At 48.0% G+C, this 1,153,433-nt stretch overlaps 10 protein-coding genes and 3 long non-coding RNA genes across 19 annotated transcripts in view; 7 read left to right on the top strand and 6 right to left on the bottom strand.

The window, feature by feature from the left end:
* The window catches only part of LOC308457900 (uncharacterized protein), an 18,426-nt gene extending 8,594 nt beyond the window's left edge, over window positions 1–9,832 (top strand). The window contains exons 4-6 of the mRNA XM_080972121.1: window positions 1,147–1,437; window positions 1,934–2,063; window positions 6,768–9,832. Of these exons, the coding sequence (XP_080828247.1) occupies window positions 1,147–1,437; window positions 1,934–2,063; window positions 6,768–8,917 (2,571 nt within the window). The 3' untranslated portion in view covers window positions 8,918–9,832. The remainder of the gene's footprint in view (window positions 1–1,146; window positions 1,438–1,933; window positions 2,064–6,767) is intronic.
* Window positions 9,833–16,191: 6,359 nt separating this feature from the next.
* On the bottom strand, window positions 16,192–49,681 carry PHF24 (PHD finger protein 24). The gene is made up of 8 exons (XM_080973601.1): window positions 49,482–49,681; window positions 29,332–29,707; window positions 27,566–27,751; window positions 27,152–27,230; window positions 25,426–25,616; window positions 25,003–25,169; window positions 23,857–23,949; window positions 16,192–19,361 (listed from the first exon to the last, which is right to left on the bottom strand). The coding sequence occupies exons 2-8, from the start codon at window positions 29,701–29,703 to the stop codon at window positions 19,262–19,264; spliced, it is 1,188 nt and encodes a 395-aa protein (XP_080829727.1). The 5' UTR covers window positions 29,704–29,707; window positions 49,482–49,681; the 3' UTR covers window positions 16,192–19,261.
* Window positions 49,682–89,125: 39,444 nt separating this feature from the next.
* Window positions 89,126–100,989, bottom strand: LOC308458805. Of its 2 annotated transcripts, none has more exons than XR_013977682.1 (4): window positions 100,920–100,989; window positions 97,641–97,851; window positions 96,516–96,597; window positions 89,126–89,495 (listed from the first exon to the last, which is right to left on the bottom strand). It is a non-coding gene; the product is annotated as an uncharacterized lncRNA (long non-coding RNA). The 2 variants fall into 2 exon arrangements; XR_013977683.1 differs by lacking the exon at window positions 100,920–100,989 and adding an exon at window positions 100,463–100,811.
* A 141-nt stretch (window positions 100,990–101,130) lies between these two features.
* LOC308457901 (uncharacterized protein) lies at window positions 101,131–116,494 on the top strand (the record flags this gene model as incomplete). Its single annotated transcript, XM_080972122.1, has 3 exons — window positions 101,131–101,295; window positions 103,381–103,432; window positions 105,797–116,494. 3 exons carry the CDS (start codon window positions 101,131–101,133, stop codon window positions 115,450–115,452), a joined length of 9,873 nt encoding a protein of 3,290 aa, XP_080828248.1. The 3' UTR covers window positions 115,453–116,494.
* Window positions 116,495–123,887: 7,393 nt separating this feature from the next.
* On the bottom strand, window positions 123,888–140,544 carry LOC308458756 (uncharacterized protein). Its single transcript, XM_080973695.1, has 8 exons — window positions 140,395–140,544; window positions 136,073–136,112; window positions 130,563–130,629; window positions 129,674–129,851; window positions 129,462–129,542; window positions 126,791–126,910; window positions 125,636–125,726; window positions 123,888–124,046 (listed from the first exon to the last, which is right to left on the bottom strand). The coding sequence occupies exons 2-8, from the start codon at window positions 136,107–136,109 to the stop codon at window positions 124,012–124,014; spliced, it is 609 nt and encodes a 202-aa protein (XP_080829821.1). The 5' UTR covers window positions 136,110–136,112; window positions 140,395–140,544; the 3' UTR covers window positions 123,888–124,011.
* Window positions 140,545–149,709: 9,165 nt separating this feature from the next.
* CCL21 (C-C motif chemokine ligand 21) lies at window positions 149,710–155,249 on the top strand. The gene is made up of 4 exons (XM_080973706.1): window positions 149,710–149,877; window positions 151,773–151,902; window positions 153,001–153,133; window positions 154,262–155,249. Exons 1-3 carry the CDS (start codon window positions 149,805–149,807, stop codon window positions 153,119–153,121), a joined length of 324 nt encoding a protein of 107 aa, XP_080829832.1. The 5' UTR covers window positions 149,710–149,804; the 3' UTR covers window positions 153,122–153,133; window positions 154,262–155,249.
* Window positions 155,250–165,060: 9,811 nt separating this feature from the next.
* CCL19 (C-C motif chemokine ligand 19) lies at window positions 165,061–174,063 on the top strand. Its single transcript, XM_080973707.1, has 4 exons — window positions 165,061–165,312; window positions 166,808–166,931; window positions 170,539–170,635; window positions 172,048–174,063. The coding sequence occupies exons 1-4, from the start codon at window positions 165,234–165,236 to the stop codon at window positions 172,069–172,071; spliced, it is 324 nt and encodes a 107-aa protein (XP_080829833.1). The 5' UTR covers window positions 165,061–165,233; the 3' UTR covers window positions 172,072–174,063.
* A 21,566-nt stretch (window positions 174,064–195,629) lies between these two features.
* On the top strand, window positions 195,630–205,503 carry LOC308458765 (uncharacterized protein). Its single transcript, XM_080973702.1, has 7 exons — window positions 195,630–196,003; window positions 197,041–197,207; window positions 198,347–198,418; window positions 199,193–199,255; window positions 201,128–201,210; window positions 202,468–202,544; window positions 205,258–205,503. The coding sequence occupies exons 2-6, from the start codon at window positions 197,058–197,060 to the stop codon at window positions 202,538–202,540; spliced, it is 441 nt and encodes a 146-aa protein (XP_080829828.1). The 5' UTR covers window positions 195,630–196,003; window positions 197,041–197,057; the 3' UTR covers window positions 202,541–202,544; window positions 205,258–205,503.
* A 1,571-nt stretch (window positions 205,504–207,074) lies between these two features.
* Window positions 207,075–359,803, bottom strand: IL11RA (interleukin 11 receptor subunit alpha). Of its 4 annotated transcripts, XM_080973596.1 has the most exons (15): window positions 289,692–289,759; window positions 289,414–289,489; window positions 288,506–288,652; window positions 240,562–240,661; window positions 236,630–236,690; window positions 236,269–236,435; window positions 234,904–235,018; window positions 227,485–227,520; window positions 223,728–223,891; window positions 222,603–222,766; window positions 221,438–221,579; window positions 220,265–220,360; window positions 217,285–217,384; window positions 215,286–215,368; window positions 207,075–213,069 (listed from the first exon to the last, which is right to left on the bottom strand). In XM_080973596.1, exons 4-15 carry the CDS (start codon window positions 240,659–240,661, stop codon window positions 213,053–213,055), a joined length of 1,245 nt encoding a protein of 414 aa, XP_080829722.1. In that variant the 5' UTR covers window positions 288,506–288,652; window positions 289,414–289,489; window positions 289,692–289,759; the 3' UTR covers window positions 207,075–213,052. The 4 variants fall into 4 exon arrangements, with proteins under 4 accessions (XP_080829722.1, XP_080829723.1, XP_080829720.1 ...); XM_080973597.1 differs by lacking the exons at window positions 288,506–288,652; window positions 289,692–289,759 and adding an exon at window positions 359,681–359,803; XM_080973594.1 differs by lacking the exon at window positions 288,506–288,652 and having other exon boundaries at window positions 289,692–289,760.
* LOC308458838 lies at window positions 351,468–601,258 on the top strand. The gene is made up of 2 exons (XR_013977718.1): window positions 351,468–351,548; window positions 600,940–601,258. It is a non-coding gene; the product is annotated as an uncharacterized lncRNA (long non-coding RNA).
* On the bottom strand, window positions 385,062–816,310 carry CNTFR (ciliary neurotrophic factor receptor; the record flags this gene model as incomplete). 3 transcript variants are annotated; one of them, XM_080973618.1, is made up of 10 exons in its annotated part: window positions 816,166–816,309; window positions 715,067–715,176; window positions 573,761–573,842; window positions 522,838–523,068; window positions 428,867–428,984; window positions 424,590–424,756; window positions 406,446–406,609; window positions 393,973–394,153; window positions 387,550–387,694; window positions 385,062–386,371 (listed from the first exon to the last, which is right to left on the bottom strand). In XM_080973618.1, coding segments are annotated over exons 3-10 (1,089 nt in total). In that variant the 5' UTR covers window positions 715,067–715,176; window positions 816,166–816,309. The 3 variants fall into 3 exon arrangements, with proteins under 3 accessions (XP_080829744.1, XP_080829745.1, XP_080829746.1); XM_080973619.1 differs by lacking the exons at window positions 715,067–715,176; window positions 816,166–816,309 and adding an exon at window positions 645,376–645,676; XM_080973620.1 differs by lacking the exon at window positions 385,062–386,371 and having other exon boundaries at window positions 387,549–387,694; window positions 816,166–816,310.
* Window positions 816,311–997,289: 180,979 nt separating this feature from the next.
* The window catches only part of LOC308458830, a 241,964-nt gene continuing 85,820 nt past the window's right edge, over window positions 997,290–1,153,433 (top strand). The window contains exon 1 of the long non-coding RNA XR_013977710.1: window positions 997,290–997,357. This is a non-coding gene — a long non-coding RNA (uncharacterized lncRNA). The remainder of the gene's footprint in view (window positions 997,358–1,153,433) is intronic.
* On the bottom strand, window positions 1,033,105–1,035,441 carry LOC308458926 (tigger transposable element-derived protein 1-like; the record flags this gene model as incomplete). Its single annotated transcript, XM_080973790.1, has 2 exons — window positions 1,035,284–1,035,441; window positions 1,033,105–1,034,663 (listed from the first exon to the last, which is right to left on the bottom strand). Exon 2 carries the CDS (start codon window positions 1,034,479–1,034,481, stop codon window positions 1,033,105–1,033,107), a length of 1,377 nt encoding a protein of 458 aa, XP_080829916.1. The 5' UTR covers window positions 1,034,482–1,034,663; window positions 1,035,284–1,035,441.

A 1,153,433-nucleotide genomic window follows, 5' to 3' on the forward strand; every position in this document is an offset into this window, starting at 1 on the left:
TAACCCGGAAGTCCCGGCCCAATCGCCTTCTAAATCTGGCCTTCAGACGGTCTGGGAATCAGCGTGTTTTTACATGAGTAGAATGTGTGCTTTTCTTTAAAAGGCATCTCTGGGTTATTTGTGGGGCATAGGAATTCGTTCATTCCCCCCCCCAATATAGTCCGGCCCCCCACAAGGTCTGAGGGACAGTGGACCGGCCCCCTGCTGAAAAAGTTTGCTAACCCCTGTTCTAAATCAGGGGTAGGCAACCTAAGGCCCACGGGCCCCAAGCAGCCTACAAGGCCCACGAGCCACCCCTGAACTGAGTCGCCCACTTGGCAAGTCCCTGTGCGCTGCGCTAAACTGGCGCAGCATGGTGCGGGAACTTTCTTCTGCGGTGCCGGAAATTGCGTCTGCGCAGATGCTGGAAATGGCAGGCGTGCGTGTGATCCAGCCCACAGAGGGATCTCTGCTGGAGTGAACCGGCCCAGGCGAGGTAAACCTTGCGGACCCCTGTTCTAAATGCATCCCCCCCCCGCAACACCCTCTGATGCAGTAGGGCTGTTCCCACAGGAGGCAATGACAGCAATTTAACATGAATTTTACTATCTAATGAGACCATTGATCCATAAAATGAAAGCAATAAACAATGTACTGCAGTCACACAATCAATCAGTAGCTGAACTGGGTTCCACACAGTCACAGAAACAAAACGAAAAGAACTGCAAAAATGCAAAATAGCAAAAACAGACCGACCTCAGAGTAACACTCAAAATGGAAGCATGGCACTCAAAACAGAGCATGTTCAGCTTCTGAAAAAAGTTCGCAAGCTGGAACACTTACTTCCGAGTTTGCAGTGTTTGGGTTCCAAGTTGTTTAAGTACCAAGGCATTTGAGATGCAAAGTACCACTGTATGTGCTTGCATCCAAGGGGTTGTGGGGGCTTCAGCCCCTACAATAAAGCCCCATGAAGGGAGGGGGCTCTCGTGCCTGAATCCTGCTTGCAAGTTTCCCATTGAGGCCTCTGCTTGGCCGTTGTGAGTAGAGACTGCTGGGCTAGAGAGCCATCTTCTGATGTTCTTATGGAATACCCTTCCCTGGCAGAAAGTCAGGGCCAGGCGACTGAGAGTTTTGACCGCCTTTTCTTTCCTCCTCTCCCTCCCTCAGGTTGACTGCCTGCTGTTTGTGATCTCTGCAGAGAAGAGGGACTTTGAAATGCGTTGGCACATGACCCAGAAGCAGATCCTGCTGGCCAGCAAACTCCCGGTGAAGCAGCTCGTGGTGTGTGTCAACAAGATGGACTCTTCCACGCCGGAGCCTTACAGCTGCGACCGCTACAAATACATCGTTGGGAAAGTGTGGGACTGGCTCTGGGCGTGGGACAGAGACCCCAGTAAGGTGCTCTTTCTCCCCATCTCAGCCCTCTATGGGGACAACCTGCAGGAGCCCAGCCTCAAGGTAGGCAACCCATCTCTCGGGGAAACTGAGGGTAGCAGATGCCATAATGCAGCTGGGAGGAACACCCAGCTACCTAAATCAGGGCTTCAGATTCTGGTTCAGGCATCAGTTGCAGGACCAAGAGGGATCAAGGACCGTAGAGCCATTTTTAAGGGGTTATTTCCCGTAGTGGTTCAGACAACCAGCTGGCCCAGTCCTGCCAATTGGAAGCCAGGCCACGCTGGTCAGATAGAGGAAGTGGGGAGGTGGGTATCTCAGGTGGAAATTGCTAAGGGATTTCTCAATCTCCCTGACGGACGGACTTAATCAGTAATCCGTGGACGTGACTTCTTCGTTAACCGGGCCGGCACTATAATGGGCCAAGGTGAGGCGGGTGCCTCAGTTTGCAGAATTGGAGGAGGGGCAGATTTGGTTCAGCGGATGCAAGGTTGCTCCGGAAGTTGAACTGGGCAAGAATCTGAGAGCCGGCGGGTCTGTCTGGGTCTCTCCTTTGCAGATGACCTGGTTCTGCAGGTGGGAGATCCTCAGGGAGAGAGGAGGAATGGTCAAAGGCACAACTTTGCAGCAGTTCCTGGACACCTTCCCCGCTTGCCATCTCAAACCGGACCTCCTGTATACTCCTTTAGGTGGGTGGTACTCTTGAACTTGACGGGTTTTTTGTCTTAACATTTATTGATAGATAAATTCAAAGATATACAGAAATGCATATCCATTACAAAGTCTCTTTTTATAATATGCTGAGATAAAACAGATACTTAATCTAGAAAAGAGCCAAGTCTGGAGGAAGAAAATGCAAGAAAAGGAGAAATCAAAAGAAGGAGCAAGCAAGAGAAAAGAAAAGAAAGAAAAAAACGGAAGAAAAATAGAGTAGAATAAAAGGACTCCCGGCTCTCTGCAGCTACAGATGATATTCATTCTTTAAGCTCCAACCATTCTATCTTCTCTAAAGCAGTTTTTTTTTTCAATCTTCAAATCCAGATATTACAAGTTCATTTTCTCTTTCATGCAAAAAGTCCTTTTGGGAAGGCTGGAGGGACCAAGGAGCCACTGGGGTCAGATGGTTCTCCTTGACACGGGGTGCAGAAGGATGTTGTAGGAGAAAAAGGACATGACGGTTGCCTGTCAAAGATGCTTTAGCTGTGATTCCTGCATTTCCGGGGTTTGGACTTGATGGAGATGGATTGAGGATTAAGTCTGTAAATCAAAATTTAAGCATTCTACCCCGTGTGTGGGAAAAATATGAAGGGCTTTTTAGCAGAGTAAACACACTTACGTGCTTTTGCAGCTTACTGGAAGCTAGGAATTAGGCAATTGCACCTTTTATCCCTGTTTATTTGTGTTCTGCTGATCTTTTTCTCCTCTGTCCCTGTTGCTAAGAATGAACCTTACGTTTTAGTAAAAACATAAATGTTTACTTACATTTTAATGCAGACAGCAAATATATCAATGTAGTATGCAGGTAAAATAGTTTTCAGTTACAAAATACAAAACTAGTTTCCAAAATGGAGCCTGGCCTTTAAGCATGACCTTAACAGATTGGAGAACAGGGTGCAAGCTAACAATGAATTTTAACAGGGACGAATGTAAGGTCCTTCACATAGGCAGGAAGAACCAGATGCACAAATATATGATGGGGGAAACCTGATTTATTAGGAATAGATGTGAAAAGGATCTAGGGGTCTTAGTGGACTACAAGCTTAACATGAGTTCACAGTGTGATGCCGCAGCAAAAAAAGCTAATGCTATTCTAGGCTGCATCAACAGAAGTCTAGTTTCCTGATCAAGGGAAGTAATAGTATTCTGCCTTGGTCAGACCACACCTGGAGTCCTGTGCCCAGTACTGGGCACCACAATTTAAGAAGGATGTTGACAAGCTAGAAGGTGTGCAGAGGAGGGAGACCAAGATGGTCAAGGGTCTGGAAACCAAGTCTTATGAGGAACGGTTGAAGGAGCTGGAGAAGTTTAGCCTGCAAAAGAGGATATTAAGAGGAGGTATAAGAGCCATCTTCAAATATATCAAGGGCTGTCACATGGAAGATGGAGCAAGTTTGTTTTCTCCTGTTCTGGAGGGTAGGATTCAAACCAATAGCTCCAGGAAGAACTTTCTGACAGTTTGAGCTATTTGACAGTTGGAATGGTCTCCTTTGGGAGGTTGTGGATTCTCCTCCATTGGAGGTTTTTAAGCAGAGCTTGGATGGCCATCTGTCATGGCTGCTTGGGCTGAGATTCCTGCCTTGCAGAGGGTTGGACTAGATGACCCTTGAGGTCCCTTCCAACTCTATGATTCTATGATTACATCTGCTCACATTGCTTACTTGAAAGGAAGAGAGAGACTGGGGCAAGAAGGAAGGAGAAAAGATTGAAATCCTTTGCCCTACATCCTACCACAAGACGATATAACACCACATAGACTTGCCTTGTTTAGGAATGGAGGAACTCAAAGTGTCTTAACCCCTCCATATGCTTATTTAGCAAAAGTAATGTTCATTTTGACTGCAGATTATCCCACTCTGGGTACCTCCCAACTCTACAATTCTGTGGTTCTGTGACTGTTTTGTAGAATGGACCGAGAAGGAAGAGAAGATTCTCCTGAGGACATGGAGGAGTCTCTCCTCCCAGACACCAGACCACATCCCCAGCCCTTCTATGATGTCCACGGCTCTCAGGCAGGCAGGAGTCTGGCGCTCTGCAGAGCAGTGTCGCAGCAAGGTGGATGCCCTCCTGTGGCGCTACATGGCTGACGTGCTCCGGGGAGGAATCGAGTGCTCCCCTTCCTACTGGGAACTGCATGACATCCTGGGATATGATGTCTCCACAGCAGCCTTTCAATTGCGGCGATGTAAGCAGGAACTGGTGCCAACAGCAAATGCCCCCACTGCACCTGACCTGGGTTGGGCTGAAGATGTGTTTGTCCTTCTGGGGCCTTCTGGTCAAGGAGCACTTGCCATCCCAAAGGAGGGGAAGAAAGAAGAAGAGCTTGTCATCCCTGGGCCTTCTGGTCAAGAAGAACCTGTTACTCCAGAGGAAGGACAACTTGTCCATCCTGGGCATTTTGATCAAGGTGAGCCAGTTGTCCCAGAGGAGGGAGAGAGAGCAGAACCCATCCTTCCTGGGCCTTCTGGTCAAGCAGAGCCTGTTGTCCCAGAGGAGGGAGAGGAAGCAGAACATGTCCATCCAGGGCCTTCTGGTCAAGGAGAGCCTTTTGTCCCAGAGGAGGGAGAGGAAGCAGAACATGTCCATCCAGGGCCTTCTGGTCAAGGAGAGCCTTTTGTCCCAGAGGAGGGAGAGGAAGCAGAACATGTCCATCCAGGGCCTTCTGGTCAAGGAGAGCCTGTTGTCCCAGAGGAGGGAGAGGAAGCAGAACTTGTCCATCCAGGGCCTTCTGGTCAAGGAGAGCTTGTTGTCCCAGAGGAGGGAGAGAGAGCAGAACTCATCCTTCCTGGGCCTTCTGGTCAAGCAGAGCCTGTTGTCCCAGAGGAGGGAGAGGAAGCAGAACATGTCCATCCAGGGCCTTCTGGTCAAGCAGAGCTTGTTGTCCCAGAAGAGGGAGAAGAAGCAGAACATGTCTATCCAGGGCCTTCTGGTCAAGGAGAGCCTGTTGTCCCAGAGGAGGGAGAGGAAGCAGAACATGTCCATCCAGGGCCTTCTGGTCAAGGAGAGCCTGTTGACCCAGAGGAGGGAGAGGAAGCAGAACTTGTCCATCCAGGGCCTTCTGGTCAAGGAGAGCTTGTTGTCCCAGAAGAGGGAGAGGAAGCAGAACTTGTCCATCCAGGGCCTTCTGGTCAAGGAGAGCCTTTTGTCCCAGAGGAGGGAGAGGAAGCAGAATATGTCCATCCAGGGCCTTCCGGTCAAGGAGAGCTTGTTGTCCCAGAAGAGGGAGAGGAAGCAGAACATGTCCATCCAAGACCTTCTGGTCAAGGAGAGCTTGTTGTCCCAGAGGAGGGAGAGGAAGCAGAATATGTCCATCCAGGGCCTTCTGGTCAAGCAGAGCTTGTTGTCCCAGAAGAGGGAGAGGAAGCAGAACATGTCTATCCAGGGCCTTCTGGTCAAGGAGAGCCTGTTGTCCCAGAGGAGGGAGAGGAAGCAGAACATGTCCATCCAGGGCCTTCTGGTCAAGCAGAGCCTGTTGTCCCAGAGGAGGGAGAGGAAGCAGAACTTGTCCATCCAGGGCCTTCTGGTCAAGGAGAGCTTGTTGTCCCAGAAGAGGGAGAGGAAGCAGAACTTGTCCATCCAGGGCCTTCTGGTCAAGGAGAGCCTTTTGTCCCAGAGGAAGGAGAGGAAGCAGAATATGTCCATCCAGGGCCTTCTGGTCAAGGAGAGCTTGTTGTCCCAGAAGAGGGAGAGGAAGCAGAACATGTCCATCCAGGGCTTTCTGGTCAAGGAGAGCTTGTTGTCCCAGAAGAGGGAGAGGAAGCAGAATATGTCCATCCAGGGCCTTCTGGTCAAGGAGAGCTTGTTGTCCCAGAAGAGGGAGAGGAAGCAGAACATGTCCATCCAGGGCTTTCTGGTCAAGGAGAGCTTGTTGTCCCAGAGGAGGGAGAGGAAGCAGAACATGTCCATCCAGGGCCTTCTGGTCAAGGAGAGCCTTTTGTCCCAGGGGAGGGAGAGGAAGCAGAACTTGTCCATCCAGGGCCTTCTGGTCAAGGAGAGCCAGTTGTCCCAGAAGAGGGAGAGGAAGCAGAACATGCCCGTCCTGGGCCTTCTGGTCAAGGTGAGCTATTGTCCCAGAGGTGGCACAACATCTTGTCGATGCGGGTATCCTTTCTCAAGAACAGGTTGCCAACTTGGTCCACCTGTTCTCTCAAAGAAAGCCTGCCACCCTCCCGGAAGAGGGAGGAGCCCTCCCTGGGTCTTCTGGACAAGGTGAGCCCATCATCCTAGGAGAGAAGGTAGGGGAGCTTGTCATCCCATGACCACCTGGCAGCTGAAATGTTTGGAATGGGGAGTGGACGGGCTCTTCTAAAAGAGGAGCTAGTCAGAGGGACCCCTGCCTCCTTGGAGACCAGGCCTTGGGGAGCCTGAGGGACTTCAGGCAATTTCCCTCGTCACCCATGACCACTGACCACGCTGGCTGGAACTGAAAGAGTTGGGATTCCCACAATATCTGGAGGGCTGCAGATGTTCTCCACCCCTGGTCTAGATGTTCAAAACTTGGAGGTTGGGACAGGGTGACCTTAGGGCTGGAGGCACCAGGGAGCATCAAGCATGTAGGACCAGTTGTGATGGTGCAGGGGGGGGTGGTTGGTTGAAACTTCTGGGTGCACAGCTGACGTACGGAGTCACTTGCCTTGTCGGAAGCTGCTAACCCCCTTCCTCTCTCTCTTTCTCAGGACAGGACTCTTACTCAGAGACCAAAAGCACCCCTGAGCGAAGAGCCCTTGATACCCCTGACTCTGCAGAACCACCTCTGTGCCCTAGGCCCCCCAAAAGCCCCAGAAGTCACTGCCCCTCTGGGGGCTTGGGGAGGAGCTCTGGATACAAATTGTGTCCTGGTCCTTCAAGAACCACCAGATATGAGCTGCCCCCTCGATTTTTAAGGAGATTCAAACCTAACCCCCACCCTGGAAGCTCGACCAGCAGTTCTGGACAAGATCCATGCCCTGGGACTTCCGGGAACTCGAGACCTGACTCCCACCCTGGACCCTCGACCAGCAGTTCTGGACAAGATCCGTGCCCTGGGACCTCCAGGAACTCGAGACCTGACCCCCACCCTGGACCCTCGACCAGCAGTTCTGGACAAGATCCGTGCCCTGCGAGACCTGACCCCCACCCTGGAAGCTCGACCAGCAGTCCTGGACAAGATCCATTCCTTGGGACCTCGAGGAACTCCACACCTGACCCCAGCCCTGGACCCTCGAACAGCAGTCCTGGACAAGATCCATGCCTTGGGACCTCAAGGAACTCCACACCTGACCCCCACCCTGGACCCTCGACCAGCAGTCCTGGACAAGATCCATTCCTTGGGACCTCGAGGAACTCCACACCTGACCCCCACCCTGGACCCTTGACTAGCAGTCCTGGACAAGATCCATGCCTTGGGACCTCAAGGAACTCCACACCTGACCCCCACCCTGGACCCTCGACCAGCAGTTCTGGACAAGATCCGTGCCCTGGGACCTCGAGGAACTCCACACCTGACCCCAGCCCTGGACCCTCGAACAGCAGTCCTGGACAAGATCCATGCCTTGGGACCTCAAGGAACTCCACACCTGACCCCTACCCTGGACCCTCGACCAGCAGTTCTGGACAAGATCCGTGCCCTGGGGCCTCCAGGAACTCGAGACCTGACCCCCACCCTGGACCCTCGACCAGCAGTTCTGGACAAGATCCGTGCCCTGCGAGACCTGACCCCCACCCTGGAAGCTCGACCAGCAGTCCTGGACAAGATCCATTCCTTGGGACCTCGAGGAACTCCACACCTGACCCCAGCCCTGGACCCTTGACTAGCAGTCCTGGACAAGATCCATGCCTTGGGACCTCAAGGAACTCCACACCTGACCCCCACCCTGGACCCTCTACCAGCAGTTCTGGACAAGATCCGTGCCCTGGGACCTCAAGGAACTCCACACCTGACCCCTACCCTGGACCCTCGACCAGCAGCTCCAGACTTAAGCTGCACCCCAGACCATCAAGAAGCTCCGGACACAATCTACTGGGTGCTGGGCTGGAGAGGAGGCCACATTCTGCAATCCCCCTGAGCTCCTCAGCATCTGGGAGCGACGCAGGAGTTTTGCTAGAGGAAGAGGAGCTTGTGTTGGCGGAGGAAGACACTCACAACCCTGGTGTTCCAAGGGCTTCCTGGGGGAACCTAATTGGCCCCCCGCTCTTGCTGTGCCCCACCCATGGGCTCCCAGTGCTGCTTCCTTCTCCGCACCCCTTCCCATACCCCCTTCCTCCAGCCCCGTTCCAGCAGGGGCCACGCTTCCCCTGGCCAGATCCTGTGTACCAGCTGCCGCTGCTTGGTGAGCCTTCCTGGGCCCCTGTCTCCAACGCCATGTCTCCCCATTCGCAGTCCCCTCCTGCCTCCTGGGACCCCCTCATGCAGCAGGCTCAGTCTCCCCCTTCCTCCACTCCCTTCCAGCAGCCCCCTGCCCAAGCCATGCCGTTCATCTCACAGCCTTTCGTGCCTCTGGATTCCTTCCATGCCCCGCCGGGGCCCCAAGGGCACTTCCCACCCCCACCTTATGCGCCAGCCCCCCAGGCCTTTCCGAACCCGTGGCCCCAGACCCCATACCATGCTCAGGACTTTCCCTGGGCCCATGCCAGGTCAGGGCCACTCTCACCCCACTCTCTCCCATGGCAGGGGACTCCTGCATCTCCCCTGGGCATCAGAATCGTCCTCCAGCCGGCTTCCGGGCCACAGAGGTTTCCTTCTGCAATGGAAGCCTCTGCCTCAGCCATCCGAGCCAGAGAGCTTCCTGCCCCCGCCTGTCAAAGCACCCCACTTGCGTCCTCGCCCACCTTCCCGGGCAGGGCCTGATCCTGACGGCGTTGAGGCACCGTCCTCTGCTGCTTCTCTGGCTCCGAAGCCCACGACCCAACCTGGGAGCCCCTCATCGTCGCCTCCCCGGGCCCAGCCGCAGACCCCGCGCCAAACTCCACCCCTTGGCCCTCTGCCCCCTTTAAAATCCTGCATGGCCCCCAGCAGGGCTGGGGATCAGGCTCTCAGGCTTCCTCCCCCTCCTCTCTTGCCCTCCGGCTCCCCACCCCAGCTTCCAGGACCTCCATCCCAACCTGGGAGCCCTGGGTCGCCCACCTCCCAGCATCCCCCCAGGCTTTTGAAAGCGCTCCCTCCCCTGGCCCCAATCTTGCCTCCTTTGTCACCCTTCCCACTGCCATCTGTTCCTGGTGCTCCAGACTCCCTGGGCAACAGGCCCCCACCTCTAGCTGCCACCCCCACCCCCATGGTGCCCCCAGGCCAGCCACTGCGTCTCTGCAGCAGAGTCTGGTGCCCATGTCCCCACCAGGTCACTCTCCACTGTCCCCACTGAAGCCACGGAGCCCTTTCCCCACCTCCCCTTCCTCTCCTCTCTAAGCACAGATTTTTTTTTGGGGGGGGCAGCCCAGGCCAAGGAGGCAGCGGAGCCTTTCCTTCCTTTCCTGTCCCTCTAAGGAGCCCTGAGCAGGCTCCCATCTCCTCTTCACTCCATCTTCCACTCACTGCCTGGGCCTCTTGAGCAAAGGTCTCCCGGCCTCCTTGTCCTTTAGCTGCCTCTTGGTGGGAGCCCTTTGGCCTTTCCCCACTGCTGGGCCAGCCTGGGAGCTTACGGGGCAGGAGTCAGACCCCTTGATGGTTCCCTCTCAGCCCATGACCTGGATGGGTCCATGGGAGGTGATGGGATGTTTTAACCTTTCAGCATGAACCAAGCCTCATTTGGCAATGTTCTTGCTTTTTAATCATTTGCAACAATAAATAACCTTTTTTTATTGTAATCATGCTTCTTGGAATCCTTTCCTCCCTCCAGGTAGAAACATCCTGAGCCATGAGAGGGTAATGTTAAATGCCAATCTCTTAGAGGCGAGAGACCTCAGGGGTTCCAGGCACATGCCCAGGTTGGGTTTCCTTGCAATAAAGGTCAGCAGAGATGGGGGTGTCTTCAGGATACATGGTTTTTGTTGGGATGTGAATAGATGCTAGGAGAGAATATATTTATTAGATATCATCCATCCTTCTTCACCTTTGTGAGTTCAGCAGAGTTGCATCCCTTTGCAGCTTAAAAGGGAAGCTTAGATAGGCTACTTTTAGCCTTTTAGTTTAAGTAATCCAGGATGCTCCTGATATTTCCCCCTTTTCAACAATATTCACACAAACAGTCTTGTAAAAGGTAAAAAGAACATTTGCTTGCTTGGAATACTTGCTGAAGAGCAACAAATTCAGCATCTTTGCTCAGGCAGGCTTCAAATGGTAGTTCGGTTACAAAGGCACACCTAAGTCTAGCTTAAAATGTAGGCAGAGCATGGAGCTCAGACTTGGCAGATGTTCTCACGTTGCTGGCAGCATGGAAAGAGAGCGAGAGTGTGTGTGCCCAGGAAGGTAGGAGAAGATCTACAGCTATGCCCTCTGCCTGTCAGGACACAGTGGGAGTCTCTCTCACATAGTTCCCTCTTGCAAACTTGCAGGAAAACTGTGTGTGCTTCAACTCCTATCATGTGCCTGTCTAGCAAACCACGAATGGTTGGTTTGACTGCATTTTAAATATTGCACAGTTTTATTTACACATGTATACAACCTGAGCATAAGAGGAAGGAGCTCACAGGATCCACACCCCAACAGATATTAGTCAGTTTTGGATCCAGCACAGAGCAAGCAGGTCTGTGGGTCTCTAGCTTCCACCTCAGCCCTCTCCCACTTTTGCTTTTGTTCTCCTATCTAGCAGCTGCAGAGCGGAGGGGAAGACCTGCCCATTCATTCTGTGTCACAGAGCAACCTTTTGGATTATGCTGGTTGCGGTGCTTTACTAGTCAGCCACAACATTTGTTAAAACTGTTGGGATACTGCCGGGGAGACGGGGGCATCAGGCAAGCCCCCAGCTGGCTCCAGCCACCGGCCGGCAGCCGGACGATCACCGCTCTCCCCAGCATTAATCAGCGACACGAGCCTCAGATACGCTTAGAGACCCGTGCACACTCTGTCAGCAGAGTGAATAAATCTTCTCACAGCAGAAGAGGCAGACAGAGCCATGTGTAAGCAGTATATTACAGCATTTTATTCAGCAGCAGGAACAAAGAAAAAAATATGTCTGCTTCCCTTCATCTCCAGCAAAAACAGCTAAATGCAAAAGCAATATACAAACGGAAGTTCCCAGCAGACTGTGCTGGAAGTAAACAGGCATGTGACACACAATAGTCATGCCTGTACCCTTTTAAGGTGGAACAGAACTACATCCTAACAAAAACTACATTTTTGTTCCTCCCTGCCTCCAATAAGTTACTTGATTCATCCATTTTATTCCCCCCCCCCCAATAAGCCTGCCAGGTAGGTTAGAGAGTGTCTGATTAGCCCAGGTTCATGTAGTGAGTGGAAATCCAAATTCCTGCATTTTTTGTGCATGGTAATGCCTTCTGCATGTGGCCACTAGATGGTACTACTGCCTTTTACGTGAAGTGCTGCAAATTATGGCACCAGCCTAAGGGAACAAAATAATCATGTTGCTTAGAGGAAATGAACAAAAAGTGCCCCTAGGTGCTTTGCAGGAAGGGAAATAAGCAGGACTTTAGCTGAAGGCTCTGTTTATTAAGAGAGAGAAAGAGAGAGAGAGAGGGAGAGGAGGGGGTGGGGAGATTGGGGTGGGAAAGAGACCACATATTAGCTGAGAGGCAAGGCATTTAAAACAAAATCGGCTGCATGCAGGAAAGAGAAGTCAAATAGAACATCTGGAGAGGCACTTGCAAGAGAGTTCCGGGAAGGAAATTCCCCTGGGGGGTTCAGGAACGGAGGCTCCCACCTAATTGCCAATTGGTCAGACTTTATTCAGCAATGCATTATGGGAGGAAGTCCAAGGAACTGGATAAAGCATTTCCATTAGGACACAGACTGTATAGGCAAAGTATCCATTCTCCCAGCTGCTCCTTTTACCTAACCATCTTCTGCCACCCCAATACTGCACCACCTCTCATCCAGCCACAGTCCATGAAACACAACTTACTCAGCCCCCTTTTCCAACGTGTCTCAGAACCCTCCTTGCATCTTATCCGGAGTTGCCTTTTCAGCCACAGTTGCCTTTTCAGCCGTCAGCTGTCAGGCTCCTCTGGATCTTGAGCTGGTTCTTACAAGTCTTGAGATCTAGAGGTTGCATTCTGGAGCAGGTGACATTGGCCTCACTTTATAATGGACCTAAGAAAAATCCCAACGCAGGCTGGCTTCTCCCCACACCAGATGTTTTGGTCTCCAGCACCTATCAGGTCCAGCCAGGTCAGCTGGAATAAGGTTGGTAGGTCAAAACATCTGGAGGAGACCCAGCTGGGAGAAGTCCATTCTAGGTGTTTTTTGCAGTGGGTCAGAAGAGGCCATGCAGACGGGAGAGAAGAGCCAAGGGAGGGGAGGCTGAGTCCCCAGAGGATGCTGCCTTCTAGCCCAGGACTGTCGACACTGGCTGGCAGCCATGGCTCTCCAGCATTGCAGGGAAGGTGTCTCTTCCCACCTCTGTCTGGCGAGGCTGAGGACTGAACCTGGGACATCTATCATGGATGCTTTAGCGGAGGTTCCTCATTGCAGGGGGTTGGACTGGATGTCCCTCAGGGTCCCTCCTGTAATAAACAAAATCTGCCCTTATTCCCTTATGGGGGACACAAGAGCCCTTATAGAATTCTTTGTAGGTTCTCCATCAGTAGGAGAAAATAACAGAGGCCAACCAGAGAATATTGAGAAGCAAAGCAGCTAGTAAGCCTGATCTTTATTGAACTGTTGCAACAGGGTGCTCCCCTCACACGCAGGAAAGGAGGAGGAATCCAGAACCCAGGTGTGCCTGCCCTTATACAGACATTTTAAATTGCCTTCCCTGGAGCTCAAAACCACCCCTCCATACATCATACATACATCACAGAAGGGGTGTAACCCAAGACCACCCCCCACAAACATCATACCTACATCACAGAAGAGGTGGTCTACAACAGAAATTTGAATGTTGTTGTTTTTCCTGTTTGCAAGGTTATCTGATAATGCCTCATCTGATTGCCTTTCCTGGTAGTCTGGCCATTTTTGAGATGGTGATTTCCCAATTCCTGAGACAATGGGAAGGTTCCCTCACCCCCTCCCTCCTTGCAGAGAAAACATTTGGTCAGTTTGGGAGTCAAAATGGTTTCAGGGTGGTCCTCCTGTGCTGCTCCAAACATGTGGTCCACACATCTATGTATGTGCTTGGTTGGTACATTTATTATCTATATAAGACCTTACATTTTTTATTTCACTCCCAACCCTACAATTCCACGATTCTGCATGCAGAGCAGGTGCTCCCCGCTCTGAGAGGCAGAGGCGCTTGTTAGATGAATGGGAGGCCTGCGGTGGAGAACAGAGACAAAGCAAGAATAAAGCTTAGGAGTGTTTAAATTCATTAGCATGAAACAATAGCGGGAAAGGTGAGCGGAAGTACGGAGGTGTAACCAGATTAATGCACGGAGAATTAAGTGAGAAGATGAGAAGCGATAATCGGTTGGAGCTGAGCAAGAGGAATACGATTAAGCAGGATATTACCATAGTCAACAAGAGAGAGTGATTGTGTAGGACTAGGTAACAAAGGAGACGTTTCAGAAACATGGCACACAGGATGGGTGCGGGGAGCAGAGAGGCATGTTGCTCTTACAGCAAAAATGACAAAAAGAGGCTCATTGCACCTTTAAAACCAGCAAATGCATCATGGCATAAGTTGGTTCCCAAAGAGGGCGGAACCACCCACTGGGGGGTGAAGTGGGATTACAGGTGTGTGGGGGGGCACGCTAAGAGGTGAGGGGGGCAGGGGGCACCAGAGGTGTCCATGACTATTGGACTAAAAAGCCGGCATCACTGGGTTGAATTCATCAGTTTTGTTAAATTAATTAGACTGAAAGGTTTTAATTGGATTTTGAATCAATATGCAATTAATTGTTACTGCTTTGGGTTTTATTGCCTTATTATCTTGCTCAGTGGGTCATGCAAACTGCTCTTCTGAATAATGCTTTTTAATAGGGTACGGTGCAAAGCACGGAGGATTAATCTACATACCCATGGGGAGGGGCCCCTGGAAAAGTTTGGGGACCACTGAGCCAGAGGCTGTTTCATCACACCCCCACAGGCCACAAAAGCGCATGCTGCTATAAGTGAGTTAGTCCTGAAGGTGCCACAAGACGTTTCCTCCTCCTCACACTGTACATAACGTAATAGGCACGATATTGCTCTGAAATCAAGCAAATGCTGCTCATGGGGAACCTTCGCCACTTGTGAGCTTTCTTCCCAGTCACCAAAGGCAGAGGGGAGACCTCTGCCACTATCCAAAAGGAGAAAGAGGCCCACGTCTCGACCAATAGCCCCCTTGGCAGGTCAGTTGTTCTCCAAAACCTAATCCCTGGCGTTCTTCATTCCTCTGGAAAAACCACTTTCTGAATTGCAAAGCCATGCATTCAGGCTCCCACCTAGAATTTGCTCAGTACTGCTTCTGTCGGATGTTAATTTTTACGTTCCTTCTCCAGACATCTGCTGCAAAGTCTCTTTCTGGCTGGGGGAGCTGCCCTATATTATCCTGCCTCTCTGAAGTGCCTTCTCAGGAAGGCCGCTGTTGAAATATTGACGCGTCTTCTGCAGCACTTGAGAGTCCCTGGCGGGCCGTGATGGACAAGGCTGCCTTCCTGGTGCCCTCAATGGTCGTGCTTCAAACCAGAAGTTCCCTTTCAGTCCTGAGTAGTGCTTCCCCCCCCGGGGTACGCATACCCCGGAACATGTTGTGAATCTAAGTTTGGCCTCATTGAGGGGTGGTATTTCAATACGAGTAGGAAAATGAGAGTACCCCTAAACATTTTTTTTTAGAAAAAAAGCACTGGTCCTGAGCACGCGACATGGGATGTCAGGGAAGAAATCTGGTTTCCCAGTGGAAGAAGGGGAGCCAACCGAGCTGTTTCTAGCTCTGGCTGTGCCTGAATTCTACGTAGCCAGGCAAAAACACCAGATGAGGGGGACTCCCAAGGGCCACATAAAGATGGTCAGAGGGCCTCATTCGAAGTTCTCAGCTTTCCCACGCCTGCTTTGGGTGCTCTCCATCCTTGCAGAAGGAGTTGTTGTGGGCCAGTTCTCAGGGCCAGTCCTGCTGTTAGGCAGCAGCCTCAGGTGGCAGATGCTGAGAGATGGTCTGTGTGTTTGTGTGTGTGCGCGCGCACTCACAACCTGTCCTGTACCCCCAGCCAGCCACCCATGTCCCATCACCTGCCTTGAAGTAATATTCAACTCATCCACTTCCAGAACCATTCCCAGCTCTGTCTGCTGGCAGAGAGGAGAGTGTCAGGTTCTTTGTGGCCATGGACTGGCGTTGCACATGCATGTTCCTCACCAGAGGATGACAGTGACGACATGAATGTGTGAATGAATCACGACAATGCCACCGCCTCAGACAGAGCTTCCTCAGCACCCATCATCACCTCAGACGCAAGGAGGCTGCCCCGTGGGGGCCAGTTCACACATTCGGCTGTGAGTCATCAAGCGATGAGCAATGGCGTGGGACGCGCATTGATGCGGTGGTGCAGAGCTGCCTTCAGAGGATGCTGGTCAGGAGCTGGCAAAAAGCTTTGGAGTGAATCTGAAGATGGGACTCTTTGTGGAAGATCCTCGAGGGTTGGGGGGGAATCACATCAGTCTGGAGTGGGATGCATATTCTGCTCCCATGGGCAGAGGTCACAATTGTACTATGTGTCTGCCCATGTCTCAATGTCAGAGTTGCCTAGCACTAGGTGTAAGGATTGCATGTGAGAATCACAGATCTGCGTGCAAACCAGACACTTCAGAACAATGGTTATCTATCTCATCCAAATATCAGTGTCCAAAATGTTAGCTTTCAAGTTTACCCTCCAATGCCAAGTTTCTAGGCCTCATGGCAAGGAGATGAGACTGAAAAGATATTGGGCCCTGCTGAGTGAAATCCCAGAAGCTGGAGGAGGGAGGGAGGGTGGTGGGCCAAAGCTTTGGATGGCTCCTACCCCACCAGAATAAATTGTGCAAAAACCCTCAGGCTTAATGGTTCAACCCCCAGAATAACACTGCGAAAATCAGGAAAAACTATGCAAAAACCAAACGTGCTCAATGTACATCATTTATTCAGATCACAGAATTTGGGTTTCCTTGGTACAGAACTGAGCAGGAGCAGTGGGAGGGCAAAGGAAGAGAGAGGAGTCTAGACTTCCTGCAGTCCTGCTCATGGGTTTACTCATCTTTGCAGAGTCCTCTGAAAAAGGCCCCCTAAAGATTATTGAACGAGTTTAAGAAACAAGTTCTGTGCAACTTGAGAGCTGTACGTCTGCACTGCACATGTTTGGCTGGTCCTTTGGCTTTGACCAATATGGCTACCTCTCTGGGATGCATTATGTGCAACATGGCCGATTCCTATCCTAAGGTGAGGCCATCCCCTCCAGTTGGCCTGGCCTGCTCTGGCACGGGGAGGCTCTGCTGGGCAACCGTGGCAAAGTCCGAGTTGCCACCTTCTGTTCTGTCAAGTGAAGAGGGCCTTCCTCTGCAGCCACTCTCTGTGGGAGACCCTCTCTCCCAATATTGGAACCCAACGGGGGCTCTCCATTCAACAAAACTGGAGGGTGTTGGATTCAGACAAGAAAGACTTCTTCACACAACACAAAAGTTAAACCATGGATTTGGCTACCACAAGATGAAGCAATGGCCATCCACTTGGGTGGCCTTGAAAGCAGGTTGAGCAAATGAATGGAGGATAAGGCAATTGATGGCCACCAGTCCTGATAGTTCCCCATCCTGTATATAGATCACCTCCAGGATTAGAAGCCATCAGCCTCTGTCCCTTCCGCTGGGCTTCCTGTAATGGACATCTGGTTGGTCACTATGGGAGGATGATGTGGGACTAGATGGGGCCCCTTTGGCTTGATCCAGCTGCAGTCAGCCACTCTTCTGAAGATGGAAGGGAGAGAGGCAGACACCTTGAGGGGTTTCATGCCCCTGGCCATGTCTGGGTGCTGCGGGGATTCAGGTGAGTTGGCCTGGAACACCAGGAACGAGAGTGGGGCATCACCAAAATACAGGGCAGATGCTCATCACAAAAGGATGGGAAATCCTGGCCACTGTGTGTGTTGGATAAGGAGGGTTCTCTCAGTGGGTGCAGTTGCTTTGGCAGAGGGTGAAAGAGGATGGAATGGGGGCCAAGGCTGACCAACCGTCTTGCTTTCCCCAAGGTACGTCACATTTTTCCAAGTGGGTGGGGAGACTGGGTTGGCTTAAAGCCCTTGTAAGACCGCTCCCTAGAGGGGGGAGGCCTCCCCCAGGCTCCTTCCTGGTGCTATTCAGCCATTGCACTTCCATTGTAATCTACAAGCCATGTTGTGTTCTTGCTGCACGTCTCTGCCCATGCTAGTAAGCCTGACTTGGCTGCTGTGTGAAGGGGTGGGGAAGGGTCAGGTCACCTGACCAGCCACTGAAGCTCAGTGCACATTGGCTCTCACTTGGCAGGGATTCAGCAGGACCCTTCTTCCGGTCTTGCATGGTCCAGGATTGAGGCCGAGTTAAATAGGAACAGCCAACAGTGAGTCAACAATGACAGCTAATGCTGTTCTAGGCTATATCTACAGAAGTCTAGTGCCCAGGTCAAGAGAAGTAATAGTACCACTTTATTCTGCCTTGATCAGGCCACACCTGGAGTCCTGTGCCCATCTCTGGGCACCACAATTTAAGAAGGATGTTGACAAGCTGGAAGGTGTGTAGAGCAGGGCAACCAGGGTGATTAAGGGTCTGGAAACCAAGCCTGATGAGGAACGGTTGAAGGAGCTGGGTATGTTTAGCCTGGAAAAGAGGAGAGTGAGAGGAGATAGGAGAGCCATCTTCAAATATCTCAAGGGCTGTCACATGGAGGATGGAACAAGCTTGTTTTCTCCTGGTCTGGAGGGGAGGACCAGAACGGATGGAATCAAGAGACAGGAAAGGAGATTCCAACTAAACATCAGGAAGAACTTTCTGACAGAAAGAACTCCTTGATAGTGGAATGGGCTTCCTCAGGAGGTGATGGAAGCTCCTTCATTGGAGGTAAAAGCAGAGGACAGGGCAGAATGGCCTCTTGTAAGGTTTCCCCAGAGGCCACTAGCTGCTCTAAGTTAACGGAGTACAAGAGCGGAAAATACATGGAGGCTCCACCTGCCTTACAACCCCTCTGGAGAGCAATCTTCCGTTCGGTTCGACACAATTCAAGAGCAGTTTGAGAACTGTTGACTTTCAGACGTCCTCATGAAATTTCATCAGCACCAGCCTGCCTGCGCATATTACGTGGCTGGAGAACTGCATGGCAAAAATTCAGAGAAGTGTGAATTTGGAGGAACAGCTGTCTTTTGATTCCTCATATTGTCTAGGAAAGCCAGTCAAGCTCAACTTTAAATGGGAACTGAACAGATTTCCTCCCTTCCTATCGAAAAATGAGTGTGTCCTCTGCCTGTAGCTGGTTCCTCCCCTCCCCTTGCAATAGCTAACAACAAACTAGAATGCAATAGGGGACTGTGGGGGGGGGGGTTGGTTTGGATGACCCTTGTTGGTCCCAAGCCTACAATTCTATGATTCTGTGATTTCTTGACCAGGAGCCCAATGCTGAGGCTTTCATTTTGTCAGTGGCCATTCAGGGAGGTGCTGAGATGAGCAGATGCGCAGGAACCCTGGAACTTAGCTGCGATGCACAAGCTCCTTGGCCGTGTCTGCTGGATAATGAGAAGGCTGAGGAACGCTCGAGTTTTCTTTTGGCTCTAAGCAGGAGCTGCGAGGGCGGCTGGAGGATCTGAACTGTTTTATGAACTGGCCAACCTGGAAGTGCAATGTCTGCGTTTTAAACCGATTGATAAAAAAGGGGGTGTCCCTGCCCAATGATGCAGCCAGGGTCCTGCCTATAGGTCTCTGTGGGTGTGTATGGAGAGATTCAGAGAAGGGGGTGAGGGGAGGGAAGTGATGGGCAAAGGGGCCAAATGCTTTGCCCTCCATCATCACCAATCTCCTGGCTGTTTTCTGGCTTGTGTCGTTTGGCTGCTCCAGCAATCAAGAAGTTTCGCCCGTGTCAATCCAGATGGCTTGGCAGGATCGTGGAGACCTTCCTGCTCTTCCCAGCAAGGCAAGTCTGTTTGTCTCTGACCGCCTCCCCCCTTGCCAAGCGTGCCCCTATGCCAACGGCTTCAGGTGGATGGCAGGGCTGTTTGGCCGGGCGGCGAGGATGTAGATGGTGCTCTCTCGTAGGAAAGTAGGCCAGTTGATGGTCCGGCTGTGAAGGAAACAGAGGGAGGGAAAAGCTTAGCAGGGTGGAGTCCCCAGCAATGCTGGCCCAAGAGCAAGGCTTAGCCTTCCCCTGGCCTAGTACCTCTGGCTGTTCTCAAAGACAGCTCCCAGAAGAAATTTAAAGAATATTTAGCTAAATATTGTGATACAAGATAATTAGAAAATTCTTGGAAGTAAGAAATAGGCTTAGGGGTAGAATTAGAATATGTGGTAGTAAATATTAAGGATTAGAATATTAATAAAAGAGAGGAGGATAGTAAATGAAAGGAGTGAACATTATTAGAAATATGAATTTGGAGAACTGCTATACAGTGGTGCCTCGCAAGACGAAAAGAATCTGTTTCGCGAGTCTCTTCGTCTTGCGGGTTTTTTCGTCTTGCGAAGCAAGCCCATTAGTGGTTTAGCGGCTTAGCGCTACAGTATTAGCGGCTTAGCCGGCTTAAAGATCAGCTGATAAGCGGCTTAACGATCAGCTGATAAAATCTTCAGAAACACTGCAAAATTAAGGAATGTTAGAGTGATGTTAGACCGAAAACAAGAGGTTTCCAGCTGTACAGGTTAAAGTTAATGATAGACTAAGATTAAAGATTAAGATTAAAGATGTTTAAAGAAATGGAAATTTGATATTAAGAGGGAAAATTTTAATGGTATATGATATTAAGACCAAGGATTAGGTTTAAAGAAGTTGAAGTTATATATTTTAATATCTTATCAAATTAAAGATTGGGATTAAAAAAGTGGAAAAGAAACTGCTGGACAAATAATTTGGATTGGAATACAAAAGAGGGAGGTATGAGGAAGTCCAGAAAATAAGCAACTAAAAAACGGAAATGAAACAGAGATATTGTTTTTAATTGTTATGTTTCTTGTATTTTTATTGTTGAATCTTGCTTTTGTTTTTTTTTGTTTTTTGTGTTTTTGTTATATGTATTGTGTATGTTTTTCTTTTATTTCTTTGTTGTTTAAAACTTTAATAAAAATTACTTAAAAAAAACACACGATCAGCTGATAAGCGGCTTAACGATCAGCTGATAAGCGGCTTAGCGTCAGCTGTTAAGCGGCTTAAAGATCAGCTGATAAGCGGCTTAGCCATCAGCTGATAAGGGTTTAGCGGCTTGGGAAAAAGGGGGGGGGGGGAAGGAAAAAAACAACAAGGAAAAAAACCCCGCAGGAACTCGCAAGACATTTTCGTCTTGCGAAGCAAGCACATAGGAAATTCGTTTTGCGAAGCACCTCCAAAACGGAAAACCCTTTCGTTTAGCGGGTTTTCCGTCTTGCGAGGCATTCGTCTTGCGGGGCACCACTGTACAGGGGTTATAATGAAATTCAGATAGAGGGGATTTGAGGAAGTCAGCTATCAATGTAACGAGAATTAGAGATTTGAAGTAAGAATTCTGTTTTGTGTGTTTTCCTTTTTCTTTTCTTGTTGTGTGTCTTGTAATGTTTTCACTTTTTCTATGTGATAAATATGGAAACCAATAAATTTTTTTTTTAAAAAAAAGACAGCTCCCAGAAGCCCCAGCCAGCATGGCTATATGATGCCGGGGATGATGGGAGTTGTGGTCCAAAATACTTGCCAGGCATGGGGAAGGCTGAGCCAGCGGCTTGGCTGGCCCAGAATGAAAAGGAGCTGGGCATGAGGCAGCCCAGCAAGCCAGCTTGCCCCTCAGGGCGGAGAGTCCAGTGCTGACCTCCTAGAGAAAGCCAAAGCCACGACTGCGTGACGTAACTGGTGTGGGGCAAGGGCTCCTGCCCACTCGGCTGTGAAGCTCACTGGGTGGCCCTGGGCCAGTCACACCTCTCAGCCTTACCTTCCTCGCAGGGTTGTTGTGGGGGGATTCTGTGAGGGTGGTGGGGAGTTTCCCTTTGACAAAGTGCAGGATCATGGCAATGAAAATAATGACTAGAGTTGGGGCAATGACAGAACCCTGTTTAACATCTGCTCCCACTGTGGATGGGTCACTTTGAGAGCCATTGTTATCTGCAGTAGAACTGGCCTCCATGGTCACTTACAGACTCATTGTTAAATCTGTGTTTATGGAAGACAATCTTACTCGGCTATGAGTGATCGCAGAAGAAGAAGAAGAAGAAGAAGAAGAAGAAGAAGAAGAAGAAGAAGAAGAAGAAGAAGAAGAATGTGAGGATGGGGAGAACCATGTGCACCCCACTTTGAGCTCCTTGGAGGAAAAGGTGGGGCAGAAAGACAATTAAAAAATAATAACAATGAAAGCCCCCAGCAACGTGGGGCACCTTAACCTCCCTGGGGAGGGAGATGTGTGGCCACTGGCCTCTCAGCCAGCTCTTGTCTCCCCTCCTCTTTTTCCTCTTTCCATTTCCTCCCCCCCTCGATCATCCCAGTCCCGCCTTCCCCCCTCCCTTGACTCTGGTCTCAGAAAGCAGAGAATTGCTATTAAATTACTCTTCCACTTCACCCAATTTTCCTTCAGAGGCTTCAAGGTGGCACATACGGTTCTCTGCCTTCCCATCTGGCCCTCACAACAACCCTGAGAGGTAGGCCAGGCTGAGAGGCGGTGCCTGGCCCAAGTGAGCCAGCGCTATGTGGCTGAGTGGTGATTCGAACCCTGGTCTCTCCCAGGCTCTGTACTCATAAGAATCAATCATAGGATTAAGTTGGAAGGGACCCTGAGGATCATCTAGTCCAACCCCCTGCAATGTGCAGCTGTCCCATATGGGGATTGAACCCGCAATGTTGATGTCATCAGCTCCAGGCTCTAAACAACTGAGCTACTCTAACCACTAGACAACACAGCCTTATTGTACTTGACTACCTCATCCTACTCCAGGGAGGAGCGGTTCTTGAGAGTCAAGTTTGCTCGCCCATCCATCTGTCCAGGGCCTGGGGAGCAGCCAGAGATGCCCGCCTTTGCTCTTATGCCAATCTGCTCCAGGCTTGAGTGACAGTTCGTTGGCAGGCAGGCCTGGCGAGAGAGACGGCGACGGCAGAGCCAGGCAGATGGCCAGAGAAAGGTGTCGTTGCAGGATGGCTCCCGTCTCATTTCAGATCCCACCAAGGCCTCGGCTCACAAGCAGCCCCCCTCCCAGCTGCGCTTCTCCCTCTCGCCCACCACTCCCCACCCAAACCAGGAGTCATCTCCCTCCAACTGGAAGGATGCTTAGGGTTTGCCTTGCTGCCAACGGTCGCCATGGAAACCCGGGAGCCTGAGCGCGGCTCCTAATGAGGCAGAGCGATATTGCAAGTGTTGGCACATCTCTCCAACATTTAGGAAAGTCAGGAGTGATATTACGGTGGTGGAAACTGAGGCAGGAGTTGGCGGCAGCGATGCTTCCGAATACCAGTTGCTGGAAACAGAAGGAGGGGAGAGTTGTTCTTGTGCCCGGTTCCTGCTTGTGGGTTTCGCACATCTGGCTGGCCATTGTGAGAAAAAGAGGCTGGATTAGGTGGGCCATTGGTCTGATCCTGCAGGCTCTTTTTAGGTTACTATGTGAGGAGGGATCAGGCGAAGAACCCGGGGTGCCTGCAGAGAATTGCTCAAAGACTGGAGAACATAATCCAGGCTTCCTGAGCTCCAGAACCAGTATGTGACCCACAGACAGTCCTGGGTGCCGTCCCAGAGTCTGGAACCAAGCCTGATGAGGAATGGCTGAAGGAGTTGGGGATGTTTAGCCTGTAGAATAGAAGACTGAGAGGAAATATGATAGGTAAAGGGACCCCTGACCATTAGGCCCAGTCGTGGCCGACTCTGGGGTTGTGGCACTCATCTTGCTTTATTGGCCGAGGGAGCCGGCGTACAGCTTCCGGGTCATGTGGCCAGCATGACTGAGCTGCTTCTGGTGAATCAGAGCAGTGCACGGAAACGCCATTTACCTTCCTGCCGGAGTGGTACCTATTTATCTACTTGCACTCTGACGTGCTTTCGAACTGCTAGGTTGGCAGGAGCAGGAACTGAGCAACGGGAGCTCACCCCGTCACTGGGATTCGAACCGCCGACCTTCTGATCGGCAAGTTTAACCCACAGTGCCACCCACGTCCCAGGAGATATGATAGCCATCTTCAAGTATCTGAAGGGCTCTCATAAGGAAGATGGAGCGAGGTGGTTTTCCCTTGCTCCTGAGTGGATCCCCTGAACCAGTGGATTCAAATGACAAGAAAGGAGATTCTGACTAAACATTAGGAAGAACTTTCTGGTGGCAAGAGCCAGTTGACAGTGGAATGGGCTCCCTTGGGAGGTGGTAGAGGCTGAAGGGCTACCTGTCCGGGATTCTTTAGCTGCAATTCCTGCATTGCAGGGGTTTGGACTAGATGGCCACTGGGGATCCCTTCCCACTCTACAGTTCTATAGATTTCCCAGCCAGTGAGGCACCTGCAGTGGTTTCTGAAACAGTCTAGTCTTAGCTGGACCCTGCCACATGGTTCTTCTGAACTTGCAGACTCTGTTGGAGGCCTCTGCATGGCACCCTTTAAGGACAGACTACCTTTCTCTGCCCGGTGACCTGCTTACCTTGGTTCCTCTGGCTCTGCATTCAGCAGCACCTGGTCCTGGCTTGCGTTGCTGGCTGGGCTGCTCTCTGAGATGGGGCCCACGTGGCTGATGCTGTAAGGGAGCAAAGGGCACCCCCAGGGTTACATCACCCTAATGAGCAGTCTGATGAAGGACTCTGGCCACAGGTGCCCCACAAACGGCACCCCAAGGTCACCTGTGGCATTGCGAAGATCATTGCTAGGGTGCCGGGCTTGGGGTGGGGGAGGCCTGGCCCCTTCCCCAGGCTGAGAAGACTTTGCAAAGGTGCCCCAAACTCTCAACAGGTTGGAGAAAAACCAGGCAGACACCCAGAATTCTCAGGCCAAGGGGAAAAGCTTCTGCTTAATAATAATAATAATAATAATAATAATAATAATAATTTTTATTTATACCCCGCCCTCCCCGGCCAGGGCCAGGCTCAGGGCGGCTAACACCAGTAAAATTACAGTACAGTGGTACCTCTGGTTGCAAACGGGATCCATTCCAGAGGCCCGTTTGCAACCTGAAAGGAACGCAACCCATGTCTGCGGGTTGCGATTTGCCGCTTCTGCGCATGTGCGAGCTGAGAAAACCCGGAAGTAACTCTTTCTGGTACTTCCGGGTTGTCGCAGAACGCAAACTGAAAATGCTCAACCTGAAGCAAACGTAACATGAGGTATGACTGTAAAAACATAATAGGGGGAAAAACCCAATTTAAAATACAGGTTAAAATGCAATTTAAAATGCAGCCTCATTTTAAAAGTAGCCGATAAATCAAGACCATAAGGGGAGGGAAATATAAGGATCAACTGAGTCCAAACCAAAGGCAGGCCCTGCGGAAAGATGTCAAGTCCCGCAGGGCCCTAGTCTCTTGTGACAGAGCGTTCCACCAAGTTGGGGCCAGTGCTGAAAAGGCCCTGGCCCTAGTTGAGACCAATCTAACCACCTTGCGACTTGGGACCTACAAAATGTTGTGGACCTTAAGCTCCTGCCACGGGGCAGACCAGGAGAGGCGGTCCCGTAGGTACGTGGGTCCTAGGCCGCATAGGGCTTTAAATGTGCCCACGTGCCCAGTGGCAAGTGCAGGAGGGTTCCCAGCCAAGCCAGGGAGGCTGTGGCTCAGAGTGGGCGGGTGAGGACCTTTACCTGACGTTGCAAGAGGGCACCTCCTTGTGCCGCTTACGGAACCACGTGTGTTGGCCGCGCCGACTCTCTGCCTCGCTGATGAGCCCGTCCCCATGCTGGTCCAGCGACAAGAAAGTGGATCGTGCCCGCTCTCTCTCCTTGCCCGTCAGCAGGCGGAGCAGGGCGTTCTGTGGGGGTGAAGCAGAGGAGGAGCATGTGATTAGAGCATCGTCTTCAAAGGGGCTTTGGCTGTGAGGGGTGTGGAAGGGGCTTTGCACTCCTGAACTGGCCACCACAGCGCTCAGGAGTGATGCAATGGCTTGCCAGGCCTTGGAGAGTGGTTGCCAGTCAGAGGGGACAGTGCTGGGCTGGAGGCACCCATGGACTGAGTGACTCAACAGAAGGCAGCTTCCTAGGTTCCTCACGGGAGTCACCTTCACCCACCTGTGTCCGCGATCTCTGCAGTTGCAGGATGGACTCATGGGAGAGGAAATCCACCCATTCGATGCGACCTTTCTTCTCTGGATCCAGCGCTGAAAACTGCAGGGCGTCCTGGTCTTCCTGCTCCTCGCTGCTGGGCTGCTGGTTCGACAGCCGCTTGTAGCCCAAGAAGACATTCAAGGTCAGCGCACTGTCTGTGGAGCCACCAGATGGGAAGAGTCAGTGAGCGCTTTCTCTCTCTCTCTCTCTCTGCAGCGCCTTAACCCCTTGGGCTATTAGCGCTGCCCTGCTCCCCTCAAAAGAATACAAAAAGAGCCCACAGGATCAGGCCAGTGGCCCATCTAGTCCAGCATCCTGCTCTCACGGAGCCTGCGGGAAACCAGCAAGCAGGATTTGAGGGGTTTCCAGCAAGTGGGGTTCAGAAGCCTTGCTTCCTCCAGCTGTGGAGGCAGAGCAGTCATTGAACGCCCTCTACTCCTCCATGCATTTGCCAAATCCTTTTTTTAAAAGCCATCTAGTTTGGTGGCCATCACTGTGGCAGGGAGTTCCACAGTTTAACTAGGCGCTGTGTGAAGAAGGACTTCCTTTTCTCTGTGCTGAATCTTCCAACATTCATGTCCCTGAGTTCTAGAGTTCTAGTGAGAGAGGGAGAAGAACCTTTCTCTGTCCATCCGCTCCATGCCATGTATAATTTTTATAAACATCTACCACGTCCATTGTCACTTGCCTTTTCTCTAAACTAAAAAGTCCCAAATGCTGCAACCTTTCATCAGCCCCTCAACCGTTTCTGTTGCCCTTCTCTGAACTCCAACTCTGCAATATCCTTTTTGAGATGAGGCAGCCAGAACTATACCCAGTACCCCACAGGTTTCCATAATGGCGTTATGATACAGCCAGTTTTCATTTTCGTTCCTTTCCTAATAATCCCTAGTGTGGAATTTGCCTCTCTCTTTTTTTTGCAGCTGCTGCACCCTCTCAGTAGGAGGGCCCCCAGTTAAGGGGAGGCCTCAGCCTTGAACCCAGCGACACACCTAGTCCCACTCAAGACCCCCAGAATCACAGCCGGCTCAAGACATTTTGCCGCCCGAGGCGAACTTCCCTCCTGGCTGTGTCCCATTCCTACAAACAACAACCCCGGTTTTGTTTCACAGGCACCCTCACTGAAGGACTGGGCAGAGCATGTGCAGAGTGGCATTTTAGGGGAATGCACCAGCAGCTCCCCCAGCCCTGAATTAGAGGCAGGACTGTGCAGAAAGCACAGCCGAGAGAACAGGCGTGGGGTTGTTTGGCGACCCCTTTTGCGGTGGCCAATTGCCTCTCCAGCAAGGGAAGTGAGCTAGGACCCGGATCCCAACTGCCACCCTCTCCCATTCTGCCACCGAGGTGCCCACTCAGCCCTGCCCACAGCAGCCTCCTCTTCCGCTTGCTACCACGGCCCACCAGACTCCCTCACCATTGCTTCGCCTTCCTCCAGGGGGTGGTACAGAGGTCTGGAGCGGCCTCCTGCCCCCACAATGAAAGGCAAGACTCCCAAGACTAGGTCATGGCGAAGGCAAGGCCTGGTGGTGGTGGGATCATGGCCACTGGCCCTACTCCTTGCTCTCCAGGCATTCCCCGTCCAAAGCGTAATCCGTTCCTGCTGTTTGGGTGAAGGGGGCGAGAGAGCGGCTGACGTGGGTCCCTCTCTTCACACCTGACCCAGGAGTGTGGGTCCGCAGCACAGGCTTACCTGGGGCGACCTTGCCTTGCTGGAAGGACTGGAAGAGGCTGCTCATCTCCTCCTCAGTGAGGAGCAAGTTGAGATTGTCCTGGGGTGGGGGGGAAGAAAGGAGGGCGAGTCAGTTGCTGGGAGGCTCCCAGGACACAACTGGGTGGATTTGCAGATTCAGAGTCCCCTCCCCACTGCCCTCACTCCTTCAGTGTATGGTCCTCAAGGGTAGACTGCCTTCAGTCATGGAGGCTTCCTTTCACCATCATGGTTCTCTTTTCCCTCTCTGCGTGAGTGCAATCCTCTCTTGGAAAGGGGAGGGTAAATGACTGCCCCTCAGTCTAGGGACCCCTAGTTCTTCACACTGGAAGGGAAGACGTCTCCCACAGCACCCTCCCCTCCCACAGCACCCCAGGGCCCCCACCCGCTGCTTACGCAAGAGTAGCAGCTCCAGCCGGTCTCCGAATGGGCCGCCTCAATGACCTCGCTGGTGTTGTCCTGGGGCAGGAAGCCCATCCGGCGGAGGCAGCCGTCATGATAGACCCTCGTGCAGACGCGACAGGGCAGGAGGCTGTCCGCTGTCCACACTTCGCACACCTCGCACGTCTCGTCGTTGGTCACCTGCGTGGGGAGGGGAGGAAAGGCTGAAGCCCTGAGCAGCTGCAGGGACCCCCAGGAGAAGGAGGTCACCCTCGATATCCTCAGTTCAGGAGAACCCATGGCATTGTAGACTTCTTCCCTAGCCCTGCAGCAGCAGAGGGGGTGGGCATCTGTCAGGGATCCTTTAGCTGTGATTCCTGCATTGCAGGAAATTGGACCTGATGACCCTTGGGTCCAGGGCAGCTGTTTATCAGCTCCATCTGGTACGCAGGATGAGACCCTACCTGCCTGCGGACTGTCTTGCCAGAGTGGTGCATGCTCTAGTTATCTCCCGCTTGGACTACTGCAATGCGCTATACGTGGGGCTACCTTTGAAGGTGACCCAGAAACTGCAACTAATCCAGAATGCAGCAGCTAGACTAGGGATTGGGAGTGACCGCCAAGACCATATAACACCAGTCTTGAAAGACCTACATTGGTTCCCAGGACGTTTCCGAGCACAATTCAAAGTGTTGGTGCTGACCTTTAAAGCCCTAAATGGCCTCAGCCCAGTATACCTGAAGGAGCGTCTCCATCCCCATCGTTCTGCTCGGACACTGAGGTCCAGCGCCGAGGGCCTTCTGGCGGTTCCCTCTCTGCGAGAAGCCAAGTTACAGGGAACGAGGCAGAGAGCCTTCTCGGTGGTGGCACCGCCCTGTGGAACACCCTCCCACCAGATGTCAAAGAGAAAAACAACTACCAGACTTTTAGAAGACATCTAAAGGCAGCCCTGTTTAGGGATGTTTTTAATGTTTAATGCTGTATTGCATTTTTAATATTCGGTTGGGAGCTGCCCAGAGTGGCTGGGGAAACCCAGCCAGATGGGTGGGGTATAAATAATAAATTATTATTTTTATTGGGGCCCCTTCCTGGGGGAGGATCTGCAGCCAAATCACAAATGCATGATTGCTAGAAAGTCGCAAGCAGGTGACTCTATGATGTTATATCCTCTAAACTTTTGTGGTTGAAGACAAAAGGAACCTAATCTTCTTCCTTTTGCTCCTCCTCCTCCTCCTTACCTGCAATGGGCAGGGTTCTCTGTGAGCTCTCCTCCAGGGAGCACCCTCCATTTTGAACTGGACTATGGACGTTTGTAACTTTTAAGGATTATTGCCTGCTTGATTTCCATCACTGAACATGCTGAATCTTGGCAAGACCTTTAAGTGAGTAAACTATATATTTTCCTGGTTTACTCAAACAGTTTGCGAGTGATTTCTTTGTTAAGAAGGAACCAGGAGAAGATGACCCAAGTCTGCCTAAACACCCTTGGATAGTAAAGCTGCTCTAGAAAGTTGCACAACCGTGTCCTAAAAGCTTCTAGAGATAAGCTGCCCACAGATGGTGGTATTACTCTGCTGAAATAGGTATTTGCATTCTTACACCCGTGAGAAATAGAGGAAGGATAATTAATAAGTAAGATCTCCTCTCCTGCTCATCTAAATCCATCCAACGCATCCAACTCTGTGATTCTATGATGTGTCGTGCCCCTCTGGTTTTCTTGCCCAGGGTGCTTCTGCCTCTCCGCCCTCCCTCCCTCTTCCAGGGGTTTATCCTGTGCCCACCTGCTCCCTCTGCTCCAGGCTGATCTCAATGGGCTCATCATCCTGCTCCCTCCGTGTGGGCCGGGCAAAGGCTGGCGGCGTGAAGAAGGTGGTGCGGTCAAACTCTTCGGGCTCAACCCCTCGCCCGTCCCGCAGCCTCTCCCAGGCCGCCCTGCGGAAGCGGCTCTCCTCCTTCTGCTGGAGCCCCGCCGAAGACCCTGCTTCCGACGCCTCCTCTTCTCTGAGTTCCTGCACCGTGTCCTCGATGGTGCCCCTCCGGCTGGTGCTGCCCTCCGACTTGCGTTCTCGCAGCCCGTCCTTGAAGGCCGACACGGCCAGGCTGACCTTCTGGACCTGCTCCACGGTCTGCCGCCTGGACATCAGCACCCCCATGGCTCTGAAAGAGAGGCAGCCGTGAGAAGGGGTTGGTACCGGTTAGGGTTCTATGAGAGGGGCTAGCAGGGGGAGAGCCAGCCCACCCATGTAATAAACGGAAATCTGCCCTTATTCCCTTATGGAGGACACAAGAGCCCTTTCAGAGTCCTTTGCAGGTTCTCCATTGGTTGGAGAAAATGACAGAGGCCAACCAGAGAATATTGAGAAGCAAAGCAGCTAGTAAGCCTGATCTTTATTGATCTGTTGCAACAGGGTACTCCCCTCACACGCAGGAAAGGAGGAGGAACCCAGAACAAAGGTGTCCCCGCCCTTATATAGACATTTTAAATTGCCCGCCCTGGAGTCCAAGACCACCCCCCAGACACATCATACCTACATCACAGAAAGGGCGGTCTACAACAGAAATCTGAGTATGTTGTTTATCTCCTGTCTGGCAGGTTACCTGTTAATGCTTACTTGATTGGATACCCTGGGGAGCCTGGCCAGTCTTTTGTAATGATAAATACTTAGTTCCTGAGCCAGGTCGCAGACTCGCCCTATACCCTTAAGACAGGTTTTGTGAATGAAAAGACAATGGGGAGGCTTTTTCATTTTCCTTTGACCTTGCAGAGAAAACATTTGGTCAGTCTGGGAGCCAAAATGGTTCCAGGACTGCTTTCCTGTGCTGCTTCAGACATGTGGTTTACACATTTATGTACATGTTTGCTTGGTGCATTTATGAACATTTATTATATATATAAGACCTTCATTTATTTATTTCACCCAGCAGGCAGGTGGGTGACTGTGGGAGAGAGGTGGGGCAGCTGTACATGCAGGCTCCTCTGGGTGGAAGAGGCGGAGGAGATCACTGCCTCCATACCCCATTCCCAGAAATCCTAGAGTTGGAAGGGATCATGAGGGTCATCTAGTCCAACCCATTGCAACGCAGAAATCTTTTGCCCAACGTGAGACTCGAAGCCATGACCCAGAGATTAAGAGTCATGAATGGATTATATCAGTAGTCTCTCTTTTTTAAATGGAGGTTGGGTGGCTATCTGTCAGGGATTCTGTAGCTGTAATTTCTGCACTGAAGCGGGTTGGACTAGATGACCCTTGGGTACCTTCCAGCTGTGCCATTCTTAATATTCTAATGGGGCCAAAGACCTGGCTGACTGCTGTGAGAACAGGATGCTGGACTAGGTGGGCCACTGGCCTGATCCAGAAGGCTCTTTTTACGTTATCATGCTCTCTTTCAGTATAAAACACCAGATAGCAGAATCGGGCCTCGGATACTGGTTGCAGAGTTCCCTTTGTATCCAGCAAGCTCCCTTTTGTGATTCCTTGGGGTCCTTTCCAGCTCTACAATTCTATGAGTCTATAAAGTTGCCTTCAGTCATAGTCTAGTGCCTGCCCCCATTATCCCAACACAAGGGAGTCTTCTGGCATTTTAAAGACTCAGCGATTTAAATCTCCTTTCCAATCGGCTGAAGGCGACTCTTCTCCACAAAATCTGAGGCCGCAGTCATCTGCTCGTCTTCCAGGTGCCACGAGGCTCTTGCATGTTATTGAAGCAACAGCAGCTGATGTCTCCCTGCAAGGTCTTATCTTCCTGGCAAGGCAATTCCCTACAGCAAGGCTTGCTCTTTTGCAACTTCGCGTTCCTGTGACCTTAGAGGTCACCCCTGAATCCAGAGGACAGTGCAGACCCTGAGATATTCTCTGCTCATCTCATGTTCCCTACTCCTTGAAACAAACAAACAAACAAACAAACAAACAAACAAACAAACAACTGCCTTAAAAATGAAACAAGGAGTTCCTTCTCCAGACAAGAGCAGCGTCACCCTAACCTCTTTTTCTTTTTGCCAAAATGACTGTCTTTGCTTTCAAAAGGATTAAGCATTGCCGTGACTCTATTCTTTTATGAAAAATACTGAAAGGTGGGGAAAGTCTAGTTTCTCACAAAACGACTGGGCAGAATTGTGGCTGAAAGTTCTTCCCTGTACCTCAAATGCCACAAGGCCTAGAGACTTGGTTTTCTAAATCAAAACAATTTATAAATTAATCCAATTTATTTATTGCATTTATACCCCACTTTCCCCTCCATGGAGCTCAAGATGCTAATAATAATAATAATAATAATAATAATAATAATAATAATAATTTTCATTTATACCTCGCCCTCCCCGGCCAAAACCGGGCTCAGAGTGGCTCTCCCACTCCTCTTTCAATCCCCACAACAACCCTGTGAGGTAGGTTAGGCTAGGAGGCAGTGACTTGCCCCCAAAGTCACCAAGTTGAAGGAATGATTGCCAGGTGTGGAGCACACTTCCACCCGCAGACAAAGCCACAGCTGTCTGAACATCATGACCTTTGTCTCCTTCATCATACACTGTGCAAGGGGAAAATGACGCGGTGGAAACAGGTGCCAAAATAACTTTGTACCACCCCACGATCTCGGGACTGGAAGATGTGTAAAAGTCACAGTCCCAAACGTATCTGACTGGTTTTGCATATTGTGCTAATAAAAGGAGCCTCTACAGAGCTGGCCGGCAGCTTGTCTTGGAGGATGATTGCCAGCGTGCGTCTGCACAGCTTACCTGCATCCAACCTCCTGTCGTCCTCCGTTATTCCTACACCAAGTGAGCTTCATTGAAAGTGGGGATTCGAACCCTGGTCTCCCACAACCTAGTCCAGCAACCATTATGCCACACTGGCTCTCTGGTTAGGATGGATCCTCCAGTTATTATGGGTCATTCAGTGGGGCAAGTGTGTCCCCCCTTTCCCCCTCCAGACACAGGCAACAAGCCTGTCCCAGTCTCATCCCACCCCCAACCCCTACTTTGAGTCTTTTTACCTCTAATTCAGTCACGAACTGGACATGACATGGACTTCTGTTCTTCTCTCCCCACCCCCCACCCCATTCCAAGGGCAGGGTGTGTGGGACATGGACAAAACAAGGACAATGACCTTTGGGATACCAGAAAATAAGTTCTGTCCTTCCAGTGGCACAATGGCTCAGTGCATCCAGCAGTTAGCCAGAAGATTGCTGGTTTGAGCCCACCCAGGGATGGCTGTGGACAGGATTCCTGCAGGGCAAAGGGGTGGGACTAGATGACCCTCGGGAATCCCTTTCAATTCTATGGTTATATGAAATAGGGTGAATTCTGGTGCTGGAGGAGACTCTTGAGAGGCCCATGGACTGCAAGAAGATCAAACCTCTCCATTCTGAAGGAAATCAGCCCTGAGTGCTCACTGGAAGGACAGATCCTGAAGCTGAGGCTGCAATACTTTGGCCACCTCATGAGAAGAGAAGACTCCCTGGGAAAGACCCTGATGTTGGGAAAGATGGAGGGCCCAAGGAGAAGGGGACGACAGAGGACGAGATGGTTGGACAGTGTTCTTGAAGCTACCAGCATGAGTTTGACCAAACTGTGGGAGGCAGTGGAAGACAGGAGTGCCTGGCGTGCTCTAGTCCAGGGAGTCACGAAGAGACGGACACGACTAAATGACTAAACAACAACAACAACAATGAAATAGGGGTGGCTCTCCTGCTCAGCAAGGCACTGAGACCTGAAAATGGTGGTGCTCATTTGCTTGCTGACTCCCTGCTCTCCTTCTCTTCATTGAGCTGGGATCACACACACACACACACACACACTCCCCCCCCCCCAAGTGCAGGAGACACTTCCAATAATGGGAATAAAATCCACATGACTTTGGGTTCAATGCCAGGAAGCAGCTGTCTTCCTGGTTAATGATCTACGATCAACCTGCCGATATGCAAATATATACCACACATATCCAAACGAGGATGCATTTTGTGTTTTTGCTCTTGCTGGTGCCAGCCTTTCTCATGCAAACCTGCAGAACTTCCACAGCACCCCCACCCTAACGGCAGCCTTATGGAAAGTTTCCGGGCTGTCGGTTCATTTGCAATCATGCAAACAGCTTGCACAAGATGCCCCTCCCACATTTGGCATTCCCAGACCCTCCCCACCCCCTCCTTCTCTGCTAGCTGCCTTGCATTTGGGTGTTATTGATTCCATCTCCTGTTGCCAGGGTAACCCCGGATCCCACCCCCGGGATTTGACAGGTGAACCATATGCCAGCTCTTGTCTCTGCTAAAAACCGCGCCTCCTCCCCATTTATTATTATTATTATTATTGGGAGCTGATGCCTGTTATCGATCGTTGGGTGAGCAAGGCAAACTCTCTGGCCTGATTCAGCTGTGCATTTGCTGTCTGGCTTTGCCTTCCCTGTCTGGAACACAACCGACTTTCAACATGAGCAGTGCCTTGTTCCAAAATGTCATGGAAAGTGAAAATGAGGTTGTAGATTAAACTCTCTCTCTCTGTCTCTCTCACTGCAAAGTCTACAATGAAGATCCCAATAAATTGCACGAAATTGTTTAAAAATCCTTGATCCTTGAACACTATTATACTGTTGTGGGTTTGGAAGGGGGTCAGTCTGGATGATGCCCTGAGTCCCCTCCAGTTCTTGGGGTCCTGTACCCAGGGAGGGTTAGAATCAAACAGAGGAAGGTCTGAACTGGTCAGACCAATTTATTTGTAAGGCATTGTAAGACAATGGCCTTAGCCTGTGACTTAGGTGTACTCATCACCATCACAAAAGTTTAAGCAAGAGTTACAACTAAATGGCAGTTTCCTCCAGGTGAATGGTGGGGGTGGGGCTTTCCTCCATCCCCATCTCCTAACCGCCAGGTAGGGGAACATTAGCCAGGGTGGGGTGTGAGAGCTGAGCTGGAAACAGGCTGGAAGCTGGAGACACTGAGACAGGCTTGATCTCTGCTGGAGAAGATCTGCTGCAGTACTAATGCTGTGATCCCCTCCATCTGAGGATAGCTCAGCTGTTAGAGCATGAGACTTAATCTCAGGGTTATGAGTTGGAGTACCAACTTGGGCAAAAAACCCCTGCATTTCATGGGATTGGACTAGATGACCCACGTGGTCCCTTTCAATTCTACGATTCTATTCTATTTTATGCTCAGGCATCCTAAAGACCCCACAGTCTCTGCTGACCTTCATTCCAAGGAAACAGAGCCCAGGTAAGTGTCTGGAACCCCTGAAGACTGAGGTGGCATGCAACAAGATTATTTCAGAACTCCAAACTCCCTAAGAAAATCTCATATTTCTCATGCTAGTCTGACAATGTTATAAACAGCTACAGTCAAAACCAGATCAATGAAGATCAATGAAGCCCCACCACGGAGTTTCTTACGGAGTAAATCTTACTTACTCAGAAGCCAGTCCCACTGTGTTCAGTGGGATTTACCCCATGGTAAAGGAATCACAACTGTGGATCATTTCCATCACAGGCAGGAATGCAGGTGAACCACCAGTTGGAGGGTTTGCAAAGGATACAGGTGATCCTGAAAGGGCAGGGCTGCTAGGCAAACTGAGCCGTGAGCGGGACGGGGGGGGGGGGGGAATCTGGGCAGGGCAGACCCTGCCTGTGACTGGTGACTGTGCCTGTCAATCAAGTGAAGAGCTCCTCCCCTTGCTCCCAGGTTGCTTATAGAAAGAGAGGATGAAATCCACCCAAATGGAAACTGGGTAAGTGATGGCTGCCCCCTAGATTTCATCAGTGCTCTCTACTTCGATGGAGGGTGCTTTACTTAAGTGGCCCCAACAAGAACGTGTGGCACAGAAGATGGGGAAATGTCACAGCACAGGGGCATTAGGAGAACAGGGAGTCAGAGGGGACATGATAGATGTTCTTGGAATTGGGCAAGGACCCCTGGGGTCCCTTCCAACTCTACAATTCTACGATTCTGTGATTGACTGCAGGGAAAGACCCTCCTCTGCCTGAGACCCTTGGGAGCTGCTGCCAGCCAGGGTAGACAACATTGGGCTGGATGAACAAGGACTCTGAACCAGAGTAATCCAGGTCCCTGTGGGGTTGTTGCTCTGCCATCTCACAAAACCATGCGCTTCCAACCATTTCATATAAGAACAGAGGCTTAGTTAAGTTGGGTGATGGATTCATATAGCATGTAAATCTAATTTCTCACCATTATAATCACAAGAGCATAAGGAGAGGCTGCTGGATCCGGCCAATGACTCATTCAGTCCAGCATTCTGTTCTCACAGTGGCCAAACAGATGCCTCTAGGAAACCCACAAGCAGGATTCGAGCACAAGAGCAACTCTCCCCTCCTGTGGTTTCCAGAAACTTGGATTCAGAAGTATCACTGCCTCTGGCAATAGTGCACGTTGTAGCAGTGAGCGGACTCAAGACCCTTCCCTTTCCCCCGCGCACAAAAAGTCAGCCGGGGGATTTGGGGGGGGGTTTCTCATGCTCTGCTGGACCCCTAGGATCCCCACTCCTCCATGGGGGTTTTTTTGGGGGTGCGCTGAGCCCTGGCAATCACCCCAAATCTCTATTTGCCAAAACCGTGTCGCCCCTTAAGCAGACGACATGGAGCTCACTGCCATAGCCTCTGCAGCGAACCGGAAGTCGTCTAATTCTCTTTTAAATCCATCCAAGATGGTGGCCCTCATTGCCTCTTGTGGGAGGGAGTTCCGCAGTTTAATGACGCACTGCATGAAGAAGAACTTTCCTTGTCCCAAATCTTCCAACACTCAGCTTCATTGATCTAGGACAAACTTCGGTTTCCAGCTCTTTTTGGACCACAATTCTCACCATCCCTGGAAACTGGTCCTGCCAGCTAGGGATGATGGAACTGTCTGCCTCAGAAGGTGGTGGCCTCTCCTTCCTTGGAGGTTGGAAGGCCATCTGTCATGGATGCTTGAGCTGAGATTCCTGCATTTCAGGGGGTTGGACTAGATGACCCCAGGGGTCCCTTCCAGCTCTCCAATTCTATAATTCTATAATTCACTGGATGTCCACATGCTCTGTTGTCGAGAGCGAGAAAAGCTCTTCTCTCTCCAGTCGGTGCATAATTTTATAAACTTCTATCCTATTGTCTCTTATTCAGCTCTTTATTTACACTGAAAGGCACTTCTGTGCAACAGCACACTGTTCTGCTGGAAGCAGGAAGAGTGCATAATTCCCATCTCCCTTCCAGAGATTCTGTGCGCTGGATAAACAGGTCCCCCGCTGGGATGGGGGGACAACCTGATCTCTCTTCCTTCCCTAATTAATGCATTTCTTGTCTCTCGGTGGAGCTCTAGCTGCGAGCTTAATCTGGGTCTCAAAAGCAGGTCTGCAGTCAGAACAAAGCAAAGACCACAATTATTAATAATGGAGCTCCAATAAGTGGAGTTTGTCATCCAGGCGCTCTCTGTGGCAGCTTCAAAGAAAAGGTTGGGGATTTTGTGACTTCGCGATACAGGAGCATCATATGAGTCCTGCTGAGTTTGACGAAAGATCCCCGGAGCCTGCCGGCTGACGATGAAAAACCCAAGAAGCTGGGGTGGGAGACAGCAGCCCACTCCTGCTGGCAGGCCCCAGCAGCCAGTACTGGGAGGTAGACTGCCACTGAACATGGAGTTTCCAATGGGTTTAGTAGCCATCAATAAACCAATCTTATTCCACAGACTGACCGCCTAAGTCATTGGCTGCCCCCGCATCTTGAAGAAGTGAGTTCCAGAGGTTACCTGTGCAGAGTGAGGAGGCGGTTTTCCTTTGACCTGCCCTAATCAGCTGCTGTTGTTTTTGTCCATGGAGATTTCTTGGCAGGGATACTGGAGTGGCTTGCCGGTTCCTCCTCCAGGTGGATCACGTTTGGTCAAAACTCTCCACTATGACCTGTCCATCTTGGGTGGCCCTGCACGGCAGAGCTCATAGCTTCTCTGAGTTATTCAAGCCCCTTCGCCACGGCAAGGCAGTGATCCATGAAGGGGCAATGACAAACCTAGACAGCATCTTAAAAAGCAGAGACATCACCTTGATGACAAAGGTCCGTATAGTTAAAGCTATGTTTTTCCCAGTAGTGATGTATGGAAGTGAGAGCTGGACCATAAAGGAGGCTGATCGCTGAAGAATTGATGCTTTTGAACTAGAAGAAGAAGAGTTTGGATTTGATATCCCGCCTTTCACTCCCTTTAAGGAGTCTCAAAGCGGCTAACATTCTCCCTTCCCTTCCTCCCCCACAACAAACACTCTGTGAGGTGAGTGGGGCTGAGAGACTTCAAAGAAGTGTGACTAGCCCAAGGCCACCCAGCAGCTGCAGGTGGAGGAGCGGAGACGCGAACCCGGTTCCCCAGATTAGGAGTCTACCGCTCTTAACCACTACACCACACTGGCTCTCTCAAACTCTTGAGAGTCCCATGGACTGCAAGAAGATCCAACCTCTCCATTCTGAAGGAAATCAGCCCTGAGTGCTCACTGGAAGGACAGATCCTGAAGCTGAGGCTCCAATACATGAGAAGAGAAGACTCCCTGGAAAAGACCCTGATGCTGGGAAAGATGGAGGGCACAAGGAGAAGGGGACGACAGAGGACGAGATGGTGGGACAGTGTTCTCGAAGCTATCAGCATGAGGGAGGCAGTGGAAGACAGGAGTGCGAGGCGTGCTCTGGTCCAGGGGGTCCCGAAGAGTCAGACATGACTAAACGACTCAACAACAACAACAATCAGCTGCTGACCCGTTTTACCTGCTGAGACGGTGCAAAACAGGACATCTTTGTCTGCTGGGGCATCTTTGACCATGCAGGAAACAGGCAAGGCCAAAGTGGTTGCAAAATTGCTCAGCTTGGGGACATTAGGCAGTCACTCAAAGGGAAAACTGGTTTTAGGAAACAAGGAAGGGAGGCCAGGTGCGTGAGGGGTCTGTAGGTGCCGCCCTGGAGCTGGGCGTGCGGAGAGGAAACGCCGCAGGCAGCCTGTGGGCGAAATCAGTTTGAAGTCAGCTGTGGCCCTGTGTAAATTCATAAAGGATGGAGGCCGCCAGAAACCCAGTCAGCCTGCAAGCTTGGCTGAGTCACCGATGAGATGATAATTACATCAGACACCTGTAGGGCACTTGGGGGGGGGGAGGGGAGGGGGGGCTTGTTACAAAGCAAGGAGAGAACAAAGAGAGTCCGTCACTATTTAAAACTGGATCAGAGAGGAGGTTTTGTGCAGACGTAGACCCCCCTTATGCTGGTTTTATATACTGGAAGGACAGAGGAAGGTACAATTAGGGGAAGGGCTGAAACTCAGTGGTAGAGCACCTGCTTGGCATGCAGAATCATGGAATTGTAGAGTTGGGGGGGATTCCCAAGGGTCATCTAGTCCAACCCCCTGCAATGCAGGAATCACAGCGAAAGAATCTCTGGCTGGTGAACATCAAACATCTGGATGAAGCATCCTTATGCATGGCAAGGAGAAAGTGGCTAGAGAAACCTTTTGCTCCTTCTCCCAGAACTCCTGGATTTAAAACAAAGCTGAATGTTGCAGGATCGAGACAGACTTCTTCACGCGACGCAGTTAACCTGCGAAACTCTCTGCCAAAGGCTGCCAAGCTGGACAGCTTGAAAAGGAAAGAGAGAAATCCACGTGGAACAAGGCTATCAAAGGCTGTGACGAATATCTGCTATCTACAGTATTGGAGGCCATGTGACACTCAGTACCAGTTGCTGGGGAATTTATTTATTTTTATAGGACTTCTTTCATAAAATTTATCCACCGCTTGACTGTGGAAAAGAAAAACACCCTCAAAGTAGTTTACAACAAGATGAAACCAAGAAAGAATTACAGCAGTACCTAAAAATGAAAACAACTTAAAATGCTGCGCTAAATCAGGTGAAAATGACCCCAGTTTTCTAAGCGCATGGGTGGGCTTGTCTAAACAAGAAGGTTTTCAGAAGGTGCCCAAAAGACTGCAGTGAAGGAACTTGCTTGGTATCAATAGGCAGGGAGTTCCAAAGGGCAGGCGCTGCCATACTAAATGGAATGCCACTGGGAGAGTTGGTGCCCTGTCCTGCTTCAGGGATCCTCATATTGGGGATCTAGTTGGCCTCTTTGCCAAAGAGGATGCCCCCTTTGTACCGATGCAGGAATCTCTTCTGAGGTGATTACGCTTTTCATGCAGGAGGTCATGCAAAACCTGGGGAGGGGAAGGGAGACCTTTTAGCCCAAGAGTCATGTTTCCTGGTGGGCTACCTTCTTGTGTTTGTGCATCTCATGCCAGGGATGGGGAGGGCGAGAGGCAAGAGGCAGTGGAGCCACAGAAGTGGCCCTGAACATTAATCAGGAGGCTGCATCTCGGCCATACCAAAGTCGAGAGATTTTTTACCTGCTCCATCCCAATGTCACAACTTCCCCTCTCTCTGTCCAGGCAGGAAAGAGTTAGGATTACAGGTCAAGTACACCTCCCAGCTGGGCCAAAGCGCTTGAGAAGGGCGTGAAGAGGAGAGAGGAGAATGCCAAGGGTCAAGCGCAGAGCCCTCCTCCCTCTGTCTTAAAAGGATCTCTGGCAGCCAGGGTGCAAAAGACATGCCAGTCAGAGCAGACAACACCAGCTGCCTTTGAGTGAGAAACAGACCCCTGGGGCCCATCCATCGCAGCCTTGCCTCCTCTGACAGACAGCAGCTCCTCAGTGCCTGAAGCCAAGAGAGGCGACCGTCTTTCACGGTAGATTGTAAGCTCTTTCCGGGCAGGGGACTTTCCTTTTAGCTGCCATTGTTTGAAGTGCCATGGGCACATTGGTGGCTGTCTGTATACCAGTTCCACTGCTATTTACCACTGCATACCCCGACCCCTACAACCTGCATTGCAGCGGGTTGGACTAGATGACCCCTGGGTCCCTTCCAGCTCTACAATTCTACGATTCTACTACTGCTAAAAGCAACTTCCTAGTCAAAACGAGCATGCAGCCCCCCTTCTGGGTTGGAGAGGCAGGAGGGCAGAGAGGCTTTGCCGTCTGCTGAGATGCTTTTGGTTTTGCAGGTCCTGCCAGGCTGTGCCCCTTTCCCCCTTCTCCCTTGCCTAGAAGTATTATGATGAACTATTGCAGCAAAAACGACCCCCAGGAAAGTACAGCAGTCCAAAGCCGTGCTGGGAGGCTGCCAGCTGGGCTGCGCTTGGCGTGTGCCTACACTCCTTAATTCATAAATCGCAGTGGCTGGCGAAAGGCGTGCCAGCCAGGGCGAGTTCCTGGGGGATGGCGTGTGGCTGTGCGGGTGTGTTGTGTGTTGGCACACAAACAGGAGGGGGCATGCATATAAGCCCAAGCAGATGGAGCCCCCCCCTTTCTCCAGCCAGCTAGTCACAGACTCCAAGCGGAAACCCAGGACACAGGTGTGCTATGGGCATCAAGGTCACCTGCATTTCATTTCTATCTGCAGTTGCAAAACCGTTCTAGAGGCTGATGCCTGTAAGGTGAGAAACAGGGCGAGGATTTCCTCTGAGCCCAGTGACTGCAGTGCACCAGATTGGGCTGGGTGCGAGAGAGAGCTTAAAACTCTGGAGAGGCCCTGCCAGGCAGGGTTAACCCAACTCAGCTGCCTTCATGTTGCCTTTTATTTTACCAACAGCCAAAACACAAACAGTGAAACCCACCAGGCAGCTGATACATTGGGTATACATAATCAATAACAACATATTCAAATCAACCATATGTACAATTCTATATACCTTAACACTCCTCCCTCCACAAGGTTAATTTAACTTTTAACATTTTAATTGCCCCAAATTGTTCAAATCTGCCTAAATAATTCAGTATCTTCTCAAACTAATCCTCCTCCTCCTCCCTGACCTTAAATCCTTTCATTTTGTGTATCTTCACAGTTAGATATTCTAAAATTATAATATTTTTCAGTTTTTTCCTCCATTGGTTCACCCCTAGCTCTTCTGCGTTTTTCCAATTACTCGCTATAACCTGTCTGGCTGCAATTACCATCAATTTTACCCATTTACATTCCTCTTTTGTTTCTAACTCGGTGCTACTCAGGCTAATAAGAACCATTAATTTAGATATTTCCACCTTCCTACCCACAATTCCCAATATTTCTATACCAATCTGTTTCCAGAATTCATGAACTAACGGACAATCCCACCACATATGACTGTACGTTCCCATCACTTCACATTTCCTCCAGCAATTCTTACTTCCAGATTTTGTAATATGATATAACTTTACCATAATACCATTTTTGTACCAACTTCAACCCTTGTTCCTGGATTATCCTAGAGGTCGCAACAAAGGGTGGTTGCCAAAAGATTCTTTCCCAATCTTCATCTAAAATCTGTTCCTGAATATCTAGCTTCCAATATTCTTTCAAACTTTCCTTTGGTGCCTTCGTATATTTCTGTGAAAGTCCAAGGAATGTGTGTGTGTGTGTGTCACTAGAGACACAACCGCTGCCCTTCTCTTGGCATGGGACTCTGGAACCAGATCAACCAGAAGGGCAATTGCACCCTAGGCTGCTGGTTGTGGCCAAGCCAGTGGTCAAGGATGCTGAGCTGTGGTCCAGCAACATCTGCAGGGGTGGGGGACAAAGGATCCCTGCTTTGGAACAGAAAAGCACAAGAACAGGAGATGATCCGGGTTGTGGGATGAGACTGAAGGGGGCCTACTGGGTCCAGTCTCCTGTTTCTGCAGTGCCCAACCAGCTGCCCCCAGAGGAAGCCCAAAAGCAAGACATGAGTGCCAAAAGAGGCAATACTGCCCTGTCGTCTGCCACTCAGATGCATGCTGCTTGCAGAGGCTGGCGTCTGTCTCTGTTGCCAATGCACTTTCCCCCTGAAGTCTCAGGCCAGACTCCAGCATTTCCCACCCGACAGGGATTCCTTAGCTGTGATTCCTGCCACCACAGGGGGTTGGACTAGATGGCATTTGGGGGTCCCTGCCAACTCTAGGGTTCTGTGAAAGCAACAAACCCACAGGCAAAGGAATGCAAATGACTATGAATTGCAAAGAGTCGGCAACACCTCTTTAACAGGCTGTCTGTTCACAAGGAATGGATCAGCAGCACTCTCCCTCCCAGATTGCAACCCCAAGACCCCCCCCCCCTTGAAACTGCTTCTTGGGAATAGGAGCGGGGTGGGTGGGTGGGTGAATAACTTCTCCAGGATCTTAAAGAATTCTGGTTGCATGTTGGCGGCCCCTCCCACCGCAGCGTCTTCAAGAGAAAGGCATTGTTGTAAAGCACAGAGAGAGCAGCTTCCCTAAGACTTTAGGGAAAGGGACTCAGGAGCCTGAAAGCCAGTCCAGATCATAGAATCATAGGAGTCAGAAGGGAACCTGAGGGTCATCTAGTCCAACCCCCTGCAATGCAGGAACCTCAGCTAAAGCATCCATGACAGATGGCCATCCTAGGGTGGCCATATTATGAAGAGCAAAAAAGAGGACGCTATGAGAACTCCCATTTTAAATACCCCTACTAGATGTTAATGGGACGCAGGTGGCGCTGTGGGTTAAACCACAGAGCCTAGGGCTTGCTGATCAGAAGGTCGTGGTTCGAATCCCCACGACGGGGTGAGCTCCCGTTGCTCGGTCCCTGCTCCTGCCAACCTAGCAGTTCTAAAGCACATCAAAGTGCAAGTAGATAAATAGGTACCGCTCCGGCGGGAAGGTAAACGGCATTTCCATGTGCTGCTCTGGTTTGCTAGAAGCGGCTTAGTCATGCTGGCCACATGACCCGGAAGCTGTACGCCGGCTCCCTCGGCCAATAAAGCAAGATGAGTGCTGCAACCCCAGAGTTGTCCGCGACTGGACCTAATGGTCAGGGGTCCCTTTACCTTTACTAGATGTTAAGGTTACCAGATGTCCCCGTTTTCTGGGGACAGTCCCTGGATTTACAAATCAGTCCCCATACAAAATCCATTGAAGCTGAAAAGTGTCCCCAGATTCAATGAAAAAAATCTGGTAACCTTACTATATGTAGCCTATAGAATCTGTGAGGGGGGTGAGGTCAGGAAAAGAGAAGAGGAAAGCAAGTCTTCAGCCACCAGTTATGTCTATGCCTTATCCAGAAAGTATAGCCAGAGACATTATGGCAAATTTGAAAAATCCACCTGGGCAGAAATTTTACCCTCGAAAATGAGGATGTGTCCTGGAAAAAGAGGACACATGGCAACCGTACCATCCAACCTCTGCTTAAAAACCTCCAGTGAAGTAAATTCCACCCCTGACCACTCAGCTGCTCCACTGCCCTCCATGCCCATCCGAAGAACTCCTCCTCCTTCAAGCAATTCCACCCTTCTCCCCTTGCTGCCCCACATGCTTCAAGGACAGGTGCCTCCCCCTTCCCTTAAATCCATCCTCAAAACTCCCCTTTTCTGAGACACCTTTGGCTCACCTTCTGGGCTATATCTGGTGCTAGCGCCGCAGAGAACAGACCCACCAAAGTGAATGAGCACGACTAATGTAGGTCCATTTTCCAAATTATACTGAAGAAGAGAAGAAGAGTTTGGATTTGATATCCCGCCTTTCACTCCCTTTAAGGAGTCTCAAAGCGGCTCACATTCTCCTTTCCCTTCCTCCCCCACAACAAACACTCTGTGAGGTGAGTGGGGCTGAGAGACTTCAGAGAAGTGTGACTGGCCCAAGGTCACCCAGCAGCTGCATGTGGAGGAGCGGAGACGCAAACCCGGTTCCCCAGATTACGAGTCCACCGCTCTAACCACTACACCACACTGGCTCTCCATACTGGGGTGAAGATGGAGGCTGTGCAAACACCACACACCCTCCCCAAATAATCTTGGGAGCTGTAGTTCACTCCCAACAGAGCCAAAGTTCCCAGAATACTTGTGTGTGTGTGTGTGTGTGTGTGTGTGTGTGTGTGTGTTGGAATGGGCTTTAGAAGTATGATGTCTGTGCAGCCAAAGTATATGGAATGGAAAAGGACCCAGGTTTCATTTGCTAGTCTCTCCTCTTCCTCTACTGCTTCACCAAGTGGATTGTAAGCTCCTTCGGGGCAGGGACCAGTCCTCTTGGGCTCTGTGAAGTGCCCGGCACTCTAATGGTACTGTGTAAATAATACCCCATAATGAAGGCAGCACTTTGGGGTTGGCCATTTGGGAGCCACATTCAATTGCATCACACATTTGAATAATTTTAGGGCAAAAACCGAGAGAGGATGAATGGGATCCTCCCATGAATTGTCGACCAGGAAGCTGGAGATGAATGGACTGTTAATTTCAGAGGCAGCCGAGGGAGCTTGATTCATGGCCTGCTTTTATTCCAGAGCTTCCATTGTCTTTGCAAACTGACATTTTGCTGCAAGAAGCCAGCTGGCACACAAAGGGACGAGGCGTCTGCAGTTTGGCTCCTGACACATCCAAGAAACCCAGCGGCAATATCTCACCCAAAACAATTCTAGGTCTCTGCCTTCCCAGGGGATGGAGCTGGCACGTTCCCCTTGGCCCCGTGGCAGCTTCCCGGCCACACAGGTATACTGACGCATGCCGTACCTGTTGGATTTCTGCCCGCCGTGGAGCTGTCCAAAGCGTAGAGCTTCACTTGGCAGCCTTATTGAGAAGGAGGCGTGTTTCCTGGCACTGCTGGATGACTTGGGAATAAAGCCAATGGGGTCATCCCTGGTTCTTAGAGGTGTCTCATCTCAGCAGGCTTCTGCCTGCCAGATGTGATCCAGGTTTCCCTCAAACCAAGGTGTGTGCAGCACTCACAACTTGATCACTTGGTTGGACAAACTGCCTGATCAGCAGGCCAAGGGGACTGAGAGGTCAGAAGGGAGAGAGACCAATAACAGGGGGCACCAGAGGCAATGGTGGGCATAGGAACGTAATTCCATAAGCCTGACCAAAGTGAGTAGAGCCATCCTAATGAAGCTGCCAGATGGGCGGGGTATAAATAATAAATTATTTTATATTGTTATTTAAATGATATGCCTCCACTGCCACAGGTCCCTGCCTGGGATTCAGATTGCAGTAGTATTTTAAATTGTGTTGAGGGATCTCATGTATGAATGAGCCACTGGGTCACTTGGGAATGTGTGTGACCTGTTCTGATCCCTGAATTAGAGGGGGTTGGGCTGGGTGATCACTGGGCATTGCTGTCAACTTTTTCCTTTTCTTACAAGGAATCCTATTCGGAATAAGGGAATTTCCCTTTTAAAATGGGAAACATTGACAGCTATGGCACTGGGGTCCCTTCCAACTCTACCGTTCCGTGATTCTGTGGCCAACCCATAGAGGCAAAAGACAAAAACTCACATCTAGTTCAGGAATGAGAGGCGGTTTAGGACACCCTCTCTGCCCCACCGTCACCCAACGTCTTGATTTGACTCAGGGCTCGAACCCGAGAATGTGTGAAATTAGTTTTGTTGAGGTTCCTTTAATTGCTGTTAAGGAAAATCTGGTGAATGGGCTTCCTTTATCTTGCACCTACAGGTTTTGTAATTAGTTTGAAGGTCACTGACCTGGCCACCAGCCAAGTAGGTCACTGTGATCTGGCCACTGTCAAAGGGTGTGGTCATTCTTGGGTCTATTAAGAGGGGGCTGAACACGTCCTCTTTGCTTCGCTGAGAGAAAGCGCTGCTAGATTGGTGCTGAGCTCTGTGCTGTATGTATGCTTTGAGTCGTACTTGCTTTGCATTTGTAGCCTGAAGCTTCCACTAGGGATCATGGGGAATCCTGTATATAGTGAAACTGCCTTAACGATTTGGACCTGCCAGTAAAGGACTGAACTGTCTGAGGAGTTGGAGTCTGACTGAATTTCTTCCAGCACAAAACGGCACTGCCACAAACCTACACACTTGGGGAGCTGCACACACCATACGCCGACGAGTTTGTTATCAAGGGTTAAGCAGAAGGGGCCTCTGAGCATGAGCAGAGTCCTTTCCTCTCTCAGCTGAGAAACCACGGCATCAGAGATTAAGATGGTGGGCCTCGCCACCTCCTGTGTGAGGGAGTTCCATAGTTTAACTACGTCTTGCAGGAAGAAGAGCTTCCTTTTACCCGACCTGAACCTTCCAACCTAAAAGACTCGCAGCAGAATCTGATCACATTTCAAACCTCCCTTTGAAACTGATAGCAAGCTTCTCTGGAAGATAACAAAATTGATGGCTGCAAATGAGATTGACTCAGGTGCCTCAGTCCTGTCACCTAGGAGCCATATCCTGAGATTTGGGAAGCAATAGGTGCTCTGCACATGCCCTGGTGTCTCTTAAGACCACGCCCCTTCTCTATTCGTTCTTCTCTGTTTTTCTTTTACCCACCACAAGCCTGATGAGAGTCCTGATGCCCCAAACTGGCCTAACTCTGCTAAGGTTTACCTGAAATTCAGCTCTCCAACCAAGCCAAGAAAAAGCCCTCTGGAGCCAGTGTTCTTTAGTGCAGCAAATGTCCTGAGATGAATAAACTTTGGGATCGATGGAAAACTGTTAGCTCTTTTAAACACCTCTTTTTAAAAATAGGCAGCCCTGTCTGTTTTCTCTGGCTGGCTGCCTAGAATGGAACACAGTTTTCCAAATGGGATTTTACCTGTGCTGGAGAAAGCAAGATGGTTACATCCTGTACCTTGGGAGCATCTATTTCTGAGGCTGCAACTTAAACACCCTTGGCCTTTTGAGCTGCAGGATCACATTGCTGGCTCCTGTTCCATTTGTTCTGCACCAGCCCCTTCCCACTTTCCTTGCAAGTGCTGCTGCACAGACGGCGATCTCTCACATTATCCTTGGGCACCTGGCTCTCCTCTGTAGCACAACACACTTCACAAGTGTCTCTGGTGCACGTCACGTTCTGCTGTCTGCACAGCTGTCCTGTTGGGTGATATCATCTATTCTCACAAAGGAATCCCACACAAACCGTCTATGGATCAATATGTTGCCCTTTCCTCCAACATTCTGCTTCTGTCACCACTCTTTGGATTATTAAAATTATTATTCTTTATTAAATGTATATATCACCCGCAGGCCTCAGGGCAGTTCACAGGATAAAATACAGAACAAAAACAACCAAATAACCCCCCCAACACATTTTAAAAGGGGATAGGATGTCAATCAATCACAGGCCTGGTTTGCTCCATCTGGCTAAGCTCCTTGCATCCTCTTTACCCAAACATGCGTGGCACCCAGTTATCTTTCCCTGACCTCCTGGTGACATTGATACCCTCACTGGTAACCAGGACCCTGCCTTGGCTCCTCTACTGGCCCCCACTCCACCCAGCCACCAACACAGATTTAATTCCTAGGGGGCTTTTCTTCAGGCACAAATATCTTTGGATCCCCTTTACCTACTGGATGCAGAATTATATTATTTCCATCTCCCTGAATTCTTCATTCACCAGACAATGAGAGAGATGCCTTTTGGTGAGTCTGCAGTTCAGAGAGATCGCTGCAGAAGCGTGGGTGTGTTGGGTGGTGAGGTATTCTGTGCTCCTGTTCTCAAAACAAGCAACTGCCCCTTCAGAATAGAATGATGGGGTTTTCATTGATTTTTTTTGGCCACCAACGTGAAGTATGGGAAGGAAAAGATAAATCTGAAGTGCTGCAGACTCAGGTCAGAAGGCTGCTTGGCTGGGATGCTGCCCACAGATCGGGCTCTGTGTATTCCGGGTGTCAAGGAGCAGAGTTAAGGCACTGCACCCATTCACACAGAATTAAGGTGTTGCGCCCACTCCTACCTCCACCCCCCGAACTTCGCGTTCCCCGGCTGTGTAGCTTTTACACCCAGAATTTGTTTCCTTTTGATGACTTTCCTGTGGACCAGACAAAATGCAATGGGCAGTGAGAGAGAGGCAGGCACCAACTCAGGCGGAAGCTTTTGCTCTGCTCGGTGTCCTCTCCTGTGTGGACACTTGCCTTTTGGGGAAGGGCCATAGCTCAGTGGTTAGAGCACCTGCCTTGCATGCAGAAGGGCCCAGGATCAATCCCCAATAACATCTCTAGGTATGGGGAGGGGGCGATACTCCTTGTCTGAAACCATGGAGAGCTGCTGCCAGTCAGTGCAGGCAAAATGAGCTGGATAGACGAATGATCTGACTCAGTGTAAGGCAGCTTCCTATAAACCTCTTGCACCTGCCCAGGATGCCCAAGGCCCCCTGGCATGGAGGGTTGCCCACATGGGCACAATTCTGGTGCCCTCTTTTCTTTCAAACCAAGCAGCCCTATGACCTGGGGGGCTTTGAGGGGGTGGGGAGTAGTGGTTAGCGGTAGTGCAAAGTGGATTTGGATCTTTTCTATGCGAGGGACCATGCCTTGTGGGGAAGGCTTTGAGAAGGGCTTCATTCCTCATGGCAAAAGGCAGGCAGCCCCAGCTTCTCAACTCTGCCCATGGCCAGGAGCGCTGCAGTGGCTGCCCGACCAACAGAGCCTGCTTGTGAAACCAGCAGCCGGCCCCTCGCTCACCTTGACCAGCCACTCTTGCGTCACAACAAGGGATCCTCCACCCCTTCGCACGACACATTGCAGGGGGCATGTTCGTGCCACTTCCCTCTCGCAGCACGATGCCAGCCTCAGGCCAGAGATGCATCTCAATGATGCAGCCCACCCAAAACTCAGCCACGTCTCTCTGCGACCCACCCAGCCTGCACTGCCCCTTCCTAGGAGGGTTCTCTGCTTATGCAGTCTGTGCGACACCCAGCATGCAAAAGAACCCGCTTTCCAGTTATGATTTATTACTTTGGAAGTGTCAGCCGGGGGCATGATGATGGTCAAATGCAGTTTTTTTTAAAGGTCTCAATCCAGGTCAGTCCCTGGAGCCAGGACAGCATCCATCGCACCTCCCACCTTAATTAAGCATCCTTAATCCCGGGGGTCCTCTCTGGACCAAGACTCTCCTTAGATAGCCCTGCCCCCTCACTTTCTCGTAGGCACTGGGTCCCACCTGCCTTCCAGAGACCCCTGGACCAGCGCTTTCCCACCCTGTCTGCAGAGGGCAGGGCTCCGCAAAACGACCCTCCCCCCCTGCCCTGTTGCGATCCGCTCACCTGAGGTGGTCTGCCTCGGTTCCACACCTAACAAGCTGCCCACTCCAAGCCCATCACCGTGGTCGCCCTTGCATTGAGAGAGGCACCGCCGCTGCACTCCTCGGAGATGCGGGCTGGGATGCCGAGGCTGGTACCCAAGAGGAGGGATGCTGCGCGCTCTCTCCGGGAGATGCAGGGCGGAGAGAGGGCAGGGCGGTACCCCGGAGCGCTTTCCGAGGATGGGAGCAGCAGCAGGAGAGGACAGCCCAGGAAAGGAGCCGCGGCGGGCAGGTTCCGAGGACGCTGGTACCCAAGGACCGCTCTCTCTCCAAGGATGCAGGAGGGATGCAGCGGCGGGCGAGCGAGAGGGATGCGCAAGGAAGGGAAGGGAGCCAGACCACCAACTCCGCCTGCTCCGGGCTTCCTGCACCAGTCAGTCCCCAGCCTGCCTCTCTCTCCTCCCCGCCTGGAAAGGAAGCTGCTTTTGCTGGGAAGCACTAATGACACCCGCCCCCCTCCCCGTCTCAACCCAGCCCCTCCCTGAGCTCCCTCATTCGCTGAGAACTGCGGATTCTGCGCCAGTTCCCTGCCCGCCGCCGGAGAGGGAAAGGCAGCTTCGGGCGGGCTCCGCTTCCCGCAGGACAAACACTCCCCCACCCCACTCCGCCCCACCACGCCCCACGCCCCCTCCGCCTCCTCCTCCAGCCCCAGATCTGTCTAGGTTGTTGCCCCAGTCTGGAGGGGGCTGGGGAGGGGAGGGGATGGAGCTACATCCTAACTCCCACCCGCGTGTTGACAGTCAGGCTCTGGCGGAACTGTGGCCTGGGGGGCGGGAGGGGGGCGGCAGACTGCAGCGCGCGGCGCCACGTGGCAAGAGGAGCCCCCCCCCCCCGGAAGGTACAGCTCCATCCTCCTGACTGGACCATTTCTGCAGCCCTGGCCTTGGGAGAGGGAGGTGTCCCTGCGATTTCGGAAAGGGACACTCAAAGCCCATGCAAGCAGCCCCAGGAAGTCTCTCCAGGCCACTTTGCACACAGCGTTTGATTTGCAGAAGGCCATCCTTTCTCATACCCCCCTCCCCGTCAAAAAGTTTTTGGTTTTTTTATGGAAATGTAGTGGCAGCGATGGGGAACATCTGTGTGTGGGGGGCCTCCTGATGTGCTTGGACTCCAGCTTCCGCTCTCCCCCAGCAGCCAGCATGGTCAGGGGACGATGGGTGTTGTAGTTCAGTAACACCTGGAGAGCCCCTGTAGATCCCCCACCCCAGGGACTGGGGCTTAAGTCAGTCTCAACAGCTTGCCAGTTCTAGTTGTGTGTGCATTTGGTGGTGAGGGACTCACAAGTTGCACATGGTCAGCTATGTGGTATTTTAATAGCTAGCTCTGGCATCAATAAATTATTCTGGGGCCAAAACCTGGCTAAGATCTAGCCCCTTCCTTCCGGCTCCCCTCTGACCTTGTTCACATTTCATTTTTAATAACCCAGCCTTTCTCCAAGGGTCTAATGATTCCACCTCCCCTCACAGCAGCCCTGTGAGGTAGGCTGAGGCGAGAGGGAGTGCCTGGCTCAAGGTCCCCTCGTGAGCTTCATAATTGTGCTGGGCCCAGGGGTAACCCGTGAAACGCGGTCCAGGTCTGGTCCCAAATCCAAGGGTCCCGCGAGGAGTCAGTCTGACAGAGTCAAGGCAGGACACGAGGCAGGAAACCAGGCAAGGACAGGTACAGGATCTCAGGCAGGATCTGGCATACAGCAATGTTGCTCCCGCAACCTGGGGTGGGGTCCGACAGCCTTTTATCTTAGTCGGGGTAATGGCCGGTCCTGATCCCCCGGCGACTCACCTCCCTGCTTCGCCCGAAGGCGAGCACTCCTCCTGCAAGTACTCAGGTCTCTCCTTCTCTCAGAAATGAGTCTCTGAAACTCGGGAGACGTTGGAGGGTTACTAGACCCAGGGGCCGCCTCAGCCTCCCCTGACCCAACCGGTAGTGGAGCAGCTGTAAGTGATGGCCCAGCTGGAGGCAATGAGGTCATCCCCGCATCTGGAGCCAGTACAGGCTTCAGCCCCTGACTTGGCCCAGCTGGTGCTTGTTGCAAGGGAACCTGTGCAGACTGGGACTCTTCAGGATCAGGCCCCAGACTTGGTTCAGGTGATGCCTGAGGCAGAGGATCCGGTGCGGACTGAGACTCCTCTGGCTCTGAGTCTGAGCCCCAGTCCCAGGTCATCACTAATGGAGAGAGAACATGGACTTAGACCCTGCAGCCCTAGGCTGACATCACCCTCCACTTCCATTCTGGGGTGTGATCCTGTCCTCTTTGAGCTCAGAATGAAAATGTTTCTGTCCCTAATTCTGGGCGAGGTGCATGGCAGCTTCGCATTTGGCTAGAGAACGAGGTGGGGCTGGAGTTTGAAAGCTTAGAGGTTCCTTTAATGCCACATATATGGAGCAGAATTACAACTATCTAATGCTTTGCTGCAGCTGAGAGATGTAACAGATGTTGAAAGAATATGAGTGATCTGTAGCACGGGTAATTATAATATTAGTCACTTATAAAGAACGAAATCGATACGCAACAGGATTTGTTCTAGAAGACAATGGTTGACAATGGATGTGCATATAAATATTGTCATCTGTTTTGTATGCTAGAATAAGAGACCTGCTGGATTAGGCCAGTGGCCCATCTAGGCCAGGATCCTGTTCCCACAATGGCCAACCAGATGACCCTTTGGGAAGCCCAGAGTGTGAGAGCGGCACTCTCTCCAGCTGAAACTGCCCGCAAGTGGTATTCAGAAGCATTATGGCTTCTGGCTGCGGAGTAAAGGCAGGAAGGAAAGGGCCAACATGGAATGCCTCATGGATCAGTATCTCGGCCTTCGCCGTGTTTTGTTCCTGGGGATTTTATACCCAGTTGCCCTGGGTTTGTCATCGGCAAACACAACTTTCATAGAACTGCAGAGTTGAAAGGGACCCCGCCCATGTTGAAAGAACCCTGACAGATGGACACCCAACTTTTCAGGTTTTTTAAAAGCCTCCAATGAAGGGGAGTCCACCCACTTCGAAGGGAGTCTATTTCATGATTTAGCTGCAGTCTCCTTTCTTGTAACTTGAATCCCTTGGTTTGAATTCATCCTATTTTCCAGAGCAGTTGGAAACAAGCTTGCGCCATCTTCCATGTGACAGTCCTATGACTCGTATATCACCTATCAGCCTTCTTTTCTCAAGGCTAAACATACCCAAATGCCTCAACCATTCCTCATATGGCTTATTTTCCAGACCCTTGGTCATCTTGGTTGCCCTCCTCTGCACACCTTCCAGTCTGAAGCTCCCAGTCCCAGACTGGTTTGTGGCAGTGGAGAATGAGATGGTCCCTCTGTCAAAGGCACACACGATGCCTATAAATGGGCAACCGAAGACTCCAGCAAAGTATCTCTGTGCAACACAGTGAAGTTTTAATAATTTCTTTCAGCCCTCTGTTCGTAACCTCATGAGGCAGCTGTTTCCTCCGCTGACAGTTCTCTGGAGACCCTTATTAGCAATATCTCTCTTGCCACAGCTTTGCTTGTTTTATCCCCTCCCTCCCCAACTAAAATATCCCCTGACATCTCCTGCCTTTTTGCCATTTAATTAAGATTATGGTGAGGGAGGCAGCCGTCCCCTCTTGGTTCAGCCGGGCAACTCTCATCTGGTTTGCAGAATCTCTGCTCCAGCTTCTTGCCACTGCCCGTCATCACAGCATCCAGTCAGACAGGCAGCTACAGATGAAGGCAAGCTGTGGGCAAAGATCAGCCTCACTGATGTAAGATCCGCCCCCCCCCCCATTCCGGCTGTGAATGAAACAGGGACTATTAATTATTTTGCTTTATCTCGCTTCCTCACCATGTTCCTGCTTGCGGTGACTCTCGCTCTCTTGCCGACGACAGGGTTCTTTGCTAGTTGGCCAAAGGGGACCTCAGAGCCCAACTCAAACCGGCGATGTGAGGAACAGCAAAACACACCGCCAGCTCATCTGGGCTGCGCCTCTTTCTCTCCAGGCTGAATGCTCAGGTGATGGGCAGGGAGCAGGTGTGTGTGGGGGGAAGGGACAAAGTTATATTGCCCTTTTTGGAAGGGGTCACAGCAGCTCAGTGGCAGGACACCTGTCTGGCATGCAAAAGGTTCCAAGACCATTGCCCAGCATCATCTCCAGGTAGGGCATGTTTAGCCTGGACAAGAGGAGGCAGAGAGGTGACGATAGTCATCTTCAAGCATCTGAAGGGCTGTCAACTGGAAGATGGAGCAAGCTTCGTTTTCTGCTGTTCCAGAAGGGAGGACTCAAACCAGTGGATTCAAATGACAAGAAAAGAGGCTGACTAAACATTAGGAATCTCTTTCTGGTGGTAAGAGCAGTTCAACAGTGGAATGGACTCCCCTGCAAGGGGGCAGACTCTTCTTTGCTGGAGATTTTCAGACAGAGGTTGGATGGTCCTCTGTTGGGGATCCTCTAGCTGTGATTGCAGAGGGTTGGGCTAGATGACCCCTGAGTTCCCTCCTAACTCTATGATGCTGTTAAAAACCACCAACCTTTTACTTGTTTCTGGTTTGTTTCTGGGCCCAAGGCAGGGAGCTCGTCTTGACTTACAAAACCCTAAGGGGTCTGGGTGTGGAAGACAGGAGTGCCTGGCGTGCTCTGGCCCATGGGGTCACGAAGAGTTGGACACGACTAAAAGACTAAACAACAGCAAAGGGGTCTGGGTGGCACCTGAAGTGCCCACGACAGATTCATCCTCTGTGCTCTGCCTGATGAGGAGAGAGAGCGAAAGGCTTTCCCCTTCATCCAAACTTGCAAGGGTCATTAATGTTCTTTTCTCTTCCTCTCACCACATCTTAGCTGGTGTTTTATGATTTCTCACTGGTGTATTTGCTCTCCTGCTTTATTTCTGTTGTTTTTTAAAAGAAGGATCCTTACCGTCTTCATTGAATCTGCTGCCAGCTGCCCTGAGGACCCTTTGCATTGAAAGCGAGGGTCAAACATTTCTTAAGGAAAACAGAGACTGAGAGCCAATGGCAGCCTCCTGCCCTGCAAAGCGAGACCAACCTTTCTTTAGGAATTGCAGAACCAGCTGGCCTTTGGCTGCGGGTGACTGGCACACGCGAGATCCGTTGCCTGTTTGTTTACAAGAAAACGTCTGTGCCAACAGCTTGAGGGGCACAGGGGGCTCGCTGTGCTCCTTGCTGCTTTGAATTTTAATAAAATGCAGCTTGAGGGTTTGAGACAAGGTGCAGTCCCTGAACTTATTCTCAGCCCTGAAGAAGGAAGCACATTTGAACGTATCCTGTGTGTGTGCATCTTTTCCGGGCCCAATTCAGAGTGCTGGTTTCGACCTATAAAGCCTTAAATGGCTCAGGACCACAATACCTCAAGGACCGCCTCTTTCCATATGAACCTTCCCAGACCCTGAGATCATCTTCTGAGGCCCTCCTTCGTGTGCCTCCTCCTCGAGAGATCCGAAGGGTGGCAACACAAGAACGGGGCCTTCTCTGCAGTGGCTCCTAATCTATGGAATGCCCTCCCCAGGGAAGTTCGACTGGTGCCTTCATTATACACCTCTAGGTGCCAGGCAAAAATGTTCCTTTTTAACCAGGCCTTTGGAGGATCATATTGACATCCAACACCCTTTTAGAATGTGTTTTTTTTTGGGGGGGGGAGGTTATTGAGTTACTGCTTTTGGTTTGATTTTATATGCTGTGGTCTTGTTGTGAACCGCCCTGAGACCTCCGGGTATAGGGCAGTGTATAAGTTGAATTTACAACAACAACAACAACAACAAGGTACCCCCCCACCCTCAAAATCTTGGCTTTAACAAGGGAGGTGAGCTGCAGCAGTGGCGTAGCGTGGGGGGTGCAAGGGGGGGCCGGCCGCACTGGGTGCAACATCTGGGGGTTAGGGTTAGGGGGCGCAAATCCACGGGTTAGGGGGCGCAAATCCACGGGTTAGGCGGTGCAAATCCACGGGTTAGGGGGTGCAAATCCACGGGTTAGGGGGTGCAAATTACTTGCCTTGCCCCGGGTCCTGACAACCCATGCTACGCCCCTGAGCTGCAGGGAACTGTGGCTCTCTGGTGACAGAAATGGACCTCCAGGCTACGCCAGTTGGTAACTTGCAAGCCAGGGTTAAGTGCATCCTTTAGCTTTCCTTTTGCAAGCCCTTCGAGGCAGGGTGGTTTTTAATTTTTACTTCCCTTATTTCCATGTATCCCTCTGTGATATTTTCCAGTGTATGGACAAGATTCTGTTCAAAGTTGTGCCCCAGACAATCTGATCCTTTGCGGCCTTCGAACCATTCCTTGTTTTCTGGACACTTTCCCCCATAACTCCGCCGAACCTTAGATGTTCAAAGTCAGGTAAACAGCAGATCCTCTGGTGGCGAGGCTGGCAACGAAGGAAGCGTCTGTGCCACTGTTTGGAAGTGTTAACTGCTGCATCATGCTGCTCAGAGAAAGGCCTGCCATCCCTTTCTTTGCAAACAGCTATTCCTCCACCTGTACCATAGGCTTTGAAGTGACTGTCGGCACAGAAGGTTTTCATAGCCCACAGTCCTGTCTGTGAGCTGAGGCCCTCCCTCCTGCCCCTTCTCTCTGCCAGTGTGATCCTCTGAAATCTTTATCTGGCGAAAAAGCTTCCTACCAGCAGACTGTGCCTAATGAATGTAGAATTAGCTTTGGAGCTTGCTGGCTCAGCAGGGCCCAAGAATCTGCAATCAGGCCTCACTTTTGGTCAGCCAAGAAATGGAGGCTGCAGAATGCTAAGAAGCCACTGACAGGGTGGAGAATGGTGGGCTGTTTTGGGGATGGGGGCTGCAGTTTGAACCACAGGGTGTTCTGAATTCTTTTGTCACAAGAGACATGGATTATAACAAGCAGGGGCAAGAGTACAGGAAGCACACCTTTCTCCCCAAATGCACAAATGCATTCAGTCGCCAGACAAAATCTTCCGTTGGAAATGTACAGTATGCAACCACAAGCCCTGTCTCTGCATACAAAATATATAGAAAATTGCAAAAGCTGTTGCAGCCGATAGTGGCAGAGAGGCTGGAACTGGGGGTCAGGAAGCTACCGCTGGTCCATCATTGAATTGGTGGCTGTAGACAAGCTGTTCTCTCAGCCTCAGTCTTTTCTTCTGCAAAATGGGGGATAACAATACCGGCTGCTTGTATGACTTGCAGCTGGATAATGAATGTGCAGCACTGTGAATACCCTAAAGCATGATACAAACATTCCATTGTTATTTAACAAAAGTGTATAGTAGGCCAACTTTGCAATAAGAAACATGTGTGCAATTTTGATATTTGGTCACTGGAAATTCAGTGGGAAGCCGGTCAACTTGCCCGTTTCATAGAGAAACTGACTAATGAATTCGAGAATTCATGTACATCCCATGCATGAATCTGGAGGTGTTTCCAGGCGAGTCTGAAAGAGCGGCAAACTACACAGGCCTTTCCTTTCCTGCTAGCACCATGGACAGATCTTCCTTCAGGTTTCACTAGAACTGGAAAAGTGGACCTCTCTATCTTACTATGTAATTTCATGTGATTCAAAGACTTGACTCAGGATTTGAACTCTTACTGCAGATAGAACATTCCAGGCACACTTGGGGGGCAACCACCCCCCCTTCAAAATACAAACTTAGCACCCTAGGAATTTTTTTCTACGGAATGACTGTTACAGTCTTTTCAAAGTCTTCCACCCAAAATCACCTAGGGAGATCAATCATACCTGCAGTGTTACAATCCCTTCCTAAAAGAAAGAGAACTCTGCATTTTTTTGGGGGGGGGGCAGTAGCCGTTGACAGATGTCTCCTCCATGAATTTGTCTAATCCTCTTTTAAAGCAGTCTAGTGTTGAAGAATTGATGCTTTTGAATTATGGTGCTGGAGGAGACTCTTGAGAGTCCCATGGACTGCAAGAAGATCAAACTTCTCCATTCTGAAGGAAATCAGCCCTGAGTGCTTACTGGAAGGACAGATCCTGAAGCTGAGGCTCCAATACATGAGAAGAGAAGACTCCCTGGAAAAGACTCTGATGCTGGGAAAGATGGAGGGCACAAGGAGAAGGGGACGACGGAGGACGAGATGGTTGGAAAGTGTTCTCGAAGCTACAAACATGAGTCTGACCAAACTGCGGGAAGCAGTGGAAGACAGGAGTGCCTGGCATGCTCTGGTCCAGGGGGTCACGAAGAGGCAGACACGACTAAACGACTCAACAACAACAACAAGAACCAGTGTTGTATACAGTGTTAGGTTAGGAAGAAAGGGGGGAAAGAGGAGGAGAGGGGAATGGTGAGTGGAGTCAGGTCAGGTGGCAATGCATCAATTCTTCTACTGGAACTCCTGTGGGAGGGAGTTCCAGTTTAGCCACACTGCCTGGTCTCTTGCTGAGGTGAGGCTGCTGCGGTGGTGGTGGGGACACATGGTGGGATCTCATCCTTTGGAGGCACCCCAAATAAGAAGAGGGCTGGGTGGCTGGCTGTTGGGATAGATTTGGGGCTGGAAGAACCTGTCTTTGGGAAGAGAAATGGCCCTGGAGATACTGTGGGTCCCAGCACCATGCAGAAGAGAAGATGGTGGCCATCTTCAAATAACTGATGATGGAAGATCTTCCACATGGAAGATGGAACAAGTTTGTTTTGCTTTTCCAGACCTGAACCAATGGATTCAAATTCAAAGGAGATTCCAACTAAACATTAGCAAGAACTTTCTGATGCCAAGAGTTCTTTGGCGGTGGAGTGGACTCCCTCTGAAGGTGGTGGACTTCATGGGAGGTTTATAAGCAGAGGCTGGATGGTCTTCTGTTAGGGATTCTTTTGCTCCTATTCCTGCTTTTTGAGGGTAGGACTAGATGACCCTTGGGGGTCCCTACCATCTCTAAGATTCTGTGATTCTCCCACCCTAAGAGCTCCAGCCTGCCAAAGCCTCTTGCTTCTTCCCGGGCACCCAGTGCCATGGAAACGCCTGCAGGCAGTGGGTGGCGAAGAAGAGAAGCATCAATTCGTGGCAAGATGGGGCTGTTTTTTTTGCAAGTGCTCCTAATGCATCAAAGCCACAAGCTTCCTGGTGTCCGGCTGCACAGCTACTCCAGAGCGAGCCAACTGGCTGGAGATGCAGAAACCCCTCCCTTCAATCACGCTGCGAGCACTTAGGAAGGAGGTTGGCGCCAGCTGGACAGGAGTCAGGGGAGAACGATAAAGATGATCAAAGGACCGAGGATGGGATGGACAGGGCTGGCTGGGATATCTGGCCCAGAGACAATAAGCAGGGTGGGTGGAATGGGCCAGGTAGGGAGATGGAGCCTGAATTCCTTGGTCCCCATGAGCAATCTATGCTGAGACAGACCGCTGGCTTTTCCTAGCACATTACTACCAACTCTGGCTGGCAGCTGCTCTCCAGGGTCTCGGAGCAAAGCATTTCCAAGGCCTGTCCCCTCTCCTAAATGCTAACAGCAAATTGGTTCTCCGCTCCAAATGTGGCCCCTGATGCAGTCAAGATGGCACCAGCAAAGGAATACAACGAACGAATAGTAAAGAGGACCCACACAAGTGATGCTGACACAAAACTCCACACATACACTAAGGAGAAGAATTGAAGCATTGCCACCCTACACCACCCCACTCACCATTCCCCTCGCCTCCTCTTTCCCCCCTTTTCTTCCTAACCTAACATTGTATACAACACTAATGTCTGTGGGACGTGAAACACAAGAGCAGTCAAGTACAACATTCCTAGAGTGAACATGTTTACACATGGGGAGGAATGTTTGTCCAGCCAGCAGGTAAACTTCCTGTTTCCTTCTGGGCTGGGACAGACTTCCTCTGCATGTGACTAGAGGTGGGCGTGGCCTCACCTGTGCAGGTAATGACAAAAGCACAGGGCAGGACAGCCATCTCTCTCTCTTTGACTACATGCATCGAATAAGCAACATCTGCTTAGCCAAAGATGCTCTCTTGGCTCCAGCCAAGAGAGGACAAAGGGACTGTCTCCTTATGAGATAGTTTCCAGGTGTGTGTTACTTTTCCAAGCTAAGTCTGCCTTCTGGGATCCGATTGTGAACAGACTGATGTGTGAGTAAACCTTTTTATACTTTTAGAGAAGACTGTGTCGTGTCTTATCTTTTATGAGGGAATAAGGGGAAAATACCAGAACAGTTATTACAGAGGCTTTAGCGAGCCTGAGCAAACGCATCCGCTGTGAGTTTAAAAAGGGGAATGTTACTCTGCTAAATTGTGAAACTTGTTAACACAAGTTGGAAAAGGATATAACCAAACAATATATCGTCTCCTGCATCCCTGAACATTTCCCCAATGTCTCACAACAAATGAAACTGATCTGCAAATGACACAACTTGAAAAAAGGGACAACACATCTATTTTTGTAAATTAAGAAATCTTTAATAAAATTATATATTTTTTTAAAAAGATGGCGCTTCTTCGCATAGTGTTTATTTATACCCTGGGACTCGCTGCCACAGGAGGCAGGAATGCCCACTAACCCAGATGGCTTGAAAGGAGAATCAGACAAATTCATGGAGGAGGAGGGGCTATTGATGGGCTACTAGCCAGGACGACCATGCTTTGCCTTCAGCGATACTCCTGAATATCAGTTTCTGGAAACAACAAGGGGGGAGAGTTGTCTGGTGCTTGGTTGCTCTGCTTGCTAGTTTCCCATCTGGGCATCCGGTTGGCCACTGTGAGAACAGGATGCTGGACTAGGCGGGCCCCTGGCCTGATCCTGTGGATGCTCTTTGCTGATTCAGATGTTCTAATCCATGCACAAGAAAGAAGAGCCAGAGCGCTCGATGGAAACCCAGATTTTGCAGAAGAACAGAAGAGTCTTTATTGCGAAAAATCTTTGAGAGGGACCCCCACCCACCCACAAAACCCCCAGCCCAATGAAGACTGAGCATGCCATATTTATTATGGAATGACCGGCAGTGGTAGAAAGAGTAATGGAATGGAGTATCCTGGAAGAAGGGGTCCCGTCTGGCTGGTTGGAAGCGTAGGAGTGCACAACGCTGCTACATTTTGTTGCGAGCCTCACCTTTGAAATGGAAATCCCAGTTAGGGGGAGCTGGGTGCTCTGCCACTATGCCTCTGGCCCCCTTCCCCTTCTACACTTCACACCTCTCATTGAGTTTGTATACATACTTAAGGTTCATTTATAATTATATTCTTATGTAACTGGATTGTTTTATACTCACTGAATGTCCCATGATTATATTATAAAGTAGTTGTGTTCTAGGTTATAAATCAAGCATTGCTAGGAGTTGTTTCTGTTGATTTTAAGATGTATTTTAATTGATTGTTTATGTTTTTAATGTATCATACTTTGATGTTAGAATTATGGTGCTGGAGGAGACTCTTGAGAGTCCCATAGACTACAAGAAGATCCAACCTCTCCATTTTGAAGGAAATCAGCCCTGAGTGCTCACTGGAAGGACAGATCCTGAAGCTGAGGCTCCAAGACTTTGGCCACCTCATGAGAAGAGAAGACTCCCTGGAAAAGACCCTGATGTTGGGAAAGATGGAGGGCACAAGGAGGAGGGGACGACAGAGGACGAGATGGTGGGACAGCGTTCTCGAAGCTACCAGCATGAGTTTGACCAAACTGCGGGAGGCAGTGGAAGACAGGAGGGCCTGGCGTGCTCTGGTCCAGGGGGTCACGAAAAGTCAGACACGACTGAACGACTAAGCAACAACAACTTTGATGTTATCCGCCCTGAGCCTGGTCCTGGCCAAGGAGGGCAGGGTACAAATAACATATTATTATTATTAAACTTGCTTGATCGTGGGGACAAAGCCCACAAGACGACGGTCACCTCTGGGAAAGTCAGGCAGGGGCACATATCTCTTGTTTGGCGGCCTGGTCCATCAGGATGCTTGCTCTGGTGTTTCCCTTCCTTCCCAAGAAGCATTTGCCCTGGCCCCTGCTGGAATAGGGAAAGAAATGGCAGAGGGTTCGTATTACACAGAAGGGACATTTCTAGGACATCAGGAAAAATATTCCCAAACTGTATGAGCATTTCAGGAATGAAATAGATAAGCAGAGCAAATGGGAAACAGAGAATCTCTTCTCCCTTGGGAGTTTTGTGGCTCTTTGGTGCAATATTTTCCCAGCTGAGAAATATGTGGGGAGAGTTGCTTCCAGGAGAGGCATTTGCCAGGGTATTATTGGGGTACCCCTGCACTGAAGAAATCTTTCCTTGCCCCTGAAGAATAAACCCCACACCATGGATACTGCAAGCTGAATTATGCCAATCATAGGTATTGTGCAAATTACACATAATCACAGGTACATTTTCTCATTTTGTATCACTTCTCCTGCTTCGTGGAATACATTGTCTGCTGACCCCTGAAAATGCCTCTGAGTGTTAGCTTTGAGATATATATACAGTCATACCTCATATTACATTTGCTTCATGTTACAGTGGTACCTCGGGTTACATACGCTTCAGGTTACAGACTCCGCTAACCCAGAAATAGTACCTCAGGTTAAGAACTTCGCTTCAGGATGAGAACAGAAATCGTGCTCTGGCGGCGTGGCAGCAGCAGCAGGCCCCATTAGCTAAAGTGGTGCTTCAGGTTAAGAACAGTTTCAGGTTAAGAACAGACCTCCAGAACGAATTAAGTTCTTAACCTGAGGTACCACTGTACGTTTTTTCAGGTTATGTCCCGCGGCGACCCGGAAGTACCAGAAAGGGTTACTTCCAGGTTTCGCTGCTCGCGCATGCAGACAAGCACCAAATTGTGCCGCGCACCTGCGCAGAAAAGGGTACTTCAGGTTGCGTTCTTTTCATGTTGTGAACAAGCCTCCGGAATGGATCCCATTCGCAACCAGAGGTACCACTGTATATAGCTAGATAGCTAGATATAAATATAAAGAGATATATAGATATGGATATGGATATAGATATAGATATAGATATAGATGATATAGATATAGATTTACCATGTATTACCCACACCCTTTCAAGAATATCCCCTCCAAGATAAGGACTAAAAACTTAGCCTTCCCCCCTTTTAAATAGAATTGAACTTCAGATGCTGAATTCTGTGCCCAGTCCCAGCTTTTCCTGCTCTTACAGAAACCCCCAGCCTTGGTTTGTTGCTGCTGGTGCCAGGCGTGTGTGTGTGTGTGTGTGTGTGAGAGAGAGAGAGAGAGAGAGAGACGGTGCACTTCATCTTTTCCCCATGATCCCCTCCCCGTGCCCAGGATGGAGCGGTTTATGCTCCTGCTTGTAAATGTTGCATGCGCTCTGTAATGACACGTTCCAGCTTTGCCTCTCCGGCCGGAAGGAATGGAAATGAACTCCCAGCAATGAAGACCATTAATGTTCTCATCTTCACTGGAGGGTGGGAAGGTCTACGGAGATAAATGGGGTCACCCCTGTCCGGAGCACCCGAGCGTGTTAATGCGAGCCTTGGCACAGAAAGCAACCCGTGGCTGCCGGCTGGAGCGGGACATGGCAGACGCGCACCGGGGGTGCTTGCATGATCCCCGGGGGCACCGCTGAACCTTTCTTGCTCTCTCCAGGGGGCCGGAGAGGCAGCCTTCTGCCGCTGTTGTTGCTCCTAGGAATTGCATTGTATGCGCGGTCTGTTTGTCTGAGGGAGGAGGTGATAGCTGCTGATGTACAGACAATGACACTGCTGAGCCGGAGAGATCCATCGCAGAGCTTCCCTCCCGCTTAACATATTGTGGAGAGCTGTGCCTGGTGTTATGCAAAGGGAAGCGCGTGCCCTCCCTCACTCTCTAGCAAAATGTGTTATGAATATAGCTTTGAATACAGGCCAAAATCGCAGGAGCCCATGCGGTGCCCTTTAGATGTCATTGGGCTGCAGTTTCCACCCACCCCAGACAGTATGGCCCGTGCTCAGAGATGATGGGTTGCTGTTGGTTAGCAGCCTCTGGGGGGGGGGGGGGGTTGCCTTTGGCAGCCCCTGAGAGAACCATTTCTTTGCTACACTTCAAGTGGCTGCTGTTAAACAATATGATCCCCACAGGCCTTGGACTTGTCTGGCTTAGGGGATGTGCCGCCTCCCCCTAACAAGCATAGGTAAAGGGACCCCGTGACCATTAGGTCCAGTCGTGACCGACTCTGGGGTTGCGACGCTCATCTCGCTTTATTGGCCAAGGGAGCCAGTGTACAACTTCCGGGTCATGTGGCCAGCATGACTAAGCCGCTTCTGGCGAACCAGAGCAGCGCACGGAAACGCCGTTTACCTTCCCGCCGGAGCGGTACCTATTTATCTACTTGCACTTTGACGTGCTTTTGAACTGCTAGTTTGGCAGGAGCAGGGACCGAGCACCGGGAGCTCACCCCGCCACGGGGATTCGAACCAGCGACCTTCTGATTGTCAAGCCCCAGGCTCCGTGGTTTAACCCACTGCGCCACCTGTGTCCCTAATTGTAATTGTAGTGGTCCCTAATTCCTACAGACCCCCGTCGTATGGCATTTGCTCCTGAACTCAGCCCGGAACAGCTCTGTGGGGTTACTGCTGCTGTTGTTTTTAGAAAGCAAGCAATTTTTTAAAAAGCACAATAGGCAAATTGTTTAGAGAGCTGTTGAGCAGTTAAATATGGCATTTTAGCATCTAATTGCCTTCCAAGCTTTTATTAGTTGTACTATTGTTTCCGGGGTGCCCTCGTGACTTTTAATGCACCGTGAGCTGCCTTTATTTGTGGGCACCGTTGAGTCTTTTCCTTGCCCAACCTGGTGCCCTCTGGATGGGCATCAGGTAGGGCAAGGCTGTCCTATACCCATTTCGGAATGCCCCCTGATTCACATCAGGCAAGGGGAGAAAGCTCCACTCTGAGCTTCAGATTTTGGTGCATGCATCAGGGAATTGTGTGAGCTTGTTTCTGCAACCCTGCACTGTCTGCTCCCAGGTCTGGATGATATGCTTAGCCTGGATAAGAGGGGACTGACATGAGATATGATGGCCATCTTCAAATATCAAAAGGGCTGTCACGTGGAAGATGGAGCAATCTTGTTTTCTGCTGCTCAGGAGCATTGGACTCAAACCAATGGCTTCAAGTGACAAGACAGGAGATTCTGGCTCAACATCAGGGAAAACTTTCTGACATCAAGAGCTCTCTCAGGAAGCTATGGACTCTCTTTCATTGGAGGTTTTTAAGCTGAGGTCGAATGGCCATCTGTCATGGATGCTTTAGCTGAGATTCTCGCATTGCGGGGTTGGACTAAGACAGGGGTCGGCAACCTAAGGCCCATGGGCCAAAAGCAGCCCATGGAGGTCATTTAACCAGCCCCTGAACCACCTCCGAACTGAGCTGCCTGCTTGGTGAGTCCCTGTGCGCTGTGCTAAACCGGCACAGCGCGGAGCGGGGACTCGATTTTGCGGCGCCGGAAATCATGTCTGCGCAGACACAGATGCCAGAAATCACATCTGCACAGACACAGACGCAGGGTAAACCTTGCTGACCCCTGAACTCAGCTGACCCTCAGGGTCCCTTCCAACTCTACAATTCTATGATACTACAAAGAAGAGCCTGCTGGATCAGGCCAATGGCCCACCTAGTGCAGGATCCCTTTGTCAGATTTGACTAACCAGATGCTGAGGGAAACCCACAAGTAGGATTGAGCCCAAGAGCCCCGTCCTCCCCTCTTGTGGTTTCCAGCAGCTGGGGTTCAGGAGCATTGGTGTCGCTGACAGTGAAGGGCAGAGCATTGCCACGGTGACCAGTGGCCTTTGATAGCTCACTCTTCCATGAATTCATCAAATCCTTTGGGGGTTTGTTTAATCGCACAGGAGGCAGTCATGGCCACAAACCTGGACGGCTCTAAAACAGGATTCATGGGATTCATGGAGGAAAGGACTCCTGATGTCTACTAACCACAATGGCTACACTCTGCTTCCACAGTTGGGGTCAGCAATGCTTCTGAATCCCAGTTGTGGGAAATTCCAAGAGGGGAGAGGTCTCTCTTGCTTGAATCCTGCTTGTGGGGTTCCCACTCTGGTCAGCCACTGTGAGAAGAAGATGGTCCATTAACCTGTTTCAGCAGGGCTCTTGTTTTCTTGTTTGCTCCATCTTACTGCACTGGCTACCAATTAGTTTCCGGGCCCAATTCAAAGTGCTGGTTTTGCCCTATAAAGCCTTAAGCAGCTCAAGATTGCAATACCTCAAGGGCCGCCTCTTTCCATATGAACCTATTCAGACCCTGAAATCTTCTGAGGCCCTTCTTCGTGGGCTTCCTCCTCGAGAAGTCCGGAGTGTGGCAACATGAGAAGAGGGCCTTCTCTGCAGTGGCTCCCAAAAAGTGAAATCCTCTCCCTAGGGAAGTTCGACTGGCGCCTTCATTATACACCTTTAGGTGCCAGGCAAAAATGTTCCTTTTTAACCAGGCCTTTGGTTGACCTGAGTGACATCCTATACCCTTTTAAAATGTGACTCTTTTGGGGGGTGTTATTGTTCTTATTTTGATTTTATATATTGTGGTCTTTTCTGTGAACCAGTCTGAGACCTCCAAGTATAGGGTGGTACATAAATTCAATAAATAAATAAATAAGTAAGTAAATAAATAAATCTTCCATGTGTCATCCCTTCAGATATTTGCAAGTATCTATAATATTGCCCTTTCATATTTTCCAGTCTAGTGTGTTGGTATGTATATGATTGGGGGGGGGGGGAATTGTTTTTGTTTTTTCTCTTTGTTCTTTCATTTTTTTGTTTCATTTTCTTTCTAGGTACAGTCATATCTCAGGTTGAATGCGCTTTGGGTTGAGCGCATTCGAGTTGCACTCCGCGGCAACCCGGAAGTAACGGTGCGTGTTACTTCCGGGTTTTGCCGCTTGCGCATGCGCAGACGCTCAAAATGACATCACACACATAGCAGAGGTGGCAAAAAGCGACGCGTGCATGCGCAGACGTGCCAGAACAGATCTCGTTCGTATCCAGAGGTACCACTGTATATAAAATTTGTATATAATTTATGTATACATGTTGGAAATTATATTACAGTAAGTCCTGTAATAGAATATGACAACGTTTACCAATGTAATATAAGAATGTTAACAAATAAATAAAATGCAAATTAAAAAAGAAAAGAAAAGAAAGTATCTATAATATTGCCTGTCAGTCTTCTCCTGAGCCTTCATTTCCCCTGTGCAGCCCTGGGTCTTCTGCTCTGACAGTGACCTTGCAAGGACTGTGAGGTTCTCCCCCACCTTCCTGGTCTCTGAGCAGGAATTGCAGCCCCTTAGATAAATGCTGCAGACCAGACATGTGAACCCAACGTGATGCGTCCAGTAAATCAACAGCCGTTCAACTGGCCCATCCGACTGCCAGCTCCTTGATCCATCATCCATCATCCCTCCCCCCACCAATTAATTAGCCTTCGTCAGCCTTCGATTCTTCCCTACTCAGGGCTAATGACAATAATCCTAATGGATGCTTTGAAATTTGTGCTGCCTCAAGGCAAATAAAAGCCTGGCAGCCCTGACTGTGGAGCAGAGCAAGTCAGGGCCAGCGCAGAGAGAGAGGCCATCTATTCAGATGACGCTTCTGGGCGCATCTGGGCAAGGACCTGCCTGGTGAGAAGGGGCGTGCCTCTCATGACTGCAGGCGTCTGGGATGGTTCTGGGCAGAGCTTTGCCCAAGTGCCCCCTAAAGTACCCTGGAGAGCAACTGTCCTTCAGAGGCGAGCAAACACCCTAAGCACACCATAATGCCTAGAGGAAACTAGGGAATTTTCATTGTTATCAAAATTCAAAGTGTTGGTGCTGACCTTTAAAGCTCTAAACGGACTCGGTCCTGTATACCTGAAGGAGCGTCTCCACCCCCATCATTCTGCCCAGACACTGAGGTCCAGCTCCGAGGCCCTTCTGGTGGTCCCTCGCTGGGAGAAGCCAAGTTACAGGGAACCAGGCAGAGGGCCTTCTCGGTGGTGGCACCCCCCCCAGGGAACGCCCTCCCATCAGATGTCAAAGAGAACAACAACTACCAGACTTTTAGAAGACAGCTGAAGCCAGTCCTGTTTAGGGAAGCTTTTAATATTTAATGCTGTATTGTTTTTAACACTTGATTGGAAGCCACCCAGAGTGGCTGGGGAAACTCAGCCAAATGGGCGGGGTATAATTATTATTATTATTATTATTATTATTATTATTATTATTATTATTATATCAGAGGCTCCAAAAAACCTTCTCCAGCCACACACCCTGCTTTAAAAGCAGCTGGTTCTCCTGCTCTGGTTAAAATCAGCTCCAGATAGATGCCCCAGGGATTCTTACTTCAGTTGAAAAACACCATTGCTCTGCCACACCCTCCTTGTCCGGCCTGTGCATCTTGCACCCGTCTACAGAAGTCTCATGTCCGGATCAAAGGAAGTAACAGTACCGCTCTGTTCTGCCTTGGTCAGTCCCCACCTGGAGCCCAGTGTCCAGCTCTGGGCACCACAATTTAAGAAGGAGATGGACAAGCTGGGAGGTGTGCAGAGGAGGTCAACCAAGATGATCCAGGGCGGGGGTTGGCAAACTAAGGGCTGTGGGCCGGATCAGGCCCAAATGCCTTGACGATCTGGCATGCGGACTGTCCGTGGATTGGCATAGGGATTCTGTTCATTTGGGCTGCACCATTTTTTTCTGCGCCATTCCATTCCCCCCTCCCTCACACAAACCACGGCGGCACCTCTTCCCTCCCTCCTCCTGGCTTCTCCCCGCCCTGCCTAGAGGAGGAAGGGGGCTGGGCTGAACTGGCTGAGCACCATTTTAAGCAGCCCCTCTCCAGAGCCAGCCCTTTCGCGCCACTCATCTTCCCTCCACCGCCGCTGCCGCCGCTGCCCTGGTGCTCCTGTGGGCCAGAAAGCAGAGCAGATGAGCTCCCTTTGCCTGCCCTGCATTTCAATGTTGTATTTTAATCTTGTTTTTAAGTTGCATTTTAATCAATTGTTTTTATACCTGGTGTTAGCCGCCCTGAGCCCAATCTTCACTGGGGAGGGCGGGGTATAAATAAAATTTATTATTATTATTATTATTATTATCCATGGGAAGCACCAGCAGCGGTGGTGGTGGCGGCGGCGGCAGCCCCTGGGAAGGTAAGCGCAGCAGCAGGGGCCGGGGCTGGGTGGTGGGTGGTGGGGAGGAAGACTACTTGCCCCCCTAGTCTCTTCTTCCAGCTCCCCTCCCCCAGTGCTGCTTCTCCAGCCCACCACAAGGTCTGAGGGACAGTGGACTGGCCCGCGGCTAAAAAAATTTGCCGACCCCTGATCCGGGGTCTGGAAACTAAGCCTTATGAGGAATGGTTGAGGGAGAAGACAAGACTGAGAGGTGATAGGACTTGTTGTTGTTTAGTCATTTAGTCGTGTCCGCCTCTTCGTGACCCCATGGACCAGAGCACGCCAGGCACTCCTGTCTTCCACTGCCTCCCTCATGCTGGTAGCTTCGAGAACACTGTCCCACCATCTTGTCCTCTGTCGTCCCCTTCTCCTTGTGCCCTCCATCTTTCCCAACACCAGGGTCTTTTCCAGGGAGTCTTCTCTTCTCATGAGGTGGCCAAAGTCTTGGAGCCTCAGCTTCAGGATCTGTCCTTCCAGTGAGCACTCAGGGCTGATTTCCTTCAGAATGGAGAGGTTTGATCTTCTTGCAGTCCATGGGACTCTCAAGAATATTTGAAGCCACGTTCAAATATCTGAAGGGCTGTCCCATGGAAGATGGAGCAAGCGTGTTTCCTCCTGCTCTGGAGGGTGGGAATTAGATTCTGACTCCGCCTTATAAAGAAGTTTCTGAAGGTAAGAGCCATTCAACAGTGGGATGGAAGATGGTGGACTCTCCTTCATTGGGATGTTTTGAAACAGAGCTTGGATGGACATTGGTCAGGGATTCTTAAGCTGTGACTCCTGCATTGCAAGAGGCTGGACTTGATGACCCTCTTGAGCATCTTCCAGCTCTACCCTTCTATGGAACTGTTTCTGATCAGTCAGGACGGGATGACATCCCAGGCCAGTCCCACAGTCTGCTGCTCATGGCTTTCCTTTCCCATGCTGACTGTACTGTAGCTGAGCCTTGGTCTCCCTGTCTGTGAAGCACAGCTGTGGTGGGTCAGAGGGGCAAAGTGCAACCCTAGCAGGACCGCCTTAGCTACGTTTCCAAGCACAATTCAAAGTGTTGGTGCTGACCTTGAAAGCCCTATACGGCCTCAGCCCAGTAGACCTGAAGGAGCATCTCCACCCCCATCGTTCTGCCCGGACACTGAGGTCCAGCACTGAGGGCCGTCTGGCGGTTCCCTCATTGCGAGAAGTAAGGTTACAGGGAACCAGGCAGAGGGCCTCCTTGGTGGTGGTGCCCACCCTGTGGAACGCCCTCCCTTCAGATGTCAAGGAAAGAAACAACTATCTGACTTTAAGAAGACATCTGAAGGCAGCCCTGTTTAGGGAAGTTTTTAATGTCTGATGTTTTATTGTATTTTTAATATTTTGTTGGAAGCCACCCAGAGTGGCTGGGGAAACCCAGCTAGATGGGCAGGGTATTAATAATAATAATAATAATAATAATAATAATAATAATCAGCTGCTTTTCCAGCATCAACTCATCCCAAGTGCTTGTTGGAGTGAGACCCCTCACAGCACTATGGAGACTTTTCACTGCTCTTATTTTTTTATTTACCACTTTTATAACGTAAGAAAGATTACCAGTAGCAGTTCTACATCCTCCCCAGTTGTTTTTCAACTCTCCTTTTTAAAGCAGCAGGTTGGGCGAGATATTATCTCCAACGCTGCCATTCCAAAAGCTCCTGAATAAAGTTGACTTTTCAATAAATCTTCCCTCCAGCTCCCGCCCGGTATGTTGGCTTGAGTGCCAAGGCCATTTGCCTTATAGTTCCTAACCATTCTGACATATATCTCTCAGAAAGAGCAGCTGGAAAGAGGGTCTTTGTGGTCACGTCCCTCTCCAGGTAATGGAAGCAATAAAAAGAGAACGCCGGCAGTCACGTGAGAGCCCCTAAGTCACGGGGTGTCCCTGCAAACGGGAAACTCAGCCTGTAGATAGCCAACTTGGCTCCTGCGCTTCAAGGAGACAGCACAGCCAGCCATCCCAACCCAGCTGCTTTAAAATAGCCCCAGAAGTTCTTAATTGCTTTCAATATGTTTTTTACGATTCTGTTCTTTGCCCCCCTCCAAGCATCTTTAGGTTCACAACCTAGATGGTTTCAAAAGAGGATTAGGCAAACTCATAGAGGAGGAGAGGGCCATCTTTTTTTTTAATAACCTTTATTATACATCAATTAATATTAATTTAAGGGACACGGGTGGCGCTGTGGGTTAAACCACAGAGCCTAAGACTTGCAGATCAGAAGGTTGGCGGTTCGAATCCCCACGACGGGGTGAGCTCCCGTTGCTCGGTCCCTGCTCCTGCCAACCTAACAGTTTGAAAGCACATCAAAAGTGCAAGTAGATAAATAGGTACCGCTCCGGCAGGAAGGTAAATGGCATTTCCGTGCACTGCTCTGGTTTCGCCAGAAGTGGCTTAGTCATGCTGGCCACATGACCCGGAAGCTGTACGCCGGCTCCCTTGGCCAACAAAGCGAGATGAGCGCCGCAACCCCAGAGTCATCCGCAACTGGACATAATGGTCAGGGGCCCCTTTACCTTTAGCTTTTTAATATTAATTTACATAAAACTTAAACAATACATACAATACAAACAATACCCATTCCACCTATTACAACATAAACACATCTTGGAGACTAACCTCTGGTTCTTCTCATTGTACTGTTTTGCATTTTATTATCCTGTACACAATTCATTTTTTTAAAATTTTCCCATTTCTTTATATTTCAAGATTCATTCTAGATCTGCCAGGAGTTTACCATTATCACCATAGTTTTTAAGATATTCTTTAAACATTATCCACTCTTTATTAACTTTCTGTATTGACTTTCCTCTTAATCTCCCTGTCATCCTTGCAAGTTGTAAATATTGTATCATTTTTCTTGCCAGTCAGTTTTTGTGGGATGTTATCACTTTTCCAATTCTTTGCTGTCAAAATCCTAGCTGCTGTGGTCACGTACATGAATAGAGGTCTATGATTTTTCTTAATTTCCGTGGACATTATTCCTCATAGGAAGGCCACTGGTTATATATGGTGCCCCAAAATTCTCTTATTCTCTTACAATCCCACCACATGTGTATAAATGTACCTAACCCCAATTTTACACCTCCAACAAGCCTCTGAGCTGTTCTTTTACATTTTTGCCAATTTGGCCAGGGTTAGGTACCACCTATATATATACCTATATGTAGGTACCACCTGTATGGAAGTCAAAGCTGGACCATAAAGAAGGCTGATCACCGAAGAATTGATGCTTTTGAATTATGGTGCTGGAGGAGACTCTTGAGAGTCCCATGGACTGCAAGAAGATCAAACCTCTCCATTCTGAAGGAAATCAGCCCTGAGTGCTCATTGGAAGGACAGATCCTGAAGCTGAGGCTCCAGTACTTTGGCTACCTCATGAGAAGAGAAGACTCCCTGGAAAATACCCTGATGTTGAGAAAGATGGAGGGCACAAGGAGAAGGGGAAGATGGAGGGCGAGATGGTGGGACAGTGTTCTTGAAGCTACCAGCATGAGTTTGACCAAACTGCAGGAGGCAGTGGAAGAAGAAGAAGAAGAAGAAGAAGAAGAAGAAGAAGAAGAGGAGTTTGGATTTGATATCCCGCCTTTCACTCCCTTTAAGGAGTCTCAAAGCGGCTCACATTCTCCTTTCCCTTCCTCCCCCACAACAAACACTCTGTGAGGTGAGTGGGGCTGAGAGACTTCACAGAAGTGTGACTGGCCCAAGGTCACCCAGCAGCTGCATGTGGAGGAGCGGAGACGCGAACCCGGTTCCCCAGATTGCAAGACTACCGCTCTTAACCACTACACCACACTGGCTCTCTGGAAAACAGAAGTGCCTGGCGTGCTCTGGTCCATGGGGTCACGAAGAGTCGGACACGACTAAACGACCAAACAACAACAACAGGTACCACCTGTATAGCATCTTCATTACATTTTCTCTGAGACTGTAACATGCAGTGAATCTAATAGGAGAGGGCTGTCGATGACCACTAGCCGGGATGGCTCTATTCTCTGCCTCCAAATCCCAGTTGCTGCAAACCAGAGGAGGGGAGGGTGATGCTCTTGGGCTCACGCCCTGCTTTTGGTCTTCTCATCATCATCGTACCTTTATTGGCATCTCATACAAACATTCAGAATAAACAGGCCAGTGCGATCTCGTCACCATTTCAACAGTACAGTCATTTGCCAAAGGGAAGAAGAGGCGAGCAATCTATTTCATCTCTGTGGGTCTCCAGCAAGGGCAGGATCCTGTAGCATACGTCGGCGACAAAAAATCAAATAGAGGAGCTTAGCTACTGTCTTGGTGAGCTCCTGGTCTCTCCCCTGTAATAAGAAGCGTATAACCTCTGTCTCTGGTTTCAGTGTTGGAATACATAGATGGTCTAGAAATTGTTGGCGGAGATCATCATATGTTTTACAATTAAGGGCCATGTGAGCGAGAGTTTCCACCAGATGGGCATCACATGGGCAGATCCTATCTCCTTCTGCCATACCCGCAAACCTACTCCAAGGGAGGTTAGAGGGATTAGAATTGAACCTAGCCAGTGAAAATTTGGGCTTCTCAAAAGAGGTGTGTGGCTGGCCAGTATGAGTACAGGGTGCTGGACCAGATGTGCCCCCTTTGGCCTGATCCAGCAGGCTCTTTTGATGTTCTTGGGAAGGGCAGCATAGAAATCAAATCAATAACTGGGCCCTGTGATGAACCGATTGTGTGATGTGATCCATAAGAGGCAGTCAAAAACAACATTCCTTGAAATGCTGGAGAAGACACATGAGGGAATGTTTGGTCCAGCCAGTCAAAACTTCCTCTTCCTCCTGGCTGGAGCAACCTTCCTTTTGCATGTGATAGAAGGTGGGCGTGACCTTACCTGTCCAGGTAACAAAAGGACGAGTCACGCAGCACACCTCTCTCTTTTTGACTTCCTTCTTCGTTTGACCAGCTTCTAGCTAGGACTGCTCTGCTAGCTCTCAGCTAGCAGAAGCACTGAGATTATTCCCCCATACGGGGTAGATCCACATGGACATATTTGTAACTAAGTCTGCCTTCAGGAATCCTACTATGAACTGATGTAACTAAACTTCTTTTATTGACTTTGAATAAGATGGTGGCATCTTTATTCTTTTAAGAGGGATTCAAGGGAACTTACCAGGAACGTACAATTCAATCTGAGACAGATGGAACTGTATAATAGTGAGAGGCTCACACGAGCCTGCGACCAGCTATCTGCTGTGCATGGAAAGGGGGGAAGTAACTCTGCTAAGTAAAGGAATTTGCTAGCGCAAGTTAGGAAGGATATTAATAAACAATATACCCTCTCCTGCCACCCTCATTCCCACCCTCATTCCCACCCCCAAGCATGACATGAGTGCCCGTGTTCCAAGGAGTCCTTCCCAGGCTGCTCATTGGCACAGAGGAGAAAGCCACCCCCTTCAGGCTGGCCTCCAGGGTTGACTGCCTCTGGGTGTGAAGGCTCCACATAGTGACCATGAATAACATGTGCCTCTCTTCCTCTTCCCCTCTCCACCTATCTGATCTCTTTTAGAAGCCATCAGTGCTAGAGGTTGTCACCACATCTTGTGATGGGGAACACCAGGTGCTGATTCTGCTCTTTCTTCTCTTTTTGTCTGAAGCACTCTGCCAATCAACTCCCTTAAATAGCACCCTCTAAGTTTTGGCATTTTGGAAGAACCTCTGCGTTTGATTTTTCCACGCCACTCTTCATTATGGAAAAACCTCTCCTTTAATTGAGCATTTTCCAAAAAAGAATAATAATGAAAGGGCCTTTTAACATCTTAACCCTTTAATGGTAAGGAAGGTCTCCCATTCTGAACAGATCTTCTCTTTGAGAACCTTCCTGGGCTCACAGTGGCATAGCATGGCTTGCCAGTGCCCGGGGCGACATGGAGGGAGGGTGAGAGGGAGGGAAACCGGCGGAGTCTGCAAGTGCATTCAACTGCCTAGTGGTGTCCACGTCACCCAGGAGATCACAGCCACAGAGAAAAGAAAAGAAGAGTTGTTCCGTTGTCTGGAGGGGTCACTTCAAAGAGTAGCCATTTTCAACAGAGCCCAGAAACAGAAGCACACAGCTGTACTGAGGCAGCACTGCATGTTGAAATTTTGCACCCCCTAACAATTTTGCACCCAGGACAATTGCCCCCTCCACCCGCTATGCCACTGCATGCTCAACAATACCAATTTTGAGGTCATGTCTGCACAACCAGCCAGGGAATGCTCTATGCTTCTTGCCACCTACTTTTGCCTCAGAGCAATCTTCCCCAACCTGGTGCCCTCCAGATGTTTTGGATTCCCATCAGTCCCAGCCAACACAACCATGCAAGACTCTTACAAAATTCAGCTATATTGGAGAGGACCGAAGGGTCTTGTAGTCCATAGCATTTGGACAGCACCAGATTAGGGAACTTAGTCAATCTGTGATCCACAAGAGGACCTCTCCTCTTATTCCTTGACTGCTAGGCTTACTCAGGAATCTTTGGTGAGGCACCTTGTCAAAAGCTTTTTGAAAGCACAAGCATGCCATGTATATGCTTGCTAGCACTTTCAAAGAACTCTGATGCAGGGGTCAGCAAACTTTTTCAGCAACTTTTTCACTGTCCCTCAGAACTTGTGGGGGGCCAGACTATATTTTGAAAAAAATAATAATGAACAAATTCCTATGCCCCACAAATAACCCAGAGATGCATTTTAAATAAAAGGGCACATTCTACTCATGTAAAAACACACTGATTCCCAGACCACCCGAGGGCCGGATTTAGAAGGCGATTGGGCCGGATCCGGCCCCTGGGCCTTAGTTTGCCTACCCATGCTCTAATGGGTTGGCAAGGCAGGACTTGCGTTGGCATAAGCCATGCTGGCTCTGCTTCAGCAAGGCTTGTTCTTCTACATGCTTGGTTATTTTATCTTTAACAACGCTTTTCACCTGTATTCCCGGACAGACAGCTGTCTGTGACTGGGGGAGGAGCATTTGCACAGAACTGCTCTTTATAGCCCCATAGCAGCCCATGGGCCATTTGCAGGAACGAAGACAGGGCTTTGCATTTGCTAGGGAACCCCTCCATACGTCCTTCTCTCGTTTAAGCAGCCCACGAGAGGTTTACTTCATTTTACCATCGCTCTCCCTCCCGCCCCAACGCACACACTTTTCAGGATTTTTATGTAAAAGGCCTTGTCCTGGTGTTTCCATAGCAACCCTTTCCCAACGTCTGTTTGGAGCAGACTTGAAAGAGAGCCGGGAGATTGGAGGACGGCTTATTTGGAATGATGCCGGGAGGAGGCCTGACTGCTATCTGCCTCTCTCTTCTCATTCAGCAAAGGCCTTGATCAGGGCCGGGTGGGACTGACAGAGACATTGAGAGCTGCAAATCTCCCTGGAATCAAAGGCCTGGACGGGGAGAGGGAGAGGAAGAGAGGAGGAATTGCCCAGCGTCACACGAGACGCATTTGCTCTTTAGAGAAAATGTGTGCAGGAAGCAGAGGGATCTTGTGCCAAAACTATTGATGGTGGGTAGAGATGATCTGGAGGATGCTTCCATAGAATCACAGAATTGCAGAACTGGAAGGACAGGGTCATTACTTTCAATAGGCCTACTCTGAGTAAAAATTAGCTGACTACCCCTCCCCATACTGTTTAAATCCTTCTGAGGGCTGAAAGGCAGCATTAAATTGTCAATCAATTAATATCTGGGTTTACACATGCATTGATGGAAATATTGAATCACAGAATCACAGACTTGGAAGGGACCCTAAGGGTCATCTAGACCAACCCCCTGCAATGCAGGAATCACAGCTAAAGCATCCATGACAGATGGCCACCCAACCTCTGCTTGAAAACCTGCAAAGAAGAAGAGTCCACCTCCTTCCATCTCGTGGTCAAACAGCTCTGACTGTCAGAAAGTTTCCCCTGATGTTGAGTCGGAATCTCCTTCCTTGTAACTTGAAGCCATGGGTTCGAGTTCTTCTCTTTGAAGCAGGAGAAAACAAGCTCGTATCATTGTCCACATGATAGCCCTTCAGAAATCACAACAAAGGAGATTTCCAAGAAAACATTAGGAAGAGCTGTTCAACAGCAGAACAGCTTCCCTCGGAAGGCGGTGGACTCTCCTTCATTGGAGGTGCTTAAACAGAGGTCCGATGGTCATCTGTCAGGGATTCTCTAGGCTGCGATTCCTGCATTGCAGTGGGTTGGGCCCGGGGGTAACCCGTGAAACGCGGTCCAGGACTGGTCCAGAATCCGAAGGTCCCACTAGGAGTCAGTCCGACAGGGCCAAGGCAGGAGACGAGGCAGGAAACCAGACGAGGACAGGTACTGGATCTCAGGCAGGATCTGGCATACAGCAATCTTGCTCCCACAACCTGGGGTGGGGTCCAACAGCCTTTTATCTTTGTCGGGGTAGCGGCCGGTCCTGATCCCCTGGTGACTCACCTCCCTGTCTCGCCCGAAGGTGAGCACTCCTCCTGCGAGTACTCAGGTCTCTCCTTCTCTGAGACCTCAGTCTCTGCAGCTCGGGAGACGTCGGTGGGTGACTAGACCCAGGGGCCGCCTCAGCCTCCCCTGACCCAACCAGTAGTGGAGCAGCTGTGAGTGATGGCCCAGCTGAAGGCAAGGAGGTCATCCCCACATCTGGAGCCAGGGCAGGCTCAGGCCCCTGACCCGGCCCAGCTGGTGCTTGTTGCAGGGGAACCTGTGCAGAGTGGGACTCTTCAGGATCAGGCCCCAGACTTGGTTCAGATGATGCCTGAGGCAAAGGATCCGGTGCAGACTGAGTCTCCTCTGGTTCTGAGTCTGAGCCCAAGTCCCAGGCCATCACAGAACTATAAGACCCCTGGGGGTCCCTTTATACAGCGGTACCTCTGTGCTGGAGGAGACTCTTGAGAGTCCCATGGACTGCAACAAGATCAAACCTATTTATTCTTAAGGAAATCAGCCCTGAGTGCTCACTGGAAGGACAGATCGTGAAGCTGAGACTCCAAGACTTTGGCCACCTCATGAGAAGAGAAGACTCCCTGGAAAAGACCCTGATGTTGGGAAAGATGGAGGGCACAAGGAGAACGGGACGACAGAGGACGAGATGGTGGGACAGTGTTCTCGAAGCTACCAGCATGAGTTTGACCAAACTGAGGGAGGCAGTGGAAGACAGGAGGGCCTGGCGTGCTCTGGTCCAGGGGGTCATGAAGAATCGGACACGACTAAACAACAGCAACAACCCCTGTACTTAATTCGTTCCGGAGGTCCGTTCTTAACCTGAAACTGTTCTTAATCTGAAGCACCACTTTAGCTAATGGGGCCTCCTGCTGCTGCTGCGCAATTTCTGTTCTCATCCTGAAGCAAAGTTTTTAACCCGAGGTACTATTTCTGGGTTAGCGGAGTCTGTAACCTGAAGCCTATGTAACCTGAAGCGTATGTAACCCGAGGTACCACTGTAATTCTATGGTTCTATAAGACACCAGCAAGGAACGAAGGTGGGACCTTCTCCACGCAGAGCCGGAGGCCGTGGTGCTCCTCTCTGCGGAAGAGAAGGAAAGCTAGCCTGGAAAGCAAGGGCAGGAGGAGCCTTTTGCTCGCAGCTCGGCGTGTCTGGGCTGCAGTCCAGATGCCCAGGGGAGGATGCCGTGAGAGAGTCACAACCCCTGGGAGAGATCTGGCAGGCAGAAGACAAACATTCGCGTTTAGGAAGGCGGCTCTTCCCCCTGGGGTGCTCTGTCTCTAAATGGAGACAGGCCACAGGCCAACAATCCACAAGGAAACTAATAAAAACAGCCAATGAAAATAGCTCAGAGTCCAATGAAAACCACGCACCCAGAAAGAGATTTCAGGAGGCTTAAATTGAGCTGGCATTTCCGTGCTGGTGAGAGGAGCCTCGAAGCCCAAGCAAGTGCATTACAGACAAATACTCGTCGTGACTTCTATCTGCCGGAGAGAGTAGGATCTTCCTTCCTCTCCCTCGGGGGCCAGCAGAGAACAAGGTAGCGCTGTCAACAAAATTTATGGCAGCTCAGCTGTGGCATCCCACCCATGAAACATTTAGGCTACTGGGACTCCACCAGCCCAAGCAGATTGTAGGATTCAGGGCAGATAAAAGAAAAGAGATCTTTTCTTTAAAGTATTGCACTTGGGCAAAAAAAATGAGAGGCACAAATACAAGATGGGTGACACCTGGCTTGAGAGCAGTACATGTGAAAAGGATCTAGGAGTCTTGGTTGACCACAAACTTGACATGAGCCAATAGTGTGACGCGGCAGCTAAAAAAGCCAATGCAATTCTGGGCTGCATCAATAGGAGTATAGCATCTAGATCAAGGGAAGTAATAGTGCCACTGTATTCTGCTCTGGTCAGACCTCACCTGGAGTACTGTGTCCAGTTCTGGGCACCACAGTTCAAGAAGGATACTGACAAACTGGAACGTGTCCAGAGGAGGGCAACCAAAATGGTCAAAGGCCTGGAAACGATGCCTTATGAGGAATGGCTAAGGGAGCTGGGCATGTTTAGCCTGGAGAAGAGGAGGTTAAGGGGAGATATGATAGCCATGTTCAAATATATAAAAGGATGTCACATAGAGGAGGGAGAAAGGTTGTTTTCTGCTGCTCCAGAGAAGCGGACATGGAGCAATGGATCCAAACTACAAGAAAGAAGATTCCACCTAAACATTAGGAAGAACTACCTGACAGTAAGAGCCGTTCGACAGTGGAATTTGCTGCCAAGGAGTGTGGTGGAGTCTCCTTCTTTGGAGGTCTTTAAGCAGAGGCTTGACAACCATATGTCAGGAGTGCTCTGATGGTGTTTCCTGCTTGGCAGGGGGTTGGACTCGATGGCCCTTGTGGTCTCTTCCAACTCTATGATTCTATGATTCATGCGGTGCATGGCAAAACTGTGGCAGGGAGGGCCACAGTTGTCATCTATCTGTCTCGAGAGATGATGGAGGAGTGTGCCTTCAGGGGTGAAGTCCAACCTCTGGAGAGTTACAGCGCCTGCTGTGGTTGTAGAGACCTATGTGGGAGAGACATGTTTTGTTGCAGCTGGGGCAGAGGAAGGTGCCCAGTTGTGCTGCTGCAGATGCACCAGGGCGTTTCTTCTCCCTGTGCTCCTCCCAGTGGTCTTTCCTCTTCTGGTATCTGCTATGGATACAAGACCCGACTGTCTGCAGGCACTGCGGTCATCTGCAAGGGATTCCCACATGACGGGTTTGATGTTGCCAGCCTTCATGCCATGTTTGCAGACATCTTTGTAGCACAGCAGAGTTGGTCTTCCAACTGGCCTGGTGCCGGAAGCCAGCTCCTGTAGAGCACCTCCCTGGGGATCCTGCCATCTTCCATTCTGCGGACACGGCCAAGCCAGCGTAGACTGTGGGCTTTGTTTGTCCTGTTATGTGATGCCCCAAACCTTCCTGACACAGCGCATATGGAAGGCATTGAGGTGTCACTCCTGGTGGTTGTAAGTTGCCCACGATGCACTTCCATAAATCAGCATGCTCAACACGCAAGCCCGATACACCTCCATCTTGGTATTGGACGTTAGCATCACATTCTCTCAGATCCTTTTGAAGAGGAGAGGCATTGCTGTAGCTGCCTTGCCAATACACTTGCCCAGCTCAGTCTTGATGGAAAGGTTGCTGGCTATGGACTCTCTCAAGGCAAATCTTTAAAAAAATGTAGTATAAACACCGACAACTGGGAAACACTGGCCTGCGAGCGCTCCAATTGGAGAACAGCCTTTCCCAAAGGTGTCATGGGCTTTGAAGACGCTCAAACTCAGGACTAAAGGGAGAAACATGCAAAGAGGAAGGCATGCTTGGCAAACCCTTACCATGATCAACTCCCTCCCAGAAACCTATGTCCCCACTGTGGAAGGACGTGTGGATCCAGAATTGACCTCCATGGTCACTTATGGACTCACTGCTAAAACTGTGTTCATGGAAGACAATCTTACTCAGCCAAAAGGGATCACAGAAGAAGAAGAAGAAGAAGAAGAAGAAGAAGAAGAAGAAGAAGAAGAAGAAGAAGAAGAGGAAGAAGAAGAAGCTGCTTATGGAGATCCCAGGAAGACAAAACCATCTACCACCTCAAGTGTGTGGTTCCCAAGGCTGATGCGTGAAGTGCTGGTGGTGTCCTGACCCAGGATGTTGGTTTTTGCCAGGCTGATGGTAAGGCAGAACTTTCCTGCCTTTCCCCCTCCTTTTTCTCCAAGGGGCTGAAGGTGCTGTAGATAGTTCTCCCCCTCCCCATTTTGTCCCCACAACAACCCTGTGAAGGAGGCCGAGAGTGGCCGTGGTTGGCCGAAGGGTCACCCAGTGAACTTCATGTCTGAGTGGGGATTCAAAGCCTGGTCTCTTGGGTCCTAGTCCGACACTAGCCATTACACCACACTGCCTCTTTGTAAGCAAGGCATAGGGAAATAAGAGGCAGTGAAGAGCCACGTGGCCATCGAGTAGTTTAGTTGGCTTAAAAAATGAATACATAAGGAAGAAGTAGACAAAGTCCTGGAGGAGAGAGAGAGAGAGAGAGAGAGAGGAGAGAGAGAGAGAGAGAGCTCTGTGGAAGCTCCATGTGCTATAATAGTCTATTTCTGAATACCAGGTCATGGGAACAAAGAGTAGAGCCTTGGGGCCATCTCTCTAATGTTGGGGAAAGCCTGCAGGATGCCAAGCGATTCTCCTCCTCTGCCTTCTTCTCTGATTCTCTTTGGTACTTAATCAGGGCTTTCCCTCCTCCAAGCCCTGCCGAAGTAATTGCATTGTTGATTAAGGAATTCCGCTAATGAACCTGAAATTACTGCCTCTAATTGCGTCTGTGATCAGGAGCCAATCCTCCACCCACAGCGGGCCGTCAAATCGTCCCTGCCTGGTGCACGGGGGAAGTGGATGGAGGCGGCTCTTTGGGGTCTCCCTAGAACCCGGGGCAACTCGGGACCAAAGCAGCTTCTCAGGCCAAGGCTGAGTGCGCAGCCGTCCCCCTCTCTCTCTCCCCCCCCCCTTCCTGGCTGCCAGTTTTCCCCAAGGCAAAGTCCTTGTCATTTGTATGATTAATCGCAGTGCCTGAATCGCAGAACTGGAAGCAGAGGAATGCAAGGTGGGACCTGGCTAGCTCTGCGCTAGTTGCTGGTTTGCTACCGTTGGACTACAACTTCCACCAGCAACAGGCTGGGGCTGATGGGAGCGGTAGTCCAAAGCATCTGGATGCTGGATGGAGAAGGCTGGTTTGGAAGGTGTGGTCCTCTGCTCTTTGTTGCATCCACTCTTGTGACCCTTGAATGACATGCCACCATTATTTCCACCCATTTCACAGATGATGGAACTGAGGCTACGAGAAGGCCACTTGCAGCAGTCAGTAGGCATTCCCACTGTTGGGAGAGGCAGTTTCTCCCAGGAAGCTCACTGGGAAAACCCATGAATAAGAAGACCATCTTCCTACCCAGTCTACCTTTCAAGGTTGTGGGGAGCAATAACCCCAAAACAATTTGCAAACTATTTCAGACCCTCCAAGTGTCCCTGTTTTCCAGGGATGTCCCTGATTTAGAGAAGCTGTCCTGGTTTCTGATTTGATCCCAAAATGTCCCACTTTTCCTTAGGATGTCCCTATTTTCATTGGAGAAATGTTGGAGGGTATGGAGTTATCTGACCCCTGAGCCATCTGAAGGTAATCCTGCACAGTCAATCCTCGGTTCTTGAACACATCTGTTATCGTACATTTCGGCTTCCGAACGCCGGAAACCCGGAAGTAACTGTTCTGGTTTTTGAACCATTTTTGGAAGCTGAACGGCTTCCAGGGATTTTTTTTTCTTTTTTTCTCCTTTGACTTTGCCAACCACCCTTTGATCCTCGGTTGTCAAATGTTTTGGAAGTCGAACGGTCTTCCGAAATGCATTACATTTGACAACCGAGGTTTGACTGTATAGGTTTGACTGAATTTTTAATGTTTAATATTTTATTATGTTTTTATATATGTTGGAATCTGCCTAGAGTGTCTGGGGCAACCCAGTCAGATGTGTGGGGTATAAATAGTCAAATTATCATTATGGAATGGGGCATCCCTATTTTCACTAGAGAAATGTTGGAGGGTATGCTATTCTACAATAGCTTTCAGTCCATAGCCATTGTCTTCACTCTTAATACTGGGCCAATCCTAAATTTCCCTGAACTGGGTGGGTTTTTTTTCAGGAGAGGGGAAGTTTGGGAGGTGCCTTATTTTACTTAAGCCTCAGCATCAGAGATGGCTTATTTGAAAACTGCACATATTTAAATGAATTTACATATGCACACAGTACTTTTTCTGGTGGGGGCCAAAGTAAATACTACATACAGAAAACCTATGTAACAGAAAAGAGGGAGGAGACTGGTTTCTCACAAAATGAACGAGAAAAACGGTGCCTGCACATTTCACCCCATATCTCAGGTTCAACAAATGCTAGATGGGATGCGGGTGGCGCTGTGGGTTAAACCACTGAGTCTAGGGCTTGCTGATTGGAAGGTCGGGGGTTCGAATCCCCGTGACGGGGTGAGCTCCCGTTGCTCAGTCCCTGCTCCTGCCAACCTAGCAGTTCAAAAGCATGTCAAAGTGCAAGTAGATAAATAGGTACTGCTCCGACGGGAAGGTAAACGGCGTTTCCGTGCGCTGCTCTGCTTCACCAGAAGCGGCTTAGTCCTGCTGGCCACATGACCCGGAAGCTGTACGCCGGCTCCCTCGGCCAGTAAAGCGAGATGAGCGCCGCAACCCCAGAGTCGTCCGCGACTGGACCTAATGGTCAGGGGTCCCTTTACCTTTACCTTTTACAAATGCTATAATCTTTTATTTTAAAATGGAAACTTGGGACTTGAGGGTGATGGCTTACCTAGGCAGAGGCAACAACTGCCCCCTCCCCCTTCCCCTCATGGGTGCCCATGATTTGCATGTGAGGATTGACCATGCCCCCTCCCCACAGAAGAGGCAGCTCCCCCAGCAGGGGAGGCTCCCCTGGGGCCACAGTGAAAACCCGTCATCTTTCTCCTGCTGGGTGCAGGACAGGCTCACAGCAGAGGCACACAGAACGCACAGGTTAGGAGCATCTGTTCTCTTTTCATCTCTCATACCTGCTTTGCCATTCCCGGCAGCACCCTGCCCTGGAAAAGCCATTTAGCATATTAAAATTTCATAAGCCCATCTGAAGTGGAAGCCAAGGAGTCTCCATTGTTTTAATCACAAGGCTGTTGCGTCTCAAGGAGGCTCAGGGGAGCAGGAGCGATGGATGCTGCGAGATGATGGTGCGGAGAAGGGCATGCTGGGAGCCGTAGTTCCCCAGAGCCATAGGCACTTCTCTGCAGTAGCATGGAACCCCCTCTGTCCCTCAGGACCCAGAGCGACCCTTCTGTGCCTCCCCACAAACTGGTATGAAGTTCACAGGATCTGCACCAGCACTTAGTCTCATGCACGGAATATCTGGAGAGAAACTCTTGTCTTGCTACGCTGTTGTGGGCATTTAGCTCCAGAAATTATTCAGGAACGGCAGGGCATTTCCCCACTTGAGACTGAAACTGCCTCTTGCAATTCCACACTCCATAACTGATGTGCTTGTACAGCCTGCATAGACTTAAAAATAGCTCTCTCCTCACTTTGCAAGTGTTTCCACACATGCATGCATGCCCAAGCATCGCACGAGAAGGTCAAAGGTCCCTCATATGAGGCTGCCTTAAGACCAGGTGAGATGCAAACTGAGCACCAAGTATTATTTTCTGCGCATTTGGCTTGTCTGCCCACCCCCTTCCAACCCTCATGCAGATCTTCCGTAAAGAGAATCTGGTTCGTTATCCCTTAAATAGGCTTCCAAGATCTTTGGGCTATCAATGATGGCTCTGCCCTGCCTCTGCAGGGGGAAGCAGCAAAGTTTCCGATTACCAGTTGTGAGTCGAGGACCCGCCACCCGCATAGTATTATAATAAGACACAAAGACACATTATTTTAGGTTAATGGGCAAAATTAGGCCACAACTTGATTGGTTACAGCATGTGAGTACTATTGGCTTAGGCATTGGATGAAACAGCAATACCAGACTCCACAGGAGTCATATCAGGGTTAACAACCAATGGGAGGAGCTTGTTGGTGCAAATACAACTGGAAGCTCCCCCATGACGTCACCGGGGGTCGTGCCGTGGCCCTAGCCACCAGCAGGGCATCAGACAGGATCCACGACCACCAGATTCCTTCAACGGAATACCCAAAAGAGGAGGGGTAGATGATGGCCCATACCCAATCCTCCAACACAGCACACAAATTCCAGTACCTAACCGCCGATACCAGAAAGTTGTGACGAGTTGCTATGAGGTAGGCGGAAAAACCAAGAGGCTGGCGCCAATTTGCCAAATGGATAAAAAAGTCCTACCAGGCCCCTTGGGCAACCAAGGCAACCAACTGAAGTCCATAGCAAGGTCAATACACAAAGGTGTAAGAAGGAACCGACTGGGAACAGAGCACTGCCATGGCTGTGGGAATGTTCAGGGATGCAGGAGAGGATATATTGTTTGGTTATATCCTTTTCCAACTTTTGTTAACAAGTTCCACAATTTAGCAGAGTAACATTCCCCTTTTTAAACTCACAGCGGATGCGTTTGCTCAGGCTCGCTAAAGCCTCTATAATAACTGTTCTGGTATTTTCCCCTTATTCCCTCATAAAAGATAAGACACAACACAGTCTTCTACAAAATTATAAAAAGGTTTACTCACATATCATTCTGCTCACAATCGGATCCCAGAAAGCAGACTTAGCTTAGAAAAGTAACATGCACCTGGAAACTATCTCATAAGGAGACAGTCCTTTTGTCTTCGCTTGGCTAGAGCCAAGAGAGCATCTTTGGCTAAGCAGATGTTGCTTCTTCAATGCATGTAGTCAAAGAGAGAGAGATGGCTGTCCTGCCCTGTGCTTTTGCCATTACCTGCACAGGTGAGGCCACACCCACCTCTAGTCATATGCAGAGAAAGTCTGTCCCAGCCCAGAAGGAAACAGGAAGTTTACCTGCTGGCTGGACAAACATTCCTCCCCATGAAGGGGGTCATCACACCAGGGCTAGAAGCCATCAATAAACCTCTCCTCCTCCATGATTTTGCTTAATCCTCTTTTAAAACCAGCCAACTTGGTGGTCATCCCTGCCTCCTGTGGGAGAGAGTTCCATAGTTCAACTATGCACTGCATGAAGGACTTTATCTCTCTTGAATCTTCCAACATTTGGCCTCATTGGATATCCAAGAGTTCTAGTGTTATAACAGAGGGAGAAATAATTTCCTCTCTCCATTTTCTGTGCGCCATGCATAATTTTACAAACTTCTATCATGTCGCTTCTTCCTTGCCTTTTCTGTAAACTAAAAGGTCCCAAATGTTGTTCTTCTCCTCTGAACCCTTCCTTCCTTCCTTCCTTCCTTCCTTCCTTCCTCCGTCCCTCCCTCCCTCCCTCCCTTCCTTCCTTCCTTCCTTCCTTCCTTCCTCCCTCCCCTGTTGGCCCAACATGTGAGCAGGAGGGACCAGCCCAGTTTCCTTCTGATGCTACTCCTTCTGATGCTGCCACTGCCCTGCGCTGGCCTTGCTTAGCGTGGCTCCTGCTTTCTTTTCACAGTGTGCAAGAGGAGAGGAAGATTTATGGGAGCTGCTCTGGAGATTTTCTCCGTAATGACTAACGAAGGAGAACAGCACGAGCCGGACTTAAACAACAGGATCCTAAACAGCCAGTGAATTATTCAGCTCCAATTAATATTAATGGCTGGCAGGGGTGACGGATGGCAGGCGGGCAGGCGGGCAAGGAGGCTTGTGAGATGGACCCCCCTCGCTCTCCTCTGGTTAGGCAGAATGAAGCCACAGGAAAGGCCTGACTAGTTACCTTGGGAACACTGGGGCAGAAGCAGGAAAGGGAAGAATGATTCCTACAACAGGTAAGCTAGATAAAAGGGCTTATGGGGTGGGGGGTCTCTCTTAAGTCCACTCTCCAGGATCTTGTAAGTTCCTATTGGTGGCAGCGGCGGAGCAAGCCAAACGGGCGCCTGGGGCGGCGTGCATGCCCTGTGCCCAGGGGCGGGGCAGCCGCCCGTTGGGCAGGGCCAGCCGGGCAGGATACTCTGCGGGGCCTCTGAGGAGTCTGCTTGCCTCCTCCCACTCAGCTGCCCTACAGCTGTGGGGAAGGTGGTGGGCAGACCATTTGGGGCAGCACGGAGCCTGCGGGCACCCAAGCCACCGCGTCACTCACAGGAGAGATGCGTGGCTCAGGTGCACTGCAGGCCCTGCAGTGAGTGCCGCCCGGCATTTTGTCAGTGGTGACACTTCCCTCAACAGGGCTGCCTTCAGATGTCTTCTAAAAGTCTGGTAGTTGTTTATCTCTTTGACATCTGCTGGGAGGGCGTTCCACAGGGCGGGTGCCACCACTGGGAAGGCCCTCTGCCTGGTTCCCTGTAGCTTTGCTTCTCGCAGGGAGGGAACCGTCAGAAGGCCCTCGGAGCTGGACCTCAGGGTCCGGGCAGAACGATGGGGGTGGAGACGCTCCTTCAGGTCTACTGGACCGAGGCCGTTTAGGGCTTTCAAGGTGCTGGACAAAGCAGGAGTGTGGACGAGCCCTTATTCGCCTTTCTCTCCACCAGTGATGGAGATGATGGGGCACTTTTTATTGGGTGAGAATAATGCATTTCCCAAATATCCCACCCACCCCTCGTACCCCCGCCGCTTCATTCATCTTTCAGGAAAACAACCCACCTTCTTCAAAAGCTGAGTTTTACACGGGATTCAGCTGCAAAGCAACAAGCCCTTGGTGCTTCACTCAGGGTTAATTCCAGCCTGAAGCTGATGAGAGATGGACTGTCTTGTCAGCCTCATATACCCTCTGTGATCTCTCCCCCCCGCCCCCCACTGCTCCCCACCACCCAGAGGCATCTTCTGGCCCAAGATGGCAGTGCCACTTCTTCCAGGCTGGAGGGAATCTCTCCTCTCCCCCCAGCCATCCACTTTCCATCTGCAGCCGCAATTAGCTCTGCTTGGTTGCTCCATTTCTGCAGAAGCCACAGAAAGTGCTCCTTGCGCATTGAGCGGAGTGACCTCAGAGCACCTGCCCTCCAACCGAGGCAGCAGAGGCCGTTTTAGAGTAGCATGGCCGCTCTGAGTGCACGGGGCGCTGTGTTGTGGAGAGTGCCGCCACAATGCTGTAGGACCGAGTGTGAGAGGTGCAGGAGTGCCCAGTTTTAGCATTGCACAGGGTGCCGCTGAAATTTGAGACCCCAGAGTCTGCCTTGGGCCAGTGGCAGAGCAAATGCACGGTTCCCTGCACGGTCAGGGAAAAAACAATGCTGTCCAGGGTTGTAAAGACTGCGGAGAGAATAATTGGGTGCGCTCTTTCCACCTTGGATCAAATCTACGCTTCCAGGTGACATAAGGAAGCTGCAGAGATAGTGCAGGATAGTGCGCACCCCGGAAATGATTGCCTTCTGGAAGAAGGTACAGGGTTATAAAAACTAGGACTAGCCGCCTGAGAAACAGTTTCTACCCAAATGCGATTTTGGTTTTAAACGCAGTGTAAGTTAGTCTCTATGGGAGTATATTGTATTTAATTATGGGGTATCAGAGTTTTTAGGGGGCTAACCAGGCTGGGATAACTGGGATAGCAGGCTTGCTGGTTCTTGAATGTCTGATGTAGACTTTTCCAATTTCATTGTTCTGCATGGGACAATGACAATAAAGATTATCGTATCATATTATCATATCGTATGCCTGCACTGCCCAGGGCAGGTGTGCTCCCAAGGGGGACGTGGCGTGGAGGGTGCCCTCCCATGGCAGACATTTGGCACGCCAGCCACCCGTGACTCCCAATCCTCCCCCAAGCTGTCAAAACGAAGGGGGAAGGGGGGAATGTCTCCGGCAAAGTGGCGCAGCTCCCCCCTTACACCGATGGCTCGGGGCAAGCTTGGGAGTCGCAGGCAGGTGGTGCGCCGAATGTCACCCCCCTCAGTGAGGGCACCCAGGGCGATCCACCCCCACCGCCTCCCCTTCTTCCTCCCCTGCCTTGGGCTTCACACAGCTGCTTTGCATGCAGGGGAGGAGCTCATCCATACTTCTGTTTGCCCCACCCCCAGGAAAGTCTGCTTTTTACTACTAAATCAGAGTAAAAGGCAACCGGGTTTTCTGTGCAATGGCCATTGCTCTGAAAAGACGCAGTTGCGTCTTACGTTCACTTCAGGATGCGAACGGGGCTCCGGAACAGATCTCGTTCGCATCCAGAGGTACCACTGTACATTAGGACAAAAGGAAACATGTCCGATCTTCTTCCTGTCCAAAGCAAAGAGGCAAAAGCAAAAGCTTTACACAAAACGGAAGTTCCCAGCATACTGTGCTGGAGTGTAAACGGACATGTGACACACAACAATCATGCCTGTTCCTTAAGGTGGAACAGAATATCTCAACTGTTGTTGTTGTTTACAATCAAGCAGTCTATAAATTTTATGAAACAAATAAATAAATGCGTCCTGGAGCTGAGCTGAGCTTGAATAAACCTCCCCAGGTGCCCAGAGGAGGAGCCTGGCCTGGGGCTTGACCCCATGCCCAAACCACAGAAGTCTTCCACATGTTCGCAAGCTCCTTGCACCCATACTTCCATCTTTTTCCATCTTTTTCCATGTTTCATATATATATCTGGGGTGCCTCAGATGGTGCATTTGGTTGAAACATTTATTTCAGCCGGCTGGAGAAGCTGCCAGGGCATCTCCACCTCATTATCTGGGCTGACGCATCCTTCCAAAGGTCTTGCTTTGGATGTGGCCACAGAAGTCCTTCTTAGCAGAAGCTTCACTGCCGAGCCTCTGGCAGCATAAACAATCCAGCCTGACGCCTCAACGATACCTTTCATTAGGCTGCCTCTGCCCATAAAGCTGCCTCGTAATTGGCAACGTGCGGCACGGGTTTCGAACGCAGGTCAGCAGCATCCACCAGCCAGCTGAAAATCAAAGGACCAGCTCCGTGAAGAAGAACAGAAGTTTTGTTACCTGTCAGTTGTCAAATTCAGCCAACTCCATGGAACCAGACACAACTCACAGACCAGTCCTTCCCGAAACACGACAACACACCTACGCAAGACAGATTAATCCCCTTAAATTTGGATGCACTATGTACCAAAAGAAACAAGCCAGCAAGTTTCTAGGTTCGATGGGACTGAGAAGAGAAACTTTAAAAGCTTGAAAGCAACGCCTCCTGGTGGGAGAGGGGGTCCCCCAAGCCAAAGTGAGTCTGGGAGGAAATTCCAGTAGCTGGGAGGAGAGGTAGAATTGCAATTCTCAAGGCCCAAGACTAGCAGAAGTGCTGCTCCAGGGGCCACCAGCAAGCAAAGGGGCAGCTAGGACATTTTAGAGCCTGGAGTCCTGTGTCCAATTCTGGGCACAGTTAAAGAAGGATATTGACAAGCTGGAATGTGTGTAGAGGAAGGTGACCAAGATGTTCAAGAGTCTGGAAAGCAAGCCTGATGAGGAAGGATTGAGAAGTACTAAGGGGGATACTAGGGGAGAAAAGAAGGCACCTTTTATCATAGGTGGTGGAAATGTAAGGTAGTAAAAGAACTTGGGGAAATGATATATAATGAGTTGAAAAAATGTTTAAAATAACCTTTTCTTAAAAACCTGAAATTTTCCTTTTAGGAATTCTAGGTGCTGAAATCCCAAAAGAGCAGAAAAGACTATTTATGTATGCAACCACAACTGCGTGGATGTTATTGGCCCAGAGACGGGAAAAAGATCAAGTCCTGACCAGAGAAGGATGGCAGATCAAGTTGATGGACTGTGTCGAAATGGCTAAAATGACCGGAAGAATCAGAAATCAGGAAGACCAACATTTTAATTATGAATGGGGAAATTTTAAAACTTATGTTAAAGACCATTGTAAACCGTTAAAATCGTTAGTAGGGTTGGAATAACACTTGTAGTTTAATGGTGAATTTTGGACATAATGGAGGTGTAAAAGATTTGGATTATCATAAAAGATGCAGGAGGAAATGATTAATAATAGGACCCACAAAGGGGAGGAGGGAAGTCCAGGAGATTCCTTGGAATCTTGTTTTTATGAAGCGTGAAGGCAATGCCTCCTGGTGTGAGGGGGGTTCCCTAAGTCAAAGTGAGTGGGGGGGCTCTTTAGCTCTAAATCAGAACAAACAGCAATCCATAGAAAACTCTTTCACCATTTAGTCTGATCCAGGGCTAAAGATCGGGTTTCCCTGGCGGAAAACAATGGAGTAAGCGGAGATGGGGATAAGCCCTAATTGCAGAACCTTATGCCTGTCCCTACTGGATTGCTGCAAAGGAAGAGAAATGTTGCTGGTCGGTCCTCCCCCCTCCCCCCTCAGCCTCAATCTTCCCACTGTTGGTGTTCACCATCATCAGAGAGCCATTTCAGCACATCTGTCTAATCTCTGCAGCTATTAGGCAAGGGGAGAAAATTGATGGTGTTTCGGAGGTGCTTGTCACCATCAATGCTGCATATACAGACCCAGTTGCTGGATCCTTCTCAGTTTTTGGATCCAGCCAAAATAGACTCCCTTGCAACCCATAGTGGGGGGCGGGGCGGGGAGAACACCAAAAGAGGACCAAATTTACCAAGAGGAAATCCCATTCTTCAGGCTAAGCCAGGGAAATCCCTGCCCTCCTGCTCCTCCCAAACATATTTATCACCTCATTATCCCAGTTAAATAATTGGCAACAGCCTCTCTGCTAGAGGAACAGCTGCCTTCATTTGCAAATCAAGAATGATGGGGAATTTGCCAGTCCCCTGAGCAGATGCCTGCCTTTCCCTGAGAAAATGCAGCAGGCCCAGAAAGCCTTGGGGAAAGCGCCAGGCCACCATCAGAAGGGAAAAGGGAGAGGCGACGCCATGCGCCACAAGTCTGGCACGCCAGGGGTGGCTGCTGGTGCCCAGTGGGACTCGCAAGGTGGGGCGCGGCAGGGAGGCCAACAGCAGGGGGCGCCAGAGTGAATGGCAGGTGGATATTAGAGGAGCCTGCTAGATCAGAGCAATGCCCAATTGCTGCCCTCATCTGTGGAGGCAGAGCATAGGCAGCATGGCTGGTGGCCATCGAGAGCCTCTCCTCCTCTATGAATTTTTCCAATCCTCTTTTAAAGTCATCCAAGTGGGTGGCCATTGCTGCCTCCTGTGGGAGGGAGTTCCACAGGTTAACTATGCCCTGTACTTGCTTTTATCTTCCCATAATCTTTCAGCATTCGGCTTCATTGGATGTCCACACATTCCGGTGTTTCATAAAGATGAGGAAAGCTTCTCTGTCGGTTTCCTCTGTGCCAGGCATCATTTTATAATCTTCTACCTTGTTCCTCCACCGAAGAATGGATGCTTTTGAATTCTGGTGCTGGAGGAGACTCTTGAGAGTCCCATGGACTGCAAGAAGATCAAACGTATCCATTCTGTTGTTTTTTTTTAAATAATTTTTTATTAAAGTTTAAAACAACAAAACAAGCAAAACAACACACTCAAAAAACAATACAAAACTTTACAATAAAAACACAAAACACAACAATTAAAAACAAACTCTCTTTTCCATTTCCAATTTTAAATTACTTATTTTCTAGACTTCCTCAAACCTCCCTCTTTTGTATTCCAGTCCACATTATTTGTCCAGCAGTTTCTTTTCCACTTTTTTAATCCCAATCTTTAATTTAATAATATATTAAAATATATAACTTCTACTTTTTTTAAACCTAATCCTTGATCTTAATATCATATAACTTTAAAATTTCCCCTTTTAATATCAAATTTCCATTTCTTTAAACATCTTTAATCTTGATCTTTAATCTTAATCTATCCTTAACTTTAACCTGTGCAGCTGGAAACCACTTATTTTCAGTCCAACATCACTCTAACATTCCTTAATTTTACAGTGTTTCTGAAGATAGTCTTTGAATTTCTTCCAGTCTTCCTCCATCGACTCTTCTCCCTGGTCACGGATTCTACCAGTCATTTCCGCCAGTTCGATATAGTCCATAAATTTCATCTGCCATTCCTCCAGCGTGGGAAGTTCTTGTGTCTTCCAATACTTTGTGATGAGTATTCTTGCTGCTGTTGTTGCATACATAAAGAAAGTTCTATCCTTTTTTAACACCATTTGGCCGACTATGCCCAGGAGAAAGGCCTCTGGTTTCTTAGGGAAGGTATACTTAAATACCTTTTTCAATTCATTATATATCATTTCCCAGAAAGCCTTAATCTTTGGGCACGTCCACCAAAGGTGAAAAAATGTACCTTCAGTTTCTTTACATTTCCAACATTTGTTATCGGGCAAATGATAGATTTTTGCAAGCTTGACTGGGGTTATGTACCACCTGTATATCATTTTCATAATATTCTCTCTTAAGGCATTACATGCCGTAAATTTCATACCTGTGGTCCATAACTGTTCCCAGTCAGCAAACATAATGTTATGACCAACGTCCTGTGCCCATTTAATCATAGCCGATTTTACCGTTTCATCTTGAGTATTCCATTTCAGCAGCAAGTTATACATTCTTGACAAATTCTTAGTCTTGGGTTCTAACAATTCTGTTTCTAATTTGGATCTTTCCACCTGGAAGCCAATTTTCCTGTCCAATTTAAATACCTCCATTATTTGATAGTAATGAAGCCAGTCTCGCACTTTGTTTTTTAGTTTTTCAAAACTCTGCAATTTCAGTCTATCTCCGTCTTGTTCCAAAATTTCCCAATATTTCGGCCATTTGACCTCCATATTGACCCTTTTCAAGGCTTTCGCTTCCATTGGTGACAGCCACCTTGGGGTTTTATTTTCTAGCAAATCCTTATATCTTATCCAAACATTAAACAGCGCTTTCCTGACAATGTGGTTTTTAAATGCTTTATGTGCTTTGACCTTATCATACCATAAATATGCATGCCATCCAAATACATTATTAAAACCTTCTAGATCCAAAATGTCAGTGTTTTCAAGAAGTAGCCATTCTTTCAACCAGCAAAAGGCTGCTGATTCATAGTAAAGTTTAAGGTCTGGCAGGGCAAATCCACCTCTTTCCTTTGCATCCGTTAGTATTTTAAATTTTATTCTGGGTTTCTTGCCCTGCCAGACAAATTTTGAAATATCTTTCTGCCACCTCTTGAAACAATCCATTTTGTCCACAATCTGCAAAGTTTGAAACAAAAACAACATTCTAGGCAATACATTCATTTTTATCGCAGCAATACGGCCTAGCAGTGAAAGCTTCAAATTTGACCAAATTTCTAAATCTTTTTTCACTTCTGACCAACATTTTTCATAGTTATCTTTAAATAAATTCCCATTTTTTGCTGTCATGTTAATCCCCAGGTATTTAACTTTCTTAACCACTGTTAAACCTGTCTCATTCTGAAACCTCTCTCTTTCAAACGGTGTTAAGTTTTTCTCTAGAACCTTGGTTTTTAACTTGTTCAATTTAAATCCTGCCACTTGACCAAATTCTTGAATCAGTTCTAAAACTCTTTTAGTACTAGATTCTGGCTCCTGTAACGTCAATACTAAGTCATCTGCAAATGCTCTCAATTTATAGTGTTTAGTTCTGACCTGTATACCTTTAACCATCTGGTCCCTTCTAATCATATTTAGCAGAACCTCCAGGACCGAAACAAAAAGAAGTGGGGAAATTGGGCAACCTTGTCGTGTCCCTTTTTCAATTTTAAGTTCTTCCGTCACAACATTATTTACAATTAGTTTAGCCTTTTGTTCTGAATAAATTGCACTTATACCATTCTCAAAACCTTGGCCTACCCCCATACCCTGTAGATTCTTCTTCATAAACTTCCAAGAAATATTGTCAAAGGCTTTCTCCGCGTCTACAAATATCAACACTGCTTTAGTGTTTATATTCACTTCTAATTTTTCCAAAATATCAATTATATTCCTCAAATTATCAGACAAATGTCTTCCTGGGAGAAAGCCCGCTTGGTCTTTATGAATCTCTTCCAACAGCACTTTTTAAAATCTCTTAGCCAAAATATCTGCAAAAATTTTGTAATCCACATTAAGTAATGATATAGGGCGGTAGTTCTTAAGTTGTGTCTTTTCAGTCTCTGTTTTTGGTACAAGTGTAATATATGCTTCTTTCCACGACTCTGGTGCCCTCTTCCCCTCCATTATTTCGTTGCAGACCTCTTTCAATGGTTGAATTAGCCATTCTTTTAAAGATCTGTAGTATCTAGAGGTCAAGCCGTCTGGTCCTGGAGATTTACCCAGTTGCATGTTTTGAATGGCACCTTCTATTTCCTGTTCAGTTATTCTGTCATTCAAAATTAGTCTATTTTCTAGAGATATTTTTTGTAATCCATTTGTTTTCAAAAATTGGTCTAAGTCTGTTTCTTTCACTGGCCCTTGAGTATATAGTCTTTTAAAATACTTCTGGAAGCAACTTCTAATCTCCGCAGGGTTCTGTATATTCCTTCCTTCCACTTCTAAATTCGTGATCGTATTTAGTTTTTGTCTCTTTTTCATTTGCCATGCCAACAATTTACCACATTTATTGGCCGATTCAAAAGTCTTTTGTCTCATTTGTTTAATTTTCCATTCTATTTCCTGATTCATTATTTTCATATATTGTACTTGATATAACTTTAACTCTCTCAGAATCTCTTGAGATTTGGGATTTACTCTCAGTCTTTTTTCACATTCATTCATTTTGTTCATAATTTTATCCTTCTTCTCATTTTGAGTTCTTTATCGCATTCTGTTGTATTAAGAACCCTCTCATAACCGCTTTACTTGCATCCCAGATTACTCTTTTCTCCACGTTGGAACTAAGATTTATCTCGAAGTAATCTCTTAGAGTTTTTTGGGCCTTCTTAAGAAATTCTTCATCTCTAAATAAGGTGTCATTCATCTTCCATCTGAAGGAGCCAGTTGGTGTTAGTCTCATTTCCACAAACGTATCCATTCTGAAGGAAATCAGCCCTGAGTGCTCACTGGAAGGACAGATCATGAAACTGAGGCTCCAAGACTTTGGCCACCTCATGAGAAGAGGACTCCCTGGAAAAGACCCTGATGGTGGGAAAGATGGAGGGCACAAGGAGAAGGGGACGACAGAGGACGAGATGGTGGGACAGTGTTCTGGAAGCTACCAGCATGAGTTTGACCAAACTGCGGGAGGCAGTGGAAGACAGGAGTGCCTGGAGTGCTCTGGTCCAGGGGGTCACGAAGAGACTGACACGACTAAACGACTAAAGAACAACAATGCTGTAGTATAGAATGCTGCGATGTCATTTGCCTGGGTCAGTTTTTTCCAGCTAGTTCAGTTATCAGCCGTTGAGAACAAACACGTAAGTTCCTCATTGAAATGACTAGGTTAATTTTTTTTTTTTTTTTTAAAAATTGTATGTTAAAAGATGCAAATCTTCCTCAAAGCCTGTGGGGAGACGCGGCTGTCCCAGAATCATCCGTAAATATTAGTCAATCTCAGATAAAAATTCATGTAAATATGTTTCAGTAACACCATGAATATCACCTGCCTGCCTGTCTTGTACCTCCAGTGTGACAAAAGCAAGTACACCAGGTAAAAGTTGTATGTTATTCTTAAAGCTTAAATAAAATTGCCTTGGGTAGTTTTTCAAGGAGAAAAGAGAACTATCAAAAAGGGTCAAACTGTTGGGAAAAAGCACGACCCTGGGCAACTTCCATGCAGCTCTGTAAATTATATTTTCCATACAAGGAAGGATTAAAACAACCCCCTCCCCCAATTAACATAACATAATATGGAAGCACTATTAAATTATTAAAATCTGAGCTTTAAAAAGCATGTCAAGTAGCAAAATTCAACCCCAAAATTCTAATGCATAATTTAGGGCTTTTTGCCAGATCAGTGTTGCTTTCTTGCAGATCAGAAACTTTCTCTCAAGGTTGTATTCATGCTGTATAAATGCCGCATTTTCTCAGTATCCAAAAATCATTTTTTTATTTTTTTTGTATGTAGCAGGAAATACAATGCCTTACTTTGCTCAGACGTGGCAATTTGCAGGCCAGAGAGTTGCTTCTAAGTCGTCATGATCACAGGGGTTGCAAATGGGATCTGTCACTTTAAGGAAGACACAGAGCAGTCACCAGTGGGAGAAAATCTGAGGGGCGTCTCAGATATATAAGAGCCTCAAAGGCCAGTGCAGCGCATGCAAAAGATCTTTTGAGCATGGTGGGCATAGAGAGCTTAAGTCCATAGACACCCTAATGCAAGAATGAGTGTCGCTTGGCATGGACACAGTAGTGCAAAGAAGGTATTTTTCAAAATCTGGAAAACAATTGCAACATTTGATCAAAAGCAAAATATTTTCAATCACTTCTTTCCCCGAGATCTACAAAGCAAAGTACATAAAAGTACAAAGCACTGAAATATGCCTATCCCTGGGATGTCCAAAATAATCGAAGAAAAGCAAACGGGGAAATTGGATGTCTGATGAGAAAAAGAGCCATTCTTGCATAGCTTCAGAATCCTAGAAATTAAAGTCCTTTTCGATTTATTATTTCGGTTCTGAGGCCTGATCTACCTCTACAGTTGGAGGACAAAGAAACTAGCAAACAAAAATAGAGGCAACACACCAGTCTCCCCACCCTCCATCACCACCAACTCTTCACCGAAATAATATTGGCCTCCAGAACCTGGGCAATCACTGGGCAAGGGCTTTGCGCATGCAGGTGAGTTAGAAATTTCTTTGGTAGAGCTTTATAAGACTTTGGAGGCTAATTAAAGGGTAGAGGAGAAGTTTGGATGGTTGTTCGTTGTTCAGTAGGTGCAGCAGGAGACTCTAAATCTCAGGGTCTTGGGTTCAAGCCCACGTTGGGGAAAATATTCCCACGTAGGAAGGGGTAGATGATCGCCTCATGGTCCCTTCCAACTCTGCAATTCCATGTTGCTATGAAGTGGCAAGATCAGTCAAAAGAACCGACAGCTTTGCTGGCTCCTAGTTTGCAGGAATTAACTTGTGGAACTCGCTCCCACATGAGGCAGTGAGGTCCACCAACTTAGGTGGCTTTAAAAGAGGGTTAGAGTCTCAGGGGTCAGCAAACGTTTTCAGCAGGGGGCCGGTCTTTGTACTTTGTACCCTAGACTATCCAGTCTGACCCTACCTGGTTCAATTGGTTGTGCCATGTAATCATTCTCTTATTGATGGAGATCTGTCCATCCAGTGGTTCTTGAGCGTCAATTCTTCCTACTTTCACTTTTAGGAAAGATTTGTTTGGGAAAGTGACCCAACTGATAATATCAAATCCAGCTAACAATTCGCCCTTCTCATCAAAGGACACTTTGTCACCAGCACTGTTGTTGAAGGAGATACTCCTAAGAAAAGCATGAAGTAAAAGATGTTTAAGTCATATTTTTGAAGTGTGAATGTGCTTTATATGCAATGTGCTTTGTGTGGCACTGCCCTTGAGATTGGTCTGGAAGCTGTAGCTGGTGCAAAATACCCCATACACTGGGACAGAGTATTGTCTATACTGTATATTACCCCACTTTTTGAAGAATTGCACGGGCTGCCAATTAGCTACTGGGCTAAATTCAAAGTGCTGGTTTTGGCGTATAAAATCCTACACAGCTTGGGACCATGATACCTGAATTTTTTTTCTTACCCCTTATATATCAGGGGACAGCAAACTTTTTCAGCAGGGGGCCAGTCCACTGTCCCTCAGACCTTGTGGGGGGCCAGACTATATTTTGAAAAAAAAACCCACGAACGAATTCCTATGCCTCACAAATAACGCAGAGATGCATTTTAAAGAAAAGGACACATTCTACTAATGTAAAAACACCAGGTAAAGGTAAAGGTAAAGGGACCCCTGATCATTAGGTCCAGTTTTGGCCGACTCTGGGGTTGCGGCGCTCATCTCGCTTTATTGGCCGAGGGAGCCGGCATACACCTTCCGGGTCATGTGGCCAGCAGGACTAAGCCACTTCTGCAGAACCAGAGCAGCGCACAGAAACACCGTTTACCTTCCCGCTGGAGCGGTACCTATTTATCTACTTGCACTTTTGACGTGCTTTCGAACTGCTAGGTTGGCAGGAACAGGGACTGAGCAATGGGAGCTCACCCCGTCGCGGGGATTCAAACCACCGACCTTCTGATCAGCAAGTCCTAGGCTCTGTGGTTTAACCCACAGCGCCACCTGCGTCCCCAGGTAGGCCCCACAAATAACCCAGAGATGCATTTTAAATAAAAGGACACATTCTGCTCATGTAAAAACAGGCTGATTCCCGGACTATCCGCAGGCTGGATTTAGAAGGCGATTGGTCCGCATCTGGCCCCTGGGTCAGACAAATTTAGACAAATTCATGGAGAAGGGGAGGGCTATAACTGGCCACCCACCATGATGGAAAAGCAGGACATTCTGGGATCAAATCAGAAACTGTGACAGCTTCTGTAAATCCAGGACTGTCCCTGGAAAATAGGGAGCCTTGGAGGGTCTGTCCATATTGCAAAGCACTGCCCAAGCCCTCTTTGTGCTCCTGAATGGCACGTTTTGCTCCCAGCTCCCCATGGAGGCTCCAGCAGGCCCTTGGCCTTAGGAGGTTCCTTCTTGCATCCTTGTGGCATCAATTGCTGCCATCTAGAGGCTGAAGAGGCAGCAATGGCAGGAGATGCAATGCCAGAAAAGGGTTTTATTTGGAAGCAAATCCCAGTGGAATATTTGAGCTGGTGATTCCGCACTATTCATTGCCTCCATGAGTCATGACTGCTGGACATCTCAGTTTCCCGTGTGCCCGATTCCTCCTAACCAGCTTGGAAGAGGCCCTCAAGGGAACAGAACACACTGCAGGTATTCTCAGATAGGCGCTTGCACAGAGAGCACAAACTGGCTAACTGTGGGTTCTCCGGGATTGCAGAACACCTGTTTGCAACAGCCTCAAATAAAACTATTCTGAAGAAATACCCCACATTCTGCTCCAAGAAAATAACAATAAATCAGATGCAAACATAAAGAAGGCTTCCTGCTTGCTGAACATTCATTCTGATTTGTTTGCAGGATGATAGATACTTCCTTCTCACAAAAAGGTCAGTTATTTGGGAGATGCCAGTTTTTGTTTTTGTTTTTTATAAATATTTATTAAAGTTTTCACAATATTACATACAAAAAAAAAAAAAGTTAAAAACAATTCCATCTTTTCGTCACTTATCTTTCATTTACTTGTTTCCCGGACCTCCTCATGCCTCCCTTTTTTGTATTCCAGTTCAATTTATTAGTTCAGCAATTCCTTTCCCTCCTTATTTTATCCTGATCTTTAATCTTAATATATTATAGCATTAAATTTTTACCTATTAAAAATCCAATTTTTCCATATTCTTTTATACCATTACAGCTAGAAACCACTTAACTTCAATCCAACATCATTCTAACATTCATTAATTTTGCAATATTTCTGTAAATAGTCTTTAAATTTCTTTTTAGAAATTTAGAAATTTAAATAGTCTTTTAAATTTCTTCCAAGGTCTTTCGATAGTGCAGATTCAAAATTTCGTCTCTCTCCTCTTTTGTTCGAAGAGTAATCAAGCAGTCCCTCACCTTGTTCCTCCTTTGTCCTCTTCCAAGTCTAAATGCACTCACTATCTTGAAGATCTAGGTGGTGGAATTCCTGTCATATCTCAAAGTTCCATACTGTTGGAACACACTCGCCATGGGCAGTTTGACTTGTACAAAAGAGTGCACTCGATCAATTGTGGGAATGTTCAGGGATGCAGGAGAGGATATATTGTCTGATTATAGTCTTTCCAACTTGTGTAAACAAGTTCACAATTTAGCAGAATAACATTCCCCTTTTTAAACTCGCAGCGGATGCGTTTGCTCAGGCTCGTTAAAGCCTCTATAATAACTGTTCTGGTATTTTCCCCTTATTCCCTCATAAAAGATAAGACATGACATAGTCTTCTATGAAAGTATGAAAAGAGTTTACTCACATATCATTCTGTTCACAATCGGATCCCAGAAGGCAGACTTAGCTTAGAAAAGTAACATACACCTGGAAACTATCTCATAAGGAGACAGTCCCTTTGTCCTCTCTTGGCTGGAAGCATCTTTGGCTAAGCATGTTGTTTCTTCGATGCATGTAGTGAAAGAGAGATGGCTGCCCTGCCCTGTGCTTTTGTTGTTACCTGCACAGGTGAGGCCACGCCCACCTCTAGTCACATGCAGAGGAAGTCTGTCCCAGCCCAGAAGGAAACAGGAAGTTTATCTGCTGGCTGGACAAACATTCCTCCCCATGTGTAAACATGTTCATTCTAGGAATGTTGTTCTTGACTGCTCTTGTGTTTCACATCCCACATCAATCTGGTGGGTCACTAACTTCACATCTGGCACAGCAGTGCAGACCCATGGAGTCCCGAGGTGTGCATTTCTGCAAAATTTGTCACTGACCCGGGGACCAGTTTTTCTGCTCTTCTGATGCGATGCTCCTGGGCGCCGGATGGAGAGAACCCAGGGAGTGTTCCAAAGGTTGTTTTTTGATTGTTGGTTCTAGAAATGAGCCGAGAACCACTCCTTTGTGATGTTCTTTAGAATGCAGCTGTAGCCAATGCAGGAGGAGCGCCATTGTCTGGGAGAACCATGCTTCCGTTGTCTGTGGGGCATGTCCACATGGAGAATCCTCAACTTGGCCCTCATCTTCCTCACCAAAAGGATCCAGGGTGGCTCCTTCCTGAGGCGCATCAGACTTGGCAGCATGTGGAGGAGAATCTTCTCTTTCTCTGTGGGATGGGAAACTGCTGTGACTCCCGCCTCCGTAGCACAAGAAGTGAGCAAGTTATTATTATGATTTGCTGTATTTGTTCTACCATGTCCGGGGCAAACCAAAGCAACTTACAGCCAAGCAAACAACCAGGCAGCCCTGCCAATGGTTACATTAAATCAAGGAGAAAAAAATGCATTAAAAACATCCCGTCCACTTCTAAACTGCCACAGATACAGTAGCTAAAGGCCAAAGGCCTGGTTATGGAGGAAGGCTTTCGTCTGTCCCCTAAATATATGTAATGAAGGCACCAGGTAAGGTTCCCCAGGAGAGCATTCCACAAATGGGAATCCGCCGCAGAAATGGCCCATTTTCACGCTTTGCCAGCCCCTGGACCTCCCATGGAGGAGGCACATAAAGAAGAGCCTCAGGTGAGTGCCCAGGTAGGTACATATGGAGAGTGGCACTTCTCAGGGTACTGTGGTCCTGAGCCTTTTAAGGCTTTATACGTCAAAATTTGATTTGGGCGCAGAAACTAATTGGCAGCCGGTGCGGTTGGGCCAGGATTGGCATTATGTGCTCAAAGCGTCTTGACTGTGAGCAACCTGGCTGCTGAATCCTGCACCAGCTGAAGTCTCTGAGGCGTCTTCAGAGGCAGCCCCACGTATAACACATTGCAGTCGCTCCTCTCTCTCTGGCTGGCCCACCGAGGGCAAGGACCAAGGGCCCCTGTTTGTGAGATAGTCTGGCCATCTGAAGGTGACTCACACCACACGGCCCATTCCACTTCAAAGGTCATCAGCCACTAGTGTCCCAAGGTGATGACATCGCGACAGCACTGTGGTGACATCATTTTGGTGTAAGCGGTTTGTTAACAGGTCAGCTCAGTGCACCAAGCATATTGTGATACATCCTTTTGCTCTGGATGAACTTACAGAAATATGGGCCTTTCCCTCTTGCCTTCATCAAGCATCCCTTGCCAGTGTTATCCTCTCTGATGCTCTGTGGTTTCAGCTTGATCCATGCATGTTGACCCAAAACATTCCCTCCTCATGGCTCTGATCCTGGGAGTCTCCTCCATAAGTTCCTACACTGGTTTTCTGTCCACTTCTGAATCCAGCATATAGTCCTGGTCCTTGAAAGCTCCTCTACCCCCCCCCCCCCCCATATTCTGAGAAATTCTTTCCCATGGCCTTTGCTTTTTCAGCTCTACCACCCTCACGTCACCACCAGTGGTCTTCCTGCTCTCTCAGAAGAAGCACCTATCTCTCCCTTTCCCCTTCTTATGCTTCAAACGGCCTGCTGGTCCCAAGACACCTGTCTGATGAGGCTCAGAACAGGAATCAGCTCAGACCCCAGATGGGGGCCATTGATGAAGAACCTTCCCAGTGGATGATTTCATAATGCAAGATGGCAGGCCCCTATCTTGGGAACAGGCTCCAGGGCTCGGTGGAGGGCTGGACTGGGACTAGCACAGGCAGAGTACAAAAGATTAAAATGTTCTATAGCCTGTAAACAGAAAAGAGTCTTCACAGAACAGTAGTATTGGAAGGGTCTCCCAAAGGTCCTCTAGTCCAACCCCCTGCGACGCAGCAATCTCAGCTAAAGCAGCCATGACAAATGGCCATCCAACCTCTGCTTTAAAACCTCAGAGGAAGGAAAACCCACAGCTTCCCAATGGAGTCCTTTCCACTGTTGAACAGCTCTTACCATCAGAACGTTCTTCCTCAGGTTGAGTCAGAATCTCATTTCTTGCAGTTTTAGTCCACTGGCTCCAGGTCCTCCAGAGCAGGAGAAAACAAGCTTGCTCCATCTGCCCTGTGACAACCCTTCAGATACTTGAAGTTGGCTATCGTACCACCTCCCAGTCTCCTCTTCTCCAGGCTAAACATACCCAGCTCCCTCAACCGCTCCTCATAAGGCTTGGTTTCCAGACCCTTGACCATCTTAGTGCCCCCCCAACACCTTTATTGCTGGGCTGATTCTGCATAGTGGCTCTGTTGTTTCCCCAGCTTCATCGTGGTTTTAATTTTTAAATGACTTTCAAGTGCATGGGTTGGGGAGTCCTGAGCCTGTGACTCCAGAAAGCAGGAAGATCAGGGACACCCCCTTCCTCCTGAGTAACTTTGCTGCCTCCTCTCTTCCTGGCAGGATCCTCTGGAAAGAAGAGACCAGCCCCAGGCAAATGTTGACAAAGGAGAAGGTAAGGCATACAGGCAGGAGCCACATTCTAGGGATCTGTACACCCAGAGGGACCAGCCAGAACTTCTAGCTCTGCTCCGCTGTCAGACGCAGCAGCGTCTCTCTGAATGATGCCCATTGCTGGGAATGGCAGGCGGGCCAAATGCTGCTGCTCTCAGGCCCTCTTCTGGAATTCCCTTTGGGTGGCCACTGGGACAACAAAATGAGATGCCCCCTCTATGGGCTGATCCAGCTGCAAGGCTCTTCTTGTGACTTGCAGGAAGCCCACCAGCAAGTCAAGTGGGCTTTTGATTGTACTGTTGGATGAGCACTTTAGATAACTTCCATTCTGTGTGCTGTTTTCCCCTTTGGCTTTTAATTGCTTTTAAGATGCTTGCATCTCATCTTGTTGCTAAGTCCCTTGGCATGCCAGTCATAATCACGACCATTGCATTCTCCTTCAGGTGTTGCCCCACAACTGGTATTGAAAGGGCTACTGTCACTGATCCATAGGCTTGCAGAGTTGGAAGGGACCCTGAGTGTCATCTAGTCCAAATTCCTGCAATGCAACAATATGCAGCTATCCTATACAGGGATTGAACCTGCAACCTTAGTATTATCAGCACCATGCTCTAGTCATTTGAGCGAACAAGGTCATCCTGGAGACAGAATGCGGCCATTGTGACTAGCAGCCATTTATCTCCTTATCATCCAGTAATTTGCTGAGCTCCCTTCTAAAGCTGTCCGGCCACTGTGAAAACAGGACGCTCTGGGATTACCTTTGGGGTAGCTCAGTCGGTAGAGCATGAGGCTCTTAATCTCAGGGTTGTGGGTTCGAGCCACACATTGGGCGAAAGATTCCTGCCTTGCAGGGAGTTGGACCAGATGTGATCCTTTTCAACCATACAGATCTATGATTCTATGATGCTGGAATGTTGCAGGTGTTCTGCTTGTGCTTTTTATGCTTAGCATAAGCCCCCTGGGAGCTGCAGCAGCTGCTGACCTCCGTGTTTTGACGGGAGCATTTTCCAGACACTGCATGGAGAATCCTCATTTGGGAGGCATAAAGCAGCGTTGGTGTGTCGCATGAGGTGATGTCTGTGTGGGATGTGATCCATGAGAGGAAGTCAAGCACAACATTCCTTGAAATGCTAGAGAACATACGCAAGGGAATGTTTGGTCCAGACAGTTGAAACTTCCTGTTCCTCCTGGTTGGAGCATCCTTCCTTTTGCATGTGATAGAAGGTGGGCGTGACCTCACCTGTCCAGGTAACAAAAGGACGAGTCACGCAGCACACCTCTCTCTTTTTGACTTCCTTCTTCGTTTGACCAGCTTCTAGCTGGGACTGCTCTGCTAGCTTTCAGCTAGCAGTAGAACTGGGATTATTCCCCCATATGGGTAGATCCACATGAAAATATTTGTAACCAAGTCTGCCTTCAGGGATCCTACTGTGAACTGATGTAAGTAAACTTCTTTTACTGACTTCTTTATTCTTTTACTGGCTTCTTTATTCTTTTAAGAGTGATTCAAGGGAACTTACCAGGAACATACAATTCTATCTGAGACAGATTGTATAATAGTGAGAGGCTCACACGAGCCTGCAACCAGCTATCTGTTGTGCATATAAAAGGGGGAAAAGTAACTGCTATATAAAAGAACTTGCTAGCGCAAGTTAAGAAGGATATTAATAAACAATATATCCTCTCCTGCCACCCTCAGCATTCCCACAGTCTGCTGTAGCAGCATTTCCTGGCACTGAAAACATAGCCCAGGTGTGGCAGGTCTGCAGAATTGCAGAACTGTAGCATTGGAAGAGACCTCCAGAGGTCATCTAAGCCAACCCCCTGCAATGCAGGAATTGTCCGTACACCCTTTAGAGCCCTCGTCTTCAGCACCTGCATGGGCTGGGTGTCGGGAGCACCTTCACTGACTCTCCGATCACACAAACGCAGAAACAGCAGAGCACAGCGTTCCTCTGGAGCAGGTCCTGGTGCAGTGAACTCACATTTGCTGTTGTGAGCACCTCAATAGTAGCAGAGTAATGGAAGCGAAACAGTGGAGGTTTTGTTGCATACCTAATTTTATAACTACTGATTAAACAAAAGAAAAGAACATAATGGACATGCACGAGAGAGTCAGCTCTCTCATACTGCCACCTAGCCTCTAGACAGATCAAAGAAAAACCAGCAGAGTGCTAGGGAGGGAAGTCTGGAAGAGTGGTTTCTGCTCCCTCCTTTCTCTGATACAGAAAGTAAAACAGACATGATCCGGTGACCTTTGCAATGGGAGGGATGAAAATACCGACAGGAATCGCAGGTGTATATGGCAGGAAAGCGGCTCTGGGTCTGGAGGAAAGCTGACCGGTGCCTTCCTGTCTCTTTGCAGGCCCCAGAGTCCGGCAGAGGGAAACGGTGACTTGGCAGCTGCTAGACAGGACCAGCCCCAGCATCTCCATCCGCAGGTTGCTGTGTGACAACGCAGCCTGTCCCTTGTGCGCCTGCACCGCTACGGAGGCCGAGCGGCTGGCCCAACGAAGCCACCCGGCGGGGTTGCCCACCTCCTCTTACATAGAGCGCTCCAGCCTGCCAGCCATTCCTGTCCTGGGGGGAAGAGCTACCTTTCCGCGGAGCAGAAGCAACCCTGCCCCTAACCCTGGGGGCCTCAGTCCAGGCCTGGAAGCAGCCCCCTTGCCCTGGAAGGGGCAGCACCCTCACAGCCGCAAGGAGCAGCAGGAGGAGCCGCCCTGTTTGCATCCCCGCCACCCTGCAAGCAGCCTTCATTTCCAGGGCCCCAGCTCGTCAGCCCTATGGCCAGGCCCTCCACACTCCCAGCCCCACAGCCCGGCTGCCCCTTGGTGCAAAACAGGCCCTGGCAGTTCTGATGACAACAAAGAGTTGGGAGACCAAGAAGACCACCCCAGGACCTCTTCTAGACCACCTGAGCCGTCTTCCACCAGCTCCTCTTCCAGCCTGTCCTCCTCACCCGTCCGTAGCCAAGACAGGGGCAGGCTTTGGGGGCTGCATGAAGCCCCCCTTCCTAAGCAGGAAAAATATGAAACCTCCTCTCCGAGTGAGAGCAATGCCTCTTCCGAGAGCGAGGAAGAGGATGGTCAGGGTGGGCATTTTCTTCCTCAACGAAGAAGGTACAGTCATTCTTGGCCCCTGAAGGCCTCACCTGGGTCTCACAAGCATCAGAGGCGCAAATTTGCTTCTGTGGACACTCCTTTCATGTCCAATGTGGCACGCATGACCTTGGAGTTGCACTTGGTTGTGAAGAGGCTTCAGCACGACCTGGGGCTGCCCTTGAGCCTCCTCAAGACCTCTTTGCCTCCTGCCCCAGACCCCACATTTCTGGGGTCCACAAAGAGGGAGGCGGATGCAGTGACAAGGCCTCAGGATCTCCCCTTCGTGGCTGTGGCCAGCAGTAAGAGGCTGAAACAGCACGTGAAGAGAGTGACTTTCCGCAGGCATCAGGGGCTACCAAGGGGAGCCCAGAGGACCTTCTGGCACAGGAAGACGGTCTCTCATCACATGATAGACAAGATCTCCTCTACATCCACGGAAGAGGAAGGCCTAGGAGGAGTCAAGCACCCGAGGGCAGAAGAACCACACCAGCACGCTCCCCACCTCATCTCCACAGCTGGGGGTGGCACCCTCCAATCTGCCCTATATTCCCTAACTGACCCCCAAGCTGATGCCATGAAGAAGTTGTTCGAGAATGGGCTGGAGGCATTTTCTGAACACATGGGGGATTTCTCGGAAACGGCCTCCCCAGGCGTGAAGAAACTACCCCTCCCCAAGCTGAGCCCACGGCAAAGGAGCCACCCTCAGCCGCGCTGTGGGCCAAGCCTGGGTCTCTGGAGGAAGGCGTATTGTGTGGACGTGAACATCAGGAGCAAATACCTCCAGTCCTATACCCAGAAGGTGCCCAGTGCTTTGGAGCTGGCAACCACACCACCTCAGAGGCATCCCGCCACTGAATTTGGGCATGTGGAAGAGCCCTTTTTGCCCCACTGTGCACAGCAGCAGCTGGAATCCCACCTCGCCAGGAAGAAGGCTGAGCCCCAAGAGGACCAGCCCAGCCTGGTGCAGTGGTCCTTGCAGCAGTTTGTCCCACCTCCACTACAAGAGCCCTGCTTGTTCCCCATGCTGTCCTGGCGAGTGGAAGGGGAGGTCCTCCCTGACAGCTCCCTGCCCACCTTCATCACCCTGGAGACCACGAGGCAGATGGACGGCCACATCAGGAGCAAGATCCCAGAGAGGCAGCGGGGCCTTCCCAAGAGGGTGACGGCATCTCAGCAGCACACAGTCAGACCGTGCTCCCCTCTGCCTGCAGAGACACCCAGGGGTTTAGAGAAGGCCTCAGAGTCCACCCAATGGGAGAGGGGATTGAGACAGCCACTGCTTGCAGAGGCACCAAGTCCAGAGCACCCTCCAAACTCAGAACTACAGAGATACGTGGCCAAAACGGTTCTGGAAATTCAACTGAAACTGTTTGACCCTGTACAGCATTTGTCTCAGGCCCCTGATGGCCATCTCAGGAGGCCTGAACTGCCTGGGTTGACACTCGCCCAGCGGCCACGATCCCAAAAGCTTCCGTTTGTGGAGCAGGCAGTCCTGGACCACCTGGAGCTCAACGTCACCCGCAAAGACTTGTCCCGCCAGTGGGGGCTGCCTACACTCTATGGAAAGTCCCTCTCTCTCCAGCTCCAGAAGGCCTCAGCTCAGGCCCCCTCTCCTCCCTCATCCAGCAAGGGCGCCATGCTTGACTTTGCCTCAGTGGACACTCCGTTCCTCAGCCAAGGAACCCGGGAGGAGCTCGAGTGGCACGTGAGGGAGAAGAAGCTGCAGCACTTTTGGGAGCTGCCAGGCCTTGTCAAGAGATCCCTCCACTCCCTTTCCCCAGATGCCCCCCATTTGCGGACACGTGGGCATGTGGAGGTGACCGTCCTCCTGGCTGACAAGGTCCCCTTCCTCAGCAATGCCACCCTGCAAGAGCTGGAGAGGAACGTGCGGAAGAGAGTCTTGCTCCAGCGATGGTGCTTGCCCAGGAGGGTCCTTGAATCTCTCAGGACGTTTTACCCAGAGGTTGGGGTTGGGGGAGGCACAGACCAGAGGTCCAGGAAAATGAGGATGGTGGTGGCTTCCTCCCCATGGGGTCATCTTAGGCCCCCTCTGCTGCCTGCTAGAGACACACGGAAGGTGACGTTCCACCTAGGCAAGAAGTGTGCGGCGGCACAGCTGGGGCTCCTGCCTGCCTTGACCAGGCCTTCTGGACAAAGCACGCCCCCCTCTGTGAGGCAGCCCCTCCCCAAGCTCATCCTGCCCAGCCAGAAGCCCCCCCAGGCCCGCAGCCACTTCCTGCCCTCCCAGAGGCCAGAAGACATAGGCCAAATTGAACTGGCCATACGGCGCAACCACTTAATGTCCCTCTGGGGACTGGGCACCCACTATGTAGAAGCTCTGGGTGGGGTGGTGTCCAGGCCGTCCTTGCAGCCTCCCGGGCCCGAAAGAGCACCCGTGTTTGTGGAATCCGAGACACTGTTTCTTTCAGTCCTGGACCGAGAGGCCTTGGAGCTGCACGTCAACAAGAAGGTGATCCAGCATGAATGGGGCCTCCCTGGCCTTGTCCAGAGGTCTCTGGCAGGCTTTTCAGGTGGGGCTCATTCACCGCAGATCCCACACGTGGCAATGGTGGACCTCCAGATAAGGCAACAGGGGCTGTCATTCCTTCCAGCTGGTGTTTGTGACTGTCTGGAGAAGCATATCCAAAAAAGGAAGCTCCACCAGCAATGGGGCTTGCCCAGGAGGGTCCTTCAGTCCCTGAGATCATTGGGTCTATGGCCTGAGACAGCAGTCCTGGGAGAGGAAGCCCCGAGGCCTCGTCTTCCACCACTAGGCAGAAGCCGGAGGAAAGAGTCTTGGGTCGGGGAAGAGTTGGATGTTCAGGGGGCTGGAAGGACAAGGGCTGGCTCTCTTCCACCAATGACTCAGCTCCTCAGCACATCTGGACCAAAGGTCTGGGAGAAGATGCAGCTCCCCTTTCTTAAGAAGTGTGTGGAGTTTTCCCCAGATGTTGTAAGAGAGTCTTGCCAAGGTGCGCCGGTGTCTTGGAGGCCACCCCTCCTCAAGCCAGCCTCCCGAGGCCACTGGACCCCACAACCACGCAGCAAGTTCCTGCCATTTATACGGCCAGCGGAGGTGGACCAGGTGGAGTTGGCCATCCTACGCAATCACTTGGCATCCCTTTGGGGGCTGGACAGAAACTACGTAGTGACTGTGGGTGCCCTGAAGCCCAAGCTGCCCTCCAGGCCCCCGAGAGACATGGATGTGGAGTTCTTAGAGGAGCCGACGCCATTTCTTGAAGCCCAGGTCAGAGAGAGCTTAGAGCTGCACATTCGAACAAAGAGGATCCAGCATCAGTGGGGTCTCCCAGGCCTCATCCAGAAATCTCTGGTGGGCTTCATGCAAAGGGCTCCCCCACCGCCCAGCCCCCAAAGGTCTGAAGTCCACATCCATGTTCTTCGGCAGGAGCCATCCTTGCTCCTTCCGCGAAACATCTTCAGGAGCTTAGAATTCCACATTCAGAGGCTGGAGATCCAGCGACGGTGGAGGCTGCCTAGGAGGGTTCTGGAGTCTATCAGGCAACTTTGCCCTGAGTTTGGGAGCAGTACCTTTGGCCTGGGAAGGGCTGGGTACAGGAAAGACCACCCCCACTGTCCTGACTGTGGGATGGTTCCTGAACTGTCAGAAGTCAGGACGGGAATGGGCTGGAACACACTATGGCAAGGTCAAGTCATGGACGAGTTGCAGCTCCACTTGGCGAAGAAGAACCTGGAGGTGAAGCTGAGGGACTCCCAAGATTTTACCAGCCTCCCTTGGGCATGGGCGCACCTCTCCCCCAGGCAACCCCTCCCCAAGGTGATCCCTCCTGGCTTCATGCTGCACCAGCCTCGTTGCTCCTCTTGGCCCCACTTCCCCATGGGTGACGTCAAGCAAGTGGACCTGGCTGTTCAGGGCAGGCATCTGGCATCCCTGTGGGGAGATATGGGAACGGATGACATGGAGTATCTGAGCAGGATGGTGCCCGGGCCATTCACTGAGCCCCTGGGATCTAGGAAAAGGCCCGTCATTGAGTTCAAGGAGGCACAAACACTGTTCCTTCGGGACCGGGAAAGAGAAGCCTTAGAAGTTCATGTCATGAAGAAGAAGCTCCACCATGCATGGGGCTTCCCAGGACTTGTCCAGAAATCACTGAGGGCCTTTGTAGGAGACTTTCCCCTCCTGCCCACCCCCCAAAGAACCAAGGTGGTTCAGGTTCACATCGTTCAACAAGAGCCAATTTTCCTACCTCAAGAAATCTGCAGCCGCTTAGAGTTTCACATGCGTAAGAGGAATCTCCAACACCAGTGGGGGTTGCCCAAGAGGGTGGCCCAGTCCCTTCAGCTGCTGTCATCGGCTGATGCGCCAGTAGGAAAAGGTCTGAGGTCTTGTCTGGATGAGATCTGGCCCAGCTCTGGGAGTGCTCCAGTACGGTGGGCTGTGGGCACAGAGCAGGACGCCTGCAGAAGAAGAGGAGTGGCCAGCCCCACACAAAATGCAGCTCCTCCACTCCCCACACTGGAGTCCAAGAGCTTGAGGGCAATGTGGTTTCACCTAGCTAAGAAACATATGGAGCTCCAGTTTGGGGTTTCCCCAGCTGCTGCTGCTGCTGCTGGGGTCTCTGAGCTACCTGCACACCTCCTTTTAGGACAACCCCTTCCCAAGCTGATCCTTGCTGGCCAAGGGACCTTGTGGCCTCGTGGCATGACCATGACTATTATGCCCACAGAAGATATTGCCCGGCTTGAGTTGGCTGTCCAGCGCTGTCATTTGGGGGGTCTTGTTGGTGACAGAAGCATGACTACAGAGAGGAACAAGGAAACGAACATCTCTGATGGGAACCTGCATTCTCCTAGTGAAGCAGACATCACGGATGACCAATGGCAGGGCAGGGAGGAAGTGAGTGGTGGGATATCACGAGCCGAAGAGAATGAGGGCATAGCTGCAGAGAGCCCAGAGGAGGCCACAAAGGAAGAAAAGACTGGTGCTCAGAGTCCACAGCTGGAAGAATGGGTTGGCGAGAACCCAAATGCTACAGAAGCAATAAGCACCCCTCATGTGATCACAAAGGGTAGTGGAGAAAACACAGCAGCTACCCAAACCAAACAAGTGACAGAGGAAAGAAGCAGTAGTAGCCCACAAGCCACAGAGGACGTTGCTTCTGAGAGCCCACAGCCCACAGAGGAAGCAGAGATCACTGAGGAGATCCCACAAGCCACTTCTGAAGAAATGACCACGGTTACTAGTGAGAGACCACCGGCCACAGAAACGGAAGGCATTCTTGGACCAGAGCCTCAAGATAATGTTGCTAATGGGATGCCAGAGGCCACCAAGGGTGTTGGTGGTGAAAGCCCACAGCATGCAGGGAATGGGAGTGTGGTTTATGAGATCCCACTGGCTGTAGAAGGAGTTGTGGCAGAGTGGGCTCCAAGGGCAAAGGAAGGGGAAATGAGCACATCTGAGACACAGAGTCCACAGTCTGCAGATGCCCCTTGCAAAAGCCCTCCAGCAGCAGAAGATGAAATGAGTGTGGCTGGAGAGAGTCAGGGGGTCACAGCCGTGGGCCACGCCCAGGAGGAGGAGGAGGAGGAGGAAATGATGGGTTGTGTTGGTGAGACTGGACATGCTGGAGAAGAGGGAGACAACAGAGTTCCTCCTGGGAGCCAAGAGGGGGCAGAGGAAGTAGCTGCTGCAGGTGGAAGCCCAGAGGCCATGGGGGAAAAAAGCAGCACCACTGATATGAGTTTGGAGGCTGCCGAGGAAGGGAACGTCCCCAGGGAGTGTCCATCTTCCGAAGAAGAAAGACATGCAGATGGGGAAAGGCCTTTAGCAGAAAAGGCACCAGGAGCCACTGGGGAGCAGCCACAAGCTCTGGCCCCAAAGGGAGGAGAAGGAACAAGAGGAGCCCATGAGAGGCCGCAGCTCAGAGAGAGAACAAGCGTCAAGGCGGAAAGTCCCCCGCAGGCTCCAGGAGGAGGCCAGGTCTGTGGCCAGAGCACATGGCAGGATGCCAAGTTGCATATGGCCACCCACCCTGGAAGACTGGCTGTGGCCTGCCGTTGGCGTGTTTCTGAGCAGATCCAGGACTCGCTGAAGCTGTTCCTTCGCCATTCCCAGCCCAGACTTCACAGCTACTATAAACCACTCAGGGTCTTTGGAGACCGATCTCTGGAGAACGGGAAAATGGGATCCCGCTCAGGCTTGCAGAAGAAGCCACAGGGCCACCGGACTGAACTTCAGCTTCAAGTGGGACACGGTGGGAGAATTACTTCTTGCGTAGCCTCTTCCTCTGTTTCCCCAAAACACCATCCCTCCACAGTGACCTCACTGGGAGGCAGCGGCCAGGAGAGGAAACATGGAGGGAGTTTGTCAAGGAGCCCATGTTTCAAAGGAAGGGCATTGCAGGGCTCCCCTGGGGTGAGATTCATTCTGGGCATGTCTTTGAAGGACCCAGGAACCTTTCGGGAGCCACAGGAGGAGTATGGGATCCTGCCGCCTCCCCCTCCGTCGGCTCGGCCTAAGGACTACAAGCAGGGTGTAGCAACAACCAAGCAACAGCCAAGCAGCAACCAACTTATCAACTCTTTGGAACGCAGCTCTCTGGACAGCAGTGTTGAATCAGCCCTGGAAAGTTGCATCGAAACATTGCTTTGGGATAAAGAGAAGATTTCAGAGTGGCTGGACCGCAGCCTCCGGAGAATGATGCAGAACCGCCAGCATCCAGTAGGACCAACGCCATCATCTCCATCCCCAGAAATTGCTACCCACTCTACCTGCATGGGCCACACCACCGTTTATCAGAAAAGCAGGACGTTCCCCTATAGGACGGATGCACATCAAGGTTGGCAGCAGCAGGAAGAGGCCCCCGCCATGGCCAAGGGTGCAGGAAGCAGCTCCTCCCCCTCTCCAGAAAGAAACAAAACCCAGGAAGAACCCAGTTTGTCCTTTGCGGAAAGCAGGGTGGATGTTAACCTCCCAGAACAGGAGGGCCTCCTCAAGTCTTCTGAAGGAGCAGCCAGTGGCCTGCTTGGGGCCCACATCTCCCAGAGAACTCTGGGGTCCTTCGTGCACCCGTCCCATGCCATCTCCCCACAGTCCACCTACGAGGCCATGGTGCCAGGGCTGGGCAAAGAATGCCAGGAGAGACTGAGGGGCCAGATCCATGGGGGAAAGGCCAGCCTTGGGCTGTCTGCAGCAGGTAGGGTGGGGCCACCCTTCCAGACCCAGGAGGACCACAGAGCCTTATTTGCACCCTCAGAGCCAAGGGGCTGGGCTGATGGGCAGAGAGGGGAAGTCGGCACAGGCCTGAAACCTCCTTCTCCACCCCTCAGCGTAAGCGGGAGATCTCTGGAGCAGCAGCAGCAGCAGCACAATGCTTTTCTCCAAGCTGCTGAAGGAAGCAGGAAGGCTTCATGCGAGGGTTCTGAAGCCTCAGGAGACTCCAACCAGCATCTCTCGTCCAGATGTTTTCTGGGTACTGGTGAAGAATTTCCAGCCCCTCCGTCCGACTGGTTTCACTCGGATGCAGAAGAGACAGGTGTAGAGAGGATGCCTGGAACCAGCAGCATCTCAGCCTCTGAAGGCACTTTTCTGAAGACACCACCTGACCACCCGCCAACACCGTGCCCCCTGCCAGCGGAGGACCAGTCACCCTTCAGCACAGAACAGAAGAGGGAGAGGGCCAGGCACAGGGGCAGCAAAGCCATCCACAGCAGAGAGAGCCTTGCAAGACAGGAGCCCTGCGCTGAGGATGATCAGAACGTGGGGGAGAGGCCTGGGGCGGGATCCTGCCCCAAAGCAGCTAAGGCTGTCAGAAGACCTCAGAGAGAAACGGCCTCTTCTGCCAAGGATGCGGAAAAGCGCTTGTTCCTCATCTCTGCCATCCTGGAGGGGAAACTGAACCTGAAGCACGGGCTGCACATCTGGTTGCGAAGCCAGGAAAGGCGGAGAGTAACCTGGAGTGGGGGCATCCAGCCAGGAGCCCCCACTGCCAGCTGCCTGGAGGAAGAAGAGGAGGTGGGCAAGACTGATGGGTTCAGGACTGAGCCTTGTGGGGGTGCTGAGCCTGCTGTGAAAGGGGGAGTCTCAAAGAGGCACACGGGAGCCCGTTCTGTGGTTCAGAGCGACAAGGAGGCCCGCAGAACCGGCGTTTCAGAAGCACACCATTCTCCGGCAGAGAACACAAGATCCCAGAACAGACCTGGCCTTTCCGCAAGCTCAGCCTCCAACCCACATTTTCTGGGGAGGCCCCCCAGAACGAGCCACAGCAGAGAAAGGTCCACAGGGCCAGAGAGCGCATCGGCCTCGGCTAGGAGCAGGAGCAAGGCTTCGGGTGCGAGGTCTTGTGGGGGCAAAGAGGGGAGAAGGCAGAAAACTCCCAGCCCGGGAAGGCTGTCCAGGAGGGGAGCTGGGGGCAAGGATGGGGCTTCCAGCAGCAGGAAAACGAGGCTCAGCACCAGGGGGGCGGAGAGGCCATTGAGCAGTGCCTCAAGCAGCGAGGCGCGGAGAGAGCGACCTCTGGGCCTGCAAGCGGGGACACCCCCAGGGAAAGGGGGGAGGATGCACCAGAGAGAGGCGGCAGGATCCGTTATCCGAGTGAGATTTGCGCAGCAATGTTTTCTGGGTGCGCCCAGTGGGCAAATGGGAGCTGCTTTAAGGGCGCAGCCGAAGAGCAGGGCCTTTTTCCAAAGTGGCGTTTTGGAACCGCGGCATGAGGACTGCCACGCCACAGGGGCAGGTGGACACGTAGCTCCAGAAGTGTCTCATGTTGGTGTTCCTGGGAGGAGCCACCACCCCCGGGGCTCTGCTTTCACAAGACACATGGGCAGGCGAAGCGGGGCACCCTCCGAAGATCCCTTCCACAACCTAAAGGAGAAGATTCTTTTGAGGCGCAGGGCGTTCTGGAGCTCAACAGACAGCGAGGAGGAGAATCGTGTATAGGTTTTAGGTTTTTATTATTTTATTGATTTGTAAATAATAGTCTGTGTTTTGTTTTATTTGTAAGAAAATAAAAAACCTCTGCTTTTGTTAAGATTCTCTTCCTTGGCTGGAATTTTCAGAGGGATCTTTCTGTTACATTAACTAGATATGCAAAGAATCATAGAGTTGTATAGTTGGAAGGGACCGCAAGCGTCATCCAGTTGAACCCCTACAAGGTCCCGTTCTTGATCAAATTTCCCAGTGGTAAAGGCCTCCTTCCTCTGTTGCCCTTCTGCCTCCCTCTTCCCTGAGCATTGAGCCTTCTGCCCAACATCCCTTCTTCTCGCTCAGGCTGCTGCTGCTGCTGCTTTCTATCATGTCTCTCCTCCCATTTCTTCCTCTGCCTCCTGGGTCCTCCTCTAAGCCTCTTTTGCAAGTCTTGCTGCCAACAGAACCCAGAATGTTTGTGAACATTCTGTGATGTCAAGAGCATCTCAGGCAGTTAGCAGGTGACAGGCAAGTTTTCAGTACTGGCCAACTACAAAACTCTCTCTCAAACCTTGTTGTTGTTTAGTCATTTAGTGGTGTCCGCCTCTTTGTTACCCCCTGGACCAGAGCACGCCAGGCACTCCTGTCTTCCACTGCCTCCCGCAGTCTGGCCAGACTCATGCTGGTAGCTTCGAGAACACTGTCCAACCATCTCGTCCTCTGTCGTCCCCTTCTCCTTGTGCCCTCCATCTTTCCCAACATCAGGGTCTTTTCCAGGGAGTCTTCTCTTCTCATGAGGTGGCCAAAGTATTGGAGCCTCAGCTTCACGATCTGTCCTTCCAATGAGCACTTGTAGCGTTATTGGAGTTCACCGATTGGGTCTGCATTGCTCAGGGACAGGAGGAAGGAAGTCAAAATGACACCGAGGTTGGTTCAGAGAAAGAGTTTATTCTGCTCTCCGGATAGCAGAAGGCACTTGCGCGGTGAGTCCACAGCAAGTACAAAGAAATGACAGGTTTCATGCAGTTTATATATCCTCCAGACACCCTCTCACTCCTCCCCTAGGAGCCCAACCACGTCGGCCTACGTCCACAGGTTGACATCACATATGTTCCTGCTCTGGTACTCTCAACCATAAAAGGATCTTCCTTCCTGTACTTCTTCTTTTTTTTTTTTTAAATAATATTTATTAAAGTTTCAAAAGAAAAAAAAAATCACATTAGTAAAAAAATTAACAATGAAATGGAAAAATACAAAGTAGAAAAAAAACCAGTTAAAAACAATTCCATCTTTTCCTCACTTCTTTTACGTTTACTTGTTTCCCGGACCTCCTCATACCTCCCTCTTTTGTATTCCAATTAAATTTGTTAATCCAACAATTCCTTTCCCTCCTTTTTAATCCTAATCTTTAATCTTGATATATTATATCTTTAAATTTTTACATATTAAAAACCAATTTTCCATATTCTTTTGTACCTGTACAGCTAGAAACCACTTAACTTCAATCCAACATCATTCTAACATTCATTAATTTTGCAATATTTCTGTAAATAGTCTTTAAATTTCTTCCAATCTTCTTCCACCGACTCTTCTCCCTGGTCACGGATTCTGCCAGTCATTTCCGCCAATTCCATGTAGTCCATCATTTTCATCTGCCATTCCTCCAGTGTGGGTAAATCTTGTGTCTTCCAATGCTTTGCAATGAGTATTCTTGCTGCTGTTGTAGCATACATAAAGAAAGTTCTGTCCTTTTTTAACACCGATTGGCCCACTATGCCCAGGAGAAAGGCCTCTGGTTTCTTCAAGAAGGTATATTTAAATACCTTTTTTAGTTCATTATATATCATCTCCCAGAAAGCCTTAATCTTTGGGCACGTCCACCAAAGGTGAAAAAATGTACCTTCAGTTTCTTTACATTTCCAACATTTATTATCAGGCAAATGGTAGATTTTTGCAAGCTTGACTGGGGTTATGTACCACCTGTATATCATTTTCATAATATTTTCTCTTAAGGCATTACATGCCGTAAATTTCATACCAGTGGTCCACAACTGTTCCCAGTCAGCAAACATAATATTATGCCCAACATCTTGTGCCCATTTAATCATAGCAGATTTCACCATTTCATCCTGAGTATTCCATTTCAGCAGCAAGTTATACATCTTTGACAAAATCTTCCTTCCTGTACTTCTGACCATAAAAGGATCTTCCTCTTCCTACTCTTATCTGGGAGGCAGAGGTCACCATTTCCGAGAACACACTCTGGCGTTATTCCCAGACGTGGGTCTGCGCGTCTTTGTGGTCAGCACATAAGATAAGGCACACACACATCATCCCTGCTGTACTGGAACTTGGCAAGGTCACTCATTGCCGCCACGGACTGATAAGGGAGAGAGAGCTTTGTTCTTGTTATGGATTTACTCAACGGCTTGAGTTTATGCATTTTAGCTAAGGAAAAATAGGAATTTTGGTGCAGTTTAAAACTGCCTGCACAGTCAGTTTTTGGGTTTTGGAAACCCATTCCTTCACACTCAGGGCTGATTTCCTTAAGAATGGATACGTTTGATCTTGCAGTTCATGGGACTCTCAAGAGTCTCCTCCAGCACCATAATTCAAAAGCATCCATTCTTTGGCGATCAGCCTTCTTGATGGTCCAGCTCTCACTTCCATACATCACTACTGGGAAAACCATGGCTTTAACTATATGGACCTTTGTCGGCAAGGTGATGTCTCGCTTTTTAAGATGCTATCTAGGTTTGCCATCGCCTTTCTCCGAAGGAGCAGGCGTCTTTTAATTTCGTGACTGCTGTCACCATCTGCAGTGATCATGGAGCCCAAGAGACTATTTACAGAAATATTGCAAAATTAATGAATGTTAGAATGATGTTGGATTGAAGTTAAGTGGTTTCTAGCCGTACTGGTATAAAAGAATATGGAAAAATTGGTTTCTAATATGTAAAAACTTAATGTTATAATATATCAAGATTAAAGATTAGGATTAAAAAGGAGGGAAAGGAATTGCTGGATTAACAAATTGAATTGGAATACAAAAGAGGGAGGTATGAGGAGGTCCGGGAAACAAGCAAATGTAAAAGAAGTGATGAAAAGATGGAATTGTTTTTAACTGTTTTTTCTTCTTTCTATTTTGTATTTTTCTTTTTTATTATTAACTTTCTCATTAATGTGATTTTTCTTTTTTTTGAAATTTTAATAATTTTTTTTTTTTTTTTAAAAAGATCATGGAGCCCAAGAAAGTAAAATCTCTCACTGCCTCCATTTCTTCCCCTTCTATTTGCCAGGAGGTGATGGGACCAGTGGCCATGATCTTCGTTTTTTTGATGTTGAGCTTCAGACCATATTTTGCGCTCTCCTCTTTCACCCTCATTAAAAGGTTCTTTAATTCCTCCTCACTTTCTGCCATCAAGGTTGTGTCATCTGCATATCTGAGGTTGTTGATATTTCTTCCGGCGATCTTAATTCCGGCTTGGGATTCATCTAGCCCAGCCTTTCGCATGATGAATTCTGCATATAAGTTAAATAAGCAGGGAGACAATATACAGCCTTGCCGTACTCTTTTCCCAATTTTGAACCCATCAGTTGTTCCATATCCAGTTCTAACTTTAGCTTCTTGTCCCACGTAGAGATTTCTCAGGAGACAGATGAGGTGATCAGGCACTCCCATTTCTTTAAGAACTTGCCATAGTTTGCTGTGGTCGACACAGTCAAAGGCTTTTGCATAGTCAATGAAGCAGAAGTAGATGTCTTTCTGGAACTCTCTAGCTTTCTCCATAATCCAGCGCATGTTTGCAATTTGGTCTCTGGTTCCTCTGCCTCTTCTGAATCCAGCCTGCACTTCTGGGAGTTCTCGGTCCACATACTGCTTAAGCCTGCCTTGTAGAATTTTAAGCATAACCTTGCTAGCGTGTGAAATGAGTGCAATTGTGCGGTAGTTGGAACATTCTTTGGCACTGCCCTTCTTTGGGATTGGGATGTAGACTGATCTTCTCCAATCCTCTGGCCACTGCTGAGTTTTCCAAATTTGCTGGCTTATAGAGTGTAGCACCTTAACAGCATCATCTTTTAACATTTTAAATAGTTCAGCTGGAATATCATCACTTCTACTGGCCTTGTTATTAGCAGTGCTTTCTAAGGCCCATTTGACTTCACTTTCCAGGATGTCTCGCTCAAGGTCAGCAACCACACTACCTGGGGTATACAAGACATCCATTTCTTTCTGGTATAGTTCCTCTGTGTATTCTTGCCACCTCTTCTTGATGTCTTCTGCTTCTGTTAGGTCCTTTCCACTTTTGTCTTTTATTATGGAAATCTTTGTACGAAATGTTCCTTTCATATCTCCAATTTTCTTGAACAGATCTCTGTTTTTTCCCATTCTATTCTTTTCCTCTGTTTCTTTGCATTGCTCGTTTAAGAAGGCCTTCTTTTCTCTCCTTGCTATTTTTTGGAAATCTGCATTCAATTTCCTGTATCTTTCACTATCTCCCTCGCATTTTGCTTGCCTTCTCTCCTCCGCTATTTGTAAGGCCTCGTTGGACAGCCACTTTGCTTTCTTGCATTTCCTTTTCACTGGGATGGTTTTAGTTGCTGCCTCCTGTATAATGTTATGAGCCTCCATCCATAGTTCTTCAGGCACTCTGTCCACCAAATCTAAATCCTTAAACCTGTTCCTCACTTCCACTGTGTATTCATAAGGTGTATTTGACTTAGATTGTATTTTACCAGCCCAGTGGTTTTTCCTACTTTCTTCAGTTTAAGCTTGAATTTTGCTATAAGAAGCTGATGATCTGAGCCACAGTCAGCTCCAGGTCTTGTTTTTGCTGACTGTATAGAGCTTCTCCATCTTTGACTGCAGAGAATATAATCAATCTGATTTCGATGCTGCCCATCTGGTGATGTCCATGTGTAGAGTCGTCTCTTGTGTTGTTGGAAAAGCGTGTTTGTGATGACCAGCTTGTTCTCTTGGCAGAACTCTATTACCTAGAGGACTGTAAATATAAGCATGGGCTTTCTAGATATGTTCAGGTTTTGTTTTTTTAAAGATATCTGATCTGACATGGGGTAGAACCCCACCTTAATACAAAACCACTCAAAAACTGGGCATTCCAGGAACAGATAGGAACATACTACCATATGTGGTGGTCCTGTTTAGAGATACAAAGGTTCTGGAATATGATTTATGAAGAGATAAAGAGATTGATAAAAACTACATTTAGCAAGAAACCAGAAGAATTTTTACTGGGAATGGTTTCAGATAATATTCCCAAAAATAAAACCAGGTTCTTTATGTATGTAACGTCAGCAGCAAGGGTTATAGTGGCAAAAGACTGGAAAGATAAAAATACACCCACTAAAGATGAATGGGTAGTCAAATTGTGCGAGTACTTGGAGCTTGCAAGGCTGACGGATGCAATAAGAGATAAACCTAAAAAGATGGTGAAAGAAAAATCGGAATGTTTAAATAATTATCTAGGAATAAGGGTTCATTAAGGAAGACCTGGTTATGTTTAGAATGATACCGCATAGGGAAATGTTCCGTGATACCCAGATGAGGTATTCTATGGAATGCAGATAGAGAGAATTGATAAGAATAATGATCTGTTCTGACCTTGACGGAAGCATACGATAGATGAGCCTTCTTGTGTTTTGGCTCATCTTCCTCTTTTCTTTTCTTTTCTTTTTTTCCCCCTCCCCCCCTTTCCTTTTCCTTTTTTCTTTCTCATAATGGCTTATGTTCTATGCCATGTACTTTGATATTTTTTGTAGATTTTTAGCTTTTTCATCATCATCATCATTATTATTAAGGATTTTTCTTTTGTAATTTTGGTTGTTTATATTTATCTGTATTTGTTTAAAGCAAAGTAAAAGTATTAAAAAAATTAAAAGAAAACAGAAAACTGGGCATTCCAGACTGTCTTGTCCCTGAATGTCATAAGAGGAGCCTGTGGGATTCGGCCAATGGCTCACGCAGCCCAACATCTTGTTCTCACAGTGGCCAACCAGATTCCCCTCAGAAACTCGAAAGCAGGATCCGAGCACAAGAGCTCTCTCCCCTCCTGTGGTTTCCAGCAACTGGTATCGAGAAGCATTGCTGCCCTCCAACTGGGAAGGGACAGAGTAGCCATCGACAGCCCTTCTCCTCCATGCATTCGTCTAATCTCTTTTTTAAACCACCCTTGTCTCCTGTGGGAGGGAGTGCCATAATTTTAACTATGCGCTATGTGAAGGGGGGTTGTCTTGAACCAGGTTGGATGGCCACCTGTCATGGATGCTTGAGCTGAGATTCCTGCATTGCAGGGGGTTGGACTAGATGACCCCCCGGGTCCCTTCCAACTCTACAGTTCTGTGACTCCAGGAATCTTCCAACGAGGCTGGATGTTGAATGGTGTTCCTAAGGAGGTGGCCAAGTTGGTTGGCTGTGGAGGACCTTCCAAGGCAGATTCCATCTGCCTCATGGGGGCCTCACAGAGTTTCATGAGTTAGGAAAAGTCTAATCTGTTTGGGGAAATTCAGCAAGAGTGTCTGCGATGCCAAATATCTTTCTAAGTGTGAAAGTTGGGTGTGAATTTTTTTCTCTCTTCCCCACCCCACCTCTTTCTCAAATACACACATATTGTACCCGGAGTCTGAGTCCAGTTGATTTCTCTCCCATCCACCAATAAATTGCATGTACAGTCACACCTCTTGTTATGTTTGCTTCAGGTTAAATCTTTTCAGGTTGCATCCCGCGGCAACCCGGAAGTACCGGAAAGGGATACTTCTGGGTTTCGCTGCTTGCGCATGTGCAGACACTCAAAATGACGTCACGCGCATGGGCAGAAGCGGCAAATTGCGACCCACACATGCGCAGATGTGGATTGCATTCTGCTCATGTTGCGAACGGGGCTCCGGAACAGATCCCGTTCACAACCAGAGGTACCACTGTACAGAAACAGCCATTGAATCCCTCCATTTTCTGTCTTAGTGCTTTTCAAATGGGAGGTGAGTTTTGAACATAAGCAGAGCCTGCTGGATCCGGCCAATGACTCATCTAGTCCAGCCTCCTGTTCTCACAGGGGCCAACCAGACGCCTCTTCTGGGGAACCAGGAATCAGGATTCGAACAGAAGAGCAGAACTCTCCCCGCTTGCGCTTTCCTGCAACTGGGATTCCTCCAGCTGCAGATTAAAGACGGGCAAATCTGTCTCACCTTTCTCCGCATTTCAGCATCCTAGAATTGCAGAGCTGGAAGGGACTCATTGAGCCCCACTCTCTGCCCTGCAGGAATTACAACTAAATCATCAGTTTGTGGCTTTTTTATTATGTTAAAGGCTCATGAAAATTTTATTTTTCTCATGAAAATTCATCGGCATTTTAGTGTGAATTTCTCATTATACATGTTTCTATGTGATGTTGCCTAATACATACATTTTTACAAAGCAATTTCTCCCAATAACACATTTTTCTATGCTGTTTTCACTTGTATGGATTCATAGGCACGCCCCACGCCCCCCGTACATGCATTTCTGAACACCTTGCTTAGATGGAGAAATCATGCAAATTTTAAATGGTGGTTCTGTGTTCCGGTTTTCATATTATTTTGGAAAGAGAGGGAGGTTTGCCTTTAAATGAGAACCAAACAGAATTTTTTTTCTGTTCCTAGCTGGGGTCCCATCAGAGGTCAGGGCTGCTGATTCCCAGTATCCTTTGCCCCACAAAAATCCAGAAGTGAAATGATGGCTCATCCTTCTTGTTTGCTTTACTTATTTCTCCCCTCTGTTTTACTTTTAGATGCTCTGAGATTTTTTTTTCCTTTAAAGAGCAGGATAAACATTAAAACAATGAAGTATTAACTGGCATAAATGAAGCACTTAAATATCATCTTAAAGAAAGTGGCACCATAAATCACAGCATCATGACAGGATAATTAGAATGCCAAAATAGATGGAAGATTACTCACGTCTAATGCTGATGATCTAACTAAACCTGCTTATCTTTTAACTAATCAAGAGTTGAAAATCACACCAAGTTTCCAGTTTTTCCATGGCACAAGGTGAGAAAGAAGTGAAGGCATTCATATGAATTTACATAGAATTATATAGTTGGAAGAGATCCCGGGGTCATCCAGTCCAATGTCATTTACCCCTCACAAAGCTATAATTCCCAGCACCATTAACAAACTACACTTTCCAGTATTCTTGGTGTGTGTGTGTGCTTTGAATGTGCTTTACATCTATGGCGCTAACCCAGGCACAGGCAAGCTCGGCCCTCCAGCTGTTTGGGGACTACAACTCCCATCATCCCTGACCACTGGTCCTGTTAGCTAGGGATGATGGGAGTTGTAGTCCCAAAACATCTGGAGGGGCGCATTTGCCTGTGCCTGCCCTAACCATTGCAAGTTAGCATCTTACAAGAAACCAACCATTTGCAAATGAGAGTGGTTGTACTGGAAAGAAGAGGCAACTATCCTGGAACTCATGGAAGAAATGAGGTTTAATTGGTGCTACTGGGTGACAAAGCTCAGCCATGTTGAGCCTTGCTTTGGTCCATGGGGTCCCAAAGGAAAAGCATTGAGAGATCTGTCTGCCAACTTCCGCGATCACATCTGGCCTCTATCAAGGGATGGACGAGAAGCTGAAAGAGAAGGGCAACCCAGTTAGACTCCACAATGAAGTACAGTGGTACCTTGGTTCTCAAACGCCTTGGTTCTCAAACGCCGAAAACCTGGAACTAAGTGCTCCTGTTTTTGAACGGCTTTCAGAAGCTGAGCATCTGATGCGGCTGTCAGCTATTGTTTCCAGGGTGCCTGAAGCAATCAGAAGCTGTGCCCTGGGTTTCCAAACATTTTGGAAGTCAAACAGACTTCCGGAACAGATTAAGTTTGGTGCTTTTGTTTTTTGCTATTTATTTTGAGTTTTTGAGGCTTTTTCAGTTAATTTGTTTCTGTGACAGTGTGGAACCCAGTTCAGCTACTGACTGACTGATTGTGTGACTGCAAAAACGGATAAAAGCCCCCAATCCTAACAATGACTATCAGTGCAGGTAAGAAAAAAATTAATTTTAATTTTCATCATCTACAATACTGTCTTATTTATTTTATAGTATAGTACATTGATAATTGCCTTCATTTTATGGGTCGATGATCTCATTAGATAGTAAAATTCATGTTAAATTGCTGTTTTAGGGGTTGTTTTTAAAAGTCTGGAATGGATTAATTTTTTTTATTACTTTCTATGGGAAAGCGCACCTTGGTTTTGGAATGCTTTGGTTTTGGAATGGACTTCTGGAATGGATTAAATTTGAGAACCAAGGTATTCCAAAGGTGCTGCTGTTGTGAGTTTGGGGCGGGGGTCAGTCTGTCCTGATGATGCCCCAAGTCCCTTCCTGCATCTGTAGGGGTAGAACGCAAGAAAGCAAGCCGGCCAAGACAGCCCTTTTCTCGAGGCCACTGTGTTCCAAACTTGGCTCTCCAGCTGTTTATGGACTACAACTCCCATCACCCCTTGCTAGAAAGACCAGTAATCAGCATAGCTGTCAATGTTTTCCTTTTTTTAAGGGAAATTCCCTTATTCCAAATAGGATTCCTTGCAAGAAAAGGGAAAAGTTGACAGCTATGGTAATCAGGGATGATGGGAGTTGTAGTCTAAAAACAGCTGGAGACCCAAGTTTTGGAAACACTGGTCTAGGCATTGGCTTTGGCTGACTAGTTGAGCACCATAATGGGCATAACCAAATAAATCAGGGGTAGGCAACCTAAGGCCCATGGGCCACAAGCAGCCCACGGGGGTCATTTAACTGGCCCCCGAGCCACCCCTGAACTGAGCCGCCTGCTTGGTGAGTCCCTGCACACTACGCTAAACCGGCACGGCGCGGGGCGCGGACTTGCTTCCGCGGTGCTGGAAATTGCAACTGTACATGCTCAGACGCCGAAAATTGTATCTAAGCAGACACAGATGCTGGAAATTGCAGCTGTGTACGCACGATCCAGCCCACAGAGGGATCTCTGCTGGAGTGAACCAGCTCTAGCGAGGTAAACTTTGCTGACCCTGAAATAAATTGTTCTGTGTCATAAAACAATGCGAAGTGGGAGTGGCCCTGTAAGGAGCTGGATCATGACTTGTTCATTGCAAATGGTTTACTCCCATCAAATGCCAAGAAACATGTGGGGTGGGGGGAGAGAGGTCTGTGTGCACATCCCAGGGCACCCTGACCCCTGCACTTACGCATGCCATCCAGCCTGCAGGCACTTTTCTGCAGCACTCCCTGCGGGGTCATGCACACCCGGCTGCTTCCATCGGCGATGTCTTGGAGAGGCTGAAAGGAGAAAAGGGGGGGGGGGGTGAGCTGGTTGACCTTACTTACTTAGGGACATGGGTGGCGCTGTGGGTTAAACCACAGAGCCTAGGGCTTGCCGATCAGAAGGTCGGCAGTTTGAATCCCTGCAATGGGGTGAGCTACCGTTGCTTGGTCCCTGCTCCTGCCAACCTAGCAGTTCGAAAGCACGTCAAGTTCAAGTAGATAAATAGGTACTGCTCCGGCGGGACGGTAAACGGCGTTTCCATGCGCTGCTCTGGTTCACCATAAGTGGCTTAGTCATGCTGGCCACATAACCCAGAATCTGTACGCCGGCTCCCTCGGCCAATAAAGCAAGATGAGCGCTGCAACCCCAGAGTCGGCCACGACTGGACCTAATGGTCAGGGGTCCCTTTACCTTTACATTTACTTACTTACTTACTGCTTGATTGTAAACAAAAACAAAAAACAAACCACCTCAAAGCAATTTACAAAAAAGATAAAAATAAAATTTAACAACAACAATTTAAAACTTTTGCAAAACTTAAAATCACAATAGACTAAAACAACAGATGAAAACTTGCACCAACTTTCTAAGAGTTTGGGTGGGCTTGTTTAAACAAGAGGGTTTTTTTAGCGGGGGCCAAAAGGCACAGGGAAGGCACCTGCCTGATATCCATAGGCAAGGAGCTCTGAAGTGCAGGTGCACGTTAATCGTTTGAGTTCTTACAGATGCAGAATGGGTATTTTGTGGCACTTGCCACAGAGCCAGTTCTTCCGTCAATCATGCCCTATAGAACTTGCCTCATTCATGCCGCTTAATGTTTTTCTTAGCTGTCTTTTCAGGCTGGGCCTTTTCAGGCCTGAGCTTAATGTTTTTCTTAGCTGTCTTTTCAGGCTGGGAAAAGCTAAGAAAACGCTGTTTGCGCCAGGTAGTTAAGTAAGTTTTTGTGGGCTGTTTATACCGCAAACCTAGGGTGTTTGCACCAGCACCACACACTGGGCTGCCAAGCCTCCCATCATTATAACCTGCCCCCCCGTCACTTTCAGCTCCCACTCCCTTGCCCCCAAACCCAGTCTCTAACCCGCAGTCGCCCTGAGGCCTCCTCCACCACTGGAACGAACTGGGGGTCTTGCAGGCTGACACCCCGCCGGTGAGCCCTCTCCTGGGCTTTGTTCCTCAGCAGCTCTGGTGGTGGCATCTCCTACACGGAAGGAAGGGTGTCAGAAGAGGTTGATTGATTGAAAGTGCTTGACATGCCACATTTCAAAGCAGATATTCCCAGAACAGCTTGCAATGCAATACTTTATTTTTATGAAATCAGTAGAAAAACAAACCAACAAAAACTCCTAATGAAATTTCACCCAGCAGCAGGTGCTTCTGGCTTAAAGCTGTTAAAAATCAGAGTCAAAAGGTCTGGGATAGTGCCTCCACCTCTGATTTAAAACCCCAGATTTTCATGCATGGACCAGCTCCAGGGGGGTGAGGCGCCTGAATAATGCACTAAACTCTGCAATACCCTTCCTTTGCAACTTGGCAAGCCCTCTATCAAGAGAATTTCTGCTCAGTGTTTTGATTGCATTGGTGGTGATTCAAGCAGAGCGTTGCAAATTTGCCAGTGTGTGTCCTGGTCTATGCGGTGCTGTTTCCTTGCATTAAAGGGAGGGGAACAACCACTTTGAACAGCTCCATATGCCTGGCAGGCCTAGCCGAGACAGGTTGCTGTTCCCTGCCTGTGAAGGATAATTGCTATTCATGGGCAATTTACCCCCTAACAGCATTATGCACATTCTAATTAGAGGAGTGAGCTTTGTAGGTAAGAGGGAGGCGCTCAGCATCCAAGTGTGACCACACAACACATTACTCCCTTCCAGAAGGTCAGCACTTGAAGGATGCATTTATTTAGATTTATGCTCAGTGTTGCTGCCTTGGACCTGCTGCCATGGACTGTCCTTCAGACTTCATGTGGTTTCATGCAGAACGTGCTTCCTGTGTTAGCAAGTTCCATAGTTTACCTGTGTGCTGCCTGATGAAGGATTTTCTTTTGATGAAAAAATCCACATGCCTAGCAAGGGGCAGGACCTAGCCAGGAATCACAACTAAAAAATCCCCAACAGATGGCCATCCAACCTCTGCTTAATAGCCTCCAATGAAGGAGAGGCCACCAGTAGGAATAGCTCCTACTGTCAGAAAGTTTTCCTTGATGTTGGCATCCCCTTTCTTGTCACTCAAATCTATGGGTTCTGTTTCCACCCTCTGAAGCAGCAAAAAACAAGATTGCTCCATCTTTCATAGGATGACCTTTCAAAAATTTGAATGCACGCACTGCATGAACCTTGCCCCTTCTCTCTCTCTCTTTCTCCAGCTCGGAGCCATGCCCATCGCAGTACAAAGAGGGCTAGATGACCCGTGGAGTCCCTTCTGACTCTTCTGTGATTCTAAGTGGCTCCATGTAGGAGTGCAAATATCCAGAGTGTGGGGTCAGGTGGGATGACTATGAGGAATTATAAAATATACATCAATCCATTGTGTCCACGATGAATGCATTGTGTTGACTGGGTTTAATGTATTGACAATAATTTCTGATCAAATCCCACAACCCTCTGCATCTCTGGCCATTTCCTCTACTGTCCATTTCTCTTGCTTGACAAGTCACGTACACAGCCCAGTTGCTTTGCCAGGCAGGCATCCTGGGCCATAAAGATAGTGGGCAAGCTTCTTTGATGTAGCTTTTCTGATATGTTAATCTTAGGGCCAGGAAACAGGTCTCACATAAAGGTGATAATGATCGCTGTCCTCCTGGCCATCCTCCTTATCATGTATATTGCTTGTTTATGACCTCAGGGGTTGCCAAATGCACTCCTTTGTAGTTCTGTTTTATTTTGTTGTTGTTTAGTCGTTTAGTCGTGTCTGACTCTTTGTGACCCCATGGACCAGAGCACGCCAGGCACTCCTGTCTTCCACTGCTTCCCACAGTTTGGTCAGACTCATGTTTGTAGCTTTGAGAACACTGTCCAACCATCTCGTCCTCTGTTGTCCCCTTCTCCTTGTGCCCTCCATCTTTCCCAACATCAGGGTCTTTTCCAGGGAGTCTTCTCTTCTCAGGAGGTGACCAAAGTATTGGAGCCTCAGCTTCTGGATCTGTCCTTCCAGTGAGCACTCAGGCCTGATTTCCTTAAGAATGGATACGTTTGATCTTCTTGCAGTCCATGGGACTCTCAAGAGTCTCCTCCAGCACCATAATTCAAAAGCATCAATTCTTTGGCGATCAGCCTTCTTGATGGTCCAGCTCTCACTTCCATACATCACTACTGGGAAAACCATGGCTTTAACTATATGGACCTTTGTCGGCAAGGTGATGTCTCTGCTTTTTAAGATGCTATCTAGGTTTGCCATCGCCTTTCTCCCAAGGAGCAGTCTTCTTTATGGTCCAGCTCTCACTTCCATTCTGTTTTATTTACCCCATGCTTAATTAGTTTTGGTAGTTTAACTTTGTCCCCACGTGGGGTTTGTTGACATGCTCAGAAGAAATCTAATTGGTTCTTACGAACACTCTGTAAAAAGTTCTTTGTGAATAAAACGACCTGGGCCGAGGGGTGGAGAGAGAGAGAGAGATTATTATACGCACCCTTCCCAGAGTCTTGCTGGTTCCAGCCTCTGTGTGTATTCTTATTAATCAGAGTTCAGTCCTTCCTTTACTTTGGGAACACCTCAGCTCCACTCCGCTGGACTGGGGAGAGTTGGAAACGCCTTACCTGCTCATTACATTCTTGCTGCCTCAGTTGCTGCTCCCTCAAGGCCTTCTTCTCATGGACTGCTTTGGCGAGCCTCCTCTTCTGCGGGGAGGAAGGCAAAGGCACCACAGTTGGTTTTGTGGAAAGAGCCTGCCCCGAAGGGAGGGTGTACTTGCTTGACGCTCTGGGGCCGTCTCCCTAGGGAGGTGGGGCAGGCTGATGGCAGGACTCACCAGGTACATGTTGTACCTCATCATCTTCTTCCTGGCATCAGAGACCGTTGAGCCCATCTCCCTCAGCTTGGCTCTCATGTCGACCATCAGGTGGGCAGGAGGGTCCTGGTTGTTTTGGAGCTTGGTCACCTCAGTCAAAAGAGGCCCCAGAGATTCATACAAGGTTGAAATGAAGTTCCTGAGAGGACAAGCAACCCAGCAGTGTTAATAAAAATAAAAATTGAAAATATAAATAATAAATTTTATTTATACCCCGCCCTCCCCAGCCAAGACCGGGCTCAGGATGGCTAACACCAAATATAAAAACAATTGACTGAAATACTACTTAAAAAACAAGATTAAGATACAACATTAAAACATTAAAATGCAGCCTCATTTCAGTGGAAACTCAATCAAAAACTTTTTTGGGGATAAAAATGTCAAGTCTTCACCAAGGCTAACTATCCAGACTAGTCCTACGTGGGCCAGAAAAAAGTCTGGGAAGTCCCCAAATAGGAGTTCTATCACAGGAGGAGAAAGGGAAAAGGAAAGAGGGGGAGGGGATCAAGTTGATTCCAAGCCAAAAGGCCAGGTGGAACAACTCTGTCATCATCATCATCATCATCATCATCATCATCATCATCATCATTTATTATACCCCGCCCATCTGGCTGGGTTTCCCCAGCCACTCTAGGTGGCTTCCAACAGAATATCAAAATACAATAGTCTATTAAACATTAAAAGCTTCCCTAAACAGGGCTGCCTTCAGATGTGTTCTAAAAGTAAGAGCCTCAGAAAAGCCCTTTCCTCCATGAATCTGTCTAGCCCCCTTTTAAAGCCATCTAGGTTGGAGGTCAACACTGACTCCTGTGGCAGGGAGTTCCACAGTCTAACCATGTGCTGTACTTACACCGTCTCCTCATCCAGTTCCTCTTCTCCATGCAGGGTGTTCTCGGTCATGGAACATCGAGGCTCAGCTATGCAGGGGAAAGAGAAGGGGAGAGGACATGGCAAATGAGTAGGGGTCTTTTGGCCCCAGATAGCCTCAGAGCAGTGGGCATGGTGAGGCACAGATCTTCTGCAGCTGGTAGCTTCCACTAACCAAAGCCCACTAGCCAAAACTGCCTGGAGAAGCCCCCCTCCCTTTAACTGCCTGTGTATCAAGCTTGGAAGCTCCAGATGAAATAGAAATATTAAACAATGAATGTAAAATAATGTCTAAAATGTATAAAATACTGTTGGAATGGCATTTGAAAGATGAGGAAGTGAAATTGGTAATGATACATTGGGCAAAAGACTTTGGATATAATATACAGCTTGAAGAATGGGGAAGGTTGTGGAATGAAAGGATAAAATTTACAGCTTTGAAAGAGAATATGATGAAAATGATGTATAGATGGTATATTACACCAGTGAAATTAGCTAAAATGTATAAGACAAATAATAAATGTTGGAAATGTAAAGAAAAAGAAGTAACATTTTATCATATGTGGTGGGAATGTGTAATGGGTTTAGGGGTTGCTCGTGCGTAAGTTGCCTGGCTAGGTTACCTGGTTAACCCTTTCTGACTGAACAGCCTCCAGCATCGTGACTGTCTCAGTCGCTGGCAGAATCCGTCAGTGGGCGGAATGGCAGATGAAAGTAATGGACTATATGGAACTGGCTGAGATGACCGGCAGAATTCGAGACCAGGAAGAAGGGCCGATGGAAGAAGATTGGAAAAAATTTAAAATATATCTTCAAAAATACTGCAATATAAAAGAATGTTAGAAAGAGGTTGGAAAAGAATATTAGGCCGTTTTGGCAGATATGGTATAATGGATTATGTAAAAATGAAATGTAGAAACTGAGGATAGAGGAGGATTAAATACATTATTGAATGTTAAAATAAGTAAATGAAAAGAAGGTTAGAAGGATTTGCTGGAAATACGATCTAAACTAGAATACAAAGCGGGGAGGTGAGAGGAAGTCATGGAAATAAGTAAAAGGGAAAAAGGTTGTAAAGGTTTAATTTGATTTTTGTTATACTTTATTGTAATGCATTTTTATCTTTTGTTGAGTTTTTCTTATTGTCTGTTTTTTGTAACATGTTTTATTCTTTTTTGTATGTTTTTTTCTTTCTTTTTGTAATTTTAAAATTGGAATAAATATTCTTTTTTTTAAAAAAAGAAGAATCCGTCAGTGGGCGTTTCTTAAACTTCTTCCAGCACAAAAGTTCCTTGACGCCAAGTCTCCTCCTACTCTCCCTGCGCGGAAGTCTTCTGCGCAGGGAGAGTGTGGGCAGTGGAGTACCCGTACTCTCTCCGCTGGTCTCCGGCAAGGAGTCTTGGAGCCTCCTCCCCGATTCCCCCATCTGCCCCCCTTCTCTACTGGTGTTACGCTGATTTCCTTCCCCAGCAGATGGGCTCCCTCTCTCCCTATTGGGACCCTCTCCGCCATCCCTTTGGAGCCTTCCCTCTGCTTCCAGCTCCGATGGCAATTCCCTGACAGAATGTAAAAAAGTAAATAACTTCTGGGAAATGATATATAATGAGATTAAAAAGATGCTGAAATGTACATTTAAAAAAAAAACCAGAAGCATTTTTACTTGGTATTATAGGTCCAGACATTAATAGGCAAAATGTTAAATTGTTTTTATATGCAACAACTGCGGCAAGAGTATTGTTAGCCCAGAAATGGAAACAAGAAGAAATTCTGACGAAGAAGAATGGCAGACGAAATTAATGGACTATGCAGAATTGGACAAAATGACAGGAAGGGTTCAAAACCTGTGGGACGAGAGATTTACAGAAGATTGGAAGAAGTACGTGAACTATCTGAAGAGCAATTGTAATCAACAAATTACGCTAGTAGGACTACAATAAGTTTTGTAAGGAGAAATATACGAAGTGTTACAAAGTAGAAAAAGATAGAGATATTGGTTATGAGTTTGAAATGTAATAGGGAAAATAAGAAATACATACTAAGAGATTAGATTGGAAAATTTTCAGAAAGGTTTGATGGAAGTCAAAAAAATTGAATAAGATATAAAAGTATGTTTAATTACTGTTGAAAATGATATGTTAAAAAACTAATAAAAATTATATATATATATATATATATATATATATATATATATATATATAGCTTGGAAACTCCAGCTGCTTCCCATCCACTACCGAGCCAATAGAGATTTAGCCTTCTGTGGCAAACTTTAAACACCCACTGAAAACTGTGGGATGTGGAACACATAGCAGTCAAGTACAACATTCCTAGAGTGGACATGCAAGGGGATGTTTTGTACCAGCCAGGAGAAAACTTCCTGTTTCCTCCTGAGCTGGGACAAGACTTCCTCTGCATATGACTAGAGGTGGGCGTGACCTTACCTGCCCAGGTACCAAAAGGGGCAACTTAGGCAGCACACTCCCTCTTCTCCATCTTGCTTTTGTCGAAGAAGCAACAGCTCTTCAGCTAGAAATAGTTGTGGGATAGTTCCATGTGTGTATATTTTGTAACCTAAGTCTGCCTTCAGGGATCCACTTGTGAACTGATGATACTGTGAGTAAACGTCTCTTGCTGATTCTAAAAAAGATTGTCGTGTTTATTCTTTTTAAGAGGGACAAAAGAGAATTACCAGGAATGCAATATTTAGAAGCTAAAACGAGCTTGCAACAAGCAAACCGCTGTGTATTTAAAGGGAAATGTTTAAAACTCTGCTAAGTTATAGAACTTGCTATAACTCCTGCCTCCCTGAACATTCCCGCAAAAACTTTTCTATTCCACCAGGCCCCTGCAAACAATTAAGAATGCATCTTCCCACAAGGGTTAATGGATTCCTGAGTTTAACTCTTTTAATGGTTTTATTGCATGCTTGTTCGGGGGTTTGTAATTTAATACAAGGACCTTGAACATGTCTCAGCAGTGGGTGGGAGGTCAGTGCAACTGTTTTAACAATGGTGCCACACATTCTCAAACAGAAGACCCCGTCAGCAATCTGGATGCCCGCATCCTGCGCCAGCTGGAGCTCCCGAATCAGACCTGAGGGCAGCCCCACATGGTCCAGTTACAGTAGTCCAGCTTCAAGGTTATCAGTGCATGGACTACATGGATGCATGAAACCTATGGAAAGAAGGAGTGTCCATCTTCAGGCCAGAGTGTTGGTCCTTTGATGGGGTGGAGCCTGGAGGTGGGAGTCTGGAAACAGGCAGCAAAGACCTTGGCCAGCTCCTTCCAATCTTAGCTGGACCAAGTTGTTTGCTTGGAGCTGTCCATGGTCTAGCAATCGTTGACCAGCCTTCCTTCTTTCCCTGCAGGTTCTGGCATCAGATCAACTATATACTGTATTTTTCGCTCCATAAGACACATTTTTTTCTTCCTAAAAAGTAAGGGGAAATGTCTGTGCGTCTTATGGAGCGAATGCATGAACCCTGGAGCCGAATTGTCCAGGGGCGAAAAAAAGCAGATCATGCTTTTTTTTTTTTTTTTGAAAGAGGAAAGTGGGTGTTGAAACAAAGCCACTGATCGTTTGCCAATCAGGAACGAGATAAGGGACGCTAGCAATAAAGGAGGCTGGTTGGAAGGGGGGAGGTAAAGACAGCAAACTTGCAAGGAGAGGAGACAGGAAGACTAAAGCAATGAGGAGAGACATTAGAAGAAAAGGAGGAGCTGCAATAGTGCAAAAATGTGGTTACAAAGCACAGATCCACATGGATTGTCAGGATTTTTGCATTGGGCTGCCCCAAACTCACATCAGATCGCATGTCTGTGGCCACAGCATGAACCACAAAAATCAAACATCCACTGTTTTGTTCAGAATATTTTTTTCTTGTTTTCCTCCTCTAAAAACTAGGTGCGTCTTGTGGTCAGGTGAGTTTTATGGAGCGAAAAATACGGTAGATGGTCCACTTGGTGGCTTGGATGGGCCAGGCAGCTCTATCTTCCCCAGCTGCTTCAGGAAACCCTTCCCACCTACCAAATTCTGCACCAAACAGATTGAAGGAGTGTATTCTAGCTATTTTACTAATTAATATACTGCCCTTTATCAAAAGATCTCAGGGTGGTTCACAGAATAAAATACAAGATAAAACACAGTACAATTCATAGCAATGTAATGTTGGAAGGGGTTCCATGGGCCATCTAGTCTGACCCCCTGTAACACAGGGATCACAGCTAAAGAAACCCTGACAAATGGCCACCTAACCTCTGCTTAGAAACCTCCAGGGAAGGAGAGGCCACTACCTTCTGAGGGAGTCTATGTCGCGAATTCTTCATGGCGCTTTAGCAGAAATGCTCAGAGTTCCAGGTTCTTCAGTGCAGTATATTTATTGTGAGCTACGTATACAAATCTTAAAAAGCAGAGACATCACCTTGCCAACTAAGGTCCCTATAGTTAAAGCTCTGGTTTTCCCAGTAGTGATGTATGGAAGTGAGAGCTGGACCATAAAGAAGGCTGATCACCGGAGAACTGATGCTTTTGAACTCTGGTGCTGGAGGAGACTCTTGAGAGTCCCATGGACTGCAAGAAGATCAAACCGATCCATTCTGAAGGAAATCAGCCCTGAGTGCTCACTGGAAGGACAGATTGTGAAGCTGAGGCTCCAAGACTTTGGCCACCTCATGAGAAGAGAAGACTCCCTGGAAAAGACCCTGATGTTGGGAAAGATGGAGGGCACAAGGAGAAGGGGATGACAGAGGAAGAGATGGTTGGACAGTGTTCTTGAAGCTACCAGCATGAGTTTGACCAAACTGCAGGAGGCAGTGGAAGACAGGAGGGCCTGGCGTGCTCTGGTCAGGGGGTCACGAAGAGTCGGACACGAGTAAACGACTAAACAACAACAATAACATATATACAATGATCTACAGGCTATAATACACGAGCAGTTCATACAGTCAGACAGAGTACCTGGCTGCCCCTTAAGGCAAACAGGAAGACCTTTCTATCTCTCTCTCTCTGACCACACTCTTCTACACCACCCAATTACTGCTGGCCAGGTTTTCCCTTTTAAACCGATGACAGCCAATAAACTGACAGCACATCACTGCTGAGTCTTTCTGATCCAGCACTTCCACAGAAAGCATTGCAGGCTGATTGCATCAGCCAATTGCATCAGTTAGCAACCTCAAGCCTGCAGACTTACTATCTCACACAGCATTCTGTGAATCCCAACAGTCTATTCCACTCTGAAACAGCTCCTACCATCAGAAAGTTCTGCCAAATGTTTAGCCGGAATACCTGCAAATTCAGCCTTAAATGTAGCTGAGAGGGGGCCCTTCGACCAGCTCCCATCCCCACTGTCATGGGAAACAGCCCCTTCCTCCCATTCTTGCATTGAACCACCTGCCTCTCCTACCTCGCTCCACTGATTTTAACCTGTGCCCTGTCCTACCCTACAAGATACGGTGTGTGTGTGTTCAGGGGTTGTGTGAAGTAGCCCTTCTTACCTGGGAGGCTGGGGGTTGCAGAACCTCTCTGATCCATGGCCTGAAAGAAAGAAAAGAGGGAGCCTTGTGGGAGGCTGGTTTACTCTAAAGATGCGCCGAGGCATCTCCAGCCTTGAACACTTAATTTATTTATAAGAACATTTATAAATCATTAACTCGTTTAAAAATAACCCATTATGATGGTGTACAATCAAATTCTTTAAACACCATAAAGTCATAGAAGACATATTTATGCCTGGATATCTAAAATAAGCTGTTCCAGAAAACGATCAAGTAATAGTGTTTAACCTTATAACTGCTGCTACAATCATAATAGCTAAAAATGAAGAGAGAGAAAGCACACCATCAGTGATTTGTCAGTAGGAACTATGGTTAAGCTAACTCACCACAAAGGAATACATATAAAACCAGCCTAGTGGGTTTGTGGAAAAAATGATATTTTCTGTAATGTTTCGGAGCAACAAGTTCAGTGATAATCTCCAAACTTATGTTGCTTTCAAACCTGCTGTCACTGTATTTATTTGTGTCCTTTATCTTTGGTTTGTTTAGTTTATTAATAAATAATAATTTAAAAAACCATAAAAGACAGAACAAATGGCTGACACCGCATCACATTAATTATCTGAAAACCCTTGGCTTAACAACTGTATTTCGTGGGCGAAAGAATATCAAAATGGAGGCTGCCTCTATGGCTTTCTGAGCACAGGGCGTGGGCAGGGCTGCCTGGAGTAGACTCCATCATGGCATTTTGTGTCCCCTGCCCTTTTACAAAGTTGCACCCAGCCCCAAGCCCCAGGGCAAAGGCAGACTGCTGCTAATAATTTTCCATTGGCAAAGTGCTGCCTCATAAATTGTCACTGCCGCACAGTGATGAAAACCATCCATGGCGAGTTAGTGGCTTGTCATTGAGGCCACCAAGAAGTTTATGCTGAGGTCTCGTTCCCACGTCCCAGGCCTCCTGTTCCCACTTCTCTCGAAACTTTGGCTGAATCAAAATCCACAGGTAGAAAAGTGAAATAAAATAAGAATCCTTTGCCCCCAGCAGAGGGCAGTGTGGGAGTGCTCTTTGGGGTCAACCTGCTCCGCTGAGTGAATGGTCCAGCATTCTCTGCCTCAAAGATGTTTCGGAGAAGAGCATTTGATGCAACACACAAATGAAGGGTCTCTTAGCTGCCAGTTTCCCTCCTCAGGCTCTCAGAAGGTGGGCAAAGGCTTCAGGCTTCTAGCTGACGTGAAGGAAACAGGGGTGTGCACAGGGGCAGAGGAAGGGGTGTGTGGTGGGGGCAGACCACCCCGGGTGTCTTCGCTGGGGGGGGGGGGTGACATTTGGCGCGCTGCCTGCCCCTGACTCCCAAGCCTACTCTGAGCCGTTGGGGTAAGGGGGGGACCTGCGCCGCTTTGCCGGCGGCATTCGCCCCTTCCCCCTTTGTTTTTGGAGCAACAAGTTCAGTGATAATCTCCAAACGTGTGTTGCTTTCAACCTGCTGTCACTGTATTTATTTGTGCTCTTTATCTTTGGTTTGTTTAGTTTATTAATAAATAGTAATTAAAAAACCATAAAAGACAGAACAAAGGGCCAACACCAAATCACATTCGGTGGGGAAGGAGGTTTGGGAGTCGCGGGCGGGTGGCATGGCGTATGTCCGCCATCAGTGGCTAGCTCTGCCCCCATGGGCGGCTCACTCCGCCCCTGACTGCAGGGCATGCACAGTGTTCCGTGCAACCGAGTGGCTATCCTGTGCCTGGGAGGGCACCCTCCATGCCCCACCCCCCTCGGGGCTGGCTCCGGAGGGGGGCTGCTTAACATGGTGCTCAGCCAGCTCAGCCCAGCTCCCTTCCTTCTCTAGGCAGGGAGGGGAGAAGTCAGGAGGAGGGAGGGAAGAGGCGCTGCCGCGGTGTGGGTGTGTGTGGGCAGGGAATGGAATGGCGCAGAAAAATAATGGCGCAGCCTGAATGAACAGAATCCCCACACCAATCCACGGACATTCCGCAGGCCAGATCCTGAAGGCCATTGGGCCTGATCCAGCCTGCGCTCCCTGTTCTAGACCGAAGAGGTCCTGCAGAAATGTATACAGGACAACACAGAACATGGTTTCCTGCAAACAGAATGTGCATTCATCACTTTCTGATCAGGGCTGAAGATTGCCGGGAAATGAGGCTCTTTGTGTTACTTACTGCTAAGGAGAGGGAAATTTCCAAGACTCTCTCCTGTCGGGAAGGAAGTCCTCCAGAGATAAAAACTCATAAACATTTGGGGGGGTGGGGGATGTGAGGCAACTTCGAGGGAACAGAAACTTCACATTAGGCGCTCATCCTGGTTTGAGTCTTTTGGCACCCCTCCCTGCCTATTCATTTTATTGCACATTTTCTGTTTTATTTTCCCTAGCATTTGGCGAATAGGAGGCAACATGGTGGAAGTTTTGCAATCATACATGGCATGGAGAAAAGGGATAGAGAAAAGTTTCTCTCTCCCTCTTGGTACGCTTGAGCTCATGGACAAAGCTGAATGTTGGAAGATTCATGAAAGAGAAAAGGAAGTTCTTCTTCACGCAGTGCATAATTAAAACTGTGGAACTCACTGCCACTGGAAGCAGCGATGGCCACCCACTTGGATGACTTGAAAAGAGGATTGTACAAATTCATGGGAGAGACGGCTATCAGTGGTTATGAGCCAGGATGGCTCTGCTCTGTCTCCACATTGGATGCCACAATGCTTCTGAATTCCAGTTGCTGGAAACCACAGGAAGAGAGAGGGTTCTTGTGCTCGGATCCTGCTTGTGAGTTTCCCATTGGGGCAGCTGCTTGGCCACTGTGAGAACAGGATGCAGGACTTGACGGGCCTCCTTTGGTCTGATGCGGCCAGGCTCTTCTTTTGCTCTTATGGAACCTCCAGCTGCAGGAGCAGTCTATCACGATTCCTAGGTTCTTAGGGTTATTTGGCCACTGTGAGAACAGGATGTTGGACCAGAGGGGCCAATGGCCTCATCCAGCAGACTCTTCTTATGTACTTGGGACATCATTTTATCTGTCATTTTGCTGGCTCTTTCAGCGGTTCTCAACCTGTGGGTCCCCAGATGTTGTTGGACTACAACTCCCATCATTCCTGAGCTCTGGCCTTGCTAGCTAGGGGTGATGGGAGTTGTAGTTCAACAACATCTGGGGACCCACAGGCTGAGAAAGGCTGTCTGATATTCTTTCCCATGGTTGCTTTGTTACTATCATAAACCATTCTGAGAACTGAATAAGAAGAGAGGGGATGTAGCTGAAACTTGCCTGGAACCCGACTGGAGAAGTTTAGAGAGAGCCGGGAGGTTTCAGGGGGCAAGTGGAATGTTTTTAATAGGAAGGAGAGGAATCTTAGCTCCACTTAAAGAACTACAGTGGCTGCCAACTCTTTTCAGGGAAGAATTCCAAGAGCTGGTTTGATCTTGAAGTCTGAGATGGGGCTGGAACTGAGATAGCTGGAGAACAGCCTGCTCTTGCATGCATCTGTCTTGAAGGCAGAAATGTTGCTTTTGAGACCCTTTCCAAAATAGCTCCATCTTTCTGAGATCAGTTGGATGAGGACAAGGGACGAGGCCTTTTTGGTTGTGGTGCCCCACTTCTGGAACTTCCTTTCCTGGCCAGGCTTCGCTATCAGACTCCCTCTCTTAGTGGAGGCAACTGAAAATACTCGATTTTCTTTTTTAATGCTTTTAATTGAGTTTGATGTGTGCATTGCTGAAGCTGATTTGGTGGCGGTTTTTAAGCGGCTAATTTTAATATTGGTTTTTACGTGATGGTTTTCAGTCTCCTAGTGAAAACCTTATGACTCAAAGTGAGATAGAGTCCCAGAGAAGGGCAAAACATTAAGACACAATTTAAAAGTAATTTAAAGCGACTTCCAACAATAAAAAATAAGTTACCTACACCTCACGTGTCAAAAGCCAGGATAAAGAGGTGTCTCTTCAGCATCTTCAAGAAACTGTGCAGTGAAGGTACCAGGTGTACTTCTGTGGTGAGTTACACAGTTCAGGGGCCACCACAGAGAAGACCCTCTCCACCTGAGCAGTCACCCACTGAGCCTCTGAAGGTGGAGGAACTACTAAGAGGGCCCCCTCTGCCGATCGCAGCACCTGAGAGGGTCTGTAGGGAAGGAGGTGGTCTTTCACAAAAGCACATCTCTCCCCCCACCCCAGCTCCCAGACAGAATCCTACTGCACCCGAGACCTGTCAGATTCTACACACTACGTGGTCCATCCTTAAAATCCAGGTCACACCTCATGTCCACCTGTTGTGGTTTGCTGGCTTTGGGAAGACCTGGGAGATCCCAAGCAACTCACCTCAAGGGGAAGGTTTCTGTGGGGCAGCCGGCCTCTTCTCTGGTGTGGTGGTTGAGAGACCCACCCAAGATGGGACCTCCCTTGGCCTCTTTCCCCAGCCTGCTCCTTGGAGTGGCTCACCAGATGGATGTTGTCTTCTGGTTGCCAGGAGGCTGATGCCACTGGCTGGTCTTATGAGGTCACAGAGGAAGGTGGCTGATCATGGAACATGAAGGTGGAAAAGCAGAGACCTATATGTTTATGTTGTTGTTCTTGTTTAGTCGTTTAGTCGTGTCCAACTCTTCATGACCCCCTTGACCAGAGCACTCCAGGCACTCCTGTCTTCCACTGCCTCCTGCAGTTTGGTCAAACTCATGCTGGTAGCTTCGAGAACACTGTCCAACCATCTCATCCTCTGCCATCCCCTTCTCCTTGTTCCCTCCATCTTTCCCAACATCAGGGTCTTTCCCAGGGAGTCTTCTCTTCTCATGAGATGGCCAAAGTATTGGAGCCTCAGCTTCACGATCTGTCCTTCCAGTGAGTACTCAGGGCTGATTTCCTTCAGAATGGAGAGGTTGGATCTTCTTGCAGTCCATGGGACTCTCAAGAGTCTCCTCCAGCACCAGAATTCAAAAGCATCCATTCTTCGGCGATCAGCCTTCTCACTTCCATATCCAGCTCTCACTTCCATACATCACTACCAGGAGCAGGAACCGGCAAGCCACTCCAGTATTCCTGCCAAGAAAACTCCATGGACAAAGACAACAGGCATATATTTATATATTGGGGTTTTTTCTAACCTCCTCCTCCCCATTTCACCACAGGGTCCCTTGGACGGGTTACAAGAAAGCAATCCTACAATTTCAAATCAAATAAAGTTCTTCCTAAGATTTAGTCACAATCTCCTTTCTTCTCATTTGAGTTGGCTTGGTTTTATTTGATTTTTGTTTGAAAGAATTGTAGAGTAGGGAGGGACACAAGAGTCCAACCCCCTGCAATGGAGAAATCTCAGCTAACAAATGGCTGTCCAACCTCTGCTTAAAAACTTCCAATATAGGAAGAAGAAGAAGAAGAGTTTGGATTTGATATCCCGCCTTTCACTCCCCTTCAGGAGTCTCAAAGGAGCTAACATTCTCCTTTCCCTTCCTCCCCCACAACAAACACTCTGTGAGGTGAGTGGGGCTGAGAGACTTCAAAGAAGCGTGACTGGCCCAAGGTCACCCAGCAGCTGCAGGTGGAGGAGCGGAGACGCGAACCCGGTTCCCCAGATTATGAGACTACCGCTCTTAACCACTACACCACACTGGAGATTTCACCTGCTCCCAAGGGAGTTCATCCCACTGTTCTTAATGTCCGAAAGTTCTTTTTGATGTTGAGTCGGAATCTCCTTTCTTGTAACTTGAAGCCACTGCTTTGAGTCCTACCTTCCAGAGCAGGAGAAAACAAGCATGTTCCATCTTCCATGTGGCAGCCCTTAAGATATTTGATGATGTCTATTCTTTCTTCTGAGGAATGCGGGTGGCGCTGTGGGTTAGACCACAGAGCCTAGGACTTGCCGATCAGAAGGTCGGTGGTTCGAATCCCTGTGACAGGGTGAGCTCCCGTTGCTCAGTCCCAGCTCCTGCGCACCTAGCAGTTCGAAAGCACCCCAAAAAGTGCAAGTAGATAAATAGGTACCGCTCTGGCGGGAAGGTAAATGGCGTTTCTGTGCGCTGCTCTGGTTCGCCAGAAGCGGCTTCGTCATGCTGGCCACATGACCTGGAAGCTGCACGCTGGCTCCCTCGGCCAATAAAGCGAGATGAGCGCCGCAACCCCACAGTTGGCCACGACTGGACCTAATGGTCAGGGGTCCCTTTACCTTTCTCCTTTCTCCTCTCAGTCTCCACTTCGCCATGCTAAACATACCCAGCTCCCTCAACCTTTCCCCGCAAGGTTTGGTTTCCAGACCCTTGATCATCGTGGTTGCCCTCCTCTGCACATCTTCCAACTTGTCAATACCTTTCTCCAATTGTGATGCCCAGAACTGGACAAGGGACTCCAGTTGGGGTCTGATCAAGGCAAGAAGGCTGAGCTTCTTATCACCTGCTTATTGACCATTCATCCTGATTGTAGGATTGGATAGATCAGTTGGTACAGCATGCAACTCTTAATTTCAGGGCCACGGGTCAAGCCCCATGTTGGGCAGAAGATGGACTAGATGACCCTTGTGGTCCCTTCCAATTCTATTATTTGTTTCCAGAGAGATTAGATACCACAGCACCAAAGCGAGTCTTATCCTGCCCTTTCCAGTGCGTTTTCCCAGCCCTTTGCTGATTGGAAAAAGCCCACAATCTTTTGGAGGAAGTTTGTTGCACAACAGCATTGAATCAGCTATGATTGTGCCACCTGGCTTTGTTGGCATGTGATAGAGTCCATCCCAAAATAGCAACATTCTCCCAGTGGCAGGAAGGGACCTCCATGTCCTCCATCATATCCTCCATATCTGTCTCTGTCCAGCCTGGCCTGTTTCTGTCCCCTCCTGCCCATCTCTGACCCAGCTCCCTGACAGGTGCTTTCCATGCATAAAGGTAAAGGGACCCCTGATGATTAGGTCCAGTCATAACCGACTCTGGGGTTGCAGCGCTCATCTCACTTTACTGGCCAAGGGAGCCGGCTTACAGCTTCCGGGTCATGTGGCCAGCAGGACTAAGCCGCTTCTGGCGAACCAGAGCGGCGCACGGAAACGCCGTTTACCTTCCCGCCAGAGTGGTACCTATTTATCTACTTGCACTTTGACATGCTTTCGAACTGCTAGGTGGGCAGGAGCAGGGACCGAGCAACGAGAGTTCACCCCGTCACAGTGATTCGAACAGCTGACCTTCTGATCAGCAAGTCCTAGGCTCTGTGGTTTAACCCACAGCGCCACCCGCGTCCCTTTTCCATACATACTTTAAAAAGAAAAAAAGAGCCCCCCTATGAGCAGAGACTAAGGGGTCGTCCACACTTGTCCCATGGATCCAAGCAGTCTCCCCCCCTTGCTCTGCTCTTTACCCAGGGGAAACCTGTTCTTTAATGCTAAATTAGAGCAAATGGCAATCCGGAGAACTGGGTTTCTGTTAGCTCTGACTGAGGGATAAAGAGTGGCTTTCTTCAGGGGAAAGCAGTGGGATGAAAGGAAGTGAGGATAAGTCCCAACAGAGAACTGAGTGGGCAAAGGACATCCTGTGACTCCTTGGTTGGCAGAAGCCAAAGTTGGGGCAGAGGGATCAAGTGTGAAAATGCCATAGTTGCCCAGAGAGGGAGGGGGTGTAACCACAAACTTCCCTATATAGGTAATTTAGGTCACTAGGCTGACGAACATGTCCCAGGAGGTGCTGGAAACATGTTGCAGTTCCTTCCAGAATGAAATACGAGACTGGAGATTTGGCAAAGATTGTGAAAGCCGGCTCACTTTATCTTTATTTAACAAAGTGTGTACACTGCAAACAGTCTAAGCTTCTTGACACCAGCTTGTCACTGGCATCTTCATTTCAGTACTTTGGTGCTCACAGCAAAGGTAAAGGTAAAGGGCCCCCTGACCATTAGGTCCAGTCGTGGCCGACTCTGGGGTTGCGGCGCTCATCTCACTTTATTGGCCGAGGAAGCCCGCGTACAGCTTCCGGGTCATGTGGCCAGCATGACTAAGCCGCTTCTGGAGAACCAGAGCAGCGCACGGAAGCGCCGTTTACCTTCCCACCAGAGCAGTACCTATTTATCTACTTGCACTTTTACATGCTTTCAAACTGCTAGGTTGGCAGGAGCAGGGACCGAGCAACGGGAGCTCACTCCATCGGTGGGATTCAAACCACTCACTGCAAAGGACAGGACAAATTGAGGTGAGGGCTATCGAGGAAAGAGTTCTCCCCACAAAATCCAGCTCTTCAGCACTCAGTTGGAGCAAACATCAGTTCAGGTTTTCCACTGAGCTTTAAAGAGAGGGTTTCCATAGGAAAAGCTCTAGAGCAAGCAAAAAGGTGGTTGGACACTCCTTGCGCAACATTTATTTATCTCCCTCTTAATCATTTTCAGCATGCTTTCCCATCATTTTTCTAACTGCAAAAAGTCCATTTTTTTAAAAAGGGTGGGCAACAGAGTACTGCAATCCACTTGAATTTCCAATGTGTACTTGAACCATTCCCACAAAATCCTGACAATCTGGAGGCAACTTACAGGATGGGGAATGCTTAGCAAGAGAGTCAATAGATCCCAGAAGAGAGGGTGCTTTGCTGCTGCGGTTGCTGAGGAAAGAAGCCTTGGTTGTTGAAAGCCAGAATGTTTGCAACAGGCAGCCCACATGTTCCAAGTCTCTAGAGGTCTTCAAAGCAACACTGGCCAGAAAATCCTGTGCAAAAGGCTTTCCACTTGACAGCTAATTCCCACTTGCAGTGTGTGTTTGCGTGTGGCGTATCATTACATTGGAAAGTCCCCCTTCTTGAATTGACTTTCCTCAACCCTTTTCTGCCTCTCTTTTTCTGGAAATGGAACTTTGCCTGAAGGCTGGGCAGGGCAGAAGCAGAGGAGGGGGGGGGGGTCCACTTTCTATTTTGCTGGGCTGTTGACTTAAGCAATCAGGATGAGATCTGACTGGGGAAACAAAACCAGAGAACAGTTCCCACAAAGGCAGTTGGACCTGGGCCAACCTTCCCTCCATGTAAATCATAACTGGCAGCATCTGAAAATCCAAGAAAGAGAAACTTTTGGGTTCATGGCCCTTCCCAAAAGTTGTTGCTAGGACCCACGGGAAAGCAGATCACTTCTTTGAATCTTCAGACTCCTCAAAACTGTGTCCCTGAAAATCTAATAAGAGTTGGGCTCAACTTGAGCCAAATCATGGAATCATAGAATTGTAGTGTCAGAAGGTACCTTGAGGGTTATTTAGTCTAAGCCCTGTAGTGCAGGAATCCTAGCTAATGCATCCCTCACAAATGGCTATCGAAACTTGGCTTAAAAAACTCCAAGAAAGGAAGTCTACAACCTCCTGTGGGAAACTGTTCCACTGTCAAATAGCTCTGACTATTGGGAAGTTCCTCCTGAGGTTTGGTCAGAATCTCCTTTCTTGTGACTTGAATCCATTGGTTCGAGCGCTACCCTTTGGAGCAGGAGAAAACAAACTTGTTCCATCTTCCATGGGGCAGCCCTTTGACCTCTCCATCTCCTCTTTCCCAGGCTAAACATACCCAGCTCCTTCAACCGTTCCTCATCAGGCTTGGTTTCCAGATTCTTGATCATCTTGGTTGCCCTCCTCTGCACACCTTCCAGGTTGTCAACATCCTCCTAAAACTGTGGTGCCCAGAATTGGACACAGGACTCCAGGTGTTGTCTGACCAAGGCAGAACAGAGTGGTACTATTACTTCCCTTGACCTGGACACTAGTCTTCTGCTGATGCAGACTAGCATTAGCGTTTTTTTGCGCCTACATCCCCGGGCGAGTCCCATAGTTTAACTATGTGCTGCGTGACGATGGACATACTTTATCTGTCGTGAATCATCCAGCCTTCATCGTCATTGGGTGGCCCTGCGGGGTTCTTGTATTATGAGAGAGGGATAAAATGTTTCTTGACAACATGCATCATTTTAGAAACCTCCCTCCTTTTCCCTCTAATACAGTGGACGCTCGGGTTGTGAACGTGATCTGTGTGGGAGGCACGTTCACAACCCACAGCATTTGCAACCTGCGACCCGCAAATTGCAATTCGGCACTTCTGTGCATGCGCAAGCGCAATTTAGCACTTCTGCGCAAGCGCCGAAACCCAGAAGTAACCGTTCTGGTACTTCTGGGTTCAGGATGGTGCACAACCCAAAATCACGCAACCCGAAGTGTCTGTAACCTGAGGTATGACTGTACAGGCTTCCTCAACCTTGGCCCTCCAGGTGTTTTTGATCCCATGATCCCTAGCTAGCAGAACCAGTGGTCAGGGATGATGAAAACTGTAGTCTCAAAACATCTGGAGGGCTGAGGTTCAGGAAGCCTGCTCTAATACCCTGCAGACATCACAGGTGCGCATGCAATGCATTTCTCATGTGATCCCTTTTCCCGCTGCATTGCAGCGTGTGCTTGAGCATCCAGCCAGTGGGCACCAGGCAGAGTGATGAGCGAGCCCCAGTGAGGTTTTGGTGGACCAAGCTGTGTGTGCAACGCAGGCCGTGATCCCCCAGGTGCAACGGTGGGTGCTGCTGAGCCACTTTCTGCTTTGATGTAAGATCAAAGTGCCACTCCACTGAGCTTCTGCAGGTGGAATGGGGAGAAGGCAGATACCCCTCTAGTCCAGTGGTTCCCAACGTGGGTGCTACAGCCCCTGGGATGTGGATGGGTTATCTAGTGGGATGTTAAGAGGCAAGGTGGGGGCAGGGGGGCACTGGAGATGGACCCCTCCAAGATCATTGACCACTTACAACTGACCAGGCTACAGCCCACTCCTTTCTTGGCTTTGTGTTTGAAATGTTACATCACTTTCAAAGCAATTTCTGATCGCTATCCTGCCCCATGGGCAGTGGTTAAGAAGCTCCTTGTTGCATTTGCGACATCCTTTTTCCTGGGACGTGTCTTTAGTGTGGTCATCCAACTTCTCTCCAAGCAAAGAAATTGACTCCAGCGTACTGAACGTGGTGATTTGAAACTCCTCCTAAATGACTTTAAACCAGATTCAGGTTTGTGGCCGTGTTGGTCTGACGTAGTTGAAATATACAAAAAAATAAAAAAATTGTCCAGTAGCACCTTAGAGACCAACTAAGTTTGTTCTTGGTATAAGATACCCATATCTGAAGAAGTGTGCACGCGCACAAAAGCTTATACCAAGAACAAACTTAGTTGGTCTCTAAGGTGCTACTGGACAATTTTTTATTTTTATTTTTGTATATTTTGACTTTAAACCAGACACTGGGAAACTGGCGTCACTTCATCAAGTCCACCCATTGCATGAAAGAATTTACTAAACAGGGAAGTAGTTACAGAGACTCTTGCTAAATGACTATCAGACTTTAAAAAGCTGGTCTCACTGGATAAAGCTAATCAGTTTTGTTGTATCAATTAAACGAAATAGTTTGAGCTGGATTTTGAATAAACATGCAATTAATTGTTGCTGTTTGAATTTTATCGCGTTAAGATCTTCCTTAGTGGGTCATGCGAACCACTATTCTGGGAACTGCTTTTTGTAGGGTAGAGGGCATTGGGGATGAGTTTGTGGAGCCAAGGGATGTGTGACCCCAAAATGTTTTGGGAACCACTGGACGGATCCTTTGCCTCAGGCAGTGAATCATCTTGGGCAGCCCTGACCCGCTGTAAAGCTTTGTGAGGAGATTGAGACATCAGGAGGAGCAGGATCGTGTTCCCTGAAATCTGGATGGTGTTTCCTCAGTTGGAAAGACACACGCTACTTACTGTAATCTGCAGTTTAAAATAATGCAAAAAACACTTCCGGGTTGGCGCCATCGCCGAATGGCGGACTCCCTCCGAGCTCCGGAGGGAGCCTGCTCGGCAGGGGCTGGGTCCTACCGCACCGGCGATGCGGGGACCCTTAAAAACCACGGCCACGGAGGCCGTGGACATGGAGACTCGGCTGGCACCGCTAGCGCCCTCCCGACTCGTGAAGGAGCCTTTTTAAAGGCTACGGATCGGGTGCCGGGGAGAAGCGTGGTGCTTTGAGTCCTCTGCTATCCCTGCCGAGCGAAGCCGCATGCCATTTGGCGGAGAGCGCTGACTTCTTCTATTGAAAATTCGGACTTCTTAACAACAACCCGTGAGTAATTTGGAAACCGGGTTCAAAAGGAGAAAAAAAAAAAAATTTTTTTTCGGATTGGACACGAGCGGGGGGGGGGATCCAAAAAGGAAGTCAGTCCCCCTCCCTACTGTAAACCTTCCAAAACAAGGATGGTGGAAACCAAGGTCCAAAAAGATTTGTATTGCTGATAAAAACTAAGAATTCCATGATGGGGAACTACAAGAACTGTGCTGGAGGAAGAATTGAGGGAGAAGGGAAACGTGACCCCCCCCCCCTGGGAACCGGGGTGATTGAAGAGAGAGCCTGGTGAAAAGAGTCGGAGATTTTGACAGCTGTCAAAGTAGCTGTCAAAGTCGGAAAGCAGAGAGGATCTTATTATGAGAACTTTGCTGGTTAAATTTGTTACAATTTGCTATAACCCGTTAAAACTTGGATACAAAATGGCGAAAACATGGATAACAATCGGACTTTTGGACTAGAGAAAACAAAGTTACAACAATCCCCCTAGAGGAGTTTCGGGACATTACAAAGATGGTCGTAAGTGGAAAAATACCATTGGAATTTTACAGGACTGGTTATCTTCTGGGAAAGCTGCAAAACGGAAATAATATTTTGTCTACAGGGTGTTCAGCTAAAGGAGACAATAGAATTTTCTATTGAAGAAAGGAAGGGACTGAACGCAAGTTTTTGTTCCTGAATAACAATAATCCCTGCAGAGTTACTAAACTTCTGAATTAGAACGTTTCAGCAGCGGAACAAGAGGAAATTGGACTACAACTTGGAAAGAACAATGGGGGGAGTTTTATTAAAGATTTGAAGTTAAATGTCTTAAAAAATAACTATAAAAAGAAAAAGCCAGCAAGGAGTTGGGGGAAATAGGTGATTTATGGACTTTAAGAATTCCAGGCAGATAACATGGTTTGGTGGTCAGGGGGAAATTAAACCGGGGACAGGGGGGGGAGAACTAAAATCCAAAGGCTTGTCAACTTTTTTTTTTCTGAACTGGCTCTTTTTCACCTATTATACTTTTTATTTCTTATTTCTTATATTTCTATTGTGTGGGGTGTCCTTATTTTTTTAAAAAAAGGGAAATTGTGGAATGAAAATGGGGTGGGCCCTGGGGAGAGAACTTTTGTTTTTTATTAAGGGTATTGATGAGGAGTGTATAAATTTTAAATTCGAATAATGGTTTAAACAAATTAAGTTTTAATTAGAACTGAGAGCTTGTGGAGCCAACAATATGAAAGGGGAATATGGTAGGGGTGGGGGAAGGGGGGAGTCCCGGAAAGTGGATCTATGAAAATAAGGCTTTGAATGTATTTTAATCTTTACTTTCTGTATCTTTGAAAATCTTAATAAATATCATTTAAAAAAAATAAAATAAAATAATGCAAAAACAAAACATGTGCACATGCATACTATTAGCCTGTGTGACATCGCCTTGAATCTGCTCCAGGGACTGGCGGCTGTTCAGCTGGACTATCCGATGGCATCTGAACCCCTTCCCCAAGTTCAACACACGTCCGGGCAGGAAAGCAGGCCAGATGCCAAGGCGAGGAGAGGCGAAAAGAAAGCGAAAGTCTTAACGGAGGAAGTATATAGAGGGGGGCAGCACACAGCAGGCAGTCCATCTCTCTTGCAGCCTCCTGACTGACAAGCCTCCTGAGAATCCAGCTGTGAACCTCTGCCCTAGAGATGGCTCTCCCTTCTCTGCCCAGCATCTGCCTCCTGGCTCTGGCTGCAGCTTTGTGCGTCTTCCAAGCCGAAGGTACTATGTGCATCTGTGTGTGTGAGAGAGAGAGACAATGTGGTGGTGGGGAGAGAGAGAAGGGGACTTAGTTTCTGGAGAGATGTTGTGATGCTTAAGCAGGCATTGCCCCTGCCTGCAATTTCAGGGGAGTGTGCTGCTGGCACTGCAGGGCTTATGTGGTTGCAAGAGAAGTCCCAGCCCAGAGCTCATTTCTTTCCTTGCAAGCAACGGATGCTTCTCTTCCTCCTCCCTTCCAGCGGCTGCTCCTGGACTGCAGGCATCTTTTATGCTTCCTCTAGTGGGTTCTGTATTTTGTTAAACGGCAGTTCCCAAGTGCAAATGCTTCTTACCGTTAAAGACATTTGCTCAGCAAACCTGTCACAGCTGCCTATTGTACACTCAGCTGGGGGCAGCCCGGATTTATCTACCTAGAATAGCTGGAATCTGCAACTCGGAAACTTGAGGCAAATTGGTTTGGCTACCCTGATTTTACAAAATACATTCCGCCCTTATTGCTGCTTTGCATTATTTAATTCTGGGTTAATTAAATTTGGCGGAGGATCCAGGGTTAATTGTATTATTTAATTCTGGGAGAAGATTCTGGGCTTATTTAATTACCGTATTTCATAGGCTCGTAGAACTGTGAAGTTGGGAGGGATGCAAAGAGCAATCTAAGGACCTGCAATTTTCTTTTAAAATGCAAAGTGAACAAGCTTTGATTCACAGGGAACTGAATTCTGTGTCCAGCACCACATTCAGAACTCTTTCTGTGTTCCTGCAAAAGCTTCCCTGTGTCTATTTTACAGATGAAGGAACTGAGGCCAAGAGCCACTAGCCCTAGAAACCCACATGGTTTAAAAGCTGAGTTGGGGCAAGTTGACCTGTGAGCTCCAGGTCTATTGAGCGGCAAGTCATGACAAGTCACTAACACAGTTAACAGTAAAGGTAAAGGGACCCCTGACCATTAGTTGTGGACGACTCTGGGGTTGCAGCGCTCATCTCGCTTTAATGGCCGAGGGAGCCGGCGTACAGCTTCCGGGTCATGTGGCCAGCATGACTAAGCTGCTTCTGGCGAACCAGAGCAGCGCACGGAAATGCTGTTTACCTTCCCGCCAGAGCGGTACCTATTTATCTACTTGTACTTTGACGTGCTTTCAAACTGCTAAGTTGGCAGGAGCAGGGACCGAGCAACAGGAGCTCACCCCGTCGCGGGGATTTGAAGTGCCAACCTTCTGATCGGCAAGCCCTAGGCTCTGTGGTTTAACCCACAGCGCCACCTGCGTCCCTCAACACAGTTAATAGAACCACAGAAAAATAGAATTGTAGAGTTGACCGGGCCCCAAAGGGTCCTCTAGTCCAACCCCATGCAATGCATTCAAAACAGTCTACCAGCTTTCACATACACCTGAGTGTAGTTGGGATTCAGAAGAGCACACAAATGTGCCCCCCCACCCAGAATCCGAGACCAGGGAGAAGAGTCGGTGGAGGAAGATTGGAAGAAATTCAAAGACTATCTACAGAAATATTGTAAAATTAATGAATGTTAGAATGATGTTGGATAGAAATTAAGTGGTTTTCAGCTGTAATACTATAAGGGAATATGAAAAATGGATTATTAATAGGTAAAAATTTAACGTTACAATATTTTAAGATTAAAGACTAGGATAAACAAAGAGGGTAAGGATTTGCTGAACCAACAAATCGAACTGGAATACAAAAAAGGGAGGCGTGAGGAGGTCCGGGAAACAAGCTAATGAAAAATAAGTAATGGAAAGATTGAGTTGTTTTTAACCATTTTTATTTTGTATTTTCTTCTTCTTTTATTTTGTAATATTTTGATAATCTCAATAAATATCTTATTAAAAAAAAAATGTGCCCCCCTCACCCAAAGTTCCCTCTCTTTTCTTATCCAGGAAGACTGAACACCGTGCAGGACTGCTGCTCTCGATTCAGCAACAAGCCTCTCCCCGTTAATGCGGCCCACCGTATACAGTCTTATGAGAACCAGGGGCCACATATGGGCTGCACTCTCCAGGCCATTGCGTGAGTACCTGGCAAATTGGGGAGGGGGTTTCTGGGAATGCAGAGACCACCCTGTGCTCCAGATAATGGTCACCCCCATCCTATATTCAAAGCACTCAGCTTCCTCCTAAGACTCAAATGAGCTGTAATTCACCCCCTACAGAACTGCAATTCCCCACACCCCCAGCAAACTACAGTTCCCAGAATTCTTGCCCGGGGGGTGTCTACTTTAAATGTGCTTTAAACTCCCTTGGGCTCTCCAGTCACACATCCATGTAGGTATCCCCCAAGTTAGGATCCAGGGGAAGGCAGTGTGGTGTAGTGGTTAGAGTGTTGGATTGAGCAGGGTTCAAATACCTGCTCGGCCATGAAGCTCACTATGAGCCAATCACACTGCCTCTTGAGCTAACCTAACTCACAGGGTTGTTGTGGGGATTCAGTGAGGACTTGGAGAGGTCCGGGTTCAAATCCCCACTTGGCCATGAAGCTGAAGGGATGACCTTTAGGACAGTCCCTGCCTCTCAGTCTAGCCTACCTGCCTCACAGGGTTATCTGTGGGGGATTAAAGGAGGAGAGGGAGGACCTAGAGCTCCTTGGAGAAAAAGCTGGGATATAAATACGAGAAATAAACAATAATAAATAAATACTGAGGGGGTTGAGTAGTTGAATGAAATGTAGCAGCACTTAAACTTTGGAACTCCCTGCCTATTGATACCAGAAAGGCGCCTTCGCAGCACTCTTAAAAACATTGTTGTTTCAGCAAGCCCACCCAGATATTTAGAAAATTGGTGCAAGTTTTAATCTGATTTTGGACTGCTGTTATTTTAACTTTTCAAATGTCTCAAAACCTTGTTGTTAATTTTTCTTCCTGATAATTTTCTTGTTTTATCTTTTTTGTAAACTGCTTTGGGGGTTGCTGTTTTACAGTCAAGTGGCGTGTGCATTTTACGGAATGAAGTACCATAAAACCTGGTTCCCTGGACAAGGCTGTTTGTCTTGGGGACGGTGTCTTCTGTTAAGGGGGCAGTGCAGGTTGCAGAGTGTGTGTGTGGGGGGGCTGATTAAGACCTCCCCCCCCCCACCATCCTCATCCTTTTCCATTCTCCTTTCCCGGCTCAGGCTGCTCACCAAAAAGGGGCGCTGGTTGTGCTTCCGTTCGGATGATGCGAACGCTCTGCAGATTGTGAAGATCCTGAACTCGAGGAGGAGCCGCAAGCAGCAAAACTCCCAAAGAGTGTAGGAGGCAGGCATGGTGAGGATCTGTGGTGACACAGTGGGGGGAGGACAGAGGGGAGGCTGGAATGAAGCCCTAGAACTCATGGGCAGGCCACGAAGCTGGAAGATTCAGGACAGATCAAAGAAAGTCCTTCTTCACGCAGTGCATAGTTAACCTGTGGAACTCCCTGCCACAAGAGGCAGCGAGGACCACCAAGTTGGATGGCTTTAAAAGAGGATGAGACAAATTCATGGAGGATGAAAAGGCTATTGATAACTACTACCTTTGTGACTTAGGGCAATGTATCGACAGGACCGCCTCTCCTGGTCTGCCCCGCAGAGGACCTTAAGGTCTATGACTAACCATAGTTTAGAGATCCTAGGCCCTAAGGAAGTCAGACTATCCTCACCAGGGCCAGGGCCTTCTCAGTGATGGCTCCGACCTGGTGGAATGCTCTGTCCCATGAGACCAGGGCCCTTCAGGATTTAACCTCCTTCCGTCAGGCCTGTAAGACAGAGCTGTTCCGCCTGGCCTTTAATTTGAATTCAGCCTGATCTTTTATTCCCCTTCCTTCCCTCCCCCTCCCCTTTTATGAACATTACCTGCTTTGAGACCCCACAGCTAATTCTCCCCTGGCCTCCTCGCTGGCCCAAGTAGGACCAATTCAGCCAGCTAGCCCTGGGGATTATCTAATTGATTATTGAATTTTATTGTTATTCATGTTTTTATACTGTATTTTATGCTGCTTTTATAATTAAGTGTTTTAAAGTGTTTTAAATTTGTTGTTAGCCGCCCTGAGCCTGGTTTTTGAACCAGGAAGGGTGGAGTATAAATATTATTATTATTATTATTATTATTATTATTATTACCCAGGATGGCTCTGCTTTGCCTCCACAGCTGGAGGGAGCAAGGCTTCTGAATACCAATTGGAGGGGAGAGGGGGTGCTCTTGAGCTCAGATCCTGATTGCAGGTTTCCCAGAGGGATTTGGTCAGCCAGCGTGAGATGGGAATGCTGGACTAGATGAACCATTGGCCTGATCCAGCGCAGGCTCTTCTTGTGGTCTTTTTCTGATCCGGCAGTCAGGCTCTTGTGTCCTTCTATGTTTTCCTTTTTCCTGCTTCATTTGATCTCTCCAACCAACCGCTCTCCTTTTCCCCTCCAGGAGAACACGCCATCACTGCCTCACGGACTGGAATTACGAAGGAAATCCCTCTGCCGTGAACATGGACAGAGAGATTGGCCTCTGTGCTTACCTTCTTCTCTGCAAATGTGGACCTGGGGGTGGGTGGGACGGGACCCCTTTAAATCCTCTTTCTCAGTTAATCTAGCCTCTTGTTTCTTCCTTGAAAAGCGCCTCCCACTTCTCTGTTTGGTAGATTAGACTGAAAATGTCAGCGCCCGAATTTCCAGGGTGGAGAACATGGAGCCCATGGCAGCTATTCACTCAACCCTTGCAAATAGAGAGATTCTGAGCTCCTGACTAGCAAGCACCCATGAAAGGGGCCCTTAGTCTGGGTTCAGTGCTGCTGCATTGCAGCGGGTTGGACTAAATGGCCTTTTGGGTCCCCCCCAACTTTACAAATCTATGATTCTATGTCTCTGATGCCAGGCCCCATCCCTGAATCATGTGAATGAATGAAATGGACACATCTCAGGACATGCTCAGCTGTGGATTTCCCTAACCCCAGAGCAAACACAGCATAAGCCTCTCACATCTGGCCCAAGGCTTTGTGTCCTCCTTCAACAATTGTATTAAAATAATAATGATGATAAGCTAAACACTGGGTACTTCCTTCACGATGGCAGCTTCCCGTTTCCCTGCGATGATAGGGCCTCAAAGGCCATGGGACTGAGCATTTCTCGCAAGCAAGCATTGGGAAAGCCTTGGATGAATTCGTCGGAGGACTGAATCTAGTTTGTTGGGGGAAAGAGGGAGAGAGAGAAATCGGTCACCTCTCCCCATATAATAGGCGATGGTTGTGGGCATTTAGGAATGGGAAAGCTGGCACTCGTGTGGCCATGCTCCCATCTTTGCAATGTCATAAGCGAAGCATGTAATCTGGTATATAAGCCTGTCTCCTTCTGCTCTCTGTAACGGTCCCCACTGTTTTATACTGCAGTTTGCTTGATTAAAAACATTTTACTTCTTACCATGTGCATGTGGTTCCTTCTTTATTTGCTCTCTCAGCCCAAGAGAATAATCCAATGCCAAGAAGAGATTGATGATGTCAATGGAGGGTTCGGATCCCACCTTTCCTAGTCCTGCCCTTTAGCAAAGGGGTCTTTTTATGTTGAAAATGAATGATTCCCACACAATAAAGGGACCCCAGAGCAAAGCATATTGTCCACCCAAAGAGCAGGGAAAAGAAGCAGTTCGGGAGTGAGATCTTGTCAACATATACCATACTTTTCCGTGTATGACACGCCCCCGTGTATAAGACGTCCCCTATTTTGGGGGACTCCAATCTAAGAAAAGGGACGCGGGTGGCGCGGTGGGTTAAACCACAGAGCCTAGGACTTGCCAATCAGAAGGTTGGCAGTTCGAATCGGGGTGAGCTCCCGTTGCTCAGTCCCTCCTCCTGCCAACCTAGCAGTTTGAAAGCATGTCAAAGTGCAAGTAGATAAATAAGTACCGCTCCAGCGGGAAGGTAAACGATGTTTCCGTGCGCTGCTCTGGTTCACCAGAAGCGGCTTTGTCCTGCTGGCCACATGACCCGGAAGCTGGACGCCAGCTCCCTCGGCCAGAAAAGCGAGATGAGCGCCGCAACCCCAGAGTAGGCCACGACTGGACCTAACAGTCAGGGGTCCCTTTACCTTTACTATTAACTGTGTTACTGACTTGTCATGACTTGCTGCTCAATAGACTTGTCATGACTTGCTGCTCAAATGGTTAGGGGTCCCTTTACCTTTACCTTTAATCTAAGAAAATGACACAGAGTTGTGGAGCTTTTTTGGGGGAGGATGGCCCTCTAAGTTGTTGTTAAAATTGCTCGCACAGCTTGCTGACAATAGCTCGCATTGCTCGCGTCTGCAACAAGCATCTGCCCGGATCGCAAACAGCAGGAGGAAATATCAAGCACAATTGCCGCCGCCACAGCCAATCCACAACAGCCCTTGCCACAGCCACCAATCACACACGAAATCGCCAATGACAATCTGCAGCTCGCAGCTGCAACCAATCACCCGTCACCCCTACCCACTACCCATGTATAAGACGCCCCCAGTTTTTAAAGCTTATTTTAGAGTAAAAAAAGCTCATCTTATACACGGAAAAGTATGGTGACTCCTGTGCTCAGAGATCTGCCCCGGCTGCCAATTTGCTACCATGCCAAGTCCAGGGTGTTACTTTGTTGTTGTCATTTAGTCGTGTCCGACTCTTCGTGACCCCCTGGACCAGAGCAGGCCAGGCACTCCTGTCTTCCACCGCCTCCCGCAGTTTGGTCAAACTCATGTTTGTGGCTTCGAGAACACTGTCCCACCATCCCGTCCTCTGTCGTCCACTTCTCCTTGCGCCCTCCATCTTTCCCAACATCAGGGTCTTTTCCAGGGAGTCTTCTCTTCTCATGAGGTGGCCAAAGGATTGGAGCCTCAGCTTCAGGATCTGTCCTTCCAGTGAGCACTCAGGGCTGATTTCCTTCAGAATGGAGAGGTTGGATCTTCTTGCAGTCCATGGGACTCTCCAGAGTCTCCTCCAGCACCATAATTCAAAAGCATCCATTCTTCGGCCATCAGCCTTCTTTATGGTCCAGCTCTCACTTCCATACATACAGGGTGTTACTACTAGTACTTAAAAAGCCCTTCACAACCTGGGACCTGTTTACCTGTAAGATCTCCTTCCCCCATATATGCCCACCTGAACACTTCAATCTGTGGAACTGGCACAGCTGCAGGCGACGCATAACACCTGCTCCGCATTTGTAAGAGCTCTATCTCTCAGTGTGGCAGCACTAAAACTTTGGAACTCCCTGCCTCTTGACACCAGGCAGAGGTGCCACCACTGCACTGTTTTCGCTGCCTGCTGAAATCATTTTGGTTTAGAGAAGCCGACTCACATGTTTAGAAAGCTGATGCGAGTTTTAATCTGTTTGTGGTCCATTGCTATTTTAACTCTTTGAAAGTCCTAAATTATTACATTTCCCTATTGTTTTGTCTTTTTTTTGTAAGCTTCTTGGGGGGGGGGTTCTTTTCTTTTCAAAACCAAATGGTGTATAGATTTTATGAAACAAAATAAATAAATTTTAACTACAGGGAAGTGGATTTATCTGAAATATTACAATGATAATCATCATCATCTGTGGCGTTTGTGAAGGAAACAATTCCAGGGTTCTGAGTGCAAACTTTGTGCAAATGGTGCCTTTCATTCTCTTTTTCTGTTGCCTAACCCACAAAGGAAGGGGCTTTTTAACAGGGGCGTGTGTGTTGTGCGTTTGCAGCTATAAAGCGTTATGACTTGTGCCAAGGACTTTGTTTAATCATGAACTACTGAGATAACATAGGCTGATAAAAGGATACATGAACCTGAGCGCTATCAGCAAATCTTTATGCTCCATTCACATTCCATTATCACACATTTTGGTGTATGGGGTTGGGGGGGGCGGTGCAGAGGGAGGGGGAATTCTCTGCTCTGCCAAATTCCCCCAAGCAGGGCCAAAAAAATTTGCTTTTCTTCCATCAGCTCTGCCTGCCTGGGGATGTGACAGCATTTCCTGCCTGCAAAAAACTAAAAGGGAGTCTCCAAGCAGCATCACTTTTAAGGACAACAAAGGGATGTTGGGTTGCACCCAGTTAAACTCTACGCACAGCTCACACACCGAGATGAATAGACCTAAGTTAGTCACAGCCATGAATTCCAGTGGGTGGCACTTGATTAGGTCTTGCTCAGAGAAGACCCACTGAAATGAATGAACATGATTAAGTTAGGTCCATTAATGTCATTAAGGTCAATCCCGAACTAAAACTCAGTTGAATACCACCCAATGGGTCTACTTTGAGTAGCACTAACATCATAGAGTAATAATAATAATAATAATAATAATAATAATAATAATAATTTATTTATATCCTGCCCATCTGGCTGGGTTTCCCCAGCCACTCTGGGTGGCTCCCAAGAGAATATTTAAAACATGATAAAAGATCAAACATTAAAAACTTCCTTATGCAGGGCTGCCTTCTGATGTCTTCTAAAAGTCAGATAGTTGTATATTTCCTTGACATCTGCTGGGAGGGCGTTCCACAGAGCAGGTGCCACCACCGAGAAGGCCCTCTGCCTGGATCCCTGCAACCTCACTTCTCGCAGGGAGAGAACCACCAGAAGGCCCTCGGAGCTGGACCTCAGATACCCCCTTGGAGTCATCTACTCCCACCTCCTGAAATACAGGAATCAAAAAATCTCCCACAGATGACCAGTCAACGTCTGTTTAAAAACTTCTAACAGAGTCCACCACTACTTCTGAGTAAACATGGTTAGGCTTGAAGTGTAAGCGGTTTGTCTGTCACATAAGTTTTCACAGGAAGCATTGAGGGTCCAATTGACTCTATATCAGGGGTCAGCAATTTTTTTCAGCAGGGGGCCGGTCCATTGTCCCTCAGACCTTGGGGCGGGGCGGGCTATACTTTTTTGGGGGAAATGAACGAAATTCCTATGCCCCACAAATAACCCAGAGATGCATTTTAAATAAAAGGACACATTCTACTCATGGAAAAACACGCTGATTCCTGGACCATCCGCGGGCCGGATTTAGAAGGCGATTGGGCTGCATCCGGCCCCTGGGCCTTAGTTTGCCTACCCATGCTCTATATCTTTGCCTTCTTGGTAGCTGCTTCAAAACTGTGGTCCTTCCTGCTGTCATCAATTGAGCAAAGTGTGAGCAGGAGCATTTTCTCGAGGTGCCATCAGGGTAACTCAAGATGCCTTTCAGCAATGACTGGAACTCAGTATGTCTAAGCTGATTTTCATCTACTGAGCGGATATTCAGTAAATCTGTCTTTACTTGAGTTTTAGGGTTGTTATCCTCACCTTTGGATGAAGTGAGCTAGAAATGTAATAAAACAAAGTAAAAGAATCATAGAGGTAGGCTGAGATCTGGCAGGAGGTGAGAGCAGCACCATGGACAGCGATTTGGGAGTCTCTTTTTCCAGACCACCCTTCCTTCCCAAGACTAGAGCTGCACAGTATCCAAAAACATCTGGACAGAGTTCAGCAAAGGCTTCCTTTATTAGGCTTCCAACATTTCCATCTAGCTTCAGGGCTCAGCCGGTGTCCATAGGGAAATTCATTCACACAATTAACATCACATCTGTTTTGGCTCTGAAAAGTGAAAGAAGAACAGCAGGTCACGCTTCTTGTAGACACTCAGGGATCTGTTATTCTTCTGGGCAGAAAAGCACCTCCACCTTGGGCTGGGGGTAGGACTCCACCTCGAGGGGTGGGCAGAGGAAGCAGGTGGAAGCCATTGCAGAATGTAGATGAAATATGGGTGCCCCACACCTTGCCAAAACCTAGTTACCCTGTCAACCACTGGAAGGCATAGGTGGTGCAATTCTGTGCTGTCCTCCTCTCGCCCTGGGGAGAGGTAGTGGTGATGATGGACCCTGCAGCCCCTAGTAAATCTCCCAAGACCTGACCTGAGTTCTGGTAGCATCTCATGTGGTGGTGCTGCTACCAGAACATGTCCCACAGACGGGCTAACCAGCCTGGTGTTGAGAAGAAGAAGAAGAAGAAGAAGAAGAAGAAGAAGAAGAAGAAGAAGAAGAAGAAGAGTAGTAGTAGTTTGGATTTGATATCCTGCTTTATCACTACTCTAAAGAGTCTCAAAGCGGCTAACATTCTACTTTCCCCTGCGTCCTCTTGCCAGAGTGGTGCATGCTCTAGTTATCTCTCGCTTGGACTACTGCAATGTGCTCTATGTGGGGCTACCTTTGAAGGTGACCCGGAAACTACAACTAATCCAGAATGCGGCAGCTAGACTGGGGACTGGGAGCGGCCGCCGGGACCATATAACACTGGTCTTGAAAGACCTACACTGGCTCCCAGTGTAGCACAATCCAAGCACAATTCAAAGTGTTGGTGCTGACCTTGAAAGCCCTAAATGGCCTCGGCCCAGTATAACTGAAGGAGCATCTCCACCCCCATCGTTCTGCCCGGACACTGAGGTCCAGCGCCAAGGGCCTTCTGGCGGTTCCCTCACTGCGAGAAGCCAAGTTACAGGGAACTAGGCAGAGGGCCTTCTCGGTAGTGGCTCCTGCCCTGTGGAACGCCCTCCCACCAGATGTCAAAGAGAAAAATAACTACGAAATTTTAGAAGACATCTGAAGGCAGCCCTGTGTAGGGAAGCGTTTAATGTTTAATAGGTTATTGTATTTTAGTGTTCTGCTGGAAGCCGCCCAGAGTGTATAAATAATAAATTATTATTATTATTATTATTATTATTATTATTATTATACTCTTTCTCCCCCACAACAAACACTCTGTGAGGTGCGTGAGGCTGAGAGACTTCATAGAAGTGTGACTAGCCCAAAGTCACCCAGCAGCTGCATGTGGAGGAGTGGAGAAGCGAACCTGGTTCCCCAGATTACGAGTCCACCGCTCTTAACCACTACACCACACTGGCTCACTGAAGAGGTAAATTTCCTCCTTTGCTCCCCGCATCACTCGAAACTCACAGTGGGATTTGGCTGGTGGGCTTCTGGCTCTGCAAAAAATGTTCACGCACCTGCTCTTCAGAGGCTCTCTCCTTTCCTTTCTATATTGAGCATTTCTTGGAAACGTCAGAGGGACTACAGATTAAGTGCCGGTGTTTGGGTGTGGTTGGGCAACCTCTTGCCCTCAGGCAGCTGGGCTATAAGGAAAGAAGTGTATTTCTGAAAAGGGGAAGGGACCTCAATTTCACTTTGAAACCTTCTTTCAAAGTATTTCAACCCCCCTCTCCCAAACATCTGGAGAAGTGGGGAATTCAAAGTGATTTCTCTGGAAAGGGAAGGGTACAGAATTCTATGAAAAGAAATCGTTTGCAGTGCAACGCTGCAGATTAAGAAAAAATGAAAGAGATAGTAACTGCTGTGATGAGTTGCTGGTCTCAGGATAGAGCCAAGCCGACTCCAGGATGTAAGAAACAGGCAGACTGGGCTGATTTGCTGAGCCTCCTGGTCACAGTTTTGCAGGCTGCCAGGAGGAAACTCCATTTTTTCCTTCATCACAGAATCATAGATTTGTAGCGTTGGAAGATACCCAAAGGTCTGTCTAGTCCAACCCTCAGCAGAGTGGGAATCACAGCTAACCCCGCCATCAGTAGTTCCCATGGCAGAGGGATTATCGCTTAGTGGTAGAGCACATACTGTATTCAATTTCTGGCATGTAAAAAGGGGGATCCAGTGCCTGGAGAAGTCTCCGCTGGAGAGAAAGAGCAGCTTCCTCTGAAAACTTCAGCAGATGACTTTTAGAAGGCTGTATAGGAGCCATAAAGGGAATTTCTTAAGTCAGTTGCAGACATTGTGGTCAGCACAGAATGAAAGGCTCGTCAGAAGAGAAAGGGCCCCAGTAGGCAGCAGTAAGTCAATGGAGAGAGTGCCCATCTAATTTTCAAGTGGGAGGCAGTTCCAAAGGGCCAGTGCCTCCAAATTAAAGGAACAGACCTCCTGAAAAGATGCACTCACCTGCTGAGTGCAGAGACGATATTGGAGGTATCCTGATCCTGAGCTGCATAGGGCATTATCCTCCCAAAACAGCACCTTGAACTTAGCAAGGTCGCCGACTGGCAGCCAGCACAATTCTCCCAACAGTAAGACAACTTGCTGGCAATATCCTCCCCCTTTGAGCAGGTGAGTCACTACTTTGGCTGCAGCTTCTGACCAACAGCAAGGGGCTGCCCCACATCAAGTGCCTTGCAGCAATCCAGCCTGGAGGTTACTGGTGATTAGACAACAGTGTGGACAGGCTATCCTGGTGCACAAACGGCCACGGCTGTTACCAGCCAAAGATGGTAGAAGGCATTCTTAGGCACTGAGGTCACCTGAGTCTTTAGCAACCAAGATGGATCCAGGAACACCCTAGATTACAAACCTGTTGTTTCAGGGGAGTAAGACCCCATCCAAAAGCAGGCAATTGATCAATGATCTGGACATGGGAACCCCAGAGCACATCCATCTTGCTAGCATTCAAGCCAGTTTATTGGCCCTCATCTAGCCCATCATTGGCCAAGTAAGCTTTCTGGTCACCCAGAGGTCAGTTTGCCCCCAGTGGTGTGGGGAAGGGACTCTGTTCACACTCTGGGGCAATACTTGGGTTTCCTTGGTGCTTCCTTTCCCCACAAGCAGTCAGATGTTCCAGGAGGAAATGGTAAATGAAGGCACACAATTATGTCTATAAACTGAGCGGGGGATAGGGAGAGGGAAGGGAGAAACCCAGGGCACTTCCAGACAGTCGCTATGCAGGTTGCGCAATTAAAGTTGATGGGAAGAACTTGCACAAACAGATGCTCTTGCACCCCAAACCAGACTTTTTGCAATAAGGAAAATGATGGGAAATGCACTGCAAATGGGCGGGGAATAACATTTACTTGATGCAGCACCAGGGACTTCCAGACAAAGTGGTTATTGAGCATCCACTCTCATCTCTTTGTGGGGAGGTTAAAGATAAAGGTAAAGGTAAAGGGACCCCTGACCATTAGGTCCAGTCGCGGCCGACTCTGGGGTTGCGGTGCTCATCTCACTACTGGCCGAGGGAGCCGGCGTACATTTCCGGGTCATGTGGCCAGCATGACTAAGCCGCTTCTGGCAAACCAGAGCAGCATTGCACGGAAACGCCATTTACCTTCCCGCCGGAGCGGTACCTATTTATCTACTTGCGCTGGTGTGCTTTTGAACTGCTAGGTTGGCAGGAGCAGGGACCGAACAACGGGAGCTCACCCCGTCGCGGGGATTCGAACCGCTGACCTTCTGATCGGCAAGCCCTAGGCTCTGTGGTTTAACCCACAGCACCACCCATGTCCCTCCGGGGAGATTAGACGCTGTTAAAAACATAAAACAATGTTCCTTGAAATTCCATCTTCATTGTGACCAGACAGTGGCTGCTGTGGTCTAGTTTGTGAAATGTCCTCCCTTTCTTTGTACACATGCACCTGAAGAACGTAAGACTATAAAAAGAGCCCACAAGCAGGAACTGAGCACAAGAGCCCTATCCTGTCCTGCATCTTGCAAAAAGTACGATCTTCTGGAGAAAGTGAGTTTTCTGCACAAGGCCTCCCAAAATCAACCATAATTTGACAGCATGAATTTGGTGGTATAGGACTAGATCCCACACCGAAATTGCAATTGACTGGAACCCTACAATGCAAATGGCAAAACAGATCGTTCCAGGATCCCACCACCATTTGTTTTTTTTTTTAAAGAATATTTATTCCAATTTTACAATTACAAAAAAAGAAAAAGTATAAAAAAAGAGAAACACAAACCACATACATCTTATAAAAAACAGGCAATAAAAAAGAATAAGAAAAACAGAAAATCACAGTAAAAAAAAGAAAAAAGGAAATAACAAAAAACATATTTGACCATTACAAACCATTTTCCCATTTGCTTATTTCCATGACTTCCTCTCACCTCCCTGCTTTGTATTCTAGTTTAAATCGTATCTCCAGCAAATCCTTCTAACCTCCTTTTCTTTTACTTATTTTAACATTCGAAAGTATTTAATTCTCCTCTATCCTCATTTTACACTTCATATTTACTTATTCCATTATACCCTGTCTGCCAAAACGGTCTAATATTCTTCTCCAACCTTTTTCTAACATTCTTTTATATTGCAGTGTTTCTGAAGATATATTTTAAATTTTTTCCAGTCTTCTTCCATCAACCCTTCTTCCTGGTCTCGAATTCTGCCGGTCATCTCAGCCAGTTCCATATAGTCCATCACTTTCCTCTGCCATTCTTCTCGGGTAGGCAATTCTTGTGTCTTCCAGTATTTCCCAATGAGTATTCTTGCCGCTGCTGTCGGATCCCACCACCATTTGAACTATAGCTCCTTTTTACAGAAACATCAGCACCCATTAGCAAGCTCCTTTAAGTTTTTTATTTGATCCAACCCTGTAACACTAGTCTTAGAGAACTAGACCAAAATTAACAAAATGAATTTCAATAGAGACAAAAGTAATGTTCTACACATAGGCAGGAATAACCAGCTGCACAAACATAGGATGGGGGACACCTGCCTTGCCAGTAGTACATGCAAAAAGGATCTAAAGGTCTTAGTGGACCACAAGCTGAACATGAGAACATTGTGAGTCATAAAAAGCTAATGCTATTCTAGGCTGCATCAACAGAAGTATAGTCCCACTCTATTCTTCCTTGAACAGACCACACCTGGAATACTATGTCCAGTTCTGGACACCACAATTTAAGAAGGATATTAACAAGCTGGAACATGTGCAGAGGAGGGCAACCAAGATGATCAAGGGTCTGGAAACCAAGCCTTATGAGGAATGGTTGAAGGAGCTGGGTATGTTTAGCCTGGAAAAGAGGAGGCTAAGAGTAGATATGAGAGCCATCTTCAAATATCTGGAGGGCTGCCCCATGGAAGAAGGAGCAAGGGTAGGACTATTCTGACTAAATATCAGGAAGAGCTTCCAGATGCTAAGAGCTGTTTGAGAGTGGAATGGACTCCCTTGGGAGGTGTTGCGCTCTACCGCACTGGAGGTTTATAAGCAGAGGTTGGGTGGCCATTTGCCAGGGATTCTTCGGCTGTGGTTCCTGCAGTGCAGGGGGCTAGACTCTGTGACACTTGTGAGTCCCTTTCAACTCTACAGTTCTATGATTCTGCCTCCCTCTGCCCAAGAACCCCTTCACATTCTCCAGGACTCAAGCCATGTACCTTGAGCAAAGAGACCAAGCCCTCAGGTGCCGCAGCAGGCTGGCATTCCTGGCGCAGTGCCCAGGCCACAAGCCCTGCCTGGGCCTCTTCTTGTTCACCTCTGTCTCTGGTTCCCTGGGATTTCCTCTGTTACTCACACCAAGAAAGTGAAAACGAGAGCAAGGGATCGCAATAAATAGGAGAGGTGGGAGCTGGCTCCACGCTAGAGCATCAGTTACCCAGGGCTGGCTGGGTCGTTCTTCCTCTCTGCGGCTTCCTTGGCACCCACAGCATGGCAGCAGGCATGGCAGCACACGGCGGCGGCTGGATCCTTGGGTTGGTGGCTCTCTGCATCTGGAGCACCCAGCAGGGTAAGAGAGAACATCTTCTCCCCTTGTGGGCTGCCACATTGCTGGGTCCAACATTCAGGAGCTCTTTCGGCTGGGCCTCTCCAGGGCAGGGGAACCCTTCCTCTTCCTCTCTCCCTTCCTGAATTCCACTGCCTTGAAGTTGGCACTCAAGCGTTTCCCTGCCAATGCTCTCTGGCTCCCAGTAAATGATGGGGAAGTCCCTCGACCTGGGCTGCGTCCCCTAGCGGTTAAGCCACCTCTGCAAATGGTGGGTCTTCACTAGCGCTTGCTCTGGAAGCTGCAGTCGGTGCAGAATGCTGCAACGCAGTTGCTGACAGGATCTGCACTCAGAGATCTGCACTGGTTTCGAACCTGTTTCCGGGCAAAGTTCAAGGTCTTAGTATTAAATCCCTTAGCAACTTGAGGACCAGTTTGCCTGCAAGATCACCTTGCCCCACTTGACCGCTGCAGTCAGCGGAACTGGCACTGCTGCAGGTGTCACCCCTTCCTCATTTGTAAGAAATCAATCTTTTAGTGTGGCAACTCCTACACTCTGGAACTCCCTATCAATGGACATCAGGCCAGCACCTTCCCTGTACCCTTTTCAACACCTGCTGAAACATTTTTGTTTAGAGAAGTCTGTCCAGACATCTATAATGTAAAATGTACTTTAACCTATGTTTAGTTTATTGTTGATTTTATGTTCTGAATGATTTGCAGAGTTGTTGTCATGGTTTTTTAATAAAAATAAAAAAAATCCTTCCAGTAGCACCTTTAAGACCAACTAAGTTAGTTCTTGGTATGAGCTTTCGTGTGCAAGCACACTTCTTCAGATACACAGAAGTATCTGAAGAAGTATCTGAAGAAGTGTGCTTGCACACGAAAGCTCATACCAAGAACTAACTTAGTTGGTCTTAAAGGTGCTACTGGAAGGATTTTTTTTATTTTGACTATGGCAGACCAACACGGCTACCTATCTGTAAATGGTTTTTTAAAAAACTGATAATTTTATGGTTTTTCTCTCTTTGAGGCTTTTTTTTTAAACAGTCAAGTGGTGTATACCTTTTCTGAAATAAAAATATTTGCCATTTTAATGCCCACATGTCTTGTTTGGAAAGACCCTTTTCAGACTGACTGCAAACCCTTTTTCATGTTTACTGTCTTATATTTGCTGCCATGTCCCACAAGACTGGCCTCTGCTTCTGCTACTATAGCCTTGTAGTCAGAGGACCCTGGAGATTTGGGCTATGCAGGTAGATGCTGGCAGCCAGTATGAAGCTGACCTGATGGATGAAGATGCTGTTGTTCCTTTCCCATTGCCCACTTGACCACTTGCCAGATGGGATCCTTGCCAGCTCTGGCTGGGCTGTGCCTGCTGCAGCCGAGAAGGGGCAACGGGTGGCCTTGGAGCAAGGCGCTTCTCTTTCTCTAACCTGGACTGCAAAGTGAGCCGAGAGAAGGGCAGACCCTCCGTTTCCCCTCCCTTACACGTTGATTTTTCCTTTCCTTTCCTCAGTTTCTGGTGATTATCAGGTCATGGACTGCTGCGTGAGAACTAGCGCGATGCCCATTCCTGCCAAAGTTGTCCGAGATTACCGGGACCAGTATGTTCAAGACGGCTGCCCAGTCCGGGCTGTGATGTAAGTTGTGGCCCCTACTTTGCATGCCAGGAGTCGGCTTTTTGAAAGGGAAGGGGGTAGTGTGTACATAGATCATTGTGTGCCCTTATATAGACCTCTAGCAAATCAGAGAGGAGAAGAAAATAGGGGGTGCAACACAAGCCTTTTTAGGGCGCAGGACCCAGTGAAGTATGTTCAAATTCTATGAAAGGAGATTCTGACTAAACATTAGGAAGAATCTTCTGGTGGTGAGAGCCTTCAACAGGGGAGCAGACTCCCTCAGAAGGCAATGGGCTCTTCTTCATGGGAGGTTTTTAAGCCGAGCTTGGGTGACCTTCTGTCAGAGGCAGGGCCGGATTTAGGTTTGATGAGGCCCTCAGCTCCTGAAGGTAATGGGGCCCTTTATACGTCCAGCTGTCCTTTGTCAACAACAAATTCTCACTGTTTTCTGTGTTGAATATACAGTGTATGCTATATGGTAATTTATGGCCCTAATAAGTCTCTAAAGCCACTTGCACATAACAAAATATGTATTTTATCAAAGTAATTGTTGAACTGAAATACAATTAAGAAGAAGTATATTAATAGTGAAATACAATTAAGAAGAAGTATATTAATAGTGAAATAATTATTAAGCTCTAACTTCAAATGATTGGGGGCCCATTACTTACATCATAGGAGCCTACACAACACAAAACACTGTTGCTATATGTAGGTTTTATTTTATTTGTTTTTTATCATCTTTTGGAAATGTACATCCAGTTTTTTCCCCTTTAAATTTTTTGGGGGCCACCAAGAGAGTGGGGCCCTAAGCTATAGCTTGTTTATATGTAAATCAGGCACTGGTCAGAGGTTCTTTAGCTGCGATTCCTGCATTGCAGGGGGGTCAGCCTAGATGACCCTTGGTGATGAGTCTATGATTCCTTGGCTATTTTTAAACAGAGCTCCAACATGCTTAGAAGGAAAAGAAAGGGCTGGAACTGCAGCCGGCGGGGACAGCCCAGAAGAGGCGACGCACCACGGCTGAATTAACTTTGCTGCCGATTAACTTTGGTGACAGCAGATGCTTTTCGTCCTGGGTGTACCGTTCCCACCTGCCTGGCTGCCTTTTTGCAGACCTTTGTGGTCCCCATTTATCTTCATTCCACGTCTCCTCTGCTCCAGTGACTTTTCTCGGTGGTGCTGAATTTACACGCCTCCAGTCACCTTTGGCCAAGCAGTCAAGTGTGCAAGAGGCCCATGGCAGCTTCTTCCAGGATGAAGTGTCTGCTGTGGGAACGGTGTGGAGCTTCAGCCTTCCCTTGTAGGAAGGACACAGCTTGGGGGTCAGGTTGGAGGTGCTGCAGGGTTGGGAAGATGGAACCCCATCCGGCATAGAGGATTAGTTGATCCCCATGAGAGGGGTGGTTGGGATCCTGATATGCTCAGATGATTCCCACAAGGCCAGGTGTGGGGAAAGGAACAAAGGATTCTCATCATGTCCATTCCTTTATGTGCTTCCAACTTAATGGGAATTCCTCCTATCAGCACGCAGCAACCACTAGGCAGGATGGCTGTGCTCTGCATCCACAGCTGGAAGCAGCACAGCTTCTGAAGGCCAGTTTCCGGAAACCACAGGAGGGCTTTTGGGCTCAAACCCCTTTGAGATATCTGGGTGGCCGTTGTGGGAACCGAAGGCTAGACTTGCTTGACCCCCTTTGGCCTGATCCAACAGGCTCTTCTTATGTTCTTAACCAGCCATCCCAGACCCAAACGGCAGCTGATAGGTCAAACTTCTACCAACCTGATACTCTACGGAAGCTGTAGACTACAACTCCCATCAGCGCTAGCTGGCTGGGACAGATGGGAGTTGTAGTCCGAAACAGCTGGAGGGCATCAGTTTGGGGAACCTTGGCAGGAGACATTCTCCTTCTCTGTCCCATCTAGTTGCCAGCCATGTGCTGTTGAGCAAGAGCATCCTATGTGGAAACTGCTTTTTTTTTTTGTTTTTTTTTTAGAAAAACCCTAAATGAAGTAATATTGTGTTGGCTTTGTAGTAATGGGTAATGACAAACGTTGTTTCCAGTTACTATAATTTGACTTCTCATTCTACGCCTACAAAGTTTAGCAAGTCTTATATTAAATCAAGACTTCACAATCCTCCTTTGAGATGGGTGGAGGGCTGTCTTAGGAATACTGTAATTCAAAGTTCAGAGGAGTTAAGCATGCCTGTTTTCATCTAGTTTAAGAAGTGTCTGTTGTCTGGGACAATTGGTGTAACCAGAAACCTCTCCTTGCAGTCTCAGAGCCTGCAATTCTTGGAGTCCTGCATTTCTTGTAACCTGACATCACTACAACCCGCTCCATGCTCTGTTAAACCCACAAGAGGGAAATATCTGTTGCATTTCCATTCCTCTGCCCTCCTGCTGCGAACAAAGAGAGCAAAGTTCAGGTGTACACGGTCTTCCCCTGCTACTATCTAGGCATATAATGGGATCAACTTCCATGCAAATAAAACGACTTCTGTGGTCTGTGGCTTGCAGCCAAAAGCGAAGCTGACAGAACATTGCACAAACTTCAGCCACCACGTCCCGTTCACAGCGACTTCCCTGGCACGATGCCAGGCTGTGCAAATGAGGTGGAACGAGATTCCACCAAGGCAACTTCGGTTGCTTTCAAGAAGTGGCAAAAGTGTTGAGTTGCACGGACCATTTCCCCTGGCAACTTAATCATGGATTCTCAGCGATGAAGGGCTCCACAGAACCAGAAAGCATGAAAGAGGTCATTTGACCCCACCTTTTCTCCTGGGGGGGGGCAGCAATGTGGCAACTGCTGCCTATAGATCTCTGGCGCCCAAAATTTTTGGAGTCCCTACCTGCTTGGTTCCATAAATTTATCCCCAGTGCCCCCTACCCAACCCCATAGAAAAGCATAGTTCAGAATAGTGGTTCCCACTAAGGAAGAGAATAATGCAATAAAATTTGAAATGGTAACAATTAATGGCACATCTATTCAAAATCCAATGAAAGCTACTTAGTTTAATTAATTCAACAAAATGGATGAACTTGATCCAGTGATCCACTGCCACCCACTTGCCTTTTGGCAACCCCAAGGTAATCCCATTGCCCCTTTAGGGGCCACTACCTCCATGGAAAATGAGCATGGTCCCAACTAAAGAAGAATGGCCACTTAAACTGATGGAATATGCTCAGCTTGCAGACCTAACTTATAGAAGAAGAGAAGAAGAAGAACATTCATTTAAAGAAGATTGGAAAATGTTTATTGAATATATGGGGGAAATTGTGTACACTTGAAAACGTCGGCAGCATTAAGATAAATTCAGCAGCGTAAATAAGGTTTAATGGATGTAAGAATGGATGTAAAATATGCAGGGATTTGTGGTATGCAAAATGAACCATGGAAAGAGAAGAAAGGAAGTATTGATATTTTAAGGTTGTTTAAATGAATATTCTAAAATGCAAAACAGAAAAAATTAATAAAAATTATACAAAAAGGGGGGAAACAACTGCTTTAGACCATGCAATGCAGATATTTCGGGGGGGAAGGGGCGCTAACAGGAGGGATATCTAAGATGGCAGAGGCATCCTGGTCATCTGCTCATATTTTTTCCTGCTCTTTGTGTTTCCAGTTTCACCACCATCAGAGGGAGGAACCTCTGCACCCCTCCCCACGCCCCGTGGGTGAAGCATCTGAAAGAGACGTTGAACCGCCGAAACCATAACAGGGTGAGGTGTCTGTTTAGTCACCCTTTCCCAGGGAAAATGTACTCTTTGGTGCTAAATTGGAGTAAACGTCAATCCGGAGGAAACTGAAATGGCTGTTTGTTCCAATTGAACACTACAGAGTGGTTTTCCCCAGATGAAAGCTGCTGTGAGATCTATTTGAGGTCTCAAGTAGGATCCGATCCAATGGATTCAAATGGCAACCTCTCTCACAAGCCACCAACTTCCGAGGTCATAGAGTTGCAAGGGGACCCCATGGTCATAGAATCACAGAATTGTAGAGTTGGAAGGGACCCAGGGGTCATCTAGTCCAACCCCCTGCAATGCAGGAATCTCAACTAACTCTTTCAAGTCAGATGGCCACCCAACCTCTACTTAAAATCACCCCAAGGAAGGATTTTTGAGGGAGTCCGTTCCACCGCCAACTGGCTCTTTGCATCAGAAATTCTTCCTGATGTTTTGTCAGAAGCTCCTTTCTGGTCAATTGAATCTGTTGGGTCAGATCCCCTCCTCTGGAGCAGCAGAAAACAAGTTTCCTCCATCTTCTGTGTGACATCAGTGAATGTGGGGCTGGAGAGGGGTGGCAAAATTAGTCCCAGCAAAGCCAAGAAACTGGGTCTGGAAAAGTCTTGCTGGTTTGTTTTTATTTCATCAAGTGTATACACTGCCTGATTGTAAAAGGAACACCTCAAAGAAGTTTGCCAAAAAGATAAACCAATAAAATCACCACTAAGAGCAGTTAAGAGCAATAATGTAAGACATTCAAAAATGTAAAATGACAGCAGACTGAAATCAGATTAAGGGCTCCTTCACACTTCTTCTTGTCTTGTGCCAGGAGAGCCCAGCTCCAAGTGGCTTCCCCCTTGCCCCACCCCTTTCCCAGGGAAAATGTACTCTTTGGTGCTAAATCGGAGTAAACGTCAATCCGGAGAAAACCCAAATGGCTGTTTGTTCCAATTGAACACTATAGAGTGGTTTTCCCCGGGTGAAAGCAGCGGGAAAAGAAGATGTGTGGATAAGGGCCAAGACTTGAAACAGCCTGCCAAACATCTAGGTAGGCTTGTCAAAATGACAATGCTTTTAGCAGGTGCCAAAAAGAGCCCCGTGTAGGTGCCTGCTTGCGATTAAATGGACAGGGAATTCCAAAACGTAGGTGCTGCCACACTGAAAGATTGAGTCATTACAGTTGGGGAATGGGGGTTAGGCGGGACCCATAATAGGGCCAATTTTGCTGATTGAAGCAGTTTTGACTTCCCTGGTTGTCAGTATACAGTGGGGGGCCTTGTGACAACCTGACCTTCTGAGCCCTTCTGTCTGGGTGGGACAACCACCTGAAGAAATGCTGCTTTGGTGGCAGCTGAGTTTGGCAGGATGGGGTGGCGGATCCATTAACGCTGCTTTCCCTCTTCTCCCAGAGGTCATCTTGGCGTTCCTTCTAGACGGCCGGCTGACCCCCTTGCATCCTAGAGGAGGAACCTCAAGCAATCAGCTTCATTCAATGCCTACATTTCCCCAAGATGGACCACTCATCTAATCCAGCAAGCTCCTTCTTTGTGCTCCTGCGTTTGAGCAGTTTGCCCCCTTGGAAATGGGGCGTCTTTGCCTCTTGTAAAGCCTTTCTGCTGCATTCTTGCATTTGCAAATATCCATCTCAAGTTAGTTGATTCAGACCCCACCAGTTGCAAAAGCTCCCAGCTGTTTGCTATACACCTTCATACACAAATCCCAGTTTCCTGAGGTTCAAAACTTCCCATTGTCTGAATAGATGGTCCATGTATTCTTTAGCCGCCTTAGAGGCTGCTTTGCCTTCTTCCTAGCCACAATCTGGCCACATTCACTGCTCTTCAGGGAACAGAGAGGTCGCCTTCAGTGCTGCTCGTTTTTGCTTGGGCTGTTTCCTTGTTATTCTGAAATTTTGAAATTGTGCTGCTGCTGGTGCATTTGGTGGGTTAAGGAACAAGCAAATTATGAGGATTATGAGGCTGCAAAAGATGAAGGTGACAGGGCACAGAAGAGGAGGAGAATGCAAAACAGTGGTATAAACGTGGTTTGGGGCAGCTGTGGCCCTGCAGATGTTGCTGGACTACAGCTCCCATCACCCCCTGACTAGCTTAGCAATGTGGGCATATTGTAGAATCATTCTTGGGTGTGTTAGGTGTGCCAGAACCCTTGGCTTTTTTAAACATGGCCTGGAATTACCTCTGTGCATGTTTAAAAATGTCTCTTAATGGAAATTAAGTCCAGGCTAACAACCATGCATGCAATCTGGGTGCCCAAAAGGTAGTTTTTTTCTCTTTTATCGGCCAAAACAAATAGCCTGTTATTCAAGGCTAAGAAAATTACTGTACTATCTGCGAGGAACCCTGTGGATCTTGGCTGTGTGATTTGGCAAAAGAAAGAAAGGAAAACTCACAATGATGCAATGGGGCAGCTAGTCAAGATAGTGGAAACACAAGGATGAGAAAGACAGAGCACATGATGGGGCACAAAGGCCCCAATCCGAGACAGATGCAACATTCATAACCACAAAACAGGAACTCTAAGGCAGATCTGGGATGAATTTGCTTCTCAAACACTCCTTGAACTTCTCCTTTGTGAATTTTGTTGTTCATCTTCTCCAGAGGTTGTCTGATTCCTTGAATATTTGCTGAATGTTTTCTAGCTAGTTGATATTGGGTATCCAATGATATTGGGACTTCAGTGTTTAATGCTTTACAGCTGGTGCATGACAGCACATGGGCTGCTTGGTGCTTGATAGCACTGACATCTGAATCTGTTTCCAGTCTTCAGGGATCACTCCGGCACAAATGGTCTCTTCTGCCAAGAGAACCTGCACATCTGCTACAAAACCCCTTATGCGTTGCTAAGGATTCTGGGCTCACTTTAAATTTAGGCCAATTGTGAACCAGAAGTGTGGCTTAGAACGAACACAATATATCTCCATGACAGTGCAGAGCAGAGACATGTATTTACCAGGCTGCCTTTGAATATCACTTGCAGTGATAATGAAGGCTTGACAGCTGATTCAAACTGTCAAAAGATTCATGAACAAAGGCTAGGGCATTACCAGATGCAAATACTTCACATCCAAAATGTGATTTTCAATGCTGAATTAGAAATCTGAATGACAAAACTGGGAAGTTCAGAAAAAGTTGAGTAATTGGGAGTTTTCATTTGAAACCTGATTAACTGGTGAGGGCATCTTATTCCAATGTCTTGTGTTTCTTAAAAAAATTATGGATGAATTAATCAGTAGTGTTTTCAAAACCATTTGCATGGTTTCATGTTATTCTCTATTTTTCTGTCTTCCCTTTGCGGTTGTCCTACAAGTATATACTCACGGATGCTAAATACAAATGTAATTTGAATTTCCTTCCATTGTGTCTGCTTGCAATCTCTATAAATTCTCAAATAAAAAAAGGGAATGACCATTACTGTGTCTTATTTGGAAAAAAGTAAGGATCTGCTGCACGTGGGGCTGCTTCAGAGGGGAAGAAAGTGACTGGGAAGATGGATGGCTCTCCTTCATCAGATACTGTACTTTTCCATGTATAAGACGAGGTTTTTTCCTTAGAAAATTATGCCAAAAGGGGAGGGGAGGTCGTCTTATACACAGAGAGTGCATCACAAGGACATGGGATTGGTTGCTGCTGCAAGCCGGAGATTGTCAGCGGCTATTGTGCGTGTTATTGGTGGCTGCAGCAAGGGCTGGTGTTGATTGGCTGGCTCTGCGGCAATTGGGCAGGCGATTGGCGAGGGGACAGACGATAGGTGGGTTTTGCGACATGTGCGAGTGGCAGCGTAGGTCAACAACTCTGGGCAATCTCCCCCCATTTTCCTAATTTGGAGTTCCCCCAAATAGGAGGCGTCTTATACACAGGGGCGTGTTCTACACGGAAAACTACGGTATTTCTAAACAGAGGCTGGGAGGCCACCTGGGAGGGAAGAGGTGGCCGGAGGATTCTCTGCATCCACAGCACAATAGACAGATACAACGGCCATAATGGTCCCTTCCGAATCTTCATTTTTATTTTATTTTATTTTATTAAAATAATTCAACATTAATTCATACATATTACGAATATACAGACAAACATACATTTCATACAACCCTTAAAAATATTCATACATACCCCCACTCAGTCCCACAGATACTACCTTTTCCCACCACCAACCCATCACCATTCAGTTAGACTTCCAATCTACTCAATTGCAATTTCTTTCACTTCTATTACTTTCCTTCACACACTTTTAAACCAACTTTCTACTTCTTTTTCTGTTACACATTGTTATCCATCTTATTTGGTATTTCGGTATTTATAACGGAACTTATTTATTCTAATAGGAGTTCTGATTTTTCAATATGATTTTGCAAATATCCTTTAAACACCTTCCGGTCCTTGTCTATCTTCTCTTTTGAGATCCTTCCAATTTCTCCCATTGTTTTGGATATACTGTAATATTCCAGTAATTTGGCAAGCCACTCTGTTTTTGTCAGTATTATACCACTTTTCCAATTTTTTGCAATCAATAGCCTTGCGGCTACTGTTGCGGATAAATATAATGTCTCATCCTCTTCCTTTAGACTTCCTGGTACTATTCCCAATAGAATAGAAGGTTTTCAGAAGGCCTACCGAATCTTCATGAACATAAGAAGGTGAGAAGAGCCTGCTGAATTCACTCAGTGGCCTGTAGGATCCTTCCACCTCTTCTAGCAGTGATCAACCAGCCGCCTGTGCACAGTCCACAAGCAGGATTTGAGCACAAGAGTAGCCCTCTGCCTTCCTGTAGTTTCCACTAAATTACATCCCCGTCTAGTTGCTCTTCTCTCACACCCTTGTCCCCCACCGCACAGCAGGACAAGTGCCAACCTGGGGGAGAGTGTGATATGGATTTTGAGGTCTTAGATATATGTTAAATGTTCGTAAGTGTACCAACCAAGCACGTACATAGATCAGCACAGGAAGACCGACCTGGAACCATTTTGATTCCCAAACTGAGCAAATGTTTTCTCTGCAAGGTCAAAGGAAAATGGAAAAGCCTCCCCATTGTCTTTTCCTTCACAAATCCTTCTTAAGATATGAATAGGGTATGAGGCTGTGACCTGGCTCAGGAACTAAGTATTTATCATTGCAAAAGACTGGCCAGGCTCCCCAGGCAATCCAATCAAGTGACCATTAAACAGGTAACCTGGCAGACAGGAGGTAAACAACGCACTCAGATTTCTGCTGTAGACCGCCCTTTCTGTGATGTAGGTATGATGTATCTGAGGGGGTGGTCTTGAGCTACACCCCTTCTGTGATGTATGTATGATGTTTCTGGGGGTTGTTTTGGACTCCAGGGAGGGAATTTAAAATATCTATATAAGGGCAGGCACACCTTTGTTTGGGGTTCCTCCTCCCTCCTGCGTGTGGTGAGTGAGGACCCTGTTGCAACAGATCAATAAAGATCAGGCTTACTAGCCGCTTTGCTTCTCAATATTCTCTGCTTGGCCTCTGTTATTTTCTCCTACCAATAGGGAAGCTACATAAGGACTCTATATGGGCTCTTGGATACCCCATAAGGGGGAAAAGGCAGATTTTGATTACAACAAGAGATTAGAGAAAGCGTGTTGAGGGAAAGTGTTAAATTCCTCCCCTTAACAGCTTTTAACTTTTAAAAAGATAATAGAATCGTAGAGTTGGAAGGGACTCAAAGGGCATCTAGTCCAGCAAGGCAGAAAAATAAAAATTATCAGCAATGTAGGGCTGTGTGCATGTCTGAGCATGAATGTCCCACCTCCCCTGCCTCAGCCGGGTGTTTTTCCTCTCCTTCCTGGCACATCTGCCCTCAGGGTGGGCTCTGTCAGTGTTATGGCAAAGCAAAGCGCCACTCTGATCGCCACCGATCCCTTGCACATTGTGAAGCTGGCACAAGTAGCTTATTCCAAGTGGCAACGGCCCCGAAAGCCAGGGGAAAGTACCTTTCTTCTTTAAGTAGTTGTGCAATATGCTGTGGTTTGAGTGCCTGAAAAACAGGAGTACTTCTTTGAGGGAGTACTTTGAGGGAGTACTAGGAGTACTTCTTTGAGGGAAGGTGCCTAGTGAGTGCCACAGGGCACCTGTGTTTCCTGAAATGGGTTCAGTGGGTCACCACTTCCATACCCTAGGAGGGATGCAGGTGGCGCTGTGGTCTAAACCACTGAGCCTCTTGCGCTTGCCGATCAGAAGGACGGCAGTTTGAATCCCCGCGATGGAGTGAGCTCCCATTGCTCTGTTCCAGCTCCTGCCAACCTAGCAGTTTGAAAGCACACCAGTTCAAGTAGATAAACAGGTACCACTGTGGCAGGAAGGTAAACAGTGTTTCAGTGCACTCTGGTTTCTGTCACAATGTTCTGTTACACATGACCCGGAAAGCTGTCTGTGGATGAGTTCTGCAACCCCATAGTCACCTTTGACTATGTCCAGGGACAGTCCATAATTATGAAAGCCACCTCAGCTTCTGATTTGATTCTGAAATGCCCTTACAGTGGTACCTCTGGTTACGTACTTAATTTGTTCCGGAGGTCCGTTCTTAACCTGAAACTGTTCTTAACCTGAAGCACCACTTTAGCTAATGGGGCCTCCCGCTGCCACCGCGCCGCCAGAGCACAATTTCTGTTCTCATCCTGAAGCAAAGTTCTTAACCCGAGGTACTATTTCTGGGTTAGTGGAGTCTGTAACCTGAAGCGTCTGTAACCTGAGGTACCACAGTATTTCTTCCACCGGTGCTGTTGCAGATGAGATCAGACAGGAGGGTGAGCTGGCGCTTGTTCTGAGCATTGCAATTGGTGGCTGCAAGAAAACACCCCGCTTCTTCTCCGTAGCCTCTCCATGGCTGCTGGTGCTGCGATTGGCCTCTTCCCTTGGGCAGCTCATAGCAGTGCCAGAGAGCAAACGAGGAGGAGAGGCTGCTGCCAGGGTCCAGCCCCACGTGTTGCCCCAGCCCTGAGAGCCAGGCATTCAGAAGCTGGAGAGACAGAGCCACTATTGCCTTCGATAGGCTCCCCTCCTCCATGAATCCATCTAATCCTCTTTTCAACCCAACTAGGTTGGTGGCCATCTTTGTTCCCTGCAGCAGTGAGTTCCGTAGTTTAACTATGCATGAAGAAGGACTTTATTTTATCTGTCCTTAATATTCCAACGCTCAGCTTCATTGTATGTCTAAGAGGACCGCATACAAACAGGATGCCTTCTCATAAAAACGCTGCCAAATTTCCATATATATACATATATATATATATATATATATAATTCCATTTAATATTATACATTCACATCATCTTTATCTACTATACCGCCTTGGCTCTTAGAGCCTGTCGATTTCCTTCCCTCCTGCCTCATGACTTTCAAAATTAACTTTTCTATCACTGCATTTTCTCCATTTTCCCATTCTAATTACACTCCTTACAAAATGGCTCAAAATTTAAATAAATATAGAAAGGTAGAAAATTTCTCATTACAAGTCTTCAGACAACCCTGCTAGTGATGTTAATTGCTTACAATAATCTTTCAGATATCGTATAAATTTACTCCAGTCCTTTTGGAATACTTGATCATGCTGGTTTCGGATTTTTCCCGTCAGCTTCGCCAGTTCTGCAAAGTCCATCATCTTCACCTGCCACTCTTCTTTCGTTGGTACTTCTTGCTGTTTCCATTTTGGGGCTAAAGTATTCTTGCCACAGTTGCTGCATACATAAACAGTCTTTTATCTTGCCTTGGTATCTCTTCACCCACTATCACCAATAAAAAGGCTTCTGGGTATTTTTAACAAAAGTATTTTTAGGCAAGAACTAATGAGTTCTGGAAATGTAAAGAAAGGGAAGGTATCTTCTACTACATGTGGTGGACTTGTCAAGAGGTATAGGCTTTCTGGGAAATGGTATATAATAAGCTAAAGGAAACGTTTAAAAAAGGAAATGCTGCTGAATTTTCACGCAGACTTTTTTTTTTAACCCAAAAATTGATGGGGAAATGAGTAGGAGACTTAAGATAGGAAAAACGGGAAATGGATAGAAACCGAAAGCAGCATATTTGCTCATCCCTCGCTGGTGCACTGTCTTTCACTGCTGAACAAGAAGAAGCGGGAGAGGGAGAAGGGAGAAATCAAGAGGTGTATCTGAGTCTGTCTTGCCAGGCTAGGCTTCCAAGGACACGTCTGCATGGGAACAGCAGCCACACCTGCAGCAGCTGATAAGCTGACCTTTGTGTCTCCGGCCTGCAGCGTCACGCGAAGCAACACCCACCCCCTTGCCGGTCTGAATTTCTCTTGGGGCTTTCCAGCGGGGAAAGCCCGTGTCCTTATTTCGAAGGTGAGAAGACAGTTTCCCAGTGGAGCTGGCGGATTCCCACCCCACACCTGCCCCGCTGTTTATTTGGGGTAAAGGCAGCCAGGAGGTTAGAATGGCAGGAGCAAACTCCTTCTGTCAGCCTTTGCCAGAGGAGTAAAGCATGCCAGGGAAGAGAGACCCCAGGCCTTGCCAGGAAGTCACAGCTTGGAGGGTACATGCAAACTGGTACCCACATCCCATTCCTTCCACCTTATCTGCATAACCTAGCAATTCCAATTCCAAAGATTGAACATACTGCCCTTGGCTGTACTTGAGGGACGATTCCAACAGATTCCACATGAAAAACGCCCATGTCCCTGTTGAGATGGCAGTATTGAATTGGTGGTGCATGCCCTTCTGGCTTGCACTCTTTATAAAGACTTGAGGAATGAGGTTATCACCTCTCTTTTATTGTCCATTCCGGGTTGCCCAGCCACTGCTACAGTGTCTTTTCTCTTGGCAGATCAAGATGAGCAGATGACAACAAAGGTTGCAAGGTTTTTAGCTGGGGCAATCAGAATAAGGTCCACTATTTGACTGTTGATTTAGGACCCTCAAGTGTGTTTTATATAATTGACTTTTTGATTTCTGTTCTTTGTATATCACATTGTTCTTTTGTTGCTATGGCCGATGGGTGATGCAAATAAAGATTCATTCATTCATTCCCATTCCTTCCCTCCTCTACACCACCACCTGGCCTCAAAATAGGCATAGACAAATCAGAATAAGCATTGGAAAGAACTTTCTGGTGGTGAGAGCTGTTTTGACAGTGGAAGGGACCAGCTCAGAAGGGGGTGGACTCCCCTTCCTTGGAGGTTTCTCACCAGAGGTTGGAGGGCCAGCCATCAGGCATTCTTCAGGTGAGATTCCTGCATTGCAGGGGGGTGGACCAGATGCCCTTTGGTGGCCCCAATGCCCTTTGGTGGTCCCTTCTGACTCTACAATACGATTCTATTGAATTCATGGAGGAAAAGTCTACCAGCCACAATGGCTAGTGTTATAAGAAAAACTGGCCCCAAGCCATTTCTCTCCAGCTGATCCATGCAGTTCAGGTGAAGAAGGGGATTATCATCATCGCCCCCCCGGGGTGACTGGGGAGAGACAACTGGCCTCACCACTGGCCTTCAGCCCCTGCCACCTCCCAGCCATGACTTTTAGAAATCGAAATATCTGTGTGCTGACAAGCGTGCAAATTCTACCTTTGGGCTGGTACAGAAGGGTTCGAAATTGGGCAAGGATATTTATCCTTTCTCAGAGCTTAAAGAACTGCAAGCCGCTGAAACTGTGACACACTTCTGACTCTCTGTTCTCGCTGCACTTAAGCGCTTCTATCCTGCAATCTTGTATTTCAATTGTTGAAAGCCGACAGGCCTGGGCAGGGCTGCTTCCAAGAAACACATTCAGCTCAAATGCTGCCGAAATCCGCCCCCCCCCCTTGCTCCCAAGATGGGCAAAGCCCGTGCCTGAGAATCTCTTAATCCTTCTAATGGGTTAAAGAAAATCTTAGGAGATCCCAGTCGGGGAAGTGAAGAAAGCATTGCTGCTTCTGTCTGAATAATCGAAACCAGAAGCAGGAATGAAAAGGAGGCAGCCAGCTGCTGGTTTCTGTGGGTGCTTTCATTATATTCAAGGGCTTTTGAATTGCCGCGTTGGCAAGATGGAAGCACGGTTTGTAAGAACCTGGAAGTTTGTTTTTATTGCAAGAAACATGACTTTGCAAGAAATCGTACAGGCTCTTGTTTGTGGCGTGGGAATGACAACTACAGTGGTACCTCGGGTTACATACGCTTCAGGTTACAGATGCTTCAGGTTACAGACTCTGCTAACCCAGAAATAGTACCTCAGGTTAAGAACTTTGCTTCAGGATGAGAACAGAAATCGTGCTCCGGCGGCAGCGGGAGGCCCCATTAGCTAAAGTGGTGTCTCAGGTTAAGAACAGTTTCAGGTTAAGAACGGACCTCCAGAACGAATTAAGTTCTTAACCCGAGGTACCACTGTATAGAGTTGGAAGGGACCCCAAGAGTCATCCAGTCCAGCCCCCAGCAATGGGGGAAGCACAATGAAAGAATCCCAGACAGATGACTGCCCAACCTCCTTTTAAGTACAGCTGGTGATGTGATGATGACAATCAAAACCGAGAGCCCTGTTGGGAACACACAGGCCTCTTTTAAGCTGGGGGCCAGGAGTTGGATGAAATCACGACAGCTAATGGGAAAGCCAGCAGACCTTGCTTCTCAGTTAGTCACAGCTTTGGATCTGGCACAGAACAAGCCGGTGTCTCTGTGTGTGATCCGCTTCCAGCTCTGCTCACAGATACCACCCTGGTTATTGTTCTTTTACGTAGCAGCTAGGGGAGGAGGGGAGGAAAGCTACACCCATTCTCCTGGGGGCCCCCATCACTTAGCTGTAGCTCCCGCAACCTGGTTCATCCTTTTGGGATGGTGATGAGGACACTTAAGCGGCCGGCTAAAGTCATGCTTTTACAAAGGAACTTGTTGGACCTCTTAGATTCCACCACTCACTGGGTACAGGACCCCAAGAATTGGAAGGGACTCAGGGCATCAGCTAGACTGGCCCCCTCCATACCCACAACATCATACGGGCACATACGCACACACACAAAATAATAATTTGGAGGAGGACGGACCAGGCTGCTGCTGCTATTTGTAACTGTACTTCTGTGATTTGTTCTTGTGCCCTTTTAGTGGATTGTGTTTTGTATGGATTGAATTCTATTTTAAACAAAATCTCTGCCCTTTTTCCCTTATGGGGTACCCAAGAGCCCATGTAGAGTCCTTCCCTATTGGTAGGAGAAAATAACAGAGGCCAAGCAGAGAATATTGAGAAGCAAAGCAGCTAGTAAGCCTGATCTTTATTGATCTGTTGCAACAGGGTGCTCCCTTCACACGCAGGAAAGGAGGAGGAACCCAGAAGAATGGTGTGCAAGGCCTTATATAGACATTTTGAAATTGCCACCCTGTAGATCAAGACCATCCCCAGAAACATCATACATACATCACAGAAGGGGTGTAGCTCAAGACCACCACCCCAGATAAAGGTAAAGGGACCCCTGATCATTAGGTCCAGTCGCGGACAACTCTGGGGTTGCGGTGCTCATCTCGCTTTATTGGCTGAGGGAGCTGGTGTACAGCTTCCGGGTCATGTGGACAGCATGACTAAGCCGCTTCTGGCGAAACCAGAGCAGGGCACGGAAACGCCGTTTACCTTCCTGCCAGAGCAGTACCTATTTATCTACTTGGACTTTGACGTGCTTTTGAACTGCTTGGTTGGCAGGAGCAGGGATCGAGCAACGGGAGCTCACCCCGTCGCGGGGATTTGAACCGCCGACCTTCTGATCGGCAAGTCCTAGGCTCTGTGGTTTAACCCACAGTGCCATCCAAGTCCCACCACCCCAGATACATCATACCTAAATCACAGAAAAGGCGGTCTAAAACAGAAATTTGAATGTTGTTTTTCTCCTGTCTGGCAGGTTACTTGACTGGATACCCTGGGGAGCCTGGCCAGTCTTTTGTAATGATAAATACTTAGTAATGATAAATTCTTAGTTCCTGAGTCAGGTCACAGGCTCACCCTATTCAAACACAGACATACCCTTAAGACAGGATTTGTGAAGGAAAAGACAATGGGGTGGCCTTTCCATTTTCCTTTGACCTTGCAGAGAAAACATTTGGTCAGTTTGGGAATCAAAAATGGTTCCAGGTTGGTCTTCCTGTGCTGATCTATGTACGTGCTTGGTTGGTACACTTATGAACATTGAACAGACAGTATATCTAAGACCTCAAAATTCCTATCACAATGCCTTCTTTCTTCCTTGCCTGTCTTGTGAACTGCCCTCTGGCCTGTGCAAAATCATGATAAACTGCACATTTTGTTAGGGAACTGGGAAGCTGCCTTATACTGACTCAACCCGCAGGCTCTTCCTGCTAAGTATTGTCTACCCTGACTGACATCAATGGCTCTGGAGGATTTTAGGCAGGATTCTCTCCCAACTATCCCTGGAGAGGATGCCAAGAATTGAACCTGGCACCTTTTGCATGCTGGACAGATGCTCCACCTCTGAGCTGTGGCCCTTCCCAAGAGGAGAAAGGATACCATGCTGGCTGATAGTGGATTTGCCTCTGTGGACACGGCTTGTTCCTAAGCACAGGCTAAAACAGGGGCAGCAGGAATGCAGGTGAGAGATGGCAGGCAGCCCCGCTCAGACTGTTGACCAGAGGCGTGGAGCTGCTGTCAGCAGAACAGTGGAAACTCCCGCAGAGCCTGGCTTCTGTTTACACGCTGCCAGTGACCTCCCAACATCCTGGCTGGCTGCTTGGCCTGAGATGGCCCTTGTAGGAAATGGGGAAGAGAGGGAGAACATGTTTGCTGCTACTGGGCTTTGGTAGTAAGAGAGTCTCCTGCATTCGGGAAGCCCAGAGGTCAAGGCCCTTCTGGTCCTCAAGCTTGCAAGAGGCTCCATCTTCAAGGGATGAGCAATGGAAAAAACATTTGGCCTTGGGGGCTTACAACATCCATCAAAACGGGACAGGTTGGGAAGGGGCCAAGGAACAGATGTGGGGAAGTACAAAAAAGGATGAAGTCAGGGAGGGATGTGCTTTTGGCACCGCAAGGGGAGTGGGGTGAAAGCACCAAGAGCGGAACCTCAGTTGTTGAACATAATCCTGTTCTGGAGGACAGTTCCACTTCCTGAACGTTCGACAACCGAGGCGCAATTGCCAGTCGGCAAAATCCATTGGAAAAAAGTGCCGTTTGACTTCCGAAGCGTTCGACAACCGAGGTTCTACTGTACAGTCGTACCTCTGTTTACAAACTTACTTTGTTCCGAAAGTCTGTTCTTACACCGAAAGCATTCTTAAACCTAGGAGCGCTTTCCCCAATGAGGCCTCCTGCCGCCGGTACCCTTCCACCAGTCGCCATCTGTTCGTCTTCCGGGGCAAAGTTTGCTAGCCGGAACACCTACCTGTGGTTTTGCAGAGTGCCTTGCCTGAATCGTTCATTAACAGGACTCCTCTTAGACCGAGGTACCACTGTACTTGTATGACAGCCATCATCAAATATCTGAAGGTCTGTAACACGGACAATGGTGCAAGCGTGTTTCCTGCTGCTCCAGAAAGCAGGATCAGCAAAAAAAAAGCTAATGCTATCCTAGGCTGCATCAACAGAAGTCTAGTTTCCAGATCAAGGGAAGTAAGAGGGCCACTCTATTCTGTCTTGGCACCCAGAACCAGACATAAGAGTCTTGGGCAGCTCTGGGTGCCAGTTAAAGAAGGATATTGACAAGCTGGAATGAGTGAGCAAGATGATCATGGATCTGGAAACCAAGCCTTAGGAGGAACAACTGAGGGAGCTGGGGATGCTTAACCTGGGAAAGAGGACACTGAGAGGAGATCATAGAATCATAGAATTGCAGAGATGGAAGGGACCTTGGGGTCATCTAGTCCAATCCTCTGCAAAGCTTGCTCCACATTCCTTGCAGTGCCATCTTGAAATATCTGATGGGCTGTCATGTGGAAGATGTGGGATGTGATACATAAGTAGCAGTCAAGTACAACGTTCCTTGTTTTCCTAGAGTGGACATGCGGGGGAATGTTTGGTCCAGCCAGTCAAAAACTTCCTGTTTCCTCCTGGCTGGGACATCCTTCGTTTGCATGTGACTAGAGGTGGGCGTGACCTAACCTGTCCAGGTAACAAAAGGACAAGGCACGCAGCACTCTCTCTCTTTGACTTCCTCCGTCGTTGGAGCAGCTTTTTAGCTAGAGATGCTTTGTTGGCTCTCAGCCAACAGAGGACACTGGGATTATCTCCATATGGGATAGGTCCACATGTATATACTTTGTAACTAAGTCTGCCTTCAGGGATTCAACCGTGAACTGAATGTGAGTAAACTTCTTATATATACTTTACACAAGATTGCGGCATGTTTATTCTTTTAAGAGGGATATAAGGGAACTTACCAGGAACCTAATAGTGAGAGGCTTACACAAGCCTGCAACCAGCTACCCCCTGTGATTTTAAAAGGGGAATGTGAAACTCTGCTAAGTAAAGGAACTTGCTAGCCCAAGTTAGGAAGGATGTTAATAAACAATATATCCTCTCCTGCCTCCCTGAACATTCCCACAGAAGATGGAGGAAGTTTGCTTTCTACTTCTTCCCATGTCTTCGGAGTTTTCCCTTTCTGTAGTATTTCATTTAAGAGTTTTTTAAATGGAAGTGCTAAAACTTCTTCCATTTTCTTATAGTGTAGAATGGGAAGTCCATCTGGTCCTAGTTTAGAATTTATTATTACCTGGTGGATCTCCATTGTTGTGATCGGTGCATTTAATTGTAGTAACTTTTCCTATGATATTTTTGGAATCTCCTTCCCTTCTAGATACGATGTCTTCTCCTGATCATTCTCTTTTCCCGCCTTGTATAATTTACTAAAATATTCTAGAAAGCAGTTCACCATTTCATCTTGTTTGCCCAGAACTTGATCATCTTGGACAAGTTTGTCAATTTGTTTTTCTTTTTGTTTCTTTTTTAACGCTTTTAAATTATGAAATTGAGAAGAAAATCAAATGGATGAGACAAACAAACAAAAAATTGAATTAGGGAACAGACCAGGAAAATTACTTGCTTGGCAGTTAGAAAAGAAGCAAGTTTGCTTTCTGTTGCTCCAGAGAGTAGAACCCAACTCCCCAATGGATTCAAATGACGCGAAAGGAGAGTCCGACAAAACATCGGTAGAACTGGGAAAGATGGCGTCTGCCACCCGAGGAGGACTTTTGGATGGATTCGGCATAAATAACAGCGTGTGAGGGTTTATTGCAAACAAAAGACTTACCAGCTTTAAAAAAAGGGAGAGCCATACAAAGTTTCCACAGAAGCATAATATTGCTTACTTTAACTCGCCTGTGGAAACAATAGCCTCTGAGTTGTTTCCAGAAGAAGAATAAGGATAACAACAAGAAGATTGAAAGATGGGACTGGTGAATACTAAAAGCAGCAGAAATATGAGATGATCGGACCCTACTGAACTCGAAGCATGAGAAGCCCCAACAAAAATTTATAATTTGGCAAAATATTTGGACTTTATGATATGTATTGGTATAATTTGGAATAATTAATGTGATATGATTGGATTGTTAAAATGGAAAACTTAATAAAAATTATTATAAAAAAACAAATCAAAACAAAACAGGCAGAACTTCCTGAGAGTAAGAACCATTCAACAGTGGAACGGACTCCCATGGAAGGTGGCGGACTCTCTTCCCCTGGAGGTTTTGCAACTGAGGTTGGATGGACACCTGTCAGGAATTCTTCAGGCCATTGGTCTGTCTAGCTGGAGATGCCATCAAAGATGGAACCTGGGATCTCCAGCGTGCAAGGCAGGTGCTCCAAGCTCCAGCCTGCTTCCCCAGTGCCAAGGGCTGAAGGCGACCACGTTGCAGGTTCACGATGGACAGAGCGGGAGAGTTTTGCCGCCCTTCCCTCCTCCTGCTGCTCAGCTTCTGCAGCTGCCGCCCAGCATTTTGGGACTCCACCAGGAGATGATCCGTCTGCTTGTCAGAGGGGATATTGGATCCCTGTGGGAAGAAATAAACAGCAAATGTTTGTCTGCACAAAGCCATTAAATCTGCAGCCGTGTTTATCCAGTAAGTTAGAAACGAAGGAAGCGCCAAACTCCAAAAGGGATTTGGAAGGATCCCAAGCCTTGCCGGCTTTGTGCTGGAAATTCATCCAGAGCCTTGGGTGGTCTGCTAGCTGCCTAGTAGTCCTTTTTGCAGGTGGAAACCCAGAGTGAAGGAATGTGAGAATGAGGCTGGATCACAGCCAGCAGTTTTAATCTGTTCTTAGTCTATTGCCATTTTAACTTTTCAAAAGCCATAAATTATTGTTTTTAATTTTGCTGGGCAATAGCTTCACTGTTCTATTTTGTTTATTATTATTATTATTATTATTATTATTATTATTATTATTATTGCATTGCTTGATGCAATGTCATCTCCCTGCAAAGAAATCAGAATGGATGCCATCAAATAGCCAGAAATTCCTCCTTGCTTTACAGAGGAAGGCAAGCAAGCACGCATCCTGACTCCTGAATGGTGTCTCCTTCGAGGACTTCTTCCTGTCTTTTGGGGGCACCCTGCCATGAATCCAGCGGACTTTCTATGACCTCCCTTGCTGGGAAAGCGGGAAGAACATTCTCCTGTGTGTGAGCAGCACACGGGAATGTCACCCACTCTCCCAGATAAGCCTTTCCCTATCCTATCTCTTGCTCATGGGTGCCTCTGGCAAGTTCTGCTATCAGTTTCTGTTCTGGTTTCAGGACTTGTTTTCAAAAACATTTTCCTGAAAGGAGAAGGCCAGAACTTGTGACCCAGGCTGAGGCCACCAAGGGAGATTTCCAGAGCAGAAGGGACTCCCTGGCTGGTTCCCAGAAGCAGCTGGTTGTAGGAAATGTTTGCATTGGTGGCGAAAACATCACAAGTGGCCACTGCAGGCTGGAGAAATCGAAACTTGTCACTTTGCAGGTAGGGAACCAGCTCTTTGCTGAAGTGCCAAGCTGATCTGGCTTTGGAAACAGAGAACTGGGGCGAAGAACTCAGTTGGTGGCTGTTGCATGGCTTGGCTAAAAAAATTATTTTGGGAAAGGGAAAGCCAAATGATCAAGGGGATGGAGTGGAACATTGCTATGTACTGAGTTGAATGCTCCAAAATGCAGCAGTCTGATTGGTCCTAGAACAATAGGATTCAGAATGCAGCACTCTGATTGGTCCTAGAACAATAGGATCCAGAATGCAGCAGTCTGATTGGTCCACAGGAGCCACCCAATCCAGCTCCAGGTGGAAGTGAATCCGCAACCTGATTGGCCTGCAGGTGAATCCCAGAATTAGCCAATCACGTGGGGCCCATTGTGTAAATAATGTATATAAAGCATACATTCTGGGGGAACTTCCATTCCTCCTCACCACTATGAGCTGAATAAAGAGCATGAAGTCCACTCTCGACTCCGAGTATATTTCAAACATTTTTACTTTAGAGAATAGGCAAGGAAGTTTATGGAATTATGCATGGCCTGGAGAAAGTGGAGAGAGAAAAGGTTTTCTCTCCCATAACTCTAGAACTCATGGACTTCCATTGCAGCTGAATGTTTGTAGATCCAGGTCAGAGAAAAGGAAGTTCTTCTTCATGCAGTGCAGAGTTCAACTGTGGAACTCCCTGCCACAGGAGGCAGGGATGGCTGCCAACCTAGATGGCTTTAAAAGAGGATTAGACAAATTCATGGAGGAGAGTTCACATGTGGATGGCTGGGTGTGCAGTGGGGTCTCAAAACTTGAAAAACCACCCCGGCTGTTTCTACGCCACTTTCCTTTCCTACTGCTGCCTGGGACATTTGCTCTTCTGCAACCAGCCGGCAGCAGGATTAAAATAGAATCTAATATATTATTTCTGCAAATCTCACAATGCTGGTTCCCCTGGGCAAAATCTTGCAAAGTGTTAGCTCTGATTTGACTCTTAAGTCGGCAAAGGTCCCTTGGCCCTTTAATTGTTTCCTGTTCCTTCCTGGACACCAGCTGTTTAATTACTGGTTTCATTTTTTAGGTATCATAGCAATCTGACCACCCGATCATTCGTTCTTTATTTATCTCTCTTTTCATTTGCTTAATTGTGCTTTAGCAAATAATGAAACTCACAAGACTTGTTTCAATCGAGAGAAAAGCGAGAAAGGACTCCATAACAGCAGGAATTAGTTTTTGCAGGGCCACAAAGACTAATTCCACAAAAACTAATTCTTTGCATGCACAGAGAGAGAGATGGGTGTATCCCAGCTCCCCTCTTGCCGGAGGCATCAGTTGCACCTGCCAGACTGCAGACGGAAGGCTGGTGCCGCCATGACTTTGGGAACTGCTGGAACTGGAAGGCACTCAGGGCATCATCCTGACTGATCCCCACAAACCCACATCCACATTAGCTATGGGGGGAGAAGCTAGTGTGGTTCAGGGCCAGATTTAGGTTTGATGAGGCCCTCAGCTCCTGAAAGTAATGGGGCCCTTTCTATGTTCAGCTGTCCTTTGTCAACAACAAATTGTCACTGTTTTTTGTGTTGAATATATGCTCTACAGTAATTTATGGACCTAATAGGTATCTCAAGCCATTTGCACATAACAAAATATGTATTTAATCAAAGTAATTGTTGAACTGAAATACAATTAAGAAGTTGTTTTTTATCTTTTTTATAATGAATCTTTTAAAATGAAATAATTTTAGAATGTTGTATTATTTTATTGTTGTTAGCTGCCCTGAGCCCGGCTTCGGCTGGGGAGGGCGGGATATAAATAAAAATTTATCATCAACATCATCTTATATTTTGGAAGTGTACATCCAGTTTTTTTCCCTTTAAATTTTTTGGGAGCCCCCAGGAGAGTGGGGCCCTAAGCTATAACTTGTTTAGCTTATATGTAAATCTGGCACCGGTGTGGTGACTTTCTTACTTATCTGATGTTTCATTCCGCTTCCTTTTTTGAGACCTTGCGAGAAATCGCTTTATTGTCGGAAGGAGCAGCCCGCCCTCTGGTGGACGAATCTGCATATAGAATCATAGAATCATAGAGTTGGAAGAGACCCCAAGGGCCATCGAGTCCAACCCCCTGCCAAGCAGGAAACACCATCAGAGCACTCCTGACATATGGTTGTCAAGCCTCTGCTTAAAGACCTCCAAAGAAGGAGACTCCACCACACTCCTTGGCAGCAAATTCCACTGTCAAACAGCTCTTACTGTCAGGAAGTTCTTCCTAATGTTTAGGTGGAATCTTCTTTCTTGTAGTTTGGATCCATTGCTCCGTGTCCGCTTCTCTGGAGCAGCAGAAAACAACCTTTCTCCCTCCTCTACGTGACATCCTTTTATATATTTGAACATGGCTATCATATCACCCCTTAACCTCCTCTTCTCCAGGCTAAACATGCCCAGCTCCCTTAGCCGTTCCTCATAAGGCATCGTTTCCAGGCCTTTCACCATTTTGGTTGCCCTCCTCTGGACACGTTCCAGTTTGTCAGTGTCCTTCTTGAACTGTGGTGCCCAGAACTGGACACAGTACTCCAGGTGAGATATAGCGGGATTAACATTTCATGCATCTGAGGAAGGGACCCGTGCAGAAATTCTGTCCTTAAGATCCAACAGCAACCCATCAAAAATAGCAGGTAGCTCTGTCAATTCACTGGAGAGAAAGCCAAACTGCAGTAGCGTGTGTGTGTGTGTGTGTGTGTGTGTGTGTGTGTGTGTGTGTGTGAGAGAGAGAGAGAGAGAGAGAGAGAGAGACTGCATCAGGGTATCACAAGATATTGAGAGTTCCCTTGAATTTTTCATATTGAAGGTGACTTTTCTGTCTCTCTGAAATCACTCCTTTGCCATTCCTGCAAGATGCTTTTCAGCAGACGCTGACAGACAGGCTTATCCCTCTGGGTCCCTCACCCCCAAACTTATTCTTTTTAATTTTTACAACAAAGTATTATTGTTGAATTTTATGTATATAACCCAAATAGCAAAACAGACCTTCATGAGGCAATGGCTTAAAAACTAAACTGCAACTAAACCCAAGGTGGGTAAGGGATGTTGTATTCACAAGAAGAAATGATAAAGCTGGTTTATCTGGATATTTTCCCTAAAATTCAGGCAGGTAAGGGGAGGGGACCATGGTAAGAAATGAGAAAGCAAGAAAGAGGTGAGGGGCGCCTGACTTTCAAGAGATACAGAAACATAAACCTGTGACTGAAGCCATTGGAGGCACAAGGGGTACCAGGAATAAAAGGCTCTATATTACACCAAGAAATGTTTTCAGCTAACTAGATGTTAGTTATCCCAAGTTTGTTGAAATTGTGGAAGAGACAAATGTAAATTTTCTTCCTTCCTTTAATGCGTTCAATAAAATCCCACCAAACTGAGATGAAAAGAAGTGTCCACAAGATAGATCTGATTTGACACAAACCTCCTTCCTGAGCCCCTAACTGCCTGCAAGGACATGGGAGGACAAGGAAGAGAATTACATGTTGAAAGGGGTGGAGGGTTTTTTGGGGGGTGGGAGTGAGGGGCTATCTCTGAGCAACAGCTGCCTCTAGAAGCGAAATCCAGTGTGGTGCAGTGGTTAGAGAGCTGGACCGTGACCTAGGAGAGGTAAAGGTAAAGGTAAAGGTAAAGGTAAAGGGACCCCTGACCATTAGGTCCAGTCGTGGCTGACACTGGGGTTGCGGCGCTCATCTCGCTTTACTGGTCGAGGGAGCCGATGTTTGTCCGCAGACAGCTTCCAGGTCATGTGGCCAGCAGGACTAAGCCGCTTCTGGCGAACCAGAGCAGCACACGGAAACGTCGTTTACCTTCCCGCCGGAGCGGTACCTATTTATCTACTTGCACTTTGACGTGCTTTTGAACTGCTAGGTTGGCAGGAGCAGGGACTGAGCAACGGGAGCTCATCCCGTCGCGGGGATTCGAACTGCCGAACTTCCGATTGATAAGTCCAAGGTTCTGTGGTTTAGACCACAGCGCCACCTGTGTCCCTGTCATAGATATTACTCCACATTTATTATGCTATTTTTGTGATATACAAATGGCACGACAAAACTTGGAATACTTATTTGTACAACATTATCCTTGTTTATAAAACCCAATAAAAGTTATTCAAAAATAAAATAAATTACTGAAACTGTGGGCTCCTACTGCCCAGGCAACTGAGGATCTGAGTGGTGGATTCTTTCAGGAGGGGCACGGTGCCCGCTGTGTGCAGACCAATGGGACGAAGGGCACCGTGTTTGCTCAGGTGTGTGCAGGTGGGGGGTCTGAGGCCCACTTCCAGCCACCTCTTGTGGATGCCACCCTAATCCTACCACATCTAATCCTCCTGACAGTAAAATTTGCCAAGAATGTGCCTCTGCCAACCCTGCTCAGTTCAGAAGGGGATTCCCCCTCCAAAACACACAACAAAGCAGCTGAAACAATGCCTGTTGATTTGCAAAGGTGTGTGGGGAGCCTTGAACGACTGCTTATTTTTACAGGGGCCATGTTTTGAATCAAGCAAGTGGGGCGTAGAGAAACATCCGGCGTTTTCTTGCAACACTGAAGATACTGGGAACAAACCCTTGAACGCTTTCGCGCGCACACAAAGAACCTCTTTAGTCTCTTTGCCCGAGGGGGATAAGGAGCAAACTCCATTCAAAGCAGGGATGCGGAGCAGAAAATTTCCCAGCACTTATTTTTTCTGCAGAAAATCTTTTGTTTCATAAATTCATTGGGCTGCCAGTTGCAAATAGATGTTAGGCAAGCCTCATTGAATTGCAGAGTCCCCTTGGGGTCATCTCGTCCAACCCCCTGCAATGCAGGAATTGCAGCAAAAAATCCCTAACAGATGGCCATCCAACCCGGGCAGTTTCAAGGTTTTTAGCTTTGGTTACTAAATATAAGTAAAATGAGGTCTAGGGTACCAGAATCCCCCCCCCCCCAGTGCAAATTATCTACTGAAAATCACTCTAATTTGCATAGGAAATGAATTGATTCCCCCCACCGAAAACCCACTCCACTTGCTTAAAGTGAACAAATGGACACCATAATAATAAAATATTTTTACCCAATGCAAATTATCCATTGAAAATCACCCTAATTTGCATTGGGATTATTTCCAGAAAAAAAATCAGTTCATTTTCCCCTCCAGAACTCCCAATCCACTTGCTTAAAGTGAGCGAAAGGACACCACAATAATAATAATAAAGAGTACAATGGGGGGTCAGTTGTTATGATCCAGATCGGACCCTCAGCTGCCTGTTCCTAGTCTGGTGCAAGCATGTGGTGAAGTTTCAGGCTTACTCTTTTCTGAGAAAGAGTTCTGTGAAACCTGAAAACCTGCATGCAACTTTGCGTCTGGCCAATGCAAGACTGCTCCCCAAACAGCAACTCTTCCCCTTGAACTCTTCCTGGTATGTTTCTTTCCGATATTCACAGCAGCTGAGAATTAGCATTTCCCCATTTGAAGAACACAGAACCGAGGGCCCAATCCTTCCTTCCTTCCTCGGAGCTCTCTTCTGCTTTTTTTCAGAGGAAAAGCGAGGCTGGTTTCATGTACAGTCACCCATCTTAGCTGATGCATCAGGTACTTTCTACGCTCTAACTTCCCCCTGACTTTCACTCCCCCTTGAATCTGAATACTTTTCTCTAGGAAAGGAAAAAATAAAGAAGTCAGTCAATGGAGAGGCTGTAGCTCCACAGCCCCAGACTCAATCCCTGGCAGGCAGCATCTTCAGGCAGGACTGGGAGACTTGTGCCTGAAATCATCATCCTTTGAAGGACCAGGTGCGCAGCCTGGGAGTCATTTTGGACTCACAGCTGTCCATGGAGGCGCAGGTCAATTCTGTGTCCAGGACAGCTGTCTACCAACTCCACCTGGTACACAGGCTGAGACCCTACCTGCCCACGGACTGTCTCACCAGAGTGGTGCATGCTCTACTTATCTCCCGCTTGGACTTCTGCAATGGTCTCTGTGTGGGGCTACCTTTGAAGGTGACCCAGAAACTGCAACTAATCCAGAATGCTGAGAGATACAGAGAGAGAAGCGCAGTTCATGCGCTGCTCACGTGTAGCGGAGAAAGTGTGGGTGCGGGGCCACGGGGCCTTTTCTTCCAGGCAGTGTGTAAAAGAAGCACAGCATTGAGCATTTACACAAACAGGATGCTTTGCATCTCATGGGGCCGTGGGATGGCAGATTCTGAAGGGAGCCTGAGGGGCATAAAATCAGAGAAATCCACACTTCCAACACTTCTGGACATTTAAGTGACATTTTCTCCCAGACACTGTTTCTGGCAGCCAAATCCCAGCAATGTCTGGAAAATTCCAGACCTATGGCGACCCTAAACTAGAAGCATTCAGTATGGTAGACCCAAATCTGTGGAACTCCCTTCCAGTTGAGGTCAGACAGCGCACACCCTCTTCACTGAATGCCTGGCACTTGCTCAATACTTTTTCCAGCCCAGCGGGGCACTTTAACTGAAGCCAGGTTTGACGGTTTTAACCAGTGTTTTTTTTCCTGGGGGTATGCAGAAGTACGAATACCCCTAAACATTTTTTGAATCTTTGTACTTTTGTCCATTTACTGGATTTATTTTTTCTGATTTGAACTGAAAAATGGTGATTTTCTTGAGTCAAAATGAGAGTATCCCAAAACATTTTTTAAAAAAAGAAAAAAGCACTGGTTTTAACTAACATGCTTAAAAGCCAAGCAAAACAAAAAACCCTCCATTTGTATCTTATTTATTTATTGAATTCCTATACTGCCCTTCATCTGAGGATCACAGGGCAGTTTACAATATGGGAGCACATGGACTCAGACTGAAGGCGTGAAATAAACCATATTTCTTAAAGCCACAACCGTCTCCGCTGCATCTTCGGTTCTCCAAAGAAGCACAAACTCTGGGGAGGCCTGGAACCCCTGGGATCTTGCTACCGCTCGGCAGATTGAGGACGGCTCCCAACATCCGTAACAATAAGATGCTTGGGGTGTTGTAAGAAAAAAACTGCTCCTTTTCCCTTATGGGGTACCCACGAGCCTGTATAGAGTTCTTATGTAGGTTCCCTATCGGTAGGAGAAAATAACAGAGGCCAACCAGAGAATATTGAAGAGCAAAGCGGCTAGTAAGCCTGATCTTTTTGCAACCTAAAATATCATACATACATCACTGAAGGAGGCTGTCTCCAGCAGAAATTTGAGTGTGCTGCTTCTCTCCTGTCTGCCGGGATACCTGATAATGCCTTACTTGATTGCATGTTCTGGGTAGCCTGGCCATTCCTTTGAGATTGTGAACACTTAGTTCCAGAATCTCTTACGCATATTGAGAGTGTGCTCAGCTGAACAGATATTTGCCAGACTGTATTTACAGGGAGATGTAAGCAGCCCCTACAGTCCAAAGACCATTGGAAAGCTTCCCCCATTTCCTTCCTCCTTGCAGAGAAATAGTTGAGGTCCATTTGGGAGGGTCAAAATGGCTTCAGGATTGTTCTCCTGTACTATTTCAGACATAGGGACGCGGGTGGCGCTGTGGGTTAAACCACAGAGCCTAAGACTTGCTGATCAGAAGGTCGGCGGTTTGAATCCTGGCGACGGGGTAAGCTCCCGTTGCTCGCTCCCAGCTCCTGCCAACCTAGCAGCTCGAAAGCACATCAAAGTGCAAATAGATAAATAGGTACCACTCTGGCGGGAAGGTAAACGGCATTTCCGTGCGCTGCTCTGGTTCACCAGAAGCGGCTTAGTCATGCTGGCCACATGACCCGGAAGCTGTACGCCGGCTCCCTCAGCCAGTAAAGCGAGATGAGCTCCACAACCCCAGAGTCAGCCATGACTGGGCCTAATGGTCAGGGGTCCCTTTACCTTTTTATCTTTACTATTTCAGACACGCGGTTTATATACTTATGTGTGTGTTTGCTTTGTACATTTATGAACATTTATTTTATATATATAAGACCTTAGAATTCCTATAAGGGGGAAACAGAGAGCGCTCATATGATACTGAGAGAGAGCAGAACATCTGGTGAACAGCTTCCCAGTGAGAGAGGCCATGCCAGCTGCCTCTGCCTGGCGTTGACCTTATTTCCGCTGTCTCTTTGGGGTCACAGAACCACGGAATCCCAGCAGAGGATGGAGCAACTGACTCTGGTGGAGGCCATCTTGGGTTATCCTCTTCCCATCGGATTTGAGGGTGCCGCAATTTGCCCCACCCCCCTCAGCCACTGCCAGAGGCTGTTGTGTGACCTCTTGCCTCTCAGAGAGGTGGTCTTCTTGGCGGTTCCCCCTGAGCCAGCTCCCCGCTGGCCACAGGTGTCCTCAGTTGAACTGGGAGGCAGCAGAAGCTCTGGCACAGCTGAGCACAAGAGTCTGGCTGGTCAGACTGAGCGACTCGGAAGGCGGACTCTGTTGACACTTGAGGAGGGCCTTGTTTCCCTTCCCTGCTCCTGGAGCACTTCTTAACGGAGGCCTGTTTCACACCAGCAGGTGGGTCTGCTGGCTGCGTCTGTTAAGATAGGGATGGGGAACCTGTGACCTTCCAGATGTGGTTGGATCACAACTGGTGGACACCCAACGAAGCTGAGCATTGGGAGACTTAGCACAGCATTGTCCTATGGAACTCCCTCCCACTGGAGGCAGGGATGGCCACCAACTAGGATGGCTTGAAAAGAGGATTGGACAAATTCATGGAGGGCTCTTCTTAGGTTCTTCATCCCTGACAGATGGCCATCCAACCTCTGCTTAAAAACCTCCAGGGAAGGAGAGTCCACCACCTTCCAAGGGAGTCCATTCCATTGCTGAACAGCTCTTACAATTGGTTGTGTCCTTCCCTTCCCTGCCCATCACCATAAGGTTCCAGAGCAGTCAACAGCAGTGTAGACATATATTAAGATCACCCAACAGGGAGAAGGATGTTCTTCCAGGAGCTTGTCCTCCTCTCGAGTAGGACCCTGGCAGAGACACATGCCCGATTGGCATGTTCCCTCCCTCCTGGTCGATCATTCAGGAGCTTCAAAAGCTTTCTTCAGCCCGAACATCACAGCGACCGATGCCAACCGACACCGGTACACTTAGGGATCTGCAGAGTCTTTGCAGCTTGCGTAACAGACCTCAGTAACTTAGCATTTTGGCTAATCTACTTTATTTACATATAAAGACACACGGAGCACTGCAACATGGCTCCCTCTCTCTCTAGCATCAGACAGCAAAGAGAAAGAACAAAGGACAATAGTCCAACTTCACGGAACACAGGAACACAAACATCCTGTCTCCATCACTTCCCACTTTGTGGAGTCAAAACATACACCGTCATGTGAAAGACAACAATCCCATGACTGCAATCATGGAGCAGGAATTCTAACAGATAGGGGCAGCTGAACCCTAAAGAGATGGGTGCAATCTCCTAGTGGAGATGTCTACCCCATTAGGCTGGCGTTCCACTTCATGGGAAAGGCAGGGCAGGGCAAGGCGGGGGATATTCCCACTTCTTGGGTGCAGCTGACTCAAGTATTTGGTGTCCTCAGGAGCTTCTGCTGTGGCCATGGAGTCTCTGTTGACTGAGATGTACAGCCTCAATTCCCCCAAAGCCCCCACTGCCCAGTCCATGTCGGAGAGGAGAGAGATGGTGTCTGGGCTACGCTGGGACAGAAGAGACAACTGCAAAGCCAAGAGGGGAGACCACGCCTACCAGGTCAGTAGACCTACGCTGGTTGCAAGTTCAAAGTGTCAGTGTTAGTATAGGTAAAAGGTAAGGTAAGGTAAAGGACCCCTGGATGGTTAAATCCAGTTAAAGGCGACTATGGGGTTGCAGTGCTCATCTCACTTTCAGGCCGAGGGAGCCGGCATTTGTCCACAGACAGCTTTCTGGGTCCTGTGGCCAGCAGGACTAAACCGCCTCTGGTGCAACGGAACACCGTGACAGAAACCAGAGCGCACGGAAATGCCGTTTACCTTCCTGCCACAGCGGTACCTATTTATCTACTTGCACTGGTGTGCTTTCGAACTGTTAGGTTGGCAGGAGCTGGGACAGAGCAACAGGAGCTCACCCCGTCACAGGGATTCGAACCACGACCTTCTGATCGGCAAGCCCAAGAGGCTCAGTGGTTTAGACCACAGCACCACCCACATCCCTACACTGGCGGAGGAAGAAGGGAGCGGGGGGAGCATACCGCCCCCAGCAGCGTGATCCTGGGGGGGGGGGTGCCATCACGGCTGCTCCCCCTGCCCGCCCTGGATGCCACGCCCCTGCAGGCGATGGGCCACGCCCCCGGGACGTGCACCAACCACACCCCTGCCTGCTTTCCACCTCCCAATGCCAGAGCATGAAGCTCCACCACTGTGTCCCTATAGTGTTAGTATATACAGTGGTACCTCTGGTTAAGAACTTCATTTGTTCTGGAGGTCTGTTCTTAACCTGAAACTGTTCTTAACCTGAAGCACCACTTTAGCTAATGGGGCCTCCTGCTGCTGCCACACTGTCGGTGCACAATTTCTGTTCTCATCCTGAAGCAAAGTTCTTAACCCGAGGTATTTCTGGGTTAGCGGAGTCTGTAAGCTGAAGCATCTGTTACCTGAGGTACCACTGTAAAGCCTTGAGCAACTTGGGACCAGTTTGCCTGCGAAATCGCCTTACCCTGAGTGTGCCTACTCGACTGCTGCCATTGGCAGAATTGGCACTACTGCAGATGCCGCTCAATACCCATTTTAGTGTGGCATCTCCCACACTTTTGAACTCCCTGCCTGTTGATACCAGGCAGGCGACTTCGCTGCTCCCTAAAAACAGATGGCGCAGTCCAGATGAACCTCTGTTTTCTCCATATCTGCCCCCAGAAAAAGCAGCAGCAGCTGGAAGCCGGAGCGCGTGAGGATCCATTGGCGCAAGGAGCGGAATATGTGGAGCAGGTAGGGCCAAGGACGGGAAAGCCTTGCGGACTTTGTGCCCTCCAACCACACAAACACACACACGGCCTTACAAGGGTCCCAACCTTCTCTTTTTTTGTGCATGTGTGTGTTTTTGTTTATTATTTTTTTAACATATCATTTTCAACAATAATTAAATATACTTTTACATTTTATTCAAAGTTTTGACTTCCATCAATCCTGTCTGAAAATTTTCCAATCTAATCGCTCAGTATGCATTTCTTTATTTTCCCTATTACATTTCAAACTTATAACCAATATCACTATCTTTTTCTAGTTTTTAACACTTCGTATATTTCTCCTTACGAAACTTCTTGTAATCCTACTAGCATAATTTGTTGATTACAGTTGCTCTTCAAATAATTCATATACTTCTTCCAATCTTCTGTAAATCTCTGGTCCTGCAGGTTTCGAATCCTTCCTGTCATTTTGTCCAATTCTGCGTAGTCCATTAATTTTGTCTGCCATTCTTCTTTCGTCAGAATTTCTTCTTGTTTCCATTTCTGGGCTAACAATACTCTTGCCGCAGTTGTTGCATATAAAAACAATTTAACATCTTGCCTATTAATGTCCGGACCTATAATACCAAGTAAAAATGCTTCTGGTTTTTTAAAAAATGTATATTTCAACATCTTTTTCATCTCATTATATATCATTTCCCAGAAGTTCTTTACTTTTTTACATTTCCACCACATATGATAAAATGTTCCTTCTTTTTCTTTACATTTCCAACCTTCTCCATCGTTTCATCCGCAGAGCAGCCAGGAGGTGAAGAGGCCTCTGCAGCAGGAAGCAAAAGGAGAAAAGTGCCGCCTTCAGGCAAGTGGGCAATTCTGAAGCCAGGTAAAGGATGTCTGGAGGTGGTGGTGGTGGAGGGAACAGCTGAACCACAAGGACACAAGGAGAGCCTTCTGGATCAGGCCAGTGGCCCATCACACAGGGACCAACCGCAAGCCTCAATGGGAAACCAGCAAGCACTCAAACCTTCTCCTGGCCTGAGGATTCTAGCAGCTGGTATTGATGGTACGGTCAATGGATGCCTCCACAGTCAGAGGCAGAAATGCTTCTGAACATGGCACAGCATGGAGTGGGGGGTAGACTCAGGGACATTTTTTTGAGGGACACAACCAGGTTCCCCCGTGGCAGGTGTTGTAAACAAAAAACTGCCCTTTCCCCCTTATGGGGTATCCAAGAGCCCGTACAGAGTCCTTACGTAGGTTCCCTATTGGTAGGAGAAAATAACAGAGGCCAACCAGAGAATATTGGGAAGCAAAGCAGCTAGTAAGCCTGATCTTTATTGATCTGTTGCAACAGGGTGCTCCCCTCACACGCAGGAAAGGAGGAGGAACCCAGAACAAAGGTGTCCCCACCCTTATATAGACATTTTAAATTCCCTCCCTGGAGTCCAAGACCACCCACAGAAACATCATAACATACATCACAGAAGGGGTGTAGCTCAAGACCCCCCCCGATACATCATACTTACATCAAAGAAAGGGTGGTCTACAGCAGAAATCTGAGTGCTTTGTTTACCTCCTGTCTGCCAGGTTACCTGTTTAATGGTCACTTGATTGGATTGCCTGGGGAGCCTGGCCAGTCTTTTGCAATGATAAATACTTAGTTCCTGAGCCAGGTCAGGCTCACACCCTATTCATATCTTAAATGCGCCATTAAGACAGGATTTGTGAAGGAAAAGACAATGGGGAGGCTTTTCCATTTTCCTTTGACTTTGCAGAGAAAACATCCTGGAAGGAAGAACGGCAAAAGAGGCTTGAGCCCAGAAGTCGGCCTCTTCTCTTTTGGCCTTAGGCCCACCCCCGGCTGGCCATCCATTGTCCTCCCTGGCCGAGGGCGGGTCAAAGGCCAGCTCAAGCAGGTGGGTGGCACCCGCCCAGGTGAGCCTCGCTCGGTGCCGCAAACCCCGCCCACCTGTGGGGAAGGGAGGGCGGATATTCCTTTGACCTTGCAGAGAAAACATTTGCTCAGTTTGGGAATCAAAATGGTTTCAGGTCGGTCTTCCTGTGCTGATCTATGTACGTGCTTGGTTGGTACACTTATGAACATTTAACATATATCTAAGACCTCAAAATTCCTGTCACACAGGCTGCCTCATCGAGGGAAGCTGCGCCCGGGCCCAGCCTTCAGGGCTCCTTCTCCTTACGGCCACCCCTGGGCCAGCCAAAAGGGAAGTGGAGGCCAGTTGGCTGCAGCTCCACTTCTGCCTCAAACCTGCCCCCAGGGGCAGAAGCTGTGGAAAGGAGGGCAGGCAGAGCGGTGTCTTTGCTGCCCCTCTCCTCTGCTGGGCTCCGGTGCATGAGTGTGCCCCATGGCATTCCCACTTCCCCGATGGGCATGCACAGAGCCCGGCAAGCGAACCCACCCTGCACGGCAATAGGAGATGTTCTGCCCCTGCTTCTGAATACCAGTTGCTGGAACCCACAGGAGGGGAGAATGTTGCTCTTATGCTCAGTCTCCCATAATGGCAGCTGTTTAGCCACTGTGAGAACAGGATGCTGGTCTAGATGGGCTGTGGGCCTGATCCTGCAGGCTCTTCTTGTGTTCTTATTGTGGGATTGTTGGCAATGCAATGTAGCTAGGCGGCTCGGCTGATGACGGTGCCTGAGATGCTGTGTGCATTCATGTGTGTGTGTGGTGTGGTCAATACAGCAACACTGACTCTCTTTCCTGCAGGGTGGAGACCTCATTCGGCAAGAGGAAGGGCTGGAGTCTAATGGCTGGAGGCTGGACTGGGAGTCAGAGTCGGTCCACGAAGAGTGAGTGCAGAAGCATTTCCAGGGTCCAGCAGCAGCCTCCTTGCTGGCCAGGCCAAGCCAAGCCTCCTCTTTGGAGCAGCTTGGAGCACCTTGCCGTAAGGGTGTCACCTGCATCTGGAAGGTGCAAAGGAGACCTGTAGCTTAGCAACAAGCATCTCTCTCTGCCCCTCTTCCCCCTCCATCCTTGGCCTGCCACCCCAACTCCAGGGGCACACAATCTTCAGGTCTGATCTTCACCTGGGCCAAACACTCCTCCTCCTCCTCCTCCTTTATTTAATTTGTATACAGTGGTACCTCGGGTTAAGTACTTAATTCATTCCGGAGGTCCATTCTTAACCTGAAACTGTTCTTAACCTGAAGCACCACGTTAGCTAATGGGGCCTCCTGCTGCCACCGCGCCGCCAGAGCACGATTTCTGTTCTCATCCTGAAGCAAAGTTCTTAACCCGAGGTAATATTTCTGGGTTAGTGGAGTCTGTAACCTGAAGCGTATGTAACCCGAGGTGCCACTGTATCACCCTTCACCCAAAGATCACAGGGTGGTTCAGAACATAAACTAGACACTATACTAAATGTGTTACTGTCAGTGCTTTTTTCCTGGGGGGACACAGGGGTACGAATACCCCTAAACATGTTGTGAATCTAAGTTTGGCCTCATTGAGGTACCGTATTTCAATATGAGTAGGAAAATGAGAGTACTGCTAAACATTTTTTTAAGAAATAAAAAAACACTGGTTATTGTCATCATCATAATCATTTAATAAATTTATTAGCCGCTTTATTGCAACCAAGGAAACGAACGAACGAACAAAAATACCACTGTACTGTATTTTAATATTTTGTTGGAAGCTGCCCAGAGTGGCTGGGGATGCCCGACCAGTTGGGGGGGTATAAGTAATAAATTATTATTATTATTAGTAGTAGTAGTAGTAGTAGTAGTAGTATTACTAGCCAGGATGGCTGTGCTCTGCCTCCGCGGTCAAGGCAGCAACGCTTCTGAAAACCGGTTCCTGGAAACCACAGAAGAAAAGAGCCCCTTTGTGCTTGAATCCTGCCCAAGTATTTCCCACAGGCTTCTGACTGACCCCTGTGAGAACTACCGGTAGATAAGCTACTGGTCTGGCCTGTCCTGTCTCTTGCTTCTCAGGGGCCTGGGACCACCTTCCTTTCCCTCCTGCAGGTCTTCTCTCTCCCCCAGGTGGGAGCCTCTCTGCTCAGCCGCCTGGATCCCCACCCCCCTTCCTTTTCTCTCTTGCAGGATTTATTGGGGCTGCTTCTACTTCTTCCCTTGGCTTAGGATGTGCAGGAGAGACAAAAGGGTGCAGCCGTGACAAGGTACGTCAGCGCAGCAGAGATGGGATGTGTGGTCAGCCAAAGCAGGTGGAGGTGGTCAGCAACTGGTCAGTCGCCTTGCAGGGTTTTGGTCTATCTGGAAATAATGTCACTGGTGATCAAACCTGAGGCTTATGCATGCAAAGTCGCTGCTCTGGCTCTGGGGCTGAGGCTCTTCACTCCCCCACGCCCAAAAAAGAGGTCTTGGTGGCACGATAGAAACTGCACCCAAAGTCTGGCTGAGTGTGCTTCAGCAGCAGAAAGGCAGCTTCACAACATTCGCTAGGAAATGATCTCTGGAAGTAGCAGAAAACCACCATAAGAATAGAAATTTAAACGTGTATAGTTCTGGTAATCCCATACAGTGGTACCTCGTGCAGATATTTGATTTTTAAAAAAGGATTAGAAGAACTACTGAAAGGGACACGGGTGGCACTGTGGGTTAAACCACTGAGCCTAGGACTTGCCGATCAGAAGGTCGGCGGTTCGAATCCCCGCGACGGAGTGAGCTCCTGTTGCTCGGTCCCTGCTCCTGCCAACCTAGCAGTTTGAAAGCACAAAGTGCAAGTAGATAAATAGGTACCGCTCCAGAGGGAAGGTAAACGGCGTTTCCCTGCGCTGCTCTGGTTCGCCAGAAGCGGCTTAGTCATGCTGGCCACATGACCTGGAAGCTGTACGCTGGCTCCCTCGGCCAGTAAAGCGAGATGAGCGCCGCAACCCCAGAGTTGGCCACGACTGGACCTAATGGTCAGGGGTCCCTTTACCTTTACCTTTAGAGCTACTGATGGTACCTTTCCCTTAAAACAGGAGTCAGCAAACTTTTTCAGTTGTGGGCCAGCCCACTGTCCCTCAGACCTTGTGGGGGCCCAGACTATATTTTTTTGGGGGGGGGGATGAACGAATTCCTATGCCCCACAAATAACCCAGAGATGCATTTTAAATAAAAGCACACATTCTACTCATGTAAAAACACCAGGCAGGCCCCACAAATAACCCAGAGATGCATTTTAATTAAAAAGACACATTCTACTCGTGTAAAAACACGCTGATTCCTGGACGGTCCGCGGGCCGGATTGAGAAGGCGATTGGGCCAGATCCGGCCCCCGGGCCTGAGCTTGCCTACCCATGCATTAAAAGTTCAACTAAGGGCTTGTCTCCGCTTCCACTTTCTCCGCCACTTTCCCCTGGGAAGAGCCCTAAATTGCCTTCCTTGTGAAGATCCCCTTAAGCAGTTAAAGAGGTTTTTAGCTTTAACTTAGAAGAAGGAAGATGAGCTCTGCTCTCCCCTTTAAAGGACTCTCGTTTGGAAGGGGAGCTCAAATTCCGCCAGGCGTGGTTTGACTCATGAGCAGGGAGTCAATTCCGGTGTCATCCATCATGTTTAGTGTTGCTTTCGCAAGAGCACCGAGTTCGTGAGCATGCATGAAGCTGTGTTACTTTGCAACCTGAGATCCTTTTAACTGGATATGCCATGGGGGAGCCTTCGCATGCCAACGCATGTTCCCTGCCACCGAACTCTGGGCCTCCTCCTCTGATCTTGGCTTTGTTTCGAAAACCCAAGAGGGAGCGAAACAAGCCGGCGCAAAGGCGAGGCAAGGGGTTACGATTTCACAGTGCGTGGGGGGCGAGATCAGCTGTGAAATTGAATCTCCTCCCAGTAGCAAATGTGCCTAGACAGATCGCCCAGCCCCAGAGCCACGGCTGCTCCCCTCTGCACTTGGAACGACCAGAGGGCACGAACTTTACGGGAAAAGGCCGTAGCTTAGAGGTAGAGCAACTGCTTTGCATGCAGAAGGTTCCAGGTTCAATCCTGCCATCTCCAGGTAAAACTCCTCACCCGCTGGAAGAGTCAGGATAAAATAAAGTATTTCTTCATGCCAGGGGTGTAATGCTCTTTGCCAGGCTGATGCCAGGTGGGTGCTCACACACTGGGCAGGGGTAGGGCATGGGTGTGGGTGTGTGAAGAGCACCCAGTGCAGTCACCTGGCCCTTGCCACTGATGGCCAGCAGGGCATGATCTCTGCAGGGGTGTCTGGTTTGTGCCTGCCAAGAGTCTGGCTCCCCACGCTAAGCCACTGCTTCATGCAGAGCATCATTAGACAGTGGAACTCCCTCCCACAAGAGGCAGGGATGGCCACGAGGCTGGATGGCTTTAAAAGAGGATGGGAAAAATTCTTGGAGGACAAAAGGGCTATGGATGGCTTCTAGCCAGGATGGCCGTACTCTGCCTCTACAGTTGGAGGCAGTAATGTTTCTGATTCCGAGTTGCTGGAAACTACGGGAGAAGAGATTGCCCTTGTGCTTGAATCCTGCTTGGTTTCCCAGAAGAGGCATCTGGTCAGCCGCTGGGAGAACAGGATGCTGGATCAGTTCTTACAAAACCACGGAGCGCCTCTGCCAGCCAGTGTAGGGAATATTGAGCTAGATGGAGGGGATTCTGTGTAAGGCAGCTTCCTCTCCTCCTCCGTTTGCGAGTCTCCCCACAACCGCCTTCCAGAGCCAGCTCCAAGGCAGACACCAGCAAGGAGAGACCACAGCCAGGCTGGACGCAAAGGGGCTGGGAAGGGCTCTGGCTGGGGCTGATGTCAGCTGTCGTCCAAAGCAGCTGGAGGGCGCCTGGTTGGGGAAGCCTGCTCTGGGGTGTGGGCCTCATGCTTGACGGGGCGAAAGATGGCTTTGTGCTCCTCTCATCTTTCTTGCCTTTTCCTCCCTCCAGTTGACCCCAGGCAGGGGGCGCTTCCTGTGATGTTTTCCCTGCTGCCAGGACCCCGGTTTCACCCCAACACTCCCTCCCCCCAAATATGCCCCCTATCTTTAGCCAGATCCCAAAGGATGCAACACAAGCCTCTATTTGCCCTGCCCTGCCCTGCCCAGCGCTGGACGCCCAGATATATCCCAGTTGCTGTTCTTTGGAAGGACTGAAATCTGCAACACCCTGGAAATTAAAAGCTTCTTCCTGAAACTTCCTGCTCCAGCTGCCAAATTTATTTTTTGCCCAGGAGGGACTGTTTGCGTCTTCTGCCACCAGAGGGTGCTGGTTCCCCGAGGGAAGAATTCCTTTGCAGCAGAAACCCAGACTGAGTTATTACAAGACATTCCAGCACAAATATACCGTATTGGCCTGAATATAAGCTGCACCTTTTTTTCCTTTCAAATTCTGATCATGAAAATTTAAAGTGCGGCTTATATTCGGGCCAATACAGTACATGGCGGGGGGGGGGGTGAGGGGACTGCATCTGCATGGAGGCTCAATCTCAGTGCTCCCCACAAAATCCTTTCATAGAATTGTAGAGGCTTTTAAGCAGTTTGGATGGCCAGTCAGGAGTGCTTTAGCTGAGATTCCTGTATTGCAGGGGGGTGGATTAGATGAACCTCAGGGTCCCTTCCAATAATAATAATAATAATAATAATAATAATAATAATAATAATTTATTATTTGTACCCCGCCTATCTGGCTGGGTTTCCCCAGCCACTCTGGGCGGCTTCCAACAAAGATTAAAAATGTCACACATTAAAAACTTCCCTGAACAGGGCTGCCTTCAGATGTCTTCTAAATGTCAGGTAGTTGTTTATCGCTTTGACATCTGATGGGAGGGCGTTACACAGGGTGGGAGCCACCACCGAGAAGACCCTCTGCCTGGTTCCCTGTAGCTTTGCTTCTTGCAATGAGGGAACCGCCAGAAGGCGCTTGGAGCTGGACCTCAGCATCAGGGCAGAATGATAGGGGTGGAGACGCTCCTTCAGGTATATTGGGCTGAGGCCGCTTACAATTCTATGATTCTAAGTTTTTTTTTGGGGGGGGGGATAGCTTAGGTAGGAAAACAGCACAGCAAGAAAACAGGGAGGCCCCCTCCTCTGGAATTCTAGAAGCTGGTTGTTCTCGAGGTCCACATCTCTGGCTACGAGGCCCAGAGGTAGGAGGTGTCTTGTCCTAAGACGATGGCAAGCTGCTTGCCTGTTCTCCACCTTCCCAAGCCCCCCACCTTTCCAGAAGGGTCATACCTGCTCACCATGTGAAGGGTTCCAGGAGGAAGACAGTTGTGTGTGGCCTTGACTCACCTTTGACAGCGCAGAGCGGCACTGAATTGCTTGTAGGGGATTGCTCCCCACCCACCCTTTTTTGTCCGGGAAGCCCCAGAAGTAACAAAAAGCTCACTTTCCTTCATTTTTTATTTATACACAAGTGTGACGAGCCCACAGCTGTTACACAGTCCGGCGTTAGCTTATTGCAACCAGGTTCGCGGGGCACCAAATGCCACCCGAAACGAGAGCACCCGTGGGAGCCAGCTTAGAGGAGCCCATGGCAAGAATCGATGGAGAGGGGAATGAAGAACTTTGCCTGTCCTTGCTTGGTTGGGGTCAATTTCTTTGGAAGAGCAGAGAAGACTGTGGGGCGGCGGCAGCAGCAGGAGGATGTGGCAACTTCTTTTGGAACTGGGCATAGCTGTCAACTTTTCCCTTTTCTTGCGAGGAATCCTATTCGGAAGAAGGGAATTTCCCTTAAGAAAAGGGAAATGTTGACAGCTATGGAACTGGGATTTTTGTGGGTGCCAGGAAGGGAGAGAGCAGAGCTCTCATTGGCAACTTGGAGGCAGGGGTGGGGGTGGCATGGAGGGCCAGCTGGTCTCCCCCCACTCTGGCAAGCCCCACACATACACAACATCCATTGCCCTTCTGGGATCAGGAATCTCATTGACTCACACACAGAATCTCGGATCTCTCTAAAACAGTCTGAAATGCAAATTGCAAACCAAAGTAACACACACACACACACACACACACACACACACACACACACACACGAAAGCCAAGAATTTGCAGGCTGAATAAATCACACACTTTTTGTAGAATTGTGTGCTTTGTGGGTTTTGCCTCCTCCCTCCCCCCAATTTTGCATAGCTTGGTGCTTTGCATAATTTATTGTTCCTTTTTGCCTGGTTTATTTATTCAGCAGCTTGCTGGGAGTGGGCTCAGACTGCTGAAGCCCTAACAGACCCCTCTCAGGATCCTCTTAGCTTTCTGGAGCTCCCCAGACGAGGCCCCTCAGTTTCAATCTCGTTTCCGCAATCATGAGGGACAGAGGCATGACATTCTTTTTAAAATGGAAGTGGGAAGGCCACATTCTGCACCTAATATGAAATTCCCCGTGAACACACACACACACACGTGCACGCACGCACGCGGCGCCAAAGGACCCTTATGCACAATCGCCTAAAAGGCGTGCGATGCCAGCCTGTGGGTGCCACCCTTCACCCAAAATGCAGGAGAGCCCTGCCAGGCTGCAGGGTAGCTGTTCTGCAACCCCTCCACATTTACACCCCAACAATTTTGAAAATGCTGGATAGATGGACAGTCCTGTAGAAGAGTTCGGTAACAGTGGATCTGAAATTTCTCAGAAGGCATTTCCCCCAAGAAAAATCCAGCGCCTACTCTAGAGAAAGAAGCCCCTTTGCAGAACTTATTCCAAATACTTCCCCATCATTTCATGTGTGTGTGTGTGTGTGGCAGCCAATATCCCCAAGATGCCCTATAACAGGGGTCAGCAAACTTTTCCAGCAGGGGGCTGGTCCACTGTCCCTCAGACCTTGTGGGGGGACGGACTATATTTTGGAAGGAAAAAAAGAACGAATTCCTATGCCCCACAAATAACCCAGAGATGCATTTTCAATAAAAGGACACATTATACTCATGTAAAAACACGCTGATTCCTGGACCATCCGCGGGCCGGATTTAAAAGGCAATTGGGCCGGATATGGCCCCCGGGCCTTAGGTTGCCTACCCATGCCCTATAATGTCCTGGAAGAGCCCCAGTGGCCGCAGGCAGTCCAACGACAGCAAAATGGGCTTGAAAGACTGGGTCAGACCTTGTGCTCTTGCACGTGCTAATGGACACCTGTGCTGGAAAAAGGGTGGGAGAATTTCTCCACCCCCTGGAAATGAGGAAAAATGAAGTTGACATTCTCCCATTTCACTGCTGTTGATGACCTCCTCTATTGCAGAGCTGGAAGGCACCTTGGGGTCATCTGCAATGACCCAACCGCCTGCAATGCAGAAATCACAGTGACTGAGGGCATTTAAAGAGATGTCTCCAGATACCTGTTCCTGGGGAGCAGGAGCAGGGAGAGGCGCTGTTGTGCTCAGGACCTGCTGGGGGGGGTTCCCATTTGGGGCCCCTGGTTGGCCCCAGAACAGGAGGCCAGGCTACATGGAGACCCCTTGGCCTGATCCAGTACAGGAGCTGGGCTCTTCTCATGTCCTTGAGAGGCCACCTGTGCAGCACTCTAGAGTGAGAGGGAAGAGCCCCCAAACAAAATGAATTTTTTTTCTATGGAGCGAAGGCAAGAGGAGTGTACACTGAGCGCAACACACGCGCATCGGTGCCCAATATCTCCATCTCCTGTTTCCACCATAAACTCATGAGGTTCCCTCTGTGAAGAAGGCACACCTGACCTCTCCAACTACCTCTTCCTGGCCAGTCTGGACATGCACAAAACTTCTCCCTGCAATGACCTGCCAGGGAAGCGATGTGTTAGTAATTGTTGCTTAGGTTGTCAAACCAACCTGTAAGCCAGTCCCACAATTCACAAGAACACAGGAAGAGCCAGATGTATCAGGCCAATGGCCCATCTAGTCCAGCCTCCTGCTCTCACAGTGGCCAACCACTGTCTCCTGTGGCAGTGAGTTCCACAGTTTAAATCCGCACTGCATGAAGAACTTTATCTGTCCCCAAACTCTCAACATTCAGCGTCACTTGTAGTTGTTAAGAGGAGGGGGAGAAACTTTTTCTCTCTTCAATTTATCCAGGCTGGGCATAGTTTTGCAAACGTCTATCATGTCACCTCTAACCCCAAACTTTCCCTGAAGCTAAGTTGCTGCTGCCTGAGAGGAGCAACAAACTACAGAGGCATCTGCAGTCCTTTCTGAGGCACTGAGCCCTTCCTCCCCTCCACCTCAAAACAAGGAGGTTCCAGGTAGCCTTTCCTCCAGCTGGCAGGGAGCATCGCTTTGACCCCCGTGCTGTGGTCCAGCCATGCCAGCATCCTGGCAGGAGAAAGTGTTCCTGGCTATTTTTAGCCTCCCCACCTCCTCTCCCCTCCTGTCATCTGGCGCCTGCTGCCGCCGCCACTGCTTGCCTTCATCTCAGGAAGTTTCCATCGAGTTTGCTGCCTCCGGGGTTGGCACCGGCCAGAGACTCCTCACCGCACGGCTGGCCCCACCTCATCCGCTCGCTGGCTCCGGGGTGGTGGGTTGGCACGGCCGAAACGTGTGCGAGCAATTGCTCAGAGGGGCCCGGAGGCAGCGGGAGCGCAGAGGCAGGAAGCCTTGCCCAGACCCACACCTTAAACCCGTGAACCCGGGATTTGCGGGAGACAGCGCAGACTAATTGCACACATACACACACACATTCCAGTGCAGAAGCACCCTAGGGAACTGCACATTGCCACACTCCCTAAACACGACAGGCAATTTGTTTGCCTCGCTCCGCAGAACCAGGCCACACACACACAACCACAGAGCATAGGAAGACTGTGAGTGGCGGCTGCATTTGAGGCCAGGATCCGTCTCAGTGAGCATCTTGTCTCCCTCCGCAGCCAGCCAGGTGCTTCAGGGAATCCCACAACTAGAGTGCGGCGGCCACAGCGCCTCCACCCCCAACACTTGTGTTCCGAGGTAGACTGCCTCTGACGCTGGAGGTTCCATTGAAGGTATCGTGGCTGACAGCCACCACTAGACCTCTCCTCTCCTGTGCTAGACTCCAATTCCTATCAGACCCAGCCAGCCTAATTTTGATGGCCGGGACTGATGAGGGTTGCAGTCCAGGGATGCCTGGAGGCCAAACATCTCCACCAGACTTGCGCTGAAGCCCATAGATGCCACCGCAGCTTGTAGCAAGATGCTTTGCAAGGAGACCTTTCTGTCTATCCTGAGTCTTTGTGGGAATGCACACCCAATGCCTGCATGCGGAAGAAGCCCTTGGCCACCTGGGGAGGTGTGGAAGTCACTGAGTTGCAGAGAGGAAAGCTTTCTGTTCTCCCCCTGCTGACTTGCAGGATGGCCACCTGTTAGAGATACCGTATTTTTCGCTCCATAAGACACACTTTTTTCTTCCTAAAAAGTAAGGGGAAATGTCTGTACGTCTTATGGAGCGAAGGCGTGGTCCCTGGAGCCGAATTGCCCAGGGGCAAAAAGCAGATCATGCTCTTTTTTTCTGAAAGAGGGAAGTGGGTGTTGAAACAAAGCCGCTGATTGTTTGCCGATCGGGGAGTGAGATAAGGGACGCTAGAGATAAAGGAGGCTGTCAGGGAGGGGGGAGGTAAAAGCCCATGGATCCTCAGGATTTTTGCATTGGGTCACCCCAAATTCACCATCAGATCACATGTCTGTGGCCACAGCATGAACCACAAAAATCATACATCCACTGTTTCGTTCGGAATATATTTTTTCTTGTTTTCCTCCTCTAAAAACTAGGTGCGTCTTAGGGTCAGGTGCATCTTATGGAGCGAAAAATACGGCACTTTAGTTGTGGTTCCTGCATTTCAGAGGGTTGGAATAGAGGACCTTTGGGGGTCCCATCCAACTCGCTGATTCCTTCCAGTGCTTGTATCTCCAAGAAACCCAACAGGAAAGCTCTCCCCCCATCTCAGCTGCCTCCTGATCTCTATATTAATTGTGTGAAGAAAGTATGCATCTCTCTGTGTGTGTAGGTGTGAACCCCAAGCAGCCCCCCCTTCTCCCAGAAGAGCTACAGGTGGCCACCAACTTGGAACACTTTGAAAGGGGGTTAGGGGAGGCCCCAGCAGACACAGCTTCCCTTGGCTACCAGCCACAATGGCTCCGATGGCTCCCTTCTGCCGGCACTGTTCTCAGCCGCTGGGAACCAGCGGTGGAGAGAGGGCAGTTGCCTTCGGGTCCGGGGGGGGCGCTTCCCATTTGGCCCCATCGCCGGCCACCATCAGAAGGGGATGCTGGACTAGATGGGACCCTTTGAGCTGATCCGATTTGAAGGCTCTTCCTCCAAGTCCAAAGCACAGAGGGGCTAAGTGGGGGGGGGGGTCTAGGCATTGGAAGGGGGGCAGGCTGGCATGGCGGGGAGGGGGAGAGAAAAAGGGTTACAAATCCCATTCCCAGCCCCCTCCTCCTCCAGGGCCTCCGCTTCTGAAGTCCTAGCAGGTGTTTCCCACATGCTGATCATCCAGAGTGAGAAACATGCTTCCTTTTTCGTAACGTCCCCCCCCCAAAAAAACTAAGATTCCCAACTCACGCCTAACAAGGTATTCCCCATCAGATCATAGCTGAATCCACGCCCACAGCCCTGCACACAGGATCCTGTAAGGAGCTGCCTCTGAATGCCAGAGCGTGGAAGCCTAGTGAGCCCAGCCTCCTTGCATTTCCAGCACGCTGACAGTGTGCCAATCTCTTCTTTGGGTGCAACGCTCTAGCATCCTGCTTGCTTTGCCCCGAAGTTGAGCTGAACCAATACAAGCAGAATCTGATGTCCTCCCAGCTCTATAGGCTAAATATTCATTGCAACAAAGAGAAGTCAGTTCCAGGTTTCAAATGCTGAGAGTAGCTGCATCTGTACAAGTTTACACGCGTGCACACGGACACACGGGGACACACACACACAGAGATGGTTGCCCTCCTTCAGGGCTGGAGACCCTCCAAATGTTTCTGGCTTCCAGCTCCCATTATCCTAACTGGGGCTGCTGGGAGCAGTGACATACTGAAAACCCCCAATTCCACATCTCTGCCATCCTTGTTCCTTGCCTTTGTGGTTCCTGGGGAGGCTTTTGCCATCGCCTCGCACCCTGAGATCTCCCCCTGGTTGATGCTCCCTTCCTGGAACAGGGTGCAGGATCCCACCCCCAATCCTCCATGCCCTGCAGATGCCACACACACACACACACACACACCCCTGCCATGCCCGGCCTGGGCTCCAGGGAAGCAGGTTCCATAAGCGATGCTGCCTTTAGACTCGGGGCAACCGTGGAGGGAAGGGCAGTGTACCCCAAAAGTCCCCCTGTCCCAAGAGTCATGCTCTGGCTCCTTGCGGGTGATGGGGGCACCAGATTGGGGGTTTGTGTGGTCCTTTTGCCCCAAGCTGTGCCAGCCAACACCTACTGGCACTGACGCCCTCTGCCAGGCTCGGTGGGCAACGAAATCTCAACACTCTCCTCCTCCTTAGCTGTCCAGAGGCTGTCGGTCAGTCCCAAAACAGCATTCAGTCTGCATGTGGAAACAGGAGGAGAAGAGGAGGTTTTTTTTGGGGGGGGGGTGCTCAGCCAGCAGGGCTGCCCCCCAGGGCCAATACACCACCCCAAAATGTCCTGTTGATGAGCTTCTTTCCCAAGAGAGTCCTTCCATGGTGGTGGTGGTGGGGTCAGTAGAGGGGCATCCTCAGTGCCCCCCCCAGTCAATATGTAGCTGCAACTGGCGAGGTCAGTGGCGTTGATGTCCCTCTTGTTGGCGTGGGGGGTCTGCTGCCAGTGGGGAGGGGGGAAAGGTCCTGGCTACAAGATCTGAGCTTCTGCAGGAGGGGAAAGAGAAAAGGAGGAGCAGTCATAGAATCGCCTGCGAAAAACATTCTTGCTTCGACAAGCCGACCGAGATGCCCAGGAAACTGGTGTGAGTATTTGTTTGTTTGAAGATTCTAACTTTCTCTGTGCTTTAAACTATTGTTGCAGATTTTTCTCAGTGACAACATTACTGTTCTCCAGTGCTTGCTAAAAAGATTTCCGGTTCAACAATCCCGCTCAGAAGTTTAGAAAGTTGATGTGAGTTTTAATGGGTTTTGAGTCTTTTGCTGATTGCATCTTTTGTGCATTTTAAAGAGTTGCATTTACAGATAATTTTATTGTTTTACTCTCTTCATAAACCACTTTGATTTTTTTTAAATAAAAAAGAAATTCAAGCTGTGTATAGATTTTATGGGATAAATGAATGAGAACTAAGAGGGCAATAGAGAAAACCAAACAACTGAAGTGCAGGGAGAAGGCAAAACCAGAGGAGAGCGTCCTGGTACCGGATGGACCAGCAGCCGCACTGAGGACTAGAGCCTCCCGTCCTGCATGCTCCCTGGGGCAGTTGATGCTTTAGTTGAGATTCCTGCATTGCGGGGGGTTGGACTAGATGATCACCAGGGGTCCCCACCAACTCTATGAAATCTGCTAGCCTGCCAACCCGCCAATTCTATGAAATCTGCTAGCCTGCCAACCCGCCAATTCTATGAAATCTGCTAGCCTGCTGGCGGTTCTTTGCTGCAGCCCCATCCAGGAAGCCGCCTGAGCCCGTAGAAAGCTCCGTCATGCAGGTTATGCTCAAATCGCAGGTCTCCCTGCTAACGTCTCTTCAGCTCAATGCTGCAAGCTTTGCAACGTCTACATGGCTGAACTCCCAGGAATGGCCAGGCTGCTCTGTGTGGAACATTTTAGGTAAAGGGACCCCTGACCATTAGGTCCAGTTGCGACCGACTCCAGGGTTGCAGCGCTCATCTCGCTTTATTGGCCGAGGGAGCCGGTGTACAGCTTCCGGGTCATGTGGCCAGCATGACTAAGCCGCTTCTGGAGAACCAGAGCAGCGCACGGAAACGCCGTTCACCTTCCCACCGGAGCGATACCTATTTATCTACTTGCACTTTGACGTGCTTTTGAACTGCTAGGTTGGCAGGAGCAGGGACCGAGCAACGGGAGCTCACCCCGTTGTGGGGATTCGAACCGCCGACCTTCTGATCGGCAAGTCCTAGGCTCTGTGGTTTAACCCACAGCGCCACCTGCGTCCCTTTACCCGCCTCTGAAACCAGCCAGATGAGGCTTTGGCCGGCAGGACTCTCCCAGCAATAAGCCCCGCTGCAATTCTGCAGGCCAAAGTGGCGGGAGGACGCGTTTTCAGACTGGTTTGTCTGCAGCAGCACCCCCTCTCTGCAGTCCCCACCCTGGACCTCACAGCCTTCAGGCAGGTGCCAGGGGCGTCTGGAGGAATATGGAGGGGACGCATCAGCAGGGAGATTTGCCCAGCTGTGCATCCCAAATTAAGTCCGATCAGAAGGTCAGCAGTTCGAATCCCCACGACGGGGTGAGCTGCTGTTGCTCGGTCCCTGCTTCTGCCCACCTAGCAGTTCGAAAGCACGTCAAAGTGCAAGTAGATAAATAGGTACCGCTCCGGCGGGAAAGTATACAGCGTTTCCGTGCGCTGCTCTGGTTCGCCAGAAGCGGCTTAGTCCTGCTGGCCACATGACCCGGAAGCTGTACGCCGGCTCCCTCGGCCAATAAAGCGAGATGAGTGCCACAACCCCAGAGTCGGTCACGACTGGACCTAATGGTAAGGGGTCCCTTTACCTTTTTATGTCAGGAGAAAGGAGACAAGAGTACTCCTGGGCATGCACAGAGTGATCGTCTCAGAGAGAACGGACTATGCTTTTAGAGTTTAAAAGTGGTGGCGGATCTTCCATTTTCAGGTAAACAGAAGTCCAGGCAGGGTTGACCCCCAACATCAAGGCCCAGCCCCTGACAAGGGAAGCGGGAATAAATAAGGAAACCCACCCAAATTCAGACGGCCTTGAATAATTAGCAGCCAGCAAGAGGGTGGCCTGATCCTGCGGGCACCAGGACAATGCCAGAGGGAGACTTCCAGCCAGAGGAGGTCTGTGCACTCTGAGGTGGAAATGCTCCTGCCCCATATCCCCTCTTGGGGGAGCATCTTGTCCCCCTCCCCTTCCTCGCCCTCCCCACAAGCTGCTGTACTCACTGGGCAAGGCCTTCATGTGGATGGCAGCGGCAAGGAGGTCGTGGTTTTTCGTGGCCTCTTTGCTGTGCTTCTTCATTCGGACCCTGGGAGAGATGGGGAGGGGGAGAGAATTGAGGCGGGGGGCGCTTAGCCATGGGATGCATGTTTAGCCTGGAAGAAAGGAAACTGAGAGGAGGTGGGCTAACCATCTGCAACTATCAGAAGGCCTGCCCCCATGGAAGGAGTAGAGACCATGTCTTCTCCTGCTCTGGAGGTGAGGACTGGGGCCAATGGATTCAAATTGCAAGAAAGGAGATTCTGACTCAACATGAGGAGGAACTTTCTGACCGTGAGAGCTGTTCGGGAGTGGAACAGGTCTCCCTTGCAAGACGATGGACTCTCCTTCCTTGGAGGTTTCTAAGCAGGGGTTGGATGGCCGTCTGTCATGGGTGCTATGGCTGAGATTTCTGAATTGCAGGGGGCTGGACTGGATGACCCCCATGACCCCTTCCAACTCTATAATTCTATGATTGTTTTGCATTGTTTTTATAGGATTTTGGTTTCTTCGCTCTTGCATGATGATTTATTAAATTTATATACCGCTCTCCATCCGAAGACTGAAGGGTGGCTTACAGCATATAAACAAAATGCATGACATAATAATAGAAAACAACAATATTCCCCCCACACTTTTAAAACGCCCTAGATTTGTTTGTATGCCACTTTGATATTTGACAGAAGGGGGCTGTCTGCAAATATATTTTTATAAATCTGAATCGGTGGTTCCCAGAGTGTGTGGTACTCTGGCCACACTAGCTGGGGGGGGGGGGATTACCGGGGTGGGGTGCAAATAGGCAAGGGGGCAGCGGGGGCGGGGGAGGCTGGAGGTGTGAATGGCTAGAGACTTTTAAAAGTTGGCATGGCCGAATCAAGTGCATCCGTTTTGCTGCATTAAACTAAACCGTTTAAATTTGATTTTCAATAAACGTGCATAACATTGCTACTGTTTTGGATTTGATTGTGTTACTGCCTTCCTTAGTGGGTTGTGCAAACTGTAACACTTTTTATAGGGTATTGGGTGGTGTTGGGGCCTAGAGATGAGCTCATGGAACCGAGAGGACAGTGGCCCAAAAATGTTTGGGAGCCGCTGATCTAAATGAATGAACTGCCCAGGTTGTGGCAGTTCACTGTGTTCTGCCTCCTGCTCTGGCAGGGCCTTTCTGAGGCTCTTCCAAGCAAGGCCAACCCAGTCCAGCCCCCTCTCTGCCCATCTGGACTTCCCTTCCCCGGAACTGGAAGCCTTTATTCTGACTCTCCCACCAGCTCCAGCCTTGGAGACACAACCAATTTGCGTCTTGTTTTAGGTGGACAGTCTCCAGAATCGGGGTGGATTCCAGCCAGTGAAACACAACAGGCCAGGCTGGGCAGAGGACGGGGCAGGGACACAATCACAGAATTGTAGTGTTGAAAGGGGTCCAAAGGGTTATCCATCCTAACCCCCTGCAGGATGTGGGGCTGGAAGTGGCAGTCAGACCTTTCCCCCATCAAGACTTCCCACCGGCCATTACCCACTGGTAACTTCCCCTAACACACATATTTTTGCAAAGTGATTTCCCCTAATAAATGCATTTTTATCCACACTTTATCCCGGAGCACACATTACTTGACTGGAGAACCCCACTGCAAAATTCAAAGATGTGGGCCTGCGTTTTGATTTGGGCGCTGTTTCTGAAAGTGCAAATCCGGTAGGCTGGCTTGCCAGTGTGAGCAGACTCATATCTCTCCCCCATCCCTGCTCACAACTGGGGGGCCACCACAGAGCAGGCCCCGCCTCCCATCGCTGTAGTTTGAGCCACACCCACTGACGCAACCGCGCCAAGGGCAGAAGCCAGGGTTTGAGGGCTCGGAGGCCCCCCAAATATAGAACTGGTCCTTCCCAAGCCAGGTGCTCCAGCAGAAGTGTTGGAGAGGAAGGGGCCTCATCCCCTCTGGGGAGAAGGGAGGGTGAAATCACACTTACCACATCAGAAAGGCGAAGACCAGAATCACCGCCAGGACGAAGAAGGCAAAGACGCCCAGCGACACCAGAACCGCCACCTTCTCCGTGGGGTCGCTATGGCCTGTTAGGGGCAGAAGGGAAAGGGGTGTGATGGCCTGGGACTCGGGCTTGGACTCGGAACCAGAGGGGACTCAGTCTGCACCGCATCCTTTGCCTCAGGCAGCATCTGAACCAAGTCTGGGGCCTGATCCTGAAGAGCCCCAGTCTGCACAGGTTCCCCTGCAACAAGCACCAGCTGGGCCGAGTCAGGGGCCTGATCCTGCCCTGACTCCAGATGCGGGGATGACCTCGTTGCCTCCAGCTGGGCCATCACATACAGCTGCTCCACTACCGGTTGGGTCAGGGGAGGCTGAAGCGGCCCCTGGGTCTAGTAACCCACCGACGTCTCCTGAGCTGCAGAGACTCAGGTCTGAGAGAAGGAGAGACCTGAGTACTCGCAGGAGGAGTGCTCGCCCTCGGGCGAAACAGGGAGGTGAGTCGCTGGGGGATCAGGACCGGCCACTACCCCGACAAAGATAAAAGGCTGTCGGACCCCGCCCCAGGTTGCGGGAGCAACACTGCTATATGCTAGATCCTGCCTGAGATCCTGTACCTGTCCTTGCCTGGTTTCCTGCCTCGTGTCCTGCCTTGACCCTGTCGGACTGACTCCTAGCAGAACCCTTGGATTCGGGACCGGACCTGGACCGCGTTTGATGGGTTACCCCCGGGCCCAGCACAAGGAGAGACTTTGCGGGCGGCCTCTGTAAAGGACGTGCCCTCCATCACTGCCCAAGTCCAGGGCAAGACCTACAAATGCCTGATCCTGCAATGTTATCTACCAGGACCCCATGGAGAGGCTGAGGTCTGAGAAGCAGCCCTGTCTTGAATGGCTGGACTGGAACGAAGCCAGAACCACCACTGTCCATAGCAGGTGGGTTCAATGGTCTCAGAATTAAGAGTCTGGACAGCAAACACAGGACCGAAGGGTGAATGGGCCAGGATCATGGATCTGCTTCAAAGCAGGGTGTTCCTCTGCCCAGGGTGCCCAGGGCAAAGTCCAGGGTCTTTGGTGAGCAGGATGGGTCCAGAGAGGCCAGGGGGACCCTTACAGGACACAGTTCACACCCAAAGACAATGCAATGGAAGTTCATAAACAGTGCCTGGCCTAGGGAAAGTGGAGAGGGCCAAGTTTTCCTGACTCTCTCCTAACAGAGAGGCTCACCTGGCGCCACCATTGCGTGTCTTTAGGCACCAGACATTGCTCTTTACCCTTCGGCTCTTAAATAACCGATGGCCTGTTAAATTGGGGCGGAGACTGTTGTTATGATTTTATGATTATGCTGTGCATTATTATGTTTTTATTATTGTGCTTTTTGAATTCTGGTGCTGGAGGAGACTCTGGAGAGTCCCATGGACTGCAAGATCAAACCTGTCCATTCTGAAGGAAATCAGCCCTGAGTGCTCACTGGAAGGACAGATCCTGAAGCTGAGGCTCCAATACTTTGGCCACCTCATGAGAAGAGAAGACTCCCTGGAAAAGACCCTGATGGTGGGAAAGATGGAGGGCACAAGGAGAAGGGGACGACAGAGGACGAGATGGTGGGACAGTGTTCTTGAAGCTACCAGCATGAGTTTGACCAAACTGCGGGAGGCAGTAGAAGATAGGAGGGCCTGGCGTGCTCTGGTCCAGGGGGTCATGAAGAGGTGGACACGACTAAACAACAACAACAAACGTTGTACGCTGCCCTGAGGTCTTTGTTCAAAGGGCGCTATATAAATTGAATGAATGAATGGATAACACTAGAATTTGTGGACATGCAAAAAAGCGGAATGTTGGAAGTTTTCTTTCTCTCTCTCTCTTACTCCCCTCTCCCCTCCCCTGGCTGCTGGCCTGTCCTCCTGGCACAGAGCACTCTCTGGGGATGAGGCCCCTTTGGGCACTGACCTTCCCGGGGGTCTTCTTTTTCATGAACACAGTTGGGTTGCAGAGAGCAGCCTTTGGGCATAAGGAAATATCAGCCCCATCCCTGAGCTCAGCCCCTTTGCATTTAAAGGTCAGATAATGCCCCCCCCCCAAGTCCTGGGGAGGGTTTTTGTCCCGTCCCATGAAGCCCACAAAAAATTGCAGCGCCTTCTCTTTTAAAAGAAAATTATATGAAAATGATGTATAGATGGTATATAACACCAGTACAGATAGCAAAAATGTATAAAACCGGGTCAAATGCATGTTGGAAATGTAAAGAAAAGGAAGGGAATTTTTATCATATGTGGTGGGAATGTAGAGAAATTTTAAAAATTTGGGAAATGATATATAATGAATTGAAGAAAATATTTAAAATGACATTTGTAAAAAAAAACCAGAAGCATTTTTGTTAGGGATTGTAGGACAAGACCTGCCAAGGAAAATAAAGAATCTGTTTGTGTATGCTGCAAGAGTCATGATAGCACAAGGATGGAAGAATGAGGAACTCCCGAGAAAAGAACAGGGGCAAGAGAAATTGATGAACTATGCAGAACTGGCTAAACTGACATACAAACTGCGAGATATGGACAACTGTGACTTCAAAGAAGAATGGGAACTTTTTACAAACTACCTAAAAAGACAACAAATGAACTGGACTCCTTGGCAGGTTTTGAATAAACATACACAAATCTATTGATGGTTAATATACTAGATGATAAGGATAGATACAATTTCACAGTATGCAGAGAACAATATGTGTTGAGAAATCAGAGAGGAGCTGAGGGAAGTCTTGGGGGGGGAGGGTTTGTTGGTGAGGTGGGGGGAAGGGGAAAAATAATGAAGATGATACATTCTGATGTTTTGTATGTTGAAATTGTTAATATATATATATATTTTTAAATTGCAGCGGCAAAATCTCCAGACAAATTGAAAGAGCTTGAGATTGGATGGTGCCCGTCTCCCCCTTTCTCTGTGTGGGGCTGAGAATGAGAGACCTACCAATGGGCCCATTGTTGGGGGCAAGAGAAGGCTCTTCCGCTGGGCTTTCTGCCTTGATGGCTGCAGTGGCTGTCTCGCTGGGCACCAAAGTTTGTCCTGGGGAAAGAGAGCAGGCATTTTAGGGGAAAGAGGGAGATGGCAGAATCATGGCTCTCCCTCTCCTCATTTAACCCACACAGCGACCCAGTGAGGTAGGTTAGGGTGAAAGGCAGTGCTTGGCCCAAGGTCACCCGGTAAAAGCTTCTTGGCCAAGTCAGGATTTGAACCCAGGTCCAAGTCAGACCCTCTAACCACTGCACCACACTGTTTACTCCTCCTGCATCCTTCCTGATTTGTTTGCAGGGTGTTGATGTACCTTTCCATTAAGTCAATCATTCACCCCACGCTTTTCAACGCATTTCTCTGTCACTTTCCAAACAGTAAAAAGTCCTATTCTTTTTCCTTTTAAAGTGGAAATGTAGCAATTCAGGACACACCCTGACTTCCTTTCGTGTTGCTTTTCTAGGTGCGGGTCTGCACTTCAAAGCTCCATGTCCAAGCATTAAAAAAACTTTTTTTTTGCCTTGTTGCTTTCCTCACGAAAACCCACTCTTTACCATGGAAAATATATATGCAGAAATCCCAAATTGCTGTTTGTTTCGATTTTGTGTTAAAGAATGGGTTTTCCTGGGGAAAGCACTGAGGCAGGCAAACAAACAAACAAACAAACAAACAAATGCACAGACACAGACCAGGAAAGTGTGGACCTGAGTCAAGAAAGTGCAGAGCAAAAGCTAAGTGTGGATGAGTCCTCGTGTTTTAATCCACTTTACAGTCATACCTCATGTTACGTCCACTTCATGTGACGTTCTTTCAGGTTACGTCCCACGGCGACCCAGAAGTACCGGAAAGGGTTAATTCCGGGTTTCGCTGCTCGTGCATGCGCAGAAGTGCAAAATGACATCACGCACATGCGCAGAAGCAGCAAATCACAACCTGTGCATGCGCAGACGCGCTGCTGCGGGTTGCGCTCTTTTCATGTCGTGAACGGGCCTCCGGAATGGATCCCGTTCGCAACCAGAGGTACCACTGCATTTGCACAAACGTGAGGTTATGGTACGTGCTTGGAACCCCCTTGCAAAGCACCTCCTTCAAACAAGGCACATGCCCCCCCCAGCTGTGAGGGCTGCTTACCAGTGGCCGGCATGGCCCACACTTCAGGGGTCCACTCGCTCCAGTTCCCAGCATCCAGGAAGTCCTTTGCGCTCACCTGGACCACATGCAGCAAGCCCAGGAAGGCGTCTGTTATCACCTCGGACACGTTGGCCGTCTCCACCTGCAGATCCAGGACACACACAATGGGCAGGTGCAGGATGAGACCCCTACTCTCTGCTTCCCAGAATGTGGCATCCTGTTGGGCAGTTTTTTTGTTTCTGTTTTTGGGAGGGGTGCTCTCAGCTCATGCCACCAACCAACAGCAGGCCATAGATCTGTGAGCCGTGAGCCCCTGCGGACACATACTTCAAGATTGGCGACGGTGGATAAATGACCTTGGGGCAGATCCTGTCCGCCAGGATCGGTCTTCTTGGAAGGGAAGCCCTGATAAGAACCTCATAAATACAGACGCAAACCATCGGCCCATCTAGTTGTGCTAAACTCACAAGCTCACAATCTTTCCACAAAACCCTGAGCACAGCTGGCTAAACAGATGTTGCATGGAATTTGGGGAAAGAGCTGCCAGTGAAGATTCACAGAGATACTAAGAATCAAGGAGACTTTATTGTTAGTTAACAGAAGTTTGCATTTAAATCCAGATATTTTTGGAGGAGAAGGTGATGGGACAATGGAGTTCTGGCAATAAGGACATTCATAAGGACATTGCTGTTGTGACCAAGATACCAATGTTGGCATTCAACGCTAACAAATACAACACAGATTGTTGCTGATGACACCCAGCTTGGCTTCTCCTTTACATCTGCAGGTGAGGCATTGGAAGTGCTGGACCATTGTATTGCCTCAGAGACGGACTGGATGAGAGCCAACAGTCTGATGCTCAACCTAGATAAGACTGAGCCACTGTTAGTGGGGGGCTCCTGAGACCAGATAGATGGGAGATCGCCTGCTCTTGATGGGGTTACCCTCCCTCTGAAGGACTGGGTGAGTAGCTTGGGGGTCCTCCTGGATCCTTTGCTAGGTAATGGGACTGGCAAATTCAGCAGACAACAAGAGCAATGAAATAATAATTCAACAACAGGCCAATGCCAGGCAGCTGAGCCACAGTTTCAGAAGCGGGCAGGCAACACTCCTCTTTCTGAGCATAAGCCCTGGGCTCCATCCGCTCCTGCTGCCCTCAACTCACCATAGCCCAGGAAGTGGAGGTGACGGGTCGGTATCGCAGGCGGAACTTGAGCAGGAAGTGAAACTCCTTGGTCCAGCTGGAAGGGTATTCCCAGCTCACCTGCAGCCGGTTGGGCACTGAAGGCACTGGCTCTACCCGAAGATGCTCTGGTGGGTCTGGCTTGACTGGGGGACAAAGCAGAGGGGTGTTGCAAGCGCTGGAGGTGGGCAGTGTTGGGATTTGGACTACGTGCCATTCTGTGCAGCTTCACACAAAGCAATTAGAAGTTGGCCGAAAGCCAAGGATGACTGAGCAGAGAGGAGTTATTGGACCTTGGATACAGCTCTACCACTGGTTGAAGTCTCATACAGGCATGATGACTTATGACCTTACTGACTGGATAGTGTGGTGTTCTGGGTTCTGAGAGTCGTTTGGAGTTTGTTGAGAGACAGCTAGTAAACATCCGTATCTGTATCTGTTCTTGTATATAGTACAACGGTACCTCGGGTTACAGGCACTTCAGGTTACAGACACTTCAGGTTACAGACTCTGCTAACTCAGAAATAGTACCTCGGGTTAAGAACTTTGCTTAAGGATGAGAACAGAAATCATGTTCCGACGGTGCAGTGGCAGCAGGAGGCCCCATTAACTAAAGTGGTGCTTCAGGTTAAGAACAGTTTCAGGTTAAGAAGGGACCTCCGGAACGAATTAAGTTCTTAACCCAAGGTACCACTGTAACTTGTAGAGTCTGCTGTAAATAATAAACACCTCTAAGTAACCAAGTTACTAGTAGCAGCATCTGGTTCCTGCTTCGTCCATCCTGCCTGTAACTGATTGCTTTCTGGAACTCTGCGCATGCTCTGCTAAGGTCTGGCTAAGGTCCTGCAACAGGTTAAAGTTGCAAAACACCAATAGGAAGCCCTTTCCTTGAGACTGGCCGGCCAGCCCTGGAAACGCCACCCTATCTGATCTCAGCTTTGGACTGATGGTGGGCACATAGTTTGGAAGAAGCATCGCTCCTGGAATGAAAGAAGAGAACTGCCTTTGAAATACTCCACCCTGCCTACTCTATCTGGGCCAAAGAAAATGGCTCCGGCAAAACCAGGACATTGCTGTGCCTCCCCCCCCCCCAAGGGCAGGACTTACTGATGCCTTGCATGATGACGTTCAAGAGGCGAAAGTTGGAGCCCAGTGGATTCACCTCCGTCACGTTGATCCAGTAGCCGGTCCAGAACAGGGACTGGTGGATGGTGCAGGAGAACGGGTGGGCAGGATCCTGGATGCAGGGCCCCTCCACAATGGGCAGAGACCTGGCCAGAGACAGAAGCGGGGATAGGAAGGCTTTGGCAAAGACAGTGATCTGACCAGTGAGCTCCACTGTGCAACCCTCTCCTTCCGCAGCCCAGCGCATGGCAATGGAGAAAAATAAAAACTGCCAAGTCCACGAGGGGGAAATCTGCAGGAAACAGCTGCTTTTCGGCAGCAAGAATATTATTGGCACAAAAATGGAAGCAAGAAGAATTATCAACAAAAGAATGGCGGATGAAATTGATGGGCTATGCAGAACTGGAAAAATTAACAGGAAGGATTCGAAACCTGCGGGACCAAAGATTCTTAGAAGACTGGAGTAAATCTACACGAACTATTTGAAAAGCAGTTGTAATGAACAGATTAAGCTCCTAGGACTGCAGGAAGTTTTGTAAGGAGGACTATTTGAAATATTTCAAGAAAGACTATGAGGAGAATTATTAGTTAATGATAATTAAGAGTAATAGAGAAATTAAGAAATGCAGAATAAGTGATAAAAAATGGAAAATCATCAGAGGTGTTGACGGAAGTCTAAAACATTGTATAAGATAAGAAGTTATGTTATATGATTGTTGGAAAAAATATGTTAAAAAAACCTATATATATATGAAACAGCTGCTTTTCTAGGACCACTCAACAGGGCACAAAGAAATCCCTGTGTTTTCAAGTTCCCCAAATCTCTTAATGGCCACGATTGTGATGATGCAAGAACTGGTTGCACCCCAAGAGACAATCTGCACCTGCCTTTACCAATCGAGTGCTCCCTGGATGTTTTGGGCTACAGTTTCCATCTCCCCAGTCAGCATCCCTGAAACATCTGGAGGGCACCAGGTTGGTGGACTGTGTGGATCTACACTGTGTGGATCTACACAGTCAGAATAATCACATGTTAGGAGTTCCACCATTTCAGAAGGTGAGAGATTTTGTATGGGAAGAGTACCAAGTGTGTGTGTGTGTGTGTGTGTGTGTGTGTGTGTGTGTGTGTCGGTGTGTGTGTGTCGGTGTGTGTGTGTCTGGGGATAAGATGCTCAAAAGCCGGACCTGAGCACAGGAGCTTTTCTCCTCCTGCAGTTTCCAGCAGTTGGCATTCAGAGGCATTTACAGTGGAGGGGGAACACAGCCCTCAATAGTCTCCTAAGAAACAACTCAGACCTTGTGATCACAAGATAGAAAAGTATGTTTAATAGCGGTTGAAAATGATATGCTAAAAAACTAATTATATATATAGAGAGAGAGAGAGAGAGAGAAAGAGTGAGTCCCGCAACCTTGGATGCCTTCATTACACACCTTTAGGCACCAGGCAAAAACGTTCCTTTTTAACCAGGCCTTTGGTTGACCTGACCATACCCTTTTAAAATGTGGCTCTTGGGGTGGGTTGGTGTAATATTGGGCTATTGCTTTTATTTTATATACTGTGATCTTTTTATGTGAACCACCCTGAGACACCCGGGTATAGGGTGGTATAATATAATAATAATAATAATAATAATAATAATAATAATAATAATAATAAATGCCTGATAAAAACTGAAAGCCATCATTGCGCACCACGACCCTCTGTGCGCCCAATGTGCTGAAGAGCCTTGCATACTTCTGCATTGGGACCTAAGCCTGGAGAACCAGTTTAGCCCTTGACTGGAAGCATCGATGAGGCCTGCAAGGGTTTTCAGGAGCCCTTTCCCCGAAATGACATCACCATTGTTCAGGAATCTTGCCTGCCAGCGTGATTTGTGTGCCTTGGAGTAAACTTGCACGCCAGGGGTTTCCTGGCTCAGAGCCAAGACGCTTTTGCATTCCCAGAAGGTCGTAAGCAGGTTGCAAGGAGCCTCACAAGCGGGGAAAGGAAACCGAGACGGATCCTTCTGGGCGTGCGATGCTACGAGGCGAGGTGATCGCGTGCGAATCGTGGGAGCAGCTGGGCTGAGGCGTGCAATCTCCGAGGGCACAGAGGAAGGAGCAGTCAAGCCCAGCTGCAAGATGGGAAGTCTTCCTTTGCTGGAGGCCCCAGTGGGGAAAAAGATGAAGGGAAATGGGAATGGGAAGCATCCAAGAAAGGATTGGAAGCAGGGGTCATCATCCATTAGTCCTGCCAGCCTGAAAAAAGAATGCCTACCATCCTTGCCGACAAAGGTCCATATAGTTCAAGCCCTGGTTTTCCCAGTCGTGATGTATGGAAGTGAGAGCTGGACCATAAAGAAGGCTGATCGCCGAAGAATGGATGCTTTTGAATTCTGGTGCTGGAGGAGACTCCCATGGACTACAAGAAGATCAAACCTATTCATTCTGAAGGAAATCAGCCCCGAGTGCTCACTGGAAGGGCAGATCCTGAAGCTGAGGCTCCAAGACTTTGGCCACCTCATGAGAAGAGAAGACTCCCTGGAAAAGACCCTGATGTTGGGAAAGATGGAGGGCACAAGGAGAAGGGGATGACAGAGGACGAGATGGTTGGACAGTGTTCTCGAAGCTACCAGCATGAGTTGGACCAAACTGCGGGAGGCAGTGGAAGACAGGAGGGCCTGGCGTGGTCTGGTCCAGGGGGTCACGAAGAGTCAGACATGACTAAATGACTAAACAACAACAACATCCCTCTGAAACCTCCCAGTTGTCTCCTGGAAAAGGCGGTTTTGAGAGAAACAAACCATCTTGAGTCCCTTCTTCAAAAGGCAAACTTTCTAAGTCCTTCCAAATTCAATGGGAGATGTATAGGGTTGTGCTGTGATGCTTTTAAAACGATAAAAGAGTTGAGTTTGCAGATATTTGCTGCGCTAGGCTCTGCTTCCACAGCTGGAGGCAGCGGTGCTTCTGAATACCAGATGCTTTGAATCGCAGGAGGGGAGAGCTGATCTCATTTTGATCTATTATTTTTATTTCATAAAATTTATACACTGCTTGGTTGTAAAAAAAAAAACAACCCACCAAAACTCTCAAAACGGTTTACAAAAACAAGAAAAACTTTTAAACAAACCAAAGTTAAAATAGTACAGTCATACCTCATGTTACGTTTGCTTCATGTTATGTTTTTTCAGGTTGCGTGCTGCGGCGATCCGGAAGTACTGGAAAGGGTTACTTCTGTGTTTCGTTGCTCGCACATGCGCACAAGCACTAAATCACACTTTGTGCATGTGCACAAGTGCCAAATGGCGCCATGCACCTGCGCAGATACAGTGCTTCAGGTTGCGCACTTTTCATGTTGCGAACGGGCCTCTGGAATGGATCCCGTTCGCAACCAGAGGTACCACTGTATAACAAAATTCTTGTGCTTGAGTCCTGCTTGTGGGCTTTTTCCCATTGGGGCAGCTGGTTGGCCGTTGTGAGAGATGAGCCACTGGCCTGATCCAGGCAGCACTATTTATATTCTTATTTAAAAGGAGGTCAGAAAGAAGAGGTGGAATGCTCAGCTGAAGCTAAGAGGAATGGGCCCAAGCCAGAGGGAGGCAGATTTGGGTTCCATAGGAGGATTCCTAAGCACATGGACAGGAAAGTCTTCCCTGTAACGGAGTTTCTGCGAGAGAAGCCAAAGGAGCTATCGCTTGGGGCATCCCTGGGACGCAAACATGACAGTCTTGAGACAAACGGCTGGACCACAAGAACTCACCTTTGCTTCTTGGATTCAACATCCAGGGACCCACTCCTGGGGAAAAACAGGAGAAAAAGGGAGAAAGCATTGAGGAAATCTGGCACCATAAAAAGGTAAAGGTAAAGGGACCCCTGACCATTAGGTCCAGTCGTGGCCGACTCTGGGGTTGGACGCTCATCTCGCTTTACTGGCCGAGGGAGCCGGCGTACAGCTTCCGGGTCATGTGGCCAGCATGACTAAGCCGCTTCTGGCGAACCAGAGCAGCGCACGGAAACGCCGTTTACCTTCCCACCGGAGCGGTACCTATTGATCTACTTGCACTTTGATGTGCTTTTGAACCGTAATACCCAATAAAAAGGATTCTGATTTTGGGGATTGGAAGGATGGATTTAACATTATTTGAAACTGCGTGTGTGTGTCATTCCAGAAGGTTTTGAACTTTTTACAAACCCACCACATGTGGAGTATTGTTCCACCTGATTCTCCGCATCTCCAACATATATTAGGGACAGTTTTGTACATTTTGGAGAGTTTTGAAGGGGTTAAATAGCTTCCCCATCTCAATAGGCAGGGAGTTCCCAAGAGGAGCTATTATTCTCATCTCCATATTGGAGAACAGTGGCAATGAGGGAGGAAGAGGGATAGGGATAGGGATAGGGATAGGGAGAGGGAGAGGGAGAGGGAGAGGGAGAGGGAGAGGAGAGAGAGAGAGAGAGAGAGAGAGAGAGAGAGAGAGAGAGAGAGAGAGATGAAAAACAGCACTTGGTTGGTGAGCTTGTGTTGGTGGGAGGTTTGATCCTGGGGGTTTTCGGCTCACAGCTGCTGATGTCACCTCCTAGGCCACCTTGGCCGTGCTCCTGCTGAGCATATGGGAGGGCACGTGCCCTGCAGCCGGCCAGCACCCACACCAGGGCCCATTCCGTCCTGCAAAGGAAGGGCACTGCACCCTGGCCGGCTGCTTCAGTGTAATGCCAAGGCTTGGCCAGAAGGAGGCAGCCTCCTTTCAGAGTCAAGAGCAGATACCTATTATTCCTTCATTCATTTTGTTCATTCATAAAATTTATACACCACTCGATTCCAAAAACAACAACGTCAAAACATATCACAAAAAGACAAAACAAGAAAACGAAGAACCCTGGTTTAAAACATAACAAGAAGTTAAAATGCTAAAAGAGATTAAAACTGGGACATCTGTCTAATCCTCTTTTAAAGCCATCTAGGGACTTCTTGAGAAAGCGAGTTCCAAAGTTCAGTGTACTCTGCCTCTTAGCCCCCTTCTAGGTAGTCCCGCTGCCCTTGAGGGGCTGCTATAGCCCACTTTGGGTACCACTGGGCTAGCATGTCAATGCCCGGCTTGCCCAACACCACAAAAGGTTGCCCACATTCCTTCTAAACTCCAGGTGTGCTCTATGGCAGAGGTGGATGCACGGCACAGGGGAGGCAAGATCCCCTCTAGTCGGAGCAGGGAACCGATTTGGCTGGGAAGCCAGATGTTTAACTCCTCCACCAGCCAAGTTTGGCAGGTGAGCACCTGCCAATCTCCTAGCATCACAATGACTGTCAGACAAATCATTTCCTTTCCCTGCACATTTAAAAAGCAATTTCCCTGGCAATCAGCGGGCCTGGAATGCCTGCAAGACCTCGTTTTGGGGGAACCAAAATTTGTATTCCGCAGCCAGAATGGTATTTGCCCTGAGGTGGAAGGAGGATCTTGTTCCAATCAAGAAATTAAATTGATGGATTATGCCAAAATGGCAAAATAAATGGGTGTGGTAAGAAACCAAGAGGAATTATTATTATTTTTATTAAAGAGTGGAGAACATTTGTGGAATATTTGAAAAATCATGGCATGCAAGTAAGGTCATTAGTAAGGTCAACTCAAATCAAGCAGTTAAAAGTATTATCAAGATTAATTGTAGAATAACTTTAAAATGGAACAAAGTGGAAAAATGCAGTGTTAAATATTTAAATGAGATAAGAAACCACAAAAGGGTTGGAGAGGGAAGACTAATATGTATTTGTATTGGAAGTATGTGATGGTAAGGTGCGTATTTGTAAATTTTTGATGACTGAAATAAAATTTATGAAAATAAAATAAAATGGGGAGGTCCTGCTGGTGGAGCCCAGCTGGCGTTGACCTGTGACAGGGTCTTTTTAGTGGCAGTCCCAATGCTGAGTTGGAATCCCGTTTCACGTGATGGATTCACAAGAAAGGAAATTCCATCTCAACTTTGGGAATAACTTTCTGGTGGCAAGAACCGTTTGCCACTGGAACGGACTTCCTCAGATCGAAATTTTTAAAAACAATTACCAAACCATAGGACACGGGTGGCGCTGTGGGTTAAACCACAGAGCCTAGGGCTTGCCAATCAGAAGGTCGGCGGTTTGAATCCCCGCGATGGAGTGAGCTCCTGTTGCTCGGTCCCAGCTCCTGCCAACCTAGCAGTTCAAAAGCACGGCAAAGTGCAAGTAGATAAATAGGTACCGCTCTGGCGGGAAGATAAACAGCGTTTCCGTGCACTGCTCTGGTTTGCCAGAAGCGGCTTAGTCATGCTGGCCACATGACCCGGAAGCTGTACGCTGGCTCCCTCGTCCGATAAAGCGAGATGAGCGCCACAACCCCAGAGTCATCTGCGACTGGACTTAATGGTCAGGGGTCCCTCTACCTTTACCTTTTTACCAAACCATAAAGTGTCGTCTTACAACAGATGTTAAGTCTTGTGAGCATCAAAGCAAGCTCAGAAAATTTTTTACATTACAGATTAAGCTCACATCCACAGGGCACACTTCAATCTAAATCATTAAGATAATTTCTCCATAATGGCTGCTAAATTACAATATTATTGGTAATAAACGAAGTAAATCGAGAACATATGGAGTCAAGCCAATCTTTCTTTTTTCTTCCTCTTACATCCTCTGATGATGAGTTTAAGCACCACTTAAGTGCTATATTCCACACTTGTTGGGTCCAGGTTTTGAAGGTGTGTCCGCCCAACCCCCAACTGGAAGCAACGATCGTATTTTCCCGTGTATAACACGCTCCTGTTTATAAGATGCCCCCTATTTTGGGGGACTCATTGAGAAAATGGGGAGAGATCGCTCAGAGTTGTTGAGTATTTCGGGGGGAGGATTGCCCACAGTTTTTGAGCTTTTTTTTGGAGGGGTGCCTAAAATCACTCGCCCGCCTGACCAACGCTGAAAATAACAAGCGCCACCAAAGCCACCAATCGACTGCCCGATCACCGCCAGCAGCTGTCAATCGCACCCCCAATTGCCGTAGCGCCAGCCTATCAACAGCAGCCCTTGCCACAGTCCCCAAAGACCCGCCCTTTTGCTGATGACAATCTCCTGCTCACGGCAGCAACCAGTCGCCAGTCCACCCTCTGCACTCTCCGTGTATAAGACGACCCCAAATTTTCCATGTCATTTTCTAATAAGAAATCCTCGCCTGACAAGCAGAAAAATACGGGATTTGTCTCACTGCTGTCATAAGAAAGAAGACCTGTGGTTTATCGCGACATGTGGATTGTTAACGTTTTACACTGACAGCTGGGCTAGCAGAGGATCAGGTAAAAGATGTTGCCCTGTTATTCCGGAGGAAAATGAAATCCCACCCCCCTAGATAGATAGATAGATAGATAGATAGATAGATCTACCAGCTACCACCTCCCTCTTCTGACTCTCAGGAGCAGCAACTGAGTGGGGGGGCTTCTCCTGTGCCTTGAAGGGGGTGGGGTGGGGCTCAGCTTGCTTCCTTCTTCCTATAGGCTGTCTGGGCCAGGATTCAACCCCAGAATGGCAGATGAAGATGATGGACTATATGGAACTTGCCGAACTGACTGGGAGACTCTGAGACCAGAGGGAAGAAATGGTGGAAGAAGATTGGAAGAAGTTTAAAGAATATTTGAAAAATATGTTAGTATTTAAATCTTAGAATAGCTTTGGAAGTGGATAAAGGCTGTAGGGTTAGAAGTAGAACATAGTGTATTTTAAAATAGTATTATTTGTGAGTGATAAAATGTGAAGATTTTTATGGTAAAAGTAAGCGTGATAAAAAAAAGGTTAAAAATTATGATATATGTAAACTGCTAAAGATGAGGTAAAATGAAAATCAGATGGGGGGACTTGGGGAAGTCCACCTGTCAGGGGTTCAGGAGCAGAGGCAAGGGCAAGGGAGGAAACAGAGAGCGAGGGGGAGGAGGCAGAAGAAAAGATGAGTGATGACGACGACCCGAGATCTCCGAGTCTTTCCAGTGAATCAGAAGATTCACAGAAAGGAGCACCAGTGGCCAGGGCAAGGGGGGAGCCTAGGGGGACACCCCAGGAAGATAGAGCCAGAGGGGACTCAGAGGGGAGCAGTTGGAAATCGGGACCAGCGTCACCGCCAGAGAGCAGGGAAGAGGAAGGGCGCCAGGGATCAAGCGCTGGCAGCTCACAACAGGGGGGAGGGCACGAGTCAGGAGTGGCCACACCTCCATCGGGGAGCGAAGAAACGGTCAGACGGAAGGTGGAAGGTTGGGCGCGCGTGCCAAGTTCAAATGCACAGGAAGGTGGCGCAGTAGGCAGCCCGGAAAGGGAGCCAGGTCCTAAAGCCCGGCGCAAGGAGACAGGAGGGTCCGGGGGGTCGGCGTCAGAAGAATCCCGGAAGGAAGAGACCCAGGGGGGCAGAGGGACCCAGAGAAGAACAGTCAGGCGGAAAAGGTGGAGCAGGGCTAGGTTATTAAGTTGGTGTACAAGGGGCGGAGACTCAGACGGAGCTTCGCCGATCTAACCATGAGACGTAGAGTTGCACGCAGCAGCTTGAGAATGGAAACTGTAACTCAATAAAGACTTTTATTTAATGATCGCTGGCTAGCGTGATCCTCTGTGAGCTAGGATCTGGAAGCAGCTCTGACACCACCTAACAATGTTTAGAAAAAATAAGGATAAGACAAAAACTCATTTGTATTGTTTGTTTTTCTGTTTTTGTTGTTTAGTTGTGTTATACAATGAATAAAAAAAATTGGGGGGGGGGGAGGAGTCAACCCCAGCCAGACGCTCCCTTCTTGAAGAACGCCACAAGAGATCTTCCTGCTGGGACCCTGGAGCTGCTGCTGTTGTTGTTGTTTAGTCGTTTAGTCGTGTCCGCCTCTTCATGACCCCCTGGACCAGAGCACGCCAGGCCCTCTTGTCTTCCACTGCCTCCTGCAGTTTGGTCAAGCTCATGCTGGTAGCTTCGAGAACACTGTCCCACCATCTCGCCCTCTGTCGTCCCCTTCTCCTTGGGCCCTCCATCTTTCCCAACATCAGGGTCTTTTCCAGGGAGTCTTCTCTTCTCCTGAGGTGGCCAAAGTCTTGGAGCCTCAGCTTCAGGATCTGTCCTTCCAGCGAGCACTCAGGGCTGATTTCCTTCAGAATGGAGAGGTCGGATGTTCTTGCAGTCCATGGGACTCTCCAGAGTCTCCTCCAGCACCATAATTCAAAAGCATCAATTCTTCGGCGATCAGCCTTCTTTATGGTCCAGCTCTCACTTCCATACATCACTACTGGGAGCTACCCCTCACTTTTTTAATAGGGAGGGAGTGTGACTTTGGGTTCTTTACGGCTTGGCTAACTGTGTCGGAAAGGTGCCAGAGGGGCTTCAGCCCCCCTTCCCCCCTCCCGCCCTGCGGTGGACTTGGTGGGCCTGGAAGCGTCCTCTCGGTTACTCCACCCTTCTGGAATGTCGGGTGGAGACATCAGGGGCCCCCGCCTCCCTTTCCGTCCAGGCAGCACTTTCCCCTTCATCTGGAAAGACACAAATCTTTCTTCTTCTTGGTGAGTATCGATTTGGACAAAGCAATGGAAAGCCGCGTGGTGTGTTTTTTGGGGAAGGGCCTCCCGGCCAGCCAGCCAGCCAGCAAGGTTTGGAAAAGAACGCAGCATTTGCAAGGGCAGGAGAATGTAAAGTCAGAATGCAAGGAGAGGGAGGGAAGCCAGCCATAATTCTGCCACCCCACCCTAACCTTTATCTCCCACCCGATTCCTCTACTCTGCCTGCAATAACTGAGAAATGGGTCCAAGTGTGTGAAGACAGCTGCCCTGGCCTGGACATTCCTTTGATCCACGTTACCATCACAGAGGAGGCAGACCATGAAAATGAAGGGTCTGGAAACAAAGACTTAGGAGGAATACTTCTGGGAGTTGGGGATGTTTGGGCTGAAGAAGAGAGGACCGAGAGAGGACATGAGGATACTGTTGGCATCCCACTGTCTCAGGAGACGAGGAAGGAGTGTGTCTTTGAAGGTGAAGACCAGCTGCTGGGGAGTTATAGCACCTGCAGTGGCTGTAGAGACCAATAAGGGAGAGACATGTTTCGTTGCAGCTGAGGCAGCGGAAGGTGTCCAGTTGTGCTGCTGCAGATACACCAGGGCGTTACTTCTCTTTTTGCTCCTCACAGCGGTCATTCCTCCTCTGGATGGAGGAATGCACTGTTGATGGATGCACTGTTAGAATTCCTGCTCCATGACTGCAGTCATGGGATTGTTGTCTTTCACATGACGGTGTATGTTTTGACTCCACAGGATGGGAAGTGACGGAGACAGGATGTTTGTGTTACTGTGTTCCGTGAAGTGGGACTCTTGTCCTTTGTTCTTTGCTCTTTGCTGTCTGATGCTAGAGAGAGAGAGGAGCCATGTTGCAGTGCTCCGTGTGGGTTTATATGCAAATAAAGTAGATTAGCCAAAATGCTGAGTTGCTGAGGTCTGTCATGCATGATGCGCAAACTCTGGGGATCCCTAAGTGTGTCGGTGTCTGTTGGCATCGGTCGCTATGATGTTTGGGCAGAAGAAAGCTTTTGAAGCTCCCGAACGATTGACCAGGAGGGAGGGAACATGCCAGTCGGGCATGTGTCTCTGACAGGGTCCTACTCGAGTGTAGGCTGAACTCCTGACATGCAAAACCTGACTGTCTCCTGGCTCTGCAAGGGATTCCCACACAGCAGGGCCTTCATGTCATGTTTGCAGACAACTTGGTCTGCTGGCAGGCCTGGTGCCTGAAGCCATCTCCTTGGGGATCCTGAGAGCCATCTTCCAATAAAACCAGCATGTTTTCTGTTTCTCCAGAGGGTAAAACCCGAATCAATGGACTCAAATGACACAAAATGAGATTCTGACTAACCATTAGGAAGATGTTCCTGATGATAAGAGTTGTTATCAGACTCCCTTGGAAGGTGGTGGCCTCTCCTATGTGGGAAGGTTTTAAGCGGGGGGGGGGGGCATCTGTCAGGAAGTCTTAGCTGTGATTGGGCTAAGGGGGTTGGGCTAGATGACCCTCAGGGATCCCTTCCAACCGTACAATTCCGTGATTTTATGAACACACGAACTAATCTGCCATGCAGCACACCAGCTGGAGGTGGGTTCTTAGTTGTGGCGCAGGTACGCAAGGCCCCGATCCCTTCCGCAGACCCAGAGGCCTTACCTGTAGGAAGTGATGTATCTGGTGGGCAGGAAGGTCTCGACGGTGGAAGCCCAGAAGCAGGAAAGGTCCTCGTAGTTTGATGCCGTGCACAAGATGGAGGGCTTCCCTGGCAGGCCTGTGGGAGAAGCAAGGTGCGGCTTGGAATAAGGGCGCAACCAGGGCAGGGCGCATGTCTGGTCTTCCTCCAACGGCTCCCATCTCCTGCCTAAGTTCAGGCGAGGCCCAGCTGCCCAGCTCTAGCATCCCAGACCAGCCCTTTCCTCCTGGCAAAAGCTCAAGGCCAGCCCAGCAATCGGGGAAGGGTCACAGCTCAGTGTTAACAGCATCTCCAGGGTTCTGTTGGTGTGTGAGAATCTAGTTTTGGGTTGTCATTTCTTTCCGCAGCAGAGTTCCTTTTACAGAAAGGTTTTCCTGCATCTTTTACTTCTTTACAGCATCAGCATTCTAGCCATCTCTTAGCAAAATTCCCATTACAGGGATAAAAAAAATTTGGTTCTGTTTCTCAGAATCTTTATTACAGTCATACCTCGGGTTACAGACGCTTCAGGTTGTGTTTTTTTGGGTAACGGACCCGCCAAAACCCAGAAGTACTGCAACGGGTTACTTCCGGGTTTCGGGGGTCGCGCATGCACAGAAGCGCCGAATTGCAACCCGCGCATGCGCAGACGTCGTTGCAGGTTGCGAATGTGCATTCCGCATGTATCACATTCGCAACCCAAGCATCCACTGTATTTACAAAACTTTACGCTGGTCATTGGTAAATAAATAGGAACAAATAAAGCAACATAGTTGATCACATGCCCTAATAAAGGCACCTGTTGCTGGGGAAATTCTCCATTGCCTAGCAGCTTCTTCAAGACCATTTTCAAGTTTCTTCCAGAATATTCCGACAGGTTCAATCCTCAGCATCTCTCAAGCTGGGAGAAACACTCTGCTTGAAACTCTAGCCGGTGGAGACAATTCTGGGTTCGATGGGACTTCCTATGTCCCTAACCACCCCATCCTCATTCCCAAGAATTCCCCCACCTTGCCACGAACCTGTGCAGCCCAGTAGCGGAGGAACCCTCTGTGGCACTTGGGGCAGGGAGAACTGCCCACAGGGAGGGATGGGATGGGACGTGCGACACCCATTCCCACCGCCCTCCACTTTTGCTCGCCTGCCTCCTTCCCGTTCTCTCCCCAGGGGGCCGGGCAATTGCACCTGGCTGGGGGGTGCGCTCTGCCACAGTGGCCAGGCCGGGGTGCGTGATCTGGTGTGGCCGCAATCGGGCCCAGCCAGGATTTTGTCAACCCCCCTCAGGGATGGCACCTGGGACAACTGCACCCACTGCGCTCCACCTCTGGTGCAGCCGAACCGTAACTTACGTCCGAGACGGAGCACAGTGGAGCTGAGGAGGACCCCGCTGGTGTCGTGGCAGCTGTAGACCCCTTCGGAGGAGAGCTGGGTGTGGGACAGGAGAAGCTGTCCGGCCTGCACCACCGAGTCTTCCGGGAGGACGGGGCCTCCGTTCCACCGCCATTCTACCGAGGAGCTGAAAGCCAGAAAGCTGCAGTGAGGATGCATGAGAGGCAGCGACGTCTTGTCTGCAAACATGCCCTGTGTTCCTGTCGAGGGGCCCAGAAAATCACCCTGGCCCGTCCCAAGGTGGTTCTTGCCTCCTCTCCCGCACTCAGAGGTCTTGCAGGATCCCTCTGGAAGGGACCACGACTGCTTGGAGACACCTACCCGGGACTCGCTCCAGCACACGTCAGGATCACTTCTTTCCCCAGCTGGGCATACGTCACCCCTGGAAGAGAGGCCCATGAACATAAGGAGACCAGAACAACTGGGACATCCCATTTTTTACGGTGAGGAATCTCACACAAACATCCCAGAGCTGGCACGCTGAGCAAGCCTTGCCCCCCAAGCAAGGAGGAGAGCTTAAAAGCTCTTTTGCACCAGTTCTGCTTGGGTCGCCCGGCACAAAAAGAGCTTTTAAGCTCTCCGCATCGCTTCCTGGTAAGCCTCGCTGGGCACATGGTCTCTGAAAGTTTCGGATGCTCTCTCTCCTCACCTCCCAGGGTTTGGATATAAGCGATCTTTGGGTATACACAGACCCCTTGCAACCAAACCCTGTGATTGTACTGTATTACGTTTCTTGCGAAGGATGAGCACTTTGGCAAATAGCCTCCCCAGATAAGCACAGCCCAAACTCAAAAGTGATGGGACTGTGGAAAGGACATGTGGCCTGGAACAGAGGGGATCAGAGTTCCTTCATTTAGGGGGGGACGAGACCCTCTCTTTCCCCCAAGAAAAGGGGCTACGGTGGCACATTGTGTAGTTAGAGAACTGTCCAAATCTTGTTCTGATTGACTTTGGCCAGAGTCCAGAGGGAACAACTGACCACCACCACACCCAAACATTGGCAGGGATATCACCTCCACCTATGTGGTGTTTTTTTAATCTTGTGTTTTTATGTTGTGAACAGCCCTGAGATCTACAGATGGAGGGCAGGATGCAAATTGAATCATCCTCATATGGGAGAGGAGGTATTTTACCTGAGCACCATTGGAAGCTGTCTTATATTTATGTTTTTTGAGGAACTATATTGACTTGTGTGTGCTGAATATATTTCCAAAATGTGCCTTAATAAAGCCCTGAAACGTTATTCAGAGTCCATCTCTCTGGAGATAGAATATTAATCTCCATCCTTCAATTCCATATACAATGGAACCATAATTTTCCAAACAGTCTTCATCACAAGCCTGGCACTATATCTGGAACTAGACTTGATAATCAGGTAAAAATAATATTCTTTACTCAGATTTCACTTTTTTTAACCCATATCCCTAATTCTATGTGCCTATTTTATACTTCTGCTTTTCATCTTTTAACTTCCATCTGTTGCTACAACTGTTCTCTCAGTTTGATGATGATGGTGATGATGATGATAATTTATACCCAGCCCATCTGGCTGGGTTTCCCCAGCCACTCTGGGCGGCTTCCAACAGAACATTAAAACATGGTAAAAGATCAAACATTAAAAACTTCCCTAAACATGGCTGCCTTCAGATGTCTTCTAAAAGTCAGATAGCTGTTTATTTCCTTGACATCTGGTGGAAGGGAGTTCCACAGGGCGGGTGCCACTACCAAGAAAGCCCTCTGCCTGGTTCCCTGGTTCCCTGCATTGCAGTAGTCCAAGTGAGAGACCTCCATGGACATCTGTGAGTCCAAAATGACTCCCAGGCTGCACACCTGGTCCTTCAGGGGCACAGTGACCCCATTCAGGACACCAGTCTTGCTCCCGGTCACCAGCCTTGCTGCCGCATTCTGGATTATAGACATTATGAAAGGAAATTTAAAAAATTATCTCCCCCCCCAAAAAAAACCTCTGTGGTCTCTTGGGCTGCTTGAGAGAGCTTTAGCCCTGTGCTAGGTAAGGCAATCAGAGGACAAAGGAACAGGGCTGCTTTCCTGTTCGATACCTGCAAGGTATGTCAAGTAACAGGAAGAACGCGACTCACGAGCCCCAACCTGCTGTGCCTAAGGTGAGGCAGCGCTGGGGCTTGTTTGCGGGGCTGCCAGTTCACCTGCCCCCGCGGGAAAAGGAAGCAGGAAGAAGCTGCTGCCAACTTGGCCAATGGATCTGTCTGTCAGCAACATAACATGCATGCCAGGAAGGGGGGGTCCTTCTGCCTCGTCTCTCTGCAGCCACAACACCTGGAGGCCACCGGTTTGGGAAAGCTGTCGCAGAGAAAAGCCAAGTGCAGACTCCCCAATTACAGGGAGCAAGGCTAGGAGTGGGGAACGACCCTCTGCTGGGGACCCTGGAGAGCACCCAGTAGCCAGAATAGGCACTAAGGGCCCAGTTTAAAGATTAAGAAACTCAGAACGGAAGAAGAGTCTGACGGATTAGCCCAATGGGCTTTTGACTTCACCATCCATTTCTCACAGCAGCCAACCAGTGGGAAGGGCAGCAAAACCTGCCCCAGCCATTGGTACCTTCCAGGAGGCCGGGGGAGAGACTTGCCATCGTTGCCCCCCACCCTGACATTTCCTTTTGGTGCTGTCAACCTCCTCCGGAAGAGAGATGCGGGAGCCAGAGGTTTGCCACCCTCCCTGTATGCCAGCTGTGTGCCATCGAAGCCTCTCCTCCGAACATCACTTAAGCCGGGCTCCTTGAGATATAGCAAGACCAGTGACAGAAACTTCATTGTTGGCTAGCTTTCATTTTTGCTTCGAATTCACGTACTTAAGCTTTTCTGCAATGTCTTCTGCGCTCGCCAATTGTTGATTTTCGTTATTTTGAAATCGCAGGCATGTTCTGCATTTTGCATGTTTGCATTGTTCTCTGTTTGGCTGTTTTGAATGCTTGCTGTGAGCTGCTTTGGGGACAGCGCAGTGTGGAAAAGCCACATACAAACTCAAACAAACAAACAAACCCACAAGCAGGACTCGAGCACAAGAGCAGCAATCCCCTCCTGTGGCTTTCAGCAACTGATATTCAGCAGCGTTGCTGCCTCCAATTGTGGATGCAGAGCATAGCCACTGATAGCTCTCTCCTCCATGAATTTTGCCTAATCTTCCTTGAAAGCCATCGAGGTTCTCTGAACTATAATAATAATAATAATAATAATAATTTATTTATACCCTGCCCACCTGGCTGGGTTTCCCCAGCCACTCTGGGCGGCTTCCAACCGAATATTAAAAACAATACAGCATCAGACATTAAAAACTTCCCTAAACAGGGCCGCCTTCAGTTGTCTTTTAAAAGTAAAATAGTTGTTTATTGCCTTGACATCTGATAGGAGGGCGTTCCACAGGGTGGATGCCACCACCGAGAAGGCCCTCTGCCTGGTTCCCTGTAACCTCACTTCTCACAGGGAGGGAACCGCCAGAAGATTCTCGGCGCTGGACCTCAGTGTCTGGGCAGAACGATGGAGGTGGAGACGCTCCTTCAGGTCTACTGGACCAAGGCCGTTTAGGGCTTTCAAAGTCAGCACCAACACTTTGAATTGTGCTCGGAAACGTACTGGGAGCCAATGTAGGTCTTTCAAGACTGGTGTTATGTGGTCTCGGCGGCCACTCCCAGTCCCCAGTCTAGCAGCCGCATTCTGGATTAGTTGTAGTTTCCGGTTCACCTTCAAAGGTAGCCCCACGTAGAGCGCATTGCAGTAGTCCATGCGGGAGATAACTAGAGCATGCACCACTCTGGCAAGACAGTCCACAGGCAGGTAGGGTCTCATCCTGCGTACCAGATGGAGCTGGTAGACAGCTGCCCTGGACACAGAATTAACCTGCGCCTCCATGCACAGCTGTGAGTCCAAAATGACTAAGAAGTCCCAAACACTGAGACCTGTCTTCGTAAGAGAGCCCTCAATCATTTTGCTTTCCCTTTGGTCCCTGCTTCCCACCACTCTGAGCTGGTCTGTTCCTTGGCCCCAATCCTGCTAAGACTTACCTCCCTGGCTCTAACCCTGCAAAACAATCCTCCAAGCCCTAGAGCAGGCATCCCCCAACTTGGCCCTCCAGATGTTTTGGGACTACAACTCCCATCACTCCTAGCTAACAGGACCAGGGGTCAGGGATGATGGGAGTTGCAGTCCCAAAACATCTGGAGAGCCGAGTTGGGGGACTGCCTGCCCTAGAGAGATACTCGTCTGCAGGTGTCAGCTCACCTTCTTCTCCCCATTCTCCTGACATGGTGATGGACGTGGTCACCGAGACAGCCGCCAAGAGGACCACCACTCTGCCGACACAGGAGACAAGGGTCAGCATCTGAGAGCCAGGGGAAAAAGAGGGGAGAAAAGAGAAAATACTATAAGGCAGATGGTCCAACCCTGATTCAGGGGGTGGGTGAATTCTCAAAACCAGCCAATGGGAAGGGCAACACACCACAGGAATACCTACAGATGGGCCGCACAATACTCGCCATTTCTTAGTGTGGCAGCACCTACACTTTGGAACTCCCTGCCACTTGACACCAGGGAGGCGCCTTCACTGTACCCTTTCCAGCACCTGCTTAAAACATCTTTGTCTAGGCAAACCCATGTAGAATGTTGGCATGGGTTTTAATCTGTGTTTTTAGTTTTAATGTTGGTTTTAATTAGTTTTTTGAGTACCTGTTCTTGACATCAACCGTCAACTTCTGCATTGCAAGGATTCGTGGGGTCCCTTCCAACTCTGCTGTTCTAAGATTAATGTTTATTAAATTTATTAGTCGCTTTTGTTGCCACAGCAACTCAAAGCGACTTGCAATATTTTAATTTAATACAATTTGCTTTAAGTAATTTTTATGATGCCTATTTATGGAATTAATGTTTTTAACCTGTGGGGTTTTTTTTGTCTTAAACACTGTGCTACTTGGTGAAGGAACTGTTTAATTGACCATAAACTGCTTTGTGTCCATCAAGTAGTGATCTATAATGGCGATCTACAAATATCAGAAATGAATAAACGAATGGAAGTTTTTTGAGGGGCGGGGGCATCCCAGAATGAAACCCACTCTGCTGGTTTACCAAAAGCTGGAAGGGGTTTGTGAACCCTCTGGCAGGCTTGGACCACGTTGGAGCCACGCATGGAAAATCAAACAGCTAATCTCCACGAGCAAATATTGGAACAGGGAGGAATTGGAGTCTGGAAACAAAGGCGCTTCCCTTGATTGCTACCTGCACCAGGTTCAGGGTTCGGTCTCAGGTATCTCCTGCTCCGTCAAAGCTTTAGGCCAAGGAGAAGCAAAGGAGGAGCCTCAGAGAAGCAAAGGACAAAAGGGTGGGAAGGGGCACCCAAAGGCCATCTAGCCAAGGGTCACCCCTGGCCACAGGGGTCTGAGAGGGATCAGTTTACTAGGCTTTGTGGTAGTGCTAGCCTGGGGAGGAGCCGCTATGGTGAAGGGAGGGAAAGACATTTAGTAAAAAATAATAGTGTGCTGGACTAGGACCCGAGTTCGAATTCCCACCCAGCCATGAAGCTCACTTGGCGACCTTGGGCCAGTGGCTGCCTCTCAGCCTAACCTACCTCACAGGGTTATTGTGGGGGTTAAATGAGGAGGTGGAGAACCACAAACACCATCTGGAGCTCCTTGGATAAAAAGATGGGATATAAATGCCGTACAGAGAAATAACTTGAATTAAATGGAAATTCTGTAGAGCCGACAAACCCATAGAGCCAAAGGACTAGGCTCATTTGGCCCAGTCCCTCCATGATCTAAGGCATTTCTTGGGGAGGCTAAAGCAGCCTGGCACCCTCCAGCTGTACTGGACTACAACTCCCATGAGCCCCAGGCAGCACGGCCATTTGGGGGGTGATTGGAGTTGTATTCCCAAACAGCTGGAGGGCGCCAGGTTGTCAACAGCTGTGCTAAAGCGGGGGCTGGGATGTTGCGGCTGGTGCATGCAGAAGCACACCACGCGTGCATGCGGCAACTGTCACAAAATGTTGCAGCGCACCCTTCTTCCTAATATCCTGCTCTCTTGCCCTCGTCCTCTTGGCCCAGTTTCCAGCTCCGCTTTCCCGGCGGACACACCATGGCTACAAAAAGCACGCTCCATCGACCCGCTCACCTCTCGAGCTGAAGGTCCCTGCCGTGGCCCCACAAGACAAACAGGGAACGAAAAAGGAGCTCAGCTCTGGCCAGAGTGCTCTCCTCTCCAACGTGTCCTGCTGTATCTGCCGGACTTGGCTCCTCTTGCCGCCACACGAGTGGAAGATCCCGAATTGGTGAGGTGGCGTTTGGGACTGGACCAGCCCAGTATAGGAAGGTCCTTAAAAACACTCCCTACACTGTGTTTTCTTTCAAATATGGTATGGGAATTTGGTGCCTGATCTGCATCTTTGCAGAAGTCGTAACTTGGGATCACAGCACCCTGATCGCAGCAGCCTCAACAAGGTCACTTGCACCCCACACTTTAATAAGGGCATCATTGCTTATTTTCACATCAGTGGAGTACAGTCATATAAGGATGTGTGGAAGTAAACAAGACACCCATGTTCGTCCCAGGCTCCTTGGCTGCCTCTCTGCGTAGGGTGCCCAAACTTTTTTCAAAGAGGGCCAGATTTGATGAAGTGAACATGCGGGAGGGCCGAACAAAGTTGTTGAGCTTTTTTAAATAATAATAGTAATAATAATAATAATAATAATAATAATAATAATAATAATTTTTTATTTACATCCCGCCCTCCCCAGCCGAAGCCAGGCTCAGAGCAGCTAACAACAATAAAAGTAACACAGCGTTCTAAAATCAATTCATTCTAAGATCAATTCAAAATCAAATTAATGGCAACCATTGGGCTAGAGTTTTGTGAGGATTACCAAAGGAGAGAGGGGGTCAGACTGTGCCTTGGCCAAAGGCCAGGCGGAACAGCTCCGTCTTGCAGGCCCTGCGGAAAGATGTCAAGTCCCGCAGGGCCCTAGTCTCTTGGGACAGAGCGTTCCACCAGATCGGGGCCACGGCCGAGAAAGCCCTGTCTCTGGTTGAGGCCAGCCTAACCTCTCTGTGGCCCAGGACCTCCAAGATGTTTTTATTTGAAGACTGTAAGGTCCTCCTTACACACTGAGAGCCAGTGTGGTGTAGTGGTTAAGAGCGGTAGTCTCGTAATCTGGTGAACCGGGTTCGCGTCTCCGCTCCTCCACATGCAGCTGCTGGGTGACCTTGGGCCAGTCACACTTCTTTGAAGTCTCTCAGCCCCACTCACCTCACAGAGTGTTTGTTGTGGGGGAGGAAGGGAAAGGAGATTGTTAGCCGCTTTGAGACTCCTTAAAGGGAGTGAAAGGCGGGATATCAAATCCAAACTCTTCTTCTTCTTCTTCTTCTTCTTCTTCTTCTTCTTCTTCTTCTTCTCCGTGGGACATACCAGGAGATGCAGTCCCGTAGGTACGAGGATCCTAGCATTGAGGTTGCCAAGCTTTTTAAAGGATTTTACCCCAGGACATATACTGGCACGGGGGCAGGATTAAATCGACCGGTGGGCCAGATTAGGCCCCTGAAACGGGCTTTGGACATGCCTGGTGTAGACAATATGAGGCTCAATTCATTACAAGGAACCTTCCAATGTCCAGTGCTTTTTTGGAGACACTGCAATGATTATTTTAAAACAAGCCAACTGAGTACAGCAGCCTCCACCCCAAACAAACCTTCAAGGAAGATGGACTAAGCTTATTTTTTCCCTGCTCTGGAGGGCAGAACCCAAACCAAGAGATTCAGATGAGAAGAAAGGGGATCCCAGCTGAACATTAGGAGGAACTTACTAATGGTAAGAGCTGCTGGACAGTGGAACAGACTCCCTAGAAAGGGGATGGACTCTCCTTCCTTGGTGGTTTCTAAGCAGAGGTTGGGCGGCCATCTGTCATGGATGCTTGAGCTGAGATTCCTGCCTTGTAGGGGGTTGGACTAGATGACCCCAGGGTCCCTTCCAACTCAACAATTGTACGATTCTATGAGACGGGCCTGAGCGAAGGCTTATTGGGAAACTGTGAGCAGTATCAGAGGTTCTCCTGGCCCCTCTTCCCTCCGTGACTCGCTGTACAGAGGAGACAACATGCAAGGATTCCTTTCGAGGTTGCTGAGTTCATTCCAGAGCGCTTAGTGTTCAAAAGGAGAGCAATGGAGGCGCAGACTGCTCCTCCCACAATCTGGTTTCAATAAATGCCCGTTTCACAAAGAGACGTTTCCCGGGACGCAGTCCAAGGACTGGAGACCAAGCCCCCCCCCCAACAAAGCGGGTGACTAAACTCGGGGGCAGGCTGACTCGTGAGGGACTGGGCTTCCCCTGGCAAGTTGATCACAGCCTTGCGAAATCAAAGAGCCGCTTGTGCCAAATGAGTGGACGCGACGCAACGCGGATCGCAGAGGAATCGCCTGGGAAGAGTGGGGGCAGAGTGGATGACCTCTGGGGAACCTCTTGACCTTGCAAGCAGCCTGCCGGAGGAAGCGCATTGCAGGCCATTTGCGCCATGTGTGGAAGAAGCCAAACAGGCAAGATGGTGACTGGACTTGCCTTGAGGCAGGAGAGGCCTGGCATTTCCCAAATACAGTGGACGCTCGAATTGCGAACGTGATCTGCGTGGGATGCACGTTCGCAACCCACAGCGTTCAAAACCCGCATCTGCGCATGCGCGGGTTACGATTCAACGCTTCTGCGCACAGCGCAATTTAGTGCTTCTGCACACGCGCAACTGCTGAAACCCAGAAGTAACCCATTCTGGTACTTCCGGGTTTTGGCGGTCCGCAACCTGAAGCGTCTGTAACCAGAGGTATGACTGTATGAGGCATTTAGCATTGACGCAACACTGAAATGGCCACAATGGACGCAAGAAGGTCCTGTGCTGGATCAGGCCAGTGGCCCATCAAGCTTAGCATCCTGTTCTCACACTGGCTGAACAGTTGCCTGGGGGAAACTTGCAATCAGGATCCCAGCAGAAAAGCCCTCTCTCCTCCTGTGGTCTCCAGCAAGTAGTATTTAGAAGGATTGCGGCCTGCAACACCCCTCTCCTCCACGAATTTGTCTAATCCTCTTTAAAAGCCAACCAGGTTGCTTGCCATCTCTGCTTCTTGTGGGAGGGAGTTCCATAGTTTAACGCGGAGCTACGTGGACAAGTCCTTTCTTCTGTCTGTCCTGAATATCCCAAAATTAAGTTTCATTGGATGTCCGCAAGTTCTAGTGTTACGAGAGAGAAAGAAAAACTCCTCTCTAGGCACACTTCCTCCCTGCAGCGACTGGCCAGGCTCACCTAGTGAGCTTCATGGCCGAAGCAGGATTTGAACTCAGGTCCGACACGCTGGATCTGGTGCTCTCTGTGGCAAGAAGCAGATCCAGAGCTACTTTCTGTATGAGCCACAGCAGAAGCCTGGAGCCAGAAGAATAAAAGCAGGGGTCCCCAAACTAAGATCTGTGGGCCAGATAAGACCCCCGCCGCCCACTGCCACCGCCCGCTCTTACTGGCACTGCGCTGTGCGGCTGCCCACTTTCAGGTCAGAGGAGAACCGGAAATAGCTTGTGCGCATGCGCAAGCATTATTTCCAGTGCACATCTGGGTCGGAGGAGGCCCATGCACATGTGCACAAACTATTTCCGGTGCTCCTCCGACCCGGAAGTGCGCCGGAAATAGCGTGTGCGCATGCGTATGGGCATACGTTCCCCCGCCCTCCAGCCCGCTGCGCAATCGGCACTGGAGACACCGGCCCAAGGCACGGTAAGTTTGCTGACCCCTGAATAAAAGCATTCAAATGAAATCTCTGCCTACCCCGTCCCTCAAAAAGAATGCAAATGTATGCAAGACTTCATTGTGGCGCAGGGTTTAGGGAGCTAGGCCAGCATTCCCACAACCTGGTGCCCTCCAGATGTTTGGGACTACAGTTCCCATCAGTCCCAGCCTGCACCTCCTGCCTCTCAGCCTACTAACCTACCTTGCAGGGTTGTTGCTGTTGTTGTGGGGATTAAGCACCGTGCATGTCACCGTGAGCTCCTTAGAGGAAAAAGTGGGGTGGAACTGACTGCTTGGATAGCTCATCCAGTAGAGCCTGTGGCTCTTAATCTCAGGTTCACTGGGCAAAAAGATTCCTGCATCGCAGGGGTTGGGCTAGATGACCCCGCGGGTCCCTTCCAGCTCTATGATTCCACGAACTTGCAATGCAACAAAAACAACACCTTCCCCATATTTAGACAGCCCCTATTTTGCACTGCTGAAAACACCTCCACCTCCCCAGATTTCCGTACACACTCACCCAAGCGGCTCTGGTCCGGCCTCCCAAATCAAACAGTCAGCTTTTCCCCGGCCAAAACAGCCGCTCTTGGCAGGGAGGGATGCCCAAGTCTTGGGTACGAATCCAGCCCGCACCTCCGAGTGGCCTCCCAAATGGGGCAGCAGGCAGTGCGCTGACCCAAGAGGATGCTGTTGGGGGGTCTTTATAATTACCAGAGCGGCTCTGCCCCAGGGGCATATTTAGCGAGCTGCTGAGTGTTCAGCGAGATGCATTTGGAGCCTGCTGGAAATATTCCTTTAACTAGCTGGCAATACTTTGCTCGAACTAAGGCTTTATTGTTCCGAGCCGACCGTCGATCCCAAATACGAGAGTTTTCATTTCTTGTAAAGCGCAGCTCCAGAATAAGCCTTGCTGTGTGTGCTGGGACTTCCTGGGCCTCTCCCGACCCCCCCCCCCCAAACCGCAGCAGGACCAGCCTGCGGCTACCACACTGTCCACCACCGCCCACCCCCAGGCACCACCGGCTCAACAGCCGGGTGAAATCCCTCTCTAAGCCCCTGGCTTTTGCTTCACCCGTCCCGGACCAGGCAGAAAGACTTTGGTGAAACAAGATGTCTGGAATAGTTTGACATGGAAAAAACAACATCTCTCCAACCTATAATGGATTGGCATGTTTATTTATACGTGGATTCCAGGGACCGATGTGGGGCTGCAAACAGAGCAGAAATCCTAAACAGGCCAATTGGAGGCCCTGTCCTTTGCCAGCTGCTTTCTCCCTTCATGAACGCCAGGAGGGGGCATGGGGGCTGAGCTGGAGGAAGCTAGACCTGCCACGGAGATCAGGATTAGACCCCAAACTCCTTCTTCCAGCAACGCCGTGGTGTTCACACAGCGGTAGTGGCAAAAGAGAGAGGGATTGAGTCTGGCTGGGGTTTCCGGGGCAGGCTGGGTACTGGGTGCAGAGGGACCCAACTGCAAAAAAAAAAGAGGAGTTCAGGGATATTTAAAAAAAAAATTTATGAGTTGTGTGCCTTTGCTTATCCATTTGTATTGTGTTATTTAACACGCCGTGAATTGCTGCCATTTTTATTGACTACGGTCTAGAAATTATTTATTGTAATTGTGAAGAGTGGATTTCTGTTTAACTATTATTTGCTGATATTTAATTTTATTGTGTGCTGTTATATTCTAAGGGGTTATTGAATGTTACTTTATTTGATATAAGTTGTTTATTTCAAAGCTATGTTTTTCTTATGACATTTTTGTATTGGGTTACATTGTTATAAGGGGTGTGATCTTTGTTGTTCCTTCAGCTTGTGTTTTGTCTTGTAAACAGTCATACAATGGATCCTGAATGCCTTGCAAGTCGAACGTTTTGGCTTCTGAACGCCGCAAGCCCGGAAGTGACTATTCTGGTTTGTGGACGTTCTTTCAAACCTGGATGTCCGATGGGGCTTCCAATTGGCTGCAGGAGCTTTCTGCAGCCAATCAGAAGCCGCGCTTTGGTTTCCGAATGTTTTGAAAGTCGAATGGACTTCCGGAATGGATACCGTTTGACTTCCAAGGTCCGACTGTACAGCCATGTACAAAAGTGGTATACAAATCAAAAATGAAATGAAGTGAGATGGCCACAGCAGACCAGCTTCTTGTCTGCAACCTGGGCCGAATGCCTCAAGCTCCCCATAGCAGGAGGAACTGCAAGATCAATTCAGAGCAAAGCAACTCCGTCCTTTCAAGGCCACGGCGCCTATAGGATGGTTTACGGAGCCTTCAGATCTCTGGGCATCTTCCTGCGCCCATGAGCTGCTCTGGCAGGACGGAAAACGCCAGTGTTTAGTCTGTGTCCGTCATTGTCACTCTGTTTGTTTATCGCCGCTCACTGTGGCTTGAGCGGCGGCGAGCAAGGATGGCTTGTTTTTCCACCCTGTGCTCTTTGATTTCCTCTCCCCAGGGCAGGTTCGAAACCTCACAGGCCGTCCCACAAGGAGTCGTCGCCATCATCGTTCTGGGCAGCCGCATCTGTGCCGAGCAATCCAACCTGGGGGGCGGCTTTCAAAAGGAGAGGCAGAAGGGGAAATCTTTGGTGGTATTCGGAGAGAGAAGGCAAAACTGGAGAGCAAACTGGACTCTCCTTCCCAGCACACAATGCAAAGCTAGAAAAATGAGGATTGCTTCACCATTGGGGATTCCACAGTCATTGTCGCCGTGTATCAGCTCACTTATTTGTTTATTTCCCTTTCCTACGGACTTTTCCCAGATGCCACACTGCTCAGATCCTACCCTATACAGCCCTTTTGGAATAAGCAACTGATTTGAAGGCATCAAATAGTTCTTTGACCCTGCCAAGACTTTGTCGCAAAGAATCAGACCTTGTAGGGGAGAAGAGTCCCTTGGAACGAGGGCAGAATGCAGTTTCTATTTGGGTAGCTTTTAAACCTTTCAGGGCAGCGTAAATCACAGGGCTGGCTGGCTCGGTTGTTTTCTTACACAGCCGGCATTTGGCGGCTAAATGACCGTGGAACTCAGCGCCACATGATGTGGTTGGGCAGAGGCCAGAGGTCTGGCAAGCTTCCCTGAGGAACTGAGGCAGGCAAGTGTTTCCAGATGAACAGCCCCTGCCAGGAACAGGGGCTCACAGAACCCCGATGTGGGAGAGAGAGAGAGAAGAGAAGCTTTTGAGCTGAAGCTAATCTACTGAAGGGACTCGTTTGCATTACATAACTGAACTGCTTTTGAGGTGGTTTGACTGTCAGCACAAGAATCTTGCAAACAATGGCACCTTTGTGAGGGTGCTGAGAATCCAAAGTGACAATCCTTAAGGTGCTTCAGCTGTGGGCCTGAGCTTGAAACAGGTTACAGAATCACAGAACTGGGTTCCCATGAAGTCATCTAGTCCAACCCCCTCTTTCATGGTTAAACAGATCTTACGGTTAGAAAGTTCTTCCTGATGTTTAGTCGGAATCTCATTCTATGAAATACCTGAAGATGGCTATCGTATCTCCCGGCTAAACATACCCAACTCCCTCCACTGTTCCTCATAAGGCTTGGTTTCCAGACCGTTGTGTAATGATCTGTGGAACTCCCTGCTGCACGATGGCTTTAGAAGAGGCTTGTTATATAGTGCTTAAAATTGTATAAAAAATATTTAAAATGGAAAGAAAAACACTAGGAAGAACTTTCTGATGGGAAGAGCCATTTGAAATTGGAACAGATACCCTGGGGAGGCGGTGGACTCCTTGGAGGTTTTTAAGCAGAGGTTGGGTGGCTGTTTGTCAGGGATGCTTTAGCTGAGATTCCTGCACTGTGGCGGAGGTGGGGGTGGACTGGATGACCCTGCGGGGTCCCTTTCAACTCTACGATTCTATGGTTCTGTGATGCAGGTGGTCCAGGCCTGAAGGGAACAAGGAAAGCAACGGTGCCAAGCAGTGGTGTTTGTTGAGAACCGTCCCCTTTCAGGGTGGGGTTTTTCAACCCCTTTGGGAACCAGAAAAGATGGTTGAGCCCAGTGCCCTCACACCATCCTACCCTGCTTTTTAAAATTGATTTGTTAATAAAAAGAATACAAATAGAAAAGAAACAAGAACAACAAAATCACGGGGGTGGGTGGGAAATAACATCTCTAATTTAAAACATACAAAAATTTAGAATATTAAGAACACATTAAAATTACCTCAGCTTCCTAAACACCTGGGCTGGCTTGCCGAAAAAAGTTCAGTGAATGCGCCCACTTGATCTCAAGAGGCAGGGAGTTCCATCATTACAAAAAGAATAAAGCTTCCACATAGTCTTATATGAGCCAGACCTTTGCAGATGCTGTTGGCCCTGAGGGAGCATGCATGTGCCTCAAATTCCTTTGAGGAGTAAAATTGACGTCCCCCCTTTCCTCTTGCAGGCAGCTTGGACTGGCACAGAAGATGAGAGCCATTGTTTTAACAGCCAGCTCCAACACCCTCTCCCCCCCGGCTTGCACATATGCTGTTCAGACTCACACGTAAACAGCGGGGCCATAAATCCTTCGCTTTCCACATGCTTTCTCCATTAAAGCACATGAGAAACCCATTGCGCTCCAGCCCTCGCCCAATAAATGAAAAACTACCTCGTCAGCCACGACATTAGCTAGCCATATTTTTGCCCTCGACTCTTGGCTCTGAAAGGAACATATCTGCGTCCTCTGGACTTGTGAAATTTGATTTCTTTGCTGGTTTTTGTGTGTGCGCACGTGTGTGTTAAAAGTAAAATTTGAAAAACATCCCACTCAAAGAGCAAGTGAGAGAGGCAGGGGCAACAGACTGCAAAAGAGGGTTCAGAGGGAGCCACAAATGGATGCACACAACACCGATGGTCACAGAAAGGGCACACTAAAAGTCTCCAGCCCCTGGTTTCATAGGTCACGCATCAGATCACCAGATCAGGCTCCACAAACGTGGACAGGAAGGGAGAGGACTAGATATTCAACCCCAGGAGACGGAGGGGTTTGAGTGGCTGCCGGCACAAATCCTTGGGTCCCGACTCTCTTGCATGCGCTTTATGCAATTCGTAACAAAATACATATTTCATGTTCAGTGCACACACAGCTCTGAATGGCTTGAAAATCTGTGGCATGAACCGAGCATTTCTGACTTAGACAGTATGGCAGGTCATATGATTATGCGCAGACGCATTGGCATGTTTTCGTAAACGACACCCTGCGGATACGACAAACAGTTGTGCGATGCACACTGCATTGTGTTACACATACGAGTTTAGAGAGCGTGGTTAGCTCAGCAACTACCGCGTGGGCGCTTATGCAATTGATATGAGTCATTAGGCTCTTAATATTCTCAACAGGTACGAATATTATCATGTTTATTATTAACGTAAAAATGAGATCACACATTATTAAATATCCCATGTAAATTAAGCAGTCGATCTGTGACCACTTAGAAGAGGCTGCTGTGATCACATCCTTCATTAAGGGCTCACAGACCAACTGTTGAATGATCTGTTCTAGGACCTTTTCTGGTACTGATGTCAGGCTCACCTGTCGGTAGTTACCTGGGTCTCCCCTCCTGTGGTTTCAGGAAGCTGGTATTCAGGAGCAGTGCTGCCTCCAATTACAGAGGGAAAACTGCCCATGCCAACACACCTTGCCAGCATTGACCCACAACTGGGGGGGTGGGAGTGGCTCTCTTTAGCTTCCCATTTTAAAAAACTGCTGCTTAGCACCGCAAGGTGCTAAGTGGGGGTCCTACTTGAAGTCTGAAAGATGTCCCCGATTAAATCAGGTGATCTATTTTTGAGGAGGGGTGGTAGTTCAAAAATATGTTTAATACAGTGGTACCTCGGGTTACAGGGACACGGGTGGTGCTGTGGGTTAAACCACAAAGCCTAGGACTTGCCGATCAGAAGGTTGGTGGTTCGAATCCCCGCCATGGGGTGAGCTCCCATTGTTTGGTCCCAGCTTCTGCCAACCTAGCAGTTCGAAAGCACACCAAAAAGGGCAAGTAGATCAATAGGTACCACTCCGGCGGGAAGGTAAACAGCGTTTCCATGCGCTGCTCTGGTTCACCAGAAGCAGCTTAGTCATGCTGGCCACATGCCCGGAAGCTGTACGCCGGCTCCCTTGGCTAATAAAGCGAGATAAGCGCAGCAACCCCAAAGTCTGTCATGACTGGACCTAATGATCAGGGGTCCCTTTACCTTTACCTTTACCTCGGGTTACATACGCTTCAGGTTACATATGCTTCAGGTTACAGACTCCGCTAACCCAGAAATAGTACCTCGGGTTAAGAACTTTGCTTCAAAATGAGAACAAAAATCGTGCTCCGGCGGTGCAGCAGCAGCGGGAGGCCCCATTAGCTAAAGTGGTGCTTCAGGTTAAGAACAGTTTTAGGTTAAGAATGGACCTCCGGAATGAATTACTTAACCCGAGGTACCACTGTACACCTTTTGCAGACAGTTCCAAAAGGCAACAGGCAAACAAAGACTTCTAAGGAAGAAGAGGGGCGATGACAAGAGATGAAGAATCAAGGAAAGTGAGACACCTTGGTTCCAAAGCAGCTTTGCTAAAGAATCAAGTCTTAAGAGCGGATTTAGAAGAAAGGGGAGGGGACCTGAGTAATTCAAGGAGCAATGCCTGAATGATTCAAATCTTCCATCCTTAGCCTTGAGGACTAGGCACCTGACTTTCTATTCCAAACAACCTGAGCTCCTAAGCATTTGTCTCTTTTAAAACACAGGCGCACTGGAATTCTGGAATTCGCAATCACCGTCCAACGGTGGTGCCGCGCAACACAAGAATAACACCCTGCATTGGCTGCATTCCCTCCCCACAAGGCATCTCCTGGGTCCTCCTAACCCCTTTTGTTCTTCTCTAATCAGCTTGCTGCCCAATTCAGCAAGAACTGTAGGCAAACAAAGCCGTGGGGGCTGGGCTGGGGAGGCTGTTCTGGTGCCAGCCTCGCCCTCCCTCCCTTTGCCACCACAGAGGCTGCCACTCAGCAAAGCCTGGTTTCATAACTCAAGCAAACCACAATTGCCAGGCGAGATTGCTGTGGCTCTCTGGCTTTCCCCGGGGGGACAAAGGCTCTGCAAACCAGGAGTTGGGTAAACGGGCAGAGCTCCTGTTTTGCGGTACCCCCCCTTTCACCGCACAGCCCACTAGGAACTTCTCTGTTTCAGTGTGGGGCATATCCGGAACAAGGCCTGCGGCCGAGAGAAAATGCTGTGCTTTTGAGAAAGCCTTGCATCATCGGAAGTTCCTGGAGGGCTGGGATGCAAGAAGATAAGAGCAAACAGCAGTCTGCTTCTCCGAAGGACACCGCATGAGCTTCCAAGCTCCTAATTCATCTGCCGTTGCCGCGTCTGCAAGTAGACAACTTTATAGACTGAGCTCAACTTCCCGCTCCGAGTGAGAGTAATGTCTGGAGCAAGGCCCCTTTCCATGACAAACCTGCCACGAATTCGGCGACTCCGAACTTCCATCCCGTTTAGGAGCAAGTGGTCGCCAAATGTGCCTTAGAGTTCACATGACACTGATCTGGGAGGACGCTGATGTTTTCATCTGCACCATGGGTTACGCACCGCAAGATCAGAGCCCAGCAGTCTGATGAAGTAACAAGCCACAATTTATGAATGGCATAAACAACAAATGTTTGCGGGTTATGAATTACCAACAGAGAAGCTAATTCCAAACACATTGGCGCTCAGGCAACTTTGAAGTCAATGGCAGTTCAAAGAGAGCAAGTGCATTTACTAAGCGGGATCAATGAGAATCAAAGTAAACGCATTCCTGGGAAAGAAAGACGTTTCGAGAGCTCATGGCTGGGTGGTGGGGAGGATACGTCTTCCATTCAGAGCCAAGATAATCTCCATTGTATGGAGGAATGCGATTCAAGTGAGGAAGAGGTCCATAGTACTATAGCAAAGCATATACTTGACATCTTTCTGCAGAGCCTGCAAGACGGAGCTGTTCCACCAGGCCTTTGGCCAGGGCACAGTCTGACCCCCTCCTTTGGCAATCCTCTCAGAACTCTAGCCCAATGGTTGCCATGAATTTGATTTGATTTTGAATTGATTTTAAAATGAATTGATTTTAGAATGCTGTGTTACTTTTATTGTTGTTAGCCACTCTGAGACCGACTTTGGCTGGGGAGGGCAGGATATAAATAAATTATTATTATTATTATTATTATTATTATTATTACGCTCAAGGTCCCTGAAAATAAGATGAGCTTGCGGGATCAGCCCAAATGCCCACCTAGTCTGGCATCCTGTTCTCACAGGGGCCAACCTGTGGGATTTGGCAAAAAAGTTTCCAGTATCTGGTGTTCAGAAGGGGCATCACTCAGGGGGAGAGTGTTTGCCTTGCAAAAAGGTCCCAGGTTCAATGGTAAAAAAGGTAAAGGTAAAGGACTCCTGGATGGTTAAGTCCAGTCAAAGGAGACTCTGGGGTTGCGGTGCTCATCTCGCTTTCAGGCTGAGGGAGACGACGTTTGTCCATGGACAGCTTTTCTGGGTCATGTGGCCAGCAGGACTAAATGGTTTCTGGTGCAACGGAACACTGTGATGGAAACTAGAGCGCACAGAAACGCTATTTACCTTCCTGCTGGAGCGGTACCTATTTATCTACTTGCGCTGGTGTGCTTTCGAACTGCTAGGTTGGCAGGAGCTGGGACAGAGCGACGGGAGCTCACCCCATTGTGGAGATTCAAACTGCCGACCTTCCAGTCAGCAAGCCCAAGAGGCTCAGTGGTTTAGAGCACAGCGCCACCCGTGTCCATATCTCCAGGCAGGACTGGGAGAGACTCCTGTCTGAAATCCTGGAGAGCCATTGTTGCCCATCAGCGAGAGAGATGGACCAACATTGATCTGATGCAGCTCAAAAGTTTGACTAGCTCTGTGCAAGCTTCATTCCTGCTGTGGATTCACTCCAGGACAAAGCATCCTTTAAACAGAAATTTCTGTGAAAAATTATGAGTTATGTATTCTCACCTCCTTATTCCTGGCTATGAAAAGCCAGACCTAACAAGAAAGACACAGAACAGGTAATGGAGATTCTTGGGGAGGACAAACATCCAGTGGAAGGGAGTTCCACAGATGTGTGGTAGGCAATAGCCCTTCCCTCGGCATTTGAGGTGTCCAGAGCTGGACTGTGGCAAGAGAGCTCCACTGTCCCAGGCCATGCGCATTCATCTGAAGGATTCCGGAGAACATCTTTTCTTTTTCTTTTTTCTTTTCTGGGTCAGACAAAGGAATGAACTTCCGCACATCAAGCATAATTAAATTGATGGAACGCTGTGTCACAAGAGGCGGTGACAGCCATTAGCCCAGATGGCTGTAAAGAGGAATTAGACAAATCCATGGAGGCGCAGGGGGACTGCCTGCCATTGGCATGAGTCACAATGCCGAACATCCGGAGCGTCTTAGGGAGAGGCAGCGGGGTCCACCGAGTGCAGCAGATGGGAAAGAGGGCTGCTGCCTTCACGTCCCACTGGTGGACATCTTGGGAAGCTGGATGCTGCAATGGGCCTCATCCCGCAGGCCAGGCTCTCAGGATCGGGTTAGGATTGCTGAGAAAAGGCTTGGCTGAAGAAGCGGGCTTGGGAAGAGACATGGAGGCTGTGCATGAGACATTGCACTCATGCATCAACCCCCAAACAGAGGACATGGATTTGTGTAAAATGTGCATGTGCTAATTTAAATGTGCAGGTACAAATAGCTAGTGGATTCTCTTTCTTTGGAGGTTTCTAAGCAGAGGATGTACAGTGGTACCTCTGGTTGCGAACGGGATCCATTCCAGAGGCCCGTTCGCAACATGAAAAGAATGCAACCCGTAGCATCGCATCTGCGTGTGCACGGGTTGTGATTTGCTGCTTCTGCGCATGATGTCATTTTGCGCTTCTGCCCATGCGCGAACGGTGAAACCCGGAAGTAACCCTTTCTGGTACTTCTGGGTCGCCGTGGGATGTAACCTGAAAGAACGTAACATGAAGCCGACGTAGCATGAGGTATGACTGTACAGTGGTACCTCCGGTTGCGGACGGGATCCATTCCAGAGGTCCGGCAAATCCCGAGGTTTTTGCAACTGGAGAGACCACTTCTGCGCGCGCACACATGTGTGACGGTAGAGCACTTCTGCGAATGTGCGCGCAGCAAAAACCCAGAAATATACTTCCAGGTTTGCCGCTTACGTATCCCAAAGTTTACGTAACTGGAGGTACGACTGTATGGCCATCTTTTATGGATGATCTAGCTGAGATTCCTACATTGCACGGGGTTTGACTGGATGACCTTTGGAGTCCCTTCCTACTGTACAATTTGATGAGTCTATGAATTTGAACAGAAAGACATCTCTCCCGCTGGCCCTCCATACCTCCAACTCAATATGGGTTGTGAATCTTCCCACGTCTCCTTTAACTCCCCCTTGTTCTGGCCATAACTCTCCTCCAGCTATTGCTGCCACAAGCTTTCTCCTGCCTAAATTCGGAGGTCCACCATGCGGTCAATGTAGCTCTCCTACTTGGGTCTTCAAAGCAGAGGGAATATCTGGATTTAGGGAGGAGAAAACGGAGGACGGTGCTATTTGGAGGAGAGCGAAACAAAATTCTTACCGTGAATTTCTAGTCCAAGAGACTCCTGGAGGGCGGCCCTTTACTCCTGGGATTGTTCCGATTAATAAAATTGATTATACAAGGTGGGAGGGGAAGAAAAGCCAGCGGGCTCTCCTGGTTGCAAGCTCCACTCCCTGCTCTCCCCACCCTCTCGTATAATACATTTCATTAATGAAAACAATCCCAGGAGTAAAGGGATGTCCTTCAGGAGGCTCTGGGAAACGTGGTATGCGTGAGGAGGAATTAACAGAGGGCACCAGGACTTCACATCGGATGGGGCCCTAGACATTTTCAGTTTGAGGGTGGCGTAGCTCTGCTCATGCCCAGGACACAACAAAAAGGAAAATCGGGTCCTGCCTTCAAAGTTCATCAGGGGTTGGCCTTTTCATGCACCTAAAGGGGTAAGGATGTGAAAGGAGAAAAATTCAGCTGGAGAGAGATTGTGTCGGAGACGGAAGGCCATACAGTGGTACCTCGGGTTACAGACGCTTCAGGTTACAGACTCCACTAACCCAGAAATAGTACCTCGGGTTAAGAACTTTGCTTCAGGATGAGAACAGAAATCATGTGCGGTGCGGCAGCAGCAGGAGGCCCCATTAGCTAAAGTGGTGCTTCAGGTTAAGAACAGACCTCCAGAACGAATTAAGTTCTTAACCAGAGGTACCACTGTAAAGGGGAATTTGGGGGGCAGGTGAGGGCAAAGGAGGCCTCACACAGACCCCAGAAGCCTTTGCGGTTGCCACCATAAGCCAAGTTGGCACGGCTGTCTGGGCAAACTGGGCAGAGATGCTGACGCTAGTTCAGTGCAGCAGAATTTTGGGGGTTGGGGGTAGCAGAGGAAGAGGAGCGAGGGGGAAAGTCTCCTCTCACCTGCCTCCTTCTCTCTCAGCCCCCAAGACCTCAGGACAAGGAAGGGCTTTGCTGCCAGCCCAGCTGTTTTCCCTTCTGCTTTAATCTCTCCGTGACTTACGGCCAGGAGCGAGGCTGGAGTGATTAAGGGCTGGCAAAGCAAGCCGCATACACAGCCCCAGTGCCAATGAATACTTAGCAGGGGCACAGTTATGAAAGCCCGATGCAGCGCACTGAGCCAAGGCCTCGGGATAAGGCAGCCTCTTCTCCAGAGCCCAGAACGCCCTGCAACAAACTTGCCCGCTGCCCAAAGGCAAAATAAAGAACTGTTCCCACCAGATTCCTCCCCAGGGGGCAACTGGCCAGGCGGCAGACCCTAACTCACAGCTGCCTCTTTGGACTGGGCTGGGCAAATGGGTCCCCAGTAAGATAAGAACATAAGAAAAGCATTTTTCAATTACATCTCAGAGTGTTCCATTTTCTCCTGCATTCTTCTATACAAAGAAACCAAACATTTAAAAAGCAGAGAAATTGCAGCACCACTTTTAATGGCAGCACATATAGCCATAGCGAGAAATGGGAAAACTCTGAATTCTCTACAGTTACAGATGGGTAGCCGTGTTGGTCTGCCATAGTCGAAGTAAAAAATTCTTTCCTGTAGCACCTTAGTTGGTCTTAGTTGGTCTTTAAGGTGCTACAGGAAAGAATTTTTTACTTCTGAATTCTCTAGATATAGACCAGTGGGACAGCACTGTCTGGCAAACAGCCTTATCGCAGAAATTAAGTGTCCTGGGAATAAAAAACCCCCATCTTGCATGGTTTCATTGTATCTAAATTAAAATGAAGCACATGGCAAGGAGGTGCTCCCAGTTCATGGCACAGTTTGGCTAGTATAGACCAGAGGTATTAAAAAACATATTATGTATTATTTTTATTATATCCCATCATCTCCAGCCTGCAAAGACGTTAATGCAATAAGTGAAATGCCACAACATTAATAGTGCATTATGATTTGGTATTGGTACACCGTTGATTCCAAAATCTGAAAAGAGGCATTTTCCCCCACTGAGCTCTTCGGTGCTAATGACTTTCATTTAGTTTAGTTTTTGCATGCCTGAGAATCTTGTTTTATTTTCCTTTTGGTGTTTTGTTAATATTTTGAAATTCAATAAAATCTGAACAGAACAGAACAAAGAAGGCTAAAAATAAAGACACAAGACAGAGTATAAAGACCCTACAAACACAATTCGCAATGATGATAAATAAGGAAGTAGAAGGGAATATAAAAAGAATGAGACAAAGAAACTTTGAATTCGCGAATAAATCAGGAAAATGGCTGGCGTGGCAAATTAAGAAGAGAAAGGAACAGAATACAGTAAACAAAATTATTATCGACGGCACAGAAATAGAAAACCCGAAACAAATTAGAAAAGGATTCTTGGATTTCTACAGACAACTATATAAAAGCAAGGAAAAGAATAATATGAGAAAGATAGAAAGATTTTTAAAGGAAAAAGAAGTGCAGAAGATCCCGATGGAGAAAAAAGATTTTTTGAACGCCCCAATTGAAACAGAAGAAATAAAAGAGGTAATAAAGGAATTGAAAAAAGGGAAAGCTCCAGGACCAGATGGATTTACAGCCAGATATTATAAGGAGATGAGAAGCACCCTACTTATACCATTGAAAGAAGTCATAAACAACATATTAAAGAACTGTGAAATTCCAGAAACATGGAAAGAAGCCTTTATCACACTTATCCCAAAGCAAGATTCGGATTTGACACAGGTTAAAAATTATAGGCCTACTTCGCTGTTGAACACTGACTATAAAATCTTTGCGAGTATACTAGCAAAGAGAATGAAAAAAGTATTGCAAGAATTTATACATAAGGATCAAGCGGGCTTTCTTCCTGGCAGACAGATGAAAGATAATATAAGAAACATAATAAATATATTGGAATATCTGAATGCCAGGAATGAAAAACAAGCTATTTTAATCTTTGTGGATGCTGAAAAGGCCTTCGATAATATATCATGGAACTTTATGTTAAAAAACCTAGAGTATATGGAAGTGGGTAAGGAATTTTATAATGGGATAAAGGCAATATATACAGAACAGAAAGCGAAGCTAATAGTAAACAACTATACCACAGAAGATATTAAAATAACCAAAGGTACAAGGCAGGGATGCCCACTGTCGCCACTATTATTCATTATGGTGCTGGAAGTTTTGCTAAAATCAGTAAGAAAAAATGAAAATAATATTTCTTGGAATTTTATGAAGAAGAATCTCCAGGGTATGGGGGTAGGCCAAGGTTTTGAGAATGGTATAGGTGCAATTTATTCAGAACAAAAAGCTAAACTAATTGTAAATAATGTTGTGACGGAAGAACTAAAAATTGAAAAAGGGACACGACAAGGTTGCCCTATTTCCCCACTTCTTTTTATTTCGGTCCTGGAGGTTTTGCTGAATATGATTAGAAGGGACCAGTTGGTTAAAGGTATACAGGTCGGAACTAAACAGTACAAACTGAGAGCGTTTGCAGATGACTTAGTATTGACGTTACAGGAGCCAGAATCTAGTACTAAAAGAGTTTTAGAACTGATTCAGGAATTTGGTCAAGTGGCAGGATTTAAACTGAACAAGTCAAAAACCAAGGTTTTAGAGAAAAACTTAACATCGTTTGAAAGAGAGAGGTTTCAGAATGAGACAGGTTTAACAGTGGTTAAGAAAGTTAAATACCTGGGGATTAACATGACAGAAAAAAATGGGAACTTATTTAAAGATAACTATGAAAAATGTTGGTCCGAAGTGAAAAAAGATTTAGAAATTTGGTCAAATTTGAAGCTTTCACTGCTAGGCCGTATTGCTGCGATAAAAATGAATGTATTGCCTAGAATGTTGTTTTTGTTCCAAACTTTGCAGATTGTGGACAAAATGGATTGTTTCAAGAGGTGGCAGAAAGATATTTCTAAATTTGTCTGGCAGGGCAAGAAGCCCAGAATAAAATTTAAAATACTAACGGATGTAAAGGAAAGAGGTGGATTTGCCCTGCCAGACCTTAAACTTTACTATGAATCAGCAGCTTTTTGCTGGTTGAAAGAATGGCTACTTCTTGAAAACACTGACATTTTGGACTTGGAAGGTTTTAATAATGTATTTGGATGGCATGCATATCTATGGTATGATAAGGTCAAAGCACATAAAGCATTTAGAAACCACATTGTCAGGAAAGCGCTGTTTAATGTTTGGATAAGATATAAGGATTTGCTAGAAAACAAAACCCCAAGGTGGCTGTCACCAATGGAAGCGAAAGCCTTGAGAAAGGTCAATATGGAGGTCAAATGGCCGAAATATTGGGAAATTTTAGAACAAGACGGAGATAGACTGAAATTGCAGAGTTTTGAAAAATTAAAAAACAAAGTGCGAGACTGGCTTCATTATTATCAGATAATGGAGGCATTTAAATTGGACAGGAAAATTGGCTTCCAGGTGGAAAGATCTAAATTAGAAACAGAACTGTTAGAACCCAAAACTAAGAATTTGTCAAGAATGTATAACTTGCTGCTGAAATGGAATACCCAGGATGAAACGGTAAAATCGGCTATGATTAAATGGGCACAGGACATTGGACATAACATTATGTTTGCTGACTGGGAACAGTTGTGGACCACAGGTATGAAATTTACGGCATGTAATGCCTTAAGAGAGAATATTATGAAAATGATATACATGTGGTACATAACCCCAGTCAAGCTTGCTAAAATTTATCACTTGCCCGATAACAAATGTTAGAAATGTAAAGAAACTGAAGGTACATTTTTTCACCTTTGGTGGACGTGCCCAAAGATTAAGGCTTTCTGGGAAATGATATATAATGAATTAAAAAAGGTATTTAAGTATACCTTCCCTAAGAAACCAGAGGCCTTTCTCCTGGGCATAGTCGGCCAAATGGTGTTAAAAAAGGATAGAACCTTCTTTATGTATGCAACAACAGCAGCAAGAATACTCATCGCAAAGTATTGGAAGACACAAGAACTTCCCACGCTGGAGGAATGGCAGATGAAACTTATGGACTATATGGAACTGGCGGAAATGACTGGTAGAATCCGTGACCAGGGAGAAGAGTCGGTGGAGGAAGATTGGAAGAAATTCAAAGACTATCTTCAGAAACATTGCAAAATTAAAGAATGTTAGAGTGATGTTGGACTGAAAATAAGCGGTTTCCAGCTGTACAGGTTAAAGTTAATGATAGACTAAGATTAAAGATTAGGATTAAAGATGTTTAAAGAAATGGAAATTTGACATTAAGAGGGAAAATTTTAATGCTATATGATACTAAGACTAAAGATCAGGTTTAAAGAAGTTGAAGTTATATATTTCAATACCTTATTAAAGCTAAAGATTGGGATTAAAAAAGTGGAAAAGAAATTGCTGGACAAACAATTTGGATTGGAATACAAAAGAGGGAGGTATGAGGAAGTCCAGAAAATAAGTAATTAAAAAACGGAAATGGAAAAGAGATATTGTTTTTAATTGTTATGTTTTTTGTTCTTTTATTGTTGAATCTTGTTTTTTTGTGTTTTTGTTATATGTATTGTGTATGTTTTTCTTTTCTTTCTTTGTTGTTTAAAACTTTAATAAAAATTATTTTTTAAAAAAAATGAAGGTAAAGAATCAAAATTCCAAGTGGAGGTATTGAATAATGAGTATAAAAACCTGTCTAAAATGTATAAAGTGTTGCTGGAGTGGCATACAAAAGATGAAGAGGTAAAAGTAGTAATGATACACTGGGCAAGAGACTTTGGTTACAATATACAGTATGATGATTGGATGAAATTATGGAATGAAAGGCTAAAATTTACGGCATGTACTGCGTTGAAAGAAAATGTAATGAAAATGTTTTACAGATGGTATATAACGCCAGTTAAACTGGCCAAAATGTATAAAACATGCAATAAGTGTTGGAAATGTAAAGAAAAAGAAGGTACTTTCTATCATATGTGGTGGGAGTGTAAAAAGGTGAAAGACTTCTGGGAAATGATATACAATGAATTGAAAAAGAAGTTGAAATATACGTTCGTTAAAAAACCAGAAGCCTTTCTATTAGGAATGGTAGGAAACGAAATCAATAAGAGAGACTGTAAACTGTTTCAATATGCAGTGACTGCCGCAAGGATACTTCTGGCCCAAAGATGGAAACAGGAAGAAATTCCAACAGTGGAAGAATGGAGAAGGAAATTGACCGAATATGCAGAATTGGACAAATTGACTGGGAAGGTTGGATACCAGAAAGACCAAAAGTTTATCGAGGACTGGGGGAAATTTACAGAATATCTGAAAAATATATGTGATGCACAGACAACGCTTGTTGGTTTTGAAGAGACTCTGTGAAATAGTAAGAAACACTGCAAAAAAGAGAGTAAGAGGAAAAGGAGTGGGGAAAGGCAATATCATGTTTAGAAATGCATCAATAAATAGAAATTTTTCGAAAGATTGACAGAGAAACTGAGGGAAGTCAAAAATTGAAGCATGAGTGTAAAATAATTTGTTGAATGTATAAAACTTGTTTGGAAAATGAATAAAAATTATTTTTAAAAAAAGAAAATAAAGACACAAAACGACTGTGCTTCGCAGCCTCCTTACAACCCAGAAGATGAAGGCCGTCCTGGGATTTGTTAATTTTCCAAAAACACATGCAATGGCCAAGAGTAACGGCCATGAGGATGCGACTATCGGCTTTGACACATGCCTTGCGCGGGGATGAGTGCATCGCTGCGCCTGACCATCTTGCCCTGAGAAACCACGCAGTCAAGCCATGTCCCGCCAAACAAGAATGCCTTTGATTCCTCCTCTGCCGCGCACTCGAACCCTCTGACCCGTGGTGCTCATTGAGCAAGCCCGCCTGGGGAACACAGAGGCCCCCAGTCAGCAGCTGTGGGCGGCGGAAGAGCTGAAAGCTTCTGGTAGCACAAACAGGGCTGCGCAGGGGAAATATTTGCTGGGGAAGCAGAGGCCTTGCCGACCAACGAAAGGGAAAGCTGCGCCGAGAGCCTCCGTTTGGGGGAAATTCCTTGCTGCTCCTAATCAAGAGCAAAGCACTCCTTCATTCACACATTACAGCTTTGAGTGCACACTTTGGATTCTCCTTCACTTTACATCTCCAAACTGGTTTCTTCAAGACGGGATTACTGCGATGTGCTCTATGCGGGCTTTCCCTTGTGCATAGTACGCAGGCTGAGACCCTATCTGCCCATGGACTGTCTCGCCAGAGTGGTGCATGCTCTGGTTATCTCCCGCTTGGACTACTGCAATGTGATCTGTGTGCGGCAACCTTTGAAGGCGGCCCAGAAACTGCAACTAATCCACAATGCGGCAGCTAGACTGGTGACTGGGAGCGGCCGCCGAGACCATATAACACCGGTCTTGAAAGACCTACATTGGCTCCCAGTATGTTTCCAAGCACAATTCAAAGTGTTGGTGCTGACCTTTAAAGCCCTAAACGGCCTCTGTCCAGTATCCCTGAAGGAGCATCTCCACCCCCATCGTTCTGCCCGGACATTGAGGTCCAGCGCCAAGGGCCTTCTGGCGGTTCCCTCCCTGTGAGAAGTGAGGTTACAGGGAACCAAGCAGAGGGCCTTCTCAGTAATGGCACCCGCCCGGTGGAACGCCCTCCCATCATATGTCAAAGATAAAAACCACTACCATACTTTTAGAAGACATCTGAAGGCAGCCCTGTTTAGGGAAGCTTTTAATGTTTGATGCATTACTGTATTTGAATATTTTGTTGGAAGCCGCCCAGAGTGGCTGGGGAAGCCCAGCTAGATGGGCAGGGTATAAATTATTATTATTATTATTACTGTTATTAAATCTGGAAGCTTCAGTGGGTGCAGAAAGCTGCAGCACGATTGCTGGCAGGAGTGAGGTCTTGCTAGCATATGACACCTGAGCTCAGAGATCTGCACCGGCTGCTGATCTGCTACTAAGCCAAGTTCAAGGTGTTTACTATTAGTAAATAAAGCCCTTTAACAACTCCGGACCAGTTTACCTGGGAGATCACCTGTCCCCATATGCACCCACTCAACCACTTCAATCTGCAGAACTGGCCCTCTTACGGGAGCCGCATAATCTCCGTTCCGCACTGGCAAGAACTCAATCTCACTTTTGCCTATTGATATCAGGCAGGAATCAGCATCGCCTGCTAAAATTTTTTGTTATTCTTTAGACAAACCTACTCAATAGTTTAGAAAGTTGATGTTTAGAAAGGTAGTGTGAGTTCTGATCCATTTTTAGTCTATTGTTATTTTAACTTTCTGAAAGCCTTGCATTATTGTTGCTAACCCTTCTTCCTCATAACGTTTCTGTTTTATCTTTTTTTCTAAACCGCTTGAGGTTCTTGTGATTTAGCACTCAAGTGGTATACAAATTTTATGAAATGGGATAAATAAAATGTAATTTGTAGGGGAAGCAAACGTGAATTGGCACAAACAGGCCGTCGTGTTTGCTACACTTGCCAGAGTCTTAACTGGGAACTGTTTCAGCCACTCCGCTCCTGCACCACCTATTTTGTTCACCCTCTCTCCTGCCTCGGGGCAATTTGCCCTATTTCCTGGCTCCCTTCTCTTTCTATACCCCTTACAGAGACTGTTTGGGAGCAGTTTTCCCCCTCTGGGTGCCTTTCCATCTATTGTACAACCGCTATGCTCCTCTCGCATTCCGTACAGCAACGGGAACACAACCCTGGTGCCACGATGTTGGGATGAGAAATGGCAAATAAGATACGGCGTGATAGACGTTTGTAAAATTATTGACGGCACAGGGGGAAAAGGGGGCATCCAAGGAAGCTGAATGTTGGAAGATTTACAGCAGACAAAAGAAAGGGCTTATTCATGTGGCACACACTTAAACTGTGGAACTCCCTGCCACAAGAGGCAGCAATGTCCACCAACTTGGATGACTTTAAAAGAGGATTAGAGAAATGCATGGGGGAGGGGGGTACCGAATGGTTGTTAACCATGATGGCTTTTCTCTACCTGCAGTCAGAGGGTGGTTGCTGGAAACTGCGGGAGGGGAGAAGGATCTTGTGCTGAGGTTTTGCTTGTGGGTCTCCTATTGAGGGTGAAAGAGGAGAGCTCAAAATATGGCCTGAAGCTCAACATCAAAAAAACAAAGATCATGGCCACTGGTCCCATCACCTCCTGGCAAATAGAAGGGGAAGAAATGGAGGCAGTGAGAGATTTTACTTTCTTGGGCTCCATGATCACTGCAGATGGTGACAGCAGCCACGAAATTAAAAGCTGCCTGCTCCTTGGGAGAAAAGCAATGGCAAACCTAGACAGCATCTTAAAAAGCAGAGACATCACCTTGCCAACAAAGGTCTGTATAGTTAAGGCCATGGTTTTCCCAGTAGTGATGTATGGAAGTGAGAGCTGGACCATAAAGAAAGCTGATCGCCGAAGAATGGATGCTTTTGAATTCTGGTGCTGGAGGAGACTCTTGAGAGTCCCATGGACTGCAAGAAGATCAAACCTCTCCATTCTGATGGAAATCAGCCCTGAGTGCCCACTGGAAGGACAGATCCTGAAGCTGAGGCTCCAAGACTTTGGCCACCTCATGAGAAGAGAGACTCCCTGGAAAAGAGCCTGATGTTAGGAAAGATGGAGGGCACAAGGAGAAGGGGACGACAGAGGACGAGATGGTGGGATAGTGTTCTCGAAGCTCCCAGCATGAGTTTGACCAAACTGCGGGAGGCAGTGGGAAGACAGGAGTGCCTGGCCTGCTCTGGTCCAGGGGGTCACAAAGAGGCGGACACGACTAAACGACTCAACAACAACAACAACAACTCCTACAGACATCTGGTTGGCCGCGGTGACAGCAGGATGTTGGCCTAGATGGGACACTGGCCCGATCCAGCACAGGCTCTTCTATTCACACCCACAAGTCAGAGAGACCTGACCTCCTTCTTCCAGGGAAGCAGCCCTAGAAGGTCTTTGCCGCTGGCTCTGTTTCCCCTGCAGCGTGACGCATGGGATGCTTGTCAGCTCAGTGCTCTGCCCTGTTTGGATGATGGGGAAGGGGGGGTATCGAGAAGATGGAGGGGAGAGGCTGGAAAGAGCAGACGGGGGTTCCTGGGGTAGGGCTGGGGCTGAGCCCACTTTCCATGGCAGCTGGCACACTGGCCGCAGTGTGGGATCCTTGATCCAAGCCAAGCCGGGACGAGTGCACAATGCTGGGGGGGGCACTGAGTGCCCCCTGCCGAATGCCACCTTGGTGGTCCATGAACCACAGAGCAGGCATCCTGCTGCTGGGAAAGGAAGAGGGGAGATGAGAAAACTTGGCAGTCCTTAATGCCCCCCCCCATGCTATGCTACTTGTTGATGTCAGAGATGTCTTTGGAGACTCAACAGCACCGGGCAGAATTAAGTGGGACAAGCCCAGTCTCCTCCCAGTCTCAGGAGCGAAGGGGGCTTCCAAGTGGCCTGTTTATCCAGCCCTTCTTCCCAGTTTGTTTGTAGACTGATCAGGTGGTGTTGGCTATCTAATGACCCTTCGTTCTGATCTGTTTGAGGGTGTTGCAGGACACCTCCCCCCCAATCATTCAGTTTGTACAAACACCACACACACACACACACACACACACACGACATAGGCGATGCTTCTGTCATAAATTCATAGAAAATCACCCATACATCGGATCTGTACCGTTCCACTTTTATTTTACACCATGAAGAAAGGACTATCAAAGGGGGGAGACTTGACACAAGGCAGCCAGCAGGTCTGCAGTGAGCCCTACACAGTTGGCATGCCAACCTTGATGGTCCTAGACAGAAGATCAATGCACTCACAAAGGACCTGCATACGGGAGTGGATCCAGCACGAACTGAAACAAAGGACAATGATCAGATCTTCCCTCTGGAGACAGGAAACTGCAAACTCCCCTTTGTCCTCTGGAAAGTACTCATGGGGAGGGAGAAAGGAGGAACCGGCCAGGTGACAAGACACTCAGGTTACCACCACAACTCCTCCCTCAAGCCCTCTTTTTTGTGATGTATCAATGATGTAGTTGTGGTGTAGTCTTAGGGGTGTAGCATGAGGGATTAGTAGCTAATAAAAGTTGGGGTCTCCTTTTGTTCAGGGCTTCCATATCGCTTCGTCTTGCATTGAGTAGGAGTCCTGTCGCGACAGTCTTCGATAAAGACCAAGCCTACTGGCTGCTGTTTTGCTCCAATTGTTCTGGTTGGTGTCTGCTTTTTGTCCAAGGGAGCCCTCGGATTTCGCCGTTAACAAGGGGAAGTTACATGAGGTTGCATCGGAGCAAAGCCACTCCACACTATGGTTTCAAATCGGACGGAGGAATGCGTGTTGCATTGCAGGGGTTGGACTAGATGACTCTAAAGGTCCCTTGCAATTCTATGCTTCATCTAGGCTGCTGGTTGGTTCTTACTGGAGGACCAGCAAATTGCCTACTGGCCGGTTATCAGGTGAAAACAAACAGCTGAAAGAGAGTCACTTTGGGCGTAGATTGCAAAGGTAAACAGTGCCCAAGGAGAAGGGAGGGGCAGAGCTGTGCTCAGGAAGGAAGAATCCATCCCAGCACAGGGCTGCAAGGCTCACCTGGCCCTTGAAGCAGCCAGAAGGAGCCTGTGACCTCTGTGCTGCTCCTTTCATTGGCTTGTGGGACAGGCATGTTCTTGGGAATCAGCTGGCCAAGCTGAGAGCAGCAGCAGGTGCCAGCAGCAATGGGCAGGATGTGAAACGGGGGTTTTGCACATGCAAATATCTGCCTGGACACCCCCAACCCCGCAGGACCCAGAACTGGCCTCCACAGCCAGTCACAGACTCACTGTTAAGACCAGGGGTCAGCAAACTTTTTCAGCAGGGGGCCGGTCTACTGTTCCTCAGACCTGGGGGGGGGGGGGGATTTGGGGAGAAAAAATTCCTGTGCCCAGCAAATAACCCACAGATGCATTTTAAAGAAAATCACACATTCTACTCATGTAAAAACACCAGGGCAGGCCCCACAAATAACCCAGAGATGCATTTTAGATAAAAGGGCACATTCTACTCATGTAAAAACATGCTAATTCCCGGACCGTCCACGGGCCGGATTTAGAAGGTGATTGGGCCGGATCTGGCCCCTGGGCCTTGGTTTGCCTACTCATGGTTAAGACCGTGTTCATGGAAGAAAGTCTTACTTGTCTACGAGGGATCGCCAAAGAAGAAGACGATGGCATGATGGGGAGAGAGCCTTCTTGGTAGCAGCACCCGGCTGATCCACTGCTCTTCTCTAGGGACGTTCACCCGGCACCCAAGCTGTCAAGTTTGCAGCAACAGGCAGAGAGACCTTTTCAATTTCCCCAAGGCTCTTTAAGAACATTTAACAATGAGTTGATTGGGTATTATGCTGGTTTCGTCTGCTGTTTTTAATTTCTGTCTGTTATATTGCTCTTATATTATATTTTATTGCATGAATTATATTTTTATGGCGTGTATTTTATTGTACGCAATCCACCACATTAAAATGTATTTGAGCCGAGAGATAAAAACCTACCAAACTTTAAACCTGAAATGTGAATGGCGTAGAGCAGGCACATCCAACAGGTAGATCACTGGACGTCTGTGGTAGATCACTGGCTCCCCCCAAAGAAGCCTTGCACTCCCCAAAAGCGGGGCTTTCCTCCTCCCTAAAAAGCCCCCAAAACACGGTCAACAACTTGAACCTCCAAAACGGAGGTAGATCACTGCCAGTTTTTAACTTTGTAAGTAGATCGCAGTCTCTTGGGAGTTGGCCACCCCTGGTGTAGAGGTTTGGGAGCAAGCCAAGGAGGGAGGACTGGGCTTTCTTGCACTCCTGAGTTCTGGGCATGAAGAAGGAAACCAGGACGGCTCACGGGGCAGCTGGCTCAGAGTCAGCATCAGAAACTCAGACTCAGGTTATGGTCATCACAACAGAAAGTCTATTGGCCAGAGTCTATTGGACTAGTTGACCCTTGGGGTCCCTTTCCAATACTACAATTCTACGATTCTTTGATCTCAACTACAGTGCTCTTACAACTACATATTCACTTGTCCCAGTATGCAAGAAGAAGAAGCACACACAGTGGAAATGGCATTAACTGTGGACTAAGGTAGATTTTGAAACCGTGGTCACCGATACGGTGCACAGAAATCTCCATGTAGTTGCAATTGGACTCGTGCCAGAAGCAAAACGCACCTGGCGCCTGGAAAACCTCAAGCATTGCTCACAGTTCCAAATATGAAGGGAGCCTCCCATAAGATAGGACTTCAATAATAATAATAATAATAATAATAATAATAATAATAATAATAAATTTTATTTATACCCCATCCTCCCAAGCCAAGACCGGCTAACACCAGTTAAAAAAACAATTGATTAAAATACAACTTAAAAACAAGATTAAGTACAACATTAAAATGCAGCCTCATTTCAGTAGAAACTCAAATCAAAAACATTTTGGGGATGAAAACGTCAAATCTTCACCAAGGCCAACTATCCAGACTGGTCCTACGTGGGCCAGAAAAAAGCCAGGGAAGTCCCCATCTGTTCTGTGAAGTTCCATCACAGAAGAAGAAAGGAAAGAGGGGGAGGGGATCAAGTTGATTCCAAGAAAAGGCCAGGTGGAACAACTCTGACTTACAGGCCCTGCGGAAAGAAATCAGATCCTGCAGGGCCCTGGTCTCATGAGACAGAGCGCTCCACCAAGTTGGGGCCAGTGTTGAAAAGGCCCTGGCTCTGGTTGAAGCCAATCTAACTTCCTTAGGGCCCGGGACATCTAGAGTGTTGCTATTTATGTCCTCCATCCATACTCATTCCACTCTGCTAAGTGTTATTTCCTTATTTATCAAAAGCTACACAGTACTTGATTGTAGTAAGAGACAAAGAACTTAGATTTGAGCACAAGAGCAACTCAGAAACTGGCATTCAGAAGCATCGCTGCTTCTGACTGTGGAGAGGAGAGGCTAGCAGCCATCGGAAGCCCTCTCCTCCTCCATGAATTTGGTTAATCCTCTTTAAAAGCCATCCAAGTCGCTGGCCATCACTGCCTCCTGTGGGAGGGAGTTCCACAGGTTAACTCTGCACTGCGTAAAGAAGGGCTTCCTTTTACGCGTACATTACAAAACCTCAAAGGGGTTTACAACGCAAAATGAAATACTGAAATGACCAACGAAAGGCAAGAACAGCTATTCAAAGAAGCATTCAGAACAAATTAAACTCAGCAACAAACTGCAAAAGATGAAGACACGCGTCCACCTAGCACGTGTCTTGGTTGTTAGGGATGCGTTGCAGGGGGTTGGACTAGATGACCACTGGGTTCCCTTCCATCCCTACAATTCTATGATTTAGTGCAGCGGCAGAGAAGGGGAAATGCAAGAGCTGTGAGTAACATTGGTCGGGGGGAGAGGGCGACCCATCCAAGACTTCCCCCGCTGAAAAAGCCCCCTTTCTGCCCCCCCAATACTCCAGGAAGACTGGTTGGCACAAGCCCACCATGTGTTCCAGGTTCCATCCCTTCTCCCCCCTCTCCCCCGGCCCACCGAGCTTGGAGTGGACAGAGGGTGCCTCTTGCCGCGATGGTTCCATGAAACGAATCCTGCCAAGCACAACAAACAGCCTGTTCTTTCGCTCATGGACCACTTCCATGCTGCTGGCATTTTATAGGGGCTTTAATTGCATTGCGTTATAATTGTGCAGCAGCAGCCCCAGGACCTGGTCAGGCTTTAAAGAGCAAAGAGGCGCAAGGGAGAGAAAGTGGGGCCAGCTTGTTTCCATCCAGCCAGCCTCCCCTCAGGAGCCTGCCAAGGACTATGGGCAGCGCAGAGTGCCCAAAACAGAGGGGCGGGGAGCAGAGAGGCTGCCTAAAACCACCGGGACTCCATCTCAGGACGGTGCACGAGACAGCCGGGGGAGCAGGAAAGGCACTCAGCACGTTCTCAGATGCATTCTCTGAGGGTCAGGGCCTGGCAGCAGCAGGGGAACGAGACGTTAAGAACATAACAGCGTAAGAGGCACCTGCTGCATACAGCCAAAAGGCCCTTCTAGTCCAGCAGAGACATCACCTTGCTGACAAAGGTCCGTATAGGTAAAGCTCTGGTTTTCCCAGTGATGATGTATGGAAGTGAGAGCTGGATATAAAGAAGGCTGATCGCTGAAGAATTGATGCTTTTGAATTCTGGTGCTGGAGGAGACTCTGGAGAGTCCCATGGACTGCAAGAAGATCAAACCATTCTGAAGGAAATCAGCCCTGAGTGCTCAATGGAAGGACAGATCCTGAAGCTGAGGCTCCAAGACTTTGGCCACCAAATGAGAAGAGAAGACTCCCTGGAAAAGACCCTGATGTTGGGAAAGATGGAGGGCACAAGGAGAAGGGGACGACGGAGGATGAGATGGTTGGACAGTGTTCTGGAAGCTACCAGCATGAGTTTGGCCAAACTGCGGGAGGCCGTGGAAGACAGGAGGACCTGGCGTGCTCTGGTCCAGGGGGTCACGAAGAGGCGGACACGACTAAATGACTCAACAACAAAAGTCCACCACCCTGTCTCACAGTAGCCCAGCAGACGCATTTGTGAAACCCACAAGCAGGATTCAACCACAAGACCCTCTCCCCTCCTGTGGTTTCCAATAACTGGCCTTGAGAAGCACTATTGCCTCTAGCAATGGAGGCAGAGTAGAGCCATCAATAGCCTTCTCCTGCTCCATGAATTTGTCCAATCCTCTTTTACAGACATCCAAGTTGGTGACTTCCTGTGGAAGGGAGTTCCAAAGTTCCACAGTGTGAAGAAGGACTTTCTTTTATCTATCCTGATTCTCCCAACGTCCAGCTTCCTTGGAGGTCCACAACTTCTAGTGTGATGAGAGAGGGAGGGAAACTGGTCCCCATCCGCTCTCTCCATGCCAGGCACCAATTAAAAAAATTCAATCCTGTTTCCTCCCAGTCGTCTTTTCTCTAAACTAAAAGGTTCCAAAACGCTGTCACCTTCCCTTGTCACTGCATCCCATTTATCATTTTGCTTGGCTTTTTCTGAATGTTTTCCAACTCTGCAATACCCTTTCTGAGGCCAGGCAACCAGAACAGTACTCCCTCATCCAAATACTGTTGCACCATAAATTTATATAATGGCATATAATTTTGAAAGCTGGAACTCCCTGCCTATTGATATCAGGCAGCCGCCTTCGCTGTATTCTTTTCGGTGCCTGCCAAAAACGTCCTGGTTTAGGCAAGCATACCCAGATGCTTAGCAATGCTGTTGTGGGTTTCATCCGTTTTGGTATTTTAACTATTTGTATGTTTCAAAGTACGGTTGCAAATCTTTCTTGATCTTATTGTTTTATCTTTTTCCAAACTGCTTTGGGGTTGTTTTTACAATCAAGCAGCGCATACATTTTATGAAATAGATAAAGTAAATAAATAAGTTGCATGCACATGTTCCAGAGGGCTCACATGTGCACATCGATTAAGCCTCCCATCCTCAGCACTCGATCCAAGCCTGAGCCACAGAAGGGTCCATATTATGCCTGGGGTTTGGAGAATTTCCCTGGCCTCCCACCTCACAAGTCCCCTCCAAGCTCTCGCTGCGCTGCCATACTTCAAACTGAGGTTTCTCCTGGCGAAACCTGACCCGACTCTCTCTTTCCAGAGACAAAGCTGGGCAAGAGCTCCAGTTCCAGGCCAAGAGGCTCGGTTTGGCTTCTGGAGCTGAAAAAGGGAGCGTAAAGTCTCTTTGAAAGAGATGGCAGGCAGGCAGGCAGGCAAGATGGGGACCCATTGATGGGCCTTGGGCTAAGGGCAGAGTCTGCACAGTTACTGTTTTATTTATTTATCGCATTTATTTGTTGTTGTTGAGTCGTGTCCGTTGTTTAGTCGTGTCCGCCTCTTCGTGACCCCCTGGACCAGAGCACGCCAGGCACTCCTGTCTTCCACTGCCTCCCGCAGGTTGGTCAAACTCATGTTTGTAGCTTCGAGAACACTGTCCCACCATCTCATCCTCTTTCGTCCACTTCTCCTTGTGCCCTCCATCTTTCCCAACATCAGGGTCTTTTCCAGGGAGTCTTCTCTTCTCATTTGGTGGCCAAAGTCTTGGAGCCTCAGCTTCAGGATCTGTCCTTCCAGTGAGCACTCAGGGCTGATTTCCTTAAGAATGGAGAGGTTTGATCTTCTTGCAGTCCATGGGACTCTCAAGAGTCTCCTCCAGCACCAGAATTCAAAAGCATCCATTCTTCGGCGATCAGCCTTCTTTATGGTCCAGCTCTCACTTCCATACATCACTACTGGGAAAACCAGAGCTTTACCTATATGGACCTTTGTCGGCAAGGTAATGTCTCTGCTTTTTAAGATGCTGTCTAGGTTTGTCATCGTTTTTCTCCCAAGAAGCAGGCGTCTTTTAATTTCGTGACTGCTGTCACCATCTGCAGTGATCATGGAGCCCAAGAAAGTAAAATCTCTCACTGCCTCCATTTATATATCCCACCTTTTCCTCCCAAGGTGACCCCACCTACATGTTTCTGTATTTAACCCCCCACAACAACCCTGCGAGGGAGGTTAGGCTTGAGGGGCAGCGACTGCCCTCCACAAGGTCACCCAGTGAGCATCACGTGGCCAAGCAGGGTTTGGAACCTGGGTCTCTCCCACGTCCCGGTACAACACTCTAACCACTATACCACACTGCCTGCCTGAGAAAAGGGACAAGGCCATTGCACTGGAGAAGACCCCGTCAGCCAGACTTTCTTCCGAGCTGATTGACAGGGTGTTCTGCTCACGTACAGAACTGAACATTTTTTTATAGGGATGGCAATGTTATCGCAACTTGATTCATGGGAGGCAACAATAAATTTGCTGTGAAAAGAAAAGAAAAACTCAGGAAAACAACCTTGCTGGTCAAAAGCACTGAATCATTCTACACTCCCTTCACAGTTCACCTTTTTTAAACTTTCAGCCACCTTCATATTTTTACACTCTAACAGAGATGCGACTCAGACTTGCAGACCCCTGACCCAGACACTCAGCTTCCATAATACCGAGATGTTCCTGTGGACCAACATGCCTCAAAGCCTTAATTACATTGCTAATTGTTTAGCATGTGCAATTAACTGTATTCTCTCTTTCCAGTCACCCTGGGAAAACAGTCCCCAACTGCATCCTAGGCAAGAATATTAGAAATCGGGGCAATTTCTTTCCTTTCTTTCTTTTTTTGCAGTTTTATTTATTTATTAAAGTTCTTATGTTACATCGGTAAACATTACATCACAAGGCTTATTATACTGTAATTTTCAGCACGTATACAAAGTTTATATACTTAAAGGAATGGGAAAAAAACCTCAAGGACAAAAAACTATTCCAAAATCATATATACATACCAACACTTTGGACTATCCCATTGTATATTCCTTTTTTACAAATGAATGTACTCTTAATATTGTATATTTCTTTACATTTTATCTAATACATTCCTATATCAATATGTACCCTTGGTCTTGTTTCTCAACTCAGTCTCTCCCCAACGTCAATCAAATGCTAGTATAGATAGCGAACCTTTACTGTATTTTTGAACCTATATCTTATATCTATCCCACTTTTCCATAAATTTTTTAAAAATCGGGGCAATTTCTAATGGAGCTGATTTACTGCATGAGGCTCATGTCAAATCTAAGCAGTTATTGGCACGATGCACAAGCAACCTGGACAACTCACTGCCGCAAGACATGTTAGCAATCCCAAGCTTAAATGGCTCTTTAAAAGTGTCCAAGACTTGGGAGACCACAGTTCAAATCCCACTCAGCTATGGAACATGCTGGGTTGCCTGGGGCCAGACTCAGTCTCCTAGGCTGACCTACCCTACAGGGTTATTGTGAAGATGAAACAAGGAAGGGGAGAACCACATGTGCCAGTTTCAGCTTCCTGGGTGAAAAGTAGGCTATAAATGTCATAATAATAAAACAGAACTTCCTGTTTGGCTGCCATGGCGAATGGCTGTCCCCATTGCATAGGAGCCTTTTTGTGCGGAATTTGAGGATAACATGGGAGTAATTATCCTCCCAAACCCCCCAGGGTTGGGGGGGGGGAGCTTCACCCGCAGAGCATCCAATATCTGCTGCCTGTCCGGAAGGAATGAGGGGGCAGGGGGCGCTGGGTGCAATGCACCGTGCGTTTTTGGCAACTCTCCAAAGCTGCCAACATGAAGAAGAAGAAGAAGAAGAAGAGTTTAGATTTGATATCCCGCCTTTCACTCCCCTTCAGGAGTCTCAAAGCGGCTAACATTCTCCCTTCCCTTCCTCCCCCACAACAAACACTCTGTGAGGTGAGTGGGGCTGAGAGACTTCAGAGAAGTGTGACTGGCCCAAGGTCACCCAGCAGCTGCAGGTGGAGGAGCGGAGACGCAAACCCGGTTCCCCAGATTACGAGACTACCGCTTTTAACCACTACACCACACTGGCTCTCTTAAAAAGCAGCGGACACCTGCTTTTTAAGATGAAATTTGGACTTAATTAACAGGCATGCTCTGAACTAGGGGAGATAAAGTATTCTGCTTATTGACTCAGCCACTGGGTGCCAAGGATTCGATCTGGAGAAGGACCATCATTGCAATTGGACCGGTATATCGGAACGGAAGGGCGGCGTGAGCCTCCATTATTTCTCTTTGATATATTTTGCATTTGCTATTCTACCTGGCAAACCTCTCTCGAAAGACTGACTGCCTGACTTTTGAAGTACGCAAGCGGGATTGAAAGAATCTTTTACTATCGTGATGATTATGGTTTAACTACAGAATTGACTGCATGAAATTGGACTACGATTTTGGCAATCACTTTCTACGGAATGATAAAAAAGAAATTATGATGGGAATCATGGCATTCTTGCTGAAGCACCGGCTTATTAACTTATTAATAAATATATATATTTTTAAGGCTTGCTCTTGCCTAGCCCAGCTCCCACCCCCACCCCTCACCCCGGGCTATGAGACAAACACATAAAAAACAAAACAAACCCAGGCTGGCATGGGATGCTACATTCACGAGAAGAAACAGAACGCTTGAGGTTTTTGGATTGGCAACATTTTCCCCCTACAAAGCTAATTCCTTGTGGTTTCTTATTAGCCGAGTTGTGACAACTTTGCCGTCTTTATAAAAGCTGTCAAGTTCTTTATGCAAGCAGACGAACAGCCTGCCGGTCAGCCCATGAGAGAGTCTGGCTGGCGGGATCTTCTCCAGCACAATTGCCCTGTCTAAATAAACACAGGGTCTTGAACAGACCTTTACCCCTTTAAGGTTCTCAAAGGGTGTGGCATGCCACCCTGGTCTGGCATAAATGGATGGCAAGTGTGGCAGGAAGATTCAAGGACAAAGAAACATTTAAACATTTCAATATGGTATACCATAGTTTCAAAATATTATTTTCTTTGCAAAATGCGGATACAGTGGTACCTCAGGTTACAGACGCTTCAGGTTACAGATGCCGCTAACCCAGAAATAGTACCTCGGGTTAAGAACACAACCCCAGAGTCGGTCATGACTGGACCTAATGGTCAGGGGTCCCTTTACCTTTAAACAATTTATTTAACTAAAACAATAACATTATTGCATATGTATCCATGTTTGCTAACTGATGTGGTTAAACAATTAAAACACACACACCCTTAGACTGAGTTTTGGCACATATGAAAAACAAATCCTTATTTCCTGATGAATAGCCTTTGAACTATAACGTAACTTAAATAGAAAGCTATCTTTAGAAAGATGTTTCCTCCATTTTACTTTAAAAATCCCAATTTAAATAAAAAAAATCTGATTTAAAAAATAAATAAATCCAATTTATTTTATTTTTAAAAATCATTTATTTTTATCCACCCTGATTTGTCCACTCACATTTCCCAAGGGTCAAGTGACTTCCTCATAGGAAATGTGTCTGGTGTATAGGACTGGCCAGGATGCAAAACTTGAGCTCATTAATGAGGTGCAAATTGCTGAGGTTTAGACATCTTATTACTCCACCACCCAGGTGCTAATGGGTCTTAGTCCTCCCTGGCGTGAGACCCCACTCCTGTGAATTAGCCCGCCTGATGCCGGCATACTCCTGGGGTGCCCCCATCCTGACAAACAGAGGCAAGCAGGTAAGCAAGGAAGTGCCACCTGCTCCACACTGTCCTAAGTGTGTGACAGATTGGTTTGCACTGGTATCCCCATCGGTTTCCCTGAAGGACATGTTCAATGATAAGAGCACCAGGTGCCAGGTGCAAACCACAAGCTCGGTTGGTGGACCACAAGCTTAACATGAGTCAACAGGGTGATGCAGCGGCAATAGAAGCAAACACTGTTCTCGGCCGCTTCAACAGAAGTACAGTGGTACTCTGGATGCGAACGGGATCCGTTCCGGAGCCCCATTCGCATCCAGAAGCGAACACAACCCGCGTCTGGGTGTCTGCGCGTGCCACGATGCATGTGCTTCCATGCATGTGCATGATGTCATTTTCAGTGTCTGTGCATGTGCATGCGCGAGCGGCGAAACGCGGAAGTAACAGACTCTGTTACTTCCGAGTCGCTGCGGAGGGCAACCCGAAAATATTCATCCCAAAGCTACTTCAGCCCGAGGTATGATTGTACAGTTGTACCTTGGTTCCCAAACGCCGAAAGCCCAGAAGTAAGCGTTCCAGTTTGCAAATGTTTTTCGGAAGCCAAACATCCGAAACGGCTGTCGGCTATTGTTTCTGGGGCACCTGGACCAGGGGTAGGCAACCTAAGACCCGTGGGCTGGATGCGGCCCAATCGCCTTCTAAATCCAGCCAGTGGACGGTCCAGGAATCCACATGTTTTTACATGAGTAGAATGTGCCCTTTTATTTAAAATGCATCTCTGGGCTATTTGTGGGGCATAGGAATTCGTTCATTATTCCCCCCCCCCCCCCGAAAAAAATATATAGTCAGGCCCACCACATGGTCTGAGGGACAGTGGACCGGCCCATGGTTGAAAAAGGTTACTGACCCCTTGCCTGGACCAATTAGAAACTGCGCCTTGGTTTTTTAACATTTCAGAAGTCAAACGGAACTTCCGGAATGGATTAAGTTTGGCGCTTTTGTTTTTGTCATTTATTTTGAATTTTTGTTTTTGAGGCTTTTTCGGTTCATTTGTTTTTGGGACTATGTGGAACCCAGTTCAGTTACTGATTGATGGATTGTGTGACTGTGGAAACGGATAAAAGCCCCCTATCCAAACAATGACTATCATCAGTGCAGGTAAGAATTTTTTTAAAAAAACTTTTATCATCTACAATACTGTCTTATTTATTTTACAGTACAGTACATTGATTATTAGGGACGCGGGTGGTGCTGTGGGTAAAACCTCAGCGCCTAGGACTTGCCGATCGTCAGGTCGGCGGTTCGAATCCCCGCAGCGGGGTGCGCTCCCATTGCTCGGTCCCAGCGCCTGCCAACCTAGCAGTTCGAAAGCACCCCCGGGTGCAAGTAGATAAATAGGGACCACTTACTAGCGGGAAGGTAAACGGCGTTCCGTGTGCTGCGCTGGCTCACCAGATGCAGCTTGTCACGCTGGCCACGTGACCCGGAAGTGTCTCCGGACAGCGCTGGCCCCCGGCCTCTTAAGTGAGATGGGTGCACAACCCTAGAGTCGGACACGACTGGCCCGTACGGGCAGGGGTACCTTTACCTTTACCTTACATTGATTATTGCTTTCCTTTTATGGTTCAATTGTCTCATTAGATAGTAAAATTCATGTTAAATTGCTGTTTTAAGGGTTGTTTTTAAAAGTCTGGACTTTCTATGGGAAAGCGCGCCTTGGTTTTGGAATGGACTTCTGGAATTAAGTTTGAGAACTAAGGTACCACTATATAGTTTCCAGACCAAGGTAAGCAATAACCTTTTAAATTGTGTGCAGGAGTTATTGTTTTTGTTTGTTACTCTGTTCTGTATTTTTGTGCTTTTATATTGTAAACCACCTTGTGATCCTTGCATGAAGGGTGGTATAGAAATTTAATATATAAAATAAAATAAAATAAAATAAAATAAAATAAAATAAATAAAATAAAATAAAATAAAATAAAATAAAATAAAATAAAATAAAATGTTTGGCCTTCTCTGCAGAAGGCTAGATTTCTAAGTAAAAGAGTTTTGTTCCATGGAGGAGCATTCTGTGATGTGAGTCCCCACCTGCAGTCCCACGCAATACAATCCAGACGTAGATTTACTGCCTCATCTGTTGTTTACAAGACCCGGATCCAAGAGTCGACGGTGATATAAGAGGCCTAGAAAACAATCCACTGCGTTGGTGCAAGATGGGTTATATTTAAATGCCAGGAGCCAGGAGCATTCCTGGGGAAGCAGCCAGTCCCTATGGAAACTGAGACGCCTGAACATGTGTCCGTCAGCCGAGAATCCTGGCTCCACACTTGACAGTTGCCGGTCGTCAACCGTTTTACTGCGTGTTGCACAACATGCCCCGTCTGGCTCTGCAAAACGGCAGCAACCCAGCAGGGCTTTAAGCGATTCAGCCACCGAACCAAAGGCTCTTGTCAATGACCCGCCTTCCCCATCCTTTAAGGACCTTAGGAATGTTATTGCCAGGTCAGCTCACAATCCGCAAATCGCTTTGCAGATTATTTCCACAAAGCGGGAAATACAAACATATGACACACCCACAGAAAAGATATACCCAGATTCTGAGCTAACAATGCACAAAGTAGTGTCAAATGCCAGACTGTTTTCTTTTTTCAATGTATTCTTATCTATTTGCTTTTGTTGTGGCAAAAGGGCAGTACAATGGTACCTTGGTTCTCAAACGCCCTGGAACCCAAACACTGTGTTCCGGTTTGTGAACTTTTTTCAGAAGTTGAACGTGCTCCGTTTTGTATGTTACACTTCTGTTTTGAGTGTTACGCTTCTGTTTTGAGTGTTACACCAACAATTTGAGTGTTATGCTGAGGTCTGTCTGTTTTTGCTAGTTATTTTGCATTTTTGTTTTTGCGGCTTTTGTTTTGTTTTTCTGACTGTGTGGAACCCAGTTCAGCTACTGATTGATTGTGTGACTACAGTACATTGTTTATTGCTTATGGATCAATGGTCTCGTTAGATAGTAGAATTCAGGTTAATTTGCTGTTTTAGGGGTTGTTTTTAAAAGTCTGGAACGGATTAATCTGTTTTGCATTACTTTCTATGGGAAAGTGCGCCTTGGTTTTGGAACACTTTGGTTTTGGAACCGACTTCCGGAACGGATTAAGTTTGAGAACCAAGGAACCGCTGTATTTAAATAATTGAAATGGAACAAACAGTCGTCTCTGCTTGTGTTCAGTGGGACACCGTCTCTAGGCTTGGAGAAAACAACTCCATTCACAAATAAGCACACACATATTTGGGTTCACACTACGCAAAGCAGACTAAGTCAGGGCATCACATCTGAGCAGTGATATCAGGACGAAATGCAAGGAGAGGTGAAAGGCATGCCGTGGCCACGATGGCTGGATCAGGAGACGACCTGGTCCTGTGTGTTCCTCGAATCCTAGAACTCAATGCACCCCTCTCTGGTGCTCCAGCTGCCTCAAAGGAGGCCCACTTGGTACCGTCTCAGCAAAGGTCTCCACTGCACGGACACCTCCTCCAAAATGTTATGAGAACATAGCACAGGCTTGCTGGATCAGCCAATAGTCCATCCATCCGTCATCCTGGGCTTGCAATGGCCACCCAGACGCCCGCGGAAGCCTGCAAGCTGCGCATGAGCCCGGCAGCGGTAAGACCGTGCCCACCTGCCAGCAACTGGAATTCAGAAGTGCAATGATGCAAAGGATTGTGACATTATCAGATTGATGCTTGCAAAAAAATTTATTCTGGAATAAATCAGTACTGTCAAACCTCAGCTCCCAAACGCCTTCGTTTTGGAACATTTCGGTTCCCGAATGCCGAAAACCTGGAAGTAAATGCTCCGGTTTTCGAACGTTTTCCAGAAGCCAAATGTCCAACGCGGCTTCCACTTGACTGCAGGAAGCTCGACAGCTGAGGCACGGCTTCCAAACATTTCGGAAGCTGAACGGGCTTCCAGAATGGATTACGTTTGAAAACCGAAGTTTGACTGCACTCAGCGAGAACACTGACATCATGGCATAGTAAGAGCCTGGCTGCTGGATCAAACCAAAGGCACATTGAGCTCAGCATCTTCCATATGTCAGCTCTTCTGGAAAAAGCATCCCTGTATCCCACATGAAGGCTTTCGGCAAAGGAAAGGGGTGGGCCAGCCTCTGCAATCTGTCACACACACACGGAAGACAGACATGACTTGTCACCAGATCCCATCATTCCTCTGCTCCACCCCAAAACAACAACCCCTTTGGACATACGCAGAATGCCGTCTTCTGTGGATGAAACTGAATTGTCTAGAATCGGAACATCCCTGCAATTACTCAGAGGGTACACATGTACACAGGCCCTTCAGGATTTAACCTCCTTTCGTCAGGCCTGTAAGACAGAGCCTTTAATTTGAATTCAGCCTGATCTTCTATTTCCTTTCTCTTCCCTCCCCCTCCCCTTTTATGAAGATTACCTGCTCTGAGACCCCACAGCTAATTCTCCCCTGGCCTCCTCGCTGGCCCAAGTAGGACCAACTCAGGCAGCTAGCCCTGGGGATTATCTAATGCTTATTAGATGGATTTCCCCTAAACTGATTTCTGAACTTTGAATTTTATTGCTATTCATGTTTTTATACTGTATTTTATGCTGTTTTTACAATTAAGTGTTTTAAATTTGTTGTTAGCTGCCCTGAGCCCGGTTTTTGAACCGGGAAAGGCAGGGTATAAATAAATTTATTATTATTATTATTATTATTATTATTATTATTATTATATCACAGATGGGAAAACAATGAGTTGCACAAGAAAAGCCATGCTGATTGGCACGTACTGGCTGGCGAAACATTGTAGGGCCCCCAACTCTGCAAACACCTCCAACCCGTGTGCATTTAATCCATGAAGAGAGCATGTCCGCACTGCAGCCCTGCAACTCAACCCCTTAAGCCTCTTGCCGTGAGGCTCCCTTGCATTTTTCGTTAAAAATTCATATTTCTTTGCAAAAGCGTCCAGACCTTGTGACTCAGTTTCACACAGGCAGAGGAGGACGCTCAAAACATTGGAGCGAAACACCACGCCGGCTTTCAACATCTATGCCTGGCTATTCCAGTGGGTTTCAGAATTTTCTAGATGCAGAGAGCCCTTTCCAAGTCGACGTGTGTCTGCCGAGCGATGGCTTGTTGCAGAGAATTGTGGGAAGCGTCCCAGGGCGTTCACGCGAGGCGCCGGCCAATCTTGCTGGGCGTCACTGTGGCTCTGTGTAAACGGAGAACGCGTCCGGGAACACACCAAACCACACTCGCCTGCATTGGTACATCGCAGGAGTTGATCAGTGGTGGTGGTCAAGCCCATCTTTCAGGGAAATCTGCCTTGCAGCACTGACCTTCTCACTCTGGAACCGCAAATCACCTCCAAGAAACCCTCAGTTTCTCCGGGACAGATGCTCATTTTCGTATGACATGTATAGTAACTCAATGAGTCCCCTGTGCCCGTTTCTCACAAGTGTTGTTCGAAATGAAAAAGGAAATCTTCATTAGCTGGCATGCAGATTTCTATTTTTAAAATGGCTCTTTTCCACTTTCTACACCTCATTAACCAGCTTCACACTTTTCGGACCGAAAAGCATTTTTAGCACCACTTCCGAATGTGTCCTTAGATGCTCCGTTAGAAAATGCCAAGGTGCACAAACCAAGTACGAACGTGTATTTGGGGCACATCCGCTGCACTAACTCGCATTCATTGCCTATCACTTTAGCATCACTTCACCGGAAGAATCCCAGGAACTGTAGCTGGCAAGATGCTCTGGATCCTGTTAGGCGCTCCTAGCCCCCCACTCAAAAACTACAGTTCCCAGAAGTCCCTGTGAAGAGGGAATATCATTGTCAAACCAGTTTTCACTCATATAGAGTTTAGAGTTTCAGGAAATACCTCTCAGGATTTATGAGCAGGAAGGCAAAATAGGGAACAAAAAGCAATGATGAGCTCCATCTGTGCACACTGAGAAAAGCAACATCCGACCGAATTGTCCCCATTTCACAGAGTCCAGAAAATTACCATCTGTGTGCCCGGAATTCAAATCACCTCATACACCACAGGGCAAAGACCTGTTTTTCAAACTGCATTTTTAAGAAGCACAATTAAAATAAATCTATTTGCTGAAAGAGCTCTTTAGAAGGCCACACAGAATCACTACCGCCTCGACCGTATTGTTTCATCTGCTGAGTCCTTCAAGAAGGCCGGGCGCCATTTTGCCAAGATGGAAGCCAAAGAGTTCTTTGACTGAGTTATTGCTGGGCTTGTGGTTCTTATAGCAGCTACTACTATGCTATAAGATCCACTGTCCTGTGGTATCATATATGAGTTTGTACTACTGATGAAGCCCAAGACGGCGAAACAAGGCTAATATTCCGGAAATCCTTGTCGAACTGCAACAACCTTTTGTGTGGATTGTTGGACTCTATGAACAGACAGGTGGAATAGACACTTTCACATATATGGACCTCATGCATAAACTGATCAGTGAATGAACTGATCCACTGAGTCTTCTACGCTTTTCGTTGAACTTTATGAGCTACTTCTTTTGAAATCTACAGTTCAATACAATGAATAGTATATATTATTTTTTCAAACGTTCAGCCGGTTACGTCTTGTGTGTTTATTGAATGGGCTTGTGATTCTGACAACAAGAAGTATTATAAGAGAGGGCTCGATGTTACCTCCAAATGTCTGCTCCGAATCTTCAGCTGGGCTCTCTCCCTTAATTTCCTAGCTTCAAGACAACACGACAACCCATCCAACTGCTTAAAAAACTCCCTCAGAAGGTGGTGGACTCCCCTTTGCTGGAGAGCTTGAATGACCTTCTGTCAGGGGTTCTTTAGCCATGATTGCCACATTGCAGGGGGTTGGACTAGATGACCGCTGGGGTCCCTCCCACAACTACAATTCTGTGAGTCTCTGTGCCACCTGAACCAAGACTACCAGCCTTGCTACCAGGTTCCTTCCCACCAGAGATGGCAGGGCTTGAACGTGGGCACCTTCCGTGTATCAAAAGCTCAGCACCTGCCACCTTTCCTGTCTCTACGGTGGGACCATTTCTCCTTGCTTCCCACTGTGGCAGAGCTCCCATGGCAACAGACCAATGCTGGATCTTCCGGTGGTAACTTAGAAGGCTCCTGGCGAGCCGGACAATTTATTTTACTGCCTGCTCCACTCTAAAGGCTCAGGGAAGGCAATAAAATGAATAGAGACATAAGACCTCATTAAAACTGAATTTCCTTCCAACACTGAAATCCATATTTTGAAACCCAAACCCTCCAGCTTTTTCCTCTTTCACGAAATGACAGAAATGCAAAACTCTGAGTGTCCTGCAATTTGTGATTTGTTTTTATTTTGTAAAGGGTGCTCTTGAAAACGTACAGAATGGATTTCTTTCAGAACTGAGCAGTCACAGCTAAGCTGCACGAACCTTGGAAGAGGGGCAAGCGCTTTCAGGCAGGCTTCACCCTATAACTGTTAACCTGGGGGGCTTTACCCCTCAACAAGGAGCGGCCAGAGCTCAGGGACAGACCAAAGGTCCCGGGTTCAACAGCATCAGGTGATGATGATGAGGCCATCTCCAGCACAGTTGAACTGTGGAACTCCCTGCCACAGGAGGCAGGGATGGCTGCCAACCTAGATGGCTTTACAAGAGGAGTAGACAAATTTGTGGAGGTTATTGCTATCAATGGCCAGGATGACTATGCTCTACTTCTGCAGTCGGAGGCAGCCAGGCTTCGAGAATCCCAGTTGTTGGAAACTACAGGAAGGGGGAGGGCTATACAGCCTGGATCCTGCTTGGAGGTTTCGCACAAGCATCTACTCAGTCCCTGTGAGAACAGGATGCTGGACCAGATGGGCCACTGGCCTGATCCAGCAAGATCTTCTCATGTTAGAATGAGTCTTTTACTCATCCTGCCATAAGGTAAGGTAATGCCACAGAAGACAGAATCAGAATTCAAAATGACCTTTACAGATTGGAGTATTGGGCACAAGCTCACAAAATGAATTTCAACAGGGACAAATGTAAAGTTAAGCACTTAGGCAGGAAGAACCAGATGTACATATATAAGATGAGGAACATCTGGCTTACCAGTAGGAGACGTGAAAAAGATCTAGGGGTCTTAGGACCACAAGCTTAACATGAGTCAACAGTGTGATGCACCAGCAAAAGAAGTGAATGCTATTCTGTGTGGCACCAACAGAAGTCTAGTGTCCAGATCAAGGGAAATAATAGTATCACTCTATTCTGCCTTGAACAGGCCACACCTGGAATACTATGTCCAATTCTGGGCACCACAATTTAAGAAGGCTGTTGACAAGCTGGAGGATGTGCAGAGGAGGGCAACCAAGATGATGAAGGGTTTGGAAACCAAGCCTTATGAGGAACGGTTGAAGGAGTTGGGTATTTTTAGCCTGGAAAAGAGGAGTCTGAGAGGAGATATGAGAGACATCTTCAAATATCTTGAGGGCTGTCACATGGAAGATGGAGCAAGTTTGTTTCTTCTGGAGGGTAGGATTCGAACCAATAGCTCCAAGTTGCAAGAAAGGAGATTCCAACTAAATATCAAAAGACACATTGCCATCTGTCAGGGATGCTTTAGCTGAGATTCCTGCATTGCAGGGGGTTGGACTAGATGACCCTTGGGGTCCCTTCCAAGATTCTAAGATTCTATGATCTTTGTCCAAAGACAGATTTCCCTTTGGAAATCCAGCTGAGCAAAAGCACATTTCCTCTCTGACATTTAAACCGCCACCTTCAGCTCTTTACCTCCTCAAATTCTGAGCCTGCCTGGAGATGAGGAACTCAAAAGCTGCCAAGATACGCGGATGATGACTCCTCATGCCCCCTTTACGCCACAGCCATGCAGTTGCTGGCATTTGACCACACTGGCCAAGTGGCTCCAAAAAACCTTTGGCGTTGTCTACCGGGTTGCAACATCTGCTTGGGTAGCTAACGCTACCAATTCGGCCACTTGGGAAGGGAGTGTGTGGAAATGGGTCTCTTGATTTCAGCCTTCCCAAAAAATCCAGAATGACACAATTCATCTAGGTTGTGAAAGCATCACAGAATGTTGGATTTGGGAGGGATATTAAAGGCCTAGAAGGCTGATCACCGAAGAATTGATGCTTTTGAATTCTGGTGCTGGAGGAGACTCTGGAGAGTCCCATGGACTGCAAGAAGATCAAATCTCTCCATTCTGAAAGAAATCAGCCCTGAGTGCTCACTGGAAGGACAGATCCTGAAGCTGAGGCTCCAAGACTTTGGCCACCTCAGGAGAAGAGAAGACTCCCTGGAAAAGACCCTGATCCTGGGAAAGATGGAGGGCACAAGGAGAAGGGGATGACAGAGGACCAGATGGTGGGACAGTGTTCTCGAAGCTACCAGCATGAGTCTAACCAAACTGCGGGAGGCAGTGGAAGATAGGAGGGCCTGGCGTGCTCTGGTCCAGGGGGTCACGAAGAGGCGGACACAACTAAATGACTAAACAACAACAACAACAAATTGAAGGCCTAGGAATCTACAGCATCCCTGACTGGTGATGGCTGCCCAGTCTCTGCCTCCAATTGTGAAAATAATAATAATAATAATAATAATAATAATAATAATAATAATTTATTATTTCTGCCCCGCCCACCTGGCTGGGCTTCCCCAGCCACTTTGGGCAGCTTTCAACAGAACATTAAAAACAGAATAAAACTTCAAACATTAAAAACTTCCCTATGCAGGGCTGCCTTCAGATGTCTTCTAAAAGTCAGATAGTTGTTAATTTCCTTGACATCTGATGGGAGGGCATTCCACAGGGCAGGCGCCACTACTGAAAAGGTCCTCTGCCTGGTTCCCTGTAACTTCTTGCAGTGAGGGTCAGAAGGTCCTCGGATCTGGATCTCAGTGTCCAGGCTGAACGATGGGGGTGGAGACGCTCCTTCAGGTATACTGGGCCAAGGTCGTTTACGGCCAAATATAACCTTCCTGACCAGTAGCCATCAGAAGAACTTTACATGCCATAAATCTGTCTAATCTTCTTTAAAAGTCATCCAATTGGTGGTTGTCACTACCTCCTTGTGGCAGGGAGTTCCATAGTTGAACTGTGCACTGTGCGAGTATTTTCTTTTGTCCTGAATTCTCCCAACTTTTAGCTTCCTTGGATGCCCCCCAGCTGGGTTCTAGTATTATGAGATTTCGCTCTCCAATTTCTCCATGCCATGGGTTTATAAACATCTACCATGCCACTTTTTTAACTTACTTTTTCTCTAAACTAGAAAGTCCTAAATGCTGCAACCTTTCTCCATCCCCTCCATCCCCTTGATAATTTTCATTACCCTATTTCTAAACCTGTCCCACAATAATCCACAATAATCTTCTCTTCTTCAGGCGGAACATACAGAGATCTTTCTGTTGTGCTCCACAGCAACTGAAGTATATCAGTACCAGAGAAAGTAAACTGCAATGCAGCCAGAGAGCTGTAAAGGCAGAAAAATGGAAGCCAATTCCTCCGCCTTCACAGAGACTGTGCACAGCAACGGGTTAAACAGAAATAAAACCAAAACAACTTATTTGGTTAATAAATGGCTAATAAAAGAGCAGTGATTTAATTGTTTGAGGACCTAGCTCACCCCACCCTGGAGACTCCGAGGGCAGTTAACAGATTAAACAAACGAAGCATCCGCTTTAAATCCAATTTGGCATAAAAAACTCCATTGGTCTCTTAACCCCACCACCGTCTCTCTGCTTGTCCCCTGCAACAGAAGCCAACCCAAGCAGATTGTGCACGGCTTTCAGAAGGTTACAGCGCTGGGCTTTGATTAATCTCCGAGGGAGAGTGTCCCATAAATGCAGGGTCCGCATGCCGAAACTTTCTACATACCCCTCCTGGTTTATGGCCCCATTAAAAGGTTGCTTTGGGTTGACCTTGGAGAGTTGGATGAGATACAATCGACCAGGGCGGCTGCTGCTGCTGCTACTGTCACTGCAGCTAGGGGAATAAGTCTGGCAAAGCTTCGGCTCAGGAGATCTAGAGAAACATTTCGGCTTAGATAGCCTGAGTGGAAGTTTGAGCAACTCACACAAAAACAACCGCACAAAGCCGCCTGCACCACCATTGCAGTAGCACACCAGAGTTAACTTTGGAAATAAATTTGGAAGCTTCTTTTTTGGGAATATTAAATGCCGTAAAGCAGCTTCGTGAGGGTTTTTGGGCCCTAAACGGTGGAGCAAATACATTTAGCAAGCAAACGGCTGCAGCCCTAACGGCGCTCTCCCTGGCTGTGCGGAAAACACATGTTGTAAAAACAGCCAGAGACTTGTGTGCAGTGCGCCCTGCAAAACGCTTTGAACTCAGCTGCGCAGGACTGAACGCTTCCCAACGCTCTGACTCAGATACGAGAGAGTCCACCGCGTGCGGTGACCCCGTTGACGCAGGGGTCCCAGAGTGCTGACTCAGTGGATTGTGACTCAGCGATGCCGTGTCGCCTCTGGAGGAGCCAAGCTCCTTATGCCGGGATCGGCCAGAGGAACCCAGCCCGGTGCCCTCGGAGCATGCCCCACGTGCCATAAAACACATGCACGGCATAGGGATGGAGACGTTCAGGCAGCGCATGCCTCCTTCAGACACCCCGTTTCCCCTAGCAGTATCTAAACCACTTATGACCCACGGGGTTTCTCCTCTGCCTGGTGCAACCGGACAGCACCATGCTCCGGAACCCACAAATTCTAGCCTCCCTCGTCCTTTGGAGAGCGCAGAGTGATTCCTGCCGTCCTGTGGCAAGAGCTTACCTTCAAGACCTGGTGCTGCCTCTGCTGCCTCTGCAGTTCCCCATGGCCTCGCAGCCGCCGCCAGATCACAAAAACTCTGGGAAAAGAAAGAAAGGAAAGGGGGGTTGGTGGAGGGGGGCCGCTATTCTTGACGCTGGCTGCAGCCGGAGAGCTGGGAACACACCCACCCAATCCCCACCGCGACCCCCGCTTCTGCCCCTCGCCCAAGCCTCCCCGCAGCCCAAGCCCCCTCCCCTCGGCAGCCGCCCCACTGCACCCAACCCGAGCCCCTCGCCTACCCGTAACCTGAGGCTCTGGCAGGAGCCGAACAGCAACTGCTCTGTTAACAAGCAGAACGGCAGCCAAAGCAGCCCAGCGGCTCCTGCCTGCTGCTCGGGAGGAAAGGAAAACCATTTCCCCCCACCGCCCTCCCCCCACCAGCCCAGCCACACGCTGGAGAAATTCCTAAAAATAATGTCAAAAGCAAAGCGCTCGTAAAAAAGTTTGGCGGCTGGGGAATGGAGTGGGGGAGCCGGGGGCTGGGTTCGATTTCAGGCTGCAGATACCAGGAGCGAAAGGCAAGGCCTCCCTGGCTCTCCCCTTTGCAGGGGGAGTTTCCGGGACAGGGCAAAAGCAAGCGAGGAGAGGACAGGAGCATCATCTCCCAGGGCAAAAGGCAACCTGCGCAGGTGTGGGTATTGGCAGGCAAGGGAGAGGAGGAGGAGGAGGCGATCTGGGGTGCTGCGAAAAAATCGTGCGCAGATCACGCAATTGCTGTGAGCAGGATCACACTCTGCAGGAGCTAATAGCCACTTGAGCAAAGAACGGGGCTTGAGGAAATTACCTGAGAGGCAATGGGGTTGTGGGTGAAAGCATATAGAAAGGGCCTGCTGGATCAAGACATGTGGACCTCGCCCAGATGCCCCATGTCTTCCAGCAAATGGGATTCAGAAGCATTGCAGAGCAGAGCCGTTCCACTGAGTTCCAGTGTTAGTAATAGTAGTAATAATAATAATAATAATAATAATAATAATAATAATAATTTATTTATACCCCACCCATTCCCCAGCCACTCTGGGCGGCTTCCAACAGAATATTAAAATACAAGAAGAAGAAGAAGAAGAAGAAGAAGAAGAAGAAGAAGAAGAAGAAGAAGAAGAAAACTCTCCTCTCTCCACCTGCTAGTGCCAGTGTGGTGTAGTGGTTAAGAGCGGTAGTCTCGTAATCTGGGGAACTGGGTTCGCTTCCTCGCTCCTCCACCTGCAGCTGCTGGGTGGCCTTGGGCCAGTCACACTTCTCTGAAGTCTCTCAGCCCCACTCACCTCACAGAGTGTTTGTTGTGGGGGAGGAAGGGAAGGGAGAATGTTAGCCACTTTGAGACTCCTTCGGGTAGTGATAAAGCGGGATATCAAATCCAAACTCTTCAAACTCTTCGTAAGGCGCTTCCTCTACGCCAGCTTGTTCCAGTCCTTACAAACAACCCTGCAAGGTAGGTCAGCGCTGTCAACCCCATTCTGGGGGAGAGGGGGCACCGAGGTGGGGAGAGCATGGCTGCCTACAAGCACCTAACAAGCTGGCTGAGGTTCACCCCGGAGCATTGTTTAGTTATCTTTGGGAAGTCAGCGTGAGGGCTGGGGAGGAGGCTTCAAATTTCAGCCTTGCGACAAGGCACTGTGCGGCCCACAGGTTCCATGTCAAAGTACTTTTGCAGCCCAACTCTGTCATGGGAGCCTAGGAAGGAGCCTTATACTAAGCGAAGAATTGGGTCCAACTAACTCAATACTGTCTACCCTGACTGGCAGCAGTGGCGCCAAGCTTTCAGGCATGGATAATTCCCAGCATTAGCAGGAGATGCCAGAGGGACTGGAGTCTCTGAGCTACGGGCAAGTGGCTAGACCAGACCGCTAGACTAGAGGTGCTCAGCTGAGCTGGGAGGGGTCCTGATCCTGCTGCTACTCCTCCCTTCCTCCAGAAAGAAGGGGTCAAAGGGCTCCTCGGGCACCAGGGTCCCTTAGCCGCCTGCCCGTTCCTCATGGCTTCCACCGCCACCCTTTCAAAACCACAGCTGGGCAACCTCTTTCCTGCTGGACGGCTCTCCATAGCTGTGCTTTGGCTAGCGACGCCTCCTGGCCCAGGGCAGGGCATAGCCACAAGCCGGCTTCCAAGCACGGAGGCGCTCAGGTCAGCCAGCAGGCGAGCTCCAAAGCAAACAGCCCACTGCCGCTCCCGTGCTCCTTCGCTCGCCGGGACGGGAGCGCTGCATTCCAGCCGTGCAAAACAGCCCTCTGCCGTTTCCAAAACAAAGGCCCCTTTTGGGCTCCGGGCAGCTCCAAGCGCACCTGAGAAACAGCCCCTCGAAAGGCGCTGGGCCATCGGTTTGGTCCGGGAAGAGGGGGGTCCCGTTAACCTCTCAACTCCCGGGAAAAAGGAAAAGTCATGGGGTTTGGAAAGGCAGAATGTGGAGGGGGCGATGCAAGGTCTGTTCTCTTCCCACCCATAAATCACGTTCTGCTTGGTGCTGGCCTTGCCAAGGCATGTGGTGGCCATCGCCACAGCAACCTCATGTCAGAAACAAATCACACAAGAGGCTAGGCCTCTCGTCCCACAGCAGCAGATATGGGCAGGATTCGTTGCAGGAATGCCGCACCCCCGAAGAGACTAATCACAGGTCTGCGGAGACGCTGAGAGGCAACAACCGACTGCGTCAGATGCCGGGCATGGGAATCGGCACAGCACAATGTGCATTTTACAGGGAGAGAAAGAAAGTTCCATAAATCCTGAGAGGTCAGGCTTGAAAAAGGAGCTGAAGTCATTTCATCAGGCTGCAGAGCTGGGGGGGGGGGGGGAGCAAAGCAGGGGCAGGCCATCTCTTCCGCTGAGAGATCAGCTGCCTTTGGCCATCGCTCCATTGCCACCTGGCAGCAGAGATGCCATCAGGCCACCCAAAACCGTCTGAATCACAGTTGCCCGTTATCAGAATTGTAACGCTAAGAGCTAGTGCACAAGCATGTTTTCCCCCTTCCCATTTATTTGTTTATTTCAGAGAATTTATATACCACTTGATTGTAAAAACAAACAGTGCATCAGTGATACAAACAATTTACCCTGCTGTATACCCTGTTGTATTGTCATGCTTTGGTTGTTTTTCCTTTTCCTTTCCTTTCACATTACAGCCGTACCTTGGTTTGCAAACAGCTTAATTCTCCAACGTTTTGGCTCCCATACATCGCAAGCCTGGAAGTGACTGTTCCGGCCGGCGAACTATTTTTGGAAGCTAAACGTCTGATGGGGCTTCCGATTGGCTGCAGAAGCTTCTGCTGGCCTCACTTTGGTTTGCGAACATTTTGGAAGTCGAACGGACTTCCGGAACAGATTCTGTTCGACTTCCAAGGTACTACTGTATTCATATTTCTTTTATTTCATAATGTTTTTTCAGTGAAAACCTCTAATAACTCACTCACTCACTCACTCACTCTAAACGATCAAGTTCTTACAAATGTGGAGAGACCCCAAGGGAGGAGCGACACCTGAACCTGATACAATATCCAAAAAAGAAAAAGAAAAAACGTAAACAAAATAAAATAAACCCACCACCCTGTTTAACTTCCCTCCACCGCTACTCGTCTTCTCTAGAATCAATCTTACCCTTATCATTGCATTCTGATTGTTTTTATTTTCTCTGTATACATACATATGTCATTGATAATTTATTGTTTTGATGCATTTACATTCTTAATCTAAGCATGTTAGCATGTCTTTTTTAGAGCAATTTCTTGTCATATAATCATCAAAGCATTGCTTAGTTTTTGATTTGACTGCTGTAGTAGGGATGCTGTTAATTTAGCCAATTTTAAATATTCATTTAATTCAAGAATCCATTCCTCCTTGGTAGGTAGTTCTTTAGCTTTCCATTTAGATGCTATTACTATCCTAGCTGCGGTGGTCGCATATAAGAAAATTCGTTTTTCTTTTCTCGATTTTGGTATTTCTTTTCCTAAAAGGCCCAGTCTGTCCGCGAAGTAGTGCATGCTCTGGTTATCTCTCGCTTGGACTACTGCAATGCGCCTATGTGGGGCTACCTTTGAAGGTGACCCGGAAACTACAACTAATCTAGAATGTGGCAGCTAGACTGGTGACTGGGAGCGGCCGCCGAGACCACATAACACCGGTCTTGAAAGACCTCCATTGGCTCCCTGTACATTTTCAAGCACAATTCAAAGTGTTGGTGCTGACCTTGAAAGCCCTAAACGGCCTCGGTCCAGTATACCTGAAGGAGCGTCTCCACCCCCATCGTTCTGCCCGGATGCTGAGGTCCAGCACCGAGGGCCTTCTGGCGGTTCCCTCATTGCGAGAAGCAAAGCTACAGGGAACCAGGCAGAGGGCCTTCTCGGTAGTGGCACTCGCCCTGTGGAACGCCCTCCCACCTGATGTCAAAGAGGTAAACAACTACCTGACATTTAGAAGACATCTGAAGGCAGCCCTGTTTAGAGAAGCTTTTAATGTTTGATGCATTGCTGTGTTTTAATAGTTTGTTGGAAGCCCAGCCAGATGGGCGGGGTATAAATAATAAATTATTATTTTTTATTATTATTATTATTATTATTATTATTGGTAAGCCTCTGGTTTTTTCATTAATGGGATCTTAGAATAGAATTTCATAGAAATCTTAAGCATTTTTTTTCAACTCCTCATGTATTTCCCCCCCGCTACGTGATACTTCTGACAGACAAACAGGAGGGGGGAAAGACCCGGCATGGAAGACTTGGACTCCAGAGGTTGAGCTGACCCAAAAATACTCAGAATCTGGAAGCGGGCCTGCTCTTTTCTGGGTAGCACATGCGGCCCACGTGCCTGGCATCCTCCGTTGGCCCATCTGTGGTCCAGACCCCTTTTTGCAGAGGGAGGGGGGCACAGTTCACAGGTGGTTGCAGGCCTGACACAGCATCTATTCCCCACTCCACTCCAAAGGCTGGAAGCCTTTGCTCCTGGCTCCGCCAACAGAGGGCAGCTGTCATGGGGCACGGCTGGCAACCATGCTGTTGGCGTGACCCCCCTTCCCTTCCCGGTCAGCAAAGACCCAGCCAAAAGTTCCCCCTTCCCCCGGTCACGATTCCCGCCCCACCCCAGCAGTCAGAGAGGCCAAATTTCTGGCCCTCGCGAGGGGGCCTGTAAAGCAAGACTCCCTCAGGTGCGTTTGCCTTGGCGCGGGTTCAAGCCCCGGCCAATTAGAGCTACAGAAAACATACACTAAAAAAAAGAAAAACCCCAAATGGAGGAAAATAAGCTTTGCTGGGAGGAATCGTGTGTGTGCGTGTGTGCATTTCTATCGAACCCAGATGGCGAAGGCGCAGAAAGGAGAAGGGCAGGAGGGGGGAAACAGAGGCCCCAAAAATAATAAAAGAGGAGCCTTGTTTGAGGCAGGGCTGTTGAGAAGGAGGGGGGCAGGAGGGCTGATTCAGCTCCTGCAGTAAATTGGGGGGGGGGGAGTGGAGAGAGGGGGCCCAATGGAGGTTTGGGGGAAGCAGATCAGATTCCGGAGGAAAGATGCAGCTCGCAGGCATCATTTCTCTGCTTCTTCCAAATTTATTTATTTGTTTATATCACATTTCTTTTTCCAAGGAGCTCAAGGTGGGATAGGCAGGGCATCGGTCTGGGGAGACAACAGAGGAGTCCACCTTTTGGGGTGAGCTCAAGCTGTAGGGAGCTAGCAGCGCCTGCTGTGGCTGCAGAGACCAATAGGGGAGAGACATGTTTTATTGCAGCTGGGGCAGAGCAAGGTGCCCAGTTGTGCTGCTGCAGATGCACCAGGGTGTTTCCTTCTTTCTGCGCTCATCCCAGCAGTTATTTCTACTCTGGTCACTGCTGTGATATACAACCTGACTGTCGTCTGCAAGGGATTCCCACATGGTGTGGTTGATATTGCTAGCCTTCGTGTCATTGCAGATCTGCAGATATCTTTGTGATTCATAATAATAATAATAATATTTTATTTATATCCCGCCCTCCCCAGCCGAAGCCAGGCTCAGAGCGGCTAACAATAGTAATGAATCACAGTTTACATAAAACCACAATCAATTAATTGGAATACATTCTAAAATCAATTCATTCTAAAATCAGTTCAGAATCAAATTAATGGCAACCATTGGGCTAGAGTTCTGTGAGGATTGCCAAAGGAGGGGGTCAGACTGCGCCTTGGCCAAAGGCTAGGCGGAACAGCTCTGTCTTGCAGGCCTTGTGGAAAGATGTCAAGTCCTGCAGGGCCCTGGTCTCTTGTGACAGAGCGTTCCACCTGATCGGGGCCACAGCCGATAAAGCCCTGGCTCTGGTTGAGGCCAGCCTAACCTCCCTGTGGCCCGGGACCTCCAAGATGTTTTTGTTTGAAGACCGTAAGGTCCTCCGTGGGACATACCAGGAGAGGCAGTCCCGTAGGGACGAGGGTCCTAGGCCTTATAGGGCTTTAAAGGTTAAAACCAGCACCTTAAACCTGATCCTGTACTCCACCGGGAGCCAGTGCAGCTGGTATAGCACCGGATGAATGTGATCCCACAGCAAAGACCCTGTAAGGAGCCTCACTGTGGCATTCTGCACCCGCTGGAGTTTCTGGGTCGGTCTTAAGGGCAGCCCCATGTAAGAGTGAATTACAAATTGTTAAGAGCCTGCTGGATAAGGTGTCTAGCATCCTGTTTTCTAGTGATGTGTGGAAGTGAGAGCTGGACCATTAAAAAGGCTGGTCGCCAGAGAATTGATGCTTTTGAATTCTGGTGCTGGAGGAGACTCTGGAGAGTCCCATGGACTGCAAGAAGATCAAACCTCTCCATTCGGAAGGAAATCAGCCCTGAGTGCTCACTGGAAGGACAGATCGTGAAGCTGAGGCTCCAATACTTTGGCCACCTCATGAGAAGAGAAGACTCCTTGGAAAAGACCCTGATGCTGGGAAAGATGGAGGACACAAGGAGAAGGGGACGACAGAGGACAAGATGGTGGGACAGTGTTCTCAAAGCTACCAGCATGAGTTTGACCAAACTGCGGGAGGCAGTGGAAGATAGAAATGCCTGGCGTGCTCTGGTCCAGGGGGTCACGAAAAGTCGGACACAACTAAACAACTAAACAACAACATGCTGTTTTCATAGCAGCCAAGCAGATGCCCCAATGGGAAATCTGCAAGCAGGATTTGAGCACGAGAACCCTTTGGCCTCCTGTGGTTTCCAGCAACTGGGATTCAGAAGCATGGCTGCCACTCACTGTGAGAGCACAGCCATGCTGGCTAGGAGTCATTGGCAGCCCTCTCCTCCTCCATGAATCTGTCCAATCTTCTTTTGAAGCCCTCCAAGTTGGTGGCCATCACTTCCTCTTGTGGAAGGGAGTTCCATAGGTTAACTTTGTGCTGCATGGAGAATTCCATCCTCATTTAATCCCCACAATAGCCCTGTGAGGTAGGTTAGGCAGAGGAGTTGCAACTGGCTCAGGGTCACTCAGCGAGCTTCATGGCCGAGAAGGGGATTGGATTTGAATTCTGGTCTCTCCCAGGTGTTAAACCACCACTGGCTCTCTGGCTGACAGCCAGGAGGGTGCTCCACCAGGACAAAGACCAAGAAGATGGGTGCTGCTTCTGGGTGAAGGTTTGTCGTGGAATTAATGTAGCTGATTTGAGCATGCCTGTCTTTTTGCTGATGTGCTGGGCCAGGGGGTAACCCGTGAAACACAGTCCAGGACTGGTCCAGAATCTGAAGGTTCTGCTGGGAGTCAGTCCAACAGGGCCAAGGCAGGACATGAGGCAGGGTACAGGTTCTGGCAAACAGCAATCTTGCTCCCACAACCTGGGGCAGGGTCCGACAGCCTTTTATCTCTGACGGGGTAACGGCTGGTCCTGATCCCCCGGCGACTCACCTCCCTGTTTCGCCCGAAGGCGAGCACTCCTCCTGCAAGTACTCACATCTCTCCTTCTCTCAGACCTGAGTCTCTGCAGCTCAGGAGACGTTGGTGGGTTACTAGACCCAGAGGCCGCCTCAGCCTCCCCTGACCCAACTGGTAGTGGAGTAGAATAGAATTATAGAGTTGGAAGAGACCACAAGGGCCATCGAGTCCAACCCCCTGCCAAGCAGGAAACAAGTAGCTGTAAGTAGCTGTAAGTGATGGCCCAGCTGAAGGCAAGGAGGTCATTCCCGCATCTGGAGCCAGGGCAGGCTCACGCCCCTGACTCGGCCCAGCTGGTGTTTGCTGCAGGGGAATCTGTGCAGACTGGGACTCTTCAGGATCAGGCCCCAGACTTGGTTCAGATGCTGCCTGAGGCAAAGGATCCGGTGCAGACTGAGACTCCTCTGGTTCCGAGTCTGAGTCCCAGACCATCACAGCTGCTTCCGCACAACACTCTCCGTCATCAAAATGTCAGAGCACACTTGCTTCCTCTTTGCTAACATTTCATTCGGATTTGCTGCTACTCTTGGAAATCCAGTAAGCAAACACAACCTCTTGTCCATCGGGCTGGTGTGAAAGCCTGAGGAGCCTGCCTTTCCGGGGGTGGTTTGTCACAAGCCCACTTCCATCTGCTCCTCTCCTGAGCAAAACTGCAGCCATCTTGTCTCCAGTGGCCCATACAAGAAGACAAAGGATGCTTTGGCTGGCATTCCTGCATTGCAGGAGGTTGGACCAGATGACCTTTGGGTTCCCTTCCAGCTCCACACTTCTATGATTGGATGGTGATGAGCCATTCAGGGCTTAGCCACACCTCCATTTGCCTCTTCACTTCCCCCTGGGAAAAGCTGCGGTTTAGCACTGAATTGGAACAAACGGCAATCGGGTTTCCTGTGGATTGCAGTTTGTTCCAATTTAGCACTAAAGAGTGGATTTTCAGTGGGTGGGTGTGCAGTGGGGCAAACAGCTCAGACTTCCATCCCTGATGTATGAGCAAAACAATATTGGCTGTAGGTGCTCCTTCAAATCCTCATTCAAGGATTTAAAGAAGTTAAAGTCAGCAGTTCAATCTCAGCTCGGAAATGCACTGGTGGTATTTAACAGTGGGGGAGGGGTCACATGATTCAGGCAGCCATATTGCAATACAAGAGTTTTGAAGAGGACTTTAAAGGGCCACACAGAGCGCATGGCAGCAGTCAAACCATGGCTTGATCATTGATTTCTGTGGCCAGGTCAGGCTTCTCCAGCCAGAGGTGAGATTGTGACAGCATATTCCACCTGCGCCCAAAGAACTGCACTGGCTGTAGCCAAGTTAAGGTTTTACTATTTCATTTATAAAAGTATTTCTACACTGTCCTCTCATAAAATATTAGGGTGGTATACAGAGACACGGAAAACATTTAAAAGCAATGCGGAGCGGGTATACAAAAGACGAGGAGGTGAAGGAGGTTATGACTAAGTGGGCAATAGACATCGGCTATAACATCGATTTTGAGAGATGGCTAGAATTATGGAGTATTAACATGAAGTTCACGGCATGTATGGCATTAAGGGAAAATATGTGGAAAATGATATTTAGGTGGTACCTCACACCAGTGAAACTGGCTAAGATCTATAGGTTAAAGAACAAAAGATGTTGGAAATGTGGAGAAGTAGATGGTGACTTCTACCATATGTGGTGGTTATGCAGCAAAGTGAAAGGCTTTTGGGAATCGATTTATAACGAGCTTAAATTTTTTTTTAAATACACGTTTCCCAAAAAACCCGAAGCCTTTCCGCTAGGAATGACAGGTAAAGAAATTAAAAAAGAAGATAAGGTACTATTTTTATATGCCACAACAGCTGCAAGAATCATGTTAGCACAAAATTGGAAAACGGATGCCATACCTAATATAAGTGATTGGCAGATTAAATTAACAAATTATGCCGAGCTCGCTAGAATAACAGGAAGAATAAGAGATCAAGATGAACAGAAATTTCATGATAATTGGATTAAATATTGGATATATATTGGGACTAAACTTTAAACGACACTGGCGGGATTGGAATAACTCTAACACTAAAGGTTATTATGTAAAAGAGATAAAATACGTGAATATAAAGTCTATTTGATACTTACCAAAGGAGTGGAAGGAAGTTCAAGGCTTGGCAGAGCCTAAAATAAATGTATTTTTGATTTATGGAATGAATATATTATGTGTAATTTAAGTATTGGACTTTGTATAAGTTTATATGTATATATGTATAATACCAATAAAAATTTATCAGTGAAAAAAAATAAAATAAAAGCAATGCGGAGCGAGCATTAAAACGACGAACTGCTCAAGGATATTTTAAATGACTCTGTAGGTTTGTCAGCTTAAAAAAAGTCTTGAAGACCCTTGAATGCGCGAAAGTCAAAAGGAAGGATGCCAAATCTCTGCTCCGTTTAAGCCGAGAGAGGATAAGTACAGTTGTCAATGCAAGGTAGACAGAACAAGGGTCTGAGCAAGAGTTTTGGTGGAGCCTGCAAAAAAAAAAAAAAAAGCTGGCAAATTCTGTCTTGAGGATCTCATTTTACATTAAGGTTACCAGATATTTTTCAATGAATCAGGGGACACTTTTCAACTTCAATGGATTTTGTATGGGGGCTGATTTGTAAATCCGGGGACTGTCCCCGGGAAACAGGGACGTCTGGTAACCTTATTTTACATTTCAAGATGTAGAGGAATCCTTTTGAGGGAAATGATACTTGACTTGCAACACGTGGACAAATTCAAACAAGGTCATTATGACCTTCAGCAGGGACGGCACTTTCATCTTCTAAACTTGATCCCAGGCACAGGTCAGTATGCAATCAAAGCGTCTCCTCTTTAGTCAGATGCATGAGTAACTGTTCTTGAATGCAAACATTTATTGAGAAATCACGCCTCAGTCGCAAGCCAAATATGCACTTATGCAGTCAATCGGAGGATAGTGCTGTTTAGTGGCTGTTCCTGAAGTCTAAATTTGGAAGCATTAAAAATATCCAGAGCACAGATGACACTCATTGCCTCACACAAAGGCAATTACACTTCGGAAACACGGCAATTGTTACCCAAGGAATGAACGAGAATGAATAAGAACAGCTGGCTCTTACATCAGACCTCTGAGACCTGACCTGTCTGTCTTCTCCTGACACTTCCACTATCCCAAATCTGGCCACCCAGGTGTGCTTCATCCAGCCCCGTATCCTCTTCCCACAATGGCCAACCAGATACCTGTGGAGAACTGCAACCACAGAGGCAGAGCAAAGCCATCATGGCTAGTAGCCGTCGATAGCTCTCTCTCATTGGCCACGGTGAAAACTTCCAGACTGGACTACTGCAACATGCTCCCTATGGGGCTGCCCTTGAAGATTACTTGGGACCTAAGAACATCAGAAGAGCCTGCTGGATGAGGCCAATGGTTGATCTAGTCCAGCGTCCTGTCCTCACAAGGCCAACCAGATGCTCCAAAAGGGAAACCAGCAAACAGGATTCAAGCATAAGAGACCTCTCTCCTTCTGTGGTTTCCAGCAACTGGGAGACAGAATAATAATGATTTATTATTTGTACCCTGCCCATCTGGCTGGGTTTCCCCAGCAACTCTGTCCTTTTTTTCCCTTTTTTTTTTAAAATGATATTTATTGAGAATTTAAAATTACAGAGAAAGAAAGAAAAAACAAGAGAAAAAGAAATAAAAAGGTAGACAAAAATAACAATTGAACAATACAAGTCAATAAAAACCAAAGTCAAAGAAGAAGGAAAAAAAAACCAAAACACACAATACATCAAAATCAAAAAACAAAAATAAACAAAAAATTTAAAAACAAATCCAATATTCCCAAATCCTTATTTTCCATTAACTTATTTCATCAACCTCCTCACACCTCCCTTTTTTGTGTTCTAGTTATTAATTATGGTTTCCCCAGCAACTCTGGGCAGCTTCCAACAAAGATTAAAAATACATTAAACTATCACACATTAACAACTTCCCTGAACAGGGCTGCCTTCAGATGTCTTCTAAATGTCAGGTAGTTGTCTATCTCTTTGACATCTGGTGGGAGGGTGTTCCACAGGGCGGGCGCCACCACCGAGAAGGCCCTCTGCCTGGTTCCCTGTAGCTTTGCTTCTCGCAATGAGGGAACCGCCAGAAGGCTCTCGGTGCTGGACCTCAGTGTCCGGGCAGAACAATGGAGGTGGAGACGCTCCTTCAGGTATACTGGGCCGAGGCCGTTTAGGGCTTTCAAGGTCAGCACCAACACTTTGAATTGTGCTTGGAAACATACTGGGAGCCAATGTAGGTCTTTCAAGACCGGTGTTATATGGTCTTGGCGGCCGCTCCCAGTCCCCAGTCTAGCTGCCGCATTCTGGATTAGTTGTAGTTTCCAGGTCACCTTCAAAGGGAGCCACATGTAGAGCGCATGGCAGTAGTCCAAGCGGGAGATAACCAGAGCATGTACCACTCTGGCGAGACAGTCTGCGGGCAGGGAGGGTCTCATCCTGCGTACCAGATGGAGCATTGCTGACTCTGACTGTGGAGGTAGAACATAGCCATTGTGGCTAGTAGACATTGATAGCCCTTCCCTCCATGAATGTGTCCAATCCTCTTTTAAAGCCATCCAAGTTGGTGGCCATCATTGCCTCCTGTGGTCCTGTGGGAGGGAGTTCCATAGATTAACCATGTAGTTTAAGTCTGGAAATGTGGCAATTGTTATCCAATGAATGAAGATGATCTGCTGGCAGTCCTTCAGACCTCTGAGATGTGACCCGCCCGTCTCCTCCTGGCACTTCCACCACCCCAAATCTGAACATCTGGGAGAGCGCTTCATCCCCTCGTTGCTGATGGCCCATCAAGGAGTCGCCTCGCTCTCTCCGTTGGCCTAGCAAGCAGCTGCTCCTCCCAAACTGGAGCCACTGGAGGTGCAAGTCCTGGCAGTCTCTGCAAAAGGGACTCAGCAGCCCTGCCAGCCAGCCGGTCAAGGCAGCAGTTGCAAACAGAGCACTCTGCGCCCTTCCTGCCTCAGCCGGCTTCCTATTTCGCTTGGCGCTGGCCATGTTTCTGAAAAGGCGGTGACTCTGTCAAGGACCCAGCAAATTCCTGTGCTGTGCGTGCTATTTTTTAGGTGTGATGCGGGGAAGCAGCAGCCAAATGGCACCTAGGAAACCAGAGGGCTATTTAGAGAGGAGCTGGGGCAGTGGGAGGACGAAGGAAGAGACAAAGAAGGAATGCAAAGCGTGGGGCAGACTCGGACCCCTGGTGTCTCCCTCAAACCCTACAGCTCAAGACTGGCAGCCTTCTAATGCCAGTCTAGTCTGAAAGGGAGTTATCCAGTGGTCCAGTTTGGAATTGCCCAAAAAAGATGTTAGATTGTTTTTGTATGCCACAACTGCAGCTCAAATTTTACTGGCTGAGAATTGGAAAACTCAAGAAGTACCAACAGTGAAGGAACGGCAGATGAAGATGATGGACTTTTCAGAGCTAGCCAACCTGACCGGAAGAGTCCGTGACCAGAAGGAGGAGGAGCACCAGGAAGAATGGAAGAACTTCAAAGATTATACTTAAATATGCTAATATAAATTAATCAGAAATACTTGCAAAAAATAGATATGCTAAGGATTTAAATATGTGAAGTTATTGAATACTATGTTTAAAGCAAAGATGAAAAGAAACAAAGATGTTAAGAGGATTAAGTCAATTTTATGAGAATCTGTTTTGGAAAACCGTTACAATGATATATATTGAAATTCAGTCAAGGGAATTTGAGGAAGTCACTTAACAATGTTATTAAGATAAATTATGATATATGTTTGTTTGTTAGTTTAAAATTTTGGAAAATTAATTTTTAAAAATTGGGAAAAATGCAATCCAGTGACGTAGCAGAGGTTGCCAGTGCCCGGGGCTGCATGGAGGGGTGGGAGGGAGGGAGAGAATGGTATCTGCGTTGCCCAGGAGACCACAGCCACAGAGATGAGAAAAGCAGAGCCGACCCGTTGTCTGGAGAGGTCACTTCCTGGTTTGCACAGAGAAACTGAACAGCTGTATTGAGGAAGCACCGGGGGATGAAATTTTGGGCCCCCAACAATTTTGCACCTGGGGCAACTGCCCTTGTGCCCCCCATACTATGCCACTGGAGTTATGTGGGTGGTTCAGTAGGGACACGAATCCTGCACTGCAGGGGGCTGGACTAGATGATCCTTGGGGTCCCTTCCAACTCTACTGTTCTATGATTTCTATGACATATCTCAAGGAAGCTGGGTGCAAGCCACAGGCTGCATACACAGGATGCATTGACACCACACAACCTGCCCGCGAAATAATCCTGCAGTTTCCGACGGGTGCTGGGAATAGTGGTTGTGTGGGGGGTGAACTACAGTTCCCAGTAATCTTCGGGAGGGGCTGTGTACTTTAATGCACATTAAAAACTATGTACTTTAAATGTGCTTTAAGTGCACAACTCCACCATTTGACCCTAAAGAAAACCATTCTGCTCCAGCCTCAGTTTCCCAACTGTAAAATGAAAACTGGCACTCACAGGAGTGAGCTCTGTGTGTGTGTGTGATCTCAAGTTGAAAAAGGAAGAGAAATGTGCTGCCAATGTGTTAGATGGAAGAAAAGAGAATCCAGGAACAAGCTCCACCTCTGCCCCATCGTTTCCAGGACCAACACGGGCCCCTGGCACCAACCGGCCAGCTTGCTCCACCAGGGGCCAGAACTTCCTGGCCGGATGCTCTCCTTGCAGCCAACTCCTTTCCCCTCCCTCCTTCCGCAGTGACATATTTACAAGAAAGCCCAGCAAGAGGATGCAGCGTGTCACCAGCTCGTATTTTCACACTTGCTGGCTTTTGTTTGCCCAGCAGGCAGGCTTCCTCCACTCCCAAAATAATATTAGCGACTCAGCTCTGATCCAAAAGGCTGGCTGTCAGCAATTGGCCAGCACAACTGGCACTGGGGCATCGGGGGGGGGGAGTGGAATGGCTGGGGTTCTCCCCAGGGGATATGAAATGCAAGTAGGAAAGAGTGCGATCCAGAACGGCAGAAGGCACTCAAGGGTGCTGCCTCACATTTCACACACCCACACCCCTGAATGTGAGCATAAAGCTGTCAGGCTAACATCAGGACTGCATCTGAACCAGAGCTCAGCTGCAGAATTGAGAAATTGATACATTATTGGACATGGAATACAGAACACAATACAGTGGTACCTCGGGTTAAGTACTTAATTCGTTCCGGAGGTCCGTTCTTAACCTGAAACTGTTCTTAACCTGAAGTACCACTTTAGCTAATGGGGCCTCCTGCTGCCACCGCACGATTTCTGTTCTCATCGTGAAGCAAAATTCTTAACCCGAGGTACTATTTCTGGGTTAGCGGAGTCTGTAACCTGAAGCGTCTGTAACCCGAGGTACCACTGTATTTCCTTGATGCATTAAAAAATATATAGAAAGTGGAGGAAAATGGAAAGAAGCTCATCCTGGAAACGGAGGAAGAGGACAAAGTATTGTGATGGAAGAAGAGACTGAGAAGAGGCTCTTGCACCTTTTCCTTGCACAACAGCCCTGCGGAATAGCCAAGCTGCACCTTTCACAGAATCATAAGTTGGAAGGGACCCAGGGGTCATCTAGCCCAACCCCCCGAAATGCAGGAATCTCAGCTAAAGCATCCATGACAGGCAGCCATCCAACCTCTGCTTGGTTTTGCCCACCAAACCTTCAAGTCTCGCTCCTCTCCTCCCTGTCTAACAGCACTTCCACTATATAGCACAATCCCTCTTTATCTCGCATTTGGGTATATTTAAAATGTTGTTCGTCACTAAGAAGGTGTGGTATGGGATATGGTTATTTATCATTCTGCAGTATCACCAAGAGAGAATCAGCCATCCAATGCAAGGTACACCTTGTTACCAGGGTCAGGCCCTTCTAGCGAGGTTGCTGCAAAGCACTTTGCCCTTTTCCCAAGACCTCTGGCTGTTATGTCAGGACCCGCTCACCCCATAACACCCCCCTCTGCCCTCTCCAAGGCTTCTGGTTAATGAGTCAATAACGCTCTTCCTACCCACTCGCTGGATCATCACCTTGTTGTGGTGAGGGGGCTTGCATGTTCCTATGACCCTTGTTAGCGAAACCGTTGGGAATCTCATACTCCCAGCAGGGTCACCCAAGGCGGTAAGGTCAAAGGGAATAAACACTGACAACTAGGAAACACTGGCCTGCGAGCGCTCCAGTTGGAGAACGGCCTTTACCAAAGGTGTCATGGGCTTTGAAGACACTCGAACTCAGGACGCAAGGGAGAAACGTGCTAAGAGGAAGGCACGCTTGGCAAATCCACACTGTGATCAACTCCCGCCTGGAAACCAATGTCCCCACTGTGGAAGGACGTGTGGATCCAGAATTGGCCTCCCCAGTCACTTACGGACTCATTGTTCAAACCGTGTTTATGGAAGACAATCTTACTCGGCTACGAGGGATCACCAAAGAAGAAGAAGAACACTCTTCCTAATGGCTATGGCATAACGGGTTTTCTGGGCAATGCTTTCCATTCAGACTCACATCTCCAGTGCATTCACCAATTCAGTCTGGAGGTACCATGCGAAGGTCTTCATGCCTCAAACCTATATGGAATTATTGGATCATTGTTAGATCCAAGCTAGTTTCTGGAGATCTCTGAGAAGTTTCTCTCTCTCTCTCTCTCTCTCTCTCTCTCTCTCTCTCTCTCTCTCTGTGTGTGTGTGTGTGTTTCTCTCTCTCTCGCTCTCTGGTTAACCCTATCATTCACCCCTCTACCCAAAAACAACTCCCCAAAAGCTTTTCTTTGCCCCACTGGGGAAAATTCCAAGGAGCACGTCAACCGTTCAGAAGTCAAAGAGAGAGTGCCGAAAGCATCCATGGTTACAAATCTGAGCTTTTGGCATCTTCACAAAGGGGTGGGGTGGGGGTGGGGAGTTAAAGCATGGAGTAAGAATGTAAGAGGAGCTTGCTGGATCAAGCCCATGGTCTATTTGGACCAGAATCCTGTTCTCATATGGTCCTCTAGGGGAACAAAAAGCAGAACCAGAGCAGAGGAGCCCTCTCCCTTCCTGTGGCAACAGCGGGTGGATTGCATTTCAGAGATCAGCTGATTTGCTACTGAGCTCAGTTCTAGGTGCCAATGCAGCCTTTGGCAACCCTCCAGATATTATGAGCTACAAGTCTGATCAAGGTAAAAGGTAAAGGACCCATGGACAGTTAAATCCAGTCAAAGGCGACTATGGGGTTGCAGCGCTCATCTCGCTTTCAGGCCAAGGGAGCCAGCGTTTGTCCACAGACAGCTTTCCGGGTCATGTGGCCGGCAGGACTAAACTGCTTCTGGTGCAACGGGACACCGTGACAGAAGCCAGAGCGCACAGAATCGCCGTTTAACTTCCCGCCGCAGAGGTACCTATTTATCTACTCACACTGGTGTGCTTTCGAACTGCTAGGTTGGCAGGAGCTGGGACAGAGCAATGGGAGCTCACCCCGTCGCAGGGATTCGAACCACCGACCTTCTGATCCGCAAATGCAAGAGGCTCGGTGGTTTAGACCACAGCGCCACCTGTGTCCCAAAGTCTGGTCAGGTCCTGGTCAACACATGCTAGAACTTTTGGGCATCCAATGAAACTGATTGTTGGAAGATTCAGGACAGAGAACACAAAGCGCTTCTGTTCTTATGTTTACATTCTCATTCAGCCAATAGACTGAAGCTCAATCCAGATCAGACTGAGGCACTGTTAGTGGGTGGTTCTTCAGACTAGATGGGTGGGAGGTCGCCTGATCTGGACGGGGTTACACTTCCCCTGAAGGATCAGCTTCATAGCTTGGGAGTCCTCCTAGATCCTTTGCTGTCATTTGAAGCTCAGGTGGCCTCAGTGGCCCGGAGTGCCTTCCATCGGCTTCGGCTGGTGGCCCAGCTACACCCCTATCTGGACAGAGATAGCCTGACTCCTGTTGTCTCTGCTCTGGTAACCTCAAGGTTAGATTACTGCAATGCATTCTACGTAGGGCTGCCTCTGAAGATGGTTCAAAAGCTTCAGCTGGTGTAGAATTCAGTGGCCAGGTTGCTCACCGGAGCAAGCTGGGTTGAGCATATGATACCAATTCTTGTCCGACTGCACTGGCTACCAATTAGTTTCCGGGCCCAGTTCAAAGTGCTGGTTTTGATTGACCTATAAAGCCTTAAACAGCTCAGGACCGCAATACCTCAAGGACTGCCTCTTCCCATATGAACCTACCCGGTTCCTGAGATCATATTCTGAGTCCCTCCTTCATGTGCCTCCTCCGCGAGAGGTCAGGAGGGTGGCCACAGATGGGGCCTTCTCTGCAGTGGCTCCCCGTCTGTGGAATGCTCTCCCCAGGGAAGTTCGCCTGGTGCCTTCACTATACACCTTTAGGCACCAGGCAAAAATGTTCCTTTTCAACCAAGCCTTTGCCTGATCTACATCCTATACCCTTTTTAAAAATGGTGGCTCTTTTGGGTTTTTTTTTATTGGGTTGTTGGTTTTTGTTTTGATTTTATGTATTTGATATTTTATGTGAACCGCCCTGAGAGTTTTGGGTATAGGGTGGTAAAGAAATTAAATAAATAAACATAATAAACATAATACAGTCATACCTCGGGTTGAATGTGCTTCAGGTTGAGCGCTTTTGGGTTGCACTCCGCGGCAACCTGGAAGTAACGGAGCGTGTTACTTCCAGGTTTTGCCACTCGCGCATGTGCAGTTGCTCAAAATGATGTCACACGCATGGGTGGAAGTGGCAAAATGTGACCCGTGCACGTGCCAATGCGTCTTACGTTCTATTCAGGATGTGAATGGGGCTCCGGAACGGATCCCGTTCGCATCCCGAGGTACCACTGTAAACACAACAACAACGACAACAACAACAACAACAACAACAACTTCATTTTAAATGCTGCATACTGCCCTGGGAACCTTTCATTTGAGGGGAGACGTAAAAATATATCAAGCGAGCAAAATAAAACAAATGCATCGTTTCCATTCCATGGCCGTCACAAAGAATTTGCCCTCCCCGACGCCCGGGTTCAGTCCTCCCTGTCTGGAGAGTTGCCCCAGGGGCATCTGCCTTCCTGCACTCCCGGGGCCCCCACCATCTGCAGAGGGGAGGAAACAGACCTGGCAGTGTTTGGCAAGGGTTGAAAAGTTACTTCTGGGAACTCGACATCAAGCCCGACACGCAGGCAGGCGCTTCCGTGACTCTTTGCCCCCACAGAGCGACACTCAGGAAGCCCCCCCGCTCAGAAAGCCATAGCCCCCACAAGGGGACAGAAGCAGGATGCTGGGGTTGCATTCCAGCTGCAGGGAGAAGGCTGTTTGCAGAAACTGGGAAGAAGTGCTTCTGGGCTGCGTTCCCAGCTGCAGGGAGGCAGTGAGGTAAATGGTAAAGGTAAAGGTACCCCTGACCATTAGGTCCATTCGTGGCCGACTCTGGGGTTGCGACGCTCATCTCACTTTATTGGCCGAGGGAGCCGGCATACAGCTTCCAGGTCATGTGGCCAGCATGACTAAGCCGCTTCTGGCGAACCAGAGCAGCGCACGGAAACGCCGTTTACCTTCCCGCTGTTTACCTATTTATCTACTTGCACTTTGCCGTGCTTTCAAACTGCTAGGTTGGCAGGAGCAATGGGACCTCACCCCGTAGCAGGGATTCGAACCGCCGACCTTCTAATTGGCAAGTCCTAGGCTCCATGGTTTAACCCACAGCACCACCCGTGTCCCATAGTAAGACCCATACAAGATTTTGAGGTTCTGTGCAGAACCGCACAGATCGCTCAGATGTTGACCCAACATGCAGCTGCTGTGAAAAAGGCAAATTCCACGCTAAGGATCATTAGGAAAGGGATCACTGGAAAGAAGACTGCCAATATAATAACGGCAACATACAAATCTGTGGTGTGGGCACAGCTGGAGCACTGAGTTCCGTTCTGGGTGCCTCACCTGGAAATGGATAGTATAGCATTGGAAAGGTTCCAAAATACGGAAAGCCTGCAGAGTTTGGGTTCTTTAGTTTAGATAAAAGGCAAGGAAGAAACAGCAAGACTGAAGTTTCTAAGACTGAGTAAGGTGTCGAGAAAGTAGATAAATGTTTCCCTCAGCCTCTGACAACCTTAGAACTCGTGGACCTCTACCTATACGTCCATGAGTTCTAAGGTTGTAAGACGGAGGGAAACTTTTATCTACTTTCTCTATGCCTTGCTCAGTCTTAGATGTATAGGTGGTTTGTTGTTCTTTAGTCGTTTAGTCGTGTCCGTCTCTTCATGACCCCCTGGACCAGACCACGCCAGGCCCTCCTGTCTTCCACTGCCTCCCGCACTTTGGTCAAACTCATGCTGGTAGCTTCGAGAACACTGTCCAATCTCGTCTTCTGTCGTCCCCTTCTCCTTGTGCCCTCCATCTTTCCCAACATCAGGGGAGGTTCTTAGCCTGCGTACCACTTGGTTACCAGCCAGATGCTATATTCTGCCTCCACAGTCAGAGGCAGCAATGCTTCTGAATGCCAGTTGCTGGAGACCCCAGGAGGGGAGAGAATCTCTGGTGCCCGGATCCTGCTTGCGGATTTCCCATTGGGACATCTGATTGTTGGCCCGTGTGAGAACAGGAGGCTGGACTAGATGGGCCACTGGCCTGATCCAGCAGATGCTCTGCTTATGAGTTTTGCAAGAAGCACCTTTCTGGCGGAAAAAAGGGGCCCTGGTGCAGATGGGGATGCGGCTAGTCTCACCCAGCAAAGCAAGGCAGCCCTTGCCCCGGACCCCGTGCCTGTTCCCCTTTAAGAGGAGGGAAAGACAGCCTTGAAGAAAGGAGGCCAGCTCTGCTGCTCGCTTCTCCATCACGTGTTACCTTTTAAGTTCTCTGCCTCCTGGGCTCCTGGGACAGACACTTGACCAGCAGCCAGCACTTATCCAGCCCTCTTTCATTCGAGCTGTTTTACAAGCTGTGAGGAGATTGTTGAGTTGGGGGAGGAGGGGAGGAGGGAGCAAGAAATCCCAAAATCTGCAAAAGGGAGGCTGCACCTCAAGGGCTCTTTGACCTGACAGGCTCAGTTTCTGATGCATCCTTTGCCTTGTCACAGAAGAATACCTGTCCAGGTAACACAAACAGAGCTGAGCTGATCTTTCCCCCCGAACATGACAGAGTTGGGGTCCCTGTCATGGCTCTCAGAAGAATCCCTCGCTTCTGGTTTTTCCTGTGTCTAACAATATATTTTGTCCAGTTCCGCTATTTCAATTATTTTCAGATGTCCTATATATCACTGGCTTTTTTCTGGCCCACGTAGGACCTTGGCTTTGGTGAAGTTTTGACGTTTTCATCCCCCAAAAGTTTTTGATTTGAGTTTCTACTGAAATGAGGCTGCATTTTAATGTTGTACTTAATCTTGTTTTTAAGTTGTATTTTAATCAATTGTTTTTATACCTGGTATTAGCCGCCCTGAGTCCAGTCTTGGCTGGGGAGGGCAGGGTATAAATAAAATTTATTATTAGCCTTTAGATGGTTTTTAAAATTGTTTTCAAACTTGCTTTTATTTCATTTCAAATTATATTGTTCTAACCATGTTCATGCTTGCCACGCCGGGATCCTTTGGGAGGAACAGAAGGATAGAAAAGCAATACATTAATAAATATTATTTAATTGACCCATAAGAACAGCCTGCAGGATGAGGCCGATGGCCCGTCCAGTCCAGCATCCTGTTCTCGCAGTGGCCAAACAGATGCCCTGGGGGAAAACTCGCAAGCAGGATTCGAACACAGGAGCAACTCTCCCCTCCTGCAGTTTCCAGCCCGTGATATTCAGAAGCACCGCTGCCTCCTTCCTGGTCAGTATTCATCCAGAACATGGCAGATGAATGAGCCTAAGGCGACTTCAAGTATTGTTTCTTGGTGAATCACCTTTTGGAATGTGACATCGTGGAAAGGAAATAAAAATATGCAGGAGGACGGTTAGGAAGCAACCACAAAAGGAATTTCTCACTATGAATTTCGTGGGGGAGGGAGAATTACTCTCTCTCTCTCTGTTATCACTGCCTGGCTTAACTCCAGGAAGGAGTCCCAGAACATCTGCCTTGCATGCAGAAGGCATCATTCAATCCCTGCTGGCATCTGCAGGTGGGGCTGGGAGGAACTAAAACCCTGGAGAACCATTGCTGCCAATCAGTGCAGACCAGGGGTCAGCAAACGTTTTCAGCAGGGGGCCGGACCACTGTCCCTCAGACCTTGTGGGGGGCCAGACTATTTTTTGGGGGGGGAAATGAACGAATTCCTAATAACCCAGAGATGCATTTTAAATAAAAGGACACATTCTACTCATGTAAAAACACCAGGCAGGCCCCACAAATAACCTAGAGATGCATTTTAAATACAGTCATACCTTGGGTTACAGACGCTTCAGGTTGCATTTTTTCGGGTTACGGACCCGCCGAAACCCAGAAGTACCGGAACGGGTTACTTCTGGGTTTCGGCAGTCGCGCATGCACAGAAGCACTGAATCGCAACCCACGCGTGTGCAGACGCGCCGCTGTGGGTTGCAAACGTTGCGGGTTGCGAACATGCATCCCACATGTCATTGAGGGGGTGACCGGCCTGTTCATGCTTGAAGAACTCCTTTGGGGGTTGGCACATCCAGGAGCCTGCTGCTCTCTAAAGTGTCCGCTGGGTTCTTGTGTACCGGCTGGTTACAAGGCAGCATTTTCACAGTAAAAAGGATAAACTAAAATGAGAACGGTGTAGGGAGACTCTGACCACCAGCGATGCAGCGGTCTCACAGTTCCTCTCAAAGCTTTCCTAAGTGGCACCCCCTGGCCAAAATGCCCAGAGTTATTTTGCAATGGGGAATGAAATGCATGAAGTCGGGTTGTGGAGAACTCTCGCCTCCCAGGTGAGACTTGCACCCTCGTTTCTGGTGTCGGGTCAAATCCCATCTCTCTGCTCCAGAGGCTGTTGGGTCAGCAGATCTTTCCCTTCTGCAGTATTCCTGTCTTCCCGCTTTGCTGGCCTTGTGATTATTTTTGGTTTTGTGGTTTTGCTTTAATGGTTTTCATGTGTTGTGTATTGTTTTAAATGGTGATATTTTATGTAACCTGCCCCAGGGCCGTTCGGCGCAGAGAGGGCTTATAAGTGTTTATTTATTTGAACATCTTTTTTTTTCCCTTTTAAAATTGCTGGGTGGAATGCTTCAGCCAAGCGTTCGTTTCTTCCTGGGGCTCTCCTGGCTAACCAACAGCAGGCATTGTGTAGCTTAATGAAATGTGGGTGGGTTTTCTTCCCCTGTTTCTGCTGATGTTTGGTTCTTTAGGAATTAAGAAAAAAATGAACTCCGATAGCCAGGCTTAATTGAATTTCTGTTAAATCAATAGTGAAGAAAACTTACAAGCTAATCCCCTTATCCCCACAAAAGAGGTGCGAGAGGCATCGACATGCCAGCTCCCTCCTAGTCCTTTGCAAGAACCAAAACGCAGGATTGCCTTGTAGGTTGGGCCCCAAATTTGGGGGCATGTGGTCTTCAGCTGGCTGCGTGTGTGGCATGCAAACATGGCATTTCCAGCTTTGCAGGACTGTGTGTGGAAACGTACAAGGGGTGTGCAAAGGAGGGAAACCAAGATGATGGAGGGTGTTGGAAACCAAGCCTTGGGAGGAACGGTTGGAGGAGTCGGGGGTGCTTAGCCTGGAGAAGAAGAAGAGACTGAGAGGAGTTAGGATTAGACAAATTCATGGAGAAGAAGCATATTGATGGCTACTTGCCAGGACAGCTCTGATCTGCCTCAACAGTCAGAGGCAGCGATGCTTCTGAATGCCAGTTCTGGAAACTGCAGGAGGGAAGAGTTGCTCTTCCTTCCTGCGTGTTACTTCCGGGTTTCACCACTCACGCATGTGCAGATGGTCAAAATGACATCACGGACATGCGCAGAAGCGGCAAATCACGACCTGCGCACGCGCACACACGGGTTGTGTTCGCTTCAGGATGCGAACGGGGCTCCGGAACGGATCCCATTCACATCCAGAGGTACCACTGCATTTTGGTTTCCCTGCAGCTGTCCCGGTCCTCAAACACTCTGCACTTCAATTGGGAGATAGCACTCGCAGAGCTCAGGCGATGGTGGACTTCAGCATCCATGCTGAACTAGAGGTTAGACTGTGTTAGGCTAGAGAACCCTTGGAGTCCCAGCTCTACAAATCTCTGAGGTTCCCATAATTTCAGACATTGTTTTGAGCATTTCAAGGCCGAGGGAAACGGCTCCCTTCATGGGCAGAGGTCAGCCGCCAAGGGCAGATAAGCGGCTCCACTGCTTGCTAAGCTCTCAGGCAGGCAGGAAGTGAACTCTGGCTGCTCTTTGGCTCTCCTGCAGTGGCGCCAGGGCACTTGGGCCAGGGGGGACGGGACACTGGGCCATGTGGAGGGCATGTGTTCAGTACAGGAACCTGAAAGATCCAAACACTCTGTGGTCCAGCCTGCAAGGCAGCCCTCCGTCCTACTGCTAGAAGCTGATGTTCCCAAGGAGAAGGAAAGCGCTAAGTGCTTCCAGCAGAGATTGGGAGCCAGGATTCCTGGGGTCTACCGTTCACTACCCCCCCCCCACTTTGCAATCCCATTGGACGGGGTGCAGCCCCCATTACGTGCCTCGCTCAGCTTGCTGAAAAATGTGTAATAAGCCCACCTCCCCCCAAATACTCTTGTAAAGAGAGGGGAAAGGACTCTGACTAACCCGGGGCAATTATACTTTTATAACACTGTTCGAGAGGAAGCTGCCCTCTCTGCGTGACCTTCTCCCTTCTCTCCCTCCCTCCCTCCCTCCCTCCTCTCCTCTCCACCCCCCCCTCTCGCCCCCCAGTTATCCTAAATGAGGCATGGCGGCTCAAGACACACAGACAGGAATTTTTCTGCAGGGCCTCGTAGGAGCCAAAAGGCGGGCAAATTGCGGGCAATGGCAACGTCCTGCTTGAATACCCAGCAAGTGTCGAGAGAAGCTCCCCAAGCCCAGAGAGCCAATTAAAAACAAATTAATTTTCATGCTGGATCAGGCCAGTGGCCCATCCAGTCCAGATTCCTGTGGGAAACCCGAAGGCAGGATTCAAGCACAAGAGCAACACTCTCCCCTCTTGTGGTTTCCTAGTTTTTCAGAAGCATTGCTGAAGCAGAGCTCTCTGCTCCTCCAGGAATTTGACTAAGCCTCTCTAGGTTGGGGCCTCCTGTGGCAGTGAGTTCCACAGTCCTTTCTTTTACCTGTCCTGAATCTTACTACATTGAGCTGCACTGGATACCAAGCACCACCCACTCCAACCAGCCTTAGGCAGGGCAGTAGGGATCATTGGGCAGGACTGGAGAGGCAAAAACAGGCCAGGAGTTGAACCGCAGGACACACAGGTGGGTTGCAGCTCCCGAGCTAACTGCAAGAAACTGCAACCCAAATTTCTCCAGCCAGATATCTGAACTACTACAACTCCCACCTTCCGCGTCTGTTTAGAGCAGGGGTCAGCAAAATGCAGCCCATGGGCCACAAGCGGCCCACAGGGATCATTTAAACGGCCCCCGAGCTGCCTGCTCAGTGAGTCCCCGTGCGCTGTGCTAAACCGGTGCACCGTGGAGCGGAGACTCACTTCCGCGGCACCGGAAATTGCGTCTGCAGACGCAATCCGGCACACGGAGCAATCTCCGCGGGAGTGAACCAGCCCAGGCGAGGTAAACCTAGCCGCCCCCTGGTTTAGAGCTCCAATGTCCAGTGATTTTGATTTCCAGGAAAGCCTTTCAGCGCTGACTCATCTACCGAGGCATAATTAATATTTTCTTAAGTGCCTAAAAACAAAAGCACCCGAGAGGCCATATAAAACGGAGAATTAAAAACCAACCACAAAACCTGGCCAAGAGAACTACATATTTAAACAGGCGCAGGAGCAAAGAGCAAGGGAGGGCAAAGAACCACAGAACTGTAGGTGGAAGGGATCCCAGCAGTCATCTAGTCCAACCCCCTTCAATGCAGGAATCATGGCTAATATGTGAATCAGCCAAAGGCCACCAGCCAAACTTGTTGATGAATTGGCTGTTTCCTTATTACGGATGCTAATAAACCTAACACGGTATGCCCAACTGCTTTGTGAACAGAGCATCCTTGCCTTCCTTAATGGCTGATCCATCTTGACCAGAACTCGTAGCAATGTTAGCTTGCAAAGTCCACTGATGAGTTTGACCTTCCAAAATTGGAGTGTGATTCATGGCGAAAGATTGGATCCGCTCTGAAATTCAATCTCCTCTCTCCTAGCGGCAGGGGAAATGGACCTGGGGATTTTACAACCCTTCCTTCACACTTGTGTTGGAGTTAGAGATCTTTTGAGTGGGGAGCAGCTGCTTGGACCTCTAAGCTTGCAAAGCAAGAATCAAGCTTGCTATTCATCTGCCGTTTGTGCCGACGGTTCTCCCAGCTCTATTTGCATTCTAGGGATTGCTGACACCCACTGTTGCTTGTTAATATGTGTCCAGATGTTTTGGTTTTGGCATCTCCCAGAAGCCCCAGGAGCGGCTTAGATTGATAGAGCTGTCTTACCTGGAGCTGAAATATTTTGGAACCGGGCTGTTCAGAATTCCAATGTTTATTTACATGTTATGCTGATTTCTGCTGGAATAGTTCTGCTGCTTTTTTACACAAAGTATCTGTTGTTTAAGCGGAGTTTCCCAGAGAGTTGCATTTAAATGAAACGGAGGGATTCGGCTGCATTCTGGAACATTAGGTTTGTTCAATTAAAGCGGATTTAAAAGCTCTGTTGCCCTAGAGCAACAAACCCACTCGAAAAAGAGAGAGGCTTTTTGCAGCCAGGAAAGTGACGGGCGTATGAACTGAAAGGGGAACAAATGTTTAATGGGAAGATGTATGAACTCCCTGTAAGCAAATGCTCAGTAATGGCTGAATATAGTCTAACCTCCATGTAAATGGTTTGCAAGCAAATCAGGATGAACAAGAACACAATGAGGACCTGCTGGATCAGGCCAGTCACCCATTTACGTAGTTCAGCATCTTCTTCTCACAGTAACCAACCAGACACCCATTTTCCAAAACCCACAAGCAGGATCCAAGCACAAGAGACCTCTCCCCTCCTGTTTCCCCCCCAGCAACTGGGATTCAGAGCCCTTTCTTTCTCCATGTATTTGTCTAATCCTCGCTGCGGAATCACATTCATCCGGTGCTTATACCAGCTGCACTGGCTCCCGGTGGAGTACAGGATCAGGTTCAAGGTGCTGGTTTTAACCTTTAAAGCCCTATACGGCCTAGGACCCTCAGATCTACAGAACCGCCTCTCCTGGTATGTCCCATGGAGGACCTTACGGTTTTCAAACAAAAACATCTTGGAGGTCCTGGGCCACAGGGAGGTTAGGCTGGCCTCAACCAGAGCCAGGGCTTTTTCGGCTGTGGCCCCGATCTGGTGGAACGCGCTGTCCCAAGAGACCAGGGCCCTGCGGGGCTTGACATCTTTCCGCAGGGCCTGCAAGACAGAGCTGTTCCACCAGGCCTTTGGCCAAGGCACAGTCTGACCCCCTCCTTTGGTAATCCTCACAGAACTCTAGCCCAATGGTTGCCATTAATTTGACTCTGAACTGATTTTAGAATGAATTGATTTTGGAATGCATTTCAATTAATTGATTGCGATTTTATGTAAACTGTGTTACTTTTATTGTTGTTAGCTGCTCTGAGCCTGGCTTTGGCTGGGGAGGGTGGGATATAAATAAAATATTATTATTATTATTATTATTATTATTATTATTATATCCATCTAGGCTGGTGTGCACCACTGGCTCCTGTGGGAGGGAGTTCCATAGTTTAAAGAAGTCCTTTCTTGTATCTGAATCTTTCAACACTCAGCTTCCTTGGCTGCCCAAGAGTTTTAGTGCATGCCTTGCAGAATTTTATAAATTTCCACCCTCCTGCCTCTCACTTGCCTTTGCTCTAAAACGCTGAGCAAACAGCTTTCCTCAGAGACTCCCTGGACAAAGTGACCCATTTGTTAACATAAGAACATGGGAAGAGCTCGCCGGATCAGTCCAATGGGCCTTCTGCTGTTGTACTTAAAACTCTGGGGGGAAAGGTGATGGAAAGGTCCAGTTTTCCATTTTAAATTTCCCGCTCTAAACTCCTCTCCCAACTCTGGGGTGCTTCTCCTCTCCTGGTGTGATTCCTGGATTGCCCAGGGTTGGACTAGATGACCGTCCGGGTCCCTTCTATGATTCTAAGTGTGGAAGATCCCTTCTCTTCTTCCGCCAAGCTTCCTGAGCAAACACCTGCCTCACCTGGTCCCTGTCATCACCAGCCAACACCCTCCATCAACTCAGTCCCTCTGGGCAGCTCCATCTTCCATGGGGATACAGGGAATCCTCTCAACAAGGACCACATCAAATCTGCACCCTTGCAGATCTGCACACCTCCCCACAGACGCCGGGAAGCTGTTAAAAGAGAAAATACAGCCATTTCATGGAGCCTGAAAACCATGTGCGAACAAAGAGGAAAATCCTCTTACTCTGGAGCGGCTTTCAACAGGACCCCAGCAAAACAAACGATGGCGAGGCACAGCCAGGAATGACTCAGTTTCAGCGCCTCGTGTTCTCCTGCGGTCAGGGCCATGTGGATTTTTACACCAAACCCCCCGCCCCAAATTCTGCAATCAGAATAAGTTAGGAAAATTACTTAATTTTTTCCCTCCAAATTGCTTCCAGATGTGACATCTGGGTTTCTGCAAAATCTGAGATCTCATTTTGTTTGGCAGCAGCTGGGGCTACAGAGCGGGAGAAGTTTCACGAAGCATGGGGAGCGGGGCGGCAAGGTGGGGGGAGGCAAATAAGATTTATTGAACGCAGAAGTGGAAGGGGAGCTGCAAAGGAAGCAGAAAGATTGTTTTGGGTGCTGGTCTATCAGAAATGTATCTGCCGCCGTTCAGCAGAACTTCTGGGACAGTTTGCGGAAATATGATAATACGGTTTTAGGTGTGGCGGAGGGTCAGTCTGGATCAGGCCAATGGCCCATCTATTCCAGCATCCTGTTCTCACTGTGGCCAACCAAAGGGAAACCCGGAATCAGGACATGAGCAGGGGACCCTTCTCCCCTCTTTGGTTTCCAGCAAATGGGGTTCGGAAGCATGCGACCTCTGACAGCAGAGGACAGCGTTCATGCCAAAGAGCTTGTGCTGGAAAAGCTGCTCCCTGGTTGTGCTGTTAACGGAGAAATCTGAGGGCTCCCTTGGACAAAAAACAAGGACACCAGCCAGGAATACCAGAGCAAAACAGCAGCTTGGTCTTTATTGAAGACTGTCGCAACAGGACTCCCACCTGCCACCAGGTGGAACAAGATGGAAGCCCCAAACAAAAGAGCCCCCAAACTTTTATTAGCTGCTAATCCCCATGTTGAGGGACGTGGGTGGCCCTGTGAGTTAAACCATGGAGCCTAGGACTTGCAGATCAGAAGGTTGGCGGTTTGAATCCCTGCCATGGGGTGAGCGCCCGTTGCTCAGTCCCTGCTCCTGCCAACCTAGCAGTTCGAAAGCATGTCAAAGTGCAAGTAGATAAATAGGTCTGGCGGGAAGGTAAACGGCGTTTCCGTGCGCTGCTCTGGTTCTCCAGAAGCGGCTTAGTCATGCTGGCCACATGACCCAGAAGTTGTACGCCGGCTCCCTCAGCCAGTAAAGCGAGATGAGCGCCGCAATCCCAGAGTCAGCCACGACTGGACCTAATGGTCAGGGGTCCCTTTACCTTTACCTAATCCCCATGTTACACCCCCCCAAACTACATCACTCATACATCACGGTTATATCATGAAAGGGGAGGTCTGGTGGCAGTAATCTGAGCATCCCTGCCCCTGCCCCATGGTTCTCCTTGCCCTCCACCAAACACCCATCAAGTGAAACAAAAGAGATATTTACATTTCCCGGGTTCCCAGCCAAGTTAATCGCTCCCTTTTGTCTTCATCTGGGTTGGTTATTTCTGGAATGGCTACTTGTCTGGCACTCAGGTATCAGGATGCCAGGAATTATCACTCAGGCAGAGGGGCTGCTGAGTGGCTGAGCTCAGAGGTCTATATGAATTTCTGAAGTTTTCCCTGTGAGCCAGTACATAGATGCAGTTATCAGTGAATTCTTACATTTGGTATCGTGCAGCAGAGGCCCTTTGAATAGATAGGAAGAAACTGTCATGAAGTGTTTTGTGGGGACAAATCACAAAAGTCACAAAAACGATTGTGCTGGTTTTGGTAGTGGGCTGCAGGTGCATGATATCTGCTGGAGGGGAAACACCCTCCCAACTTATACATAAATTCCTGCAGCAGTGCACTGACCCTTTCATTTCCAACAAGTAAAAGGTAAGATTCTGCCCCCCTCTGCTACTAACGTCAAGTCCACCCTTTGCAAGAGCACGCATGCCCTCGCCCACAATTTGGGGCCTGAAACAGCCTCTTCCCAGGTCCACATGAAGCAGCAGCCACATTTTCAAGAGATTCTCGCCTCCCTTTCCTTTCCCCCTGGTCCTGTAAAGGCAATGCAAATCACACGCACGGATCCAGCCCAGGAGGGTCTGGCTCGGCCTGCAGGAGGACAACCTGCCCAAACAACTCCCTGGCCGGCTATTAGTGGAGATTGCTTCTGCCTGCGTAGGACACAATCTCCACCTCCGCCTTCGATGCAGCAAGAAGCGGCTACCTGCAGTAAGAAGGCAGGGAGGCAGCTCAGCAGCCTGGCAGAATCAAGTTCCCTAGGAGCCCCTCGGGTCAGTTTGCCCCTTGGCCACCACCACCACTCCCTCTCTTTCAACTTGTAATAAACAAAAATCTGCCCTTATTCTCTTAAGGGGGACACAAGAGCCCTTATAGAGTCCTTTGTAGGTTCTCAATCGTTCGGAGAAAATAACAGAGGCCAACCAGAGAATATTGAGAAGCAAAGCAGCTAGTAAGCCTGATCTTTATTGATCTGTTGCAACAGGGTGCTCCCCTCACACACAGGAGAAGGAGGAGGAACCCAGAACCTAGGTGTGCCCGCTCTTATATAGACATTTTAAATTGCCTACCCTGGAGTCCAAGACCACCCCCAGAAACATCATACTCACATCACAGAAGGGGTGTAGCTCAAGACCACCCCCCAGATACATCATACCTACATCACAAAAAGGGGTGGTCTACAACAGAAATCTGAGTGTGTTGCTTACCTCCTGTCTGGCAGGTTACCTGTTAATGCTTACTTGATTGGATACCCTGGGGAGCCTGGCCAGTCTTTTGTAATGACAAATACTTAGTTCCTGAGCCAGGTCACAGGCTCACCCTATTCATACACAGACATACCCTCAAGACAGGATTTGTGAAGGAAAAGACAATGGGGAGGCTTTTTCCATTTTCCTTTGACCTTGCAGAGAATACATTTGGTCAGTTTGGCAGCCAAAATAGCTTCATGGCTGTTTTCCTGTGCTGCTTCAGATATGTGGTTTATATATTTATGTACATGTTTGCTTGGTACATTTATGAACATTTATTATATACCGTATATAAGACCTTAATTTTTTTATTTCAAACCCTTGGTGACCACTCAGCACAGCCCACCCCCACAGAGAAACAGGAGATCTGGACCGCCGGCACCCAGCTGCCTACAGGGTGGGCAAGGAAGGGTTTTAACAGGACAGGAGCACAATCTGAACCTGATACAGTCGTACCTCGGAAGTCGGACGCCATGCAAGTCAAATGTTTTGGCTCCTGAATGCCGCAAAGTGAGTGTTCCGGTTTGCGAACATTCTTTGGAACCCGAACGTCCGACGCGGGTTCTGATTGGCTGCAGGAGCTTCCTGTAGCCAATCAGAAGCTGCGCTTTGGTTTCCGAACATTTTGGAAGTCAAACGGACTTCGGGAACGGATTCCATGGGGTGGAAGGGAGATAAAATTCCATCAAAAGAGGAGTGGCAAGGAAAACTGTTAGGATATATGGAATTAGCATATATGACGGAGGAAAATAGAGATCGGTCGACCCGAAGGTTTAAAGAGGAGTGGAAGACGTATAGACAATATCTAAAAGAACAGTGGTTTTATTTGTAGATGTGTTTTTTTTGTTTGTTTGTTTATGTTTTTCCTTTTTTGTGTTTTGTTTTTCTTTCTTGTTTGTAATAGTTTTATTTTGGATTCAATGTTTGTAATTTTGCATTGAAAATAAAAATGTTTAAAAAAGAAAAGAACAGTGTCACCATATAAAAACTTACAATGCTTCGAATAACTCTCAAATCGAAATAAGGTAAAAAGAAGAAAAACAAGATTTAGTACAGATCAAGGAAGTCAGAATATTTTTGTATATGTATTGGTGAAGCAATGTTACATATTTTTGTTTGTTTGTTTGTAAAAGATGTATCATTTTCTCTCTCTTTTGTATAAAAAAAGAAAAGAAAAGAAAACCCTGCTTTTAAGTGTCTTTCATTGATGTATTTAATATTCCTTTCATTTTCCTGCAAATTCCTTAGGAGGTTCTATTTTTTATTCCTATTTGTTGCATGTATATTCCACCTCCTTCTCCAAGGAGCTCAAGGGGGCACACATGGTTCTCCCCACAACAACAACCCTGCGAGGTAGGTTGGGCTAAGAGGCAGTGACTGCCCCCCCCCAGGTCACTTCATGGCTAAGCAGGGATTCGAACCCTGGACTCCCAAGTCCCTGTCCGACACTCTAACCACGGCACCACACTCAAGCAGTATATAAATGTTGTTAAACAAATAAAAATAAGCTGCAATCGAAGCCCCCCAAATCAGAAAGCGGCTTGGGGCAGACGGTGGAAAGAGCAGAGGCTTCTTTCAGCGCCGCAAGCCGGCTGTATTTTGGCAAGAGCCTGTAGACCTGCAGCAGCAGACTTTCGGGCAGGTCGGATCGATGTTAATGTGCATGTTGAAGAGGAGAAAACACGGCTCCGTCGGTTATCTGCCAGCCCTCAGCTGCGCAGCAGAGCAGAACGCTGCCCCTGCCGCACACTCCATTATCTGGAGAGGACGTGGTCCTTGGAGGGGAGGACAAGGCCAGTAATTAAGTTCTTGCCGGCACCATAAACCACGCTGACAGCAGCAAGGACGGCAGGTTGGATGAGCAGCCAAGAATCGATGGCCAGCAGCCAGCCAGGTGCTCAGAGCCGCACAAATCTGCGAGGAGCTGCGGAAGGGCCAGGGGCGCCCGGCGTCAGTTCCCAGGCAGAGAATTAAAGCAGCTCAGGGGACCTGCTTAGCCTCCTCCCACCTGGTGCCCCTCGGGGTGCTTTGGGATGACCCAGAGACCCCAGGCAGCAGCAGAGGAAGACTGTTCCGGGCTGCAGCTTCGCCCCGGCGTTTGCCCTGCAAAACCATCCATGCAAAAGCAGCAAGTTGGGGGAGAGCCAAGGAGAGGGATACAGAACCTGCAGGACCAGCGTGGAAAGCGGCGAAAGGAAATTGTGGCTAGAGAAGGAAGTGGACACAGAAGTGGGGGTCCCCCCCCCCACTCTCATGGCTCCAGGTCTCAGGAAACCCAGTGCTTTACCAGTTGCACTGGCTCCTGGTGGAGTATCGGGTCAGGTTCAAGGTGCGGGTATTGACTTTTAAAGCCCTTTGTGGCTTAGGGCCCTCATATTTATGGGACTGGTCTGCCCCACAGAGGACCTTAAGGTCCATGAATAATCCTAGTTTAGAGGTCCCGGGCCCTAAGGAAGTCAGACAATCCTCCACCAGGGCCAGGGCCTTCTCAGTGATGGCTCCGACCTGGTGGAATGCTCTGTCCCATGAGACTAGGGCCCTTCAGGATTTAATCTCCTTCCATTGGGCCTGTAAGACAGAGCTATTCTGCCTGGCCTTTAATTTGAATTCAGCCTGATCTTTTATTTCCCTTCTCTTCCCTCCCCCTCCCCTTTTATGAAGATTGCCCGCTCTGGGATACCACAGCTAATTCTCCCCTGGCCTCCTCGCTGGCCCAAGTAGGACCAATTCAGCCAACTAGCCTTGGGGATTATCTAATTGATTTTTGAATTTTATTGTTAATCATGTTTTTATACTGCATTTTATGCTGCTTTTATAATTAAGTGTTTTAAAGTGTTTTAAATTTGCTGTTAGCCGCCCTGAGCCCGGTTTTTGAACTGGGAAGGGCAGGGTATAATTATTATTATTATTATTATTATTATTATTATTATTATTATTACAAAATGGGCAGGTTCAAAATAGACAATGGGAAATGTTATTTTGCACAACAAGCAAGTTGACTGATGGAACGCTCTCTGTCACAGAGAAGGTGGCGGCTACTGTTCTGATGGCGTAACAAGTCCTGTTCTCCATGAATTTGCCGAAAGTTTCAGAGGCCTCCGTGTTTCAGTTGTTGAGGTCAAGAGGATGCTGTGCCCGGCGATTCATTGGGCTGATCCCACAGCCAGTCTCTTAAGGTGGTGGACCCACCTTCATTTTAGTTTTTAAGCAAAGGTTGGGGGACCACCTGGCAGGGATTTTGTAGTTGAAATTCCTGCATCGCAGAGGGTTGGACTAGATGACCCCAGGGGTCCCTTCCAACTCCACAATTCCAAGAATTCAAGTCAACCAGACCAAGACGTTAAGGCAGGTACACATCAATATCATTTAACGTGGATTAACTGATCAGCACCCACAATCAGAAGAGCAATAGGAACTGGCCAGAGATATTTGTTGAGAGGGAAGGAGAGGCAAAGTGCTCTAAGAGGCAGGTGAAGGAGACAGACAGGGAGAATTGGGGAGTTATGGAGAGAGTCACTTTTGTTCTGTACAGCAGCCATATTCAGATGCAGCCCACACAGGAGACAGCTGACCGGCAGTGGAAACAGCAGAGGTTAGGCCAGGAGAAGGGCGGCAGTTTTGTGGAACCAGTCAGGAATCATTCAGACCAATTGATTAAGTTCATCTGAAGTCTGGCTGGAAGCTCCTGGAAGCCCTTCTGAGCAAGCTCTTCCTGCCTACAGAAAGGGCCAAAGCACCCCTGTTTTCTAACCAAACCAGTTGGAAGGAGCGAGGGTGCTGGAAACAAAAATTGCCCTTTTCCCTTATGGGGTATCAAAGAGCCCATATAGTCCTTACGTAGGTTCTCTATTGGTAGGAGAAAATAACAGAGGCCAACCAGAGAATATTGAGAAGCAAAGGAGCTAGTAAGCCTGATCTTTATTGATCTGTTGTAACAGGGTCCTCACTCACCACACGCAGGAGGGAGGAGGAACCCAGAACAATGGCGCGCAAGCCCTTATATTGCCGCCCTGTAGATCAAGACCACCCCCAGAAACATCATACATACATCACAGAAGGGGTGTAACCTAAGACCACCCCTCAGATACATCATACCTACATCACAGAAAAGGCAATCTAAAACAGAAATTTGAATGTTGTTTTTCTCCTGTCCTTTATCTCCTGTCTGGCAGGTTGGTTGACTGGATACTCTGCTTACTAGATTGGATTGCCTGGGGAGCCTGGCCAGTCTTTTGTAATGATAAATACTTAGTGCCTGGGCCAGGTCACGGGCTCACACCCTATTCATACACAGATATACCCTTAAGACAGGATTGTGAAGGAAAAGACAATGGGGAGGCTTTTCCATTTTCCTTTGACCTTGCAGAGAAAACATTTGGTCAGTTTGGGACAATTTGGGAATCAAAAAAATGGTTCCAGGTCGGTCTTCCTGTGCTGAATGTGCTTGGTTGGTACACTTATAAACATTTACCATATATCTAAGACCTCAATTGATGTTTCTGAATTCTGGTGCTGGAGGAGACTCTGGAGAGTCCCATGGACGGCAAGAAGATCAAACCTCTCCATTCTGAAGAAAATCAGCCCTGAGTGCTCACTGGAAGGACAGATCCTGAAGCTGAGGCTCCAAGACTTTTGCCACCTCATGTGAAGAGAAGACTCCCTGGAAAAGACCCTGATGTTGGGAAAGATGGAGGGCACAAGGAGAAGGGGACAACAGAGGACGAGATGGCGGGACAGTGTTCTTGAAGCTACCAGCATGAGTTTGACCAAACTGCGGTAGGCAGTGGAAGACAGGAATGCCTGGTGTGCTCTGGTCCAGAGGGTCACGAAGAGTCGGATACGACTAAACGACTAAACAACAACAAGAAGAAGACCTCAAAATTCCTATCACAAGGGTAAATGCTGGGGCTCCCTTCTTTTCCTTGAAGCATGAATGCTGTACCCCGATGTGCAAGGTTCCTTAGAAAGGGGCCTGTGGCTCAGCATTCTCCTGCAAAAACATTGCGGTGCCTTGCATGAATTTTGCATGAACCCGCCACTTTTTTTTTTTTTTTTTTTTTTGAGAAGGGCTTGCTCTCTCATCCGCCTTGGAGTTTGCTCTGAGTTTGCTCTGGAGGAACGATTTTGCTTTGCGCACCAAACCCCGACACGCAGGAGGCTTCGTTTGTGCAAAGTGCCATGCTGGGGAGACGGGCAGGAGCACGCAGCTGCCTCCATTTGCAGAGAGGTCCCCGCTGTAGCACAAACCAGAGATTTATCTCCCCTGCCAAGGCTGTGCCAACAGCTACATTTAGCCAGGAAACGGGAGGCAGGGGGCGGAATATGGTGCGGAATTCAGCTTAGAGATTCAGAAAGGACTCGATCCTCCTTGCAGGAGTTGCACCATTCAGACTGCCAAGCTGACAGAGGTGCAAGAGGAGGGGGGAAGGAAGCTTCAGCTTAGGCTGTTTCCCTCTCGGCCTTCTGTTTAAATGTTTTCGGAGTTAGGTCAGCATTGCTGGGGAAATCTCCCACAGCAACAGAGAAGCTCACAGAGCCAGCGGATGCCACTGCTGCAGCCGTCTGGAGCTATGTAGGCTCTTCTCACAGTAGTAAAAGGATGGGGTTGCGGGAGAGAAGGGATCCCACAAAAGGCAAAGTGCAGGTGCTAATGGGGCCAGAGGCAGGGAATGCCCTTAGCTTTGTGCCAAGGGCAGTCAAGGATGCCCAGTATCTGCGAGATCTGAGAAGATTCCAGGAGGAGGAAGTTCTCCCCCACCTGCCAGAGAAGAGCCAGACATATTCAACCACTGCTGTCTTGGAAGGGGAGATTGCAGGGTGACAGGATTCAGAGAATGGCAGGGTCCCCCAAAGGTCATCTAGTCCAGCCCTCTGCAACGCAGGAATCTCAGCTGAAGAATCCCTGGTGCCCCACCGCCCATCCCTGCCTAAAATCCTCCAAAGAAGGAGAGTTCTTTCTGATTTGAACAGGGTAGCTAGCAGGTTGCTCAGGGATTCTCTCAGGCATTTTTCCATAAAACTGATGGCTGTTTTTAAGGGAGGGGGTTGGGGGGGAGGGAAGCAACAAAAAACTTCCCAGAGATGAGAAGAACGTGGCTCCAAGTGACATTCCCCCCCCCCGCAACCAAACTCTATTGCTTTGGGTTTTAGCATTACTAACAAGGTCTTGTGAAGGTTCCCTAAACTCTCTGGCATTTACGTGCTGAGTTGGCCAGATAAAAATAAGGCATCTTGCCTGAAATTCCTAAAAGATGCAAATCTCACCCCTCCCCCCCCCAGGGGAAGGCGCTCCATCCCCTTGATCCCTTGATCATTTTTGTGGCCCTTTCCTGAACTGAGGTCCAGCGCCAAGGGCCTTCTGATGGTTCTCTCACTGAGAGAAGCCAAGTTACAGGGAACCAGGCAGAGGGCCTTCTCGGTAGTGGCGCCTGCCCTGTGGAACGCCCTCCCATCAGATGTCAAAGAGAAAAACAACTACCAGACTTTTAGAAAACATCTGAAGGCAGCCCTGTTTAGGGAAACTTTTAATGTTTAATAGACTATTGTATTTTAATATTCTTTTGGAAGCCGCCCAGAGTGGCTGGGAAGCCCAGCCAGATGGGCGGGGGCTAAATAATAAATTGTTGTTGTTGTTCTTGTTTTCAAACTCTAGGGTATCCTTTTTGAGGCAAGGCAACCAGAACTGAAAACGGTACAGTGGTACCTCAGGTTACGTACGCTTCAGGTTACAGACTCCGCTAACCCAGAAATAGTACCTCAGGTTAAGAACTTTGCTTCAGGATGAGAACAGAAATCGTGCAGCAGTGGCAGCGGGAGGCCCCATTAGCTAAAGTGGTGCTTCAGGTTAAGCACAGTTTCAGGTTAAGAACGGACCTCCGTAACGAATTAAGTTCTTAACCAGAGGTACCACTGTATTCCAAATGCAACCGCACCACCGATCTGCATAAGAGCGTTATGACCAAGCGTTTCTACTTTATTATTATTAATAATAATTGAATGTATATACTGCCCTGTACCCGGGCGTCTTAGAGCAGTTCACAGAATAAAATCAAGATATAAAACCACAAAAGACATACTAAAAATGAAAGCCACCCCCCTGACATTTTTCTGCAGCACTTTTTAACACTCCCCATCCTTGAGAATTCACCATCGCTCCTCTAGCTTGGATTCCTTTCTGTTTCCATTCATGGCAGCGATGGGCATGCAAAGGGTTGTATTCCAGCTCACTGTTACAAGAGCTGCACAAAGAAAGCCAGTTTTTCACTGACAATTCCACATGGTGCAGATCCTGCTCAAGTTGCAGAGGGTGACAGGTTCTTGCATTTACCGGGGGTTGGGCTGGATGACCCTTCGGGTCCCTTCCAACCCTACAATTCTGTGATTCTCGGTACATTGCTGCCCCTGTACCATTCCCACAGCATGGCACCAGGGTGCTTGCAAGGTTTACTAAAGGACTGCTCACACCATCACCAAAAATGAAAATCAGCACTCAAAACACTTTAATGCACACTCTGTCCAATACAGAGTCAGGAGACTGAACCTAGTATTGCCTACTCTGGCCAACAGCAGCTCTTCAGGGTCACAGGCAGAAAAGAAGATGTTTGCTGTGGGTTAAACCACAGAGCCTAGGACTTGCCGATCAGAAGGTCGGCGGTTCGAATCCCCGTGACAGGGTGAGCTTCCATTGCTCGGTCCCTGCTCCTGCCAACCTAGCAGTTCGAAAGCACGTCAAAGTGCAAGTAGATCAATAGGTACCGCTCCGGCGGGAAGGTAAACGGCGTTTCCGTGCGCTGCTCTGGTTTGCCAGAAGCGGCTTAGTCACGCTGGCCACATGACTGTACGCTGTACGCTGCCTCCTTCGGCCAATAAAACAAGATGAGTGCCACAACCCCAGAGTCGGCCACGACTGGACCTAATGGTCAGGGGTCCCTTTACCTTTTTAATACAGGGGTCAGCAAACTTTTTCAGCAGGGGGCTGGTCCACCGTGCCTCAGATCTTGTGGGGGGGGGGGCGGACAATATTTTGTCGGGGGGAATGAATGAATTCCTGTGCCCCACAAATAACCCAGAGATGCATTTTAAATAAAAGGACACATTTTACTCATGTAAAAACACGCTGATTCCCGGACCATTGGCAGGCCAGATTTAGAAGGCGACTAGGCCATATCGGGTCCCTGGGCCTTAGGTTGCCCACCCATGGCCTAATACCAGAAATCCAGAGTTTAACTGTAGGAGCTGGAGACCGAGCCCTTCTGCATGCGAGGCAGCTGCTCTGCCAGCGAGCAATGGCTCTATTATTGCCTGCCCCTTCCTCCACCGAACCTTGGACGAGGCAGGATGCATTATGCAAACTCACCATTTGCACAATCCATGGCCAGAGCTCAGAGCCAGACTCCTTGGAAACTGCACTGGGGTCTCATTGTCACAGATTTCACAGCAAGAGCGGGGAGGCGAGCGAGGGAGCAAGAGCAAGCAAGGAAGGGGGACCAGGCTGAGCGACATACATGGAGCAAACAGGCGAGAAAAGGAATCACAGAATGGCAGAGTCAGAAGGGATCTCCAAAGGTCATCCAGTCCAGCCCCCTGCAATGCAGGAATCACAGCTAAGGTTTCCCCGACAAAGCCAGATTGGGGAAGCTTTGGGAATGTAGGGCAGCCTCCCACCGCCGGTGCCCTTCCACCGTTCAGCTTCCATTCAGCTTCCGGGGCAAAGTTTGCTAGCCGGAACACCTACTTCCGCTTTTGCGGAGTGCGTTGCCCGAATCGTTCGTTAACAGGACTGTTCTTAGACCGAGGTACCCCTGTATTGTAACAGCTCTGAGGGCGTGTTGCAATTTGATAAGGACTGGTTTATTTTGCGTTCCATTTTCATTTTAAACCACTCCAGGAGCTGAAAGGTTGGGCATAAATAAATGAAAAAGGAACAAAAACACCAGAGGATTGCCGTAATCATATACAGTACACTATGAAGAAATTCAATTTCTGAGCACTTTTCCTTATGTAGTTGAAACAGTAGCCCTTGGGGAAATGAGGAAGGCATCAGACGGCTCATTTTGCAGGAGGCACAAACAACCCCAACAATCAAAGAATCGTAGAGTTGGAAGGGACCCGTGGGGTCATCTAGTCCAACCCGCTACAGTGCAGGAATCTCAACTAAAGCATCCATGGCAACCGGCCATCCAAGCTCTGCTTTAAAAACCTCCAAGGAAGGAGAGTCCACAACTTCCTGAGGGAGTCTGTTCCCCAGTCAAACAGTTTTTACTGTCAGGAAGTTCTTCCTAATGTTGAGTCAGAATCTCCTTTCTTGCGTTAACTAAGAAATCTGAGGGCTCCCTTGGGCAAAAACAAAGGACACCAGCCAGGATTACCAGAGCAAAACAGCAGCCAGTAGGCTTGGTCTTTCCTGAAGACTGTTGCAACAGGACTCTCACCTGCCACAAGGTGGAATAAGATGGAAGCAGAGAACAAAAGAAGATCCCAAACTTTTATTAGCTGCTAATCCCCATGTTACAGCCCCCAAACTACATCACTCATACATCACGGTTACATCATGAAAGGGGAGGTCTGGTGGCAGGAATCTGAGCATCCTGGACCCTGCCCCATGGTTCTCCTTGCCCTCCTCCAAACACCCATCAAGTGAAACAAAAAGATATTTACATTTCCCTGTTTCCCAGCCAAGTTAATCACACCATTTTGGAAAAATAAAAAAAATCCTTCCAGTAGCACCTTTAAGACCAACTAAGTTAGTTCTTGGTATGAGCTTTCGTGTGCAAGCACACTTCTTCAGATACACCATTTTGGGTTTGGTATTTCTGGAATGGCTACCTGTCTGGCACTCAGGTATCAAGATGCCAGGAATTATCACTCAGGCAGAGGGGCTGCTGAGTAGCTGAGCTCACATGTTTATATGAATTTCTGAAGTTTTCCCTGTGAGCCAGTACATAGATGCAGTTATCAGTGAATTGTTACATTTGGTATCATGCAACGAAGGCCCTTTGAATAGATAGGAAGAAACTGTGATGAAGTGTTTTGTGAGGACAATTCACAAAAGTCACAAAAGTTTTTGTGCTGATTTTGGTAGTGGGCTGCATGTGCATGATATCTGCTGGAGGGGCAAAACCCCACCACCACCTATACATAAATTCCTGAAACACTTGTAACTGGAAGCTGTGGGTTCGAGTCCTCCCCAACAGAGAAGGAGAAAACAAGTTTGCTCCTTCTTCCATGTGACAGCCCTCAGTGGGAATCAAGTGGTTTTTTCCTGGGGGTGCTCAAGGGTACACAGTACCCCCCTCCCAATGTTAAAAGTGTAGCATTTACTGTAACAACTTCGTGATGAGTACCATCACCTTTTTTTCTAAAATAAAACCCCAAACTGGTGGGCATTGAATGCTGACTGTCTTTTGGAAGGGGAAATAAGTGTAAACTAAGTGGAAATAAAATGCGAGTATCCTGGGAGAAGGCGTTAGTGGCTGGAATCCTGAGGAGCTGTGCTCCATGCTGCAACATTTTGTTACAGGCCTCACTTGGGCTCTTCCAGGCCCAGCAGAGAAATACAGTTTGGCTGCTGGAGCCAGGCGAGAACTCTTGGTTTCCCTTCTGCCAGCCCCAGCAGGCTTATAACTTTTGCAGGGTTTTTTTACACGGTTGTCATATGCAAAGAGGAGAAAACCATGTGTGCATGAGGGGTTTCATTATTCCTTAGCACCCTAACTGAAAATGGGGGGGCAGAGCTGCCTTGGCTTAAATTCCCCTTTCAAACCTCCATCCTTCAGCCAACCTGATCTCTTCGGGCCTCTCCGGGGCGGGTTAAAGATTAAAAATTGGCCTCCCATTTTCTCCGCAAGCAGCAATTAGGGAAACCGCTTCCCAGTGTGCCTGAAATTCCTGCAGACAGCAAGCTCCGAGTTCTCGCTGGCACAGAAACCTTCTGGTTTGTATCAGCAAAAGCCCAAACACACAAACTGGAACAAGCCTGTTTGTGGATTCTTTTGAGATGCAGCCGGAGGCAGTCATATCAAACATGATTTGGATGGGGGAGGGAGGGGGCTGCGGGGTTCTCTCTCCCCGGTTGGAAAAAAAAAAGGGTTTCTGTGATATCTGCACATTTCACACACAAGCAAATCATTTATCCTTGCCATAAAAGTTTTATGACAAACTTTGATGCATGAAAGAAGAAAGAGAAAGAAGAATCATGTTTCCCCGCGGACGCCAAACGCTGCTTTTCCTCTGAACAGGCCTCCCCGCCGCCCGTTCCTGTGTTTTATTTGCTTTCATGATTTTACACCTCCTCAAGTTCAAAGAAAAGTGCTTGCCTCTTGCTCACTTTTCAACATGAGAAGCAAAGAAGATGTAGCTACAGGGTCCATGTGGAAGCCATTTCTGCCCCTTTGGGCCATGGCAACTCTGCGGCTTGGCCCGGCTCAGTCGCCATAATGAAGGCTGGCCACCGAAGAATGGATGCTTTTGAATTCTGCTGCTGGAGGAGACTCTTGAGAGCCCCATGGACTGCAAGAAGATCAAACCTCTCCATTCAGAAGGAAATCAGCCCTGAGTGCTCACAGGAAGGACAGATCGTGAAGCTGAGGCTCCAAGACTTTGGCCACCTCATGAGAAGAGAAGACTCCCTGGAGAAGACCCTGATGTTGGGAAAGATGGAGGGCACAAGGAGAAGGGGACGACAGAGGACGAGATGGTGGGACAGTGTTCTCGAAGCTACCAGCATGAGTCTGACCAAACTGCGGGAGGCAGTTGTGATAGGAATTTTATGGTCTTAGATATATGGTAATGTTCATAACTGCACATACATAGATCAACACAGGAAGACAAACCTGGAACCATTTTGATTCCTAAACTGACCAAATCCTTTCTCTGCAAGGTTACCCCATTGTCTCTTTCCTCACAAATCCTGTCTCAAGGATATGTCTGTTTGAATAAGGTGTGAGCCTGTGACCTGGCCCAGGAAATAAGTATTTTACCACTACAAAAGAATGGCCAGGCTCCCCAGGAAATCCAATCAAGTAACCTGCTAGACAGGAGATAAACAACAACAGGAGAAAAACAATATTTAAATTTCTGTGATGTAGGGGGATGTATCTGAGGGGTGGTCTTAGATTACACCCCTTCTGTGATGTATGCATAATGTTTCTGGGGGTGGTCCTGATCTAGAGAATGGGAATTTCAAAAGTCTTTATAAGGCCTTGCAGGCCATTGTTCTGGGTCCTCTTCCTCTCCTGCGTGTGAGGGGAGTACCCTGTTGCAACAGATCAATAAAGATCAGGCTTACTAGCTGCTTTGCTTCTCAATATTCTCTGGTTGGCCTCTGTTATTTTCTCCTACCAATAGGGAACCTATGTAAGGACTCTATATGGGCTCTTGGATACCCCATAAGGGAAAAGGGCATATTTTTATTTACAACACAGTGAATCATAGAATCATAGAATCATAGAGTTGGAAGAGACCACAAGGGCCATCGAGTCCAACCCCCTGCCAAGCAGGAAACACCATCAGAGCACTCCTGACATATGGTTGTCAAGCCTCTGCTTAAAGACCTCCAAAGAAGGAGACTCCACCACACTCCTTGGCAGCAAATTCCACTGTCGAACAGCTCTTACTGTCAGAAAGTTCTTCCTAATGTTTAGGTGGAATCTTCTTTCTTGTAGTTTGGATCCATTGCTCCGTGTCCGCTTCTCTGGAGCAGCAGAAAACAACCTTTCTCCCTCCTCTATGTGACATCCTTTTATATATTTGAACATGGCTATCATATCACCCCTTAACCTCCTCTTCTCCAGGCTAAACATGCCCAGCTCTCTTAGCCGTTCCTCATAAGGCATCGTTTCCAGGCCTTTGACCATTTTGGTTGCCCTCCTCTGGACACGTTCCAGTGGAAGACTGGAGGGCCTGGCATGCTCTGGTCCAGGGGTCACGAAGAGTCGGACACAACTAAACGACTCAGGGGTCAGCAAACTTACCGCACCTTGAGCCGGTGTCTCCAGCGGTGATTGCACGGCGGGCCGGAGGGCGGAGGAGACCAGAAATAGCTTGTGCACCTGTGCAGGGGCCTCTTCTGCCCCAAAGTGCACCGGAAACAATGCTTGCGCATGCACACAAGCTATTTCCGGTGCTCCTCTGACCTGGAAGTGGGCAGCCACACAGTGCAGCGTCGGTAAGAGCGGGCAGCAGCAGTGGGCGGCGGGGGTCGCTGCCGGCCGGATAAACGAGTCCCTCAGGCCTTATCCGGCCCACGGGCCTTAGTTTGGGGACCCCTGGACTAAACAACAACAACAAAAACTTTCCTGGCTTCTCCATAACCACAAGCCCGGCAGGATGGCAATAAGAATCTAAGAAGAGTGCTGCTGGATCAGGCCAGTGGCCTACCTAGTCCAGCATCCTGTTCTCACTGTGGCCGAGAACATGCATGCACAGGAAAGCCGCAAGCAGGATCCGAGCACAAGAGCCCCTCCTGCAGTTTGCAGCAATTCATTTCCAGCAACTGTGCAGGCAGAACACAGCCATCGTAGCTAGGAGTCATCAATAGCCCTCTCCCCCTCCATGAATTTGCCCACTCCTCTTTTAAAGCCATCCAAGTTGGTGGCCATCATTGCCTCTTGTGGGAGGGAGTTCCACAGATTAATGATGCGCTGCATGGAGGACTTCACTGGCCATTTGTCTTGGATGCTTTAGTTGAGATTCCTGCAGTGCAGCGGGTTGGACTACGATATGATATGATACGATAATCTTTATTGTCACTGTCCCATACAGAACAACAAAATTGAAAAAATCTACATCAGACATTCAAAAACCCACAAGCCTGCTATCACAACTATCCCAGCCTGGTTAACCCCCTGGAAACTGTGATACCCCATAGTTAAATACAATATACTCCCATAGAGACTACCTTACACTGCGTTTAAAACCAAAATCGCATTTGGCTAGAAACTGTTTCTCAGGCAGCTAGTCCTAGTCTTTATAACCCTGTACCTTCTTCCAGAAGGCAGAAGCTGAAAGAGATCATTTCCGGGGTGCACACTATCCTGCGCGATCTCTGCAGCTTTCTTATGGCACCTGGAAGCGTAGATTTGATCCAAGGTGGGAAGAGTGCACCCAATTATTCTCTCCGCAGTCTTTACAACCCTGTGTTTGTGCGGAAAGTGAGACCAATGAACTACTGCCACTTAGCATGTAAGAGACAGTGTGGTGTAGTGGTTGGAGTGCTGGAAATTTCCTGGACTTCTATATGAGGGGTCAGAGGCCAGTCTCTGCTGGAACCAGACCCAAACGGCATCCAGAGTCCAGAGCCTTTTGTGGTCAGAGAGGCGGAGAAAAGCCCAAACTGGAGGAGTTCAAAGCAAAGGAATAAAGCGATGAGTTTGCAAGAGACAGGGGGATTAATACTTAATCGGCTGAAGGATCTGCAAATATTTTGAGGGCCCTGACAACTCATGGGTGACTTTTGTTGTGCGCAGAATGCAATAAGAGATAAGATTAGAATTCAAAGTCCTTTTGATCAGCAAGATGACTCTGAGAAGAGCAAAGCTTAGAGAGAACAAACTGCAGCCTGAGAAGCCATTTAGCGGCAGGGTCAGAGTTAAACAGATAAAAGCCCCCGAGATAAATGCTGCTCAGAGAGTGATGTCCTTCAACCTCTTCCTGCTCCAAGACAGACCTATCCACCAACCAGATGTTGCAGAGGTCAGCCAGCCAGGAAAAGCAACCCTGATCGCCCATCGCCAGATTTCACTGCCTGGGATAATGCAGAAAAGTTGTCCCTGCAAAGCAACCAGCTGTGGGATGTGGGAATGAGAAAAGTGACTTCGGTAAAGAAAAGGAGAACAGCTGGTTCCAGAGGAATGAAGAGGCTGCTCCTCTTTTCACTTCTGGACCACGATTAGTCAGGGACCAGGAGCCGATACTGGAGGGGAGGGCACAGTGATCCTGACTTTGCCCTGAATTATCCCCCATGGATTTGTCTAACCTCCTTCTAAAACTGCCCAAATTGGGGGACAGCACAACCCCCCAATTTAACTCCAGTGGTACCTTGGGTTACATACGCTTCAGGTTACATACACTTCAGGTTACAGACTCCGCTAACCCAGAAATAGTACCTCGGGTTAAGAACTTTGCTTCAGGATGAGAACAGAAATCGGGCTCCGGTGGCACAGCGGCAGCAGGAGGCCCCATTAGCTAAAGTGGTGCTTCAGGTTAAGAACAGTTTCAGGTTAAGAACAGACCTCCGGAACGAATTAAGTTCTTAACCCGAGGTACCACTGTATGTGCTTCCATTTGTCCTTCTTCTTCCTTTGTCGGAAGATTCAGCGCAGACAAAAGAAATAACTTCTCAACACAGCGCAGAGTTACCAACTCTGGAACTCGCTTCCAACGGAGGCCACATAGCCATTGTTATATTTTTTTAAAAAAATTCATTTTCTATTAAATTTCTGTTTTACATTTTATAATATTCACTTTAAAAACCTTAAAATAGCAATGACTTCCCTTCCTCTCTTTCCATGGTTCATTTTGCACAACATTAATCCCAGCATATTTTATATAAACTAAACCATTCAGTATTCCATTACAGTGGTACCTCGGTTTACGAACTTAATCCGCTCCGGAAGTCCTTTCTGAAACCGAAACTGTTCTTAAACCGAGGTGCGCTTTCCCTAATGAGGCCTCCTGCCGCCGGTGACCTTCCACCGTTCAGATTCCATTATTAGACCAAGATAAAGATCGCAAACCGGAACACTACTTCTGGTTTTGCGGAGTTCATAAACCAAATAGTTCGTAAACAGGACTGTTCGTAAACTGAGGTACCATTGTATTACATCCATCAGACGCTATTTACACTGTTGAATTTATCTTAATGCTGCCCACATTTTCAAATAAACACAATTTTGCTCCAGATATTCAATAAACATTTTCCAATCTTCTTTAAACGTATGTTCTTCTTGTTCTCTTATTCTATATGTTAGGTTCGCAAGCTGCGCATATTCCATCAGTTTAAGTTGCCAATCTTCTATAGTCATTTTCCATTTGGGGGCTAAATTTTGGATCACACTTCCAGAGTTTTTCCCAAAGAGGAAAATCTGTATCGTGTCCTATACCTATTGCCCAGCATTGTTATAAAAATTTTAAGGTGCGCACATATGGCAGGCACACATGGTCCACAGCAAACCAAACCTTAACCCTTCCACCCCTCCCCTAAATCTACTTTTTGCTGAACCAAAAAAGCTCTAAATGTTCCATCCTTCCGCAGTTCTAGCCTTGCGCAATTCTGAGGGAACCCCAGCCTTCCTGCAGAAATCAATCCTATTTATATTGGGGGATATTTACTGCCATGGAGGAATGTGCCGGAATGGGCAAGGCTGGCGCTGCAGAAGCAAGGCTCGCACTTCACGTCAACCCATTGCAGAAAGCACAGGTGCTCCTCACATCCCACAGAGGCAGGCCATGTTGACTTCCAAGCGCAAGGAAAAGGAAACGGCAGCAGTTCTAGCAGAGAACAAGGGTGGATTCTGGGTCAGTGAATGTTGAGTGGCACAGCTCAAGCAAAAACAAACAAAGCCCTTGGGGACAAGTATTGACACAGCATTACTGGAGAGGAGAAGACAAGAATTGGGAGTGAGCGATGAGCCTGCACGCAGGAAGGAAAGACCCTCTTATTACTGAACTCTGCTTCAGTGACTTGGGAGGTTGGAGAGGTTAAAATGTGCTTCAGATGAATTCATATTTCAAAACTACTTCTCTGCTATGTTTACAGTTATGAATCCATACCTGCAGGTGCAAGACTATCAGTCGGCGGGGGGGACGGGAACGGGGGATGGGACTGGACACCTGTGGTTTAGGGCCCTCATATCTACGGGACCACCTCTCCTGGTCTGCCCCATAGAGGACCTTAAGGTCCATGAATAATCCTAGTTTAGAGGTCCCGGACCCTAAGGAAGTCAGACCATCCTCCACCAGGGCCAGGGCCTTCTCAGTGATGGCTCCGACCTGGTGGAATGCTCTGTCCTATGAGACTAGGGCCCATCAGGATTTAACCGTTGGGCCTGTATGACAGAGCTATTACACCTGGCCTTTAATTTGAATTCAGACTGATCTTTTATTCCCCTTCCTTCCCTCCCTCTCCCCTTTTATGAAGATTACCTGCTCTGAGACCCCACAGCTAATTCTCCCCTGGCCTCCTCGCTGGCCCAAGTAGGACCAATTCAGCCAGCTAGCCCTGGGGATTATCTAATGCTTATTAGATGGATTTCCCTTAAACTGATTACTGAACTTTGAATTTTATTGTTATTCATGTTTTTATACTGTATTTTATGCTGCTTTTACAATTAAGTGTTTGAAAATTGTTGTTAACCACCCTGAGCCTGGTTTTTGAACCGGGAAGGGTGGGGTATAAAGAAAAAAATATTATTATTATTTGTTATGTGCATAACCTTAAAGAACTGTGGTGAGTTACTGGACTACTGCAATGCGCTTTACATGGGGCTACCTTTGAAGGTGACTTGGAAACTACAACTAATCCAGAATGCAGCAGCTAGACTGGGGACTGGGAGCAGCCGCCGAGACCACATAACAGCAGTCCTGAAAGACCTACATTGGCTCCCAGTACGTTTCCGAGCACAATTCAAAGTGTTGGTGCTGACCTTTAAAGCCTTAAACGGCCTCAGCCCAGTAGACCTGAAGGAGCGTCTCCACCCCCATCGTTCTACCTGGACACTGAGGTCCAGCGCCGAGGGCCTTCAGGTGGTTCCCTCGCTGCAAGAAGCCAAGTTACAGGGAACCAGCCAGAGGACTTCTTGGTGGTGGCGCCTGCCCTGTGGAACACCCTCCCATCAGATGTCAAGGAAATAAACAGCTATCTGACTTTTAGAAGACATCTGAAGGCAGCCCTGTATCAATATGTTTTATTATGTTTTTATATGCGTTGGAAGCCGCCCAGAGTGGCTGGGGTAACCCAGTCAGATGGGAAGGGTACAATTATTATTATTATTATTATTATTAGTCAGGAAGTTCAAATCTCTCTTCTGCCAGGAACTGCCAATGACGTTGGCAAGCCTCAGTCCTTCCACCTGCAGAATGGGAGGTTGTAGTGCTGGCTTAGCTTACGGCAGGCTTCGCCATCCTGTTACCCGCCAAATGTTTTGGACCACAACCGCCACGAGCCCCAGAAAACACCCCTAAAAGTGTCAGTGCTTTTCCTTATGCTCTAAAGTGCCAGAAATACCGACGGTGTCTCGTGCATAAAAATAAAGTGCATTTTGACGGAGCAGGGGAAAGTGCTAAGTTCTGTGGCTCTTGTGGTTACCCAAGTTGGCAGCCCCAGGAGGCCTCTTCAACCAGCGTCGCATTTTGCCAGAGAGCATCTCTGGAAGCAAAAGTGCCAGTTCCCATTTCCCATTCCTTCCAGCAACACCTCGGAGCCACCAATATGGAGCCCAGCCATTACCTGCCATGGGGGCAGATTCTGACCCAGAAGGCTCCAGTTGCCAATCGCCACCCAAAACCCACAGAGGGTCGAGGTGCTCAGGTCTTCAGCAGCCACAAGAAGATGCTTCAAGCTCAACATTGGCAGGAAGCGCTTGGAGTTGCCCGTTGCAACTCTGGTCTAGACCCAACAGCTGCCATTCATGCGCCGGAAGCCTCAAGGGTTGAGGACTGAGCAGACGTCCTCACTTGGCATGCTCAAGGTCGGATGGCCATCTGCCAGGGTGCTTGGGTTGAAATTCTTGTATTGCAGGGGGCAATTCTCTGATTCAGCAGAACATCTGAAAGAGCTCACGTGTGCACATTTCATAGCAAGCCTCTCCCCTTGTTGACCAACAAAGTCCATTCATCAGAAGCTCAGCGTCATCTGCTCTGACACAGTGATTCTCCAGGGTTTGAGACCAGCCCAACTTGGAGACTATTAAGTCGACGACTTACAGACGACTGCTGTTGCTGCTTTGTGAGTGCTGGGAAGACCGCTCCCTTTTCTGCCAACTCCATACGGCCTAGGGGGCGGGGCCTGCACTACCATTACAGTTTAGAGGACTGAGCAGCTACCGGCAGCAATGGACAAAATGGTTTTAAATGCTTTAATTGCTTTTAATTTGCAGCACCTTAAATGGGGGTTGTTGTTCTTATAATATTATATGTATATTTTAAGGTGTTTTAAAGGTGTTTTTATTGTTTACTTTGTTGTACCACCATGAATGGTGGTTTTTATCTATGTATTTTTGTTTCTTTCGTCTTGTTTTGTTTTTGGGGTTGAACATTGAGTGGGGTGGGGATTGGTTTTGTTTGGGCATAATTGTTTTAGGTTGTTTTGCTTTCTATTTGGTAAATGGAGGTTAGTATGAGGCTTGGGATTGCTACCGTGGAGGGGCGAGGGAGGTATGGCGGTGGGGGCAGATGTTATAGGCGAAGGGGATCGAGATACGGATATGCTCGTACCCCTTCCAATCTGCGCCCCATCCCGAGAGACGAGGGTAGGGTGAGCAAGGATTACTCACCTCCGTCACTGGTGCTGTGCAATGCCAGGTCTATAGGCAACAAAACCGCCACCCTGCGAGATTTCTTCACCTCGCAGGGGGTTGACCTGGCTTGTGTGACGGAGACCTGGGTGCGCGAAGGGGTAACTGTTACCTTACGAGAGATGGCGCCCCCGGGTTTCTCCGTCCTCCACCAGTCACGGACTGTGGGCCGGGGGGGGAGGGGTGGCATTATTAATCCGGGAAGATTGTTCTTTCAGGGCTCTACCACCGCCATCGATCCCCGGCATTGAATGTGTTGGCCTAGTGTGGGGCTCCGAGGAGAGCTTGGCTGTCTGGCTGGTGTACCGGCCACCTAGCGCACCATCAGCCACCCTGTCAGGCCTGCTGGAGGCGGTGGCCGGCTGGGCCTTGGAGTTCCCTAACCTATTGGTATTGGGAGACTTCAACTTCCACGCTGATGCCACTCCCTCCTCACAGGCTCTGGACCTGGTGTCTTCCATGGCGACACTAGGGCTCTCCCAGTTTGTTTCGGGCCCCACACATCAAGCAGGCCACACGCTGGATTTGATCTTTGGCGCCGGTATAGATGTGATCATGTCTCCTTCGATGAAGGTGCCATGGTCTGATCACTACGCTCTGAAAGCCAGGATTGACTTTCCACCCCCACCCTGCTTAGGTGGCGAGCCGATTTGGGCTCGCCCGCAGAGGCTGATGGACCCTGATAGATTCCGTCAAGCCTTGCGGGACCTTGCTCCCCCTGGCGACTCATTGACTGAGCTTGTTGAGGGCTGGAATACCCAGCTCCTGGCAGCCATCGATGAGATCGCACCTAAGCGCCCTCTGCGACCCCGCAGAAACTGGGCTCCCTGGTTTACCGAGGAGCTTCGGAAAATGAAGCGGGACCTCAGACGGCTAGAGCGAGTATGGCGGGGTGCCCGTGACGGAGCCTCAAGAACATCTTACAGGGTTTTTATGAAAACCTATGAGATGGCAGTGAAGGCCGCTAAGAAGTCTTACTTCTCGGCCTCCATTGCATCCGCTAGCTCTCGCCCGGCGCAATTATTTAGTATAATTCGGTCTTTAACGTCCCTTGAAGGACAGCCAAATTTAAATAACAATCTGACACACAGCTGTGAGGCATTTGCGAGCTTTTTTGCGGAAAAGGTCCTGTTGCTCCGCCATGACCTCCCTGCCAATTTGGACACAATAAAGGAACTGGAGGCCCCTCGACTGTCCTCGGGTCCAGTATTGGACCACTTTGACCGGATATCTCCAGCCGATGTGGACAGATTCCTCCAAGCTGGAAAGCCCACCACCTGTCCTCTTGACCCGTGCCCGTCATGGCTGATTAGAGCGTGTCCAGACGAGGTGCGGGCCCCCCTGGGGGATATTATCAATTTGTCCCTTGGCACCGGGACATTCCCAGGGGAACTGAAGGAGGCAGTGGTGCATCCGCTCTTAAAGAAAACATCATTAGATCCCTCAGATCTATCCAATTACCGCCCGGTCTCGAATCTTCCATTCCTGGGTAAGGTGATTGAGAGAGCGGTTGCTGAACAGCTTGGTAGGTTTCTGGATGAAACATCTGCTTTGGATCCATTCCAGTCCGGCTTCCGCGCTGGTCATGGGACCGAGACGGCTCTGGTCGCCCTAACAGATGATCTCCGCAGGCAGCTGGATCGAGGTGGGTCGGGGCTGCTGATTCTTCTAGATCTGTCAGCAGCCTTTGACATGGTCGATCACGAACTCCTGGACCACCGCCTTGCCGACGTGGGGATCCAGGGCACAGTCCTTCAATGGCTGCGCTCGTTTCTCTCTGGTCGGGGACAGAGGGTGGCGCTTGGGGGGGAATTGTCATCGCGCCACTCCTTGGTGTGTGGAGTGCCTCAGGGTGCGATTCTCTCTCCGATGCTTTTTAACATCTTTATGCGCCCCCTCGCCCAGCTTGTCCGGAGTTTTGGGCTGGGTTGCCATCAGTATGCTGATGACACCCAACTCTGTCTGTTGATGGATGGCCATCCTGACTCGGCCCCAGACACACTGACCAGATGTCTGGAAGCTGTGGCTGGATGGTTACGTGGGAGCCGGTTGAAGTTAAATCCTTCGAAGACAGAGGTCCTCTGGCTGGGTCGGGACGATATGGGATTGAGGGGGCAACTCCCATCTCTTGCGGGGGTGCAATTAGTGCCAGCACCGTCCGTTAAGAGTTTGGGTGTAATCTTTGATACCTCCCTTTCTATGGAGGCGCAGATTACAGCTATAACAAAGGCGGCATTTTTTCATCTCCGCCAAGCTAAGCAGTTGGCCCCTTATCTCTCTCGCCCTGACCTAGCCACTGTGATCCATGCGACGGTCACCTCCAGACTGGATTATTGTAACTCGCTCTACGTGGGGCTGCCCTTGAGACTGACCCAGAAACTCCAGCGGGTGCAGAATGCCGCGGCGAGACTCCTTATGGGGTCTTCGCTGCGAGATCACATTCATCCGGTACTATACCAGCTGCACTGGCTCCCGGTGGAGTACAGGATCAGGTTTAAGGTGCTGGTTTTAACCTTTAAAGCCCTATACAGCCTAGGACCCTCGTACCTACGGGACCGCCTCTCCTGGTATGCCCCACAGAGAAACCTACGGTCTGCAAATAATAACATCCTCAAGGTCCCAGGCCTCAGAGAGGTTAGGCTGGCCTCAACTAGAGCCAGGGCCTTCTCGGCTGCGGCTCCAATCTGGTGGAATGCTCTGTCACAAGAGACTAGGGCCCTGCGGGACTTGACATCTTTCCGCAGGGCCTGCAAGACAGAGTTGTTCCGCCAGGCCTTTGATCAGGGCGCAGCCTGACTCCCTCCTCTGGCAACCTGCACAGAACTTTGCTTAATTGGTTGCCATCAATTTGATTTAATTAATTTTTATAATGAAATATTTTTAGATTGTGTGATTATTTGATTTTTTGATTATTTGATTGTTGTTAGCCGCCCTGAGCCCGGCTTCGGCTGGGGAGGGCGGGATATAAATAAAATTTATTATTATTATTATTATTAATTGTATCTATAGCACTCTTTTTTTCTCCAAGGCGCTCACTCAGTTGACCCCCACAACAACCCTGTGAGGTAGATTAGGCTGTAAGGCAGTGACTACCCCCCCAGCATCAGCCATTGAGCTTCATTATTATTATTATTAGTAGTAGTAGTATACTTTTTTTTTTTCATTGTGCAGGAGATGCCAACAGGAAGGGAAGAGACAAGGATAGTGAAGATGAATGCGAACAAATGCAGTTACGGGCACTAACTAAGGCCTCATTACAGCTGGGAATGGCTGCCATGTTTGCTGAATATTGTGAGTCCCATGGAGGTGTCATGGAGGAGATGGCTGCATCTCAAGGTGGAATGGGAGGAGCTTGGAGAGTTGGAGCTGGAGGACACTGGAAAGAGTTCTAGCAGGATGGAATCAGGACATCAAGAAGTGTCTGAACTCAGTGAGGCATCCAGCGCCTGGGAAGAGGAGATCTGGAAGCCAAGGTGGCCTGAGTAGGTTGTCAGAGGAGCATCCTGCCCCTGTGACAACTGGACACCTCTAACCTAATGCTATGGAGCCTTGTCTGGTACCTCCTTCTGTTGGTGAGGACAAGGAAGGCTGAGAGAGTGAGCTTCATGGCTGAGTGGGGATTCGAACCCTGGTCTCTCCCGGTGTCCTAGTCTGACACGCTAACCACTGCACCGCACTGCCGGGGATGGAACCTGGGCAGGTGCTCTGCCAGAGAGCTAAGGTCTTTCCATGGGATGGAGAAGGGACAATTGCCCAGAAAGAGAGAGACGAGTTGGGGGAAGGTAGTCAGGTTCTTAAAACCTTTAGCTGAATCACAGCAAGCTCTACTTGCATTCAAACATCTGGGCTACATTTAAAAACAAAACAAAACCCCAACGTGGCATCAAATATCCAATTTGCCCAAAGACAAGGCGCAGGAGCAGGTGTGTGGGGGGATACAATATTCAGCCTTTTCCCCATCTTGCATACTCTCACAAGCCGTGCCACTGGGTGGAAGGAGAAGAACGAAGATCCCTCTGGGGCTTTCGCCAGAGTTTTTTAGGCCTGTAACAAATTAAGGCATTTGTGGGGAACTATCAACTGCTTTTGGGGGCCTTTAACCGATTAGCAGATTCATTAGCCCATTAAAATAATATATTACAGTATTTCAGAGCAGGTGATATACCGAGGACATTTCTATTGACTTAATAACACAAACAAATCACTTTTATTGAGCGCATTCCAGCAAGCAGGCCTGGGGCCCATTTGTTTTAATGGGAGCGCCCGGCGCATTGGATTGCATGCGCAGTGTGGAAAACGCGAGCCAAGTGGTGCAACATGTACAAACTGGTGCGCACTTAGGGGGCAGGGGGAGTTGGGATCTGCTGACTCTGCCCCAATCTCCACACATCACGTGCACATGGACTGTCTGGTGTACACATCCCAAACATGCAATGTGGGACTCACAGAATCTTTTTTTCCCCCATGTCATAAGCTGCCTTGAGCATGGTTCGAGCTATGGAAAAGCTGCATGCAAATAAAATTATGCATATATGCATGTAAAAAACACACAGCCAGTGAAGGGCACTCAGCCTTTTCCAGGGGGCGAGACAGTGTACCGATGTGTAGACTCTGTGCACTCAGAACTATGACCCATTGCACACCCTTGTGTTCTTTGGACACCTGAACAGGACTCTAGAAGCTTAAAGCCAGTGGACAATGCGGAACGGATAGGGTCCCAAGCTCAGCTCGTGCCAGCAATACAAATGTCTTGCTTTAAAAACTGTAGTAACGGTAAAGGGACCCCTGACCATTAGGTCCAGTCGTGGCCGACTCTGGGGTTGCGGCGCTCATCTCGCTTTATTGGCCGGGGGAACCGGTGTACAGCTTCCGGGTCGTGTGGCCAGCATGACTAAGCCGCTTCTGGCGAACCAGAGCAGCACACAGAAACGCTGTTTACCTTCCCGCCAGAGCGGTACCTATTTATCTACTTGCACTTTGACGTGCTTTCGAACTGCTAGGTTGGCAGGAGCAGGGACCGAGCAACAGGAGCTCACCCCGTCGAGGGGATTCGAACCGCCAACCTTCTAATCGCCAAGCCCTAGGCTCTGTGGTTTAACCCACAGCGCCACCCGCGTCCCTTAAAAACTGTATCTCAGTACTAAAACCTTTAACAGCAATTTAATAAACGCAGCCTCATGATTAACTTGTTTAGTGGCTCAGCTGGGAACAGCACACACTTAGTCGGGTAAGCCCACATTTCCTAGACAACGTTAAACAAACAGGAACAAAGGGAGATGTTTGGACGGGGTTCCTGCTGCGCTAGAGGCCTCCCTTCTGTTTACCCACCCCTGCTCACAGCCATCCTGCCTTCTGGAACTTAACACCCCTCACACACAAGGGCCTCTCTCTCTCTCTCTTTCTCAAAATCTGTGCAAAAATCCAGAAATTGCAGCTGCTTTCACGAGATGCTTTGCAAGAAGAATCCACATTCCCAGGCCTTTGCAAATGATGTCACAGCAACGACTCACAGGACACCTGCTCCCACCCACCAAAATGCAGAATCATTTCCGTTCATCACCCGTCGCCATCTAAAGCATGTACCGAAACAGCAAGGAATGTGTGCAATCGATTGATGCAACCTTGCATTTGTGTCCGACCAGGGATCCGTGGCTGAACATGGCTCCCTGCTGAGGGAATGCTTGGCGGCAAATCTGGGTTTGCTGTTTTGCGAAATGGACTTCTTCACGCGACGCATAGTTGATCTGTGGAACTCCCTCCCACAAGAGGCAGTGAGGACCACCAGCCTATATGGCTTTAAAAGAGGACTAGGCAAATTCATGGAGAAGGAGAGGACTATCAGTGGCTTCTATCAGATATTGCACCCTCACTGCTGCTGGAGACGCCACAATGAGTGTGCAAAGCTGTTCTCCAGAGAGTTCTGTGTCATGCACCTCGGTTGCCACAAAGCTTTGGCTTGGGCTTCAGGGCTGCCGTGATGCCTAGGCTCTGCCACCTTCTCTGCTAAGTCCCACATTTCTGCATTTGCCAAATATCAGGGTGCTTCCACATTGTCAAACTATGGGAGCACTCCCCAAAGTCACTCTCCATAGACTGAATTCAGGAAAGACCCATCTGCAACCCAAAACAGAAGCGTGCCGTGTAGGGCTTTGTGGAGCTCTGGAATTACACGGGCTTTCTCAGATGTAAGATAAGGTAAAGGTACCCCTGACCATTAGGTCCAGTCATGACCAACTCTGGGGTTGCGGCGCTCATCTCGCTTTACTGGCCGAGGGAGCCGGCGTACAGCTTCCGGATCATGTGGCCAGCATGACTAAGCCGCTTCTGGCGAACCACAGCAGCACACAGAAACGCCGTTTACCTTCCCACTGGAGCAGGACCTATTTATCTACTTGCACTTTGACGTGCTTTCGAACTGCTTGGTTGGCAGGAGCAGGGACCGAGCAACAGGAGCTCACCCATCGCGGGGATTCTGTCTATACACCTTCCCTGCACACTGGAGGCTGGAAAAAGATACTGTACAGTGGTACCTCTGCTGCACTAAACCGGTGCAGCATGACACGGGAACTCGCTTCCGTGGCACTAGAAATCGTGTCTGTGCATGCGCAGACGCCGAAAATCACAGCACGCACTCACGCGTGCACACAATCCGGCCCACAGAGGGATCTCTGCTGGAGTGAACTGGCCCTGGTGAGGTAAACCTTGCAGACCCCTGCAGTAGGTAACCAAATAAACCCCTGTGTTGCAAACAGAATGTCAGCAATGTCTAGGCAAGTCCAAAATTAAAACAAGTCCAAAATGAAATCTTTAGTCTCAAAGTCTCTGAAAATCTTTAAATGTACGATGACAGACAAGCTGTGAAGCTTTGTGTATTCAGCAAATATGATATCCAGCACTGAACAGTGATTCCGGATATAGTCTATTTAAAGATTTTCAAAGACCTTGAGACTAAAGATTTCATTTTGGACTTGCCATGGTTTGAAGGAATTCTATAAAAGATTGTTCATTGCATATGTGCATGGTCATCGTGTTGCCTAGACATTGCTGACCCCTGCAGTAGAATAGATCCCTGCAGGGTCATGGATTCGAGCCCTGCATTGCAGAGGGCTGGACTAGATGGCCCTTGGGGCTCCCTTCCAATTGTATGATCTATTATTCATTGTGAAGTTGTTTCCTCTGTTCTTAGAGGCCATGGGTCATGATTTGAGCACCTCTGCTCTACGACATACACCAGTGCTGGATTTAGGGCAAGTTTGGGATTTAGGGCAAGTCAGGGTGCCACACTGAAGGGGAGCAAAATGGCAAAGATCCAGAACTGAGGAGATTCATTTGGAGGGGCACTAAATTTTAGCCTTGCTCCGGAAACCCTGAATACACAGGTAACACCTGGCCAGTCACAGAGGACAGGAGAGCTGGCAGGTGGCAGCTGAATTTCCTTAACTATCTTGCAAATTAAGAATGGCTGCAAGGTCTTGCAGTCCCTGAAGGCAGCGGATGCCTTTAGACATTTCTTTCGCCTGTCCTCCCACAAGAGATTACAACCATTTAAAACCTGGAGGCATAAATAACAGCTGTCAAGGTGTTGGCTGCAGTCCAGGGGAGTCAACAGAGCAAGGCCAGAGAACGACTGCCTTTCCTCAGGAGTTGCAGCCGCAAAAAAGACTCCAAGCTTAGACCTCAAGCGGTTTCTCCAAAGCTCAGGACCCTTCCACCGACATGAACAAAGCCCTTTGGCAAAGCATCCCAGGAGAGGTCTGGCTGTTCTGTGGAGTCAGTAGCAGCGGCGTAGCGTGGGTTATCAGCACCCGGGGCAAGGCAAGTAATTTGCGCCCCCTAACCCGGGGCAAGGCAAATAATTTGCGCCCCCTAACCCGGGGCAAGGCAAGTACAGTAATTTACTCTCCCAAGCAGCAGCAGCAGCGAGGCTTCTCTTTCCCCCGCGCTCTCCTGAAGCTGCCTCTTTTCTTTCCTTTTTTCCCTTTCTCCAAGGCTTTTCGCTTTCTCTCCTTAATTGATTCCTCCTCCACACCGCAGCGTTTCCTAGCTGCTCCCCCCCCCCTTCCCCTCTCTCTCCTCCTCGCTCTGCTTGCCTTGCCCTGCACCGGCAGCAGCAGGCGCAGCCAGACCCCCGCCAGCCAGCCCGCCCGCCCGCCCACCCGGCTTCCTCTCCTTTTTTTGCCCGCGGCAGAAGGCTTCGCTCTCCCCCTTCCGCGACCTCCTCGCCAAGCCGAGCGAGCGCGGGCTCCCTAACCCGTGGATTTTAGTAGGGGCAGAGAGCTGCTAGTGCGAGCGCGCCCCCCGCCCATGTTGCGCCCGGTGCGGCCGGCCCCCCTGGCACCCCCCACGCTACGCCACTGGTCAGTAGCTAAATCAAAGTTGTTTCTTTTAAAAAGACCAAGCCCACTTAATCTCAGAACCGGTTTATCTGCAACAATTAGCGGCCTGGCCAAACAAGGACTTCTGGCACATTCAGAAAATGTCTATCCGAAAATGGAATATACAAAGAGAAAGCAGTGTCATGTAGTGGTCAGAGTGAGGGACTAGGACCCAGGAGAGACCAGGGGTCAAATCCTGGCTCAGCCATGTAGCTCACTGGGTGTGACCTTGGGCCAGTCAGACTGACCTGTCAGCCGAACTGACCTCTCTTAACGGAGAAATCTGAGGGCTCCCTTGGACAAAAAACAAGGACCCCAGCCAGGAATACCAGAGCAAAACAGCAGCCAGTAGGCTTGGTCTTTCTTGAAGACTGTCGCGACAGGACTTCCACCAGGTGGAACAAGATGGAAGCCCCGAACAAAAGAGCCCCCAAAACTTTAATTAGCTGCTAATCCCCACGTTACACTTCCCCAACTACATCACTCGTACATCATGGTTACATCACGAAAGGGGAGGTCTGGTGGCCGTAATCTGAGCATCCTGGACCCTGCCCCATGGTTCCCCTTGCCCTCCAACAAACACCAATCAAGTGTAACAAAAGAGATATTTACATTTCCCTCTTTCCCAGCCAAGTTAATCACACCCTTTTGTCTTCATCTAGATTTGTTATTTCTGGAATGGCTACCTGTCTGGCATTCAGCTATCAGGATGCAAGGAATTATCACTCAGGCAGAGGGGCTGCTGAGGAGCTGAGCTCACATGTCTAGATGAAAATAAAAAAAAATCCTTCCAGTAGCACCTTTAAGACCAACTAAGTTAGTTCTTGGTATGAGCTTTCGTGTGCAAGCACACTTCTTCAGATACTGATGTACTGGTGTATCTGAAGAAGTGTGCTTGCACACGAAAGCTCATACCAAGAACTAACTTAGTTGGTCTTAAAGGTGCTACTGGAAGGATTTTTTTTTATTTTGATTATGGCAGACCAACACGGCTACCTATCTGTAACTATGTCTAGATGAAGTAAAAAAATTCCTTCCTGTAGCACCTTAAAGACCAACTAAGTTAGTTCTTGGTATAAGCTTTCGTGTGCATGCACACTTCTTCAGATACCAAGTGTGCATGCACACGAAAGCTTATACCAAGAACTAACTTAGTTGGTCTTTAAGGTGCTACAGGAAGGAATTTTTTTACTTCGACTATGGCAGACCAACACGGCTACCCGTATGTCTAGATGAGTTTCTGAAGTTTTCCCAGTGAGCCAGTATATAGATACATTGACCAGTGAATTCTTACATTTGGTATCGTGCAGCAAAGGCCCTATGAATAGATAGAAAGAAACTGTGATGAAGTGTTTTGTGGGGACAAGCCACAAAAGTCACAAAAGCGATTGTGCTGATTTTGGTAGTGGGCTGCATGTGCTTGATATATGCTGGAGGGGCAAAACCCCACCACCACCTATACATAAATTCCTGCAACACCTCACAGGGCTGTTGTGGAGATCAAATGAAGCAGGGGAGAACTGAGCTCCTTGGGGTGGGGTGGAGGGAGAGGCAGGATATAAATGCAATAAACAAACAAACAAACACCATTTTATTTATTTAAACAAATTTAATTCGCCTCATTCCGGTTTTAAATTCCTGTATGTTTTACAACAGGGTTGTAAATTCTTAGTGATAATTTCAGCGTTTTATCTTTTTGTGAACTGCTTTGAGGGTTCCCCCCCTACAATCAACCGTTATATAAATTTGATTAAGCAAATAAACAAGAAAATAAATAAACAAAAACAGGTGCGCCCCACCCGTAATCCCTCAAAGTGTGAGATAGGTTTGGCTAAGAGATAGCAATTGACTCCCAATCACCCAGTGAGCTTTGAACCCAGGCCTCCCTGGTCCAAGTTGGGCACTAACCACTAGGCCACATGGCACCATGCATGCTCTCATGCTCAGGCTTTGGTGAGTCTCCAAGAGGAGAGGGTTCTGACTTTGCTGGCAGGCGAATGGGCGAGTCACGAATAGCCTACAGAAATCTGCAGTGACTGAGACGGAACATGGGGAAAATTAATCACACAGATCAATCGCCTCATGATCTGTAGTAAGAAAAGGATTCCCAGCCACAACCACCCCGCCCCTCCCAACTCAGCTGCAGATCCCAGCTGCATCTGTGAGGTTGCATTTTCTTGTAGTGCATGCAAGAGAAACAGAAGTGAGAGATGGGTTGTTCAAGGTTCGAGTCCTACGTTGCCACGAATTCACTGAATGACCAGCCGAGCCCCCTGTCTCTCTTTCTCTGCCATAACTCCCCACCAATGAAAACAGGGCCTACCTGACAAGCTTGTGATGAGGGGAGACACAATCCAAAAGATCGCAAAGCATTCTGAAATTTGGAAGTGCTATGTTGCGGTTTGGCTCACTTACTGGAGCCACCTACAGATGAATCATAGTCAGTCTTTCTTGCAGTCAACCAGAGCCAAGGCGAAGAAGGTCTTATCTTGGGAAAAGGGGTTGCAGGATTTGTTTTACTGCATCTATACTCTGCTTTTCTTTTAAGGTGCCCAAGGTGGGATGTGTGGTTCTCCCCGCTGTCGCCATTTCATCATCACAACAAACCTGTGCAACAGATCAGATGTTTGTGGGAGGGGGGTTCATTGTTTGTTGTTGTTTTCATTATGTTGTGTTTTTATACTGTATTTTTATGTTGTGAACCACCCTGAGATCTGCGGATGAAGGGTGGTACTGTATACAAATGTAATAAATAAAATGAACAAAAATAACCAGGCTGAGGGACACTGACTGGCTCAAGGTTACGCACTGAGCTGCACGGCTGAGTGCACATTCGAACCCATAACTCAGCAGTCTTGCTCTGATCTGACCACTGCACAATGCTGCCTCACACAATACTACCACTTTATCCCCTAGAGCAGCGGGTCTCAACCTCTGGGTCCCCAGATGTTGTTGGACTACAACTCCCATCATCCCTGAGCTCTGGCCTTGTTGAGTTGTAGTTCAACAACATCTGGGGACCCACAGGTTAAGAAAGGCTGCCCTAGAGCATGGGTAGGCAAACTAAGGCCCAGGGGCTAGATCCGGCGCAATCGCCTTCTAAATCCGGCCCAGCGTGTTTTTACATGAGTAGAATGTGTGCTTTTATTTAAAATGCATCTCTGGGTTATTTGTGGGGCATAGGAATTCGTTCATTCCCCCCCCCCCAAAATATAGTCTGGCCCCCCACAAGGTCTGAGGGACAGTGGACCGGCCCCCTGCTGAAAATGTTTGCTGACCCCTGCCCTGGAGGAAATGTGCTCCAACAGGGTGGAGCCCCAAAGTCCCTGCGCTCAGGACCACACGCTTCCTCCTGCTGCTGCCGGCAGAGTCTGGGGCTCATAAGCAGAGCCTGCTGGATGAGGTCAATGGCCCATCTGGTCCAGCACCCTGTTCTCACAGTGGCCACCCAGATGCCCCAGTGGGAAACCAGCAATCAGGATCCCAGCACAAGAGCAACTCTGCCCTCCTACATTTTCCAGCAACGGATATTCAGAAGCATCGCTTCCTCTGACCATACAGTCAAAGCACAGCCATCTGACCAGTTGTATCCATCAACAGCCCCTCTTCTACTTTGTCTCCTTTCCCTGGCAAGGACCGCCTTGGGCGCTGCTTTGCTGCCACATGCCCCCAGGGGCACTTGAAGGACAAGGAGCCGGGAAGGCGGGCAGATCAGCCGTAAATCAAGGCAGCCAGGCTTCCGATAAGGCGAGAGTGACGGGAGAGGAAACTTGGGCGGCTTCCAATATTCTTCGGCCTCGGAGGGGACGGGTGGCGGGCTGAGTCACCGGCTCGCTCTCCCATTCATTCATTGATTCATTCATGCTTCATAAGAGAGGGCAAAGGAGCCAAGGCCTCGGTCTCTCCCTCCCCACTGCCCCCCCTATTCCAGCTGCCACAGCGAGAAGATTTTATTACAGCAAAGAGAAAGTTGCTTAACTGACGTGCGTTGCCATCGCTTCTTCCCAACCCCAACCCTGGACTTTCCCATGCGTGGGAAGAGCGGGTGTAACGCAGGGTCACCGCCAAGGGGGGGGGGGCGTCTCACACACGTCTGGGTCATCTCCAGAGCAACGACCCCATTGGAGGTCCGCCGGGGCAGATTCCGCATCCTCAGTCCAGTTCTTCCTTTCTTGTTACCTGCTGCTGCTGCCAGGCCTCCCTGCTGGCCCCTCTCCCAAGTCTCATCAAATCACAGAATTGCAGAGTTGGAAGGGACCCTCGCGAGTCATGTTGCCCACCCCACATGCGCGATGCAGGAATCGCAGCGAAAGCATCCCTGGCAGGTGAACATCTATCTGTCAAATGCACTTCTCAGCCAAAGGAATGCAATTAATGATTTATGGTCAAAGATAACACTTACAGTTGCTTCTACCGCTCTGGAGATCTGGGCACGCCAGTCTAGCATCTAGGCCAGGGGTTAGCAAACTTTTTCAGCAGGGGGCCGGTCCACTGTCCCTCAGACCTTGTGGGGGGCTGGACTATATTTTTTTGGGGGGGGAATAAACGGATTCCTGTGCCCCACAAATAACCCAGAGTTGCATTTTAAATAAAAGGGCACATTCTACTTATGTGAAAACACGCTGGTTCCCAGACCATCCGCGGTCCAGATTTAGAAGGGGATTGGGCCGCACCTGGGCCTTAGGTTGCCTACACATGACCTAGGCACCTATTCCCAGGTCCGTGCAGTTGCAGGAACTGGGGACCACTCCCCCTCCACCAGTTTATGTTCCTTCCCCTGACAGGCTGAGCACACATAGCCAGAGACTATGCCTGCCTCATGAGCGCTTCCTCTGCTCTTCCCTTTTCAGCTCTCTCTTGGTTCTGGGAGACAGGGGTGCTGGAGAGGGTGAAGAAGAACTTCACTTGACTGGCTTGCCTCCTCCTCCTCCAGCTCTGAAGCTTCTCCTGCCTCTGATTCTCGCCTCCTGGCTGGCACAGGTCCCCACAGACCTCTGCCCCCTTCTCCCGAGTCAGACTCCAGCCCGCCTTCTCCCAAGGCACCCTTGCCAGCTTCCTGCTACCATCCAACCACTGCTCAAGGATCTCCCATGAAGGAGAGTCCACCACCATCGCAAGGAGTCCGTTCCATAGCCAAACAGCTCTTACCTTCAGCAAGTTCTTCCTAAGGTTTACATGGGCCGGCTTGGGTTGGTGATACTGTTTAACATCACCACTATTTAACAAACAAAAAGTAGACACCTTTTCTTTAATCTGTTATCCTGAAAAATGGGGGGTGGGGTGGAGGAGGGTTGAAGTGGTTGCAAATTTCACAACCACCTTGGAGTAAACTTAATGTGTTACTACTATTAGTAACGTTTCTCTATAGAACACATTAAAATCTAAAGTGACTTCCTAAGAATAAATCCTGAAGAGAAATAAGCAGGTTTTGGGCAACACCATAGGACACTTTGCTAGAAAGGTCCAGCCAGAATGGGAATATGATTTAAGGCTACCTTCTGTGGATCTCAGGCCCCTATGTATGTGTCTGTACAGTGGTACCTCGCAAGACGAATGCCTCGCAAGACGGAAAACTCGCAAAACGAAAGGGTTTTTGGTTTTTTGAGTTGCTTCCCAAGACGATTTTCCCTATGGGCTTGCTTCGCAAAACGGAAACGTCTTGCAAGTTTGTTTCCTTTTTCTTAAAACCGTTAATACAGTTGCGACTTGACTTCGAGGAGCAACTCATTGTACGCGGTGTGGTAGCCTTTTTTGAGGTTTTTGAAGACTTTGGTGATTTTTGAAGCTTTTCCAAAACTTTTCCAACACCGTGCTTCGCAAGACGAAAAAAACCGCAAGACGAAAAAACTTGTGGAACGAATTAATTTCGTCTTGCGAGGCACCACTGTATTTTGCTTTGTTTTGTCATTGGTTTTTTGTCTGTCCAGTTCGTCACTCTTTTTTCCAGAATGCCTGATGATCTCCTCTCCCAACCCTGATACTTCTGGCTGTGCATTTTCTTATTAAATAGTTGTGATCCAAAACACCTGGAGGCCAGAGGAGAGCTTTCATGGTTGGCAACAGCTGCCAAGCCTCTTTCACCGCAAACTCATCCCATCCTAAATCTGCCTGCTCTGTTGGCCATCACACCTTGCAGACACAACCAATTTCACAAGTTGCGAAGGAGTAAACCGAATACTTCCTTCTTCTTGGAGCAGGGATCCTCAAACGTTTTAAACAGGGGGCCAGCTCACTGTCCCTCAGACACTGTTGGGGGCCAGACTATAGTTTGAAAAAAATATGAACGAATTCCTATGCAAGCTGCACATATTTTATTTGTGGTGCACAAAAACAAGAAAAAACAATACAATACAGTCATACCTCATGTTACGTTTGCTTCATGTTATGTTTTTTCAGGTTGTGTCCCACGGTGACCCGGAAGTACCGGAAAGGGTTACTTCTGGGATTCACCGCTCGCGCATGTGCACAAGCGCTAAATTGTGCCACGCACCTGCACAGATACGGTGCTTCAGGTTGCGTGCTTTTCATGTTGCGAACGGGCATCCAGAACGGATCCCGTTTGCAACGGAGGTACCACTGTATTTTAAAAGAAGAAGGGTTTTAATCAATATAAACTTACAAGTATTTCAATGAGAAGTATGGGCCGGCTTTTGGCTAATGAGATGGTCAATATCTCCTCCCATCTGCTCTGCCAGGCAGTGGAATGAGGCTCCCACCTCAGAGCGTAATGGCTGAAAAGGGAAAGCGGGGGGCGGACAACCTCTCTCCTCCCTGCGGCTGCCTCACCCAAGTCGCTCACCTCACGGAATGCAGCCAAAGGAACTCTCAGCCACGGACCAGAGAGAGAGAGAATGCAAAAGCGCTGGCCAGCTTGCTGCATGTGCGCAGGATTGCATCATCCCTCCTCTTGCATGCGCACCGCCTCCCCTCCCCGCAACCAACCAACCAACCAAACACTCGCGGCATCAACGGACGCTGGGTGCACAGGTTGCGCTCCTGCATGGGACACCGTACTTCCTTTCGCCATAGACCCGTTAGACAGCGGTGGGTTCTGCAATTGCTGGGCTGGCCGGGTTCAGGACCTCGGCGGGCCGGATCTGGCCCATGGGCCGTAGTTTGAGGACCCCTATCTTGGAGTGTCCCACCCCCCCGAGCCTACAGGTATGAATTTCCCCCTCTGATCCAGACGCCCACACTTCATTCTGTCCACACCACATGCAGAGTCAAGGTGCAATGCAGAGAGGGAGCTGTGGGGCAGAATAGCCACAGATGACTCACACAACAAGCTTAAGGAGCATTATGCAAGAAAATGCTCCCCTCCTGAGCTCCATATCCAATGGCAACTAGCAAAATTTCCTGCAGTGCAAAGGGGTTGGATCAAGAGAGGAGATGGGCATGCGATGCCAACATCCTTGCAGGCTGGCAAGGCAAGGCCTCCACAAAGACCAACTGGCACACACAGACGTGTGTGTGTGTGTGTGTGTGTGTGTGTGCGAGAGAGAGAGAGAGAGAGAGAGAGATACATGATGCTCATGTGAAGCAAAGGCCTCAGCACTTTGAATGGCTCCTTCAAGGAGGAAAGGCCTTTAATCACACCACAAGAGGAGGAATTCTCCTCCCTTGGGAGTCATAGAAGCCCATAAGAACAGCCTGCAGGATCAGGCCAACAGCTCCGTTAGTCCAGCATCCTGTTCTCACAGTGGCTGACCAGATGCCTGGGCGATGCAATGAGGGCATGAATGAAAGAGCCCTCGGGTTCCAACAACTGGTACAGTCAAACCTCAGATCCTGAACGCCTCCGTTTCGGAACGTTGTGGCTCCCGGACGCTGAAAACCCAGAAGTAAATGCTCCAGTTTTCGAACATTTTTCGGAAGCCGAACACGCGACGCGGTTTCTGCTTGAGTGCAAGAAGCTCCTGCAACCAGTTGGAATCCCTGCCTAGGTTTTTGAATATTTCAAAAGCTGAACAGGCTTCTGGAACAGATTATGTTCAGCAACCGAGGTTTGACTGTACAGTGGTACCTCGGGTTACATACACTTCAGGTTACAGACTCCACTAACCCAGAAATAGTACCTCGGGTTAAGAACTTTGCTTCACGATGAGAATAGAAATTGTGCGGTTGCAGCAGGAGGCCCCATTAGCTAAAGTGGTGCTTCAGGTTAAGAACAGTTTCAGGTTAAGAACGGACCTCTGGAACAAATTAAGTACTTAACCCGAGGTACCACTGTATTCAGAAGCATTCAGAATACAGCTCTCTAATCCTGGTCTAATCCTCTTTTCAAGGCACCCAAAGTCCTGTCAGAGTGAGTTCCATAGTTTAACTATGCGAGATTCATTCATTCCCAGGACCTCTGCAGCATTTGCTCCTCTACTGACATTCCTTGTTCTGGGGCCACAAAACTGAGCAGGTCGGTTTGCCTGACTTTCCATTACAAGGATATCAGAGAATAAAGCCCAGTCAGGAAAATAAGGAGGCACAGAAGGAGCTGCCTTGTTCACAACCAGGACCGAGGGCAACCCTGGCATGCTCCACAACTCCACAAGGTCGAACCAAGAGCAGTTGTCTCTGGGAGAGGCGTGGAATAAAGCCCAGCCCTTCCACAGAGAAAGAGAGGCTCTGCTCCCACCAAACAGCAGTGGGTGCGAATCTTGGGCACATGACTATTGCCCTCTGGAACTCCCTGCCTACTGATATCAAGCAGGCACCTTCACTGTCTTGTGCCTACTAAAACCATTCTTGCTTCAACAAGCCTACCCAGAAGCTCAGGAAGTTGGTGTGAGCTTTAATCTGCTTGGGTATGTTAACTTTCTGTAGGTTTTTAAGCATTGCCATGAATTTTGCTTGATGTTTTTATCTTTTTGTAAACCTCTTTACAAAACGTGGGTGGCGCTGTGGTCTAAACCTCTGAGTCTCTTGGGCTTGCCGATCAGAAGGTTGGCGGTTCGAATCCCCGCAACGGGGTGAGCTCCCATTGCTCAGTCCCTGCTCCTGCCAACCTAGCAGTTCAAAAGCACCTCAAAGTGCAAGCAGATAAATAGGAACCGCTCCGGCGGGAAGGTAAACGGCTTTTCCATGCGCTGCTCCGGTTCGCCAGAAGCGGCTTAGTCATGCTGGCCACATGACCCGGACGCTGTGCGGCAGCTCCCTCGGCCAATAAAGTGAGATGAGCGCCGCAACCCCAGAGTCATCCGCGACTGGACCTCATGGTCAGGGGTCCCTTTACCTTTACCTTTACACCTCTTTATGAGGTTGTTGCTTTTGTACAATCCAGCGGTGTACACTTATTTTGTGAAACAGATAGTAAATAAGCAAATAAATGATAAATATTATTATTACTCAATTTCCTTCCCCCAAACTCTTGCAGAATATGAGATCAATAAACCTTCCCATTTTGGAGATAAAAGACACAGGCTGAAATAAGCAGATCAGGCTTGGGGAGGGATGTGGTGGGGGTGGGAGGGAGCGGGAGGAAACTCCCAAGGGCCAGACAGAGACCCCTGGGGGCTGTATTTGGCTCCTGAGCCTAAGTTACCTTGGCCCTGGAATTGACAAGCAAAATGAACACCTTGTGACTCTTGGTCAAGGCCTAAAGTCCACAAAGGTTGGACCACACATACACTCCTAAGGTCAAGACTCCAGCCATCTTCTTCTCCCACTTGCCGGCCATTAGGGCTCTTTATCGCTGGACACCAGATAGCCTTGTGGCCTGTTAGCACAAAAACCACAGGGTCCATTATAAAGACCCTCTTTGCCAGCCCAATCCTGCAGTGTGTCTTCTCTGGAATTGCAAAGAACCGTCCAGAAAACTCTCGCCCCCCTCCCAGATCTTCTCCAGAAGTGAGTGGGGGGTCCGGCAGCGGACACTCAAAGACGCCTGTCACCGAAAGACAACCCATTGATCTACTCTTGAGCCTTCCTCCAAAGCAAGCAGCCGCCTTGAGATCGGGGCCACGCCGTGTCCCTGCGGCAGCCATGACTCCAGGCGTGCACGGAGAACGATTTGCACGCTTGTGTGCACCAGTAGTCACAGGCCTGGAAGCCTCTGGGAGAGATTTACGAGTGTTTGTGTACTTGAGCGAAGGAAGGAAAGCAGCAGATCTCTAAACAACTGTGTCCACAGAGTTTACCTTTTCCTCTGCATTTCCCATCACAATAAATAAAAGGCGAAGCATTTCCCAATTCCAGAAAGGCGGGGAGGCCACGGACTGTGTGCTAAGCGGTGTTTTTGTTGTTAGTGCTCAGTTGCTTCCCCCCCCCCTTCTGACAGTCGCACCAGGGACCCAGAGAGTTGGCTGGCTGGCAAAAAGGCTCCCCCCTTCCCGCTGCGTCTCTCCCCCGCCCCCTCCCTTCCTCCTGCCTGGCATTTTACGGGCAGTGAGCTGCCTATTTCTCTCTAGTAATAAAAGTTGGGTTGCCAGCTGCAGCTGCTGAGCGGGAGATTGGGGGGGGGATGGAGAGATGGGGGGAGAAAGTGGCTGCTTAGTCTCCAAGGACGGCTGCCAGGGAGGTTGGAGAGGGCAGGCAGGAGAGACCCCCAAGGCCTTTCCGGGGTGCAGAGCAGGGACTCCCAGGGAGGGGGGGGGCAGGAGAGAGGGAGAAAGAGAGAGTCTCCCCCCCCCCCCCGCGCCACGCTGCGGCTTTTGCAGAGCTGTTTACGCGTCCTGCCAGGCAAGAAGTTGGCCTTCTCCCCTGCGTCTGGCTGGCCAGGACGGCGGAAAGTCCAGCCAGCTTGGGATTCCCATCACCCGAAAACTCCATTCCAGGCCACACAAGTCCAAGATAAAAGGCCAGTTGCTTGGGGGAGGAGAAATGCCTTTTCCAGGGGGAGAGGCGTCTGCCTTGCTCTTTATGGGTCGGGAGAGGTGGGAAGGAACGCGCTACGGGAGGGGGCATCTCTCTCCGGGACGGGGTGGGGGCTGGCTTGAAAAGTCCTGCTTCTCCGGGAGAATATCAGCCCGTCTCTTGGCGCGGACACGCGGCAGCAAATAAGCAGTGGAAAGTTATTTTTTCCCCCGGGAGGGGGAGGCTCGCAATGTCTGTGCCTCCGGACCGGGGGGGGGGGGAGGCGTTTGGACATAACTTCCAGACTGGGGGCCTCCCTTCGGATGGGGAGGGGGCTTTTCCTTGGGAATGGGGAGCGGAAGGAAGGAAGGATGGCTGGCTGTCTGGGAGGAGAAAGCGCAGCCGGGGAATGCGACGCGCGCTGGAGAGGTTCGTGGTTCCCCGCCGTGCGCCCATCCCGTCCCCGCGGGCCTTACCTCGTCCTCCTCCGCGGTCCCGGGGCTGCTAGGCGCGCAAGTTGGCCGCGGCTGCCCGCGCTCTGCTGCCTCCGGCCGGCCGGCGGAGGGTGCCGGTGTCTCGGCTCGGCTGCCTCCGGCTGGCTCGCTCGCTCGCCCGCGCCGTCCCGCCCCGCGCTGCCGCCGCCGGCGCGGCCAATCCTGGCGTGCGAAGGCGGCGTGTCTGGCGGAGGAGGGACGGCCAGTCCCCGCCGGGCGAGCGGCGGCTCCTCTCCGGGCGCGCTGCGCTGCCTACCCAACTGGCTGGGTAGCTAGAGGGGAGCCCGGACGGGTGACTGGCCGCCTTCTCCTGATCTGCGCCCCGAGACCATAGCGTCAACTTACAGATTTGAAAACAAGGGACCAGCAGCCTCGAAAATAAGGGATCAGCAGCCAAAATAAGGGATTTTGGCTTAGCTTATACAGAAATCCACCACTGATGAAGCCATGCTGCTTTGGCTGCCACTGACTGTGTTTTGCAGGGGATTGGACTAGATGATCCTAAGGGTCTACAACTCCCACCAAAGAAGAGGGGCAGACGAAACTGATGTAGGACGTCGAGATGGCAAAGCTTACAGGCGGAATTAGAAACCAGGAAGAGGACCTCTTTAATGAAGAATGGGGAAAGTTTATAATTCAGTTGAAAAGCTGTTTGTAAAGAGTTACATACATTGGTAGGATTGACAGAAAACTTGTAGTAAAAATTTGAACTATGGATGGACAGATGATTTATAAAAATAGAGTTATGAAAGGGATGTAGAGGGGGAAATCACTACATTAAAATGCTGCACTGGTTGGAGGGTACGCAAAGCAGCACGTCGGCAGTCGTCCTGGCGCGAGGAGTTCCATCGGCCCTTCCCCGCCCAAGAGAGAGGGAGGGAGGGAGGGAGACTCTTGCCCACGCCGCCCGTGAGCCCGGCATGAGGTGGTTGCGGTGCCGCCACGGCCACTGAAGCGCCGCCCTTCTGCGTCCCTCCCCATCCCCTCCTCTTCCTCCTCCCTCAGGCTGCCTCCTCAGCCGCCACTGCCGCTACTGCCTCCGCCTTCCCCTGGCAGCGCGGCGGACGTCTCGCAAGAGAGGGGCTGCCTGCCCACCCGCCACCACCCGTCTCCTCACGACGTGCCCCTGAGGGGGAAGCGGGAGAGACGGAGACACGGCAGCTCGTGTGCGCGCGCTCTCTCGAGGTGGAGGACCCCGAGCCGCTGCTTCCCTCCCGAGCCGGGCGAGCGTGAAACCCGGGAAATTTAAGGGACATCATCAATATGGGACAGCAGCGGGAAATGGCGCTGGGATAAGGGAGTGTCCCGTCAAATAAGGGACGGTTGACGGCTATGCCTAAGACGCATTTCCACGGGTGTGAGGGGGCCAACCCAGTGGGCTCTTCTCCTGCACAAGCCCGCTGCACAAGGGCCCAGCTCTCCAAAGCGACCCTGGGCTTTCCTTGCCAGTCCTTCTTCTCTTCCAATGGGATTGCGCAGGAGAACATCTCTGATTCCATTTTCTTCTCTTGGTTTATTAGCAGACCTTAGAATCAGTGGAGCAAGCAGCCCCATCTCCCCAAGTTTGATCTAATTGTAAGGTAATTGGAAATTGAAGCCCTTCACTTTGTCTCCATTGAAGAGACCCCAAAATTAGGACAGCCGTTGAGAACCTTCAACCCGAGTCAGGCTACAGTCCTTAAATCCACCGGGGAAGGAATGATACAGGCAGGAGAGTCTTCTTCTCCAACCTGGTGCTATCTATATTTTGGACTACAGTTCCCATCAAGCCACTGTGGTAGCTGTGGACTGGTGGGAGTTGTAGTCCAGCGCATCCCCGACCTGGCCACAGTGATCCATGTGACTGTCACCTCCAGGCTTGACTACTGTAATTCGCTCTACGCGGGGCTGCCCTCGAAACTGTCCCAGAAACTCCAGCGGAATGCTGTGGTGAGGCTCCTCACGGGGTCCCTGCCATGGGAGCATATTCACCCAGTGCTTTTCAAACTGCACTGGCTCCCGGTGGAGTATAGGGTCAGGTTCAAGGTGCTGGACCTTTAAAGCCCTCTGTGGCTTAGGGCCCTCGTATCTACGGGACCGCCTCTCCTGGTCTGCCCCGCAGAGGACCTTAAGGTCCATGAATAATCCTAGTTTAGAGGTCCCGGGCCCTAAGGAAGTCAGACTATCCTCCACCAGGGCCAGGGCCTTCTCAGTGATGGCTCCGACCTGGTGGAATGCTCTGTCCCATGAGACTAGGGTCCTTCAGGATTTAACCTCCTTCTGTCGGGCCTGTAAGACAGAGCTATTCCGCCTGGCCTTTATTTTGAATTCAGCCTGACCTTTTATTTCCCTTCTCTTCCCTCCCCTTTTATGAAGATTACCCGCTCTGAGACCCGACAGCTAATTCTCCCCTGGCCTCTTCGCTGGCCTAAGTAGGACCAATTCAGCCAGCTAGCCCTGGGGATTATCTAATTGATTTTTGATTTTTGAATTTTATTGTTATTCATGTTTTTATACTGTATTTTATGCTGCTTTTATAATTAAGCGTTTTAAAGTGTTTTAAATTTGCTGTTAACCGCCCTGAGCCCGGTTTTTGAACCGGGAAGGGCAGGGTATAAATAAACATTTATTATTATTATCATTATCCCGAAGGCACCGGGTTGGGGAAGTCTGACTTAAATCATGGCATGGAGAAAACGAATAGAGAACAGCTTTTCTCCCTCCCTCAAAACACTAGGGTGGAATCTAGACATGTATAAAAAACATTGTGAAAATGTTTTTGTTTGTTTGTTTTTTAAAAAATGTTTTTGAAAAATATATTGAATTTGCCATAGCTCACCATTGCCATCTAGTGTCACATTTGTATAATGCACTTTACAACACACTTAAAACGTATTATTTCCTGCGAATTGGACAAATTCATGGAGGGGAGAGCTGCCCATGGCTCCGAGCCATGATGGTTATGTTTGGCCTTCACAGCTGGAGGCAGAAATGTTTTGGAATACCAGTTGCTGGAAACTGCAGGAGGGGAGAGTTGCTCTCGTGTTCGAATCCTGCTTGTGGGTTTCCCCTTGGGGCATCTGGTTGGACCCTGTGAAAACAGGATGCTGGACTAGGTGAGCCATTGGCTGGATCCACCAGGATCTCCTTATGTTCTTCAATTAATGAGACTTCTGGAGTCAACTGAGGAAGCTTGAGAGCTTCTCAAGCCTGGCAAAAGCTGAGAAGGGCTTGGCCATCACACCAGGGCGGGTCATTGGGTTGCAAATGGTATTTTTAATTTTGAATCACTTTTCTAATTTCCGGAACTTGACATGTTGGTATTTTCAGATTTTTCAAAGCTATAAATAGCCCCACTTTCCCGTGTCTGTGGAAATATCAATTATCCTTGCTGGATTTTCCATGGGGCGGGGGAATGAAAAGGGTGCCAGCAGCCTCTGCAGGCGTCCCAGACACAACTGGTTGGCCACGGCAAGAGCAAAAACACTGGACTAGGTGGGTCCCTTGGGCCGGATCCAGCAGCCAGGACTTTTTATTACAACCTGAAAAAAGGCTTCACAAAGGTCAACAACAAGAACATAGGAAGGTGCCTCATACAGAGATGTTGGAGATTGACCTGGCAACCTTTTGCGAGGAAAGCAAACAGGAGGGTTTCGTCTTCCCAGCTCTGATGGGTATCACATTCCAATGGCAGGAGAGAGATCCTCGGCAATCAAGGAATATTTACATTCTTTTGTTCTGTCCCCAAAATGAGAATAATCATTATCATCATCATCATCAATTTTATTTATACCCTGCCCTCCCCAGCCAAGACCGGGCTCAGGGCTGCTAACACCAGGTATAAAAACAATTGATTAAAATAAAACTTACAAACAAGATTAAAATACAACATTAAAATGCAGCCTCATTTCAGTAGAAACTCAAATCAAAAACTTTTGGGGGATAGGCTGCGGCGATCACAGAGGGTCCCCGGACGTTTCACTGTCTATTGATCCCTGTGCAACCACTTGATTTCTCGCTGCCACCACCCAGACCCTACCTGGTACAATACTGAGTCCAGTTTATTTAATGCAGTTTAACAAGCGTGTGGTTTCATAAACAGTATCGGTCCATTACAATCATGGGGTGCCTATCCAGACCTATAACTTCCGCTACCTGCTCTCACTCACTAAACCACCTCTCAGATATTTACTTGACTTCCTAGCTCCTAACTGTTCCTGACTCAACTTATTTCGCTACACTAACTCAACCGGGGACGCGGGTGGCGCTGTGGGTTAAACCACAGAGCCTAGGACTTGCCAATCAGAAGGTCGGCGGTTTGAATCCCCGCAACGGGGTGAGCTCCCGTCGCTCGGTCCCTGCTCCTGCCAACCTAGCAGTTTGAAAGCATGTCAAAGTGCAAGTAGATAAATAGGTACCGCTCTGGCGGGAAGGGAAACAGTGTTTCCGTGCACTGCTCTGGTTTGCCAGAAGCAGCTTAGTCATGCTGGCCACATGATCTGGAAGCTGTACACCGGCTCCCTCGGCCAGTAAAGCGAGATGAGCACCGCAACCCCAGAGTCGGCCACGACTGGACCTAATGGTCAGGGGTCCCTTTACCTTTACCTTTACCTTTACCTTTACCTAACTCAACCTCCCCACAGACTCTATCCCCATTCACTCCCACTCCAACCAACCACCCAACTCCCAACGAACTCCCCTTTCGCCCCTCCCAGAGCTGGTTTTATAGTCCCTCTGACTCCACCCCCTGGGTTCTGATTGGGTAACTGGTTTAACTATTTCACCCCCAGCACTCTCATATGTTAGCCCTGGATCTGGCAGCCCTGGATCTGGCCAAAAGGGGTCCCATCTAGCCTTGCGGTCTCTTCCTTGCAGTGGCCAACCAGGTGCCCAATGTGGGAAACTTGCAAGCGGATTGGGGCACGACAGCAACCTCTGCATTAGTGATCCTGAGCATCTGGAACGCAGAGGCCAAATCTTACAAACGAAGCCGCCAAGATGGTCAAACTCACAATGACAAATATTATGCAATAGGATAAGCTTTGCAGCCTGAGACTTCCGTTTGAGTCTCTGATTTAAAGAGTCATAAACAAGACAGTAAAATATGCTGCCATTTCTCTCTCCACCATGTGTCTCTGTACAGCCATAAATCTTGCTTTCCCACCCATTATAAAATAATCAGCATTAGGCTTGTCCTGGAGAGTCAGGAAAGGGGCAACAGAGAGAGATTCTGACCATCCTTCTTTGAACGGGGGCGGGGGGCAGAGAAGGCCCTCTGGATAAGTTGCTGCTTGTCTGGGGAGAGATGGTCCAAGGTTCTTGCAGAATACCCAGAAGAGATTCTCTCCCATCTGCCTTGAAAGTGCAAGCCTCAGTAAATCTTCTTAGCTTCGAGCCAGCCAAACGTGGTCTCATCGAAATCAATGCAACAACAACAAGTTAAAATGAAACTTACGCCATCGGTTCAATTGATTTCAGTGGGACATTTGTTGTTGTTTAGTCGCATCTGCCTCTTCGTGACCCCCTGGACCAGAGCACGCCAGGCACTCCTGTCTTCCACTGCCTCCTGCATTTAGGTCAAACTCATGCTGGTAGCTTCGAGAATACTGTCCAGCCATCTCGTCCTCTGTTGTCCCCTTCTCCTTGTGCCCTCCATCTTTCCCAACATCAGGGTCTTTTCCAGGGAGTCTTCTCTTCTCATGAGGTGGCCAAAGTCTTGGAGCCTCAGCTTCAGGATCTGTCCTTCCAGTGAGCACTCAGGGCTGATTTCCTTCAGAATGGAGAGGTTTGATCTTCTTGCAGTCCATGGGACTCTCAAGAGTCTCCTCCAGCACCAGAATTCAAAAGCATCAATTTTTCGGTGATCAGCCTTCTTTATGGTCCAGCTCTCACTTCCATACATCACTACTGGGCTTTAACTATACAGACCTTTGTCGGCAAGGTGATGTCTCTGCTTTTTAAGATGCTGTCTAGGTTTGTCATTGCTTTTTCCCCAAGAAGCAGGCATCTTTTAATTTTGTGACTGCTGTCATCATCTGCAGTGATCATGGAAAGTAAAATCTCTCACTGTCAGTGGGACATAGGCAGTGCTTTTTTCTAAAAAAAAAAATAAACAAATTTGCTACTTATATTGAAATACTGACCCTCAATGAAGCCAAACTAAGATTCACAAAATGTTTAGGGGTATGCACACCCCTGCGTCCCCCCAGAAAAAAAAGCACTGGACTTAGGCATCTTTAACTCAAGTTGGACCAGGGCCAAGGAATGCGGATATATAATCTATTTTAAAGTATATCTCCCCCAGTAATCTTGGAAAGCAGTTTATCAAGGATGCTGGGAACTGCATCTCTGCAAGGGGAAAACTACAGTTCCCAGGATTCTTGCTGCTGTTGGTGAAATATAAATAAGAGCCCGCTGGATCAGGCCAATGGCCCATTTAGTCCAGCATCCTGTTCTCACTGTGGCCCATTTAGTCCAGCATCCTGTTCTCACTGTGGCCAATCGGATGCCCATTATGGAAAACCCGCAAGCAGGATTCAGCTCCTGTGGTTTCCAGCAACTGAGATTCAGAAGCATTCACAGTCATACCTTGGATTACAGACGCTTCAGGTTGCACATTTCCGGGTTATGGACGTGCCAAAACCCAGAAGTACCAGAATGGGTTACTTCCAGGTTTCGGCGCTGGTGCATGCACAGAAGTGCTAAATCGCGCTTTGCGCATGTGCAGAAGCACCGAATTGCAACCCACGCGTGTGCAGAAGTGGTGCTGCGGGTTGCAAACGCTGCAGGTTGCGAATGTGCCTCCTGCACGGATCACGTTCGCAACCCGAGCATCCACTGTACTGCATGGGTAGGCAAACTAAAGCCCGGGGGCCGCATCCAGCCCAATCGCCTTCTAAATCCAGCCTGCACATGGTCCGGGAATCAGCGTGTTTTTACAAGAGTAGAATGTGTGCTATTATTTTAAATGCATATCTGGGTTATTTGTGGGGCATAGGAATTCATTCATTCCCCCCCCCGAAAAATAGTCCGCCGCCCCCACAAGGTCTGAGGGACAGTGGACCGGTCCCCTGCTCAAAACATTTGCTCACCCCTGATTTACTGCATCTGCATAGCAGTCATGGCTAGTAGCCTCCAATTGCCCTGACCTCCTTGCCTTTGTTCAGTTCTCTTTTATTTTTATTTTTTAAATGATATTTATTAAAATTTCAAAAAGAGGAATTACATAAATAAAGAAAAGGAGAAAAAACAAAAAAACAAAGACAATAAACAGAAGTAAAAATACAGGAAGAATACAAAATACAGAATAAAAGAATAAAAAACACTTTAAAAATACATCAATCTTTCCATGCCTTACATTCATATCCTTGTTTCCCTGACCTCCTCATACCTCCCTTTTTCGTATTCCAATTCAGTTAGTTAATTCAGCAATTTCTTTCCCTCTTTATTTTCTCTTAATCCTTTAACTTAATATACTATAGCTTTGAATTTTCACCTGTTATCAATCCATTTTTTCATACACCTTTATAGCATTACTGCTTAAACCACCTAACTTCAATATAACGTCATTCTAACATTCATTAATTTTGCAATATTTCTGTAGATAGTCTTTAAATTTCTTCCAATCTTCTTCCACCAACTCTTCTCCCTGGTCTCGGATTCTGGCAGTCATTTCCGCCAATTCCATGTAGTCCATCACCTTCATCTGCCATTCTTCCAGAGTGGGTAGGTCTTGTGTCTTCCAATACTTTGCAATAAGTATTCTTGCTGCTGTTGTGGCATACATAAAGAAAGTTCTGTCCTTCTTGGCACCAATTGGCCGACCATGCCCAGGAGAAAAGCCTCTGGTTTCTTCAGAAAGGTATATTTAAATACCTTTTTCATTTCGTTATAGATCATCTCCCAGAAAGCCTTAATCCTTGGGCACGTCCACCAAAGGTGAAAGAATGTACCTTCAGTTTCTTTACATTTCCAACATTTGTTGTTGGGCAAATGGTAGATTTTTGCAAGCTTGACTGGGGTTATGTACCACCTGTATATCATTTTCATAATATTCTCTCTTAGGGCATTGCATGCCGTAAACTTCATACCTGTGGTCCATAACTGTTCCCAGTCAGCCATCATTATGTTATGTCCAACATCTTGTGCCCATTTAATCATAGCAGATTTCACCGTTTCATCCTGAGTATTCCATTTCAACAGCAAGTTATACATCTTTGACAAAATCTTAGTTTTGGGTTCTAACAATTCTGTTTCTAATTTTGATTTTTCCACCTGGAAGCCAATTTTCTTGTCCAAATTGTATGCCTCCATTATCTGATAATAATGAAGCCAGTCTCGCACTTTGTTTTTTAATTTCTCAAAACTCTGTTGAGAGTGTTCAGTTCTCTTTTAAAGCAACAGAAAAAGCAACAGGAAAGCCTAAGGTGGGGGATATTAAGCAAACAAACAAACAAAAGAGTAGAAGTGGGTGGGGGGCGAAGAGAGAAGGGTGTTGGTGAAACAGGAAAAATTCCTGTTTATATCTTTCAATGGTCTAAAGATGGCTTGGAGTAGATGCTTTCTGGGCTTCGTTAGGTTAGATCATGCCTGGGGCAAGAAGAGATTGAAAAATGAAATCTAAAAATCCAGTATAAAAACCCCCACAAACCCTAGAGCAGTCTTTGAATTGAAATGTTTAAAATTCTGCAGCTGAGTTGAAGCTGCACAAAATTGGGATCCCTGTTTTTGCAGCACCAAGCACAGCCAGCAGAGGGCAGCACAAGTTTAGTCTAGGTCTGCAGAGATGGGAGGGGGTGGATGAGGAATTCTGCCTGTGCTGATATTCAGCTCTGCAAAACAAGCTTCAGAAACCCTCTCAAATAAGACAGCTGCTTCAAAGTTAGTCGGAGGTGATTCTGCAAACCTGCTTGCCACTGGTATGGAAGAAAGCATCTGCCAAGAAACTCCGGCTGGGCAAGAATGTCTGTCTGCCGGGCATAAATCCTGACAAGGCAGATTATGCAGCCAAGTGAAGAAATGTGGTTCGGAGGGACTGGAGGGGCATCGTGAGCCTCCCTGCACCCAAATAATGCTTGGGATTTTGTCAGCCCCGTAAAGGTAAAGGTAAAGCGACCCCTGACCGTTAGGTCCAGTCGTGGCCGACTCTGGGGTTGCGGCGTTCATCTCGCTTTATCGGCCGAGGGAGCCGGCGTACAGCTTCTGGGTCATGTGGCCAGCATGACTAAGCTGCTTCTAAGCTGCGCACGGAAACGCCGTTTACCTTCCCACCAAAGTGGTACCTATTTATCTACTTGCACTTTGATGTGCTTTCGAACTGCTAGGCTGGCAGGAGCAGGGACTGAGCAATGGGAGCTCATAATTGGAGAGTTGGAAGGGACCCTAAGAGTCATCTAGTCCAGCCCCTTGCAATTTAAGAATGGAAAGCAGTTTTGTCCCGTGACCTGCCATTGACCAATACAGAACTAATTTTAGGTGTGAGCAAAATGGGTGGGGAAGGGAAGAAGAACATAGTAATCAGAAACAATATTTCTGAGATGTTGGGGAATAGAGAAGAGTTGCAGCGTTCCCTCCCCCCCCCCCCGATTAAATATTAGCCTCATATTTTTTTCCCCTACAGAAGCAGCTTTTTCTAACGTCTTTTGGTGCTGCAACTTTCCCCTTCTCTGGAACACACACAGAAAAAGAAAAGAAAAGTTTGATTATAGATTCCATTCTCATGGTATGCAATGATTTAACCAGAGCTTGGATGACCACATGTCATGGACGCTTCAGCTGAGATTCCCTTCCAACTCTACAGTTCCAAGATTCTGAAATACTGTATTTTTCGCTCTATAACACGCACCCGACCATAACACGCACGTAGTTTTTAGAGGAGGAAAATCCGTAGGCATGCCACCCATAGGCATTCCCTCCATAACACGCACAGACATTTCCCCTTACTTTCTAGGAGGAAAAAAGTGAGTGTTATGGTGCAAAAATTTTAAATCTTTGTTCCTTGTTTGGAGGATAGTTGAGAGTTCTCACCTATCAAAACCATTCCTTGTCATTGCTTTGCAGAATTTGGGTTTTCTTGAGATTCAGCTGATGGGCAGCTTTGAAGAAAGTTAGACAGACATGTACATACTTTTGTTCCTGGGTGAGGTTGGGCTTCCCTGTTCTATTTTTAAACACTTATTTAATTCTTACCTGGACTCAGGGCTCCCCCCACCCCAGCCAGAACTCACTGGGACTCAGTTCTGACAGCTCTCAGGTGGGCATCATTGCCATTATAAGAAAACAAGGCGGTGTTCCTGGTGAGTTCTGGCACCTCTTTTTTTTAAAAAAAATAGCATTGCTTGGACTCATTTTCCTTTTGGATTTTCCTAGCTCCTGCATCCTGGACTGATCTCTAGCAGCATACACCTAAGACCACCAGAGCCCAAATTTCTGGAATTTCATGTGGTTGGGGGCAGCTGGGATAATGTAGGAAGCTTTAACAAGAGGCCTGGAAGAATGTAGGTGGTCCCGTGTAGAATTCAGCGAAGGTTAAGTTGCACTTCACTTCAATTTGCTTATCGCTCTTCTGCACAGAGTTAAAAAGTTTAAGTTGCACAATCAATATAATCATTACTCTTCCTTGCATATTTCTCTCCCCCCCAACATTCATTTATGCATAATGTGATTTTTCGTTGATGCTCATATCGTTCATAAACTGAAAATGCAGTTACTGGCCTTCTGCTGATGTCTTTAAAATGTATATTTGTGTAAGCTTCTCTGGTCTCGCATCCACATCACCCTCTCATTCATGGAGGCAGATTAAGAACCTTGTTTTCAGAAAGGAAAGGGTTAAACCTTCCCTTAAATCATAAAAAAGGCGAAATCTTAGGGTTTTCTTTCCTTTTTCCAGCTCAGAGGGACTGGAATACTGGCTTATGCTGCCCTCTGCTGGTCGTTTCTTGCATGATCCACAGTGGGCACCATTTTTTAAATTTTATTTCTGCAGCGACCTGTTGGTTCAGAAAAAGATTTACAGACTGTGCAATCCTAGTCATGTCTAGTCAGAAGCAAGTCCTACTGAATTCAGTGGGGCTAAATCCCAGGTAATTGAGATTAGGATTGCAGCCTTATCTCTCCCCCACCTCCAAAATAATGTACAATTTTCAAAACGGGACATAGCGAGGCTTTGAGAACCTGCCCTGGATGGCGGCGGCAGCAGCAACCAACCGCCACCTCTTTAAATAGACTGCTTTAAAAAGAAAACAAGCAAATGAGACACTTTTTACTATTTTAATGATTTGTTAACTGTTTTTCTTATGAAAGCTGTTCTGGCTGCTTTGTCAGCTGAAGAATGAGGGGTAAGAATGCATTAACCGTAACAATAAACAGCACATTTTCCAAATGTAGACATTTCTTCAAGCTATAAAGAGAACAGCGGGGGCTTATTTAATTTGGCTGCGACAAGTTTAGATGGATTCGGAGCTGGCTGAACTTCTGCAGCCAGTGGGTGACGGTTCTGCGTCAAGGAGATTCAAGAGGAGGCTCAGAGCATCTTCCCAAGGTCCCAGGCTGCTCCAAGGTCTCTGTAAACGACTTGGATGAAGGAGGAGGAGGAAGAAGAAGAGGTGCTTATCAGAGATGCAGAGAGCATGAAGTGGGAGGGAGAGCGAGATCACAGCAAAGACGACCCACAAGATCCAGAATTATTTTGACAGGCAAGAATCATAAAATCATAAAATCACGAAGTTGGAAGGGACTCCCAAAGGCCATCTAGTCCAACCCCATGGGCACATTGGGAGGAAACCAAGAAGATGAGAGACAAGAGAGACCCATGCAAAATCCCACAATTGGGGTGCAGACATAAATATCCGAGTCAAAGACGCACCAGTCTAGGATGGAGGAGCTGGCTTGACAACCCCATATGTCAGGGCTGGAGTCAGACACAGGTCAGCAATAAAGGAAGCAGACCTCCATTGTCAGTGAAGTTCACTCTTTTTTCAAGGAAGCAAACAGACAACTCAGCAACACTTCCCAGTAGGTCTTGCCCTGATGGAGCAATTGCCAGGACTGACGGTCCATGCTTTCCACCATCCCTAAGGCTCCAGAAGATATTTGAGGAATTAAGATTGCCAGAAGAAATATCAACAACCTCAGATGTGCAGATGACACAACCTTGATGGCAGAAAGTGAGGAGGAATTAAAGAACCTTTTAATGAGGGTGAAAGAGGAGAGCGCAAAATATGGTCTGAAGCTCATCATCAAAAAAACAAAGATCATGGCCACTGGTCCCATCACCTCCTGGCAAATAGAAGGGGAAGAAATGGAGGCAGTGAGAGATTTTACTTTCTTGGGCTCCATGATCACTGCAGATGGTGACAGCAGTCATGAAATTAAAAGACGCCTGCTCCTTGGGAGAAAAGCAATGACAAACCTAGACAGCATCTTAAAAAGCAGAGACATCACCTTGCCGACAAAGGTCTGTATAGTTAAAGCCCAGTAGTGATGTATGGAAGTGAGAGCTGGACCATCAAGAAGGCTGATCACCGAAAAATTGATGCTTTTGAATTCTGGTGCTGGAGGAGACTCTTGAGAGTCCCATGGACTGCAAGAAGATCAAACCTCTCCATTCTGAAGGAAATCAGCCCTGAGTGCTCACTGGAAGGACAGATCCTGAAGCTGAGGCTCCAAGACTTTGGCCACCTCACGAGAAGAGAAGACTCCCTGGAAAAGACCCTGATGTTGGGAAAGATGGAGGGCACAAGGAGAAGGGGATGACAGAGGACGAGATGGTTGGACGGTGTTCTCGAAGCTACCAGCATGAGGTTGACCAAACTGCGGGAGGCAGTGGAAGACAGGAGTGCCTGGCGTGCTCTGGTCCATGGGGTCACGAAGAGTCGGACATGACTAAACAACTAAACAACAACAACAACATCCTATCTTCTCTCCTCCTCCTCTTCTCCAGGCTAAACAGACCCAGCTCCTTCAACCACTCCTCATCAGGCTTGGTTTCCAGACCTTTGACCATCTTGTTCGCCCTCTTCTGCACACCTCTCTGCTTGTCAACATCCTTCTTAAATTGTGGTGCCCAGAACTGGACACAGGACTCCAGGTGTGGTCTGACCAATGCAGAATAGAGTGGCACTATTACTTCCCTTGATCTGGACACTAGACTTCTGTTGATGCAGCCTAGAATTGCTTTAGCTTTTTTTATTTTTGCAAAAGCTAAACCCTGGAGTTTCTGTGATTGGCATGGTTTAATCAAACATTGATTCATTCTTAATTTTTACTAATTCTAAGGATTAGCCTTGCATCCACAAAACTCTGGCACCCCAACACCTAACACGACCCCGAGTGTATGTTGCTGTACTGTGGACCACTACCAAATATGTCCACAAGAGGGTACTAAAGACTGGAAGGAATCTCTGCCACTTTGCTGAACTCTGGGCTGTTTTCCTGCAGATTAAAATACAGGAACGTCCCATTCCTTATTTTTATTCTCTCAGCTTCTGAAGCTTTTATTGTTGTATCGGCAGCATGCAGAATTTTATCTGCATCGAGCAAGCAAAGCACCTGCCAAGGAACCCAGGAGACTGTCGGAGGAGTCTGGATAAAGCTTTAGAGATGGAGTTTTAACATGTTAACAGAGAAATCTGAGGGTCCCTTGGACAAAAAACAAGGACCCCAGCCAGGAATACCAGAGCAAAACAGCAGCCAGTAGGCTTGGTCTTGATTGAAGACTGTCGCGACAGGACTCCCACCAGGTGGAACAAGATGGAAGCCCAGAACAAAAGAGAACCCAAACTTTTATTAGCTGCTAATCCCCATGTTACACCACCCCAAACTACATCACTCATACATCACAGTTACATCCTGAAAGGGGAGGTCTGGTGGCAGGAATCTGAGCATCCTGGACCCTGCCCCATGGTTCCCCTTGCCCTCCACCAAACACCCATCAAGTGTAACAAAAAGGATATTTACATTTCCCTGTTTCCCAGCCAACTTCATCACACCCTTTTGTCTTCATCTGGGTTTGTTATTTCTGGAATGGCTACCTGTCTCAGGTATCAGGATGCCAGGAATTATCACTCAGGCAGAGGGGCTGCTGAGTAGCTGAGCTCACATGTTTATATGAATTTCTGAAGTTTTCCCAGTGAGCCAGTATATAGGAACATTTATCAGTGAATTCATACATTTGGTATTGTGCAGCAGAGGCCCTTTGAATAGCTAGGAAGAAACTGTCATGAAGTGTTTTGCGGGGACAAATCACAAAAGTCACAAAAGTGATTGTGCTGGTTTTGGTAGTGGGCTGCATGTGCATGATATCTGCTGGAGGGGCAACCCCCCCCCAACCTATACATAAATTCCTGCAATAAACATACCATTTTCAACAGTAATTAAACATACTTTTACATCTTATTCAAATTTTTTTTTACTTCAATCAGTCCTGTCTGGAAATTTTCCAATCTAATCTCTTAGTCTACATTTCTTACTTTTTTTATTACATTTAAAACTCATAACCAATATTTCCATTCTTTATCTACTTCGTAACACTTCTTATATTTCTCCTTACAAAACCTCTTGTAGTCCTACTAGCGTAATTTGTTACAATTGCTCTTCAAATAGTTCGTATACTTCTTCCAATCTTCTGTGAATCTCTGGTCCTGCAGCTTTCGAATCCTTCCTGTCATTTTATCCAATTCTGCATAGTCCATTAATTTTGTCTGCCATTCTTCTTTCGTCGGAATTTCTTCTTGCTTCCATTTCTGGGCTAACAATACTCTTGCAGGGCCTGCGGGATTCGATCTCAAGCCAGGTGGACAGAAGCTCCACTCTCTGCAAACCCAGAGCTGATGGTCAGGGCTTGCAAAACATCCCCACACCAGGTTCTGCACAGGGCTTAAGCCCTCCTTCCACCCAGCCCTGACACCAGCACTGCAAATCAGCTCACTCTCATAAACTACGGAACTCCCTGCCACAGGAGGTGGTAATGGCCGCCAGCCTAGATGGCTGAAATATACTCGGAGTCGAGAGTGGATTTCATGCTCTTTATTCAGCTCATAGTGGTGAGGAGGAATGGAAGTTCCCCCAGAATGTCTACTTTATATACATTATTTACACAATGGGCCCCATGTGATTGGTTAATTCCAGGATTCTCCTGTAGGCCAATCAGGTTGCGGATTCACTTCCACCTGGAGTTGGATTGGGTGGCTCCTGCTGACCAATCAGACTGCTGCATTCTGGATCCTATTGTTCCAGGACTAATCAGACTGCTGCATTCTGGATCCTATGGTTCTAGGACCAATCAGACTGCTGCATTCTGGATCCTATTGTTCTAGGACCAATCAGACTGCTGTATTCTGGATCCTGTTATTCTAGGACCAATCAGACTACTGCATTCTGGATCCTATTGTTCTAGGACCAATCAGACTGCTGCATTCTGGATCCTTTTGTTCTAGGACCAATCAGATTGCTGCATTCTGGATCCTATTGTTCTAGGACCAATCAGACCACTGCATTCTGGATACTATTGTTCCAGGACCAATCAGACTGCTGCATTCTTAATCCTATTGTTCTAGGACCAATCAGACTGCTGCATTCTGGATACTATTGTTCCAGGACCAATCAGACTGCTGCATTCTGGATACTTTTGTTCTAGGACCAATCAGACTGCTGCATTCTGGATCCTATTGTTCTAGGACCAATCATACTGCTGCATTTTGGATCCTATTCAGTACATAACAGAAAACAACAACAAAGGGAATGAGATCAATTCATGGATGTTATCAATGGCAACTAGCCCTGGTGACCCTACTCTGCCCCCACACCTGGAGGAAGCAAGGCTTCTGAATCTCAGTTGCCGCAGGAAGGGCAAGGTGATCTTGGGTTCAAGTTCTGCTTGCACTTTGTCAGCCACTGTGAGAACAGGATGCTGGACCAGATGGGCCACTGGCCTGATCCAGAAGGCTCTGCTTATGTTTAGGTTGTCATTATCTGTACCTTTTAATATATCATCAATTCTATTAATGTTTAATTGCTTTCGATGATTATTTTCCGCCCTGCTATGTTTTTAGCCATTTCTGTTTTATATGTAAGCCTTCTTGAGTCAGGGAGAAGAAAGGTGGGCTATAAATAAATATAATAATAAGTAATAACCTTACCCCACGCTTGGTAGAACATCTCAGGGTCGCGGGTTTGAATCCCACGTTGGGCAAAAGATTCCTGCATTGCAGAGGGTGGAATAGATGTGCTCTGTGGTCCCTTCCAGCTCTCCGTTTCTCATTTGCTCTGGCATAAGGCTGCAGACATTGGAGTTGGGCATCCCCAGATCTCTCTCTGCTCACAAGCAAAGAGGATCTTCAAAGGTGCCCTGGAAATTCCTCTATTCCCCCAGGGACTTGGGGAGCAGAAAGCAAACTAACGGACTAAATATGGTTCCACAAATAATACTTCGTTGTGCTTAGATTAATTTCATAGAAATAATGGGGGGGGGACTGATTTGAATAAAGGAATACAGATTATTGGTAACTAATGAGAAGTGCTGAAGCGGCAAAGAGATAGAGGGAAGTCGATTAACATATCAAGGATTCAAACAAGTTTAGTGGAACAGAAAGAAAGTGATTGTAAGGAAAGAAAGAGAAGAAGAAATATTAATGTAATTCCTTTCTGGGAGCTTTTTGTATAGAATATTCAAATTATGGTTTGTATCCTTTGAACAATTGTGTGTATCTTTTTTGTATTCTTTGTTCCTTTTCTCTCCTTCTTTTCTTTTTGTGTATTTGCGTGTAACTTTTAATTTATTTTCTCTCTGTAGTTTTCAAAAATGAAATAAAAAATTTAAATAAAATAAATAAAGGCTGGAATATGCTCACAGGGGCCCTCGTGTGGCAACCTCGACAAAGTGCTAGCAGATTTTCTCCACGAAAGGACCAGTAGCCTCGCGCGACTGCATCTGTTTGGTCCAGACCAGGGTTCCTTGGGTCTCCAGCTGCTTTTGGACTACAATTCCCATCATCCCTGACCACTGCTCCTGTTACCTAGGGATGATGGGAGTTGTAGCCTAACTGCAGCAGGAGACTCACGTTTGGGAAACCCTGGTCTAGAGGCAGTGGCGTTGCAACGGGAGGGTGGTGCGCCCTAGGTGCCATATCTGGGGGTGTGTGACAAGAAGGCAACCCATGCGCGCTGGCAGCGGTGCAAGCAGCCATTGCGCCACTGCAGCCGCATGTGGAGGATCCCGCAGCCGACGAGCAGAGGATCCTGGCGCCGGCGTCAAACTGCTATGTTCAGCGCATGTGCGGCGTCGCACGCATGCACTGTACATAGCGGTTTGCCGGCGGCGCCACTCAAGCGCCGTACAGACGGCAGTGGGATCCCTCCGTCACCACTACAGCCGCAAACAGAGGATCCTGGCACTGTCTGTATGGTGCTGGAGCGCCGGCATTGGCAAAGTGCTATGTGCGGCGCATGTGTGGTGTCGCTACGTGCGGGGCATGCGCCGTACATAGTGAGGCCACACATGCTCCATACATTGCGGTTTGCTGCCCCGGGTGTCACGACGCCTTCGTTCCCCCCTGTCTAGAGGAACAAGATCTGAGCTTCACCTCCCCATTGATCTTAAAAACCATTGCAAAGAGTTAAAACCATTAGTGGCATTGCAATCACACTTGTAACGTAACAAAGAACTACGGACATTGTGGAGATATAACAATCTGGATCATTATAAAAGATGCAGAAGGAAAGGACTCACAAAGGGAAGTCCAGGAGATTTTTGGGAATCTTGTTTTTTATGTAGTATGTCGTGGTGTGGATGTAAATTTTAATATGGAAAATCAAATAAACCCATTTTAAAAAATAAAAATCCTATGCTCAGATTGTATAGATGTGCAAATAAAATTCTGCATCCTGAAGGCACTGCAGTCTCTGATGACCTCCATCCAAGGAAACTGGGCCTGGAGTAATATTATTTTTGCAAATAATGATACTGCCGCTCAGCGATTGCACCTTCAGCTCCTTGGAAGACGAGGTGGAATCTAAATGTGATTATAAAATGATAAACTGGTGACCAGTTCATTCCATGGCCCCCCCTTGCTATGAGCAGCAGCAGGGAAACCTGGAGTGGGGTTTTTGGGGTGAGCAATGTCCTCCCCCTCCCACCCCTCTCCCAAGCCTGCTCAGATGGCGCCTGCGAAGGATCCCTTTGGGGTGTGGTCTGGAAAAGCAGAGCAGGAGTCGATTATCCATCCAGCCAGAGGCAGCTTCGACAGGCAGCGTCAGGGGAGAGGGTTCTCTCTGCGCAAAGCTCAAAAGAACTCTTGACTGAATAATTTACTTCCCCACCTCCAGGCAAAATGGCGGCCAGATTATCAGTCCAGGCCTGCAATAATAGGTCCTTCTGCGTGAAGACAGAAGAAAATCCTTCAGGCAGCAGAGCTGGACTGTGGAACTCCCTGCCACAGGAGACAGCAATGGCCACCAACTTGGATGGCTTTAAAAGAGGATTGGAAAAATTCATGGAGGGCTATCGATGACTCCTAGCCAGAATGGCTTGGCTCTGCCTCCTCGTGATGCAGAAACACTTCTGAATGCCAGAAACCACAGGAGAAGAAAGTTGCTCCTGTGCTTGAATCCTGCTTGCAGGTTTCCCACAAGCTTCTGACTGCCCTCTGGGAGAACAGGGTGCTTGACTTGGTGGGCCTTTGGTCTGATCCAGCAGCCTCTTCTTGTGACATAGGATCAGGGCCATCTTTACCCAGGGGTGCAAGGGGTGCAGGACACCTGGGCGCTGAATTCTGGGGGGCGCCAGGTGCCCGCCGTTGAAGTCGCCTAAGCTCTTAACTACCGTATTTTTCGCTCTATAACACGCACCCAACCATAACACGCACATAGTTTTTAGAGGAGGAAAACAAGAAAAAAAATATTCTAAACGAAACAGTGGATGTATGATTTTTGTGGTTCATGCTGTGGCCACAGACATGTGATCTGACAGTGAGTTTGGGGTAGCCCAATGCAAAATTCCTGAGGATCCATGTGGACCCATGCTTTGTAACCACGTTTTTGCACCACTGCGGCCCCAGGCAACAGTGGGTGCGTGATTTTTTTGGTGCAAGATGTAGCAATGGACATGCTATGTGATCTGATGGTGAATTTGGGGTGACCCAGTGCAAAAATCCAGAGGATTCATGTGGATCCGTGCTTTGTAACCACGTTTTAAGTGGGGAGGGAAGGAAAAGCACTCAAGGGACAAGGAACACGCGTGGGGTGGGTGGAGAAGGATGCTGCTAATAATGCAGGCGAGGGGTTTAAGGGGAGAAGGAACACGCGCGGGCTCTTTAAAGGAGCCAACCGGACAAGAGCCACTTACACTCATGTAAGCGGCTCCTCTCCTCTCCCGCTTTGCTCCTTTAAAGAAGCAGGCTCTCTGTCCCTCTCTCCTCCCCACTCAGCGGCTCTTCTCCCGCTTTGCTGTTTCAAAGCGAGCCACGGAGGAGGGAAGGAAGGGGAACCATGGATCCTCTGCTCACGACTGCAGCAGATCCCCCCCCCCGCCACCCATAGGCATTCGCTCCATAACACGCACAGACATTTCCCCTTACTTTCTAGGAGGAAAAAAGTATCTAGGTAAAGGGTAAAGGGACCCCAGACCGTTAGGTCCAGTCGCAGACTACTATGGGGTTGCGGTGCTCATCTCACTTTATTGGCCAAGGGAGCCAGCATACAGCTTCCGGGTCATGTGGCCAGCATGACTAAGCCGCTTCTGGCGAACCAGAGCAGCGCACGGAAACGCCCTTCACCTTCCCGCGGGAGCGGTACCTATTTATCTACTTGCACTTTGACGTGCTTTTGAACTGCTAGGGTGGCAGGAGCTGGGACCGAGCAACGGGAGCTCACCCCATCGCGGGGATTCGAACCGCCGACCTTCTGATCGGCAAGTCCTAGGCTCTGTGGTTTAACCCACAGCGCCACCCACGCCCCCTTAACTATCTACCTGTTATGAAATAATAAATAATTTTGATCAAGCTAGAAAAACAAAATTCATATATACAGTCATACCTCATGTTACATTCGCTTCATGTTATATTCTTTCAGGTTACATCCCACGGCGACCAGAAAGGGTTACTTCTGGGTTTCGCTGCTCGCGCATGCACAGACGCACAAAATGACATCACGTGCATGTGCCGAAGCGGTGAATCGCAACCCGCGCGTGCACAGATGCACCGCTGTGAGTTGCGTTCTTTTCATGTTGTGAATGGGCCTCTGGAATGGATCCCGTTTGCAACCAGAGGTACCACTGTACCTATGTATTACCGAAATGTATACCTACTGATTCACTAAAGGACTTTGACTTTGTGCGCTCATTTATCAAAGATGCACCACACCAGCGGCAGCACTTGTCAGACTTCACGACGGCGCTTGTCAGTCTCAACAGTGCTGTGCATGCGAAATTAACTCTTACATCATCATAAAAGTTAATTTGGGGGCTAAACTAAATGTGGGGGCACCGGGCGGATCTTTGCACCCCGGCGGCGCATATGCTAAAGAAGGCCCTGCATAGGATGAGACCTGTGGGTGTCAGGCCAAGGGAAACCCCTCCAGAGAAGCAGAGAGTTGGAAGCTACCCACGGGGTCATCTAGTCCAACCCCCTGAAATGCAGGAGTCTAGTATCCTATGAGCGACCGTGGCCCAACTAGACACCCCTCTGGGTGGGAAATGGAGAGGCGTATCTGGGAAGAAAGGACCTTGGGAGGGTGCGAAGGTTGCATCTTTCATCCCTAGGTTTGCTATTAAATGGAAGCCCGAAGCCAGTCTATATGAGGGCCAGTAGCCACAAAGGATCTAGGGAGCCTCCAGGATCAGAGACAGTCTACCTCCAAGGGCCATTTTCTAGAAAACAAAATGCAAGACCTAGGACCCACACACCTCTCCTGGTCTGCCCCGCAGAGGACCTTAAAGTCCACAAATGACAACACTTTGGAGGTCCAAGGTCGCAAGGTGGTTAGATTGGTCTCAACTAGGGCCGGGGCCTTTTCAGTACTGGCCCCGACGTGGTGGAACACTCTGTCACCAGAGACCAGGGCCCTGCGGGACTTGACATCTTTCCGCAGGGCCTGCAAGACAGAGCTGTACCGCCAGGCCTTTGGTTTGGACTCAGTCTGACCCTTATGTTTCCCTCCCATTATGGTCTTGATTTATTGGCTACTTTAAAATGAGGCTGCATTTTAAATTGCATTTTAACCTGTATTTTAAATTGGTTCCCCCCCCTCTTTCCCCCCTATTATGTTTTTACTGTGATTTTACTGGTGTTAGCCGCCCTGAGCCCGGCTCTGGCTGGGGAGGGCGGGGTATAAATTATTATTATTATTAAGAGAAGACTCTTGACTTCACTTCCTATCTAGAACCACTTGGGCAGTTAAGGAAAATATTTGGAGCCTGGGTCCCAGGATGAGTTCACCCCCTAGCCGCTCCTGCCTTGGGCTCTGGCCATCAGAACTTCTTCAAGGTAGCAAGAAGACTCTGTGGACTAGATGGGTTGTTGGGCCTGACCCACCAGGTTCTCCTTGGGTTCTGAGTCTGCGCTGCCCCTGCGAACCGGCTCTGCGTGCCTCTGACAAAGCGAAGGCTCAAGCCCTGGTTGGGAGCAGACATGACTCACCAGCGCTTCCCGTGAGGAGGGGGCTGGATGGAGAGCCGTCAGCTGTTATAAATCACCCGGGCTTTCAGGGCCCAGGGCCGTGAATCTATAATTAGCGCATAATTAATTACCAGATGTTTTCAACACTAATGAAACATTAATAAATGATGAAGCGGTGCAGCCTGGTAATGGGGCATTTAAAAGGCAGCTTGCGAGGAGAAGACGGCTAATTTGCTCGCCTTCCTTGGAGGTCCTTCCTCTCCTGTGGTTGGGGGGGGGGAGAGGATCTGAAAAAAGGAGAGGTCTCCTGGTGAGTAAGTGGAGAGGGAGGGCAAGACATGGCTGGGAAGGGGAGCCCTCCACCTTCCGAGTGGAATGGACTGCCTCAGAAGGGGGACTCTGTTGGAAGCTTTTAAGCAGAGGTTCCGTGGCTGCCTGTCATGGGTGCTTTAGTACCTTGGGGTCATCTAGTCTGACCCAGATCACAGCTAAAGAATCACTGACAGATGGGCCTCCACCAAAGCAGAGTCCACTGCCTTCCAAGGTTATCTCTTCGCCGGTGAATGTCTCTTTGTGGGAGCCTGCAGTCAAATACAACTAGGGTTAAGACAATAGAGATGTGTTTCCTAGACTCAGTTAGGCCACGCCCCCTCCTCTCCAAATGAGGGTGGAGGTGAAGCCTTGTCTTCCTGCTCGCTCTCCATGTAACTGACCAAGGAAGACGTGTCTAAGTTTTGCTCCCAGCTTACAGCACATATTCTGTGTTTTCTACCCCAGAGTATTCTGCTTGTGTTCTCCTTGCTGCTGCCTGGATAAATGCATGAATCTGACCTTTGGAGCATTCTGTAAGTAAAGGATTTTAAACTCATTGCAAGAAGGCTAGAAAGAGTGGAGTGTTGCATGCAACCAAATGAGGTAAGAAAATCTAACAAGCTATATTCCCATGTTATACGGCTGCTAAACGTTGGCAGCAGAAAGCAAGCTGGCTCCATCTTCTCTCTGACGTTTGAGGGAGTTGGGGATGTTTCACCTGGAAAAGAGAAGACTTCGGGCTCATCCAGACTTCCTTTTCCACTGTGCTTTCCAGCACAGATCTGCGTTTTAAAGTTCTGTGTCCAAATGGGTGTTTTACCACTAAACTGGAGCAAATGGCAATCCGCAGAAAAGCAGTTTGATATTTGCTGATTCAGTGGGAAAATGCAGGCTTTTCTGGGAAAATGCCAGGAGAGGAGAGAGTCTGAATGAGCCCTAAGTCTTATCTTCTATAATAATAATAATAATAATAATAATAATAATAATAATAATAATATTTATTATTTATACCACACCCATCTGGCTGAGTTTTCCCGGCGGCTCCCAGCAGAATTCGCCGCTTCTGTGCATGCGTGTGATGTCATTTTGTGCTTCTGCACATGCGCGAGCAGCGAAACCCAGAAGTAACCCCTTCTGGTACTTCCGGGTTGCCACAGGACGTAACCTGAAAGAGCGTAACATGAAGTGGACGTTACATGAGGTATGACTGTACTAGCCTTGCATTTCGGATGGGTCCTGGGTTTTCAAAATTGGTTCTGAAAACCCACTAATGAACAACCTTCAGGCAGTGAGACTTTGCTACCGATGTCTCTCCAGAGCTCAGACTCCGACTGCTCTGGACTCGGTCCTTGCAGCTGAAACTTGCATGCACTCATGTGACTCCTCACCACCTGACCTGTCTGTGAAGACCGTTTGAGCCAAAAGGGATAGGAGCCGTATTCTGAGATCCACATCTGGTCCCGTTGTTGAACGTCTCCCACCCCACAGCCATATTTCTCCTCCGCTCCCCGTTCCTCCCCTGATCTCAGCAGTGCGCGCGCATCAAGGAGCTCGGAGCATGGAAGTTCAATATGCCAAGGGGCAAACTTCCCATCAACCCCACTGTGGGCTCTCACATCCCTCCAATGAGCCCTAAAAACTTTTAGCAGTGCAATAAAAGCTGCACCGGGGCCCCTAATTAATTCCTAATCCTCGTTTCCTGGACCTCGTTCCAGGAGGGGTGGGACTTGTTAATGGGGATCTGGATGGGGAAAGAGTCATTTTCCCTGCTCAGCTGAAGGAAGAGGATCACTGAAGCCGGCGCTGGCCAGACCCCCACCCCCAAAGGACCCCCTACGTTGCTCTCGGGGCCAGTGCAAACGGTGCCTTGTCACCCAGCTCTGGAAACACTCATTTCCCTGTCCCCGTTATCAATCACTTCCTGATAAACCAGAAGAGAGATTGGGATGCTGGTCACACTTCCTCCATGATGGCTTTGCAAAAGAGCCCCCAATAACCAACCCTCAAGAGGAAAAAGTGAGGAAATTTGGTATGTTGCTCCTAGATCCACAGCTGTCCATGGAGGCACAGGTCCATTCTGTGTCCAGGGCAGCTGTCTCCCAGCTCCATCTGGTACGCAGGATGAGACCCTACCTGCCCACAGACTGTCTTGTCAGAGTGGTGCATGCTCTGGTTATCTCCTGCTTGCACTACTGCAATGCGCTCTACGTGGGGCTACCTTTGAAGGTGATCTGGAAACTGCAACTAATCCAGAATGTGGCAGCTAGACAGGCCACTGGGAGTGGCTGCCAAGACCACATAACACTGGTCTTGAAAGACCTACATTGGCTCCCAATACGTTTCTGAGCACAATTCAAAGTGTTGGTGCTGACCTTCAAAGCTCTAAACGGCCTCAGTCCTGTATACCTGAAGGAGCGTCTCCAACCCCATTGTTCAGCCCGGAAACTGAGGTCCAGCGCCGAGGGCCTTCTGGTGGTTCCCTCGCAGTGAGAAGTCAAGTTACAGGGAACCAGGCAGAGGGCCTTCTCGGTAGTGGCACCTGCCCTGTGGAACGCCCTCCCACCAGATGTCATATAGAACAACAACTACCAGCCTTTTAGAAGACATCTGAGGGCAGCCGTTTAGGGAAGCTTTTACTGTTTGATGTTTGATTGTTTTATTGTGTTTTTAATATTCTATTGGGAGCCACCCAGAGTGGCCGGGAAAACCCAGCCAGATGGGCAGGGTAGAAATATATTATTATTATTACAGTGGTACCTCAGGTTAAGATCTTAATTTGTTCTGGAGGTCTGTTCTTAACCTGAAACTGTTCTTAACCTGAGGTACCACTTTAGCTAATGGGGCCTCCCGCGCCGCTGGAGCACGATTTCTGTTCTCATCCTGAAGCAAAGTTCTTAACCTGAGGTACTATTTCTGGGTTAGTGGCGTCTGTAACCTGAAGCGTCTGTAACTTGAGGTACCACTGTATTGTTGTTGTTGTTGTTATTGTTATTATTATTATTATTATTATTATTATTATTATTATCATGACGAGATTGCACTGGCCTATTTATTCTGAATGTTTGTAAGTGATGCCAATAAAGGTTTGATGATGATGATTGAATATTTGAGCTGCAGAGCTGGAAGGGACCCTGAGGGTCATCTAGGCCAACCCCCTCCAACGCCTGGAATCACAACACCTGGAAGGCAGCCATCCAACCTCTACTTAAAAACCTCCAAGGAAGACAAGACCACCACCTTCTTCGGGAGTCTGCTCCACCGTCAATGGGCTCTTACCACCAGAAAGTTCTTCCTAGTGGTGGGACGAAGTTTGCCCCTTATGTGTGTGTCCTGTCCCATGTGCCCCCCCTTATTGCCTTGGCACCTTCGTTTATGAGACGGCAGGTCCTCCTTCTTCTTCCTCGTTTCAAGGCTCCTGGCTCCAAGGCTCCAAACCAAACCATTTACCACATTCACAAAAAAGCCATAATGAAATGGTCACATTTAATGAACAATCTCTCTCTTGTGTGAGCGCGGGTGTTTTGTTTTTTTGTTTTTCCTTCAGTGAAGTGTGTGTGATTTTAAAAGTTTTTTTTATATATACACATCTATAAAAAGTTCAAATACAGCATATTATCGTTTTGGAATAATAGGGCGTAGGGTGTTCAATACTGCACTTTGAAAGGAGGGGAGGGAGGGAGAGGAAGGGAATTTGGGGAAGCCGGATTCTTACAAAACAGGACTTGGGGAAGGGGCGAAGAGAGGGAACAGGGCAGTTTTGGGTGGGTGGGGGGCCAAGAGGACATCTTAGTTTAGCTACAGTTCCATTGGGTATACATCCCACTCCCCAATAATAAGACCAATACACAAACCTAAGGAGTTTCTCTGTATAAACGGAAGGGGACACACAGCTACAAATGGGGCAGGAGGGAAGGGGTGAGCGTGTGTTTTCCAAGATGGGACCCCCTCCCGACGTCTCCTTCGGTGGGACAGTTACGAACGGCTTCTTTTAAAAAACAAAGACCCGCCAGCCGCCTTGACGCACCCGTCTCGTGGCTCCCGGTGGGGGTGCTTGCTTTATTCCGCCCCCCACCGTGATGTGTGGGGCAGAGCCGCGATGCCTCCCCGGGCACATTTGACTCTCTCTGCCCGGCCGAGGGCTCAAAGGTTCGTTCTCTCACAGCTGCCAAGAGGAGGAAGGGGAGGAAGAGGAACGCCGGCCTTGTGGGGCAGTCCCCTGGGCATCAGGTTCGTGGCCTCCCCTCCCGGAGCCGCCCTGTCCGTCCGTCCGTCTGTCGCGCTCCTGTGTCCAGGAACCGGGCTGCGGGTTCGAAGCATGCCCAGCAGAGGGTCTTTGGCGTGGTGGTTTAGCTGTATGATCTGAACCCAGGGCCGGGGGGTGGCTGGTGCTCCAGGCTGCTGCTCCCTCCCTCCCTCCCTCCCCACTTCAGGCCTGCCTTTCTCCTCCCCCCGCTCAGACGCCCCCCGATCCCACCCCACATTCCCGCCTGTCTCTTTCGCGTGCGAGGAGAGCTCCTCTGTCCTTTTGAAGGTTTAGTCAGGCGGCTTTGCAAAGTTCCGGGAAAGTTTGTAGTTGGTTGGGTGGCATGTGGGTGGGCGGGCAGGCGGAGAGCCTGGGCCCCCTTGGACCTTTTTTGGGGGGGGGCCTCGGCCTTCCGGGGAGTGCAGCGATGAAGAGAAACGGAACACGTCCTTCAGACCATGTGCAAAACAGAAGCAAAGACAGACGTTCCGGTGAGTCGGGGACCTCCTCAGCGGGGCTCCGAGGCCGAGTCTACAGTAAGGGGGAGGGAAAGGGAAAGTGAATTCAAGAAGTGGCCCCCCTCATCCAGCATCCTGTTCCCACAATGGCCAACCTCTGAGGCAGCCATTCAAATTGGTGGCTGTCGTCACCGCCTCTTGTTAAACCCTGGAACTCACAGCCACTGGGGGCAGCGATGGTGAGAGACCTGGATGGTTTTAGAAAGGGACTGGACAAATGCAAAGAGGAGGAAATTGGCTGCCACAAGATCCTATGGAGAGCCTTGGAGAGTTAAAATCGAGATGTGGAAATATGGAAAAACTGATGAGAGGCAGGACTGAGATTTGGGCATGCTTCAAGGTGCAGACTATGGGAAGCCATAAAATTACCGTATTTTTTGCCCCATAAGACACACCTAGTTTTCAGAGGGGGAAAGCAAGAAAAAAAATATTCTTTAAAGGGAGCACTGAACAGAACCTGTCTGCATCCCAGGCTCTGCTCAGCGCTCCCTTTAAAGAGCCGCATGGAGCGTGTGTGCGGCGCTTGCAGGCTTTTCCCCAAGGAGGGAGAAGGGCAGCCCGCGCGGCTCTTGGGGGCTTTTCCGGGAGGTGGGGGAAGGGACTGAGGGGCTAAGCCAGAAGCTAGAACAGCAAGAGGGAGTGCTGCGCAGAAATCCCTCTTGCTGTTCTGGCTTCTGGGATAGCTGCACAGCCTGCATTCGCTCCATAAGATGCACACACATTTCCCATTACTTTTTAGGAGGGAAAAAGTGCGTCTTATAGAGCAAAAAATACGTTAATAATTGCAATTCGGAAGATAATTCGACCTTTTTATTTTATTTTTTTATTTTTATTGGATTATGATTTGATATGTTAATTGAATATCTTTTATTGGGAAATTAATAAAAACAATCTAACAAAAAAAAGATCCTATGGAGAGCCTGTCTAGTCCGGCATCCTGTTCTCACGGGGCCAAACATCAGGAAGAAGTTTCTGCTGAGAAACCTCCAAGGAAGGAGAGTCCACAGGGAGAGCGGTCCATGGTCCCAACAACCACAACCTCCCCACGGCTTGACCTCACCCCCAAAGGCAGACCCCTCCAGCGTCTCCCGAGACAGACAGATGCCAGCTTCCATATAACCCCCCCTGTTTTCTTTCCCCTTTTCCCCCTGCCCCCTTCGCCCCACAAGGAGGGTGCTAATAGACACTCACTAAATAAAGTGGATGCTGAAAGCCACCAATAGCAGACTAGCCACCCAGGACAGGGTGATGGCTCCATTGCTGCCTTGCTCCTCCGAGTTCCCGATGCTGCTGGTGGTGGGGACCACAAAGGCTGAGGTGCTGGCGGTCGTCGTCTCTGAAGGAGAGGGGGAAAGTAAGGGAAAGGGATTAATGCCAGGGGCACAGGTAGAGCGGGCGTCCAGGGCCCCCCCTTGCCCCATGGAGTCATGTACAGTCAGGGCCAGATTTGGGATGGATGAGGCCCTCAGCTCCTGAAGGTAATGGGGCCCTTTATATGTCCAGCTGCCCTTTGTCAACAACAAATTGTCGCTGTTTTTTGTGTTGAATAGATGCTATATGGTAATTTATGGACCTCATAGGTATCTCAAGCCATTTGACATGTTGCCATGCAACTAGTCCATGCAGAATGTAAATGTAAAGGGACCCCTGACCATTAGGTCCATTCGTGGCCGACTCTGGGGTTGCAGCGCTCATCTCGCTTTACTGGCCGAGGGAGCCGGCGTACAGCTTCCGGGTCATGTGGCCAGCGTGACTAAGCCGCTTCTGGCGAACCAGAGCAGCACACAGAAACGCCGTTTACCTTCCTGCTGGAGTGGTACCTATTTATCTACTTGCACTTTGACATGCTTTTGAACTGCTAGGTTGGCACTTCCTATCAGTTGATGTCAAACCAGCGTCCCACACCGTGATGCACTATGAAAGGGCACTTTCTATTGTTGACCGGTAGAAGGATCATCAAATGTTGATTGACATTGTTCTTTCGCAATATTTTGAGGAGATGGAGTCTCTGTTGGGCTTTCTTAACCACCTGGGTTGTATTGATTTTCCAAGTAAGGTCTCCTCCCTCAGCCATGAAATCCAACGCTGCTGTCTCTCACCCAGCCCTACTCTGCAAGGTTGTTGTGAGGGGGGAGAGAATGTACTCTGCCCTGCTCTCCATGTTGGAATGGCAGGATAAGGATGAAATGAATAATATTAACATGAATAATAATGTTGGGTGCTATTTTCACAGCACCACACAGGGACCACCAAGAGACGGATGAGGAAGTGCAACCCACTGGAGAACATTCCTAAACGACATTCATTAGGAGAGTAATTAATACCATTGGCGTCAATGGGCCTCAGAGTTGCAATGAACTCTTGCAAGATGCCTGCTGCCCTTCCTATTTGCATGCCAAGCCGCATGGCCACCAGAGGGCAGTCTCTGCTCACACTAAAGTCCAAGTTGCAGGACACTGACCATCACTGAGTCCCTTGTTCAATCTTTCTTGGTCACAAAATGGTCACAAAGAGTTACTTGTTTTGCCTTTTGGGGGGAGGGCATGGAGGCATGCATTTATGGTACTGACCATCATCACACAACCTAAGCTAATTGGGTATGTTGCACTGTGACACTGTAACATTGGCTGCATGGTCCAAAACTGGCTGGGGTGATATCACGGGGACGCTTCGTCACACCAGCGTTAAGGAAACAAAACGGGGCCCAAAATAACAGTGTAAGGCAATCAAAACCAATGAACAGGTAGAGAAAAAGATGAAAAAGAATGTGACACTTGCAAAATATCTCCAGCCTTGAAATCCTCTGTCTTGCACTGATGTGACTATTCGGTGTAGTTCTTGAAAGCGACTTGCACTTGCTTAACCATAAACAGGTAAAAAGGTAAAGGACCCCTGGACGGTTAAGTCCAGTCAAAGGCGACTTTGGGGTTGTGGTGCTCATCTCACTTCAGGGCGAGGGAGCCAGTGTTTGTCCACATACAGTTTTCCGAGTTATGTGGCCAGCAGGACTAAACCGCTTGTGGCGCAACGGGACACCGTGACGGAAACTAGAGCGCACAGAAATGCCATTTACCTTCCTGCCGCAGCGGTACCTATTTATCTACTTGCACTGGCGTGCTTTCAAACTGCTAGGTTGGCAGGAGCTGGGACAGAGCAATGGGAGCTCACCTCGTCGCGGGGATTTGAACCACTGACCTTCCGATCGGCAAGCCCAAGAGGTTTGGTGGTTTAGACCACAGCGCTACCCGCTTCCTATAACCATAAAAGCAAACCCAAGGAAAGGTGGGAATAATGTTCAGGCTTGGACTTTGGCTATTTCTGGACCAAGGGGCATCCAAAGACATATCAGGCGCAGAGAGACCCCAGCCTGTCCCCAACACACCAATGGTCACCTGAACAGGACCAAAGAGGGGAGCATGGGTGATGTTGCACAGTCCGGGTTTATGCAGTTTGCAACATTCTCCGAATCTGTCAGGGCCGGTGATTTCACCTGCATGGCAGCCCCTAAGAGCTGACCCCCTTGGCGTGCCAAAATGTGCCGTCTCTACAAAGGCTGTCGTGCAGCCGGGCAGCACGATAATTTGCACATTCCCCTGTGTGTGTGTGTGCGCACAACCAGACGCCCCGAGGGTCTTTGGCAGGCCTCCCGGTGCTTTCCTAGTAGTGGACAGCATTTTTTTTTGCTCGATTTCCCAACCCCACGAGCGCCGGTGCCAGCTGAGGGGACCAGCCCGGACTCTGCACGGCTGCTTCTGGGAAGCCAGAGGCTGATATCACATTATGCACTTGGAAGCCAGCCCAGCTCTTTCCTAGAAACAGAGAGTTGTTAACTTTGCGGCTTTCCTCGCTAACAGGCTTCCCGTTGTGTGCTGCTACAAAAACCCACACTGGACAGCGCCTTTTGCCAGAGATTTTGCGAAGCACACGGCCTGTTCTGGTTCCCATGTTTCCTGAAACCCCGCTGCCCTTTCCTGGTGGGGAGAGCATAGCCAGCTGGCAAGTGGTAGGCGGAAGAGCAGCTTTGCAGGATCAGACCCAGGTCCATCTGATCCTGTGTTCTGATCCTACCATGAGCCGCTGGGAAGGTCGCAAGAAGAGCATGAGGCTGGCTGATCTTTCCTCCATCCCCGGCATTAGAGGTAGACTGCATCTGAACAAGGAAGTTCCATTGTATTATCGTGGTTCACAGCCGTTAAAAGACCTCTCTGCCTCCATGATGGGAGAGGGACTTTAGCCCAGTGGGCAGAGCATGGGATTTGCATGCAGGATCATGCAAAGGACCCCAAGGGTCATCTAGTCCAACTCTCAGCTGAATAATCCCTTACCATTGGCCATCCTTGTTGGCAAACAACTGTCTCAGGAGACACTGGAGAACCTCTGCTTAAAAATCTCCAGAGAGGGAGAGATCAAGACCTTCCAAGGGAGTCCGTTCTGCTCTTTAACAGATCTTACCCTTGGAAAGTTCTTCCAAAGGCCTTGTCCACACTTCCTCTTCTTCTGTGCCTATAAAGCATGGGTCCAAGTGGTTTCCTCCTTGCCCCACTCCTCTCCCAGGAAAAAGCCTGCTCTTTAGTGCTGAATCAGAACAAACAGCAATCCACAGAAAACCTGGATGGCTGTTTGCTCTGATTAAGTGCTAAAGAGCAGTTTTCTCTAGAGGAAAGCGGGACAAGAGGATAAGCCCAAAGCAACTTCCTCTGAACTTGTGTGACTCCTTTTCAAGGGCCATCGCTATGTCTTGGGGTCTGGAATTCTGTACACGGATAAAGTCATTGCAGGACCTCAGCTCCTTTGATAAACCTGTGAAGTTCTGTGCAAGCCTATCTCCTTGGCCAGCAGAGCTGTTACTGTTGGGGGGTATTGGTAGAAGCAAAAACCTCTTTTGAAGGAGGAGAGTTGTATTGTGTGGTGGTGCTGTCAAGAGAAACGGGGACTTTGCAAGCCTAATGAACGGTGTACCAGCCAGAAACACTTAAAGAGACACAGCACAGAGCTGAAGAAATGGGCACCCCAATGGAAAAACCACTTTGGGGTGGCAGGGGCATCATTCATGTAGTCATAGTTGTTTTTACCCTCATGTAAGAACATAAAGAGTTTGGGACACGGGCGGCACTGTGGGTTAAACCACAGAGCCTAGAACTTGCCGATCAGAAGGTCGGCGGTTCGAATCCCCGCGACGGGGTGAGCTCCCGTTGCTCGGTCTCCTGCCAACCTAGCAGTTCGAAAGCATGTCTAAGTAGATAAATAGGTACCGCTCCGGCGGGAAGGTAAACGGCGTTTCCGTGCGCTGCTCTGGTTCGCCAGAAGCGGCTTAGTCATGCTGGCCACATGACCCGGAAGCTGAACGCCGGCTCCCTCGGCCAGTAAAGCGAGATGAGCGCCACAACCCCAGAGTCGGCCACGACTGGACCTAATGGTCAGGGGTCCTTTAAGAACATAAAGAAAGCTTGCTGGATCAGGCCAAATGGCCCACCCAGTCCAGCATCCTCTCCCCACAGTGGCCATGTAGACGTCCCAATGGGAAACATCTGCAAGCAAGATTGGAGCGCAGGAGCCCTCTCCCCTTCCGTGGTTCCATGCCTTCGCCCTTCAAAAAGGGCACCTTAACCCCGGAAGAGCCACTCCAAAGGCAGCAGGGCAGAAACTCCTCAGGGACACAGAATCATAGCCCTGGGAAGGGTCTCTCGTTGAGCCCCCTGGCAGAGCAGGAAGCCCACTCCCAAAGCACCCCATAGGCAAGCACCCGGCTCACCACCACTTTCCTTCCAAAGCAAAACGGGTGGATTCTTGCAAAAGTTCGAAAGTCCTTTATGCCAGCACTGCCCTTTATGCCAGCATGGAAAGAAGCGGCTGTTTTGTAAAACTCCTTATCTCTGAGCAACTGTGGTGGCCTTCAGGAATCCTGGGTGTTACAGGGCTGGCTGCGGCGAGCCATGCATTGCAAGTTCCTCCACTTTCAAAGCTGGCTACAGGACCTCCCAGATGTCGGCCACATCTGGGACCTGTTTCCCTGTTGGCCGAGGACTCCATTTCTGGTGGGCCTCAGGCGCAGACAATATCAGCACCCGCAGAAGGAAAGGGGATGTGGCCCGCCTGACTGCCACCCTCCAACCGCTTTCGTTCTGATGCGGAATCTCCCACCTGGTCTACAAAACGGACTACACAGAAGTACAGAAGAATTGGAAGGGGTTCCGAGGGTCATCTAGTCCAACCCCCGAACATGCAGGAATCACAGCATGAAGTGGAAAGGGTGTGTGTTTCAAAAGGCTGCTGAATAATCCCAGGAGCCTCCCTCTCTGGCCGCAACAAGTTCCCTTCCCACCCTGGTCTCTAAGAATGCACAGGATAATAAGAAGGGCACAACCAGATCCCAGAAGTGAGCAGATGCAGTTTGAGATGCTTGGGAAATATTTGGGAGCGTCTCCACCCCCATCGTTCTGCCCAGACACTGAGGTCCAGATCCGAGGGCCTTCTGGCTGTTACCTCACTGTGAGAAGCCAAGATACAGGGAACCAGGCAGAGGGCCTTCTCGGTAGTGGCACCCTGTTCAGAGAATTTTTTAAAAGTGTGACATTTTAATGTATTTTTAATTGTTGGAAGCCGCCCAGAGTGGCTGGGGAAACCCAGCCAGATGGGCGGGCTACAAATAATAAATTACTATTACTATTACTACCCACCCTGTGGAACGCCCTCCCACCAGATGTCAAAGAGAACAACTACTACCAGACTTTTAGAAGACATCTGAAGGCAGCCCTGCTTAGGGAAGCTTTTAATGTTTGGTGCATTACGGTATTTTAATATTTTGTTGGAAGCCACCCAGAGTGGCTGGGGAAGCACAGCCAGATGGGCGGGGTATAAATACAGTGGTACCTCGGGTTAAGTACTTAATTCATTCCGGAGGTCCGTTCTTAACCTGAAACTGTTCTTAATCTGAAGCACCACTTTAGCTAATGGGGCCTCCTGCTGCTGCGCTGCCACCGGAGCCCGATTTCTGTTCTCATCCTGAAGCAAAGTTCTTAACCTGAAGCACTATTTCTGGGTTAGCGGAGTCTGTAAGCTGAAGCGTATGTAACCCGAGGTACCACTGTAATAAATTATTATTATTATTATTATTAGGAGAGGAGGAGCCTGAGGAAGGGTGGAAAGTGGGGACCAACTGCTCCACAGGGGCAAGACCTACTGCTGCTGAGTTGTGTCTGGTTTCCTTGAACAAGAAGAAGAAGAAGAGGAGGAGTTTGGATTTGATATCCCGCCTTTCACTCCCTTTAAGGAGTCTCAAAGCGGCTAACATTCTCCTTTCCCTTCCTCCCCCACAACAAACACTCTGTGAGGTGAGTAGGGCTGAGAGACTTCAAGGAAGTGTGACTGGCCCAAGGTCACCCAGCAGCTGCATGTGGAGGAGCGGAGATGCGAACCCGGTTCCCCAGATTAGGAGACTACCGCTCTCAACCACTACACCACACTGGCTCAACGTCACTGCTAAGGGCCTCTGCATCATCTGACTCCATCTCTGGCGCTAGCCCTTCCTGAGCGAGATCTCCTCCTCCCCAGAAATGACTCCCTCTTCCCATCCCCACGGAAAACCCTCCTCGTCCTGCATCTCCATGGCTTCACCTGCTCCCTGGGCTTCCGTGGTGAGATGCTTGGGCTCCTCAGTCCAGGGCGTGGCATGCACGGCCACGCTCCAGTCGCTCCACGTGCCAATCTCGTTGTCCTTGGCTGCCACCTGGATGATGTACTCCTTGCCCGCGTAGGCGTCGGTGATGATGTGGGTCGTCCCGTCCGACAGCTCCACCTGCAAGGGGGAGAAGGGGAGGGTCATTGGGGGGGTGGCTGCCGATGAATTCACAGCGACCAGCACCTCTTGGGGGTGAGATGTTGCGGCCATGGCTCCGCGCAGAACTGGGGGTGCCCAAACGTCCGATGGCACAGGTTAGGAAGCTGCCAAGTGCCACCTGGAAGCCATGACAAGCCCCTGAGAGCATCTTGATTGGCATTCCTAGGCTGGCAAACTTGGCACCCAACCCAGCTAGGTTTTGAGGAGCAGTAACTGGCATGAGAGCCAAACCATAGAGAAACAGACAAACAGATACAGTATTTTCTGGATGATAGGAAACAAACCTTTTTGGTGTATGTAAATCCAGCTATACAGGGCTTACTCTTGGGTAAATGTATTGGGGATTGCATGCCCAGGCACAGACAGAGGGGGGGGGGGGCCATATGGGCCACTTGGCCCAGGCCTCCGATTCCAAAGGGGGGCCTCGGTCAGCATACATTCCCTATGTATTTTTAAAAAGCACTAACCTAGACAGCATCTTAAAAAGCAGAGACATCACCTTGCCAACAAAGGTCCGTATAGTTCAAGCTCTGGTTTTCCCAGTAGTGCTGTATGGAAGTGAGAGCTGGACCATAAAGAAGGCTGATCGCCGAAGAATTGATGCTTTTGAATTCTGGTGCTGGAGGAGACTCTTGAGAGTCTCATGGACTGCAAGAAGATCAAACCTCTCCATTCTGAAGGAAATCAGCCCTGAGTGCTCACTGGAAGGACAGATCCTGAAGCTGAGGCTCCAATACTTTGGCCACCTCACGAGAAGAGAAGACTCCCTGGAAAAGACCCTGATGTTGGGAAAGATGGAGGGCGCAAGGAGAAGGGGACGACAGAGGACGAGATGGTGGAACAGTGTTCTCGAAGCTACCAGCATGAGTTTGACCAAACTGCGGGAGGCAGTGGAAGACAGGAGTGCCTGGCGTGCTCTGGTCCAGGGGGTCACGAAGAGGTGGACACGACTAAACGACTAAACAACAACAACATTGTATATCTATATTTTCCATTTTGTCTTTATATGCAGATACGGCTCAAGCCTTGAAATAAAATTATTTGTCAGCATAACTTTTGTGAAAATTATTTATATAGTTACTTATTTATAAGACTTCAGCTATCCCCAGGGTAAAAAAAAAGGGGGGGCACATTATCTACCTGGCCCGGGCCTCTGCCTGGCTCTGCAAGGCCCTGCGCATGCCATCCAGTGAAATGCTTTTCTATATCTATCCCAACCTGTTGCACTCCAGGTGTTTCTGGACTGCCCCCCCAATTCCCACGGCTGCAGCAGCTGTGCTGGCAGAGGCTGGAGGGAGTTGTAGTACAGCAACATCTGGAGGGCACCAGTTGGGGAAGGCCAGTTGAGAGGAAGTGCACCTCTTTCCAAATGACTTTCCCTAAAGTCCCAAGCCCACCCCATCCATTCCTGCTCATCGAAGTTATCAGCCATCAACCTTGAAAAGAGGGACATTTCCACTGCAGGGAATTTTCACAGAATAACTGCTCCGCCTCCCCCCATTATACACTCAATAAATGAGTGAGTTGCACAATGCACACCTAATACTAGGCCTCTTCTGGGCCCTTTAAAAAAAAAGAAAGCTCACAAAATTGGCACTTCCAGAATAATGGTAGCAGCGGCTTTCCTGAATCATTAGCTTTGGAAAGGCAGGTGCCCGGATTGGGGCCGGGTTGGGTGGGCAACAGTGAACCATTTTACCCCCAGCTCAGGTCCTATCACCTAGGCTACCTCTTAGACAACTCTGGGTTTGTTTGTTTTTTAAAATAATAATAGTAAAATAAAATAAAATAGAAAAAAATCAGAATTGGACAATAGAAACCAAATCATAATCTCCACTAACAAAGGCAAGAGAGGAGCTGGGACTGCTGCAAAGTCCTCCTTGCTGAAGGGAGAGGAGAGATGCTGGAACCATTGATATAAATGGTATTTGGATTGGGGGGTTCATAGGTGGTTCATAGGTAACGCACAAGACCCCTGATCTGCATGCTCCACGTGAATGGGTGAAAAGCTCCATTGCTAGAAAGAGAATGAAGAGGCGTTGTCAGTCAAGGGAAAGGGTCGCTGGAGGGTTAGAAGGAAGACTCTGTTAGATGACTAGGAAGCAGAAGGAACTGCTAATAGCCCAGGACTAAAGCCCAGATGCAACTGAACTGCTCACTTGACAAAACTGACCAGGGACTGGCAAAGGCTTCGGCCCAGTAAGGAGCATCTCCACCCCCATCGTTCTGCCCAGACACTGAGGTCCAGCTCCGAGGGCCTTCTGGCAGTTCCCTCACTGTGATAAGCAAGGTTACAGGGAATCAGGCAGAGGGTCTTCTCGGTGGTGGTGCTCATCCTGTGAAACACCCTCCCATCAGATGTCAAGGAAATCTGACTTTTAGAAGACATCTGAAGGCAGCCCTGTTTAGGGAAGTTTTTAATGTCTGAAGTTTTATTCTGTTTTTAGTGTTCCCCAGAGTGGCTGGGGAAACCCATCCAGATGGGCGGGGTATAAATAGTAAAATTATTACAGTCGTACCTCATGTTACGTTTGCTTCATGTTACGTTCTTCCAGGTTATGTCCTGCAGCGACCCAGAAGTACCAGACAGGGTTACTTCCAGGTTTCGCCGCTCGCGCATGCGCAGAAGTGCAAAATGACGTTACGCACATGTGCAGAAACGGCGAATCACAACCCGCACGTGCACAGACGTGCCGCTGCGGGTTTCACTCTTTACATGTTGCGAACGGGCCTCCAGAACGGATCCCGTTCGCAACCAGAGGTACCACTGTATTGTTACTATTCTTATTAGAAGGCACGACTCAGAGTCTGGGGCTTTTGCTTTCTTACTGAAGACTCTTCCCCCAAATTCCAAGATGCTCACACGCTCTCCTTAGGCTCTCTTGCTTGTTCAGATGAGTCCCCCAACCATCATCTTTCCATGCCTCTCCTTTCTCCAAGATTAGAGGCTGGTTTCGCCTTCGTGCATGAGCTGACTGCGTGCAGGCCATTGCTCAGAGACAGTTCCAAGGCTTGCCTCTCTGCCAGCCCTTCCATTTCGAGATGGGGAGAGACCAAAGCAGTTCCAAAACGTCATCACCCCATTTTGTGTTGTCCTGGTCAATTTGACCAGGACGTGCAGTTTCCCAAAATAATCCGGAAAGCCTTTTAAGAGCTGTCTGCCTAATCAAAGCACGACTTGGCAGGACAACTCAAATCGGACAGATTTCGGCTTGTTTGCAAGCTGTCTTAGCTAACTTTGTTAAAATTGTCCTGCTAGGAAGGTCAGATTTAAGGTCCCGCGAAAAGACCTTGGACTGAGATATCCAGCAGTTTGGGTTCAGCAGAGTTTCTGAACTTTCCAGCAAATTATGCTGGTAATGTCTGGATTAGAAATTGCTAACAGAATAGCACAAGTCGGCTGCAGAGAACAGAAATGAAGCACTCTGACCCTGTGGAAAACTTCAGTAACCTCAGAGAACCTCTTGCGTGCTGTTGTACACGGGGATGTTTCCAGTTGGAGCAATGGCATGGTGCTAGTCCCTGATCAAATGACAGAAGCTTTAGGTTTTAGGGCTCTCCAACCCATGCACATAAACCCATTTTCTCCTGTGACAAGCTGCAACGCTACATCACTCTTTTCTCAAGTATAGTGATTAATGCTTGAGTCAGCAGTGTGATTCAGCAGCAAAAAAAGCCAGTGCTCTTCTAGGCTGCATCAACACAGGTCTAGTGTCCAGATCAAGGGAAGTCATAGTCCCACTCTCTTCTGCCTTAGTCAGGCCACACCTGGAATACTGTGTCCAGTTCTGTGCGCCACAGTTTAAGAAGGTTATTGAGAAGCTGGAAGGTGTGCAGAGGAGGGCGACCAAGGTAATCAAGGGTCTGGAAACCAAGTCTTAGGAGGAGCCCTTGAAGGAGCTGGGAGAGAAGGAGACTGAGAGAAGATATGATAGCCATCTTCAAATATCTGAAAGGCTGTCACATGGGAGAGGGAGCAAGCTTGTTTACTCCTGCTCTGGAGGGTAGGACTCGAACCCATAGTTTCAAGTTACAAGAAAGGAGATGCCGATTAAACATTTGGAAAAACTTTCTGAAAGTAAGAGCTGATCAACAGTGGAACGGACTACTGGGAAATAATATATAATGAGTTGAAAGAAATGTTCCAATTAACATTTGTAAAAAAGCCTGAAGCATTTTTGTTAGGGATTATAGGGAAAGACCTGCCAAGGAAATTGAAGAACATTTTCATGTATGCGACAACGGCGGCAAGAGTCTTAATAGCACAAGGATGGAAGAACGAAGAAATCCCCACCAAAGAATTGTGGCAAGAGAAACTGATGGACTATGCGGAATTGGCGAAAGTGACACACAAACTGCGTGATAAGGACAACTGTGATTTCAAAGAAGAATGGGAACCTTTTACAAAATACTTAAAGAAACAACAAACTGAATTGGACTCCTTGGCAGGTTTTGAATAAACATACACAAATTTATTACAGTGGTACCTTAGGCTAAGTACTTAATTCGTTCCGGAGATCTGTACTTAAACTGAAACTGTTCTTAACCTGAAGCACCACTTTAGCCAATGGGGCCTCCTGCTGCCGCCGCACCACCGGAGCACGATTTCTGTTCTCATCCTGAAGCAAAGTTCTTAACCTGAAGCACTATTTCTGGGTTAGCGGAGTCTGTAACCTGAAGCGTATGTAAACTGAGGTACCACTGTATTGGTAACATATAGATAAGATAAATTAAGGATCTTTACAGTTTTGTAATATGCAGAGATTAACATGTGCTGAAAAATCAGAGAGAGGAGCTGAGGGAAGTCTGGGGGTGGGGGTTTCTGGTTTGGGGAGGGGGAGGGAAAAATAGGGGGGAAATGAGGATGATATGTTTTTGATAAATTGTTATGTTGAAATTCTTAATAATTTTTTTAAAAAACAAAAACAAACAACAACAACAGTGGAACGGACTCCTTCAGAAGGTGGTGGACTCTTAAGTTCTGTCTGAGACAGCAACTATTTGCCCCCTTTCATGATCACTACACGACCCCCCCCCCCACGTTCCAGTGTTCCTCCTTGCTCATTTTTTCCTTCCAAACTGTGCACCCTTTTCCCGGCAGAGGAGTTATCTCAGCCCCTTGACATTTTGGCTCCCCTTTTCTGCAACTGGATGGTGTGTCCTGAGAAAAGCGTCTACCCCCCCCCAAAAAAAACCCTTGTGCTTTCCCCTTACACACTGCCAACACTTTCATCACTCAGACTCCCCAAGGACACCCCTCCGGACAGGACGGTGCTCAATGCGCTGGCTACTCTTGCGAACCCTTGTGGCCGCAGGTGAGGAGCGCATGTTTCGGGAGATGTGTCAGTGTGACGGGCAACATGTTTGGGAGGCCAGGAAGCTGGGGCGGATGGTGTGAGTTAACCAGCGGAGCCTGCGAAACCAGAAACAGGCTATTAGCGATCCATTAGGGCGAGGTATCCAGTTCCTGGCTAGGTAATCCATTAAAGGAACATCTGAGCGCATTAGAAGCGCACTCGGGCAGGGGCAGGACGTGGCTGCGAGGCAGCAGGAGGAAGCGGGGGCCAAGCTGGCTTGAGTTACACACTTAAAAGCCGGGAGGGGAAAGAAACGGTGCCCTAAATATTTAATGCTTTGTGTTTAAGGAGCCAGAACAGGAAAACCAGCCCAAGGAAAGGAGGAAAACCTCAAGGTGACAGCGGCTGCCTTTCCCACGCCCCCCCCAAATCTTTCCGTCTCCTGGAAGTGAAGTTCTTCCCGGCAGCCGTGGGAAGGTGCTGGGTGGGCAAAGAGGTTGCCGTCCAAGGGCATCGCCCAAGACGCCGGCCCCTCAGATGGGTCCATCCAGCAAAGAATTGTCTTGCGGCCCCCTGGATTGGTATCCCACAGGCCAATCGGGACCCCAGAGCCCTGGCAGCGCCTAAGCGCAGCTCTGCAGGATCAGACCAAAGGCATGTCCAGACCAACATCTTGTTTTATATGTGGTTTGGATGGCTCTGGGTAGCCCATTCAAGACAAGGAGCCCCTGCTTTGAGTAAGCAGCACAGCAGCTCTTAGTACATGGCTGCTGATATTGAAATTCATTAATGACCACCGGTATCTATTCACTAAACAGGCAAATTGTTCGCCTGTCCAGTGAATTCGCAACCACGCTCGTTATTCATTTATCTGCTTTCGTCTCACCAATTTTCCTGGAATGCAATCTTACAAGCTTCAGAAACGATGAATCACCATCGACAGCATCTAGAAATATGTTTTTGCAGTTACTAAAATTAAGAGCAGAGATTGCGTCCGCCTGACACAACCGAGGCAGCGTTGCAACAGGGCATCCTCTCGCTCGTACGTGCAGAAATAGATTTTGTGGGCCTTTGGCACAGATTCGGTTCCAGGATGCCTAATTGGGAAGCCGCCTAACTTAGTGGTGGCCACCAGATCTCTCAGCCATTAATCCCATAGGTTGACCAAGTGTGGGTTGAATTCAGTCTGGGCCATTCAGGGAGAAACTGGGAGAAGCTGCTGGGATCTGGCCAAAAGAGATGTGATTCCTGCATTGTGGAGGGTTGGACTAGATGACCCCCGGAACCTCTTCCATTTCTGATTCTGTGATTCTATGACATTTGCTTTTGGTTCTTGTGCTTTAGCTCTCAGAAGCTTGCACCCAAAACCCTCTTCTCCATTCATGAACAGCTCCCTCCTTATCCATTAAACGTGTCCCTTAATTGCTAGTGATGCTGCTTAGAAAATGTATTTAAAGTAAAAAAAATGGTTTGGTTCAGTTTGTTTTGCAGTGTGAACCCACCAAAGTCACATGTCTCGGAACAAGACTCAACTATCCTTTAAAATGCACACTGCTCTGGATTTTGCATTGTCATTCTCGGGCCCAAAAATGGGTGTAAAAACGATCTAATGGCAGAAAGGACATTCAAAGGCGCATCATATGAGGCAATGCTATTTGCAAAAATATGTATACCAGGCAAAGCTGCAAACATAAAGAACTGCACAGTTAAAGGTTGATAGATTTCAGAGAGAAACCAAAAGGAACAGATTTCCTATCCTTCTGACCACCGGTTGCTGGAAATGAAAGGAGGGGAGAGTTCTGGTCTTGCGTTCGAATCCTGCTTGCGAGTTTCCCTTTGCGGCATCTGCTTGGCCACTGTGAGAACAGGATGCTGGAATAGATTTATGGCTCTACCCCACCTCATTTAATCCCCACAACCACCCTGCGAGGTAGGCTAGCCTGAGATGCAGTGACTGGACCCCAAGGTCACAGCCAAGCGGGGATTCAAACCCTGGTCTCTTCCAGGTCCGAGTCTGATACTCTAACCACTACACCACACTGCCTTTCATGATGGGCCACTGGCTTGATCCAGCAGGGCTATTCTCATGCTCTTATTCTTTTGCGCGATAAAGGGAAAGAGAGTGCAACAAAAGCAACCATCAGATTTTCCAAGCGAAGGGAAAAGTCAGTTCCAAAAAGCAGATACGACTCGTGCAGAGCAGGCGAGTTGGCACAAATATAGGAGAAAGGAAAAGATGGAGAAAGGAAAGATGGAGCAAGCTTGTTTTCTCAAACCCATGGCTTTGTGACAAAGCCACTTCCGCCCTGCTGAGGAGTTGGGATTGCGGGCTTCACGGCCCCAACACGCGCACGGCGGCTGAAGCCCAGCCCCTGCGCAATTGGGGGAATCCCCGGCCACGTCACCCCCTGGATGACCAATCGGCGGGCTCTGGGGGCGTGGCCTGCCCAATTTAATGCAGGTACGGCTGGGGATCTCCCTCTTTTCCTGCCTCCAGCTGCTCCTGTTCCCCACCCTCCCGCCCTATAAGGTTTTCTTTTCTTTGACCTTGCTATGGACCTTGGTAGGTCACCGTTGAGGAGCCTGGTAGGAATTTTTCCACTTGGCAAATTGGCACCAGCCGCTTGGTTTTTGCCTACCTCACAGCAAATCGTCACAACTTTCTGGGTATTGGCAGTTAGGCATTGTTCTGTAGATGGAAGAGGGGAGGAAGCGCCATCACCTGCCCCACATATTGAAGGGTAGTCCGGTAAAGATTCCGGGGGGCGTAGCCCTGTCCGAAGCCTGGGGAGGTGAGGGCCTAAGGCACGCCCCCTATTGGTGACCCTGGGGGGTTCCTAGTTGATGTGCATCAGCAGGACTCCCCCTACTGGTGGTTAACCCTTCCCAGACTTCAAGCGGACGGGCTGAATTCAGATATAGTCGGTTAGGACCAATGCCTAAGCCAATACCGCTCATCACCTGTAACCAATAAAGCTGTGGCCTTATTTAGCCCATTAACCTTAATAATTGTGTAATGTGTCATTATTTCAACAGGGGGGGGGAGCGGGAACTCGCCACGCAAGAAAGGAGATTCCAACTAAACATTGGGAAGAACTTTCTGTTGGGAAGAGCTGTTTAACAGGGGAACGGTGGTGGACTTTCCTTCCTTGAAGGTTTATAAGCAGAGTTCGGATGGCCATCTGTCCTGGATGCTTTAGCTGAGATTCCTGCCTTGCAGGGGGTCTCTTCTATCTCAACAATTCTATGATTCTACAGTCACCTCTGGGACTCCAGCACTTTGCACCTTGTCAAGTGCTATTTTGCCGTTCTGCGAAAGAAAGCTTGTTTGGTTTGTGCGAGTCCTTTCATCTTGGAGGTCTTCAGAGGACTTTTCCCCTTTGTGTGTGCTTAATACTGCAGGGCACACCCAGCGCTCAAATAATCTGAGGGAATGCGAGATCAGAACTGCGAATATTCAGCAGCCTCTCAACCTGTAGAGCAGAGCAAATTGCAGCTTCAGAGAAGGCTGCGATCCCACAGGAGACGGGACGGTATTTAGAGCGAGGTGACCTTTTGGGAGGAATTAGCGGAGGACGAGGTGGCCGAGATGAGCAGCTCAGAGAAACGGCGGTTGTAAAAGGAGGCCGTTCTTCTCTCTTGGGGGAGAGCAAGAGCTGCAAAATTAGGGCACGGGGCTTTGAAAAAAGAAGAAGGGTGGGGGGAGACTGACATAGGACTAAATGCAGAGGCTTCCTGCGTAGGAAGCGTAAAGGGAAACTGGCAGCTCAGCATAAACGGAGCTTTTTAAAAGGGGGCAATATCAGACGCACAAACTGGAACCTCTCTTTTTGATGCAAAGGAGAGCTGGAAAGAGCTGGATGGATCCCTGGTGGCTGAGGAAGGAGCTTTCTAATGACCTGCAGAACTAAAGGAAAGCATGCAGGATTTTTTTTAAAAAATTTTTTGAGGTGGGAGCAAACTGGCACTGAGGAGGAGGCAAAGGAGAGAAGGAACACTCTGTGCCAGCTCTGAAAGGATTTTCAGGAGGGAAAGAGATGTCAGAGGAGCAGCATGGGCAGGGAAAGCGGCCAGGCAGAATCGCTGTGGTTCCTTGAATTGTGAGCGAGGCTAGTCCTCATGAACCCTGACCCCTTGCAAATGTTGGATCGTTTGTGGATTTTCTTGGGACTAGGCACAACCCCCCCGTCTCCTCACGTTAGAATTGTGTAATTGTGCAGCTGGAACGGACTGCAAGGGTTCTTTAGTCCAACCCCCTCGCGAATCTCAACTAATCACGGTTATTTATTATTTTTTAAATAGACATGCAATTTTTTTAAGGTAAGAAAAAACTCTTTTTTCTAATGCTCCTTGATCCACCTGGACTTGTAATTGAAAAAGTTCTAAATAGAAATGCGTTGGGGGAGGATAAAAATTTTAATTTTCCTCCCAAGCTGGTGGCCAGCGACTTTCTCCCTGCCTCCCATTCATATTTTATTTTATTTCCAGCTTAAAAGTTACATTTTGTCACTTAACAGTTATATCCAGTTCTTCAATACTAATGACTTCCTGCTCACCCATCAGTGATGATTTCAGACAATTGCATTTTATAATTCCACCAAATCCATTTTCATCCTCTTTAACAGGTTTCTTAATAGGTTCTGCTCTTTCCCCCTTTAACTCCAAACCCTGCTGTAGACTTCACATATGGAAAGTAACTTTTAAAATAGACCGAAAAAGATCTCCAGTCCTCCTTAAAGGATTCTAAATCTGTGTCTCTTATCAGCGCTGTCAGTTCTGCCATCGCTGCGTATTCCGAGGTTTTCAGCCGCCATTTTTCCTTTGAGGCTAACGGCCAGAGACTTTCTTGTTTTCCTTCCCTGTTCTCCAAAGTTCCTCCCCATATCCACCAGGATTGGAGTGTCATGGTGAGAATGCCAAGGTTGCAGGTTTGATCCCCGTATGGGGCAGCTTCGTATTCCTGCCTTGCACGGGGTTGGACTGGATGACCCTCAGGTGCCCTTTCTAACTCTACAAGCGTTCTGTGAAAGTGCTTTTAAAAAGGAGAATGGGGAAAGCAAGTAAAAAAGGGACTCTCTGGACACCGCGCCCTCATTCAGGCAGAAAGCCTTGAGGTTTCTTGATGGCACCACCCTGTTTGAAAGAAACAGGCTGGCTCCATGGAAAGGGGCTTTTCGAATGTGTTCATCTTAGCAGGTTGACAGCTTCACTGAGTGATTCTTCCACCCAGGCCCTGCCCTCATGCTTCCCTTAAAACAGGCATGTCCAACTCCCAAGAGACTGAGATCTACTCCCAGTATTAAAAAAAGGCAGTGATCTACTCATAGAAATTAAGAAATGAGGGGAGGATTGCCAAGAGCTGTTGAACTTTTTTGGGGGGGAGTACCCAGAGTTGTTGAGCCTGGGGGGTGTCAAAAAACGCTCACCAGAAAGCCCCGCACCGAAAATCGCCAACAGCATCCGATAAATGACAGCACACTTTCCGCTGCCACCAATCACCCTCTCGATAAAAGATGACAATTGCGCCTGCACTCCCACATTCTCCCCCTTTGCAGCGATCAATCAGGATCACCCCGCGATCGATCAGGATCACACTGGCAGTCTACTGTACCTGTCAATCGTGGCCAACCGGTTGAACATGTCTGCCTTAAACGAATCACAAAGCTGATTGAATGATTCACTGCCGGTCACTTGTCCCACGAATAGCTGCCAGGTTTTGCCCACTTAGCCCCTGACTGTGTATTTTGCCCTCCATCCAGGGCAAAGACAGGGATGCCCACGGAGCTGGAAGGCTTGCTTGTGAATGGCAAACAGCAATTCCCTAGCCAATTCAGGATGCTTTGACCCAAGGGCTGGAGAAACGCCACTCAGTTGCATGCTCAGGGGAGCTCTCGTCTCGACGACGCCACCTCGTTGTGGAGCTGAGCTCTGCCTCCACCTTGTGATTGGGCTGGGCATTCATAAATATACGGATGATACCCAGCTCTACCTCTCTTTCAAATCAGAACCAGTGAAGGCGGTGAAGGTCCTGTGTGAGTGCCTGGAGGCAGTTGGAGGATGGATAGCAGCTAACAGATTGAGGTTGAATCCTGACAAGACAGAAGTACTGTTCTTGGGGACAGTAGGCGGGCGGGTGAGGAGGACTCCCTGGTCCTGAATGGGGTAACTGTGCCCCTGAAGGACCAGGTGCGCAGCCTGGGAGTCATTTTGGACTCACAGCTGTCCATGGAGGCGCAGGTCAATTCTGTGTCCAGGGCAGCTGTTTACCAGCTCCATCTGGTACGCAGGATGAGACCCTCCCTGCCCGCGGACTGTCTGGCCAGAGTGGTGCATGCTCTAGTTATCTCCCACTTGGACTACTGGAATGCACTCTATGTGGGGCTCCCTTTGAAGGTGACCCGGAAACTACAACTAATCCAGAATGCGGCAGCTAGACTGGGGACTGGGAACGGCCGCCAAGAACATATAACATCGGTTTTGAAAGACCTACATTGGCTTCATTGAGGTCCAGCTCTGAGGGCCTTCTGGCGGTTCCCTTGCTGTGAGAAGCCAAGTTACAGGGAACCAGGCAGAGGGCCTTCTCGGTGGTGGCACCCGCCCTGTGGAACGCCATCCCATCAGATATCAAGGAAATAAACAACTACCAGACTTTTAGAAGACATCTGAAGGCAGCCCTGTTCAGGGAAGCTTTTAATGTTTAACAGACCACTGTATTTTAATACTTTGTTGGAAGCCTCCCAGAGTGGCTGGGGAAAACCAGCCAGATGGGCAGGGTATAAATAATAAATAATAATTATTATTATACTAGCCACAGCGGCTCTGGAGGCAGAAATGCCTCTGAATTCCAGTTGCTGGAAACCTCAGGAGTGGAGACCTACTCTGTTGCCAACTGCGCAGGACCCTCTCCTCCGCCACCCCCAGCAGGACCAACAACAGCAGAGGTTGCCACTCACGTGTTGCCACTGGTCAATGATGAGCGGCCGGTACCTCAGGAAGAACTTGAGGGGGAAGGAGTCTGGATCGGGCCACGAGGAAGGGTACTGCCACGTCACCAGAAGCCTCCGGGCATTGTTGGGGATGGGCTTAGCCACCACGTTCTCTGGAGGGTCCGGCTTTACTGTTCAAGGAAACAAGACATGGGAGGAGGAGGAGAAAACCTTGGTGAGAAAAGAAACATTTCAGTGTAAATACCGCCTCTCAGAATTGTAGGGCTGTAGAGCTCAAAGGAAAAGCAATGACAAACCTAGATAGCATCTTAAAAAGCAGAGACATCACCTTGCCAACAAAGGTCCGTATAGTTCAAGCTCTGGTTTTCCCAGTAGTGATGTATGGAAGTGAGAGCTGGACCATATAGAAGGCTGATCACCGAAGAACAGATGCTTTTGAATTCTGGTGCTGGAGGAGACTCTTGAGAGTCCCATGGACTGCAAGAAGATCAAACCTCTCCATTCTGAAGGAAATCAGCCCTGAGTGCTCACTGCAAGGACAGATCCTGAAGCTGAGGCTCCAATATTTGGCCACCTCATGAGAAGAGAAGATCCCTGGAAAAGACCCTGATGTTGGGAAAATGGAGGGCGCAAGGAGAAGGGGACGACAGAGGACGAGATGGTGGGACAGTGTTCTCGAAGCATGAGTTTGACCAAACTGTGGGAGGCAGTGGAAGACAGGAGTGCCTGGCGTGCTCAGGTCCAGGGGGTCACGAATAGTCGGACACGACTAAACGACTAAACAACAACAAAGAGCTCAAAGGGATCCCCAACGGGGATCTAGGCCAAGCCCCCCCCCCCGAATGCGGAAATCCTAGGTAAAGAATTCACCCAACATCAGTTTAAAAACCTCCAATGAACCACAGAACCATACAATTGGAAAGGGACTCCTGGGGGTCATCCATTCCAACCCCCTGCAATCTTCGTCTGTGTGCTGCACAGCAGGGACTGGCAAGCAAGCAGGCGGCAGCTAGGAAAGCTGGCTTTCTAATCATCATCATCATCAAATCCCTCCTGCAAATGCAAAGCCATCTTGCTTTGCTGGCTCTACTGCTGCCTTCTAACTTTCCCAGTCGCCGCTGTGGGAAAGTGTCACCGAGCGATTCATGCGGAACCAGCGCACACGTGAGCTCTCTCTCGCCCAGGGGCACAATGCCCCAAACAAGAGAACCGCCAAGTGCTTTGAAGCCCCGATTCAATGGGCAAAGCCACTGCAGAATCAATGGGGTTGCCAAGGCCCCCCAGGGGAGGACGGTGCTGGGAAGAGGACACCCCCCCCCCGACCTCCTGGCTGGCGGAGCTGATAACCTTTCCGCAGCTTTGGTGACTCACTGCTATCGTTTTCTGCAGCCCGGGGGGGGGGGGCTGGGGCTCGATTCTGCTCAGCTCTGGGGACCACGGATTTAATGAGCAGGGTGTGTGTGTGCTCAGAGGGGGTGAGCAGAGTAGAAAGACTTGGTAGAGGTTGTGGGTTGAGAAGGTGTAAAAGGAAACAGACTAGAAGCAATCAGCGGGATAGCTCTGCTATGCTGGAAACCCCAAGAGGGGAGAGTTGGCCTTGAGTTCGAATACCGATTGTGAGTCTCCCACAGGCCTAGCGAGTAATAATAATAATAATAATAATAATAATAATAATAATAACATCCCAAGTGGTTCTGGGTAGGAAGTAAAGGCAAGAGTCTTCTTTTAATAATAATAATAATAATAATAATAATAATAATAATAAATTTTATTTATACCCCGCCCTCCCTGGCCAGAGCCGGACCCAGGGCGGCTAACAGCAATAAAATAAAATCACAGTAAAACATAATAGGGGGAAAAAGAGGGAGAAATAAACCACCCCAATTTAAAATACAGGTTAAAATGCAATTTAAAATGCAGCCTCATTTTAAAGTAGCTGATAAATCAAGACCATAAGGGGAGGGAAACATAAGGGCCAGACTTGTTGCGTTCGCAAAGTAAAGGAAGGATTGGACCCTGATTAAAAATCAAGACACGAGGCTTTGACCAGCAAGGCTCTCAGAGAAAAGTGCGTCCACCACACCCCTCGCCAGGCCATTTTATTAGCAAAAGAATCTTTTACACAGTGCTCGTAAGAACCAATCATATTTCCTCTGAGCATGTCATCAAACCCCACGTGGGGAAAAAGTTACACTACAACACTGATTAGCATATATTTTGGGGTAAATAAGTTGAGAACTACAAAGGGGTGCTTCTGGCAACCCCAGAGGTGAGAAATAAACATAAGAAGGATGGCCAGAAAGACCAGATCACTACCGCCTTCATGTGAGATCTGTTTCCTGGCTCCAAGATTAACATTTTAAGATTATATATAAGAAAACTACATCAAGGTAACTTGCCCACTATCTTTATGGCACAGGATGCCTGCCTGGTGAAGCAACTGCTGTGTACTGCTGTGTACGTGACGTGAGGAGAGAGAAATGGGCAGTAGAGTCAAAAGGGCCAGAGATGCAGAGGTGTAGATTGATCAAAAATCATATCAAAATAGTTTAAACCCAGTCAACGCAATGCTTTCCATTACTGACACAGATGGCTTACTCTATATTTGTTATAATTCCTCATAGCAATCCCACCTGATGACTACATCTCTGGATATTTGCACTCCTACACAGACTGAGTCCAAACCAAAGGCCAGGCAAAACAGCTCTGTCTTGCAGGCCCTGCGGAAAGATTTCAAGTCCCACAGGGCCCTGGTCTCTTGGGACAGAGCGTTCCACCAAGTCGGGGCCAGTACTGAAAAGGCCCTGGCCCTAGTTGAGACCAATCTTGCGACCTGGGACCTCCAAGGTATTGTCATTTGTGCACCTTAAGGTCCTCCGTGGAGCATACCAGGAGAGGCGGTCCCATAGGTACATGGGTCCTAGGCTGTGTAGGGCTTTAAAGGTAAAAACCAGCACCTTAAACCTGACCCTGTACTCCACCGGGAGCCAGTGCAGCTGTTAAAGAACTGGATGAATGTGGTCCCGCAGAGAGGACCCCGTGCGGAGCCTCACTGCGGCATTCTGCCCCCTGGAGTTTCTGGGTCAGCTTCAAGGGCAGCCCCACATAGAGCGACTTACAATAATCAAGCCTGGAGGTGACCATCGCATGGATCACTGTGGCCAGATCAGGGCCAGAAAGGTAAGGGACCAACTGCTTAATACGGCAGAGATGGAAAAATGCCACCTTTGTAGGGGAAGGTGACCTGGTCAGTCCTTGTGTCTGAAAGAGTGCCAGTCATGCAACCACCAGATGCTTCTCAGCTTTGGAAAGAGAGGGATCACAGGGTCAGGGGGTAGAGGAAGGCTCTTTCAGCAAAAGCGTCCACTTTTGGGACCTCTGCGCAGACTTGAACCCAGGCCCCGCTCATATGCAACAGAGAGGTGTGGAGAAAGGGAGTTGGCTTAGGCCTACAGAGAAAGAGGGACCATGGGGTCTTTTATATCCCTGTCTGATCGCTGAGGTCTTTGGGGGAGTCATTGTTTGTGGTCTCCCAGGACTCGGATTTATGGCTCAGATCCACCAGGACCCACCTGGCTGCACTGTGTATCGTGCACCCAATTTTGTGGCACTCCCTTCCCCTTGTGACAGCCCCCCTCCCTGTTGAGCCTCTGGTGCCAACTAAATCCTTTTTGCTGTTGTCAGGGCCGTCTTTACCTGGGGGGTGCAAGGGGTGCTGAATTCTGGGGGGCGCCAACTGTATACCTACTGTATACCGGTCACTCTTGATTGGCGGCAGTGAAAAACAATGGAGCGAAAGTCCCTGCCCCTGTCAATGTGTTGTATCAAATATTCCCAACAAGTCAGGAAACAAAAGCTATTATTTCTGCTGTGTTGTTGTTACAGGTGATAGATTTTCCTCCCCCCAAAAAGCTCAACAACTTTGAGTTTGCCCCCCCCCTAAAAAAAACCTGGGGGCAGCTAAACTAAATTTGGGGGCACTGGTCAGATCTTTGCACCCCGGTACCACATATGCCAGCCCTGGTTTTGTTGTTCCAGCTGGCATTTTAAATGAAGTCTGGTTTTGCAGTTTTAACAGATTTTCTTCTTCAATGTGGCCATCTGTCTGGGCTGCTTTAGGGGAGATCCCTGCATCGCAGGGGGTTGGACTAGATGGCCCTTGGGTCTCTTCCAACTCTAAGTTTCTATGATTCTACATTTTGTATCCCTTGCACACCGCCCGGGGGCAACTGGCCTGATCCAACAGGATCTTCTTATGCCCTTATGGAAACTGGAGGAGGGGAGGGTGCTTTTGCACTCAGGGGCTTCCCAGGGGGGTCACCTGGCTGGCACCTGTGAGAACAGGATGCCGGACTCGTGATGTTCTTAACTTGGCACACTGCCAAATTATGGTGCCACAAAAGCAGGGCCAGTGGCTGATGGGAGCTGTAGTACGAAACATCTGTTACATCAGAGGAGACATGGCACTGGGAAAACCCAGGGCAGAAAACTTGGGAGGCTGTGGGGAGAAAGGAGGCAGGCAACTGAACAGATATAATAATAATAATAATAATAATAATAATAATAATAATAATAATAATTTATTTATACCCCACCCATCTGGCTGAGTTTCTCCAGCCACTCTGGGCGGCTTCCAGTTGGGTGTTAAAAACAATACAGCATTAAATATTAAAAGCTTCCCTAAACAGGGCTGCCTTCAGATGTCTTTTAAAGATAAGATAGCTGCATATTTCCTTCACATCTGAAGGGAGGGCGTTCCACAGGGTGGGCGCCACCACCGAAAAGGCCCTCTGCCTGGTTCCCTGTAACCTCACTTCTCGCAATGAGGAAACTGCCAGAAGGCCCTCGGCGCTGGACCTCAGTGTCCGGGCAGAACGATGGAGGTGGAGACGCCCCTTCAGCTATACTGGACCGAGGCCGTTTAGGGCTTTCAATGTCAGCACCAACACTTTGCATTGTGCTTGGAAATGTACTGGGAGCCAATGCAGATCTCTCAGGACTGGTGTTATGTGGTCTCGGCTGCCGCCCCCAGTCACCAGTCTAGCTGCTGCATTCTGGATTAGTTGCAGTTTCCGGGTCACCTTCAAAGGTAGCCCCATGTAGAGCACATTGCAGTAGTCCAAGCGGGAGATAACTAGAGCATGCACCACTCTGGTCAGACAGTCTGCGGTCAGAGAGGGTCTAAGCCTGCGTACCAGATGGAGCTGGTAGACAGCTGCCCTGGACACAGAATTGACCTGCGCCTCCATGGACAGCTGTGAGTTACTCCCAGGCTGCACACCTGGTCCTTCAGGGACACAATTACCCCATTCAGGACCTGCCCACGCCCTGTCCCCCCAAAACAGTACTTGTCTCTTGTCAGGATTCAACCTCAATCCGTTAGCTGCCATCCATCCTCCAACCGCCTCCAGGCACTCACACAGGACGTTCACCACCATCACTGGTTCTGATTTGAAAGAGAGGTAGAGCTGGGTGTCATCCGCATACTGATGAACACCCAGTCCAAACCCCCTGATGATCACTCCCAGTGGCTGCATGTAGATGTTGAAAAGCATGGGGGAGAGGACAGATCCCCGAGGCACCCCACAAGTGAGAGCCCAGGGGTGGTCCTCTAGGCTCAGCAGTGCTCTGGCCTCCGAGGAGAAGATGGAGGCAGAATGACAAGAGCTCTTCCGTTTCTGCATCCTGGCCTGCGGCTCCAAGAGGCAGAACACGGCCTGCTCGCTTTTTATGGCTGCTTAATTGTTGCAACGCTTATCTTATTTATGATTGTAATTGTACGTTACCGCTCTTGAATTTTGCAAATAATTTGTAATTGTATGTTATTGCTCTCGAACTTTGCAAATAATTATACAGCTTGCTTCATTTGCAAAACTTATCCCGGTTGCAATTCAGCGGACCGCTTTGCTCTCTCATGCAAGCTGAGGCTTGAAGATTTAGGGCAGCTGTTACCAACGCAATCTGGTTTCAAGCTGGAGCTGTGGCTGGGAACCGGGGTTCTGTATGAAGGAGAAGGACGGTAGCCTCTCTCCCTTCCTCTGGCAGAAGGAAAATCTCTACAGTTCACTGGCAGGAAGCCATGGAAGTTAAACTAGGGTATGACTGGAGTACAGACCTGCCGCTGCTGCAAGGTTTTTGTCCCATCGATCTCCACAGAAAAGTACAGATCAGAAGGTATGGGAGCAGTTTCAGCCTTGGGCAGAAAGATATGCATTCTCCCCAAAGAGGGTTTGCAGCACAAAAGAAGACAAGAAAGGAAGCGAATCTGCATAAAATCTGCATGTAGAAAGTTCTTCCTTAGTCACAATCTCCTTTCTTGTTATTTTTTTTTTTTTAATAATTTTTATTAAAGTTTAAAACAGCATAACACAAAAAAGAACAGAAAAACTCACATAAAAATAATACAAAACTTAACAATAAAAACACAAAACACAACAATTAAAAACGAACTCTCTTTTCCATTTCCAATTTTAAGTGACTTATTTTCTAGACTTCCTCAAACTTCCCTCCTTTGTATTCCAGTCCACATTGTTTGTTCAGCAATTTCTTTTCCACTTTTTTTTACTCCCAATCTTTAATTTAATAAAATGCTAAAATATATAACTTCGAATTTTTTTTTTAACCTAGTCCTTGATCTTAATATCATATAACTTTAAAGTTTTCCCTTTTAATATCAAACTTCCATAACTTTAACCTGTGCAGCTGGAAACCACTTGTTTTCAGTCCAACATCACTCTAACATTCCTTAATTTTGCAGTGTTTCTGAAGATAGTCTTTGAATTTCTTCCAGTCTTCCTCCATCGACTCTTCTCCCTGGTCACGGATTCTACCAGTCATTTCAGCCAGTTCCATATAGTCCATAAGTTTCATCTGCCATTCCTCCAGCGTGGGAAGTTCTTGTGTCTTCCAATACTTTGCGATGAGTATTCTTGCTGCTGTTGTTGCGTACATAAAGAAAGTTCTATCCTTTTTTAACACCATTTGGCCGACTATACCCAGGAGAAAGGCCTCTGGTTTCTTAGGGAAGGTATACTTAAATACCTTTTTTAATTCATTATATATCATTTCCCAGAAGACCTTAATCTTTGGACACGTCCACCAAAGGTGAAAAAATGTACCTTCAACTTCTTTACATTTCCAGCATTTGTTATCGGGCAAGTGATAGATTTTCGCAAGCTTGACTGGACCTTTCTTGTTATTTGAATGCATTGGTTTGAGTCCTCCACTCTGGAGCAGCAGAAAACAAGCTTGCTCCTCTTCAGATAAAAAGGTAAAGGACAGTTAAGTCCAGTCAAAGGCGACTATGGGGTTGTGGCACTCATCTTGCTTTCAGGCCGAGGGAGCCAGCGTTTGTCCACAGACAGCTTTCCAGGTCATGTGGCCAGCATGACTAAGCCGCTTCTGGTACAGCGGGACACCGTGATGGAAACCAGAGCACACGGAAATGCTGTTAACCTTCCCGCCACAGTGGTACCTATTTATCTACTAGCATTGGTGTGCTTTTGAACTGCTAGGTTGGCAGGAGCTGGGACACAGCAAGGGAGCTCACTCCGTTGTGGGGATTTGAACCACCAACCTTCAGATCAGCAAGCCCAAGAGGCTCAGTGGTTTAGACCACAGCGCCACCCACATCCCTTCTCCTCTTCAGATATTGAAAGAGGGCTCTCATATCACCTCTCAGTCTCATTGAGATTCCTGCATTGAAGGGGATTGGACTAGAAGACTCCAAGAATCCCTTCTGACTCAACAATTCCACGATTCGTCTTCTCCAAGCTAAACATCCCCAACTCTCTCAGCCATTCCTTGCAAGGCTTGGTTTCTGGAGCCTTGCCCATCTTGGTCGCCCTCTCCTGCACACCTTCCAGCTTGTCAATATCCTTCTTAAACTGGGGTGCCCAGAACTGGACTCCAGGTGTGAGTGGTTCAAATCGCACATCCGAGGTCCGGCAGCCCTCCTGGAACTTGAGAGCAGGCTTGGTTTGTGTGCCAGGAGTCATTCCTCTCCAGTGGCTGTGGCTTCCATTCAGAAAAGGGGGAAGGGGAGTGGATGTGCTCCAGATGTCCACACGCCCCCCTTCTGAAACTCCAAGTCCAGGTCTTGGGGTGGGGAACAGAGGACATTGACTTCCACCGAAAGGACTCCAGGGTCCCGGCACACCAGGAAGGTTATAAATCCAGCACTGGCTGAGCTGAACGGACCCAGGTGTGCTGGTCCCGTGGGTTACCCGAGAGGCAAGGTCCAAGTCCGGTCCGTGGTCAAAAGTGCAACGTGGAGGCAGTCCATAGTAGCTGAAGCTGGGTGCAGGGCAGGGAGTCGGGTGAAGTCAGGAACAGGCTTGCAAAGCCAGGGCAGGTTATGAGCTCAGGCAGGAACAGGCTACCAACAATGTTGCTCCCGCAACTTGGGACTGGGGCTGGCTGGCTGGCTTTTATCTGCCCCAAGGCATAGGGCGGCCCCGATCCTCTGGTGACTCGCCTCTCCTGGCCTGGAGGCGAGCCCTCCTCCTGCGGGAACTTAGTTCCCTCCGCCTCTCTGCCCTGAGCCTCTGCAGCTCAGGAGAGGCTGGAGGGTTACCGGACCCAGAGGCAACCTCAGCTTCCCCTGACGGGGCTGAGAGTGGAGCACCTGCAGGCAATGGGTCCTCCATCACCTCAGGAGCCAGAGCAGACTCAGCTGATGCCTGCACCTGAGGACCCAGCACAGGTGAGAACCCTTCAGGCTCAGACCCCAACCCCGGCTCAGCTGGTTCTGGAGGTGGGGAATCCTGTGCAGGCTGGGATCCCTCAGGTTCAGCATCCGAGTCCGAATCCCAGGCCATCACACCGGGTGACTCTGCAATGCAGCTCCACATCCGAGGCTGCACATACGGAGCCCCAGGATAAGGAAGGCTGCACCAGCTCGGCAGTGGACCCTGGGATGAGGGAGAAGATCACATGCGCCAACTTTTTCCAGGTGTTTGCTCCTCCGCAGGGCGGCCAATGTCTCCCTTGGTGTCAGTCGGGTTCCAGTTTTGAAAATCCACATTAATGTGACGATGGTACAGCGAGAGTCGAGGGAGAGGAGGAGAGGAGAGGGACCAGATGTGGGGAGAGATTTTAGCAGGTGGGTGTCTGACTGGAAGGGAAGGCACAGGAGGACGCAGATCACAGAATCATATAGTTGGAAGAGACCACGAGGGTCATCTAATCCCCAGCAATGCAGGAACATAGCTGTCAACTTTTCCCTTTTTTAAAGGGAAATTCCCTTATTCTGAATAGGATTCCTCGCAAGAAAAGGGAAAAGTTAACAGCTATGTGCAGGAATCTTTTCCCCAAAGTGGGGCTCGAACCCACAGCCCCGAGATTAAGAGTCTATTGCTCTACCAGCTGAGCCAGAGCCTGCTGGATCAGGCCAATGACCCATCTAGGCCAGCATCCTGCTCTCACCATGGCCAACCAGATGCCTTTTCTGGGAAACCTATAAGCAGGATTCGAACACAAGAGCACCCTTCCAGCAACTGGGAATTGGAAACATCACTGACTCCATCCATGGAGGCAGAGCACAGCCGTTTTATCAAGGAGCCATCAATGATTTTGTCTAATCTTTTTTGAAAGCCAATCATTTCAGTGGCCATCCCTACCCCCTGTGGCAATGAGTTCCATAGCTTAACTATGCACTGTGCAATGGAGCCCTTCCTTTTATCTGTCCCGAACCTTCCGACTTTCAGCTTCATGGGATATAATAATAATAATAATAATAATAATAATAATAATAATAATAATAATATTTGTACCCCGCCATCTGGCTGGGTTTCTCCAGACACTCTGGGTGGCTTCCAACAAAGTATTAAAATACAGTAGTCTGTTAAACATTAAAAGCTTCCCTAAACAGGGCTGCCTTCAGATGCCTTCTAAAAGTCAGACAGTTGTTTATTTCCTTGGCATCAGATGGGAGGGCATTCCACAGGGCGGGCGCCACTATCAAGAAGGCCCTCTGCCTGGTTCCCTGTAACTAGGCTTCTCACAGGGAGGGAACCGCCAGAAGGCCCTTGGCTCTGGACCTCAGTGTCCGGGCAGAATGATGGGGGTGGAGACGCTCCTTCAGGTATACTGGACTGAGGCCGTTTAGGGCTTTCAAGATCAGCACCAACACTTTGAATTGTGCTCAGAAACGTACTGGGAGCCACTGTATGTCTTTCAGGACCAGTGTTATGTGGTCTCTGCAGCCGCTCCCAGTCTCCAGTCTAGCTGCCGCATTCTGGATTAGTTGTAGTTTCCGGGTCACCTTCAAAGGGAGCCCCACATAGAGTGCATTGCAGATGTCCACGACTTCTAGTTTTATGAGACACAGAGAAATATTTTTCCCTCTATCCATTTCCTCCACACTAGGCATCATTTGATAAACTTCTCTCCTGCTACTTGTGACTCGCTTCTTTTCTAAGCCAAAAGTTAACCTTAACTATTCGAGGCGAACGAATACATGTATCTGTGGGACAGTAAAAAGAAGTGCTGTCAGGAAAAGCACACTTCTAAAAGGAGTAAAGGAAGCTCAGAAGCAAAGTCTCCTCTTTCTTCCCAGAGCAAACGGCTCTTTTCATGCATATTTATAAATTCTTTATCCCACAGGTTCAAGGTGACTGGAGAGCAGCACTGAAACCCTCATCAGACGACCACCTTGCACGGACAGCTCTCTTTGAAGCAGCAGCCCTAGGATAGGACAGCTCCTGCAGAATCACTGTCAGGCAGAACTACTGGCTGCACACTTAGCCCCGAGCCGCGTTCAAGGTTCCGGTAGCGATGTACACATAGCTGTCAAGCGTCCCTTATTTGGAGGGACGGTCCCTTATCCCGGTGCCATGTCCCGCTGCTGTCCCCTATTGATGGATGTCCCTTAAATTTCCCGGGTTGCAAAGGAAGCAGCTCCTCTCCCTCCCTGCCTGCCAGCCAGGGAGGAGGGAGGCTCCAACTGTGTTGCTTGGCTGCCCGGCCCTGCCCCCTCCGGCCTCCTCTCACCAGCCTCGGCCCCCGGGAGCCCCTCCCCACCGGGACTGGTGGGAGCCTCGGGCCCTTCCGCCACCATCCTCCTCACGGCCACCAAACTGAGCGTCTCTGCCTGGGGCCTCCCCTCTGCCCGTCACCGCCGCTCCCGCTAGGCCGTACTTCGGCTGTGCCTCCGAAGGACCCGGATGAGATGGGCAGCCTGGCATGGCCTATGAACAGCCTGGCATGGCCTATGAATTGATGAGGAGCCTTGAGAGGAGAGCGAGGGCAACCGTAGAGAAAGCAGTTCAGAGAGAGGAGGAAGAGGAGGAGGCGGAGGCGCGGGCAGGTGTTCCAAGGGCTACAAGGGAAGGACCGCAAGCGCTTCTCCCGTAGATTTGTAGTGGTAGACTAGCATATATGGTCTGATCTGCGGGTTTACTTCGGGCGCTATTTTCCCCCCCTTCCTCCTGTCCCACCTGAGAGCTGCAGATGGAGCACGAGAGAAAAGATACAGAACTGCAGCAGCATCTTCATAGCTTGGACTTCGTTTTGCGCGAAAAGTGGTTGCTGCTTGTAGTTATTTAATTGCAGTGTTTCATCGGCTGGTGTCTTGAGCAGCAGCCTCTGGAAACGAAGGGCTAAATACCGGCGCTGCTCTCCAAAATTATCTGGTCCCTTTTAACTGGTTGGCTAAAATACCTTATTTTGGCTGCTGGTCCCTTATTTTCAAGGCTGCTGGTCCCTTATTTTCAAATCTGTAAGTTGACAGCTATGGATTTACAAAGCTCTGGAAGACTTAGGTCCAGGGCATGCCAGAGATCGCCCAAACACTTCTATCCCAGCTCGATCGCTTAGATCATCTGCCGAAGAAGAACTGTTGGTTGCTCCTCAAGTTGGTGAGGCTCATCAGACAATGAGAAACCCAGCCTTTAGTACCATTGTCCCAGTCCTGTGGAACTCTCTGCCACTGGAGAGTCAGCAGACAATTGAGAACACATCTTTCTGCGATGGGCAATTTATGTGTGTTTTTAACTTTGATGTGGTTGTAATTGTATGGCTTGTTCCATTTTTATTGCTGTCAACCACTTTGACATGGAGGTATACAACAATCACTATATATAAAAAATGTTTAAGTATAACTTTATGAAAAATACAGAAGCTTTTGTACAAGGGATAACGGACACAGATATAGCAAGAGAAGATCAGAAAATATTCCTCTATGCCACAGGAGCGGCAAGGATCCTCACTGCTAAAAACTGGAAAAAAGAAACTGTGCCAACAAAAAAGGAATGGCAAGACAAACTGTTAGAGTATATTTAACGGGCTAGATTAACAGAGGCAATTAGAGATCACACTAGACAAGAGTTTCAAAAAGCGTGGGGAAAATGCAGAGAATACTTCACAAAACAGTGCCCTAAAATACACACCTGGACTTGTTTCGATTAACGTCTGCAGGAGACTTTGTGGATATTTAAGTGATAATTAGAAAAATCTGAATAATTATTCATAAAGGAAACAGCTTATAAGAAGTAAATAAGGAGGCCAGATACAGCATAAAGGAAGTCTTTTATTTGGCTGTTTGTGTTGTTGTATGTTATGCTCGCTGTATGTTATGTTCACGTTCAATGAGGGTGGATTTCTGTATTGGGGGTGGGGTGGGGGGGTTTATGTTATGTTGTAAACAAAATTTCTATAAATAAATAAATAAATAAATAATCACTGTAAGTGATAAATAAACAAACAAATACAGCAAGTCCAGGGGGGGGGGCTGGATGCAGTCGAGCACCCCTGAAACTGTCCCCCCTGTCCTGTCCTGACCTCCCTGCTCCTTCTTTCACGAGCCAGTGCCTGGGAGAGGATCCGTCCCGCTGGCTGGAGGGCAATAAAACCTCAAACTATCCCCAGATGTCTCTCTTGGCGCATTAGGGACCCGTCATCTGCGCATCACATGGAGTATCAGAGGTGGCGTCCCCCCAATCGCCTTTTGATATGCGGAATAATTAGCCGGGCCAGGATACTGCTTTTTTAATGCTGTGTGTTCTCTTCCCACAATTCGCCCAAGGCCCCCAATAGAAAACCGGGGGTGGGGTGGGGTGGGGTGCGAAGTGTGCGCTCTCTCAATGTGCTCTCTCCTTTGCAACCAGAATGTAAACACCATCTGTCAAGGCTGTGCGAGCCATTAGGGCTCCTGAAAAGCAGATCAGGATCCATTGATGTGGCTCGGCTTTCGCCCTGGCCCCATGCTCTGCAGAGCAGCAGCCAAGAGCTCCCTCAGACACATTTGCAACACTAAGACAAAAGTCTCCTGAGCTGCTTCCCACTCAGAGCATGTGGAACCCAACAAACTTGTCCCTGCAAATCCTGGCATGTTGACCCCAGTTTAGGAGCACTTCAGTGAGTGAGTTCAGGACTCAATCTATCCGTTTCTGGAGTATTCCAGAAGTACTCCAGAGTATTCTCCATTAACTACCGTATATTTCCGTGTATAAGACTAGGTTTTTTTCCACAGAAAACAATGTTTAAAATTGGGGGTCGTTTTACACATGGGTAGTGCCTGTTAGAATTCCTGTCTGATGCGAGAGAGAGAGAGAGGGAGCCATGTTGCAGTGCTCCGTGTGTGTTTATGTGTAAATAGAGTAGATTAGCCAAAATGCTGAGTTGCTGAAGTCTGTCACGCATGATGCGCAAAGACTCTGCAGATCCCTAAGTGTGCCGGTGTCTGTTGGCATCGGTCGCTGTGATGTTCAGGCTGAATAAAGCTTTTGAAGCTCCCGAACGATCGACCAGGAGGGAGGGATCATGCCAGTCGGGCATGTGTCTCTGCCAGGGTCCTACTCGAGTGTAGGCTGAACTCCTGGCGGTGCCTGGGGGGGAGGGAGACGTGGTATTGATTGACACTGCAAGTCAGAGATGGTCTGTAGTGTGTTACTGGTGTCTGTGGCAAGGGGTGGTGTTGACTGGTTGCTGCTGCAGCAATTGGGCAGGTAATAGGCTGCTTCTACTGGTGAGGGGACAGATGTTAGGAAGTTTTTGCGATGTGCGCAAGTGAGTTTTCCCCCCGGCAATCCCCCCCCCAAAAAAGCTCAACAACTGTGGGCAATCTCACCCCCCCCGCCATTTTCTACATTTTTGGTCCTCATAACTAGGGGGCGTCTTATACATGAGGGTGTGCCATACACGGCTGTCGTGGGCGGGCTTTGCCAAGCAGGCTCAGAAGGGAAGACAAATCAGAAACAAAGCCGAGGTCATCTTCCTGCACCTTCCTCCTGCGGTGCAGGTTCAAATCCCCACTAAGCCACCAAACCCCTTGGGAGACTTTGGGAGGGTCCCTCGCTCTTGGCCTGGCCCACTTCGCAGGGTTGTTGTGAAGACAAAAACACGTTGATGGGCGTTGCTGGTGGTGGGGAACACTGTATGTTTCCCTGAGCTCTTGGGAAGGTGGGTGAGCACTTGCTTCCTTTCCCCGTCACACTCCCAGTGTCTACGGAATTGCAGAGTCCGAAGGGGTCCCAAGGGACATCTAGACCAACCCCCTGTGCGAGGGGAAGCTCAGGTAGGCCAGAGAGGGGTGATGCCGTGCTGCGGAAATCCACCAGCTCGCAGAGTGCTGGGCTGGAGACTCACTCTATAAGGGAGCTGAACTGTGAGGGGGGGGAGACTCCGTTTGCCATCAGGGGGTGGGGTGGGGTGGTGGTCTCACCTGTGCTGCCCCACCTCCAGCCCAAGGAGCCTTCGGAAGGGAGTTGCTGTCACAGACTTTAGAGGAATGTGCATTTTAATGCACTGAATAGAGCGGAGGATTTCGAGTCATGGGGTGTGTGTGCATGAACTTAACGTTGCTTAAGTTTATTTTTTGGCTGCTATTTTGTTAATGTGGTTAATATTGTTTTATAGGTTATAAATGCTGCACAGCTTTGTTAACTGTACAGCATGACTTTTGCTTTAATTGTGACGTGCAGCTTAGTTTTTTTAGCTATCGCTTTGTTAACAGTGTTTTATAGATTGCAACTGTTTCACAGATGATTTGTTGATTATTCGATATGACTCTTGCAGCATTCGTGATGTTTCACGTCACTCTACCGTGTTATTGTCATTTATCGCTTGCAAGCCGCTTTGGGATTCACTTGAATGAAAAGCAGCTTAGAAATATAATAAATCAAATCTAAACACCCTCTTGGAAAACCCTGCCATTGCATAGCTTCTGAATCTTTTCTTGCACAACTCGCGCCAAATACCTTTCATACTGCATGTGATGCAGCAGCTGTCCTTGGTTATCCCTGCATTCCCTGATGCTCCCTGGTTGATGAGAGCCTGCACTGCTTTTGCACATTTCACTACGCTGTGAGGCTTAACGTCACCCAAAAGGCGGTGGCAAGCAGGACCCTGAGGTTTGCCACTCTGGAGCTTTTCTTAATTCTCTCCTTCTGAATCCAGGGCCCTCGTTCTGTTCTGATCGCTCACGCAGCTGCTTGGAAAAGCCTTCCTTCTTCGCCTGCCCTCCGTTTCCTCCGAGCAAAGAGCAAGGCTGAGCTTGCCGGGTCCCTTTCTTCCATCCTGGCAAAGAGCCCATCGTGGGTCTCTGTTTGCTCAGAAGGCATCATTAAGCAACCAATTCTGGCGGGACGGAGAGCGGAGCGGAAGGCCGGACACGTCGGAGAAACAGCGCATATTTCTGCCGCCATTTAAAATGGAAATGTGCCGCGACTCCGCACAGCGAGCAGCTCATTCCTGTTGGTGTGCAGCTGCAGCAGAGATCAAAGGAACACATCTCTCATTTTCCAGGCGATTGAGTGCTCTTCCTCCATCTTTCTGGCGGGGAAGGAAACGTTCTGCCAGATATTCCAAACAGGGAGCCTTCTCCAAGCCAGAGGAGGCTGGATCATCCCCTGGGGACCTTTACATTTGGAGAATCCTCCCCGCTCCATCCCTCGTACTGGGTGGTCCAGCAAAGGAAAGCCTGGGAAGACGCATTCCCACCAAGACAAGATGCCACAATCTATTTATTCCACAATCTATATGGATGGCAGCTAATGGATTGAAGTTGAAGTTTTTGGGGGACAGGGGGCGGGCAGGTGTGGAGGATTCCCTGGTCCTGAATGGGATAACTGTGCCCCTGAAGGACCAGGTGCGCAACCTGGGAGTCATTTTGGACTCACAGCTGTCCATGGAGGCACAGATCAATTCTGGGTCCAGGGCAGCTGTCTACCAGCTCTATCTGGTACGCAGGCTAAGACCCTACCTGCCCGCGAACTGTCTTGCCAGGGAGGTGCATGCTCTGGTTATCTTCCGCTTGGACTACTGCCATGCGCTCTACGTGGGGCTACCTTTGAAGGTGACCCGGAAACTACAACTAATCCAGAATGTGGCAGCTAGACTGGTGACTGGGAGCGGCCGCTGAGACCACATAACACTTGTCTTGGAAGACCTACATTGGCTCCCAGTATGTTTCCGAGCACAATTCAAAGTGTTGGTGCTGACCTTTAAAACCATAAACAGCCTCCGTCCAGTTTACCTGAAGGAGCGTCTCCACCCCCATCGTTCTGCCCAGAAACTGAGGTCCAGCGCTGAGGGCCTTCTGGCGCTTCCCTCCCTGCAAGAAGCCAAGTTACAGGGAACCAGGCAGAGGGCCTTCTCGGTGGTGGCACCTGCTCTGTGGAACACCCTCCCACCAGATGTCAAAGAGAACAACTACTACCAGACTTTTAGAAGACATCTGAAGGCAGCCTGTTCAGGCAAGCTTTTAATGTTTGATGCATTACTGTATTTTAATATTTTGTTGGAAGCCACCCAGAGTGGCTGGGGAAGCCCAGCCAGATGGGCGGGATATAAATAATAAATTATTATTATTATTATTCAGTTTATAACCCATCTTTCCTCCAGGGAACTGGGACACCGGTTTGCACTCTCTCCCCCGTTTTATCCCCGCAACAAACCTGTGGGGCAGGCTAGGCTCAGAGGCAGGGACTGGCTCCCGAGGTCACACCCAAGAGGGGTTCATGGCAGAGTTTTAGTCCAGCGCTCTAACCACTACACTTCACTGCCAGCAGGGGAGTAGAAAGCAGCCAGGCTGTCAGGGGACACCTGCTGGGTGAGAACGGAAGCTGCATTTATCACAGGAAGTATGTTATTGCCGCTGGAAACAATCTAGAACTATGATACCTGAAGGAGCGTCTCCACCCCCATCGTTCTGCCTGGACACTGAGGTCCAGCGCCGAGGGTCTTCTGGCGGTTCCCTCGCTACGAAAAGCCAAGTTACAGGGAACCAGGCACAGGGCCTTCTCGGTAGTGGCGCCCTCCCTGTGGAACGCCCTCCCACCAGATGTCAAAGAGAACCACAACTACCAGACTTTTAGAAGACATCTGAAGGCAGCCCTGTTTAGGGAAGCTGTTAATGTTTAATAGGCTATTGTATTTTGGTGTTCTGTTGGAAGCTGCCCAGAGTGGATGGGGAAACCCAGCCAGATGGGTGGGGTATAAATAACAAATTATTATTATTATTACTTGCTTACAGGGGGAGGTTCAAGCCTTGTTTCTGCCCTGAAATGTGGCCTTGCAAAAGGTGCTTTCTGTAAAATGGGCAGAGGGAGGAATACTAGCAACCCACCTCTAAGAGTGGCTGTTGTAAGAAGGAATCTTCCTTGGAGGTTTACAAAAACAGTTCGGGTGGCCATCTGTCAGGGATTCTTTCGCTGGGATTCCTGTATTGCAGGGGGTTGGGCTAGATGACCACTGGGGTGTCCCTTGCAACTCTAGAATTCTATGATTCTTTGAATCCAGTTCAGACTTGTAAACCACCTCGTGATCTTTGGATGAAAGGCAATATAACTATTCCCTCGCTTTCCATTCACCAAGTGATTTAAACTGCACCTCATAATATGTATATATTCGGTCCAATGTACAATATATTTTTGTCCCGCATTCCGATCAATACTGTATCAAGCACCATACATTTGTGTGTAGTAGGCGTGCGCAATATATATTTCGAAGCGTAAACAGATAAAATGAAATTACTAATTTGTTGGAAGTTGCCCAAGAGTGGGTGAGGCAACCCGGTCAGATGGGTGGCAAAAAAACAAACAAACAAACAAACAAGTAAATATTAACAATAACAGATTGCAAAGCATTTTGCAAATGCAAAAGTGCGACGCCTCTCCCAAGGCGGATGCCGGGACCGGCCGCCATATTTACCTATCGCGAACTCGTCGAAAGAGATGGAGGTGGAGCTGCTGCCCAGAGCGTTTGTGACCGTCAAAGTCACCTTGTACTTTTTGCTGGAGAAAAGGTGAAGGTACCGGATGTAGCACCTGTTTTTGAGGGAGACGTCCATATCGCACACAATCTCCTTGGAGTCGTGCCTGGAGAAAGAGAAGAGTCGAGAAGGAGGCTGAGATGACACAGGGAGGAAAGTCTGGAAGCAGCCCCGGGGCTCGGTGGGGCGATCTGTCCCTTAGCCCTTAAAGGTAAAGAGACCCCTGACTGTTAGGTCCAGTCGTGGCCGACTCTGGGGTTGCGGCGCTCATCTCGCTTTACTGGCCGAGGGAGCTGGCGTACAGCTTCCGGATCATGTGGCCAGCATGACGAAGCCGCTTCTGGCGAACCAGAGCAGCGCACGGAAATGCCATTTACCTTCCCGCCAGAGTGGTACCTATTTATCTACTTGCACTTTGAGGTGCTTTTGAACTGCCAGGTTGGCAGGAGCAGGGACCGAGCAACGGGAGCTCACCCCTTTGCAGGGATTCAAACCACCGACCTTCTGATCAGCAAGCCCTAGGCTCTGTGGTTTAACCCACAGCGCCACCCGCATCCCTCCCTTACCCCTACTTTCCCCAAATAACCACAGTTCAGAACCACATTGATATAATGAAATACCACTTTACCCTCCACCAGGTAGGAAATTCTTCGCTGCATACATAGGTAGATACACCCTCCTTTGTTAATAATAATAACCCCGCCCTCCCTGACCAGAGCCGGGCTCAGGGCGGCTAACACCAGTAAAATTACAATAAAAACATAATGGGGGGGGGGGACAATTTAAAATACAGGTTAAAATACAATTTAAAATGCAGCCTCATTTTAATAGTAGCCCACAGATCAAGACCATAAGGGGAGGGAAACATAAGGGTCAGACTGAGTCCAAACCAAAGGCCAGGCAGAACAGCTCTGTCTTGCAGGCCCTGCGGAAAGATGTTACTTCTGAATCCAGATTATATCCCATTTAAATCACCGTGAAAGGTTAGCCATGACTTCACTGACATCCTGCTCCATTTCAAGGGGAAATAAACACAGTTTGTTTCACCTAGATCCCACTTGTAGTAATTCCTAAGGAGTCTCAGGCAGAAATGCCTCTGTTTGCTTGAAATGCAGAAAAGTGGCAGCAAGAGGTGTTGGCCAACGGGAGAACCGAGGCCTCGGAGAGCAGCTGCCAATCACAGCATCATGGAATGGTAGAGTTGGAAGGGGTCTTAAAGGGTCCTCTAGTCCACCCTCTGCAATGTAGGAATCCCAGGTAAAGAATCCTGGACCGTTGAACCTCCAGCCTCTGCCTAAAAACACCCAATGAAGGCGAGTCCGCAGGTGATAAGACTGAGATGAACAGATATAAACGCCAGCTTCGTATATTTGTAGAAAGTGGCCAGATTGGGGTTTTATATGAGGGCCCATATTCAGGGCTGAATTTCAAGTCTGGGATTTCACACCCTCCCTGTACTATCACACAGGGCGGTAGCTACTCAAAAGAAGGAGTAACATTCTGCACATGCTCAGAGACACTCTCCATTATCACCAACCTGATGGTTCAAGTGACGGAGGAAAGTCCGGCTTAAACTTAGGGTTTCAGCAAAATATCAGGGATGATATTTTGGATTGCGGGGTGCAAAGATTGAGGTGGGAAGAGAAGGGGAAAGTTCAAATGAAAGCATCATGTTCTCTCCAACCTTGAATGCGTACATCATGTTGACCCTGTCAACTCTCACAAGAACAGGCACCACAGTCCTTGTTTATCAAGGAAACAGGCTTCGGGCTGCTGTCCTGGAAATAGAATTTATGTTTTCACCCGCCTCATAATCAGGCCTTTTCTTTTTTTTAGCCCTTCACAAGGAGAGCAAGTCGGTGGCTGTTGTTCAGCACAAATAACAGTGGACACAGACAATATCCTGACATGTGGGAGGAAATCTCCGCATCAGCACTTGCCACCAGATTTCACCTAAAGTGAAATCCCAAGCCGTCTCTGGAAGTTCCAGTTCAGGCCAAGTAACAGGAGGATCTGGAAGGAAGCAAATAATTTTGATGAAGCTGGCTAAATTACTTGGGGATAGCGCACCTCTAAAATTGTCAAAAGGGAATATTTCTTCACATGACGGTAACTTGCGGCACTCTCTGTTGCAAGGGAGTGCTGAATTAATTCAGAGGAAGTAAATCTACCAGCCACTGCCCTGGTTGACCATCAAAGATCAGGATCCTCAACTCACTGACCAAACGTGAAGCACTTTTGGGTTCCTGCACCTCCCATCACACTGCAGGAGAGGGCATTACGGCAAGCGGGGAGACATTGATTCCCCCCTCCCCAAGAAGGTCACAATGAGCTGTGCCTACCCAGTTTCTCCTCTTCTACAAAATTCGCCAAGGATCAGGAGTCCTGCCCCACTCTGGGGTGGGCTGAAGCTCAGTGACCGAGCACATTGCTTTCTCTTCCCCATGCTATCTTTGAGAATTGGTCCCCGCAGCACGATTAAGGAAGATTTATGCCTCCGAGAGCATAGGACTGGTGAAGTAATATATGCGGTTACAAAGGCATTTTGTAGCAAACATGTTTTGATAAAGTGGTTTAGAAGCAAGACACTATCTGGACTCTCATCTAATATTGATCGGTTATTTATATATACATTGCTGTATATTTCTCCCATACTTTCGGACTGTGGTACGCTTATGTATTGTTTTAATGGGGGCTGTATACCCAGGTGTGTTTGTCTGGATCTTCGCCAATTGTGCTTTCTCCTTATCATTTTTATATAATTGAGGGCTTGTGTTTGTGCTCTGCAGGAAGCTGTTTATGGTGTGTCGGACCATTGTTCTATCTAGCGGGGCATCGACAACACCTCCTGGAAGTGAATTCCCAGAGTCTGCATGCCGAAGGTCCCAGGCTTGATACTTGGTGTCTGTACCTACAACTAATCCAGAATGCAGCAGCTAGACTGGGGACTGGGAGCGGCTGCCGAGACCACATAACACCAGTCTTGAAAGACCTACATTGGCTCTCAGTACGTTTCCGAGCAGAATTCAAAGTGTTGGTGCTGACCTTGAAAGCCCCAATCGGCCTCGGCCCAGTATACCTGGAGGAGAGTCTCCACCCCCATCGTTCTGCCCGGACACTGAGGTCCAGCTCCAAGGGCCTTCTGGTGGTTCCCTCCCTGCGAGTAGTGAGGTTACAGGGTTTCCCCAGGCACTCTGGGCAGCTTCCAACAAAGATTAAAAATACATTAAAATGCCACACATTAATAACTTCCCTGAACAGGGCTGCCTCCAGAGGTCTTCTAAATGGCAGGTAGTTGTTTATCTCTTTGACATATGGTGGGAGGGTGTTCCACAGGATGGGTGCCACTACCGAGAAGGCCCTCTGCCTGGTTCCCTGTAACTTGGTTTCCCGCAGCGAGGGAACTGCCAGAAGGCCCTTGGCGCTGGACCTCAGTGTCCGGGTGGAGATGCTCCTTCAGGTATCCTGGGCTGAGGCTGTTTAGGGCTTTAAAGGTCAGCACCAACACTTTGAATTGTGCTCGGAAACGTACTGGGCTAGGGCTCTTGTGCCCAAATCCTGTTTGCAGGTTTCTCACGAGCATCTGTTTGGCCACTGCGAGAACAGGCAGCCAGACCAGATGGGCCATTGGCCTCACCCACCAGGTCCTTCTGATGTATTTAATGTCTGGAACGCCACAGGTTCCCCCTTGGATTAACTGCTGGGATAGTTCAGTCGATAAGAGCACGAGACTCTTAATCTCGGGGTTGCGGGTTTGAGCTTCACGATGGGCAAAGGATTCCTGCATTGCAGGGGGCTGGACTGAGTGACCCCTCTGGTCCCTTCCAACTCGTAGAGTCTGTCCCTGCCCTAAAAACACTCTGTTTAGAGCAGCAGTTCTCAACCTGTGGGTCCCCAGATGTTGTTGGACTACAACTCCCATCATCCCTGAGCTCTGGCCTTGCTAGCTAGGAGTGACGGGAGTTGTAGTCCAACAACATCTGGTGACCCACAAGTTGAGAACTGCTGGTTTAGCAATTCAAAAGCTTGATAAAATTACAGTAAAAGCAGCTGGGAAAGGGGCACAAATGCCTGTGGAACGATCTCAGCCTTAAAGCTGATGTTCATGAAAGCAGCCAGGCCAGTCAAGGTCGCATGCGCCCAGTCCTGTGTTTTTGTTCTGGGAAGGCTCTCCCCCACCCCGCAAAGGAATGCCTTCCCTCGAGGCCCTACTCACATTACGGTGATGTTGAAGGTGTCTGGAATGTACGTCGGGATGGGCATGTGCCAACTGCAGTAGAAGCCGCTGGGGTAATTGTTCGACCGGCACATCAATGCAGGCTCCTTGGGCGGCGCTGTTGGGAAAGAGAAAGGGGTGGTCAAGCCAGGCTCTCTGTGCTGAGATCGAACGCTGCTCTGGATGCAGAACGAAGAAGGGCCAAGCAATCCAGATTGAACCCTGGAAAGCACTTTGGACTCAACGCATGGTAAACGTGTGTCGAGTCCTCTGCTCCACTTGCAAAAGAAGAAGAAGAGCACTGGTGTCACATGAAAAGAACAGAACACGTCTAACAGATGGCAACAGGCAAAACTCCCCGATGATTATATTTCCATACCAGAAAAAGCTTAATCTTTCCTCACTTTTGTAGAAACTTCCTGCCTGCAGTTGTTCAATGCCCAAGAAGCCTGGGTTTGCCAGAGTGACAACCCTCAGCCCTTTAGGTGCCATTAGCTGTGAACCTGTCCTTTTGTTTTAGTTCTGTGGATGGTTGCTGTCAGGCTGGCACAACCAAACCTGGAATTGCAGAGGACTTTGAAGTTCTGCATCCGAATCGGAGCAAACAGCAATCGGTCTTTCGGCGAATCGCCATTTGCTCCGATTCAGCAGTAAAACATGTTTTTTTCTGGGAAACACGCAAACAAACAATCAGACACTGAGCTGTTTTATAGCACAGACCTGTGCCTGGAAAGTGGGGCACAAAGGAAGCTTGCAGGAGCCCTAAGGGGGGAGGGCTTGGGCGGGGGCTCTGGAAGTGCAAATGACTACCAGACTTCAAGAAGCTGGTATCACCACTAGGTCAAGTCCACCAATTTTCTTGAATTAATTAAACCAACAGGTTTTAATTGGATATTGAATAAATGTGCAATCCATTGTTACCGTTCTGAATTTGATTGTGTTACTACCTTCCCAGTGGGCCATGCAAACTTCTATTCTGCATGACGCTTTTTAGAGGGTGGTGTAGGAGGCCCTGGGGACGGGTTTATGGAACCAAAGGGCGGCCCTCCCAAAATTTGGGAACCGCTGCTTTAAATCAACCAGGATTCAGGTGCCCGTGCTTGGATAAAATCAAGATTAAAGCATTATAAGGCAAGCCAATGAATCCTAAGAGCATTTGCTGCGGCTATTTATTATGTATACCTCATAATAGTTACAGCAAAGTGATAAGCGCAGGTCAACAGCCAACGTTCTCCATTGTTCTTTTCCTTTGATTGTTGAGCAAAAAAGGATGTGATATCAATATAAGTCCCCAGTGTTATATTTAGCCATCCTTCCAAATATTGGGAAATTTTGGAACAAGATGGAGATAGATTGAAACTGCAGAGTTTTGAAAAACTAAAAAACAAAGTGCGAGACTGGCTTCATTATTATCAGATAATGGAGGCATACAATTTGGACAAGAAAATCGGCTTCCAGGTGGAAAAATCAAAATTAGAAACAGAATTGTTAGAACCCAAAACTAAGATTTTGTCAAAGATGTATAACTTGCTGTTGAAATGGAATACTCAGGATGAAACGGTGAAATCTGCTATGATTAAATGGGCACAAGACGTTGGACATAACATAATGATGGCTGACTGGGAACAGTTATGGACCACAGGTATGAAGTTTACGGCATGTAATGCCTTAAGAGAGAATATTATGAAAATGATATACAGGTGGTACATAACCCCAGTCAAGCTTGCAAAAATCTACCATTTGCCCGATAATAAATGTTGGAAATGTAAAGAAACTGAAGGTACATTCTTTCACCTTTGGTGGACGTGCCCAAGGATTAAGGTTTTCTGGGAGATGATTTATAATGAATTAAAAAAGGTATTTAAATATACCTTCTTGAAGAAACCAGAGGCCTTCCTCCTGGGCATAGTCGGCCAATCGGTGTTAAAGAAGGACAGAACTTTCTTTATGTATGCTACAACAGAAGCAAGAATACTTATTGCAAAGCATTAGAAGACACAAGATCTACCCACACTGGAGGAATGGCAGATGAAAATGATGGACTACATGGAATTGGCGGAAATGACTGGCAGAATCCGAGACCAGGGAGAAGAGTCGGTGGAAGAAGATTGGAAGAAATTTAAAGACTACTTACAGAAATATTGTAAAATTAATGAATGTTAGAATGATGTTGGATTGAAGTCAAGTGGTTTCTAGCTGTAATGGTATAAAAGAATATGGAAAAATTGGATTTTCAATATGTAAAAACCTAATGCTATAATATATTAAGATTAAAGATCAGGATTAAAAAGGAGGGAAAGGAATTGCTGGACTAATAAATTGAATTGGAATACAAAAAAGGGAGGTATGAGGAGGTCCGGGAAACAAGTAAATGTAAGAGAAGTGATGAAAAGATGGAATTGTTTTTAATTGTTTTTTTTTTTTTTTGTATTTTGTATTTTTCTTTTTTCTATTTTTCTTTTTCTTATTTATGTATCCTTCTTTTGAAACCTTAATAAATATCATTAAAAAAAAAAAAAAAATTTAGCCATCCTTCCTCCTCTCCACGTTGCTGCTACTATCAACTTAACACCCCACAACCCCGGCTGCATTCGTGTGTGAACGCAGTGTGAATCCAGTAGGAGAGCTGGAAAAAACTTCACATCTGGCAACCAATGCATCCCATGGTTTCAGATAGTATATGGGTAAAAAAGGTAAAGGTAAAGGACCCCTGACAGCTAAGTCCAGTTGTGGATGACTCTGGGGTTGTGGCACTCATCTCGCTGAGGGAGCCGGTGTTTGTCCACAGATAGTTTTTTCGGGTCATGTGGCCAGCATGACTCAGCCGCTTCTGGCAAACCAGAGCAGTGCATGGAAACGCTGTTTACCTTCCCGCCGGAGCGGTACCTATTTATCTACTTGCACTTTGACGTGGTTTCGAACTGCTAGGTTGGCAGGAGCAGGGACCGAGCAATGGGAGCTCACCCCGTTGTGGGGATTCGAACCGCTGACTTTCTGATTGGCAAATCCTAGGCTCTGTGGTTTAGACCACAGCGCCACCCACGTATATGGGTAGATGAGTCTAAAAAGTCAGGGACACAATTTTTCACACCCCTCTAGCAGCTATGTTGGCTCTTCTGTCAGAAGTGATGCGTTTGGTGTTAACTCTGGAAGCATACACTCGATTCTCACCAAGCTAAGCCTCCATCAGAAGGCTCAGTTGGTCAGCACCACACTCATTGGGACACGGGTGGCGCTGTGGTCTAAACCGCTGAGCCTCTTGGGCTTGCCGATCGGAAGGTCGGTGGTTCGAATCCCCATGATGGAGTGAGCTCCCGTTGCTCTGTCCCAGCTTCTGCCAACCCAGCAGTTGAAAAGCACACCAGTGCGGGTAGATAAATAGGTACCACTGTGGTGGGAAGGTAAACGGTGTTTCCATGCACTCTGGTTTCCATCATGGTGTCAGGTTGCACCAGAAGCAGTTTGGTTCTGCTGGCCACATGACCTAGAAAGCTGTCTGTGGACAAACGCCGGCTTCCTCGGCCTGAAAGTGAGATGATCTCCACAACCCCAGAGTCGCCTTTGAGTGGACTTAACCATCCAGGGGTCTTTTACCATTTTTTTTTTACACTCATTGATGACACTCAGACTTCACTCATTGACCGAAAACTTGAAAGGCAGGCGCCGGCTCACGTCTTGCAAAGCGATTGCTTCAAGATTGCCTGCACTTTTTGCTCTGCAACCTTTGCAACCGTTTCGTGGCAGCCAACTCCGTGAGTCAGAGACGGGTCCCGGAAGGAAGTTTGTCTGCCCTGAATCGACAGCCCCTCCACTTCACTGGCTAAACTGTGAGATCCAGCAATAGGAAAGGGAGGAGAATGGTTCTCTCTGTCCCCTTCTCCATAACGGCACAGATTTACTGAATTTAAGGTCACGAGGGACTCATCTATTGCCGTCCTGTAGAACACGGGGTGCTAAAGAACCTCCAGTAATTACAAGCGTACATCAAGCCTCCACATTAGCCCCCTACAGGGCTTGTCGGAGGACAGAATCCCACATAAGTACAGCTTTCATCTCGGTACAAGAAGCATCTCAGGCCCCTCCACTGAGGACCACAGATACCTAGCAGCCGAAGTGTTGCCTGTCCCAGATCACATTCCCAGGCAAGAGGTAAAAAGGGTGCCTCAAATCTCAGCTCCCTTCAGCCAGCCTCTCTCCTCCTTCAGACAAACATTCCAACTTTTTATTATTTATATGTATAGATTTTTTAAAAGCCTGTGGCTATGATATCTCTTGTTTAGCTAGCAACAGCTCTGCTCTAAAGGGAAGTCCTTCTTCACGCAGTGCATAGTTAAAACTGTGGAACTCACTGCCACTGGAAGCAGTGATGGCCACCAACTTGGATGGCTTTAAAAGAGGACTGGGCAAATTCACGGAGGAGGAAAAGTCGGAGGCAGCGATGCTTCTGAAAACCAGTTGCTTGAAACCGTGGGAGGGACACAACAACAACAACAACAACAACAATTTATTTATACCCCACCCATCTGGCTGGGTTTCCCCAGCTACTCTGGGAGGCTTCCAACACAATATTTAAATACAATAATGCCTCAAATATTAAAAGCTTCCCTAAACAGGGCTGCCTTCAGATGTCGTCTAAAAGTCTGGCAGTTCTTGTTCTCTTTGATATCTGGTGGGAGGGCGTTCCACAGGGAGGGCGCCACCACCGAGAAGGCCCTCTGCCTGGTTCCCTGTAACTTGGCTTCTCGCAGCGAGGGAACCGCCAGAAGGCCCTCGGAGCTGGACCTCAGTGTCCGGGCAGAACGATGGAGGTGGAGACGCTCCTTCAGGTACACTGGGCCGAGGCCGTTTAGGGCTTTAAAGGTCAGCACCAACACTTTGAATTGTGCTCGGAAACGTACTGGGAGCCAGTGTAGGTCTTTCAAGACTGGTGTTATATGGTCTCGGTGGCCGCTCCCAGTCACCAGTCTAGCTGCCGCATTCTGGATTAGTTGTAGTTTCTGCGTCACCTTCAAAGGTAGCCCCATATAGAGCGCATTGCAGTAGTCCTAGCAGGAGATAACCAGAGCATGCACCACTCTGGTGAGACAGTCTGTGGGCAGGGAGGGTCTCATCCTGCGTACCAGATGGAGCTGGTGGACAGCTGCCCTGGACACAGAACTGACCTGCACCTCCATGGACAGCTGCGAGTCCAAAATGACTCCCAGGCTGCGCACCTGGTCCTTCAGGGGCACAGTTGCCCCATTCAGGACCAGGGAGTCCTCCACACCCACCCGCCTCCTGTCCCCCCAAAACAGTACAGTGGTACCTCAGGTTACATATGCTTCAGGTTACATACGCTTTAGGTTACAGACTCCAGTAACCCAGAAATAGTGCTTCAGGTTAAGAACAGAAATCGTGCTCCGGCAGTGCGGCAGCAGCGGGAGGCCCCATTAGCTAAAGTGATGCTTCAGGTTAAGAACAGTTTCAGGTTAAGAACAGACCTCCGGAATGAATTAAGTACTTAACCCGAGATACCACTGTACTTCTGTCTTGTCAGGATTCAACCTCAATCTGTTAGCCACCATCCAACCAGAAGGCTCTTGTGCTCGGATCCTGCTTGTGATATGATGATGATGATGAAGTACCACTCTAGAAAAAGATATAGCCTTACTGAGCGTGCTCAGTAGTTGTGGAATTCTGCATGTAAGGTGTGTGTGTGTGTGGGGGGGGGAATTAGGAAAGATCAGGACTGGAGTGTGGGTTTGCAAAAAGAAGAGCAGGATACTGTCTCAGTGTGAGTGGCTGGCATCATTCCTGTTAGGAGTGTTTCCTTGCAAGTCCCCTTGGCTCATTCACAACCCCTTTCAAGTGCACCTTTGCACCTGGAGTGCAGATGTTGCTGCTGCTTCTTCTTACTGCTTTCCTCTACTTAACAAGATTTATATTCCGCTCGCTTGGAAGAAAACCTCCGAGCAGTTTACAAAAATATAAACGGAAACCTTAAAATTATGGATAACAGACGAGTTAAAATCAGGTGCTTATAAACAGTCAAGAGATGATCAACAGCAGCAACAGCTAAAAAGAAATGAAGAACGTTTAACTTCTAGAGGCCTGTTCAGGGAAGTTTTTAATGTGTGACATTTTAATGGATTTTTTAAATATTTGTTGGAAGCTGCCCAGAGTGGCTGGGGAAACCCAGTCAGATGGGTGGGGTACAAATAAATTATTATTATTATTATTATTATTATTATTATTATTATTATTATTGGCAGGTGCCCAAAAGGGAACAATGAAACTGCCTCCCTGGTGTCAATAGACAGGGAATTCCAAAGTTTGTTTTAGAAATGCAAAATGCAGCAGTTGTGGGCAGTGACAATGGGTGGGATGAGATCATTTGTGGAGGGGCAATTTAACTCTTTCCTCCACAGAGGCACCCCCAAATTAGCCCCCCGCCCCACTGCTGCCACCGACCGGAAATTTCTCATTGTCACCAAATTCGGTTCATCATCTGAGAAGCCTTTTATGTAATTATTCTTTTCACAATTTTGTAAGACACCATCTAATTTGATACTACTCAGACCAGGGAGGATTGAAAGCACTAATATAGATTTAATATCATCACACGTCAGAACTGCATTCATCTTAAATTAGACCCACAGATCACCAATATCACCTATTTCCTATATTGTGAAATTTTGTAATTTCTGCTATGTATTAAATTCAGGGTTATATATAAACAGATTATTGCCGGAAAAATTCAAAGCTGAAGATTATTGCTGACTGTCTCTCAAACAGTTAGCAAATTGGATAATAACAAATTACTTTTAATTTGTAGAGGGGCTTTCTGTCTTATTCATCCATAATGACACGTAGAGGAATCTCAGGCAGTGAGCTTGTTCCATTTCCAAGCCATTAACTATTCCATAAAGCGTTTGTCAAAGCTACGACCCCCATCTATGCAATTTGCCGGCTAATATCAGGAACTTATCGTCCTTTCCTTTTATCTTCCTGCAACAGGTTAATCATCGCGTAGGAGAGAGGATTTCACAGTGCTTAAACCTGGAAAAACTCTTTGTTCTAACGTTTTTTGAACTAAAAAGGGCAAAATTTTGAAAGACCCATTTGCTCACTTTGGTCGCCTGGTCTGTGCCTGAAGAGGCTTTGTCCGATAACAGGCTGAAGAGGTGTCTAGAATGGATCCCAAGGTATTGGAATGGATCCCACCACTTCAGGCTACAGGTGTGGTGTGCTGTTTTCAAACATCATCATCATCATCATCTATTGAATTTATATACAGTGGGTGCTTGGGTTGCGAACGTGATCCGTGTGGGATTCACGTCCGCAACCCACAGCATCCGCAACCCGCACCTGCGCACGCGAGGGTTGCGATTTGGCGCTTCTGCACATGCGCAAAGTGCAATTTAGCGTTTCTGCGCATGCGTGACTGCCGAAACCCGGAAGGAACCTCTTCCGGTACTTCCGGGTTTTGGCAGTCTGTAACCCGAAAAAACGCAACCTGAAGCACCTGTAACCCGAGGTATGACTGTACTGCCCTCTACATGGAGGTCTCAGGGCGGTTCATAGAACTACATCAAAATATAAAACCACAAAATATATAATCAAAATATTAAAATGTCCATCTCTGAAAGTAATAAATAAATAAAATTAAAACAGCACAGTCTGCTCCCTGTTACACTATCTGTCTTCTGGCGAGGAGGCTGCTCATTTGTTTGTTTTCATCAGTCATGGATGCTTTAGTTGAGATTCCTGCATTGCAGTGGGGTGGACTAGAGGACCTTTGGGGTCCCCTACGACCCTATGATTCTATGATATTCAAAGAGCGCATCCTGCAGTCTGAATCGGCACTGTTTTATTTATTGCATCTACACCCCACCTTTTCCTTTAAGGAGCTCAAGGCTGCATACATGGCTCTCCCCCTCCTCTCATTTAACCTTCACAACAACGCTGTGAGGCAGGATAGGCTGAGAGGCAGTGCTTGGCCCAGGGCCATCCAGTGAGATCCACGGCCGAGTATCTGAAGCCTGTTCTCCCAGATCCTAGTCTGGCACGCTAACCACTATGCCACACTGCCTCTCATCTAGCACCTCATTTATCCATAGGCAGAGCTCAGGGTCTCTCCACCAGAAACCTGGGAGTCTGAAGCCCAACCGCCTTGGACCGCAAGCAAATAATTTAGTATGAGTCACTGAATTCAGAATCCTTTAAAAAAAAAAAAAGTCGTTTTGATTTAAAAGATTGTAAAGATGCCTTTTGCTCACACTCGGTGTAGCTCCAGTAAAACCGAGAATTACAGCTTTTAATTTCAGAGATGTTAAAAGTGCTTCGGGAACACTCAGCTACAACAGGGACCCAAAATGCCCGACGGTCCTGTTTTAGGACTGTAAGGAGAAACTGCTGGATCCGACCAGTGGGCCATCCAGTCCAGCCTGCTGTTCTCACAGGGGCCAGCCAGGTGCCCCCAAGGGAAGCCTGAAATCAGGATTCGAACACAAGGCCCACTCTTCCCGTCCTGTGGCTTCCAGCAGCTGGGACTCAGAAGCTGGCAGAACCCCAGACCTGCACCCAAAACCATTCTTCCCAGACATGCTATGGGTGCTCTCCTCCAAAGCAGGGCTCGGGGAGACCCGGCGGTCTGGTCCGCAGCAGGCCTTGCCAGAGAGCAGCGCATCGATATAAGCGATGAGCTCGATTTGCAAAAAACCCGCGTGAGCTTTCTGGTAAGAAGAGTTAAAAATAACTGGCAACCTTGTGACTTTGAAGGCAGCCTCTGGCCATGACAGCTTAAAATTCCAAATAAGCCTCAGAGTCTGTTTTATTCTATTACAGAGACTGACACAGATGTTAAATTCCTTAAAAAGACTCCAGGTCCTTTAATTAATTTAAAGCCCCAAACTAATGAATGGATTTACTTGCAAATTCCCAGAAAATCCATTTTGCATGCAAGGACTAAGTGCCTCTATGTTTGGGGAGGAGCAGACAGACATAGCAGTGGAATTAAGTGCAAGATAAAACTCGCAGAAGCAGCAGCTATCTATCGATGGGTTTGGAGACTGCTGCCTCCACAGAAATCTGAACTGGGGATCCTTTGGCACAGCCTTCCAATTCCTGGCAGGTGACTGGGTTTGAGCGAAGCCTGCCTTCGCTTAGGAACAAGGCAATTAGCACTTTCTTACGAGGATGCCAGCTCTGGGGGAAAGTGTCTGCTTCAGATGGGCTTCTAGAAAACAAACCACCACACACATATTTATTCTTCTTCAGGAGCTGTCATGCTTGTCCCAGAGCTTAGGAGAGATGAAGGATGATGTTGTTCCCTGAATCAAGGTCTGATGAAGAGTTATGCGAAAGTCAAACACTTGCATATTCTCTCCCCTACCTGGCTCTGGAGATCTCTTTTTGCATTCTTGGCAGCCAGATAAATAGTGACGCCCAGACCACTTCCATCTTCAGGGGACGTTGTTTGCAAAGGGTTGGGGGCTAGATTTCAGAAAACCGATTCCCAGATTTGCAGGGTTTCGGGACTCCTGCGCACTCCCATCAGATGTCAAGGAAATAAACAACTATCCAACTTTTAGAAGACATCTGAAGGCAGTCCTGTTTAGGGATGTTTTCAATGTTGGAAATTTTATTCTGTTTTTAATGTTCTGTTGAAAGCTGCCCAGACTGGCTGGGGAAACCCAGCCAGATGGGCAGGGTATAAATTATTATTATTATTATTATTATTATTATTATTATTATTATTATTATTATTTTAACAGGAAAGACTTTTCAATCACTGCTTCACCATGCTGGAAAAAGCTGCAGAGTTCCTGCTCCACTTCTGCCTATTGCACAACTATTAAATAGACAGGGACTTTGCCTTATATATATTTTTGGTGACCCTACAAATCCTGCGCTTACTCAACAGCAGTGGCGTAGCGTGGGGGGTGCAGGGGGGGGCTGGCCGCACCGGGCGCAACATCTGGGGGGCACGCGCTCGCAGCTCTCTGCCCCCTGCTAAAATCCACGGGTTAGGGGGCGCAAATTACTTGCCTTGCCCTGGGTGCTGACAACCCACGCTACGCCACTGCTCAACAGTGACGTGAGTTGACTTGAGTCAACTGTGTGATGCAGCAGCAAAAAAGGCCAACACTATTCCAGGCTGCATCGACAGAGTGCACGGAAACACCATTTACTTTCCCGCCGCAGCGGTACCTATTTATCTACTTGCACTGGTGTGCTTTCGAACAGCTAGGAGCTGGGACAGAGCAATGGGAGCTCACCCGTCGTGCACATTCAAATGGCCAACCTTCTGATGGGCAAGCCCAAGAGGCTCAGTGGTTTAGACCACAGCCCCACCCATCCCTATAATCCCAGAGCAAAGGCAGGGTGCTGCAACACCCTTCCTACCTCCAGGAAGACCCTATCAGCTCATCAAACAGGAGGGTGAAGCAGCTGCAGAACTGGGCTCTGTAGGTGCTGGCAGAGGCAGAAGAGGGAGACAACACCCAGAGCGGCCAGTTCCCCCACCTGGAATGGGGGCTAAGGTGGGTGCTAAGCCTCCCCCCCACTCACTTGGGAACTCTGTTCTCTTCATTAGTTCTCATCAGATCAGCTGTGTTTCTTGCATCAAAGGGGGTTGGAGGAGACTTCAATTAAGTGGTACCTCAATGTATGGAAGTGAGAGCTGGGCCATCAAGAAGGCTGATCACCGAAGAATGGATGCTTTTGAATTCTGGTGCTGGAGGAGACTCTTGAGAGACCCATGGACTGCAAGAAGATCAAACCTCTCCATTCGGAAGGAAATCAGCCCTGAGTGCTCACTGGAAGGACAGATCCTGAAGCTGAGGCTCCAAGACTTTGGCCACCTCATGAGAAGAGAAGACTCCCTGGAAAAGACCCTGATGTTGGGAAAGATGGAGGGCGCAAGGAGAAGGGGACGACAGAGGACGAGATGGTGGGACAGTGTTCTGGAAGCTACCAGCATGAGTTTGACCAAACAGCGGGAGGCCGTGGAAGACAGGAGTGCCTGGCGTGCTCTGGTCCATGGAGTCACGAAGAGCCGGACATGACTAAACAACAACGCTTCAGGTTACAGACGCTTCAGGTTACAGATGCTTCAGGTTACAGACTCCACTAACCCAGAAATAGTACCTCAGGTTAAGAACTTTGCTCCAGGATGAGAACAGAAACTGCACGGGGGCAGCAGGAGGCCCCATTAGCTAAAGTGGTGCTTCAGGTTAAGAACAGTTTCAGGTTAAGAACGGACTTTCGCAACAAATTAAGTACTTAACCCAAGGTAGCACTGTATTCTACTATAGCTCCTGGAGAGCTGCTGCTATCAGAGCAGGTGATTTGGGGCTAGACAGACATGTGGTCTGGCAAGGTAGCTTCCTTTGTCACTGGGAGATAGGTTTGACCCAGAGACAGGCACTGAAGCACCTTACAAGCCCTCACCCATTTGCACAGCAATTTGTCTCAAAATCCGAGCTGCCAGATAGAGACCTGACCTGGGGGTGGTGCATTGCTTAAAATCTATGAGACAGAGCGAGAGAGAGATGCATCCTTCCTCCTGCCTTAATCATTTCACTCCCTGCTCTAGTATGAGGCGAGCATCTCTGCTAATGGCTATTTCAGCCTTCAGACACCAGACGAAGGCCAGAGACAGGATAATGAGTCTGACAGAGAGATTATTCAAACAGACCCGCAGCAAGTTCAGAAGAGAGAGAGAGAGAGAGAAAAAAACAAGAACATCGAGGCCAGAAATGCTCTCGCCTCCCTCTCTCCTGCTACAGGTGCTCCTCAACAGCCCCTCCAAAAAACACCCCCCCCCCCCCACTACAGGATAGATGGGGGAATCAGCTCAAGGGCAGCTGTGAATTTAAAGAGAGGGAGAGGAGCGTCCCCTGGGCAAACACACCCCAGCTCAGCCCTTTCTGATCTGCTTGCACAAGGAAGACAGGCTGCTCTGCTTTTGCAAAACAACAGCAAAAAATAAAAATAATAAAAACCCCCAAAGCAAGGAAGGCTTTGAGTTCCTGAGGATTCTACCGCTGGGTGGCAGTGCTCCACAAGGGGTCTGGCTCTCTGCACAGGAGGAAATAAGCACCGCTGTGAGGGAGGAGAGCAGCAGCCCACCTGCCTCAGTGATGCTTCTGCCCAGAAGCCACAGTTTAGCTCGCTGGCGCAAGGCAAGAGAGGGGCATCTGCACCCCCCAGAATCACATTATCAGAGGAGGACCGGAGTTGAGGACCGTGGTGCTGTCTGAGCCACAGCAGCAAAGGAAGATAAGAAGATGGCATTGCAGGGGTTGGACTAGATGACTCCCTGGGTCCCTTACATCTAGTCTAGCATCCTGTTCTCACATGGGCTGAACAGGTGCCTTTGGAAAACACAAAGAGGATCATGACCTCCAACGTTTCTCCGATGAAAACAGGGACATCCTATTCCATAACAGTAATTATACTATATATACCCCACCCATCTGACTGGGTTGCCCCAGCCACTCTGGGTGGCTTTTCAACATATGTAAAAACATAATAAAACATAAAATGTTAAAAAACTACCCTCTAAATGGGCTGCCTTCAGATGGCTCGGGGATCAGATAGTTCCATATCCTCCAAGGATTTCTCCAATGAAAATAGGGACGTCCTAAGAAAAAGCGGGAGATTCTGGGATCAAATCAGAAACTGGGGTGGCTTCTGTGAAACTGGCGCTGTCCCTGGAACATAGGGGCAGTTTGAGGGTCTGCGGGATTCAAGTACATGAGATCCCTCTCCCCTCTTGCGCTGCCAAATTCCACGGCAGCCGGATCTTCCAAACTGTCTTCAGAGGCAGCCCCACAAACCACGCGTTGTAGTCATCTGCCTTTTACGGAGTCAGGCCCCTTGGTTCATCTGGCACAGATGTGTCTACACTGACTGCCAGTAGCTCTCTAGGGTTCCCTAGAGTTTAGGGTTCCTTAAACGGCCTCGGTCCAGTATACCTGAAGGAGCGTCTCCACCCCCATCATTCTGCCCGGACACTGAGGTCCAGATCCGAGGGCCTTCTGACAGTTCCCTCCCTGCGAGAAGCCAAGTTACAGGGAACCAGGCAGAGGGCCTTCTCGGTAGTGGCGCCCGCCCTGTGGAACGCCTTCCCACCAGATGTCAAAGAGAAGAACAACTACCAGAATTTTAGAAGACATCTGAAGGCAGACCTGTTTAGGGAAGCTTTTAGTGTTTAACAGACCACTGTATTTTAATACTTTGCTGTAAGCCACCCAGGGGAAACCAGCCAGATGGGCGGTGTATAAATAATAAATAGTAATAATAATAATAATAATAATAATAATAATAATAATAATATTACCCTGCCTGGAGATGTCTTCAGGGCTTGAAACAGAGACCTTCTGCACCCAAGGCAGTTGTTCTACTAGCGAGCTACTGTGGCCCCTCCCCTGCAAGCCCCAACGCCAGCAGATCAATGGAGTCGTCACCCGGTCCCAGCTGAGCCAAAGCAACAGGCCTTGAGTGCCATCCACAGGGAGGCAATTTTTAAATGCTTTCGCAAGCCCTGAAGGGCAGCCAAGGTCCAACCTTTCTCCAATCATCCGGATGCCTGGATCCCAATCTATTTCAGCGGCACCTCGCCTGGGATTTTTTTATTTTTGTTTAAAAAGATGGCTTATGAAGCACAAAACTAATTTTGAAAAAAATCCCCCTAAATAAGCACATAATGCCAGCTTAAACCGGGAGGATAATAAAACCACGGAGCATACCAGCTTGAAAACAGCATCCTGGCGCACGTTTCAGTGACAACCACAAGGGAGTTGCAGCACACCAGAACTGGTGATTTATGGAGCGTTGGGAGATGATTGGGATTGGGGACCTCCTTCTCTCCCCCCCCCCCCAGGCACCCCAGTTTAAGGAGGATATTGACAAGCTCGAAGGTGTGCAGAGGAGGACAACCAAGAGGATCAAAGGTCTGAAAGCCAAGCCTGATGAGGAGCAGTTGAAGGATCTGGGTATGTTTTGCCTGGAAAAGAAGAGACTGAGAGGAGATCTAGTGACCATCTTCAAAGCTCTGAAGGGCTGTGACTTGGAAGAGGAAACAAGCTAGTTTTCTCCTGCTCCAGAGGGTTGGACATGAACCAATGGATTCACATGACAAGGAGATTCTGACTAAACATCAGGAAGAACTTTCTGACAGTAAGAGTTGTTTGGCAGAGGAACGGTCTCCCTCTGAAGACAATGGACTCAACTTCATTGGAGGTTTTTAAGCAGAGGTTGGGGACGCAGGTGGCGCTGTGGTCTAAACCACAGAGCCTAGGACTTGCCAATCCGAAGGTCGGCGGTTCGAATCCTCGCGATGGGGTGAGCTCCCGTTGCTCAGTCCCTGCTCCTGCCAACCTAGCAGTTTAAAAGCAGGTCAAAGTGCAAGTAGATAAATAGGTACTGCTCCGGCGGAAGGTAAACGGCGTTTCCGTGCGCTGCTCTGGTTCGCCAGAAGCGGCTTAGTCATGCCGGCCACATGACCCGGAAGCTGTACGCCGGCTCCCTCGGCCAATAAAGCGAGATGAGCACCACAACCCCAGAGTCGTCCGTGACTGGACCTAACAGTCAGGGGTTCCTTTTATTTTTACCTAAGCAGAGCTTGTATGGCCACCTGTCAGGGATTCTGCTGGAAGCGTATGTGTTGTGAAACTATCACTTTTCAAAGTGCTCCTTCTGCAAAGCCCAGCTTGAAAGCTGCCATACTTTGGATCCTGTCTGCAGGGACCCAGCACCAGGGCGGCCCCATCACAGCGGCTCTTTAATTAGCCCATCCAAAAATGCCTCCATCGCCTTTTGTGTTGTTAATGAGACCTGGCAATCAGCCTCCTTTCTTCCCTAAGACCTGGAGAGAGCAGGCCTCGCTTCAAACTCATTGTCGCTTTGGGTCTGCTCCAAATGGGAAGCGGGGCTGTTTGAGGTGCCCCCCTCCTTTGCTCTGGGCTTTGGGTCCCAGTGTGTAGGAGACTCCAATGCACAGCCTTTGTGCAGGAAGACTAAAAATGTGCCCACAGGGAGGGCAAGTCCCTGTTCTGCCCAGGCATTCCTGGTTTACCAAGATAGGCAGCACTGTCTTTACATTTCAACGCTTGTCATTTTTTTTTATAAGATATTTATTGAAATTTTCAAGATATTACAAAACACACACACAAAAAAGAAAATACAAAATAAAAATATTTAAAAACAATTCCTTCCTTCCATTACTTAACCTTCATTTGCTTAGTTCCAGGACCTCCTCACACCTCCCTTTTTTGTATTCCAGTTCAATTATTTCATTCAGCAAATCCCTCCCCTCTTTATGTATCCTAATCATTAATCATAAAGTATTATATTTTTGGATTTTTTCATATTAATAATCCATTTTATCATATTCCTTGTAACCTTTCAGCTAAAGTTCGCTTAGTTTCTATCCAACATCATTCTAACATTCATTAATTTTACAATATTTCTGTAGATAGTCTTTAAACTTTTTCCAATCTTCCTCCATCGACTCTTCTCCCTGGTCTCGGATTCTGCCAGTCATTTCCGCCAATTCCATGTAGTCAATCACCTTCATCTGCCATTCTTCCAGAGTGGGTAGATCTTGTGTCTTCCAATACTTTGCAATAAGTATTCTTGCTGCTGTTGTGGCATACATAAAGAAAGTTCTGTCCTTCTTTGGCACCATTTGGCCGACCATGCCCAGGAGAAAGGCCTCTGGTTTCTTCAGAAAGGTATATTTAAATACCCTTTTCATTTCATTATAAATCATCTCCCAGAAAGCCTTAATCCTTGGGTGCTTGTCATTTTACTGGGGAGTTTAGGGGCACCTCCAAATTGTCAATATTTTGCGGGCAGGGATTCAAGAGCGTACGAGAACTTTACGTTTGTGCATTTCAAGGAGATTAACATGCAAATTCACTTAAAAGACAACAGCAGCAGGCTTTGGGTGCAAGCCTTGTGCAGGGAAGTCAGGATGAATGCACACTAAACAGGTTGTCTGCAGGGGACCTGAGGCCTGACAACCTTTTGGGGGTAGAACGGGCTTCATCTTGGGATCTGTTTTTGCCAGTTCTGGTGTTAGTGTGTGGTACAATAATAAGAAGTGGGGTGTGGGTGGTGCTGTGGTCTAAACCACTGAGCCCCTTGGGCTTACCGATCAGAAGGTCAGCGGTTCGAATCTCCGCAACGGGGTGAGCTCCTGTTTCTCGGTCCTGCTCCTGTCAATCTAGCAGTTCGAAAGCACACCAGTACAATTAGATAAATGGGTACCACTGTGGCGGGAAGATAATCGGTGTTTCCGTGTGCTCTGGTTTCCGTCACAGTGTACTGTTGCACCAGAAGCAGTTTAGTCCTGCTGGCCGCATGACCTGGAAAGCTGTCTGTGGACAAACGCCGGCTCTCTCAGTCTGAAAGCGAGATGAGCATCGCAACCCCATAGTTGCCTTTGACTGGACTTAACCATCCAGGGGTCCTTTACCTTTTACCTTTTTACAATCATAAGAATGTGGGATCAAATGGCCCATCTAGTCCAGCATCTTGTTCTAACAGGGTCCAAGCACATGTCCATCATGGGAAACCTGCAACCAGGATTTGAGCACAAAGGTATTCTCCTGCGGTTTCCATCACCTGGTAGTCAACACACTCACCCTTCCGCATATGAACTAGAAATAAACATAGCCTACTGCACAGATTGGTTGGGAGGGAAAACACGGTGGATATGGCAAAAGATCCTTGCAAAATAAAGATGCTTTAAATCAACAATTCAGGAGTGAAATTCCCAAGACGGTGTCCTCTAAGACCCAGAGCTAATTGAGGTGATTTCCGCAGCTTGCTCCTGCTCCCTGTGCGCTCTCTCTCTCTCTCTCACTCTCTCTCTCTCTTCCTCCATGTCTCTCTCATCTTCACAGCTTCTGTTTTGACTTCAACCTTCTTGGCCCACAACTACAGCGTACTGATTTGTAGCAGGAATGTTTGCAAGAGCAGACCCAGGTGAAACTACAAATCGGGTCTCAAAGAAATGGCACTTTGGGCTCATCCACACTTCTGCTTGTTCACTGCCTAGAAAGCACAGATCCAAGTGGTTTTCTACTTTTCCCGTGCCGTCTAGACATGGGTCCAAGCAGTTTTGCCTTTGCCCTGCCACCTTCCCCTGGAAAACCCGCTCTTTAGCGCTAAATTGGAACAAATGGCAATCCACAGAAAACCCAATCGCCATTTGTTCTGATTCACAGGTTTTCCCAGGGGTAAACAGCAGGACAAAGTGTGGACAAGTACTTCACTTAGGTTGGCAATGAAATATAATTTTTTGGGGATGAGGGTGTTTTTGAAATTGCCGCAACGCTGCATTTATTTACAATTACTTCTTTTTAAAGCAGCATGCGCAGCCCGCTTTTCCTTTCAAAAGCTCCCAGCAGCCAGCCATAAGTTAAAACAAATGAAAATGAGATTGCAAAATTTCTAAGAGTGGCAAAACACACACAAAAATCCCCCGCAAGCATCTATTAGGACTATTAAATATCCTCCAACCACAGAAACAATTCAATAGAGCAAGTTAAAAACCAATCAGCGCAGGAACTCGAAAACCATCCATGTCCCTGAAGAGTTCTTGAAGAGGAAGGATGCAGCAATGTGGAGGAAGCCATCAAGGATAAGGAAGAGGAGCCCAAAGAAGGGGGCAATCCCAGAGTCCCTGAAAAGGCCCCCAGTTGGTCCCAGCGAAGGGATGTTGGGACAAGCAAGAGGGTGCTAGATCACAGAAGCCACTGCCAGCACTCTGACTGAGGCCAGGAAACCTACATGGGCAGCCAACGCAATTGTCTCCAGAAGGGCATCACAGGCTCCCTACATATGGCACCACTTCATATTTCATGGAATCACAAAATTGTACCCCAAGGATCATCTAGTCCAACCCCCTGCAATGCAGGAATATTTAACCAATGAGTACCTTGGATTAAGGTTAAAGAAACTTGCTCCTTTTCGCTAGCAAACATGGGCTCTTCTCCTCCTGAAAATGAAGGAAGGGCATGCTCTCTTCACAACAGTCCTCCTGCTCTGCCCAGTTGCTCCAGCTAATGATGGAAAGGATGGGGGGGGGGGCTGTCTGCCCTACATTCTGCCCCCTAATCTCATTTATTGTAACTTGAAGCCATTGATTCAACTCCTCCCCTCCAGACCAGGAGAAAGCAAGCTTGCTCTCTCTATTGTATTTTAATATTCTGTTGGAAGCTGCCCAGAGTGGCTGGTGAACCCAGCCAGATGGGCAGGGTATAAAAAATAAATTCTTCTTCTTCTTCTTCCTCTTCTTCTTCTTCTTCCCTCCTCCATGTGACAGCCCTTGAGATACTTGAAGATGGTTCTCATATCTTCTCTCAGTCTCCTCTTTTCCAGGCAAAACATACCCAGCTCCTTCAACCGTTCCTCATCAGGCTTGGTTTCCAGACCCTTGGTCATCTTGGTCGCTCTCTTCTGCACCCAGCTTGTCAAGATCCTTCTTAAATTGTGGTGCCCACAACTGGGCCTTGTATTCCAGGTGTGGTCTGACCAAAGTGGGACTATGACTCCCCTTGACTCGGACACAAGACTTCTGTTGATGCAGCCTAGGATAGCATCCGTGACTTGACACTGAGCCATGAGTAGAGCCCTCCCAGCTGACATTGGCCATCCTTAGGAAGACAGAGTCAGCCCACTGGTCTGTCTAGCTCAGCAGGGACTAGACTGACTAGCACTGGCTCTCCAGAGCTTCAGGTCGGAGTCCTATGTGGGGATACCTTTGGAGACTGAACCCAGGACCTTCTGCACACAATGTCGATTCTCTACCAGTGAGCGACCACAGCTGTTTCCCATGAAGTGAGATGGCAAACCGGGGCTCCTTTCTGCAGTGGCATAATTGGTCCCCTAGAAGCCCAAGCCAGAATCTGAATTCAATTCCTAGATGTAAACAGGATACATGAGAAATGACTCTGGTTGCTCCTGATCAATGCCTGAGAAGTGAGTGGGGGCTGAGGTCCATACTACCACAGAGCAGTCCTATTCAACAGGCTCAGGGTGGGTAACAAGTCAATTAAAATGTATATAGTATATAGTTTTACACACCTGCTTGCTAAAATCAGAGATATACACTTCCAACTCCGTGTGAGTGCATCTTAAACAGGGGTCAGCAAACTTTTTTAGCAGGGGGCCGGTCCACTGTCGTTTGGACCTTGTGGGGGGCCGGACTATATTTTGGAAAAAAATATATGAACGAATTCCTATGCCCCACAAATAACCCAGAGACGGATTTTAAATAAAAGGACACATTCTACTCATGTAAAAACACCAGGCAGGCCCCACAAATAACCCAGAGATGCATTTTAAATAAAAGGACACATTCTACTCATGTAAAACTCGCTGATTCCTGGACCGTCCGTGGGCCGGATTAAGAAGGCGATTGGGCCGGATCCGGCCCCCGGGCCTTAGTTTGCCTACCCATTATCTTAAATGTATTAAACCCCTTGAACTTGCTTTGTGCTGCTCTGGAGGAGGGGATCTGAACCAATGGATTCAAATGACAATAAACGAGATCCCAATTAAACGTGAGGAAGATATTTTTGAAGGTCAGAGCTGTTCAGTCGTGGAACGGACCCCCTCATAAGGTTGTATACTCTGCTTCCTTGGAGGCTTTCAGCAGATGTTGGATGGCCATCTGTCATGGATGATCTAGTTGAGATTCGTGGATGGCAGGGGGTTGGACCAAATAATAATAATAATAATAATAATAATAATAATAATAATTCCACCATGCCCATATGGCTGGGTTGCCCCAGCCACTCTGCGTGGCTTCCAACAGAGATAAAAACACAACAAAATCTCAAACATAAAAAACTTCTCCATGCAGCCCTGCCTTCAGGTGTCTCCTAAAAGACAGACATCTGTTTATTTCCTTGACATCTGACAGGAGCGCATTGCACAGGGAGGGCGCCACTACTGAGAAGGCCCTGTGCCTGGTTTCCTCACAGAGAGGAAACTGCCAGAAGAGCTGGACCTCAGTGTCTGGCCTGACTAATAATAATAATAATAATAGAAACCAGAAGCCTTTCTCTTGGGCATTGTCGGCCAATTGGTGTCAAAGAAAGATAGAATCTTTTTTATGTATGCTACGACAGCAGCAAGAATACTCATCGCAAAGTATTGGAAGACACAAGACCTACCCACTCTGGAAGAATGGCAGATGAAAGTGATGGACTATATGACACTGGCTGAGATGACTGGCAGAATCCGCGACCAGGGGAAGGAGACGGCGGAAGAAGAATGGAAGAAATTTAAAATCTATCTTAAGGACTATTATAAACTTGATGAATGTTAGAATGTCGAGGTTTTGAGAAAGAAAGGGTTACAGCGATATAAGATTAGACTGAAGGGAAGATTAAGAAGACATATGTTTGACAGAACTATTTAGAAGTTGCTGGAAAATTTTGGACATTGGGATGCAGAAAGGGGAGGTATGGGGGAGTCCGAGAAAGAAGGTTTATGAAAAAAAAGGTCATGAAACTATACGTGTTTGTATGTCTTTTTATATGTTTGTATTGTCTTAAAAATTTTGTAAAACTAATAAAAATTTATATATAAAAGCAAGTGAAAATAATAATAATAATAATAATAATAATAATAATAATAATAATTTTTATTTATACCCCACCCTCCCCAGCCAAGACCAGGCTCAGGGCGGCTAATATAAAAACAAATTGATTGAAATACAACTTAAAAACAAGATTAAAATACAATATTAAAACATTAAAATATTAAAATACAGCCTCATTTCAATGGAAACTCAAATCAAAAACTTTTGGGGGGATGAAAACGTCAAGTCTTCTCCAAGGCCAACTATCCAGACTGGTCCTACATGGGCCAGAAAAAAAGCCAGGGAAGTCCCCAAATAGGAGTTCCATCACAGGAGGAGAAAGAAAAAAGGAAAAAGGGGGAGGGAATCAAGTTGATTCCAAGCTAAAGGCCAGGCAGAACAACCCTGTCTTACAGGCCTTGAGGGAAAAAATCAGATCCTGCAGGGCCCTGGTCTCGTGAGGCAGAGCATTCCACCAGGCCGGGGCCAGTGTTGAAAAGGCCCTGGCTCTGGTTGAGGCTAATCTGACTTCCTTGGGGCCCGGGACCTCTAGGGTGTTGCTATTTATGGACCTTAAGGTCCTCCGCGGGGCATACTGGGAGAGGCGGTCCCGTAGGTACGAGGGTCCTAGGCCGTGAAGGGGATGAAGATGCTCTTTCAGGTATAGGGTCCCTTCTAACTCTACAATTCTATAATTCATTATCCTACCCCTGTCCATCAGAAGCTTAGGAACACATTTGTATGTGTATGCAGTCTTTTTTAAAAAATAAAACTTTAATCCACTTTTGGAAGATGTTCTGTTTCAGGCGTTGGCTGGTGTCCAGGGCAGAAAGGCCACCCCTCAACTGAGCTGCTTCTCAGGCTCTATTGGAATATTTAGTAGTACAGGCGGGGGACCTGGGAAAGCGGAAAACCTGGAGATTTCGCCTTGTCTCCCACAAGGGGCACACCCCACTGCTCTGCCATGGGGGGGGGGGAGTTCCTTCAACATTCATGATCTTTGATGCTTTCTGGCATCCTCCTCAGTCGTCTGTTTCCCTTGCACCATGTGTCAATGAGTTCCACATGCTATTATCACACATGTTCACCAATGCAACAGACAGGAAAAGTGTTGCATGCGTTCCTGCTTCTGACTTTGGCTCCTATAGCTAGAGGGGTGGGAGGTGGGGGGCAGGACAGGGAGAAACATGGCCGCGCCAAGTGGAGGTGGGGTTTGCCTTCCAGGCAAAGTCGAAATCCACCCAGTGCCTTAAAAGCTAGACTTCCTCCATTAACACCTTGCAAACATTACGGTCTGGTGGTGTATCAGTGCAAACACCAGGGCTACATCTGCTAAGACTTTGCACAAGAGCCAAGAGGGGCTGGCGCTAGGGAGAGGGGGAACGGAGAGCCTGCAGGCAGGAATTTCCTCGGGGTCTGATATCAGGTGGTGTTTTTGGCAAAGTATGCTCAGACAATAATATTTGGCCGCTCTTCCGTCCCGAGAGAGAGCCCCCTGCCTGGGTGATATATGGACAGCAGAAGGGAAAACTCCCAACGCCCAGCCCCACCTTGAACTCATGCAAACGCAAGGTTGAATCGCAGTGCATCTCTACTCTGAAGTAAGCTCTGCGGGGCTTACTCCCGTGTAAGACAGTAAGAGGGTTACGACTGCAAGCTTGCTCAACTTCTGTATTTCTGTGCATTTAGTTATTAGGCTAGCTTCTCTCTCTCACACACACCATAAACAAAAAAGCACCCTTACAGCACCCAGTACAGTGCAACCTCGGTTGTTGAATGCTTCGGAAGCTGAACAATTCAGAACCCGATCGCCAATAACCTGGAAGTGAATGCTTCCTGTTCTCGAATGATTTTTGGAAGCTGAATGGCTTCCACAGCATGTTTTTTTCATTTTCACCATTCCCTTTGCTGACAGCCCTTTGCTTTTTGGTTTGCGGACGTTTTGGAAGTCAAACGGACTTCCGGGTAATGGATTATGTTCGAAAACAGAGGTTCGACTGGAGAGACAAAGGCGACCAACACGCACCAACTCTCACACTCAAGGAATGAAAGCCACTTTCAAAGCTCACTTCCTCTGTCCTGTGTTAAAAACCTTCCAGGATTGCCAACTGACCAGGAAAAGCACAAGCCCAGCCTGCACCTATGTGCTTAATCTCAGCTTGATGGGACAGGAGAAGCCTAAGAATTACCAGCTGCTAAGGGCTGTGGATTTGGTTAGTGGGATCTGCAAAGGCTGGCTGAGTAGTTGGCAACTCGGATTCTGAGTAGGAGTCATCGAGAGACCCATTCTGTGTGAATGTCCTTAAGCAGCTATTAACTATTTTTCTCCAAGGGAAATAGAAAAATGAATCCCTGGGCATCTTACCAGGTTAGGAAGAGTTTACAGGGGTCAGCAAACTTTTTCAGCAGGGGGACAGTCCGCTGTCCCTCAAACCTTGTGGGGGGGGGGTGGACTATATTTTGAAAAAATAATAATAATGAACGAATTCCTCTTCCCCACAAATAACCCAGAGATGCATTTTAAATAAAAGCAAACATTCTACTCATGTAAAAACACACTGATTCCTGGACCGTCCGTGGGCCAGATTTAGAAGGCGATTGGGCCGAATCTGGCCCCTGGGCCTTAGTTTGCCTACCCCTGGTTTATGCTATCTAGGGTTGCCAACTGACCAGGAAAAAAAGCCAGTTTGATGCATGGGAATCAGCAGGTGCATTTTATCGCCAGCATGAGCTCATGTCTGCAGATGAAACTGCAGAGCTAGAGACAAGAAGGGAAGTTGGCAACCTTTGTGCTAAGTCAGCATTTCTCCCCACCTCCCTTTCCTCATTCCACCCCCCCCCCAATACCAGTTAAGAGTTTTGCATTAGAAGGAGAAGATCAACTAGCAAAGCCCAATCAATATGGGGAGGGGGAACCTAATGCTGTTTCTGGAGAAATGCCAGGTTACTAAGAACCGGGGAGGGGGGGAGAAGAGAGGGATGGGGAGATGAGTGGCAGGTGAGGAGGAAGAAGGAGGGTGTTTTCCTACTCCAGGCACTCAGCTCCCAACAGCTGATGAAACAAAACGTCTCCCTTGGTGGCAGAAGGATGGGACGAAGGGTGGCTGTGGAGCAGGGCAATGCAATAACTATTAAGGATGGCAGATGCTGAAAGATGAGGTGATGAGGCTCAGGAGCACTTTTGAGCCACACCTTCTGATGCTCAGCCCTATCCACCCACATGGAATTGTAGCGCTGGAAGGGAACCCAAGGGCTCATCTAGTCCAACCCACTGCAATGCAGAAATCACAGCTCAAGGATCCTTGGCAGGTGGCCAGCACACCTCTGATTAAAACCCAATGAGTCCACCCCCTTCTGAGGGAGTCGGCTCCACTTCCGAATGGCTCTTGCAATTGTAGTGCAACAAAACAACACCACCACAAACTGGCTTATAAAACCAAATTTACTAGAATAATAACTAGAATAGAGATAGATTTGTAACCATTCAAACAACAAACATACTAAGGTGCCATGTGCAAAACAAAGCCAGGAGATACTGTAAACATGGAGTGGATAAATGTACAACTGTATCTTAACAAGTTAGGTAAAGGTAGAGGGACCCCTGACCATTAGGTCCAGTCGTGGCCGACTCTGGGGTTGCGGTGCTCATCTCGCTTTACTGGCCGAGGGAGCCAGCATACAGCTTCCGGGTCATGTGGCCAGCATGACTAAGCTGCTTCTGGCGAACCAGAGCAGCGCATGGAAACGCCATTTACCTTCCCGCCAGACCTATTTATCTACTTGCACTTTGACATGCTTTCGAACTGCTAGGTTGGCAGGAGCAGGGACTGAGCAACGGGAGCTCACCCCATGGCAGGGATTTGAACCGCCAACCTTCTGATCAGCAAGTCCTAGGCTCTGTGGTTTAACCCACAGCGCCACCTGCGTCCCTAACAAGTTAACAGGTTACATGTGCAATAAACGTTATATACTTGAATGGTTACAAGTCTATCTCTATTCTAGTAAATTTGGTTTTATACTTATAAGCCAGTTTGTGGTGTTGTTGTTTTGTTGCATTATTATTACTGTCACCACATTTGATACTTTGTGTTTATCTTACAATTGCAGAACTGCAGAGTTGGAAGGGACCATGAAGGCCATCGTCAGAAATTAGGTTTCTCCTCTCCTGGCTCATGGCGGTGGCTGTGGGATAGCCGGGAAAGAGAAAAGATGCTCTATGCATGAGCAAAGGTGAGTTGCGCCACGTCATATCTTGGCAAGCTCCAAGCTTGAGTGCTGCTGGCGCTGAGAGCAGCTTTGGCTGCCAGATCTGGCACGGCCCACCCCTCTCCCCAGCCGCAAAACAAGACGTCCTGTCTCACTTTCAACGGACAGCTCAGCAGTAATAGAAGCTCTCCCCAGGGGGCTGCAGAATCGACTTCCAAGTAAAGGCTGGTGGCCAGGGACCTGCCAGAAATGAGTGCATCAGGTTATTGTCTTAGGACAAGGCCAAATGGCCCACTTGGGTCCTATGCTGCTTTGCAACTCGGCCGCACCTATTGTCAATCAGGCGTCATCCAGGTCTGGACTACAGATCCCATCTGTCAATGGCTGGCAATGGCTGATGGCAGCCTAACAATGAAAACAGCCCAACTCTTTTGGACATCAGTCCTACAAGAAATATGCAAAATAACTAAGCAAGTACAGTGCACGCTCGGGTTGCGAATGTGATGCATGCATGAGGGACGTTCGCAACCTGCAGCATCCACAACCTGCAGCGGCATGTCTCTGCACGCATGAGTTGCAATTTGGCGCTTCTGCTCATGTGCAACTGACGAAACCTGGAAGTAACCCGTTCCGGTACTTCCGGGTTTCGGCAGTCCGCAACCCAAAAAAACGCAACCTGAAGCATCTGTAACCCAAGGTATGACTGTATTAGAAGTCTCCCCAGAACTGGCCCCACTAAACATCTTCCAAGAAAATAATGGTCACTCACATCACAAAGAGCTCATAACCCACCTACTCTCAGCAGCCAGAAACATTATAGCCAGACACTGGAGAGACCTGTCAGGAGTAAGCATGGACCAATGGTACCAAATAGTATGGGAAACAGCCTTACTAGAAAAACTAAGCAACAAACTGAAACTGACACGGGGACAAACAGAAGAAGATGCCTTCACCCCAGTATGGCTCCCCTTCATCACATATGCAGCCCAACAAGAAAACGACAAGAATCCACCAACAGCATTCAAATCCATCTGGCTAACCTGATCTAAACACCCCCACCCCCACCCCACTCACAAGTGAAAACAAATCTCACTACAGCCAACCAAAGACAACCAACCACCCCCTTGGCCACCCCCAACCTCTCTCACAACCAACAAAATACAACAAGTGAATAGTAAGGAGACCCACACAAGTGACGCTGACACAAAACCTCACAGATACACTAAGTAGAATAGAAGCATTGCCACCTGACCCCACCCCAAATACCATTTTCCCCTCCACCTCTTTCCCCCTTTTCTTCCTAAAGGTAAAGCTAAAAGGACCCCTAGTCGCGAATGACTCTGGGGTTGCGGCGCTCATCTCGCTTTATTGGCCGAGGGAGCCGGCGTACAGCTTCCGGGTCATGTGGCCAGCATGAATTCTGGCGAACCAGAGCAGCGCACAGAAACGCCATTTACCTTCCCACCGTTTACCTTCCCACCGGATAAATCCCACCTATTTCTCTACTTGCACTTTGACATGCTTTCGAACTGCTAGGTTGGCAGGAGCAGGGACCGAGCAACAAGAGCTCACCCCGTCGCGGGGATTTGAACCGCCGACCTTCTGATCGGCAAGCCCTAGGCTCTGTGGTTTAACCCACAGCGCCATCCGCGTCCCTTCCCTTTTCTTCCTAATGTAACACTAATGTCCCACAACAAACTGATCCATAGAAAACGTAACCTGAAAAAAGAGACACTACTGCACATACTTCTGTAAACAAAGAAATCTTTCATAAAAATAAACTGCTTTAAAAAATGAAAACAGCCTTATTTGCTGATGTGCATTGAACCCCCCCCAAACAACAGCAACACCTGGAGGGCACCAAGTTGGCCGATGCTGATTTGAACGATGGCCAGGCCAGCCTAGCACAGCGACTGTTCTAACCCTGGCCAGCCCCTGGATCTGCACAGCTCCATCTTGAACGGCAGGCTGCCTGAGTGGCAGCAGCAGAGTCCCCACCTGCTTTAAGCCCATCGCTAAGAATGATCGACGGCAACTTTCGCAGCCCTGCCAGCCGGGTCATCAGATAATGGGACCGGAAGCAGCAGCATCCATCTACCGAGAAAGTTGTTGCAGGCCACGTTAAAGAGGTTTGTGAAATGGATGAGCTGCAATATCCCTGGGCTCCCGCGGCCCAAGGAAGGAAACTGAAACCCATCCATTTCAGAAACCTCTTTAATGCAGCCGAGCGACAGAAGTCCATCTCAGCTCAGGGAAGCCGCTCTCAGGTTGGGCTGAGCTACTCACGGTGCCCCCCCACCCCCAAATTAAACAAAAGCCCTCCAAGGTGCTCAAGCTGCCGTCCCTCTTGAAGGAGGGCTCTGGAGAGGGGGTGCAACGCAAACCTAGAAATTCCAGAAATCTCCTCCAATTTGTCTACACGTTCCAGGAGTGAATCTTATCTGTGGAATGGGCAAATAAGTCATTCAGGGTTCCTCTCCTTTTCCCCTTACAAAATTCAGTTCTTATTTTTGCATTGTTTGCATTTTTTTAATTAAAAAAAAGAGTTTATACAAAAAAAAACAGGGTTTTAGTACATTTCCCCCATTGCAGATAGACATTTTACCCTACTATACACATTTTCCAGTTGGAGAACTGCATCAGAAAATTCAGGGAAGTGCAAATTTCAAAGGATAACCAAGTGTGGTTCAGCAGTGCTGCCGCTGAGGTGCAGTGGTAAGAGTGTCGTATTGGGACCTGGGAGAGACCAGGGTTCAAATCTCCACTCAGCCACAAAGCTCGCTGGGTGGGTTTGAGCCAGTCACTGCCGCTCAGCCTAGCCTGCCTCACAGGGCTGTTGTGGGGGTAAAACAAGAAGGAGGGCAAGGAAGGCTGTCCACCACCTTGGGCTCTTCAGAGAAAAAGGCAGGCCAGAAATAAAACAAGCAAGGAAAGAAATGAACACCATTCCGGTTTGTGCATCGTTTCAGATAAAGCAAAGCAGGGAGACTCATATTAAAATGTAGAAGGAGCTGAATTTCTCCACTAATAAAGAGCAGCATATTCTGGGGTGAGGATGGCTCTGTTTGCTCTGTGCTGGATGGGACTGATGGGAACTGCAGCACAAAACGTCTCGATGGTGCCAGGCTGGCAAAGATGGCTGAAGAGAAACACAGCAACTTGTGAATGGAAGATCAGCAACAGGGGTTGCCTGGAATGTCCTCTGTTGAGAACCTCTCCACCTCAGCTAGGGGCTCATCATCCCCCACTAGGTAGAAGAATAGAAATATAACCACCCGGCCCCACCCCACTCACCATTCCCCCTCCCCCTCTCCCATTTTTATTTTTCTTTCTCTTTCTTTCTTTCTTTCTTTCTTTCTTTCTTTCTTTCTTTCTCCCCCCCTCTCTCTTAACTGTTTAAACCAATTCATGAGCCAAGAACCTGTACATTGACCACTAATAATGAAACATATGTTGTAGATATTTTTCCACATTTATTATGCTATTTTTGTGATGTACAAATGACATGATAAAACTTCGTATACTTGTGTGTGTAACGTTACTCTTGTTTATAAAACTCAATAAAAACAAGCGAGCAAACAAACAAACAAACAAACAAACAAGGGTCTCATCCCCACTTCCTCTTGTCATGCTACTTTCCCCCAGGGAAACCACTCTTTAGTGTTCAATTGGAGCCAACAGCAATCGGGTTTTCTGCAGATTAAAGAGTGAGTTTTCCCTGGAAAAGGAGCGTGGCAAGGGGAACACTGCTTAGACCCGTGTTTTCTTGGCACAGGAATAGCAGAAGTGTCACCAAGGGGGGTCCTGGCCGTGTGCTTTATGCTCCTCTCCCACCCTGCCCTCCCGAGGGGTCCCAGAAGCCCCTCTGCCCCAATCCCACAGCTCCAACTCAGGCTGCGCTCCCCAGCAAGAGAGTGGCTGCGATTTATCCCCGGCAACGGCCTCCCTGCCCCCTCTGTTACCTTGCTCCGGCTTCCAAGGAGACTATCAATCCTCGCTGCCGCTCTGGATGGATATGACAAGGGGAAAATAGCAGGAATAATCAGAGGCAACCGGGACCCATCAACAAGAGTCATGCGTCTCGGAGAAGGTGTCCCACCAAAAACTCCTGGAAGTGGGAGATTTATTGGGGAGAGGGGGGCGGTCCCTGGAGGAACCAGGCAAGCTGTTCATCATGCAAAGGAAAGACGTGCGCTCCTCAAGGATAGATTCTCACGAGGTCTCCCTGCGGAGGACGAGGAGGAGAGCATAGAGGGAAGACAATTGCCAGGAGCCCTAAAATCCAACTGGGGATTTCTATCTTCTCCTTTCCTTATCTGCTTTCCTTGTACAAAATGTGTCTTTCTGGGAATTGCTGGAAAAATGTAGCATATTCATGTATTTGCTTGTACAAATTGCCTATCACCCCTTCAGGATAAATATTCCCACCACGGCTAACAAAACAGCAAAGCAATAAACTCGGAACAGCAGTAACTTTCAAATAATCAGCAGAACAAGACCAACGATAAAGGCAGCAGGATAAAAAACAGGCATTAGCCTTGGATCAGCGTTTGCCAACCTAGTTTTGGACTACAAATCCCATCAGCCCCTGCCAGCACTGATCCAGCCATTGCACCAAGCTGACAGCCAGTAGGCAAACTAAGGCCCGGGGGCCGGATCTGGCCCAACTGCCTTCTAAAACTGGCCCGTGGGCAGTACGGGAATCAGCATATTTTTACATGAGTGTAACCATTGAGCCTAGGACTTGCCGATCAGAAGGTCGCCGGTTCGAATCCCCGCGACGGGGTGAGCTCCTGTTGCTCGGTCCCAGCTCCTGCCAACCTAGCAGTTCAAAAGCACGAAGTGCAAGTAGATAAATAGGTACCACTCCGGTGGGAAGGTAAACGGCGTTTCCGTGCGCTGCTCTGGTTGCCAGAAGCGGCTTTGTCCTGCTGGCTGCATGACCCGGAAGCTGTCTGTGGACAAACACCGGCTCCCTCGGCCAGTAAAGAGAGATGAGCGCCGCAACCCCAGAGTCCGCCACAACTGGACCTAATGGTCAGGGGTCCCTTTACCTTTTAATGTGTCCTTTAATTTAAAATGCACCTCTGGGTTATTTGTGGGGCATAGGAATGCATTCATTTCCCCCCCCCCAAAATAGTCCGGCCCCCCACAAGGTCTGAGGGACAGTGAACCGGTTCCCTGCTGAAAAAATTTGCTGACCCCTGTCCCGTACTAATGAGAGGAAACTGGATGAAAGTACATTCAGAGAAAATACAAGGAATATTTAAAACACAAAAGGGACAGGACACACAGAACTGAGAGGGCAGGAAATGAGAGCTCCACTCCTTTCCAAATACGCTGCCTGAGTTCTGGGGCTTAGCCACCTTTAAAGGACACTGGAAACTTTAAAAACTCTAGGGAGAGACTCCTCCTAGGGAGGCAGTCCAAGCGTCCAGTCCAGCAAAGGGCAGGGAAGGAGGTAACAACTTGTGCCGTCACCCCCAGGGGGCAAGATTCCCTGCAGTGCATGATCCTGACTCCTCCTCACGCTGCTGCCCGGATGTGGCTCCTTCCCAAAGCCTTGATCTCCCCACTTTTTCCAGGAGGGAGCGGAAAGAGTTACACGCTGCAGTGCCCTCCCCTAAATTTGAAGACTGGGAGGAACTCCTCTCGCAGCCTCAGGGGACGGCCAGAGGTGCAGCAATTAGACATCCAGGAGGCTTGCCAAGGACTCCAGATGTTTAATTAAAAACCCCTCCAAAATCACCTCTATTCACCTGCTAAATGGAAGAGGGAGCAGGGGCTGGGAAGGACGTGCTGCCAGGAGGCTGCTGCGCTTGGGACCCCCTTTCCAGCCTCCGCAACCTGCGCTGAGCTTCTCTCCGTCCCCCAGGTCATGGGCTGGTGCTGGGCGTGAGAACTGAGTCGTTCTTCAAGGCTCGGGGCTTAGGAAGGCTATAGGCTGCCCTCGTCCCACCCCGTAAAGAGAGTGTTATGTACTGAGATGAATAGGATCCAAACTGCAGCAGTCTGATTGGTCCTAGAACAATAGGATTCAGAATGCAGCAGTCTGATTGGACTGCAGGAGCCACCCAATCCAACTCCAGGTGGAAGTGAATCCGCAACCTGATTGGCCTACAGGAGAATCCTGGAATTAGCCAATCACGTGGGGCATTATTCTGTAAATAATGTATATAGAATCATAGAATCATAGAGTTGGAAGAGACCACAAGGGCCATCCAGTCCAACCCCCTGCCAAGCAGGAAACACCATCAGAGCACTCCTGACATATGGTTGTCAAGCCTCTGCTTAAAGACCTCCAAAAGAAGGAGACTCCACCACACTCCTTGGCAGCAAATTCCACTGTCGAACAGCAGACGTTTCGGGGGAAGCAGACGTTTCGGGGGAACTCCCATTCCTCCTCACTACTATGAGCTGAATAAAGAGCATGAAATCCACACTCGACTCCAAGTATATTTCAGAGAGAGAGTGAGAGAGCGCAACATGCATTTGGGAAGACCTGACTCTCTTGCAGGAAGAAGCCAGAGCGTCTTCTGGCTAAACGGCCTCGGTCCAGTATACCTGAAGGAGAGTCTCCACCCCCATCGTTCTGCCCGGACACTGAGGTCCAGCTCCGAGGGCCTTCTGGTGGTTCCCTCATTGCGAGAAGCCAAGTTACAGGGAACCAGGCAGAGGGCCTTCTCGGTAGTGGCGCCCTCCCACCAGATGTCAAAGAGAACAACAACTACCAGACTTTTAGAAGACATCTGAAGGCAGCCCTGTTCAGGGAAATTTTTAATGTGTGACATTTTAATGTATTTTTAATCTTTGTTGGAAGCTGCCCAAAGTGGCTGGGGAAACCCAGCCAGATGGGCTGGGTACAAATAATTAATTATTATAATATTATCATTACTACAGGAAAACCACGAACGCCACCCAGAAACGCCAAGCTGTGTTGCGCTTGCCTCCCCCGTCGCTGCCTGAGATCACTTGGTGCGGAACAGGTGAGAGGCAACACGATATACCGCATTTTTCACTCTATAAGACGCACCAGACCACAAAACGCACCTGGTTTTTGGAAGAGGAAAACAAGAAAAAAAATATTCTGAATCTCAGAAGCCAGAACAACAAGACGGATCGCTGCGCAGTGAAAGCAGCGATCCCTCTTCCTGTTCTGGCTTCTGGGATAGCTGTGCAGCCTGCATTTGCTCCATAAGACGCACACACATTTCCCCTTACTTTTTGGGAGGGTAAAAGTGAGTCTTATAGAGCAAAAAATACGGTAAATTTATAAAAGGATGCATGGCAAGGAGAAAGAGGAGGGGGGAAAGTTGTGGTTCAGCGCCCTGTTTTCACGGCAGCAAACCAGAGGCCCCAATGGCAAACCGGCCCCTGGCCTTAGTTTGCCTACACTCATGCTGTAACAGGACCAGTTCCGCCAGTCCAAGTGATCAATGAGGTAATTTGTGGGAGCTTTTCCACCCTGTCAGGTGCTTACGGGCCCAGCCAGGCGCAGTCGCCCCATTGCAACGCTTCATTCTCCCATGGCATCTCCTACAGCTCCTGTCGTCAAGTTGGGCTGGCAACCTCTGGAAGAAGAGAGGGAGAGCGCAGGGCACAGCGCATGAGCTCCATTGCAGCTCTGCTTGGTTACGGGAGCCCTTCATTATCATAATCCCTTTCCCAGCTGAGCTTTTTAGTCTCAGTGACAAATTTATAGGGCTCGGGAACTTTGGAGGAGGGAAAAAAAGGAGTCTGCAAGTTCTGGACACTCTTCAAGGACTGGCGAGCGGCCAACTGCTTGCTGGCTCTGGGACAGGGAGCTGGGAGATAAATACCTAGGAAGGGATTAGAGGAAGTGTAGTGTAGCTGTTGCGTCCCTTGCTAGCGATGAGCTGCAGATTCGAAATAGACAGGCGTGCAAGGCAGGGGCCGGCAGCAGCAACCCAGCTCCTCTGCCGGAGCTCAGGGTGTTCCTTTCCTGCCCCCGAGCCGCTCACCTGAAACAGCCAGAATTCCCAGGACGGAGCCGCGAGGTTCCTAACGCAGGTCACACACTGACGCACCAGTGCGCACATGCACATTTCTCTCACTTTGCATCGCGGCGCATAGGCTCCCTTCCAGGAGGAAGGAGCTGCCAAAAACCCTTGGCTGCCCCTTTGAGCAAACAGGCTGTTTCCCAGCCCACAGGACCAGACCCTTCAACCTCCATGCTTAGCACTTTGGGGGCGAGAAAAAGAGACGTGTTGTTAATGGCCGGCAGGTACGCGCTGGCTGTGACAACCCACACACAGCTGTTGAACGGGGGGGGGGGGGCGAGGCGGACAGAGGGGGCTCTGGAGAGGCGGGTGCAGAGCGAAGGACGCCATGTAAGACCCCACAATCTACTTAGCCTAAGCATCCTTCTTCCAAACAGAGGGGACCTCTAACAGATGCTTCGGAACCAGGTGGAACAGGCCTATGGGTACCAATGAGAGGCTGCTTCCTCCTCGCGAGAAACCTCTAGGGTTTTTTTCCTGGCGGATGTGCTCCTGATGACCAGAGCACTGAGAACAGTTCTGTTGCTTCACCTCCAAAAGGATGTTGTAGAGTTCAGAAAGGTTCAGAGAAGGGGGACCAGAAGGATCAAGCAGATGCCATTGTACATTGAAAGAAAGTTACCGTATTTTTCGCTCCATAAGATGCACCTGACCATAAGACACACCTAGTTTTTAGAGGAGGAAAAACAAGAAAAAAAATATTCTGAACGAAACAGTGGATGTATGATTTTTGTGGTTCATGCTGTGTCTACAGACATGCGATTTGACGGTGAGTTTGGGGTACCCCAATACAAAAATCCTGAGAATCCATGTGGATCTGTGCTTTGTAACCACGTTTTTGTGCCATTGCGGCTTGACGAAACAGTGGGTGCGTGATTTTTTTGGTGCAGGCTGTAGCCATGGACATGCTATGTGATCTGATGGTGAATTTGGGGTGACCCAGTGCAAAAATCCTGAGGATCCATGGGCTTTTACCTCCCCCCTCCCAGGCAGTCTCCTTTATTTATAGCATCCCTTATCTCCCTCCTGATCACTTTCTGATCAGCGGCTTTGTTTCAACACCCACTTCCCTCTTTTAAAAAAAAAAAAAAGCATGATCTGCTATTTGCCCCTGGGCAATTCGGCTCCAGGGACCACCCATTCATTCCATAAGACGCACAGACATTTCCCCTTACTTTTTAGGAAGAAAAAAGTGTGTCTTATGGAGCGAAAAATACGGCATGTGGAAATGATGTACCGGGTATTTGACTCTGACTAAACTAGCAGAAATGTATAGGACAAGTTCAAATATCTGCTGGAAATGTAAAGAAAAAGAAGGTCGCTTTTATCATATGTGGTGGATGTGTAGGGTAATAAAAACTTTATGGGAGATGATATATAATGAAATGTGGGGGGGAATGCTTAAAATAAATTTTCTTAAGAAACTAGAAGCTTTTTTTTAAATCAGGAATTACAGGTACCCACATGCCAAAAGAGCAGAAAAGATTTTTCATGTATGGAACAACAGACACTCGGATGTTATTAGTCCTGAGTTGGAAAGAAGACAAAGTCCCAACCAGAGAGGAATGGCAAAGCAAGCTGATGGACTATGCTGACATCGCAAAACTGACTGGAAAACACAGCAATCGAGAGGATAAAAACTTCATAAAAGAATGGGGGGGGGGGAATTATTAGTTACTTGGGAGACCACTGGGAGCGGATGGAAACAAGAGGAGGAGTTTGATTCACTTGCAGTGTAAAGATTATTATGAACAATATGGTTTGATATAAAAATAGTATGGGTGAATATGCAGTTGTAGATGTTTAAAATGAGACTCCAAGGAGGGGATGGGGGGGGGGAGTCCCAAGATTCGGAGAATCTCTACATATAGAGGTATGTTTCTGACAAGACAGAAGTACTGTTTTGGGGGGACAGGAGGCGGGCAGGTGGGGGGCGGACTCCCTGGTCCTGAATGGGGTAACTGTGCCCCTGAAGGACCAGGTGCGCAGCCTGGGAGTCATTCTCGACTCCCAGCTGTCCATGGAGGCGCAGGTCAATTCTGTGTCCAGGGCAGCTGTCTCCCAGCTCCATCTGGTATGCAGGATGAGACCCTCCCTGCCCACAGACTGTCTGGCCAGAGTGGTGCATGCTCTGGTTATCTCCCGCTTGGCTACTGCAATGCACCCTATATGGGGCTACCTTTGAAGGTGACGCGGAAACTACAACTAATCCAGAATGCGGCAGCTAGACTGGTGACTGGGAGTGGCTGCCGAGACCACACAACACTGGTCTTGAAAGACCTACATTGGCTCCCAGTACGTTTCCGAGCACAATTCAAAGTGTTGGTGCTGACCTTGAAAGCCCTAAATGGCCTTGGCCGTGTATACCTGAAGGAGCATCTCCACCTCCATCGTTCTACCCGGACACTGAGATCCAGCTCTGAGGGCCTTCTGGCTGTTCCCTTGCAGCAAGAAGCCAAGTTACAGGGAACCAGGCAGAGGGCCTTCTCGGTGGTGGCGCCCTCCCTGTGGAACGCCCTCCCATCAGATGTCAAAGAGAATAACAACTACCAGACTTTTAGAAGACATCTGAAGGCAGCCCTGTTTAGGGAAGCTTTTAATGTTTGATTCATTGCTGTATTTTAATATTCTGTTGGAAGCCGCCCAGAGTGGCTGGGGAAACACAGTCACATGGGCGGGGTATAAACAAACAAACAAACAATTACTACCTCCTGTGGGAGGGAGTTCCACAGGTTAACAATATGCTGCATGAAGGACTTTCTTTTATCTGCCCTGAACATTCAGCTTCATCTGGATATCCCCACTGCATTCTAATGCTACGAGTGCAAAAAACTTCCCCCCATCAACTTTCCCGATGCCACTTGGTCAGTGTGTGGTGCTAATAACACCATGGCCACAGGTTCGATCCCCACAAGGGACAGCTGCATATTCCTGTATTGCAGGGGGTTGGACTAGATCAATGGTTCCCAATCTTTTTTGGGGCCATGCCTCACCTAAGCACCTATAAAATCCCAATTGCCCCCCCCCCCCGTGACATATAATTCTTTTGGTACCTCTGGATACTTGTGGTATCCAGTGGTACCTCTGGATACGAACGGGATCCGTTCCGGAGCCCCGTTCGCATCCTGAAGCAAACACAACCCACATCCGTGCGTCTGCGTGGGTCGCGTTTTGCCACTTCCACGCATGCGCGTGACGTCAGTTTGATTGCGCATGCGCGAGCGGCGAAACCCGGAAGTAACGTGTTCCATTACTTCCGGGTTGCCGCTGTGCGCAACCTGAAAGCGCTCAACCTGAAGCAACTTCAACCCAAGGTATGACTGTATTCAAAAAGTGAACTCCTATTCCCGTGGAGGAAGCCTAAAAGGCCATGAACTGTTAATAGCTCATTCCTCGAATCACCCCCCCTTAAAAAGCAAATTGCTCCCCTGTGGGGCATGTGCGCCACGTTGGGAACCACAGGACTCGATGTTCCTCAGGGTCCCTTCCAACTCTACCGTTCTACGATTCACTCTCCAGGCTGTACGAGCCCCAAAAGCTTTGTTGAAGGCCTGCCAAAGAAACAACGGCATTTTAATTTAAAAATAGATAAGCAAGGAAATTCATAAACAAAGCCTCATGTGTGTTCCGAATTCCAGCGTTCAAAATATTTTGGCGTTCAAGGTGCGATGTGACAAATCGGCAAGTGGGTGTTTTGGGGGGACGGATATGGCTGAGGTCAACGCTGAGAGCCTCCCCTCTCCCAGAACCAGGATGCAGAGAGCCGTTCCTCTGGCGCTGGTCTCTCCCTTCCATGTGCTCTTCGTCTGCTTAATGCAAAGTGAGCGCACCAATCCTTCTCTGTCAAGTGATTTAAGTGTGGGCCGACTCACAGGCCCCTTCCTTGGCAGCTCTCTGGGGTGACTTGCAGGCAAAAGGGAGGAAAGGAGAAAACACGACTCTGATTAGCCCGGAAGATAATAACCTCAGGAAATGGCATCTCTCTGGCGTCCCCCTTCACCATATTCTCGCTTTCTCCTTCTCTGCACAGGATGGAAGCATCTAACGCACTCTTTGTGTGTCGAGGTCCCCAAGCCACCCCAATAAAACACAACTCACACAGATTTTTTGTTTAAGGTTTTTGGCATAATTTTGGCCACAACTCTATTCAAATACAAAAAATGTCAGTGGTTGCTTAGGCATTGGTTGCGACTATCTGTCCCCAGCCGGGGACGGACTGACATTCGCACGCCCGCGAAAGTCAGAAAGGGAAAACATTTTGGGGAGAGAGACGGAGCTGAGAACCGTGCCCTCACCTCTCCCCAAATGCTCCCAGGGGCTCTTGCGTGGCCCTAGCCCCTTGACAGGGGTTCGGACAAAACATGGCGAGCCCCTGGATTCTTTTAATGGAATTCCCTTGCAGCAGCAGCAGCAGCATCGGAGGGGCAGGCACAGCCAATCCATGCCCCTCCACCAACCATTTCATAAAATCAATGCCTAACCGCAACCTTACAAGTTGTGAGGATTTGCTACGCAGTAGGCAAAAACCAAATGGCAATAGCCAATCCGCCAAATGGACAAAATTCCTACCAGGCTCCAAAAGCAGACAACCCCATGACAGGCATAGCAAGGTCAATGCAAACAACCCGAAATATAGGGAGGGTGGACGGGTGATCCGATGCACGCAGCAAAAAGAGGAAGCTCAACACTGTGCGCAGGGAATATAAAACTTCTTGGCTATCAATCAAAAAATGGCAACATCAAATTCTCCCCAATGACAAGAGGAGCCCAATCGCAATGGTGGCCAACTACCTTTACCCGCCCAGCAACAGTGGGATGTGTTGTAAGACTCCACTGCAACACGTGCTCTTCATGAAGGAGAACACACTTTCTCCAAAGGCTCTGCCAACCATGTGCAACCTTTCGTCCGACGCCTGAGCCCAGAGTCATGCCTTGAATGCCCTGCAGCCCACAAAGTCACACCAATCATAGAATCAAAGAACTGTAGAACTGGAAGGGACCTGAGGGTCATCTAGTCCAACCCCCTGAAATGCAGGAATTTCAACTAAAGCTTTTGTGGCAGAAGGCCATCCAGGGCCCTCTTTAGCATACGTGCCACCAGGGTGCAAAGATCCACCCAGTGCCAGGGGGCTGGGACTCAATTGAGCTTTTTTTGGGGGGGGGGGGAGAATCGCTCACCTGTGACAACGATGCAGCGGGCAAAACTGCTTTTGTTTGACGCTACGGAGTAACAGAGTGACGGAGGGGGGGCGGGGACTTCCTCTCCATTGCTTTTCACCGCCACCGACCGAGAGGGACTGGTATGCAGTAGTTAAACATTTTGGTGCCCCCCAGAATTCCGCGCCTGGGTGCACAGCACCCCTTGCACCCTCGGGGAAAGACGGCCCTGAGGCCTTCCGACCTCTGCTTAAAAACGTCCAGTGAAGAGTCGTCCACCGCCTTCCACGAGACACATAAGCCTCCAATCGTATTACCGCTTGCTGCCAGCAGCCGCCAATCACCCACCCAATTGCCGTAGCAGCCACCAATCAGCAGCAGCCATTGCCACAGCCGCCAATCAATCACACTAACGACAGTGATAATCTACTGCTCGCAGCAGGAAACAATTCACCGCCCCCCCTTTTACACTACCCGTGTATAAGATGACCCCATCCCCCCCATTTTAACGTAAAAGAATCTCGTCTTATACACTGAAAAGTACAGTACATTAAAGACATTAGCAGCAGCAGCAGCAGCAACAGTTATGTTCAAATGTAGCCACAACAACAACAATGTTCAAATGTAACCAGGACAGTGATGTCTTCAGACTCAGATGTGCAATGGACGGTGGGCATTTATCCTCAAAGGAGAAGAATCTCAGCCTGGAAGCTGCAGCCATCCCACCGACTCTGCTTGACTAGATGAGTACGCTGCTCAAATCTGGGGAATGATGCAAGTTTTGCAGAATAAGAATAAGGCGTTTCCTAAGCCTTGTTTCCAAAGTCTGTGGGGTTTCTATCAGGGACCGAGCAAATCCTGGGGTCCCCCGAGCATTCATAACTTGCAGCCAACTCTTAACATGCTCAGAGAACCCTGGGGTTCCGCTTGGGGAGCCCAGAGGCATCACACAGGTCCACTTCCCTTTTATCTACTTCTTTTAATATATTTTTTTTTACCAATAACTTGGTTTTATTTTTATTTATTTTAAAACCTGCTACTTGCCCAAACAAGTTCATCTTAAAAAACAGAGACATCACTTTGCCAACAAAGGCCTGTATAGTTAAAGCTATGGTCTTCCCAGTAGTGATGTATGGAAGTGAGAGCTGGACCATAAAGAAGGCTGATCGCCAAAGAATTGATGCTTTTGAATTCTGGTGCTGGAGGAGACTCTTGAGAGGCCCATGGACTGCAAGAAGATCAAACCGATCCATTCTGAAGGAAACCAGCCCTGAGTGCTCACTGGAAGGACAGATCCTGAAGCTGAGGCTCCAATACTTTGGCCACCTCATGAGAAGAGAAGACTCCCTGGAAAAGACCCTGATGCTGGGAAAGATGGAGGGCGCAAGGAGAAGGGGACGACAGAGGACGAGATGGTGGGACAGTGTTCTCGAAGCTACCAGCATGCGTTTGACCAAGCTGCGGGAGGCAGTGGAAGACAGGAGTGCCTGGCGTGCTCTGGTCCAGGGGGTCACGAAGAGGCGGACACCACTAAACAACTCAACAACTTGCCCAAACACCTGAATTCTTTCTAACACTGTCGGAAGAGAATTTTTTGGATCTTCAAATGTTATTACCAGATCATCTGCATAGGCTTTCAATTTAAATGACTTTCCCCCTACTTTAATGACTTACAGCCAACTCTTAACATGCTCAGAGAACCCCGGGGTTCCACTTGGGGAGCCCAGAGGCAGCAAACAGGTCCATGTCCGAGGCGAGGCTTTGCGGCAAAGAGCCTCCAAAAGCAGAAGCAGCAAAGGCAGCTCCCCCCCCCCATTGCCCACCCCAGGGCGAAGCATCTCCCTCTCTTCTCCACGGCTCCCCCTTTGACTCTGTGAGGCGTTGGCTGAGACTTCAGCAAGCTCCAAACGAGGCTTCACGCTGAGGGGAGACGAAAAGCCAGGCAAGGTTTAGTAGGGAGTATTATCAGGGGCTCAAAAGGATTTCTCTGCACTCTCTGAAGGATTTCACAGGAAATTACTAGGAGGCAGTGGGGAGGGCAGAGATTGGCAGCGGGGGAGAAGAGAGAGCCAAAGATATCACATCTCCCCATCGCCCTGTTTCCACATTCACTGCAAACTATTCACAGTGGGGCAGAGGAAGGGCAAGTCCTTGAATTGCAGGCGGGGGCAAAACCACGCTGTATGTACCATATCTGGGCTTTCAGGAGATGCCATGGCGTGCTGGTTGGAGTGCCAGACTAGGACTTGGGAGAGACCAGAGTTTGAATCCCTGCTCAGCCATGAAGCTCACTGGGTGACTAATAATAATAATAATAATAATAATAATAATAATTTATTTATACCCTGCCCATCTGGCTGGGTTTCCCCAGCCACTCTGGGCAGCTTCCAACACAATATTAAAATAAAGTAATGCATCAAACTTTGGGCCAGTCCCTGTCTCTCAGCCTAGCCCACCTCACAGGGTTATTGTGATGGGGCAAACCATGTATGATCTCCTTGGAGGAAAAGCGGGCCATAAATAAGTAAGCAAATAATCACTCCCCGCCCCTGCTGCGCCCACAACAGAAAAGGTTTGTCAGTTTCCACTGTGTTGTTATGAAGCAGAAAATACCCAGGTTGAATGCAAAGATCTGACCTTCTGGAAAACATGGTGCGGCCTTGGACCTGGGAGAGGATTCACGAGGAGAGCAACAGATAATCATAGACTCTCAGAATTGCAGAGTTGGAAGGAACCCCAGCGGTCACCTAGTCCAACCCCCCTGCAGTGCAGGAATTTCATCTAAAGCATCCCTGACAGATGGCCACCCAACCTCTGCTTAAAAACCTCCAAGGAAGGAGAGCCCACAATCTCCTGAGGGGATCTGTTCCACTTTTGAACAGCTCTTAATACCAGAAAGTTTTTCGGTATGTTAGTCAGAATCTCCTTTTTAGCAACTTGAAGCCATGGGTTCAAGTCTGACCCACATGGAACAAGTTTTCTCCCTCTTCCATGTGACAGCCCTTCAGATATTTGAAGATGACTCATATCTCCTCTCAGTCTCCTCTTTTCCAGGCTAAAAATACCCAGCTCCTTCAACCATTCCTCATCAGGCTTGGCTTCCTAACCATCTTGTCTTAAGACTTTGTGGGATTTTTTTTCCTTTATGCATGTCTGGAAAAGGCTTCCTACTGCTGGAATGTTTTTTTTTTTGAATCGCACTACAGTGCCATATGGCAGAAGAGAATAATTATCAAGGTGATATTAATCATAATTTCACGTATATGTTCAGGGGGTTTGAACCCGTGGCGAATGACCAAGAGCGAGACCTTGGGGGTCACAGGGAATACCTCAACAAAGACATCAACTCAGCTGTGGCAGCTGTGAAAAAGGCTAATTCCATGCTGGGATCATCAGGGAATGAGTCGAGAATGAAGCTGTCTGTATCTTAAGGCCATGATGCAAACCTAGACTGTGAATGCGTTTGAAATACAGTTCTGGTTATCTCACTGAAAAACGGATCCTGTGGAGTTGGGAAAGCTTAAAAAAAGAGCACGTGAAATGATCAAGGGGCTGGTGCAGGGACTCCTCTAAAGGAAAGCTTGCAGCGTTTGGGACTCTTCAGAGTAGAGAAAAGGCAAGTACAGTGGTACCTCAAGTGGCGAAACCCGGAAGTAACGCGCTCCATTACTTCTGGGTCGCTGCGGAGCGCAACCCGAAAATACTTATCCTGAAGCATATTTATCCCGAGGTATGACTGTAAACGGTGACATGACATAAGGTAAAGGACCCCTGGACGGTTAAGTCCAGTCAAAGGCGACTATGGGGCTGTGGCGCTCATCTCGCTTTACCTTCCCGCCACAGTGGTACCTATTTATCTACTTGAACTTTGATGTGCTTTCGAACTGCTAGGTTGGCAGGAGGAACTGTGGGAGGCAGTGGAAGACAGGAGTGCCTGCCGTGCTCTGGTCCAGGGGGTCATGAAGAGTTGGACACGACTAAACAACAACAAAGCTGGACAAAGAAGGCTGATCGCCGAAGAATTGATGCTTTTGAATTCTGGTGCTGGAGGAGACTCTTGAGAGTCCCATGGACTGCAAGAAGATCAAACCTCTCCATTCTGAAGGAAATCAGCCCTGAGTGCTCACAGGAAGGACAGATCCTGAAGCTGAGGCTCCAAGACTTTGGCCACCTCATGAGAAGAGAAGACTCCCTGGAAAAGACCCTGATGTTGGGAAAGATAGGGGGCACAAGGAGAAGGGGACGACAGAGGACGAGATGGTTGGACAGTGTTCTCGAAGCTACCAGCATGAGTTTGACCAAACTGCGGGAGGCAGTGGAAGACAGGAGGGCCTGGCGTGCTCTGGTCCAGGGGGTCAAGAAGAGTCGGACACAACGAAACAACAACAACCAACAACAACAAAGGGGGAAGGACCCAAACCAGTGGATTCGAATTACAAGACAACATCACGAATAGCTTTCTGGTGGTAAGAGCTGTTCAATAGTGGAGTGGACTCCCACGGAAGGTGGTGGACTCTCCTTCCTTGGAGATTTTTAAGCAGAGGCTGGGTTGTCAGCATCGCCCTTGAGCCAGTGCCACCAACTGGACTCATCCACTTCAGCCCCGACTGGGCTAGGCGAGCTGGGTAGCACTTCCAGAGACCACCTTCTGCACAGGAACAGGTCAAAGTGCTGTGGACTCACAGCTTAGTGTTGTGAGCACCGGATTCACTCCCACAAGAAGACAGTCGTCGCACAGCAGAGTATAGCAGAGCATAAACGACCCGGAGAGCAGCTCTGTAGAATATCTTCTTTATTCTATCTACAACTATAATACACAACTATATACAGAGCTAAATGAAAAAGCTGAGCTGCATTGAGTGTCTGCAGCTGCTCTTAGCAGCAACCTTATCTATACACACAATCTCTAACACTCAGTCTCTCTCTCTCCGACACACTGACTGACTGACTGATGTGGTGCTGGAGCAGAATAAGTAGAGAGCAGAAAACTGCCCCTCCTCTCTGGAGAATCAGCAGACTCATCAGCAGATTCTTGGATATGGGAGGGGTGAAATCTCCTCATGGGTGGCCATCAATTAGGAATTCATTAACTGAGAAGGTCCCTTCCAACTCTACAATTCTGTGATTCTATGCAAAGGGTGGGGAATGTTGATATGCAAGGGAAATGCTTGCCATACTTGCATTCTGAGCCAATCTGGCAGCAGAATCTTGGAAAGGCCGTGGCAGTTGTTTGCCCGCGTTGCAAATGATCAGGTGGCAAATCGAGGGAATCTGCCAACTTGTCTAAAGCTTAAATAAATAATAGCAATAATAAATAAATCCACGGCTCACATGCCAGTCTCGCAACTGAGCCTTCAGACAGCTGACTTAAGCACTCTGGCAACATCTGATTCTGGCAAGCCCAATAAAGCTACGATTTATCATTTCTATTCGTATCATTAGTCACGTCTATTAATATTGATTCAAGTTCATATATTTTAAATTTTAATCTTGTTTTGACTCTAAGCTGCCCCAAGCACGCCCTTGATTAGTAGAGGGGCAGGACACAGGCTTTAAAATAAATAAATATAATAAATAGTTATTGCAATTTAAATAATTTGCCAAGGGCTTTGCAGCCTTGGCTGTTTTGATCTGACCCCTAGAAGGTTAGGCTTTTGTTGTAAAGGATTTTGTTGTAAAGCATATTTTAGGATGAAATGTGTACAACAATACATATTTTGTGGGAAAATATGTACAAGATTAAAATGATGTGTGTGAATTTGGAGATTGAAATAGAACCAGACTGGGATGGGCTTGTGAATGAACACATGCAAAGCTGAGATGAAGGGGAAAGAGATGGCTCTGACCATTGCTCCTGCTTTCCTTTCCCACCAGCTCAGAGCGTTGCCAGCACCTAAAATCTGTCCCTTCAGACATCGTGCCAAACAATAGCACAAACCATGCCTTGCAAAGCTATAACTCTATGCACCCATCGATTCTGGTTTCTCGGCTCACCCCAAATCACAGCCTGTCAATTCAGACATCCCACCAAACGACAGTCAAGCTTCCTTTGCTATGGCTTGGTGTGATGTCTGAATTTAGCTTAAGGCAACGCCGATCAACTTCACAGCGAGGAGAGCGTGAAGCAAGGATATTCCGTAGCAGTAGCCCTCCAGATCAAGCGAGAAAGAATTGTTTTGTAAAAACGCTCTGTGCTCCCGGGATTGGTGCAAAAGATTTTTTCCACCAGTGGCCCAGTGCGGCTTACCAGTGATGCTTCATGGAAACTGGAAAAGCTCCTGCGTTGTTGGCATCAGGTCCAGAACATAGGGTTTAACTACAAAGTTGTTGTTTTTTTGTAGTTAAACCCAAGTTCAGTCTTGTTAAGCGTAATATAGGAACCGTAACTTTTAAGAGACCTTTCATTAGGAACTGCAACGAGAAGAGCAAGCAACAGGCTGCTGGCAGCTATCAGAAAGCGAAATCCAGGCCTGGAACACCAAGGAAAGGTGTCTGAGAAGTGAGAAAAAATGACCCTGCGGAGTAGGGCGCCTTACCATGCTGCGGCTGCTCAGATCTGGCAAGAATATCTGGGAATTATGGGTTCTTTGGCCTGGAAAGGGGTCAAAAACTGGGCATAAGTGACCAGTGAACTCCTTGCCTCCGTGAAAAGGTTTCCTTTTCCTTTTTGGTAATCGTTTTCATTCTCACTTTCTAATACACAAAAAAGCAATAATAGCGACAATAAAGGAAAACGGGAAAGACGGAAGCAAGAAAGGAGAAGAAAAGGAAGGAAGGAAGGAAGAGAGGAAGGAATCAGGTCGTGCTCCCAAAACAGCCCTACAGTCCCAGACAATGGCCCTTCACAAGCAAATTATCCAGGAATGTTTTCCCAAAGGAATTCACAAGGAGAGGGCTGCTGAAAATCATGTTACTTAAATGCCTTCAACAAATGGGATGCCAAACTTTTAAGAAAAGGTGTCCTTCATTTTTGGATGGTGTAGCATTTGGGTATCTCTCTTGCTAACTTTTCCACCAGAGCAATGGTCTGGAGAAGGAGTCAGCAAACTTTTTCAGCCGTGGGCTGGTCCACTGTCCCTCAGACCTTGTGTGTGTGTGGGGGGGGGGGGTGTCAGACTATTTTTTTTTTGGGGGGGGGAATGAATGAATGCTCCACAGTTAACCCAAAGATGCATTTTAAATAAAAGCACACATTCTACTCATGTAAAAACACCAGGCAGGCCCCACAAATAACCCAGAGTTGCATTTTAAATAAAAGCACACATTCTACTCATGTAAAAACATGCTGATTCCCAGACCATCCATGGGCCGGATTGAGAAGGCGATTGGGCCGCATCCGGCCCCCGGGCCTTAGGTTGCCTACCTCTGGTCTGGAGCGAACAAAAGTATTGCATGTCTCCTGCGTTTGGCTGCAACAAAGCTGGCTGCTGCATACAGAAACCAAAGTAGCTCTTTATTAGAAACCTCCGTTTCTGAACCATCAAACAGTGATAAAAGGGGCATGATTGGGTCCATAGGTAAAGACTGAGATGCAATCTGGCCTATTTATTTATTTAAAGCAAGTTTCTCCCCATCTGAGTCTTTGGGGTTCCTGCTCCGCTCCCTTGCCCAGCTTGACTGAGCAGCAACAGGGAGACAGGGGTCATTCAGCAAAGCTGGATAAATGCACATTTCCTTCTCAGCGCATCAGATGCACATGGTGGCGTCTGGTGGGTTGGCTCATCCTGGCTGATGGGTCACCAGTCACCTCGAACCCCACTCCCCTCACACACCAACACGTTTCCTCTCGTTTCCCTGCATCCTGAGCAGATGTTTGGGGGTCTGTTCGAGGGGACGGATCCCCTCTCCTTGATTTATGACTGGACGTGACTTCTGCAGCCTCTCAGCGACGCCTCTCTCCACCCCACACCCCCAGCCCACTTTTTCCTATCCGCTTTTTACGGCCACTGCACAGACGCCCCACAACCATTCCTCGCAAGCAACGTTTCCCGGCTTTTCTTATTCAAAAAGCAAAAATATTAAAATAAATAAAAAGCCACGGGTTGGATCCTGCTGAGCCGCAAAGACTCGGATTCCCGTCTTCATTTCCTTTGCAGGGTTTTTTCCCCTGTTCTCTGAGAGAGGGGTCCCTTCCCCAGACAACCCCCCTACTTCTCTCCTCGCATGTTTTCCCCAAGATTTATAATGTGTTGGCCGCAGCCAGAGTGGTCTCTGCTGTTCCATATCACGTACGTGGTATTAAAAGGAACTCCAACAATATATCCCCGCAAGCAAAGACATTGAGCGGGGGGGGCACCCAAACCCCAACACATAATGCAAGCAGAAGAACTTAGTCGGAGGTCTCTTCCCGAGAGAGTCATTTGGGAGGGGTCTCAAACATCAGCTGCTCTTAGCCGTGAAGACTGCCTGGGGCTTCATAGCTCAGTGGCAGTCTACCTGTACAAGCCAAGGGACGCGGGTGGCGCTGCGGGTTAAACCACAGAGCCTAGGACTTGCCGATCAGAAAGTCGGAGGTTCGAATCCCCAAGGAGGGGTGAGCTCCCGTTGCTCGTTCCCTGCTCCTGCCAACCTAGCAGTTTGAAAGCACGTCAAAGTGCAAGTAGATCAATAGGTACCGCTCCGGCGGGAAGGTAAACGGCGTTTCTGTGCGCTGCTCTAGTTCGCCAGAAGCGGCTTAGTCATGCTGGCCACATGACCCGGAAGCTGTACGCCGGCTCCCTCGGCCAATAAAGCGAGATGAGCGTCGCAACCCCAGAGTCGGCCACGACTGGACCTAATGGTCAGGGGTCCCTTTACCTTTATCTATACAAACTAGCAATAGTAACAGCAAAGCAAGGGTGACTGCCTTCACGCCCCCCCCCCTGGCGCCCATCCAGTTGGCCTCTGCTGGGAATTGGTTGCTGGGCCAGGTGGACTTTGGCCCCATCCAGCACTTGGGAAAAGGGGCCGACCGTTAAACCACTCTAGGAATTGTAGCTCTGTGTCGCCTAACAACTCCAAACAAGCACCTTTTTTTAAAAAAAAAACTACAGTCCCCACGTTTTTCTAGGAGAAGGATTGCCAGTTTAAAGGGGTGCCATAGTTCTTTAAATGTATGGTGCAGATGGGGCACAAGCCACAGAATCAGAGATTCATAGAATTATAGAGTCGGAAGGGACCACCAAGCCTCATCTAATCCAACCCCCTGTGACGCAGAAATCTCAACTAAAGCATGCATGACAGGTGGTCGTACTTTGTTGCTCTTTATATATACACGGAACATTTTAAATGGAAACCTAAATCTCTATCATCTATCTATCTATCATCATCTCTCTCTCTCTCTCTCTCCAGTGCTTTTTTTCTAAAAAAATTTTTTTAGGGGTGCTCTAATTTTCCTACTCATATTGAAATACTGTCCTTCAATGAGGCCAAACTTAGATTCACAAAATGTTTAGGAGTATGCTGTGAGAACGGATGTCCGGCACACTGGCCTTTGCCTCTGCTTTTCCCACGTCCACTCACAGAGTGTTGCGCTTGGCGGTGTGTGCTCTGGGTGGAGTAATCGCAGCCCCCCCCCGAAAAAAAGCACTCTGTCTGTTTGTCTACCTATCTCTCTCTCACACTCTCTCTCTCTCTCTATCTATCGCTTAGGCCTTGGGAGACTGCAGCAGCTCCCCCAAGCTCTGCTATGTGGTCTATCAGAGTCATCTGTAGGATAGGAACAAATGAGGAAGACAAGCGACTTCAATGAGCAAGAGGAGACCCAAGGAGAGCTCTTGCTCAGACCATGGTTATGTCAAGGCAGAAGCATTTAGGAAAGGGAGGTGGTAGGTGGTCAAGGTCTGCTTTGCTGGCAGGGGCAGATGCGAGAGAGGCCAAAGCAGCTGGTTGGCAAAAGATGGCCTGTGGCACAGACCTTCCATCAAGTCTAGAAGATAAGAGGCAGCTTGAGTAAGAGCCCCTAAATTCAAGATTTCTGGATCTTGGGGAAAGCTGGAAAGCTTTTGAAATTTGACATGGCTTTTTCCTTGGTGCAAATTGGTCAGTTGCATTCCAAACCCAAAGTCCCTGGCCAGGTCGGATGCCCGATATGGATTCCCTGATAGATGTTCTCTGTGGATGCCAGAGCTCCCTATAGATACTGAGGAGAGGGAGAAACTAATTCAAACTCCACTCAAAAATAAAATAAAATAAAAACTTGGAAGAGAACTCCCTAATAATAATAATAACAATATAATTTATTATTTAGAGGGACGCAGGTGGTGCTGTGGGTTAAACCACAGAGCCTAGGAATTGCTGATCAGAAGGTCGGCGGTTCGAATCCCTGCGATGGGGTGAGCTCCCGTTGCTCGGTCCCTGCTCCTGCCCACCTAGCAGTTCGAAAGCATGTCAAAGTGCAAGTAGATAAATAGGTACCACTCCGGCGGGAAGCTAAACGGCATTTCTGTGCGCTGATCTGCTTCGCCAGAAGCGGCTTAGTCATGCTGGCCACATGACCTGGAAGCTGTACGTCGGCTCCCCGGCCAATAAAGTGAGATGAGCGCGGCAACCCCAGAGTCGTCCCCGACTGGACCTAACAGTCAGGGGTCCCTTTACCTTTACCTTAATTTATTATTTATACCCCACCCATCTGGCTGAGTTTCCCCAGCCACACTGGGCGGCTCCCAATCAAGTGTTAAAAACAATACAGCATTAAATATTAAAAGCTTCCCTAAACAGGGCTGCCTTCAGATGTCTTCTAAAGATAAGATAGCTGTTTATTTCCTTCACATCAGAAGGGAGGACGTTCCACATGGTGGGTGCCACCACCGAGAAGGCCCTCTGTCTGGTTCCCTGTAATTTGGCTTCTTGCAGCGAGGGAACCGCCCGAAGGCCCTCGGAGCTGGATCTCAGTGTCCAGGCTGGATGATGGGGGTGGAGACGCTCCTTCAGGTATACAGGACCGAGGCCGTTTAGGGCTTTAAAGGTCAGCACCAACACTTTGAATTGTGCTCGGAAACGTACTGGGAGCCAGTATAGGTCTTTCAAGATCGGTGTTATGTGGTCTCGTAGGCTGCTCCCAGTCACCAGTCTAGCTGCCGCATTCTGGATTAGTTGTAGTTTCCGGGTCACCTTCAAAGGTAGCCCCACGTAGAACGCATTGAGGTAGTCCAAGCAGGAGATAACTAGAGCATGCAACACTCTGGCGAGACAGTCTGCGGGCAGGTTAGGGTCTCATCCTGCGTACCAGGTGGAGCTGGTAGACAGCCGCCCTGGACACAATTGACCTGTGCCTCCATGGACAGCTGTGAGTCCAAAATGACTCCCAGGCCGCACACTTGGTCCTTCAGGGGCACAGTGACTCCATTCAGGACCAGGGAGTCCTCCACAACTGCCCACCCCCCGTCCCCCAAAAACAGTACTTCTGTCTTGTCAGGATTCAACCTCAATCTGTTAGCTCCCTTAAAAATGTTCTGGAGAAGCCCTCAAAAGAAAACAGCCCCCCTTTGCTCTGGTTATCTGAAGAAGCAAATATGTAGAGCGGCTGTTGACAAATGAGTGACGCTTGGAACAAGGTCAGGGAGAAAAGCTGTCAGGTTTTTTTGTTGCAGCGGAAGAAAACACAGCTTGTTTCCCTGGGTAAACAGTCACCCTTCACTATCGAAGCTGACTGTAATCTGATGCCTTTGGAAGAATTAGGTCTGAAGCAAACACACAGGATGAGGCTCTGCCAGGGATGCCCAGCGAGGGACGAGATCCAGGTGTCAGCTTCTTCCACTTTGCACCTGCCTCTGATGAATTAGCAGCTCCTGTCTGTGTCCTCAGAGAAGCCACCTGGCAGGTGTGTGTGTGAGAGAAATGGGCTACCACCTGCCAGGAAGTGTTACCTCCGCTGCCTGGGCTGGTCTGAACCTGGCAGAGCCAGCCGCTGGCATCCAGCCGCCCACCAGGCTCTGTTGATTCCAAACCATCTGTGTTTCCCTGTAAAAGCGTTGGCAAATTCAGGCAAACGCACGGGAGTATCTCAAATATTAATGGAGAGTCTGCTCTGTTCAGTTTTGATCAGGCAGGAAATCATCGGCAAGGACTTTTGCCTTTCTTGTGAAAACGCAGAGGGTCCTTTGCTGCTCATAAGAAAACAGGAAGAGCCGGCGGCTGGATCAGACCAAAGGGAGGGGGGCTGCAGTCCAGGATCCTATTCTCACAGCAGCCAACCAGATGCCCCCGTGGGAAACTCAGCAGGCAGGATCCGAGCACATGGTTCTGTCCTCTCCACCATGCTTTTTAATATCTATATCAAGCCGCTGGGAGAGATCATCAGGGGGTTTGGGCTGGGTGTTCATCAGTATGCAGATGACACCCAGCTCTACCTCTCCTTTAAATCAGAACCAGTGAAGGTGGTGAAGGTCCTGTGTGAGTGCCTGGAGGCGGTTGAAGAATGGATGGCGGCTAACAGATTGAGGTTGAATCCTGACAAGACAGAAGTACTGTTTTTGGGGGACAGGGGGCGGGCGGGTGTGGAGGATTCCCTGGTCCTGAATGGGGTAACTATGCCCCTGAAGGACCAGGTGTGCAGCCTGGGAGTCATTTTGGACTCACAGCTGTCCATGGAGGTGCAGGTTAATTCTGTGTCCAGGGCGGCTGTCTACCAGCTCCATCTGGTACGCAGGATGAGACCCTCCCTGCCTGCAGACTGTCTGGCCAGAGTGGTGCATGCTCTGGTTATCTCTCGCTTGGACTATCGCAATGCGCTCTACGTGGGGCTACCTTTGAAGGTGACCTGGAAACTGCAATTAATCCAGAATGCAGCAGCTAGACTGGTGACTTGGAGTGGCCGCCGGGACCATATAACACCCGTCCTAAAAGACCTACATTGGCTCCCAGTAAGTTTCCGAGCACAATTCAAAGTGTTGGTGCTGACCTTTAAATCCCTAAACGGCCTCGGTCCAGTATACCTGAAGGCGCGTCTCCACCCCCTTCGTTCAGCCTGGACACTGAGGTCCAGCGCCAAGGGCCTTCTGGCGGTTCCCTCATTGCGAGAAGTGAGGTTACAGGGAACCAGACAGAGGGCCTTCTCGGTGGTGGCGCCCGCCCTGTGGAACACCCTCCCTTTAGATGTGAAGGAAATAAGCAGCTATCCTATCTTTAAAAGACATCTAAAGGCAGCCCTGTTGAGGGAAGTTTTTAATATTTAATGCTATATTATTTTTAACACTCGATTGGAAGCCGTCCAGAGTGGCTGGGGAAACTCTCCCTGCCTATGGTTTTCAGCAAGTGCTCCTCAGAAGCAGTTGGTCCCTTACCTTTCCCGCTCCACCCTGGCCACAGTGATCCATGCAATGGTCACCTCCAGGCTTGACTACTGTAATTCGCTCTACGCGGGGCTGCCCTTGAAACTGTCCCAGAAACTCCAGCGGATGCAGAATGCTGCAGTGAGGCTCCTCACGGGGTCCCTGCCATGGGAGCATATTCACCCAGTGCTTTACCAGTTGCACTGGCTCCCGGTGGAGTATAGGGTCAGGTTCAAGGTGCTGGACCTTTAAAGCCCTCTGTGGCTTAGGGCCCTCGTATCTACAGGACCGCCTCTCCTGGTCTGCCCTGCAAAGGACCTTAAGGTCCATGAATAATCCTAGTTTAGAGGTCCCGGGCCCTAAGGAAGTCAGACTTCTCAGTGATGGCTCTGACCTGGTGGAATGCTCTGTCCCATGAGACTAGGGTCATTCAGGATTTAACCTCCTTCCATCGGGCCTGTAAGACAGAGCTATTCCGCCTGGCTTTCAATTTGAATTCAGCCTGATCTGAATGGTCAGTGGTGTTGGGAGAGGCCCTCCAAAAACACCTGGCCCACACCACAAGGGCAGTTCCTGGCACAAAACACGGACCACAGGATTTGATTTGTCCAATTGTAAGTCATCCCACATACCCTTCAGTTCCTTGAAAAGGTGCTTATCTTGAGATTTTGTCAAAATGCAGATATATTTAATTGATTAATGCACGACAAGTTAATGCGCTTTCACAGCTGGAGGCTACAACGCTCTAGCTGGCTCTTCGCAGGCTCTCGTAAGGCAAAAGATTCATCGACTAAAGTCTTCCTTAAAAATGATGGACGGCTTTAATGCTCCACACACATCCTGCCTTGGTCTTCAAAGGGAAGCCTGGGTGTTCTCCTCCGGAAGGGGTACCATTTTGGGTTGTAACCCAGTGGTAGAACACACGCTTTCCTTGGAGGAGAGACTGGTCTCATTTCCAGTTAGGGAAGCGTTTTAAATAGTAGGGCTGAGAAGGAGAGCCTGAATAGCTCAGTCGGTTAGAGCAGAGGTAGGCAACCTAAGGCCTGGGGGCCAGATGCGGCCCAATCGCCTTCTAAATCTGGCCCACGGACGGTCCAAGAATCAGCGTGTTTTTACATGAGCAGAATGTGTGCTTTTATTTAAAATGCAACTCTGGGTTATTTGTGGGGCATAGGAATTCATTCATCCCCCCCCCCAATATAGTTCAGCCCACCACATGGTCTGGGGGATGGTGGACCGGTCCATGGCTGAAAAAGGTTGCTGACCCCTGGGTAAGAGCGTGGTGTTGATAACTCCAAGGTTTCAGGTTAGATCCCCATACACGGCACCTGAATATTCCTGCATTGCAGGGGTTGGACTAGATCAGGAACCCCCAAACTCGGCCCTCCAGATGTTTTGGGACTACAATTCCCATCATCCCTGACCACTGGTCCTGTTAGCTAGGGATGATGGGAGTTGTAGTCCCAAAACATCTGGAGGTCCGAGTTTGGGGATGTCTGGAGGAGATGATCCTCAGTGTCCCATCCAACTCCACAATTCCATGATTCTATGACCTCAAACTGAGACATCTGAGAGTCATCACCATTCAGGACCAGGGAAGATGGACCAATGGCCCAAACCAGAAGGCAGCTTCACACGTTCACCCTTCTTCACAGTCCCACATGGTTCATTCAGCACAGAGGATGAGATGCGTTGGAATAAAACTGACATGCACAAGGTCATTCTCTGGACTTAACCAACACCCACGAGCCCCTCGATCTAAAGGCGGCTGATTATTTGCACAATTTCATGCGCCACATCAAACAGAAGTGCAACGTTTAGAAGGTCATCAAAGATCAAGGAAGGCCAAAAGACAACAAGGATCAGATCGCATCAAATCAAATGTTGCCAGAGAGGCAACTGCTCTTCCTGGATGAATGAACAGAATTATCTGCCCATGAGACTGAGGAGGGCATTTCATGAGTGTGATACATTTTGCCCTCCACTCCTGAGCGACGTGCGATGGGCTCTTGCCATGCCTGCAGAAGGGAGACTGGGAGCTCTTTTTGCAGACACAATAATACGGAGAGAGCCTCCAGGCTTCCAAGGAAAGTTTAAGCCTCAGTGTCACTTTGCCAGCCAATATTGGGCTGCCAAGGCAACTGTGTCAAATTTGAAACGGGATGGACAGACAACGTGGAGCTTCACCACCACCAAAACAACATTTACAGTGACACTGGCGACTAGGGACGCGGGTGGCACTAGGTTAAACCACAGAGCCTAGGACTTGCCGATCAGAAGGTTGGCGGTTCAAATCCCCACGACGGGGTGAGCTCCCGTTGCTCGGTTCCTGCTCCTGCCAACCTAGCAGTTTGAAAGCATGTCAAAGTGCAAGTAGATAAATAGGTATTGCTCTGGTGGAAAGGTAAACGGCATTTCCGTGCACTGCTCTGGTTCGCCAGAAGTGGCTTAGTCCTGCTGACCACATGACCCGGAAGCTGTATGCCGGCTCCCTCGGCCAGTAAAGCGAGATGAGCGCCGCATCCCCAGAGTCGACCACGACTGGACCCCAGGGTCAGGGGTCCCTTTACCTTTACCTGGCGACTATGGAGGCACCCTGGGCCAGCTCGATTTGCTCTCCCCACCATCTGAAAAAACGGAAACCACATGGCTCAGTTTGGGGGCCACTGCCAAGAAGGTGGCATTTCTCTCACCAGCCATTGGCCCTTACGCCTCCAAGAAGAGTCTCTGCCCCTGCAGACTGTATCATCCTGCCTGACATCTAGGTTAGGAGGGACTTTTGCTGTGATTTGGGGCTCAAGTCATTCCAGGCTTTAAACGCCAGGGTGAGCACCGTGGGGTGGGCTTGGAAGCAGATAGCATTAGGGCTCTTAGTCATCCATCCTCTGCAGCGCCAGCCTGCCTCCCTCCATGCACCGTCTCTTAAAGGACCCCCTTGTCACAGTCTGGTTCACGGGCGATCAAAGTCCCGGCAGGGGACATCAGGACCGGGGGCAAGATGGCGGGGTGGGAGCAGGAACGAGAGTCCAGAAGCCAGGGGTCCAAGGGTCGGGAAGCAGGGCATCATGAAGTCAAGGGTCCGAGGGTCGGGAAGAAAGGAGTCACGAAGTCAAGGGTCTGAGGGTTGAGGAGCAAGGAGTCACGAAGCCAGGGGTCCGAGGGTCGGGAAGCAAGGAGTCATGAAGTGAAGGGTCCGAGGATCAAGAAGCAAGGAGTCACGAAGCCGAGGTTCAAGGATCAGGAATCAAGAAGCCAAACGCAGCAAGGCAGGAAACGTGTTGCTGTGGCCAAGAGCCGAAGGGAAATGCTGACCTTATATCCCTTCCCGGCTCTTGCCACCAGGTGCTGTGAGTTACCAATCGGCCTCGCCTGTGAGGCCATGCATTGCCTCTTTAGAACAAACTTAGGAAGGCCCCAGTCCTGCGAAGCCTTACTGGTCACAGGGCCTGGCCCCTGCATGCACCCCTGACACCCCTGAGCAAATGCAGAGTGCCTTACCCTCTTCAGCAGGTACCTGGAGCCGCACCCCATGCTTCTAAGGTTGAGGAGCAAGATTCCCAGAGGACAGCAGTCAGGCTCCCAGCGAGGCAAATGCTGCAAATTAAAGGCTGGGCTTGATCAGAGCTGCCGCAGAAACTACGGTTCCCAGGAAGCTCACGGCGCCGGCCTGCCCGAGTGATTCAAGTAACTTTCTAACAAACAGCCGGCCAGAACATGCCACTGTTCTGATGGCACGTCAGCGGATTATGGATTTTCAGCGTCGAAATAATTGATCAGGGCTGCCTTGCATACGGCGCGGCTGCTCCCAGCCATCTATTATCCCCCCAGAAACAGAGTTAGCAACGTTTTTATCTGTCAATTAGGAGCCATTTGAGGCGGTTATTAGGCAGAGTGCAGCCTGGGCTTGCCGTCCTCCTGGGCTGTGCCAGGGCTGCGGAATAGTCGTAAAGAGGCATTCGCAGGGGGCAGCCAGCCTCTGCACTCGGGGGGGGGGGGCAGAATCCTTCCTTCCAGGGGTGGGGGCTGCTAGTGGGATGGAGGGGGCTGCAGTGCCTAGGGGAGAGCCGCTCCCATCTTGTTAGCTGGGGCCCAAACAAGGAAGTTCCCGAAAGATGGTAATGGGATCATAGAACTGGAAGAGATCCCAAGCGCCACCTACCCTCTTCTTCCTCTGGCCACTCATCACCGTCTCACCCCAAATCCCTGCGCTCCGAGTCTTCTTCCCTTGGGGGTTCACCAGCTTGTAGCCCCCCCAATCCCTCAGTGTCCAACCAGTCCATGACATCACTGCACCACCACCCCCATTCTGAAACCACCAGGTGCATACCCTCCAACATTCCTCCCGTGAAAATTGAGATGTCCTATTCAACAACAACAACCATTTTATTATTTATACCTTGCCCATCTAACTGTGCTTGCCCCGGTCAATCTTGGCAGCTTTCAACATATATAAAATCATAATAAAACATTAAACATTAAGAAACGTCCCTATAAAGGTCTGCTTTCAGATGACTTCTAAAGGTTGTATAGTTACTAAACTACTTGGCTTGGGCGTTACATGACTTCATACCCTCCAACATTTCCCCGATGAAAATAGGGACAGCCTAAGGAAAAGGGAGGGACACGGGTGGCGCTGTGGGTTAAACCACAGAGCCTAGGACTTGCCGATCAGAAGGTCGGCAGTTCGAATCCCCGTGATGGGGTGAGCTCCCGTTGCTCAGTCCCTGCTCCTGCCAACCTAGCACGTCAAAGTGCAAGTAGATAAATAGGTACCGCTCCGGCGGGAAGGTAAACGGCATTTCCGTGCGCTGCTCTGGTTCGCCAGAAGCGGCTTAGTCATGCTGGCCACATGACCCGGAAGCTCCCTTGGCCAGTAAAGTGAGATGAGTGCCGCAGCCCCAGGGTCGGTCACGACTGGTCAGGGGTCCCTTTACCTTTAACAGGGGGAAAACATGTCAAGCCTAGTGAGGAACAGAATGATAGAATTGCAGAGTTGGAAGGGACCCCTGAGGGTCATCTAGTCTAACCCCTTGCAATCGCAGCTAAAGAATCCCTGATAGAAGACCTTCTCTTTTAAAACCTCCAATGAAGGAGAGTTCACCAACAGGATTGTTTGCTCCTGTCTCTTAGGTGCATCTGCAGTGAAGGAACGAAAGGCACTCTGCACGTGCCCAACTGCAGCTTCTCCTGTGACCAAACGTCCTCCAGGTTGCTAAATTTGGCCAATGCATCAGCAGAATTGGGCCAGAAGGTGCCGCTTCCCTTCCCCAACCAGCGGGGCAGGATAGCAGAGCTGTGCGCTGCTGGAATAGGAGTGCAAGATCGAAATCAAGTCAATGTTTCAGATTAGAAGCAGAGAGAATCCATATTGCTTTAGAAACGTGAGCCCAAGCAAGATAGAATTAGTTAGGAAGTCGTGGGATGTGGAGGCAGATAAAGGCCAATAATTTAGCGACAGAAACCCAGTAAAATAAAAGGAAGCAAAAACAAGTTGTTATTTGGTGTTGCAGAACATTCAAAGAAGTTTAGGAATTGCAGTGAGTGAGCACATGTAATATTGTAAAGTGAGAAAGAATGAAAAGGAATTTGGACAGTTTATATTAGGAGTGGTAGCTAAGAATGGAATTAAATCAGGCCGTTTCTCTGTTATTTAATTTTATTTTGTTACTTATTTGCTGTGTTTATATCCCACCTTTTTCTCCAAGGAGCTCAAGGTGTCAGTTATTCCCTTGTTTCAACCTCACAACAGCCCTGTGAGGTAAGCTCAGTTGAGAGGCAACGACTGGCCTAAGTTCACCCGGTGGCCGGGGGAGAGGATTTGAACCCAGGTCTCTCCCAAGCCCTAGTCCAACCACGGCACTGAGGCTGACTTGGCATAAGTCTTGCACAAGAAACCCACTTCCCTGCAAAGAGAAAAGGCAAATGACAGGATAACGTGGTGGGAAGTGTGGGGCGACACTTCCTCTGACCTCCCTACAAAGAAATCCGGATGAATGCTCAACAAAAAGGCTGCCCGGAAGCAAACAACAACAAATGGCACCAGAGTTCACTGCAGGATCCTCTCTTTTTCTGCGGCAGTTGAGGTCCGAAGACCTTCTCAATGGCCTGAGTCAAGTATCCCTTGCCAGAGATTGGTATAAAATTATGATCTTAGCTGGTATGCTTGTTATTGCATCAGGATGGAAAGAAAAGGATAAATGGACAATGGAAAAATGGAATGATTATGTTTTTGAATATATACAATCTGATATATTTGAACAGGTCATGACGGAAGATACATGGGAAAACAAATGTCAAAAGATTTTGAATAAATGGAGAAGATATAGGAATTGGATAGCACGAGGGGAAGCCGACCCAAGCAACTAGAATGAATAATCTGTGCACATGATTAAAGATTTGAAGAGAGAACAAGTTTTGGGGGGAGGGGTTAAAGGGGAGGGAGGAGGGGGGAAAGGATAAATGAGTAGGGACAAAAGTATATACTGTTATGTATAAGTAACAGGAGGATGATTCTGATGCATGTTATTGTTAGATTTCCGACTGAATGATATTTTTTTGTAAGTTATTCGAGATCACTGGATGAAAGTGGCATTATAAAGAATGGGAAATAAAATAAAATAAAATAAAATAAAATAAAATAAAAAATGTTTTAAAAAGTATCCCTTGCCAGTGCAAATTCTGCAAGGTAGATGGTCTGTCCCCGAACCAGGTAAACCACAAGGACCTAAAAAGAGCCAACTGGATCAAGCCAATCACCTGTCTCTAGAGCATCATCCTGTCGTCATAGAGGCCAACCAGGTGCCTGTGGGAAACGAGCAAGCAGGATTTGAACACGAGGGCCCTCTCCCCTCCTGTGGGTTCCAGCAACTGACATTCAGAAGCAAATGCAAAAGTCCCAAATGCTGCAACCTTTCCTCATAGGGTAGTCCTGCCACCCCCTTGATCGTTTTGCTCACCCCTTCTGCAAACCTTTCCAACTCTATGAACCAATGACAAATGGGAAGCCTAGCAAACACCTGCGGGAAAATTGGGAGGCGTGGAGGACAATGGCTCATTTTCATATACAGTGGTACCTCTGGCTGCAAACGGGATCCGTTCCGGAGCCCCATTTGCATCCTGAGTAGAACGAGACCTGCATCTGCGCGGGTCGTGATTCGCCGCTTCTGTGTATGACATTATTTTGAGCATCTGCACATGTGGCGAAACCCGGAAGTAATGTGTTCCGTTAATTCCAGGTTGCCGTGGAGCACAACCCGAAAAGGCTCAAGCTGAAGCACATTTAACTCGAGGTATGACTGTAATCGCCCTGCCAACAAAGCAGAATGAAAGCTCAATAAAGAACAGATATACTCTAACCTCTCTGCAAGCCTCACACAAGCAGGTAAGGGGAATCTGGAGGAGTCCAAAGACACTCTCCACCTGCCAAGATCCATTGGCGGTTGCCTTATCCAGGGCCAGCCTTTTGCTCTACCTTGTCCTGGGAAATTAGCTCCAACCAAACGACGACGTCTCTCTGAAGGCTCAGCCCTATTTTCCCAGGTCTTTTAACTGGAGAGGACGGGGACTCCATCTGAGGCCTCACGCAAGCAAATGGCTTCTTCTTCCACTGCATTATGGAGCCTTCCCATACGGGGACGGAGTTACAATTAGCCCCCTGTCCCCCGTCATTTCCCTTTGCTCTTCCTGCCCGAAAACTAATTCCCAGGATTTAGCCCTTGGCTGTGCCCCCAGCACGGAGGATATTAACTGGATGCGAGATTAGACATGCCACATTAATGGGAGGGACGGTTTTAGTTCTTATCTGATCGCTTGCCGATGATGGCAATCGCGAAGAAGCCCTTTTGTACGCCAAGGGCATTGTTGTAGGAATTCTAAGGTCTTATATATAAAAAATAAATGTTCATAAATGTACAAGGCAAACACACACATAAGTACACAAACCACGTGTCTGAAATAGTACAGGAGAGCAATCCTGAAGCCATTTTGACTCTCCCAAATGGACCTCAGATATTTCTCTGCAAGGAGGAAGGAAATGGGGGAAGCTTTCCAATGGTCTTTGGACTGTAGGGGCTGCTTACACCTCCCTTTTCAGATACAGTCTGGCAAGTATCTGTTCAGCTGAGCACACTCTCAATATGCATAAGAGATTCAGGAACTAAATATTTACCATCTCCCAAGGAATGGCCAGGCTACCCAGAAAAGGCAATCAGATAAGGCATTATCAGGTATCCTGGCAGACAGGAGAGAAGCAACACACGCAAATTTCTGCTGGGGACCACCTCTTTCTGTGATGTATGGATGATGTTTTGGGGGGTGGTCTTGAGCTACAGGGTGGGCAATTTCAAAAGTCTATGTAACGGCTTGCACACCAATGTTCTGGGTTTCTCTCCTTCCTCCTGCGTGGGGTCAGTGAGGACCCTGTTGCAACAGTTCAATAAAGATCAGGCTTACGAGCTGCTTTGCTTCTCAATATTCTCTGGTCGGCCTCTGTTATTTTCTCCTACTGATAGAGAACCTACATAAGGACTCTATAAGGGCGCTTTGTTGTTGTTTAGTCATGTCCGCCTCTTCGTGACCCCCTGGACCAGAACACGCCAAGCACTCCTGTCTTCCACTGCCTCCCTCATGCTGGTAGCTTCGAGAACACTGTCCCACCATCTCGTCCTCTGTCGTCCCCTTCTCCTTGTGCCCTCCATCTTTCCGAACATCAGGGTCTTTTCCAGGGAGTCTTCTCTTCTCATGAGGTGGCCAAAGTCTTGGAGCCTCAGCTTCAGGATCTGTCCTTCCTGTGAGCACTCAGGGCTGGTTTCCTTCAGAATGGATCGGTTTGATCTTCTTGCAGTCCATGGGACTCTCAAGAGTCTCCTCCAGCACCAGAATTCAAAAGCATCCATTCTTCGGTGATCTTAGATACCCCATAAGGGAAAAAGAAGCAGTTTTTTCCCTTATAACAGCATCCTCAGCCAGAGGGACATGGAGAAAAAGAGAAAGGTGGGTTTTCCAAATGTGACCAACTGACCAGATTTTCACTTCTGCTTTTCTAGACAGAAGCAGAAGCAAGGCTTCTGAAGACCACTAGGACATTGGGTTGGCCACTGTGAGAATGGGATGCTGGACTAGATGGGTCATGGGCCGGATCCAGCATGCTCTTCTGATGTTCTTACAAGTGTTCCACGTACTGCACATACAGGCTCCTCCATCCTTTGCCTACTGATGAGGTCCTTTGCGCTCCAGAGTTTATTTGGCGGAAGCAGACAGGCGGAGAGACCCGGAGAGGGCAGCTTTTATTGTCAAGGTGTCTGCAGCAGACAGGAAGGCAATGAGGAGAAAGCCTGATGGAAAGGAAGGAGTCGGGGGAGGAAATAACAAGTGCCGTTCCCAGTAATGAGAGGGAGCTCTCCTGATCTCTGGCTAATGAGGAAATTGACCAGGGGCTGCCCAATGTGCAGCAGCTCTTCAAAAAGCAAATCTTGGAGACGGCAGAAGATTCCCCCTCCCCCTTTCCAAGCGGAGAGGAATCTTTTCTGTTTTCAGCCAGCAGAGGCCAAGCAGTGAAGTTCTGAGGGGTGTTTTAGCAGCCGTCTGCAATCCGGAATTGGGTAGGCAGTGTGGTGCAGTGGTTAGAGAACCAAGCTATGACCTGAGAAACCAGGGTTCAAATCCTCATTTGGGCGTAAAGTTTGTTGGGTGTGACCAAGGGCCAGTCACTTGATCTCAGCCTCACCTACCTCGTGGAACCACAGAATTGTAGAGTTGGAAGGGACACCTGAGGATCATCTAGTCCAACCCCCTGCAATGCAGGGATATGCGGCTGTTTCATGGGGGGGCTTGAACCTGCAACCTTGGCATTATCAGCGCCACATTCCAGCCAACTGAGCTGTCCAGGCGCTGGTTGCTGTGAGGATAACATGGGGAGAAGGAGCGCTATAAGACGCTTTGAGCTCTTTGGAGAAAAGGTGAGATATGATTGCAGCAATCAATGAAATGTTTCGCTCCCCTCCCACATCAAAAGAAAAGGGGTCTCGACAGAGCAGGATGTGATTTTGGGAGGCTGCGCCAGACCTCCAATCGAGACATTCACTCCCTTTGCTCTAGAAAACAAGCCCTGTGTGTAGTGAACTCCTGCAGTTGGGCAGCTGAGGGTCGATGCCTGGCTTCCAGATGATGGTGCTTATTTCTAAGAGTTTTCTTCTTGGGGGAAAGCGTGGCTCTGTCTCCCCACCTATTGACAAGCTGGAATGTGTGCAGAGGAGGGTGACCAAGATGATCAAGGGTCTGGAAACCAAGCCTGATGAGGAATGGTTGAAGGAGATGGGTATGTTTAGCCTGGAGAAGAGGAGACCGAGAGGAGATATGAAAGCCATCTTCAAATACCTCAAGGGCTGTCACCGGGAAGAGGGAGCATGCTTGTTTTCTCCTGCTCTGGAGGGAAAGACTCAAACCAATGGGTTCCAAAAAGGATATTCGACTGAACCTTAAGAAGAACGTTTTGACAGTAAGAGCTATTCAACCGTGGAACCGTCTCCCATGGGAGGTGATGGACTCTCCTTCCTTGGAGGTTTTTAAGCCGAGGTTGCATGGCCATTTGTCAAGTGTGCTGGGCCCGGGGGTAACCCATGAAACGTGGTCCAGGACCGGTCCAGAATCCAAAGGTTCCGCTAGAAGTCAGTCCGACATGGCCAAGGCAGGACACGAGGCAGGAAACCAGGCAAGGACAGGCACAGGATCTTGGGCAGGATCTGGCATACAGCAATGTTGCTCCCGCAACCTGGGACAGGGTCCAACAGCCTTTTATCTTTGGGGTAGCGGCCGGTCCTGATCCCCCAGCAACTCACCTCCCTGTCTCGCCCAAAGGCGAGCACTCCTCCTGTGAGTACTCAGGTCTCTCCTTCTCTCAGACCTCAGTCTCTGCAGCTCGGGAGACGTCGGTGGGTTACTGGACCCAGGGGCCACCTCAGCTTCCCTGACCCAACCGGTAGTGTAGCAGCTGTAAGTGATGGCCCAGCTGAAGGCAACAAGGTCATCCCCGCATCTGGAGCCAGGACAAGATCAGGCCCCCGACTCGGCCCAGCTGGGGTTTGTTGCAGGGACACCTGTGCAGACTGGGACTCTTCGGGATCAGGCTCCAGACTTGGTTCAGATGATGCCTGAGGCAAAGGATCCAGTGCAGACTGAGACTCCTCTGGTTCCGAGTCTGAGACCGAGACCCAGGCCATCACACCAAGGATCCTCTAGCTGTGATTCCTTCCCTGGGCTAGATGACCTTTGGGGTGCCTTCCAAGTCTATAATTCTATGATGCTATGGTTCTATGTTGATTCGATCACCCCTAATGCCTCGGGGCTGTGCTGACCTTTCAGGAGTCCTCCCTGCCCAAACACCTGGACCAGCCAGATATTAAAACTGAATTAAAAGGCAGCGGAGAGCAAAACTCGCCTCTTACTCCCACCGTATAAACAACGGTGATAGTTTTATTTTCACGGACACCTCTAATTTATGTTCACACCCTGCACTTGGACCGTTTGTGGCACACCGTAATGCGTTACTTTTTAAAAGGCTTCGGTTATGGCTGCATATCATTTATACAGCACTTTTAATTTGCAAAAGGGCAGAACGTCTACTTGCTGCATTCTATTGCACAGCCTTGGGAGGTTAGTCACTGTTTGCGCTGAATGGAAACCAGGTTGGGGAGGGGTGACTGTCAGGAGTTCAACCTACACTCGAGTAGGACCCTGGCAGAGACACATGCCTGACTGGCATGTTCTCTCCCTCCTGGTCGATCGGGAACTTCAAAAGCTTTCTTCTGCCTGAACATCACAGCGACTGATGCCAGCCGACACCGGCACACTTAGGGATCCGCAGAGTTTGCGCAACTTGTGTGACAGACCTAAGCAACTCAGCATTTTGGCTAATCTACTTTATTTACATATAAACACACATGGAGCACTGCAACATGGCTCCCTCTCTCTCTAGCATCAGACAGCAAAGAACAAAGGACAGTAGTCCCACTTCAAGGAACACAGGAACACAAACACCCTGTCTCCGTCACTTCCCACTCTGTGGAGTCAAAACATACACCATCATAGGAAAGACAACAATCCCATGACTGCAATCACGGAGCAGGAATTCTAACAGTGGCCTGTCAGAGAGTGCTCAAGGAAGGAGCAGGACCTCAGCTGGGGTTTCTCAGCAGCACACAATTCCGTAGCCATAAGAATTTGCTAGCGAGCCTGAAACCGGGGGTGGGGAGAGGGCAGGCTGCAGATCAGTCAAGCACTTGCTACCAGAAATCCAAGATCTACCGATCAGAGCCAAGGGCAAAAGATTGCAGGGGGTTGAGCTAGATGACCCTGGGGTCCCTTATGTGCTGGGCCCAGGGGTAACCCGAGTAACATGGTCCAGGTCCGGTTCCAAATCCAAGGGTCCCGCAAGGAGTCAGTCCGACAGGGCCAAGGCAGGACACAAGGCAGGAAACCAGGCAAGGACAGGTACAGGATCTCAGGCAGGTTCTAGTAAGCAGCAATGTTGCTCCCGCAACCTGGGGTGGGGTCCAACAGCCTTTTATCTTTGTCGGAGTAGCAGCCAGTCCTGATCTCCCGGCGAATCACCTCCCTGTCTCGCCCGAAGGCAGGCACTCCTCCTGCGAGTACTCAGGTCTCTCCTTCTCTCAGACCTCAGTCTCTGCAGCTCAGGAGATGTTGGTGGGTGACTAGACCCAGGGGCCACCTCAGCCTCCCCAGACCCAACTGGTAGTGGAGCAGCTGTAAATGATGGCCCAGCTGAAGGCAAGGAGGGAATCCCTGCATCTGGAGCCAGGGCAGGCTCAGGCCCCAGACTTGGCCCAGCTGGTGCTTGTTGCAGGGGCACCTTTGCCGACTGGGACTCTTCAGAATCAGGCCCCAGACTTGGTTCAGGTGATGCCTCAGGCAAAGGATCCCGTGCAGACTGAGACTCCTCTGGTTCCGAGTTTGAGCCCAAGGCCCAGGCCATCACACCTTGCAACTCTACAAGTCTTCGTTAACGGTGGCTATTTTCAAAGAGCACAGTGCCTCAGAGTGCATTCTGAGCTGAGGCATCTGTTTGCAGTGCCATAGCTGAGCTGAGCAGAGCCCTTTTGCACACAAGTTCTTCATGTAGCCCACCTTTAAGCTGTGGAACTCCCTCCAACAGGAGGCAGTGCTGGCCACCCATATGGATTCCTTTAAAAGACGATTATAGCCTCACAGAATCATAATGTTGGAAGGGAACCCAAGGGCCATCTAGTCCAACCCCCTTCAATGCCGGAATCACAGCCAAAGGGTCCGTGACAGATTGGACAAATCTATGGAGGAGAGGGCTATCGATAGCTACTAGCCACAATGGCTATGCTCTGCCTCCACGGACGGAGGCAGTATGGCTGTTGCAAGGATAAAATAAGGATATGTGCACAACAGCCTGTTATTAATACTAAGACCCGGTCCTCGGTTCTCATGCTGAACAGGAAGACTCCCAATTACAGTGGACGCTTGGGTTGTGAAGGTGATCCGTGCGGGACGCACGTTCGCAACCCACAGCGTTCGCAACCCGCGTCTGCGTATGCGCAGGTTGCCATTTGGCGCTTCTGTGCATGCACAAAGTGCGATTTAGCGCTTTTGCGCATGCGCGACCGCCAAAACCCAGAAGTAACCCATTCCGGGACTTCCAGGTTTTGGCGGCCCATAACCTGAAAAAACGCAACCTGAAGCGGCTGTAACCCGAGGTATGACTGTATAGGAATCCTGGAGAGAGCAGACAACATACTTGTGCTCAGATCAATGGCCTTGAGACCCGGAATGGTCCTTGGATCAGGGATACTTAACAGAGCAGCCTCGGCTGAGCTGTGTGATTCCTGCACCACAGCGGGTTGGACTAGATGACCCTCTGGGGTCCCTCCAACTCTACAATTCCACGTTGCCATGAGCCGCTATGATTCCCAACCACTTTCCAGGGCTCCTGCGAGGGCAAGCAGGATAAGAAATGCAAAGTGCACTTAACAATGCTATATAGTTGATAAACAATGCGATTAAATGGGCAAGGATGATTTGCACCCGCCTCTTCACTCCCTCGCATTGACCCATCATGCAGTCGGGCACCGGGCAGGTGACCAGGGAGCCCCTCCAAGAGACAGCATTTATTGAACCTTCTTTTCTTTTTTTTTTACGAGATCATTAATGACCTTGCAAGGCTTCAGTGGCAAGTCATAATTAAATGCAATGCTTAGCTTCCTCTGCAGCCCCAAACCAACATTCCCCACCCCTCAGCTAGCGCTGAGTTGGCAACACATGGACAGTTCCCCCTTGCATCTCCCCCCTAACCTTTGCACCATGACTTTGGCCCAAGGTGAAGCCCCCACCTTTTCTGCTGGGTGGCAAAAATATCCTTGCTCCACATGGCGGAGCTCAGGTCTCCCACTGGGAGCCTCATTTTAAAAGTAGCCAATAGATCAAAACCATAATGGGAGGGAAACATAAGGGTCAGACTGAGTCCAAACCAAAGGCCAGGTGGAACAGCTCTGTCTTGCAGGCCCTGCGGAAAGATGTCAAGTCCTGCAGGGCCCTGGTCTCTTGGGACAGAGCATTCCACCAAGTTGGGGCTAGTACTGAAAAGGCCCTGTCCCTAGTTGAGACCAATCTAACCCCCTTGCGACCTGGGACCTCCAAAACAGAAAGGGGTCAAACCATTGCAAGAGGTGTTGACATTTTGGAAGGTTGGATAGTTACAATGGGATGGTCTCAGGGGTGGGGTGCACATTTTTATTCTTATTTATTTATGATTAAATGAAAAAAGAAAAAGAAAAGAGGATTAGGCAAATTCATGGAGGGGGAGAGGGCTATCGATGGATACTAGCCAGGAGGGCTCTTTGCTTCCAAAGTTGGAGGCAGCAGTGCTTCTGAAAATCAATTGCTGGAAGCTACAGGAGGGGAGAGTTGCTCTCGTGCTCAAATCTTGCTTGTCGGTTTCCCAAAGGCATCACTTTGGTTAAAGTGAAAACAGGATACCTTAGCTGAGATTCCTGCATTGCTGGGGGTTGAATGATGACATTTGGGGTCCCTTCCAACTCTACAGTTCTAGGATTCTGGGAGGCTGGACTAGGTGGGCCATTGATCTGATCCAGCAAACTCTTCTTATGTTATTTTTTAAAACCCCTGTCTTCCTCTGAATTTCAAATCCAGAAAGCGTTGTTCATGCCAATTGCCCAAGAACGGCGCATTCCTAGGAAGGAGGTGGGCTGCTCATTCTGGAATCTGCAGCGCTGCGCTAACTGTGTTGTGTGGGTCTTTGCCATCCACACGCTCAGTGCTGGAAGGCACTACTGATGAGAAGGCTTGGATCTCTCCGAAGCCCTTTGCTCCCTCCGCCCCCCCCCCCGCCGAACTGCTAGCAATCGAGTAATATCTGACATCCATTTAAATCTGGACGTGGGGAATGCATCAGCGATGGCTAAAGGCAGCTGTAGTTTGCTTTTCGAGTCTCCATGAATTCCCCCCCTGCCTAGAATTGCAATTTCAAGAAAATCAGGTGCTGAGGGCAGTTTTCAGCTCATGTGGAAATGCAGCTGAGGTGGTGGTGGGGCCACGCTGGCCATTGAACTCACCAGGCAACTCCTGGTCGATTGCGGAAGATAACTTTGCCTGCCTTTCCCTGCTTTGCTCTGCTCTCTCCAGCTGAGCTTTCTGTTGACTGCAGGCAATGTTTGCTTAAAGGGGCTTCCAAGTAGTTAGCTTTCAACCAGGCATGATGCTCTCATGACTGAAGACCCTGCGCTTCCGGGTGTGTGTGTGAATCTGGTCTGTTCATCCACAACACAAACAGGGCTGTTCAAAATCATTGCCTCTTCTGCCTTTGTTACAATCCTTTACTGCATTATGTTGTTCAAGAAACACTATTGGGTCCTTTCAGCCTTTAGCTTCTAGGAACAGGGATGGCCAGGGATGATGATGATGATGATAACAACAACAACAATTTATTTATACCCCGCCCATCTGGCTGAGTTTCCCTAGCCACTCTGGGCGGCTCCCAATTGAGTGTTAAAAACAATACATGTGTTGTGTGTGTGTGTGTGTGTGTGTGTGTGTGTGTGAGAGAGAGAGAGAGAGAGAGAGAGAGAGAAAGGAAGGAGGGAAGGAAGGAAGGAAGGAAGGAAGGAAGGCCCTCCCTCTTTATTCTCTTGCCAACCACCTGAGGAACCGGAAATGCCCTTTTTGCCTGCACACCAACCTTCTCATCTATTGCTTCGAGGCTCAGTGAAGTCTGCATGCTGAGGTTTGGCCTCCTGTGTGGCCACCTGCCTTGGTAACTATTTCTCCTTCTCACCCAATACCAGAGCATGTTGGAGTCATGGAGTGGCAGTGTTGGAAGGGACCACGAGGGTCATCCAGTCCAACCCCCCACAATGCAGGAAAAACTCAGGAAAGGTAAAATAAAAGTCCTTCGCACAGCACCATAGTTAGACAGTGGAACTCCCTGCCACCGGAGGCAGTGAGGGCCACCAACTTGGATGACTTTGAAAGAGGATTAGACAAATGCATGGAGGAGGAGAGGGCTATGGATGGCTCTGTAGGATAGGATGGGAGAGGGGCCTTGCTCTTGCTTTTGGGTTCCCCATTGGGGCATCGGCTTGGTGTGATAGGAATTTTGAGGTCTTAGATATATGTTAAATGTTCATAAGTGTACCAACCAAGCACGTACATAGATCAGCACAGGAAGACCAACCTGGAACCATTTTGATTCCCAAACTGAGCAAATGTTTTCTCTGCAAAGTCAAAGGAAAATAGAAAAGCCTCCCCATTGTCTTTTCCTTCACAAATCCTGTCTTAAGGGCACATTTAAGATATGAATAGGGTGTGAGTCTGACCTGGCTCAGGAACTACAGTAAGTATTTATCATTACAAAAGACTGGCCAGGCTCCCCAAGCAATCCAATCAAGTGACCATTAAACAGGTAACCTGGAGACAGGAGGTAAACAAAGCACTCAGATTTCTGCTGTAGACCGCCCTTTCTGTGATGTAGGTATGTAGGGGGTGGTCTTGGGTTACACCCCTTCTGTGATGTATGTATGATGTATGGAGGGGTGGTCTTGAGCTCCAGGGCAGGGAATTTAAAATGTCTATATAAGGCCTTGCGTGCCATTGTTCTGGGTTCCTCCTCCGTCCTCCTGCATGTGAGGGGAGCACCCTGTTGCAACAGATCAATAAAGATTAAGTTTACTAGTTGCTTTGCTTCTCAATATTCTCTGTTTGGCCTCTGTGATTTTCTCCTACCAATAGGGAACCTACGTAAGGGCTCTATATGGGCTCTTGGATACCCCATAAGGGAAAAGGGCAGATTTTGTTTACAACAGACGCCACTGTGAGAACAGGATGCGGGACTACATGGAACACTGGCTTGATACAGGAGCCTCTTCTGCAGTTCTTCATTGCTGTGGCGCTGCGGAGAGAGTCCCCATGGCGAGGGTCGGCTGCCAATGACCTTCCCATATGGCCAGCTGCCTGCCAACCTCTGGGTCCCTGCCCCTATTTCTCCCTGCACCCCACAACCGATTGCCCTGTAACCTCTAAAGGCGCTGAAGGTCTCCTGCGTCCCTCTCCTCTCCTGAAGGCAATATCTAGGTTGCTGCTCACCCTTCCCATCACAAGTTTCTGGGAAATGGATGGGCTGGGGAGGGAGGGAGGGAGGGAGAAGAGAGGTTATATGGGGTGATCAACCCAGCCTAAACTCCACCACCACCGCTGCCCACCAGCTGCCAACGGCATCGCAACCCGCCTTTGGTTAAACAAGCCCCGTCCAGGCAGTAACGGGAGAGGCTGGGATGAGAATACGAACGTCCCCGGAGGTCGCCTGATGAGGGGGAATCGGCCCAGCTAGGAGGTCCGCCAGCCCCTGGCACGCAGCCTGGGACAGCTAATTTCTTAAGAAGAAGTGGAATCAGGTTCCCTGAGGATGATGCAGCAAATTGCATTCGGGGAAAACAACAACAGGAATTGTTTACAGGCGCTCAGCGGTGGGGGAAGAGCTTCTCCCCCTCAAACTCTGTCCTCTGCAAACTGCGGAACGTTCCTGACCGCCAAGACACCTCTTTGCATCCCACTGGCAGATCCTCAAAGGCCACACCAGTGGCAAAGGAATCTCACACGCCAGACACTCCCTTTGATGTGCGGAATGTGGCGCTGGCATCCTCCTGGTGCTTTTGCTGGATTCCAGCGCCCAGGACGGCAGCCAAGGACAGGACTGTCCCATCTTCCCATGTGGCTTAGAAGAAACCCTCCCTCCGAAACCCTGGACAGTGTCGACAGAACTGAGCAGGAAGGTGATGATCAAGGTCTGGAAGCCAAATCTTATGAGGAGCGGTTGAAGGAGCTGGGTATGTTCAGCCTGGAGAAAAGGAGATCTTGTGGCCATCCTGAAATCTCTCAAGGGCTGTCACAGAGAAGACGGAGAACCCTAGTTTTCTCCTGCTCTGGAGGGGACGACTCGAACCCAGAACTTCAAATTACAAGAGCGTCTGACTGAACACCAGGGGGGAAATTCTGACAGTAAGACCTGTCTGACAGTGGAACAGATTCTCTTGGGAGGTTGTGGACTCCAATGAGGCCAAATGTTGGAGGCTTCAAGAGATAAAGTCCAGTCCTTCTTCAAACAGCACACAGCTAAACTATGGAACTCATTTCCACAGGAGGCAGCTGTCCAAACATTTTTAAAGGAGAATTAGACAACTTCATGGGGCTTTCGATGGCTTCTAGCCAGGATGATGCTTCTGAAACTACCAGTTGTTGGAAACCACTGGAGCACAAAGGGTTCTGGTGTGCACACACTGCTTGCAGGCTTCGCATCTGATTGGTCAGTGAGTTGGACTATGAGCTGGGTTCGAATCAGCCATGAAGCTCACTGGGTGACCTAGGGTTGGTCATCATCTCGTTACCAAACCCGCCTCACAGGGTTGTTGGGAAGATGGAATGGGGAGACGGAGAGCCGTGAACAGCAACTTGCGCTCCTTTGAAGAAAACGGTGGTACATAAATGTAACAAACAACTGAAATGAATGAATGAACAAGGGCAGGATGCCGGACTAGATGGGCCTTGATCCAGCAGGGATATTCTTATGCTCTGCTACCCGATTCTCCCTCTTGGTCTCCCTTGCTTATGCCTTCCTTTAAAAAACCACTTTGTTGTACCTGGGGAACTGATTTGGAGCCCAGAAGAGCCTCAAAATGTGGGCGACTGCCTTTGCTCACATCCTGGTCCTCTGCCTGCCTCTCCCCCCCCCTCCTGCTGTTGTCGTCTCCCACCTCTCCTAAACCATCTAAATTTAGCCAGGGAGCTGGAGGCAGAGATCTGTCTTTTGCTTATGCTATCTTCTGCAATGTGCCATGTGCACTGACAAAGCGGGATTAAATAATCGCCGGAGGCTCGCAGCCAAAAATTCAGTGGGTAAATTCAAATCAATATGTAAAACCCACCCGGCCCCCCTTCTAGCCTCAGAACACCCCCTCTTCCTTTGCACGGCCTGGCTCAGAGCCAGGTCCCCAGCCCAAACAACGAAAAGTACATCAAAGCTTTGGAGAGCGGCTGATAAAACGAAGGTTCTCCCTACAGGTGCTGGAGCGAAAAGGGACTGGGTGTGAAAGAGCGAGAGGCAGGAAAGAAGGAAAGCACTTATCTCATAGAATAATGGGATTGTAGGATTTTAGAGTTGGACGGGGCCTCCAGCGGTCATCTAGTCCAACCCCATGCAATGCAGGAATCGCAGCTAAATATCCCGGACAGATGACCACCCAACTGCTCTCCAATGAATGAGTTTGTGCCACCTCTGAAGGTCATCCACTCCACTGTTGATGAGCTCTGACTTTTGGTCGGGTCTGGAGCAAAATAGATCTTCATGCTTGGCACAAAAATGGAAGCAAGAAGAATTACCGGCGAAAAAAGAATGGGAGATGAAACTGATGGACTATGCAGAATTAGATAAATTAACAGGAAGGCTTCGAAACCTGCGGGACCAAAGATTCTTAGAAGACTGGAGTAAATATATGAACTATTTGAAAAGTCATTGTAACGAACAGATTATGCTAGTAGGGCTGCAAGAAGTTTTGTAAGGAGGACTATTTGAAATATTGCAAGAAAGACTATGAGGATAGTTGTTCGTTAATGATAATTAAGAGTAATAGAGAAATTAAGAAATGCAGAATAAGTGATAAAGAACGAAAAATCATCAGAGGCGTGGACGGAAGTCTAAAATATTGTATAAGATAAGAAGCTATGTTATATGATTGTTGGAAATGATATGTTAAAAAAAACCAATAAAAATGTATACATATAGTCACCCCCTCACCCAGCCATGATTTCTGGCAAGTCTCACTTGGACTGGGACGCCATGGGAGCTTCAAAAACATTCTGAGTGTTGAGGGAAGAGGACCAGCCATGGAATGTCAAAACAGAATGGAAAAGGTTGCAGCAAAGGTGAAAGCAGAACAGCCTGAGGGCTGGATGCTGCTGGCAGAAAGGGAGGGGGAAGGAAGCAGGGCTGTGGCCCAAGAGAGACAGCATTTTTGGGGGGAGGGGGGTGTATCTGCGGGGGCTGAGCTTCAAATCCTGAAATGCACGCTAGCATCTTTTGGCTGCAAGCTTTTTGGCCGTTATTTCACATTTGGAAGTTTACAGTGGGCACAGCGGTTTTGTTTTCCTTTTGGCCGTACGAAATAATATAATTGTGCTTTTTTATGCCTTTCTGAGAATCATCAAGAAAGCAAAGAAGTGACAAATAACTTGCTGGAAATGCTTTTGTGTCCCGGTCTGCCCCCCCCCCCATACACAAGCCAACTCTTGCAGGTGCGCCCCCCCCCCCAATGATAGCAAACGCAGGAGGGGGCTTTGCTGCTTCCCCCCTCAACAGCCTGTCCAGGCCCAGCCAGATGTTTTTGCCTGCAGCAAGTAACCCCCCCATGTGGCTGCCTCAGATGCGCCTCCCCCCCCCCATGGGCTTTCGCCTCCCTCCTCTAATCGCATTAGCAGTGCAGAGTCCAGAACAGCCTCTGGGCTTCTGTCCAGCTCCCCAGCCGGACCTCCTTGGAGTTCGCAGCAGCTTGGAGCAGTTTGAAGTAGGACAGAGAGAAAGGCGAGGGGGGGGGGGAGAAGAGATTTAAAAAAGAGCTGGAGCAGAAGGGAGAACGGGGCAGGTGGAAATAGGGAGCTTAGGATTGAAGGCCCATCCTTCAAAAAAAGGGGGGGAATGAGGGGGAAGATACTCTGCTCATGCTCAGAGGCACATGTCTCTCAAGCAAACCAGTCACTTCTGGGGAGCTCAAATCAAACCTTCCAGGAGATCAGAACAGAATGGGTCTTACTCTTCTGGGAGCATCCACAAGGCTGTGGCCTTCGGAGAAGAGGAATGGTCCCATGCTCAATTCTCGGAACGGAAACTGCAGGAAGGTTTCATTCTAAGAATATATCCAACAAGGGCATTTAAGAGAAAGCTTTAAAACCTGGTAGGGCTGCTGACAGGGGACGTGGGTTACATGACTTCATACCCTCCAACATTTCTCCGATGAAAATAGGGACGTCCTAAGGAAAGGTGAGGGACGCAGGTGGAGCTGGGGGTTAAACCACAGAGCCTAGGGCTTGCCGATCAGAAGGTCGGCGGTTCGAATTCCCACGACAGGGTGAGCTCCTGTTGCTCGGTCCCTGCTCCTGCCAACCTAGCAGTTCGAAATCATGAACTGCAAGTAGATAAATAGGTACCGCTCCGGCGGGAAGGTAAATGGCATTTCCGTGCACTGCTCTGGTTCACCAGAAGCGGCTTAGTCATGCTGGCCACATGACCCGGAAGCTGTACGCCGGCACCCTCGGCCAATAAAGCGAGATGAGCGTCACAACCCCAGAGTCGGCCACGACTGGACCTAATGATCAGGGGTCCCTTTACCTTTAGGGCTGCTGACACAGGTATACAAAGCGGTGCCAAATAAGGTCTTCCTTTACCTTATTTAGGGGTGCGGGTGGCGCTGGGGTCTACACCACTGAGCCTCTTGGGCTTGCCGATCGGAAGGTTGGCAGTTCGAATCTCCTCAACTGAGTGAGCTCCCGTTGCTCTGTCCAACCTCCTGCCAACCTAGCAGTTCAAAAGCACACCAGTGCAAGTAGATAAATGGGTACCACTGTGATGGGAAGGTAAACAGCGTTTCCATGTGCTCTGGCTTCTGTTGTGCCAGAAGCGGTTTAGTCCTGCTGGCCACATGACCGGAAAATGGTCTGTGGACAAATGCCGGCTCCCTAGGCCTGAAAAGCGAGATGAGCGCAGCAACCCCACAGTCGTCTTTGAGTGGACTTAGCCATCTAGGGGTCCTTTGCCTTTTACCTTTACCTTTTCGCCCTTAAATTGAAAAATCCTAATAGGAAGCGACTAGTGAAAGGCAGGATCACGAGGGAAATCCTCAAAGGGCTTTCAGCTGTTAGCAAATTACCTTAGACAGGAGAAGCCAACAAGGCGCTCCACAAATGGGTACAACTCCAATCACCCCTTTTCCTCCCATACGTAGCTGGCCGGGCTTGGAAGTCTTTGGGGGAAGCTCTTCCCTTGTTCCCCACCCCACCCTCCAAAACACAGTGGTGGGGATGTGGAAGAGGGCCTTCTTGGTGGTGGCTGCTCCCAGGCATCTGAATGCCAATTGCTGGAAAGCGTAGGAGGGGAGAGTTGCTCTTGGGCTCTGTTCCTGCTTGCAGGTTTCCCATGGGGACATCTGGCTGCCCACTGTGAGAAAACCACTTCCGCCTTGCAGAGGAGGTGGGGTTGTGGGTATCACGGCCCCATCATGCGCACGGCAGCTGGAGCCCAGCCCCAGCATGATTGGGGGAATCCCTGGCCGCGTCACACCCTGGCCAGCCAATCAGCTGGCTCTGGGGGCGTGGCTTTCCCTATTTAAGGCAGGACGTGGCCGGGGATCTCCCTCTTTCCCCGCCTGCCAGCTGTTCCTGCTTTTCCCACCCTATAAGGTTTTCGTTCCTTGACCTTGCTATGGACCTTGGTTGGTCGCCATTGAGGGGCCTGGTAGGAATTTTTCCACTTGGCAAATTGGCACCAGCCACTTGGTTTTCGCCCACCTCGTAGCAAATCGTCGCAACTTTCTGGGTATTGGCGGTTAGGCATTGGTATTGCTCTGTAGATGGAAGAGGGGAGGTAATGCCATCACCGGCCCCGCATATTGAAGGGTAGTCCGGTAAATAATTCCAGGGGGCGTGGCCCTGTCTGAAGCCTATGGAGGTGAGGACCTAAGGCACGCCCCCTATCGGTGACCCTGGGGGAGTTCCTAGTTGATGTGCATCAGCAGGACTCCCCCTACTGGTGGTTAACCCTTCCCGGACTTCAAGCGGACGGGCTGAATTCGGATATAGTCGGTTAGGACCAATGCCTAAGCCAATACGGCTCATCACCTGTAACCAAGAAAATTGTGGCCTTTTTTAGCCCATTAACCTTAATAATTGTGTCATGTGTCTTTATTTCCACTGGGGGGGGGGAGAGGGAACTCGCCACGCAACAGGATGCTGGACTAGATGGGTCCAGCAGGAGATGTTCTCCAAATCCTATGAAGTTATGAGCCTTTCCCGAAAGCTTTCTTGAGGATACGGGCTTGTGCACTATTGTTCTGGATTCTCTCCTGCATGTGGTGAGTGGGGACCCTGTTGCAACAGTTAATAAAGATCAGGCTTACTAGCTGCTTTGCTTCTCAATATACTCTGGTTGGTCTATGGAACCCACTTAAGGACTCTGGAATACCCCGTAAAGGAAAGGGAGTTTTTTCTACAACAATACGAAGCCTACATTGTGGGTCTCATCTGACACAGACCTTCATGGCGACCACAACAGGGAAATTATGCAGAAGGAAAAGGGGAGAAGGAAGTCCTTGCTCACATCCTGCCCACTCTATGGTTTAGTGGAGGTTTGAACACTGCCAAGGGGGATATACAAAGCGCAGCCTCCTTGCACTTGCCTGCTCTCCCTAAGCTTTCAGATATCTAAAGAAAATCTTTGTGGAGTATCTCTAACATCCTTGCTTTTGGAGGTGCATCAGAATGTGCTTTCAGCACCGCAGACATTTGAGTGCGCAGGCCTATTTCTGAACCCGTGGGCAAAGCTGGCTTGCGGACAATTTTGCACCTCTCACTCCTCTTCCTCTGCTTGGGAAGGAAATCAGACAGAGTCTGGCAGAAGGCGTTTCTGCACCAATGGAAGGAGAATCAGGATTCCCAGATCAGTGCAGCATCCCACATGGAGACCAATGTGATCTGTTTATGCTTTTATCTGCCTTCCTGATGCTGCAATGCATTTAAGAAACATTTAATTGCTGCTTTTAGCTAGGAAAAGCATTTTATGCAGAAGCCTACTCTTCTAATATATTTTGAAATGATGTGCATATTTTTAGTCTAAATGAGTGGGGATACTTCTTTTTTTTAAAGAGGAATAACACCTCTGTCTCACACACACACACTCCCACACAAACGCAAGGGGGTCAGCCGCACTAACCTTTTGCCCCACACTTTTTAGGTGCAGTTCCACTCTTCAAAGGTCCATGCCCAAGCACGTTTCCCCCCTCTACCACTTCTCCCAGGAAAAGCAACTTTTTAACACTGAATCAGAGCAAATTGCAAGCGGGTTCTGCACCGATTGCTGTTTGCTCCAATTCAACAGCGACACACACAAAAAGGCTTGGACACGAAGCTTCAAAGTGCCTAGAATTGCAGCCCAGAGGGAAGTCTGAATGGGCCCTCACTTTATAGCAAGTAGTCGTCTTGCTCCAATCATTAAACCTCAATGTTGGTGCAAAACTCCTGGCTGGCCCAACCCTGCCCTGTTCCTTGACGATGAGAACAGAGTCGCTTCGTTTCACAACACCCAGAAGTTTTCCTTCCCCATTCTCAAACAGGCTCACACAAGCTCAGTGAAAGAGGAAATATTTTGCACGCAGAGGGGTCCCGAGTTCAAGTCTTTGGACTCTACAGTGAATAAAGGCTCAGAGGGTGAATGGAAGATCTCAGAGCTTGGAACACATCTGAAGAAAACACTGGGGCCAAGTTGCACCTCTTTCCCCTGGCCTTTGAAAAGCGAAGAATTCACAGAATCATAGAAGTGGGAGAGTTGGAAGGGACAACCCCCTGCTATGCAGAAATAGATTTGGGGTCTTCCCTTTATTTGTGTTGTATATCGATGATTGATTTTGGGCTGGTTTTTTTTGTTTTGTTTTTACTGTTTTAATTGTGTTTTTATATGCTGCAGCTCAACCTGGGATCGCCTAGGGAAGGGGTGGGTAAGAAATGCAAAAAAAAAGAAAAAAAAAGGTGAATAATAAAAACAGAAGGCAGCGAAGGAGTAAGAGGAGAAACCAGCGACCTGACCGAGTTATTTGGCAACTTCTGTCTGCAAACCCCACATTAGTCTCCGTTGCAGAAATCCATCCGGGCTCACCCGAAAGGTGTGAATGTAAAAACCATCAAAGGGAGAGAAAGAAAAATTCAGCGCGGCCACGGAATTAGAGATGAAAGGTAGTTTATTTTCTGGTTAAATGCAAAAGGCTTTCAAGATAAACAGTAACAGGCCCTGCCTTGAAGCTGGCTAACAGTGTCCATATGGGATGTTTAGACCACTTTGCCTAATCCAGAGCATCAATTCGCAGACCGCATCCCTCACTCACCCACCGGGCCTGTCTTCTGTTTCCAATTGCAGATGGAGGTCAAACAAGTCATTACCATCCTCTTTTCAAGGAACACTTTGGCTACAGATCTCCTAACGTCTTGCAGCCTCAGCCCAGAGCAGCTTCAGAGATGCATTTGACAGGCCAAAACTTTGTGGCTTACTTTAAAGAGCAGGAGGGGGGCTGTCCTTACCCCCACCCACAAGGGCACCTCCAAAGCGTCCCTCTCCTTAAGGGGCCACCTTCAACAAAACTGGGTGCCCATATGGCTTCCTAGGATGAACAGAACTCCAGGGACCAAAACAAAGCAACAGGAGTCTGGCTCCCACAAACAACTCCTTAGGTATGCATGGGAAAAAAACAAGATTATCCTATAGGAATCCTGATCCCAGGCAAAGACAAATCTGCCTATTTCTGTTTCTCATTTTCCCCCCAGGATTACGTTCAGTTCTCTCCGCTTCCAAATCAGTTTGCGGAATTTTATCTGAAGATTTGCATGCATTTCAAAGAAGCACAGAATTGCAGAGCAAGGTTGTCTAATCCAACTCCCTGAAATGAGAGGCGTGCTGAGGCTCCTTGTAAGGAGACTTATTGGTGTCCCCCGCTGCACCCCCATCCCTTGTGCCCAGGGCAAGGAAAAGTTTGCTTTTTGTCACCATTCGCACTCTGCCAGGGGTTTCCTCTTTGGCGCCCAAAGGAGTCTGTGTGTCTCGCCCAGCCACCCAGAGCAGCTGCCCAGGGAGGGCACAATGGGTGGGTGGGCTCCTAGCCGCTCTGAGCCAGAAGGGGGAGCTGGCATTTTTGCATCCCCAGTGGGCCTGTGTCATTGGTGGGGGCCAACCTGGGCAATCCCAGGTCTTCTTCTTTGGTGATCACCCGTAGCTGAGTAAGATTGTCTTCCATAAACACGGTTTGAACAATATATTAATAATAATAATAATAATAATAATAATAATAATAATAATAATTATTATTATTATTATTATTATTATTATTATTATTTATTATTTATACCCTGCCCATCTGGCTGAGTTTCCCCAGCCACTCTGGGCTGCTCCCAATCAAGTGTTAAAAACAATACAGCATTAAATATTAAAAACTTCCCTAAACAGGGCTGCCTTCAGATGTCTTTTAAAAATTAGACAGCTGCTTATTTCCTTGACATCTGATGGGAGGGCGCTCCACAGGGCGGGCGCCACTACCCAGAAGGCCCTCTGTCTGGTTCCCTGTAACCTCACTTCTTGCAATGAGGGAACTGCTAGAAGGCCCTCGGCGCTGGATCTCAATGAGTGTGTGACTGTGGAGGCCAATTCTGGATCCACACATCCTTCTACAGTGGGGACATTGGTTTCTGGGCGGGAGTTGATCACAGTGTGGATTTGCCAAGCGTACCTTCTTCTTAGCACGTTTCTCCCTTGAGTCCTGAGTTCGAGTGTCTTCAAAGCCCACGGCACCTTTGGTAAAGGCTGTTCTCCAACTGGAGCGCTCGCAGGCCAGTGTTTCCCAATTGCTGGTGTTTATACTACATTTTTTTTTAAAAAAAATTGCCTTCAGGCGGATCTTTAAACCTCTTTTGTTGACCACCAGCATCACGCTTTCCATTTTCAAGTTCGGAATAGAGTAGTTGCTTTGGAAGATGATAATCTTATGCTCCCCACCCACAGTGGCAGTTCCATGTGCTGCGCTGCAGGCGGTTGCTTGCAGCAAACCACCCAGGCCAACTTTCTGCACCAACTGCAGGACTGGGATTCTGAGGTCCTGCGGTTCAGTGGCTCTCCTGCCAGGGCGGTGGCAGCTTTCCTTTCTCCTGCCGAGCCACCAAGAGATGGACCTCAGTGGAAAAGCGCATGAGCCGCAGCAGCAGCCTGACCCTGCCGGGATCACAGCACAAACCCTTTGAGGAAGGGATTAATTCCTGCCTCCGCTGCCTTTCTCCCTGCCGACCGCATGACTCTCCCTCGCCGCCACCTCTGAGCAGGGCCGCCTTGTTTCTTTGGCAGGCAATGCTCAGTCCCCCGAGGGAGCCGGGCAAGAGAAGAGGGGCATGTGTTTAGAGCATTTCCACTCGGTTCCACTCTCCTGGGCTATTTCTATCTCGTCTTGTCAAAATTTATCAAGTGCGTAATTGTTTAAACAGCATTAAAGTGCCGGGAGCCAGAGCGGCTGGGAATTGTCCCGCGCCCGCCTCCGTGACTCGGGCTGACAGCTCCGGGAGGGGAAAGAGATGCTGTTGCGGAAAAGCGCCAGGCCCCCTCGGGGCACGGGCACAGAGCCGCCTAGGGAGAAAGAAAGCTGCAACAAATGTGCTTTCTCTCTCTGTGTCTCTCTCCCCCCCCCCCCCCAGGAGAAGGAACACTCTGATCCTAAACCTCTGTGGCCTGGCGGGATATCTCCAGGAGTAGAAAAAGCTGAGGAGTAAACCCTATTCAAATCTGGTGTCAAACGTCCTACTGTGCTTTCCCTTTGGACTACATCAGCAAGGCTGGGTGTGGTGGTCTTGTCTTCTGGGCAGCCCAGGACCTCCAGACACACTGCCCAGGCTTGCACCCAGGGAGATCACTTTGGTGCTGCTAACACAGAGGTTTGGCTTCACCCCAAGAGGAGCACTCCACTGTCTCTCTTAAAGGAAAAGGTAAAGGGACCCCTGACCATTAGGTCCAGTAGTGGCCGACTCTGGGGTTGCGGCGCTCATCTCGCTTTACTGGCCGAGGGAGCCAGCGTACAGCTGCCGGGTCATGTGGCCAGCAGGACTAAGCCGCTTCTGGCGAACCAGAGCAGCGCATGGAAATGGTGTTTATCTTCCCGCCGGAGTGGTACCTATTGATCTACTTGCACTTTGACGTGCTAGGTTGGCAGGAGCAGGGACCGAGCAACGGGAGCTCACCCCGTCGCGGGGATTCGAACCGCTGACCTTCTGATCGGCAAGCCCTAGGCTCTGTGGTTTAACCCACAGCGCCACCCCCGTCCCACTGTCTCTCTTAGGTGTTTTTTTTTAAAAAAGTTTTTACATACATTATTATCCGGGGGTTGGAGATTGTTGGTGGAGCAGTCCACTGTCTCTCAAGACAGATGGATGGCTACAACAGCAGTTCTTCAACTTTCTCCTTTGCCTTCTGCCATATAAGCCTCTAGCAATGGTGGAGGAGAGCTCTGAAGATTCCTTACAGCATCCTTTGTAGACCTGACAACCTTCAGAAACTTTAGTCCACAGCTCCCAACAGCCTCAGCTGTGCCTTTTTGCACAGTCCCTCAGGCCAGCCTTCAAAGTGGCCAGAATCCCCTAGTCACACAACCAAAGCAGCAACAGGCACCACAAGAGATCATGCATCTTGTCTGCAACAGGTTTCGTGATTGCCAGTCACATCTGGGCTGAGACTTGCAAGCCGCCAGCTGGCACACTGCACAGCCAATGTGGGGGTCCCCTGAGAGCAAGACCATCGGCAAGCCGGCCCCACTCCAACCATCCTCCCCTCCCTGATGTCGCAAGTCGGTCTGTTATTATTGCCAATTTATTAATCGCCTTCTGAAATACTTGAAAACACACACATGAACAGCAGGCTAAAAGTCCCATTTGTCCAGCTGGAAAAGGCTATTGGAACAAACATGTCTTCAGTCGTTTCTGGAAAGCACAGACAGTGGGCAAATCTCAGGAGAAACTCTCCACAGAATAGGGGCAGTCACGACAAAGGCCCTGCTCTGAGTGGGCTTTTGAGAACTTTGGACCTTGCAGGAGAAATCTACCCACACAAAAGGCAAGTGGCCTTTTACCTCTTCCAAAACAAAGGGCAACTTTTATTGGAAATCTGGAGGGGCAGTGTAGTTTGCCAGGCAGGCAACTATCCAGAGGAACTCAATGCCAGAGGATGCCATCTTTGCAAATGGAAAGCTGAGTTGGGCATCTCCATGATCATTTATTTGTACATGGATTAATGAGATGCCGTTCTCAAAAGCGAGACAAGGGAACTTTCAGCATAAAAAAAGAAGAAACCCGCACAAGAAAAACTCATTTATATTCAGAGCGAAACCAATTAACGCTGAGAAAGTTGGCACAAACCTGAAAAACCCCAACTCTGCTGGTAGGAGACCATCTACGGCTGGGAAGGATTAGAGCGAGTTTGTCCCAGGGGCGGCTTTGCTAGAGATCTGTCATCGGATGCCGCAGAAGCATCAGCCCCTTCCAGAGGCAGGAGACAGACGCGGATCCAGCCGGCCGCTGCTGGGAGCCCTGGTGGAGCTGGCTGAAGCCAAAGAACCTGGCACCGTCCCAGGGAAAGGCCACGGCTTGGCCCCCAATGCAGACTGCCGCTTCCCTGTCCCAGAGGGCAGCTCATGGCTACCCACGCAGGTATTTGGAGCGTGACACCTGCCCACCACTGGTCAGCACTGGCTAGGAGAGGCTCCTGGAGAGATCACCTTTGCCAGGCTGAGATGCTGCCAGCCAGGCAGGACTGCACCCTGCAAGGGCCTCAGCCGTCCCTGCAGCGATCAGCTTTCTTGGGGGAAAAGGCTGTGGGGGAGTTGTTTACACAGCCATTTGGATCCTTTAATTATTTCGCTGATTTTGTCATGTTAACAAGGATAAACAAGGACACAAGAGGAAAAACTGGGCCGCTGTCCATTTGCACGGCCAAGGCAGCATCATCCGTCAGGCGGAAGGCAGCCCCGCAAAAACAAAACAAAAGGGGTCTGGGGTTTACTATAAAGCAAGGGGTTCTTCTTCTTCTGCCCTACATGTCGGGGCATCTGTGGGGCATCTGCCGCACACATGTTGCAGGCAGGAATGCCTTTTTAAAACCCAAAGTTAAAACTGAGTTTACTTTCACCAAAGTCTATTTCACTAGATCCCTGCAGAGAAATTAAGTGCAGAGAATGAGGCTGCAGATCTGCAGATCTATTGGGTTTCTTTCGTTTCTATTTTTCTAGTGGACACGATTCCTGGCTATTTCCATCTCTGGCTCAAAAATCTCATGATGCTGGAGGGGTCTTTCGGGAAGCACTTGTGAGTGGGGGCCCAGGTGCGAGTGGGAGCCTTGCTGCCCGCAATCTGGCCTCAGCATTCTGCGCAGCTGCTGCTCCCAAACGAGACCCAAGGGACTCCCCACACAGAGCGCATTACAGAAATCCAGCCTCAGGGTTGCCAGTGCATGGACTGCAGTGGTCAGGCCACCTTCATCCAGGAATGGCCACCGTTGGCCAACCAAATAAAGCTGGTGGAAGGCACTCCTAGCCGCAGAGTGGGCCTTTGGTGGAACCTGGGAGAGAGTCTCTGCCAGCCCGTGTAGAGAATACTCAGCTACGTGGGCCAGCAGTCTGATTTGGCATAAGGCCAACTTATTATTATTATTATTATTATTATTATTATTTATACCCCACCCACCTGGCTGGGTTTCCCCAGCCACTCTGGGCAGCTCCCAACCGAATAAACCGAATATTAAAAACACAATACAGCATTAATTTATGTTCTTGTGTCTCAAAGGAAGGTCAAGGTAAAGGACCCCTGGATGGTTAAATGCAGTCAAACTTGACTATGGGGTGCGGCGCTCATCTCGTTTCAGGCCAAGGGACTTGGCGTTTGCCCACAGACAGCTTTCCGGGTCGTGTGACCCGTAGCTCAGGGTTACAGCATCTGTCTTGCGTCCAGAAAGTCTCAGGTTCAAGAAGCAGTTCTGAACTGGATGAACCAGCAGGGGTCAGCAAACTTTTTCAGCAGGGGGCCGGTCCACTGTCCCTCAAACTGTGTGGGGGGCCGGACTATATTTTGAAAAAAATATATGAACAAATTCCTATGCCCCAGAGATGCATTTTAAATAAAAAGCACACATTCTACTCATGTAAAAACACACTGATTCCTGGACCATCCACGGGCCGGATTGAGAAGGCGATTGGGTTGGATCTGGCCCCCGGGCCTTAGTTTGCCTACCCATGATGAACCAGTGTTGCCTGATGTGGGGCTTATCCACACTGATCCTGGTCCAGGTCACAGAATCATAGACTCACAGAATCTTACGAGTTGGAAGGGACCCTTGGGTCATCTAGTCCAACCCCCTGCAACACAGGAATCTCAGCTAAAGAATCCAGGACAGAGGGCCACCCAACCTCTGCTTAAAAACCTCTGTGCTTTAAAACGCCATGTCTGAGCACCTTCTATTTTTCTCCAGAGAATTCCTTGCAAAAAATCCACTCTTTAAAGCTGAATTGGAGCAAATGGCTATTTGTGTTTCCTGTGGACTGCAGTTTTTGCAAGGAAAGAGGGAGGGAAAGAAATAATAATAATAATAATAATAATAATAATAATAATAATAATAAATACATTTTATTTATACCCCGCCCTCCCCAGCCGGGCTCAGGGCGGCTAACAACCAATAATAAAAATGAGTTGAATGAATACAACTTAAAAACAAGATTAAAATACAACATTAAAACAATTAAAATGCAGCCTCATCACAGGAGGAGAAAAGAAAAAGAAAAAGGAGGGAATCAAATTGAAATGGAACTTAGACAGAGTTGGACCATGCCTGGGAAGCATGGAGGAAAGGTGAGGATGGATAACCCTCAGGATAAGGCAGCGTCCTTCCTCTGCCCTGCTTATGAAGGATGGTTCAGGGCTCTGAACTCGCCGGCCATCTTTCCGAACTTCCTATCTCGCAAGACCATTCTCCCTCGCCGGATAACATTTCCCATTTCCTTCTTCCAATCTCTCTGCCAGAAAACCTATTCTCTTACTTAACCTAAAGCTAACCTCAGCAAAGCAGGGGCCTTCATATTTCAAGTGTATGGGCAAAGGGGGCGGTCTTCATTGCAGCCCACGGTGTATTTGCAAACCATTACCCCGTCCTCTCTCCATCTTCATTTTCTGAGAGATGCCCTGGCCTTGTGACTTTCCTGTAATGTTTTCTGCTTTCTAAATCCGTCGGTGATCGGAGGGGAGTTGGGGGGAACCATCCTTCCTCCTCGCAGGCTTACATGCCCTCTGGTAGCCCCACGGCTCCCTCCCACCCCGACCCCCATCTCTCAGCCCCAACAGCAGCGGCCCGGAAAATTGTTTACAAAGGAGGAGGGAAGGATATTTTGATTGTTTGTGACACCGGCTGCCCCGGATTATCATGTTTTGCTGAGCGAGCCGAGGAAGCTTCTTCGGGCGATGCTGCAGGCGAACTCTTGGGAAGCCCCAGGAGGAACAGAGGAGGAAGGAGAAATTGAGACCTGCTCCAGAGCATGTCGTAAGAACATCAGAAGAGACTGCTGGATCAAGCTGGCAAGCCACCTAATCCGGCATCCTGTTCTCAGGGCATCCTCAAAATAAAAAAAATCCTTCCAGTAGCACCTTTAAGACCAACTAAGTTAGTTCTTGGTATGAGCTTTCGTGTGCAAGCACACTTCTTCAGATACCAATTCTCTTCAGATCCTGTTCTCCACCAGATGCCCCAGGGGAAACCAGCAAGCCGGGTTTGAGAAAGCCACTTCCGCCCTTTGGAGGAGGTGGGGCTGCAGGTGTCACAGCCCAGCCCCCGTGCAATTGGGGGAATCCCCGGCTGCGTCACCCCCGGCCGGCCAATCGGCTGGCTCAGGGGGCGTGGCCTGCCCTATTTAAGGCAGGACTTGGTGGGGGATCTCCCTCTTTTCCCGCCTGCCAGCTGTCCCTGCTTTTCCCACCCTCCCACCCTATAAGGTTTTCGTTCCTTGACCTTGCTATGGACCTTGGTTGGTCACCGTTGAGGAGCCTGGTAGGAATTTTTCCACTTGGCAAATTGGCACCAGCCGCTTGGTTTTCGCCTACCTCCTAGCAAATTGTCACAACTTTCTGGGTATTGGTGGTTAGGCATTGGTATTGCTCTGGAGATGGAAGAGGGGAGGAAGCGCCACCACCTGCCCCACATATTGAAGGGTAGTCCGGTAAAGGATTCTGGGGGGTGTGGCCCTGTCCGAAGCCTATGGAGGTGAGGGCCTAAGGCACGCCCCCTATTGGTGACCCTGGGGGAGTTCCTAGTTGATGTGCATCAGCAGGACTCCCCCTACTAGTGGTTAACCCTTCCCGGACTGAAGCGGACGGGCTGAAGTCGGATATAGTCGGTTAGGTCCAATGCCTAAGCCAATACTGCTCCTCACCTGTAACCAAGAAAGTTGTGGCCTTTTTTAGCCCATTAACCTTAATAATTGTGTCATGTGTCTTTATTTCCACCGGGGGGGGGGGGAACCCGCCATGCAACAAGAGCAACTCTCCCCTCCTGCAATTTCCAGCTACTGAGATTCAGAAGCATTGCTACCATCCTGGCTGGATACCATCAACAGCCGTCTCCTCCAGGGCTGAATTAAGACCTTTAGAGGCACTAAGCACTTAAAAGATTTTGGTGCCCCCCCCCCCAATATATCTAATTCAAAATGGGGAAAAAAACAATAAACCATAAAATAGAATTTTATTTTTTGAAATGAAACAGAAGCTACAGCAAGATGGAAAATAATGTTGATTTTTGTATACTGTACTTCCACTTAATATTTGAATTTTCCCCCTCCTACTTTTTCTAATTGCAAAGTCCTTTGATCAGAACCTCAAAACTAATTATTACAATCGCACACCTGCTTCTATGCTAAGTAGATATGAGGGGCATCTCTCTAGCCTGCCTTGCTGCATAGTTGTTCTGTTGGGATTTTTTAATATACCTCAACTGAGAAAATGAATGCTCAGCTGAGCAATTTGTGAACATTCATGTTAAATATCTAGCAATGGGAAATTTCTGCAGTACCCCCTTCCCTTGATGCCCTCAGCATGTGCTTATTTTGCTGAATGGTTAATCCAGCCCTGCTCTCCTCTATGGATTTGCCTAATCTTTTAAAGCCACCTAGGTTGGCAGCCCTCACTGCCTCCTACAGGAGTGAGTTCCACAGATTAACAGTGTGAAGAAGTGAGTTCCACAGATTAACAGGAATGAGTTCCACAGATTAACAGTCATGAATCTTCCAACAACCAGCTTCTTCCATCGCTATGAGAGAGGGAGAAAAGGCTTTCTCTATCCAAGGCATGATCTTACAACCATCTATCATGTCCCCTCCCCTTTTTTCTCTAAACTAAAAAGTCCCAAACACTGCAACTTTTCCACAGAGGTAATTCAGGGTCTGGGAAAGTCCACTCCTGGCTCTTGGAAGAGCTTTCATTTCCCATTCCTGCCATCAATCCTTGCAGTTCAGGTGCACAAATTCAACTTGTTATGTGTCCCCGTCTGTGGCACATCTAATCTGCAAATCTAATCTTAATTTTGTCCTGACAACGGCCCTGCAGGGTAGACCACTCACTCCCATTTTACAGATAGAAGCGGAAAGTCAGCGATTGTCCCGGGGCCACCTAACAGGCAGAACCTCAAGGGGGTCTAGGCTCAGGACCAGATTCCTCTCTCCTGGCCAGCCCTGGCTGATGACTTGAGAAGGTACAGAGGAGGCAAAATTCCCAAAGGGAGGTTGAGGAAGAAGCCCACTGCTGAGGCCACAAACTTCTCCATGTAAGAGAAGCCGCCCGGGTGGAAGTCAGGCTTCTCCAAAATGCTGATCAAGGAACTTTCCAATAAATGCAATCATCTCCCTGGCTTGGAACATCCTCAGCATTAATTCGTTTATGGCTGATGGATGGATGGAGCGGGGCCTCCTTCTTGAACAAGGGCTGCACAATTCTCTCTTGGCACTGCATTTTGCTATGAGACAATTTGGACATCAGCTGTGGGAGCAGCCTTGCAATGTGCCTGCTGGCGGCTGCATGTGAATCCATTCTTTCTCTTGCTGCATCATCCACTGAGATACAGGAGAACGTATACCAACAATAGAAGAATGCCAGAGGAAGATGTTGGACTTTTTGGAGCTGGCCGACCTGACTGGGAGAATCCGCGACCAGAAAGAAGAAGAGACACAAGAAGACTGGAAGAAATTTAAAGAATTCTTAGCTAAATATTGTGGTATAAGATAAATAGAAAATTCTTGGAAGTAGGGGTAGAATCAGAATAGGTGTTCATAAGTATTAAGAATTGGAATAATAGTAAAGGAGAAGAAGTTTGTAAATGAAAAGGGTTAATATTATTAGAAATATGATTTGGAGAACTGCTATAAAAGTGAAATAATGAAATTCAGTTAGAGGGGATTTGAGGAAGTGACCTATTAATGTGAAGAAGTTGGGTATTAGAAGAAATAATATTTTTTATACGTGTTTAGTTTATTGTTGTGTTTTCTTTGTTGATTGTTTTTATGTTTGTATGTGTTTATGGGATGTTTTAAATTTTCAAAATCAATAAAACAAATTGAGGGGGAAAAAGAGATACAGGAGATTGTGGGTCTCTGGGGTTGCTGGAGGCAACATTTTGTGGTGGCCAATGGCATTGCATTGTTGTCGGTCAGGAAGAGACCAGCCTCTCCTGAGCCCAGCGCCCCTTGCAATGCAGCAGCCCCTGAGGATAGCACAAGAGGCTCAGCACCAGCACCAAAAGAGCCTGCAGGATCAGGCCAAAGGGGGCCCATCTAGTCCAGAATCCTGCTCTTGTAGCAGAAAACAAGATGTCCCAAAGAGAAACCTGCAAGAGGGGTCCAATCACAAGAGCCCTACCCTCTTCTGTGGTTTCCATCAGAATGTGAGAACAACATCTGCTGGATCAGGCCAATGGCCCACTGAGTTCAGCATCCTGCGCTCACAGTGGCCAACCAAATCCCCTTTTTTTGAGAAACCTGCAAGCAGAATCTGAGCACGAGAGCAACTCACCCTTCCTGGGGTTTCCAGGAACTGGCCTTCAGAAGCACGGCTGCCCTTATTGAAGGAGCAGAACGCATGATAGCCATGGCTAGTGGGCATCAACAACCTTGATGGCAGAAAGTGAGGAGGAATGAAAGAACCTTTTAATGAGGGTGAAAGAGGAGAGCGCAAAATATGGTCTGAAGCTCAACATCAAAAAAACGAAGATCATGGCCACTGGTCCCATCACCTCCTGGCAAATAGAAGGGGAAGAAATGGAGGCAGTGAGAGATTTTACTTTCTTGGGCTCCATGATCACTGCAGATGGTGACAGCAGCCACAAAATTAAAAGACACCTGCTTCTTGGGAGAAAGGCGATGGCAAACCTAGACAGCATCTTAAAAAGGAGACATCACCTTGCCAACAAAGGTCTGTATAGTTAAAGCTATGGTTTTCCCAGTAGTGATGTAAGGAAGTGAGAGCTGGACCATAAAGAAGGCTGATCGCCGAAGAATTGATGCTGGTGAATTCTTGTGCTAGAGGAGACTCTTGAGAGTCCCAGGGACTGCAAGAAGATCAGACCTCTCCATTCTGAAGGACATCAGCCCTGAGTGCTCACTGGAAGGACAGATCGTGAAGCTGAGGCTCCAAGACTTTGGCCACCTCATGAGAAGAGAAGACTCCCTGGAAAAGACCCTGATGCTGGGAAAGATGGAGGGCACAAGGAGAAGAGGATGACATGGTTGGACAGCGTTCTCGAAGCTACCAGCATGGGTTTGACTAAACTGCAGGAGGCAGTGGAAGACAGGAGGGCCTGGCGTGCTCTGGTCCAGGGGGTAATGAAGAGTCGGACACGACTAAACGACTAAACAACAACAAGTGGGCATCAACAGCCTTCTCTTCCAGCAACTTATCATTGCTTAAAAGAAATGCAAGTGGAATACAGTCTTCTGGCTCAGGGGAGAAGAAGAAAGCAACCTCCATATTCCCTGCTGCATCTGGTGCCCAGCTGAGGGATAGAACCAGCTCCAATGGCATGGGGAGAAATCCATATTTATTAGCAACTAAGGGCTGATCACCTGATAATCAGAGGCTGGCAGGCGGGGAGGCCCCAGGATTGCTCACAGCCTGGCCCAAACCGCAGGCAAGCAATAGATCTGCCTTTCCACCCCTCCTCCCTTGATGCTTAACCCCCCCCCCCATCGCTTCCTGGCTCTGCTGTGTCTGTTTGTTTTGCTGTTGATTCGCTTGGCTTTTTCCATGTCATTTTCTGTCAAACCGCACACATTTTCCCTTCCCGTTGCCAGCTTTTTAGTGACAGATTGAAGTGGGGGGGGGGCGAGGCTGGAAGTGGAGAGGAGAGCCCATAGAGAGGACCGCCCCCCCTTACGGCTGCAGCGTGTGGCTCCACGCCAGCTCCCCCAGCTCTGGAATTGATCCTGGCTTCCACCTGCTCTGCAGACAATTACGCACACATGGCCCAGGATGGCTAAATCCGGCCCCCACCTCCCCGCCAAAGAGCTCGCGGCAGGGCTTCAACCTGGAGGGGGTGGTGGTGGTGGCAGTGGCAAGGCAGGACCGAGAGGAAACCTGTGTTTCCTGCCCCTGAAACCAGCATTTCAAATTGCAGTGTTTCTTCTGAGAGTGCTGCCTAAGTGGGAACAGCACGACCGCGGCCTCCAGCAGTGACTTGCTCTGAAGAGGGAGCGCCAGGGAGTTCGTAAGTGGCCAAACAGTTGCTTGTTTCCCTCTCTCCTTTCCTGCAGTTTCCAACAACTGGGATTTAGAAGCATCGCTGCCTTCGACCCTGGAGGCAGAGCACAGCCATTGTGGCCAGGAGCCTTCGAGAGCCCTCTCCTCCTCCGCGAATTTGTCATCCCAGCTGGTGGCCGTTACTGCCTCTTGTGGCAGCGAGTTCCACCGTTTAACTCTGCGCCGCATGGACAGCGGTAGCCCTCTCCTCCATGAATTTGTCCTACGCCCTTTTAAAAATGTCAGGCGCTGGTGGTGGTTGCTCGTGAGTAACCAGGCAGGACCTCCGACCTGTCTTTTACAGGTTTTATTGGTGCAAACTATATAGAGTGCAGAACCATAAAGTTCATGTCCATCTTAGTCACTTGCAAATTCCGGGAGTGGCCCCTTCTGGTTTCTCCCCCAACATCCTGCCTCCCTCCCCTGTTCTGAGGGCAGTCCCCTGACAAAAACCATCCAAGCAATTTTGGGTGTCCGTTAGTGTTATGAGCAGTGCCATTTTTCTTAAAAAAGAGGTGCTGGAAATCACCAGGAACACCTCCCTCATTCTCTTAGAATGACAATGGCACCCACCTGAGAGGGGCTGGAACGAAGTTCCAGTGAAATCCTCCTGAAAAGAAAGCTCTGGTTATGAGAGAGGGAGAAAAACTTTTCTCGTTCCACTTTCTCCATGCCACATATGAGAAGAGAAGACTCCCTGGAAAAGACCCTGATGTTGGGAAAGATGGAGGGCACAAGGAGAAGGGGACGACAGAGGACAAGATGGTGGGACAGGGTTCTCAAAGCTACGAACATGAGTTTGACCAAACTGCGGGAGGCAGTGGAAGACAGGAGGGCCTGGCGTGCTCTGGTCCAGGGGGTCATGAAGAGTCGGACACGACTAAACAACAACAAGCACGGGAGCCAACTCCTAGGGGCTGAGGTCCCTTCAGCCCCCCCATAAAATGTTTGAGGGGGCTGTCCCCCCAAAAAAGTTGATGGGCGTTGCCATTCAAATGGTGCATGTGCTGGGTCTTGTGATTGACAATGCAGGGTGGTGCTTACCTGTGTCCCCCCCCCCCAATATTTTATTCAAGTTATTCAAATATTTATTCAATATCTTATTCAAGCTGATCCAGCACAATCTTATGTCCTTATGGTGGGGACTGGACCTGGGACATTCTGCATGCCAAACACGTGTCCTGCCACCCAGCTGCCTTTGCTCTCCCAGTCAGATTATGCCGATTCCCATTCAACTTATGGGAAACTGAGTCAGAGTGCGACACAACCAAGCAGCCAAAATGCATTTCCTGGCTCCCAGACACTTGTTCTCAAAAGATGCTGGAGCTACTTTGCGTAGGGGCAGCGACCATCGCAGTGCCGTGCCGTTAATCATGCACCGGGGGCGGGAGAGTGTTAGATTAAAATCCTGCCAATTAAATTAATTGCCCTGAGAGCGCCTCACCTGATTAGCGCCATGCATCTTTAATTGCAAGGCAACCGCCAAGAGTTCTGCTGCTGTTCTGAAGACCCTTCTGTGAGCTGATGCTGAGAATCTTCGGATGGAGCTCACCTGTCACCCGCCCCCCTTGGGAAGAGCTGCAGGTGAACCCTACCCTAATGGGAACCAGCAGGATTCGCACTCACAGCATCGTGTCCTCGTTCTCCACACCCACCCCTCACCACCCTCTGCCTCTAGTTCAAAAGCTGCAGTGCAGTGAGTGCCAGGTCAAATCGGTAATAATACACTGGGCAAAGGATTTGGGACACAAGATTCAGATGGCAGATTGGGAGAGGTTATGGGAAACAGACCTGAAATTCATGGCATGTTGTACACTGAAAGAAAATTATATGAAAATTGATGTACCAGTGGTATTTGACTCCTAGCAAGTTAGGAAAAATGTATAGAACAAGGGAACCAGGCAGAGGGCCTTTTCGGTGGTGGCGCCCGTCCTGTGGAATGCCCTCCCATCAGATGTCTAGGAGATAAAAACTATCTGACGTTTAGAAGACATCTGAAGGCAGCCCTGTTTAGGGAAGTATTTAATGTGTGACATTTTAATGTATTTTTAATCTTTGTTGGAAGCCGCCCAGAGTGGCTGGGGTACAAATAATAAATTATAATTATAGAACAAGTACAAATACCTGCTGGAAATGTTAAGAAGAAGAAGGTACCTTTTATCATATGTGGTGGATGTGGAAGGTAATAAAAGCTTTCTGGGAGATGATATATAATGAAATGGATTTTTTTTTTTAAATAACCTTTGTTAAAAGACCAGAATTTTTATTAGGAAATAAAGGTACCGACGTCCCAAAAGATCAGAAAAGACTTATGTACGGGACAAGAGCTGCTTGGATGGTATTAGCCCAAAGAAGACAAACGCAGCGGATGGACTCTGCTGAGATGGCAAAGCTGACTGGAGAACTCAGCAATCAAGAGGACAAAAACTTTAAAAAACAAGGGGGAGAATTTATAATTTATCTAGGCGACCACTGCAAGCAGATGGAAACATTAGGAGGGTTTTAATCCCACTTGTAATGTAACAAATACCATAGATAATATGAATTGATATAAAATGTAGATCATGGAATAATATGCAGTTTTTAATGTTGATAATAAGACCCCTGGAGGGGGGGGGGGAGTCACGAGTAATCGCTATATATGGATATGTATTTGGAATGTTATAATTTTACATTTTTAAAACCAATAAAAATAATTCCCCTCCCCCAACCAAAAAAAGGAAAAGAGGAGACTGCGAGGAGATATGAGAGCCACCTTTAAATATCTCAAGGGCTGCCACATGGAAGAGGGAACAAGCTTGTTTCCTCCTGCTCCGGAGGGCAGGACTCGAACCCATGGCTTCAAGTTTCAAGACTTAACATCAGAATCAATGTTCTGACGGCTGTTTGACAGCGAAACAGACTTCCTATGGAAGGTTGTGGTCTCTCCTTCCTCGGAGGTTTCTAAGCAGAGGTTGGATGGCCGTCTGTCTTGGATGCTTTAGCTGAGATTCCTGCATTGCAGGGGGTTGGACTAGAGCACCTCTGGGGGTCCCTTCCAACTCTACAATTCTATGATTCTATGCACCGGTAAGATAGGGGCAGCAGGAGGAGACCCTTGCTCTATGCACTTGCTAGCAACTGTCCAGGACACAGCTCAGATACTGAAATAGATAAATACTATCTGAGGCTAAACCTTGATCACTCCTCCTGGCACCAATTCCAGAGCGGATAAGTTGCTGCGCTGCGCCTCCACCCCCTTCCCTATTTCCATATCTTCCCCACTGTCACTGCAGAACAGAATCTCTGCTCTCTCCTTTCATGCACTCCCAATTCTTATCCACACAGAAGGTTTGCAACACAGATCTGATCAGAGTCAGGCAGTTGCATGCTAACTTCTACTTTTGATATGTATCTGTGCTTGTCCTTGGGAACCTAGCCAGCCATCTCCCCCTAGCACTGCTTCGTCTGCCCAGCAAAGGTAAGAAAATAAGAGCCAAACTAAAGGATCACAACTAACACCAAGTATTATTATGCAGATTTTGCAGCTGGCGAAGTACACAATGGTGCAAGAGCTCATCCGTGGGCATGGTAGAAAAGAAGGCTGAGGAGCGTGGCATGGGAGATTTCATTTCCTCCAGGATTTGCACCCCTAAGCAAACACTCCATTGCTCAACCCTTGCTGCAAAAAGTGTGCCCTTCCCCTTGCTGCAAAAAACCCCAGTACAGTGGATGCTCAGGTTGTGAGCGTGATCTGTGCGGGAGGCACGTTCGCAACCTGCAGTGTCCACAACCCGCAGCACCTACACATGTGCGGGTCACAATTTGACGCTTCTGCGCATGTGCAAAGCGCAGAAGCTTCTGTGAATGCATGAGTGCCGAAACCCGGAAGTAACCCGATCCGGTACTTCCGGGTTCGGCATGGTGCGCAACCCGAAAACTCACAACCTGAAGCATCTGTAACCCGAGGTATGACTGTAATAATTGTCTAGGAAACAAGAGAGACTTCTTGCTCTTTCTTAAACAACAACAGATTTGCAATTCCCTCTTCCAGTGAACTTTCAAAAAGTAGCTTCTGCAATGCTGACTGCAGCTGCATTTATGTGAACACTTGCCATGATTGCTGATTTAATAATAATAATATAGTAGTACCTCCGGTTGCGGACAGGATCCGTTCCAGAGCTCTGGCCGGATCCTGAGGTTTCCGCAACAGGAGGTGTCACTTCTGTGCATGTGTGTAAAGTGCTTCTGCGCATGCGCAAGCAGTGAAACCTGGAAGTATACTTCCGGGTTTGCCGCTTTTGCAACCCGAAGTTTACGTTACCCAAGTAAGCCAAGGTTCCACTGTAACAACAACAACAACAACAACAACAACAACATCTCACCCATGTGGCTGGGTTTCCCCAGTCCCTTGTGCTATTGGTTTCTTACTTGCTTTTTTAAAACACTGCTGTCATTTTATTTACCACCCTGAGCATATTCTTTCAGAGAAAGGGAGGATGGAAACACCAAAAAGAATGAAAAAAGGATAAATAAAACCCAAGGGTGCATTTTCATAAGCACAAAACGCAAAGGGGAGGGGGTGTGGAGAGGAGCAAGAGGACGAACTTCCCGGCGCCATTTACTCACTTCCTACTTTGAGGTTGACCCGGTACTTGAGATGCCAGGAGGAGCCCTCGTAGCAGGAGTACTGTCCACTGTGGGAGAGGTCCACGTTCCGGAGGACGAGACGGGAGCCGTTGAGATGGGATGCATCCAGGTCGGTGCTGTTGGCCGTCCAAGTGACCGCGGCATCCCTGTCCACAGACCCACACTGTAGCGTCACGTCGGTCCCCAACTGCGCATAGTGAATGTGGGATTCTGGGAATCAAAGAAGAGAAGATGTTCATTCATACCTGCCCCATTGCCTTTCCCACTCAGTCACTTCCATCGGCAAACTGGCACTAGTTACAGGTGCCACCTTATACCTGTTCCACATCTGTTTACATTGTTTACAAAGCTGTTGTACTACCAACTTTACTGTTTGCTTGTGAAACATGGACCACTTATAAATGCCATCTCCAACTCCTCGAAAGATTCCATCAATGGTGTCTCTGAAAATTTTTACACATCACTTGGGAAGACAGGCGAACTAATACCAGTGTACTGGAAGAAGCAAAGATCACCAGTGTTGAAGCAATGATTCTTCATCATCAACTTCGTTGGACTGGTCATGTTGTGCGGATGCCTGACTATCGTCTTCCAAAGCAAGTACTCTATTCCGAACTTAAAAATGGAAAGCGTAATGCTGGTGGTCAACAAAAGAGGTCTAAAGACTGTCTCAAGGCAAATTTTTAAAAATGTGGTATAAACACCAACAATTGGGAAACACTTGCCTGCAAGTGCTCCAATTGGAGAACAGCCTTTCCCAAAGGTGTCATGGGCTTTGAAGACACTCAAACTCAGGACACAAGGGAAAAACGTGCTAAGAGGAAGGCACGCTTGGCAAATCCACACTGTAATCAACTCCCGCCCGAAAAACATTGTCCCCACTGTGGAAGGACGCGTGGATCCAGAATTGGCCTCCACAGTCCCTTACGGACTCATTGTTAAGACCGTGTTTATGGAAGACAGTCTTACTCAGGTATGAGGGATCGCCAAAGAAGAAGGTGTCCTATTCAACAACAACAATTTTATTATTTATACCTTGCCCATCTAACTGTGCTTGCCCCAGTTACTCCTGACAGCTACCAACATATATAAAATCATAATAAAACATTAAACATTAAGAAACTTCCCTATAAAGGTCTGCTTTCAGATGTCTTCTAAAGGTTGTATAGTTACTAAACTACTTGGCTTGGGGGTTACATGACTTCATACCCTCCAACATTTCTCCGATGAAAATAGGGACGTCCTAAGGAAAAGTGGGATATTCTGGGATCAAATCAGAAACTGGGACAGCTTCTGAAAATCTGGGTCTGTCCCTGGAAAATACGGTCTGTTGTTGGACTGCAAAAGAGTTTGCACATCTCACCATGGATAATTATCCTGGAACAGTGGCTCAGATAGCAAGATATTTGGACCAAAGGTGTGTTTTGTCACCAGCAGAGCGACAGCGTCCACATCAGAAATCAGACCTGCCGGATTGACTGCATGGGCATCTCTAAGAGAAACCTTTTCTGACAGCCCTGACTCTTGCTAAATTGCTCGTGACCGATGCTGACCCCCTCCTGCAGCAGCGCACATGACAGCTTTCGCTCCTGGGTACAGAAGGCCACACACCGCAGCACAGGTCAACAACAAGCACGCGAGTCTTGAAGGTGCCACAAGACCTGTTGTGTCTGCAGTAAAGAGAGGGAAAGCGTTCCTTTGGAGGCATCATCAGTCGAGTTGAAAAAACAGTAGGGGAAATATTTACCAGCTAGGAAACACAACACCAGAGCCTGCCTGAAAGCCAGGGTGCCCCAGCGGAGACTCTACTGACCCCATCGCCTCACTCTGCACATACTAGTTCTGCTGTCATGAGTTCTTTCGTACGAGATGATGGAACGTCCTCTGTGGTGCTGCAGGAACGGCGGGGCGAATAGATGCACAAACTACCATGCACTCCGAAGGACAATAAATCCCCATTAAACCTCCATCGGTGCTGATGGAGAACATTAGCTAAATGAGAACCCTGGGCAGCTGAGCGGCTTCCTTTGCTCAAGCTGCCGGCCAGCCAGGAAAGATCAACTTTCCCCCTCTGACAAGAGGGGCAGGAGAAGTTCAAAGATGCAATGGATCATTTTTGTGTGTGTCTTAAGAACATAAGCAGAGCCCGCTGGATCAGGCCGACGGCCCATCTAGCCCGACATCCTGTCGTCACAGTGGCCAACCAGGTGCCCCAAAAGGGAAACCTGCAAGAGGGATTTGAGCAGAAAAACTCTCTCCTCGCCGGCAGTTTCCTGCAAATGGGATTCAGAAGCATCACTGCCTCCAACTGTGGAGGCAGAAGCATAACTCTTCTTCATCTGCCTCCTCGAGAGGTCTGGAGGGCAGCAACACGAGAATGGTCCTTCTCTGTAGTGGCTCCCTGTTTCTGGAACGCTCTCCCCAAGGAGGCTCGCCTGGCGCCTTCATTATATATTTTTAGGTGCCAGGCAAAATCGTTCCTCTTCAAGCAGGCCTTGGGCTGATTAATATTCTACAGCCTTTTAAATGTGTCTGTAGGGGGGGGGTTGTTAATTTGCTTTTTTGTTTTACTTATTTATTTGTTTTTATCCTGTATTTCATTATGTGAACTGCCACGAGATCTTATGATGAAGAGTGGAATAATAATAATAATAATTAATAATAATAATGATGATAACATATCTGAACTGAGTTTTTCCTCCCAGAGGAAGGGGCAGCCAAACATTCTCATTCCCTGCCTGACTATAAACTAGTATGTGACTATAAACGGGTGTGCTGTGGTCTAAACCACTGAGCCTCTTGGGCTTGCCAATCGGAAGGTTGGTGGTTCAAATCCCTGCGACGGGGTGAACTCCCGTTGCTCTGTCCCAGCTCCTGCCAACCTAGCAGTTCGAAAGCATGCCAGTGTGAGTAGATAAATAGGTACCACTGTGGCGGGAAGGTAAACGGTGTTTCTGTGCGCTCTGGCACTCGTCATGGTCCTCCGTGTGCCAGTAGCGGTTTAGTCCTGCTGGCCACATAACCCGGAAAGCTGTCTGTGGACAAACGCTGACTCCCTCAGCGTGAAAGCAAGATGAGTGCCGCAACCCCACTGTCACCGTTGACTGGACTTAACTGTCCAGGGGTCCTTTACCTTTTTTATAAAAAAAACAGTGATTCCCAAGTAAGTCGCAGATGCCACTGGAACGAGCTTCCTTATACTAAGTCAGACTACCGGTTCGTTTATCTCAGTGTCACCTGTGCTGACTGGAAGTGGCCCTCCAGCTTTCAGACAGGGGGTCTCATTCCCAGCCCTACTGGGAGAGCGACCTTCTGCATGCAAAGCAGATGTTCTAACTCTGATCTACAGCTTTTCATTTAAGCCACAGAAAAATAGGAAGACTCATCATACAGAGTCCGACCATTGGTCCAGTTAACTCAGTATGCTCAGCGCCACCTGGCCGTGGGCCTCTAGGGCTCTCAGGTAAGGGGCATCCTCAGCCCTATTAACCTGGGACCTCCTGCATGCAAAGGAGATGTTCTGCCCACCTGTGTCTGGGAACTGTTGCACCGGTGCGCTGCACGGTGCGAATTCTTCCTCCCAGGGCAGCTCTGCACATTCCTGATTTTGTGGCTGAAAGTGACACTCACGAAGCCAGGATTCCTGGGAGCACATACATTTAAGCACTTTTTTTAAAAAAAAAGGCTGCTTGGATAAGAAAGCAAAGCAATCATTGGATTTAAAAAACCCACCTAAAGCCTGGTCGTTTGGGTTCTGGATGGTTTGCTTTGGGATAGACCAGATGAGCCACTGTCTCCTTTGCAACCCAACAACCGCCCGGTCCTATGAAACTGCACAGATGTCCGGGTATGTAGATTATCACCTCTGAATAACCCCTTCTCTGTGTGCTTTTGGGGACTCACAACCAAATTCCTCCACACTGGCGAGGCGTGACCTCTCTCTCGACGAAAGCTGTGTTGACTCTGCCCTGATTTCTGCGTGTTTATCTGCACAACTAATAAATCTGTATCCTTTGCTGGAGCTGCTGCCAATTTGCGGTTCTTTGCTCCAGCTGGGGAACCTCAATGCCTTTCCACTCCAGAGGAGCTCTGAAGAGACAGGAGATGGGAGGAAAGGGCCCGGCTGCAACAGAAGGGGAGATCCGGCGCAAACAGGCACAGGCTTTTGACTTGACGTGCAGTTCAACCTGAGCTCAGCCCTTCCTGCTAGAGGACCTTGGCAACCTCAGGGCCTCAGCCGCACCTTCACAGAGATATATGCAGGAAAGGGGGGCTGGATCCCTTCCGCACCTGCCAATTATTGCAATGTGCTCCATAGAATCATAGAATTGGGAGGGACCCTAAAGGTCATCCAGTCCAACCCCCTGCAATGTAGGAATCTCAACTAAAGCATCCCCCTATTTCACCAGCATCAACACTCAAATTTAGTATGTATTTTGAAAGTTCGCCAGATCACCAGACTGCAGAAGGGAGAAACGATGGTTTGCACCCATTTTTTAGAATTTAGGCAACTAACAGGGTAGGGACCACAACTCTGCTGATCAAGGACCTTATTTTGATGCAGAAGGTTCTGAGTTCAAATCCCTTGCATTTCCAGTTAAATATGGAATAAAGGTAAAGGGATCCCTGACCATTAGGTCCAGTCGTGACCGACTCTGGGGTTGCGGCGCTCATCTCGCTTTACTGGCCGAGGGAGCCGGCGTACAGCTTCCGGGTCATGTGGCCAGCATGACTAAGCCACTTCTGGCGAACCAGACCAGCGCACGGAAAAGCTGCTTACCTTCCCGCCGGAGTGGTACCTATTTATCTACTTGCACTTTGACATGCTTTCGAACTGCTAGGTTGGCAGGAGCAGGGACCGAGAAACGGGAGCTCACCCCGTCACAGGGATTCGAACCGCCGATCTTCTGATTGGCAAGCCCTAGGCTCTGTGGTTTAACCCACAGCGCCACCTGCGTCCCTTTAAATATGGAATAATCCTCTTTTAAAGCTGTCTAGGTTGGTGGCCATCCCCATGGCAGGGAGTTCCCTGGTTTAACTGTGCAATGCAATAAGAAGAGCCTTCTCTTATCCATCCCAAATCTCCCAACATTCAGCTTCACGGAATGCCTCTCAGTTCGAGTGTTGGGAGAGAGGCAGCAAAACTTTTCCCTGTCCACTTAATGCAGCTCATTACATTCTTGCCTTAATTTATGACCAAAAACTGCCGTTCCTAAGTGCCCACGTTGTGGAAGAGCAGGAGGGTGCTAAAGGTACGAGTGCGAAGACTCACCAGATAATCTGCACGCTGCCTAATTAGATCTCGCTGGCATGTTTCTGCTGCTGCTGCATGCATAATGGATGCTGTATTTACAGAGTCACAGGTGTGCAAAGAGATTGACAGGCAGATGAAAAGCGCAGGCTCCAAACCCTGCGGCTTACAAAACGAACAAGATGTGAGGATGCCAAGGGAAATAAGCCCCCTCCCCTCTGGGCCTGGGGTGGAAATCCCCCCTAGGGAGGCCAAGGAAAGTACAGGAACAGAGTGTTGCACGTCACCTTAATCTCCAAGTGGTGAGAGACCACAGGGACTTATGGCGCTTGCGTGGGTTCAATTTCCTTGGAATGAAGACAGTCTTCAGGATATGTGGTTTTATTCAGTCTGAAGGGTCCCATCTCTTAGCTGAAGCTCTTGCAACCTGACTCACCTTTTTGGGGGTGCTGATGGGGGCATTTAAGTGACCAGCTAAGGTCACAAAGAAACTTATCTGACTAGTTTGGCAATGGAATCCTCTGTTGCATGTCGAGACCCCGCAACCACCCCCTCGTAAAGGCACAAGGACACAGATACTAAGTTTATGTTATTGGGCAAATTTTGACCACAACTTTATTGATTGCAGACTGTGAGCAGTATTGGCTTAGGCATTGAATGGACCCGACTATATCTGACTCCTGCCCGCTGCGCAGGGAGTCCAGTAAGGGTAAACCACTGGAAGAGGGAGCCCCATCAACGCAGACCAACTCGAGCTCCCCCTGGTGTTCACGTGGGGGTCATGTCATGGCCCTAGCCCCACCCCGGGCTTCGGACAAGATCCACACCCCCAGATTCCTTTAACGGAATACCCGTAAGCTTGGAGGGGCAGGTGATGGCCACACTTCCCCTCCCCCATCTTAAGGTCAAACAATGCCTAACCGCAAAACCTTGCAAAGTTGTGACAATTGCTACGAGGTAGGCAAAAACCAAATGGCCCCATGCCAATTTTGCCAAGTCGAAAAATTCCTGCCAGGCCCCTCAACGGCGACCAACCAAGATCCATAGCAAGGACAATGAAGAAGAAAACCTAAAAATTAAGTTCGCGCCACTGTTTAAATTGTTCCCGGCCACGCCCCCAAACCACCGGATTGGCCAGCTGGCGCTGACGCATCCGGGATCCCCCAGGCAACGGGGGACATTGTCCCCCGCCCCCGGAGGTGAGGTGGTGGCCACGCGGTCCACCACAACTCCTCCTCACAGGTAAGTGGAGCCGATTTAGATTTTAACTCTTGCAAGATGCCCAGAATTGGAAGGGACCCAAACTCACACCAGCCGCCTGAAGGCCTAGCAGAATAGGAAGAAAACCTTCTCCTGAGACAGACCATGGAAGACCATCTAGCTCAGTATTGCCCATGCTGATCGGCAGCTGCTCTCCAGGATTTCAAGCAGAGATGTGACCCTACCCTGCCTGGTGATGCTGCCCCCGACACCTTCTGGCCGCACAGTTACCTCTGCTCTGCCACCGAGTTGTGCGAAGCAGGACTCTTTCCCTACAGAAAAGCATCTGCCACGGATGTCTAGTTGAGATTCCTGCATTGCAGGGGGTTGGACTAGATGACCCTTGGGATCCCTAGCAACTCTACGGTTTTTAGATTCACTGTTTCCAGATGCGTGGAGGCCAGCTCTGGTTATGCTGTGCTGAAAGACACTCTTCCCATGCTCTTTCGCCATTTCCAAGCAGCTCGTGATTGGCTCAAGGCGAGACCAGGAGTGCCTGCCCCTTATTCTCTCCTCCCATGGGGTTATAAGGAAGGGTTACCAGACAACCCTATTTCCGGGGGACAGTCCCCGGATTTGCAAATAGGTCTCTGGATAAATTCCATCCCCGGAATGTCCCTGGATTTCATCTAATGTACCCGGGAAACGCAGTGGCGGCAGTCTCAGCAGCCCGGAGCAGTTGGCTCTGGCTGGCTTCAGGAGGTGCTCGGAAGTCCGCATATGATGGTGGTGCAGGGGCTCTAAGATGCAGCTTCTGGGATGCCTCCACCTTCCCTGACCCCAGCAACTAAGCTGGGAAGGGAGGCTTCCTGCTGCCTATCAGAGCTTGCGTGCAAGCAGGAGGGGGCAGGGATCTCTCAGTTAGGCAACAGGAAGCCTCCCTTCTCAGCTGAGGGATCCTTGCCCCCTCTGCTTGCACGCAAGTAGGAATGGGATTGGGGCTACTCTGATGGGAAGGGAGGCATCGTGCTGCCTGAGCCTCACCGCCACCGCCGCTCTCGGCCCTCCTTCTCCGCCTTCCATGCCTGACCCACCACGCACCACTTCCCCACCACCACCACCGAAGAACCAACAACTCAGGGGCTGCCCAGGCTCATGGAGAAAGGAGATAGAAACCTCAGAGGAAGGGGAAACATGGTGGTTGAGGTCAAGGTGGCGGCCGTCCCTCTGCCACAGCCATCGCTGCAGCATCAATGTCCCGAATGGGTAGTATTTATTTATTTAAAGTGTCCCTGGATTCATTGAAAAAAATCTGGTAACCTTATTATAAGGTAGTTAAAAATCGGCGTAGGGGTTCAAGTCCTAGTCAGGCAACCCTCTTGTGAAATCTACAATTGCCTAATGGGGAGAGTGGGGAATGTGAATTGTCTATCAATCTTCAATTCCAGTGTCCAGGTGGCAGATCCCGTCACTCCAGCAACGACCCTGCCAGGGCCACTCCTAGCAACAACATCCCAGGGCGTTGCTAGCAGGGGGACCATGTGAAACCTGCAAATTTCAAGCCCCAAGAACCTCCCTTGGCAGCCCTCCCCACCCTGGAGAGGGCTGGCAGCTGGATGTCAGGGACGGCAAAGCAGCCACGGCATAACCAGGAAATAATAAACAACAATAATAAATTTTTATTGATACCCCGCCCTTCCCGGTTCAAAAAACCGGGCTCAGGGCGGCTAATAACAAATTTAAAACACTTAATTGATGCAACGAAAAGCAGCATAAAATACAATACAGTGGTACCTCAGGTTAAGAACTTAATTCGTTCTGGAGGTCCGTTCTTATCCTGAAACTGTTCTTAACCTGAGGTACCACTTTAGCTAATGGGGTCTTCCCGCTGCCACTGCCACGCAATTTCTGTTCTCACCCTGAAGCAAAGTTCTTAACCCGAGGTACTATTTCTGGGTTAGCAGAGTCTGTAACCTGAAGCGTCTGTAACCTGAGGTATCACTGTATAAAACATGAATAACAATAAATTCAGGATTCAAAAATCAATTTAAGGAGAAAATCCATCCAATAAACATTAGATGGTCACCAGGGCTAGCTGGCTAAATTAGTCCTATTTAACAAATATGGCAGGGACTGATCCAAAGAATCGCCCCAAATATCTCAGCAGGCCTTGCAGACTGAGAAGGTCCAAGCCGAGACTGCAGATGCAGAAAATAATCTGGTGTGCTCCTTGACTGCACCCTTCTTTTCGAAACTCCAGGATCAAACACGTTACAGGTTGCTGCTTATCTTAGTTGCAATAAATATAAAAGAAAATACGCCCGGATCTCTTCCGGAGCCCATTGTGGAAAAGGCTTGCCGTTTTGTATGTAGCTGATCATTTTTCTTGCAGTGATAAAACAAAACAAAAACTAAAAGGAGATAATGGTGGGTAAAACCCACGCACGCACGCAACCTAACATGACAAGAGACAGTGGCAGACATCTCCCAAGGCAAGGTTTTCTTTGATCAGGCATTCCTCTGCTCCCGTCTGCTGTGATATCCTTTGTCACTTCCCTTGTGCTGTTCCTGCAGGAGATGAAAGGCTTTTGACTCGACTGGCTTCTAAAGGCTGATCAGGCGGAATTTGCAGATTCCACAACCGCAGACTTTTAACTGGCAGGTGTTGTCGGAGGCGAATGTTGCCTGCGATCGGCAAGGGCCCAGCAGCTATTGGAAACAGAGCGAGAAGGGGGGGGGGGCAGGGAGAGAGTGAGGCACACCCACCTGCACCCTAGGAGTCCCCTTTGTGACCCAGAATGTCCCTGCTCTGAATTAGAATTAAGACAGCAGGTCTCGTAAGGAAACGTTGGCAATCTTCCAGATTACAATTGCCAAAAGGTTCGGGTAGGTAGCTGTGTTGGTCTGACGCAGTAGAAATAAAAATTAAAAAAATTAAAAAATCCAGTAGCACCTTGTTGTTGTTGTTTAGTCGTTTAGCTGTGTCCGCCTCTTCGTGACCCCCTGGACCAGAGCACGCCAGGCACTCCTGTCTCCCACTGCCTCCCGCAGTTTAGTCAAACTCATGTTCATAGCTTCGAGAACACTGTCCCACCATCTCGTCCTCTGTCGTCCCCTTCTCCTTGTGCCCTCCATCTTTCCCAACATCAGGGTCTTTCCCAGGGTGTCTTCTCTTCTCATGAGGCGGCCAAAGTCTTGGAGCCTCAGCTTCAGGATCTGTCCTTCCAGTGAGCACTCAGGGCTGATTTCCTTCAGAATGAAGAGATTTGATCTTCTTGCAGTCCATGGGACTCTCAAGAGTCTCCTCCAGCACCAGAATTCAAAAGCATCCATTCTTTGGCGATCAGCCTTCTTTATGGTTCAGCTTTCACTTCCATACATCGCTACTGGGAAAACCATAGCTTTAACTATACGGACCTTTGTTGGCAAGGTGATGTCTCTGCTTTTTAAGATGCTGTCTAGGTTTGTCATTGCTTTTCTCCCAAGAAGCAGGGGTCTTTTAATTTCGTGACTGCTGTCACCATCTGCATTAGCACCTTAGAGACCTTCGTTTGTTCTGGGTATAAGCCTTTGTGTGCGTGCTTTGGGGTATCTGAAGAAGTGTGCATGCACACAAAAGCTTATACAGTGGTACCTTGGGTTACATACGCTTCAGGTTACAGACTCCGCTAACCCAGAAATAGTGCTTCAGGTTAAGAACTTTGCTTCAGGATGAGAACAGAAATCGTGCTCCGGCGGTGCAGCAGCAGCAGGAGGCCCCATTAGCTAAAGTGGTGCTTCAGGTTAAGAACAGTTTCAGGTTAAGTACGGACCTCCGGAACGAATTAAGTACTTAACCCGAGGTACCACTGTACCCAGAACAAACTTAGTTGGTCTCGAAGGTGCTACTGGATAATTTTTTAATTTAGATTGCCAAAAGGGACATACAAAGCAAATCTTCATAGGCTCAACGGCCTTCAAACCGAGCTGCGGCTTTTAAATTTGTTGCTATTGTGCTTGGAAATGTGATTCTTGCAGGTGTCTGGCCTTCCAGCCTTTAAAGCTCATCTCAGAGCCTGACGTTTTGCATTTGGTTTTGTTCCTTGCAGCCTTTGCTCTCTCGCCCATCCTTTCCCTGCTAGGAACGCAGAAACACCTGTCACTGAGTCAGACCCTTGACCCGTTTTGTCTACACTGGCTGGCAGCAGACTGCCCGGGTTTTGGGTGAGGGGCTCTCTCAGCCCGACCTGGAGATACTGCCAAGTGGGGATTCTTTCTTTCTCTCCCTGATTCCGTATTTTAGATTTGCAAACCCTCTGGGACAGGGTCCCATTTTTTCTTCCTTTCCCCCCCTACAGCTGTGAAAGGTATGCAGAACATGCTACAGGAACAATACTATCATCAATGTTGCTAACAGTCTTACAAAACAGGCACTAGGAGAAAGCAAAACACCTTTGTGAAATAAAAAAGGCTGAGCAGTGTGACAGGTAATAATGCAGGTGTCCAATTTTCCGGCTACTTAGACCTGTGAAGATCTTTTCAAAAAAACGCATTTGCATTTGAAATCCCTTCAGAACAAAGAGGAACATGCAGGATTTCAGTAAGAAAAAGAACATTCGGTGTTTCATGTTTGAGTTCCGAACCATTTCCCTAATGATTTTAAAGCTCTGAATTTGGGAGGTCCTGCATTTCAGAATCCAAAAAACTTAATTCGTCACTTTTCACTTTTATCTTACGACCAACAATGCTTTCACATAGATGATTTCCCTTCCAAGCATTTTCATGATAATTCTCTCTTAACAATCGCTTCTTCCAGAGGAATTTGTTCCAGGTTAACCTATTAAGAAGCAGGGATCACAGGTTCTTTGAAATGTCGGTCAATTTGACAAATCCCTAACTGCATCCATATACTTTTGTCGCCCATGCATATAGGATGCCAAAAACTTAAGAATGCAAAAGAAAAAATCCTGGATCCGTATTATGCCTGGGTGTTTAACCATGCTTGTTTGCGCCACATCACGTGATGTGGAGTGTTTGTGATAGGGGTGCAATCACAGGAAGCGATTTGGTTTTAACACTGAAAGCATAAAAACACAGAGGGCTCACGCTGAATTTTTCCCACAGCTTAAAAAAAAAGTAGGGTTGAGTGTGTGACCGATGCAATGAGCGCACCTCCGGTTTTGATAACACTACCAGAATTGATAAACACCAGTTCGGAGGCAGCCGTGCTTCTGAATCCCAGTTTCTGGAAACTGCAGGATGAGAGAGGGCTCTCTTGTAGTCGGATCCTGCTCACAGGTTTCCCATTGCGGCATCTGCTTGGCTGCTGTGAGAACAGGAGGTTGGAATAGATGGGCCATGGGCCTGATCCAGCACAGGCTCTGTCCTTATGCTCCCATTAGAATTGTCAAAGCAATATTCTGAATTTGTGGAAATTCAACCTGATGGGATGTGAGAACCCTAAAGGAATGCCTTGCGTTTGTTTATCATAAAATCATAGAATTTTAGAGCTGGAAAGGAACCCAGGGGTCATCCAGCCCAACCCTCTGCAATGCAGGAATCTCAGCTTCTCAGTCCATTTTTCATCAGCTTCCGTGTCCATTATTTAGCATCCCTTTGAGGGAGAAGGCTGGGCCTTGTGGAAACAGCAAGTGTTGCTGCGGCCTTGATTTGAAAGGACTCGCTTCTTCTTTGAGGGGGAAACAGGTGTGATGAAATGGTGTCAATGAAGCCAGAGATATGAGCCATTCCAGGTTTAATTTGTTCGTTAATGAAGAATGGTGGTGAGCAAAGCCTCCGTTTGTTTGCCGAAATCTCCGGAGTCAGCAGCCCTGCTCTCCTGACAGGGGAAAATAATTAGCAAGGAACTTTAATTAAGAGATAACAGATGAGTGCTAACGGACTTCCACTTAATCACTGCGAGACAGCCAGTGGCTCGATTTCTATTTACCTCCATGGCCCCATCGGCGGTTGTCTTTCTTCGGAAGAAGGCTGGGCAGGAGTTTGAAGGGGAGGGGGACACAGGGCAGGTCCTCTAATGACCTTGCATGTTTCTCAGTCTCCAGGGAGGGAGAGAAGCCCCCCCCCCCCAAAGTGGCATTTCTCCCACAGACGCCACTGAGGATGCAACAGAACCACTGCACATGCGACAGGCTATGGACCGACCACATAAAATTATGCTGATAGCACCTGTCCGTCTCAAGAGACAATGGAGTGTGTCTCTGTGCATGAAGTTAAATACTGGAGAATCCCAGAGCCTGTTGCGGCTGCAAAGGTTTGCAACTGCTGCCTCCTGTGTTGTTTTTGCAGCACCAGCAGCACTCCAGGGACCTCTCGGGGGCGCAAGCCTGGGCAGTGTGTCTGGAGGTCCTGGGCTGCCCAGATGACAAGACCCCTCTGATGTGGTCCCAAGGAAAGCAGAGCAAGATGACTGGCAGAAGCTTGGCTGCAGGAGTTGCTGGAAAGAGGCATATTATTATTATTATTATTATTATTATTATTATTACCCAGCCCATTCGGCTGGGTTACCTCAGCCACTTTGGACAGCTTCCAGCAAAATATTAAAATACAATAATTCATCAAATATTAAAAGCTTCCCTAAACAGGGCTACCTTCAGATGTCTTCTAAAAGTCAGATAGTTCTTTATCTCCTTGACATCGGAAGGGAGGGCGTTCCACAGGGCGGACACCACCACCAAGAAGTCCCTCCGTCTGGTTCCCTGTAACTTCGCTTCTCGCAGTGAGAGAACTGCCAGAAGGCCCTCAGAGGAGGACCTCAGTGTCCGGCCAGAACGATGGGGGTGGAGATGTTCCTTCAGGTATATTGAATCTTGGGGTTGTGGGTTTGAGGGGGGTTGGTCTAGATCAGGCATGGCCAAACTTGGCCCTCCAGCTGTTTTGGGACTACAACTCCCATCATCCCTAACTAAAAGGACCAGTGGTCAGGAATGATGGGAATTGTAGTCCCAAAACAGCTGGAGGGCCAAGTTTGTCCATGCCTGGTCTAGATGATCCTTGGGTCCCTTCCAACCCCACAATTCTATGATTTCACATAACCTTATTTCTTGAGCTGGATAGGTAGATAGATGGCAAATAGATCTGGATTGCTGAGCAAAGGTCTTATTTATTTCATTTCCCTGCTCTGGTAAGGAAGTGAAACTGAAGAGAGCCTGCAGCAAGGTTTCCTTCTTCCTCACGCAGCTTAATTCTGCCCTAGAGTGCTTTACATACCTTATAAACCTCCTTAACAGGCCTCTGAGGTAGGCCAAGGCAAGCACACCCATATATTACAGATGCAAATGAAGTGAAAGGTAAAACCAACAACCACCAGCAAAGGCGGGGAAGGAAGAGAAAGCAAGTGAAAAAATCAAAATAACGCAAATTGTGGGGCTGAGACAAAACAGGCACTTCCTCCCCCTGCATCCCTAGGACAGAGGAGGGCAGGGCAGGGGGGTCTCTGATAGAAATTCAAGCCCACATCTATTACCAGATGTTTCCAGTGTAGACACTGGGGGCCAGATGTGCATTAAATCAACTCCAGCCCATCACTGAACCGTGCTAAAATTTTAATGTGGACAAGCCCTCAGTGGTACAATCTACGGGAAGAAATCCGTTACGGAGGAAATATTGCAGACAACTCCAACATGATGCATTTTACATCAGTAAGAGGGGCAGCTGTAAGGGGATGTGAAAATAGCGGGGAGAAAAAGCAAGCCTCAGGTGAGATAAAATGTGCCTTTGCTGGGGCCAAAGAGGCACAGATTGCTTCTAGGATGGCCAGAGGCCATCAGGAAACAAGCCCAGTTCTGAGCTGCTAAGACATGCCAGAGACATCCAGTGTTTAAAACAAAGAGAGCTTGTGAAGAGCTCCAAAAGGACCTCGCCAAACGGCATGAATGAAAAGTAAAATGGGAAAAACAGTTCATTGGAAACCAGCTTAAGTGATGAATGTTTGGGCGAAAAAAGCCCCTTAACTTTACACAGAAGCTCAGGGGGTCTGAACTGGCAGCAGCACACCAGGAATGAAACATTGGGGTCTCGGTGGGTAGCTTGGCCTAGGACGTTTTAATTTTAGAGAAAAGGCAGAGTTAGAGGAGACACGACAGGCGTTTATAAAATGCGGAAAGTACATAGAGAAAAGTTCTCTTTCTCTCTCTCTGTCATGGCATTAAAGCTCACCAGTGTTGGAGCAAAGATTCTTCAACATCAGCTTCGTTGGACTGGTCATGTTGTGCGGATGCCTGATTTCCAAAGCAACTACTCTATTCTGAACGTAAAAATGGAAAGCATAATGCTGGTGGTCAACAAAAGAGGTTTAAAGTATGCAACAACAGCAGCAAGGATACTTCTCGCAAAATATTGGAAAACTCAAGATCTACCCACACTGGAAGAATGGCAGACACAACTGATAGACTACATGGAACTGGCTGAAATGACCGGCAGAATCCGTGACCTGGGAGAAGAGAGGATCGAGGAGGACTGGAAGAAATTTAAGAACTATTTACAAAAGTATTGTAATTTGAGTGAATGCTAAACAAGACGCTAGATCAAAATAACTGAGCACCACTAAATTTAGAAGTTTTTAAGAAAATAAGTAAGATTGTGAAACTTAGCTCCTTTTGAGAACTATAAGATTATGAAATATAAGGGATATAAGAATTTTAAAATAAGATGATAAATTGCTGACAAAACGTTATAACGATGAAAATGGGAGCGGGAGATGTGAGGAAGTCTAAAGAAAATGTGAAAATATGTTAAGATCAATGTTACATTGTTTATTATGTTTATTTTTATTGTAAAACTTAATAAATTGCTTTAAAAAAAAAAACAAAAGAGGTTTAAAGACTCTCTCAAGGCAAATCTAAAAAAATGTGGTATAAACACCAACAACTGGGAAACACTGGCCTGCGAGTGCTCCAGTTGGAGAACAGCCTTTCCCAAAGGTGTCATGGGCTTTGAAGATGCTAGAACTCAGGACGCAAGGAAGAAACGTGCTAAGAGGAAGGCACGCTTGGCAAATCCACACCGTGATCAACTCCCGCCCGGAAACCAATGTCCCCACTGTGGAAGGACATGTGGATCCAGAATTGGCCTCCACAGTCACTTATGCACTCACTGTTAAAACCTTGTTTATGGAAGACAATCTGACTCGGCTAGGAGGGATCGCCAAAGAAGAAAAAGAAGTCATGGCATCATAATCACCATCATCATATTATTTATACCCTGCCCATCTGGCAGGGTTTCCCCAGCCACTCTGAGTGGCTTCCAACAGAATATTAAAATACAATAATCTATTAAACATTAAAAGCCTCCCTAAACAGGGCTGCCTTCAGATGTCTTCTAAAAGTCTGGTAGTTGTTGTCTTTGACATCTGGTGAGAGGGTGTTCCGCAGGGCGGGTGCCACCACCGAGAAGGCCCTCTATTATTATTATTATTCATAATACCCCACTTTCCCCCCTGCCTGGGGCTCAAAGGGGCTTACAGATAAAACAAGAATGAGAAATTGTGCACAGTTGGATGTTGGAAGATTCAGCACAGATAAAAGAAAGTCCATCTTCACACTGGACACAGTTAAACGATGGAACTTGTTCACGGAAGAGGCTGGGATGGCCACACACTTGGATGGCTCAAAAAAAGGATTAGAGAAATTCACAGAGCCAGGATCACTGTTCTCTGCCTCCACAGTCAGAGGCAGTGATGCCTCTGGATCCTAGTTGCTGGAAATTGCAGAAGAGAGTGCTGGTGGTCGGATCCTGTTTGCAGGCTTCCCATTAAGGCATCTGGTTGGGCAATCTGAGAACAGAAGGCCAGACTAGATGGGCCACTGGCCTAATCCGGCAGGCTCCTCTTAGGTTCTTATGGACTTCCTCGGAAGTCGGGGGACTCTCCTTCACTAGGGATTTTTAAGCAGTGTTTGGACGGCCACCTGTCAGGGATGCTTTAGCTGAAATTCCTGCCGTACCACTTGAGAGTTAACGGACAGAACCTCGACGTGTTTTGCAAAAAGGATTAAACAACAAAATTAGCAACCTTATTTTAAGACTTTGGAAAAGTTAAAATAGCTGTAGACTAAAAAATATTAAAACTTGCATTGGCATTCTAAATGTCTCAGTGAGCTTGTCTAAACAAAAGTGCTTCCAGAGGGGCTGGAAAGAGTTCGGTGACGGCACCTGCCTGATCTCAATCAGCAGGGAGTTCCAGAGGTGCAAAATGATCGAGTTCTTGCAGATGCAGAAGGAATATTATATGCCACCTGTAACAGGTCCAGTTGTGGCGATCGAAACAGACTGGTGGGCAAATGAGGGGCAAGGAAACCTCACAGGTCAACTGGTTCCCAGTTGTTAAAGGATTTGGATAGCTTAGGCGGCAGAGTGTGAGAGTCTTAATCTCAGGTTTGTTGGTTTGAGCCCCACGTTGGGCAAAAAATTCCTGCACAGCAGGGGGTTGGACTAGATGACCCTCGTGGTCCCTTCCAACTCCAGGATTCTGTGAGTCTATGATTCTACTGCTATTAAGACCACTGCAGTGTGAGTAGCAGTCTGTTTCAGCAACCACTCGTGAGTCTTCTCAGGACATGGGCAAGATTAACATGCCAAAGAGAGTACACACATAAGTCCTGAATGATCTTTAGCCTGGCTAGGTTAATGTCCATACACACTTCTTCATAAGACCACCATTATCTGTCAACCCAACCTTGCAGGGTTCATTGTAAGATAAAATTATGTGGGGGGGTGGAATCTGTATGGTGTATCGAGCTCTTTGGAAGGGCTGTACATATTAAGAATCCAATAAAAGAGAATTAGGAATAATTACCAGGTCATGAGTGGGACGCGGGTGGCGCTGTGGGTTAAACCACAGAGCCTAGGACTTGCCGATCAGAAGGTCGGTGGTTCGAATCCCCGCGACGGGGTGAGCTCCCATTGATCTGACTTTTAGAAGCCACCTGAAGGCAACCCTGTTTAGGGAAGTTTTTAATATTTGATGTTTTATCATGTTTTTAATATTCTGTTGGGAGCCGCCCAGAGTGACTGGGGAAACCCAGCCAGATGGGTGGGGTATAAATAATAATAAGTTGTTGTTGTTTCCCGTGCCAGTCTCAGAATGTCTGAAACACTGAGGAGGAGAGAGCACTGCTAAGCATGTGCAGAGTGCCTTGCCTTCCTTACCGCGTAACCACAGCTCCCTCCTACAGCTGAGATTAGGAAAAAAGTCCAGGGCAGCTATATCCAGGGCAGTTCTCTACCAGCTCTACCTGGTACGCAGGATGAGACCCTCCCTGCCTGCAGACTGTCTTGCCAGAGTGGTGCATGCTCTGGTTATCTCTCGCTTGGACTCCTGCAATGCACTCTCCGTGGGGCTACCTTTGAAGGTGACCCGGAAACTGCAACTAATCCAGAATGCGGCAGCTAGACTGGTGACGGGGAGCCGCCGCTGAGACCATATAACACCGGTCCTGAAAGACCTACACTGGCTCCCAGTACGTTTCCGAGCACAATTCAAAGTGTTGCTGCTGACCTTGAAAGCCCTAAATGGCCTCGGTCCAGTATATCTGAAGGAGCGTCTCCACCCCCATCGTTCAGCCCGGACACTGAGGTCCAGTGCCAAGGGCCTTCTGGTGGTTCCCTCACTGCAAGAAGCAAAGCTACAGGGAACCAGGCACAGGGCTTTCTCGGTAGTGGCGCCCTCCCTGTGCAATGCCCTCCCACCAGATGTCAAAGAGAACAACAACTACCAGACTTTTAGAAGACATCTGAAGGCAGCCCTGTTTAGGGAAGCTTTTAATGTTTGATGTATTACAGTATTTTAATATATATTTTTTGAAAGCCGCCCAGAGTGGCTGGGGAAGCCCAGTCAGATGGGCGGGGTATAAATAATAAATTATTATTATTATTATTATTATTATTATTATTATTATTAGTCTTCCTGGCTTAGGTTGGGGTGGGGGCGCAAACATCCCAGCAGGCTTGGGCTCTGTCGATATCCTTGGCAAGCAATTCAGCAGCGGTTGGTAGGGAAGCAGCACCGTGGCAACAGTCTGATCCATAACTCAATGGCATCTTTCGCACTCTCCGAGACCCCCCTGGTTGGCCTGCCCACCCCCGGCTCCCTTTGCACACACACACACAGTTGTTCTCGGCGCGGAGAACTCTTACGAAACTCCCCTCCTAATTGGCGCCGCCGTTCTGCTGCCAGCCCGGCGTGTGGGGGCGGCTCTGGAGCATCTTATCTCTTGTGACAAGAGCATATTTATCTGGCTGCCCAATTGTCCCTTCCTGTCAAGGAGATCCCCCGCAAATGTTGCATTAACTTTCACGCAACATGCCCATGCCTCTTCCAGATGAATTGCTAAAGGGGACGAGGAGACGCTGCTTTCTCCCTCCAAGGCTGGGAAAGGGGAGGGTGTTGCTCGCAAAATCCAGGCTTCCTTGGAAGGACCTGGGGAGCGGGGGCTGGGGGTGAGATCCTGTCTCCTCTCCAGGATCCGCATACAGCTCAGGGCCTTTCAGGAGGCAGGGACAGCCACTGAGTTGGATGCCTTTAAAGGGGGATCAGGCCAACTCAGAGAGGATCAGGGCTGCGGGCACCAAGACACAGGATCTAGCCGTGGTTATTGTTTTGTTTCATGACACCCAGCCTTTCTCCCCTTTGGGTAGGCAAACTAAGGCCTGGGGGCAGGATCCGGCCCAATCACCTTCTCAATCCGGCCCGCAGACGGTCTAGGAATCAGCGTGTTTTTACATGAGCAGAATGTGTCCTTTTATATAAAATGCATCTCTGGGTTATTTGTGGGTCCTGCCTGGTGTTTTTACATGAGCAGAATGTGTCCTTTTATTTAAAATCCGTCTCTGGGTTATTTGTGGGGCACAGGAATTTCATTCATTCCCCCCCCCCCCATTTTAGTCCGGCCCCTCACAAGGTCTGAGGGACAGTGGACCGGCCCCCTGCTGAAAAAGTCTGCTGACCCCTGACTTACACTGTTCCCCTCCTCGTATTTTATCCTCGCAACAAACCTGCGAGGCAGGCAAGGCTGGAAGGCAGAGCAACTGGCCCAAGGTATCACCCAGTGAGCTTGATGCCCAAGTTGGGAATTCGAACCCTGCCCTCCCGCGTCCTAGTCTGGCCCTCTAACCACTACGCGGCACTGTCACTCTGTGCCAGTTTGAAGACCAGCTTGTGGGCATCTGCTTGGCCTTTGGCCTGGCGCCCAGGAGGCCTCTTGTGTGATCCCTGTGGCTGAAGGGGTGCATATTGGACCGGCTTGACCCCCCTCTCCTTCCAACCCAGCAATCGCCCCCTTTCTCCACTCTGCCTCCTTCTTCCCTTCCCTCTCCTCCGTCCCGTTGCAGGAAGGTTGGGACAGAGCCTGCCTGCCTCTGACGCTGTGCAGGACGTCCAGGCTTGGGACGGAGGCAGCTGCCTCGCGCCCCCGTCCTCCAGAGCCCCTTTCCCCTTCCCAGCCAAGGGAAGCCGTAAACCACAGGAACGTCAAGCGGACCAGAGCCGCCTCTCCCCTTTGCCTTTCTTCACAAACACCTCCCGGTTCCTCGGGACGCCGTCCCCGGAGTGGCTGGGCTTTCGGACGTGTTGACGGGACCCCGGCGTCCAATTATTCCTCGGCTGCGAGTGAAGGACGGCGCTCGGAGGGGTCTGGTTTCCAGTAGGAAATGGCCGTGAAACCGACCCCAGGATTACCTAATCCGTCCATTTCGGGGAGCGGCCGTGTGCAAGGGGACCCCTCCAGGAACGGCTCTGTGGATCAGGCCGGCTCCTTAAATGCAAGGCCGGGAGAGGCAGGAGGAGCCGGGGGCAGCACTGGTTAAGCGTCCCAAGCTAGGGCCCAAGAGACTCCGGGTTCGAATCCTGCCTCTGCCACAAAGCTGTGGTTGCCTCGCCTCAAAAAGGATACTGCAGATTTGAAAAACGGTCCAGAAAAGAGGAGCCCAAATGATCACTGGGATGCAACAACTCCCTAACGAAGAAAAGTTGCCACATTTGGGAGTTTAGAGGCAAGGCGAGGAAGAGGAGACACAACAGAATTTTATAAAAATTATGTATGGCACAGAGAAAACCAACGAAGTTTTAAGCAGGCCTGGGATAGCTCGGCTGGTAGAGCACAAGACTCTTAATCTCAAGGCTGTGAGTTTGAGCCCCATATTGGGCAAAAGGTTCCTGAATTTCAGGGGGTTGGACTAGATGACCGTTGGGTACCTTCCAACTGTATGATTCTATAGCATTAGAACTCATTGACACCCTGTGATGCTGAATGTTGGAAGATTCAGGACAAGAAAGAAAGTCCTTCTTTTTCTTCCTCATAACATTAGACCTTGTGGACATCCTGCGAAGCTGAACGTTCAGGACAGATAAAAGGAAAGACTTGCACCTTCAGCGCAGAGTTAAACTGTGGAACTCATTTCCACAAGAGGAAGTGATGAGCACTAACTTGGATTAGACAAATCGCCCCGCCCCCTTTAAAAATAAATTTATTTGGTTTTTCAAATTAAAGTTTTACAATCACATGTCCAACATACATCATAAAAACAAGATTCTAAGGAATCTCCTGGACTTCCATCGTCCCCTTTGTGGGTCCTATTGTTCATCATTTCCTCCTGCATCTTTTATAATAATCCAAATTAAACTACAAGTGTTATTCCAATCCTATTAACGATCTTAACTGTTTATACTGATTTTTAAGACGAATTATAAAATTTCCCCATTCCTTATTGACATTTTGCTCTTCCTGATTTCTGATTCTTCCTGTCATTTTTGCCTTGTTTAGACAAATTCATAGGAGGAGGCGAGAGCTTTCAGCATCCACTAGGGCTATGCTTTCCCTCCACTATCAGAGTCACCATGCTTCTGAATCCCACTTGGAAATCACAGCTCCCCTGTTCTGCTCATGTTGCCTCTCTCACATCCATACTTTACATAGAGATTTTCTTATCATATGGTTTAGAAAACTTCTATGTACTCTCACCTCGTCATATGTCAAAATGGAATTCCAACCACACTTATTGTCAAACCCCTCTATATCTAGTAAGTCCATATTTTGTAGCATTATCCAATCATGGATCCAGGATGAACAGGCTACATCATCATATAGTTGGAGGTCCGGTAGTGCGAAACCTCTCCTCTCTTTGAAATCAATTAACAATTTATGTTTTGTTCTAGGTCTCTTCCCGCTCCAACTAAACTGTGATAAATCTCTTTGCCAACCTTTAAAGCACTTCATAATACCAGAACGGTCTGGAACACAAAAAAACAATTCTTGGCAAAACATTCATTTTTACCGTGGAAATTCTTCCCCTAAAGGATAGATGTAGTCTACTCCATATTTCTTAATTCATCTTTATCTTGTTCTAGGTCCTCACGTAGTTGTCTTGATGTAAGTTAATACACTTCGTCGTTAGCTAAATACCTAGATATTTGACTTATTTTTAAAATTCCAATCTGCAATATCCTTTTTGGAGGTGAGGCTGCTTCCCACATGCCTTGCGTTTGGGCTCCCTGGAGGGATCTGCTTGGCCCTGTGGGAAAGAAGAACCCGGACTGGTTGGGCCATTGTGGGGGATCCAGCTTGCCAGGTATTGTGCTGGGAAGGGACCTAGAGCAGCGGTTCTCAACCTGTGGGTCCCCAGATGTTGCTGGACTACAACTCCCATCATCCCTGACCACTGGTCATGCTGGCTAGGAATGATGGTAGTTGTAGTCCAACAACATCTGGGGACCCGCAAGTTGAGAAACACTGATCTAGAGGGCTTAGCTGTGCTGAGCCTGAGGAAGGAAACATCCTCTATTGAAAACCAGCTCTATCAGATCATTGCCAAACCTCTCTCTAAAGAGCCTTTTCAGCTCAGCTCAATGCTGCCGTGTGGGGTAGTTTTGCTCCTGGGGCAACAGAAAACTCTTTCTGAAAACCCATTGTGGGAGATGCGGGTTGGTTGGGGAATGGAGCTCTTCAGCTGGGAAATTAAAACGGGAAAGTGTTGCAAAAAAGAAGAAGATGATGTTTCTGCTGCAAGTGAACGCCGGCCTCGCTGGTGCTTTATACATTTTTCAAAAGAGCTACCTGAGCCGCCGCTCTTCCACACAATGCCTGACATGATGGCAGTACAAAATAAAGGCACTTTTTGCCCCTCCCACTGCCACTATATGGAATCATAGAATCTTAAGAGATGGAAGGGACCCCGAGGGTCATCTAGTCCAACCCCCTGCAATGAAGGAATCACAGCTAAAGCATGCATGGCATTTGGCCATGCAACCTCTGCTTAAAAACCTCCAAGGAAGGAGAGTCCAACACGTTCTATGAGAGTCTGTTCCACTGTCAAAGGGTTCCTACCCTCGTAATGTTTTTCCTGAAGTTTAATCGGAATCTCCTTTCTTGTAGCTTGAAGCCACGAGTTCAAGTCCTACCCTCCAGAGCAGGAGAAAACAAGCTTGCTCCCTCTCCCATGTGATGGCCCTTGAGATATTTGAGGATGGCTATCGTATCGCCGGAACTTTGATGGTCAGATATGATTTTATTGTTGACTCTCTATTTCAATACGCCCCGCTTAGGAGGTTTTTATTGGGATTTGTATGATTTTATGGGCATTTTATTCTTCTCTTAAATGCGACCCATTTGGAGAACAAATTGCTGTAACCCAAGCTGCATCTTGCCAAAGAAATAAAACAAAGCTGATGAGACATGTGTGCCTGCAAACATAGGAACAAAGCTGTACTAAAACCTCGTTTTGTGCTTTTTCCCATCCGCCCCGTGAAACAGTCAAGCTCATTCTGCTTTCGCAGATGAGGAAGAGAAACAGAACCGGCTCACAGCCCCCAAGCGGACCTACAGGCATGCTGGGAGTTGGACCAGGCTTCTCCGAGGTTCACCAAAGATGGCTTTCAACAAACCACACGTCATAACATTTGCAGATCTGCTCGGTGAGTGGATGTGTGTGTCCTGAATGTTAGGCGATTCAGAGCATTAATTAAACTATGGAACTCCCTCCCACAGGAGACAGTGATGGCCACCAATCTAGATGGTTTAAAAGGCAATTAAAAAAGAAATAAATCACATCTCAAAACCAGCACATGCAACAACAAAAACAGAGATAAACCATGGCACCAAGGCAAAAACGGCCGATTGTTCATTCTGTTAAGAGGATTACAGTGGTACCTTGGGTTAAGAACTTAATTCGTTAAGGAGGTCCGTTCTTGACCTGAAACTGTTCTTAACCTGAGGTACCACTTTAGCTGTTAAAGCTATGGTTTTCCCAGTAGTGATGTATGGAAGTGAGAGCTGGACCATAAAGAAGGCTGATTGCCGAATAATTGATGCTTTTGAATTCTGGTCTGGAGGAGACTCTTGAGAGTCCCATGGACTGCAAGAAGATCAAACCTCTCCATTCTGAAGGAAATCAGCCCTGAGTGCTCACTGGAAGGACAGATCCTGAAGCTGAGGCTCCAAGACTTTGGCCACCTCATGAGAAGAGAAGACTCCCTGGAAAAGACCCTGATGTTGGGAAAGATGGAGGGCACAAGGAGAAGGGGACGACAGAGGACGAGTTGGTTGGATAGTGTTCTCGAAGCTACCAGCATGAGTCTGACCAAACTGCGGGAGGCAGTGGAAGACAGGAGGGCCTGGCATACTCAGGTCCAGGGGGCACGAAGAGTCGGACATGACTAAATGACTAAACAACAACAACCACTTTAGCTAATGGGGCCTCCCGCTGCTGCCACGCTGCCACCACGCGATTTCTGTTCTCATCCTGAAGCAAAGTTCTTAACCCGAGGTACTATTTCTGGGTTAGTGGAGTCTATAACCTGAAGAATCTGTAACCCGAGGTACCACTGTATAACAGACAACCTGGTATCTGCATAGGCTTGCGAAAGAGGAGAGTGGCAAACTGAATCCTTACTCTAGTAGATCACTCCATATGTTTCCATGAGTTTGAGGTGGCTTTCTCATTTGGTCTTTGTGGTACATAAATGAAACAAATGGTTCCCACGCTATGTAAAAAAGATGAAGGGTTTGATTTACCCTCTGGCTGCTTCTACTTGGCAGGCTTACTTTTCAGCCAGGACAACGGCCAATGCATGGACGAGAGGGCAATGTTTTGCCTCCAAAGCTAGAGGCAGCAATGCTTGAATTGCTGGGGATTGTTAGGATATAGTTCCGTTCCACCTTTAGAACAGGCATGTGGAGTTGTTGTATGTCACACGTCTGTTTACTTCCAAGACAGTCTGCTGGGAACGTCCGTTGTATATACCTTTTGCTATACTGCTGTTTGCTTGGACACAAAGGGAAGCAGACATGTTTTTACTTTGTTCCTGATGCTGACTAAAGGTAAAGGTAAAGCTTGTCAACATCCTTCTTAAATTGTGCTGCCCAGAATTGGATGTGGTATTCCAGGCGTGGTGTGACCAAGGCAGAATAGATTCAGTAAAGGTAAAGGGACCCCTGACCATTAGGTCCAGTCGTGGCCGACTCGGGGGTTGTGGCGCTCATCTCGCTTTATTGGGTACAGCTTCTGGGTCATGTGGCCAGCATCACCAAGCTGCTTCTGGTGAACCAGAGCAGCGCGCGGAAACGCCGTTCACCTTCCCGCCGGAGCGGTACCTATTTATCTACTTGCACTTTGACATGCTTTCGAGCTAGGTTGGAAGGAGCAGGGACCGAGCAATGGGAGCTCACCCTGTCACGAGGATTTGAACTGCCAACCTTCTGATCAGCAAGTCCTAGGCTCTGTGGTTTAACCCACAGCTCCACCCGCATCCCTCTGATGCTGAATAAATGCCTGTAAATATGCTTACATATGCCTCTGTCTGCCACTTCCATTGTGAAAAGTTATTCACTCTGCTGATTAGAGCATGCTCAGTCTCTGAAGGCTTTTGAGGCTCGAGTAGCTGATAGATGCTGTTCTGAGAACCGGAGTTCACCCGGCTGCTGGCTGGAGCCAGCTGGGGGCCTGCCAATTGCCCCCGTCTCCCCGGACGCATCCCAACAAGGATCACAGAAGGGAGAAGGCTCTGGTGCTCAAATTCTGTTTTGGGGCTTCCCACGAGGGCCTTGGGTTGGCCACCCTGAAATCAGGATGCTGGACTAAGAGGGTCCATCGGCCTGAATGTGTTAAGAGTTTGGACGTCAAACAGAGAGATGGCAGGACCAAATTGAGTGAAAAGAAGGCAGATTTCAGTTAGACAGGAGGAGACATGTCTTGACGACAAGACCAGAACCAGTTATCTCGGAGAGGGGAGGGGGGGGCTCTCCCTTCCTGGAGGTCTTCAAGCAAGGCCATCTGCTTGGGATGGGGACACTCTGAGCTCAGGATTTCCTCCACTGAGAGCAGGAGGGGGGGGTCTGGACTCAGAGGGTCCCACAAGGTCCCCTCTCCAGCTCTGGGATTTTACGATTTGACAGGGATCCTTCCAAAACCCTGGATTGCAGGTCCCTCAGAGGGATTCTTGACAGCCTGGAATCTCAAAGTTAACTTGCCCTGTGGGCTTGCGCAGATGTTGGGGGCAAGAGGAGAGAATCCAGCATCTTCGCCAGGCCCTGAAGAAGAGAAGAAGGTCAGATGGAGAGGAGGAGGGCAGGCCTTGTAGGGTTCACCCTGGGCGTTCAGCTGTTTCCACTGAAGAACCTGAGACCATAAGGAGAGACTGCAGCTGGATCTGGCCAATGGGCTCTCTAGTTCAGAATCCTGATCTCACAGCGGCCAGCAAGATGCTCCAAAGGGAAGTTGCAAACCAGGATCTGAACACAAGTGCCCTCTCCCTTCCTGTGTGTGCTGGGCCTGGGGGTAACCCGTGAAATGCGGCCCAGGTCAGTCCAGAATCCGAAGGTCCCGCTGGGAGTCAGTCCGACAGGGCCAAGGCAGGAAACCAGGCAAGGACAGGTACAGGATCTAGCATACAGCAATGTTGCTCCCGCAACCTGGGACAGGGTCTGACAGCCTTTTATCTTAGTCGGGGTAACGGCCGGTCCTGATCCCCCAGCGACTCACCTCCCTGTCTCGCCCAGAGGCGAGTACTCCTCCTGCGAGTACTCAGGTCTCTCCTTCTCTCAGACCTCAGTCTCTGCAGCTCGGGAGACGTCGGTGGGTGACTAGACCCAGGGGACGCCTCAGCCTCCCCTGACCCAACCGGTAGTGGAGCAGCTGTAAGTGATGGCCCAGCTGGAGGCAATGAGGGAATCCCCACATCTGGAGCCAGGGCAGGCTCAGGCCCCTGACCCGGCCCAGCTGGTGCTTGTTGCAGGGGAACCTGTGCAGACTGGGACTCTTCAGGATCAGGCCCCAGACTTGGTTCAGGTGCTGCCTGAGGCAGAGGATCCCGTGCAGACTGAGACTCCTCTGGTTCCGAGTCTGAGCCCAAGTCCCAGGCCATCACACTGTGGTTTACAGCAACTGGTATTCAGAAGCACATCCACCTCCAACCATGGAGGCAGAGAATGGTCCTTGTGGCTGGTCGTCACCGAAAGTCTTCTCCTCCATCAATATGGATACTCCGCTTCTAAAGCCATCTGAGACTTGATGAGAACAATGGTTTGCTCTGCACGGACATTGCTTTACCTGCCTGGAGGTCAGCCTTACACTTGGCTAACACACACACACACACACACACACACACACACACTCTTTCCATTGCACCAGGGATGACATGGACTGTGTATGCAATCATTTTTTTACGAGGACATTAAAACGAAACTCAAATAAAGAACCGCAGCATTAGAGAAAGTGTAAAAGATCTACTGGGTCCCATCCAAAACACACTCTTCCCGGCCAAGCCAGGATTGGCCCCCGCGGTGCATTTTGCCTCGACATTCTCCGCTCTCGTTTTACACACCCTCCCGCCTGCGCGGGGTCACATTATGGCTGCCTGGCGGACGCGGAGCGCTCTGCTCGGCGGCTCTGGGGCGCGTGAAATCATAACCGTGACGTAGAATTAACGTCCCCCCCACTCTCCCCGCACTGCTTTCTCCTTGTTCATTTAATTGCTTTTAAAATTCCTCCCCTGAGTAGATTTGCTGCCTCGTTGTTTGCTGGCTTTGCATCTGGTGTTTTGTCACTTACTAAAGATCAGCTTTATTTTATTTATTTATTTATTTTAAAAAAAAGCACAAACACACATCTCAATTAAGCTCGGAGTAAGGAAAGTAGGCTGGGAAAGGAAAATATTTATTTTTGAAGAGCTGCTTAAAAGGAGAAATTAATCCCAGCCCACATAAACAGGGGGAGGTCGCCTGTTGAAAAATAGGGCCGGAACGTACATCCTGTCCTTGCTAGACAAGAAATAGAAATCTTGGATCGCTAACAGGAGAGGGGACAAAGATGTATGTGTGGTCTACCTGGGTGGCCCTGCAAGTGCTGGGTTCGAGTCTTCCCACAGTCACAGACTCTGCGCAGCATCGAGCTGGAAAACCCATGTCTGGTTAGCTCATCCCCAACCAGCTTCCCTCATAAGAACAGGAGAAGGGATTGCTGGATCAAGCCAATGGCCCATCTAAGTCAAGCATCCTGTGGATAACCAGATGCCCAAATGGAAAACCAGCGAGCAGGATCCGAGCGCAAGAGCAACCCTCTCCCCTCCTGTGGTGCGAGGCAAGAGGGGGGCATCTGTACCTTGTTCTCCCCCAGAACCAGGTCATTAGAGGGGGGCCGCAGCTGAGGAACATTGAGCTGCCTGAACCAGATCAGCAAATGAACATAAGAACATCGCATTGCAGGGGGTTGGTCTGGATGACCCCTGGGGTCCCTTCCCAGTTCTATGATTTTGTGATTCTGTGACCTGGGCCAGGATCAGTGTGGATAAGCCCTGTGTCAGGCAACACTGATTCATCCAGCACAGAATTGCCTCTTGAACCTGAGACCCTCTGAATGCAAGACAGATGCTGTAACCCTGAACTACGGGCCACATGACCCGGAAATCTGTGGACAAACACCAGCTCCCTCCGCCTGGTGAGTGCTGCACCTCATAGTCAAGCTTGACTAGATTTAACCATCCATGGGTCCTTAACCTTCCTTTGAGACACGAGAACATAAAAAGCTGTCCTTATGCCGAATTAGACCACTGGCAGAGGCTCTCTCCTGGATTCAACCAAAGGCCCATGTGTTCTCTGCAGCTAGGAGTGCCTTCCACCAGCTTCATCTGGTTGGCCAACGGTGGCCGGACGAGGGTAGCCGGATTCTCTGATAAGAGAGCCACTTCCGCCCTGCAAAAGGAGGTGGTGTTGCGGGCCCGACACGCGCGCAGCAGCTGGTACTCAGCCTCCATGCGCTTGGGGGAATCCCCGATTGCATCACCCTCTGGCCAGCCAATCGGCTGGCTTTGGGGGCATGGCCTGCCCTATTTAAGGCAGGCGCGGCCAGGGATCTCCCTCTTTTCCCGCCTGCCAGCTGTTCCTGCTTTTTCCCACCCTCCTGCCCTATAAGGTTTTTGTTCCTTGACCTTGCTATGGACCTTGGTTGGTCGCCATTGAGGGGCCTGGTAGGAATTTTTTCACTTGGCAAATTGGCACCAGCCACTTGGTTTTCGCCCACCTCATAGCAAATCATCACAACTTCCTTGGTATTGGCAGTTAGGCATTGGTATTGCTCTGTAGATGGAAGAGGGGAGGAAGCGCCACCACCTGCCCCGCATATTGAAGGGTAGTCCAATAAAGGATTCCGGGGGGCGTGGCCCTGTCCGAAGCCTGGGGAGGTGAGGGCCTAAGGGATGCCCCCTATTGGTGACCCCGGGGGGTTCCTAGTTGATGTGCATCAGCAGGACTCCCCCCACTGGTGGTTAACCCTTCCCAGACTTCAAGCGGACGGGCTGAATTCGGATATAGTCGGTTAGGACCAATGCCTAAGCCAATACCGCTCATCACCTCTAACCAATAAAGTTTTGGCCTTATTTAGCCCTTTAACCTTAATAATTGTGTCATGTGTCATTATTTCCACTGGGGGGGGGGGACTTGCCAAGCAACCTGCTGGACCAGGCCAACAGCCAATCTAGTCTAGCATCCTGTTTTCACAGTGGCCAACTTAATGCTTCAGTCGGAAACCTGCAAGCAGAATTTAAGGACAGGAGCAACTCTTCCCTCCTGTGGTTTCCAGAAACTGGTATTCAGAAGCATCACTGCCTCCAGGCAAAGCAGAGCCACTGTGGCTAGGAGCCTCTCTTCCTCTATAAATATGTCTGGTCCACTTCCAAGACCATCTACGTTGGTGGTCATCACTGCCTCCAATGGGATCTTTTGGACCACAACCCCTTTCTGTCTCAGCCAACCTGGCTTAGGAGGAGCTGGTAATGCTGCCTGACAGTGACCAAAATATCTGGATGGTATCAGGTTTGGGGGAAGGTTGCGGAGGTAAGCGGAGCTACGCTGAGTCAGAATTCAAGGAAGGGTGGCTATATGCAGCCGCTGGGAGAGATCATCGGGGGTTTGGGCTGGGTGTTCATCAGTATGCAGATGATACCCAGCTCTACCTCTCTTTTAAATCAGAACCAGTGAAGGCGGTGAAGGTCCTGTGTGAGTGTCTGGAGGCGGTTGGAGGATGGATGGCGGCAAACAGATTGAGGTTGAATCCTGACAAGACAGAAGTACTGTTTCTGGGGGACAGGAGGCGGGCAGGTGTGGGGGATTCCCTGGTCCTGAATGGGGTAACTGTGCCCCTGAAGGACCAGGTGCGCAGCCTGGGAGTCATTTTGGACTCACAGCTGTCCATGGAGGCACAGGTTAATTCTGTGTCCAGGGCGGCTGACTACCAGCTTCATCTGGTACGCAGGATGAGACTCTCCCTGCCTGCAGAGGCCAGAGTGGTGCATGCTCTGGTTATCTCTCGCTTGGACTACTGCAATACTGCTCTATGTGGGGCTCCCTTTGAAGGTGACCTGGAAACTAGAGTGGTGATTAGGGGCGGCTGCCGAGGCCATATAACACCGGTCTTGAAAGACCTACATTGGCTCCCAGTACGTTTCCAAGCACAATTCAAAGTGTTGGTGCTGATCTTGAAAGCCCTAAATGGCCTCGGTCCAGTATACCTGAAGGAGCGTCTCCACCTCTTTCATTCTGCACGGACACAGAGGTCCAGCACCGAGGGCCTTCTGGCGGTTCCCTCACTGCGAGAAGCCAAGTTACAGGGAGCCAGGCAGAGGTTACTGTATTTTAGTGTTTTGTTGTAAGCCGCCCAGAGTGGCTGGGGAAACCCAGCCAGATGGGCAGGGTATAAATAATAAATGATGATGATGATGATTATAAAAAGGCATTCAAAGGCAACCAGTATAGCAAGAGAAAGAACAAAAAGTGACAACAGATCGCCATCATGACAAAGGACCCAACTGAATTGCAAAACTATCTGGACACGGTCAAGCACCGGTTCAGATCACAGCAAATGGGAGGCTTAACAAGGTGCCCCCTTCCTGACTTCTGTTTCAGAATCATCTTAACCAAGGAAGTGTTGGATATCACGATTACCATTTGCAAGGATAAAATAATAAAACACCACAACAGGTCAAAGATGTTGAAGCAAATCCTTCAAGAAAATCTCACAGCGAGCCATGACTTAGTCTAATTTCCTCCAAATTTGGGTCTCCTCCAGCTGTTTTTGGACTACCATTCCCATCATCCCTGACCACTGGTCCTGCTAGCTAGGGATGAAGGGAGTTGTAGTCCAAAAACAGCTGGAGTCCCAAGTTTGGGAAATCCTAAGTAAGTGTGACTGAGTAAATGTGAAGATCCCTGGGCGGATGATTGCGACAACAGTTGGCCATTGCGGGAACAAGATGCTGGATGACATTGGTCATTGGCCTGATCCAGCAAACTCATCTTCTGGGCTTGGGACCTCCGCAATATGGGGAGCAAACCCCCACAATATGGGGAGCAGACAACTCACATTACAGCAGCTCAATGGGCTAACAGCCTGCTTTTTGGCAAAATTCAAAACGCTGATTGTGACCTATAAAGCCCTACATGGCTTAGGGCTAGACCACCAGAAAGACCATATTCTCCCCTACAAACCTTCCCAGGCTCTGAGTCCTTCTTTCTGTCCCCCCCACCCTCCCAGGAACGCTGGATGGGGATGCAGGAGAGGGCCTTCTCGGTGGTGGCTCCTCCCAAGCAACTTTGGAACTCCCTGCCTAGGGAAAGCCAGACTGGCTCCCTCCTTGCCCTTCCACCAGCAGGTGTAGATTGCTTTATTCCAGGCATGTCCAACCAGTAGATCACGATCTACCGGTACAACCCCGGCTGATCCTTATCAATTGTGGGACTAAAAAAGTTTACTGAAAGTTAACAAATACAAAGCTGAAGAATTCTGGGCAATCCTACCCCCCAAAAGCTCAACAACCCTGGGCAATCCCACCCACGCTCCTCATCCCTCCAATGACAAGGGGTAGATCACTGCCAGTTTTTTAATACTGGGAGTAGGTCACAGTCTCTTCTGAGTTGGGCGTGCCTGTATTCCAACAGGCCTTTGGGAACTGACTTGTTTTTAAGGAAAGGGCAGGTACTGTGATGTGGTTATTGCTATTGCCTGTGTTTTTAATGGATCTTTAAATACTAATTTAATTCCATTAGCGTTTAATGATGGTCTTTTCTATGCTTTTAGCTTTTTCTATTCCCTTTGTATAAGCCACCATGAGTCATGACTTGGGGGAAAGCAGGATATAAAAATAAGTTGCTGTTGTAGTTGTTTAGAAAATGTATACACCACTCAAGCATGGTTCGGTTCTGAGCCTCTCCCTTTTCATCTCCCTGTAGGAATCACCCATTCCTGCCTTCTTTCGCTGTGTCCCCTTTCACACAAAACGCCCCCCTCCCCAGCCTTTTCAGACCTCACCTTGGCAGACAGCCATGGCGGAACATCATGGGTTCATTTCTGCCACCGTGAGCCCAAATAATTTAAGAGGGGACCCCTAGATCAAGCTTGCCTTCTACCCCCCAAGCACCCTGGAAAGACCCACACATCTCCTTTTCCTGCAGGACCAAAATCACACACAAAAATCTCCGACTCTCGCCTCGTGCGAGAACAGCTTTTCTCTTTGGCGACCAGGTTTGAAAGGATTGTTTTGTGCCGAAGGACTCCGAAAAGGCATTTCTCTCTCTCTCTCTGATGGTGCATTTCCATGCAGCGGCGCATAGATTTGCATTGATGCAAAAGCCAGGCCTTTTGCTTCCCTCACTTTTGTGTCCAGACCGGCTCGTCTCTTGATGGTTTCTGCTTTTGTGCCTGGGTTTTGTTCCCTCCGTCTCTGGAAACGGCTTTCTTGCCTCGCTATTATTATTCATTACTTCATCTTCATTCTCCGGCTTCTAACGACCTTTTCACAGCAGTCTCATTTCAAGATTTTTTTTATTCCAACCCCTCCACCCATTACCAAAGCCAAGAATTTCTCCCTTCAAACTCCCGGCTGAAATCACACTCAGATTAGAAAAAAATGTGTGTCTCTCTCTGTGTGTGTGTGTGTCTAAAACTACCTTCTTTTAAGGGGACAAGGCAGCTCAGCCAGCCACGTGAGGGGAGCTTGAGTTGCCATTCCACAGTGAAATGTTCCATTTGTTCAGTGAATTTCTCTCCCTCTTCCCTCTGGACTCCTTTTCTTCCCTGCTGTTTAATTTTAAAATGTGCCGTCCTTACTTTTCATCTTTTTCTCTCTCTCTCCTGTTCCAAATGAGAGTTCCAGAGCCGGCTGGCGAAACCCGAAGCAGCGAGAGGCTCCCGACCCAAATTTCCCTCTTTCTCCAGCTCCCTCTTTTCCTGGCGTACAAAACCTCCAGTTCAGCAAAAAAAGGGGGAAAACGAGGTTTCTGCCACTCTGCAAAGTCCTGTGGCATCTTACGCACAGGCTCAACTTTAAGCGCTTGCTTCAGTTAATAATACAGGGCTCGCCTGGCAAACAACCAGCAGGTATCTGGGCAAAAATTTAAAATAATTTGGCTTTCTGTCATAAAATATCTCTATGCTCATCATTTCAAAAGGCAAGCTTTAATGGGAGATAGATTGGAAATGGTTTGGGAAAGGCAGATTTGCTTGCAAAGGCTCTAGACTCTGTGGAGCTGTGGTTATTTCTATTATAAACACAGCAACGACATTCACACAAACAGAAGGACCACGAGGGAGCAGGGCAGCAAGAACAGAGAATGGCAACCTGAGGCACAATTCACTCACGGAACTCACTGCCACAAGGTATTGCCATAAGAGTTGCTAGTTTCCACACCACCTTTTTGATGGGGATTATAGGCTATGAGGGATGCGGGTGGCGCTGTGGGTTAAACCACAGAGCCTAGGACTTGCCGATCAGAAGGTCTGCGGTTCGAATCCCCGTGACGGAGTGAGCTCCCATTGCTTGGTCCCTGCTCCTGCCAACCTAGCAGTTCGAAAGCACGTCATGTGCAAGTAGATCAATAGGTACCGCTCCGGCGGGAAGGTAAACGGCGTTTCCGTGTGCTGCTCTGGTTCGCCAGAAGTGGCTTAGTCATGCTGGCCACATGACCCGGAAGCTGTACGCCGGCTCCCTTGGCCAGTAAAGCGAGATGAGCACCGCAACCCCAGAGTCGGTCATGACTGGACCTAACGGTCAGGGGTCCCTATACCTTTAAGGTGCTACTGGACATTTTTTTCATTTATTTCAACTAGGTGAATTGATACTGACAGTGTGATGTAGTGGTCAGAGTGTCAGACTTGGACCTGGGAGACCTGGGTTCAAATGCCCACTTAGCCATGAAGCTCACTTGGGTGATTTACCTCCCCCCACTCCATCTGGTCTTCGTTCCCACGCTCTGATTTAGGGCAGGGTGAACAGGGCAGTGGGATTAGGCCTGCCACCTTAATCCTGGCCTGGGTCTCCTGAGGACGCAAGATGAAATCCCACAGGAGGATCGCCAACGAAACGGACATCTCCGTTTGAGCTGCCAAAAACATAATTGCAAAAACCTGGAGGAAGGAATGGAAACGTGGGCAGAGAGCGCGAGGCATCCCAAGATTCTTGTGCTCCAGCGTATCCTTTGCCAAAGCGTTGCACCTTTACGGCGGAGAGGATCTCCCCACCGGGAGAGAAAACCCAGCAAACTGAAGGCCTCTTTATTCCAGGAGACTTGCGGCAGAACATCTGTCAATGTCAGACATCCTTTTCATTCTGCATCCAGTGGGACCCCACTGCTTGACCCCATGGCAGGAGGGGAAGGACCTGGCCACTGGAGCCTTGCTGCACTCAGCTCTTCGACACAGCACTCTGGGGACATCGGTGGGCTCCTCTCCCCAAGGTTCTCCGGCCCCAGGAGCTGGCACCCCTGGGAGGCAGTGATGGCCACCAAACTTGTTGTTGTTGTTTAGTCGTTTAGTCATGTCTGACTCTTCGTGACCCCCTGGACCAGAGCACGCCAGGCCCTCCTGTCTTCCACTGCCTCCCGCAGTTTGGTCCAACTCATGCTGGTAGCTTCGAGAACACTGTCCAACCACCTCGTCCTCTGTCGTCCCCTTCTTCTTCTGCCCTCCATCTTTCCCAACATCAGGGTCTTTCCCAGGGAGTCTTCTCTTCTCATGAGGTGGCCAAAGTCTTGGAGCCTCAGCTTCAGGATCTGTCCTTCCAGTGAGCACTCAGGGCTGATTTCCTTCAGAATGGAGAGGTTTGATCTTCTTGCAGTCCACGGGACTCTCAAGAGTCTCCTCCAGCACCAGAATTCAAAAGCATCCATTCTTCGGCGATCAGCCTTCTTTATGGTCCAGCTCTCACTTCCATACATCACTACTGGGAAAACCAGAGCTTTAACTATATGACCTTTGTTGGCAAGGTGATGTCTCTGCTTTTTAAACTAGTTGGATTTAAAAGAGGATTTGGCAAATTCATGGAGGAGGGGAAGGCTATGGGTGCCAGGAGGGCTCTACTCTGATCCCACAGTTGGAGGTAGCAATGCGTTGGAATACCAGTTGCTGGAAAACACAGCATTTTGGGATTTTTACATACATTATATTATCTCCTTCCAATTTTTTCAAATTTCCCGTACAATTTTTCCTTCCCCTCCCTTCCATCCCCCTCCATATCCATTGGAAGGGTTCAAACAATTAGCCACGGGCACAGGGTCTTTAGTTTCCACCGAATGTCTTTTGTTCCAGTAATTTCTATCCACTGAAGATATTCTACTCAGTACATAACACATCTGTTCCTTATCGTGGTGGACTTGACCTTCCACGTTGTTTCCTGCGACATTATTGCGACAATGTTCGACTGAATAAGTTCAAACAAATAACTGTTCCATGCCTCTACTGTCCATTTTTCTCTGTCTTTCCAGCCTAAAGCTGTCGTTGCCTTTCGTTCTAATATCATAGCTTTGAAAGTAAACTGGTCCCCTTTCTCTATAGCCGGGTTAGATGGACCCCATTTGGCCTCATCCGGAAGGCTCTTTTCGTGTTCTTTATGTTTGCAAGCCAAGCCACAAACAGCAGCGAAGGTCAAAAGCCAAGCCCCTGGGAAAGCCAAGGACCTCACAAATACCGGACGGAAGAATAAGCCATCTAAGGTGCTTGAGGACCAGCAGACACCACACAATGGAAGACATCACCCACTCCTTCTTCCCAACCCCTCTCCCCACACAGCCTCTGCCTCCTTAGAGGGCCCAGATAATTCCTTCTGCCTTTGGGGTGGATATAAATGGCTTCCGTGGGCCCCCCTCGCCACCCGCCCGCTATCACACTGCCAGACAACTCCAGCGAAGAATTGAGCCGTTCCCATCACATATAATCTCCTAGCACTCCATCACACCTCCCTGCCTAATTTTGCTATAGATCCCTCCTTATTGCTCTAAGCGCAGGGCGGTCGATGCTAATTAATTATGGGCTGGAATCTGCCAGACTCAGTCACACACTGCAGCCCAGAAAAGCCCGTCCACGGAAATGGGAGAAGGTTCAGAAATGGTTCCTCGCTGCTGCATCCAAAAGCCCAAAGCTCTGGGGGCACTAACTCAAAACTGGCAGCCGTTTACTGATTCCAGAGGGGCAGCAAAAACGGCAAAGAGCCTTGTGAGGCACCTTAAAAACAAATGAATTGATGACGGCGTTGAGCTTTTGCGGGCTGCATCATGAACTGCCGTCCATAAAAGTTTAGGCCATAATACATTTGTTAGTCTTTAAAAGTGCCACAAGGTCCTTTTACTTTGGCTCATTTAATCGAGAATAACCACTGCTATCGTCTTACCTGCTGTTTCATTATAGATGTTGGGCGATTTTATTGAGGGATGAGGTGTGATTTCTCTCTGTCTCTCTTTCTCTTCCTTAGAAAAGGACTGGGACTGTCAGCTGCTTTGAAGCCACTTGTGTGGTGGAAAAATGGCACACACAGGCTGGGCATATTTAAAGGAAAAGGTGACTATGGGGTGTGGGGCTCATCTTGCTTTCAGGCTGAGGGAGCCGACGTTTGCCCACAAACAGATTTCCAGGTCATGTGGCCAACATGACCAAACCGGTTTTGGCCACAACGGGACACTGTGATGGAAGCCAGAGCACATGAAAACACCGTTTAACTTTCCCGTCGCAGTGGTACCTATTTATCTACTCTTGCCGGTATGCTTTCGAACTGTTAGGTTGGCAGGAGCTGGGACTGAGCAACGGGAGTTCACTCTGTTGTGGGGATTCGAACTGCCAACCTTCCAATCAGCAAGCCCAAGAGGCTCATTGGTACAGTAATCCCACTAAGTCCCAGAGCAACGGGACTGGGACACAGGCAAATTAGGAGACTGGCTGCAAAACCTCTTTTTTTCCAACACAGAGAGGGCAGGGGACACAGGCTATTTTTGATTGTATATATTTCATAAAATTTATATACTGCTTGGTTTGTAAAAAGAAAACCCTCAAAGTGGTTTATAAAAAGAATAGAACAATAAAATCATTAGTAAAAACAATTAAGACATGCAAACATTTGAAACCAGTAATGAACTAAAAACACACCACCACACTAGAAGGTTGATTTCTTACTGATGCATAATGGGTATTGTGTGGCACCCGTGCCAATTCCACAGACTGAAATGTTCAAGGGGGCAGATTTGCCACAGTGGTACCTATTTATCTACTTGCACTGGTGTGCTTTCGAACTGCTAGGTTGGCAGGAGCAGGGGCAGAGCAATGGGAGCTCACCCTGTCGTGGGGATTCGAACCGCCGACCTTCCTGAAGTGTTCAAGGGGGCATATTTGGAGTAAGGCCATTTTTCCAGGTATTACGTTATTTATTTACTGTATCTTGTGCCCTTTACTAAATGACCATGGTATATAAATTTCACAAACAAGCAAACAAATGCAAAGTCTCCTTGTTTCCCTGCCTCAATCTATTCTGGCTTTTTCCTCTCCCACCTACCGTTCTCTCTCACTTGTGTTCTGAGCCCCAATCCATTTGTTCATGGGTAGATGTCATAGGGAAGTTGCAGGAAGATTGCAGAGAAAACCTGACATGGAGCACCTAGTTTCAGCTTCCATTGGTATTTCTGGATTTTTTCCCAAGCAACTCCATAGACCAAAAGGGTCCAAAGATAAGTTGGAGGGTATATTCGGTGCTGCTTGCTACAGTCATCTTAAAAGCCAGAGGGAACAGATGAAATACACTGTCAAGTCCCTGTCCTTCCTGCCCTCCTCACGAGTAGCAAGGCCAGGCGACCATATGCCATATAGCTAAAATTGCACCATACACTGTAGTGGGTAGCGTGCCAAACCAGGACCTGCCAGACCAGGGTTCGAATCCTCACTCAGCCAGGAAGCTCACTGGCTGACCTTGGGAGTCAGGCACTGCCTCTCAACCTAGTCTACCTTGCAGGGCTTTTGTGGGGATTAAGCGAGAACCACTAAATCTATGGGATGCGGGTGGCGCTGTGGGTTAAACCACAGAGCCTAGGACTTGCCGATCAGAAGGTCGGCGGTTCGAATCCCCGCAATGGGGTGAGCTCCCGTTGCTTGGTCCCTGCTCCTGCCAACCTAGCAGTTTGAAAGCACGTCAAAGTGCAAGTAGATAAATAGGTACCGCTCCGGCTTAGTCATGCTGGCCACATGACCCGGAAGCTGTACGCCGGCTCCCTCGGCCAATGAAGCAAGATGAGCGCCGCAGCCCCAGAGTCGGCCACGACTGGACCTAATGGTCAGGGGTCCCTTTACCTTTACTGAATCTATTCTACCTTGGTCACACCACACCTGGAATACCACGCCAATTCTGGGCACCCCAAATTTAAGAAGGATGTTGACAAGCTGGAAGGCGTGCAGATGATGGTGACCAAGATGGCCTTATACAAGGAGCGCTTGATGGAGCTGGGTAGTTTAGACCAGGGGAAGAGGAGAGAAGAGATCAGATATGAAAGCTATCTTCAAATATCTCAAGGGCTGTCACATGGAAGATGGAGCAAGCTTGTTTTATCCTGCTCTGGAGGGTAGCACTCGAACCCATGGCTCCAAGTTCCAAGAATGAGGAGGAGCAAGAGAACAGAAAGCTTGCAAAAATCAAATCAAGCCACTGAACTTCCAGGGGGTGGAAGTTCTGTCTCCCTGCTCCATTGCCTGGGCAGGATTTGACATTCCCAGTGTGGCGCCCTTGTGCTTCTCTCTCACACCCACTCCCGCCTGGGAGATGAAGGCTTTCAGCTAGAAGGGTGTTCGGTTCATCGCCCACCCTGCCTTGGCCCCCTCCCTCTGCAATGTCACCATCCTGCCAAAGTAATTTCCTCCTGAGTAGTTCTGGCAGCAGCATCCCCATTAAACAAAGTGAAAAGAGCAATTAACTTTCTGCACCTGAGCTAAAAAACACAAGCACAACCGCCGGCAACGTGCTCAGCATGGCGGGATCAATGGCCCCAGACGCCGGGATGGCTGCAAGGACACCTCCCGCCTCGCTGCAGAGAGCCTGGCCCTCTCCGCTCGGCTCACGCTCTGATTAGCCTCCCTGGGGTGCTGGCTGCAAGAGGGTGGCGGTGCCATCCCATGCCCAGACCTTCCTATGGCATCGTTGAAAATACATCTCATTTTCCACACTCGGCTCTTGGTGGCACGGCAAGAGCCTGGCCTGCTGAGAAAGGGATGGGATGCAACAAAGAAACAGAGTTGGGGGGTTTGTCCAGTGCCGAGGGCCTTCTGGCGGTTCCCTCACTGCGAGAAGCCAAGTTACAGGGAACAGGGACAGGGCCTTCTCAGTAGTGGTGCCCGCCCTGTGGAACGCCCTCCCACCAGATGTCAAGGCAATAAACAACTATTTTACTTTTAAAAGACATCTGAAGGCAGCCCTGTTTAGGGAAGTTTTTAATGTTTAAAAGACTACTGTACAGTGGTACCTCGGGTTAAGTACTTAATTCATTCCAGAGGTCCGTTCTTAACCTGAAACTGTTCTTAACCTGAAGCACCCCTTTAGCTAATGGGGCCTCCCGTTGCCACCGCGTGATTTCTGTTCTCTTCCTGAAGCAAAGTTCTTAACCCGAGGTACTATTTCTGGGTTAGCAGAGTCTGTAACCTGAAGCATATGTAACCTGAAGCATCTGTAACCCGAGGTACCACTGTATTTTAATATTTGGTTGGAAGCCGCCCAGAGTGGCTGGGGAAGCCCAGCCAGATGGGCGGGGTATAAATAAATTATTATTATTATTACAATTATTATTACAATTATTATTATTATTATTATTCTGATACTTCCGAGTTTCAGCAGGTGCGTAACCCGAAAAAACGCAACCTGAAGCGGCTATAACCCGAGGTATGACCGTATTATATTATATTACGTTACGTTACGTTACGTTACGTTACGTTACGTTACGTTACGTTACATTATTATTCCACCTTTTTCTCATACAAGGACTCAAGGCGGGTTACGGATCAAATAGAAACTGCTAAAAACTAATACAGTAATATTTAAAAAGCAATTAAGCGCCAATAAAATTAAAATTCTCTCTCTCTCTTTCTATATATGATGAATTAAAGATCTATTAACTAATAAGCAGAGAGTCCCTACAGACCAAAGAGAAAAGGACGATTATGCACCTGTTTGGTCTGAATTTATTTCATTTGTAAGCAAGGAGGGAGATGGCCAAAAATCCCCTTGGCCTATAACCCAATATGGCAGAAGCAGGAGGTCAGGGCTTTTGAATGCTTAGATTTATTTCTCTTGGTATAACAGGGTTCTTGTTTTGTAACCTTGTCTTAGCCATTAAGTCTACACCATAAATCGTTCTAGTCCACGCATTCACATACCTGTGGTTTATTAATTTTATTATAGATCAACAGCGATCAATAATTTTGTATGGACTATGTATATCATAATCAGTCCCTGTTTGATAATATTGTATTTTGCAGAATCCTCTATAACCATTTTAAAATATTAATAAAAATCACACACACAGATATATATAGGATATTTTAATTAATATTTAAATTTTTAAACAAATTATAAATAAATTCACATTTGTTACCTATAATGTATTCTCTATAAAAGACCTATTAACCAGAGAGTTAGGTCACCTTGAACTTCCGTCTAAGGGAACTTGTTTTGGTTTGCAATCTCAGCTCCTCCAGCTCAAAACAACAAGAGAAACATCACCAGAGCAGAACCAACGCACACCCTCCTCTCTCTTCTCCTTCTTGGAGCAAACTGCATGCCAAGTACATATAATCCCTTATAACTGTTCATAATAATAGCCCCTCTGTAGGTTGTTTGGAGACACAGGCTATGCAGGGACATCCGTTCCACGTTGCCCGAGAACAGGGGAAGTTGGGTTCTGCCCACCCTCTGGACGAAGGAGAACAGCCCAGAGACAGAAAACCTCTGGGTTTTGGTCCTGTAAACGAGGAACGGCTTGATTTTCTCTCTCTCTCCACCACCACCCATGAGGTCAGCCTGCTATACTGGTCCAGAACCACTTAGTTCTGCACAACACACAACAGCAGTATGGCTAAGTGGTTAAGGTGTTGCACTAGGACATTGGAGACCAGGGTTCGAATTCCCACTTTGCTCACCAACTAAAACTCTGCATTGGTAAGCAATTTTGGTAAGCAAATTTTATGCCAAGAGCTTAGGTTGAGTTGATACTGGCAGTGTGGTGTAGTGGTTAGGGTGCTGGATTAGGACCTTGGAGACCAGGGTTCGAATTCCCACTTGGCCACGAAGCTCACTTCAAATTCTGCCTCAAATCTTCCATTGGCAGGAAGCTGACTGGCTGACCTTGGGGGTCACTCATCACTTCTCAGCCTATCCTACCTTATAGGGTTGTTGTGGGGATATCAACCACCTTGAGCTCCTTGGAGAATAAGGTGGAATGGAAATGCAGAAAATAAATGCAATGAATGAATGAATGAATGATGCTAGGGAGGTGTCAGTAAAAAGATTTGCAAACCCATTTCCTGCTTCTGTCCAGAAAGCCACTTCCGCCCTACACAGGAGGTGGGGTTGCGGGCGTCACGGCCCCAACATGCGTTCAGCGGCAGGAATCAGCCGCTGTGCAATTGGGGGGGGGGGGGAATTTCCGGCCACGTCATCCCCTGGCCAGCCAATCAGCAACCAAGGTGTTCAAGTACCAAGGTACCACTGTATTTAATTGGAATCTCCTTTCTTGTCTGTTGAGTCCACTGGTTTGGGTTCCTCACCTTTGGAGCAGCAAAAAACAAGCTTGCTCCATTTCCCATGAAACTGTGCTCCAGGTATTTGAAGATGGCAACTTCATGAGATGTCCACGTGTTCTAGCATTATGAGAGAGGGAGACCTTTCTCAGTGCCATGCGTTATTTCATAAATATCTTATCATGCTGCCTCTTGCTTGCTTTTTCTCTGAACTGAAAAGTCTCAATCACTGCAACCTTTCCTCACGGGGAGTACTGTGCAAGGGACAAATCAGCAATTAATCCGACCGGAAACTTGCAAGGCCCCATCAGGACGGGGAACCCATAAGTGATCTGCTGCCATTGCAAGGTCCGTAGCCTCAGTCAAGGCCCCAGGGAGAGTCAAGACCTTCTGCAAAGGACAAGTCACTTCCAGGCTCTGCTGCATCTGAGAACTTTGCTCCGCGTTCTGCCTTCCTGGGCAAAGCGCAGCTCCTGGGATGCCTGTGCGTCCGGGAACAAGAGAGGTGGCCCCTCACCCGTTGCTCTGAACCTTTGCCCTTTCCCTGTCAAGACATGCAGGGTGAATTACAGTTAAACCCCAGAGGCTGACCTCACGGAGCAGCAGGGCAAGAGGCCTGCGAAGAAATGGGGTCACATTTCTCTGGCTGCTATTTTGGGAGTCCGCTGTTCCTTGCTAGCGCTCCCTGCACACTCCTTTGCAACACTGACCAAGCGGCAGGGGGGGTCGTGGCCTCTGGGTGCCTGCAAAGAGTCCCTCCCTGTTGCAGGACGCAAGGGGGTCCGAGTCAGGTGCTCAGTCTGCAGGCGGAAGGGAGATGCAGGGCAGGTGCTGGAAGGCAAGCTCCCTTGCATGGCGAGCTCCCGCCCGCACAGTGGAAATAATGACACATGACAGCATTAGTACAGGTGATGGGCGGTATTGGCTTAGGCATTGGTCCTAACCGACTATATCCGACTTCAGCCCGTTCCCCTCTTAAACAGCTCTTCCCAACAGAGAGTTCTTCCTAATGTTTAGTTGGAATCTCCTTTCTTGCATAGCAAGTCCCCCCCGCTCCTAGTGGAAATAAAGACACATGACACAATTATTAAGGTTAATGGGCTAAAAAAGGCTACAACTTTACAGTGGTGCCTCGCAAGATGAAATTTATCCGTTCCGCGAGTCTCTTCGTCTTGCGGTTTTTTCATCTTGCGAAGCACGGCTATTAGCGGCTTAGCGGCTTTAAGAAAAAGGAAACAAACTCACAAGAACTCGCAAGACATTTCGTCTTGCGAAGCAAGCCCATAGGGGAATTCGTCTTGCGGAACGACTCAAAAAACGGAAAACTCTTTCGTCTAGCGAGTTTTTCGTCTTGCGAGGCACCACTGTATTGGTTACAGGTGATGAGCAGTATTGGCTTAGGCATTGGTCCTAACCGACTATATCCGACTTCCGCTTGAAGTCCGGGAAGGGTTAACCACCAGTGGGGGGAGTCCTGCTGATACACATCAAATAGGAACCCCTCCTGGGGGGTCACCAAATGTGGGCGTGCCTTAGGCCCTCACCTCCCCAGGCTTTGGACACGGCCACGCCCCCCGGAATCTTTTACCGGACTACCCTTCAATATGCAGGGCAGGTGATGGCGCTTCCTCCCCTCTTCCATCTACAGAGCAATACCAATGCCTAACCGCCAATACTCAGAAAGTTGTGATGATTTGCTACGAGGTAGGTGAAAACCAAGTGGCTGGTGCCAATTTGCCAAGTGGAAAAATTCCTACCAGGCCCCTCAATGGCGACCAACCAAGGTCCATAGCAAGGTCAAAGAACAAAAACCTTAAAGGTCAGGAGGGTGGGAAACAGGAACAGCTGGTAAGCGGCAAAGAGGGAGATCCCCGGCCACGTCCTGCTTTAAATAAGGTGGGCCACACCCCCAGAGCCAGCCAATTGGCTGGCCAGGAGGTGACGTGGCCGGGAATCCCCCCAATTGCGCGGAGGCTGGGTTCCAGCCGTTGCGCGCATGGTGGGGCCATGAAGCCCACAACCACACCTCCTCTGAAGGGCAAAAGTGGCTCTCCCAAACAAAATGGCTCCCGAGCGCCGGAAGTAAGTGTTCCAGTCTGCAAACTTTTTTGGAAGCTGAATGTCCAACGCGGTTTCCGCTTCAGTGCAGGAGGCTCCTGCATCCAATTGGAAGCCGTGTCTTGGCTTTCAAACCATTTCGGGAGTCGAGTGGACTCCCGGAATGGATTAAGTTTGAAAACCGAGGTACCACTGTATTAGGAAGAGTTTTCTGGCAGTAACAGCTGTTCAATAGTGGAACAGTCTCCCTCAGAAGGTGGCAGCCTCTCCTTCCTTGGAGGTTTTTACGCGGAGGTTGGATGGCCATCTGTCATGGTTGCTTTAGTTGACATTCCTGCATTGCAATGGGATAGACTAGATGACTCTTGGGGGCTCCTTTCCAACTCTACAATTCTATTGTCCTATGAAATGTTGTGAGTAAATGTAAAAACCTTGTTGATTACAATAATGACATTAGCCCTCCCTCAATGTGGTGACCTCCAGATGCTCTTGGAGGGCAGATCCCACCACTGTTGACCCCTGGGATTGCTGGCTGATGGGGGCTGGGGTCCCATAACATGGTAGGGGGCAGGAATGGATGACCCTTGGCATCCCTTCTAACTCTACAATTCTGTGACTCTATGAATATCTGGAGGGGACCACTTTGGGGGAGACTGGCATAAATTAAACGCCTTCTCTCCACAGCAGGAAACAACCACCCTGTCCTTGTCCTCGTATTAAATAATAATAATAATAATAATAATAATAATAATAATAACAATAAATTTATTTATACCCCGCCCTCCCTGGCCAGAGCCGGGCTCAGGGCGGCTAACACCAAAAAAATCACAGTAAAAACATAATGGGGGGGGGGGGAACCAATTTAAAATACAGGTTAAAACACAATTTAAAATGCAGCCTCATTTTAAAATGGCCCATAGGTCAAAACCATAAGGGCAGGGAAAACATAAGGGTCAGACTGAGTCCAAACCAAAGGCCAGGCGGAACAGTTCTGTCTTGCAGGCCCTGCGGAAAGATGTCAAGTCCCGCAGGGCCCTGGTCTCTTGGGACAGAGCGCTCTACCACGTCGGGGCCAGTACTGAAAAGGCCCTGGCCCTAGTTGAGACCAATCTTAACAACCTTGCAGCCTGGGACCTCCAAAATGTTGCCATTTGTGGACCTTAAGGTCCTCCGCAGGGCATACCAGGAGAGGCGGTCCCGTAGGTGAACTTTGCTGTGGCTGCAACCTGCGCCTCCATGGAAAGGGAGGCGTCGAAGGTTACACCCAAGCTCTTGACAGAAGGTGCTGGCACTAATCGAGCCCCCGCAAGAGATGGGAAGCCCAAACAGCGACTTAGTGGCTCAGAAGCTCTGAGGTTCAGAGGGAGGGCCTTTTTGGGCCAGCAAGCCTGGGCACTTGCCCTGGATAACCCAGCGTCCAACGAAGCCCACCAGCTGGCCTCCCATGCTCCAGTTGTGCCTCTTCCAGTCTGCTCAGTGGCTTTTCGGAGAGCGGGAAGACGATTCCGGCCGGCAGCCCACAGCTCACTGCCTCTGGCCTGCCAGCCGAGACACGCAAGAGGGAATTCCATTATTCAGTATTAGAGAGACGCAAGACACAAAACGGCCCGGAGGCTGTTTCCTGCTTTTAAAATATACATGGGTGTGTGTTTGCGCGCTGGCAGGTGTACCAGCCGAGGCTCGCAAGCAGAGTGTGTGTGACAGCTTGGGAAGGCAGGGAGTTCTCGTCCTGGCAGGGCCTGAGCGGCGGCTGGCTCTCTGCAGCAGACACGTCAGGAAAACGGAAAGAGACAGGACCGTAAAGGACTGCCAAGGTCCAACGTTTGGAGAGCGGGTTGTGCTGGGCTGATATCTTCTGAGGCTGCTTTATTCTTGCCTCATTTCCAGAGAATTGCAGAGTCGGAAGGAACCTTGAGAACATAGCTGTCAACCTTCCCTTTTGTTGCAGGAAATTCCCTTATTCCAGCGCCGTTTCCCGCTGCTTCCCGCTGCCATCCCGGATTGTTAGATATCCCGTAGACTGTCCCCAGGACAGGTGATCCTTTATTTTCAAATTTGAAAGTTGACAGCTATGCCTGAGAATCACCTAGTGCAGCCCCTGCAATGCAGGAATCTCAGCTAAAGCGTCTAATGATAATAATAATTTTGTTATTTATACCCCGCCCATCTGGCTGGGTTTCCCCAGCCACTCTGGGCGGTTCCCAGCAGAACACTAAAAACGGATTAAAACTTCAAACAGGACTAACAGGGTGGCCTTCAGATGTCTTCTAAAAGTCAGATAGTTGTGTATTTCCTTGAAATCTGATGGGAGGGCATTCCACAGGGCGGGCGCCACCACCAAGAAGGCCTTCTGCCTGGTTCCCTGTAGCCTCTCTTGTTGCAGTGAGGGAACCACCAGAAGACCCTCGGAGCTGGACCTCAGTGTCCGGGCTGAATGATGGGGGTGGAGACGCTCCTTCAGATGGCCACCCAACCTCTGCTTAAAAACCTTCAAGGAAGGAGAACCCGCCACCTTCCGAGGGAGACCCTTCCACTGTCAAACAGCTCTTAGAAAGTTCTTTTTGATGTTTAATCAGAATCTCCTTTCTTGTCACTTGAAGCCATAGGTTCAGGTCTGCAGAAAGCAGCCTTGCTCCATCTTCCATGTGACAGATATTTGAGATATTTGAAGGTGGCTCTCATATCTCCTCTCCGTCTCCTCTTCTCCAGGCTAAACATACCCAGCTCCTTCAATCATTCTTCATAAGGCCTCATTTCCTGATCATCTTGGTCTCCCTCCTCTGCAACCGTTCCAGCTTGTCAACATCCTTCTTTAAATTGTGGCACCCAGAATTGGACACAGGACTCCAGGTGGGATTGTCGAAAGGAGCCAGGGAGTGGAGCCGGATGCCCCCTGAATATTGAGGGGGCTCAGCTACCTCAAAAATGACAATGGGGGGGGGGTAACTGCCTCAGCTACGGTTTTCCCAGTAGTGATATATAGAAGTGAGAGCTGGACCATAAAGAAGGCTGATCGCCGAAGAATAGATGCTTTTGAATTATGGCGCTGGAGGAGACTCTTGAGAGTCCCATGGACTGCAAGAAGATCAAACCTCTCCATTCTGAAGGAAATCAGCCCTGAGTGCTCACTGGAAGGACAGATCCTGAAGCTGAGGCTCCAAGACTTTGGCCACCTCATGAGAAGAGAAGACTCCCTGGAAAAGACCCTGATGTTGGGAAAGATGGAGGGCACAAGGAGAAGGGGACGACAGAGGATGAGATGGTGGAACTGTGTTCTCGAAGCTACCAGCATGAGTTTGACCAAACTGCGGGAGGCAGTGGAAGACAGGAGTGCCTGGCATGCTCTGGTCCAGGGGGTCACGAAGAGGCGGACACGACGAAACGACAACAGCAAACTGCCTCAGCCCCTAGGAGTTGGCCTGCGTGCTTCTGGCCTTTCTTCTTTAGAGGAGAAAGTGTTCCTGCCAAGGGGAAGGCAAGAGACGCACCTGGCTGCTGGCGGGCAGGCAGGGGGCATCAGATGGATCCCTTGCCTTGCATCCTGAGGATTACGCTTGCTCTCAGAAATGCCCCCCCCCTGCCCGCAGCACAATCACGGCACCTGCAGCCCCCCGACTCCAACCTCTCCATGGGGCATTGCAGCAGAGCTGATTGGCAAAGATTAGCGCCAGAGTTGTAAGCAGGGAGGGCAGGAGGGAGCTGAGAAAGTCAAATCGCCCTCCCTCTGCTTGAATAATGACGGAGCCTAATTGCTTATTGCTGGTTACTAAGCTACGGGATGGCAGCCGCTCGGACACCCATCAATATATTAACCCCGGCATGCAGCCCGAACAAGCTCATTCATTTCCAAGGGTGTTTATCTCCCTCCTTGCCTCCGTTCTCCAGGGAGAAAACATAATTATTATTTAAATGTGAGTTAATTCAGCCAAGGTGTTGATCAATAGTGGAGAATTACTCGTTTAAAAATAGAGAAATCACCAGGCGAGGAGAGGCGCATGCGAGACCCAGGGAGGACTCAATTATGGAGAAGGGACTCAAAAGAAGAAGGCGAAAAACAACAACCCCACAGCAGGTTCGAGGCAAGTTCTGTCGGAGCCCAGCCTCTGTCTCTAAAAGGGGCAGAACTTCACCATCATCATCATCATCATATTTATATGCTACCCATCTGATTGGCTTGCCCCAGCCACTCTGGGCAGCATCCAACAAATTTTAAAACCACAGTAAAACACCTGCAAAATCCCAAGCTATTCGAACTCCTAATAGTTCTTGGATTTCCCTCTTTTTTGGACCAGGAAATGCGTTTACAGGACTTTTGCTACCACCATACACCACACCATTAGAATGTAAGAGGAGATGTCCTGGATGTGAATGATGCTCTCTTCTGCTTACCCCAAATGAGATGCCCTGGAGAGATTCACAAACTGGACACCAAGGCAAAATCTGCCTACGCCCATCGACAACCGCATCCAATAGGCTAAGCTGTTTCTAAAGGCAGTGATTGCATTTTAGGCTGTCATAGCTAAAAGACTGCATCCTCCATGTAGTTATCTAATGCTCTTTCCTTTTTTTTTTAAAAAAGAAGACATAGAATCACAGAATTGGTGAGCCCTCTGGACATCCAGCGACTATGAGTTCCACATATGTATCCCTGGAATATTGTAATATGCAAGCTGTTTGGAACGACTCGCCCACAGCTAAGACATCTTTCAAAAATAAAAACAAAACGAAGTGTGCTAGCCTGTGTCTCTTATTTTTTCAACATGAAACAAAACAGAACAACCCTCTTTTTTAAAAAAAGAAATACACGAATAAAACCCAGTAAAATCAGTGCAGTGATCAGTATGAACCATATTAAGGGATGTCTTCATTGGGGGGGGCAGAATGCCCCATAATTGGCATTTGCCTGATCGAAACAGGGAGAGAGCATGCCCTTGGCTTCTCCACTAGATGGACCTCGGAGGGCCCCATCCGCAGGGATTTCAGCTACTCCAGAGTTGCAGCAAGTTCCCCTCTTCAGCCATGGAGAGAAGCTGTGAAGTACCGTATTTTTCGTTCTATAGGACGCACCGGCCCATAGGACGCACCTCGTTTTTTGGGGGGGGAAATGAATAAAAAAAATTATTCCCCCCCCCCCGCGGCTGCCGCCCCAAGCCTCGCGTGCTTCGGGCTGCAGGCTACCGCCCCAAGCCTCGCGCGCTCGGCGGGACCTCCTGCCGGGCGCGCAAGGCTTGCAGACACTCGCCCGAAGCACGGGGAGCCCTCCGGAGGGCTCCCCGTGCTTCGGGCGACAAGCTGCAGCCCCAAGCCTTGCGCGCTCGGCGGGACCTCCTGCCGGGCGCGCAAGGCTTGCAGACACTCGGCCGAAGCACGGGGAGCCCTCCAGAGGGCTCCCCGTGCTTCGGGCGACAAGCTGCAGCCCCAAGCCTCGCGCGCTCGGCGGGACCTACTGCCGGGCGCGCAAGGCTTGCAGACACTCGCCCGAAGCACGGGGAGCCCTCCGGAGGGCTCCCCGTGCTTCGGGCGACAGGCTGCCGCCCCAAGCCTCGCGCGCTCGGCGGGACCTCCTGCCGGGCGCGCAAGGCTTGCAGACACTCGCCCGAAGCACGGGGAGCCCTCCGGAGGGCTCCCCGTGCTTCGGGCGACAGGCTGCCGCCCCAAGCCTCGCGCGCTCGGCGGGACCTCCTGCCGGGCGCGCAAGGCTTGCAGACACTCGCCCGAAGCACGGGGAGCCCTCCGGAGGGCTCCCCGTGCTTCGGGCGACAGGCTGCTGCCCCAAGCCTCGCGCGCTCGGCGGGACCTCCTGCCGGGCGCGCAAGGCTTGCGGACACTCGCCGGGGCTGCAGGCTGCTGCCTGCAAGCCTTGTGAGCCCGCGGGAACTCCCACCGGGCTTGCAAGGCTTGCGGATAGCTTCCTGAAGCCTGGAGAGCGAGAGGGGTCGGTGCGCACCGATGCCTCTCGCTCTCCAGGCTTCAGCGAAAGCCTGCATTCGCTCCATAGGACGCACACACATTTCCCCTTCATTTTTGGAGGGGAAAAAGTGCGTCCTATGGAGCGAAAAATACGGTACTTGGAAGAAATTGTGGAATATCCCTACACGGACACAACCCTACTCTTTAGGTGCTAGCTCTCTGGTGTAGAAAAACACCTTGTAATCCACCATGCAATTGACATCTACTCTTTTTACACAAGCCATGTGAGTAAGGAGTTGGACACCCGGCCAGGTGGCCACCTGGATGCTTCACCATGTGTCACAGAAAAGCTCAGATTCAGTCAACTCGCCCCCCAGCACTGTCTTGGAGTGTCTTTGCTGGGCAAACAAGAAACTGCCTTGGCCATTCGTCCTGCAGAAATCTCTTGCTCTGGCTTAGGCCCAGAATATCTGAAGGACCAAATTCTTCCAGACAGATCTGCCTGGGCTCTGCGATCTTTGAGAGAGGCACTTTCCTAGATGCCACCACCCTCACAAGCATGCTGGGCGAGGACAGGGGACAGGGCCTTCTCGGTGGTGGCTCCCAGACAACTTTGGGACTCCGAAAGAAGCCAGACTGGCTTCCTCCTTGTCTTTCCACCAGCAAGCGAAGACTGTTTTATCCTGACAGGACCTTTGGGAACTGATTGTTTCTTTTGAGACAGGGGCTTTCAAATCACACCGTGGTGTTTTTATGGTCTGTGTTTCAATAGATTTGTTTTTATATTGTTTCAACTTAGAGTTGACTTGCCTTTTTTTATAGGTGTTTTGATTTTTGTGTTTTGATCTGTGCTGCTTTACTTTGTCTGTAAGCCACCTTGAGACCTGGTCTGGGGAAAAGCTGGAATATAAATAAGTAGTAAAATAACCATAAATCTCCCACTGATGTTGGGATAGAGAGGAGGCAACTACTTACCCTGCTGGCTGTGCCTCTGAGCATAAACGACCACCACCGCAGCTAGCACCACGTAACACGCAGCCGACACAGGGTAAGCCATCTGCAGGAGCAAACACACAACAGCGAGGGGTCAGTGGGACCAAAACTTGAGAGGAAGGAAAGAAGGAAGCAATAATCAGTAAGAAATGAGCTCACAAATGGTTGCAGCATCACAAGAACTGGGCAAAACAGCTTCAACCCTGGTTCTCTTTCCTTTTCTCACATGGCTGGCAAAGGCCAGTGGAGAGATCTGCCTGTCACCGCCCAGTGCCACGGTCAGGATTCGAACCCGTGTCTCCCAGGTCTTAATTTGATTCAGAGGTGCTGCAGCTGGCATCCGACTGCATTCCCTTTGACTTGTCCCTCTCAGCAACCCACATGTCCCCACGTGTTGCGTCACCTGAAAATGCGCGCTCCGTCTTCACAAGATTAGAGGAAAGGGCATTGTGTGGTCAATACAAAACCGTGGCGTTCTCCGCGAACCCCAAAAGATGCCAGAAAGATGCCCTCTTGGATTGAGGGCTGAAAACCAAGAAACCTCAAGGAGAGAAGAGGGGTGCTGAGCTAACTACTTGCATAGACCAGACTTTCCCCATCTTGGCGCCTTCTGGATCTTTGAACTACAACTCCCATAAGCCCCAGCCAGTGAATCACTACTGTCTGCTCCAGCAGAGCTGTGTTGGCAGAGGCTGATGGGAGTTGTAGTGCAAAAAAGGGAAAGCCCAACCTTCTGCAATGTGGAAATCATGCCCCCAGCTGTCCCTGGGTGGGCTTGAACCACCAAACTTCTGGTAGTGGCCCATGAAACAGGCAGAGGCAAGGAAAGGAATGATCTGTTAGGCTGATGAAAGTTGTGGTGCAAAACAGGAAGAAGGCACCAGGTTGGGAAAAGCTGCTCTATAGGAAAGCCAGATAAACCGCTCTTTAGTGCTAAATTGGAACAAACAGCAATTTGGGTTTTCTCCGGGTGAATGTTTGCCTCCAATTTAGCACTAAAGAACAGGTTTTCCCTGGGAAAGGAGAAAGCTGCTTGAACCCGTGCTTTGGGGGCCTGAGGCCTGCAGAAGTGTGGATAAGTTCTCAGAGGCTAACATGCATAATCAGGGAATAATATTAAAAATAGAAATGAGAGAGAAAACAGAACGGTTCAAAACTAGCAGAGGAACAGGGAAGAAGAGATTTCTCCACAAAGCTCCTAGGTTGACCCCCCCCGCTCCACCCCCCCCCCAAAAAAATCAATGTTTTCAGAAGAAATGGCTCTTCTTTTACGTTGAGTGAAAATGTCACAGAAGGAGCGGAAATGGAACACCTCGTGTCTAAATGTTTCACTTCTTGTCAATTGGCGGCACTTCAAATTGCTTCTACAGGCTTGTTTTAAAAGAGAATCTTTGCAGCGGTGTTCAGGATAAAGCGACTGCTGTCACAATCCGGAGCGTGGATGAGAGCGAGTCGCGTGGAAGGCGAGAGGGGTGGCAAGTGTGCGCACAACTGGCAGGCCAGCTCCACGAAGGGCCACTGCAGGAGAGGCAAAACCTATCAGTACCATCGCCTCTGGGTTCCTCCGGGCTGGTGGCAAAGTTTGTAGTATGACTCATGCAACACGTTGGCGACTAATATACACACAATAATTACCAAAATGATTATGCATTCTTTATCAATCTTCTGAGAAAAATACAAAACCTTGTGCAAAGCCACAGAGACTTGAGAACTACCCACCCTAAGATGAACTTATAATGTCTGATTTCAATAGATTTTTCAGGTGCTTAACTCAGTCTGTTGTTTTCTTTATCTTTTTAGGTAAGTTCACGAAGATACCAACAAAAGGTAAGTTTGGTGTTGTTCACAATACCAAGAGATGCTAGTGAAGTTGAAAAGGCAAAGGGACCCCTGACCTTTAGGTCCAGTCATGACCGACTCTGGGGTTGCGGCGCTCATCTCGCTTTATTGGCCAAGGGAGCCGGCGTACAGCTTCCTGGTCACGTGGCCAGCATGACTAAGCCGCTTCTGGCGAACCAGAGCAGTGCACGCAAATGCTGTTTACCTTCCCGCCGGAGCGGGACCTATTTATCTACTTGCACTTTGACATGCTTTCGAATTGCTAGGTTGGCAGGAGCAGGGACTGAGCAACAGGAGTTCACCCTGTTGCAGGGATTCGAACCGCAACCTTCTGATTGGCAAGCCCTAGGCTCTGTGGTTTTACCCACAGCGCCACCCGCGTCCAGATGGATGTTAATGAAGTTGTAGACAGGGTGCCGGCGTTTTGCACCTGTTTCGCCCTGGCAGTCCAAGTAATCAAGAGGCTGCTGTTTGTCCCCGATGGGGCCCTTTTACTGGGGCTTGCAGGTAGCACACTCCCAAGGTACTTTTCTGGAGCCAAAGTTTGGCAGAGCCAGGTCCCACTGCCCAGGGACCCCCTGGAGATCAGAGGGACCCCCAGCCCATTCCTCCATTGCTCTCACAAGGCTCAGTGGGAGGGGAACACAGCAGGGAGGGTGGGCTAAGTTGGAAGCACCAAGGTCACGGGGCAAGGAAGGTTGCCTCGAGGAGATGGAAGAGGAGAAGAAACACTTTGCCATGGATTCAGAGCTCCCATCACTGCCTACTTCCCCCTATGAGTTCATCCACAAATCCTTTTCTCCTGCAACTTCTAGGCACATGAACGAGAGGTTTTTCTTCTGTCCAGCTGCTTTCTCCAGAAAACCCTGGTTTACCACTGAAACAGAACCAATGTCAACCCACAGAAAACCCGATTGGGGATTCTTCTAATTCACTGGGAATCAGTGGGCTTTCCTGCGGTGGGACGGGGAAAAACCCTCTCAGACGCCACGGGACAAATGAAAGTGTCCCTTTCTCTACTCTGATGGTTGTTTAAAGAAATAAATATTATTTTATAAATAAACAAAAGTGAAAGAGCATAAAGTTACACTGTCACAGCAGGTTGAAAGCTGCAAGGGCCGGACAGCACCATTCATCTTGCTGTTGGAAAACATTTCAAAAAATAGCAATTCTTTCACAAAACTTTCAGGCTGGTTTATAGATACGGTGGTACCTCTGGATGCAAATGGGATCCATTCCGGAGCCCCATTCGCATCCTGAAGCGAACGCAACCCGCGTCTGCGCGTGCACAGGTTTCAATTCGCCACTTCCGCGCATGCGTGCGAAGTCATTTTGACCGTCTGCGCATGCGCGAGCGGCGAAACCCGGAAGCAACGTGTTCTGTTACTTCTGGGTTGCCGTGGAGCGCAACCCGAAAACGCTCAACCTGAAGCAACTTCAACCCGATGTATGACTGTATTATTTTGCAATCAGTTTGCTTAAATCACAGTTGCTGTGGACCAATTTTTCCACAATCCATTCAAGAGATATGCTTCCCACCCACCCACTCCCAATTTTTCAGCTACTATAATCTTAGCCGGTTGAACACTGGTGTGGTGTTTTTGTGGAGAGAGGGGTCAGGGTCAAAGGGAGAGGAAGGATTGAGCCATGCCTACCTCAGTCCCAAGGGAGAACTGGCCCGTGTAAGGCGTCCCGTGCAAATCCTCTCCCAATCTTTCCTCGAGCCCCAAATCCACAGCGAAGCACCACGGCTCACCTGCAAGCACACCTTTAGCAAGGGAAAGGTGGGGCAAGTGTGTGTGTGTTTGATGGAGGGGAAGTGTCGGTGCCAGGGGCATTGGGGGAACATGAAACATCCCCCCCCCCAATCTCTGCATCATCTCATTTCCTTTTCCTCAGATCCAGGGATGAAAGGCTTTGGCAGGATGAAAAAGCCCATTGGTGTTCTCTCCTCGTCCCAGAGTCCCAACAAGTCTCCCTTTAATAGGACTCGAGCCGCAGGGTGCTTGCGGAGAGCTTGTCAGCGTCGAACCCCAGAGAAAAAGCAGGCCGTGCCGCCAAGCTCTTCAGAAAAAGTCTTACCTGCGGGGTCAGCCCTGCTCCCACTTGAAAGGGCACCTTTAATCTGATTTAAGCGCCGCCTGTCAACGGAAGGAGCTGGGAAAGGCCCGGAGGATCCAGACAATTACAAGAAGGAGAAGCCTGCCAGATCCCTCCTCTCTCTCTTTTTCATTTATAAAAATTCACAAAGGATGGGGGGCGAGGACCACAAGAGTCAAGGAAAGGAGGGTTGGCACTGCTGGGGAAGTCCCAGGCACCCAAATTCCACTCATCCGTTTGGAAGAACGAGTGTCGGCTGAAGGTCTACGGTTAATGGCTGTTGGGTTGTGACAATGGAGCGCCGTCAGCAGACTGTGAACCAGCTGGAAAATACGCTTGGCTTGGCAAGCGGGGGCCACATCCACCAGCTGGAAGGAACAATGGCAGCCCTGGCAGTGGGGGGGGGGGGCAGAAGGAAAGGCTGGCACCAGGCTGGCGGGAGGCAGTGAGGAACAGACAGTGAGGAGCAAATAAGGCCAATTTCAGATGGGTGGACATTTTGGTTTGGCGCAACAAGGGGAGCAGCAGAGAGATCCAGCAAGCTGGGAGGGGTGCAGAGGAGGGAAACGAAGAGGATGAAGAAATGGAAACATTGCAAGGAATGGTTGAGGGAGTTGGGGATGTTTAGCCTGGAGAAGAGGAGGCTGAGGGGAGATAGCTACCTTCAAATATCTCAAGGGCATCTCAAGGTGGTTTTCTCCTGTTCTAGGACCAATGGCTTCACGTTATGAGAAAGGAGACTCCGACTCACCATCAGGAAAACTTTTGGGCAGTAAGAGCTGTTCAACAGTGAAACAATCTCCCTTGGAAAGTGGTGGACTCTCCTTTGTTGGAGGTTTTTAAGTGGCTCCAGGTTGGAAGGTAGGGATTGTGATTCCTGCATTAGACATAGCTGTCAATGTTTCACTTTTTTAAAGGGAGATTCCCTTATTCTGAATAGGATTCCTCGCAAGAAAAGGGAAAAGTTGACAGCTATGGCATTAGATGACCCTGAAGATCCCTTCCAACTCTATAATTCTATGGTTCTATATTGCGTAAAAGTGTTCCTATTATACTACCAACCTTACTGTATGCTTGTGAAACATGGACCACTTATAAACGCCATCTCCAACGCCTCAAAAGATTCCATCAATGGTGTCTCCGAAAAATCTTACACATCACTTGGGAAGACAGGCGAACTAGTGCCAGTGTACTGAAAGATCACCAGTGTTGAAGCAATGATTCTTCAACATCAACTTCGTTGGACTGGTCATGTTGTGCGGATGCCTGATGATCGTCTTCCAAAGCAACTACTCTATTCCGAACTTAAAAATGGGAAGCGTAATGCTGGTGGTCAACAAAAGAGGTTTCAAGACTGCAAATCCAAAAAAATATATAGTATAAACACCAACAATTGAGAAACACTGGCCTGTGAGTGCTCCAGTTGGAGAACAGCCTTGACCAAAGGTGTCATGGGCTTTGAAGACACTCGAACTCAGGACACAAGGGAGAAATGTGCTAAGAGGAAGGCATGCTTGGCAAATCCATACTGGGATCAACTCCCATCCAGAAACCAATGTCACCACTGTGGAAGGACGTGTGGATCCAGAAATGGCCTCCACAGTCACTTATGGACTCATTGTTAAAACTGTGTTTATGGAAGACAATCTTACTCGGCTGTGAGGGATTGCCAAAGAGAAAGAAAGAGAAAAAGTGTTCTGTAGAGTCTTTACCTCTAAGCATGCACAGATTGTGGATTCTTTAGCAATTGCCAGAGCCCATGTATGTTTGCACCACAATGTAAGATTTAAACCACTCAATTTAAACCACTCAATGTTTTCCACTTTTGCGCAACAGAAATCCTAGCTACTGATAGCGATTCCCAGGTTTTCAAAGATACCTTGCATTCCCAGGGAAATGCAAAAACATTCCTTGAGAAATGCAAGGCCTCTCATTTGCACAGCCTTCATCTACACATGGCTTTTCCATGCAACCACAGATCTGACTGGCTCCTCGTTGTCGCTGTCCCAATATATGCTATGTGATCCCTGGCTGGCTGGGATCACCCCTGTGACTGAGCCAGGATGGAGAGGAAAACGTCAGCTGTAAGAGGCGGAAGGAGAGCAGAAGTCGCCCGGGAAGAAAGTGGCAGCAATCAAGACTGAGAAAAGAGCGTCCATCTAGGAAATATTTCCACCCCGCTGACATCTCTCTGAAGTCAGAATCTGATGATATTTCAGCGCAGACACGACACGCTGGCACAGTGAAGGGAGAGAGAAATTGTACACACAGCAGGGCTAAAGTGGAAAGAGAACGGCAGCGGTCACGGCTGCAGCACACAAATACGGAGATCACAAAGGAAGAGGAAATCGGGACGATGGTCTGAGCAACAGGTTGCACTTAAGACGCACAGAGCTGGGAGGGAGAACAAGGCTCATCGAGCCGAACTCCCCACAATGCAAGGAATTACAGTGGTGCCTCGCAAGACGAAATTAATCTGTTCCGCGAGTGTCTTCGTCTAGCGGTTTTTTCGTCTTGCGAAGCAACCCTATTAGCGGCTTAGCGCTATTAGCGGTTTAGCGGCTATTAAAGGCTTATCGGCTTATCGGCTTAGCTGCTAAAAGGCTATTAGCGGATTAGCGGCTTAGAAAAAGGGGGGGGGAGCAAAAAAAAATCTCAAGACTCGCAAGACATTTTCGTCTTGCGAAGCAAGCCCATAGGGAAATTCGTCCTGCGAAGCAACTCAAAAACGGAAAACCCTTTCGTCTAGCGGGTTTTCCGTTTTGCGAGGCATTCGTCTTGCGGGGCACCACTGTACAAACGTAACTAAGCCTATGTATGCAAAGCTGAAAGGAAGATACAAGGTTGGATCCAAACACCAGCCTCAAATTGTATGGTAAAGACAATAATGCTAGAAAAATGCAACCTGGGTTTATAAACTGGTGCAAAGAGGAACAGGTAAAGTGTTGATGGGAGCTGGTTTGCGTGGCAAGTCCCCCCACCCCCGTGGAAATAAAGACACATGACACAATTATTAAGGTTAATGGGCTAAAAAAGGCCACAACTTTCTTGGTTACAAGTGGTGAGCGGTATTGGCTTAGGCATTGGTCCTAACCAACTATATCCAACTTTAGCCCATCCGCTTGAAGTCTGGGAAGGGTTAACCACCAGTAGGGGGAGTCCTGCTAGAATCATAGAATCATAGAGTTGGAAGAGACCACAAGGGCCATCGAGTCCAACCCCCTGCCAAGCAGGAAACATCTGCACATCAACTAGGAACTCCCCCAGGGTTACTGATAGGGGGCGTGCCTTAGGCCCTCACCTCCCCAGGCTTCGGACAGGGCCACGCCCCCCAGAATCCTTTACAGCACTACCCTTCCATATGTGGGGCAGGTGATGGCGCTTCCTCCCCTCTTCCATCTACAGAGCAATACCAATGCCTAACCACCAATACCCAGAAAGTTGTGACGATTTGCTACGAGGTGGGCGAAAACCAAGTGGCTGGTGCCAATTTGCTAAGTGGAAAAATTCCCACCAGGCCCTTCAACGGCGACCAACTAAGGTCCATAGCAAGGTCAAGGAACAAAAACCTTATAGGGCGGGAGGGTGGGAAAAGCAGGGACAGCTGGCAGGAGGGGAAAGAGAGAGATCCCCGTCTGCGCCTGCCTTAAATAGGGCAGGCCACGCCCCCCAAGCCAGCCAATTGGCCGGCCAGGGGATGATGCAGCCGGGGATTCCCCCAATTGCGTGGGGGCTGGGGCCGTGACGCCCACAATCCCACCTCCTCTGCAGGGCAGAAGTGGCTTTCCTGGAGCACACAACTCCATTACAATTTTACCTTCTCCACCAGCTTCCAGTCTGTTTACAGACCTAATTTTAGATGCTGGTTTTATTACCTTCCAAATGAAGGTAATAAATGAAGCTGAATGTTCAGGAGAGAGAAAAAAGAAGCCTCATTTTCATGCAGTGCATAAACTACAGCGCTCCAACAGGAGACCAACCTAGACGGCTTAGACAAACTGGATTAGATGGGCCTTGGCCTGATCCAGAAGCCTCTTCTATGTTCATAGAAAACTGCTTGTGATTACAGCCCCCACCCCCCACCCCCCAGCTCAGTTCAGTACGCAGCCGGAATACACTCTCGAGATACATTGCAACTGTAAGTAGTTTAATAAGTGGAGATTAATATGGTTATTTAAAAATGGAGATGATTACTATCCGTCCAAAAATAGCAACTCGTTCCTCTTCCCGGAGCAATAGAGGACGTGGATTGCTCCGATTCAGGAAGGAAGCTGCTCTTTCACGCCTCGGGAGCCTGCCTGGGTATTTCCAGGAAGTCTGGCTGTGCAGAAGAACCTCGGGGGGGGGTGCTTTAGGTTGGGGGGGCGGCAGTTGGCAGAGATCCCTGGACCACACAGCTGACCTTTGCTCTGCCAACCATGCAGAGAGAGAGTCTTGGCAGCCGCAGGGCCACAGGCTGCCCAGCTGGCAGGGAGCGCCACACCGATGTGCCGCTTCCCGGCTAAACAAAACGAGTAAATAACTGATTGTTTAAAACCCACCAAGTGACAACTGAAAAGGCGAAGTCTAAATGAAGGGTGGCAGCAGAGAAGGGAGCGCGATGGTGGTCTATAAAAACCAATGAGCGGTTTTTGCAATTTAATTTATTTCATGGAACAAGAGCTCGCAGGAAGCAGGTTGGACAACTGATGTGTGCTGGGCCTGGGGGTAACCTGTGAAACACGGTCCAGGTCCGGTCCAGAATCCAAAGGTTCTGCTAGGAGTCAGTCCGACAGAGTCAAGGCAGGACACGAGGCAGGAAACCAGGCAAGGACAGGCACAGGATCTAGCATGTTGCTCCCAAACCTGGGACAGGGTCCGGCAGCCTTTTATCTTAGTCGGGGTAATGGCCGGTCCTGATCTCCCAGCGACTCACCTCCCTGTTTCGCCCGAAGGCGAGCACTCCTCCTGCGAGTACTCAGGTCTCTCCTTCTCTCAGACCTGAATCTCTGCAGCTTGGGAAACGTCAGTGGGTTACGAGACCCAGGGGCCGCCTCAGCCTCCCCTGACCCAACCGGTAGTGGAGCAGCTGTGAGTGATGGCCCAGCTGGAGGCAACGAGGTCATCCCCGCATCTGGAGCCAGGGCAGGCTCAGGCCCCTGACTCGGCCCAGCTGGTGCTTGTTGCAGGGGAACCTGCGCAGACTGGGGCTCTTCAGGATCAGGCCCCAGACTTGGTTCAGATGATGCCTGAGGCAGAGGATCCGGTGCGGACTGAGACTCCTCTGGTTCTGAGTCCGAGTCCCAGGCCATCACATGATGGGAGAGGCGAGGAGATGAAGGACGGGACCTCTCCCCCCTAAGAATCAAGCGGGCTTGGGAACTCCCTGCCTGGGAAAGTTGCGGGGGACAACTGGGATAAAAAGGAAACAGGCAAATGTGGGACAGGATCAATCATAGAAGCATAGAATTTTGGAGGTGGAAGGGACCCTGGCGGTCATCCAGTCCAACCCCCTGCAATGCAGGAATCTCAGCTAAAGCATCCAAGACAGGTGGATATCCAGGCTCTGCTAAAAACCTCCAACCAAGGGAGTCGGTTCCACTAATGAACAGCTCTTGCTGTCAGAATGTACTTCTTAATCAGAATTTCCTTTCTTGTCATTTGACTCCACCGGTTCAGATCCTCCCTTCTGGAACAACAAAACAAGCTTGCTCCATCTTCCAGGTGACAGCCCTCCGTTTATTTGAAGAATTGTTGGCCCTTTCAAAAACCTCTACTCAATGCTTGTTGAGGAGCAACAAAAAGGATTGTGTTGAATCTCAGCCTTGCTTGGAAAATACTTCTTTAAAAAAAATCACATGCCACTTGAAGGCACCAGAGGTGATGTAAAAATACAATTCATTTTCTACACATAGCAAGCAATAAAACTGTAGCTGGTGAGGGAATATTGCTGCCTTGGGCTCCCTTGGGAGACAGGATGGGATGCGAACCAAATGGATAAATCAATAATAATATCCAATGCAAACTGACATTTGGGTGAAATTTGGAAACTGAATCCAGGGTTTTTTGGTATGCACAGCTTTCAAGAGTCACTCTCGAGGAACAGGTTTTTAAAAAGAAAAGGAAGGCAGCTTAAAGTCTTAACCCTTGGATTGAAACTGTTAAAACGGGCAATTTAAAACAAAATGTAAGAATGTAAGTAGAGCCCGCTGGATCAGGCCCAGCTATTCCAACATCCTGTTCTCCCCGTGGCCATCCAGAAGCCCCTTCTGGGAAACCCACAAGTAGGATTTGAGCCCCCTGCCCTTCTGTGGTTTCCAGCCAATAAATGCTAAAAAGGACATTCGAATTAGCTGGTGCCAAGACCATTTGCTTGAGAATTCCCTCCACACATGTACAGAGTTCTTTTTAGTTCTGAACTCTTCCAGACAATGCCAGATTTACGCACAGTGGACGTTCGGGTTGCAAATGTAATCTGTGTGGGATGCACATTCGCAACCCGCAGCGTTCACAACCTGCAGCGCCACGTCTGCGCACGTCGGGTTGCAATTGGGCACTTCTGCGCATGTGTGAGTGCCAAAACCTGGAAGTAACCCATTCCGGTACTTCAGGGTTCGGCACGGTGCACAACCCAAAAACACACAACCTGAAGTGTCTGTAACCCGAGGGATGACTGTATAAGCTAAACAAGCTCTAGCTTAGGGCCCCACTCTCTTGGGGGCCCCCAAAACATTTAAAGGGAAAAAACACTGGATGTACATTTCCAAAACATAAGATAAAAAACAAATGAAATAAAACCTACATACAGCAACCGTGTTTTGTGTTGTGTAGGCTCCTATGATGTAAGTCATGGGCCCCGCCTGCTAGCCTGCTCCCTAAAATATCCCTGGTTTGCTCCTTTCTATATATAGGGTGCCGACATTCTGCATGGCCTTTGGCTTAGAATCAGTTTGATTCCCTCCCCCTCTTTCTTTTTCCTTTCTCCTCCTGTGAAGAGGCTGCATCCTAATGTTTAAATCTTGTATTTTAATCTTGTTTTTTAAATTGTATTTTAATCAACTTGTTTTTATTGTTGGTTGTTAGCCGCCCTGAGCCCGGTCTTGGCTGGAGAGGGTGGGGTATAAATAAATATTATTATTATTATTATTATTATTATTATTATTATTATTATTTACAAATGGCTTTAGATACCTATTAGGTCCATAAATTACCATATAGCATACATTCAACACAACAAAACAGCGACAATTTGTTGTTGACAAAGGACAGCTGGACATATAAAAGGCCCCATTACCTTCAGTAAACCTAATCAAACCTAAATCCGGACCTGCTTCCAGATGTTGTGGAGGTTCTCCCATCCACCTACTTTTCCAGAGGTGAGCACAACTGGAACAGGATGGCCAGGGAGATGTTTTGAGAGGGCTTGGGGAAGAGTATTTTCCCTTTCATCAACTGCAGATGCTCTCTGGCCCAGGCTTCCTCCCTCTCCTCTCCCAGCGCTCACGGTAGTACCTTGCAGGCTCAGCCGCCAACATCCCCCATATGTGTCTTTTGCCCCCACCATCTGGACAGCATCACCACTCAGCTCATAAGGCTCCGTGCATTAAAGCCGGGAGAGAGACATAATTCAGCCAGAGCCTGCCTTGCGCTCTTGCCCTCGCCTGACCTCTGCCCCAACCACAGCGGCACACCTTGGCTCTATCATCATAAATGTGCTTCCTGTGGCTCCCTGTAGACCCACCACCAACATCCAAGGATGCAATGCAGGCTTCCCAGAAAGACTTTGAACCTTTGGAGACACAATTGTGAGTGTGTGTGTTGCAACCAGGTGTTTGTGCGCGCGCGCACACACACGCAGGAAGGCAGTTCCCCTTCCGAGCCACAAGAGGTAGGGAGAACTCCTGCCTAGACAGCCGGCAAGATCCCTGACCCCAAAGTCCTCCTCGGATGAAGGACTGCATTTGTGATGCTATCAGTGGCTGCTCAGAGATGCTGGAGGCCTTGACCGGTTCTCCTAACCCATTAAGGGCAAGAGGAGAAAAAACTCACTAGGAAACTTACTGAGACTTTTACAGCTTTCACAAAATACCCATTCCACATTTATATAATAACTCATTCTTTGTTTGTGGCAGTGCCTAAACCTCGGAACTCCTTGCCTATTGACTGGCATCAGACAGGCACATTCACTGTACAGTGGACGCTAGGGTTGCAAACGTGATCTGTGCGGGATGCACATTTGCAACCCGCAGTGTTCGCAACCCGCAGTGGCATGTCTGCGCATGCACAGGTTGCGATTTGGCGCTTCTGCACAAAGCGCGATTTAGCACTTCTGTGCATGCGCAACCGCCAAAACCCAGAAGTAACCCGTTCTGGTACTTCCGGGTTTCGGTGGGTGTGCAACCTGAAAAAACACAAGCTGAAGCGGCTGCAACCCGAGGTATGACTGTACTCTTTTCGGCACCTGCTAAAAGGGTTCCTGTTTGGATAAGGCAGCCCAGGTGTTTAGAAAGCCGTTGTGAGTTTTAATTTGTTTTTAGTCTATCGTTATTTCACCTTCCTGAAAGTTTTAAATTATTGTTGTTGATTTTTCTTATTGGTAATGTTATTGTTTTATCTTTTTCATAAACTGCTTTGAGGGTTTTTTTTGGGGGGGGGCAATAAAGCACTGGATATGTTGTATGAAAGAAAGAGAGAGGGAGAGAGAGAGAGAGAAACTGTGGTCTTGTAGCTGTGAGGATGGCACCAAAGACGCATCCTTTTTCTCCAAAGCACTCCTACCTATGCACCCACATGGGGGAAGCCCAGATCCTAGACTCTTCAACTGGAGGAGCAAAGAGCAAAGCCAGGCGACTGAGAAGCATCACATCTTGCCCAGTCTTTTATAGCCCAGGGGCAAGAAAGGCAAAGGATGGGAGGATTGGCAACTGGGGAAATTTGGCACGAGGTCAGTCTACTTTGGGTGGCATGATGGGCGGCTCTGAATCACCACATTCATAGACCTATGGCATTGTAGAGTTGGAAGGGACCCCTTGATGTCATCTAGTCCAACCCCTCGCAACGCAGGAATCACAGCTACAGGATCCCTGACAGGTGGCTGTCCAAACTCTGCTAAGAAACCTCCAAGGAAGGCGAATCAACCACCTTCTCCACCCACTTTCTCTACGCGGTGCGTTATTTTATAAGCTTCCACTATGTTATGTCTTCCCCACAATTCCCCTAAACTACAAAGTCCCAAACGCTGCAATATGACAGGCAGCGCAAGCCTGAGGTCTCATCAAAGCAGAGCATGATAGGAGATGCAGAGAGCACTGAAGCACAGCTGGAAGGAAAGGGCTGCCTAATCCGTTCTGTTTTGTTTAGACATGGATACTGGCGTTTCAATAAATCGTGCAGGGGTTTCTTTTGCTGCAAACCGCAAACATGTTGGTCTGAAATAAGCATGCAATGAATTTTCGCTATAGCTTCCCGTTTCAGAATGGATACCGGGGAAACTGTGTGCAATTGTCAGCTTGCGCGCAAGGTAATTTACTCAACATCAAGCCACAGACAAGAGCTGAGCCTTCTGCCCTTCAGATGCCCGAGCCAACAAATCCCGACCAAAGCCATCAAGACAGTGCTGTGTTTAGGGCAAATGGAATTCAGAGATAAAGGAACTGGCCAGGAGCAGCTGGGCAGGGAGCAGGAGGCAAACAACCTTTTGCTCAGATTCAGAAAGGAAATGTCTTTTATCAAGGACACAGAACCATCTGCTTCTGTGGACTGTGACCTCAACCAGCCCACAGCCCAACACAGCTTTCAAGGAAGCATTTTCCTGCAAGACTCAAGTTAGGTGGAGAGAGGAAAACATGCCTAAGGTGGGCTGCTTCCAGTGGCATGGAAAGCTTCCCCAACCTGATGCCCTCTGGCTCCTTTGCACCACCACTTCCATCAACCCCCGCCAGCATGGCTATTGCAATGGGGGGTGGGGGGCAGACGGGAGATACCATCCCAGACCACCAGGCGGGGAAGGCCTCAGGGATGCTTGTAGGTTTTTAACAATCTTTTCAAATGTAACAGAATTTAGAATGGAAAAATGCTAGATATGTAGCCCAATCTCATGCACATTAACTTGCAGATTAGCTTGACTAAATTCAACAAGACTTCCTCACATCCTTACTGCAACCTTGGATCCCCCCCCCCTTTTTTTTTAGTTAAGCCCAAACTACTGTTCATTCCTCAGAAACATTTTCAGGGGTACTGAAAAGCACTTCCCTTTTACAGCATTCCCCCCCTCCCCAGCAAAAATGGCAATTTATTCATGGAGAGAGCCCTCTTTTGTTTTTACTCTCCATGGTGATCACTTGCCTTAGTGACAGACATCGTCACACAGCCAAGGCTGATGGCACTGTCATATCAGACCACTCATTGTCGGATCCCTAAATCAGATAAAATTAAATTAAACAGGCAAATCTGGAAAGAGGAAAATAAATACACCAAAAGCTACACAGAAGCTTCAGCAACTGAAGAGCAGAGAGCTCCCCACTGCAAATTATTAACCCCATTAAATCTGAGGGGACTGGGAGGCTCCTGCTTTCCCACCTTGCACACACACTCTTGCACACACAGTTCACTAGAAACATGGAGAAACTGTTCCAACACGAAGTCTATCCCTCCCTATTTTGAGAAGAACCCTGCCACAGGGACGTGGATGGCGCTGTGGGTTAAACCACTGAGCCTAGGACTTGCCGATCAGAAGGTCGGCGGTTCGAATCCCTCCGACGGGGTGAGCTCCCGTTGCTCGGTCCCTGCTCCTGCCAACCTAGCAGTTCGAAAGCATACTAGCATACTAGCATACTAGCATACTAGCAGCCAAGCATACTAGGACTCAATTTCTTGACTTTAAGAAAGCCGACTTCATAAAACTTAGGGAAGTGCTGGGTGAGATCCCATGGACAGTAATACTAAAAGGAAAGGGAGTTCATGATGGCTGGGAGTTTGTTAAGAGGGAGATACTAAAAGCACAACGTCAGGCAATACCAATGAGACGGAAACATGGAAGGTGCCTAAAGAAGCCAGGGTGGCTATCTAAAGAACTTTTAACCGAGTTAAGATTAAAAAAGGATGTGTACAAAAAATGGAAAAGGGGGGAAACCACCAAAGAGGAATTCAAACAAATAGCCAGCACGTGTAGACACAAAGTCAGAAAAGCTAAAGCACAGAATGAACTCAGGCTTGCTAGAGAGGTTAAAAGCAACAAAAAAGGCTTTTATGGGTATGTCCCTAGCAAAAGGAAGAACAAAGAAACAGTGGGGTCACTCAGAGGAGAAGATGGTGAAATGCAAACAGGGGACACAGAAAGAGCTGAACTCCTCAATGCCTTCTTTGCCTCAGTCTTCTCCGATAAAGAAAACAATGCCCGACCTGAAGAATTTGGAGCAAATGATTCAGCAAAGGAAACACAGCCCAGAATAACTAAGGAGATAGTACAAGAATACTTGGCTAGTTTAGATGTATTCAAGTCTCCAGGGCCAGATGAACTGCATCCAAGAGTATTAAAAGAACTGGCAGATGTGATCTCAGAACCACTGGCAGTCATCTTTGAGAATTCCTGGAGAACAGGTGAAGTCCCGGCAGACTGGAGGAGGGCAAATGTTGTCCCTATTTTCAAAAAGGGGAAAAGAGAGGACCCAAATAATTACCGCCCAGTCAGTCTGACATCAATACCAGGGAAGATTCTGGAGCAGATCATTAAGCAAACAGTCTGTGAGCACCTAGAAAGGAATGCTGTGATCACCAATAGTCAGCATGGATTTCTGAAGAATAAGTCATGTCAGACTAACCTGATCTCGTTTTTTGACAGAATTACAAGCCTGGTAGATGAAGGGAACGCAGTGGTTGTAGCCTACCTTGATTTCAGCAAGGCATTTGACAAGGTGCCTCATGATATTCTTGTAAAGAAGCTGGTAAAATGTGGTCTTGACTATGCTACCACTCAGTGGATTTGTAACTGGCTGACTGACCGAACCCAAAGGGTGCTCATCAATGGTTCCTCTTCATCCTGGAGAAGAGTGACTAGTGGGGTGCCACAGGGTTCTGTCTTGGGCCCTGTCTTATTCAACATCTTTATCAACGACTTGGATGATGGACTCAAGGGCATCCTGATCAAATTTGCAGATGACACCAAATTGGGAGGGGTGGCTAACACCCCAGAGGACAGGATCACACTTCAAAACGACCTTGACAGATTAGAGAACTGGGCCAAAACAAACAAGATGAATTTTAACAGGGAGAAATGTAAAGTACTGCACTTGGGCAAAAAAAATGAGAGGCACAAATACAAGATGGGGGACACCTGGCTTGAGAGCAGTACATGTGAAAAGGATCTAGGAGTCTTGGTTGACCACAAACTTGACATGAGCCAACAGTGTGATGCGGCAGCTAAAAAAGCCAATGCAATTCTGGGCTGCATCAATAGGAGTATAGCATCTAGATCAAGGGAAGTAATAGTGCCACTGTATTCTGCTCTGGTCAGACCTCACCTGGAGTACTGTGTCCAGTTCTGGGCACCACAGTTCAAGAAGGACACTGACAAACTGGAACGTGTCCAGAGGAGGGCAACCAAAATGGTCAAAGGCCTGGAAACGATGCCTTATGAGGAACGGCTAAGGGAGCTGGGCATGTTTAGCCTGGAGAAGAGGAGGTTAAGGGGTGATATGATAGCCATGTTCAAATATATAAAAGGATGTCACATAGAGGAGGGAGAAAGGTTGTTTTCTGCTGCTCCAGAGAAGCGGACACGGAGCAATGGATCCAAACTACAAGAAAGAAGATTCCACCTAAACATTAGGAAGAACTTCCTGACAGTAAGAGCTGTTCGACAGTGGAATTTGCTGCCAAGGAGTGTGGTGGAGTCTCCTTCTTTGGAGGTCTTTAAGCAGAGGCTTGACAACCATATGTCAGGAGTGCTCTGATGGTGTTTCCTGCTTGGCAGGGGGTTGGACTCAATGGCCCTTGTGGTCTCTTCCAACTCTATGATTCTATGATTCTATGATTCTATGAAAGCACATCAAAGTGCAAGTAGATAAATAGGTACCGCTCCGGCGGGAAGGTAAACGGCGTTTGTGTGCGCTGCTCCGGTTCGCCAGAAGCGGCTTAGTCACGCTGGCCACATGACCTGGAAGCTGTACGCCGGCTCCCTCAGCCAATAAAGTGAGATGAGCGCTGCAACCCCAGAGTCGGCCACGACTGGACCAAATGGTCAGGGGTCCCTTTACCTTTACTTAAACCCTGCCAAGTCCTGATATTCCCCACCTTCACAGCCGCCACCTCATGCAGCAGACCACCTGTGTCCCCATTTTACAGAAAGAGGTTTGTGTGGCGAGTTCCCGCCGCACCCCCAGTGGAAATAATGACACATGACACGATTATTAAGGTTAATGAGCTAAATAAGAGCACAACTTTCTTGGTTACAGGTAATGAGCGGTATTGGCTTAGGCATTGGTCCCAACCGACTATATCCGAATTCAGCCCGTCCGCTTGAAGTCCGGGAAGGGTCAACCACCAGTGGGGGGAGTCCTGCTGATGCACAGCAACTAGGAAACACCCCCCCTGGGTCACCGCCAGGGGGCGTGCCTTAGGCCCTCACCTCCCCAGGCTTCGGACAGGGCCGCACCCCCCCAGAATCCTTTATCGGACTACCCTTCAATATACGGGGCAGGTGATGGCGCTTCCTCCCCTCTTCCATCTCCAGAGCAATACCAATGCCTAACCGCCAATACCAAGGAAGTTGTGACAATTTGCTAGGAGGTGGGTGAAAACTAAGTGGCTGGTGCCAATTTGCCAAGTGGAAAAATTCCTACCAGGCCCCTCAGTGGCGACCAACCGAGGTCCATAGCAAGGTCAAGGAACGAAAACCTTATAGGGCAGGAGGGTGGGAAAAGCAGGAACAGCTGGCAGGCGGCAAAGAGGGAGATCCCCGGCTGCATCCTGCCTTAAATAGGGCAGGCCACGCCCCCAGAGCCTGCCGATCGGCTGTCCAGGGGGTGACGCGGCCGGGAATCCCCCCAACCGTGCAGTGGCAGGTTCCAGCCGCTGCGTTTGTGTCGGGGCCGTGACGCCCGCAACCCCACCTCCTCCGTAGGGCAGAAGTGGCTTTCTCAATGGCACCCAAAGGGTTCATTCCTAAACAGGGGGGTGGAAAGAGGTCTGCCCTCTAGGTCCAGGGACCGAGATGTGATCAAAGCACGTCCTGGATCTTGTCGGCTCTCTTTTTTGGGAGTTTCGTCTGCTTCTGGAGGTGTGGGATTCGCGAGCCCTGCCACCCTTACCCACCCCATTCACCCCCTGCGTGGAAATTGCATGCTGATCCATGAATGCTCCCCTCCCCCATCACTTTCGCTCTTGCTCATGGGATGAGACAGGCCAGGAGCTCACAGCGAGATGCCCGCAGGCTCTGGCTGCTGTTGTCCAGCTGTTCTGCTGCAGCTCCTGGGGTCGAGGTTGTTCTAAGGACAGCTGTCTTCCCAATACCAGCACACACATTCAGAAGACAGAAGGAAGGAAGGAAGGAAGGAAGGAAGGAAGGAAGGAAGGAAGGAAGGAATCATAGAATTGTACAGATGGGTGACATACCCCCAGGGGTCATCTAGTCCAACTCCCTGCAATGCAGGGATCTCCACTAAAGCATCCATGACAGAGGGTCATCCAGCCTCTGCGTAAGAACCCTCAATGAAGGAGAGTCCACCACTTCCCAAGGGAGACCGTTCCCACGGTCGAACAGCTCTTGCCACCATAAAATTCTTCCTGAGGTCTAGTCGGAATCTCCTTCCTTGCCATTTGAATTCATTGGCTCAGTTCCAACCCTCTTATACCACTGAGCCTCTTGGGCTTGCAGATCAGAAGGTTGGCGGTTCGAATCCCCGCAATGGAGTGAGCTCCCGTTGTGCCGTCCCAGCTCCTGCCAACCTAGCAGTTCAAAAGCACACCAGCGCAAGTAGATAAATTGGTACCGTTGCGGCAGGAAGGCAAATCGGGTCCTCCCTTAAAGAGGGCACATGTTTCGGTGAGACCTGTAAACCTAACCCTGTGTTGTGGGTGGGCACGTTTGGAGGCATAGGGCGGCCCCGATCCACAGGTGACTTGCCTCTCCTGGCCTGGAGGTGAGCACTCCTCCTGAGAGAACTTAGTTCCCTCCACCTCTCTGCCCTGAGCCTCTGCAGCTCAGGAGAGGCTGGAGGGTTACTGGACCCAGAGGCAACCTCACCTTCCCCTGACGGGGCTGAGAGAGGAGCACCTGCAGGCAATGGGTCCTCCATCACCTCAGGAGCCAGGGCAGACTCAGCTGATGCCTGCACCTGAGGATCTGGCACAGGTGAGGACCCTTCAGGCTCAAGCCCCAGCCCCGGCTCAGCCGACCATGGATGCGGGGAATCCTGTGCAGGCTGGGATTCCTCAGGTTCAGCCTCTGAATCAGATTCACAGGCCATCACACCGAGCCTTGTTTCAGTAGGTCCCGTTTATCTATTTTAAACCTGCGACAACCTAGAGGCATATCTCTCCCCACGATCATTGCAGTGTGGATACCCTCTAGCGCCATCGGCAGGCCGAGCCAGGTAAACCTTGCCACCGTCGGACTTCTCCCTCAAGGCGGCGGCACTTTGCAAGAGCTGCGCTCCTCTCCCGCTGAATTGGCTTAACACCAGGGACGCAAGCTGATTTGCATAAGCAAGCTATGTGCCCTTGATGCTCAAACCGAATGCGCAGATGGCAGCGCTAGCATGGCTGTTCCTGGGTGACCTTGGCAACCCCCACATAACAGCAACATATGCACAAAGGAGAGGCTTCCTTCCTACACAGGGGGAAAAGAGGCTACAAAGCCATTATGCACCTAAAGTGGAAGAAAAGATTTCTAAAGTTCACATAGGCTGAAGTCCAGACTGGAGGATCTGTGGTCAGAGTTCCTTATCTCATGTTTTTAATATAATAGGAAGAGCCTGCTGGATCAGGCCAATGGCCCATCTAGTCCATAATCCTGTTCCCACAGAGGCCAAGCAAATGCTAGTAGGAAACATGCAAGCAGGATTCGAACCCAAGAGCCCTCTGCCCTCCTGCAGTTTCCAGCAACTGGCCTTGAGAAGCACTGCAACTGCAGACATAGAGCATAGACATCTTGGCTAGTGGCCATCAATAGCCCTCTCCTCTTTTGAAGCTGGTGGCCACCACTGCTTCCTGTGGCAGAGAGTTCCACAGTTCCCCCAAGCGCTGCATCAAGAAGTGGTTTCTTTTATCTGCGCTGAATCTTACAACTATATAGTTCAAATAAGTGGGAAACACTCAATTCAGAAGCCTGCCGGGCTCTTTTGGGAAGACACGTGGAAAATAAATAAAATTCATCGTTAATCGTCAATGGAAATGGTGTCCCAGTGCGATACTGAATTTCATTTTTTTAAAAAATGATTTTCAGTTACATACATTTCAATGGTTTTTAAATCCTTTTAACATTTCGAAACTCAACTTCCTTCCCCCTCTTTCTGCAGTTCCTTAAATTTATTTTTTATATTTCCTGCATATTCCAAATTAATTTATTCATCTAAATATATACTCTGCAGGCTATTACAATAATCCTGCCAATGTTCTTGTCTGTTTACACTTGGTTTGCAAATATTCAATAAACCATTTCCATTCCTTTTATAAAAAGTTTGTTATCTTGATTTCTTATTTTTCCAGTAAGTTTCACCATTTCTGCATACTCCATAAGTTTTTGTATCCATTCTTCTTTCGTCGGGACTTCTACTCTTCCTTCCATTTTTTGGGCAGATAACATTCTTGCCGCTGTAGTTGAATAATGAATAAATTTCTATACAGATACTGAAATTCAGTATCACACAGTAACCTTTTGGGGAATTATAGGGGCAGAACTCTATACCCTATACAGCCCTATACAGCCTGGGAAGAGGTCGCTTAAGAGGTCAGATCCTTCCTTATATATCCTGTCAATCACTGCACTCTACAACCCTGCAGAAATCATCTTATCAGAAGGTCTGCTCCATATGATGCAGGAATCGAGCCTTTAGTGAGGCACCACCTGCCCTCTGGAACTCCCTGCCACTAGGTATCAGGCAGGAACAACTCTATTGCCTATTTAAGACCTTTCTTTTTTAACAAGCCTTTTAAGTTGAATTAAATAATCATAATCCCTGTCTGGTATCTGCATAAAAGACTGTTTTCATTGTTAAATTGCTTTGGGATGTTTTATAGGAAGTCTTGCGTAAATAAATGAGATAAATAAACAAATGCACAAAAGCGGAAAGGGTGGGGTTTCTTAGTGCAAGCTGTGCTCACAGGCCAGGTAACAGCACACAGGAAAGTGAGGAAGACGACAGAGCTTCCTGGAGGCCAGGCTGCCCCGTGGCAGAAGACCTTTCCTATTTTCTGACATGGTCTTCCAACCAAAAATTGCATATAAAAACATGGGGGAAGTGTGCATAAGAATGTCTGTTACTAGTTAAAACAGCATACAAAAATGAATCAAATTGGGGAAACATGAGAAACTGAAACAAAGCAAAGTTGACAAGATTCACCCATCCTTAATTAAATCTGATTTTACATTTGCTTCACAAATGGCAACCTTTGCTGATCTGCCAACCTGCTGCCCCCCCCCTTTTTTTGGCTGGTTCCTGGTCTCACCAACGTCCAAAGGAAGCAGAGTTCTGTTTACTTCCAAGACACCGGAGGAAATGTTGTTTGTGTGGATCAGCAGATGGGCTGGGAGGAGCAGGAGACAGATGTTTGGAGACAGACCCAAACTGCGCAGAAGCCTAACAAGGTTCATGATAAGCAAAGTCTGACGTTCTCCATGCGGGCTGCTAGAGAAAGGGTTGAGCGTGGAAACAGATTCTTAATCGGGTTTCTGCTAAAAGGCAGAAACCAGCAACTGGTCAGTTGCAGCACTGGTGTGAGTGTCTGGAGGCAGTTGGAGGATGGATGGCGGCTAACAGATTGAGGATAAATCCTGACAAGACAGAAGTACTGTTTTGGGGGGACAGGTGTGGGGGACTCCCTGGTCCTGAATGGGATAACTATGCCCCTGAAGGGCCAGGTGCGCAGCCTGGGAGTCATTTTGGACTCACAGCTGTCCATGGAGGCGCAGGTCAATTCTGTGTCCAGGACAGCTGTCTACCAGCTCCATCTGGTACGCAGGATGAGACCCTCCCTACCCGCAGACTGTCTTGCCAGAGTGGTGCATGCTCTGGTTATCTCCCGCTTGGACTACTGCAATGCGCTCTACGTGGGGCTACCTTTGAAGGTGACCCGGAAACTGCAATTAATCCAGAATGCAGCAGGTAGACTGGTGACTGGGAGCAGCCGCCGGAACCACGTAACACTGGTCCTGAGAGATCTGCATTGGCTCCCAGTACGTTTCCAAGCACAATTCAAAATGTTGGTGCTGACCTTGAAAGCCCTAAATGGCCTCGGTCCTGTATACCTGAAGGAGCGTCTCCACCTCCATCGTTCTGCCCGGACACTGAGGTCCAGAGCCAAGGGCCTTCTGGCAGTTCCCTTGCTGCGAGAAGCCAAGTTACAGGGAACCAGGCAGAGGGCCTTCTCAGTAGTGGCGCCCGCCCTGTGGAACGCCCTCCCACCAGATGTCAAAGAGATAAACAACTACCAAACTTTCAGAAGACATCTGAAGGCAGGCCTGTTTAGGGAAGCTGTTAATGTTTGATGTATTACTGTATTTTAATATTTGGTTGGAAGCTGCCCAGAGTGGCTGGGGAAGCGGGGTATAAATATTAAATTATTATTATTATTATTGAAAGGAATGGGAGCCTGGGGTCATCTAGTCCCCCCGGCGATGCAGGAATCGCAGCTAAAGCATCTCTGATAGATGGCCCCCCAAACTCTGCTTAAAAACGCTGGCGAAGTGTGGGATTTGACATGCGCTGCAGCATTCGGCACCCTAAGACTCGCATTCGGCACATTCTGCCAGGTCCTGCTTCCTGCCCCCTCCCATTCTCCTCTGCCTTCCTCCCTTCCGGACGAAAGGTTGCAAAGGGCCACATTCCTAACGGCGCTGAGCCACTCTCCGTCCTCTGGGACGGCAGCGAGAGAAAAGGCAGCTTCAGTTTCAAACCAAAACATGCCTGACTCGCTGGCCTCCCTTTCCTGCGAGAGAGAGAGAGATGGGGGCATGGGGGGGTGTGCTTTTTTGTTCGCTCTGGAGCAAGTTATAAACTTTTGAAGATTTCTCCCTTTGCCCCTGTCCCCCCCCCCCCACTCGACTCCTTTCCTGCCTCACTTCAGAGTTTGACAGGGCCATTAGGAATCTATTCCCCCCGGGGTCGGCCCTTTCAGACCACATTAGTCAGACAATCCATTAAAACCGGGCGCAAGCTTTCGCTAATGCCCTTCTGCAAAATTAAAGGAGGGGGAAATATTCCATCAAAGTCGTCCGCATCACCTACGACGAGTTACTGTAACTGTGCTCTTCCGCCAGCCAAGGAATTGGGGAGGCGGGGGCTGAAAGACTGACAAGGAAGGAGAAGATTCAGCAGTGGAGTGATGGAAGGGAGGAAGGATCAGTCCCGTTGCAAGGAGAGAATGAATATGACGGATGTCAGGCACAGGGTGGTTCTTAGGGGAAAGCCCCGAGCTGTGAGCTGTGAGTCAAGCTTGCAGCTTTGCTTACTGAGCTGTGCAAAAGCACGGACAAATTTCTGGGATTTCTGTCGGAAGTGGGAGGGCTGCATCCTGCAAGGAGAAGCTGCACAGGGTGAGGCCTGCAAGGTCCTGTGAGCCCGGTCATCCTTAGCCACATGAGACATGCCCCATCACCAGTGCTGGATTTACCGCATTTCTCGCTGTATAAGACGCACCCGACCATAAGACACACCCTTTCTCCTCCTGCTTCGCTGAAGAGGCGCTGCGCAGCTCTCCCACTCTGCACAGCGCCATTCACTCCATAAGACGCACACACATCTCCCCTTACTTTTTAGGAGGAAAAAAGTGTGCCTTATGGAGCAAAAAATACGGTGCGTATAAGCTAAACAAGCTATAGCTTAGGGCCCAACTCTCTTGCCCCCCCCCCCAAAATAAAGGAAATAAACCCCCTGGATGTACATTTCCAAAATATCAGATAAAAAACAAATAAAATAAAACGTGACATACAGCAACAGTGTTTTGTGTTGTGTAGGCACCTATGATGTAAATCATGGGCCTCGTCTGCTCCCTAAAATATCCCTGGTTTGCTCCTTTCTATATATAGGGTGCCTATATTCTGCATGGACTAGTTGCATGGCAACATGGGCAAATGGCTTGAGATACCTATTAGATCCATAAATGACCATCTAGCATATATTCAACACAAAGAACAGTGACAATTTGTTGTTGACAAAGATGGCTTTTCAACAACAACAATCCTCTCCTTTGGGCTCCCTGCCTCTGAACATCACTGGCTGCCTGAGATTTGCCTTGTGCACCAGCACCTTCTGCAACATTGTGGTTTGCGACCTCCAGTTCTGGGCAGCACAGTTTAAGAAGGATGTCGACAAGCTGGAAGGTGTGCAGAGGAGGGCAACCAAAATGATCAAGGGTCTGGAAACCAAGCCTGATGAGGAACGGTTGAAGGAGCCAGGAAACTTTAGCCTGGAAAAATAGGAGATAGGAGAGCTATCTTCCAACATCTCAAGAAGGAGCAAGCTTGTTTTCTCCTGTTCTGGAGGGGAGGACTCGAACCCATGGCTTCAAGTTACAAGAAAGGAGATTCCAACTAAACAGCTGGTTCGAGCGTGGTGCTGATAACACCAAGGTTGCAGGTGTGATCCCTGTATGGGGTAGTTGTGTATTCCTCTGTTGCAGGGGGGTTGGACTAGATCAGGGGTCTGCAACGTTTAAGACAAAAAGAGCCACTTGGACCCGTTTCCGAAGAAAAAAAACCTGGGAGCCGCAAAACCATTGCATGCGCGCCGCTGCCCTCCGAGCTGACAGCGGGCGGGAAGGTGACGTCGGGACGGTGCGTGACTAATGCACGCACTGCCCCCATGCGACGTCACAGCCAGTACAGCGCCCGCCACAGTGGGGAGTGTCAGGGCGCACAATGCGCCTCCTCCCCTCGCTAGTATCTGCCCCGGAGCCGCGGCAAAGGTGTAAAAGAGCCACATGCGGCTCTGGAGCCGTGGGTTGCAGACCCCTGGACTAGATGATCCTTGGGACCCCTTCCAACTCCACAAATCCATGATTCTATGATTCTAAGAGTTGTTTGACAGTGGGGCAGACTGCCTGAGAAGGCATTGGTCTCTCCTTCCTTGGAGGTTTTTAACCAGATGCTGGAAGGCCCTTTGCCATTGAGTATTTAGCAGTGATTCCTGCATCGCAGGCAGTTGGTCGACATCTCCCTTGGGGTTCCTGCCAGCTCCATGATTCTAACAGTTTGTTGTGATGCCTACGCAAGGCAGACAATTGTTACAGAAACTAACAGGTTGCCTCTGTAGCAGAATTGGAAGCCCAGGGTCTCCCTGGGCAAGTCATGAAACCAGAGCAGGGAACGTCTGATCATCAAGATGTGTAGCAATGCAAACAAGTTTGCAAAGCTTGCTGCCTTTTAAAAAAAAATAATTAAAAAATGCAGTGTTTCCAACCTGCCTCATTGGGAAGGATCTTATCCACCTCTCCTCTCTGTGATTTTCTGAAGGTTTAGAGCCTGCTTTGGTTTTCGCTGCCAAGCCCTGTTTACACGCGGTACAAAGGCCGGCAGAACTGCCACGCTCCCAGGCATGAGCAGGCTGCCTCCTGACCTTTCCTTTCTGAATAATTTAAGTTCCCATCTGTGCTCGCAGGCAAGACCCCCATTTGGGGAGGGAAGGGAATGTGCCGTGCGGCTAAAGGGTAAAACTCGGAGCTGCCACAGACGGCGATCGGAAGTGATGGACTTCCTGAGGAAGCCGGCCTCTCGCGGCAACAGCACACTCCTCGCAGAAACGAAGATGGCGGCCGGTCGGAGAGCAGCTTCCGAATACCAGAACGAAGAGGGAGACTCTTTCCCAGGGAAGAAGAAAGCAGGGAAGGAGGAAAGCTGTGGAACAGGCATCGGGGTGAGAGGAGCATTTGCTTGGCATGCCATTATGGGCTGTCACATGGAAGATGTCATATAGAAGAAGGAAGAAGCTTGGTTTTCTTCCGGCTCCGGAGGGTAGGACTCGAACCCATGGCTTCAAGTTACAAGAAAGGAGATTCCGACTCAACATCAGGAAGAACTTTATGGCAGTAAGGGCTGTTGGGCAGTGGAAATGGTTTCTCTTGGGGGAACAACTCTCCTTCATTGGAGTTGTTTAAGCAGAAGTTGAATCCGCTATGGGTGCTTTAGCTGAGATTCTTGCATCGCAATGGAAGCAAGAAGAACTACCGACAAAAGAAGAATGGAGAACGAAGTTGATGGACTACGCAGAACTAGATAAATCAACAGAAAGGATTCGCAACCTGCCGGATCAGAGATTCTTAGAGGACTGGAGTAAATATATCAACTATCTGAAAAGTAATTGTGATGAACAGATTACGCTAGTAGGACTGCAAGATGTTTTGTAAGGTGGATTATCTGAAATATTACAAGAAAGACTATGAAAAGAATTATTAGTTAAGGACAATTGAATGCAACATAGAAACTAAGAAATGCAGGCCAAGTGATAAAAATGGAAAATCATCAAAGGCGTTGACAGAAGTCTAAAACATTGCATAAGATGAGAAGTTATGTTGTATGACTGTTGGAACTGATATGCTAAAAAATTAATAAAAATGTATTTTAAAAAGAGAGAGATTCTTGCATTGCAAGGGGTTGGACCAGATGATTTTTGGGTCCCTTCCAACTCTACAATGCTATAATATTCTGGCAGGGCTAGGAGAGACTTCAGTCTGAAACCCTGGAGAATGTGGGCAACGCCGAGCTAGACATACTGATGGGTCTGACAGCTTTCTCCTTTCCTAACTGAGGAAGCGAAGGTTAGATGCTCTGGGAAGATAGGATTTGGCCTGTCTGTCTTCCCAGGGCTTGCAAAGCAAAAAGACCTAAAGGGTAGCAGGTTAGGGAAGAATGCTGTGAGAGACTAAGAGAAGCAACACCTTGAAGGAGGAAGCAGCGAAATTTGTAACGAATTGAAAAAGATATTTAAATACACTTTCCCGAAAAAGACGGAAGCTTTCTTGCTAGGCTTGATGGGGGAGGAAATAGAAAAAGCAGATCAAAGGTTATTTATGTATGCTACGACTGCTGCCAGAACTTCGTTAGCCCAAAAATGGAAAGTACCAGAATTACCAACAATAGAGGAGTGGCAGAGGAAGATGGTGGATTACGCAGAACTAGCAAATCTGACCTGTAGAATCCGAAATCAGGAGGAAGCAAAATTCCAAAAAGATTGGAGTAAATTTATGGAGTACATAAATGATAGCTGTAGAAATTTGAAGACTCTGGCAGGACTGAAATAAATCTTACGATGTAGATAGGATTGGATACAATAAGAAACTGTGGAAAAGTAACTGACATAGGAAAACCTGTTGAAGGGAGGGAAGGAAGTCAATGCTCAGCAGAGTGTAGGGGGAAAAGGTAGGTAAATGATTGTTGACTGTTACTGTATATTTTTCTGTTTGTATTAAATGAAACACCATTAAAAAGCATTTTAATAAAAGGAGGAGGAGGAAGCAGCAAGTTTCCCAAGGCTCGACTCATTCCCTTGCTTGGGAGGTAGGACTTGTTCACAACCCCACCAGGTGTCTATAACCAAGCACTCTGAAGACCGGTTAGATCCATGGCTGGAGGGATGAATCTCCCACCAATTCTACCCAAGCTTGAATTTAAAAACAAACAAAAAAGATCCAGGACACATCAAATAAAATTGTTTCTTCATGCAGTGCATCGTTCATCTATGGAACTCCCTGCCACTGGATGGCCACCAGCTTGGATGGCTTTAAAAGAACACTAGACAAATTCATGGATGGAGGAGAGGGCCATCGGCAGCTACTACTCATGATGGTTATGTTCTGCTTCCACAGTCGGAGGCAGAAATGTTTCTGAATCCCAGTTGCTGGAAACTGCAGGAGGACAGAGGGCTCTTGAGCTCAGGACTTGCTTGTGGGGTTCCCACAGGTATCTGATTGTGAGATGCTGGACCAGATGAGAAACTTCTTCTACCAGCGATGGAGTAGTGCAAACACCTATTGCCGCCTATTGTCACTCCAGCAAATTTGGCTCACAGCTCCAACCCCAAACCTTGTTAGAAGAAAGCCTGTTCCTGCAGGGCCCAGCCTGGTACGCAGCTGAATTATTAACCATGGAGCAGAAGCCCATCTCCGGAATGCAGAGCATGTCTGAGAAGCTTGGTCAGCCCCGCTGGGAGGATAAAGGCAGGACAGATATCGCTGGAGGCGAGTGGCAGCCGATTAGCAGAAGCAACTCCTTCCTGGAAGAGTGACTTGCATTAAAGCCAGTAGGTCAGAGCAGGGAGGGAGGAAAGAGACTTTCCCCACACCCAGCCCCTATCAAGCCACCTTTTCTTCCCATCCAAGCCATCTTCCTGAGTTTCCTGTGGCTCAGTGTTCATGCCATCAAGGAGCGTTAACCCAAATGCCGTTTCCTGATACAGTGGTACCTCTGGTTGCAAACGGGATCTGTTCCAGAGCTCTGTTCAGAACATGAGCAGAACGATCACGCCAATAGCAAAATTCTGCCGCCAGGGGTGCGAGCACCGCCACGCCGATCTGCCCACCTGAGATTTTGTCAACCCCCCCTAGGCTTGCATTCTGTAGTTGATCTCCTTTGTAATTTTTTATTTTATTTTAATGTTTTATGATGTTGTGAAGTGCCTTGAGATCTACAGATGAAGGGTGGTATGCAAATTTAACTAGTTAATAATAATAGAATCATAGAATCATAGAGTTGGAAGAGACCACAAGGGCCATCGAGTCCAACCCCCTGCCAAGCAGGAAACACCATCAGAGCACTCCTGACATATGGTTGTCAAGCCTCTGCTTAAAGACCTCCAAAGAAGGAGACTCCACCACACTCCTTGGCAGCAAATTCCACTGTCAAACAGCTCTTACTGTCAGGAAGTTCTTCCTAATGTTTAGGTGGAATCTTCTTTCTTGTAGTTTGGATCCATTGCTCCGTGTCCGCTTCTCTGGAGCAGCAGAAAACAACCTTTCTCCCTCCTCTATGTGACATCCTTTTCTATATTTGAACATGGCTATCATATCACCCCTTAACCTCCTCTTCTCCAGGCTAAACATGCCCAGCTCCCTTAGCCGTTCCTCATAAGGCATCGTTTCCAGGCCTTTGACCATTTTGGTTGCCCTCCTCTGGACACGTTCCAGTTTGTCAGTGGCCATCTTGAACTGTGGTGCCCAGAACTGGACACAGTACTCCAGGTGAGGTCTGACCAGAGCAGAATACAGTGGCACTATTACTTCCCTTGATCTAGATGCTATACTCCTATTGATGCAGCCCAGAATTGCATAGGCTTTTTTAGCTGCCGCGTCACACTGTTGGCTCATGTCAAGTTTGTGGTCAACCAAGACTCCTAGATCCTTTTCACATGTACTGCTCTCAAGCCAGGTGTCCCCCATCTTGTATTTGTGCCTCTCATTTTTTTTGCCCAAGTGCAATACTTTACATTTCTCCCTGTTAAAATTCATCTTGTTTGTTTTGGCCCAGTTCTCTAATCTGTCAAGGTCGTTTTGAAGTGTGATCCTGTCCTCTGGGGTGTTAGCCACCCCTCCCAGTTTGGTGTCATCTGCAAATTTGATCAGGATGCCCTTGAGTCCATCATCCAAGTCGTTGATAAAGATGTTGAATAAGACCGGGCCCAAGACAGAACCCTGTGGCACCCCACTAGTCACTCTTCTCCAGGATGAAGAGGAACCATTGATGAGCACCCTTTGGGTTCGGTCAGTCAGCCAGTTACAAATCCACTGAGTGGTAACATAGTCAAGACCGCATTTTACCAGCTTCGTTACAAGAATATCATGGGGCACCTTGTCAAATGCCTTGCTGAAATCAAGGTAGGCTACATCCACTGCGTTTCCTAATAATAACCTTTAAGGTAATGTTTCAGTTTTCTGTTAATTATGCTGCTTTGAAAGTATCCTTTATATTTGACTTTATTCTCACAGAATCACAGAGTTGGAAAGGACTTTGAGGGTCATCTAGTCCAACCCCCTGCAATGCAGGAATCTTTCACCCAACATGGGGCTCAAACCCACAACACCGGAGATTAAGAATCTCATGCTCTACTTACTGAGCTATCCCATTCTGTATCCTGCAATGTTTTATTCTGGATTATTTTACTTAAGGTTGGTAAATGTTGGCTTTGAGATTCCCCTCTCCACTTAAAATATAACGCAATATCGAAATGAAGGAAAATAGATAGATAAATGATGATGATAGATAGATACAGTGGTACCTCGGGTTACATATGCTTCAGGTTACATACGCTTCAGGTTACAGACTCCGCTAAACCAGAAATAGTACCTCGGGTTAAGAACTTTGCTTCAGGATGAGAACAGAAATCGCACGGCAGCGGCAGCAGTAGCAGCAGCAGCATCAGGAGGCCCCATTAGCTAAAGTGGTGCTTCAGGTTAAGAACAGTTTCAGGTTAAGAACGGACCTTCGGAACGAATTAAGTACTTAACCCGAGCTACCACTGCAGATAGATAGATAGATGATAGACCGTTTTTGATGGGCTTCCAATGGCTCGGTGGAGCAGCAGTGAACCCCCTCATTCTCCACGTGAAAACCAAGCAGGGCGGATTAGGGCCAAAGGACTAGAGGCGCCGGCAAAGGAATGCCAACTCCTGGCACGCAAGCTTCCTCTTGAGTAATCAGCGCCCTCTCCAGTGCTGGCGGCTTTGGCGAAACAGTTGTTGAATTGGCGCGGTTTAACAGACTGCCATTTATGACACTGCGGTAGTTAAGAGACACGTTTTCTCTCAGAGCCGCACATAAAGTTTGATAGCTAAATAGCTGTAAACGTTACTGAAGTCTGACAACTTGAAGAGGAAGAGCGAGTAAAAGAGAGAGAGAGAGAGAGAGAGAGTCCACTACGCAGGGGGCTTGGACCAACACGCTATGCTCCGGTGAGCCAAGGGGCCTTCCACTCTCGTAAAACCCGATTTATATTGGGAGTGAGAATGTGTGCCGCGCACATGGACGCCGCTTTATTGGGCCTGGTGTGATGCTGAGAAAATGTAGTTAAACCTCTACGAGTCTTCCTGGGAGCACCACCGAGGTGCCTATAAATCAAAACCGCAGTTCTGTTAAAAAAAGAGAGAAGTATTTACTAAATAAAAAATAGACTCCCTTTCTGGCGCGCTCTCAACCGTTTCCAAGGCAAGGTCGGGAACATGAGAGAAGATGCATCTCAAGCCCACATCTCGAATTTTAGGGACTCCGCAGGCAGAGAAGGGGACCGGGGTCTCTGTGCCTTGGCTCAGCCAGCCATGAACCGGCTGCAAGTCTGTTGCTATCATCCTCAATGTTATGTACTGAGTTGAACAGGATCCAAAAGGCAGCAGTCTGATTGGTCCTAGAACAATAGGATTCAGAATGCAGCAGTCTGATTGGTCCTAGAACAATAGGGTCCAGAATGCAGCAGTCTGATTGATCCTAGAACAATAGGGTCCAAAATGCAGCAGTCTGATTGGTCCGCAGGAGCCACCCAATCCAGCTCCAGGTGGAAGTGAATCCACAACCGGATTGGCTTACAGGAGAATCCCGGAATTAGCCAATCACGTGGGGCCCATTGTGTAAATAACGTATATAAAGCAGACATTCGGGGGGGACTTCCATTCCTCCTCACCACTATGAACTGAATAAAGAGCATGAAATCCACTCTCAACTCCGAGTATATTTCACTCAAGCTGCCATATCATAGGATTTCTATGAACTAAACATCCCTCCTCACTCTGCGCCCAAGGGTATTAAAGGAGCTTGTGGATGTAATCTGAGAGGTTCTTGTCTATAATGGTCGAGAATTCTGGGAGAACTGGGGAGATCCCTGCAGACTATGAGGCAGGCAAATATTCTCCTCATTTTCAAAAAGGGAGAAGACCCAGGTAACCAGCGACTGGCATGTTTGACTGAGGGGAGTTGGCATGTAGCAACATCTGGAAGTCTGCCGGTTCCCTATCTATGCTGTGGGACCCAGGGAATCCCAGCATGCTCCCCCATTTGCTAGAATCTGCAGGAGGGGAAAGGGCTCTCACGCTGGAATCCTGCTTGTAGGTTTCCCACAGGTTAGAAGAGGGTGTTGGACTCGATAGGCCATGGGCCTGATCCTGCAGGGCTCTTCTTATGTTCCCACCCCATGGTACTCCTCTGGATGTGGCCTTTTCAATCTCCTTCCTTGCTCTCAGCCTCTGCAGGAGTTGTTCTGCTCAGTGATGGATTTGATGTGGGACTCTGTTATTGCTGCTGTTTGGAGCAGTGTGAAAGCTGCTCTAAGTACATTGTGTGGATGGTGATTAATACCGCTTGCATTCAAACAGCGCAGAGAGAGCAGCAAGCGGGTGGTGGAGTAACGGCTCTGGCAGGAATGATTTTCGCCCCAATTCCTATCCATAACCAGGGGCTCCAGGAGAAAGAGTCTTGCCAACTGCAAAGGCAATCGTCCGTCCAAACACCCGCAAACAAAACAAAAAAAGTCTCCTGCGAATGGCACAGAAAACCAGAATGTCAAAGTCAAGGGCAAACTCCTCACTTCAAGCCACCAGGAAATCTGACTTAGGAAAGATCTGTTAAAAGAGCTTCGCTCAAGGTGACGACAGATATTTCCTAGACTATGGGCTCTAATGGGGCTGCCATCCAAAATGAAGGCTGTTCCATCTGGACTTGGCAGGTTGTTAAACTGGTGAAGAACTTCTACACAGAGAAAGAGGAAAGAGGAAAGAGGAAAGAAGGAAGGAAGGAAGGAAGGAAGGAAGGAAGGAAGGAAGGGTAAAAAACAAACCCTGAGACATCAGATTCGCTCCATCTCCAAACTAAACGCAGGTGTGAATTCTCTGACAAGCCTTGCAAACCCTGTAGTTGTTATTTATCACCCCCTTCGTTTCCTGCTTAAAAATTCAAGTTAGACACAGGAAAGAAAGAAAACACACAAATAAACACAAAGCACCCAGGGCATCATACAGCGAGTGCCAGCCTGACAATTCTTGTTGTTTCAGAGATAATGGATTTTTTTGTATTTGATAGGATGCCGTGATCCGGGTACCAATTTCTTCCCGGCGTCTTTTAAAATTCTGACACTAATCTGTTTATGGCCATCACTCCTGAAGTCATTTTAAGCTTAGATAATTTATATTTCTGAATGCAATAATCATTTTTCAAAGCCGCATTTTAAAGACAGGAGGGGAGAATCTTCTTTTCGCGTCTAATAACAGCTGCATCCGCCAGATCTCTCAAGAACCTTGCCTTCCTCTGATATATCTGGTGCATCTCTCGTTCCTCCCAGTGGGACTCAGGAAAGAGAGGTTCCCAATGGGCTAGACCCATTATTAGTGGAATTGCCATCCTAGTAATAGTTTTTGCAGCACTTCCAGCAGTGCTCCGAAGCTTTATCTCCTGCAGAAAAGAAACAGATGAGCCAGCCAAAGGAAGGCTGCATCCCAGGTGCCCTGACCAAGAAACTTTAAGGTGCTATGATCCAGAAGGAAAGAAAAAGGTAATTACAAGGGAAGATTGCAGAACTGGAAACGTAAGTTTTTCAGGGTTTGGCTAAAGGCTGCAGTTGATTCTCCCCTTAGAAAATTGTCACCCGTCTGGCTATGTGTGTTGCATTCATAATATACTTAGCAATCAATTAAGGTTGTTTTAATATTTTGTTTTGCCCCCAGTAGAGCTGAGCAGGGCTGGGTTTTCAGCATCACAGTGGATCGCCAGCCAAACATTGTGGTTTGGCAATACACCACAATGTTGAAAAAAATTGCCTCGGCGGGGTCAGGGCTCTCTCAGTTGGGAAGGGCGGGCTTTGCAATCCGCAGCTGAGCAGCCCCGATCCCACTCCAACTCGCGTGAAAGCAGGATCGGGGTTGGGGCTCTCTCAGCTGGGAAGGGGGGACACTTCAGCGGAGCCCCCTTCCCTCTGCCTCCAGCTCCCAGCAAGTTTGTTTCTGGGCAGAGGGGCTCCAGAGCAGCGACGGTTTCAGCAGCGATATACCGCTGAGTGAAGCTGTTATTGCGGTCTGTCTGCCCCGCCCCTCCCGGTCCTGGGCGATATATCGATTTATTGCCCAGGCATAGCCCTCAGTTATAGAATCATGGAATTGCAGAGTTGCAAGGGGCGTTGAGGGTCAACTAGTCCACCCCCATCATTTAAGATGCCTTAACCAAATTATCAAACAGACGTCAACTACAAAAGCCAACTACCCATCAAAAAAGAAGAGCCTGCAATCAAATAGTGATAATCCGGACCCAAAAGTTATTGAGCATTTTTTGCAAAATCTCCAGTTTTTTAAAAAATAATAATGAAGTTTTGGAACTATTTCTTTAGGAAATTTGCCCCCCAAAATCAACGCTTCCAACATGGGTTGCCCTACGCCCATGTTTATCCGGGCATTTCTACCGATCTTCAGACATTCCGCCCAGACACTATTTCTGATGGATGAATTCCAGATATGTCTGGGAAATTCTGGGTGCATGGCAGACTTATCGAATAGCAAACTGAACGAGCAGGTGAAATGTGCTGCTAAGTTGCTTTATCAAAACTTAGTTCCATTGACTGCTTCATCCCGGAACCTTACAGAGCTCTGCATTCATGCCCCAAAATCTGCCAGACAGTTGTGTTTCATTACATTTGGCTGCATGCCTGAGTTTCCTGAACAGATACTGGCCTCTTTTGACTGCCCAAGGTGTTCAAAACTTTCTGCCACATCCAAATTTTTGCGGGGAGCATGAAGTATGTTGTTTTAGATCTAACACATCGGAGAGATGTTCAGCGATGTACCCAGGGCACCGGGTGAAACTTTACTGGTGTTTATTAAGGGCAAGATAACATTCCCCTAATAACCTCAGCAAAATACAGAGTGTGCACATATTAGATGCAATTAACCACATGCTGGGCATGAGCAACGAGGGATTTATCCTGAACGTGCGGGGCTAAATTGGCTGTCTTGCGTCGCTCACAGTCACTGCAGTGTGACTTTTGCAGGGGAAAGTCTGTGTGTGTGTGTGTGTGTGTGTGTGGCTTGACTCGCTTGCAAAGGGAGAAGAGGGAAAGAGACACACTATTCCTTTGAGCGCGTTCCAACTTTGAAGCATCTGCAAAGCTGGTCTGGAAACTTTCTGGGAGTGAACGGCCCCCGAAGATTTCGGATGCTTCCTCCGTATCTGAACTGCATCTGGAAACGCTGAAAGGCCCAATGACCCAGTTGAGTCAGGGAACCAGAGGCTGAGGCTGGGGGTGCAAACGCAGGCCGGCTCCCTGGGTCCCCTCCTACAGCTGCACCGTTTATCTCATCTCAGATGGCCCCCGAGCACATCTGTCTTCCTACCATCTGCAGAGAAGACTGTTTCTCCTAAGCATGGCCCATTTCAGCCGTAGAGGTCGAGGAATCTGCCTGGCCCCAAATGCACCGTAATAAATCAAGGAGTTCGTTCTCCAAGTAAGGATCCCGCAGCTCCCCAAGAACAAAAGTGCAGGTTTGGAAAGGAAAAGGATGTTCAAGTTATTAGTCACCTACATTGCTTTATAAGATATCAAGTAAAGCCTTAGGGTTAATTCACACACATTTTTTTTTTATTAGTTTGCTTTTTTAAAAAAGTTCTGTGTCACTAACCGTTGGCAATGTGTATTAATGGAATGGTGGATTTGCAAAGTCTTCAGTGCCGAAGTATTCCTGGAAGATCCCCATTGGAACAGGGGTGAGAGCACGCTGATCTCTGCTTGAGCTGGAGAAACCATGCCATATGGTATCACAAAATCTTAAAGAGAACAAGAATGGACTTGATGGAAGTCACCAAAGACAGCATTCCTAGATATCTGTGGGAATCGAAGCTAGCAGATTCACCGCATCAAGTGGCAGGGAGTTCCATAAGTTAACTAAGTGCTGTACAGAGAAGTCGTTTCTTTTCTCTGTACTGAGTCTCTCAGTGTCACCCTTTCCTACAAGCCAATAGCTTTTTGATCAGGGAAGCTGGCTTACAGGCTCCAATAAGTGTTGGAAATGGAAAGAAAATGAAGGCACATTTTTTTCGTATGTGGTGGAATTGTAAAATAATTAAAAATTACTGGGAAATGATCTGCAACAAAATGGAAAAAAAAAATTAAGTTAACTTTTGTTAAGAGACCAGAAGCTTGGTTTATTAGGTATTTCAGGTCAAGACCCGACAGAAGAGAAGAATAAACTTTTTATGCATGCGACAACTGCGGCTAGGATATTGCTAGCCCAAAGATGGAAAAGCAATGAAATACCAACTAAAGAACAATGGCAAGAAAAATTGATGGAATACTCTGAAATGGCGAAGTTAACTGAAAGACTAAGCAACAAAGACAACAGAGACTTTAAAAAAGAATGGGAACCATTTATGTTGTATTTACAGAAACAATGTAAAGAAATGGACTCACTAGTAGGTTTTGAGTAAACACTTACAATGGACAAAATATAGAAAACACCAATTAACGTTATAATGAGATAAGGATAACTACATTTAAGTTAAGGAATTTAATATTAAGATTTAATAAAACAAGCAGGGGAAGTTTATATGTTAAGAAACCAGAAGTTGAGGGAAGTCATGGGGGCAGGATTTGGGAATTGTATGTTTTATTATTTGATGTTACTATGATAAAAATGTAAAATTTAATAAAAAATTATTTAACCCCCCCCCCAAAGGAATGCTGGCTTCTGCATTCAGATGCTACAGCAGAGGAGACCCAGGCTGAGAGTCTGGGCATCCTATGGCTACCCTGAACTCTTTCCTTTATACATGTTCAGAGACGAGTATATGTGTTCTTCTTTGCTCACAGACACACTCTGGGGCCCCAGAGCCAGACTTGTCCGGCTCCCCTCTAATGGGAAATTCTTTCCTTTCCCTCTGGAAATGTCCCTTCGTATGATGGAGAGCGAGAGAGCCGCTTTGCTTCCTCCCAAACCCGGTGAAATTATTTTTCACCTGGTTTTGCCAACAGCTCAGGCCTTTTCCCACGCTCTTACAAATCAACATGTCCAAGTCCCGGTCACTGGTGAGATTGGATATCAGTAACTGATTGCCTTTCCTTTAGCAGTTATTGTGCAAAGCCAAGAGAAAGTGGTCCGGGGAGAAGGGAGAAAACAGAAGAGAGATTTTTCTTTTGGGGGGGGGGGGAGAAGTGAAACTCAGTGGAAAGCAGGATATGGAAGGTTTCACCCACCTCCCAGCCCCAAACGAGAGATTCCAGGGGGTCAACCTCCACCCAATTGCCTAAATATCTCCTCTGAGCGCAGGAGCAGTGGGAAGTTGAGGTTTACTCTTATTAGGTACCAACAAAGCAATTTCATCAAGAACGATATTAATTCATCTCTCCTCCCTCCCTCCATCCCCAGCTTTTAAAAATCAATTAATAGAGGATTGATTCTCACCTCCCAAATTATTCGTTTGGTCAAAAATTACGGAATCGATCTCAAAGAGGTGGTTTTTTGCTTGTTTAATCAATTTAGAAATTGAGAAAGATCTCCCCGATTGAACTGATTCATGCCTGGCTCTCTCCAAAAAAGGTCGGCTGCTTTCCTGACAACATTTCAAATGTGTGAAATGAAATTGGATTGGGGGGGGGGTGAGGGAGGTCTGCAGCCCAGAGCAGATCCTGGCAAATCGGAGGATAGTGCTAGGGGAGTCTTTGGCGACCCCCAGACCACCCCCAGAAGAGAGACAAATGTTCTTTGGATAGGAAACTGCAGTGAGAGAGGAGCTAGAAAGGGGAAGGTGGACTGGACGGAGGGTAGAAAAGGGAGCTGCTGGCAACTGGAGGATGCGTGTGGAACTGGCCAAAATATATAACCACCCCCTTCCCTAAAAGAGAAAAGTTCTGGCTGCATCCAGAAACCCCATTAAAGGCAGAAATGGATAAAGAGCACAGGCTCCTTGCTGGGTTTCCTTGTGCAAAGGCCAAACAGCCCAAGGGGAAAATGGCACTTCTGGGTATTCTAATCTACTCAAGAAACACCTGGGAAGTTTTGCAAATGTGCTTTTGCACACCTCTGGGCATACACAAATTATCCATCAGAGAGCGCCAGGGCTGAACAGAAAGAATTAGAAGAGAGCTATGAAAGCCTTCTTTAAGTACAGTGGTACCTTTGTTGAACTTGAACTGTTCCATGAGTCCATTTGACTCCCGAAACCATCCAAAAACCAAGGCACGGCTTCTGATTGGCTGCAGGAGCTTCCTGCACTCAATCGGAAGCCGCATCGGACGTTCAGCTTCCGAAAAACGTTCACAAACCGGAACACTCACTTCCAGGTTTGCAGCGTACGGGAGCTGATTTGTTCGACAAGGCGTGTTCTCCTTCATGGAGAGCACGTGTTGCGGTGGGGTCTAACAGGACCCCCTCCCTTGGTTGCTGGGTGGGATTGTTTAGATGTCCAGGATTGTGAGTGGCTATTCTGGGTTGTTGGGCAAATTATGATGCTGCCAATTTGTGGGGTGGCTTGAGGGTTTATATACTTAGCACGCAGCATTTAATGGAGGGAGAAAGGTTGTTTTCTGCTGCTCCAGAGAAGCGGACACGGAGCAATGGAGCCAAACTACAAGAAAGAAGATTCCACCTAAACATTAGGAAGAACTTCCTGACAGTAAGAGCTGTTCGACAGTGGAATTTGCTGCCAAGGAGTGTGGTGGAGTCTCCTTCTTTGGAGGTCTTTAAGCAGAGGCTTGACAACCATATGTCAGGAGTGCTCTGATGGTGTTTCCTGCTTGGCAGGGGGTTGGACTCGATGGCCCTTGTGCTCTATTCCAACTCTATGATTCTATGTTCCCTTTTGCTGCGTGCATCGGATCACCCGCCCACCCTCCCTAAGTTAGGGCTTGTGTGTCTGACCTTGCTATGCCTGTCATGTGGTCGTCTGCTTTTGGGGCAGGGGCCTGGTAGGAATTTTGTCCATTTGACGGATTGGCTGGTGCCATTTAGTTTTTGCCAACTGCGTAGCAAATCGTTACAACTTGTAAGATTGCCGTTAGGCATTGGTTTTATGAATTGGCTGGTGGAGGGGCATGGATTGGCTGTGCCTGCCCCTCCAATGCTGCTGCTGCAAGGGTATTCCGTTATAGGAATCCAGGGGCTCGCCATGTTTTGTCCGAACCCCTGTCAAGGGGCTAGGGCCACGCAAGAGCCCCTGGGAGCATGTGGGGAGAGGTGAGGGCACGGTTCTCAGCTCCATCTTTCTCCCCAAAATGTTTTCCCTTACTGATTTCCGCAGGGTTGTGGAAGTCAGTTCTGTCCCTGGGTGGAGACAGTTGTAACCAATGCCTAAGCAACCACTTTTAGAAGACATCTGAGTTCAGGGAAGTTTTTAATGACTGATGTTTTAATGTATTTTTAATCTTTTGTTGGAAGCCACCCAGAGTGGCTGGGGAAACACAGCCAGATGGGCAGGGTACTAATAATAATAATAAGGCCATGAGGGGTTTGCAGCAGTGGCAGGATCAGGCCCAGAGAAGAGTCCTCGGGAGAGCTATTGGGGAAAGCAGCAGGACGCCCTCACTCCCATCTTCCCCTGCAGCCCTAACCAGCCCCAGGAACCTGCCACCTCCAAAAGGACCAAAGAGATTCCCTAAGAATCTGGGGAGCCGTAGGAGGCGAGTTAGCGAAGACGTTTTGTGCAGAGCCAAGACGGGTGAGGTGACGGGAGAGCAAAAGCAAAAAATGAGAGGACAAACGAGTCTCTCAGGAACCATCGGCCGCGTCAGGCATACCTTCCCCAGGTGCCCGATCTCGCTCTCTTGGCAGCGAAGATAAAAGTCCCTGTCAAGCCGAGCGATAAGAGGAAACTGATTGGTGCCAGAAGGATGGCTTCTTTCCGAGCGGCAGCTGATGGACCACTCACCTGAAAAGTCACCTGCCTGCCTCATCACCACCTTGCACAGAGCCAGAGGGGCCAGAGGCGGCGGCGGCAACAGGAACGGGGATATCTGTCATTTCCCCTCCTGCTCAGGGCTTCTCTCCTAATGTGGCAGCGCTGCTCCTACATTTGGGGAAAGAGTGCCGGACGATATAAATTAGACGCTACGGAGAAAGTTGAGATTTTCAGACGTGAATATTCTTTTGAATGATTTACCTGTTGTATGGGAAGTGACAGCAGGGACAGCAAAAATGGATTTTATGAGCCGTAGTGGTGGCTAAGATATTGATACTGACAAACTGGAAGAATAGAGATATGTTTCCCCTTAATCGAAGGCTTGACAACATGACAATATCGGCAATATATGAATGGACGCAGACCACTTATAGACGCAGATAAATATATTTGGAACGACTTTATATGAGGTTATTGATAAATAAATTTGTTTCAGGATAATAAGACTATACACATTTGTATACTAATGTATGGAAATGTAATTGAGTATTTTTCTTGTACTTAGATTCTCATTCACATTTTTCTTCTTCTTCTTTTTTTTCTTTTCACCAGTATTTTAAAAATGAAATTCTTTTAAAAGAATATTATTTTTAAAAGCAAAAAAAAGGAGGGATGATCAGTCTGTATCCATTCTCCATGTCCAGCCTGGCACAGTGGTTACAGTGTCAGGCTGGGACCCGGGAGACCAGGGTTCAAATCCCCACCTGGCCGTGACCTTCGGCCAATCACGTTGCCTCTCAGCCTCGCCTACCTTACAAGGTTGTTGTGGGGAGCAAATGAGGAGGGGGAGACCCACGGGCACCCCACCGAGCTCCTTGGGAGAAAGAAAGATGGGATATGAATAAACGAATAAACTGCACCTTGAAGCATCTAGCGGGCCACAGATTCCCTACTCCTGACTTAACCCAATAAAATTTTATTTTATTTTTTGAGGAGGGGGAGAAGGCCCCAGCACTGAGGAAAAGGCCGCAGCCAGCTGTGCGCTCCAAATCTGTCCTCCCACTCAGAGGAGCCACGTAAGCCAGTGAGAGGAAGCGCTTGCCGGACCATTGCAGATGACTCAAGGCAATGGTCCTTCCTCCCGCCGGACCCATCTCTCGCGAGCTGCCAGACAGAAGACGCAGCAATATGGAGAGAGCATCTCTCTCTCTCTCTCCTCCATTCCTCCTCCTCTCATGGCTCCACTGAGCTTTGCAATCCATCTTCTCCTAGTCCAGGTCTCAGCAGGAACCTCAGCGAGGTCCACTAGATTCCTGGAGAGCAAACCCCAAAGCGACGCACGTCGAAGGGTCTCTCTTTCTGTTTCTCTCTCGGCAACGAAGGGAATGGAAATGTGGATGGGAAACCGAGAGGCCCAGAAGGCGTATCTAACCCCTTCTCAAAAAGTAGCGAGCCCTGATCCTTCCAGAAAGACCACACGGTTACATGATCCACTGGTGTGTGCAATCATTACTGCTCCTGCACAGGTCGCAAAACCAGCAAAAGCTACCCCAAAAATACACCCTGTGTTTGGATGTGGATAGCCCTCTTTCAGGGATTCTGATTCCTGCCTTGCAGGTGGTTGGTTGTCAGGGATCAGGCCGGGGAGCACTACTCTGGTGAGGAGTGGTGGAACCAGGATCCTGGGGCTCCACAGGAGCAGGAGAGTAGTATTGACCTGGAACGATGGTTTGCTGAGGGGCACAGTTCGGAGGATGGGAGTTGGGCAGAACTGGGAGGTGAAAAACCAGAAGAGGCAGAACTGGAGGAGAGAGAGTTAACCGAATCTCCCTCACTGGAAGGAATACAGCCTCTTAGTCCCGGGGCTAGGAGACGGGATAAGGCAACTTCGCAGAACGGTTATTGGTTGAGAGATCGGGTAAGTAGGAGATGGGAAGATAGAAGTGACTAGAGGGAAGTGGGAAGAACTTAAATGGGAGCACCTGCACTGTGAGAATGGTCGTTTGTTCTTTTGCTGCATTCATTAAACATCTCTGTTGCTGGTAAGAGACTGCTTCATTTTGCATCACTTATCTATGGAAGCTAAAAGGTAATAGGAACGCGGGTGGTGCTGTGGTCTAAACCACTGAGCCTCTTGGGCTTGCCGATCGGAAGGTCAGCGGTTCAAATCCCAGCGACGGGGTGAGCTCCCATTGCTCTGTCCCAGCGCCTGCCAACCTAGCAGTTCGAAAGCACACCAGCGCAAGTAGATAAATAGGTACCGCTCCGGCGGGAAGGTAAACGGCGTTTCCGTGCACTGCTCTGGTTTCTGTCATGGTGTTCTGTTGCGCCAGAAGCGGTTTAGTCCTGCTGGCCACATGACCAGGAAAGCTGTCTGTGGACAAACACCGGCTCCCTCGGCCTAAAAGCGAGATGAGTGCCGCAACCCCATAGTTGCCTTTGACTGGACTAGACCGTCCAGGGGTCCTTTACCTTTTTACCTATCTACAGTCAAAGTGAGAAGGAAGCCTGACATTGGCTTAGATGACTCCAAAGGCGTAGCTGTCAACATTTCCCTTTTTAAAGTGAAATTCCCTTATTCCGAATAGGATTCCTCGCAAGAAAAGGGAAAAGTTGACAGCTATGCCCAAAGGGTCCCTTCCAGCCCTATAATTCTCAACCCTACGGTATCACTCATGAGGTTGGAAAGGAACTTAAGGAGAGCCCTGAATCTGGGTCCAGCCTAAGACCTGGCTAGTCCCATGTCCTGTTCTCTCAGTGGCCAACTAGGATGCTCCAGGCCCCTTTCCCACTCTTTGCCTCTTGGAGATAAAAGACAGTTCTCTGCTTGGTTGCTCAGCATAGCATAATTGTGTCCTGCCCTTCTATCACTCTGATGCAATGGGTGCAAAAGCTCTGGGACAAAAAATTTGGCCTGATTTTATTAGAGGGCAATTTAGTTTACTCTCAAAACTACATTTTGAAGATACTGCACCATCCACATTTAGGCTTAGGCTGTTTCGCACATTGGCTCCCAGTTAGTTCTCCCAGCCTCTCTCCCCACACGCAAAATTTCCAGGTAGCAACTGTGCATACAAGATTTGCCTCCTTGCCTGCCAGGTCTCCCTACAATTCTTCTCCCCAGCCAGAAACACAAGTCTCGCAAACCCCTGAGTTCATCCCCCGGGGTGCTGCTATACAAATAAGGCAACCATCATTATTCCACTAGTTGCATAAGTGAACTTGACTACCGCCTCCAAAGTTGGGTACAATTTTGGAGAGCATTGAAATTGAACACCATAGTCTGAAAGGCTGGCTCAGGGGAGCAGGCGGTGCTGTGGTCTAAACCACTGAGCCTCTTGGACTTGCCGATCGAAAGGTCGGCAGTTTGAATCGGCACGATGGGGTGAGCTCCCGTTGCTCGGTCCCAGCTCCTGCCAACCTAGCCGACTGGACTGAACTGTCCAGGGGTAGATAGATAGATAATTTATTACAGCCAAAGACCAGCTCGCATAACACAATAAAAACAGCTTTCATAAAGATAAAATATACAATCAGAGCAGATTGCAGTAATAGCTCATGAATTAAAATTGAGATATATACATACACCCGTACAACTGAGATTTGGGCTACCATAAAAATTGACCCTGAGGCACCCCAAAGGACGACTTCAGCATTTCCCTAAGGTAAAGGTAAAGGGACCCCTGGCCATTAGGTCCAGTCGTGACCGACTCTGGGGTTGCGGCGCTCATTTCGCTTTACTGGACGAGGGAGTCGGCGTACAGCTTCCGGGTCATGTGGCCAGCATGACTAAGCCGCTTCTGGCGAACCAGAGCAATGCACGGAAATGCCGTTTACCTTCCCACCGGAGCGGTACCTATTTGACGTGCTTTCAAACTGCTAGGTTGGCAGGAGCAGGGACCGAGCAACGGGAGCTCACCCCGTCGCTGGGATTCGAGCTGCTGACCTTCTGATCGGCAAGTCCTAGGCTCTGTGGTTTAACTCACAGTGCCACCCGCGTCCCTTTTAGCATTTCCCTAGTAAGTTATTTTATTCTAGAGGATGATCTGTGCCTACAAATCTGGGCGCAGAATCTGGATACCAGCCAGGTCGTCTTGTGATTTTTGCCTAAGAGGAGAGAATTAAGTTTAGACTTGTCTGAAAGATCGGACAGCCTCTTCGGCAAAGGATCAATGGTGTCTCCCATTGCTCTGTCCCAGCTCCTGCCAACCTAGCTGACTGGACTTAACTGGCCAGGGGTCCTTTACCTCTGATGGTAGGAACTGTTCAACAGTGGAACAGACACCCTCAGAAGGGTGGTTTTTAAGCAGAGGTTGGGTGGCCCTCTGTCCTGAGATTCCTGCATTGCAGGGGGTTGGACTAGATGACCCCTGGGTCCCATTCAAGTCTACAATTCTATGATAATTGCCGTCTCTTCTTAAGGAGAGTCTTGCTGCCACCTCCAAGTCTTTGAGCAAGCCCGTTGCCGCGGAGGCACAGCGCCCCTTCCCTGCGCCCAGATTGCAAGCAGATGTGATCTTAAATTACCTGCTTCTGTAATAATATTAAGCATTGTTCTAGGACTCTTTCTGAGAAGCAGGCTGGGAGGAAATGTGCTGAGCAAACGGCGAGAAGGTGGAAGGGGCAAAATGTCACCATTGCGGAAAACAGACAAAGCTTCCTGTGAGGGATTTCGGCTTCCCAGAGAGGAAATAAATCACGTATCAGCACCCCTTCCCCTCCAAAAGAGAGAGAGATAACTTCCTCTGTCTTCTGCGGAGCCTGAGACTGTGAGTTCTCAAGAAACCTGTTTTGCTTCAGCAGTAGAGTTGGGGGGTTACGGGATGTGAAATCTCTCAAGTTGCAAGTCTCGGAGCAAACGGAGTTGTCTCGGAGCGTCTGACACATTTCCACACAGGCTGTTGCTGCTGTGAATTCAAGCGAGGTGTGGGGACCACTTGGGAATCACACATCATCTCGTTCAACTGCAGCAAAAGGATTTAAAGGGGCTGGGTCACAGCCCAAGCTGCTAGACCTCAAGACAGATGGCAGATGCAGAGCATGCGTAAGTCAGCTGCTCCTTCCTGGGCACCCAGCAGGCCCCCAAAATCTACTTAGAAGAAAAGAAGCCCCTTCTCCCTATAGTCTTCTGAGGCTGGTCAGAGGCCAAAATACTGAGCTGGACCAAGGGAGGTGCCGGGACTCCCCATGAAGTAGTTACAGTAAGGGCCACGCTTTTAACCAGTGCTTTTCTTCTAGGAAAAAATGGTTCTGGTACTGCGTACCGCCCCCCCCCCAGCAAAAAAGCACTGTGCAGTAGGCACCTACAAGAAAAGAAACCCACCAGTTGGGACAGGGTCCGAGAGGTGGGCACGAGTTAGCAAACACATTTCTCAACCTCTTTCATCTGCAGAACTGCCGCTGTCACAAGACCCATTCAACATTGGTGCTGACCATTAAAGCCCTAAACGGCCTCGGTCCAGTATACCTGAAAGAGCATCTCCATCCCCATTGTTCTATCCAGAAACTGAGGTCCAGTGCCAAGGGCCTTCTGGCGGTTCCCTCACTGCGAGAAGCCAAGCTACAGGGAACCTGGCAGAGGGCCTTCTCGGTAGTGGCACCCACCCTGTGGAACGCCCTCCCATCAGATGTCAAAGAGAAAAATAATTACCAGACTTCTAGAAGACATCTGAAGGCAGCCCTGTTTAGGGAAGCTTTTAATGTTTAATAGATTATTGTATTTTAATATTCTGTTGAAAGCCATCCAGAGTGGCTGGGGAAGCCCAGCCAGATGGGCGGGGTATAAAAAATAAATTCTTCTTCTTCTTCTTCTTCTTCTTCTTCTTCTTCTTCGTCGTCGTCGTGAGAATTTTATATTTCAATGTGATAGCACCTAAAACTTTGGAACTCCCTGCCTAGTGAAAACAGGAAGGCGCCTTCACTGTCCCCTTTTCAGCTACTGCTAAAAACATTCTTGTTTAGACAAGTCTGTCCAGAGGTTTAGAAAGCGGGTGCAAAATTTAATCTAATGTCGTTTTAACTTTTGGAAAGTCTTGAATTTTTGTTGTTGAGTTTTCTTAGTGATGATTTTATCTTTTTTTGTAAACTATTTTGAGGGGATGATGATGATGATGATTTTACAATCAAGCCATGTATAAATTCTATGAAATGAATAAAATGAACTCTTTTAGCCCAGGCAATGGAGACAAGGATCTCCTCATTAATAATTGCTTTTTTTCCCCAGGGGTGAGGGGTGAGTTGACAACTACATTAAGGGGTATGGCAGCAACATACCTTTACTTTAAACCCCTGCTGCTTCCTGCACCCTATGGACCGAGTTGTGCAGCAAACCTATTTGGAAATCATAGAAACCAAGAGACTCAAAGGATCATCTCATTCAACCCCCTAGAATGAAGGAATGTGCAGCTGCCCCATACGGGGATCGAACCTGCAGCCTTGGCATTATCAACACCACATTCTAACCCACTGAATAACTAAAAGGGCTTCACTACCATTCCCTGGAGAGATCATCACATTGCTCTGGAGACCCTCATTCCCAGGGCAATTTCCCCAATGGCCCATCTCAGAATTTTTCTAAGAAAAATATAAAGCGGTATAGAAATGAAATAAAAATAAATAATAATAATTTTCGCCTCTGGCCAGCCTCAGTCAGGAGGATTTCATGAGACAAAACGGACTCCTCAAAGGCGGCCAGAGGTCAGTCAAGCAATTCTGTGCAGAGAACTGTGGTTTTGGTGGGGGGAAAAGATTTTTTTCAGAGAGTCCCAGAAATACAAAAAAGGTGGGAAACTTCTGTCAAAGCTCCCCACGGCGGCCTCTGCAAGAGCTTGCCTTGCTTCCTAATGCTTTGCCCAGTCCAGGGCTCTGCAAAAGTAGCAAATCTTACTTTGGAAATTGCTGCGTGTCCAATAAAAGCCAGGCAGGTTGGTTTCCGGAGCTCGTTCTGTTCCAGAGTAAAAGAGAGAGAGAAAAGGCCGGGGAAACCACTTACAATTTTGGCTTTGCTGGATGCGATCAGCCTGGGCAAAGAGCTCCTCGCTTCATCCCAGAGAAAGCTCAGCTCAGCAAAAACCCAAGCCAGCAGAGCAAATTGGATGGTTTCGTTTTCTTTGAAGTCCTCCTTTACTTTTGTGTAAGGGGAATTCGGCGGCCAAGCTGTGATTGGATTACAGTGAACTTTATTCCCGCATCCACAAAACCCTTTCGGGGTTTGGATGAATATAAGAAGAGCTGGCAGGATCAGACTCCAACTGGTCCAGCGTCCTATTCTAAAGAACAGCCAAGCGGACGCCCCAAAGCGAAGCCCGCAAGCCCGGGTGCAAGAGCAAGGCTAGGACTGCATCCCCAAAGCCTTCAGAGCACAATTCAGGATGCTGAGTAGCCTCTTCAAAGGCTTTATATGGAGCTCATGGCCAGATCCAATGTCCTGAAAGATTGCAGTAAAGGGTAAAGGGACCCTGACCATTAGGTCCAGTCGTGGCCAACTCCGGGGTTGCGGCGCTCATCTCACTTTATTGGCCGAGGGAGCCAGTGTACAGCTTCCAGGTCATGTGGCCAGCATGACTAAGTCGCTTCTGGTGAACCAGAGCAGCACACGGAAACGCCGTTTACCTTCCCACCGGAGCGGTACCTATTTATCTACTTGCACTTTGACGTACTTTCGAACTGCTAGGTTGGCAGGAGAAGGGACCGAGCAACGGGAGCTCACCCCGTCGTAGGGATTTGAACCGCCGACCTTCTGATCGGCAAGTCCTAGGCTCTGTGGTTTAACCCACAGCGCCACCCGCATCTAGACACTTACAACTTTCAGATAACCTACCGCATAGATATGACCCAGAGTCACCCATGGAACCGAGTTTGGGGATTTTCTTCACGAACTAGTTTGAATCGGGGTATGGTCTGCACCTACAGATCTGTACACCAAATCTGGCGACCATCTGGGTCATCTTATGATCTTTGCCTAAGAGGAAAAGGTCAAATTTTTGCTTTTCCGGGAGGTCAGCGAGCCTCACCAACAGGGGATCAATGGTCTCACTCCGTGCCTCTTCATAAAAGGGACATCTAAAGAACAAGTGCTCTGGGCTTCCTATCTCCCCCAATGAACAGGTGCAAAGTTGCTGAGCATATGCGACTTTTTTAAAGGATCCTTCCAGGACCGGCGAGGGCAGAGCTCAGCTTCTGGCGAGTGTAAAAGCCCTTCTTGCATTTTTGGATACGAGAAAGAAGAGATGTGCTGCCGGTGGACTTTTTTGTTTAGAGACAAGGCAAGTAAGAGGCAACATGAAGAGGTTCATAAATTTGCGCACGGCATGGAGAAAGTAAATAGAGAGGTTTTCTCCCTCTCTCTCATAATTCACAGAAATCCTATGAAGTCGGAAGATTCAGTATAGGTAGGTCCCGGGCAGGGGGGACCAATTTAAAATACAGGTTAAAATGCAATTTAAAATGCAACCTCATTTTAAAAGTAGCTCATCAATCAAAACCATAAGGGGAGGGAAGCATAAGGGTCAGACTGAGTCCAAATCAAAGGCCAGGCGGAAAAGCTCTGTCTTGCAGGCCCTGTGAAAGATGTCAAGTCCCGCAGGACCCTAGTCTCTTGTGACAGAGCGTTCCAGCAAGTTGGGGCCAGTACTGAAAAGGCCCTGGCCCTAGTTGAGACCAACTAACCACCTTGCGACCTCCAAAATGTTGTCATTTGTGGACCTTAAGGTCCTCCGCGGGGCATACCAGGGGAGGTATGAGAGAATTGTAGAGTTGAGAGGAAACAGAGAGTCATCTGGCCCAGGAATCGCAACTAAAGAATCCCAGGCAGACGGCCATCCAAACTCTGCTCCGAAACCTCCAATGAAGGCAGTGTCAGATTTAGGGTGGCCTGAGCAGTTCTCCTGCAAAGGGTACCAAGCCGAGGAGGCGCAAAAGATGCCACGACTAGAACGCAGCGCACTTGAGAGCATGCGCAGAGTGGAAGACGAGAGGGAGGAGGGCATGGAAATAGGAACTATTTAGTGGCAGGTGCCAAATTTTGTCCTCTGCCACCTTCTGAGGGAGCCTGCACCAAGTCGGAGCTGGTGCGACGGACCTTCCCGAGTTCCTCCTGACTCCTGCTGCTGACTTTGCAAGGAGAGTTCACCCGCTTGGTGCTTGATCTCATCGCGAGGAGAATCCGCTCCATTGCGCCACGACCTACAGGGCCACGGGATTCTCTTTGGCGGGGCTGAAGTGCCTCTTAAGAGAGCCTGAATCCGGCCTCAGTGGCGAGGTGCCCCTTAATGAGAGCCTCTTAGCCAGAAAGCTCAGCGCTCTCAAGCCCAGGACTCCTGGGTCCAGAGCTGATAATTGCCACTTGGAGGGCCCTCGACAGCCACTTCTGCGGCCTTGGACAGCTGCTTGAGGGAAAAGCGAAGCCTTTTATCTGCATGACTGATGGCTCAGCCCTCGAGTGCCGGTCTCGCGCACATGTGTGTCATATCACCGCCACTTCCCTCCCCCTCAGCCGCAACCGGCAGCAAAAGGTCAGCGCCGTTTCTCCGCCAGGATACAGAACGGCTGCAAATTCCCTCCTTTCCATCACAAACCCAGAAAATGGAACTGCACCCCCAAGAGTGACAAAGAACTCCTACTCTCACTGGAGAAAGGCAAAACGCCCCCCTTCTGAGCATGGTGGAACAGATGGTCTCCCTTGGGTGGGCTCTCCGTCCTTGGAGGTTTCTAAGCAGAGGTTGGATGGGCATCTGTCAGGGATGCTTGAGCTGAGATTCCTGCATTGCAGCGGGTTGGACTAGATGACCCCAGGGTCCCTTCCAACTCTACAGTTCTTTGATTCTATGTTGGGGGTGTCAGCAAGCAGTAATTCAGGAACTGTGGTAAGTCACTGGTGCAACTGAGTGGGGGTTGGGCACTCGGTTTGCCCAGCTCCACATGAGACCTGCACCCAGTAAGATTGAGTCCCGGGCCCTAAGGAAGTCAGATTCTCCTCCCCCAGGGCCAGGGCCTTCTCAGGGATGGCTCCAAACTGGTGGAATGCTCTGTCCCATGAGACCAGGGCCCTTCAGGATTTAACTTCCTTCCGCAGGGCCTGTAATAAGACAGAACTATTCCTCCTGGCCTTTAATTTGAATTCAGCCTGATCTTTTATTCCCCTTCCTTCCCTCCTTCTCCCCTTTTTATGAAGATTACCCGCTCTGGGATCCCACAGCTAATTCTCCCCTGGTCTCCTCGCTGGCCCTAATAGGACTAATTTAGCCAGCTAGCCCTGGTGATCATCTAATGTTTATTGGATGGATTTCCCCCCTAAATTGATTTTTGAATTCTGAATTTATTGTTATTCACTGCGGGAAGGGAAGCTACAGGGAACTGGGCAGAGGGCCTTCTCGGTAGTGGCACCTGCCCTGTGGAATGCTCTCCCATCAGATGTCAAGGAGATCAAGAACTACATGACTTTTAGAAGGCATCTGAAGGCAACCCTGTATAGGGAAGCTTTTAATGTGTGGTGTTTTATCATGTTTTTAATATTCTGTTGGGGACTGCTCAGAGTGGCTGGGGAAACCCAGCCAGATGAGCAGGGGATGTCTGTCTGTCTGTCTGTCTAAATAAATACTTTGCCACTGTGGTATGCCCTTCCCAAGGGAGAGATTAAAACCCAACCACTTGTGAGTTTACAGAAGTGGAGGAAAACTAGGCCTTGCCAACGGGACCTGCAACAAAATGTTGCACTTGGGAGAGCTGCTTGGGTGGCAGCCAGCCAGCCAGCCAGCCACTGGTGCCCATCCCAGGATACTCTATTCCATTTCCCCCACAATTTCTAGCTCCCGGCAATGATCAGCCAGCATTCTGTGGTCCATCAAGGTACTGTTAAAGGTAAGGGGTAAAGGGACCCCTGACCACTAGGTCCAGTTGTGACCGGCTCTGGGGTTGCGGCGCTCATCTCGCTTTATTGGCCGAGAGAGCCGGCGTACAGCTTCCGGGTCATGTGGCCAGCAGGACTAAGCCGCTTCTGGCGAACCAGAGCAGCACATGGGAATGCTGTTTACCTTCCTGCTGGAGCGGTACCTATTTATCTACTTGCACTTTGACGTACTTTCGAACTGCTAGGTTGGCAGAAGCAGGGACCGAACAACGGGAGTTCACCCCATCACGGGGATTTGAACCGCCAACCTTCTGATCGGCAAGTCCTAGGCTCTGTGGTTTAACCCACAGCGCCACCCGCGTCACTGTCAGGGTTGTGTTTTTTGTTTTTTAAAAATGTGGTTTTATAAAGTTGTCTGCTCTTTTATTACATAAACCACATGTTGAGCTTTCGGGGAACAGAAGTCTAGAAAAGAGAGTGACTGGGGACTTTGGTGCCATTTGTTTTCTCAGCTCACCTCTGAATCTTTCGCAACTTGTCAACGCGGAGCTAGGGTGCCTGGAACGGAATGCAAGCTTTCAAATCATTTCCTGCCAGTACTAACAGAAACGGTAAGTTTGCTTCCCAAGATTTAGAAAAGCAAACATTTCTGAAACCCAATAATGTAAGTCCTTGGGTAGTTCCTCTGCCCCAGGCCCACTGAGATGAATGGGAGCGGCAAAAGGGCATAGCAGGAAACTTTCCTGGCGAATTGTGCCCTAAAAAGGAATTGGCCTTGTTTGCTGCAGCATCACATTGCTGGCTCTTTTTCAGCTTCATAGCTTGAGCAAACCTTGAGGCACTCTCTAAAGTGGCCAGTTTGCTTTAATCTCGCACGTGCTTCTTACGCACAGGAAAAGAAAAATACTTCACAGTTGTCCTTGATTTAATTTCAATTTGTTGCTTTGAGCATGGCTTCCCCCGCTTTATTACCAAGACGGTCTTGAATTTAATTACTGCTTCGCCCCACGTACCTCCTTGCCAGACCCTCTCACTGAAACAGGAGAGCTGAACCTCAGCGAGGCTGAAAGGAGCGGAGAGCCTTCCTAAGTTTCTTAAGAATTGGATGAGAAACGCATCACACGGTACATTGCAATCTTGGGATGTGGCAAAACACCAGCAGCATTGCTAAGGTGAACATCAGGCTGCCTCTGAGTTTGCAGATACAGGCTCAAGTCTTGCCAGTTGTATGTTCTGCATACTGAGTCAAGTGTTGTTCTGGAAACAGCACAGTGCAGAGAAGAGGAAACTGACTGTCCAAAATTTAACAGCGCAGTCAAACCTGTGAACTGGGTTCACTCCGCATCTGGTTGGAAGATGATGAACTTGCATTGTGCAAGGATCAAATGAGCAAAGGCAGCAGCAGGGAGAAAAAGTTCTTCCTTTCTGTTCATCTTCATTTCTCCTCCGTCAAACGGCCACAGAAGATGATGAAGCAGCCACTCAGACTCCTCTTTTCTTTCCGTCACAAATGCCCAGGGGTTTTTTTGGGGGGGGGGGGCAGGGAGAGAGATGTCATCCAATTTCATCAGGATTTCAGACTTAGCATCTCAAAGCCCCTGTCCAAATTCGAAAATTAATGAGGGAGCTTGCAAAGAGCACACAATCCGCTTGGAAATGTCAGTTCCAACACTTTGGGCTTCTGTCTGCCATGATAAGGAACGTTAAGATGATGATGAAGAATTTGATTCCAGGAAAGTGTCTTCATCAAATCGGAGGAGGGGCATGGAGAGTGTCTCTGGAAGGTTTCCCAGGAACTCCAGAGCTTATTTTGAATATCAGAGCTGAAGCCTTTGAGATGGTGAAATATACTCGGAGTTGAGAGTGGATTTCATGCTCTTTATTCAGCTCATAGTAGTGAGGAATGGAAGTTCCCCCAAAATATCTGCTTTATATACATTATTGACACAATGGGCCCCACGTGATTGGCTAATTCCGGGATTCTCCTGTAGGCCAATCAGGTTGCGGATTCACTTCCACCCGGAGTTGGATTGGGTGGCTCCTGTGGACCAATCAGACTGCTGCCTTTTGGATCCTATTCAACTCAGTACATAACAGATGGGATAATCAAGACAAGGGGGTTATCTGAGCACGCTGGAGTATCATAGACTCATAGAATGGTAAAATTGGAAGGAACCCAAGAGCCACCTAGTCCAGCCCCCTGCAATGTAGGAATCACAGCTAAAGCATCCTTTGCAGACAGCCACCCCACCTCTTCTTAAAACCCCCCAAGGAAGGAGAGTCCACCACCTTTGAAGGAAGTCTGTTCCACTGTCTTAACAGCTCTGGCCACCAGAAAGCTCTTCCTAAGTTTGAGTTGGAAACACTTTTCTTGTCACTGGAAGCCCCTGAGTTCAGGTCCTACCATCTAGATCAAGCTTGCTTCCTCTTTGGCAGGCATAGGCAAACTCCAGATGTTTTGAGACTACAATTCCCATCATCCCTGACCACTGGTCCTGTTAGCTAGGGATGATGGGAGTTGTAGTCCCAAAACTCCTGGAGGGCCGAGTTTGCCAATGCCTGCTCTTCAGTCACAGCTATTAGAGAGGGAGTGCAGTTTTCCTTTCCACACTAATGGGAGGATGTTCCTGCACCGAGATGGTGATTATGAGGATGATTAAAATGTGTAGATCTCACAGCATAAAATTACAACCTACATTTTGTGGCTTCATGGCTGCAGTCCCATCTTCAACACACCCTCATGTTCCTCCAGCCAGCAAATTTTGGAGTGATGGGTATGTGCACTGGGAAAGCCCTTTCAGGTATGTGCGTTTATTGTAGGATTGTAATCTTGTGGGAGTCTAGGAGGTTATAAGAGGGACTCTTGGGAGAGTTCGGCAATGTTCCTGAACACCACAGGAGGGGAGAGTGTGCTTGCCCTTGCTAGCTCAAATCCCTGTGAGAATTGAGCGCTGGACTAGATGGGCCTCATCCAGCAGGCTATTTTTGCACTCTTAGGTTCTCAGCTGTCACGAGGAAGCGTTGCCTGCAGCTAATGCTTGCTGTCGTGGGCACCATTTTGACTCAGCGCCTTCGTCTCTCGCTCCTCTGAACGAAGCTTTCCAAAGTGACAGCTTCCACCGGTCAGAGGGAAGCAGTGCGAAAAAGACATCTCCCCAAACCGCCAACCTCTCCACACAGAAACCCAAATGGTGCCTGTACAGAAATACAAATATTGAGGCTTCACTCTGGATCTTTCTATTTTTGAGGAACAGAAGGAAAAGCGGGGGGGGGGGGGGAGAGATAGTAGAACCCAATTGCACCTTTTGCAGGGGTTCGGTTCCAAGAATTCTGTGTGCACATGAATATTGCGCATACCCAAACCGTCAGTGCCACCCTGCACCTAGCGGGTGTGGAAGAGAGAGAGAGAAAATCTCTAATCACCCCAGAAAGCTTAAAAGCGAAGTGGAGAGCTTAAAAAGCTCTTTCAAAGATGGCCAGATTAGTGGCAAAAATAAGAGACTCTTCTTTGTGGAAGAGTGGAGATCCTTTTTTGGACTATCTGTGAAAATCTTATAAAGGTAAAGGTAAAGGGACCCCTGACCCTTAGGTCCAGTCGTGGCCGACTCTGGGGTTGCGGCACTCATCTCGCTTTACTGGCTGAGGGAGCCGGCGTACAGCTTCCGGGTCATGTGGCCAGCATGACTAAGCGGCTTCTGGCGAACCAGAGCAGCGCACGGAAACGCCGTTTACCTTCCCGCCGGAGCGGTACCTATTTATCTACTTGCACTTTGACGTGCTTTTGAACTGCTAGGTTGGCAGGAGCAGGGACCAAGCAACAGGAGCTCACCCCTTTGCAGGGATTCAAACCGCCGACCTTCTGATCAGCAAGCCCTAGGCTCTGTGGTATAACCCACAGCGCCACCCGCATCCCTCGAAAGTATTATAGTCAAATGAAATTGCAGGCAGGACTTGAGATACAAGCAAAAGAATGAGAATGAGGAAGGAATGTAGGGTAGGATATATGTTACATTTAAGGTAGCCGATAAAGGATTTGAACAGAAACATCATGGAAGAAGGGGTGGGATGGGAAGTCAACATGTTACGGGACTATGGTATGGAAACGGAATTGAACTTGTTAAATTGTATGAAAATCAATAAAGCATTATTTTGGGGGGTGGGGCTCTTTTCGTGCAGGGTAGCTGTCTGCCTTGCTGGAGGGGGGGGGGCAAGGCCCTCTCAGCATGCCAAATCTGGAAGCCTAGAGATGCCCGTGTGAGATCCCACAGGATCTCCAAAACACCCCAGAGCTGATTCAACCCCTGGAAATGTCTCCCACCTGAAACCCCAGAGGGCTATTGCTCCCAGTCAGTGGAGAATACTGGGCAAGGCGGACCAGCGATCCTCTGTACCATTCCTTTCCCCCTTTCCTTCCCCACATGTACCCAGATCAGCTGTGCAACACACACACACACACACACACACACACACACACACACACACACACGGTCCTCTCTCTCCCTTCCTGCAACTTCTTCCTGCCCCTCCAGCCCAAGAACAAACCATCTCTGGCGGCCTTGATTTGCTAAATCAACTCTCTTTCAAGGCCACCTGTAATAACGGCGGCATGGAAAATTGACATTCCTCCTGCTTCTCATCAGGCCCGGCACTGTTTGTTTGTGAATTAATAACTCTGATGCTCCGCTGAGTTATCGATCTCCCCCTCTCCGCACAACGGCAAAATGCAAAAGAACAAATTAATGAGAAGATGATGGCAAAGCTCTAATGAACTTGCGCAGAGTCGATCAACAGGATCAGGGCAAGGTATCTGCGGCGGCAGGCGATGGGGAGGGGGCGAGGAAAGGGAGCCCAAAAGAAATCTGGGTTCGGACTTCCCAAAAATGTGGGACGCCGAAGGAAAACATCTGGCCTCTCCTTTGTCCTCAAAAATGCTGGGGAAACTCAAGGGCTAAGAGAGACTGAGTGACAGAGCAGGATGTCCTGGGTTCAGGTTTACTCTTGGGTCTGAAATCTGGGTGGATCTGAAATCTAGGATTGCAGACAGTGAGGTCAGAAGGAAAGGAAATGGAGAAAAGGAGAGACTATCACCACAGACAAACCTAGACAGCATCTTAAAAAGCAGAGACATAACCTTGCCAACAAAGGTCCGTATAGTTAAAGCCCAGTAGTGATGTATGGAAGTGAGAGCTGGACCATAAAGAAGGCTGATCGCCGAAGAATTGATGCTTTTGAATTATGGTGCTGGAGGAGACTCTTGAGAGTCCCATGGACTGCAAGAAGATCAAACCGATCCATCCTTAAGGAAATCAGCCCTGAGTGCTCACTGGAAGGACAGATCCTGAAGCTGAGGCTCCAAGACTTTGGCCACCTCATGAGAAGAGAAGACTCCCTGGAAAAGACCCTGATGTTGGGAAAGATGGAGGGCACAAGGAGAAGGGGATGACAGAGGACGAGATGGTGGGACAGTGTTCTCGAAGCTACAAACGTGAGTCTGGCCAGACTGTGGGAGGCAGTGGAAGACAGGAGTGCCTGGCGTGCTCTGGTCCAGGGGGTCACGAAGAGTCGGAGACAACTAAACGACTAAACAACAACAATCGCCACAGATGCTCATGGTTGCTCCTTGGCGGATAGAGCATTCTGAGAACAGTCTGCCTTGATTTTTTGCATTTATATCCCACTTGTTTTTTTTTTTTTATTCCAAGGAGGTCTAGGTGCTGCACGTGGCTCTCCCACCCTCCTCATTTAATCCCACAACAGCCCTGCAAGGCAGGCTGGTCTGAGAGAGGCAGTGACTGGTCCAAGGTCACGCCCAGGGAGGGTCAACCTGGTCTCGCACCTGGAGCCAGTCATGACTCAACACCACGGAAATGTGGCTCTGTGGGTTGCAGTGCAAATGCCGCTTCTGAAATGGGCACAAGATATAGGTCACAACATTATGAAGGAAGATTGGGAACAATTATGGAAAACTCATTTAAAATTTACAGATTGTTCCCTATTGAAGGAGAATTACATGAAGATGTTGTGCAGTTGGTACACAACACCAGTGCAGTTAGGGAAAATGTACAAAACTAGTTCAAATATATGTTGGAAGTGTAAGGAAAAGGAGGGGACATTTTATCATATGTGGTGGGATTGTAACGTAATTTTAAAAAATTGGAAAATGATGTACAATGAATTGATGAAAATGTTCCATTTAACATTTGTTTAAAAACCTGAGGCATTTTTGTTGGGGACTGGGGGGGAAAGACCTGCCAAAAAAGTTGAAAAACATCTTCATGTATGCGACAACGGCCGCAAGAGATCTGGTAGCACAAGGATGGAAGACTGAAGAAACCCCAACTAAATAATCATGGCAAGAAAAATTGACGGACTATGCAGAACTGGCAAAACTGACATATAAGCTACGGGACAAGGATATCTGTGACTTTAAAGATGAATGGGAACCCTTTACAAAGTATTTGAAGACGCAACAAAGCGAACTGGACTCCTTGGCAGGTTTTGAATAAACATTCACAAACTTTTTATTGATAATAATCAGCTAAATAGTTTGAGGATCTATACAACTTTGTAACATGCAGAAAACAGCAGTCTCAGAGAAACCAAAGACTTGAACTGAGGGAAGTCAGGGGTGTGGGTGTGGGTGAGTTTTGTGTGGGAAGGTGGGGGGAAGGAGGAAAAATGGGGGGGGGGGGACAAGGATGATATGTTTTTGGATAATATGGCTTGTTTTAATTTTGAATAAAAAACTTTTTTAAAAATGCTGCTTCCCAGTCTTCCTTCCCAAGAGAGCCAAGCCAGGGTCTGATCCTGCAACTGTCTCCATGCAAAGCTACGGGCACTGGCTATTCTTCTACCTCTCTCCACGGCATAGTGTTGTGAACCGGGATATTCAAATCTGACAAATGCGAAAGATCAGAAAAGAGACGGGCTTCTTTGTGTTGGTGAGAAGATGAAAGTTCATTTGTCTCAAATTAGGCCTAATATAAATGAGATTACCGGCAAAAGCAAGCTCACACCTCCAATACGTACGACGGCCATCTGTCCTGGATGCTTTAGCTGAGATTCCTGCATTGCAGGGGGTTGGACTAGATGACCCCAAGGTCCCTTCCAATTCTACAATTTTATGATTCCATGATACGTAAGAGGCTTATAATTTGGGAGCAATTCTTATGTTCTTACGTAGCTGCATTGTTTTCTACTTTGTGGGTGCCCCGTGGTCATACTATAAAGCAGTTGTGTTCTGCGTTGTAAACCGAGCACTGCTAGGAGTTGCTTCTAATTGTTTTCCGATGAATAAAATAATAGGGACGGCACGAGCAAATTCTGAAAGTGAGGCCCAGAGAAGGAAGTTTGAGAACCGCTGGGTGTGCAGAGATCCTAGGGGACGACAGGGAGAAGAAGCCCGCGAGAGAGTCGCTCTTTGCTGCCAATTCTGCCGGCTTCCCTTTGCAAATCGCGTAATTTTATACTTCTCTGCGCAGCAGTGAGCCTCCGGCAAGCGCCGGGCCTGCTGAGTTCGCTCTCCTCTGCAGAGAGGACCTCCTCACATCGATTATGTGCAGAGACAGGTGTGCGCCTGTTGCATTTTCCACCAATTGAAGCGACAGAAGGACACCTTCCATCTCCCTTTGCACAGGCCTGCCGCGAGGCCAGATGGGGCTCTTCGGAGGAATGGCCCCCGCCGGCAACTCTCGCAGGACCCTTTAGAATCACAGAACCATTGGAGTTGGAAGGGAACCCCGAGGGTCATCTAGACCAACCCCGTTTGCAAAGCAGGAATTCCAACAATTCCTTCTAAACTGCTCAGGAACCTGCAAAACCCAATTAAACCATAACAGGATGAGTGTACCGGCTGACCACAGGTAATGATGCCACTGTCACCTCCATAGAAAAGAAATAAAATTATTGCCCTTTGGCGAAGCCACCCCAGACTCAGCACCCTGTCAAGTGAGGGCAGGTGACAAGGGGTGATGTCAAGGGCAAGTTAATGGCAACATTACCTGCCCTGAAGCCATGTAAATTTTACTTATTTCTTTGTCAATACATTTATATCCCACCGTTCCTGAAAGAAATCAAGGCGGTGAACATGGTTCTCCTCCCTATTCAACCCCCACAACAACCCTGTGAGGTAGGGCAGGCTGAGAGGCAGCGACCTGGCCCAAGGTCACCCCTTTAGCTTCATGACCAAGCCAGAATTCGAACCCTGGCCTCCCAGGTCCTGGTCAGCCGCTCTAGCCACTGCACCGCCCTGCCTCTTGCCATCCTTCCTAGCTATTCCTTCTCCGTCACATCAAGCCTGTGCTTTTGCTTTCCTCTGTGTTTCCCTAACCACTATGCCGCACTGCCTCTCTGCGTAAAATGGGGAGGGGGCTGCTGTAAGCGAATGAAATTATAAATCCTACTGGCGCAAGCCAACTAGTGCAAGAGAAGGGTGTAAGAAAATAGCACAGGCCCTTAAAACATTCTTCCTCCTTCCCCTGGGGGCGATTTAAATGACCCCCTCTCTGGACAAGCTTGCAAGGTACATCTCTTGGCCAATCCTTCCTTCCCTCTGCCTTGCTCTCCTCCAGTTTCTCTTTTCATCTTATTCACATTTCCTATCTGTTAAGAGATTTCCTCTGCCCCTCCTGGAGGAATCGGGCCAGTTAAGAAACACTAATGTAAAGCAAATAAGGAATGCCTTTCGGGGGAATCGCAGCCTCCCCAACAGCAATCAAACTTAAACATGCCATTTACCAGGCCCGGCCGAAGGAACCTCTCGCTGCACAGAACTTGGCTGCTATCGCTGCACCGCTCATTTGCAGAGTGCGGAGAGAGGCCGTAATTTTTCTGCCCTCAAACAATCCCAGAGTCTCCGTCCGCAATAAATTAAGTGAATTTGGCTTGTCCTGGTGGAGTTTGGATTCGCAACGCGGTGGGAGAAGAACGGCTGGGTCATGAAGCATAGCATGCGTGTGGGGGACGTCCGATAAACGTGGAGGAGCAGAAAGGGCCTGAGAACAGAGAAGTCTGGAAATCTTAGTAACGGGGGGATCCCAGAGGTCATCCAGCTCAATCTACCACCTACATCCCGCAACGGCTGATACAAAAGAGTCCTTGGAAAAACCGAGCCTTCCATAGTTCAGGTGAGATTTGACCGCATTTCTTGCTGACTAGGAAATGCCAGCCTTCTCACTAGATCAGCGGGCGGAATGTGGCCCCCCAAGCCTCTCCATCTGACCCTCAGGAATTTTCAGAGGCCACACCCCTTCCAAAGCCAAGCCCCCTGTCTCCAGGCCCCACCCCTCAAAGGCCCCACTCTGCCCCACCTTTGCCTGACTGCAAATGTGTCACTGAACTGCGATAATGTCTGGATGAAGAGATGATGGACCCCAGCTGGAGTCCTGTGTCCAATCCTGGGGCACCCCAGATTAAGGAGATTGACAAGCTGGAAGGTGTGCAGAGGAAGGTGACCAAGATTGTCAAGGGACTGGAAACCAAGCCTGATGAGGAATGGTTGAAGTTAAAGCTATGGTTTTCCCAGTAGTGATGTATAGAAGTGAGAGCTGGACCATAAAGAAGGCTGATCGCCAAAGAATGGATGCTTTTGAATTCTGGTGCTGGAGGAGACTCTTGAGAGTCCCATGGACTGCAAGAAGATCAAACCGATCCATCCTTAAGGAAATCAGCCCTGAGTGCTCACTGGAAGGACAGATCCTGAAGCTGAGGCTCCAAGACTTTGGCCACCTCATGAGAAGAGAAGACTCCCTGGGAAAGACCCTGATGTTGGGAAAGATGGAGGGAACAAGGTGAAGGGGACGACAGAGGACGAGATGGTGGGACAGTGTTCTCGAAGAGGCCAGCATGAGTTTGACCAAACTGCGGGAGGCAGTGGAAGACAGGAGTGCCTGGCGTGCTCTGGTCCAGGGGGTCACGAAGAGTCGGATACAACTAAACGACTCAACAACAACATGAGAGCCATCTTCAAATATCTGAAGGGCCGTCACATGGGAGAGAGAATAAGGTTGTTTTCTGACCCTCTTGAGGGTAGGAAACGATCCAATGGCTTAAAGTTCCAAGAAAGGAGATTCCAGCTAAGCATCAGGAAAAACTTGGTGACAGGAAGAGCTGTTTGGCAGTGGAATGGTCTCCCCCTTGGGATGTGGTGGACTCTCCTCCCTGGTGTGATGGCCTGGGTCTCGGGTTCGGACTCGGAGCCAGAGGAGACTCAGTCCGCACCGGATCCTTTGCCTCAGGCAGCATCTGAACCAAGTCTGGGGCCTGATCCTGAAGAGTCCCAGTCTGCACAGGTTCCCCTGCAACAAGCACCAGCTGGGCCAAGTCAGGGGCCTGAGCCTGCCCTGGCTCTAGATGCAGGGATGACCTCGTTGCCTCCAGCTGGGCCATCACTTACAGCTGCTCCACTACCGGTTGGGTCAGGGGAGGCTGAGGCGGCCCCTGAGTCGAGTAACCCACCGACGTCTCCAGAGCTGCAGGGACTGAGGTCTGAGAGAAGGAGAGACCTGAGTACTCCCAGGAGGAGTGCTCACCTTTGGGCAAGACAGGGAAGTGAGTCGCCGGGGGATTAGGACCGGCCGTTACCCTGACAACGATAAAAGGCTGTCAGACCCTGGTCCAGATTGAGGGAGCAACATTGCTGTATGCCAGATCCTACCTGAGATCCTGTACCTGTCCTTGCCTGGTTCCCTGCCTCGTGTCCTGCCTTGGCCCTGTCGGACTGACTCCCAGAGGAACCTTTGGATTCTGGACCGGTCCTGGACTGCGTTTCATGGGTTACCCCCGGGCCCAGCACACCTTGGAGGTTTTTAAACAGAGGTCAGGTGGACACCTATCAGGGATGCTCTAACTGAGATTCCTGCATTGCAGAGGGCTGTACTCAGGTCCCTAACTACTCTAGGATTCTATGAATGAGATGAACTCAGAAAGGAACATCCAAACTGACACCAATCCCTTATAGGAATGGGAACTACTCGCGATTCAGTTTTGACACATGGATACCAGCAGCAGTTCAATTCCAACATCACACCCAAGTGCCGTTTGTAGTCCAACAGCAGTCAAAGGGCGCTTAGAAGGTACATTCCGATTATGTATTGCTCCTCCTGTACTAATATCCTTTTTTATGAACTTCTCCCATGCTTTATGGATGAACGGCACCACTCCCAGCTCCCTATCCTTGGCAGATGGTGTGCTGGTATTTTACACGCACAAAGACGGTTGCGCTCTGTCCCAGGGGTCCTGTTTCACACTATTAAAGCGCTGTGATTAAAAAACAAAAAAAAACAAAATCCGTAGCTGTTGAAGCTCCGTAAGACAATTCTAAATTTGGCACTCCCCTCCTGCCTGTTCCAGGATTGTAAAACGCATCTAGTTAGGCCTCGTTATTTCACATGCAAATGCTGTGAGCCATTCATTGTGCTTCCATGGTGAAGACGTGAAGGCCCCTTACACTAAGCCAACCTACCAGCCCACTGAGAACCAGTATGTCTATCCCAAGTGGCAAGGGGAGAGGTGCACTCCCCAGACACCTTTAATTGGAGATGTCAGGGATTCGAACCCAGAACTCTTTGCACTCGACTACTGACCCGTGGGTCTCTTCTTCACGTAACTATGGAACTCACAGCTGCTGGAGACAGTGACGGCCACCAACGTGGATGCCTTTAAAAGAGAGTTGGACAAATTCCTGAAGGAGGAGAGGGCTAGCAAAGACTACGAGCCAGGGCCACTATCCCCTGTCTCTGTGGCTGGAGGCAGGGATGCTTCTGAAAACCAGTCGCTGGAAACCGCAGGAGGAGAAAGTGCTCTTGTGCGTAGGTTTCCCACAGGTATCTGCTTGGCCACTGTGAAAACAGGGTGCTGAATTAGTTGGGCCACTGCCTGATCATGCAAGCTCTTTTTATATTCCCACTGAGCTCGCTCAGCTTTCTCAGTTTTGAATGGACTGGTTATTGGAAGGAGGAAGGAAATTGATTTCCCTGTCCCCCAGCGGTGATGCCCTCCCACAGCAGGATTGGTGCATGATTGGAAGGTCGGCGGTTTGAATCCCCGTGACGGGGTGAGCTCCCATTGCTCTGTCCCAGCTCCTGCCAACCTAGCAGTTCAAAAGCACGCCAGTGGAAGTAAAGAAATAGGTGCTGCTGTGACGGGAAGGTAAACGGTGTTTCCGCGCTCTCTGGCACTCGACACGGCCCTCCGTGCACCAGAAGCGGTTTAGCCATGCCAGCCACATGAACCAGAAAACTATCTGTGGACAAACGCTGGCTCCCTCGGTCTGAATGCGAGATGAGCGCCACAACCCCACAGTCGCCTTTGACTGGACTGTCCAGAGGTCCTTTACCTTTTACCTTTAAGACACAGCCCAAGGCATTCTGAGATACAGTGGTACCTCGGGTTAAGTACTTAATTTGTTCCAGAGGTCCGTTCTTAACCTGAAACTGTTCTTAATCTGAAGCACCACTTTAGCTAATGGGGCTTCCCGCTGTTGCCAGAGAACAACTTCTGTTCTCATCCTGAAGCAAAGTTCTTAACCCGAGGTACTATTTCTGGGTTAGCGGAGTCTGTAACCTGAGGTACCATGTATTACCCACAAGTGGGCAGAAGCCCCCTTTCTTTTCCCAGGGCTGCGTAACAACCTCTCTGAAGAGCTGGCAAATGTTACTAGACGTCCCTGTTTCCTGGGGACAGTCCCTGGATTTACAAATCAGTCCCCTGACAAAATCCATCTATTTAGTAGGAAGTTGAAAAATGTGCCCGGATTCATTGAAAAAATCTGGTAACCTTACTTTGCCTTTACCTTTTTACCTAGAGCTTTGCCAACTTCCCACAGATAGTTCATCGTTCTCTAGGCTATATGGTCCCTTCAGTGAGGTCAAAAGGGGGGGGGGGGTCCTATCACCTGGGAAGCCCAGGACCTCCACGCACACTGCCCAAGCTTGTGTCCCAGGTAGGTCACTTTGGTGATGCTAATTTTATTTATTAATTTGAAGTCCATTAATGGGTTATCAAAAGGCATACTTTCTGGGAACTGGGTTGGGAAAAACTTGTGTGTTGCTGGGATGGGAACACTGTGAAGGGTGCGGGGAGAAGCAGAGGCAAAACCAAGAACAAGCCACCAACTATCCCTAATTTTGGATTGACAGAACATTTCCAACGAGGAGAAGGAAATCACTGTTGTTGTGTTTTGTCATGGGTTGCTAAGTCTTTCTCTGCGGTGTGTGAAACATTGAATCTACCAAATAAATTCTACCCTCTCATCAATAACCTCACAATGGAAACTAACCGCAAAATCCTTTTGGAGAAAGAAACATAAAAATTATCTCAGACCTCGTTAATAACAGATATTGATTGGCTTAAGTGCGAGTCTATGCGTGCGCATAAATTACACGATACAATCGATGGCGTTTTGCACTTCTCCCCCCCTATCAAATTGCATTATTACAAAATCCCTCTGAAATTACAAAAGCCCAACTAAGAACGCCCCTGCCGATTGACAAAGCACACTAAGTCATCTCTTTTATTGTTTCTTAAGTCTATTACAAGGGGAACAGGCGCTTTAAATCAACTTAACAAAGACAACAGCCCCAAAACAAATCCTGGGATCAAAATTAAGATTATTGAAGTTTACTAAGATATCATTTTTCTTTCTCAAGGTAAAGGGAATGGATGCAGCCACCGAAAACACATTACTGCACACCCCTCTGGGAAATTAATGTTTCTGAGCAACCCCCCCCCCCCCCAAGTCCCAACGGCGCCTGCACGGCCATCACTCCCGGAGGATTCGAAGCATAATGGGATCCTGATCACCCCTATTCTGCCACATGTGCCACTGATCCAAGAGGGTGCAGGACTGGGTGCCCTGGGGCAACGCACTACCCAAAAGACTCCAGGAACCTGCAAGAGGTGGGTTGCAGGAATTATCCTGCAGGGAGGGAATTTCTGCCCACCCCACAGATGGTTGGTGCAAAGCAGAAGACCTCCTGCATCTCCCTCTAAGCTGCCTGCAAAGACGAAGAATGCAAAAGCCAGAAGAGATCTCAGTTTATAGCAGAATGGAGCTCTGGAGAGAGGAAGGTTCTCCCCTGCAATTTTGCATTGTATGGCCCAGGAAGGTCAAGCGCAGAATTATTAATAATAAATAAATAATAATAATAATAATAATAATAATAATAATAATTTTTTATTTCTACCCCGCCCAACCAGCTGGGCTTCCCCAGCCACTCTGGGCGGCTTCCAACAGAACATTAAAAACAGAATAAAACTTCCCTATGCAGGGCTGCCTTCAGATGTCTTCTAAAAGTCAGATAGTTGTTTATTTCCTTGGCATCTGATGGGAGGGCGTTCCACCACCACCGAGAAGGCCCTCTGCCTGGTTCCCTGTAACTTCTTGCCGTGAGGGAACCGCCAGAAGGCCCTCAGTGCTGGACCTCAGTGTCCGGGCAGAATGATGGGGGTGGAGACGCCCCTTCAGGTATCCTGGATAAAAGAAACCCCTCTGCTAGCTCCTGATGCTCCTGTTCTGACCCTCCTGCCCCTGCAAACTAAGGATGCCAAGCTGTGTGGCAGCTCTGATGCTGTGCCCAATTGGCAAGCCCAGCCTTGGTGGGCTCTGGCAGTAACCCTGCACAATAAAAAGGTAAAGGTAAAGGTAAAGGATCCCTGGACACTTAAGTCCAGTCAAAGGCGACTATGGGGTTGCGGCGCTCATCTCACTTTCAGGCTGAGGGAGACGGCCTTTGTCAACAGACAACTTTCTGGGTCATGTGGCCAGCAGGACTAAACCGCTTCCGGCACAACGGGACACCGTGATGGAAACCAGAGCGCACAGAAACGCCATTTACCGTCCCGCCGCAGTGGTACCTATTTATCTACTTGCACTGGTGTGCTTTCGAACTGCTAGGTTGGCAGGAGCTGGGACAGAGCAACGGGAGCTCACCCCATTGTGGGGATTCGAACTGCTGACCTTCTGATCGGCAAGTCCAAGAGGCTCAGTGGTTTAGACCACAGCACCACCTGCATCCTCCTGCACAATAGGGCTGGGCAATATCATATTATATATCACCAGCTAAACATTGTCATATATATAGATCTGATGTCTGAAATAAAGATGGAGCTGTCGAAGCACTGGCAAGCTTCACAGTTTCCCCCACATTGTGATTCTTGTATAGCAAACACAGAAGCAGGATGATTCATGATACATTGCCGGGTCAAAAAATTATGAAACTGCTATCATGATATGGACTTCAGACCAGTTTGGGACAATATATTGATATCACCCTCCACACCATAACCAGAGACTACAGGCATTGCAGGAAGAAGGAGCCAAGCCGCACTCCAAGAGCTTAACGTTTATTATTTCACAATGCTATTTCTGCAGGACTTGTTAAGTGCAGGGATTTGGCAAACAATTACAGTATGTTAGTTAAAGCCGTATTAGAGAAGGGCTGACATTTTATGCGTGTGTGTAATATATATCTTTAGATGTGTAAACGCAAGCACATGTATAATTTACTTTCTTTGAGAGGTTTTGGAGAGGAAACTCCCAAGATAAACACAATGCAGAGAAAGTTTGAGGAAGGAAAAGAGTCCATCTCCAATTCTCCAGTCTGCTAGAAATATTTAAGAGTCAGCTAAATGGCAGATTAAGGAGAATGAGATGCAAAACATTTGACAGCTTTTCTTTTTTAAAAAAATAAAAATCATATGCTTTTGTAATCTGCCTACAAATGGATTTCTTTTCAGAGTTAGCTCAGGGAGTCCCATTGAAGATAAATCTGAGAGGCAATTCTTATTACAAAGTGTGTGTACATTTAAAACAAATGTTTACGAGGGTGGCTGATAAATGAATTTAAATAGAAAAAGCCAAATGCGAAAGTAATTTAATACTCAAACATACGGATGCAAATATTATCTTGCTCTTTCGGCTTTCTTGGGATCGACAAGCTCTTTCGTAAAAAATGTGAATCACGAAAGGGGAAACCCAGGACCAAAACCTTTCCTTCCAGAAGTGGATCCTTCCAGGAGCACGGCTGTATTCTCAGGCTCCCTACAGGCGGCCTAGGGAGACACATCTTTTTAAGAAGAAGAGTGACACAGTATTTAATTGACAGGCCCTTTCAAAGTGACAGTAAATAACACAGCATGTCTGCAGCAAAGTCGGAGGCTGCTGTGGATCAGCAACTAAAACTGATTTATTTTTTTTAAAGGAAAAATATGTTTCTCACAAGGCACAGTGTGAAGTGAGGCATTTTTGCCATTGTCCATCTCTGGACAATAGAGAGCCTCTTGAAGGCTAATAGCCTGAGGTTGCAACCAGGCAAGGGAATAAATGTTTGTGTGAGACTGCAGGCACGCGCGCGCGCGCACACACACACACACACGCAGAGAGAGAGAGAGAGAGAGAGAGAGAGAGAGAGAGAGAGAGAGAGACTGTCTGTCTGTCTCCCATGTCTCTGATTCAGTTTATTTGACTAGAGTGCTGGGTTCGGATTTGATACCCAGGTTCAGACACCTCGTCAGAAGCCAACAAGTATCTGTAATAATATTGCACCTACAGGGTGTTCAAAGCAGACACGATAAAATTTCAACCACTTGATTTAGTTTCTGCTAAATCACTGGATGAGTTCAGCTGCTGAACAGGGGGCCTTGTAGCCCACCCCCTTGGCCATGAATCCTAACCACACTCTCTCGCTGGATGCCCTGCCTGAGAGCTCAGGGGTTGAGCATCTGCCTTGCATTTCTTGGGTCTTGGGTTCAAGAGCCCATGTTGAGCTTGGTGGACCAAAGGGCACAGCTGAGCTGCAGAGTGTCTGCTTTGCACCCAGACTGTCCCAGATACAACCCCAAACATCTCCAGGTAGGGCTGGCAATGTTGCCTGCATAAAACATCGGAGACAGCCTCTGTCAGTCAAGTGTAGATAATAAATAATAATAATAATAATAATAATAATAATAATAATTGTCAGGGGTTCAGGAGCAGAGGCAAGGGCAAGGGAGGAAACAGAGAGCGAGGGAGAGGAGGCAGAAGAAAAGATGAGTGATGACGACGACCCGAGATCTCCGAGTCTTTCCAGTGAATCAGAAGATTCACAGAAAGGAGCACCAGTGGCCAGGGCAAGGGGGGAGCCTAGGGGGACACCCCAGGAAGATAGAGCCAGAGGGGACTCAGAGGGGAGCAGTTGGAAATCAGGACCAGCGTCACCGCCAGAGAGCAGGGAAGAGGAAGGGCGCCAGGGATCAAGCGCTGGCAGCTCACAACAGGGGGGAGGGCACGAGTCAGGAGTGGCCACACCTCCATCGGGGAGCGAAGAAACGGTCAGACGGAAGGTGGAAGGTTGGGCGCGCGTGCCAAGTTCAAATGCACAGGAAGGTGGCGCAGTAGGCAGCCCGGAAAGGGAGCCAGGTCCTAAAGCCCGTCGAAAGGAGGGAGAAGAGTCAGGGGGGTCAGCGTCAGCGTCAGAGGAATCCCGGAAGGAAGAGACCCCGGGGGGCAGAGGGACCCAGAGAAGAACAGTCAGGCGGAAAAGGTGGAGCAAGGCTAGGATATTAAGTTGGTGTACAAGGGGCGGAGACTCAGATGGAGCTTCGCCGATCTAACCATTAGACGTAGGGTTGCACGCAGCAGCTTGAGAATGGAAACTGTAACTCAATAAAGACTTTTATTTAATGATCGCTGGCTAGCGTGATCCTCTGTGAGCTAGGATCTGGAAGCAGCTCTGACAATAATAATAATAATAAAATTTTATTTATACCCCGCCCTCCCCAGCCAGAGCCGGGCTTAGGGCAGCTAACACCAATAAAAAAAAATCACAGTAAAAACATCATAGGGGGAAAAGAGGGGGGGGGGACCAATTTAAAATACAGGTTAAAATGCAATTTAAAATGCAGCCTCATTTTAAAGTAGCCGATAAATCAAGACCATAAGGGGAGGGAAACATAAGGGTCAGACTGAGTCCAAACCAAAGGCCAGGCGGAACAGCTCTGTCTTGCAGGCCCTGCGGAAAGATGTCCAGTACCGAAGGGCCCTGGTTTCTCGTGACAGAGTGTTCCACCACGTCGGGGCCAGTGCTGAAAAGGCCCTGGCCCTAGTTGAGACCAATCTAATCTCCTTGAGGCTCGGGACCCCCAAAGTGTTATTTGTGGACCTTAAGGTCCTCTGTGGGGCATACCAGGAGAGGCGGTCCCATAGGTATGAGGGTCCTAGGCTCATCTGTATGGGTACAAGGAAGAGTCCTACATTTCAGTCTTAAAGGCGACTGCAGCCAGGTGGATTTTTCCTGCCTGCGTCCAGACACCAGATCGAGGGGCAGGATATTCACAAGCAGCCAAATAAAGCAATCTACAAATGTTTCAGTTCCTGCCCGGCTCTTTTCATGCCAACGAACAGCATGCCAAAAGAACTTTACGTTTTGCCCCTCCAAAATACAGTAAGATAATAAGTGGTCTTCTGAATCAAGCCCTCAACATGTCTAATCTGCACCCTTCTAGGATGGAGGTCCATCTCCCGTTTGTGGGGATCCTGCAGCCAATTAATCAGCCCGCACAGAGCAATTCTGGACACGGGCAAAGCCGTCCTTTCAAAGTGCTGAATTCAGCAGATCTCTCCCCAAATGATTGCCATTAACATAACAAATGGCTTTGCCAAGGCCTATTAGACAATCCTATCCTGGTATTAAAAAAAGAACGAAATTAGGGGCAATTAATACCACAGTACATTCATGTCTCCCGTTTTTATGGCGATCAAAATTACTCCCAAGGGAGGAAGGAGCCCAGCTGGAACCCACTCAGCCTAGATCCATGCAGACCCTTCTGCAAGTGAAAAAGTGCTCCATTCATGGGAGAAAGTGGCCGAAAGTCTCTTTTTTGTGGGGCTTGGGAAGGAGAAATCCAAATCTTCGCTTAGCCACAAACCAAGCTTTTGCCTGGAGTCGGCTGTTAGAACATGCAAGAACCACAAACTGCACAATTCTGTCCCACTGTGTAGATGCAGCAATGGCCACTCGCTTTGATGGCTTTGAAAGAAAATTAGAAAGTTTACAACGTTAAGAACTTAAGAGCAAAAAAGAGGAAGCATTTGCCGACTTCTACGTAAAACACAGAGCTTGCCGATCTGAAGGTCGGCGGTTCGAATCCCCGCGACGGGGTGAGCATCCCTGACAACTGGGTCCTGCTAGCTAGGGATCATGGGAATTGTAGGCCAAAAACATCTGGAGGGGCGAGGTTGAGGAAGCCTGCTACAGGATATGGCAGGTATTAATATTGCACAGTCTAAAGTGCCTGGAAGCATAAGAGCTGACTCTTATGGGCCTAGACAATATTTTGGAAGAAAATATTGTCTAGGCCCATAGAAATACTATTCAATGTTTTACCTGCAGAACATTCTTCACAACAGAATGAAACCATCAAATGCACATCGAAGAACCCTAACCCTAACCCATAGAATATCTTGTGATGTCCAGAATAGGCTCCGCATCTTAGGAAATCTGAAATAATTCAAACAGACCCAGAAGCACATGTCTCTCTCTCCCCACAGCCCTGTTTACCTGGAGAGCTTCATTTACATCCTCACTCCACAGAATTGGAGAGAGAACAAGGAACCAATAGCAATTTGCAATTCAGTACCTCCATCACCTGATCTAAGGTTACACACTCATGTATTAGCTAGCAGGAGCTAATTATCAACTCAGCAAGAACTCAAAGTCCACTTAGAAAACTACTGTGGACAAAGCCCAATGTTAGCAACACACATTTTTAAACCACCATTAATACACAGGCGTTTTCATTTCAGTGTGAATTAAACCAATTATACTGGAGAAAGGTCTCTTCTTGGGAAAGCAATGGTGAAGAAAGGAGGAGACCCAGGAAAGAATAGTGGGGGGGGGGGGGGACATCCGAAATAGCTCGCAATCGTGGAAAGGGAAAAAGGGCAAGAAGAGAAGGAAGACGCAGAAATGCGATTCAAAATGGGGAGGTTGCATGTTCGAGGTGGAGAAGGTCTCCCTAATCGGAATACGGAGTGTGGATTTAAACAGTTTCTCTTCATCCTTTTGGGTTATGTGCTAGGATGCAAATTTCTCTTATAAACATTCAAACAGAAGTAGAATCCTTCCTTGGTTTTGCTCATAAAGTTCTCGGAAATCATGCAAATATATATAAAAAAGAGCTCACCGAATATGGTGGCTTAAAACAGAGAGAGAGACCCGAGTTCAAATCAGATGGGAGCAGATATTCCCCCATAACTGTTTCTGATTTTCTCCCTGGCTTCCCTCAGATCCACCTGATCTACCTCCGAGTTATACTGGGAGCATTGTTCTTATTATATTTATTTATATCCTGCACTATTCTCCGTCAGGGACTCAAAGAGACTTACAGATAAAACAGAAACAGCTTAAAACATAGGGGAAAGGAGCAATAAGTAAACATGAATGGAATATGAGAGAGAGAGAGAGAGAGAGAGAGAGAGAGGAAAAAAACAAAATTCATAGAATCTTAAGAGGTGAAAGGGATTCCCAGGGGTCATCTAGTCCAGCCACCTGCAATGCAGGAATCTCAGCTGACAGATTCCCATTCAACCTCTGCTTTAAAACCTCCAAGGAAGAATAATTCACCCAAAGAAATCATCACAGCAGTTAGTTCTCAAAAGCCCGTTGGAACATTAAAGTTGGACAACAAGGAAGGAGCCGGTTTGGCTTCCCTAGGCAGGGAGTTCCAAAGTTGCCAGGGAGCAGCCACCACCAAGAAGGCCCTCTCCTGTGTCCCCACCCAGCCAGCCTGCGAGGGTGGCAGGACCAAGCTTGGCTCTGTGATGTCGAGAGGGAGAGCCACTGCGACGGAGATACAGACCAGAGGTTGACTTGCCAAGACGATGGGTGGTATACGTCCAACGTTCCACCGAGGTCTTTCTAGGGTACCCGAAATTGTCAGGAAGCAGAGTCTGATGTGGCAGCTGGGGCCTTTAGCACACCACAAGTCCAGCTATGCAAACCCTGCAGGGAATCTGCTCCTCTTCCAACTGATACAACTTAGCTAGACCCAGGCATTAACCGGGGTCCACTTTTCACAGTGCCCAGCGAGAAGGCAAACTGAGCTCAGAAGACCAGGCAAGGAGATGGAACAGGGAACCGGACTCAGAGAGGAGCATGTTCCTGCTTTGGGAAAACCTTCCCCTTGCACAACCAAAAAGGACCCCCTGCACACACAAACGCGCACGCTCTGGCCTTTCCCGGGATGACGTGCATCGTCCAAGGTTGCACTTGGGACCCGCAGGCCAAAGCATGCTCCCCAGGAGAGCGGCACGGCTGCCCTTGCCAAAGCTCAGCTCTGAACAACAACAAGCAGAGCGTCCAAGTGATTGCTCAACAGAGTGCAAACAGGGGCTGGGGACATGAGGACATTAAGGAGATCATTCTGGATCCGGCCAGGAGCCCATCTAGTCCTGCACCTTGTTCTCAGTGGACAACTTGATGTCCTCTCCCTGCGTGCATTTCCCAGCAAATGGCATTTGGGCATATTTCTGCCTCTGAACTAGGAGCCACTGATAGCCCTCTCTCAAACAGTTTGTGTGATTCTTTCTTAAAAACACCAAGGTTGGTGGCCACCACTGTTTCCTGCAGCAATAATAATAATAAATAATTTTATTTATACCCTGCCCAGAGCCGGGCTCAGGGCAGCTCACACCAATAAAATCACAGTAAAAACATAATATGGGGGGGGGGGGGAGGAACCAATTTAAAATACAGGTTAAAATGCCATTTAAAATGCAGCCTCATTTTAAAAGTAGCCCATAGATCAAAACCGTAAGGGGAGGGAAACATAAGGGTCAGACTAAGTCCAAACCAAAGGCCAGGCGGAACAGTTCTGTCTTGCAGGCCCTGCGGAAAGATGTCAAGTCCCACAGGGCCCTGGTCTCTTGGGACAGAGCATTCCACCACGTCGGCGCCAGTACTGAAAAGGCCCTGGCCCTAGTTGAGACCAATCTAACCACCTTGTGACCTCCAAAATGTTGTCATTTGTGCACCTTAAGGTCCTCCGCGGGGCATCCCAGGAGAGGCGATCCCGTAGCAGTGAGTTCCACAGCTGAACTACGCACTGCATAAAGAAGTATCTCCTTTTCTCTGTTCCAATTCCTCCAACGTGCAGCTTCATTGCATGTACAGAAGTTCTCCTGCACATAAACATAAGAAACAGCTGTTGGATCAGGCCAATGGCGCCTCTGGTCCAGCCTCCTGTTCTCACGGTGGCCAAACGTATACCCGTGAGAAACCAAGGAGCACAAGTGCAGCTCTCCCCTCCTGTGGTTTACGGAGACTGGGATTCAAAAGCATCGCTGCCTCAGGAAGCCAGGAGTCACGAAATCAAGGGTCCGAGGGTCCGAGGGTCGAGGAGCAAGGAGACAAGAAGTCAAGGGTCCGAGGGTCAAGAAGCAAGGAGTCACGAAGTCAAGGGTCTGAGGGTCAAGAAGCAAGGAGTCACGAAGTCAAGGGTCTGAGGGTCAAGGAGCAAGGAGTCATGAAGTCAAGGGTCTGAGGGTCAAGGAGCAAGGAGTCACGAAGTCAAGGGTCTGAGGGTCAAGGAGCAAGGAGTCACGAAGTCAAGGGTCTGAGGGTCAAGGAGCAAGGAGTCACGAAGTCAAGGGTCTGAGGGTCGAGGAGCAAGGAGTCACGAAGTCAAGGGTCTGAGGGTCTAGGAGCAAGGAGTCATGAAGTCAAGGGTCTGAGGGTCAAGGAGCAACGAGTCACGAAGTCAAGGGTCTGAGGGTCGAGAAGCAAGGAGTCACGAAGTCAAGGGTCTGAGGGTCAAGGAGCAAGGAGTCACGAAGTCAAGGGGCCGAGGGTCAGGAAGCAGGGAGTCACGAAGTCAAGGGTCTGAGGGTCAAGGAGCAAGGAGTCACAAAGTCAAGGGGCCGAGGGTCAGGAAGCAGGGAGTCACGAAGTCAAGGGTCTGAGGGTCGAGGAGCAAGGAGTCACGAAGTCAAGGGTCTGAGGGTCGAGGAGCAAGGAGTCACGAAGTCAAGGGGCCGGGGGTCATGAAGCAGGGAATCACAAAGTCAAGGGTCCGAGGGTCGAGAAGCAAGAAGTCAAGGAACCAAGGTCCATGGATCAGGAAGCAAGAAGCCAAATGCAGCAAGGCAGGAAACGTATTGCTGTGGCAGAGAACCGAAGGGAAATGCTGCCCTTATATCCCTTCTCGGCTCTTGCCACCAGGTGCTGTGAGTTACCAATCGACCTCACCTGTGCCTTGCCTCTCCAGAACAAACTTAGGAAGGCCCCAGTCCTGCAAAGACCTACTGGTCACAGGGCCCGGCTCCTGCACACACTCCTGACACCCAGTTGCTGGAAACCACTGGCGGAGAGAGGGTTCTTGTGCTCAGATCCTGCTCCTTGGTTTCCCATCGTGGGTTGGCTCCTGTGAGAAGAGGATGCTGGACTTGATGTGCCACTGGCCTGATGGAGCAGGCTGTTCTCTGGTTCTTATTGACACCCGGTTTTTGAGAGGGGAGGCATCCAGTCGCAGCCGAGGAAAGCATCCAGCCCGGGGCTGAGGGCAGTTGCTTGCCTCCCCTCCCTTCTCCCACATCGCCATTCCTAAGTCTAAGGCTGCATGGAAACCAAATGTGACAGGAGGGAAGTGACCTCTGGTCTGGGAACGGAGAGGAGGGTGGGAGCATCGTCCCAGCACCTGCCGGCCTGAACTTTGACGCTGACCTGCGAGGAGACCACGCAAGGGAGAGGATTCCAGAGGATTTTTGGCAGCGCTCAGCGCCCAGCGCTCCCTCTCGACAGCTCCTCTGGGCCCGGGGAGAGGCTCAGCGCATTAGATCAGCACGTGCAATAACATGCGAGGCGTGAATGCCGTCATGTGTGTACTTGCGCGGGTCTCCTGTGGCTTCTCTGAGCCCAAGCCGGCGGAGGGGGAGACGCAGGCACAGAGACTGAGGGAAAGGCAAGCGCAGGCTCCGTGCGTATGGGAGAGAGAGAGAGGAAGAGAAGGAATGGTTCGGAGGGGTGGAAGCGTGGCAAGAAGCAGTGTGGTGCAATGGTTAGAGTGTTGGGCCAGGACCTGAGAGGCCAGAGTTCGAATCTCAGCTTGGTCATGAAGCTCAATGGATGGCCTTGGGCCAGTCATTGTCTCTCAGCCTAACCTACTGCCCAGGGCAGTTGTGGGAATTGAACAAAGACTAGGACTTGGGAGAGATCAGGGTTCAAATCCCCTCTCAGGGGTATAACCTAAGGAGCCAGTCACTGCCTCTCAGCCAGACACCCTAACCAAACTTTTTTCAAAGAGGGCCAAATTTGATGAAGTGAACATGCATGAGGGCCAACCAAACTTTTTACCCCAAAGTTTCTGAGCTTTTTTTTTTTTTTTTTAACAAATTTACCCCAAATTTGTGGAGCCTTTTTTAGGATTGAAGTCGTTGAGACAAAGTTGTGGAGCTTCCTCCCCCCCCCCCAATTTTAGACATGCCTGCCCTAACCACTACACCACACTGCCTCCAAGTTGGCTCGCTAGCTTGAGTTATCAGCCACCATTAGCCCCTATGAGCCACTTTCTGGGGACACGCCTTCTCTCCAGACATGCTGGACACAAAACTATAGACTGCATGGTCTCTACAACCCAGGGCTGGCTAAACCCAAAACACAGCCCAGAAGTCCTGCACAAGGCACCACCAGGAACTAAGAAGGCCTGCTGGTTTTACTGGTTGGGGGAGGGACAAGACACCCATCAGGGGTGTTGCCAGGTAGCTCCCAGGCACAGCTGGATTGGCTCAAGGTGTCCCAAGTACTGCAGCCTTGGCAAAGGCTGATCTCTCAGAGGGAGCAAAGGGGGGGGGATTTTTCTGAGCCCTCAAAACCTGCCATTTTCCTACATGAATATTTTTTTTGCAGGCGGCGATGGTGGAATTTGCTTGTCCTTGCCTGCGCACATTTCTGTATAAATGCAATGTTCCCTCCGCACTGTCTGGGACAGCCAGGTCAAAGTCACTCCCAGGGCAGACGTGACGGTACAGCTCTTTCGGACATTATTTTCCGATTGCTAAACCAACGCGGTTTGGAGCAGCCTGGAGGAAAAGGCAATTGAGCCGACTCCAAAAACATGTCAGCATCTTCTGTCACCTGCCGGAGGGTTTCTCCTCGCAACAGTTTGGAAGCCGGGGGGGGGGGGAGAGAAGATAGTGCCTTTGGGGGGGGCTGCCTGAAATGAGTCTTGGTGGGCGCCCTCTAAGTCCCACGGGGGAGATTGGTGGCCCAATCCTGAAGTCCCACCAAAGTCAAGACAAGCAGTTAGGTAAGCTTTCCTCCAAATCACGTTCCTTAGAAACAGACACACAGTTATTTGGTCTCATTTCAAAGATGGATGAACTCGCATCCTTGACTTTGACATTTTGTGCAAAGCACGCAACAAGACATGGGGGAAAGGAAAGGAAAGTTTCAAAGCACAGCAAAAAACAGGCTAGTGCAGGGGGAAAGCCATCATAATCCCTGGTTCTTTATAAAAATAAAAGTTCAGGCACATATTAAAACTGGAACAAATACATTTCAGGAAAACCCCTCTGGTGAGAGTGTTTCAAAAGGAGGGTAGCACCCCAGATAGCATAAGAAGATAAGATTCGCTCTCACAGGGGCCAGCCAGAGTCCCCAACCGGTAGCCCACAAACCAGGATTTGAACACAAGAGCCCTCTCCCCTCCTGCAGTTTCCAGCAGCTGGTATTGAGAGGCTGACTGTCCCTCTGCGCAAGAGGGATAAAAGCTTTTCTATATCCTCTTCCTCCATGCCATGCCTAATTCTATAAATTTCTATTCTGTTGTGTCTTCCTCGCCTTTTCTCTAAACTAAGAAGTCCAATGTTGCTGCAACCTGGGACCTTCTGCAATGCAAAGCAGATTCTCTTCCACCAAGCGACAGCTTTTTGCTGAGCTGTGATTTCTGAGGTGGGCAGGGACATTTGCCTTTGTTTCCCCAGTGTGCTGGATCCAGGATATCCACAGTCTGCATTGCAACACTGTAGGAGACTTACAAGTTTAACATTAACAGATGGCTTTGCCAGTCACTCTGCTTTGAAACGTGACTACTTCTCTAAGATAAGGGCAGCAACTACCGTATTTTTTGCTCTATAAGACTCACTTTTTCCCTCCTAAAAAGTAAGGGGAAATGTGTGTGCGTCTTATGGAGCGAATGCAGGCTGTGCAGCTATCCCAGAAGCCAAAACAGCAAGAGGGATTGCTGCTTTCGCTGCGCAGCGATCCCTCTTGCTGTTCTGGCTTCTGAGATTCAGAATATTTTTTTTCTTGTTTTCCATCCTCCAAAAACTAGGTGCGTCTTGTGGTCTGATGCGTCTTATAGAGCGAAAAATACGGTATATTCAGAGATGTGATCCAGGGTTGATTGTGATCAGTGGTAAGTTGCAGAGATAGGGATATTAGCAGAAAGCAGTGAAAGGAAGTTCCGCAAGGGGTTCTGCAGCTTTTTCTAGCAATCACTTATTCGCTCCACGGATTGGGAAGATACAGGATAGAAATACAGTGGTTCCTTCCATTCCGGAAGTTCGTTCGACTTCCAAAACATTTGGAAACCAAGGCGCGGCTTTCGAGCTCCTACAGCCAATCGGAAGCTGCGTCGGACGTTTGGGTTCCAAAGAACGTTCACACACTGGAACACTCACTTCCAGGTTTGTGGCGTTCAGGAGCCAAAACGTTTCACTCGCAAGGCGTTCAGGATGCAAGGTACAACTGTACTGGATAAACATCTAGCACAAGACCTGGTTCTCAAGGTGTAAAAAGGTAAAGGTTAAGGACCCCTGGATGGTTAAGTCCAGTCAAAGGCGACTATGGGGCTGCAATGTTCATCTTGCTCCAGGCCGAGGGAGCGGGCGTTTGTCCACAGACAGCTTTCTGGGTCATGTGGCCAGCAGGACTAAACCGCTTGTGGTGCAACGGACAACCATGACAGAAACCAGAGCGCAAGGAAACACCGTTTACCTTCCCGCCACAGTGGTACCTATTTATCTACTTGCACTGGTGTGCCTTTGAATTGCTAGGATGGCAGGAGCTGGGACAGAGCAACGGGAGCTCACCCCGTCGCGCGGATTTGAACCGCCGACCTTCTGATTGGCAAGTCCAAGAGGTTCAGTGGTTTAGAACACAGCGCCACTCACATTCCCTAAATCCACAGCGCCACCCACATCTCAAGGTGTATGATGTTGTTGTACATGATACTGAACACTGTCCTGTGCTCCTTGGATGAAACGCGGGGTATAAATTTAATAAAGGAAATAAGGAACCCCCTGCATCTTGAGCCATCCCCCCTTCCATGGTCCCTATTCCCCAGGACAAAACACTCACTGTCCGTGTCCGTCCCACATTTCAGCATGGCTGGTTTGTGGACGAGGCTGGGAGTGGATCCGTTGGCCCAGCCGGAATCGAACTCTCAGCCTCCCTGCAACCAACATGTTTCCTGGTCCCTGCCGTGAGATGTCAGGTGCATGCAAAGAAAAGCGATTTATCGCTCTGGATTCTGCCCCATGCCAGGAGGGTGTGGCTATAAAGTCTGGCGCTTCTTGGTGCCTGCCCAGCATCGGGAAAGAGGCTCAGGATGGATGAAGTGAGGTGGGGAATCCGTTCTGGAGCTCTGTTCTCACACCGTTTACAATTAACTCCTTTTGACTCTGCAAGGAGACAAATGACTGTAATTTACAAATAGATTTTATCTGAAAACGAGCGCCTTGCCTGACACCTATTGATTTGCGCCCCCTTCTTGAGGGGATAGCCTGCAATTAAATTGTCACATTCTTAATACCCAAGGAAAAAGCCAACAGATACCACATCATCTGCCTCTGGATTACAAAAAAAAACAAAAAAACCCCGACCATTTGCCAGGTTTGCTTTTTATTCCAGAGTCAGCAAGGGATCAGATTTATCTGATAGGAAGCTGGGCTTTTATCTGCCTGGCTGAGGCTGCCAGCCCAGAGGCAGCTCAAATTATGTCTACAAATACCAGTTAACTGTGGGTGGACTGGATTTGTCCAGAACTCTCTTCTCAGAAGGGCGGAAGAAGCCCAAACATTGGCGTTCTTTGCTTCAAGGGCCAATGGGGTGAAAGACGTCTGCATATCCATTTGCTTTGGAAAAGCCCAACGGGAGATCAAGATTTCTGATTTCCCTTCCCTGCTAATGGGTGGAACCCCATGCAATAAAAAACAGGGTGCAGGTGAGCTTCTGCTTCTTCCCTCACTTCTTTGATATGAATAATTTTTTATGGAAATGATCATAGAATCATAGATTTGTCAAGCTGGAAGGGACCCGAGGGTCATCCAGTCCAACCCGCTGCAATGCGACTGACCTTGCACGTCACCTTTTGTAGAGGCAGAGATATAAGTGAGGGAGCTGGTGGTATTAGTAGCAGAGGCAGCGTTGGTGACTGAAAAGGAACGTGATTCAACAGACTTTGAGGAAAGCCAAGCAGAGCCTGATGGGGACTGTAGTTTTTCAGACAGACCCAGAGATGCAGAAAATGGAAGTTGATTTGATAGACATGCCAGTGAACCTTCTCCAAAGTCTCTTTCAAAAAGGAATCTGGAACTTCAGTTTTTGGTACTAAACAAAGTCAAAGTTTCAGCACGGCCTTGCTGTCATCTTCCATAAACAGAAAAATGAAATCAAAGGCAACAGAAAGATCTCGCCTTCCTGCCACATCCCCATTGCAAGGCTGAGACTGAGCAGAACAGGAAGCGTGCTAAAAACTTAAGCCGCTTTTCGGCTAGCAAATGTCACAGGAGACTGAGCTACAGAGGATTAGGTTGGGATATCGGCAGCTTAGCGGGCGTTCGGGGGGTCCGGGCTTAATTACACACCAAAAGCCCCGGGAGATAAAGTGAATGGGCGGCAGCAGCGTCGCTGAGAGAGGAAGAGTCTGACCATCTTGGCAGCTTAAGCAAGAACAACTTTCTCTATCTGCATCCGTCAGGCATAAGCTGCAGACGCATTTCTTGCACGCAGGGAACAGTGAGGATGGGGCAGCAGATAGGAGACCAGACCCTGTGACATCAACACACCAGCAACCAGGCTCTCCTTTCCCCCATCAAGACTTGGCCGGCTCACAGGCAGCCAGAAAAACTCAGAAGAGCCTGTTGGATCGGGTCAATGGCCCATCTAGTCCAGCCTCCTAATCCAGTCGACTCATATGGGCAAAACCAGCCTTCCAGAGGTTACATTCAATTTCAATGCACTCCAAATTGCACCCAGCTTCGGAGCTGGTAGTCAAGTTCATGTGTGCGACTGGTGAAATAATGACAGTTGTCTTATTTATATAGCAGCACCCTGAAGGAAGCGAGTGGTGCTGTGGTCTAAACCACTGAGCCTCTTGGGCTTGCCGATCAGAAGGTTGGCGGTTCGAATCCCCACGACGGGGTGAGCTCCTGTTGCTCGATCCCAGCCATAGCTGTCCCTTTTTTTTTGCAGGAAATTCCCTTATTCCAGCCCCGTTTCCCGCTGCTTCCCGCTGCTATCCTGGATTGTTAGATATCCCGTAGACTGTCCCCGGGACAAGTGAGGCTGCTGATCCCTTATTTTCAAATCTGAAAGTTGACAGCTATGGTCCCAGCTCCTGCCAACCTAGCAGTTTGAAAGCACACCAGTGCAAGTAGATAAATAGGTGGGAAGGTAAATGGCATTTCTGTGCACTCTGGTTTCCGTCATGGTATCCCATTGTGCCACAAGCGGTTTAGTCCTGCTGGCCACATGACCCGGAAAGCTGTCTATGGACAAACGCCAGCTCCCTTGGCCTGAAGCTAGATGAGCGCTGCAACCCCATAGTCACCTTTGACTACACTTAACTGTCCAGGGGTCCTTTGACCTTTCATAGCAGCACCCCTATACATGGGACTTTACAGAGTTAACATAAGAAAAAATGAATGTCTTCATGCCCCGAGAAGAAGCAGGGTGGCAAGTCAAATGGAGCTAGACAGTTACATATTTAGCATTCATTTCAGGTGAGGGTGAGGAATAAGATTACAGTCATTCCTCGGGTTACAGACGCTTCAGGTTGCGTTTTTTCGGGTTATGGACCGCCAAAACCAGGAAGTGGTGGAACGGGTTACTTCCGGGTTTCGGCGGTCGTGCAGGAGCACTAAATCGTGCTTTGCACATGCGCAAAGCACCAAATCACAACCCACGCAGGCGCGCCACTGCGGGTTGCGAACGTGCCTCCCGCACAGATCATGTTTGCAACCCGAGCGTCCACTGTACTACCTTACTTGGAAACGGAGATTACCACTTGCTGCTGTTTTATTTGCTATACTGATTCTGGGTACTTCATGGTGCACTCCTATGTGTAGGGACTACAATGTAACTTCCGCTTTGTTCAATGGGGCTCACTTTCACGTGCAAGGACGGGCGCTTGAGTTGTTCTGACTGTTGCAAACGGCCTTGAACAATATGTGCTTGAAAAGGTGGAATAAAACTCTTGAAGAAATAATCTGCAACGCAAGTGGTTGTTCTGGATTTCAAAGCCTTCTGAGTACTGGGCATAGATCCATTTATAGCCGCGCAGAACGCTGCCCCTGCAGCCTGGAGGAAAGATTGCCACGGCAGCCAGGAGGAGGCGCTGTTGCTCAGCACGAACAGGCCCTGATTTCGCACCCCTGCCTCCAGGGCCGTGTGAATGTCAGTTTGATGGGTGACCCTCGCATGTCAATTTCACTCAAGTCAGAACTGACAAAAATTTAGAGTGGCACTCAGACACGTCTTCCATCTTTTCAAGAGAGACTCGCGTTCCAAAAATAACTACTTGTGCCAATAGAAAGCCAAATCTTATTAAAAACCATTTCCTTTCCTTCCACCTCTCTTTTTGCAGGGTTTAATTTTTTTATTATGATTTTTTACATCACGGGCCAAAGGCAGCCTGGCTAAAAAGCGCTCACACATTTTGTGGCATGACAGGTGAGATCATCCTGTGAGAAAAGACTAGGAACCTGAATCAAATGTCTCCTTTTGCGACAGGTCACTGCAGCCATCGCGGATTCTGCTCCAACATAAAATGGGTGTCGTCCTCACCTGCCATAATTTGGCTACCAAAGAAAATGGAACAGCACAGTCCATGGGGATGTTTTTCTGGGCAAAACACACTGCAAAGGAGGGGAGCTGCACAAGGGCGCTCTCAACTGTGCCATTGCACAGCACCAATTCCTTTCAGCTCAGCATGCGCAGGGAAACATTCCAGGGAATTCTGCCCAGAGTGCGGCAACCAGATATTATGTTTGGATGAAAAACAAACAAAACGCTCTTTTCTTTTCTGAACAAAAATCGATCACCATCCCTGGAAATATGAAGGGAATCTTTTAAGTAAAAGAATGAATGTTTTATTGAGCGGCAAGTACCCCCTGGGTACAGCTGAAGGACCAGTAGAGTCGTTCATCAGCAGCAACTGGGAACCAAATTGCCAGATTCATTTAAAGGAGGAAACATCTTCTGCCCAGCAAGAAACAGCATGTGTTTTTTATTTATTTCATAAAATGTATATCCCAGGTTGTTAAGGCCTTTGCATACTAATAGCAACAACTTGAACTTGGCCCAGGAGCAGATCAGTAACCAGTGCAGATCTCTGAGCACAGGTGTTGTATGCTGATAAGGCAAGGGAAGCCCCACCGATGCGGCCATGGACTTTTTACGAAGGCTGCTTACAAAACCATGGCCTTGGTTCTGAGAAGATTTCTGGCCAACAAGACCAACTGGCACACAGAGAATCAACTACAAGGTGATGGGCTTCATGGATAGCTCTGTTGGTGAGAGCCTGGTGCTGGTAACGCCAAGGATGCAGGCTCGATCCCAAAATGGGACAGCTGAATATTCCTGCATTGCAGGGGGTTGGACTAGATGACCCTCAGGGCCCCTTCTAACTCTACATTTCTATGATTCCCCAGACAAGTGATCTATGGATGTTTTGGATTACAACTCCCATCAGTCCACAACTTCAGGTCTACGCACCAGGGAGTGTGTGTTAAGAGAGAGAAAGAGACAGAGAGTCAGACAGACAGGCAGGCAGAGATTGGGCACCAGGTTGGGGAAGTCTGCTCTAGTGAGACTAAGGACTCAGCTAGGTAAAGGTAAAGGGACCCTTGACCATTAGGTCCAGTCGTGGCCGACTCTGGGGTTGCGGCGCTCATCTCGCTTTACTGGCCGAGGGAGCTGGCATACAGCTTCTGGGTCATGTGGCCAGCATGACTAAGCCGCTTCTGGCAAACCAGAGCAGCGCACGGAAATGCCGTTTACCTTCCCGCCGAAGCGGTACCTATTTATCTACTTGCACTTTGATGTGCTTTTGAACGGCTAGGTGGGCAGGAGCAGGGACTGAACAATTGGAGCTCACCCTGTCGTGGGGATTTGAACCGCCGACCTTCTGATCGGCAAGTCCTGGGCTTTGTGGTTTAACCCACAGCGCCACCTGCGTCCCTTAGGACTCAGCTACATAACTGCAAATAAAACGTTTCAAGTGTGTTTTAAGTGCAATTTATAATGTGACGCTAGATGGTGATGTTGAGCCTCATGAAAGATTCTATGTATTTTAAAAAATGCTTTTAAAAAAGCATTTTCTGAACGGTTTTTATGTGTGTGTAGATTCCACCTGTATTGTAAGGCCTACTGCTATTTAGCCTTCTCTCCCTAATAAGCAATACCGGCTTACCCAATCTACATTTCGGCTTGCAGGTTTCTTATAGCTTCAGTCGTAGTTACAGTGCCAGGGACCAGGGCTCAAATCCCCACCCAACCATGAAGCTTGCTGGGTGTGACTACTCTTAGCCTAGTCTACCTCCCAGGGTTGTTGTGGGGATTAAATGAGGAGGCCACCGTCAGCGCCTGGGGGGGGGGAGGTGGGCTAGAAAGACAATAAAGAAGGATGTGAGCAAGCAAAGAAGCAAACTAGCTAACTCATTTACAAGGATACAGAACTCCGGAATTCCGTCGCCTTTAAAAACATTTCCATTTATTTTTGTGTTTCTGAAAACAAACACTGCGTTCTTGGGGTGCTTTTCAGCCAAGGCAGGAGTGGTGCAGTTTTTACATGGAGGCCATTTTCACAGCTCCTGAACCACTGGTGCCCATCGCTCAAGCAACCGACAGACTGCTTCGCTTGCAGCTGCTGGAGTTTTTAAAATAATTTTTTTTAAAAAAAATATTCTCAGTTGTTTTTTCTTTCCCTTTGTACCAGGAAAAGGGTCTTTGCGCAGCTCTGCATGGAGTTACGGCAAGCAGACAGGACTCCACTGGTAGTTCCAGGAGTAAACCCACAGGCAACTGCCAGGGCTGGATTTAGGTTTGATGAGGCCCTAAGCTACTGAAGATAACGAGGCCCTTTATATGTCCAGCTGTCCTTTGCCAACAACAAATTCTCACTTTTTTGTGTTGAATATATGCTATATGGTGATTTATGGACCTAACAGGTATCTAAAGTCATTTGCACATAACAAAATATGTATTTGATCAAAGTAATTGTGATATTTTAGGGAGCAGGCTAGCAGGCGGGGCCTATTACTTACATCAAAGGAGCTTGCACAACACAAAACACGGTTGCTGTATGTAGGTTTTATTTTACAGTGGTACCTCCGTTCCAGAGCCTGTTCACATCCTGAAGAGAACGCAACCCGCGCCTGTGCGTCTGCGTGGGTCGCGATTCACCGCTTTTGCGCATGTGCGTAACGTCATTTTGAGCGTCTGCACATGTGCAAGCGGTGAAACCCGGAAGTAATGTGTTCCGTTACTTCTGGGTTGCCGCGGAGCGCAACCCGAAAATACTCAACCTGAAGCAACTTTAACCCAAGACTATACTTGTTTTTTATCTTATATTTTGAAAATGTACATCCAGTTGTTTTTTCTCCTTTACATTTTTTTCAGGGGCCCCCCCAAGAGTGTGGGGCCCTAAGCTTTGGTTTGTTTATGTAAATCTGGCACTGGCAACTGCTAGTGCCAGTAAGACTGCTGTGCTCAAACAAAAAAGGTGTCCCCAGCAGAACACCAGCAGAAGAGAAGAAGGGGTGGAGGAAGCAAAGGATGCACAGAATGATAGAGCTGGAAGGGTCGCCATGTCTAACACCCTGCAATGCATCTGGAGTGCCAAAACACAAAGGAACACCAGCACTTGGCTTTGTGGAATTAAAAAGCCTCTGGAGAGCAAAAGGCTAAATTGTTAGCTCCGAGGGTAAGTTCTGATTGACAGGGGAACGGACAACCTTGCAAAGCTGGAGGACTTCTCCTTCCTCGGAGGTTTCTAAGCCCGGCTCGGATGGCTATCTGAATTCCGACTGGAAGCAGAATTGGCCCCTGCAGAGCGAAATGGGAGGCTGGAGGTGGAGAATCTCACAGGCTTGCATTAAGATGTTTGGGCTTCCTAAGTGGTTCCATCTGTGCGGGATGAATTTTAATGAGATTCGCCACCTGAAGTTTGCCTTGCTTGACGAGACAGTGACAGGAAGGGCAACCTTCTCCCCCCTCCCCTCCTCACCCACCCACCCTGGGGATTTCCCCAAGTATCGGGCTGCTAACAGTTCCTCTCCGCCAGCTCTTCCATTTTTAAGAATGGAGGAAGTCTTTAGGATTCTCTAGCTGCAACTCCTGCATCGCAGGGGGTTGGACTGGATGGAAGAAAAAGGGGGAGGCATCTCAGGAAACTGGTGCGGCTGCATAAGGAGCTTACAGATGGGCCGAGATGTCAGAAGGACATCTCAAAGGAGGAGTAGACACAAATAGTTGCATGAGGAAAGTCAGGCCGGCTGAAGCTCAGAATGAGCTCAGGCTTGCAAGAGAGGTTAAAAATAATACAAGAGGTTTCTTCGGCTATGTCCAAAGTAAGAGGAAGAACAAGCAAGTGGTAGGTCCTCTGCGTGGAGAAGACGGAGAAACGCTGTTGGGTGACAGAGAAAAGGTGAAACTGCTCAACACCTGCTTTGCCTCTGTCTTCATCCAAAAGGAAAGCGATGCCCAACCTGGTGATAACAGAATAAATGATGTAAGGAGGGAGCTGAAGCCCAAGATAGGAAAAGAGGTAGTAAGGTGTCAGATGGCAATGGTGGTTGCTCGTGAGTAACCAGTCAGGACTCCGACCTGTCTTTTACAGGTTTTATTTTGGTGCAAAACTATCTACAGTGCAGAACCACAAGTTCACGTCTGCCTCAATCGCTAGCAGAATCTGGGAGTGGTTGTTTCCGGGTCCTCCCCCAACCTAAGAGCTTCGTCACCCCCAGCCTTTTCCTTCCTTCTTTTCATTTTACACCTCTGCGCAGGGTGGGCAACGGAAGAGGCGTGCTTCCCTCCTGGCCAGCTTGGCCAGGAGCGGTGCCGAGGCTCCCAGCAGCATCCTCTGGTCCCTTCCCCTCTTCCCCACTGGAGGTGGGGCTTTCCCCACCGCAGGAAGAGGAACTGCTTCGCAAGCTTTTCGGAGGTTCCCTGTAACCCAACTGCCCCTCAGATTCCCTTCCCTGTTCTGATGGCAGTCCCCTGACATAAGGGATTACCTAGATACAGTGGTACCTCAGGTTAAGTACTTAATTTGTTCCGGAGGTCCGTTCTTAACCTGAAACTGTTCTTAACCTGAAGCACCACTTGAGCTAATGGGGCCTCCCGCTGCCGCCGCACGATTTCTGTTCTCATCCTGAAGCAAAGTTCTTAACCTGAGGTACTATTTCTGGGTTAGCGGAGTCTGTAATCTGAAGCGTATGTAACTCAAGGTACTACTGTACTTTAAAGGAATTCAAATCTCCAAGGCCTGGTGAACTGGGTATGTTTAGCCTGGAGAAGAGGAGACTGATGGAGATAGTCATTTTCAAATCTCTAAAACAGAGGTTTTCAACCTTTTTGAGTCCATGGCTCCCTTGACCAACTACATTCTTTCTGCAGCTCCCCTGTGGGACTCAGGAGCCCAGTTATATCCCCCCTTGCCTGCAGAACTGGCAGCCTCTCACCCTTTCTCGAACACCCTCCCTTGGGGAGTGTTCCCTCGTCCTCTCTTCTCGCCTCTCCTTGGGAGTCCTCCAGGCAGCCACCACAGCCACCCTTGGTGTCTGAGCCGCCTCTGCTCCTGGCAACCAGCACTCCTTGGCCAGCCCCAGAGGTGACATTCGCCTGGGGAGCTTGTAGCCAGGGCTGCTGCAACAAACAGCTGTGCAAGCCTTGGGGAGGTAGAGACGCGAGAGGGCATCAGAGGAGGGAGGGCAGGAAAGAGAGACAGACGCCAATGTTGCCCACAGCACCCCTGATCATTATTCAAGGCACCCCAGGGTGCCACGGCACACCGGTTGAAAACCATTCCTCTAAAGGGTTGTCACCTGGAAGAGGGAGCAAGCTTGTTTTCTCCTGCTCCAGAGGGTAGGGCCCGAACCAATACATTCAAATGGAAAAAAATGAGATTCCGACTAAACACGAGGGAGAACATTCTGACAATAAAAGGCATTTGATAGCATAAGGTGGTGGGAGTTTTTTTTTTCCTCATGGGAGGTTTTCAAGCAGATGTTAGGTGGCCATTTCTCAGACATTATTTCACTGTGATTCCTATGTTGTAGGGGGTTGGACTAGATTACCCCTGGGAGTCCCTTGCATCTCTACAACTCTATGTGATTCTATGATTAAGAGGACAGGGAAGTGTTGGATTGCCAGACCCCCTGAAATAAAAAAAATAAGGTTGTGTGTGTGTGTGTGTGTATATATATATATAATGTTCATGGATTTGCCAGGCATACACGTACATAAATATATGGGCCATATGTCTGAGGCAGCACAGGAGGGCAGCCCTGGAGCCATTTTGACTCCCCAATTGACCAAATGTTTTCTCTGCAAGGTCAAAGGAAGATGGAAAAGCCTCCCCATTGTCTTTTCCAACACAAATCCTGTCTTAAGGGTATGTCTGTGTATGAATAGGGTGAGCCTGTGATCTGGCTCAGAAACTAAGTATTCACCATTACAAAAGACTGGCCAGGCTCCCCAGGGTATCCAATCAAGTGAGCATTAACAGGTAACCTGCCAGACAGGAGGTAAACAATGCCCTCAGATTTCTGCTGTAGACCGCCCTGTCTGTGATGTAGGTATGATGTTTCTGGGGGTAGTCTTGGACTCCAAGGCGGGCAATTTAAAATGTCTATATAAGGGCGGGCACACCGGCGTTCTGGGTCCTCTTCCTTTCCTGCGTGTGAAGGGGGCACCCTGTTGCAACAGTTCAATAAAGATCAGGCTTACGAGCTGCTTTGCTTCTCAATATTCTCTGGTTGGCCTCTGTTATTTTCTCCGACTGATGGAGAACCTACGAAGAACTCTATAAGGGCTCTTGCCTTCCCCATAAGGGAATAAGGGCAGATTTTCGTTTATTACACCCCATGTGTGAGACAGGGGGAGGCCGAGGGGCAGCAGGAGACGTCGACCTACGTACCTGCTGAAGCTTAGCTATGACGCAGCCGTGCAAAGCTGGAAAGAGGAGGCAGGTTCGCTGTCCGCCTCGCTGCTGCCTCTGCCTCCAGCCGGGAAGCTGTCATGAGCAGTAGAAGGAACAGGTTTGACTCTCGCTAGCTCTGCGGCTCCGAACAGCAGGAGCCTGCCTCCTACACACCAGGCGCTGTGTGCGAGGGAGACAATAAAGTGATGGGAGAGGGACACACGGTGTGAGATACCCACACGCACAAAACCCCCAGTTCTTCTTGCAACAACCTGGCACAGAGATTTTTTTACCTACCATCACCTCCAGGCCACCCCCAGTCTCACCACCCCAATGAAAACCATTCCCCAAGGCCAGAGACTCCGGCATTTTGTTAGGGCTCATGCCCCTGGGCTGGCTGTGAGGAGGAAGAGGAGAAGAGCCTTAGCATTTGAGAGACTGCATCCCTAAAATTATTGCTATTGTTGCGTCAGGAAATCAGCACAACGGGAAAGAGTTATCCGCCACCACCATGCGCCGCTATGCCAATCTGCCCATTCCGCACTTTAAAAAAAAGGAAATGTCAAAAGAAAATCCAGTCCATCATTCACCACCGACTTCTGGCTGTGTTTGGTCCCCAGTCACTGGGCGGCAGGGACTTCAGAACCTGAGTTTCCAAAGCACACACAAGCTTTTGGGATACCCATCATAGGCTTCTGGTTGGGAAGGGCGTGCTGGACTAGGTGGGCTCTCTTTGGCCTGACCCAGCAGGCAGTCTCTGCTCCTGTTCCCATGCAAGTCCCAGCACATTCCCCCCTCCCCGCCAGGGAAGAAAAATCAACTCCAACTGAGGCACGTCAGAGGCAGCGCCCCAAGCAAGGATGGCAATGTCTTGACAGCTCCTTGCAGATTTATTTGCGCAAAGTCCAAACTGAACAGCCAAGCAGATTTGGGAAGATTAATGGTAGATTAGAATGGTTTTCCCCAGCCAGAATTTCCCTGTTTCGTTTCTGAACTTTTCCACTGTTTCTTGGGATGGAGTGAGAAAGCCGACTGGGGGGTGGGCGGAGGCCTGGAGTGTGCGAGCACCCTGCTCAGGGTGAAAAAACAGTGTGAATGCAGCCCCCCAACTTTAACTTACTTGCACCCAAGGCTATCTCCCAGCAGTTACCTTTTCTTCTTAAGACAAAAAGTTAACCCAAACCCTAATCTTGAGAAAGGGGGGGGGGGTGCAGGGGAAAGCTACCCTATTTTTCCCTTTATAAGATGCACTTTTCCCCTGCAAAAAAGTAAGGGGAAATCTGTGTGCATCTTATGGAGCGAATGCAGGCTCCTTGGCTTCAGCGATAGCAACGCAAAGCCTCTGGAGCACAGCGGGAGCGCTCCTGCTGCGCTCCGGAGGCTTCGGGCGGCTATCCCTGAAGCCAGGAGAGCAAAAGGGATAGGTGCACACCGATCCCTCTTGCTCTCCTGGCTTCGCTTCGCTGGAGAGGCGCTGCACAGTTTTCCCTCTCTGCGCAGCGCCCCTTCAGCGAAGCGGGAGGAGAAATGGAAGGGGGTTCTGCAAATATTCAAACGGTTGCAGAGACCCAGTGATGAAGTGAGCAGGGGGATGAATACTCATCTTTATTCAGATCCTTTTTATGCTTTTCTCCCCCCGCCCGCCCGCCCCCCAACCAAACCCCTTGACAAGACACCTTCCCCTTAGTAACCCAACAAACTGCTGGGTCTGTTTCTGCTGCGACAATCACAGCAGGGCAGGATCCCTGGAGTTTCCCTGTCCTTTCCACCTAGTCTGGCTTGTGCTTTCTCTCCCTCTCAAACACTGACCCTTGCTGGTCCTCACGCTCTGAGCGCTGGGTGTGCATTGAAAAAGCCTCTTCCACAATGAAGGAGCAGCAACAGAATCCATCCATGAGAATGTAAGAAGGGTCTGCTCAATTGGGCCACTGGCTCATTCAGTCCAGCATCTTGCCAGCCAGATACCCTTGGGAAACCCACAAGCAGGATTCGACCACAAGAGCTCCCTTGCCTCCTGCAATTTCCAGGAACTGGGATTCCGAAGCCTCACTGCCTCTGAGGAGACCTGCATTGCAGGATTGCCCTACGCGTTGACCTGGAGAGATCTGATTCCTTTCCCGGTTGCAAGGTGTCTCAATCCCCGGCTGCCCCTCATTCTGACCTGCTCAAATCCATTTATCTGAAATACTCCTATGCCGCCTTTCTGCTGCAAAGGGGTAGTCAAGGCAGCTCAGAAGAAGATGGAACCCACTGAACCAAAGAATACAATTTCAGTACAAAACTCAACAGCTGATAAAACCTTCTCTCAAGGCAGCCATGAAAACCAAATCAAAGCAGCACCAGCAGCCAACCTGAGCAGAACCAGAGGCAGCCACAAAGTATATCCTACCTGTTAATACAACAGCGTTAAATAACATGGCGGGTTAGGGGCCTCCCTACAGATCGCTGGGGCCTTCTTGCCAAGAAATCCCCCTTCCAGACTCCCTTCTGGAACGAGAGAGGAGCAAAAGGTCTCCAGCTCCCACACCTAGCAGGGGATCCAGAAAAGGTGCGATGGAAATTGACACGCAAGGGTGTCCCATTTGAGCATCTTGTCGGCTGCTCTGCTGGACTAGATGGGCCGCCTTTGGGCAGAGGCAGAAGGGATGCCGCTATGTCCCTACGGATCTTAAAGGGGATAAGGAAAATCCATGCCGAATAAGGCTATCAATGGCTACAAGCCATGATGGAGATGCTTCACCTCCAGCGTTGCAGGGAGGATGCCTCTGGGTACCACTTTCTGGGTGATGCGAGTGGGGAGAGAACTCAGGTCCCATGACACTCAACTCCTGCTTGTGGGCTTCTGGTTGGCCAGTATGAGAAGAGGCTGCTGGATGGGCCTTGGGTATGATCCAGCAGGAATCCTCTTCCATTCTTATGGTGAGATTGAGAGGTGTCCAGAGGTCCTCTCAATCAAAATGGAAATTGACGTGAAAAATTGACGTGAAAAACATCTTCATGTACACGACAACGGCCGCGAGAGTTCTAATAGCAAAAGGATGGAAGACTGAAGAAACCCCAACTAAAGAATCATGGCAAGAAAAATTGACAGACTATGCAGAACTGGCAAAACTGACATTTAAGCTACGGGACAAGGATAACTGTGACATTAAAGATGAATGGGAACCCTTTACAAAGTATTTGAAGATGCAACAAAGCGAACTGGAGTCCTTGGCAGGTTTTGAATAAACATTCACAAACTTTTTATTGATAATAATCAGCTAAATAGTTTGAGGATCTATACAACTTTGTAACATGCAGAAAACAGCAGTCTCAGAGAAACCAAAGACTGGAACTGAGGAAGTCGGGGGGGAGTAGGGGGGTTTGGGGGGGGGAGGAAAAATGGGGGGGACAAGGATGATATGTTTTTGGATAATATGTTTTGTTTCAATTTTGAATTTTTTTTTTAAAGAAATGTGTCAAGATGCGCCCCATTATCTGAGAGCAGCAGGAGGGCAACTGCTGCCCCCTGCTCAGGCACCTTGCATCAAAATGAGAGATGGAGAGACTCTTCTAAGGAGAAAGGTTGCAGAAAGACGATAAAGTCCCTACCAGAGAAGAATGGCAGATCAAGTTGATGGACTATGCTGAAATGGCTAAAATGACCAGAAGAATCAGAAATCAGGGAGACCAAAATTTTAATAAGGAATGGGGGAAATGTATAACCTATCTTAACAACCATTGTAAACAGTTAAAATTGTTAGTAGGCTTGGAATAGCACTTGTAGTTTAATGGTGAATTTTGGACACAATGGAGATGTAAAAGATGTGGATTATCATAAAAGATGCCGGAGGAAATGATTAACAACAGGACCCAAAAAGGGGAGGAGGGAAGTCCAGGATATTCCTTGGAATCTTGTTTCTATGTTGTGCGTTCAATATGTGGATGTAAAGTTTTATTCTGAAAAACCAAATTTTAAAAATGCAAAAGAAGAAGAAGAAAGGTTGCAGAATTTGGGTCCTCTTGGTTTAGAGAGAAGGCAAGGGAGAGAAGACGTGATAGAAGTTTTAAAAATTATGGCATGGAGAGAGTGGACAGAGGACAGTTCTAGTTTTCATCCTCTCATAGAATCATAGAATTGGAGAGTTGGAAGGGACCATGAGGGACGCCCTACAATGCAGAAATCTTTTGGCCCAATGTGGGGCTTGAATTCACAACCCTGAAATTAAGAGTCTCTTGCTCTACTGATATCCAATGAAGCAGAACGTTGGAAGATTCAGGGTGGAGAAAAGGAAGGACTTCTTCGTGCAGCACATGAAGAATCTATGGAACTCACTGCCACATGAGGCAGGGATGGCCACCAACCCAGACGGTTTTAAAAGAGGATGAAACCAATTCATGGAAGAGACAATGATCAAGGGCTACTAGCTGTGAGGAATCTGCTCAGCTGCTGGAAACCACAGGAGGAGAAGGTCTCTGAATTCAGATACACATGTGGTAGGCTGGACCTCTCAAAGCATCCTTTAGCTGCAACAACAAACTGAAGAAACTCTTCAGGAATATCCTGCCCCTGAACTGCAGGTAACCTTCAGGCAAGCAAAAACAAGCAATTTTAACTCAGGCATAGGCACTCAGATGTTTTGGGACTACAACTCCCATGACCCCTAGCTAACAGGACCAGCGGTCAGGGGTGATGGGAATTGTATTCCCAAAACATCTGGCGGGCCATGTTTGCCTATGCCTGTTTTAACTGCAAAATGCTGGCCAAATGGGTCAGTGGGCTACCAAAGGTTATGGCTATTCTTTCTGAGGCTCCAAATGCAGAAATCTTCTCATTGCCGCAATAATTTTATCCAAACAGCATTCAAAAGACGCAACGCCGGCAGAGAAAAGTTCTTGTTCGCTTCTATCACTGCCACATAAGAGGCCTTGAAGTGAGTCCTTGTCTGTGTTCAATCAAGATTCATCTTGAATTTTCCTTCATTTGCATTCCATTCATGTTCCAGCTGCTCCATCACCAGCAGCTCCCATAAATACTCAGCAGGCAACATGGTTCTAGCCGGGGTGGGGATGGGAGACGTTGAGGAAGGATCGTCTATGTATTTCATAAAATCTATAGTACACTGATTGATTCCCGCCCCCACAAAGAAAACCCTCAAAGTGGTTTACCAAAAAAGATAAAACAATAAAATGATCGCTTAGAAATATTTGCAACACTAATCTAAGACTTTGGAAAAGTTTAAAGAGCAGTAGACTAAAAACAGATTAAAACATACGAACTTTCTGAACTTTTTTGAAAGGAGGAAACTGAGAGGAGATAGTCATCTCCAGGGCTGTCACATGAAAGAGGAAAAGGACCTAGGGGTCTTGGTGGACCACAAGCTTAACATCAGTCAACAGTGTGATGGAGCAGCAAAAAATGAATAAATTAATTAATGTTCTTCTAGGCTGCATCAAGAGAAGTCTAGTGTCCAGATCAAGGGAAGTAATAGAATCGCCACTCTCTTCTGCCTTGGTCAGACCACACCTGGAATACTGTGTCCAATTCTGGGCACTACAATTTAAGAAGGATGTTGACAAGCTGGAAGGTGTGCGGAGGGAGGGCGACTAAAATTATTAACAGTCTGGAAACTAAGCCTGATGAGGAATGGTTGAAGGAGCTGGGTATGTTCAGCCTGGAAAAGAGGAGACTGAGAGATTTGAGAGCCATCTTGTGATGGCCTGGGGATCCGATTCAGAGGCTGAACCGGAGGAATCCCAGCCTGCACAGGAGTCCCCGCCTCCAGGGCCGGCTGAGCTGGGGCAGGGCCTTGATTCTGAAGCCCCTGCACCTGTGCCGGATCCTCAGGAGCAGGTACCAGGTGAATCCACTCTGGCTCCGGAGGCGATTGAGGACGCATTGCCTACAGGTGCGCCTCTCCCAGCCCTGTCAGGGGAAAGTGAGTCTCCCCCTGGGTCCAGTAACCCACCGGCCTCTCCTGAGCTGCAGAGTTGAAGAGCTGTTTCGGCCAGCACCAGTCCTGTTCCCCCAGAGTTCCTGTCCTTGCCCGGCTCCTCGCTTTGGACCCCGCTTCGCCCGTGGAGGACTGTCTGCTGACCCTCGACTCAGGTCCTGGACCTCGCCCCACGGTAACCTCCCCCCTGGACCAGCACACATCTTCAAATATCTCAAGGGCTGCCACGCTAATAAAGCTGTATTCGACGGATGAAAGTATATGATGTTTGACATAATATAATAATATATAATAATAATAATAATAATAATAATAATAATAATAATAATAAATTATTACTTATACCCCGCCCATTTGGCTGGGTTGCCCCAGCCACTCTGGGCTGCTCCCAATCAAGTGTTAAAAACAATACAGCATTAAATATTAAAAGCTTCCCTAAACAGGGCTGCCTTCAGATGTCTTTTAAAGATAAGATAGCTGCTTATTTACTTTACATCTGAAGGGAGGGCGTTCCAGAGGGAAGGCGCCACTACTGAGAAGGCCCTTTGCCTAGTTCCCTGTAACTTGGCTTCTCGCAGGGAGGGAACCGCCAGAAGGCCCTCGGAGCTGGACCTCACTGTCCGGGCTGAACGATGGGGGTGGAGACGCTCCTTCAGGTAGACATGATTGAGAATCGTGGACTCAGTGACGGAGAATTATAAAGCGTTAAAATCGAAATGTGGGAAATATGGAAACAACGCAGAGAGGCAGGACTGAGATGTGGACATATGCTTCTGAAATCCAGACTGTGGGGAGCTCCGAAAAATTAATAATTATAATTTGGTCTTTTTTATTTTAGTTTTTTATTTTAATTGGAGTATTATGATTGGATATATTAATTGGATGTTTTCTATTGGAAAATCAATAAAAATGATTTAAAAATTAAAAAGGGCTGCCACATGGAAGAGGGAATATGCTTGTTTTTTCCTGCTTCTGAGGGTAGGACTCGAACCCATGGCTGCAAGTTACAAGAGAGGAGATTCCGACTCAATATCAGGAAGAACTTTCTGATGGTAAGAGCTGTTCGGCAGTGGAATGGACACCCTTGGGAGGTGATGGGCTCTCCTAGCTTGTGGTTTCCAGCAACTGGGGTTCAGAAGCATCACTGGCTCCATCTGTGGGGGCAGAACAGAGCCCTCCTGGCGAGTAGACCTCAACAGCCCTCTCCTCCTCCATGAATTTGCCCAATCCTCTTTTAAAACCATCCAAGTTGGTTGCCTTCACCGCCTCCTTTGGGAGCGAATTCAAGTATACGCTAAGTTTCCCTCGCTAGGGAACGACTCCAAGAGACACTGTGCTCCCAAATGAAACGTTTGCATTTCCTAATCATACTTGGATTGGTTCATTTAATTATAGCTTGTTCCTTCTCTTTCCTGGACGTGCTCTCCTTGATCCTGCTGATAACCAGAGTCTGCATCTCCCAGGGTGGCTGACGTGAAACTCGCCCACACGTCTCCCCCCCCCCGCCGTCTCAAAAAACGGATCCGAGAAAAGAATAATGAGGAAGAGGAATCATATCCCCCAGCCTTCGGAGGAAGAGTCAAGAGCCCCTCGGACCAAATTCTGTTGTGTCTCGTTAGGGTTGATTTATGGAAGTTGACGCGGTTGCTGACCTTTCACCGAAGCCCGGCCACCTGGGGGGACTTCTCAGCACGCCAAGGATTGTACAAGCACAAACGAGGAAGAGCGCCAATTACGTCTGGCCTTCCTCGCTGAAGCCATCGGGCATTGGGTTTGGAACGGGGAAGGGCTTGATCGGAGATCAGACGAGGCCCCCGCAACGCCCGTCAGAGCCAACGAGCGAGGCAAATGCTGAAACGCTGGGCAGACGCGGCCAAAATTCACGGATGCAGAAATCTTGAGATCGGACAAAAGGGTTTCAGGAACATTGTGTCCATCCCAGGTGTGGCATTCTTAAGAGGGGCTGCTAAAAACTCCAGATGTGACCTCAGAACTGCTTTGGGTTGTGTGGGGTTTTCCGGGGGCTTGGAGGAGCATCATTTTCCAGCACTGTCTCCAACTCTGAAATCCAATGACTGGGAAACAAATAAGAGCCGCTCAATGACCAACAAATATGGGGTGGCAGAAGACATCTACATCAGGGGTCAGCAACCCAAGGCCCATGGGCCAGAAGTGGCCTGCGGAGGTTGTTTGACCGACCCCCAAGCCGCCCCCGAACCAAGGTGCCCCTCGCGCGCAGCGCTAAACCGGCACAGCGCGGCACGGGGACTCGCTTCCGCAGCGCTGAAAATCGAAATAAACCTTGCTGACCCCTGGTCTACGTGGACCACAGTCCAGTTCATCAGGTACATAGGAAGGTGACCCTCCACTGGCTGGAACTTGTACACAAGGAAGGGGCAATGACATTGGATGGCAAAACATGGGCTGAAATGCCATGAAATGCACAAAGCACAAGCTGTGACAATGACATTGGAATATATGCACCAACAGGGCAATGGCCATTTCCAGTTGGTATTATTATTATTATTATTATTATTATTAATTTATTACATGTGTCAACCACCTTTCCTCCAAGGAGCTCAAGGTGGCTTACATGATTTTCCTCCTCCCCATGAATGATAGCCATCGTCAAATGTCTCAAGGGCTGTCACATGGAAGGCGGAGCAAGATTGTTTCCTCCTATTCCAGAGGGTAGGACTCGAACCCATGGCTTCAAGCTCCAAGAAAGGAGATTCTGACTCAACATCAGGAAAAACTTTCTGGCAGTAACAGATACAGTCTCCCTCGGGTGGTTGTGGACTCTCCTTTGTTGGAGATTTTTAAGCAGAGGTTGGATGGCCATCTGTCACGGATGCTTTAGCTGGAAATCCATGCATTGTAGGGAGTTGGACTAGATGACCCCAGGGTCCCTTCCAACTCTACAATTCTATGATTTTATTATTTCATTCCCATGACAACCCTGTGAGGTAGGTTAGACCAAGAGGCAGTGACTGGTCCCTGAGGTCACCCAGTGCGCTTCACAGCCAACTGGGGTTCAAACACCTCGACCTCCCAGGTCCTAATCTGACACTCTAACCCCACCCCACCCCGCCATGCTAGCTCTCAAGATGGAAGATAACACTGTCATCTGAACATTGCCAAATTAGTATATAAATGCTGTATGCAGGACAGGACTCCATTGTCCTCATTTGTCCCCAAATGGACAGAACCAAAAGTTTTGGCGCAACCCAATTCAGCATCTCCATGTTCAAGTCCCCATTTGAAATCCCTGCACGTCACACAATGGCTCTTCTGGGCTCTTCTAGGATTTACTCACCACACCTAAGTATTGCTCCCCTCGCCAATACCCCCAACTCCTTGCTTCTTCAATAACTGCTGTTCCTCTCTCCAACACTGGAGCGCACAACTCTGACAAATCTTTGATTTCTGAACCACTCTGTAATTTATGGAAATTAAGAGTGGCAAATAAATGGAGCCAATAAAATAAAGAAACAAATAAATCTACATTATCTTTCTTTTTTTAAGTGATTCCCGTCCCCCATTTTCATTTTGCAAGGACATGGGTCTAGCTCACTGCTAGAATACTAGGATTATCGTCTTCCAAAGCAACTACTCTGTTCCGAACTTAAAAATGGTAAGTGTAATGCTGGTGGTCAACAAAAGAGGTTCAAAGACTCTCTCAAGGCAAATCTTAAAAAATGTAGTGTAAACACCGACAACTGGGAAACACTGGCCTGCGAGCGCTCCAGTTGGAGAACAGCCTTTACCAAAGGTGTCATGGGTTTTGAAGACACTCGAACTCAGGACGCAAGGGAGAAACGTGCTAAGAGGAAGGCACGCTTGGCAAATCCACACTGTGATCAACTCCCACCCAGAGACCTAAGTCCCCACTGTGGAAGGACGTGTGGATCCAGAATTGGCCCCCAAAGTCACTTACGGACTCACTTTTTAAAACTGTGTTTATGGAATACAATCATACTCGGCTACGAGGGATTGCCAAAGAAGAAAAAGTTGGGTCTGAGCTAGAAGTTAGAAGTGTGCGTCTGTGCGGGTGCATGTGGTGCTGCAAAGACCCTTACCCAGTAAAAACTTGACCGAATCCTGCAGCTCCAGGAGGTTCCAATGGACAGATTGATCTATGCGATTCGAACCAGCCTGAAGGAAGAATGGAAGCAAGAGGTGGAGAGGGAGAAAAAGGATTGAACCTTTGACAGATGCTTGAAACTCCCAAACACCCATCTTTCAGCCTCAGCGCATCTTTCAGACAACCGGAAACCCCAGAGTTTCCACCGGGAGATGCTGGCATTCAGAAGAAAGCAGCGTCCTCTTGGAGCCTGGCTGTTTGTGGGTGTATTAATAGCCCTTTTGACCGGGGGGGGGGGGGAACGAAGATGAAATTTCACGGTCTCGCAGATCCTCTTTGAGAGGCGCTCATGTGGGACTCGGCGCTGGGTATTCAGAAAAAGGGGCTCAGCTTTCGACAGCTCTTGTGTTTTCTGGCAGGGCCCCGAGGCATTTGTTGCGAAGCTGTGTTTACGCGGCTTTGATCAGGCATGTTTAACTTTTCGGCTGCATGACAGCAGCAAAACAACTTTGATACGTGGCTAATGAAACACATTTTGTCGGAGAGCGCTCAACAAGGTCTCGCGCGTTCACGGATGCTGGGGCTGGCGGGGGGGTAGAGGAGAGCGCAGAAATGTAACGAAGGCAGCTTGCAGGGGGGGGGGGCAGCGGCAGAAAACAGAGACAAACACGGCCGCCAAAACTGCAGCCCGACTCGGGATCCAAAGCAGCTCAAACTGATTTTTTATACTGCCTTTGATCTGACGCAGACAAAAGAGTCAAGCAAAATTCCCATTAAATTTCATTTGGGGGATTGTCAGGCCAGAACAGGAAAAGAGGCTTAATGCTCTGTGTGTCCTAGGGGCGCATGAGAAGGAGCAGGCCTGCAAAACCACGGTGGCCCGGGCCACATTTCCCAGCCTGTCAGGTGACCGGCAAACGGCTTGGGCTACAAAACCAGAAACCTCCTTTATGCAGGGCGTAAAGATCAGGCACAACATTCGGCATCTCAAAGGTCTCGCCCTTCCGCCTGCCAATGTTTCTAGCCCTCATGGTGGCAAAAAGGGAAACCTGAAACCAGTTCCCAGGGAGGCAGGATCTCGGGGGTCAAGTATTGCCCCTTGCCTCTCTCCATGACAAGCCAAGGCAGGGAAATTATGCAAAAACAAGCAGAGCATATGCAAATTCCAGCTTTCACAAGGTGTGCTGCCTGCAGAACGGTACCCGTCTTAGTGCAGAAGCTGATCAGATCGATTGATTTCCCCACCACAAACACACCACAATCTAGTGTACCGTATTGACAATCCTGGCTCTGGCAGGCACCAGCAGAGTCTCACTTCTCACAGCCTTGTCTACATGGAATAAGAGTTGTCGACTGGGAAGGTAGAGCAACAGAAGAGGGGCAGGATCAGTTGGGACCACGGCAGAAGCAAATGGTTAAAGGCCTTAGCATGGCCCACCTGCCCTGTCCTGGAGCTCTTGTTTACCTAATAATAATAATAATAATAATAATAATAATAATATAGTTAACACATCTCATAGAATCATAGAATCTTAGACTTGGGTGGGACCCAATGGTCATCTAGTGCAACCCCCTGCAATGGAGGAATCTCAGCTAAAGTATCCAAGACAGAGGGCTATCCAACTTTTGCATAAAAATCTCCAAGGAAGCAGAGTCCACCACATCTCATGGGAGTCTGCTCCACTGCTGAATAGCTCTTACTGCCAGAAAGTGTTTCCAAACATTGTGTTGGAATCTCCTTTCTTGTAACTTGAAGCCATGGGCTCAAGCTTGCTCCCTCTTCCATGTGACAGCCCTTAAGATATCTGAAGACGGCTATCCTTTCTCCTCTCAGTCTTCTCTTTTCCAGGCTAAACATACCCATCTCCTTCAACCATTCCTCATAAGGCTTGGTTTCCAGACCCTTGATCATCTTGCTCACCCATCTCTGCACACCTTCCAGCTTGTCAACATCCTCCTTAAATTGTGGTGCCCAGAACTGGACACAGGACTCCAGATGTGGCCTGACCAAGGCAGAAGAGAGTGGGACGATTCCTTCCCTTGATCTGGACACTAGACTTCTCTTGATGCAGCCTAGAATAGCATTAGCTTTTCTTTGCTGCTGCATCACACTGTTGACTCATGCTAAGCTTGGGGTCCACCAAGACCCCTCCATCCTTTTCTCATGTACTGCTAGCTTCACCTATCAGCTGATTCTCAGCAATGCACATATAGGGTGGAGAAATGGGATCTGCCATCTCTTGCCCTGAGCTGCTGGCAGTTGTCATCCAAAACACCAGGTTGAGGAAGACTTCCGCAGAAAACTGAATGCTTCTTTGCTTTTCTCCCCACCCCACTACTGAACCTTACAAGTTTCATCTTCTGATTTGTCCCCCCCCCCCCAAAAAAAAAACAATGCTGTCCAAGGCACGGTACAAAATTGAAATTTCTCGGCTAAACTTATATTGAAAAGTCACTACACATTACGATCAGCTTTGTAATCAGCTGAGCTTATAAGATCACAGCACAAGACTTTGGCAAAAGCTCATTGCCTCTGCAATCAAACAGATTTAAGATATGTCATGACAACGGACAAGGCTTAACATGCATCAGTCCCAGTTTTAAGGCATCTCGCGCCCCATGACGCCAACACAGCCTTGCATGGTTCCAACCATTTCATTCCATGGAAGGCTGCAGTGGATTATAGAGGGTCACGTTTCAGGAATTATTTTCAGGCTGTAATTGCCAGAGGCAGAAAATTCAGGAACATAGAAGTGGGCACTCTCAAGTCACCAGAGGAAGGAGAGAGCTGAGTTTTCCCAAACAGGGGATTACCCAGATTCAAGACTGTAGGAATTCATCCCAGAGTGGACTGATATAAAATCAAGGGAAATTGATTCAGCATTGTAAGAGATGACTTAAAATGGTCAATGGGGGAAAAATATTTAAATCAGTCTTTGCCAACTCAGATGTTAAATCATGGACGTTTCAACATGTGTTGCATGCTTGCCATTAGGGTCCATGTACTTTGCAGCCTGGAAAAGAGGAGACTGAGAGAAGATGTGACTGTGTCGACCACAGCAAACTATGGCAAGTTCTTAATGAAATGGGAGTGCCTGATCACCTCATCTGTCTCCTGAGAAATCTCTATGTGGGACAAGAAGCTACAGTTAGAACTGGATATGGAACAACTGATTGGTTCAAAATTGGGAAAGGAGTACGGCAAGGCTGTATATTGTCTCCCTGCTTATTTAACTTATATGCAGAATTCATCATGCGAAAGGCTGGGCTGGATGAATCCAAGCCGGAATTAAGATTGCCGGAAGAAATATCAACAACCTCAGATATGCAGAGGACACAACCTCGATGGCAGAAAGTGAGGAGGAATTAAAGAACCTTTTAATGAGGGTGAAAGAGGAGAGCGCAAAATATGGTCTGAAGCTCAACATCAAAAAAACGAAGATCATGGCCACTGGTCCCATCACCTCCTGGCAAATAGAAGGGGAAGAAATGGAGGCAGTGAGAGATTTTACTTTCTTGCGCTCCATGATCACTGAAGATGGTGACAGCAGTCACGCCTGCTTCTTGGGAGAAAAGCAATGACAAACCTAGACAGCATCTTAAAAGCAGAGATATCACCTTGCCAACAAAGGTCCATATAGTTAAAGCTATGGTTTTCCCAGTAGTGATGTATGGAAGTGAGAGCTGGACATAAAGAAGGCTGATCGCCGAAGAATGGATGCTTTTGAATTCTGGTGCTGGAGGAGACTCTTGAGAGTCCCATGGACTGCAAGAAGATCAAACCTATCCATTCTGAAGGAAATCAGCCCTGAGTGATCACTGGAAGGACAGATCCTGAAGCTGAGGCTCCAATATTTTGGCCACCTCATGAGAAGAGAAGACTCCCTGGAAAAGACCCTGATGTTGGGAAAGATGGAGGGCACAAGGAGAAGGGGACGACAGAGGATGAGATGGTTGGACAGTGTTCTCGAAGCTGCCAACATGAGTTTGACCAAACTGCGGGAGGCAGTGGAAGACAGGAGTGCCTGGCATGCTCTGGTCCAGGGGGTCACGAAGAGGCGGACACGATTAAACGACTAAACAACAACAAACTTTGCAGCCTGGAGAAGAGAAGACTGAGAGATGTGGTAGCCAAATATCTAAGAGATGTCACCTGGAAGATGGATCAAGCTTGTTTTCTCCTGCTCCAAGGGGCAGGACCCAAACAAGTTACAAGAAAGGAGATGATAACTCAACATTGGAAGGTGAAGGACTCACCTTCCTTGGAGATTTTAAGCTGAGGTTGGATGGTCAAGGATTCTCTAGCTGTGATTGCTGAATTACAGGGGGTTGGACTAGATGGCCCTTGAGACCAGAGATTTACAGAAGATTGGAAGAAATATACGAATTATTTGAAGAGCAACTGTAATCAACAAATTACGCTAGTAGGACTACAAGGAATGTTGTAAGGAGGAATATATGAAATATTGCAAAGAAGAGAAAGAAGAGAGATATTAGTTATGATATTTAAATGTAACAGTGAAAGTAAGAAATGTAAATTAAGTGGAAAAGATTGGAAAAGATTCACATGTGATTGATGGAAGTCAAAAAATTGTATAAGATATAAAAGTATGTTCATTAATTGTTGGAAATGTTATGTTAAAAAATAATAATAATAATAAATAGATGGCTCTGGAGGATCCCCTCCAGCTCTACAGTCCTATGATTCTTTGGTCCATCTAGCTCAGAAGTGCCTACTCTGGCAGGCAGCAGCTACCCAATATTTCTCAGCTCCACCTGGAGATGCTATTGGTGACTCGGCCTTGAACTTGCAACCATAAAACTGTAGTGTTGGGAGGGATCCAAAGGGTTAACTAATCCAACCCACTACAATGCACAGAAAGGCAGATGGTCTTCCCTGAAGCCTGGGGCGGAAGAAGGGGGGTGCGGCGGGGGCAGTCCGCCCCAGGTGTCATCACCGAGAGGGGTGACAAAATGGCAGGCGGCACGCGTCGCGGGGCCTGCTGCACACCCGAGCCACGCGTCTCTCCTGTGAGTGACGCGGTGGCTTGGGTGCCCGCAGGCTCCGCGCTGCCCCAAACGGTCCGCCCACTGCCTCCCTCCCAGCTGTAGGGCGGCTGAGTGGGAGGAGGCAGGCAGACTCCTTGGAGGCCCCGTGGAGCGTCCTGCCCCGGCTGGCCCCGCCCTGCGGGTGGCTGGCCCCGCCCCTGGGCGCAGGGCACGCACGCTGCCCCAGGCGCCCAATCGGTTTTGAAATTGAAATACAGTCATACCTCGGGTTGAATGTGCTTCAGGTTGAGTGCTTTCAGGTGGTGCTCCGCAGCAACCCGGAAGTAACAGAGCACGTTACTTCTGGGTTTCGATGCTCGTGCATGTGTAGATGCTAAAAATGATGTCACGCGCATGCACGGAAGCGGCAAAATGCAACACGCACACGCGCAGTCGCACCATCGCATCTTATGTTCTGTTCAGGATGCAAACGGGGCTCCGGAACGGATCCTGTTCGCATCCCGAGGTACCACTGTACTTTATTGTTACTTGTACAACTTGTATACAGTGAGATTACATGAGCACCCCCCACTCAGCTCTCTTAGTCTTAATTCCCCTCGTTTACTGACGCACACCCACCAAACCCGAAAATCACTTGCCCCGTTGTTATCTTTTCATCCAGCAGCCTAACAGCCCACAGATAGAAGCTGTTCTTTACCCTGTTGGTGCGACTAATCCTGCTTCTATATCTTCTGCCCGAGGGCAGGAGATCAAGAAAGTGTTGGCCAAGGTGTGAATCATCCCTGAGAATTTCCCTCACTCTCCTGAGGCAACGTTCTTCTGCTATTTCATCCATGGGATTCACGGGACAGCCCATAATATCTTCTGCTGTATTCACCACCCGCTGTAGGCACTTCCTATCAGATGATGTCAAACCAGCGTCCCACACCGTGATGCACTATGAAAGGAAACTTTCTATTGTGGACCGGTAGAAGGAGATCATCAAATGTTGATCGACATCATTCTTCTGCAAAACTCTGAGGAGATGAAGTCTCTGTTGGGCTTTCTTAACCACCTGGGTTGTATTGCTCCACCGCTGCCAGAAGCTACCCCACCATCCCCAGATGAGAGCAGCTGAGGCAATTTGCATGAGGGTGTGGGGTCCATAGGGCTGGGCCAGTCTCCTTTGGAGTAACCAGTCTGGAACCTCTGCAAGAAATAAACGTTCCCCGTTGATTGTGCAAAGGAGGAGTCTCCGTAAATGGAAATTCTGCAAATGGAGCTGGTGTGTGTGTGTGTGGAAACATCCCATAAAATCGCCGGGGAGGAAAAATGGCCTGTGCTAAGTGAAACTTTATATATATATATCCCCTTCTTAATTTCCTTTTCATTTAACATCTTTAACATTTAAATCTCTTTTTTAAATAAAAGGATTTCTTTTCTCTCTTTTGCCTTTGCCTCTCTTAAAATCTATGCCGTTAAAGTGGCCCTATTAAAACTCCAACCTTTGCCAAGTAAATCCTCCCCCAGTAAAAAGAGCTCTAAAGACAGAGGAAATTAGCAGAGATCTGGGATTGATCCCAACCTCCCATAAACGGGAGTACTTTGGGCCATTAATCAAGCTTGGCCTTCGCTTCAGAGGATGGGAGCCTCGCGGCAAGACCTTCCGCCACTAAAAGCATGCTAAATATTTATGGGGGCTGAGCGCTGGGGCTCTCCGCCCAGGCAGGATGGGACCCTCTGCCTCCCCACAGACGCCGGCCCCAGCGCTGAGCGCAACTGGCCTCTAACCCGCTAATGTCTCATCCTCCGAATCCCAACTCCTCAAAATCTCCCCTAGTGGGTCTACCAAGCCAAAGGGGGTGGGAAGCAGCAGATAAAATAGGTCAGGAAACCAGAGGTATCTAGAGTTCAAAGAGCTATTTTGTTCCTTTGGAGCAGATGGACTAGATCAAAGGCTTTAAAAAAAAGCTGCCTCTGTTAACATCGCCTCTACGTAGTTCCACTCATTGTTATTTATTTGCTTGCTGCATCTATATCCTAACTTTTCCACCCAAAGAGCAAAAGGCAGGGTACATGGACCTGGGAGAGCAGGGTTCGAGCCAGTGTGGTGTAGTGGTCAAGAGCGGTAGTCTTGTAATCTGGGGAACCGGGTTCGCGTCTCCGCTCCTCCACATGCAGCTGCTGGGTGACCTTGGGCTAGTCACACTTCTGAAGTCTCTCAGCCCCACTCACCTCACAGAGTGTTTGTTGTGGGGGAGGAAGGGAAAGGAGAATGTTAGCCGCTTTGAGACTCCTTAAAGGGAGTGAAAGGCGGGATATCAAATCCAAAACTCTCTCTCTCCCAATCAGCCAGAAAACCCACTGGGCAACCTTGAGCCCATCACCATCGCTTAGCCTAACCTACCTCACAGGGTTGTTGTGGGGATATGGGGAGGAGGAGAACCAAGCACACTTCCTGGAGCTCCTTGGAAGAAAAAAGTGATATATAAATGTAATAAATACATAAATAAAATTTTAACAAAGATACCTAATACTACGTTCTGTCACTAGGTGTCACGATTGCACTTTACTGGGCTTCCTGAACTCAACTAAAGACTTGACCAAAAGAAAGAACTCTATCCAAACATTTTATCTTGCAATTAACCTGCCAAATTGATTGTACAAATATACTCCAACATCCCCGCCTCACTAGAAGAAGAGAACAGATAATTTATTTGCTAAATTTGTATCCCAACCTTCCTTCCAAGGCAGCTCCCTTGTGCATGGGAAATGTGGTCCATCTTGATTTTCTGGTCTCCAAGCAGCAGAGGAATTGAGCCAGCCCTCTGCAGATTTGTCCTTTTTATAGCAGAGTGGAAACAGCCACCCAAGTCCTGTCCTTAAATTTTAATTCCAATGCACCATCTTTAAATGTGGCTATAAAGTCAAAGCAATTGACTCTGATGGAAACTCTCAGCTTTCCATTTTATGGTCTGCATGTGCTTTGGACACAGAGGAAAGTCTTCGTCACCTTCTTGAGATGCAGGAGAACAAATACAAGAGGAAGGGGAACAGAGCGCTTGAAGGAAGGGGAGAAAGAGGGAGGAAGCACAGCGTACCTATGAAGCAGAGGGAGGTTTGATGGCATCTCCACAGAGCCACTGACCCCAAGGGTCATCTAGTCCAACCCCCAGCAATGCAGGAATTGCAGCTATGTATCGGTCTGTATGAGCTGGATGGAAAGTCACTGCAGGAGAACAGTCATGGAGCCACCACTTCCAGGGCAGCCTATGGCCGTCAAATGTCAGCCTAAGAACATCAGAAGAGGCTGCTGGATCAGGCCAATGCCCCATCTAGCCCAACCCCCTGTTCTCACAGGTGCCACACTGGGAAACCCACAAACGTATGGAAGCTCTGGACCAGCTCAGATAGAGCATGGGGCTCTTAAACTCAGTTATGGGTCCAATTGGGTCCCACGTTGGGCAAAAGAGTCCTGCCTTGCAGAGGGGTTGGACTAGATCAGTGGTAGGCAACCTAAGGCCCAGGGGCCACAAGCGGCCCAGGGAGGGGGTCATTTAACTGGCCAGCGAGCTGCCCGCTCGACAAGTCCTCGCACGCTGTGCTAAACCGGCATAGTGCGGCACAGGGACTCACTTCCGCGGTGCCAGAAATGGCACCTGTGCATGCTCAGACGCCAAAAATCGCATCTGTGCAGATGCCGAAAATCGTGTCTGTACAGACGCCGGAAATCGCAGCCATGCACGCTCATACGCAGGTGCGATCCGGCCCACGGAGGGAACTCCACTGGTGAGCACTAGCCCAGGCGAGGTAAACCTTGCTGACCCCTGGACTAGATGATCCTAGTGGTCCCTTCCAAGTCTACCATTCTATAATAATAATAATAATAATAATAATAATAATAATAATAATAATTTTTATTTGTACCCCGCCCATCTGGCTGGGTTTCCCCAGCCACTCTGGACAGCTTCCAACAAAGATTAAAATACATCAGAGTGTCACACATTAAAAACTTCCCTGAAGAGGGCTGCCTTCAGATGCCGAGGGCTCCCTCGGCACTAGACCTCAGCGTCCGGGCAGAACGATGGGGGTGGAGACACTCCTTCAGGTCTACTGGGCACAATTCTATGACCACAAGAGCCCTCCCCTCCTAAGGTTACCAGCCACTGGTATTGGGGCTAGTAGCCATCGATAGCCCATGGGCAACCCCAGAACTAAGCCAAGTCTCCTGAATGCATTCTACCCAAGCTGGTGTCGGGAGTCAGGGCTCCTTTGTAAAGCGGGACACCTCCTTCCAGACAATCCCAGCTTGGTTCAACGGAATCCAGGTCGTTCCGCCGAGGCCCAGAAGCCAAGGATGGGCAGCTGTGGCCAAAACCTGTCCCCATCTCTTCTGGAAGATGAGATTTCCCAAGGCTGGTCTCAAGCACTGGGACTCCTGCACCACCATACAGTTGGTTAACATGCCAACATTTGTCAGCGACGCGTTGGGTCCCAACCTGGCCAAGTAGTCCCCCTTCCCTTCCCCATAGACTGAATGAAGCCCAGAGTTTCCCACAATGCACTGCAGCTCACGCTCTCCGTGGCCTCGCCAGCTTTTGTCGGCAGCCTGTCATTACTTTCTAATTTCCGCCTCCCCCTCCTCCCCTTCTGCGCTAACCGTCCTCGCAATAATTGTCTTCCCTGACTGCTGTAAACAAAAGACAGGCCCATCAGCGCAGATTAACCTGTACGCCGTCGGCGGAGGCGACTGCCAAACCGAGCCTGTCTCTCGTGGCGACGACTGCCATCAAACAGCTTGTCCAATTAGAGGCTCCCGGAGAGTCTATCAAGGATTAGACGGCCCTCGCGGCGGGAAACCACAGCAAGCTTTGCGCCCCAAACAAAGACGTCCCGCTCGCCCTCCCGGCCCTCCCTCTCCTCGGGGGCCAGAGACATGTCGATGAATGGGATCAAATGCTGCCAAACAGGAGAACGGCAAAAGAGAATCCACCATGGATGAGGGGCCTTCAGTCAAGCAAAGTTTGGAGCAAGGTAAAGGCAGGAGCTCAGCAGCAAAACACCTGCTCTGATTGCAGAAGGATCAATCCCCGGCAACTGACTAAGTATCCAAGAGCTGGAAGGGACCCCAGAGGTCATGTAGTCCTTCTTCTTCCTCTTCTCTGGCGATCCCTCGTAGCGGAATAAGATTGTCTTCTATGAACACGGTTTTAACAATGAGTCCGTAAGTGACTGTGGAGGCCAATTCTGGATCCACACGTCCTTCCACAGTGGGGACATTGGTTTCCGGGTGGGAGTTGATCCCGGTGTGGATTTGCCAAGCGTGCCTTCCTCTTAGCACGTTTCTCCCTTGCGTCCTGAGTTCGAGTGTCTTCAAAGCCCATGACACCTTTGGAAAAGGCTGTTCTCCAACTGGAGCACTCGCAGACCTGTATTTTCCAGTTGTCAGTGTTCATATTTTTTTTTTAGATTTGCCTTGAGACAGTTTTTAAACCTCTTTTGTTGACCACCAGCATTACGCTTTCCACTTTTAAGTTCGGAATAGAGTACCGTATTTTTCGCTCTATAAGACGCACCTGACCATAAGACGCACCTAGTTTTAGAGGAAACAAGGAAAAAAATATTCTCTCCCTCTTTGCGCAGCACCTCTCCAGCAAAGCGGGAGAAGAAATGGAAGGAGCTCCGTTTCTCCTCCCACTTTGCTGAAGGAGCGCTGCGCAGCTCTCCCTCTCTGCGCAGTGCCTCTCCAGCGAAGTGCAGCTAAAGCAGCGATCCCTCTTGCTGTTCTGGCTTCTGGGATAGCTGTGCAGCCTGCATTCGCTCCATAAGACGCGCACACATTTCCCCTTACTTTCTAGGAGGGGAAAAGTGCATCTTATAGTGCGAAAAATACGGTAGTTGCTTTGGAAGATGATCATCAGGCATCCTGTACAACATGACCAGTCCAACAATGACCCTCGGGATCCCTTCCAACTCTATAACTCTATGATTTGACGTGAACTCTAACTTCTTTCAGTATTTTAATTTCCTGTAGGTTTTAATTTAAACAACTGCAATTCTCTACCTGGTTTTCCTGCATTATCTTTTAGTGAACTCTTTGACGTTTTGCTTTGCAATTCAGTGTTGTGTGGGTTTTATGAAATAAATAATATCCTGGTAGCACGGGGAAAAGATTCCTGCCATAAAACCTGCAGGCCAAGATGCTGGACGGGCTGCATTTTGGGTCTGGATCCGCCAAGGCAGCTGCCCTTATCGTGGCCCATACTCTGCTGGTATTGTTGCAATTCCAAATTTGGGCACCAAGCCTTTCTGCACCCAATTAACACGTAATTAAAGCACATTGAAATCAAAACAAGGGTGCATGGTGTGCCGCCCTGATGTGCTTTGTGCACGCTGCTCTCCTTACAACTCTGATCTCTTTTAAGCAGCATTTATTTCTCTTTGCTCACTGCCAGCTATTCCCTTATCCCTCCTCTGCAGGAATGACACCCTCGTGGCTTAAGGGACAAATCACCCCACAAATGGATTCTCCCTGTATTAATTTCTCTCCTGGAGCCATTTTTAGGCAGAGAGAAACCTATCCTGCACGGTTCTTAAAAGGAATGCCAGGCACAGCAACTTTCCCCAACATGGAGCCCCCGCCTGATGTTTTGGGAGGGCTGCTGGAGGGCAGGGCTGCACGCCACTTGTGGGAGGGGCCAGGAAAAGTGGGTGGGATAATTTGATGCCACTCCTGCATTGGCACAGTAAGCTACATGCCAGCCTTCCAAACATCAAGTACTTGGCACATGCCCATCTCTGCATCCCAAGCAAGCAGGATGATTCATCACATCAGTCGGTAGAGCATAAGACTCTCTATCTCAAAGTCGTGGGTTCGAGTTCCACGTCGGGTGAAAGAGCCAGAAAGAGAGGGGTTGCGGAGGACACATTTGATATATAATTTTTTATTTCAAATACAGTGGTACCTCTGCTTGCGAACGGGATCCGTTCCGGAGGCCCATTCGCAACATGAAAAGAGTGCAACCTGAAGTGCCTAATTGCGCAGGCGCACGGCACAATTTTGCGCTTGTGTGCATGCGCGAGCGGCGAAACCCAGAAGTAACCCTTTCTGGTACTTCCAGGTCGCCACGGAACATAACCTGAAAGAACGTAACATGAAGCAAACGTAACATGAGGTATGACTGTATACAAATAAATACATAGATAACAGACACACGCATTAATAACCACTACATAAATCAAATAATATTAGACTTAATAACCTTAGATCTCTACATATGAAAAAAGAAAAAAAGACAAAACAAAGGCAATGACAAAAACAATGTAAGATTCCTTCATTCAATATTATTCAATGTGATTCAGTCCTATCGTAGTATTTCTCTTATATGATTCCTTTCCATATGGATTGAATCTCTCTGTGTGTTTTAGTTGTGTATTCCATCTACCTCATAACGGTTCATTTTGATTCAAGTCCATCCCCCCGTATTTAATATTTTCTCATCTTGGTATGAGAGAGCGATGTACCTCTCTGTACGGAATTATTCCAAACATAACCAAATCTTAGAGGCAGAACCTTGTTTCATCAAATAAGCATTCCCACTCTTTTTAAAAATGATCTGCGGACTTATTTCTTATTGATCCTGTCATTTTTTGCGAGTTCCAAGTACTCACAGAGTTTTAGTTGCCATTTCTCTCTTAATGGAATATTTGACCCCCACTGCACCGGTCGGCTTGAGGTTCCCCACACTCCAGGGACGGAAAGCCAGACGAGCTCAGTTTTGTCTCCTCTGGCTGACAGTGGCTCTCCAGGGTTACAGACAGAGAGGTCTGTCCATAGTTAACCTGTGGAACTCGCTGCCACAGGAAGCAGTGATGGCCGCCATCTTGGATGGATAATAAGAGTTTGAGGCAAATTCGTAGAGGAGAAGAGGGCTGTCGAGGGCCACTAGGAAGGATAACTATGCTCTGTCTCCACACCTGGAGACAGGATTGCTTCTGATTCCCAGTTGCTGGAAACTGCAGGAGGGCTCTTGTGCTTGGACCCTCCTGGTGGGCTTCTCAGAAAAGGCATCTGGTTGGTCCCCTGTGAGGACAATGGCCTACATGGGCCATGGGCCTGATCCTGCAGCCTCTGTGAAATATACGCGGAGTCGAGAGTGGATTTCATGCTCTTTATTCAGCTCATAGTGGTGAGGAGGAATGGAAGTTCCCCCAGAATGTCTACTTTATATACATTATTTACACAATGGGCCCCACGTGATTGGCTGAATCCGGGATTCTCCTGTAGGCCAATCAGGCTGCGGATTCACTTCCACCTGGAGTTGGATTGGGTGGCTCCTGCGGACCGATCAGACTGCTGCATTCTGGATCCTATTGTTCTAGGACCAATCAGACTGCTGCATTCTGGATCCTATTGTTCTAGGACCAATCAGACTGCTGCATTCTGGATCCTATTGTTCTAGGGCCAATCAGACTGCTGCATTCTGGATCCTATTGTTCTAGGGCCAATCAGACTGCTGCATTCTGGATCCTATTCAACTCAGTACAGAACACTCTGCTTATGTTCTTAGGTCTGTTCTCAGTCCTGACTGGAGACCTCGAGAGATGGAAACTGGGAGCTTGTGCAAAGGACTCCAAGCCAGGGCCAGGATCGCAGCAGCTGAACAGCAGGTCCTTTGCAGAAGATTCTCTGGAGGACAAGGCTGGAGGACGAGGCCATCTATTGGGTGTCCTCAAGGCAAAGGCTGCCCCATGGAACAAGTTGAGGTGTCCGTCATCTGCCCATGGCCCTTCCGTCACCCCGGCTGGCATCCCCAAAGAGCCAGGGCTGCTGCAGGGAGGGGCGGCGGTGGCGGCTCGCGAGGTGTAAACAAATAAACCTGACACAAGCCAGAAAGTTTGATGGAAGGAGCCCGTTGGTGGCTCGGCAATTGCTATTAATGGAGAGCTCTCTCTAATTGCTTTTGTGTAATTGGCGGCTGCTAGGCGGAACTGGGTAATAAATGAAATCCAATTACATTTTCTCCCCGTATTTATTTTATTAAGCAGAATTCGTCAAGTGAATGGAAGGCCCCCCTTCAAGGTAATGGCTCGTGACCGAGAAGGAGGCAGCCTTTATTTCACCGCTTCACAAAGCGCACAGGAGCCCGGTCTCCTCCTCTCCCTGCACTGCACACAGAAATGCCATCCTGGTGCCTGAGAGTGGAGCCCGAGAGGGGCAGCATCTCAAGGATGTCAGAAGCTGTTCTGACCACTTTTGAACCCCACACCTTCTTCTTGAAAGGCAGATGCTCTTCCAAAGAGCTACGGCCCCAGAGGTGTGCCAATGGCCAGTTTCGAGAGAATCGCCCTGGGCTGGAAGATCTCCGGTGTATGAGACAGTGTTTGAAACTCATGTGTATAAGGTGGGTGTGAAATGGCACCTTGAACCTAGCTTACGGTCGCCACAACGGAATGTCTGTTCACCAGGGGGCTGGGCTACATGACCCCTGGGGTCCCTTCCAATACTACAATTCTACGATTCTATGATCTCAACTAAATTGCTTAACTGTACTTGCTCTTAGCAGAGACATCACCTTGCCAACAAAGGTCTGTATAGTCACAGCGATGGTTTTCCTGGTAGTGAGAGCTGGACCATAAAGAAGGCTGATCGCCGAAGAATCATTGCTTTTGAATTCTGGTGCTGTAGGAGACTCTTGAGAGTCCCATGAACTGCAAGAAGATCAAACCTCTCCATTCTGAAGGAAATCAGCCCTCAGTGCTCACTGGAAGGACAGATCCTGAAGCTGAGACTCCAAGACTTTGGCAACCTCTTGAGAAGAGAAGACTCCCTGGAAAAGACCCTGATGTTGGGAAAGATGGAGGGCACAAGGAGAAGGGCTGACATAGGACCAGATGGTTGGACAGTGTTCTCGAAGCTACCAGCATGAGTCTGACCAAACTGCGGGAGGCAGTGGAAGACAGGAGTGCCTGGGGTGCTCTGGTCCAGGGGGTCACGAAGAGGCGGACACAACTAAATGACTAAACAACAACAACAACAATAACAACAACAAGCTTGCTCTTACAACAATTCACTCATTCCCAGGAGCACCAAAGTTTTTGTTTTTCAGATGGAGCTCATTTCTGGCCACTCTCACCATTGCCATTACAGTCATACCTTGGTTGACGAAAGACTTGTGAGCCAAACGTTTTGGCTCCCAAACACCACAAACCTGGAAGTGAATGTTTTGGTTTGCGAACGTTCTTTGGAACCCAAACGTCTGTCGCAGCTTCTGATTGGCTGCAGGAATTGGAAGCCGAGCCTTGGTTTCTGAAAGTTTTAGAAGTCGAACGGACTTCTGGAATGGATTCTGTTCGACTTCCGAGGTACAACTGTATAAGAGAACAAGGGAGGTGTTCGTGGTAAGTTCCAACATCTCTTTTTCCAGAAAGATAGTACTGACTCTTACTATCAGAAAATCCTTTCTAATGTTTAGTTAGAATCTCTTTTCTTGCCATTTGAATCCATTGGTTGCTTGCGTCCACAAATGACTCTGCTTGGAATTTATTGGTGCAATGCAAAAACGAACCACCATGCAGCGTTCCCTTGCAATTTACAAATAAATAAATAAATCCGAAAGGCAAGCTCTGTGATCTCGAAGGTGCATCTGGCATGGGAACCATCACAAAATGTTGCCACCGCTGCCAAAATCCACGACCTCCCAGCTCTCGTTTTATGCTGCTTAAGTGACCTGAGGACACTTCCGAACCCCAATTAAGGAGGCACATACCCAGGACACATTTCAGAAAAGAGAGTCCTTGGCCTCAGTTTCCTGCCTGTAAAATAGGAGAATTTAACGAGCTGTCCTGCAGCAGAGCTCTTTTGCCAGGAATAAGGATGAGCAATGAAAATGTGTTTTGTAGAATAAGGTCAAAATTGATGCCTCTCACTCGATCCCCAAGCCTCCATCCTGTTCTTTTGGAGGAAACACAAAACAATCTGCTGTGGATAAGCCCATGCAAAGTCGGGGATCTCGCACCCAGGAGCCTCAGGGTATGTTGCTACCAATCTGCCTAACCCAACTCACAGCAGTTATTGCAAACCGAGGGATAGGAGGGCACTGAGTAAGTTACTCTCAGCTGTTGACACAGAGCAAGGCGAGAAATAAAATGCTCTGCTCTAATTTAATCATGTTCTGGTGTTGCCAAGCCAATCTGCCTGATCCATATCAAGCGAATACACAATTTAGAGTAAAGCAACCAAACCTTAGGACCTCCAGGATGGAATAGGGAGCCACTTCCAGGCCCCTCTCAACGGTCACTAAGACACAGCCAGGGACGCGGGTGGCACTGTGGTCTAAACCACTGAGCCTCTTGTGCCTGCTGATCAGAAGGTTGGAAGTTCGAATCCCCGCAACGGAGTGAGCTCCCGTTGCTCTGTCCCAGCTCCTGCCAACCTAGCAGTCTGAAAGCACACCAGTGCATGTAGATAAATAGGTACCACTACTGCAGGAAGGTAAATGGTGTTTCTGTGCGCTCTGGCACTCGTCACGGTCCTCCGTGCACCAGTAGCGGTTGAGTCCTGCTGGCCGCATGACCCAGAAGGCTGTCTGTGGACAAACGGCGGCTCCCTTGACCTGAAAACAAGAGGAGCGCCGCAACCCCATAGTCGCCTTTGATTGGACTTAACCAGGGGTCCATAGAATCATAGAATCATAGAATCATAGAGTTGGAAGAGACCACAAGGGCCATCGAGTCCAACCCCCTGCCAAGCAGGAAACACCATCAGAGCACTCCTGACATATGGTTGTCAAGCCTCTGCTTAAAGACCTCCAAAGAAGGAGACTCCACCACACTCCTTGGCAGCAAATTCCACTGTCGAACAGCTCTTACTGTCAGAAAGTTCTTCCTAATGTTTAGGTGGAATCTTCTTTCTTGTAGTTTGGATCCATTGCTCCGTGTCCGCTTCTCTGGAGCAGCAGAAAACAACCTTTCTCCCTCCTCTACGTGACATCCTTTTATATATTGGAACATGGCTATCATATCACCCCTTAACCTCCTCTTCTCCAGGCTAAACATGCCCAGCTCTCTTAGCCGTTCCCCATAAGGCATCGTTTCCAGGCCTTTGACCATTTTGGTTGCCCTCCTCTGGACACGTTCCAGTTTGTCAGTGTCCTTCTTGAACTGTGGTGCCCAGAACTGGACACAGTACTCCAGGTGAGGTCTGACCAGAGCAGAATACAGTGGCACTATTACTTCCCTTGATCTAGATGCTATACTCCTATTGATGCAGCCCAGAATTGCATTGGCTTTTTTAGCTGCCGCGTCACACTGTTGGCTCATGTCCTTTCCTTTTTCCTTTAGGACACAGCCCAAGGCATTCTGAGATACTACCCACAAGTGGTCAGAAGCCCCCTCTCTTTTCCCAGTGCTGCGTAACAACCTCTCTGAAGAGCTGGCAAATGTGCCAATGCCACTAGGCCACTGCCACTTCCAAAGGTCTCACCTGCCCAAGACTGGGCAGCGAAGGGCTCTCGTTTTTCCACAGTTGCTCAGCAGAGTCTTGGAACTCCTAATAAGATCAAAAGGATCAAAAATAGTGACCAAGTTTCCTTGAGGAGCAATTGTCGGCTACTACATCCTAAGCCCTTTTAAAATGTGGGGTGGTTTTTTTTGGGGGGGTTATTGGGTTGTTGTCTTCATTCTGATTATATATTTTGTGGTTTTGTTTTTAGATTTTGTTCTGAGACCTCCAGGTATAGGCTGGAAAATAATAATAATAATTTATTTATACCCCACCCATCTGGGCGGCTTCCAACAAAATATTAAAATACAATAATGCATCAAACATTAAAAGCTTCCCTAAATGAATTCAATAAATAATAATAATGCTATCAGCCTCCTCTCACAATGTTCAAGACCAGCAAAAGACCAGCAGGCACATTCTAGAGCATTCAAAAGAGTTCTACTGGATTAGCTCAATGACCCATCTAAGACCAGCAATCTCTGTCTCACAGTGGGCAGGTGCCCAAATGGGAAGTTCAAAAGCAGGATTCAACCGCAAGATTGCTCTCCCCCTTCTATGTTTTACTGCTTGCTATCAAGAGGCAGGGAGTTCCATAGTTGAACTTATGACTTTCTTTTTTTGTTTGTTTTGCTTTTAAAGGTATATGAAATCTCTTTATGTTTTAACAAGTAATGAGCAAGTCTTAACCATGACGATGATGAAGGTGATTAATCATCAACATTAGCTGTTAATTCCTGAACTGCAGGGGATTGAATGACCCCTTTGGGTCCCTTCCAACTCTTCTATGATCACCAGGATCCACAACCAACTTAATGATCCTCCAGAGCCCTTCTGATAGCCTTATGCAGGAACCCTACTTATTTATTCATATCTTTAATTTTGTAAAATTTCTACACCCCTCAGTTGCGAAACAGCAAAAACCCCAAAGCAGTCTGCAAAAAAGCAAGCCAATGAAATCAAGGGGGAAAAATAGAACAGTGGCTTCAAAACATACAACAAGCAAAAACACATTAAAACTCACAGCAGCCTTTTAAGCACCTGGGCAGGATTGTGTAAACAAGAAATCAGGGTTGCCAAATGTCCAGAATTTCCTGGACAAACTTGGAATACTGTAGTCAGAAGCAGTGTCCGGGTAGAAATCGGCAAAATGTTGTTGTTGGCAAAAGAAAAAAGCTCAAGACCTTAGGCTAACCCTATTTTTAGCAGGTTCTGAAAGGAATACAGTGAAGCTTGCTGTCAAGTGGCAGGGAGTTCCAAAGTGCAGGTACTGTCAAACGAAAGGACTGAAGCTGTTGTTATTTACAGAGCCCCTGTTAGCTGCCTGGTCCGTCCCCATCCCGAGCAGGGAACATTGTTTTGCTATCCCCTCACTTCCCACAGCCCCGCTCTCTCCCCCAAGCCCACAGCCGCCACTCCAGCTGCCCCTTTGACATTTCCAAGCCCCACTTTACGCAGGCCAAGCAAGGCCATGTTTTAGCCGCGGAGCCTGCTGTCACTTGCAGACTCCTGCCTGCTCGGTAATTTGTGGCAATGAAGTGTCACGGCGGAGAAAATATACAGCATCCCGGGAGCGCGTAAATCTCTGATCCATAAATTTGTGCAGTCCGCGCACGTCTCGGCTCTCTCTCCCCCAACCCAGCCCCCAACTTTCTCTTTTCCTTTTCATGTAAGTGCAACCATTTGGCAAAAAGAGAAGCTGGAGAACAAGAGATTTGGAGGGGGAGCTCGTGTGATCTCCCCGCAAAACCTGCCTGCGTGAGTTTGTTTGACACGGTAATGAGCAGAGAGCCGCTTCGGTTGCAAGCAACTCGCTGTGGGCTGCAAAACAGCTCAGAGGCAAAAGCGGGAGCTATAGGGAGGCGGAAAACAGCATGGCAAGGAACCTGAGACCCTCTCAGATCATAGAATTGCAGGTTGGAAGGGACGCCAGGGTTCATGTAGTCCAACCCCCTTAGAATGTCAAGGATCTACAATCCCCAGGATCCCAGCTGCCGTCTTAATTAAAATAAAACAAAAAGAGTTATTTGTAGCACTTGAGACATGAGGCAAAACATACAGGCTTTCCTCGTCTCTCTCTCTCTCTCTCTCTCTCTCTCTCTCTCTCTCTCTCTGTCTTTTGAAGAAAGGGCCCCATTTCCTCATTTCTGGGTCGTACTTTGCCCTCTTCCACCTGAAGCGCAGCGTTAAACTGTGGAACTCCCTGCCACAGGGGGCAGGGATGGCAACCAATCTAGATGGCTTTCAAAGAGGACTGGGTCAATTCATGGAAGTGGAAAAGGGCTATCTATGGCTATTAGCCACAATGGTCGCACTCTGCCTCTGCAGTTAGAGGCAGCGATGCTTCCAACCCCAGTTTCTGTTAAGCTGGGGGGGGGGGGGGAGCTCTGGTGCTTGTGAGTTTCATACTGCGGACTAGATGGGCGCCCTCTGGCCTGATCCAGCGGGCCCTTCTCATGTTCTCCCTGCCCCAAAACATTCCTGCAGATGCCCCTGCTTCCTGTGATGGCCTGGGACTTGGGCTCGGAACTGGAGGAGTCTCAGTCCGCACCGGATCCTTTGCCTCAGGCATCACCTGAACCTAGTCTGGGGCCTGATTCTGAAGAGTCCCAGTCTGCACAGGTTCCTCCACAACAAGCACCAGCTGGGCCGAGTCAGGGGCCTGATCCTGCCCTGGCTCCAGATGTGGGGATGACCTCGTTGCCTCCAGCTGGGCCATCACTTACAGCTTCTCCACTACCGGTTGGGTCAGGGGAGGCTGAGGCGGCCCCTGGGTCCAGTAACCCACCTACGTCTCCCGAGCAGCAGAGACTGAGGTCTGAGAGGAGGAGAGACCTGAGTACTCGCAGGAGGAGTGCTCGCCTTTGGGCGAAACAGGGAGGTGAGTCGCCGGGGGATCAGGACCGGCCGTTACCTTGACAAAGATAAAAGGCTGTTGGACCCTTCTCCAGGTTGCGGGAGCAACGTTGCTGTTTGCCAGATCCTGCCTGAGATCCTGTACCTGTCCTTGCCTGGTTTTCTGCCTTGGCCCTGTTGGACTGACTCCTTGCGGAATCCGTGGATTTGGGACCAGACCTGGAATGCGTTGGTCGGGTTAACCCCCGGGCCCAGCAGACTTCCCACATGAGATTTTAAGGCGTAAACTTAAAATCGACTTCTGAAAACGTTCAGAAACCAAATTGCAGCTTCCGATTGGCCACAGGAGCTTCCTGCGCTCATCCGGAAGCCACATCGGACGTTTGGCTTCCAAAAAACGTTTGCAAACCGGAACACTCACTTCCGGGTTTATGGCGATCAGGAGCCAAATCGTCCGAGTCGCAAGGTGTTCCAGAACCAAGGTATGGCTGTGAATCGCTGTAATGTTAAATACCGGTATTGAAATAACATCGTAAATAACATTGTGTTTCAACAAGGCAATATACCAGCGAAGGAAAGGTGGAGACTTGACAGTTTCCCAGGGGGTAGCTCAGCTGAACAGATACTTTGCAGATAATTTGCAGGAACCCCGTCTTCTGCTTTGCTTGCTCTCTCCCTCCTCCCTCCTAACCATTGATAAGAAATGATGCTAAGCCCTCAGAACAAACCAGCAAACTCTTTCATCTTCATGGGTATCTTTTCACTTAGAGCTCGGCTAACTATGCGAAGCCTGCTAACAATCCAGGAGGGACCCCCCACAGATAAGACAATCAAAGATCCAGAGGCAAAGTAAACAAAGAACTTAAACAAAGAAAACACTTTCTCCCCCCACACTCACCCTCCCCACATCAGTGGGAAAAAGGGGGGGGGGTATTTTCCTTTTCTGGTGTTTATGTTGTTGGTTTCCCCTAAATAGCTTTCCTCCATATTGAAAAGGAAGGGTTATTTATTTATTTATTTGTTTGTTTATTTATAGGAGACTATCTTTTCGCTAGGGACGCGGGTGGCGCTGTGGGTTAAACCACAGAGCCTAGGACTTGCCGATCAGAAGGTCACAGTTCCCGTTGCTCGGTCCCAGCTCCTGCCAACCTACCAGTTCGAAAGCATGTCAAAGTGCAAGTAGATAAATACCGGTAGGTACCCCTCCGGCGGGAAGGTAAACGGCGTTTCCGTGCGCTGCTCTGGTTCGCCAGAAGTGGCTTAGTCATGCTGGCCACATGACCCGGAAGCTGTACACCGGCTCCCTTGGCCAGTAAAGTGAGATGAGCGCCGCAACCCCAGAGTCGGCCACGACTGGACCTAATGGTCAGGGGTCCCTTTACCTTTACCTTATCTTTTCACTTGCTTGCCCTCCCTCCCTCCAATAAAAAGGGAGAGATCGGTAGGATGAAGGGTTTTTTGGAGGGGGGCTTTATGTGAGCCGGGATGGAATGGAGGGGAGAAGATTTAGCTGGCTGCCTTATGCTGAAATGGGAGGTTGGGTACCATGTGACAATGACGGGGCGGGTGTTTTTCGGTAAGCGGTGCAAGCAAAGACGTGTCTGCTCACATGCAAACCCTAGTGAATTCAATGGGGCTTACTCCAAGGAAGATAAAAGTAAGTTTAGTGGAACTCAGTGGGGCTTATGCATGCACAAATTCCACTTACAATTGGGAAACACTGGCCTGTGAGTGCTCCAACTGGAGAACAGCCTTTTCCAAAGGTGTCATGGGCTTTGAAGACACTCGAACTCGGGACGCAAGGGAGAAACGTGCCAAGAGGAAGGCACGCTTGGCAAATCCACACCATGATCAACTCCCACCCAGAAACCAATGCCCCCACTGTGGAAGGACGTGTGGATCCAGAATTAGCCTCCACGGTCACTTACGGACTCACTCTTAAGACTGTGTTCATGGAAGACAATCTTACTTGGCTAGGAGGGATCGCCAAAGGAGAAGAAGAAGACAGTATTAGAGAAGGACCTGGGAGAGGCCAGAGTTCAAATCCAACCACTCATCCATGGAGCTTACTGCGTGGCCTTGGGGACCAGTCCCATTGCCTCTCAGCCTACCTTGTAGTTGTTGTGGCAATTAAAGGAGAAGGGGGGAGAACTGCGCATGAGTTCTTGGGAGTAAAAGGTGGGTTATAAATGCAAGAAATAAAATGAACTTGGCGGCTCCTGGGAATATTTATTTTCTTGCTTAGTGCTGCAGATTTAATGCAGGACTCCGATCTGCACACATTAGGCAGGGAGAATTTCCTCTGACAACCCAGCCTGCCCTCCCAGCGAAACTGGCTGCGGCGCTTTCACGCTATTTGCCAGACATGATAGACTGCCATCCGCGCTGAAGGATGTGACTTATCAGGAAACACTGTCTGTTTGCATTAGGAGATACAGCACAGCCAATAAGGGCTCTATCAAGCCGGTCGCACAGCCGCTTTCAATACGCTGCTCTCTGGGGAAGCCGGATCCTTTACCCCCGATCCTGCTTTCACGGCATTCTTGCTATCAGTAGCAGGAAGAAATGCAACCTGCTCGGCTGCCAGGCCAGGGGGATGAAAAAGCCTGCTCAGCTCGAGAGAAAAAGGAGCTTTTCTCAATGGCTGCTTCTTGGTTTTCTTGACTCTCTAAACCGTCGGCTGGTTTGCCTCCACAGCAAAGAGAACATTAGCAATTTGCGCAATGGAAATAGATGTGGGCAGGGCAGGGTCTCATCGCCTACACTGCAGGGTGGCAATTTGGGGGCCAATCTGGGCAGCCTGGTATTGGGCACAGGGAACACGTAACGCAGGGCAGGAAGTCCTGCTAAGGCTGAGAGATGTGATATATCACCAGCTAAGCATCACGATATACCAATATATCACTGTTATAAGAATTTAAGGTCCCAAATGTATAAATTAAATGTTCATAAATTTACAAGGCAAAAACATACAGTGAGGGGGGGGGGAAAGTATTTGATCTCCCTTACGGCAGGTGCTTCTAATCTCAGCTGGTTACATACAGTGAAGATACCAGGTAGCCGGACATCTGGCTGGTTGACAGGGGATCAAATACTTATTTGACTCATAATGCACATCAATCTCTGACTTTTGTCTTCTGGGTTTCTGGGGGTTTTCCTGTTGTTATTCTGTCTCTCACGGGTACAATAAACATACCATTAAAATTATGGACTGGTCATTTCTTTGTCAGGGGGCAAACAGGCAAGTTTAGCAGGGGATCAAATACTTTCCCCCCTCACTGTACATAAGTATGTAAACGACGTGTCTGAAATAGTACAGGAGAACAATCCTGAAGCCATTTTGACTCTCCCAAATTGACCTCAAATGTTTCTCTGCAAGGAGTAAGGAAATGGGGAAAGCTTTCCTTTTTTATAATATTTTTAATTGTCTTTTGCTTACCTGTTTTTAGGGCATCTTTGCGTATGAATAGGGTCAGCCTGTGTCCTGGATTCAGGAACTGAGTATTTACCATTGTTGTAAACAAAAATTGCCCTTTTCCCTTATGGGGTATCCAAGAGCCCATATAGAGTCCTTACATAGGTTCTCCATCGGTAGGAGAAAATAACAGTGGCCAACCACAGAATAATGAGAAGCAAAGCAGCTAGTAAGCTTGATCTTTATTGATCTGTTGCAACAGGGTGCTCCCCTCACCTGCAGGAGAGAGGAGGAACCCAGGAAAATGGCGCGCAAGGCACTCGAACTCAGGACGCAAGGGAGAAACGTGCTAAGAGGAAGGCATGCTTGGCAAATCCACACCGTGATCAGCTACCGCCTGGAAACCAATGTCCCCACTGTGGAAGGAGGTGTGGATCCAGAATTGGCCTCCACAGTCACTTACGGACTCACTGGTAAGACCATGTTCATGGAAGACAAGCTATGAGTAATAATAATAATAATAATTTATTATTTGTACCCTGCCCATCTGGCTGGGTTTCCCCAGCCACTCTGGGCGACTTCCAAAAAAGATTAAAAATACATTAAAATGTCACACATTAAAAACATCCCTGAACAGGGCTGCCTTCAGATGTCTTCTAAATGTCAGGTAGTTGTTTATCTCTCTGACATCCAATGGGAAGGCGTTCCACAGGGTTGGAGCCACCACCAAGAAGACCCTCTGCCTGGTTCCCTGTAACCTTGCTTCTCACAGTGAGGGAACCACCAGAAGGCCCTCGGCGCTGGACCTCAGCGTCCGGGTAGAACGATGAGTTATCGCCAAGGAAGAACACCATCCAATTCTAAGTCCTGCATCTGCAAGCACCGTGAGCAGAAGCCAAGGAGACTCCATCAATCCTAACCCTACCAGCGTGTGTCCTTAACATGCTCTCAAAAATATGCAGCTGTGACCAAATCGAGGCAACCTTTTGATTGTGCACTGATGACGGTTTGCGCTCATTACATTATTGTGGAGGTCAGACACGACCTCACTGCCAATACTGTTTGTGCCTGCAAATGTTCTTGGGTGGGCAAGCATTTCATTTCCAGTCGGTACAAGCCCTGAGGCATCCCAGTGAAATCCTGCAACGGGTCAGGCTGAAAATGTCCACGGGGATTTGTTCCACTTTTTTCATTCCTAGCACAAGAGATTCCCCCTCCAGATGACAAAGATGGGGTAGCACTGTGGAAGCATTGCAGAACAACTAATAAACCAGAATAATATATAGATGCTGCCGTACAAATCCATCACTAATGCAGTATTATTGCATCAGAAAATACCTACAAATAATATTAAAAAAACCCTACCAGTCCAAAGGGGCCCTGCACATTTCATCTTTTTCTACTTTTTACTTTTTAAAAAATCATGTTTCATTTTTCATTGAATTGCAGAATTGCAGGGCCTTTGACTGACATCCCATGCCCTTTTAAACATGTTGTGGAAGGGGGGTCATTGGGTTTTGTTCTTAATTTTTATTATGGATTTTGTTTTTTTTTATATTGTAATTTTATGTTGTGAACCGATCGTAAGATCTATGGGCATAGGGCAGTATGCAAATATTAATTTTATTATTATTAATAATACTAATACAACAATAACAATAATAAGAATGGAACCCAAGCGTCATCTAGTCCAATGCCTTGCAATGCAGGAACCATATATATTCTTTCATTTTCGCATATACAACCTGAACAATATGTAAACAGTACAAGGGGGAAAAAGCAAAGTAGATTAAAGCACACGTTGCAAGTTCACTCTGGGGACAGAAGTTGAGATGTGGAACCTAAAAACTCTGCAAGGAGTACAGCTATGGATGTCATTAATCCTAGCTTATGTTGTTTTCACAGATCCAGTGCAGGACTTTCATCTTAAAAGACTGCCAACCAAGCAATATGAGAGAATGCTGGTGAGGGGCAGGCAAGAAAGAAAGAAAGAAAGAAAGAAAGAAAGAAAGAAAGAAAGAAAGAAAGAAAGAAGAGTCCTGGAGAGGAGACTCTGGAAAGCTTTAAGAGTTCCAGATTTTTGCATAATGCGCTGGCAGATCCCTGATGCGCTCTTGCTCATTTACATCACAATTAAAGGCACCCCAAACATTGACAAAGCTGCTGTGTCCTCTTCACGCTTTGGAAGAACAAAATACTTCTCGTGCCATGAAAAATCGAGGTACTGATCCTGCTAGAAGTAATCAGCGAGGAAGATGGCCGCTAGACAGGCAGAGCTGCTCTCGTGCTCAAATCCTGCTTGTGGATTTCCCATTGCGGCACCTGATGGGTCCCTGGGAGAACAGGAGGTTGGATTGGATGGGCCATGGCCTGATGCTCTAGTGTGCTCCTTTGGACAAGACAGCTTCACAATCCATGGTTTGGCTTGCTTTATAATAATAATTTATTATTTCTACCCCACCTATCTGGCTGGGTTTCCCCAGCCACTCCAGGTGGCTCCCAATGTCCATTATGGGAAACCTGCAAGCAGGACAGAACACAGGATGATGATGATGATGATGATGATGATGATGATTAATACCCCACCCATCTGGCTGGGTTTCCCCAGACACTCTGAGCGGCTCCCAACAGAATATTAAAAACACGATAAAACATCAAATATTAAAAACTTCCCTAAATAGGGCTGCCTTCAGATGTCTACTGAAAGTTAGGTAGTTTTCCTTGACATCTGATGGGAGGGCATTCCACAGAGCAGGGGCCACCACTGGTTCCCTGTAACCTCACTTCTCACAGGGAGGGAAGCGCCAGAAGGCCCTCAGCGCTGGATCTCTGTGTCCGGGCTGAACGATGGGGGTGGAGACGCTCCTTCAGGTCTACTGGGTCAAGGCCATTTGGGGCTTTCAAGGTCAGCACCAACAGTCTGGGGTTTTTTTGTTAAATCATTTTTATTAATTTTCCAAAAAAAAAGCATCCAATTAACATATCAAATCATAATCCAATTAAAATAAAAACTAAAATAAAAAAAGACCAAATTATCATCCAAATTATAATTATTAATTTTACGGGACTTCCCATAGTCTGGACCTTGAAGCATAGCTCCAAATCTCAATCCTGCCTCTCCTCGTTGTTTTTGTATTTCCACATCTCGATTTTAACACTTTTAAGTTCTCCGTCCCTGGCTCTCTGATTCTCAATCACGTCAGACATCAGATATCCTTTCATCCATCGAGTACAGCTTTATTTGTATATATATATATGTCAGAGTTGCTTCCAGATCCTAGCTCACAGAGGATCACGCTAGCCAGCGATCATTAAATAAAAGTCTTTATTGAGTTACAGTTTCCATTCTCAAGCTGCTGCGTGCAACCCTACGTCTAATGGTTAGATCGGCGAAGCTCCATCTGAGTCTCCGCCCCTTGTACACCAACTTAATATCCTAGCCTTGCTCCACCTTTTCCGCCTGACTGTTCTTCTCTGGGTCCCTCTGCCCCCCGGGGTCTCTTCCTTCCGGGATTCCTCTGACGCTGACCCCCCTGACTCTTCTCCCTCCTTTCGGCGGGCTTTAGGACCTGGCTCCCTTTCCGGGCTGCCTACTGCGCCACCTTCCTGTGCATTTGAACTTGGCACGCGCGCCCAACCTTCCACCTTCCGTCTGACCGTTTCTTCGCTCCCCGATGGAGGTGTGGCCACTCCTGACTCGTGCCCTCCCCCCTGTTGTGAGCTGCCAGCGCTTGATCCCTGGCGCCCTTCCTCTTCCCTGCTCTCTGGCGGTGACGCTGGTCCCGATTTCCAACTGCTCCCCTCTGAGTCCCCTCTGGCTCTATCTTCCTGGGGTGTCCCCCTAGGCTCCCCCCTTGCCCTGGCCACTGGTGCTCCTTTCTGTGAATCTTCTGATTCACTGGAAAGACTCGGAGATCTCGGGTCGTCGTCATCACTCATCTTTTCTTCTGCCTCCTCCCCCTCGCTCTCTGTTTCCTCCCTTGCCCTTGCCTCTGCTCCTGAACCCCTGACATCCATCCCCCCCTCAAAGCCCCCTCTTCCCCCCTCCCCTCCTTCCGGTGCGGGATCTGGGTGCTGCTGTGTCAGGGGGACGAATGTCGGATACAGTTCGCTTCCCGTGGCGGGCCGCCATCCGAAGTCTTCCGGTTCTTCCTCCCTGCTCTCGTTGACGACGGTCACCTCCGCTTCCATCTCTGTGCCGCCGTGCTCGAAACCCGGGTCGTCCCCGAAAACGTCCATGTCCGTCTCTCCCTCGTTGCCTTCTGGAGACGTTGCTCGTCCTGGACCCTCCAGCCACCTTCTGCGGAACTGCTCCTCTGGTCGATCATCCCACCAATACGAGGGTTCTGAAGCAGATCCCGAGGGTGACCCCTCCGGGGAACGGGCGTCTCGTGTCGGTTCCTCGTCCGAGTCGAACCCCCGGAACGTGCTGGCTGAAAGCGTGGGCGTGAAAAGCCAGTCGTCGAAAAAGTCTGCTGGCATTGGCCTATGTGGGAAGAGGGCATGAAACTCTTCTTTGAGCAGAGGTTCGTCTAAAGCGTAGCCCGGCACCCAGCTGTTGGCACTGGCCGGGGTGCCCTCCTTGGCGAGAAGGTATTCTACCCCCTCTTCCCCCCATCTGGAGTCCAAAATCTCCGTGACTTCGTTGATGCGCGCCTCCTGTGCCACTCCCCCTTGCCCGGTTCTCTCTCGGAGCGGACCCGGTGCCGTTCCTGGTTCCTGAAACCTGTGAGGTGCCTTGTAGGGAGTGAGCACCGATCTGTGGAACACCGGATGCATTCTGGAACCCTCCGGAAGAGCCAGCCTGAAAGCCACCGGGTTGACCTGTTCTTCGACTTGGTAGGGCCCCAGTTGTTTATGCCCTAGTTTCTTCTTCGCCAACGACCTGGCCGGCACTGCGTGGGCTGCTAACCAGACCCAGTCTCCCACATGGATCTCTTCGCCAACCCTTCTGTGTTTGTCCGCTTGTACCTTGTATGCGTGTTTAGCCAGCTCCAGGTGCCGCCGCAGCTGATCGTGGACCTCCTGCAACTCCGACGCGAACGCATCTGCTGTCTGCGGGTCCCCCTCCCCCATTCTTTCCAGTCCCGGGAAGGTTCTGGGGTGCCTCCCGTTGTTGGCGAAGAACGGCGTGACCCCCGTGGACACGTGCTTCGTGTTGTTGTAGGCGAACTCGGCGAGAGGCAGGTAATCCACCCACGTCGCAGGCTGTTGATTCGCATAACATCTCAGGTACTGCTGCATGATGGCATTGACCCGCTCCGCTTGCCCGTTGGTCTGCGGGTGTCTAGCCGACGCCAGGTTGATCTTGACGTTCAGGAAGCCCATCAGCCTCTGCCAGAAGTTCGAGATGAACTGTCGCCCTCGGTCGGACAGAATAGACCGCGGCAGACCGTGAACCTTGAACACGTGGTCTATGAACAGTTTGGCGGTTTGTTCCGCCGTGGCCACCTTCGCACACGGAATGAAATGTGCCATCTTGGAGAACAAGTCCACCACCACCAGCACAGCCGTCTTGCCCCTCGAGCTGGGCAGATCCGTGACAAAGTCCAGGGCCACTCTCTCCCATGGTTCGAACGGAGTTTGCAGCGGTTCCAGCAGTCCGGCCGGCGGTCTGTGCACTGGTTTGGCCCTCTGGCAGGTGTCACACCTCGCCACGTAGTCCGCGACTTCCCCTCTCATTCCGGGCCACCAGAAGTCTCTGGCTACTAATTCCACCGTCTTCTCCTTGCCAAAGTGCCCGGCAGTGGGCGCGTCGTGCAGCTGCTGCAGTACCTTGGCGCGAAGTTCGTCTCCCGGCACGTAGATGGCCCCTTTACGGATGAGCAAACCATCTCGCAGCTGGAACTCGTCGGTCGCTGCCGTGCCCCTGTGCACCTCTGCCATCTTTGCTTGCGCGAAGGAGTCATCCTGCAACGCTCGTCGCACCGCATCCAGGTCAACTGTTGCCGCCGCGCACGCCCACACTGTCGGTGCGAAGATGTGCATGGCGGCCGCTGGCGTTGCCTCCTCCAGATACTGTGGCTTACGGGAGAGAGCATCCGCCATGATGTTGGTGTCCCCCGGGACATATTCTATTCGGAAGTCGAAATTCGCAAAGAACTCAGCCCAACGTATCTGCCTCTGGTTCAGGAACTGTGCCGTGCGCCAGTGCTCTAGATTCTTGTGGTCCGTGCAGACCTGCACCGTGTGCTTGGCGCCGATCAGGAAGTGCCTCCACGCTTTGAACGCTGCATGAATGGCCAGCAACTCCCTGTCCCAGATGGTGTAGTTCTGTTCGGACTTGCTGAGCTTCCTTGAATAAAACGCTCCCGGCCTCCAAACCCCCTGCGGGTCTTTCTGCAGCAGGACTGCTCCCACGGCTCTGTCCGAAGCGTCTGTCTCCACCCTCATCGGCCTGCTGGGGTTGACATGAAGCAGCTGCTCTTCCGACGCGAAGAGACGCTTGAGTGCCTGAAAGGACTGCTCCGCCTGCTCTGTCCAGATGAACTTCTTTTTCTTGGAGCTGAGCGTGTCCGTGATGGCCGCTGTCTGCATCGCAAAGCCTTTGATAAACTTGCGATAGAAGTTCGCGAAGCCAACAAACCGTTGGACCTCCTTCCGGTTGCGTGGGCTTTTCCAATCCAACACTGCTCGGACCTTGGCGCTGTCCATGGCGAGCCCTTTATCAGACAACTTGTAGCCCAGGAAATCCACCTCCGTCACGTCGAATTGGCACTTCTCCAGCTTGGCGTAAAGCCTATGTTGCTGTAGCCTGCTCAGCACTTCCTTGACGTGTCTGTCATGCTCCTGCTGCGATTCCGAAAAGATCAGGATGTCATCCAAGAAACAGACGCACGTCTTGTAGAGGAGCCCCGCCAACACGTGATGCATGAAAGCTTGAAAAACGTGGGAGCCATTTTGCAATCCAAAAGGCATAACTCTATATTCGTAGGTGCCCAGGGGCGTGAACATGGCTGTCTTCCACTCATCTCCTTCCCGCATGCGAATGAGGTTGTATGCCCCTCGCAGGTCCAACTTGGTGAACACTCTGCCCTTCCGTACCTTTGCGAGGAGGTCGTCGATTCGGGGCATGGGGAAGTCCGATGGCTTGGTCACACTGTTCAAGATGCGAAAGTCCACTACAAGTCTTTTTTGGGGCGTGTCCCGCTTCTTAACAAAGAATACCGGACTGCCCCCCGCTGCCTTGGACTCTCGGATGAAACCGCGCTCCAAATTATGATCTATGAACTCTTTGAGTTCCTGCAGTTCGTCCTCAGACATGGAATACAGCTTCCCTTTGGGCAGCGCCGCCCCCGGCAGCAGGTCAATTTTGCAGTCATATGGTCTGTGGGGGGGTAGCCTGTCTGCCTCCTTCTCGCAGAAAACCTCCAAAAATTCCGCGTACTTGTGGGGAACCGCTTGCAGCGTGCCTAGCTGCAGCTGTGACTCCTCTTCCCCTCCTTCCTGCCTGGGCACGATGCAGTGTTCAGCGCAAAAGGAAGAGCCGAAGGTCAGCTGCCTCTGGTACCAAGCCAGCGTCGGGCTGTGCTTGTCCAGCCAACTCATGCCCAATACAATGGGCGTGTCCGATAGTTGAGTGACATTGAAGCTGATGATTTCCCTGTGATTCCCAAGTCGCATCACCATTGGTGGCGTCTGCTTCACCACTTGCCCCCCTAGCAGCTCCCTGCCATCCACCGTGACAACCTGCAGGGGCAGCGTGGCAGGCAGCAACTGTATAGCGTGCCGGTCGACAAAGTCCTGCCCTATAAAGTCCGCATTGCTTCCGGAGTCAATGGTGATTGGCACGTCCATGGTGATTCCATTGGGCAGCTGGAGCGACGCGGTGAGCCTCACTACCGGTTTGGGCGGGAGGGGGTCCATGGGCTGTAAAATCTCTGGGGACTGCTTCACTGACACGTCTGGCTGGGCCCCAGTGCCTCTTCCTCCAACCAGACTCCGTCGTTTCCCTGCTGTGGTTGTCCTTGCTGCGTTGCTGCAGTTACCATTGCTGAGGCTGCAGTGTGCTTGTGGAGCCTCTGGGGACACTCTTTCGCCATATGCTGTGGATCATCGCAGATGTAACACTTCCTGTTCCCTCTAGGAGGCTTCGCTTTCACTGCTGCCGGTGCTAGGGCTCTGGCTGCTGACTGAGCCCTTGCACCTCCAACCTCCATAGGTTCCGCTCCTCCTCCTGGCGGAGGCGTGGATTGCGCACGCGCTGCTTCTCTGGGAAGGAAGGAGGAGCCCCTGGCTGGTTCGCGCCCTCCACGCCCTTCTCCACTGCTCCACGGACGTCCTTCCAGCCGCACCCCCACCGCCAGCGCCCTCTGAACGATCTCCTGCGTGGTCCGGGGTCTCTCCCCCCTCGCAATTTCATCTTTAACCGAGCCGTGCAATCCCTCCCAAAACAGGTCTCTTACAGGAGCCGAATCTCTGTCCCATTCCAGAGCACTGACCAAAGCGAAAAAGCGGGCATGGTACTGCCTTACGCTGGCCCTCCCTTGCTTCAGTCCATGTATCTGCTGCCGAGCAAGATCCACGTCAATGCTTGACAAAAAGCACCCATCCATCGCTTTAATAAAGGCATCCGCATTTTGGAGCGCCGGATCCTTATCTCTCCACAAATTGCGCAGCCATGCTTTAGCATCTCCATGCAAATGGGACATGATGAATCCCACCTTCTCTTGCTCATCTCTAAAGTCTTTGTTCAGCAGTTGCAGTGCACACATTACATCTGCTCTAAAGTTGGGGTACTGTTGCAAATTCCCATCGAAGTGAGAGACCAAACCGCCTGTTCGTCTCCCCAACCCAATCCCCTCCGGTTTGGGTGTCAGTTGCCCTTGCTTCGTAAGCACTTCCAACCTGACCTGGAGATCCCTGTAGGCGGCAGCTGCGTCCTCCTCTCTCTTCCTGGATGCAAGAGCCTCGGCATTCAGGCGCGACACTGCTTCTCTGAGTTCCACTATCTGCTGTTCGGCCGTCATGTTGTCTGCCGTTCGTGAGCTCGCTAGTAGGCACCCGCTTTCTCTCCTCTCCGCGAGGCTGTAGATGCCCACAATTTAAGGGATGGAGCTTACTGTCAGAGTTGCTTCCAGATCCTAGCTCACAGAGGATCACGCTAGCCAGCGATCATTAAATAAAAGTCTTTATTGAGTTACAGTTTCCATTCTCAAGCTGCTGCGTGCAACCCTACGTCTAATGGTTAGATCGGCGAAGCTCCATCTGAGTCTCCGCCCCTTGTACACCAACTTAATATCCTAGCCTTGCTCCACCTTTTCCGCCTGACTGTTCTTCTCTGGGTCCCTCTGCCCCCCGGGGTCTCTTCCTTCCGGGATTCCTCTGACGCTGACGCTGACCCCCCTGACTCTTCTCCCTCCTTTCGGCGGGCTTTAGGACCTGGCTCCCTTTCTGGGCTGCCTACTGCGCCACCTTCCTGTGCATTTGAACTTGGCGCGCGCGCCCAACCTTCCACCTTCCGTCTGACCGTTTCTTCGCTCCCCGATGGAGGTGTGGCCACTCCTGACTCGTGCCCTCCCCCCTGTTGTGAGCTGCCAGCGCTTGATCCCTGGCGCCCTTCCTCTTCCCTGCTCTCTGGCGGTGACGCTGGTCCCGATTTCCAACTGCTCCCCTCTGAGTCCCCTCTGGCTCTATCTTCCTGGGGTGTCCCCCTAGGCTCCCCCCTTGCCCTGGCCACTGGTGCTCCTTTCTGTGAATCTTCTGATTCACTGGAAAGACTCGGAGATCTCGGGTCGTCGTCATCACTCATCTTTTCTTCTGCCTCCTCCCCCTCGCTCTCTGTTTCCTCCCTTGCCCTTGCCTCTGCTCCTGAACCCCTGACAATATATATCTTTTTTCGCACTGACACTTTGAATTGTGCTCAGAAACATACTGCGAGCCAATGTAGGTCTTTCAAGACCGGTGTTATGCATTCAACGATGGTTTAGCATTGACCATGGTTATCTGCAAGGCTACTTCTCAGCTTCTCATGTTCCCTTTCATTAAGATGTGAAACAAATTAGAATGACACTACAGTGGAACCTCGGCTCCCGAACGCTTTGGGAGTTGAACATTCCGGCTCCTGAACAAACGAAAACCGGAAGTAATTGTTCTGGTTTTCGAATGTTCTTTGGAAGCTGAATGCCCAGCCTGGCTTCCACGGCTTCTGATTGGCTGCAGGAAGCTGCTGCGGCCAATCAGAAACTGCGCCTTGGTTCCCGAAGTGTTTCAGGAATTGAACAGACTCCCACTGTATAGAAATTTGTGCAGGAAGCTTGTGCTGGCTGAGGCTTGAAGACGTGGCACCAGGTTGACAAAAGTTATTCTACAACGTTGAGAAAGAGAAAAGCCCACCTCCACTCAGCCTTTCCTTGCCACCCACCCACAAAACCCTTGTTCCTATTTTACTTGGACCCCCTTTTTTTGATGTGTGTGTGGGGGAGACTTATCAGTGGATCAGAGCGCAGCTGCCATGCCTTGCCAGGGCTCAAAGACTGGAATGGTTGTGGTATTATTATTTTTTATTTTTTTAATGGGCCAGATCATATGCTTTATTAAGCAAGATCTAAATCATTCCTGCCCTGCCAGGGCCCTTTGGTATGCGCCAGCCATTAAACACACAATTAGCTTGCATTTACAAATCTGTAAAAACTGCTCTGGCCGCCCATTCCTCAGCCGCTGCTTTGAGAGGGGTGGGGGAAGAGAATTATTTCTCCCTCCAGCTGAGCCCATCCTACACTGTTGTCTCATTAGCAGAGGCTGCTTCAACCAGCTAGATCCATTTCTTCCCCCAAATTTAAGTCCCAGGAAAAGTGGGGGCATTTACCGCTCTGCCGCTGTTTAAATTTGCTTCCACTCAAGACCCTAATGAGCAGCGAGAGGAGTGAGTGAGCTCCGCAACGCATGAATATTTTTTGACAACCAACTTCTCTCCATCCCACGTCACAGACAGGCGAGGTATCAAACTGCTCTACTCTCAACCTCTGAATTGGCACATAAAGGCTTTAGATTTCTCAGTTTGGACATTCCACATAGATCAGAATCTCAGAATAGATCAGAACCCCCCCTGTAATGCAGGAATGAATATGCAGGGATAGAACCTGCCACCTTGGCATTTACAACACCATGCTCTAGCCAGCTGAGCTATCCATGAAGCCCACCGGCTTATAGCCATCTTCAGATATCTCAAGGGCTGCCCTATGGGAGGTGGAGCAAGCTTGTTTTCTCCTGTTCCGGAAGGTAAGACTCGAACCCATGGCTTCTGCTGCTCCAGAGGGGAGAAGGACCTGAACCAATGGATTCAAATGACAGTGACAGCTGCTCAACAGTAGAAGGGACTCCCTTGGAAGGTGCTGGACTCTCCTTCGTCGGAGATTTTTCAGCAGATATTGTGTGGCCATCATTCATGGATGGTTTTACTGTGATTCCTACATTGCAGGGGGTTGGACTAGATCATGGGTAGGCAAACTAAGGCCCGGGGGCCGGATCCAGCCCAATCGCCTTCTCAATCCAGCCCACGGATGGTCTGGGAATCAGCTTGTTTTTACATGAGTAGAATGTGTCCTTTTATTTAAAATGCATCTCTGGGTTATTTGTGGGGCAGAGGAATTTGTGCATTTCCCTCCCAAAAAATATAGTCCAGCCCCCTCCCCAAAGTCTGAGGGACAGTGGACCAGCCCCCTGCTGAAAAAGTTTGCTGACCCCTAGACTAGATGGTCCTTCAGGGTCCCTTCCAACTCTACAGTTCTATGAGTCTATGATGGAGAAGGATTCAGAAAGGGACATTCAAACTGACATCAACCCCTTAGGATGTATAGGGATGAGAACTAGAGTATGAGCATTTTGGTTTTGACACATAGTCAGTTCCACCACCAGCCAAACGGTGGTTTGTACGAACCACAATTTAGCATCGTCATCATGGTTTGAGCTTCCAGGCAAGGAGAAGGAGGAGGTAAAGGTAAAAAGGTAAAGGACCCCTGGATGATTAAGTCCAGTCAAATCTCGCTTTCAGGCCAAGGGAGCCAGCGTTTGTCCACAGACAGCTTTCCAGGTCATGTGGCCAGCAGGACACCGTGACGGAAACCAGAGTGCACGGAAACCCCATTTACCTTCCCGCCACAGTGGTACCTATTTATCTATTAGCACTGGTGTGCTTTCAAACTGCTAGGTTGGCAGGGGCTGGGACAGAGCAACGGGAGCTCACAACATTGCGGGGATTCGAACCACCAACCTTCCGATCAGCAAGCCCAAGAGGCTCAGTGGTTTAGAGCACAGCGCCACCCGTGTCCCCTAGAAGGAAGAGGGGACCCCTCACAAGTGCCGCCTCCTTCCCAGGATTAACAGGGTCCTCCTCCTACCATCAGCCTGGCAACCTTCCTTTCCTAGCCCTCTGGAACAGGGGTAGCCAACCCAGTGCTCACCAGAGGCTGTTGTGCTTCATCCTCCTTGGCCATTGATCATCCTGGCCAGAACTAAGAAGATGGGACACCACCAACCTCGATGGCTTTGAAAGAGGATTAGACAAATTCATGGCTACTAGTGATGCCTAGTAAGATATTAGACAGCATCTTAAAAAGTAGAGACATCACCTTGCCAACAAAAGCCTGTATAGTTAAAGCTAAGTGAGAGCTGGACCATGAAGAAGGCTGATAGCCGAAGAATGGAAGCTTTTGAATTCTGGTGCTGGAGGAGACTCTTGAGAGTCCCATGGACTGCAAGAAGATCAAACTTGTGCATTCTGAAGGAAATCAGCCCTGAGTGCTCACTGGAAGGACAGATCCTGAAGCTGAGGCTCCAAGACTTTGGCCACCTCATGAGAAGAGAAGACTCCCTGGAAAAGACCCTGATGTTGGGAAAGATGGAGGGCACAAGGAGAAGGGGATGACAGAGGACGAGATGGTTGGACAGTGTTCTCGAAGCTACCAGCATGAGTTTGACCAAACTGCAGGAGGCAGTGGAAGACAGGAGTGCCTGGCGTGCTCTGATCCAGGGGGTCACGAAGAGGCGGACACGACTAAACAACTCAACAACAACAACAACAGTGATGACGGCTGTGCTCTGCATCTGAAGGGGAGGGGAGGGGGCTCCTGTGTTCGAATCCTGCTTGCTCAAATCCCATGGGCCTCTGGTTGACCACTCTGAGCAAAGGATGCCACTGATGGGCCATTGGCCTGATTCAGAATGTTCCTCTTCTGTTCTTAAGTCTTGTTTCTCAGAGAACATGCAAGGGCAGTTCCTTCTGCTGAGCTGGCAGGGAGGAGAAAGCAGCCACACTTAACTATTCACATGTGGGCAGAGAGAGCCATCATAAACTCTTTTTTCTCCCTCCGCTCCTGTCTGTTTTGCTCTGGGCCACTAATCCAATTGAGCTGGCCTCCGAGCTCGTAACAAAAGCTACGAGACATTTGTCAGATCTCTCGACTAGACCCGTGGCTAATTTTACAACGTTAATTTATCTTAGCATATTATATCGCTTTAATTTCGTCCCTCTGGATCCCATTACCACCGCCGTACCTTGTAGCCGGCGTGTAACGGTAATTGCCATTATTAGCAGCGTTCCGTGGGCTGGAGCAGCTCCGCAAATAAAGGGAGCAAGGAAAAACGGGGAGTCACCAGGTCGGCGGGGGCTCCGTGTGAGGAAAAAGGAGGAGGAACGCAAATAACTCCGGGGCTGAGCTGGGGGGAATTGTAAGGTCACCGTAGCGCGGGATTAAAAAGGAGGTAACCGGGGGTAGTAAAGCCTCAGAAGAGGAAAGGGAAAATCATCAGGGAGAGAGGAACATAGGAAGCTGCATAGTAGAGAATCATAACATCACACAGTTCTAGAGCCAGAAGCAGCATTCGAATTCCACCAGGCGCATTTTGCACCTGTCTGTCGGCTGCTCGCAACCAAGTGAGGATGCCCTGGCGCCAGAACGATGCATGACATCTCCGCCATCTGGAGGTACAGATGGATCTTTGGGTCTTGCCTGTTTTCACACATATTAACACATCCCGTAGAATTCTATCAGTTACCGTATTTTTCACTCCATAGGGCACACCGGACCATAAGGCGCACCTAGTTTTTAGGGGGGGGAAATAAAGGGGGGGAAATATCCCCCCCCCAGGTCCAGGAGCTTGCAGGGCTAGGGACAGGGAAACCCGAGCTTCCCCCGACCCCAGCCCCCAGAACAGGCAGCTATCCGCAAGCCTTCCGAGCGCAGTGGGAACTCCCGCCACGCTCAGAAGGCTTGCGGATGGCTGCCTGAAGCCTGGAGAGCGAGAGGTGTCGGTGCGCACCGACGCCTCTTGCTCTCCAGGCTTCAGCAAAATCCTGCATTCGCTCCATAGGATGCACACACATTTCCCCTTCATTTTTGGAGGGGGAAAAGTGCGTCCTATAGGGCGAAAAATGCGGTATATTTCATCTGCACAATCAGAACGAATTTCAGGAACCAAATAGTCATATTGAAAAACACTATTTTTTAGCCGCCTGGCCCCAAAAGATAGATAAATTAAACTTTATTCGCATTAGCCAACGGCCATAGCAACATAAAACAAGCAATATATGCAAATAAAATATATACAAATTAAAAAGACAGCAATGGGTAAAAAGGGGCAATCAAATGGCCAAGATTATCGTTTGGATAGTGGCCCTTATTCTCACTGCACCCTCGATAAACCTAGCAACCTTTGCTGTTGTCTGATCATTTTGCTGGCCCCAAAATGGCAACTAGGCCTTCCGTTTTGGCAACCCTGGTTTAAGGAGCAAATTGGCACCTAGCTTATAGATCTGAATTTCGAACACTGGCCAGAAGGGACCCCAAGAGTCATCTAGTCCAACCCCCCTCAATGCGGGAATCTCAGCTAAAGTATCTATTTGATGGCAAGCTAGATAAGAGAAACGGCTACCCAGTCCATCGCATGAGCTCAATGGAGTCCCAAGGAGACCAATCCGGAAAGGTATACCTGTTCCTTACAATGAGCCTTGGGGTGCCCAGTCTGACCCCCCCATCACAAGTCCCCATGCTACCTGCCCAAACGGGGGCCAGAAGCAGAAAGAGCAGCTCACGTGTTTGACACCTTTTGCAGGTAGCTCAAAAGCAATTGTAGGCATGCCTTTTGACCATTAGTAGGCAAACTAAGGCCCGGGGGCCGGATCCGGCCCAATCACCTTCTCAATCTGGCCCGCAGACGGTCCGGGAATCAGCGTGTTTTTACTTGAGTAGAATGTGTGCTTTTATTTAAAATGCATCTCTGGGTTATTTGTGGGGCATAGGAATTTGTTCATTTTTAAAGATATATATATATAGTCCGGCCCCCCACAAGGTCTCAGGGACAGGGGAGTTTGCTGACCCCTGATTTTGACAGACATTCGCTGGACTAGACGCTGTTGTTTGGCCAGAGATTTGGGGGCAAAGAGACAGAAGAGCAGTCACGCATGTCTCTGCATCCTGGTCTTAAACAAACACGAAAGCCTTTCTCTCTGAATCCTACAAGCAGGCAAGTCCAGCCTGAAATGTCAAGCTTGCTGACATAAGAAGCCTCTGCCGTTCATACCTCGGGTGCTGCTCAAGTGAGGCAGCAATGAGATCGAAAGCACAAGAGAGAATCAGAGTCGGAAGGGACCCCAAGAGTCATCTAGTCTATCCCCCTGCAATGCTGGAATCCCAGCTATAGCATCCCTGAAAGATGACCATCCAGCCTCTATTTTAAGAGCCCTCCTATTAAAAAAACCAGCAGTGAGTATTTCCTCCACCTTCAGGGGCTCATGTGGGGGTAAGACCGAAAGTGAGAGGAGGCCTTCTCTGTGGGGGCCCCCAATCTGAGAAATTCCCTCCCCACAGAGGTGTGTTTGGTACCTTCATTGCACAGTTTCCAGAGGATGCGTAAGACAGATTTCTTTGTCCCATCCTTGGACACTTGAGGTGCGTGTTTTAAGGCTCATTTTCTATGGTTGTAAGTTGTTTTAAACTGTTTTCAATGTTTGCGTATTTTATTGATTTCATGAACTCTATATATACACCGTTTGATTGTTTACAAAAACTTAAAGTGGCTGTGTTTCATTGTTGCTTTAATGTTGTAACTTGCCCTGGGACGTTAGAATGAAGGGCAGATAATTAAGGAACAAGAACAATTTAACAACAGCAACAACACCTTGGCAGGTGTGTTACGCAAGAGGGGGAAATCAGGATCGAATATGTGGGCTGACCGTCATGCATACAACAAAATGCACAAAATAAAAACGGGAAAAGCAGAGATTGGGAATTTAGAGGATACCTTCAGAAACAATGCGAAGTTAAGACTGGGGAGATTAGACGACCCGCTTGTGTTCAGATGTGCATTTTTGCAACCATCCCATCCTACAGCCTGAGGACCATCTATGACTTGCTGGATAGATCCATCTTTTCAAGCCAGGAGGGATGCCCTTTCTGTAACCCCAGCTGGGTCTGGGCTGAGGACCACAACTGCTCTCATCCGTCCCTCTCTTGATATTTCCCAGTTATTGACTATATAATCTCAGGGGTGATGCACTTGGATTTAATAAAATCTCTCCAGGGATTCTAAAGAGACTTACAGAACAACGATGCCCTTTTGGGTGAAAAAGGAAATGTCAATCATTTACCTAAAAAAGAGGCAGAACCACTCAAAACGAAATCAATCATGAGCGAAAACCTATTACAGATTAGAGCATCTCAAAAACAAAAACAAAATTCAAATCCATCGGTTTGAATCCCACAACAATGAAATTTCCATTTCCCCCTTTTGGTGGCAAAGAATCATTTCCTTGCCTTGCATTATGCAGGCTTCAGATAGATTCTCAAACAGCATCCAAGCATAAGCAAGAAACAATCAGATAAAATTCAGATGAACCTTCCTAGAATCACTTCAAAGTCCCCATGGGATCCTCGGCTGACTCATTACTTTCGCATCTCGGTCCCTCCAAAGCGATGACATCAGACCGAGCTCAGATCATCCCCAGCCCTGGCGTAACGACATCAGCGCCATCCTGATGACACAGCTACTGCCTGTATCATTCATGACATCACCCTGGAACACGAGATGCAGGAAGGAGCTCTCAGAGGAGCAAAGGAGAGATCAAAAGACACAAACACTCATCTGAAGTCACTGCAACAAAGGACAGCACGAGTCACTCGCTTCCAATGCTAAGTGTGAAACGTGGGCTTCTGGGAGCTGGTCAGGTAGCAAAAACTGTGAGAAATGTGCAGCCCTCCAGAAGCAGAATGGTAATACACACACACACACACACACACACACACACACACACTGAGTCATTAGAAGTCTTTGCAACTATACTGGATATTATATATATATTACCCCATTCTCCTTTCTTAAGGAGTCCAGGATGGCAAACAGGGACGGATTTAGGTTTGATGAGGCCCTCAGCTACTGAAGGTAATGGGGCCCTTTATATGTCCAGCTGTCCTTTGTCAACAGCAAATTGTCGCTGTTTTTTGTGTTGAATATATGCCAAATGGTAATTTATGAACCTAATAGGTATCTATATCTAAAGCAATTTGCACATAAGAAAATTTGTATTTTATCAAAGTAATTGTTGAACTGAAATACGACTAAGAAGAAGTATCCAGGTTTTGTTCCTTTAATTTTTTTTTGGGGGGGGGGGCAAGAGAGTGGGACCCTAAGCTATAGCTTGTTTAGCTTATACGTAAATCCAGCACTGATGGAGAACAACAATAACATCACAAAAATGATTCCAGTACAGATGAGGATTGGGAAAGATCTGCACTTTGAAGGATCGTTGGAAGAGGAAGGTCTTGAGCAGAAAAGGCAGCAGAGACAGCCACTGCCCAATATTCAGGGGAGGGTATTCCAAAGGGCAGGGGCCAGAACACTAAAAGCCCGATTCCTACATTGTGGGGAATGGACCTGCTGATAAAATTGCCCTGCAGGAGGAGCTCAACGGTGATCCGTCAGGTACAGAAGAGGTGAAATGGTCTTCCAGGTATCCTGATCCTAAGCTATTTAGGGCTGTGGTTCCCAATTTTTGGGGACTTACTGCCAAATTAGTTCCATAAGCTCATCCCCACTGCCCTTTCCTTACCCGGCTCTACAAAAAGCATTGTTCAGAACAGCAGTTTTCACGACCCACTAAGGATGATAATAACACAATAAAATTCAAGGCGCTAACAATTAATTGCATGTTTATTCAAAATCCAAATAAAACTGTTGAGTTTAATTAATGGAACAAAGCTGGTGTCCTTGATCCAGGGGTACCAGCTTTTCAGAATCTGATTGTCATTTATATCTCTAGCACCCCCCTTGCTGTTTAAAGCCCCCCTAGATCATTCCACCCCAGAGGGAAGTGCTGCCCACTTGTATAAGGTTTTATCCATCAAAAGGAGCACCTTCAACTTAGCCGGGTAGCTTACTGGCAGCCACTGCAACTCTACTAAAGATGGGAGAACATGCTGGCACCAGGCCTGTTGGCAGACCCACTCTGCTGTATTACAAAGATGTTTGCAAATGTGGCACGAAGGCTGGCAACATCAATCCTGCCATGTGGGAATCTGTTGCAGACGACTCACAGCGCCTGGAAGACAGGCAGTCAATTTCGTGCATCCACAGCAGTGACCAGAGGAGGAATGCCCTCTGGGAGGAGCAAAGAGAGAAGAAACGCGCTGGTGCATCTGCAGCAACACAGCTGGACGCCTTTATCTGTCCCAGGTGCAACAAAACAGGTCTGTCTCTCACACACTGGTCTCTACAGCAGGTGCTGCAACCATCCAACAGTTTGATTTCACCATTATTGTCTACCAAGATGGGCAGATGCCAGCCGGCCAAATATTGTGCCCCATTGAGCAGCTTCCAAACCAACCTGAAGGGCAGCCCCACAAAGAGCACATTGCAGAAATCCAGCCCAGAGCTTACCGACATATGGACAACAGCAGTCAGGCTATCTTGGCCCAGAGACAGCTGTAGCAGCTTTACCTGCGAGAGCTGGGAAAAGGAACTCCTTGCCACTAGGGTCACCTGCAGCTGTAGTGGCGCAAAGATGGAGCCAGGAGCACCCCGGACTGCTCCTTCCGGGGGAGTCCAACCCCATCCAAAGCAGGCAATTGATCAGTTACCTGGACCTGGGAACCAGCTGCCTCAATCTTGCCAGGATTCGGAGCTTGCTGGGCCCACCAGAAGGCAGAAGAAACTCAGGGTGCATTTGGCATCATCAAGGGAAGACTCTGTGCCAAGAACGTGCCAACGGACAGAGCAAGCGGCGAAGCTGCAATAATTCTCATCCATCACCAAACCACTTGAGGGCCACCCAAATGTAGCCTGCAGGCACTTCCTGAGCAGTAACCTCTGTGAACACGGAATAAACATGCATTGGTCTCTGGTCAAGAGGCCCTTACCTCTCAGGTGTTGCAGGCAGCAAGGTGTGGTCCAAATTGCTCATCCAACTCCTCTCAGCTTCTCCACGCTTTCCCTGTTCTGGGGTCTCGCCTTTGAAATCCAGGGCTTCCTGTCAAGATAAAAGCAGGTGTCGAGTCAGGTGAAATCACAGGAAATCTTTCCACCCCTTTTCTGCTGTTAGTGTTGCTAAGTTCCGCCCCTGAGCTGCTCTCCGCCACATGCAAAATGCTTTGCAAAAAGGAGTCGTTTGCCACCTTTTTTTCTTGCCTCACTCAGTCCAGCCTTTCTGAATGCTGAGCAAATGTGAGGGATTTCTCTACATGGCAGGCATCTGTACATGCTGCTTTGAAGTTCCACTCTGCTGGGAGTGCGGCAGAGCAGTTAAGAGTGTGGGACTAGGACCTGGGAGATCTGGGTTCGAATCCTCCACTTGGCTATGAAGCTCGCTGGGTGCCGCTGCCTCTCAACTTAACCTACCTCGCAGGATTTTTGTGGGGATTGAAAGAGGAGGGGCAGAACCACATATGCCACCTTGAGATGTTTAGAGAAAAAGGTGGTATACAATTGCAATATATAAATACATGCAAGCCTGTGCGTGGTTCAATTATTTCACTACAACCCCGTGAGGTAGGCTAGGCTGCAGGATGTTTGCTACCTTAGCAAGCAGGAGGGCTAATCCAGGATTCAGACACGAGTCTTCCACACCCAAGTAAGAAAATGGCCATGTCAGGGATAAGGGAAAAGACAAGTCTCAAAGGTGAACAAAAACAAAGTTATTCAGCTGAGAACATTTTGGTTAATGTTGAAAAATGAAAAGCCACATCACTTTCCAGACTCCCCTTCCCTGCAAGTATTCCAAGCACCATAGCCAAGCATATCTTAACCCCCTTTACGACCTTCCTGCGAGGAAGGCTGCCGTTCTTCCAAGGATTAAGCCTGCCAATTGCTCTTCAGAGGGAACCCATTAATACTATCTCATCGCTACGTTTTGGCGCTGGCAGGCTTTTGGTCTCTGCAGAAGACGCCCGTCCTGCAAGTCTGCTCAACGTGGTTGGCATTACTGTTGAAAAACGGGTTCCTAAGGGAGCTCCGGTCCGTATAGTTAAAGCTATGGTTTTCCCAGTAGTGATGTATGGAAGTGAGAGCTGGAACATAAAGAAGGCTGATCGCCAAAGAATGGATGCTTTTGAATTCTGGTGCTGGAGGAGACTCTGGAGAGTCCCATGGACTGCAAGAAGATCCAACCTCTCCATTCTGAAGGAAATTAGCCCTGGGTGCTCACTGGAAGGACAGATCCTAAAGGTGAGGCTCCAATACTTTGGCCACCTCATGAGAAGAGAAGACTCCCCGGAAAAGACCCTGATGTTGGGAAAGATGGAGGGCACAAGGAGAAGGTGACGACAGAGGACGAGATGGTGGGACAGTGTTCTTGAAGCTACCAGCATGAGTTTGACCAGACTGCGGGAGGCAGTGGAAGACAGGAATGCCTGGCGTGCTCTGGTCCAGGGGGTCACAAAGAGTCGGACACGACTAAACGAATAAACAACAACAACAAGGCAGCTCCGGGGAATTTCTTATACACACAGGACTGGGAAGCCGCCGTGCTGCGTCCAATGGCTCAGACGGAGAACTTTGTCACAAAGTACTTGGCAACACGTGGGAGTCCTTGCATTGACTTCCAGCGGGTTGCTGGATCTGATCTTTCGAAGGCCCATTAAACAGGAGTAAATAAGGGAAACTCCCGCGCGGGCCTGATTGAGAAACTCATTTGCAAAGCTCTGGGAAATAATTGCAAAGTTTTCCTGGAGCTTGAAGGAGGGAGCGGTCCGTTTGTCACTGCGGCAGCCCATGCCGGGCGCCCATTCATCACGCTTGTCAGGTGTCAGCCACTGAAAAATTCAGCGGTGCCTTCCCCCCTCCCACCGGGCAGCCCATCATTCACAAGGCAGGCAGCGAGGATGCCTGGAGACCACCAGAGCAATGACTGACAAATGTGACAGAAAGCGCACACCTACACGCAAAGCGCCATTTGCACCCAAGTGCTCGCGGGCCTCGCTACATAATAATCAAAGAAGAGACTACTGCATCCGGCCATGACCCTTTTAGTCTAGCATCCTGTTCTCACAGCGGCCAACTCACAAGCAGGACAGGACACAGGATGATGATGATGATGATGATGATTATTATTAATATTATTATTACCCCACCCATCCGGCTGGATTTCCCCAGACACTCTGGGTGGCATGATAAAACATTAAAAACTCCCCTAAACAGGGCTGCTTTCAGATGTCTTCTAAAAGCCAGAAAGTTGTTTATTTCCTTGACATCTGATGGGAGGGCGTTCCACAGGGCAGGCGCCACCACCAAGAAGGCCCTCTGCCTGGATCCCTGTAACTTGGCTTCTCACAATGAGGGAACCGCCAGAAGGCCCTTGGAGCTGGACATCCGTGTCTGGGTAGAACGATGGGGATGGAGATGCTCCTTCAGGTATACTGGGCCGAGGCCGTTTAAGGCTTGAAAGGTCAGCACCAACACTTTGAATTGTGCTCGGAAATGTACTGGGGGCCGATGTAGGTCTTTCAGGACCAGTGTTATGTGGTCTCAGCGGCTGCTCCCAGTCACCAGTCTAGCTGCTGCATACTGGATTAGTTGTAGTTTCCAGGTCACCTTCAAAGGTAGCCCCCTGTAGAGAGCATTGCAGTAGTCCAAGCGGGAGATAACCAGATCATGCACCACTCTGGCAAGACAGTCCGCAGGCAGGGAGGGTCTCAGCCTGAGTACCAGATGGAGCAGGGAGACAGCTGCCCTGGACACAGAATTTACCTGCACCTCCATGGACAGCGGTGAGTCCAGAATGACTCCCAGGCTGCGCACCTGGTCCTTCAGGGGCACAGTTACCCCATTCAGGACCAGGGAGTCCCCCAGACCCGCCCACCCCTTGTCCTCCAAAAACAGTACTTCTGTCTTGTCATGATTTAACCTCAATCTGTTAGCCGCCATGCATCCTCCAACCGCCTCCAGACACTCACACAGGACCTTCACCGCCTTGACTGGTTCTGATTTAAAAGAGAGGTAGAGCTGGGTATCATCCACATATGCAGAAGAGCCCATTGGTCCCTTCTAGGGAACTGGCCTTGCCCAAAAATGGCACATTCTGCTGTCCACTTCTTGCCCACTTGGGAGATGCTCCTTCCCACTGCCCCATTTCCATGCCCAGTGTTGGCATCTCAGGTGGCCTGCCATTCGTGGACATCTGTTGAAGGCCTGGAAACCGGTAACCAGAGATCAATGGCATCTAAACATGGAGGTGCCATCCAGCCATCACGAATCCTTGGAGACATTCCACATGGATTTATCTGACCTCGCTTTAAAGCCAGGGCTTATCCGGATTGCCCTTTGTTTCTTGGCATAGATCCACAATTTAAAGCTCAGTGTCCGAGTGGGGGTTTTCTTTTGTATCCCTGCAGCACTTTCTCCAGGAAAACCCACATTTTTCTGCTGATTGCAAATGGCAATCGGATTCACCACGGATTGCCATTTGCTCAGATTCAGAGGTAAAACAGAGGTTTTCCCAGGGAAAGGGCCAGGGGGAAGGGGATGCTTCGACGCACAACTTTAAAACGCAGACGTGTCTGGAAAATGCAGTGCAAGAGGAAGTTTAGATGGACAGCTCCACTCAGGATGGCAACATATTCCTTAATTCCACCTTGTGCGATAGGTGGCCAGGTCACAAGTGTCGTGAGGCACCAGGAGTTTAAGGATGAGCTTCTGTGTGCATATATTGTTGTAACCCACTCAGGCCTGGGATCATGTGATGAAGGGCAGGCTAAAAGTACTCTAAATCAGGGTGGACAACTCCTAGGAAACTTGCGATCTACTCACAGTTAAAAACTGGCAGTGACCACTTTTGGGAGGTTCAGGTCAAAGCTGTTGAGCTTTATTTAGGAAGGAAATCCCTGGTTTTGGGGGTTCGGGTCAAAGTTGTTGAGCTCCTTTTAGGGAGGAGGAAAGCCACATTTTTGGGGGGTGCAGGGCAAAAATGTTGAGCTTTTTTTAGGGGAGCCAAAGTTGTTGAGCTTCTTTGGGGGGAGCCAGTGATCTACCAGTAGATCGCGATCTACCTGTTGGATGTGCCTGCTCTAAATTATAGGGTTGGGATCCTGAGGGTCATCTAGGCCAACCCCTAGATGTTATCCCCCCAATCTGAACATGTGGTCCCCCATCCGATCTGAAATACAGTCATACCTTGGGTTACACAGCCGCTTCAGGTTGCGTTTTTTCGGGTTGCGGACTACCGAAACCTGGAAGTACCAGAACGGGTTACTTCTGGGTTTCGGCGGTCGGGCATGTGCAGAAGTGCTAAATCGTGTTTTGCGCATGCGCAGGAGCGCACAATCACAACCCACGCATGGGCAGACACGGGTTGCGAACGTGCATCCCACACGGATCACGTTCGCAACCCGAGCGTCCACTGTGGGTTGATAGATGGATAGACAGGCAGGCAGACATCCTCTTTAAGTTTCCCATAACAGGGCAAACAGCTGCTGGGGGAAGGGATCAACTTATTTGCTTATTTCAGGAAGTGACGCTGACCCCGGTCGCCCCCCCCCCTCAATTGGGCCGTTCATTCACCCCAGGTCACCGGGTGCAAGAGAGCATCTCTGTGACCCGACCAAGGACTGGGGGCAGAGAGGGCAACGCTTGGTGGGTGCTCTTCAGCTCCTGAGCCCCCTCCCCGGCAAGCCCCCATCCCAATCTCTCCCCCCCCCCCCGGCCTGTCTAGACAAGCTTTTACTGGCTTAGGATAATCAAGCGTTTATTCCAACAGCATATATTTTTAGGGCATCTTTTTTTATATATAGGCACGTTTTATCTTGTCATTTTTTCCCCTTGTACCTTGATTGCTTTATAATTAATATTTTTATGTTGCAATATCCCCGTGTTTGTAAAAGGCTATTACCTTCTCCGAGGCTCCTATAGATGCACAGGATTATAAATCCGGGGGAATAAAAAAGCTAAAAGGTTTTAAAACCGGGAAGACTGACGCAGCCAGACTAACCTATCGGAGGCTGTTTTCCTGGCCCCTTCTCCTCCCACCAGAAATAAACCTCCGACAGAAGCAAGGAGGGAAGCATCAAGGGCAAAACTGAGACACCAGCTGCCTCCCAGAATGAGACGCAAGAAGGAGCTTTGAGGTCTTGGCAAAACCAGGTGCTCAGGGACAGTACCTGTCCCAGGTGTGGGGGCAGAGCCAGATTTGGGATAGCGCAGGAAGCTCCACCGCAGACAGCGCAAAGTCAAGGGGAGCTTCAATAGACAGGTCTTGGGACAGCAAGTTGCAACTCAGAAAGCAGTAGTCAGTACCAACTGCACCAAAAGGAACTACAGTGGTATCTCTAGTTGCGAACAGGATCCGTTCCGGAGCTCCGTTCACAACATGAGCAGAACGCAACCCGCATCTGCACGTGCGTGGGTCGCTATTTGCCGCTTCTGCGCATTATGTCATTTTGAGCGTCTGCGCATGCGCGAGCAGTGAAACCCTTTCTGGTATTTCCGGGTTGCCGCGGGACGCAACCTGAAAAGATTTAACCTGCAGCAAACGTAACAAGAGGTATGACTGTATTATGAAAATAAGAAATACCGTATTGGCCAGAATATAAGCCGCACCCTTCAAATTTGGTGTCTTGGGGGAGGCTTGGGAGCTGCAGACAGGACGGGCGCTGTTACCACGCACTCCCGGGCTGCTCTGTGGGGGGGGGGAGCCAACTTGCTTTGCTGGCGGCCTCCCCCATTCCTTCCGATGACTTGGGGAAGGCTTGGGAGCAGCGGGCAGGCGGGCTGGCCACCGCTGTCCCACACTGCTTCCGGGGGGGGGGGGGGCTGCGCCGCTTTGCTGGCAGCATAAGGCCGTGAATATAAGCCACACTTTAACTTTTCACGATTGGAATTTGGAAAAAAAAAACCTCAGCTTATATTCAGGCCAATACGGTAATTAAGGGGGGCGCCAAATGTTGTCCTCCTTCATGTTACCAAAGTGGGTGGGGAGATGGATAGGAGAGGGTTGGTGCTCATCAACATGTTGCGAGTAGGTAGGCCCTGGGGATGAGCTATATTCTGCATGGCCCCCATTTAGTCCAATCAGACCCAGGCTCAGGCAAGCAAGAAATTGGGTTGTGTGCGTCTTCTTTCCCCCCAAGCAATGTGAATTAAAGGAAAAGGGAGCAAGGCTATTTGCTGGAAACTGTTTTGCAGAGGCGAGAAGACAGCAGTGCCGGGGGGGGGCAGGGGGAAAGCAAGCACTGAACCCCCCCTCTGATGGCGGGGCTGCATGAAACCGTGGAAACTGGCAATCTTCTTGCTCTGGACCGAATGGGCTTTGTCCAATCCATTTGAGGCTCTTCAGGAAAGGGCGACCCAAGAGGATGGAGCGACTCCCCTATGGAGAAATCTTGAGGCATTTGGGAGCTTTGGGTTTAGCACAGCCTTTCTCCACCTGTGGGTCCCCAGATGTTGTTGAACTACAACTCCCATCACCCCTAGCAAGCAAGGCCAGAGCTCAGGGATGATGGGAGTTGTAGTCCAACAACATCTGGGGACCCACAGGTTGAAAACCCCTGGTTTAGAGAGAAGGCAAATAAGGGGAGGCAGGTCATGATAGAAGTTTATAAAATGATACCTGGCCTGGAGAAAATGGGCAGAGGAATTTTTTTTCTCCCTGTCTCGTAACACTAGATTTCACACGTTCCAGGAGGCTGAATGTTGGAAGATTACGGAGAGAGAAACGCCTTTCTTCACGCAACACAAAAGTTAAACTGTGGAACTCCCTCCCACAAGGGGCAGTAGAGGCCACAAGTCCAGATGGCTTTTAAAAAGGATGACACAAATTCATGGAGGAGGAGAGGGCTCTTGAGGGCTGCTAGCCAAGATGGCGATGTTCTGCTTCCACAGTTGCTGGAAACCACAGGAGGCTCATACAACAAAAAATAATATTTAGAATATGGTGGACCCCATTACGTTTGTTTAAAAGGGGGGCTATCTAAGGTATCTAACTGCTGGAGATGCAATAGAGATAATGCTTCTCTAAAACATCTGTTTTTTCATTGTCCTATATTGAAAAACTTTTGGCAGAAGCTAACCGAAACCATCAACAGAACTGTACGGAACAACCTTGTATTTACAAAGCAAAATATCCTCTTGAATTATATACCCAGCACATGGAACCTTACAAAAGGACAATACAAGTGGACTCTGCCTGCCTTTATCACGGCAAAAAGACTGATAGTGATGAACTGGAAAAATAATAATGTGGCAGCTCCCTTCTACAATTGGATTAAAGACTTATACAAACTCGAAACATATGAACAACTTGCATATAAACGCAGACTTGCCATGGAAAAGTCAATGATATTTGGAATCCATTCTTACAAATACTGTAATAGGTTAAGATCTGGTGAAGTATAATAACAACCTTGTAAAAGAAACAGCATTTTTGGGGGGTCCCCCCCTTTTTCCCTACTGCACAGGTTCTGATTCTATTTTACTTTTTTGTTTGTGTCTCACCATGTTTGGTGCTCGTATGGTTATGTACTTTTAGAACTTTCAATTGTTGTTGTTGTTGTTTAGTCGTTTAGTCGTGTCCGACTCTTTGTGACACCATGGACCAGAGCACGCCAGGCACTCCTGTCTTCCACTGCCTCCCGCAGTTTGGTCAGATTGAACTTTCAATAAAGATGTTAAAGGTAAAGGGTAAAGGGACCCCTGACCATTAGGCCCAGTCGTGGCTGACTCTGGGGTTGCAGTCCTCATCTCGCTTTACTGGCCGAGGGAGCCGGCATACAGCTTCCGGGTCGTGTGGCCAGCAGGACTAAGCCGCTTCCGACGAACCAGAGCAGCGCACGGAAACGCTGTTTACCTTCCCACCGGAGTGGTACCTATTCATCTACTTGCACTTTGACGTGCTTTCGAACTGCTAGGTTGGCAGGAGCAGGGACCTAGCAACGGGAGCGCACCCCGTCACGGGGATTCTAACCGCCAATCTTCTGATCAGCAAGTCCTAGGCTCTGTGGTTTAACGCACAGTGCCACCTGCGTCCCCAATAAAGATGTTACCAAAAAGAAAAAGGAGGGGGAAATGGCCTCCTGCTCAGGTTGTTCTGGGCCATCGTGAGAATAGCACGCTCATTTTTTGTCTCATACCATTCCATTCTGCTCTCCAAAGAACTCTAGTACAAATGCAAGACCTTTTGTGGAACAGACCCAAGTCCAACCTAGTCTGGATATGTTCCAACAGCTTGAAGGCTAAAAGCCCACCTCTGTTTGCCCCCAGGATCTGGTCCTCAAGAGGAACAAATTCCTGCATTGCCGGGGGTTGGACTAGATGACCCTTGGCTTCCCTCCCACCTCGAAGTCCTTCCTGAGGATGACATTTCTGCTTATCTACCTTGACTAATAGCCAGCCTGTGAGAAAGAACTAATTAGCAAGAAGGGTTGGACTGGGGAGACGACAGCGAAGAATGCGCAGAATGGCCGCTTCCCTCCAAAGCAAACTGAATTAGTAAATATAAAGAGTTCCTCCTGGGGAAAAAGCATGCAACTTTGTCAATTAGACAAGTAATTACAAATTAAGGAGTGACGAGTACACGAGGATCGCGGCTTGTTCAGTAGCCAAAAGGCACAAAGGGGCTCTGTCAGAATTAACCCACCCACCCCCCGCGCTACATACGTCCTAGCGGCAAGAAAATCGCTCTGGGAAACTTGGCACCGCACAAGGAAGCCTGCATATATCTTGCAACTCCCAGATTCTGGCAGGCTGAAGGATTGCAGAGATGCCTGCCAACACCAGGATCCTGGCTGCTGCAAAGAGGCTGCATTGGGCGACCCAGGCAGCTGCCTCACCCAATAGCATCTCTGTGCAAGTGCAAGAGCAACGCAGGTCTGAGTCAGAGGGTGACTCGGTGTCACAAGCAAGGTCAAACGCCTCCTCGGCAGATCAGATGGGGATGACGGCAGGCTACGCCGACAGATGGCCTCACCGTTCCTTTCAGCCCAGGCCTGAGTCACAGGGACAGCGCAGGATCCAGAGGAGATGGGGAGAGGGTAGGTCTCTGGGAGGTCAGAGTGGCGATGGTTCCCTGGGGCAGCTTCCGAGCGCTGCTCTTCCCAGCCAGGGTTTCAGATGGCTGACCTCAGGCCCCTCTGCTGCCCGCAGGGAAGCAAGGCAAAGAGTCCCTAATAGCACTATTTCGCTTTCCTGTGACGTGGCACCGACAGCGGCTGCAGGATCCCCAAGTGCCAGATTTTGCCAAATTCCAGGTTTGGAGAAGCACCACTGCAGCTGCAGCCACTCCTGAACTTCAGGGTGCAAATGCGCAAGATGTGAAAACATCAAACACGTGCTTGGGTAAAATTCTATTACTGGAAGGAATAATAATAATAATAATAATTTATTATTTATACTCCGCCCATCTGGCTGGGCTTCCCCAGCCACTCTGGGCAGCTTCCAACAAAATATTAAAATACAGTGGTCTATTAAACATTAAAAGCTTCCCTGAACAGGGCTGCCTTCAGATGTCTTCTAAAAGTCTGGTAGTTGTTGTTCTCTGACATCTGGTGGGAGGGCATTTCACAGGGCAGGCACCACTACTGAGAAGGCCCTCTGCCTGGTTCCCTGTAACCTCACTTCTCGTAGCGAGGGAACCGCCAGAAGGCCCTCGGCGCTGGACCTCAGTGTACGGGCAGAACGATGGAGGTGGAGACGCTCCTTCAGGTATACAGGACTGAGGCCGTTTAGGGCTTGAAAGGTCAGCACCAACACTCTGAATTGTGCTCGGAAACATACTGGGAGCCAGAGTAGGTCTTTCAAGACCGGGGTTATGTGGTCTCGGCGGCCGCCCCCAGTCACCAGTCTAGTTGCCACATTTTGGATTAGTTGTAGTTTCTGGGTCACCTTCAAAGGCAGCCCCTTGAGGAAGAGTGTGCCAACACATCAAAAAGGAACCTACAGGTCATCTATCCCAACCCCACGATGCAAGGGCCATAATTGGTGGATGCTATCCAGAATGCATGGGGTTGAGGAAGAGTGTGCCAACGCATCAAAAAAGGTCTGGGATGATTCTGGGAAGCTAGCCAGGACATATTGCAGCGGAAGGGCTACAGGCAGTATGGCATACTGGTTATTGTTGGACTAAGACACCTGGGAGATAAAGGTAAAGGGACCCCTGACAATTAAGTCCAGTCACGAACGACTCAGGTTGCGGCGCTCATCTCGCTTTACAGGCCGAGAGAGCCAGCGTTTGTCATGTTCCGCAGACAGTTTTTCTGGGTCATGTGGCCAGCATGACTAAGCCGCTTCTGGCAAAACCAGAGCAGCGCACGGAAACACTGTTTACCTTCCCACCGGAGCGGTACCTATTTATCTACTTGCACTTTTTGGCGTGCTTTCAAACTGCTAGGTTGGCAGGAGCTGGGACCGAGCAACGGGAGCTCACTCCGTTGTGGCGATTCGATCCGCCGACCTTCCGATCGGCAAGCCCAAGCAGCACAGTGGTTTAACCCACAGTCCCACCTGTGTCCCCTGGGAGAGCAGGGTTCAAATTCCCACTCGGCCATGAAGCTCAGCCATTAGGCCAGTCACTGCCGCTCAGCCTAACCTACCTGGCAGGGATGTTGTGTGGGTTAGATAGGGAAGGGGAGATCTATGCCACCTTGAGCTCCTTGGGCAAAACAGTGAGGTAGAAATGCCAGATATAAAATAATCACTTATTCATAATCATGGGACAATGTGGCAGTGGGGAGGGAAAGACCTCCCCATCCCCAGACATGAGTGAAGTCTTTGTTCTGATAGTCCGAAACACTCCAGATTAGTGGAAGGAAACCTACACGCCATGTCACTTACCAAGAAATGGTTACCAATTACCAATGGTTGCATCTAGCATTAGTCCTTCTCAGAGTAGACCCACTGGAATTAATGGGTGTGCACTTGTCGGTCAGCTCCTCTGAACAGAACTTGGTCTGGATACAGTCCCAGGTCCCTATCTTAACACAGGCAGAATCTTTTGCACGCAGGACGGGTTTGTCATTCATAAATTATTGGATTATCGAGCACAATTTCTCCTTCTATTGAAATGCTCAAAAGAACGCCGCATGTAAGAAAATTTATACAAAACAGAAAATGACATAACAATGTAATATGTCTGCAATACTTCACCAAGCAGAATCAGATTAAAGGTAAAACACAGATTAGGATCCAATCTTTGTCGTCATGAGATAAATATAAGACCAGGCATCTCCAATACAAGTTTGAAAAACACACAGTTGTTATTTGTTGGCTCTTAAAAGTGATGTTTGTGTGTGTGTTGCTTTTGCCATTTCATCCACATGCCTGGGGGGGGGGCACTACCTTTGCCCCAGTCAGACCAACTGCAGGGAGAGAGGAAGGGGTTTGCAGAGACACCCCCTGCCCAGCACACCAGCTCCATGGGACAAGGTATGAATGAAATGCGCAAATGCCATTTACACAGCTCAATTTGCAGAGGCAAAAAATGTGTGTTTGACTTCCTGACTTCAAGGATGTGATTTTCACCTATGCACATAGGAAGGATTTGCCTGTCCCATCAATGCACACTAAACATGGGCCCAGCCCATCAGGTAAGAAGAGAGGACCTGGTCATCCAGCAAAGCAGACTGTTGGAAGACTCAGGACAGACCAAATAATAATAATAATATTTCAGTCTACAGCAAGAAAGATGGAGTAACTGCAACCAACTTGAATGGCTTCACAGAACTACAGGCATGTAGACTTGGAAGGGACCCTGGGGGCCATCTAATACAACCCCCTGCAATGCAGGAATCACAACTAGATTGTATATGACAGCCATCCAACTTCTGCTTAGAAACCTCCAAGGAAGGAGAGTCCAGCACCTCCCATGGGAGTCCGTTTTACTGTCAAACAGCTCTTAATTGGCAGAAAGCTTTTCCTGACTTTCTTGCAAACTGAAGCCATTGGTTCAAGTCCTTTGCTTCAGAACAGGAGAAAACAAGATTGCTGCCCCTTCTGTGTGATAGCCATTTAGAAATTGCTATCAGCTCTCCTCTCAGTCTCCTCTTTTCCAGGCTAAACATACCCAGCTCCTTCAACCATTCCTCATCAGGCTTGGTTTCCAGACCCTTGATCATCTTGGTCACCCTCCTCTGCACACCTTCCAGCTTGTTAACATCCTCCTTAAATTGTGGTGCCCAGAATTGGACACAGTATTCCAGGTGTGGCCTGACCAAGGCAGAACAGAGTGGTACTATCACTTCCCTTGACCTGGACACTAGACTTCTATTGATGCAGCCTAGAATAGCATTCACTTTTTTGCTGCTGCATCACACTGTTGACTTAGGTGAAGCTTGTGGTTTATTCAAGACCCCTAGATCCCTTTTGCATCCTTTTCAAAAGGGCACGGGTCTTAACATTTTGTCTATTGACGGCTACCAGTCACAGAAATTGCCAGGGTGAGTTGCAGTGTGATTCAGAAGACCATTTGCTCAGAATCCCAAGGCAGGAGAGGGCTGAGGTTCTGCATGCTGGCTTCTCCTAGATATCTGGATGGCCGCTGGGAGAACAAAATGCTGGATTAGATAGGTTTGGGGGCTGACCCCATTTCTAATGTTCCTACAAAAAGGCAAAGCAAGACAAGAAACAGTCAGCCCTTCCTGGAAAACAGCTGGCACCTCAATAATCTGGGCAAGGGCAATCCTGCAAAAGTGCAACCATCATGAATGGCAACCATTGACACCCTTGCCCTTCGTGAAGTTGTTTGATCCTTTTAAAGCCAACCAGTTTGCCAGCATGGCTATATATTGTGGTAGCAACTTCCACAGGTCAACTGCACATCAGGTGAGGACCCCAACTTTCTTCCCCCCAAGGGGCAGTGCAAAGGAGGCCCACAGATTGACACCCATCTAAGCACTGGCCAGACCGACTCCTGTTTTGCTGGAGCTTTCAAAGTGCCCTTTGCACCATGAACTGGGATACCCTATGTCAGGAATGAGCCAGCTCCAAGCAAAGAATTGTAGCCAACTGCAGAAAGCAGCCAGGAACAGAGAGGCTCAGATATTGGAGAGCAGGCAGCTTCAGACTTCGGCTCTTTGACGAACCAGCTGATAAGGCAGTAGCTGAGAGCAGGCGGGAACACAGCCAAAGCTCGCAGGAAGCACAAAGAGGCATGAATAAACTCAGCCTCTCAGCACAGAAAGAGGTTGGAGCTGATCCACTAAGTCCGAAGAGTCGGTGAATGGGGGGGCTTCAAGACAGGAAGCAAAACAAGAGACATAAGAGTCGAAAGTTCAATATCTTCTGTCGCGGCTGGAAGGAGTCTTCAGAAGGGTCATCTTGAGTAATGATGCTGGAGGCTTTGTCAAAGCTGTCCAGAGCTATCTGTTTGTTTTTGCAGTGAATCCTCCTTTTTAATTACCTACGCCTACTGTGTTATCAAGCAGGGAACCTGGACTCCCGACACCCTAACAGGGAGAAATCCAGCGGGCAATGTTTTTCCAGGGCTGCAGGAAAGAAGGAATGAGAGGAGAGGAGGACGATTCACCTGCCCCACTTGAACTTGCCAAGCAGCTGAGCAAACAAGTGAATGGAGGGCAGGAATCAAACCAATGGCTTCAAGAAAGGAGATTCCTACTCAACGTCAGGAAGAACTTTCTGCCAGCAAGAGCTGTTCCGACAGTGGGATGGTCTCCCTTGGGAAGCTGCGGGCTCTCCTTCCTTGGAGGTTTTTAATCAGAGTTTGGAGGACCATCTATCACGGATACTTTAGCTGAGATTTCTTGCACTGCGAGGGGTTGGACTAGATGACCCTTGGGTCCCTTCAGAACTTTATGATTCTATGAATGCTGTTGGAAAGACCCCAGTGTCCCGTCCGGCTCTTCATGGCCACTCCTGCCTGCTGATATTTGGCGCCAGACTTTCTGCCCCTGCCTCCCCATAAAGCATGCCAAACTAGGCTCCTGCCCTTCTTCCCAGAGTGGCTGGCAGACAGTGTGTACAAGCCCTGCTGAACCCAGGAAAGGGGCCATTTTGGTGCCCTGTACAGCACCCACCACACAGATGCTAAATCACGGTCAACGCAACAGCAGCAGCAGAAGCAGGAAGGCAGCTAGTTTCTCCGAAAAGGAATGGCGTCTGCTCAAGGTCTGAGCCGTCTGCGTCGTTCATCACAGAGATTCACAGCTTCCTTAATTTCACTTAAGCGGCTGTGCCATATTTCAGAGAGAAGAGCATTGTGGGTAGCCGAGATGGGGAGGCCAAGCGCTCTGCCGTGGCTCAGCCAATGCTCTCAGCAGGAATGTCACGGCAGCAAAACTTCCGGTGGGGGCCCAGAGGGCTGGGTGCATCCATCGACCTCCCCCCAACACACCTGTTACACGATTTAGATTTGGGTTTCATTAATATTACTGCATATAATTGCTTCCCTTGCACATGGAATAATAGAATTGTAGAGTTGGAAGCTCTAATAGAATCGGCTGAAAGAGCTGTTTAGCCTGCTAAAGGGGAGATTGGGAAGAGATATGGAAGCCATCTTCAAATATCTGAAAGGCTGTCACATGGAAGATGTAGCCAGCTTCTCTTCTCCTGTTCCAGAGGGTAGGACCCAAACCAAGGGCTTCAAGTTTAAAGAAAGGAGATTCTGACTCAACACCAGGAAGACCTTTCTGATGGCAAGAGCAGTTATAATAATAATAATAATTTATACTCTGGGCGGCATCTAACGAAGTATTAAAATACAGTAGTCTGTTAAACAGGGATGCGGGTGGCACTGTGGGTTAAACCACAGAGCCTAGGACTTGCCGATCAGAAGGTCGGCGGTTCGAATCCCCGCGATGGGGTGAGCTCCTGTTGCTCGGTCCCTGCTCCTGCCAACCTAGCAGTTTGGAAGCACGAAATGAAAGTAGATAAACAGGTACCGCTCCAGGGGGAAGGTAAACGGCGTTTCCATGCACTGCTCTGGGTCGCCAGAAGCGGCTTAGTCATGCTGGCCACATGACCCGGAAGCTGTACACCGGCTCCCTCGGCCAATAAAGCGAGATGAGCGCCACAACCCCAGAGTCGGTCACAACTGGACCTAATGGTCAGGGGTCCCTTTCCCTTTCCCCTAGTCTGTTAAACATTAAAAGCTTCCCTAAACAGGGCTACCTTTAGATGTCTTCTAAAAGTCTGGTTGTTGTTCTTCTCTTTGACATCTGGTGGGAGGGCGTTCCACAGGGCAGGCGCCACTACCGAGAAGGCCCTCTGCCTGGTTCCCTGTAACTTGGCTTCTCGCAGTGAGGGAACCGCCAGAAGGCCCTCAGAGCTGGACCTCAGTGTCCAGGTAGAACGATGGGGGTGGAGACGCTCCTTCAGGTATACTGGACCGAGGCCGTTTAGGGCTTTAAAGGTCAGCACCAACACTTTGAATTGTGCTCGGAAATGTACAGTTCAACAGTGGAACGGTCCTCCCCTCGGGAGATGGTGGATTCTCCTTCCCTGGAGGTTTTCAAATGGAGGCTGGATCTGCCAGGGATTATTTGGCTGCAATTCCAGCCTTGAAGGGGGTTGGACTAGATGACCCCTGGGTTCCCTTCCAACTATAATTCTATGAGGCTGCACGTGAACTTCCCAATCCCAACGTTGAGAGATGCCTTTTATCACCCTTCTGGTGGGGAGCGTAGAGGAGGAAGCAATCTGCACCATTCTTATGGGGTATAGATTTCATTCAGCTAAGAAACCCCCAGATTTGGGGGGGAATCCCCAGTTCTGCCTCTTTCACACCCCTGCAGTCCCCAGCGATCCTTGGGAGAGAAATTCTGGTGACAGTTTTGATTTGCCTGCCTCCCTCTGGCTATAAGCTTGTGTCCTTGGGTACCCTCTTATAACTGCAAAAGGATGGTGGCAGCCCCTTAAATTTTCCGGTGGCTCTAAATACCTGCCTTTCCAACTCCTCCCCATTCATCACTGCCAAACTCAGAAGTTGGTCGAGAGTCGGAAAGAGCGCCGTTTAATACATTGCCAGCCCTTGTAAATCCCTGAGCGCGCCTGGGCAGCAGCTAGGGACATTCAGTCGGGCTGCGCTCGGAGACAGAGAGAGAGGCCTTTCCAGACATGCAGAAAGGGGGGGGGGGGAGAGAGAGAGAGAGGACAGAAAGTGGCGAGATTCAAATTCCCAACAAGACAGTAGCAAATGAGGCTTTAGGTTCAGTGACTGCAGCAGCCGAGGGAGCTAATAAACACAGACATGAGAGCTAAATTGTCTTCTGAAAGTCGTATCAGTTGCTGACATTAGAGGCTCCTTCTAGCAATTTCAGAGTATCAATAATAAATGCGGAATAATTACAGCTCGCCTCCTCCTTCTCACCCCCCTCCCCGTTGCTCTTTTGCTTTTTTGACAGCGTCTGCTTAAATGGGGGCAGCCAGAGAGGCAAGCGCCTTTTGCCAAGCACTTGAACCCCCTGCCCAGAGGGGACCCACACACCCAAACGCAGCCGATGAACCAGGAAGCCGACTGCAGGGGCCAATTAGGGCTGGAAACGAAATCCCACCGTGCAGATTGCTTCACAGACCCTAAAAATTGGGAAGCTGTCAAGGTCAGGAGGAAAGGTTTTAAGCACATTAAGAACACAAAAGCATTAAAAGAAGGCTCTGCTGGATTAGGCCAGTAGCCAATCTAGTCTAGCATCTTGATCTCTCAGGGGTCAACCACACGCCCCGTGGGAAACCAGGAAGCAGGATCTGGGCCCCAGAGACCTCTCCCTTCCTGTGGTTTCTACCAACTGGGATTCAGAAGAGGAGGCAGGGCGGAGCCACCCTTGGCTAGGAGACACCAATAGCCCTTTTCTCCTCCATGAATTTGTCCAGTTCCTCTTTCAAAGCCACCCAGCTTGGTGGTCATCACTACCTCCTGCAGCAGGGAGTTCCATGGATTAACCATGTACTGTGCATTGTTTTGATTCCATTCAAGTTTTGATTCCCTCCCCCTCTTTCTTTTTTCCTTTCTCCTCCTGTGAAGAGGCTGCATCTTAATGTTTTAATGTTGCATTTTAATCTTGTTTTTTAAATTGTATTTTAATCAACTTGTTTTTATTATTGGTTGTTAGCCGCCCTGAGCCTGGTCTTGGCTGGGGAGGGCGGGGTATAATTATTATTATTATTATTATTATTATTATTATTATTATTTTAACAGTTATCTTTCATTTGTAAAAAAAAAGCCTGAAGCTTTTTTGTTAAGGATTGTAGGAAAAGACCTGCCAAGGAAACTAAAAAACATTTTCATGTATGCGACAACGGCGGCAAGAGTCTTAATAGCACAAGGATGGAAGAATGAGGAAATCCCGACTAAAGAACTGTGGCAAGAGAAACTGATGGACTATGCGGAATTGGCAAAGTTGACACATAAACTACGCGATAAGGACAACTGTGACTTTAAAGAAGAATGGGAACCTTTTACGAAGTACTTAAAGGAACAACAAAATGAACTGGATTCCTTGGCAGGAAGCTTCTGCAGCCAATCGGAAGCCCCGTCGGATGTTCAGCTTCCAAAAATAGTTCGCAAACTGCAACACTCACTTCCGGGTTTGAGGTGTGCGGGAGCCAAAACATCCGAATACCAAGGCATTCAACGGCCAAGGTACGACTGTATATATGGATGTGTCCCACCTGTCAAAATAATTCCAGCCATCCATATTTTAGCTTCATCCCCCATGGAAGCAACTTTGATACTTTCTTGAATGTTCCCCTCTTGGTTTTCAGATCCCAAAAAAGGCATTTTTGCCCTGGACAAGTCTCGTTCTTTCAGGCTCTTCAGGATGTGAGCACCAGCATCCACAGGTCCAACTTTTCCAGCTTCTTAAATCCTGCCATTTTGATGCCCATTGTCTTTATAGACAGTTCCACTGTCTTCCTGCCACCAGTTGATTCTTTGTTAACATTTATAAGAGCTGAAATAAACACCACGTCAGGGAGAAAGCACAGAAAACTTCACGAATCACACTTGAAAGTGTCTGCATTTTAATCCTGAATTCCACCCCCCCATATGACAGCTAGGAACAGTCACCCCGCTGATACAAACGGTATTTTAAAAACAGAAGTAAGGTGAGAATATACTTTTGCTCGATTTAAAGCAACCTCAAAGTATTGGTATTCCACAAATGGCCAAGACCCAGATAGATAATTTCTGCTTCATCAGAAACTCTTGTTTAAAAGGCAATGCACACAAGAAGTCTATATCTGTGTACAAAGTGATGCTCTTCCAAGTGATAAAAGCAAAATTAAAATATCTCACTTCCAACATCCTGAACAAAAGGAGTGTCAATGGATTTGTCAACCGCTCGCATTAAAAGTGATGATGGTCGCAGTCTGAACTTGCACATTGTAGAGACATCAAAATGTGTTGAGGTTCAAATGCAGAAGAAAAATCAGGTTAAGCAGCCCCCACGTGCTGATAGCAGGACCTGAAGGAAGGCAGAGCTTGGAGAGGGTCCATTCAAGGGAAAAATCCTAGAACTGTAGAGTTGGAAGGGACCCAAGGGGTCATCTAGTCCAACCCCCTGCAATGAAGCAATCACTGCAAAGAAGAGGAATAATCTGAAGGCCTCCGCAAAAGGAAACAGGGTGTAGCTTCCTTTGCACCCAAAAAGCTCCTCTGCAGGGCCAGGGAAAGGGAGCGCTCTCCTGAACAATGTATATTGAGATCCACATAAATATTAAGGGAAGGAGCCATTGCTCAGAGCACCTGATCTGCTTGCAGAAGGTCCCCAAATAGGATTAATCTGAGACCATTCTTCATGTCCCCACCCCAAAGGAAATAGGGGAGAGTGGAGACAAGAGAAAGGGCCTTTGCAGTGGTGGCTCCCCATTTGACGAATGCTCTCCTTGTGGAAGCACAACTTGAGCCGTGCCGTCACTGTCTGCTTATAGCTTACTGGCCTAGGGGCTTATGGTTTTTAATTTGGGAGGGTAGTATCATAGGCCTTGATTGTGACCGTCCACTAATCACAACGATTTTATTTTACTAGCAACAGTAAAACACAAACTCCCAGGTCAAAAGTCTTAGAGCTTATCCACACACAGCTTTTGAGTTCTGTTTGCAATTATTATTATTATTATTATTATTATTATTATTATTATTACCCCAGAGCTTCCCTCGCAAATCCCTACTCTTCAAAGCTGGAGCACTATAGATGGCAATTCGGATTTTCTGTGGATTGCCATTTGCTGCGATTGAGCTTTAAAGAGCAGTTTTTGCAGGGGACTCTCCCGGGCAAGAGAAAGAGTGCTTAGACACGAAGCTTTAAAGCGTGAAAAGTTAAAGCGCAACATGGGGTCTACCCACCCCAAAAACCAGCACTCTCACTCTTCCCCAATCCCAAAAACCTTGCCTCTGAGTGAGTAGCAAGCAATGGAGAAGACGACTCACTTAGACATGAGGCCTTAGTGGCTTCTCATCTGGAAGCGATGCTCTTGAGTTTCAATTCTTTGAATGGAGGCATGGCAGCTTTTCATTTCCTCTGCCTCCCGATCCTATCCAGCGAAGGATACTGCCCACAGAGCTCTAGAGATTTAGATAATGGAATTGTGCTGATACCGGTCCAAAAAGAGGACTCGAAACAGCACTGAATTCTCTCTCCCCGGACAGGAAGATATTCCACGCATTTGCAAATTCCATTGCAGAAACATGGAAACTGGCTCAGAATTCAGCATCCAGATGATTTAGGAGGCAAGGTTTCTTAGCCCCCGAGCCTCAAGAGGGGAAAACAGCAAACAAGCAGGAGGACCAAACAGAAATTTCTAAAACCTGGACAAATCGAAAGGGCTGAGTCACGCTGGTCAGCAAGACCCAACTGGGTCAAGCTGCAATAGTCAAACTTTCTTATATTTAGCCAGTATGTGAAAAGATAGCACACGCCTTTTTCTGTGAAGGTGGCCAACTGTAAGCAAATGTAGGCTGGTCTCCCTCCTTTAGGAAATCCATTACGACCGCAGAATGTTTTCACAGATGTTTTCAGAGAATATAAAAACATAAGCAGAGTCTTCTGGATCAGGCCCATGCCCCTCCCATCTTGTCCACCAGCTGCCCGTGGGAAACAGGCAGGATCTGACCAAAAGAGACCTCTCCTCTCCTGTGTTTTCCAGCCACTGGGATTCAGAACCAGTGCTGTAACCTCAGATATATAAGCTAGGTGCCAATGGCTCCTTAAACCTTAAAGTCACCAAAACGAAATGGCTAGTTGCCATTTGGGGGGCCAGACAGCACGAAAGTCGTATTTTCCAATGCAACTTTTTGGTTCCTGAAATTCGTTCTGATTGTGCAGAGAAAATATAATGGATAGAATTCTAGAGGATGTGGTATTATTGTGTGAGAATAGGCAAGATTCAAGGATCCCCAGGCATGCAACTCCAGATGGTGGAGACACCAGATGCCATCTTCACTTGGTCACAAGTGGCCGATAGCCAGGTGCAAAATACACCTGGTGAATTTCAAACATGGGTCAGAACTGTTACTTCCTCTGGTCATGGAGGCTCCGCCATCCTGGTTAGAGCCATCGATAGCCCTCTCTCCTCCTCCATGAATTTGTCTACTCCCATTTTTAAGGTTGGTGGCTATCCCTGCCTCCAGTGGAAGAGAGTTCCATAGGTTAACTATGACTTTTACTATCTTTGGCTCCAATGCAAACTATCCTTCCTCTTGCACACGATGAAATAATTTCAATATCATAATTATTACTCCTTCCCCCTCACCTTTTCAGAGGGTCAGTCTGCAAGAACACTATAGGACCTTTATAGAAACAGGTACTCTTCTGGATCCAGTCCCTTCCTGACCATCTCCAATGGACTGTCCAGAACAGGCTTCCTCAACCTCGGCCCTCCGGATGTTTTTGGCCTACAACTCCCATGATCCCTAGCTAGCTGGACCAGTGGTCAGGGATGATGGAAATTGTAGTCTTGAAACATCTGGAGGGCTGAGGTTGAGGAAGTCTGGTCCAGAACCTCCACGTCCTTCCAACTCTCTCAGAAAATTATCTGAGTCTTCCTCCTGGCTCCTGGCTCCACTATCACCTTCTCCAGTGCAGTAAACGGGAAGAAAGCTCTTGAGAAGGGCCCATGGTCTTTGCCGCGTGATAAAACCTCCCATTTAGAGAGCAGAATGCTTTTAATTCCCCCTCTTTAAGGCTGGCTCCCTTCTCTGGGCACAACTGCCCTCTTGCATGTCCTCTACAACAGAAACAGACGACACCAAAGAAAAAGCCTTGTTTGAAAACCCATCACACTACAGAAGAGCGCTCCCAGCAAAAATTAACTTGACTCATGGCCCCTTATTATGGGCTTTGCAGATTTGAAAGCCTTCCTTGGAAGTGAACAAGCAAGCAATTTAGATACAAATTCAACAGCACGGTGGACGGCTGAAGGGGGGAGGACGTGTCTTATGAATGCGCTCAGCCTTGATGAGCAAAAGAACGCTTGAAAACCTCGCCGTTCCCCCCTTTGCTCCACTCCCTGGGATATGCAATTCATAGCTTTGTGGATCAAGGGCAACAAATCTGACCTCTGGAGGAGCAGGCAGGGGGAAAACCCGGCAATTCCTTTCCATTACTGCCAGATTAGAAAATCCCTGTGATTTTGAACGGATCAATTGCCTCTCTTTGCAGGAGCAGGCCTAACAGGGGATCCACGACAGCTCTTGATCACCTCTCCAACGTTCACCTGGAGTTTTCACAGCCCGACTTCTGTTCAAAACAGGGAGACACCCCCCCTTCCTCCTCTTAGTCCTGGGGATCTTCAAATGCACAGCTGCAAGGCTTCTCTGCAGGTGTCCAAAGTTTTTTTTGCCAAAAGCACAGAAGACGCTGTTCTTTCCAACTGCACTTGAAGGAATCTGGGCTGCCCAGCAGGCAGCAGAAATCCAGAGGCTCTGAGCTAACAAGGGAAGCCCTCCAAGGACGAGCGCAGACTTGGGGCCGGCACAATCCAAGATTTCTGTTCTCGGTAAACAGAACAAGACGAGCCTCTGCGTTTTGCTCGGCCGACCTGCGCGGAACACCAAAATGGAGCTGCGCTTTGGGGATATTTGGGGGGGGGGGAGGGATGCAACCACCACACAGAGAGGTGTATAGTCTGTGCAAGTGTGGGTGGTGGCGCCCCCTGTGGGGGACCCATGGGTATGCTCAGAGGCAAGGGGGCAGTGGGGCAGCGGTGTAGGGGGGGGGGTTCAAATGACTATCAGACTATGAAAAGCCAGTGTCACTGGATGAAGTTCACTCACGTTCTTGAATTAATTAAACTAAATCGTTTTAATTGGATTTCGAATCAATGCGCAATTGACTGTTTGGAATTTTATTGCGCCATTTTCTTCCTCAGTGGGTTGTGCAAAGCACTATTTGTGCCAAAGCTGCTTAAGAGCATCTTGGGGTTCCTACCAAGATCCAAAATGGGAGCTAAAGTATTTTTCGCTCCATAAGACGCACCTAGTTTTTAGAGGAGGAAAACAAGAAAAAAAATATTCTGACCAAACAGTGGGCGTATGATTTTTGTGGTTCATGCTGTGGCCACAGACATGTGATTTGACAGTGAGTTTGGGGTAGCCCAATGCAAAAATCCTGAGGATCCATGTGGATCCGTGCTTTCTAACCACGTTTTTGCACCATTGTGGCCTCACGAAACAGTGGGTGCGTGATTTTTTTGGTGCAGGCTGTAGCCATGGACATGCTATGTGATCTGATGGTGAATTTGGGGTGACCCAATGCAAAAATCCTGAGGATCCATGTGCCTTTACCTCCCCTCTCCCAAGCAGCCTCCTTTATCACTAGCCTCCCTTATCTCCCTCCCGATCGCTTGCCAATCAGCTGCTCAGCGGCTTTGTTTCAACACCCCCTTCCGTCTTTCTAAAAAAAGAGAGCATGATCTGCTTTTTGCCCCTGGGCAATTCGGCTCCAGGGACCACGCATTCGCTCCATAATACGCACAGACATTTCCCCTTACTTTTCAGGAGGAAAAAAGTGTGTCTTATGGTGCAAAAAATACTGTAATATTCCTATAGGAGAAGTTTGTGGGTTGCGACAAGCCTTCTTTTAAAATGGGGAGCAGACAGATCTAGTGCAGGACCCTCTTCTCACAGTGGCCACCCAGATGCCTGGGGGGGGGCACAAGCAGGATTTGAGCACAAGAGCAGCCCTCTCCCCTCCTATTCATGGCTTGGGTCAGGCACCCCCAAACTCGGCCCTCCAGATGTTTTGGGACTACAACTCCCATCACCCCTAGCTAACAGGACCATTGGTCAGGGATGATGGGAGTTGTAGTCCCAAAACATTTGGAGAGCAGAGTTTGGGGGTGCCTGGTTTGGGTCAATAAGGGTCTGTGCATTGACAAGCATTCTCTCCCCCCCCCCCGAGTCATTTATCTGCTATGTTTATCAAAAGCTGCCCAATAATTGCGTTCTCCAGACTTGCAGCATAAAAGGACAAAATGCCATCAATGATGTGAACATAGTTGTAAGTTTCTCATCATGGTCTGGCAGGGTGTTAGGTCTTGGGGCCTGATCCAGCAGCGGGGCTCTCCTGGGGAGTCCCAGTAGCTAGGCAGGGAAGAGACTGGAGGTACCCTTTCCAGGCAGAGTGAGAGTCCCAAACAGCCGAGCCACTTCAGAACTTTTAAGCCCTGGAAGTTCAAATGGGAGCCATTGTGCAGCCTGAAAGACACCTCCGGCAGTAATTGGAGCAGCGTGACAGCCCGCCAGGCCGATTGACCTGGAGGCAGGCAGAAAATTAGATTCAGCATGACCCGCGTCATGACACACAGAGGGCTCTTGGCCCCCTCTTGAAAGGGGCGGCTGGGGAAAAAGGGCAGGAGCGGTCAATGGTAGAGAGCTCCGTTTGAGGAAGGGGGGAGAGCAGAGGGGCCAGGAGCCAGAAGCTGGTTCTCAGCAGGGAAGGAAGAGCAGGCGCCATCCCAAAACAGCCAAGTTGGAAGGGGATTCCCAGAGGCCATCTAGTCCAACCTCCTGCGATTTGAGCACCACAAGCCTGAAAAAGCAGAGAGACCCACCCAGGAATTCAAAAGGACCACAGAGAAATTCCCACACAAGTTCAGACAGAGTTCAAGCAGAGTTCTCCTGGTATCCTTTGGCCGCAAATACAGCGGTTCCTTGGTCCTCAAACTTAATCTGTTCCGGAAGTCCGTTCCAAAACCAAAGCGTTCCAAAACCAAGGCGCGCATTCCCATAGAAAGTAATGCAAAATGGATTAATCCGTTCCAGACTTTTAAAAAAAACCCTTAAAACAGGAATTGAACATGAATTTTACTATCTAACCAGACCATTGATCCATAAAATGAAAGCAATAAACAATGAACCGCAGTCACACAATCAATCCATCAGTAGCTGAACTGGGGTCCACACAGTCACAGAAACAAAACAAAAAGAGCCGGAAAAATAAAAACGCAAAATAAATAGCAAAATCAGACAAATGTCAGCGTAACACTTAAAATGGAAGTGTGGCCCTCAAAACGGAAGCGTAACACTCAAAACAGAGCATGTTCGGCTTCCGAAAAAAGTTTGCAAACCAAAACACTTACTTCCGGGTTTGCAGGGTTTGGGTTCCAAGTTGAGTACTAAGGCGTTTGAGAACCAAGATACCACTGTATTTCAGTTTAAGGCTTCGCTCCAATTTGCTTCTCAAGAACTTGGCACTCTAAAAGTGGTCCATTTCAGACACTTCCGGAAGCAAACCTGGAATTCAACATGCCTTGCGTGGAGTACACCACAACCTTAAACTGATGAGCCTACAAAGCTGCCATGTACCGAACCAGAATGGGACGCTGGGGGCGCTGTGGGTTAAACCACAGAGCCTAGGACTTGCCAATCAGAAGCTCGGAGGTTCGAATCCCCTCGACGGGGTGAGCTCCTGTTGCTCGGTCCCTGCTCCTGCCAACCTAGCATTTCAAAAGCACGTGAAAGTGCAAGTAGATAAATGGGTACCGCTCCGGCGGGAAGGTAAACGGCGTTTCCGTGCACTGCTCTGGTTCGCCAGAAGTGGCTTAGTCCTGCTGGCCACATGACCCGGAAGCTGTACGCCTGCTCCCTTGGCCAGTAAAGCAAGATGAGCGCCGCAACCCCAGAGTCGGTCACGACTCACCTAATGGTCAGGGGTCCCTTTACCTTTTACCAAACCAGAACTTTGGTCTCCCTTGCCCACCACAATTTCTCCCTCTCTCGTGACACCAGAACTCATGGACACGCAATGAAGCTGAAATGTTGGAAGAGAGTCGAACTATGAAGCTCACTCCTATCCTGGGTGGCAAATTCATGGAGGAGACGGGCTCTGTATGGCTACCAGCCAGGGTGGCTGTGCTCTGCCTCCAACAGATGGGGAGAGGAATTCTTCTGAATTGCAGTTGCTAGAAACCCTGCCCCTAACTCATGGATAGGCAAACTAAGGCCCGGGGGCCGGATCCGGCCCAATCGCCTTCTAAATCCGGCCCATGGATGGTGTGGGAATCAGCGGGTTTTTACATGAGTAGAATGTGTCCTTTTATTATTATTAATAATACTACTAATAATATTTTTTCTTTATACCCCGCCCTCCCCAGCCAGAGCCGGGCTCAGGGCGGCTAACACCAGTGAAATCACAGTAAAAAACATGATATGGGAGGGGGGAGCAATTTAAAATACAGGTTAAAATGCAATTTAAAATGCAGCCTCATTTTAAAAGTAGCCCATGGATCAAGACCATAAGGGGAGAGAAACATAAGGGTCAGACTGAGTCCAAACCAAAGGCCAGGCGGAACAGCTCTGTCTTGCAGGCCCTGCGGAAAGATGTCAAGTCCCGCAGGGCCCTGGTCGCTTGTGACAGAGCGTTCCACCAAGTTGGGGCCAGTACTGAAAAGGCCCTGGCCCTAGTTGAGACTTTGCGACCTGGGACCTCCAAGGTATTCTCATTTGTGGACCTTAAGGTCCTCCGCGGGGCAGACCAGGAGAGGCGGTCCCATAGGTACAAGGGTCCTAAGCCGCATAGGGCTTTAATGGTCAAAACCAGCACATTAAACCTGACCCCGTACTCCACCGGGAGCCAGTGCAGTTGGTAAAGCACTGGATGAATGTGATCCCGCATCTCTGGGTTATTTGTGGGTCCTGCCTGGTGTTTTTACATGAGTAGAATGTGTGCTTTTATTTAAAATGCATCTCTGGGTTATTTGTGGGGCATAGGAATTCATTCATATTTTTTTTTCAAAATATAGTCCGGCCCCCCACAAGGTCTGAGGGACAGTGGACCAGCCCCCTGCTGAAAAAGCTTGCTGACCCCTGCCCTAACTCATCACACCGTTGTCTGTGGGCCCAGTGGGGCAGAGACCACCTGTCAGACCAACCCCTCTCCCCCCAGCTAATTCTTAAAGTAGCAGGAAAAGTCATCTTCCAAGGGCTGCTGGCAGCAGTAACAATTGTCTAGTTAGTTTTCCTGGGAGGAAGAGGATATTTAGCCTCTGGGCTTCAGATTTTCATCCTGGTGGCGGGGGATAAAGGGGGTGGGCATCTCCCATCTATCTCCCAACCTTCACCAACAGTCTTGATCTCCCAAGTGCAAAGATCCTCCCCAAACTCGCTTGCCAGCCTGCCAACCATCCCCTTCACGCGGCTTTAAATGTCAGCCGTAAACCCAAGTGCACATCACAGAAAATTAAACGGGAGGAGAGGGAGGGAGAGCAGACAGTTCTGCTAACAGGCAGGCAGGCAGGCAGGCAGGCAGGCAGGCGGCATGTGGGGCTTAATTTAACTTAATGGGTTTGTCAAATAGAGACGCTGGCTGAGCCTCAGGTGCCTCCTGGGCAACCCGACGCCAGTCTGTGCCCCGGAAGGTATCAGGGAAATTGGCCCGTCCCTTGTCTGCAAGGGGTTAAGAATTCAAAAGCTCTCTCACACACACACACCCCCACTGCATGCAGGAAGCCCCAGGTGGTAATAATAATAATAATAATAATAATAATAATAATAATTTATTATTTATATCCCGCCCACCTGGCTGGGCTTCCCCAGCCACTCTGGGTGGCTTCCAAAAAAAATTAAAATACTGTAGTACATCAAACATTAAAAGCTTCCCTAAACAGGGCTGCCTTCAGATGTCTTCTAAAAGTCTGGTAGTTGTTGTTCTCTTTGACATCTGGTGGGAGGGTATTCCACAGGGCGGGTGCCACCACTGAGAAGGCCCTCTGCCTGGTTCCCTGTAACCTCACTTCTCGCAGGGAGGGAACCACCAGAAGGCCCTCAGCGCTGGACCTCAGTGTCCGGGCAGAACGATGGGGGTAGAGATGCTCCTTCAGATATACTGGGCTGAGGCAGTTTAGGGCTTTCAAGGTCAGCACCAACACTTTGAATTGTACTCGGAAACGTACTGGGAGCCAATGCAGGTCTTTCAAGACCGGTGTTATATGGTCTCGGCGGCCACTCCCAGTCACCAGTCTGGCTGCCGCATTCTGAATAAGTTGTAGTTTCTGGGTCACCTTCAAAGGTAGCTCCACGTAGAGCGCATTGCAGTAATCCAAGCGGGAGGTAACTAGAGCATGCACCACTCTGGCCAGTCTGCGGGCAGGGAGGGTCTCTGCCTGCATACAAGAAGGAGCTGGTAGACAGCTGCCCTGGACACAGAATTGACCTGCATCTCAATGGACAGCTGTGAGTCCAAAATGACTCCCAGGCTGCGCACCTGGTTCTTCAGGGGCACAGTTACCCCATTCAGGACCAGGGAATCCTCCACACCTGCCCAATGGCATCTGCAGGTAGGGCTGGCAGAGACTCCTGTCCGAAATTCTGGAGAGCAGCTGCCAGTCAGGGAAGACAGTATTGAGCTAGATGCACCAATGGTTTGATTATAATAATGATTATAATAATAATTTATTATTTATAATCCGCCCATCTGGCTGGGTTTCCCCAGCCACTCTGGGCGGCTCCCAAGAGAATATTAAAAACACGGTAAAAGATCAAACATTAAAAAACATCCCGAAACAGGGCTGCCTTCAGATGTCTTCTGCCATAAAACGTAGGGAACAAGCTGTACTACCAAAATGATTAAGGTTTTAAATGACAAGTTTAGGTTATATTTTAGTGATCAAGATTGAATATATATTTCTAACTGCCACTATATCTGAATTGTCTCTATTATACCCAATTGCAATTCAATGTATTCCTGTTTTTTTATGATTTTCCTGATATTGTAAGTGAGCTGGAACTGGTCTGTGACCGTAATAATAAAATTCTAATTCTAAATCTAAAAGTCAGGTAGTTGTTTATTTCCTTGACATCTGATGGGAGGGCGTTCCACAGGGCAGGCACCACTACCGATAAGGCCCTCTGCTTGGTTCCCTGTAACCTCACTTATCACAGGGAGGGAACCGCCAGAAGGCCCTTGGAGCTGGACCCCGGTGTCCGGGGTGGAGACGCTCCTTCAGGTATACTGGACCGAGGCCGTTTAGGCCTTTCAAGGTCAGCACCAACACTTTGAATGTGCTCAGAAACATACTGAGAGCCAATGTAGGTCTTTCAAGACCAGTGTTATGTGCTCCCAGTCACCAGTCTATCTGCCGCATTCTGAATAAGTTGTAGTTTCCGGGTCACCTTCAAAGGTAGCCCCACATAGAGTGCATTGCAGTAGAAGGCATCTTCTTACGCACATCATCCATACACACCCAGATCTCCCTCATCTCAGTGGGGTGGGGGCTCTAAGAAGAGCCTGCAGGATCAGGCCAGTGGCCCATCTAGTCCAGCATCCTGCCCTTGCAATGGGAAACCCACAAGTAGGATTCCCAGAGCCCTCTCCCCTCCTGAGGTTTCCAGCAACTGATGTTCAGAAGCACTGCTGCCTCCAACTTTGGAAGAAGAGTGTGGCCATTGCACCGAGTAGCCCTAAATAGCCTTTTCTTCCTCCAGGTATTTGTCTAATAATCCTCTTTTAACGCCATCCCAGGTTGGTGGCCATCACTGTCTCCAGTGGCAGGGAGTTCCACAGTTTAATGATCGGCTATGCATGTTGCAAACTGCCCTGAGTTCCATGGATGAAGAGTGGCACACCAATTTAATAAAGAACAGTAAAAATAATAAAAGTAGTAATTCCTTTTATGCACCCTGGATATTCCAGCAAATCTTTGTGGGTGTTCAAAGAGACATCTTTACTTACACATTCTCAGGCCAAAATCTGTTGATGAGTATTAAGGTCCCAGAGCTTCTTCACTCAAATTATGCTCCAAATGCTCTCTCCAGATGTATGTGTGAGAGAGAGAGATGTTTTACTATTTTTATAAAGATATTTACTATTTATATCCATGCTTGACGATTAAAAAATATGTGCTACATCATCTAAAGAGAGATATTTAAAAAGATATGCTGCTAAAGTAAGTTTGGAATCTGAACATTTGGGAAAACTTCCAAAGCGGAAATATTAGGAAGTTTTAGGATCTGACGTCCCCCCTGACAGAACACGACATACTTGATGTGAAACTCCAGGGGGCGCTCTTGATACTGGAGGTGGCAAATGGGACCAAGTCAGAGGAACCCTTTTGCTGTGTTGGGAGCAACTATTTAGAAGTTTTAAGAGGCTGCAAGTGACGGCTCAGCCGCGGATCAGCAACCTTTTTCAGCTGTGGGCCAGTCCACCATCCCTCAGACCTTGTGGTGGGCCGGACTATATTTTGGAAAAGAAAAAAAAAAGAATGAATTCCTATGCCCCACAAATAACCCAGAGATGCATTTTAAATAAAAGCACACATTCTACTCATGTAAAAACACGCTGATTCCTGGACCGTCCATAGGCCGGATTGAGAAGGCGATTGGGCCACATCCTGCCCCCGGGCCTTAGGTTGCCTACCCCTGGCTCAGACTATCTCTGGAAAACACCCAGAAGCAAACAGCGATGCCAGAGCAGTGAATGTGTCTCTAACATCCAAGCGAAGAGTCACAGCTCGGCGGTAAAACATCTGCTTTGCATGCAGAAGGTTTCCAGGTTCAGTCTCTGGGATCTCCAGGTAGCGATGGAAGAGAGACCAGTGCAGACATTGCTGAAGTCAATGGCAATGCCCAATGTTACAATGCACAACTTGCAAAATCGCAAGGAATTGAAATATCTAAAGGTGCCGTTTGATGGAACCTGATCAATTTACTGATCAATTCTCTGGACACAGGTAATGATTTGGCAATTGGGGGGAGGGCGCAAGCAATAAGGGCTCCAGGGAATCAAATGTAATTTTGGAAAGGTTAAGAGGAAACTGGTCCCAAGCCAAATGGAGTTCTTCTACTTCCCAAGCAAAAGTGCAACAATTCACAGGTTTGAAGACTTTCCTTATTTGTGTAGGAGATTCTCTTTTTCAGAAGCTGATCTCCCTCCCACGTTATCCAGCCCTGCCTTTGTTCCAGTCCATGCAACCTTCATTATGGCTTCTCGGGAAATCTTAATGTTTTGTTTTAAGGCAAAAATGCCCAAGGGCTGATGGGTGTTGGAGCTCGCTATCAGTCAAAGCGGAGGACTTGGCAACAGAGCTCACTTCTCTTGAACACTTGGCTAGGGTTGGTTCTGTACACTAATAACTTATATTTCAATGTATTTGTGAAGATTTCCAGCACACCCAGCAGCATCAACTGGTCTCAGGGCAGGGCACAAACAACAGAGCCGCTCAACATATAAAAACATAAAATTGCAATTAGCCTAAAATTGTGCATAATCAACAACAAAAAATAAACCAGAACCAGAACAAGTACTCATCGCTTACTTTGCCCGAGAATGAAAGTATTTGGGGGTTGGACTGGGCCTTCTCAGTAGTGGCGCCCGCCCTGTGGAACGCCCTCCCATCCAATGTCAAGGAGATAAAGAACTATTTGATGTTTAGAAGACATCTGAATGCAGCCCTGTTCAGGGAAGTTTTTTAATGACTGATGTTTTAATGTACAGTGGACGCTCGGGTTGCAAACGTGATCTGTTAGGGATGCACGTTCGCAACCCGTATCTGCACACACACGGGTTGCGATTCAGCGCTTCTGCACATGCACGACTGCCGAAACCCGGAAGTAACCCGTTCCGGTACTTCCAGGTTTCGGTGGTCTGTAACCCGAAAAAACACAACCTGAAGTGGCTGTAACCCGAGGTATGGCTGTATTTTTTATCTTTTGTTGGAAGCTGCCCAGAGTGGCTGGGGAAACCCAGCCAGATGGGTGGGGTATAAGTTGTTGTTGTTGTTGTTGTTGTTGTTGTTGTTGTTGTCGTCGTCATCATCATCATCATCATCATCCTTGGGGTTCCCTCCCACTCTACAGTTGTGTGATTCTAAGGAGCTGTCCAGGTAGAAACAAAACTTCAGCACACTATTCAAGCATAAGCATTTATAAATGGCTTTGTGGTTTAGCATGAACTTGGGAATATTAACTGACACAATGCAATTACTATAGATGCTTGTTACATATCAAGGTCTCCAAACGTTACGTCGTAAAAGAAAAGAAAGGAGGAGAGAGTCATACAGAACATGAGCATTTTTATAATTTGAAACAACCCCTCGCAACAGAGAGCTTGGACAGCTCATGGTCAATAAAACGTAATCAACCCAGGTCATCAAAAGCCTGGATAACAAGGTGAGATTTTACATGTCAGTGGAGGCGCCAGCTGGACCTCACTGGGGAGAGCGTTCCCAGCCACAGTGGAAAAGCCCTTTCTCTTGCCATCACTCTCTGAGCATCCCGCAAAGGTCAGATCCAGAGAAGGACCGCGGGTGAAGAACTAAGGGCCCAGGCAGGCTCATTCTGAGAGTCGTGGCCCCGAAGATATTGGGGTCCTGAACCATAAAGAGCTACAACAGTCTCATGCTCTACCGACTGAGCTGGACAGGGCAGCTCCATAAAGAGCTTCATAGGTCAAAACCTGAGATCTGAATAGGACTCAGAAGCATCAGGGAAGCCATGGAAACGTAATGGATGCTATGTTCACATCAAATCCGTCAGTCAAGCACCAGCGCTCTGCCCTAGCTGAAGCTTCCATGCCATTTTCCGATGTAAAGCATGTTGCAATAGTCAAGTCTTGGGTTACCAGGGCTTGGATGACTGTAGCCAAGTTATTCCTGTCCAGATAGGGCCAAAGGTACAGGAATAGGGCTGGGCGATATCTGGTTCTCAACTTTGTGAGATATCACCAGCTAAACATCATGATATCTGCAATAAGGATGGAGCTGTGTAAAAAGGCATTGGCTGGCTTCACGGTTTTTCTCACATTCTGATTTTTGCATAGTACATGCACGCATATCACAATTCACAATATATCGCAGCTCTAAAGTCGTATGTTTCGGTATGACTATTTGGCTCCTGGCGTCTGGGTATCCTGGCGTCTGTGATCCATGCGACAGTCACCTCCAGACTTGATTATTGTAACTCACTCTACGTGGGGCTGCCCTTGAGACTGACCCAGAAACTCCAGCGGTTGCAGAATGCCACAGTGAGACTCCTTACAGGGTCCTTGCCACGGGATCACATTCACCCGGTGCTATACCAGCTGCACTGGCTCCCGGTGGAGTACAGGATCAGGTTTAAGGGGCTGGTTTTAACCTTTAAAGCCCTATACGGCCCAGGACCCTCGTACCTATGGGACCGCCTCTCCTGGTCTGCCCTGTGGAGGACCTTAAGGTCTACAAATGACAACATTCTGGAGGTCCCAGGTCGCAAGGTGGTTAGATTGGTCTCAACTAGGGCCAGGGCCTTTTCAATACTGGCCCCGACTTGGTGGAACGCTCTGTCCCAAGAGACCAGGGCCCTGCAGGACTTGACATCTTTCCGCAAGGCCTGCAAGACAGAGCTGTTCCACCAGGCCTTTGGCCAAGGCACAGTCTGACCCCCTCCTTTGATAAACCTCACAGAACTCTTGCCCAATAGTTGCCATGAATTTGACTCTGAACTGATTTTAGAATGAATTGATTTTAGAATGTATTCCAAATAATTGATTATGATTTTATGTAAACTGTGTTACTTTTATTGTTGTTAGCCGCTCTGAGCCCGGCTTTGGCTGGTGAGGGCAGAATATTAATAAATTATTATTATTATTATTATTATTATTATTATTATTCACTTGGTTGCAAAATGTGACTGGTGCTTGGCAAACTTCAAACATGGTTTGCGAGCAGTGAGGACTGGTGGCATGGATGGCTTCAAGGCCAGGGGGAAAAGTTTCACTTCCCTCTTGGATTTCCCAAAGTTGGGGTGTCATTACTCGGACAACCACCCCTTCCTCCATCCTGAATGGGGCAAACCTTGCTATTTGCCATTTTCCTTCCTGCAAACCACACGCTGATCTCGAGACAGCTCTTTGTATGCAGTAAGGGGGACCCACTGGGGATCCCTTCCAGAGCCTTGAAAGAGCTCTCTCCCCTCCCCCTGCTTCCATCCTCCCCTCCCCCTTATTAAATCCGGGGTCCTTATTTGATTTAAGTCCCCAGCGAGGCAGAAGTTGAAAGCTCCCTGGCCTGGCCCTTGACTGCGTAGTGGGAGCTTTCGCACAGCACAAAACCCCACCAGACAATTCAGCTTGACTGATAGTCTTTCATCAAAAGAGGCAGGGGGAGGGGGTGTTTAGGGGGGTCAGCAGGTCTGGATTTAGGCTCTTTAGCAGAGTGGGGAGAGGCCCAGGTCTGTCCTTGTTGCAGCAGGGGCGGGAGACGGCTGTCAGTCAGGACTGAAGAGAACTGGGCAGGGTAAGAGGGCGAGGAGTCTAATGCGGTTTCAGGAATTTGCCTCTTGAACAGCGCTGCAATTTTGGCAAACCCACCATCAGAATCCAATATTTTTTTTAAAAAAAAAAAACATGCCCAAAGCACTCTCAAAAAACATCCTGAACTATAATGGAGAATTTCTAAAAGTCAACAGCAGTTCCATACCCTCCAACATTTCTCCAATGGAAATAGGGATGTCCTGTGGGTTAAACCACAGAGTCTAGGATTTGCCGATCAGAAGGTCGGCGGTTCGAATCCCCGTGACGGAGTGAGCTCCCGTTGCTCGGTCCCAGCTCCTGCCAACCTAGCAGTTTGAAAGCACGTCAAATGCAAGTAGATAAATAGGTACCGCTCCAGCAGGAAGGTAAACGGTGTTTCCGTGCGCAGCTGTGGTTCGCCAGAAGCGGCTTAGTTATGCTGGCCACATGACCCGGAAGCTGTACGCCGGCTCCCTCGGCCAGTAAAGCGAGATGAGATGAGCACCGCAACCCCAGAGTCGGCCATGACTGGAGCTAATGGTCAGGGGTCCCTTTACCTTTACCTTTAAGGAAAAGTGGAACACTCTGGGATCAAATCGGAAACAGGGGAGGTTGTAAATCAGGGACTGTCCCTGAAGAACAGGGACATTTGGAGTGTGTGCAATTCAAATATTGCATTTATGCATTTGCTCTGTATCTGGAGAGGCTCGGTGCAACTTGAAACTGACTTCCGGCCTCCCGAAGATCTGAAACCCAGAAGCGCATAGAAGACCAACCTGGCCATGGAACAATTTTGTTTTAAACGTTTTTGGCTCCGAACAAGCTCAGCCTGAAGAAGAGTTCTTTTGTGTGTTGCTCAAAAGCTTCCTGCCAACATTCGAGTCCCAGATGGTTCAGAGAAAACTATTAGCTCGTGCTTTCTCTGCCTTTTTGTTCGCGGGGCCAAAGCGCGGACATTTAATTCGATCTGCTAAAGTGACAAGGGATGCAGCTACCAGCAACACCCACAGGGAATCTTGCAGAAAACTTTTATGCACTGCTATTGTTTTTTAAAAAGAAAAACAAAAGAGGAAATTAATTAAAAACGCTGCATGTCGGCGTTAAGCATGCAAGAAAAGTGAAACGGATTTGGAAGAACTTGTCAGAACGGAGAAAGGGGTGCAGAAAGTAGCAGACAGCTCTGAGAAAGTCAGGCTATGCAAGGGCACAAATATCACTGATTGATTGATTGATTGATTGATTGCATTTAAACCCACCATTTTCTCCAAGGAGCTCCAGGTGACGTACCTGATAGCCTACCTCACAGGGCTGTTGTGGGGATTAAACAAGGAGGGGGAGAACTGGATACCACACTTTGAGAACCTTGAAGAAAACGGTGGGATATATAAGCGCAATCAATTAATAAAATTGGTATTATTCGTAATAATAGCTGCTGCAACTCTTCCCCTCCTCTTCCCCCCTTTGTATCATATGAAATAACAGAATTGTAGAAGTGGAAGTGAGTACATGTGCGCGCGTGTGTGTGTGTGTGTGTGTGTGTATATAATTTAAATTTATATATCACTTGATTGTGCAAGGGAAATCAAAGTGGTTTACAAAGAAAAAAGCACTAAAATTATCAGTAAAAAAAAACCAAACCCCAACGATTTAAAAGCATTTGAAAGATAAAATCAGCAACAAATTAAGATCAGATTAAAACATACACCAGCATTCTCTACGTGTCAGCAGAGGTCTGTTTTTAACAAGGGCCCAAAAGAATGAGGTGAAGGGGCTGCTTGGTGTCAATAGGAAGGGAGTTCCAGAGTACATGGGCGGCCACGTTAAAAGTTTGATTTCTAGTTCCGTTGTTGAACGGCTCTTGTCACTGATAAGTTCTTCCCGATGTTTAGTCGGATTCTCCCTTCTTGTACCGTGAAGCCATTGGTTCAAATCCTGTCCTTTTGAGCAGAATGCAAGCAGATGCCTCTTATTTTAATCAGAGAAATGTTGGGATGTTCCCATTTTCATTGGAGAAATGTTGGAGGGCATGGACTAGGTTGTCCCTATTTTCATCCAAAAAATGCGGGCGTGTCCCTATTTTCATCCGACAATTGTTGGGAGGGTATTGACTATGATGTCCTTATTTTCATTGAAGAAATGTTGGGTTGTCCGTATTTTCATCCAAAAATTGCTGGGATGTCCCTATTTTCATCCGACAAATGTTGGAGGGAATGGACTATGATGTCCGAAGAAATGTTGGGATATCCCTATTTTCACTGGAGAAATGTTGGAGGGCATGTTGTTCCATCTTCCAAGGGACAACCCTTTATATAGTTGAAGACGGAGACCATATCACTGGGACGCAGGTGGCACTGTGGGTTAAACCACAGAGCCTAGGACTTGCCAATCAGAAGGTCGGGGCTTCGAATCCCCGCGACGGGGTGAGCTCCCGTTGCTCGGTCCCTGCTCCTGCCAACCTAGCAGTTTGAAAGCACGTCAAAGTGCAAGTAGATAAATAGGTACCGCTCCGGCGGGAAGGAAAACGGCGTTTCCGTGCACTGCTCTGGTTCACCAGAAGCGGTTTTGTCCTGCTGGCCACATGACCCGGAAGCTGTACGCCGGCTCCCTCGGCCAATAAAGCGAGATGAGCGACGCAACCCCAGAGTCGGTCACGACTGGACCTAATGGTCAGGGGTCCCTTTACCTTTACCATATCTCCTGTCTCCCCTTATCCCTTGAATTATGACTGACAGCTCCTCAACGCACACCCGCCCCCGGGCCTTTGCTCCCCACTCTTCCAGGCAAGTTCAAGGGGAAGGAGGACAGCAAGGTCTCCGTTTCAGAACTTCCTGATCTGGACTCGGAGCCTCCTTCCCAAAGAGGAAACCATCTCTCTCTCCCGCTGCCCCCAGCGGCCACGTCAAAAGCAGAGCAGCCTCCTCAAAAGAGGAGGAAAACATTAAGCTGGTCTCCAGACAGCCCACTTCCCCAACTTGTCAAGAGTGCAATTCATATGGCACGGCACCCACATCCTTTGCGGGGCCTCCCAGAGCTGCTTTTGTCCACCCCCTGGAGGTGGGGGGGGGCGCTCTGGGGCCGGCCGATGGGAAGCCAAGGCTCCCTCAGAAGGCAGATCAAAGCACCTATTTGCATAGCCTGCCTTTGCTCCCCACCCACGCCACAAAAGGCTCCGGGGGCCGCCTTTGTCTTCCCAGCCTCAAAAGAGATTTGCTTCTCTGCATTGAAATTACACCTGCCAGTCTTTTGCTCCTGGTCAAGGGGAGAAAAGGCGAGGAAAAGTGTTAGGTGGGGAGTTATGGGAGTAACAGTCCCTGCAAATACTTGGCAGGGGGGAGGAATGGGCTCATTTGCAAGGTACAGTGCTACATCAGGTTACATACGCTTCAGGTTACAGACTCCGCTAACCCAGAAATAGTGCTTCAGGTTAAAAACTTTGCTTCAGGATGAGAACAGAAATCGTGCTCCAGCAGCGCGGCAACAGCAGGAGGCCCCATGAGCTAAAGTGGTGCTTCAGGTTAAGAACAGTTTCAGATTAAGAACGGACCTCCGGAACGAATTAAGTACTTAACCTGAGGTACCACTGTATTTATTTGGCTAAGTTTAGAACCTAGGAGCCATCACCTCCTGGCAAATAGAAGGAGAAGAAATGGAGGCAGTGAGAGATTTTACTTTCTTGGGCTCCATGATCACTGCAGATGGTGACAGCAGTCACGAAATTAAGAGACGCCTGCTCCTTGGGAGAAAAGCAATGACAAACCTAGACAGCATCTTAAAAAGCAGAGACATCACCTTGCCAACAAAGGTCCTTATAGTCAAAGCTATGGTTTTCCCAGTAGTGAGGTATGGAAGTGAGAGCTGGACCATAAAGAAGGCTGATCGCCAAAGAATTGATGCTTTTGAATTCTGGGAGGGGTGGCTAACACCCCAGAGGACAGAATCACACTTCAAAACGACCTTGACAGATTAGAGAACTGGGCCAAAACAAACAAGATGAATTTTAACAGGGAAAAATGTAAAGTATTGCACTTGGGCAAAAAAAATGAGAGGCACAAATACAAGATGGGTGACACCTGGCTTGAGAGCAGTACATGTGAAAAGGATCTAGGAGTCTTGGTTGACCACAAACTTGACATGAGCCAACAGTGTGACGCGGCAGCTAAAAAAGCCAATGCAATTCTGGGCTGCATCAATAGGAGTATAATAATAATAATAATAATAATAATAATAATAATAATAATTTATTACTTGTACCCCGCCCATCTGGCTGGGTTTCCCCAGCCACTTTGGGCGGCTTCCATAGAAACCAAAAATACAGTAAAATATCACAGATTAAAAACTTCCCTGAACAGGGCTGCCTTAAGATGTCATCTAAATGTCAGGTAGTTATTTATCGCTTTAACATCTGATGGGAGGGCGTTCCACAGGGCGGGCGCCACTACCGGGTAGGCCCTCTGCCTGGTTCCCTGTAGCTTTGCTTCTCGCAATGAGGGAACCGCCAGAAGGCCCTTGGCGCTGGACCTCAGCGTCCGGGCAGAACGACGGGGGTGGAGACGCTCCTTCAGGTATACTGGGCCGAGGCCGTATAGCATCTAGATCAAGGGAAGTAATAGTGCCACTGTATTCTGCTCTGGTCAGACCTCACCTGGAGTACTGTGTCCAGTTCTGGGCACCACAGTTCAAGAAGGACACTGACAAACTGGAACGTGTCCAGAGGAGGGCAACCAAAATGGTCAAAGGCCTGGAAACGATGCCTTATGAGGAACGGCTAAGGGAGCTGGGCATGTTTAGCCTGGAGAAGAGGAGGTTAAGGGGTGATATGATAGCCATGTTCAAATATATAAAAGGATGTCACATAGAGGAGGGAGAAAGGTTGTTTTCTGCTGCTCCAGAGAAGCGGACACGGAGCAATGGATCCAAACTACAAGAAAGAAGATTCCACCTAAACATTAGGAAGAACTTCCTGACAGTAAGAGCTGTTCGACAGTGGAATTTGCTGCCAAGGAGTGTGGTGGAGTCTCCTTCTTTGGAGGTCTTTAAGCAGAGGCTTGACAACCATATGTCAGGAGTGCTCTGATGGTGTTTCCTGCTTGGCAGGGGGTTGGACTCGATGGCCCTTGTGGTCTCTTCCAACTCTATGATTCTATGATTCTTTGATTGAGAGTCCCGTGGACTGCAAGAAGATCCAACCTCTCCATTCTGAAGGAAATCAGCCCTGAGTGCTCACTGGAAGGACAGATCCTGAAGCTGAGGCTCCAAGACTTTGGCCACCTCATGAGAAGAGAAGACTCCCTGGAAAAGACCCTGATGTTGGGAAAGATGGAGGGCACAAGGAGAAGGGGACAACAGAGGACGAGATGGTTGGACAGTGTTCTCGAAGTAAAAAAAATCCTTCCAGTAGCACCTTTAAGACCAACTAAGTTAGTTCTTGGTATGAGCTTTCGTGTGCAAGCACACTTCTTCAGATACACTGAAACAGAAGTTGCCAGATCCTTCTATATAGTGAGAAGGTGGGGAGGGGTATTACTCAGAAGGGTGGTGGGAATGGGAGATTGGCAGATAGCTGAGATGAGCCTGCTGACGACTCTTAACGACTGTAATAGGTCTTACAGGAAAAGGCAAGGGGTGAGAAGGTGAGAAATGGCTTAGTCATGTATAATGGGATAAGAATCCAATGTCTTTGTTCAAACCAGGTCTCTCCATGGTTTTAAGTTTGGTAATGAGTTGCAGTGTTCTCGAAGCTACCAGCATGAGTTTGACCAAACTGTGGGAGGCAGCGGAAGACAGGAGTGCCTGGCGTGCTCTGGTCCAGGGGGTCACGAAGTGGCGGACACGACTAAACGACTAAACAACAACAACAACAAAGAACCTAGGACAAGCCTGGCTGCATTAAACCAAAGGGCGTCCATCGACTTTTGCATCCTCTTCTCTCACAGTGGCCAGGCGGATGCCACAACTGGAAACCTGCGAGGAGGATTCAAACGTAGGAGCCCTCTCCCCTCCCCATCGTTCTGCCCAGACACTGAGGTCCAGCGCCGAGGGCCTTCTGGCGGTTCCCTCGCTACGAGAAGCCAAGTTACAGGGAACCAGGCAGAGGGCCCTCTCGGTAGTGGCACCTGCCCTGTGGAACGCCCTCCCACCAGATGTCAAAGAGAAAAACAACTACCAAACTTTCAGAAGACATCTGAAGGCAGCCCTGTTTAGGTAAGCTTTTCATGTTTGATGCATTACAGTATTTTAATGTTTTGTTGGAAGCCGCCTAGAGTGGCTGGGGTATAAATAAATTACTATTATTATTATTATTATTATTATTATTATTATTATTATACCGCAGGAGGGGAGGGCACTCCTGTGTTCGAATCCTGCTTGCAAGCTTCCCATTGGGGCATCTGGTCAGCCACAGTGAGGCTGGGTTGGATGGGCCATTGGCGGGCTCCTCTGTTCAATGGACTTTGTCCGCAGCCCCAGCACAGCAGAGGAGGAAGAGAGGGTCCTTTGGCAAGCTGCAGGCATGTCTTCTCTCGTCTCTCTCTCTCCCGCAACAGCGGAAGAATGAGAAACAAGAGGCTGTGAGCACTGGGCACCTTCCCAGCATCATTTACAATTGTAATTGCCTCCCTGGCCTCTTTGGTGGGAGCAAGGAGGGGAGGGAGAGTGTCGACATCCGAGCTTCTCCCAGCAAGCCTCCCCCAGAGGAGACTTGAAAGCTCCAGCCGCTGCAGGAGGAGGATGCCCCTCTGAGATCATGCCCTTCCCTGGCTGAATGAATGTCCTAATTTCGATGCTAATCTACTCCACATACTCCCCCACTGCTGCCACAGCAGCCAGTGGCACTTAAACGACTTCAGTGGCATTTTAGGTGACTTTGCATCTCTTCTGAACTCTCCTGGGACAGATGGGGGAAGTCACAGAATACGATACGATACGATAATCTTTATTGTCATTATCCCATACAGAACAACGAAACTGAAAAATCTACAACTTTGGGGTTGCGACGCTCATCTCGCTTTATTGGCTGAGGGAGCCGGCATACAGCTTCCGGGTCATGTGGCCAGCAGGACTAAGCCGCTTCTGGCGAACCAGAGCAGCGCACGGAAACGCCGTTTACCTTTCCATCAGAGCCGTACCTATTTATCTACTTGCACTTCATGCTTTTGAACTGCTAGGTTGGCAGGAGACGGTCCGAGCAACGGGAGCTCACCCCGTTGTGGGGATTTGAACCGCCGACCTGCTGATCGGCAAGTCCTAGGCTCTGTGGTTTAACCCACAGTGCCACTCGCATCCCTGTGATGGCTTTAAAAGTGGATTAGACAAATTCATGGGCTACTGATGGATACTAGCCAGGATCTGTGCTCCTTTATGTGTGATTTAAATTAACTGCTTTGATACTGTTTTAATACCAAATGTTTTTTATGGGATGTGTGTGTCAGAAAGGTTAACAATTGAAAGTCGCTTTGGTGTACCTCACTGGAAACAATTCATGAATGATATAACTCATAATAATTAATAGTTGTTATATGTTGTTTTGGTTTGCCAGAAGCAAGCACTGCAACCCCAGAGTCGGTCATGACTGGACTTAATGTTCAGGGGTCCCTTTACCTTTACCTTTATATGTTGTTTTATGTGTAATGCTTAAGAGGGCTGTTGGGTGTTTTGGTCAAGGAGCTTATCAATTTTCCTAAATTAATAAAGGATTACAGTGGATGCTCGGGTTGCGAACGTGATCTGTGCGGGATGTACGTTCGCAACCCGCAGCGTCCGCAACCCACAGCAGCACGTCTATGCACACGCAGGTTGCGATTCGGCACTTCTGCGCATGCACGACTGCCAAAGCCTGGAAGTAACCTGTTCCGGTACTTCTGGGTTTCGGCGGCCCCCAACCCGAAAAAATGCAACCTGAAGCATCTATAACTCGAGGTATGACTATATAGGACTGGCTTTATTTCCGATAATTTTGTCGCCCATTGACAGTCTTCTCAAGGTCTCGCATCAAGTCCATAGCTGTTAAGAAATGAACCAAACTTGCAATTGTTTGAACTGTCAGCTGAACAGACCAATTTTAGGTGATTATTCTGCCAGACAAAAATCAATCGCATTTAATTAAATTGGCATCGCTTATCCCATCCTTTTAACTGGAGACGCTGTCAGGGACTGAGCCTGGACCAAACTCCTGCGTCCGACACCAACAATCTGTGCTCCTCCCACCTGCCCAGTTCCTTCTGTTCTTGGAGTGGAGATTTCTTTTAGAAAGAGCCAAGACTAAGGGTAGGGGAGAGATTCCATTCAGCACACATTTAAAGGGGGACTAACCTAATCTACCTGGTCCCATCACCTCCTGGCAAATAGAAGGGGAAGAAATGGAGGCTGTGAGAGATTTTACTTTCTTGGGCTCCATGATCACTGCAGGCGGTGATAGCAGTCACGAAATCAAGAGACGCCTGCTCCTTGGGAGAAAAGCAATGACAAAACTAGACTGCATCTTAAAAAGCAGAGACATCACCTTGCCAACAAAGGTCCATATGGTTCAAGCTCTGGTTTTCCCAGTAGTGATGTATGGAAGTGAGAGCTGGACCATAAAGAAGGCTGATCGCCGAAGAATGGATGCTTTTGAATTCTGGTGCTGGAGGAGACTCTTGAGAGTCCCATGGACTGCAAAAAGACCAAACCTCTCCATTTTGAAGGAAATCAACCCTGAGTGCTCACTGGAAGGACAGATCCTGAAGCTGAGGCTCCAAGACTTTGGCCACCTCATGAGAAGAGAAGACTCCCTGGAAAAGACCCTGATGTTGGGAAAGATGGAGGACACAAGGAGAAGGGGACGACAGAGGGCGAGATGGTGGGACAGTGTTCTCGAAGCTACCAGCATGGGTTTGACCAAACTGTGGAAGGTAGTGGAAGACAGGAGGGCCTGGCAGGCTGTGGTCCAGGGGGTCACAAAGAGTCGGACACGACTAAACGACTAAACAACCTAATCTGCAGTTTCAGGAACAAGATGTGAATGGAAGTTCAACCATCCTGCAAAATTTGCATTTTCCCGAAATCTGCAATACAGCTCTTTCGCCAAGCAAAAAAATGAATACGCTAGGGTAAAGTGTACATAACAAAGCATCTATCTGTTATAATAACACACACAGATGGGTCACATTGGGGAAAATTGCTTTGCAAATATGTTTGCCCAAAGGAAAATTGCATACAAAAAGGGGCATTTTAGCAGCTCGCACTAAAACTCAATCCTTCGTGTTCCAGCACCTGTGGAACTCCCTGCCTCTTGATACCACGCAGGTACCTTAACTGGACTCATTCCAGCACCTGATAAAATCATGCTTGTTAAGGCAATCCTCCCCATATGCTTAGAAAGTTGGTACGAGTTTTAATCTGTTTTTAGTCTATTGTTAACTTTTCGAAAGCCTTGCTGTTAATTCTTCTTAGTCATAATTTTGCTTTCTCTTTACTGCAATCTGCTTTGAGGGTTTTTTTTGTTTTGTTTTGTTTACAGTCAATAGTGTATAAATTTTATTTGGGGGGACGACCCCTGAAAACTAATGTGGAAATGTGAAAAAGTGAATGTAGGCCTGGGAAAAGGAGGAATGGAGAAAAACTGAAATTGGCGGATTTGACCATTCCTAGGAAGGATACAGATTTGGAACATAAAGCACCTGCTGTTGCCACCCCACCCAAAAAATGGCAAGGATAGTAATCCTGGTTTAAGGAGCATTTGGCTCCTAGCTTATACAGGTGAAACTCAGAAGATTAGAATATTGTGGAAAAGTACGTTTATTTCAGTAATTCAACTTACTGAACTTAATGAAGCACAGTGGACCAACACCAGCTGATGACATGGCTCCCCAAATCAACACAGACTGTGGAAACTTCACACTGGACTTCAAGCATCTGGCATTGTGTGCCTCCCCATTCTTCCTCCAGACTCTGGGTCCTTCGTTTCCAAGTGAGATGCAAAAGCTGCTCTCATCAGAAAAGAGATTTGGGGAGCCATGTCATCAGCTGGTGTTGGTCCACTGTGCTTCATTAAGTCCAGGGTCAACGCTGCCGTCTACCAGGAGATTTTGGAGCACTTCAAGCTTCCTTCCGCAGACGAGCTTTATGGGGATGCTGACTTCATTTTCCAGCAGGACTTTGGCACCTGCCCACACTGCCAAAAGTACCAAAACCTGGTTCAATGCCCATGGGATTACTGTGCTTGATTGGCCAGCAAACTCGCCTGACCTGAACCCCATAGAGAATCTATGGGGCATTGCCAAGAGAAAGATGAGAGACATGAGACCGAGCAATGTAGAAGAGCTGAAGGCTGCTATTGAAGCATCCTGGTCTTCCATAACACCTCAGCAGTGCCACAGGCTGATAGCATCCATGCCAGGCCACACTGAGGCAGTAATTGATGCAAAAGGGGCCCAAACCAAGTACTGAGTACATGTGCATCCTTCTACTTCTCAGAGGTCCAATATCGCTCTATTTGCAGTCCTTGTTTTGCTGATTTCATTTAATATTATAATTTTCTAAGATTGTTAATTTGGGGTTTTCATCAGCTGTACGCCATGATCATCACAATTATAACAAATAAAAGCTTGACATATCTCGCTTTGCATGTCATGAGTCTATCTCATATATTAGTTTCACCTTTTAAGTTGAATTACTGAAATAAAGGAACTTTTCCACGAAATTCTAATTTTCCGATTTTCACCTGTATATCGGAGTTTCTAACACAGATATCCAACGCTCCTAAGAAGAGCATTGCTGGATCAGGCCCAAAGGGTGTCCATTTCATTCTCACCACAGAGATCAGAAGGAGCCAAGGTTTGGTTTTTTTTTGGGGGGGGGGGAGCTGAGCCAAAGAGAAATGGCTCTCTGGCCCCACCCCCGGAGCGGAGGGGTTAAGAAGTGTGACCCAAGCCCCGCGGGGAGCCTTGGGAGACAGAGGCATTCCTCTGGCGCTGACAAGATGGAGGCTTTGGGAAAGGAGAATTGAAAGGGGCTCGGTCGGCTCGCTGCTTTCAATTGCCTTTGCATGGAGGTGCCAGAATGAATTGGCTGACAAGGGAGAGAGAGGGGAGGCTGATGTACAGCGAGCGAGCCGCCTTCGCCATCCTGCCTTAATCATCCGGGGCCCTCTGCAAGACGCAACAGTCAATCCTGGACCAGCCACCACCAGATGCCTTTGCTTTCAATTCCGCCAACAAAACCCATTTACCGTGCCTGTCTCCTCCGCTTTCCATCAAGCCCTCTGGATTCCCCTTTGGTGGAATAAGCGAATTTACTGTAACACCCGCCTTTGTATGAGAACAGCTAAAATGACAGTCTTTCCACAAGCATCCTATTTCCCTTCGCGGCGGGAGTTAAACGCTTTCTGGAGTGAAGGGCTCCGATCTTTTGAAATGCATGAAAACTACCCAGGGGGGTCAATTTCTCTGGCACCGCTGCCGGGAAGGACAATTCTTATTTACTCTTCGCTCCGCAGCAAGTTGAGCAATTTCCTAAAGTGAGGAATTTTTGGAGGGGGGCAGGTTTTGGCAAATGCAGCCACAAGGATCAGAGCGTGTCGCCTTTCTGGGACCCTGGAAGACCTGAACGAATTGACAAATGTCAAATTCACTCAGTCTCCACAAGGTGACATGATAGGCACCTTCAAATATAGGAACAAGGGCTGCCCCGGCTGGGGAGGATGGAGAGTGCTTGTTTTCTGCTGCTCTAGAGGGGAGGACAAGAACCAATGTATCCAAGAGACAAGAAGGAGATTTCGACTCAAAATCAGGAAGAATTTTCTGAGAGTAAGAGTTGTTTCACGGTGGAGCAGACTCTCTAGGAAAGTGGACACTCCTTCCTTGGAGGTTTTTAAGCAGAGGTTGGATGGTCATCTGTCAGGGATGCCCATCTTACTTTCCTCTCCCAACCCCCCCAACTCTATAAATAATAAATTATTTATACATACCCCACCCATCTGGCTTGGTTTCCCCAGCCACTCTGGGCGGCTCTCAACAGAGTATTAAAAACATGATAAAACATCAATCATTAAGAACTTCCCGAAACTGGGCTGCCTTCAGATGACTTCTAAAAGTCAGATAGTTGTTTATTTCCTTGACATCTGGTGGGAGGGCGTTCCAAAGGGCGGGCGCCACTACCGAGAAGGCCCTCTGCCTGGTTCCCTGTAACTTGGCTTCTCGCAGCGAGGGAACCACCAGAAGGCCCTCGGCGCTGGATCTCAGTGTCCGGGCTGGACGATGGGGGTGGAGATGCTCCTTCAGGAATACTGGACTGAGGCCATTTAGGGCTTTCAAGGTCAGTGCCAACACTTAGAATTGTGCTCGGAAACGTACTGGGAGCCAATGTAGGTCTTTCAGGAACGGTGTTATGTGGTATCGGCGGCTGCTCCCAGTCACCAGTCTAGCTGCCGCATTCTGGATTAGTTGTAGATTCCGGGTCACCTACAAAGGTAGCCCCACATACAGCGCATTGCAGTAGTCCAAGCGGGACACTACTCTGGATCTCCTATCAGTTCATGCCCTCTATGAAAAAAGATTGCAGCCTTTGGAGAAAAGGCGTATAAGGGACAACATGACAGAAGTTTATAAATTTGGACTTCCGGGTTGGCGCCATCGCCGAATGGCGGACTCCCTCCGAGCTCCGGAGGGAGCCTGCTCGGCAGGGGCTGGGTCCTACCGCACCGGCGATGCGGGGACCCTTAAAAACCACGGCCACGGAGGCCGTGGACATGGAGACTCGGCTGGCACCGCTAGCGCCCTCCCGACTCGTGAAGGAGCCTTTTTAAAGGCTACGGATCGGGTGCCGGGGAGAAGCGTGGTGCTTTGAGTCCTCTGCTATCCCTGCCGAGCGCAGCCGCATGCCATCCGGCAGAGAGCGCTGACTTCTTCTATTGAAAATTCGGACTTCTTAACAACAACCCGTGAGTAATTTGGAAACCGGGTTCAAAAGGAGAAAAAAAAAATTTTTTTTTTCCGGATTGGACACGAGCGGGGGGGGGGATCCAAAAAGGAAGTCAGTCCCCCTCCCTACTGTAAACCTTCCAAAACAAGGACGGGGAAACCAAGGTCCAAAAAGATTTGTATTGCTGATAAAAACTAAGAATTCCACGATGGGGAACTACAAGAACTGTGCTGGAGGAAGAATTGAGGGAGAAGGGAAACGTGACCCCCCCCCCTGGGAACCGGGGTGATTGAAGAGAGAGCCTGGTGAAAAGAGTCGGAGATTTTGACAGCTGTCAAAGTAGCTGTCAAAGTCGGAAAGCAGAGAGGATTTTATTATGAGAACTTTGCTGGTTAAATTTGTTACAATTTGCTATAACCCGTTAAAACTTGGATACAAAATGGCGAAAACATGGATAACAATCGGACTTTTGGACTAGAGAAAACAAAGTTACAACAATCCCCCTAGAGGAGTTTTGGGACATTACAAAGATGGTCGTAAGTGGAAAAATACCATTGGAATTTTACAGGACTGGTTATCTTCTGGGAAAGCTGCAAAACGGAAATAATATTTTGTCTACAGGGTGTTCAGCTAAAGGAGACAATAGAATTTTCTATTGAAGAAAGGAAGGGACTGAACGCAAGTTTTTGTTCCTGAATAACAATAATCCCTGCAGAGTTACTAAACTTCTGAATTAGAACGTTTCAGCAGCGGAACAAGAGGAAATTGGACTACAACTTGGAAAGAACAATGGGGGGAGTTTTATTAAAGATTTGAAGTTAAATGTTTTAAAAAATAACTATAAAAAGAAAAAGCCAGCAAGGAGTTGGGGGAAATAGGTGATTTATGGATTTTAAGAATTCCAGGCAGATAACATGGTTTGGTGGTCAGGGGGAAATTAAACCGGGGACAGGGGGGGGAGAAATAAAATCCAAAGGCTTGTCAACTTTTTTTTCTGAACTGGCTCTTTTTCACCTACTATACTTTTTGTTTCTTATTTCTTATATTTCTATTGTGTGGGGTGTCCTTATCTTTAAAAAAAGGGAAATTGTGGAATGAAAATGGGGTGGGCCCTGGGGAGAGAACTTTTGTCTTTTATTAAGGGTATTGATGAGGAGTGTATAAATTTTAAATTCGAATAATGGTCTAAACAAATTAAGTTTTAATTAGAACTGAGAGCTTGTGGAGCCAACAATATGAAAGGGGAATATGGTAGGGGTGGGGGAAGGGGGGAGTCCCGGAAAGTGGATGTATGAAAATAAGGCTTTGAATGTACTTTAATCTTTACTTTCTGTATTTTTGAAAATCTTCATAAATATCATTTAAAAAAAAAAAATAAGTTTATAAATTTGTGCATGGCATGAAAAGGAATGGATGCAGAAGTTGTCCTGTTTATCTCCTGACACTAGAATTCATGTACAGTGGTACCTCTGGTTACATACTTAATTCCATTCTTAACCTGAAACTATTCTTAACCTGAAGCACCACTTTAGCTAATGGGGCCTCCTGCTGCCACCGCGCCGCCGGAGCACAATTTCTGTTCTCATCCTGAAGCAAAGTTCTTCACCCGAGGTAATATTTCTGGGTTAGCAGTGTCTGTAACCTGAAGCGTCTGTAACATGAAGAGTCTGTAACCCAAGGTACATGCAATGAAGCCGAATGCTGAAAGATTCATGGCGCATTAATTCAGGTCCTTCTTTACACAGCGCATGATCTATGGAACTCACTCCCACAGGAGGCAGCCACAGTCACCAGCTAGGATGGCTTTAAAGGAGGTCACCCATGGAAGAAGGGAAGGCTACTGATGGATACCAGCCACAATGGCTATCGTCTCTGCCCTCCACAGTTGGAGGGAGAAGGGCTTCCAAATACCAGTTGATGGATGGTGCAGGAGGGAAACAGGGGGCTCTTGCACTTGAATCCTGTTTACAGGCATCTGGTTGGCCACTGTGGAAACAGGATGGGCCATGGGCCTGATCCAGCATCCTCCTCTTCTGTTCTCATGAGAGCCAGAAGGGAGGGAGCCTCCGCAGGCTCCATGCTCTTGTGGTGTAAACCGAGAATCCACAGAGCGTCCAAGGCGACCGCTGCCTTGCTGCCAAGTCCAGTTGCGAGCGTTTGGCGCTCTCAGCTTCCCTGTCATTAAGCATCAGGCCCAGAGCGCGAGCAGCCTTCTGGCCGGAGCTTCTGGAAGCACACAAAACCCCCTTGCCCATTACCTCAAATCGCTCCCTTGTTTAGATGGGCTCCTTACAGAGCAGTTACGTGGCAGAAAAGTCTCTCACCAAGTTGGGTGACTGACAGTGCAGAGTTGTTGGAAACAATTTTGCTGCGGTTTGTTCCAGGGGAAGGAGAAAAAAAAGCAAAGCATTTTGCACTGACTCCACTTGTCAAGTTTTATTGGAGAAGCACACTAAGTACGGCGCTTTTCGCACCCGCTGGCAACCTCTGCTTCCTTCCTTGTCATTCCAGGGGAGACTGAGCCAGGTTTCCCTGTTGACATCCCTGTTAGGCAGTTGGCTCCGGCCCCTTTCTCCTCTCCAGACCCCAGAGCTGCTGCTGCTCCCCCTTTGCAGCCTCCTCCCTCCTATTCTTCCCCACAGCCTGTGAGGTAGGTTGAGCTGAGAGGCCATGACTGGGGCCAAGGTGACATCCAGGGAGCTTCACAACTGAGTTCACATTTGAACCCGTGCCCCCCAGGTCCTCGTCTGACACTCTAACCACTATACGACACTGCCCGTTACGTAATGTGCGTGGGTGACCACCAGCCTAGATGGCTTTAAAAGAGGATTGGACAAAACCATTGAGGTGGCTGTCAATGGCTACTAGCCACAATGGTTCGGCTCTGCCTCCACAATTGGAGGCAACAGCGCTTCTGAATTTCTGTTGCTGAAGACCACTGGAGGGGAGAGGGGTCTTGTGCTCAAATCCTGCTTCCCACAGGTCAGCCACTGTGAGAACAAGATCATAGAATCATAGAATCATAGAGTTGGAAGAGACCACAAGGGCCATCGAGTCCAACCCCCTGCCAAGCAGGAAACACCATCAGAGCACTCCTGACATATGGTTGTCAAGCCTCTGCTTAAAGACCTCCAAAGAAGGAGACTCCACCACACTCCTTGGCAGCAAATTCCACTGTCAAACAGCTCTTACTGTCAGGAAGTTCTTCCTAATGTTTAGGTGGAATCTTCTTTCTTGTAGTTTGGATCCATTGCTCCGTGTCCGCTTCTCTGGAGCAGCAGAAAACAACCTTTCTCCCTCCTCTATGTGACATCCTTTTATATATTTGAACATGGCTATCATATCACCCCTTAACCTCCTCTTCTCCAGGCTAAACATGCCCAGCTCCCTTAGCCGTTCCTCATAAGGCATCGTTTCCAGGCCTTTGACCATTTTGGTTGCCCTCCTCTGGACACGTTCCAGTTTGTCAGTGTCCTTCTTGAACTGTGGTGCCCAGAACTGGACACAGTACTCCAGGTGAGGTCTGACCAGAGCAGAATACAGTGGCACTATTACTTCCCTTGATCTAGATGCTATACTCCTATTGATGCAGCCCAGAATTGCATTGGCTTTTTTAGCTGCCGCGTCACACTGTTGGCTCATGTCAAGTTTGTGGTCAACCAAGACTCCTAGATCCTTTTCACATGTACTGCTCTCAAGCCAGGTGTCCCCCATCTTGTATTTGTGCCTCTCATTTTTTTGCCCAAGTGCAATACTCTACATTTCTCCCTGTTAAAATTCATCTTGTTTGTTTTGGCCCAGTTCTCTAATCTGTCAAGGTCGTTTTGAAGTGTGAGCCTGTCCTCTGGGGTGTTAGCCACCCCTCCCAGTTTGGTGTCATCTGCAAATTTGATCAGGATGCCCTTGAGTCCATCATCCAAGTCGTTGATAAAGATGTTGAATAAGACCGGGCCCAAGACAGAACCCTGTGGCACCCCACTAGTCACTCTTCTCCAGGATGAAGAGGAACCATTGCATGAAGAGGAACTAGATGCTGGGCTAGATTGGCTATTGGCCTGATCCAGCAGGCCAGTCAATAAATGACACAGTTCACAGCTGGAGTTAACTCCTCCTTAGCAAAACATGATCTTCGTAGACTTGGCCAAATTTCAGGCCCAGACTAAACGTCCCCACTTCCCTACAGCTGTCTGTGTCTTCTCCTCTCTAGGGTTTCTTGCAAGCTATCAGAGACTCTGCCCACGTGCAGCCTGTCTTTGCTCCTCCCGTGTCATCCCTCTCCTGGTTCTGTGAGTCAGGGCAGAGGGAGTTTGTCACACCAGAAATGGGAAACACACGTGCCTCTTCACTAACCTGACTCATTTCTGCCTTTTGGCCCCCGTCCTCTCCTGCTTCTGCCTCTGATTCTAGACTGCTCTCTGCCACAGACTCTTCCCACTCACAAAGCCTTATTGCCTCTTCGGCTACTGACACCTCTTCCCAGTCAAATCAAATCAAATCAAATACTTTTACTGGTATCACAGTATAATACATTTCAGGTCACTGGAATAATTAAAAGGACAAGGGTGAAGCTGTCAAGGGTCATATGGTCACACTGTGATTGTGTGCACTTAGATATTCTGCTTCGCCCTGTCTGTTCCCCGAAAGGATGGTTCGTTGGGAACCCTTTTGAGTAAAATTGTGGCTAAAAAGGAAGCTACAAAAGCAGTGATCTCTTGGTCCCAATCTGCCAGGAGAAACCTCACTTGACTTCTTCTCGGAGTTACAGGTCCAACATTTTGCTCAGCATCAGTTGGCGAGGTCTACTGTGTAGAGAGCAATCTAAGAGAACGTGGTCCATTGAATCAGGTACTTCTTGGCTGTAGGCACACAAATGGGCTTGATATGGGGTATGTGAGAACCTGCCTTTGGTCACTGCAGAGGGGAAGGCATTTAATCTTGTGAGCATAAAGGCTCTTCGATGGGAAGGGAGGAATGGATCCTTTGGATATTTGGCACAGGTTCCGTAAAAAGGTAAAGGGACCCCTGACCATTAGGTCCAGTCATGGCCGACTCTGGGGTTTCGGCACTCATCTCGCTTTATTGGCCGAGGGAGCCGGTGTACAGCTTCCGGGTCATGTGGCCACCATGACTAAGCCACTTCTGGCGAACCAGAGCAGCGCATGGAAACGCCATTTACCTTCCCGCCAGAGCAGTACCTATCTATCTACTTGCACTTTGACATACTTTTGAACTGCTAGGTGGGCAGGAGCTCACCCGTCGTGGGGATTCGAACCACCGACCTTCCGATTGACAAGTCCTAGGCTCTGTGGTTTAACCCACAGCGCCACCCGCGTCCCTCTACAGGTTCCGTAAGGTGTTGTAATACCTAAGGCCTCCAGAGAACAGGATCTCGGAGTATGAGGTAACAAGCGCTGCCTTTCCTGGTCATAAAACTGCTGCTTGATTGTTTGGAATATGTAACTTCCGTCACATGCTTCAAGGCTCTCGAGAGCAATGCCCAAACTACAGATTTTATCTTGAATTTCTCTGTACCATCTATATTCTACCCGGTCTTCTCGCACTAGCAATTCACTGTCACCACTTCCTGGGCTCTGAGTCTTCTCCTCTTGGTGGTTGCCCAGCCAGTTCCCCTTGCCATTCCTCTGTGCCCAACCAGCGGCGGAGGAAGGCTCTCAGGCACTTGGGGCGGCCCATAGGGGTGGGGCAAACCACCCATAGAAGCAGGCGCACGCTGCCCACAGAGAGGGAACAGGACACGCAGCATCCCGTGCCATCCTTATGGACACTGCGGCACGCCCCATCCCTATGAACGGCGCACGCCCCGTGCCATCCCTATGGGTGGTGTGCGCCCATAGGGACAGGCGCGCAGCGGGGCCTCAGCCACCCTACAGCTGGGGGGAGGCAGCAGGTGAACCGTGCAGAGCCTGCGGGACCAAGACGCATGGCTCATGCACGCTGCAGGCCCCACGGTAACGAGTGCCACCCGCCATTTTGCCCCCTCCATCAGGGAGACACCCCCACGTCCCCCTTCGTACGCCCCTGAGCCCAACAAACCCACGACACACTTTCCACGTTCTTAAGCTCCACTGACCCAGGAAGAAAGAGCGTTTGAGCAAATTGAGCCGCACTTTCCCAACTTTCCCCAGACTGAACGTGTGAGGCCGTCCTCATCTGTCCTTTCCCTAATCATCTTGTTTGCTAGACTGTAAGCCTGCAGAGCAAGAGTTTGTCCTCCGTAACTCAATTAAGCTGATCTATATGGTAATGAATATTTATCGCTTCGATCCGGCCAAAGCCAGACTGCAGTCCTTTCTACTACACTTAAAACTTTTACCAGGGGAAACCCACATCGAACTCAGATTTACGGAGAACCGGGTTGGCGCGGGTCTACTCAGAAGCAAATCAATAGGACTTGCTCAAGTCTGTTTAGCACTCCAGCTCAACTCTCATCGCTTTCAGGGATATGCAAGTTGTTTTATTAGTTCCAGGGGGACTGGAGCAGTATACGTACTTAATTCTAAAGGAAAAATATGTAGCCGAGAAGCATAGTAATAATCAAAGGCATGGTGCTGTGAAAAGAAAAACACTGAAGAACTCAAACTCCAACACACCAGAAGACTGCAGAACGTCAGAGGGTGTTTGTGTGAGGTTTCTGCCTGATCGCTACCTGCCCTTGACCTTTCTCAGCATTTATGCCCCACACCCAGAAGCAAGAAGGATTATCGTTTCATTTACGGATCGTTTCCTACGAAGCATCTCAAAGTAATTTCACAATACAATAAAAACAAACATAAAACTGTTGCATATACAGAAACAGTAAAAAATAAATAAAATGACAATATATGAAAAGCAAGCTGGGGTGAACATCTCTGCTTGGAAGGCTTGTGGAAAGAGGAAAGTCTCCAACTTAATCTCTGGGATAGCTCAGTTGGTAGAGCATGAGACTCGATCTCAGGGCTACGGGTTAGAGCCCCACGTTGGGCAAAGGAATCCTGCAGTGCAGGGAGTTGGAATAGATGAAGCTCGTGGTCCCTCTTCCAATGCTACGTTCTATGACAGGCACCAACAGGGAGTCGGAGTAAAGGCAGGGAGTTCCAAAGGTTAACGCCAAAGGCCTGCTTCTGTTGAAAGGGCCTCCTGATAAGATTGTGTCTGCAGGGCCTAGGGATGGGTTGGGTAGATAAAGGAACAAGACTCTCTCTTAGGTGGGGAGAATTAAATGAACCTGTTCCTTTGCCATCTCAATCCTGTCCCGTTGTGTTCATGAAGGCTACCCAAGGTGGCCATGTGTCCTACTTGGAAAAGGACAGTCCTCTGTTCGAAGGGCTGCTGGGTCCACTGGGTTTTGCCCAGAGTGGCTGGGGAAACCCAGCCAGATGGGAAGGGTGTAAGTAAGTAAGTAAGTAAGTAAATAAATAAATAAATAAATAAATAAAACAGTGGTACCTCGGGTTAAGTACTTAATTCGTTCCAGAGGTCCATTCTTAACCTGAAACTGTTCTTAACCTGAAGCACCACTTTAGCTAATGGGGCCTCCTGCGGCTGCCGTGCCGCTGGAGCACGATTTCTGTTCTCATCCTGAAGCAAAGTTCTTAACCTGAAGCATTATTTCTGGGTTAGCGGAGTCTGTAACCTGAAGCGTATGTAACCCGAGGTACCACTGTATCATTATTTAAAGGAACACTGAGAAGAAAATAAGAGCCCCCAAGTGACTCCAGCCAATGGCTCATTTGTCACCAGAGAAGGGGTATGAGAGCCATTTTCAAATACAGTGGTACCTCAAGTTACAGACGCTTCAGGTTACAGACTCCGCTAAGCCGGAGGTAGTACCTCTGGTTAAGAACTTTGCTTCAGGATGAGAACAGAAATCGCGCGGCGGCAGCGGGAGGCCCCATTAGCTAAAGTGGTGCTTCAGGTTAAGAACAGCTTCAGGTTAAGAACAAATTAAGTTCTTAACCCGAGGTACCACTGTATTGGAAGGCCTGGAAGATGGAGCTAGCTTGTTTTCTGCTGCCCTGGAGAGGAGGACCCAAAACAATGAATTCCAGTGGCAAGAAAGGAGATTCTAACTAAGAATCAGGCATCAGAAAGAACTTTCTGGCGGCAAGAGCCAATCAATAGTGGAACAGACTCCCTCAGAAGGTGGTGGACTCTCTTTCGCTAGAGGTTTTGAAGGAGGTTAGATGGTCACCTGTCGGGGATTCTTCAGCTAGGATTCCTGTACAGTGGAGACTCGGGTTGCAAACGTGAACCATGCGGTAGGCACGTTTGCAACCCACAGCGCCGCACCTGCACATGTGCTGTCCGCGATTTGGTGCTTCTGCGCATGTGCAAAGCGCTATTTAGCATTTCTGTGCATGTGCGAGCCCAGAAACCCGGAAGTAAGCTGTTCCGGTACTTCCGGGTTCGGGATGGTGTGCAACCCGAAAACGCACAACCTGTAGCGTCTGTAACCCAAGGTATGACTGTATTTCAGGGGGCTAGACTGGATGACCCTTGGAACCCCTTGGAACTTTTTAATTCCACGAAATATACAAAGCGGCAGGCTGCTGTGGAAGCAAGTCCTCCTGCTCCTCAGCAGGTCACCCCTGTGTTTACGAAGACGCAGGAAAAACCCAGCCTTGCCTTGGCAGCAGGACAGCCTCGCCAGCTAAATGGGGCCTAATGGGAGCCTCCCCACTCCTGGCCATTGACTCTCTCCTCATCCTCCCGCTCGTGATTTATTTATACCGCGGCCGTCTCTGCAAGATCCAGGTCCATTAGAGAAATTAAAATGAACAATTGCCAGCAACCAGCACACATCAGCCCACCCTCCCGAAAACACTCAGGAGATAAATGCCCTCTGGCAACCGTCCCGGAGGCCGGCAGACTCGGAAGAGCAAAGGAGACAAGCTGCCAGCCTTGCAGAAAGAGAGAGAGAGAGCCTTAAAAGCCAACGCATTCCCCAGCTGAGAAGCTTCCATCAAGGGTCCCTCCGGATCAGGCCCCAGCAAATGCAGCCACAAGAATCCTGCTTTTATTTGCCACCCCCACCCCCTTTTAAACTTTCAAGACACCAGTTCAGATGGGTTTTTAAAGGAAAAAACAAAAGAATAAAAGCTCGCATCCATGGAAGACTGCCCAGGGCTATTCCCCATGTATCTGCGTCTTGTCAAAATGGATCATCAGCTTTAGGAAACAGCTGCATTATTCCAAGAGGGATATTACGTTGTCGTCCCCCAGCTGGATTTCCGTGGTGCTTGGCCAGGAGGCGCCAAGAGCTTGAGAAATTTCACCCGGGTTGCAAAATGTGCACAGGTGCCACAATTCATCCCTACGACTCCTGAAGGGGGCAGCTCCGAAATATCTGCAGCATCACATAGGATGGCTAGGTGGTGCAGTGGTTAGAGAGTCAGACTAAGACCTGGGGGAGCCCAGGGTACAGACCTCTGCTCATCCATGAGACTCCCTGGGTGACCTTGAGGCCACCCACAGCATCTCAGACAGGCCTACTCCACAGGGTTGCTGTGGGGATTAAATGAAGAGAACCCTGTAAGCCCTTGGGGGAAAAGTGAGGTACAAATGCAATAAATATTCAAAACCTGCGGGACGAGATTTACAGAAGATTGGAAGAAATATACGAATTATTTGAAGGGCAACTGTAATCAACAAATTACGCTAGCAGGACTACAAGAAGTTTTGTAAGGAGGAATATATGAAATATTGCAAAGAAGAGAAAGAAGAGAGATATTAGTTATGAGACTTAAATGTAATAGTGAAAATAAGAAACGTAAATTAAGTAAACAGATTGGAAAATTTTCAGATGTGTCAAAAAAATTGTGTAAGATGTAAAAGTATGTTTAGTTATTGTTGAAAATGATATGTTGAAAAACTAATACAAAAATTATAAAGAAAAGAGAAAGATAATGATAATTTACTAAGAAGGATAATTTAAAAAAAAACCAAAATGCAATAAATAAATGATATATTCTTCCTCGTGCAGTGCAGCCCTGTGAGGTCCTGACACAGGAAGCTGACTTACTTATTTATTGCGTTTATGTTCCACCTTTTCCTCCAAGGGGGCATGCATGGTTTTCCCTCCTCCCCAGTTTTAATCCCCACCACAATCCTGTGAGGTAGTCTCGTGGCTCTCGAGGGGTTTCAGACAGGAGCTTTTCCCTGCAGAACTTTTGGTGTTCTGCGTGCAAAACAGATCCACAGCCCTTCTTCCCCAGAGCAAACACTGAGGTGCCAACAGCCGGACGATTTATTTCCTCATTCATTTCAGGCATTTTCAGCTGCCTTTCGAAACATCTTAACTTTAAACAAACGTAAGATTCCAATTATACGTTGTTGATGTTTTAAATGAAATCACAATAAACACAGCCAATTCAAATATGCCCAGTACACTAAAACACAACATACACCAGAGAAGCAGCAGCTTTTTACAATGGAACCTTTCCATTAAAAGTTAAGGGAAACAGATGAGAGTTGAAAATAAAAACCTGTCCCTCAAAACCTGGACTACAGGAGCCCGTCATTCCTTTCTCCGAAGAAAATGTCATTGTGTAGGAGACAGCACTGAAGATGCCCTCTATCTTGGGACCACCAGCTCTTCAAGACAGGCACACAAGCTGCTCCTTGCTGATCTTAAAACATAGGTGTAAGCCAGGGGTGTTCAACCTTTTTGAGTCCGTAGCTCCCTTAACCAACCACTTTCTTTTTGCAGCTCCCCGGTAGAAGCCACTTACCCTGGGGGTCCATTACAGGACGCACGAGACTGGGGGTTACCCCATTTCTCAAGCCCTCTGTTACAGGAATTCTAAGGTCTTATATATAAAAAATAAATGTTCATAAATGTACAAGGCAAACACATACATAAGTCTATAACCTGCCTGTCTGAAATAGTACAGAAGAACAATCCTGAAGCCATTTTGACTCTCCCAAATGGACCTCAGATATTTCTCTGCAAGAAGGAAGGAAATGGGGAAAGCTTTTCAATGGCCTTTCACTGTAGGGGCTTACACCTCCCTTTTCAAATACAGCCTGGCAAGTATCTGTTGAATATCTGTTAAGTATCAATATGCGTAAGAGATTCAGGAACTAAGGATCTACCATCTCTAAGGAATGGCCAGGCTACCCAAAAAAGGCAGATAAGACATTATCAGGTATCCTGGCAGACAGGAGAGAAGCAGCACACTCAAATTTCTGCTGGAGACCACCTCTTTCTGTGATGTATGTATGATGTTTTGGGGGGTGGTCTTGAGCTACAAAGGGACGCGGGTGGTGCTGTGGGTTAAACCACAGAGCCTAGGACTTGCCGATCAGAAAGTCGGTGGTTCGAATCCCCGCGACGGGGTGAGCTCCCGTTGTTCGGTCCCAGCTCCTGCCAACCTAGCAGTTCAAAAGCACGTCAAAGTGCAAGTAGATAAACAGGTACCACTCCGGCGGGAAGGTAAACGGCGTTTCCGTGCACTTCTCTGGTTCGCCAGAAGCGGCTTAGTCCTGCTGGCCACATGACCCGGAAGCTGTACGCTGGTTCCCTCGGCCAATAAAGCGAGATGAGCACCGCAACCCCAGAGTCGTCCGCGACTGAACCTAATGGTCAGGGGTCCTTTACCTTTACTTGAGCTACAAGGTGGGCAATTTCAAAAGTCTATATAAAGGTTTGCACACCAATGTTCTGGGTTCCTCCTTCCTCCTGTGTGGGGGTGTGAGCACCCTATTGCCACAGTTTAATAAAGATCAGGCTTACTAGCTGCTTTGCTTCTCAGTATTCTCTCGCTGGCCTCTGTTATTTTCTCCTATTGATAGAGAACCTACATAAGGACTCTGTATGGACTCTTGGATACCCCATAAGCGAAAGGGAGCAGTTTTTTTCTTATAACAGTGTAAAACTAAGGAACTGTTCGTTACTGAAGCTGAGGAGGATTTTTGGTTTTTTAGTTTCCCCAACTTTCCCCCACTGTTTTATTTCGGGAAGATAATGGGCTGCAACTTAAAAGCTGCTGGCTCCCCAGAAAGTTCCTCAGAGAGAGAGAGAGAGAATAATAAATAATAATAGTAATAATTTATTTATACCCCGCCCATCAGGATGCACGTTCACAACCCGCAGCGCCGCGTCTGTGCACCCACAGGTTGCAATTCAGCGCTCCTGCGCATGCGCCGAAACCCGGAAGTAACGCATTCCAGTACTTCCGGGTTGCAGCATGTCCGTATTCCAAAAATGCGCAGCCTGAAGCGTCTGTAACCCGAGGTATAAATAAAGGACCTGCTGATGCGACGCTGATACAAAAACCCTGCACAAACATTATGCAACAGAACGAAGTATCATTATTCCCCCAATCTCCCTCCCTCCCTTCTCTCCCCCCCCCCCAATATTTATGACCAGAGTGTCTCATACCAAATGTAAACAAACTACAAATTGAAATTGGAAGTGCCCTATGCGCTTTTCCTTATTTGTTTGTTTTGTAACACACACACAAAACGTTAATAAAAACTAATTTTAAAAGCAGCACTAGCATTGCTGCCTCAAACTGTGGGGGCAAAGCACAGCCATACTGGCAAGTAGTCACTGATAGAGGCCTCTCCTCCTGTAAGAATTTGTATAATCCTCTTTGAAAGCAGCTTAGGTTAGTGTCCTGCCCATCGCAGCCTCCTGTGGCAGGGAGTTCCATAGTTCAACTATGCACCGTGTGAAAATTGAATCATTCCCAAGCCTATCAGTTTGAAGGATGGAAGTCCCAAATTGCATCACTTTCTATCAAATGAAAATCGAAGGGTGCAAAGCTGCCCACCTATATTTTCAAAGTTATATTTTCTAGAATGGGACCAGATTTTGAACCTTCATAGACACACACACCCCGGTCTCCTCCCTCTCCCATTCCAAGCCTACACAGACACATATTTCTAGTTAACGCCCTGCATTCCTTTCCAAAATCTTCAACCGAACTTCAAACTTCACATTTTTGAAACAGCTTTTCTTTCTGATTTAAAATGAAAAGCTCCACTTCAGATAAAAGACTTTCCACCTTATTTCCCTGTAACTCTTTGACACTTAATCAAATTAAGAGAGATTTCCCCGAAAGGGAAGCATCAATTTGAATTATGGGCAGGGGAGAAGGAAAGGAAAGTTTTGATTTGATAGGCAACGCAAAATTACGATCCGTCCCTTCTCCACTTCGGGGAAGGTCAACCTTCTGTTTGCCCTCGCGGAAAGGAACAGAAAATGTCAGGAGACTCCCCCACTCCCCATTGCATGGCGCGTCCCCTTTTCTGCCTCCCAGGACAGAAGTTGCATGACAGAAATCTTCCCAATCAAACCATGCTCTCTGCAGCAGCATGAATTTCTCAAGCAGATGTGGGGCAGACAGGGGGAGAGAAGCAAGACTGGGGACCATTATCTTGCCCAGAGATTCTCTGCATCTTACGATACGATACGATAACCTTTATTGTCATTGTCCCATACAGAACAACAAAATTGAAAAAATCTACATCAGACATTCAAAAACCAACAAGCCTGCTATCTCAGCCTGGTTAGCCCCCTAAAAACGGTGATACCCCATTTTAAAAATACAATATATTCCCATAGAGACTCCTTACACTGCGTTTAAAACAAAATTTGCATTTGGATAGAAACTGTTTCTCAGGCGGCTAGTCCTAGTCTTTATAACCCTGGACCTTCTTCCAGAAGGCAGAAGCTGAAAGAGATCATTTCCGGGGTGCGCACTATCCTGCGCTATCTCTGCCGCTTTCTTATGGCACCTGGAAGCGTAGATTTGATCCAAGGTGGGAAGAGTGCACCCAATGATTCTCTCCACAGTCTTTACAACCCTGGACAGCATTGTTTTTTCCCTGGCCGTCCAGCTCCCAAACCACACACAGAGACCATAAGTTAATACACTCTCAACGGTACAATGGTAAAATGCCATCAACAGGTCCTTTGAAAGATTGTTTCTCCGGAGGATTCTCAGAAATTCTCTTGCCTTTCTTCCAGGGAACTTGGGGTGCCCCCTCCAGAAATCACTCCTGTTTGCTCCTAAAAAAGTGTCAAGGCTCTTAGGCTCCCAGGTTGCGGGATTCTCTCCCCACAGGGCTGTATCTCGGACCTTCATTATATAATTTCTGATAACTGAAGACGCACCACTTTTTCCAGGCCTTTTGACGCCTGAAACCTGTTCGGGACCCAGCCTGTTATTGTGACCACGATTCAACTGTTTTTAATGTTGCGTTTCAGATTGTTGTAACCCATCCTGGGACCTGCTGGTGAAGGGTGGGTAATAAAGTTTGTCATCACCACCAGCGCCATCTTAAAGCTAATGCAATTCTAGGATGCATCAAGAGAAGTCTAGTGTCCTGATCAAGAGAAGTCATAAGGACACTCTATTCTGCCTTGGCTAGACCACATCTGGAGTCCTGTGTCCAGTTCCGGGCAGCCAACTTTAAGAAGGATATTGGCAAGCTGGAATGTGTGCAGAGGAGAGTGAGCAATAATAATAATAATAATAATAATAATAATAATAATAATAATAATAATTTCTTATTTAAACCCCGCCCATCTGGCTGGGCTGAGGCCGCTTGGGGCTTTAAAGGTCAGCACCAACACTTTGAATTGTGCTTGGAAACGTACTGGGAGCCAGTGTAGGTCTTTCAAGACCGGTGTTATGTGGTCTCGGCGGCCGCTCCCAGTCACCAGTCTGGCTGCCGCATTCTGGATTAGTTGTAGTTTCTGGGTCACCTTCAGAGGTAACCCCACGTAGAGCGCACTGCAGTAGTGCAAGCGGGAGATAACCAGAGCATGCACCACTCTGGCAAGGCAGTCCGCAGGCAGGTAGGGTCTCAGTCTGCATACCAGATGGAGCTGGTAGGCAGCTGTCCTGGACACAGAATTGGCCTACGCCTCCATGGACAGCTGTGAGTCCAAAATGACTCCCAGGCTGCGCACTTGGTCCTTCAGGGGCACAGTTACCCCATTCAGGACCAGGGAGTCCCCCACACCCGCCCACCTCCTGTTTCCCCAAAACAGTACTTCTGTCTTGTCAGGACTCAACCTCAATCTGTTAGCCGCCATCCATCCTCCAACCGCCTCCAGACACTCGCACAGGACCAAGATTGTCAAGGGTCTGGAAACCAAGCCTGATGAGGAATGGTTGAAGGAGCTGGGTATGTTTAGCCTGGAAAAGAGGAGACTGAGAGGAGAAATGACAGCCGCCTTCAAATATCTCAAGGGCCGTCACATGGAAGAGGGAACAAGCTTCTTGTCTCCTGCTCTGGAGGGTAAGATCTGAACCAATGGCTTCAAGTGACAAGAAAGGAGATTCTGACTAAATACCAGGAAGAACTTTCTGGCAGTGAGAGCTGTTCAACAGGAGAATGGTCCCTCTCAGGAGGTTGTAGACTCTCCTTCCTTGGAGGTTTTTAAGGAGAGGTTGGGGCTGGACTAGATGAGTCTTGGGTCCCTTCCAACTCGAAAATTCTATGAGTCTATATCTCCTGCCAGTCCTCCTTCTGTACCCCACCATCTCATAAGAATATAACAACCAAAGTTCCTGTCAGCTGGATTGGGCCACTGGCCCATCTAGTCCAGCATCCTAGTCCAGGCCGGAAGCTGGAGACACAAGAGACCTGCCTGCCCTGAACTTGAAACTAATGGAGAATGCAAAATGTATTGGGGTGTTGCTGTGTGAGCCCCTCCATCTTATACTCAGGTTGCCTCTTGTTGTTGTTGTTGTTCAGTCGTTTAGTCGTGTCCGCCTCTTCGTGACCCCCTGGACCAGAGCACGCCAGGCCCTCCTGTCTTCCACTGCCTCCTGCAGTTTGGTCAAACCCATGCTGGTAGCTTCGAGAACACTGTCTACCCATCTTGTCCTCTGTCGTCCCCTTCTCCTTGTGCCCTCCATCTTTCCCAAGATCAGGGTCTTTTCCAGGGAGTCTTCTTGTCTCAGGAGGTGGCCAAAGTATTGGAGCCTCAGCTTCAGGATCTGTCCTTCCAGTGAGCACTCAGGGCTGATTTCCTTCAGAATGGAGAGGTTTGATCTTCTTGCAGTCCATGGGACTCTCAAGAGTCTCCTCCTGCACCATAATTCAAAAGCATCCATTCTTCGGCAATCAGCCTTCTTTATGGTCCAGCTCTCACTTCCAGACATCACTACAGGTTGCCTCTATGTGTCAATATAACCTTATATCCTAAAAACACCACAGTCTCCACTAATCTTCATCCCAAGCAAATCAAACTCTGGGTAAGCGATGGAACCCTTGGAATCTGTCACTGCTCAGAGACTTGGGGTGGCACGAAACAGCTGACTATAAAGGGTCGCTCAGAAAGGAGATGTTTACCCTCCCATCAACTCACAATATCCAATTTCACCATCCAACCAGTGGAACGCAGAGGGTGCAAATTGTGGCACTTGGCAAGGAAACCTCAGGTGCTGATTGGCGTGTGAGAAGCTCACTTTCTCACTCTCCAGACAGATGGTGCCTTGAGACTGGGGGTTCCTCTGAGGCTATTTCAGAGCAAGCTGGGTGTGTGGAATAACTTGTTCTCCTCTGTCTGCTCCCCTCCCAGGGCAGAGAAAATGCAGGGGTCTCTCTGCCCGTGCATGTCCACAGAATACCACTTTTGATTCCTAGACATGAAAAGTCTGCTATTTTAGAAAGCGGCAACTCTCTGAAGTTCAGACGCCAGGATCCTAAAGGCGCAGTTGCAAGACACTGAGATATGCACAACAGAGGCAGAACACAGCTTAATAATGCATAATTGAGAGTTCAAAAATTGTTGGGTTTTGGTTTTTTTGTTTAGTTCTTTACAGCCAGCTGGTAATCGCAACACACAGAAACACTCAAGGTTAAGAGGCTGCAGAAGCAACATATGAAAGGGCAAGATTAGTCTCAGGAAAGCAGGATTAATTCTCGAGAGGCCAGAATTTGCAGAATTTCTGAAAAGCAGTTGTGAAAGGTGCTGTTGTGTGTCGGTCTGCTCCAGCACAACATTGTCGAAGCGGTGTGTTCAGATGCACACATACACAAAGAGGTCTAGCACAACATTGCAACAAGGCAAGAATGAAGGAGGGCAAATCTGCAAAAGATTCTAAGAACAGCCTGCTGGATCAAGCCCATGGCCTCTCAAGTCCAGCATCCTGTTCTCCCAGTGGCCTCCCAGATGCCCCATTATGGGAGACCTGCAAGCAGGATTTGAACACAAGAGCAATTCTCCCCTCCTGTGGTTTCCAGCAACTGGTATTTGAAAGGTCATGCAGCACAGAGTTAAACTACGGAACTCACTGCCACAGGAGACAGTGACCATAAAACTAGATGACTTTAAAAAAGGATTCGACCAATGAGTGGATAAGGCTATAGAAGACTACTAGGTCAAGTCAACAACCTCAGATATGCAGATGACACAACCTTGATGGCAGAAAGTGAGGAGGAATTAAGAGCCTTTTAATGAGGGTAAAAGAGGAGAGCGCAAAATATGGTCTGAAGCTCAACATCAAAAAAACGAAGATCATGGCCACTGGTCCCTTCACCTACTGGCAAATAGAAGGGGAAGAAATGGAGGCTGTGAGAGATTTTACTTTCTTGGGCTCCATGATCACTGCAGATGGTGACAGCAGTCACAAAATTAAAAGACTCCTGCTTCTTGGGAGAAAAGCAATGACAAACCTAGACAGCATCTTAAAAAGCAGAGACATCACCTTGCCAACAAAGGTCCGTATAGTTAAAGCTATGGTTTTCCCAGTAGTGATGTATGGAAGTGAGAGCTGGACCATAAAGAAGGCTGATGGCCGAAGAATGGATGCTTTTGAATTATGGTGCTGGAGGAGACTCTTGAGAGTCCCATGGACTGCAAGAAGATCCAACCTCTCCATTCTGAAGGAAATCAGCCCTGAGTGCTCACTGGAAGGACAGATCCTGAAGCTGAGGCTCCAAGACTTTGGCCACCTCATGAGAAGGGAAGACTCCCTGGAAAATACCCCGATTTTGGGAAAGATGGAGGGCACAAGGAGAAGGGGACGACAGAGGACGAGATGGTGGGACAGTGTTCTCAAAGCTACCAGCATTAGGGAGGCAGTGGAAGACAGGAGGGCCTGGCGTGCCCTGGTCCATGGGGTCATGAAGAGTCGGACACGACTAAACAACTCAGCAATCTAATCTTGCATTTCTCTTCTGAGATGCTCACCCTCAGACTGCCAGCAGCTTCCACCCACAGGCCCTGCCAACAGCATGGTTTAAGTGGCATCCAGCCCATAATGCCAAAAATACTTGGACCTTCCTGCTGGACCAAAGTGAGCAGCGGCGGTAGCAGCATCCTGCCTGCAAGGGCAGCAAGACCAGGTGGTCCCTGGAAGTTACCCAGAAGGGAACATCCGAGATACCGTATTTGATTCCCCAGTTTCTGCCTTCGAGTCTGTTAAGGTGCAATTCTGGCAGTGATTCCTACCCAGGCAACGCTCGAAACTCCATAAAAAGGAGCCCCATCGCTTGCCTACAAACCTACAATTTCACGCTTCAGAGGCTCTCCTGCTGGCATATTGTTAAGCAAACATAAGGAAGGAGGTCGAGCGTTGGACCCCTCCGCAGTCAGACTCCACAGCTTAACATTTTACAGTTTCCACCGTCCACACCGCAGGAGCCATCCAAACTCCCACACACTCCATAAATTAAACTCAGACAGACCTCCCCATGCAGTCTCAGAAAAGACTGCCATCTCTCTTTCTCTTTCTCTCTCTTGCCATGCAAAGCGGAAGAGGGAAGCTGGGTCAAAAACCAGGCTGAGGAGAGGCAAAGATGCTCAGAATCTTTGTGGACTCCCCAGCAGTCATCCAGTCCAACCCCTTTCACTGCAGGAACCACAGTGAAAGGATCCCTGACAGGTGGCTGTCCAACTTTGTTTACTTGGCACACAGTTAGACTACGGAACTCACTCCCACAGGATGAAGTGATGATCACCAACTTGCATGGATTGTGCTGAGTTGGGATGGTAATAATAATAATAATAATAATAATAATAATAATAATAATAAATAATAATAATAATAAATAATAATAATAATTTATTAGTTGTACGCCGCCCATCAGGCTGGGTTTCTCCAGCCACTCTGGGCAGCTTCCAACAAAGATTAAAAATACATTAAAATGTCACACATTAAAAGCTTCCCTAAACAGGGCTGCCTTCAGATGTCTTCTAAACGTCAGGTAGTTGTTTTTCTCTTTGACATCTGGTGGGAGGGAGTTCCACAGAGCGGGTGCCACTACCAAGAAGGCCCTATGCCTGGTTCCTTGTAACTTGGCTTCTTGCAGCAAAGGAATCACCAGAAGGCCCTTGACGCTGGACCAAGGCCGTTTAGTGCTTTAAAGGTCAACACCAACACTTTGAATTGTGCTCGGAAACGTACTGGGAGCCATTGTAGGTCTTGTAGAAGGAAGGAAGGAAGGAAGGAAGGAAGGAAGGAAGGAAGGAAGGACTGAGTAAGGCATGCATGAATAGAAGCACCTTCTACTCATGCAGGGAACATCCTGGATCCCTGCCCAGAAACCTTCAGATGATTACACAGCCAGGAAAAAAAGAAAAGGCTGTGAAATTTGCAACAAATCCTTTAATCCAAATATGCTACTTCTAGGCTTCACCTTTAATCCTCACCTCCCAGCCATCACCCCTAAGGATGCAGACATCCTGAATCGGGAGTGCCAATGGCAGGTCTACCAGCCAGCAGGTCAAACGCTGACTCAGCGAGCTTTTAAAAAAGAAAAAAGAGCAACTCATCATCCGAGTTCTTGCCGGCGCGAACGTTTGCTCAACCGATCATTAATCTGTCATTTTATCCTTCTGGACTGCAGTGCTGTACTGTTTCAGATTTAAGCTGGAAAGCTGCTCTGAACATAGAAGGGGTGTGGCCTCGTGACATCACGGGGAAATCAGCCAATCAGCACTGTGCACAGCCAGATCCTGCTCTCGCCGCCGGATTTTTTTCCAGCAACTGGTATTCAGAAGCATTGGTGCCTATGACTGTAGCCATCATGGCACCTGGTCAGCCAGCCACTGCAAAAACAGGTTGCTGGACCACATGAGCCTCTGGCCTGATCCAGCGGGTTCTTCTTAATGTTATGCTCTTACAGATGCATATGATGAATTTTCACAGGATGTAAAGAGAGAGGGGCTTTCAGCAACTGAAGCAGGAGGTCTTTATAATAATAATAATAATAATAATTTTTTATTTATACCTCGCCCTTCCCAGTTCAGAAAACCAGGCTCAGGGGGGGCTAACAACAAATTTAAAACACTTAATTGATGCAACAAAAAACAGCATAAAATACAACATAAAACGTGAGTAACAATAAATTCAAAATTCAAAAATCAATTTAGGGGGAAATCCATCCAATAAACATTAGGTGATCACCAGGGCTAGCTGGCTAAATTAGTCCTATTTGGGCCAGTGACCAGACCAGGGGAGAATTAGATTACCAGAGTGGGTAATCTTCATAAAAAGGAGAGGGGGAGGGAAGGAAGGGGAATAAAAGATCAGGCTAAGTTCAAATTAAAAGCCAGGCGGAATAGCTCTGTCTTACAGGCCCGATGGAAGGAGGTTAAATCCTGAAGGGCCCTGGTCTCATGGGACAGAGCATTCCACCAGTTTGGAGCCATCCCTGAGAAGGCCCTGGCCCTGGTGGAGGATAGTCTGACTTCCTTAGGGCCTGGGACCTCTAAGCTATGGTTATTCATGGACCTTAAGGTCCTCTGTGGGGCAGACCAGGAGAGGCAGTCCTGTAGATACGAGGGTCCTAAGCCACAAAGGTCCGCAACCCAATAGTCGAGGTGGGAAGGGGGGGTGCAATTCTGACTGGAGAATGTTGGTGTTTGGGGACCAGCAGGTCATAGCCTTAATATTATTTTTTAAAGAAATAATAAATATTAATATTTAATAAAGAAATTTATTAATCTAGATTTATTCTGAGAGACACACAAGACAGATACTGCCTCCTGCAACAACTTCCATCTCTTCTACCTGTAGTCTATTTTTATAAAACCACATTTAAGCAATTCAGCAGCGAAAGGGGGGCGAGAGCACAGCAGAGCATGTGGAATCTGATTAAAAGGAGCGCTATTTTCTCAACCGCCTGGCCTGGTGCCTGCAATTAGAGAGGCTTTTGATTCCTTGCAAATTCCCCGGAGATCAAACGCACCTGATACGCGCCAGCCTCTTATGTGTTTTTCAAAACGCAAGTCAAGCCACTCCTGGCCTTTCCGCTTGCTCCGAAGCAGAAAAGGGGTGAGATTCCTCGCACCTCCAAACCACTTTGCAAAAAACTCGGGACACCTTAAGCCCAGCTCTGTGGGTCAGGGCTGAAGCCGCCATCCGTAATTGGCCTTGCAGGTGGGCAGTGCCATTTGCAAGCCAGGGCAGAATTATTCTCATTAAAAAGGCACAGCACTCTGCTACCTAAATTGCTTTCCACCAAAGGCCTGCCAAGCCAAGGGTTGGGAAGGGAGGCGAAGGAACAGCGAGCTAATAAGGTCTCCCAGAAACAAGACAATTAAGGACCAAGCTTCGGAGCAAGGAGGGACCAGCCCAGTTTTTTCAGAGTCAGGATGGCACAATGGGCCTATTAACCCAATGGAAAACTCCCCCCCCCCTTTTTTTAACATGGCTGAGCCAAATTCCTCACACTTCCAAGTCATTAACAACCTGAACCTGCCAACACCCCATGCAGAACAACAAAGAGGCTTTGATCACTGGAACACAAGAACATCAGGAGTGTCCAAATTTTCCAGGGAGAGTCCTGGAATTACAGAAGCCGCCCTGGTTTATGATTATTTTTTTAAAAAAATATTTTTAATTAGGAATTTCAACATCAGAATTTATCAAAAATACATCCTCTTCCTCTTTTCCCCTCCCTCATTTTTCCCTCCCCCCCTCCCCAAAAAAGAAAAACCCACCCCCCAGACTTCCTTCAGCTCCTCCTTCTGATTTCTCAACACATATTATTCTCTGCATATTATAACAATGTATGAATCCTTACATTGTTATAATGTAAGGTTTTCCCAGTAGTGATGTATGGAAGTGAGAGCTGGACCATAAAGAAGGCTAATCACCGAAGAATGGATGCTTTTGAATTCTGGTGCTGGAGGAGACTCTTGAGAGTCCCATGGACTGCAAGAAGATCAAACCTCTCCATTCGGAAGGAAATCAGCCCTGAGTGCTCACTGGAAGGACAGATCCTGAAGCTGAAGCTCCAATACTTTGGCCACCTCATGAGAAGAGAAGACTGATGTTGGGAAAGATGGAGGGTGCAAGGAGAAGGGGACGACAGAGGACGAGATGGTTGGATAGTGTTCTCGAAGCTACCAGCATGAGTTTGACCAAACTGCGGGAGGCAGTGGAAGACAGGAGGGCCTGGCGTGCTCTGGTCCAGGGGGTCACGAAGAGTCAGACATGACTAAATGACTAAACAACAACAATGAATCCTTATTTTATCTATCTATATATTACCAATAAAAAAAATTTGTGAATCTTTATTCAAAACCTGCCAAGGAGTCCATTATGTTGTTTCTTTAAATACTTTGTAAAAGGTTCCCATTCTTCTTTAAAGTTGCAGTTGTCCTTCTCACATAGTTTGTGGGTCACTTTCGCCAATTCCACATAGTCCATCAGTTTCTCTTGCCACAGTTCTTTAGTCGGGATTTTCTCATTCTTCCATCCTTGTGCTATTAAGACTCTTGCAGCCGTTGTTGCATACATGAATAAGTTTTTTAGTTTCCTTGGCAGGTCTTATCCTACAATCCCTAACAGAAATGCTTCAGATTTGTTTGTTTTTTGCAAATTGCTGATTTGATCCCAGAATGTCCTGGTTTTTTCATTTTCCTCCCCTCCAAATCTTGGAGAACAGTGCTGTGTGTAGGTGCAAAAATGGAGCCCTGTCTATGCTGAAATTAAAATTCCTGCAATGGAGGTGCTGGCATATGAAGCCCTTCCTATAATTTGAAAGAAAATGTGACCAATCCACTTCAAATTCTTTCATTGTAATGCCTCAGCAGCCAGCCATTTCTTAGGAAACCCGTGTTTATTCCTTTATTGTAAATGGAGCGTTAACACTGTCTCCTCAGAAGTACGTCCCACTGTATTCAAAGTAGCTTACTCCCAGGTAACTGGGTAAAGACTGGGAAGCCTTACACTGCAATCCTAATACCCAGGCATAAGTCCCACTGAGTTTAATAGGATTTGCTCTCTGGTGTGTTCCTGATCATTCTCACAGTTATTATTATTATTCTCCTCCTCGCCTTTTTCCCTGGCAGAGACTCAAGGCAGCTTATTGCTAAAAAAATATATTTCATTCCATTTATCGGTCAAAGGGGTTGTACATGAGCCCTTCCCTCACACATTTTTCCCCTTTATAACACTCCTGCAAGGTAGGTGAGGCAGAGAGGTTGCAATTGGTTCAAGGTGACAGGTGTAGATGTGCCTTTGACGTCTATGCGTGCAAGAGATCAGAAGTTTCCTGATGCGGAACAGAATAAATAATAATAATAATAATAATAATAATAATAATAATTTATTATTTGTTCCCCAGCCACTCTGGGTGGCTTCCAACAAAGATTAAAAATACATTAACATGTCACACATTAAAAGCTTCCCTGAACAGGGCTGTCTTCAGATGTCTTCTAAATGTCAGTTAGTTGTTTATCTCTTTGACATCTGATGGGAGGGCGTTCCACAGGGCAGGTGCCACTACCGAGAAGGCCCTCTGACTGGTTCCCTGTAATTTGGCTTCTCGCAATGAGGGAACCGCCAGAAGGCCCTCGGCGCTGGATCTCAGTGTCCTGGCAGAATGATGGGGGTGGAGACGCTCCTTCAGGTCTACTGGGCCGAGGCCATTTAGGGCTTTCAAGGTCAACACCAACACTTTGTATTGTGCTCAGAAATGTACTGGGAGCCAATGCAGGTCTTTCAAGACTGGTGTTATGTCGTCTCAGTGGCCGCTCCCAGTCACCAGTCTTGCTGCCACATTCTGGATTAATTGCAGTTTCCGGGTCACCTTCAAAGGTAGCCCCACATAGAGCGCATTGCAGGAGTCCAAGAGGGAGATAACCAGAGCATCCACCACTCTGGCCAGACAGTCTGCGGGCAAGGAGGGTTTCATCCTGCGTACCAGATGGAGCTGATAAACAGCTGCCCTAGACACAGAATGGACCTGCGCCTCCATGGGCAGAGCACAGCCATCGCGGCTATGAAAGCACTTTCCACAAATTTGTCTAATCCCTGCCTCCAGTGGGAGGGAGTCCCACAGTCTGCACTTTGCGAAGAACTTTCTTTACTCTGTCTTCCCGCAAGAGGATCTCCCTTCTCCACACCAAAGTGCTTGGCGCTGTTTGATCACAAGAAAAAGCACAATTTTTAGTATGCATCTCAGGTGTCGGCGACGGTTCCTTTCATCTGCTTCGCCCACCCCCCTCCTTGCAGGAACATCACAAGAAGGTCTGAAGCGCTACAAGTCTCTGCCAATTAGAGGCCTCTAACATGGCAGCAGCGGTGGAAGGTCAGGAGCGTTTGTCTCTCTTCTGAGCATTCTCCACTTCAATTGCTTTTCCTTAGCGCTGCTTTGGAGAGCAAAGAGGGCGGCCACAGAACCTCCGGTTGGCTTCCGAGGAGATAACAAGGGCACACGTGATTCCGGGCAGCAGATGCAGAACATGTTTCCGGGTCTCCTCTTGTGCCTTACATCCCAGCTGGGGCAAAGATGAACAACACACAAAACTGGAACTGGTGTGTGTGTGTCCTCCGACAGAAGCACCTTTTCCAATAATAAATAATAATAATAATAATAAATTTTTATTTGTATTACGCCCTCCCTGGCCAAAGCCGGGCTCAGAGCAACTAACATCATATAAATAAGACAATATGCATAATACAAGCGATCGATCAATTAAGATACATCCCACAATTAATTCCAACAAAATTAAAACTAAAACTGGACAAGTGGCAAACTTCAGGTTAAAATTGGAAGCTGTTAATACATGCCAAGACCAAATGTTTCCACTGATATTATAAGGACCTATGAGCGGGCTGGGAAACCTCCTTCGTGCTTGTTGTTGTTGTTGTTTAGTCGTTTAGTCGTGTCCAACTCTTCATGACCCCCTGGACCAGAGCACGCCAGGCCCTCCTGTCTTCCACTGCCTCCCGCAGTTTGGTCACACTCATGCTGGTGGCTTTGAGAACACTGTCCCACCATCTCGTCCTCTGTCATCCCCTTCTTCTTGTGCCCTCCATCTGTCCCAAAATCAGGGTCTTTTCCAAGGAGTCTTCTCTTCTCATGAGGTGGCCAAAGTCTTGGAGCCTCAGCTTCAGGATCTGTCCTTCCAGTGAGCACTCAGGGCTGATTTCCTTCAGAATGAAGAGGTTTGATCTTCTTGCAGTCCATGGGACTCTCCAGAGTCTCCTCCAGCACCAGAATTCAAAAGCATCCATTCTTCGGCCATCAGCCTTCTTTATGGTCCATCTCTCACTTCCATACATCACTATTAGGAAATCCATAGCTTTAACAATACGGACCTTTGTCAGCAAGGTGATGTCTCTGCTTGTTCTTATACAATGAGAAAATGAGTCAGGCTGAACCCTGACCAAAGTAAATAAATTCCAAATGAGCACCATTCCTATAGCTCTGGAAAACAGAACCTACCACAGCCCAACCAATGCCCTCATGTTAGATCACAGTGGTGAGGACAACCAGCCAATACCGCTCATCACCTGTAACCAATAAAGTTGTGGCCCTTTTTAGCCCATTAACCTTAATAATTATGTCATGTGTCATTATTTCCACTTGGGGGGGCGGGAACTCACCACGCAATTGCAGAGTTGGAAGGGGACCCAAAGGCCATCTATTCTGGCCGCCTGCCATGCAAGAATCCCAGCTCGAGGCTATTTGAGAATGGCTGCTCCAGAGCCCTTTGCACCAGGATGGGGTCACAAACAGTTCATGGACGCATGGCAGCCCTACCTCTGCTCTCAGAGAAAATAGGCTGCACTGACTCCAGATGTGCCACCTCCTCCTCTTGGCCCTGGGTACATCAGTCCCTGCCCAGCTACACTGTCCCTGCAGAGTGGAGATTTCACAGGGTCTCTTCCAGCCGTTGGGTTACGTACCTGCTTGGCTATTCCCAGGCTGCTCACGTACGAGCTCAGGCACTGCTGAATTTTAAGCTCAATGAAGCTTTTTGTTAGATCTTTTTTAAAACACACACACACACACACACACACACACACACACACAAATGTTTCAGTGGAGAAAGGGGGAGACTTTGGCTACCACGGCAGAAGGAAGAAGGGACTGACCTCAGGGTTGTCCCATTAATTACTGCCTTTTGTTTATTTGCAGTTGAAGCCGAACTACTGAATAATCATGTCGAGTCTCTTTTCCCGCGTGGGCCATTACGCTCTCTGGCTAATCTCGGGGAAATTATCAGGAGGGCTGGTGACCTTCCTCCGCCACAGGCTAAATAATGCAGGAGGCACCAGGAGCAGAGAAGCAAAATCCAGGGAGCCACAGAAACTTTCATCACCGGCTCAGCAGCAACCGATGTCTCTGGCCAAATTGTCCCTGCTCCATCCCTGGCACAGAGGGGCAGCTGGGTTCAGAGATAATTTCCCAAAGGAGAAAAGGGTGCTCAGAACGCTGTTAAGAAACTCAGATATATATATATATATATATATATATATATATAAGCTGATGGCAAAAGGCACCTTGAACTCAGGTTACACAGTCTCCACAACAGAATATCTGGTCGCCATTTTTTAATAATGAATTATTATTATTATTTTTCATTATTATTAACTCAAATGCAGAACCGGGCTCAAACTAACAAAATGAATTTCAGCAGGGACTATGTAATGTAAGATTCTGCACTTTGGCAGGAAGAACCAAAATGCCCCCTCCAAACAACACCCCAGAATATTACTTTTCTTCCTCCTCTCTCCAGACCCCTGTTTCCTTTTGTATTCTGTCTTTTAGGGACTGGGTATTATTCATATTTGCTAGCCTCTTCCAGCTGAAAAGTGAAATAAGAGCAGAACTTGCCTTTCTAGGGCAGTTTTTCCATGCTCGGTGTTTTATTGTGTTTTTAATATATTGTTGGGAGCCGCGCAGACTGGCAGGGGCAAGCCGGTCAGATGGGCAGCACATAAATATTAAAATTACTATTTATTAAAAATATATAGTGCCTTCATCCAAGGATCACAGGGCCATTTGCAGCGTAAAGTTATTGGGCTTCAACTCCCAGCAGCCGAACTCAGGACGGCCAGCGGTCACGGAGGATGTTTCTAGACCAGAAATAGGATTAATAAAAATATTTAGGAAAACAATTAAGGAGCTTTAAACATATTAAGCTGTATTTAAGTTCTGGCTTTCTTGCAAGAGCCCCATCCATCACCGCAAAGCTTCTGGCACAACGCCTGGTGGATGAGGCCCACTTGCAAACCCAATGTGGCAACTGGGAGGGACTGTGGTCTCCGGGCTGGATCCCAACATCAGCAACAGGGAGGGCGAGGTTGGCTAGGCAGGATCCGGGCTTTTAACAGCTTCGTGGCTGCAGCTTTGAACGCATCGTCCTTCTTTCCCTGATGGACTGTGTTGATTTTTCTTTAAAAAGCCAGAAGAGGCTTCCGGTGCAATTGCTTGGCTCACAGAACGTGATCAATTCACCACTTAACCTTCTCTCAGGACAACTCAATAGCACACATTTAAAAGTCTCTCTGGCTGGAAGGAAGAAACAGCTCCTACGGGCTTGATCGTTCTCTTGCAATTTCCATCGATCCGGGAGACCAGGAATACTGAAACTGTCTTATTTTGAGTGGGTTGTGGTGTTTCACTTGGATTTTGCAGAATAGCAGCATTGGAGACACCTAGTTTTAGGCTAGCACAGCTGACACTTATGTCTACAGCAGTCTCCCCAACATGAGGATATTCAGATACATTGGACTACAGCCCACATTCAGTAGTCATGTTGGCTAGGGCTGAAAAAGCTGAAGGGCAAAACATCAGGGAGAGGGTCAGGTTGGGAAAGAACAGTGCCAAATTTATGTAGAAGCTAAACAAGCTACAGCTTATGGCCCCACTCTCTTGGCGGGGTCCCCAAAAATGTAAAGGGGAAAAAACTTTATGTACATTTCCAAAATATAAGATAAAAAACAAATACAGTGGTATCTCGGGTTAAGAACTTAATTCGTTCTGGAGGTCCGTTCTTAACCTGAGGTACCACTTTAGCTAATGGGGCCTCCCGCTGCTGCCACGCGATTTCTGCTCGTGTCCTGAAGCAAAGTTCTTAACCCGAGGTATTATTTCTGGGTTAGCAGAGTCTGTAACCTGAAGTGTCTATAACCCGAGGTACCACTGTAAAATAAAAACACAACAGTGTTTTGTGTTGTGCAGGCTCCTATGATGTAAGTCATGGGCCCCGCCTGCTCGCCTGCTCCCTAAAATATCCCTGGTTTGCTCCTTTCTATATATAGGGTGCCTACATTCTGCATGGACTGGTTGCATGGCAACATGGGCAAATGGCTTGAGATACCAATTAGGTCCATCAATGACCATATAGCATTTATTCAACACAAAAAAAATGACAATTTGTTGTTGACAAAGGACAGCTGGACATAGAAAGGGCCCCATTACCTTCAGTAGCTTAGGGCCTCATCAAGCCCAAATCCGGCCCTGGGGAAGAACATGAGAAGAGTGTGCTGGATCAGGCCAATGTCCCATCTACTCCAGCTTCCTGTTCTCACATTATGGGAAACTATGGAAAGGCGGCATACAAATAAAATGAGGATGATGATTTCTCTCCTCCTCCATGAATTTGTCTAATCCTCTTTAAAGCCATTGAAGTTGGTGACCATCACTGCCTCCTGTGGGAGGGAGTTCCACAGTCTAACTACGTGCTGTGTGAATAAGGACTTTCTTTTATCCGTCCTGAACCATCAGACATTCAGCTTCATTGGATATCTATGAGTTCAAGTGTAACTGGGAGAGGAGGAGAAAACCTTTCCTCTCTCTCTCTCCATCCTCCAATTCATGCAACATTTTGTACGCTTCTGCCATGTTGCCTCTTACCTGCTTTTTCTGTAAGCTCTGCGATTTTCCCACTTGTTAGGTGGGGAAGTGCTAAAATGTGACAACCAGGATTTGCACTTGCAAGTCTCTCTCGCTCTCCCCCTCCTGTCCCTCCTCCCAGCCCATCATTTCTGGCCTCTTCCGCCTCTGCGCCTGAGTGGCTGCCTTGCCTACATCTGAGAGACAAGAACAGAGAGCAGCGGGGTTCCAACTTCATTGGATGTCCAAGGATTGGAATCGTAGAATCACAGAACTGCACAACTGGAAGGGTCCCCACGGGTCATCTAGTCCAACCCCCTGCAATGCAGGAATCTCAGCTAAAGTATCCAGGACAGATGGACATCCCATCTCCAATGAAGAAAAGTCCACCAGCTCCTGAAGGAGTCAGAAAGTTCTTCCTGATGTTTCATCGGAATCTCCTTGCCATTTCAGTCTGTTGGGTTTGGGTCTTACCTTCCTGAGCAAGAGAAAACAAGCTTGCCCCATCTTCCCTGTGACAGCTCTTGAGATACAGTGGTACTTCGGGTTAAAAACTTAATTTGTTCCAGTGGTCCGTACTTAACCTGAAACTGTTCTTAACCTGAAGCACCACTTTAGCTAATGGGGCCTCCTGCTGCTGCTGCTCCGCCGGAGCAGGATTTCTGTTCTCATCCTGAAGCAAAGTTCTTAACCCGAGGCACTGTTTCTGGGTTAGCAGAGTCTGTAACCTGAAGCGTCTGTAACCTGAGGTACAACTGTATTTGGAGATTGTTCTCACATCACTTTTCAGTCTTCTCTTGCCCAGGTTGAACATCCCCGGCTCCCTCAACCGTTCCTCATCAGGCTTCATTTCCTGGCCTTTGACCATCTTGATCACCCTCCTCGGCTTGTCCGTATCTTTCCAAAACTACCAACTCTCCCCACCGCAAAGTGCGGCAGTCTCCACACAGACACACACAACTTCACAGCGTTTATTAGCTCCCTGCACCAAGGGTATTCACAGAGATGCAAAAGGCGGCAGATGTCTCTGTTTTCAAAACCGCCTTCCTCCCCCCCACACACCCTTCAACCCCCAAATACAGTGGTACCTCTGGATGTAAACGGGATCCGTTCCGGAACCCCGTTCACATCCTGAAGCGAACGCAACCTGCGTCTGCGCGGGTTGCAATTCGCCGCTTCCGTGCATGCACGTAACTTCATTTAGAGTGTCTGCGCATGCACGAGCAGTGAAACCTGGAAGTAACGCACTCCGTTACTTCCAGGTCACCGCAGAGCACAACCCCAAAATGCTTATCCTGAAGCTACTTCAACCCGAGGTATGACTGTACTTTGTTTCACTTGGCCAAACGCACACACAGCGTGCACCCAGTGGGCCTGTCAGGCTAATTATATTATCAGCGCAGGATAAATAGCAGCAGGCCTGGCCCTGGAGTGCTTGCGGAGAAAAGAGGCAGGGAGGCCTCCATCCTTCCAGGAAGCAGGTTCAATAAATGCTCAGGCAATCTTGCCCACCACAACGCCTCCCTTCCCTCCTCTGCGTGGATGGCAAAGCAGAAAAGCAAAGCTTTGGGTCTCCCCCCCCCCTTTTGCAGTACGGTCATACCTCGGGTTACAGATGCTTCAGGTTGCGTTTTTTCGGGTTGCGGACCACCGAAACCCGGGAGTATGAGAACAGGTTAATTCTGGGTTTCAGCGGTCGTGCATGCACAGAAGCACATCATTTTATTTGAGCTTTCACACAAACAAAAAAGCCACTTCTGAAAAATTAGTGCATGTTTAGTTTCACTTCCGTGTTTTTTTTTATTCCAGAGGAAATCTGCTTGCAGCCCCTTTCACCCAGAAAATCACAGGAATAAAGCGATGAAATGTGTGGATCTTTCCTGCTGTTTTTCATGGTGGAACAGAAAGTAACACCGTCATCCAAGGTCCCCTGCGGTGAGCAAAGTTTCAGCACGGGAGCATCCAGGTATATCGCTCAAAAAGGCACTAACCCACAACCCATGAGGAGATGCAGAGTGAAAGGAGCTTCAGGAAATGGGACAGAAATTAGAATCAGGAGAACTAATGCAAAAATTTCCCCAATCTGCACGCAGCTTTAAAGTGCATTGACTCCACAACATCCCGTCAACGTTTCCATCTCCACAGAGATTACTAAAGGTAGAGTCTTCCTGAGCACTAACCTCAAGCGTGCGTTTCTGCCACGTAAACCCATTCCACCAAATCACCCTTCCATTATCCTAAAAAATTTACTTGCAGCCCAGCAACCACAACATCAACGACAACCACCCCACCAGGGTGGATTTGATCTAAATCAAATGGATTTAAATCGCAATTTAAATCGCAATCTAAATCACTTGTCAGTAAGACTTGCTTTAAATCTCTCTTTTTTTTACAGAAAGACTCATTCTTGCTGGTACAATCTTAATATAGTGGTACCCCGGATTACATACGCTTCAGGTTACAGACTCCGCTAAACCAGAAATAGTGCTTCAGGTTAAGAACTTTGCTTCAGGATGAGAACAGAAATCGTGCTCCGGCGGCGCGGCGGCAGCGGGAGGCCCCATTAGCTAAAGTGGTGCTTCAGGTTAAGAACGGACTTCCAGAATGAATTAAGTACTTAACCCGAGGTACCACTGTATTCACAACCAGATTAAGGTTCCATTTTTGGAACAATAAATTTTCAGAGTAGTTTTTACAGTTATATCAAAAATTACTGATTTGGTTATACTGTTAGAAAGACATTGACAGATCATTATGAAGTTTAATAAGTTAACTGTTTCTATTTGGACAACTTTTCTGCTGTACTTTATTGGGAGGAGAAAAATAATCATTTCCTTAATAACAATTTATTTAACTCAAATAATAACATTACAGCATATGCATCCATGTTTGTTAACTGATGTGGGTAAACAATTTAAAAAACAACAACAACTTAGACTGAGTTTTAGCACACATGAAAAACTTAAAACAAATCCTTATTTCCTGATGAATAGCCTATGGACTATAATGTCACTTATACAGAAAACTACCTTTAGAAAGATTTTTTTTCCTTCAAAAGCATTTTTTTAAAAAAATCTGATTTAAATTAAAAAAAACCTGATTTTTTTATTTTATTTTAAATCATTGATTTTTATCCACCCTTCACCCCACCCCTCCTGCTTCCTCCATCCAACAAAAGCACCCTGACACAGAGGAACTCGAAGCCACCTCCACTGCCGGCCTTTGAGCTCCGTCCTTTGAACCCACACCATTAAATGCAACAGAAGTTCGGAGCGGATCTTTAAAAATCTGCATTCATTCAGATTGCAATTCTAAATGTAGGCTGCCTGCTTAGGATCCCAAACAATCCATTTCTTCTGCTGCTGCTCTGCAAATCCTGATCAAGACCCCTCCTGCTCCACTCACTAGCAAGCGAGCCTGAGGCTACTGCACAGATCTTAGCACAGTGCATGAACTTCCAGAGGAGTTATGATCTTGCCGTTAAGATAGCCAGCTGGGGAGGAGGACAAGGGGGCTCATTTATCTTGAAACATCGTCCATAACCAGCTGGGCAGCCTCCTTGCAAGGTCGGAGTGAAGGCACAGAGGTTGCAAAGAGCAGGAGCAGATCTTGGTCCTTTCTCGGAACACTTTCAACCCAAACTGCTCCACTTTGTGGAAAGGGGTAACTGGTCGTTTGGAGGATGGATGGAGGCTAATGGATTGAGGTTGAATCCTGACAAGACAGAAGTACTGTTCTTGGGGGAAAGGAGGTAGGCAGGTGTGGAGGACTCCCTGGTCCTGAATGGGGCAACTGTGCCCCAGAAGGACAAGGTGTGCAGCCTGGGAGTCATTTTGGACTCACAGTTGTCCATGGAGGTAAATTCTGTGTCCAGGGCAGCTGTCTCCCAGCTCCACCTGGTACGCAGGATGAGACCCTCCCTGCCCGCGGACTGTCTTGCCAGAGTTGTGCATGCTCTGGTTATCTCCCGCTTGGACTACTGCCATGCGCTCTACGTGGGGCTACCTTTGAAGGTGACCCGGAAACTGCAACTAATCCAGAATGCAGCAGCTAGACTGGTGACTGGGAGCAGCCGCCGGGACCACATAACACTGGTTTTGAAAGACCTACATTGGCTCCCAGTACGTTTCCGAGCACAATTCAAAGTGTTGGTGCTGACCTTGAAAGCCCTAAACGGCCTCAGTCCTGTATACCTGAAGGAGCGTCTCCACCCCCATTGTTCTGCCCGGACGCTGAGGTCCAGCCCTGAGGGCCTTCTGGCGGTTCCCTCATTACGAGAAGCAAAGCTACAGGGAACCAGGCAGAGGGCCTTCTCGGTAGTGGCGCCCGCTCTGTGGAACGCCCTCCCATCAGATGTCAGGAAAATAAAGAACTATCTGACTTTTAGAAGACATCTGAAGGCAGCCCTGTACAGGGAAGTTTTTAATGTTTGATGAAGAAGAGGCTGCTGGATCAGGACCATGGTCCGTCCTATTCTCACAGTGGCCAACCAGATGCCTGTAAACAGGATTGAGGCAGAAGAGCCCTCTTTCCCTCCTGCACCATCCATCAACTGGTACAGTGGTATCTCGGGTTACATACGCTTCAGGTTACACACTCCGCTAACCCAGAAATAGTGCTTCAGGTTAAGAACTTTGCTTCAGGATAACAACAGAAATCAGGCTCCAGCGGCGCGGCGGCAGCCGGAGGCCCCATTAGCTAAAGTGGTGCTTCAGGTTAAGAACAGTTTCAGGTTAAGAACGGACCTCTGGAACGAATTCAGCTTCGTTGGGTGTGCACAAGTTCCAGTGTTAGGAGAGAGGGAGGAAAACCTTTCTCCATCCACAGACGTCTGTGGCACAGCTTGTCAGTAGAGCATGAAGCTGTTAATCTCATAGTTCAGGGTTCGAGACCCACAGTGGGCAAAAGATTCCTGCATTGCAGGGGGTTGGACTGGATGATCCTTGGGGTTTCTGGCAACTCTACCATTCTATTACCCCAAATTAAGAGGGCCTAATCCTGGAGTCAGCTGGAAAACACAGCCTTGTCTTCCTTTCTCAAGGCCCTGGAGGGGGCGGCCGCAAGAGCTCCACCTCTCCCTTCCAGCCCAGCCCAGTCCCGAAAGGCGGTGTTGGGGGGGGGGACTTTATGCTTCTTGTAATTGGTCAAATAAAGGATAAAAGGGAAAGGAATTCCCCTGGGGTTCTGGCAGAGGCAATCTTAGGTCAGCTCCTCTAATCCACAGCCCTGCCATTGTGAGGGAGTCAAGCAGCCACAGCCGTGGGCTGGAGCAGTTTGCAAAAAGGTCTCGGAGGGTCAACCCTGAAAGGATTTATTAACCGACACAACCTCAGGCTGTTGCCAATCCCAAGCGGTTGTTGCTCGGCTCCAATTTCATGGTGCAATCTGGGGCTGAAGCTCTCCTCCCTACTGCAGCCCATCTCTGACGCTGGAGAGCTTCCCTCTTGCAAATCAGGCATTTCCCATCCTTGCAATATCCAAGCCGCACTTTGGCCAAACTCAAATTGGAAGCGAACCTTTACTTTCAACCTTCCACACTAAAAAAAGTTACCGTGTTTTTTGCTCTATAAGACTCACTTTTTCCCTCCTAAAAAGTAAGGGGAAATGTGTGTGTGCATCTTATGGAGCGAATGCAGGCTGCACAGCTATCCCAGAAGCCAGAACAGCAAGAGGGATCACTGCTTTTGCTGCGCAGCGATCCCTCTTGCTGTTCTGGCTTCTGAGATTCGGAATATTTTTTTTCTTGCTTTCCTCCTCCAGAAACTAGGTGCGTCTTGTGGTCTGGTGCGTCTTATAGAGCGAAAAATACAGTATCTATGCACAGACCAGATGCCTGTGCAGGAGAGACTGGGAGCATCAACCCGATCAGATTATCAGGAGGCAGCAATCCCAGATTTCTCTATTTATTTATGATCTGCCGCTACGGATATGCCCCCCATTCAGCAAAGCTCTCCTGAGGCAGCTTGCAAAAGATGAACTATTTCATGCAAATACAGGGCAATCACATAGCTGGAAGGGACCCAAAGGTTCATCTGGGTCCTTGCAATGCAGAAATTAATCCAGGTGCATGGCAAAACTGCAGCCATTGACAAAATAGGGGATTTCCTCCTCTCCTGCTGATGGGCTCATGGATGGCAGAGGTGTGACGGACAGCCACCTCACAGGGTGGGCAACTTGCTTGCATCAAGGGAGACGCCATGATCCAGATCACACCCAACCAGAGATGCAAGGGTTATGGTGGGCCACAGCTGAGTAGCAGAGCTGAAGGTAAAGGTAAAGGGTAAAAGGAACCCTGACCATTAGGTCCAGTCGTGGCCGACTCTGGGGTTACGGCACTCATCTCGCTTTACTGGCCGAGGGAGCCAGCGTACAGCTTCCGGGTCATGTGGCCAGCATGACTAAGCCGCTTCTGGCAAACCAGAGCAGCGCACAGAAACGCCGTTTACCTTCCTGCCAGAGCGGTACCTATTTATCTACTTGCACTTTGACGTGCTTTCGAACTGCTAGGTGGGCAGGAGCAGGGACCGAGCAACGGGAGCTGACCCCGTCACGGGGATTCGAACTGCCAACCTTCTGATCGGCAAGTCCTAGGCTCTGTGGTTTAACCCACAGCGCTACCCGTGTCCCGGCAGAGCTGAAGTTGGCATGCAAAATAGCATCCCTTGTGCCATAAGTCTGTTCAGGCTTCACCTTGGAGTTGGATGGACATGTCAGTTTGGAAATTCACCAGAAGCCAGGCATATTTTGCACCCGCAACCAAGTTGACACCTGACATCACCATCTAGAGGGGCCTGCCTGGGGATCATTGGATCTGAACTGCTTTCATGCATCAGCAACACATCCTGTAGAATTCTATCCGTTATATTTTATATGCACAATCAAAACGTATTTCAGGAACCAAAATGTTTTTGTGCAGCCTGAGCAAGAGCAGCGAGCGATGTTGTAGCTCAGGGGTCAGCAAACGTTTTCAGCAGGGGGCGGTCCACTGTCCCTCAGACCTCGTGGGGGGCCGGACTATATATTTTTTTTGGGGGGGGGGGGATGAACGAATTCCTATGCCCCACAATTAACCCAGAGATGCATTTTAAATAAACGCACACATTCTACTCGTGTAAAAACACACTGATTCCCGGACCATCCGCAGGCTGGGTTGAGAAGGCGATTGGGCCGGATCCGGCCCCCGGGGCTGTTTGCCTACCCATGTTGTAGTTCATTGTTGTCTCTTGTCTTCATTTACCCCACCTCACTGCCCTGCTCACAGTTGTGAGTAATATTCTTACATTATGAATGGTCCATGTCACCATTAAGAAAAAGAAGTCTGAATAGGCCAACATATATGTGGGCTGTGGCTGGGTCAAGTGATTTTTTTTTCTCTTTAAGTTATCAAAGCTCTTAACACAGCTCAAGGCTGTCATTGGAACGAGCCAGATGTTTGAGAATCAATCACAGTCGGACTTCCGGGGTGGCGCCATCGGCAATGGTGGACTCCCTCTGAACTGGAGGGACTAGCTCAGCGCGAAACGGGTCTTTTCCGCTAAGGCGAAGCGGGGACCCTTTTAAAAATCACAGGCGGATGAAGCCTGTGACCATGGGACTCGGCGGGCACCCTTAGCGCCCCCCCAACACGCAAAGGAACCCACTAACGGGCTCCGAAGCGAAGAGGGGGAAGTGGCGCGGTGCTGTGAGTCAACTGCTATTTCCGTGGAGCGAAGCCGCACAGCCGTTGCCGGAGAGCGCTGCCTTTTTCCTGGGACAATTTGGCTTCTAAAATAAGCACCCATGAGTACTTAAACTTGGAATAATTGGACTTTAAATAAGGACTTGCGAGCAGAAAGGAATTGGACTTAAGAACTTACTTCAATTTGGTACTGAAACGGGAAGGTCTAAACAGGAAGTCAGCCTTCCGTTTCTTTGTGGACAGAATAAAGCAAAGACAAGGTAAACTAGAGCCCAGAAAATCGCCTCTAAAGGATTGGCTTTCATCATTTAAAATTGCTGAACCCCCCTTCGGCAGCAGGAGAAGAAGGGGGATCTTTTTTGGACTGTTTAAACCTGCAGAAGTGAGTTTAAAGTAAAGTAACTTTCCACCGTCCTGATCCTGGAGCGGGGTGTCAGGACTGACGTTTGAAGCTCATTGACCAGAGACAAACGCTTTTGACAGATAGCTAAAAGAAGAGAAACATAGTGATTCCACTGTTTCCTTTCGTACCTTAAAGGAACAAATATTGACAAAATATCTGAAAAAAGGAAACTCTGTTGCTAGACTTGTCTTTAAAAGAAAGATCAAATAGAAGTTTTCCCCCTAGAGGGAGACTGTGAAACTGTAACCAACTCCTGGGAGCTGGGAGCTGTTACAGATTACAATCGTGGGAATAGACATCTGACCTTGCAGGACAATGTATTCAGAAGCTCTGTTGTGTGCTTTCTATAAAACAAATGCCCTACTGGAACAGCTACATGAGAAGACGAATTTGATGGCTGATTCGATTAGAAATTTGGAACAGGCGGCGGGAAATTTTGAACAGGCAGTGGGAAAATATGTGGAGCCCACCCAGGAATTAAATCAGGAGTGTGCCCTGACAGAACAGGCCCAACAGGAATATGAGCTTTCGGATTTGACAAATGAACTTGGAAAAAGCCAGATCTGGAAAGAAAAAGTTTGGTTTGGTTTGGAAATGGGGGGTTGGATAGACCCCCCCTATGCAGGGATGTTTGGACTTTTCAAGTCTGGCAATGGGCCGTGAGATGTTTGGGATTGTGGGGGCTCTCAATTTTGGAGGGATTTTGAAAAATGTTTTTAAATACCACATGGAATTTAGTGTCAATTATGGAAAGGGGGCTGATCTGTTGAGAAGGGTCAAAAATATTGCCAAGCTGGAGTTCCCACGAGTGAAACGAGCAGGAGACAAGGGAAAATACAGTTACAAATATGAAGAAGAGCTGTGGAAGGGACATGGAAGAGACTTAAGGGCCTCGGATATAAGGTTACCAGGTTAATGCGCTAGATTGATGGGATAATAAGGACTGACAAAACCCGGGACCAGGAGGAAGGGACGCTGGATGAAGATTGGATTTGTTTTTATTTCTTTTTTTCACTACTAGGACTGTTTTATAAAATTGATGAATGTTAGAAAAATGTTGGAATGAAATTACTTGGCTTTAGTGAAAATGTTTAAGGAATTATGTAAGAATATTATGGTTATGAGAAGTTGGTAAAAATAAGATTTAAGTTTTAAGTTTCAAGGTTTTTTATACTAAGATAAGATTAAAATAGTTTAAGGTAATGCAATGACAGAATATTATGAAATATGGAAAGGATTTGCTGTGACAATTAACAACCAGGACACAAAAAAAGGGAGGAGGAGGAGGTCAAAGAAAGAAGGTAATGACAGTTGAGGAGTTGAGAATAATGGATTTGTTTTAAATCTTTTTAAATGTTTGTGGTGTGTTTTTGTTTTTTTTCCCTTATTTTGAATTTGTATTTGTATTGTTGGAGGTGGTTTGTTTTTCTCTTTTTCTACCTTGTTTTTTTTTTTGTAACTTTAAAAAAAAAAAATCCAATAAGTATCATTAAAAAAAAAAAAGAGAGAATCAATCACAGTCAGCCCATCATTTGAAAAGTAAGACTTGGTGTTGACTAAGTGTTGGTGTTCTGCCCGGACGCTGAGGTCCAGCTCTGAGGGCCTTCTGGTGGTTCCCTCCCTGCGAGAAGCCAAGTTACAGGGAACCAGGCAGAGGGCTTTCTTGGTGGTGGCACGTGCCCTGTGGAACTCCCTTCCACCAGATGTCAAAGAGAAAAACAACTACCAGACTTTTAGAAGACATCTGAAGCCAGCCCTGTTCAGGTAAGTTTTCTAATGTGTGACATTTTAATGTATTTTTAATCTTTGTTGGAAGCCGCCCAGAGTGGCTTGAGAAACCCAGCCAGATGGGCGGGGTACAAATAAATTAATAATAATAATAATAATAATAATAATAATAATAATAATAATATTTAGGGCTGTCTTACCCCAACATGGCAACAAGACTTTCCATTTTGCTCTTTGCAACCTTGGCACCTAGCTTATATATCTGAATTTCTAACACTGCGCCAGGACTAGTAGCCATCAACAGCCCTCTCCTCCTCTATGAATTCGCCTAATTCTCTTTTAAAGCCACCCAGGTTGCTGGCTCTCACTGCCTCCTGTGGCAGTGAGTTCCATAGTTTAATTCTGTGCTGCATGGAGAATTTCGGGGGGTTGGGAGGCCGTGGAGCCCCCCCCCCGAAGGAAGCGTTCTACCTGCTCCAAGGGGACGCAGTCCAAGCTAAAGGCAGCCCTGTCTCTGCCAGCTATATTTAGCATTTCCATGGATTTCGACCCCTGCTAATGAAAGCAGGGCAGCAGCCGTCTGCTCCAGGCACCCCGCCCAGACAAAAGACATTACAACAAAATCAATAGCAAGGAACGCAAAACTACACCACTACCAGTCGAGGCAGCGAGGTATGATGAACTCTTGGCACCCGACTTCCAGCGCCACCAAGAATAGACAAAAGAAGGTGGGGTTAAACCTGCCGCCACTCAAACAATCCATTTTCCAATTGCTGGGAGTACAGGTGAAACTCGGAAAATTTGAATATTGTGGAAAAGTTCATTTATTTCAGTAATTCAACTTAAAAGGTGAAACTAATATATGAGATAGACTCCTGACATGCAAAGCGAGGTATGTCAAGCCTTTATTTGTTATAATTGTGACGATCATGGCATACAGCTGATGAAAACCCCAAATTAACAATCTCAGAAAATTAGAATATTAAATGAAATCAGCAAAACAAGGACTGCAAATAGAGCAATATTGGACCTATGAGAAGTAGAAGCATGCACATGTACTCAGTACTTGGTTTGGGCCCCTTTTGCATCAATTCCTGCCTCAATGCGGCGTGGCATGGATGCTATCAGCCTGTGGCACTGCTGAGGTGCTATGGAAGACCAGGAAGCTTCAATAGCAGCCTTCAGCTCTTCTGCATTGCTCAGTTTCATGTCTCTCATCTTTCTCTTGGCAATGCCCCATAGATTCTCTATGGGGTTCAGGTCAGGCGAGTTTGCTGGCCAATCAAGCACAGTAATCCCATGGGCATTGAACCAGGTTTTGGTACTTTTGGCAGTGTGGGCAGGTGCCAAAGTCCTGCTGGAAAATAAAGTCAGCATCCCCATAAAGCTCGTCTGTGGAAGGAAGCATGAAGTGCTCCAAAATCTCCTGGTAGACGGCAGCGTTGACCCTGGACTTAATGAAGCAGAGTGGACCAACACCAGCTGATGGCATGGCTCCCCAAATCTCTTTTCTGATGAGAGCAGCTTTTGCATCTCACTTGGAAACGAAGGACCCAGAGTCTGGAGGAAGAATGGGGAGGCACACAATGCCAGATGCTTGAAGTCCAGTGTGAAGTTTCCACAGTCTGTGTTGATCTGGGGAGCCATGCCATCAGTTGACATCAGTTGAATTACTGAAATAAATGAACTTTTCCACGATATTCTAATTTTCCGAGTTTCCCCTGTATTGATGATATTGCAGGCTACTCTGGACTCCAGGTTCACCTTAGATTCCAGAGCCCCAAACCTGCCTCTCACCCCTTCTTCTCATTTCCCGGAAAAATGGATTGGAAAGAACAGGGTTGGGATAGATGACTCCTTGGGGGGGACCCCCCAAAAAACTCCACAGTTCTGTGATTCAATGGGTTCTTCTCCCTTGCACAAACTCTAGGGCACAGTGCTGACATTTTGCAAGAAAATGCTCCGGGTGGTTTTTTTGCAGAAATCTTCCCTTTCTTAGAAATACATTGATTCATGAAAATTATTAATAACATGCTGAATACCAGTCAAATTGGGCAACTGGTGTGGGTAACAAGTCAAATCTAGCCGCAATTAACTCTTATTCCAGGAGACGTCTCCCCAGGAACTACATATTGATGAGCACAGTTCTTCAGGGCCAGCGGTGTTAAAATTAGTATGTTAAAGCCGTCCTTCGTTCCTTCGTTCTTCTTAAAACCTAAACACAGCAAGGAAAATGCATGCTGTTGCGCTATCACAGCTTGTAAATATCTACAAGTATTCCAATAAAGATAAATTTCAAAGGAAAGCTCTGAATTTGCTTGAATATGGATCATTTAAGCCACACTAAGGACACTTTATCACCCCCTGCCCCCCAAAAACAGTCTTTTGGTTACTGGAATTTTTCTGGAGATAATTATAAAATATGTTAAATTAACATGGCACATGCTTGGCCAATAAAACTATAAAGCCTGTTGAACATACATAAATGGTAAATCAAGCTTCCCTCTGTTTAAGGCAATAGAAAATTTATTGGGTTTTTCTCCAGAAAATTCAAATCACTGCCCCAGTCCCACACTTGTCTTAGGGACCAGTGCGAGAAACGCAGGTATCTAAGATAATCTCCAAATGGCACCTTGAACCCAGGTCACGGTTGCCACCACAGAATGCCTAGGCACTTTTGTTTTACAGTGAGAATTGCCACAAACCTGGAAGTGACTGTTCCAGTTTGTGAACTATTTTTGGAAGTTGAATGTCCAGCGGGGCTTCCGATTGGCCACAGGACTTTGCTGCAGCCAATCAGAAGCCAAGCTCTGCTTTCTGAATGTTTTGGAAGTTGAATAGGTGTGATGGCCTGGGATTCGGACTCGGATGCTGAACCTGAGGGATCCCAGCCTGCACAGGATTCCCCGCCTCCAGAACCAGCTGAGCCAGGGCTGAGGCCTGAGCCTGAAGGGTCCTCACCTGTGCTGGGTCCTCAGGTGCAGGCACCAGCTGAATCTGCTCTGGCTCTGCAGGTGATGGAGGACCCATTGCCTGCAGGTGCTCCACTCTCAGCCCTGTCAGAGGAAGCTGAGGTTGCCTCTGGGTCCGGTCACCCTCCAGCCTCTCCTGAGCTGCAGAGGCTCAGGGCAGAGAAGCGGAGGGAACTAAGTTCCCGCAGGAGGAGGGCTCGCCTCCAGGCCAGGAGAGGCGAGTCACCTGAGGATCGGGGAACCCTATGCCTCGGGGCAGATAAAAGCCGGCCAGCCCCAGTCCCAAGTTGTGGGAGCAATGTTGTTGGTTGTTAGTTCCTGCCTGAACCCTGTCCTGCTTTCCTGCCTGAGCTCCTGACCTGCCCTGGCTCCCTGCTTGCAAGCCTGTTCCTGACTTCACCCGACTCCCTGCCCTGCACCCAGCTCCAGCTACTACGAACTGCCTCCCCGTTGCACCTTTGACCACGGACCGGACTTGGACCTCGCCTCTTGGGTAACCCACGGGACCAGCACAATAGGCTTCCGGAACAGATTCCATTCGACTTCCAAAAGTACGACTGTATATTGCTGCCCCATGACAGAAGAACTCTGGGAAGCCAGTGGGGTGTAGTGGTGAGAGTGTCAGACTAAGACCTGGGAGAGACCAGGGTTCAAATTCCCACTCCTTCACGAAGCTCACAGGGTGAGTCAGTCACAGCCTCTTCACCTCCCTTGCAGGATCGTTGCAGGGATTAACTGAGGAGGGGGTGAACCATAAATACTCCCGGTGGAGTACAGGATCAGGTTTAAGGTGCTGGTTTTAACCTTTAAAGCCCTTTACAGCCTAGGACCCTCGTACCTACGGGACCGCCACTCCTGCTATGTCCCACGGAGGACCTTACAGTCTTCAAACAAAAACATATTGGAGCCACAGAGAGGTTAGGCTGGCCTCAACTTAGAGTCAGGGCTTTTTCGGCCGTGGCCCCGATCTGGTGGAACGCTCTGTCACAAGAGACCAGGGCCCTGCGGGACTTGACATCTTTCCGCAGTGCCTGCAAGACAGAGCTGTTCCACCTGGCCTTTGGCCAAGGCACAGTCTGACCCCCTCCTTTGGTCATCCTCATAGAACTCTAGCCCAATGGTTGCCATTAATTTGATTTTGAATTGATTTTAGAATGAGTTGATTTTAGAATGCATTTCAATTAATTGATTGTGATTTTATGTAAACTGTGTTACTTTTATTGTTGTTAGCCGCTCTGAGCCTGGCTTCGGCTGGGGAGGGCAGGATATAAATTATTATTATTATTATTATTATTATTACTATTACTATATTACCTGTCCAGGTAGGGAGGGGGTGCAGTAACTAGAGTTTGCAAAGGACCCAATGCCTCAGAATGCACAATATTTGAAAGCCAAACTAATTCAGAAATGCAGCTGGGGGAAAAACCCCAACATCTGCTCTTGCCGAACGCAATGCAAGGACGGGCCGCAGGCTCTGCCAATAAAAGGAAGTGTAACCAAACAAGCAGCCAGAGGAAAAAAGGGGGGGAGGAGGAGGAGAAGAGAGAGAACAATATTAACAAATAAAAAGAGACGCTAGCCGGCATCCAAACTCACGAAAAATAAATATTGAAACTGACCCCAAACTGTTATTTAAACACAGTGTTTCTCTCCCCATCTGTCTCCAGCTCTCTCTTCCTGGAAACAATGGGAAGAGCAGGAAGAGAGAGCAGGGGGAATACTAATACATAGCGGGTGTCCACATCCTCCCAGAATACAGGCGCATTCGGAGACAGTAACAGGGTTACATGGGCAGAAGGAAGCAGTTTCAGGGCACATTCCAGCATGTAGCTGTTGTTGTCATCCGCACGCTCCACTGAAGTGAATGGGAGGTGTGCAAGAGCACATGGAAAATTCTGGGACTTGGAGGGCAGAGAGAGGGGAGAGGCTGCTTCATACTTGGGTATGTTTAGCCTGGATATGAGAAGACAGAGGCTTTGAATACGGCTACCACGCTGTGGGTTAAACCACTGAGCCTAGGGCTTGCAGATCAGAAGGTCGGCGGTTCGAATCCCCGTGACGGGGTGAGCTCCCGTTGCTCGGTCCCTGCTCCTGCCAACCTAGCAGTTCAAAAGCACGTCAAAGTGCAAGTAGATAAATAGGTACCACTCCGACGGGAAGGTAAATGGCGTTTCCGTGCGCTGCTCTGGTTCGCCAGAAGCGGCTTAGTCATGCTGGCTACATGACCCGGAAGCTGTACGCCGGCTCCCTCGGCCAGTAAAGCGAGATGAGCGCCACAACCCGAGACGTCCATGACTGGACCTAATGGTCAGGGGTCCCTTTACCTTTTACCACACACAAGCTTGCTTTCCACAGCTCCAGAGCAGAGGACCTGAAGCAATGACTTCAAATGACAAGAAAGGATATTCTGACAAAACGTCAGGAAGAACTGACTGGCGGGAAGAGTTCTTTGACGGCAGAGTGGACTCCCTCGGAAAGTGGTGGGCTCTCCTTCACTGGAGGTCTGCAAACAGATGGCCATCTGCCAGGAATGATTTTGTTGCGATTCCTACACTGCAGGGATTGCGATAGATGGCCCTTGTCAGTCCTCAAAATTAGCTAGGTGCATTTTGCCAGCGCCGAGGGCCTTCTGGTGGTGCCCTCACTACGAGAAGCCAAGTTACAGGGAACCAGGCAGAGGGCCTTCTCGGTGGTGGCACCCGCCCTGTGGAACGCCCTCCCACCAGGTGTCAACTACCAGACTTTTAGAAGACATCTGAAGGCAGCCCTGTTTAGGGAAGCTTTTAATGTTTAATAGATTATTGTATTTTAATATTCTGTTGGAAGCCACCCAGAGTGGATGGGGAAACCCAGCCAGATGGGTGGGGTATAAATAAATTATTATTATTACATTTCCACCATCTGGACTTTTTAGCTTAGAGAAGAGCTGGTGTATGGAAGTTCATAAAACTATGCATGGCATGGAGGAACGAGACACCCCATAAAGTTGAAGGTTGGAAGATACAGGATAGATAAAAGAAAGTCCTTCATAGTTCACAAAAGGCACAGGAGGCAGTGATGGCACCAACTTGTATAGCTTTAGAAGAGAACTGGAACAATTCAGGAGGAGAGGACTACTGATGGCTCCTAGCCACAATGGCTCTGCTCTGCCTCCGCAAAATGCCTCTGAATACCAGCTGCTGGGAACCACGGGAATGGGGAGTGTTGTGTTCGAATCCTGCTCACTTGTTTCCCCCTGGCACCTGGTCAGCCTCTGAGAGAAGAGGAAGCTGGACTAGATGGGCCAATGTTCTGGTCCAGAGGGCTCTTCTTCTTAAATGCCAATCATTAGACAAGGGGAAGGCAAGGCTGCTTGGAAATGCCCTGAAGCCCCCCCCCCCCCCCAGCTGCCCCCAAAGATTCGGTGCATTGCATGGAGTTCAAGGGCAATTAGTCTAATTAAGCAATTAAATTATCTCTCTCTTTTTTTGAAAATAACTCCTTGGAAGACTAGCTAATGTCTTGCCCCGCAAAGTCTGGCTGCCCCTTGGGCTCTGATGTCGTTCATCAACATGTCAAGGCAGTTATATTCTGACAGGCATTCACTGGGCAGGAGAGATACAGTCGTCTCCTGTTTGGTTTTAACGGCTGGATCCAGCCTCCCTTAATTGTTTTATATTTTTATTTTTGTGAAATAGCTATTTTTAAATGCGGCAAGCCACCCTAAGCAACACTATCACATTAGAAGGGTGGGATATAAATACGTTTGAGTAAGGAAAGTTCTGCAGGAAACAGTAGACTTTTAAAGGAAAAAAGCACTGATCTTTTCCACTTCCAGGTCTTTTTGAAAAAAGCTGGGAAAGAATCTGACAGTTAAAAGTAAGATTTTTCCCATTCATGTTTGTTGCATTAGCAGCCGTTGAACTTGCAAGGCACTGCAGACCTGTGCAAACACCGTGTGGCTCCACACAAAATCTCTGCTCCACAACTTTAAGATGCACAAAGTCCTGGATTCATGAGACTCTCTGCAAAATCAATGCTATAATAAAAAACTGCTCTTGGATACCCATAAGGGATAAAGTCCTTATGTAGGTTCTCTATCAGTAGGAGACAACAACAGAGACCAACCAGAGAATATTGAGAAGCAAAGCAGCTAGTAAGCCTGATCTTTATTAAACTCTTGCAACAAGGTTCCCACACTCCCCACACACAGCGAGAGGGAACAAAGGTGTGCAAGCTTCTTATATAGACTTTTGAAATTGCCTCCCCTGTAGCTCAAGACCACCCCCCAAAACATCACACATACATCACAGAAAGAGGCTGTCTCCCGGAGAAATCCTGTCTGCCAGGATACCTGATAATGCCTTTATCTGACCGCCTTTTCTGGGTAGCCTGGCCATTCCTTGGAGATGGTAAATCCTTAGTTCATGAATCTCTTACGCATATTGAGAGTGTGCTCAGCATAACAGATACTTGCCAGGCTGTATTTACAGGGAGGTGTAAGTCCCTACAGTCCAAAGACTTTTGGAAAGCTTTTCCCATTTCCTTCCTCCTTGCAGAGAAATATTTGAGGTCAATTTGGGAGAGTCAAAATGGCTTCAGGACTGCTCTCCTGTACTATTTCAGACACATGGGTTATATACTGATGTACGTGTTTGCCTTGTACATTTATTTTATGGCTATATAAGACCTTAGAATTCCTATAACATCAACTCTAGGAGGAGATTATCTCTCCTGCCTCAAAAATCTCACTGTGCCAGCGCCAAAGTTTCCTGCTCGTAGGTCCCGAGTCCTGATGCACATTTTCTTCCCAACAGCAGCAGAAAATAAGAGAGCCTCCCACCCACCTCCAAACACAGATGCACATACAAATCTTCCCAAATAATTCCAGCAAGCCTTCTGCCGCCTACCGGCAGCCGACAGAATTACAGTCTTGCTTCTCAAATGAAGGCCTCTTGTGGGAACTGGGTTGCCTGAACCAAAACACATCTACTGAACATAGGAGCCAGGAAGCTGGGGGGGAGGGTGAAGAGGAGCTGCCAAGCCCTATAAAAGGCTTAGCTTCCAAAATTCAGAAGCCACTGTGCTGATTATGTTCTCTCCCCACATTTTTAACATGAGAGCACAAGCCACAGAGAGAGAGCCACCAGCACTGGTTGCAGAAGGAGTTTGTGCCAGGGCAATAACGCAAATCCAGAGACTCCAAAAGCACTCCAACATTTCTACAGTTCAAACTCTCTTGCATAGGTCAGAAGGGAAGAGGAAGAAGGCAGCCCTCAGCACAGTCCTGTCTTCCACAGAGGTGGGATTGCCTCTTTGCAACCTGGAGATGTCAAGTACGATGCGGCGAACAGCGCACACAAACAGCGAACACATGCAAATGGCAAGGCTGGGCTCCATGTTAGTGGCAAGAGGTGCCAGGTCCCACCACCCCCAGATCTGCATGCCCACAGACCACAAAAGAAAATGTCCAAAGGCCCAGCAAGTGGAGAAAACGGCCTTGTTCCCAAGCACCAGGCAGCTTGTGCCAGTCAAAGAGTGGGCACTTGGCATCAGCCTGCCACGGTGGGCAAACCAGAGAATACAGTGGTACCTTGGTTCTCAAACAACTTGGAACCCAAACACTGCAAACCCAGAAGTAAGTGTTCCAGTTTGCGAACATTTTTCGGAAGCCGTACGTGCTCCGTTTTGAGTGTTACGCTTCTGATTTGAGTGTTACGCTGGGGTCTGTCTGGTTTTGCTATTTTGTTTTTGCATTTTTGTCTTTGCGGCTCTTATTGTTTTGTTTTTGTGACTGTGTGGAGCCCAGTTCAGCTACCGATTGATTGGCTGATTGTGTGACTGCAGTACATTGTTTATTGCTTTCATTTTATGGATCAATGGTCTCGTTAAGATAGTAAAATTCATGTTACATTGCTGTTTTAGGGGTTGTTTTAAAAAGTCTGGAACCGATTAATCCATTTTGCATTACTTTCTATGGGAAAGGCCCCCTTGGTTTTGGAACGCTTTGGTTTTGGAATGGACTTCCGGAACGTTTGAGGACCAAGGTACCACTGTAGTAAGGTTGGAAGGGAACCCTAGGGTCATCTAGTCCAACCCTCTGCAATGCAGGAATTGCAGCTAAAAATAGGATACTTTTTATCCAGCAAACAAGTTACACTTTTATAAAAATACTGTTTCATAAACAAACCTGAAGGGCCAGTGAAGGTACCCAGCACTAAATTCTTCCAAGTCAGTCATTCAGTGCTTGAGTGGTTTCCTAGTTGCATTCTGGTGCTTTTTAAAGAATTATTTGAAATAGAACAGTACGATAAAAGAACTTCTGTTATGGAAATAAAAATTATCTGTTAAACTTTCTCCTAAAACTGAGGTGGGGGTTTCAAATGCCTTTCCTGCTTCACGGGACCCTGACCTCGGGATCCCCAGATCATTTAAGACTTGCTTTAACTAAATGATCAAATAAGTAAGGAGACTGGAATGAAAGAAAGAATAAAGAGAAGGTGGATTTTCTGAGACTTTCCATCAAAACCCATGAAACTCAAAAGGGCTCAGACTCAGTCCTCAGAGTGGACAAGGAAGCCCTGAGAGATGCCTTGCTGGGAACGTCTTTTGCTGGCCAGAGCACACTTTCTCACCTGTACGCTTGTGTTAGCTGACACCCACAAAATGGAGAAAAATCTGGACGTGTTAGCAAAACTACACAACGCAGAGAAGATGGAGTCTACCCAGCCAAAACAGCTGTTATCCCTGTCAAGCAAGCACCACCAGACACCAGTACAAATTCAACACACACCAGCAACCCGTGCGTAAAGTAGGATAACCGATAACACTCACAGCTTCTTCACACGTCACAAGTTATTTCCACAAGACTCCCCAGCACCCACGTTCCCTTCAAAGCAAAGTCCCTGGGCAACTGATGTCAGGCGGTCAGTGACTCAGATGTCACGGTGACTGCAATGCGAGTCATACGAAGGTTACTCTCTCCTACACAAGCAACTTTTGCAGAGATAAAGGTGGAGGGGAAACTGACATGTCCAACTTCTTAACCCCCATCCCAGGGTTCATATAGACAGTCGCGCATGTAGTTGAGGCAATTGCAACCCATTTGGGAATCAGATGGGATGAAGGAACCATGTTGCTTCTTAGCAGTTGATCTTTAAATAGATGAAATAAGGATATCCCTGCTTGGCACAATTTTCTACAGACTGGCCAAGCCCCTGGGACCACGTATCATGGGGAGGTCCTTGTGGCTAACAGTTGTTCTGCAAAGTCTCCAGCAAACAGGTCTTTCCCATCGCCAGCTACCAAAGACTCTTAGCTGTAGAAGGATACTGGGTCCCAGGATACTGGGACCTTCTGCATTCAAAGCAGGTGTTCTTCCTCCAGGCCGGAAGCTGCACTGATGTAACCAGTTTCCTACAAATACATGAACTGGGACAAACGCCAAACCCATTGCCCTTCGGTCTGTATTTGTGTCCTGCCTGTGTCGTGGACTCACATTACTAGCAAACCTTCAAATTTTCCCTTCTGCAAAAGGGGCACTGACCTACCTCACAGGGTTGTTTAAAACAAAGCCTGCCAACATTTTCGACGTTATTAATGGAGCACTGTAGCAGCAACTCGCTTCTCCATTAATTCAAAATTCATGTGATCGGTACACAACATTCTGGGACTCCTTAATTGCTCAAATTTTGTTTTATTCATGAGCGATAATTTACGTTTAAATGTTCCTTGAGTGACTTATTTGTTGTCTATTTGGGGCCATGCTCCAGAGGCTCCACAGGGAATGCAAAACTCTGCAAGCGTCAAGCTTTTCCACTCTCATTTAAGCACATGGGGGAACAGTTCCAGTGAGTGACTGGGATTCCACACGTACCTATGACGCAGCTCTTTTCATACAGCACAGGAGGAACCACCCATGAAATGAAGACTCTGGGACACACAAAAAACAGGGATCGTTCCCATCTCTTGCAAATAGCAATTGTGCAAGAGAACTGCCCAGAGGACTCTGCACCCCAGTTAGATTGGTTGTTTTGCTTTTTTTAAAAAAAAAACCAGTGTTTTAAAAACTTTTCTTAATATAACTTTTCCAAAACTGAATACAAAAACAACGCCAACATAAAAATTGATAAGCAAACTAAATTTAATACTGCATGAGAAAACTTTTAACGGTACACACCATTTTAAGATAATATAGTCACATTTTGATGGTCAGCACATTGTCTCAAGGCACCATCTGCTGGAATGTCTCCAGCCCAAGCAAGGCCCCTTGCGAACGTTAGTTGCTGGACAACGAAAATGGGGGATAAAAATTTAAGCGTTGAATGGGAGTTGTGCATGAGCAAAACTCTGTTTCAGCAGGCCTCACTTTGGCAATATTCCTAGCGGATCATGCCCTTGCAGCTGGTCACAAGCTCTCTCTCTTGTAGAGTAGCAGATAACTATCTCATTACATGCCATCTCAGCCTGCGATTTAAATTGACTTTGTATTACATAAGGAAAACATAAGCACAAACGCAACCGTTTTCTCAGCAGTTTCAAGCTAAGCAACACAAATTAAGGATCGACTTCCAAACAAGCAATACTCTTTCTCTCTCGCACACACACTGAAAACATTTATGAGGCTTCCCAAGCAAAATTCAGCTACAAGGGCTTAGGTGTTTGTACACATCAGCCGTCCTGAGCATTTGTTTTCAAATGAAGGATCCGGGAACAAGTTCCCCTCAATATGCAAAGCCCTGAGTTGGTCACAGGGTTCCTGTTTCTCCTAAGTTGTAAGAGTCATTCCCCCATGGCAGAGAAAGAATGAAACCGCTTCATCTGAGTGGGGCTTCTGCCATCTGCCCCAGACAAGCAGGATATTCTGGAATGCTTTTTATTAGCCAACATGGTTCTTTACCAGGCACAGGGAGCACATGCCAGCCTTTGAAAATTCTGGGGATTTGGGGGAGTTCCTTGCTACTCAAAGGCTCCAGCAGGAAGAGAAAACCAACGGAAAGAAGCAGATGCAACTGTGAACACACACACACACCCTCTCCAAATACGCTACTTCAAAAAGAAAAAAAATACCCACACATTTCAGTCAATTCATCTTTTGGTTTTTCAACACGCTACACTGCCATCGTGCTGTCAAGGCTCCTCAGGAACCACGGTTGTTGCAACCAACTCTCTTTTTGTCTTTGAGGAAAGTGGCATGCGAAAGCAAGCTTGCCGAGGGGTTATCGGGTGCCACCTCCGAGGTCGCCAGGCCACCCTTGAAAAGAAAAAGACTTTCCGGGAACAGCATATGGCTCAACATCTCAGGGACTGTTTTTGCAACATTATGAACAGCAGGATGTGAGGATGTGCTGAAAGCAACTCAAAGTGAGGCTCGCAGCACCCAACACACGAACAGCTCTTGCTGCTACAAAGGCAGTTCCTACAGTTGAGAAAATAATCGCCCAGGGAGATGCATTTGAAGATACAGCCCGCCAGATCTTCGTGACACCCGTTGTCAACTGTGAAGCACAGGAGAAAGCCACAAGGGCTTGTGTGTGGCCCAGGCATCCTGGCTGCAAGACGCTGGCAGAGCTAGCGATTTCCTTTCATGGCTTATGGTCAACACCCTGTTATTAAGGATGGGCACAAACTGCTGGGGGAAACCATGCCCAGCAAGGAATCCAAACTCCAAAAATATCTGAGATTCAAGAAGCCATTGGATTAACGAATTTTCTAGTGCAAGAAGTCTTACTTGCCGGACTACAGCTCCTTCCAAAACTTTGCCACGGCTGACTGTATTAGGCTGGCAAAAGCTTTCCGCTTGGGGAAGGCAGATCCAGAGTTACCCAGCGTATTCCTCCTTGGGAATTTAACCCTTTAGAACCAGCCAGCCAAGACCATGAGGAAGAACAGGTACTCAATAGTTCCTCACAAAGTTAGCAAGCAAGCACATTGAAAACTGAACCCCGATGAGCCCTCATTTCAATGCAAGTAGCAACAACTCAGATTTTTTTAAAAAAAATCTAGGAGCCATTACAATTTATCCGGCAAGATGTTTGCTATTCAGACAAATCATTCCCTGTCCAGTTCTCTCTCACACAGACCTCGAGCATGCAACACACAAATCACAGCCGCTGGCAGAAACAGTGGAGCAGGGACTGTAGAGAAATGCACTTGCGAACACAACAGCAACAGGAGCAAACTGGAGATGTAACAGTGAAGCCAGGAGCAGTGGCACAGAGAGAAAACTGTGGCACAAGGCAAGGTATCCCCGAACAGTTTGCAGGAAAGGAGAAGGAAATATCAGAGCAGCAACAAGACGACATGGTGGTCGACCAGAAGTCAACCGAATCCCTAAATCTCTGCACATCGCTTACAAATGCATTTATCTATCTATTGGATTTCTTGGCCCTGGCCCCTTCACCCTAAGATCCCCGGGCTGGCTACAACAATACTGTACAACATCAAAAGCAGTCGAAACAATTCCCATCAGAAGGCAGCCTCCTTTGCAGTGAGGCTCAGATTTTCTCCCACACACCCTGGTAAGTTGGAGGAGAGTGCAGTTTCAAGAGAGTTTGGAGAGAGGCAAGCAGATGAAATCCAGTTCCGTATGCACAACTGCCGTCCGTATGCACAATTGCTTCTGCTCCCCAAAAGTTGCTGCAAAAAGGAACCACCACCGGGTTTCAAGGCAACTCACTGGAACATCAGGATGCCAGATTTCAATGGCTACACACACACACACACACACACACACACCCCTCCCTCTGTCTCCAAACTCTGGGTTTGCCCCAGAGGGCAACAAGGAGAAAGCAGGGCCCAGTCACCCAACAGAACAACGGCTCCAATGCAAAAGGCGCCATTGGACAAGCAGCAGCACAACCTCCCAATACGAGAAAGACCATGCAGGATTTAAAAAAACTCCTGACAGAGGAAAAAGGAGCAGGTTAAACTCGTGCAGAGATCTCAAGGCTCCTTGATGCACTCCAGTGTTTGGCACTTGCAAAATCCCATGGATGGGAGGATACATGGTATGGGGGGGCACACTTTTGACATGCTCAAGGATTCCATATGGCTACCCCCTCTTCCTAAAATCTGCCCCTGCATTTGGCCCCATCCCTCCCAATATCTATGGAGAGGGGCTTGCTTAGCAAGACATCCCCCCCCCCAAAAAAATACGTTTATGTCCTTATTGAAGAATCTCTCTTTTGGGGGAAACAGGGACAGAGAGATGGAGAAAAGCAGACCTGCACAAACAAGTAAGGGATTTGCAAATTTTACCCAGAGTGTTTGCAGAAATGGAGACTTCAGGACTTCAGGAATGGAGGATGGGGAGGGCAAATGTATCGACTTTTTTAATGGATTGAGGGCACCTAGTATGGAAACCAGGTTTTTCTTTCCATATATTGTAACTTTTGTTTTTAAAAGTGAGGGTGCCAGACACTTGTGTAATTATTTTCTTACAATCATCATCAAGGGAGGGGTGGTTTCTAGGAGTTGGGGGAAAGATCCAAGTAACTGATGGGGGGGTGCAAGGAGACAGTCAGCCTTGTCCCCACTTTTAAGATTCCCCTGCGATCAATGCCATTAGTCCCATAAAAGCACTCCATGCCCCACAGAGTTAAATAAATATGGGGGGGGCAGGGGGCGGGAGAGGATGACTTTTAAAAGAACGCTCTTTCACAGCTACTCCTTTACCGGTGCTGAACTGCATCCTTTTTCGAGAAATTCAGGGTTGCTCAAAATCCCCCCACCCGCGACGCTTCCCAGATCAGAAGTTGCAAAATACCAAGCAGCCCACGAGATTGAAGGGAACAATTGGGGCGGGGGCGGGCAGGACACGAACCTGTTGCTGCCCCCCCCCCCGTGCAGACCCTAGAGCAGATGCCTCCCCCTCCCTCCACCACCACTCCGATTTCAAAGGCAGGGACCCCCACCCACCCCAGGACGCACAATAAGCTGCCCGCTCGCGGCTCCGAGGCGCGCCCAGCTCAGCTGCTGCTCTCTCCAGAGTCGCCGGGGCGAAAACCGGGTGGGGGGGGGAGAGAAAGCAGGATCCGAGAAGGGAGGAAGAAAGAGGAAAAGCGGGCGTGGGGGGGGGGGGAGAAAAAGCCGAAGGAGGAGCATTTCCGCTCCGGCTCGATCAATCGGCGCCGGCTAAGAGCTCCCGTGCTTGGGGGTGGGGGGAAAGGAAAGAGAAGAGCGAAGCCCCGCTCAGCTGTCTGGCCGGAGCAAAGTGGGGGGGGGCATCTCTCTTTCCCCCACATCTAAGCCCTGGAGGCGCGCTCCCAACACACCTCCTCCCTCTACAGGGCCGCGAAGGAGCGACCCCCCCTCTCGCTTCGCTCCCTTCTGAACGTCCTTTTTTCGGGGTCCGCGCCAAAAGAGGGGGAGCCGGGGGTGGGGAGCCCCTCCGCGCGCCGGGAAGAAAAGTTTCCATAGCAAGAGGAAAGCAGCGCGGGGTGGGGGGCGCGAAGGAGAGGCGACCAAGCAGGAGGGAGGCATCCCCAAATCCAGTACCCAGCTTTACGCACGAACCAATGTGCAAGCTCTCCATAAAATAATGTATCAAGCATTGCATGCAAGCCGATACAAATATATTTCTTACACTCCCCAACTGCACACGCCGCGAAGAGGTCGGTGTCCATATTCCGCCCGCCCCCCACCCACCCCAAAATCCCCCCAATCTGGGCGCCCCACTCACCGCGCGCGCCCTGCGCCCTCCTCCGCCGCGGGGCTCCCGGCAAGCCAGCGCTGCCCGGCGGCTTCGGCTGCCCGGCGTGGTCGGTGCCCCTGGCGGAGCTTCGGCTCGCCCGGCGGCGGCGGCGGCACTGCTTGCCTGCACCGGCTGCGAAGAGAGCGAGAACGAGAGAGAAGCGGAGCGAGGGAGACGCTCTTTTAAACTCCCCCCCCCCACCCGCGCGCGCCCCACCCCCCATGTGACCAGCCGAGGAAGCGAGGGGGGAGGGGAGGAGAGGGGGAGGGAGGGGAGACTGCGCGTTCCCCCCTGGGCACCTCCAAAATCATCTCCCCCTCCCCGCCTCCGGAACTTGCGCGTGAAGTGGGGGCAATCCGGAGCAGGGGAAAGCCAGCCGACCCGGTGCGATCCGGTGGCTGGCTGCAAACGGGGCTTGCTCCCGAGGAAGCGCGCAAGGGGAAGGAGCCGGTTTGCAAGACGTGTTAAGGCGAGCTTACTTCGGAGTAAGCGCTGGCGAAGTAGGCGGTTTGGGCGCCGAGGAAACGTGGCCAAACGGCGTGCGGAGGCTAGGGACCGCGCAAAGAGCGCGCGCGTAGCGACGGCGGAGGCGCCACGGCCATGCAGGGAGAGCCAGTCGCCAGGCAGCGGGTTGCGCGCGCCCCGAATCCACAAACACGCGCTGCCCGGTGCTTTGCTTGTTTACTCGGAAGTAAGGCCGCTCGCTCCTCCGAAGTCAGTGCTCACGAGGATCCTGGCCAAAAGGGACAAGTTTGTCCCGGGGGAAACACTGCACACGCGTGACACACGGTCTTATGTGTGCGAAAGCAACGCCTTCCGTGCCACAGCGCGCAACGCGGAATCCGCCTCCTTGCGTGTAAAGACACGGAGTGTAGACACGCATGTGGACACGGACGCTCAGGTGGCGTACCACGCTGACCACAGAGAGAAGGGAAGTCACAGAACTGCCGGGCGGGCGGGCGGAGATGCTGACACGCGTCTGCCCATGCACACAAACATACACAGGCAGAGAAACGTCGAGGTGAGAATCGCCGGGTGCAGAGTGCTTATTGGCAGGGTAGGGAATAGGGCGGCTCCGCCAGGAGCAAGCTACCCCCGAAGAAAGGCCACCCACATGCAGAGAAAGCGCGGGGAATTAAGTCACCTTAAGGAGAGAGGGCAGTGCGGTGTAGTGGTTAGAGTGCCGGGCTAGGACCTGGGAGAGACCGGGGTTCAAATACCCCTTCGGCCGTAAAGCTCACGGTGACCTTGTGCCAATCACCTCCTCTCAGCCCAACCACCTCACAGGGTTGTGGCGGTTAAACCGTGTACGCCACCTTGAGTTGCATGGAGGAAAAGATGGGGTATAAACGCAATAAACAAATGCAACAAACAAACCTTCCTTACTGAGTCTTTCAAGTCTGCGCGTTCAGTCTGAAAGAAGTTCGGCGCGCAGAAGAGCGCAGCGTGGGCGACACGCGTCTGTTGGGGCGATCGCGCGCCTCACGCCCAGAGCCGGGACGACTCGGGAGGACAAGGAGGAATTAATTTATGATCAAACTTCTCGTTCTCTCATACAAACAAGGTTGGCTTCCAAAAAGCAGGTTGCATTCGCACGTGCAAGACCACCAGCTCGGGGAACACGCCCGGACGACCCACGGCCCGCTCGTCCTCCACGATCGCTCGCCCGCTTTCTCCAATGGCCGGTTTTACAACGCGCACCGGCTACACGGTTGCCGCCTCCCTGTTTGCAAGCGCAACGGCGAGCCGCGGGTGCAGCGCGGCAATTCGCCCGCGACTGATGCTGGAGAAGCAGCAGGAAGACTCTCCATCCTCGCCCCCGCCCCCCAACTCCGCGCGCTTTGGCATCTGGAACAAAGCCTGCGAGCTGCCAATCAAGGGGGCAGCCGAGGGGGGTTGCCCTGTCCATTTGCAAATCAATACCGGCCTCCAGAGAAAGAACCTTGCATTAAACATGAGCCCGTTCTATGGATGGATGGACTGGGAAGAGGGAGGCTGCAAAGGGGGAGAGGCGGGGAAAGGAGCCAGGGCTAAGTGTTTTAAAAATTATTTTTATTTATGGTATTTACAGCCCCCCTTCTTCTCCCAGGAACTTAAGGGTCCTCTCCCTCCTCATTTCACAACAACCTTGTGAGGTAGGTCAGGGTGAGAGTGATCAGTCATGCACTGATCTTCATGGCCAAGCAGGGATTTGAAAGCTGGTTTCTGCCAGGTCTGGCACTCTAACCATTGCACCATGCTGCCTCTGTTTCAGCAAAGACAGTGAGGAGGCAGGGATGGCCACCAACTTAAAGGTAAAGGGACCCCTGACCATTAGGTCCAGTCGCGGATGACTCTGGGGTTGCGGCACATCTTGCTTTACTGGCCGAGGGAGCCGGCGTACAGCTTCCGGGTCATGTGGCCAGCAGAACTAAGCCGCTACTGTTGAACCAGAGCAGCGCACGGAAACGCCCTTTACCTTCCCGCCGGAGCGGTACCTATCTATCTAACTGGTGTGCTTTCGAACTGCTAGGTTGGCAGGAGCAGGGACTGAGCAATGGGAGCTCACCCCGGGGATTCGAACCGCCGACCTTCTGATCGGCAAGTCCTAGGCTCTGTGGTTTAACCCACAGCACCACCTGCATCCCTTTAAAAGAGCATTAGAGAAATTGATGGAGGAGGAGAGAGCTATCGATGGCTGCCAGCCGCAATGAGTATGCTCTTCCTCCAAGGTGGAAGGCAGCAGTGATAATGCGAGGGGAGAAGGCTTCTGTGCTCAAACCCTGTCAGCAGATTTCCCACTGAGGCATCTGATTGGCCACTGTGAGAAGAGGGTGCTAGGACTAGATGAGCCATTGGCCAGATCCAATCAGACTCCTCTGGTGTCCTTATGGAACCTCCAGCTCCAGGGGCAGTCTATCTCGTTTCCTAGTTTCTTAGGGGTATTTGGCTCCTGTGAGGAGAGGATGCTAGACTAGATGGGCCGCTGGCCTAATCCAGTGGGATACATATAAAACATATGTTCAACAATACAGTAAAGGTTTGCTATCTATGCTAGCATTTGATTGACATTGGAGTGAGACTGAGTTGAGAAATAAGACTCAGAGCACATAATGATATAGGAATGTATTAGATAATATGTAAAGAAATATACAATAATAAGAGTACAATCATTTGTAAAAAATGGAATATACAACGGGAAAGACAGGAAGTCTAGTGTGTTGGTATGTATATGATTTGGGGGGGGGAATTTGCTTTTTTTCTGTTTTGTTTCATTTTCTTTCTAGGTATATAAAAGTTGTATATAATTTATGTATACGTGTTGGAAATTATATTATAGTAAGTCCTGTAGTGTAATATGGCAACGTTTACCAATGTAATATAAGGATGTTAACAAATAGATAAAATGCAAAAAGAGAAAAGGGGGGGGGGCGCTGGCCTGATCCAGCGGACTCTTCTCCAAATCAATGATTCGTAGAATTGCAGAGTTGGAAGGGACCCCCGAGGGTCATTGGACAAATGACCCTACCCCCCCCACCTCTGCTTAAAAACCTTCTAATGTAGTGGTGAGCTGGAGGTGCACAGCTTGAGCATAGAAGCAAGGGGTCCTTTGGTGACCCAGAGGAAAAGGAATCCACACAAGGGGCCACACAGCAAAATGACAGCCCTGAAATGAATTGCGGGGGGCGGAGACTAATGTCTTAAGCCGATTCACAGAAGTGGAATTTGCTCATCTCTCGCTCACATGTAACCCAGGACAGCAAAACTTTAATTAGCTGGTGGGATGCCAATTTTAATCAGGAAGGGACAATTTTCATCAGTGGTGCCAACTCTGAAGGTCACACGTTTTATTTACATTTATCCGGAGTGTATTTTGGTGCTGGTGTGTCTTCCCTCTTCACCTAGGGGGGCAGCTTTTCCTTATCAGCTGGCAAGATCTCTCCTGCTTCTGTCAGGAGCTGGAAATGACACATCCGTTGAGAGTTTTGCCAATATCCAGAGAGCCCTTCGGCCGGATCTGGCAGAGATCTCCTGGCTGCGCAATCCTATGCGTTTTTTTGCGCAGGAATAAGCACACTCACCCGGGTACGGATCATCTGGGTGTGACTAGGGAGAATGCCTTACTGCTATATTTAAAAATGAGGGGGAAAGAGGATTATTGTTTGCATCTGTGAAATGCTGGAGGCTCCCTGATCTCTTTCATTCTGAGCAGGGCTTGGGAGCCTGAAGGCCAGGAGCTAAATAAAACCCTCCAAGTTTATCTGCCTGGTCCTCAGAATTCTTCCCAGGACACACACACACACACACACACACAGAGAGAGAGAGAGAGAGAGAGAGAGAGAGAGAGAGAGACCCGCTTTACACATGAGAGGTTTGAAAGTCTGAGAATGCCTCTTGCTTGTGTCTGTAAGGGAGTGTGTCTGTCGAAGCTAGCCTACTGCACAAAACTAAAACGGACATTCCTCGCTCCACCCACCTTACCTCTGCCCCACCTGCAACGGGCATGTGGCTCTCAGAATGTTGCCCAGAAGGCAATGCGGCCCTTGGGATGAAAAGGATCCCCTGCCCCTGATTTGGAGATTTCACAGAAACTTTGCCGGGGGTTGGACTAGATGACCCACAGGGTCCCTTCCAACAGGGAAAGTATTTCCTCTGGCATAAGAACATAATAAGAGCTTGCTAGATCAGGGATGCGGGTGGCGCTGTGGGTAAAACCTCAGTGCCTAGGACTTGCCGATCGTATGGTTGGCGGTTCGAATCCCCGCGGCGGGGTGAGCTCCTGTCTTTCAGTCCCAGCTCCTGCCCACCTAGCAGTTCGAAAGCACCCCTAAGTGCAAGTAGATAAATAGGTACCGCTTTATAGCGGGAAGGTAAATGGCGTTTCTGTGTGCTGCACTGGTGCTGGCTCACCAGAGCAGCTTCGCCACGCTGGCCACGTGACCCGGACGTGTCTCTGGACAGCGCTGGCCCCTGGCCTCTTAAGTGAGATGGGCGCACAACCCTAGAGTCGGACACGACTGGCCCGTACGGGCAGGGGTACCTTTACCTTTACTTTACCTAGTTCAGGCAAAGCCCCAGGATCTGAACACCAGAGCCCTCCTCGCCGCTCCTGTAGTTTCCAGTAACTGGTACAGTCGTACCTTGGATCCCAAACGCCTTGGGTCCTGAACAAATCTGCTCCCAAACGATCTAAACCCGGAAGTGAGTGCTCTGGTTTTTGAATGATTTTCAGAAGCCAAACATCCGGCTCAGCTTCAGATTGGCTACAGGACACTCTTGCAGCCAGTTGGAAGCCACACTTTGGTTTCTGAACATTTTGGAAGTCGAACGGACTTCCAGAACGTATTCCATTCGACTTCCAAGGTACGACTGTATTTGGAAGCATTGCTGCCGAGCAGAGCCATCGCAGTTGGGAGCCATTAATGGCCCTCTCCTTCTCCAAGAATTTGTCCAATCTGCTTTTAAAGCCATCCGAGTTGGTGGCCGTCTCTGCCACTATGGGCAAGTGAATGCTTAACATTGTTGCCCTATAATTTGTAAAGGAGGATTAAGAGTTAACCTGTTTCAAAAGGTCACCTTGGTGAGATTTTAAGATACTATTCCCAAGGCAGTGAGAGATTTTACTCTCTTGGGCTCCATGATCCCTGCAGATGGTGACAGCAGTCACGAAATTAAAAGACGCCTGCTCCTTGGGAGAAAAGCAATGACAAACCTAGACAGCATCTTAAAAAGCAGAGACATCACCTTGCCGACAAAGGTCCACATAGTTAAATCCATGGTTTTCCCAGTAGTGATGTATGGAAGTGAGAGTTGGACCATAAAGAAGGCTGATCGCCGAAGAATTGATGCTTTTGAATTCTGGTGCTGGAGGAGACTCTTGAGAGTCCCATGGACTGCAAGAAGATCCAACCTCTCCATTCTGAAGGAAATCAGCCCTGAGTGCTCACTGGAAGGACAGATCCTGAAGCTGAGGCTCCAAGACTTTGGCCACCTCAGGAGAAGAGAAGACTCCCTGGAAAAGACCCTGATGTTGGGAAAGATGGAGGGCACAAGGAGAAGGGGAAAACAGAGGACGAGATGGTTGGACAATGTTCTCGAAGCTACCAGTGTGAGTTTGACCATACTGCGGGAGGCAGTGGAAGACAGGAGTGCCTGGCGTGCTCTGGTCCAGGGGGTCACAAAGAGGCGGACACGACTAAACGACTCAACAACAACAACATTCCCAATATTACAAGGGCTTATGGAGGCTGCAGGTGGGAAGCTGCATCACAGACGAGGCGGCATTTCCCCTTTCCTTGCAAGATGATGCCTGCTAAGACACAGATGGTTTCTCATCTAAAATACAAAGTATGCTTCTTGCATTAGATTTATTAATCCTTGGTTGTTGTTTTTTATCAATATGCAAATCTCACGGATGCGTTCCTTGACTGAGGCTGCTTCTGGATGTGTGCTCCTGGCACCACCCAGGCATGGCTGCTGTGTCCTGCAGTGCAAGCAGAATTGTAATGGGCTTTCCACACTTACTGGCAACATTGTGCTTTTTCCAGGTGTGCCTCCCCCAGTGCTCCAGCCACATCAGCAGGCGTGAGGTCACTGCTGTGCTTGCAGCCAGCGCTGAAGAAGAGCATCGTACCTACGGGACCGCCTCTCCTGGTATGTCCCACGGAGGACCTTACGGTCTTCAAACAAAAACATCTTGGAGATCCCAGGCCACAGGGAGGTTAGGCTGGCCTCAACCAGAGCCAGGGCTTTTTCAGCTGCGGCCCCGATCTGGTGGAATGCTCTGTCCCAAGAGACTAGGGCTCTGCGGGACTTGACATCTTTCCGCAGGGCCTGCAAGACAGAGCTGTTCCACAAGGCCTTTGGCCAAGGCACAGTCTGACTCCCTCCTTTGGTCATCCTCACAGAACTCTAGCCCAATGGTTGTCATTAATTTGATTCTGAATTGATTTTAGAATGAATTGATTTTAGAATATATTTCAATTAATTGATTGTGATTTTATGTAAACTGTGTTATTTTTACTATTGTTAGCTGCTCTGAGCCTGGCTTCGGCTGGGGAGGGCGTGATATAAATAAATTATTATTGTTATTATTATTATCTGCTGGGTCCATCTAGTCCAGCACCCTGTTCTTACAGTGGCCAACCAGGTGCCCCCATAGGAGACCTGCAAGTAGGATCTGAGCAGAAGAACAACATTCTCCCCTCCTGTGGTTTCCAGCAACTGGTATTTGGAGGCATCACTACCTCCGACTTTCATAATGACTAGTAGCCATCAATGGCCTCAATGAATTTGCCCATCCTCTTTTGAAGCCATCCAAGTTGGTGACCATCTCTGCCTCCTGTGGCAGGGAGTTCCACGGTATAACTGTCCTGCATGAAGGTGGATTTAAAATGAGCATACATACACTATAACTGGTGTGTTTGTGTGTGTGTGTGTGAGAGAGAGAGATAGAGAGAGAGAGAGAGAGAGAGAGAGAAAGAGAGAGAGAGAGAGAGAACTAAAACAGTATATTAGGTAAAGGATAAAGGGACCCCTCACCGTTAGGTCCAGTCTTGACCAACTCTGGGGTTGTGGCGCTCATCTCACTTTATTGGCCGAGGGAGCCGGCGTACAGCTTCCGGGTCATGTGGCCAGCAAACCAGAGCAGCGCACGGAAACCCCGTTTACCTTCTCACCGGAGCGATACCTATTTATCTACTTGCATTTCTGGCGTGCTTTCGAACTGCTAGGTTGGCAAGAGCTGGGACCGAGCAATGGGAGCTCACCATGTCACAGGAATTCAAACTGCCAACCTTCTGATCGGCAAGTCCTAGGCTCTGTGGTTTAACCCACAGCGCCACCAACGTCCCTAAACAGTATATTACTATAATGTTAATTTATTATGGTGCTATAGCACTATACTAAAAGAATGCTTATATATATATTTTTTTAAAGAAGCTTTCTAATCTCACTGCAGTTTTTACAACATGATTAATGGCACTGGACACCAAGGGTTTCTATTGTATTATAGCATCATGGCTTTATAAAGCTGTACTTCCCTTTCACATATATCCCATTTCCCCAAAGCAGCACGACTGGCGCTTGAGGAAGAGGTGTTGCTTCAGCAACGAAGTAGTTCAGACTGGGAACTGGAGTCTCCACTCCTTCCTGGCTCTCCACCAGGCCTTGATCCAAGTACATGTTTCCATCTGCTTACATAAGGGAAAGCTTGCAGCTCATTGGAAGAGCCGTTACTTTGCAGGCAGAAGGTCCCAGGTGAAGCCGGTTGAAATTCCCTCTTCTAGCTAGAGCATGATTGAAGACGCAGGCTCCCTGTTGCCTTTTGCATCTGCTTCCACCTTCCCCTGCAATGTGGAAGGAAGGATCTGTACCCCTTCAGGTGTTCTACTCACATTTAAAAGCAACTTGCAAGTGGGATGTGTGCAAATGAGTGTGCCTCAGCTTCACCCCCCCATGAGTTGGCCAGCAAACTCCTGAACGTGCAGGGAGTCTATGGGTAGAGAAGACTCCCCACTTCAGAAGGTCACCTTCCACGTTCACAGAGAGAGAGAAGGGGATGGGTCATGTGTGGGATTTTGCGTGCTCCTCTCCTCTGTTCAGAACCCCTGGCCTACCTGGCGGCAAGTCAGTACGTCAAGTCCAGTGTGCTGGTTCGGGGGGGGGGGGGTTTACCGTGTGGCGTGGTCTGTGTCCAGTCCGAGGCTGAAGCGGGGTCCAAGGCAGGGAATCGGGTGTGGTCAGGAACTCTGGCAGAAAGCAGGACAGGGTGCCGGCAGGAACAGGTAACCAACGATATTGCTCCCGCAACCTGGGACTGGGCGGGCTGGCCTTTATCTCCTCTGAGGCATAGGGCGGCCCCGATCCACAGGTGACTTGCCTCTCCTGGCCTGGAGGTGAGCACTCCTCCTGCGACAACTTAGTTCCCTCCGCCTCTCTGCCCTGAGCCTCTGCAGCTCAGGAGAGGCTGGAGGGTTACTGGACCCAGAGGCAACCTCCTCTTCCCCTGATGGGGCTGAGAGTGGAGCACCTGCAGGCAATGGGTCCCCCATCACCTCCAGAGCCAGAGCAGGTTCAGCTGGTGTCTGCTCCTGAGGATCCAGCACAGGTGAGGGCCCTTCAGGTTCAAGCCCCTGCCCCGGCTCAGCCGGTCCTGCAGGCTGGGATTCCTCAGGTTCAGCCTCTGAATCCAATTCCCAGGCCATCACATCCAGAGTTCAAAGACCAGGAGTCATTCCATGCAAGTGACATCCAAAGCTCAGGGAGCGCAATGCAGGGTCAGTCCAAGGAAGCCAGATCTGAAGTCCAGTACTGTTCCACAGAGGTCCAGAAGTGTGCTGGGCCCTGGGGTAACCCGTGAAATGTGGTCCAGGTCTGGTCCAGAATCCGAAGGTCCTGCTAAGAGTCAGTCCGACAGGGCCAAGGCAGGACACGAGGCAAGGACAGGGGCAGGATCTGGCATGCAGCAATGTTGCTCCCGCAACCTGGGGTGGGGTCCGACAGCCTTTTATCTCTGACAGGGTAACGGCTGCTCCTGATCCCGCAGCGACTCACCTCCCTGTTTCGCCTGAAGGCGAGTACTCAGGTCTCTCCTTCTTTCAGACCTGAGTCTCTGCAGCTCGGGAGACGTCGGTGGAAATGTGGCCTCCTCAGTTACTTACGGACTCATTGTTCAAACTGTGTTTATGGAAGACAATCTTACTTGGCTACGAGGGATCGTCAGAGAAGAAGAAGAAGACTTCCTTCCCCATCCTCTGCTTGCCCTGATGTGTCCCAGTCCTGGCTGCACACCTCGCTGGGATATTTTTCCTCCTCCCTTCAACCTGCCGTTTAATGACATCCCTAGGTATTTTGCTTTTTAGGGCTATTTGAGCTCGAATGTTTAAATACCAACAAAGTGTTCAAGTTTACTGCTCTGAGCCTTCCAGATGGGGTCACGTAGAAACTCCAAAAAGAGTTGAGGCTATAAAGAAACAGAGGGTACATTTCATCATCTGTGGTGGAAATGTAGGATGGTTCAAAATTTCTGGGAAATGATTTATAATAAAATGAAAAAAAAAGTTTAGAATAACCTTTGTTAAAAAAACAAAAACCTTTTTATTAGGTATTGTAGGAGTGGAGATTCCCAAAGACCAGAATAAATGGTTTATGTATGCTACAATGGCCACCAGGATACTGCTAGCCCAATGATGGAAAGAGGAACAGTCCTGACCAAAGATGAGTGGCAAACCAAGTTAATGGACTATGCTGAAATGGAGAAACTAACTGGAAAGCTCAGAAATCAAGACAAGAAATTTTTCAAAAAAATGGGAAATGTTTATTCTACATTTGCAAAAGTATTATAAACAGGTTAATACATTGGCAGGATTTTAAGAACACTTGTAATTATGAAGATAGTACAGGAAATTTGAGATAAAAAATAATTTGGAGTAGAAATAGTATGCAGTTGAGAAGAAAATTTAAGGAACGGGGGGGGGGGGGGAGTCACAGGATTCAGAGAATCCCATTTTATGGAATTGATATTGTTTTCCTGTATATTTTTCTTTCTTTCTTTGTTGCTGTTGTATTCGTTATTGTTTGTTGAAAATTTAATAAAAAATAATATTAAAAAAACAAAAGCAAAAGAGTTGAGGCTGGAGCCCAAGTATTCTTTGATTGATCTTCCAGTTTGCAAGAAACATTACACAAACAACTTAAGAAGAGCCTTCATTCCCTTCTTGTTCCCTGGTGGGGAGGCCCCGTTTTGTGCTTCGCCTCAGGTGCCCAAATGCCTTGGGGTGGCCCTGCCGGCTAGCAACTTGCCTGCAAATCATTTGCTCCCATGACCATTGCGCCACCCCAGCACAAATGGGAGAGACGGAGGCAAGACTGCTGCGGCGCTCCTGATTTCCCAGGCCTAAACTCAGAGCTTTCTGTTCAGAAGCAGGCAGGTGACGTCACGCTGCTTCTGCCTGAGAGTCTTCTGAAAAGATCTTCCAGCCCCCAGGACACCTACTGGTTGCTAAGAGCACAGTGCCAGGTGGATGGGGCCTGGGGGGCCTGGGGGAAAGGAGCTGCTTGAAATTCCACCCAGGCCCTGGGCTCTCCACAGCAAAAGCACATTGTCTTGGGAGGTTTGTTGCCTCCTTTGAACACGGAAGGTGGGGAGAAAGAAGTCTGCCCAAAGGGAAAAGGAGCGCTGGAAATAGATTTGCAGCTGGAAAGAGAGACGGCAGAAAAACTCACCCAGCATCCAGGGAGGCCTTTGTCACACCAACTTGCAAGCCACTCAGCTCAATGAAGAGGCGTTGAGAGTGGCTTGCCACATTCGACAAGCATTTTAAAGAGTCAGAGGCATGCCCAAATGAAGCCACATGCAAAAACAGCAGAGGCAAAACGATAAGCTCCCAAATGGTGCTTGAGGGAGCTGTTTAGCCTGGAGAAGAAGAGGTTGAGAGATGAGATGATCGCCATCTTCAAATATTGGAAGGGCTGTCACTTGGAAGGTGCAACAAGTTTGCCTTCTGCTGCTCAGGAGGGTAGCACTCAAACAAGTGGATTTAACTTGCAAGAGAGTAGATTCAGACTAAACGTTAGGAACAACCTTCTGGTGGTAAGAGTCGTTTGACAGTGGAAGGGACTCCCTTGGAAGTAGGTGCTCTCTCCTTTGCTGGAGAGCTTAAATGGAGGTTGGGTGGCCATCTGTCAGGGATTTGGCACTGCAGGAGCTTGAGCTACATGCCCCTTGGTGTCCATTTCAGCTCTACAATTCTATGGTTCTATTACTTTAGCCTTGCCTCCCAAAGCTTTTCCCAGCCGCCAACAGAAAGGTTTCATGGTGCTTGCAGAAGACGGATGACAACATTGGGCTCCGTTGGTGTATGTACTGAGTTGAATAGGATCCAAAATGCAGCAGTCTGATTGGTCCTAGAACAATAGGATTCAGAATACAGCAGCCTGATTGGTCCTAGAGCAATAGGATTCAGAATGCAGCAGTCTGATTGGCCCTAGAACAATAGGATCCAGAATGCAGCAGTCTGATTGGTCCACAGGAGCCAACCAATCCAATGTGGGGTGGAAGTGAATCCGCAACCTGATTGGCCTATAAGAGAATCCCAGAATTAACCAATCACGTGGGGCCCATTGTGTAAATAATGTATATAAAGCAGACATTTCGGGCGAACTTCCTGTGATAGCCTGGGAATCCGATTCAGAGGCTGAACCTGAGGTATCCCAGCCTGCACAGGAGTCCCTGCCTCCGGGGCCGGCTGAGCTGGGGCAGGGGCTTGAACCTGAAGGGCCCTCACCTGTGCCGGATCCTCAGGAGCAGACACCAGCTGAATCTGCTCTGGCTCCGGAGGTGATGGAGGACCCATTGCCTGCAGGTGCTCCACTCTCAGCCCCGTCAGGGGAAGGTGAGGTTGCCTCTGGGTCCAGTAACCCTCCAGCCTCTCCTGAGCTGCAGAGGCTCAGGCCAGGAGAGGCGGAGGGAACTAAGTTCCTGCAGGAGGAGCACTTGCCTCCAGGCCAGGAGAGACGAGTCACCTGTGGACCGGGGCCGCCCTATGCCTCAGAGGAGATAAAAACCAGTCCGAGGTTGTGGGAGCAACATTGTTGGAACCTGTTCCTGCTGGCACCCTGACCTGCTCTCCTGAGTTCCTGACCATGCCCGACTCCTTGCTTTGGACCTCGCTTTGCCCCGGACGGACAGCCTCCTTACCCTCGACCTAGGACCGGACTTAGACCACGCCGCATGGTAACTCCCCCCCCCCCCCAGGACCAGCACACTTCCATTCCTCCTCACTACTATGAGCTGAATAAAGAGCATGAAATCCACACTAGACTCCAAGTATATTTCAGTCATGTTTCCCTCGAGAGTGAGCACCACAAACCAGAGCTGAGACACTGAGCACAGTTTGAGATCTTATGAATCACAAAGAGTTTCTCAGCAAGGACCTCTCAGGAGATGCTGGCAACTGTGAAGGCTTTGATGGCAAGAGATGCTCCTAAAAAGAGGCAGGATCCTGCCCGCAGAGGACTTCAAAGCTCCTTGCAGGTTGCCCACAAATGGCCACAAAAATGGCAGGTGAGCAAGTACCATTCTCAAACTTCCCCTCTCACGTAGGCCAGTTTGCTCCCCTTTCCTTTCCCTTCTCCCTTCCATAACACCAACATAGACATGGAGCCACCACCAGGAAAGCCCTTCTCTGGCCACACTTCAATTGAGAACCAACAGTTATTGGTGTTCTTTTGCAGTTCTCAAGAATGAGTGCCACCTTGAGCTCCTGAGAAGAAAGGTGGAATAGAAATGTTGTTGGCACCTGTCTGTCTCGAGAGACAATGGAGTACGCCTCTGGGGGTGAAGCTAAAACGCTGCATTAGCGGCACTGAAGATGTTCTTGGCCTCACACTGGTGTGGTCTAAAGGAAAGCAGAGCAATATGTTTGGCAACTGGGCAATAAGCAATAACGAAATGTGGACTCTGTGTGATGGCCTGGGACTCGGACTCGGAACCGGAGGAGTCTCAGTCTGCACCGGATCCTTTGCCTCAGGCATCATCTGAACCAAGTCTGGGGCCTGATCCTGAAGAGTCCCAGTCTGCATAGGTCCCCCTGCAACAAGCAGCACCAGCTGGGCCGAGTCAGGGGCCTGATCCTGCCCTGGCTCCAGATGCGGGGATGACCTCGTTGCCTCCAGCTGGGCCATCGCTTACAGCTGCTCCACTACCGGTTGGGTTAGGGGAGGCTGAGGCGGCCCCTGGGTCTAGTCACCCACCGACGTCTCCCGAGCTGCAGAGACTCAGGTCTGAGAGGAGAGACCTGAGTACTCGCAGGAGGAATGCTCACCTTCGGGCGAAACAGGGAGGTGAGTCACTGGGGGATCAGGACTAGCCACTACCCCGACAAAGATAAAAGGCTGTCGGACCCCGCCCCAGGTTGCGGGAGCAACATTGCTGTATGCCAGATCCTGCCTAAGATCCTGTACCTGTCCCTGCCTCTGCCTGGTTTCCTGCCTCATGTCCTTCCTTGGCCCTGTCGGACTGATTCCTAGCAGAACCCTTGGATTCGGACCCTGCCCCAGGTTGCGGGAGCAACATTGCTGCTTGCTGGAACCTGCCTGAGACCCTGTGCAAGTTCCTGCCTTGGCCCTGTTGGACTGACTCCACGTGGAATCCTTGAATTCAGGACTGGACCTGGACCGCGTTGCTCGGGTTAACCCCCAGGCCCAGCACACCCCGTAAGCTATTAGGTGGGCAACTCACTCTCCTGCCTGCTGCCTTTGCAACCCACACCAGCCCATCTTTGCTCTGTGTTTTGCAACCTGTGTATCCAGGTAAAGGCGCCCCACGTGCAAGAGAAGTTGGAGCCTCTCTCCATCCCGCTGCCCTGGCTTCTGCAGCTGATCAGAGACAGGGTTGTTTTTGCTTCCGATTCCCCCCAGAGGGTTGCAGCAAACCCATCATCTTACAAGGACGGACAGTCGCTGGCAGATCTGCGCTGACCTTTAACTGTGCTTCTGTGGAAATGCAAGACATAAAACTTGTTGCTGTTCCATTTCCATGTGGCGACAGAGCCCATCTTTCCTTCTAGACATGCAGAGAGAATTTTGCTGGGGGTGGGCAAAGCAAATGCAAAGGAATTATTTTTTAAGAAGTACTGTTCAAGAGCCTTGAAATCTCCATGGTTGTGGGGAGAGCCAGGGAGTTTGGGGAGTGAAATATACTCGGAGTCGAGAGTGGATTTCATGCTCTTTATTCAGCTCATAGTGGTGAGGAGGAATGGAAGTTCCCCCACAATGTCTGCTTTATATACATTATTTACACAATGGGCCCCACGTGATTGGCTAAATCCGGGATTCTCCTGTAGGCCAATCAGGTTGTGGATTCACTTCCACCTGGAGCTGGATTGGGTGGCTCCTGTGGACCAATCAGACTGCTGCATTCTGGATCCTATTGTTTTAGGACCAATCAGACTGCTGCATTCTGAATCCTATTGTTCTAGGGCCAATCAGACTGCTGTCTTTTGGATCCTATTCAACTCAGTACATAACAGGGAGCAATTAGACACTTCTTCTTCTTCTTCTTCTTCTTTTTAAACAGCAGAGGTTTGATCAGCACTGCTCAGATGTACTACGATTTCGGTTAGGAAAGGAATTGAAAATAAAACTGCTGGTATCCTAATGTTATAGAAATCTGTGGAGTGGCTGCATTTGGAATAGTGTGTGCCGTTCTGGTCGCCTCGCCTCAAAAAGGATATTGTAGAGTTGGAAAATTGTGGGCCAGATGATCAAGGGATGTAGCGACTCCTCTATGGAGAAAAGTTGAAATGTTTGGGACTTACCAGTTTAGAGAAAAGACAAGTAAGAGGCGACATGACAGGAGTTTATAAAATGATGCCTGGCGTGGAGAAAGTGGATACAGTATTTTCCTCTCTCCGTCTCTCCTGACACTAGAATTTGGGGACACCCAGTGAAGCTGAATGTTGGAAGATTCAGGACAGATAAAATAAAGGAGTTCCTTATCCAGCACGTAGCGAAACTGTGGAACTCCCTGCCACAGGAGGCAGAAATGGCCAACCACTTGGATGGGTGTAAAAGAGGATCACACAAATTCATGGGGAATGCACTGCCCTCCGGCACCATCGGGGAGGGGGGTACCATCGCTGCTGCCCTCCTGGACACGTGCCGCACACCCCCCCCACTGTGCCAGGTGCCACTGGGCAAGCTCAGTTTGTAGAGCATAAGACTCCTAGTCTCAGGATATGATACGATAATCTTTATTGTCATTGTCCCATACAGAACAACGAAATTGAAAAAACCAACAAGCCTGCTATCCCAGCTATCCCAACCTGGTTAACCCCCTAAAAACTCTGATACCCCATTCTTAAAATACAATATACTCCTATAGAGACTCCTTACACTGCATTTAAAACCAAAATCGCATTTGGGTAGAAACTGTTTCTCATGCGGCTAGTCCTGGTCTTTATAACCCTATACCTTCTTCCAGAAGGCAGAAGCTGAAAGAGATCATTTCCGGGGTGCGCACTATCCTGCGCTATCTCTGCAGCTTTCTTATGGCACCTGGAAGCGTAGATTTGATCCAAGGTGGGAAGAGTGCACCCAATTATTCTCTCCGCAGTCTTTACAACCCTGGACAGCGTTGTTTTTTCCCTGACCATGCAACTCCCAAACCACACACAGAGAACATAAGTTAATACACTCCCAACAGTACAATGGTAAAATGCCATCAACAGGTCCTTTGAGAGATTGTTTTTCCGGAGGATTCTTTGAAAATATAACCTCTGCTGTGCTCTCTTCATCAGGTCTTTGCTGTTTTCTCCCCAGGTTAGGTCATCTCTCAACTCCATTCCCAGGGCAATGTGTTTGAGCCCCGTACAGGGTAAAAAGATTCCTGCATTGCCGTGAGTTGGACTAGATGACTGCGGGGTCCCTTTCAACTCTACAGTTCTGTGATTCTACAGTTTGGTGGCCTGACTGAGCTCCTTGCAAGCATGGCAGGATATAAGCATGCCATATTTGACAGGCAGGATCCTGGGCCAATTCCTGGAGATAAGCCACGGATGAAGCTGCTGGGCTAACTGTGCAACCAGCAAACCCTCCAGCAGGCCAGCGTGCATCACAAGAGATGCAGAAGTGAATTGTGACAAGTTCCTGGGGTTGTGGTGGAGAAACTGGAGGAATTACCTGCAAAAGGAGTGTTTGCGTGTTTATATGAGGTGGGGAAGTGGGTGGGTGGGGAGTGAGTCTCCAAAGTAAAGTAACAAATGTCTTAGTTCTCTGGAAACGGGGATTATAGTGGAAGCGTAAAAAAGAAAGAAAGAAAGTCACACGCCATCTGGATGGAGATTCTGAGTGGGAAACGCAATTCTTTCCAATTTCCATGCAGAAACCAAGTCTTCAGGCAAACCTCTGAGCTGCTTGAAATGCTCCTATTTCTTTATTTTTAAAAATGCAAATTTGCGTCTAAATCTCAACATCCTCTCCGCCCCCCCACCGAAACCTAATGAAGTGTTTTAAGTTGATTTTAATTTATACAAAATGATTTCCTCTAGGCTTTTTGTGTTGTTGTTGTTGTTTTGGTGTGTGCATTCAAAAAGAGAGTGAAATATCATGATGTGCCAAACATCAATATTTCTGGAAAAGACAGGGATGAGAAACAAGTTGTTTTTCTTGGTGGAATCAGAAATAAGGATTAGGAGTGTTTTGCACGGCACAAGGCTGCTGCCTGGGGCCAAGGTCTTTTCTGCAAAAACTTCGGACTAGGAGCAAGGGGCACTGGGTTGAACGAGATGCATTTCTGGAGTGGGCATGTAGAGGGCTGCATTCTGATAAAAGTGTCTTGCAGTCCTGAAAATTCACCTAAGGCACAGATCTCCCACGGGGTGCCGGCATCTCTCATGGACCCCACAAAACCTCTACGCTCTGCTCACGGCCTCCTTTGCCCTGAGTGCCACCTGCTTCACTCTTCGATATTGTGAAGCTCCAGATCCATAGCCCTGGAAAATGCATCTATCTCAGTGCTGGAAGTTTGGGTCCAACTACATCATCTGAAAGGAGTTTGCATGGGTCCCCTGCAATGTTCAGGGGTGTCCTGGAATACTTTTCTGGTGTGTTTGTGACACAACTCCTGAAATGACAAATTGTCCTTCATGTGAGTTAATGCTGTGTAGGTATTCCGGATGGAAAAAATGGTCTCTAATTTTAGAGACACTGACATCACCCCTCACAGACAAGTTCCATGTTGTTGGCTCCTTCTGTCTTGAGAAAGAATGGAGGAGTCCGCCTTTGGGGATGAGGTCAAACTGTTGGAAGGTTGTAGTGCCTGCTGTGGCTGTATAGACCAATACAGGAGAGACATGTTTTGTTGCAGCTGGGGCAGAGGAAGGCACCTGGTTGTGTTGCTGCAGATGCATAATAATAATAATAATAATTTATTATTTATACCCCGCCCATCTGGCTGGGTTTCCCCAGCCACTCTGGGCGGCTTCCAACAGAATATTAAAATACAATAGTCTATTAAACATTAATAGCTTCCCTAAACAGACCTACCTTCAGATGTCTTCTAAAAGTCAGGTAGGTGTTTATTTCCTTGACATCTGATGGGAGGGCGTTCCACAGGGCGGGTGCCACCACCGAGAAGGCCCTCTGCCTAGTTCCCTGTAACCTCACTTCTCGCAGGGAGGGAACCGCCAGAAGGCCCTCGGCGCTGGACCTCAGTGTCCAGGCAGAACGATGGGGGTGGAGACGCTCCTTCAGGTATACTGGTCCGAGAAATGTCCTGGTCCTGAATACGGTAACTGTGCCCCTGAAGGACCAGGTGCGCAGCCTGGGAGTCATTCTGGACTGTCATTCTGCCCGGACGCTGAGGTCTATCTCCGAAGGCCTTCTGGCGGTTCCCTCCCTGCGAGAAGTGAGGTTACAGGGAACCAGGCAGAGGGCCTTCTCGGTAGTGGCACCCGCCCTGTGGAACTCCCTCCCATCAGATGTCAAGGAAATAAACAACTTTCTGACTTTTAGAAGACATCTGAAGGCAGCCCTGTTTAGGGAGGTTTTTGCTGTTTGACGTTTTGTCCTGTTTTTAATATTCTGTTGGGAGCAGCCCAGAGTGGCTAGGGACACCCAGCCAGATGGGCAGGGTATAAATAAATTATTATTATTATTTCTCTTCCCTATGCTCCTCCCAGCCATCATTCTTCCTCTGGTCACTGCTATGGATACAAGGCCTGTCTGTCTGTCTGCAGGCACTGCGGTCATCTGCAAGGGATTCCTTGATGTTGCAAGCCTTCATGCCATGTGCAGACATCTTTGTAATACAGCAGAGTTGGTCTACACAGCGGCGCAGTACCTGAAGCCAGCTTCTCGTAGAGCACGTCTTTGGAGATCCTGCCATCTTCCATTCTGCCATCTCCCCTCACCTACAGGTTCCATGCATTGCTGCCTGGTCCAGCTATGCCTTCCTGCCCAAGACCCCTTCCACAATCCTTGCTCAGTACTTGTTCCATGTTGAATAAAAGTTCCCTGTTTGCCTACCTCTCTGACAATTCAAGTTAGCAAAAAACAATGGGGGATTAAAAAAACACACACAGAGGAAATAAGTAATTACAGTCCTTTTCAGGATCCAAAACTGACAATGGGGCTATTGAGACTGCAATCCTGTAAGAACTAACCTGGGATCAAGCCCTGCGGAACTTCAGAATGACTTCTGAACAGACATGTATACTATTGAATTCTCAGAAAAACCAATTAAGGGCCACTTTAGAAGTGTTTCCTCACCAGTCCCCTTGTCCTTGTCACCAGGAAGCAACAGGACAGGCAGAATCTAATCGAGGGCTCAGAAGCTCTTAAGAACTTCCAAGTTGGACAGGCTGGGGCTGAAATTGTGTTTTATTGCAAGGAGAGAGAGAGAGAGAAAGAGAGCGAAAGAAACTTCCGTATATGAGGCCAGTCCATTTGGCTTATTGGCTTTGCTGATTGGCAAAGCCTCTCCAAGTTTCAGGAAAGGGCAATCCCCCCCCCCCATTAAATTTTCTGTTTACATTTTAAAATGTTCATTTTAAATCCTTAAGATATCAATGACTTCCCTTCTTCTTTTTCCATGGTTCATTTTATATATCATAAATCCCTGCATACAGTATTTTACAGAAATGATACTATTCAGTATTCCATCATTGCATCCATCAAAACTGATTTACACTGTTGAATTTATTTTAATGCTGCCAGTGTTTTCAGCTGTACACTGATTAATTGTTTTAATGTTGTGTTTTAATCTTGTTTTTTAAGTTGTATTTCAATCAACTTGTTTTTATTATTGGTTGTTAGCCGCCCCGAGCCCAGTCTTGGCTGGGGAGGGCGGGGTATAAATAAAATAATAAAAAAAAATTATTATTATTATTATTATTATTATTATTATTATTATTATTATTATTATCTTATTCTATATGTTAAGTCTGCAAGTTGCATGTATTCCATCAGTTTAAGTTGCCATTCTTCTTTAGTCGGGACCTTGCTCTTTTTCCATTTTGGGACTAACAAAACATGGGCCGCAGTAGTAGCAGACATAAATAACCTTTTTTGACACCTGGGAATTTCAGTCTGAATTATCCCCAACACAAAGGACTCTGTTTTTTTTCTTGGAGGGGGGGAAAGTACTTTTAAACATTTTTTTCAATTCATTATGGATCATTTCCCAATACTCTTTTAAGGAAAGGGCAAATCCTGATCCTTTCTTGAGTTTCCAAGGGTTGAACCAAGAGCTTTCTGCAGGCAGAGAATGCTCTGCCAAATAGCACCGAACCTTCCTCTCTTCCAAAGCAGCACTGCAAACCAGGTGTGGAGAACCAAACAGAAAACACCTGAATGCCATGATCCAGCGGCTTTGTCTCAATTCTCTGCAAAAAGGTGAGCTCAGAAAAGTGGCCCTTCCAGAGAGCAGGACATGGGTCGAAGCAACCTGTGGATGCCTCCTCACGAGAAACTCCATGAAGTCAAAGGGATCCTGAGCAAAGATGAAACTCAGCAGCCTCACCCAGCCATGGCTGTTGACAGTTTTGGGATGATGTTAAATAAGTTGGAGTTCTTGTTACTAAATATACCAAGAAAAAAGCACACCAAGTACTCAGGCCAATGCAAGTTTCAATAGTGGGAGTGATCCCTACTCACAAGTCAATATAGTCAATAGTAACAAAAACTAAAGTATGTATTCTGACAAGGATTACAAACTCAAATAGAGATTACAAACTCAAACTCATAATGATATGTATAACACAATAATTCGTTACAAAGATTTTCTCTTTTTCACTCGACAATAATGTTGATCCTCATAATTTATCAGCTTGCAGATGGAGAATCAGTTTCAATCATAGCGCAGAAGTCAGAAGTCAACTACGGATTAGAAACCAGGACAGGGCCCTGTTTTGATGGATTCACCTTCATCAGCTGGAAGTATCAAATATTACATGAAAATACATTTAGATTCTACTATTGAAACTTACATAGGCCTAAGTTTTTGGATGATGGCATGGTGGCTCATTTAAATTGCAAACCTTTTGGGCCTTCAGGCAGCCTCACAAGCAGGGCAACGAGGGCTTGGGTGGGTTTTGGGTGGGGTGGACACCAGGAAGTTTATTGCCACGACTGTGCCATCCCGGGCAATCTCATCACATTATCAAAATGATTAAACACAGAGAGATTTCCTCCTCTGTCTGCAACATCGAGTGGATGTGATGGCAATGTAGATTGCACGCAATTGACAAAGGGGGTATTGATTAACCCAGTCCATCAAAGGGCCAAACGACATGCAATGATTATCATTGATGTACCGTTAATGCAAAATGCCAAGTTTCCCCCTTTGATTTTTATTTATTTATTTGCTTCAGAGAGAACTGATGACAGCAGCAGCAGCAGCAGCAGCAGCAAATGGACTATATATCTGCCCGGCATCCGAGTTATTATGGACAGCACTCAGAAAATATATTCCGTTCCTAAGCATTATGAAAAGGACTGAGCCTTGACCCTAAGTGTGGGCTGGTGGGGCCCTGAGCCCCTGTCTAGATTAAATCCTAGCCCGCTCCACTTTTGCAAAACCTCATCTTGCCTTCTTTAGCTGTTGTGTGTGTGTATCTGTGTACAGCACTTGTTTATGTCTTTTCTCTTTCGCTCCCTCTCTTTCTCTCTCTCTCACTCACTCCCTGCGTAGGACCACCATTTCCACATCTCGCACAAGCAGCTGATTACAAAGCCGTAAAGATGCAGCTTATAGCAACAACAGGAGGGGGGGAAACCACACATTTCTTCAGTTGTTTCTCAAGGGAAGGTGAAAATGGGGAAATCTTCCTTTTGGAATAGATATGATGGGTTATCTGTTCCCTGGGCTGATTCGCCTTGCCTGCAGCGCCACCTACTGGTAGGGTCCGCTCTGGATTTGGGGGATAGCTCTTTTTTGGGGCTGGGGGGAGGCGATGGATGGTTCGTATTTGGTGAAACTGTGCAACAAAAGGGCTCTTCTTCTGCCTGCGAGGATTACCGGCCGCCAGGAAAGGTACCCAAAGCAAGGCTTGAAAACAACAACAGCAACAGCTTTTGTGAAAGGCGTCCATTCAGTCTGTTGTTGTTGTTGTGTTTGAAACTGCTGCAAATATGGACCTGCTTGAGTCAGTCGCCCCCTTGCCGTGTGGGGAAGGGTACCCACACTGGGGGGTTTCAGGAAAGCCCTTTAGAAAGAATGCCTTGATTGGTTAATGGCAGGGCATTCGTAAGACGTAAAGGAGAGGTTGGGGGGGGGGCGTTCAGATGTTTTTGGGGAAAACGTCTTTCTTGAGTAACTGCAGATGGAAGTCGAGTGGTATCCTGGGGCACGCTTTCTGCTTTCTTGGCCTTGAGGCCTGCTGGGACAGCCACTCACGCCAGATCCCCGTTGGAAGCCCTTTAAGCGTTCACACTACGCTGAGCGCTTGAAATGTTTTCTCCGTAAAAATATGCTTTAGATCTCCTCCTTGGGTGGCGCCGGAGAAAGCAGCCCGCGAGGAAGCTGGCTGCAGAGGGCTTTAGGAAACATTCAGAGATGGCTTTGGAAATAGCCAGGGCAGGCAAAAGCTCACGCTTTTTAAAGAATGCCAGGGTCAGAATGCGCTCCTTCTCTCCCTCCTTTTACACGCAATCTGGTTTTATCCCCTTTGCCAGAAGCTGGAGACAGGGCAACACCCTCTCTGCAGGCTTACTCTGAAACAAGGCCTGTTGATAGAAAAGAGCCTGCTGGATCAGGCCATTGAAAGACCGACATTGGCTCCCAGTACATCAAAGTGTTGGTGCTGACCTTTAAAGCCCCAAACGGCCTCAGCCCAGTAGACCTGAAGGAGCATCTCCACGCTCCAAATGGCCTCAGTCCAGTATATCTGAAGGAGCGTCTCCACCCCCATCGTCCATCCCAGACCCTGAGGTCCAGCTCAGAGGGCCTTCTGGCGGTTCCCTCCCTGCGAGAAGTGAGGTTACAGGGAATCAGGCACAGGGCCTTCTCGGTGGTGGCACCCGCCCTGTGGAATGCCCTCCCACCAGATGTCAAGGAAATAAACAACTATCTAACTTTTAGAAGACATTGTAAGGCAGCCCTGTTTAGGGAAGTTTTTAATGTTTGATGTTTTATTGTGTTTTTAATGTTCTGTTGAAAGCCGCTCAGAGTGGCTGGGGAAACCAAGCCAGATGGGTGGGCTATAAATACAATGTTGTTGTTGTTGTTGTTGTTGTTGTTGTTGTTGTTGTGTTGTTTTGTTGTTGTTGTTGTTTTGTTGCGCAACCCCCTGCAATGCAGGAATCACAACTAAGTTTTCCTTTTCTGCCCCTTTTCCATTTCTACAGTATCCTTTCTGAAACGAGGCTGACCAAATTATATGCAGTACTCCAAATGTGGTCCAAACTGTAGACTTGCATAACGGTATTACCATATTGGCTGTTTTGTTTTCGGTTCCTTTCCTAATGGGTCCCTAGCATGCAATTTGCCTTTTTCACACACTGGGTCAACCACTTCACTGAGCCACCCACAGATTGGATAGCCCTCTGGCAAGGATGCTATAGCTGAGATTCCTGCATTGCAGGGGGTTGGACTAGATGACATTTGGGGGGCCTCTTCCAGCTCTACAACTCTGTGACTCCAAGGTCTCATTCCCGGTCTGCCACCTCCAGTTCAGACACCCTGAGTGCATACGTGAAATTATGATCAGTCTACTAAGCCTGACATTTGGAGAAAACCCATCTCTGTGGGGTGTGGTGTAGTGGTTAAGAGCGGTAGTCACGTAATCTGGTGAACCGGGTTCGAGTCTCCGCTCCTCCACCTGCAGCTGCTGGGTGACCTTGGGCCAGTCACACTTCTTTGAAGTCTCTCAGCCCCACTCACCTCACAGAGTGTTTGTTGTGGGGGAGGAAGGGAAAGGAGATTGTTAGCCGCTTTGAGACTCCTGAAGGGGAGTGAAAGGCGGGATATCAAATCCAAACTCTTCTTCTTCTTCTTCTTCTTCTTTTTCCACGTGCCCCCCCCCCCCGCTGCATTATTTTTTATTTCCCCGCAGCTACGCTGGGCCTTTTAGCACCCCCACCTCCAGCTTCTAGCTCATCAACTCCCACCTGCTATTCGCAACTGACTGAGCTTGAAGCCCCTAAATTAAAACTCTTTCCTGGCCTCTCTGGTGGTGATTAAACTCGAACCACTGTTTGGCCTGTCAGATTCTCAAGTAATTGTGCTTTTGAGCCTCTGGCTTCATGGAAAGGCTGTGAAAACCTCCTAGGGGCTACCATCACATAGGAGCTGTCCAGAAACTGACTGATCTGAGGCTCAATTGCCCTAACCCCTTTTCCTGAGTTGTTGTTGTTTAGTCGTTTAGTCGTGTCCGACTCTTCGTGATCCCCTGGACCAGAGCATGCCAGGCACTCCTGTCTTCCACTGCCTCCCGCTGTTTGGTCAAACGCATGCTGGTAGCTTCAAGAATACTGTTCAACCATCTCGTCCTCTGTCGTCCCCTTCTCCTTGTGCCCTCAATCTTTCCCAACATCAGGGTCTTTTCCAGTGAGTCTTCTCTTCTCATGAGGTGGCCAAAGTCTTGGAGCCTCAGCTTCAGGATCTGTCCTTCCAGTGAGCACTCAGGGTTGATTTCCTTCAGAATGGAGAGGTTTGATCTTCTTGCAGTCCACGGGACTCTCAAGAGTCTCCTCCAGCACCAGAATTCAAAAGCATCAATTCTTCGGCGATCAGCCTTCTTTATGGTCCAGCTCTCACTTCCATACATCACTACTGGGAAAACCATAGCTTGAACTATACGGACCTTTGTTGGCAAGGTGATGCCTCTGCTTTTTAAGATGCTGTCCAGGTTTGTCATTGCTGTTCTCCCACTTTTCCTGAGTAGCCACAATTAAATTTGGGTTTTCAGGAGGGGATGCTGAAATAGGGTTTCCTCTTATAATCCGTGTCTACCTTGAATCTCCAGGGCAGGGTGGCATCCTGATTATGGTCACATTTGAAGCACGTGGCTTTCCTACAAGACTCCTGGCAGCTGTAGTTTTACCCCTCACAGAACCACATCAGATATAGGACAATGTGAGTGCTTCATCCGCACAGGGTGCTGAGTCGGGGGGCGCTTTCCTGCCTCCTTCCCAAAGCCTAGTAAGCACTTGCTTTGGGAAGATCTGACAGGGTCCTAGAGCTTAGTGCTTTCCCAGCTTTGAGAAGGGCATGGGAGGGTTCAAGGATGCTGTCAGAGCCTCAGACCTCCTCCCCAAAGCCCTGCTCCTTGCTAAATGGGTTTGGGAAAGTGGCAAAGAGCTGGGGGGGTGTTCCAAATTTTAACCTCACGCAGGGCACCCTAACCATATTTCATAGAGTCAGAATTGTAGAGTTGGAAGGGAGCCCAAAGGAATCTCAACTCTTCTTCTTCCTCTTCTTCTTCTTCCCCTTCTTCTTCGGCTTTCACTCGTAAGATTGTAAGATTGTCTTCCGTAAACACGGTTTGAATAATGAGTCTATAAGTGATTGTGGAGGCCAATTCTGGATCCACACGTCCTTCCACAGTGGGGACATAGGTTTCCAGGCGGAAGTTGATCACGGTGTGGATTTGCCAAGCGTGCCTTCCTCTTAGCACGTTTCTCCCTTGCGTCCTGAGTTTGAGTGTCTTCAAAGCCCATGACACCTTTGGTCAAGGCTGTTCTCCAACTGGAGCGCTTGCAGGCCAGTTTCCCAGTTGTTGGTGTTTATACTACATTTTTTTAATATTTGCCTTGAGGCAGTCTTTAAACCTCTTTTGTTGACCACCAGCATTACTCTTTCCATTTTCAAGTTTGGAATAGAGTAGTTGCTTTGGAAGACGATCGTCAGGCATCCGCACAACATGACCAGTCCAACGAAGTTGATGCTGAAGAATCATTTCTTCAACACTGGTGATCTTTGCTTCTTCCAGTACACTGGCATTGGTTCGCCTGTCTTCCCAAGTGATGTGTAAACGTTTTTGGAGACACCGTTGAGGGAATCTGTCAAGGTATTGGAAACTCCCCGAATCGCAACTAAAGCACCCCTGACAGATGACCATCCAACCTTTGTTTGTGGAGTCCCATCTCCTTTACTGTAACTTGAACACTTCAATCTCCCAGGACATTCTATACAAGATCTCAAAGTAGCTGTCTTATTACAAAAGAATTTCAGAAATAGACTGGAAAGAAAAGTTGCTGAATTGCAACTTATTACCAAACTTAAAACTATGGAGAGACCTGGTCTGAATAGAAACATTGAATTCTTATCCCATTATACATGATAAAGCTATTTTTGGCCATCTCACCCCTTGCTTTTTCCTGTAAGACCAATGGTCGTCAACAGGTTTACCACACCTATCAAAGACCAACTGCAGTCCTTAACAGTCGTCAACAGGTTTACCACACCTATCAGCCAATCACGCATTCCCACCACCCTTCTGAGTAATACCCCTCGCCACCCTCTCACTATATACAAGGGTCTGGTGACTTCTGTTTCAGTGTATCTGAAGAAGTGTGCATGCACACGAAAGCTCATACCAAGAACAAACTTAGTTGGTCTCTAAGGTGCTACTGGAAGGAATTTTTAAATTTTGTTTTGACTACGGCAGACCAACACGGCTACCTACCTGTAACTTGAATTCATTGGTTCAGGTCCGCCCCTCCGGAGCAGCAGAAAATAAGCTTGCCCCATCTTCCACGAGATGGCCCTTCAGATATTTGCAGGTCGCTATCTTGTCTCCTCTTCACCTCCCCTTCTCCAATGTATAAACTTCACCTGCTCCCCCAGCCATTCCCCATAAGGCTCACTTTCCATACCCCTGACATCTTGGTCACCTTCCTCTGTACACATCCCAGTTTGTCAATACCCTTCTTCATATCTGTCCTTCAAAATCCATCACAGCCTCCTGTGGCAGTGAGTTCCACAGTTCAACTACGTGCTGTGTAAAGAAGGGCTTCCTTTTATGCATCATGGACCATCTGCATGGAAATCATGTGCTGAAGGTTCTAACTGTAATAAATAAGGAACTTATTACAAATGGCGCTCGCTCCCTGGGCACCCTACACACACAAAACAGAAATTCTGTGTTCAGCAGAATCCCGTGACCAGCGAATTCCAGCTGATGGAGTCTTCAGTTTCAGAATAAGAGCTTGAAGAACCGAAGGGACGTCCAACGCATGCAGAAAACGATGACACCGACTCTGCTTTTACAAGAAAAGCAATAACGGGGAAATTGTTTTGTAGAAAAATAATCCACATATTGTTCTTCCGTGAGCCATTGCTGGAAACTGGAAAAGCTGTGAGGGATCACTTGGGAGAGGGGGTATTTTCCATGTCCATACATAACAACCGAAATAAAACGCAGTCACTGTATGGGGTCACAATGGGACTCCTGGTGTTGGAGCCAAGTGTGCCAGAGATTAAAGGCGTTAGGGGCATGCACAGTTTCTGGGGATGTTCAGCAGCTATGAGCCAAGATGGCTAAGCTCTGCCTGCACAGGGGGAAGCAGGGATTCTTCTGAATCCCAGGAGGAGGGGAGAGAGCTCTTGTTCTGACCAGCTGCCTGTGGGAAGCAGGATTCAGGCACAAGAGCCCTCTCCCCACCTCTGGTTTCGAGCAGCTGAGATTCAGAGACATCGCTGCCTCTGGCTGCTGGACGCGATGTAGTGGCGTATGAATGGAGGTGCGGTGGGTGCAGGCCACCCCGGGTGTCTGTTAGAATTCCTGCTCCATGATTGCAGTCATGGGATTGTTGTCTTTCACATGATGGTGTATGTTTTGACTCACAAAGTGGGAAGTGACGGAGACAGGATGTTTGTGTTACTGTGTTCCTTGAAGTGGGACTATTGTCCTTTGTCTTTTTCTCTTTGCTGTCTGATGCTAGAGAGAGAGGGAGCCATGTTGCAGTGCTCCGTGTGGGTTTATATGTAAATAAAGTAGATTAGCCAAAATGCTGAGTTGCTGAGGTCTGTTACGCAAACTGCGAAGACTCTGCGGATCCCTAAGTGTGCCAATGTCTGTTGGCATCGGCTGTGATGTTCGGGCTGAAGAAAGCTTTTGAAGCTCCCGAACGATCAACCAGGAGGGAGAGAACACTCCAGTCGGGCATGTGTCTCTGCCAGGGTCCTACTCAAGAGTAGGACGAGCTCCTGACAGGGTCAGCCACTGCCTTTCTCAGCCTCAAACAGAACCTCACACTCCCTTGTCCAAAAAAACCATTCACATCAAACCAACAATTTCCCCCCTTTAATCTCCCCACCCAGAAGCTTGTTGTGCAGGTCAGCTGTTGTGAATCAGTAGCTGGTGGCTCCCGTGTCATCCAGGGATGGCCAGCCATTTCTCGTCTCCCTTCAGGGGGAGCAGTAGCAAAGTATGAAGATGCTGGGAGCAGGCATGGGAAACAATTCAATGAAGGCACGTGCCCAATGTCAAGAGGCAGGGAGTTCCGAAGTGTAAATGCTGCCTCACTAGAAGACCAAGTTCTTACAGATGCAGGATTGGTACAAGGTGGTATCTGTAGCAGTGCCAGTTCTGTCGTTCGAAGCAGAAAGGCAGACTCGAAGTGGGTGGGGGTCATTTGTTCCCTTCCACCCCATGCACAAGGGCTGAGCGCTGAAGATCTTTGCAGGCGAAGGAGGAAGTGTCATCATTGAGGGGGTGGAAAAATGGCAAAAATATGTGTTTTTAATATGTGTTTCAGTCAACAAACGCAACAAAACGCAGCTGGATTTATGATATATAAAATGAACCATGGAAAAAGAAGAAGGGAAGTCATTGATATCTTAAGGATTTAAAATGAACATTTTAAAATGTAAACAGAAAATTTAATGGGGGGGGATTGCCCTTTCCTGAAACCCAAGCTGTTAGCTACGCCACTTACTGGATGGGCTAATAATAATAATAATAATAATAATATATTATTTATACCTTGCCCATCTGGCTGAGTTTCCCCAGCCACTCTGAGCGGCTCCCAACAGAATATTAAAAACAGGACAAAACATCAAGCATTAAAAAGTTCCCTAAACAGGGCTGCCTTCAGATGTCTTCTAAAAGCCTGGTAGTTTTTCTCCTTGACATCTGGTGGGAGGGCGTTCCACAGGGCGGGTGCCACTACCGAGAAGGCCCTCTGCCTGGTTCCCTGTAACTTGGCTTCTCGCAGCGAGGGAACCGCCAGAAAGCCCTCAGGGCTGGACCTCAGTGTCTGGGCAGAAAAAAGGGGGTGAAGACGCTCCTTCAGATATACTGGACTGAGGCCATTTGGAGCGTTAAAGGTCAGCACCAACACTTTGAATTGTGCTCGGAAACGTACTGGGAGCCAATGTAGGTCTTTCAAGACCAGTGTTATGTGGTCCCGGCGGCTGCTCCCAGTCACCAGTCTAGCTGTCACATTCTGGATTAGTTGCAGTTTCCGGGTCACCTTCAAAGGTAGCCCCACATAGAGCGCATTGCAGTGGTCCAAGCGGGAGATAACCAGAGCATGCGCCACTCTGGCCAGACAGTCCGTGGGCAGATAGGGTCTCATCCTGTGTACCAGACGGAGCTGGTAGACAGCTGCTCTGGACACAGAATGGACCTGTGCCTCCATGGACAGCTGTGAGTCCAGAATGACTCCCAGGCTGCGCACCTGGTCCTTCAGGGGCACAGTTACCCCATCCAGGATCAGGGAGTCCCTCACACCTGTCCCCCCCGTCTCCCCAAAACAGTACTTCTGTCTTGTCAGGATTCAGCCTCAAAGGATGACACTTGGGGTCTCTTCTACAAATCTATGATCTTATGAAATGGTCAAGGGAATGGAGTGACTCCCCAAGGAAGGCCCCAGCATTTGGGACTTTTTAGTTTACAGAAAAGGCGAGTAAGGAGCAGGTATGGCAAAAGTTTATAAAATTTTGCACGGCATGAAGGAAGTGGATGGAGAAAGGATTTCCCCCCCTCTCTCGTAACATCGGAACTTGAGAACATACAAGGAAGTTGAATGTGGGGACATTCAAGACAGGTGAAAATACTGGAGATTATTAGGCTGTTTTGATTTTGTTTTATTATGTATTTTGTGTTTTGATTTTGTATTTTTATGTTGTGAACAGCCCTGTGGTCTTCAGATGAAAGGTGGTATACAAGTTCGATAAATAAGAATAAGAATGCTTCTTCACAGAGCACATAATTAATCTTTGGAACTCACTCCCTCTGGAGGCAGTGATGACCACCAACTTGGATGGCCTTAAAAGAGAAGTAGACAAATTCATGGAGGGAGAGATGTCTATCAATGCCTACTAGCCAGGATGGCTATGCTCTGCCTTCACATTGGGAGGCAGCAATGCTTACAAATACCAGTTGCTGTAAACTTCGGGAAAGGAGAGGGATCTTGCGCTTGAATCCTGCTTGCTGGTTTCCCATTGGGGCCACTGTGAGAACAGGATGCTGGATCTTCTTAACGTTGCTGGCAGAAGTCATTTTGCAGTGCCAAGCAGCATCTCTGAAAACCTGGAGAGGTATTAAAAAATTGTCCAGTAGCACCTTTGTTGTTGCTTAGTCATGTCCCAACTCTTCATGGCCCCATGGGCCAGAGCATGCCAGGCACTCCTGTCTTCTACTGCCTCCCGCAGTTTGGTCAAACTCATGTTCGCAGCTTGGAGAACACTGTCCAACCATCGCGTCCTCTGTCGTCCCCTTCTCCTTGTGCCCTCCATCTTTCCCAACATCAGGGTCTTTTCCAGGGAGTCTTCTCTTCTCATGAGGTGGCCAAAGTCTTGGAGTCTCAGCTTCAGGATCTGTCCTTCCAGTGAGCATTCAGGGCTGATTTCCTTCAGAATAGAGAGGTTTGATCTTCTTGCAGTTCATGGGACTCTCCAGAGTCTCCTCCAGCACCATAATTCAAAAGCATCTATTCTTCGGCGATCAGCCTTCTTTATGGTCCAGCTCTCACTTCCATACATTACTACTGGGAAAACCATAGCTTGAACTATACGGACCTTTGAGACCAACTAAGTTTGTTCTGGGTATAAGCTTTTGTGTGCATGCACACTTCTTCAGATACCATGAAAGCTTGTACCTAGAACAAACTTAGTTGGTCTCTAAGGTGCTACTGGACAATTTTTTAATTTATTTTGACTGCGTCAGACCAACACGGCTACCTACCTGGACCTGGAGAAATATGGCCTGGTCCCTTTGCAAAGATGCAGAAGATGGTGGACTGCAGCTCTTCGATCAATAGTCTGAGCCACATGCCTCCCTCCACGTCGACTGCAACACTGCAAGAGGGTTGGGAACTGCAGGGAGCTTCATTGGAGGTCTACAGGTATTTTAAATTCCGAAAATGACCTTCCCAAGTGTCTTCCCTGTGTAGCTGCTCCTCTGGGCTCCCCTTGTGGACAAAAACGACAGTGCATGACCATCTCCTTACGCCCCCGTGTGTGATGCCACCACTGCGCCTATTTTAAACAGCCTAATAATGAGAATAATAATAATAATTTATTATTTGTACCCTGCCCATCTGGTTGGGTTTTCCCAGCCACTCTGGGCGGCTTCCAACAAAGACAAAAAATACATTAAAATGTCACACATTAAAAGCTTCCCTAAACAGGGCTGTCTTCAGATGTCTTCTGAATGTCAGGTAGTTGTTCATCTCTCTAACATCTGGTGGGAGGACGTTCCACAGGGCGGGCGCCACCACTGAGAAGGCCCTCTGCCTGGTTCCCTGTAACCTCACTTCTCGTAGTGAGGGAACCGCCAGAAGGCCCTCGGCGCTGGACCTCAGCTTCCGGGCAGAACGATGGGGGTGGAGACGCTCCTTCAGGTATACTGGACCGAGGCCGTTTAGGCATGGCTTGGTGGAAGGACATCTTTTCAATGCAGATGACTCCAGGATCCATCCCTGGCATTGTCACCCAACCAAATGCCAGGCTGGGGAAGACCCTGTGTGATGCTCCAGGCTAGGAGCCACCCATTGCCATCCCATTGCAGGCAGGTAGAGGAGGGTTGCCCTAGTTCAAAAAAGTAAAAACCAGGACACCCCAAAAGTTGTTGAACTTTTTAAGGACAAAGCCCAAAGTTGTTGTGCTTCCTTTTTCCAAAAAAACACACACACAAAAACACCTGTGATTTTTCTATTGACTTGCTTAAGATCCAGGAGAAAGCGCCACCTTTCAGAAATGCCCCCCCCCCGCCCGATATCGGTTCCACCTTTGAAATCATGTCTGGGATGTATGGCAGCCCTAAGGTAGAGGCTACGATGCTGAGCTATATAAGAACATGAGAAGAGTTTCCTGGATCAGGCCAATGGCTCATCTAGTCCAGCAACCTCTTCCCAAAGCGACCAAGCAGATAGATGCCCGTACGAAACTGCCCTGAGATCTTCGGATAAAGGGTGGTATATAAATTTAATAAATAATAATAATAATAATAACTAGCAAGCAGGATTCAAGCACAAGAGCCGGGTCCCCTTCTGAACTGATTTTAGAATGTATTTCAGTTAAGTGGCTGCGATTTTATCTAAACTGTTGTTAGCTGCTCTGAGCCCGAATTTGGCTGGAGAGGGCGGGATATAAATAAAATATCATTATTATTATTATTCAGTTTCCAGCAGCTGGCCTTATGAAGCTTTGCTGCTTCCAGCCGCGGAGGCCAAGCAGAACCATCCTGGCTAGTAGGCCTCGACAGCTTGCTCCTTCTCCATGAAGTTGCCTGATCCTCTTTCAAAGTCTAGTGGCAGTCAGTTCCAAAGTTTAACGCCAAGCCGTGTGAGGAAGGGCTTTCTCTCAGGATAGTTTGCCTTCATCTTCCAGCCTCAACTGCGCATTCCCAACACGGCGATCATAAAACTACCCTACCTCTCTGGGCTGTTGTGAGAACTATACGAGACGATAGTGCGTGTGAAGTGCTTTGCGCATTAAGAGCTAAGCATTTCAGTTGTGTTTTTTTTGCAAAAACAGCCCAGTGTTAGTGACTCAGTATACAGCATCCTCCCTCGCTTTGTTTCCCCCAGGGGAATCTTCGTTCAAACACTCCAACGCCAAACGGACAAGCGAGACATTTCCATGCCAACTTGGTGAGGCGTTTCCGAGGACGTGGCACTTTGCAGATGAACTTGGGCACCCCCTCGTTCCGGCGCCCCCAGACTACTTGTTATACAAGTCACCCTCGCAGCCCCAAACACGCTTTCTCGGCAAGCTGAAAGGAGGCAGCAGACGCACTCAGCAGGGGATCATTTGGGGCCATTATTTCAATTAATTGCACATGTTGCTAAACTAATGAAAAATAGAGGCTTAGCACCACTTATTCAAATCAGTCCCTGCCAGTTATACATCCGTGTCATTAGCGATGTGGGTTGGGGGGGGGGACCTGATGGAGAAACAGCCCCAATCGTTGCAGAGCTGGCTTGTATTTCGCTCTGTACAGCAATGGCATGGAATCAGAGCACCACATTCCTTCGTTTCATCCCTGCGACATTTAATCCTTACAACAACCCTGCGAGGTAGGTTAGGCTGAGAGAGGCAATGGCTGGCCCAGGTTGCTGGAAGCCACAGAGAGAGTTGCTCTCGTGCTCGAATCTTGCTTGTGTGTCTTCCACAGGCGACTGCTCGGCCATTGTCAGAACTGGATGGGCATGATCCAACAGGGTCTTCTTACATCTTAAGTTCAGGGTCACCCAGTGAGCTTCGTGGTTATGGGGGAGATTCGAACCCAGGTCCCCCAGGTCCTAGACCACTACTCTAACCGCTACACCGCACTGTACACTGCTGTACAAACTAGAGCTCGTGTGTGCCGCTAAATATGCTTCTGATCCCAGAGTAAACTTTTGAAATGACAGGCTGGGAGCAGTTCAAAGCTACCTGGAGGCTGTACGAGAAGCTGCCTTATACAGGGGCAGTCTACCTTGTCCAGCTTTGTCTATTCTGGCTGGTGGCTGGCAGTAGCTCAGGGAGATCTGTGGCCAAGGTTTGCTTTCCTTGCTACTAGAGACTCTTTCAAATGCAAGCAATTGGTTGCGAGGTCCTTCTGCGGGCAAGAGACAAACTCTCCCCTTAGCGCCTGCTCCTGCAGAGCTAACGCTGTGTGTGTGTGTGTGTGTGTGTGTGTGTGTGTGTGTGTTTAATACCGTTGAAATACTGTTAGGGTACTACTCTATTCTGCCTTGGTCAGACCACACCTGGAGTCCTGTGTCCTGTTCTGGGCACCACAATTTAAGAAGGACGTTGACGAAAGAAGAACTACCGTCGAAAGAAGAATGGAGGATGAAATTGATGGACTATGCAGAATTAGATAAATTAACAGGAAGGATTTGAAACTTGTGGGACCAGAGATTTTCAGAAGACTGGAGTAAATTTACAGATTATTTGAAAAGTAATTTTGATGAACAGATTACGCTAGTAGGTTTGCAAGAAGTTTTGTAAAGTGGATTATTTGAAATATTGCAAAAAAGACAATGAGGAGAATTATTAGTTAAAGATAATTAAAGGTGATATGAAATTAAGAAATGCATAATAAATAAGTGATAAGAACGGAAAATCATCAGAGGTGTTGATGGAAGTCCAAAAAATATTGTATAAGATGAGAAGTCCTGTTGTATGAATGTTAATTAATATGTTAAAAACCAATAAAAGTGTGTGTGTGTGTGTGTGTGTGTGCGCGTATATATATATATATATATATATATATATATGGATGTTGACAAGCTGGAAGGTGTGCAGAGTAGAGAGACCACGATGATCAAAGGTCTGGAAACCAAGCCTTATGAGGAATGGTTGAAGGAACTGGTTATGTTTAGCCTGGAAAAGAGGAGGCTGAGAGGCGATATGAGAGCCATCTTCAAATATCTGAAGGGCTGTCACGTGGAAGAGGGAACAAGCTTGTTTTCTCCTGCTCTGGAGGGTAGGACTCAAACCCATGGCTTCAAGTTACAAGAAAGGAGATTCCAACTCAACATTTGAAAGAATGTTCTGACAGTAAAAACTGCTCAACAGTCTCCCTCAGAATGACTCTCTTTCCTTGAAGGTTTTTAAACAGAGGCTGGATGGCCATCTGTCATGGATGCTTTAGCTGAGATTCCTGCATTGGAGCTCTTTGCACATGCTCAAGGGCACACCATTTCCCACCAAAACATCTCATAGCCATGGTTTCCAAACTTTCTGCTTACAAAGAGCCTTTTCTTTTTCCCATGTGCATCTCTATGCATTGCCAAATATTCTGGGGCTTCATCTAAAGTTCACAGTCCATCAACAGGGGCTGGTGAGCCCCAATATTGTCTTGCATGGAATCATGGTGCCAAACAAACTTTTATCCCCCCTTCCCATTCCTAACTTGTCCATTTTTGAAAAACATGGAGAAGGTACAGTATGAGCGTCCTTCTGCAGCAGCGTGAGAGACATTCGGCCCAAGATTTAAAGGCAAACCTACCCAATTCACACTTTCTGGAAAGCTATGTGGAGAGAAACACAAAATTCACTCTTGTCTGAATTTCCAGTGTAGTTCTCCAGTCAAACACTGCGCAACAATGAATCTGCTAGGGTGAACTGTGCATAAGATGCATATGTTAGCCAAAAAAATAATACAACAAACAAATGATGATTAGGGAAAACTGCTTGGCAAAAACGGGCGTATTGCTTGAAATTCGCGTCAGGTGGAAATGTAGAGAACTAAACGAAAGGCTGGAAAAACGAGAGACTGAAATGGACAGAATTGCTCTCCCCCAGCTACAGGTACATGCATTTCAGTTCCTGACAGTGAGCCTGATCTGTATTTATAACCAGGCTTGGCAGCCTGGCCTGTCTGCACATTCATGACACATCTGTGGAAAATGCCCTTGAGACCCTGTTCACTGTCTCTGGGATTTCGGGTCAGCTCTTCTATGCACTCCGGAGCCTGGAAGCCTGACCCACTTTCTCCCATATGTTCTGGGGCCTGGAAGTCTGATCCGCAATCCTGGCTTCTCCTGTTCCTGGCTTCTCAACTGCATGTCCAGATGTCACCGGCGCACCTCTGGGTCCTTCTGCCTGAGCAGCGTAAATGCCAGGTGGAACTGAGGAACTCTGGGATTTGTAGTTCTGGGGAGGGCAGGTCACACAGAGCAGCACACATCTCTCTGCCTCTCTGTTAATAAATAAAAATAAAATTTTATTTATATCTCGCCCTCTCCAGCCGAAGCCGGACTCAGAGCAGCTAACAACAGTAAAGTGATACAGCATTCTAAAATCAATTCATTATAAAATCAAATCTGAATCAAATTAATGGAGGGGGTCAGACTGTGCCTTGGCCAAAAGCCTGGTGGAACAGCTCTGTCTTGCAGGCCCTGCAGAAAGATGTCAAGTCCCGCAGAGCCCTAGTCTCTTGTGACAGAGCGTTCCACCAGATCGGGGCCATGACTGAAAAAGCCCTGGCTCTGGTTGAGGCCAGACTAACCTCCCTGTGGCCCAGGATCTCCAAGATGTTTTTGTTTGAAGACTGTAAGGTCCTCCATGGGACATACCAGGAGAGGCGGTCCCATAGGTATGAGGGTCCTAGGCCCTATAGGGCTTTAAATGTTAAAACCAGCACCTTAAACCTGATCCTGTACTCCACTGGGAGCCAGTGCAGCTGGTATAGCACTGGGTGAATGTGATGCCACGGCAAGCACCCCGTAAGGAGTCTCGCTGCAGCATTCTGCACCCACTGGAGTTTCTGGGTCAGTCTTAAGAGCAGCCCCAGGTAGAGTGAGTTACAATAATCCAGTCTGGAGGGGACTGTCATGTGGATCACAGTGGCTAGGTCAGGGTGAGAGAGGTAAGGAGCCAACTGCTTAGCTTGGCGGAGATGAAAAAATGCCACCTTTGTTATAGCTGCAATCTGCGCCTCCATGGAGAGGGAGGTGTTGAAGATTACACCCAAACTCTTAACGGACGGTGCTGGCACTAATTGTGCCCCCGCAAGAGATGGGAGTTGCCCCCTGAAACCCTGTTTGAAGGTTAGGTGGGTTCAAGCTTGACCCGAGATCGAGATTCAGCTCAAAACGGATTTCTTGGAACATCAGGAACAAGAAGAGCAAGAATGACAAGCAGGGGCACTTGGCCCAGGATATATACCTTAAGCCGGCCCAGTCAAAACGCACACACCTTGCTTGTGAAAGGTCGCCTTAATGCTGCAGCTAGCAAATCACAACACCGGCCCTATCTCAGCAGGGATTGACAGCCTGACAGCTACAAACAATGTCATTGGAGGGTTTGAGAATCCTCTCTATCTTTTGTTATGCAGATGACAGTCCTGAGCTCCAGGAAGCCAGCATTGCATGCATACATAAAACAGTTGCATTTCTATCTTCCCCTTTCCATGTGCTGGGCCCAGGGGTAACCTATGAAACATGGTCCAGGACCCGTCCAGAATCTGAAGGTCCCGCTAGGAGTCAGTCCGACAGGGCCAAGGCAGGAGACGAGGCAGGCAACCAGGCAAGGACAGGTACAGGATCTCAGGCAGGATCTGGCATACAGCAATGTTGCTTCCGCAATCTGGACCAGGGTCTGACAGCCTTTTATCTTTGTCAGGGTAATGGCCGGTCCTGACCCCCCGGTGACTCACCTCCCTGTTTCGCCCGAAGGTTATTCTGAGAAGTGGTGTCTTGGCACTTCCAGGTTGGCGCCTCCGGCAATGGCGGAGCTCCTCTGTTCGGGAGGAACTTGCTCCGTGAAAAACAGGGTCTGACCGCCACGGCGAAGGTGGAGACCCATTGAAATCACAAGCGGGAGAAGCTTGTGAACCTGGGATTTGGCTGGCACCTTTTGCGCCTCCCCTACTCGCGGGGAAACCCTGTTTTGGGGATCCGGAGCGACGTGGGGTGAGTGGCGCGGTGCTTTGAATTGACTGCTTCTTTCACGGAGTGAAGCCGCATTGCTGTTGCTGGAGAGCGCTGACTTTTTCCTGTGGACAATTTGATTTTAAACAACTACTCGTGAGTAAAACGGAAAATTGGATTCTTAAATACTTTAATTCGGCACTGAAATGGGAAGGTTATAAACAGGAAGTCCGCCTCCCGTTTTTGTAAATAGACTGAAGCAAAGACGTTACAATTTAAAGCCTTCGAAAGCTTTTGGCAAAGGATTAAATTTCCACTGGTTTAAAATACAACCCCCCCCCCTTGGAAGCAGGAGAAGAGGGGGAAATTTTGGATCTAGTGAGCCTGCAGGAGAGAGTGAAAAATCAAATTACCACTGCTCTGAACCTGGGAACGGGCTGCCAGATGACGTTTGGAGAGAGTGCATTTGACAGAACGGATTTGACAGCTAGCTAAATAAGAGTAAGATACTGTTTCCATTGTCCTTTTCTGCGTTTAAAAAAGAGGAAAAGTAACTGAAAATTTATCTTTAATGCTTGAGTTGTGCCTGAAAGAACTGATACAAGTGGAGACTGTTTCCCTCTAGAGGGAGCTTTTGAAACTGTTACAGGAGTGTAACTGGGGGATTTCCAGCTGCAGATAAGGATTCTGAGAACCAGAGAGTGACCTTGGACCATTTAAAAATGTTGATAGGAGAGGCCATTGTGACTGTTTTATGTAAGATAAACTGTTCGCTGGGACAGCTTCACAAGAAGATGGATGACATGACTTTTAAAGTTGATAATTTGGAACAGAAAGTGACCAATTTGAGTCAAAAAGCGAACACCAACACAGAAATAATTCAGGACTTGGTACAGGAACCCATTTTGGCAGGACAAATGGTGGAGGAGAAGGAGGAGAAGGAGAATGTTGCTGTTGTTGAACATAAAATAATACAAGTGAGATCTGTGGCTTTACAGAAGCAAATTGAGGACTATAAGTTGAGGCCTTTTATGATTGAATCTAGGAAAAGTCAGACTCTGAGGAATGGATCCCGGCTTGGATTAAAGAAGGAAAGTTGGAAAGAGCCCTCTATGCAGGGATTAACTGACTTTTGGGACATGGACTCGGGCCTGGAGGAGATTGAAGTTTTGGGGGACTTTGGACTTGGAGGAATCTTGAAATATGCCCTGAAATACTTTATGGACTGTAGCTTTAACTATGGAAATTTAGCTGATCCGTTCAGAAGGAAGAAAAGGATTGACAGGTTGGAGTTTCCCCGAGATTTGCTCTTTAGCATTAAAGAAAATGAAGAAGACCTGCAGAAGGGACTTGGAAAAGAGTTAAGAGCCTCGGACATAAGATCACCAGGTTGATGGACTTTATGGAGTTGATGGAAAGGACTGGCAGAATCCGAAACCTGGGAGAGGAGATGGTGGAAGAAGATTGGAAAATTTAAAGTTTATATATAGACTTATGGTAAAACTAATGAGTGATAGAAAAATGGTGGAATGATTTTTTATGGGCTTAGCAGAAATGTTATAAGGAGTTAAGCATATATAAGTATTTTAGTTTTAATGGAAAATAAGGTTAAAAAATACGTTATTTACAATATCACAGAAAATGGAGAAAGATGGAAAGGATTTGCTGAAACAATTAATAGAAGTGGAATACAAAAAGGGAGGTGAGAGGAGGTCGAGGAAACAAGGGAATGAAATATAGAGTATGGAAAAGAGATGATGTATGTTTTTAAATTGTTTTTGTTTTGTTTCATTTAGGGTTAAGGTTAGGGAGTGGGGTTTATTTAGTTTAGTTTAATGTGTTTAGTTTTGAGTTTAGGTTGTGTTTTGTATTGTCTATATATTGTATTGTATTTTTTTTTCTTTTTGCTTTTCTCCTTTGTTTTTTTCTGGTTTTTTTTCTCTTTTTGTAATCTATAAAAGTAATAAATATTATTTATTTATTTTTTAAAAATATATTCTGAGAAGTGGTGTCTTGCCCTCAAAGTCCACTGGCTGAGTGGAGATTTGAACCCTGGCCTCCCAGGTTCTGGTCTAACCATTTTGTTGTTGTTGAGCCGTTTAGTCGTTTAGTCGTGTCCGACTCTTTGTGACTCCATGGACCAGAGCACGCCAGGCATTCCTGTCTTCCACTGCCTCCCGCAGTTTGGTCAAACTCATGCTGGTAGCTTTGACAACACTGTACAACCACCTCGTCCTCTGTCATCCCCTTCTCCTTGTGCCCTCCATCTTTCCCAACATCAGGGTCTTTTCCAGGGAGTCTTCTCTTCTCATGAGGTGGCCAAAGTCTTGGAGCCTCAGCTTCACGATCTGTCCTTCCAGTGAGCACTCAGGGCTGATTTCCTTCAGAATGGATAGGTTTGATCTTCTTGCAGTCCATGGGACTCTCCAGAGTCTCCTCCAGCACCAGAATTCAAAAGCACCAATTCTTTGGTGATCAGCCTTCTTTATGGTCCAGTTCTCACTTCCATACATCACTCCTGGGAAAACCATAGCTTTAACTATATGGACTTTTGTTGGCAAGGCAATGTCTCTGCTTTTTAAGATGCTGTCTAGGTTTGTTGGTCTAATCATTACACCACAGTAACACTCACCTCCCTGCCCCCTCTCTTCCAGAAAAACAACTGCCCCAAATGTTATTTGTGCTGTTCTAATGCAGCAGCCACTATATTGGCCTGCCCATGTCCGCAGAATGGAAGATGGCAGGATCCCCAAGGAAGTGCTGTATGGGGAGCTGGCTTCAGGCACCAGGCCAGTTGGAAGACCAACTCTGCTCAGTTACAAAGATGCCTGCAAGCATGACACGGTGGCTGGCAACATCAACCCCGCCATGTGGGAATCCCTTGCAGATGACCATAGTGCTTGGGAGACATTCAGGTTGTGCATCCATCACAGTGACCAGAGAAGGAATGACTGCTGGGAGGAGTGCAGAGAGAAGGAACGCCCTGGTGCATCTGCAACAGCAAAACCGGACGCCTTCCTCAGCTGCAACAAAACATCTCTCTCCCTTGTCGGTCTCTACAGCCACAGCAGGCACTGTAAGTCTCCAATGGTTGGATTTCACCCTGAAGGCACACTCCTCCATTGTCTCCCGAGACAGACAGATGCCATCAAAGCTGCTTCTTGCTGACTTCAGCAGGTCTTGAAAGTGCGCCCCCCCATCTAGTTCCATCAGAAGAAGTTTGCATCAGTATTATGGATGGATAGATCTGTCAATTTTGGTTCCTTTCCGGTTCTTATTTTCCCACATTTAAGTTCAGTTCCCCACATTAGTTTGCAAATAAAGAAAAAAGTCCTCGTGAAAATTGATCAGAATTTTAGTGTGAATATCATCCTGACATGCACATTTAAAAAAAAGCAATCTCACAACAAAAAATAATATTTAGAATATGCTGGACCCCATTACGTTTGTTTTAAAAAGGGCTATCTAAGGTATCTAACTGTTGGAGATGCAATAGGGATAGTGCTTCTCTAAAACTCATGTTTTTTCATTGTCCTATATTGAAAAACTTTTGGCAGAAGGTAATTGAAACCATCAACAGAACTGTACGGAACAACCTTACATTTACAGAGCAAAATATCCTCTTGAATTATATACTCAGCACATGGAACCTTACAAAAGGACAATATGAGTGGACTCTCTGTGCCCTTACTGCAGCAAAAAGACGGATACTGATAAATTGGAAAAATAAAAATGAGGCTCCCTTCTATGATTGGATTGAAGACTTACACAAACTTGCAACATATGAACAACTTGCATATAAACGCAGACTTGCCATGGACAAATTCAAGGATATTTGGAGTCCATTCTTACAAATACTGTAATAGGTTATGATCTGGTGAAGTACAATAACAACCTTGTAAAATATACAGTTTTGGGATTCCACCCCCCTTTGTTTTCCCTTCTGCACGGATTCTGTTTCTCTGTTTCTATCTTTTATTTATGTCTCACAATGTTTAGTGCACATATGGTTATGTACTTTTTGAACTTTCAATAAAGATGTTACCAAAAACACACAAAAAACCCCTAACCATTTTTTGAATGCAATCTGCCAAATACAATGCTTTTCTGTCTGTTTCTTTTTCACTAATATATGCACTTGTATGCACACTTGACCCCAGAATGTGCATTTATGTTCACATTCCGTGGCTGGGGAACTCATTGCAAAATTCAGAGAAGTGAATGGTTGCGTTTTGCTTTGTGTATTATTTCCGGAAGTGTGCGTGACGTAGGGTTCGCCTTTCTGTGTGAATTGAGTCAAATTTCTCCTCTCCCAGCAATGGTAGTCAGGCTACCTTTCAGGGATGTCCGCCTGCCTTCGCAGATGTTCTCACTGAGGAAACCATGAAAAATCTCCAAGAAGCCCCAGGAGAAAAACCATTTCCCAATGGCTGGGTTCTGTGCGACTGGAAAACAGGTCTGGGGCTGAGCCCTGTGGACTCTCAGATCAAATAATGCCCCACCTAAAACTAAGGCTCATCAATTTCGCTTGCATAATTCCCCATCTGAGGAGGTGGCTCTCACAGCCCAGCTAATGTGTATTCACTGTTGAAATTCTGAATATTCCCGTATTTTGTAAATGAGATTTTGTCTTGCAATTAAGTTGGGCGAGTGTACGACCGCTCAATGAGAAAATTTGCTTCCAGACTTGGGAGAGGTATATTTTTGAAGCTAATAATAGCTTCCAAAAAGCCCTTCAGAAGTTGCACGGTTCATTTGCCTTGCTCACAATTATACTCAATGAACCTTCTGTTCATTTAATGTAGGCTTACGGCTGTTTCGTGAATTACACAGCAACAAACCTTGGTTTGCAATTGCGAAGGCACACTCGGTCGGGGGCTGTAGCCGAGCCCGGCTCTTTGACGAGGGGGCCGGAACGAGATCTGCGCTGCTTCCAAGCACCTGATCGTAGCATCTGCGTTTTAATGTATGCACTTAAGTATTAGGCCTGTAGGAAATATTAGGCGCTGAGAGTTGCTCTGTTTGAGCTGGACAAAGGAAGAGGGCACCAATTAGCCCTCTTTCTGTCTTTCGCAGTTAATTCTGGGTGTGTACTGTGTCCTCTTACAAACCCCTCCCGTTCATTTCAGTTCAACTCATGCAGGAGAACTTGTGCCCTATGTTAATTTGCAACAGGAGAGGAAGACTAAAAACAGATTAAAACTCACACCGACTTCCTAAACATCTGTGCAGGCTTGTCTAAGCAAGGATGTTTTCAGCAGGCACCAGAAAGACTACAGTGAAGGCGCCTGCCTGATGTCAATAGGCAGGGAGTTCCAAAGTTTAGGTCCTGCCACATTAAACAATCAAGTTCTTACAAGTGCGGAACAATAATAATAATAATAAATTTTATTTATATCCCGCCCTCCCCAGCCAAAGCCAGGCTCAGGGCGGCTAACAACAAACAAATAATCAAACAATCAAATAATCCAACATTCTAAAACATTTCATTATAAAAAATTAATTAAAATCAAATTAATGGCAACCATTAAGCAAAGTTCTGTGCAGGTTGCCAGAGGAGGGAGTCAGGCTGGGCCCTGACCAAAGGCCTGGTGGAACAACTCTGTCTTGCAGGCCTTGTGGAAAGATGTCAGGTCCCGCAGGGCCCTAGTCTCTTGTGGCAGAGCGTTCCACCAGATTGGAGCCGCAGCCGAGAAAGCCCTGGCTCTAGTTGAGGCCAGCCTAACCTCTCTGAGGCCTGGGACCTTCAGGATGTTTTTATTTGCAGACCGTAGGTTCCTCTGTGGGGCATACCAGGAGAGGCGGTCCCGTAGGTACGAGGGTCCTAGGCCGTATAGGGCTTTAAAGGTTAAAACCAGCACCTTAAACCTGATCCTGTTCTCCACCGGGAGCCAGTGCAGCTGGTATAGTACCGGATGAATGTGATCTCGCAGCGAAGACCCCATAAGGAGTCTCGCCGCGGCATTCTGCACCCGCTGGAGTTTCTGGGTCAGTCTCAAGGGCAGCCCCACATAGAGCGAGTTACAACAATCCAGTCTGGAGGTGACCGTCGCATGGATCACAGTGGCTAGGTCAGGGCGAGAGAGATAAGGGGCCAACTGCTTAGCTTGGCGGAGATGAAAAAATGCCGCCTTTGTTATAGCTGTAATCTGCGCCTCCATAGAGAGGGAGGTATCGAAGATTACACCCAAACTCTTAACGGACGGTGCAAGTATTACTTGGCATCTGTAGCAGTGCCAGTCTGATACCCTCCAATATTCCTCTGTTGAAAATAGGGACATGTTATTCAACAACAACAATGACAACAATTTGTACTCCACCCATCTGAATGTGCTGCCCCAGCACTCTTGGGCACCTTCCAGCATATATAAAAACATAATAAAACATTGAACATTCAAAAACTTCCCTATACAGAGCTGCCTTCATGTGTCTTCTAAAGGTTGTTACTTATCTCCTTGGCTCGGGGGTCACATAAATCCATATCCTCCAACATTTCTTTGGTGAAAATAAAGGTAAAGATAAAGGGACGACTCTGGGGTTGCAGCGCTCATCTTGCTTTACTGGACAAGGGAGCAGATGTACAGCTTCCGGGTCATGTGGCCAGCATGACTAAGCCGCTTCTGGCGAACCAGAGCAGTGCACAGAAACGCTGTTTACCTTCCCGCCAGAGCGGTACCTATATCTACTTGCACTGTGTGCTTTTGAACTTCTAGGTGGGCAGGAGCAGGGACTGAGCAACGGGAGCTCACCCCGTCACGGGGATTTGAACCACCGGCCTTCTGATCGGCAAGCCCTAGGCTCTGTGGTTTAACCCACAGTGCCACCTGCGTCCCTTGGTGAAAATAGGGATGTTCTAAGGAAAAGCGGGACATTCCAGGATCAAATCAGAAACCGAGACGGCTTGTGTAAATCCAGGACTGTCCCTGGAAAATAGGGACATTGGAGGCTCTGCAGTTCTAGTGGGCACTTCTGGGGTAAGGTGATCTCATAGGTAAACTGGTCCCAAGTTCTTAAGGACTTTATATACTAATATCTCAGGGCATCTGGTTGGCCACTGTGAGAAGAAGATGCTGGAATAGCTGTTGCTTGGCTCTTCTTCTGTTCCAAAGACAGAGATGCCCTTTAGATATCCTGCCTGAGGTACCCAAACTACCAACTTCGAACCCTAGAGTTCGATCCCAGGATCCTTTGCAACAGAGCAAAGGATAATGGGAGGTCATCTTCTGACCGTGCTCTGTGCCACGGATGAATTCCGCTACCCTAAGTCATCCCTTGTGCCTCCAGCTTCTTTGCTCGACTCCATCCTTTTCGCATGAAGTTCATCTACGTCACGTTGGGAAGCCCAAGGCCACACGGCACGAAACTGCGACTGCCGAGTTGTTTTATGGCACTCCGCATTTGAGCTGCGCTAATGAGGGTTCATTTTTGCTGGGTGGCTCCCTTAACCGGCTGTACTTGGCAGTGGGATGGCCCCATCCCCTGACACCGTTTGAGGGGGCAGCCTTTGTTCAAGTGCTTGTCATGTTTTATTGTTTTAAGGCTGGATAAAAGGGCACTTAACAAAGGGAGAAGGGATCATGGAGGGAGGGACGACCAGATCCAGATGGCCCAAAGAGGAAAAAGAATAGGCTTCTGGATTCCAGAGGGGTCTGTGCTGAGTGTGAGGCAGGGAGATCACAGGGGCTTGTTAAAGAGGTGTCAAGAGGCGCATCCTGCCCAGCATGGATGCCAAGATTCCTCCATGTTGTGGTGCCTTTAAAAGAAACAAGCACAGGCCACCAGCCTTATCTGGTTTTTAGCAGGCTGGGCACAACATCCTTTAGGAACTTTGCAAGAGTCTACCAACCCTGGCTGGCAGATTTCAGGCTTTCCCCAGCCTGCTAATACTCCTTTGCTAAACCGCTTGAAACATCTCTTTGGCTAACTCTCCAAAATGAAGAAGAGATGTGCATAAGACTCAGATGGGGAAAGGAGATTTCGCCAGCGTCTGGAAAGGAGAGCCAGAATCAGTGTGGCCATGCAAATAGGGCTGAATGTTGGAAGATGCAGGATGGAGAAACGAAAGTCCTTTTTCGCACAGCACTTAGTTAAACAGTGGAACTCCCTGCCACAGGAGACAGTGATGACCGCCAACATGGATGGCTTTCAAAGAGGATCAACAAATCCATGGAGGAGAGGGCTATTGCTGGCTCCTAGCCACAACAGAGATGCTCTGCCTCTGTAACCGGAGGAAGCAATGTAGTGGGGCTCCCTTTGAAGGTGACCCGGAAACTACAACTAATTCGGAATGCGGCAGCTAGACTGGTGACTGGGAGCGGCCGCCGAGACCACATAACACCATTCTTGAAAGACCTACATTGGCTCCCAGTAGGTTTCTGAGCACATTTCAAAGTGTTGGTGCTGACCTTCAAAGCCCTAAATGGCCCAGGATACCTGAAGGAGCGTCTTCACCCCCATCGTTCTGCCCAGACACTGAGGTCCAGCGCCAAGGGCCTTCTGGCGGTTCCCTTGCTGCGAGAAGCCAAGTTACAGGGAACCAGGCAGAAGGCCTTCTCGGTGGTGACACCCTCCCATCAGATGTCAAAGAGAAAAACAACTACCAGACTTTTAGAAGACATTTGAAGGCAGCCTTGTTTAGGGAAGCTTTTAATGTTTAATAGGTTATTGTATTTTAGTGTTCTACTGGAAGCCGCCCATAGTGGCTGGGGAAACCCAGCCAGATGGGTGGGGTATAAATTAATAATAATAATAATAATAATAATAATAATTCTGCATGCCAGTTGCTGGAAACCACAGGAGAGGAGAGTTGCTCTTGTGCTCAGATCCTGCTTGTGAGTTTCCCTTTGGAAACTTGGCCACAAGATTCTGGAATGGATCAGTCCTTGGTCTGATCTACCAGATTCTCCTTATGCTCCTATGTCCCAGTGTTATAGTCCCAGTCTATTCACTTTCTCAGTGCCATGCCTCATTTGATGAACTACTCTCGTGACTCCTCTTCCTCGCCTTTTCTCCAAACTAAGAAGCCCCAAGGGACGTGGGTGGCACTGTGGGTTAAACCACAGAGCCTAGGACTTGCCAATTGGAAGGTCGGCGCTTCAAATCCCTGCGATGGGGTGAGCTGTGAGGTAGGTTAAACCTTGAGAGGCAGTGACTAGCCCAAGGTCACCCAGCGAGATTCATGGACAAGTGGGAATTTGAACCCTGTTCCTAGTCTGACAATGGGACGCAGGTGGCACTGTGGGTTAAACCCCAGAGCCTAGGACTTGCCGATCAGAAGGTCGGCAGTTTGAATCCCTGCGACAGGGTGAGCTCCCATTGCTCGGTCCCTGCTTCTGCCAACCTAGCAGTTCAAAAGCACGTCAAGGTGCAAGTAGATAAATAGGTACCACTCAGGCGGGAAGGTAAACGGCATTTCCGTGCGCTGCTCTGGTTCGCCAGAAACGGCTTGGTCATGCTGGCCACATGACCCGGAAAGCTGTACACCGGCTCCCTCGGCCAAGGAAGCGAGATGAGCGCCGCAACCCCAGAGTCGGCCATGACTGGACCTAATGGTCAGGGGTCCCTTTACCTTTAAGAAGTCCCAAACACTGCAAGATTTCTTCACGGGGTGACAAACTTTTGAAGGACCCCCTGATCCCTTTGAACTCCGCATGAGCCTCTCTGAAGGGGTCCCAGGCTGCTAATATCCAGCTTTAGCAGGCGGTTTCTTCTCCCGCCTTCTCTGCTGCAGTCTTGGTGCGCCCACCCGCTCACACGCCCACAGATAGCGGCCTGCCTTGACACGGTTCCCTCAGGACAAATAAACCTCCGCCCTCCCTCGCGGCCTTCTCCTCCTTGCTCGGAAGGAGGTCAGCAGCACTTTGCCCCCCAAGCTTAATGCTTTTAAAGCAGACATGCTCAAGCTGCGTCCCCCAAGGACTGCGAAAAAGTCAGAGGCAGGAAAACAACCCCAGGCTCTCCTCGTAACCAAGGAAGGAAGGGGAGAGGGAGGTGGAATTGACATTTTTCTCAACACACCGTGTCTCCTTTCCCACCCAGGGACTGGTGGGGGGTGTTTTGCTCCTGTCCTCGTGAAAGAGAGCCGAGAAACCTTCACTTTGAATCTGAACTTTTCACAATTTTTCGTCCAGCTCTTGTCTTTAGAGGGGATAATTTCCACCCCACCCCTCAGCCTGTGGAAATAAAAGCCTTCAGGAAATAATTTAGGAGCAAGGGGAATTGGGCAGCTAATAATCTGCAGCTGAGAGCCAAGGGGCGTGTTTTCAGTTGTGTTGCTGAGGTCTCTCCTCCTCTGTATGCACAGAGACACGCAAGGACAAGCCCTGTTCGTTGTCCTGTGGTGGATGCTCAGGCCACACATCCCTTCCCTGGAAATTTCAGTGTGGAATAGAGGAAAAGGACACACGTCACACCCTCAAGCTTCCAAACGTGATATGTTAACTTACGGAACTCATTGCCATTGGAGGTGGTTTAGGCTGCGAGCGTAAGAACACAAGGAAAGCGGGCTGGATCTGCCCAGCATCCTGTTCTCACAGTGGTCCACCACATGCCTGTTGGAATCCTGCCATAGCCTTGGAGCCTCTTTTCTCCTGAGACTTCCACAGGGACGTGGTGGGGCTGTGGGTTAAACCACAGAGCCTAGGACTTGCCGATCAGAAGGTCGGCGGTTCGAATCCCCGCGACGGGGTGAGCTCCCGTTGCTCGATCCCTGCTCCTGCCAGCCTAGCAGTTCGAAAGCACGTCAAAGTGCAAGTAGATAAATAGGTACCACTTCAGTGGGAAGGTAAACGGCGTTTCCATGCACTGCTCTGGTTTGCCAGAAGCGGCTTAGTCCTGCTGGCCACATGACCCGGAAGCTGTACGCCAGCTCCCTCAGCCAATAAAGTGAGATGAGCGCCGCAACCCCAGAGTCAGTCACGACTAGACCTAATGGTCAGGGGTCCCTTTACCTTTACAGACAACTTTGGTCTTTTTGTGCTCAGCCAATTAAAACACTGCAAAGAGACCCCGTTGATGGGCTCAGGAGTTGGGGCAGGCTGGGGGCGTGTGACCAAAACCACCTGATCAGGCAAGGAGGAAAGAGGTGTGGGCATTCCATGGAGGTGGGGGACAAGGGGGAGCGAGGCAAGGGAAAGGGGGGGGGAGAGCAGAGAAAACATATCCAACTATCCCAGCTCCCACCCCACCCAATGCCAATCCCCCTGCCCCCTCGAAAAGCAGAGCATCAAACCATTGTGCCTGGTCCTTCCAAACTAGATGGCAACCACTTTAAAGGGAGATACATTGTCAGTTATAAATACAGCATTTTCAGGTTGAGGGTGTTAAAAAGGAAGCAGAAGGAATACTGCCCCAGCTGCAGAGGCTGAGCATAGCCAGTGCTGATAGTAGTTGTTGATAGCCTCTTCCTCCTCCATGAATTTGTCTTGTGGGAGGGAGTTCCATAGTTCAACAGCATGAAGAAGTCCTTTCTTTGATCTGTGGAATGATGTCCAGTACCACCTCACCACCAGGGGCTCACCCACAATTCCCTTTGCCGTCCTGCAATTTCTTCCATTTGTCCTGAGATTTTCAGGCACGAGTCTGAAAGTTTTTTGTTTTCTCCCATCGCTTTCCCCAGGTTAACCCACTGGTTACAGCTGAATCAGAACAAATGTCAGTCCGCAGAAAACCCAATGTATGCTTCTTCTAAATAGCAGGTTTCCCCAGGGAAAGGGATGGGACAAAACCAAAACGTATCGGACCAATGCTTAGAAATCTCAGGACAAAGGGAAGTGTGGGTGAACTCTAACGCACTGAAGGCATGATGCAGAATACGACTGCAAAACAACAACAACAACAGCCCCACCTTTCTGAAGGGGCCCTGAGCTACAGTTTATCCCCAGGAAGCTGCAGTGAATCCATCTACTATAACTATTTATATCCTGTCTGTTCCATTCAAGTGGGGAGTGTCAAATGACTTGCAGATACAACAGGAAAACGAAAATCGCAACGCTGCAAAAACAAATAAGGGACCGTGGAGAGAAGGGGCATTTTAAGGTGTGGGTCTGGAAGGCACTGCATGTGAAAATGCATGCAATTCCCCCAGGCTGGGAGAATGTTCCCCATGACTGTTCTCCCAGAGATTCCACAGGGGTCTATGGCTGCGGTTTGCAACACAGAGCAAAAAAAGGGAGAGAAAAACAGAGGAGGAATGGCGAAGAAGAGGGGGTGGGAACTGACTTGCAGCTGGCGAACTGACCCCCACCACAATGGAAATTTGCTCGGGGGCATAACAGCTGTCTTCTTCCTGTGTCCGTTCTTCGCTGTCAGGAGAGGATGGCCAGAGCCCCAGCTATGAACAAAGGAGAGGAACCAAATGGGGTTTATGAGCTCCTCGGCTCTGATGTTCCAGCAAAGGGCCTGGACTTTGTTTGTCCGCAGTTGGCAGCTCCTCGAGGCAAAGGATCCTCCAAACTGAAAGCAGAGAGCGGAGGACGAGGTCAGCCAGCGGAATATTTGCGACGGGGAGGTTTTTTTTGACAAAAAATGAAGTTTACATAAGTCGCCCTCCCCACCCCAACCAACCGACACTTCCAGGTTGGGAACTAGTCAGGGTTTCCGGAATATCTGAAACTTGGTTGCACAGATCAAGGTGGCAGGATTCTGGGCTGCAACAGAAGTCCGAAGTCCGTTTCAGGGGCCTAATCCGGCTTGCTGGGTGATTTAATCGGGCCCCCGTGGCAGTATATGTCCTAAAAAAACTCAGCAAATTTGGTCAGCCCTCACGCATGTTCACTTCATCAAATCTGGCCCTGTTTTGGGCACCCATGCCCTAAACTGATGGAGTAAACTTTGGGGTAAAATAGTAAAAAAAGCACAATAACTTCAACCCTAAAGAAAGCTCAACAACTTTTTAATCCTAAAAAAAGTTCAACAACTTTGGTTGGCTCTCACGCATGTCAAATCTGGCCCTCTTTGAAAAACGTTTGGGCACCCCTGGAGTAGGGGGTTTCTGTGCCATCTCACTGAATATGACGCCACGGAATAAAGTTCCCCGCAAGTGGAAAAGTAGCAATCTCAGGACTGGGGGCAAGATGGTGGGGTGGGAGCAGGAATGGGAGTCCAGAGGTCAGGAGTCAAAGCCAAGGGTCCGAGGATCAAGCAGCAAGGAGTCACGAAGTCAAGGGTCCGAGGGTCGAGAAGCAAAGAGTCACAAAGTCAAGGGTCCGAGGGTCGAGAAGCAGGGAGTCATGAAGTCCAGAGTCCGAGGGTCAGAGAGCAGGGAGTCAAGAAGCCAAGGGTATGAGGATCAAGAAGTAAGAAGTCAAGAAGTCAAACGCAGCAAGGCAGGGAACGTGTTGCTGTGGCAAGGAGCCGAAGGGAAATGCTGACCTTATATCCCTTCCCGGCTCTTGCCACCAGGTGCGGTGAGTTACCAATCGGCCTCACTTGTGAGGCCACGCCTTGCCTCTTCAGAACAAACTTAGGAAGGCCCCAGTCCTGCAAAGTCCTACTGGTCACAGGGCCTGGCTCCTGCACACACTCCTGATAAATAATAAAACATAGAACATTTTTTTGTTTGTTTTAAAAATGCCTTCCCTATTCAGGAGACAGGTGGGATAACTCCATACCCTCCAACATTTATCCAATGAAAATAGGGACATCCTAAGGAAAAGTGGGACATTTTGGGGTCCAATCAGAAACTGGGACAGCTTTTCTAAGCCAGGGACATCCCTGGAAAATAGGGACACTTGGGGAGTCTGCTTTTCTCTCCTGCAGTTTTCAGCGACTGGTATTCAGAAACATTGCTGTCTCTTGACTATAGAGGCAGAGTACAGCCATCCTGGCTTGCAGCCATCAAGAGCCCCCTCCTCATCCATGTATTTGTCTAATCACCTTTTAAACCACCAAAGTCGTTGCCTCCTGTGGGAGGGAGTTCCACAGTCTAACTATGAGCTGTGTGAATAAAGACTTTCTTTTATCCGTCCTGAACCATCCGATATTCAGCTTCATTGGATATCTATGAGTTCTAGTGTAATTGGGCTCCATGATCACTGAGGATGGTGGCAGCAGTCACAAAATTAAAAGACGCCTGCTTCTTGGGAGAAAAGCAATGACAAACCTAGACAGCATCTTAAAAAGCAGAGACATCACCTTGCCGACAAAGGTCTGTATAGTTAAAGCCATGGTTTTCCCAGTAGTGATGTATGGAAGTGAGAGCTGGACCATCAAGAAGGCTGATGGCCGAAGAATGGATGCTTTTGAATTCTGGTGCTGGAGGAGACTCTTGAGAGCCCCATGGACTGCAAGAAGATCAGACCTATCCATTCTGAAGGAAATTAGCCCTGAGTGCTCACTGGAAGGACAGATCCTGAAGCTGAGTCTCCAATACTTTGGCCACCTCATGAGAAGAGAAGACTCCCTGGAAAAGACCCTGATGTTGGGAAAGATGGAGGGTGCAAGGAGAAGGGGACGACAGAGGCTGAGATGGTTGGACAGTGTTCTTGAAGCTACCAGCATGTATTTGACCAAACTGCGGGAGGCAGTGGAAGACAGGAGGGCCTGATGTGCTCTGGTCCAGGGGGTCACGAAGAGGCGGACACGACTAAATGACTAAACAAGAACAACAAGTGTAATAGGGAGAGAAGAAAATAACCTTTCCTCTCTCTCTCTCCATCCTCCAATTCATGCAACATTTTGTACGCTTCTGCCATGTTGCCTCTTACCTGCTTTTTCTGTAAGCTCTGCGATTTTCCCACTTGTTAGGTGGGGAAGTGCTAAAATGTGACAACCAGGATTTGCACTTGCAAGTCTCTCTCACTCTCCCCCTCCTGTCCCTCCTCCCAGCCCATCATTTCTGGCCTCTTCCGCCTCTGTGCCTGAGTGGCTGCCTTGCCTACATCTGAGAGACGAGAACAGAGAGCAGCGAGGTTCATGCTTCGTTCTGCCGTCACCACCAGCGCCACCACATCTCTGCCTTGGGCCCGTGCCTTGGAAGAGGACCTGAAAATCTGTCTCAGAAGCCTGCAGAGATGGCAGTGGAAAAACAAACAAAGCAGATTTCTCCCTAATTTCAAAATGATGCTCTGGATTGTTTTCTAATAATTTTCAAATTGAAAATATAGGCTGGCTGGCTCTTCGTCCAAAGTTTCCATAGACGGTGGCCCAAAAAACACAGATGCTCTTGGCTTAAAACGTTTCCCCCCCTGCTCTTCTCTCTCCTTCTAGTTTTTCTTTTTTTTCAAACTTACTAATATTTTCCACTCCAAAATCCCCCACATGTCTATTTCTATGTCTTCTTGCCAGACGAGCATAAGTCTAAGATCATCCGGCTCCCCAAAATGATGAAAATATTTGCAGAACATCATTTTAACTTGTTTCAACTGCTTGGATGTTGCCCGAGTATATCTGCAGACCCAAAATATATATTTGAAGCAGCCTTCTGCAACCTGGTGCCCTCTGGAGGGTTTGGTCCAGAGCTCCCAACAGCTCCAGCCATGACAGCTGTGGGGTTGTTGTGAGTGGCAATTCAGATCATCTAGAAATCTAGAGATGCGGGTGGTGCTGTGGTCTAAACCACTGAGCCTCTTGAGCTTGCTGATCAGAAGGTCAGCGGTTCTAATCCCCGTGACAGGATGAGCTCCCGTTGCTCTGTCCCAGATCCACAGCTGTCAACTTTTCCCTGTTCTTGCGAGGAATCCTATTCGGAATAAGGGAATTTCCCTTAAAAAAAAGGGAAACGTTGACAGCTATGCCCAGATCCTGCCAACCTAGCAGTTCGAAAGCACATCAGTGCAAGTAGATAAATAGGTACCGCTCCAGCGGGAAGGTAAACGGCATTTCCATGTGCTGCTCTGGTTTCGGTTTTCCATTGCACCAGAAGTGGCTTAGTCATGCTGGCCACATGATCCGGAAGTTGTCTGAGGACAAACGCCGGCTCCCTCGGCCAGTAAAGCGAGATGAACGCCACAACCCCAGCGTCGTCTGTGACTGGACTTAACTATCAGGGGTCCTTTACCTTTACCTTTAGAAAATGTTGCATCAACAGAAGTCTAATGTCCAGATCAAGGGAAAAATGGTCCCACTATATTTTGCCTTGGTCAGACCACATTTGGAATACGATGTCCATTTCTGGGCACCACAATTCAAGAAGGATGTTGAGAGGCTGGAAGGTGTGCAAGGAGGGCAACCAAGATGACCATGGGTTTGGAAACCAAGACGTATGAGGAATGGTTGAGGCAGTTGGGTATGTTGAGCCTGGAGAAGAGGAGACTGAGAGGGGATATGGCAGCCATCTTCAGATATGTGAAGGGTTGCAAATGATAAGAAGGAGATTCTGAATGAACTTTATGAAGAACTTTTTGACAGTTAAGAGCTGTTTGACAGTGGAATGGTCTCCCTCGGGAGGTGGTGATGGACCCTCCTTCCTGGGAGGTTTTCCAGCATCGACTGGATGGCCATCTGCCATGAAATATGCTTTAGTTGAGATTCCTTCATTCCAGGGGGTTGGACTAGATAACCTTCGGGACCCTTCCAACTCTGCAATTCTATGATTCTCAGAAACAGAACTGGAAGGAGTACCCAGTTAACAGGAATCAAGAAGAACAGGGTCAATAGGTGTAAATGATCATTTCTTCCAAGTGCTGGAGCCTTGCGATGTTCCAAGCATATGCTTTTCATATGCGAGAATTTGGTCACTTCCAGATGACCTGTTTAATGAGTATTCAGCTCTGTTTGTTTGCAGAGAGATTAGATGATGTCAACAATTTAACGAGCATTCGGCTAGTTAACAAGCATTACCCCCCCCACAAACATTTGTTTGTGTGGAGATTAGACAACGTTGACCCCAGCAAATGTTACCCCGCACTTTTCCAGGGCATTTCCCCATTGCTTCCCGTATTGTAAAAAGTCCAATTTTTCGGGGAGGTGTTTTGCAAGATATGCTTTTAACCATACAGTCTGAATCTGCTGGGAAGTGATGGAGTCCCGCAGGAAAACAATGACAGTCTGGAAACCCCCTGAGATTCAAGGACGTTTCAGAAACACAGCCATGCAGGGAGCTCTCTGGGACCAAGTCAAACAATCTAGCTCAGTATTGCCTCTTTGGAAAAAAATTTGCACAAAATTGGACAAAGTGAGCTTACGATGGTGGCCCAGGAAGAGGTCCTGGCAGTTCAGGGAGCTCTTGGAGCAGACCTCTCTCTGCCCCTTGCAAGAGGGTTGGGGTTGAGGACAGAGCTCATGCTTTGCTAGCATTTATTTATTCATTTATATTTATTTATTTGTATTTATTTCATAAAATGTCTGCACCGCTTGATTGTAAAAAAAAAGTAACAAAAACCCTCAAAGCGTGTTATGTACTGAGTTGAATAGGATCCAAAGTGCAGCAGTCTGATTGGTCCTAGAACAATGCAGCAGTATGATTGGTCTGCAGGAGCCACCCAATCCTGCTCCAGGTGGAAGTGAATCCACAACCTGATTGGCCTACAGGAGAATTCCGGAATTAGCCAATCACGGGCAGCCCATTGTGTAAATAATGTACATTAAGATACTTTGGGGAAACATTCATTCCTCCTCACCACTAGGAGCTGAATAAAGAGCATGAAATCCACTCTCGACTCTGAGTATATTTCAAAGCGGTTCATGGGACAGATAAAACAATGGAATCTTCAACAGGGAAAAGTTAACAACAATCATTGCAGACTTTTGAAAAGTTAAAACCAGAATAGGCTAAGAAAAGAAAAAACAAACCTTCTAAATGTCTGGGTAGGCTTGTCTAAACAAACTGAGTACAAATTGAGAGCATTTGCACTTGACCTTGTAATAACAGTAGAGAACCCATTTGGTGAGTATAACCAAGGGTACGAGACGAAATGTATGTGCTCGGACAGGTAGCAGGATTTAAGTTAAATAGAAATAAAACAAAAGTATTAGTCAAAAGATATGACTGGGGGAAAAAATGAATTACGACTAGCAACACAATTAACATTTTAAAAAAGGTCTATGGGATAATGCACACAGTGACTTGCGATCTCGATCACACGCAGTCTGTAGTCCGCTGGTAGTAGGAGTACAATATGGGCATGTCTTTAAGTTAACATCTTACATTAAAAACCTGACAATACCAAACTATCGAAGGCTTTTCACCAATGCCAGACTAAACGTCTTTCCTTCTGCAGTGTTGGATGGCAGGTTGAGAGGAGTTCCCTAGCAGGACAGACTTTGCTCATGTGCTCAAGACATCGATTCCATGAAACATATTTTGTTGCACTGTGCAAAATATGAGCAAGCCAGGGCTGAACTGATATTACCCTTGCTGGTAACTTTCCTGGGAAAATCAGAAGCTCACTATGTCAGGTTCCTATTGGAAGACTGGACAAACGCTAGAACATTAGCAGTGGCCAAGTTTTTATCGGTGGTTGCAAGAACCAATGATCCCTATATTCTGAACAAAATGCTTGTTTAACCTGGAGGTAGGCTGTATGAATTGTGTATTGCTTTGTAACGATTTGTTGGGTCTCTGGACCGTAATAAAGATTGTTGTTGAAAAAAAGGTGAAATATTTGGGTGTGTGATTGAAAATAGCTCAGTTTAAAACTGACCAAAATAAAAGGACACACAAACGCACGCACACACAACCCTCCTGCACCTCCCTTTCCTCTGCAAAGCCTCGTAATGGACTTAAAGTGCTCAATACTTCCAGCTGAGTGCTTTATGTCGAAGAGAAATGGTAGCCAGTCTTTTTTTTTTTATTGTGCATTTAATTTGGTACTGTGCGATATTTCGATCATCCAGGAGCCACATCAGTTCCTGCTTCTGTTGGAAATACAGAATCGCTGAAAGGGACAGGCGGGAAAAGGCGCCGAAAGGTCAGCTCAGCTTCCTTGTCCTCCTCCGTAAACTCCACAACGCAATTGGCAAACAGCCGATTAAAGAAACCTTAGGTTGATTATTCAAATGAGAAGAAGACAATGTATTCCATACGACCGCAAAAGAGTTTGGAAGATTCAAAGAATATATAAAATTATATTGTAAAAACGACGTTATCCTAGCAGAACTGAATGATACTTGTATATAATAAACAAAATGAATAAATATACTAGAAAAACATACAGAAAAAGGTATAAAAGAAACTGTGCGATAAAATTAAGACAATAGGAAAAGTACGAGAATGATTGGAAGTTTCTTTCAGAAGACTTTATTAGAAAAGACAGGATGTTATAGCCAGTGTTCATCTCTTATTGTTAACTCTTCTTTGTTTTTTTATTTTTATTTTATTTTCTTTATCTTTTTTCTTTTATCTTTTTGTGTTTAATTTTGCTGTAACTATTTGTAATGTGTATGTCAGATGATATTTTAAACCAATAAAGACGAATTTATAAAATAAATAAATAAATAAATAAATAAATAAAAAAGCAAAAGAGTTTGGAAGAAACACACACACACACACACACACACACACACACACATTTTTCGTCTTTAGGAGAACTCCATACATGCCACAGGAAAGCGTAATCTAAACAACAACAACAAGAACACCTGCCTTTTCCCTAACAGGGATTGAAGGCAGCTTACAGAGAAAAATAAGAATGGCTATTTGCTCCCATTGTGGGAGCGAGTTCCATAAATCAGGGCTGGGGAACATCAGGGCCAGAGGTCAAATGCCAACCGGTTGCCCAGTGACTTCACCAACGCCTATTGAGTGTCTGGGCTCCATTTAAGATGCCTTCTATGCCCTCTGGGTTTCCTGAGTTGACCTGGGAAGGACATGGAGCCAAGCTCTTCATGCAGCACATAGTTAACCTGTGGAACTCCCTGCCACAGGAGGCAGCGAGGGCCACCAAGTTGGATGGCTTTAAAAGAGGATGAGACAAATTCATGGAGGATGCAAATGTTTATGTAAATGTTAAAAGTAAAAATGAATTTTTTAAAAATGTAAAAAACAAAAACAAAAACAGAACAGTTTCTGGGACCCTCAGGAGGGAGAAATGTTCTGGTCTCATGTCGTGCTTGTGGATTTCCCATGATGGGGCATCTGGTTGGTCACTGTGAGGAGAGGATGTTGGACTAGATCGGCCACTGGCCTGATCCAGCAGGATCACCTTATGTTCTTATGACTGCAAAATGTAATGTTTCCTCCCTGCGAAAACCCTCATGGGCTGCAGTCCAGGCCTTATATACGGTGGTCCCTTGGTGTGGCGTTTGCCTCCTAGGTGGGTCATAAGGAAAGGGTTAAATGAATGTGAAGTGATTGGACAGTGGGAACCCAAGGGGAGGAGTTAGAGTTAGAGTTGGAGTTGTTTGAAAGTCAGTTGAGAGTTGGGAGTTGGAGAAGGAAGAGGGAGGATAAGTCTGTGGGTTGGTCGAGTTGTGTTGTGTGAGAGAGTGAGAGGAACTGTTAGGTGGATTCAGATAGATAGTTGGGATAATCAGTTTGAAGTTGTTAGGAACGTATAGGACAGTTAAGGAACTAAGTTTAAGAAACTGACAAGAGAAACTAACTGAAACCATAAACTTGTTCATGCTTATAAAAATAAACTTGATTATTTGTTAATGTTAACAACTGTCTGGACTCCGTGTGTACCCGAGAAAGACAGGTTGGTGGCAGCGAAGAAGGCAATCACAGTGGTGGCACAGGGATCAATAGACCGTCAAACGTCCGGGGACCCTGTGTGATCTCCACACTTGGTTTTCAAATGCCTTGGTCCTCGAACAACTTGGAACCCAAACAGTGCAAACCTGGAAGTAAAGGTTTGTGAACTTTTTTCAGAAGCCAAACATGCTTTGTTTTGAGTGTTACGCTTCTGTTTTGAGTGCCACACTTCCATTTTGTTACGCTTCTGTTTTGAGTGCTGCGCTTCTGTGCTATAAAGATGAATGTATTGCCAAGAATGCTGTTTTTGTTTCAATCACTACAAATTCTGGACAAAATGGATTGTTTCAAGAGGTGGCAGAGAGATATTTCTAGATTTGTCTGGCAGGGCAAGAAGCCCAGAATAAAACTTAAAATATTAACTGATGCAAAGGAACGAGGGGGATTTGCCCTGCCAGACTTTAAACTTTATTATGAATCAGCAACATTCTGCTGGTTGAAAGATTGGCTGCTTCTTGAGAACACAGACATTTTGGATCTAGAAGGTTTCAATAATGTTTTTGGGTGGCATGCATACTTAAGGTACGACAATGTTAAAGCACATAAAGCATTTAAAAACCATATTGTCAGAAAAGCATTGTTTAATGTCTGGACAAGATATAAAGACTTACTTGAAAACAAAACCCCAAGGTGGTTGTCACCGATGGAGGCAAAGGCCCTGAAAAAGCTCAATATGGAGGCCAAGTGGCCGAAATATTGGGAAATCTTGGAGCAAGAAGGAGACAAATTGAAATTGCAGAGTTTTGAGAAACTAAAAGATAAAGTGCGAGACTGGCTTCATTATTATCAAATAAGAGAGGCTTATAATTTAGACAAAAAAATTGGCTTCCAGGTGGAAAAATCAAAGTTGGAAACAGAACTGTTAGATCCTAAAACAAAGATACTTTCAAGAATGTATAACTTGCTGTTAAAATGGAACACTCAGGATGAGACGGTTAAATCTGCTATGATTAAATGGGCACAGGACGTTGGACATAACATTATGTTTGCTGACTGGGAACAGTTGTGGACCACAGGTATAAAATTTACGGCATGTAATGCTTTAAGAGAGAATATTATGAAAATGATATACAGGTGGTACAGCTTGCAAAAATCTATCACTTGCCCGACAATAAATGTTGGAAATGTAAAGAAACTGAAGGTACATTCTTTCACCTTTGGTGGACGTGCCCAAGGATTAAGGCTTTCTGGGAGATGATTTATAATGAATTAAAAAAGGTATTTAAATACACTTTCTTGAAGAAACCAGAGGCCTTTCTCCTGGGCATAGTCGGCCAATTGGTGCCAAAGGAGGATAGAACTTTCTTTATGTATGCAACAACAGCAGCAAGAATACTTATTGCAAAGTATTGGAAGACACAAGATTTACCCACCCTGGAAGAGTGGCAGATGAAGGTGATGGACTATATGGAATTGGCGGAAATGACTGGCAGAATCCGTGACCAGAGAGAAGAGTCGGTGGAAGAAGATTGGAAGAAATTTAAAGACTACTTGCAGAAATACTGTAAAATTAATGAATGTTAAAATGATGTTGGAATGGAAATAAGTGGTTTTGGTAATAAGGTTAATAAGAATATGCAAATATAGATTGTTATATGGATGAAAATATATAGTTATAATAGGTTAAGATATAGAGTAAAGATAAATGAAAGAGGGTAAGGATTTGCTGAAAGGACTTTGTAAACGGGAATACAAAAAGGGGAGGTGTGAGGAGGTCAAGGAAATAAGTAAATGAATCTAAAGATATTGAAAAATGGATTTTTTCTTTTAAAAACTTTTTCTTTTTTTTCTTTTTCTTTTTTTCTTCTGTTTTTCTTTTTTAGCCATCTGTTTTTTGTATTTTGTATTTTCCCTTTTCTCTTTTAGGTCCTTGTTTTTTTTGGTATTATTCTTGTTACCTTTTTTCGTTTTCTGTTTATGTGTAATCTTCGGTTTAATTTTCTTAATTTTTTTTTTAAACCTATGTGTCAGGGGACACTATGTTTATTGTAAAATCCTAATAAATATTTTATATATATATAAAAAAAATGAGTGCCGCGCTTCTGTTTTGAGTCTTATGCTGAGGTTTGTCTATTTTTGCCATTTATTTTGCGTTTTCGTGGCTCTTTTTGCTTTGTTTCTGTGACTGAGTGGAACCCAGTTCAGCCTCTGATGGATTGATCTGGTGACTGCAGAACATTGTTCATTGCCTTCATTTTATGGCTCAATGGTCTCGTTCGACAGTAAAATTCGTGTTCAATTCCTGTTTTAGGGGTTGTTTTTAAAAGTCTGGAACGGATTAACCTGTTTTGCATTACTTCCAGTGGGAAAGCAGTGTGCCTTGGTTTCCGAACGCTTTGGTTTTGGAACGGACTTCTGGAATGGATTACGTTTGAGAACCAAGGGACCACTGTATAGCCTTGGGTCGTCGTGTGTGAGTCCTGGTGAGTCACCTGCGGTCACCTGCTCTGAGCAAGGTGAGGATGAGGACGGTTGCCTCTGGTGGTCAGGTTGAAGGCTGCCTTGCTGTACGCGACTCTCCCCTTCCCCAGACCCAGCAGCCCCCTCCTCTCGGGAGATAATGATCTCCACTCAGAACCATGGAGATTGCTCCCTCTGCTCTCCATTTCAGGATAGAAATGTTATCGACCAGCAGTCACTAGCTGTCAGGGAAATGTTATCGCTGGACCCTGCTGGTAACTCCCGCTTAAGCGAGTGCCTGAGATATTGGGGGAGGGGGTGAGAAAGAGGGGAGGGGGCAGGAACAGGACTTGCAAATGCTGTTTTCGTTGCACGCCTTTGGGAAGAGATGGAAATGCAAGGGAGAAAAGGGGATTTTGGACTGGCATTCTAAGAGAGAGAGGAAGGGGAAGGCGGGTGTTGGCTGCAGAGGGAAAACTGCCCTTCTCTGCAATCAAAGTGCATAAGGAATCATGGAATTGTTGAGTCAGAAGGGTCCTCCAAGGATCATCTAGTCCAACCCAATGCAAGAATCACAACTAATGCAAGAATCACATTCCTCAAAGGTGGCCCCCTGACGCTTGCTTAAGCCCCTCCAAGGAAGGACCAGGTGCGCAGCCTGGGAGTCATTCTGGACTCACAGCTGTCCATGGAGGCGGAGGTCAATTCTGTGTCCAGGGCAGCTGTCTCCCAGCTCCATCTGGTACACAGGATGAGACCCTAGCTGCCTGCGCACTGTCTGGCCAGAGTGGTGCATGCTCTAGTTATCTCTCGCTTGGACTACTGCAATGCGCTCTATGTGGGGCTGCCTTTGAAGGTGACCCGGAAACCACAACTAGTCCAGAATGCGGCAGCTAGACTGGTGACTGGGAGCAGCCGCCGAGACCATATAACACTGGCTCCCAGTACGTTTCCGAGCACAATTCAAAGGGTTGGTGCTGACCTTGAAAGCCCTAAACGGCCTCGGTCCAGTATATCTGAAGGAGCGTCTCCACCCTGGACACCGGGGTCCAGATCCGAGTGGCAGTTCCCTCACTGCGAGAAGCCAAGTTACAGGGAACCAGCAGAGGGCCTTCTCGGTAGTGGCACCCGCCCTGTGGAACGCCCTCCCACCAGATGTCAAAGAGAATAACAACTATCAGACTTTTAGAAGACATCTGAAGGCAGCCGTGTTTAGGGAAGCTTTTAATGTTTAATAGGTTATTGTATTTTAGTGTTTTGTTGGATTGGGCTTGTTTAAACTGACTTTTATTGTGAATTGAATTGTATATTTTAATGTTTCTTATTAATAAAAAATTGATTTGCTGTTAACATAAGCCATCTTGAGAAATGTTTGCAATAAAAATAGTGTGTGTGTGTGTGTGTGTGTGTGTGTGTGTCTATATATATATATATATCTATTTATATATATCTATATATGGTGTATTTCAGCCTGGAAACCTAAAGAGGACCCCTTCATCAGGCAATGGCTGGTTCATCAGCAGCTGGAATGACTTTGAATTAATGTGACTGACAGATTCAGTTAAGTTCACAGAGAGGAGACAGCCTCGTAATTTTTTTAATAGAACACGGAGACTTTTAAAAGTATGCCGTTCTGCGCAGATTGGCTTCGGTATTGACTGAAATGTAATTTTATCTGTTTAATGAAATCCCATGTTTTTCATAATTGTGTTAACTTTAAATAATTCATAAATGCAAAAGCGCATTTGAGAATCTGGAAGAGAATAAGGCAGCAGTCTTATGGTCACCTGGCAGCAAGTTCTATTAAACTCAGCGGGACTGACTTACTTCTGAGTAAATATGCAGAGTGACGGACTGTTTGTCATTCGCAGGAAGTTTCCTTTATCTGGAACATTTGTAGCCCAGCTGCTAACCAAAGTTCTGGTCCTGCAGCTCGGTGTCATAGCTGTCAACCGTCCCTTATTTGGCAGGAAACTCCCTTATCCCAGTGCTGCTGTCCCGGATTGATGATGTCCCTTAAATTTCCCGGGTTTCATGCTCGGCCGGCTCAGGAGGGAAGCAGCGGCTCGGGGTCCTCTGCCACAAGAGAGCACGCACATGAGCTGCCACGTCTCCGTCTCTCCCTTTCCCCCCTCGGGGCGCATCATGAGGAGATGGGTGGCGGCGGGCGGGCAGCTAGCCCCTCTCTTGCGAGCCTTCCGCTATGCTGCCAGGGGAAGCCGGAGGCGGCAGCGGCTGAGGAGGCGGCCTGAGGGAGGAGGAAGAGGAGGGGATGGGGAGGGACGCAGAAGGGCACCATTTCCGCGGCGCCGGCGGCGCCACAACTGCCTCATGCCGGTCTTGCGGGCGGCGTGGGTGAGAATCTCTCTCCCTCCCCCCCTCTCTCGGGCGGGGAAGGGCCGATGGAACTCCTCGCACCAGGACGACGGCAGCCCCGACGTGCTGCTTAACATACCCTCCAACCAGTGCAGCATCTTAATGTAGTGATTCCCCCCTCTACATCCCTTTCATAACTCTATTTTTATAAATCATGTCCATCCATAGTTCAAATTTTTACTACAAGTTTTCTGTCAATCCTACCAATGTATGTAACTCTTTACAATAGCTATTCAAATAAATTATAAACTTTCCCCATCCTTTATTAAAGAGGTCCTCTTCCTGGTTTCTAATTCTGCTTGTAAGCTTTGCCATCTGGACGTCGTTCATCAGTTTTGTCTGCCCCTCTTCTTTGGTGGGAGTTGTAGATCCTTAGGATCGTCTAGTCCAACCCCCTGCAAAACACAGTCAGTCGCAGCAAAAGCAGCATGCCTCCATCAGTGCTGAATTTCTGTATGTTGTTGTTTAGTTGTTTAGTAGTGTCCGACTCTTCGTGACCCCCTGGACCAGAGCACGCCAGGCACTCCTGTCTTCCACTGCCTCCCGCAGTTTGGTCAAACTCATGCTGGTAGCTTCGAGAACACTGTCCAGCCATCTCGTCCTCTGTCGTCCCTTCTCCTTGTGCCCTCCATCTTTCCCAACATCAGGGTCTTTCCCATGTATAAGTTAAGCAAAATCCCTTATTTTGGCTGCTGATCCCTTTTTTTCGAGGCTGCTGGTCCCTTATTTTCAAATCTGTAAGTTGACAGCTATGCTCAGTGTAGATAGCCCAGTGGTCTAACTCAGCCCAAGGCAGATTTTTGTGGGCTGCATCCGAGCTAGCACTGCATTAATCTGCCAGCGCAAAGGTTTCCTTACCTGTGATTCCTGCATTGCAGGAGGTTGGACCAGATGCCCTTTGGGAATCCCAACTGTTATCAGCATCTCTTCCCTCTGTGTGCCCTCTAAATCTGTTCTGGGGTTCACCCCAACCCTCTGGAGAGGATTTTAGGTATGCAGTGTTTTAAGAACAGATATGTGCCTGCAATGTTTAGTACTGTACAGTGATCAGATCGATCACAGAGATCAAGTGGGGGAGGGGAACCCTGTGGTGCAAGCAGAAATCCTTGTGCTGCTGGGATGTGTTAATTGATCACTGCCCTTTGCTCCTCTGAGCATTACTGTGCTGCAAGGGGGAATCCTCTTGTGAGTTGACCCACTCCTATTTGTTGCTTGCACCATTGCTCTGATGCATTCACTTTGTGGGATGTGATACGTAAGTAACCGTCAAGTAAAACAGTCCTTGTTTTCCTAGAGTGGACATGCAAGGGGATATTTGGTCCAGCCAATCAGAACTTCCTGTTTCCTCCTGGGCTGGGACATACTTCCTTTTGCATGTTACTAGAGAAGCAATGACAAACCTAGACAGCATCCTAAAAAGCAGAGACATCACCTTGCTGACAAAGGTTCGTATAGTTCAAACTATGGTTTTCCCAGTAGTGATGTATGGAAGTGAGAGCTGGACCATCAAGAAGGCTGATCGCCAAAGAATGGATGCTGTTGAATTCTGGTGCCGGAGGAGACTCTTGAGAGTCCCATGGACTGCAAGAAGATCAAACCTCTCCATTCTGAAGGAAATCAGCCCTGAGTGCTCACTGGAAGGACAGATCCTGAAGTTGAGGCTCCAGGACTTTGGCCACCTCATGAGAAGAGAAGACTCCCTAGAAAAGACCCTGATGTTGGGAAAGATGGAGGGCACAAGGAGAAGGGGATGACAGAGGACAAGATGGTTGGACAGTGTTCTCAAAGCTACCAGCATGAGTTTGACCAAACTGCGGGAGGCAGCGGAAGACAGGAGTGCCTGACGTGCTCTGGTCCATAGGGTCACAAAGAGTTGGACACGACTAAACGACTAAACAACAACAACAAGAGGTGGGCCTGACTTTACCTGTCCAGGTAACAAAAAGGACAAGGTACACAGCAGTCTCTCCCTCCCTCTTTGACTTCCTCCATCATTGGAGCAGCTTTTACCTAGAGATGCTCTGTTGGAGGACAAAGAGATTATCCACGTATGGGATAGATCCACATGTATATACTTTGTAACTCAGTCTGCCTTCATGGATCCAACTGTGAACTGATGATGTGAGTAAACTTCTTTTATTGACTTTGAGTAAGATTGTTGTGTGTTTATTCTTTTAGGAGGGATATAAGGGAACTTAGCAGGAACCTAATATTGAGAAGCTTTCACAAGCCTGCAACCAGCTATCTGCTGTGCGTTTAAAAGGGGAATGTGAAGGAACAGATTTATAACAAATTGAAAAAGATATTTAAATACACTTTCCTGAAAAAGCTGGAAGCATTTTTGCTAGGCTTGATGGGAGGGGAAATAGAAAAAGCAGATCAAAGGTTATTTATGTATGCTACGACTGCTGCCAGAACTTTGTTAGCCCCAAAATGGAAAGTACCAGAATTACCAACAACAGAGGAGTGGCAGACGAAGATGGTTGATTATGCGGAACTAGCAAAACTGACCTGTAGAATCCGAAATCAGGTCAGGAGGAAGCAAAATGCCAAAAAGATTGGAGTAAATTTATGGGGTACATAAATAATAACTGTAGAAATCTGAAGACTCTGGCAGGACTGAAATAAATCTTACGATGTAGATAGGATTGGATACAATAAGAAACTGTGGAAAAGTAACTGACATAAGAAAACCTGTTGAAGGGAGGGAAGGAAGTCAATGCTCAGCAGAGTGTGAGGAAAGAATGTGGGTAAATGACTGTTGAATTTTACTGTGTTTTGTTCATTTGTATTAAATGAAACACCAATAAAAAGCATTAAAAAAATAAAAAAATAAAAGGGGAATATGAAACTCTGCTACGTAAAGGAACTTGCTAGTGCAAGTTAGGAAGGGTATTAATAAACAATATATCCTCTCCTGCCTCCCTGAACATTCCCACACACCTTAGTTTAGCAAATTCAGGTGTGGGAAGATTCACTAGCTAATGTTGCACGCTGCTCCATCCTCATAACTCCTATACAAGATTAAGGCCATGATTATGGCTAGGATAGAAAATGCAGGTGGCTGAATTTTGCGGGGCTCTCACTTCTTGTCTCGCTCTCACTTCTTTTTCAAAACCTCTTGGAGAAAGGTCCTCCTTGGATGTGTCTCTGCTGGGTGCAGGATGGCTGTCTTTATCCAAACCTCCAACTTATTAGAACAGGGGCTTTTTCTTTACCCAAACATGCATTTCCAATAACAAACCTCAGCTTTCTTATTTTCCCACACCCAGTGCTTGCATGTGATTGCACCAAGGTCAGTCTGCTCTCCCTGCAAAAAGGATTCAATACACAGTCACGTTCAAGGTAACATGGGATTTTTGTAAAACTCATTATCAGCGAGGCTACTTTTGTGTCCGCAAGAGTGCAGCCTGACCACAAAACTGGTAAGAGTCTGTTCAGAAGGAACCTAAGGCCGATGGTTGAAGTGGAGGGCTCTATACATACAGGGGGAAAAATTAATTGAGTTGAGTAAGTGTTTCTAAGGACTGTGGTTGGATGAGAGGTGGTGGGGAGATGGGGTGGAAATAGGTGGTTTGCTAGAGGATGAAACAGCCAAGATGGCACATACTTCCAGCAAATATAAAAACATGATAAAATGCCCTGCCTATTGTTTCAATGTTTTGGTTTTAACTATTTATTTGTGTTTTTATCTTGTATTTTTATCTTGTGAACCATCCTGAGATCTCTTGATGAAGGGCGGTATATGAATCTTAACAATAACAATAACAATATCAGGCAAGGGCCTTCACTGTGCTTGTTTTGGTGCCTGATAAAAACATTTATGGTTAGACAAGCCCAGATATTTCGCCTGCCTTTGGTATTTTAGTCTCCTTTAAAAAAATCTTTTAAATTGCTTTTATTAATAATCTTGCTGTTTTATTCTTTTTGTAAAATGCTTTGGGAGTGCTTTAAAAAAAACAAAAAAACAACAACGTGGGACGCGGGTAGCGCTGTGGGTTAAACCACAGAGCCTAGGGCTTGCTGATCAGAAGGTTGGCAGTTCAAATCCCCGCGACGGGGTGAGCTCCTGTTGCTTAGTCCCAGCTCCTGCCAACCTAGCAGTTCGAAAGCACGTCAAAGTGCAAGGAGATAAATAGGTACCACTCCAGCGGGAAGGTAAACGGTGTTTCCGTGCGCTGCTCTGGTTCGCCAGAAGCGGCTTAGTCCTGCTTGCCACATGACCCAGAAGCTGTACGCCGGCTCTCTTGGCCAATAAAGCGAGGTGAGCGCCGCAACCCCAGAGTCGGCCACGACTGGACCTAATGGTCAGGGGTCCCTTTACCTTTACCTTAACTAAATAACTAACCTTTGCAGAGTAAATTTAACAGCACCTGCTTTCTGGATCAGGAAAGACGCTATCATTGGCACAAACATATCTGTGTCTTTATATCCCAGTCTTCCCTCAAGCTGGTGCCCTTCAGTCCCATTCAGCACATCTGGAGGGTACCAGGTTGGCGAACGCCGCAAGAGCGCCACTTGAGGCATAGCGCAGTTTAATGGGGCACTGTCTCCTTATGGAAATTGATTACAGGCAAAGGGTAGGAACAAATGAATGCTTTTCTCAGTACATGGAAGTGAAGAGCAGGGCCCCCAGGGGGCTATCTCAAGAGCCGAGCGAACGGCGAGAGAGCCAAGCTTGCAGATGGCGGCAAGTGATTAAGGCGGGCAAGTCCAACACAGACAGCCGAGTGCTCTGCAAAAGGTCTCTCTCCAACTTGTGCTTCTGGGTGACAGGATGGGATTTGGCGCCGGCTGCTAAATGATGCACATTGGGACAAATAATCCGAAGTAGAAGTACACTCTAGTGGGTCTTAGATTGGCTGCCATTGCAGAGGCAAGACCTTTGCGGGGTGGGGAGGGGGGGCATAGCAGCAAAAAGCTCACTGAAAATGTAAGTAGGTGAGCTTCAGTAGCAGCAAAGGCAACCACAGGTGTAGGAATGATTAGGGAAGGGAAAGGAAAATAATGAAACAATATGAAATAAAAAAATATATATATAATGGGACGCGGGTGGCGCTGTGGGTTAAACCACAGAGCCTAGGACTTGCCGATCAGAAGGTCGACGGTTTGAATCCCCACGACGGGGTGAGCTCCCGTTGCTCAGTCCCAGCTCCTGCCAACCTAGCAGTTCGAAAGCACATCTAAGTGCACGTAGATAAATAGGTACCGCTCTGGCAGGAAGGTAAACGGCATTTCCGTGCGCTGCTCTGGTTCGCCAGAAGCGGCTTAGTCATGCTGGAAGCTGTATGCTGGGTCCCTCGGCCTATAGAGCGAGATGAGTGCCACAACCCCAGAGTCATCCATGACTGGACCTAATGGTCAGGGGTCCCTTTACCTTTATATATATATAATAAATGTTCATAAATGTACCAACCAAGCGCATACATAGATGTGTGGACCACACGTCTGGAGCAGCACAGGAGGACCACCCTGAAACCATTTTGACTCCCAAACTGACCAAATGTTTTCTCTGCAAGGAGGGAGGGGGTGAGGGAACCTTCCCATTGTCTCAGGAACTGGGTAATCACCATCTCAAAGGAATGACCAGACGACCAGGAAAGGCAATCAGATAAGGCATTATCAGATAACCTGGCAGACAGGAAAAACAACAACATTCAAATTTCTGTTGTAGACCGCCTTTTCTGTGATGTATGTATGACGTATGGAGGGGTGGTCTTGAGCTCCAGGGCAGGGAATGTCTATATAAGGGCAGGCACACCTTTGTTTGGGGTCCTCTTCCTTTCCTGGTGTGAGGGGAGCACCCTGTTGCAACAGATCAATAAAGATCAGGCTTACTAGCTGCTTTGCTTCTCAATATTCTCTGGTTGGCCTCTGTTATTTTCTCCGAATAATGGAGAACCTACAAAGGACTCTATAGGGGCTCTTGTGCCCCCCATAAGGGAATAAGGGCAGTTTTTTGTTTATTACAGATAGAAGTTCATGAAATGATGAATGGCACAGAGAAACTGGAGACAGAAGAGTTTTCCTCGCACTCTCATAACACTAGAACTTGGGGACATCCAATGGAGATGAAGGTTGGGAGATTAAATAAAGGACTTCTTCACACAGTGCATAGTTAAACTATCCCACAGGAGGCAGTGATGCCTACCAGTCTAGATGGCACCAAAAGAGGATTAGACAAATTCGTGGAGGAGGAGACAGCTATCAATGGCTTCCAGCCATGATGGCTATGTTCTGTCTCCATGGTCAGAGGCAGAAGTGCTTCTGAAGACCATTTGTCTTGGCAATTGCTGGAGAGTAGAGTGCTCTCGTGTTCGAATCCTGCTTGTGGGTTGAAGGGAATTATGATAGCCATCCTCAAATCACATGGAAGATGGAGCAAGCTTGTTTTCTACTGCTCCGGAGGGGAGGAGCCGAGCCAATGGATTCTAATGACAAGGAAGGAGATTCCGAACTTTCTGATGGTAAGAGTTGTTTGACAGTGGAACAGGTACCAGTGTGGTGTAGTGGTTAAGAGTGGTAGTCTCGTAATCTGGGGAACCAGGTTCGCGTCTCCGCTCCTCCACATGCAGCTGCTGGGTGACCTTGGGCCAGTCACACTTCTCTGAAGTCTCTCAGCCTCACTCACCTCACAGAGTGTTTGTTGTGGGGGAGGAAGGGAAAGGAGAATGTTAGCTGCTTTGAGACTCCTTAAAGGGAGTGAAAGGCGGGATATCAAATCCAAACTCTACCCTCGGAAGGCGGTGGTCTCTGATGTAATATACAGTTATTGACTCACACTCCTATGAATCCTGAGCTCAATTTAGGAGAGTGGGTGTCACAGTCCAGTTCACGGGCGATTGAAGTCCCGGCTGGGGACATCAGGACCGGGGGCAAGATGGTGGGGTGGGAGCAGGAATGGGAGTCCAGAAGCCAGGAGTCAGGAAGCCAAGAGTCCAAGGGTCAGAGAGCTGGGAGTCAAGAGGCCAAGGGTCCAAGGGTCAGGAAGCAAGGAGGCACGAAGTCAGGGGTCCGAGGATCAAGAAGTAAGGAGTCAAGCTTCTGAGGATCAAGAAGCAGGGAGTCAAGAAGCCAAGGCTCAAGAATCAGGAAGCACAAAACCAAAGGTAGGAAGCGTGTTGCTGTGGCAAAGAGCTGAAGGGGAAATGCTGACCTTATATCCCTTCCCAGCTCTTGCCACCAGGTGCTGTGAGTTACCAATCGGCCTCAGCTGTGTGGCTGTGCCTTGCCTCTTCAGAACAAACTTAGGAAGGCCCCAGTCCTGCAGAGTCCTATTGGTCACAGGGCCTGGCTCCTGCATGCACACCTAACAGTGGGTGTGGCTCAGCAGGTTCATAGCAGCCTCTGCTCCCACCTTCTGAGTCTTTTTATGTTCACGTTTCCTGGAACAAGCAAGAAGCCATGTGGCCATGGCTCATTATAAATGAACTCAGTTTCTTTAAAAATGAGATTTTGCAGCCTGCATATTTACTAACCCAAAGATTGTATGATCCTTTTTGTAAGGAAACCAAGTACTTTCCTTTTTAAGTCATTTGGAACCTTTCCCCCCCATCTTTCTCTTACTGCCAGCAGATGGAGACTTGTTTGCTGTAACTTCTGGAAACTGAGTAAAATATTCACTTATTCGCAGAGCTGGTAAGTGCCTGTGATTTATTCTAGCCTAAGTATTTTCATGGGGAACGTTTGTCTAAAGGTGGATGAGGGTAGATGTAAACCTAACATCAAGTTTAAATGTGCTTGGAGCAATTGCCATTGTGCTAACTTTTCTACAAGAGAGTAAACAATTTATCTTCCAAAACTTTCTCACCCACACTCTCTCATTTCTTGGAGATTTTAAAGCAGAGATTGGATAGCCATCTGTCAGGGATGCTTTTGCTGTGATTCCTGCATTGCAGGAGGTTGAACTAGATCACTCTTAGGGTCCCTTCCAACTCTACAATTCTGAGATTCTATGAAAATGGGAGTCAGCAGTATATTGGTGGGTGGGATGGAAAGCAACTAAAATGAACTGGGGACTGACAGATCATTTTAAGCAGTTGTGTTTTTTCCAGTCCCTTGCCCCAGAGGACACATAACAGGGGTGTATAGAATCAGGAGCAATGTGGGGAGAAGGGAATGTGGGGTGGAGGGAATTATCTCTTGATTCACAAAATCTCAGGCTCATCTCCTGCAATGGAGAGGCTGCCAGCACAGTGGAAATCAAAAGGAAACATTTTGTACAACCCGTCAGTGGAGTCCTATCGCTGTTGGATGCTAGGAAACCCAGGAACACGTGGCTTCTTCGTTTGATTGCTTTTTTTATTTAAAGAACGAGATGATTTTGTGGAGGAGAGCTCTCTTAGTTGCTTCTAGCCATAACATAGGAAAACACTGACGCCTTCATGCTTCCAAGCACCGGGAATGACGGATGAATATCAACAGGATGACTTTCTGCAGGTACTGTCCCAAACCAGAGCTATTGATACTGGGACCATCAATCTGGCCAAGCATGGTCTGTACATGAAAACTATCTGCTGAATCAAACTGAAGTCTATCTAGTCCAACGTTCTGTCTTCTGAAAGCTCATAAGCAGCAGGGCAGGAAGAAAACTGTCATTCCATGGTGCTAGTCCCTATTGTTAGGTCCCTGGGGCAGCTGCCTTCACCATGTATATAGATCCCACCTGGAAATTTGCTGAGGAACACCTGACATCAGCTTGTAAACTCAAAGGTGTCCATGACTCATATCCTATCTCCAGGAATAAAAAAAAAAAAAAAACACTTTGCAGTCATAGTATCATCTCTCTGGCCCAAAACATGAAATTGAGTTTGATGGATTCTTTAGCTGAGATTCCTGAATAGCAGGGGTTTGGGCCAGATTACTGGCAGGGTCCCTTTCCAGTCCCGACAATTCTATGATTCTACGATACTGATAGCATGAGATCTTTTTCAAATGCATGGCATCTCCAAACGTCTCTTCCCTCCAGTTAGGTCTTATGCCCCTCCGCTCACGTGTGACACGATCAAGCAATTACAAATTGTTGTCGCCTAGGAAACCTATCTAGAATCTCCCCTTGGGATGTTTTGTTCCTCTATAGGCAAACAACCGACGCTGCATTCGAAACAGTACTTCACCTGAGTGCTTCTGATGGCACAGAAGCAACACTGGCAGAGTGCAGAGAAGGCAACTGACGCCTGCCGAAGTTCCCTCGACAAATCCTCAGCTTGCGAGGGTCCAAAATGCTTTGCAAAAAAATTCTTTTTTGGCGATCCCTCGTAGCAGAGTAAGATTGCCTTCCATGCATATGCTCTCAATGGTGTGTCCATAAATGATTGTGGAAGCCAGTCTTGGACCTGCACATCCTTTCACATAGCGGCGGAGCAAGCCGATCGGGTGCCTGGGTCAGCCACCAGTGGGGTGGGGCCACCTAGGGCAGGAGACTCCATGGGGCCTGCGAGGAGTCTGCCTGCCTCCTCCCACTAAGCCTGACTCCACCCACATCAGCTTCTCACGATGGGCTTCATTAAAGCAAAAAGGATAATTGGACAGCGTCTGAAGGACCTAGAGCAACAGAACAATCGGGCCATTATAAAGAAACTCTGTCCTTGGTATGCCTCCCCCCCCCCTTCTCAGTTTGATTCCCTGGCACCATATTTGTATAAATTAACCATCCCAAAAAGGTAAACTTAGTTGGTCTCTAAGGTGCTACTGGAAGGGTTTTTTTTTATTTTGTTAGAACTAAATCTGTAATTTACAAAATCAATTAAAATACAGATAGTAAAAGCCCTTCCCTTTTTTTAAAGAAGGGGGGGGGGGGGAAGAAAGCAACTTTCCAATGGCCTTTCAGAATATAACCATCTTTACCTGCAATTGGAAGGCCATTTAAGCACTGTCTTTCACACGTTTTTAGCTTTAATCTGCCGTCATCTTGGAAAAGGGCAGGAGAGCGGGGTGGATAACCATCCCATCCATCTTTCCTGGGTCTGAAGTGGATTAGCAGCTACCTCCGATAGGCAGCTCTGACCACCCCTGTCTCAAGGCGGGGGAAACTGAGGATGAGCATGTCTGTGACATCCTTTTAGCCACTGACCGATCCGACTCCAGCGTGTCGGACAAGTTGAGAAGCCGCCCTTGTGGGGGGGGGGGCAGCTAAGCAAGATCCTCCAACAGCAAACTTTACTGCTCTTTGGACAGAAACTGCAAAGGAGAATAAAATATCCAAATATGTTTGTACAGGTGAGAGAATTAACCATTTCTCTTTCTCTCCCTCCCCCGCCAACATAGAACATACAAGCAGCCCATGTCCATTGAAGAGGGCTATCTAAACAAGCGGGTGACGCAGTCGCTATTTTTGCAAGAGGAATGCATGTTCCACCTGCCTTGCCCCACCCTCTAGTCTCTGCTTCTCAATTTGTATTGTATTATTTTATGTACTGTGGCTAGCCGTTGTTTTATTGATTATAGCTTAGAAATTATTTATTGTAACTGTTGCGTAGATTTCTGTTTAACTTTTATATGTTAAAGGTAAAGGGACCCCTGACCATTAGGTCCAGTCGTGACCGACTCTGGGGTTGCGGTGCTCATCTCGCTTTACTGGCCGAGGGAGCTGGCGTACAGCTTCCAGGTCATGTGACTAAGCCACTTCTGGCGCACCAGAGCAGCGCACAGAAACACTGTTTACCTTTTTGGGATGGTTAATTTATACAAATAACCTCTATCAGGCCAATGGCCCATCGAGTCAGGCATCCTGTTCTCACAGTGGCTGAATAGTTGCCTGTAGTGAACCAGTAAGCAGGATTCAAACACAAGAGTCCTCTCCCTTCCTGTGGTTTCCAGCAACTGACATTGCTTCCTCCTGTTGTGGTGGCAGAGCAGAGCCATTCTGGCTAGTAGCTATCAATAGCCCTCTTTCCCATGAATTTGTCTAATCCTTTTTTAAAGTCATCTAAGTTGGCGGCCGGCCATCGCTGCCTCCTGGAGGAATTAGTTCTGCAATTTAACTATGTGCTTCATGAAGAAGTACTTTTCCTCCTCCTAGATGGGCTCCCTTCCCAGGTGGACCTGCCCCACCTGTCCCTTACTTCCCTACAGGGAAGTGCACAAATTCAAGAAATACATGTTTAGTCGTTTAGTCGTGTCCGACTCTTCGTGACCCCCTGGACCAGAGCACGCCAGGCCCTCCTGTCTTCCACTGTCTCCCGCAGTTTGGTCAAACTCATGCTGGTAGCTTTGAGAACACTGTCCAACCACCTCGTCCTCCGTCGTCCCCTTCTCCTTGTGCCCTCCATCTTTCCCAACATCAGGGTCTTTTCCAGGGAGTTTTCTCTTCTCATGAGGTGGCCAAAGTCTTGGAGCCTCAGCTTCAGGCTCTGTGCTTCCAGTGAGCACTCAGGGCTGATTTCCTTCAGAATGGAGAGGTTTGATCTTCTTGCAGTCCATGGGACTCTCAAGAGTCTCCTCCAGCACCAGAATTCAAAAGCATCCATTCTTCGGCGATCAGCCTTCTTTATGGTCCAGCTCTCAATTCCATACATCACTACTGGGAAAACCATAGCTTGAACTATACGGACCTTTGTCGGCAAGGTGATGTCTCTATTGTTGGCAAGGTGATGTTGACTCCTGGAGCAGGAACCGGCAAGCCACTCCAGTATCCCTGCCAAGAAAACTCCATGGACAAAGACAACAGGCATATAAAAGAAATACATAGAATAAAATAATGTTTATTGTAACCTCAAGCATGTAGAGAGTTAGATGTTCACACACACACACACACACACACACACACACACACGTGGTGTTTTCTGCTTTTGAAGAGCTCTCCGCAAGTGGGTCTCATCCATTCCCAGCACGTGCTCCACAGTTGTTGGAGAAAGATGGTTTTGGTTTGGGGGGAAACAATATCACAAGTTCCTAAGGAAATGAAGAACAAATGATGCTGTATAAATAACCTAATTATGGTTGCGACACATGAGCCAGCGGAACTGGGGAAATGTATTCCTCGCCCCCGTTTTCAGTCTTTCAAGGGTCTAGAGAAAAGCTTTTCTCTCCATCTATCACAGCACAGGAGTTCATGGACATCCGATGAAGCAAAATGTTGGAATTTTGAGGACCTGCAAAAGTCCTTCTTCATGTAGCATTGAGTGAGCTGTGGTCTAGTGGTTAGAGTGTCAGAATGGGACCTGGGAGAAACCAGGATTCAAATCCTTACTCAGCCATGAAGCTCGCTGGGTGACCTTGGATCTGTTAGAATTCCTGCTCTGTGATTGCAGTCATGGGATTGTTGTCTTTCACATGATGGTGTATGTTTTGACTCACAAAGTGGGAAGTGACGGAGACAGGATGTTTGTGTTACTGTGTTCCGTGAAGTGGGACCATTGTCCTTTGTTCTTTCTCTCTCTGCTGTCTGATGCTAGAGAGAGAGGGAGCCATGTTGCAGTGCTCCGTGTGTGTTTATATGTAAATAAAGTAGATTAGCCAAAATGCTGAGTTGCTGAGGTCTGTTACGCAAACTGCAAAGACTCTGCAGATCCCTAAGTGTGCTGGTGTCTGTTGGCATCGGTCGCTGTGATGTTCGGGCAGAAGAAAGCTTTGAAGCTCCCGAACGATTGACCAGGAGGGAGGGAACACGCCAGTCGAGCATGCATCTCTGCCAGGATCCTACTCGAGAGTAGGATGAGCTCCTGGCAGGGTCAGCCACTGCCTTTCTCAGCCTCAAATGAAACCTCACCCTCCCTTGTCCAAAAAAACCATTCACATCAAACCAACAATTTCCCCCCTTTAATCTCCCCACCCAGAAGCCTGTTGTCCAGGTCAGCTGTTGTGAATCAGTAGCTGGTGGGTCCCGTGTCATCCAGGGATGGCCAGCCGTTTCTCGTCTCCCTTCAGGGGGAGCAGTAGCAAAGCATGAAGATGCTGGGAGCAGGCATGGGAAACAGTTCAATGAAGGCACGTGCCCAATGTCAAGAGGCAGGGAGTTCCGAAGTGTAAATGCTGCCTCACTAGAAGACCAAGTTCTTACAGATGCAGGATTTGTACGATGTGGTACCTGTAGCAGTGCCAGTTCTGTCGTTCGAAGCAGAAAGGCAGACTCGAAGTGGGTGGGGGTCATTTGTTCCCTCCCCCCCCCCCATGCACAGGGGCTGAGCGCTGAAGATCTTTGCAGGCGAAGGAGGAAGAATTTGGCGTCTACATTTTGCTGCTAATTGTTCCTGAATCGAAAGGGCTTCATTTCTCTGAGTTAATTAATGCACAGACCTGCGGAAATTACAGGCAAGAAGGCAAGTCTTTATTTTATTGGCCGGCTATTAGCATTTTTTAATTTGCTACATGAGCTCCGTTTCAAAAGGTGCTAGAGAGAGCAGTTTGAGAAATTAGCTGGGCCCAGCACTTCCCCGGCTTGAGAACTTCAACACCTTAATTAAACTTGAGAGAAGTTCCTTGACAAGAAGTCTTTCACAGCAAGAGAAGCAAAGGTATGTGTGTGTGAGAGAGTGTATCTTTATTTATACCAGCAGTCTTGCCCCTCTCCTTCAACTATTTTGGATTTTTAAGGATGAAATACTCACTGTCATTGGGAAAACAGCAACTTTCTATTCACCTGTAGTACAGATTTCTATTCAAATGTATTCATTTATTCAATGTACGGTTTTTCTATCCCTCCTTTTTCTTCAGGGGCCTCAGGGTCTCTGCATCCTCATTCAATCTCTGCAACAACCCTGTGAGGTAGGTTAAACCTTGAGAGGCAGTGACTAGCCCAAGGTCACCCAGCGAGATTCATGGACAAGTGGGAATTTGAACCCTGTTCCTAGTCTGACAATGGGACGCAGGTGGCACTGTGGGTTAAACCCCAGAGCCTAGGACTTGCCGATCAGAAGGTCGGCAGTTTGAATCCCTGCGACAGGGTGAGCTCCCGTTGCTCGGTCCCTGCTCCTGCCAACCTAGCAGTTCAAAAGCATGTCAAGGTGCAAGTAGATAAATAGGTACCACTCAGGCGGGAAGGTAAACGGCATTTCCGTGCGCTGCTCTGGTTTGCCAGAAGCGGCTTAGTCCTGCTGGCCACATGACCCGGAAGCTGTACGCTGGCTCCCTCGGCCAATAAAGCGAGATGAGCACCGCAACCCTAAAGTCGGTCATGACCGGACCTAATGGTCAGGGGTTCCTTTACACTTTACCTAGTCTGACACTCTAACCCAGGGGTCAGCAAACTTTTTCAGCAGTGGGCCGGTCCACTATCCCTCAGACCTTGTGGGGGGCCGGACTATTTTTTTGGGGGGGAAATGAATGAATTCCTATGCCCCACAAATAACCCAGAGATGCATTTTAAATAAAAGCACACATTCTACTCATGTAAAAACTCGCTGATTTCTGGACCGTCCGCAGGCCGGATTTGGAAGGCCATTGGGCCAGATCTGGCCCCCGGGCCTTAGTTTGCCTACCCATGCTCTAACCACTATGCCACACTGGCTGAATCTCTCTGCCCCCCCCCCATGTACGACTGTCATGCAAATGTTGGTGAAAATCTGCTCAAAATCAATGATTTCTCCATGCTCCCACTTTTGAAAAACCCTCTCCTTCTCAGTTCATATTTGCTGAATTTGAAACACCTCCTGTTCAAAGTTTTGTTAAAGTCTACACAGCAATATGTGAGAGTTATTTTTTAAAAAAAGAAAACTCTCTCATTAGCACATCCAGATAACCTATGAATAATTCCTTTCTTTCTGGCTTGTACGGAAGATACTTAACGTCTCCGTATATCATGGTGTGCCATCAGACATAAATAAGGAGCTGCTCTTTATGACTTTGGGTTTATATATAATCTTTCCCCCTCCCGGAGGATTTGGGGAGAGGGCACGTGGCTACTATTTAAATACTGGAAGCGCAGAATCAATAAAAACACCCTCCCTTCAAACAATGATATAGATTCATGGAGGGGGGAGAGTTATCTTGCTCAACACCTGCTCCAGATTTATTGAACTCAAATACTCCTCAGTGCTTTCAAGCGACAAAAAAAGGGAGATTCTGGCTAAACATTAGGAAGAACGTTTTCGTTGGCAAGAACTGCTCAGCAGTGGAACAGACGACCTCGGAAAGTGCTGGGTTCTCCTTCCCTGGAGATTTTTAAGCAGAGGTTGGATGGCTATCGGTCATAGATGCATTAGCTGAGATTCCTGCATTGCAGGGGGTTGGACTAGATGGCATTTGGGGGACCCCTTCCCACTCTACCATTCTATGGCTCTGTCCCTGCCTCTCTCTGCTTCTCCAGGTGAGCTGCCTTTGCTAATAATAACAATAATAATAATAATTTATTATTTATACCCCGCCCATCTGGCTGGGTTTCCCCAGGCAGACTGGGCAGCTTCCAACAAAATATTAAAATACAATAGTCTGTTAATCATTAAAAGCTTCCCTAAACAGGGCTGCCTTCAGATGTCTTCTAAAAGTCTGGTAGTTGTTGTTCTCTTTGACATCTGGTGGGAGGGCGTTCCACAGGGCGGGTGCCACTACCGAGAAGGCCCTCTGCCTGGTTCCCTGTAACTTGGCTTCTCGCAGTGAGGGAACCGCCAGAAGGCCCTCGGAGCTGGACCTCAGTGTCCAGGCTGAACGATGGGGGTGGAGACGCTTCTTCAGGTATCCTGAACCGAGGCTGCTTAGGGCTTTAAAGGTCAGCACCAACACTTTGAATTGTGCTCAGAAACGTACTGGGAGAAGAAGAGGAGGAAGAAGAGGAGTTTGGATTTGATATCCCGCCTTTCACTCCCCTTCAGGAGTCTCAAAGCGGCTAACATTCTCCTTTCCCTTCCTCCCCCACAACAAACACTCTCTGAGGTGAGTGGGGCTGAGAGACTTCAGAGAAGTGTGACTGGCCCAAGGTCACCCAGCAGCTGCATGTGGAGGAGCGGAGACGCGAACCCGGTTCCCCAGATTACGAGTCCATCACCCTTAACCACTACACCACACTGGAGCCAATGTAGGTCTTTCAAGACTGGTGTTATGTGGCTTGAAAGGAATAAAAGTTTTCCCTTGAAACAATAATAATATTGTAGAGTTGGAAGGGACCCATTGGATGGATCACCTAGTCCAGGGGTCAGCAAATTTACTGTGCCTCGGGCCGGTGTCTCCAGCGCCAATTGCACGGCAGGCTGGAGGGCGGGGGAGCGCGTGCCCATATGCGTTCGCACACGCTATTTCCGGCGCACTTCCAGGTTGGAGGAGCACTGGAAATAGCTTATGCGCATGTGCATGGGCCTCCTCCAACCCAGATGTGCACCGGAAATAATGCTTGCGCATGTGCAAATAACGCTTGCGCATGCGCACAAGCTATTTCTCGTGCTCCTCTGACCCGGAAGTGGGCAGCCACGCATTGCAGCACCGGTAAGAGCGCACGGCAGGGGTCACTGCGGGCTGGATAAATGAGTCCCTCAGGCCTTATCCGGCCAGCGGGCCTTAGTTTGGGGACCCCTGACCCAGTCCAACTTTCTGCAGCACAGGAATCACAGCTAAAGCATCCATGACAGATGGCCATCCAGCCTCCAAGGAAGGACTTGCCAAAAGAGAAGAAGGAACTTTTTATGTATGCTACTACCAAGGCTTAGATATTGCTAGCCCAATACCAACTAAAGAACAATGGCAAGAAAAATTGATGGAATGCGCTGAAATGGCGAAGTTAACTGAAAGACTAAGTAACAAAGACAATAGAGACTTTAAAACAGAATGGGAATCATTTATGAGATACTTACAGAAACAATGTACAGTGGAGCCTCAGGTTACATACGCTTCAGGTTACATACTCCACTAAACCAGAAATAATACCTCAGGTTAAGAACTTTGCTTCAGGATGAGAACAGAAATCGTGCTCTGGTGGCGCAGCGGCAGCGGGAGGCCCCATTAGCTAAAGTGGTACCTCAGGTTAAGAACAGTTTCAGGTTAAGAATGGACCTCCAGAATGAATTAAGTACTTAACCCGAGGTACCACTGTAAAGAAATGGACTCACTAGCAAGGTTTGAGTAAACACAAGTAACAAAATAAATACAGAAATGATAGATGATGTAAAAAGGATAAGAGAACAACAATATTTGATATAAAGAGCTCAATATGAAGATATAATTTAGCAAGCAGGGGAAGTTAATATGTTAAAAACCAGAAGAGGAAGTTGAGAGAAGTTGGGAGGGAGGGGGATATCTGGGGAACTGTATTCTTTTTTGGGGATATGATATGTTATTATTATGATAAAAATGTAAAACTCAATAAAAACTATAAAAAAAAACCCTGTAAGGAAGGAGAGCCCACTATCTTCCAAGGTTGCCATTCAGCTGTCGAACAGCTATTACTGCCAGAAAGTTCTTCCTAATATTTAGTCAGAATTTCCTTCCTTTAAGTTTGAATCCATTGGTTAGGGTCCTGCCTTCCGGAGCAGCAGGAAACAAGCTTGCTCTAACCTCCATGTGGCAGCCCCTAAGATATTTGAAGATGGCTATCAAATCTCTCAGTCTCCACTTTTGCAGGCTAAACATCCCCAGCTCCTTCAACCATTCTTCATCAGGCTTGGTTTCCAGACCCTTGATCATCTTGGTCACCTTCCTCTGCACACTTTCCAGCTTGTCAACATCCTTGTGGTGCCCAGAACTGGACACAGGACTCCAGATGTGGTCTGACCAAGGCAGAATAGGATGAGACTATTACTTCCCTTGCTTGTTGTCTTTGTCCATGGAGTTTTCTTGGCAGGGATACTGGAGTGGCTTGCCGGTTCCTGCAATGACAAACCTAGACAGCATCTTAAAAAGCAGAGACATCATCTTGCCAACAAAGGTCCATATAATTCAAGCTATGTTTTTCCCAGTAGTGCTGTATGGAAGTGAGAGCTGGACCATAAAGAAGGCTGGTCGCCGAAGAATGGATGCTTTTGAATTCTGGTGCTGGAGGAGACTCTTGAGAGTCCCATGGACTGCAAGAAGATCAAACCTCTCCATTCTGAAGGAAACCAGCCCTGAGTGCACAAGGAGAAGGGGACGACAGAGGATGAGGTGATTGGACAGTGTTCTTGAAGCTACCAGCATGAGGGAGGCAGTGGAAGACAGGAGGGCCTGGTGTGATCTGGTCCATGGGGCCATGAAGAGTCGGACACGACTAAACAACTAAACAATGACAACAATTACTTTCCTTGATCTGGACGCTTGGAAGTTATTGCTTCAAGCACACGCTTGTGTCCAGCAGGCAGACAGCTTAGACATGTGAAAAACTCTGCAATACACCAAATAGCTCCTACAACCCCTGCTGGCTTTTTATCGCTGTCTTTTTCATTCATTGGTTCACTTTGCTTGGGAACTTGGGACTTGTAAAATCAGAAAGCAGGATAGCCTTTGGCGTCTTTGCCCTGCTGCTAAACACACACAGGAGTTTAACTCACCTGTCTGCCCCTTGTGCTTGTGAGACATAGCTGAGCCTTCACCACTCTCTAAGGTCTTGCCAGCTGGACAACCCCCCCACAATTTGCAGGGAGCAGCGAATACACACACACACACACACACACACACACACACACACACATATATATATATGCTGCATAAATCTCCTTGGCCTTCTACGTGCACTTTACAGCTCTCAGTTTCCACCGAGGAGTGGGCATAAATAATGGGTTGGTGGGATCTGCCACCTGTCTCCTACGGAGGATTTATTTGGGTGTAAACGCAATAGATCTTGGCAGGGCTGCAAGCGCTGTAAATAAGCAAAAGTTTAAGCATTGGCTGGGGACTCTTTTCGGTACGCAAACATGCACTCCGGAAGGCCTGTCTGCTGCTGCTGCTTCTGCGGGCTCCTCTTGTTATGAGCTGACACGCACGATGCCCGCCGAGTCAGGAAGCAGGCAACAGATGCTGCGAGGAATTGTACATCGCAGCTCCGCCTCTCTGATCGTGGAAACGGTGCACGAAACAGGAGAGGGAGGAGAGAAAAAGGAGAGGAAGGTGTCTTGCTTTGAGGAGCCGGGCTTGGCTGGGCTACGGGATCTGCCGCTGTGTACTTTTTCAAGTGTTCCTTTGAGTTCACGGCTCAGGAATTTAATGATGCCGTTCGTCTTGTTTAGTGGAAGCATCTGGTATTCTGGCCTGGCTCAGCCTGGGCTTGGGTTCGCAGAGCTGGCACGGAGCTGCTTGTGATTCACAGCTTCGTGTTCCAGGAGCCATAAGAACTGTCTAATCTGCATAAGCAAAAAAATAATAATGGGCCTTTTTGGATGTGACCCACCTGTCGGCTGCTGTGATGTCACAAGTTGCTCTGCAAATGTTCTAATTGCCCTCGAGGAACAGCGGCGGCAAGAGAACGCTCACCAATAGCACCGTTCCTGGGAGAGAGGGGAAAGGAGCAAGGTGTCGGAGCCTTAAAAGGCTTTTTCTCTTTGAGAGTTTGGAAGCCACCCACAGAGTCATAGGTTCTGTTATGTACTGAGTTGACTAGGATCCAAAATGCACCAGTCTGATTGCTCCTAGAACAATAGGCTTCTGAATGCAGCAGTCTGATCGGTTCGCAGGAGCCACCCAATCCAGCTCCAGGTGGAAGTGAATCCGCAACCTGATTGGCCTGCAGGAGAATCCCAGAATTAGCCAATCACGTGGGGCCCATTGTGTAAATAATGTATATAAAGCAGACATTCTGGGGGAACTTCCATTCCTTACTACTATGAACTGAATAAAGAGCATGAAATCCACTCTCGACTCTGAATATATTTCAGGTTCAAAAGAATGAGCACCTCTTTCACTCACTCATTCTGTGCCTTCTTACTTAGCAAGAGGCAGTGTGGTGTAGTGATTAAGAGTGGGGGACTCGTAATCTGGTGAACTGGGTTCACGTCTCCGCTCCTCCACATGCAGCTGCTGGGTGACCTTGGGCTAGTCACACTCAGTCTCTCAGCCTCACTCACCTCACAGAGTGTTTGTTGTGGGGGAGGAAGGGAAAGGAGAATGTTAGCCACGTTGAGACTCCTTCAGGTAGTGATAAAGCGGGATATCAAATCCAAACTCTTCTTCTTCTTTTTATATGCAGCTTAATCAACACAAACCTCTATGCAGGTTTACATAAAAGACTAGAAAATCTTCATTTTAAAAGACCAATAAAATCAAAACGTAAAACCATTGTTGACTTAATATTTACCACAATACCAAAATACCCAGCAGCTTGCAATCCAAGGTTGAAATTACAACATGTTAAAATTACATGCCCAGGTGGGCTTTAAAAGGTTTAGCACCAAAAACAGTACAGCAAAAGACACCTGTCTGGTATCAAAGGGCAGGGAGTTCCAGTGATTTGGCACTGCTTCAGCAAGGATCAATTCCTTGAATGTGTGGAATGAATATGATAGCCAGTGTGGTGCAGTGTTTAGAATGTGAGACTGGGACTTGGGAGACCAGGGTTCCAATTCTGAATCAGCCATGAAGCTCGCTGGGTAACTTTGGGCCAATCCTTGCTACTCAGCCTAACCTACCTCAAAGCATTGTTGTAGGGACTAAATGAAGAGGGGGGGAGAACTGCCACTTTAAGCTCCTTGGAGGAAAAGGTGGGGTGCAAATGAATTTAACAACAACAACATTATGTGGCACTTGTAAAGCACACATTCGCTCTTCCATTCAGAGAAAACTCCTTAATCCCTATTTTATTTTATAACAACAACAACAACAATTTATTATTTATACCCCACCCGTCTGGTTGGGTTTCCCCAGCCACTCTGGGCGGCTTCCAGCAAAATATTAAAATACAGTGGTCTGTTAAACATTAAAAGCTTCCCTAAACAGGGCTGCCTTCAGATGTCTTCTAAAAGTCTGGTAGTTGTTCTTCTCTTTGACATCTGATGGGAGGGTGTTCCACAGGGCGGGTGCCACTACCGAGAAGGCCCTCTGTCTGGTTTCCTGTAACTTGACTTCTCACTGCGAGGGAACCGCCAGAAGGCCCTCGGAGCTGGACCTCAGTGTCCGGGCAGAACGATGGAGGTGGAGACACTCCTTCAGGTATACTGGACCGAGAATAACACAATAACAATATTCTCAGTGTTGCACTCAGGTCTTCTCAGTGTTGCACTCAGAGGGCCTTCTCGGTAGTGGCACCCACCCTGTGGAACGCCCTCCCACCAGATGTCAAAGAGAACAACAACTACCAGACTTTTAGAAGACATCTGAAGACAGCCCTGTTTAGGGAAGCTTTTAATGTTTGATGCATTACGGTATTTTAATATTTTGTTGGAAGCCACCCAGAGTGGCTGGGGAAGCCCAGCCAGATGGGTGGGGTATCAATAAATTATTATTTATTATTATTAAGCAATCTGCAGGGGTTTTTATTAAAAAAAACATACAAGCAAATAGAATGAATGAATATTTATTTGTGTCAGCCATCGGCCATAGCAATAAAACAACAATACAATATACAAAGAAAAGAAATAAAAAGTCAGTTATATAAAATACACTTTAGGGTTTTGAATCAGTAGTCAAATAGTGAACTTTATTCTGATTGCCCCAGCTAAAAACCTTGAACCCTTTGTTGTCATCTGCTCATCTTGATCTGCGAAGAGAAAAGACACTGTAGCAGTGGTTGGGCAACCCAGAATGGACAATAAAGGAGGGGTGATAATCTCATTCCTCAAGTCTTTATAAAGAGAGCAAGCCAGAAGGGCATGCGTCACTGATTTGGTACTGCCATCTCCACAGGGACATAAGCGTTTTTTGTGGAGTCTGTTGGAATCGTCCCTCAAGTACAGCTGAGGGCAATGCATTCAATCTTGCAAGAGTAAAAGTGTGTCTTTATTTTAGAATTGCTAGGTTGTGCAGATAGGGTGCCAGAGAGTTGAAAGGGGAAGGTGGAAAATAGTCATACCATGGGCAATAGATGAATAAATAATCAGTAAGTGTTGTAAACTGGAGAAACAGTTGTGGGTGTCAATAGAACGCTGCTTTCAAACCCAATTTCAGGGCTGGGTGGGGAGGCAACCTTGGACTCAGCAGGGAAGGCCCAAGTTGTTGATCCCTGGTGAGCAGAATGAAGGCCTGCAGCCTGATCCCAAGTGTGTTGACTCAGGCATAAGTGTGCGCAGGATCGCTGCCATAGATGAAACAGGAAGGGACTTGTCTGTCTTTCATAAGAAGAGCTTGGTTGCTGGATCAGTGTCACGGTCTGGTTCACGGGCGATCAAAGTCCCGGCTGGGGACGTCGGGACCGGGGGCGAGATGGAGGGGTGGGAGCAGGAATGGGAGTCCAGAAGCCAGGAGTTAGGAAGCCAAGTGTCCAAGGGTCAGAGAGCCGGGAGTCAAGAAGCCAAGGGTCCAAGGATCAAGAAGTCAAGGAGTCACAAAGTCAAGGGTCCGAGGAGCAAGAAGCAAGAAGCAAGGAGTCAAGAAGTCAAGGGTCTGAGGATCAAGAAGCAAGGAGTCAAACGCAGCAAGGCAGGGAACATGTTGCTGTGGCAAAGAGCCGAAGGCAAAATGCTGACCTTATATCCCTTCCTGGCTCTTGCCACCAGGTGCTGTGAGTTACCAATTGGCCTCACCTGTGTGGCCGTGCCTTGCCTCTTCAGAGCAAACTTAGCAAGGCCCCAGTCCTGCAGAGTCCTATTGGTCACAGGGCCTGGCTCCTGCACGCACTCCTGACAATCAGGCCAAAGGGCGACCATCTAGGCCTTAGCACCAGATGCCCCAGTGGGAAGCCCATGGCCAAGAACAGCACACATCTGTTGCTTTTGAGCTAGAGCACAGGTGAGACTCTCTGCCTTGCCAAGGTGGAAACTGGTTCACTGGTCCGTAGGGCTGAGTGTGCAAGAAGTCAGACGTTAAGTGACTGAATGCCAGATAAAGGCTTCTTTATTCGGGGAAAGGAGGCGGGGAGAAGCAGAGACACGGAGAGAAGGAGGGCCAATGGAAGAGATGTAAAATCAGGGCCAGATGTTGAGCAGTGAGAATGATCTTCTGCAGCCTGAGCTGCCCAAGGAGGAGGGGGCTGGATCCCTCCATCTTTCACAGGCTGCAAATCAAGTTTAATCATCCTTTGTTAAGACAGACTTTAGCCAGACACAGGTGAGTGGGCTCTGATAAGTTTTGGCGTTGCTGGGGGAGAGTTCAGGGAGCTGGACCCAGGAGCAGGTCAGGCTTGAGCATCCTTTGCCAGCCGGGTGCCCTCCAGGTGTTTGTGACTAAAGCTCTCACTAGCTGTCCGAAATTGTGGTCCAAATCATGTGCAATGGACATCTGGCTGGGGAAGATTTGCCTAGAGGGTCTTGGTGGAATCTCCCCCCAGCCACAAAATATACACCCCAGTCTCCAAGCAGTGGGAGGTGTTTCAGCACTTAACCAGGGCTCAGTTTCATTGGAAATTGTGGTGTCTTTAGGACGCTTGGTTTTATTGACACCTATACAATCCGAGCACAAGATAGAGGGACTCGCAACATCAACACATCTCCATTGGCTGCAGTATTGGGTCCAGTATGAAGCAAGCAGGTCTCTGTGTCTCCAGCTTCCAGTCTGTTTCCAGCTCAGCACATACCCAACTTTCTGAGTATTGTTCCCCTACCTAGCAGCTAGGTGAGGGGGGTGGAGAAAAGGCCCAATCATTCTCCTATACGGAACCATCACTTAAGGTAAAGGTAAAGGAACTCCTGACCATTAGGTCCAGTTGTGGTCGACTCTGGGGTTGTGGCGCTCATCTCGCTTTATTGGCCGAGGGAGCTGGCGTACAGCTTCCGGGTCATGTGGCCAGCATGACTAAGCCACCTCTGGTGAACCAGAGCAGCGCACGGAAACGCCGTTTACCTTCCGCAGCGGTACCTATTTATCTACTTGCACTTTGATGTGCTTTTGAACTGCTAGGTTGGCAGGAGCAGAGACCGAGCAACAGGAGCTCACCCCGTCACAGGGATTCGAACTGCCGACCTTCTGATCGGCAAGTCCTAGGCTCTGTGGTTTAACCCACAGCGCCACCCACGTCCATCACTTAGTTGTAGCTTAAAAAAAAAAGTAAAAGGTAAAGGATCCCAGGACAGTTAAGTCCAGTCAAAGGCAACTATGGGGTTGCAGTGCTCATCTTGTTTTCAGGCCAAGGGAGCCGGTGTTTGTCCATGTAGCCAGGGCCATCTTAAGTATATTTGGCGCCGTGGTGCAAAGATCCCGCCAGCGCCCCCTCCTTTCCTAGAGTTGCTGACCTTTTTATGGTGTTGCTGGCAGCTTTGAGGGGTTGGAGGAGGCGGGCAGCAGTTGGAGGGTGGCTCCTCCAGTGGGGAAAAGGCAGAGGCTCCAGGCGTGGCGCTGCTTCAGCGAGGTGGGCGAGGGTGGCGAGCTGATGCCGGGAGGAGCCGCGCCTAGCCTCCCCCTCTTCCCTGGCACCCGTGCTGCGGAGGCTCCGGGTGCAGCATGGCGGAGGCGGGCAAGGGCAGCGAGCTGATCCAGCCTCCGCCTCTTCCCTGGCGCCCTCCAGAACGTGGAGCCCTGGCACTCCGCACCACTTGGCTCTATGGGCAAGACACCCCTGCGTGTGGCCAGCAGGACTAAACCACTTCTGGTACAATGGAAACCAGAGCGCACGGAAACGCCGTTTACCTTCCTGCCACAGTGGTACCTATTTATCTACTTGATGCTGATGAGGACACTTAAGCACCAGCCAAGATCATTACAAGGTCTTGCAAATGAACTTGTCTTACCAGTTCAGCAAACTCCTCCATTAGTTTCTAACCCTCCCTGGGCACAGGACCCCAAAATTGGAAGGGACCCAGGGCATCATCCAGACCAACCCCTCACCAACCGTCAACAATACTCTGTACCTATCGCTGCGTAGGCAGGTTCTCAAAACCAAAACCAAAACTATTTCTCCTTAGGATGCTTAGTGCACTCTGTCCTGCAGATACGTGGAAATTACAGCAGGCCTCCAAACTTGGTCAGCATAACACAAGAACATAAGAACACAAGAACATAAGAAGAACGTACAGAATCAGGCCAATGGCCCATTTAGTCATAGAAGCATAGAGTGTTTAGTGTTGGAAGGATCATCTAGTGCAATTCCCTGCCATGCAGGAACCATGGCTAAAGGATCACTGGAGGTTGGCTGTCCAACCTCTGCTTAAAAACCTCCAGTGAAGGAGAATCCACCACATTCCAAGGAAGCCACTTACACTGTCAAACTTCTCTTACCATCGGGAAGTCCATCATCCTGTTCTCACAGTGGCCAGCCGGATGTCTCAATGGGAAACCTGCAAGGGGTGTCAGGAGTGCGTGCAGGAGCCAGGCCCTGTGATCAATAGAACTTTGCAGGACTGCGGCCTTCCTAAGTTTGTTCTGAAGAGGCAAGGCGTGGCCTCACAGGTGAGGCTGATTGGTAACTCACAGCACCTGGTGGCAAGAGCCAGGAAGGGATATAAGGTCAGCATTTCCCTTCGGCTCTTGGCCACAGCAACACGTTCCCTGCCTTGCTGCATTTGGCTTCTTGCTTCCTGATCATAGCTGTCAACTTTTCCCTTTTCTTGTGAGGAATCCTATTTGGAATAAGGGAATTTCCCTTTAAAAAAGGGAAACGTTGACAGCTATGTTCCTGATCCTTGAACCTTGGCTTCGTGACTCCTTGCTTCCTGACCCTCAGACCCCTGACTTCGTGACTCCTTGCTTCCTGACCCTCAGACCCCTGACTTCGTGACTCCTTGCCTCTTGATCCTCGGACCCTTGGCTTCTTGACTCCCGGCTCTCTGACCCCCAGACTCTTGGCTTCCTGATTCCTGGCTTCTGGACCCCCGTTCCTGCTCCCACCCCGCAATCTTACCCCCAGTCCTCGTCTCCAGCGGGACTTCGATCGCCCTTGAACTGGACTGTGACAAGCGGGATTTGAGCACCAGAGTCCTCTCCCCTCTTGTGGCTTCCAGCAGCTGGCATTCAGAAGCATTGCTTCCTCCAGCTGTGGAGGCGCAATATAGTTTTTGTGGCTAGGAGCCATCAGTAGCCCTCTCCCCCTCCACGAATCTGTCCAATCCTCTTTTAAAACCGTCTAGGTTGGTGGCCACCCCTGCCTCCTGTGTCAGAGAGTTCCGTAGTTTAACTACAAATAGCTACTTCTATGTCCTGCATCTTCCAACATTCATCTTCAATGGATGCCCCTGAGGGATGTGATGCCACCACGACCGAGGGTCCCTTGGTGCATTTGGGCAGACCCTGCCCACAGGACATGGCAGTGTGTGTGTTGCAAAAGGCATGAGACGCCGTGCCCTTCCATCGTCCTTCAAGATCCATATGAATTATTTCCTTCCATCATGCCGTTCCCCTTCTTGAAGAAATCAGAGGAACTGAAGGCGACAAGACCTGCCGCCCCTCAACAAAGAGACTCCCGTTTTCTTCTGGAGATTCCCCACAGTGCTATTAGCATCTCTTTACAATAACATCCCTTCTTCCTTTCTCTCCCCTTTTTTCTCTCCCCTTTTTGTCTCCCTGAGGAAGGCAGAGCTGTCATTGTGAGCCGGCAAATGAAACTCGATGAATACTGAGCAGATACTTCATTTTCAATCTCCGTCAGCAACTGGATGCAACTGAAGCTGGTCAGCGAGTGGCCGGCTGGCGTGATTAAATCCTGCTCTCCAAAGTAATCAAGTTGCACCTGTAGATGTGTAGGCATGGAGTGGCCTCCTCTAGCCTGGTGCTCTCCAGGCGTTTGGCTACTACAGTTCCCATCAGCTCCCAGCCAACACTGTTCATGACCAATATATTGGGTGGGGGGCCACCAGGTGGGTGAAGGAAAGCTGACTTAGAGGAAGTCCAGTGGGTATCTAGTACATCCTCTGTCCAACTGGATTCAAGCAGAAGTGCAGTAATAGGGAAAGCCAGAATTTGGATTGTTGTTGTTGTTTAGTCGTTTAGTCGTGTCCGACTCTTCGTGACCCCCTGGACCAGAGCAGGCCAGGCCCTCCTGTCTTCCACTGCCTCCCGCAGTTTGGTCAAACTCATGTTGGTAGCTTTGAGAACACTATCCAACCATCTTTTCCTCTGTTTTCCCCTTCTCCTTGTGCTTTCTCCTGATCTTTCCCAACATCAGGGTCTTTTCCAGGGAGTCTTCTCTTCTCATGAGGTGGCCAAAGTCTTGGAGCCTCAGCTTCAGGATCTGTCCTTCCAGTGTGCACTCAGGGCTGATTTCCTTCAGAATGGATAGGTTTGATCTTCTTGCAGTCCATGGGACTCTCCAGAGTCTCCTCCAGCACCATAATTCAAAAGCATCCATTCTTTGGCGATCAGCCTTCTTTATGGTACAGCTCTCACTTCCATACATCACTACTGGGAAAACCATAGCTTTAACTATGTGGACCTTTGTTGACAAGGTGATGTCTCTGCTTTTTAAGATGCTGTCTAGGTTTGTCATTGCTTTTTTGGACAGCAGCTACCCAACAATAAAAAAGCATATACTAAACGCTGAAAATAAAAATAAAAAACAGCAATAAAATAATAGCAACCAAGGTTGCAGATCACTCAGAGCTTAATGGGTTGATGTTAGCATTCTGTTAGCATGTGTTGCTGTGATGTCGGCCCTTCCTGTCATGTACAAAATCTTCTGGGGTCTCTAGCAACTGGGATTCAAAAGCATTGCAACCTCTGACCGTGAAGGCAGAGCAGAGCCATCCTGGCTAGTATCCATCAATAGCCCTCTCCTCCTCCATGAATTTGCCTAATCCTCTTTTAAAGCCATCTAGGATGGTAGCCATCACTGCCTACTGTGGCAGGGAGTTCCACAGTTTAACTATGTGAAAAAGGACTTCATTTTATCTGTCCTGATAAAAGGGGAATGAAATGCACGGACCATCCAGCTGTTTTTGCTTCCTTTGCCATTATATTTCTACTTTGAATATAGTAACCTGCCTTGATTGATCATAAAAACTAAAATCTGTGGAATGCCCTCCCATCAGATGTCAAGGAAATAAACAACAACCTGACTTTTAGAAGACATCTGAAGGCAGCCCTGTATTGGGAAATGTTTTAATGTCTAATATTTTACAATTTTTTATGTGTCGTAAGCTGCCCAGAGTGGCTGGGGGAACCCAGCCAGATGGGCAGGGTATAAATATTATTATTATTATTATTATTATTATTATTATTATTATTATTTATCTTTGACCTATGGAGCAAGGGGAATGGAGACGAAGTACGGGAAGGGCTGAGTCCAGAGTTTTGGATCTTGCAGTTGCTGAAGGTGCATACTCCACTTCCTTTCCTAAGATTATCTCATTGCTTTTTGAAAAGCCCCAAAGTCAACATTTCTTGAAAACTGATACTATTTTTGCCTTACAAAAGGCTCAGGCTCAGAGGAGCTCAAGAGAGACTGGAGGCAGGAAATGGCAGCGTTGCCCCCTTCTTCCTGGCTATAAAAAATGTATTTATGTATTTATTCCATTCCCTCCAACGTTTCGGTGATGAAAACAGGAACTATCTTGTGCACTATAGAGCACCCCTCTTCTCACACGGAGGCTCCCTCATTAAGCGCTCGGCCCGTCTTGTCACTCTGCATATTGCCAAAAGGTCTTCTCTGGCTTTTGCAAAACACGTTTGTTTATTTTGCAAGAACCAGAAGCCGTCAGCCTTAGGAAGCTGTCCTAAGCCGTCTCGTTCTCTGAAGCCTTAAGGATGTGCTTTAAATCTTGCAATGGATCCATTTGCAATTCATAAGATCCCCAGTGGATCATTCCAAAGCATCTTGTTTCCCACAGCGAAATCTGGGAAGCCCACGAGGTGGATATAAGCACAGCAGACCTTATTCTGACTGCTTCTTGCTATAAATGATTTTCTGCCATGTTGTCCTGGGTGGCCAGCGATCTCCTACCATGATCGGGGAGAACGGATTGTGTGAACTTTTTTTTGTTTCTTTCCCTTGTTATACTGTTTACAATCGTTCCATTATGAACAACTGGAGTTCTTACTCCAATTAAGACACATCTTTTCCGATCGGCATTTGGTAGAGGAGAGACCTGATTGCTTTTCCGGCTATTAGCAAACGGTATTCAGGGATTTGTCGTTTTTATGGATTTTGTGTGTCTTTATCTATCTGCCTTTGTGTAAATCGATCAGTGGCTTGTGCAAAAAAATCATCTAAATTAATGCATGGTCACTCCATAGACTGCAAACTGGGGAAAATATTTTCAAGGAATCATAGAATTATAGAGTTGGAAGGGATCATAGGGGTCATCTAGTCCAGCCCTCTGCAATGCAGGAATCTTTTGCCCAACGTGAGCTTCAAATCCACAGCCCTGAGATTAAGAGTCTCATGCTCTACGGACTGAGCTAAGAGCTAAGAGTTCTGCAACTGGAAGTCATAGATACTCAATGAAGCTGAATGTTGGAAGATGAAGGAGAGGTAAAATAAAGTTCTTCACACAATGCAGAGTTAAACTGTGGAACTCCCTCCCACAGGAGTTGGTGATGACCAATAACTTGGGTGGCTTTAAAAAAGGATTGGACAAATTCACAGAGAGGAGGACTATCAATGGCTACTAGCTGTGATGGCCTGGGACTCGGGCTTGGACTCGGAACCAGAGGAGTCTCAGTCTGCACCGGATCCTCTGCCTCAGGCATCACCTGAACCAAGTCTGGGGCCTGATCCTGAAGAGCCCCAGTCTGCACAGGTTCCCCTGCAACAAGCACCAGCTGGGCCGGGTCAGGGGCCTGAGCCTGCCCTGGCTCCAGATGCGGGGATGACCTCATTGCCTCCAGCTGGGCCATCACTCACAGCTGCTCCACTACCAGTTGGGTCAGGGGAAGCTGAGGCGGCCCCTGGGTCTAGTAACCCTCCAACGTCTCCCGAGTTGCAGAGACTCATTTCTGAGAGAAGGAGAGACCTGAGTACTCGCAGGAGGAGTGCTCGCCTTCGGGCGAAGCAGGGAGGTGAGTCGCCGGGGGATCAGGACCGGCCATTACCCCGACTAAGATAAAAGGCTGTCGGACCCCACCCCAGGTTGCGGGAGCAACGTTGCTGTATGCCAGATCCTACCTGAGATCCTGTACCTGTCCTTGCCTGGTTTCCTGCCTCGTGTCCTTCCTTGACTCTGTCGGACTGACTCCTAGCAGAACCTTTGGATTCTGGACCGGTCCTGGACCATGTTTCATGGGTTACTGCCAGGCCCAGCACATTAGCCAGGATGACTATGCTCTGCCTCCACAGTTAGAGGCGGTGATGCTTCTGAGTATCAGTTGCTGGAAACCACAGGAAGAGACAGAGCTCTTGTGCTTGAATCCTGATTGCGGATTTCCCAGAGGCTTCTGTTTGGCCACTGTGAGAACAGGATGCTGGACTAGATGAGCCATGGGCCTGATCCAGCAGACTGTTCTTAGGCTCTTATCTTCATGCTCTTAAGAGTGGTTGCCAGAAAACGGCTCTTGGAATCTCTCCTACCCAAAACAACTCCTCTTCCCTCCGCTGTGGATGGTGGCATTTTCTGCCTGTCGTTTCCAAACACCACTCCATTTCAACAGAACCACAATCTCCACTCTCAATTCCAGTTTGAGCCAGCACCTTCGCCTTAAATCCAGTCTGCACTTCTTCCTCCAGTTCCTTCTTTTCAGTGTTCCTTCTCTCTGGGCAATGGCAGTCCTTTATTCTCTTGCTTGTGTTGGGCTTCCCCAGGTATCATTGCTCTGGAATTAAACCTCCGCATTGGCCTTTGCGTGGTGCTCATAATGTTTCCTCTAATCTTCTTGTAATTATCCCCCGTCCCCAAGTGAGCTCCCATCTCTGCCTTTGCGTCTCCTGACACCGGAGTTAATGGGCAATGCATTCTGTTCTCTCAATTGCTTGGGAAGATTTTAAACAGATTTAGACCCCAGCAGACCTATCCTGTCCCCCTCTTTCTCCAAAGACGGGCTGTGCCCACGTTTCATGACTTCTCCTGACCTAATTGAGGTCTGTTTCATATGCAAGGCTCACAGCGTTGAAGGCCACAGCATTGTTGCACGCACCCAAATCTCTGTGTGGAATTTCTGTGCTTATCCAGGGTTCAGTTTCCTTGGAAAGGAAATCAGTGGAAGCTCTGCTGCAATCAGGTTATATGGTCTTATTAGCACATATATGCAACCAGAGCAAGACACGCCTCTGTGTCTCCGGCTTCCAGCATCAGGTCAGCTCTCACACACAGCTCTCACACACCCACAGCCCCTATCGTTCTCTATCCTAGGATAATGTGGCAGCCAGCCAGAGTGCATAGCTAGACTATGGAACTCACTGCCACAAGATGTGACCACCAGCTTTGGAAGGGGGTGGGACAACTTCAGGGAGGTGGAAAGTTCTATCAACAGCTGTTGGTCTGATGTAGTACAGCTCTTCAAATTGCTTTGTTGTGGTCTTTCCCCCCACTTTGTCTGCTGCATTTCGTAAAAGGAAAGAAGAGGAAACAATAACAACATATTCTTCTTGTGCTCTTAATCATACCGGGCTCCAGAGGTCAGAGTTCGCCTATGGACTCAGTTCTGTGGGCAGGCTTGCAAAGCTTTTGCCTCTCAGCCTGTCAGCAAAATCATCTGTAAAATAGGAATAAGTGTGATCGGCTTTGCAGTATTACCAGCGAGCAAAAACGGTGAAGTTTTTGATAAAAGCCAGCCATTTAATTATAAACATTTGCCGAGAAAGTGATGTGATGCTCTCTTGATTCCATCATGCGGAGATTTTGACTTTGCTGGTAGAATCCAGGTGGACCCAAATGAAAGGAAATAGTCAGGCGGTTGATGTGTATGGGAGGCAGAGGAGAGGGCTCCCCTGAACTTTTTTGGGACTGATCTGCACGTTCCTTTTTTCCCCCTCTTGAAAGCGGCACGGAGGTCTGGTGATAGCATGCAGCCCAGATGTATCCTTTCTTCTCGCTGTGCTTCTGAGATGGATTCCCCCCCCCCTTTCTCAAGATGCTGAATTATGATCTGACACAGACAGAGCAGTCAAAAGGCGATTCCAAGCTCTTGTTTTTTGGAGGGTAGGGATATATCATCATCACTCATCCCTCTCTCTTTCCCTTTTGATGTCTGAAATCACCAGGCTCCTTGGCTTCATGGCGATACCTCTGGGCAGCCTTCCCCAACCTAGTGCCCATCCAGACCACAACTCCCATCAGCCCCAGTCAGCATAGATTCAGAGTGCAAGCAGGTGGCCAGGGAAGGGTTAAGCGCTCCCAAAATGCTTGTTTACAGAGCTATTGTGCTACCAACCTCACTGTCTGCTTGTGAAACATGGATCACTTATAAACGCCATCTCCAACTCCTCAAAAGATTCCATCAACGTTGTCTCTGAAAAAAATTACACATCACTTGGGAAGACAGGCGAACTAATGCCAGTGTCCTGGAAGAAGCAAAGATCACCAGTGTTGAAGCAATGATTCTTCAACGTCAACTTCGTTGGACTGGTCATGTTGTGCGGATGCCTGATGATCGTCTTCCAAAGCAACTACTCTATTCCAAACTTAAAAATGGAAAGTGTAATGCTGGTTCAAAGACTGTCGCAAGGCAAATCTTAAAAAAATGTATAAACACCAACAATTGGGAAACACTGGCCTGCAAGTGCTCCAATTGGAGAACAGCCTTTACCAAAGGTGTCATGGTCTTTGAAGACACTTGAACTCAGGGCGCAAGGGAGAAACGTGCTAAGAGGAAGGCATGCTTGGCAAATCCACACCGTGATCAACTCCCACCCGGAAACCAATGTCCCCACTGTGGAAGGACGTGTGGATCCAGAATTGGCCTCCACAGTCACTTATGGACTCATTGTTCAAATCGTGTTCATGGAAGACAATCTTACTCGGCTACGAGGGATAGAAGAAGAAGAAGAAGAAGAAGAAGAAGAAGAAGAAGAAGCAGCAGCACTCCCTTCATGGGAACATATGGAGCTGACTGAGTCAGATTATTGTCCCACCTACCTTAGTATTGCCAACAATGACTGGCAGATAATAACAACAATAATAATTTATTATTTATACCCCGCCCATCTGGCTGGGATTCCCCAGCTACTCTGGGCGGCTTCCAACAGAACACTAAAATACAAATAACCTATTAAACATTCAAAGGGCGTTCCACAGGGCGGGTGCCACCACTGAGAAGGCCCTCTGCCTGGTTGCCTGTAACTTAGCTTCTCGTAGCGAGGGAACCGCCAGAAGGCCCTCGGCGCTGGACCTCAGTGTCCGGGCAGAACGATGGCAGAGGCTCTCCAGCTTTTCAGGTTTCTCCCAGCCCAACTTGGAGATGTCAGGAACTGAACCTGGGACCTTCTACATGAAAAGCAGCTGCTCTAACCATTGAGCTATGTCCGCTCCGTCCCTCGTCCGATGGTCCTTTGCAAGAGAAAGAAAAAAACCTGCTGAGGCTGAACTACACGTGCGATTTCCCCAGGACATTCTCCTTTTAGCAAAGTTGTGAATCTAGCAGGCGGCTGAAAACTCCTGGACTCTTTACAGTCTATTAACTCGATTTGGAATTTCGATTTTTTATCTTCGAACCCATTTCTCTTTTTATCTTCCTTTAATAAGTCACTGTAAAGATAAAATTTTATCAAGAATGTATAGTTTATTGCTAGAATGGTATACAAAAGATGAAAAAGTAAAGGAATCAATGATAAAATGGGCAGTTGATATTGGGCATAACATTGAATTGGATACGTGGAAAAGATTATGGAAGGATGGTTTGAGATTTACAGGATGCATGACTTTAAAGGAAACTTGCTAAAAATGATGTATAGATGGCATTTGACGCCAGTAAAATTAGCTAAAATGTATAGGAAAAAAGAAAGAAAATGTTGGAAATGTAAAAAGGCAGATGGGGACTATTTCCATATGTGGTGGACCTGTGATAAGGTAAAAAAAAATTGGGAATCAATTTATAATGAACTCAAAAAAATATTTAGATATACTTTCCCCAAAAGACCGGAAGTGTGTCTATTAGGCTTAATAGGAACAGAAATTAAAATAGAAGATCAAAATCTGTTCATGTATGCTACAGCTGCCGCGAGGACCCTTCTGGCCCAAAGATGGAAAGTACAAGACATACCAACTATTCAGGAGTGGCAGGCAAAGTTGACAGAATATGCAGAACTTGCCAAACTGTCAGGGAGGATCCGGGACCAGGGAGATCAAAGATACCAAAATAACTGGAGTAAATTTATTGAATATTTAAAGAAGAATTGTAAAGAGGTCAAGACACTAGCAGGATTGACATAATACCTCCAATGTATAATAGTACTAATATGAGAATGATGTGCGTGATGGAAAGAGGATAAATATACCAGTTGTGGGGAGGGAGGGGGGTCGCAACTCGGCAGAGTCAAAGGGAATGTATGGTGCTATTACAATTTGTTGGAAAAGAATATGTAAGGAAAACAATAAAAATTCACTTGGAAAAAAGAAAAAGAAAACTCCTGGACTCAGTGTAGCCAAATTCCTTCAGGGGAAAGTCCCTGCGGTTGTGCAAAGGGGTGTGTTCATGCCCTGTCCTCTGGTCTCCTTCCTGGGGTCAGCTGCGTTGATAGAGACCGAGGCGTGTCGGCAAAGATAACACCATGTCTCTGTTCCCGTCAAGGTGCAATTTATGACTTGAACTGTGAAGAGAGGATGGTGTGAGCCATAAATCAGCTTCGGAGAGAAAGCGTCTTGTCGCGTTACGACGCCAGCTCCTCTCTTGTAGTGCTGCCAGTACAATGTAATTTGAAATGTTTAACCAGGGAGGATGCCCTGCCACACTCATATATTTAATTCCCCCAAAGACTGTGGTTTCATCTTGTTTTTGTTTAAGGAGAAAACAGTTCGCCTTTTGAACGGGACCAACAAAATAATCTCCGACAAACCAACTTTCCAATTAAAAAGGGGGATGCAGGGACGAAAAGCCCTGAATCCCAGCTTGGTAGAAAGGTAGAATATAGATATATTAGATGATGATGGTGATAACCCCCCTCTCATCATCTCTCTCTCCCTTCCTGGGACCTCAGGGAACTGCTACTGGTCTAAATGAGGCAAGCTGATTCAACGCTTTAATTCACAGAATCATAAAACTGTCGGAAAGGATCCCAAGGGTCATCTAGTCCAACCCTCTGCAATGCAGGAATTTCAACTAAAGCATCCAACCTCTGCTTAAAAACCTCCAAGGAAATAGACTCCACCACCTTCCAAAGGGAGTCCGTTCCACTGTTGAGCAGCTCTTACTGCCAGAAAGGTCTCCTTCATGTTTAGTTGAATCTCCTTTCTTGTAACTTGAAGCCATGGGTTCGAGTCCTACCCTCCAGAGCAGGAGAAAACAAGCTAGTTGCCTCTTCCATATGACAGCCCTTGAGATATTGGAAGGTGACTATCATATCTCCTCCCAGTCTTCTCTTATCGCAGCTAAACATTCATAGTTCCTTCAACTGTTCCTCATAAGGCTTCGTTTCCAGATCCTTGATTGTCTCTGTTACTCTCTTCGGCACACCTTCCAGCTTGTTAATATTGTTATAGACAGGATAAAACTAGAAATCAATCAGTGCTAGGATCTTGGTAATTTGTGGTACGAAGGGAGAATGCAAGCTGCAAAGGAGTTCCTGGGCTGGCTTATGCAAACCAGTCTGAATGGCTGGGCTTAAGAGCAGAGCTGTTAGCATTACAAAAGGGTGTTGTAGAAGGATCTTTTGGCCAAGGGCAGGGTCGGCAAGGCTTATCAGGCATGGGCCGGATCACTCCTGTGGAGATCCTCCATTGGGCCAGACCGGCGCAGCGTGACACTGGAAATCACATCTGCGCATGTATCATGTCTGCGCATGTCCGTGGTGCCAGAAATCGCTTCTGCGCATGCCAAGACACAGAAAGTCATGCCTGTGCAGAAGCGATTTCCGGCATCTGGGCATGTGCAGAAGCAATTTCCAGAGCTGCGAAAGAGAGTCCCCGCGCTGCGCTGTGCCGGTTTAGCACAGTGTGTGGGGACTCATTGAGTGGGTGGCTTGGTTCAGGGGCAGCTTGAGGGCCGGTTAAACGGCCTCCGTGGGCTGCTTCCGGCCCATGGGCCGCAGGTTGGGGACCCCTGGCCTAGGGAGTCAGATATCACAAAGGATGCCAGGGTAACTGTGTGTTTGAGGAGACAGGAAAAGGGAGTTTTGAAGTAGTAGCTTCTGGGCTGAAGGAGGAGGAAGCAAGGCTGAGATCCATCTTGCTAGAGCACATGTACAAATTCAACAGGGCTTTGTATTGTTGCTATTTTGTTAATGTTAATGTTTTATATATATGAATGCTGTCGTACTTTGTGACTCCTATAATATAATTTTTGATGTAACTGTGATGTTTAGCTTATTCTTTAGTTGTTTTGTTAATAGTGTTACATAGATGGCAACTGTTTTATTTGGGATTTGGGATTGTTTTACTGATGATTTGCTAAATATTCGATACGATTCATGCTGTATTCGTGATGTTCCGTTCTGTTATTTTTATCTTTCGTTTGTAAGCCGCTTTGGGATTTATTTGAATAAAAAGCAGCATAGAAATAGAAAGAAAGTAAAATCTTGGAGAAGGAGCCAAAAAGTTGCCTGCAATGCCTTGGGTCACGCTGTAAGATCTGGACTCCCTCCCTGCAGACTGAAGGTGTAAATAGCTGAATAAACCCTATTTCTTAAAGCACGACAATCCCTGCTATGTCTTCTATTCTCCAACGGGACACAGACCCTGTATGTGTGCCTGGGACCCCATAGGCTCTTGCCACTGCTTGGCAGAGAGTTGCAGGTACTAGGATTTTGTAACAATATCCTCTTTAAGTTGTAGTGCCCAGAACTCAACCCAGTTAGTGGATGTAAGGTAAGTTTGTATGATGCACAGTTGTGACAATTTGTGCTCAAAAGACCAGGGGAGCTGGGAATCTAGCCTCTTAGGAGCTATTTATTCAGTTTCAAAGGGGTGTGGTAGCTGCTCTCCAACTGCTAGATAAATCCAGGCCGCTCCAATAATGTCAAAAGGATGACATTTAGATTGTGGCCCTGTGGGCAGGAAATCACCTTTTAAAAAAATTTATGGAACAAGGCCTCATAATTTAAGGCACTTTATATAAAATATATATAGATTATGAGGTTAGGTGACCAAGCAAGCAGTCATGGTGACAGTCAGATCATAAAAGGACCACGTCGTCCACCAGATTAACATTCCTGGAGGGTGCGGGATCCAGAAAACAAGTGCCAATATCAGAACAGTCCATGTGGGCCACAAGAGTACTTTGACACAGAAGCTTTGGGAAGGAGGTGTGAGGCTCTGGCAGGGTCCTAGAGCCCTCCCTCTAGGCTTTGGGAAGTGGGATGGAGAACTATAGGATGCTGTCAGAGTCCTCAACCCTCCTTCCGAAACCCAGTGCCTCCTTACTCCTTGCCTTAGTCAAGTGGCAAATGTATGTGTATGACGCAACCCTCAAAGAACAGACTTGAACAACTTGGTGTACATTTTCATCTGTAATAAGAGCATCCTTTTTGGCTATACCAGAGTCTCCAGAGAGTTGCCAGTTCCAGCTGCCTTGCAGGAAATGAGGTCAGGGCACGGGGTGCTAGATTTTGACATATGGCTGTCTCTACCACAATTTCCCAGTGGCAGCAGGTTCCACAGATCTGTTATGCACAGAGGCAGAGAGCAAAGATTTCCTCTTGCCCCTCCCAAACATGGCCCATGTGTTTCATTGGTGACCTTGACCCCTCTCACCGCTGCCAATTCATCTCGCAGGATGGAGAGGAGGAACAGCTGTTTTCCATTAACGTCTGCCAGGCCACTCATTATTTGATTAACCTCCAACTTAACCTCCTTCACGGGTTTAAAACAAAACCCTGGGAAGTGTGTCTTGGGTTGATGCTGGGTGCTGAAAAGATCCGTTCTGTTCTCTCTTCATTTGGGAGAAAATCTCCCACTTTTATTAGGAATATGGATGGGCTGCCCGAGGTCACTTGGAATTAGTGTATTTTTTAAGCTGCTGATAACCTTTCCTTATAACTCAGCTTACTGTGTGTGCTTTATCTATAAGGTTCCCATGCTTTTCGTAATGCATAATCAACTTAAAGAATCCACTACCAGAAGATGAAGTGATGTCTGCAGGCTTAAATTAGGGGTGGGAGAGGTCTGTGTTTGGTCTGCAATTTTAAGTGAATCAACCTGACTTGCAACTCCTGGGCAAATGCAAGAAATGGAACATAACCGCCCTTTGGAATTTGCACATCTCCAACTTTTTTGATCTGGTTCTCAGCTCAGAAAATGGACCAAAATGCATTGCAGAATGTGTATTGAGATAAAATACATTTTAAGGGACAGGATCCATACTTAAATATGTACCACATGCATGTAATGGTAGGGTAAAAGGTAAAGGTAAAGGACCCCTGACAGTTAAGTCCAGTCACGAACGACTCTGGGTTGCGGCGCTCATCTTGCTTTTCTGGCTGAGGGAGCCGACGTTTGTCTACAGACAATTTTTCCAGGTCGCGTGGCCAGCATGACTAAGCCGCTTCTGGCGAAACCAGAGCAGTGCACAGAAATTCCATTTACCTTCCTGCCGCAGTGGTACCTATTTATCTACTTGTACTTTTTGGCGTGCTTTTGAACTGCTAGGTTGGCAGGAGCTGGGACCGAACAATGGGAGCTCACCCTGTCGTGGGGATTCGAACCGCCAACCTTCTGATCAGCAAGTCCAAGAGACTCAGTGGTTTACACCACAGCACCACCTGTGTCCCTTGATAGGGTAGCCAATTTCAAATATCTAGGGCTGTCCCATGAAGGAGGAGCAAGCTTGTTTTCTCCTGCTCCAGAGGGCAGGACTGAAACCAATGGATTCAAAGGATGAGAAAGGAGATTCCGACTAAAAAGTAGGAAGGTCTTAGGGTTTGACAGCGGAACAGATGACCTTGAAAGGTGTTGGATTCATGAATTGCAAGGGGGGGTTGACTGGATGGCCTTTGATGTTTCTTCCACCTCTACAATTCTGTGATTCTTCGTTTACATCCAGATTTTTTACAAAGAGCAAATTCACAGATTAGCATGGATAGACGACTGACCTATCTTATGAACCAACACATGCAATAATGACACAGACTGGAAAGTGATTGACAGTCCATCCCTAACTTAGACGAGATCAGCCAATTTTATTTGTTGTAGAACCTCCATGTTCGGAAGCACTATATTCTTGATGCTGCAGAGAAACAGGGGCAAGCAATTGCTGCCCTTCCTTTCTTGTGAGCTTCCCAGAGGTCACCCAGATTCCAGACCACATCAGTGGCTCCCAAACTTTTTCAGACCCCTGCTCCCTTGATTCCATAAACTCATTCCCAGTGCCCCCTATCCAACTCTATGAAAAGCTTTATTCTGAGTATCTGTTTGCACGAGTCACTAAAGAAGATAATAGCAGAGTAAAATTCAGCAAGGAATATTGCATGAACAGTATTTTTACGCATCCTTTCTAACAAAAACATAAGGGTGAAGGAAATTTATAGCGTAAAATATGTGTTTATAACTACTTAACCAAACATGCAAAAACCTCCAAGTACCGCAGATGTACAGTTACCACTTTATAAGATAATCAATGGCTGTTACCAATAATTGGCTATCTTCTTACTTCTGACAACTCAGAAACGTAAATGCAAACATGTTGAAATGAAATACCTTTGAAAGCGATAAGAGCAGCAAAACTTCAAATGGGAAGCAAGGAAGGAGATTTGCTCTAGGTACTACCTGCCCCATTGTAAATAAGTGATCAACACGCTTGGAGGGTCCTGCTTCCGGTGCTCCCCCAAATAACCCCACTACCCCCCTGAAAGTGGCACTGCCCACTTTGAGAACCCCTTCACTCGATGGACTTTGAGTCTGGTCCAGCGTGGCACAACTCCCTGTCTGCAGCTCATTTCTCAGTTTGCTTCAGCTTCCGAGCCTTTTCTTTTCAGGGCCATCCTCTCCTCCCCAGCCTCAAACTATATTTGCCTTTTCACTCTCTGTACTGTATTTCAAAGCAATGCTGTAAGTAGGAAAGGAAAATCCCTCCAGGGGACTGTAAATTTGCTCTTGCTGCAGCTTCACACTTATTTCATCTGGCCTGTTTCGCCCCATACCAGCCCAAATTGCAGAGAGTCAGAGAATCAGAGAATTGTAGACTTCGAAGGGACCCCAAGGGTCTTTGAGTCCAACCCTCTGCAATGCAGGAATCTCAGCTAAAGCATCCCTGACAGATGGCCGTCCAACCTCTGCTTAGAAACCTCCAAGGAAGGAGAGTTCAGCATCTTCCAAGAAAGTCCATTCGCCTGTCAAACAGCTCTTACTGTCATAAAGTTCTTATTCATGTTTAGTCGGAATCTCCTTCTTTAAAACTTGAATTCATCGGTTTGAGTCCTACCCTCCAGAACAGGAGAAAACAGGCTTGCTCCATCTTCCATGTGACAGCCGTTAAGATAAGGTTACCAGATTTTTTTCAATGAATCTGGGGACATTTCCCCAGATAATAATATTATTTTATTATTATTATTATAATAATTTATTTATTTATTTATTTATTTATTTATTTATTATTTCTTATTTCTTTATTTATTATTGTTGTTTATTATTTCCTGGTTATGCCGTGGCTGCTTTGCCGTCCCTGACATCCAGCTGCCAGCCCTCTCCAGGGTGGGGAGGGCTGCCAAGGGAGGTTCTTGGGGCTTGAAATTTGCAGGTTTCACATGGTCCCCCTGCTAGCAACGCCTTGGGATGTTGTTGCTAGGAGTGGCCCTGGCAGGGTTGTTGCTGGAGTGACTGGATCTGCCACCTGGACACTGGAATCGAAGATGGATAGACCGATCACATTCCCCACTCTCCCCATTAGGCAATTGTAGATTTCACAAGAGGGTTGCCTGACTAGGACTTGAACCTCTGCGCCGATTTTTAACTACCTTATAATACGGTTACCAGATTGTTTTCAATGAATCCAGGGACACTTTAAATAAATAAATACCACACATTTGGGATGTTGATGCTGCAGCGATGGCGGTGGCAGAGGGACGGCCGCCGCCTTGACCTCAACCGCCACGTTTCCCCTTCCTCTGAGGCTTCTATCTCCTTTCTCCATGAACCTGGACAGCCCCTGAGTTGTTGGTTCTTTGGTGGTGGGGAAGCGGTGCGCGTTGGGTCAGGCATGGAAGGCGGCAAGGCTTGGGCAGCACAATGCCTCCCTTCCCATCGGAGTAGCCCTGATCCCATTCCTACTTGCGTGCATGGAGGAGGGGGTGGGGATCCCTCAACTGGGAAGGAAGGCTTCCCGTTGCCTAACTGAGAGATCCCTGCCCCTTCCTGCTTGCACGCAAGCTCTGATAAGCAGCATGAAGCCTCCCTTCACAGCTGAGAGATCCTTGCCCCCTCCTGCTTGCACGCAAGTAGGAGTTGGGATCAGGGCTGCTCTGGTAGGCAGCATAAAGCCTCCCTTTCCATCTTAGTTGCTGGGGTCAGGGAAGGTGGAGGCATCCCAGAAGCTGCATCTGAGAGCTCCTGCACCACCATCATATGGGGACTTCCGAGCTGCTCCTGAAGCCAGCCAGAGCCAACTGCTCCGGGCTGCTGAGACTGCCGCTGCTGCGTTTCCCTGGGACATTAGATGAAATCTGGGGACATTCCAGGAATGGAATTTCTTCGGGGACTTATTCCCAAATCCGGGGACTGTCCCTGGGAAACGGGGACATCTTGTAACCCTACATTAAGATATCTGAAGATGGCTCTCATATCTCCTTTCAGTCTCCTCTTTTCCAGGCTAAACATTACCAGCTCCTTCAACCATTCCTCATCAGGCTTGGTTTCCAGACCCTTGATCATGTTGGTCACCCTCCTCTGCACACCTTCCAGCTTGTCAACATCCTCCTTCGACTGGACACAGGACATTATAATCCTGCAAAGCCCCCTTCTATGCTAAGATCCAAACAGGGAAAGAGCTCTGTTCATTTCTGAACTGGCAACATGAGTAGACTGGACAGTGATGGATGAAAGGTTGCAGAGAACAACCTTATCTCCCCCCCCCCATTTTTTAAATTCATTTTTCTTTTTCATTCATTACATACATCTCATATTCATAACATTTACTATGCATTCCCTCCTCCCTCCCCTCCTGGGCTTCCCCCAACTTCCGCTTCTGTTTTGTTTCTCCTTTCACCCACTTTGCTGCCCTTTTAAAAGGAAAAGCTACTAATAACATATTTATACAATAACATCAAACCTAAAAACATAAAAATAAATACACCATATTATTTCTCTATCTTCTACACATTTTCTAATACTAACGATGTGAATGTTTATTTATTTATTTATTTATTTTTAAATGATATTTATTAAAATTTTCAAAAATACAGAAAGTAAAGATTAAAGTACATTCAAAGCCTTATTTTCATACATCCACTTTCCGGGACTCCCCCCTTCCCCCACCCCTACCATATTCCCCTTTCATATTGTTGGCTCCACAAGCTCTCAGTTCTAATTGAAACTTAATTTGTTTAGACCATTATTCGAATTTAAAATTTATACACTCTCATCAATACCCTTAATAAAAGACAAAAGTTCTCTCCCCAGGGCCCACCCCATTTTCATTCCACAATTTCCCTTTTTTTAATGATAAGGACACCCCACACAATAGAAATACAAGAAATAAGAAATAAAAAGTATAATAGATGAAAAAAAGCCAATTCAGAAGAAAAAAAGTTGACAAGCCTTTGGATTTTAGTTCTCCCCCCTCCTGTCCCCGGTTTAATTTCCCCCTGACCACCAAACCATGTTATCTGCCTGGAATTCTTAAAGTCCATAAATCACCTATTTCCCCCAACTCCTTGCTGGCTTTTTCTTTTTATAATTATTTTTTAAGACATTTAACTTCAAATCTTTAATAAAACTCCCCCCATTGTTCTTTCCAAGTTGTAGTCCGATTTCCTCTTGTTCCACTGCTGAAACGTTCTAATTCAGAAGTTTAGTAACTCTGCAGGGATTATTGTTATTCAGGAACAAAAACTTGCGTTCAGTCCCTTCCTTTCTTCAATAGAAAATTCTATTGTCTCCTTTAGCTGAACACCCTGTAGACAAAATATTATTTCCGTTTTGCAGCTTTCCCAGAAGATAACCAGTCCTGTAAAATTCCAATGGTATTTTTCCACTTACGACCATCTTTGTAATGTCCCGAAACTCCTCTAGGGGGATTGTTGTAACTTTGTTTTCTCTAGTCCAAAAGTCCGATTGTTATCCATGTTTTCGCCATTTTGTATCCAAGTTTTAACGGGTTATAGCAAATTGTAACAAATTTAACCAGCAAAGTTCTCATAATAAAATCCTCTCTGCTTTCCGACTTTGACAGCTACTTTGACAGCTGTCAAAATCTCCGACTCTTTTCACCAGGCTCTCTCTTCAATCACCCCGGTTCCCAGGGGGGGGGGTTACGTTTCCCTTCTCCCTCAATTCTTCCTCCAGCACAGTTCTTGTAGTTCCCCATCGTGGAATTCTTAATTTTTATCAGCAATACAAATCTTTTTGGACCTTGGTTTCCCCATCCTTGTTTTGGAAGGTTTACAGTAGGGAGGGGGACTGACTTCCTTTTTGGATCCCCCCCCGCTCGTGTCCAATCCGAAAAAAAATTCTTTTTTTCTCCTTTTGAACCCGGTTTCCAGATTACTCACGGGTTATTGTTAAGAAGTCCGAATTTTCAATGGAAGAAGTCAGCGCTCTCCGCCGGATGGCATGCGGCTGCGCTCGGCAGGGATAGCAGAGGACTCAAAGCACCACGCTTCTCCCCGGCACCCGATCCGTAGCCTTTAAAAAGGCTCCTTCACGAGTCGGGAGGGCGCTAGCGGTGCCAGCCGAGTCTCCATGTCCACGGCCCCCGTGGCCGTGGTTTTTAAGGGTCCCCGCATCGCCGGTGCGGTAGGACCCAGCCCCTGCCGAGCAGGCTCCCTCCGGAGCTCGGAGGGAGTCCGCCATTCGGCGATGGCGCCAACCCGGAAGTCCGATGTGAATGTTTATTTAAATCCTGCCATCAAGTCCATAGACTTTCTTTGTTTCTGCAAGTATAATATAAATGGTTCCCATTCTTTTTCAAAGTCACTGTTGTCTTTTTCTCTTAATCTGTCTGTCTTTTTTGCCAGTTCTGCATAGTTCATCAACTTCTCTTGCCGTTGTTCTTTAGTTGGTATTTCTCCAGTCTTCCAATTTTGTGCAATCAACATTCTTGCTGCTGTAGTGGCGTGGTTGCAGAGAACATGATCAATCTAGCTCCACACTGGTCCACACTGACCAGAAGCAGCTTCTCAGAGTTTCAAAGAGGTGGTGTTGCCAAACCTACTTGGAGATGTTTTAGGGATTCAACCTGAGATCTTCTGCATGCAGAGCAGCTGACCTGTCACTGAGCTGGAGCCCTTCCCAGAATTAACATGGCAACCAAACATTTTTAAGAAAGGATGTGGTGTGTGGCAAACGGTATCCCTCAGCCAGCTACTTCCATGGGAGAAATGAATGCTTTCACTTCCCCGAGGATCCAGCAGCTGCTAAGAGGAACAAAGCCCCTTCCTTTGTTCCTCTGGTGTTTTGTGAAGATGGGTAAATTCATAATTGCTTTTCCTTTTGTTCTCAACAGCTCACGTTATGGGCCTGACAGGGTAATTTTGCTTTAGCAACTTGCAAATAGTTGGGAAGAGACAATAAAATAAAATTAAATGTCTCGGAGAAGGAGATGATTTGGCCTCCTGGGCCACCTAATTTCCGCCCCCAAATGCAGATATCGCCCCCCCCCACCCAAAGCCCTGCTTTGTTTGATTGATAAGTTCTCACACTGGCCCACCCGCAGACTCCCCCCAGCCACAGAATTTAGGCTTGCTCCTGAGATCTCATCAGAGATAAGACGTTGTATTTGCATATCATAAAGGAACAGAGAGGCTGGTGCCACCTTGAACAAACGTTATTGCCATCACACCCTTACAGAAGGCTCGAGACGCAAGATTGACATGGGGAAAGGTTATATTTACTAAAATATAATAATAATAATAATAATAATAATAATAATAATAATAATAATAATTTATTTATACCCCGCCCATCTGGCTGAGTTTCCCCAGCCACTCTGGGCGGCTCCCAATCAAGTATTAAAAACAATACAGCGTTAAATATTAAAAACTTCCCTGAACAGGGCTGCCTTCAGATGTCTTTTAAAGATAGGATAGCTACTTATTTCCTTCACATCTGAAAGGAGGGTGTTCCACAGGGTGGGCGCCACTACCGAGAAGGCCCTCTGTCTGGTTCCCTGTAACCTTACTTCTCACAATGAGGGAACCGCCAGAAGGCCCTTGGCGCTGGATCTCAGTGTCCGGGCTGAACGATGGGGGTGGAGATGCTCCTTCAGGTATACTGGACCGAGGCCGTTTAGGGCTTTAAAGGTCAGCACCAACACTTTGAATTGTGCTTGGAAACGTACTGGGAGCCAATGCAGATCTCTCAGAATCGGTGTTATGTGGTCCCAGTGACAATGAATATCTGCAGGGGGCAATGAATATCTGCAGGGGGTGGGGAAACCAGTTGAGAAGATTAAACCAAATAGCCAAATCAACATGGACTGAGCAGAAAAGATTCCTAATAAGAAAAGGATCATCTCCCTCCTTTCTGCTGGGCATATTTCCAGGTAGTACCAGTGACCCCACAGAAAGGATTGGAAAGAACTCTTCCTCTTTGCCCCATGGATCCTGGGTCTGGGAATCAGACAAGTGCACACTATTGCCCAATGGTTTGATGTTCACCCCAGCATGCATTAACCTCCTGGTTAATATGCTGATAATGAGGCAGACAGGATCAGATCCCAAAGCGGGCAGGGTCACTGTCCTTCTCTGTTCCAGTCCTACAGGACAAGGCAGGTCGGGAGTTGCAGAACCATGGACAGCTCCAAGCGAGCAATTCGCTCCAGCAACCTTCCCAGAAGGTGCCTTTTCCTGCCTCTGCTCCCTTGTGGATAACTTCAGATTTCCAAAGTGCCAACCCTCTGGGCTGAAGATGGGTATTTCTCTGTCCCACAACCTCTCAGTTGGTGCATGCCCTGCGCTCCTGGACTAGTAAGACCCTGTTTGAGACAGTTGGTTCTTCAGAAAAGAGCAGCCAAAATGATCAAGGGGATGGAACGACTCTCCTGTGAAGAAAGGTTGCAGTGTTTGGGACTTTTTTTAATAGAGAAAAATGGTGAGTAAGAGGCGACATCATAGAAGTTTATAAAATGAGGCAAGATGCAGAGAAAATGGATAGAGAAAAGTTTTTCTCGTTTTTAACACTAGAACTTGCGAGCATACACTGAAGCTGAATATTGGAAGGCTCCGGACAAATCAGAAAAAAGTCCTTTACACAGCTCAGACTTAAACTATGGAACTCACTCCCACAGGAGTTGGTGATGACCACTAACTTGGGTGGCTTTAAAAGAGGGTTGGACAAATTCACAGAGGAGAGGGCTATCGATGGCTCCACAGTTGGAGGCGGTGATGCTTCTGAGTATCAGTTGCTGGAAACCACAGGAAGAGACAGAGCTCTTGTGCTTGAATCCTGATTGCGGATTTCCCAGAGGCTTCTGTTTGGCCACTGTGAGAACAGGATGCTGGACTAGATGAGCCATGGGCCTGATCCAGCAGACTGTTCTTAGGCTCTTGTGCCATATGTTCTTAAGAGTGGTTGCCAGAAAACGGCTCTTGGAATCTCTCCTACCCAAAACAACTCCTCTTCCCTCCGCTGTGGATGGTGGCATTTTCTGCCTGTCGTTTCCAAACACCACTCCATTTCAACAGAACCACAATCTCCACTCTCAATTCCAGTTTGAGCCAGCATCTTGGGCTTGAATCCTGCTTCTGAGTTTCCCCAAAGGGGCATCTGTTCAGCCACTGCGAGAACAGGATGCTGGACTAGATGGGCCATTGGTCTGATCCAGCAGGCTCTTTTCATGTTCTTATGGTTCCTCAGCCTCAGTAGAAGATCCCTGTGAAGGTCCTGCATCTGCATCTACAGGTCCCAGAGGTATAGGAGGTGGTTCTGTGGGCTCCTGACCATCAGCCCCCAACTCAGAGCCCTGAACCTGGTCTGGTTCCTTAGCTGGAGACTTTACAGTCTCTGAGTTTTGATTGCTACTGGACTCTGAGGTCGTGGAATCCATCCATCCCCTTTTCATTCTCCCTCTTTCCCTCTGACATCCCATTTTTTTCTGCCCACCCTTCTTCTCCTCACCAACACACATCCAGCCTGCTAGGGATGGTGGACAGATCACTCTTGCCAGTGTCTTGAACTAATAACCTCCAAAGTTTCTGTTTTTTTAATGGGCCAAGGTAGCTAAATGGAGGGCCGGAGGTTGCCTAGCCTATTTTAAAATTTTGATTTGTTTATGGATGGAATTTTTTTCCTGCAGATCAGTGAACTGTTAGGACAAGCATAGCGTTTTAAAAATAGAATATTTTATTTGGAAAGGCATTTTTATAAATACATAAAGGCTGGAAGCAACAGCGCAGTTGAAACACCTATCAGAATAATTTTTAAATAGCTAATAATGCCACTGGCCAGTTCTGTGCTAACAAGCTGTCATATTAATTACCAATGAACTTTATTTAGAATCATTCAAGAGACATTTCCACACAGAGCAGAACAGCAGCAGTTAGGGGATTAATCAGCTCTTGAACCTGGGAGGAGAGAGGGATGCCCCCTTCTCGAGTGCTGTGGGTCCGACGCTGCTCAGTATGGGTTGGGGGAAAGGTTGGCCATGGGTCTCATGCAGACTCTGCCTCCTGGCCTCATTCAAATGTGAGCACCTGGATCTCACCTGCTGCCCATCTTCTGATGGCTCCTGGAGCCCCCTCATGTGAGAATCACAAATGCCGCGACTTCAAACCCAAAGCTTTCCATGTGATGCTGCCTTTGTCTCATGTGCCTCCTTTGCATGCTCACAAAACCAAAGATTTCAAAGCCTCCTTCTGCCTCCCCCCCTCTCTATCTTTTGCATATGTCCCTTTGCAGAAATCTTGATCTGTTCCCTTCATGTCTGTCAGCTGCATGCTGGTTTGAAAGCCTCTGGCCTCCCTCCCTTCTGCTTTTGGTTGGACTGCTTTATTTTCTTCTTTTTCTTTTGCAGTTACTTTAATTTTCTTAAAGTTTTCTTGGTTTACAAAGGTATGTGCAATGTCTCTCTTTTTCAAGTTCCATTTTCCATAGGTCAGTTTCATTTGTTGAGACCTTAGGGTTACATTAGGAAGGGGAAAAGGGGAGAAGAGGTGGAGGGGGCCATGGTGGGTGCGGGTGGGGTCGGGAGGCGATATCTCTATTTTGCTTAATGTATGTATGAGTTGTTGTGTCAGCATCATTTGTACAGGTTCTCTTTGCTATTCGCTTGTGTTCAGGGAAGTTTTTAATGTGTGACAATTTAATGTATTTTAAATCTTTGTTAGAATCCGCCCAGAGTGGCTGGAGAAACCCAGCCTGATGGGCGGGGTGCTACTATTACTATTACTACTACTACTACTACTACTACTAATTTATTATTATGTGTTCCTTTGGTGGTGAAAGAAATTGTGGTTGGCCTAGGGTACGGTTGCTTGTTTGTGATTGGCTGTGTTGAACTTTGTTTTCGTGTGTGAATGAGTGGGTGTTTTTGAATCAGGTTCGCCATATTGATTCAAATGCTGTTGGTGGATTCTTGTCGTTTAGCTGGAATCTCCTTTCTTTTAACTTGACGCCATGGGTCCGAGTCCTACCCTCCAGAGCAGGAGGAAACAAGGTTGCTCCATCTTCCATGTGGCAACCCTTTAAATCTTGAAAGATGGCTCTCATATCTCCTCTTTTGGATTCAGAGCCATCTCTCAAGATTTAAAGGGTCGCCACATGGAAGATGGAGCAACCTTGTTTTCTCCTGCTCTGGAGGGTAGGACTCGGACCCATGGCTACAAGTTAAAAGAAAGGAGATTCCAGCTAAACACGAACAAGAACTTTGTGACTGTAAGAGCTGTTTGACAGCGGAATGTATTCCCTCTGAAGGTTGTGGACTCTCCTTCCTTGGAGGTTTTTAAGCAGAGGTTGGGTGGCCCTCTGTCCTGGATTCTTTAGCTGAGATTCCTGCATTGCAGGGGGTTGGAATGGATGACCCTTAGGGTCCCTTCCAACTGTATGATTAATCACCCTGTACACAATCATCTCAAAGTGATGCACTATAAAAAGAGCAAAACAAGTTAAACACACATACAAAAATCATCCAATACTTTTGAAACAAATCTAAAACAATATAAAATAGACACTTGGAGCAAAGACCCATTTATTGTTTCTAGAAAGTGCACACAGTAGGTGCTGGTCATAACTCGACAGGGATGCTGTTCCACGGAGCAGGAGCAGCCACACTAGAAGTTTCTGCAGGGTGGGCTTCTGAGAACTATCAAAAGCTGATGAGAGATCCATGTTTGTTTACTTAAGCGTTCGCACTTGCACAGCTCCACTCAGGGTGCTTGCAACCTTTAAACATTGCCATTTTGTAAACGCGACAATACAAAACAATCAACCAAAGATAAAGGGTCGGGAGTTAAAAGCAAAAGCACAAAACCATTTTCTGCCGCATGCAAACAAAAGCCTACTGGAATAAAAACCATCTTCATTAACTGGCAAAAGCAAACAAACCTGTTATTACTAGATGGCTGGGTTTAAGAACAGCGTTTTGCATCTGCATAGTACTTTCACGACGTTCACAGCAGTTTGTGTGCGCTGGTGTTTTATAATCTTTATGACAACCCTGTAAGACGGGACATGGATTGCAGATGGGGAACTGATGGTGAGAGCAGCGTCTTGTGTAAGGCTACGAACATAACCAAAGGTGCTGGATCAGGCCAGTGGCCCTTCTAGTCCAGCATCCCATTCTCACAATGGCCAAACGGATGCCTGTAGGGAAACCCACAAGGCCTCTCTTCCTCCCAGAGGAGAGAGGTTGTGAGCGGGAGCAGCTTCCCGCTGGGGCAGGGGGGCATGTACGGCTCCCTGCTCCTGATTGCTTCAGCTGCCGCGGCCAAGCCTTCCAGGCGACCAATAGGGCCGGCTGGTGGGCGGGGCTAGCCACATTTAAACAGCAGTGACAGCGCTCAGCTCCCAGTCTGTTCCTGCTTTCTTTGGATCTACTGCCCTCCCTCCCTCTTAGGTCATCTTCTTCTGCGTATGGACCTTGCTATGGAATTTGGTTGGTGGCCTTGGTTGCCCAAGGCGCCTGGTAGGATTTTTTTATCCATTTGGCAAATTGGCACCAGCCTCTTGGTTTCTTCGCCTACCTCGTGAGTGTGTTGCCAGATCCGGCTCTGGCCCCTAGCCCTCCATGAAGGTGGGTTACTTCTCATGGCAACCCTGGCTAGAAGACATTCCCCTGCCAAGCTTGGACTTCCTCCCTCCCTCTTTCCCTTTCTCTCCACCCCACACCTGATTTAAAAAAATAAAAATCGGTGGAGGCGTCTTGCTGGCTTCTGGTCAAGTTGATTAATAGCAAAGAGATTGCATAGTGGAGATCAAGATGGATGGGAACCAAATAGGCAGCTTTTTCTGTAATTAAAACCAGCACTTCAGAAACAGAGAATAAAAATACTGGCTCTCAGCCAAAGATGAAGATACTTCTGGGCCTCAAGTTTCAGGGATGGAGTTCCTCCTTCTCTGTTCCTTCCTCCTCCCAGTCCAAATTCCAGTTGCTTTCCATTTTCCAAAGTATGTCCTTCATCATTTACAGAACTGATCTTGTCTTCAGAGTTAGTGCTATACTGCTCGGATAATAAAATTTTTGCTTTCAGTCCTGGAACTACACATTTTGCCACAGGGGGGAAAAGTATTCACTGCTGCACTGCTCTCCTGCAAGTTTTTAGATCAATCAATCAACCAATCAATTGTTTTATTTCTATGCCACCTTCCCCAAGTTAAAACCATACTCAAGGCTGCTTATAACATAAAAAAGCAGGCAAAAGGAGTCATAAACAACAATACATCTAAAGTACACCACCAAATCAAACAATTTCCACATAAATCACAAATCTAAAATAAAGATACAAAAATTTAATTTCAACAACAGCAATAAACCCAACAACAAAAATCATTAACCAGCACTCCAGCTGCAGAGTCTGTTCAACAATGGCTTCAGCTTTTGTAGCTGGAGTCAGTCCGGGTCCCACTCTCCCAGGCCAGGTGGGAAAAGGCCTTTAAGGCAGGGAGCAGGTCTTCCTGGTTTCTGCCCACCTGCCACTACCAAGAGAAGGAAGCATGCAGGTTTTTGCCCTATCCTGCAGCTTCTTGTCCTCCTCTTCCTGCAGTAGGAAAGGTGGCGGGACTTTCTAGAGCCAAACACATCTTCTAATAAGCAGAACTTCCAGGACAGATCAAATAAAGTCCTTCTTTGCACAGCGCATAGTTAAACCGTGGATCTCTCTCCCACAGGAGGCAGCGATAACCACCAACTTGGATCCTCAGGAACGCCTTTCAGTGCTCGGAAATTGGAGCGGCGTGCGATTCCTTCACATATTTGTGTTGCAAAACTCGGAGAAGTTTAAACCTTGACGTGCAGCTGCTTTGAAGGCTGCACATTGCTTCGGAAAGTGCAAATGAGCTAGGTCCACATTAAAATGCAAACTAAATCAGATACCCCCCCTTACTCTATTATAGCTCATAACTGCTCTCACGACACAGAAAAACAGTGAGAAGTGGACTCTTCTCTTTACCTGACCAGGATATCAGGGGTGCGCTAGGGGTTGTGGGAAGAGGAGGACTATGAGATTAACGATGATCTGGTGATTTGCGTGTGTGTTTGGTGACTTAGGAAAAGCACTTCATTAATATTATTGTTGTTGTTATAATTATTTCTATCCCACCTTCCCCACGGACTCAAGGCAGCTCACACAAATTAAAACAACACATGTATAAATACAAAAAGCTAAAAGCATATTATTAAACTCTAATTATTAGACATATTATTAAATGCTTAACATTTTATTAAACTCTTAACAGAATTAAAAGCAAATCTATTAAAATACAAATAATTAAAAAAAACACAGCACTATTAAAGCCCTTTCCCTTTAAACAACAACAACCGAGTCCTTAAATGAAGACTTTTTTGGATAGTGTGTATAATGAGTTAAAAAAGACATTTAAGTACACCTTTTATATACATATATAAAAAAACCCGGAGGCATTTTTGCTAGGAATGGTTGGAGAGGACATTAAAAAGGAAGAACAAAAATTCTTCCTGTATGCCACAACAGCGGGAAGACTACTCCTCACACAGAGATGGAAACAACAGGATATTCCGACAATTGAAAAATGGCAACAGAAAGTATTGGAGCATGCAGAAACAGCAAGGCTAACTGGAAGAATCCGACAGCAGGACGATGAGAAATTCCAAAAAGAATGGTCCAAAAACCAACAACAATCCAGTCCTTAAAGGCCTGATGGAATAACCGTCTGTCAGTGGAAGGACAACAAGAGGGAGCCAGTCTGTCTTCTGTAGGAAGGCAGTTCCAAAGTTGCCTGGGAGAAGCCACCACCGAGAAGGCCCTGTCCCACCCCCCCCACCCCCCGTCTCCAGCATGCCTGGGAGGGTGGTGGGACTGAAAGAAGAGCCTCCCCAAAGATATTGGAACCTTGACAGGTTCATATGGGAGAATAGGGTCATGTTGTTGTTCTTCTTGTTGTTGTTGAGTCGTTTATTCGTGTCCGATTCTTCATGACCCCATGGACCAGAGCACGCCAGGCACTCCTGTCTTCCACTGCCTCCCGCAGTTTGGCCAAACTCATGCTGGTAGCTTCGAGAACACTGTCCAACCATCTCATCCTCTGTCGTCCCCTTCTCCTTGTGCCCTCCATCTTTCCCAACATCAGGGTCTTTTCCAGGGAGTCTTCTCTTCTCATGAGGTGGCCAAAGTCTTGGAGCCTCAGCTTCAGGATCTGTCCTTCCAGTGAGCACTCAGGGCTGATTTCCTTCAGAATGGAGAGGTTGGATCTTCTTGCAGTCCATGGGACTCTCAAGAGTCTTCTCCAGCACCAGAATTCAAAAGCATCAATTCTTCGGTGATCAGCCTTCTTGATGGTCCAGCTCTCACTTCCATACATCACTACTGGGAAAACCATAGCTTTAACTATATGGACCTTGATCAGCAAGGTGATTTCTCTGCTTTTGAAGATCCTGAATTTAGGTTTGTCATAAGGGACGCAGGTGGCACTGTGGGTTAAACCACAGAGCCTAGGACTTGCTAATCAGAAAGTCGGCGGTTCGAATCCCCACAACGGGGTGAGCGTCCGTTGCTCGGTCCCTGCTCCTGCCAACCTAGCAGTTTGAAAGCACGTCAAAGTGCAAATAGATAAATAGGTACCGCTCTGGCGGGAAGGTAAATGGCGTTTCCGTGCGCTGCTCTGGTTCGGCAGAATCGGCTTAGTCATGCTGGCCACATGACCTGGAAGCTATACACCGGCTCCCTTGGCCAATAAAGCGAGATGAGCGCCGCAACCCCAGTCACGACTGGACCTAATGGTCAGGAGTCCCTTTATTTTTTAGGTTTGTCATGGCTTTTCTCCCAAGAAGCAGGCGTCTTTTAATTTCGTGACTGCTGTCACCATCTGCAGTGATCAAAGAAGAGGGTCATAGCCTGGGCCTAAACCTAGAGTTTGAATTCAGGAGAAGGGACCCCCCTCTCCAAAAAAAGCATTCAGCCTAATGCTCCAAGCACCCTTGGCCGCGTAACAAACTGGGATACACTTCCAAGTCTGTTTGGAAGGCTATGAAAGAGTTAATGGAAACTAGAAATCGAGAGAACTGCTGGGCACAATTTTGTAGGGTTTTCAGAAGACTAGTGGACAAGGTTCCTCATAGGAGATTCCTAAAGAAAATAAGTGTCTACGAGGAAGGGGCAGAATCCTGTTCTGCATCCAAAATGGAAACGGAGAACGTCAGGGTGCCGGGGGCTGATCCAAGAGGAAGGGGGTTCAGGCCAGGTGAACCCAGAGGGACCGTCCCAGAGCTGTGGTTTATTAATCTCTTTAGGAACGGGTTGGGAAGCCGGAGAGGTGATGAAATCTCTTCAAGTGACAGAGAACTATTTCCTTTGAAAAAGAGTTATATATTTTTTTTCCCCCAGAAAAAAAAGAGAGAGGCTATGAAGGACCGTGAGAAATGCCAGAAGGATTTAATCAAAATAGGAGAGCAGGGAGGAAAAAATCTACAGAGGGAAATGTAATGAAAATCAGCGAGAGCTGGGAATGAGAGGCTCGGATGGCCTTGACTGTTCAGAGGAGCAAGCGGTGTCAGGTAGGGGGAAGATCAAAGGACATTGGGGGCAAGGGGGGGTGGAGGAGGAGAAAGCCTCTTGAACCTGGAATTTGAGATTTCTCACCCAATTGAGCTTTGCCCAGCTCTTACACTGGGCTCCCTCTGATGCCAATGTTAATAATAATAATAATTTATTATTTATACCCCGCCCATCTGGCTGGGTTCCCCCAGCCACTCTGGGCAGCTTTCAATGGAATATTAAAATACAATAACCTATTAAACATTAACAGCTTCCCTAAACAGGGCTGCCTTCAGGTGTCTTCTAAAAATCTGGTAGTTGTTTATCTCCTTGACATCTGGTGGGAGGGCGTTCCACAGGGTGGGCGCCACCACCGAGAAGTCCCTCTGCCTGGCTCTCTGTAACTTGGCTTCTTGCAGTGAGGGAACCGCCAGAAGGCCCTCAGCGCTGGATCTTAGTGTCCGGGCAGAATGATGGGGGTGGAGATGCTCCTTCAGGTATACTGGACCGAGGCCGTTTAGGGCTTTAAAGGTCAGCACCAACACTTTGATAGCATAACAACAGAGGAAGAGCCATGATGATGGGTCCATCGGCTGCAACATCCTGATCTCAAAGGGGCCAACTAGAAGCCTCTGAGAATCCTGCAAAGCAACAGCAAATCTCGCCACTTGTGATTTCTAGCATCTATCATTCAGAGGCATGCACTGCCCCTCCCAGTCAAGGAAGAACATCCTGACTGGTAGGTACTGAAAAGTTTCAGAAAAGGTCAACCAAAAACATCCAGGGGATGTTTATAATGAAATGATAAAGGTATTCAAATATACCTTCTTGAAGAAATCAGAGGCCTTTCTCCTGGGCATGGTCGGCCAACTGGTGCCAAAGAAGGATAGAACTTTTTTTATGTATACCACAACAGCAGCAAGAAAGCTCATCGCGAAGTATTGGAAGACACAAGATTTACCCACCCGGGAAGAATGGCAGATGAAGTTGATGGACTACATGGAATTGGCGGAAATGACTGGCAGAATCCGAGACCAGGGAGAAAAGTCGGTGGAAGAAGACTGGAAAAAGTTTAAAGACTATTTACAGAAATACTGTAAAATTAATGAATGTTAGAATAATGTTGGAATGAAGTTATATGGCTTCAGTAGAAATGTTATAAGGAATTAAGTATAAATAGATTAATAGAGTATTAAAAGAAAAAATAAGGTTAGATTGTGTTAAGATAATTATAGGATAGAAAACAGAGGAAGATGGAAAGGAATTGCTGAAACAATTAACAGAAGTGGAATACAAAAAGGGAGGTGTGAGGAGGTCGTGGAAATAAGTGAATGAAAGATAAGATATTGAAATTGTTTGATGTTTTCTAAACTGTTTTTGTTTTGTTCTGTTAGTTTAATGTGTTATGTAGTATTTTTGTATTGTATTGTATTGTTCTTTTTTTATTTTTTGTGTGCTTAAATTGTTGGAAAAATAATAAATATTATTATTAATATATATATATATATATATATATATATATATATATATAGCTCCCCTATGAAGCTCACGGCATTTGGGACTTTTTAGTTTAGAGAAGGAGGCGAGTAAGAAACAACATGGCAGAAATGTGTATACATGGCATGGAAAAAGTGGAAAGAGAAGTTTCCTTCCCTCTCTCATAACTGTAGAATTCGTATACATCTGATGAAGTTGAATTTCGGAAGATTCGAGAGAAAAGAAAGAAAATCCTTCTTCACGCAGCGCATTGTTCAACAGTGGAACTCCCTCCCACAGGAGGCAGGGATGGACACCTAGATAGCTTTAATAATATTAGTAATAATAAATTTTATTTATACCCTCCCCTCCCCAGCCAAGACCAGGCTCAGGGCGGCTAACACCAAATATAAAACAAATTGCTTGAAATACAACTTAAAAACAAGATTAAAATACAACATTAAAATGCAGCCTCATTTCAGCAGAAACTCAAAAAAAATTGGGGGGATGAAAACGTCAAGTCTTCACCAAGGCTAACTTTTCAGACTGGTCCTATGTGGGCCAGGAAAAAACCAGGGAAGTTCCTAAATAGGAGTTCCATCACAGGAGTAGAAATGAAAAAAGAAGACGGGGAGGGAATCAAGTTGATTCCAAGCCAAAAGCCAGGAAGAACAACTCTGTCTTACAGGCCCTGCAGAAAGAAATTAGATCCTGCAGGGCCCTGGTCTCATGAGACAGAGCGTTCCACCAGGCCAGGGCCAGTGCTGAAAAGGCCCTGCCTCTGGCTGAGGCTAATCTGACTTCCTTGGGGCCCGGGACCTCTAGGGTATTGCTATTTATGGACCTTAAGGTCCTCCGTGTGGCATACTGGGATAGGTGGTCCCGTAGGTACGAGGGTCCTAGGCCGTGAAGGGCTTTAAAGGTCAAAAAAAGGTAAAGGTACCCCTGCCCGTACGGGCCAGTCGTGTCCGACTCTAGGGTTGTGCGCCCATCTCACTTAAGAGGCCGGGAGCCAGTGCTGTCCGGAGACACTTCTGGGTCACGTGGCAGGTGTGACGAAGCTGCTCTGGCGAGCCAGCACCAGCGCAGCACACGGAAACGCCGTTTACCTTCCCGCTATAAAGCGGTACCTATTTATCTACTTGCACTTTGACGTGCTTTCGAACTGCTAGGTGGGCAGGAGCTGGGACCGAAAGACGGGAGCTCACCCCGCCACAGGGATTCGAACTGCCGACTATACGATCGGCAAGTCCTAAGCACTGAGTTTTTACCCACAGCGCCACCCGCGTCCCTCCTTTAAAGGTCAAAACCAGCACCTTAAATCTGACCCTGTACTCCACCGGGAGCCAATGCAGCTGGAAAAGCACTGTGTGAATATGCTCCCATGGCAGAGACCCCGTGAGGAGCCTCGCTGCAGCATTCTGCACCCGCTGGAGTTTGTGGGATGTTTGGCTTCCTGACTCCTGCCTTCTGGACCTCCATTCCTGCTCCCACCCCGCCATCTTGCCCCTGGTCCTGACGTCCCCTGCTGGGACTTCGATCGCCCATGAACCGGACAGTGATATTTTCTCCCATGATGAGGGAAAATGTCTCTTTTAGTCTCTTCTTTTGCTGGGTCAAGAAGGACCAGAGACACTGGCAAAGTTTTCCCTCGGGGCGCATGCCTGTGCATGAAGGCAAAGTATGCGGAGACTCTGCTGCTGTCCATTCTGGGATAGACAGAGTTAAAGAGACCTTTCTCTAAGTCTCTGCTTGTCTGAGGATGAGTCTGCCCATGGAGCCAGTGGTGTCCCTGCAGCCCTTTGCTCTCTTTAAAACCCCGCCCCCTTAAAACCATTTCCCAGCAACAAAGACTTCGGTGGCTGTGCGATGCTTGCATGAAAAAATGCTGGTGACAATGAAAAGAATGGGTTTTAAAAGTGTTGTGTTTTGCAGCTATGGATTATAATGAGACTAAAGCAAAGAGGGAGAAATGGGATAATTTTGTCCAAAAGAAAAGAGAGAACACAATTTATTTGTATTTGTGAAAATAATCCCCTACATCTAAATAGAAAATTACTCTTTTTTTTACCTTGCTTATTGTGATCGCTGTTATTATATGTGCTGTTGCTGTTGTATGGTATGTTGATTATGCATTTGTGTACAGGCTTGAAATAGATTTTTTTTTTAAAAAAAACAACCCAATTTCTGGTGAAGTGGATATTCTGTAAAACTGATCAGCGAGGCCAGCGTCACATAGCCAAGAGTGTGCCTTGAACCAGTTCAAATTTCAGAAATTTGAAGGTTGGCTGCATTTTGGTTCTCATATTCTTTCGGGAAGTGTGAATGACCCTACTGAATTCCTTTCCCACTTCTTGGAAGTTCCCCAAAGCTCTAAAAGGTTTAGGACATGGGTAGGCAAACTAAGGCCTGGGGGCTGAATCTGGCCCAATTGCCTTCTAAATCCAGCCCGCGAATGGTCCGGGAATCACATGTTTTTACATGAGTAGAATGTGTCCTTTTATTTAAAATGCATCTCTGGGTTATTCGTGGGGCATAGGAATTCATTCATTTCCCCCCAAAAAATATAGTTCAGCTCCCCATAAGGTCTGAGGGACAGTGGACTGGCCCTCTGCTGAAAAAGTTTGCTGACCGGTGGTTTAGGAGTTTCTTGGTCTCAAGGAACTTCTCATCTTCTGAATCTCCTGTTTCAAGGAACCTGCTGCTCTCCGCTCCTAGCCATATCAAGGAAATTAAATTGGTTTCAGCCACTGACTAGGTATGGGGTGGATTCCAGAAGCTTAAGCGGCTGGGCCTGTCCCAGCGGAGACACGACCGGCCAGGAATGTGAGAACTGCTGGCGTTGCAGCCGGGGGAGGCGGGTTGATGGCCGTGTTTGGATTAATAACACATTTCACCCGATGGAAGCTGTGGTTCAGCGGTGCTCTGACCGAACGTGACTGGAGGGCAGAAGGCAGGTGTCAGTAGACTGGCAGCCAGCATGGATGAAGTCACTAGAAATTGGGGGGGGGGGAGGAAGGGAGGAGACGGAGTTGAGGAAGGAATGCAGCAGTCGTTTCCAGGAGAGGCAGGCAGAAAAGAGGAGCGTGGAATCAGGGCTGACTCCACACATGCAGGATTAGACGTGGCAACAAGGAAGTAAGAAGAGCCACTGAACCATCTAGTCCAGTAACCTGTTCTCACAATTGTGGGAATGTTCAGGGTGGCAGGAGAGGATATATTAATATCCTTCCTAACTTGTGCTAGTAAGTTCCTTTACTTAGCAGAGTTACATTTCCCTTTTGATGCACAGCAGATAGCTGGTTGCAGGCTCGTGTAAGCCTCTCACTATTATACAATTCAATCTGTCTCATATAGAATTGTACTGTGCTGGGCCCGGGGGTAACCTGTGAAATGTGGTCCAGGACCCCTCCAGAATCTGAGGGTTCCGCTAGGAGTCAGTCCGACAGGGTCATGGCAGGACACGAGGCAGGAAACCAGGCAAGAACAGGTACAGGATCTCAAGCAGTATCTAGCATACAGCAATGTTGCTCCCGCAACCTGGGGAGGGGTCCGACAGCCTTTTATCTTTGTTGGGGTAACAGCCGGTCCCGATCCCCTGGTGACTCACCTCCCTGTTTCGTCCTAAGGTGAGCACTCCTCCTGCAAGTATCCAGGTCTCTCCTTCTCTCAGACCTGAGTCTCTGCAGCTCGGGAGACGTCGGTGGGTTACTAGACCGAGGGGCCGCCTCAGCCTCCCCTGACCCAACCGGTAGTGGAGCAGCTGTAAGTGATGGCCCAGCTGGAGGCAACGAGGTCATCCCCACATCTGGAGCCAGGGCAGGCTCAGGCCCCGGACTCGGCCCAGCTGGTGTTTGTTGCAGGGGAACCTGTGCAGACTGGGACTCTTCAGGATCAGGTCCCAGACTTGGTTCAGGTGATGCCTGAGGCAAAGGATCCAGTGCAGAATGAGACTCCTCTGGTTCTAAGTCTGAGCCCGAGTCCCAGGCCATCACATGTACATTCCTGGTAAGTTCCCTTGAATCCTTCTTAAAAGAATAAAGAGGCCACAATCTTATTCAAAGTCAATAAAAAAATTTTACTTACATCAGTTCACAGTTGGATTCCTGAAGACAGACTTAGTTACAAATATGTACATGTGGATCTACACCATATGGGGAAATAATCCCAGTGCTTCTGCTAGCTGAGAGCTAGCAGAGCAGAAGCTGGTCACATGATGAAGGAAGTGAAAAAGAGAGAGGTGTGCTGTGTGACTTGTCCTTTTGTTACCTGGACAGGTAAGGTCACACCCACCTTCTATCACATGCAAAAGGAAGGATGCTCCAGCCAGGAGGAACAGGAAGTTTCGACTGGCTGGACCAAACATTCCCTCGCATGTCTTCTCTAGCATTGCAAGGAATGTTGTACTTGACTGCTCCCAGTGGATTACATCCCACAACAATGGCCAACCTGTCCTGGAAAACCCACAAGCAGGAGTTTAGCACCAGAGCCCTCTCCCTTCCTGCAGTTTCTAGCAACTGGTATTCAACAGCATTTCTTCCTCTGGCCATGGAGGCAGAGCATAGCCATCAGGGCTAGTAGCCGCAAGTAGCCCTCTGCTCCCAGAATTTGTCTAATCCTCTTTTGAAGCCCTCCAAGCTGGTGGCCATTCCTGCCTCCTGTGGCAGGGAGTTCAGTGGTTCAACTATGCACTACAGTATGTGAATTATTTTCTTTTATTCATCCAGACTCTTCCAGCATTAAGCCTCATGGGATGCCCACGACTTCTACTGGCAGGAGAGGGGAATAAAAATTTCCTGTATTAGAAAGAAGGCAAAGTCCTTACCAGGGAGGAATTGCCAACTGAGCTGGTGGACTACGCCGAGATGGCAAAACTGACGGAAAAACTCAGAAACCAAGAGGACAAAAACTTTACAAAAGAATGGGAAAAAATATAAGCCACTTAGGAGACCACTGTAAGCAAATGGAAACAGGAGCAGGAACTTGATTTCACTTGTAGTGTAAAAATCACTATGGATAATATGGTTTGGTACAAAAATTGAAATATAGATGAATATGCAGTTGCAGGTGTTTAAAAAGAAACCCCATGGAGGGGATGCGGGTAAGTCCCAAGATTTGGAGAATCTCTTTATATAGATACGTCTTTTTTTAAAAAAAACTTTTTGTTTATCTGTATTTTGTATTTGTAAAATCAATAAAAAATGACTTCAAAAAAAAAAGAAGAAAAAGAAAAAAACTTTCCTCTCTCCACTTTCTGCATGCCAGGCATCCTTTTATAAACTTCTATAAACATCCCTTATTCACCTTTTCTCTAAACTCCGCACCCTTCCCTCAGAGGGGAGTCGCTGCACCCCCTTGATCATTTTTCTGAACTTTTTTTTACAATTCCACAATATCCTTTCTGAGGTGAGGCGGCCAGAGGCAACCATCATTACATTCAGCTTGTGTGGCTCAATAAACCTCCCTCCTGGGCTGAGTAACTGTCAATAGCTGCTGCACAGTTAAGTTGTAGAGAAGCAGATGGGTGTTTTTGGAGTTTGATTTTGAGGCTGGCAGTTCTTCCCTTCCTGAACCTCCTCACCCTCCTCTGCAGGAAACAGTGGGCAGCATGGTCAGGTTTCCAGGATTAATCCCTGGCATCCTCAGACAGGACTGGAACGGTCCCTTACCCCAAACCTTGGAGATCATACACTCAGCAATGTAGCCAATATTGAGAGAGGTGGGCCGGTGGCCTAGCATGGAAGAAAGGCACCGCAAATGTTTCTGTGACTTGGTACAGGGTGATCTGGGACCAAATCTTCTACAAGAAAAAACTGTTCCTTTTCCCCTTATGGCATACCCAAGAGCAGGGGTAGGCAACCTAAGGCCTGGGGGCTGAATCCGGCCCAATCGCCTTCTAAATCTGGCCCGTGGACGGTTCTGGGAATCAGCATGTTTTTGCATGAGTAGAATGTGTGCTTTTATTTAAAATGCATCTCTGGGTTATTTGTGGGGCATAGGAATTCGTTCATATATTTTTTTCCAAAATATAGTCTGGCCCACCACATCGTCTGAGGGACCATGGACCGGCCCGCAGCTGAAACAGGTTGCTGACCCCTGTTTAAGAGCCTGTAAAGAGTCCTTATGTAGGTTCTCTATCAGTAGAAAATAACAGATGCCAACCAGAGAATATTGAGAAGCAAAGCAGCTAGTAAGCATGATCTTTACTAAATGGTTTCAACAGGGTGCTCAACCCACACAAGGGGAGAGAGGAGAGGAACCCAGAACAATGGTATGCAGGTCAAGTCCTTATATAGACTTTTGAAATTGCCACACTGTAGGTCACGACGACCCCCCAAAAAACATCATACATACATCACAGAAGGGGTGGTCTACAGCAGAATCCTGTCTGGCAGGAAACCTGTTGATGGGTTTACCTGGACAGCCTGGCCATTCTTTTGTGATGTTGTTGTTTAGTCATTTAGTCATGTCCGACTCTTCGTGAACCCATGGACCAGAGCACGCCAGGCACTCCTGTCTTCCACTGCCTCCCGCAGTTTGGTCAAACTCATGCTGGTTGCTTCGAGAACACTGTCCCACCATCTCGTCCTCTGTCGTCCCCTTCTCCTTGTGCCCTCCATCTTTCCCAGCGTCAGGATCTTTTCCAAGGAGTCTTGTCTTCTCATGAGGTGGCCAAAGTCTTGGAGCCTCAGCTTCAGGATCTGTACTTCCATTGAGCACTCAGGGCTGATTTCCTATAGAATGGATTGGTTTGATCTTCTTGCAGTCCATGGGACTCTCAAGAGTCTCCTCCAGCACTAGAATTCAAAAGCATCAATTCTTCAGCGATCAGCCTTCTTGATGGTCCAGCTCTCACTCCCATACATCACTACTGGGAAAACAATAGCTTTAACTATATGGACCTTATTGTCCATGGAGTTTTTTTGGCAGGGACACTGGAGTGGCTTGCCAGTTTCTGCTCCAGGTGGATCACGTTTGGTCAAAACTCTCCACTATGACCTATCCATCTTGGGTGGCGGGGGGGATCTGCTGCAATCGTGAGCAGAGGATCCATGGTTCCCCTTCCTTCCCTCCTCCGTGGTTACAAAGCATGGATCCACATGGATCCTCAGGATTTTTGCACTGGGCTACTCCAAACTCACTGTCAGATCAGATGTCTGTGGCCACAGCATGAACCACAAAAATCATATATCCACTATTTCGTTAAGAATATTTTTTTTTCTTTTCTTTCCTCCTCTAAAAACTACATGCGTGTTATGGTCTGGTGCGTGTTATAGAGCGAAAAATACGGTAATTCCTGAGTCCAGGTTACAGGCTCACCCTATTCATACACAAATGTGCCCTTAAGGCAGGATTTGTGAGCACAGAGACAACAGGGAAGCTTTTCCCCTTTCCATCCAAACTGCAGAGGAATATTTAAGGTCATTGAAAGAGTCAAAATGGCTTCAGGACTGTTTTCCTGTAGTGTTTCAGACATATGGTTTATATATTTACTGTGTGTATGTATGTGTTTGCCTGGTGCATTTATGAACATTTATTTTATATCTTAGACCTTATAATTCTCATAACAAAATCTATGCTCAGTTACAGCCAAGAAACTCACCTTTTTATGTCCTCAAGGGTTTCAGGTAAAAAATTTCCCCAGCCCTGCTGGGAGATGCCAGAGTAGAGTGTGTTGAATTTTTCAACGTTCAAATTCCCAAAATATCTGGAGAAGAGTGACTAATGGGGTGCCACAGGGTTCTGTCTTGGGCCTGGTCTTATTCAACATCTTTATCAACGACTTGGATGATGGACTCAAGGGCATCCTGATCAAATTTGCAGATGACACCAAACTGGGAGGGGTGGCTAACACCCCAGAGGACAGGATCACACTTCAAAACGACCTTGACAGATTAGAGAACTGGGCCAAAACAAACAAAATGAATTTTAACAGGGAGAAATGTAAAGTATTGCACTTGGGCAAAAAAAAATGAGAGGCACAAATACAAGATGGGTGGCATCTGGCTTGAGAGCAGTACATGTGAAAAGGATCTAGGAGTCTTGGTTGACCACAAATTTGACATGAGCCAACAGTGTGACGCGGCAGCTAAAAAAGCCAATGCAATTCTGGGCTGCATCAATAGGAGTATAGCATCTAGATCAAGGGAAGTAATAGTGCCACTGTATTCTGCTCTGGTCAGACCTCACCTGGAGTACTGTGTCCAGTTCTGGGCACCACAGTTCAAGAAGGACATTGACAAACTGGAACGTGTCCAGAGGAGGGCAACCAAAATGGTCAAAGGCCTGGAAACGATGCCTTATGAGGAACGGCTAAGAGAGCTGGGCATGTTTAGCCTGGAGAAGAGGAGGTTAAGGGGTGATATGATAGCCATGTTCAAATATAGAAAAGGATGTCACATAGAGGAGGGAGAAAGGTTGTTTTCTGCTGCTCCAGAGAAGCGGACACGGAGCAATGGATCCAAACTACAAGAAAGAAGATTCCACCTAAACATTAGGAAGAACTTCCTGACAGTAAGAGCTGTTTGACAGTGGAATTTGCTGCCAAGGAGTGTGGTGGAGTCTCCTTCTTTGGAGGTCTTTAAGCAGAGGCTTGACAACCATATGTCAGGAGTGCTCTGATGGTGTTTCCTGCTTGGCAGGGGGTTGGACTCGATGGCCCTTGTGGTCTCTTCCAACTCTATGATTCTATGATTCTAAAATGTGGGGTGCTAAAATGTGGGTTGTCACGTGGCTAGGGAATCCAAAAAAGTATTTAGCATTGTGTGACATTTCCAAAAGGTAAAATTAAAATTCTTTGGTCTTCCGAAAACAGTTTAATATGCATTTTCATCGACCGTGGGCTTACCAAGCTACATGTTGTCCAAAAATAATAGCTGATTTGAATTCCTCACAGTCAAAAACATGTTTTTAAGACTGCTTACTGAAGAAATGTGCAAAAATAATGTTTTGCCATTAGAGAAACGCACAGAAGAGGTATTTTATCAGTGACTGTTATCCACAATAGTAGGGTTGCCATATTTCTAGAAGTAAAATTCAGGAAATTCAGGACATATGCCAACCCTACATAGTAGTTAAATGGACCTTCCAGATTCAGAGGCTGTATACCTTCCCTGAATTACACTTGCTGGGCAGGAGTGCCAACAGGAGTCATCAACATTATTACTTTATTTGTATGTCGCCTTTCCATAGTTGAAACTACTACATGACAAAATTTAACATTCAGTTGGGAGCTGCCCAGAGTGGCTGGGGAAACCCAGCCAGATAGGTGGGGTATAAATAAATAAATAAATAAATAAATAAATAATAATAATTACATAATTACAAACATAACAAAAGTCATAAACAGTAAATAAAACACATCAAAAAGTACACAACCACATGGAAACAATTTCTACGTAAATCCAGAGGCGTAGCAAGGTCAGGTGGTACCCAGTGTGGAAATTTTTTTTGTCACCCCCCCTCAACGGCTCGGGGTAGGCTTGGGAGTCACAGGTGATGTCACCCCCCTCAAAGATGACATCTGGTGTGATCTACCCCCGCACCCCCTTCCTACACCTCTGCGTAAAGATTTAAAACTAAAGATACAACAATAATAGCCACAGCAGCAATCACCTCTCCCAACCCCCCATGAACAATACTCCAGCCTAATAATAATAATAATAATAATAATAATAATAATAATAATAATTTTTTATTTATATTCCACCCTTCCCGGTTCAAAAACCGGGCTCAGGGCGGCTAACAACAAATTTAAAACACTTAATTATAAAAGCAGCATAAAATACAGAATAAAAACATGAATAAAAATAAAAATCAAAAATCAATTTAGGGGAAATAAGCATTAGATAATCCCAGGGCTAGCTGGCTGAATTGGTCCTACTTGGGCCAGTGAGGAGGCCAGGGGAGAATTAGCTGTGGGGTCTCAGGGTGGGTGATCTTCATAAAAGGGGAGGGGGGAAGAGAAGGGAAATAAAAGATCAGTCTGAATTCAAATTAAAGGCCAGGTGGAATAGCTCTGTCTTACAGGCCCAATGGAAGGAGGTTAAATCCTGCAGGGCCCTGGTCTCCTGGGACAGAGCATTCCACCAGGTCGGAGCCATCACTGAAAAGGCCCTGGCCCTGGTGGAGGATAGTCTGACTTCCTTAGGGCCTGGGACCTCTAAACTATGGTTATTCATGGACCTTAAGGTCCTCTGCGGGGCAGACCAGGAGAGGCGGTCCCGTAGATACGAGGGCCCTAAGCCACAAAGGGCTTTAAAGGTCAAGACCAGCACCTTGAACCTGACCCAATAATCCACTGGGAGCCAGTGCAACTGGTAAAACACTGGGTGAATATGCTCCCATGGCAGGGACCCCGTGAGGAGCCTCGCTGCAGCATTCTGCACCCGCTGGAGTTTCTGGGACAGTTTCAAGGGCAGCCCCGCGTAGAGCAAATTACAGTAGTCAAGCCTGGAGGTGACCGTTCAACAGCCTCAGCTTTTGTAGCTGGAGTCAGTCCGTACTCCACTCTCCCAGGCCAGATGGGAAAAGGCCAGCAAGGCAGGGTGCAGGTCTTCCAGGGCTCACAGCCAAGATGGTCTCATTTAAAACAACACAGATAAGAATTAAAAACAATTTAGAATGTTTTTTTTAATTGTTAAAAAACAATTTAAGATTGATGCCTTCATGAGTTGTTTGTGGCGCATCAGCTACTGGGTGCTGCTCCCCCCCCCCCCAGCAACTAATTCACTTGATTTCAGGTGCTGCACACCAGGACCATTCACTCCCGTTTAGTTTCAGTGGAGTGAATGGGGTCTGTGCAAAAACCACAGCGCAGGAAGGAGAACATCTCGCCTATTGGGCCCAGGATGTGAAACATGGCAGTGGAGGATGCCAGCAATCTCAGCTTGCTTCCCTTCCCGTTTCGCCTTGGGATTCTCAGGGGAAATTGGGAAATTCTGGTGGAGCTGAAACAATCTGTTATTTTCTTTGAGTGGAGAGAAGAGAGCTGGGGGGAAAAGCCTGGGCTTTCATTGAGTTTGGCATAATTATCACATCAAAAGCTGTAACCTGGGAAGGGGGAGAGAAACATACCTCATGCCGTCTCCCTTCAAACTGCCTTTATGTGAGCACGCAGGATGAGTTGCAATGAGAGAAGGCGGCAGCGGAGCTGTCAAAAGAACCATCCTCCCTTTTTTCTGGGCTGCGTGGAACTGCGGGGATACAGGAAACCAAACAACTCCAAACTCCTCAGCATGCCATGGCGTGTACCAGCCAGCCTCCGCATCCACCGTGCCAGCCTCCCATTTTGCACGGGGGGCGCCTGGCAGAGAGAACAGCCTTCTCTGAAAGAAGCTGACAACTGCAGCCCGTAATTAAAGAACTGCTGCTAGTTTGCAATTATTTGAAAGAAGAGTCTGACTTAGCGGTGAATAAGCCTGGGCAGGCTTTGATGTCTTCATCTCTGTGGGCCATGATTTGGGGTAGTCTTTGGGGTGGGGAGAGACATGACAAGAAGAGCCCAGCTGGGTCAGGTCAAGGGGCACCTTCCAGTCTAGCAGCCTGTTATCATGGGGTCCAAGCAGATATCATCATCATCATCTCTTCTTCTTCTTCTTCTTCTTCTTCTTCTTCTTCTTCTTCTTCTTCTTCTTCTTCTTCTTCTTCTCCTTCTCCTCCTCCTCCTCCTCCTCCTCCTCCTCCTCCTCCTCTGGCGATCACTCATAACCAAGTAAGACTGTCTTCCATAAACATGATCTTAACAATGAGTCTGTAAGGGACTGTGGAGGCCAATTCTGGATCCACACATCCTTCCACTTTGGGAACATTGGTTACTGGGCGAGAGTTGATCATGGTGTGGATTTGCCAAGCATGCCTTCCTCTTAGCACATTTCTCCCTTGCGTCCTGAATAATAATAATAATAATAATAATAATAATAATACTCCCCAGAGTTGCTGGGGAAACCCAGTCAGATGGGCGGGGTATAAACAATATTATTATTATTATTATTATTATTATTATTATTATTATTAACCCACCCATCTGACTGGGTTGCCCCAGCCACTCTAGGTGGATTCTAACATATATAAAAAGATAATAAAATATACAACATTAAAAAACATTTCCCATAAAGGTCTTCCTTCAGATGTCTTCTAAAGGTTGTATAGTTACTTATCTCCTTGGCTCGGGGGTCACAAAGCTCCATACCCTCCATCATTTCTCCAATGAAAATAGAGATGAAAAATTGATCCTTTTGAATTCTGGTGCTGGAGGAGACTCTTGAGAGGCCCATGGACTGCAAGGAGATCAAACCTCTCCATTCTGAAGGAAATCAGCCCTGAGTGCTCACTGGAAGGACAGATCCTGAAGCTGAGGCTCCACTACTTTGGCCACCTCATGAGAAGAGAAGACTCCCTGGAAAAGACCCTGATGTTGGGAAAGCTGGAGGGCAAAAGGAGAAGGGGACGACAGAGGACGAGATAGTGGGACAGTGTTCTCGAAGCTACCAGCATGAGTTTGACCAAACTGCGGTAGGCAGTGGAAGACAGGAGGGCCTGGCGTGCTCTGGTCCAGGGGGTCACGAAGAGCCGGACACGACTAAACAACTGAACCACCACCACCACCATACCCTCCAACATTTCTCTGGTGAAAATAGGGATGTCCTAAGGAAAAACGGGACATTCCTGGATCAAATCAGAAACTGGGATGGCTTCTGTAAATCTGGGACTGTCCCTGGAAAAGAGGGATCCTTGTAGGGTCTGTGCTCTCCCCTTCTGCGTTTCCAGCAACTGGTATTCAGAAGCATTGCTGCCTCCAACCATGGAGGCAGAAGATGAAGAAGAAGAAGAGGAGGAGGAGGAGTTTGGATTTGATATCCCGCTTTATCACTATCCGAAGGAGTCTCAAAGCGGCTAACATTCTCCTTTCTCTTCCTCCCCCACAACGAACACTCTGTGAGGTGAGTGAGGCTGAGAGACTTCAGATAAGTGTGACTAGCCCAAGGTCACCCAGTAGCTGCATGTGGAGGAGTGAGGAAGCGAACCCGGTTAACCAGATTACGAGTCCACCGCTCCTAACCACTACACCACACTGGCTCTCACTGGCAGAGCGTAGGAGGGGTGCCAAATTTTGAAGAGCAAAAATGAGGACACATTTGCCAACTTCTACATTTAACTTATGGATCTCTCATTTTACATACCTGTGAAAAAGAGGACGTGTCCTGGAAAGCGAGGACATATGGCAAGCCTAGGTCACCAGCCCTCTCCTCCTCCCAATGAAGTCATCCATTGGGGTCTAGAAGGGGAGGAGGGAGGCCATCAATCCCACTCCCCATAAATCTCTCCGGTTCAGTTTTCTTGTCTTCAATTGACAGCAGCGGCTGTCCTTTTTTGCGATTTCTTCTGATGACAAACTTCATGTACCTTCTAGTCGGAAATGTCGCCGCTGTGTCATTACATGACAAAACTGGCAAAGGCTTCAGATCAATGGGGAAGATATGCATAGGGCAAGGCACCCCCCCCCTTTGCAACTCCAAGGGTGACATCACTGGGCAGCCTTCAGAATCAGCTCAGGCAAACTGCGCCTTTGAATGTGGCAGGATGATTAAAGGACCCACAGCTGCACCGTAATGATCCTGCGCAGGCTGAAAAGGAAATTGTGAGTTTGTGCAAATTTTGGGTGAAAGGCTTCTAATTTGGGTGGTGGGAAAGGGGTGCACTTCTGTCAGCCGTATCAGCACAAGAGAGATCAGGAGAGGGACTCTGCACATTCCCAGGTGCAAATTGCCAAGCTGCCATGCGCTGCCTGGAAATTGACAGGGCACGGCGTGGCGACAGGTGCAGAATTGTGTGGGTGGAAATATCACGGTGCTCTCTGTGGTTAGACATAAATTAAAGACATGCTTTCTCATTATGTGTGCCGCTAGAGAAATGCACACCCACCCGTTGGTGGGAAGGAGCATGGAATTGGGGAGAAGGAGATGGGACATAGCAGAGTGGGCAGGTGGGTTTCTATTCTGGCTTACAGAATCATAGAATCTCAGAATTGTAATGTTGGAAGGGACCCAAGGGCCATCTAGTCCAGCCCCCTGAAATGCAGGAATCTCAGCATCCATGACAGATGGTCACCCAACCTCTCCTTAAAAACCTCCAAGGAAGGAGAGTCCATGGCTTCCTGAGGGAGTTCGTTCCACTGTTGAATGGCTCTTACTGTCAGAAAGTGTCCTGAGGAGGTCAACCAAGATGATCAAGGGTCTGGAAACTGAGCCGTATGAGGAACAGTTGAGGGAGCTGGGTCTGTTTATCCTTGAGAAGACTTCTCTAGGTTGCACTTCCTCTGAAGGTTCATAGCTTGGGGGCCCTCCTGGATCCTTTGCTGTCGCTCAAGGCTCAGGTGGGCTCAGTGGCCCAGAGTGCCTTCCATCAGCTTTGGCTGGTGGCCCAGCTACGCCCCTATCTGGACAGGGATAGACCAACTACTGTTGTCTATGCTCTGGTAAGCTCAAGGTTAAATTACTGCAATGTGTTATACATAGGGCTGCCTCTGAAGATGGTTTGGAAACTTCAGCCAGTGCAGAATTCAGCAGCCAGGTTGCTCACCGGAGCAAAATGGTTTGATCATATGACACCAATCCTGGTCGGACTGCACTGGCTACCAATTAGTTTCTGGGCCCAATTTAAAGTGCTGTTTTTGATCTATAAAGCCTTAAATGGCTCGGGCAGCAATACCTTAAGGACTGCCTCTTTCCATATGAACCTGCCCAGACCTTGAGATCATCTTCTGAGGCCCTCCTTCATGTGCCTCCTCCTTGAGAGGTCCAGAGGGTGGAAACATGAGAACAGGGCCTTCTCTGTAATGGCTTCCCATCTGTGGAATGCTCTCCCAAGGGAAGTTCCCTTATAACCAGGCCTTTGGATGATCTGATTGACATCCTATGCCCTTTTAAAATGTGTGTGGGTTTTTTTTTGGGGGGGGGTTATTGGGTTGTTGTTGTTTTTATTTTGATTATGGATTTTGTGGTTTTATATTTTGAATTTATTCTGTAAACCACCCGGAGACCTGTGGATATAGGGCGGTATATAAATTCTAATAATGATGATGATGATGATGTCTGAGAGAAGATATGATAGCCACCTTCCAAAATCTCAAGGGCTGCCAAATAATAATAATAATAATAATAATAATAATAATAATAATAAATTATTTATGCCCCACCCATCTGGCTGGGTTTCCCCAGCCACTCTGGGCGGCTTCCAACAGAATATTAAAATACAATAACCAATTAAACATTAAAAGCTTCCCTAAACAGGGTTGCCTTCAGATGTCTTCTAAAAGTCTGGTAGTTGTTTTTCTCTTTGACATCTGGTGGGAGGGTGTTCCACAGGCAGGTGCCACCACCGAGAAGTCCCTCTGCCTGGTTCCCTGTAACTTGGCTTCTTGCAGGGAGGGAACCGCCAGAAGGCCCTCGGCGCTGGACCTCAGTGTCCGGGCAGAACGATGGGGGTGGAGACGCTCCTTCAGGTATACTGGGCTGAGGCCATTTAGGGCTTTCAAGGTCAGCACCAACTCTTTGAATTGTGCTCAGAAACCTACTGGGAGCCAATGTAGGTCTTTCAGGACCGGTGTTATGTGGTCTCGGCGGCCGCTCCCAGTCACTAGTCTAGCTGCCGCATTCTGGATTAGTTGGGCCACATGGAAGAGGAAGCAAGCTTGTTTTCTTCTGCTCTGGAGGGTAGGACTCAAACCCATGGCTTCAAGAAAGGAGATTCCAACTAAAAATCAGGAAGAACTTTCTGACGGCAAGAGCTGTTTGACAGTGGAATGGACTTTTTGGGAAGATGCCGAACTCCCCTTCCTTGGAGGTGCTTGGCAGTGGGGCAGACTCCCTCAGAAGGAGGCGGGCTCTCTTTTATTGAAGGTTTGGATGGCCATCTTTCAGGGATTCTTAACCTGTGATTCCTGCATTGCAGGGGTTGGTCTAGATGACCCTTGGGGTCCCTTCGAACTCTACCGCTCTGTGATTCCATGATTCCAACAACCAGGGCAGGGAGCTGCTGCAAATGTGGCCTGTTGCTCCCTCTACCCACCCACGTTCTCAGCCCAAGGCTGAGTTTTCCCAAATCTGCTATTCTCTCCTCCGCAAGGGGGAGTGTTGGTAGGCGGCATTCTCAGTTTGTCTGCTGGATGTTTTTTTAGTTTTATAATAACCCGTTGGTGTTTGCACACCTGCAGCTGGGAGCTATCTTAGCATGGAGTCAGGAGGTGTTGATGGTTTCACAGAGTACTCTGTCAAGGTGGATGGGTTTGCCTGCTCAGTGCTGTGTGTGTTGCAAGGCAATCTCACACAGTGTTGTATTTGTGCTGAAGGATGATAATGGATTCCTGGCTTATGATAACATTATGATTGATTATTTGTTGCATTTCTGTCTCACCTTTTCCTGCACGGAGCTCAATGTGGCCTGCACGGTTCTCCTCCACCCCTCACTGAACTTCCCAAAGAACCCTGTGAGGTAGGTTGCGCTGAGAGGCAGTGACTGGCCGAAGGCCCCCCAGCAAGCTTCATGAACAAGTGTGGGATTTGAACCCAGACTCCTGGTCCAGCACTCCAAAGACTACACCATCACCACATGCCCAACTCTTTCCCATTTTAATATTGCAAGTGTTGCCTGCTTAGTTGTGGACGTTGCCCTTGCGGAAGGATATGGACAAACTGGAAGAGGTTCAGACAGTGGCGTAGCACGGGTTGCTGCTGCCCAGGGCAGGGCAAGTGTTGCACCTTCCTGGTAGACTGGGCAGCTGGGGTGGAGGCATGCACTGCGTTGAGCCTGTGCAGAGGGTGAACGGAGACCACCTCCAACAGACTCCTCAGCCGCTGCCTCTGTCCACCTGCTCACTAGAGCAACTCTCTCGCTTCTGCTCCATGTTGGAGCCACAGCCCAGAAGAACGTGGCTGCCCTTCTTCCACCTGTCTCCTTCTCTCCCCATACAGGATGGCCCAGCCTGGACATAGATTGGCTTGCCTCCGTGCAGCTCGATGAGGGAGCCTGTCATGGGGGCAGCTGGTTGTGCCCCCTCAGAAATGTGCGCCTGGGGTCAGGCCCCCAACTAAGCCTCAAACTTCAGAGGAGGGAAGCACAGCTGATCAGGAAAGGTGGGAGTGATGGTTATGTTGACCCCAGAGAAGATGCTGGGAGGAGACAAAGGCGCTCTTCACATAGGAGAGGGTCAGTCCTCTGCTGCCCCAGACGACAGGACTAGATCTCATGGATTTCAGTAAGAGGACAGTAGGTTTCAGGTGAACTTTAGAAGAAACCTCATCAATGGGGTTGGGGGCTCTTCCATGCTGGAGCTCATCAAACAAAGGCTGGACAAAAGTCTGAGCTAAACATCATGGAGCATGCGCAGAGAGCAGCAGCTCCTCACCTCCTCTGCCCCCTCACCCCTCCGATAATGCCAGCTATTGCAAAATGCATGACATTATGGCATCGCATGGCACGTTTCCTCCAGTCCTGGCATAGACCCCAGAAGCGTTTTGCAAGCGAAGGAGGAGCTCAAGGGAGTCTTAACGTGATGAATATTGATTACTTTCCCGGCACATTTTTACATCTGCTTATTTAATGGGCAAATAATCAAGTTATAAGTGATTACATTCAATATCATTGAAACAGGCTTATCAAGATCATGCATACATTTGAATTAAAAAGAAAGAGATCTAAGAACTCGTAAGCGATCAAAGGAAATGCGATGGAACACTTAGAGAGCATCAATCAGCCGTGATTACAGCAAAACTCTCTTTCACCTCATCAGCAGGCGCCCCGCCCACCTCAGAGGTGAGAGCAGAGCTTAGATGTTGCTTCAGCAACATATTCAGTTCTTTTCTCCTGCTTTGGAGAGTAGGACTCGAACCAATGGCTTTGGTTTTCAAGAAAGGAGATTCCAACTAAACATCAGGAAGAACTTTCTGATAGTAGCAGCTGTTGAACAGACTCAAGAGGTTGTGGACTCTCCTTCATTGGAGGTTGTTAAGCAGAGGTTGGGTGACCTTCTGTTATGCATGCTTTAGCTGAGATTCCTGCATTGCTGGGGGTTGGACTGGATCACCATTGGGGTCCCTTCCAACTCTACAATTCCATGATTCTATAATTCAGCAGTATTTAGGGCTCTTTCACACTTCCACTTGTCCTGTGCCTAGAATTTATGGGTCTAAGCGGTTTTCTCTACGCCCTGCTTCTTTCCCAGCGAAAAGCTGCTCTTTATCTACAAATCGGAACAAATGGAAATCCGCAGAAAACTTGGTTGCTGTTTGCTCCAGTGCTCAACAGTGGTTTGACTAAGCCAAGAGTCTCAGACTGAGCCTTACGCAAGATGTATCACTCTGACTCAAGAGTAAGCTCCATCTTGGTCAGGCCCCCTCTGGAGTCCTGTGTCCAGTTGGATATTGACAAGCAGGAAGGTGTGCAGAGGAGGGCGACCAAGATGATTAAGGGTGTGGAAACCAAGCCTGATGAGGAACGGTTGAAGGAGCTGGGAATGTTTAACCTGGAAAACAGGAGACTGAGAGGAGATACGAGAGCCATCTTCAGATATCTCAAGGACTGTCACGTGGAAGAGGGAACAAGCTGCTCCAGAGCATAGAGCCAATGGCTTCAATTGACAAGAAAGGAGATTCCAATGGAACATTAGGAAGAACTTTCCAATGGAAAGAGCTGACAGTGGAATGTGCTCCCTTGGAGGGTGGTGGAATCTCTTGAACATTCTTGTAGCCTCTCTAATGAAAGATCCACAGGGGCAAAGAGTTGTGGAGCAGGCATGGATCCCAGTACGTTTCCGAGCACAATTCAAAGTGTTGGTGATGACCTTTAAAGCCCTAAATGGCCTCTGTCCAGTATACCTGAAGGAGCGTCTCCACCTCCATCGTTCTGCCTGGACACTGAGATCCAGCTCTGAGGGCCTTCTTGCGGTTCCCACGCTACGAGAAGCTAAGTTACAGGGAACCAGGCAGAGAGCCTTCTCCGTGGTGGCACCCACCCTGTGAAACACCCTCCCATCAGATGTCAAAGAGATAAACAACTACCTGACATTAGAAGAAATCTGAAGGCAGCCCTGTTCAGGGAAATTTTTAATGTGTGACATTTTGATGTATTTTTAATCCTTGTTGGAAGCTGCCCCGAGTGGCTGGGGAAACCCAGCCAGATGGGCGGGTACAAATTAATGATGATGATGAAGATGAAGATGAAGATGATGATGATAATAATAATAATAATAATAATAATAATAATAAAGCATTGGCAGCCCCCCCCAATCTTCTTCTAAGTTTCTGGGTGGGTAATGATTCTGGGGGAAGGGATCTCTCCCCTTTTAGGCTCCCTAAAATATCAGAAGCTTGATCCACAATAGGATCTCTGTTGAGATACACCCAGTGCCCGCCATAGACAACCGAAGAAAACTTTGTTTTGACAAGTTTTTACAGCTGGATGAAATAGTCTCTGCCTTACAGCAGCTGATCATTTTGTATCTTCCGTTCTTTTTCAAATGTTGTTTTTAAAACTATTTTTAGTTGTTTTCATGGTGTGCTTGTAAATTGCCTTGGGACTCAGGCAAAAGGTGTTTCATAAATTAATAAAACAAAACCGAATAAATGGATCTGTGAGGACCAGGCTAGGGGTGATCTGGAAGCGGACACAAATTGGTGAAAGAATTAGTCTGGGTGTGGTTTGGATATCTATCAGCTGGCTTGTTCTCGATAGATTTAAATCCTAAATTTGTTTCTATACCTATAAATTAGCATGTGCAAAATTTAGGATGAGATGCGTCTGTGCCCCAAATCCTTAAAAGTCTCTAGAGGTGCCCCTGCTCTTGACACTGGAATGGAAATAATTTCTGTATGCTGGTTTGAGGGAATGGCACTCTTCATGCTCAGAAACAGTCCTTTTAATATTATGTGCATTCCATAGATGAGCCCTGACATTCAAATCAGATTCCAGGACCAGTGAACCGTGTGTGTGTGTGTGTGTGTGTGTGAGAGAGAGAGAGAGAGAGAGAGAGAGAGAGAAGGAGGGAGGGAGGGAGGGAGGGAGAGGGAGAGAGAGAAGAAGAGCAAATGAATATAGACCATTCTTAATGGGTAGCATTAAGTAAGGCATTAGGATTCAGCAGCCATTGTCTGAACCAGACACTTTTTCATTTACTTTCCACTATTGTTAGGTACATTTGAATAATGCTTTGTGCAAGCGAATGCAGCTTTCCCTTGACAAATGGAGCCCAGGAGAGAAAGGGATCTTTTCTCCAGAGCTGCTCGACAAACCCACCTTGTCTGTCACCTTCAGGTAAAAAAAAAGAAAGGTAAAGGTAAAGGACCCCTGGACGGTCCAGTCCAGTCAAAGGCGACTATGGGGTTGCAGTGCTCATCTTGCTTTCAGGCCGAGGGAGCTGGTGTTTGTCCACAGACCGCTTTCCGGGTCATGTGGCCGGCAGGACTAAACCGCTTCTGGTGCAACGGAACCTTGTTGAGTGCCAGAGCACATGGAAATGTCGTTTACCTTCCTGCCAAAGCGGTACCTATTTATCTACTTGCACTGGTGTGCTTTTGAACTGCTAGGTTGGCAGGAGCTGGGACAGAGCAACGGGAGCTCACCCCGTTGTGGGGATTTGAACCACTGACCTTCTGATCGGCAAGCCCAAGAGGCTCAGTGGTTTAGACCACAGCACCACCCGCATCCTTTACCCCAGTCTAGCATCTAGGCAGCTATACCAAGGTCTGTGCTCTATGGAGCAGTTGCAGCAATGGGGGGCTACTTCACCGATTTATGTACTTTCCCCCAAAAGGCTATGAGCACAGAGCCAGAGGCTACGCCTGCAAGGAAACTTCCTCTGCAATTTCCACTTCAATTCTGTCCTGGTTTGGGGAGACAGTGGCGTACCCTCTGTAGAGATCACGCAGGGCCCCCGGACGTTTGACGGTCTATTGACTCTGTGCCACCACTGCGATTGCTTTTTCCGCTGCCACCACCCTGTATCTCATGGGGACACACGGAGTCCAGTCGGTTGTTAACATTAACAAATAGTCAAGTTTATTTTTAAATGCAGAAACAAGCTAATGGTTTCAGTTAGTTTTTCTTGACAGTTTCTTAATCTTAGTTCCTAACAATTTCAGACTGATTATTCCCAACTATCTATCTGACTCCACTTGACTATTCCTCTCACTCTCTCACAATACAACTCTACCAACCCACTGCTTATTCCTCCCTCTTCCTTCTCCAATTCCCCAACCTCAACTGGCTTTCAAAACCTCCCACTCTAACTAGCCAATCACATCACACTCATTTTAACCCTTTCCTTATGACCCATCCTAGGAGGCAAACGCCACACCCTCCAACATACTGAGTCCCCAAACTGGGATGCGTTCTTCCCACCTGTGGTCCTGCGCTAGTCATGTGACCTGTGTCTGATCACAGAGCCCCAAAGGGGTGCTTTTGGGGGGCCGTGATCACACGGAGCCCCAAAACATGTGTTGTGGGGTGCTGTGTGACATCACGACCCCCAAGAGAGGGGAACGCTTTTTCCAGCCTGGGATCTTGGCATGAAATTGTGCACAATCACAGCACCCAAAATGGCCACCATGCTCTCACGCAGGAATAATAATAATAATAACATTTTATTTATATCCTGCCCTCCCCAGCTGAAGCCAAGCTCAGAGCGGCTAACAACAGTAAAAATAACACAGTTTACATAAAATCATAATCAATTAATTGGAATACATTCTAAAATCAATTCATTCTAAAATCAGTTCAAATCAAATTAATGGCAACCATTGGGCTAGAGTTCTGTGAGGATTACCAAAGGAGGGGGTCAGACTGTGCCTTGGCCGAAGGCCTGGTGGAACAGCTCCGTCTTGCAGGCCCTGCGGAAAGATGTCAAGTCCCGCAGGGCCCTGGTCTCTTGTGACAGAGCGTTCCACCAGATCGGGGCCACAGCTGAAAAAGCCCTGGCTCTGGTTGAGGCCAGCCTAACCTCCCTGTGGCCCGGGACCTCCAAGATGTTTTTGTTTGAAGACCGTAAGGTCCTCTGTGGGACATACCAGGAGAGGCGGTCCCGCAGGTACGAGGGTCCTAGGCTGTAGAGGGCTTTAAAGGTTAAAACCAGCACCTTAAACCTGATCCTGTACTCCACCAGGAGCCAGTGCAGCTGGTATAGCACTGGGTGAATGTGATCTCACAGCGAGGACCCCATAAGGAGTCTCGCCGCGGCATTCTGCACCCGCTGGAGTTTCTGGGTCAGTCTCAAGGGCAGCCCTACGTAGAGCGAGTTACAATAATCAAGCCTGGAGGTTACCGTCGCATGGATCACAGTGGCTAGGTCAGGGCGAGAGAGGTAAGGAGCCAACTGCTTAGCTTGGCAGAGAAACAGGATGTCCCATTTTTTTCTGGCCCTTCACTTGCCTGGCCTGCCTCCTCCTCCTTTCCCTCCAGCTCTGAAGCTTCGCCTGCTTCAGATTCTCATCTCCTGGCTGGTCCAGATTCCCACAAACCACTGCCTCCCTCTCCTGAGTCAGACTCCAGCCCGCCTTGCCCCAAAGCACACTCGCCAGTCCCTGACATCTACTGCGCTATGGCCCTTTCCAATGTTTAGAGCCTGCCTGGATACTTGAGCTGCCAAAGCCCATCTAAAAGCAGAAGGAGCAGGAGCCTGACAGATCTCCCCAAGGAAATCATTTCTCCGCTTTGGTGCCACCACCAACAAGGCCCGTCCCTTGTTCTTCTAGTGGCTTGACCAAGCAAGGCTTCTGGTGCAGACCAGAGGGCTTTTCTCCTGGTTTTTTTTTGGGGGGGGGGGTGGGTGGGTTGGTTTGATTTTATTTCAATATTTTAGTTTGTATATTTCATCCCAGCTCAAAGGGAGGGGTCAGGTGATGAAGGATTCATGGTTCAGCCATGTGTATTACAGGTGAATTATGGACAATGCTTAATTGTTTAGGGTCATTAAAACAAAACCAGGTTGTGAAGAGCTTGGAAAGGACCTGTCTAAGATGAGCGTAAATTGAGGAGCAAAATGTTCCTATTTCACGCTGGCAGTGACTGAATAGGGCCGAGACCTTGGGGTCATCATGGGCAGCCCAGTGAAGAAGCCAGCCCAGTGCGCTGTGGCTGTGAAACGGGCAAATTCCGTGCGAAGGATCATTAGGAAAGGAACTGAAGATGGCTGCTGCCGTGATGCCATTACACCAGTCCATTGTGCAAGCGCGTTTGGAATATTCTGTACAATCCAGGTCACCTCAGCTCGAAAAGGATAGTTATAGAGCAGCAGGAGGTTCAGGAAAGGGCAGGCGACATGATCAAGGGGATTGAGAAACACCCCGTGAGGAAAAGGTTGCAGCATTTCGTGGTTTTTATTTTAGATTAAAGGGAATCAAGAGGGGGAAAGTGATAAAATGGTATTGAATGATGCCTGTTGCGGACAGAGAGATTTTTTTCTCCCTCTCTCATAACGCTAGAAGCCAGGTGGGGCCAGGCAATGATGCTGAATGTAGGAAGGTTCAGGACAGAAAAGGAGGCCCCTTATCAAACAGCACATAGTGAACCAATGGAGTTCACCAGCAAACACCACCAAACTTGTCTGGCTTTAAAAGAGGATTAGACAAAACCTTGTGAGCTGGAACTCCTGGGCATCCGATGAAGCTGAATATTGGAAGATTCGGGACAGAAAAAGGAAGCACTTCCTCATGCAGCACATAGTTAAACTATGGAACTCATTGCCACAGGAAGCAGTGATGGCCACCAGCCTGGTAAAGGTAAAGGGACACCTGACCATTAGGTCCAGTTGTGGCCGACTCTGGGGTTGCGGCGCTCATCTCGCTTTACTGGCCGAGGGAGCCGGCGTACAGCTTCCGGGTCATGTGGCCAGCAGGACTAAGCTGCTTCTGGCGAACCAGAGCAGCGCACGGAAACACTGTTTACCTTCCCGCTGGAGCCGTACCTATTTATCTACTTGCACTTTGACGTGCTTCTAAACTGCTAGGTTGGCAGGAGCAGGGACTGAGCAATGGGAGCTCACCCTGTCGCAGGGATTCGAACCGCCAACCTTCTGATCGGCAAGTCCTAGGCTCTGTGGTTTAACCCACAGCGCCACCCGCGTCCCTATGTAGCACATATTCAACACACAAAAAACAGCGAAAATTTGCTGTTGACAAAGGACAGCTGGACATATAAAGGGCCCCATGGTTTGACTCAGTAGAAGGCAGTTTCCTGCGCTCCTGTTTCCCTTTAGTGCTTTGTTGTTTGCATTTAACTCTGCTGCCTGAACTTTGTAATAGCAATATTGTAGTTTTTAATATTCTGTTTTAATTACTTTCTCATTCTCATTGATTGCTTTGCTTGTTGCATGTTGCTTTGCAGAAAAAACAAGATACAAATGAAATTGCCACCAGAGTGGAATGGGGAAATCAGATCATGGAACAAGAGGGGAAGGGAAATCAGCCAGGCGCCTGGGACCTGGGCAAATGCTGGACTTTTAAGCAACAACAATTCCGTGAACTCAAAACCCTGCAAAATTCTAAACTGGAGAAAGTCCTCTGAGGTTGCCGCTGATTGCCGCCTCCTATTTATTAATCTTGGAGCAGAGGAGAAAAGAAGAGATAAATAATCTCGAGACGGAACAATTGCTGATTATTTGCGACATCAGCCATGGCACAGCTTCCGAGAGCCCCGGGGCCCTCTCAGACCTCCCTCTTTATTAATCAGAGATAAGTCCAAATTGCGGGGCAATCTGCGGCTGTGTCACAATCGATTGTTAATTGTTCCATTTGAAGATTATTTATCTCCCTCCCTCCAGATCCTCCTCTCTGCCTCCCCTGCCCCCATCTACCCCTCTCCAGCTCTCGTCCATAAAATTGGAAATAAGTCCAATTCATCTTTAAGTGGCTAATGTCCCCGGGAGGAGGCAATATCACTCACAGTTATGAGCTGCCATGAAGATCTTTGGGGAGGGGGCACAGGCCCCATGGAGAGGATGTTGGCCCTTCGCATTTCTTGGGGATGCACCAGGAGGACATTTTGGAGAGAAGGAGATTGGCGTCTGTTATGTATTGAGTTCAACAGGATCCAAAATGCAGCAGTCTGATTGGTCCTAGAACAATAAGATCCAGAATGCAGCAGTCTGATTGGTCCGCAGGAGCCACCCAATCCAACTCCAGGTGGAAGTGAATCCACAACATGATTGGCCTACAGGAGAATCCCAGAATTAGCCAATCACGTGGGGCCCATTGTATAAATAATGTATATAAGGCAGACATTTCAGGGAAACTTCCACTCCTCACAGCTATGAGCTGAATAAAGAGCATGAAATCCACACTCGACTCTAAGTATACAGTGGTACCTCGGGTTACATACGCTTCAGGTTACATACGCTTCAGGTTACAGACTCCGCTAACCCAGAAATAGTACCTCGGGTTAAGAACTTTGCTTCAGGATGAGAACAGAAATCGCGCAGCGGCGGCGGGAGGCCCCATTAGCAAAGTGGTACCTCAGGTTAAGAACAGTTTCAGGTTAAGAACAGACCTCCGGAACGAATTAAGTACTTAACCTGAGGTACCACTGTCTTTCAGTGTCTTTTTTCAAGCCTTTCTCACAGAAGACAGGGGTGCAGAATGAAAGTCATTGGTCCCGTTCTAGAAGCATCGGACCCCTGCCTGCCATTGAGAGCCAAACCCTTGTTCCACGTTGCCCAGAAGAGTCCGCACTGAGCGGCAGCCTCACTCACACAGGGTCTTACCTGCAGAGACCAGGGATTGTAAAGGAGGATGCGACTATTGTGGAGAACCTGGGTGAGATCCTTGCACCGGCTTCTTTACAATGTTTCTGTAAAGACACCATATCACTAGTGAAGATCTAGGGAAGATCTCAGGGCCTGAATCAAACGTTGCAGGAAGCGAATATGGAGAACAAAAGCAGTGACTAGAGAAGAAATTCCAGAGAAAGAAGGCACGTTTTATCACATGTGGTGGAATTGTAAAGTAACCAAAAGCTATTGGGAAATGATTTATAATGAAATGAAAAAAATGTTTAAGACAACCTTTGTTAAAAGACCAGAAGCATTTTTCCTAGGTATTAGAGGTCAAGACTTGCCAAAAGAGTGGAAGAAACTATTTATGTATGCTACAACAGCGGCTAGGATATTACTAGCCCCAAAATGGAAAGACGACAAGATATCCACGGAAGAAGAATGGCAAGAAAAGTTGATGGAATACGCTGAAATGGCAAAGCTCACTGAAAGACTCAGAGACAAGGACAACAGAGACTTTAAAAAGGACTGGGAACAGTTTATGGCATAGCTGTCAAGCGTCCCTTATTTGGCGGGAAAGTCCCTTATCCCAGCTCCATGTCCTGCTGCTGTCCCTTATTGATGATGTCCCTTAAATTTCCTGGGTTTCAAAGGAAGCAGCTCCTCTCCCTCCCTCCCTGCCGGCCAGGGAGGAGGGAGGCTCCAACTGTGTTGCTCACCCAATAAGGAGTCTAAGAACGACTGGGGGGTGGAGCTTGCATGCCTTGTGCCGATCAAATCGGCCGCGTTGCCTGGGGACTCGCTTTTGCTCAGCGCTTCCCAGTGGAGAGGTGACAGTGGTTTTCCTTGCTGCATCCCCTTTGCCAGGTTGCTGCGCTGTGGGAACCACCACTTGAGGCTTCGTTTGGCTGCTGGCTGGGCTTTCTGCCTTTGGCTCGGAGGGGCTCAGAAGTTGAACATACCTGTGCTTGGAAAACCCCTTATTTTGGCTGTTGATCCCTTATTTTTGAGGCTGCTGGTCCCTTAGAGCCAGTGTGGTGTAGTGGTTAAGAGCGGTGGACTCGTAATCTGGTGCACTGGGTTCGCGTCTCCGCTCCTCCACCTGCAGCTGCTGGGTGGCCTTGGGCTAGTCATACTTCTCTGAAGTCTCTCAGCCCCACTCACCTCACAGAGGGTTTGTTGTGGGGGAGGAAGGGAAAGGAGAATGTTAGCCGCTTTGAGACTCCTTAAAGGTGCTTTCGAACTGCTAGGTTGGCAGGAGCAGGGACCGAGCAACGGGAGCTCACCCCGTTGCGGGGATTCGAACCACCAACCTTTTGATCAGCAAGTCCTAGGCTCTGTGGTTTAACCCACAGCGCCACCTGCGTTCCAGCACTGTGGTTGGGCAACCCCAATAATGGTTTTACAATACGATACAATACTTGACAACTGATGGGAGAGTGTTCCACAGGGCGGGTGCCACTACCAAGAAGGTCCTCTGTCTGGTTCCTTGTAGCTTCACTTCTCAGAGCTTCACCCCATTGGGGAAGGCTTCTCCAACCACCACAACACGCATCTCAGTCCTCCACAATTACCATGGCCATTATCCAGATGTCTGGGCTTCCTTGCCTTTTAATTCCTCGTGTATCACAATCCACCACCGGTCCTCATTTGTAGCTCCCCGCCAGGCTATTCCTATGCAATTTGCTCCACTTTAGCAGAGCTCCTGCTAATCTGAGCCTTTTGGATGTTCCTCCCTGGCCAGGTCACAGAGACTGGTTTCTCCCTGGGGTGAATGGCTCCAGTGCATAATTTAATTTCAAAAAGAGTGGGGGAAATGCAGAGAATACTTCACAAAACAGTGCCCTAAAATACATACCTGGACTTGTTTCGATTAATGTCTGCAGGAGACTTTGTGGATATTTAAGTGATAATTAGAAAAATCTGAATAATTATTCATCAAGGAAACAGCTTATAAGAAGTAAATAAGGAGGCCAGATACAGAATAAAGGAAGTCTTTTATTTGGTTGTTTCTGTTGTTGTATGTTACGCTCATTGTATGTTATGTTCATGTTTAATGAGGGTGGATTTCTGTATTGGGGGTGGGGTGGGGGGTTTATGTTATGTTGTAAATAAAATTTCCAATAAAAAATTATTAATAAACAAAAACAGTGCATAATTTAATTTATCCATTAGCATTGTTACATGACTCATCCCAGAAGTTCAGGGGGCTCATAATGAAGGCTGCGTCCAAAAAAACCAACAACTTGTGTTTAATGTCAAAAAGCGTCAAAACATACCTTCCATTTTTGGCACTCGTCACAAATTTCCTCACTTTATTTCAGTGCCACATTGTGCAGATCTTCACCTTTCCTTTAATTGACCACGTTGATGGCTTGTCGCAGGCTGCCACATCAAACAGCGGTGAGGGAAGACGAGTCCAAGAATAGTTGCCCGTGACATTCCATGGCTGACCACCTGATGTGGTCGATCCCATCAGGGTGCCAAATCTGATGCGCTGATGTCCCGGGTGACTGCAAGCGAAGTCGTGTGGCTTGCAACTGCAAAGTGAATTAAATGGCAGGGTGGGCAAATGACAGCAAGGGCAGTGAAGGAAGAGAAAGAGAAACTTGCTGCGTTGAAGAAGCAGCCAGGAGAACTTAAGGCAAGGCTATCAAAGAGCATCAAAACAACGCAAAGATACAGCTGAGCCTTTCTGCTGCCATTTGCTCAGAGACTACATCAGATGGGCACTTCAGAGTGGATGTCACAATTAGGAAAGATTCAACACAGCTGGAATGGTAATGTATTTAAAATAGAATTGTCCCGTGATTTCAACAGGATTGGGTTGGGGGGCTCTCTGTTGGGGCCAGGATGTCTATTTTTAAAGGTATATATATATTTTATTAAGTTTTACCTAACAAATTTAAATTCAAATACACCATTCACCTCCTCATTTAGGATTCTCTGAATCCCTTGACTTTCCTCCACTCTTCCATGGTTACCATCAGCAAGCTTTTCCCGCATCTGCTTATCTTATTTTCTCTGAGTGTCTGGAGGCAGTTGGAGGATGGATGGCAGCTAACAGATTGAGCTTGAATCCTGACAAGACAAAGTACTGTTTCTGGGGGACAGGGGGCGGGCAGGTGTGGGGGATTCCCTGGTCCTGAATGGGGTAACTGTGCCCCTGAAGGACCAGGTACGCAGCCTGGGAGTCATTTTGGACTCACAGCTGTCCATGGAGGTCAATTCTGTGTCCTGGGCAGCTGTCTACCAGCTCCATCTGGGACGCAGGATGAGACCCTCCCTGTCCGCAGACTGTCTTGCCAGAGTGGTGCATGCTCCACGCTAAACGGCCTCGGTCCAGTATACCCGAAGGAACATCTCCACCCCCATCATTCAGCCCGGACACTGAGATCCAGCACCGAGGGCCTTCTGGCGGTATCCTCCCTGCGAGAAGCCAAGTTACAGGGAACCAAGCAGAGGGCCTTCTCAGTAGTGGCACCCGCCCTGTGGAATGCCCTCCCGCCCTGACTCGCCCTGGCTCCCTGCTTGCAAGCCTGTTCCTGACTTCACCCGACTCCCTGCCCTGCACCCAGCTTCAGCTACTACGGACTGCCTCCATGTTGCACCTCTGACCACGGACACTAGACTTGGACCTCGCCTCTCAGGTAACCCACAGGACCAGCACAGTCATCTTTGACTGGACTCAACCAACCAGGGGTCCTTTACCTTTTTTACATGAATAGTCGGTTCTGCTCCCTGGGGCCAGAATGTCTAAGGAAGCTGACTTGCCTCCCCTTCTACCTCCCCAGCACATCTCCTAAAATGCACACCCTGTGATCGTGCACACCTACCTCATGTGGCACACATGAAGCAACCTCAGTGAGCCCTGCAGGGGATAATGCAGTGAACAGGATTGTCCATCACCTCTAGAAAGGAACATGATTGGGCAAGAGGCCCCTTCTGGCATTGCCCCAGGCAAAAGAGTGAGCAAGACTTCTTGCACACCATCTGCATAAGGACGTACACAAGGAAGCATCCTCTGGTCTTGTTCATGGAAGAAATGCCCCCATCTATTCCTGCTATAGCCTGACTTGCTGTTTGGGGTTCCCTTGGATTGGCTCATCACCATCTTTCCATCTCCCTCGGCTTCTGTCGCTTATTACTGTCCTGAATGAAGGGGAGGCCTTCTGGGCTGCAGTCAATGGCTGTGGCTTTTGAAACACTGGCAATCTTTGAAGTCCACATCAGCTACGCTGAGCCATGGAGGAGACTATTTTTGGAATCAATAGGCAGTGCCCTGCCAATTTTTGCAGAAAGACAGAAGGGGTTTTAAAAGCAGCGATGCTTTTTTTAAAAAGGAAGGAGTGAGAAAGAGATAGTCAAGTCACCAGCAGCGATGTTCAAGGGGACTCCTCCTCCTCCTCTTCCTTTTCAATGGCTCAGCCTGGTTAGTTAACAATGCTCAGCTCCACCAACTCCTAGGCATTGTTTTTCTCTCTCCATACCTCTCTGAAATACAATCATATAACTTTGTCTGCTCTCTGTGGACATTCACTTACGTTTTCCAAGTCGTGTTGCTTTTCCTGAACAGCCAAGTCATGCAAGACCTAAGTTTGCTTGCTTGAAGCCCTTTGCAGCACAGCTCAACTCAAGAGCAAACTGGCCGTATAACAGTGGTGGACGAACCTATGGCAGGCGTGCCAAAGGGGGCACTCAGAGCCCTCTCTGTGGGCACACATGCAGCCACCCTAGCAGCTCCTGACCACTTCCGCGTGGAGGGGGAGGAAGAGGAGGAGTAGAGGAAGACTGCCTTGAAGCAGAAACTGCCACTATGTCAAGCCTGCAGCTCTGCCTCCCTGCGATCAGCTGTTCCAAGGGTGTGAGGGTGGGGGGAGAAGGAGGAGAAGAAGAGGGCTTGCACTGCCCTCCATCCAAATAATAATAATACTAATAATACTAATAATAATAATAATAATAATAATAATAATAATAATTTTATTATTTATACCCCGCCCATCTGGCTGGGCTTCCCCATCCACTCTGGGTGGCTTTCAACAAAATATTAAAATACAGTAGTGCAACAAACATTAAAAGCTTCCCTAAACAGGGCTGCCTTCAGATGTCTTCTAAAAGTCTGGGAGTTGTTGTTCTCTTTGACATCTGGTGGGAGGGCATTCCACAGGGCGGGTGCCGCTACTGAGAAGGCCCTCTGCTTGGTTCCCTGTAACTTGGCTTCTCGCAGGGAGGACACCGACAGAAGGCCCTCGGAGCTGGACCTCAGTGTCCGGGCTGAATGATGGGGGTGGAGATGTTCCTTCGGGTATACTGGACCGAGGCCGTTTAGGGCTTTAAAGGTCAGCACCAACACTTTGAATTGTGCTCAGAAACGTACTGGGAGCCAGTGTAGGTCTTTCAAGACCGGTGTTATATGGTCTCAGCGGCCGCTCCCAGTCACCAGTCTAGCTGCTGCATTCTGGATTAGTTGCAGTTTCCGGGTCACCTTCAAAGGTAGCCCCACGTAGAGCGCATTGCAGTAGTCTAAGCGAGAGATAACTAGAGCATGCACCACTCTGGTGAGACAGTTTGCGGGCAGGGAGGGTCTCATCCTGCGTACCAGATGGAGCTGGTAGACAGCTGTCCTGGACACAGAATTGACCTGCGCCTCCATGGACAGCTGTGAGTCCAAAATGACTCCCACGCTGCACACTTGGTCCTTCAGGGGCACAGTGACCCCATTCAGGACCAGGGAGTCCTCCACACCTGCCTGCCTCCTGTTCCCAAAAAACAGTACTTCTGTCTTGTCAGAATTCAGCCTCAATCTGTTAGCCACCATCCAAGTCTGGTTGTGCCCAGCCCACCTTCCTGCTCTGCTCTTGGGCGCGTGACACTGGCGTGCGAGCGAGGTGTGGAGCGGGTGTGACTTTTGATGCTCCATGGCTTCTCTTCAGTCTGCTCCTATTCGGGATCAAAATACCTTGAGTTCAACAGGACTTAACTCCTAGGACAGTCAGTAAGCATATAAAGATAGCAGCCTAAGAAGGGACTGTTAGGTTTACATGTTCACTGGGCTGTCCCACGGAAGCCAACAAAGGAATTCATTGCATGGAGGCTGCGATTGAACGGCAGCTGAAGAAGCGGTGAAATAATAATAACAGTAATAATAATAATAATAATTTTTAACCAGCCACTCTGGGCAACTTCCAACAGGACATTAAAAACAGGGGGAAAACTTCAAACATTAAAAACTTCCCTGAACAGGGCTGCCTTCAAATGTCTTCTAAAAGTCTAAACTAAAACCTCAGTATTCAGGTTAAATTGCTGTGTTGCCGTGTCACATTAATTGTTCAAAAGCATGCCAAATACAAACTTTTACCTTTTATTGAAAAGTTGTTTGCATCATTGAAAGCTCTGTTATTGTGTTTTTCTTTTAAGATGAAAGGTGTTAATGTATGAGTTGTTTTTCCTAAACGAAAACCTCAGAATTCAGGTTAAATTGCCGTGTTGGCACTTTGCGATAAATAAGTGAGTTTTGGGTTGCAGTTTTGGCACTCAGTCTCTAAAAGCTGTCAAAGAATCATAGACTTGCAGCATTGGAAGGGACCCAAGGGTCATCTAGTCCAACCCCCTGCAATGCAGGAATCTCAGCTCAAGCATCCATGGCAGATGGCCATCCAACCTCAGCCTCCACTTTTGCCAGATCAAGCATCTTGCTTTCATTTTGCAGACTCAGGTCTTAGATGTTCATAAAGTCTTTTGGAAACTTGCAGCTGTTAGATCAAAGAAGCCTACAAGAAGACCTCAAGTATTTTGCACATTAATTAAGATAAATGTGGCACGTGAGCTCCCAGATAGCTCAGATCTAAAATTCTGACAGCAGACTTAACAGGAGATGCCTAGCTAGGCGTTTACAAGCATAACAGAATAATGAAGATTTAATTCCACTGTTACGCCTCAAAGCCTCACAATGAATAACAACATCTTAATAGTTTTGCTTCTAGAAAGTGTTCAAGGAAACGGGTTGAGTGAATGAAGATCATAAAATATTTACCTGGATTTAATCACTGTACATCAGACAGTGAAGATTATAGGACTAGAAACTTCAAAGTCAGATTAGGAGTTAAGCACCTTGATCGGAAATCTGCTTGCTTGGAAGTAAGCCCCACTGAATGGAGAGCAAACATGAATTCCTTGTCCCTGGTTCTCTTCTGAATTCTCCCCGGTGAATTTTGATGGCAAATATTTTTTCAGTGCTCAGAGTTATATTTGGCATTCTGTACCTACACTTCCCATCTGAAGATCTCGTAGCACCTGACAGCTGCTGTCATACAGCACCTGTCCATTATTCAATTTTTGGGGAAAGGTTGTGACCTTCTGACAAGATTTGACAGCTGATGTGCAGGATCAGCCAACTAACGGATGACTTTGTAAATTTTGTAAATTTCAGATGATCTCAATTCATCTGTTTCACTGAGCAAAACGGGCAAATTCCAGTCTTCCCACTTAAAATGCGATTCCCGGATTCAAGTTGTGAATCTCAAGGTCAGATTTTGATGTGAACTTCTGAAACGGCAAATTGTGGGTGGAAAATTAATTTTGGCATTTTTGCTCAGTTTTGTTTCAGTTCTGACATGCTGTGAGGGGAGGTGGGCAAATCAGGCACGAGCCTGGAACCTGGGAAATATAAGATGGAAAAAAGTTGGGTAGTCACCTGGGCACTCTGAAAGCCATGAAAGTCTCTGAAACAAAAGATTCTCAGACTGAGAAACAAGGTCAGCCACAACAGCTTCAGGAGACCCAGTGAAACATGACCTGCCCCTCTGGTCATCTCGCTCCTGCTGAGCCACTACCAATCACTGGCCAAGCACAGCAGCAGTCGAGGCAGCAGCGCCCCCTAGTGATCAGCTCCTCTGGTGGAACAAAGAGAAGAGATTCTGAACCCTGTTGAGAAGAGTCTGGAGAACAAAACTCCCCACAGTGAGCATCAACTTCCTAGTACAATAGTTAGAAAACTTTTGGGTTTTCAGAACTTGGTGTGTATGATATGGCTACCTGCTTTCCATAGATATATCTCACCCCTTACCCCACCCCAAATGTTACTCAAGTTCAGAAGTTGAATTACCGTATTTTTGCTCCATAAGATGCACCTGACCATAAGACACACCTAGTTTTTAGAGGAGGAAAACAAGGAAAAAATATTCTGAACGAAACAGTGGATGCATGATTTTGCGCCATTGCAGCCCCATGAAACAGTGAATGTGTGTGTTTTTTGGGTGCAAGCTGTAGCCACGGACATGCTATGTGATTTGATGGTGAATTTGGGGTGACCCAATGCAAAAATCCTGAGGATCCATGTGCTTTTACCTCCCCCCTCCCAGGCAGCCTCCTTTATCGCTAGCCTCCCTTATCTCCCTCCCAATCGCTTGCTGATCAGCTGCTCAGTGGCTTTGTTTCAACACCCAAGTCCCTCTTTCTAAAAAAAAGAAAAAGCACGACTGCTTTTCGCCCCTGGCAATTCGGCTCCAGGGACCACACATTAGCTCCATAAGACGCACAGTCATTTCCCCTTACTTTTTAGGAGGGAAAAAGTGCATCTTATGGAGCGAAAAATATGGTAATTGTGAATCCTGCATTTCAGGAGGTTGGACTAGATGACCCTTGTGTTCCCTTCCAGCCCCACAATTCTGTTATTCTTTGTTTCCATGGTTTTAGGAGTTGAGATGTCATATTTAGCTTGGGACAAAAGGGAGGGGGAAAACTTGGCCGAACTCGACATTTGCTTTTTCTTAATCTCCCAACGCTCAACAAATAAATTTCGACAGTTTCGTCTTATCCCAACTTTCTTCCATCATGAAACTCAAAAATCGCCATGCCACCCCCTTGGAACTGACCAAGTCTGTCCTGCTTCACTCCAGCATAATTCTTTTAGCAGGTAACTTCTCAGCCCGTACCCCAGGGCCAGCACAGAACTGGATATTGATGCTCTGAATATGTTACGGCTGATGAACCGTAAGCATTAAACATTGAAATGTTGCCAACTTTATATTCATTGAGCTCACCCTTTTTCTTGGGCTTCCAGAGGCCAGTGGTTTAAATCCTTTCTAGGTTGTGGCGCCGCTAATTACATTGCTTAAGTATTTTGTGAAAATCAGTTTTAAAGTTCTTGCTCGTTATGTTTTATTTCACTTTAGAGTGCTGCAAATGGCCCTGCGGCTATTTTTGGGGTTTGGGGCCAGACTCTCCAAGGCTCTTCTGCCAAACACATTTGTCCTGGTCCTCAAAACATGCAACAACCTTTCTCCTGCCAAGAGTCCTACATTGCAGGCGAAATGTATCCCGGCCTTGAAAACAGGTGCTCAATTGACTTCTAATCTTCTGTTTTTTGACAGAATTACAAGCCTGGTAGATGAAGGGAACGCAATGGATGTAGCCTACCTTGATTTCAGCAAGCCATTTGACAAGGTGCCCCATGATATTCTTGTAACGAAGCTGGTAAAATGCGGTCTTGACTATGCTACCACTCAGTGGATTTGTAACTGGCTGACTGACCGAACCCAAAGGGTGCTCATCAATGGTTCCTCTTCATCCTGGAGAAGAGTGACTAGTGGGGTGCCACAGGGTTCTGTCTTGGGCCCGGTCTTATTCAACATCTTTATCAACGACTTGGATGATGGACTCAAGGGCATCCTGATCAAATTTGCAGATGACACCAAACTGGGAGGGGTGGCTAACACCCCAGAGGACAGGATCACACTTCAAAACAACCTTGACAGATTAGAGAACTGGGCCAAAACAAACAAGATGAATTTTAACAGGGAGAAATGTAAAATATTGCACTTGGGCAAAAAAAACGAGAGGCACAAATACAAGATGGGTGACACCTGGCTTGAGAGCAGTACATGGGAAAAGGATCTAGGAGTCTTGGTTGACCACAAACTTGACATGAGCCAACAGTGTGACGTGGCAGCTAAAAAAGCCAATGCAATTCTGGGCTGCATCAATAGAAGTATAGCATCTAGATCAAGGGAAGTAATAGTGTCACTGTATTCTGCTCTGGTCAGACCTCACCTGGAGTACTGTGTCCAGTTCTGGGCACCACAGTTCAAGAAGGACACTGACAAACTGGAACGTGTCCAGAGGAGGGCAACCAAAATGGTCAAAGGCCTGGAAACGATGTCTTATGAGGAACGGCTAAGGGAGCTGGGCATGTTTAGCCTGGAGAAGAGGAGGTTAAGGGGTGATATGATAGCCATGTTCAAATATATAAAAGGATGTCACATAGAGGAGGGAGAAAGGTTGTTTTCCGCTGCTCCAGAGAAGCGGACACGGAGCAATGGATCCAAACTACAAGAAAGAAGATTCCACCTAAACATTAGGAAGAACTTCCTGACAGTAAGAGCTGTTTGACAGTGGAATTTGCTGCCAAGGAGTGTGGTGGAGTCTCCTTCTTTGGAGGTCTTTAAGCAGAGGCTTGACAACCATATGTCAGGAGTGCTCTGATGGTGTTTCCTGCTTGGCAGGGGGTTGGACTCGATGGCCCTTGTGGTCTCTTCCAACTCTATGATTCTATGATTCTAATCATATTTTATAGTTACAACTGTGCGCTAACGTTAAGCAACAGCAGGGAAAACCAAATGAAAGACCTGGCGGTTGTGGCGCATTAGCCAAGCCCATAGCTCTGATGATTGTCTACAATGTGGGTTGTTCTGGCTGGTGAAGGAAAAGGGATGTAGGAAAGTAGGAGCTACAATGGATCCAAGCACATTTTCCAGGACTGTTTAAGGTGTTGGCACATTCCTTGGATGGTGACATTGATGTTTATAGCTATTTATGTCCTGCTTTTTCTCCAGATTGAGACCGAAAGCATCTTACACAAATTAAAACAGCACAGATAAAATACAAAAAGCTAAAAACATATAGAATCATAGAATGGCCAAGATGACCGTGAAGATCAGACACCAAGATGATAAAAAATTCAGCCAAGAGTGGATTTTCTTTTATAGAATATCTTAAAGACCACTGTAGATCTCTGAAAATGTTAGCAAGATTGCTATAACACTTACAGGTATATAGTAACATGATTTAAGGTAAAAATAAGGAGATAAAGGGGATTTGAAAAATGTAAGTAGATGTAATAGAATCAATAGGAAAAATTGGAAACCAGGGGAGGGTGGGGGAAATCCGGGGATTTAAGTAATCCCAGATGTGAAAAAATGGAAAATGATTTAATTGTATAAGAATATTGTTTTTAAAAGAATGGAAAAATAAAATATTTTTTTTAAAAAATAGAATCATAGAATCTCAGAATTGTAGAGTTAGGAGGTGACCTGTTGTGGAAGGAGCCTTGCCTGCCACAAGTTCTGTTATCTTTTCAGCGTTTGGCAGACTTGCTTTTTCTCATACAAAGCCTCCCCAAAACGTTTTTGGATTGCAAATGTGTTGATCTGTTGGTTTGTTTTTCTGCTGTTTTTAAATAACTGTCGTCTTAATAATGGTGTTTTACGGTTTATGGAACTTTGATGTCGGCACCCTTTTAATAATGCAAATCACCCAGGAATCTTACATGGAAGGGACAGCAGAGAAATCCATTCATTCATTAAAATTATGTAAATGAGTGAGGACGAGCTGCAGGAGGTACCAGTGACATGCAGCCTTGGTGGCCTTCTTTGAGGCAGCTGGTGAAGCATCTCTTGTTGGCTGTGTTCACTGTACCATTACTATCATTGTTGCTGTTGTGTCATTGGTTCAATCTGCATGGCCCTTTTCAGATCAGAGGTTTTCAACCATAATAATAATAATAATAATAATAATTTATTATTATACCCCACCCATCTGGCTGAGCTTCCCCAGCCACTCTGGGTGGCTTCCAACAAAATATTAAAATACAGTAATGCATCAAACATTAAAAGCTTCCCTAAACAGGGCTGCCTTCAGATGTCTTCTAAAAGTCTGGTAGTTGTTGTTCCTTTTGACATCTGGTGGAAATGTGTTTCACAGACCAGGTGCCACTACCGAGAAGGCCCTCTGCCTGGTTCCCTGTACCTTGGCTTCTCACAGGGAGGGAACCGCCAGAAGGCCCTCGGCGCTGGACCTCAGTGTCCGGGCAGAACAATGGGGGTGGAGACGCTCCTTCAGATATACTGGACCGAGGCCATTTAGGGCTTTAAAGGTCAGCACCAACACTTTGAATTGTGCTCGGAAATGTACTGGGAGCCAATGTAGCCAATGGCTTTCTGAGTCCATGGCTCCCTGGACTAACTATATTCTTTCTACGGCTACCTTGTGGGGCTCAGGAGCCGAGTTATGTCCCCCCTTGCCTGCAGAGCTGGCAGCCTCTCACCCTTTTTTGAACACCTTCCCTTGTGGAGTGTTCCCTCAGCCTCCTCTCCCCTCTCCTTGGAATTCCTCTGGGCTGCCACTGCTGCCGCCCCATGTCTCTGAGCTGCCCCCCTGCCCCAAAGAAAGCTGCCTTCTCACACTGCCCCACAGGGGCCTGGGACTTATCTGTCCATTCCCATTCTGTGAACCACCTTGAGACCCCTGGGTATAGGGCAGTATATAAATTCAAGAAGAAGAAGAAGGAGGAGGAGGAGGAGGAGGAAGAAGAAGAGGAGGAGGAAGAGGAAAAGGAAGAAGAAGAGGAAGAAGTAGAAGAAGAGGAGGAATAAGAATAAGAATAAGAATAAGAAGAAGGAGGAGGAGGAGGAGGAGGAGGAGGAGGACTGGTGGACTAGCTGGCTGAGTTCCCTTGCCCACTTGCTTGCTGACTCCAAGGCTGCTTCAGCTCCTGGCAACCAGCACACCCCGGCCAGCCCCAGAGGCACCATTCACCTGGGGAGCTTGGAGCCAGGACTGTGGCAACAGTCACACAAGACTTTGGGAGGTAGAGATGTGAGAAGGCATCAGAGGAGGGAGGGAAGGAAAGAGGGAGGGCGGGAAAGAGACACAGGCCAGTGTTGCCCGCTGTCCCCTTGACCATCATTCAAGGCACCCCCGGATGCCACGGCACCCTGGTTGGAAACCATTGATATAGATAATAAGATTTACACACCTCTTGATTGGTAAAAAACAACAACAACCCTTCAAAGTGGTTTACTAAAAGCTAAAACAATAAAATAATCTGGTGGGAGGGCATTTCACAGGGCGGGTGCCACTACCGAGAAGGCCCTCTGCCTGGTTCCCTGTAGGCTTCTCGCTGTGAGGGAACCGCCAGAATAATTCAAAACATACAAAAAGTTAAAACAAAATAAAAAAATCCCTTCCAGTAGCAACCTTGTTGTTGTTTAGTCGTTTAGTCGTGTCCGATTCTTCATGACCCCATGGACCAGAGCACGCCAGGCACTCCTGTCTTTAGTAGCACCTTAGAGACCAACTAAGTTTGTTATTGGTATGAGCTTTCGTGTGCATGCACACTTCTTCAGATACACTGAAAAAAGTTAAATACAGTGGTACCTCGGGTTACAGACACTTCAAGTTACAGACTCCGCTAACCCAGAAATAGTGCTTCAGGTTAAGAACTTTGCTTCAGGTTGAGAACAGAAATCGTGCTCCGGCGGCCCGGCAGCAGCAGGAGGCCCCATTAGCTAAAGTGGTGCTTCAGGTTAAGAACAGTTTCAGGTTAAGAATGGACCTCCAGAACGAATTAAGTTCTTAACCCGAGACACCACTGTACTAAAACAGGTTAAAATTCACAGCCACTTTCCAAGCATCTAGGTAGGTTTCTGTAAACAAGGGTGTTTTTTGCAGGTGCCAAAACGTACAGTGAAGGCACCTGCTTGATCTCAATAGGCAGGGAGTTCCAAAGTGTAGCTGTTGCCACACTAAATGATCGAATTCTTGGAAAAGTGGAATGGGTATTACCTGGCACCTGTGGTAGTGACAGTTCTGCCAATCAAAGAGGCCGAGGGGCAGGTGTGGGGTATGGTGATGTTGTAGGTAAATGGGTACCAAGTTGATATAGCTGATAAACATACACACTTACAATTGAAGAGTCATGTGACATGCATCCCTGTTGCAATTGCAAGGGATGGAGAAACATCATAGCACTAGAACTTGTGGACATCCCAGGTAGATGAATGCTGGAAGATTGCTCCTCAGAAGCAAACTTTGGGCAGCTCACCTTCACCATCACTTCCCCTGTGGTCAGGAGACTCACCTGAATCAACGTAAGATGGGAAGATGATCTCCATGGAGGTCTGGCAGCAACATTGCAACCTCAAGTAGGCAGGAGAGACATTCTCTGCTGCCGGCTGGCTGCCCTTTGCCCTGTATTCAGCTCTCCTGTGCTCTGTCCAGGGTCCTGATCCCTTCTTCCCTTGCCACAGCACCAAGTTCTAGGCCTGGACAGATTGCTTGTTGGTGCTTTGTACCTGCCGGAAAAAGCGTCTGCAGACAACCTGGTCTACAAAAAAGCATCTCCACAGCTCTGTTGCCATCATTTCTCCCTCTCTCATAACGCTAGAACTCATGGAGATCCAATGAAGCTGAGTGTTGCAGGATTCAGGATAAAAGAAATCCGGTGGGAATTAAACTGTGCAACACACTCTGACAAGAGTCCATGATGGAGAGCAACTTTAAAAGGGAATTAGACAAATTCATGGAGAACAAGAGGGCTATGTTCTGCCTCCACAGTTGGAGGCAGCAATGCTTCTTGCGCTCGAATCCTGCCTGCGGGTTTCCCACAGGGCCACTGTTTGGGCCACTGTGAGAATAGGATGCTGGACTAGATGGGCCATTGGGCTGATCCAGGAGGTTTTTCTTGGGTTCCTCTGCAGCCAGTCATACCAGATAAGACCTCTTACTACAAGGGGGCCTTTGGTGTTCCACAGAACAGCCCGAAAACCTCCTAGAAAAGTGCTGGAAGCAACTGCAGTTCTTTTCTGAAATTGTTTGACGAATGCTGAGCTGCCGCACTTTTTCAAGCCATTTATCCACATCTTTGGACTGCAATGCTCCAAACCAATCCATTATAGATGGGCCAGACCGCACTCTAGTCACCTTCATTGGACTCACCCTGTGGCATCCAAGTCTGCCTGAATCTGAGCAATTCCCCCCCTCAATTGTTGTTATTGTTGTTGTTTAGTCGTTTAGTCATGCCCGACTCTCCGTGAACCCATGGACCAGAGCACGCCAGGCATTCCTGTCTTCCACTGCCTCCCGCAGTTTGGTCAAACTCATGCTGGTAGCTTCAAGAACACTGTTGAACCATCTCGTCCTCTGTCGTTCCCTTCTCCTTGTGCCCTCCATCTTTCCCAACATCAGGGTTTTTTCCAGGGAGTCTTCTCTTCTCATGAGGTGGCCAAAGTCTTGGAGCCTCAGCTTCACGATCTGTCCTTCCAGTGAGCACTCAGGGCTGATTTCCTTCAGAATGGAGAGGTTTGATCTTCTTGCAGCCCATGGGACTCTCAAGAGTCTCCTCCAGCCCCTTTATGGATCACTGCCTTGCCGTGGTGAAGGGGCTTGAATAACTCAGAGAAGCTATGAGCTATGCTGTGCAGGACCACCCCCACCTCCCAAAGTACCTTGCAAAGTTGTTACAGTGGGGCTTCTGAAGGTGCCAAAGCGAAATTCTCTTGGTCACATGACAAAAGCCCATTCACCACTCGAAAAGCACATGCAAATGCCACAGTGGCAGAGAAACAGGTTTTCTTCGATGCCACCAACACATGGCAGGCATGATGGTGGATCCGCACCTGTATTGGGCCTGGTTCAGACCACGTCTTATGCCTCCTGCACTCTCACCGCTGACCCTCCTTATGGGTATGTTCAGCCTGCAGGAAAGCGGACTGGGAGGTGGGTGCTGCTGTTATAGTCATCTTGAAATATCTGAAGGGAAGTTGAAGCAAGGTTGGTTTCTGCTGCTGCTTCAGAGGGTAGTACCTGAACCAACAGATTCAAGTTACAAGAAAGGATCGGGAAGAACTTTCTGGCAGTAAGAGCTGTTCAACAGTAGAACGGACTCCCTTGGAAGGTGGTGGACTCTCCTTCCTTGGGGATGCTTTAGTTGAGATTCCTACTGTAATAAATATAGGGGTTGCTCATGCGTAAGTTGCCGCCACTCCTGGCTAGGTTGCCTGGTTAAACCTTTTCTGTCTGGACAGCCCTTCACTTCGTGGCTGTTTCAGTCGCTAGCAGAATCCGTCAGTGGGCGTTTCTTAAACCTTTTCCAGCATAAAAGCTGTTTGACGCCAAGTCTCCTCCTACTCTCCCTGTGCGGAAGTCTTCTGCGCAGGGAGGGTGTGGGTAGCGGAGGACCCGTGCTCTCCCCGCTGGTCTCCGGCGAGGAGTCCTGGAGCCCCCTCGCCGATTCCCCCATCTGCCCCCCTTTATCCCTGGTGTTACGCTGATTTCCTTCCCCAGCTGATGAGCTGCCTCTCTCTCTGCTGGGCCCTTCTCCAGCATCACTTGGGAGCCTTGCCTCCGCCTCTGGCTCCAATGTCAGTTCCTTGACACCTACATTGCAGGGGTTTGGACTAGATGACCCTTGGGGTCTCTTTGAACTGGAAGCCAGTGTGGTGTAGTGGTTAAGAGTGGTTAAGAGCGGTGGAGTCGTAATCTGGTGAACCGGGTTTGATTCCCCACTCCTCCACATGCAGCTGCTGGGTGACCTTGGGCTAGTCACACTTCTCTGAAGTTCCTCAGCCCCATTCACCTCACAGAGTGTTTGTTGTGGGGGAGGAAGGGAAAGGAGAATGTTAGCTGCTTTGAGACTCCTTCGGGTAGTAATAAAGTGGGATATCAAATCCAAACTCCTCCTCCTCCTCTCCTCCTCCTCCTCCTCCTCCTCCTCCTCCTCCTCCTCTTCTTCTTCTACAGTTCTATGACTCTTAGACCTCCAGAACGCAACACGGTATTCCAGGTGGGGCCTAACCAAGGCAGAATAGAGTAGTACTACTACTTTCCTTGTTTGGATACTAGAGTTCTGTTGAGGCAGGCTAGAATAGCATGGTGGTGGTGTGGGGGTTGCTGCTGCCTCACACTGTTAACTCATGTTAAGTTTGTGGTCAACTAAGACCCCTTGATTCTTCTCACATATCCTGCTGTCCAGCCAGGTGTCCCCCATCCTATATTTATGGCAGAATCTTACATTCATCCCTATTGAGATTCATTTTGTTAGCTTTGGCCCAGTTATCCAATCCATTAAGGTCTTCTTGAATCCTGATTCTGTGTTTTACTTTACGCTTTCCTTTTGGGAAGAGTGGACTACAAATGACCATGATGGTGGTTTTAATAATTCTCTTTTAATAATTGTTCTTGCTTTTAATAATTTCCCCCTACTTTTTTTTTTTTTTTTTTGGCAAACCACTTGACATTTCTAATAGAAAACCGTTAACTAAATCAATTTTGCAAATAAATAGAATTTCTCCAGCAAAGTTCTGAGGCTGCAGCTCAGAGATGATTGCTCTGGGTGCTGCGCGATGGTAACTAACCACCCCCGGTCCTTGGCAGCTGCTGCATCCAAAGATGAATTGGTCATTATGCAGCTAAACAAATAGATTTCATATTCCAATCGGGGAGCTCTGTCAGTGTCACACACTTCTCCAGGAAGCGGAGAATGTCAGGCCATTTAGAGACCTGTCGCTAACGATGCTGGAGGTGAGCACGCCAGGAATACGCACAGCCCCCGCGGCTAATGAGACAGTGAGATGGCCCACCACGCAAAGAGAGATGAGGCATTGCCAGCGCATTGGGGGGCTAGGGTGCTTGGACGCAGTGGAGGCATGGAAATTGGGAGGGGTGGCAGTTAATAAGGAAAGAATAAGAGGACAGGAGGAAAAATGATGCTGTAAAAATGGGAAGCCGTGTACCCGGGTGATGTTCAGATTAGCTCAGACTCCAAATGTGCAAGACCCTTTTCACTCTTCCGGACTTAAAAAACAAACACCCAGCTCTACGGATGATGCGTAATCATGAAGCTTTGCTATGATGGCATTGCTCAGAGAATACATTTAGACAGATTCTGTCCTTGACTCCAGGCTCAGAAGACTTGACAGGGTATTATGAACAAGATGCCCAACTAAGCATGTGAGCACCTGAGCTTCATAAGAGGTCCTCAGACAGCTCCATGACAGAACTGAGATATTATTAGGTCCAGGAACGCTGGCAGGCAAATAGGTATGGCTTAGAACAGAAATGCTGTAGCATGGAATAGAAAAGGAAGGACATGGAGGAGAGAAGGCAAGAGGAGGAGAGGACTATCAATGGCTACTAGCCATGATTACTATACTCTGCCTCCACACATGCTTCTGAGTGCCAGTTACAGGAACCCACAGGAAGGGAGAGGGCTCTTGTTCTTGAATCCTGCATCTGGTTGGCCACTGTGAGAACAGGATGTTGAGGACTGGATGGGCCATTGGCCTGATCTAGCAGACTCTTCTTGTGTTCTTAAGGCCCAAGCAGGCAGCTTCCAGGAGATATTTGGGCTGTTTCCTAGTGCAGTGCCATTCTCCATCAGTTTAGGGCAGGGGTGCCCAAACTTTTTTCAAAGAGGGCTGGATTTGATGAAGTGAACATGTATGAGGGCTGACCGAATTTGCAGAGCTTTTTTTAGGATTGAAGTTGTTGAGCTTTTTTTTTTACAATTTTGCCCTAAGGAAGTCAGATTAGCCTCAATCAGGGCCAGGGCCTTTTCAACACTGGCCCCGGCCTGGTGGAACGCTGTCTCATGAGACCAGGGCCCTGCAGGATCTGATTTCTTTCCACAAGGCCTGTAAGACAGAGTTGTTCCGCCTGGCCTTCAGCTTGGAATCAACTTGATCCCCTCCCCCTCTTTTCTTTTTCTTTTCTCCTTCTGTGATGGAACTCCTATTTGGGGACTTCCCTGGCTTTTTTCTGGCCCACGTAGGACCAGTCTGGATAGTTGGCCTTGGTGAAGACTTGATGTTTTTATCCCCCACAAAAAGTTTTTGATGGAGTTTCCATTGAATTGAGGTTGCATTTTAATGTTTTAATGTTGTATTTTAATATTGTTTTTAAGCTGTATTTCAATCAGTTTTGGCTGGGGAGGACAGGGTATAAACAAAATTTATTATTATTATTACTCCAAAGTTGTTGAGCATTTTTTTAGGATTTTACCCCAGGACATATACTGCCAGGGGCTCCGAATTAAATCAACCAGCCCCCAAAACAGACTTTGGACATGCCTGGTTTAGGGGCAGGGTGAAGTAGCACTTAAAAATTACCAGAGGGGAGAGAAAACTTTGGTGAACTTCTTATGAGCTTCAATGTAGACAAGGGCTGTTTGTATCTTCTCTTTCATCCTACACAACTTCCCTCTATTGGGTCTGCACCAATAAAGGCCCAGGGGATAAATTTAGGTCTCTGTTTCTGGCCCACATGAGTCTCTTCAGGCAATACTTCCTCTCTGGCCCCACATCCTCTTCCCTGGCCACAGCCCTCACTAGCCCCTCATCAGTTGAAAGAGTTAGGAAGGTTTAGCCAAGAGACAAGAAAACTGAGAAGTGTGATGGCCTGGGACTCGGGCTCGGACTCGGAACCAGAGGAGACTCGGTCTGCACTGGATCCTCTGCCTCAGGCGGCATCTGAACCGAGTCTGGGGCCTGATTCTGAAGAGCCCCAGTCTGCACAGGTTCCCCTGCAACAAACATCAGCTGGGCTGAGTCAGGGGCCTGAGCCTGCCCTGGCTCCAGATGTGGGGATGACCTCCTTGCCTTCAGCTGGGCCATCACTTACAGCTGCTCCACTACCAGTTGGGTCAGGGGAGGCTGAGGCGGCCCCTGGGTCTAGTAACCCATCGACGTCTCCTGAGCTGCAGAGACTGAGGTCTGAGAGAAGGAGAGACCTGAGTACTTGCCCGAGGAGTGCTCACCTTCAGGAGAAACAGGGAGGTGAGTCGCCGGGGGATCAGGACTGGCCGCTACCCCGACAAAGATAAAAGACTGCCAGACCCCGCTTCAGGTTGCGGGAGCAACATTGCTGTATGCCAGATCCTGTACCTGTCCTTGCCTGGTTTCCTGCCTTATGTCCTGCCTTGGCCCTGTCGGACTGACTCCTAGCTGGACCTTCAGATTCATGCGTTACCCCCGGGCCCAGCACAAGAAGTGACATGAGAGCCCTCTTCAAATATTGGAAGCGTTGTGATGCAAAGGAAGGAGCAAGCTAGTTTTCTGCATCTCCAGAAGGTGGGACTCAATGGATTCAAATGACAAGACAGGAGATTCCGACTAAGTATTAGGAAGAATTTTCTGCTGGCAAGAGCTGTTTGATGGTGCAATGGAAGCCCTCAGGAGGTGGTAAACTCTCCTTCATTGGAGGTTTTTAAGCAGAGGTTGGTGGCCATCTGTCCAGAGTTATTTAGTGGGGATTTGTGCATTGCAGGAGGTGGGATTAGATTATCCTTGAGGATCCTTTACAACTCCACCATTCCATGATTCTATGGCACAGTGTATTTGCTTCCAAAATCCCTCCAACCGGCAGCTGTGGACCGAATTAGATGCATCTATTGTCTCTTTCGAGCTGCTCTGCCCGGCAGTTCTAATCACAACGAGCCAGACTTCCTGAGCTCTGATTCCACCTGAAATATAGGACCAGATAAAAGACGCACAGGAGGAACGGGGGCTCTTTGGGGATTGGTCAGTTGCCGTGGTGCACCCATATATCAGCGACGGAGGCCTCTGCGCCTTCTCCTACCTGCGTGTTATCTCTCCCAGCAAAGGAACTTCTATTAAGGGAAGGGAAATTGTGAGCAATTTGGGGCCAGTCTGAGCAGGGGCTTGATAAAGTGCCTCGCAAAATGTTCCCGGAGAAATTAATCCTGACCAGCTGAGCTCCCAGCCCCCCTACCTAACCGAGGAGTGATGTAAGGGCCATTGGCACAGGTTGGCTGATGAATGGCATTGAACCAAGCCGGTCGTGGGCTTACAGGGGGGCACTGGCATTTAATGGGAAAAGCTGGCTGAGTTTCACATCTTTATTAATGGTGTTGAAGGGGAAGCAAACAGACCATTAATAACATCTCTAGATGATATTGTGCAGCGCTCTGGATACCATGGAAGAGCCAGCAATGGGAAGTTCACAAAGCAAGTCACAACTTTTGGAAGGAACGGGGGGGGGGGGGGTTTGGATCCTGATGTCTGTATGTCTGACTTGAGGGAGGGCCGGGACCAGGCTGGTTTCACGCTGGGTGGGAGATGAATAATTGCAAGGAAGTTTGTCCGATGAGCAAGGAAAGAATTTCCAGAAAGGCAGAGCAAAAGTCAGTTTAAAACAACAGCAAGACACACCTCAACAAAAAGCTGTTGCCCAGCAATGCATTTAATGAATATAAATAATGCTTTGAGATTCACCCACATGTTCTTAAACCCACAACATTTAGAGGCAGACAGTTGAAATGAGCATTCAAACGGAACATGTGAAGTTTTCAGTGTATATTCCTTTGGTGCGCCTACATTCCCAAACTAACAAAATGAATTTTAATAGGGGCTGAATATTCATCGATGGATGAATATCAGTCTTAGGCTCTCGATTGCTAGAGTGTTACTTTTAATGTAAATAAGTTATAGATGAAATTTTGCATTTTGTTTATTGCTTCTCCCCATTGGTGCTGGTGCAGTTCTATGTGTTATTATTGTTATTTCTGCTGTCAGGTCTTTGACAGTAATAAAGACTGAAAATAGGGAGAAATATAAGGTTCTGTAGGAATATCCACAAATATAGGATAGGGTCACCTGGCTTGACGGCAGAACATGTAAGAAGGATCTAGGGGTCTTAGTAGACCACAAGCTTCACATGAGTCAATGATGTAGAATCATAGAATCATAGAATGTGATGCAGCAGCAAAAAAAAGCTAATGTTGTCCAGGGCTGCATTAACAGAAGTATAGTCTCCAGATCAAGGGAAGTCATAGGGCCGATCTATGCTGTCTCGATCAGATCCCACCTGGAAGACTGTGTCCAGTTCTGGGCACCACAATTCAAAAAGGATATTGACAAGCTGGAATGTGTGCAGAGGAGGGCGATCAAGATGATCAAGAGTCTGGAAACCAAGCCTTATGAGGAACAGTTGAAAGAACTGGGTATGTTTAGCCTGGAAAAGGAAAGACTAAGAAGAGATATGTGAGGCATCTTCAAATATCTGAGGGGCTTGCCACATGGAGGATGGAGCAAGCTTGTTCTCTTCTGCTTCAGAAGGTAGGACCCAAATCAATGGATGAAAATGATTCCATGAACATCAGGAAGAGTTTTCTGATGGTAAGTGTCATTCAGACAAACCTAGACAGCATCTTAAAAAGCAGAGATATCACCTTGCCAACAAAGGTCTGTATAGTTCAAGCTCTGGTTTTCCCAGTAGTGATGTATGGAAGTGAGAGCTGGACCATAAAGAAGGCTTATCGCCAAAGAATTGATGCTTTTGAATTCTGGTGCTGGAGGAGACTCTGGAGAGTCCCATGGACTACAAGATCAAACCTATCCATTCTGAAGGAAATCAGCCCTGAGTGCTCACTGGAAGGACAGATCCTGACGCTGAGGCTCCAATACTTTGGCCACCTCATGAGAAGACAAGACTCCCTGGAAAAGACCCTGATGTTGGGAAAGATGGAGGGCACAAGGAGAAGGGGACGACAGAGGACGAGATGGTTGGACAGTGTTCTCGAAGCTACGAACATGAGTTTGACCAAACTGCGGGAGGCAGTGGAAGACAGGAGTGCCTGGCGTGCTCTGGTCCAGGGGGTCACGAAGAGGCGGACACGACTAAATGACTAAACAACAACAAGTGTCATTCAACAATGGAACAGATTCCCTCAGAAGTTGGCAGACTCTCCTTCATTGGAAACTCTTAAACAGAGGTTGGATGGCCATCTGTCAGGAATTCTTATACTGTAAACCACCTTGTGGTTCTCAGATGAAGGGAAGTATATTAATTTCTTCATCACCATCATATTTAGTTGTGATTCCTGCTTTACAGAGAGTTGGGCTTGGACGACCCTTTGGGCCCCTTCCAACTTTGCAATTCTGTGATGCTGCGAATGATGCACAGGGCAGTATAGTGAATGTGGAGCAACCAGGACACCCTTTCCCCAGGTGGTGTTCTCACCAAGTCATTACCAGCCTGTTTCTCTGATAAGTTCATCCAATACCCTGCAATAAATCCTGATTGGGCTCTGCCTTTTTATCTACCTTCGGATACAGTCGATATCTGCCTCTCGCAATTGGCGAGATGTCTTTGTGCAGTTTCCATGGTGACACTTTTACCTTTAAGATACATTTTCCCCCAAACCCAGAGTGAGATTCCTGCGCTGCGCCCTGCATTCCGAACTGCCTCTCCATAGAAGTGGCACTAATTGAGCGTGAAATAGCATGCACCTAAATTATGCCGTAATTTATGCAGAGTTAAATGGCTCCAAGAAGCTATTTTGGAGTGCTGAGAATCCACCTTTGCTCCACCCTGAGCCTCAGTCCACTGAATTATCCTGCCAGCATCTAACCCAGACCACATCTGGGCTGGTTGTTCCATGATCGCCCAACTCCCCCTGCTATTCTGCGCATTTAAGGGCAGAAGAACTTGCTGGAAGAGGGTGAATTAGCTCAAGGCATCAAGTAGCGTTCAAACCACACCGGCACATTTCTTCCCATGGGGCAAATTAGACATACTTGAGAGGGATCTGATCTTTGTCAACTCTGATATGAACCGACCTGATCTGGACCTCTCGGGCTAATGCAGAGATTGTAACTTAGTTACCCGAGCAGTTTCACACTTTCCAAATGTTCCAGCGCAGTTCTGGGCTCCAACAAGATATGAGGAAACATTTTAAAGTGTGAGAGAAATTCATTAGCAATCCATATGTTGAGGGGGGTGGGACACGTATTTAAAAATAGTATTTAAAATTGGATTTTTTGTGCAGTTTCCCCCCCAAAGAACAAAGAAGCAGAGATTAATGAAGAATCAGGACATAAGTGACTTGTGAGTGAACACCTGTGTAAGTGACAGACTGTGGCAGGATGCCACCTGATCAGGACTCCAAGTATTCTCATAGGAATTGAAGCAGAAGAGCCTGCAGCTGGATCAGGCCAAAGGCCCATCTAACCCAGCTTCCAGTTCTTACAGTGGCCAACCCGATGCCCAGATAGTGAGCTCACAAGAAGGTCTCTGCAAATCTATGCTTCTGTGGTTTCAAAGGGCAAAGAAGGCGATTTTGACTCAACATAAGGAAGAATTGCCTAAGGGGTGTAATATAATCATCATCATCATCATCATCATCATCATCATCATCATATATTTACATCCCGCCCATCTGGCTGGGTTTCCCCAGCCACTCTGGGCAGCTTCCAGCAAAATATTAAAATACAATAGTCTATTAAACATTAAAAGCTTCCCTAAATAGGGCTGCCTTCAGATGTCTTCTAAAAGTCTGGTAGTTGTTGTTCTCTTTGACATCTGGAGGGAGGGCGTTCCACAGGGTGGGTGCCACTACCGAGAAGGCCCTCTGCCTGGTTCCCTGTAACTTGGCTTCTCACAGTGAGGGAACCGCCAGAAGGCCCTTGGCGCTGGACCTCAGCGTCCAGGCTGAACGAAGGGGGTGGAGACGCTCTTTCAGGTATACTGGACCGAGGCCGTTTAGGGCTTTAAAGGTCAGCACCAACACTTTGAATTGTGCTCGGAAACGTACTGGGAATCAATGAAGGCCTTTCAAGACCGGTGTTATGTGGTCTCGGCGGCCAGTCCCAGTCACCAGTCTAGCTGCCGCATTCTGGATTAGTTGCAGTTTCCGGGTCACCTTCACAGGTAGCCCCACATAGAGTACATTGCAGTGGTCCAAGTGAGAGATAACCAGAGTATGCACCACTTTGGTGAGACAGTCCGCGGGCAGGGAGGGTCTCATCCTGAGTACCAGATGGGGCTGGTAGACAGCTGCCCTGGACACAGAATTGACCTGTACATCCATGGACAGCTGTGAGTCCAGAATGACTCCCAGGCTGTGCACCTGCTCCTTCAGTGGTACAGTCATCCCATTCAGGACCAAGGAGTCCTCCACACCTGCCCACCTCCTGTCCCCCAAAAACAGTACTTCTGTCTTGTCAGGATTCAACCTCAATCTGTTAGCCACCATCCAAGAACCATTGGACAGTGGAATGGATGAACTCAGAATGGGGTGGACTCTCTTTCATTCAAGGTTTTTAAGCAGAGCTTGGATGGCCATTTGCTGGAGATTCTTTAGCTGAGATTCCTGCATTGCAGGGGGTTGGACCAAATGAGATCTGGGATCCTTTCCACCTCTATAATTCTACTATCCTATGGGTGGACTCTCCTCCGCTGGAGGTTTTTAAACAGAGGTTAGATGGCCATCTGTCAGGGATCCTTTAGCTGTGAACCCTACATTACAGAGCACTGAACTAGATGACCCCTGGGGTCCCTTCAAACTATGCAGTTCTATGATTCTCAGACAATGCCTTATTTTTATCTACATCCCCCTGTGTGTGATGGTCTGGGACTCGGGCTCGGACTCGGAACCAGGTGAGACTCAGTCTGCCCCGGATCCTTTGCCTCAGGCATCATCTGAACCAAGTCTGGTGCCTGATCCTGAAGAGCCCCAGTCTGCACAGGTTCCCCTGCAACAAGCACCAGCTGGGCCGAGTCAGGGGCCTGAGCCTGCCTCCAGCTGGGGATGACCTCGTTGCCTCCAGCTGGGCCATCACTTACAGCTGCTCCACTACCAGTTGGGTCAGGGAGGTTGAGGCGGCCCCTGGGTCTACTGACCCACCGACGTCCCCCGAACTGCAGAGACTGAGGTCTGAGAGAAGGAGAGACCTGAGTACTCGCAGGAGGAGTGCTCGTCTTCAGGCAAGACAGGGAGGTGAGTCACCGCGGGATCAGGACTGGCCGTTACTCCGTCAGAGATAAAAGGTTGTCAGACCCTGCCCCAGGTTGTGGGAGCAACCTGTATGCCAAATCCTGCCTGAGATCCTGTACCTGTCCTTGCCTCGTTTCTTGCCTTGTGTCCTGCCTTGGCTCTGTCGGACTGACTCCTCGCTGAACCTTTGGATTCTGGACCGGACCTGGACCGTGTTTCACGGGTTACCCCTGGGCCCAGCACACTGTGTTTCCCACCAGGAGTAGCTAATAACGTCACAAGGAATTGGCTTTGATTAATCGCCTGCTATATTTTCTTCTCCGTAAAGGCTGGAAGAAAGTTTCTTAATCTGGAAAAACTCAGGGAAGCCTCTTTTTGTGGGTTGTGGGGGGGGGGGGGTGGAGGGATGACAAATGGTTAATCCACCGGGGCTTCCCATTTTCCCTCCAGGGTGACTTCCCCCCCCCCTTTTCTTTTTTTTTGAGTGTGAGTTGAAGAACCAAAACCTTTGAGAATTGCTACCATGTGTCTCCATCACCTCCCGCAGATTAGCCCCATATGGGAAGAAAAGTGCCCCGTTCTCATCCATTTGCAGTGTGTGTTTGATCTAAATTTATAGCAGACGTCTCGAGAATATATGTGACAAGGCAGGAGGAGATAGACTTCAAACATCGTGCAAGCTGGCTACTTCGCATGTTATTTGAAATATACGGCCCGGCTCATTAGGCCATAAATATATATATTCCCAAGCACGCGGTGATAAATGTTTCCAGGGTGTTCGGTTTTTCCACGCTGCAGATCTCAAGCTTTCTTGACAAGTGGCCTCTGGCTGAAGTGGGTGGCTGTGGTTCGGGGATATTCAGGCTTTGGGTAGGGGATTGTCAAGAGGAGGAGCTCAGATTTTGCTGCTGGGGAGCCCAGATTAGGCCCTGGCCAGCCTGTAATTGTACTTAAGAAATGCAAAACTATAACTAATAGACTTGTTATTCATATCTCACCTTTTCCCCAGACCAGGACCAAAGGTGGCCTATTTGTTTTATTTATTTACTTCATAAAATTTATAAGCTGCTTGACTGTTGAAACAACCATCCTTAGCAAGATTTGCAAAGAGAATAGAACAATAAAATCATCACCTGACCCTCTGGAGCAGATTTGGAGAGGCACCTGCGAAGAGGAGGATGCCCACACTAGTGTGATGGCCTGGGACTCGGGCTCAGACTCAGAACCGGAGGAGTCTCCGTCTGCACCGGATCCTTTGCCTCAGGAATCATCTGAACCAAGTCTGGGGCCTGATCCTGAAGAGCCCCAGTCTGCACAGGTTCCCCTGCAACAAGCACCAGCTGGGCCGAGTCAGGGGCCTGAGCCTGCCCTGGCTCCAGATGCGGGGATGACCTCGTTGCCTCCAGGTGGGCCATCACTTACAGCTGCTCCACTACCGGTTGGGTCAGGGGAGGCTGAGGCGGCCCCTGGGTCTCATAACCCACCGACGTCTCCCGAGCTGCAGAGACTCAGGTCTGAGAGAAGGAGAGACCTGAGTACTCTTCAGGAGGAGTGCTCGCCTTTGGGCAAAACAGGGAGGTGAGTCGCAGGGGGATCAGGACCAGCCGTTACTCCATCAGAGATAAAAGGCTGCCGGACCCCGCCCCAGGTTGTGGGAGCAACATTGCTGTTTGCTGGAAACTGCCTGTGTCCCTGTGCCTGACCTAGCCTGGTTTTCTGCCTTGGCCCTGTTGGACTGACTCCTCATGGAATCCTTGGATTCGGGACCAGACCTGGACCGTGTTGCTCGGGTTAACCCCAGGGCCCAGCACAACTAGTGGGAATCATTGTTCTGGCTTCTGCTAGTGTCACAAGTTCATTGAATTTGGCCCAATATCAATAAGCTATACAGGTGAAACTCGAAAAATTAGAATACCGTGGAAAAATTCATTCATTTCAGTAATTCAACTTAAAAGGTGAAACTAATATATGAGATCGACTCATGACATGCAAAGCGAGAAATGCTTCTACTTCTCAGAGGTCCAATCTTGCTCGATTTGCAATCCTTGTTTTGCTGATTTCCTTGAATATTCTCATTTTCTGAGATGGTTAATTGGGGGTTTTCATCAGTTGTATGCCATGTTCATCGCAATGATAATAAATCAAGGCTTGACATATCTCGCTTTGCATGTCACAAGTCTATCTCATATATGAGTTTCCCCTTTGAAGTTGAATTAGTGAAGGAAAGGAACTTTTCCACGATATTCTAATTTTTCGAGTTTCACCTATACATGAGATTCCGGCATTGCAGGGGTTGGACTAGATGACCCATGGAGTCCCTTCCAACTATGACTCTGTGATTTGTGGGTGGGCCACACTTACATTTACATTCATGTAGGAAATACACCATAGAGCACACTAATAGTATGTTTATGGGAAAGGAGCTTTGCAAACCCTTAGCTAAAATTCCTGCATTGCAGGGGGCTGGACTAGATGACCCTTTGTATCCCCACCAGTGCTTCAAGCCTATGCTTCTATGATTTAGGCATTAGGCCAATGAATGCGTATATCAGCACAGGTCAGTCCTCCACATTTATATCATTTTCTAGTTGTCCTTCTGCCTGAAGGCAGCCAACGCACACTAATGAAACCCATAATCAAAAATAACAATGCAATAAAAATAAACACATCGAAACATAATATCTAATCAAAACAGCAGCTGCAATTCCAAGGGTTTCAGCTAATGGGTCAGGAAGTGAAGCTGGTTTCCCCTTTTAAAAAAACATCCCCAAAGTTACCAATTTTCCAAGCAAAATCTGGAGGGAGACAACCCTTTCTTGGAGGCCACTGCGACTCCCAGAAGAGGAAACGTAGCTGTAAAATATCACAAAATACATTTATTCCTCCACACGCATACATGCACACCCGTGCTCAGAGCACCCCCCTTCTTTCAAAACCACTGATTTTTCCCAGCCAAAGCAAAAATGTTTCAACATCATCAGAGAACGTAATTTGCAAGAGTTGGAACAGAGAGCAGGAGGGAGAGAGCAGCCGAGAAGGGTTCAGGCTAGTCTTGGTTATAGGCATTTCTGTCATAGAATCCTAGAATTGTAGAGTTGGAAGGGACTCCAAGGGTCATCTAGTCCAACCCCTGGCAATGCAGGAATCTCACTAAAGCATCCTTGACAGGTGGCCATCCAAGCTCTGCTGAAAAACCTCCAAGGAAGGAGAGACCACGACTTTCCGAGGGAGTTGAACAGTTCTTACTGTCATAAAACTTGCATAACAACAACAACAACAATTTATTATTTATACCCCGCCCATCTGGCTGGGTTTCCCCAGCCACTCTGGGCAGCTTCCAACGCAATATTAAAATACAGTAATGCAGCAAACATGAAAAGCTTCCCTAAACAGGGCTGCCTTCAGATGTCTTCTAAAAGTCTGGTAGTTGTTTTCCTCTTTGACATCTGGTGGGAGGGCGTTTCACAGGGCTGGTGCCACCACCAAGAAGGCCCTCTGCCTGGTTCCCTGTAACCTAACCATTAAACCTGAAGGAGCGTCTCCACCTCCATCGTTCTGCCCGGACACTGAGGTCCAGCGACGAAGGCCTTCTGGCGGTTCCCTCACTACGAGAAGCCAAGTTACAGGGAACCAGGCAGAGGGCCTTCTCGGTAGTGGCGCCCTCCCTGTGGAACACCCTCCCACCAGATGTCAAAGAGAAAAATAACTACCAAACTTTTAGAAGACATCTGAAGGCAGCCCTGTTTAGGGAAGGTTTTAATATTTGATGAATTATTGTATTTTAAAATTTTGCTGGAAGCTGCCCAGAGTGGCTGGGGAAACCCAACCAGATGGGTGGGGTATTGAATTGAATTTTATTATTATGGTCACAGACCAGTTCTGGCTCACTTACAATATCAGGAAAATCATAAAACACAACAGGAATACATTGAATTGCAACTGGGTATAACAGAGACAATTCAGATATAGCGGCAGTTAAAAATATATATTAAATCTTGATCACTAAAATATAACCTAAAATTGACATTTTAAACCTTAATCATTGATGGGTGCTGTATAAATAAATTATTATTATTATTATTATTATTATTATTATTATTATTATTAGTGTTACAAGAGAGGGAGCATTCTTCTCTCAACTTTGGCCATGCCATGCCAGATTTTACAAACTTCTATCTGGCACTCGCTTTTTCTCTAAACAAAAAAGTCCCTTTTAGGGGGTTGCCAGAGAGCCCCACCTCTCTGCTCAGTGAAGGATGATAAGGGAACTCTTTCCCCCAGATGACTCTTAATGTGTTGGGATGCCAATGAGAAAAAGGTTCCTCTTCCATTCAGTTCAACCCGAGGTCACTTCCTTAAGACTGTTACCGTCCTCCTGAGCCCATCTGAATGTCCTGGGTGCGAGTGTCAGGATAGAAAGAGACCCTGCGGAAGGCACAAAGTTCAAACCTGCTTTTGGACCTTCATTTCAGCTTGGAAGGGTTCTGATCTGAGATCTTTAGATTGACTTTAAAAAAAACCCTTCTTGGATCTTTTTGGACTCCAACTCCCATCGACCACATGGCCAATGGCCAGGGATTATGGGAGTTGTATTCCAGAGGAAACTGGTGTAGAAGCTTTGTTAATTTTATGGGAACCCGTTGTGACCCTGTAAATGCAATCTGCATGCAGATATAGGTTTCAGGCTGCTTGAGAGATTTCGTGGTGGGTAGCTCAATCAGCCACTATTAGCAGGGACAGCTAAATGGAATCTAAATAGATTCACTTCTTAGCAAAAGACTGAAGCAGAATTGCTCTGGCGGAGAGGTCATCACTCAAAGCTTGAGTACAAGTGAGAGTAGCAGGGCTTTTTTTCAACCCGAACTCACTGGAACTCAATTCCAGCACCTCTTGCCATTCTAAAAGAGCAAGGGAGGTGTTCATGATGAGTTCTGGTGCCTCTTTTTCTAGAAGAATACCACTGATGAGTAGTTACAGCAGATTTAGTTTGCAGTTAAAGGGAAGCTGCTTAATGACAAAATTATATACCGGTCAAAACACAGCCCTGCTCTTCCAAATTTTGCCGAGCAGCTCTCTGGCTGGATAATGTGTGCAAAAATACAGGTGTTAGGGGACACCTCTGTTAGGGAAATAACAGACAAAAATGCATTGTATTAGGGAAAATTGGTTTGGCAAAATGTGTATATTAGGGGAAATTGCACAGAGAAATGTGTGTATCGGGAGACTGTCGCAGTAAAACGCCAATGAATTTTCATGAGGGATTAGAAAAATATCACAAACTAATGTGGAAATGGGAAGAGCTGAACTTAAGGCAGGAAAAATGAGGAATTGAGAAAAACAGTGACTGAGAGGTTCACCCTTCCCTCATGAGTGCCTTGCTTTTCACTCTCCCCAGTGAAGGATCAGTGCGCAGACACAACACGGGGACATTGCTCCTTCTGTTTCTACTACTGAGTGGACCCAGTCTGCCTTCATTCGGGAGGTGAAAGTGTAGGTCCTCTATGTAAATCCAGGAGCAACTGTCTTGTATGCCCTTGAGGCTGGTTTGTTATGCTATTGTGCTTAAATAGCCATGTTTTGAATTGATTGTGGGTGGGTGTCTTTGTTTCCTCAGAATCCAAAGAACCTGCAGCTGCAATGAACGTAAGGAGGAGTTTCATGAACAATGAACCCAGAAATTTGGGCTCCCTTCCAAACTGGCACCAAAGTTTTGCAGGGGTTTGCAGTGCAAACCCTGGGTTTTGCAGTGAGTCTTCTTCTTCTTTGATGATCCCTCATAGCCCAGTAAGATTGTCTTCCATAAACATGGTTTGAACAATGAGTCTGTAAGTGACTGTGGAGGCCAATTCTGGATGCACACGTCCTTCTACAGTGGGGACATCGGTTTCCGGGCGGGAGTTGATCATGGTAAGGGTTTGCCAAGCATGCCTTCCTCTTAGTATGTTTCTCCCTTGCGTCCTGAGTTCGAGTGTCTTCAAAGCCCATGACACCTTTGGTAAAGCCTGTTCTCCAACTGGAGCGCTCGCAGGCAAGTGTTTCCCAGTTGTCAGTGTTTATACTACTTTTTTTTTTTAGATTTGCCTTGATACAGTCTTTAAACCTCTTTTGTTGACCACCAGCATTACGCTTTCCATTTTTAAGTTCGGAATAGAGTAGTTGCTTTGGAAGACGATCACCAGGCATCCGCACAACATAACCAGTCCAACAAAGTAGATGTTGAAGAATCATTGCTTCAACACTGGTGATCTTTGCCTTCTTCCAAGACACTGGCCTTAGTTTGCCTGTCTTCCCAAGTGATGTGTAAATTTTTTCGGAGACACCATTGATGAAATCTTTCGAGGAGTTGGAGATGGAGTTTATAAGTGGTCCATGTTTCACATGCATACGGTAAGGTTGGTAGTACAATAGCTTTGTAGACAAGCATTTTGGTTTCCCCGCAAATGTCCTGGTCCTCAAACACTGCACGGGGTTCATAGTTCACCTCCAAACCCAACAACGCCCAATTCACTTCACAGCAGTGCCAAAATTTTGAATAGTTTTGCAGTAAAAACAAATTTTGGGCTTCGTAGTTAAGGAAGCCTTGTAGCATTGCATCCTAGAACGTAGCAGTTCCAGCAATGAAAATCCTACTTCTGACTTAGAAGTTGGAGTGCCAAGCGAAGGAAAGAAAAATTAGCTTGCGAACATGGCTGAAAAGACCAAGTGCAAAGTTGAACGGAAATTGTAGTTTGCAAAGAAAAAGAATACAGATGTCAAGAAAAGCCAGGGTTGAAGGGAAATGAACTTTGAACTCCCGGGAGTGAGCAACCGCTTTGCAACCGAATACAGCTAATGTACATGGTAAATATTGTTATTCAGGCTCTCCTGAAAGAGGACTGATAATAGGCAGTTTTTGTAAGTGAATCCAAATGAAAGGAAGGGAGTTGAAAAGGAACACAGTGAAAAGACCAGAAATCTGAGGATGGCAGGGGAGGGGGGAAACAAAAGAAGAGGAATGAGCAGATGAAAGGGGAGAGAGAAAAATGGAGCAGTGTCTGAAATTTGCAAAAGTGAAGATGGAACTTAAAAGTGGTTTTGCAAAGGATTTCCTCCCACCCGCAAAGAGCGATTTCCCTATTATTCATGCAATCAACTGAGCAGAGAACATTTGCAAGAGATAGTTCCTAAGAGGCGACAGAGTAACGAAGTAGTTTTATACTTGACCTTTTGGTCTTTCCATCATCATTGCTCGGTGAGAGCCAGTCAGGGCATTTTCAAGACGTAAAGTGATGTTCTTGTGCTGGAGTCATAATCTGTCCCTGTTGCTCTTCACTGCTCTCTTTTGCAAACTTGTTTATGTTGCATCTGCACCAGCACAGCAAACACCACAGGCTCACTGGTATCTTGCTTCCCTACGGCGGCCAACCATTGATGTGAATTTGGCAGACAGATAGTTGGCTAAGGCAGCACGGTCTGAACGTACAACACCAATTCTGGCATGGCTGCGCTGGCTTCCAGTTTGCTTCTGGGTTCAGTTCAGAGTGCTGGTTTGGACATATAACGTCTTATATGGCCCAGGAACCCAGGATGTCAAGGTCTGCCTCTCCTCACCTGAACTGACCTAGACCCTATCATCATTATCTGAGGCCCTTCTTTGTGTGACCCCTCCATGGGAGGTTTTGGGGGTGGTAACGTGAGATCAGGCCTTTTCTGTGGTGGCCCCTCACTTGTGGAAGGGTGTCCCTATCTTTATTTTTATGTGCTCATGATCTGGGTTAGGCTGAGAGAGAGTAGCTTCTCCAAGGCTACGAGCATGAGTGGTGGTTTGTGTCGGGGTCTCCCAGATTGAGGTGCTGGACCAAACTGGTGGAACTCTTTGTATGGTTTCTCCGTATTCATTTTTGTTCTGACTAAGCTCTGAATTTGCACAGTTCACAGGCATGCAGTGACTGTTGTGCCCTGATAGTGGGAAGGCTTAGGAGGGGGAGGAATGCAAAATTATTACTGCGATGCTTCCTGGTTCCCCCCTCCTCTCTCTCTCTCTCTCTCTCCTAAGTCTTCTCTACAGCCTTAAGAACACTGACAAGGGATTTCTATTTTGGTAAGAAAGAAGTTGCAGGAGCAAAGGGCCGCTGCTAGCACTGAACGATGTCATTGTCAGGTGACTACATAATCAGGGCTCTACTAAATCTCATGTTAAGAAAATCACAATCATTTAATATTTATAAAGTACTTAAATTTATGCTTTAAAAGCAAAATGGAGTGCACATCAGGAACGGACACAGCAGAGACTCCCAGGATAGGAGCTGAGAGCAGAAATTAAGGACATCATCCACTGCAGGAGGATAAAGTGAGGGACAGTGTGGCATAGTGGTTAGAGTGGTTGGCTAGGCTTTGGGAGACCAGGGTTCAAATCCCCTTGCAGTCATGAAGCTCAGTGGGTGACCTTGAGCCAGTCCCAATGTCCCTATTGCTGAGGTAGCTTGGATGACTCCCTTTAACTCAGAGCAGAGGAGAAGCGGACTCTGAATATGTGCATCAGAATTCAGATTGTGTTCCGCCTCCCAGCATGATTTTGCCCTCAGTGGAGATGTGCAACCCACAAAGAAACAAAATCCATCAGCAGAGGTGGCTGGGCTAATAGCCAGAAACAGGTATATATATATAAAAATAATCAAAAGAATGCAAGGTAGAGATTTTATTTGCACATATTTTTCTCACCCTGAACTTTCACAGCAAGAATAGGATGTCATGAAAATTCAGCACAGGACGAGCATTGCAGGTGTGTTGGTGGCTGATGTCATTTTCACTAAAGGTTTGCAGCTTGTATTCAGGAGAGACAGCCAATGGTTGTCCCACCCCCGCTTTAAAGTCCTCTGCTGAGGCATCGCGGTGTCTTTGGAGGGAGAGGAGAGCGTGGAAAGGGAAATCAGGAAAACAGAAGAAAGAAATTCAAAACCGCCCTCAGGTCTGCCATCACAGGGGAGGAGAAATGAACATGGTGGAGCCATTTCGTTTATGGAGATGGGGATTGTAAATCAGAGGGCAGCTTGCTGGTCGCTTCAAAGCCTTCAGGTTGGAAGCAGAAATGTGAGGGGGGAGAGAGAAGCCTTTCTCTTGTCTCCAGACTTCAACTCCTGTGTTGAAAGGAGTGTCGCTGGCTGAAAGACGCATTTTTGTGGGGCAGAGAAGCCCTTTCCGTAGCTTCAAAATAGTTTGGAAGCAAACTGGAATGCAAGCAGTTGGTCATCTTACATATGGAAAGTTTCAGTTGATATTTATTACATTTATAGACCACTTTTTCCTTCAAAAAAGTAGGTCAAGGTGGTGTACATGGTTATGTTTTGGAGGGACAGGGGGTGGGCGTGTGTGGAGGACTCCCTGGTCCTGAATGGGGTAACTGTCCCCTGAAGGACCAAGTGTGCAGCTGGGGAGTGATTTTGGACTCACAGCTGTCCATGGAGGCGCAGGTCCATTCTGTGTCCAGGGCAGCTGTCTACCAGCTCCATCTGGTATGCAGGATGAGACCCTCCCTGCCCGCGGACTGTCTCGCCAGAGTGGTGCATGCTCTGGTTATCTCCTGCTTGGACTACTGCAATGCGCTCTACGTGGGGCTACCTTTGAAGGTGCAAAAACTGCAATTAATCCAGAATGCGGCAGCTAGACTGGTTACTGGGAGTGGCCACCGGGACCACATAACACCAGTCCTGAAAGACCTACATTGGCTCCCAGGACGTTTCCGAGCACAATTCAAAGTGTTGGTGCTGACCTTTAAAGCTCTAAACGGCCTTGGTCCAGTATACCTGAAGGGGCGTCTCCACCCCCATTGTTCTGCCCGGACACTGAGGTCCAGCTCTGAGGGCGTTCTGGCAGTTCCCTCACTGTAAGAAGTGAGGGAACCAGGCAGAGGGCCTTCTCAGTGGTGGCCCCAGCCCTGTGGAACACCCTCCCATCAGATGTCAAGGAAATAAACAACTATCTGACTTTTAGAAGACATCTGAAGGCAGTCCTGTTTGGGAGATTTTGATATTTGATGCTTTATTGTCTTCTTCTTCTTCTTCTTCTTCTCCTCCTCCTCCTTCTCCTCCTCCTCCTCCTCCTTCTTCTCCTTCTCCTTCTCCTTCTCCTTCTCCTTCTTCCATTGGGAGTCACTCAGATTTGTTGTTGTTGTTGTCCACTCCTGTTTTGCCCTCAGGACAACACTGTGAGTTAGGTTGGGTTGAGAGGTGGGGACTGGCCTGAGGTCCCTCTGTGAGCTTAATGTTTGAGAAGGGAAGTCATGACACCATAAAGGCTCTCATTATAAAATGTTGGTATCTCCAGCAAAGGATCTCAGGTAGGACAGTTGGGAAGGATCAGAGGACTGGGCTGATTTAAGCAATGGCTGGAAACATGCTCAAGTAGCTCCTTATACCTATAAGAACATAAGGAGGATCTAGGTGCTGGATGAGGCCAAATGCCCATCTAGTCATAGAATCATCGAACTGTGATCTGGGAAGGACCCCAAGGGTAATCTAGTCCAACCCCCTGCGATGCAGGAATCTCAGCTAAAGCATCCCGGACAGATGGCCATCCAGCCTCTGTTTGAAAACCTCCAATGAAGGAGAGTCCAGTATCTTCCAAGGGAGACCATTCTCCTGCTGAACCACTCTCCTTGTCAGAAAGTTCTTCCTGATGTTTAGTTGGAACCTCCTTCCTTGTCATTTGAACTCATTTGTACAGGTCCTCCGCTCTGGAGCAGCAGGAAACAACCTTGTTCCATCTTCCATGGAACAGCCCCTCAATATCATGGTCCAGTTCTCAGGCGATTGAAGTCCCAGCTGGGGACGTCGGGACTGGGGGCAAGAAGGCGGGGTGGGAGCAGGAACAGGAGTCCAGAAGCCAGGAGTCGGGAAGCCAAGAGTCTGAGGGTCAGAGAGCCGGGAGTCAAGAAGCAAAGGGTCTGAGGGTCAGCAAGCAAGGAGTCACAAAGGCAGGGGTCCGAGGATCAAGAAGCAAGGAGTCACGAAGGTAGCGGTCCGAGGAGCAAGGAGTCAAGGAACCAAACGCAGCAAGGCAGGGAACGTGTTGCTGTGGCAAAGAGCTGAAGGGAAATGCTGACCTTATATCCCTTCCCAGCTCTTGCCACCAGGTGCTGTGAGTTACCAATCAGCCTCACCTGTGAGGCCGTGCCTTGCCTCTCCAGAACAAACTTAGGAAGACCCAGTCCTGGTCACAGGGCTTGGCTCCTGCACACACACCTGGCACTCAACCACTTGAATATGGTTATCATATCACTTCTCAGTCTTCTCTTCTCCAGGCTAAATATACCAACCATCCTGCTCTCACAGTGGCCATCCTGATGCCTCCAAGGGAAATCCACAGGGAGGACTTGAGCCCTGCAGGACTGTCCCTACATTCTGATTTCCACAAACTGGTATCCAGACATATCTAACTTTGACACAGAATGTAGGACGTAGCCATCAGCACCAATTAGCTGTTGATACACTTATTCTCCTTGAGTTTGGAGTTGCTCCCTCCAAGGGAAATTGATCCTCCAGTCACAAAGGCCCCCAGAATATTCTGCTTTGGAATATCTAGTGGACAAGAGAGAAAAGGATAGTATATATTAGAGCAGGAGGCAAATTTTCCTTAAAGCAAAATCTCGAGGGAAATTTGGGCAGTCCTCCTCAGGCGAAATGTCCGGAAAATATTCAAGGAAAGTTAGAAGTTTCCTTGCACTTAGTGAAAATTCTCCGGGGAAGGGTCGGTTTGCACCTCTCTGCTTGAAGTGAAGGAAGAAATGTCCGTAATGAACACTTGAAGCATTAATTTTGACTGGTTCTTTGCTTTCACATTTAAATGTTAGTCTGTTGCTATTTCTCCCACTTTTTTCCCTCTTTTAAAGAAAGGTTTTATGACAGTGCATAAATCTGAAATGACATACCTTATTAAAAAGCCACAGGCAGTTTTCTTTTGGCTGAAAGCTGCGCTCTTTCCATCGTCCGCTCCATGAAATCGACTCTGGAATTTCCCCTTGGAATGAGCCTTCACTCTGAGGGAGAAGCTTCAGAGCTGGGTGCAATGGAGGTGCCGGGGTGGGGGTGGGGAGGAGGGTCCACCACAAAATGGGACACATGGTCACCTTCGGCTTTGGGGAGTTTGCTGCAGTACAACAGAGCAGCACTCATTTGCCCTGAAGTATCAGGCTGCAGGGGAGAAGGAATCACAGTTTTGCCTTGCATGAAAAGTCACTTCCCATTTTAATGACTTCTTAGATGGAGATGATATAAATATAGATACAGTGGTACCTTGCTTCTCAAACGTCTTGATGCCTTGGTACTCAAACAACTTGGAACCCAAACACTGCAAACCCAGAAGTAAGTGTTCTGGTTTGCAAACGTTTTTCGGAAGCCGAACGTGCTCCGTTTTGAGTGTTATACTTCCGTTTTGAGTGTTACGCTGTGGTCTGTCTGTTTTTGCTATTTATTTTGCGTTTTTGTTTTTGCGGCTCTTTTTGTTTTGATTTTGTGACTGTGTGGAACCCAGTTCAGCTACTAATTGATTAATTGATTGTGTGACCACAGTACATTGTTTATTGCTTTCATTTTATGGATCAATGGTCTCGTTAGAGAGTAAAATTTGTGTTAAATGGCTGTTTTAGGGTGGTTTTTAAAAGCCTGGAATGGATTAATCCATTTTGCATTATTTTCTATGGGAAAGCCCCCCCCCCTTGGTTTTGGAACACTTTGGTTTTGGAACGGACTTCCGGAACGGATTAAGTTTGAGAACCAAGGTACCACTGTATAGCATTTGTATCTCACTGTTTCCTCCAAGGAGCTCAAGGTGACATACATAGTTCTTGCTGCTCCTCGTTTAATCCCCAGAACAACCTTGTGAGGTTGGTGAGGCTTGTTGGTGTAATATGAGCAATGGGTTCAATTACACAGTGCTGGGGCTCATGTCTGGAAGAGCCCATCCCCCATGTCTGGATGTTCTGAGATAAGGGTGTTGAGGTCACTGGGTCACAGTAGCAGCAGCTGCAAAATCGAGTGTATGCATACACCGTCCCATTGGTTGGTAGCCTGTTCCTGCCTGAACCCTGTCCTGCTCTTCTGCCAGAGTTCTTGACCTCACCTGACTCCCTGCCTTGGACCCCACTTCAGCTTTGACGGACAGCCTCCATACCGCACCATTGACCTCACTCGGACTGGACTCAGACCTTGCCTCTTGGTTAGCCCCCAGGACCAGAACAATGAGCTTCATGGTGGGATGGGGATTTCAACTCTGGTCTCCTAGTCCAACAATCTGATCACAATAATTGCACTGGATCTCTTTGAGGAATTCAATTCGCAAAAATGCCATGTTTGATAGGTCCCAGTGTCCTAAACTTCTGAGGGAACCAAACTTCTGAGGGAAACAAGCAACATTTATTTAACTGTCAAAAAATATTTCTTCTTCTCATCCAGTTCACAAAGTTGCGGTCTGGACCCCCTACCCATCCTGGAAGAGAAATCCCTCACTCTTCTTTGCTTGCTAATGAAACTGGCTCCAGCTAATTTTCACATGTGGTTATAATAATTTGCAAGCCCACAACTTCCAATTATATCAGGGGAAGCTAATTCTATTCATTTATTAAATAAATTAGCCCTCACTCATTTAGATATTGCAGGTATATGCAAGCCTTAAGCTGCAGTCCTGCTCAATGACAGGCGGAAGAAAGCACAGCAGGAAGTAAAAGGAACAGCCATTTGGTCCTGTAAGGGTTTACTCAGAGGTAAATCCCAATGAACTCATGGGGACTTACTCCCAAAGAAAAATGCAGAAGACTGCAGAAAAGCAGTGCGACTTGATGGATGCCTGTTTGTGTGACTCAGTGCTGCAGAGTTTAAATGGGCCTTCCTTCTCAATAGGCATGTACAGCATTGAGAGAGAGTGTGGTACAGTGGTTAGAGTGTTGGCTTAGGACCTGGGAGACCAGGGAACAAATCACCATTCTGCCATGAAGCTCACGGGGTGACCTTGGGCCACTCATTGCAGAGGGCTGGACTAGATGACCATTGCACCATTCCAACTGTACAGTTCTATGATTCTGTGATTCCATGATTGGCTCTCAGCCTAATTTGACTCAGAGGCTTGTTGTGGGGGGGTTAAGTGAGGAGAGGCAGAACCATGTGTACCACCTTGAACTCTTTGGAGGAAAAGGGGGGGTGGATTTTGGAGTTCTATTTCAGTCAGGGTTTAGGCCTGGTTTTGGCACAAAACACTCTGTATGATGACTGCTGTCAGCACAGAGACAGGAGGAATATTTCCCTGTTAATCCACTTCAACCTCTCAGTGGCTTTCAATAGCATTGATCTTGTTGTCCTTCTGGAGGGGCTGTCCAATTTTAACAACAACAACAACAACAACAACAACAACAACAACCCATCTGGCTGGGTTTCCCTAGACACTCTGGGTGGCTAACAGCATACACAGAAACATAGTAAAACTTCAAACATTAAAGACTTCTAATACCAGGTTGCCTTCAGATGTCTTCTAAAAGTCAGATAGTTGTTTATTTCCTTGACATCTAGTGGGAGGGTGTTCCACAGGGTGGGGGCCACTACTGAGAAGGCCCTCTGCCTGGTTCCCTGTAACCTAATTTCTCACACTGAGGGAACCGCCAGAAGGCCCTCGGAGCTGAACCTCAGTGTCCGGGCTGAACGATGGGGGTGGAGACGCACCTTCAGATATACTGGGGCAAGGTCATTTAGGGCTTTCAAGGTCAGCACCAACACTTTGAATTGTGCTCAGAAGCGTACTGGGAGCCAATGTAGGTCTTTCAAGACTGGTGTTATATGGTCTCAGCGGCCGCTCCCTGTCACCAGTCTAGCTGCTGCATTCTGGATTAGTTGCAGTTTCTGGATGAGATGAGAGTTGCATGGGAAGGTGGCTCCAAGCAGATGTCAGTTCACCTCCTGTGAACAATGGGATGCAAAGAAAAGCCTCTTGAGATGACTTCAGGCTGCGGGGAGGCTCTTAACTCCTCAAACAAGAGCACATTTCAGAACCTCACACCCTGGGCAATTCCATTACATAAAGAAAAACACATAGCTGTGTCAGCAAAATAAACTTGTGGCTTGCACTGTGCAGAAAAAGCAAGCATGGTCCAAGATCCTTCTTAAATTCCATGTATCTCTGCATGGGGCAATTCCATGAAACTGAAGAGGGCTTTGCATGGAAGAGTTTTCTCTCTTTCACTACGGTTTTTAAAAATGAAGAAGAAAAAGCCCTCCCTTCCTCTTTCGAAAAGAAAACTGATGTCATGAGAAGCCTTCAGTAATTGAATTACCGTTCATTTTCTGTGGCAGAAGATATTGAAAATAAGCTGAAATGTCCCTCTCGCAGCCTCTTTGGCCAAGGAGATCAAGTGTATCTGAAGGAATTTCAAAATATTTCTACATCTGTGCTCTTTGGCCTTCCCAAGTGGGGTGAAGTCAACCTCAAGCGCCACCATTGTTGAGATTATTATTTCCCTTTCTGTTTGGGTCTGGTGTGTGCGCATGCGTGGCAGCTCAGCACCATTCTTCAGTGCTCAGTGGCTCAGTAGCCTTCTCCAACGGGGCACCCTCTTGATGATCTGGACTACAGCTCCCACCAGGATGGCTGTAGGATGCAGGAAGTGACGAGACCACAGTGGTGTTGGGTGGAGCTGGTCTGGGCTGATTTTTGCCTTTGGCACCTGAATGCTCCTCTCTCTCTCTGTGTGTGATATATAACTAAATTGCGTAGTTTATAGCAGAGTTAATAGCTTGGGAGTTGGATCTACCCATTTGTAGTCAATCTCATTCACGCATGTATCGCTAGAATTGCTTTAAAAGAAGCAAATGAAGCACGCTGAGGTCCCTTTGGTAAAGAAAGGAAGGTTATATCCTTGCAGTTTCTTCATATTTACAAGGTTGGCCTTGGAGTCTAAGTCTCCATCCTTGGGGCAAGTGTCATGGCTGCCTCATGCAGGGGAGACGGAGTGAGCTCAAGAGGAAAGAGTGGAGCTTGGGGGGGGGGTTGGTGGGTAACCACAAAGTGTGTTTCCCACCTGACTATCTGTTTGTCTCAACACTGCCCTCTGCTGACTGGAGGAATGCAAGGTTGATTATGAACTACTGCAATGTGCTCTATGTGGGGCTACCTTTGAAGGTGAACCGGAAACTACAACTAATCCAGAATGCGGCAGCTAGACTGGTGACTGGGAGCGGCCGTCAAGACCATATAACACGAGTCTTCAAAGACCTACAGTAGCTCCCAGTACATTTCCAAGCACAATTCAAAGTCTTGGTGCTGACCTTTAAAGCCCTAAATGGCCTCGGTCTACTATACCTGAAGGAGCATCTCCACCTCCATCGTTCTACCCGGGCACTGAGGTCCACTTCCGGGGGTCTTCTGGCAGTTCCCTCGCTGCGAGAAGCCAAGTTACAGGGAACCAGGCAGAGGGCCTTCTTGGTAGTGGCACCCACCCTGTGGAACGCCCTCCCACCAGATGTCAAACAGAAAAACAACTACCAGACTTTTAGAAGACATCTGAAGGCAGCCCTGTTTAGGGAAGCTTTTAATGTTTAATAGGTTATTGTATTTTAATATTCTGTTGGAAGCTGCCCAGAGTGGCTGGGGAAACACAGCCAGATGGGCAGGGTATAAATAAAATATTATTATTATTATTATTATTCCCAATAGATACAAATAATGTCACTAATGGACACCAGTAGACTGTGGGCTGAGCCCCAAAACAAGAGCTGGGTGGATCCCCTGCCACAGTGGGGTGAGTGAGGGTGGGGATGATTACATTTAATCTATTTCATTTCATCTACTGTAGCCAAAGTCTTTTAGGATGAAGCTAAAAGATGCTACAATTAGTTGGATTTTTTTCCTTTCTGTTTAATGACTCATTTTGAATTAAAATGTTCTTCAATACAATATAACAAATTAGATATCCATTTAGAAAGGCACAATCACACAGTGCTGTAGATAATTGACAACATTATAAATACATCAAATTCAGGTAGCACACGAGCAGCTAAATTGAGTCGTCCTGTAAAGGCTTTTGCAATGATCAATAAAGGCATGGAGGATCCCTGGAGATCTCTCGTTTTTCTCCAAACCCCACTACTGTCATCTATGCAAGCAGGAGCATAGGAATCATAGAACTGTAGAGTTGGAAGGGACCCCGAGGGTCATCTAGTCCAACCCCCTGCAATGCAGGAATCAACCAATCAATCCTTTTATTCATATTTCATTAAAGCTACGGTTTTCCCAGTAGTGATGTATGGAAGTGAGAGCTGGACCATAAAGAAGGCTGATAGCTGAAAAATGGATGCTTTTGAATTATGGTGCTGGAGGAGACTCTTGAGAGTCCCATGGACTGCAAGAAGATCAAACCTCTCCATTCTGGAGGAAATCAGCCCTGAATGCTCACCGGAAGGACAGATCCTGAAGCTGAGGCTCCAAGACTTTGGCCACCTCATGAGAAGGGAAGACTTCCTGGAAAAGACCCTGATGTTGGGAAAGATGGAGGGCACAAGGAGAAGGGCTGACATAGGACCAGATGGTTGGACAGTGTTCTCGAAGCTACCAGCACGAGTTTGACCAAACTGTGGGAGGCAGTGGAAGACAGGAGTGCCGGGCATGCTCTGGTCCATGGGGTCATGAAGAGTCGGACACGACTAAACAACAACCTTTCCAAAGTTAAAACCATGTTCAAGGTGGCTTAAACCTTTCCACCTTCTCAAGTCATCAGTTCCACACTTGCACAGCTCTTACTATCAGAAAGCTCCTCATTTTAGAATCTCTTTTCATTTGAATCCATTGGTTTGAGTCTGACCCTCTGGAGCAGCAGAAAACAAGTTTGCTCCATCTTCCACACGGCAGCCCTTCAGATATTTGAAGGTGGCTCTCATATCACTTCTCGGTCCGGAATATGGGAGGCCTCAGCCTCCCTTCCATGTCCCCACACAACCCATATTATCTGAAGGAGGGGAGCTGCTTTGAGGGAGACAAAGGAGGAGCCCCTGTAAAGGGAAGGATCATGCCCTAAATTCTTGAGCAATGTGAAATGCACAGCCTTCTTGCAGAACATCCTCCCTATACTTAGGGGATTACGTTAATTCCAGCTACCCTGTTATCAGCCATGACTTATTTACCAATTGCTGTGCTGGAAGTAACGCTCAACTCCCATTTCCATGTCTCTAGTAATCTTGGTGCCATCGGTAGGTGGGAAGCAACGCAAAACCGCTTCGTCGTCTTATCCAATTTCTTTTCATTCTGGAGCCAGCCTACGGCTTGAGTGGCACCGAAATCACGCAGAGGGTGAAATTACACTTGCAAAGTCTTTGGAGGAACTTCTTCCCTTTGACAGGGGCCAATATGGGCTGCCCATTTCCATTTCTTCCTCCTGTCAGTTTCGCACTCGGGTTCTTAAGAGTGAGTGGCAGGCAGTGACTTCACTCGTCCAGATAACTGGGGTTAATAGTGTGTGTATTATGTGTTAGTTTAACTCTTTCCTTCCCGCCCCTGCCCAAGACTGTTTTATTTTCCTAGACACAGAGACCAGACAGCAGACGAAAAGCAGTTGGAGGTGTGGTAGACTTTGAGCAGATGGCTTGCAAGGGAAGGGTTAAACACTTAGTCTTCCATTTAACCTGAAACCACCCGGTAATTGCTTTCCATGTGAGTTGCTTTGAGCAGGATATTTTGTGATACGTAAGTTAATGTTGTTACGGCATCTCCCCCCCCCCTTTATACTTGCAATTTTAAAAGGAAATATTAATTAAGGGGAGGGGGAAAATGCTTATGCAATTCACCATGCTGAATAACGACAACGTTATTGACACAGCTTCTGGCTAACCTGTTCTTGGGCAGATCACTGGCAAATAGCCCAGAATGATCAACAAATGGGAAACCGTTGTGGATCTCTTGAGTTTTTGAATGAGGATTATATCCCACTGGGATGTGGCACTGTGTATCCCAGTGGAATATAAGAGGCACGAGTGTGGTGCGCAGTGGTTTGAATTCATGGGCAGGGGGTGTTGAAGACCCTTTACTATTTCTGCAGCGGGGCTCCTGTCTTCAGCCAACTCAATCTTCCCAATCAGTGTGAAAGGGTTTGGCCTTCATAGCTGAAGGAGCGTCTCCACCCCCATCGTTCAGCCTGGACACAGAGGTCCTCCTCCGAGGGTCTTCTGGCAGTTCCCTCACTGCCAGAAGTGAGGTTACAGGGAACCAAGCAGAGGGCCTTCTCAGTGGTGGCACCCACCTGTGGAATGCCCTCTCAGCAGATATCAAAGAGAGAAACAATTATACGACCTTCTGTAGATATCTGAAGGCAGCCCTGTATCGGGATGTTTTTAATGTGCGATGTTTTGTTGTGTGTTTGTACTTTCTGTTGGAAGCCGGGCAATTGAAAGACTGGGCAATCCAGTCAGATGGGCAGGGTACAAGTAATAAATTGTTGTTGTTGTTGTTGTTGTTGTTGTTGTTGTTGTTGTTGTTGTAGTATTGCTATTATTAACTTTTCTTTTTTTAATATAATAAATTATTTATTAAGTATCCATTTTGTACTATTAAAATGCATTCATATTTTCCACACTGTTTGTTCAAATATCCTATCTACCTCCCTCCCTCCCATCTCATGGTTACCTTAATTCTTTTTTATATCCTAGCATGACAGTCATACCTTGGGTTACAGACGCTTTGGGTTGCGCACCGCGCTGAACCCGGAAGTACCAGAATGGGTTACTTCCGGGTTTCAGTGCTTGCACATGCGCAGAAGTGCTAAATTGCACTTTGCGCATGCACAGAAGCACCAAATCATGACCCGCGCATGCACAGATGCAGCGCTGTGGGTTGCGAACGCTGCGGGTTGCGAACGTGCTTCCCGCATGGATTACGTTCACAACCTGAGCGTCCACTGTATATACTCCTCCTTTTTACATTTATGTCCTTTCCATTGTCAAAATTTTTCACCAATATGTATAAAGGTCTATACAGGGTGAGTCTTTTAAAAGAGGCCCCATGGAACATGTGTACTCTATATCCACGGGGCCTCTTTTAAAGGACTCACCCTGTATAATCAACATTACCAGTCTTCTAAATAAGTCCTGCCAATGTTGTTAATTGCTTGCAATTGTCCTTCATATATTGTATAAATTTACTCCAGTCTTTTTCGAATGTTTGAGCACACTGGTTTCGGAGTTTCCCCCTCAGTTTTGTTGTTATTAACTTCTCAGCCACTGAGAAGAAGTCTTCTCTGCTTTGTGCTGATAGGCGTCAATCAGAGTGAAAGGAGGTGAGTCAGCCATTGAGGACGGCTCCTAGGGCCGCTCTGGAGAAAACGCATGGGAAGAACACTGAGGAGTTGTTCTGTACGCTCCGAAGATAAGCATTTAGGAACAGTGAAAATGAGAGGTGCTTTGGTTTCAAGAGAATGGGGTGCAAGTTCTGTTACGTAGAATGGAACTTCAAGGAGAGCACAACTTACCGTATTTTTCGTTCCATAGGACGCTCCGTCCCATAGGACGCACCTAGTTTTTTGGGGGGGAAATAAAGGAAATTTTTTTCCCTTTATTTCCCCCCCAAAACCAGGTCGGGGAAACCAAACCAGGTCGAGGAACAGTGGGATGGCGGTGCTGCGCCTCCCTGCTGTCCCCCGAGCTTGTGGGGCTGGCCGATGTCTGCCCGGCGCGCGGGGCGCTCTGCTTCAGGGTGCCCCACACGTCGGGTGGCAGGCTGCTATCCGCAGCGAGGGGAGCCCTGTGGGGAACTCCTGCAGGGCTCCCCACGCTGCGGATGTCTGCCCAGCGCGAGGGGCGCTCTGCTTCAGGGCGCCCCTCGCGCTGGGCGGCAGACTGCTATCCGCAGCCTAGACAGTCCTGCGGGAACTCCCGCAGGGCTGCCTAGGCTGCGGATGTCTTCCTGAAGCCTGGAGAGCGAGAGGGGTCGGTGCGCTCTCCAAGCTTCAGCGAAAGCCTGCATTCGCCCCATAGGACGCACCCAGATTTCCCCTTCATTTCTGGAGGGGAAAAAGTGCGTCCTATAGGGCGAAAAATACGGTACATCTCTCTGAAAGAAGATACTGGAGCACTCCAAACCATTTGCCCATCTACACACACAGAAAATATAAAATCTTGCTGAAAGGCAACACATGGACACCTGCACTGATTCTTGCAATGCATCCCTATTATTATTATTATTATTATTATTATTATTGAAGGGAGATGTCTGTGAGGGGTTGTGGTTAAGATTCTCATGAAGAGACCCTGCACTTCTGAATTTGCCACTACACTGCAAGTGATGTGTATATGTACGTTGTGTGTCTAGACCCTGCAACCCCCCCATAAAGAATAAAACACACCGGACAAAGGTATTAGGTTAATGTAGGTTAATGTTATTGGGCAAAATTTGGCCATAACTTTATTGCTTACAGACTGCTAGTGGTATTGGCTTAGGCACTGAATGGACCCGACTATATCTGACTCCTACCCGCTGAACAGGAAGTCCAGTAGCAAGAACAAATCACCAGAAAGGGGAGCCCCATTGACGCAGACCAACTCGAGCTCCCCCTGGTGTTCCCGTGGGGGTCATGTCATGGCCCTAGCCCCACCCCAGGCTTCGGACAAGATCCACACCCCCAGATTCCTTTAACGGAATACCATTAAGCTTGGAGGGGCAGGTGATGGCCACACCTCCCCCATCATAAGGTCAAACAATGCCTAACCGCAAAACCTTACAAAGTTGTGACATTTGCTATGAGATAGGTGAAAAGCAGCCACGAAATTAAAAGACTCCTGCTTCTTGGGAGAAAAGCAATGACAAACCTAGACAGCATCTTAAAAAGCAGAGACATCACCTTGCCAACAAAGGTCTGTATAGTTAAAGCTATGGTTTTCCCAGTAGTGATGTATGGAAGTGAGAGCTGGACCATAAAGAAGGCTGATCGCCGAAGAATGGATGCTTTTGAATTATGGTGCTGGAGGAGACTCTTGAGAGTCCCATGGACTGCAAGAAGATCCAACCTCTCCATTCTGAAGGAAATCAGCCCTGAGTGTTCACTGGAAGGGCAGATCCTGAAGCTGAGGCTCCAAGACTTTGGCCACCTCATGAGAAGAGAAGGCTCCCTGGAAAAGACCCTGATGTTGGGAAAGATGGAGGGCACAAGGAGAAGGGGGCGACAGAGGACGAGATGGTGGGACAGTGTTCTCGAAGCTACCAGCATGAGTTTGACCAAACTGCGGGAGGCAGTGGAAGACAGGAGTGCCTGGCGTGCTCTGGTCCAGGGGGTCATGAAGAGTCGGACACGACTAAACGACTAAACAACAACAACAAGGTGAAAAACAAATGGCCCCATGCCAATTTTACCAAGTGGAAAAATTCCTACTAGGCCCCTCAACGGTGACCAACCGAGATCCATAGCAAGGCCAGTGAAGAAAAACCTGTAAAATAAGGAGCGAGGGCAGAAGTTTGAAGAAGCAAACCAAGAGGAAGCCCTCCGGCTCGCTCCTGAGTTTAAATGTTCCCGGCCACACCCCCACCAGCCACCGGATTGGCCATCTGGTCGATGACGTGGCTGGGATCCCCCGGGCAACATGGGACTTCATCCCCCGCCCCCTGGGAGGAGAGTGGTTGGCCACGAGGTCCACAGCAACTCTTCCCCATAGAGAAGTGGAGCGGATTTTGAAGAAGCAACCATTCAGATATGCAAGAGGCAAAGGCAGAGCAACTGAGTGGGTGTCAACTGAGTTGGGGGTCAATGGCACCTTGAGGTGGGGGTGCAGGCTCCCTTCCCCTCTGAGGCTCTGATGTGGGGCTTTGCATCTGCAAGCTCTTAGGAAGGTCTTTTGCAATAGGTGGTACCTACAAGAGAGCTCAGTCCGGAGAATTTTGAGGCGGATTTGTCCATCCAAAGAGCATCTTCCGCCTTCATTTCCAAACCCTGCAGCTATTTATGAAAATCCTGCATTTCAGGGGATTAAAAGCCCTCAAATTTAGTGTCGTTTGAAAAGAAGAAGCTGTCACCTTATGTTTGCCTGCGAAGTGTCAAAAGTGGTCTTTCCCCCCAAAAGCAGATTTATCGAAAAGAATTACATTTCCCTCTGGCCCCCCAAAAGCCACTAAATGGTTTGTGGACTTTAAACCAAATTTTCAATGCCCGGGGTTTCATAAAAGATATTTCTTTACAACACAAACACGCTTTGACTTAAATGATAACTGACAGACGCTCTTTAATCCCATATTCAGCCTGAGATTTTAATCATCAAAAATGTAGCAGGCACAAGCAGGAGGCTCCCTCAGAAACCTTAACTCTGCCCTGGTGTGTGAATGCGTGCCTGACTCACCAAGGCCCTGCGGCTCCTGTGTTCAATCCAAAGTTTATATTACAGGCGAAGGTGTAATTTCAGCATAGAAAGCAAACCCACAGAGGGGGACTGCAAATGCAATATCATAGAGGCAGGGGGGGAGGGGGACTAATTAGACTTCGACAATAATCAAGTGATTAAATTCAAATGATAAAAAGGGAGGAAAACAGAATCTTGTTTATCTTCCTCTATGTGGATGAATGGGACGCAGGTGGCGCTGTGGGTTAAACCACAGAGCCTAGGACTTGCCGATTTGGGGCTGCACTTTTTTTCTGGAGGGGCATCCAAAAACACATGTTTTGGAATGCCACACAAGATCACTGCCCCAGAAAAATGCTTTTGGGATCCTCCGTGATGTCACACAGGTCACGTGATTCATGCAGGAGTGTGGACCTGGAAGATGATGTCCCGGATTTGGCCTGCATCACGTTGGAAAGTATGTGATGAGACTGGCTATTGAATCCTTTTTGAACATCCTCCATCCAGCAACTTGTTAGAAGAAGAAGAAGAAGAAGAAGAAGAAGAAGAAGAAGAAGAAGAAGAAGAAGGGGAGGAGGAGGAGGAGGAAGAAGAGGTGGAGGTGGAGGAGTTTGGATTTGATATCCCGCTTTATCACTACCCTAAGAAGTCTCATCAGGAGTCTCTTGGGATGCGGGTGGCGCTGTGGTCCGTGCGCTGCTCTGGCTCGCCAGAAGCAGCTTAGTCCTGCTGGCCACATGACCAGGAAGCTGTACGCTAGCTTCCTCAACCAATAAAGCGAGAGGAGCGCTGCAACCCCAGAGTCGGCCACGACTGGACCTAATGGTCAGGGGTCCCTTTACCTTTTTAAGGAGTCTCAAAGCGGCTAACAATCTCCTTTCCCTTCCTCCCCCACAACAAACACTCTGTGAGGTGAGTGGGGCTGAGAGACTTCAGAGAAGTGTGACTGGCCCAAGGTCACCCAGCAGCTGCATGTGGAAGAGGGGAATCAAACCCGGTTCACCAGATTCCGAGTCCACAGCTCTTATTTTTTTTTAAAAAATAATATTTATTAAAGTTTTGAACAACAAAGAAAGAAAAGAAAAACATACACAATACATATAACAAAAACACACACACACAAAAAGCAAGATTCAACAATAAAAGAACAAAAAACATAACAATTAAAAACAATATCTCTTTTCCATTTCCGTTTTTTAGTTACTTATTTTCTGGACTTCCTCATACCTCCCTCTTTTGTATTCCAATCCAAATTGTTTGTCCAGCAATTTCTTTTCCACTTTTTTAATCCCAATCTTTAGCTTTAATAAGATATTGAAATATATAACTTCAACTTCTTTAAACCTGATCTTTGGTCTTATTATCATATAACGTTAAAATTTTTCATCTTAATATCAAATTTCCATTTCTTTAAACATCTTTAATCCTAATCTTTAGTCTTAGTCTATCATTAACTTTAACCTGTACAGCTGGAAACCGCTTATTTTCAGTCCAACATCACTCTAACATTCTTTAATTTTGCAATGTTTCTGAAGATAGTCTTTGAATTTCTTCCAATCTTCCTCCATCGACTCTTCTCCCTGATCACGGATTCTACCAGTCATTTCCGCCAATTCCATATAGTCCATAAGTTTCATCTGCCATTCCTCCAGCATGGGAAGTTCTTGTGTCTTCCAATACTTTGCGATGAGTATTCTTGCTGCTGTTGTTGCATACATAAAGAAAGTTCTATCCTTTTTTAACACCATTTGGCCGACCATGCCCAGGAGAAAGGCCTCTGGTTTCTTAGGGAAGGTATACTTAAATACCTTTTTTAATTCATTATATATCATTTCCCAGAAAGCCTTAATCTTTGGGCACGTCCACCAAAGGTGAAAAAATGTACCTTCAGTTTCTTTACATTTCCAACATTTGTTATCGGGCAAGTGATAGATTTTTGCAAGCTTGACTGGGGTTATGTACCACCTGTATATCATTTTCATAATATTCTCTCTTAAGGCATTACATGCCGTAAATTTCATACCTGTGGTCCATAACTGTTCCCAGTCAGCAAACATAATATTATGTCCAACGTCCTGTGCCCATTTCATCATAGCCGATTTTACCGTTTCATCCTGAGTATTCCATTTCAGCAGCAAGTTGTACATTCTTGACAAATTCTTAGTTTTGGGTTCTAACAATTCTGTTTCTAATTTGGATCTTTCCACCTGGAAGCCAATTTTCCTGTCCAATTTAAATGCCTCCATTATCTGATAATAATGAAGCCAGTCTCGCACTTTGTTTTTTAGTTTTTCAAAACTCTGCAATTTCAGTCTATCTCCGTCTTGTTCCAAAATTTCCCAATATTTCGGCCATTTGACCTCCATATTGACCTTTTTCAAGGCTTTCGCTTCCATTGGTGACAGCCACCTTGGGGTTTTGTTTTCTAGGAAATCCTTATATCTTAACCAAACATTAAATAGCGCTTTCCTGACAATGTGGTTTCTAAATGCTTTATGTGCTTTGACCTTATCATACCATAGATATGCATGCCATCCAAATACATTATTAAAACCTTCCAAGTCCAAAATGTCAGTGTTTTCAAGAAGTAGCCATTCTTTCAACCAGCAAAAAGCTGCTGATTCATAGTAAAGTTTGAGGTCTGGCAGGGCAAATCCACCTCTTTCCTTTGCATCTGTTAGTATTTTAAATTTTATTCTAGGCTTCTTGCCCTGCCAGACAAATTTAGAAATATCTTTCTGCCACCTCTTGAAACAATCCATTTTGTCCACAATCTGCAAAGTTTGGAACAAAAACAACATTCTAGGCAATACATTCATTTTTATCACAGCAATACGGCCCAGCAGTGAAAGCTTCAAATTTGACCAAATTTCTAAATCTTTTTTCACTTCAGACCAGCATTTTTCATAGTTATCTTTAAATAAGTTCCCATTTTTTGCTGTCATGTTAATCCCCAAATATTTAACTTTCTTAACCACTGTTAAACCTGTCTCATTCTGAAACCTCTCTCTTTCAATCGGTGTTAAATTTTTCTCTAAAACCTTGGTTTTTGACTTATTCAATTTAAATCCTGCCACTTGACCAAATTCTTGAATCAGTTCTAAAACCCTTTTAGTACTAGATTCTGGCTCCTGTAACGTCAATACTAAGTCATCTGCAAATGCTCTCAATTTGTACTGTTTAGTTCCGACCTGTATACCTTTAACCGACTGGTCCCTTCTAATCATATTCAGCAAAACCTCCAGCACCGAAATAAAAAGAAGTGGGGAAATTGGGCAACCTTGTTGTGTCCCTTTTTCAATTTTAAGTTCTTCCGTCACAACATTATTTACAATTAGTTTAGCCTTTTGTTCTGAATAAATTGCACTTATACCATTCTCAAAACCTTGGCCTACCCCCATACCCTGTAGATTCTTCTTCATAAAATTCCAAGAAATGTTGTCAAAGGCTTTCTCCGCGTCTACAAATATCAACACTGCTTTAGTGTTTATATTCACTTCTAATTTTTCCAAGATATCAATTATATTCCTCAAATTGTCAGACAAATGTCTTCCTGGGAGAAAGCCCGCTTGGTCTTTGTGAATCTCTTCCATCAACACTTTTTAAAATCTCTTCGCCAAAATATCTGCAAAAATTTTGTAATCCACATTAAGTAATGATATAGGGCGGTAGTTCTTAAGCTGTGTCTTTTCAGTCTCTGTTTTTGGTACAAGTGTAATATATGCTTCTTTCCACGACTCTGGTGCTCTCTTCCCCTCCATTATTTCGTTGCAGACCTCTTTCAATGGTTGAATTAACCATTCTTTTAAAGATCTGTAGTATCTAGAGGTCAAGCCATCTGGTCCTGGAGATTTACCCAATTGCATGTTTTGAATGGCACCTTCTATTTCCTGTTCGGTTATTCTGTAATTCAAAATTAGTTTATTTTCTTGAGATATTTTTTGTAATCCATTTGTCTTCAAAAATTGGTCTAGATCTGTTTCTTTCAATGGCCCTTGAGTATATAATCGTTTAAAGTACCTCTGGAAACAACTTCTGATCTCTGCAGGGTTCTGTATATTTCTTCCTTCCACTTCTAAGTTCGTAATCGTATTTAGTTTTTGTCTCTTTTTCATTTGCCATGCCAACAATTTGCCACATTTACTGGCCGACTCAAAAGTCTTTTGTCTCATTTGTTTAATTTTCCATTCTATTTCCTGATTCATCATTTTCATATATTGTACTTGATATAACTTTAACTCTCTCAAAATCTCTTGAGATTTGGGGTTTACTCTCAGTCTTTTTTCACATTCCTTTATTTTGTCCATTATTTTATCCTTCTTCTCATTTTGAGTTCTTTTCTTTATTGCATTCTGTTGTATTAAGAACCCTCTCATAACCGCTTTACTTGCGTCCCAGATTACTCTTTTCTCCACGTTGGTACTGAGGTTTATCTCGAAGTAATCTCTCAGAGTTTTTTGGGCCTTCTTAAGAAATTCTTCATCTCTAAATAAGGTGTCATTCATCTTCCATCTGAAGGAGCCAGTTGGTGTTAGTCTCATTTCCATCTTAACAGCATTATGGTCGGAGCAAATTTTCGGGCAGATTTCCACCTTTCTTGTCTTTGGTGCCATTCCTCTAGTTATCCAAATTTGGTCAATTCTTGTCCATGTCATTTTGGCTTCAGAAAAGAAGGTTCCCTCTTTAGCCATGGGGTTTCTTATTCTCCAAATGTCAACTAAGTCCAAGTTATCTGTCATGTCAAAAAAAGTTTTCGGTAGTCTACCATCCTTGGTGACTACCTGTCTTTGTGCCTTGTCCATATATGTGGATACCACTCCATTCATATCTCCCATCAAAATCATGTTATAATCCATATGGTCCATCTGGATCTCGTGCAACTTCTTAAAAAATTCAGATTTCCCGTCGTTTGGTGCATAGATTCCTACTATCAAAAATTTTTCTCCTTGTGTTTGAATTTCAATTGCCACAAATCTTCCTTGGTCATCTTTAAAAACAAATTTCGAGTCCACAGCTCTTAACCACTACACCACTCTGGCCTCTATGATCTCTAAGCTCATTCCCCATATTTCCAGGCCAAGGATGCCAGAGAGTAGGGCTGGGAAGGTCTCTCTCTGCAACCGCAAAGAGCCTCTGCACATCGAAGCAAGCGATGTTGAGGTGGCAGCTTGATACGTTTGTGTGCTGGTCCCAGGGGGTTACCGTGCAGCGTGGTCCGGGTCCAGTGCGAGGTCAAGGGTGTGGTATGGAGGCTGTCCATTCAAGGCTGAAGCAGGGTCCAAGGCAAGGAGTTGGGTGAGGTTGAGAACTCTGGCAGAAGAGAAGGACAGGGTGCTGGCAGGAACAGGTTACCAACAATGTTGCTCCCACAACCTGGGACTGGGGCTGACTGGCTTTTATCTGCCCTGAGGCATAGGGCAGCTCTGATCCTCAGGTGACTCGCCTCTCCTGGCCTGGAGGCGAGAACTCCTCCTGAAGGAACTTAGTTCCCTCCACCTCTCTGCCCTGAGCCTCTGCAGCCCAGGAGAGGCTGGAGGGTGACCGGACCCAGAGGCAACCTCAGCTTCCCCTGACAGGGCAGGGAGAGGAGCACCTGCAGGCAATGTGTCCTCGATCACCCCCGGAGCCAGAGTGGATTCATCTGGTGTCTGCTCCTGAGGATCCAGCACAGGTGAAGACCCTTCAGGCTCAAGCCCCAGCCCCGGCTCAGCTGGTTCTGGAGGTGGGGACTCCTGTGCAGGCTGGGATTCCTCAGGTTCAGCCTCTGAGTCTGAATCCCAGGCCATCACAGTTTGATTCATTGGACAACCTGTCCCCTGCAGGTGTTCTAAACATCTGGAGGGCACCTGGTTGGAGAAGCCTGGGCGAATGTTTGCCTCACCTTGGCTGTCTCCCTCCAAGGAGCTTTCCTCAGTAATGATCATCTGGATTTCTAAACTGTGCCTGACGTCCCCCAGGGGCCTCTGGGTATATATACATAATTAAGAAGGAATTCATGAGCAAGATAGCTTTGAAAATATGTATAAGTTCATTGCCTGCATTTCGGTGGAATTTGACCTTCTGCGAGGAGCTGGACGTGTCTAGTGTGCAGCCGAACTGCACACCTTTGTACTTCGGTCTTTGATATTATTTTCACTCCATGCAGCATCGGTCAGTTTTTGCTAAAGGCTCCAGGCTGCAATCTTCAGAGTAAGACTCCTCAAATTCAGCAGGATGCACTTCCAAGCCAGTGTGCAAAGGATAGAGGCTGCAGAATGGAATGTCTTGCCAGAGTGTTGCAAGCTCTAGTTATCTCCCGCTTGGACTACTGCAATGCGCTCTATGTGGGGCTGCCTTTGAAGGTGACCCGGAAACTGCAATTAATCCAGAATGTGGCAGCTAGACTGGTGACTGGGAGCAGCCGCCGAGACCACATAACACCGGTCCTGAGAGATCTGCATTGGCTCCCAGTGCGTTTCCGAGCACAAGTCAAAGTGTTGGTGCTGACCTTTAAAGCCCTAAACGGCCTCGGTCCAGTATACCTGAAGGAGCGTCTCCACTCCCATCGTTCAGCCCAGACACTGAGATCCAGCGCCGAGGGCCTCCTGGCGGTTCCCTCATTGCGAGAAGTAAGGTTACAGGGAACCAGGCAGAGGGCTTTCTTAGTAGTGGCGCCCACCCTGTGAAACGCCCTCCCGTCAGATGTCAAGGAAATAAGCAGCTATCCTTTCTTTAAAAGACATCTGAAGGAAGCCCTGCTTAGGGAAGTTTTTAATATTTAATGCTGTATTGTTTTCAACACTCGACTGGAAGCAGCCCAGAGTGGCTGGGGAGGCTCAGCCAGATGGGCAGGATAGAAATAAATTATTATTATTATTATTATTATTATTATTGATGGAGATTTTTGGGAGTGCAGCCTGGGCTGCACAGCTGGGAGCATATCCTCCCTTGGTGCTGTGAGCCAGCCGATGGGAATGGTGGGGGTTAGAAGCCATCCCCGCACCCACCAAACTAGTGATTAACATTTGCCATCTGTCATGGATGCTTTAGCTGAGATTCCTGCATTGCAGGGGTTGGACTAGATGACCCCTGGGTCCCAACTCTACGGTTCTTTGATTCTATGATTTGGAGAGGGGAGAGACTTCCTCAGGCAAGGCCTTCTTCCACCTGCCTTGCCCCACCCTCTAGTCTCTGCTTCTCAATTTGTATTGTATTTTTTTATGTACTATGGCTTGCCCTTGTTTTATTGAATATAGTTTAGAAATTATTTATTGTAACTGTTAAGAGTGAATTTCTGTTTAACTTTTATATGCTGCCTGTTCAGCCCGGACACTGAGGTCCAGCACCGAGGGCCTTCTGGCGGTTCCCTCACTGCGAGAAGCCAAGTTACAGGGAGCCAGGCAGAGGGCCTTCTTGGTGGTGGCGCCCTCCCACCAAACGTCAAAGACTAGCATTTAGAGGACATCTGAAGGAAGCCCTGTTCAGGGAAGTTTTTAATGTGTGACATTTTAATGTATTTTTAATCTTTGTTGGAAGCTGCCCAGAGTGGCTGGAGAAACCCAGCCAGATGGGCGGGGTACAAATAAATAATAATAATAATAATAATAATTATTATTATTATTATTATTATTATTATCATCATCATCATCATCATCATCATTATTATATTGACATTATTCTAATGAATGTTGAATGTTAATTTTTTGATGTAGGCTGCTTATTTTGAAGTTGTGTTTTATTATCACATTTTGTATTGCATTAGATTGCTTTAAGATGTACATTTTTTGTTTTTTTCAGCTTGTACACCGCCTTGAGTATTGTAAGATAGAAAGATGGTATACAAATTAAAAGTGATGATGGTGATATGTTGGGGAGATGATCCTGCAAGAAACTGCAGGATCGGAGCTTCTGCGCATGCGCAAAGCATGATTTAGCGCTTCTGTGCATGCACAAGCACCGAAACCCAGAAGTAACCCGTTCCGGTATTTCTGGGTTTGGCGCGGTGCGCAACCCGAAATCGCACAACCCGAAGCGTCTGTAACCCGAGGTATGACTGTATTTTCTTCTGGTTGCCAATTGCTTTGGGCATTTTTGTTGTTGGTAGTAGCAACGCATAAAACCACCATTGCTCTAAACCTGCAGCATTACATAAAAGTGTGAAACCAAGTTCAAGCCGTGACTTTTAATGTATTTTTAATCTTTGTTGGAAGCCGAGTAGGACGTCCGTCCTGAAATCAACTGACCAGGGAGTTCCTCTTGACAGCCTAGAAGTCACCTTGTCCTAAATCAACGCAACTGGAACTAATTGTGTCAGCGCTTTCTTGCTTCGAGGTGTCCCTCTGCTAGCTTTCCCCCTTTTCTCCCCCCCACCCTATTTTTAGCAAAGCCAGTATGCAGAGGTACAAACCGCTCCCTAACCTGTCCTGCAAGACTAAGGGCATCCAAACAAGATAGAAATGTCCCTGAACGAATCCAGTGGTGTTGGCAAACCAAATAAATCCAGCAGAATCATGCATGGATGCAGAGAATCATAAAATTGTACTTGGGTGGGATCCTCAAGGATCATCTAGTCCAGCCCCCCTGCAGTGTAGAAATCACAACTAAGTCACTTCCACCCTCCAGAGGAAGTGGGGTTGCGGGAGTCATGGCCCCAACACACGCATGGCGGCTGGAGCCCAGCCCCCGCGTGATTGGGGGAATCCCCGGCTGCATCACCCCCTGGCCAGCCAATCAGCTGGCTCTGGGGGCATGGCCTGCCCTATTTAAGGCAGGACTTGGCCAGGGATCTCCCTCTTTTCCCACCTGCCAGCTGTTCCTGCTTTTTCCCACCCTCCCGCCCTTTAAGGTTTTCGTTCCTTGACCTAGCTATGGACCTTGGTTGGTCGCCGTTGAGGGGCCTGGTAGGAATTTTTCCACTTGGCAAATTGGCACCAGCCACTTGGTTTTTGCCTACCTTTTAGCAAATCATCACAACTTTCTGGGTATTGGCGGTTAGGCATTGGTATTGCTCTGTAGATGGAAGAGGGGAGGAAGCGCCATCACCTGCCCCACATATTGAAGGGTAGTCCGAGAAAGGATTCCGGGGGGCGTGGCCCTGTCCAAAGCCTGGGGAGGTAAGGGTCTAAGGCACACCCCCAATGGACCATTTTGTCCATTTACTGTATTTATTTCTCCTGATTTGAACCATAAAATGGTGATTTTCTTGAGTCAAAATAAGAGTACCCCTAAACATTTTTAAAGAAAAAAAAAGCACTGCTTTTATCTTTATTTTATATACTGTCATCTTTTTATGTGAATCGCTCTGAGACCACTGAGTATAGGGCAGTATATTAATAACAACAACAACAACAACAACAACAACAACAATAATCCTGATCCGCTGACAAATCCTTTTTGCCACGCTGTCTGAATGAAGTGCATTTGCTAAACTGTGGACTTCTTAAAGCCAGGCCCTTGTCAACCAGTCCTTTCTGTTGTGGGAGAAATTCCCCTCAGGGGGCTCAAGTACGGAGGCTCACACCAAATTCTCATTCATTTCGACTTCATTCAGCAATGCATTACTGGACAGAGTCCAAAGCATCTCTGAGAGCTTCCCATTATGACATACTCCATGTAGGCAACATATATGTCATCTTGGCTGTTTCATCCTCTGACCAAACTCTTCTGCCACCCCACTGTCCCAACCACAGTCCTTGGAGACATTTACTCAACTCAGTTTCTTTTTACTGTCTTTGCAGAGCCCTCCTTGTACCTTATCTGGAGATTTTTCTCTTTATTATTCAGCAGTTTTGTTCCTGCTTAACTGGTTCTTACCACTTTTGTGGTCAAGCCGTATTCTTGCAAAAATGGCACTGCTTCACTCATAAGGGGATTTACAGAAGTTCCTCGCCACTCTTCTCTGGAGGCCGGGCCTTCACCTGAGCTTCAAAACCTTGAAACACCAAGGCCAGTCCCTGAAATCTGCCAGTGCTACACCTTGAACCAAGACGTGTGTCCAGCCTGCTCTGTGGAACATCAAGCAGTGCTGGTCCAAGACTAATGCATTCTTTTAACCATTCTCCTTCAATTAATGAGAAAAGAAACTACAATTGAAAATTAGCAAAACCCTTATGCTTGCAGATTTGGAAGCTGACTTCCAGATGGACCCAAACATCAATTCACAGTGGGGAGAACAGCAGCAGCATCCTTTGAAAGTCTTATCTCCCCCTAGCCTTGTGTTTCTTCACACTCAGAGCAGAAATTTGCTTTCTTTTCCAACGAGGAAAACAGCACCAACCACAAGCATCAAATAATAGCAGCTGGGAACTTTGTTTTACTCTTGTTTTGTTTTATGAAACAAAACTCTCCACGGGCCTTACGTTCCCTTTAAAATGACTGTGCATGTGATATGCAGTTTTGCCTGGGACTTGGGAGACCCGAGTTCAGATCCCGACTCAGTCATAAAGCTCACTGGGCGACTTTGGACCAGTCACTCAATCCCAGCCTACCCTTCCTCACAAGGTTGTTGTGAGGATTAAATTCAGAGGGAAGAAAACAATGTATGCTACTTTGTATCTCCTTGGAGGAAATAGTAGGATGCAGAATAAATAGATCACACAACCTTGATGGCAGAAAGTGAGAAGGAATTAAAGAACCTTTTAATGAGGGTGAAAGAGGAGAGCACAAAATATAGTTTGAAGCTCAACATCAAAAAAACTAAGTTCATGGCCACTGGTCTCATCACCTCCTGGCAAATAGAAGGGGAAGAAATGGAGGCAGTGAGAGATTTTACTTTCTTGGGCTCCATGATCACTGCAGATGGTGACAGCAGCCACGAAATTAAAAGACACCTGCTTCTTGGGAGAAAAGCAATGACAAACCTAGACAGCATCTTAAAAAGCAGAGACATCACCTTGCCGACAAAAGTCCGTATAGTTAAAGCTATGGTTTTCCCAGTAGTGATGTATGGAAGTGAGAGCTGGACCATAAAGAAGGCTGATGGCCGAAGAATTGATGCTTTTGAATTCTGGTGCTGGAGGAGACTCTGGAGAGTCCCATGGACTGCAAGAAGATCAGACCTCTCCATTCTGAAGGAAATCAGCCCTGAGTGATCACTGGAAGGACAGATCCTGAAGCTGAGGCTCCAATACTTTGGCCACCTCATGAGAAGAGAAGACTCCCTGGAAAAGACCCTGATGTTGGGAAAGATGGAGGGCACAAGGAGAAGGGGACGACAGAGGACGAGATGGTGGGACAGTGTTCTCGAAGCTACGAACATGAGTTTGACCAAACTGCGGGAGGCAGCGGAAGACAGGAGGGCCTGGCGTGCTCTGGTCCAGGGGGTCACGAAGAGGCAGACACGACTAAACGACCAAACAACAACAAGCTGTGCATGAGAACAGAAGGCACCTGAACTGGATCCCTAAAGATCTTCATGGTGAAGCAAAGAAGGAAGGGGGAGAGACTGGACTCACTTTGCATTTAAAAGTGAGGCTACCTCGTAATGCGAGACTTGAAGGACAGCTGTCCTTTGAAATTCACCCAGCACAGCTCTCTAGCCAAGTTATAATAATGAATTTTATTTATACCCCGCCCTCCCCGGCCAGAGCCAGGCTCAGGGCAGCTAACACCATTAAAACCACAGTAAAAACATAATGGGGGGAGGGAACCAATTTAAAATACAGGTTAAAATGCAATTTAAAATGCAGCCTCATTTTAAAAGTAGCCCATGGATCAAGACCATAAGGGGAGGGAAACATAAGGGTCAGACTGAGTCCAAACCAAAGGCCAGGCGGAACAGCTCTGTCTTGCAGGCCCTGTGGAAAGATGTCAACTCCCGCAGGGCCCTAGTGTCTTGGGACAGGGCATTCCACCAAGTCGGGGCCAGTACTGAAAAGGCCCTGGCCCTAGTTGAGACCAATCTAACCACCTTGTGACCTGGGACCTTCAAAGTGTTGTTATTCATGGACCTTAAGGTCCTCCTTGGGGCATACCAGGAGAGGCGGTCCCTTAGGTACGAGGGTCCTAGGCCGCATAGGGCTTTAAAGGTCAAAACCAGCACCTTAAACCTGACCCTGTACTCCACTGGGAGTAGATGCCTCCCAGACCCCGTCCAACACTACAACACTAGAATTCTGTAATTCCAATGTTCTTATGACTCACATTCCTCCCCATCCTTCCAAACGTTGCTGCAACGGAGATGTCTGAAAAGGCTTTGCCATTATTGGTACTCTAATTTGCAGTTGGTCTCCTAATAATCCCTGGCACGGAATGTGCCTTTTTCATAGCTGCTGCCAAACAGCTTGACATTTCTCTCAATCTCTTCCTGGTCCTTCCCTGCGTCCTCACCAAACTTTATGCAAATGTAAGAACAGCCTGCTGTATCAGACCGATGGCCCATCTAGTCCAGCTTCCAATTCCCACAGCAGCCAAGCAGATGCTCGTGGGAAACATGCAAGCAGGATTCGAACACAAGTGCACTCTCCCCTCCTGCGGTTTCCAGCAATGGGGATTCAGAAACATTGCTGCCTCCAGCTCTGCCGACAGAACACAGCCATCATGGCTGTTATTGTTGTTTAGTCGTTTAGTCGTGTCCGACTCTTTGTGACCCCCTGGACCAGAGCACGCCAGGCACTCCTGTCTTCCACTGCCTTCCGCAGTTTGGTCAAACTCATGCTGGTAGCTTTGAGAACAGTGTCCCACCATCTCGTCCTCTGTCGCCCCCTTCTCCTTGTGCCCTCCATCTTTCCCAACATCAGGGTCTTTTCCAGGGAGTCTTCTCTTCTCATGAGGTGGCCAAAGTCTTGGAGCCTCAGCTTCAGGATCTGTCCTTCCAGTGAGTACTCAGGGCTGATTTCCTTCAGAATGGAGAGGGTTGATCTTCTTGCAGTCCATGGGACTCTCAAGAGTCTCCTCCAGCACCAGAATTCAAAAGCATCAATTCTTTGGTGATCAGCCTTCTTTATGGACCAGCTCTCACTTCCATACATCACTACTGGGCAAACCATCCCCTTCTGCAGTTTCTAGAAACTGGAATTCAGAAGCATAGCTGCCTCCAGCCATCATGGCTAGTAGCCATCAATAGCCCCTTCCTCCCTGAAATTGTCCTATCCTCTCTTAAAACCATGTGAGCTGGTAACTTGCCAGAAGCTCGGCTCTGCCCTTGCCGGTCTTGGAAGGATCCTTTTAAAAAGTCCCATATGACCAGAGAATTTGCACCTGTCCATAGGGGGATATAGGAAGCCCTGAACACATATTTTTTAGATGTCCCTTTTACAATGATGCACGTAGAGAAACCATTGACCCCCTGCTGGTGAGACTTGCTGACCTCCCGGTAAAGCAAAAATTCCATCTTCTCCTGTTAGGCAAAGACCACAAGAAGACCCAGATTGTCGCCAGATTCTGTGCAGAGATCTGTAGGCGCAGATCCCCCGATTCAATCTAGTTTGTTAAGAAAATTCCCAAACCCGGATCCGCAGGCCACTTTGGATCATTTCTCTAAGGTAGTCTGTTTTAAAGTTTTTATGTGTTTATATGCCATCACACTTTTAAACTTAAAATCCATTGTTGCTGTATATTGTTTTAAATGTTTGTTTTACTATTGGGATTGTAGTTCCATTTGTGTTTCTCAAGCTGGTCTCTGACCGTAATAAATTTCATGTCATGTCATGTAAGCTGGTAACCTCTGCTGCGTCCTGCAGGAGAGGGTTCCACAATTTAACTACAGTGGTGCCCCGCAAGACGAATGCCTCGCAAGACGGAAAACCCGCTAGACGAAAGGGTTTTCCGTTTTGGAGGTGCTTCGCAAAACGAATTTCCTATGTGCTTGCTTCGCAAGACGAAAATGTATTGCGAGTTCCTGCGGGGTTTTTTTCCTCCCCCCCCCTTTTTCCCAAGCCGCTAAACTGCTTATCAGCTGATCGGCTAAGCCGCTTATCAGCTGATCGCTAAGCCGCTTATCAGCTGATCCTTAAGCCGCTTAACAGCTGATCGCTAAGCCGCTTATCAGCTGATCCGCTAAACCCCTAAGCCGCTAATACTGTACTGTAGCGCTAATCCGCTAAACAGCTAATGGGCTTGCTTCGCAAGACGAAAAAACCCGCAAGACGAAGAGACTCGCGGAACGGATTCTTTTTGTCTTGCGAGGCACCACTGTATGTGTTGTGTGATGATGTACATCCTTTTATCTGCCCTGAATCTTCCCACCTTTATTGAATGTCCACGCGTTCCAGTAATATGAGAGAGGATGGAAGACATTTCTCTATCCCCTTTCTCCAGCAGCTGGGACTTATTTAATTTGCCTGCATGAGCACCGCTCCCAACAGTGGCAGACCTGGGAATCTCAATTTTCAGGGGCGCCCTGTGTGATGCTAAAACTCTCTGCCCCCCACCTCTCGCGCCCCGTTCTGCAGCACATGGCACCCGGTGTGGCAAAATTGTCACCCTACTCTAAAACCTCCTGTGCTCTCAACTATGCTTGCTTTGAATGTTGAGCAACAAACGCCTCTTCATGGGGGGGGGGGACACTTCTGAACAATTGGAAGTCATGAAAACCACCGCATTACACCAAATGGATCCACCATTTCCATGAGCTCAAAACTGACCTCGATAGAGAAATGTGCTGCGTAGCAAATGATTTTCCTCCTTTTTTTATATGAAAGGGGCTGGGGGGGGAAAAGCAAAGTCAGCAAGGAAATTAAAGCGGGGGGTGGGGGGGGTGGAAGGAAGGAAGCCCGCAGAGCAAACTGTTGAATGTTGCAGAAATGAAAGCAAGCAAATGGAAGGTGTTTCAGCCGTAACATCAGGGAGGGAAAGTGGCGGAGGGAGAAGTCAAAGACTGTTAATATACCTGAACATGGTGGGGGTGGGGGGAGAAGCCCGAGTCTGAAAGGCTGACTAGCAATAAAAAATCCATTAGATATTTGTCCTCCCCCACCCCTGAGAGAGAGAGAGAGAGAGAAAGTCCTTAAGTGCTTTCTCTACCTCGGGTGCACACGCAGAGAGCCCCCTCCCTGTCTCCTGCTTCTGTTGGCCGTCCCAACATGCTGTTTGGGTGCTGTCCAGAGCATCCTCTTAATGTGCACCAGCAACACGCCGACTTCATTAAGGGCCTTTCGATTAATGTCAGGGTGGAGCCACTCTGCGGGCAGCATCCATCGCCGGGGCGATGGCATATTTAGCGCAAGGCCCTTAGCATAATCGGAATGGATGAAGCCACCTTGGGGAGAGAAGAGGAGGCTGCTTTTAATAGACCTGTAAGTGCTGGCGGGATGAATATTTATGGCGCACTTTCTTTCCAAATGGGGGGGGGGGCGGAGGGTGCACAATGAAATATTCAGCGGGAAGCGGGCCAGGGAAGAAGGAGGCATTCAGGGAACGCACTCTCTCTACTCCAGGGAAGCTATTTCACCTGTCCCTGCATTTATGGAGTTTCTTTTTTGACAACATAAGAAGGGCCTGCCGAATACAGCCAGTGGCCTGTCTAGTCCAGCAGCCTGTTTTCACAGCACATTCTCCCTTCCTGTGGTTTCCAGCGACTGGTTTTTGGGCACATTGCTGCCTCCAGCCATGAGAGCACAGTCATCATGGCTAGTGGCAGTCCTGTCAGTTGTTGTTTAGTCGTTTAGTCGTGTCCGCCTCTTCGTGACCCCATGGACCAGAGCACGCCAGGTCCTCCTGTCTTCCACTGCCTCCCGCAGTTTGGTCAAACTCATGCTGGTAGCTTCGAGAACACTGTCCCACCACCTCGTCCTCTGTTGTCCCCTTCTCCTTGTGCCCTCCATCTTTCCCAACATCAGGGTCTTTTCCAGGGAGTCTTCTCTTCTCATGAGGTGGCCAAAGTCTTGGAGCCTCAGCTTCAGGATCTGTCCTTCCAGTGAGCACTCAGGGCTGATTTCCTTCCGAATGGAGAAGTTGGATCTTCTTGCAGTCCATAGCTTTAACTATACGGACCTTTGTCGGCAAGGTGATGTCTCTGCTTTTTAAGATGCTGTCTAGGTTTGGTCGAATCCTCTTTTAATAATAATACTACTACTAATAATTTATTATTTATACCCCGCCCATCTGGCTGGGTTTCCCCAGCCACTCTGGGCGGCTTCCAACAGAACACCAAAATACAATAACCTATTAAAAATTAAAATCTTCCCTAAACAGGGCTGCCTTCAGATGTCTTATAAAAGTCTGGTGGTAGTTTTTCTCTTTGACATCTGGTGGGAGGGTGTTCCACAGGGCAGGTGCCACTACCGAGAAGGCCCTCTGCCTGATCCCCTGTAACTTGGCTTCTTGCAGTGAGGGAACCGCCAGAAGGCCCTCAGAGCTGGACCTCACTGTCCGGGCAGAACAATGGCCATAAATAAGGCAGGGCAAGCTGGCAGGGACCACACAGACACACACGCCTCGCAAGCACAGGCTGCAAAGCTGGAGGACCCCATCCATAGCCCTCCACAGATCAGGCCAAGTAACTGGGACCACAGGGAGACGTCAGTAAGTTATGCAGAGCACGTGGAAAATGTGCTTTCAAATGTTTCAGGCAACTCAGGAAAGTGAGCCAAGCTGTACATGGCAAAAGGAGGCTCTGTGACCTCCAAGGTTCTTTCCAGCTTTGTGGTTTGGCTTGCTCATCACGCTAAGCCAGTGATTGTTTGGTCAAAGTGGTTTGCAGAGCTCTCTGTGGTTAGCAGGGTTGCAAACTGAAAGTGTAAAATTATCAATAAAAAGAGTTTAATGCTGCGCTGGGCCTGGGGGTAACCTGTGAAATGCAGTCCAGGATAGGTCCAGAATCCAAAGGTTCCCCTAGGAGTTAGTCCGACAGGGCCAAGGTAGGACATGAGGCAGGAAACCAGGCAAGGACAGGTACAGGATCTCAGGCAGGATCTGGCATACAGCAATGTTGCTCCCGCAACCTGGGGCAGGGTCCGACAGCCTTTTATCTCTTTCGGGGTAGCGGCCGGTCCGGATCCCCCAGCGACTCACCTCCCTGTCATGCCCAGAGGCGAGTACTCCTCCTGTGAGTACTCAGGTCTCTCCTTCTCTCAGATCTGAGTCCCTGCAGCTCGGGAGACATCGGTGGGTTACTCGACCCAGGGGCCGCCTCAGCCTCCCCTGACCCAACCGGTAGTGGAGCAGCTGTAAGTGATGGCCCATCTGGAGGCAACGAGGTCATCCCCGCATCTGGAGCCAGGGCAGGCTCAGGCCCCTGACTCGGCCCAGCTGGGGTTTGTTGCAGGGGAACCTGTGCAGACTGGGACTCTTCAGGATCAGGCCCTAGACGCAGTTCAGGTGATGCCTGAGGCAGAGGATCTGGTGCAGACTGAGTCTCCTCTGGTTCCAAGTCCAAGCCCGAGTCCCAGGCCATCACAAATGCTTATTGTCGGGAGAATCAGGAGAAAGAAAAGGAAGTCCTTCAGTCCTGCAGGAGGCAGTGATTGCCACCAACTTGGAATAACCTGGGGGTCCCGTCAAACTCTACGATTCTATAGGTTTTTAAGCAGAGGTTGGATGGCCATCTGCCATGGATGCTTTAGCTGAGAGTCCTGCACTTCAGGGTTGGACTAGATGACCCTTGGGTCCCTTCCAACTGTATGATCCTATGATTCTATAAAAAGGTAAAGGGACCCCTGACCATTAGGTCGAGTTGTGGCCAACTCTGGGGTTGGGGCGCTCATCTCGCTTTATTGGCCGAGGGAGCCGGCGTACAGCTTCCGGGTCATGTGGCCAGCAGGACTAAGCCGCTCCTGGCGAACCAGAGCAGCGCACGGAAATGCCGTTTACCTTCCCGCCGGAGCAGTACCTTTTTATCTACTTGCACTTTGCTTTCGAACTGCTAGGTTGGCAGGAGCAGGGACCGAGCAACGGGAGCTCACCCCGTTGCAGGGATTCGAACCGCCGACCTTCTGATCAGCAAGTCCTAGGCTCTGTGGTTTAACCCACCGCTTTAAAAGAGGATTTAGATGAATTCATGGAAGAGCAGAAAGCTACTAGCCAGGATGGCTATGGTTTGCCTCCGTAGTTGAAGGCAGAAATGCTTTTGAATACCAATTACTGAACTCCCGCTTCCAGGATTCCCTTTAGAATCCAACAGGATGCTGGACTAAACGGGCCATTGGCCTGATCCAGCAGCCTCTTCTTACCTTCTTTCATGAAGATCCCTCCCCAGGTCTGAGCATGCAATTTGGGACTGGGGCCTATTTTCACTTTCAAAAAAGCCCTTCTCCTACCAGTCTGCAAAGAAAAGAGAAGTGAAATGATAGGCGGAAGTCTAGACTTTTTCTGGGGCTATTGTCAGTATGTGAAGTCCTCCTGCTGTTTGAGCCATTGTCAATACTTCTTTGAAGTGCAAAAGGAGGCTTGTAAAGATTGTTCTCTACCTGCAGCAGCATGGAATATTTGCATTGATAATGAATGCTCAGAAGAGGGCAGGGAGGAAAGACTGCCTTAAAGCGCCTTTCATTCAAGTCATCTTTCTGGCCTGTTTTTGCTTCAAGGACATGCCTCCCAGGGTCCAATACTTGGACTAAGTTTAATGAAGAACTGTCAATCCAATTTATAAAGGGTGTCCCCCCCCCCTGCACTCTACACAAACTTGAGAGTTGGAGGGACTACAAGAGTCATCTAGGAATCAGAGCTAAAGACTCCCTGAACAGATGGTCATTCAACCTCTGTTTAAAAACCTACAGGAAAGGAGAGTCCACCACCTTGCAAGGTCCTGGAATCATGGTCGAGCTGGAAGGGACCTCAAGGGTCATATATACCTTGGCCTCGGCCCAGTATCCCTGAAGGAGCGTCTCCACCCCCATCATCCAGCCTGGTTCCCTCCCTGCAAGAAGCGAGGTTACAGGGAACCAGGCAGAGGGCCTTCTTGGTGGTGGTACCCGCCCTGTGGAACGCCCTCCCATCAGATATCAAGGAAATACACAACTATCTGACTTTTAGAAGACATCTGAAGGCAGCCTGTTTAGGGAAATTTTTAATGTTTGATCTTTTATTGTGTTTTTAATGTTCTGTTGAAAGTCACCCAGAGTGGCTAGGGAAACCCAGCCAGATGGGCAGGGTAGAAATAAACAAATAAATAATAATTATCTATTCCAACTCTTGCAATGCAGGACTCTCATTCATTAGAGGTTATTAAACAGGGTTTGGACGTCTATCTGTCAGGGTTTCTAAAGAAGTGATTCCTGCATTGCAGAGGGTTGTTCTACATCAGGCATCCCCAACCTTCGGCCCTCCAGATGTTTTGGACTACAATTCCCACCATCCCTGACCACTGGTCCTGTTAGCTAGGGATCATGGGAGTTGTAGGCCAAAACATCTGGAGGGTTGCAGGTTGGGGATGCCTGGTCTAGATGAACATTCCAACTCTGCAATTCTGTGCTTCTTTTTGAACACGAGGACAGCTGTGTTTCCTTCCGGACAGCCCTGACTATAGATAGTACACAGAGCGACCTCAGTCAGCTTGAGGACTTGGCCGACACCTTAATCAACTTTTCCTGCTTGAACTGGCTGCTGTTGCAGGGACTTTCTCAGCACCCGAACCACTAATCCCCATGACCTTTTAATAAGCAGGATGGATGCTTTGACGTTGGTCCCTTTGAAGAAGCCCAGCAAACCCCTGGCAGGATTAGCATTTTAGTCCATTTCATTTCTGTCTGGCTCTTGCCACGAAGCTGCGAGTGGATATCTGACTAAAGACGGTAATTTGGAAAGGCAATTTTCCTGAATTGCAGGTACGGCGAGATGTCGGGAGATGTAACTGCTGGCTCAGGCAGTCAGATGGAGAATAAACACCAAAGTGATTTAATGGATTCTTTTCATGCTTCCTTCTCTGTGTTTTTTCCCCCCTTTCCCAAAGCCTGGCTGAATGAAGCAAAATAATTATAAGCACAAAATGTCACCTCATTTGGCATAATCATTAGTCTTGCCTCACTTCCCATCACGCTTATTTTACTGGTGGAAAATAAACATCATACAAGAGGAGGCTAGCTGAGGTCCTCTGGGGTTAGGGAGACGAGGGACCAACACTAAGAATATTGTTAGACGTCACGCCAATTTCTGAGTAGTGAGAGACTTCAAAGGTCTGCTTTCCTTGGAGTGAAGGTCAGTGGGGACTGTGGTGTCTTGAAGACACATCGTTTTATTTAGACATCTATACAATCTGAGAATAAGATGGAAGGGAATGGCAGGATAAATTATTAGATTATACTGAATTGGCCAGATTAACAGAGACAATCCGTGGACAGCCTAGACAAGATTTTCAAAAAGAATGGGGAGAATGCAGAGAACACTTTACCAGACAGTGCCCCAAAATATACACCTGGACTTGTTTTGATTAATTTCTACAGGAGACTTCGTGGTTTTTAAAGTCATAATTAGGAAACATTATAATAATCACATATAAAAGAAACAGCATACAAGAAGTAAATAGGGAGGCCATTTACGGGATAAAGGAAGTCTTTTATTTTTATGTTATGTTTTCTTTGTGTAAGGGGATAGGAGTTTAATTCTGATAATTAAATTGTCAGTGGTGGTGGGTAGGTTTGTATGTATGAGTTGTTGTGGACTATGTTGTAAATAAAGTAAAAATAAAAAGATGGAGGGGCTCACAGCATTAACACCCTGACAGATCTTGCTTCTCCATCACAGCTTTGGATCCAGCACAGAATCAAGCATGTCTCTGTGTCTCCATCTTCCAGCCTGTTTCTAGCTCACCCACCCACAACTCTCTGGCTTTTGTTCTCCTACCTAGGATTTAGATAAGGTTGGTTCAGGAAGGCTCGCCTGTTCCTTCTATGGCACAGAGCAACTTCTTTCGTTATGCTAATTGTGGTGCTTAACTAGTCAGCCAAAGCCATTGGCACACTTGCTCTCATACAGTCCACCCTTACAGAAACAGGATCCCAAGAACAGGAAGGGACTTATGGTATCGCCCAGACTGACCACCCCCCAAAAAATCCCTACAACCCCGGGTTTATTTCTATGTGAGTTTCCAAATATTTCATAACAAACTTTTTGTTATGGTAAAGGGAGAAACTGACTTCTCACTGAAAAAAGTTGGGCCTTGAAATTTCATTGGAAATCTCCTTTCTTGTCCTTTGAATCCATTGGTTTGGGTCCTGGTGCAGCAGAAAACAAGCTTGTTCCATCTTTCATGTGACAGCCCTCTTCTCTCATAAGGCTAGAAGTCGAGGACTCTCATGTCCTCCAATGCAATTGAATGTTAGAAGTTGCAGGACCTGCAAAAGGAAATGCTTTTTAACATGTGAATGGTTAAACTATGGAAATTGCTGCAGCAAGTGATAGCCACCGAGTCAGACAGCTCTAAAGGGAGTTTTGATGAAATCACAGTGGATAAAGCTATCAAGGGCTACTAGTCACTAAAGCTCTATACTGCTTCCAACATCACCCTCTCTCTGGATACGAGCCTTGGAGCGATCTAGAATAGGTGAGTGCTACTGGGCTTCTGTCCTGCTTTAAAGCATCTGGTTGGCCACTGTGGGAACAGAATAAGGGATAAGATATGCCTCTGGTGTGACCCAGAAGAAATATAATGTTCTTTATGAGCCCAGTGCATCATAGAATTGTAGAGCTGCAAGGGACCCTGGGGCTCATCTAGTCCAACCCCTTGCAATCCAGGAATCTCAACCATGATGGCCATCTAACCTCTGCTTGAAAACCTCCAAGGAAGGAGATCATGAGATGTTTCCAACTCTCTTCTCTTCTAAACTGGCTCTTCAAAGATTCCCTGATCACCACAGCATCCAGAAAAGGGGCCATGTGGAACAATGCATTCATAGATGTGTTCTTCTCTAGCAATGCTTGTGTCTCCTATGCAAGGACACATGTGAAAAGAACTATGGGCTCAGTTCAAATATTTTGCTTGTGGTGTCTGTTTCTGCCTAGTTCAGGTTCTGCTTGGCTGTGGAGATGTTGACTCTCCATCCCCATACTCGTCTGCAGGATTTCGTGGGAGATTATGATTCTAGACCTGCCGTTCTCCATTTTGGCTAGGCAGTGAACCAAGGCAGTCAGGGAGAACAAATAGCCTTCACAGGGAGCCATCCAGCAGTGAAAGGGGGAAGGAGTAAGGTTCAGAATCCAGGTAGTAACATCAGGGTCAGGTTCTGCAGCACCATGGAGAGCTCCCAGGGAAGGTAGCAATTGACTGAGCATTAGTTTTTCTCATATGTCATCTGAGTGCTAGGAAATGCAAGGGAGGGAAATAAAGGAACATAGGAATATAAGAAGAGGCTGCTGGATCAGACCAATGGCCCATCTAGTCCAGCATCCTGTTCTCACAGTGGCTGAGCAGATGTCTTTGGGAAACTCCTAAGCAGGATTGAAGCACAAGAGCATCCTTCACTCCTGCGGTTTCCAGCAATTGGGACCCAGAAGCATCGGTACCTATTACTGTGGAGGCAGTGCATAGCCATCATGGCTAGTAACCTGAATAGCCCTTTCTTCATCCGCTTTAAAAGCCACCCAAGCCGGTGGCCATCACTGCTTCCTGTGGGTGTGAGTTCTGCAGTTTAATTATTAATAATAATAATTTTATTATTTATATCCCACCCATCTGGCTGGGTTGCATTGTGTTAAGAAGTACTTTTTAAACCCCTTCCAGTAGCACCTTAGAGACCAACCAAGTTTGTTATTGGTATGAGCTTTCGTGTGCATGCACACTTCTTCAGATAGAAGAAGTACAGTGGTGCCTTGCAAAACGAAATTAATTCGTTCCGCGAGTCTTTTCGTCTTGCAAAGCACGGTTTCCCATAGGAATGCATTGAAATTCAATTAATGCGTTCCTATGGTCAAAAAAAGTCCAATCAAAGCCAAATTTGGTACAACAATAGTTTATTAACTGCTCTTTAAAGTCACACATACTTTAAAGAGCATATTAAAAATTGAAGGAACAATAAATTAAGTTTCTAAACATGACAGAAAAACATTTAAAAATCAACAAAGTGTACTGTACATACATTTTCTAAGACTCTGGGGGACCACTCGAAGAAGGTTCCTCTTCCACTCTTTGCTTCTTGCTGAGGAACCTGTCCATGGTCTGCTGCTTCATCCGCCTTTTCAGCAGCTCCCTGAGAGGCAACATGACCGTCGTATCAAAAGTGTTCGCTTGGTCATGTGCCACGTGCTTGTTAGGGTGGTGCCGCTCTGCAAAAGCCTGCACCTCCTTCCACTTCTGGCAAATGTCCCTCAGTTCTTTGGAGGACGGCCGTTCCTCAGTTGCTTCCTCCTCTTCCAGCGAGGCCTGCTCCTGCGCAACCTCTGCCTGCAGTTCAACCAGCTCCTGGGTGGTCAGCTCGTGGTCATGCTCCTCCACCAGCTCGCAGACGTCTCCTCTGTGACCTCCAGGCCCATGGTCCTCCCCAAGGCAACAATGTCCTGCACCACTGTTGACTCTGGTGCATCAGAGTCACTTGGTGCCACACAGTCCGGCCACAGGCTGCGCCAAGCGCAATTCAAATTTCTCTGGCTGATCCCATTCCAGGCCGTGGTGATCATCTTCAAGCAGGTGACGATGTCGAAGTGGTCCTTCCAGAATTCCTGCAGGGTGATGGTGGTGCAATCAGTCACCTCGAAGCATCGCCTGAAAAGCTCCTTGGTGTAGAGTTTTTTGAAATTGGCGATGACCTGCTGATCCATCGGCTGGAGCAGTGGCATGGTGTTAGGCGGCAGGAACATGATGTTGATGAAGCTGAACTCCTCCAACAAGTCCACCTCAAGGCCTTTAGGATGAGCAGGAGCATTGTCCATCAGAAGCAAAGCCTTCAGCGGCAGGTCGTTGTCCAGCAGGTACTGTTTGACAGCAGGGCCAAAAGCAAGATTGACCAAGTCCACAAACAGCACATGTGTGACCCAAGCCTTGCTGTTGGATCGCCACATGACATTCAGCCGCTCCTTGTCGACCTTGTGTTTCTTGAAGGCCCGTGGGTTCTCCGAGTGGTACACCAGCAGGGGCTTGATCTTCAGGTCGCCGCTTGCGTTGGCACAGAAGAGCAGGGTCAGGCGGTCCTTCATGGGCTTGTGGCCAGGCAACTTGGCCTCCTCCTGTGTGATGAAAGTCCTTTTGGGCATCCTCTTCCAAAACAGCCCGGTCTCGTCGCAGTTGAAGACCTGCTGTGGAACGTAGCCCTCCGTCTTCACAACCTCCAGGAACTCCAAGGCAAAGTCTTCAGCCGCAGGAACATCAGAACTGGCAGCCTCTCCATGCCTGACCACGCTGTGGATTCCAGATCTTGCCTTGAACCGGTCAAACCAGCCTCTGCTTGCCTTGAAGACTTCTGGCTCGCCTGAGGTTCCTGGCTGTTCCCGGATGAGGTCTGCGTGCAAGGCCTTGGCCTTCTCACAAATGACGGCCTCAGTCACTGTGTCCCCTGCACGCTGCTTCTCTTCTAACCAGATGAGCAGCAACTTCTCGACCTCCTCCAGAACAGCTGGGCGGTTCTTCACGATCCTGGTGACTCCCTTGGCTGCATCAGTCGCAAGGATCTTCTCCCTCATCTTCAGGATGGTCCCGATGGTCGATGGGTTCCTGCCGTACTCCCTGGCGAGGTCTGTCACACGCATTCCACCGTCGTGCTTCCAGATGATCTCCTTCTTCATTTCCAGCGTCACCTTCTCCTTCTTCCTCTCGCCGGCCTCCGCAGCAGCAGCAGTCTTCTTGGGTCCCATGGCAGCACAGCTGTTACCTTTGTAAACTCAGAAAAAGAAAAAAAAATCAGCAATTCAAACCCAGAACCAAGTCCTTGAATTCCAAACACCCAACCCAAAATCCAAAAACCCCCAAAAAAGTTTTAAAAGTTTAACTTACGAAATGGCTGCAAATCACCAAAGTCTTCAAAATCCTCAAATGGCTGCAAAAGAAGTTTTGGGAAAGCTTTAAAAATCACCAAAGTCTTCAAATACCTCAACTGTTCCCCCAGCCCCTCCCCAACTGTTGCAAACCCCTCCCCAGCTGTTCCCCCATCCACCCAGCACACAGAAATTCAAACCCAGAATTTTTTTCAAAAAAACAACAACATGGCCCAATGGTCACAGAAAACCATAAAAATTCAAAAAAAAACCACACAAGCTTCCAGATTCTTGCAAACCCCTCCCCAGCTGTTCCCCCAGCCACCCAGCACACAGAAATTCAAAACCCAGAAATTTTTTTCAAAAAAACAACAACATGGCCCAATGGTCACAGAAAACCATAAAAATTCAAAAAAAAACCCCACACAAGCTTCCAGATTCTTGCAAACCCCTCCCCAGCTGTTCCCCCAGCCACCCAGCACACAGAAATTCAAAACCCAGAAATTTTTTCCAAAAAACAACAACATGGCCCAATGGTCACAGAAAACCATAAAAATTCAAAAAAAACCCACACAAGCTCCCAGATTCTTGCAAACCTCTCCCCAGCACCAAGTCCTTGAATTCTAAACACCCCAACCCAAAATCCAAAACCCCCCAAAAACGTTTTAAAAGTTTAACTTACCAAACAGCTGCAAAAGAAGTTTTGGGAAAGCTTCAAAAATTCAGCAAACTCTTTAAAAAGCTCAAAAAGGCCACCACACCGCGTGCAATGTGTTGCTCCTCGAAGTCAAGTCGCAACTGCACCTCTTCCAGCAATGCACCCTGGGTATTAACGGTTTTACGAAAAAGGAAACAAACTTGCAAGACGTTTTCATCTTGCGAAGCAAGCCCATAGGGAAATTCATCTTGCGAAGCAACTCGAAAACGAAAAAACCTTTCGTCTTGCGAGTATTTCGTCTTGCGAGGCGTTCGTCTTGCGAGGCGTTCGTCTTGCGGGGCACCACTGTATCTGAAGAAGTGTGCATGTACACGAAAGCTCATACCAATAACAAACTTAGTTGGTCTCTAAGGTGCTACTGGAAGGAATTTTTAAATTTTGTTTTGACTATGGCAGACCAACACGGTTACCTACCTGTAACTATTTTTAAAACCCATCCTGTATCTTCCAACACTCAGCTTCATGGTATATCCATGAGTTCTAGTGTTATGAAAGAAAGAGGAAAGCAAGGGAGAAGGGAAGGGAAGGGAAGGGAAGGGAAGGGAAGGGGAGGGGAGGGAGGGAGGGAGGGAGGGAGGGAGGGAGGGAGGAAGGAAGGAAGGAAGGAAGGAAGGAAGGAAGGAAGGAAGGAGCCACTGGGTTTAAATTATGAGTGTTTCAGCCAGGCCCCCAGCCCTGCCTTTATCCAGACCATTGCAAGATGGATTTGTATGATAAAGTCACAGCTCTGCTGTCTCCTTTCATTGCAGAGATGTGCTTTGTCCTGGGAGCCAGCCTCTCTTTTGGTCTTCAGCCATCGGTTTTGCCTCCTCTGATGGGATTTGGCTGTCCTAAAGGGAACCTCATGGGAGGCAGGTTAAAATTCAACACACACATTGCAAGAGTCTCAGGCAGTGGACCTGTTCTTTCCCTGTGGAGGCTGGCTGAAAATAAGGCCATCAGGAATGGGAAGCTATTTCAACTCCTCGCAGGCTAGTTCAAAGCCCTTTTCTGTCCTGGTGGAAGAATCGCTCTTCTCCCGGGCTCACGAGGAACGTCTGTGGAACATTCTGAGAGAATATGGTGTAAAATAACATTGATTTTCCTTTCTTTTCTAAAATGTAGCAACTAGGTGGAAGGAGTGGACATGTCATATAAAGAAGCCATCCTACAATCAACGGGTTGTCGGTACTTGCAATGAGTCCTGTGCTGTGCTTTGAAGACCCAGCAATCAGCTGATAGCCCAAACGCTTTGCAGGTGCCACTGATCAGCTGACTGTTAGTGCCTGCAAACCCCCTTTGGGTGTAAGGCAGGTGGGTGTAGTTGACCAAAATGGCTTGGTGACCCAAATGGGGGCCCCTTGGGGAGCCTGGTTTTGACCTGAAGTTCAGAGGCTCCCACCCCTGTTGTTGTTGTTTAGTTGTGTCCGACTCTTCGTGACCCCATCGACCAGAGCACGCCAGGCACTCCTGTCTTCCACTGCCTCCCGCAGTTTGGTCAAACTCACTAAGCTCTAAATCAGAATTAAAACCCACCCAGCTAAGTCCTGCCCACTCTCAAGAGGCTTTTAGCAAAGAATCTGTTCCAGTCCCGTTACTCCTAGACATCAGCAGAAGTCTACTGTCCCTATCAAAGGAAGCAATAATATTGCTCTCTTCTGCTTTGATCAGATCTCACCTGGCATCCTGTGTCCAGTTCTGGGTGCCACAATTTAAGAAGGATGTTGACAAGCTGGAAGATGTGCAGAGGAGGGCGACCAAGATGATCAAGGGTCTGGAAACCATGCCTGATGAGGAACGGTTGAAGGAGCTGGATATGTTTAGCCTTGAAAAGAGACTGAGAGGAGATATGATAGCCATCTTCAAATATCTTAAGGGCTGCCACATGAAAGTTCACGGGACAAAAGGGCAGCAGGACACTCAATTGGGAGAGATGGGTTGGGCTGGGGGCAGCAGCTGAGTAGGGGGCACTCATCTCAAAGGGGGGGCATGCTGCCTGCTGTTTGTGCAAGAGGTCCCTGGTTCAACTTCCAGTTAAAAGGCTGGGAAAGGCCCGAGGCCCTGGAGAGCTGCCCCTGCCACTCAGAGCGGACAGCATTGGGTTGGATGGACCAATGGCTTCACTTGGGAGAAGACAGCTTCCTGGGTTCTCTGTGGATTGATCCAGTACGGATCCACTTGGGGCTGTGGTCCCAAGCCGGGTGATGCGAGTAAACAGAAGGGTGTTGAGAAGCTGGAGGATGTGCAGAGGAGGGCAACCAAGATGATCAAGGGTCTGGAAACCAGGCCTTATGAGGAACGGTTGAGGGAGTTGTGTATGTTTAGCTTGGATGAGAGGAGACTGAGAGGAGATATGAGAACCGTCTTCAAGTATCTCAAGGGCTGTCACATGGAAGAGGGAAAAAGCATTTTATTTTTTTTGCTGCTCCTGAAAGATAGGACCCAAACCAATGGATGCAAATGACAAGACAGGAGATGCTGAATAAATATCAGATGATGATGATGATGATGGTGATGATGATGATGATTTTACTCTGGGAGTTGTTTGACAATGGGACTTCCTTGGAAGCTTTCAAACAGAGGTTGGATAGCCATCTGTCAGGGATTCTTTAGCTGTGTTTCAACTCCACGATTCTATGATTTTTGCAGTCAAAAATACCTGGGATTGTAGAGGGGTTATCTGCATGCTAACGCTTTGCTCCCCCACTGAGCTCAGTTCTCTACCCAGCCTGTGGTCTGATATACAAGGCGGAGGACCTGAATTGAAACCCCTTTCGCTCCAATGGGACCCTCTGCAGGAGAACGTTGCAGGTGGTTTGTGCTCTCTGCTTCCAACCTTTCCCCCTTGTGGCCCCAGCTCTGCTCTCATTAAATTGGTTTGCAGCGCACTCCCCTTCCCCCTGATTTCCCTATGCCGCCATTCCTCTTGAAGGAGGCAGACAATCATTTGAATGCATTTTTTATTCCTTGCACAACAAGGCAGGGGTGTCTCAAAATTGCTGCCCTTTCTTTTCGGAGCCCCGGATGAAATGACAGGAAATAATTACGCTCCTATCTGCGCCGAGAGCTGCTGGCTGGTGCGATGCCAGATACAAGTAGTTTGTTACTCTTGTTTTATCACTCTCAGCAGAAGTGGGCCTCAGAGATTATGCACTCTAGTATTGCCTGGGTCTTTATCACTGCATATTTTGGAAAGTAATTTCTGGTAATTATTTTTTTTTTCTTCCAAAAGAAAAAAATATATACATAAATTAACCAGAAGGTTTTGTTTGGTCTCAGTGATGCAATAGATTAATCTCTTTTGCACAAGCTTCATTATAGTCTGGAATTGACCAGGGGCCAGGATAGTTGATGGAAGCCAAGCTAAACAAGGGAAGACATTGAGCCCCCCACAACTGGTGGTTTCTTGACAGAAACTGTTTAGAAGTACTGCATAAAAGAGCCCTGCTAGCTCAGAACAAAGGTCTGGGATCACCAGCATCCTCTGAGAAGCAAACAAACAAAGCAGATAAGAAAAAGTCTTCCTATATTGTTTACTCATCCCTGCTGTTGGTTTTCAGAAGCACATTGGGCTGGTCCAGTTAGCTCTCCCTTTGAGAAGATGAAGCTAAATGTGGATTACAGGGACTCAGAGGGTCAGAACAGTTGCAGCAGGTGGAGTCAAGGGGCTAGGGAGAATTGCAGGCATCTTTCAACATCTTTATGTGCCCCCTCGCCCAGCTTGTTCAGAGTTTTGGTTTGGGCTGCCATCAGTATGCTGATGACACCCAACTCTATCTGTTGATGGACGGCCATCCTGACTCAGCGCCAGACACACTGACCAGATGTTTGGAAGCTGTGGCTGAATGGTTACGTGGGAGCCGGTTGAAGTTAAATCCTTCGAAGACAGAGGTCCTTTCCCTGGGTCGGGATGATATGGGATTGGGGGGGCAACTCCCATCTCTTGCAGGGCCGCAATTAGTGCCAGCACCGTCTGTTAAGAGTTTGGGTGTAATCTTCGACACCTCCCTTTCCATGAAGGCGCAGATTGCAGCTACACCAAAGGCGGCATTTTTTCATCTCCGCCAAGCTAAGCAGTTGGCTCCTTACCTCTCTCACCCTGACTTAGCCACTGTGATCCATGTGATAGTCACCTCCAGACTGGATTATTGTAACTCACTCTACGTAGGGCTGCCCTTGAGACTGACCCAGAAACTCTAGCGGGTGCAGAATGCCGCGGCAAGACTCCTTACGGGATCACATTTCCCCGGTGCTATACCAGCTGCACTGGCTCCCGGTGGAGTACAGGATCAGGTTTAAGGTGCTGGTTTTAATCTTTAAAGCCCTATATGGCCTAGGACCCTTGTACCTACGGGACCACCTCTCCTGGTATGTCCCACAGAGGACCTTAAGGTCGTCAAACAAAAACATCTTGGAGGTCCTGGGCCACAGGGAGGTTAGGCTGGCCTCGACCAGAGCCAGGGCTTTTTCGACTGTGGCCCCGATCTGGTGGAACGCTCTGTCACAAGAGACTAGGGCCCTGCGGGACTTGACATCTTTCCGCAGGGCCTGCAAGACAGAGCTGTTCCACCAGGGCTTTGGCCAAGGCACAGTCTGACTCCCTCCTTTGGTCATCCTCACAGAACTCTAGCCCAATGGTTGCCATGAATTTGATTTTGAATTGATTTTAAAATGAATTGATTTTAGAATGTTGTGTTACTTTTATTGTTGTTAGCCACTCTGAGCTTGGCTTCGGCTGGGGAGGGTGGGATATAAATAAAATTTTATTATTATTATATTATTATTATTAATTTGAACTAATTAGCCAAGTCCCTAGAGTCTAGAGCAGCTAGGGATGATGGGAGTTCTAGTCTCATGAAATCTGGGGACCCGAAAGTTGAGAAAGAGGGTGACAAATGTCATGTTATCTAGTGCCTAAAATGCATCAGGTAAATGCCTCTAAAACCAGATAGATGTTTTTAAAAAGTAGAATGACAGAAATCAGAGGAGATGGGAATTAGTTTTAAAAACCTCAAACTGAAATGCACTCAGTGCGAAGTATTTTAAAATGAATTGCCCTTGTCTAACAGGGTTCCTAGTTAAATAACGACGTAGGACTTTGCAAGAGAGGAGATGCTTTGAGGAGGAGAACGGGGCCACCCTGAGCGGAGCTGTTTCTTGACACGTCCTCGCTTGGCTACAGGTCAAGCAAGATGCTTTTTGGTGAGAGGGGCTGCCTGGTCAAGCTGTGCTGATTCAATTATGGCAGGTATGAGCATGCCCAAAGGAAGCAGCTGTTTTTCCTCAGCTTTCCAGGCCTTTTAAAATGGGTATTTGCAAGAGTCAGGCATGCTCACGGCTATAATTCCATTTGGGTTTCTGGAAACTCTTACTACAGTAGACAGGCTGTAAGAACAGCCCAGTTAATACTGTAAAATAATTGAATGCAGAAAGTCGGGGATCCAAATGGGAACCCTCCAGTGGAAGAAAGAAGGAAGAAAACAGCTTCTAATGAGCATCTTCAAAACCTCACAAACTGAGATCTGTTATAAGAGGGCTTGAGGCTGACTCTCCATTCACGACGCTGGGTGGTTTGTCAATGATATCTAAGCTGGCGGGACCAGGATGTGAAGAGAGTTTCCTTTGGTTTCTGGGTGGATATCAAATGAGCCAGAGTCAGTGGATGGGTGCCAGGTACCTTTGAACTTCTTCACCGGTGTAGTGTAGTGGTTAAGAGTGGTAGATTCGTAATCTGGGGAACCGGGTTCGCGTCTCCACTCCTCCACATGCAGCTGCTGGGTGACCTTGGGCTAGTCACACTTCTTTGAGGTCTCTCAGCCTCACTCACCTCACAGAGTGTTTGTTGTGGGAGAGGAAGGGAAAGGAGAATGTTAGCCGCTTTGAGACTCCTCCGGGTAGTGATAAAGCGGGATATAAAATCCAAACTCTTCTTACCCCATGGGTAAGTCTGGAGAATTGCAAGTTATTTACTTACCTGCATTGTCTCTAACAGAATCATGGAATATGGAGCAAAATTGTTTTCTGCTGCTCCAGAGGGTAGGTGTCAGGAATGAGCCAGCTCCCAGCGAAGGTTTGCAGCCAGCTGTAGAAAGCAGCCAGGAACAGAGAGGCTTAGATGTTAGTCAGGCAGGGGAGAGCTGGCAGCTGCAGTCTTTGGCTCTTCTTGACCTTGACGGGCAGGCTGATAAGGGAGTAGCTGGGAGCAGGCTAGAACACAGCCAAAGCTTGCAGGAAGCAAACAGTCTCAGAGACAGCATCTCAGAATGGAAAAAGGTTGGAGCTGAGCCACTAAATCTGAAGAGCTGGTGAATGGGAGGGCTGCTAGATAGGAAGCAAAACAAGAGACATAAAGGTCATAAGTTCAATATCTTCTGTCAACGCCAGAAGGAGTCTTCAGAAGGGCCATCTTGAGTAGTGATGCCTGACCGGGCTTTGTTAGAGCTGTCTGGAGCTATCTGTTTGCTTTTGCAATAAATCCTCCTTTTTAATTACCTATGCTTTCTGTGTTATCAAGCTGGGAATCCAGACTCCTGACAGTAGGATTCAAGTTACAAGAAAGGAGATGCTGACTAAACATCAGGAAGAACTTTCTGACACCAAGAGCTGTTGAAGAGCGGAGTGGACTTCCTAGGGAAATGGTGGACTCCCCTTCCTTGGAGGTTTTTAAGCAGAGGTTGGACCGCCTTCTGTCAGGGATTCTTTTGTTGCAACCCCTGCATTGTTGGACAAGGTGACCCCAATGAATTGTCTTGAGCTTTCCAGACATGTTTATTACCACGAACGAGTTTCAGCTTGCATTTCTGTTCATCTGTTTGTTAATTCTCAGTTTTTCAAGTATGTTGTGCATGAAAATAGTGCTGCATCTAATCTCGTTGCTATTTTGGGTGCTTTGTTCCCTAGAATGATGCTGAGCCTATTTGTGATCTATTGTTTTATCTCTTGGAATTGGGTTATACCAACACAAGATGCAATCAACGCTCTCAAGAACTAGGTCAGGCCTATATTTGTGGAAAAGGGAAGGTTACGGTACTCCTTACTCAGTTGGCACTGAACTACTCCTGCAATCTCATTGTATGCCGAGCAAGAAACCCTTTGCAGGATAAGGCAGGGCAAAGCCATCTATTCAGTGTTCTCATCTCCCACAGTTCCGGTTTCCTCATCAAAAATGTTATTGTAGAGTTGGAAAAGGTTCAGAAAAGGGGAACGCCAAGGGAATCTAGGGGGTGGAACTTTTTAGTTTAGAGAAAAGGCAAGTAAGAGGCAACCTGAAAGTAGTATATAAAATTATTCATGTCATGGAGAAAAGTTTCTCTCCCTCTCTCATAGCACTGGAACTCATGGACTTCAATGAATCTGAATTTTGGAAGATGTTTTAGACTTCCAGTGGGAGGCTACTAACGATCTAGCTGCAGCAAGATTCAACTCCTCCCCAAGAGAAGTAGCTAGCAAAAGTGTGGGTCATGGCGCTGTCAGAACATCTGACATGTAAACAGAGAGTTCTTAACGGTTCATTAAAAACAGATTTTTTAATTTGACATGGTATAAGGGCTCTTCTTTAATTCACATTTATTGCTGCATTTCTCTACAAGTGTCTGTACTTGCGATCTTTGTCACATATTTTTTGACAATTATTCTTCAACCATAACGAAACCTTCAGGTTCTGATCTAAGAATGTCTGATTGGGTCACTTTTATTTGACAAAATGTATCTATTTATTTGAGCCGCTAAGCTATTTAGAAATATATGATCTTAAATATTAATTTAAAACTGCTGGTAGAAACATTAAAAGCAAGTCACATAAAACAATATAAAACAAGATCAATAATTATAAAACTATCACTGCAGGTTAAAATGACAAAACTGGGTCATTTGCTTTTAGAAGTGTGCCTGTTTAATTTGCATTTTACAAAACACCTTGGGAACCGAAACTCAGCCCCTCTTGGGAATGCACATTTCTCTGAATTTTGCAGTTCTCCAGCCATGTGATTTGTACAAAAATGCATATACTAAAATGTGCATAAAGATGTATGCATTCGTGAAAGTAACACAAAAAAGCCATTATGCTGGGGAAATCGCTTTGCAAAAATGTGTATATGAGACAAAATTGCATTCAAAAATGTGCATATTAGAAGGAATTCACACCCAAATGCTGGTGAATTTTTGTGAGGACTTGCTTTTAAACTGCAAAATGATGTGGAAATGTGGAGCAAAGAACTTAAGAAAGGAAAAATGAGAACTTTGGAGAAACTGGCAGACAGATTTGCCTTCCCCTCAACCCTTTGTATGAGCATGTGAGTTCTCAAGTGTCTTGGATTAATTCCCAAGGCAAACAATCTGATTTTTGCAGGCTGCCGTGATATGCATGAACCCTCAACTTCCTTCAAGCCTTGGATGTTTAGCCTTTCCACTGAGACATTCTGTTGATGCAATATACTATTAATCCTAATCATGCTCTCAACAAACAAGACAATTTATAGAAATATATTGCTCTCTCTTCCCCCATATAAAGTTTCTTCTTCTTTTTTTCTTTTTAAAGAAAGACTGCCGCTTGCAATCTAAAGGAATGCAATTGGATATTTTTTAATTGTAATATTTGTTTTCTTTTAATCTGAGCATTTATCAATGCGTTTCCTTTGGGCATTTTTAAAAGCTAAAAAGTGGGTTAAGGATGGAATTAATGAAGAAGACAAGCAGATATAAATTTTGGCGGAGCAGAGGAGCCCACAGATAAAGAGGAGGGGAGGGAGGGGAGAGGCAAATGAGCAAGAAATGGGAGAGTGCGACTTCCGGAGGTGGCGCCAACGGTAATGGCGGATTCCCTCTAATGCGGAGGGAATCTGCTCCACAGAAATTGGGTCTGACACCGCTTCGGCGCAGCGGGGACCCCTTAAACCACAGGCGGGTGAAGCCTGTGACCCTGGGACTCGGCGGGCACTGTTTGCGCCCCCCAATATGCAAAGGAACCCGGCAACTGGCTCCGGAACAGAGCGGGGAAGTGGCGCTGTGCTGTGAGTCGTCTGCTTCTTTTGTGGAGTGAAGCCGCGTAGCTGTTGCCGGAGAGCGCTGCCTTTTTTCCTGGACAATTCGGACTCTAAAAACAAACACCCGTGAGTACTTAGAATTTGAACAAATGGGACAGTAAATGAAGATTTGTGAAAAGGACAGAATTGGACTATAAAAAAAAGGAAAAAATCTATTGAATTCGGTACGGAGCGGGAAGGGCTAAACAGGAAGTCACCCTTCCGTTCTTTTGTAAATAGAACAAAGCAAAGGCAATTTACACTGGAGCTTAGAAAATCGCTTTTAAAAGAGTGGATTCCAACATTCTAAATTGGGGATATTTTTTTTTTTTTGACTACTTGAAGTAGTAAAAGGAAGTTATTTTCGTCCCGATCCTGGAGCGGGGGCGTCAGGACTGACGTGAATTTATTAAGATAATTGTGCGTGACAGACAGCTAAAAGAAGAGAACCTCTGTGACTTTACTGTCCCCTTTCGCAATTTAAAGGAATATATATGGACAAAGTATCTTAAGTAACTTGGAAAAAAAAAGGGGGGGGGAAACTGTGTAGCAAAAACAAATATAAGTCTTCCCCCTAGGGGGAGCTTTTGAAATTGTAACTAACCCCAAGGACTTGACAGCTGCTACAAAATAACCGTGGGAAAGTGTGACAATGTTTTCAGAAGTCCTGGTGTGCCTGTTTAACAAAACAAATGCTCTACTGGAAGAATTACATGATAAGGTGAACCGGATGGCCACTTCGACCAGAAATCTTGAACAGGCAGTGGAATGTTTTGACCAGACTGTGGGAATATATGTGGAGCCTATCCAGGACTTAAACCAGGAGTGTGTTTTGACAGAACAGGGGTTTGTGGCATTAAATCAGGAGTGTGTTCTGACAGAACAGACCCAACAGGAGTTTGATCCTTCGGATTGGACAAAGGAACTGGGAAAAAACCAGATTTGGGAAGGGAAAGTTCGGTGTGGTTTGGAAGTGGGGGGCTGGATTGACCCCCCTATGTCGGGATATCTGGATCTTTTAAGTACGGTAATAGGCTGCGATATGTTTGGGATTGTGGGGACCCACAATTTTGGAGGGCCCTTGAAGCATGCTTTTAAATACTACATGGAATGCAGCGATGAATACGGAAAAGGGTCTGATCTGACGAGAAGGGCTAAAAACACTACTAAGTCGGAGTTACTACTGTTGATTTAAAGCAGAGTCCCGTGCCCAGCGGAAGGATGAGGAGTACGTGCTGCATACTCTATATTGCTTTATTTACAGTTCAAAGCTGGTATATTACAGAAAGACATCTTGCCTCTGCCGGAGCAGAAAATGCATCCTCTCTCCTCGACAGCTCGGAGAGAATCACACAGTGAAAAACAGGAAACCAGTGTACGTCACATCCAGTCTCCCTTTCCCGTGAGAAACTCCAACAGTACAGACTGTGGAATGTAAACACCTGTCTCGTGACAAGCCCTTTCGCTGCACAGTGAAGGAAAGCAGAAACCAACATCCTCCCCCTTTCTGTGAACATCACTGGGCAGCGTGTTCGTACAATATCAGTACAAACCCAGCTTCTGCACATAGGTACAGTGTTGATCCCTTGATACAATCTTGGACAATACATCAGCAGGAATTTCATTACCTGGCATATAGGACACCGTTACGAGTCCCTTCTGAATACATTCCCTAGCATGCTGCAACTTTAATTGCAAGTGCTTCGTGCTTTGCTTACAACCTTCAGACTTCAGCAAAGCCAAACATGCTTTGTTGTCCTGGTAAACCTGGATTGGACATTTGACAGGAATTTTCATATCTTTGCACAATTGTATTAACCATTCACAATCCTTAAGTGAATACGATAGTGCATTCAGTTCGGCTTCACAAGTACTTAAACTAACTGTTGTTTGCTTCTTGCATGACCAATCAAACAAACCCTGATTGTACATGTAGCAAACTCCAGACGTACTTTTCCTGTCTGTAGTGTCACTTCCAAAACTTGCATCTGCAAATATCTCAAGACCACCAGACTTCTGATTGTTAAATCTCAGTCTGTAATGCATAGTGCCTTTCAAATACCGCGCTATGCGTTTCAGAGCTTTCCAATCCTTGACACTAGGATTGTTGACTTGTCTGCTTAGCAAATTACAGCTAACAGCAATGTCTGGTCTTGAACATCTGGCAATGAAGTTTAGCTTGCCTAGCACACTTCTGTACAGTGTAGTGTCAGAAAATGCTTCTTCAGTGTCATCTACCTGATAACCTGTTGTCATCGGTGTGTCTACAGGGTTAGCATCCATCAGATTTAGTTTGCTTAACACATCAGCAATTTTCCGTGACTGGTGTACTAGAATGTTACCATCTTGATCTCTCTCTATTTCCAGAGATAGGTAGTTGTTTACCTCACCAAGATCTTTCATGTCAAAGTGCTCTTTCAGTTGAGCTAGGGCGTTATTGTACATTGCGACATCTTTCCAAAAGAATAATAAATCATCAACATAAAACAAACAGTACAGTTTCTTTTGCCCCTCCTCTTTGACAAATACACATGGATCAGCTTTTCCTTGCTGAAAACCTAGAGAAAACAATACTTCAGTGAGTTTTGTGTGCCAACACCGTGCACTTTGTTTGAGACCATAAAGGGATTTCTTCAGAGCACAAACAAATCCCTGTTTTACCTGTACGCCATCAGGTGGAAGCATATAAAGTGATTCATCCAGAGATCCGTACAGAAAAGCTGTATTAATATCATGGTGACTAATGTGTAGATTTTCCTCTGCAGCTAGCTTGAGCATAAGCCTAATGCTTTCATATCTCACTGTGGGTGAATAGGTCTCGTGATAGTCTTCACCTGGTACCTGTGCAAAACCTCTGGCTACCAATCTGGCTTTGTGTCTGACTATCTTGCCATTTTGATCTGTCTTCGCTTTGAAGACCCATTTGCTTCCAAGCAGTTTCATTCCTGGAACTACTGGAACTAGCTCCCATGTTTTGTTCCTTTCTAAGGAATCAAGCTCAGCCTTCATGGCATTTAACCATGGCTCAGCTTCCTTTGAATCCAAACCCTGGATGTCTTGGAAACTTGAAGGTTCAAATACCTTCTTGGAGCTTTTAACAGCTGTTACTGCTATCGTAGCAAACTCATCAGCAAATCTCTTTGGAGGTCTGCCTTTTGTGGCTCTCTGTGACCTACGAATTAGCCTTAAGTCTTCAACACTCTCCTCTTCCTTCTTAGGAGAAAAACGACCTACTGTGAACAATGGTTCCTCCAATTCTTGATCAGAGCTTTCAGAGGGTCGCATAGAGGCTTTCGCACTCTTGAAATCCTCTGAATCACCCGATTCAGTTTCAGATTCAGACTCAGAACCTTCATCAGTGGGTGTGGGTTGTTGTGGTTGCTTTTGACTATCCTCAGTCTCATCACCGTCATCAGGATAACATTGGAAAATTCCCACATTCCCCCCCCACTTTGCATTGTACTCAACACTTCTCGTGAGCTTAATTGTCTTAGAGTCAGTCATCATTATTCTGTAAGACCCTTTCTGATAACCTAGAAAGATACCATGCAATCCACGCTTGTCTAACTTGGAGTTTTGTGGTGAGCGAACCCACATGTCAGAACCAAAAATCTTCATGTGTTTGATGTATGGCTTCTTGCCAAACATCTTCTCATAGGGGGTACAACCAATCGCTGAAGATAACCTGCGATTGTAACTGTAAACAAAACACGAGAGAGATTCGGCCCAATAACTCTCTGGAAGATTGGCATCATGCAGCAAGGTTTTTAACCCTTGAAGCAATGTCTGATTTGCCCGTTCCGCAAGTCCATTCTGCCATGGCGAGCGAGGACTAGACAAATCGTGTTGAATTCCTTTCTCAGTCAGAAAAGCTTCAAACTGCTGAGAAGTGAATTCTCCCCCGCGATCAGTGAAAAGAGTCTTTATCTTCTTACCGTGCACATTTTCCAACCAAGCACAGAATTCCTTGAACCTAGGAAAAGCCTCTGATTTCTGCTTGAGATTGTACACAAAAATATATCTGGAAAATGCATCAACGAGAACCATGAAGTACCTATTTCCACCCAAAGAGGGCGCTAGTGGTCCAACTAAATCAGCATGAACAACCTGGTATGGTTCTGTAGCTTGCCTACTAGACACCTTACCTTTCGCAGCCATTTTCACCTTGTTTGCTGCGCATGCTTTGCACTTCATGTGGTACCTGCAGGGTTTAATAGTCATACCTTCAACCAAGGCAGGCATTTTAGATACTGCCTCAAAATACAAATGACCAAATTTTCGGTGAAAATCATGAATACATTCTGCATGCAAACTTTTGTTAGAACCTGCAATGCAACAAGTGTCATCCTTCACAACATCATCATAATACAAAACAAACAAACGATCAACATATTCTGCATGCAATACATAATCATTTTTCTTTGTGATGATGCACTTCTTGTTCTTGAAGGAAACGTCAATGTTCCGCTCATTCAGCTGTCCAACGCTGAGCAGATTATGTTTGGCGTCTGGCACGTAAAGCACATTCTGTATCGATAAGTCCAAACTGTGAAGAACAACAGTTCCGTAGCCTTTACTGGGAATAGTGTGGTCATCCGCCTGGTGAATCGCACCTTCCTGCGGTGTAAAAGACACAAACAGTCTCTTATCGTTGCACATGTGGTGGGTTGCCGCTGAATCAACAACGAAGAAAGATCTAGACGTCTTCTGGACCTCTGCAACCTTTGGAGTGAAGCGTGAAACCATAGCCTTGTGCTGCGTTGTCCTAGACACCGGACCTTTGCCTTTGCCTCGGCCTTTTCCGCGCGATGAGCTATCGCTGCGCTGCTCTGTCTTGGCCCTGGGATATCTGCACTCCCTCTTCATATGGCCTAGACGTCCACACGAGTAGCATTTCACTGCCTTCAAAGCTTTGGCGCCATCTGGTGGTTCCACTGCACTATGGGATGACGTCTGTGAAGACTCCCCCTTGCCCATGCAGCTAGCACCCCGGCGATCTGCTTCATTTAAAATCACGGCAGTTACATAGTCCACTGTTAGCTGAGCGGTTGGCTGCACAGCAATCTGGGTTGCAACAGACTCCCAACCTGAACCCAAAGATTGTAGTATCATGAAAGAATACACAGCCTCTGGAAAGTTGAGTCCTCTCTGTTGCAGCTCATGTCTCAGATTTTGCATCTCCATCAGATGTAAACGCACATCTCCACCTTCAGCAAGAGCCATATTATGCAGCTTGTTAAAGTAAAACATAGTGGATCCAGCTTCTGTCCTTAAGTGAGCTTCTCTCAAAGCGTCCCAAATTTCTCTGGCTGAGGTCTTATCACGCAATAGACAGAGCTCTTCTGGGGATACTATCAATGTAAGAGTTCCCCTTGCTTTGGAATCCTTAGCTTCCCATGCATCTGTAACTGGAACTGGGGGGGTTTCTGTAATCACCTCAAACAAACCCTCTTTCCGCAGAATTGCCTCTGCATACAGAACCCAGTCCGCGTAATTTTTCTTGCTGAGCTTAGGAATCCCACAAGCATCCTGAAGGGCCATCATGACTCTGGCATTAGCCTTCAGCGTCATATATGCTGCTTTAAATCTTGCTGCGTCACTGCTGCAGCTGCCTTATTCCAAAAGCGCACTTAAAAGTTACTTTCGATTTCCCCAGCATAGTAACTTGTGCCTGGGAGCCTTTTGCCTATTCCCAGCAAAACGGCTTTAAAAGTTCAAAGTCCAGCCATAAAGCCATAAAGCCATTAACTAGAAGCTGGCAGGCTGCCCGGAGCAGTAGCACATACCTCATCAATCACTTTTACGCGCAGAGCAGATTCCGTTCCGATCTGTCCCTCTGCATTCCGATCCTTTGCCGGCACTCCGATTCGACTTCTGGAGCCCATAACCACGTGTTGATTTAAAGCAGAGTCCCGTGCCCAGCGGAAGGATGAGGAGTACGTGCTGCATACTCTATATTGCTTTATTTACAGTTCAAAGCTGGTATATTACAGAAAGACATCTTGCCTCTGCCGGAGCAGAAAATGCATCCTCTCTCCTCGACAGCTCGGAGAGAATCACACAGTGAAAAACAGGAAACCAGTGTACGTCACATCCAGTCTCCCTTTCCCGTGAGAAACTCCAACAGTACAGACTGTGGAATGTAAACACCTGTCTCGTGACAAGCCCTTTCGCTGCACAGTGAAGGAAAGCAGAAACCAACAACTACGAGCAAGAGACTACAGCTACAAGTATGAAGAAGAGCCGCGGAAGGGCCATGGAAGTGACCTGAGGGCCTTGGACATAAGGTCACTGGGTTAGATTGAGGAATAAGGACTGTCAAATCCCGGAACCAGGAGGAAGGGACGTTGGATAAAGATTGGACTTGTTTATATGCTTCTTTTTCTTTTTTTAAATAATAGAGTGTTTTACAAAGTTGATGAATGATAGAAAAATGTTGGAAGAAATTACCGGGCTTCAGTAAAAATGCTTAAAGAATAATGAAAGAACATTATGAACACAAGAAGTTGGTAAAGTTAAGACCTAAATTTTAAGCTTTAAGCTTTATTTTATTATAGAAAGATAGGATTAAACTAGTTGAGAATTCTTCTTTATTTTTTATTTTTTTTGAAACATGGGGAAAGGATTTGCTGGGATAATTAATAACTAGAATACAAAGGAAGGGAGGGGGAGGAGGTCTAAGAAAGAAGGTAATGACAGTTAAGGATCTGAAAATAATGAACTTGTTTTGTCTCTTTTTTATTTTTCTTCTGTATCTTTTACTTTTTCATATTTCTATTTTTATCTTTTGTATTTTTATTTTTACTTTTTGTTTTTGTTCTGCTTTTGTGTAAGCTTTGTATTTTTTGAAATTTTAATAAATATCATTTAAAAAAAAAAAGAAATGGGAGAGTGCATTACATTATATATTATATTCCTGCATTACATGGGGTTGGGCTAGATGACCCATTGGATCCATTCCAGGTCTAAAATTCCAGTATTCGATATGAAAGTTTAAAAGCATTTCATTTGTTATGCCTAAATTAAAAGTGTTACGTCTAAATAAAAAGCGGTCAAGACATTTTAGAATAAATAAGAATACAGTGGGGGGGAAGTATTTGATCCCCTGCTAAATTTGCCTGTTTGCCCTCTGACGAAGAATGACACCAAACTGGGAGGGGTGGCTAACAGCCCAGAGGACAGGATCACACTTCAAAACGACCTTGACAGATTAGAGAACTGGGCCAAAACAAACAAGATGAATTTTAACAGGGAGAAATGTAGAGTATTGCACTTGGGCAAAAAAAATGAGAGGCACAAATACAAGATGGGGGGCACCTGGCTTGAGACCAGTACATGTGAAAAGGATCTAGGAGTCTTGGTTGACCACAAACTTGACATGAGCCAACAGTGTGACGCGGCAGCTAAAAAAGCCAATGCAATTCTGGGCTGCATCAATAGGAGTATAGCATCTAGATCAAGGGAAGTAATAGTGCCACTGTATTCTGCTCTGGTCAGACCTCACCTGGAGTACTGTGTCCAGTTCTGGGCACCACAGTTCAAGAAGGACACTGACAAACTGGAACGTGTCCAGAGGAGGGCAACCAAAATGGTCAAAGGCCTGGAAACGATGCCTTATGAGGAACGGCTAAGGGAGCTGGGCATGTTTAGCCTGGAGAAGAGGAGGTTAAGGGGTGATATGATAGCCATGTTCAAATATAGAAAAGGATGTCACATAGAGGAGGGAGAAAGGTTGTTTTCTGCTGCTCCAGAGAAGCGGACATGGAGCAATGGATCCAAACTACAAGAAAGAAGATTCCACCTAAACATTAGGAAGAACTTCCTGACAGTAAGAGCTGTTCAACAGGGGAATTTGCTGCCAAGAAGTGTGGTGGAGTCTCCTTCTTTGGAGGTCTTGAAGCAGAGGCTTGACAACCATATGTCAGGAGTGCTCTGATGGTGTTTCCTGCTTGGCAGGGGGTTGGACTCGATGGCCCTTGTGGTCTCTTCCAACTCTATGATTCTATGATTCTAAATGACCAGTCCATAACTGTAATGGTAGGTTTATTGTAGCCATGAGAGACAGAATAACAACAGGAAAAAACCCCAGAAACCCAGAAGACAAAAGTCAGAGATTGATGTACATTATAATGAGTGAAATAAGCATTTGATCCCTTTGCAAAAGATGACTTAGTACTTGGTGGCAAAACCCTTGTAAGCAATTACAGAGGTCAGACATTTCTTGAAGGTGGCCACCAGGTTTGCACACATCTCAGGAGGTATTTTCATAGAATCATAGAAGAGACCACAAGGGCCATCGAGTCGAACCCCCTGCCAAGCAGGAAACACCATCAGAGCACTCCTGACATATGGTTGTCAAGCCTCTGCTTAAAGACCTCCAAAGAAGGAGACTCCACCACACTCCTTGGCAGCAAATTCCACTGTCGAACAGCTCTTACTGTCAGGAAGTTCTTCCTAATGTTTGAATGTTTGTCCCACTCCTCTTTGGAGATCCTCTCCAAGTCAGTAAGATTTCGAGGCTGATGTGTAGTTACTCAAACCTTCAGCTCCCTCCACAGATTTTCGATGGGGTTAAGGTCTAGAGACTGGCTAGGCCACTCCGGGGACCTTAATGTGCTTCTTCTTGAGCCACTCCTTTGTTGCCTTGGCCGTGTGTTTTGGGTCATAATCATGCGGGATTACCCATCCTCGACCCCTTTTCAATGCCCTGGCTGAGGGAAGGAGGTGTTCACCCAAGATCTGACGATACATGGTCCCATCCATCGTCCCTTCGATGCGGTGAAGGTGTCCTGTCCCCTTAGCAGAAAAACACCCCCAAAGCATAATATGCCCCCCTCCATGTTTGACAGTGCGGATGGTGTTCTTGGGGTCGTCGGCAGCATTTCTCCTCCTCCTCCAAACACAGTGAGTTGAGTTGATGCCAAAGAGCTCAATTTTGGTCTCATCTGACCACAACACTTTCACCCAGTTCTCCTCTGGGTCATTCAGATGTACATTGGCAAACTGCAGACAGGCCTGTACATGTCCTGTCTAGAGCAATAGTCTTGTAGCCCAGTCCAGCCTTGTGCAGGTCTACAGTCTTCTCCCTGACATCCTTGGACAACTCTTTGGTCTTGGTGGCTACTTTGGAATCTGCTGGATTGATTGCTTCTGTCGACAGGTGTCTTCTGTACAGGTACTGTAACGAGCTGGGATTACAGGTAAGACCTCTCCTTTACAGCAGGTGCTTCTAATCTCAGCTCATTACATACAGTGAAGATACCAGGTAGCCTGATATCTGGCTGGTTGACAGGGTATCAAATACTTATTTCACTCATTATAATGCACATCAATCTCTGACTTTTGTCTTCTGGATTTCTGGGAGTTTTCCTGTTGTTATTCTGTCTCTCACAGCAACAATAAACCTATCACTAAAATTATGGACTGGTCATTTCTTCGTCAGAGGGCAAACAGGCAAATTTAGCAGGGGATCAAATACTTTCCCCCCTCACTGTATATATCTGTTTTAGTGACCCCCAAAATGCCATGCAGATAATATTGGTTCTGGAGGAAACTGCAGCTTAGCATCCACCCAGGTTGTCCTTTGAGATCTGAACAAGCACACACGAACCAACCAAGCTCCTTAGACCCCTTTGACACCCAAAGGACCTTTTCACACGACCAACTGTTCTGGTCTAACAGCTCCTGAACTCCCTGCAAAGTCTGATGTATACGGGCAAGAGTTCAATCAGAGTCAAAAGTAAATTGGAAGGGAATCAGTGTTCCGTGCCAGGATCAGAGGCTCTTGACTCGCTTCTCCACTGGGAGATAACTGACTTATCTCTGGTGGGTGGAATGCAAAATTCTTCCGACAGACTCAGAGCTGATCCACATATGGACTCCCATCCCTCATTGACTGTAGTATCAAGGGCAAAACAGCCATCGTAGGCTAAGCACCAGCGACAGGACTTTCATATTAATGGTGAAAATTCAAACAGAAGACTTTCCAAGCGAGGCAGTTTCACACATTCAGGCAAGCTGTGACCAAGTGATGGGGGGCAGCGAAAGAAGTTTTAAAAGCTTCTCTCTCCAGCTGAATGCCCACTTCATCATAACAGCATAGAATCATAGAATTGGAAGGGACCCCAAGTGTCATCTATAGTCCAACCTCCTGCAATGTAGGAATCTCAACATGTGGCCCCCCATCCAACTGGAAACCATTCTGTACCATGCTTAGAGCTTTGCAAATGTGCTAGCAGTTTTATCACTGCACCAAAGGCGGCCTGTGGCATCAGGCCAATGACCCACCTATTTTTTATATACATAAATGATTTTTATTTGTTTTACATATAATCACATTACATAACATCGTAACCTCTTATTTTATCTCTTTGGCTTGACTGAGTCTTATGACTTCCCTCCTGTGCTGGGCCCGGGGGTAACCCTTGAAACGCGGTCCAGGTCTGGTCCAGAATCTGAAGGTTCCGTGAGCAGTCAGTCCGACAGGGCCAAGCCAGGACACGAGGCAGGAAGCCAGGCAAGGACAGGTACAGGATCTGGCATACAGCAATGTTGCTCCCGCAACCTGGGGCAGGGTCTGACAGCCTTTTAACTTTGTAGGGGTAGTGGCCGGTCCTGATCCCGCGGCGACTCACCTCCCTGTTTCGCCCGAAGGTGAGCACTCCTCCTGCGAGTACTCAGGTCTCTCCTTCTCTCAGACCTCAGTCCCTGCAGCTCGGGAGACGTCGGTGGGTTACTCGACCCAGGGGCCGCCTCAGCCTCCCCTGACCCAACCGGTAGTGGAGCAGCTGTAAGTGATGGCCCAGCTGGAGGCAACAAGGTCATCCCCGCATCTGGAGCCAGGGCAGGCTCAGGCCCCTGACTCGGCCCAGCTGGTGTTTGTTGCAGGGGAACCTGTGCAGACTGGGACTCTTCAGGATCAGGCCCCAGACTTGGTTCAGATGCCGCCTGGGGCAGAGGATCCGGTGCAGACTGAGTCTCCTTTGGTTCCGAGTCTGAGCCCGAGTCCCAGGCCATCACACCTCCCTCCCTTCTGATGGTTTACAAAATTAAACTTTACATCTTTACATTTTGCTTTATTTTCTATCCTTGTTATATCATTGCCTAAAATATAATGCTACTCAACCTGACTAGGTAGCAATTTCACCTTACAGATCTTCAGATAACCCTGCTAATGATGTTAATTGCTTTCAATTATAATATAAATTTGTTCCAGTTCTTTTGGAATGCTTGGTCTCACTGGTTCCAGATTCTTCCCATCAGTTTTACCAGTTGTGCAAAGTCTATCATTTTCATCTTTTGTTGGTAATTCCTGTTGTTTCCATCTTTCGGCTGACGAAATTCTTGCCACAGTTGTTGCATATAAGAACAATTTTTTATCTTGTCTCAGTATCTCTCTACCCACCTTACCCAATAAAAAAGCTTCTGGGTTTTTTTTAAACAAAGGTGTTTTTAAACATTTTCTTTAACTCGTTATATATAATTTCCCAGAAAGCTTTCACCTCTTTACATGTCCACCACATATGGTAAAAAGTACCTTCCTTTTCCTTACATTTCCAACATTCATTTTTTGTTGTATACATTTTGGCCAGTTTCGCTGCTGTTAAATACAGTCATACCTCATGTTACGTTTGCTTCATGTTATGTTTTTTCAGGTTGTGTCCCATGGTGACCTGGAAATAATGGAAAGGGTTACTTCCAGCTTTCGCTGCTCACACATACACAGAAGCGCTAGATCGCGCTTCATGCTCATGCACAAGCACCAAATCACACTGCGCACCTGCACAGATATGGCGCTTCAGGTTGCGGGCTTTTCATGTTGCTAACGGGGCTCCGGAATGGATCCCATTCGCAACCAGAGGTACCACGCTTCTGAGCACAATTCGAAGTGTTGGTGCTGACCTTTAAAGCCCTAAATGGCCTCAGTTCAGCATACCTGAAGGAGCATCTCCACCTCCATCGTTCAGCCCGGACACTGAGGTCCAGCGCCGAGGGCCTTCTGGCGGTTCCCTGCCTGCGAGAAGCCAAATTACAGGGAACCAGGCAGAGGGCCTTCTCGGTAGTGGCACCCACCCTGTAGAACGTCCTCGCACCAGATGTCAAAGAGAACAACAACTACCGGTACCAGACTTTTAGAAGACATCTGAAGGCAGGCCTGTTCAGGGAAGTTTTTAATGTTTAATAGGTTATTGTATTTTAATATTCTGTTGGAAGCTGCCCAGAGTGGCTGGGGAAACCCAGCCAGATGGGCAGGGTATAAAATAGAATCATAGAGTTGGAAGAGACCACAAGGGCCATCGAGTCCAACCCCCTGCCAAGCAGGAAACACCATCAGAGCACTCCTGACATATGGTTGTCAAGCCTCTGCTTCAAGACCTCCAAAGAAGGAGACTCCACCACACTCCTTGGCAGCAAATTCCACTGTCGAACAGCTCTTACTGTCAGGAAGTTCTTCCTAATGTTTAGGTGGAATTTTCTTTCTTGTAGTTTGGATCCATTGCTCCGTGTCCGCTTCTCTGGAGCAGCAGAAAACAACCTTTCTCCCTCCTCTATGTGACATCCTTTTATATATTTGAACATGGCTATCATATCACCCCTTAACCTCCTCTTCTCCAGGCTAAACATGCCCAGCTCCCTTAACCGTTCCTCATAAGGCATCATTTCCAGGCCTTTGACCATTTTGGTTGCCCTCCTCTGGACACGTTCCAGTTTGTCAGTGTCCTTCTTGAACTGTGGTGCCCAGAACTGGACACAGTACTCCAGGTGAGGTCTGACCAGAGCAGAATACAGTGGCACTATTACTTCCCTTGATCTAGATGCTATACTCCTATTGATGCAGCCCAGAACTGCATTGGCTTTTTTAGCTGCCGCGTCACACTGTTGGCTCATGTCAAGTTTGTGGTCAACCAAGACTCCTAGATCCTTTTCACATGTACGGCTCTCAAGCCAGGTGTCCCCCATCTTGTATTTGTGCCTCTCATTTTTTTTGCCCAAGTGCAATACTCTACATTTCTCCCTGTTAAAATTCATCTTGTTTGTTTTGGCCCAGTTCTCTAATCTGTCAAGGTCGTTTTGAAGTGTGATCCTGTCCTCTGGGGTGTTAGCCACCCCTCCCAGTTTGGTGTCATCTGCAAATTTGATCAGGATGCCCTTGAGTCCATCATCCAAGTCGTTGATAAAGATGTTGAATAAGACCGGGCCCAAGACAGAACCCTGTGGCACCCCACTAGTCACTCTTCTCCAGGATGAAGAGGAACCATTGATGAGCACCCTTTGGGTTCGGTCAGTCAGCCAGTTACAAATCCACTGAGTGGTAGCATAGTCAAGACTGCATTTTACCAGCTTCTTTACAAGAATATCATGGGGCACCTTGTCAAATGCCTTGCTGAAATCAAGGTAGGCTACATCCACTGCGTTCCCTTCATCTACCAGGCTTGTAATTCTGTCAAAAAACGAGATCAGGTTAGTCTGACATGACTTCTTTTTCAGAAATCCATGCTGACTATTGGTGATCACAGCATTCCTTTCTAGGTGCTCACAGACTGTTTGCTTAATGATCTGCTCCAGAATCTTCCCTGGTATTGATGTCAGACTGACTGGGCGGTAATTATTTGGGTCCTCTCTTTTCCCCTTTTTGAAAATAGGGACAACATTTGCCCTCCTCCAGTCTGCCGGGACTTCGCCTGTTCTCCAGGAATTCTCAAAGATGACTGCCAGTGGTTCTGAGATCACATCGGCCAGTTCTTTTAATACTCTTGGATGCAGTTCATCTGGCCCTGGAGACTTGAATACATCTAAACTAGCCAAGTATTCTTGTACTATCTCCTTAGTTATTCTGGGCTGTGTTTCCTTTGCTGAATCATTTGCTCCAAATTTTTCAGGTCGGGCATTGTTTTCTTTATCGGAGAAGACTGAGGCAAAGAAGGCATTGAGGAGTTCAGCCCTTTCTGTGTCCCCTGTTTGCATTTCACCATCTTCTCCTCTGAGTGACCCCACTGTTTCTTTGTTCTTCCTTTTGCTACGAACATACCCATAAAAGCCTTTTTTGTTGCTTTTAACCTCTCTAGCAAGCCTGAGTTCATTCTGTGCTTTAGCTTTTCTGACTTTGTGTCTACACGTGCTGGCTATTTGTTTGAATTCCTCTTTGGTGGTTTCCCCCCTTTTCCATTTTTTGTACACATCCTTTTTTAATCTTAACTCAGTTAAAAGTTATTTAGATAGCCCCCCTGGCTTCTTTAGGCACCTTCCATGTTTCCGTCTCATTGGTATTGCCTGACGTTGTGCTTTTACTATCTCCCTCTTAACAAACTCCCAGCCATCATGAACTCCCTTTCCTTTTAGTATTACTGTCCATGGGATCTCACCCAGCACTTCCCTAAGTTTTATGAAGTCGGCTTTCTTAAAGTCAAGAAATTCAGTCCTAGTATGCTTGGCTGCTCCTTTCCGCTGTATAGTAAACTTCAGAAGAGCATGATCACTCGCGCCTAATGATCCTTCCACTTCTACCCCACTAACCAGGTCATCAACATTGGTTAGGACCAGATCTAAAATGGCTGTTCCTCTTGTTGCTTCTCCCACTTTCTGGACAATGAAGTTGTCTGCAAGGCCAGTGAGGAATCTGTTTGACCTTATGCTCTTGGCTGAGTTTGACATCCAACAAATATCCGGGTAATTGAAGTCCCCCATTACTACTATCTCCCTTCCTTTTGCATGCTTAGCCATCTGTTCCAGGAAGGCATCATCTATGTCCTCCGTTTGGCTTGGGGATCTATAGTAAACTCCCACAATGAGGTCACTGTTATTCTTCTCTCCCTTAATTTTGACCCAAATGCTCTCACTTTGGCTTTGAGGTTCTAAATCTTGGATCTCTTCACAGGTATACACATCCCTGACATATAACGCCACTCCTCCTCCTTTCTTGTCTGGTCTGTTTCTCTGAAATAGATTGTATCCCTCCATTATTACATTCCAATCGTGGGACTTATCCCACCAGGTTTCAGTGATGCCTATTATGTCATATTTAGTTTGCTGTACCAAGAGCTCAAGCTCATCTTGTTTATTTCCCATGCTTTGCGCATTAGTGTACAGACATTGAAGTCCATTAATCATTCCCCCGTGTCTCTTATTTAAGGATTTTTTCCTCCCACCACTAGGTCTGCGTGCTGTTTGCTCCATTTGGTCTATGACATTTGGATGATCATCTTCATCAATTGATAGACTCCTACCTTCAGGAGCACTGTCTCCCTCCCCCACATTAGTCAGTTTAAAGCCCTCCTGATGAGGTTTCTGAGATTTTTGGCAAAAACATTTCTCCCAACCGTTGTGAGGTGCAGCCCATCGCTTGCCAGAAGTCCATCTTCAAGAAACTGCAGTCCGTTATCTAAGAATCCAAACCGTTCCTGTTTACACCATTTGCGAAGCCAGCTGTTCACTTCCACTATTTTCCCCTCTCTCCCTGGGCCACGTCGTTCAACTGGGAGGACAGATGAGATGACAATTTGTGCATTTAATTGCTTCAATTTCCTGCCCAGAGCCTCGTAGTCTCTTTTGATCTTCTGGAGGCTATTGCTTGCAGTGTCATTGGTTCCCACATGAACCAAGAGGAAGGGGTTTTATGAATAATATATTAATTATTATTAATAATATATTATTATTATTATTATTATTATTATTATTATTATTATTATTATGGCCAGCATCCTGACTCCACCCTGGCCAAGCAGATATCTGTGCGGAAACACCAAGGAGGATTCGAGCCCAAGAATACTCTCCCCTCCTGTGGAATTCAGAAGCACTGCTGCCTCGGAGCATAACCATCGATAGCCCTCTCCTCCATGAATTTACCCAGTCCTCTTTTAAAGTTGTCTAGGTTGGTGAAGCTACGTTGGTGAAGCTAGGTTGGAGAAGCCAGTGTTAAAGCTATGGTTTTCCCAGTACTGATGTATGGAAGTGAGAGCTGGACCATAAAGAAGACTGATTGCCAAAGAATGGATGCTTTTGCATTATGGTGCTGGAGGAGACTCTTGAGAGTCCCATGGACTGCAAGAAGATCCAACCTCTCCATTCTGAAGGAAATCAGCCCTGAGTGCTCACTGGAAGGACAGATCCTGAAGCCGAGGCTCCAAGACTTTGGCCATCTCATGAGAAGAGAAGACTCCCTGGAAAAGACTCTGATGTTAAGAAAGATGGAGGGCACAAGGAGAAGGGGACGACAGAGGACAAGATGGTTGGACAGTGTTCTCGAAGCTACCAGCATGAGTTTGACCAAACTGTGGGAGGCAGTGGAAGACAGGAGTGCCTGGTGTGCTCTGGTCCAGGGGGTCACAAAGAGTCGGACACGACTAAGCGACTAAACAACAACAGATTGGTGAAGCCATAGCATAACTCTGAAGAAGCCCTCCAAGAGAGGACTTCCAACATTCATCTCCAATCGATGTCCACGGGTTCTAGTGTTTAGGGAGAGAAAAACCTTTCTTCATCCACTTTCTCCAGGCCATGTTTAACTTTGGTTCTCCTCTCTGGCTGGCTGTCTCCACTGTGCCCTGCGACAAAGGCAATTTATCCAGGTTTCGCTTGACAAAAGCCTACGGCCATTACAATGTGCAGCCACTCCGTCCCCCCGAGAGTCTAAGTCAGCAAGCCTGAACTCCGCACCTCTTGTCCTTCGCAGGAGATTATCTGGAGATCCCTTTGGCCACGTCTTCAGCTTTCAACGCCTCCCCCTTTCTGCTCGAGTAGTTCAGCGCTGTCCATCAAAGCAGCGGAGGGAAGCTGCACCGTTAAGACAGCGTGTCGTGGAATAGCAAAACTTGCTGTAGTATTCCGGGCCAATATGTCAGATAGTTCTAAAGGAGAAAATGTCTGACAATGTGGATTCCCTGGTGGGAAGAGAAAGCAGATCTAGGCTGCATGCAGGCGGGGGAAGCTGGGAGCTGTTGCCTCTCAAAGTTGCCTTTAAAAGTGAGAATCAAATCTCTTCTGTGGCCTACAAAGAGCACTCAGGCTTAGTGGAGGGAATATATTTTCGCTCTAGCGGGTTGCATTTCCAGCTCAGATGTGTTCCATTTTGATGGCAGGCCTAAGAATTTAAAGTCCCTTCAGATGCGTTAGGGGGAGGGAACGCCTCCCCGTCAGCCAACTCGTTTCATTATCCTTCTTTGCAAGAGGAAGAATAGATATGGCCACTGACAAACGGAATGGAGAGCCACTGAAGATCAGAGCAAACCGGGGTCCTGTATGTGCTTGGAAAATCTGGAGTCATAAACATAAGCTGGAAGCCCTGATCTGAAAAAGGGATGGCAGGGACTTTGAATTACTGGACTGATGTCTACTGGCAAAAGATGGAGTGTGCTAGCTTGTGAGTTCAGATCTTTTGTCAGGCAAAACATGGAGAGAAAGATAAGCAGGTGCAAACATAGTGGAAACGAAATGAAATGAAATGGGTTTGTGTGGGCACCCGCCCACCGTAGAATTGTAGAATTGTAGACTTGGAAGGGAACCCAGTGGTTATCTAGTCCATTGCAGGCTGGTTCCTTAATTTCTGCTCCATCACCGATTATGGGATCCACTTAAATAACAGATTGGGTTTTTAAAAAAATAAATAAAATGAAAATGAAAAATTCAGGATATGCCAGCAGAATGCCCAGCCTTGCTGCCATCAGAACTGATTGACAACATTCAAGGTTTCATTTCACAGCTCAAGCACCAACTCATATAAAATGTAAAATGGGAATCCAATCATTTGCAATTCAACCATGTTTATTTCGGCGTCCAAAAAGGTGATCAAACTGTGGGACAAAAATTGTTTCTGTTCTAGTTAAACTAGTATAAAAGTGAAGCCAGAAGAAGTACAAGATTGTGTACAAATTGCCTTGCCTGCTGTGTAGCCGCTATTATACTTCTAGCAAAGGAGATCGTCAGACAAACAGAATAATTCAAAATGCAAGCTCGCATGTCTGGTGTTCCCAACACAATGGGTTGTATTCAACGTAGCACTAAGCAGATAGTTCCACCAACACAAGGGTTTCCCTTTGTGCAACAGAATGATCTCTCTCAGTTAAATTCTGGGGGTTCCTCTAACTCTCCGGAGAATATTGAGGGGGTGGCATGGGGCATACATAATAAGGCGAGAGGAGAGGGGGGCAATCCCTTTGTGCTACCACAAAAGTGTAGTTTCCTACCACCAGACATAACTGTTGGTGTCCGTCTGTCTTGAGAGAGATTGGAAGAGTGTGTCTTCAGGGGTGAAGTCAAACCTTTGGAGAGTTACAGCGCCTGCTGTGGCTGTAGAGACCGATAGGGGAGAGACATTTTTCACTGCAGCTGGGGCAGATGAAGCTTGTGCTGCTGCAGATGCACCAAGGTGTTTCTTCTCTCTTTGCTCCTCCCAGCGGTCATTCCTCCTCTGGTCACTGCTATGGATACGCAACCTATCTGTCTCCAGGCACTGTTGGCCAGGGTTGGTGTTGCCAGTCTTCATGTGATGTTTCCAAACCTCTTTGTAGCGCAGAATTGGTCTGCCAATGGGCCTGGAGCCTGAAGCCTGCTCTTCAAAGAGCACATCCTTGGAGGTCCTGCCATCTTCCATATTGTCCAGTATACCTGAAGGAGCATCTCCACCCCCATCGTTCTGCCCGGACACTGAGGTCCAGTGCCGAGGGCCTTCTGGCGGTTCCCTCCCTGCAAGAAGCCAAGCTACAGGGAACCAGGCAGAGGGCCTTCTCAGTGGTGGCGCCCACCCTGTGGAACGCCCTCCCACCAGATGTCAAAGGGAACAACAACTACCAGACTTTTAGAAGACATCTGAAGGCAGCCCTGTTTAGGGAAGCTTTTAATGTTTGATGCATTACTGTATTTTAATATTTTGTTGGAAGCCGCCCAGAGTGGCTGGGGAAGCCCATCTAGATGGGCGGGGTATAAATAATAAATTATTTTTATTATTCTATTATTATTGTGGGCATGACCAAGACAGCTTAGACGTTGCTGAGACAGGAGTGTCAACATGCTGGGCATGTGAGCTTGGGAGAGCACACCTTTGTTTCTTAAAAGGAAAAAGGAAAGCAACAACCCCTGAGTCACTTTTTACCAAATTAATGACTCCAACAACAATCACAAAGATTTAAACATGTGCACTTGAAAGAAATGTAGCCACTTTTCAAAAACTGACGCTACTTGCTGCTGCACCAGGAAATGAAGACTTTGATTCTGTCACAAAGATCATCAGCTTTTCGCATCTGGTTCCCGGTGCACCAGCAGGACTTCTGCAAGGCACGTTCTGCCTAATGAACTTCTTCTTCCTCCAGATAATGTGGACTTACTCTGAATATTCTTCATGGTTTTTTGTGGGGTGGCAGCTGTCATCCCTCCCCATGCCCCATTTCCAACTGCACCATCTCCAACCCCCCCCCCCCGCAACTCCCAATAAACTGTTGGAGAATCATCTCTCCTCCCCCCCCCCCTTCATCTGCTGACAAAGAGACTGGAGAATTTCGCGAGGCCATTTCCACACAGCTTTAGAGAACGCATTCTGATTTCAGGCCAGCGAGCAAATTGACGTCTTTCACATTCTCTCTGGCTCCGACGATACTGGGATTCTATTCAGTGCGACACTATATATAGGCTTGCAGATGGAGAAATTGCCGTCCCAAGGAAAAGACAGAGAGCTGCGACTTTCTAAAATGCATTTAGCAATGGGTGCTGTGCATCTGCCCTTGGCCTAAAGAAAGGGAAATCAGTACCAGTTGGTGAGGCTTGGACACCTGCTGACTTGCTGCCACTAGTATCCAACCGCCTTGTTAATTTCTGGCAGGGAAGGGTGCTCTGTTTTGAGTGTTATACTTCTGTTTTGAGGTCCACACATCCGTTTGGAGTGTTACTCTGAGATCTGTCAAAAGAAAATGTCCAAAGGCCCAGCAAGCAGAGAAAACGGCCTTGTTCCCAAGCACCAGGCAGCTTGTGCCAGTCAAAGAGTGGGCGCTTGGCATCAGCCTGCCACGGTGGGCAAACCAGAGAATACAGTGGTACCTTGGTTCTCAAATGCCTTGGTACTCAAACAACTTGGAACCCAAACACTGCAAACCCAGAAGTAAGTGTTCCGGTTTGCAAACCTTTTTCGGAAGCTGAATGTGCTCCATTTTGAGTGTTACGCTTCCATTTTGAGTGTTACACTGAGGTCTGTCTGTTTTTGCTATTTATTTTGTGTTTTTGTTTTTGCTGCTCTTTTTGTTTTGTCTTTGTGACTGTATGGAAGGAACCCAGTTCAGCTACTGATGGATTGTGTGACTGCAATACATTTTTTTATTGCTTTTATTTTATGGGTCAATGGTCTCGTTAGATAGTAAAATTAATGTCAAATTCATGCTGTTTTAGGGGTTGTTTTAAAAAGTCTGGCACGGATTAATCCATTTTGCATTACAGTCATACCTCGGGTTACAGACGCTTCAGGTTGCGTTCTTTCGGGTTGCGGACCGCCAAAACCCGGAAGTACCAGAATGGGTTACTTCCGGGTTTCGGCGGTCGCGCATGCACAGAAGTGCTAAATCAAGCTTTGTGCATGCGCATAAGCACCGAATCGCAACCCATGCATGCACAGACACACCACTGCGGGTTGCGGATGTGCATCCCGCATGGATCACATTCGCAACCCGAGCGCCCACTGTACTTTCTATGGGAAAGTGTGCCTTGGTTTGGGAATGCTTTGCTTTTGGAATGGACTTCTGGAACGGATTCAGTTTGAGAACCAAGGTACCACTGTAATCGTCTTTTGAAACCCTCCAAGTTGGTAGCCATCGCTGCCTCTTCTGGGAGACAGTTCTAGAGTTTAACTATGCACGGCATGAACAAGTCCTTTCTTTTATCTGCCCAGCAAAGTCTCCTGGGGCTCCCTCTCTCCCTCCTTCCGATTTATCTCCAAGTTGTGTTGGCTGCCTTTGGAGTGAACTGGCTTCCCAGGCTAAATTTGCAGTGTAGACAGGCATGTCCGGAATAGAAACATGAGAGGGAGTCAGGTTCTGCCCAATTGGCTGTGAGGTGTCTGAGTGGCTCCAGTTTAAGAGGCTGCCAAGGAAGGACAGGGAGGGGGAGAAGATTGCATTAAATCTTATTTGTCTTTAAACAAAGTGTTCTAATTGCTAACAGAGGAATTGCAAGCAAATTGAGGAGAGACCGGGGGGGGGGGGGGAGAGGAAGCAGAGCCGCAGTTTCAAAGCCAAGCAAATTACTGCGGGAGGCTGAATTGTGGGCCAAAGAAAGACTCGTGGGGAACGAGCTGGCAGTCGGAGGGAGGGAAATCATTGCTCCCCTAGTAGGGAGAATTAATACACACAAGACTCAAACGGATTGTAAAATGCAGGGGGGCTTGTTTGAATGTCAAATTGGGAGAGGCGTTTTCGATTACACGGAAATTAGAGGCGGGGGAGAGGGAGGGAGGCAGAAACCCAGAAACGGCATGGAGCTATGTTTCAGACTTTTAACATTTATATTCCACATGCTTTTTAAAATGTTACTTCTCACTCCAGGCCTTTGGGGATAAGGGGATTAAAAATCTCAATAAACAAAAATAACACTCAGATGCAAATTATATAATTACGCATGATGTACTTTGGCTGTTTGTGAGATTTTTTTTAATTTTAAAAAATCTTGGTTTTCATCGGGTGCCATGTTTCCATTGGGGACTGGTTAACGTTCATGCAGCAGTACCCATGGGTGGTTGCTGTCCAAGGGAATATAGGGAGAGGCTGCTGGATCAGGCCAATGGCCCATCTAGTCTAGCATCTGATCCTCACAGTGGCCAACCAGATGCCCCAATGGGAAACTCATAAGCAGGATCCGAGCACAAGAGCACTTTCTCCTCCTGCGGTTTCCAGCAAGCGATGTTCAGAAGCATTGTGTGATGGCCTGGGATTCAGACTCGGATGCTGAACCTGAGGAATCCCAGCCTGCACAGGATTCCCCGCCTCCAGAACCAGCTGAGCTGGGGCATGAGCCTGAAGGGTCCTCACCTGTGCTGGGTCCTCAGGTGCAGGCACCAGCTGAGTCTGCTCTGGCTCCTGAGGAGATGGGGGACCCATTGCCTGCAGGTGCTCCATTTTCAGCCCTGTCAGAGGAAGCTGAGGCTGCCTCTGGGTCTGGTAACCCTCCAGCCTCTCCTGAGCTGCAGAGGCTCAGGGCAGAGAGGCAGAGGGAACTGAGTTCCCGCAGGAGGACGGCTCGCCTCCAGGCCAGGAGAGAAGAGTCACCGGAGGATCGGGGGCACCCTATGCCTCGGGGCAGATAAAAGCCGGCCAGCCCCAGTCCTAAGTTGCGGGAGCAATATTGTTGGTTGCTAGTTCCTGCCTGAGCTCCTGACCTGCCCTGGCTCCCTGCTTGCAAGCCTGTTCCTGACTTCACCCGACTCCCTGCCCTGCACCCAGCTCCAGCTACTATGGACTGCCTCCACATTGCACCTTTGACCATGGACCGGACTTGGACCTCGCCTCTTGGGTAACCCACGGGACCAGCACACATTGTCTGCCCTCTCCTCCTCCATGAATTTGTCTAGCCTTCTTTTAAAGCTATCTAGGCTTATGGCCGTCAAAGCCTCCTGTGGCAGGGAGTTCCATGGTTTACACAATACAGAAGGAGCCTGGCTGGACAGAATGGCGGAATCTGATGAAGAGAAGTGGAAATTGTTTGTGGGCAGACAGGTAGAAGGCAGGGGGAGGTAAGAAAAAGATAGGATAGTCCTTCGTTCATCCTCAGTGCCATGACCCCAATGCTCAGCAGTGATGTAGACCCAGACCCAGAGGTTGAGCGACCAGTGGTGCCAATGAGGAGGAGCCTGATGTACCCAAGTGCTGCTGCTGCTTTGGTGATCCCTCCTAACCGAGTAAGATTGTCTTCCATAAACATGGTTTTAATAATGAGTCCGTAAGTGACTGTGGAGGCCAATTCTGGATCCACTCATCCTTCCACATTGGGGACATTGGTTTCCAAGCGGCAGTTGATCATGGTGTGGATTTGCCAAGCGTGCCTTCCTCTTAGCACGTTTCTCCCTTGTGCCCTGAGTTTGAGCGTCTTCAAAGCCCATGACACCTTTGGTCAAGGCTGTTCTCCAACTGGAGCGCTCGCAGGCCAGTGTTTCCCAATTGCTGGTGTTTATACTACATTTTTTTTAGATTTGCCTTGAGAGAGTCTTTAAACCTCTTTTGCTGACTACCAGCATTACGCTTTCCATTTTTAAGTTTGGGGTAGAGTAGTTGCTTTGGAAGACGATAATCAGGCATCCTCACAACATGACCAGTCCAAGGAAGTTGATGTTGAAGAATCATTGCTTTGTGACTGGCGGTCTTTGCTTCTTCCAAAACAAGCAAACAAAAAAATTCCTTCCAGTAGCACCTTAGAGACCAACTAAGTTTGTTCTTGGTATGAGGTTTCGTGTGCATGCACACTTCTTCAGATACACTGAAACAGAAGTCACCAGACCCTTGTATATAGTGAGAGGGTGGGGAGGGGTATTACTCAGAAGGGGGGTGGGAGATGGGTGATTGGCTGATAGGTGTGGTAAACCTGTTGACGCCTGTTAACGACTGCAATTGGTCTTTGATAGGTGTGGTAAACCTGTTGACAACCATTGGTCTTACAGGAAAAGCAAGGGGTGAGATGGCTAAAAATAGCATGATCATGTATAATAAGATAAGAATCGAATGTCTCTACTCAGACCAGATCTCTCCATGGTTTTAAGTTTGGTAATAAGTTGTAATTCAGCAACTTCTCTCTCCAGTCAATTTCTTCCCAAGTGATGTGTAGAATTTTTTGGAGACACCGTTGATGGAATCTTCCACCCCAAGTGGAATGTACCACTGATTGAAGACCGCCCCCCAAGCCAAAGGTGGAACAAAATACTTGGGATGCCCCTGCAATCTGTTTTCTTTAATTTTTACTTGAAAGAAATCTTGTGGAAATCCCCCCCCCCCCATAAAGTAAAAGGAAGGAATTCTCTTAAAAACAAAACCAGTGAACGCACTGCTTAGTAACTAGTCTCCCCATCACCCCTTGCTTCACTTAAAACCCAGGGAGAGATGCCAGGAGGCAGCTCCTCCCATGGGTCCCCCCCTTTTTTTATATAAAATATTTTTTATTGAATTTTACATAAACAAATTTCAGTTCAAACATATCAATCCCCTTCACATTTAGGATTCTCAGAATCCCTTGACTTCCCCCCGCCCTTCTCTGGTTTTCATTGTCAAACCCTTTTTCTTCAGCTTATCCTTGTTTCCCCAATTTGTTGTATCTATTATTAGGTTTTCCATTATATTTTGTCTTTTACAAGCGTTACTCTAATCATGTCAAAGTTTTTAGTTGTTTACAAGGTTCTCTTAAATGGATGATATAATAATAATAATAATAATAATAATAATAATAATAATAATATATTTTTACCATGCCCATCTGGCTGGGTTTCCCCAGCCACTCTCGGCAGCTTCCAACAAAGATTAAAAATACATTAAAACTATAAAAAAATTCCCATTCTTTCCTAAACTTCTTCTCGTCCTGGTTTCTGATTCTCCCGGTCAATTTCTCCATTTTGACATAGTCCATCATCTTCATCTGCCATTCTTCTCTGGTTGGAGCTTTGTCTTCTTTCCATCTCTGGGCCAGTAGTATTCTTGCTGCTGTCATCACATACATGAAAAGTCATTCCTGCTCCTTCGGAATCTCTGTACCTAAAAGGCCTAGCAAAAAAGCCTCCATACTTTTCACAAATGTGATGTTAAACTCATTATATTTTATTTCCCAGAATGCTTTTGTTACCTTGCACGTCCATGGGGCTTTTTTCAGACCAGGAAGCTTGCAGAACAACAGAACTGTGAAGTTCGAAGAGGCCCCAAAGAGATATCTAGTCTAACCCCCTAAGATACAGGAATCACAGCGAAAGAATCCCTGACACATCACCATCTAATCTCCGTTTAAAAACGAAGGAGGGTCAACCAGGTAAATGTTTCACGGGACAAAAGAAAGACAAACCACCAGTGGCTACCTTGCAGTGAGAAGTTTAACCTCAAAGTCTGCCTCCGCTGAAAATTTTAAAGAAATTCCAAAGCACCCGGAGAAGAAGAAATAAAACCTCTTTGCCGGGGAGGAAAACTTTTTGAGAAACAGGAGAACAGGGTTTCTGCACAGCAGTAATCTGGCCGTTTTGTATAGAATTCACAAATCTTGGTGCCATGAAGATTGCAGGCCCTGTGGACGCTCAGCCTTGCCCTTCATTTCATATCTTTGAGATGCTGCCCAGCATTTTCCAGTATATCATCATCAGGGTGAGATCCGCCTTTGCAATCTTTTCAATTGCTTATTCTGTTGTCCAAATGGCTTCTGCCAGTTTGTTCAAACCGCAGTTGTATTTACGTGGCAATTTCAGAAGAGTTCAAGAAAACAGCTTTCCCCCACTCCGAACCATAAATAGACTTTGCCTCTCCCCCTCCTCCTGATACGATTAGAGGCATTTGCAGGAATATTGAGATCCATTCTTCTTTCCTTTATGAATCGCTCTAAATTTGTGCCTTTTATATCCCTAATTTATCTCTCGCCTATTCCCTCTTCTTCTATCCCTCTTGATTACTCGCCTGCTTTGAATATCTGGCATAGAATCTCACTCTTCATTGCAAGGCAACCATTGAAACACAAATAAATAAATACGCGCATGACATCAATATGCAAGCTAATTGCTATTAGTGGAAGTGCAGAGGCTGGGGAAGGGGCTTCTTTGAAAGCCAAGCTCCCTCTAGGCACCTGATCCTGTGGAGCAGCACAATTCACCCTGTGGCTAGGAAGGAATGGAACCAGAATCAAAAAACAATAGGTAGAATCATAGAATTGGAGAGTGGGAAGGGAGCATGAGGGTCATCTAGTCCAACCCCCGGCAATGCACAAATCACAACCAAAGAATCCTTAACAGATATGATACGATAATCTTTATTGTCGTTGTCCCATACAGAACAACGAAATTGAAAAATCTACATCAGACATTCAAAAACCAACAAGGCTGCTATCCCAGCCTGCTTAGCCCCCTAAAAACTCTGATACCCCGTAATTAAATACAATATACTCCCACAGAGACTCCTTACACTGAGTTTAAAACCAAAATCGCATTTGGATAGAAACTTTTTCTCAGGCGGCTAGTCCTAGTCTTAATAACCCTGTACCTTTCCCAGTAGTGATGTACAGTGGTACCTCATGTTAAGTACTTAATTCATTCCGGAGCTCTGTACTTAACCTGAAAATGTTCTTAACATGAAGCCCCACTTTAGCTAATGGGGCCTCCCGCTGCTGCCGTGCCGCCGGAGCACGATTTCTGTTCTCATCCTGAAGCAAAGTTCTTAACCTGAAGCACTATTTCTGGGTTAGTGGAGTCTGTAACCTGAAGCGTATGTAACCTGAGGTACCACTGTATGGAAGTGAGAGCTGGACCATAAAGAAGGCTGATCGCCGAAGAATGGATGCTTTTGAATTCTGGTGCTGGAGGAGACTCTTGAGAGTCCCATGGACTGCAAGAAGATCAAACCTTTCAGGGGGGCCACTAGGGGGTGCATTGGAAGATGGCCGACAATACTGTACCATCTCTCCGACCCACACGGGGTAATTAAGAGGCTGTTATGGGAGTAGGCAGCCTCCCTTGTTGCCCCAAGGAAATGGGGAACACTGCCCTTGCCTGCTGTGCCCATAAATCACCCCCTAATTCGAAAGAAGGGGGTGAGGGCCCTCGGCAGAATGCCCCCGTGTGGACATTGGCTCTCCTGGACGCTGTCTCTGATCGCGCACTAGCTGCAGCAATTTGGAATAATTAATTACAAAAGAAGCAAATGCACATATTTCAAGTGAAGAAGGGGAGTGAAGTCTGCTAATTTAAGTGACCTCTGCGAAAGAAGACGACGGGCTGGAGAAACAGGAATATTTTACGATGAAGATACACCAAAGGCTGGGTATGTTGACAACGGGACTGAATGGGGGGGAAAAACCTTTTTTACTTTCCTTCTATGTGATTTACAAGAACCCCTCCTCATTAGAATCGTCGGTTGAACTGACCCAAACAGGATGATTAAGGTCTGTGTGGAGATAAACTTTAACCAAAAGTATGCTTTATGGAGATCGAGAAGCAATAAGAGCTTTTGGAATGGCGCAGCAATTAATTTGGAGTCGCCATCTTGCCAAAGGATTTATAGCCAAGAGAAGGAACGGACTTGTTTTCAGACTGCATTCCTGGTGAATCTCCTCAGAGGTTTTGAGAAAGGAGGCAGATTGGTGAAGTTTAATGACGCTAAGACTGTTTTGATGTATGGAAGTGATGTTACATAGAAAACGTCTGGATATGGCTACTGGATAAAAAATAATAATATCCACGCAGGATTACAAACTGTCTAACCAGCTTGTGGAGACTATCAGAGGTCACAAAGAGAAAGGAAAAATATATGAAAATAACAACAAGAGATGTGGAAAAACAAGAAGAAAGGACTGGATAGTACTGCGAACATCATAAGGTTAGATTTGTGGACATTAAAACAGCAGTAAGAAGCAAGAAGTTGATTGGATCCCCTTCAGAACTTGAAATATGGGTACCCCCAACAAAAATTTAAAATTCGGCTGTGTAATTTGGAATTTATGTAATTTGTTTTGATTTGATGTGATTGGTTGGTTAATAAAAAATTATTCTTAAAAAAACCAAAAACCTTTCCATTCTGAAGGAAATCAGCCCTGAGTGCTCAATAGAAGGACAGATCCTGAAGCTGAGGCTCCAAGACTTTGGCCACCTCATGAGAAGAGAAGACTCTCTGGAAAAGACCCTGATGTTGGGAAAGATGGAGGGCACAAGGAGAAGGGGACAACAGAGGACGAGATGGTTGGACAGTGTTCTCGAAGCTACCAGCATGAGTTTGACCAAACTGCGGGAGGCAGTGGAAGACAGGAGTGCCTGGTGTGGTCTGGTCCAGGGGGTCACAAAGAGGTGGACACGACTAAACGACTCAACAACAACAACAACAACAACCTTCTTCCAGAAGGCAGAAGCTGAAAGAGATCATTTCCGGGGTGCGCACTATCCTGCGCTATCTCTGCAGCTTTCTTATGGTACCTGGAAGCGTAGATTTGATCCAAGGTTGGAAGAGTGCACCCAATTATTCTCTCCACAGTCTTTACAACCCTGGACAGCATTGTTTCCCCCCCACCCGGGCAGCTCCCGAACCTCACACACAGACCGTAAGTTAATACACTCAACAGTACAATGGTAAAATGCCATCAACAGGTCCTTTGAGAGACTGTTTTTCCGGAGGATTCTCAGATGGCCATCCAACCTCTCAGGAAGGAGAACTCACCACTCGGAGGGAGACAGTTCCGCTGTCAAACAGTTCTTTCTGATGTTCAATCAGAATCTCCTCATCACTTGAAGCCGTAGGTTCAGGTCTCACCCTCTGGAGGAGCAGAAAACAAGCTTGCTCCATCTTCCATGTGACAGCTCTTCAGACATTCAAAGATAAATTTCTTATCTTCTCGTATCTACAGGACCGCCCCTCCTGGTCTGCCCCACAGAGGACCTTAAGGTCCATGAACAACCACAGTTTAGAGGTCCCGGGCCTTAAGGAAGTCAGACTATTCTCCACCAGGGCCAGGGCCTTGATCTTTTATTTCCTTTCTCTTCCCTCCTCCTCCCCTTTTATGAAGATTACCTGCTTTGAGACCCCACAGCTAATTCTCCCCTGGTCTCCTCGCTGGCCCAAGTAGGACCAATTCAGCCAGCTAGCCCAGGGGATTATTTCCCCTAAATTGATTTTTGAATTTTATTGTTATTCATGTCTTTATACTGTATTTTATGCTGGTTTTATAATTAAGTGTTTTAAATTTCTTGTTAGCCGCCCTGAGCCCGGTTTTTGAACCGGGAAGGGTGGGGTATAAATAAAAATTTATTATTAGTATTTATTACATCTCCTCTCAGCCTCCTCTTTCCCAGGCTAAACACGCCCAACTCCTTCAGCCGTTCCTCATCAGGCCTGGTTTCCAGACCCTTGATCATCTTGGCTGCCCTCCTCTGCACATCCTCCATCTTCTCAACACCCTTCTGTTTACTCACATCACCCAGCTTAGGACCACAGCCCCACATGGATCCATACTGGATCAATCCACATGGAACCCAGGAAGCTGTCTTCTCCCAGGTGAAGCCATTGATCCATCCAACCCAATGCTCTCCGCTCTGAGCAGCAGGGGCAGCTCTCCAGGGGCCTTGGCCCTTTCCCAGCCTTTTAACTGGAAGTTGAACCAGGGAACCTCTTGTACGAACAGCAGGCAGCTTCCCCCCCCCCTTTGAGCTGAGTGCCCCCCTACTCAGCTGCTGTCCCCCAGCCCAACCTATCTCTCCCGATTGAGCGTCCTGCTGCCCTTTCGCCCCGTGAACTTTGTAACATCCCCAGCTATTAGCAGGACTCCTCTGCCCTCCACGCTGTTCGCTCCTGCCCTCTGGAGGTTTCAAGGTATTAGAGCTCTGAGTGGCAAAGTGCTTGGGATTGCTTTCATAACGGGGGCCTCCTTTCTCGGGGAGTTCAAAAGAATGCAGGGGAAACAGAGCATCTGAGCTTGAAAAGGCAGATGAAGGCATCACATATTTGCTTTGGCAGGAGAGTTCATGTGTGATGTATTTTTAATGCCCGCTAAGCACTCAGGAGATGACAAATGCCACGGAATGGCTGGGAGATGAATTAGCCGCAGAAGAGGCAGAGGGAGGCGTTGTCACCAATAAAAACACAATTACCTCTTTGGCCCCTTGCAAAAAATTATTAAGGCAAAATCATTATCAAGGTAGGATTACCAGATGTCCAGATTTGCAAATCTGTCCCCGGACAAATTCTGTCCCCGGAATGTCCCCAGATTTGCAAATCTGTCCCTGGGAAACATGGCAGCGGCAGCGGCAGCCTCAGCAACCCGGAGCCAGCCTGGTAGCACAGTTGGCTCTGGCTGGCTCCATGCTGCTGCCTGCCACTGCCGCCACCACTGCCAATGGGGAACCGGGGACATCCGGTGGTACAGATCTCCTGCCCCCTTCCCCCTTTGTTTTGACTGATGGGGGAGGCTTGGGAGTTGGGGGCGGGCAGCCTTTGCCCAGGAGGGGCACAAGGCACACAGTTTCTCTTCAGGGCAAGGTGCAAAGCCCTTCTTTCGCACCCTGTGAAAAATAAATGCACAGTTTTTTTAAAAAAACTGGACAACGGCACACTGCCCACCCATGACTCCCAAGCCTCCTCCAATCTCCTGCCCCCTTCCCCTTTTGTTTTGACTGATCAGGGGAGGCTCAGGAGCTGCAGGGAGGCAGCCATTGCCCAGTTTTTTAAAAACTCTGTGCATTTATGTTTCACAGGGTGCGAAAGAAGGGCTTTGCACCTTTATGCAATATGCATGTGTGCTTGGGCCCAGGGTCTTTTGCCTCACCATCCCCACTACTGACTCCCTGTTGCTACTCAGCTTCCAAAAAAAAAAAAAAGTGTCCCCAGATTCATTCATTCATTCATTCCAGTCCACCCACCTGCCTTGTCTAAAGCCAGGGCCGAGACCCCGCAAAAGCCAGACCACCATACGCCCCTGGCACTGCACAAAAGGTGCTTACAGAGAAAATAGCTTCAGTAACTGTATATCAATTGCAATAGTTGGTCTGTTATCTGGGAGAGCTGGAGACTCACCAGGCTCACATAACCTCCAATATTTCTCCGGTGAAAATAGGGACGTCCTATTCCAGAAGGATAATTTGACTATTTATACCACCCGCATCTGACTCGGTTGCCCCAGCCACTCTGAACAGCTTCCAACATATATAAAAACATAATAAAACATTAAACTTTTTTTAAAAAAACACCACTTCCCTATAAAGGATTGCCTTCAGATGGCTCGGGAGTCAGATAACTCCATACCCTCCAACATTTCTCCAGTGATAAAAGGGACATTCTAAGGGGAAGTGGGGCATTCTGGAATCAAATCAGAAACCGGGATGGCTTCTCTAAATCAGGGACATCCCTGGAAAATAGGGATGCTTAGACTCACCCCAGTTCCCTCTCTGTAAAATGGGTCTAATAGCAATCTAGCTCACAGGGCCTTTGTGAGGGCAGGTGCAACAAAGGTATAGATATTGTGCTTGGATCTGACCCTTCCTTACATAGAGTTCAGGGCAGCTGAGAAAGAGGGGGGTAGGGAGGAAGGAAGGGAGTTGCCCAAGGCTTGAAGCTCAACATAAAAAAAATAAGATCATGGCCACTGGGCCCATCACCTCCTGGCAAATAGAAGGGGAAGAAATGGAGGCAGTGAGAGATTTTATTTTCTTGGCCTCCATGATCACTGCAGATGGTGACAGCAGTCACAAAATCAAAAGACGCCTGCTCCTTGGGAGAAAGGTGATGGCAAACATAGACAGCATCTTAAAAAGCAGAGACATCACCTTGCCAACAAAAGTCTGTATAGTTAAAGCCATGGTTTTCCCAGTAGTGATGTATGGAAGTGAGAGCTGGACCATAATGAAGACTGATCGCCGAAGAATTGATGCTTTTGAATTCTGGTGCTGGAGGAGAGTCCCATGGACTGCAAGAAGATCAAACCTCTCCATTCTGAAGGAAAACAGCCCTGAGTGCTCACTGGAAGGACAGATCCTGAAGCTGAGGCTCCAAGACTTTGGCCACCTCATGAGAAGAGAAGACTCCCTGGACAAGACCCTGATGCTGGGAAAGATGCACAAGGAGAAGGGGACGACAGAGGACAAGATGGTGGGACAGTGTTCTCGAAGCTACCAGCATGAGTTTGACCAAACTGTGGGAGGCAGTGGAAGACAGGAGGGCCTGGCGTGCTCTGGTCCAGGGGGTCATGAACAGGCGGACACCACTAAACGACTAAACAACAACACCCAACCAGAACACTTGATCTGGCCACTGGCCGACCTCGTCCAGCATCCTCTTCTCACCGTGGTCCACCAGATGCAAGTGGGAAACCAGCAAGAAGGATTTGAGCACAAGAGCAACTCTCCCCCTCCTGTGTTTTGCAGCAACTGGTTTTGAGAAGCATTGCTGCCCTCATAACCATCTCCTCCCTGAATCTGTTTATTCCTCTTTCAAAACCACTAGTAAGGATTTAAAGCCAGGTCTTCTCAAGTAGAATTCCAGCCCTCAGCCACATTGCATTAACTGCTTTGCTCCAGCCATTGGAAGGAAAAGCACTTTCTAGATTAAAGTTTAACCCGGGCTGTATATATTTAAGTTAGAAGCTGCAAAGTGCAAGCAAAATGCACCCACTATTGTAGGTTTCGACTGCATATCCATCAGTCTCACTCCATGCAGAAGATCGTGCGCCTTATTGACGAAGAACCTGCCCCACTTGGCTGCGTGATCAACGATGGAGAGGTTTGCAGGGAAATCGCGGCCTCCACAGACCCGAGCGTCTATCTTGCTATTTGGCTGCTCACCATCTATCTATCTCCTGCTCAGATCTTCCCACCCTGCAAATATTTGCCAGCGATTATTGTACACCCGGCAAGGCGGTGCTTAGGCAGCCCAGAGACATATTTAGCTCTATTCATCATTTCCCATAAAAGCAAACAGAGGCTGCCTACTGACAGCAACTCTTTCCTCGCCTGCAGTCTTTAAACGCTGCCTGCGTTCTTCGCTGGAAACCGCTAGCCAATCGCATGTGATTCAAACGATGCATTTGCCCTCGTTTCCATGTTTGCATAAGACGCAGTAAAATCAGCGGGCCTCCTCGTGTTCAAATGAAGAGACCCCCACCATCCTTGACAGGGAGCTACAGAAGAATGTGAGTTCCTGTTGGATCAGCCCAGTGGCCCATGTAGTTCACCTTCCCCTTCTCACAGCGGTCAACCAAATGACCCACATAGAAGCCATGGTCATAACCAGGATTTATGGGGGTGGCGGGAGGTCAGGACACCCACCTGTCATTATCCTCTGTCTAGCAAATCCGGAGTGAAATGTCTCAACAACAGTTGTTTTAAATCCTGTACTTTGGACCCCAAGTGCTCAGAAAAATCTGTCAAAATCTTTCTACAATTTCCACTATTAGTTAAGGATTTTTATTTATTTACTTCCTGGAGGTTTTTAAGAAGTTGGATGGCCACCTGTCATTGATGCTTTAGTCGAGATTCCTGCATTGCAGTGGGTTGGACTAGATGACCCCAGGGGTCCCTTCCAACTCCTCCAACAATTCTACGATTCTGCCTCGTGGCCTGGGCTTGCTGCAGCAACTTGATTGCCCCTTCTGTAAAAGCCGGTTGTTTTCCAGAGGCTCCTCCAAAGGAATCAGACCTTTCAAATTCCGCTTTGAACTTCCCACAACCTGGAGAAATTGCAGCAGGAGCTGCTGAGCCTCACGCGGAGAAGCGTCTCAGCTGGGAGCCTCCAAAAGACTCCAAGAGACGCACCTCTGCTCCTGGATGCCCCCTTGGCGCCTCATCCTTGCGCTCATTGCAGCTGTCAGGGTAACTTACGCCCAGGTGCCAACGAGGCAGCAAGGAGCGGAGAGGGGTAGGAATCAATACCGCCTTGCTTGTTTGGCTCTGATGGGAGCTTGCATGATCATTATGGTTACATTTCAGGTCTGCAAGAGGAAGAAGGCTTAGCAAGCAGCAGGAGCTGGCGAGGAATTCTCTCCAGGTACCCACAGGTGCTTCCCTCTTGTTTGGCGAGTGCCTTAATGATCCAGAGGAAGAGGTGAACAGCTTGTCAATTACCCTCTTTTGATTAACTTGGGAAGATCCCAAAACGAGAGAAGGGGGCCTTGGAGCAGAGCAAAAACACATCCAGAAGTTCAGCAGGAGAGGGGTGTTGGCGGAAAAGCCTCATCAGCATCCTGGAAATAATGGAAGCTCGCCATCTGTTATGGGATAGAAAGACCTGGATGTTGCGCGGGAGGCAAAAGCATCAATCTATAAAAAGGTGAAGGCAGGGAAAGTTCTGTTGCTTAGTGGTAGGACAGCTGCTTTGCATGCAGCAGGTCTCAGGTTCAATCCCCAGTCACATCTCCAGGCAGGTCTCCTGGACAGCTGCTGCCAGTCAGAGTAGACAATACTGATCTAGATGGAGCTGGGGCCTGCCAGATGTTTAGGGCCAACTCTCATGAACCCTAGTCAGCACACTGATCTCCCCCAATAGGGGAGGTCCAAAGAAGGTGGTTGAAATTTTTCCTGAGTTTGGTGCTGATCATGAATATTCAGGGTAGGGAGAACATAATAAGACCCTGTTGGGTCAGACCACCAGGTCCAGCATCCTGTTCTCTCAGTGGACAGCTAGATGTCTGTGGGGAACCCACAAGCAGGATTCGAACACAAGAGCCCTCTCCCTCCTGTGGTTTGCAGCAACTGTTCTTCAGAAGCATTCCTGCTTCCAGTTGTGCAGACAGAGCATAGCCTTCATAGGCATCAGTAGCCCTCTCCTCAATGAAATTGTCCATTCTTGTTTTAGAGCCGTCCAAGTTGGTGGCCATCACTGCCTCCAGTGGCAAGGAGTTCCATAGCTTAATTAGGCACTGCTTGAAAAAGAACCTCCTTTTATCTGAGTCTTCCAACATTCAGCTTCCTTAGGTCTCCACAAGTTCTAATGTTATGAGAGCAGGAGATTTTTTTCTACCCCCTCTCTCCATTCCACGCCGTGCCCCCCAGGACCAAATCTGCTTGTTGTGGCGCTAGCACTGGCTTTCAAAGAAGCGCTGGTCCCAAATATCTCTTTGGCAGGGGGAGGAGTGTGCACTGAATATTGTGTTTCTCTCAAACAAGATTCATTCAAACATTCAACAGTGGAATAGACTCTCTTGGATGGCACTGGACACTCCTTCCCTGGAGGTTTTTAAACAGAGGTGCGATGGCCATTGGGCAGAGGATCCTTGAGCTGTGATTCCTGTGTGGTGTGGGGCTGGACTAGATTGTGGGATGTGAAACACAAGAGCAGTCAAGTACAACATTCCTAGAGTGAACATGTTTACACATGGGGAGGAATGTTTGTCCAGCCAGCAGGTCAACTTCCTGTTTCCTTCTGGGCTGGGACAGACTTCCTCTGCATGTGACTAGAGGTGGGTGTGGCCTCACCTGTGCAGGTAATGACAAAAGCACAGGGTAGGGCAGCCATCTCTCTCTTTGACTACATGCATCGAAGAAGCAACATCTGCTTAGCCAAAGATGCTCTCTTGGCCTCCAGCCAGGAGAGGACAAAGGGTCTGTCTCCTTATGAGATAGTTTCCAGGTGTATGTTACTTTTTTAAGCTAAGTCTGCCTTCTGGGATCCGATTGTGAACAGAATGTGAGTAAACTCTTTTTATCCTTTACAGAAGACTGTGTCGTGTCTTATCTTTTATGAGGGAATAAGGGGAAAATACCAGAACAGTTATTATAGAGGCTTTAGCGAGCCTGAGCAAATGCATCCGCTGCGAGTTTAAAAAGAGGGATGTTACTCTGCTAAATTGTGAACTTGTTTACCTAAGTTGGAAAGGCTATAATCAGACAATATATCCTCTCCTGCATCCCTGAACATTCCCACATAGATTACCCTCGGGGGTCCCTTCCAACTCTACAATTCTATGAACCCTGCACTGGAAACGTTTCCCAGGGAAGGTTTCTTCACCTGAGCTTGAGCAGCGCAATGCCTTCCGCCTCCAAAGAACGCGGGCTCCTTTCTTCTTATGTTTTATTTCTCGGATGTGGATGTGTCGTCCATTAATTTCCTCGTGAGGCGAGGGAAGGGAGACCTGGCTTTCTCCTTGCCCTATTTCCACCCCTCCGTCGGGGGAGCAGGAGCCAAAACGGGCACTGAGGTCACCTTGCGAGGAAGAAGGTGCTTGTCTGTTGCCTAATGGATACTTAGCCGGGCAGGCAGGGCCTGGCCTGGGATGAGCGTGGCGATTGGCACAGAATCCGCTCCCTCTGGGACCGCCGTCCGGTCATGTGGGCCAGGCGCTGACCTTGTCTTTCAAGCGACTTTGGCTCTTCTGCTGATGCCAGCTCTGCTGCCGGGCCTGGGGGCGCGACCCAACCTCTCCTCATTAAGCGATGATTAGCAAGAGCTGTTCTGCTCATCCTAAGGACAGAGGTTTAACACCACCAGCAGTTTTTATAGCTGGCATTCCTACTTACAGCTTGGCTTCCAGCCACCGCTGATTTAAAGCCTAGGACAGCATGGCTATTAATAATAATGTGCTTCTCTTGCCGAAAGGGGGTCCAGGGTGACTCAATTCTAGGGATTTTTTTTGGGGGGGTGGTATTTGCTTGGATTGACCCGATCCGCTGCTCCCAAGTTGGATCAGAACACAACACCAACTGCACAGCTCTCCAGGCTTCGCAATGGATTTTCGGCACACAAAAGTAGCATTTTGCATAAAAGCTGTGTTCAGAAGTTGCCTTTTGCTGGTGAATGCATCAAAAAGCGCCAAAAAATATGTCCTCTTTTATGTACAGTGGTACCTCGGGTTACATACGCTTCAGGTTACATATGCTTCAGGTTACAGACTCCGCTAACCCAGAAATAGTACCTCGAATTAAGAACTTTGCTTCAACATGAGAACAGAAATTGTGCGGCGGCAGCAGGAGGCCCCATTAGCTAAAGTGGTGCTTCAGGTTAAGAACAGTTTCAGGTTAAAAACGGACCTCCGGAATGAATTAAATTCTTAACCCGAGGTACCGAGAAAACCCCACTGTGATTTGTATAGAAGAATTATCAGCAATAATTGAAGACTTTCAAAAACTGGAAATTACAGCAGACTAAAAACAGATTAAAACCCACACCAGCTTTTTAAGCATCTAGGTAGGCTTCTCTGAAGAAGAATGTTTTTAGCAGGCACCAATAAGATCCTGGTATCAATAGGCAGGGAGTTCCGAAGTATAAGTGCCTCCATACTAAAAGATCACCTTCGTATGAATGTGGAAGGAGTATTATGCGGCGCCTGTAGCAGTGCCAGTTCTGCAGATTGAAGGGTCAAGTGGGTAAGGAAGTCTCATGGGCAAACTGCTCCCAAGTAATAGTAGCACCTTCATAAATGCTGAAGATTTTCCAGGAAGACCCTTAGTCCCCCAGTTCTCTCTCCTACAAAAGAAGCCAAACAATAATAAGGACTTCAGAAGGTGGCAGATTCATTGGAGACTTTTAAGCAGAGTTTCTATGGCCATTTGCTATGGTTGCTTTATCTGAAATTCCTCCATTGCAGGGGGTTGGACCAGATGACCATTGGGGTCCCTTCTAACTCTACAATACTATGATCCTATCACTCTTTGGCCTCTCCCCAGAAATTATTGCCGGCTGGGAAAGTGAGGCTCACACCGATTGCTTATTATTGAGAGAGAACTATATGAAAATGATGTACAGATGGTCTATATCACTGGTTAAATTGGCAATGTATAAAAATGAAAAGAAAGAGTGTTGGAGGTGTGAAGTGGAAGGTACGTTTTACCATATGTGGTGGGATTGTAAAAAGGTAAACGCTTATTGGGAAATGATATATAATGAATTGAAGAAAATATTGAAAATACCTTTTGTAAAAAAAACCCCAGAAGCCTTTCTACTAGGTATTTTAGGCCAAGATATACTGAAAGAAAAGAGGACTTTATTTATGTATGCCACTACAGCAGCAAGAATATTGATTGCACAAAATTGGAAGACTGGAGAAATACCAGCTAAAGAACAACGGCAGGAGAAGTTGATGAACTATGCAGCACTGGCAAAAATGACAGACAGATTCAGAGAAAAAGACAACAGTGACTTTGAAAAAGAATGGGAACCATTCATATTATACTTGCAGAAACAAAGATAGTCTATAGACTTGATGGCAGGATTTAAATAAACATTCACATCGTTAGTATTAGAAAAGACAGAGAAATAATATGGTGTACTCATTGTTATTTTTATGTTATTGTATAAATATGTTATTAGTAGATTTTTTTCTTTTAGGAGGTAGCAAGAGGGTGAAGGGAGAAACAAATCAGAAGCGGAAGTTGGGGGAAGCCCAGGAGGGTAGGGAGGAAGGAATACATAGTAAATGTTATGAATATGAGATGTATGTAATGAGTGAAAAAGGAAAATGAATTAAAAGAAATTGAAAGAAAGAAAAGAAAGTGAGGATCACACAGCAATATTTCCTCACGCAACACAGACATAAACTCATTTGTTCGTCTGTGGCCACTAGGAAAATGAAAGATTTTTTTTGCGAACTGTCTGATTAAGGGTTGAATTCATGGGTGAATTCTCCTGGGTGAGCCCACTGGGACTTAGGCACAAGGGAGTAGAATGGATTCCCTTGGAAGGTGGCAGACTCTCTGAAATATACTCAGAGTTGAGAGTGGATTTCATGCTCTTTATTCATCTCATAGTGGTGAGGAGGAATGGAGGTTCCCCCAGAATGTCTGCTTTATATACATTATTTACACAGTGGGCCCCACGTGATTGGCTAATTCCAGGATTCACCTGTAGGCCAATCAGGTTGCGGATTCCCTTCTGCCTGGAGCTGGATTGGGTGGCTCCTGTGGACTAATCAGACTGCTGCATTCTGGACCCTATTGTTCTAGGACCAATCAGACTGCTGCCTTTTGGATCATATCAAACTCAGTACATAACACTCTCCTTCCTTGCTTGGAGGTTTTTAAGCAGAGGTTGGATGGCCATCTGTCATGGATGCTTTAGCTGAGATTCCTTCATTGCAGCGGATTGGGCTAGATGACCGCTGGGGTCCGTTCCACCTGTACGGATGGCTTGGCTGCATCTCGGCCCAGTTTGGAGCAGCTCAGAAGGGCTGCCCCTGCCCGCCACCCCATCATTTGCTCTCCCCACCTGGAGCTGGTACTAATGAATCTGCTGAGCGACCCCAGACCCACCCCTGATCCGAGGCTCACTTCGCTATTAACCTTTGCCTTCCTCACGGGAATCGCCCCTTTCTTCCTCCACTCCTCCATTCTCAGCGCTTATCTCGCTTGAAATCCGTGGCTTGGCTTCCCCTCTCATCCTGTGGTTAAGCACGTTTCCTTAATAGCCTCCTGCGAGGGGTTTTTTACTCCCACCCCCATCAAAAGCTTTTGGAAAGCTTAAATAAATTATGGCCACGGGTGCCGAGCTCTTTGCTGTCTTGTTAACCCTCTCGCCAGAGTCTGACCTCATCGCTGCCTAGGCTGGAGCCAGGAGGGGGGCTTTGTAAGAAAAAGGTGGGTGCTGCTGACCTCTGCAGCCTTTTGCTATGCTAAACCACTCTTTGGTGCCTTTGCTATAATCCTGCAACAGGTCTCCCTCCTTTGGATTGATTCCGCAGAAGGTTCTGCAAATTTGAAGACTCCCCCTCCCCCCCCACGTCAATATTTCTTTATTTAAAATATTTTAAGTTGCAATTTAGAGCTAAGGTCTCTCAGGCCTGCTTCCAGCAAACAGAACACAAAATACAGACCCTCCAAGTATCCCTATTTTCCAGGGACAGTCCCACTTTTACAGAAGTTGTCCCAGTTTCTGATTTGATCCTGGAATGTCCCACTTTTCCTTAAAAGGTAAAGGTAAAGGGACCCCTGACCGTGAGGTCCAGTCATGGATGACTCTGGAGTTGTGGCGCTCATCTCGCTTTACTGGTACAGCTTCCGGGTCATGTGGCCAGCATGACTAAGCCACTTCTGGCGAACCAGAGCAGCGCACGGAAATGCCGTTTACCTTCCCTCCAGAGCGGTACCTATTTATCTATTTGCACTTTGAGGTGCTTTCAAACTGCTAGGTTGGCAGGAGCAGGGACTGAGCAACGGGAGCTCACCCCGTCGCGGGGATTCGAACCACCGACCTTCTGATCAGCAAGCCCTAGGCTCTGTGGTTTAAACCACAGCGCCACCTGTGCTTTCCCTTTGGATGTCCCTATTCTCATCAAATAAATGTTGGAGGGTATGGAGGTATGTGACACCCAAGCCGAGGAGATAAAGTAGCTATACAACCTTTAGAAAACATCTGAAGGCAGCCTTGTCTAGGGAAGTTTTAAAATGTTTAATGTTTCATTACGTTTTTATATATGTTGGAAGAGTAGCTGGGGAAACTGTCAGATGAGCTGGGTATAAGTAATAAAATTATTATTAGGACATCCCTATTTTCATTGGAGAAATGTTGGCGGGTATGAAAATATTTAATCAGCACCAAAATCTAACCACAGACACTACCGTACACCAATAAGTAGCAATAAAACAAGCAATAAATTCAATACTAGCAATAAGAAAGGAATTACAGTATTTCAGCCACAGGGCTTATCTCCTTCTCAGACTGTGTGTAGACTGTGGTCTGATTCAGATGTCAAATTACCAAGCCATCAGATCAAGCACTTTTAACGATCTTTTATCCCACCAGTTTGGCATGTTCCTTAGAGGTCTCTGTCCAAAATCATCAGACCACTAGCAAGGTGTTATTCGTGAGCCCAAAGCTTAAGCAATAATTCTGGGCTGTGTTTTTACACAGGCTGTTCCTAGAAAACGGAATGAAGGATCGAAGGCTTCCCTGTGGCTCATGGAATCAGAGAGCTGGAAGGGACCTTGAGGATCATCTAGTCCAACCCCCTGCAATGGAGGAATATGGAACTGTCCCTTACGGGGATCGATCTTGCAACCTTGGTGGTGTCAGCACCATGCTCTGTCCAACACAGCTATCTAGCTCTGCGCAGCCAGGGCTTTTGAGGCCTTCTGTGATGTCATGGCAGGTTGAGGCAACAGCTGAGGAAGCTAGATCACTTCCAGGTCCTCCGTCATGCCCAAGGAATTCCGCCAATGGCATCCAGCTATTTTTTGATTCATAAAAATATAACAATTCAAGACATTGGAGCAAAGCGTTTTAGCTGTAATTTCTGCATTGCATGTGGTTGGAGTAGATGGTCCCAACTCTATGAAAAGTCTAAGGTGCCCACATTTTGGTTTTAACTGACTGCTCCAAATAGACAGTGCAGCTGTCAAACCAGCACCATAGTATCTCATGCGATCCCTCGATTCCCCACCTCCCTTAAATGTCACCAGGTGAGCTAATGGGAGACATAGATAAAGTTCCAAATCATAGAGTTATGGAATCGTAGAGCTGGAAGAGATCTTGAGGGTCACCTAGTCCATTGCTGTATCTCCAGTTACTGGCCCTGTAAAGGCTGAATTAAGTGATTACACTGAAGTTGCCACATTGCTTCAAATTTGCCTCCAAATTATTTCTAACATCTCTGCCACAGTCCTTGGGCCCCTCAATGCCTTGGGCACCTGACTTCCAACACTCTCCCATTCTTTGCATTTTCACCCATGAGCCACCCAGTTTATTGGCACAAAGGACTCGAAACCATTTTTCTTGTTAAGAAAGACCTGTGTGAAATGATCCACCAGATTCTGATTCAGCGATGAGCCTGAGTGCTGCAAGATCATCCCAAGGCTGCCTGGTGGTCTACTGTGAGCTAGGATTTAAGAATCTAAGAAAAGCCTGCTGATGTCAGGCTTCAAGGAATCTGATTTCTCCCATGGTGGCAGCCAAGAAGCAGATAAACAACAACAAAAAACAACCAGTTATTACCAAGTAATTCATTCACTATGCCCAGAGAGAGACGAAGGAATGCAGTCCAGCTAGGATAATGGCTTTGCTCCGAGTAAAGACCTACCCCCTCTGTCTCTCCAAGTAAAGACCCACCCCCTCCGTCTCCGTCTCTCCTATCACCCTTGTGTCGGCTAATCTCAGTTTTCTGCCTCTGAGCTTTCTGTTCTACTACTCTCAATGCACGCCTGGTACTGGGAGGGGGGGTCAGGAATGCTTTCCAAGGACACTGAGTGTGATGGCCTGGGATTCGGACTCAGAGGCTGAACCTGAGGAATCCCAGCCTGCACAGGAGTCCCTGCCTCCAGGACTGGCTGAACCGGGGCTGGGGCTTGAACCTGAAAGGTTCTCACCTGTGCTGGATCCTCAGGTGCAGGCACCAGCTGAGTCTGCTCTGGCTCCGGAGGTGATGGAGGACCTATTGCCTGCAGGTGCTCCACTCTCAGCCCCGTCAGAGGAAGCTGAGGTTGCCTCTGGGTCCAGTAACCCTCCAGCCTCTCCTGAGCTGCAGAGGCTCAGGGCAGAGAGGTGGAGGGAACTAAGTTCCCGCAGGAGAAGTGCTCGCCTCCAGGCCAGGAGAGGCAAGTCACCTGTGGACCGGGGCCACCCTATGCCACAGAGGAGATAAAAGCCGGCCAGCCCCAGTCCCAGGTTGCGGGAGCAACATTGTTGGTAGCCTGTTCCTGCCTGCACCCTGTCCTGCTCTTCTGCCAGAGCTCCTGACCCCACCCATCTTCCCGCCTTGGACCCAGCTACAGCTTTGACGGACAGCCTCCATACCGCACCATCGACCTCGGACTGGACTAGGACCTCGCCTCTCGGTTAGCCCCCGGGACCAGCACACTGAGTTTGTCAGCTGTCCCTCCCCTGTGCTTCTTCTTTCTGCTGTTCCTCTTCCAATATTTCCCAGCTTCTCCCCTCTGCAGCCTCTGAACCATGTCCTTCTGCAAACCACTGTTCTAAATCTATACTGTCCTCCTGTTCTTGGGAAGGTTCAAGAGAAGGAGGGGACAGTCCTCACTATTCCTCTTCAGTCCAGCCCCTGACACAGGACAATAGCCCATGTAGTCCAGCATCCTGTTTCTCACAGTGGTCATTCAGATCCCTTAGTGGGAAACCCACAAGCAGGTCCTAGCACAAGGGCCCCTTTCTCTTTCCCAACAGCTCTGCCCAAGGAGCCCACATTGATGTGCCGGTCGAACAATTACCCCAGCGGCTTCTACTGCAGTTGGCACATGCCCATCCCGACGTACATTCCAGACACCTTCAACATCACCGTAATGTGAGTAGGGCCTCGAGGGAAGGCATTCCTTTGCGGGGTGGGGGAGAGCCTTCCCAGAACAAAAACACAGGACTGGGCGCATACGACCTTGACTGGCCTGGCTGCTTTCATGAACATCAGCTTTAAGGCTGAGATCATTCCACAGGCATTTGTGCCCCTTTCCCAGCTGCTTTTACTGTAATTTTATCGAGCTTTTGAACCTCTAAACCAGCAGTTCTCAACCTGTGAGTCCCCAGATGTTGTTGAACTACAACTCCCATCACTCCTAGCTAGCAAGGCCAGAGGTCAGGGATGATGGGAGTTGTAGTCCAACAACATCTGGGGACCCACAGGTTGAGAACCGCTGTTTTAGAGCCATCCAGGTTGATGGCTATTACTGTCTCATGTGGCAGAGAGTTCCATAGTTGAACCCTGCACTTCATAAGGGAGACATCCTTCTTTATATCTGCCCTGAATCATCCTTCATTCAGCTTCAGGTGCTTGTGAGTGCTAGTTTTGAACTCAGATCTGAACTCAGATCCCTCCGGCAGTACTTTGTTTTCGCATTCCTCACCTGTTCCTGCCACATTGCATCATTCTTGAGCATCAGAGGACTCTTGACTTAACTGTGTTTGTTTCCTGTGTGGTGCAGACCCCATTGTCTCTCCATCCGTCCGTTCAGCAGTTAGGAACCCAATTTCACATAATTAACCATAAAGGCTTATAATGGCCATGCAATCCTTGCTTTCTGTAATGTAGCTGGAGACGGACTATCTAATGCATTGCTGATTATTATGCACTGGATCCTTCTTTTTTAAAAAAGAAAAAAACCTCTCTAGTTAGCAAGCAGCAAGAATGTTTAATTTTGGGCCATTATCTGCCAGTAATTGCTGGAAGGATTTCATTTCGTGCAGGAGCATTGGAAGCAAATCAATTACCCTTCCTTCCCTCCCCATGTTTAGCAGGAGGGGGGGTGGGAAGAGGGAAAAGTCCTCCTTTTTTTGTGTGGAAAGGCCTAATTTTCAGGCTGCGTTTTGGCGCGCCGACCTGCCGCTGCTTTATCAAATTCGCATTTCGATGCGCGAGTCGGCATGGCAATATGGAAATGGGTAATGAGAACGCGGGAAGGAAATGCAGAGAGAAAGAGATGAAGAGGGGGCCAGATGAGGAGGGACGATAATGAAATAAAATGGACTGTCGCTCTCCAAAGAAAAACACAGAGAGCGGAAGACAGAGACTGTCTGACGCAGGCGGTGATTATCGGATCGGGCTCAAGACTGGCGGCGGCGGGGGGGGGGGGAGAGTGTGTGTGTGTGTGTGTGTGTGTGAGAGAGAGAGAGAGAGAGAGAGAGAGAGAGAGAGAGACAGAAATGTTCTACAAATACGCAGAATCTCACACTTTTGGACTGGCACGCTTGCATGGTGGAAGATCTCTTAAGTGCCCTCCCCGATTCTAAGTGGTCAAAGAAAGCCCTTCTTAATGCAACACAACATTGTTATGGAAATTAGGGGGGGGGCACATCTTTAAAGTTAAATGTCATGTCTGAATGTATCCTTTCAACTTGACAGCTCAGGGAAGTTACCTAGCTTTAAAAATAATATAAAGTCATCTCCTTTGCCAGTTTCCTCCATTCCAAAGTTATTTTCCCCTTGAAAAAGGACTCCAGGAAGTTTCCAGAGGTGACAATTGCTGGGCTCATTGCTAGCCAAGGGAAGCCAAATCTCATCACCCTACTTGCCTCAGGCTCCAGACATGCAAAGGAAGTTCTATTGTACTTTTGGGTGGTGGGTACTTAAGGGGTGTTTGCCTATGCTAATCTTATACCTGAGTCTTGCCCTGCCATGTCTGCCTATGCTAATCTTGTACAAAGTACTCGTTGAACTAGTGTAACCCCTGTCTACCCCTCCCCTTTTGTGACATGTCAGTGATGTAGCAATGATGCTGTATGAACTGTATTCTGGGATATGGTGGGAAACTTTTAAAAGTCCTTCTCACCCCATCCTCGGGGTTCAAAATTCCTCTTTGAACCTGTTGCGCAATAAACTTTGGTCTACAGCTATTTGCTCTGGTTGGTGGCTGGACTCCTTCCTTTATTCCACAGGGACCCACGGGCTCTGCCTGACCAGCTGGGGGACTGAGCAACCTCACACCTAGATTTTTCCATAACAACGTTAAACTATGGAACTCGCTTCTGCAGGAGGCACTGCTGGTCAGAGGCAGAAATGCTTCCAATTGCCCCTTTCTGGAAAGCCCTGGAGGGCAGGGGATTCCTAAGTTCAAATCCTGCTTCTGGGTTTCCAATTGGGGCATCTGGTTGGCCACTGTGAGAACAGGAGGCCATTGGCCTCATCCAACAGGCTCTTCTTATCTTCTGTTCAGCCCAGGCAGCCCTGTTCAGGGAAGTTTTTAATCTGTGATATTTTAGTGTATTTTTGGTTTTTATGGAAGCCGCCCAGAGTGACTGGGGAAACCCAGCCAGATGGGCAGGGTACAAATAATAAATTATTATTATTATTATTATTATTATTATTATTATTATTATCATCATTTTGACGTTCCAGAGGCAGGGCTACATAGAAGACAAAGCGGTTGAGGGTGCAATTCTGACCCCACATTAGGAAGAACTTTCTGATGGTGGGAGCTGTTTGACAGCAGAACGGACTTCCTCAGATGGTGGTGGACTTTCATTCATTGGAGGTTTCCAAGGAGAGCTTGAATGGCCATCTGTTGTTGTTTAGTTGTTTAATCGTGTCCAACTCTTCGTGACCCCCTGGACCAGAGCACGCCAGGCACTCCTGTCTTCCACTGCTTCCCGCAGTTTGGTCAAATTCATGTTGCTCGCTTCGAGAACACTGTCCAACCATCTCATCCTCTGCTGTCCCCTTCTCCTTGTGCCCTCCATCTTTCCCAACATCAGGGTCTTTTCCAGGGAGTCTTCTCTTTTCATGAGGTGGCCAAAGTCTTGGAGCCTCAGCTTCAGGATCTGTCCTTTCAGTGAGCACTCAGGGCTGATTTCCTTAAGAATGGAGAGGTTTGATCTATTTGCAGTCCACGGGACTCTCAAGAGTCTGCTCCAGCACCGTAATTCAAAAGCATCAGTTCTTCACCAATCAGCCTTCTTTATGGTCCAGGTCTCACTTCCACACATCACTACTGGGAAAACCATAGCTTTAACTATACAGACCTTTGTTGGCAAGGTGAAGTCTCTGTTTGTTATAAGAATTTTAAGGTCACATATATATAATAAATGCTCATAAACGTACCAATGTCTGGAGCAGCACAGGAAGACCTTCCTGAAACCATTTTGACTCCCTGAAACCATTTTGACTCCCAAACTGACCAAATGTTTTCTCTGCAAGGAGGGAGGGGGTGAGGAAACTTTCCCATTGTCTCAGGAAATGGGTAATCGTAATCATCATTTCAAAGGAATGGGCAGACTACCACGAACGGCAATCATATAAGGCATTATCAGAAAACCTGCCAGACAGGAAAAACAACAACACTCAAATTTCTGTTGTAGACCGCCTTTTCTGTGATGTAGGTATGATGTTTGTGGGGGGTGGTCTTGAGTTACACCCCTTCTGTGATGTATGTATGATGTATGGAGGGGTGGTCTTGAACTCCTGGGCAGGGAATTTAAAATGTCTATATAAGGCCTTGTGCGCCATTGTTCTGGGTTCCTCCTCCCTCCTGCGTGTGGTGAGTGAGGACCCTGTTGCCAGGCTTACTAGCTGCTTTGCTTCTCAATATTCTCTGCTTGGCCTCTGTTATTTTCTCCTACCAATAGGGAACCCACGTAAGGACTCTATACGGGCTCTTGGATACCCCAAAAGGGAAAAAGGGCAGATTTTGTTTACAACACATCTATCAGGGATTATTTAGCTGTGATTCCTGCATTGCAGGTCGTTAGACTAGATGACTTTTGCTTCTCCCTTCCAACCCCAGAATTCTTTAATCCTTTTATTCCATTTCTCCCCACTTGCCCCTCCTCTTAACACATTGAATAAGAGAACAAGAAGAACATACGTTTAAAGAAGATTGGAAAACGTTTATTGAATATATAGGAAAGAATTGTGTACAGCTGAAAACGCTGGCAGAATTAATTCAGCAGTGTAAATAAGTGTTGATGGGTGCAGTAATGGAATACTGAATGGTATAGTTTTTTTTTTTTAAATATGCAGGGATTTATGTTAAATGAACCATGGAAAGAGAAGAAGGGAAGTCCTTGATATCTTAAGGATGTAAAATGAGTATTTTAAATTGTAAAACAGAAAATTTAATAAAAATATCTCTCTCTCTCTCTCTCTCTCACTCACACACACACACACACACAAACTTGCCCCTCCTCACCTCACCCCACTGCCTCCCCTCCTTTGTGTGCCTCCTCCTCGAGAGGTCCGGAGGGTGGCAACACGAGAACAGGGCCTTCTCTGCAGTGGCTCCCCGTCTATGGAATGCTCTCCCCAGGGAAGTTCGTCGGGCGTCTTTAGGTGCCAGGCAAAAGCATTCCTCTTTAACCAGGCCTTTGGTTGATCTTATTAACATCCAACACCGTTTTAGAATGTGGCTTTTGGGGGGGGGTATTGCTTTTGGTTTGATTTTATATGTTGTGATCTTGTTGTGAACCGCCCTGAGACCTCCAGCAATAGCGTGGTGTATGAGTTGAATAAATAATGAATAATAATAATAACAAAAGACTGAAACACTGCTGTTAACTTGAGCTAGGGGAAGTCATGGGATTGGGGCCTGAATGGCACGCAGTTCCTAACAGGCAACTTTTGTTACAAAGGTTGACCTTTAAACATCCACCCACAGCACTGATCGTCCATAGAACCACCTTCTTGCCAGAGGACGCAGTCTATCAGTTTTGACATTGTTGAAATGTCCCATATGAGACAAGCACCATTCCAATATCAATTTCATCAACCATTCCTTGTAGATTACTTAACAATACACTTAACAGATTGGCAGGGTTTCCATATCCCATCAGGTTACAGATGCTTCAGGTAACAGACGCTTCAGGTTACAGACTCTGCTAACCCAGAAATAGTACCTCAGGTTAAGAACTTTGCTTCAGGATGAGAACAGAAATTGTGCAGCGGTGGTGCAGCAGCAGCAGCAGGAAGCCCCATTAGCTAAAGTGGTGCTTCAGGTTAAGAACAGTTTCAGATTAAGAATAGACCTCCAGAACGAATTAAGTTCTTAACCTGAGAGTCCACTGTACACTGGAACCATCCTCCAACATTAACAAAGAGTTAGTGTATAGTTTGTGGAGATGACCACCAGCCCTGATTTTGGGGCCATAGGAAGGATCCTGAAGAGAACTACAAAGACAAGGAAAGAGGTATGAGACTTGGGGTAGGGACTCTGAGACTCTGGATTGCTGGAGTTGGCCTTCCATGACTTGGCTGCAAGCTGAACAAAGGCAGAGGGAATGAATGTTCAACCTAGAAAGGAGGGAGATAAGAGGGAACATGACAACCTATTATAAATAGATGAAAGGATGCCAGAATGAAGAAAGAAAACATTGACTCGTCCTTGTCCTCTGAACACAGGACTGGGAGCAAGGGATGTAGGACACAACTCAAGCTCTGGCTGTCAAGGGAAGAGACAGACCTTCCCCTCCTTGAAGACATTCCTTGTGATTTGGCAGGCATCAGTCTGGGGTGTGTTAGGCCAGCTTCCCCCAATAATAATAATAATAATAATAATAATAATAATAATATTTATTTATACCCCGCCCTTCCCAGCCAGAGCCAGGCTCAGGGCGGCTAACACCAGATATAAAACAATTGATTGAAATACAGCTTAAAAAAACAAGATTAAAATACAACATTAATACATTAATAATAAAATATATAATATTGAACAATTTTAGTAAATAAAGTATCAGTCAATATAACCATTTACACTGGCCCCTTTTCCCCCCTCCCTCCCCCGCCCCAAGAACTCCCCTCAGCTCCCCTCTCTGGTTTCTTTGCACATATTATCCTCTGCATATTATAAAATTGTACATATCATTGTCTTATCTATCATGTATTCAACTAAAAACTTTGTGGATGTTTATTCAAAACCTGCCAAGGAGTTCGAATCGTTTTGTTGTCTTTTTAGATAATTTGTAAAAAAGGTCCCATTATTCCTTGAAGTCACGATTGTCCTTGTTACGCAGAGTGTATGTCAACTTAGCCAATTCCGAATAATAATAATAATAATAATAATAATAATAATAATTTATTTATTATTTATACCCCGCCCATCTGGCTGGGTTTCCCCAGCCACTCTGGGCGGCTTCCAACAGAACACTAAAATACAATAACCTATTAAACATTAAAAGCTTCCCTAAACAGGGCTGCCTTCAGGTATCTTCTAAAAGTCTGGTAGTTATTTTTCTCTTTGACATCTCTTCTTTCATTGGGATTTCCTCATTCTCCCATCCTTGTGCTAACAAGACTCTTGCCACTGTCGTAGTGTCCCTATTTTCATCTGAGGAATATCAGAGGGTATGCAATAGCCTTTTCCTCCATGAATCCGTCTAATCCTCTTCTAAAGTCTGTGGCCATCACTTCTTCCTGCAGAAGTGAGTTCCATAATTTAACTATGCCCAGTCAGGGAGCTGGGTTTCATTTTGAGATGGCGCAGAGGCTGATTCTCCTGGCATCATCGTCCCTTGTCAGAAATCTCTCTTTGTCCAGAGATATGCAGAGGCCAGGCCCCATCTGGAAGAATTTGAAAATCCTTTCTCTTCCCAACACGAGGGAGGAGTGAGCAGAAGAGAGAAATCTTCAGCCAAGATTGATTCTTACCTCATATCATTAAAAAATAAATTGCAGGAGCACTATAACATAAAGTACAAATCAATCTTATTTTTTAACACCAGAAATAACCTAATGAAATACAAGATTGATTCTGAATACGGGTTTCTTGGTGTGGGCCCAGCGGGAATTGATTATGAAATTGAATGTCTGGGAGCCGATAAGATGAATTCGGAATAAATCTTACTTTTAACTACTCCCTTTTTCTACTCGTAAAAAAAAAGTAAGATTGATTCCAATCAAAACTTCCACTAAGGAAAAAAAGAAGAAGAAGAAGAAGGGAGGGGAAGAAAATGGAGGAAAGGAACTGCGACGGATTCGATTTGTCAAACCCATTTTGAAGGAAAATGGCACTGAACTTCGGAGTCCCTCCCAGGCTGAGCTTCGCCATTCCCCCAGAGGGGGGAAAAATACGAGACACAATATTTCTGATTTACAGCTCGAAATGAGACAGTAATGATCATCATAATCAGGATGAGAAGAGGGAGTGAACCACAAGTGACTGGCTTCTGGCTTCTGCCTTGACTGATTATGCTTTGGGGATGGCGGCAAAGTGGCGCTGGGGCACCCAGGGAGCACGATGCCCATCTGAGCAGCTGCAAGGAGAACAGGGACGGACCTCCGCAGATTCTAGCCCAAGGATGTGGAACTGTGCCTGGCTGGAAGGCTGGCTCTTCATGACCACAGACTTTCTTGGGTCGCTGTGGCCCAGTAGACCTGAAGGAGAGTCTCCACCCCATCGTTCTGCCCGGACGCTGAAGTCCAGCGCCGAGGGCCTTCTGGTGATTCCCTCATTGCGAGAAGCAAAGCTACAGGGAACCAGGCAGAGGGCCTTCTTGGTAGCGGCTCCCACCCTGTGGAACGCCCTCCCACCAGATGTCAAAGAGAAAAACAACTACAGTGGTACCTCGGGTTAAGTACTTAATTCGTTCCGGAGGTCCGTTCTTAACCTGAAACTGTTCTTAACCTGAAGCACCACTTTAGCTAATGGGGCCTCCTGCTGCTGCCGTGCCGCCGGACCCTGATTTCTGTTCTTATTCTGAAGCAACGTTCTTAACCTGAAGCACTATTTCTGGGTTAGCGGAGTCTGTAACCTGAAGCGTATGTAACCTGAAGCGTATGTAACCCGAGGTACCACTGTACCTGACCTTTAGAAGACATCTGAAGGCAGCCCTGTTCAGGGAAGTTTTTATTTTTTATTTATTTTTTAAATGATATTTATTGAAAATTTTAGAATTACAAAAAAAACAAAGAAGAAAAAGAGAGAGAAAAAACAAAGGAAAAACAAACCACAATCAAACAATACAAATTAATAGAAATCAAAATCAAAAAATAACACAACACGATCAAAAGACAAAAATATACCACAAACATTTAAAAACAAATTCAATATTCTCAAATCCTTAACTGTCATTACCTTCTTTCTTTGACCTCCTCCTCCTCCCTTTTTTTGTGTCCTGGTTGTTAATTGTCACAGCAAATCCTTTCCATATTTCATAATATTCTGTCATTACATTACCTTAATCTATTTTAATCTTATCTTACTATAAAAAACCTTAAAACTTATAACTTAGATCTTATTTTTACCAATTTCTCATAACCATAATATTCTTACATAATTCTTTAAACATTTTTACTAAAGCCAAATAATTTCGTTCCAACATTTTTCTAACATTCATCAATTTTATAGAACAATCCTAATAATTTTTCTTTTCTTTTCTTCCAATCTTCATCCAGCGTCTCTTCCTCCTGGTCCCGGGTTTTGTCAGTCCTTTCTATCCCATCAATCTAGCGCATTAACCTGGTAATCTTATGTCAGAGGCCCTTAAGTCCCTTCCATGTCCCTTCCGCGGCTCTTCTTCATATTTATAACTGTACTTTCCTTTGTCTCCTGCTCCTTTCACTCGTGGGAACTTCAACTTGACAATGTTTTTGGCCCTTCTCGACAAATCAGCCCCTTTTCCATAGTCCACACTAAACTCCATGTGGTATTTAAAAACATGTTTCAAAGTCCCTCCAAAATTAAGAGCCCCCACAACCCCAAACATCTCACGGCCCATTGCCAGACTTGAAAAGTCCAAACATCCCTGCATGGGGGGGTCTATCCAACCCCCCATTTCCAGACCAAACCAAACTTTATCTTTCCAAATCTGGCTTTTTCCAAGTTCATTTGTCAAATCCAAGAACTCATGTTCCTGCTGGGCCACAGCTCCCTCCATCTCTGGCGCCCAAGGTTCAGCAACATCCTCTTCCCTCATCTGTTCTGTCAGAGCACACTCCTCACTTGATTCCTGGGTGGGCTCTATATAATTTTCCACTGCCTGTCCAAAATTTCTGATCGCATCAGTCATCAAGTCCGTCTTCTCATGTAGCTGTTCCAGTAGGGCACTTGTTTTACAGAAAGCACGCAGCAGAGCTTCTGAATACATTGTCCTGCAAGGTCAAAACTCTATTCCCACGATCGTAATCTGTAACAGCTGCAAGCTCCCCCATTCAGAGTTGGTTACAGTTTCACAGGCTCCCTCTAGGGGAAGAACGTCTATTTGTTCTTTTCTTTTAAAGACAGATCTAACAACAAAGTTTCCTTTTTCAGATATTTTGTCAATATTTGTTCCTTTAAAATGCGAAGGGAAACAATGGAATCACTATGTTTCTCTTCTTTTAACTATCTGTCAAAAACGTTTGTCTCTGGTCAATGAGCTTCCCAAAGAACGTCAGTCCTGACACCCCGCTCCAGGATCAAGACGGTGGAAAGTTACTTTGCTTTACACTCTCTTCTGCAGGTTTAAACAGTCCGGAAAAAATCCCCCCTCTTCTCCTGCTTCCGAAGGGGGTTCAACAATTTTAAATGATGAAAGTTAATCCTTTGCAAGCGATTTTCTGAACTCTAGTTTGTCATGTCTTTGCTTTAATCTATCTACAAAGAAACGGAAGGCTGACTTCCTGTTTAGACCTTCCCGTTTCAGTGCCAAATTGAAATAAACTTTTAAGTCCAATTTTCCTTTCTACTCGCCAATCATTATTTAAAGTCCAATTGTCCGAAATTTAAGTACTCACGGGTGATTGTTTTAAAAGTCAAATTGTCCCAGGAAAAAGGCAGCACTCTCCGGCAACGGGTGTGCGGCTTCGCTCCACGGAAGAAGCAGTTGACTCTCAGCACCGCGCCACTTCCCCCTATTCGCTCCGGAGCCCGTTAGTGGGTTCCTTTGCGGGTTGGGGGGGCGCTAAAAGTGCCCGCCGAGTCCCATGGTCACAGGCTTCATCCGCCTGTGATTTTTGAATGGGTCCCCGCTTCGCCGTAGCGGAAAAGACCCGTTTCGCGCGGAGCTAGTCCCTCCAGTTCAGAGGGAGTCCGCCATTGCCGATGGCGCCACCCCGGAAGTCCTGCAGCAAGCCCCTTTTAAAGGGTCTCTGCTCAGGGAAGTTTTTAATGTGTGACATTTTAATGTATTTTTAATCTTTGTTGGAAGCCACCCAGAGTGGCTGGAGAAACCCAGCCAGATGGGTGGGGTACAAATAATAAAATTATTATTATTATGTGATACACAAGTAGCAGTCAAGTACAACATTCCTAGTTTACCTAGAGTGGACATGCGAGGGAATGTTTGGTCCAGTCAGTTGAAAACTTCCTGTTTCCTCCTGACTGGGACAAACTTCCTTTAGCTTGTGACTAGAGGTGGGCGTGGCCTTACCAGGGCAGGTAACAATTCCCTTTCCTTCTCTTTGACTTCTCCGTTGCAAGACCAGCAGTTTTTTAGCTAGAAATGCTCTGTTGGCTTTCAGCCAACAGAGGACAAAGTGATTACCCCCATATGGGGTAGATCCACATGTATATACTCTGTATCTAAGTCTGCTTTCAGGGATCCATCTGTGAACTGAGTGTGTGAGTAAACTTTTTTTGTATACTTTACACAAGATTGTGTCGCTTCTATTCTTTTTAAGAGGGATATAAGGGAAATTACCAGGAATCTTATATTGAGAAGCTTAAACAAGCTTGCAACAAGCTAACCGCTGTGCATTTAAAAGGGGAATGTAGAACTCTGCTAAGTAAAGGAACTTGCTAACGCAAGTTAGGAAGGATATTAATAAACAATATATCCTCTCCTGCCTCCCTGAACATTCCCACAAAACTCACTATTGGCAAGGCCAGGGTCACTACAGACTGACCGTAAAACGGGAAGAACCAGTTTAGGGAGACCCTAACTGAATGTAGGGATGCGGGTGGTGCTGTGGGTAAAACCACAGAGCCTAGGACTTGCTGATCAGAAGGTCTGCGGTTTGAAACCCCGCAATGAGGTGAGCTCCCGTTGCTCTGTCCCTGCTCCTGCCAACCTAGCAGTTCGAAAGCACATCAAAGTGCAAGTAGATAAATAGGTACTGCTCCGGTGGGAAGGTAAACGACATTTCCGTGCACTGCTCTGGTTCGCCAGAAGCGGCTTAGTCTTGCTGGCTACATGACCCGGAAGCTGTACGCCAGCTCCCTCGGCCAGTAAAGCGAGATGAGCGCCGCAACCCCAGAGTTGGCTACGACTGGACCTAATGGTCAGGGGTCCCTTTACCTGAATATAAGGGTGAAAAGCAGCTTCGTATAAGGTACAAGGAGGGTTCTGCATGTACAGTAAAAAGAAGAAGAAGAAGAGTTGAATCATAGAACTGTAAAATTGGAAGGGACCCAAAGGGAATTGCAAGAATCACAGCTAAATCATCCCTGGCAAATGACTATTTGGCCTCTGTTTAAAAACATCCAGGAAAGGAGAACCCTTCTGAGGGGGTTCATTCCTCTGTCAAACGGCTCTTACTGTGAAGTGAGAAAGTCCTTTCTAATGCCTAGTCAGAATCTCTTTTCTGGAGCAAAGTTGCATTTCAAGAACTGTGGTTTAATGAAAGATGGTGGGGCAGTAGGATGGCAGGAGCTGAGTCAGGAGGGGATGAAACAGCCAAGTGACATATTTTTTTCCTATAAAACATGTATCGTAATGGAAAGCTCTCGCAGACACTCTGGACTCTACCCTGTAATGCATTGCTGAATAAAGTCTGAGCAACTGGGAACTTGATCTTCTGTATTGAACCCCCAAAGGCAATTTCCCCCTCACACCACCACCTGTCAATCACCTGACATCACAATAACATCAGGTGACATGCGCACATACCAAACAAGGTTTGAAGTCAAACTGCACATGCAAAACTGTGCGCAGGCACTTATCAAGGGGCAACAACCGGGTGATGGTCAGCACTTTGAAGTGGTCTCCAGGAGCTTTGAAGGCCCGGTCAGTCAGTTCATTGGCAGGGCCTGCAAAGCTCCTCTCAATCAAGTCCTGACTTTACCTGCCCCACATGTGACCTCATGTGTCAGCTTGTTTTCTGATGCTCCAGAGGGAAGACCCAAACCAATGGATTCGAATGACAAAAATGAAATTCTGACTAAATAGCAGGAAGAACTTTCTGGTGGTAAGATCTGTTCAACAGTGGAACGGACTCTTTCCGAATGTGGTAGACTTTCCTTCCTTAGAGGTTTTCTTACAGAGGTTGGATGGCTAGAGATTATTTAGCTGTGATTCCTGCATTACAGAGGGGTCTGCTAGATGGACCTGCAGGCAGGGGCGTAGGAAGGGGGTGTGGGGGTGCGGTCGTCCTGGATGTCACCCTGACAGGGGGTGACAAAATGGTGGGCGGCACCACGGAGGCTGCAGCATGCAGAAGCCACGCGTCTCGGCGCCCGCAGTCTCCACGCTATCCGCCCGCTGCCTGCCCCCCAGCTGTAGGGCAACTGAGGCCCCGCTATGCACCCCATCCCTATGGGCTGTGGGAATCTCCCCTGCGACCGAGCTACTCCTCCGGTCGAGCCTTCGGAATCTCCTCCAACGATGATTAATGACCTGAGCCTTTGATAAGGCTCCAGGCACGTTCCCCATTCAGCAGAGTATACAGCAGCAGCGGAGGACGAGAAATATGCAAAGAGTTTTATTTCTAATTATGCAGACAGAAAAGCATACATCCTCTCTCTGTGAAAGCAGAGAGGCAACTGAAACAAAGGAACAGGAAACCAGTAACATCACATCCGTTTTCCGTGAGACTTCCAACAGCCTGGAACATCTGGAATGCAAAACAGAGTCTTGTGACTCCAAGCACTGCACAGTGGCAACACACAGAAACCTAACATGGGCGCTGTGCACCCCATCTCATCCCTCTGGGTGCCATGTGCCCCATGGTATGTGGTGCCCATAGGGATGGCATGGGATGACACAGCACAGGTGCACACCATCCATAGGGACGGGGCATGCTGCGCACCCCGTCACTATGGATGGTTCACCCCACCCCAGTTGCCCGAGAGGCTTCCTCTGCCACTGCCCGCAGGGACCTCTGCAATTCTTTGATCATATGTAGCAAAGAGTTTACAATCTAAATTTAGGGTATGGATATGGGCCTTTCTCTGCGAGATACGTGTGGGATTTGAAGCCAGAGCAAACTTTCTCTGATCCTCTCCGTCTTTCCTTATCATTCAGAACAATGAGAACGCCTTCCATTCTTACAAGGCTCGCTTGGAGAATCGTAGAATCACAGAAGAAAGGATAATTCTCGCCAGCCTTGTTAATTGGATTACAGTTAATTTGGTGTTGAAGTACCTTTGACAAGGAAGCAAAGGAAATATAATGAGCATGGATTTTTATACAGGATCTAAGGAAGAAGGAGATGATGATTAAATAACCTTTTATGTGTTTCTCTCTTGTGTGTGTGATCGGCCGGCTCTGTGAGGGGGACATTTAATGAGGTTGAATTAAATGTAGTCAAGATGGGCTCAAGTCATGTGCAAGGAAGTTCAGAAGGGAAATGGCGCATTCAGATGTTATTCAGAGATTAGGAACTGAGGAACATGTGCTATTTTGTGGCATTACAGGGACGTGGGTGGAGGGGACTGACCGAGAGCAAGGTATGTGGCCGGAAGCATCCTAACCTGAATTTCTCAGACCACAGGCCATCAAGCTTTACAAACAGGGCTCTGTTTCGACTAGATGACCTTTGGGGAGCCCTTCAAATTCTACAGATCTATGATTCAACCGGCCATCGCCTGATCTGCAGATGTGTCTTTCCAACCGAAGGATGCTCTCCAGTTTTTTGGTCTGCCTTTGCAAAACCTTCTCCCGTAAGTAGCAAGGACGAACCTTCAGCTTCCACGCTTAGCTCTGCTGACGTAAGGCTCTGGAAATCCTCCAGATTCCCAATGCAATAATAATAAACCTTGCATAGGCAGTGCAGATTTTGATAAAGAGAGAGGGGGGAAACTCATTCCCAAGGATTGCACAATTGTAATTGAATCGGTGGCACAACACCCTGCGAGAGCCTTTTCAGAAGGCTTCCCATGCTTGTTTTTCTGCTGGAAGTCACATTCCCTCCCCACTTCACAATTAGAAATCTTCCTGAGGATTTGCAATCCAGTTCAGCTTTTGTCTGGTACCCTAATGTGAATTGATGTGGACATGTGGACTTTGACACCCCGCCCGCAGTCAATACTCTTGCCAGGTCTGGTGTGAATAATAATAATAAAAAAAATAATAAAAAATAAAAAATAAAAAAATAAAAATAAAAATAAAAATAAAAATTTTATTTATATCCCGCCCTCCCCAGCCGAAGCCAGGCTTAGAGTAGTTAAGAACAGTAAAATGATACAACATTCTAAAATCATTTCATTATAAAATCAGTTCAGAGTCAAATTCATGGCAACCATTGGGTTAGAGTTCTATGAGGATTACAGAAGGAGGGGGTCAGGCTGTGCCCTGGCCTGGTGGAACAGCTCTGCCTTGCAGGCCCCGTGTAAAGATGTCAAGTCCCGCAGGGCCCTGGTCTCTTGTGACAGAGCGTTCCACCAGATCAGAGCCCTGGCTCTGGTTGAGGCCAGCCTAACCTCCCTTTGGCCCGGGACCTCCAAGATGTTTTTGTTTGAAGACTGTAAGGTCCTCTGTGGGACATACCAGGAGAGGCAGTCCCATAGGTATGAGGGTCCTGGGCCGTATAGGGCTTTAAAGGTTAAAACCAGCACCTTGAACCTGATCCACCGGGAGCCAGTGCAGTTGGTAAAGCACTGGATGAATGTGATCCCGCAGTGAGGACCCCGTAAGGAGTCTCACCACGGCATTCTGCACCCGCTAGAGTTTTGGGGTCAGTCTCAAGGGCAGCCCCACGTAGAGAGAGTTACAATAATCCAGTCTGGAGGTGACTGTCGCGTGGATCACAGTGGCTAGGTCAGGGCGAGAGAGGTAAGGAGCCAACTGCTTAGCCTGGTGGAGATGAAAAAATGCCGCCTTTGTTATAGCTGCAATCTGCGCCTCAATGGAAAGGGAGGTGTCGAAGATTACACCCAAACTCTTAACGGACACTGCTGGCACTAATTGCGCCCCCTCAAGAGATGGGAGTTGCCCCCCCAATCCCATATTGTCCCATCCCAGCCAAAGGACCTCTGTCTTCGAAGGATTTAACTTCAACTGGCTCCCACGTAACCATCCAGCCACAGCTTCCAAACATCTGGTCAGTGTGTCTGGGGCCGAGTCAGGATGGCCATCCATCAGCAGATAGAGTTGGGTGTCATCAGCATACTGATGGCAGCCCAAACCAAAAACCCAGACAAGCTGGGCGAGGGGGCGCATAAAGATGTTGAAAAGCATCAGGGAGAGTATCGCACATTAATGTGCATATGTGGACTTTGACCCCCCTGCCCCCAGTCAATACTCTTGCTGGGTCTGGTGTGAATGAGAGGGCCTGGCAAGAAACAACAGAGCTTTTCCTATTCTCAGGTGTTTTGAAGCTGGTTTTGGCTGTGCAGTTCCCTGGAAAGAACTTTGTACATCTTCAAGGCTGCCTTTTTTTGTAGGTCAAAGAGGCAGGTGGGGTCCATGGCGGCCTCTTGGCCGAGGCTGGCAAAAACCAGACAACATTTATGGACATTGATGTGCCTTTGGGACCTGTGCACAGTATCTGCTCACTACTAAGACTCTGACATGATTCTAGTTCAGGCTTCACCAAGCAGGTGCCCTCCATAAGTTTCGGACTGCAGCTGGCTGGGGCTGGTGGGAGTTGTAGACCAAAAATTACAAGTCAGGACACTATTCTGGCAAAGGGTTCTTTTGTTCATAGAGGACCAGACAAAATCATAAAGGGCAAGGCTATCAATGGCTACTAGACATGGTGTCTAGGTTTCACCTCCACCGTTCAGTTGTTGGGAATCACAGGTGGGCAGTGTCCTGTTGTGTTCAGGTCTGTTGTTGTTGTTTAGTTGTTTAGTCGTGTCCGCCTCTTCGTGACCCCCTGGACCAGAGCATGCCAGGCACTCCTGTCTTCCACTGCCTTCCACAGTTTGGTCAAACTCATGCTGGTAGCTTCGAGAACACTGTCCCACCATCTCGTCCTCTGTCGTCCCCTTCTCCTTGTGCCCTCCATCTTTCCCAACATCAGAGTCTTTTCCAGGGAGTCTTCTCTTCTCATGAGGTGGTCTAAGTATTGGAGCCTCAGCTGCCTGGAGCATGCTTTTAACTAGGAAAAGGTGGCATACACATAAAATGATAATGATGATCAGGTGAAAAGCGTAAAACAGTGTCTGTTGCTTCATGGCTAAGAGATAGCTGCGCTCCCACCAGGTGGAGATCATCAAACTGATCAACCTTGCAGGGCTGTCGCAGGGATCACAGTGCAGGGATCACAGCATGCACTTTGCCCTGAATTATCTCGAGCTATAGAAATTATTATTATTATTATTATTATTATTATTATTATTATTATTATTTTATTTATACCCTGTCCCCCCCCCGCCAGAGCCGGGCTCAGGGTGGCTAACACCAGTAAAATTACAGTAAAAACATAAAAGGAAAAAACCCAATTTAAAATACAGGTTAAAATGCAATTTAAAATGCAGCCTCATTTTAAAAGTAGCCCATAGATCAAAACCATAAGGGGAGGGAAACATAAGGCTCAGACTGAGTCCAAACCAAAGGCCAGGCGGAACAGCTCTGTCTTGCAGGCCCTGCGGAAAGATGTCAAGTCCCGCAGGGCCCTGGTCTCTTGGGACAGAGCATTCCACCAAGTTGGGGCCAGTACTGAAAAGGCCCTAGCCATAGTTGAGACCAATCTAACCACCTTGCGACCTGGGACCTCCAAAATGTTGTCATTTGTGGACCTTAAGGTCCTCCGCGGGGCATACCAGGAGAGGCAGTCCTGTAGGTATGTGGGTCCTAGGCCGCATAGGGCTTAAAAGGTCAAAACCAGCACCTTAAACCTGACCCTGTACTCCACCGGGAGTCAGTGCAGTTGGTAAAGCATTTTTGCATTTGCAAGTTCTGCCTTCCCCCAGACCTCTCCTGTTTATCTCCACTTCACAGAAACAAGCTGGAGATCTCTGCAATTTCAGTAATTCAGGCTTTTAGCAAAACGCTGGCATCTCAGCAGAAGCCTGCTGTGTTCGTCTACAATGAAGAGTTTTAATCTGAGGTTCCACTTCAGAGCACGCTTTTATCCCTCCATCGGGTGCGCCGCTCCTTCAACATGTGAGCCCTTCTTTGCCGAAGCAGCTGTCAGAGAAAGCCCCACTGAATTCAAGCTGAACTTACTTCTGAGTAGACATGTGTCTGATTGTACTGCGGGCATCTGGAGTATACAAGGGATGTGCACCGCCTGCAAGATTCAGTCCACATCTAGATAGAGCACTTCAGAAAACAGCCCGCCTTGGTCCAGTGCTGTGGTCTGTTTATTGTAAGGATCTGTGTATTTTAAAATCATAGAATTGGAGAGTTGGAAGAGACCCCTTGGGGTCATCTAATCCAGCCCCCTGCAATGCAGGGATCTCAACTGAAGCATGCCTGATTGATGGCCACCCAACCTCTGCTGAAAAACCTCCAAGGAAGAAGAGTCTGCCACCTTCTGAAGGAGTTTCTTCCATTGTTGAACAGCTTCTACTGCCAGAAAGTTCTTCCTGATGTTTAGTCAGAATCTCCTTCCTCTTACTTAAAGCCATGGGTTCGAGTCCTAACCTTCAGAGCAGGAGACAACAAGCCTGTTCCATCTTCCATGTGGCAGCCCTTTATATATTTGAAGATGGCTACCTATCTCATAGAGAAAGGAGAGAGAGAGAGAGAGAGAGAGAGAGAGAGAGAGAGAGAGAGAGAGATTTAATTCTAATTAGTGTTTCATTGCTTTTTAATTACCGTACTTTTCTGTGTATAAGACTAGGGTTTTTTTACTTTAAAATTATGTGAAAAACTGTGGGTCGTCTTATACACAGGACAATCTCCCCCCTGTTTTCTTAAATTGGAGTCCCTAAAAATAAGGTAAAGGTAAAGGGACCCCTGACCATTAGGTCCAGTCATGACTGACTCTGGGGTTGCGGCGCTCATCTCGCTTTACTGGCCAAGGGAGCCGGCGTACAGCTTCCGGGTCATGTGGCCAGCATGACTAAGCCACTTCTGGCGAACCAGAGCAGCGCACGGAAACGCCGTTTACCTTCCCGCCAGAGTGGTACCTATTTATCTACTTGCACTTTGACGTGCTTTTGAACTGCTAGGTTGGCAGGAGCAGGGACCGAGCAACGGGAGCTCACCCCGTCACAGGGATTCAAACTGCTGACCTTCTGATCAGCAAGTCCTAGGCTCTGTGGTTTAACCCACAGCGCCACCTACGTCCCTGTCCCTAAAAATAGGAGGCGTCTTATACATGGGGGCATCTTATACACAGAAAAATACGGTATTGGTTCCCCCCCCCCCATGTCTTTAGCTGTTTCTTTAGATGTAAGCCACCTTGAGTCCCTGTCTAGGAAAAAGGTGGGGTATAAATAAATATAATAATAATAAATAATAATAATCATAACAATAAGCAGACACATTTTTCCTGCCTATGCACAGGTGCAGATGTGTGTTTGGGAAGGAGCTGGGCACTGACGTCATCTTAGCCTGAGATTCTACATCACCACATTCTGGAAATTTGTACGTGGCAAATCTAGCACATTTGCAGAAACTGAAACACATCATCCTTCTAGTCTAAACTCTGCCTCTCTCTACCTTTTCTGGCTCAAACATCTCTCTTCTCCCCGTGTGCACACCTAATATTGTCTACCTTCCCTCCTTCCCTCCTTTTTTCTCACAAGTGTGCACACACACATAGACATTCCGACACACCGCAATTTCTCTGCAATCATTTACGGTCGGTGCTTTTCCCCACTATAATTTACATGGCAATTATATTTAACACAAATGGCAATAAAAGCAAGAGTTACTGCCATGTTGCTATCAAGCCGTAATTATCCTTTGAACAATTTGGTGATTACAGTTTGCAGCGGAGGTAGAGAATTGGCAACAGCCCCTTTTCTGTGGGTTTTGCGGTGGGGGGGGGGGAGTTGATGGAGAGGCCTGCGCCCTGGTCCAGAGAGAAAGGCGTGGGAAAGCAGAGGCAGCAGGAACGGGGCAGAGGACCTCTGGAGTCTGGGCCCAGAAAATAAGGGCAGGGAGGTGAGGCAATGCGAGGCTGGCAAAAATGTGGTACCTTGCAGTTTCTTGTTTTTCCAGTCCTTGGTTTGGCTCCTCAGTTTCCCATCAGTGTGTTCAAGTCCTCATGAAAATTCATGAGCCTCTTATTTTGAATTTCTTCCCTGTAGATCCATTTTTGCAAAACAATTTCCGCCAAGAAAAAAAACATTTTTGTATGTGATTTTCACCAATATGTGCATTTTTGCGCAAATTACTTGACCAGCGAACTGCAACGAGAAATCCCAAGAAATGAATGCCTTTAATTCATTTGCGCACGTAAAATAGAAAAGGCAAAAATAAAAGAGAAATTCCGAGAAATGTGTATTTCTGTCTTTTGGGTCACACATTTTTTCGGAAGGTAAAAATTAAGCAAGTTGCCCTTGAAATGAGAAATGAATGTATCCCTCATTCCTCACTGAGGACTAGAATATTCCCCTGTCTGCCTTGTACTGCTTACTTGATCATTTTCACCATACTGGGTATTTTAACAAAAGCTTATAGCAATGCTAGCTCCCTCTCGCTCTCCTGTTCTGTTTTCTTTTTTTATACTGCCAAACCTCTTCCCTATAATATGCTCACTTGTGAGCTTCATCTGCTTGCTTGCAAAAATGTGACATCATTATAGCATAAAAGTAGGAACTTTCCTACATCCTCCGGGGGAAGAGGAGTGAACCCAGGTCAGGCAACGGGAGAAGGGGGACTGCTAAGGAAGCTTATCTGCTAATTCTTTTGAACCCGACACTTTGGGTAACCGGGTGGGTAAGACTGTGCAGCTGTTTTGCCAATGCGAATTTTTTTAAAATAAAAAAATATCCGAGAAACAATTATTTGGGGGGAAAGAATTCTTCTAGGCAAGACTGTGCGGTTTTGATGGAAAGTCTTTCTTTCTTTCTTTCTTTCTTTCTTTCTTTCTTTCTTTCTTTCTTTCTTTCGCAATCCCTCGTAGCTGAGTAAGATTGTCTTCCATAAACACAGTTTATGTGTTCCTCTTAGCACGTTTCTGCCTTGCGTCCTGAATTTGAGCGTCTTCGAAGCCCACGACACCTTTGGTCAAGGCTGTTCTCCAGTTGGAGCACTCGCAGGCTTGTATTTCCCAATTGTTGATTTTTATACTACTTTTTTTTAGATTTGCCTTGAGAAAGTCTTTAAACCTCTTTTGTTGACCACCAGCATTACGCTTTCCATTCTTAAGTTCAGAATAGAGTACAGTGGTACCTCGGGTTAAGAACCTAATTTGTTCTGGAGGTCCGTTCTTAATCTGAAACTGTTCTTAACCTGAAGCACCACTTTAGCTAATGGGGCCTCCTGCTGCCACTGCGCTGCCGGAGCACGATTTCTGTTCTCATCCTGAAGCAAAGTTCTTAACCTGAAGCAGTATTTCTGGGTTAGCAGAGGTTTAAAGACTATCTCAAGACAAATCTTTAAAAATGTAGTATAAACACCAGCAATTGGGAAATGCTGGCCTGCGAGCGCTCCACTGCTGCTTAGTTCCTTTATTCATTTATTTCATAAAATTCATACACTGCTAGATTTTTTAAACAAAAAACCTCAGCGGTTTACAAAAGATAAGACAGCAAAATCAAGAAAAAATTACTGTGCTGCTTTAAAACACGGAAAACAGATTAACATCACTCCAGCCTTCCAACTTGTATCTCCTTGAAGGCTCCTGGTGCATTTGGAGCCCTGATTTCGAATGCCTGAAGTGATTTGTGAGATCACATTCTCAGCCAGCTCTGTTTTCCTAAGGCGTCTTTAACCAGAAGAACAGAAAAGAGCCTTGGCTTTTTAAATCAGCGAAGGACAAGCGATTGCCAAGTAAATGAATGCAGTGGACAGAAATGTCAAACTCCACATGTCGTGAGTCACACTTAAAAAAAGCCCACCAGGGAATTATTTTATTTTGGAAGGAAAAGCTCCACGTGGGGCTCCCATTATGCTGCACTTAGTTCAATGGCGAAACTTGCTCCCCCAGTGACGGCCACCAGCTTGGATGGTTTAAAAAGGGAATTGGACAACCTCACGGAGGAAGGGAGGGCTGTGGAGAGCTCTGAGCCACAGTGTTTCTGCTCTGCCCCCACAGCTGGAGGCAGCACTGCTTATAAATAACACTTTCCGGAAGCTGCAGGGGGCGAGAGGGCTCTCGCACTCAGATCTGACTTGTGAGCTTCCCATGGGTATCTGTTTTACCACCGTGTGAGAACAGGATGTTGGATTTGATGGGCATGGGCGGAGCAAGCTGGGGGCGGTGCGCCCCGGGTGTCATCTCCGAGGGGGGTGCCATTCGGCGCACCACCCACCCGCGACTCCTGCCTACCCCGATCCGTCTGTGGAAGGGGGGGAGTTGCGGTGTTCCTCCCTTTCCCCCTTTGTTTTGACTGTTGGGATACTGTCAGGGAGACAGAGGCATCAGGCAGCCCCCAGTCGTCTCTGGACGATCACCCGTCTCCCGTGGAACAGCATCAGTCAATTAGCGAGACGAGCCTCAGAGACATTCCAAGACCCATGCACGCCCTTTCAGCAGAGTCTCCACAACGAAAGATGCAGACAGGAGAGCATATTTACAGCTTTATTCAACATAGTTCAGAACGAAGGAAAAACATGACTGCTTGCCTCCGTGTCCAGGAAAAAAGCCAGAATACAAAAGCTATATACAAACGGAAGTTCCCAGCAGACAGTGCTGGGAGTAAACAGGCATGTGATACACAACAATCATGCCTGACCCTTTTAAGGTGGAATGGAACTATATCCTAACATCCTCCCCCTTTCCATGTAAACTGTATCACCTGTGGTTCAACCCAATTGCAACCGCTGTACATAAACCTTAAGTCGTTCTCTGTTAACAACCTTAGACAACAGATCTGCAGGAATTTCATTTCCTGGCATGTAGGACACCTGAATGAGTCCATTCGGAATACACTCTCTTGCACGATGTAGCGGGCTGCAGTAGGAGGCCTGCAGGGAGAGGATACGAAAGAGGCAGGCGAGCAAACATGCGGAGGGTGGCAGGAACTTTGGACCCAAACAGGGGCAGAGCTACCTGCCCTGGTACCTGGAGCGGTGCAGGGGCAGGGCTAGCCACCCGCATGGTGAGCATCCTTAGCTGTCCGTCGCCCATGCAGCGAGCATGGGGAGGCACCGCTTGCCACCTGCGCAGTGAGATTCCCTAGCCTCCTGCCCCCCGCATGGCGAGCGTCTGGAGGGGTGCCGCTTGTTGGGATACTGTCAGGGAGACGGGGGCATTGGCAGGTCCCCAGCTGGCTCCAGCCACTGGCCGGCAGCCGGGCGATCTCCAGTCCTTGGAACAGCATCAAACAGTGACACAAACTTCAGATACCTTTAGAGACTTGGCATGCTCTAGTCAGGAGAGTGAATAACTTCTCACAATGGAAGTGGTGGACAAAAACACGCATACGCATTATTTACAGGCGTTTATTCAGCATAGTTCAGGAACAAAGGGGAAAAAAACATGTCTGCTTCCCTTCGTGTCCAAGCACACAGCAATAAAGCAAAAGCAATATACAAACGGAAGTTCCCAGCAAGCCTGTGCTGGAAGTAAACAGGCATGTGACACCCAACAGCCATGCCTGTTCCTTTTAAGGTGGAACGGAACTACCATAGATTCCGGCATATTAGGCGACTGGGCATATAAGACGACCCCCCAAATTGGCAGTGCCAATTTGGGGTTTCGTCTTATACGCCCAGTCTTATACGCTGGGCAGGAGGAAGCCGCCCAGCGCGGTGTGGAGCGGAGCCCACTGCTACTGCGGCGGCAGCTTTGGCAGCCTCCAAAGCAGCAGCGGGCAGTGGTCTACGCGCCGGGAGGAAGCCACCCGGTGCCCACTGCTGCCTCGGAGGTAGTACCAGGCGTATAAGACGACCCCCGAATTTTTAACCTCTTTTCCGGGGTTAAAAAATCATCTTATACGCCGGAATCTACGGTATATCCTAACACCGCTAGCCACCCATCAGGGGCATCAGGGGGTGCTGCAAGCCCCCCACGGCAGCAGCATCCCTAGTGGCCTGCTGCCCGCGCGGCAAGCGTCTGGGGGCATCGCCCGCGCAGCGAGAGGGGTGGTGGTGTGGCGATGTCACCTGTCATCGTGGCTGACACCTGGTGCACACTGCACCCACCTTCCTCCGCCAGTGGACCCAAACCCTGGAACATAGCTGTCAACCGTCCCTTATTTGGCGGGAAAGTCCCTTATCCCAGCACTGTGTCCCGCTGCTGTCCCTTATTGATGATGTCCCTTAAATTTCCCGGGTTTCAAAGGAAACAGCTCCTCTCCCTGCCAAGGAGGAGGGAGGCTCCAACTGTGTTGCTTGAATGCGTTGCTCACCCAATAAGAATGACTGGGGGTGGAACTTGCATGCCTTGTGCCGATGAAATGGGCTGTGTTGCCTGGGGACTCGACTTTGCTCAGCGCTTCCCAGTGGAGAGGTGACTGTGGTTTTCCTTGCTGCATCCCCTTTGCCGGGTTGCTGTGCTGTGGGAACCACCGCTTGAGGCTTCGTTTGGCTGCTGGCTGGGCTTTCTGCCTTTGGCTCGGAGGGGCTCAGAAGTTGAACATACCTGTGCTTGGAAAATCCCTTATTTTGGCTGCTGATCCCTTATTTTCGAGGCTGCTGGTCCCTTATTTTGAAATCTGTAAGTTGACAGCTACGCCCTGGAATCCCCAAAAAAGCTCAACAACTCCTGGCAATGACAATGGGTAGATCACAGGCAGTCTTTTTACACTGTGAGTAGATCGCAGTCTCTTGGGAGTCCAACTAGATTGCAATGTGGGGGTGGGGTGACAATAAATTTTCTGCACCGGGTAACACCTAACCTTGCTACGCCATTGTCAATGGGCCATTGCCCCAGCAATGGAGTTTACGGCAAATGTCACAAATTGGGGCGAATAAGCCAGGCCTAGGGCAAGGGGGGCGGATTCTGGCAGCTGGAGCACATTCTGGATCAGACCCCCTGGGCAGCCCATATACCTCCGAAGTCAAACAGTCCATCTTCAGCCCCATTTTTAAAAAGAAAGCATAAACATTGCAACTTGTTTATTCATTTCCTAAAAAATCATATTCCACTTGATTTTTTTTTAAAGCCCTCAAAGCTTTTTAACAGAACAATAAAGTTATTAGTGGGGGGGGGGAACCAAACACTTAAAACAATAAAACCAGCAATAAACTAAAAATACATAAGCATGCTAGGTACCTGGGTAAGCCTGACAAAAGAAAAATGCTTTTAGCAGGTGCTGAAAAGAATGCCATGATGTTAGATACTGAGTTTAGGACTTTATGTAATCAAAGTATTATATATATATATAACTTGGCCTGGTAACATGTAGCTTGGCCCTTTAGTATGAGAATGAGGATGTTACAAACATCGTCCGATTTTTATCTGTGAAATGTTGGAGAAAGATGCTTTCTACTACATCAGACCATTGGTGCATCTACCTCAGTGCTGCCTACTCTGGCCGGCAGCTGCAGCCCCCCAGGGTCTCATCCCTACCAAGAGACGCCAGGGACTGAATCTTTGCATCTTTTGCATGCATAGCTCGTGCTCTGAGCTATCAGGCAAAATCCCAGAGAAGCAGATGAATACCAACAGATGGAGCAGGAAGGTTTCTTTTCCATATTGGGGCGTAGCAGAACGAGACTGCCTGTCTGGCAAGTTCTGCAAAGTCACTGAGCTCTCTTTATGTGCTTCTCTGCCTCGTTGGCATGCAAAGCAAAGAACAGCTGATTGTGAAAACACTTGAGAAGAGTCCTCCAGTTCTCTTGCCTTCTTCTCTGCGTCTGAGAAGTTGTGATCGAGGGACTTGTTTTCATCCGGCAAAATCCCAGCCCTGCAGCAGCTGAGAAGGAGGAAGAGATTTCTGTGCTTTGCATCAGGTGCGCCGTGGGAAATGCAGGCACCCTTTCCCCATCTAACGCGGGAGGAGTCACATGGCCACCAAATCTTTGCACAGTTCAATGTGTTGCTTTAGTTAGGCCAGCTGTGATGTAAAGGTTTGGGCTTGCGGTGATTTGCACAGGCGCACAAGCAGGAAAACAACCTTCAGAATCTGAATGAGGGAGAGGGAAAACAGCATGGTTTGTGATCATCACATTGCCAGCAAGGATTCAATAGGTTAACTATATGCTGCGAAAAGAACACTCATTTATCCGTCCTAAATATTCAGCTTCATTAGAGAGCCACAGATTCTAGTGTTATGAGAAAGAGAAATAAAAATTCCTCTGTCCACTTTCTCTGTGCAATGCATTGCTTTATAACCTTCTATCATATTTTATCTGTCATAAATCCTGCAACATGGAGAGGCGGGTAAGTCCATGGAGGTTTCATGGAGCCACCATGGCTAGTAACAATCAAAAGATTTACCCTCCATGAATTTGTCTGGCTAACAGATAGGGGTTGAATCCTGACAAGACAGAAGTACTGTTTTGGGGGACAGGAGGCGGGCGGGTGTGGAGGACTCCCTGGTCCTGAATGGGGTCACTGTGCCCCTGAAGGACCAGGTGTGCAGCCTGGGAGTTATTCTGGACTCACAGCTGTCCACGGAGGCGCAGGTCAATTCTGTGTCCAGGGCAGCTGTCTACCAGCTCCATCTGGTACGCAGGATGAGACTCTCCCTGCCCGCAGACTGTCTCACCAGAGTGGTGCATGCTCTAGTTATCTCCTGCTTGCACTACTGCAATGCGCTCTACGTGGGGCTGCCTTTGAAGGTGACCCAGAAACTACAACTAATCCAGAATGCGGCAGCTAGACTGGTGACTGGGAGCAGCTGCCGAGACCACATAACACCAGTCTTGAAAGACCTGCATTAGCTCCCAGTACGTTTCTGAGCACAATCCAAAGTGTTGGTGCTGACCTTTAAAGTCCTAAATGGCCTCGGTCCAGTATACCTGAAGGAGCGTCTCCACCCCCCTCATTCTGCCCAGACACTGAGGTTCAGCACTGAGGGCCTTCTGGCAGTTCCCTTGCTGCGAGGAGCCAAGTTACAAGGAACCAGGCAGAGGGCCTTCTTGGTAGTGGCACCCACCCTGTGGAACGCCCTCCCACCAGATGTCAAAGAGATAAACAACTCCCAGACTTTTAGAAGACATCTGAAGACAGCCCTGTTTAGGGAAGCTTTTAATGTTCAGCAGACTATTATATTTTAATATTTTGTTGGAAGCCTCCCAGAGTGGCGGGGGGAGACCCAGCCAGATGGGTGGGGTATAAATAAATTATTATTATTATTATTATTATTATTATTATTATTCCCTTTAAAAGTCACATGAGCAAGTGTTACCACCACACCTTGTGGCAAGGAGTTCCATAAGTCAATTATGTGTTGTGTGAAGCATTCCCCTCATTTATCGTTCTTGAACTTATTCCCCATCATGGATTTCATCCCTCCATCCCTTCCTGCACATTGCCTCTTCCTTTATGCCTATTAAGCACAAATCCAGCCTTGAGATGAGGCTGATGTATTCTTCCTCCTGTTGCTGCTTCTATTCTCTGATCAGTTTCCCCTTCTGCAATAACATTTCTGGCAATTAAAGGGAGCTTGCCAGAGGTGCATCAACACTTTAAAAAGACAGATCAGTCCTTATTACAGGGCATACCATTTGCAGAACCTGAGCAGCTGGCTGGAATTAGAAACTCTTTGCAAGTTCATTTTGATAAACCAGACCTGCAAAGTAGCTCTGACCTGATGTGTTTTGAGTGGACCTCGGTTCCTCTGCAAGCCAGTTAAGCAGGCTGTGCCGAGAGTAGAGTAATAAATAAACATATAAATAAATAGCATGGTACTAATGAGAGACTTTGAGGTGCATCTTTGAAGCCTGGCAACTGGGAACACCTGAATGGCTTTGTGCTTTGCATACATTTGTAAAGATGATCTGACTGAATGCAAATATCAGGAGAAGGTTTTTGATGGCGCCTTTACTTTCATCACAGAAACTTCTGTAAGTTCAGGATGCAGATATCTGGATACTAAGTAGGACTGGCCAATGGGAACAGTCTCCATGGCTGCTGGTCCATTTCAGACCAGTGATGAAGGACCAGTGTCTCAATATTCTCAAATAGGATATTGTTGAGTTGCAGAAGTTCCAGAAAGGGGCAACCAAAATGAGGGATGATGAGAATCCCCCAGGAGGAAAGCTTGCATAGCTTGGGACTTTTTAGTTTAGAGAAAAAGTCAGTAAGTGGCAACATGACAGAAGTTTATAAAACTGTGGCATGGAGAAAGTGAACAGGGAAAAGAATTTCTCTATTTCTAGAGCTCACGGGCATTCAGTGAAGCTACCGTATTTTTCGCCCCATAGGACGCACTTTTCCGCTCAGTGCGCCCAGACTTCGCGCAGCTCCCGCGCCTTGTGGAGAGTTGCCTGTTCTGGGGGCTTGGGCTTCCCCCGCCCCAGCCCTGCACCTGGGGGAAAAATAATTTTTTTCCCTTTATTTTCCCCCCCCAAAAACTAGGTGCGCCTTATGGGACGGTGCGTCCTATAGGGCGAAAAATACGGTAAATGTTGGAAGATTCAGGAGAGATAAAAGAAAGTCCTTCTTCACACAGCACATAGTTAAACTGTGATACTCCTTCCTGTTGAGAATTTCCATTCCACCTTAAGGAGCAGACATGTGGAACCGTTACATGTTACATGTCTGTTTACATTCCAGCACAGCTTGCTGGGAACTTCCATTGTGTATAGCTTTTGCTTTTCCCAGTCTCTCTGAGAAGACTAAGAGAGACGACATGTTTCTTTGTCCTGATTTATGATTAATAAATCTGTAGTTGTAGTATGCTTCCACAAGCCTCACGCCTATTCTGTGTGCACAGTTCGATCTGCTGATAGAGTGCCCTGGCTTTGAAGCCCGGGTCGCTGAGTAAAGTCGGAGCAGAGGCCGATGGGTCTTTGTAGCGGGACAGCTGGAAGGAGACGGCCCAGCGGGGGCTAGCCAGCTGGCCTCACGGCCCTCTGCATGTCAACACTTCCCACAGGAGGCAGTGATGGCCACTCACTTGGATGGCTTTAGAAATTGGTTAGACAAATTCTAAGAGCTGTCGATGGCGACTAGCCATATGGCTATGCTCTGCCTAAACTGGTGGTGTGCTAGTAACATTCTGCAGGTTTTTCCCTCCCATGCAAAAACGTCATTGGTGCATGATGGATCTGAGGACATGGAATTAGCCACATGACCACATGGGAAATGTAGGACTCGGACTTATAAGTCGGAATCAGAAAAGTGCTGGAGATGTAACGAGGTTGAGGGCACGTGTTATCATATGTGGTTGACTTGTAAAAGGGTATTGGGAAATGATATATATAATTGTAATGGTTCTAGGGGTTGCTCGTGCGTAAGCCGGTGCAAACACCTGGCTGGATTGCCTGAGTGAACCTTTTCTGTCCGGACAGCCACTCACCCGTGGCTGTCTCAATCGCTGGCAGAATCCGTCACTGGGCGTTTCTTAAACTTCTTCCAGCAAAGAAGCTCTTTGATGCCTAGTCTCCTCCTACTCTCTCTGCGCGGAAGCCTTCTGCGCAAGGAGGGCATAGGCAGCGGAGGACCTCTACTCTCCCCGCTGGTCCCCGGCAAGGAGTCATGGGACCGCCTCACCACTTCCCCCATCTGCCCCCCTTCTCCACTGGTGCTACGCTGATTCTCTTCCCCAGAAGATGGGCTGCCTCTCCCAATCCCGGGACGCTCTCCGGAATCCCTCTGGATTTTGCTCTCTCCCTCCGGCACTGATGGCAGTTCCCTGACAATAATGAATTGAAAAAAGTGTTTAAAAGTACCTTTCCCAAAAAAACAAACCAGAGTCCTTTTTGTTGGGGATAATTCAGAGGGAAATTCCCAGGTGTCAAAAAAGACTATTTATGTATTTATGTATCAACTGCGGCCAGTGTTTCATTAGCCCAAAAATGGAAAACAAGTGAGGTCCCAAATAAATAAGAACGGCAACTTAAACTGATGAAATACACACAGCTCACAGATTTAACTTACAGAATAAGAGAACAAGACAAACGTATGTTTAAAGAAGACTGGAAAATGTTTACTGAATATATGGGTGAAAACTGTGTTTATTTTAAAAGGCTGGTAGTATTAAGATAAATTCAACAGCGTAAATAAGTTTTGATGGATGTAACAATGGATTACCGAATGGTTTAGTTCATGTCAAATATGCAGGGATGATTGGTATGCAAAATGAACCACGGAAAGAGAAGAAGGGAAGTCATTGATTTAAGGTCATTTAAATGAATTCTTTGAAATGTAAATTAGAAACTCTAATAAAAATTATTAAAAAAGGAAGTTTAGGACTTGGGCCCTTTCTGGACACCAAACAGGCTATGTTGGGTGTAGGAATGAAACAGAATTCTTGAGGGACAGGACCTTGATGATCTCCTTCTGAATTCTTCTAAGTTTTGGCTTCCCTGGACCATTGGCCTGTCTGGCTGGGGCTGGCTGTTCTTCAGTAACAGATTTCTATAGCACCAGTCGCTTTCCACAATTTGCAATATTTAGAGAGTGACTTAGAACCAAGTCCCAGCCTCTAGCCGATGTAGCTGTGTCAGTTCTTCTCCCGCTTCTGGCTAAATCTCTTCTGCATATTTGTTCATTATCCAGAGCCAGTCAAGAACTGTTGGCCCCACTTCTCTCTGCAGATCATCCTGGGATCTCAACAAGAGGCTACAAGCTGTGAGCACAAATTAAAGCGGGAGAGGGGAACTGATACTATCAATGGCAGGGGCTGAAGGAGTGTTGCTAACAAGGAATAATAATTAACTCCTCCTTTATACCGGATAGCTCAGTTGGCTAGAGCCTGGCACTCATAATGCCAAGGTTGTAGGTACAATCCCTGTATGGGACAGCTGCATATTCCTGAATTGCAGGGGGTTGAACTGTATGTTCCCCAGGGTCTCTTCCAACTCTACAATTCTATTATTCGTTCTTTGGGTGTCCTCCCTCCAGATTGGTGTTTTATTATGGGCGTATTCTGCTCTTGACACAGCAATAGTGCCTTAGTGCATTGGCACACGATTCTGCAATGCTTCCCCAATGCTATCATATTGTCATGATGACCTTCCACTTGCAAGCTGGTCCTAGGTCTGCCTCGGTATTCTTTTCAAGATCTTAAGCTACTCAGTGCAGCTTGATGGAGAGCCAGCATGGTGTAGTGGTTAAGAGCAGTGAACTTGTAATCTGGTGAACTGGGTTCGATTCCCTGCTCCTCCACATGCAGCTGCTGGGTGACCTTGGGCCAGTCACACTTCTTTGAAGTCTCTCAGCCCCACTCACCTCACAGAGTGTTTGTTGTGGGGGAGGAAGGGAAAGGAGATTGTTAGCCGCTTTGAGACTCCTTAGGGTAGTGATAAAGCGAGATATCAAATCCAAACTCTTCTTCTTCTTCTCGATGCCCATGCATTTGGAAATGCTTCCAGGAAGTGAAGCACACAACATCTGTATTGCCAAATTGGCAATGGTTCTTTGAGGATTTGGAACATGTTTAACACACAAATGGGGTGATGGCTAAAGATTTTATTAAATAGCCCTCCCAAAAGCTGCAAAGCACTACCATTTTCTCACATCCCTTTAAGTTGCCTGAAAGCCCCTTAATTGACAATGGACGTACCCTCTGAAGCTGAATTATTGGTCTAAATGCAGCACCTTGCTGAGAGAGGGCATCGAGTTTCCAACAGACAGAGGTCTTCTCTGGGCTTACATGCCCTTTGCATGAAACACAGCTGATCCATTCCCTCCAAAATGAAAGACCCTTGGGGGTGCACACCTGGTGTTTGGTTTACACATCAGTTTCTCACCCGAGTGAAAGACTAACCAATACTTGGCAGGAAGTCAACAGAGATAGCTTCAAAGGCTAGCGCAGGTGTCAGGGTGAGATCCCTCTGGAAGATTATTTAGAAGGTCATGATTCCGACACAACACCATAACTAGCTGTGGAAAACAACAATTTTACGGGATAACCAGAATTAACCACTTAAAGGTCTCATTAAAGCAACAACACAGCAGTTAAAGCAGGATTATAGCCATATAAAATCTCAGAGGGGTTTGCAATCTAAATGGTATATTGTATTTTTATGTTGTGAACTACTCTGAGATCTATGGATGAAGGGCGGTATACAAATTTAATTAACAATCATAATCATAAAAGAGAACACTACAAAACAGTCCAGATACCATGCCTTATAACATGGGTAGGCAAACTATGGCCCAGGGGCCGGATCCGGCCCAATTGCCTTCTAAATCCGGCCCACAGACAATCCAGGAATCAGCATGTTTTTGCATGAGTAGTATGTGTGCTTTTATTTAAAATGCATCTCTGGGTCTGAGGGACAGTGGACCGGCCCCCTGCTGAAAAAGTTTGCTGACCCCTGCCTTATAAGGTCAAGAGAGCTGGGTCTGTTTACCCTAGAGAAGATAAGACTGGGAGGAGATCTGAGAGCCATCTTCAAATATCTCAAGGGCTGTCACATGGAGAATGGAGCAGGTTTGTATTCTCCGGCTCTAGAAGGCAGGACTCAAACTGATGGCTTCGAGTTACAAGACAGGAGATTCTGACTAAACATCAGGAAGAACTTTCTGGCAGTAAGAGCCGTTCAACAGTGGAACAGACTCCCTTGGGAGGTTGTGGCCTTTCTTTCGTTGGCGATTTTTAAGCAGAGGCTGGATGGCCATCTGTCTTGGATTCTTTGGCTGTGATTCCTTCACTGCAGGGGGTTGGACTAGATGCCCTTGGGTCCCTTCCAACTCCACAATTCTTTGATTTTATGAAAATACATATATATAAAACCATAAAGGTGAAATACAAGATACCCATTTAAGGGCCTTTAGGGGCAATGTGTGTGCACAGAATAGGCGTGAGGCTTGTGGAAGCATACTACAACTATAGATTTATTAATCATAAATCAGGACAAAGAAACATGTTGTCACTCTCTTCATCTTCTCAGAGAGACAGGGAAAAGCAAAAGCTATACACAGCGGAAGTTCCCAGCAAGCTGTGCTGGAATGTAAACAGACATGTGACACGCAACAGTTCCACACGTCTGCTCCTTAAGGTGGAATGGAAATCTCAACAGAGGGGACATTGCTTGGTTAGAGACACTGTTTAAACTGACACACTTTCCCTCTGACAAATGCCTATCCCTAGATCAGCACTATGAGGCAATCGAGGGATTTGGGAATGCCTGGCAATGTGTAGCCTTACTGTTCACTACATACTTAGTGCCATTTCTTATGAGTTGCTGGATGGTTCCCCAAGCTCCACTGAGTGATGGGGGAAGTGCTGGGATTCTGTCTGACCAGTTCCTCTGCCCTACAGTTCCCATTCGTCTTCTGGAGCCACTCCCTCCCTCAGTTCCCTGTAGAACACATACACACACAATGCGTTGTGGCGCTCTCATTGCCACAGCAACCTGCCGCGATATCAGAAGCAAGGGGATTAAGATTCCAGATGGGGAATAAGCAGCAGGGACCCATGCAAATCTTCAGAAAGAATGCTCTACTTTCCATGCAAATGGCTTTTTGGAAATAAAACTCCGGTGGGGGTGGGGGGAGGGAGGGGAGGAGCCAATCACATCGTGTGATGTCAGAATCCCTGCTTCCTAATCGCTTGTCTTCCTCTCCCAGGAGCCTTCTGCAAGGTGCAGACGAGTGATTTTTAAAAACCCACCGTTGAACTTCTGTGCTGATGAAAAGGCCTGGAGGGAGAGGTTGCACAAAGCTAGGCCATTTTTATCAAAATGAAATAATAACAGTTTCCCCATTTCTCCCTGCTTTATTTTTGCTGTGTCTTTTTTTAAAAACAACAACAACTTGCACAGAGTTGCATGCAAGATAAGGTTGCTGAGATCTATGATGGGGCTCCGGGAGGGTGGGAGAAGCTTCTGAAAAAGTCAAGGCTAGCCAAGAATGTTCCATGCATGGAAGATGGATTGCTGGGGAGGAAACTTTGGTAGGGCTAATTAATCATGGGTCTTTAAGTCGCTCATAAATGGGCAGAGGAGGGCAGCCAAGATCACCGAGGGCCTGGAAACCAGGCCCTAGGTGGGACAATTCACAGAATTGCAAAAACATAGAGTTGGAAGGGACCACGAGGGTCAACAAGTCCAACCCCCAGCAATGCAGGAATCTTTTGCCCAATGTGGGGCTCAAACCCATGAATCTGAGATTAAGAGTCTCATGCTCTACCAGCTGAGCTATCTCAGCTGAGGGAGTTTGGGATGAAGAAGAGAAGACTGAGAGGTGGCATGAGAGTTATCTTCAAATGCCTAAAGGGCTGTCACACAGAAGGAGGAGCAAACTTGTTTTCTGCTGCTCCAGAGGGCAGAATCCAGAGGCGGATTTAGGGGAGCACGATCGGTTTGGTCACCCTGGGTACAGAGCCTTAGAGGGCACTGCAGAGGGCAACACAACTATTATTGAGAATGGGGTGTGAGGAGCAGGGGGTGCTGAATTTTGATGTTGGAGGAGGCACTGCTGAAATTTGAGATCTCAAGGTCTGCCACTGAAGGACCCGAACCAGTGGAGTCAAATTACAAGAAGGAGATTCAAACTAAATGTTAGGAAGAATTTTCTGGTGGCAAGAGTTGTTTGACAGTGAAAACAACATTGGAAGGTGATGGACCCTCCTTTGTTAGAGGTTTTTAAGCAGATGTCAAGGATAATAATAATAATTTATTTGTATGCTACCCATCTGACTGGGTTGCCCCAGCCACTCTGGGCAGCTTCCAACATATATAAAAACATAAAACATCACACATTAAAAGCTTCCCTATACAAGGCTGCCTTTACATGTCTTCTAAAAGTTGTGTTGTTCTTTATCTCCTTGACATCTGAAGGGAGGGCGTTCCACCGGGCGGGTGCCACTACCAAGTGTTGGGAATCAAGCCTTTATCAGGAGAAACTGGCCACTCTCCAGGCACCCGGCTTGATCTCCTGTTGACCTCCCTGTCTGCATTCCCCAGCAGGATACAGGCTAGGTCGCGATAGGCGATCCTTCACAGCGTGAGAAGAACACATCCCCTCTTTCCTGCCCCCCCAGCAGGGGAAAGAGATAGACAGAAACGTATTTACATGCCTTTATTTCTGTCTTTGCAGCGTTACAGAAAACATGACTTCTCTCTTCATACTCCTGCAGTCGAGAGAGAGCAAACACTTCCTGTCCAGCTCATATTACACTCTGAGCTAATTCCGGTGCCCTCTGCACTGTGAATTGACTGTCCCTCTGTTTCCCACGGAACAGTCCCAACATTCCCATTATGTTTTGTTTTCAAGCTAGCAGTGGCTCGCGGCTGCATTGCTTCAATATCGTAACACCAAGAAGGTCCTCTGCCTGGTTCCCTGTAGCTTCCCATCTCACAGGCAGGGAACCACCAGAAGACCATCAGAGGAGGACTCCACTGTCTAAGCTGAACGATGGGGATGGAGATGCTTCTTCAGGTACACAAGGCCATTTAGGGCTTTCAAGGTCAGCACCAACACTTTGAATTGTGCCCAGAAGTGCATTGGGAACCAATGTAGGTCTTTCAATTGTAGAGTTGGAAGAGACCCAAAGAACCATCTAGGCCAACTATAAAACTCGTTCCATCAGGAGGCACTGGTGGTCACCAACCTGAATGGCTTTGAAAGGGAATGAGACAAATTCATGGAGGAGGGGACTATTGAGGGTGCCCAGCAATGATGGCTATGCTCTGCCTTCACAGTCAGAGGCAGAAATGCTTCTGAATCCCCATTGCTGGAAACCCAAAGGGCAGGTGAAAGTGCTCTTGTGTTTAAATCATCCTTTTGGGTTTCCCACCGAAGAATCTGCTTGGCCAGTGTGAGAACAGGAGGCTGGACTAGATGGGCCATTGGCCTGATCCAGTAGGCTCTTCCTAGGTTCTTAAAAGGTAAAGGTAAAGGGACCCCTGACCATTAGGTCCAGTCGTGGCCGACTCTGGGGTTGTGGCGCTCATCCCCCTTTACTGGCCGAGGGAGCCGGCGTACAGCTTCCGGGTCATGTGGCCAGCATGACTAAGCCGCTTCTAGCGAACCAGAGCAGTGCAAGGAAACGCCGTTTACCTTCCCGCCGGAGTGGTACCTATTTATCTACTTGGACTTTGACATGCTTTCAAACTGCCAGGTTGGCAGGAGCAGGGACCAAACAACAGGAGCTCACCCCGTTGCGGGGATTCGAATCACCAACCTTCTGATTGGCAACCTTCTGATTGGCAAGTCCTAGGCTCTGTGCTTTAACCCACGGCACCACCCGCGTCCTAGGTTCTTAACCCCCTGCAATGCAGGAATCACAGCTGTAGGAATGAGTTGTTGACAGGAGCAGAGCCAACTGAGCCAAGACTTGAAAACATTGGAATTGAAGACCCAGGGGAGCAGCAACTGGGTCCAGGTGGGGGCAGGGGGGCAGAAATCTGGAGTAAAGGTGCATCAACTTATACTTGTGAATTTAGTTCAGCTGGGCCATGGAAAGAAAGTGTCTATTATCCCCCACCCCACCCCTACCAAAGGATATAGTGGAACTCGCCAACTTTTCAATTTGCCTTCACAGGCAGGGACTAACAGGTTAAACTTTTCGCAGCATGGGGCTAAGTGTTGATTACGCAGCTGTGCCTCCAGGGAAAAAGCTGCAGCTTACAACACAGCAACGGAGGCCAGTTGAAAAGTTGGCAGCCTTGCCAGGAGGTTTTGTTGGGGGTGGGGAGGTGAGGCAAAGCAGAGCCCGAAGGAGACTGGGGAGAGAAATGGAGGGGGCTTGAAAGGTGTGGGGCTGCCTCCAGCCTCTGGCTGTTTGTTCAAAGAAGGGTGCATTTTTGTGGCTAGCTTGGTTTTTCGCTGCTATTCTTGTGTGTGCGTTTTGCGAAAAAACTTGTGAATATGATTGATGCAGCATGCAATGAGGGAAACCTCCAGATGTGGCTTCTTAATTTGAAGGATCTGTTGCACCCCCGTTCGAGGCTGTTCTGCAAAACATCCGTGAGCTGCAGAGCTCCATCTTTGCCGCAGAATAACACATGCCCATCCATCTCCGATGGGCAGCTGCAACGTCTGCCTCTCATGCCCCCGGCAAGTGCTATTGAGCTCCCTCCCTCTGGACTGAAAGCAATAATTTGGTAGGGCACAAAATGTATGTCTAGACCTATGGCACCCCAATAGGCAAATAAAGAGGCAGACACATATGCTGGGGGTGAACCGAGCCACTTTGATTTAGACCAGGCTTCCTCAGCCTCAGCCCTCCACAACTCCCATGATCCCTAGCTAGCAGGTGTTTTAAACAAAATCTGTCCCTCTTTTCCATTATGGGGTATCCAAGAGCCCGTATAGAGTCTTTAAGTAGGTTCCCTATTGGTAGGAGAAAATAACAGAGGCCAACCAGAGAATATTGAGAAGCAAAGCAGCTAGTAAGCCTGATCTTTATTGATCTGTTGCAACAGGGTGCTCCCCTCACACGCAGGAAAGGAAGAGGACCCCAAACAAAGGTGTGCCTGTCCTTATATAGACATTTTAAATTCCCTGCCCTGGAGCTCAAGACCACCCCCCACAAACATCATACCTACATCACAGAAAAAGCGGTCTACAACAGAAATTTGAATGTTGTTGTTTTTCCTGCCTGCCTGGTTATCTGATAATGCCTTATCTGATTGCCTTTCCTGGTAGTCTGGCCATTCCTTTGAGATGGTGATTACCCAGTTCCTGAGACAATGGGAAAGTTCCCTCACCCCTCCCTCCTTGCAAAGAAAACATTTGGTCAGTTTGGGAGTCAAAATGGTTTCAGGGTGGTCCTCCTGTGCTGCTCCAGACATGTGGTCCACACATCTATGTATGTGCTTGATTGGTACATTTATTATATATGTAATTATTACACAGGACCAGTGGTCAGCCAATCTTCTTTTCTTGGGACAACCTCTTCTTTCCAATGTTGTGCTAATAATGTCCGTGCAGAAATAGAGACCCCCAAACTCTAAGTGGTTTACAAAACCTTGCATGCATTGGGATGAGCACTATGCATTGTTAATAACAATAATAATAATAATAATAATAATAATAATAATAATAATAATATATTTATACCCTGCCCATCTGGATGGGTTTCCCCAGCCATTCTGGGCGGCTTCCAACAAAAGATTAAAAATACATTAAAACCTCATTCAAAACTTCCCTAAACAGGGCTGCCTTCAGATGTCTTCTAAAAGTCAGATAATTGTTGTTTTCCTTGACATTTGATGGGAGAGCGTTCCACAGACAGGGTGCCACTACCAAGAAGGCCCTCCACCTGCTTTCCTGTAACCTCGCTTCCTGCAGTGAGGGAACCGCCAGAAGGCCTTCGGAGCTGGACCTCAGTGGGCTGAACGATTACCCACGACGATTGCCGTGAACTCTGCATCGCTGTACGATGTTCCAACCATTTTGGCAGCATGCAGTTTGCAACTCTTGCAATCTCCCAGGGATTCCAGACCATCTCCATGTGCAGAAACAATTGTTTGGGCAGCCTTAAACGTCAAAGCCTGTGATGCATTGTGACTGCGAGTGCAACCCATATGTGCGAAAAGTAACCGGAGTGTTTATACCTAGACTGAAGAACAGATCATACTAAATCAATTATGGTGCAAGTGGAACCTTGCAGAATTAGATTTGGCAGCTGGGTTTTTCACACAAGATTGGAAGTGAGACTGAATTCCTCCAGCAAGCTCCGTGCACGACCAACTAAAGTCTGGGGCGGATGCATTTTCCATCGCAATCTCAAGGAGCAGGAGCTCTCAAAATAGCCCCTTGATAAGCCCACCCTCTTGGCTGTGCTGTATGCACTGCTGTGAGTAATTGTGTTTGTTCCACAATCTCAGGCTTTTCCCCTTCTATCCATCCACATTACTTTTAAAAATCTGACATAAACAACTACACTGAAAGCCACTTAATCTTCTTTGGATCACCTTAATTCTCTCCCAAGCCTCTGATCTTTGTGAGGGAATGTTTCCTGCATTATTATGAAAAATTGGTAGTTTAGCACAAGTGCTAGCACTTCAGCAAAGAGAGAGAGAAAGAAAAAAAGAACACACACCAATTCATTGCAAAATGGATTTCATTTCCTGGGCGAACAAAGCAGGGTGGCTGGAAGCTGAGAGCACCACTCAGGCGGGGAGAGATGGGGCTTATTCTGAGCCAGGGCTCAGCTGCATCCCAGAATCTCTTGAATGCTTGGGTTCAGCTCTCCAGTGAGCAAAATAGTAATAAAGAAGGGAAGGCTGCCTCTGAGCACATATAGAGTGTCCCCCCTTCTGTTGGAAGACCCATGAAGAAGTCCTAGGTGAAAACCGTTTCCCATGTAATTGGCTTCAGATCTCACCAGAACCTCAGCTGGGCACCATGCTTGCCCCAATTTGATTGTGCAACCCGTACAGCACATAGGCGACAATTATTCACACAATTAATTTTCTTGTTCGAAAACAATTTTTTACCATTTATCAGATTTGTGAGAATAAGACAACTGCTTACAAAGTGCCATGAAAACTTATAAGCATAGCTGTCAACTTTCCCCTTTTCTTGAGAGGAACCAGACAGAGGGCCTTCTTGGTGGTGGCACCTGCCCTGTGGAAGGCCCTCCCACCAGATGTCAAAGAGAAAAATAACTACCAAACTTTTAGAAGACGTCTGAAGGCAGCCCTGTTTAGGGAAGCTTTTAATGTTTAATAGGTTGTTGTATTTTAGCGTTCTGTTGGAAGCCGCCCAGAGTGGCTGGGGAAACCCAGCCAGATGGGCGGGGTATAAATAAATTATTATTATTATTATTATTATTATTATTATTATTATTATTATTATTATCCTATTCAGAATAAGGGAATTTCCCTTTAAAAAAGGGAAACGTTGACAGCTATGCTTATAAGCTATCTAAAAGAAAGTGAACTTGCAGTGTCAGATTTTACTAAGTTCTTACAACTTTTTGACTCAGTTTTTGTTTTTTCTTGTTTTTTAGGTAAGTTCAAGAAGAAGGTAGGTAAGTTCAACGATGTTCCCGGTAGCTGTGAAGGGCAGATGGAAGACAGGGTGCCAGCAGTCTATCCCCGTTTCACACTAGCAGTCCATAAAGTTGAAGAGCTGCTATTTTGCCCCCGACAGGACCAATTTATTGGGGTTGGCTGATAGTCACCACTCCCTGGACACAGTTTTCTGGGCTTCCTCAGTAGTCTCAAGCCATTACTGTGTCTATTAGTGCTAACTAATAATAATCCAAACAAAATCTCATTAGAATCATCACAATACATTTCTAAATGTTCAATTAAATACAATTAAGTACAAAATTAATACAAAGGTTCATAATTATACACTTACATGTAGCTATAGAAACAATTTATTGGCTTAAGCATAAAGAACCGAATAGCTTAGCAAGGTAGCCATGTTTGATTACAAATATATATACTCTCATTGTGGGCTCATTGATGACAAATGCAGCCATGGAAGGGCTTAATCTAAGTCGATGCTCTTCAGAATTTAGCTCCAAGACCGGTCTTCAGTGTCAGGTCTGCGTCCGAACTTAAGAATGGAAAGCGTAATGCTGGTGGTCAACAAAATAGGTTTAAAGACTGCCTCAAGGCAAATCTAAAAAAATGTAGTATAAACACCAACAACTGGGAAACACTGGCCTGCGAGTGCTCCAATTGGAGAACAGCCTTTACCAAAGGTGTTGTGGGCTTTGAAGACGCTCAAACTCAGAACGCAAGGGAGAAATGTGCTAAGAGGAAGGTATGCTTGGCAAATCCACACAGTGATCAACTCCCTCCCGGAAATCAATGTCCCCACTGTGGACGGACGTGTGGATCCAGAATTGGCCTCCACAATCACTTATTGACTCATTGTTAAAACCGTGTTTATGGAAGATGATCTTACTCAGCTACGAGTGATTGCCAAAGAAGAAGAAGACGACTAAGAGGGTGTGTGAGTCTAGTGCCACACATGTCTTGCTCAGGCCTCATCCATTACTGGAACACTGCCCTTGACAGCTTTCCACCCGGGTAATGTGGCCCTTGATCTTTGCTATTGATGAAGACCAGGCCTTTAAATTATCCACAAAAGTTTCCAGGAAGCCAGGACAGGTGTCAAGGTGTATTACTTAGTCCCAGGCTTGTATTATTATTATTATTATTATTATTATTATTATTATTATTAATGCTGCCCATCTGACTGGGTTGCCCCAGCCACTCTAGGTGGCTTCCAACAAATTAAAACATCAAGCAGAGTAAAACATGAAACATTCAAAAACTTCCCTCTGCACACTCTGTGAACTTTAAATGGAGAATCCACTTGTTCCACAAGATGTTTAGAAACCATGACTCATATTAGGGACGTTCTGTTTCCTTGAGTTAAGAGGTTAGTGCCGACAAAAGCAGGCCTGGAAATTTAGCCTTTCCTACCTTTGGGGTGAGGAGTGGGAAAGTTGTGTAGATTAATTAGCAAATGCTTGCAAAGTGCTTTGGAGATGGAAAGTGCTAAGTGGTATTAATCAGCGTCAGAGCTTACAGAAGGAAATGTTCCTGAAATAATATGAAGGGATAAATCACACAAAGTCGTGATGTGATGTTGTGGGGAGGGGGGAGGAAAGAGGGGAGATCTAGGTCATGGTGACCCTGGAGAGGCAGGCGCCAGCGAGTAAGAGGAGCACTTGTAAGCTCCAGAAGACTTCTCCAAAAGTTTGTGGAGAAAGGGCTTCTCAAAGTAGAGAACACAAACTTTCTCAGGTATTGAGACACAAGATCAGACAGCCCTGGGAACAGAGGAAGCCGCCTTGTACTGAGCCAGACCATTGATCCATCTAGCTCAGTACTGTCTACTCCGACTGGCAGAGGATCTCCAGAGTAGAGTCTCTCTCTTCCTTTCTGGAGATAGTCGGGACTGAACCTGAGACCTCCTGCATGCAAAGCAGATGCTCTACCAACTGTGCTTTTCCCCTGGGATGGCCCAGTTGGCTTAAGAGAGAGAAAGCTATTGTCATGACTCATCCTTGAGCAAGAGCCAGGACCTGGATGCAGGGCAGGAAGATCTCATGCCTGAAGGACATTGTGGTGTTTGCCCTCCTATGTGTGTGACATCATACTGGGTTCATAGGGAAAGGGTTAACTAATTCTAAAATGACTACCAATGGGAACCCAGGGAGCAGAGTTAACTGTGTATAAATAATCCATGCGACGGTCACCTCCAGGCTTGACTACTGTAATTCGCTCTATGCAGGGCTGCCCTTGAATCTGTCCCAGAAACTCCAGCAGGTGCAGAATGCTGCCGCGAGGGGTCTCTGCATGGGAGCATATTCACCCAGTGCTTTTCAGGCTGCACTGGCTCCCGGTGGAGTACAGGGTCAGGTTTAAGGTCTGGATTTGACCTTTCAAGTCCTTCACGGCCTAGGACCCTCGTACCTATGGGACTGCCTCTCCTGGTACGCCCCACAGAGTGCCTCAAGGTCCATAAATAGCAACACCCTAGTGGTCCCGGGCCCTAAGGAAGTTAGATTAGCTTCAACCAGAGCCAGGGCCTTTTCAACACTGGCTCTGGCCTGGTGGAACGCTCTGTCTCATGAGACCAGGGCCCTGCAGGATCTGATTTCTTTCCACAGGACCTGTAAGACAGAGTTGTTCCACCTGGCCTTTGGCTTGGAGCCGATTTGATTCCCTCCCCCTCTTTCTTTTTTCTTTTTGCTTTCTCCTCCTGTGATGAGGCTGCATTTTAATATTTTAATGTTGTATTTTAATCTTGTTTTTAAGTTGTATTCATTCAACTTGTTTTTATTATTGCTTGTTAGCTGCCCTGAGCCCGGCCTTGGCTGGGGAGGGTGGGGTATAAATAAAGATGATGATGATGATGATGATTAAGCACAGAGGTTTTTTGAGGGAGTTAGAGTTAGAGTTAGAGTTAGAGTTGTTGAGAAGACAGTCTGGAGTTAGAAGAGACAGAGAAGATAAGTCTGTGGGTTGGGCTAGTCTGGTGTGAGAGAGGGAGAAAATTTGTTAAGAGGAGTCAGTTGAGATAATCAGCCAGAAGGTATTAGGAAGGTATAGGCCAGTAAAGAAACTAAAGTTAAGATACTGACAGGAATATGATCTGAGAAACCATAAACTTGTTATTGTTTGTAAGATAAACCTGGTTTTTTTGGTTCACTTTTAACAACTGACTGGACTCAGTGTTTTACCAGAGAGTAACTGGTTGGTGGCAGTGGGGAAGTGAGCACAGTGGTGGCACAGGGATCAATAGACCATTAAACGTCCGGGGACCCTGTGTGATCACCACAGACATGACCATTGTTCCAGACACAGGACCTGGGACTGACATCTCTGAGCTCGTGGGCCCAAAAGCCAGGACCTTCTGAGCCCTGTTCCTCTTAGAAGAGAGCAGCTCCCTCTCCATGGCACATGCCCAACACTGGAGGGAGACTTCCAGGTGAGAAGCCACAAAGAGACTTCGAACTACTCACCTCCATGCCAGTGGATTGCCCCGTTCAGAAGCCCTACACCCCAGGCAGGAGGGAGTGGTGTGGACTGAGGGAGGGATTGGACCTCAGTCAACCTCTGGCTCTTCTGGAAACAGGTTGCTCATTTGGAGCTCTCCAAGGTTCTGAAATCTTGCCTTCCTTGCTGCCCTGTTGCCTGGGAGCTTCTGTCAGATGTCAAGACATGGGGTGGAGTATTGTTTAGGGCTTTTGCTGTGGTCAATATTTAATTTTGGCTGTGATAATTTTGCTGTTATTGATATTCATCTTTCGTATCTTTATTCTTAGGTCTTATGTGAGGATTTTGTCGTGTGCATTTTGATATGTTTTAATTTATTGCTTATGGCTACTTTTGCCGTATCTTTATAATTATGTAAATCTTTTCATGTCGTAAGCTGCCTTGAGCATGGTTTTAACCATGGAAATGAGGCGTAGAAATAAACGATGGCAGCATTTTGGCTCTGATTCCAGGGCTTTTCTTTTCCCCTGTTCCCTTCATCGGTTCAGCAGTGGAAGAAAAGAGCACAATCCCACAAGCAAGAATTGCACCCAGGGGTCAGTACTCCCAACATAGCAGCAAAGTTAGGTGTCCCCCAAATTTTAGAACTCCCTGCCTCCTGATGTGCACCTAGTTCTAAATGTTGGGGTTTTCAGAAAACATGCAAAGGTAATGTATCTCTTTACCCAGGCTTTTGAGAGAGTGTAATAGTTGTTCATTTAATGAAAATGATTTTATTGCTAAACTGTTGTTTTAACTGTTATTTATATATTGCATTCTATGTTTTTATTATGCTATAACCCACCTTGGGACATTTCATGAAGGGCAGGCAATAAATGTGCTTAATAAACTCCCCATGCAGCATTCTTGTGCTAAAAAGACATTTGTACCAGTTTAAGTGTCACAGCTTTCCTATTTGTGCAGAATCCTTATAGCTCCCAGAATCCCCTGGGGCAGGGGAGATAATGACTCAAAACTAGACACTGATAAATCTGTCCATTTCAGTTTTTCATTTCTTCACATGCCTGCCTCTGTTTGTGTTCTTTAATTGTTGTTGTTGTTGTTAATGAAAATTCACCAGCATTTTACTGCAAATTTCTCCCAGTAAGGGCATTGCACATGTTATTTTTCACCAATAAATGCACACTTCTCCATTTTGCCGTATGCATGATTTGGCTGGAGAACTGTATCCCTTCCCCCCATCTGGTAGTGTGTGAATTTCAAAGGACAATTGTATCCAGGCTCATGCACTGTTTCAGAAAGTGTAAATCAGGCAAGTTTTCATTAAAGTTCTACTCGAAATGAATTTCTTCCCCGCCCTTACTCAAAACGTCCAGTTTAAGTCCACTGTGTAAAATGTGCTTTCTGTCTACTTCCTTTTGGGCTTAGGCTGATGCCCCAGCCATGACCCTACCTGGACTGGGATAGCCTGGCTTCTATTTTCCGAGCTCTAGCAACCTCCTGTTTGGCTATTATGACATGTCATATGCAGGGTGGCCTTTGAAAATGCTCCAGAAACTTCAGTTAGCATGGAAAGCAATTGTAAGATTTCTAACTAGGGTCAAGTGTATCATGCCTTGTCAACTCAATGGGCTCCCAGCCCATTTCTGAGCCTAGTTCAGTGTGCTGGTTTTATAGCTTGGGACCAGGATATCTCCCTATGAGCCAATCTAGATCTTGGCTTTGAGGGTCCGGATGCTTCTCCCAGGTGAACAGTGGCAGAAAGTGCCTTTTCAGTGGTGGCACCCCAGCTGCAGAATGTCCTTCCCAGAGAAGTTTCCCTGATGTCCTGGTGGTGCACCACAGAAAGCCCTTTTCATTTCCTCAAGCTTTTTAACCTGTTCTTGATTATAGTCATTTTAACCTTTTCACAGGTTTTTGCTGAGCATCAAATTAGCAACCTCTGGAAACCAATGGTGGAGGGATTTGGGGAAGTATAGCTACAGAAGAGAAGTCTGAGAGGTGAGGTGATGGTCATCTTCAAGTATCAGAGGGACTGTCATGTGGAAGAAGGAGCAAGCTTGTTTTTGCTGCACAGCTCATTGCCTTCACCATCTTAAGGACAACAGAAGAGTGCTGAGGCTGGATCAGGCCCAAGGTGACCCATCTAGTCCATTATCCTGATCTCACAGTGGCCAACCAGATTATGGTTACCAGAATTTTTTCAATGAATCCGAGGACACATTTCTTTCTTTCTTTCTTTCTTTCTTTCTTTCTTTCTTTCTTTCTTTCTTTCTTTCTTTCTTTCTTTCACTGAGTAGCAACAGGGAGTCAGTAGTGGGGGTAGTGAGGCAAAAGACCCTGGGCCCAAGCACACATGCATATTGTATAAAGGTGCAAAGCCCTTCTTTCACACCCTGTGCAACATAAATGCGCAGAATATTTTTAAAAATGGGCAACGGCCGGCCGGCTGTAACTCCCAAGTTTCCCCCGATCAGTCAAAACAAAGAGGGAAGGGGGCAGGAGATCTGTACCACCGGACTTCCCTGGTACAGCACACAAGACACATCATATGGGGACTTCCAGTGAGGAAAAATGGTGGGCGCCATGGCAGTGAGCAGCTCCTGAAGCCAACCAGAGCCAAATGCATTACCAGGCTGGCTCCGGGCTGCTGAGGCTGCCACTGCCACATTTCCTAGGGACAGATTTGCAAATCTGGGGACATCTGGTAACCCTAAATCAGATACCTCTGGGAAGTTCACAAGCAGGATCTGAGTGTAACACCGTCCTCCTCTCTTGGGATTTGTGGTTGGGTCTGTTTAGCCTGGAGAAGGGAAGACTGATAGGTGATGCGATGGCCCTCTTCAAATATCTGAAGGGTTGCCACGTGGAAGATAGAGAAAACTTGTTTTCTGCTGTCCCAGAGGGTGGAACCCAAACCAGTGTGTTCAAATGACAAGAAAGGAGATTCCAACTAAACATTAGGAATAATGTTCTGGCAGCTACAGTCTTTCGAAGGCAGAACAGGCTGCCTCAAAAGGTGGAGATTTTGAAGCAGAGGTTGGAAGGCCATCTGTCAGGGATTCTTGAGCAGTAGTTCCTGCATTGCAGGGGGCTGAAAGGACGCAGGTGGCCCTGTGGTCTAAACCACTTAGCCTCTTGGGCTTGCCGATGAGAGGGTTGGCTGTTTGAATCCTCATGACGGGGTGAGCTCCCGTTGCTCTGTCCCAGCTTCTGCCAACCTAGAAGTTTGAAAGCACACCAGTGCGAGTAGATAAATAGGTACCACTGCGGTGGGAAGGTAAATGGCGTTTCCGTGCACTCTGGTTTCCGTCACAATGTTCTGATGCACCAGAAGCGGTTTAGTCATTCTGGCCATATGACCCAGAAAGCTGTCTGTGGACAAACACCGGCTCCCTCAGCCTGAAAAGTGAGATGAGTGCCGCAGCCCCACAGTCGCCTTTGATTGGACTTAACTGTTCAGGGGTCCTTTACCTTTTACCTTTGCAGAATGTTGAATGAATGAATGCTAGAACTGTAGGGCTGGAAGGAGCCCTGAGGCTCATATAGTGCAACCCCCCCACAATACAGGAATATACAACTGTCCCATAGAGGATCGAACCATGGTGTCATCAGCACCATGCTCTAACCAGCTGAGCTATCCAGCTGAATGGCCCTTGGGGTCCCTTCCAACTTCACCACTCTAAGATTCTCTTATTCTAACCTTCCGTCCTTCATTTTAAAAGTAACTTGCCTCAGTTGCTATCATGACACCCAGTGGCAATGAGTCCCACGGGCTGTTTGTCTTGTGTGAAGGGATAGTTCTTGATTTATCTTTCAATGGGAAATTAGCTTTTGCACCTTGTGAGACAGTCTGGGCAGCAAGTTTGGGTGTGTGTGAGAGAGAGCACAATGGAGAGCTTCCCCCCATGCTCCATTTATGTCTGTCTAGATATAAAACTTCAGCTCTCCCCACTCTTGGGGCACCTCCATCCCCCCAGTGCAACCCACACACAAAGCCTCTAAATTGAGAGTTAATTGGAATTCAGGTTTATATAATCCAGGCACATCCCTTTGTAACAGACAGGAAATGACTGGAGCATTAACCTCCTAGGAGGGAGGGCAAAGGGAGGGGGAAAGGCTTTTTCTACTTTGTTTTGTTTTCGGTTTAAAGGGAGCAGGGAAGAGCTCCAGTTTCAAGTCGGAAAATCCGCTGGGTTCATGAGCTGCCTGGGAAAGAGGCCCGAGGTCTCGGCTGCTGGCCGCCGGCGTCTTTGGAACTCATGACCCTCTCGGTTGGAAGAGTCACTCTCCCGGCAGGTTCCCAGCCGTTCTTGGCCCACCCCGCTGCGATAATGGACACCCTTTCAAGGACCTCGGAGGGAAGAGAGTGAAGGGGGGGAGAGGTGGCCGGGGGCAGCGAAGGTCAAAGGAAAGCTCTCTCTCCCCAGGGAAGAGGGGCTCCTGCGCTCACATTAGACTTGCTGATGGCTTTGCAGGGGGGCAGGATCTAGAGTGATTTTTGCCCTGACTGGGCCTTGGGAGGATGGGAAAGAGCTGTACGATGACAGAGGATTTCCTCTCCCCTGGGTGGAAAGCAGAAACTCAAAGAGAACCCCAGCAGCCTGTGAGGGTCTGCAGAAGCTACAAAGAGAAAAAGGGGGAAAGAGGGCCTTTTTGTGTGATACTGCTCACCAGTACTAACAAAATAAATTCCTTCCAGTAGCACCTTAAAGGTAAGGGGACCCCTGACCATTAGGTCCAGTCGTGGCCGACTCTGGGGTTGCGGCGCTCATCTCACTTTACTGGCCGAGGGAGCCGGCGTACAGCTCCCGGGTCATGTGGCCAGCAGGACTAAGCTGCTTCTGGCAAACCAGAGCAGCTCACAGAAACGCCATTTACCTTCCCGCCGGAGCAGTACCTATTTATCTACTTGCACTTTGATGTGCTTTCGAACTGCTAAGTTGGCAGGAGCATGGACCGAGTTACGGGAGCTCACCCCGTCGCTGGGATTCGGACCGCCAACCTTCTGATCGGCAAGTCCTAGGCTCTGTAGTTTAACCCACAGGGCCACCCGCGTCCCAAGTAGCGCCAATAACAGGACTTCTGTTTCAGTGTATCTGAAGAAGTGTGCATGCACATGAAAGCTCATACCAAGAACAAATTAGTTGGTCTTCTACTGGAAGGAATTTATTTCGTTTCGACTATGGCAGACCAACACGGCTACCTACCTGTTTCCAGTACCAGTACAAGTTCTGGTACCTCCTCCTAACCCCCTTTTGCTGTCATAGAATCATAGAATTGTAGTTTTAGTAGAGACCCTGAGGATCATATATTTCAAGCCCCTGCAATGCAGGAATATGGAGCTGTCTCATACAAGGGTCAAACCTGAAACCTGCAAATCAGCACTACACTAACTAAGCTATCTAGACTGTCCATCACAGACATTTTGTGCTGCCATTGTTGTTGTTGTTTAGTCATGTCCGACTCTTTGTGACCCCCTGGACCAGAGCACGCCAGGCCCTCCTGTCTTCCACTGCCTCCCGCAGTTTGGTCAAACTCATGTCGGTATCTTTGAGAACACTGTCCAACCATCTCGTCCTCTGTCGTCCCCTTCTCCTTGTGCCCTCAATCTTTCCCAACATCAGGGTCTTTTCCAGGGAGTCTGTGCTGACATACACAGCATTATTATATTATTATTATTATTATTATTATTATTATTATTATTATTAATTAATAATTAATAATAATATACCACCCTATACCCACAGGTCTCAGGGCGATTACAAGAGCCAGTGTGGTGTAGTGGTTAAGAGCGGTAGACTTGTAATCTGGTGAACCGGGTTCGCTTCCCTGCTCCTCCATATGCAGCTGCTGGGTGACCTTGGGCCAGTCACACTTCTCTGAAGTCTCTCAGCCCCACTAACCTCACAGAGTGTTTGTTGTGGGGGAGGAAGGGAAAGGAGAATGTTAGCTGCTTTGAGACGCCTTTGGGTAGTGATAAAGCAGGATATCAAATCCAAACTCTTCTTCTCTTCTTAACAGTTTCTAACTGAACTCGCTTGCTCAACTCCAGCCCCCCTAACTAAGTGCTGGTCAGAGATGCCCCAAGATGTCCATGCCTAGAAGATAAGAAGAGCCTGCTGCGTCAGGCCAATGGCCCATCTAGTCCAGTATTCTGTTCTCACAGTGGCCAACCAGAGGCCCAATATGGGAAGCTCCCCAGTTTAAGGTAAGCTGCTTGCACCCCTGCTTCCAACACTTTGTGAGATGGTCCTCACCACTTCTCCTCTTCCCTGACCAGCTGGCCGCTTCCAATCCAGTATGAAAAGCAGCCTCCTGATTGCTGCTAATAATGCTTGTTTTTTGTGGGGGTTTTTTTTTACTAGTTCTGACATTGTAATGAGGGTGGGTAGTTTCTCTGTGGCTGGCAGCAATGTCAGTTTATTCAGATGCTCTAATGGCAAGCTGTCAAATAAAAGCTTCCCCTCAGGATAAGCAGAGCTCAACCTGGTATTTACATGCACTGGAAAAAATGAACACAAAAGGAGGCACAACAGAATTAAAGGGAGGATAAACAGCTTTGCTTCTGAGCCCTGCCATTTGCAAGCTTGTTCCCTGGACAGCTCGTATTTCTCAGGCTCCTCGCCTTTAAAGATCATCCCTTTTCAAATGTCTGCTGGTGAGAGGATGACATTGCGTGGAGTGGATGCGGCTATTCCGCCGAGATTCGAGAGGAGACGACAGCCGATGCTGACGTTTGATACTTGAGGGGCTGCAAAAGGTCCGGGTCCAAGCTCACAGCTGCTGTGAAAGTCCCCAGTGAACTTCTGCTCGAGTTGTCTTAAACTGAGCCGGTCCGTTGGGCCATGTTGCATGCCATTGTCTGTCTTGGCCGGTGCCAGGTCTCAGAGGTCTCGGGCAGAGAAGCCTTCCAGAAAGGCAAATTCCATGCTAGGAATCTTAGGAGCAGAACTGGAGATAAAACTGCCAGTATCATAATGCCATTATACATATCTATGGTGCAGCCGCATCTGAAGTACTGTGCACAGTTCTGGTTGTCTGACCTCAAAAAATTGTATTGTAGAGTTGGAAAAGGTCAAGAAAAGGGGTTGGGCAACTCTCCTGCGAAGAAAAGCTACAGCCTTTGGGACTTTTTTTAGTTTAGAGAAAAGGCAAGTAAGAACCCACATAGTAGAATTTAATAAAATTATTCATGAAAGCATAGTCATAGAATTGTAGAGTTGGAAGGGACCCTGAGGAGCATCTAGTCCAACCCCCTGCAATGCAGGATTATACAGCTGTCCCTTATGGGGATCGAACCTGCAACTTTGGCGTTATCAGTACCGTGCTCTGACCAATGTATACAGAAGAGTATTTCTCCCTCTCTCATAACGCTAGAACTCATGGACATGCAATGGAGATGAATGCTGGAAGATACAGGCCAGAAAAGGGAAGCACCATATAAGACGCACCTGACCATAAGGCGCACCTAGGTTTTAGAGGGGGAATGCAAGGGAAAAAATATTTTTAAAGGGAGCGCTGAGCAGAGCCGTCACTGATGGGCTGCCCTTCTCCCTCCTCAGGGGAAAAGCCCCCAAGAGCCGCACACACGCTCCACGCAGCTCGTGAAAGGGAGTGCGGCTCTTGGGGGCTTTTCCGGGAGGTGGGGGAAGGGACTGAGGGGCTGCCCTCTGTCCCTTCCCCCACCTCCCGCAAAAGCCCCCAAGAGCCAACACCCTTTAAAGAGCATGCAGCTCTTGCAGGCTTTTCTACGAGGAGGGAGAAGGGACTGACACAGCCCTTCAGTGATGGGCTGCCCTTCTCCCTACTTGGGGAAAAGCCCACAAGAGCCACACGGAGCATGTGTGCAGCTCTTGGGGGCTTTTCCCGCCTGCCTCCCGCCTGCATTTGCTCCATGAGACGCACACACATTTGCCCTTACTTTTTAGGAGGGAAAAAGTGTGTCTTATGGAGCGAAAAATACGGTACTTCCTCAGGCAGCACATAGTTAAAATATGGAACTCACTGCCACAGGAAGCAGGAACAGCCACCAATCCACAGATAGAGGGCTTTAAAAGAGGATTAGGCAAATTCATGGAGGAGGAGAGGTCTATCAATGGCTACTAGCCAGGGTGGTTCGGCTCAACTTTCACAGTCTGAGGCTGCAATGCTTCTGAATATACCAGCTGCTGCCAACCACTGGAGGGTGAGAGGGGTCTTGGGTTTGAATCCTGCTTGTGGGCTTCCGATTGGGGCAACTGTTCAGCCACTGTGCAAACAGGATGCTGGAATGGATGGGCCATTGGCCTGATCCTGCAGGCTCTTCTCAACGTTCTTATGTTCTCAATTGCCACCTAAGTTTTTGGTGGGGCTGGCAAGGTCAAGGTTTCGGTACCAACCTTCAAGGCCCTATAGAGTGTGGGAGCTGGCAACTTAAGAGACGGACTTGCTCCTTACTGCTGCTGATTTGTATCAGGATCCAACCAGGGTCTCTGGATCATGGCATCACCTTCCCTTTGCCTTCATTCGCCCTCTTCTCCGTTCTGCAGCTGGCATTAGTGTAATGAGTGCTATTGAGAGTTGCTGTTCTCTCTCAGAGAGCTGGGCATCGGCAGGGGGTGAGGGGCACACGACATCTAAGTGTAATTATTACCCTTTTTGGCCTGTCAGGGAGGGGAATGAATAACGTCCGGCTTCACAGCTGTCAAAGCCCTGATTAATTGGACGCGCTGCCCTGAAACCTCATCTGTTTGTCTTATGCCACTGTGCAAATTAAAAGTACAACGCCATCCATCTTCGCAAGGCCTCGTGCGCACCAGCGGGATCAGCTGACCCTCTCCCTTTTTAATTCACAATGCCCCGCAAACTCCCCCCCCCACCGCTCTTATTTTCTCCTCTTGGACTGCATTGAGCTGGAAGCAGAACTTGGGATGCAATTTTGAGGGCGGGGGACTCTGTTCTAGCATATTCTCCTGAGCTGAGTGCGCTAACCTCCCCAATTTATATTGGCTTTTTTTTCTCTTATTTTGGTTGACTTCCCCCCTCCTGCCCCCATTTTCCATGGAGTTGTTGTTTCTCCAGTTCTGCTGCACCCTCTCTTCTGCCTACTAAATCATAACCACGGTACTATAATCGAATTGCTTCTGTTTCTCGTAGCTCAGATCCTGCTCTTGATTCATCATACTATAATATTTCTTTAAGTAATCTGAAAAAGGCATCCATTTATATTGTTTCCTGCTCACCACCCTCGTGAGCAGCAGGGCATACCAGGGAAAGCCTTTTTTACGTAGTCATTCTCTTTGCGTGGTGAGTCCCCCCCCCCCATAGTGGAAATAAAGACACATGACACAATTATTAAGGTTAATGGGCTAAATAAGGCCACAACTTTATTGGTTACAGGTGATGAGCAGTATTGGCTTAGGCATTGGTCCTAACTGACTATATCTGACTTCAGCCCGTCTGCTTGAAGTCCGGGAAGGGTTAACTACTGGTAGATGATGCACATCAACTAGGAACTCCCCCGGGGTCACCGCTAGGGGGCGTGCCTTAGGCCCTCACCTCTATAGGCTTTGGACAGGGCCACGCCCCCCGGAATCCTTTACAGGACTACCCTTCAATATGAGGGGCCGGTGATGGCATTACCTCCCCTCTTCCATCTACAGAGCAAAACCAATGCCTAACCGCCAATACCCAGAAAGTTGTGACAATTTGCTACAAGGTAGGCGAAAACCAAGTGGCTGGTGCCAGTTTGCCAAGTGGAAAAATTCCTACCAGGCCCCTCAACGGCGACCAAACAAGGTCCATAGCAAGGTCAAGGAACAAAAACCTTATAGGGCGGGAGAGTGAGAAACAGGAGCAGCTGGAGGTGGCAAAAGAGGGAGATCCCCAGCCACGCCTGCCTTAAATAGGGCAGGCCACGCCCCCAGAGCCAGCCAATTGGCTGTCCAGGGGGTGATGTGGCTGGGAATTTCCCCAATCACACAGGGGCTGGGCTCCAGCCGCCGTGCGCGTGTTGGGGCCGTGAAGCCCGCAACCCCAACTCCTCTACAGGGCAAAAGTGGCTTTGTTGGACTGATAGGGCTCTGGCACACTCTGACTGTAGCCTACCTACCTACCCCTCAACCTCCCTGCTATGGGTCAAATTCAGCCTGGATTTTTAGAAAAGGCTGCTAGCCAGGATGGCTATGCTCTGCTTCCATGGTCAAAGGCGGCAATGCTCCCGAATTGCTGGAATTGTAGGAAGGGAGACGGCTTCTGAGTTTGAGTCCTGCTTGCAGGTTTTCCACAGGCATCTGGTCGGCCGCTGTGAGAACGGCCAGATCCAGCAGTGAGGTGGCCAGGTTTGCTGATGACAGAAAATTGTTCAGGGTCATCAATAAATAAATAATAATAAAATTTTATTTACATCCCGCCCTCCCCAGCCGAAGCCTGGCTCAGAGCAGCTAACAACAATAAAAGTAACACAACATTCTAAAATCAATTCATTCTAAAATCAATTCAAAATCAAATTCATGACAACCATTGGGCTAGAGTTCTGTGAGGATGACCAAAGGAGGGGGTCAGACCGTGCCCTGGCCAAAGGCCTGGTGGAACAGCTCTGTCTTGCAGGCCCTGCGGAAAGATGTCAAGTCCCGCAGGGCCCTAATCTCTTGGGACAGAGCATTCCACCAGATCGGGGCCACAGTTGAAAAAGCCCTGGCTCTGGTTGAGGCCAGCCTAACCTCCCTGTGGCCTGGGATCTCCAAAATGTTTTTATTTGAAGACCATAAGGTCCTCCATGGGACATACCAGGAGAGGCGGTCCCATAGGTACGAGCGTCCTAGGCCACATAGGGCTCTGAAGGTTAAAACCAGCACCTTAAACCTTAAAACAAAACAAAAAAGGGATTGTGAAGAGCTCTGAAAGGGCCCTTCCAAACTGAGTGAATGGGTGGTAAAATAGCAAAAAAATAAATGAAGTGATGCCAAAATAATTATAATAATAATTTCACCAATATGCTCCTGAGAGTCTGAAATGAGACCTTGGGGTCATGGCTGATAGCTCAATGAAGATGTTGATCCAGTGTGTGGCAGCTATAAAAACAGCAAATTTCATGCCAGAGGTCATTGGGAAATGAATTTTTTTAAAAACCCGTGCATTTCACATGTGCATGTAGACATGCACATCTCTATGCAAGTCTTTGTGAAATGCACCTATTAGTGAAAACAACATACACAAATGCGTAATTTTAGGGAAGTTGCTTGCAAACGTGTATATTAGTCAAGACAGCATAGGGAAAGATTTCAGTTATGAGAAATTCACACCAAAACGCTGATGAATTTTCATGGTAGGTTTGTTTTTTAATGCAAACTGGTGCAGAAATGGGAAGAACTCAATTTTTACAAATTGAAAAATGAGAAACTGAGAGCAACTGAAATTGAAAAATTTGTCCGTCGCTAAATTTAAGCAGGGGTGGGGAGAGGGAACTGAAGAGCATGCAGGAACCCTCCGAGATTGTCAGGGCTATTTGTAAAAGGAGCATCTTCCTTCGTAGTCCTTTGCGAATCTCAGGTGCCTACCTCCTTCCCTGGCTATGTTCAAACTGCTAAGCTATTTCTCTACAGAAACCCACCACCACCAAGCCAAACAGGTGTGGTACAGCCAGTAGCTAGTAGTTGTCAGCCGCTCAGGAACTTGTGGCTGGTTCTGCCGCAGAGCGAGGTCAATAAATCTGAATTCTCTAGGCAGATGCTGAAAGGTCAGGAAGGAGACGCCTTTCTGATCTCCTTTCAGGACAACTGCTGTGCTGGATGGGTCCCTCGGCACTCTCAATAACAGGTCTGCAGTGAATAGCGGAGGCTCATCTCCACTCAAGGCAAGCGAAGGGAACCAATCTGTCAATTAAAGAGGTTCAGGGCAAAGGAATCTGCCATGGTTCAGAATGCCACTTTCTGCATTCGTTACAGGATAACATATCTATTCCTCCCGCTCAGTAGACTTGGGGTTGTTGTTTGCAACTGACCATTTTTGCTTTCAGTCCATGAAACTAAGGAGCATTTTAAACAAAATAAAAAGCACCCACAGATTCATTCGTCCACCCATCCATAAAACGGATATGCACTAGTTAGCAATGCACACCGGCAAATGTTGAGTTGTAGGGAGGGGGTAGAAATTGGATTCAGTTCACATTTCAAAGCAAATCTACTCATTCCCTCTTTCCAACGCCCAAAAAACAGCCGTGCTTTGAAATTTGGACTTCTCCAAATTTCGCAGTGCAGTTTTGTCAGCCAAGCAATTGCAAAGATTCATGAAAATAACACACACAAAATGCATTAAATTCAGGAAGAATTGCTTGGAGAATATTGTATGCTAGGCAAAATTGCATCCAAAAATGTGTGCGTTGAGAGAATCTGGTGTGAAAATGCAGGCGTGAAAATTTCACAAGGACTTAAAATAAATGCAAGCTAAAAACACAGAGAGTTTAATATTGGAAAAATGAGAAACTGAAATAATAATAATAATAATAATAATAATAATAATAATAATAATAATATTGTATTTATATCCTGCCCTCCCCAGCCAAAGCCAGGCTCAGAGTGGCTAACAACAGTAAAAATAACACAGTTTACATATTCCTCCCTACTTGGAAGAAACCCCAACCCCATATTCAATAGGGCTTATTATTCCTAGGAAAGCATGCCTAGGTTTATGGCTTTAAATTAGTTAGAGGAAAGGAAGGGTGTGCTCAATTTAGCTATGCTCTGCTGATTTTAAGGGGAAAGTGCATGCATTTCCCCTTTGAAATATGTGGGTTTTAAAAGTGTTACTTTTTGGCTAGATTATGCCACGTCTCTAGGAACTTGTTAACATACTTGTCTCTCACACACAAAGACACACACTCAATCGCCTGCCACAAACCCTTTTTCCGAATAGTAAGGTTTTCTATTGCTTCTAGAAATGAAGCAGAATTGGTTTGATGTTTAATTGATCACAATGTTTAATGGATTAACCAGTTAGGTTAATCTATTAAAAAGGTCTTGGAAAGGATCTGAAGATCTGAAAGTGTTGAATAGTCCGTAAGTGGCAGGGGAAATATAAAGGAATGTTCTGGTGGGATGAGAAGACCGATTCAATTACACCGGCAGTTAGGTCCAAAGAAGGGATCTGGGGTTGGGAATTCAGTTTAGTTTGCAATTTAATGCAAAGCTACCTAATTTGCACCTTGTGAACCGAAACGCTGCTCTCCTTCCAAATGCACACTTTTCCAGATTTTGTGGTGCAGTTTTCCAACCAAAGGGGATGTTTTCAAAACTTCATCAATAAATGATCAAATTTGCAGATGACACCAAACTGGGAGGGGTGGCTAACACCCCAGAGGACAGGATCACACTTCAAAACAACCTTGACAGATTAGAGAACTGGGCAAAAACAAACAAGATGAATTTTAACAGGGAGAAATGTAAAGTATTGCACTTGGGCAAAAAAAATGAGAGGCACAAATACAAGATGGGTGACACCTGGCTTGAGAGCAGTACATGTGAAAAGGATCTAGGAGTCTTGGTTGACCACAAACTTGACATGAGCCAACAGTGTGACGCGGCAGCTAAAAAAGCCAATGCAATTCTGGGCTGCATCAATAGGAGTATAGCATCTAGATCAAGGGAAGTAATAGTGCCACTGTATTCTGCTCTGGTCAGACCTCACCTGGAGTACTGTGTCCAGTTCTGGGCACCACAGTTCAAGAAGGACACTGACAAACTGGAACGTGTCCAGAGGAGGGCAACCAAAATGGTCAAAGGCCTGGAAACGATGCCTTATGAGGAACGGCTAAGGGAGCTGGGCATGTTTAGCCTGGAGAAGAGGAGGTTAAGGGGTGATATGATAGCCATGTTCAAATATATAAAAGGATGTCACATAGAGGAGGGAGAAAGGTTGTTTTCTGCTGCTCCAGAGAAGCGGACACGGAGCAATGGATCCAAACTACAAGAAAGAAGATTCCACCTAAACATTAGGAAGAACTTCCTGACAGTAAGAGCTGTTGGACAGTGGAATTTGCTGCCAATGAGTGTGGTGGAGTCTCCTTCTTTGGAGGTCTTTAAGCAGAGGCTTGACAACCATATGTCAGGAGTGCTCTGATGGTGTTTCCTGCTTGGCAGGGGGTTGGACTCGATGGCCCTTGTGGTCTCTTCCAACTCTATGATTCTATGATTCTATGAAAGAAAAATGTGCATGGATTAGTGACAATAACAAACCAAACAATTACTATACAGTAAGACCACATCTTATGCACATTTAACACGGATGAAGGCCAGAGGATTGAAATTGCTCGAGTTAAATCCAAGAAAGGTGAGGTGTTCAAAAGCTCTTTCCGCAATGGGTCCACTTAGAATCATAGAATTCTAGAGTCAGAAAGCATCTTGAGGGTCATCTAGTCCAACCCCCTGCAATGCAGGAATCTCAGATAAAGCAACCATAGCAAATGGTCATGCAAATTCTGCTTAAAAGTCTCCAATGAAGGAGAACCCACCACCTTCAAAGGGAGTCTGTTCCACTGTCAAATGGCTGTAACCATCAGAAAGTTCTTCCTGATGTTGAGCCAGAATCTCCTTTTTTTGTCATTTGAATTCATTGTTCACGTCCAACCTTTCAGAGGACACAACAAGCTTGTTCCATCTTCCTTGTGGCGGCTCTTAATATATTTGAAGATGGCTCTCATATCTCCTCTCAGTCTCTTCTTTTCCAGGCTAAACATATCCAGCTCCTTCAACCGCTCCTCATAAGACTTGGTTTCCAGATGCTTGATCATCTTAGTTCTCCTCCTCCTGCACACCTTCCAGCTTGTCAACATCCTCCTTAAATTGTGGTGCCCAGAACTGGACACAGGACTCCAGGTGTAGTCTGACCAAGGCAGAATACAGTGCTACTTTTACTGTTGGATTTCTGTTTATGCCACTGTGCAGTTTTTGGAGTCACAAGACTCTGTTTACATTCCAGGCTGTTGGAAGTCTCACGGGAGACAAGAGACGGATGTTGTTGTTACTGATTTCCTGTTTCTTTGTCTCAGTTGGTTCACTGATTCTCATGAAGAGAGGATGTATATTGTTTTCTGTCTGAGTAGTTAGAAATAAACGTAGCAATGTAGCTCATATTTTTCTCATCCTTCTGCTGCTGTTTGGATACTCTGCGTAATGGGAACATGCCTGGAGCCTCATCAAAGGCTTAGGTCATTAATCACCATGGGAGGAGATTCCGAAGACACGTCCGAGGAGGAGTAGCTTGGCCGTATGGAGTTCTGACAATTACTTTCCTTGACCTGGACACTGTACTTCTGCTGATGAAGCCTAGAATAGCGCTAGATTTTCTCCCACTGCTGCATCACACTGTTGACTCATGTTAAGCTTGTGGTCCACCAAGACCCTTAGATCCTTTTCACATGTACTGCTAGTAAGCCAGGTGTCCCCAGTCTTGTATTTGTGCAGCTGGTTCTTCCTGCCTAAGTGCAGAACCTTACATTTGTCCCTATTGAAATTCATTTTGCTAGTTTGGTTCCAGTTCTCCAATCTGTTCAAGTCATCTTGAATCCCAGTTCTGTGTTCTGCAGCATTAGCTACCCTGCCCAATTTGGTGTCATCTGCAAATTTGATGAGCATCCCCTCAATTCCCTTATCCGAGTAATTTATAACTTGGGGTTATCCAGTGCAGAAAGAGCTTTTAGACTCTCCACCTTGCTTTCAGGAGCAATACCTGCTCAGTGCGCCAGTTCTGAGATGTCGTGCAAGTATCCCTGGCCTTCCAGAGCATATATGCTAATCAGGTCTTACCCTGCAAGCAAGGCAGAGAGCTTAAAGCTTATTTTTGCTCCGAGTCTGCATGGGTCTGCAGCAAGACCTGCTTGGCGTGTGGGAACTGGACCTTCTCTCCCCCTCCCCCTGCCATGGGCAGCTCCAAGAGTTTACACATATGTGATTTTTGTGGATACAGGGAACCCTTGGAACTAAACACTCATGTAAGATGTGTGGGAATGTTCAGGGATGCAGGAGAGGATATATTGTCGGATTATAGCCTTTCCAACCTGTGTTAACAAGTTCACAATTTAGCAGAGTAACATCCCCCTTTTTAAACTCGCAGCGAATGCCTTTGCTCAGGCTCGCTAAAGCCTCTATAATAATTGTTCTGGTATTTTCCCCTTTATTCCCTCATAAAAGATAAGACACGACACAGTCTTCTATAAAAGTCTAAAAAGAGTTTACTCACATTCTGTTCACAATCGGATCCCAGAAGGCAGACTTAGCTTAGAAAAGTAGCATACACCTGGAAACTATCTCATAAGAAGACAGTCCCTTTGTCCTCTCTTGGCTGGAAGTCAAGAGAGCATCTTTGGCTAAGCAGATGTTGCTACTTCAATGCATGTAGTCAAAGAGAGAGAGATGGGTGCCCTGCCCTGTGCCCTGTGCTTATGTCATTACCTGCACAGGTGAGGCCACACCCACCTCTAGTCACATGCAGAGGAAGTCTGTCCCAGCCCAGAAAGAAACAGGAAGTTTACCTGCTGGCTGGACAAACATTCCTCCCCAGGTGTAAACATGTTCACTTTAGGAATGTTGTACTTGACTGCTCTTGTGTTTCACATAAGATGGAGTTGCACCATATTTTAAAAAGCTGTATGTGAATGTTATGTTATGTTAGGGAAACTTGCTTCCAAACTGTGTATATTGGGAGAAAGGTACAGTAAAAGGTTGACGGGTTTGTAAGAGGAGTTTGTCAGGGTCTGATGGGAGCTCCAGACCGAAACAGCTGGGTGGCACCAGGTTGAGCAAGACGACACATTCATTAGAGCACAGCCATCACCTAAGCTCAGCCGCGTGACTCTCAGCTCCTTGTCGTTCCACCGGGTTCCTTTTCTTCTCTCTTTGACAATGAGCAAGGCTGACACTGCAGGAGCTCAGGAGATCTCTCAGCCTTGTCTCGCCGTCTCCCAGATCCACCTTCCCTTTCTTTCCCATCCACGTGCCTCACAACCTGCACCATCGGCTCCCTCTCCCAATTCCCTCCTACAGGTTGGCCTGTCTCGAAGTCATTAGATACATTTTCTGTAGCTGAATAATTTTAATTTTCTACTCAGTTACCTCGTGGCTTCTCGCTTTCTTGTTTCTTAGGATCTTAATTGCCTTTCTGTCAGCAGTGCCTCCCGTCCTTTCCTGACGCTCCGTCTCCCTTCCCCATCTGTCTCCGCAGCTCTCCCGGGGAAGGGCTTAGCTCAGCGGCAGAGCAACTGCTTGGCATGCAGAAGCCCACAGGTCCGATCCTGAACAGCATCCCCAGGAGCTTTTCCCTGGGAAAAGTTTCGGAAAAGGGCAAGCAAATAATCAAGGCGACAGAGCAACTCTCCGGGGAAGGAAGGTTGCAGAGTTGGGATTTCCCAGCAGTGGCAGACTTTGAGCTTTAAAATTTCACCAGAATTTGGCACCCACCCGCTTCTCGCCTTCTGTTGTTTGTCCCTGTTGTGGTGCACAGCACCCTCTTGGCTTGGCGCCCAGTGTGGGTGAACCAATTGCGCTCCCCTAAATCTGCCTGTGTTCTTACAGGTAAAGGTAAAGGCACCTCTGACCATTAGGTCCAGTCGTGGCCGACTCTGGGGTTGCTGCGCTCATCTCGCTTTATTGGCCGAGGGAGCCAGCGTACAGCTTCTGGGTCATGTGGCCAGCATAGAATCATAGAATCATAGAATCATAGAATCATAGAGCTGGAAGAGACCACATGGGCCATCGAGTCCAACCCCCTGCCAAGCAGGAAACACCATCAGAGCACTCCTGACATATGGTTGTCAAGCCTCTGCTTAAAGACCTCCAAAGAAGGAGACTCCACCACACTCCTTGGCAGCAAATTCCACTGTCGAACAGCTCTTACTGTCAGGAAGTTCTTCCTAATGTTTAGGTGGAATCTTCTTTCTTGTAGTTTGGATCCATTGCTCCGTGTACGCTTGTCTGGAGCAGCATAAAACAACCTTTCTCCCTCCTCCATGTGACATCCTTTTATATATTTGAACATGGCTATCATATCACCCCTTAACCTCCTCTTCTCCAGGCTAAACATGCCCAGCTCCCTTAGCCGTTCCTCATAAGGCATTGTTTCCAGGCCTTTGACCATTTTGGTTGCCCTCCTCTGGACACGTTCCAGTTTGTCAGTGTCCTTCTTGAATTGTGGTGCCCAGAACTGGACACAGTACTCCAGGTGAGGTCTGACCAGAGCAGAATACAGTGGCACTATTACTTCCCTTGATCTAGATGCTATGCTCCTATTGATGCATTGGCTTTTTTAGCTGCCGCGTCACACTGTTGGCTCATGTCAAGTTTCTGGTCAACCAGGACTCCTAGATCCTTTTCACATGTACTGCTCTCAAGCCAGGTGTCACCCATCTTGTATTTGTGCCTCTCATTTTTTTTGCCCAAGTGCAATACTTTACATTTCTCCCTGTTAAAATTCATCTTGTTTGCTTTTGCCCAGTTCTCTAATCTGTCAAGGTCGTTTTGAAGTGTGATCCTGTCCTCTGGGGTGTTAGCCACCCCTCCCAGTTTGGTGTCATCTGCAAATTTGATCAGGATGCCCTTGAGTCCATCATCCAAGTCGTTGATGAAGATGTTGAATAAGACCGGGCCCAAGACAGAACCCTGTGGCACCCCACTAGTCACTCTTCTCCAGGATGAAGAGGAACCATTGATGAGCACCCTTTGGGTTCGGTCAGTCAGCCAGTTACAAATCCACTGAGTGGTAGCATAGTCAAGACCGCATTTTACCAGCTTCTTTACAAGAATATCATGGGGCACCTTGTCAAATGCCTTGCTGAAATCAAGGTAGGCTACATCCACTGCGTTCCCTTCATCTACCAGGCTTGTAATTCTGTCAAAAAACGAGATCAGGTTAGTCTGACATGACTTATTTTTCAGAAATCCATGCTGACTGTTGGTGATCACAGCATTCCTTTCTAGGTGCTCACAGACTGTTTGCTTAATGATCTGCTCCAGAATCTTCCCTGGTGGGGATTTCCAAGATGGCGAACGGCACTTAGTCAGCGTGAGTGTGAGCTCCCTGATTTATCTTTTAACATTGTTTTAATGAGTATAGAAACCTTTTAACTTTTAACTTTAGTTTTTAGTTTTTAGTCTTAGTTTTAAATTAGTAAGTAGGAGGACGCCTTTTTCTATCGGGGAGACAACCATTAACCTTGAAACTGGGGCGGTTGCATGAAGAGAGAAATGACTAAGCAACTATACAGCCCTGCTTGTGGGAGAGGAACTGGGAAACGTACCAGAGATTCTAGAGATATAGACGACACAGAGGAACTGAGATGCCTGCCTCTTGCTAAACAAACAAAAATTAGTGAATCTGAAAGTACAAAGGATATTTTTAATATCCCGGTTTCAAACTCTTTCACACTGCTAGCAGAGATGAATGACGAGGAATCCAGTGTGAAAGAACCTTTTGATAACCTGCCTACTAAACCTTCAAGCAATAATAATACTGGCATCCACTCGAATGTTTGCACTAGAGCCCGTGAAAGCTGCATTGACGAGATACTATTTGAACACTCGACTACTTTAGACCTGGTTGCTAGAACAGTGGACTATATCTTTAAATACATAAAAGACATCCGAGGATCCTTGGAGAAGATTATCTCGCTTGTATCCCTAACAGGTAAAGACAGTTCCCCTGATGTTCCACCTGAGATGAAGCCCTTACAAATGCCCAGAGCACCCGTTTTACCTCATACCTCCTGTATAATTCCTCAAGCTGCTGGCAATCAGAAAAGTGAGCAAGGTGAGCAAAATAAGAAGGAACAACACTTTGCACCTCCTCACAAACTGCTGCTGCAAGCTACCAAAATCTGCCTAACGGTTTGCCCCTTTAGAGGCAAGGTGATAAACTGGCATTATAAGAGTGATATAAGGAGATACCTAGCGGAGCTTCTGAGGGTAACCCCTAGCTCTATTGACCTGAAGCATATTGATCATATTAGCAGCAGACCTCAGAGGCAGAGAGTGCTGCTCTCCTTTAAAACCAAAAAGCTCCCTGCACTTATTATGTCCTCAAGAAGCCTTCTAATGAACTATGGAATCCTTGCTACAAGAGTCTTTACCAATACCAAGATCTGCCCCCTCTTACCAAACTGCTTGTTCAAAAAGAAAGCAGACAAGTCTGAGGGTCCGCCAATTGCCACGACCCCAACTCCCCTGGCCGCAGATCTAATCAGCTGGATTGACGTCCCCCTGCCTCCACTGACAAAGGCCATACATCTGGAGAACTCTACGGAGCGTGAGTTACTTCTATCCTTCTCCCAGTTGCCAAAACTGGAGCGAACAGAGATAACGGACAGATTGGACGAGTTGCTACTCTGTCTCCGTAACTCAGAAGATCATGCTCATGTAAATAAGATGAATTCCTCACCAATTGTAGATCAGGCTACACAAGCCCAAGTGGTACCTGCTTTAACGACCTTTGATCTGCAACCTGGCTGTGCACAGCCTCGGGATGTCAAGCCCGGGCAGGATACAGTGGAAGATTCGACAACCCTCTGGTCAAATTCGGAAGCTGTGGCAAGACTGGATGCTCTTTTGGAGGCAAACCGAAAAGGATGCCTTCCACCTGCCTTACACTGCATGTTCCCTACAGCATCTGCAGATCCAAAAGGCCCACCCCCCTCAATCTTAGAGCATACTTTAAATGTAGAGTCTATGGACCTGTCGTTAAGTGATACTCCTGTGCACCAGAATCCATCCCTGCAGCTACCAATAATTAAGCCTCAATCCATGGCTGCTGCTGCGGTAAGTGGTGCTCGGAAATTGCCTGGTAAGCAAGCTACAATTACTTCCTTCTTCCAGCCTATTGTCCCCCCTCGCCGCATGCATTCCCAGGTGGATTCTGCCGTGCTGGTTCCGCAAGGCCCAGCATGACTCGAAGGGGTGACCAGGAGATTACTTACTTTCTTATCCTGGAATGTAGCTGGCATTAAACCTAAGCTGATGGATCCATCCTTTGTCGCCTACATAAAAGGCAGTCATATTCTTTTGCTGCAAGAGACCTGGGCTTGTGAGGGCTTCTCCCTATCAGGGTATAAGGGCTTCTACCTGAATGCACATCAGAATTTACTATCTCCTGGCAGACCACAAGGTGGGTTGGCTACCCTAGTTTCTTTGGCCTTAAACCTGCAGGTGGAACAAATCGACATCCAGTCGTCATCCATGCTGGGTGTTAAGCTACAAACAGCGGAGGAAGTGTTCGTGGTGATTAATGTTTATTTGCACCCAATCTATAAGAAAAACCTGGTGGACCAAAGATGGAGGGAAATTCAACAGACTCTTGAAACTCTCCTAGAGAAATATCCTGAAGCCACCTTCCTAGTTGCAGGAGATTTCAATGGCCGATTGTCTCACTCTGATAAATCATTATTTGCTAAATATAATAAATATCCCTCACTACCCATTTTAACCTCAGACCTTTTACCCAGGAATTTTAAAGACAGTGTTGCTACATATGCAGGTTTTAAATGTAGACAAACTTTGATGGCTCTTAATTTTCACCTTTTAAACGGAGCTCTCAGTTCTGATTACCCTGCCGAATTTACTTTCTGGTCAGGCTCCCGAGCCTCTACCATAGACTTTATTTGGACATCAGTAGACCTAATTCCCAAAATTTCCAACTTTAGGGTGGTAACGAGGCTGGAAAGTGACCATTTTCCATTAGAACTTTCTCTGACCCTGGATGGAGAATTGGCTACCTATTCCTGCGTGCCTATTACAAATAACCAGCTTCAGATGAGGCCCACTGCCTTAAAATGGACCGACAATATGGCTCAACGGATAAATGAACTCCTTTGGTCTGACCAACTGCAAGAGACAAGGGACTCCCTTATCCAGGCAGTTGAGCCACTGCCAATATATGACAATTTAGTAGAACTGCTAAAACCTTCGTTGGCTAAGACCCCGGTAATGAATAGTAACCATTTCTCTCATAAAAAGTGGTTTGATGAGGAATGTAGGCACTTCAAGAACAACCTATATAATGAATTCTTGGCATATAGGGCATCAAATGACTCCGCACCTAGCAGTCACCTTATGAACCTCAAGAGAAGGTATAAAGCACTATTAAAGGAAAAGAAGCGTGCGGCAGAAAGAAATGATTGGAAGAACCTTCTAAAAGCTGCAGAAAATAGAAATCCCTCCTCCTTTTGGCACCAAATTTCCAGATACCTGGGTAGACCGTTGTCAAGGATAGAACCCCAAATTTCAGCTGACACCTGGGAAAGCTTCTTCTCCGTTTTATATGCAGCTCACGCAGCTAGCGGAGGAAGGTTAGATTTGGCCCCCTTGCCAGAGTGGGATCCTGTTACCTGCTCTGAAGTGGAAACACTTATAGGCCAATTTGAGGCGGGCAAGGCACCCGGAGACGATCTTATTTCCATAGATGTTATTAAAGCCAATAAGGATTGGTGGTGTCCACCCCTAGCAGCTCTTTTTACTTATATAAACAAAACAGCACAATTTCCTCCAAGCTGGAACTCTGCACTGATTGTGTTAATTCACAAGAAAGGGCCGCGCACAGACCCGGCCAATTTTAGACCAATTAGCCTGCTAAATGTTATCGGGAAGATCTATTCAAGATTTCTACTTAACAAATTAACGACCTGGATGGAAAGCAACAATATCATCGCAGAGGAACAGGCGGGTTTCCGCCCCGGAAGATCAACAACAGACCAAATCTTAATCCTAAATCACTTGGCCACCAAGTACGCTGGCAATGGCCTAAAAGCCCTCCACGTCGCCTTTATAGACTTTAAGCAGGCCTTTGATCTAATTCCCAGGAACCAGCTATGGACAAAATTGGCAGCGACATCTATCGACCGCCGCCTTCTCTTGCTGATTATTAATTTGCATACAAATACCCTCTTGAGGATTAGGATAGATAGTAAGGGGCTAGTCTCCAATCCGGTTGCCACCACTAGGGGGGTAAGACAGGGCTGTTTGCTTGCCCCTGCTCTGTTTAACTTCTATATTAATTCGCTAGTGGTGCATATGGCAAATGCTGATTTCCATCCACCAAAACTGGCAGGACGAGCCTTGAATGTCCTACTGTATGCGGACGATGCCGCCCTATTAGCTACCTCCCCCATCGGATTAAGGAGGATGCTTCGAGCTCTTCATGAATATGAGACCCAACACGAGCTCCAATTAAATTATGCCAAGACCAAAATAATGGTCTTTGCTGCTCGACCGAAACCTAATTTATGGTCAATTAATGGTATTCCTTTAGAGCAGGTCAGTTGCTTCAAGTACCTGGGTCAGGTTGTAAGATCAAATAGGTCCTTCCTGGCGCACAGAGAATACATAGCCTCGAATGCATCCAAAGCAGCCCTGATGATTAGAACCCTGTACTCCAAGAAACAGGCACAAACTGTCAATGTTGCCTTACGTCTCTTTAAAATGAAAGTCCTCCCTCTTCTGCTGGTGGGCATTGCCTTGGGCTCACGTAGGGATTTTGAAAAATTGGAATCTATCCAAACCCAATTCCTCAGGGCCATACTCAGGATCCCCCCCTCTGTGGCAGGTGCGATCATGAGACTGGAAACCGGTT

This window comes from Podarcis pityusensis, assembly GCF_964106645.2.
Source record: "Podarcis pityusensis genome assembly, chromosome: 11".
Lineage (NCBI taxonomy): Eukaryota > Metazoa > Chordata > Lepidosauria > Squamata > Lacertidae > Podarcis > Podarcis pityusensis.

Bases quoted from the DNA above. Each gene is read 5' to 3' on its own strand.
- CCL19 (XM_080973707.1), top strand. From the start codon at position 165,234: ATGGCAGCAGGCATGGCAGCACACGGCGGCGGCTGGATCCTTGGGTTG. The intron at 165,313-166,807 runs GTAAGAGAGAAC...TCCTTTCCTCAG, and splicing joins CATCTGGAGCACCCAGCAGG to TTTCTGGTGATTATCAGGTC. The intron at 166,932-170,538 runs GTAAGTTGTGGC...TTGTGTTTCCAG, and splicing joins TGCCCAGTCCGGGCTGTGAT to TTTCACCACCATCAGAGGGA.
- IL11RA (XM_080973597.1), bottom strand. From the start codon at position 240,661: ATGCTGACCCTTGTCTCCTGTGTCGGCAGAGTGGTGGTCCTCTTGGCG. The intron at 227,521-234,903 runs GTAAGGCCTCTG...GTTTTTCCCCAG, and splicing joins AGATACATCACTTCCTACAG to GAGTGGGTCCCTGGATGTTG. The intron at 221,580-222,602 runs GTGAGTTGAGGG...CTGGATCTGCAG, and splicing joins CCTCCACTTCCTGGGCTATG to GTGGAGACGGCCAACGTGTC.
- LOC308458756 (XM_080973695.1), bottom strand. From the start codon at position 136,109: ATGGATCAGAGAGGTTCTGCAACCCCCAGCCTCCCAG. The intron at 129,852-130,562 runs GTAAGTACAGCA...TTGTCCTCTCAG, and splicing joins GAACTGGATGAGGAGACGGT to GAACTTCATTTCAACCTTGT. The intron at 126,911-129,461 runs GTAAGGCGTTTC...CCTTCCGTGTAG, and splicing joins AGCAAGAATGTAATGAGCAG to GAGATGCCACCACCAGAGCT.
- LOC308458765 (XM_080973702.1), top strand. From the start codon at position 197,058: ATGGAGTCTCTGTTGACTGAGATGTACAGCCTCAATTCCCCCAAAGCC. The intron at 198,419-199,192 runs GTAGGGCCAAGG...TTTCATCCGCAG, and splicing joins GAGCGGAATATGTGGAGCAG to AGCAGCCAGGAGGTGAAGAG. The intron at 201,211-202,467 runs GTGAGTGCAGAA...TCTCTCTTGCAG, and splicing joins TCAGAGTCGGTCCACGAAGA to GATTTATTGGGGCTGCTTCT.
- CCL21 (XM_080973706.1), top strand. From the start codon at position 149,805: ATGGCTCTCCCTTCTCTGCCCAGCATCTGCCTCCTGGCTCTGGCTGCA. The intron at 149,878-151,772 runs GTACTATGTGCA...TTTCTTATCCAG, and splicing joins GTGCGTCTTCCAAGCCGAAG to GAAGACTGAACACCGTGCAG. The intron at 151,903-153,000 runs GTGAGTACCTGG...TTCCCGGCTCAG, and splicing joins TGCACTCTCCAGGCCATTGC to GCTGCTCACCAAAAAGGGGC.
- PHF24 (XM_080973601.1), bottom strand. From the start codon at position 29,703: ATGGGGGTGCTGATGTCCAGGCGGCAGACCGTGGAGCAGGTCCAGAAG. The intron at 27,752-29,331 runs GTGGGCACAGGA...CTCCCCACGCAG, and splicing joins GCCTGGAGCAGAGGGAGCAG to GTGACCAACGACGAGACGTG. The intron at 25,617-27,151 runs GTAAGCCTGTGC...GTGGCTCCACAG, and splicing joins GCAAGGCAAGGTCGCCCCAG to ACAGTGCGCTGACCTTGAAT.